General features: G+C 49.9%; 6 protein-coding genes, 1 long non-coding RNA gene and 1 pseudogene across 21 annotated transcripts; 3 read left to right on the top strand and 5 right to left on the bottom strand.

Moving 5' to 3' along the window:
* Positions 1–13,210: 13,210 nt before the first annotated feature.
* Positions 13,211–40,702, top strand: PSMD12 (proteasome 26S subunit, non-ATPase 12). 2 transcript variants are annotated; one of them, XM_008271732.5, is made up of 11 exons: positions 13,211–13,402; positions 20,813–20,872; positions 20,960–21,088; positions 25,710–25,817; positions 27,549–27,653; positions 32,002–32,151; positions 32,239–32,373; positions 35,124–35,236; positions 35,858–36,032; positions 39,265–39,342; positions 40,174–40,702. In XM_008271732.5, the coding sequence occupies exons 1-11, from the start codon at positions 13,295–13,297 to the stop codon at positions 40,381–40,383; spliced, it is 1,371 nt and encodes a 456-aa protein (XP_008269954.1). In that variant the 5' UTR covers positions 13,211–13,294; the 3' UTR covers positions 40,384–40,702. The 2 variants fall into 2 exon arrangements, with proteins under 2 accessions (XP_008269954.1, XP_089172898.1); XM_089316772.1 differs by lacking the exon at positions 13,211–13,402 and adding an exon at positions 13,468–13,832.
* Positions 40,703–41,314: 612 nt separating this feature from the next.
* LOC138846041 (uncharacterized) lies at positions 41,315–47,462 on the top strand. The gene is made up of 2 exons (XR_011383419.2): positions 41,315–41,373; positions 46,791–47,462. It is a non-coding gene; the product is annotated as an uncharacterized LOC138846041 (long non-coding RNA).
* A 55,175-nt stretch (positions 47,463–102,637) lies between these two features.
* Positions 102,638–285,245, top strand: HELZ (helicase with zinc finger). 12 transcript variants are annotated; one of them, XM_089316767.1, is made up of 34 exons: positions 102,641–102,777; positions 104,029–104,084; positions 108,807–108,863; positions 109,979–110,106; positions 129,532–129,759; positions 131,950–131,986; positions 144,514–144,638; positions 147,592–147,648; positions 153,535–153,586; positions 154,921–154,996; positions 157,994–158,192; positions 158,645–158,752; positions 160,126–160,423; positions 168,690–168,957; positions 180,805–181,138; positions 181,909–182,039; positions 188,467–188,646; positions 189,167–189,268; positions 200,891–201,069; positions 204,483–204,601; positions 205,768–205,913; positions 207,136–207,283; positions 215,211–215,394; positions 217,859–218,087; positions 224,455–224,659; positions 232,172–232,223; positions 233,573–233,763; positions 235,409–235,616; positions 245,046–245,125; positions 249,805–250,375; positions 251,007–251,241; positions 252,348–252,864; positions 272,622–272,874; positions 277,483–285,245. In XM_089316767.1, the coding sequence occupies exons 5-34, from the start codon at positions 129,550–129,552 to the stop codon at positions 277,812–277,814; spliced, it is 5,826 nt and encodes a 1,941-aa protein (XP_089172893.1). In that variant the 5' UTR covers positions 102,641–102,777; positions 104,029–104,084; positions 108,807–108,863; positions 109,979–110,106; positions 129,532–129,549; the 3' UTR covers positions 277,815–285,245. The 12 variants fall into 12 exon arrangements, 10 of the variants coding, with proteins under 10 accessions (XP_051681799.3, XP_089172893.1, XP_051681797.3 ...); XM_051825837.3 differs by having other exon boundaries at positions 189,164–189,268; XM_051825839.3 differs by lacking the exon at positions 109,979–110,106 and having other exon boundaries at positions 102,638–102,777.
* On the bottom strand, positions 187,454–187,797 carry LOC127484492 (non-histone chromosomal protein HMG-14 pseudogene; annotated as a pseudogene).
* Positions 285,246–296,991: 11,746 nt separating the features above from the next.
* CACNG1 (calcium voltage-gated channel auxiliary subunit gamma 1) lies at positions 296,992–306,600 on the bottom strand. The gene is given in 4 exon segments (NM_001082393.1): positions 296,992–297,676; positions 298,047–298,184; positions 298,534–298,608; positions 306,231–306,600. Coding segments are annotated over 4 exon segments (669 nt in total). The 5' UTR covers positions 306,460–306,600; the 3' UTR covers positions 296,992–297,449.
* Positions 306,601–320,206: 13,606 nt separating this feature from the next.
* Positions 320,207–368,787, bottom strand: CACNG4 (calcium voltage-gated channel auxiliary subunit gamma 4). Its single transcript, XM_051825853.3, has 4 exons — positions 368,232–368,787; positions 331,710–331,793; positions 326,671–326,811; positions 320,207–322,729 (listed from the first exon to the last, which is right to left on the bottom strand). Exons 1-4 carry the CDS (start codon positions 368,449–368,451, stop codon positions 322,191–322,193), a joined length of 984 nt encoding a protein of 327 aa, XP_051681813.1. The 5' UTR covers positions 368,452–368,787; the 3' UTR covers positions 320,207–322,190.
* Positions 368,788–431,734: 62,947 nt separating this feature from the next.
* Positions 431,735–478,802, bottom strand: CACNG5 (calcium voltage-gated channel auxiliary subunit gamma 5). Its single transcript, XM_051825854.3, has 6 exons — positions 478,634–478,802; positions 443,171–443,407; positions 441,680–441,766; positions 440,167–440,307; positions 434,742–434,887; positions 431,735–434,462 (listed from the first exon to the last, which is right to left on the bottom strand). Exons 2-6 carry the CDS (start codon positions 443,364–443,366, stop codon positions 434,205–434,207), a joined length of 828 nt encoding a protein of 275 aa, XP_051681814.1. The 5' UTR covers positions 443,367–443,407; positions 478,634–478,802; the 3' UTR covers positions 431,735–434,204.
* Positions 478,803–496,812: 18,010 nt separating this feature from the next.
* Positions 496,813–926,442, bottom strand: PRKCA (protein kinase C alpha). 3 transcript variants are annotated; one of them, XM_051824401.3, is made up of 18 exons: positions 925,974–926,442; positions 923,649–923,680; positions 750,054–750,136; positions 619,312–619,423; positions 614,838–614,966; positions 579,188–579,344; positions 578,130–578,264; positions 577,805–577,901; positions 548,797–548,934; positions 547,913–548,086; positions 544,460–544,551; positions 543,061–543,123; positions 542,172–542,310; positions 522,997–523,077; positions 515,825–515,932; positions 513,741–513,881; positions 508,030–508,077; positions 496,813–502,950 (listed from the first exon to the last, which is right to left on the bottom strand). In XM_051824401.3, exons 1-18 carry the CDS (start codon positions 926,144–926,146, stop codon positions 502,786–502,788), a joined length of 2,067 nt encoding a protein of 688 aa, XP_051680361.1. In that variant the 5' UTR covers positions 926,147–926,442; the 3' UTR covers positions 496,813–502,785.
* Positions 926,443–926,814: the final 372 nt, after the last annotated feature.

Below are 926,814 nucleotides of genomic sequence, written 5' to 3'. Positions count from 1 at the left end.
ACAAAACTAACCCCGGAGCTGGGCTCAGAAGGGGGCCTGGGGAGTGCAGCCGTGCGGAGGACAAGGAGGTCCAGACGAGAGGGGGTGGCAGGGGCACGCGGAGCCGCCGCAGCTTTGCCCCTGCGCGCCCCGGGTCCCCAGGTCGCAGCAGAGCACCACTGGGGATGCCGGCTGCGCTGGTATTTGGTCGGTGTGAAATGCAGCCCTCGCATTCCTAAGCGCCCGGGGAAGAGTCTGGTTCATTTGTCTGGTATTTTTGAGCTTGTTTTTCTGAAAAGTTGCTGGGTGGAAAAAAAAAAAAAAAAAGTGCATCCATTGCCTACTATAACCTGGAAGGCACCACCTTCTCTCCGGAAAAATATCCATGCTCTGAAGTCCAGCCGCTGGGACGGAGATGCAGAGGGCCCCTTGGTGTCACAGCAATCATTTCAAATGATGATGAATAAGCAGTTACCCAATGGAACAAGAGGAGCTGGTGGCAAGTCACCCAACTTCAAAACCCCGTGGCACGCCTGCTCAGGAAACGACACCCTACAGCCGGCTTGCATTTCAGTGCAGACTCTTTTCCAGATACTCCCCGAGTTGCCTCCCCAGTATGCAGAGCGGCTCATTAAAGTGAAACCGAATTCCTCGAGGTGGAAAGTCTAAATCTGACACTGGCTGTTGAATAATAACACATTGAAAGTCTGTGATAGCAGGACACGCTCAAGCTGTTCTTTTCTCTCCTTACTTGAAAACAAGAGTGGTGGCTTCGCTGGGGGCAGCCCGCTGTCTTCCCAGAGGCAGCCAGGACACCGGGTGGGACCTGTGGGTGCCAATTCTGGCTTCCTGGACAGTTCCTGACCTTGATTCTGGAACTAAATATCCTACTGAAAGGTGTTACCTGTGAGCACCTGCTCTCAGTTTCCCAAATTGCAATTTGGCACCAACAGCATCCCTGGAGGATGGGACCCCTGTGGGTACCAAAGTCCCCAGATGCTCAGGTCTCTGAAGTAAAATGACATAGTATTTGCATATGACCTGCACTTTATTATTTTTTAAAGATTTATTGATTTGAAAGGCAGAGTTGCAGAGAGAGAAGTCTTCCATCTGCTGGCTCACTCCCCAAGTGATTGCAACAGCTGGAGCTGGGCCAATCTGAAGCCAGAAGCTAGGAGCTTCCTCCAGGTCTCCCACATAGGTGCAGGGGCCCAAGGACTTGGGCCATCTTCTACTGCTTTCCCAGGCCATAACAGAGAGCTGGATCGGAAGTGGAGCAGCCAGGGATCGAACCAACGCCCATGTGGGATGCCAGCACTGCAGGCAGCAGCTTTACCCGCTGCGCCACAGCACCAGCCCCGTATGACCTGCACTTTAAATCACCTCTTGGTTACTTACAATACCTAATACAATGTAAATGCTGTGTAAGTAGCTGTTGTACTATATTGTTTAGGGAATAACAAGGAAAAAAATGTACATATTCAGTGTGGATGCAATTTTTAAAAAATATTTTCATTTTTTAAAAATGTTCTTATGTGTACAACCCTGTTATTTTTAAATCTTTTGTTATGTATTTGAAAGGCAGAATGACAGGTAGGGGTTTTTTAGGATTTATTTATTTATTTATTTATTTGAGTTAGAGAGAGATAGAGACACAGAGAGAGATCTTCCATCTTCTGGTTCACATCCGCTCTTCTCCCACTAACCTGTGACCCTGCCCCAATGAACCCAATGGCTGCAGTGGGTGAAGCTAGGCCAGGCAGAAGCCAGACACCAGGAGCTTCATCTGGGGCTCCCACGTGGGTGCAGGGGCCAAGCACTTGGGCATCTTCCTTCCCAGGTGCATTAGCAGGGAGCTGGGTGGAAAGTGGAGACAGGACCTCAGCCCAGATGCTCTGACATGATGAGTGTCCCGAGCTGGGGTTTAACTGCTAGACAACAACACCTGCCCCTAAAAATGTATTTCCTAGGGGTGGACTTGGTGTACAGTAGGTTAAGCCTCCACTTGGCAGGTCTGTATCCTATATCAGCATCTGATCCAAGTCCCAGCTATTCTGCACTTTCAACCCAACTTTCTGCTACTGCCCTGGGAGGCAGCAGATGATGGACCAAGTACTTGAGTCCCTGCCACCCACGTGGGAGACGAGGATGGAGTTTCTGGCTCCTGGCTGGGGCCTAACAGGCATTTGAGGCGTGAACCAGCAGATGGAAGGTGGCTCTCCGTCTGTCACTCTGCTTTTCGGATAAATAAGTCTCTCTTTTACATACGTGTTCTATCGCGGTTTGTTGAATCCCTGCAGCGGAAGCCCTAGCTGTATGACAATGTGTGTCCTGCCCTCCTCCTCGTGTGTGAACGTGCATCCCCATGCCTGACCACACTGATCGTGTGTAAGCACCTTCAAAACCTCCCAGCGACGCTCTGTGGCCTGCCTGGCAGGAGGTTCAAGGCCCTGCATCCGCTCTTCTCCCACTAACCTGTGACCCTGCCCCAAGCCTGCTCCAGCCAGTGAGGTCATCTGTGGGGTGGGGAGGACTTAGCTTGCACCTCAGCCCTTGTGCACTCCCACTGCCTTCACAGAGAATCCCTGCCCCCAGCCCATCCCCAAAGCCAGGTCTTGTCGATCTGTGGTTTTGGAAAGTGACACACTGTGGTCATGACTGTGTGTTGCATGGGTTAGGACACAGAGGTGGGAGGTTATTCTATTATGGCAACGCAGCAGGAGACATATGGGAAGGATCTGAAACAGGAAAGGAAGCAGGGGGATGCATTCAAAAGATTGGGACAGGGCTTGGGAATGGCTTGGAATTCTGCACAGCCAGGCCTGCGGGGAGTGGGGCGCAGGGACAGTTCATTCAGGCACAGCCCGCTCACTCCCAGGGAGGAGAGCGCCATCTACTGGTCGAGCGCGGCTGTTCATTTGGAGATGTTTCAGCCACTGAGAGCCAGAGTCCTGCGGAAACTTTTTTTTCCCCCCAATCAGTGAAGTCGCGATATCCACTTCCAGCGGAGGTGTTGCCGTCATCGTTACGGAGCGTGGTGATGTTCCCTTAGGGCCAGTCCTGGTCAGCACCAAACACGGGCTGGGACACGAAGGACAACAGGAGACCCGAGTGGAGGGCCCTGTGTGGCACGGCAGGGCCTCGGGGGTTCTTGGGCGCCACGGCTCTGGGTTCTGCTGAAGTTTTGTCTCAGTGTGGTCTTGACCGACCGCCTCTGTAAACAGCCTGTGGGATCCTGGACACCTGTTTCTAGACTATACCCGGTGTGGCGGAAGTGCAGTTCTGTGATCCTCCCATCCTCCTTTCTCCTTTCCCCGGTAGCCATGGTCTTTGGGTTCCTCAAGGCCCTTTGCAAGTCCTACCTCCTACACAGCATCATTCCGGAAAACTCTGCCCTCCTAGACAGCTCGGACACGTGTCTGGCTTGTTGGTCTGGCTCTTGTTCGTTTGCCAGTGCTGCCTTGATCAATGATGTCGAACGTAGTCCTTTATGCACCTGTTCAACAGGTAAGCCTCTTGCTGTGTCATCTGCACAGGGACCCTAACCAGCGTCTGTTGGCTGCACAGATGTGTTCACGCAGGTGTGTTCATCTCGCACTACTGAAATGTTGTCGGGCCACATAATTCCTCCTTGGGAGGGTCACAGTCGGATGTCCGGCAGCATCCCTGGTCTTACCCACTGGCTGTCAGCAGTAGTCTCCCTCTCCAGGCTACACTGCCAAATGTTGGGGGGAGGGAGTGATATAAACATATCCCCCTTCTCATTCCCCTACTCAGCTTCCTGTTAACAAAGGAGCCCTACATAAAGACATTTTAAGATTTGTTTATTTATTTGAAAGGCAGAGGTAGAGCGAGAGGGAGGGAGAGACAGAGAGATCTTCCATCTGCTGGTTCACTTCCCAAATGGTGGCAGTAGCCAGCACTGGGCCAGTCCAAAGAAGCCAGGAGCCAAGAGCTTCTTCCCAGTCTCCCACGTGGGTGGCAGGAGTACAAGGACTTGAGCCATCCTCTGCTGCTTTCCCAGGCACGCTAGCAGAGAGCTGGATCAGAAGTGGAGCATGAACCAGTGCTCCCATGGGATGCTGGTGTCGCAGGCAGTGGCTTTACCCAGTACGCCACAGCGCCAGCCCCCATGAAGACATTTTCTGGTTTGGGGTCAGGTCTTGTCTGCCAGGTTTTTCCGCTGTGAAGGTGCTCACTTCCCCTTTCCCTTCCTGTCCCGTGGAAGGCAGCCCTGAGGTTCAGTCCACACTCAACAGGGTGTGGTCTGGCCCTGCCTGGCATCATTTGAGTTTATTCACACTGTGACATCAGTTACTGGCATCACTTCTACGTTAGTTTCCTTGCCCAGAACCTGCAAGGTCGTTGGGTGCTGGATAACCCAGCTCCACTCCTTTGTCCGTCTCACCTGCCCACCAGTTTTAAAGGGCAGATTTGGAAAATGCAATGTTATTCTTTGAAAGGTTTTAATTTTATTAAATATCTATTGCTTATTTCTTACGTGTGTGTCCATTTAACCCTGTAGATCTGCTCTTTCTTGTTACTAAGCTGATGTTTAATCCTCTCTTATTGAAACTACACAAGGGACCAACACTGTGGCATAGTGGGCAAAGCTGCCTCCTGTAGTCCGGCATCCCATATGGGTGCCGGTTCCAGTCCCGGCTGCTCCACTTCTGATCCAGTTCTCTGCTATGGTCTGGGAAAGCAGTAGAAGATGGCCCAGTGCTTGGGCCCCTGCACCCACATGGGAGACCTGGAAAAAGCTCCTGGCTCCTGGCTTCAGATTGGTGCAGCTCCGGCTGTTGTGGCAAACTGGGGAGTGAACCAGCGGATGAAAGACCTCTCTTTCTCTGCCTCTCCTTCTCTCTCTGTGTAACTCTTTCAAATAAATAAATAAATATTCAAAGAAAAAAAAAACTACACAAAGTAAGTCCCAAGGTGATTCTTGGATGTAGACCCACTTACCTGGCCTCTGTTAAATATAGAGAATGTCTTTGATGTAGAATTGCTAGTAGCTGTGCAGTAAATGCCCATAAAATAAAAATTAATCGACAATGATGTACAAATTGCTCCACATAGAAAAAAACCTGGAGGTTCTGTGTATAAAGCTGTAGGGTTTTTTTTTTTAATAAGTAAGCTAGTAATACAGTTTAATTTTTTATTGCATTACCCATTTTTTTCCCTCAGAAATTGGCGAAACATTGGAATATCCCTAGATGAATTGAAAGTCCTAGATTTTCTCAGTAATTCTTTTAATTACCCATGAAATGGCCTAGGAAAAAACAGTGTTAAGGCCATGAAATCCAGGCTGGCCCGCACTGCTGGCAATCCCATCCTGGAGTGCCAGTTCAAGCCCCAGCTGCTCCGCTTCCAATCCAGCTTCCGAATGCACCTTGGAAAGCAGCAGAGGATGGTCTGAGCACTTGGACCCCTGCCACCCACGTGGCAGACCAGGGTAGAGTTCCTGGCGCCTGGCTTCCTGGTGGTGGTGGCCATTTAAGGAGTGAATGAAAGATCTCCCTTCCCGTGTTACCCTCTTCCTCCTCCTTCTCTCTGCATCTCTGCCCTCTTTTTTTTTTTAAAGCCATTATATCGTAGCTACCAGTTCCTCATCTCAGGCATATCAGACCCTGAAGTCTAGCACTGTGACATTCTCCTGGGAGGGCAGTCCTGATCCTGTATTCTGTGCACACAGTGACCCTGCATAACCCGTATCCACTGGAGAGAAATGCTAGTGATGAATGAAGATGTTGCCTTTGATCCTGAGTGTCCTTTAAGAGGGGGCAGCTGTGCAACCATAACTTATAGTTTCTTAATGTCAAAGCATATTTTTCCTGGGATCAATTTATGTCAGTCCAGATCTGGAAAGAGTATGTCTTAGCTACGTAATGCCATCAGCTAATTTCACTTTTTTGTGGACCATTTTAAATGTCAGAGAGAAAAGAAGGATTTATGTTTGCTATTAAGAGGAGGTAACAACTTAAACAAAAACTCCAGTTTAAAAGCTATTTAGGTGACTGTAGTGGGCTGAAGAATGGTCCCCAAATGTAGCAGGCACCAGTCCCTGGAACAGGAAAATGCTGCCTTATGGGAGTCTCTGATTTTGAGATGAGTGAATTATCCTGGATTCTCTAAATGCAATCACAGGTTCTGTATGAGAGAGAGGCCAGGGGAGATGGACTGGCAGAAGAGAAGGCTGTGTGACCAGGAGGACAGAGATGGGAATGATGCAACCGCAGCCAGGAATGCTGGCCACCCCCGGAAACTGGAAGGGGCCAGGAACACGCTGTCCCTCGGAGCCTCTGCAGCGAGCACGGTTCTGCCACACCTTCCCTCTGCTCTGCGATGCTGACTTCTGGACTCCAGACTGTTAGTAAGTTCCTGCTGGCTCACGCTTCCAAGTCTGTGGTAATTTATTACAGAAGCAAGAAGAAACCAATACAATTTTACTGACTTTTTTTTTTTGATTTATTTATTTACTTGAAAGTCAGAGTTACACAGAGAGAGAAGGAGAGGCAGAGAGAGAGGGAAAGAGGCCTTCCATCCACCAGTTTACTCCCCAAATGGCCGCAACGGCTGGAGCTGCGCTGATCCAAAGCCAGGAGCCAGGAACCAGGAGCTTCTTCCGGGCTTCCCACGCGAGTGCAGGGGCCCAAGGACTTGGGCCATCTTCTACTGCTTTCCCAGGCCATAGCAGAGAGCTGGATCGGAAGTGGAGCAGCCGGGATTAGAACCGGCGCCCATAGGGGATGCCGGCACTTCAGGCCAGAGCATTAACCCACTTCACCACAGCGCCGGCCTCATTGACTTTATTTTTCTAGATGTATTTATTTTTTTGAAAAGCAGAGCTTGGCGCCAGCACTGTGGCACAGCAGGTTAAAGCCCTGGCCTGAAGTGCCGACATCCCCTATGGACGCCGGTTCTAATCCCAGCTGCTCCACTTCCGATCCGGCTCTCTGCTATGGCCTGGGAAAGCAGTAGAAGATGGGCCAAGTCCTTGGGCCCCTGCACTCGCTTGGGAGACCTGGAAGAAGCACCTGGCTCCTGGCTCCGGATCAGCACAGCTCTGGCCATTGCAGCCATCTGGGGAGTGAACCAGAGAATGGAAGACCTCTCTCTCTCTCTCTCTCTCTAACTCTGCCTTTCAAGTAAATAAATGAAGTGGGCATGTGGCACAGCAGTTTAAGCCACTACATATGACACCCACATCCCATATGGGAATGCCAGTTTGAGTTCCAGATACTCCACTTCTGATTCAGTTCCCTGCTAATACGCTTAGGAAGCATTAGATTATGGCCCAAGTGCGTGAGTTCCTACCATCCAGGTGGGAAACCCAAATGGAGTTTCCAGGCTCCTGGCTTCGGCCTGGCCCAGCCCAACTGTTGGAAGCATCTGGGGAGTGAACCAGCAGACAGAAGGCCTCTCTCCTCCAATTCTCCCCGCTCTGTTACTCCGCCTTTCAAATACATAAAAGAAATTAAGAAGCTATCTCTTGGGGCTGGCGCCATGGCACACTTTGTTAATCCTCTGCCTGTGGCACCAGCATCCCATATGGGCACTGGTTCTAGTCCTGGTTGCTCCTCTTCCAGTCCCGCTCTCTGCTGTGCCCAGGAAGGCAGTGGAGGATGGCCCAAGTGTTCGGGTCCTGCACCCGCATGGGAGACCAGGAAGAAGCTACTGGCTCTTGACTTCGGATTGGCGCAGCTCCAGCCATGGCAGCCATTTGGGGAGTGAACCAACAGAGGGAGGACCTTTCTCTGTCTCTCTCTCTCACTGTCTATAACTCTACCTGTCAAATAAATAAATAAATAAATAAAAAGAAGCTATCTCTCTGTATGTTGCTCTGCCTTTCATGTGGATGAAAATAAGCATTAAAATTCTAGAGAGAAAGTGAGGCACAATAGGCTTGAAAATAGTAATTTCCTTAACTGCCTTTAAAATAGGACATTTGCACATGGAAATATTTTACACACAATATCTCAGAGATATTTCTGTAATGTAAGCCTCCTGGATTTAGATACATCAATGTAGTAATGAACTCCCAAATTCAAATCTCTCTAGCCCAAAAGATGCCCTGTAACTTGAAACTTGTACTTCTCCACTTGCCTTTCTTTTAAAAAAAAAAAATTTACTTATTTGAAAGCAAGAGTTAGAGAGAGAGTCAGAGAGAGACGTCCCGATGAGCCCTATCATCCCAGGCTGGGCCAGACTGAAGCCAGAAGCCAGGAACTCCATCCGGGTCTCCCATGTGGGTGCAGCGGCCCAAACTCTTGGGTGATCTGCTGCTACTTTCCCAGGTGCATTAGCAGGGAGCTGGATTGGAAGTGGAGCAGCCGGGACTCCAACTGGCACCCATCTCGCTGACCCTCCACTTGCCTTTTTAAAACAAAAAAAGCAATTAAAAAATTTTATTTGAAAGAGTTACAGAGAGAGAGAGAGAGAGATCTTCCATCTTCCAACTTTCATCTTCCAGCCAGATCTCTCACTGGTTAACTCACCACATGGGTGCAACAGCCAAGGCTGAGCCAGACAGAAGCCAAAAACCTGGAGCGCCATCTGGGCTTCCCACATGGGTAGCCAGGGCCCAAGTACTTAGGAATCATCTGCTGTCTCTCAGGATGCGTTAGCAGGAAGCTGGATCAGAAGCGGAACAGCAGGGACAGGAACTGGCGCTCATATGGGATGCCAGCATCAAAGGCAGCAGCTTTATCCGCTATGCCACACCGCCGGCAGGCTCCACTTGCCTTTTTTTTTTTTTTTTTTTTTTTTTTTTTTGACAGGCAGAGTGGACAGTGAGAGAGAGAGACAGAGAGAAAGGTCTTCCTTTTGCCGTTGGTTCACCCTCCAATGGCCGCCGCGACCGGCGCGCTGCGGCCGGCGCACCGCGCTGATCCGATGGCAGGAGCCAGGAGCCAGGTACTTATCCTGGTCTCCCATGGGGTGCAGGGCCCAAGCACTTGGGCCATCCTCCACTGCACTCCCGGCCACAGCAGAGGGCTGGCCTGGAAGAGGGGCAACCGGGACAGAATCCGGCGCCCCGACCGGGACTAGAACCCGGTGTGCCGGCGCCGCTAGGCGGAGGATTAGCCTAGTGAGCCGCGGCGCCGGCCCTCCACTTGCCTTTCTAACATTGCCACTTGGATATCCAACTGGCACCCACAAAACCAGCCCCCTTCTCTTCCCGGCCCCACCCCGCCCCGCCCACCACCTGCTCCTCCTGGCCCCACCCCGCCCCGCCCATCACCTGCTCCTCCCGGCCCCACCCCCGCCCCGCCCCCAACCTGCCCCTCCTGGCCCCACCCGGCCCCGCCCATCACCTGCTCCTCCCGGCCCCGCCCCCGCCCCGCCCACCACCTGCTGGTCCCCACCCCCGCCCCGCCCATCACCTGCTCCTCCCGGCCCCTCCCCTGCCCCGCCCATCACCTGCTGGTCCCCACCCTCACCCCGCCCATCACCTGCTCCTCCCGAGTCTGCCGTATCATGGTAAATGCACTTTCATCCTTCCAAGAGATGTTCAACAGCTTTCCTCAACATGCGTCAGCAAATCCTACCGCGGTGCTGTCCTCAGTGTGCAGAATCCAGCCACTTAGACTTCCACCCGGCCAGTCCAGGCCATCACCATCTGTCCTCTGGTATTACAATAACTTCCATCTTCTGCCCAATCTGGTGCCACACAGTGGACGGAGATTCTATCATCCATCAGTCAGCTCATGCTGCACTTTGGCCCCAGCCCCTACATCACCACTCCCCACCCCTCCCCAGCTTCGCATCCCATCCAGATTAAAAACCCAGGATTTATCACAGAAATGACCCAGAAGCTCATTTACCACAGCCCGAAACCTCCGCGCTCATCCCAGCCTGGTCACTCCGCCTCCTTAATCTTCCAAGAGGCCACGGATCATCTGAACGCTCTCCCCGCAGGGATTTTAAACCTGCTGCAGCCTGTGCCTGCAAACTTCATTGCCCAGATCCGGGCAAGAGGGGTTCCCCAACTCGCTGCAATCCAGGCTCACTAGTGATGCCTTTCTTCCCCTCCCCCCCACCCCAGGTGCTGATCCTCAGATCCAGGCTCACTAGTGATGCCTTCCCCCCCAGGTGCTGATCCTCAAATCCAGGCTCACTAGTGATGCCTTCCCTCTCCCCCCACCCCAGGTGCTGATCCTCAGATCCAGGCTCACTAGTGATGCCTTCCCCCCCTCCCCCAGGTGCTGATCCTCAGATCCAGGCCCACTAGTGATGCCTTCCCCCCTCCCCCCCACCCCCCAGGTGCTCATCCTCAGATCCAGGCTCACTAGTGATGCCTTCCCTCCCACTCCAGGTGCTGATCCTCAGATCCAGGCTCACTAGTGATGCCTTCCCCCCCTCCCCCAGGTGCTGATCCTCAGATCCAGGCTCACTAGTGATGCCTTCCCTCCCACTCCAGGTGCTGATCCTCAGATCCAGGCTCACTAGTGATGCCTCCCCCCACCCCCAGGTGCTGATTCTCAGATCCAGGCTCACTAGTGATGCCTTCCCTCCCACTCCAGGTGCCCATCCTCTGATCCAGGCTCACTAGTGATGCCTACCCCCCCAGGTGCTGATCCTCAGATCCAGGATCTCTAGTGATGCCTCCCCCTCAGGTGCTGATCCTCAGATCCAGGCTCACTAGTGATGCCTCCCCCCCCCACCCCCAGGTGCCCATCCTCTGATCCAGGCTCACTAGTGATGCCTTCCCTCCCACCCCAGGTGCTGATCCTCAGATCCAGGCTCACTAGTGATGCCTTCCCTCTCCCCCCACCCCAGGTGCTGATCCTCAGATCCAGGCTCACTAGTGATGCCTTCCCCCCCCCACCCCAGGTGCTGATCCTCAGATCCAGGCTCACTAGTGATGCCTTCCCCCTCCAGATGCTCATCCTCAGATCCAGGCTCACTAGTGATGCCTTCCCTCCCCCACCCAAGTTCTGACCTCAGATCCAGGCTCACTAGTGATGCCTTCCCTCCCCCACCCAAGTTCTGACCTCAGATCCAGGCTCACTAGCGATGCCCTCCCCCCGTCCATGTGCTGACCACCCCTGGTCCCCATGAACTGACCGTGGATTTCTTCTCCCCGCATTAGGGTCTTCTTCACAACGACAGGAACTTTGGGTCAGAGTTTGCATGGCCAATCCGCTGAAGGCACCAGAAATGCTAAATACCCTAAAATAAAGATTCGGACACGTTGTTTTCAACGATTACTGTCACGGTCCACAATTCCTCCACTCTTTCTGAACAAACTCCTTTGTCCAATCGTTTCTCACTCACCTTTTATTTATTCCTCCGCTGCCCTTTTTTTTTTTTTTTTCTGATACCGATTTTTTTCAATGATTTTTGCATTCATGAGAGAGGTTGAGTTACAGAGAGGGAAAAACGGAGAGAGAGGTCGGCTGGTCCACTTCCCCAGATGGCCCCAGCACTGGAACCCGGCTGACCTGAAGCCTGGAGCCTCCCCAGGGTCTCCCACGTGGGCGCAGGGGCCCAAGGACTCGGGCCATCCTCCACTGCTTTCCCAGGCCACAGCAGAGAGCTGGACTGGAAGTGGAGCAGCCGGCACTAGAACCGGCGTCCATGTGGGATGCCGGCACCGCCCGTGGAGGCTTACCCTGTGATGCCACAGCACCGGCCCCACCCACTTCTTTTTACAAAGCCAGAAATGTAACCCAATAAAGGATTCACAAAGCGCACACAGCTGTTTCCCGGAGCAGTGCTCGGGCCTCTGCCGAGTTCCCTGTTCATCTTAGCTTCTCGCTCTCTGGGACTTTCCCTGTTCATCTTAGCTTCTCACTCTCTGGGACTGCAGTTCGCCTGTTTTCTTGTTACCTCTGAGCCTAGCAAGGAACAGCTTCGGTTTGCTCCACCCTGTCTGCCTCCCTGTTAGACCTGCCTCCCACCTGGATTCTCTCACAGGAGGTCCACTCCCCGAACGCCTGCAACAGCCAGGTGTGGGCCAGGCGCTGAGGCCTCCCACACGGTGGCAGGGACCTGGCCTCGTGAGAGGCACCTGCTGCCTCCCCAGGTGCACCTGCTGGGCTGAGGCCTCCACACGGTGGCAGGGACGCGGCCACGTGGCCATCCCCTGCTGCCTCCCCAGGTGCACCTGCTGGGCTGAGAGCAGAGCCACATCTGCACTGTGACATGGGCACGACCGTCCCAAGGGTGGGCACCCCGGTCCCACCCAGCCCCTTGATTCCCAGATACCCACCGATGTGTGGGAGGCCCACACTCGGTCTCATTTAGACACACACGGTTAGTTTGTCATCATTGCGGTTTTAATGCACACTAAGGCCTCGCAGGATCCTGCGTCTGGAAACCCATTCTTTGAGACGGGCAGAGCCTCCTGCAAACATCGGTGGCAGGCGCGTCCCCCGCGGCCAGCTGCGGCCGCACCTGAGAGCCGAGGCAGGCGCGTCTCCGTTCAGGTGCTGTGAACCCGGCCAGCGAGCGGCTTCTGTGCTTCCTACCCTAAGCCCGGTTTAGCCTTTGCACGAGAAATCTGTGCCATTTTGCTGTTTTCCGTTTGCCCTACGGCTAGGATGCTGCTTCCTTTGGCCTGTAGGCGGGATGGCTGGGTGTTATCTGCGATTTTCATGCACGAACTGTAAACACTTTTTAAAAAAGGTCTTTTCGGTAAAGCAGGGGGAACCACGATCAGTAGCTCTCCCACCCCCGTTTCCCCTCGCCCGCACCACACAGCACCCCATTCGCATTTTCGAGGACCCCAGGCCAGCTCCGGGGCCCAGCCGGCGAGGGGCTCCACCAGCACCCGCGGGTCCTCTCAGCGTCTCCCGCGGTGGCCCGGTCTCCTAAAGCGTCTCTCTACAGATCCCGCAAACTAAGCCGCCCAGATTCTCAGGCACGTGAACCGCCGAACTCGTTTTTTCTCTTTAGGCTTGTTTTGTTTTGTTCCTCAGCCCCTTCACGTAGAACTGGGAAGACCGAGATCCAAGATCAAATAAGGGCCTCGTCTCGCATTTCCGAGTAAGAATGCCTGGGCTACCCTGTGCTGTCTCCCTCGCTTTCCTCATCACAAATTCCTGACGAAGTCTCGAGCCCGCCAACGACCCGCGCGGACGCGGCCAGCGGCGGCCAGAGGTGGCCGGCGGCGAGTCCCGCCCGCGCCCCAGCGCCGCCCCAGGGCTGTCCGCGGCGCTGCCTGACTGCGGCGGCGCCGGGGGCCTCGCGGGGTCCTTCGGCCGGGCTTCCCGACGCGCTGCCTGAGTGGAGCCGCGGGTGGCTTCCGGCGCGGGTGACGAGTGGTGGCCGAAGCGGGGCAGCAGCTAGGGACGCTCGGGCAGGGACCATGGCAGACGGCGGCTCGGAGCGGGCTGATGGGCGCATCGTGAAGATGGAGGTGGACTACAGCGCCACGGTGGATCAGCGCCTGCCCGAGTGCGAGAAGCTGGCCAAGGTGAGGGGCGGCCGGCCGGCTGGAGGCGGGCGCCAGGGGCTGAGTCACGGCGCCGAGCCTGCTTAGGCCTCAGGGGGCCTGCGGGCTGGCGCTCGCATCCCCCTATGGCCCATCCAAGTCCTGGCTGGGCCTGCGTGGCTGGGAGACGGCGCAAGCCCGAGGACGCTCGTGCCGACGGCTGCCCAAGCCCTCCCCGGGACCGGTGGCCACTCGGTCCTCGCAGGGGATGGGGCTTCGGTGGACACTCCGCCTTTTCCTAGATGCTCTTTGACTTGCGTCCGCCCCGGCAGCTTCCCAGGGGCGAGGGCCGCTTCAGCGTTCGGGCTAGGCGGGGCTCTTTGGTGGTGCGGCTGAAACGCGTCTGAATCGGGGTGGTGTGCCCGGGCTTTGGCCACTGTCCTTAAGGAGTGCGTGCCCGGAGGAATCTGAGGTCTGCCTGGCGCCGTCTCCCGCCGTTGTGGAGGGCTCCTGGGCTCAGAGCGGGGTGCGGTTCGTTCCTGCCGGCGTGTGTTTTGGACGTGGAAGAGTCGGGAGATGGGCATGGGGGCGCCGCCGCTCCTGGAGAGGGACCTGCAGGAGAGACGAGTGGGCGGTCGGGGGCAGAGCCGCCGAGGGGTGGGGGCCCCGCTGTCGGGCAGCGGTGTGTCATTGCAGCCGGCGACAGGCAGACTCTGGGGTTCAAGACCAGGTTTACCTGCCCAGGGTCTGGGTCCTGGCTGAATCTACCCCACACGGCCTCCGTGAACTCCTTGATCAGTCCAGCCGCAGGCGGTGAGATGGGTTCGCCAGGGTGGCTTTTGTTCCTTAAGGAGCCGTAAGGAGTGGGTCACCTTTAGTTCTTAGGAGGAATCCTTTCTAATGCGTCTCTTTAAAAGGAAAGATGTTTAATGGGCTGAGAAAGGCGGCGTTGACTTGCGTATTAGGTTCTGCGTGCTTCCTTGGGCTTGCGTGTCGGCGGTGTAGATTCCTCCTGAGCTGTCCCCCAGCGGGTGTGGAGACACATCATCGGCCACACGGGGCTGGGAAGCTCAGCCGCCTCCGACGCGGGCAGGTGACCCGAGCCGCGCGCGTGCAGGCACCAGTTCGCACAGCCCTCGGCAGCAGGCATTACTTTGCTCTTATTTCACAGACAAGGAAACCGAGGCCAGGAGAGGTTGGGTCACGTGTCCCAGGGTCACACACCGGTAGTGGCAGAACCAGGTGCACACCCTACAGACGATGATAGGACTTGGAAAGGAGTCAGCAGCTCCCCACCTCCAGTTAGCCTTTGCCACCTGGACATGAAAGCTGAGCCTAGGCAGCCCTACTGATTTGAGGGAGAAACCAGGAACGTGGGTTTTAAATTATTATTTACTTATTTGTGTGGGGGAGAGAGACAGAGAACTGACTCGTTCACTGGTTCACTGCCCAGATGGCTGCAGCAGCTCAGGCTGGGCCAGCTTGAATCTGGGAGCCCAGAACTCAGTCTAGGTCTCCCAAGTGGATGGCAGGGACCCAGCTACTTGAACCATCATCTGCTGCCTGCAAGGTGCGCACTGGCTGAGAGCTGGAATGGGGAGCAGAGCTGAGACTTGAACCTAAGCACTCCAGTACGGGATGTGGGTGTCGCACATGGCATCTAAACTGCCCCAGGAATGTGGATTTTTATGTGAACTACCTTATTATTTATCTAATACTGTGTAAATCCAACCAAAGGTACTTAAACAGGCCAGAGGCAGCCTCTGACTCTCCACTCTGGACTTAATAGAGTGATAGTGTCTATAAGAGAGACAAATCGTTTGTTTTAAAGAAATACAGCTATTCCTAGAACTGAGGCCTAGGAGGGAAAAAAAATCTCTTTACAACAGCCTTCTGTGTGCAAAACCAGTGCTGGACACTGGGGAGTGGGAAGATCATTAGACAAAATTCTTTTATTTGTTTAGAGATTTATTTTATTCACTTGAAAGGCTGAGTTACAGAGAGAGAGAGAGACAGAGGTCTTCCATGTGCTGGTTCACTCCCCAAATGGCCACAATGGCCAAGGCTGGGCATACTGGAGCCAGGAGCCTCCTCCTGATCTCCCACAGGGGTGCAGGAGCTAAGCACCTGGGCCATCTTCTGCCTTCCCACGCACATTAGCAGGTGGCAGATCAGAAGTGGAGCAGCCAGACTTAAACCAGCGCCTATTTGGGGTGTTGGTGTTGTAGGCTGCAGCTTTACCTGCTGTACCAGCCCACATTTTGTATTAATTTTTTAATTCTGTCAAGCATAACTTGGGGGGAAGGGGCTGCCCATAACAATTATACATTAGAAAGTAGAGGACATTTTAGTATACATTCTTTTATTTCTATTTTGAGCCTGCCAATAGAACCGGAAAGGCTGTGTGGTTTTCGCCGGGAGCGGCCCAGGCAGATCCTGCTCCAGGCTCCTGGCAGGCAACGCGAGTGCTCTTTCTGCTGCATCCACTGCCTCTAACGGATTATCAAATCTTGCTTGGTTTCCCTCAGACATTTTTGTTTTAAGTGTGAAAGACATTTGAAAATAAAAGCTATCTCACTATCTCACTTCACTGGAGAGAAAAATTGGTTTAAGTTTCTTGCCCAGGGTAACATGGTAGTAGAGCCGGCAGTTTGGCTGCAAAGCCTGGTTTGTTTTAATTTTCATTTCTTATCTAAAAGGCAGAGAAAGAGAAAGATTTTCCATATGCAGATTCATTTCCCAAATACCTGCAACAGCCAGAGTTGTGCCAGGTCCCTGCTATTGCAGATTTAAATTCTGGTGAGACAGGGAAGCTAGCAAACAAGAGTTAGGGTCGAGTGTTAGAGAAGGAGGCGACTACTGATGTTACTGATGTGAGAGGGCGTTATCTAGGAACACCTCCCTGAAAAGGTGGCGGTTAACGTCTTGTTTTCCAGACTGGCTGTGCAGTACCACATGGCTCCCTCACTTCCAGGGTGCAGTTCTTCAGTACCTGTGTTTCTGAGTTAGAACCCTGTATATTAAATTACGCTCTGCTGCTCCCAGCCATGACTAATAGTGCAGGGTCGGTATCTCTTATCTGAAATGCTTGGGACCAGAAGTATTTTAGATTTCAAAATCTGGGATATTTGCATACATATAATGAGAAATCTTGAAAATGGAATACAAGTCTAAACACAAGATGCATTTTTGGGGGGCCACTGCTGTGGTATAGTAGGCTAAGCCTCCTCCTGCTGTGCTGGCATCCCTTTTGAGCACTGGTTCAATTCCCAGCTGCTCCTCTTCCAATCCAGCTCTCTACCTATGACCTGGGAAAGCAGTGGAAAATGGCCCAAGTCCTTGGGCCCCTGCACCTGTATGGGAGACCCAGAAGAAGCTCCTGGCTCCTGTCTTCAGATTGGCCCAGCCATTTGGGGAACGAACCAGTGCATGGAAGACCTTTCTGTCTCTCCATCTCTCTGCTGTAACTTCACCTCTCAAATAAATCTTTTTTTAAAAAAAGATGCATTTATGTTTCTTACACATAGCTATACAGTAGCTTAAGTGCACCTGTGCTTTGACTGATATAACCTGTCACATGAGATCAAATGTGGATTTTTCCACTTGTGATGTCTTAGTGCTCAAAAACTTTGGATTTTTAAAAATTTTTTTATTATTTATTTATTTGACAGGTAGATTTACAGGCAGTGAGAGAGAGAGACAGAGAGAAAGGTCTTCCTTCCCTTGGTTCACTCCCCAATGGCCGCAACAGCCGGAGCTGTGCTGATCTGAAGCCAGGAGCCAGGAACTTCTTCCAGGTCTCCCACACGGGTGCAGGGGCCCAAGGACTTGGGCCATCTTGTACTGCTTTCCCAGGCCATAGCAGAGAGTTGGGTTGGAAGTGGAGCAGCCAGGACTAGAACCGGCACCCATATGGGATGCCGGTGCTTCAGGCCAGGGTGTTAACCTGCTGCGCCACAGTGCCGGGCCCCAAAACTTTAGATTTTTAATCTCAAGATTAGGGATGTTCAACTATAATTGAAATTGTGACTGTAGATTCACTATCTCAGAGGACTGTATTTTACATTTTAACTGTTTTGGGGCCTCATTTTGTTGCCTGGTAGTAACCTTTCCCTAAGGAGATTACTTGGTAAAAGCAAAGTCCTCATTTAAACTAGCATGGTAGGTGGAGCAGTGCGGTGCAGTGGGAGGAACATTGGACTGCAAGGCAAGCCCCCGCCATCTGGTTCTGTTCATTTGTTTGTGGCTGAGAAAGTCATGGAAGCTGTTTGGTACACAGTGTTTTCAATCTGTCAAGTCGGGTAATTGGGGTGCGTGTTGAGCTGTGGCTGGTTAAACTACCACCTGGAGTGTCCGCATCTTGTATTGGAGTGCCTGGGATTGAGTTCCCTCTCTGCTGCGGACCCAGCATCCTGCTCGTGTGCTCTGAGAGGCTGCCGGTGACAGCTCAGGGACTTGAGTGCCTGGCACCCATATTGGAGGCCCAGATGGAGCTCCTGGCTCCTGGCTCCTGGCTCTGGTCTGACCCAGCCTTGGCTGTTGTGGCCATCTGGGGAGTGAACCCGTGGATGGAAGATCTCTGCCTCCGCTCCTTTCTTCCTCTTGCTCTGCCTTTCAAGTAAACAAGCTTTTTCAAAAGTAAAATAAGGTGATTGAAATATCTCTAGCAGTCTTTCTAGTTCAGAGACTGTTTGTTCTTTTATGATTTATGAACCATCAACTCTGGAGAATTTATAGATTTGTTCATTGTTCTTATTCTCTGATGAACATTTATTGTATACTGTGTCTGTAAAGCTTTCAGAATTAGTGCTCCTCTTTGCTTAAGAAATATTTTCTCAAATACATTAATAGTCTGTGTATCCTGGGAAGCAGCAGGTTATGGCTCAAGTACTTGGGTCCCTGCTACCCACATGGGAAATCAGGATTGAGTTTCTGGCTGCTGGCTCCTGGCTCCTGGTTTTACCTTGGCCTGGCCCCTGCTGTTGGAGGCATTTGAGGGGTGAACCAGCAGATGGAAGATCTTGCTTTGTCATTCTGCCTTTCAAATAAATATAAATTAAAAAAATTTAAAGATGTGTTAGTATGTCCAGCATTGTGGTGTAGCGGGTAAAGCTGTCGCCTGCAATGCACTGGTTCGAGTCCCAGCTGCTCTACTTCCTATCATGCTGCCTTCTGATGGCCTGCAAAAAGCAGCAGAAAATGGTGCAAGTGCTTGGGCCCCTGCCATCCATTTGGGAGATGCAGAAGAAGCTCCTGTCTTCAGCCTGGCCTGACCCAGCCCCAGCCATTGTGGCCATCAAGGGAGTGAACCAGCAGATGCAAGATCCCTCCCCATCCACCTCCCCCTCTCTAATGGCCTGGGGGAGCTGCAGTGGATGGCCCAAGTGCTTGGGCTCCTGCTACCCACATGACAGACCAGGGTGGGGCTCCTGGCTCCTGGCTTCTACCGGGCCCAGGCCTGGCCATTGTGGCTATCTGGGAAGTGGGCCAGTGGATGGAAGATCTCTCTATCTCTACCTCTCTCTCTCTGTGGCTCTGCCTTTCAAATAAGCAAATAAAATCTTTAACAGAAAAAAAAGTCCAAACATTTGTGTTCTCAACACAAAAGCTATTTAATTAGTTTCTTTCATTAGTGAAAAAGGAGAATCCTCATGTATTACCCATGAATGTCATTAAGATAAAAACTTTTCGTTTATGGTTAGAACTTTTTTTTTAAGATTTATGTTTTATTTATTTGAAAGGTAGAGTTACAGAGAGAGGATGCAAGACAGGTTCACTCCCCAAATGGCCACAACCATCAGGACTGAGCCAGGCTGAAGCCAGCAGCCTGGAGCTTCTTCTGGGTCTCCCACGTGGGTGCAGGGGCCCAAGCACCTAGGCCATCCTCTGCTGCTTTCCTAGGCTCATTAGCAGGGAGCTAGATCTGAAGTGGAACAGATGGGTCTCGAACTGGCACCCATATGGGATGCTAATGTCACATGCAGAGGCTTAGCCCACTACACCACAGTACAGGCCCTAGAACTTTTTTTTTTTTTTTTTTAAGATTTATTTATTTGGAAGTCAGAGTTGCACAGAGAGAAGGAGAGGCAGAGAGAGAGAGAGGTCTTCCAAACGCTGGTTCACTCTCCAGTTGCCACAATGGCGAGATCTGTGCCTGTCCAGAGCCAGGAGCTTCTTCCAGGTCTCCTATGCAGGTACAGGGGCCCAAGGACTTGGGCCGTCTTCTGCTGCTTTCCCAGGCCATGGGAGAGAGCTGCATCAGAAGTGGAGCAGCTGGGACTTGAACCAGTGCCCATATGGAATACTGGCATTGCAGGCAGTGGCTTTACCTGCTGCACCACAGCGCCAGCTGCCCAGAACATTTTTTAAATAAAACCCTCCTCATCAGTTCCAGTTCATTATCAGCATTGTGTACATGATAGTCACTAATATCAGTATCTTAAATAAGTACAATTTTTCTGCTGTAGTTTTTGCTTTTTATCAAAAATATGTGCCTCTTAATAGGATTTGTTTTAGTTCTCATATTTTACATAAAATATTTTCATATCTTAAAGTATATACCAGAGAATGTTTTCTTTTTACATTTGAGCTAGGGGTGTGAAGACGTTATATAGGTTGGCCAACAGGGTGTGTTTGCTGTGGGTCGGTGTTTGTGTAAGAGAGTGTCTTCCAGTATAGGGTGCCTGGGGTTCTCAGGTGCTCTCCGTTTCCTCGAAAGTCAGTGGCAAATTGACTAGGCTTTCTTTGATAGCCAAAGTGACAGAAGGAGAGACATCTATCTATCGGTTCACTTCCCAAATGGCTGCAACAGCCAGGCCTGGCCCAGGCTGAAACCAGGAGCCAGGAACTCCATCTGGGTTTCCCACATGAGTAACAGTGGCCCAAATACTTGAGCCATCGGCTGTTGCCTTCCCAGGTGCATTAGCAGGGAGCTGGATCAGAAGTGGAACAGCCGGGGTGTGAACTAGCACTCTGGTATCAGATGCTGGCATCACAAATGGCAGCTTAACTCGCTGTGCCACACGCCAGCCTCTAAACTCTTGTTTTAAGTGTGTGTTATGGTGAATTTAAAAAGAAAGCATTTGTTTTCCTGTTTTTATTCTTCACAGATGCATGTGACCACCGCCTAGTGTCTGTGCAGGACAAGATAAGTGTGTGTTGCCATAATGAGCTGATAAATTAGAATCCAAAACAAAGACCTAGTGTTTTTCTCAAGTGTTGAATCCTTGTTGTGTACACACAGTTCAGTTTCTTCCACACAGTTGAAAATAGCTTGTGGGCCCCAAGTAGGGGTCTGTAGACTTAAACCCACTGGCGAAGCAGGCACAGTCATAAAAGTGAAAGTGGTCCTTTTCCTCTACAATAGGCTACTGGTTTTTCTGTGTCAAAGCATCTCATGTTAGATTAGTTTTGGGTAGTGTTTTCATTGTTCGTTTTTATCTTTTGTTTTAGGAAGGAAGACTCCAAGAAGTCATCGAAACTCTTCTTTCTTTGGAAAAACAGACTCGTACTGTGAGTAGATAACAGTAAAAACTTCAATTAACACTAATTCCATTTAACATTGTTCCGTTAACTTGCAACATATTTTCATTCCTACAGGCTTCCGATATGGTGTCTACATCCCGTATCTTAGTTGCAGTAGTGAAGATGTGCTATGAAGCTAAAGAATGGGATTTACTTAATGAAAATATTATGCTTTTATCAAAGAGACGGAGTCAGTTAAAACAAGTGAGTGTGCGGGTTGCTGACGTGGCTTGGTTGTCTCCGTGTTGCCCTGGTCTTCATTGTTATGACTTTAAGTGGTTGGTTTGTAATTTGTTGAGGTGATCATCTGAATTGGTTAACAATATCTTTTTTTTCTTTTGTTAGATTTATTTATTTATTTGAAAAGGCGGAGTTAGAGGAAGAGACAGATCTTCCAACTGCTGTTTCAACCCCCAGATGGCAGCATTGGAGCTGGGCTAGTCCAAAGCCAGGAGCTTTTTCAGGGTCTCCCACATGTGTTCAGGGGCCCAAGCACGTGGGTCATCCTCTGGTGCTTTCCCAGGCACATTAGCAGGGAGCTGGATCAGAATTGCAGCAGCTAGGACTCGAACCAGCATCTATATAAGATGCCAGTGTCGCAGGTGGCAGCTTTGCCCACTATGCCACAACGTTGGCTCTTTATTTCTTAACATACTCTCTGGCCTTTTTTAGATAGATCACTCATTTGTTTAAAGATTTGGCAAATTCTCTTGGTCTTTTATAAATCTGGACTTTGTTCACTGCTTCCTTATTCTTTTGCCCGAGATATATTTCAATATCATTGGTAGGAATAGATTCTATTTTTTACATTTATATCTCATTTTGGCCGGCGCCGTGGCTCACTTGGTTAATCCTCTGCCTGTGGCTCCGGCACCCCGTGTTCTAGTCCCAGTTGGGGCACTGGATTCTGTCCTGGTTGCTCCTCTTCCAGGCCAGCTCTCTGCTGCGGCCTGGGAGTGCAGTGGAGGATGGCCCAAGTGCTTGGGCCCTGCACCTGCATGGGAGACCAGGAGGAAGCACCTGGCTCCTGGCTTCGGATCGGCGCAGTGCGCCAACCGTAGCAGCCATTTGGGGGGTGAACCAACGGAAGGAAGACCTTTCTCTCTGTCTCTCTCACGGTCTAACTCTGCCTGTCCAAAAAAAAAAAAAAAAAGGAAAGAAAAGAAACATCTTATTTTAAGATGCTGTGTCCCTCCCAACCCTGACTCCTTGGCTGTTGTGGGCATTTAGGGACTGAGCCAGTGGATGGGGGGGGGGGGGGCTCTCTGTCTCTCTGCCTTTCAATTTAATTTAAGTTAATTTAAAAAAAATGAGCAGCAGAACCTTTTTAAAAATGTGCTCCCTGAATAGTTTCTGGGTTCTTTACATTGTAAAAGAGGATAGTAGCAGAACCAAAAATAATCACAGAGAAGTCTCTTCTCCAGAACCCTGTTGTATTAATTATATTGCAACAGATTGGGCATTATAATAAAATGGGTTAAATTGGGTGTTTAGCATAGCAGTTAAATTGCCATACCTGGTTCAGGTCTCAGTTCCATTTCTGATTCCAGGTTCCTGGAATGTGCACCCTGGGAGGCAGTGGGTCATGGTTGAAATATTTGGGTCTCTGTTATCCACACTGGAGACCCAAATTGAGTTCTAGGCTCCTGGCTTTGGCCTGGCCTGGCCCTGACTGTTGGAGGTATTTGGGGAGTTAACCAGCAAATAGAAGATTTAGTGCAAAAAAAAAAAAGGAAATCTGTGCATACTTACATAATATAAATAAATAACAAGAGAATAGTGACAGGTGAGAGTAGGAAAAGTGATTAGGATTACTAAGGAAGTCTTCTTGGAGAAAGAGAAATTTGAGTCGGTCTCACAGCTGGCTAGTGACAAACAGAACAGGAGTCAGGACTGCTCTTTCCCTGTAACAGGTTATGTACAGACTGTCTTCAGAGCTGTGGAAACTGCTTACGAGACTTGAAATGTCCTTGTTCTTTTCCAGTAATAACTATTTAAAAAAAAATAAACTGGGTACTTTTTTATACTTTTTTTAGTTTGTTTATTCATTTTTACTTATTTGATAGGCAGAGCAATAGAAAAGTAGAGAGAGATCTTGCATCCACTGGTTCACTCCCAAATGCAACAATCAGGGCTGCGCCAGCTAGAAGCCAGGAACTCAGTTCAGGTCTCCTGTGTGGGTGGCAGGAACCCAACTACTTGAGCCATCATCTGCTGCCTCCCAGGTGCGCAATGGCGGGAAGCTGTGTTGGAAGCAGACAGGACTGGATTCCAGGCTCTGATAAGGGCTGTGAGCATCCCAAGTAGGGGCTTAACCCCCTGAACCACAATTCCTGCCCTTTTTATTTATTTATTTTTTTTTTGACAGGCAGAGTGGACAGTGAGAGAGAGAGAGACAGAGAGAAAGGTCTTCCTTTTGCCGTTGGTTCACCCTCCAATGGCCGCCGCGGCCGGCGCGCTGCGGCCGGCGCACCGCGCTGATCCGATGGCAGGAGCCAGGAGCCAGGTGCTTTTCCTGGTCTCCCATGGGGTGCAGGGCCCAAGCACCTGGGCCATCCTCCACTGCACTCCCTGGCCACAGCAGAGGGCTGGCCTGGAAGAGGGGCAACCGGGACAGAATCCGGTGCCCCGACCGGGACTAGAACCCGGTGTGCCGGCGCCGCAAGGCGGAGGATTAGCCTAGTGAGCCGCGGCGCCGGCCTCTGCCCTTTTTATTTTATTCTTTTAAATTTTCTTTTGCCTAATTTATTGTTGTGTTTTTAATTATATGACTGTTTCAGCAACATATTTATTTCAAAGTTACTTCAAGTAGTAAATTTGCTGCCCAATTTAAATCTTTATAAGTGCCAAATATAGGACAATGAGTCGTAATGGGTTAAACAAACTTAGAAAGCAATGATTTTTTAAAAAACATAGCCTTTTTAGATTGCTTAAAATAAATGGTTTGTAATTCGCCATCACTTGAGTACAGGACCTCACTTGACTCCCCATGACTTCCCCACTGAGCCGCAGGATGTTTGCTGATGTGAATATTGATATAGTTGTGTTTTTTCTCATATTTCTGTTAATGTATATTTTGCACAGCTTTAAGAATTGTTAAGTTATGTGCTGTTCTAGAAATCATTATAATCTTAGAGTGAGCATATGTTTTATGAGATACTGCATGTCCCAGAGACTTGTGCTTATTGAAAGAAAGTTGACATTTTACAGCAAAATTTTAGTTTTTGAAACCCCTGTTTTTCAGATGGGTAAAGGTTTAACCTGAACTACTTGGAACATTAGTGTTTTTCATGGAAATCTTCCTAAGTTAGGCTTTTTATTTTCTGTCTTAAAACATATGTGTACTTAATGTAATTTAACGTTTACTTGATGGCTCAGGGTCCTAGATATTATCAGTGATTTTAACTTGCTGTTTAAAATCTAGATAGGGGTTGGCAAATGATGAGCTGCAGACCAAACCCCACCTGCCACCTGTTTCTGTAAATAAAGTTGTGGTGCTGTGGTATAGCCGGTAAACCTGTCGCTGTGGTGCCAGCATCCCATTTGGGTGCCGGTTTAAGTCCCAGCTGCTCTACTTCTGATCCAGCTCTCCACTCTGGCCTGGGAAAGCAGTAGAAGATGGCCCAAGTGCTTGGGCCCCTGCACCCACACGGGAGACCTGGAAGAAGCTCCTGCCTGGCTTTGGATCAGCCCAGCTCTGGCCATTGCAGCCATCTGGGGAGTGAACCAGTAGATGGAAGACCTCTCTCTCTGCCTCTGCCTCTCTGTAATTCTGCCTTAAAATAAATAAATCTTTTTTTTTAAAGTTGTTTGAACATAGCCATGGTCATTTGTTTATAGATTGTGTCTGCCAGTTTTTTTTTTTTTTTTTTAAGATTTATTTATTTATTTATTTGAGTGGTGGAGTTAGAGAGGGAGGGAGGGAGAGACAGAGAGAGAGGTCTTCCATGAACTGGTTCACTCCCAAGTGGCTGCAATGGCCAGATCTGAACCTGTCCAAAGCCAGGAGCCAGGAACTTCTTCCAGTCTCCCACACGGATGTAAGGCCCAAGCACTTGGGCCATCTTCCACTACTTTGCTAGGCTATAAGCAGACAGTTGGATTGGAAGAGGAGCAGCCGGGACACAAACCAGCGCCTGTATGGGATGGCGGCGCCACAGGTGGAGGCCTAGACTGCTAATACACAGTGCCAGCCCTCTCCGCCAGCTTTTGAGTTACACAGGTAAAGCTGAATCATTGCCACAGAGACTATATGATTATGACCCACAACTCCAAAACATTTACAAGATAAATATTTGCAAAAACTTATAGAGCCTGTTTGCTACATCATAGAATTTAGACCTGGAGGGAGTGAATGTAGTCCAAACCGCTTGTATTACCTGCTGAGGAGAGTGAGGGCAAGAGGTTCTCTGTCTGGGCTCAAGTGAGTAAGGGTGGCTGAGGCTGCACCCGCCCCGCCCAAGGTGGGCCCTCTGCCTCTGCCCCGACCTCCTTTTGCTCGGTCACAATGTCAGCTGCTCCTGGCTTCCAGCCACTGCGGAGCTCTGCTTTCTCTTCCTCTCCGCCCCTCCCTTGGCTGCCATTTCTCAGATGCTTGTCGAGTTGGCTGCATCTTCACATGCAAGGCTGCCCTAACCTTGGCAATGTGTTCCTTTGTGTTCAGTGCTTCTTAGCCATCAGGAAGATTTTGGTTTTTTGACAGGCATTTCAGGTATCTAGAGCTGCCTGGGGAGACCAGGTTTGACCATAGCTCTTCTATCAGTAAAATACATGTTTTTCCTCTTTGAGAAAAGAATTTTATTTATGAATGGTTTTTGCTTTTTAGGCTGTTGCAAAAATGGTTCAACAGTGCTGTGCGTATGTTGAAGAAATCACAGACCTTCCAATCAAACTTCGATTAATTGATACTCTGCGAATGGTCACAGAAGGAAAGGTGAGTTTTCTGTTGGCACAACTCACAGTGATAAATCTCTTACCTGCTTCCGGACATACTTTGTGTAAATATGTATATTTTAAACAGTGGCTATCTTGGTACATCCAAATTTTTCCAGCAATTAAGTGATCTTATCCAAAATCTCTGCGGCTACTTGTGTGCTTTGAAGAATAAGCAAAAATTCTACTGAGCCAGAGAGTGGGGAAAAGGACATTGAGACATTGAGGGAATTATATACAAGGATACCAAAAGTAAGAAACACATAATGTATTTAGTTTGGTATTACTGGAAATTAAGGGTGGGGCTGTTGCACAGTAAAGGCTGAGGGGTTGAGCATGCCTAAGTATGAAAATTCGCTCTGTGGATTCTTGGGTATAGTGATATTTTTAATATTTAATTTATTAGAAATTATAAATCTGACATTATTTATAGTTTCAAAAATACTAGCAACTTTAATACTTATCAAGATTAGATATTTTTAAAGAAAAAAGTTGTACTTAAAGATAAGTCAGAATTATAGCATTGGTTGAATTATTGATACTGGATTTCTCATGCTTGTGGGGAGCAACCCGGACTAGACTAAGTTACTGGAATTAAGACTTATTCTATGCATCTGCTCTCCTACAATATGGCGCTGAGAAGGGAGAAACAGCTTCTACACAGCTGCCTCCAGTTCAACCAATAAACTGTAGGACCTGCTCCTGATTGGAGGAGAGCAGCGTACTCGGCGTATGGGTAGCAGAGTTGGGATTGGTGAAGAGGACTATAAAGGAGGAGAGAGAGACCATGCACCAGGGAACATCTAAGGGCAACACCTGAGCAGCCCCCGAGAGAGCCGGCCGGCGGTGTGCTGCTCCCCCGCGGAAGTGGGGAAAGTGGCAGGGGGAACCGCCCTTCCACGGAGGTGGAGGGACGGTAGCCAACCCGGGAAGAACCAGCAGCAAACCCGGGGAGGGCCGAGCAGACGAAAGAACAGCGCAGGGTCCTGTGTCGTTCCTCCACGAAGACGGGGAGCGACAATGCTGTTTATAAATTGTGACATTTTTTAAATAATTCTTTTAGGCCGGCGCCGCGGCTCACTAGGCTAATCCTCCGCCTAGCGGCACCGGCACACCGGGTTCTAGTCCCGGTTGGGGCGCCGGATTCTGTCCGGTTGCCCCTCTTCCAGGCCAGCTCTCTGCTGTGGCCAGGGAGTGCAGTGGAGGATGGCCCAGGTGCTTGGGCCCTGCACCATATGGGAGACCAGGAAAAGCACCTGGCTCCTGGCTCCTGGCTCCTGCCACCGGATCAGCGCGGTGCGCCAGCCGCAGCGCGCCGGCCGCGGTGGCCATTGGAGGGTGAACCAACGGCAAAGGAAGACCTTTCTCTCTGTCTCTCTCTCTCACTGTCCACTCTGCCTGTCAAAAACAATAAAATAAAATAAAATAAAATAATAATTCTTCTAAAGGCATTTGCATTTTTTATTCTATTTTGATGGCTTATATATAACTCTGTTAGTTCAACACAGTAATTTCATATTTGAGTTCTCAAAGCAAAGCTGTAAAATAAGGATAATTTATAGAGACATTTTCTTTAAGGTTCTGGTTATACTTGTGAAATGTAAAATGTCTCACAGCTCTATTTGTAGATAGAGGATAAAGCACTTGTTTGAATAATAGTTCAAGTCTATCTTTTAAAATTTTAACACACTTCTACAGGAATTTTGATAAGTTAAATGTCCTTTAATTGTAGATTTATGTTGAAATTGAACGTGCGCGACTGACTAAAACTTTGGCAACTATAAAAGAGCAAAATGGTGATGTGAAAGAGGCAGCCTCCATTTTGCAGGAATTACAGGTAAGTTGCTACTTTGGAAGTTTTAGTATTTTAACAGTATTTTCTGTGGCAGTAACGTACTTTAGCACCTTATCACTTCCTTCTAAACCACCAAGAGCAAAAGTGAATGTAAGGGAATGTGAGGTCATTGTGCAGGTAGAAATTGGGAGATCATAGGCCAGCTAAACTCAACTGCTGAGTTATTCTGAAGAAAAGTTCGGATCAACAGACTTGTCGTAATTTTGCCCTATCATCTGAATACTTAAATTCTCTCTAGAACTGAAATAAAATATGATTGGTGTGCCATTCACTTGCCTTGGGAATCTGCTGTCAGTCACTGGCTTCAGTGTCAGAGAATAGTTGATGGGTGGTGAATTCCTAGGCTTAAAGAGTCCTTAAGGTGAGATAACCAAGAACTAAGAAATCGAAAAACTGTGGATTCTCTCACTAGAAAAATGTATATGAACTATGCTCAACATTTTGCAAATGTTGAGTGAATTTACACTCTGTTCTTGGAACCCATTAGGGTTCCTCATTGAGTTAAATTGATTATTCTAATTTTGAAATCATGTACTTTATCCATTCTAGCTGCAGGAAGGGAAAACAATAACATGACTAGGAAGGTCTTATGTTCTACAGATTATTTTTTTCCCAAAAAAATTATGTCTTGATATGTAGGTTTCTTATTTAATGTTCCCACACAACACTTTTATCCCCATTTTTCAGCCAATGAAACTGAGACTCAAAGGAGTTGAGTAACTTGCCTAAGGTTGTTGCTAACAGATGGGGATTCCTAATGGTTCTATTTGTCTTGATCCTAGTTTCATTTTTATTAGTAGATATTATTTTTAGAGCAGCTCTAGGTTCACAGCTGAAGTGAGTGGAAAGTGCAGAGTTCCCATGTATCCTCTGTCTTTGAATTCCCCTTCAGAGTGGTACATCTGTTATAGTGAACCTGCACTGACATATCAGTACCCCAAATCCGTATTGTACATTAGGGTTTGCTGTTGGCAAAAAAGTTCTCTGAGGGTTCTTTTTTTTTTTTTTTTTTTTCTTTCAATATTTATTTATTTGAGAGGCAGAGCCACAGACAGAGGGAGAGAGAGAGAGAGTAAGGTCTTCCATCTGGTGGTTCACTACCCAGATGGCTGCAATGGCCAGGACTGGGCCAATCTGAAGCCAGGAACAACTTCTGGGTCTCCCACATTGGTGGGGCCCAAGCACTTGAGCCATCTTCCGCTGCTTTTCCAGGCCTTGGGCAGGGAGCTGGATTGGAAGAGGAGCAGCCAGGACTTGAACTGGTGCCCGTATGGGATGCTGTCACCGGCGGCAGAGGCTTAATCCACTATGCCACGGCAGTGGGCTCACTCTCTGAATTTTGACAAATGTATAATGTCATGTGTCATCCTCCATTGTGGTATCATAGAAAATAGTTTCATTGCCCTAAAAGTCCTCTGCTTTGCCTAAACATCTCTCCTTCCTCCTAACCCCTGGTGACCACTGTTCTTTTCACTGCCTCCAGTTTTACCTCCAAAACATGTGGTTTTTAAGATTTTTTTATTTGAAAGACAGATTGAGATCTTCCATCTACTGGTTCACTCCTCAAAAGCCCACAACAAGCAGGGCAGGTCCAGGCCAAAACCAGGAACCAGGATCTCAAGCCAGGTTTCCCACAGGTGGCAAGGACCAACTGCTGCCTCTTGGGGCATTAGCAGGAAGCTGGGGTTGGGAGCAGTTAGGACTTGAGGCCAGGTGCTCTGATAAGAGGTGTGGGCATGTGTGTCCAAAGTGCATCTTGACTGCAGGTCCACGTGCCTGCCTCTGTTTTGTAGCCAGGTGGATTATTTGCCTCATGATTCAACATCCCCTGTGAGATGATCTTGTCCCCCCTTGCATAAAGCTGTGGATCATGTAAGGTTTACAGGAGGAGTGCACGGAAGCCTGTGACAGGGAGCATAGGGCTGCCGTCAGCATGGTTTAGACTCTAGGAAACTGTGGGATCATTGACTTCATTTCTTTAACAAGTAAGTGTCAAGAAAAAAAGATAAGAAATATATTTCCCAGCGGCCAGTGCTGTGGCGTAGCAGGTAAAGCTGCCGCCTGCAGGTCCAGCATCCCATATGGGCGCCAGTTCGAGTCCTGGCTGTTCCACTTCCAATCCCACTCTCTGCTATGACCTGGGAAAGCAGTAGAAGATGGCCCAAGTCCTTGGGCCCCTGCGTGGGAGACCCAGGAGAAGCTCCTGGCCCCTGGCTTCGGCCATTGCTGCCAGTTCGGGGGTGAACTGTCAGATGGAAGGCCTCTTTCTTTTTCTGCCTCTCCTCCTCTCTCTAACTCTGACTTTCAAATAAATAAATAATCTTATTAAAAAAAAAAGAAGTCTATTTCCCAGTCACACAGTCTGGGCTCTTTTTGGATTCTAATTTGATTAGAAACCTACCTGAGAGGCAGACATTTGGTCTGGTGGTTAAGGTGCCACTTGGGATGTCTGTATCCCACATGTGTTCCCAATTTTGAGTCCCGTCTCTACTCCCAGTTCCAGCTTCCTGCTACCCACATGGGAGACCTAGATTGAGTCCTCAGTCCTAGCCTTGGTCTGGCCTTTGGGGACCAGTGGATGAGAGATTTCTGTCTCTCTCTGCCTTTAAAAATGATAAAATAAATAACATTCTGTAAAACTTAAGTGACAGGGCTAGTGCTGTGGCAAAGTGGGTTAAGCCATTGTCTGCAGCACCAGTATCTCATATGGGCACTAGTTTGAGTCTCGGCTGCCCCACTTCTGATCCAGCTCTCTGATAATGCACCTAGGAAAGCAGCGGAGGATGGCCCAGGGTCTTGGACCCCTGCGTTGACGTGGGAGACCCAGATGGAGCTCCTGCCTCCTAGCTGCAGCTGTGTCCATCCCTGGCCATTGCAGCCATTTGAGGAGTGAAGCAGCAGATGGAAGATTCTCTCTCTTTGGCTCTCCCTCTCTCTCTAACTGACTTCCAAATAAATAAATTAATTTTTAAAAAACACTAATTGAGATGATTGGATACTGACCACATATTTGGTGATATAAGGAACCTTTAGCTATGATTTTCTTCACAGTTTATCTTTCTTACCTTAGATAATAATATTTATATAATATGTTATATGAAATTTGATTCATATTACTTGATACATAAAGAGTAGATAAAGATGTATCAGTGCAACATTGATGATTCATTATGTTTGTAAGTTTTCTTAATAAAAAAGTATAAAGAAGAAGGTGAAATAAAAATATTTTCAGGCCAAAATAATGGATGGCTGCTGCCTTCATTCCACTTTGTAAGTCTGGTGTCCTGGATTTTCTGAATTCATTTATAGTATAAGCAAATATATTATAACTTTTTAAAAAGTATTTATGTAATTTTCTAGATTGTTCTAACTCTGCGTTCCACAGCCATTACTAGTCCTATTAGCCTTTTTAACTGACTTTGAAAAGACCAACGCCTTACTTTTATATAATGGTTTCAACTACTTTTTCATATTTAAAGTTATAATTTTCTCATTAGCCATTAGGAAAATGCAGATGTACCACTACATATCTATTGGAATGGCTAGCAATTTCTAAAATCCTAACTGGGTTTCAGTTGGACCACTTACATATTTATTGTTGGAGGGAATGCAGAGTGGTTCAGCCGCTCTGGAAAACCGTTTGGGAGTTTCTTATAAAGTTAAACACGCACTTATCTTGTGGCCCAGCAGTTCACTGAATATTTACCTAGGAGGAATAAAAATGTAATAGTCACACAAAACCTGCCCTCTGATGTAAGGGTGACTTTGTTTGTAATAACCAAAGCAGAATCCGCCCAGGTTCCTTCAGCAGGTGAGTGGGTAAGCTGTGGTTTTCTGTGCAGTGGTGTACTGCCAAGCAATAAAACAGAACAAACTACTGATACACACCACTTGAATGACTCTTTTACTTCAAGGCCTTATGCGGGGTGAATAAAGAATTTCAGAAGATTGCAAGCTATATTTGATATTCTTGAAAAGACAAATCTGTAGTGGCAAAGATCACTGGTTGTGAGGGCTTGCAAGTGAGGGGGTGTGTGCCTGTAGGAAGGTGCACGAGGGGCTTAAGTTGTATAGAACTGTTCTGTATCTTCATTGTCGTGGTGGTCATACTAATCAATCCCTGTGTTAAAATTCTTAGAACTTCCCCAAAAAGGGCAAAAACCCATTCTGCATAATTTCTTAAATTATAATCTCCTAGAGGTAACTAGCTTTCTATGTAATCCTCATTCCCTTTATACCTGATGGGTCTTATATTTCAAGGGTGAATATTTACTATATGTTTATTTCTGTTGCAATTCATGCAAATTGCTAAGTATTATCAACCTGCTAGGTGGAAACTTACGGGTCAATGGAGAAGAAGGAGCGCGTGGAGTTCATTTTGGAGCAAATGAGGCTCTGCCTAGCTGTCAAGGATTACATTCGGACACAAATCATCAGCAAGAAAATTAACACCAAATTTTTCCAGGAAGAAAATACAGAGGTAAGCTTATCTCAGACTACATGATTGCTTTAAAAGTATTTGAATAAAACCTGTGAACCCCAATTGATTTTGTCAACTTTTTTTCAGAAATTAAAATTGAAATACTATAACTTAATGATTCAGCTGGATCAGCATGAGGGATCCTATCTGTCTATTTGTAAGCACTATAGAGCCATCTATGATACTCCCTGTATACAGGCAGAAAGTGAAAAGTGGCAGCAGGTAAGAAGAGACTTAAAATTGATACACTTATTAGGAAAAACTTGCTTTTTAAAATTCTCATTCTATTTATTTTGAGAGGTAAAGAGAGATACAAAACAGCCATCCATTGGTTCATTCCACATGTGCCCACAGTAGCCAGTAACAGACCAGGCCAAAGCCAGGAACTAGGAACTGAATCCAGGTCTTCCACCTGGATGTCAGGGGCTCAACTACTTGAGCTGAGACTGAAACCCAGGCACTCCAGTGTGGTTTGAAGATGTCCCACCTAGCAGCATTAGCCCCTGGGTCGAGCACCTGTTCCAGAACTTAAATTTTTAATTTACTTTCAGCCATTTTAACTGCGAACATTAGGTGCAGTTGGTGTGGTATGGCTTTTCATTTGTCATGTTGGTACTTAATACATCTTTATGAATTAAGACTAATTGGGCAATAGTTTAAATTGTATGTCATTTATTTATTTATTTTTGTTTTCATTATTTGAAAGATTTTCCTTCTGCTTGTTCACCTCCCCCAACCCCCGGCCCTAGATGTCTGCAGTAGTCAGGGCTGGGCCAGACTGAAGCCAACAGCCCTGAATTCAATCCAGATCTCCCATAGGGGTTGCAGAAATCCAATTACTTGAGTCATAATTTGCTGCCACCCATGGTGCATGTTAGCAAAAAGCTAAAACTGAAGCATAGGACTGAGACTTGAACTCAGGTCATGTGAGATGAGATCCTGTTGTCCCAAGCAGCATATTTTGTTGTTGTTTTAAAGATTTATTTATTTAGTTGAGAGGCAGAGTTACAGAGAGAGGGAGAGACAGAAAGGTTTTCCATCTGCTGGTTCACTCCCCAAATGGCTGCAACGGCAGGAACTGAGCCAATCAGAAGCCAGGAACCAGGAACCAGGAGCCTCTTCTGGGTCTCCCACATGGGTGCAGGGGCCTAAGCACTTGGGCCATCTTCTACTGCTTTCCCAGGCTGTCAGCAGGGAGGTAGATGGAAAGTGGAGCAACTGGGACGCAAACCGGCACCCAAATGGGATGCCAGTGCCGCAGGTGGATGCTTAACCTATTACGGCATAGCGCCAGCCTCCCAAGCAGTATGATAGCCACCATGCCAAATGCCTGCCCCTATGTATCACTTCTCCTTTTGTTTTTTGTTTTTTCTTTCTTCTTATTTTCAGATTTAAATGGGTAGCAAGGGCCCAAGCAATCAGGCCATCTTCCTCTTCTTTCCCAGGTGCAGTAGCAGGGAGCTGGATCAGAAATGAAGCAGCAGGCACTCAAACTGGTGCTCATATGAGATGATGGCGTTGCAGGTGGTGCTTAACCTGGTGTACTGTAATGCTGGCCCCTGTGTATGTCACTTCTGATGAAATGCAGGCGTGTTGTTTAAAATACGGACAGCAGGGCGCAGGCGTTCAGCCTAGGGGTCGAGACATGTTTTTATCAGGGTGCCTGGCTCCACCTCTAACTCCTGACTCCATCTTCCCACTAATGCAGACCCTGGGAGGCAGCAGTGATGGCTCAAGTAAATGCATTCCCGCCACCCAAATGGGAGATTGAATTAAGTTCCGGGCTCCCAGCTTCAGCCCAGGCTCGTCCTAGCTGTTGCAGGCATTTAGAGAATGAACCACTGGATGGGAGCTCTCTTATCATCTCAAATAATAATAAAAATATGCAGCAGGTCACCTGCTAACAAAATTTACAGATGAAGATCCAGCATTGTTTTGGAAAGTTATTTTACAAAAGCTGTTTTAATGAGCTTGTATGTATATTCCACATTTATGCTGCTGTTATAAGAACTTTTTCTTTATGTATTTGTCAAAAATGAATGTCGGGGCTGGCTCCGTGGCACAGTAGGTTAATCCTCCGCCTGCGGCGCCAGCATCACATATGGATGCCAGTTCTAGTCCTGGGCTGTTCCTCTTCCAATCCAGCTCTCTGCTGTGGCCTGGGAAAGCAGTGGAGAGTGGCTCACGTGCTAGGGCCCCTGCACCCACATGGGAGACCCAGAGGAAGCTCCTGGCTCCTGACTTTAGATCAGCGCAGCTCCGGCCATTGTGACCATCTAGGGAGTGAACCAACGGAAGGAAGACCTTTTTGTCTCTCCCTCTCACTGTCTGTAACTCTACCTCCCAAATAAATAAATAAAATCTTAAAAAAAAAAAAAAGTGAATGTCAAGAAAAATATCAGCTGAAGTAGTAACTGAAAGTAGCAAAGGTTTATTGTAATGGTTTTATAATAAATAATAAAAACTAAATATTACAGAAAGACTCTGAGAGGGGCTGGTGCTGTGGCACAGCAGGTTAAGTTGCCACCTGCAGTGCTGGCATCCCATATGGGCGCTGGTTCGATTCTTGGCTGCTCTGCTTCCAATCCAGCTCCCTGCTAATGTGGCCTGGGAAAGCAGTAGAAGATATCCCAAGTGCTTGGGCCCCGGACCCACGTGGGAGACCCGGAAGAAGCTCCTGGCTCCTGGCTCCTGCCTGGCCCAGCCCTGGCCATTGTGGCCATCTGGGGAGTGAACCAGCAGATGGAAGACCTCTCTCTATCTCTCCTCTCTTTCTGTAACTCTGCCCTTCAAATAAATAAATAAATCTTAAAAAAGAAACAAAGACGTTGTGGAAAGGGCAGCCTGGGAAGACTTTTCCACCCTAAGACAAACACAAGATGACTGATGGAGTTACTGCAGTTTTTCAGTTCTTGCCAAATTGCCGTTATGTTTCCCTTGCAAATAACCTGTTGTGTTGTATAACTTTTTAGGCCCTGAAAAGTGTTGTTCTCTATGTTATCCTGGCTCCTTTTGACAACGAACAGTCTGACTTGGTTCACCGAGTAAGTGGTGATAAGAAGTTAGAAGAAATTCCCAAATACAAGTAAGCATTTTCATAATTAGCATAGAGTTTCTCACGAAAAACATTTTAAAGAAAAATCGGTTCACCTAAGTGAATATTCCTTAACTGGTCACTGATAGATTATATTATAGTATAAAAGAGGGATAATACAAGCGGTAATATGTCCTTTAGCATTGCATTAGAAATTAATAGATGACTGTTGCAGTCATTTGGGGAGTGAACCAGTGCATGGAAGATCTCTCTCTTCTTCTCTCTGTACCTCTGCCTTTCAAATAAAATAAATATTATTTTTAAAAAATATTATAACACATTTTGTTTTTCAAGAAGAAGTTTTATATCAAGCCCACATCCACAGTTTTTGGTTAGTTAACTGTTTTATAAAGTATTATCATTAGTGGGGACTTTGATTTTGTGTTTCATTAGTGTGTTCACAGTTATTTCAGAGACTGACACATACAGTGCAGGAGAGCAGAATGTGAGCTGTGGAATGCTGTGTTCAGAATTTCTGTGGGAACCTGGTAGTAAAGTTGGGAAAATATGTGTAAGCAAATCATGTCCTGTTCCACTCGATAAAAATGTGTAAAAGCAGTCTTTTGATTTTTTATTATAGATTTGAAATATTAAGTTTTGTACACTTTACAGGGATCTCTTAAAGCTTTTTACCACGATGGAGCTGATGCGCTGGTCCACACTTGTCGAGGACTATGGTGTGGAATTAAGGAAGGGGTCCCTGGAGAGTCCAGCCACTGACGTCTTTGGTTCTACAGAGGAAGGGGAGAAAAGGTGGAACGACTTGAAGAACAGAGTGGTTGAACATGTAAGAATTTGTGATGGGATGATTTTTATTTTAGCCTTGAATTAGTAAATTTGCTTTGGCAAATTCGAGCATGATGTTATTTTTCAACTTTCATAATCAAATGTTACTTTTATTTGTTAATGTCTTTAATACTTTAGGATATTTTTTGTATACACAGTGTAATAATGATATAAATTGGTTGTTTAAATGTTTCTATTGTCCAAAGCATTTCCATTTATCTCATTCATTTACCTTTTTTTCTCCTATTTTTGGCTTTTCAGAAAAAGTAACTGTTGTATCATGTGTCATTTTGAGAGAGAACCTCTCAAGAATCCAGATTCTTAACAGTTTATAAACCTGATTTCCCAAGAGCTGGACAAGGGGAGTTGTTCTTCCTGATACTCGCTTGTCTAGGAAGTGCAAAAGCCCATAAACCTGCACTTTGCTCTTGGTAGCACACAGATTGGATTATGTGACTCTTCATTCATTCATTCCTATAAGAGACATTCATCGTGAGGCACCTGTGCCAGACACTGCACAAAGTCCTGGCACATGGGATAATGAGACACGATCTCTTCAAAAAACTTGAAAGAGGACAGGTGTTTGGTCCAATGGTTGAGGCTTCTGTGTGCCTTTCTGGAGTTCCTGGCTTCAGTACCGCTCTAGCTCCTGACTCCCAGCTTTCTGCTAACGTGGACCTGGGGAGGCAGTCGCGATGACTCCAGTAATTTTAAGCTTAAATGATAAAAGTTTTCTTTCCAGGCACATGGAAACCCAGCAGATGGGAGTGACATATCTCTGCCTCTCACATAAAATTTTTTAAAATGAGCTTAAAAATCACAGGGAAAGATGTATTTATGAATAAAAAGTAATAAACATAAGTATATAAAGAGTAGAGTGGGACATAGGGAGAAAGTTGATTGATTCCCCCGGAATGATTGAGGTGAAATTTGTAAGAAGAGTGTGAGGTTATCTTGCAGGCAGGAGGGCAGTGACGGCATTCATGTAGGCAGAGGGTATGGTCTGAGCAAAGGCATAGAGGCACAGCCACTAAAGGAACTTCGAGAGCTAAACACGAAGAAAAAAGATGGAGCTGAAGAAGGGGTCTGAATCAGAAGAAATTGTATATACCCCGTTATGATAATTTTTTATACAGATTTATTTATTTATTTGAAAGTCAAAGCTACAAAGAAAGAGAGGGATGGAGAGAGAGAGATTTTCCATCTGCTGGTTCATTCCCTACAAGGCTGCTATTGCCAGGTCTGAGCCAGGCAGAAGCCCTGAGCCAGAAGCTTCTTGCGGGTCTCCCACGTGGGTGGCAGGGACCCAATAATTAGGCTACTTCTGCTTTTCCCAGGCTATAACAGGGAGCTGGACCAGAAGGGGAGCAGCTGGGACATGAACTGGTGCCCATAGGGGATGCCAGCATCACAGGTGGCTTTACCTGCTATGCCACAGTGCCAGCCCCCTGTAAGTGAACACTTTTAACAGAATGCTGCCGGCTGGCGCCGCGGCTCAATAGGCTAATCCTCTGCCTACGGCGCCGGCACACCGGGTTCTAGTCCTGGTTGGGGTGCCGGATTCTGTCCCTGTTGCCCCTCTTCCAGGCCAGCTCTCTGCTGTGGCCAGAGAGTGCAGTGGAGGATGGCCCAAGTACTTGAGCCCTGCACTCCATGGGAGACCAGGAGAAGCACCTGGCTCCTGGCTTGATCAGCGCGGTACACCAGCCGCAGTGCATGGGCTGCGGCAGCCATTGGAGGGTGACCCAACGGCAAAGGAAGACCTTTCTCTCTGTCTCTCTCTCTCACTGTCCACTCTGCCTGTCAAAAAAGAAAAAAAAAAAGAAAAGAAAAAAGAGGATACTGCCCATGCTGGTGTTTCATAGCCTCCTGGATGTAGAGTCTGGATTTGAAAGTCTGTAGAAGGCTGGAGATAAAGACTGGTTCATTGTCATAAGGCAGAGGCTGAGGGATTGAAAAATGTCCACGGAATGAATGAAGGAAAGAAACCGCAGCCTGTAGTCAGTGATTGGATTTAGAGGTTGAAGGAAAAGGAGGAGTGTAGAGCCCTTGGCTGCTCTCTGAGAGGTTGGTGTTGCCATGGCCTTGGTCGTGACAGGTGGCGGGGCGGGGGGTGGTGGTGCAGCTTTTTCAAAGTCCATTTTCTCCTTACTGTTCTCTGGTTTTCCTTGTGAGTGCCGGTGTTTTGTTGATGACATCAAGTCCTTTCCAGCAAAAATTAGGAAATGTAATTTTAAGTCACCTTTAGCTGGTTGGGATAATGGTAAAATAAGTATTTTGGGATGGTCTCCAATTATTTTTTTAATTTTAGCCTTTAACACATAAGTGTCATAATTAGAAAAGCTTAACTTCCGATTATTAGATTTAGAAAAACTACTTAATTATAGTTGTAAGTTTTAAACGACTAATTTAGTTAAAACAAGCATATATTTTGACTTTATTTTTGAAAAGCAAGGAGAGAGAGAGAGAATTTGTCCATCTGCTGGTTAGCACCCTAAATGCCTCCAACAGCCAAGAGACAAGAACTCAATCTGGGTCCCCACATGAATGGCAGGGACCTGGGTACTTGAGCTGTCACCTGTGGCCGCTGAGGGTGTACAGTAGCAGGAAGCTGGGATCAGAAGTGCAGGCGCTACTCAAGTCCAAGGGCAGTGGAATGGGATGCAGGCATCCCAAGCAGTGTCTTAACCTCTGTGCCACATGCCTGCGCCCTTGACTAGATGTCTAAAGTGTGGGCTGGCGTTGTGCACAGCAGGTAAAGCTGCCACCTATGGGCATCCCATATGGGCACCAGTTTGAGTCCTGGCTGCCCCACTTCCAATCCAGTTCCCTGCTAATGCACCTGGGAAAGCAGCAGAAGATGGCCCATGTTCTTGGGCCCCTGCACCCACCTGGGAGACCTGGATGGATTCCAGGCTCTTGGTTTCAGCCTGGCCCAGCCCTGGCCATTGTGGCCATTTGGGGAGTGAACCAGCGGATGGAAGGTAACTTATCTCTCTCTGTCCCTCCCCTCCCCTTTCCTCTGTAACTCTACCTTTGAAACAAAAGAAAAAAAGAAGAGTTGCGTGAGGTATTCATAGTGAATCACTCTGAACAACCACACAAACAAACATCTCAGTGTTTGGTTTTCTTATTGAAGTTGAGAACAGCGTAGAAGAGTGAGGGAACTTGGATGGACGGGCTTTCAGCCTTACTGACAGCTCTGTGTCCTCTGCCCTCTGCCCTCTCCCCAGAATATCAGAATAATGGCCAAGTACTATACGCGGATAACAATGAAGAGGATGGCACAGCTTCTGGATCTGTCCGTTGACGTAAGTAGGATGCATCATTGTCAGAGTTGTTAGCCATTCATTTTGAGTATCCATCAACTTAGAAAAATAGAGAAAATCCATCTTGTTTGATCAAATTGTAAGTATCTTGAGTATCAAAAATGGCCTAAATACTGAGTTTATGTTTACATTGCTATTACTTAGACTAGTTGGACACTTAAATGTTAGTTCTCTGTAGATTAATGTGGAGTCCAGAGCGTGACTAAAATACGAGAGGAGGGCATGCCGGCAGCCCACCGGGTGCCAGCGCTTGCTGGAAGCGTACTGCACTCGGCGTGCATTTCAGGGCGACAGAACGGACAGCGGACAGGGAGATGGGAGTTGGCTGAGAGTGGCCTGAGGGCCATCTGTGGTGCCTGAAGGAGCTGTGACAGTTCCGCTCAGAGGGAGGCCCGTGGAACGGTCGCGCTGGAAGCTCCGTCCTTGCTTAGCTCGCTGGCTGTTCTCTGGAGGAGGGACCCAGAGTCCTGGGAGCAGGGAGGTTGCCCTGGGGCTGTGTCCTTGCCAGATGGCAGAGCAGATTCCAGCCCACGGCCCCTGTGCCATGACGTCTTCGAAAGCAGAGTAGAGCAGCTGATTGCTGACCTAAGCACAGGCTGCTGCTCCACAGGGCCGGCACTTGCAAGGTCGCAGGGCAGACTCGGAGGCAGCCCTGCTCATCCCCGGGCGTTATCAGAAGTCCGTGGTTCTGACAGTGAGCGATGAATGTGCCCCTGCATGGTCTTGCATTCTTGGCTGAAGTGTGGAAGATGCCCTCCATCAGTCTGTTTGTTGTCTGTGGTCATCCTGCCTTAATCTGTGTCTCTCTTGCAGGAATCGGAGGCCTTTCTCTCAAATCTGGTGGTTAACAAGACCATCTTTGCTAAAGTAGACAGATTGGCAGGAATTATCAACTTCCAGAGACCCAAGGATCCCAATAATTTATTAAATGACTGGTCTCAGAAACTGAACTCACTGATGTCTCTGGTTAACAAAACGACACACCTTATAGCCAAAGAGGAGATGATACATAATCTACAATAAGGGCCTTACTGCTTTAAGAAAAGAGTTAAAATTGGAAGTCATTAAAAAAAAAAAAAAGACTGTTACCCTGGTGTATATGTTGTGTTTTTTGTTTTCTCAGCTCCTTTGTCTAAAATTTTGAAATAGTAAATATGTTTGAGGCTAACTTTTGAGTATGCAATTGGTGCAAAAACGTGCCACATTTCTGTTGACTGAGCACATAAAATCTGTTATAACTTACCCAAATATGTTTTTATATCACTTGAAGACTTTTTAGCTATTATTTGTTTTCATTGAACTAACAACCATAGTAAAAATAAAAGCAGTATATGCACATTTACTTGCTATAGTTACCTTTGTTTCTAGACATTTTGTGTGGTAATGATTTAACAGGTGTTTTTAAAGTAAATTCTGTTGTACAGCTATCAATCATTTAATATAATTAAAAATCAACAGAACATTTGAGAGCATGGGGATAGAGTTGTGGTTTGTGAAGGAGCTGATACTGTGGCAGAGGCTTCTGGGCTGAATGTGTCCCCTCCCACCACTGTCTGGTGGGCTGTAGACCTAGTGTTGTTGTTTCTTGGTTTTGTTTTGTTTTGTTTTGTTTTGTTTTTGGAAGATTTATTGATTTATTTGAAAGGCAGAGTTACAGAGAGGCAGAGGCAGACAGACACAGAGAGAAGTCCTCCATCTGCTGGTTCACTCCCCAGATGGCCACAACAGCCAGGGCTGCAGCAGTCCGAAGCCAGGAGCCAGGAGCTTCTTCTGGGTCTCTCACAGGAGTGCAGGGTCCAAGCACTTGGGTCATCTTCCACTGCTTCCCCAGGCCATGGGCTGAGAGCTGGATCAGAAGTGGAGCAGCCAGGACTCGAACTGGCGCTCATATGGGATGCCGGCACTGCAGGCGGCAGTTTCACCTGCTGTGCCACAGCGCTGGCCCCTTGTATTTTTTAGGTCAGATTTCTGTCCGTGACAGTGGCTTGATTGCAGTCCCCCGCCCTTGACTTGGTGAGTTACTGACCAAGGTTGAGTATCTGGGTGTGAACACAGCTGTTTGGTGTGAATCCTCTATACAGGAGTAGGCACTGTATTTGAGGATTCTTTCTCCCTCATCTTTTGTGGTATGGGTTTACATTTAACACACAAAAGTGTTCTTCTAAGGCTTCTATGTGACTTTAACTTACTTAGAATTGATTACATCGTGAATGTTCCAAGTTTGTTATCTCGAGATCTTTAGTTCCATTATTTGAATGCTGCATAACATAATTTGTTTAATGCTTAAAAATGACAAAAAAAAAAAAAAAAAAAAAAAGACTTCAGGCCACCCTCACAGTAAATGATTTAGTCTTGTTTTTTTCAGATTTAAAACATCTGCGATCAATTAGTGCAAGCAAATTTTAGAAGTGTTTTTTAATTTGATTTATTCCAGAGAAAATAGAAAAGTGAAATAATGTCATTTAAAAGATGTATAAATGAAGAAAGTGTGAGGTCTACTTTTGAAAAAACCCAAATGAAGAGAAACTAAGCATTCCAGAAACACCATTTCTCATAATTAGTTTTCCACTTAATAGTCACTAAATTGTCCCATTTCATGATCCCAGGGCTGGAGACAATTGCAGGAGCTCTGTAATACTTGTGCTCAGAGCCACTGTGAATAATGACCCATAGTACTGGAGTAATCTAATTGTTTCTCTGGGAGTCACATTAATAAAATCAACATCTGCTATCACTTATCCCTTACAAACGAACGAAAAATATGGCAAGTTTAGAAATATTAGAAGTTCACCCTAGCATAAGAATGTGCTTTTAATTTTCTTTTGAATGAAAAGGATAGAAAATAAAATCATTGTGCATTAATTTATAAGTAAAGTTGAAGCTACTTTGAATCTACCTTCTCATTAACTTCACCTTTCTAGGGACTCGTCACCTTCGGGCTTGCCAGCCCTCTGCAGTTTGGCCAGATACGTTGCTGTAGATATCAGATGCTCCTCCCTGGTCGTTAGTTCACATGCACACACTCACGTCTTTCCATGTTATGATCGGTGCCGCTTGTAACTGCGTCCCGGGGACCACATCTCACTTGACTTGACCCCAGCACATGTGTGTGTGTAAAGATAGATTTATTTAGTTGAAAGTCAGAGTCACAGAGATAGGGAGACAGATCTTCCATCCACTGGTTTACTCCCCAGATGGCTGAAATGGCCAGAGCTGAACCAAACTGAAGCCAGGAGCCCAGGGCTTCTTCCAGGACTCCCATGTAACTGGCAGGGGTCCCAGTACTTAAGATGTTCAGCCATCTGCTGCTGCTTTTCCCAGGCGCATTAGCAGGGACCTGGATTAGGAGCGGAACAGTTGAGACACGAACTGGCACCCATATGGGGTACCAGCATCATGGGCGGCAGCTTTACCTGCTTATTTTTCTGTCATAGTAATTAAGCAAATATACATATGATTTACCATGTTCTTTGCTTGATGTTACCAAAAGCATGTTAGCATAAGGTAGTAAAATATTTGAGATGTTCAGAACCCAAATCAATACTTTTAAAAAGATTTATTTATTTATTTGAAAGGCAGAGTTACAGAGAGGCAGAGAGAGAGCAGTCTTCCATCCTGTGGTTCACTCCCCAAATTGCCGCAATGGCTGGAGCTGCATCGATCCGAAACCAGGGGCCAGGAGCTTCTTCGGGATCTCCCACGTGGGTGCAGGGGCCAAAGGATGTGGGCCATCTTCCACTGCTTTCCCAGGCCATAGCACACAGCTGGATCAGAAGTGGAGCAACCAGGACTTGAACCGGCGCCCATATCGATACCTGCACAGCAAGTGGCAGCTTTACCGGCCACACCACAGGGCCAGCCCCAAAACACTTTGTTTTAAATATGGAGGAAAATAATACTTGAGTCATTATCATTAGTGTTTTGAGCAGCAGGAGAGATGATGAACCACTGTTTTTTAAAATTAAAATAACACCCTGTATTTCTGTATAATTTATTCTTGCTTAGTCTGTTTCTATAATTATCCTCAGTTTCTATTATTGAATCATTGGAAAACTTGTCCTTAAAATTCATACAAATTTGGGGCCAGCACCATGCCTCACTTGGTTAATCCTCTGCCTGTGGCGCCGGCATCCCATATGGGCGCCTGGTTCTAGTCCCGGTTGCTCCTCTTCCAGTCCAGCTCTCTGCTGTGGGCCAGTCCTTGGGCCCTGCACCCGCATGGGAGACCAGGGAGCGGCACCTGGCTCCTGGCTTTGGATCGGCACAGCATCAGCCGGTAGCGGCCATTTGGGGGGGTGAACAAATGGAAGGAAGACCTTTCTCCCTGTCTCTCTCTCTCTCAGTGTCTATCTCTGCCTGTTAAAAAAAGAAAAAAAAAGAAAAAGAAACATCTATTATCTAAAAAAATAAATAAAAATATATAAAGTAAAATAATTCATGCAATTCCATTCTAGCAATTACTAAATGTATGATGAAAGTACATATTCAGTGGTCCTCAGCTGCTGGATTAGCAGCAATAAAAACACTGATGTGTGGGTTTTTAAGAAAACCTGGGGGGCTGCCCTGTGGGGAATAGGCTAAACTACCTCCTGCGGTGCTGTTATCCCAAGTGGGCACGGGTTCATTTCTGTAACTCAAATAAATAAATAAGTCTTTTTTTTTTTTTTTTAATTGTAAACCTGGGAACAAACTCAGAGGTGAGTTACATGTTTAAAACCAAAAACCACAGCTAAAAGTTTTCATCTTCCCAAAGCCATCTATCTCTTTAAGCCTGTTTGGTTGCTACTGCTCTGTTTTTAATTAAGACTGTTTTTTGAGCACAATTTTAGGTTCACAGCAAAACTGGGTGTAAGGTCCGGAGTTTGCACACGTTGCTGTGCACGCTCTCCCGTCATCAACGCCTCCAGGGAGTGTTGCGGGTGTGAACACGGCAAAGCTTGCACAGCACATCCTTGTCACCCCGAGGGCACAGCTCACATCAGAGTTCATTTTGGTGTGCATTCTGTGGGCTCAGCCGTCGGCCAACACGTGATGACACATCAGAGCAGTATTTGCACTGCCTCCAGGATCCTCTGTGTTCTGTTCTTCCCTCCCCTCCGCAGTCCCTGGCAACCGTTGGCCCTCGTGCGGTCTCCACAGTTCTGCCTTTTCCAGAACACCACAGAGCTGGAATCACAGGCCGGAGCCTTTTCATGTTGGCTTTCATTGAGTGACATTGAAGGTTCTCCCTGTCCCTTTTCAGAGCCCGATGGCACATTGCTTTTCGTTGTGTGGATGTGTCACGGCTGATCCATACACCTGCAGGATGTCGGCTGCCTGACAAATGTTGGCGATTACAAATAAAGCTGCTCGACCTCTGTGTGGCTTCCTGTGTGGCCACACGCTTTCAGTTCTTTTGGATAAAGCTGTTTTGTGGGCAGTAAGAAACCTTTTTGGTTTGCACCTTGTTTCAAGGGCCACTGGACTGACACGTCCCCCTGACCTCTGGTCTGTGTATGGTCACTGAGGCCATGCTTTGTTGTGTCCTGTAACCCCTGGCTCTCCAACTCGACACACCTCAGAGTAGCTGCAGGGCTTGTGACGATACAGATTACTGGGCTTCACCCCAAAGTTTCTGATGCACCTGCTCTAGGGTGAGGCCCGAGTTTCTGCTTTTAATTTCTCAGGTGATGCCAAGTCCCTTGGTGCATGGAGCACACTGAGACCCACTCCTCTTGACAAGACTTTGTTGTGACTTTGTAGTAACACTAGGAGAGTACTAGTTTTTTAAAATATATTTTTTGGGCCGGCGCTGTGGCACCAGCGTCCCATATGGGCACCTGTTCAAGTCCTGGCTGCTCCACTTCCCATCCAGCTCTCTGCTGTGGCCTGGGAAAGCAGTGGAGGATGGACCAAGTCCTTGGGCCCTGCACCCATGTCTGAGGCCCAGAGAGGCTCCTGGCTCCTGGCTTCGGATCGGCACAGCTCCGGCCGTTCGGGCTATCTGGAGTGAACCAGAAGAGGGAGGGTCTCTCTAACTCTGCCTTTCAAATAAATAATCTTTTAAAAAATTTTAAAAATACATACATATTTTTAGAGAGGCGGCAGACATTTGGTACAGCAGTTAAGATGCCACTGGGGATACCCATGTCCCGTATCACAGTGCCTCTGCGCAAGTCCCAGCTCCTCTACTGTCCGGGTCCCTGCTAACGCAAGCTCTGGGAAGCAGGGGGTGATGGCTCAAGTACTTGGGTCCCTGCTGCCCACATGGGAGACCTGGGTCAAGTTCTGGGTTACCAGTGTGCTTGTTCGCTCTCCCCCTGACTTTCAAATAAAATGAGACCTCCAGCCAGAGTGGCCTGGAGGGGGCTCCAAGAGAGGAAAAACCCAAAGAGGCTTCTGGTGGTGGGGTTTGAAGCACAGTCTTGGAGAAGAAACTCAGTATAAGGCGGACAAACCCATCAGAAGACCTGCTTTGTAATCTTACCCTGTCTGGCTCGTGATAAAACAAAAGAGCCATCAGAAGGGTGGGGACCTAATTGTCACAGTCAGCTGGGAGCTCAGAAGGAATCACCAGTCCCTTGCTAAGAATGATTCTTCTTTTAAAATAATTGTTATGGGCCTCGTACATGTGACAGTAAAGCTACAGCCACACGGCTCCAGTGCCAGTGGTTTTGATTTTCGAGATTAGGAAGTCTGGTTTTACACTGCCTCCTGGAATGCAGAGAAATGGTCTCACTTTTTCAGTGACTGGAAGACGTGTCTGACTTAGAGCTTGATGCAGTATTGCCTACATTGAGAGAACTGACTATTGCTTTGAAGATTGCAACAGTTTCATGTTACTGTTTATAAGATGGGGACTGTATTTGGTTTGTGTGTGTGTGATTTTTTTTTTTAAGATCTATTTATTTGAGAAGCAGAATCACAGAGAAACAGAGATCTTCCATCCACTGGGTCACTCTTAAAATGGCTGCAATGGCCAGAGCTGAGCCGATCTGAAGCCAGGAGCCAGGAGCTCTTCTGGGTCTCCCATGTGGGTGCAGGGGCCCAAGCACCTGGGCCATCCTCCACTGCTTTTCCAGGCCATAGCAGAGAGCCGGGTTGGAAGGAGAGCAGCCGGAACTCAAACTGGTACCCATATAGGATGTGGGGGACAGGCAGAGGCTTAACCTACCACACCACGGCACCGGCCAGTGTTTGTTTTTCTATCTGTTACACAGTAAAAACGTAAGTGCCTGTGAAGTTCAATTGTTTCTTGACCCATCAGTCTTTCTTAATCCTTTAGTATCATACCTTGATCAGATATTATTTTGATCCTCATTTCCAACTTTATATTGTCAAAGGTTTTTTTTTTTTTCCTGAGAATAGATTTACCCTAAAAAAAAAAAAATTTAAAGTTTCTAGAATATTTTCCAAGTGTAGTTTTCATCAGTTTTTTTTTTTTTTTCCAGTAGGAACATGAGTTTTAACAGCAGTCTGAAATGCCCAGTTTGTAAGAAGTGTGAAGATACCTCAGAAACGTTCTTGTGCGGAGGGTGCGCGCTGAGGGGGCGGGAGAGCACGGCGCGGCCGTCATGGAGAGCCCCGGGACTTCTGTGTCCGTGCCCACACCCAGAGCTGATGATCCTTACCTGGGCCTGCCTCCGGTACCGCGAGCTCTTGAAGAGAGGAGGGCTGGAGCGTGTGGCTGAAAGCTTAGCTTTGGCCTCGGGCAGCCTGGGTCCCAGTTCCAGCCCATCTGGGTGAGCTTTGAACCAGCCGCTCCTCCTAGAGATAAAGGTTTAAAAACTGAAATAGAGGCCGGCATCATGGCATAGTGGGTTAAGGTGTGACACCGGCATCCAATATGAGTCCCAGCTGCTCTGCTTCCAATCCAGCTCCCTGCTAATGCACCTGGGAAAGCAGCGGAGAACAACCCTAGTGGTTGGGCCGCTGCACCCATGTAGGAGACTCTGGTGGAGCTCCTGGCTCCTGTCTGCTCCAGGTCCGGCCCTTTCAGCCATTTGGGGAGCGAACCAGCGAATGGAAAATTCTCCCTCCTCTCTTTTTCTCTCTCCCCTCCTTCTCTCTCTCTCACTATGCCTTTCAATTAAATAAATAAATTAGGTTAAAAAAAAAAAAAACCACGTTCATGCACAATTAAATTAAAAGGGAAGTTCAGAGGCGGGAGTTCAGCCTAGCAGTCCAGACCCCGGCATCCTACACTGGAGTCCCGGGCTCGGCATCCAGCCCCCTCTGCAGGCAGCAGTGACGGCCCAGTGACTGGGTTCCTGCCGCGCACAGAAGCCCCTGCCTGGGCCCAGGCCCGTGCCCCGTTACAGTGGGCACGTGGGGAGAGCCGTCAGACAGGAGCCCGCGCCCCGTTACTGTGGGCACGCGGGGAGAGCCGTCGGATGGGATTCTCTGTCGCTCTTTCTCTGCCTCTCACATTTATAAAGTTCATTTTGGTACCAAAAAATGTGAAATCTGGCATGACTTTCATGCTGTGCATTTCCCACGAGCCTGTGGGGCTCAGCTTCCACTCCGCCCCTCAGGCCCTTCAGTGCAAGGGGCCCTTCTACCACTTTCCGTGTTTCTTGGGCTTTATTTCATGAACAACGTGCACCTCCCAGAGGGTCTCCCTCAAGACTGCAATGCTTGCTCCCGGGGGTGTTACTGGCTCACGCCTGACTTTGTCCTGGCCCATCCCCTGCCATTCTCCGTGACTGCCCTCAGTTGATGGGGAGCAGCTCCTGCCGCATGATGGGCTGATGGAGAATTCGAGAAGCCCTGGTCCTCCTGGGACCAGAGCTGGGACAGCTCTGAAGGCCATCCCGGCTCTAGAGAATTATGACAGCATCCCTTGCAGCCACGTCAGGGGCTCAGCTTCTCCCTTTTGCCAATGCTTCCTTCACTTGCCCACAGGTACGGGTCTCCCAGCAAGCCCCAGGAAGCTCCCTTTATGCAAACACCCAAGTCAGAGTCTGCATCTGGGGGACTTGGCCTATGACAGTTGGTGCTGGACGTGGTTCAAGAAAGCTGGCTCGACACTGGGATTGTGTAACCAGCTCACCCGCCAGCCAGCTGGCAGTGAGAAGCCCACACTAGTCATATGTGGAGCATGGACAGCCCCTGGCATAGGAAGGGACGTGGCTGTTTAACTGCTCACTGGTGGGAGGGAGTTCTGTGGGCACAGCTGAAGGAATTAAAGGGCTGTCTCTTGGGGCCCAATGGTGAGAGAAAGCCAAAGACTCCGAGTGATTAATCACCAGTTGGAGGTTAAATGTGAAAACGCTGGCAGCTTGTAAGGAGACTCATCTAGAGCGTTCACAGTTGGTTGGATCAGGCGTAGGCATTCCCAGTGCTGCAGCTCCGGAGGACTTCAACAGTTATCATCCCAACTGCTCTGGTATCCGAGAGGGGGACCCTCAGATAAGGGACGGGAACTCCTGGGGCTCCCCCTGAGCGCCTGGGCCTTAAAGGAGAGGCCCTCTCTTGAGGGCCCCCCGCCCTTGCCTGAGGGCGATATGCAGAGGTTCCTGCCTTGTAGGGCAACATGGGTCTCATGCAGGATCCACCTCCACCTCCCTCTTAACCACCAGACCAGCAACCACGGTTCAGTTACAAAATAACCTAGCTAGCGAGCCCCACCTGGGAAAGGACCAGACTCCACAGGGACTGCAGGCCCTGGCTAGCCAGAGCCAGGTGTGAGACGGGAGCCCAAGGGTGCTGCAACAGGGGTAGAAAGAAAGTCGGAGAAGGAAGAACTTCCGGACAGCAGCACTCTCCTGAGATACAGGGTTTAATACTGTAGCAAGGCCCCAAGAGATGATGCTAACGGGCTGCTAGGGTGGCTTTTAGAAGTTTGAAGGATGGATCCAGTGCTGTGGCTTAGTTGGCTAAGCCTCTACCTGTGGCGCAGGTATCCCCTATGGGCACCAGTCCATGTCCCGGCTGCTCCTCTTCCAATCCAGCTCTCTGCTGTGCCCTGGGAAAGCAGTACAAAATGGCACAAGTCCTCGGACCCCTGCACCCGCATGGGAGACCTGGAAGAAGCTCCTGGCTCCTGGCTTCGGATCAGCCCAGCTCCAGCTGTTGTGGCCACTGGGGAGTGAACCAGCGGATGGAAGACCTCTCTCTCTCTCTCTCTGTGTCTCTCCCTCTCTCTGTCTATAATTCTACCTTTCAAATAAATTGTTGAAGGAAGCAACAATCCACACCAAGTGAAGGAGAAATTCAAGAACCACGAGACAAAGGGCAGAAGAAGGATTCCGAGAGTCCCAGGAGGGAGCATGTGAGGACGCGCAGCAGATGGCTGGGCCCAGGACGGCCTGGGGGATGCTCCGTTCCATGCAGCAAGGGAGGCTGCAGCGACGGATACACCTGCTGCGCTCGGGAGCTCCCTGGTCAGGCTCTCCCCTCCAAGGAGACGAAATTGCAGAAGTGGGCCCCCTAGTGACAATGGGGATGAGAGGATCCCAGGATGACAGAGGCCAAGGCACTGAAACACAAGAAACAAGTCAGGGTCAAGTCAGACTGGTAGCAGAGGGAGCCTGACGCAGTGATGGAAGTGGTTAACCAGACCTGGCTTCCATAGGGGCAGGATAAGGGGGCGGTCAATAAGGTATCCATCTGTACAATCAGAAGACATTAAAGCACACCGATAAACAGCTGAGATTCCTTGCCCAGCCAGTTTCCAACCCTGACTGGAGAAGCTGAGTTGGAAGGGACCAGCACCACACAGCACGTATCAAAAGATGCCCCTGCTCCGTCCCCAAAGTGGACGTATGCCATCTGCTTGTGTGAGCTCACACATTCCCAGGACTGTTGGCCCCAGTGTCTGAGTTGATACCCTGAGACCCAAACCATTATCACACTTCTCCCCCACCCCATTAGAAGGGGTTAGCACGTGGAAGCAATGCAATCACAAAGTCTCAGTGTATCCGTGGGTCCCACCCCCTAATACATCATGTACATGGACCTCCTGAGCCATGGCAAACCCCCACGGTAGCCCCCTGCCTGTGATGTGGCTGTTCTAGCTGTGAGGCCACGCAGGATCTCTGCTAAGCAAAACTAACAGGGTGGCAGGCACATGGAGTGCTCTGCTGCATTCTCAGAACCGAGTCAGGCGCACTTGGGACGGGGCGGACAACGACACGCGATTACACTGCTGGCCCCAGCTGTATTAGCTGTCCCACCTTTGCTGGACACAGCCTGAAGGTAACCGGCCCATCTGGACAGCCTGAAGAGCATCCCCTTGGGCCATGATACTGCCCACAGCACATTCATCTGACAAAATGAGCAGGACGTGACAATGCATCGGAGGGCCCAGTACCAGCTGAGCTGTACAGAGCCAGAGACCGACTCCCTAAAGATCCGGGGCCTGAGGGAGCAGTGGCATTTTCAGGGGCACAGTGGTCTGAAGCTGGAACACTCCCTACAGAGCAAAGATCAAGAAGCCATTTCTCACAGCTCCCCCACTGTGCAGAAAGCACCACGCCTGGGGGAGGACCCCCTCCGTCCCGCTGGCAGCACCGAGGTACTCATGCAGGCTGCGCGGGGCAGGTGTTCAGCCTGGCGGTTCAGACATCCGTGTTCCAATCAGAACACCTGTGCTCAAGCCCCAGCTCTGGCTCCTGCCGGTGCCTTCCCACCAGAGCAGATCCTGGGAGACGGCAGCGATGCCTCAGTAACTGGGTCCCTGCTAGCCACATGGACGGCCTGGATTGAGTTCTTGGCTCCTGGCTTCTGCTCGGTCCTTGTAGGCATTTGGGAAGAGAAACAGCAGACAGGCACTCACTCTATAAATTTGTCTCTCCCTTCCTCATCTCTCTGCCTCTCAAAAAAAAAGTTCATGGAAATGAAATTGAAAGATAAATTGGAGTGGTGTTTGGCCTAGTGGGTAAGACCTTCTTGTCCTATCAGAGTGCCTGGGTTCAATGCCCACCTCTGGTTCTTGATTCCAGCTTCCTGCTGAGGCAGACCCTGTGAGGCAGGGACGATGGCTCAGGTGAATGCGTTCCTGCCACCCATTCGGGAGACTTGGACTCAGTCCCCGGTTTCCTGCTCTGGCCCAGTCAGGAGCCACTGCAGGCATCTGGAAAATGAAACAGCAGATAGCAGATCTCTGTTTCTGATGCTCAAATAATAAATATTTTCCAAAAGATAACTTGGGGGCCAGCATTGTGGTGCAGCAGATTAAACCACCACCTGTAATGCCAGCATCCCATATCAGGGCGCTGATTCAAGTCCTGACTGCTCTGCTTCAGATCCAGCTCTCTGCTGTGGCCTGGGAAAGCAGCGGAAGATGGTCCAAGTGCCTGGGTCCCTGCATCCACGTGGGAGACCAGGATGGAGTTCTGTGCTCCTGGCTTTTACCTGGCTCAGCCTTGGCCACTGTAGCCATCTGGGGAGTGGACCAGCAGATGATCTCTCTCTCTCTGTCTCTCTCTATATCTCTCCCTCTCTCTCTGTAACTTTGTCTTTCAAATAGGTAAATAAATCTTTTTAAGAAGGTATTCATGAAAAATGTTAACAACAAAAAAAGAAGAAACGTGGCTAGAAGTAGAATGGTGGTTGGCAGGGGCTGGGAAGCAAGGAGTGGGGACCCAGTGTTTAAAGGCACAGACGTCTATTTGGGGTGGTGAAAAACTGCAGATCACTAGCAGTGATTACTGCATTGTGAGGACAATGAATGCCACTGGGTTGTGCATGTAAAGAGTGCTAAAACAGCAACTATTTATACAATTTTTACAATTTTTCAAAAACCAATACATAGTCATTATTAAAGATGATGCAAAAACAGATCAATGATTTCAAATATTTGTTTACTCACCCATCTGCTGATGGTCATATTTTTTAAAAGATTTATCTATTTATTGGAAAGGCGCGGAGTTGGTGGGGACTCCGTGCGGTCAGCAGCGTCAGCTCCCGGTGGTGCCGGGCTGTGCCGTGCGTGGGCCACAGGAGGGCCGTGATCGTTAATAAGGCGCTGCTGTGATCGCAATAGGTGGTCTTGTGTCTGAAACCCATTAAGGACCATTTACAATTTTAGAACCAAAAAAATCTAAAGCACACTTGGCTGGGAACAAATAAAAGGAGGATTATTCAGCTGAACAATGAAAATAGCTAAGTAAACACACTGCTTACACATCCACAGAGCACGTCTGGGCCAGCCTCGCAGAAGCTTTACTTAGGGCGTCTAAATACCGTTTTCAGCAGGCCAGCTTTGTGTAATAGGACAAAGGAAGTCGTAACAGAAGCACCTTCTCTTGATTTTTCTGAATTGTCATAAGTTAATATTATCATCAGATTATCTGTCTTGCCATTAATTAGCATGTAACAACTACAAGTTCTTCAGTAAAAATCACCTTTGTCTTTAAGAACTCTAATGACTTCCAGGGGCAGGTGGTTGGGTACAGCAGGTAAGACTACGTCAGGGACGCCCACATCCTGTCAGAGAGCCTGGACTGCCCTACCAGCTCGGTTCCAGCTTCCTGCTGTGAACACCCCGAGGGCAGCAAGTGGGAGGCCAGGATGGAGTTCTAGGCTCCTGGTTTTGGTCCAGCCCAGCCCTGGCTGTCTCCTGTCGTGCCTCCAGTGAGTTCCACTCTCCGTGGAACGCAGTGCCAACATTCTCTTCAGTGTTTCCCTTTAACGCGAATGCTATATAAGATCACATTCCTTCACCTTTTAGAAGCAAATCTTGACCGAGAATGTGATTTCCTTCTACTGTCAGTATTTAGGGATTACACTAAAGTTTAGAAATAAGCTCTGCCTCAAAATGTGTTTATTTATTTGAAAGGCAAGTGAGAGAGATAGAAGAGATAGAAGAGAGAGAGAGAGAGAGAGAGAGAGAGAAATGGTCCATCCACTGCTTCACTCCCCAGATGGCCACAAAGGCTGGGGCTGGGCCAGGCCAAAGTCAGAAACCTGGAACTGGGGTCTCCCATATGGGTGCAGGGGCCCAAGCATACAGGCCATCTTCCACTAATTTCCCAGGAGAATTAGCAGGGACCTGGATGAAAAGTAGAGCAGCTGGGAGTCGCACTCCTGGGGGTGCGGGATGCCGGTGCTGCCAGGGGAGGCTGAATCCACCGTGCCCAAGGTTTCTAGATCAAGAGCCCTTTGGCCTCTTCCTGGTCAAGACATTCCCTCAGTGTTGCCTACGTCCTCCAGACAGAAGACAGCTCTTTTCTGATTTTGCACTTAACTTCCTTTTTGGCCTGGTTCCTTTTTTTTCAAACCTTGGACTTAAATGTGTATTCATGGAAGTCTCTCGTTTTTGAAATTAAATTCTATTACTGAAAGAAGTTTGCTATACTCAAGTTAACCTGGAGGAACTGAACAAGGCATCCAGTTGAAGACTTTGTTCCTGCACATCTGTACGAAGCACATTAGAACCAGGGGTGGTGGTGTGGCACAGCAGGCTAAACCACCACTTGGAACACCTCCAACCCTTATAGGTTCAAGTCCTGGCACCTCTGCTTCTGAGCCAACTGCCTGCTAATGACCCTGGGAAGCTTGGGCCCCCCCTATCTATGTGAAAGACCCAAACGGGGTTCCTGGATCCTGGTTTCTGCTGTTGTGAGCATTTGGGGAGTGAACTAGCAGATGGAAGATCTCTCTGTGTCTCTTATATCTCTTTCTGCCCCTCTGCCTTTCAAATAAATAAATACATCTTTTTTTAAAAAAAAGATGAAAAATAAATTTTAAAATAAATATTAAAAAAATTACTAAAGCCAAAAGACCAAATCTCATACTAGTTAACAGGAAATTTTTCTGTTGTATTCAGTAAAGAAAAATTGAAAGCACTATTTCCAAGTCGACTGTGTCACGTAAGTTTGGCCAAACCCAAGTCCAACATATCACAGGGAACTGCTCTCCTGATCCCACACTTTGCTTCACATTTGTTCCAACAGGTCCCGATGCTTTGCTCCTGCACGCCCAGAGGTGTCACAAGAGGGAAGTTAACTTGAGCATGTGAGAAGCCAGGGAGAGGCTGAATGTTATCACAGCCCGCGGGGACCGGAGTGATGGCAGAAACAGGCTGAACTCCATGCTGCAAAACAGGCCGCAATGCTGGCACAGAAGGGCCAAGGGGCTCACAGGTAGTCCTCAGGACATACCCGTGTCCCTGATTTCCCTTTTGGGGTGGCCGACACAAAGGACAGACAAACTGATCAACTGACCCAGTTATTCACGAATTGCAGCCATTGGAAGTCAACTCCGTTGCTATGCAGCAGTTGGATGGAATGCAAGTGGGGGGGGGGCGTTTGTGTCTTGGTGAGGAAGTTGTGTGCCTTCCCATGAGATGGCTATCACACGTTTCCTTCCTGGTTTTTAAACTCCCCTGCTGTTTGTGAATGTTTACGGCAAGGGGACAAGGGTTTTATGTTAAGGACATGGCCCGTGTCACTCAAGTGCTCCTCTGCGAACAGCATTTTCGGTCCAGAGCAAAACTGTCTTTCAGTGGTGGTGGTTGCATCCCCCGCTCGGCAGAGTCTGTTAGATGCTATGCGTTTTGAGACGGTGTCATACTGAAATGGATGCTTACAAATTACCAGTTTGTAAGCAGAGAACTGACCATCAAGGCTGTTTTCCTGGAACCCTGAGTTTTGTAGTGAAATCGTCAGCCAGCTCTGCTATTCAAAGTGGACTGAAGTGAGCAGAACTGCAGAGATGTCGGCATTTCCCCCTTGCAGGTGCACCTGGAAGCCTTGAGTCACCTGTTATGTCCAAGCAACCGTCCTATGGTATTTCTGGTTACTTTGAGCAGGACATTTGGAACCCTACATGGGCAAACTGGATAGAGATGAGGTTGCTGTGCACCCATCCATCTGGGAAGGGTATTTCCCCCTCTTTCATGCCCAGAAGACTTGTGTTTCTTGTCCTGTCTCCCTTTCCTAAAGGGCTCCCTGAGATGGCCTGAAGACGATGTTACAGTGAAGTTCTTTCTTCTACCCTGTGTGGTGCAATGAGAAGGCCGTGCCAAGATGGTTGCTGGCAAAGGAAATGGCTTCAGAACCCACCTGGCAAAGGAGCCTGCCTGGCAACAGACAGTAATTGGTTAGGGCATAAACCACCCCTTGACCGGATTGGCTGCCTCAGCTATATAAGCTGCTGTACCAACTGAAATAAACGAGTCTGCAGGCTGCTTGCCTCTAGCCTGCTTTCACCCGATTCCTGGTGTCTGTGTTGTGACTCCATGCCTCTTGCCCCCACTGCGCTTCTCTTAGAACAAATCCACAGCAATAACCTTGGGATCAGCTTGAGGCATAAGCGATCCTGTTAGAGGAGGCAGATGCCATGGAGGCTGGTGGGAGATCTCACTTCACCGAGGGAGAGTTGTTGGCTCTGGCAGCCATGGGAAGGGCTCAGCGCTGGCATAGTGAAGGCATCTCTCATCTGGGAGCTCTGTTGCATTCCTGTGCAGCCATTCCTGTCCAGCTTTAATGAGGGGCAGAACTTCAGACAAGGCAGGGTAGACATGGAGCCCTCATAAGCAGCAGGCCAGCCTCAGCCAAGAGGGACTGGTGCCATGCACTCCAAACACTCCCTGGCCAGGGCTTGCCTGTGCCTCTGCAGCTTGCAGGCCAGGCCCCTTCCTGGTATTTGAATTGAGCAAGTCCAAGTTGTTACAGAAACCAGACAAGAGGGAGAAGATCCCCAGGGGTTGACCAGTCTGGAAATTTCTCATTTACCTGTGGCACAGTGGAGGCCTAACTGAATGTCATTTGATTAGAAAAATCATTAAGTAGCAAGGTGATTTCTGGCCTATGCATGGGAGAATGAATTTATACTCCCTGCGCAGGCAAGGAATATAGCTGGTCATCTATGCCTTCTTGGTTCAAAAATCTTGAATTCTCTGGACAATCTACCAAGTTATTGGTAATTCTTAAAGTTGTTCTTTTTCTTAACCAGAATTTCTGGGTCATCAAAGGGAGTGGCCCTTCCAAATTAAAAGGTCTGCTGTGCCACCCTCATGTGCACTCAGCCTCCTCTGACCCGGCCTGTGCACCCCAAAAATGTGTGTTCCTGTGGCCAGAGGGCTCGACTGAACAGAGGTCTGCACGCTGGCTTCAGCATGGACACGGAATTCATTCCTCAGGGCTGCTGAAACTGGCACACAGTCAGAGGCTGACAGCACCACAGGTTTAGTCTCTCAAAATCTGGAGGCCAGAAGTCCAAAATCAAGATGTCAGTAGGTCAGTCATGTTCCTCCGAAGGCTCTAGAGGTCCCTGCTGCCTCTGCCAGCTCCTGGTGCTTCCATGGAGCATGGAAGCTCACATGGCTGCGTCTCTCAGGGCCTCTTTCCTTCTCTTCTGAGTCTCTGTGTCTCTTCTCATCTCTTACAGACATTAGTCGTGGGATGTAAGGCCTAGCCTGGTACAGTCTGACCTCATCTTAACTTGATGACATCTTCAAGATCTTTAATTAGGATTTCATTGGGAGTTGATGGATGGATCTGAATTTTAGGAGGCCACGATTCAACCTGCTACACTATCCCTAGGAACTCGGCATCTCTGCTCTGTGACGTAAGGGGAGAAGATGCAGTGAACGTGCAGGGGGCATTCAGAAGGCAGAGTCTGCTTCAGGGCAGCCTGGGAGGAGCCTGGAATGGAAGATGCTCACTTCCGGGCCCCACCGTCTCCCTCTCTCAATTTCTGCATCTGTTACTTGTACAAACTCACTGATTCCTCCCATCCTAGTCTCTGGATCTTTATGATGGTCTTCCTTTTTTTTTTTTTTTTTCTTGAAGATTATTTATTTACTTATTTGGAAGGCAGAGTGACAGAAAGAAAAGGAGGAAGAAGGAGACAGAAGAAGACAGAGAGGGAAAGAGCAAGAGAGAAATCTTCCATCTGTTGGTTCACCCCCAAAATGTCAGCAACATCCCAGGCTAGGTCAGGCCAAAGCCAGAAGCCAGAAACTCCGTCACAGTCTCCCATGTGGGTGGCAGGAACCCAAGTCCTCGATCCATCATTTGCTGCCTCCCAGGTGCATTAGCAGGAGGCTGCATCAGAAGTGGAGCAGCCATAACTTGAACCTGCACTCTGATTCGGGATCAGGCAGCCCATGTCGTGGCTTAACCTGCTGTGCCGCGTGCACCTGGGTTCCTTATTTCTTGAGGCCAGCACGGTCACATGCCTTATTTGTTTCCTGACAGCATACATCATGTATGGATCTGGTCTTGCTGCTGAAACTAAATTAACTAAATAACTCAGTTCCCACGTTTTCTCCTCCAGTGTGTTTTTGAAGGGGAGTCAAAGGAAGACAGAAGCGATGAGTTTAGATCTGATTAATTCAGACTGGCATTCACATCAGTAAATTGTGAGCTGTTCACCTCAACGCCCTACGCTGTTCATTTGGGACACTGTCCACTGTGGGCTAGCATGTTGCTAAGTCATGGCTAATCACCTCTGGGACACTGGGCATGGTACTGTTTTAATGGTTTCTTTAGATTCTTTTTCTTTCAATGTTATGTAAATTTCCTTTAAATTATTGTTATACCACATAATTAACTGTGACACAGGTTATTTTGTCTGAATAGAGCATTTGTTCAACAATAAAACAGAGAATACATACCTTGGGTTTTTGAAACATCTCCCAGGGGCAGCCATTGTGGCACAGCAGGTTAAGCTGCAGCTTGGGACATCCCCATCCCATATCACAGTGCCTGGTTCAAGTCCTCGCTCTTCCACTTCCAATCAAGCCTCCTGCTAACGCGCCTAGGAATGCAGAAGATGATGACTCATGTGCTCGGGTCTCTGCCACCCATGTGGCAGACCTGCATGGAGTTCTGGGCTCCTGGTCACCCCTGACTACTGTAGGCACTTGGGCAATGAACCAGTGAATGGAAGACCTCTGTCTCCCCCTCTCCCTCTTTCACCCTGCTTTTCATATAAACAAATAAATAAAATGTTAAAAACAAAACAAAATCTCCCAAAATGGAGTTTCTCCTTTATGGGAAGAGAATTTTCTTTAATGGCAGCAGCAGTAGTAATACTAATCATCCATCCCCACCCCCACCCCTGTGAATGGCACACGCCTCCTGGCAGCCATGCCCCAGTGAAGTCCCCTCCCATGCAAGTACATCGCAGGAAGAGGCTTGCCAAGTGCCTGTATACTGCAGCTGGCCTGCTGGAACCACCACAGGAGGGAAACCTCCCTCACCTGACCCCAGCCTGGAACTGACCTGCAGCTGAATGAAGTCACAAGAGGAACCCCAGGCCACAGCGCCAAACAACTGCACGGTCAACTCCTCAAGACAAATAAGGAGCCGTGGCTGCTGAAACAATGAATTGCTGTGATAATCTGTTAGGCAGCAGAGACTCACCGAAATACTGAGACACTGGGTAGAATCCTTTACTACACAGTGCTATTACTCATATTCAGAAAATTACACTCCAATCCTTCCTAACTCCAAACTTTTTCTTTAATCCGAAATATTTCATGATCTCCTTTTTGGAGGATTTCTTTCTTATGTTTTTTAATATTTATTTATTTATTTGAAAGTCAGTTACACAGAGAGAGAAGGAGAGGCAGAGAGAGAGAGAGAGGTGTCTTCCATCGGATGGTTCACTCCCCCATTGGCTGCAACAGCTGGAGTTGTGCTGATCCGAAGCCAGGATCCAGGAGCTTCTTCTGGGTCTCCCACACGGGTGCTGGGGCCCAAGGACTTGGGCCATCTTTTACTACTTTCCCAGGCCATAGCAGAGAGCTGGATTGGAGGTAGAACAGCCAGGTCTCGAACTGGTGCCCATATAGGATGCCGGCACTTCAGGTCAGGGTGTTAACCCGCTGTGCCACAGCACCGGCCCCTTCTTATTTTTAAGGTTAATTAATTTTCATTTCATTGAAAGGCAGAGACACAGAGACAGAGATGTTCCATCTGCTGGTTCACTACTCAAAAGCCCACAACAGCGTGGGCTGGGCCAGACTGAAGCCAGGAACCCAGAACTCCCCCATACGAGTGCCAGGAACCCAACTATTGGAGCCCAGAGAGTGGATTAGCAAGAAGCTGGATCAGATGCAGAGGCAGGACTCAATCCCAAGCAGCAGCTTGACCTTCTATGCCACAGTGCCTGCCCCTACAGTGTGCACTTTGTAAGTTTTTACATGACAGCTTCATACGCCCATGGACTTCTCACCAATATCCACAGGGAGCATGTCTATCTCCCCCAAAACTCCTCTGTGTCTTTGCGATCCCCTCCTACCACCCCCGTCATCCTTTACAATGAAGGCTCAGGTTTTTATTATACTAAATATCATCACTTATTAGTAATTTTCAAAAATATTTATTTAGGGGCTGGTGTTGTCACTTACTGAGTTAAACCACCAGCATCCCATACGAGTGCCGGCTCAAGTACCAGCTGCTCCACTTCCAATTTAGCTCCCTGCTAATGGCCTGGGAAAAAGCAGTGGAGGATGGTTCAAGTGTCTGGCCCTTGCCACCCATGTGAGAGACCTGGAAGAAGCTCCTCGTTCCTGGTCTAGCCCTGGCCATTGCGGCTATTTGGGGGATAAACCAGCAGATGGAAGAGCTCTCTCTGCGTCTCTTCTTTCTGTTCACTTTGCCTTTCAAATAAAGAAATACAAGTCTAAATATTTGTTTATTTGAAAGTCAGAGTGAGAGAGCGAGAGAGAGAGACTCTTCCAACCACTGGTTCACTCCCCAAAAGCCTGTAACAGGTCTGGGCCAGGATGAAGCCAGGAACCTGGAACTCCATCAAGTTCTCCCATATGGGTGGCAGGGTCTTCCCAGGCACATCAGAAGCTGGATTGGAAGCAGAGTAGCCAGGACTTGAACTGGCAGTCTGATATGTGTTGCCAGTGTTGCAAGCGGCATTTAACCCAGTGCCCCACAACACCAGCCCAGAGGTGGATATTTGGCTAGCTCGAGAAGGGGGTTGGGAGACTGCTCCCCACAGAACGGAAGGTCCTGCCCATACCCGACGTCTGGAGGGCGTTTGGCGGCAGGTACTTCTGATATACATCTTCCTCTCCTAGGGGCTCTGCTTCGTTCTCTGTCTCCCTCCTCAGCTCCTTCACTCCTCCGGAAATCGCACTCCCTACTAACTCGGTAGCACGGAAGCTTTCGCCTCAGACTGTTTTCTGGAGAACCCAGGCCAGCATAGCTGGTATTTTCCACACGATTATCCTGACTTCCAGCTAAGCCATCTGTGAACCTTCCCAGTGGTCAACAGAATGCTGGGCGTTCTGGGGTTGTAAAATCGGGTATTTCACGAATGCAGGCCTGCCCCCTGCTCTTCTGGATGACAGAGGCAGATTTCAGAGGACGAGGGCGTGGCAGAGGCTTGGACGCAAACATTCCTGCGGGCTCCCCCTCCACCCCTCCTCTCCTAAGCCTGCTGCAGTCGTCCCATCCCTACCGCTCTTCTGAAGGTCTCCTGCCAGGAGATGATACCCTGCGACCTGTCACAGCCAAGGTCAGGGCTCTTTCCCATCTCACTTGTCCCTGCCCTGCTCCAGGCTCCAGTGCCAGAGCTGTCCCACTGCCAACGCTGTAGATTCCAGGGGTGCCAGGGTCTCTCCTCAGAAACCCTCTTTCCCATTCACACTCTCTCCCCAGAAAGTCTCAGGCAGTCAGTCCATGCATGGCTTCAGATACAACTCCTGGCTAATGCCTTCCAAGCGACTCCCTTCTCCCCCGCCTTTCAACTTGCAACTCATTTCTACTTGGATATTCAAAAGGCAAGTCAGACTTAACATGTTCAACACACAATTCCTGACTTCCCAAACAACCTGCTTCCATATTTCAGGAAATGAGAGCACCATTCATACGGTTGTTCAGGTGGAAACCCCAGATGGCGCCTCCCTCCTCTCTCTCCTCATTCTGTTCATTGGAAAGCCTTCTTAGCATTATCCCCATGATCCAGGCTCCATGATTCATCCCGATCTAAACATTTCTCACCGCCCCTCTGCCACCACTCTGACTCAGGCCATTGCCACATCTTGCATGGGGCACAGCAGCCTCCCAACTGGCCTCTCTGAACTTGTTGTGCCCTCCAGATGTAGGCAGAGTGGTTTTGTGGTTAAATGCAATTATACTTCATCCCTGCCTAAAAATATTTTTTTAATCTCCCAATATCACCCCTTGCAAGAATTAAATCCAAATTTCTAGGACAAGCACTGTGGCACAGTGGGTTAAGCCGTCACTTGCAATTCCGATTCCTGCATCCCACACAAGAGTGCCTGGGATCTAGTCCCACCCCTACTTCCAATTCAGCTTCCTCCTAATGTCCTTGGAAGGCAGGTGATGGCCCAAGTACCTGGGTTCCTGCCACCCATCTGGGAGTCCCAGATGGAGTTCCTGGCTCCTGGCTTCAGCCTGGCCCAGCCCAGGCCATGGCTCACATTTGAGGAGTGACCCAGCAAATGAAAAATCTCTCTCTTCCCCTTTCTGTCATTCTTGCTTCAATAAAAAAAAAAAAAAAAAAAAAAAAAAAAACACACACACACACACACACTTCTTTAAAAGTCCTAAATCCGTACCATGACCCGGTGCCTCAGCTCCAGCTTCCCCTGCTGACCCCCTTGGCTTTCTGGTGTCCAGCTCTCCTCCTCACCTCTGCTTTCTGATACTCAAACACCTCGGGCTTGCTCGCCGTCTTCGCACTCTGTGCTAAGCTCGCTCTTTCCTCAGATCTTGACCTGCTGGGCTCATCTTGGACTCTTCCTTAGCATGGGGGTCGCAGCTCCAAGGTCACTTCTTCAAGAGGACTTCCTGACCACTCTGGTTAAGGAGGTCCCTGCCCCAAGACCCTCTCGATCCCATTACCCAGCTCTCCATGTTGCTCATCATCATCTCAAACGATTCCGTGCTTTAACTCCCTGCGTCTCTATCCCTGCGTGTAAGAACCCGGGGTCTCCTGCTCCCGGCATACATGACCCACGATAGTGGTACTTTGTCCTGTTCCCCCTGTTTCCCTGGAGGCTGGGACAGTGCCTGTGACACAATGGAGCTATTATTTGTGAAATACTGAACACAAACTTGGTGACTTGATGAATGGTGTGTGGTAGAATCCTGGGTGGGTATTTCCCTTCAGCAAATGGCTGGGAACAAAGGACACCAGCGGATGGCTGGCAATCTTTGGGAATGACTGGCTTTATCTGCCCACTAGGAGCTCCATGTCTCTGGCCTTTCATCACGTTTACGATTTTTATTCTTCTGCCCAAAGAGTCAGGGTCACCCAAGAGCTTACCGGATAATGAGAAGCAAAATCATCCCATGTAGGGACGGCGCCGCGGCTCACTAGGCTAATCCTCCGCCTAGCGGCGCCGGCACACTGGGTTCTAGTCCCAGTCGGGGCGCCGGATTCTGTCCCGGTTGCCCCTCTTCCAGGCCAGCTCTCTGCTGTGGCCCGGGAGTGCAGTGGAGGATGGCCCAAGTGCTTGGGCCCTGCACCCCATGGGAGACCAGAAGAAGCACCTGGCTCCTGCCATCGGATCAGCACGGTGCACCAGCCGCGGCGGCCATTGGAGGGTGAACCAACGGCAAAGGAAGACCTTTCTCTCTGTCTCTCTCTCTCTCTCTCTCACTGTCCACTCTGCCTGTCAAAAAAAAAAAAAAATCATCCCATGCTTCTCCTCTGCATCTCATGGGCTTGAACAGTATCAGAGCCGCACAGCGCTGCTCACCCTGCCAGCTCGTCTCCATTTATAAATGAGAGAGAGGTGGGGTCCAGGGGACTAAAGGGACTTGTCCAAGGGCCCATGGATAGACCAGCAGCAAAGCTAGGCTGTCAGTCTAAGACACCAAAACCGGAATGTGTGGTGAGTCTAACAGAGGGGAGCTCTTAACCTTGGTGCTGGCCGGCACAGCTGGGGGTGACACGGCTCTACTGCCAGACCAGACCCAGCCTTCCTTGTTTAACAGATCCGCGACTCTTGGGGAAGTCACCTATCTTCTTGGTCCTCCAGTTTCCCCATGGGGATATTAATAACACCCCCGCCTAGGGCTTCCATGCGGATCGAACACCCAGCAAAGTACCTGGCAGAGTCACTGGCTGCATTCCTGTTGGCTGGCTGAGACCAGGCTTGAGGCAGCAAAGGACGACTGGCTTACGCTTCTTCCAGGGAGAACATACAATTTCCTCCCGTCCGTCAAGCAAGTGAGCTGCCCTCTCAGTCCTTCCTGCAACCAATCCCCACGAGAAAAGGTATTTCCTTCTCTCTCTCTCTCTCTCTCTCTGGGCAGTTTTTGGTTTGGTTTGGTTTTTAACCAACTCCGATTCTAACCCCTGACTCCCGGGAGAGGCTGCCATGGCGCTTCACCACCACCAGGAGGCGGCTCTGTTCCTGGGTCTCAGCTGCTCTCCCAGCGCAGGGTCCTGAAAGTGCCCTCCACGGATGTGTCTGAGCAGCCCTCTCACTCCAGCTCCTGTTTTCCAAGGAGAGGCCAGGCCTGTGCTGCGCTTGCTCTTTAATTCTTAAAGGGCAGCGGGAAACAGCTGCTGTCTCCTCTCTGTGTGGCTAGTGGCCCAGGTGACCAGCGTGCTGGGAGCCACGCAGGGCTTTGGTGCACATCCCAGGAACTGCAGCCCTAGGGACACACAGGCCCACAGCAGAGGCCACGGGCTGAGCCGCTGCAATTTAGCTTGTCACCAGAAGAGACAGGACAGTGGGAGGAGCTGAGTGGGAGATGAGGAGCGGAGGTAGGACAGTTGTCTGTCCCCTCAACATTGGGGTCACCCCCATGTCAAGATGGACGATCAGGGGTGGGGCTTGCACCCTCTCCTCCTCCAAGCAGAGGGAATCAGGAGGGCTGTGAACAGTTCCTTGAACTTCCTGTGGACACAAGCTTTCCTTCCGCCTCAGCAGACAAGCCCGTCTACCCCTCTGAGGCGAGGTGGACATTGTGACACCGGCTGTCCCTCATGTATGTGTCCGGAGTTCCAAGGAGCACAGGCCTCTGCTAAGGATCATTGCTCAGCTGTATGTGCCAAAGCAAAACATCACAGCCTGGTGACTTCAGCAAAAGAAAGTTATCTTCTCACAGTTGTGGATGCTGAGAGGTCCAAGACCAAAGGGCCGCCAGGGCTGGTTTCCTCTGAGGCCCCGCTCTGCGGCTTGTGGCTGGCTGGCCTCTGTCTTCACACGATCTTTTCTCTGTGCCTGCATGCCCCTGGCATCACTTCCTCTTCTAACATCAGTCATAGTGGATTAGGGCCCCACCCTAACAACCTCATTTTTAACTTAGTCACCTCTTCCAAGACCTTAAAGATTTGGCCTGCTTGTTAAGATGCCACTTGGGATGCCTCATCCCATAGCAGAGTATCTTGGGTTCGAGTGCTGACTCCACTGCTGGCTCTACTCTCAGTTTCCTGCTAATACACGCCCAGGGAGGCAGTGGGTAACACCTGAAGTACTTGGGTTTGTCACCCACCTAGGATTAAGCTGCCGGCTTTTGGCTTCGACCTGACCCAGCCCTGGGTCCTGTGAGCCTATGGGGAATGAACCAAGGGGTGGAAGATCTCTTCTTTTCTCTTATAAATAAAATTAATAAAATTTCAGAATTTTATAAAAAAACTTTGTCTCCACAAACTGTTACATTCTGAGGGATTGAGAGTTAAGGCTTCCACACAGGAACTAAGATGTGACTCACTGTGCTCGGTTTTCTTCACCGTCAAGTACAGCTGCAACACCACTGAGGATTTCACATCCGCATCAGGATGACAAGGTGCAGGTGGGACAGCTCCAGCGAGGACAGGAGCATCCTTTCAGGGTGGCCCAGGGAGAATCACGAGGGTGCTGGTGAGATGCACCCAGCTCCCTGTGGTCATGACTCTGGAGGTGGCAGAGTTGGGGCTGGCCCCTCTGCGTTGTGGGAATTGGCCCAACCAGGAGGGGCACTGCCTGCAGGGGCCATGTGGTCCCTGGAGCGGGCCCACAGTGCTCTACTCTGGGATGAAGAGAGGAAAAAGCACATTCAGGTCTAGAGCAAGGGGACTTGTTAGAAAAGGGACATTCGCGCTGCTCAGGCCCTGGACAGGAGGGGGAAGGAACAGCAACCCTCCTTACATTCCAAGTAAGCCCCGAACTGGACACCAGCATCCCGCGTGGGTCGGCCAGTTCCAGGTCCCGGCTGCTCCACTTCCCGTCCAGCTCACTGCTAATGTCCCTGGAAGGCTGTGGATGACGGCTCAAGTACTTAGACCCCTGCCACCTATATGGGAGACCTGAATGAAGCTCCTGGCTCCTTGGCTTTGGCCTGTTGTTGGCATTTAGAGAGTGAACCAGCAGAGGTACAATCTCCGTTGCTCGGCCTTTTAAATAAGTAAACATGAATGGGCCACACAGATAAACAAGTAAACCGCTGTGTTCCTTCCTTCGCTCTTAGCTGGGGGCGCCCTTCCGAACATCACAACCCCAAGGCACAGCAGAGCATGGCGGCCGGAAGACCCCGCCTCTTCCGGTCAGCTGAGCCAGCCGCGCGGGCTTGCACATGCGCACAGGCACGCGCTAGCCTGAGTGCGGATTCCACCCGGCGGCGGAGAGTGGCCGGCGTCGGGACCCTTCCTGCTCCATCACGGCTCTGTGGCCAGGGTCCCGCGCATCCTGTCCAAGACTGTGCGGGCGGGAAACGAGGGAAAGCGGCGTGACGAGGGCGCGCCGTCGTAGTGCCAGGCGTTCCTGTGTGGAAAATCCACTCTGGGAAAGTTGCAGAACTCTAGCGATAGTAGAAACAGGAGGCCGAGAACTACATCCTTGTGGAGTGCAGAGATGGCTGTGCCACTCCCAGCTCGCTCTCTCTCGGGAGGAGCTCAGCTTTTCCTCCCAAGGACAGGCTCTATCCAGCCGTTAGCCACAGCGGTGGCCGGGGCTGGCAGCGTGGTCCCAACACGAGTGAGGGGTCGGGGGTGGGGGGGAAGAGGCAGTGCGGGGCCAGGAATGGACGAAGCCCCAGGAAGACAAGACCTAGGCAACTGAGAAACCCTAGGGGAAGTAAACACAAAGGTCTTTCTGAATATCAGGTGAGAGAGGGGCATGAGGGAGAGGCCAGAGGCTGATTCTGCCCTGGGTGTTTGGAGTACATTTTCCTGGGGAAAATAACATCTGCTACTGTGTTTCTTGGTAAAAAAAAAAAAAAAAAAAAGCCAATATTCAAGGAAACTGGAGTAACTCGGAGGGAAAAAAGGCAGGGGGTGTAACCCCCATTCTGGCGGTCCAGATGTTCCCCCTTTGCTCTAAGCTGGTTACAACTGCCAAATATTTCTAAATAAAGCAGCCCCCGCCCATGTTTCCACAGCTCACACCTGCCCCCGTGCAGAGGCCCCTGGGTTGGTGGCGTTTGGGGTGATGTCCATTGTTATAAAATGTGTTAGTGAGGCTCAAATAACACATCCCAGCTCCAGGAAAATTTAAAAACACATACAAAACATAAAGAAGAATTTAGAAAATTCAGCTCCCCAGAAAACATCATTGATAATGTTGTAATGGATTTTTTTGTCTGGTCTTGTTTTTAAATGCATGCTGTAAAAATACTTGGGACATAGGTGAGGTTAGATAGATTAAATTTATATATATATTATATTAAATGTATATATATTTCATATATATATATATATGAAAACATACAATCTTGACTTGTCCATTTAACATTATGTCATGAGCATTTTTTCCAAGGGTGGGGTCTTTATGGGAGAATTCCTCAGATGCCAGGGGAAAGCTACCAGGCAATGTGTCTCTGGCAGTGTGTCTCTAGATGTTAAGAAAGCAAGGGGTGTAAGCCGTCAGGGTCTGAACGGGGGCCTGGATCTCCCCCCAGCCTGTGCTCCCTTCCAGGGGCAGCCGGAGCTGCTTGCCTGCTCATGCCAAACTTCCTCCCACGGGGCCTTCGGAAGCTTTCCACAGCTTCAGCATCAACGGCACTTTTGTCTGCTGCACTTGGGGGAGAGGGCTGGATAGTCTGTTTTTTGTGTCCTTGATGGATCCAGCCCAAGTCTGATAGACCCATGTACTTGCTCAGTTTCCCTAGATGGCCCCACTCCAAGAACAGCTCAGAAGCCAAGGAAACCAAAATCCCTGCTTCTGCAGCCAAAATGGACAGGCTGTTTCCTGATACTGTGTGTGTGTGTGTGTGTGTGTGTGTGTGGCAAAGCAAGAGAGAGAGAAGTGAGGCTCGACCTGCAAGTTGATTTGTGATCATATGAAACTGCTCAGTGCATACTACTGCACTGTTCCCCTCTGGCTAATGGATGCTCTCTCCCTCCCTAGCTGACTCAGTTGTAGAAAAGAGTAAATTATTGCAAATGAAAGTTTTTGCGAATGAATCTGACCATCAGCTGGAACAGAGCTTTCTTCATGATGAAAATAATTGAGTATAAGGATAGATGTGTAATCCTCCGTGGTCATCTGTGTCCCAGGTCATCTATGGCTTTGTAATGGTTAAAATGCCAAAGTTTGTAAATGACACATTTCTGGATATCATGATAAAACATACATAACAAAAAATTTACCATTTTCACCATTAAAAAAGTTATTTGAGAGGCAGAGAGACACAAAGAGAAATTGACACAAAGAGAAATTGACCAAGAAGTAACAGAGAGAGCTCCCAGTTGTGGATTCACTCCCCAAATGTTCACAACATCTGGAGCTTGGCTGGAGCTGGAACCAGGGTCTGGAAATGCAAGCCAGGTCTCCCGTGTGGGTGGCAGGAACACAGTGGTCTGAGTCATCACCCACTGTCTCCCAGTTACTGCAGTGGCAGGAAGCTGGCATCAGGAGCCAGAACTTGGACTTGAACCCCGGCACTCAGCGTGGGACACAGGGTATCTTAACAAACCCCTACTGCTGCTTTTCCATTTTTTTTTTAAATTTTTTTGACAGGCATAGACAGTGAGAGAGAGAGAGAGACAGAGAGAAAGGTCTTCCTTCCGTTGGTTCACTCCCCAAATGGCTGCCATGGCTGGCGCGCTGCGCCGATCCAAAGCCAGGAGCCAGGTGCTTCCTCCTGGTCTCCCATGCAGGTGCAGGGCCCAAGGACTTGGGCCATCCTCCACTGCCTTCCCGGGGCCACAACAGAGAGCTGGACTGGGCTGGACTGGACTGGAAGAGGAGCAACCGGATAGAATCCGGCGCCCCGATCAGGACTAGAACTCCAGGGTACTGGCGCCACAGGCGGAGGATTAGCCTAGTGAGCCACAGCGCCGGCCCAGCTTTTCCACTTTCAAATGTGCAGTTCTGTGAATCAAGCTCATCAACATTGTTGTGTATCTGACTCCCAAACTTTTATCATCTTCCCAAATTAAAGTGCTGTACCTGTTAAATAATAAATCCCCAGTCCAGGGTAGGCACTTGGTACAGTGATTTAAGTTGCTCCTTGGGCCTCCTGCATCCCAAGTGGGAGTGCCTGGCTCCAGCCCTGTCTGCTCTGCTTCTGTTCCAGCTTCCGGAGGCAGCAGATGTTGGCTGAGTCCCCAGAAGACCTGGGTTCCTGCCTCTTGACTTCGGCCTGGCCCGGGACTGGCTGTTGTGGGCATTTGGGGGAGTGAACCAGTGGATGGAAGATCTCTCTTTGTCTGTCTTTCTGTCATTCTGCCTTTCAGATAAAATAAAAGTAAATGAATAAAGTTAAGCCGCTGTCAACTACCATTCTACTTTCCGGAAAACTTAGCTTTAAAGAAATTAGAGTGCATTCTAGGTTATCCTTGTATCATCACTCACATTCGTTCAGTTCTCCATTCCACAAACATTTGTCAAGGGCTTCCACCCACAACAAGCAAAGCACCTGGCTTCGTGCAGTTTATGTTCTTAAACAAGAGACTAGTAAACAAATAGATAATCTGAGGTGGGACAGCTGTGATAGTAGTATGATTCAGCTGGTGGTCCCAGCTGGCTTCACGGAGGAATCAGAATTTTATGTGAAGGCTAATGAAGTGAGAGGGAGTCTTGCTGGGAGAGGGAACAGGCACACCAAGCCTGAGGTTTGAGAATTTTTGTTCCAGGTCCGAGACCACCCAGTTGAGAGTGTCTTATATCAGGGGGTGACCTGGGCAACTAGCAGGAGCCCCCAGGCTCCTTTCAAGACATCTGGGAGGTGAAAGCATTTTCCTAATGATCCTCAAGCCACCTTGCTTTTTTGTGTCCTTGATGGATCCAGCCCAAGTTCCATGGACTCATGTGCTTGCTCAGTTTCCCTGATGGTCCTGCTTCAGCAACAGCTCAGAAGCCAAGGAGTTCTTTTCTTGTTTCCTTAATGTTATTTTTTAAAGGGCACCTGTTCAGATATAGTGTGTAATTTTTTTTTTTTTTTTTTGACAGGCAGAGTGAACAGTGAGAGAGAGAGACAGAGAGAAAGGTCTTCCTTTGTCGTTGGTTCACCCTCCAATGGCCACCGCGGCCAGCGCGCTGCGGCCGGCGCACCACGCTGATCCGATGGCGGGAGCCAGGTACTTATCCTGGTCTCCCATGGGGTGCAGGGCCCAAGCACTTGGGCCATCCTCCACTGCACTCCCTGGCCACAGCAGAGAGCTGGCCTGGAAGAGGGGCAACTGGGACAGAATCCGGCGCCCCTACCGGGACTAGAACCTGGTGTGCCGGCACCGCAAGGCGGAGGATTAGCCTAGTGAGCTGCGGTGCCAGCCCGAGAGAGGTCTTCTATCTGCTGTTCACTCCCCAGATGGCCACAAAGGCTGGAGCTGCGCTGATGCTTTTCCCGGATCTCCCACGCCTCCTTAATATTATTTTTAAAATAGTTATTTATTTTCATTTTATTTAAGGGCAGAGGGACAGAAAGATATCTTCTATCCTCTGGTTCACTCTCCATATTCCACAACACCCAGGGTTGGACCAGCTAAAGCCAGGAGCTCAGGACTCAATACAGGTCTCCCACATGGGTCGCATGGCCCCACATTCTTGAACTTGCTGCCTCTCAGGGTATGGATTAGCAGGAAACTGGATTGGAAGCAGAATAACGAGGCACTCAGATATGGGAATGGATATTCTGTGTGGCATCCTACCTGCTGTGCCAAATACCCACCCCTAAATGATCCCTTCCCGAGTAGACACTGGAGTATTTGGTACATGTGTGGCATATGATATCACAGCAGCTAGAGGGCAGAGGCAAACCTGAGCCCCCAGCTGCCCCTGTTAATCCAGGCTTCAAAGAAAACTGCAAAAAGGTAAAACAACCACTCTGCTTACTGTTTTTTTTTCTTTTGGAAAATAACAGTTTTTCATAAAAACATGTTTTGATTTTTTTTTTTTTTTTTGGACAGGCAGAGTTAGACAGTGAGAGAGAGAGAGACAGAGAGAGAAAGGTCTTCCTTCCGTTGGTTCACCCCCCAAATGGCTGCTATGGCCGGCGCGCTGCACCAATCCGAAGCCAGGAGCCAGGTGCCACCTCCTGGTCTCCCGTGGGGGTGTAGGGGCCCAAGCACTTGGGCCATCCTCCACTGCACTCCCGGGCCACAGCAGAGAGCTGGACTGGAAGAGGAGCAACCGGGATAGAGTCCGGCACCCTGACCGGGACTAGAACCCAGGGTGCTGGCGCTGCAGGCAGAAGATTAGCCTAGTGAGCCTTGGTGCCAGCCAAGAAAACATGTTTTTTTTTTTTTTTTTTTTTTTTTTTAAGATTTACTTATTTGTTTTGAAAGGTAGAGTAATTAAGGGAGAGAGAGGAGAAACAGAGAAACTTTCATCTACTGGCTCACTTGCCAAATGACTGCAATGGCCAGGGCTGGTCCAGGCTGAAGTCAAAAACCCAGAACTCCATCCAGGTCTCCCATGTTGATGGCAAGGGCCCAAGATTTGGGCTATGTTCTAGTGCTTTCTCTGTTGCATTAGCAGGGAGCTGGGTCAGAAATGGAGCAGCTAGGACTCAAATCAGCACTCTGATATGGGCTGCCAGTGTCACAGGTGGTGGCCTAACCCACTGTGCTACAACACCAAAACATGTTATTTCTATTAACATGTACACAGCACACATAAAGAAAAACTCTCTGGGGTCCTGAATAATTTTTGAGACACTGAAAGTTTTAGGAGCTACTGTTTATTTATTTTTATTTTTATTATTATTATTTTTTTTTTTTTTTGACAGGCAGAGTGGACAGTGAGAGAGAGAGACAGAGAGAAAGGTCTTCCTTTTGCCGTTGGTTCACCCTCCAATGGCCGCCGTGGCCGGCGCACCGCGCTGATCCGATGGCAGGAGCCAGGAGCCAGGTGCTTTTCCTGGTCTCCCATGGGGTGCAGGGCCCAAGCACCTGGGCCATCCTCCACTGCACTCCCTGGCCACAGCAGAGAGCTGGCCTGGAAGAGGGGCAACCGGGACAGAATCCGGCGCCCCGACCGGGACTAGAACCTGGTGTGCTGGCGCCGCTAGGCGGAGGATTAGCCTAGTGAGGCTCGGCGCCGGCAGGAGCTACTGTTTAAACAGTGAGGGTTTTTATTGCTTCATCTAATTGGAGCTGCGAAGGCAGAGTGGTGGGTTCTAGGGTAGATGAGGACTGAGGTGTTTTCCAGCTGTCTGACTTTCAACTTGGCCATGCTCAGCTTGTCAGTAGCATACTTCCTCATGGTCAAAGGAAAGTTGATCAGTTCCAGGCATCACAGGTATGCACTCATCTAGCCAAGATGGGCACTTCCTCCATGATTCTCCTAATCGGAAAGAACTCCCTGCAGGCCACGCCTCAGCTATTGGGGGTTGAGAGGCCAGTCTTGACAATTTCAGACTCCAGGGAAGGGGCTCAGCAGGCCGGTGTGGGAACATGAATGGCTCCAGGGGTGGAGAAGAGTGGGGAAGGTTGAGGTCATCGGGTCGGTGTGGTGGCATATGCAGCTAAGCTACACATCCACATTTGAGTGTCTGCTTTGTGTCCCAGACGCTCTGCCTCCATCCAGCTCCCCGCTAATGTGCTTGGGAAAGGAGCAGATGATTGGCCCAAGTACCTGGGCCTCTGCCACCTGCATCAAAGACCAGATGGAGTTCCTGGCTCCTAGCTTTGGTCTAACCCTGGCCATTTGTGAGTGAACTGGCAGATGGAAGATCTCAATCTCTCTCTCTCTGTCTGTCACTCTTTTGAATAAAATAAATCTTTAAAAAGATATGTTATGCTTTTCTCTTTTTCACGGATGTTTTGTTATGGGAGTGTTGCCACGGGCCGAGGAAGAGTGTCACACACTTTTCTGCCCCTCCATCACTATTGCAGCTGCAAAGTGTCCGGTGTGTAACAAATCTTCCCAGGCAGACGAATCAATTAATTCACAGACTTTTATTGTGATCCCCCCCCTCCCACCCGGGGAGGTTCCTGGTCCCAACAGAGCAACAGAGCAGGGGCCAGGGAAGTCCTGTGTCAGAGATTGGGAGAGCTCCTTTTATAGATTCAGGGCATGGGAGTTAAAAGTTGAGGCAAGTCTGATCCTCATTGGTTGACCTTTAGGCACCCGTGGGGACCTTGACAAGGACTTTTCTTCCCTGGAAGTACAGGTAGGGACTTTCCATTCCCGGAAGTATAGGCCTTCCCTCCTTGCGGATCCCAAAGCTACCAGCAGCTACAGTTCTATTTAATAGAGGTTGACCGTATAGGGCATACATTGGTTATTCAGCTTTTAAAGTTGTGGGATTATTGCTTCCCCCAGCTCCCCAGGAGCATGGGGGCAGAAGTCAGAATCAGAATCAGTAGTGAGGCTGGGTGAGGTGAATTTTATGCTGCCCCCACTACCAAGGTGCCAGACCTTGGTGGTGGGGGGATAAACCTCCCTGCAGTTCAGGCCCAGCAACCAGAGTGGGGTCAGAAGGAGGGTGCTTTTGTCATGCAACTGTGGGCACAGGGCTTAACAGCTTAGTTTACAAGAAACAGGGTCAAAGCCTTGTTAAGAAAAGGAACGCAAATCTCTCCTGTAGTCCAGACTGGAGAGGGTTTTGAGGGAAATTTAGTTAGTGAAGCAAGTCTGATTGAAAACACCCTAGGACAAGCCAGCTGCAGCTCCAGGCAGAACCTCCCCCTACCCCAGCCCCCTCCCAGTCTTTGAAACCAGAGCTTCTCTTCTCATCTCCTCGGGAAAGTCAGGAAGTGTTGAGCTCCTGGGGCCTGACAGAAGCAGCAGCAACTGGGCAGAGGAGAAAAGCCAGCAGCATCCTTTTGACACCAGGGGCTTGTGAAATTTGCAAGACAGAGTGAAGGGGAATGATGAGAAGCAAGGCTTGGTCCTTTCTAAAGAGAAGGGTGATGGATGGAGAAAAAAGGGGGAAGGGTCTAGAAAGGGGAGGAGATTTAAGAACAAGCACTCCCTGGAGAGAAAGAAGGGAATGATTTGTAAGAAAATAGCTCTCTGTCTACTGTGACACAGAATATACCAAGACACTTTTTCAACTGTTAAAAGAAGAAAAATTGAATCATGTTGAGAATTCTATTGGACTGTGTAGCAAATGGCTGGGTGTTTGCGGTTTGGAGTTAGAGGTGTAAGGAAGGAGTGATAATCTGAATATTTCTTGGATATAATATTGGATTCTCTGGCAGACATGGAAAAACTTGGTTTGATGCAAACCTAACAAGTGGAAAGTGTGAAGGGCAAACTACAAAGCCGGGGAAGCTATGATCTGAAAGGCTGGGTTTGCAGACCTAAGATGGCGAGAAGATGAGGCCAGGAGAATGACCAAGACCTCAGAAGATCTGCAGACACCATCCAGTAGGCGAGAGCTTTGCCTGTGGTGCAGATAAACTGCTGGACCTGTCCAAAGGGCTTTCCCAACAGGGCTGCCCCTTTTGGGGGTGGACGCTGGGCACTGACTGCCCTGATTTCCTTTTCAAAGATGAGAACAGAACGATGTTGAATTAGTGATGGGAGAGCCCTTCTGGGCCTACCTCCAAGAGAAGGGCAATGGCAGCTATGGGGGAGGTGTGGCCTGAGTTGGTGGCTCTGGTTTCAGCAAAGGCAGAAGTTGGGGAAACTGTCCAGAGTTGTCTCCCTGGAGCCAGAGCACCGGCCCCTTTACCCCCTTTTTAAAAATTTTATTGTTTTAATTTTTAACAGATACATAAAAGCTGTATATATTTATGGGCTCCTTACATGCATATATTGTGTAATGTTCAAATCAGGGTGAACATATTTATTGAAACATTCATTTATTTATGGTAAATACATTCAAACTCCTAAAGGGGATCTTGGACAAAGGTACTACCCTCAGGGCGGTGCTCTGGCAAAGCAGGTAAAGCCACTACCTGCAGTGTCAGCATCCTGTGTGGGCACCAGTTCGAGTCCTGGCTGCTCCATTTCCAATCCAGCTCTCTGCTATGGCCTGGGAATGCAGTAGAAGATGGCCAAGGTCCTTGGGCCGCTGCACCCAGGTGGGAGACCCAGAAGCTCCTGGCTCCTGGATTTGGTCGACGCAGCTCTAGCCATTGCTGCCAACTGGGGAGTGAACCAGCGGATGAAAGTCCTCTCTCTCTCTCTGCCTCTGCCAACAGTGGTCAGGACTGAAGCCAAGAACTGGGAATTCAATCCAGGTTTTCTGTGTGGGTGGCAGGAACTCAGTTACTTGAGCCATCAGCATTGCCTCCTAGGGCCTGCATTGACAGGAAACTGGAACCAGGAACCAGAACTAGGAACTGAATCCAGTACTCCGGTGTGGGGCTAGGGCACCTTAACCACAGGCCAAACACCTGCCCCAGGTAGCTCTTTTTTTAAAGAGTTTAAGAATTGACCCAAAGCCATACTGAGTACAAAGGAGAGGATGGCTGGGAATGAGGTGCTTGTCTGCCTCAGCTGTATCCAACTGGATCATAGCTGTTATCCTCTTTTTTTTTTTTTTTAATATTTATTTATTTGAAAGTCAGAGTTTCTCAGAGAGAGGAGGAGAGGAAGAGAGAGAGAAAGAGAGGTCTTCCATCCCCTGGTTCACTCCCCAGATGGCTGCAACAGCCAGAGTTGCGCCGATCCAAAGCCAGGAGCCAGGAGCTTCTTCCAGGTCTCCCACACGGATGCAGGGGCCCAAGCACTTGGGCCATCTTCTGCTGCTTTCCCAAATCATAGCAGAGAGCTGGAGGGGAAGTGGAGCAGCAGGGACTCAAACTGGTGCCCATATGGGATGCCGGCACTGCAGGCGGCGGCTTTACCTGCTGTGCCACAGCACTGGCCCGTATCCTCCTTTTAACCAGACATTCTGTAATATCTTCTCTGTTCTCCTGAAATGAACTTCAGATTTAAAATTACTTTCACATGCATTCGGAAAACCTCATAATACATTTCCCCTAATATGAAAGAGAACTAAATGGGAAGTCACATAATAAAATACATCAGTAAACATTTCAGTATGTAAATGCTTGGGCATGTCTACACTAGAAAGCATGAGGAAATAACCAGGCTCCTGCACCTGGGTAGAGAAAGAATTGTGCTGAATGAAACACTCCAGAGGCAGACTGGTTGCAGGTGGACGATGTTATTGACTAAAATACCAAAAATAGTGTGGCTATTAGTGGTATCCTTTCTAAAAGAGTGAGTAATTTTTAGGATAATCCTGCATAAAACCAAGCATAATCATCCCTGAACTTATATGATAGTAGTATCCTTAAAACTTTAGTGAAAAACAGAATATCCTATGCTTATCTGTAAAGTGGACATAGGTTCTAGACTGATACGTTAGAGTTCTCCAGAGAAATAGAACCAATAGGAGATACAGATACAAATATAGATATGACAATACTTTAAAAAGGTCATGGAAAAATTGAAGTTGAAGATAAGTTTAGTGCTAAGTTTTGGTGTACTGGTTAAGATACTTCTTGAGGAGGCGGGGCTGTGGCATAGTGGCTTAGTGAGTTAAGTTTCTGCTTGCAGTGCAGGCAGCATGTATGGGTGCTGCTCCGAGTCTCTGCTGCCCCACTTCTGATCCAGCTCCCTGCTGATGGCCTGGGGAAGCAGTGGAAGATGGCCCAAGTGCTTGGGCCCCTGTACCCACGTGGGAGACCTGGAAGAGACTCCTGTCTCCTGGCTTTGGATGGGCCCAGCTCTGGCTGTTGCAGCCATTTGGGGAGTGAACCAGCAGATGGAAGTCCTCTCTCTCTGTAACTCTGCCTCTCAAGTAAATTTTTTTGTCTTTTCAAACAATATTTATTTATTTGAAAGTCGGAGTTACAGAGAGGCAGAGGCAGAGAGGTCTTCCATCCACTGCTTCATTCCCCAAATGGCTGCAATGGCCAGAGCTGGGCAGATCTGAAGCCAGGAGCCAAGAGCTGGATCGGGAGGTGGAGCAGCTGGGACTCAAACTGCGTATGGGATGCCAGCACTGCAGGCCGCGGCTTTACCTGCTGTGCTACAGCAGAGTCTCCAATAAATACATCTTAAAAAAAAGAGACTTCTTGGGACACTCAGCATACTGCGTGAGAGTGGCTAGGTTTGAATTCCCCTCAGCTTCTGATTCCGGCCTCGGCCAATGTGCAGCCCCGGGAGGCAGCAGGTGGTGACTCTGAGTCTCTACTGTCCTTAGGGGAGATCCTGATTAAATCCCAGCTCCTGGCTTCTGCCTGGCTCTCCCCTGGCTGTTGTGGGCATTTGAGAGTGAACCAGAAAATGGCATATTGCTGTTTTTTTTTTTCCTCCCCTCCACCTTAATCTTCCTTTCAAATAAAATGAATGAACATTTTTTAGAAGATAAGTTTATTCTTGAAATCCAAAGCAGGTGTTTCGTCTGGAGGTTTTAGCATTGCTTCCCAAATTGGAGTGCCTGAGTTTGATCCCTGGCTTCAGCTCATGACCCAGCTTCCTGCTGGTGCAGACCCTGGAAGCACTGGTGAGGTGAGTTCATGCCACCCTCGTGGGGACCTGGATCGTTTTCCTAGCTCCAGGTGGGGGCTGTTGCAGACATGTGGGGAGTGAACCTGTCTCTCTGTGGCTCACTCCATCATCTCCGTGTAGCTCGAGGACCAGCAGAGCCTGTGATACAATTCACTTTGGGCCCAGAGGTGTGAAAACCAGGGAATCTGAAAAAGCACTTCAAAATAGATTTATTTATTGACTTATTTTTAAATTTTGAAAAATAAAGAGACAGAGACAGAAAGAGATCCCCAATTTACTAGCTGACTTACCAGATGCCTGCAACAACCAGGGCTGGGCCAGTTTGAATCCAGGAGCCTGGAATTCCATCCGAGTCTCACATGGTCAGGAAGCTGGATCTGAAGCAGAGCTGACTCACACCCAGCGCTCTGATATGGGATGTGGGCGTGTGAAGTGGTGAGTTAACCACTGTGCCAAATGCCTGCCCCAGAAAAATCAGCAAATAATTGGAATAGAGGTTTTCCAAGGAACATACACAAATGGCCTATAAACACGCAACAAGATGTCCACTATTAATAGTAATAAGGCAAACACAAATCAAAGCCACAGCAAGCTACCACTTCACACCCAGGAAAATGAGTACAATATAAAAGATAATAACAAGTATTCATGTGGGGAGTGAACCAGCAGTTGGAAGATTCTCTGTGTCTCTGTAATAATGCCTTTCAAATACATAAAATAAGTCTTAAAGGAAAAATGAAATTACATGTCCACACAAAGATGTTCACAGATTGTTTAAGGAAGCCTGAATCAGATTATAATAGCTGAAAGGTAACCCAACTGCCCATCAACTAGTGAGTGGATAAACAAACACAGTACATTTATACAAAGGAATATCATGCAGAAATACACATGAATGGAATGCTTACTGACACATACTTCAACCTGGGTGAGGTAGATTGGAAGAAGCCAGTCATAAAAGGTCACATACATGATTCCATTTGGATGAAACATCCCCAAAATACAAATCTAAAGAAATGATAGAGGTTGTTGGCCAACAGTAGAGGAAGAATGGGCAGTGACTTTAAATGAGTTTCTTTTTAAAGTGATGAAATATTCTAAAATTAGATAATGGTGAAGGTTGTGTAACTCTTTAAATAGACTGACATGATTGAATTGTATATTTCGAAGGAATAAATTTTATATATGATTTATACCTCAATAAAATACTGTTTTTAAAAGGGAAGTTTGATTAGCCCAGGGACATTTGCATCTGAAATGAAGTGAACAGAATCTCTTTCAATTTGAAAAAATTCACAATTGCTTTGTAAAAATCTACAAAAAGGTTTTAGATTTGAATCTTAAGAAAATATATTTAAGTGGGTGGGAGGGTGGGTATGGTGGGAAGAATCACTATATTCCTAAAATTGTACTTATGAAATGCATGAAGTTTTTTTTCCCTTAAATAAAAGGTTTCTTTGGGGGAAAAAAGAAAATATCTTTAAACTGTAAAAGCTGAAAAATCCACTTCCATGAAGTTACCTGGTTTTAAACAACCCAGAAATAACCCTTACTATGTTGTAGAATAAGTATTTGCTTGCAAGTGTTTCTCTCTGAGGACTTGCTATCTCACTGACTTGAATCCTACTATGTGTTTAAAAAGAGATTTCTTAATAGATAAGTTATTTTTATTTATAGTGTTCATAGAGACAAAGCCCAGTGCACTTGGGTTCTTTTTCTTTTCTTTTCTCTCTTTCTTTTTATTTTTTTCTTCCTCCCTCCCTCCCTCCCTTCCTTGAGATTTATTTATTTATTTGAAAGGCAGAGTTACAGAGAGAGAGATGGAGAAATAGAGATCTTCCATCATCTTGTCCATTTCCCAAATGGCTGATCCAAAGCCAGGAGCCAAAGAGCTTCCCCTGGGTCTCCCACATGGGTGCAGGGACTCAAGAACCCAGGCCATCCTCTGCTGCCATCCCAGGCACACTGGTAGGGAGCTGGATTGGAAGCGGAGCAGCCAGGACATGAACTGGTGCCCATATGGGGCACCAGCATTATAGGTTCCAGCTTCACTTGCTGTGCCAGCCTTGGTTTTTGCTTTCATTTTCTAAACTTCAATCCTCCTTGAAAAAGATTTAAAAAAAAAAAGTGTTTTAACATAACTATTGGCCAGTTATCATAGTAAATAATTGATTCAGACAAGGATCATCAATGGATGCTAAAATTAGTGGGGGAAAGCTAAAAGATTAGCAGGTGTTTACACAGTCTCAAAGTAGCTCCCCATAAGGCACTTACTAATTTCACAAAGAGAAAATAAGTAAGTGTCGTGGAGAAAGCTGGCAGACAGCATCGTAATCAAGCATCAGAGTTTACAGCACCAACAACAGGACAAACTGGCGTGAGATGCCCCTGCTATGATATACATTTCTGCTGGGTGTCCCCGCTCAAAACGTACAAATTTAATCTAATCATACGAAAGGCATCAGATGTTCCCAACCGAGGGACAGTCTACAAAATAACCAATTCCTCCAAATGTCAAGGCTATGAAAGGCAGGGCAAGAAATTTTCCCAGATTGAAGAAGACTAAAAAAAGGGACAATAGAAAGTAACACAAGACTTGGGATTTTTTTTTTTTTTATGGCATAAAGGACACTATTGGAGCAATTGGTAAAATCTGAAAGCCGTTTGAAGGTTAGCTAATAGTTTTGCATGAGGGTTGTCTGACTTTGATATTCTTAACTGTGGTTATGTTGCCACATAGTTCTCTTTTTCAGGAAATGGAGACTTAAAGTGTTTCAGGGAACAGGGACAGTGTATCTGCAGTTTACTCTCAAATGTGTCAAAAAAAATAGAGAAAATGATAAAGCCTGCATGGTACAATGTTAACATTTGGGGAATGTGGGTTAAGGTTACATGCGAACTCCTTGTACACTTATTGCAACTTCTTGGCAAATTGCAGTTATGTGAGGAAAAAAAGTTACAAAATATGATAATATCTTCTGCCTTTGGACACTAAAGCTATTATGAGATGTATTTTGTGGTTTGGAGGGTCTGGTAAGCATGTGAAAACTTATCAGAGGATTTTGACTCATTACAATGTCCTTTCTGTCCTTTCTACAAAGCCTATCCTGGGCCTAATGATTTTTTAAAAAAAGATTTATTTATTCTTTGAAAGATAGAGTTACAAAGAGACAGAGGCAGAGAGAGAGAGAGAGAGAAAGAGAGAGAGAGAGATGTCTTCCATCCGCTGGTTCACTCCCTAGATGGCCTCAATGGCCAGACTGTGCTGATCCGAAGCCAGGAGCCTGGAACTTCTTCCTGGTCTCCCATGCAGGTGCAGGGGCCCAAGGACTTGAGCCATCTTGTACTGCTTTCCCAGGCCATAGCAGAGATCTGGATCGGAAGTAGAGCAGCTGGGACTAGAACCGGCATCCATATGGGATGCCGGCACTGCAGGTGGCAGCTTTACCTGCTACGCCACAGCCCTGGCCCTACAGGGCATTTTCTGGACAGTGCAGTAACAGTTTTGGTCATAACTTTTTGTTCCAAAGTGATTTCTAGCTACAAGAGAAGCTGTGAATTACAGTCCGGGCAGTTATGTTCCATCTGATAGCCCAGGAGGAAGAGAATGGATACTGAGATGTGCAACAAGCCCATATTCCAATGTGAGATAAAAATAATCAATAAGAAAAATCTTGCAATCATGACTAAAGAGGCAGTAGGAAGACCATGTGATGTATAAAGGATATTAGATTTGGGGGGCAGGTGGCCCAGGACAGGTCAGTGGAGAGAGAAGATGCTTGCAAAGAGGAGGAGAAAGTGGGAACAACTCCAGGAATGCTCTGGAAAGTAGGAATGAAAGAGATAAGAGCTCTGAGAGAGAGCACCGTGGTTTAGTGAGCCAGTAAGACTCGTGCTGGATGGGGAGGAAGGGAAGAGAAGGAAAACAAGAAACAGGAAGAAAGGGAAAGGGGCCAAGCGGGGAAGAGACCAGAGCCGGCCGGAGGATAAGATTTGGTAGGACTCTGCTCTGCACGACATTGGCCCTCTGGGGCCGGGGCTGTGGCGTCTCCCTCACCTGTGACAGCTATATTTGCTGTGAAAAACCATCGTCCACTTCCAACTGCTGTTTTGTCATGTTGGAAACCTCCTGAGCTCAGATGAAGCCTGTCTCTAACTCAGTCGGGCAAGCAAGCATGGTGCAAGGGCCAGAAAAAAATCAGGCTACATTTAAAAGAAACCCAACTGTGTGCAGGAAGGAATTTTAATAACTACTGATAAATCAAGTCATGGCTTTACTTCTGTCTTCAGGGACACCAAGGCTATTAAGGGAAGGTCTATTGTTGTCGCTGAGGAGGCCTGGTGACTACTGTGAACACTGGTCACAAGGCTTTTGAGTCAATAGATCTTTTTTTTTAGGCTCCTTGAGGAAAAAAAAAAGCTGCCTTACATTCAATAAGCACTTAATTCCTTTCTTCTGAGAAAAATCCTAAGGGATATCTGCCTTTTGGTCAATCCTATGAGGCAAAAGATGTGTTTGGGTAAAGTATGACCTTCAAGGTTCTGCAGTTTGTTCACAAAGCACTTTGTATACAGTAAAAAAAATTAAAAAATAAAAAAAAAATTTAAAAAAACCCAAACCAAAAAAAAAAAAAAAAGTGTAGTGTATTACAGCATCGTGGAGCTGGGAAGAGCCCTTACTTTGGGTATAAATGTTTCTGCTGACGGCTAGCAGCAATGGCGTGAGCTTTGTTTATGGAAATCTGCTCTCCCCAGCCCCTGAGAATTTCATGATCATAGACATTTGCCTGTGCCAGTCATTTCAAAATCTAAATCTGGTGGGGTTTTTGCAAGTTTTGTAGAAACCACTTTGCAAATCTAGATCTAGATCCCTTTGAACAGCTCAGGCTGAGACAGCAGGGGCTGTGGTCGGGAGCCTGCAGCCACTCCCAGGGAATGTTCCCCCATGTCCACAAACTGTTCTTGAGGGTGAGGATGGAGGGCAAATAAGCTATTAACCAAAGCAGAGAAAATGGAATGAGAATGTTCTGGTGTCTGTGAGTCCAGACCCAAACATTGTGATCAAACAAATTGCTTGGCCTATTAAAAACACACTGAAGGCCACACATTTTTGTTTCGCAACATATGAGAAGGCAAGTTGCCAAGTGCTTGGATATGAATGTGGAATGCATAAAAAAAAAATCCTGCACAGTGTCACTTTCTGCAGACAGGATTAACCCTAGAGCATCAGAAATGGCACACAAAAAAATGACTCGTCATGTGAGCCAGGCATGCTCTTTCTACACAGTGATTTTATGGGAAAATGACAAATCTGTTCCCAGGGTGTTCTCTTCTGTATGTAACTGGCCAGTACATAGAATGTGGAAGAAATGTTCTCCAACTTTTCTACGGGAGAGTTACCTGCTGGGTAACTTGAAAATTAAAGTAAGTAGAACAGAACATGCCTAAGGGGTATTTTCTTCCCACAAAGTGAAATTTGACTTATAATTAAAACACACTTTTGTCTTTTAAGAAAAGCACCTTGCAGGCCTTTTTATTTTCTTCCTGGCCAAAATTCTCTCTCTCTCTCGATCTTTTCCTCTTATTGATATCAGATGTGTGGGATCCTTATTCACTGAATTGAATGATCTTTAAAGACCATTTTGTCAAATGCTTGGTGGACAAAAGCACCAAGGAACTTATTAGTGTAGGATTTCATGGTGGACCAAGCTCTAAGTCACCCATCTCAAGCCTAGTGTTTTCCCACCACATCTTAACATTTCTAGAGACCAGCCTTGCCACAGGGGTTCAGGCCACACTGTGTGCTTGCCAGTGCTGGCACAGAGCCCTACTCTGAAACTTCAACCACCTAGAACCATGGGAGTTGGTCTTGCGGGCCCTGTGCAAGTCCATTTCACATGACTAGAACAGAACCCCTGAGTCTGCCTAACGTTATAAAGAAAAGAGGCTGGTGTAGCTCGCAGTTCTAGAGCTTCAGAGGCCTGCCTCTTGTGGTAGTCTTCTTGCTGGCAACATCCCGAGGTGGCACGGTGTGAAACAGGGAGGGTGTGTGTGTGTGTGTGTGTGTGTGTGTGTGTTTCTCTCTCTTTTCTTATAAAGCCACCAGGCTTCAATCGTGGGGGCTCACCATGATGACCTTATTTAGTTCTGACCACTTTTCAAGGGCCCCACCTCTAAGCACCAGAGTTGGATTAAGTTTCTGCCCTTTCAGTACACAACAGGGATTAAACTGTAACACATAAACCCTTGGGGGACTTGCGCAAACCACATCCAAGCCATAGCAGACCCTACATACTATTTCCAGTTGCAATCAGATCTAGGGTGGAAGTTTCCTCACACACATTATTCTTAGTGCTAATTTCCTGTAGAAGAAATCTTGGTGCAATCACAAATACCAAGAATTGGCTACCAGGGTATTTCTGATGTGTTTTGTTTGCTTGTTTAATATTAGTTATTAAGTGGAACATGGAAGATGAAAGGCAGGAAGAAAATTAATTGCTATTTTTAACTTCCCTATTTAAGCATTTATTTAGTTATTTGAGAAGGCAGAGAGAAAGCTCTAAATACAAATGTCTGCAATGGCTGGGCCTGAGGCTGAAGCTGGGAGCTCGGAACTCCATCCAGGTTTCCCATGTAAGTGGCAAGAACCCAATTACTTGAGCCATCACCATGGCCTCCCAGCATCTGCTTAGCAGAAAACTGGCATCAGGAGCCACAGCTGGGTATTGTCGCTAGATACTTGTATGTAGAATGTGGGTATCTCAACTGCTGGGCTAAATGCCCACCCCTAATTCCCTATTTTTTTGTTATTAATTATATTTGTTTGAAATGCAGAGATGGAGAGGGATCTTCTATCTGCTGGGTCACTCCCCAAATGCCTATAGCAGTCTGGGGCAGGCTTAAGCCAGGAGCCTGCAATCCCATCTGGATCTCTCACATGGGTGGCAGGGACTCTGCTGCTTCTCAGGGTGGGCACCAGCAGGAGGTTGGGATCAGAAGAGAAGCAGAGATGCAAACTCAGGCATTCTAACAGGAGAGGAGGGTGTCCTAAGTGGCGTCTTCAGTGCTGTGCCAAGCCCCTAGTTCAGAAGTGAAACGCTTGATATGATAAGACCTAACCTTGAATCTGAGCAAACGCTTGCACAGTGGCTGCCGTTCTGTTGCGTGGGAAAGATCCCAACAAGCAGAGGCGCAACATGTTCTCCCAGGCCTTCTTCGGGCAGAACCGCTGGGAAGAGCGTGAGAAGGGACACCCAGATTCTTTCCCCAGCTTCTCCAAGAAATGCTTGGAGAGATGGAAGACCACGTCTGCAAAGGAAAAGGCCAGACTGGAAGACAGCAAGAGACGATGAGGCTCGGAGATGAAAAAAGATACCAGCGTTCCTGAAGGACCACCCTCTGCCGTGTTCCTGCTTTGCTGTGAACATGGCCAAAGATCAAAAGTAGCATTGGGGATAGCGTAAAAACCCTTGGGTGATACGTAGTCTGGACAGTCAGCCACAGGTAAACCACTGTGTGAGCAGACACGGCCAAGAGAGGGATCTTTCTCCACACTGTGCATGGGCAGAAGGGAAGGAGGCAGTGAGGAAGGGCCCTGGCAGGCCTACAGGCTCGAAGGAAAATGAGCCAGAGGACAAGGACAAGGAAGAGGATGAAGAATGATGTGTGGGGAATGTGTTCAGGCTACTGGTTTGCTCAAAATGTGAATTCAAGTTCATCTCCATATTAGCTTCAGTATAAAAACTGTAGAGGGGCTGGTACAGGGTGTTAATCCTTTGCCTGCAGTGCCAGCATCCCATATAGGTACCAGTTTGAGTCCCACCTGCTCCACTTCTGATCCAGCTCTCTGCTATGGCCTGGGAAAGCAGTAGAAGTTGGCCCAAGTGTGTAGGCCCCTACACCCACATGGAGATCTGGAAGAAGCTCCTGGTTCCTGGCTTCAGATCGGCCCAGCTCCGGCCATCGCGGCCATTTCGGGAGTGAACCAGCAGATGGAAGACCTTCCTCTCTGTCTCTCCCTCTCTCTGTCTGTAACACTACCTCCCAAGTAAATAAATAAATAAAATCTTAAAAAAAAAAAAAAAGAAAAGAAAAGGCAAGTTGTCACTTTTTGAGAGGCTACTCTATACAGTTAATTTTATAGCTTCTGGTCTTAACTATTCCTAAATACTTAATGGTTTCAGTGATTTCTGTGGTTCTTTTTTGTTTGTTTTTTTTTGTTTTGTTTTGTTTTTTGTTTTGGACAGGCAGAGTGGACAGTGAGAGAGAGAGACAGAGAGAAAGGTCTTCCTTTTGCCGTTGGTTCACCCTCCAATGGCCGCCGCGGCCGGCGCACCGCGCTGATCCGATGGCAGGAGCCAGGAGCCAGGTGCTTTTCCTGGTCTCCCATGGGGTGCAGGGCCCAAGCACCTGGGCCATCCTCCACTGCACTCCCTGGCCACAGCAGAGGGCTGGCCTGGAAGAGGGGCAACCGGGACAGGATCCGGCACCCCGACCGGGACTAGAACCCGGTGTGCCGGAGCCGCTAGGCGGAGGATTAGCCTAGTGAGCCGTGGCGCCGGCCGATTTCTGTGTTTTTTTTTTTTTTTTTTTTAAATTTATTTTATTTGAAAGGCAGAGTTACAGAGAGGCAGAAAGAGAGAGAGAGAGGTCCTCCATCTGCTGGTTCACTCTCCAGATGGCTGCAACAGCTGGAGCTACACCAGTCTGAAGCCAGGAGCCAGGAGCTTCTACCAGGTCTCCCACACAGGTGCAGGGGCCCAAGGATTTGGGCCATCTTCCACTGCTTTCCCAGGCCATGCAGAGAGCTGGATTGGAAGAGGAGCAGCTGGGTCTCAAACCGGCATCCATATGGGATTCCAGCACTACAGGTGGCAGCTTTACGGGCTGATGTCACAGCACTGCCCCCCCCCCCCATGATTTCTTGACTTGCATATGGCTGCTCAGCAAACTCATAGAGTATCATCAATAGTAAATTTTGCATTATTCGGGATGGTGCATTCTGCTTTGTAATGTAATAAACTTATGCATGTCAAAAAATGACAGAGTTAACCTAGTTGCAGACGTACTCTATCCCAGCCATGTTTTGAGTCACCTGTGGATTAACAATTGATGGAAACGCTGCTTTTTAATCCCCTCCTACAGGAGAGAGACTGCTTTACGGAGAGGCAGAGGGACCCGCGTAGTGCCATGTAGGGTGCAGGAAGTGTTGTGACGCTTTTCGTGTTTCTGTTTGCAGATGCTGGGACTCCCAGCACATCATGTGGCATTCTTTGGACCCCTCCGCAGAGGTGTGGAATCTGCCTGCAAGTTGGCTCCTTCCCCTTCGAGAGATTTCTGTGGCCTTTATTTCCTTCCTGCTGTGTTGAATCAAGACCCCAGGAAGCTGGGCTTCCTGTCATGAGCAGTTTGAGGACAGCCTGTAGAAATGCCAACTCAGCAAATTGGTGCTCGGCAGGCCAGGGCCTGCAAGGGCGAGAGGCAGACACGCAGCCCACACAGGTGTCTGTGCGCACATATATGCACATCCGTGATAGAATACACACATGCTCACACTCGCATACACTCCCCAAACTCACATGTGTGCACACACGTGGACAGAACACACACGTGTGCATGACTGCTGAGCATGCATACATGCTCATGTGCGCACAGTCACTGAGACACATGTGTGCTCAGCATGTGCATACTCACTGAACATGCACATACAGATTCACACTTGTGTGCATACATACACTGGCTGAACACACACATTCTCTCTCACATGCTGAACCATCTGACTAGGCAAGATCAGGCAAGGTGGTGGATATGAGGGAGAGACGAGAAGCAGGAAGCAGCAGCTCCATAGGTGTGGGGACACCAGCTGTTTACACTTTTGCCTACTTCCTTTTAGAAGGCTTTCTAGACCGGCACCGCGGCTCACTAGGCTAATCCTCCGCCTTGTGGCGCCGGCACACCGGGTTCTAGTCCCGGTCGGGGCGCCGGATTCTGTCCCGGTTGCCCCTCTTCCAGGCCAGCCCTCTGCTGTGGCCAGGGAGTGCAGTGGAGGATGGCCTAGGTGCTTGGGCCCTGCACCCCATGGGAGACCAGGAAAAGCACCTGGCTCCTGGCTCCTGCCATCGGATCAGCATGGTGCGCCGGCCGCAGCGCGCTAGCCGCGGTGGCCATTGGAGGGTGAACCAACGGCAAAGGAAGACCTTTCTCTCTGTCTCTCTCTCTCACTGTCCACTCTGCCTGTCAAAAAAAAAAAAGGCTTTCTGCCTTCATTGGCAGGGACAATATTATAAAGGCACTTTATAATGTTTTATAATTTTATTTTTAAATTGAAGTGAAATTCACAGAATATGAAATTAGCAATTTTATCTTTAAAAAAGATTTATTTATTTGAAGGGCAGAGTTATAGAGAGAAAGGGAGAGACAGAAATATTCCATCTGCTGGTTCATTCTCTAAATGGCTGCAATGACCAGGGCTGGGTCAGACTGCAGCCAGGAGCCTGGAACTCCATCTGGGTCTCCTACATGGATGGCAGGGGCTCAGGCACTTGGGCCATCTTCTGCTGCTTTCCTAGGCCATTATCAGGGAGCTGAATTAGAAGTGTAGCAGCTGGGACTCCAGCTGGTCCCTATTTTGGGTGCTAGTGTCACAGGTAGTGGCTTAACTGTTTGCGCTACAAAGCTGGCCCCACCATTTTACCTTTTTTTTTTTTAAGATTTTTTTTTTTTGACAGGCAGAGTGGACAGTGTGAGAGAGAAAGAGACAGAGAGAAAGGTCTTCCTTTGCCGTTGGTTCACCCTCCAATGGCCGCCGCGGCTGGCGTGCTGCGGCCGGCGCACCACGCTGATCTGAAGGCAGGAGCCAGGTGCTTTTCCTGGTCTCCCATGGGGTGCAGGGCCCAAGCACTTGGGCCATCCTCCACTGCACTCCTGGGTCACAGCAGAGAGCTGGCCTGGAAGAGGGGCAACTGGGACAGAACCCAGCGCCCCGACCGGGACTAGAACCCGGTGTGCTGGCGCCGCAAGGTGGAGGATTAGCCTAGTGAGCCGTGGCACTGGCCTTAAGATTTATTTTAAAGAGAGAGAGAGAGAGAGAGAGAGAGAGAGAGAGAGATATCTTCCATCTGTTGGTTCATTCTCCAAATACCTGCAATAGCCAGTGCTGGGCCAGGCTGAAGCCAGGAGCCTGGGGTCTCCCACATGGGTGGTGGGGGCCCAAGTATTTGGGCCATCTTCTGCTATCTTCCCAGGCCCATTAGCAGGAAGCTGGATAGTAAGTGGAACAGCTAGAACTTGAACAGTGTACTGATAATGGGATATCGGTGTCATAAGCGGTGGGCTTAACCCACTGTACCACATCAACGGCCCCCAAATTAGCCATGTTAAACCTCACAATTCAGTGAGCTTTAAAATATGTTTATCACCCACAGTAAACTCCATGCTTTGTTTTAAAAAGCCTTATTTATTTGAAAGGCAGAATTACAGAGAGGCAGAGGCAGAGAGGGAGAGAGAAGTCTTCCATCTGCTGGTTCACTCCCAAGTGGCCGAAGTGTCTGGAACTGGGCTGATCCAAAGCCAGAAGCCAGGAGCCTCCTCTGGGTCTTCTATGTGGGTGCAGGAGCCCAAGGACTTGGGCATCTTCTGCTGCTTTCCCAGGCCATAGCAGAGAGCTGGATCAGAAGTAGAGCAGTCAGGACTTGAAATGGCACCCATATGGGATGCTGGCACTGCAGATGGGGGCTTTAAGCTGTTGCACTACAGCGTCAGCCCCTCCATGCTTATTAAACAATCTCCCTTCCTTGCTGCCAGCCCCTGGCCACTCTGAGACTTTACACACTACCTGGGAGGCAGTAGTGATGGTGGAAATGGTTGGGTCCCTGCAACCATGTGGGAGACCCAGACTGAGTCCTGGCTCTTGGTTTTGGCCCGGCCTAGCCCCAGCTATTGTGGGTGTTTGGGAAGTAAACCAGTGAATAGCAGTTCTCGCTCCCTGTCTCTATCAAATAAGTAAATATTAAAAATAAAAAAGGACTTCCTCTTCCATTTTGCCTTTGCTGGGGCTTGCAGAGCAGATACCCTGGCCAGCTGCAGTCATGCTATAGAGATCTTGCTTTTCTAAAGCCAGTCTGGACTGCTGAGCTGGCTTACACAGTCTCTTGCTACAGCCTTCACTTCTTGCCCAGGTCTCTTCTTCCACCAGCAAAAGCTGGCCAGGACCCAGCAGATAAGGATTAGAATCCTCCACAGACTACCATTTTTGCTTAAAAAAAAAAATGAAGATAACATGTGTTTTAAAACAGCCAAAAAAAAATCACATGTGGATTTGCATACATTCTGACCAATATTTTACAACCTTCTTTTCTGTTTTCCTTAACCTTAAAAAAAACCAAAACCTTTTTCCCACTTTCTTTTTATTTTCATTTTTTAAGATTTATTTGAAGGCCGGCGCCGTGGCTCAATAGGCTGATCCTCCGCCTAGCGGCGCCGGCACACCGGGTTCTAGTCCTGGTTGGGACGCCAGATTCTGTCCCGTTGCCCCTCTTCCAGGCCAGCTCTCTGCTGTGGCCCAGGAGTGCAGTGGAGGATGGCCCAGGTGCTTCGGCCCTGCACCCCATGGGAGACCAGGAGAAGCACCTGGCTCCTGCCTTCGGATCAGCGTGGTGCGCTGGCTGCGGCGGCCATTGGAGGGTGAACCAATGGCAAAGAAAGACCTTTCTCTCTGTCTCTCTCACTGTCCACTCTGCTTGTCAAAAAAAAAAAAAAAAAAAAAAAAAAGATTTATTTGAAAGAGTTACACAGAGAAAGATAGTCAGAGAGAGAGAAGAGAGGTCTTCCATCTGCTGGTTCACTTCTCAGTTGGCTGCAATGGTCAGAGCTATGCCGATCTGAAGGCAGGAGCCAGGAGCTTCTTCCAGATCTCCCATGTGGGTGCAGGAGCCCAAGGACTTGGGCCATCTTCTACTGTTTCCCAGGCCACAGTAGAGAGCTGGATTGGAAGTGGAGCAGCCAGGACTTGAACCAGTGTCCATATGGGATGCTGGCACTTCAGGTGGCAGCTTTACCCGCTATGCCACAGCACAGGACCCTCTTTTTTTTTTTTTTTTTTTTTTTTTTTTTTAAGCACCATTGAGAGCGACCCAGAACCCTAAAGCAACCCAGAACCCTAACCCAGGCCACCTACCTCTCTTTGGAGGTGGCCTTGAACCCGAATCACACAGCCATCATCTCCTCGCCAAGAGTGAGTTTGTCAGTGCTACAGTTCAGTTTTGCTGGCTTTTTGAATTTTATGGAAACAGATTTACACAGCATGGACTCTTGTGTCATTGGCATGCTTGGCTCAGCACAGTCTATGAGATTCATTCATACTGTTGACTGTAATAGTAGCTCTCGTTCTTGCTATGTGGTATTTGGTTGTATGAATATAGAAGTTTATTTATTCTGCTGTGAATATCTGGGTTTCCCTCAGTGTTTGGTTATTATGAATAGTGATGCTGTGAGGTCTCTTGTGTGAAGGTACTTCAAGGAGTGCATGGAGGGGAAAGTGTTTAGCCTACAGTTAAGGCACTGATTAAGATGCCCACAGCTCTTTTCTGGTGGAACCAAGGGGTGTGCTAAAGAGAAGAAAAAGAAGGTGCCCGCTGTTCTAGAAACCCTTAAGGAAAACCAGAGGAATTTTGCAGAGCTGATGATCAAGTGCCTGAGAAAGAAGTTTGTACAGGAGATGTTTTGAAAGGCAGTGAGGGGCGGGCGCCGAGCTCACTAGGCTAATCCTCCACCTGCGGCGCTGGCACGCCGGGTTCTAGTCCCGGTGGGGGCGCCAGTTCTGTCCCGGTTGCTCTTCTTCCAGGCCAGCTCTCTGCTGTGGCCAGGGAGTGCAGTGGAGGATGGCCCAAGTGCTTGGGCCCTGCACCCCATGGGAGACCAGGAGAAGCACCTGGCTCCTGCCATCGGATCAGCGCAGTGTGCCGGCCGCAGCAGCCACTGGAGGGTGAACCAACGGCAAAGGAAGACCTTTCTCTCTGTCTCTCTCTCTCTCTCACTGTCCACTTTGCCTGTCCAAAAAAAAAAAAAAAAAAAAAAAAAAAAAAAAAAAAAAAGGCAGTGAGGAAAGTTCTCCACTAAAAGCTGAGCCCATCTTGAGGACTGCAGGCACATTTGTGCCAGACTCAGTGGCGAGGACAGCAGGAAAAGCTAGCAACTGCTCTACACCTGCAGAACCCAAACTAGCGATGCCATCAGGATCAGGGCGTCAGTGGTGTGAGCCCCAGAGCCCAAAACATGCAGAAGCTTCTTGCTTCTTCAGGTGATAAAGTGAAAAGGAAAAATTCAGTTCCCCAGTTCCTTGTATTAAATATTAGCACAGATCATACAGTATTCCCATTTTTTAAATCTATACTCTCTAGCAGCTTTATTGCTTTTTCTGTCAAATTTGTATTTACAATCCACCTGTAATTAATTCTGGTTTATGGTGTGAAGTGGAAGATTCATTTTTTTTTCATGCGGGAGTCCACTTGTCACAGGGCCATTTAATGGAAGACTGTCCTCCCTCTGCACCCTGCACTGCCACCTTGGATGTAAATCAAGTGTCCCAATAGGATACGTCTGTGTCTGCTGTTCTAGTTTTTTTTAAAGATTTATTTATTTATTTGAAAGTCAGAGTTACACAAAGAGAGGAGAGGCACAGAGAGAGGAGAGGTCTTCCATTTGCTGGTTCACTCCCCAATTGGCTGCAATGGCCGGAGCTGCACCAATCCAAAGCCAGGAGCCAGGAGGTTCTTTTGGGTCTCCCACATGGGTGCAGGGGCCCAAGGGGGCCATCTTCTACTGCTTTCCCAGGCCATAGCAGAGAGCAGGATAGGAAGTGGAGCAGCTGGGTCTCGTACCGGCGCCCATTTGGGATGCCGGCGCTTCAGGCCAGGGCATTAACCCGCTGAGCCAGGCCCCTGCTATTCTATTCTTTTCACATATTTGTACGCAAACCATGTTGTCTTAATCTCTGCAATTTTGTCATAGGTTTTGATATCTGGCAGAGCAAGTCCTTCTCCCTAGCATTTTTTCGAGAGTGTCTTGACAATTCTCGTCCCTTTGCATTTCCTGATTCATTTTAGAATTGGTTTTTCATGTTCCATAATAACATCTGGAGATTTTGATTTTGTTATATCTAATCTATAAATCAAGTAGGGGAGAACTGGCTTCTTGATACTTTTGTCTTTCATCCATGAATATGGAATCGTAGTTTGTAGATGGAGTGCGGGGTACAAGAGTTTATGAAGCATCAAACCTGGGAAGAAAGGCAGAACTGGGTGGAAGAAAAAGTAAATTCAGATCTGGAGAGTCTTCAGGTCACCTGGTAGGAGCTTTGGGACCAGTTCCTGGAGTTAGTGGGTCTTGCATGGCTGAAATTTCCAAGGCTGAGTGGTGACAGTAGGCTACCCTGGGAAGGGCAGGGAGGGCGTAACCTCAGACCAAAGAGTGCGAAGGCGCAGCAGCTGCAGAAGGGCGTGATGGAGCTGAGCCCAGGAGGTTGTGGGCTCTTGGCTGCTGGGCAGCACTCCTTTCTGTGAAGGGGGTCAGGGCGCAGCTAGCGCTTCCTCCCCCCCCCCCCTTCTTTCAAGATTTATTTATTTGAAAGGCAGAGTTAGAGAGAGAGGGAGAGAGAGAGATCCTCCATTTGCTGGATCACTCCGCAGGTGGCCAGATCGTACAGAGCTGTGCCTATCGGGAGCCAGGAGCCAAGAGCTTCTTCCAGGTCTTCCACGTGGGTGCAGGGGCCCAATTGGGCCATAATCTGCTGCCTTCCCAGGTGCATCACCAGGAAGCTAGGTGGATCAGAAATGGAGCAGCTGGACTTGAACCAGCACTCTGATGTGGGATGCCAGTGTTGCAAGCAGTGGCCTAACCTATTGTACCACAATGCTGCACCCCTTCTCCCTTTTGTAGAGATTTACTTATTTATTTATTTAAAAAGCAGTGACAGAAAGAGAGGAAGAAGAGTCTGGTTCTTGCCAGCTCACCCGGACAGCTCTTGAAGCTCTTTTGTGGGGCAGGGCCCCTTCCCTCCCTTATCAGACCCATCATGTCCCCGGCGGCCACACTGTGACTTAAGCTAATTATAGGCACAGTGATTGAGGAAAGGGAATTCTTTGAGGAACCTTTAATCCTCCCAGAGATGTTTCTGCATCATCTCATAGCAAGTGGGAATACTAACTCTTCCTGGGGGGGCACTGGGATGGCAGACAACTTCTGCAGGCTCAGGAGGTTCAGAGACATGGGGGGAGCCAAAATCTTTGGAACCATCACCCTTATATTCCTAGTCCATAGGCCACGGCCCGTGGTTGCCCATCTAGGGCTCTGACCTTGGCATAACAGACCTGCTTTTGTTGGGTGTTTAACCATCATTGAAATGCAGCTACGTAGACCATCAAGCACTTGGCTTGGCCTTAGCTTTCGAGAAAGCTGCCTGTAGGAAAGGAAAGCTTCACTGTGGGCCACCAGAGAAGCTTCTAGTTGTCTCACTTGCCTTTCAGTGCCTAGTTCCCTTAGCAGGTTCTCATCATTCTCTAGAGCATTCATGATGCTCATCAAGGCCATCCAAATCAGTGAGCTGAATCTACGCATTCCTCCCAAGTCTCAGATGCCTGATACACTACATCTGCCACGGCAGTCACTTCAGCCCGGCCACTCTCCCCATTTGCAACGGGAAAACTTGAACAACTCAACCACTACCTTATGCCCAGGGCTGTTTGAGATCCACTACTTCGCACTAATGACAGGTACCTCAGCGCCCACCACTTCCAAATCCCATCTCATTTTCTGCTTTCTTAGACCACTCCTGGGATTGACTGTTAGGGTCAGATTCATCAGAAGGAGCAGAGACAGATTGCAGACACTTCTGAGGGCTGGGCGTTGTGGTGCAGTGGGTTAAACCGCAACTTGGGAGTCTCACATCTCATAACAGAGTGCCTGGGATTAAGTCCCACCTCCCCTTCCAATCTAGCTTCTTGTTGATGTGCCTGGGAGGAAGCAGAAGATGGCTCAGATACTTGGGTTTCTGGCACCCATGTGGGAGACCTGGATGGAGCTGCTGTCTCCTGGCTTCAGCCTGGCCCAGCCCTGGATGTTGTGGGCCATTTGGGAAGTAAGCCAGCAGGTAGAAGATTTCTCTCTTTAAAGTAGATACATTTTTAAAAAGGAGTATCCTGGGGCTGGCACCATGGCTCACTTGAGTTAATCCTCCGCCTACAGCACCAGCATCCTGTATGGGCGCCGGGTTCTAGTCCCGGTTGCCCCTCTTCCAGGCCAGCTCTCTGCTGTGGCCCGGGAGTGCAGTGGAAGATGGCCCAAGTGCTTGGGCCTTGCACCCACATGGGAGACCAGGAGGAAGCACCTGGCTCCTGGCTTCGGATTGGCGCAGCGCCGGCCGTAGCGGCCATTTGGGGAATGAACCAACAGAAGGAAGACCTTTCTCTCTCTCTCACTATCTATATCTCTACCTGTCAAATAAATCAAAAATATATTAAAAAAATAAAAAGGAGCATCCTTATTAAAAAAAAAAAAAGCAAATAAACACCAGCACCTTGTGAAAGGAAGAGGAGGACGCAAGCTCAGGCAGCGGAGTGAGTCACACAGCAACGCCTGCCCAGCTAAGCTTTGGCCCGGGAACTGCCTCATCTCGGAGTGGCCCGCACCAGGTGGAAACGGGCAGGTTGTGATGTCCCTGTCTCACCGTCACTGGACGTGTGCTACTCCACGACCTGTGTGAGCTCAGGCAAGGCAGCTGTCTGCTGCAGAGGCAGGCTTTGGAGAAGCAGGGAGCTGGAGGGGATCTGCTGACTCCATCAGCACAGCTGAGCGGAACGCTTTTCTCCAAGGGCATCTGAGGTGACACATTCCCATGTCTACCACAGTGGAGTACTCTCCATTTACTTAGATTTTCCTTTATTGCTCTCCAGAACGTTTAGTTTTGCATAGAAGTCTGGCATAAATTTCCTCAGATTTGTTCCTATCTATTTGACAGTCTTGAAAGGTTAGCTTCTAAAACTTTTTTTTTTTTTAAAGATTTATTTATTTTATTTGAAAGAGTTAGAGAGGAAGAAACAAAGAGAAAGATCTTCCATCTGCTGGCTCAGTACTTCTCTCTCCAAATAGCTGCAACAATCAGGGCTGGGCCAGGCCAAAGCCAGGAGCCAGGAGCCTCTTTTGGGTCCCCCATGCGGGTGCAGGGGCCCGAGTACTTGGGCCGTCTTCTGCTGCTTTCCCAGGCACATCATCAATGAGCTGGATTGAAGTGGAGCAGCTGGGACTTGAGCCAGTGCCCATGTGGGACGCTGGTGCTGCAGGCAGTGGTATAACCTGCTACACTACAGCACCTGCTCCTAAAACTTTGTGTTCTACCTGATTGCTGCTTTACGTAGTATAGACTGATATGTAGAAATACATCTTGTTTATTCAACTAACTCATTACTTTTTGTTTGAGAGGCACAGAGACAGCTCCCATCTGCTGGCTCACTACCAAGTGTCCACATTGACCGAGGCTGGGCCAGGCTGAAGATGGGAGCCAGAAGCACAATCTGGTCTCCCGCATGGGTGGCAGGGACCTTGTTACTTGGAGCATCACTTGCTGCCTCCCAGAGTGCACATTAACAGGAAACTGTTTTGGAAGCAGAGCCAGGGCTTGAACTCAGGCCCTCTGAAAGGGGATGCGGGCCTGCAAGCCGTCTTTCAGTCACTGTATCGAATGCCTGCTCCCGGACTTTTCAGAGTTAAATTTTGACAGTTTCTATTTCTTTGCGCTTTTTCCGTGCTTAGTTAACTATTCTAATTACTCAACAAGAACACTCTTATTTTGGTCTCTCTTACTCTCTAAAATAGGTGTTTAAAAAAAATAAGACTTTCTACTCGAGCATGGCTTTAGCTACAACTCAATTTTGGGATGTAATATTCTGGCAGTTTAAAATACTTTCTAGTTCCCACTGTGACTTTAAAAAAAATCTGTGTTATTTATGAGTATACATGTAGTTTTGAACTTGCAGACTTTTTCTACTTAGCTTTTTAAATCTTTAACTTAATTGCATCATTGTCTGAGCATGCAGTCCATACGATTTAGATCTTTTCAGAGTTGTTGGGACTTGCTATATTGCTTAGCGTTTCGTGAGCATTCCGTGTGTACTTGAGAAGAATCTGTGTCTGCAGCTGTGGATGCACTATCCTATGTCCATTCATTTCAAGCTTGCTTATCCAGTTGTTCAAATCTGTTTCTTCCTAATTTTGCACCTGCTTTTCTAAACAGTTAAGTGATATATAACTTTCAGTATAATTGCAGATTTCTCCATCTCTTTGCAATTCCATCCATTTTTTTTTTTTTTTTGCTATCTATATTTTGAAGCTATGTGTGTTAGGCACACACAAATTTAGAACTGATGTATTTTCTTGGTGAATTGAGAGTATTATCATTATGCTGCGTTCCTTTTTATTACTAGTAATCCCTTTTCTCTAAGTCTACTTTTTTTTGGTAAATTTTATACGGTTTGCCTTTTTAAAAAATTTTAAAAATTGTGGTAAAATACACATCATTTTTAAAAAGGGTTTATTTATTTTAAAGGCAGAGTGACAAAGAGATCTTCCATCTGCTGGTTCACTCTCCAAATGGCTACAACAGCCAGGTCTGGAACAGGCCAAAGCCAGGAGCCAGGAACTTATCCAGGTTTCCCACGTGGGTAGCAAGGGTTCCAGCACTTGGGTCATCCTCTTTTGTCTTCTCGGGTGCATTAGCAGGAAGTGGGATAAGAAGCGGAGCAGCATTCCAACTGGCACTCCTGAATGTCATGTCAGTGTTGCAAATGGTGGCTTAACTCACTGCTCCACAATGCCAGTCCCCACATAGCATGAAATTTATCATCTAAACCGTTTCTAAGTACAAGCATACAGGTCAGTAGCATTGGTACTTTCACACTGTTTTGCAGCTGATTTCCAAAACTCTTCATCTTGGAAGAACGAATCTCTGTGTTCATAACAGCCCGTTTCCCCCTTCCCCAAACACCTGGAACTGTGCTTCTACTTTTTGTCCCTATGAATTTGGCTACCCTAGGTGCCTCATGCAAGTGGAACTATATAGTATTTGTCCCTTTGTGTCTCATTTATTTCACTAGCATGTCTCAAGGCTCATCCATGTTGTAGCATGTGTTAGAATGTCCTTCCTTTTTAGGAGTGAAGATTCCCTTGTATAGAAAGACATACCACATTTTGTTACCCATTCATCTGTAGGTATTCACTTGGGTTGCTTTTATCTTTTGGCTATTGTGAGTATGCTGCCATGAACATGGGTATACAAATATCTGTTTGAGCTTTCAATTATTTTGCACATACACCCAGAGGTAGAATTGCTGGATCATAAGATAAAACTGTTCATTTTTCTGAGGAACTGCCATACTGTTTTCCATAGCAACTGCACCATTTTACATTCCCACCAGCAACAATGAAGCATTCCAACTTCTCTATATCCTTGCCAGCACTTGTTATTTTCTGCCTCTCACATTGGTGGCAAGGACCCAACTACTTGGGCTACTACCTTCTGCCTCCCAGGGTTTGCATTAGTAGACTGCTAGAATCAGGAGTGGAGCTGGGACTTGAACCCAGCCACTCCTGATATAGGATGTGGACAACCCAACTGAGCATCTTAAGTGCGAGGCCAAATGCCTGCCCCCATTTTCACATTATCACTCCATTCCAGCATTTCAGCTGCCAATGGTGAAATATTCCTCCTGACTGGGAATGACCACTGCCACTGCTTCACTTTCTATAGCACCCAACTCCAGTACCCATGAGACCAAGGGTTGGCAAACTATAGCCAATTTGTCTAATTCTGCCCTCAGTCTGTTTCTATGGCAATAGAGTGTTAAGAACAGTTTTTATATCTTTGGGAAATCTTTTTTATTGTGGCAAAATATAATATATAAACATAAAACTTGCCATTTTAAGTCTGTAATTCAGTCGTACTAATTATATTCACGATCTTGTGAAACCAGTATCTATTTCCATGAAGTTTTTACATTTTTAAAGGGTTGTAAAAAAACAAAATGAGGGGACCAGTACTGTGACATAGCAAGTAAAGCTGTCACCTGCAGTGCTAGCATCCCATAGGGTACTGGTTCAAGTCCTGGCTGCTCCACTTCTGATCCAGCTCTCTACTGTGGCCTGGGAAAACAGCAGGAAGTGGCCCAAGTCCTTGGACCCCTGCATCCACGTGGGAGACCTAGAAGAAGCTCCAGGCTCCAGGCTCCTGGTTCCTGGCTTCAGATTGGCTCAGCTCCAGCCATTGTGGCCATCTGGGAGTGAACCAGGGGACAGAAGACCTCTCTTTCTCTGCCTTTGCCTCTCTAAGTCTGCTTTTCAAATAAATAAATACATAAATAAATATTTTAAAAAGTGAAAAAGCAAAGCAGATTACACAACAGAGTCTAGAGGGAATTCATTCATTAACTCACTCAACATGTGTACCTACTAAATGCCAACCTCTGTCTGGATACTAAGGATAGACCCATTAATGGACAAAATGTATATAAATCCTTGCCTTCATTGAGGTGCCATGGTTGTAGGCTGTACAGAAACCAACCTGCAGTCATTAAGGTAATAGATGCTATAACAAATACAGTAGATTGCATATTCTCAGTGGCTTAAAATAATACTTATTGTCTGTTCCTCTTAGTGTCCAGTGTAGATGTTTTTGGCCAGATCAATTTTTGAGTGCTCATTTAGTCATAGTTGTTCTAGGTCCACAGGCAAGAACTAGTCACATGGTACAATGGTTTGCATGTGATTTTTTTTTTAATATTTTCAATTCTAATCTATCTAATCTACTTTTTTTTTTTTTTTTGACAGGCAGAGTTAGACAGTGAGAGAGACAGAAAGGTCTTCCTTCCGTTGGTTCACTCCCCAAATGGCCACTATGGCTGGTGTGCTGTGCCAGGTGCCTCCTCCTGGTCTCCCATGCGGGTGCAGGGCCCAAGCACTTGGGCCACCCTCCACTGCCTTCCCAGGCCACAGCAGAGAGCTGAACCAGAAGAGGAGCAACCGGGACAGAACCGGCGCCCCAACCGGGACTAGAACCCAGGGTGCTGGCGCCGCAGGTGGAGGATTAACCAAGTGAGCCACGGTGTCGGCCTGCATGTGATTTTGTTCCCCAAGGTTTCATGTGTTGGAAGTGTGGTTCCCCCATGTGGTGGTGGAAAATTGGGTAAACTCTTTTAGAGGTGGAATTTAGTAGGAGGTTCTTGGGTCTACCTGGGGCATGCCCTCCAAAGGTGCTGTGGGACCTTGGTCAGTTCTCATTAGAGGATAAGTCTGGGCCTGGCTCTACCCAGCCTCTCCTGGCTTCCTGTATTCAAGAATGATCACTTGTTCCCATATGCGCTCCTGCTATTGCCATATGTCATGCTGTGACCCAGCTGAAAGGGCTCCCTCTAGAAGTGAGTCAGTGCAGGTGCTCTGACCTTGAACTCCCACCAACTGTGAGCTAAGTAGGTCTCCTTTTTTCATAAAAAGCCTGCCTCAGGGACTATGTTATAATAACAATAATCCTGGGCAATACACATGATCCCAGCAAAAGGTATATTTTGGAAATGTAGTTCCTAGCGGCAAACACGAATCTTTGGTGTTTAGCAAACTAATTACATGGGGAGGGACAGACAAGAAACTGAATAAAGGAACTGTAGGTAATGTTAGGTGATACATGCTTTGGAGAAAATACAGCATGTATTTTCATGCGACATGGAATATTGTGATGCTAAACAGAACAGTGAGAAGGACTCCCTGGAGTGAGCAAAGGCTTAAGGGAGGTGAAGGCGTGAGCCATGTGGAAGATCCAGGCCCAATATGGCTGAAGCAGAGCAAGAGGAAGGTAGATGAGGCTAGAGAGGAGAGCAGGCAGGGCTCCGGCCTCTCGGAACGAGCAGCCATCGGAGCGTTGAGTGCAGAGCTCTGACAGAACTCGACTTGCATCTGGGCAGAACCAGCATGGCCGCTGTCAAGAGAAGAGGGCAGGAGGGAGGCAATTACGGTAGACTGGCCCAGAGTGTGTGTCTGAAGGCAAAGCAGGATTGACAGATGGGCCGAAGGTGGGGCCTGGGAGAAAGAAGGGCGACTGTGGTGGGGCCAGGAAAGACCATGGTGGAGCACATCTCTAGGGAAGATCAAGAATTCAGTGCTGGAAGTGCTGATCTGAGAGGTCTAAGGGAGTCCAAGTGCAGAGGCTGACTTAGCTCACCGTTAGGTAAGAGTGAGAAAGCCCAGAGTGGGAGCTAGAGGCTTGGGAGTCCTTCCTCAGGGTAAAGTCGGTGACTGAAGCCTTGACATGGAAGACATGTCCAGGGAGTGTAGCTGAAGGCAGACCTGCGGACTGAGCTCTGGGTCTCTTGTAAGCAGCAGGGAACTAAGAGCAGCCCGTGGAGAATGAGGTAGAGAGAAAATGAGGGAAGAGGGGGATTCCTGGGGCTGTTCCTCAGATCAGACTGAGAATGGAGCCAAGTTAAGACTGGCCAAGGGGCCTGTTTCCCCCCAGCATTTTCCCTGTCTGCTGTGCATGGTCCCAGTGGTCTGTGGGGGTTCCCCACTCTGTTTCATCAACTCCTCCTTGCTCAGATAAAGGTTTAGTGAAGTCAGCAAATATTTGCTGAGGGCTATGTGCCAGGCCCTGTGCTCTCAGGGAGCCTGTACCCTAACGGGGATGGGGCAGATCATAAAGAACACAGAATAACGTGTAACACAGGCCGGAGAGAACACTGACCGCTTGGACTAACGGGCTCATGGAAGTGCTCTTCAGGGAGGAGACATCTGAGCTCAGACCTCAGGGTTGGGAAGGTGAGCAGGGTTCCTGGTGGAAGGAGTTCTGGGATGCAGCCAGGCAGGAGAAGGACAGCTTGGCCCCCATCCCAGGAGCAGGGGAAGGTGGGAGCCGGCAGGCTCGGGCTGGGAATTCAGGTTTTATTCCCAGCGTGGTGGGGAAGCCTTTGGTAGGTTTAAGGGGCGTGTGTGTGTCACGTGACCTGGTGCACATTCAGCAGATGTGACTGGCTGGTCAGAAGCAGGGTGGACTGCAGGGGGCCGAGTGGAGGCCAGGAGGAGAGTTAGGAGGCTCCCCCAGCCGGTGCCACAGGTGGTGTCCTTGGCAAGGATGGACTCCGAGGCAGGCTTGGAGGCAGGTGAAAGGACGGGCAGACGCAGGAATCCAGCCCACCCCCAGCAAAGACAGTCTACTGTCAACGACCCGCCTTGGGTGGGTCAGTGTTTACCTGCAGGAAGCTCAAAGGTGCTCGGTGAACAGCAGAGGTTAAATCAGTGCCTCCAGCGACCAGAGCTGGAAGAGGAGCCCAAGGAAGGGAGAGGCGCAGCGTTTGCCCGCAGGAGGCGGGCGGGCTGCGAGGGGCGCCGCCTGCCGCCACCCTAGCCCTGGGCCCGGGAGACGCTGCTCCTGGCTCACCCGGAGCTCGGAGTGGCGGACTCGGCGAGGCCCGCCCCGCGCTCCCTGACTCACTCCCGGGCGCCCGCCCTCGCCACTGACCCGGGGCCAATCCCTTAATGAGTCTACACCTCACGCTTCTCATCTGGCCGGGACAATTGCCTGGTGGAGTTTTTGACTCCCTGGGGGCAGAGCTCCCGTGTGCAAGCATTCAGGCTTCGGGTAGGGTCCCGAGGAGCCAGCCCCGAGCCCCGGGCCCTCCCCGGGCACCCAGAGCGCGGGTGAAAGCCTGGGGCCCCGGCTTCTTGCGAATGCAGAGCGTCCCGGCAGCATGTCGTTCCGGAGACGCGCCCGCAAGGACACCTCTCTAGGAGTCGCAGAAACTTGCCTGAAAGGAAAAAGAGCAAACGGAGCCCAAGGCCAGGGGTCGGCCAGGGTACCCGCCGTTCTGGGAGGCCGGATGCTGGGGCTCTCGCGCCGGCCGCATCCGGCGACCCCGGGCATCGCGCCCCACCCGGAGCCAGAGCTCGCACCTGCCGCCCCCCCCCCCCCCCCCCCCGAGTTACCTGCCCCGGGAAGCCACAGTCCAGCCGGGACTCGAGCCGGGCGCATCCGGCGGAGCCCGGAGCCACCGCATTCCTAGGGGCGGGGTCCCCACCTAGAGGGGCGCGGGTCGCGTTCCCGGCGGAGAGGAGGAGACCGCCGGCGGCAAAGTGAAACCGAAGAGGGGGTAAAAGTTGCATCTAGCTTATTCCTCCCCACCCCCACGCCCCCTCATCGCGCCCCGACGTGGCTGACCGAGCTACGGGGCCCGCCCAGCCCTCGGAGCCCGACGGCCGCACCTTCCCGGCCCGCAGGGTGCCGCGGGCCCGAGGGCGGGAGCGGGGACCCTCCGCCCACGCGCGTGCCTCGGCCCACGCGCAGCCCGCCCGCGGCAGGAGAGCCTCGGGCTGACTGGCTGCAGACGTGGAGCGCCGGCGGGGGGAAGGGCGGCCGGGGCCAGGAGGCAGAGCGGAACCCCCAGGGCCACACGGGCGGGATGGGGTGACTTCCCCACGCCGGCCCGGCGCGAGGGGCGGGGCCGGCGGGCCGCCCGGGGCCACTTCGCGGCCGGAGGTGCGGCCTGAGGGGCGGCGCCGGCGGCGGGAGGCGGGAGTCGGGGGCCGAGGGGGAGTCACTTTAAAGGCTCTTTCCTACCCATAATGCTTTGTGGGGACGTTGACAAGTGGATCCAAGATGGCGTAGAAAGTAATGACAGGTAAGTCCTGACTTCCCCCTTCTCCGCTGCCGGGGCCGCTCCGCGGGCTGCCGGAGCCCTCCGCTGAGGGGACCGGACTCCTCTCGGGCGCCCCGGGCCCCGGGCGAGGCGGGCCCGGGGCCGGCCGGGGGCACGGGCGGCCCGCGGCGGGGCCTGGGAAGCGGGGCTCTTCGAGGCGAGGCCCGGACGCTGGGGCTGTTTACAGCTTCTTCCCCTCCTCGGTCCCCTTCCCCTCCGCTGGGGGCCGCGCCGCCCGGGGCTCAGGCCTAGGGGGCCGCCTTGCACGCCCCGGGCCGGCAGCCTGCGGGAGGCTTCTCCCGCCCGGGGCGCCGCGGGAGCAGGAGCCGAGCCTCCGTGCACGCTCCCCTCCTCCGGGTCGCGGCGGGCGGTGGGGAGCGTGCGGGCCTCCCACGCCCCGCTCGATCCCCCCTCGGGGCTCGGACTTCCCCGCGGCGGGGGCGCGCGCCCGAGGGTGGGCGTCTGGGAAAGTGGGTCAGGGGCGCGTCCCCACCTTCGCCCGCGCGGGGCTCCCGGCCTGAGGTTCACTTTCTAACCACCCCCCCCGCTCCCCGCCCCCTCCTCGGAAACGCTCATTGGCCCCCCCAAGCTCATCAACACAAATAAAAACAGACTCTTCTTCCTGGAGATGCCCACAGGGGTCCCCTTCGGGCTGCAGCCTCACCTCGGAGGACTCTGCTCGCTCGCCCCCAGTTGTTTGTGCCGTCTACACCCTCGTGTTGTTTTTCCCCCCACTCCTGAGGCTCCTTCAGACAGGGCCGGAACCCAGGGTCTTCCTCTTCTGGGGTTGGAGCCTGCAGGTTTTGTTTGCAACTCAAGCATTGGCATCCACGCTTTTCAGGCAAACCATTATTATAATAAAAAGTACAACTCCAGATAGGGTGGATTCGGGGAGCAGGGGCGCCTTGGCTGGGTCTCTCTGAAACTCCTATTCGTGAGGTTTTGTTTTTTTCTTTCTTTTCTTCATCTCTCTCTCTCTTAAAGTTGTCAGTGCTGAAAATGATTTTATTGTTTTTGATTTCAAGAGCACTTTGTCATTTATTTTATCTCAGTGAAAGGAGATGTTTTCGTTTTCAGGTAAAAGAAACCCCTTTGAAAGCTGCTGCACCATTTCTGTAACTTCTTCTGTTTGAGGTTGAGATGCCCTCACACGTAGGCTGAGACACTGTTTGCTGCTGATGTTGTCTATTGCTGGTGCTGTACAGACCTATTTTACTTTTCTGTTTGCCCCAGGAATCGGATGAAGTCATTGATCACTAATGAACTACAGTGCTGGTGAGATGTGTAAGGTGAGACTGCAGTTAAAAAGGAGTTCCCTGCTTTCCTTTTTAATTCTAATCACTCCACATGGGTAAGGCTGAAGCTAAGGAATTTGATGGATCCAGCTTTATGTTCCAAATATATCACTCCAGCCACTGGGTGTATGGATTGGGCTACATTTAGCCGGGTAAAATATGTCCAGGGGACTGGTCTCTCGGTGGCTCCAGCATGCTCTAACACACTGGAGCTCATCCCCAGCCAAGTGTTATTTGCAGCTCTCCTTGATCACTCTCTCCACCAAGGGTAATTATAGTTTGCCTCTTCAGATTTCCTTGTGTAACTTTAATTGGATGTCTTAATTTTATCTTTTACCGTCCACTACTTACTCTGCGTTGAGTATTAGCACGTGTGTGGGGTTTATGTGGCCACAGTCTGGGATACTTGTCAAGCACACCCTTTCCATGGGAAAGAATTATCCCAGGCAAGTCCACCACTCCAGCTTCTCTCTTCTAAAAAACGGAATAGGATTTGTGTCTCTAATAATTACTCTAAAGTAAAAGTGACAGTGTTGAGTTCTGTTTAGGGATGAGACTAGTTGGTCATCATTTTACGGTCACCCATGGTGTGTGAATTCCAAGTGTTGATTTATTTAATGGAACTTGGAATACTTTGGATTTAAAGGGCATTGATAGGGTGTTAGTATATGGTTAGTACTCTGCTAGGGAGAGGGAGATAAGTGGCTAATTTTGTGTTTTTCACAAGCATTTTTTTTTTCAACTTTAAAAAATATTTTGCTGTGATTTCTTCAGAAAAATGTAAATAACTATGGTCAACTGATTGGTTACTATAAATTTTTTTTTCCCTTTCCACATCTGGGCCTCTGGATTTTGAAATCTTCACCCAGACTTTTCATATCTGTTTCATCTGCTTCAGAAAAGTATGTTGTACATTATTTTCTTCTCTTGATTGAGGTGTATAATTGGCATTTTGCCTTACTCACACACACACCTTGGGAAAGGTGGGCATAAACCAAGATTATTCTTTCTAAGTGCATATACCATGTTTGCTTGTGTTTAAAACTCAGCAGAGTTTATGTGTATTAAATCTAATTTTTGCTTTTATTCTTGGCAGAGCAAATCTGAACTTTGAAATTTGTTTTCTGTTTGCTCATGGAGGCCTTATCTGTAGGCTTCCCAATATGAATTTTTTTTTTTTGAGACCTTCAGATTATTTTGTAGAAAGGAACAGATAGTCTGCTTTTTGCCTATGGAGATTGTTCTTTGTAGTCTGGAATTCCGTATTGGAAGTGGGGGATCTTGTGTGGCTAGTGTTGCTTAGCCTGAATGGTGTCAACACATTTTTTGCAATTTTCCTACATGTGAAATGTTAGTATTCACTTCAAAGTGAAGTTAGTGGTGGGCCACCAAACAATTTGTTACACAGAGTGTTCTAAAACGGGAAATACCATAGTATTGAAGGCTGTGGTGAAGTAGGAGTCTGTGTCTTTGGGCTGAATAAAGACATAGCTTTTTTAGTCTGTCCTTTTGGCTGAGAAGCTGGGACACTATTTTTAGGTAAGGCCGTAGTTTTTGGGAGTCAGTAAGTACAGCCTTGTACCTCTCTGTCAGCAGGGAAACTGGATTTTTGCACTGTTAGCAAGAAGTTTTACTTTCTAATGCCATAAATGTTCAGTTGACACTCTCTTGAAGTCTGTATTCATTTGTGAACTATACAGTTTTCTCTGGAGAGGGAAGTGATGCCACAACAACAGGAGAAATGATTTCTACTTGCAGAGGGCCTTGTAAATCTGCAGTGTATTCATGAAAGGCTAAGAGTGGTGCAGAGGGACCTGAAAGTAAGTGGACCAGGTCTTACAACTGCATCTGTGTTCTTTGTTTAAGAAGTAGGCTGGGCATCAATACTGGATGTACATCAACCTGGAATTGTTTCTCAGACTATATATCAGATCCAGATCCAGATCCAGGCCCAGGCCAAGAAATAAGATCCTTTGCCTGTTGTTTCTGATGTGCAGAAAAGTTTGGGCCAGATTGATCAAGAGTTGCTATCTAAAATAAGGGGAGGAATTATGCAAAAAATTATAAGCCACTTGTTCAGATTGTTTGTTTTCATAGACTTAGATATGAGTTCATGCAAATATAATTGAATTTCTGCGTAATATTTTGAAATGTTTCCTAGAAGAGCAGTATAATCCAGGTGGAGAGTCTGGCCACTCTAGCTTGCAAGTTCATTTCAATTCATGGGCGTAGCCAGGACTGCTTGTGTAGGAGAGCGTTGGTTAGAAGAAGGCTGCAACAGTGAGGGACATGGGATAGAGCTGTTGAGTAACCATGTGTCTCTTAGAGGTAGTCGTCCTCTTTTTAGAAGACAATCAAGATGTAAGATGAAGACTTTTTATTTGTATACATAATTATTTCATTGAGCTTCCAATTTTCTGAAAGAAGTTGAAAGTTTGTCAATCCCCAGGGCTGGTGCTGTGGCATAGCAGGTAAAGCTGCCACCTGCTCTGCCAGCATCCCATATGGGTGCCAGTTCTGGTCCTGGCTGTTCCACTTGCAATCCAGCTCACTGCCAGTGTGCCTGGGAAAGCAGTAGAAGATGGCCCAAGTCCTTGGGAGACTTGGAGGCTCCAGGCTCCTGGCTTCAGATCGGCCCAACTCTGGCCGTTGCAGCCATTTGGGGAGTGAACAGGTGGATGGAAAACTTCTCTTTCTGCCATTGCTACTGCCTCTGCCTCTCTGTAACTCTGCCTTTCAAATAAATAAATGAATCTTTATATATAAAAAAAAAAGTTTGTTAAGCCAATATCAGTGTTCATATCTTGTAGATTGTACAGGGTCAGTTTCTTCAACTAGCATCAGGAAGTTGTCTGATAAAAGCAGAGTTTATACATTTATCTTGCTCCTGGACAAAAACACCTTATTCAGCATCAGGTTCTTTAAAGAATGTATGACATGTTTTGGACTGGACCATTCTGAAGTGTGAATGTTTGTGATTTTTGTTATTTCTGGACCATATTGTAGGTGTTTTTGGCATTCTGAATTTGCCTTCTTCTTCTGTAGAAATTCTCCTTGTGGTGAAAATATGCTTGTCATAAGAACTTCCTGACAGTAGGCAATACGTGTAACACAGCTTTTTAAACTTTTTTTGAACAAAACTCATACATGACTTTGATGAATAAATTTTTATTATATATATACATAAAGGTGTATTTCCCTGAGCTGCCCATAGTAAATAGTTGAGTGCCAGTTAGCTTTTGGAAGACCCTTTTTTCTGAAGAGGGGCACTGGCAGTCGGGCAGGAGAGAAATCAGGAACGGCATGGCCATTCATCGAAGCGGAGTTTAGATGTTGCACAGGGACTATTTGGTTCTTATTTCCTGCAATGTGTGGTAATAGTGATAACCTCAGACTACCATCAGTTGAAGATAACTGTAATTGAATTGTTGAACACACAGTTAATTCTGTTGTCAGATTGGTGAAGTTTTGATTTGATTTTTTTTCCCCAAAGCTTTACTTATTTGAAAGAGTCATGGAGAAAAAGGGAGAGACACAAAGAGAGATCTTCCATCCTCTGGTTCACTCTCCAGATGGCTGCAGTGAAAGCCAAGAGCTTTATCCAGGTCTCTCACGTTGGTGGCGGGGGCCCAAACACTTGGGCCATCTTCCGCTTCTCTTCCCAGGCCCCCAGCAGTGAGCTGGAATGGAAGTGGAGTAGCTGGGACCCAGACTGGCGTTACATGGGATGCAGGCGTCGCAGGCAGCAGCTTTACCTGCTACGCCGCAGTACCGGCCCTTGATCTGATCTTTTAAGGAAATATTTGGGAATTGAATTTATGTCATTTTAGGGTTGGGATGGATAATAGTGGTAATGAGATACCATTGGTTGAATTTTATGATAGACTGCACATTGTATTTATAGTAGGCTTTTTGTAACTCATCATCTCCTTGAATTCTCCCGACAGCTCGCAAGACAGTTGTTAACTGCATTTTGCAAAGGAAGAAATTTAGTCTTTCTTTTTTTTTTTCAAGATTTATTTATTTATTTTAAAGGCAGAGTTTCAGAGAGGCAGAGGCAAAGAGAGAGAAAGAGAGATCTTCCATCCACTGGTTCACTCCCCAAATGGCTGCAGTGGGTGGAGCTGGGCAGATCCGTAGCCAGGAGCTTCTTCTGGGTCTCCCACGTAGGTACAGGGACCCAAGGACTTGGGCCATCTGCTGCTGCTTTCCCAGGCCATAGCAGAGAGCTGGATCGGAAGTGGAGCAGCTGGGACTCAAACCAGGGCCCATGTGGGATGCTGGCACTGCAGGTTGCGGCTTTACCCACTATGCCATAGTGGCGGCTGGAAATCTAGTCTTAAATGTGAACTAACTGGTGTCCAGGCACCAGATTTGTGATGTCGTAAAGCTGACTTCCTTTATGAAAAGCCTGTGCTCTGGTGGCTGTAGGTAGTCTTTTTTTTTTTTTTTTTCCCCAAATAAGGACATTTAGTCTTTGAGAAAGTAAGTGATTTACCCAAGGTCACACAGTTCAGTAGCAACATTAATGCAAGCTTTTATCTCTGGGTGCTTATCTCAGGACTCTGTGTCCAGTGCTGGGTGTGCTACATTTTATTGAACCAGGGTGGACCAAAAAACTAGATGCTGTGAACATTGGATACAAATGCTTCAGAACTGATACATGGGAAAATGGTGTTTTCTGTGTATTTAAAGGCTTCCTTCTCTCTTTTTCAGAAATTATAAAGAGCTCTGATGGGCTATTTGGGTGTTACCCAGTGCAGTGAACTGCAGGTGAGTAAGGTTAAAGAGCAACTCACAAAAAACCAAATACGCAGCAAGGCTTGAAAAAGAGGAGGGGCAGAGTCGGGGAAGGAGGGGCTGAGTGGAGGGGCTGCGGTGGGGCGTGGCGCGGTGAGGTTGCTTTATAAGAGCCTGGCCTCAAGGGGCAGGTCCTGGTCAGCTACTGCTGGAGCGGACTCCATGGCCGACAGACTCTGAAGGCTCTGCCTGCTGCTTGGTCAGACTGTTTAGCTGGAGAAGGGAAGGTAGGTTGATCTTCCACCTCGGTTCAGACGAGTAACTGCCCAGAGGCCCGCTTGGCTGCCTGTGATTGCAACTCCAGAGGCTCTTCACTGTTTGTGTCAACGATCTTGCGTGGTAGTCGCCCTGTGTCTGCTGTGTGCTGTGTCCTGCATGATGGTGCATATGTGTCTATACTGCGCCCTGCGAATTATTTCTCTTCCGCTGAAATGCTTGCTAGTAAAGACAGTTTAGTCATGAATATTTATTATTTCACAGTAAGTAATTTTCTTGGTCTATTATAATATCTTGGCCTTTTGTTTTGAAACTTAGAAAATGGTAATACTACAGAAAAAAGTTGCAGTAATGTTTAATAGTGTCCTTGTGGGATGTCGGGCCTCAAACTGGTTTTTGACGTGTTTCAGTACTGGTCTTTTGTTAGACATGTCCACCTCCAGAAAGCGTTGGCTCTTACTAAGGTGACCTGGCATCCTGCTGTTTGCGCTCCAGCAGGGTAGCATTTGCAAGAGCATCGTGAGCTGCTCTCCACCAGTCTGGTGGAAGCTGCAGTTTTTAGCATTGCGTTCTTTGAAGTTGAAAACATGCGAGTGCACATGCACATGCTCAAAAAAACATTTTTTTTTTCCTTTTAACTATCCCCAGGCCTCCTGCCCCCTAGTTTCTGCCTTTTTACTGATAATAGTCTACTGTCACTTTAGCAAATTGGCCTTGAGAATCTCCCAGAGTTTAATGTGGCAGTTCAGTATACCTTCAGGGCTTAGATGAGACTTAGGGCTTGGCAACTTGCTGATTGTTAAAGTAATACTTGGCTGAAGAGCTTCTTTGTTTGTTGAGTGTGCTTGTTTTGCATGATTTATCCCCCACAGACTCTTGGGAGCTGATCAGAAAACCGAGAGGCAGTTTGCTGGTCTTTGAAAAACTAGGGTCTGGGGCAGTCATTGGTCATCCTGAGCAGAGAGAGCTGGAAAGCTCTCAGTCACGGCCAAAGTGAACGGTAGGCAGGAGAGGTGGTTTTCTTCCTGAGACTTTATCAAGTTTGTGTCCTGGAACCCCTCTCTGGGTATGGTAAAACTTTTCTTAATATTGAGTAAGTTGATAGGAAATACACTGTTAAGTGAGTTATTACCCTAAAACAGTTGGTTTTCTTTTCGATATTCCATTTCAAAATACATACATTTTTAATTATAGAACATTATAGTTTGGTGTTTTTAAAGACACATGCCAGGGCATGAAACGTGTCCTTGTAGATTTTAATTTATATGCTGAAAGGCCACAAAAATAATTTCATCAAGTCATGCTCCCATAATTTGCTTAAATCTTTTAGTGCTGGGTGTTTATGTTCCTGGCTGGTTTTCAGTTAACACTTTTATTTAAAGCACTACAGGCATTATTGGTCTTTCTTCTGATTAATTTATATCTCTAGGATAAATTTGACAGTTCATTATCTTAAAGATCGTGAATATTTTTATGACTTTTGGTGTATATTGTCATACTGTTTTCAGGGGTGTTGTGCCAGTTTGCATGACTAACACAGACATGGATATAACCTATTCCAGCAGACACTAGACAGAATTCCATTTTTTCCCTCAGTTTCTTGCTAATTGTAATAGTGTAAAATGGCATTGCTAGGGGTGGGTGGTTGGCATAGCAGTTAGGCTGCTGCTTGGGGTGCATGCATCCCATACTGGATGCATGGAGTATTGGAGTTTGAGTCCTGGCTCTGTTCTCCATCCCAGCTTCCTGCTAATGCACACCCTGGGGCGCAGGAGGTGATGGGTCCCTGCCACCCACATAGGGAACCCAGATTGAGTTCTGGGCTCTTGGCTCCGGCTTCCCAGTCCTGGCTATCGCAGACATTTGGGGAGTGAACCAGTGGGTAGGAGAGCTCTCTGTCTTTCAAATAAATAAAAGGAAAAAATGACATTTACATTTGTGTGTTATATAATGTTGAATTTGGCTCTGTGTCTCTTCATTGCGAATTGTTCATTTGTATCTCTCACTGTATTATGTGATAAACTATTGATAAGGGCTTTGGATGGTAAGGCACGTATAATCAGCTATCGCACAGGTAATGATTAGGAAGATAACCAGAGCATGATCAGTGAAAGAGTTCATAGAAGTATAGTGTAAATGGAAAGTGATCATAGGAATAGTGGTTGGATTGGAACAGATGGATCATTTCAACATTTGATTCAGTAAGTATTCATTGGGCATCCATTGTGTAACACATGTATCTTGTATTATTGTGGTATGTGCTGGGTTGAAGGAGGGGACTGCTTGAGGCCTTGCCACTTCGGAGTTCTGGCTTGTGTTGTTCCTTTGTGGCTTCGTGGAGGACTGAGATCACCACCCTGTGGACATCTTTTACTCATTCATGCTGTGGCACACTCTTTGAGAGACTCTCTTCCAAGGAATTTGAAGATCAGTGCAATGTTACTCCCACTGACAAGGAGACGAGAGAGGCACCAAAAAATGACACAGGAATTTGTTAGGTGCTGTGAAAGGAGTTTCTCCCGGTTCTTGAGGATTGAGTGGAGGGAGTGATACTGCCCCCTTGGGGACAGCAGAGCACTTCAGCTGGAGGGATGGCACTTCCATTGTGCCACCCTAAAACAGAGAAAAAGGAGGGAAAGAAGAGGGTATTTTAGAGGGAAACCTCCAGGTAGTGCGAGGAAACTGCCTAAGTTACCTGAGCCCTGGGACGTGATACATAAAGGAACAGGATGGAAGATGAGGCTGCCAGTAGGGCAGGGCCGATTTTGGAGGTCATTAATGTCAGGCCAAGGATGACGGAGGCTGGGTAGTGAGAAGGACTTTGACAGGACTCATGGTAGTAGTCGCTGTGGGGTTGGAGGGCCCTGAACTGAGCTGGTGGCCTTGGGAAGGCAGTGACGGGTTCACAGAGCTTGTGCAGTGGAATGGAGGTGTGCTGGCTGATTGGATGCGACAGGGTGGGGTGGGAACAGCAAAGGCAAGGCTGTGGTTTCTGTGGTTGAGTGGCAGGAACAGGGAAGTCAGGAGGAAGAAGGGGTCTTAGGAGTTTCTGAAAAGATGAGTGAGGTTTTGATTGTATTGAGTTTAAGGAGCCAGTGGAAAGTTGAAATCGGATTTTTTTTTTAATTTTTTTTATTTTTATTTTTTATTTTTATTTTTTATTTTTGACAGGCAGAGTGGACAGTGAGAGAGAGAGAGACAGAGAGAAAGGTCTTCCTTTTGCCGTTGGTTCACCCTCCAATGGCCGCCGCGGCCGGCGCGCTGCGGCCGGCGCACCGCGCTGATCCGATGGCAGGAGCCAGGAGCCAGGTGCTTTTCCTGGTCTCCCATGGGGTGCAGGGCCCAAGCACCTGGGCCATCCTCCACTGCACTCCCTGGCCACAGCAGAGGGCTGGCCTGGAAGAGGGGCAACCGGGACAGAATCCGGCGCCCCGACCGGGACTAGAACCCGGTGTGCCGGCGCCGCAAGGCGGAGGATTAGCCTAGTGAGCCGCGGCGCTGGCCTGAAATCGGATTTTTAAACTTAGAAGGAACTTTATAGATTGATTGGGGCAATAGTTAAGGAAGTTGGGAGCCTTGAGGAAGAAGAATCAGTGAGCTTTCACAATTAATTAAATGAGCCGAGTGAAGACTGAAGCTTCCTGATTCCTGGTGGAGAACCTTCTTCTTTGCCTCTCACTGAGCAGCGCTGATGTCTTAGTGGCATTTCCTTGCTCAGGTAGCACTCCAGGCAGAGTTGGGAGCAGCACAGTGTGTGTTCTGAGGGCTTTATCTTTTAGTTAAAACATTTTTGTATGGAAACTTTCATGCATACAAAGATGGAAGGAAGAGTATGTGGGTACTTCAAAAAATTTGTGGAAAAAATGGAATTAAAAGATGTTTATTTTGGTGCCCCCCAAATTGGAACCCATGTATCTGAGGGGGAAATGTATGCTTTGTGAAAAAAGCTATGCATGAATTTAAAAAATTTTCACCAAAGTAAACTTATTAAATTTGTGAGGTAAGGACACATACACACACACACACAGGGAGAAATACCCTGGTATAATTAATCCCCATCTTCCAACTTCAACAGCTGTCGATGTTGTTTCTTCTGTTTCTTCCCTCCCTATCAATTACATCGAAGCAAATAGGATAAAGTGATTTGGTGACTTTGAATTTTACACATTTGCAAGATAGGAAAGTGGAATGGCTTGTGGGGTTTGATCCTGGGCTTCTGGATGGAGTCTGGAGTAAAGAGAACTAGGATTAACTCCAGAATTCCTAGGCTGCCTCAACTTTGTTACTAAATCTTGTTTTCATAATACTGAAACTTGGTTCTTGTTGAGTACAGGAGAATTAAACAACCAAAAAAGACTAACCCCACCACTCAGACTTGTTGTAACTTATCATTAAATTTTTTTGAAGATTTATTTATTTATTTGAAAGTAAGAATTACATAGAGGGAGAAGAGACAGAGAGAGAGAGAGGTCTTCCATCCATGGGTTCACTCCTCAATTGGCTGCAACTGCCAGAGCTACGCCTATCTGAAGCAGGAGCTAGGAGCTTTTTCCATGACTTCCATGCGGGTGCAGGGCCCAAGCACTTGGGCCATCTTCTCCTGCTTTCCCAGGCCACAGCAGAGAGCTGGATTGGAAAAAGGAGCAGCCGGGACTAGAACCGGCACCCATTTGTGGTGCCGGTGCTTCAGGCCAGGGTGTTAACCCGCTGAGCCACAGTGCTGGCCCCTAAAAATTTTTTTTAATTACTGATTTTCGTTTTTATTTGAAAGGCAAACACAGAGACAGAGGAAGATGTCTTCCATCCGCTAATTTACTCCCCAAATGTCCGCAACAGCCAACTTGGGCCAGGCTGAAGCCAGGAGCCTCCCACGTGTGTTTCAGGAACCTAAGTACCTGAGCCATGATCTGCTGCCTCTGGGTGTACATTAGCAGGAGCTGCAATTGTAAGAGGAGCAGGTAGAACTCAGAACTAGGCACTCCAGCAGGGGCCGAGTTTTCCAGAAGATTGTGTTAGTGGCTATGCCAACTGCCCATCTGACACTTAAATATCCTAATGAACTTTTGATTTTGAACTCCTTTAGGTTTATAGGAAAGTTACAAGTGTAGGCTAACATTCTTTTTTTTTTTTTTTTACTCTTTTTTATTATTTATTTGACAGATAAGAGTTAGACAGAGAGAGACAGAGAGACAGGTCTTCCTTCCGTTGGTTCACCCCCCAAATGGCCCCTACAGCCGGCGCTGCGCCGATCCGAAGCCAGGAGCCAGGTGCTTCTCCTGGTCTCCCATGCGGGTGCAGGGGCCGAAGTTATTGGGCCATCCTCCACTGCCTTCCCAGGCCACAGCAGAGAGCTGGACTGGAAGAGGAGCAACCAGGACTAGAACCCGGTGCCCATATGGGAAGCCAGCACTGCAGGTGGAGGATTAACCAAGTGAACCACGGCACTGGCCCCGTAGGCTAACATTCTTATGCACTCTTCACCTTGTTTCCCCAGTTACTAACATCTTCATTTCCATCATACATTTGTTTGTCTAAGAAGCCATGTTTGGTGTATCAGTATTAATGAAATTTCAGGCTTTGGATTTTACCAGTTTTTCCACTAATGTCTTTTTCAGTTCCAGAATCTGTCCAGGATCCTTTACTGACTGTGGTGGTTAGGGCTTCTCAGTCTCTGGGCTAGGACAGTTTCTCCCATTTTCGTTGTTTCTCATGACAATTTAACTGCTGTCTCTGCAAATCTAAATTTCTAAAATATATCAACAGCTAAAATTGAGATTTAAAGAAACCTATTATCTTTATTTTCTCTGACACATTTTACGGAATTGACAATAATTCTGCAGATAACCTTCTTTTACTGGAGATTAGCTTTCTTAGTTTCAGTAATTCCAAATTACTTCTTGAAGAATTTGAGCCTCTCAAATCATTTAACATGCTTATTAATCAAAGATATGAAGAAATAAAATCTCATATTTAAGAAACAACAAATTACACTAAAAGGCTGACTTCTAGAAAAGGTTGCTGCCTGCCCAGAAAATTTTAATATAATAAGAACATTTTCCATTCTTCATTTTTCCTTCCAGGTTGTCTGTGTAGCAATAATCACATCATAATCCAAAATAGTTGAGCTTTTAAGCTAAACATAACTCGATGTAAATAAACCACAGTTGCATTATTAGACTGAAAGTGTACCACCATCACCCTTGATGGCTGTCTTTAGTTTACCATCAGGTTATGTTCTAAAGCTACTTTTTTTTTAAGGATTTATTTATTTATTTGAAAGTCAGGGTTATACAGAAAGAGGAGAAGCGGGGGGGGGGGGGGGGAGAGGGAGAGGTCTTCCATCCTATGGTTCACTCCCCAGATGGCTGCAAGCTAGAGCTGTGCTGATCCGAAGCCAGGAGCCAGGAACTTCTTCTGGGTCTCTCACATGGGTGCAGGGGCCCAAGGAGTTGAACCATCTTTTACTGCTTTCCCAGGCCATAGAGAGCTGGATTGGAAGTGGAGCAGCTGGGTCTTGAACCGGTGCCCATATGGGATGCAGGCGCTTTAGGCCAGGGCGTTAATCTGCTACATCACAGCACCGGCCCTTTAAAACTACTTTCAATTCAGATGTTTGAAATTCAGAACAATTTCCTGGAGGAATAGGTTTATGCAGTATTAGGTAAAGCTGCTATCTGCAAAACCAGCATCCCATATGGGTGCTGGTTCATGTCCTGGCTGCTCTACTTCTGATCTAGCTCCTTGCTGATGGCCTTGGAAAGCGCTGGAAGATGGCCAAGTGCTTGGGCCCTTGCTACCCATGTGGGAGACCTGGAAGACGTCCTTGGCTCCTGGCATCAGCTTGGCCCATCCGTACCATTGCAGTCATCTGGGGAAAAAACCAGCAAATGGAAAATCTCTCTGTCTTCCCTCTTTCTGTGTAACTCTCAGTTTCAAATAAATCAATAAATCTTTTTTTTTTTTAAAAAAACAGAGTAAAGGTTAGTGGGAAGATATGAGGTGACAGATTACAAAATTATCTCTGCTATATATATACACACACGCGCATATCAATGTAACTACTTTATATATGTCCCATTTTGCAAGTAAAAGGAAGCAAAGAACAAGTGGACATGGTGTGGATTTTTGGCCTTAAGACGTTGCTTGGGAAGCTTGCATCCCATATCGGGGTCCTGGCTCTCCTGATTCCAATTTCCTGCTAATGCACACCCAGGCAGCAGGTAATGATCAAGTATTTGAGTCCTTGCTACCCAAATGGGATTCCTGGATTGAGTTCCCTGCTCCTGGCTTTGGCCTGGCTCAGTCAAACCTGGCTGTTTCGGGCATTTGGAGAATGAACCAGTGGATGGAAGATCTCTGCCTGTCTCTCTTTGCCTTTCAAAAAAAAATGAAAATAAATAGAAAGTAAAAAATAATTAGGTTTTCTGTTTTTATCATTTTAATCACTAAAAGTGATAACAGAGATTTTATCTGGATTTTTTATGTATTTAAAATATTTTACTTTGCTATACTGAATTCCATTTATTAAGGAGTTTCGGAGAATTTTTTTTTAAAGATTTATTTATTTGTTTGGAAGTCAGAGTTACACAGAGAGGGAAGGTGAAGCAGAGAGAGAGAGAGATCTTCCATCTGCTGGTTCACTCTCCAGTTGGCCGCAATGGCTGGAGCTGCACCAACCCAGAGCCAGGAGCCAGGAGCTTCCTCCGGGTCTTCTATGTGGGTGCAGGGGCCCAAGGACTTGGGCCATCTTCTACTGCTTTCCCAGGCCATAGCAGAGAGCTGGATTGGAAGTGGAGCAGCTGGGACTTGAACTAGTGCCCATATGGGATGCTGGCACCGGAGGTGGCAGCTTTACCCACTATGCCATGGTGCCAACCCTGAGAATTTACTTCTTTAGGGAAGAGCTTCACGATAGAATGTCATTGATGACTTTAGTTTTTAGCTTTCTTTTCAATAGGCTTAATATGTCTTCTAATGCATCTTGTACACTCAGTGATTTTTTTATATGTTAGAGAAAAGTGCATGTCTGAATATTAAGTACAGTAAAATAAATAAAACTTTGAAGAATTATTTTTGCCTGTGTATTCCATAGGACCATCACAGATTCCAATTTTTGATAAAGGCAGATAAATTTAAAGGTAATATAGCATTGTGGTTTATGAGTTGACATTGTAATGCTAACTGAATTTGGTGCAGGACAGATAGTTCTTGGAATGCTTGACATTTAGGTTATTTTAGGTCCTATCTTTGGGAAATTGAATTAAAATACTTAATGGTTTGAGTGAATTGGATGGTTGTCAGGGGTTAAGAATGGTATAAAACATTCCTTCTGTTTATAAAATGGTTATATTTGACAGATAAGACATCTGATGTGACTCTTTTTAAGTTTGTTTGAAAGGCAGAGTTACAGAGAGTGAGAGAGTGTGAGAGAGAGATATATATCTTCCATCTGCTGGTTCATTCCCCAAGTGGCAGCAATGGCTGAGGCTAGACCATGCTGAAGCCAGGAACCAGCAGCTTCCTCTGGGTCTCCTATGTGGGTGCAGGGGCCCAAAGTCTTGGGCCATCTTACACTGCTTTCCCAGGCACATCAGCAGGGAGCTGGATAGGAAGTAGAGCAGCTGGGACTCAAATTGGTGCCCACATAGGATGCTGGGGCTGTTGGCCGTGGCTTAACCCATTGTGCTACAGTGCTGCTCCTGATGTGACATTTAATCCAAGATAATATATTTAACCAAGATAATAAGAGGCCAAATAATCCTATAGAAGTCATGCTCGTTTGTGCTTAGTGAAGTAGACCTTGCAGTGTTAGTTAAAGGCTGGGTAGGATTCAGGCCGGGAGAGGAGAGGGCATGAGAGGATGTCCTGTGGAGAGGGAGCAGTATCCTCAGCTCAGAGGCCTGGCTGAACTTGGAGTTTGTGGGAGCAGTGGGAAAGTTAGGTTGTAGCTAGATTGTGGGTGACCCAGATATCAGCTTGGGCATCATTTTATAGGCGTTTTGGTATCTCTGTGCCATCTCTAGAGTAAGGGTTTTTAGCTTTTCTTCCTTCCAGTGAATGATGCTAGCCGTGCTGTCCTGCCGAGGCCCTGCTGCTCAGTGGGTGGGGGTGTGTTCTGATAAACCTTCTTTCCTCACTGCACTTGGCTAGGACATGTGGGTTATTTTAATAAGGTATCAATCTGCCTTGTCTTTCTTTTACCACAAAATTTACTTTATATTAGAGTCTTATTTTAGGATGATGATAGTTATTATTAGTGGGGTATTAGGCAGAATAAAGGCAACCAACTTAAAAAAGTGTGTATCTCTAATTTCTTCTAGCAGTTCTTTTTAAAATTTTTGTCATTTATATAAAGAAACATGTATTTTACTGTATTTTTTTTTGAGTTTTCCTATGGTTTTATTGCTTATGTAGGCTAATAAGTAAGGATAGTCTGGGGTGTAATGAACAACCAAGTATGGATGTCACGAATTTCTGCCAAAAGAAATAGTGGTCATGTTTAGTGCAACTTATCAGTCTTTTTTTAATCTTTTAAAATGCAGAGTTAGTCATTCCACTTGAGCTAATCATAAGGTAGATAATTTTTGTCCTTATTGAGGCAGATATATAAGACAGAGATGCAGAAATCAAAAATAAAAAAAAAAAAGAGATGCAGAAACCATCTTGAATTTAGTTTGAAGAAATTCCAGTTTCTACCATTGACTTCTGCTATTTGATTACAGTTTATCTTAAAGTCCAACTCTAATCCCTGAAGGATTTAGATCTGTTGAGATTAAAGGGGACAATGACCACATTAAGAAGAGAAGAACATATTTATTTATTTATTATATAATATTATTTATTATATTTTATTATCAATGTTATTTATTATATATTTAGTTATTCATTATTTAAAGAATATAGATGGTTTTTAGTAAAAGTCTACTTCATGACTGGACTCAGGGTGGTGTGGTTATTGTCACACTGTAAGAGGTCCATGGTGAAAAGAGAATGCTGTCTGTTCATTCTTCACGGAAAATGTGCGAGTCCAGGAAGCGGCCTCTGCCTTTGTGGCACACTATTTTTTTTTTTTTTTAATTTTTTTTTTATTTTTTATTTTTTGACAGGCAGAGTGGACAGTGAGAGAGAGAGACAGAGAGAAAGGTCTTCCTTTTGCCGTTGGTTCACCCTCCAATGGCCACTGTGGACGGCGTGCTGCGGACGGCGCACTGCGCTGATCTGAAGCCAAGAGCCAGGTGCTTCTCCTGGTCGCCCATGCGGGTGCAGGGCCCAAGCACCTGGGCCATCCTCCACTGCCTTCCCGGGCCACAGCAGAGAGCTGGCCTGGAAGAGGGGCAACCGGGACAGAATATTCCGGCGCCCCGACCGGGACTAGAACCCCAGGGTGCCAGCGCCGCAAGGCGGAGGATTAGCCTAGTGAGCCGCGGCGCCGGCCTGTGGAACACTATTGATCGCATTTTTCCTCCATTATTTACTTTTGGTTCTGGACCAACAATCTGAGTATGATGGCATTCTTGAAAAGTATCCTACATTTTGTGCCAAGTGAACTCCGTGATTGTTCTATTTGGAAATATTCTCTCTGAGGCTCCATTCTTGCCGCCCAACTACAGGAGGGAAAATGTATGGGTTTTCCATTTAACAGCACATTGTCCCTCTGGGTCTACATTCAGTTAGCTTGGTGGTTTGGGATGCTGGCTGGGACACACACGTCCCACATCAGAGAGCCTGAGTTAGATTCCCAGCTCCAGATTCCAGCTTCATGCTAATATAAACCCTGGGAGGCAGTGGTGATGGTGCAAGTAATTGGGTGCCTGCCACCCATGTAGTAGACCTTGGCCTTTGGCCTGGCCCAGACCTGGTGGTTGTGGGCATTTGTAGAGTGAACCAGTGGGTTGGTATTCTCTTTCTGTCTCTGTACCTCTCAAATAAATAAGAATCATATCCATTGTGATATTGATATTAATTTTTTTCTTTAGACTTTGTTTATTTATTTGGGAGAGGGAGAAACAAAAGTCTTGCATCCTCTGGTTCAGTCCCCAGATGGCAGCAACAGCTGGGACTGGGCTGATCGCTGGTCAGATGGAAGCCAGGAGCCAGGAGCTTCTGCTGGGTCTCCCACGCGGGTGCAGGAGACTAAGCACATGGGCCATCTTCCACTGCCCTTCTAGGCCAAAGCAGAGAACTGGATTGGAAGAAGAGCAACCATGGCACAAACTGGTGCCCATATGGGATGCTGGTGCCGCGGGCGGAGACTTAGCCTACTATGCCACAGCGCCGCCCCTGAGATTAATATTTAACAATATTTTTGGGGCAGTGCTATGGCGCAGTGGATTAAGCCACCGTCTGCAGTGCTGGCATCCCATATGGGCGCTGGTTTGAGTTCTGGCTGCTCCACTTCTGATCCAACTCCCTTGGGCCCCTGCACCCACAGTAGAGACCTGGAAGAAGCTCCTGGCTACTGGGTTTGGTCTGACTGATGGGTGCAAGATCTTTCTGTCTCTGCTTTCTTTCTCTGTAACTCTGACTTTCAAGAAAATAAATCTTAAAAAAACAAAATCAAAAATTTTTTAGATGAACATGTTGTAAAATGACTTTGGTGTTTAATTTTGATGTTAACCCAGATGCAGTTTGTCCAACCGTTGGGCAGTCAGGGTACAGGTTGGTGTCATCCCAGAAAACTCCCTCCTGCCATCCTTCTATACTTAGTCCCTTCCAACCCATGACTCTGACAGCCACTGATCTGTTCCTCCATCTTTGTAGTTTTGTCTTTTTGAGAGTTAGCTAGATGGAGTCATACACTATGTAAGCTTTTCTGACTAGATTCTTTAACTCAGGAATGTGTTTTTTTTTTTTTTTTTTTTGACAGGCAGAGTGGACAGTGAGAGAGAGAGAGACAGAGAGAAAGGTCTTCCTTTGCCGTTGGATCACCCTCCAATGGCCGCCGCTGCAGCCGGCGCACCGCGCTGATCCGATGGCAGGAGCCAGGATCCAGGTGCTTTTTCCTGGTCTCCCATGGGGTGCAGGGCCCAAGCACCTGGGCCATCCTCCACTGCACTCCCTGGCCATAGCAGAGAGCTGGCCTGGAAGAGGGGCAACCGGGACAGAATCCGGCGCCCCGACCGGGACTAGAACCTGGTGTGCCGGCGCCGCAAGGTGGAGGATTAGCCTATTGAGCCACGGCGCCGGCTCAACTCAGGAATGTTTTTGAGAATCAGCTAAGTGTCTGCATGTATTGTGACGTTGTTTCTTTTTGTTGCTGAGTAGTTTTCCTTTGTGTAGAGGAAAGATATAAGATAGTCCAGTCACTCATTGAAAGATATTTGATGTCTCCAGTTTTGAGCAATTACAAACAGAGCTGCTATAAATATTGGTACAGATTTCCCTGTGTACCTAGCTTTCATTTCTTGAGGGTAACTTCAGGGAGGGAGCGGGATTGCTGGGTCTTACACGTTGTCACTTCGGCCGTGTGAGCAGCTGGGAAGCCTTTCTCCAGAGAGGCGGAGTCGTTTTACTCTCCCGCTAGTACCACGTGAGAGTTCCACGCTTTGTGTTTAGCTCTTCTGATAGATATGTCGTAGCACCTAATCATGGTTTGAACTTGCATTTCTCTGATGACATTGAGCATCTTTTCATGTACTTCTTTGCCATCATTATAGCCTTTGTGGAGAGTCTGTTGAAATCTTTTGTACAGATTTTGATTTTTTTTAAAGATTTATTTATTTTATTTGGAAGGCAGAGTTACAGAGAGAGGGAGAGATCTTCCATCTGCTGGTTTACTCCCCAAATGGCCACAACAGCTGAAGCTGGACCAGTTTGAAGCCATGAGCCAAGAGCTTCTTCCAAGTCTCCCATGTGGGTGTCAGGAGTCCAAGCACTTGGGCCATCTTCTGCATTCCCAGGCCATTGGCAAGGAGCTGGATCAGAAATGGAGCAGCTAGGATTTGAACTGGTGCTCCTATGGGAACTCTGGCATCACAGGAGGCTGCTTTACCCAGTATGCCACACCGTCGGCCCCTATATACTTCTTTTTTTTAATTTTATTTATTTATTTATTTTTTTGACAGGCAGAGTGGACAGCAGAGAGCTGGCCTGGAAGAGGGGCAACCGGGACAGACTCCGGCGCCCCGACCGGGACTAGAACCTGGTGTGCCGGCGCCGCAAGGCGGAGGATTAGCCTAGTGAGCCGTGGCGCCGGCTCCCTATATACTTCTTAAAGTTGTTTTTTATTTATATGAAAGACAGAGTTACAGAGAGAGGTAGAGACAGAAAGAGAGGGAAAGAGAGAGGGAGAGGGAGAGAGGTCTTCCATCTGCTGATTCACTCCCCAAATGGACACAACAGCCATTCTGGGTCTCCCACTCTTGGGTGCAGGGGCCCAAGCACTTTGGCCATCCTCCATTGCTTTCCCAGGTGCATTAGCAGGGAGGTGGATCAAAAGTGGAGAAGCTGGGACTTGAACTGGTGCCCATATGGGATGCTGGCACTGTAGGCCGGGGCTTTAACCACAACACCAGCCCCCTGTACACTTTTTAATAAGATAGTCAACAACTCACATCAATCATATATATCTACTTCATGTCAATTAACTAGAACTTAGCGCCAACTATCTGAGATATCAACCTAAACTGTTTTAAGCTAGAAAGAACTTTGTGTCCTCCTTACCTGCAAAGCCTAGGCACAGCTAGCTGGATTCAGAGCTGAAGAGATGTTATCAGGACCCAATTTCTTCTGGTGAATCAACTCTGCCTTTTACTTTATAGACCACTTTTGCAGGCACTGTGTGTTAGGAGAATGACTGCAGTGTATTTACCTCTTGCGGGTTAGATTTTAGATGTATCAATAAAGAGCCTTTGCATAGAAGCCTCAGTAAAAGTCTCATGACATCTCATTGGCTTTTACATGGGTCACATGTCCTTCCCTGAGCCAATCACTTTTGGGGGCTGTGATGCTCTGATTAGCCAGTTTGGGTCACAAGCCACTTCTGGAGCCCTGTGTGGAATTAGTTCATTAGGAACTACATGGACTGAGAACTGAGAAGAGGTGAATTCTTAAAGGCAAATGGTGGGCTTTTATTACCAGGAAAAGGAAGGGATACTGGGCAGCAAAATAACTAACGTCCATTGAGTGGTATTAGTCTCTTTTGGTATATAGGTCAACAACAGATTGGAGGAGTTAATGGATTTGGATTAGAGTCTTGGTTTCTGATTTCCAGCTTTCTTTTCTGTGAAGTCTCATTTTCTAAGTGAATGTTCTCCACAGGAGTAGGAATTTGCAGATAGCTAGGGTTTTATATTTTTTTAATGAATGTTTGGCCAGTGTTAGTGTTTAACAACTTATTTGTGAGATAGAGCGCCCATCTACTGGTTTACTCTCCAGATGCCCACAGTGTTTGGGGCTGAAGTCAGGAGCTGGGGACTCAGTCTGTGTCTCCCATGTGGTTGACAGGAACCTAATCACTTAGGCCTCACCACTGCCTCTTAGGGTCTGCATTATCAGGGGCTGGCGTCAGGAGCTGAAGCCGGGAATCGAACCCAGGTACCCTGACGTGGGACACCGGCATCGTGAATGGCATCTTCATTGCTGAGCCCAATACTGGTCCAGTTTGGCTAATTTTTAACAGGAAGAGAAAGAATCAGGAAACATCTCAGAAGTGGACAAATGTGGCACTTCCTTCTACCTTGGTGCATTTAATGTGACTCACCCTGGTGGCTTCCTTTCCCTGTGCCTCTGTTCACATGGGAGAGACTCTCTGTGACTCATCAGTGTCTGCTCTTGTAAGTCCTGACAGTAAGATTATATCCTACAGATGTGGCTGTATGTCTGTGAACTAGAACTAAGGTGTCAGCCACACAGTTGAGTGCATCAGGAAGCTGGCCTCACTGTGTATTATCTATAATCCATTTCAGCATGACTTTGAGATGTTTTCTGTCTTTGACTTTGGACATTTTTATTTAACTTTGGAAAATCACTTTAGCTTCTTCAGAAGGAATGGGTATAGCAAGGTCATGCTGGTTTTTTGTTTTCTTTTGTTTTTTTGGAAAGCCCAAGAAAACAGTGGAACAGAGACCTGCCTGGTATTGATCCTTTCTACAAGGAAGTACCCCTGGTGAGGCCCTTGTAGACCTTAGAAACTAAGGCCCCTGATTAACAAAGGTAATTGTGGTGGAAGTAAGATCCCCTTCTGAGTTAGGCATCTGAGCCTAATGTGTCAGAGACATTTACTCTAAAGTAAGACATTTCCCCCAAAGCTCCTGAAATTAGTAGTCCTGCCTGGAATCTTTACTGATACATTAATGTTACTTGATCTCCTGACTAATATATTTGTTTACCAAAGACACTAATGTTGGTCTGTCTTTATGTCTCTGCATAGCCAGTTTTAGGGTTTAACTAGTCTTTATCACCAGCATACAAATTACTTATTTCTCTGATGGCTCTTCTTACATGGTCAGTACCAGTTTACTGAGATGGAGAAATAAGTGAAATAATTCCTGTCATGCAGGTAAAGAGGTTGCGTAGGGTTATTTTTTTTAATTTTTATTTGTGTAGGTGTTATATGTTCAAATCAGTAAAGTATCAGTAAAGTGATTTTCTTTTATTATAAATTGAAACTTTGGGATTTCAGAGAATTAGCCCAGCCAGTGTCCTGAGCACTCCTTATGCGCAGGCATTCATTTACAAGTTTACATACTGTTTCTCGGCATTCTTTTTTTTTTTTTTTTTTTTTTTTTTGACAGGCAGAGTGGACAGTGAGAGAGAGAGAGAGAGAGAGAGAAAGGTCTTCCTTTGCCGTTGGTTCACCCCCTCAATGGCCAATGCAGCCGGCGTGCTGTGGCTGGCACACCGTGCTGATCCGAAGCCAGGAGCCAGGTGCTTCTCCTGGTCTCCCATGGGGTGCAGGGCCCAAGCACTTGGGCCATCCTCCACTGCCTTCCCGGGCCACAGCAGAGAGCTGGACTGGAAGAGGGGAAACCGGGACAGAATCTGGCGCCCCGACCGTGACTAGAACTCGGAGTACCGGCGCCGCAGGCCGGGGATTAGCCTATTGAGCCATGGCGCCGGCTTTCTCGGCATTCTTAAAGTAACCACAGAAGTAGGTGTTCATTGTCTTCTTCCCAATTTAGGAGTAAATGAGTTGTCATACTGGATGTTGTCACTTACCTCAGACCACAGCTGATAAATGATGTTACTGGTGTGCTTTTACTTTAAATTAAAAAAAAAAAATTAGGGATGGAGGAAGAGAAAGAAAAAGAAAAAGCAAGGGGCCAGCACTGTGGCGTAGTGGGTAAAGCCGCCGCCTGCAGTGCCGGCATCCCATATGGGTGCCAGTTAAAGACCCAGCTGCTCCACTTCCTGTCCAGCTCTCTGCTATGGCCTGGGAATCAGTAGAGGAAGGCCCAAGTCCTTGGGCCCTTGTACCCATGTGGGAGACCTGGAAGAAGCTCCTGGCTCCTGGCTTCGGATCAGCACAACTCCAGCTGTTGCGGCCGTCTGGGGAGTGAACCAGTGGATGGAAGACCTCCCTCTCTCTCTCTGTCTCTGTGTCTCTCTCTTTCTCTCTCTCTGCCTCTCCTTCTTTCTCTAAGTAATTCTGACTTTCAAATAAATAAATAAATCTTAAAAAAAAAAAAAAAAGTGCCAGCAAGCTGGAGTAAGGAGCGGAAGACGGGTATTGAACTCAGGCACTCTAGTGTGGGATGCAGCTGTTTTAACCACTAGAATTAAGGCTCACCTCATGCTTTAGGTTTTATAAAGTATACAAATTCCAATTTGAGGAAAGTAGAGACTATTACAGTGTCTTCCCTGTGTGTGCCACCCGTATTTAACAAATGCTAACAAACACCGTTGAAGTCTTTCTTGAACTTGTCTTCATCTCATTCCTTAGCTATTCTACATTCTTTGATATACCAAGAAACTCGGGAGTTGAGGAGGCTGGAACCTCTTGGCTCACTCATTGCTGCTGGCTATGAGCTATTAGTCCCCAACTTCTCCCCGCTAGAGTTTGTACTTTATAGGTGGCAGATGGCTGCAGAACAGTTCGGGGAGGGCAGAGTCAAGTAGTCATTATCAAGAGCGGAGGCCAGTGTGGACGCTGGGAGACACCAGTTTCACTGGAGACGGGCAGAAGGGATGGAAAGAAGGTAGATACAGCAAGAACAGCTGGTTTGCATGCTCCTCAGAAACAGTCACCAGGGCTGAGCAAGGTGGATTGGGAACGTCAGGGGAGGGGTTTCTGCTCTCTGCCTGGCCAGTGCGAGGCCTGGGGAGAAACCATGCTTGCGCACTCACTGTCCCTGAATGGGGCATCTCACTGGCATGATTAATGGCAGTGCTGGCCGCTTCTTACCCTTGCAGTTTGTTTCTTTCCCTTCTTCTTCCTCTTTTTTTTTTTTTTTTATATTTATGTATTTATTTGAAAGAGTTACACAGAGAGAAGGAGAGGCAGAGAGAGAGAGAGAGAGGGAGGTCTTCCATCCACTGGTTCACTCCCCATTGGCTGCATTGGCCGGAGCTGTGCCGATCCGAAGCCAGGAGCCAGGAGCTTCTTCTGGGTCTTCCCATGCGGGTGCAGGGGCCCAAGGACTTGCACCATCTTCCACTGCTTTCCCAGGCCACAGCAGAGAGCTGGATCAGAAATGGAGCAACACGGGCCGGCGCCGCAGCTCAATAGGCTAATCCTCCGCCTAGCGGCGCCGGCACACCGGGTTCTAGTCCCGGTCGGGGCACCGGATTCTGTCCCGGTTGCCCCTCTTCCAGGCCAGCCCTCTGCTGTGGCCAGGGAGTGCAGTGGAGGATGGCCCAGGTGCTTGGGCCCTGCACCCCATGGGAGACCAGGAAAAGCACCTGGCTCCTGGCTCCTGCCATCGGATCAGCGCGGTGCGCCGGCCACAGCGCGCCGGCCGCGGCAGCCATTGGAGGGTGAACCAACGGCAAGGGAAGACCTTTCTCTCTGTCTCTCTCTCTCACTGTCCACTCTGCCTATCAAAAAATTAAAAAAATAAAATAAAAAAAATAAAAAAAAAAGAAATGGAGCAACGGGAACTTGAACAGGCGTCCATTTGGGATGCTGGCATTGCAGGCAGTAGCCTTACCTGCTATGCCACAGCGCTGGCCCCTTCTAACCGGTCCTTCATAGAACTTATTTTTGATAGTTTCCTTCTTTATTGAAAAACTTTCTATCATGCTGCATTGCCAATAAAGGCCTCCGTACTTGTGGCATTCATAGCTCCTCCTACTCCTGACACCTAGATTTTTTTTTTTTTTAAAGATTTTATTTATTTATTCGAAAGGTAGAGTTACAATGAGAGGGAGAGACGGAGTGAAAGGTCTTCCTTCTGCTGGTTCACTCCCCATATGGCTGCAACAGCCATAGTTGTGCCGATCCGAAGCCAGGAGCCAGGGGCCTCTTCCCGGTCTCCCATGTGGGTGCAGGGGTCCAAGGACTTGGGCCATCTTCTACTGCTCTCCCAGGCCATAGCAGATAGCTGGATTGGAAGAGGAACAACCGGGACTAGAACCAACGCCCATATGGGATGCTGGCACTGCAGGGGGAGGATTAACCTACTGTGCCACAACACTGGCCTCACACTTTGAGTTTTTTTTTTTTTTTTTTTTTTGACAGGCAGAGTGGACAGTGAGAGAGAGAGACAGAGAGAGAAAGGTCTTCCTTTGCCGTTGGTTCACCCTCCAATGGCCGCCGCTGCAGCCGGCGCACCGCGCTGATCCGATGGCAGGAGCCAGGATCCAGGTGCTTTTTCCTGGTCTCCCATGGGGTGCAGGGCCCAAGCACCTGGGCCATCCTCCACTGCACTCCCTGGCCATAGCAGAGAGCTGGCCTGGAAGAGGGGCAACCGGGACAAAATCCGGCGCCCTGACTGGGACTAGAACCCGGTGTGCCGGCGCCGCAAGGTGGAGGATTAGCCTATTGAGCCACGGCGCCGGCCACACTTTGAGTTTAAGCTACCTGTTTTTTCCCCTTGATGGTTTGCTTAGGTCTCCTCTGAGCTCTTCTCCGGGTGACCTGGGTGGTGAACTCCTGCTCTCGCTGGGAGGCCAGTTCGTGCCTTTAGGTGGGTGGAGTAAGTCTGCCTGGGAATTGCTCCTCTGTGCTTTGCTTTTATTGCTAAAGTCTGAGTTTCTTAAAGCAGTGACAGCAGCTTCCATCTTTGTGTTCATTGCTGCTGGCACACGGCCTGGCCCTCAGGAATTGAATTGATGGACAAGTCAGAATTCCATTTTATGTACTTTTAATTTGGTGGCGGAAAAGTCCTACATGGTATAGATTTTGATTTTTGGCAATCATAATCACAGAATTATGAGACTGAAGTTGGGAGGCTTGGATGTGAGACATTCCTGTAGCTTTGGTTAAAAAAATAGAGGGGCTGGCGCTGTGGCGTAGCAGGTAAAGACACTGCCTGACTGCACTGCTGGCATCCCATATGGGCTCTGGTTTGAGTTCTGGCTGCTTCACTTCTGATCTAGCTCTCTGCTATGGCCTGGGAAAGCAGTAGAAGATGGCCCAAGTGCTTGAGTCCATGCAACTGTGTGGGAGACCTAGAAGAGGCTCTTGACTCCTGGCTTTGGATCGGTGCAGCTCTGGCCATTGCGGCCAACAGGGGAGTGAAGCAGCAGATGGAAGACTTCCTTCTCTCTCTCTCTGCTTCTCCTTTTTTCTCTCTGTAACTCTTTCAAATAAAATAAATAAATCTTTTAAAAAAAGAAGAAGAAATCCTTTCTGACTTGTTATACTTTCCAATATTCAAAATCATGTTTCATTTATAAGTTTGTCTCACTTATAAATTTGGTGTATTGGGAATGGTGCTGTGGTGTTGTGGGTAAAACTGCCACCTGCAGTGCCGGCATCCCATATGGGCACTGGTTTGAGTCCCTGTTGCTCCATTTCTGATCCAGCTTTCCGCTGTGGCCCGGGAAAGCAGTGGAAGATGGCCCGAGTCCTTGGGCCCCTGCACCAATGTGGGAAAACCCAGATTAGCTCCTGGCTCCTGGCTTCAGATCGGCACAGCTCTGCTGTTGCGGCCAACTGGGGAATGAACCCCTGGATGGAAGACCTCCCTCTCTCTCTGCCTCTCCTCTCTCTGTGTAACTCTAACTTTAAAATAAATAAATAAATCTTTTAAAAAAAGTAAAATTGGAAACATTTAAAAAATTTAAATTTGGTGTATCATGGTGTGAGCCTGTCTTTTGGCTGACATTTTGCTTGGCTCCCGGTGAAGATGTTAGAACATAACAGAGAATTATTGATTTGGTAGCATCAATAGCTGCTGCTTAGCTGTGACCCCGATCAACAGGCTAGTTGAGAGTAACTATTCAGATAGATAATTAAGCCAGCTGAGACTGGACTAGGACTAGACTTTGTAATTAATGTGTTTTAAACCTTCTCTTACTTGTTCTTTCTTCCCATCTGTAGGATTTTTGTTCCTGAGTCATGGAAGACAGCAGAGCTGAAAAGTCATGTGAACAAGCGTGCGAATCACTGAAGAGGCAGGACTATGAGATGGCCCTCAAGCACTGCACAGAGGCCCTCCTTTCTCTCAGCCAGTCCTCCATGGCTGAGGTCCCAGGGCCATGCCCAGTGGAGATAGAGCGCATCAAGATGGAGAGTCTTCTCTACAGAATTGCCTCATTTTTGCAACTGGTGAGTAGACATTGTCAGGAACTGCTGATGAGCCTGGAAGATGGCCTTTCTCACTGAGTGGGCACCGTTGCTGGGCCCCTCTGTCTCGTGTGAGTCAGGTAGCCCTGGACGGATGGGATGTGCCTGAGTATCTTTGGTGGCAAGCAGCTGTCTTTTTAAACCTTGAAAATTGATCTTATTTGTATAGCATTTTTGAACTAATCATTCACTCACCAGGTGTTTATTGACTGCATAATATGTGCTAGACACTGATCTAGGTAGTTGGTATATAAATTGATGGAAACACGGAGATAAACCCCCGTCAGCAGAGAGACTGACAACCAACAATAGACATTAAAGATACTTGAGATTGGTAAATGATGGTAGTCATGTGAGAAGAGGGCAAGGGAGATTGGACGTATCAGTCAGAGTTGGGCTTGGTGCAGTTTTAGACAGAGTGGTCGAGGTGGGCAGGTGATCAGGAGGAGGTTGCAGGGCTGAGACATGTAGAAATCTGGAGGAAGAGCATTACAGGCCAAAGGAACAGCCAGTATGAAGACCCTGAGGTAGAAACACACCTGCCATGTTTGTGTTGAGCAGCTGGGAGGCCAGTGTGGCTGCCGCAGGGCACCAGAGGGAGAGAGAAAAGGGCTGGAGCCTGCGGGACCTGCTGGGTCATGTGCGTTTTTTATTCTCTGTGGGGCAGGGAGTTCCTGCAGGCCTCTGAGCAAAGAGGTGGTGGGGTCTCATTTCACAGGAGATTTTTGATTTTTGTGTTGAGAATAACCTAGTAAAGGGTAAGAGTAGATGCAGGGAGACTCCTGTGGAGCCTGTTAGAATAATCCAGGCCAGAGCTGACAGTGGCTCAGACCAAAGTGGTAGTAGTGGAGATAGTGCGAAGTTCTGATTTGTAAGTTCAAGTAGATACAATAGAGTTTCCTGTATGTGTAGATGCAGGGAATGAGCGAGCAGTCAGTCAGTTGCCTCAGCATTTTGTGTCCGAGCAGTTCCTTTGACTGAAGTCAGTAAGCTGTAGCTGCGGAGTAGGTTTTGTGGGGGGAAGGTGGGAATTTAGTTTTGAACCTGTTGGTTTGAGGTATCTTTTAGGTATCTAGCTGAGATGTTGTATAAGCATCACATTTGCAATGTGGTGTTTGGAAGAGTGAGGAATTTCAGTCTGGGATGTAGATGCTCTATGAAGTCTAGGGCCTGTGTAGATTCAGGGGAAGAAGTGTCCATGTAGAAGTGAAAAGGCCCAAGGACCTAGTCTTCTGCTACAGCAGTGTGGAGGAGTAGGGGAGAAGAAGGAGGGGCTAGCGAAGCAGCCTGAAGAGCTATCTGGGAGGTAAACACAGCAGAGCAAGGCATCCTGCTAGCCAGTGAAGAGGGTGCATGCTTTAGTTAGGGCCTGCGCAGCCATAGCTGCCACGGTCGTGAATGAAGGCACGGTGGTGTTATCCAAATGGGTACCTGTGAGCCTGGATACAACGGAAGTCACTGGTGAGCTTGGTGAGCAGTTTCCTTGGATTTTTGGGGTAAGTCTGATTAACAAGAGCTTAAAAGAGAATTGGAAGGGAGTTATGGAAATATGGTAATATAGACAGCTTTTGAGGAGTTTTGCCACAGAGAGGCACACACACACATACACACAGAAAGCAAAAAAGGGAAAATACTGGTAGGAGAGCGAAGTCATGAGGAGGACTTTCTTAGATGGCAGAAGTAACAGTGTATTTGTTGATAGGAATAAGAAGATTGGCGATGTAGGAGAAACAGGAGGCTTGCTGGAGTCGCTGTGCTCGAGCAGGTGGCAGGGCACCAGTGTGGAAGTGGTGGGCTGTCTGTCACAGGAACACAGTAGCTTACCTGCTGACAGCTGGAAGGAGGGCAGTGAGTGCTGGGAAGTGGGGGGCATAGTGGTGACAGCCTACTCCTGGCTTCAGTTTCCGCAGTAAAACCATTCACTGCCTGAGAAGGAGGCTCTGGGGAGGTGAGACGTAGGGGTGTGAGTCAGTGGAGTAGGGGAGCCTACTATGCTATTTATTTGTAGAGTGTTTTGTAATCCTCAGAGCGCTGGCATTAGCTTTGCTCTGTGAATATTAAATTTAAATTAATGATTAAACTTTGAAACAAACTCCAGCCTCTCTTTGATACCATCTCTGTTGAAAGCAGCCATTGAACTACTTACTTTATCTTGTGTCTTTTATTTTGCAGAAAAACTATGGGCAAGCTGATGAAGATTGTAGGCATGGTATGTTTAAAAACGAGACTCTTTCCTGATTTGAAGATTTTGAATGATTTAATTGAGCAATGTTTGAGGTTTGATTCCTTTTCATTTGCTGATTTCAAGTGATGGTAATGTCCAGTGACTGGCATGGTGGCTTTCCTGCTGTGGCAGGCATTGCTCCTGCCCACAAGTGTGGGGGCTCCTGTCACTGCCTAGGACCACTGATAGTGTGTCCTTTCGAAGTTTGAGTAGTTTCAGCCAATAGCAGCCAAACCTCAAGAAATGTAACACATGTTGATTAAAATGTTAGGTTTGGAGGCTGCGAGTAGTGAGGACCCTCAAGGTGTTGGTATTGCCTTGTTCTTAAATTGGGTGTTCGCTGTGAAGGTGATCAGATGCCCAGAAAAAACTCATTGATTTGTGTACTTAAGTGCATTTCTTGATACATACCCTGTATTTTTTTTTTTTTTTTTTTTTTGACAGGCAGATTTAGTGAGAGAGAGAGAGAAAGAGAGAGAGAGAGGTCTTCCCTCCATTGGTTCACCCCCCAAATGGCCGCCACGGCTGGCATGCTGCGCCGATCCGAAGCCAGGAGCCAGGTGCTTCCTCCTGGTCTCCCATGCGGGTGCAGGGCCCAAGCACTTGGGCCATCCTCCACTGCCTTCCCAGGCCACAGCAGAGAGCTGGACTGGAAGAGGAGCATCCAGGAGAGAACCGGCACCCCGACTGGGACTAGAACCCAGGGTGCCGGCGCTGCAGGTGGAGGATTAGCCTAGTGAGCCATGGCGCTGGCCTGTACCCTGTATTTTAATGAAATGTTTTTTTAAAAAAGTTAGGCTTGAAAAAGTGGGCCTCTCCCTCCTAAGATGTTTTTTCCTGTTGTCAGAAGGTTTTCCGTCCGGAGAAGAGTCTGCCAGAAAGCTGTGTCGTGATTTTCCTGTTTTCTTTTGGGCAGGAAGTTGAGATTCAGATTCTAGCCCTTTGCATGGTCGCAGTAGAGAAATGCTCTCCTTGGTGACTGCTGCAGTTTCGCTCGGGTGAACCGGAGAGCGGGCGGGAGGAGAGGTGCCCCGTTCACTCCGACGCTCTCAGTGGAAGCGGCCGCAGTTCCGCATGTGTACCTGTAGTGTTTCATTTCCCCAGCCGCCAGGGCATCGGAGGTGTTTGCAATAAGTCAGTTATTTTCTACTATGCCTTGTGTCAGTCAATACTTTAAAAGGTATTTTTCTTGCAAATTGCATAACACCATATTTCACATTTCTGTGGTATATTGAACATAATTTAACCATTCATTAAATATTCCGTGACCCCTTTGTGAACCTTGCTTCATAGACTTGCATGCTTTGGGAATGGATTTGGATCTGAGGGATATCTAGCACAGTCTTAAAATATCCCTGCTATCTGTGAATGTCTTAAAATCACCAGATAGAAGTCAGATAATAGAGGAATGCGAAGACGGGAATGACTTCGCCTTTCTTTATCTGAAGAAATCACTATTGTTAGTTTGCTGTGTCTTCCGCATCTGTCTCTCTCTGTAGTGGTAAGCACAAATGCTTACAGTACGTAGGTGGGATTTTTAAAAATCCTGTTAATAAAGAATTAGAATATGATCATCACGAGGTGGTTTGCTTTCTTACATACCAGTGTACCCGAGCTGTCTTTCTAGCTTAACATAGTAGCTCCAGCTATGCTTTAATCCTCGGTGGAGCTGTGCTGTGGGCATTTAGGTGGCTATAGTTTTCTAGTTTGTCGTCATAAACCATCTTGTAATAAACATGATGATAAGGCATATGGCTGAGTAGTTTGAATTGCACACACCTACAGAAGTGTGTGAGAATACTGGTTGGTTCCCTGTCATCTTCCTCAGTGAAACTGACAGTCTTGAAATTTTGCAAGTCTCCTTTCTTTAAGTTTTGCTTCTCTGAGTATTAGTGAAGTTGATGCAGTCTTCTGATTTTGGAAATGCACAAACAAAAATCCCAGAAGGTTAAGAAGCTTGCAAAAGGTTCAGAAAAGTAAATGTTGTTGGTGGAGGAAGACAGGGGAAAAATGTTGCATTTTTTTCTGTTAATTGCTTTACTCAGCACTTTAAAGTTCGGTCCTGTTTTACAACTATTGAATTACCAAAGTAAATGTTTCATCGTTGTCTGAGATAAAGTTGTAATGAAATGAGTATACTCTTGTCGTCTTGGGAGAGTGTGATCATGTTGAAATGTGCAATGTGTTCGTGCCCTTTGACCCACTAATCTCATTTCTGGGATGCTGTCCTAAGTAAATAATCCAAAAGAAAGAAAAAGTTGTGCACAAAGTGATGTCCGTTGCAGTGCTGTGTGTAAAAGTGAAAAACTGGCTAGCTTGGAATATTAGAAAGGAGTTACTAGTTAAATTCTGTGCATTCCTTGTTCCCCTTTATGTAATTAGGAAGAACGTGGAAAATTCTTATTTTTTAAAAAATATGCAGAAACAGCAAACAGAAAGTTGTTTATTTGAAATAGACATTTGGGAATATTGGTAGAGATTATGGTTATTGAGTTCTGCTAATACATATAGATTTTCTTTTTAAATTTTCATAATGCTGTTTTTGTATGAGACAAAATGCTATTGTTAGGCAGTCAGTAGTAAAGAGAGGCTCAGTGTTCTGTTAATTATTATCCTTTTCTGTGTGCTGACATGCTTCCAGGGATAGCTGCTATCTTAAGGCCCCCACCCCACTCTCCCACCCCCCTGTACCCTGTGTGTACATTTTGTATACAGTGTGGTGTTGCTGTTTGTTTTCCTACTTTCAGGCTGTCAGTTGCATTGCCTGGAATTCTCAGCATGCCTTATTATAATTACCCTCCTCCTCTTCTCCGTGTGCCACTTCTGACCTGCAGCGGGCAGGAGCTCAGACTGCAGATCTTTGTCATAGAATTAACAAACATTAACAGTTTTTTTTATTATGAAAGATTTAAATTATACAGGAAAACAGGAAATAGTATAATAAGCATTCATATTCTTAAAACTAAAGTTGAACAATGAAGTTTTTCCATATTTACTTCATCTTTTAAAAATATTTTAAAATAATTAGATATGATATTTACCCCTAAATACTTCAGTATGCAGCTCTAAAAGTAAGGCCATTACTGCATAATCACAATATTATCATTAACCTAATAAAATTGACAATAATTCTCTATTTTTATCTAAAACCTAGTCCATAATCAGATTTACCTGGTTGTCCTGAAAATGGTTTTTATGGTTGATTTGTTTAAACCAGGAACTAATCAAAGGGTCATAGAATTTGAAGTTGCAATTCTACTTCAATTAGAGTAAACAGGCTCTGGATGAGTACTCATGGGCATCTTGAAAATAAAGTACATGAGATTTAAGTTTGTGGGCCAGCGCCATGGCTCACTTGGTTAATCCTCCGCCTATGGCGCCGGCATCCCATATGGGTGCCCGGTTCTAGTCCCGGTTGCTCCTTTTCCAGTCCAGCTCTCTGCTGTGGCCCGGAGGGCAGTGGAGAATGGCCGAGGTGCTTGGGCCCCTGTACCCGCATGAGAGACCAGAAAGAAGCACCTGGCTCCTGGCTTTGGATCAGTGCAGCACGCCGGCTGTGGTGGCCATTTGGGGAGTGAACCAACGGAAGGAAGACCTTTCTCTCTGTCTCTCTCTCTCACTGTCTAACTCTGCCTGTCAAATAAAAAAAAAAAAAAAAGTTTTGAGTTCGTGTATTTTGGTCCCTAGTTCAGTCTTGTTTTCTGGATCAAGAAGGTTGCCAAGCCAGTGACCACAGGGTAAGTGAGGTGGTTAAGGCATTTTCATTATCAGAACATAAATTGTATCTGGCATAACAGGAAAACTTTCATGATGCAATTTTTTCTGCCTTTGAAATATTATAATGGGGAACTTAAATTTTTTTTTTTACACCAACAAAATGAATGAGGTAAATGGCAAAAGTGAAATAAAAAGAAAATCTTACCAACTACAGGAGTTTTATGTTGGGGGCGGTGATGTTGTGGCATAACAGGTTACGCTACTGCCTGCAACACTGGTATCCAATGTGAAGTGTCTGTTTGAGTCCTGGCTGCTCCAATTCTAGTCTAACTCTCTGCTAATGCACCTGGGAAAGCAATTCTTGGGCCCCTGTACATTGTGGGAGACCTGGGTGAAGCTCTTGGTTTCAGCCTGGCCCAGCCCTGGCTGTTGCAGGCTGTTTCAGGAGTGAATCAGTGAATGGAAGATCTCTCCCTCTCTCTGTAAGTCTACCTTTCAAATAAATAAAATCTTTAAAAAAAACAAAAAGTTTTATGCTACATGTAATATATACATAAAGCTTAATCATACACATCTGAAAAATTTTCATAGGACTAAGATTTTTGTTTTTAAAATTTATTTTCGAAGATTTATTTATTTTTTTGAAATACAGGGTGACAGAGAGAGAGGGAAGGATAGAGAGATCTTCCATCTGCCATTCCCCAAATGTCTCCAATAGCCAGGGCTGGGCTAGACCAAAGCAAGGAGCCTGGAACTCCATCTGGGTCTCCCATGTAGGTGGCAGGGGCCCAAGCACTTGGACCGTCTTCTGCTGCCTTCCCAGGTGCATTAGCAGGGAGCTGGATGGGAAGGGGACCAACCAAGACTCAAACATGTGTTATGGTATGGGATGCTGGTGTTGCAAGTGGCTCCACAACACCAGCCCCTTACATTTATTTTTAAAGATTGATTTACTTGAAAAAATAACAGAGGGAGGAGAGAGAACTTGGGCACAAGTGTGCTTTATCTGCTGGTCTACTCCCCAAGTGGATGGAAGCCAAGAACCCAGAACTCATCAGGTCTCCCACATGGGTGAAGGGGCCCAAGTACGTGGGCCATCATCTGCTGATTTCCCAGGTGCATCAGCAGGAAGTTGGATTGGAAGTTGCCTCCCAGGGTCTACGTTGGTTGGAACCTGGATTCAGGAGCTGGACATGGAAATCAAACCCAGGCACTCCAATGTGCAATGTATTAACTGCTAGGCTAAACACCCACCCATCCCTTGATAAATAGTTTTTATAATTAAGTTTTTTGTTTTTGGAAAAGTAGTTAATGAAGAAACAATATTTACTCAGGTTTAATCTATCTTGGAATCAAGTCTTCTGCAATGTGTTATTTCAGGTAATCACATTGTATTACAAGTGAGGAAGCAGCCTTTGTCAGGTTACGAAACTTGCTTTGGAACGCAGAGCCAGCCCGGAGTGGAGCTGCACTGTGGTTCTGAAAGGAGGTCTTTCTGATGTGAAGGGTTGTGCTCTTAGCCCCAGCTGTTGCTATTTAACTGCAGGGTGTTGTAGATTCCTGTCCCCGTCAATGCTTTCTAAAAACTACTTTTTCATTGTAGAAATGGGCAAGTTGGGGCTCAGGATCACTGAGATACTCATTAGTGGAGTGGAGGTGAGAATTCAAGTCTTTTTTTTTTTTTTTTTTTTTTTTAATTTGACAGATAGAGTTAGCAGTGAGAGAGACAGAGAGAAAGGTCTTCCTTCCGTTGGTTCACTCCCCAAATGGCCCCTACAGCTGGCACTGGACCGATCCGAAGCCAGGAGCCAGGTGCTTCCTCCCAGTCTCCCATGCAAGTGCAGGGGCCCAGGCACTTGGGCCATCCTCCACTGCCTTCCCGGGCCACAGCAGAGAGCTGTGACTGGAAGAGGAGCAACTGGGACTAGAACCCGGCACCCATATGGGATGCTGGCACCGCAGGTGGAGGATTAACCAAGTAAGCCACGGCGACAGCCCTGAGAATTTAAGTCTTAATATTCCTAGATCATCCTTTAGTTTTTCTGTTGCCCAGGCTTTTAAAATAGAGATGCAGTCCAGTAACATCCTAACTCATTGTTCTTTCTATCCAGTTCCGTTAACTGTTTTGAAAGTATTTTAATGTGTAGAAGCTTTATTTCTCCCACAGAAATTTTTAAAGCTATTTAATTAGAAATAATTGTAGATTCACAGGAAGATGAAAGGTAGTGGAGAGATCTCTTCACCCACTTTCTCTGAATGGTGTCGTCATACATAAGTATTGTACAGTTTCAAAACCAGGAAATTAACAGCGAGTACAGTATTCTGTCATTTCTCGTGTGTAGAGTAATGCAGCCACATTCAAGGAACAGAATTGTTCTAGCACTGTGATCCTCTGAGCCTTCTGTTAGTCTCTCCACCTCCTTCCTCCCTCCATTCCCAGCCCTTAATAACCGTAAATCGCCCTTCAGTTGAGACTGCTGTGTAAAGGGAGCCATACAGTTTGTCGCCTTTCAAGATGACTTTTTGTCTCCCCTTAATGCCCTTGAGATCCATCTGAGTGGTTGTGTGTGTGTCACTTGTTTTCATTGCTGAGCGGTGTGGCTGCACTGCAGTTTTGTTTTCCAGTAGAAGTTTAAGACTATATAGAATGGGATCTTATTTTCATTCTAAATTTCTCTATAATACCTATTAACTGTTTTGAATGAAGGTCTTATATTTGATAGGCATAAAACTTAAAAATTTACTTATTTTTTGGACAGAGAAGTGGAAGTTTATGTAACATGTGAGTTAAGTTTGAGGACTGTTGTTTAAAGTTGCAAATTAATTTTTTGAATGAATAAATGTTGAAGTAAGCAGTAGTCTTTTTAAAATTTTTTTTAAAGATTGAGAGGTGGAGACAGAGAGAGAGAGAGAGAGAGAGAGAGGTCTTCATCTGCTTTTTCACTCCCCAAATTGCTGCAACAGCCAGGGTTGAGCTAATCCAAAGCCAGTAGCCAGGAGCTTCCTCCAAGTCTTCCACACAGTACTGAGGCCCAAGGACTTTGGGCCATCCTCTCCTGCTTTCCCAGGCCACAGCAGAGAGCTGGATTGGAAGTAGAGCAGCCAGGACTAGAACCGGCACCCATATGGGATGCCGGCACTGCAGACAGCAGCTCTACCTGCTATGCCACAGTGCCAGTCCCAGGAATTGCATTTTAATTGTTACTCCTCCCCTTGTGTTAGCCAGAGGCTATTAAGCCCTAAGAAAGGGTATTTTTTTTATTGGAAAAGTTGAATGAATACTTTTTTTAAAAGATTTATTTATTTTTATTTGAAAGGCAGAGTTACAGAGAGGCAGAATTAGAGGCAGAGAGAGAGAGAGAGAGAGAGGTCTTCCATCACTGGTTCACTCCCCAGATGGCCGCAACGGTCAGAGCTGAGCCAATCCGAAGCCAGGAGCCAGGAGCTTCTTCCTGGTCTCCCACCCAGGTGCAGGGGCCCAAGAACTTGGGCCATCTTTTAATGCTTTTCCAGGCCATAGCAGAGAGCTGGATTGGAAGTGGAGCAGCTGGGACTTGAACTGGTGCCCATAGGGGATGCCAGCACTGCAGTTAGCAGCTTTACCCACTGTGCCACAGTGCCAGCCCCAGAATGAATACTTCTTTAGTATTACACAGTTTCTAGATTAAAACATTCCGAAGAAACCCATTTCAAGTATTAGGAAATACTACGAAATTTAAAAATGAAGGAGGACAGAGACTCCAACACAGTAACACAGCTGAGTGAAAGGTGTGCAGACTTCCTTCTTTGTGACTCCTAGGGGACAGAGGACCAGTGCAGTGTGAAGAGAGTTGTGTGGTCACAGTACAATTTCAGATACTGGGTGGGAAGAGAATTTATGTGCAAGGAATGGAACTTTTTTTTATGCTTACTAAGATTAGATTGTATTTTTAATGTCATCTCTTTTGGCAAGTTCAATTATTACAGTTAAGACAAGTTTAATACTTTGACATCTTTCAAGGTTTTTTAAAGCTAGTAAAGCTAATAAGGGATCAGATTGACAGCATTGCAATTTTTTTTTTTTTTTGAAAAGCAGAGTAAAGAGAGCCAGAGGCAGAGAGAGAGAGAGAGAGAGAGGAGTGAAGAGAGAGAGAGGTCTCCCATCCACTGATTCACTCTCCAGATGACTGCAATAGCTGGAGCTGTACCGATCCAAAGCCAGGAGCCATAAGCTTCTTATAGGTCTCCCATGTGGGTGCAGGGGCCCAAGCACTTGGGCCATCTCCCACTGCTTTCCCAGACCACAGCAGAGAGCTGGATTGGAAATGGGGCAGCCGGGATCGAACCGGTGCCCATATGGGATGCTGGCAGTGCAGGTGGTGGCTTTACCCGCTGCGCCACAGCACTGGCCCCTCTGTCTGTAGTAACTGACTATTCTTTGCTGTAGTTCTCCATTTGGTATCCCCTAAGACGTAAACAGAATTGCCTTTAGGAATCAGTTGGAAGAGAGTTTCTCGGTGCTGCTTTTCTAAAAGAGAAAAGGGGAACATCATTTTGACAAATATCAAGACATTTCAAACACTAGTGGAAGAAACTTTGCAAAATAAAAGTCAGCAGATGCCTTGTACAAAGCCCAAGATCTCTGAGAGGTGTTTGTAAAATGTGATATGGTTCAGTACTCCTTAAATATGACATCACCACTGTGGGTTGAAATATTCTTCCTTCAGGAGACTGTGCATACAATGAGCACAGTTAGTCTTGGACCCCCCCCCCCCATGAGGGCATGAAATTGGCTTAGCAGATGCAGCTTACTTGAACCTCAGTTGTTTTCCTCATAGAATTTTCCTTGCATTATCTCATTTGATCCCTATGACACATTTATACGTGTGTCTGTTTTAAGGTGACCACTGTGAGGGCCAGGGAGCTGAAGTGACGTGTCCAAGGTCGTGTTTGAACAGTTTAGGAATGGTAATGTTGGAAGGCTTACTTTGGACTTTATAAGATACTCAAGACATTCTTCTTTTTTTTTTGTTTAACTTTTATTTAATGAATATAAATTTCCAAAGTACAGCTTATGGATTACAATGGCTCCCCCCCCCCATAACTTCCCTCCCACCCACAATCCTCCCCTTTCCCTCTCCCTCCCCCCTTCCATTCACATCAAGATTAATTTTCGTTTCTCTTTATATACAGAAGATCAGTTTAGCATATATTAAGTAAAGATTTCAACAGTTTGCACCCACATAGAAACACAAAATGAAAAGTACTGTTTGAGTACTAGTTATAGCATTAAATCTCAATGTACAGCACACTAAGGACAGAGATCCTACATGAGGAATAAGTGCACAGTGACTCCTGTTGTTGACTTAACAAATTGACACTCTTGTTTATGACATCAGTGATCACCCTAGGCCCTTGTCATGAGTTGCCAAGACTATGGAAGCCCCTTGAGTTTACCAACTCTGATCATATTTAGACAAGGTCGTAGTCAAAGTGGAAGTTCTCTCCTCCCTTCAGAGAAAGGCACCTCCTTCTTTGATGACATGTTCTTTTCACTGGGATCTCACTCACAGAGATCTTTCATGTAGGGTGGTTTTTTTTTTTTTTTTTTTTTTTTTTTTTTTTTTTTTTTTTGCCAGAGTGTTTTGGCTTTCCATGCCTATAATACTCTCATGGGCTTTTCAGCCAGATCTGTGGGCCTTAAGGGCTGATTCTGAGGCCAGAGTGCTGTTTAGGACATCTGCCATTCTATGGGTCTGCTGTGTATCTCGCTTCCCACATTGGATCGTTCTCTTCCTTTTTTATTCTATCAGCTAGTATTTGCAGACACTAGTCTTGTTTATGTGCTCCCATTTTTCTTTTTTTAAAGATTTATTTGAAAGAATGAGAGGAAGAAAGAGATCTTCCATTCACTGGTTCACTAACCAAATGGCTGCAAGAGACGTAGGGCTGGGTGAGGCCAAAGCCAGGAACCAAGAGCCAGGAACTCCATCTGGGTCTAACCATGGGCGTGCAGGGACCCAAGGGCTGGCCATCTTCTGCTTTCCTAGGCACATTAGCAAGGAGCTGGATCAGACTTGGAGCAGCTGGGACCAGAACTGGCGCCCATATGGGATGCTGGCATTGCTGCACCACAATGCCAGCCCCTCAAGGCACTTTTGCATGCTATTTATTGAGGTTTTTCACTTCTTGGAAATCCAGTGACAGTTGAATAGATGAGTAATCTGTAATGTTAGTGGAGTAAGAGTCAAATGGCCCAAACTAAAAGTAATTGAACAAAACCACTTTAGAAACTGAGGGCTTGCAACTTTGAATTTAATAATCTGATTCAGTGAAGGGTGTTTTACATAAAGATGTTTGTTGCAGTATTATTTTTTTAAGATTTATTTATTTATTTATTTGCAAGTCAGAGTTACACAGAGAGAGGAGAGGCAGAAAGAGAGAAAGACATCTTCTATCTGCTTGTTCACTCCCCAATTGGCTGCAATGGCTGGAGCTGCACTGATCTGAAGCTAGGAGCTTCTTCCAGGTCTCCCACGCAGGTGCAGGGGCCCAAGGACTGCTTTCCCAAGCCATAGCAGAGAGCTGGATTGGAAGTGGAGCAGCCAGGTCTTGAACTGGCGTCCATATGGAATGCCAGTGCTTCAGGCCAGGGCATTAACCCACTGCACCACAGCGCTGGCCCCTGCAGTATTATTTTTAATAGTTTAAAATTGGAATCCTAAGACAGGTGTTAGGGTTACAGTGAAGTTTCAGTGCTGTTTGAGATGCCTGAATCCTTTTTATGTACTGGTTTGAGTCCTGGCTCCTCTGCTTGTTCTCTTTTTTTTTTTTTTTTTTTTTTTAAGATTTATTTATTTATTTGAAAGCCAGAGTTATAGAGAGGCAGAGGCAGAGAGAGAGAGAGGTGGGTAGTCCATCTGCTGGTTCACTTCCCAAATGGCTGCAAAGGCCGGAGCTGGGTGGATCTAAAGCCAGGAACCTGGAGCTACTTCTGGGTCTCCCATGTGGGTGCAGGGGGCAAGCACTTGGGCCATCCCTTAATGTCGCTTTCCCAGGCACATTATCTGGGAGCTGGATCAGAAGTGGAGCAGCCGGGACTCAAAGGGGCACCCATGAGCAATGCCGGCACTGCAGGTGGCAGCTTTATTGGCAGTATCAGTCCCTCCTCTGCTTTTGATCCAGCTTCCTGATAATGCATCCTGGGAGACAGCAGATGCTGGCTGGAGTGCTCGGTCCCCTGCCACCCATGTAGGAGACCCGGATAGAGCTCCTCCTGGCTTTGGCCTGGCCCAGCCCTTGGTCTGTTTGGGCATTTGGGGTATGAACCAACAATGGAAGATCCTTCTGTCCCTCGGTGTTACTTTGTCTTTCTGACTTTCAAAATAAAAATAAACAAGTAAACATTTAAAATTGAAAGAAATACATACATGTTGTTTAAACCATGCATGTACATACAAATTGGAATCCCGGGTCAAGGGAATGATAAAATAAATTGATGTATCTTCTTGATGGAACTTTATATAGTCAATAACATTACTAATATAAACACTTCAGTAACATAGAAAATAGTGAATGTTCTTGGGAGCTGGGATCCCAGCAGAATGAGAACATGGATAAGTTGAAGCTTTTAGTCAAGTGGTGAGATTATGGTGAACTTTTATATAGGATTTTATTAGTGCTGTTGTAATGTTATTTGTGTGATAAAAATTGAACAATACAATACAATATTAAACAAAACCAAAAGAAATATATTACGCACAGATGCAGTGGATTTTAAATGTACTTGTTTGTTATAATGGTACTTAAATATTGCCTTAGAAATCAGGAAAATTGCAATTTCTAAAATATTTTCTTTGAGCAAATTATTTTCTTGCAAAGAAAGCTAAAGTCTGAATAAACAGACTTTTGGAGTTAGCAGTGAAGAAAAGGAGTTGCTGTGAGAAATCTTAAATGACATGCCATAAAAATGAGTATGTTCTGTGTTGTTGGATATGAGTGATTTTTGTGGTTGTATTAAATTAAATCCATAAACACTTGTAAACAATTTGGATAGCATTTCCTGTGGTTACTGGGCAATTGGATTTTTAGTTAGTCATGCTGTTTTTTAAATCAAAAATCCTTAATTGTTTAGGAATATCTCATGTTGAAATTTGCAGTTCTTATGAATAAAATGTAGGAACTTTATTCAGTTAATAAATCTGCAATTTAAAAGGCCCCTTTTACCCAGAAAGTTGAACAATGTTATTCAATGGAGAATTTTTTTTTTTTTGTAAGATTTATTTAATTATTTGAAAGGTAGAATGAGAGAAGGAGAGAACTTTCATCTCCTGGTTCATTCCCCCGTGCTCACCACAGCCAGGTCTGGGCCAAGCTGAAGCTAGGATTCAGGAACTCCACCCAGGTCTCCCTTGTGGGTGGTAGGGACTCAGGCACTTGAGCCATCACCTGCTGTCCCCCAGCTGCCTTAGCCGGAATGGAAGGTGGAGGCCAAATTTGGTCCCAGGCACTCAGATATGGGATGCTGGCATCCCAAGTGGTGGCTCAGCCTGCTCTGCCTCAGTGCACACCTCCACTAGAGAGCTTTCAGATTAATTCTCCATGGTGATTTTGGTGTGATTGTAACTGGTTGTAGGCCGTATTAGGGTTGATATGTTTGTCGCCACGTTCATATCCCTTCATACATGTGTTGGACAGAACTGAAACACCACTGCTTTCCTCTAGTATTTGAAATTATTCTGTTAATATGCTTGTGAAAATGTGTTGACATTAACAATCGAGAGCGCTGTGTTGAATGCCATGTTGTCTCACGGCAGTGCTGGGAGAAGGACTGGCCAAGGGAGAAGGTGCCTTTCGGGCAATGCTTTGTTGCATGCAGCTGAAAGGGAAGCTCCAGCTCGTCTCTGCCGTCCTCGCCAAGTCTCTGACTGGAGAGTCCCTGGTATGTTGATGAGCTCCACTTTTGAATGCCTGGAACCAGATTGTAATGGATACCTCAGGCATTAGTGTGTCTCATGTTAATTCTTCCTATCTGAAATCAAAGGCTGTGAGTGTCTTGAGATACTTATTTCTTTTGAACAAATTGATGTGTAGTCACCTGATTCCTGTAGTTTGAGAGAATGTATATAAGAATTGCAGATACTTTTATGAACTTCAAAGTAATTTAACAGAACATGGTGATATATTTGGGTTTTAAAATGCTCATGTGTACATACAGCCTTCTTACAGAGTTTTTAAATTCAGGCATTTATTAAATGTTTAAGTCTGTCTAAACTAAGTCATAGTTACTTTGGTTTCTAGATTTAATTTATTTATTTGAAAGTCAGAGTTACAGAGAGGTCTTCTATCTGCTGGTTTATTCCCCAAATGGCTGCAACAGCCGGAGCTGAGCTGATTCAAAGCTAGAACTTCTTTCCGGTCTCCCACGTTGGTGCAGGATCCCAGGGACTTGGGCCATCCTCTGCTGCTTTCCCAGGCACACTAGAAGGGGGCTGGATTGAAAGAGCAGCCAGCAGTCGAACTGGCGCCCATATGGTATGGCGGTGCTACAGGCAGTAGCTTTACCTGCTACGCCGCAGTGCCGGCCCCAATTACTTTGGTTTCTGAAGCCGGTTTGTCTGTAAGTCAATATTCACGACCACTCTGATGAAGTTATCCAGTTCTGTTCAGACTTTGAGATCCAGTTTTTACAGTACAGAATTTAATGTTCCAGATTTTTTTTTTTCTATTTTGGTTGAGATAATTGAAAGACTGCTTTTTGAGACTTTACAATTGATGATCTATAGAGACTGGAAGAAAAGAGATACGCTTTTTTTTTTTTTTCACCAGTTGGTAATTTCTACAGAATTTGCCAGCACTGTTTTTGGAATGTAATGGCAACAGAGAAAACGAGAAAATACATCTTTTGCCATGCAGAGTGAATCCCCCAAATTCACATAGTGTTCCCCTTATTCATTCTGCATTGATGTAGGTTGTGAAAATCTGGAGTATATCTGCTTTCACTGCAGATAAATATGTTTGGGTAAAAAAAACAGAAAGTTAAAAAAAGTACTTGGTTTATTGTTGAATGTAATATAATGATCCAGCTCAGATGATATTTTATTCATTGTCTTAGAAATTATTGAGGAATAGTTTAATTAGTTTAGCAATGTCTTTTGTTTTCGTAAGATTCATAAATGGGTCTTTTAAAACTTAACTGTGTTGTGGTTAGCACTGTGGCTTAGCTGATGAGGCTGTTGCCTGCAGTGCCGGCATCCCATATGGACGCTGGTTCGAGTCCCGGCTGCTCCACTTCCGACCCAACTCTTTGCTGTGGCCTGGGAGAACAGTAGAGGATGGCCCAAGACCTTGGGCCCCTGCACCTGTATGGGAGACTTGGAGGAAGCTCCTGGCTCCTAGCTTTGGATGGGCTCAGCTCTGGCCATTGCAGCCATCTGGGTAGTGAACCAGCAGATAGAAGACCTCCATCTCTCTGTCTCTCTCTGCCTCTACCTCTGTGTGGCTCTGCCTTTCAAATAAATAAATAAATCTTAAAAAACAAACAAACAGTGTTATTGATATAGCAAAATTATAGAACTGTTTAGTCCTAAGTTGATGATAAAATAGATTTTTTTATTATTAATACTTCTTTTTTTGAAAAAAGATTTATTATTTATTTGAGAGTTAGAGAGAGGGAGAGACAGAGCCAGATCTTTCATCTGCTTCTTCATTCCCCAGATGGCTGCAATGGCCAAGGCTGGGCCAGGCTGGAGCCAGGAACTTCTTCCCGGTCTTGTCTCCCACGTAAGTGGCAGGGGTCCAAACACTTGGGCTGTCTTCTGTTGCTTTTTCCAGGCCATTAGCAGGGAGCTGGATTGGAAATGGAGTAGCCGGGACATGAACTGGTACCCATATGGATGCCAGTGTTTTAGGTGGCAGCTTTACTTGCTGTGCCACAGACTGGACCCTGTTAAGATAATTCTGTCCTTAAACACCTTTTTAAAATTAAGTCAAATATATTACAGTTTTAACTGTTGGTTTTTAAATTTAAAACCAGTACAAGAGGCCAGTGCTGTGACGTAGTGGGTAAAGCCAATGCCTGTAGTGCCGGCACCCCATATAGGCAATGGTTTGGGTCCCGACTGTTCCACTTCCAATCCAGCTCTCTGCTAAGGCCTGGGAAGGCAGTGGAAGAAGGCCCAAGTCCTTGGGCCCCTGACCCACGTGGGAGACCTGGAAGAAGCTTCTGGTTCCTGGCTTCGGACTGGCGCAGCTCCGGCCATTTCGGCCATTTGGGGAGTGAACCAGCAGATGGAAGAGCTCTCTCTCTCTCTGCCTCTCCTCTCTGTAACTCTGCCTTTCAAATAAATAAATAAATCGTTAAAAAAAATACAAAGCAGTTTACCTTTAAATCTCAAGTGAAATCTGAATTCACTGATAATCTGATAAGTGACTTTTTCTTTAATAACTTTATTAATAAGCCATCTTTAAAGCAGTGTGATCATTTTATGTGAACTTCTCTCAGTTATGATTAACTGTTTGAGCTTGTACATGGAAGCCAAAAATCTTAGGGAAGAAGGTAAAAAAGTTTTAGGTTTATTTTTCTCATGTGCTCTCTTGCTCTTCAGTGGTGCCTGTTGTGAGGAGTTCATTAAGCTGACTTAAAGCACTACAGTGTGTTTACTTATCAGAAAGGCACACTGAGTAGTTTTTCCTGTTCACCTCTCTATTTTTTCTTGTAGATGTGCAGCTTTATTATAACTGTGAATGGTGGTGGGGTAAGGGTGAGGATAACATTGTTTTTACAGATACACTTCAGAAACAACTGAGATTTTGAGCTAAATTGCCATCATGAAAATCTACGATACTAATTGGTTTTTTTTTTTTTTTTTTCATTTTCTTACGAACTCTTTCAGAATGGGATGGTAACAAAAGATCTGACAAGACTAAAAACACTTCTCACAGAAACAGAGGTAAGACTACTCAGCGGATCTCTTAGGAAGCCTTTGACTCAGTGGCTAGTGAGCCTTCTGTATTAATGCATGCAAAATCCTTGCGGCGTCAGACAAGAAGGTGAGGCTGTCAAGTCGGGGTGATGGGACCTTCTGACCATCCGCTGTAACCTAACTTGGCCCATTATCAGAGCCTGGCTTCTTATGTCTCCTCTGCTTCCCAGCTCTGTTCTGTCCCTAATTCCCAAGAGCTATTTTTAGCCAGCAAATGGAAACATGATTGGGAAATTTTAGTTTTCAGCTTAACTTCTGGCTGTTAGAAAATGATCTTATTAGAAATGAGAGACTAGAAAAAATGAGATAGCTCTTAAGTTTCTGTATGTTTTTTAAAGATTTATTAATTTATTTGAAAGGCAAAGTTAGAGAGGGAGAGACAGATCTTCCATCTGCTGGTTCACTCCCCAAAAGGCCACAATGGCTGGGGCTGGGCTAGGCAGAAGTTAGGAGCCTAGAACTCTCTCAGGGTCTCCCATATGAGTGGCGGGTTCCAAGCACTTGGGCCAACTTCAGTTGCTTTTCCCATTCCATTAGTAGGGAGCTGGAATGGAAGAGGAGCAGCTGGGACTTGAACTGGCACCCATAGGGGTTGCTGGTGTTGGAGCTGGCAGCTTAACCTGCTGTGCAGCAAGCTTCTTGTTTTTCTTTAAGCAACTAGAAGAAGTTTGGGACTTCAGGATGTATTTTGAGGGAATGGCTTTAGGAGTTAGAAAGGTATGTCAGGGTAAATGGTGAACAAAACTGCTCCAGTGAAGGGCTTGGAAAGCACGTGGGAGGCCAGAGACAGCACAGCCTGTAAGGTGCGTGCCTTTGCAAGTCTTAAACTTCCATTTCTCATTCCGGCATATAAAAATAAGTTCTTTTTAATGACCTCCTTAAAAATAGCCATTTTGTCAGCTTTGATCATAAGTGGAAGCTTGGGCGCTGGGGTTTAGCCTAATGATTAAGACATGGGTCAAGGTACCTGTATTCCATTTGGAGTTTTGGGGTTTGGTACCCAGCTCCATCTCCTGGCTTAGCTTCCTGTCATTGTAGACCCTTGAAAGAAATGGTAATAGCTGAAGCAGTTAGGTTCCTTCTTGTGGAAGATCTGGATTAAATTACTGGCTTCTGGCTTAGGCCTGATCTGGCCTTGCCTGGCCTGATCCAGCTATTGCAGGCATTTTTTTTTTTTTTTTAATTTATGTATATACGAGAGAGAGAGAAAGAGAGAGAGAGAGTGAGCGAGAGTGAGAGATCTTCCATCCACTGGTTCACTCCCCAGATAATTGCAATGACTAGGGTTGGGCCAGGACGAAGCCAGGAGGCAGGAGCTTCTTCCAGGTATCCTGCGTGGGTGCAGGGGCCCAAGTACTTTGGCCGTTTTCTGCTGCTTTCCAAGCACATTAGCAGAGAGCTGGATCAGAAGTGGAGTAGCCAGGACTTGAACTGGCGCCCATATGGGATGCTGGCACTGCATATGGCAGCGTGACTCATCCTGCCCAGTGCAGAGCCCTGCTGCTGGCATTTGCAGAGTTGACTAGTAGATGGGGTCCGTTTGTCTCTCCCTCTTGCTTGCCGTTTTTGTCTCTCATATAAATAAATGAAGATTAAAGAAACAGGGAGCTCTTGTAAAGTGATTGCTTGGCCTCCTTGTTCCACAACTGAACACCTCCTGTGTGTGCTGGGTAGTATGCTTGATGTCAAGGATACAATGCTGAGCAAGGCACCCATGGTCCTGGGCCTCTGGGAAGCTACAATCTTGGGGAGGAGATAGACAGCTAATTAAGTAGTTAATTAGATAATTATAGATATGATTCATGAGAGGAGAAGAGTAAGCCTTGGTACTGCATAAATCACTGGATCACAGGTGATCAGTGACAGAGACAAATAAGCTGAGAGTTGAGAAGTGCTGCTTTCAGGGAGAGGGAGATGCGGGCACTGCATGCAGGCTCACTGGGTGCACAGAGACCTGGACATCAACCTTGACCTCTGTGAATGGGAATTCCTTTCCTGTTCCAAATCTAATCACGCATCCCGGTTCATTCCAATAAGTAGTCAGCGAACAAGACAGGCATTCCACAAACTGCATTTGCTGGTATTGGGCCTTGTCTTTTAAGTTTTCACTTTCTTTGTGTTACATTATTTTGTGGTGAGAACCAAGAAAGTTCTCATTAATATGAAAGCCATTTCTTGTATATATGTACGTCCTTTAAATATCTAAGATGTAACAGAAGACAATTGTAAATATTTTAGACTTTTAGAATGAGAACATAAAAAGACTACTTTTTTTGGCTTACTTTTAGTTTTTATTGCCTTAACTGACTTAACAGCTTTACATTTGATAACCACATACAACTACATTTTTAAAAGCTTATTTTTTTAATGTTTATAATCTTTTTACCTGTAAGGATACAAATAACACTTTACTTTTTTTTGGGACTGTGCTTTTGGAAGAAGTGACTTAAAGTTTTGTTTGTAATTATTTTTCTGTGTGACCAGAGTAGTATTCTTTTTGGTTAGTGAACTGATACAATAAAACCCATCTAGAAAAAGCCAACTAACAATGTTCTCTGTGTTTTTATTGCACACAACATATTTAAAAATAGCAATGATCTATTGTTTAAAGATTGGTCTGTGCTTGTATTTAGCTTGTAAGTCCTAGTGAATGAGAGTAAAGAGTGGAAACTAAAGACTGATTCATAAAAGCAAAAACAAATACTCTTTAGTAGAACAGAAAACATCTTATCAGTAGACTTGATTGTGAGTTTATGAGTTCTCACGCTGTAGTCTTTGGCTGCTTTCCCTGATGGTGTCAATGAGGACTAAAGGTCATAAACTGTTTGCTGTTGCCCTTCTGCACTGGCTCTGAGCATTATAAAAAGTGTTTACAAAGCAAATTTGGAGGCAGGCGTTCGACCCTGTGGTTAAGATGCTTCCATCTCGTGTTGGAGTGCGCGAGCTCAATGTCTGACTCCAACTTCCTGCTAATGCAGATCCTGGGAGGCAGTGGTGGCGGCTGAAACGACTGGGTCCTGCCATCCAGGCGGGAGACCTGGATTGTGTTCCCAGGTTCTCGCTTTGCCCTTGCCCCAGATCTGGCTGTCATCAGCATTTGGGGGAGTGAACCAAGTAGATGGGAGCTCTCTTTCTTTCTCTGTCTCTTTGCCTGTAGTATAAATAAGTAAAAAATTAAAAATAAGCAAACTTAAGGGCCGGCATTGTAGCATAGTGGGTTAAGCCACTGCCTACAATGCTGGCATCCCTTGTGGGTGCTGATTGAAGTTCTAGCTGTTCTACTTCTAATCCAGCTCACTGATAATATGCCTGGGAAAGCAGTGGCAGATCGCCCAACCACTGAGGCCCTGCACCCACATGGGAAACCCAGATGAAGCCTCTGACTTCATCTCTGTCTCTCTCTGCCTTTCAAATAAATGAATAATTTTTTTTTTTCAAATAAGCAAACATAACACCTTGGAACCAAAAAGGATAGCCAAATATTCAGGCACGCTAAGCTCACTCTACCATCTCTCTCTGATGAGGATGTGCTGGTTTCCAGATCAGCACTGTGCTGAGTGCTGCAGTGTTAGCCTGGCTTGCTCTGCCCCTCAGTGGATTGTCCCTTGTGCTGAATTGGGAAGCTCACCAGGTTTTCTTTCCTTTTTTTTTTTTTTTCTCCCCTCCAACAATTGAGTAAATGTTTTAAGGCTTTATTTTACAGCCTTGAAATGGTAACTAAAAGAGTGTTGTTTCCGTTCTTTATCTTGTGTATTTGGCAAATTTATTTGGATAAGTTTTGAAGAGGAGGTAACTCAAAAATTTTTATATTTGAAATTGAAATATATTGAACCTTTAGGTTTTATATTATTTATTCTGCATAAGTTGAATCATAGTTTAAGGGCTGATGTGAGAGAGTAGCACATAGAGCTTATTTGTAGAATTTCTGCCTTTAAAAGAACCTTTTTTATGAAGTGTAGGATATTTATAATATGAATAATTGCTTCTGATTTGTTAGTTTATGTATTCTTATATTCAGTCCCTCATTTTATTAAAGTAGGTTATCTTTTAAAAACTTAATAGTAAGAGCTTAAGTGGGAGTCAGAAGCCATCTTATCCAAACAAACCATAGTGAATGTGTTATTTCATCTATAACCAATTAGCCTTTAGGGTATTTATTCCATGGCACAAGATATTCCAAGGTGCATCTTGGGATAATGTTTCCCCCTTCTCGATTCCATTGAACATTCATGGAGCACCTGTGCTGTTCCAGGCTGTGGAAAGCTGAGGTATCTATGAGAAGCCATCTGCAGGGTGGGCGTTTGGCACAGTATGTTCAGCCGTCGCTTAGAAAGCCTGCAGCCACATCATAGCGCCTGGCTTGAGTCCCGGCTATCCCATGCTTCTGGTCCCACTTCCTGCTAACATGCCTGAGAGGCAGCAGATCATGGCTCAAGTACTTGGGTTCCTGCCACTCACATGGGGAGACCTAGATCAAGTTCCTGGCTCCTGGCTTTGGCCTGACCAACTCTGACTGTTGGGGAGTTTTTTAGGGAGTGAACCAGTGGATGGAAGATCTCTTTCTCTGTCCTCCCTCTCTCTCTCTGTCACTCTGCCTTTCAAATGCATACAAACATGCGTACATACATACTTTATAAAAAGCAATCTGACAGGCCTGTTGGGAATGCACGTAGCTAATACATATACAGAAAGTACTATAATCGAAGTACAAGCAGAGAAAGAAGAGATGAACCCTGTGTAGGGAAATCATGGTGGTATTACTGTGGGATCTGAGTGAAAAATGGGAGCAGCTAAGTAAAGACCTAGATTCTTTGGTACAGGCTTAGATTGGAAAACCTTCAGTTGATTAAGGGAATCAATGAAACAGATAATAAGGAGGACCTTTTAGAGGACAATGGCACTGGAAATAGAGTATTAGAGAGATTCTGGACCTGCTTGGGCAAGATTTGAATACTCATATCAGGAAAGAAAATGGAAGAGCTGGCTCTCTTTGAGGGGGAAGAATCCATTAACTTGGTAAGGAGCACTGGAAGAGGATCAGATTTGGAGTAAAGGTGGTGAATTTAGTTTTGGACATTAATGTGTTTGAAGTGCTTCAACGATCTGTCCGTCCATCTACCCATGCTTCCATTCTTCCACCCATCCCTCTGATATTTGCCAAGCACCTGTTATGTACCAGGTACTGTGGAAGGTACAGGAATGCAGAAAGTCAGTTGTAGACTACAGCCAGTAAATCCACGTGTGGCTGACATGATCCAGCATGTTCTGGGCTGCACATTCATTAGGGATATGTGCTATGGTTGCCACTTTGTTGAAACAGGGCCTCTGGAGCTTAGGGAAAAGGTAGAGCCAATGGCAGAGGTTGGAGATTCATGTGAGGAAGTTAGAGCAAGCAGGTCCACAGCCCTGGACTCCACCGAGGGGGGAGGGCAAGTTCCATAGTGCGGGGGACTTGGCGGGACCTGCTCCCCGGGCCCGCAGCAGTAGTGCCCCATTAGCTCCACAGGAAAAGAAAAGGCACCTCTCTGGCTGGTTATTCTGTAGATGGTAGGAAGTGGAGAGTGAAATGGACGGTGCTACTCTTGTGGAGTTCAGGACTAGGCACTTAGACTTCCTTCTTTTACTGGGTAATTTTTATGTAAGGGGTCTGTATCATTTCTGCAATGAAGGCCTCTCAAGTGTTTCTTATCCACACATAATTAAGGTTTATTATAGAACAAAGAACAATATCATTTGCAATTTGTTATTAAAAATGTCTAAGCCTTTCAACTCCACCTTTAATGTTGCAAATTTAATTCCACATGAACTGGTTATTTCTTATTTTAAAAGTGTCTTTCATTTGAAAAATTGCAGACAGCAACTAGTAACGTCCTCTCTGGCTATCACGTGGAAGACTTAGATGAGGGTGAGTACCACACTCTGTGTAGCTTCTGTGCCTCCAGGCTGTGCTTCTTACTTGAGCATTGGGAGGGCAGGGGGTGCACTGGGTTATGATACATGTAAATGGAGATGTGGGTTGAATGTAAAAATTTAATTTTAAGAAGTCGGTATAGATGAAAGCAGTTTACTCTCTGCACTTTCTCATAGAATACTGCAGTAATGGAGATAGGAGGTGACTTGGGTTCTTGTCGCGTTCATCCTTTTGCATCTGTCCAGGACTAAATTCAGATCCCGGTCTTAGAATCTTCTTTCTCTCCTTGTCTTAGGCTAGTACAATGAAACTTTTTGGGAGTTCTGATCTGTAAACTGAGTTGGTCTTGCCCGAATTAATGTGACCATCTTCTCTGCTCTCCTCTTGCCCGGGAAAGGGAAGAGAGACCAGCAGTCCTGAGTGTTTGCTCATTGCTGTGTCCCATGGTAGTGGCTTTCGCAAGCTGAGTCCTTCTTTGTGTTCTTGGTAGTGGGTGAAGCTGGTGTTTATTAAGGTTTAGAGTTCCCCAAAGTCACACAGCTGGTAAGATCGAAGCACAGCTTGACACTTAAGCTGCTGGAGTTATCTTTTCTTTTTCTTTCATGTTTTTGGGGTAGGGGGAGCCGCAGTGACTTGAAAAGAAATAGGAAATGTCTATGAGGTCCTTGAAAACTTCCTGCTTAGCCTCTAAAGCTTGCGCCTTTTCTCTCTTAAGTCTTATTTTCCTTGCCTTATTTGGCACCTCACCTAAAAAAATCAACTCACTGTTTTCAAATATAAACAGGTGATATATTTTTTAGCTCCTATCTTAGGATCCAACTTTCAAGTGTAAAAAAAAGGATTATGGTATACAGTGACATGTGGAAGACAATCCTAGGGTACATGAATTACAACGTGGATCCTCTTAGCATTCAGTGTGCAGTAGTGGAATTTCCTTCCAAGACCCTAGTTTTTTCATTCCTGAGGAATTCCCAATAGAGACACATCCCAGGCTAAGCAGTGACAAGCAAACCACCCTTGGGAGTGGTTGGGAAAGAGATTGAAGTGAAAGTATGTCCACCAGTTGCTAGGACAAAGGGTCACCAACCTGACGCAGCTGCTGGGGACTGCCTCTTCAGAGATTCTTAGTCATATGGGTGATCGATTTAACTCAGCTTCTTGGTTTGTTTTTGATAGAAGCAAATGTGCCATGTCCTTTTTTTCATCATCTGGGGCAGTGTGTGTGTGTGTGTGTGTGTGTGTGTGTAAATTATAGTACTGTTTTCAGCTAAATATTAAAATTACTAGGTAGCCTCAAATTATAAGACTATATTCTGGCTCCTCCGTAGGGTCTTGCAATGCTTGGCATTTCCGCCCACCACCTCGGGGAATCACGAGTAGCGAGGAATATACTCTGTGTAAAAGGTAATGTGAACTAATACATTTTTTAAACCAGTTGCAGGTCTTCGTTGAGAGGAGAGATAGTTTTCCTTCAGTCTTTAATAAGTAATAATTCAAATTTAAAGAAGATAATATGTTAAAGAAAAAACGTATAAAGATTGAGTTTATTTCCTGTTTATTTTTAAGAGTAGTTTATTTTCTGTTTGCAACAGGAGTAAAAAATGCCATTGTCATTAAATAATAAAAGTCAAAACAATATTCAGCAGCCACCTTTTAATTACCAACAGGTGATGTAAATGCAGGCTATTGAGATTTTGTTCAAAAGTCTTTTGTAAACCACTTGTATTATTGTGGCTGAACTTAGTTGCCAGTCTTGTTAATGTGAAATTTACCCGGGTTATTGTGATTGAAATTACTTCATGTAAACTGAAATAGAGCATAAAATAGAAAAATATTAAATTATTTTAATAGCATATAAAAATACCTTCATGTAATAATTATACAGGATTTTTGAATAATTTATATTTGAAGAACTAACCTTTCAAAATTTAATAAGTATTTATTACTGTAGAAAGAATTGTTGAAGTCACATTTTACAAGGTGAACTACTTAGTTCTTTTTATAAGAACTAGCAACTACTAGGAATTTAGGTATAAATTTTCATTTGCTTTATGATAATGAAGAAAATTTGTGTCATTTTGATGATTGGTTAAGACATTGATTTGATTTTGTAGTAGAAATAAAGAAAACTACATAGAAATATCGAAAATCCTGGTAGCATCATGTTATAAGAGAGGTAGAACACAATTGTATAAAAAGGAAATATTAGATTTATAGCCTAGATAAAAGTATAAAACTTGCACTTTTTAAAGAAAATAATTCAAAACAAACCAATAGACAGATATTTGGTTCATTAAGACATATTGTACTTAACCATACATACATTATTTTACATGTGTTTTCTGAAGCATAAGATAATTTAATAAATGGTATAATTTTAAATTTAAGTGTTTTTTGAACCATCAGGAGCAATTTTAGATATACTCACCTTTTCAAATATGGTAAACTGTTTGGTAATTTGCATTGTGCTGTGTTTCATTTTGTATTTCTTATTAGCCATATTTTCTCTAGTTGAAATTTGTATAAAGTCTCTTGTGTCCACTTTGCTATTTATAATTTGATTTTCATCTTTTTCCCTCATAGGGGTACATTAGTTTTTTAAAATGCTTTCATTCATTTAAGAACTGGTTGTACCCATAGTTTTGCAGAATATTTAAAACTTTAAAAATTAGTGATTGGAATCTTTTCTTTATCTGTTTTGATCCCCACCACAAATTATCAATTGAATTTTCTTTTAAAAAAATTATTTTTGATTGACAAATGGTTGTACTTACATATAATGAGTGCCAAATGATGTTTTGATGTACTTGTATGTATACATTCTACAATTGTCAGTTGTATAATTTGCATTGAAAATTTGAAAATTTTTCATTTCTTTGTTGTGAGAACATTCAAAATCCTCTCTTCCTGCTGTATACTGCATTATAGTTGGCCATTGGCACCCTATTGTTCTGAGTCATAAAACTCGAGAAATTATTAACTCTGTCCTTTACTATTGACATTTATGAAATTTACTCTTTGGAGACTTGAATGTGACTGTTGGGTAAATGTGTGACTCTGTAATATAAAATTTCTGTTCTAAATTTACTTAGCACTTATAGGCAAATTGATGTCATCTAATACTTTCAATGAAATATAAATAACAGTACTATAGCAAAGACTAAAAGCATTAGGTTTAAAGGTAAAAAATAGAACCTCTAAAATGACAGTTTAATAACATATTAAATTTTTTTCAGAATGAAATTCCTAATATACAGAACTTTGAGCTAATCTACTTGATGTCAGTGTGGCTTTAAAAAAAATGCTGTCCTGAGAGAAATTGTGTAAGAAATTGTGTATGACAAAGGAAGCTACTCTTCAGTGAGCCTCTCTGGAGGAGTGATCATGCGTGTGTTCTGTGTGACAGGATCCCCTGAGGGTCTGGAGGAGTGATCATGTGTGTGTTCTGTGTGACAGGATCCCCTGAGGGTCTGGAGGTGTGATCATGCGTGTGTTCTGTGTGACAGGATCCCCTGAGGGTCTGGAGGAGTGATCGTGCGTGTGTTCTGTGTGACAGGATCCCCTGAGGGTCTGGGGAGTGATCGTGCGTGTGTTCTATGTGACAGGATCCCCTGAGGGTCTGGAGGAGTGATCGTGTGTGTGTTCTGTGTGACAGGATCCCCTGAGGGTCTGGAGGTGTGATCATGCGTGTGTTCTGTGTGACAGGATCCCCTGAGGGTCTGGAGGAGTGATCGTGCGTGTGTTCTGTGTGACAGGATCCCCTGAGGGTCTGGGGAGTGATTGTGCGTGTGTTCTATGTGACAGGATCCCCTGAGGGTCTGGAGGAGTGATCGTGCGTGTGTTCTGTGTGACAGGATCCCCTGAGGGTCTGGGGAGTGATCGTGCGTGTGTTCTGTGTGACAGGATCCCCTGAGGGTCTGGAGGAGTGATCGTGCGTGTGTTTTGTGTGACAGGATCCCCTGAGGGTCTGGGGAGTGATCGTGCGTGTGTTCTGTGTGACAGGATCCCCTGAGGGTCTGGAGGAGTGATCGTGCGTGTGTTCTGTGTGACAGGATCCCCTGAGGGTCTGGAGGAGTGATCGTGCATGTGTTCTGTGTGACAGGATCCCCTGAGGGTCTGGAGGAGTGATCGTGCGTGTGTTCTGTGTGACAGGATCCCCTGAGGGTCACGGCCGTGTTATGCACGTTAGGACCTACTTGTCAGGGAAGGTGGGCAGTTGCTGTTTTGGTCATTTCCATTGTTCCCTGAAGTTCTCCCTCCTCTGTACGACAGTGCAATAAATGTGGCCTTTCAGAGCTGTTTTGGGTTTGCTATTGAAGAGGCAGAGGGCAAATGCTGAAGTTTGTCTTTCAAATGGTTCAGCAAAGTGTATGATAAAACAGTCTTTCCCATTCTACTTAGATTTTTAGAGCAAGGAATCTGTAGGTATGGTGCCCAGTGTACTTCAGCACATTCCCAGGAAGAACTAGCAGAATGGCAGAAGAGATACGCGTCACGATTGATAAAACTGAAACAGCAAAATGAGAATAAACAACTCTCAGGCAGTTACGTGGAAACCTTAATAGAAAAGTGGATGAATTCGTTATCTCCTGAGAAAGTGGTGAGGAAATAAACTACATTTTTTTTGTTTGTCTTATACAACGAACTTATTTGAATCTTGATTTATTATGTATAGTATTTTTGCTTATTTCCTTACCTTCTGTATGAACAACTTGATTCTTGATAAAATGTTTTTAGTGGCAAAAGTAGACCCAAGTGGTAAAATAAAAGCAGAACTAAACCATCTGGTTGGAGATCTGTAGATAATATGTTAATGACTTTGATTTAGGCAGACTTGGTCTGCTGTTTTTTGGTTGTTGTTGCTTCTGTCACTTATTTTAACTTTTAAGTATTTTGTTCCTACAAAAGAAACTGAAAATGAATGTATAAAATGCCTGACTTGGTAACAAGTTCCTTCAGTCTTTACTGTTGACATTTACTTACCATGCTAAAAGTTGGTGTTTGTACTGTTTCAGCAATGAAAATATAATGTTAATTGCTTTCTGTTTTCAGCTTAGTGAGTGTATTGAAGGGGTGAAGGTTGAACATGATCCTGACCTGTCCGTTACGGTCAGCACCAAAAAATCCCACCAGACATGGACCTTTGCACTCACTTGTAAGGTATGAATTTTGTGCTAATTAAAGAACATAAATTTTGTTCATTTTTCTCAAGGCTTTTTTGGACCCTTAAATCTCTGTGATGAGAGAACATTGAAATGTTTTTCACTAAGTACATTTTTCTGTAGATTCCATATTGTGCTAAAGTGTATTCCTGTATTTTGATCATTAGAAGTGCAGTTTTTAGCCGGCGCCGTGGCTCAATAGGCTAATCCTCCACCTTGCGGCGCCGGCACACCGGGTTCTAGTCCCGGTTGGGGCGCCGGATTCTGTCCCGGTTGCCCCTCTTCCAGGCCAGCTCTCTGCTATGGCCAGGGAGTGCAGTGGAGGATGGCCCAGGTGCTTGGGCCCTGCACCCCATGGGAGACCAGGAAAAGCACCTGGCTCCTGGCTCCTGCCAGGATCAGCGCGGTGCGCCGGCTGCAGCGGCGGCCATTGGAGGGTGAACCAACGGCAAAGGAAGACCTTTCTCTCTCTGTCTCTCTCTCACTGTCCACTCTGCCTGTCAAAAAAAAAAAAAAAAAAAAAAAAAAAAAAAAAAAAAAAAAAAAAAAGAAGTGCAGTTTTTGACTTGGAGATACAATCTTTGTAGATATTCAGAATGCTTACATATTTATTTGATGAAGAAGTTTTTGATATGTTGGCTCCTAAGCTTGGAACATAGGATGGGGTTCATGGCTTGCAATTAACTACTTAAAAAACTTGAATTGCTTGTCTGGAAATTCTAAGATTTTTAAACAATGGCAACTTATTTTTACATTTGATTTGATGAAATCACAAATTCTGAAATGGATTTTTAATATGAGATGTTTTCTATAGGACTTTCCATCTTAAATTATAATCGTCAGAGTTTAAGATAGAATTGAAGTGAAAAATTTCTGTGAATATATTCAGTGGAGAAGTTTTGTGTTTAGTGACATTTCTTCCACTGTACCCTCTCTTTTTTGGGATGAAAAATCAGTGAACATTTGGCTTCAGCCTTGAACCCAATCCAGTACTTTCAGAGGTAACTGCCCTCTTATGAAGGCTTCCTACTTGAGGCTACTTAAAACTTTATTAGGTAAAGGTCTGGGAAGTTGGAGGTCAAGTACTACACAGGGTGATGACAGCTTTTGTCACAGTGAAAGATGGACATATCACAGAAAGTGCAGGGAGGCTAGTGATGTAGTATAATATAGCTTCTTAACAGCTGATTTTTTTTGACTATTTTGACTTTTTCTAAGTGGCTTATGAGCACGATTTGTTGTTTTTAACATTATACATTAGAAGCATGGGAAAGTGAAAGCCCCTTATGGAAATATTTTCTTTGAAGAGCCCAATTACAATTGGATTTTTCACCCCCTTGTACTCAATGAATTATTTTAACTTCCTTGTAGCCTGCAAGAATGCTGTATCGTGTAGCATTGCTTTATGATGCTCATCGTCCTCATTTTAGTATCATTGCAATATCTGCCGGAGATAGTACTACCCAGGTATCACAAGAAGTCCCAGAAAACTGTCAAGAATGGATAGGAGGAAAGATGGCCCAAAATGGATTAGATCATTACGTGTATAAAGTCGGGATAGCATTTAACACAGAAATATTTGGAACTTTTCGCCAAACCATAGTTTTCGACTTTGGATTGGAACCAGTACTCATGCAAAGAGTAATGATTGATGCAGCTTCTACAGAAGGTAATATTTAGACTTTTTTCCCCTGATACAATGTATTAAAGGCAACATTGAAAGATGTATTGGCCCCGGAATATTCCATGGATAGGGAGGGAATGATAAGGATAAATGATCCCAAGTTAATTGACTCATTTACTGTGTAATGGGCTTAGAACAGTTCACATTGTGCCCTGATCTCTTCTTCCGGTTATCAGGCAAAATTTGCTACAGTTCCCCAAAACTGTATGAGTTAGATGATCAGGTCTATTTTGGTCTACCAATTTCATTGTAAATTAAGATGATTTTAGCACAGTCAAATCTTTTAATATTAGTTTGGGTAGTATGTAATTTTGATGGTAATTGTGTGTATACCTATAATGTCTGTTTCCATGTGCTATTGACTCCAGTAAGCTTTGCTGAAGTTATGTGTGGTACGCTAACTCTGAAGGCAAAGTCCTAACTATCAGCCTTCAGAAGCCAGTCTGTTTATTCACTGTGCACTAGGGTGAAGGACCAAAGTGCTTTTAACAGGATCTGCTTTCGTTTCTTGGGAAGAGGTCCCTGGTTTCAACGTGTGAGCCACCTGCAGAAGATGAATTACTCTGTATGTTTTCATGTTACTGCGGATACTTAGATTTTATGTTTGGATCCAACAGGACAAGGAAAGGATACATTAGCCCACATTTCCTTGACTTTTGGTTGGATTTGCAGGTGCTTTATTTAACAAATACCAAGTATTTATTTAACAGACACTGCATATAGGAGGGCAGTAGGAAGTTTGTTATTGCACTGACTATAGGTTATTGTTCACTCTATACCACACTGGCCCGTTTATGAACCTGGAAGGTGGTTTTTTTTTTTTTTTTTTTTTTCATGAGCAAATGCTAAGATGTTGTATTTTGCACATAGTAAACAGGTAGAATGAATCTGTCTTCTTCAAAGCTGCTAGTGAAGTTAAAGCAACATTTGTGCCTAAATTTAACAAGTAGGTGCAGTTTCCTTGTTTATGTGCTGATACTACCCCGAGTTCATTTGCCACTTACTTTGATCCCTCTTACCTGTTTAGACTAAAATGTATGTATCTTTGTCATCTTCTCAGTACTCTTTGAATCACAGAAAATTAATTTCTGTAGCAAAATATGATAGTTCACAAAATAGATATTTAGTCTGAATCTCTGCGCATAGGATTTGACACATTCTTTCTGTAGAGGACTATATCTAGTTCTCTACAGGGCTATATCTAGCTGTATGTATTGCAGGTTCTGCAGGCCAGATGGTCTGTGACAGCTGGCCAGCTCTGTACTACAGTGAGAAAGCAGCCACTCAATGTGGAGATGAATCAGTGTGACCGTCTTCCACTAACTTCATTTTCAAAGCAACAGCACACTAATTTGGGCTAGATTTGGCTTGTTTGCCATAGTTTGCCTACTCCTGTACTAGTAAGTTGGTTTTAGAAGCCAAAACTTGAGTACTACTAGAAAGCAACCTCTTTAAATGATCAGGAGATTTAAGTTATAAGGAGAGATGCATGCATCCCATGCTCTCAGATATAACTGTATGAGGATATTCTTGGTTTACATATGGGTTATATTTTAGAAATTTGCTTTTGGATTGGTGTTTTGTAATTTATGACTTGTTTTCCCATAGAAATAAGTATGTATTGTCAAGAATTCATTCTAGTTAATGAAAGTCTGTGTGATTAAAATACAAAATATTAAATGTCTACAATAAAAAATGAAAGAAAATGATACTGTTGCAGCAGGTAAGAATGAGAAAAGATGTTGATGAAGGTGATTTCAGGCACTTTCATAGGCTCAGGAAGAGTGAAGGCAGCCTGACCACTTTTGTCTTATATACATGGCACTATTGTAGTTGGATAAGAACAGGGACAAAAGTGAGAGCCAAATAGATTTGGGTTCAAATCCTTATTTTCTGTTTATTGCCTGTGTGACCCTGAGCAAAGTACTTAACATCTCTGAGCTTCCTGGGTAGTTGTCTGTAGCGTGGGTTAGGAACATCTGTTTTAGAGGGTTGTGAGAAGCAGAAATAAGCTTCGCATGACATTTGGCTCATGGTAGGCATTCAGTCAATAGTAGTGATTATTTTTATCATTAGCCATGATTAGGGTAATTGTTAGCTTAGATGCAGAATGAAGAAATTAGGAAAGGGAGAACTTTTTTTTTGTTTTAAATGAGGATTGGCATTAGGGTGCTAGCCAAGCGACAAAGAAGCAGAGGTAAAGACCAGAGCCATTAAGGCCACAGCACCTGCAGGTCTTGGCAACAGAACACAATAAAGATGTTGAAAGAGGAGTTGTCCAAGATGAGTAATGTTTTGAATCTAGTAACTGAGAAAAATAGTTTCTGATGTTTCTAATGTATCAGTTCAAAAATACAGTAAATCCCACATTTCATTCAGATATTGGAGAGGGAATTAACACAGACAAGGATATCTGCCTTCTCTTTCATGGTACTATGTCCTTTATTCCCTGCATGGACTCTTTGTAGTTTGATATCTTGGTTTTCTTTCTTATTTTCTTAGTTATGTTAGGGAAAATAACTGAAGAAAATGAAGCATTTTATTGAACTTATTTGGAATCATTTGAAGTAATTTCACATGGTGAAATTTGTTTTTAAGGATAGAGGTAAAATAAATACTAGAACAATATAAAATATATTTTCTGATGTAAGATTTGGACAAATTAGATGATATTTGGACAACTTTTTCTGGCTATTCAATTATCTGACTTGTGCTGGTTTTTAGTTAGATCTGTCTAATTTCTCTACTCTTAAAATTGATGTTATTGAATAGCTTACTGTTTTTGTTAAGGTCTTTTTTTTTTGCATGATTACATTTATTTCAGTGTGATTGTGTTGAGAGTTTTAATAGAATTCTGAAGAAATGAAAGAGTGCAAATATATAATATTTGTTTTCTGCTTCTATCTTGGTGATTATGTTCTGATTATTACAGCAGAGCTCTTATCAGCAAAAAATTTGAGGACAAAAATTTTTTTATGTTATGTCACAGTTTTATAAAACACTCTGAGATGATAAAGAAGCAAAATGACAGTGTCCCATTTTGTATTTTTCCCTGGAATATATTTAGGAACAATGAGAGCAAGATAGCTACTTTGTTAAAGTGACGACAGTGTGACAATGTGGCTAATTTGACTTCTAGTCTCAGCCAGTTTTTTTTATAGGCTCTTCCTTGACCTGGAGGTAGGAGAACAGTCATTCCAGGTACAACACATTAGCCAAACGCAGGCAGAGCTGGAAATTGATTTAAGTCTGAGCTGTACCATATTTCCATACAGTTTTAATAACATTATAAATTATAATACCATGTTATTTCTACACACACATTTAGTGATGTGAAATTGAGTTTTGAATGAGAAATATCTATATTCATTGCCTCTTCCCCATGATTAGCTGTTCATTGTTTAAACAAGTTATTCTCCTTAAATTAATGCTGGACACATATTTCTCTTCCATTAAGCTATAAATTTGCACCCTGCTGGATCATCCATCAGCTCGATGTTTCCTCATCTGTGTTGCACTGAAATAAATAGTAGCACCTATAGTAAAAAGTTCCATGAACAAATAAATTTGGGCATAGCACACACTTTACTTCTCTCTTAGAGACTGACAGGCACCTTAGTGATCAGACTCAGTGAAACATTTGGTCATGGGACAGAATTTCCTTAGTGTGGGACTCACTGAAACTTACATTATATAGCAGGCATTTATATCTCTCTAATACATTGTTGAGTATTGAACGAAAATCCTACTTATTAAAGATTCAGATTTGGATTTGGGGGAAAATCCACCCTTTCTCCTCTTACTTTATTGTCGTGATATTAAAAGCATGCAGACCTTTTCTCTTTGTGTCCCTGAGTGAATATTTTTTCTCTAGACAATATATGGCAATCCTGCAAACTGTTCAGGAAATGTGTGTAACTTTAACTTTGCTTTTTCCAGTTTTTTTCCTTGTTGGTGAGATTCAGGTTCAGAAAAAGACACTATGTACTAAAAATTTTTTTTGGACTAAAGATAAGCCTCTCAAAAATATGTGGCAAAAGACATCTACAAAGAAAGGAAGTTAGTGAGTTTTCCCCTTGCTTAGAAAATAAACTGCATTTTACACTTTATATCACAACTTTGATTAATGGAAAACTTCTTCTTGGCAAAATTGAGTTGGAATTCTGTTTTGAATATCTGGAAGCAACATGTTGAAAATTAACTCATATTTAACTCTGAAAGCTTGATATCATACATTTCTCTACTTTGAGTCTATCAGGTATGTTATATTATTAAAAGTTTATATGATTTAAAAATTATTCCCAACTGCCAAAGTTGTTGGTAAACTAAAGACATATTATATACTTACATCTGTATACTATAATGTGATCAGACAATAGAAAAATAGATTTTAAAAAATACTTTGTCAATAGAAGATAAATGCAACTGAGTAAAAGTTGAAGACAATATGAGATAATGCTTGTGCTATTCCTCTGCTGTTTTAACTTTTGTTAGCCTCTTTAAGAGAGATATGGGACTGAGTAAAGCATGGGTAAACTTAGGATATTCGTTTTTCTTCTACGGCAGTTTTGCTGAAAGGAAGGATTTTGAAATTGACAGCTCAGGTGGTAGTTTGGGATGACTTTGGGATTTTATTTTGTCATTAATTTGGGCAGTCAAGATTTGTAAAGCTGCAAACTAAATTATTTCCTGAGGAAGAGTACGGTGTCTGATTTTTTTTTTCCATCTTATTTTCTTTAAACCTAGATAAAGAATTTTTTTAAGATTTATTTTATTTATTTGAAAGAATTACAGAGAGAGGTAGAGACAGAAACAGAGACAGAGAGAGAGAGGTCTTCCATCCACTGGTTCACTCCTCAGATGACTGCAATGGCCAGAGCTCTGCTGATCCGAAGCCAGGAACCAGGAGCTTCTTGTGGGCCTCCCACGTGGGTGCAGAGGCCCAAGGACTTGGGCCATCTTCTGCTTTCTCAGGCCATAGCAGAGAGCTGCATCGGAAGAGGAGCACTCAGGACTACAATCAGCACCCATATGGGATGCTGGTGCTTCAGGCCAAGGCGTTAGCCCACTGCGCCACAGCGCGGGCCCCAAGAATTGTTTTTAATAAGCTCTGTCTTTGACCCATCATGACTCTTAGGAATTAGCCCTTGTGCTGGGTACCTAGCACTTTTCCACTCTGCATGTCTGTTAAGAGTTTTCAAGTAGGCTGCATGACACAACTCAGAACAAAAGTAACCCACCCTATGGATGCTTTCCTAGAACAGTAACTTTCTGGTTGAAATGTGAGCATTGATATTCTTAGTACACAAAGGCTAGGGAAGTTGGGAAGGGTATCTTGTCAGGCTAGTTATTCCAACTTTGAATTCCATTTTTGAGAGTGGCAGCCCTTCCCTTGTATCTTCTCCAAAAGATTAGGTGGATTCCTAATTTATCTAAATTTTTCTTAAGGGTTTTTTTTTTAACATATATTTTTTTAAAAAAGGTTTATGTATTTATTTGAAAGAGTTTCAGAGAGAGAGAGAGAGAGAGAAATGTATCTTCTGTCTGCCGATTCCCTCTCCAGTTGGCCACAATGGCCAGGGCTGGGCCAGGCTGAAGCCAGGAGCTTCATCTGGGTCTCCACTGTGAGTGGCAGGGGCCCAAATACTTGGGCCCTCTACTGCTGCTTCTCCCAGGCCATTAGCTAGGAGCTTGATCAGATGTGGGACAGCTGGGACACGAACTGGCTCCCCTGTGGGATGCCATAGGCAGTGGTTTTACCTACCGCACCAGAATGCCAGCCCCTTAAAATGTATTTATAATTTCTGCCTGTCACTTGTCAGGATAACAAATCCTTAGGTTTGTCATTTCTGTCAAGATTGCCTTGAGGTTTATTATTACGAGGGTTGGTTATTAAATCAGTGTTAAACTCTCCCTGAATAGTTTTATGAATATTATTCCTAACCTGGTCACTTTTCATATTTCCAGAGTGTTTTTCACTTTAACTTAAATCCAGGCTGAAGAACAGTTCATACCAAGGGGGAACAGGCCCAGGCTTCCCTGAGCAGTGCCTGTGTCTGGTATAGATGTTAGTGGGGGCCACACGTGCTGCATGTGTTGGGGTGGCAGTGCGCCCCAGGAGTAGTCATGGTCAGTGTCCCCTTGAGGGACCTTGCTTCTGTCTCAAGACACGACCTCCTTTCAGCACTGAGGTCAGGTGGCACATTCAGCAGGCCTAGCAGGTTGCCTCTTACGATGAGAGGAAGGGACGTGGCGGTGTGACTCAGGTTTAGATGAGGTGGGAAAGATATGCGGTTTCATGTGAAGTAGATTACTGGTAGTCACTGGCCGTGACTCTATGATGTCTTGATGCTAGTGCACCTGGATTATTTTCAGGATTCTTGTGCTATTTACTCCCTCTCTTGCACTGCGTTTGTAGTCATAAAAACATAGGTGGGTTAAACTTTAACATTGAGAATTGTTTTGAAGGTGTGCTACCTGCTGAAAATGAACTCAAGGTGGGACTCATGGCATACTATTGGTCGGGCCACTTTTCCCAAAAAAAGACCTCTAGCCCAGAGTAGAAAGACCTTCTGTGTAATTTGGTTTGCACATAAAATAGGTAATACAAAAAGCTTTTCAAATTGTCACAGCTACTTCAACAGTTAGGATTAATTAGTGGCTCTTACCATGTATGAACAGAATATTGATCTAGGCAAGGTCTGAACCAATTTAAGTAAAATTTAAAATTATGAAATAATCTCTATCCCTAAAGACTAGTAGATATCTTTTTGCTGTATACTAAATAGAATCCTTAAATAGTGTTTACTTTTTATTTATTTTTAAAGAGCTGATTTTTTGGTGTCACTATAATGTTGCTATTTCTCCTTCTGACTTTTGAATTAGGGCTGAAAATTATGTCTATCTTTGCTTTCTTGATAATATTTAGCATCTGACCTTTAATGATAGTATTTGTATAATTTAAATGTTTTGTTTTTAGCTATGATCTGATGAGTGAATGGCAGGACCCATTTTTAGAGTGATTAGGAACAAGACTTAGTCGATTGGCTTTAGGAAGCTTCTGCTTGTGGAAGCTATTGCAAAAACTAGCAGTCAGTCCAGAGTATTTTAAACATGTACATTTTAATGAGAAGACCGATTTTAATCTTGCTGTATTTGTGTTTGAGAAATAATAAAACTCATGTGGAAATGCCTTTTGAACGAGCAAAGGTTAGAAATTAGGGCCTTTATAGTTTTAGATTTTATTTTATTTTTATTGAGATCTTAGAATTTGTTATTTGCTATTCATGACAAATTTCACTTGGTAGTAAGTTTACTTACATGTTAACATTTAAATATTTGCAAAATCACTCACTAAACAAGACATGGCCATTATACATATGTGCCTATTTCACAGATAGTTTAGGATATCTTCTTAAAACTGATCTTGCCCTGATGAGTTAGTTGAGCAACTCTTTACTTCTTTTGGTTAAAATTAATTTTTCTAGGCATATGCATGATCCACCCAATTGAAAACTCACATGCATTCTAGATATGAGCAGCTGGGAGCCGACCTGGGGTTCAGGGCTTGTTACAGTGGCTTCCACACTGTGCTAGAATTGGGCTACGATCTTTCAGAGGTGTTGGAAATGGAACATTCATTTTGATGCTGTGCTCTACTTTGAGGCTAAAATGGAATTTTGGAACATGTCATTTGAATGACATCTGATCACATTTTAATGGGGGAATTAGCTGTGTTTTAATGAATGTTTTCTAAAAGATTTTTATTTGTAGTAAGTTAGCTTTCAGATGGTTGTCCTTTACCACATAAGGAAAGATTTAACCTTTCCAAGGTTTTTGATCCTCTCTTTCTGTCATGCGGCAGATACTGGTAGTTTGAGGTGACAAGTGATTGTCATCTGATGAAATTTATCAAATGAAGAATTTATCCTATATGCTTCTTGCAGATTAGATTTCTCTTGAGTTAAATTCCAAATGTTAATTTGTATTTTATAAATGTTAACTATTTGTGGTATGTCCAAGCCTGATGTTAAAAAAATATTTTTTCTTATATGGGTTCCTGTTGATGTTATTTTGTTAAAACAGACAAATTTCTGATATGGAAAAAATATTCTGTCAATGTGTTTTTGTATTATTTTGTCTTTAAAAATATTAGCTCTAGCATATAAAATCACTTATCAAAATTGTGTTAATTTACTTGGGAATTTTAATCTCGTGTTCCTTTATAAATGTGTTTTCTGTTTCCATTTAGATCTTGAATATCTGATGCATGCAAAGCAGCAGCTGGTGACCACAGCCAAGCGCTGGGACTCTTCTTCTAAGACTATCATAGATTTTGAACCTAATGAGACTACTGATTTGGAGAAGAGCCTTCTTGTCAGATACCAGATTCCACTGTCTGCTGACCAGCTGTTTACCCAGTCCGTTTTAGACAAATCCTTGACCAAGATCAACTATCAGTCGCGGTTGCATGACCTCCTGTATATTGAGGAGATAGCCCAGTACAAGGAAGTCAGCAAGTAAGTTACGGCAGAAGCACTTCTTTTTCAAGTCTCCCCTTTGGTGGCATTAAAAATGTATTTATTTAAGTTTTTTTTTAAATGTTTTAAGAGATTCAAAATAGTTCATTGATATAATTCTACGAATACAATATTCCTCTCCTCCTTCCCTTCTGCGCTTCTTTCTTTCAGTTTCTGAGGTAACTTTTTTTATTTTAAAGTTTTATTTATTTATTTACTTGAAAGAGTTACACAGAGAGAGAAGGAAAGGCAGAGAGAGAGAGAAAGGTCTTCCATCTGCTGGTTCACTCCCTAGTTGGCCGCAATGGCCAGAGCTGTTCTGATCTGAAGCCAGGAGCCAGGAGCTTCTTCCAGGTCTCCCACACGGGTGCAGGGGCCCAAGGACTTGGGCCATCTTCTACTGCTTTCCCAGGCCATGGCAGAGAGCTGGATTCGAAGTGGAGCAGCCGGGTCTTGGACAGGCAGCCATATGGGATGCCAGCGCTTCAGGCCAGGGCATTAAACCACTGTGTCACAGCACCGGCCCCAACATTTTTTTTTCAGGATTTGTTTATTTGTTTGAGAGGTAGAGTTTCAGATAGAGAGAGGGAGAAACAGAGAGAAAGGGCTTCCATCTGCTGGTTCACTCCCCAAATGGCCGTTGTGGGGCTATGCTGATCCGAAGCCAGAAACCAGGAGCTTCTTCCAGGTTTCTCATGTGGGTGCAAGGACTTAAGCCATCTTCCACTGCTTTCCCATTAGCAGAGAGCTGGATCAGAAGTGAAGCAGCTGGGACACAAACCAGCACCCATATGGGATGCCGGCTGGCGCTGCAGGCAGAGGCTTAGACTACTGCACCACAGTGCCAGCCCGAGATAACAGATTTTTGATTTACCTTACAATCAAGGTTAATGCTTCCAGTCACATTTTTAATTTTGAAAACTGAAGAATGTGTAACTCAAGACAGGTAGGAAAATGGTTGTTGTTCAGTAGCTATCTTTTATTCTTAAATGAAATATGAGCTTTTTAAGAAAAGAATCGTGTCCTGCTCATCTTGGTATCCTCAGTGTGTAGTACATAGTTCATTTCCCCAAGACTTTACCAAGAATCTGATGGGGCTGGGCACCATGCCATGGGCGCCATGTGCTGCGACTGTAAATTTGTCATTGCTGCCTAAAAGGGCATTTCTGCCCATACCAGTCATTGCCCGCGTGCAATGAATATTTGTTGAATAAATATACGACAGTGGATGGAGAACACCACGTGTCTTGAAAGTTATTTTAAGAATGAAATCATTTAGATCTTCAGGAAACCAGTTGGATAATAAAAGTGCTTTCAAGCATTTATATGTGCTTGAACATACTTTACATTTTACCTATATACCACAGGTTATCAATGCTTAAGTTAAAAACTTATTTGAGTTATTTAGGAAAAATAGTCTTAGAAAGATTGAGTGAAGAAAATGTTAATGAATAGTGTTATAGTGTTTGATAGTAGCTTTCTTTTAGATAAAATGAGATAAGCCTTAAAAATTAAACCCTGGGGCCAGCGCCATGGCTCACTTGGTTAATCCTCCGCCTGCGGCGCTGGCATTCCATATGTGCACTGGGTTCTAGTCCTGGTTGCTCCTCTTCCGGTCCAGCTCTCTGCTGTGGCCCAGGAAGGCAGTGGAGGATGGCCCGAGTGCTTGGGTCCCTGCACCCGCATGCAAGACCAGGAGGAAGCACCTGGCTCCTGGCTTTGGATCGGTGTAGCTCCAGCCATAGCGGCCATTTGGGGGATGAACCCACAGAAGGAAGACCTTTCTCTCTGTCTCTCTCTCTCTCACTGTCAAACTCTGTCAAATTAAAAAAAAAATTAAACCCCAATTATAAGGCATGGCTATAATTTTATAAGTATTTTTTCTTGTAAGTATAGTCTAACTAAAATATTTTCCTTCTCTGATCTGCTTATTGGTCCCATCTGATTAATATTAATAGATTCTGGTCATTTATTAGGAGTATAGTTAGAAAAGAAGAAGTGAAAACTTTGAAGATAACCTTTGTTACACTATTTATGGATTAAATATGATTTTACTTTCCAAAGTATCTAATTTCTTTTTTTTTTTAAGATTTATTTATTTGAAAGAGTTGCAGAGAGAGAAATGTTCCATCCCCATCTGCTGGTTCACTCCCCAAATGACCGCAATGATCTGAAGCCAAGAGCTTCTTCCCGGTCTCCCACGAAGGCACAGGGACCAAAGCACTTGGGCCATCCTTCGCTACTTTACCAGGCTGTAGCAGAGAGCTGGACTGGAAGTGGAGCAGCCAGGTCTCAAACAGGCACCCATATGGGATGCTGGCACTGCAGGTGGTGGCTTTACCCACTAAGCCACAGCGCCAGCACCCAAAATATCTAATTTCCAATTAGACACATTGAAAGTTACAAAGTTAGGGGGAAGGCCTTTGGCCTTGCTGTTGAGACTGCTGGGAGGAAGCACAGGTCCCACATCCCAGGGCCTGGCTCTGGCTTGGGGCTGTGGTTCTGGCTACTGAGTCAGCTTCTTGTAAGTGCAGCCCCTGAGAGGCAGTGGTCATGATTCTGGTAGGGGATTCTGTGCCCCTGTGGGGGACCTGGATGAGTTCCTGGCTCACAGATTTCAGATGTCCAGAGGTTTTGGACATTGGATATTTGGGGAGTGAACGAACAGATGGGTGCTCTCTCTACACCCCCCCCCATGCACATTATTCACTGTGTTAACGTGCATGTCTGTTGTTTACATTATTATATGGTCCTCTTCCTTAGGAAAGAACACTATAGTAAATTATAAATATTGAGGTGAAATAGAATTTATAAGCTTAACAGAGTCTTGGAGAGTACTTTTGAGTATTGTACTAGAAATTTAGGAAAAGATTATATGTTGACACATAGTATTTGTTTAATATTTTTCAAGTTTCTAAGTCATTTGATTACCTTATAACTTAAAACTAGGGGTTGGGTGGTTCATGGTGTGGTGCAGCCGATTAAGCCAGCACTTGGGACCCCTTCATCCCTTATCAGAGTGCTGGTTCGAGTCCTGGTAACTCTACGCTTTTGACCCAGCTTCCTGGTGGTGTACCTGGAGGCAGCAGATGATAACCCGGGTCCTTGGGTTCCTGCCACCCATATTGGAGACACAAATAGAGTTCCTGGCTGATGGCTTCAGTCTGGCTCAGCACTGGCTGTTGTAGCCATTTAGGGAATGAACTAGTCAATGGATGATATCTGTGTATGTGTGTGTCTTTCCATCTCTTTCTGTCACTTGACTTTGAGATAAATAAATAAATCTTAGAAAAGAAACTAAGAGGTACTAAAAACTCAGTAATCAAAATGGATATTTAAAAACGTATAGGAGCTGTATGGGCATGCCGTATTACAGTGCCATTTAGAGTTCCAGCTGCTCTGCTTCCAATCCAGCTCCCAGCTGATGTGCCTGGGCAGTTGTCAGACAATGGCTCTAGTATTTGGGCTCTTGCCACCCTTGTGGGAGATTTGGATGGAGTTCCAGGCTCTTGGTTTTGGCTACTGTGGCCACTTGTGGAATGAACCAGTAGATGGAAGATCTTTTTTTCCCCTCTCTTACTCTGCTTATCAAATAAAATAAATCTTAAAAAAAAAAAGAATTTATAATTAAAGACCAAAAGGCTTTTGGATTGTTATCTTAAAAATGGAAGCTTGTGGGGAAGCAGTGTGGCGTGGTGGGTTAAGCTGCAGCTTGGAACACCCACATCGAAGTGCTGGTTCCAGTCCTGTACACTCCACTTCTGCCGCAGCCCCTGCCTTAGTGCGCCTGGGGAGCAGAGACCACGACTGCAGTACTGAGTCCCTTCTGCACATGGGGGAGACCCGGAGTTCCTGGCTTCGGCCTGGCCCAGCCGCAGATGTTGTGGCCGTCCTCCCACTCCAACCCCCCTCTCCTCTCTGCTTCATTCCTTCCTTTCCCCCCTTCCCCTTTCTCTCTCTCTGAAATAATCAATCAATCAGTCTCTTTTAAGAAATGCCCTTAAGATATGGAAAGGAAGAGTGTGGTAAGACAGAATGTAGACAGTGTGGTAAGATGAGTGCTAAGACAGCTTACAGTTTTTTTAATAGTAATATCTGAGTTTTCTCATTTTTTTAAAAAATAGGGAAAATTGGGTCATAGTTACTGACTTGAGTAGAGGTATTGAATCTAAATCAATAGGATCTTTAAAAAAAAAAAAATCTGAGTGCTGGTGTGCAAGAGCGCTCCCCTATCCACTGGTTCATTCCCCAAATGCCTAACAGAGCTCGGCCCAAACTGGGAACCCAGAGCTCAATCCAGGTGTGCCATGTGGCTGACAGGAACCCAGGTACCTGAGCCGTCACTGCTGCCTCCCCGAGTCCACATGAGTGTGAAGCTGGCGTCAGGAACTCTGATCTGGGAGGCAGATGCCTTCAGTTTTTGAGGCCAAATGTTGGGTCCAGTAGTATCACTTTTGATTTGTTAGATATACTAACTATAAAAGAGGTTTTAAGAACCTTAGAAGTGAGAATTTATTACAACAAGGTTTTTTTTTTTTTTTTTTTTTTTTTTTTGAATTAAAGGTTTATTTATTTATTTGAAAGAGTTACACAGAGAGAGAAGGAGAGCTAGAGAGAGAGGTCTTCATCCTCTGGTTCACTCCCCAGATGGCTGCAATGGCCGGAGCTGTGCCGATCCAAAGCCAGGAGCCAGGAGTTTCTTCCAGATCTCCCACGCGGGTGTAGGGGCCCAAGGACTTGTGCCTTCTTCTACTGCTATCCCAGGCCATTGCAGAGAGCTGGATCGGAAGTGGAGCAGCCGGGACTAGAACTGGCGCCCATATGGGATGCCAGCGCTTCAGGCCGGGGTGTTAACCTGCTGCGCCACAGCGCTGGCCCCTGGACCATCTTCTTCAGCTTTCTCAGGCCATAGCAGAGAGCTAGATTGAAAATGGAGCAGCCGTTGGAAAAGGAATGCTGGCATCCAGACCGCAGCTTTTCCAGCACCAGTTCCCTACAACAAGTTTTAATATATAACTTGTAAATAGTTATTGTGCAAGAAAATTCTGTTAAATTTCTGGTGATACTCTCACCCAAAAGTAACCCTGGATGTGAAGGCTGATTGAATTTAGCAGGCTTATAAAATTTAGTAAAGTATGAGGCTGGCATTGTGACATAGTGGTTAATGGTGGTGTGTGTTAGTGTCCCAGCTGCTCCACTTCCAATGCAGTTCCCTGCCAATGGCCTGGGAAAACAGTAGAAGATGACCCAAGTACCTGGGCCCCCACCAGCAACATAGGTGACCGGAGAAGCTCCTGGCTCCTGGCTCCTGCCTAACCCGGCGCTGGCCATTGTGGCCATCTGGGAAATGACTCAGTGGATGGAAAATCTCTCTGTCTTTCTCCCTTTCTCTGTAATTCTGACTTTTAAAATAAATAAATCTTTAAAAGAAATTTATTGAAGGGTAAGACAAATGTAGTACACATACAAAGAAGGAATTCCTGTTAGTTGTCTCACAGTGTATCTGTAAGTAGATAGACAAGGGACAAATCACAGGTGTAGATTGTGAAGATTTTCAAAAGTGGCAGAGTTTCATATTGTTTAAAAAGTTCATTTTGTTTTCTCCTTTAACCTTTAAATCTAATATTTATGTGCATTTTAATATTGCCTTAGGTTTAATTCACGTTTATTCTTTAAGAACAAATAATATAACATTTAAAAAAATGGATTTGCAGGAGATCTTCATGCAGCTATAAAAAAATACATGTATTAAAAACTGTGATCTAGTGCAGGGTTCAGCAAACTTTTGCTATACAGACCAGATAGTAAGTATTTCAGAGTTTATGGATCCTTTGAAATCTTGTTTATATATCCTCTTTTGTTTTGTTTCTTTGTAACATCGATTCCTAGTCATGGGCTATAAAGTCTGAAGGTTGGATTTGGCCCTTCAGTCATCTGGCTTTATGTGTGATTGGGTCATTTTGCTTGTCTAATTGGTACTCCAGTTAGACTAGAACTGGGAAGAACATTCTGTTGTAGTTTGACAGTGATGTTTTGTATGCACTGAAGTATGCCTGTTTGTGACATTGTAGTCAGAACTGCCACATGATTGGTGGGATGCTTCCCACTGTCTAGGGAATGCGTCAGGCATTTGACAGTTTAAGTAGAATATTGCTAATCATGAAAGTGGTATCCAGGGAGTTCATACTGGTTTCTTGCCTTTTGATGATAAAGGATTGCACCACTCCTTTTACATGGTTTATCTTCACACTCCTCCTTTAAAGTAGGTTGAATGAAAACTCTCCAGATGAGACAAAATAAATTTTGGCTTGAGCCTGGATTTTGTAATTGAAATTTTGATATTTTTAAAACAGATGATTTTTTCGAAGCATTCCAGAAATTAAGATGCCTTCTTATGTTAAGTTTTAGTGTGAAATATGTATTAAGTAGTAAGGATAGTGCATTTCATTTAAGTTTTAGAAAATGCTTCTGAGTTCTTTTGAGAATTTTTTTTCTGTTTCTACTTCACTTACCCTCAGCCACATGATGGTGAGCAATCAATAACAATTCTACCTTGAAGTGAAATCTGTTTGATTCTAAGAGATACATTTTCAAAAGAAATTGACTTTAGCTGAAGCGATTGTGTCCATTAAATTGTGCCAGTGGCATGCCTAATTGGGCCTTTGTGCCTGACTTATCAGTCCAAACAGCCGGCGGGAGAGGAGGCCTAGTGTGGGATGCACTTTTCATCCTTAAGATGGTGTGGAACTTCTGTTGATTTCTTCTGGGTTCAGTTGCTTTCCTTCAGTAAGGCCAGGGATTGTTTTATTACTTTGTTGATTTTTGTCATATAGTCAGAAATTGTATGAAATGAAATTTACTAGATAGCTTTGAAATTTTTAAAAAGGTTTATTTTCATATACTTAAAAGGTAGAGCAACAGATGGTGAGGGGGCAGGGGAAGAGATGTATCTTCTGTCCACTGCTTCACTCCTCCGAATGCCTATGATAGCCAGGATTGGGCCCGGCCAAAGCCAAGAGGCTGCACTTTAGCTGTCATTGGCTGCCTTCCAGGATGCAGAAAATAGAGTGACTGCTGCTCAAACCAGGGATGTGGGCATTGCAAGTGGTGGCTTAATCTGCTATACTACAACAGCTTCTCCCTAAAATTTCTTTTAGATTTATTTATTTGAAAGTCAGAGTTACACAGAGAGAGGAGAGGGAGAGTAGAGGAGGAGAGAGAGAGAGAGAGAGGGAGGGAGGGAGGGAGGTCAGTCGGTCAGTCGGTCTTCCATCCACTGGTTCATTCCCCAAATGGCCGAAATTGCTGGAGCTGTGCTGATCCGAAGCCAGGAGCCAGGAGCTCCCTCCAGATTTTCCCACACTGGTGCAGGGGCCCAAGGACTTGAGCCATCTTCTACTGCTTTCCCAGGCCACAGCAGAGAGCTGGATTGGAAGAGGAGCAGCCGGGACTTGAACTGGCGCCCATAAGATGCCAGCCCCGCAGACACCTAAAATTTTTTTAATGTTAAAATATCACTTAAGTTTTATAGAGCAATATAGCTCATCTGCCAGAAGTGTGGTTTTATATTCACTGAACATTTGGTTGTCTATTATTCTAGCATTCCTCAAAAGGTTAGGAATTATGTAAGTTTTACTTAAGTTTTTTGATGTTAAATTGTGACTTGCAACAATGGAAGAAGTTTTTCTTCTTATAAAGAAATAACTGTTAATTATAAGCTATACTTTAGGTATTTCCAAGTTATTAAATTATTAAAAATGCATAATTGAATACCTAAGAGAGACTACTAATGAAATTTTAGTTTTTGGCTTATTAATCTTTCAGAAAAATTAGATATTAGCAGCAGTAACGTCTAGAAAGTCTGTTATATCTGCATCTTGAACATATAGTGAACCTTCTGTGGGAGGAGCTGTATTTTTTTTTTTTAATTTCTACACCTGTTTCTGTTGATTTTTAATATATATATATTTATTTATTTGAAAGGGCTACAAAGAGAGAGGAAGAGACATGCACACACAGATCTTCTACCTATTGGTTCATTCCCCAGATTCCCTTTGTGGCTAGGACTGAACCAGGCCAGGAGCCAGGAGCTTCATCTGGGTCTCCCACATGGATGCAGGGGCCCAAGGACTTGGGCTGTCTTCTGCTGCTTTTCCTAGGCCATTAGCGGGGAGCTGGATCAGAAGTGGAGTATTGGGGATACGAACCAGTGCCCATATGGGATGCTGGCACCACAGGCTGCAGCATTACCTGCTACCCCACAATGCCGGACCTGAAAAGCTTTAGTTCTTGAATTTTCTAGTGCCTCTCCCTCAGGAGTTTTGTTGTAAGGATCTCTTGTTGCATTTAAACTATGGGGTTAAATTTTTTTCACGCCTGCTAAGTTGTGATCAAGTGTTTTGGAATGATGCCTTCTAAGCTAGGTGTAATAATCAAACTTGAATATGTTGTCTAAAATATTTGAGAGGTATATTACAGAATTTCAAGAATTTGTTTTTGGAGAATAATGTGGAGTAGTTGAAATGGGAATGTGGTGCCTGGAAACGATCAAATTATTGTGAAAATGTTTAGCTAGTTCAATGAACAAAATTTACCAAGATTTCTAATAAATATTAGTTTCTAGGCTAGTCACTGCTGATTCTAAGGCTTTTAAGGTATGTTTCCTTTGTAATCCAGTGGAGACAGACCCATAATGATAGGTGTGTAATAGAAGTGGAATGCATGGGGACTCCACAGGGGAGGCGCCTAGCCCCGATTAGTTGGAAGAAGCAGGATGGTCAAGTCGGGAAAGAAGTCATGTCTGCTTTTGGGAACAGATGGGATTTGTGCTGAATTTTGAGGGGAAAAAAAAATCTCACTTCTAGGATTAGATTTGTCAAAGTAAGAAGTAGGGCAAAAGTATTCTGTTATAAGAAACAGGATAATAAAGAGCATAGCAGTTTTAGGGGGCTGGCGTGGTGGTGTATTGGGTAAAAGCTGCAGTCTGCAACGCTGGCATCCCATATGGGCTCCACTTTGATCCTTCTCTCTGCTATGGCCTGGGAAAGGAAATGGAAGATGATTAAGTCCTTGGGCCTCTGCATCCATGTGGGTGACTGAGAAGAAGCTCCTGGCTTTGGCTTCAGACCGGCCCAGCTCTGGCCATTGAGGCCATTTGGGGAGTGAACCAGCAGATGGAAGACCACCACTCTCTCTGTCCTCTCTCTCTGTAAATTCTGCTTTTCAAATAAATGAATATTTAAAAAAATTCAGGAAAGCTGCAAATCAGTTATTATAGCTGCACAGGAGGGTGCTTTTGTGGTGGTATGCGAGATAGAGGGGAACGAGGGCTGTTTAAAGCTTCCCCTCAGAGCTGTGGCAAGCCGCTCATGCTCAGACTTGGCGTTTCACCAGGATCGTCTGATGGTGGTGTGATGAGTAGATTCGAGGCAAGAAGTCAGGTTCAACGCTTGTTGCAGCCATTAAAGTCCACAGTGTGGAGATGCAGATGAGTTAGGAACCAGCCAGGCCTGGTGATTATATGATGAGGAAATGCGAGTCAGCCAGAGCAGCAGGGTTCAGGGTGGCTTGGTTTCTGATCTGGACACCAGGGTGGGTGGTAGCACCATTCTTGTGTTGCACAGTGCTTAGGAGGATTGGTTTGAGGGTCACACTGGGAGGTCAGATGGTGATTCAGGTTCGCTTAGAGTGGGTTTGGAGAGCAGGCATTAAAGGCATCTGCCTGATGGTTGGGTTTAAACCTGGGACGAGAGGTTCACAAGAGGGCAGCCTCACCAGGGAGGGTAACAAGGGGGTAGCTGGAGCTGTAGTCTGTGGTTGATCTCTCCTGGAGAGGGAGGAAGAAAATTACAAGAGTACATCTTTATGAAAGTCATGAAACAGGGAGTTTAAAGAAAAGAGTTGTTGGGGGAAAAAAGGATGAAACAAATTTAACCACAGAGACCACAAAGAGAGAAAGAATGCACTATATCTTCTCTCTGAGGAAGATTTTATTTTAATTTAAATGGAAGGTAGAGGACAGAGACAAACACCAGCGAATCTTTTTCCATGTCTTTTGTCCTTGAATGCACAACAGATGAAGCTGTGCCAGGCTGAAGCCTGGGACCTGGAACTGGGTCTCCCATGTGGGGGGCAGTCACCCAAGTACTTGAACCATCATTGCTGTCTTCCTGGGTCTATATTATCCAGAAGCTAAAATCCAGGGTTGGATGTGGGTATCCCAAGTGGTGTCTCTAACTATTACATAGTAGCCAAATACCTATCCCTAAAATGCTTTTAAAAAGTGCTTTTATTCCCTCCTAGGATTTATATTACTTTCTTTATAAACTACATACAAAAGGAGATCTCAAAAGAAAGTTCAGGCCAGCACCGTGGCTCACTAGGCTAATACTCTGCCTGCGGTGCCGGCACTCCAGGTTCTAGTCCCAGTCAGGGCGCCGGATTCTGTCCTGGTTGCTCCTCTTCCAATCCAGCTCTCTGCTGTGGCCCTGGAAGGCAGTGGAGGATGGCCCAAGTGCTTGGGCCCTGCACCCGCATGGGAGACCAGGAGGAAGCACCTGGCTCCTGGCTTTGGATTGGTGCAGCGTGCCGGCCGTGGTGGCCATTTGGGGGGTGAACCAACGGAGGGAAGACCTTTCTCTCTCTGTCTCTCTGTCTCTCTCTCTCTCTCTCTCTCTCACTGTCCAACTCTGCCTGTCCAAAAAAAAAAAAAAAAAGTTCAGTAATACCAATAAAAAATAGCCTTTTCTGCAAATGGATGTATAGATTTTGAAGCAATTTAGTTTTTTCACCTGTATTTTTTAAACTTTGAAAGATAATGTTCCCCTTACTTCCTTTCATGTTCTCAGTACCATTTCAGAATGGCAAAGAACTGTCACTTAGTTTAAATCTTTCTTTTACTTCATATTCCTTTACTATGCAAATGAATCTAGGGGGCTGGCGCTGTGGTGCATCCAGTTAAGTGGAGCACCACTTTGAGTCCTGCCTGCTCTGCTTTCAGTCCAGCTCCCTGCTAATGTGCCTGCGAAAGCAGTGGAAGATGGTCCAAGTACTTGGGCCCCCAACTACCAGTTTGGAGTTTCCCTGCTCTTGGCTTAAGCTGGCCCTGCCCTGTCTGTTTGCAGCCATTTGGGGAGTGAACTAGCCGATGGAAGATAATCTGTCCCTCTGTCTCTCCCTCTCTCTCTGATGCTTTGTCTTTCAAATCAGTCAATAAATAAATTTAAAAAAAAATCTTGGTTCTCTGTGTTTCTTTCACACACTTACATTCTCTTCTCATGTGCACACGTGGAAGTGTGAGTGAGTGCAGCAACTGTTGTCTAATAGGATGAGCCTCACCTGCTCCATCCACAACGGCTGTATGACATCTGCCTACATTGTGGATACTGTTCATTAGTGTTAAAAAACAGAAATTTTGTGGCTGGAATCTTCTGCTAGGATCAAGATGGGAAGCAGTCTATTTAAACTCCATTGGCCTGGTTCCAGGTGACTTTAAAATCTTAATTGTGTCTATAATGTGTTCAAACAGACTTTTAATTAATTAGTACATAATATTTTATTAATTGATCATCTTTTATTTTTAATACTCAAGCATTTTTGAATGTGTGTTTTCTTCAACACAATTATGTATGAAACTTTATGTGACTTGTGGGAGTTTATTTGCTTAAAACGTTTGTCTCCAACTGGTATGAAAGACAGTAGATAGTATGTAGGCTTTATTTTTTGACTCAACAGAGTACAAATGATAAGTTTAAATTCTTGCCGTGTTCACAATTTATTTTGTTTGACGCTTCTAGTTTTATGTTTTTGATGTAAAGTATTCAAACGAGTTTTCTACTTCTGATGTAGGTTCAACCTTAAAGTGCAGTTGCAGATTCTAGCAAGCTTCATGCTCACTGGAGTTTCTGGAGGGGCAAAGTATGCTCAGGATGGACAGCTTTTCGGTCGTTTTAAGCTTACTGAAACACTTTCTGAAGATACTTTGGCTGGACGACTGGTGATGACCAAAGTCAATGCCGTTTACTTATTGCCAGTCCCTAATGAGAAGTTAGTACAGACGCAGGGAACCAAAGAGAAGGTTTTTGAAGCTACCATTGAAGAAAAAACAAAGGAATATATATTTTTAAGGATATCCAGGGAATGCTGTGAAGAACTTCATCTCCGGCCTGATTGTGACACACAGGTATGTTTGAAGCGCAGCTTCATTGTTTGTCTGTGTCTTGTCGTCCGCTTGATGTCCTTGTGTGCTGCTTTTCCTTCTTCCACCATCACCAAAAGGGTGGTGACTTTGAAGTAATATGTAGAAAGTTCTGGTTTTATCGAAGGTTGAGGTTTTTGATTAGAGTTAAGTCAGCAGTGGAAAAGGAGATGAAAATAAGCTCTATTAAGCTCTCTCCCGGCCATCTCTCGTGTAGCTGTGTATGCTCCTGTGCTCTTTGTCTTTATGAGCTTTTGGGTGAATCCCATGTTTAATTTGCTAGATTTAACTAGAGAGCTAATTTTTTTCTTTCTAAACATAAACCTTGGTGAATATTATTCATTCATAGTTAATTGGTACAGTGTCATAGGGCTGGTATCACTGAAAGTATGGTATTTTATACATGTTCTGTTGAAATTTTTTTAAAAAAAGTATTCTTCATAGGAATGGTTCAGAGTTCTTTTATTTAGAGATTAATATACAAATACTTTAGTTTCTTAATATGTAAAATGAAGTTAACAGTATTTACATCATTGGTATTATTAAATGAGATGATCTATGTAAATTACTTATTCCAGTGCTAAATAAACAAAGAAATATCTGTAATAATTATTATTAGAATATGGTTACTCTTTTAAAAAGAAGCTATAAAATTGTAAAGGCAAATGTTTATCTTCACAAAGTATTTTAGTGAACTGCCAGCATTAGTGTTTGCATTAATCCTTTTTCTGTTTTAAATGACTTTTGTGTTACAGGTGGAACTTCAGTTTCAGTTAAATCGATTGCCTCTCTGTGAAATGCATTATGCACTAGACAGGATCAAGGACAATGGGGTTTTGTTTCCAGACATCAGTATGACTCCTACGATACCGTGGAGTCCCAACAGGTAAAGAAAGGAGATATCTTATTGAAGGAAGTCACGTTGATGTTAAAATTGACTCTGTATCAAGTACTCAAGCATGCTTTCGTACAGAAAGGGGACATCTTGCAGTTAAGAAAGGAGAGGACAATGACCCTCAGAGTGAAGCGTCTGAGGTGCATCCTGTGATGTCTCCTGTTTTCCTCAGGGTCTGAGTTCGGCTGCTTTTCTCAACAGCTCTAATTTGACAGGATGCCAAGCAGTTAAGGGATGTTTCCAAGTATTTTTTTTTTTTATTTTTTTTTTTTATTATTTTTTTTTTGACAGGCAGAGTGGATAGAGAGAGAGACAGAGAGAAAGGTCTTCCTTTGCCGTTGGTTCACCCTCCAATGGCCGCCGCGGCTGGCGCGCTGCTGCCGGCACACCGTGCTGATCCGATGGCAGGAGCCAGGAGCCAGGTGCTTTTCCTGGTCTCCCATGGGGTGCAGGGCCCAAGCACCTGGGCCATCCTCCACTGCACTCCCTGGCCACAGCAGAGAGCTGGCCTGGAAGAGGGGCAACCGGGACAGAATCCGGGGCCCCAACCGGGACTAGAACCTGGTGTGCCGGCGCCACTAGGCGGAGGATTAGCCTAGTGAGCCGCAGTGCCGGTAGAAGCTGAGTGAGAAAATTAGGGCCTCTCTAAAGTGGTACAAATAGTTTATTTAAAATAATTTTGAATGTAAAGACATTTCTGTAATTTATCAAAATGGAACAAGATGGTAGAGGCTGCTACTTCAGAAAGTGCTCCCAATTTGATGGTTTCAAGAATATTGTTCTGCTTGAATTCTCTTTGATACATCTTTATATCAATTAAATAACATGCTTCTATTTTGTTTTAAGAATAGACAGAAGTGGTAACTGTGTGATTGCATTTTTTATTTCCATCTTTTTCACTGGGTTTTATCCCCTTGGCCCCTGCCCGAAGTTGTCTCATGACATCTTTTTGTTTTGTTTTGTTTTTAAATCTCAATGACTCCACACAATGGAAATGTATCATTTGTATCAATCCAATCACAGTAGGGTGTCCCTGATCCATGACTGATGGAGACTTTGGTATCTTCAGTATGTGGTTTCCAAGGTCACCCTGAGTGTTGACATCCAGAGATGCCCATAGAGGATGAATGAGCATGGGTGTCATGTGGGACATTTTTATGGGCTAGGCCTCCAAGCGGTGTATATCACTTCCTGTCACATTCCATTTTTGTGATTCTAAAAACAAAACAAACCAAAATATGCAACACAAAAGCCAAATCATTTCTCCCTTGTTTTCGCTTACTCTTGCTGCTCTGTCCTGTTACTGCCTTAAAAGTGAATAATCTGCATATTTCCGGTATTTTTCTTCACACATTATATAATCTCTATTTTTCACTTGCTCATTCTCCTGAAAGTAATCAGCTATCTCCCGATTGTAAACACCCCGTCACGTCTCCTCAGCTCTCATTTGATTTGGCTTCTAGGTATCCCTTTCCTTCTTTCTGCTCTTAGAGACAGTGTCTCATTTAAACCTGACTATTTCAGTAGCCTTCTAGTTGGTCTTGTGTCCTGTTGATTGTGTCCTTGTTCTGTGGTCCAAGTCACAGATTTCTCCCAGAGTTAGTGTCCTACGACAGTGATGTCATTTCAGTGCCCCCCGGTCTCTGCAGGCTCGCCTTACACAAACAAGCCCTTGTGGTCTGGTCTGGTACTCTCGGAGAATTTTTACCTTTTCCTACCTGACACTCCCAGCCTCTGTCTGCATCCCTAGGCTCCAGCCAAATTAGCTACCTTGAAGTTTGTTTAATTTTCCCCTACATAGTTGCCTCCTTATCTTTTTCTTATTTTTTTTTAAAGGTTTATTTGTTTATTTGAAAGGCAGAGTTAGAGAGACACACACAAAGAGGTCTGCCATCCACTGGTTCACTCCCAAGATGGCCTCAATGGCCAGGGCTAGGCTGAACCGAAGCAAGGAGCCTGAAGCCTCATCTGGGTCTACCACGTGGGTGGCAGGGTCCTAAACTCTTGAGTCATCTTCTGTTCCTTTTCCCAGGCCATTAGCAGGGAGGTGGACTGGAATGGAGCAGCCAGGACTTGAACAGGTGCTCATATGGGATGCCTGTCCTGTGGCAGCCTAACCTGTTGTGCCGAGACGCAGGCCCCTTATTAAAAACAACAACAGCAACAGCAACAAACTTTTAAAAATTGTGATGAAATCCAATCACTATCTTAAGTGTTTTAAATATGCAGTTCAGTAGTATTAAATATAGTAAAGTTGAAGAGGCTTTACGTTTTTATAGCCAATCTCCAGAACTTTGTCATCTTGCCAGACTGATGCTGTCCCCAATCCCTCCTTCCCTGAGCCCTGGCCCCTCCTCCTGAAGTAACCTTTGACCCTTGTCAGTCAGTGGGGACCTTCCTGTCCTTTACGGTTCACTGGGATTCACGTGTTCCCCTTGGTAGGTTTTCCTGCGCCTTCCATTTCCTTGTTGTTGCAGGTGCTTACCGAGTGCCTGCTGTGTACTAAGCTGGTAAGTTTTGGTGCTTTCAGACACAGTTTCTCTCAAACTCATTTTTGTCAGTTTGTCATTTTTGTCAGTTGTGTGCATTTCTACTTTTCTTGTTAGGCTCTGAGCTTTGTAAAGGAAGAAACCATGTCCTATTTATCTTTGCACATTATTTATATTTGACACATTTACATTATTAAGAATTGCAATCAAGTCTAAAGAAGAAAATTAGGATTTCAAATGTAAGGCCATCCTAGTAAACTTTAGATAATTTTACTTAATGTTTACACTTCTGAAAATTATATTGCATTTAGCATGCTCTTACTACTGATTCTAAGTGTTAACCGCAAACATAACTAAGAAAATGTCACGCAGCAGAAAACTTTGAAGCCAAAGGCTACTCTACTTATGTAACTTAAATAGTAACTAAGGGTGGGCATTTGGCACAGCAGTGTCGTATAGATGTCCATGTCAGAGGGCTTGGTTTGAGCCCTGGCTCCACTTCCAGCTCCAGCTTTCTGTGCATGCTGGGTGTTGGGCCCCTGACACCCAAACAGGAGACCTGGACTCAGTTCTGGGCTCCTGGCTTTGACCTGACCCAGCCTTGGCTGTTGTAGGCACTTGGAGAGTGAATCAGTGGATGGAAGATCTCTGTGTCTCTCACTGTCATCTCTCTCATCTCTCTGTCTCTGCCTTTCAAATACAATAAATAAATAAATACATTTTTTTAAGTTAAAAGAGATGTATGTCTAGGGATAGTGTCACTGTGCATAGCTGTTTTTTGTTTTTAAACCTAAAATCTTTTTAATTTCAGAAAAATAAGTAATGGCATATTTCTGTGGTCCAAGTTTGTCTCCTAAGATTCTTAAGGAGAATTTTGTTGGTTTGAGATTATGTCATAATATAACATTAATTATAATTTTTTTTTTAAAAAACGGCGGCCATTGGAGGGTGAACCAACGGCAAAGGAAGACCTTTCTCTCTGTTTCTCTCTCTCACTGTCCACTCTGCCTGTCCAAAAAAAAAAAAAGTTCAGATTTTCCATAAGTAACAAGCTGCTGATGTAAATAGTGTAGCATCACACAAAGGGATTTTCCTGTCTGCATTCTGTCCTTTTGCACGCACTTCGATTGCAGATTTTCTGAGCATCTCTTTACACTCCCTTCCTGTTTTGGTTCACATCTGTCTCATTTTCCCCCTACTTGTTGTAGAATTTAATATTTTAATTGTAGTTGTGAGAAAGAATGCTGTTGATTGTCCACTTGGTTTGATCTGTTTCAGCATCTGCTGTCCATTTAAATCTTCAGAACTTAGCGAAGGCATTAGAAGGGCCACTAGTAAGAGGGATCCCGTTACAGGCGCCATCTATGTTCCTATGACAGGCGTGCCCACCTTGAAACATAGGATATATGTGTGCTACTTGTGTATTTGCAGGCAAAAAAACTAGCAAACATTCAAATTGTTTGGCATTTAAGTCTTTTTTTTTTTTTTAAAGATTTTTTTTCTATTTGTTTGAAAGGCAAAATCAGAGAGAGAGAGAAAGAGATCTTCCATCTGCTGGTTTACTCCTCATATTGCCCAAACAGTAAGGTCTGGGCCAGGCCAAACTTGGGAGCCAGGAACTCCATCTTGGTCTTCCATGTGTGTAGCAGAGAACCAAATACTTGGGCCCTCTTCTGCTGCCTTCCCCAGTGCATTAGCAGGAAGCTGGATAGGAAGTGGAGCAGCCAGGACTTGAACTGGCATTTGGATGCCGGTATCACAGTGCTCCTTAACCTACTAGGCCACAACACCAGCCCCCTGACCATACTGAAAACAAATAAACTAAAAACTTCTATTTTCAAAACTAAGGTCCTTTAAAAATTTTATATTTATTTGTTTTTTTCAAAGTTTTTTTTTAAATTTCCTTGAGTTACAGAGTGTGAGACAGAGAGAGATCTTTCATCCGCAGGTACACCCCCAGATGGCTGCAATGGCCAGTGGTGGGCCAGGCAGAAACTGGGAGCCAGGAGCTTCATTCAGGTCTCTCATGTGAGTGCAGAGGCCCAGACACTTGGGCCATCTTCCACTGCTTTTCCCAGGCCATTAAAAGGGAGCTGAATCAGAAGTGGAGCAGTTGGAGCACGAACTGGCACCCATATGGGGTGCCGTTGTCCTAGGCAGTGAATTTACCCACTAAGCTATGGTGCTCGTCCCCAAACTTTGATTTTTTTTTTGGTCCATAACTGAGATTTTATTGGTGATGAGAATCAGCACACACGTTTTAATTTGTACACAATTCTTAACATACGTACCAAAAATCTAAAAAGCCATGAATTGTCATTCTTTTTTTAAAAGTTATTCCAGTGACTTTCCAGCTTCAAATTTGGAGGCAACTCTTCCTTAAGAGGCTATCAACAAGTATCTTCAAATGTTGCTGTTACATAAATCCCACCCATTCACAATATAATAGCATATACACGACACTCAAATTTTCAGTCTTTCACGGCACATTAACAAAATCATTAGGAAAACTGGACTACCACAACCGAAGATGTTACAGAGTGCACATGGTTCTGACAGAACAAGGAGTGGTTTTCTGTAGGAAACAATTCTACAAAACATGGGAGAAGTAACTGAAAATATTCAAGACAGATTAAATGCACAATTGAGACTCCAAATTGCCATTTAGTATGCGTTGTACTGTAGGATATAAAAACCACCCCCACCTATGGTTAAGCTGACACCCAAGACAGTCGAAGCCTCCCAGAATTCAATATGCCACTATTTTCTGGTTGTACCAAAAAATAAACAACCAGCAAATGATTTCACCTCTTAAAAAAAATCATTTACACTTAAAAAGTGGGATGAGGTGGGCTTCCCTCCTTCTTAAAAATGTTTCTAGAGCTACTAAAAAACTTATATTTACAAAATAGTTGATAAAAATATTCCTCTGGATTGTACAAGAAGGGAGACAGGGACCACTGATAACACATGGTGTATGGTATTAATCGGATTTGGCTTCTTTTTCTTCTGCTTCATCAGAGGCTGGACTCTCCTCATTCTTCGTTTCTCCGTTTTCTGCAGGCAGGTCTTCTTTAGCTTCTTGGTTAGCCACCTCGGCCTGTTTTCCTTTTGCTCCTCTCTTCCCCTTTGCTTGCACTTTCTTGTCTGATGACTTATCCTTCCCGGCGGCCTTCTTGGGCTTCGCCGACGCGTGCCGACCTCCTCTTGGGCTCCTCCTTGGCCGCCCCCTCGGCAGAGCTGACCTTCCTCTTGTGCATTCTGACTGTGCGGAGGGCGCGTGCCGGGTGCCTGCGGGCCGCATCGCGCTGAGGGCCTTCGCGGAGCTGGGCTGCCTGGCCGCTGCCGCTGCTCCCGCCGCCCGAGCTGCTGGGACCCGCGGCGGGGGCGGTGGGAAAACTTTGATATTTCTTAGTTAGGAACACACAGGTTTTTTTTTTTTTTTTTCCTTTTGTTTTAAGCCTTACTAAGAGGCTTTCAATGGATTATCATTTGAAATTCAGTTAGTTTTTCTACTGCATTTTATTTGCTATGTGAAGAAACTACTACTTATTACCAGAAAAGTTTTCTGATGCTTTTTTTGTAACAGAGGGAAATTACATTTTTGAAACAACGCCATTACTTCTGATAGACTGGATATCAACAAACTAGAAGTGTGTGATTTCTTTAAGCTAGTTAGTTTGCCAATCTTTTTGCACTTGGAATAGGACAAGTAAACTTATTTTTGATTTACATGGTAAACCACCATGTGCTGACTCTGTTAGTTCATTTTCTAAAATGTAGTTTTAGAATAAGTATTAGTTATTATAGATGTGATGTTATTTTAGTAGTTTTAGATGGTTCAGTGAAATTCAGGGTACTTTTGTGTCATGTCTGTTCATTAATGAGATGCACATATTTAAAAAAGCTTAAATTCTTTTTTTCCATAGACAGTGGGATGAACAGTTGGATCCTCGACTAAATGCAAAACAGAAAGAGGCTGTTCTGGCCATTACCACTCCACTTTCAATACAGCTGCCACCTGTTCTAATCATCGGACCCTACGGGACAGGCAAAACCTTCACTCTCGCTCAGGCCGTCAAGCACATACTGCAGCAGCAGGAGACTAGGTGAGAGGCTGGGGTGTGCTCAGAATTCACCAGCAGGTGCTACCCGGTTCCTGTTTAAAATACAAAATGAGGGCTAGGCAAGACAATCTTTACTTAGCTTTTAAAATTAATCAAAAAAAAAAAAACAAAAACAAAAAAACAAAAAACAAACCTAAACCCCAAAGCACTAAAATTTGAATTCTTCTAAAACATACTGTGTTTCAAAATTGGCAGGGTAGACAATGGTAGTTTTTAAACAGCATTTGAAACTTAAAGTCTGTGATATGTATTAAAGCTAGAAGAGTTGAGTTTAAAAAATATGTTTTTAAATGATGAATTTAAAAATAATTTTTGGAGAACTTCCTTTATAGCTTAAAGAGTAATGTAATTTCCTAAAGACATCATCGAATAATGTTAGAGATTACTGAGAAGATTGAGGGAAATGTGTATTAAGATGGCCACTGCTTTTTTTTTGGTGTTGTACTGCTTGAATAGCTTTGTGTTTTATCATTCTTTTTATTTGCACCATTTATTTCAGCAGGATTCTCATTTGCACCCATTCTAATAGTGCTGCTGATCTCTACATAAAGGATTATTTACATCCATATGTAGAAGCAGGCAATCCCCAGGCAAGACCTCTCAGGTATTTCTTCAAGGCTTATTATGTATCTGTGTCATACTTTATTATTCTTAAGAAAAGGTGTCTATAAAGATGTTAGTAACTTTGGAAATACCAAAATTTTTCACTGTGCATTGGCATTTAGAGGTTATGTCGTTTGAAGACATCATTTAAATTAAGGAAATACGTAAAAATCTTTAATCATTCATTTCTTAAACATTAAGCGAAGAGAAAGACATCCTTTTTTAAGTTTTGTGTGTAAAAATGTTGTTAGAACCTGAGTAGATTTTGGTATGTACCTCTAGAAGCTAGCATGATAAAATAATAGGAATATGATGAATTTAAATCAAATAATTAAGATTTTTGTACATTTGGCGTGGCAGAGTAGTCATGCAGTGATGGTTCTGTCTGGAGACAGAAGCTTGACTGTGATCATGCAGGTGTTTTCATGGAGCCGCACATCAGAGAAGCGTGAAACGTGAAGTGACTGCTGTGACCAGATGGAATGAGTATTTAACTTTTCGCTACCATTTGAGAGACATAGTGTTAAAGAAAATTTTAGGTTGATACAGAAAAGTTTTTTTGAGTATATATGGACATGAAACATACTGAAATACAGAAGTGTGGGGGAATACAAATCCCTTTCTTCAGAAAACAATAATCATTAAATGACTTTCTATTATGCCATTTGCTTTCATTGTTATATGAATTAATATTTAGTTTTGTCATTTTACAGACTGATATGTCATACCCTAGATTGTTCAAGAATAATTATTGCTAACAAATTAATTTCTAACCACACTTTTGAATCACGATTCACTAACTTTTTAGCCCAAGCATAGAACAATGAAATTATGCTATTTAATTATTTAGTAACTGTAACCAAAGCCATTTTTTTAAGATTCCATTAGAAAGAAAACAACAGAAAGAACAGTGCCTGTGGCCTGTTAACATAGCTTTTCATGTCATACTTTGGTTTCACTCTGGAAAACAAAACAATAATAATTATTTCAAGTAGGATCTTTTTTATTTAGTAAAATATCACAGATATACAATCAGTTTAAATAAAAATGTATTTATTGAATGATAAATTTATCAGTAGCCAGTTTGCTTCTGATTCTAGTCTTTAGTCTTTTTTTTTTTTTTAGAAGATTTGTTTCATTTATTTGAAAGGCCAAGTAAGAATTGGGGGTGGGGGAGTGGAGGGGGAGAGAGAGAGAGAGAGAGAGAGAGAGAGAGAGAGAGAGAGAGAGGTCTTCTATCTGCTGATTCATTTCCCAAATGGCCACAACAGCAAGGGCTGGGCCAGGCCAATGCCAGGAGTCAGGAGCTTCTATCCCGTCTCCCATGTGGATCAGGGGCCCAAGTACTCGGGCCATCTTCTGCCGCTTTCCCAGGCACATTAGCCAGGAGCTGGATCAGAAATGTAGCAGCCAGGACTTGAACCAGTACCCACATGGAACGCTGGCATAGTATAAATGGTGATTTTACCTGCTTTGCCACAGCGCCAGCCCCAAGATTCTAGTCTTTTTTAGCTCCTAAGTGAAAATTGAATAGGTAGCATTTGCTGTGAGGATTCTTATTTTAAGAGACAAGCTGTTTGTTTTGTTTGTTCTTACTGTTGGTAGCGGGTTTGTGTGTGTGTGTGGTGGCAAACAAGATGGTTTCAGTTGTTACGGTGCGCATGGCTTGGAAATGGTGTAGACCCCTCAAATCTTGGGCAATTTAGCTTGGGTCATTTGACATTTAGGATTGTGGAGCTGTTGATGAACATTAAAATCTTTGATTTTGCTGGGGGATATTTAGTCTTCTCTATGTAAACTACTTTTTGGACATTATCATCACAACATGTAGTGCATCTAAATATATAGAATAAGATGCGGTATTCCAATAGGGTGTGTATATGGTTGGGGAGGCCCAGAAACTTGCCCTCTAACAGAAAAATCCCCCCGCTCTAGAGTGATTCAGTCCAAGATGGAAAAATACTTTACTATATGCAAATGCAAGTGTCATGTTATTTCAGTTAGTAGATGGAATAAGAAAAAAAAGGTGAACTTCCTCAAATATTTTCTTTGTATGACCTTACTTTTCATCATTTGGAAAAGGTTACTTTTCACCTTTTTGGAAGAGGTTTGCTTGCAAATATATTTCTTAACAGGATGAAGGTACTGAATTGTTAGGATTTATTAGCACCATCTATTAGTATATTAACATTAATTTGTAATTTTCCTAATGGATAACAAATGTGATCATGGCTGAGTGCTGTTGGAGCTCAGCTTTGTCTGACTCTTCCCAGGATGCAGCAGGAACACAAGAGGGCACTGTGTGTCTGCACTTGGCTTTGAACCAGTGTGGGTACAGTGAGGAGGACTCTGCTGTTTCCCAGCACTGTGCGGTCCAGACCAGGCCCTGAAGAGCATTATGGTGTGAAAACTGTCACAAACTTTGTACAGTAAATGTTTATGGTTACACTTTATAAATTCTGTTAGCTGCCAGGAGTTTTAAACTGAGCTTTAAATATTGGGATAGAGGTTTTAGCAACCATTTAAGATTGATTTTCAGTTTTTACTTCTTCGTTAAAATTGCAAGATTTAAAAATAAAATAGAAGGAAAACCAGTTTCTGTGTATGGTTGTGAGGCTCAGTATCGGGTTCTGAAGAAGCTGACAGTAGATTGGGGACATCGTGGAGAAAGTGTGTGTAGACTGCTTTCTGGGCAAACTGAAAATATTTATCATTTTATGTAGGTCTTTAAAGAAACAGATTTCCCTCTGGGATGAAACCTTTCTGATCTTTAGAATCTGGAGTAATAACATTTGGGGAGGGAGTTGATTATTTTATATGAATTCAATACATAAAGAAAACAGTGATATATAATCAGACTGTCTCTTGTTTTAAGAATCATTGTAGTTTATCCAGATCCTTTGTAGAAAATAGGTAAATGACTTAAGCAGTGTCCTTATAAACTTGAAAGTATCATTTGTCACCATCAGTTCTCTGACTTTGAAGGATGTTAGGCGTGTGTGTGTGTGTGTTCTTTAGAGATACATGAATTTATTTGAAAAGCAAAGTGGTAGAGAAGGAGAAGACAGAGAGATCGATCTTCCATTTACTGCTTAATTCCTGAAGTGCTCACAACAACCAGGGCTGGGTCAGGCTGAAGCCAGGAACCAGGAACTAAGGGGCTCAGAACTTGAGCCATCATCTGCTGCTTCTCAGGCACATTAGTCGGGAGCTGGATCAGAAAAGTGCTCCAATAGATGGGCTGTGGACATCCCAAGCTTAACCCGTTATGCCACAATACCAGCCTCCAGTTGCCTAGGTGTGTGTGTGTGTGTGTGTGTAAGTGTTTTAAGATTTATTTATTTAAAAAGCAGAGTTGGTGGGGTGGGGGGAGTCGCAGGGAGGGAGAGAAGGAAAGGGAGGTCTTCCATCTGCTGGTTCACTCCCCAAATCAGCGCGTTACCATGGAGCTAGTTTGGTATTAGGGCAGCAGGGCTCCAGCTGGCACTGGTATGAGATGCCACAGGGGGCAGTTTAACCCACTACACCCTAATCCAACCTAGATGCATTTTTTATTTTTATTTATTTATTTTTCAAAGATTTATTTATTTATTTAAAAGGCAGAGTTATAGAGAGGCAGAGAGAGAGAGAGAGAGAGAGAGAGAGAGAGAGAGAGAGGGGTCTTCATCTGCTGGTTCACTCCCCAGATGGCTGCGATGGCTGGAGCTATGCTGATTTGAAGCCAGAAGCCAGGAGCTTCTTCCCCATCTCCCACATAAGTGCAGAGGCCTGAGGACTTGGGCCATCTCCTACTGCTCTCCCAGGCCATAGCAGAGAGCTAGACCAGAAATGGAGCAGCTGGGACTCCAACCAGTTCCCGTATGGGATGCCAGCACTGCAGGCGGCAGCTTTACCTGCTATGCCACAGTGCCGACCCTGGTGTATTTTCAATAATCTTTTTAAAGTCAGCACTAGAACATTATATTTTTAAGAAAATAGGTCCAGTGATGAAGCTTTGTATTGTTTTCTAATTTGAGAGGGAGAGAGAAAGAAAGCAAACGCACAGTCTCCCATTCACTGATTTATACCCCAAATACCCACAATTTGGTTTCTGGGACTCAATCCTGGTATCCAGGTCTCCCATGTGGGTGGCAAGGGCCCAATTATTTGGGCCATCACTGCTGCCTCCCGCCTAGGGGATCTGCAGCAGCAGGAATGTGGATTCAGAAGCTGGAGCCAAGAATCAAGCCCAGGTACTTCAATAGAGGCTGCTAGGCCAAACGCTTGCCCTGAACTTTGTATTTTTGTGTACTGATTACTTCCAACTTGAGGTTGCTTCCCAAGATAATTGTGGAAAAAGTCAGTAATGAAGCTTGGGCCTTCAGTTTCATTCCTTTCTTTCCTTTTTTTTTTTTCCCCTTTGAGAAGAAGAAAATGCTTGGAGTTAGTTGATAAGTAATTTAGAAAACTGCTTATTTCAGTTTTGCAATGAAATGTTTGTTGAAGAAAATAAAAATTATCAAAAATCTTAGCAGCCAGAGAAAAATACTACTAATATTTTGGAGTTTAAATTCTTGTTATTTACATACTTGATTTATTTATTTACTTTTAGGAATTTATTTTTATTTATTTGAAAGGCAGAGTTAGAGAGAGGAAGAGAGGTCTTCCATCTACTGCGTCACTCCCCAGATGACTGTAACAACTAGGGCTGTAGCAGGCCAAAGCCAGGAGCTTGGAGCTTCTTCTGGGTCTCTCATGTGGGTATAGCAGCTTAAGCACTTGGGCCATCTTCTGCTGCTTTCCCTGGAGCATTAGCAGGGAGCTGGATTAGAAGTGGAGCAGCTGGGTCTTTAACCGGTTCCCATTTGAAATGATGGCCATAACACCAGCCCCTACATGCTTAATTTAAATAGCCCTACTAAATACAAATTATAGCAGATAATTTATAAATGAGATTAAGTGAGATTTAAACTATATTTTGCATTGCTGATGATAATATGTAATATTTTTGCATCTTTTCAAAGTGATGTGGTTACTTTTACTGTTTACATTCCATTCCATCGGTAATTTTTTTTTAAGTTTATTTACTTGAGGAGAGAGAGAAAGAGAAAGAAAGAAAGAGGAAGTCAGTCTCCCACCCACTGTTTTATTCCCCAAGTACTCCAGGTAGCCAGGATGGGGTCAGGACAACGCCAGAAGCCAGAAGCTCCATCTGAGTTTCCACGTGAGTGAAGGGACGCAGGTACTTTTTTTTTTTTTTTTTTTTAAAGATTTATTTATTTATTTGAAAGTCAGAGTTACGCAGAGAGGGGAGAGGCAGAGATAGAGAGAGGTCTTCCAGTGGTTCACTCCGAAGATGGCTGCAACAGCCGGAGCTGTGCCGATCCGAAGCCAGGAGCCAGGAGCTTCTTCCAGGTCTCCCAAAGTGGGTACAGGGGCCCAAGGACTTGGACCATCTTCTACTGCTTTCCCAGGTGATAGCAGAGAGCTGGATCAGAAGTGGAGCAGCCGGGATTAGAACTGGTGCCCATATGGGATGCCGGCACTTCAGGCCAGGGTGTTAAACTGCTTCATCACAGCACCGACCCCTGGGACCCAGGTACTTGATCCATCACCTGCTGCCTTCCAGAGTGCATTAGCAGGAAGCTGGACTGGAAGTGGAGGTGGGCACTATCACAAGCACTCCAGTGTAGGATGTAGGCGTCCCTAGTGGTGGCTTCTCTTCCTGTGCTACAACTCCCACCCCCATACGAATGTTTTACAAATACAATTTACATTGGGGCATTTATTAAACACATTTTTTATTTTGCTTTGAAAAAGATAAACCAATAATCTATTGTGTTAGATTTTAGATGATTGTGAGATTAGTTTATATTCATATTACCTTTGTTCTGCTCCTGATAAATAAACAGTTGGACATGCAGCCTGGAGCTGAGAGGTGAGGTCTTGGCTGGAGAGAGTTGGGTGAGTCACCATTGTGTTGCTGGTGAGTGAAGGCATAGGCATGGATGAGCTTGTCAGATGAGGGGAGAGGTAAAGACGAAGGCTAGAGAGTTGGAAGTAGGAGCAGAGAAAGTTTGAGTCCTGAGAATTGAGGAGACAAAAATCTTTCAAGGAAGGAGCAATCGATGGTGCCTTCCATGGTGTTTATGTTCCTTGGTTGGCTGGAGGGCAAGCCATGTTGGTTGATTAGAGGAGTGAATAGGAGGTTAGTAAAAGGAGAGTAAAAATGGATAATTACTAAGATTTGTTTAGTTGAAGGGTAGAGTGAGAGAAATCTTCCATCTGCTGGTTCACTTTTTTTTTTTTTAAGATTTTATTTATTATTTGTGAGACAGAGTATAGACAGTGAGAGAGAGAGACAGAAAGGTCTTCCATCCAATGGTTCACTCCCCAAATGGCTGCAACCGCCGGAGCTGCACTGATCAGAAGCCAGGAGCCAGGAGCTTCTTCCGGGTCTCCCATGTGGGTGCAGGGGCCCAAGGACTTGGGCCATCTTCTACTGCTTTCCCAGGCCATAGCAGAGAGCTGGATCAGAAGTGGAGCAGCCGGGACTAGAACCGGCGCCCATATGGCATGCTGGTGCCGCAGGTGGAGGATTAACATACTGAGCCACAGTGCCAGCCCTCCTTTTTTTTGTTTTAAAGATTTATTTACGCCACAGTGCCAGCCCCATGGTTCACTTTCCAAATGGTTTTCACTTTGGGGCTGGACCAGGTCAAAGCCAGGAGTCAGGAACTCCATCTGTGTCCTAAGTCCTTGTGCCATCACCTGTTGCCCTCCGTGGGCACATCAGTTGGGGAGCTGGATCAGCAGCAGAGAAGCCAGGGCTGAAGCCAGCACTTGGGTATGGGATGGCAGCATCACAAGGCGTGGTTCAACCTGCTGAGGGTACTGCAAACCCCTGGATGCTTCTGCTGACAGCTGTGGCTGTGAAGGGAGAGGGGAGATCGGGCAGTAGTTGGAAGAATGTGAGGAGTTAAGTGAGGGTTCTTTCTAAGGAAGTGAAAGCAGATTGTTTTAATTTTAAAAAGCCATTAGGTGAGAATTAAATTTAAATTTTGATGATTTTCTTTCTCCATAATGATTAAACTGATTAAATAGCTTTTGTTCAGGTTAATCTTTATGTTTATAAAAATGTAACATATAAAGTGTTATAAAAAGTATAATATTATATTTTAAATTTGATAGCAAAAGAGGTGTTTTTTTTTTGTTTTTGTTTAGTTTTTTTTGATAGTCAGGGTTAGTGAGAGAGAGACAGAGAGAAAGGTCTTCCTTCCATTGATTCACCCCCAAAATGGCCACTATGGAAGCGCGCCGCGCAGATCCGAAGCCAGGAGCCAGGTGCTTCTCCTGGTCTCCCATGCGGGTGCAGGGCCCAAGCACTTGGGCCATCCTCCACTGCACTCCCTGGCCACAGCAGAGAGCTGGCCTGGAAGAGGAGCAACCGGGACGGAATCTCAGCACTTCAGCCGGGACTAGAACCCGGTGTGCCGGCACCGCAGGCGGAAGATTAGCCTAGTGATCTGTGGCGCTGACCAAGAGTGTTTTTTCTTACCTAGCAACTATCCACCAAACATGATTTCCAAAGGCAGATACTTCAGTTCTCTTGGCCATTTCTTCTGGTATTTACTTCCATTTTTCTAATATATATGTTTATATAGATATACATTTCTTGTTTTTGCATATGTTAACTTTCTATTATAGTGCTTCAGTTTTAGTGTTTTCATTTTTATGATTCTATAAATTACTTGCTAACAGACATACATATTTCCTTTTGTTCTTGCATTAATAATGTTTTTTCAAAAATTTGCTTCATGTTTTTTGAACATCTGACCAGACGTTTATACTCTAAGGAGCTCCTGTCAAAGTAGGAGTCTTACTCTCTGAAGCTCTCATTTTATCAGTGCCCCGTTTTTCCTCCTAGAGACTTCTCTCCTGTTTTTAACTTCAATCTCTATGAACAGGTTGTTTTTTGTTTTCCTAATATCCGTTTGCCTCCATCTCAGGAATTTCTTTTTCATTTCTTTTTCTTTTCCTCACATGTCCTGGATCCTAGGCTTTTCTTTTTCTTCATTTTCTACCTTATTTTGGGGGAGCATACCCTTTAATGGATACTTCTTTTTTTTTTTTTCGTGTTCTCAACCTTTCTGAGAAAGTACATAGGTAGTATTTTTGAGTTCCTGGGTATCTGAAAATACCTTTATTCGTAATTGTTAGATTAATGGATATTTTGGTTACAGGATGGGTAGAATTCTGTTCTGAAACTAAGGCTCATAACTGGGTTTTTCTTAATATTTGCTTAACAATAAATTGAGTATGTAGTTAAGTAGGCCAAGATTCATAGTCATTAGCATCTACCTTGTGATTAACGTGTGTTTGTCTGGAGATGTTTTGTGTGAGAAAATGGCCATACACAGCCTGATGCAGGGATTGTTACTCTTCTGGCAACCTCGCTCATCTACACTGTGTCAAACCCCCACACCAAGTACTACTCTCTAATGTGAGCTTGAATCGAATGCAAACATGAACCCAGTTCTAGTTTGCTTTAAAGAATTTTTAATACACTTTTCAGCAAAAAAATGGCCACTAACTACAGACTTAACATTTTTCTTAAGTAAATTTTTAAGAAAATATTTAAAGTCAACTTCTCATAGCAATTTTAAAAAACAGCAAGACCTAATAATAGAATTCCAATATCTAAGAATAAATAAAAATTATTTAATTCTATCAGAGTGTAAAAACATTTCTGCTTTGCTTCCAAAAATAATTTATGGTAGCTCTGGTAAAATATTCAGAAGCTTTAGAAGTAAGAACCATTAACATAAGAGTAGGGGATTAAATCCTAGTGACAAATTGAGTCTCATTGAGACAAGGAAATTGTTGATAAAATTTTAGGCTAACTGAAAGTATGCCAATTAAGCACCAGGTTTGCTCTTTTTTTTTTTTTTTTTAAATTAATTTATATAAAAGGCAGACAGATAATTGCTATCCACACTAGTCTACTTCCCAAATGCCTACCAGCAACAGGGCTGAAGATGGGAGGAACTCAATCCATATGGGTGGCAGGGACTCAACTCCCTGAGCCATTAGTTGTTGCCTCCCAGGGTACACATCAGCAAGAAGCTGGAGCCAGAAGCCAGAGCTGGGATTTGAACCCAGACACTCAGATGAGGGATGCAGGAATCCCAAGAGGTGTCTGAGTCACTAGGCCAGGCTGAAACTTGCCCTGCTCTAACTTCTGTGAAAGCAGAGTTAAAGTACCCTTTTGTTTCATATGATGGCTTCTTAGATAAAATGCTTATCACAATATGTACTTGTGAGTGGAGTAAACAATAATTCTTAATTCTTTTGATTGATTGTATCCACATGATGATGTCACATATTTGCACTGGTGTGATACACTGAGTATTAACTGTGTTTGGAAAAGCTATTTTTAATTTCAGCCTTGCTGTGCATGAGAAGTAAGGCACTTCTAATTGTTGGGGCTTTGGATTGTGCTACATATTATATGTGAGTTATCCCATTTGATTTCCTGAGACCATTGAGGGCTTTAATGATCACATCCATTTTGGGAGTAAGTAATGAGGGTTTAGAAGGAAAAGCACACAGTTTTGAATCCTGACTATAAGGATTTTTCTTAAATGAATACCAGTGACAAAAATAACAGTCACCCTGTAATCTTTGTAATTCATTCAGTGGTCAGAAGCTCCATTCTAAGGCGTACCACTGCACTCGTGAGCTGTTGTCCTTTTCTCTCTCAACAGCATTCAAATATGCCTTCTGCTGTTGTGAGAAAAACAAAACAAAACTTGCCTTGTCCCCATCTGCATCCCTCAAGCAAAATTTATGGAAACTTTGCACTCCCTGGCTCCACTTCCTCTCTCCTCTTTTCTTTCTTAAGCTTTACTTTGACTCTGAAAACATACTGAGGTCACCAATGGTTTTCTTGCTGTTCAGTTTGGTGAGCAATCCTCATTTTACTATGTCTCTTAGCAGCACTTGACATAGTTTCTGCTCTGTTTCTCTCTTGAGTTCTTTCTTCATTTTGTTTCAGTACTGCAACTCTCTTGAGTTCTCTCCCGTTTTAGTGACTGCTCCTGCCCAGTCTTCTTCACTGTATTTCTCTCTTCCAGTCCTAGTAATATTGGACTTCCTCATCAGCCATTCCTCCTTCCACTGGTGTTCTCTCTCCTTATTCTGCAAGTGATAGAATCTAGTCTCAAGGTTCAATATTATCCTAATTGTATATTTCTTGGCCCAGGCATTCTTCTGAACTGCAGACTTATTTATTGCCCTACTCTCATTGGATGTGTGCTGAGTGTGTCCAAAATTGTACTCTCCATTCCTACTCCAGATTCGTTCACCATCTTTGTAAATACCACTGTCATCATCCAGTTTGAAAGGTGTGGAATCATCTTTCCTCTTAAAGTCCATGTTCATCAGTAAATTCTCTTGGCAGTATTCCAGAATGTCTAGTGAATCTGACCAATACCTCCACAGTTACCACCCAGTCCAAGCTGCCATCTTCATTGTCCAGCTCCTTACAATAACCTCCTGATTGGTCTCTTGTTTCAACCTCCTGCCAGTGCTTCTGTCGTACTCGGTGTTGCATTGGAGTCACCTTGTACTGGCTTGAAGGACTGAGCATGTGCATGTCTTCCCAAGTTCATGTTCAGTGACATTAATGCTCCTGGCTTGAAATTGGCCATGGGAGTAAGCAGTTTTTACACCACAGAAAGCAACAAACAAATCAGCCCTCTCCCTCCACTATTAAATATTTACCAGTACACAGCCACTCTCCCCCTCCAGGGTATTCTGCCCAGAGGAACGAAATGGTCCTTTAATAAGTCATGTGACTGCCCTGTTAGATTCTGTTGGCCTTTCCTTAAACTCAGAGTAAATTAAAGCTCTTAGGATTGCTCACAAGCCCTTTCAACCTGCCTCTGTGCTGGGGCATGGTAGGTCTACACCAGGGAGATCTTGATTTTTGTGGATGGGTGGGTAGGTGGGTGCATGGATGGATGAGTTGTTTGTACCATCTTAGTAATCTGTGACTATTGCATGAGGCCTATTAATGTTTTTCTTTTGTAATTAATGGAAGAGATGTACTTTCTTAAGACTTGATTGTTTGAAAGTTAGATTTATTACTGAATTTCCAGAACCTCAGACAGAGGCTTATTTAAATACAAGAACAAAAAGAATTTTATAGTAAAATGCAAATAACTTCTGAATTTCTGTTATAAGAAAGCAAGTCACTAATTTTTATTAGCATAAATAGGAGCTCAGTGTACTTTTTAAGAATATTCTAGAAAAATAATTCCAGAAGAAGAGTATTTTTAACTTTTTTAAGTTAAAAATAAAACTTAAGAAAACTTATGTGTATATCATTCTGCTGTTAAGATTAATCTGGACAAATAAACATAATTGGGTATTTATTTTGTGATAGTTCCTATTTTCTGTTTAAGTGCCTTTTTTGGGTGGGGGAGGTCACAGTGGATACACTGGCAGTTGTCTTGTTAAATTCTGATCTAGTAGAGTGTTTATAGTTAACAGATTTGTTTGTTAATTTCCAGGTATTTTTAGAGTCAAATACTATTAAGATATTCATAAATTTAAATTGGAAATATTATCTTCTTTATAGGGTATATTTCAGAAATCGCTGGGTGAAGACTGTCCACCCAGTTGTGCATCAGTACTGTTTGATCTCAAGCGCACATTCCACCTTTCAGATGCCACAGAAGGAAGATATTCTTAAACACCGAGTGGTGGTTGTTACATTGAATACTTCCCAGTACCTCTGTCAATTGGACCTTGAACCTGGTATGCTGACTCAAGGCACAGATACGGTGGCACATGGGTTTAAGGCTTATGCGTTCAGTTTGACTGGGAGTTGACAAATCTCCTGTGGGCCAAAACTGGCTCACTGTTTTCATAGTAAAGTTTCGTTGGATGGAAAATAGCCTTGCTCATTTATTTACTTACTGGTTGTCTGGATGCTTTTGTGAGTTGTATGGTTGCAGTAGAGAGTGTATTTTTGGATCTTTACTAAAAAATTTGCCAACCTTTTGTTTAGATACTTTAGTGACTGCAGTTTCATTTGTTCTCTAATTGGTTTGGTTATGTTCATTATTGATCATTTGAAGAATTTAAATTTGGACAGTATTGGTGTTTTTAAAACAATTGTCTCGAATTTTTGCTTTAAAATGTTTTTGTGTAGACACAACAATCATAGGATTTTTTTAAAAAAAGATTTATTTATTTATTTGAAAGACAGAATGACAGAAAAAGAAAGATCTTCCATCTGCTGGTTTACTTTTTGAGTGGCTGCAACAGCTGGGCTGAGTCAGGCCAAAGCCAGAAGCCTGGAACTCCATCCTGGTCTCCTGTGTGGGTGGCAGGGCCCCAAGCACTTCAGTCATCTGCTGTTACTTTCCCAGGCCTGTTAGCAGGAAGCTGGATCAGAAGTGGAGCAACTGAGAGTTGAACTGGTGCCCTTAGGGCATGCTGGCATCGTAGTTGATGGCCTAACCTGCTATGTTACACTGATCCTTGATAGGATTATTTTTGTTTACATTATTAAAGTTATTATTTTTAAGTAGAGGAACTATATAAAATCAAGCCAATGTTCTATAAAATAGATACAAGATGAAAAGAAATTCTGACATATAAAAGCAGAACTTAACCATCAAAAGTAGTTACTTTAATGTAGTTGCATTGGAAGAATTCTCATTTATTACTGCTGCCATATTATGATTGTTGACATTGTTCAACATAGTTTTTTGTTTGTTTTGTTGTTTGCCACCTCCTTTTGGGATTGCTTTCAGAGCCAGTGGCACATTCTTCTGTCTGAGTCCCTGGAAGGGAGATGCTGTCCTGTTCCCCCTCTAGACTCAGTCCAGGGTGTAGGCACTTTGTTGCCCTTGATAAAACTTTACCTTAACTGAAGAAATGATGGCCAGTCCTTTTTTTTTTTTTTTTTTTTTTTTTTTTTAAATTGAGGAGCAATACCAATAGGGATTAAAAAGAGAGAGAGGGAGAGAGCGAGCGTGAGCGCGCCATGCCTCTCATTTAAAGAGACTAATTTTCTTGTGCATGCAGCATATAGCTGGCTGGTGAGGGAAACTGCAACAGCTCAGTTTAATAAAAAGGTCTTGAGCAGTGGAATGAGCTCTGTTTTGTCCCAAGTGGCTTCTTTGAATGGAATAACACTTAATTTGAAATTTAAATTTTTGGTATGTTTATTTAACAGTCTCACTACTTTCTGATTAAACTCTGAATATGTACCACGCCGATTAGAAAACCTCCAACATGTGACAGCTTTGTGAGAAAGTTAAGAACGGACTGAGGAGCTGAGGGACAGAGAAATCCTTCCTGGGGGATCACCAGATTCCTTGTTCTGTGTGTTATTTAAGCTTTTATTTCATTTAATTCTCATATCAACCCAGTTGAGGGTTATTCTGCAAATAAGAAAACCAAGGCCCAGGCTTAGTCAGTTTGATTCATTCAAGTTACTTTTTCTAGCTTAAGCAACAATCATACCAGTTTCATGATTAATTCAGTTCCTGATGTGAGCCTTGCTCTATTTAATTAAAATGTTATCCACTGGAAACAGATTTTTTTCACTACTCTAAGTTCTTCCAATTTGTTCTTATGCTTATGTGGATATTTTCCCTAATTAGTCTTTTAGGACAAAAGCACATTTTTTCTTCTACAGGGAGAAAAATGCATTTGTATCATGCTTGGGCCACTGCTGGTAAATGAGCGACAGTTGCTGCTGCTTACACTGTCAGCACAGCTGTTTGAGTGATGATGGCAGTTATACCTGCCAACCAGGAAGTCAGGAAATGCCCAACCTAAAAACAGGTTGTTTGGAACATTCTGATATTCATAGAAATAGAGTTTAGGTTCCTGAGCCAGCTCATAGCAACTGATAATCCATATGGCACTGGACTCAATGAGAGGATTTATAACTTTTTGTTTTGTGTCTTGTTGTTATCCTTGTAAAAAGAGAACACCTTTCTCTCTACCCCTGTGAATTGGTAATGGGGGGGTGGTTTCCTTCTCAACACTGAGATACCAAGGAGGCCTTTACCTCCTTTGCACCTCTTAGGTTCAGAGGGTTTTCCTCTTCCTGCACCTACAACCCTGTGCCTTGGTGTAAGTGGCAACAGTGACCAAAACATAGGACCTTTCTTGCTGTAGGTATTTGCAACCGGAACGTTTGATGATAATGTACATTTTTGACATTTGTCATCAGTCACTAGTTTTTTTTTTTTTAAGCAGAGTCAGGACTTAGACTAAAAATTATATATACACATATATAGAGCCTGAACAATCAAATCAGTAAATTTGCAAATGAAATAGCCTTTTTTAGTCCAAGTTGGATTGTGGTTTATATTAGATTTTGGGTATAATTTTCTTTATTTGAATGTCTAATATGCAGGTTTAGGGTTAAGTTACTTATGAACTACCATTGTTTTATTTCTTGGGTTTCAGCAAGTAAACAGTAACAGGGCCTTGGGGCTGTCAGTTTTTAGTTGCCCTTCTTTGGTCAAAAGCCACTATTTTGTAATTTTATAATCTTTTCTGTATTTTCTTTTTTTTTAAGGTTTATTTATTTATTTGAAAGAGTTACAGAGCAGTAGAGAGAGAGATGGAGAGAGAGAGAGAGAAGGGGGGAGAGAGAGAGAGAGAGAGATATCTTCCATCTGCTGGTTCACTCCCCGAAAGGCTACAGTGGCTGGAGTTGGGCTAATGTGAAGCCAGGAGCCAGGAGCTTCTTCTGGGTCTCTTCCGTGGGTGAAGGGGCCCAAGGACTTGAACCACCTTCTGCTGCTTTCCCAGGTGTATTAGCAGGGAGCTGGACCTGAAGTGGAGCAGTCAGGACTTGAACTCGTGCCTGTATGGGATGCAGGCACTGCAAGTGGTGGCTTTACCCGCTGCGCCATGGCACTGGCCCCATTTTCTGTATTTTCTGATTCAACTGTTAGTCTTGGGGTTGTTGGCACCTAATGCATTTATATATCTGTTATTGAGTAAAATAGCTATTCTTTTTTACCTGTATTTTAAAAATAATTATATAAATTAGTGATTGTCCCAATTGAGGATAGATTTTGTACTCATAATTTTTAGATTAGCCAACTGAATTCTTTCCTTAGCAGAAAAGAAAACAGCCCCTTCTACCTTTATGGCTTCTGTAATATGCTTTATTGTGTTTGCACCATACATTCTAGGGTTTTTTACGCATATTCTATTAGATGAAGCTGCCCAGGCCATGGAGTGTGAAACCATTATGCCTCTAGCATTAGCAACTAAAAACACTCGGATTGTCTTGGCTGGTGATCACATGCAGGTGAGTGTCCTCTGAGTCACTCTATGGAAGTAACTTTTAGTTATATGTACATTTCATTTTACTTGAAAGGCAGAGAGACAGAGAGCTATCTTCCATCTGCTGGTTCACTCCCCAAAGGCCTGCAATAGCCAGGGCTGGGCCAGGCTGAAGTCAGTAACCTGGGACTCAGTCCAGGTCTCATGTGAGTGCAAAGGACCCTGGGTACTCGAGACATCACCTGGTGCATCCCAGGATGCATTAGCAGGAAGCTGGATCAGAAATTGAGTAGCTGGAACTTGAACCAGGCACTCCAGTGTGGCACTCCAGTGTGTGATAGGAGTATCTTAGCGGCAGCTTACCTGGCTGCACCATAACACCCGCCCCCAAAGTAGTTTAATTTTCTTTCGTAGTGGTAGAAGGCATAACTAAGAATGACTCCTTACACTTCATGTGATCAAGATGGTTGTTTGTTAGTTATTAACAATATTTGTTTTTTCAGTCATAGACTTTATGTTTTATTATCACAACAATTCAAATAATTGATTTTAGTTACTGAAATAGTTTTTTGTTATGTTGGATGAGGTTTTTCTTTCTGTTTTTTTTTTTTTTTCTTTTAAACATTTTTTTATTTCTTTGAAAGTCAGAGTTACACAGAGAGAGGAGAGGCAGAGAGAGAGAGAGAAGTCTTCCATCCACTGGTTCACTCCCCAGTTGGCTGCAACGGCTGGAGCTGCGCCAATCCAAAGCCAGGAGCCAGGAGCTTCTTCCTGGTCTCCCACGTAGGTGCAGGGGCCCAAGGACTTGGGCCATCTTCTGCTTTCCCAGACCATGGCAGAGAGCGGATCCGAAGAGGAGCAGCCAGGACTTGAACTGGCGCCCCTATGGGATGCCGGCACTGGAGGCGGCAGCTTTACCCTCTATGCCACAGTGCCGGCCCCTGGTGAGGTTTTTCTTAACCTATGTGTAGAAACTCTAGCTTGGTATTTGTATACTGTGATGAAAGAACGTTCTGTTTAGTTGTTTACCGTAGTAACATTGTTCATAGAAAACCTTACCGAGTTTTCATACTGGAATATTCAGCATGGTGAGATTTAGTACATCAAAAGCTTTAGCAGAGTGGTTTTTATAAGCTGGTTGAAAATGCTGTTTGTATATTTAGTTAAATATTCTCTGTTTGTCTGTTACAGCTCAGTCCTTTTGTTTACAGCGAGTTTGCCAGGGAGAGAAACCTTCATGTTTCGTTACTTGATCGACTCTATGAGCATTACCCTGCTGAGTTTCCATGTAGGATCCTCCTGTGTGAGAACTACCGCTCCCATGAAGCTATCATCAAGTGGGTGTGACCGTCCCCTCGGTGACTCTCTCCCTGGTCTGGTGGGAGGTCCCGATTTTTCCCAAGAGTAGTATGGTGTCCATGTTGTTGCAAGTTATATTTAATGTTATGTCTTTTAAAAGAACCCTTCAAAAGTCAGAGTTGTATTTTCTACAACATAGGGCAATTCTTGAAACTAAAATTTTAGGTTCCTTGAGCCATAACATATCTTTTTTTCTGTGACTGAGTATAGAATCATGAAAAACTACATGCTGTAATAAGCAAATATATTTTCAAACCATATAGTGGTTTGCTTATGTGTCTATGGCTGAGTTCTGTAAGGAAGCCTTTTTAAAAGAAAGTAAGAAAGGAAAGAAAAAAGGGAGAAACATTGTGAAACTTATCAGTAAGTTTTGGAAAGATTTCTATTAAATATAGTGTGCATGTGTAACAATGAATGTATTGTAAGTGACAGTTGAGTGACGAGTAAACCTCCTGTGTGTAACCAGCATCCAGGTCAAGAGACAGCATTGCCACGGCATGTGGAGGGATGCTTCAGGCACCTTGCCAGTTGCTACCCTTACCAGAAGCTTACAGTTTTTAAAGTTTAGTATAATTGATTAATACGGATTGTGTAAGTCATGTGAAACAACGTTTCGGTTTCTTTGAAAAAGATTGTATAGTTTTAATTTTATCAGTATCCCAAATCCCGAAATGTGGTTCCTCTTTTATCATTGCCAGTAGGCGGCTGTAGTCAGGGTGAGTCAAGTCCCGGAGGGCTGTGCTCTTCAGTGAAGGATGCTTGGTTTCACACTTCAAGACCTGCCTGTCGGCTGGTTGTGTGCATTGTTCCAGTGTCTGTACATCTGTGTGTTTGCGTGTAGACGATACACTAGGTAAAAATACGTATTCACCATGAAAGTATGCCGCCTAGAAATTCCCTCTTGGAACAAAGTTCTCGTCTAGTATTGAATTGTTTTCTTCTCTCCTTTTTCTTTCTATATTCTGGCTTTGTACCTTACCAAAATCAATGCATTTAACAACGGTTTACCAGCGCCTGCTTTGTAGTTCTTGTTATAGTTACTTTTGGAGAAGTTCTTGGCATCACAGATACCAGATGTTTGGACTAAAATTAATCATGGACATAAAGCAGTATTATCAAGAAGTGACTGATTTCTTTTATGGGTAAAATTCATTTTGATGATAGATTATTCTTTTCCCCCCATTTTTTCTTTTTCTGCAGTTACACTTCTGAGCTTTTCTATGAGGGTAAACTGATGGCCAGTGGGAAGCAGCCAGCACATAAGGATTTCTACCCATTGACTTTCTTTACAGCACGAGGGGAGGACGTACAAGAGAAAAATAGCACAGCTTTTTACAATAATGCAGAGGTACCATAGTTCTTTCTGAAAATTGAGCAATTTTCTCAGTTACATACTACGGTTTTGTTGAGCATGTTTCTAAAATTTGGGTTGACATTTTATCAAGTATCGACTTCATTAACATGAAAATGGTGTAAAGTTTATTCTTTTTTGTATGACATTGATTTGTTAAGATGAATCTGCTGTGGGAAACAAAAACTGATTTACTTTTTGTCTTGGGATAAAACACAAAATACATGACTTCATTTGAAAGAAAAGCCAGAATTCTTCTCTGATAGATAATTATTGTCAGGCATCTAAAAGAGACTGACTCTAATTAAATTTTGTAGTACATTCTCAAATGTGGTATCATTTTTAATGAGTAAAACCTGAATTGCAGAATCCTGTGCACCGAGGAGATCACACAGAACTGGATAATGATGTTGATATCCCCTTATATGCTCCAACTTACACAGTTCTCTCTCTGTTTCTGGCTTCTGAAGTTCAGAATGTACAGTGTGAGGGGTCTGGCCAGGCAGCACACAGAAATCATGGTGAAGTCCGTAGGGACGAGGGGCTCAGCAGCCCTGGGGCCAAAGTTGTGGCAGACACAGTTGACCCCAGGAGACCCGAGCAGGGAGGTGTGCGTGGGTGGCCATTAGGGGATGACTCTGAATCTCCCACCTTTGCACTCCATGCTCTACTCACTTTGTTTAAAGAAATGATGTCCATTATTTATTGTGGATTATCCTGCATTTAATAAATGGTTCCAAAGCCCATAGTTAGAAGTCAGTACAAGAAAATCATCAGAACTCACTAGATAAATATCCTAGTCAAGGGCAAAGAAACTTGACATTTTACTTAGTCTGTGCCATTTAATTTTAGGAAAAGGTAAAGTTTTGAAATGAACTCTAAGGATCCTCCTTTATTGTTTTTAGAGTCAGTCCTGGAAAGTGGCTGTGGTAGTGGGTCGGAGGCTGACAGGGAGCAGCCAGCTGGGCCTGGAATCTGGAAGGCTTGGTGGTCCTGCTGGGACATCGGGGGTCAGAGCTGGACCTGAGCCCCGGGCCAGGTTGATAGTTGCTGGAAGCTCAGTCCTTCAGCCTGACTTGTCCCTTCACAGTGACGTGGCGTGTTCCCTTCACAGTGACATGGCGTGTTTCCCAGGAAGCCTGCGAGCCGTAGGATAAAGTGCATCTGCTTGGACTGTCCATTTCACTCAGAAATTGGTTTTGGAAAAATGTGATTTTTCATTGTTAAAAAAACAAACCACAAAGACAACATTTGTGTGACCTTTAAATATTAACCATGTAACTTTGGAGACATTTCATGCTGTCTTGAGTTTCACCAGAGCATGGCTGCTCAGTCTCTCTCCCCAGCATAATGCGCTAACGCAGCCAAATGTTTTGAGACACATTGCCCCCAGGGACCCTCTCCACAATGGGCACAAGCAAATCCTGTTCACTGCAACTAAGTATCAGTTTTCTGCATATGTGGACACGAGGGCAGGCACATTTGAACAGTCATATTTTTAGAAGTCCTGGACTTTCCTTGATGATATGTAATTCAAAGGTGGAATTCAAATATCTTTCTTTCTTTTTTTTTTTAAAAAAAAAGCAAAGCAAGCAACACAAGAGGTATCAGTTGCATTGATGGGGAAAAAAGTGAGAGCCCCTGTTTTATAAAGATTCTGACTAAAATTTAGGAAGATGTTCGAGAACAGCTTAAAATTCACTATTATGAAGTCTTAGCTTGTAATCAAAGTGAGCTTAAAATGGAGGTAGGAATTAAAAGTAAAATTAAAGTACCTGAAGATGAAGGAGTACAGATAGCTTTTTTTGCTGTGTGTAATTCTTACTTTAGCGAGCATGTTTTAAATTTTGTGTCAAGTGCTTTGTACATCATCAGAACTTGCTTCAGATGGTGGAGTGAGAGTGAGGAAGGTCATCTCCTCGTCTTTGGTTGCGAATTCACATCCCACAATAATGAAATGGTCTCAGTTTAATGCTAAGTTGAGAAACACAGCAAGATTTAAATAAGCTTTGAGATAGGATTCTCTGAGAAATTCGGTCTGAAGGGAGGAGCAAAGGAAACAAGTCACCTCGAGGTAGTGTAAGTGGGAGGCAGACAAAGCCGTGCAGGTGCAGGTATGAGAAGTGAGTCCATCAGGTGTTCTACGACCCGAGGCAGAGTGGAAAATGCCTGCTATGTTTGGAGATTCTGTAGTTTCTAGAGTTTGCCATGTTAACCTTATTGCTTCTTTCTGTGGATTTGGGTCTAAGGCTGTCCTCCTGTTAACATGTTGTTGGATCTTGGGGTTTTCTTCTCTTTTTAAAAAATGTAGTCTAAAAGTATCTGCCATTTGATTGGATTGTTTAATCCATTCATGCTTTAAAAAGTGATTTTATTTTACTTATTTGAAAGGTAGAGGGATAGATGGGGGAGAGAGAGAGAAAGAGAGATCCATTTACTGGTTCACTCCCCCAAATGACTACAACGGCTGGTGCTGGGCCAGGCCAAAGCCAAGGGCCTGGAACTCTGTCCTGGTCTCCCTCGTGGGCATCAGATGCCTAAGCACATGGGCCATCTTTCACTACTTTCTGAGGAGTATTAGCAGGGAGCTGGGTCGGAAGTAGAGCAGCTAGAATTTGAACTGGCGCTCCAATATGAGGTGCAGTGTTGCTGGCGGTGGCTTAACCCACTGCACTACAACGCTACCCAACTCGTTTGCACGTAATGCTATTTATAGTATGGTTGGGTTTTCCTCTGACTTTTGTTTTTCTTCCGTGTCTCTTGTAGTTTTTGGCCCTCTGTTTCATCTTTACTGCCACCTTTTGTATTAAGTATGTGTTTTCTAGTGTTACATTTTAATTCAACTATTTTTTGAATTGTTTTCTTAGTGGCTTCTCTGGGGCTTACAGTATATATCTTGTCAGAATCTACTTCAAATTTATACTAACCTAATTCCAATGAGATATAGAAACTTTTTAAAAAAATTATTTGAAAGGCAGAGTTACAAAGAGGTAGAGATGGATTGATTGAAGGAGGGAGGAAGAGAGAGGGAGAGAGAGAGAGAGAGAGAGAGAGAGAGAGAGAGAGAGATATTTTCCAGCCACTGATTTATTCCCCGAATGGCTGCTGGGGCTGGGCCAGGCTAAAGCCAGGAACCTAGAACTCCATCTTGGTCTCCCATGTGGGTGGCAGGGGCTCACATACTCGGGCTGTCTGCTGCTGCTTTCCCAGGCACGTTATCAGGAAGTTGGAAGCAGGGCAGCCAGGACTTGAATTGATAACTGTTATGTGATGGATTATGGGATGTCGGCATCACAAATGATGGGTTACCTGCTGTGCCACAGTGCGGGTCCCTGTGACGTAGTTACTCTCTAGTACTTCCTGTGCTATTACTGTTGTACATATTATACTGAAATATATTACAAACTGAACAATATACTTTTCTAATTATTACTTTGTATAATTTTATGTCTTTTAAGAATTCTGAGAGAAGAAAGGGTCATGTATATTTGTGGTTTGTCATATTATCCTCCTTATTTACTGTTTTGGATTCTCTTCTCTGAGTCTCTGTAGATTTGAGTTACCAACTGATGTGCTGTTATTTTCAAACATTTCTACAAGTTGTAGCCTAACACAATCACATACATATTGCTTTATGCAATTGCTCTTTAAATCAGTTAAGAGGAGAAGGAATTAGAGATGTGCTTTATACTGTCATTATCCACATAATTATCTTTGTAGCAGCACTTTTGTGAGGCTTTGAATTACTGTCTAGCATCTTTTGCTTTCGGCTAGAACTTTAGTATATCTGTGAGTTTGCTCCTAAGGAGCTCTTTTAGGCTTCGCTTATTTGGTAATATGTTTATTTTGCTTTAATTTGTGAAAGATAGGTTTGGTAGATAAAAGATTGTTGGTTGAGTTTTTCTTTTAGCATATCCACTGCTTTCTGGCCTCCATGTTTTTTTTTTTTTTTTTTTTTTTTTTTTTTTTTTTTTTTTTTAATAATTTATTTGACAGGTAGAGTTAGTGAGAGAGAGAGAGACAGAGAGAAAGGTCTTCCTTCCATTGGTTCACTCCCCAAATGGCTGCCACGGCCGGATCCGAAGCCAGGAGCCAGGTGCTTCTCCCTGGTCTCCCATGCGGGTGCAGGGGCCCAAGCACTTGGGCCATCCTCCACTGCCCTCCCGGGCCACAGCAGAGAGCTGGACTGGAAAAGGTGCAACCAGGACTAGAACCCGGCGTCCATATGGGATGCCGGCGCTGCAGGTGGAGGATTAACCAAGTGAGCCATGGCACCGGCCCCCTTGTTTGTTTGTTTGTTTTTTTTTTTTTTTAAGTTATCTGTTAACCCTGTTGGAATTCCTTTTTAAGTTATTCTCTGGCTAGTGTCATGATTCTGTTTTACCTTTAACTTTCACCATTTTGATGCTGGTACGTCTGAGTGTGGATCTCCTTGCATGTATCCTACTTGAAGTTCATTAAGCTTGGATGTTGTAAGTCAGTGTTTTTCATCAAATATGGAAAAATTCTGGTCGTACTTTGAATGCTTTTTCTGCTCTTGTCTGTCTCTCCTGTTATATGTATTGGTGAGCTCAATGCTGTCCTACATTTCTCTGAGGCTTTGTTCATTTTTTTAATAAAAATTTATTTATGTATTTGAAAGAGTTACACAGAGAAGGAAGGAGAGTCACAGAGAGAGAGGTCTTCCACCTGCTGGTTCACTCCCCAGATGGCCGCTGCAACTGGAGATGTAACGATCCAAAAGCCAGGAGCCAGGAGCTTCTGGGTCTCCCCTGTGGATGCAGGGGTCCAAGGACTTGGGCCATCTTCCACTGCTTTCCCAGGCCATAGCAGAGAGCTGGATGGGAAGTGGAGCAGCCGGGATAGAACCGGTGCCCACATGGGATGCCGGCACTGCAGGTGGCAGCTCTATCTGTTACACCACAGCATCGGCCCCTGTTCATTTTTCTTATATTTCTCTCTGTTTTTCAGATTGCAGAATTTCTGTCTTTACTTTTGCTGATTCATTTAGTCTCCTATTGAGTCCTGCTAGTAAAATTTTCATTTCAATTACTTTACTTTCCAACTCCCTGGGTCATGTATTGCTCCCCAGTGTGATTTAATGGAAGCGAAGTCCCTTGGCAGAGGGCAGAGTATTGCCAGTTTGTGAGGCTTATGCTCCTCCTCTCCCCAGGCTGAACTTATGGAGCGGTTGGGGAGGGTGAGGAGGAGGTCTGTCTGTTGCGCCTGCACCCGCCCCATGAAATAGGAGCTGTATGTGTTTGTGCGAATGTGTGTGTGTTTGTGTATATGGACGCAGGAGATCCATGCTGCCATCTAGGTGCTACCACATGACTGCTGCCACTGCTCAGTATCAATCTGTGTGACCGAGACAGAAGAGGTTGGGGTTTGCTGATGTTCCCTGGCCTGAGTGTGCCCCAGGTGGTCTCCTGTCCTGCAGGAAGATGGAATTGTGACTCAGCTGTCCAGCCCGTTGGTTCTTCTGTCCTGCAGTACAGAGCTGTGTAGCAGAAGATGGGACAGGGAAGTAGGGATGTCCCAGCTCCTGCCAGTTGATCTGTGCAGGCCTTCTGTAGCACAGAGCCTTGGTATGGGGGGGGGGGGGGTCTTTTGAGGTCTACCAGCTGCCATAACCACCGGGAGTAGCTCTTTCATCCTGGAAAGAGTTGGGAGCTGCACCTCGGTTGTTCAGGAAGTTCTGTAAGTCGGAGTTCTGGTGGGGGTGGGGCACTGGCAGTGGGGTAGTCCCTTACTTGAATGCCTTGGCCTCCCACTCTTCTTTCTGAGTTTCTGAGATTTGGTTGAGTAAAATGTTTCACAATTTCTTATAACTATTTGATCAATCTCCAGACTGCTTATTTTGAACAGTTTAGAAGATGACTCGTGCTGCTGTTCCAGGTTTAGGTGTTTGATGACAGTTTATGCTGCCTAGAATATAAGGGTGTGAAGAAAGCGGAGAAATAGCAATGTGTTGCTTGGTGATAGGAATTGTTACGTGCATGGCAGGTATCTCCCAACTATGATCTGCTCCCTCCCACCCCCTTGTACCTGACCACATAAGTAGAAACCGTTTTTTTCCTTATTCCTAGTTGGAGTAGACTCAGCCTCACCTTTCCCATTCCTTGTAGTGAGGATAGCAGCCAGTCTTTAGTCTGTTTTGCTCTTCAGAATCCTTGAGCAGTTTGTTATTTGATAGACTCTGTTGTGGCATCCTAACAATAGGACAACTGCAGTCTAACTCTGTTGTTCATTGAATTAGGAAGTGGAAACTGCTTCCGAGCCAATGATCTTCAAGTTCATGAAAAGATAAACATTTTCAGATTTTATTAAGTGATTTACCATTGTAAATTTAAATGGATAATGCTCATCAATTATAAATAATGTACTTAAAGAACATCTGTCTTTATTTTCATATTATTTAAAGTGCAGAGAGAGCTTTCATGTGCTGGGTCACACCCCAAATGCCTGCAACAGTCAGGGCTGAGCTGGGCCAAAGCCAGGACTCTGGCACTCCATCTGTCTCCCGTGTGGGTGTCAGGGACCAAATCATCATGCGCATCTTAGGATGTGTGTTAGCATGAAGTTGCATCAGAAATAGAGTGGAACATATTTTATAATCTCATATCCCCCACTACACCAAACATCGAAACAGCTTGGTTGGTTCATAAATTAAAATATATTTGAGAGGTGAGTGAGTGGCCTACCAGTTAAGTACCTTTTTCCTGTAATGGAGTTCTTGAGTTTGATTACCAACTGTGCTTTTGACTCCAGTTTCCTACTAATGCAGACTGTGACGGCTCAGGTAACTTAGTTCCTGCCACCCATGTGGGAGACCTGTATTGGGTGCTTGGCTCCTAGGTTTGACCTCAGCTAGGGGCTGTTCTGGCATTTGAGGAGTGAACCCATAGGTGGTAGCTTCCTCTTTTTCTGTTTCTTTGTCGGCTTCTAAGATAAAACCAAACTACACTAAAAAGCCTACCCTAATTCAGTAAGTAGGGTTTAAAAAATTCAGTTGCATAAAATATGGTGTTACTTTACTGAAAGGTTACATGAATTGGATTGGCTGAACTCGTACTACTAGAAAGAGTGAATTCTGAAAATCTGTCTCTCTGATTCAAATTTGGCTTAGTCCTAGCTGTGGTTTGGTGTTAGCTGGTGACTGTTGGCTGGCCTGCTTTGTTATCTGAGGATTGGTCTTTGGGACTTACTGGTGCACTGATTACAGCCTGATCCAGAGCGAATGAACTAGGAAATACGGGGCATGTGGGGACATGCTTCCCTGCTCTCCTACTTACACTGGATCTTGAGCCTGTTGCCGTTTTTTTTTTTTTTTTTTTTGACAGGCAGAGTTAGTGAGAGAGAGAGAGAAAGGTATCCCCTTTTTTTCCCCCCATTGGTTCACCCCCTAAATGGCCACTATGGCTGGCTCGCTGTGCCGATTCGAAGCCAGGAGCCTGGTGCTTCCTCCTGGTCTCTGGTGCGGGTGCAGGGCCCAAGGACCTGGGCCATCCTCCACTGTACTCCCGGGCCACAGCAGAGAGCTGGACTGGAAGAGGAGCAACTGGGACAGAATCCAGTGCCCCAACCGGGACTAGAACCTGGGTGGCGCCGCAGGCCAAGGATTAGCCAAGGGAGCCGCGGTGCCAGCCAAGCCTGTTGCCATTTAAGAACAGGGATTGAGTGAAGGTTGGGGGCCAGTTGCATTATCTCTAATTTTTATGTTTTCATTGGTTGTATAATTGTTACAAATATAAATAAAATGTTTTTATTTTTACTGTGTTCATAGCAGGGAAGCTTTGTTTCCATTTTGAGATAGTTTTTTAATGGCATGTGCTACAATGAGATACTTTATACATCTGTTGCAGTTACCATACTCTTTTCTCCAAACACTGGTGGTGATTTTAATATATATGTTTGTTTCAAGGTATTTGAGGTGGTGGAACGTGTGGAAGAGTTAAGAAGGAAGTGGCCAGTGGCGTGGGGGAAGCTGGATGATGGCAGCATTGGTGTGGTGACTCCATACGCTGATCAGGTGTTTAGAATCCGTGCTGAACTTCGAAAAAAGAGGTTATCCGATGTTAATGTGGAAAGGGTGCTCAATGTTCAAGGTGGGTATTTAAGTGAGTTCCGTTGTGCAAAATGTTTAAATCTTAAAGTGTGTTCACATTTGATTTTTAATTCTCAAGATCTTTTTTTCTGGGCCAACAATTATGTATTTGTTTCATTCTAAGTTCTTTAATGTCAAATCTAGCAGTTAAAGGTCGAGCTGATTTACATGTTTATTAAATTTTTATATTCAAATAAAAGGATATAAAAATTAACAAATCACCATAGTATCTGTAGGCATTAGTTTCAATCAGAATAACACATAACACATTCTGTTGTTATAGCGCACCTGAGGACTGATTTCTTCATAAAGATTTTACATAAAAATTTCCCAAGTGAATAGTTAACAGTAACTCTTTTAAATTGTCTTCATATAATTAGTGCTATAAAATGTGTGCATTTAAATATATGAAGAAACACCATGCAAGTGCTGATAAAAGATCAGAATGACGTTGAGTTTCATGGTAATACAGAAGAGTAACACAGTGTCTACATCTTGGGGGAGCAACCTTCAGCTCCACCATGTCTTTTTTTTTTTTTTTTTTTTTTTTTTTTTTGACAGGCAGAGTGGACAGTGAGAGAGAGAGACAGAGAGAAAGGTCTTCCTTTGCCGTTGGTTCACCCTCCAATGGCCGCCGCTGCAGCCGGCGCACCGCGCTGATCCTGGCAGGAGCCAGGAGCCAGGTGCTTTTCCTGGTCTCCCATGGGGTGCAGGGCCCAAGCACCTGGGCCATCCTCCACTGCACTCCCTGGCCATAGCAGAGAGCTGGCCTGGAAGAGGGGCAACCGGGACAGAATCCAGCGCCCCAACCGGGACTAGAACCCGGTGTGCCGGCGCCGCAAGGTGGAGGATTAGCCTATTGAGCCACGGCGCCGGCTCTCCACCATGTCTTCTCTAGACCACACAAAGTCTGGGCAGGTGTTTAGAAAGAAGATTAGCAATAATCTAAAAGCACACAGAGGAGGTCTAGGATAGTGGGTAGTCTAGAAGCTTCTGTTTGAGACTCAGGATTGGTTGAAAGAACTGGTAGAATTGTTTGGCCTGGAACAGAGAAGGCTTGGCACTGACATGCAAATGATATTCAGATATTTGGAGACTTGTCATAGAATGAGGGAATAGCTGTTTTCCTATAAGAAGAGCATAAGACAAATTAGACTCTGTAAGGCTTCCTTCTCTATTGCCTTTGTCGGGCAAGGCTGGTTTAACTGGCTTCTAGGAAGGGGCCTTGCATTGGTGGGGCTTTAGACTAGGTGATCCCTGAGGGTGGTTGCAGTAATAACACTAAAATTTTTTCTACCGTGATAAAATACACATAGCAAAATTTCTCATGTTAGGCGTTTTTGTGTGTATAGCTCTGCTGTGTGAGGTGTACTCACGTTTGTACCGTCTCCACCATCCATCTCCAGCACCTTTTTCATCTTCCCAAGCTGAAACTCCGTGCCATTAAATATAAACTCCCATTTTTCCTTCCATCCTGTCCCTGGCAATGACCATTCCACTTCCACCGTATCCATTTTTCGTTTTTAAAAATTTTATTTGAAAGGTAGACTTACAGCGAGAGAGGGAGAGGCAGAGAGGTCTTCCATCCACTAGTTCACTCTCCAGATGGCCACAACTGCCGAGGCTGGGCCAGGCCAGGCCAAAACCAGGAACAGGGACCCAAACACTTGAGCCATCTTCTGCTACTTTTCTAGGCCATTAGCAAGGAGCTGGATCAGAAGTGGAGCAGCTAGAACTCAAACTGGCATCTATATGGGATGTGGCACTGCAAGCAGTAGCTTAACCCACTACACTGCAAGGCCAGCCCTCTGTGTATCAACTTAACTGTTCTAAGTACCTCATGTAAGTGCAGTTATGTAGTGTAGATTGAATATCCCTTATTTGGGACCAGAAGTGTTTCAGATTTGAGTTATTCAAAATTTAGGTGTTCAGACTTGATATGCTCAGACTGTGACTGGATTATTTCGCTTAGCACAGTGTCTTCAAGATTTATCTGTGCTGTAGTGTGCCTCAGAATTCTGTGCCTTTGTAAGCTTCAGTAGTTCAGGTACCCGTATGCCGCATTCATCTGTCACCTGCCTGTGGACCCCGGGGTTGCTTCCACCTCTTGCTGATGTGTACAATGCGTCTATGAACGTGGTTGTGTAAATAGCTCTTTGAGACCTTGCTGTAGTTCTTTCAGGTGTTTTTCAGCAGTGGAATTGATGGATCGTGTGATAATTGTGTTTAATGTCCTATGGAGCTGGCACGTTGTCTTCCAGGGCTGCGCCATTTTACATCCTGCCAGCTGTGCGTGGTTTCTCTGTGTCCTCACCTCGACACTCCCACCAGTGTTTCCATTTCTCCACATCCTTGCTGACATCTGTTACCCAGCAATGACATTTTTTAAAAAATGCAATGCTTTTATTGTGTCGGTGGTTCAGAATGACAATCTTAAATCTTTGTTCAAAAATTCTTTTTTGTAGGAAAGCAGTTCAGAGTTTTGTTTCTTAGCACAGTACGTACAAGACATACTTGTAAACATAAACAGACACCAATTAAAAAGAAAGAGCAACTTCTGGAAGATTCCACAGAGGACTTAGATTATGGTTTTTTGTCTAACTACAAGCTTCTCAATACTGCCATCACGAGAGCACAGTCCCTGGTTGCTGTGGTGGGTGATCCCATTGCTCTGTGCTCTATTGGAAGATGCAGGTAATTATGTGTTCTGCTGAGACATTACAGGGGCATGGGGACTCATGGGGACTCATGGGGACTCACTTGTGTCCTGTGTACATGTATCTGTGTGGTCCCTGACTAGACCAGGTGTGTGTTTTCAGTACCTGATTCCCAATGGAACACCAAGTGTATTACTTGTGATCTGTTCATTCTCTGCATGGGTGTGTACTCCTTTACTCAGTCATTACTGAACAGATGTGCCCTAGGTGCTTTCCGTAATCTCAGCCACCCTTCTAGCCTCTGAAGGTGACAATGTAGATAAGAATCTCATTTTATTGAGGAGGAGAATTAGACTGATAATAAACTAAGGATATTAAATGGCAAAGAAATAGAACATTAAGAGGAATGGGGAGTGGTGAGGGTGGGGCCGACTGGTTTGTGATCCCAAAGTTTAGTCAGAGTAGTCCTCACTGAGAGGCTGGTTTTTTTTAAACAATTTTATTTTCATTTTATTTTATTTGAAAGAGATCTTTCACTTCCTGATTCGCTTTCCACATGCTGGCAAACATTTGGTGCTAGGCTAGGACAAAGCCAAAGGCTGGAACAGAATCTCCCACTTGGGTGCCAGAGACCAAAGTATCTGAGCCATCACCTGCTGCCTCCGAGAGTGTGCTAGCCACTCTAGAACTGGGTTGGAAGAGGAACAGTCGGGACTCGAACCAGTGTTCACGTGGGTGCCAGCACTGCTGGCAGCGGCTTTACTTGCTATACCACAGTGTCAGCCCCAAAAGATCCATGTCTTAACTGTGAACAATTTTGTTATAGGGGCCAGTAGCAGGTAAAGCTGCCGCCTGCTGTGCCAGTATTTTCATATGGGCGTTGGTTCGAGTCCCAGCTGCTTCATTTCCATTCCAGCTCTCTGCTATGGCTTGGGAAAGCAGTAGAAGATGGCCCAAGTCCTTGGGCCGCTGCACCCACATGGGAGACCCTGGAGGAAGCTCCTGGCTCCTGGCTTCGGATCAGCACAGCTCTGGCTGTTGAGGCCATTTGGGGAGTGAACCAGCGGGTGGAGGACCTCTCTCTCTGTCTCTGCCTCTCCTTCTCTCTCTCTATAACTCTGACTTTCAAATAAATACATGAATAAATCTTTAAAAAATTTTCCATTGTTCCATGTCTTTAATTTTATATTTAAAAAAATAGATTGTAATTCATTTGCAGCTGGTAAAGACAAAACTTGGGGAAAAGAATATATTAATTCTAAATGATACTGAGCAGAACTAAGTATTTGAGTTACTAATTTGGCTTCCATCCTGAGAATTTAAGTTTAATTCCTCTATATTCAAAGTGTATTTGGTCTGAATCTTGTGGTATTTTACCATTTTTGATTATGGTTATCATTTGATATATGAGAAAGCCATAGAGTTTGATTAGAATTTAATATATTAAAACACAGTTACACTGGCGCCGCGGCTCATTAGGCTAATCCTCTGCCTGCGGTGCCGCCACCCCAGGTTCTAGTCCTGGTTGGGGCTCCTGATTCTGTCCTGGTTGCTCCTCTTCCAGTCCAGCTCTCTGCTGTGGCCCGAGAGTGCAGTGGAGGATGGCCCAGGTCCTTGGGCCCTGCACCTGCATGGGAGACCAGGAGGAAGCACTTGGCTCCTGGCTTTGAATCGGTGCAACGCGCTGGCCGCAATGCACTGACTGTAGCAGCCACTTGGGGGGTGAACCAACGGCAAAGGAAGACCTTTCTCTCTGTCTGTCTGTCTGTCTGTCTCTCTCCCTGTCTAACTCTGCCTGTAAGAAACACACACACACACACACAGTTACATTCGTTTCTCAGCCTTTTGGCTAAGATCAAGTGTAAAATACAGTTACAGAACAAGATGATCTGTATAAAACATAACTAGAAACAGTTGAAGAAACAAACAGGTATAAGAATGGTTTTTGGGCAGTAAGTTTGAGCTCTCCTTTAAATAACTCCAAATATTTACCAACCTGTTTATTGTTAAAGAAACCGTAACATCTGTCTGTAGTCATACGCCATGAATTGCATGAGATCAGCATTTTTCACCTGTTCTCTGACATAAGTGATTACTTTTTCCAGAGCGAATAGTTAAATAATTCTCCCTGAGGCCATGTTGTCAGAATTACCCAGGGCTCATTTTTAACTTAATGCTGGGTTTACTGCTTGCTTATTTCTTACTACTCAGCTGTGGTGCACCAAGGACTGCATATTAATGTATAAGCTAAGCAAAATATTTTCAGGGAGATAAATATATAATGTCTTCTGTGGCTAATTGGGAATGTTAATTATCTGTTTTACTTGGACAATTTAATCATGAATCTAGCCCAAGAATGGGTAGTTGAGGAGTATGAATATTTAAACTTTAGTCTTAGTGACAAGTAATCTCACAGTGTGAGATTACAACCCAGAGGATGTAGTATAATTTTTGGATCCTTTAAGAATGAGATGAATTCTTAGAAGTTTGAGTCCATAAGGACTTTACTACCCACCCTTTTTTCATTTGATAGTTACAGAAAACTAATATGATATTCCAGACTGTCGAATTTTCAAGGAATAGATGTCTGTAGACTCTGTCAGTTATGTACTCTTGTTTATATTTTCTTCCCTCCCGTTTGCAAAGCTAACAAACACTGATGTGGTCTCTGCTGGCTACTGCTTTAGGTGCTTTGCCCACGTGACCTCACTCAGTCATCCCAGCATTCCTGCAGTATGGGTTTTGTATTTGCATTTTAAGTGGGCAGCCTGATTCAGAGAGTTTAAATAAATGCCCCCAGGTCACATGGCTGTTATGTGGTTAACTTAAATAGGTATCAGACCGACTTCAAAACCAGTGCTGCTCTCTCTGGGTTCTGCTGCCTTTCCCAAGAAGTGAAAAATAGGCCCAGATGAATCGCACTGAAGGGCGGAGGCCAAAGGAGAGTGACTGCATTTCTTCAAATGAATGTGCTTGGAGAAAAACTTCCCTTTCGCTGAACATCTTCATTAGAACGTGTATTTACTCAGTGAATATTCTATGTATGCATAGAGTAGTGTGCTATGTATCTGTGTGTCCACACACAACATAAACACACACACACATTCCTAGGGGTGATCTAAGGACATCAAATGAGTTGTCCATATTTCATCAGTGATCCTGGAAGCAAGATTAATATAAACCAAAATGAAGGTTTGTATTCATGCAGTGATGAAAAGTAAGGTTATGTCCTCTGAATATCTAAAACTATGTTACTGTGTAAGTACACACCTAGGTTCTCTAACATTATTTGAAAAAATTCGTTAATGTGATAGTTAATATGTTAGCCTCCTGAGGAGGGGTGGAGAATTGGGGGAGTCTTTAAACAATGATAGTGATGAATTCTTTCATTCTGGAGGAAATGAAATTCTCAAGTGATCTTCCAGTTCTGTGTGTTCAGAAATGCCTTGTAATGCTGTGCAGAGGATTTCAGCTAAGTGTTGGGGAATTAATTAAAGGGCAATGCAAACACTGTTTGAGAGAGCCATTCCTAAGAGAAAAGTTTTTAGCTTTATAGCTAAGAACTTTAGAAGGAAAAAAGACATTTCTCTCAGAGTTTACAAGGGAGAAACAAGATCTTCTCTATAATAAGGAATAATAATAATCCTGCTGGTGCTCTGTTATACACACTAGTTGTGTAGGTTAAGTGATTTGCCGAAGTCACACAGCTGCTGAGTGACAGGGCCACCATGTCAGTCTAGTTCTAGACTCCATGTACCTGACGGTTATGCTGCATCAATGGGGCAATAAAAAAACAAGTCAGATTTAAAATGTATATTTCAGGTTATTTTTAGAACTATGTTAACTCCATTAACTTAGAGTAAATGTTTAGTGTTAACTTCTCAGATGGTCCCCCCCCCCCCATATTTAAAGGTTTATTTATTTATTTGAAAGAGTTACACAGAGAGAGAAGCAGAGAGAGAGAGAGAGAGAGAGAGAGAGAGGTCTTCATCCAATAGTTCACTCCCCAATTGGCCGCAACGGCTGGAGCTGCATCCATCTGAAGCCAAGAACCAGGAGCTTCTTCCAGGTCTCCCACGTGGGTGCAGGGGCCCAAGGAGTTGGGCCATCTTTTACTGCTTTCCCAGGCCATAGCAGAGAGGGGAAGTGGAGCAGCGGGGACTCGAACTGGTGCCCACATGGGATGCCGGTGCTGCAGGCGGTGGCTTTGCCCACTACACCATAGCACCGGCCCCTCAGATGGGGTCCTTTAGCTTGATGTCTATTATTTGAGACTCCTGGGGTAGTATAAATGAAGACTGTCACTGATCCACCGCTAGCTTCTGGTGAATTGTGAGGTGTTTTGAAGGTTCTGCTTAACTTAGTTACTTTAGATTCTGTTCAGTGCAGTTGAGAACAGTATAGGGACAAGATACGGAGTTTTGACATTATGTGTAATGAGGAATTGATACTAAAAACTGAGCAAAGAGAGTAAAAGCCAGTCTGTTGTTTTCTTGTTCTGTTTTGTCTTGAAGTCCAGTGCAGACATGAAATGCCACTTTACAAAACTTCATACCTTGTACCAAAACAAAATTCTTTAAAAAAATTTTTTTTTAAGATTTGCTTATTTATTTGAGAGGGAGAGTTACAGAAAGAGGAAGAGACAGAGAGAGAGGTCTTCCATTTGCTAGTTTGCTACCAGATGGCCAACAGCTAGAGCTGGGCCAATCTAAAACCAGGATCCAGGAGCTTCTTCTGGGTCTCCCCATGAGTGGGCCATCTCCCACTGCTTTTCCAAGCCATAAGCAAAGAGCTGGATCAGAAGAGGAGCAGCCAGGACACAAGTGAGTGCCTATATGGGATACTAGTGCCACAAAGGAGGCCACAGTGCTGGCCCCACAAAATTCTTTTGGAAGATACCATACTTATAATAGTAGAAGTGTTGATAAATCTGTACACTTTAATATGTGTCTCTTCTTATATAATGCTAACCCTTTCTTGGGTTCTCTCATGTGATTATGAGAGAAAAAAAAAAAACCTTGATTCTTTCAGAAGGGTCCTTTTTAAAAAAAAAAAAAAGATTTATATATTTATTTGAAAGTCAGAGTTACACAGAGAGAAGGAGAGGCAGAGAGAGAGAGTTCTTCCATCTGCTGGTTCACTCCCCAGTTGGCCACAACTGCCGGAGCTACCCCGATCCGAAGCCAGGAGCCAGGAGTTTCTTCCGGGTCTCCCAAGTGGGTGCAGGGGCCCAAGGAGTTGGGCCATCTTCTGCTGCTTTCCCAGGCACATTCGTAGGGAGCTGGATCAGAAATGGAGCAGCCAGGACTCGAACCGGTGCCCATATGGGATGTTGGTACTGCAGACGGTGGCTTTACCCACTACACCACAGCGCTGGCCCTGTATCATATATTTTAAAGCTAAAATACTAAACCATCATTTGAACCTTATATTAAACCTTGTTATAAGCATATGTGTGTTTATAATAGTAGCTTAAAAATTTTAAGACTTCTTATATGTTTTGTAATACATATTTAATAGCTTTAGTATTTGGAGATCAATTTTTAAATCTTTAGTAGCATTAGTGTATGACTGCAATAGGTTTTGAGTCTGTTTTTCTTCTTTAGCATTTATTAATTTGATTTAGAAATGGTCAGCATTAAAATTGGCATGCCAACCTCCTGTATTTTCCATAATTCTTTTGACTTATAACTTATTCAATTAATGTTGTGCTTGTGTAAGAGAAAAATATTTGAATAGCTGGTTATTTTCTAAGAATCCTCATGAGGCTCTCTACTTTGTAGCACAAATTTGTGCCCTGAGCTGGCTTTTCTTAGTCATCTAGTACCTGGCTAATTTGAATTTGCAATTCAGATATATAGGCATTTATGTGTGCATCTACATATGTATGTATGTGTCTGTGCATATCAATTTGAATTGTATAAATCATATTGAGTTATATATAGTAGGTGTATGTAGGTGGATATATGAAGAGGCTTCAAAAATTGGAAAATGTGCATATCTTTTAATTCTATTTTCCATGAACTTTTTGAAACTATTGCATATACATGTATGTATCTACGTATGTGTGGGTATACCTAGAAGTACACGTTCACTGTAGTGAGCTCCATGAGTTTTAAAGTCCTTACGTACTATGTAGATAGCAGAAGTCGTCGTTCTGGCTTACACAGGTAGTTGAGTGTTGACCGTGTTACTTGCACTCAGGAGCCAGAATTGCTCAAGAGCGTCTTTTACGTGTGCTGTGATGCTAGGAAGGACAGTGGTTTCAGAACAAGTCCGTACTTCTTGTGAGCTGGGAGAGAGACCACAGCTGCATCTTAGTCATCCGACTCCTGCACTTGGGCTGTGGGGTGGTGGTGGTGGGAGAATTTGAAATTAGATAAAGTAACTAATCTTTCCTGTAGGAAATTCTGGGAGCGTTTCATTGCGCTGTGCCATGAAAACAACAGCCTGCATGGGATCACTTCGGAGCAGATCAAGGCTCAGCTGGAGGCTCTAGAGCTGAAGAAGACGTATGTGTTGAACCCGCTGGCCCCTGAGTTTGTCCCCCGGGCTCTCCGACTGCAGCATTCAGGCAGCATCAGCAAACAGCCGCCGTCACCACCCAAGGTAAAGGCTCTGCTCATGGGGCTGGAGAGCTTACAGGGCGAGAACAGTGCAGCGGTATCGGAGGTTTATCAGGCTTCACGTTACTCTAAGTACTGGAACTGAAGGCTGCATGTGGCAGTAAATGGTTTCTGAAAGGAACTGTCTAGATTCGGACATGCAAGTGAAAATATGAAATAGTGTTTAGCCAAGCTGCTGTCACAGTCATCCTCAAGAAGTCCTAGAATTCACTTCTGGATGTGAATGAAACAAAGCCATTTAGAAGATTATCAGGGGCGGTGTTTGGCCTAGGAGTTAGAACACCCACATCCCCTGTGATACCGCCTGAGTTCGTCTGGCTCTGCTCCTGACTCTGGCTAGTTTCCTATGACGTGCACCTTGGGAAGCAGCAGGGATGGCTCAGGTAGTCAGTTCCCTGAAGCTCGTTTGGGTGACCCCGATTGAGTTCCTGGCTCCCAGCTTTGGCGTTGCACAGTCATTGTGGGTGTTAGGGGAGTGGACCAGCTGATGACAGTGGACTCCGCCTGCCTGCTTGCCTGTGCCTTTCTGCCTCTCATATTAAAAACTATATAAATATTAAAGATTATCATACTTATTAAACTATGTCCTAACAACATATTATTTACAACAAATACTGCTCTAAGAACCGTATTTGTATAAAGAAAGTAATTCAAATCCTTGTTTCATCACAAGTGGTAATTGGCACAGGAACAAATTTGTCTTTATTTTTAAAATTTATTTGATTTTATTTAAAAGAGGACAGAGAGAGAGAGAGAGAGAGAGAGGTCTTCCATCCATTGGTTTACTCCCTATATGGCAACAACAGCCAGAGCTGAGTCAATCCGAAGCCAGTAGCCAAGAGTTTCTTCCGGGTCTCCCACGTGGGTGCAGGGATCCAAGAACTTGGGCCATCTTCTGCTGCTTTCCCAGACCATAGCAGAGAGCTGGATCTGAAGTGGAGCAGCCAGGACTTGAACCGGTGCCCATATGGGATGCTGGCACTGCAGGCTGGGGCTTTAACCTGCTGCACCACAGCGTTGGTCCCTAGCTGACTTCTTGAAGATGATACTTCATTGATCATGACCTATATTTGCTATATAGAAGGAGCCTGGTTAAAGGGAGTGCTGGTGGGGCAGTCAATGCTTTTCCCACTGTGAGCCATAGTTAATCTTGGACAGAGGCATCTGGCTTATTTGCTACAGTGTCTGGGAAAAAAAAAGCTTGCACTTTTCAGATAGCATGAAGGTTCTGAGAATGGCATGTTGTGTGTGTGTTCTAAATTTCTGTGTACTTACAGCCATCAGCGTGTCACGAGTTAAAAGACTGTCAGTTTTGAGTTTCAATTTAAAAATGCAAAACCTAGTGTGTAAGAATGATTAATGGCTAAATATTTGAAAACTCTTTGAGCTAAATAGGTATTAAGCTAAGAAGAGAATTAGTTTCTGTGTTAACATAGTGTTATATGTTCTTAGCTAAATAAAAATGGACCTCCTGTGCAGTATGGCTTCAGTGATTTTGCCTTATTCGGGAACTGAGCATACTACGTAAATGAGTCTCTTCAGGTGCCAGATGTCATGACAGGTGCTGAGGAAGCACAGATGAGCAGCTTACAGCCCAGCCCACCCGCCCCGCCCCGCCCCAGTCCTCCTGCGGCAGGTGTTAGGAGTGCAGAGAAATAGTTAGATTCAAGGCAACTTGCACCTCAGGAGATCCTCTTGAATAATTTATTGGCTGGGTGGCAATAGTGGGAGATTGGGAAAATGTCAAAAACCAAAATATAAACTCAATTCAGGCAGAGCGTTTTTGTCTGTCTTAGGTACTGTACTGTGTTAGCCTCTGTGCCTGGAATGATACTGATCCATATAATAGGTTCTAAGAGTGAATCTTAAACAAATAAGTAAAACTTGAGAAAGCTTTTACAAAAAGCAAGAGGTGTGAGAGAACATGGGACATGTTTGCAGGGGACAGCCAGTAGCTTTGGGTGTGTGAGAAGAAGGAAACCCAGGTAGAAACTTAAATTTTACTGATTTTTTTTAAAAAAATAAGGTATCACTAAATTATTACACTCCTTTGCCCATTCTTAAATACAATAAACTCCTCTCACTTAATTGAGCAATATAGCCGTCAATTAATGTCCTAAAGGTGAAGCTAGGTTCAAGCCATGAATCCAGGTACGTCCTGACTCCAAGCAGAATCCTGCAGCTGGCTTTGGTGTCCGCTTGGAAGGGAAGGATGCCGTGTTGCTGAGTGCACTCACTTCCCAGGCCAGAAGCCCTCCAGGGAAAGCATCCTGTTTCATGCACTTGTCGTGACCCCTTGGGCCTTGCCTCACTCTTTGCAAATAGTCGTGCTCAGCAAGTATCAGTAAGTGAATAGCGATTATGGTACATCCAGTGAAGATTGTATATACCTAAAGGCCAAAGCTGCCGTCTCCCAATTTTAAAAACATTTAAATATTTATGTATTTTCATTTTATTTGGATGCAGATATATATATAGATAGAGATATATATATATATATAGAGAGAGAGAGAGATATCTTCAATCTGCTGGTTCATCTCCAAATACTTGCAATAGCCAGAGCTGGATAAAGTCAAAGTCAGGAGCCTGGAACTTCATCCACGTCTCCCACATAGACAGCAAGGACCCAAGTACTTGAACCATCATCTGCTGTCGCCTATGATGTGCGTTAGTGGGAAGCTGGGTTAGAAGCAGAGCAGCTGGAACTCAGACCAGGCACTCCTGAATGGGATGGAGCTATCCCAAGTGGTGATTTAACCACTGTGCTGAATGTCCATTTCTCCCCCAGCTTTCTTTAAAGAATTATTTTACTTATTTGAAAAGCAGAGTTACAGAGAGAAAGGGAGGGAGAGACAAAGAGAGAGGTCTTCCATCTGCTGGTTTACTCTCCAGATGGCTACAACAGCCAGTCAGGAGCTTCTTCCAGGTCTCCTATGTGGGTGGCAGGGGCCCAAGCACTTGGGCCATCTTCTGTTAACTTCCCATGCAGGTAAGCAGGGAGCTAGATTTTAAGTGGAACAGCTGGGACTTGAACCAGTGCCTATACGGGGTGCAGGTGCTACAGGCCATGGCTTAACCTGCTGTGCCACAATGCTAGTCCCGATCCCCAAATTTTTAAAAGAACTTTCCAGAAATTTTTCTTCAGTGATCCTATAGATGTTCTTGGTTATTTCTATGTCACTATCACAAGTAGTTCACCAAATTATTCATGTTCTTGACCATTTAAAATTATTATTACACATACGATATGATCAGTGATTTTACATAACAGATGTATAGCGAGTCACAGGCTATCTTTGTCACCATCATCTCCTTTCCCCCCAACCTGTATTCTGTTTTACTTCCATTAAATTGTTCGAGATTTGAATTTGTACTGGAATCTTTTTTATTTATTTTTCTGTGATGGATATTTTCAAAAACATGCGAAAGTAGACAGAATAGGATAATGAATCAATCCCTTATCATGAGGCTTCCTTGGTATCAACTTCTTGCTTCATCTGTATCCTGCTTCCCTCACTGCCACCCTCATGTGTAAACAGTGGGGAATTTTGAAGCTCATTCCAGTTACTTCACGTGCTAGAGTCTCTTTATGAATGGGGATTTATTTCATTAGTAGAAAAGGTTGTTATTTCTGAGAATGTGCTACTAAGCCATATAATTTCAAGTTTTCTTAATGTAATCCAATTCCATATGAAATCTTAAAAATTGGTGTCTTTCACGTTATAATAAGATTTCAAAGCTCAGTAAGGTTTCATGTAGATAAAATCATTGGCAGGGTCTGTGAGTGTTAAAAATCCTCTGAAACATGCTTCCTTTTTTAAACAACAAAACAGATCCCAGCTGTGTGGTAATCCAATAACTGTTGTCCTGAGACTTCAGTTCTGTGGTAGGGGTTAGCCAGCATACAAGATACCCAGGGATCCAGGCGCAGGTCACGGTGGCCAGCCCTTCTTGGCCTCACTCTCTCAGGTCTGTTACAGCAGAGGGCACGCATGTGTTTCACGGGAGCCTGTGCAGTCCACACACACGGAACCATTTGCCTGCCCTCCCTGCACTTACTCCCAGGCCAGTTGCTGGGAGCAGCATTTGCAAGCTTTGCTAAAATGGGCTAGTTTCATTTGTCTGCACTGTAAAAGCTCCTCAGAGGAGAGATACGGCTCTGAAACAGCTCTCTGAGGACCGTAGCGTCGTTTTCTAGGTTTCTGTCCGTCTGTTTTTCCCGTCTGTAGCTTGCTGCTGCTGTTGTGTCTCACTGTCCCTCATCAGATGTGTCAGCCTTGTTTCCCCGAGGCCCCAGAGCCCACCCACGGTGCACGTATGGCAGCCCCTCAGCAAACATTGGAAAAATATGAGCAAGTGAATGAAAACGTAAACGTGAGTGAACGAATGATGGATGATATGACCTACATTTGCTGACAAAAGTCCTTGCGTTAATTAGTATTCTACAAAGGTACATACCCCTTCCGGGATTTCTTAGCAGAATGAAATTAGTTTGGAATTATTATTATGGGATGACTAGTAAGCTAGTTAGCTCTGACTTACTGCTACATTATTATTTTGTTTACAGGATACCAGATACTATGTATTTTGTATAAACCAAAGTAAATCTACTGCTCTGTAGTTACCTTCTAAATCAGAATATGCCAGAGGATTCTACTCTCTGTAGAACCGTGTAGAAGGCTGAGTTACACTTGCAGATGTGCAATTATGCCATGAGCTTTTCTTGTGATAGCCCCCAAGTGCTGATGTCTCCTGGCTAGCGTGCGTCCAGTTCACAGTGTAGGGTTACCCGCATCTCTGCTTACTCTGTGAAACTTCTATTGCTGCTGTAACAAATTACAGCACAAACGTACAACCCTAAAACAACACAAGCTGTCATCTCAGTTCTGTGGGTCACAGGCCCACCTGTGGCCTGGTTGGGTTCTGGCTTTGGGTTTCAGAAGGCTGGGATCAAGGTGCTGGCTGTCGGGGCTCCTCTCTGGAGGTGCTGGGAAAATCTGCTTCCATGCTCATCTGTTGCTGGCCGATGCTTGTTCCTCGTGGTTGTAGGACTGATGTCCTTGTTTCCTTGCTGGCTGTTAGCAGAGTCATTCATAGCTTATGAGGCTGGTCAGTTTCTCAGATGTATTCCACACATTTCCCAGGCAGCAGTGCCTGAATCCTCTCTCCGGAGCTTCTCTGACTTCTCCTCTCACATCCCTCACTTCCTCTCCAGTGCAGAACTTGGTTTCCAGCCAGAAAAACTCTCTCTGCTTTTCAGGTGTGGATGATTAGGTTGAGTCCACCCAGCGTAGTCTTCCTAGTTTTAAGTCCACAATTTTAATTATTTCCACTAGTCGCCTTTGACACTTAACTTGATATATTCACAGGGCTTGGGGCATCTTGGCAGGGTTGGGGGGAGGCATTCTGTTTACCACTTCAGCTAAACTGTTGGGTTTTCTCCCGTGCTACATGGTTAGCCCTGGTTAATGGGTGGTTAGCACGTTGCAGCCATAGGTTTGGAGGCTAAGAAGTCTCAGTGGCCTGTCAGCCTTCTTGGAGTGATCTTATCTTTGTGACACTGGCTCTCTCCCCTGTCAATGTGTGTGCTGCTGACTGACTGCTCGTCTTGTCTCTTCTAATTGCTCTGCTTCTGATCTCCCCCTACTTCTGCCATCTCTGTGTTTGCCTTTTTCTCCTTTCTTCTGTGTGCTTTTCTTATCACTTATGTGCTCCTCAGAAGTTTGCTAGGTGGTGCCAATCACTAACGTTTTTTTTCTCTTCCAGTTACTGGGGAAATTGTGATTCTTTGACTTATTTTTTCTGACTTTTTAAGGGGTGGGTCTTAGGTGCCCTTGCCCACCCATAACCAGTTGGTCTTAAACCTGCAATGTTTACTATTAGTCTGAATGTTTGATGTTTCTGACTGTTAATAAATAGTAAGTTAATGTGAAACATTACTATATTTTTGCTGAGGCCAAGAATGAATTTTTCTTCCTGCTATCAATATTATCTTTTTCTCAGTTTTCAGACTCATTGTACAGATAAATTTTTGTGTGTCTAAAGGTGCATTGTGTTACATTTAACCAACAGGAAGAGAAATATTTCTGATACATTTTTCTTGAAAGGCAGAGAGAGAGAGAAGAGAGAGAGAGAGAGAGATAAAGGGCGACCTGCTCCCATCTGCAGGGACTGAAGCAAGTAACTGGGAACTCAGTGCTGGTCTCCCGGTAGTAGGAACCCAGCTTCTGTAGCTTCACTGCTGCTTCCGCGGGGGCCTGCACTGTGGATGCTGGGGCTGAGAGACTCCTGTGGGACGCAGGCATCCTAACCACTTGGCCAAACGCCTGCTTCCAGATTGTTTTTATAGTCCAGAAATTCCTGATCATTGTCTCTTTGAATACTGTACTTGCTCAAATGTTAATCACTTGCAACGCTAGACTAATATAGCATTATATGAATCTGCCATTGCTGATTTAATAAATCGTTCAATGATGGATATTGGATTGTTAACATTCATCACACATATAAACTGCACTGTGATGAACATCTGCGTCCAAACCCGTGATTATTTCATTTGGATAAGTTCCTGGAAGTGCAATTGCTGTATGAAAGGATCCGCACATTTTGATACTTTTGATATATGTTGCCAAATTGCTCTCTAGCAATTAGCTGTATTCTCTGTGAAGCAATTTATGGCAGTGTCTCTTCCTGTCCCTTTAGTAAATTTTATACTTTAAGATGCCATGAGTCGTACTGGAATAGCACAAATCCAAAACCATGTTTACGTTCTCGTTACTATTTTAAAGATTTGTATCCTCAAGAATTGAAAACTGACATCTTTCCCTTGAAAAACAGTTTTTATGTTTTGTCATTTAATTAGAAAATTTATAGAGAAGCTGTAAGGGAAAAGAATTTAGTTTTCAGTCATACTGATTGCATGTTTCTTTTTATAAGAAAAATCCATTAAAGAGTTTTAGATAGCTTTAATTTGAAACTACAGAAACCTGAGGTTGAGCAGTATTATTTGAGATGGCCATATTGATGTCTAAAAAGGATGTTGGTGGGGTGCTATGGGCATTTCGTGCAGCGGTAAAGACACTGCTTGAGTTGTCTGTACGCCATGTCGGAGTGCCCGATTCCAGCCTCACGCCCATGTGCACCCTGGGACGCACCAGTGATAGCTCAGTACTCAGGTCCTTCTCACTCACATGGGGGACCTGTATTGAGTTCCTGGCTCCTGGCGTAGGCCTGGCCCAGCCTCAGCTGTTACAGGCATTTTGGGAGTGAACCAGCAGATGCAAGACCTCTGTCTCTGTTTACCTTTCAGATAATAAAATCAATTAAAAAATTTTTTAAAGTTGGCTCAAAGCAGTCTAATGGTTATTAATTACAGACTCACAGCTTAAAATTTTAAGTGTTGCTGTTCACATCTAATTTGTATATCAGTGGAAAATGGTTGTTGTTCCCTAACATTGAACATGTTTAAATTATATATTTGTCTTTTTCTTTAAAGGGGAAAAGCCTCCATCATACCCAGAATGATCATTTCCAGAGTGATGGGATTGGTAAGTAGGAATGTTAGCCTTGTGGAAACTTATTGTGATACAAGAGATTTAGGCCAAATTTCACTATAGGAAAGAAGAGAGTGGGGAGAGAGTCTTTCTCATATACACACACTTTGGAACCTCACCTAATTAATTCTTTTATTCAACACACCTCTTGATAAAAATCCATTGGTGTGTCATTTTGGAAAAGAGTGAACTTTTTTTTTTTTTAAATTTATTTTTTGACAGGCAGAGTGGACAGTGAGAGAGAGAGAGAGAGAGAAAGGTCTTCCTTTGCCGTTGGTTCACCCTCCAATGGCCGCCGCGGCCGGTGCGCTGCGACCTGTGCACCACGCTGATCCGATGGCAGGAGCCAGGTACCTCTCCTGGTCTCCCATGGGGTGCAGGGCCCAAGGACTTGGGCCATCCTCCACTGCACTTCCCCGGCCACAGCAGAGAGCTGGCCTGGAAGAGGGGCAACCGGGACAGAATCCGGAGCCCTGACCGGGACTAGAACCCGGTGTGCCGACGCCGCAAGGTGGAGGATTAGCCTAGTGAGCCGCGCGCCGGCCTTTATTTGTTTTAAGAATCAATATACATATCCTAGAGGTTTTGAGGAAAAACATTTCAGCCTTTTACTTAACACAAGTTTTTGGAAAATATTTATGATCTACAAATGTGAGGTCACTCAAGTTTCAAGATAAAGGTTATCTAACTGGTACACGTTTTCCTCGTCTTAGAAGCCTCTTCCTGGGAGTGTGTGTGTGTGCTTGGTTTTCTTTCTTGAAGGAAGCATCTCCACCTCCCCAGAGTACAGCTGGGATTATGCTGTTTATTCAAAGAAAACTGTAGCTAATCCTAGGGAACCTTACAAAGCGCTTTTTTTTTTAAGATTTATTTTTTATTTATTTGAAAGGCAGAGTTACAGAGAGAGAGGAGGAAAGACACACAGAGAGAATTTTCCACCCTCTGGTTCACTCCCCAAATGGCCGGCAACAGCTTGGGCTGAGCTAGGCCGATGCCAGGATCCCGGAGCTTCTTCTGGGTCTCCCATGTGGGTACAGGGGTCCAGGCCCTTGGGCCATCCTCCACTGCTTTCCCAGGCCATTAACAGGGAGCTGGATTGGAAGTGGAGCAACCAGGACTCGAACCGGCATCCATATGGGTAGAGGCTTAACCTGCTGTGCCACAGCGCCCTCAAGTGCCTAGTTTGTAAACATGCCCACTCTTTGACAGTGATAATTTTTTTAATTATAAGATTACTTATGGCAAACCTGGGAAATATATTTTACTGTTGGATAATTTAAATTATTTTTGTCTAGGTGAATTTGTACAGCTGTTGAGTGCCACCTTTTCTGTTTATTTTCCAGTTCAGCCCAATCCTTCCGTACTTATTGGCAATCCTATTAGAGCATTTACTCCTCCACCCCCTCTTGGACCTCACCCAAATTTGGGAAAATCTCCAAGCCCCGTTCAAAGAATAGATCCTCACACTGGGACGAGTATTCTTTATGTACCTGCTGTCTATGGAGGGAATGTAGTTATGTCGGTGCCTTTACCTGTAAGTGGATGTTTAAAATTCTTTCTATTGGGTAAAGCAAAGTAGGCTTCACTAAATTAGTGACACTCCCATAGAGCCTTCCACCAACCTCTTTTTGTTTAACTTTCAGTGCCATAGCTTCTTCTAAAGCAACTCATATCTTTAACCTTCATGATTTTGAAATCCTCAAAGAAATGTGAATTGTTGTTTCTTGATTATCAGTGACTATGAGGAAATCCTGTAAATTAAAGGCTTTGTTTTAGATCCCTTTGCATTCTTTTAAAGTATTTCTACTGAAGAAATATTGATCTCTTGTTTTGTGAAGTGATGTTTTTATTTTATTTTTTGCTCTTTATACTTCTGAGAAAGATAGCTCGTTGGAGGAGGTAGAGAGGCTTGGATTACTCTAGTTGTCCAGTGGTTCAATATATCTGAGATGCTCCTTGCCTTATAAAATCTCACTGCCGCTTAAAAACATTACCAAATCCTTTCTGAGACTGCGGATTTTTAGACGGCTTCCATCTTGTTTATAAACCCAGTTTTATTGCCTTTGACATTTTTGAGTATTTTAGTAATTTTGTTGCTTGGCTCTTATGCATATATTTTCAAATTCAGAAATATTAGCCTAGGAAACAATTTCTTTCATTTAATCCAAGTATTGTAATTTCAAGTAGAAGTGATCATTGCCAAAGATCTTTGGCACCCCTGTCCACATCCCAAGTTGGAAAAATGCTTAATTGCAGACATACCTGAGCCATGCTGGCTGTGGTCTCACAAATGTGGCAGCCAAGGAGAATGAGTTAACTGTCAGAAGTATGTTAGTGGTGCCCGCTTCCTTAGGACTGTAGATTGAGTTATTTCTTCCTGGACAGCCTGGCAACAGTACCTCATCTACTTTATATAGGAGTCCCTTAGGATTTATATTTTACTTGGTCAAAGAGGGTTTTATTGTACAAGTTTTCCAAGAGATTGCATTTCACAGTTAACATTACAATAAAGTAATAGGGGCAGCAGCTCAGATGTCATCCTACTTATTGCTTTTATGTAAATATGCAGAGGTTATATATTTAGACATACCTAAGTTATTTTCTGCCTTGTTTTTAAGATGGAGTTGAATTAATCAAAAGTACAAGTTAATGTGCTGTTTGAATTTTACCTGCAATAAATGAACATTAAATGATTTGGTTTATTCATATGAAGTAGGAATACCTATGTTTTGAGTTGTGACTTCTTAGAGTGATTTCTTTCTTAAATTTACCCTGTTCTCTCAGTCTATTAAACTATGTAACTGTGCAGTTATGACTTAAAAAGGCAATTTTTATGGTAATCTCTGACATGTAGAAATTTATATTGAAGAGAAGTGACTCAAAAGTATAACTTGATTGACTGCCTTAAGGAATAATTACCAATTTTAAGTCCTCAGTTTCTTTGTTACCTGAAACATGATCCATTTTCCCTTCACACTAAAATTCAGGGAGGCATTTTCTGGCCAGTTAAGACAGCAATAATTCTATCAGTTGCTATTAACATCAACTTTACAGCTATTCATTTTGATCGGATTAACACACTTAGTGTGTGCATGCACTTTTTCCTGTTCAACAACACTATAGCAGTTTGCCTTCCAAAACATACTTAATGTAATTTTTTATTTCTTATAATATCCTAGGTACCATGGACAGGATACCAGGGTAGGTTTGCAGTTGATCCTCGAATTATTACCCATCAGGCAGCAATGGCCTACAATATGAACCTACTACAGACACACGGACGGGGCTCTCCTATACCTTATGGCCTTGGACATCACCCTCCTGTCAGCATAGGGCAGCCACAAAGTCAGCATCCAGAGAAGGATCAGCACGAGCAGAATCGAAACGGTGAGTTGCTTGGCTGCTCTTGTTTTTCTAAGTTTAAGACCTGCCAAGTGCTATCCACACAGAGAATTCCTTTAATAGTATGATTGTTAACTTTTTTATGGATTATAGATCACCTTGGGAGAGACTCTGATATAAAAACCATGGATTTTGTCTCCTTAAGATACAAGCATTTGCATAGATACAAAATTTGCATGTAATTTCAGAGGGTCCTTTAGGTTAAACTTTACCACTTTATGGTTGGTTTTACCAATTTTCTGAAAAACTATTAAATATTATTACTTAGAATGTTTTAAATGGTAGTCATTTAAACTTGAGATGAAAATCACTCTCCTATTAAACATTTTGTTGACCACAGATATTTTTGTGGGATACTAAGCATTAATGTTGTTGTGGGTTAGTTGATGTAAAGTAGTTATTTACTATGGAAATCTGCTAGAGGTACAAACAAGAAAAAAAATTACCTGCTGCATTTTCTAGTCAAATTTATTGAAGTAAATTTATGTACCGGAGTACTGCAAAAAGTTCATCATAAATGCAACTAAAAGATAAGTTCAGGGGTGGTATTTAGCCTTGTGGTTAAGATGCCAGCATCCAGCATCAGAATACTTAGGTCTGATTCTTGTTTTAGGCTCTTGATTCCAGACTCGTTTTATATTTTGTTTTGTTTTAAGATCTATTTATTTATTTGAAAGGTAGAGTTACAGAGAGAGAGGGAAAGATAGATCTTCCATCTGCTGTTTCACTCCCCAAATGGCTGCAACAGCCAGGATTGGTCCAGGCTGAAGCCCGGAGCCAGGAGCTTCTTCCAGGTCTCCCACATTGGAGCAGGGGCCCATACACTTGGGCCATCCTCTGCTACTTTCCCAGGCCAATAGCAGGGAGCTGGATTAGAAGTGGAGCAGCCAGGACTCAAACCAGCGGCCATGGGGATGCCACAGCGCCGTGCCCTGGTTGCAGACTCTTACTACTGCAGACCTGGGAGGCAGTGGTGATGGCTCCCGCGGTTGAGTTCCTGCCGCCTGTACTGGCAGTGTGCTTTGCATTCTGTGCTCAGGCCCCAGCCCAGCCTTGGCCATTGTAGGCATGTGGGGAGTGAACTGGTGGATAGAATCAATCTCTCTAGCTTGTATACATTTTTAGAAAGATCATTTTGGCACACACAAAAAATTGAAATCCAGGCATATGAAGGGTCTTCAGATAGTTCATGGAAAATATGCATTAGGAAAATAATACAGGGGCTGGCAATGTGGCATAGCTAGTAAAGCCGCCGCCTGCAGTGCCGGCATCCCGTATGGGTGCCGGTTAGAGACCCGGCTGCTCCAATTCCGATTCAGCTCTCTGCTATGGCCTGGGAAAGCAGTCGGGGTGCCGGTTCTCTCCTGGATGCTCCTCTTCCAGTCCAGCTCTCTGCTGTGGCCAGGGAGTGCAGTGGAGGATGGCCCAAGTTCTTGAGCCCCTGCACCCGCATGGGAGACCAGGAGAAGCACCTGGCTCCTGGCTTCGGATCAGCGCAGTGCGCCGGCCGCAGCGGCCATTGGAGGGTGAACCAACGGTAAAGGAAGACCTTTCTCTCTGTCTCTCTCTGTCCACTCTGCCTGTCAAAAAAAAAAAAAAAAAAAAAATACATGGTTTGTATCAAAATAAAAATTTTAATCCCATTTTCTATGAACTTTTTAAAGTACCCTCATACAGCAAAGTTCATTCCTTGTAAATGTACAGTTTGATGAGTTTTAACGAATACACAGAATTGTTAACTACCAGCAGAATCAAAATTTAGGGTCTTTACACCATCTTGAAAAGGTCTCTCACGCCCCTTTGTAGGCAGTCCTATCCTCCACCTCCCAGCCCTGGGCATTCTCTAACCTGACTTTTGGCCCTGTGCTTTCAGCTGTAGTTTGTCATATAAATGGAATCATGTAGTATATAGTTGTTTGTGTGCCAGCGTTGTTTATGTAGTCTTTTTTCAGGTTGAATCAGTGATTTGTCCTTTTTCCCTGTTGATTAGTATTCCATTAGATGGATACACCACAGTGTGTTTATCTATCTCTCTGTCGGTTGATGGAAATGTCAGTTATTTATTTTGGCTATTATGAACATATGTGTGAACGTGTTTTTATTTCTCTGGTAAATACCTAGGAGTGAGATTGCTGGGCATGTTGTAAGTATGTATTTAACGTATAAGAAACTGCAATGTTATTTTTTCCTTCTACTATTAATATGTGAGATTCCCAGATGTTTATATTCTTACCAGCACTTGGTAGTACCAGTCGTCTTAAGTTTACCCTTCTAGTGGGTATCTTATGTTACCTCAATGTAGTATTAATTTTCATGTCCCGTGCTAAGTATCTCTTTATTGTTTGTCATGTGTGTATCTTCTTTGGTGACAGTATTCATCTTCATACTCATACCTTTTACGTGTTTTTATTGAGCTGTCTCACTGAGTTATGAGTTCTTTATATATTTTGTATACAAATCTTTAATCACATGGTTTGAAAATGTTTTCTCCAAGAATATAACTTTTCCATTTTATTTTTTCAATAGTATTTTCTAAAGACTAGAGTTTTTATTTTTTGATGAAGTCCAATTTATCAGTTTGTTTCTGTTTTTGGTGTTGTATATAAAAATGTTAATCTAGCCCAAAGTCACACAGATTATCTGCTTTTTTTTTAAAGATTTATTTATTTATTTGAAAATCAGAGTTACACAGAGAGAGGAGAGGTATATATAGAGAGGTCCTCCATCCAGTGGTTCACTCCCCAATTGGCCACAACGGCCAGAGTTGCGCTAATCTGAAGCCAGCAGCTGGGCCTCCAACCGACGCCCATATGGGATGTCGGCGCCCTAGGCCAGGGCGTTAACCCAACTGTGCCACAGCCCCAGCCCCCTGTTATGTTTTCTTGTGAAGTTTTAGTTTGAGCTCTTATGTTAGATTCATTTTTAGTTAAATTTTATATATGATATAAGAATTGAGGGTTTTTTGTTATTATTTTGTATGTTCGGTTGTTCTAACACCATTTGTTGAAAACCCTGCTTTCCCTCATTATGCTATCTTGACACCTTTGTTGAAAATCACTTGACGTATCCATGGTGTCTGTCCCCTTGAACCACTGCACGGGTGATATTTATGCCAACTGTGCTGTCTTGATTACTATAGCTTTGTAGAAGTCCTGAGTTCAGGATGGAGAAGTCTTACTACATGTTCTTTTTTTTTTTTTTTTTTTTTTTTTACTACATGTTCTTCTTTTCAGAATTGTGTATTCCAGGTTTTTCCATTTCTCTCTATATATTATTTTATTTTATTTTTCATGATTTATTTCATTTATTTGAAAGGCAAAATGACAGAGAGAGGAAGAGTCAAAGAGATCTTCCAGTCACTGGTTCACTCCCCAGATGGTTGCAGTGGCCTGAGTTGGAGAGGTCAAAGCCAGGAGTCAAACTCTATCTGGGTCCCCACAAAGGTAGCAGGGGCTCAGACTTGGGCCATCCTCTGCTCCTTTCTCAGGAACATTAGCAGGGAGATGCAGGGGAAGTGGAGCATACTGGTTGCTACAAGACCTGCTGTGCCACAGTGCTGGCCCCTCCATGTACGTTTTAGAATAAATGTCAGTTTATGCAAACATGAAACCCAGCTGGGATTCTGACTGAGGTTGTGTTGAATCCTTAGATCAATTTGGGGAGAGAACTGATGATAATATTGAGCCTCTGACTTATAAACAGGGTATCTCTCTGTTTTTTCTTAGTTGTTTAATTTTTCATCATTAAAAACAAAATAGAATATAGCCTTTGCACATATTTTGTGAAGATGAAAGCTTAGATTAATATGGATATTCATTTCATAATTTTCTTCTTTGGGTATCTTTTCCACAAATTCTGACAGGTTATATTTTCATTTTAATTTTGTTCAGAATGCTTTCTAATTCCTCTTATTAGATGCATGAATTATTTAGAAAGATGAGTTTTCAAATTATTGGAAATTTTCTAAGAATTTTTCTGTTAACGGATTTCTACTTTTAATTCCATTGTGGCAAAGAACATATTTTGTATAATTTGAAGCCATTTGAATTTATTGATGTTTGTTTTATGGGCCAGAAAGGATATTCCGTGTACACTAGAGAAGAATCTAACGCTCTATAAATGTCAGTCAGACCTAGTTGATTTATAGAGTTGTTCTTCAATTATAACCTTGCTGATTTTCTGGCAACTTTTTCTATCTATTACTGAAGAGGAATATTGAAATTTCTAAATATAATTAGCATTTGTCTTTCTTTCCTTTAAGTTGTATCAGTTCTTAATGAATGACTTTTGAAGTTCTCTTGTTAGGTGGTAAGCATTTAGGATTAGATCTTTTTGATTAATAAGCTCATTTATCATTCTGAAATGGCCTTTTTTTTTTTTTTTAAAGAAATTTCTTTATTTAAAATTGCGTGGCTTTTTTGTCTTTTTTTCTGTGAAACTACAAGTTTACAAGTGAGGAGAGAACTGCCCCCGGCCCGTGCTTCCCACCCCCACCCATCACACTCCCAGCCTGCCCCACAGTTCTGCCCAGTTCCTTGACGGGAGACGTTCCCGCTGACAGTTTTGTCAAATCCTGAGGATGTCTGAGGGGATCACGTGGTAGGGTTCAGGGCCAAGGACGGGACAGTGCTGATTCTACTTCCCCCCCATACCTGGCTTTTTGCAACCTCCCTCCTCTCCCCACCCCCTTGATTTTGGCATGAGAAACAAAAAAGATACATTTCTGGGGAAACTGAGGGAGATACACATATAAGCACCCCAACCCATATCTAACATATTTGGTAATAACCCCCTCCCAGATTCGTTCACCTCCAATTTGCAAATAGTTTTTTTTTTTTTTTTTTTAAATTAAAGATGCATCTAAGGGAAGGTGGCATCTTCAAATGCCTCAAAACCACTGAGTCCAGACCTGCCCAGGGGTTGTGGGAAGGAGGTAAGGAGGACAGCAGGGCCCACACCTCAGTGCCTCAAACCGGAAGCACCAGCGACCCGCTTGCACCAGCAGGCAGCACTGTGGTGCCCTGCAAAACTCCCTTCTGGATGGCCAGGCCTGGCACGGGGGGCCCTTTCACCAATTCTGCTTGTTCCCTTTTCTCTTACCAGAACCCCTTTGGCTGCTATCACCCCTAATATAGGAAAGTGAGAAATAAAATTAAAAAAAGGAATATATCTTTATATATATATATAAAACCTACTTCCCCAAACTAAATTAAAAATTAAGAACCAACAACACCAACAAACCAAAATATCAGAAACAAAAAAAAATTACAGATGGATCCCAGGGCTTCTTATTCTTTCCTTAAAAAAAAAAAAAAAAGTCCAACCCCAAAGCCCAGTCAAGAATTCCCTAAAGTAGCAGAAACTGCCTCCGAGGTAGATATCTGAGTCAGACACTCTTCCACCGAGCAATTCTATTGGTTTAAGATGAGCTGCGTATGAGGTAATAAAGCCGTCTGGAGGGGCAGGGTGGGGATGCACGGGGGGCGTGGCCCATGTCCTCTGTCCAGTCGTGTCCCCATTTTTGGCATCTCTGGTTGGGCAGGGCTGGCGTCTCCACAGATTCCAGAGCATATAAGTGGGGTGGGGAAAAAGGGAAAGTGGGGGGAGGGAGGTGTGGCGCAGAGAAACAGAATAGTTGAATGTGGGTGTATGAGAGAGAGAGAGGTGGGAGGAAGGAGAAAAGGGGTCTGAAAAATAGGTTTCTGTGTATGAAAGAGGGAGAGAAAAAAAGAGAAGAGGAGAAATCGGGGAGACCCCACTTTCCCATCAGGGGCCCCATTCTCCCTGCCTCGTGGTCAGCACCCCCAGCACTCAGTCTTGTTGGGAGGGGACAACCCCATCTGCCCTTCTCTGTCTTGTGCTTCTCCTGTGTTTGGGGTTTGTCCTCCAGATGCCCACGTCCTCTTCCCGAGTCGGCTGGTGACAGCCCCACCCCGTGACCCTGAGGGGCGAGATCAGTTGGAGGTGTCGGAGTGAACACTCCCTGGTCCCTCCGTTGGGGATGTCACTGAGGATGGGGTCACGTGAAATGGCCTTTTTCACTTTGGTAATATTCTTTGTTCTGAGATCTACTTTGATAATTCCAGTGTAATTGCTTCAGATTTCCTTTGATTATTGATCGCATGGCTTATTTTTTCACCTTTTACTTATAATCTGTTTGTGTCTTTATATCTAAAGTATGTTTATTTTAGATAGCACATAGTTAGCTCTTGATTTTTAAAAAAATAGAGTGTGACAATCCTTGCCTTTTAAGTGGGTGCTTAGACCCTCTGTGTTTATTGTTAGGTTTGATTCTGTCATTTTGCTGTTTGGTTTCAGTTTACCCAATCAGTTTTTGTTCTGCTTTTGCTTTTATTCTGCCTTCTTTTGGAATTAGTTAACTATTTGTTCATGATTCAATTTTACCTCCTAACTCTTTATTTTAGTATTTTAGTAGTTGCTTTGGGGTTTATAGTATGTATCTTTAATTCACTATAATCTACTTTCCAATTCCTGTTTTTCCACTTATCTACGTAAAAGAACATTATAATATTTCAATTTTCTCTTTCCTATCCTCTGTGCTGCTGTTAATATGCATTTTACTGTTACATATGTTATAGTTTATCCCTTGCCCAAATGTTAGTACCACAAATCTTTTTAAAGAGTTTTTTGTTTTTAAAGATTTATTTATTTTATTTTAAAGGCAGAATTACAGAGAAAGAGTGGGAGAGAGATATCTTCCATCTGTTGGTTCACTCTCCGAATGGCCGGCAACAACTAGGGCTGAGCCAGGCCGAAGCCAGGAGCCGGGAGCTTCCTCCGGGTCTCCCACGTGGGTGCAGGGGCCCAAGGACTTGGGCTGCTTTCCCAGGCACATTAGCAGGGAGCTGGATCGGAAGTGGAGCAACCGGGATTTCAACTGGCACCCATCTGGGACGCTGGTGCTGCAGACAGCTTCCTAACTTACAATACCACAATGCTGGCCCAAGAGTTTTAAATAATAAAAAGAACATACTTATCCATGTAGTTGCCAATTCTAGTAGTCAGTCAGTCTTTCTGTATATTTGTTTCTATCTCATAAAATTTTCATCTACCTGAAGGACTTCTTTTCACATTCCTTATAGTTCAAGCCTACTGGTGATGAATTCTTCAATTTTTTATATGTCTGACAATGTCTTTGGTTTTCTTACATTTTAAAAAATATTTTTGCAAGATTTTTGATTGGCCATTTTTATCATTTGTACTTTAATGATTTTTTAAAAGACTTATTTATTTGAAAGGCAGAGTTTCAGAGAGGGACAGAAAGAGAGGACTTCCATCTGTTGGTTCATTCCCCAAATGGCCGCAATAGCCCTATGGCAGGGCCAGGCTGGAGCCAGGAGTCTGAAACTCCGTCCCTTTCTCCCACTTGAGTGACAGGGCCCCCAGCACTTGGGCCATCTTCCACTGCTTTCTCAGGTGCGTCAGCAGGAACCTGGACTGGAAGTGAAGCAGCCAGGTGCTCATATTGGTTGCTGGTGTGGCTTATCCCGCTGTGCCACAGTGCTGTCTTTAAAATCACACTGTTTCCAGTAATAAAGCTGATGTCATCATTGTCCTTATTTCTTTGTATTTAAAGTGTCTTTTTTCTTTGTCTGCTTTAAAGAACTTTTTATATACTAGTTTTAGCAATTGGATTATGATATGCTTTGTTCTAATTTTCTTCATGTTTCTTTGGGTTTTTAGAAATTCTCAAATCTTTTTTTGTAGTTTTTATCAAGTTTGTAAATTTTCAACCTTCATCTTCAGATTTTTTTTTTTGTCTCAGCCTCTCTCCTCCTCTTTAAAGATTCCAATTCCTCAGTATTAAATGTATGCTTAAAGTTTCCCTACAGTTCATGGTTACTCTTTTAATTGATGTCTTTAGAAAAGTTTTTTGTGTGTTTCATTCTGAGTAGTTTGTATTGTCATGCCTTCAAGTTTATCAAGCTTTCTTTTGGAATATCTAATCTAATGCCAGTTCTACCCACTGTATTTTGCATCTCAGATGTTGTGGGTTTTTTCCCTTGGTGTTTAGTGGCAAGGCTTTTCTGGCATAATTCATTTTATAAAGTTTCAGTAGCATTGCCAAAAGAATGTTTTTGCAGAAAAAAAAAATCAAGGGTTCATCCAAGAAACAAAAAGTTATTTTCTTATAATTTAAAAGCTTTTCACATGTGAAATTATTTAAGTCTATTGTAATTGTGCTTTTTTTTTTTTTTTAATTTTTTTTTATTTTTTTGACAGGCAGAGTGGACAGTGAGAGAGAGAGAGACAGAGAGAAAGGTCTTCCTTTGCCGTTGGTTCACCCTCCAATGGCCGCCGCGGCCGGCGCGCTGCTGCCGGCGCACCGCGCTGATCCGAAGGCAGGAGCCAGGAGCCAGGTGCTTTTCCTGGTCTCCCATGGGGTGCAGGGCCCAAGCACCTGGGCCATCCTCCACTGCACTCCCTGGCCACAGCAGAGGGCTGGCCTGGAAGAGGGGCAACCGGGACAGAATCCGGCGCCCCGACCGGGACTAGAACCCGGTGTGCCGGCGCCGCTAGGCGGAGGATTAGCCTAGTGAGCCGCGGCGCCGGCCTGTAATTGTGCTTTTTAATCTTAGTTTTGCTTCTTCTACTGTTTGCCATTTACCTGTATTTAGTTTGATATCAATTACTTTAAACAGTGTACTTCTATTCCTTTCAGAATGTCTTTATGGTTAGACTCTATACATTGAATTGACACATCATGTGGATTTTTGCTAAATTCCATTTATGGCCAAAGTTTTGCAGGATTACTTTTGTATGTCTGATTTAAGAAAATAAGGCCTTGGGCCAGTGCTGTGGCATAGTGGGTACAGCTGCTGTCTGCAATGGCTGTATCTCACGTGGATGCTCATTTATGCCCCAGCTGCTCCACTTCTGATCCAGCTCCCTGCTAATGGCCTGGGAAAAGCAGTGGAAGGTGGCCCATGTGTTTGGGCCCCTGCCACCCACATCGGAGACCTGGTTGAAACTCCTGGCTCTGGCCTGGCTCAGCCCTGGTCATTGTGGCCACTGGAAACCAGTAGATGGAAGATCTCTTTCTCTCTCTCTATAACTCTGCCTTTCAAATAAATAAATAATTTTTTTTTTAATGAGGTTCTACATATATTGAGTTTGATTAATAATCCTTTGGAATTATTTTATGTTTTAAGTTTTATTCTCTTATTAAGTTTTTGCCTTGTCAGTGAGGTTTGCTTTGTTTATATAGTTTCTTTTCTGCAGAGAAATGGCAACTTTGAAAATTTAACAACAAAGCCCAAGTAGTAATGAAAATTGATAATAATAGGTATAAAATGTTTAAAGTATTCTGCTTCTTCATCTAATATTGGTTGGTCATTGGAAATATCATATCTACCATAGAAAATTTATAGAAACTTTTAAATATTTTCTTAGGTAAGAGTGATACAAACAATCCTGGACCTGAAATTAATAAGATTCGAACACCAGAGAAAAAGCCTACAGAGCCAAAGCAGGTATGCTGTGTACACTGAGTGAACACGTTCTGATGGGCTTAGTCCAGTGGGGCATCTGAGGATCTCGACGTTTCAGAGAAAACTCTCGACATTTATGTATTGTCTTTTATATTTAATGTGTCACGAGGACCCGGTGGGCCATGCTGTCTTTCCCTTCCCTTCTTTTTCGGCTGTACTGTTTTATTGATGGATAGACATTTCTCATGCTGTTGTTCTCTGATAGACTTGAATGTAGAGGTTTTCTGTGATCAGGTAGATGATGAAGACAGAGCTACAGCTGGTTGTTGGCAGTCGTCTCAGAATGGCAGGGACTGTTGTCTAGGGAAGAAGTCCTTCACTTGTCGCCTCACACAGGGCGTGGGCCTGGAGTTCTTTATCTGTCTGCTCATCCACTTTTCCTGCTTCCATGTTTGTGAGCCATTTTGAGAAAATGAGTTGAATTAATATCACTGGAAATTCATGTTTTCTAATCTCACTGGAGCTGATGGGTCTCCCCTACAGTTTTTTAATTTTTACTTAGCTTTGCTTATTTATTTATTTGAAAGTCAGAATTATACAGAGAGAGAAGGAGAGGCAGAGAGAGAGAGAGAGAGAGAGAGAGAGAGAGAGAGGTCTTCCATCCGCTGGTTCACTCCCCAGATGGCTGCACAAGCTGCACTGATCCGAAGCCAGGAGCCAGGAGCTTCTTCCAGGTCTCCCACATGGGTGCAGGGGCCCAAGCACTTGGGCCATCTTCTGCTTTCCCAGGCTATAGCAGAGAGCTGGCTTGGAAGTGGAGCAGCCAAGACTTGAACCCGCGCCCATATAAGATGCCGGCACGTGAGGCGGCCACAGTCCCAGCCCCTCAGGCATGATTTTGCCTTAGACTTATATCATCAGGATTTATCTGTTAACTTATAACCTTACATAGATCTCCTTTTCTATATCCTTGAATATCCTTACTTCCTCATCTCCAACCTCATCAGGACTAGTCTCTCCTTCCTGCTTACCTCACAGACTTTGTGCCTTTTTCTCACTTGAGATTATTTCCAGCTACTGATTCTTCTCAGCCTATTAGATATTTACATCTGTTTTAGCCTAAAGTAAGGATGTCAATTCCTTGATTTTTTTTTTAAGATACTTTGGTCTTCATCTCCTCTGTAACTAGATTTCTCTTTTCTACCTCTTCATATTGAGTCCTTAACCCACATTGTCTAGATGCTTTATTTCACTGAAACAATTAAGCTCCTAATGACCACATCATTTTATTTATTTATTTATTTTTTGACAGGCAGAGTGGACAGTGAGAGAGAGAGACAGAGAGAAAGGTCTTCCTTTTGCCGTTGGTACACCCTCCAATGGCCAGCGCACCGCGCTGATCCGATGGCAGGAGCCAGGTACTTATCCTGGTCTTCCCATGGGGTGCAGGGCCCAAGGACTTGGGCCATCCTCCACTGCACTCCCTGGCCACAGCAGAGAGCTGGCCTGGAAGAGGGGCAACCGGGACAGAATCCGGCACCCCGACTGGGACTAGAACCCGGTGTGCCAGCGCCGCTAGGTGGAGGATTAGCCTAGTGGGCCGTGGTGCCGGCCCTAATGACCACATCTTAGGAACACACTTAGTGTATTTTCATTTGATGTTCCTTTGATATTTGGTACTGCTTGCTACTTCGGCCTTTGGCCATCTTATTTCTTTCAGTTTCTTTGGCATACCAACTTCTCAGAACTCTGCATCATGACCTCTGTCTCTTCTGTTACTGTCCACCCTTCCCATCCATTCCCAGTCTTCAAGCTAGAGTTTTCCAGAGTTCTGTCATTGTCCCACCTCTCCTTGCATTCTATGGTTTCTTCCTGCACACTAGTCCGACCCATGGTAATGATTTTCAAATCTGTATCTGCAACCTCAGCCTGGCTTTAGCAGCTGTTCTCTGTATTCATTACTTACGTCCCATAAGTATGTCTCACTCATAATTTCTGCATCTGGAAGGGTTCGGGGCCTGCTGGAGGAGCGGCTGTGCAGACGAAGCAGCCCGGGGAACCTCCTGGAGAGAAGTGGACAGCCGCTTTGGGAAGGGGTCAGGGAGAGAACGAGTGGTACGTTAGGAGGGGCATCTGCCCGAGGCAGCCTGGATCAGGACGGAGCCCAGGAGTCTTGGGTGCTGTCAGAGCAGCTCAGGCCAAGGCAGCTAATGGTTTTTCGGCCTTGTTTTAGAATTTGTTAGGATTCTTCTCTGTTAGAGGACTGGGTGACATGGTAGTCTTGTTTCAGTTTCTTTCTTACCCTGATGCTTTGACTTTGGGCCCAAATAGAAGAACTTATAGCTCTCTTCTCTGACCGAGCCAGTGCCTCAGGATTAAGAGAGTAATAGGGAAGAATCTAATCCTGACAGTAGCAGATGCAGCCCCCATCCTGCCCTGGTAGCCCATGGTAGTGTCGTAGACTAGCATAGTCTTGACTCAGATTTCTAGGACACGGTCCTCGCTTCCTGTCTGTGCAAAGTCCGACGTGATGGAGGCAATTAAAACAGTGGCCTCTGCACACACAGCTTAGGTGTCTAATTGTGGTCTCTCTCGTGATCAGAGTATACACATAAGCGGTGTCTTCTGGGAAAAAGATGAGGGTAACTTCAGTCAGTGACAAGAGGGAGATTTATGGGGAGAGGTGTTTGTTTATTATTATTATTATTATTTTTTTGGACAGGCAGAGTTAGTGAGAGAGAGAGAGACAGAGAGAAAGGTCTTCCTTCCGTTGGTTCACCCTCCAAATGGCCGTCACGGCCAGTGCGCTGCGCCAATCCGAAGCCAGGAGCCAGGCGCTTCCTTCTGGTTTCCCATGCAGGTGCAGGGCCCAAGCACTTGGGCTATCCTTCACTGCCTTCCCGGGCCACAGCAGAGAGCTGGACAGGAAGAGGAGCAACCGGGACAGAATCCGGTGCTCCAACCAGGACTAGAACCCAGGGTGGGAGCAGCTGCAGAGAGGTTGACAGAGCTGGAGTAAAACTTCCCCTTCTGGCTTCTGCTTCATTTTGCACACTGTTACTTTGTGGTCAGACTTGAATTTCAGAAGGACGACAGCACTCCCTTCTTTAAAAACTCTGAAATTCTGGTAGTTTCTACAATTTGTGGTATTAGAAACAATATTTGGGGCTGGTGCTGTGGCACAGTGGGTTAAGCCACAGCAAGCAGTGCTGGCATCCTGTATGGGCACTGGCTTGAGTCCTGGCCACCCCACTTTCAATCCAGCTCCCTACTAATGTGCCTGATAAAGCAGTGGAAGATGGCCCAGGTCCCTAGGCCCCTGCACCCTCGTGGGAGACCTGGAAGAAGCTCCGGGCTCTTGGTTTCAGCCTGGCCCAGCCCCTGTCTTTGCAGCTATTTGGGGAGTGAACCAGTGGATGGAAGATTCCTATTCATTGGTTCTCTCTCTCTCTCTCTGCCCATCTCCCTCTCTCTCTCTCCTCCCTATTGCTCCGTAACTGTTTTCAAATAGAGAAATAAATCTTAAAAACAAAGCAAAACAAAGCGATGCTTATGGTCAGCGTTGACTCATTCTGGGTTTTATGTGATTGGGCTCGAGCAGGTTTATCTAATGTTGAGGGGGGAAACACCCAGAAACAAGGGAGGTGCCAGTACTGTACACCCAGAGCTGCTTGTGCTCCCGATCTTCATGTTCCTCTTCTTTCTTAACCGTTGTGTGAGCTGTTACCTTTAACTAGAATATCTTCCCTCCTTGGGATAATCTAGCTCTTTTTGTGTGAGATTCAACTGGATTGCCATTGCCTCTTTCAAGCTTTCTTTAATTTTCTCAGGCACTAGGTTCTCTTGCCACATTCTCCTGTAGTAATTCTAATTATTCGTTTACATGTTGATATCCTTTGCTGGACTCTAAGCCAGGGATTAGTAAACTTTGTGTAAAACGCCAGATGGTCTCTTACAGCTGCTCAGCTCTGACTTTGTAGTGCAAAAGCCACCACAGACAATATGTAAACAAATGAGTGTGTCTGTGTTCCAATAAAACTTTATTTACAAAATCCTGGTGGGCTAGAAGTAGCCTTGAGGGTAGGAGGGTGTAGTTCATGGATCCCCTGCTCTAAGCTCGAGAGTACAGGCTAAGTTTTATTGTTGCTTTCTAATCTCTGGCACCAGGCACAAAGCACTTGGTGAGCCTGCAGTAATGTTTGTTAAGGGAAAGAAAGTCATTGCTCTGTAATGGTGAAACTTGACAACCGGTTGTACAAGGTGATGTAGTACTTGTTTGTTCATCTCAAAGTTGTTTAAATGGAGATGGATTTCTTCTATTAATACAGATACATTTGAAGAAGTAGAAGTCTAAAACAATAAAATGTCAGAAGAACACATTTTAATGATTTATAGCAGAAGGAAATAAATGGCTATCTTTCTATGGAAGAAAGTGTGAAATTAAAAATAATGTTCTTAAGAGAATTGAAGTGGATATGCTAATATAATGACAGTGTCTTTCTTATGTCTCAAATTTAATTTGCTGATTTTTCTGTTATCTTTTTTAATTTAAAAATATTTCCTCTCCTGATTGTCAGAAAGTGATTGATTGTGCACGCAGCACTCCTGCTGTTCCTAATAAGAATGTATCATATCCTTTCGATATGTTAGGTTTGGCAAAAGGCAGAGAACCATGAATTTGGGTCTTCTGTGGCTAAAAAAGGCTTCTTATTTTTTTCTAGGTTGATTTGGAATCAAATCCACAGAACAGAAGTCCAGAATCGCGTCCTGGTGTTATCTATCCCAATACCAAATTTCCTCGCAAAGATAATCTCAACCCCAGACACATAAATCTTCCTCTTCCCACTCCCCATGCACAGTATGCAATCCCTAATCGCCACTTTCATCCCCTTCCCCAGCTACCGAGACCCCCGTTCCCAATTCCGCAGCAGCACACCTTGTTAAATCAGCAGCAGGGTAGTTTGCCTGAGCAGCCAAATCCGATGCCACCCCAGCCCAACCAGCTTGCCCAGCAGCAGAGTCCGCTGGACCAGCAGAGCCCGCAGCCAGCTCCTCCGCTCTCCCCCGCGTATCAGGCGGGGCCCAGCCCTGCTTTCTTCAGTGCTGCCGCTGCGCAGCGACCCCCGTCGCCTCCCGCCGAGGCTGTGCTGCCCGAGCAGCAGCCCCCTCCCCTGCTGCACGGAGGCCACAGCCCTCTCAGAGCCATTGCCCAGCCTGGCCCCATGCTTCCTCCGCACCTGAATAACTTCCTTGAGGAGAACCCTCCAGGACTTCCTTTAGGGGAGGCTTTAGGTGAGTTCTGCTGTTACTGCTGGATGGGGAAAATCAGAGATGCTAGTCATTTCTAGATAACGCCAGCAAGAATCAGCTGTTTAGGGTAATAACCAAAGCCTGGTTCCAAACACTGCGTAGTATCAAGTATCCAGCTGAAGTTAGAGTCCAGCATTATGAAAGTAAGGAAGAATCATCATCATCGTTTTCACAAGTCCAGTTTCTGGAAAAATTAGAAAAAACAGTTACTGTCTACTAAAGCCAAACTGTAGCTCATTCTTTGTGGAGAAATTTGTTTGTAAAAACTTTAAAAAGTCAATTTGAGGAGCAGACTTTAGTCTGGTGGTTAAGACGCTCATGTCCCACACTGGAGTGCCTGGCTTCAGCTCCTGGTCTGGCTCTTGGCTCCAGCTTCCTGCCCGTGCAGATCTGGGGGAGCACTGAGTTCCCTGTGTGGGGGACCTGCCTTCAGTTCCTGCCTTCTGACTCCTGTCCTAGCCTAGCCCTCGCCATTGTGGGCACTTGGAAAATAAATCAGTGGATAGGAGCTCTTTGTCTATCTCTCTCTTTCTCAGATAAATTAAAAAAGAAAAAAATTAACTTGAAACCCCAAATGCATAACAACTCAGAATTCTCGCAAATGTTTTTGCAGATCGCATCCATGGGAGCGTAGCTCTGGAGACGCTGAGGCAGCAGCAAGCACGGTTACAGCAGTGGAACGAGCACCACGCCTTCCTGAGTCAGGGCAGCATGGCGTACCCACACCATCACCATCCTCACCTCCAGCACCTCCCTCAGCCGTCCATCGGATTACATCAGCCGCCCGTGAGGCCAGACTGGAAGGGTCCCGGCGGTGCCGAAGAAGCAGCAGAGACCACGTACACCAGGTATTCTGGCTGACTTACCCGTGACCCTCCACCATGTTCTGTCCTGAAGCAGTCCTTGTAGCTACAGGCTGGCCTCCTGGGCACAGACTTCAGAGTTCCCTTGATCACTGCTGAAATACAGAGAATTTATTTAGTAATGCCTCCTCTGCAAACTCTAGGCATGCGCGATCCCTGTGGCTGGTACCTTAACTCGACCCCTTGCTTTTGTGATGTCTTCTGCAAGAGAAACACATCATCATTCACCCTGGATGGATTTTTAAAATAGTCAGAAGTAATACTTCCCAAAAAATGGGAAATGACAAAGTAAATTAGTGGTTAAAAATTAAAAATTAGATTTGTCCCATTTTTTTAGTAGCACAGGATTCTACCTTTTTTCTTTTTTTAAAGGTTTATTTATTTGTTTGAAATGCAGTTACAGAGAGAGAGAGAGAGAGAGAGAGAGAGAGAGGACTTCCATCCGCTGATTCACTCCCCCAATGGTCACAATGGCTGGATCTGGGCCAGTCTGAAGCTAGGAGCCAGGAACTTCTTCCAGGTCTCCTGTGCAGGTGCAGGAGCCCAAGCACTTGGGCCATCTTCTACTGCTTTCACAGGCCATAGCAGAGAGCTGGATCAGAAGAGGAACAGTGGGGACTAGAACTGGCGTCCATATAGGATGCTGCTACTGCAGGTGGCGGCTTTACCCATTATGCCACAGCACCGTCCCCAGATTCTACCTTCTTATCACTATAGGTACATATGTGTCTGATCCTAATGCTAAGCTTTTTTGACTGGTCTGTGTCATGGGAAGACTGAAGTATTTCCTAATCCTTTCTGAATCAGGTCCACCAACACAATGGCCTTTTGTAACTCCCAGCTATCAAAAACATGTAGAGATGAGACATGTTTTTTTATATGAGAGAAAAAAAGAAGGAAGACAGGTGATTGGGCATATTTGATGTCTTCAGTTCAGCTCCTACTGAATGTCATGCTTACGTTTGAGGTGGATTAATGCTGGTTCTAAACAAGCATTACGATTCAGTTCAGAAGGTACACATTTAGTTGCCTAAGTGCTCCTTCATGTGACAGACTTTCTTTTGCTCTTGTTTTTCCTCGTCTTCATGTAGGTTTCAAGACTTACTCAGAGAGCTGTCCCATCGTGAGCAGAGTGAGACACGGGAACTAGCTGAAATGCCCCCACCTCAGTCGAGACTTCTGCAATACAGACAAGTCCAGACCAGAAGCCCACCAGCAGCCCCCTCTCCCCCATCCAGTACAGACCACAGTGGCCACTTTTCTAACTTTAATGACAACAGCAGAGACCTTGAAGTAGCCAACAGCCCAGCATTTCCGCAGCGCCTCCCACCCCAGATGTTCAGCTCGCCTTTCTCCCTGCCTTCAGAACACATGGCCCCTCCCCCCTTGAAGTACCTAGCACCTGATGGAGCATGGACTTTTGCTAACTTGCAACAGAATCACCTAATAGGGCCGAGCTTTCCCTATGGCCTACCTCCGTTGCCTCACCGGCCACCACAAAACCCTTTTGTACAAATCCAGAATCATCAGCATGCTATCGGTCAGGAGCCTTTTCACCCATTGTCATCTCGAACAGTATCTTCTTCTTCGCTCCCTAGCTTAGAAGAGGTAATGTCTTTATTCTTGTTTTTGCTTGTTCATTTTGGGGTTAGGCGATTTTGAAAAATAGCAGTGTTTATCAAGCTGACTGTAAGAGTAGGCAGATGTTATTGCATTTAATAGTCTTTTGTAGATAATCCTCCTGTGGAAATTATTTTAATTCCCACCTTCTTACTGTGGAATTCTGTAGCGTGGCCCCCGCCCAGGCTTCTGCTGCTGTTTGGGAACACCTGAACGGCTCAGGATGTGGCTGTTCATGCCGCTTTGTCCTTTCTCACCCCAGGAAATGCTGTCCAGTGATTCATCTTTTCACTTTCAAGTTGCATGAGTTAATTCCAAGGTTGCTAATCAGCTTCTCAAAGCTGCTGGCTTTTTCAGCCAGGGGCTGGTGGCAAGTGCTGTGCTTTGTGTTGTCGCTCGTCCTGGAGTTCACTCAGCCAAGACGGTTGATAGACCACATGGCTGAGTCCCAGCTCCCAGCAGGCATAGGCCTTGAATGTGAAAGTGACTCTGCTAAACTAAGATTTTTAAATTAGATGGAATTTTGAGCTCAAAATACTTCCGATATTTCCAAAGCATCTTTATGGACTTTCACTGATTAGGCAGACTTTAGGAATTCCAACTTGTGAAACATCCAGACTGGTAAGTTCTGTGATTAGAGATGAGCATGTGTTAACTGGTCGTGATCGTTGTCAATCACAAGGGTCGTCTTAAAACAGGATCAGCATTTCCAGTTTCAGTATGTGAAAAAAAGTTGTTTGATGTTAGCTTCATTTTGGCAGTTCCTAAATGATTTCTGAAGGCCATTAGGACTAATCAATTCACATGTTTTACAAATTCTTTGCTATAGATGTTGATTAAACAGTAAAGTTTCATAGGGGGAACACTGTTGTCTTTTTTTGAGGTATTTTTGAGGTAATTTGTTCACTTTGTTTTAGTATCGTTGATTAGTTTGTTCTGTATAATAACTGTCATTAAAACAACTTAATTACTATCTAAGGCTCCTAAAGAAGGTTGTAAGGAGGCATTAGGAAGATGAATGGCTATCTGTATATGCATGCATTGTGAAGATCCATGGTTTTGGTACCATGCCTTGCAAAGATGGGCCATACCTCTGATGTTATTTCAAACTATAAAGAAAGGGCTTAACAGCTGAGCCCAATATTGTTTGTTCATTACTGCCATCTGATTGCAGAATACTTCATCAGCCCTAAAAGAAAGCCCATAACCATTAAGCAGTTACTTCCCAATCTTCCTCTCCCAGTCCCAAGCAACCACTAATCTACCTGATGTCACTGTGGAGCCATTTCGCATTGATGGAATCATGCAATATGTGGCCTTTTGATGCTGGCTTATGAATTGCATCCACACTGCTGGCGTTTCATTCTTTTTTTATGGCTGAATAATGTTCTGTTGTATGGGTATGCCACAATTTATCTCTTCATCATTTGATAGGCATTTGAGTGTTTCCATGTTTTGGGTATTAAGTATAATGCTGCTATGACCATTTGTGAACCAGTTTTATGTGAAAGTGTATTTTCAGTTCTCTTGGGGGTGTAACTAGGATTGAGATTCTTGACTCATGGTAACTCTATGTTTAACTTTTTGAGTTAACTGCCATGCTGTTTTCTATAGTTCTTGGTACTATTTTATAGTTTCACCAGCAGTGTATGAAAATTCCAATTTTTCCACATACTTACATTAAAAAAAAAAGCCATTCCAGTGGGTGTGAAATGGATATCATTGTGTTTTTTTTTTTTTTTTTTTTTTTTTTTTTTTTTTTTTTTGACAGGCAGAGTGGACAGTGAGAGAGACAGAGAGAAAGGTCTTCCTTTGCCGTTGGTTCACTCTCCAATGGCCGCCGCGGCTGGCGCGCTGCGGCCGGCGCATCGCGCTGATCCGATGGCAGGAGCCAGGAGCCAGGTGCTTTTCCTGGTCTCCCATGGGGTGCAGGGCCCAAGCACCTGGGCCATCCTCCACTGCACTCCCGGGCCACAGCAGAGAGCTGGCCTGGAAGAGGGGCAACCGGGACAGAATCCGGCGCCCCGACCGGGACTAGAACCCGGTGTGCCGGCGCCGCTAGGCGGAGGATTAGCCTAGTGAGCCGCGGCGCCGGCCATCATTGTGGTTTTAATTTACATTTCCCTAACGCCAAATGATAAGGAGCCTCCTTGTACATGCTCATTGGACATTGTTTATCTTCTTTGGGAAATGTCTATTCTAATCCTTTGACCATTTTAAAAAATGGTTTTCTTTTTATTGAATCAAACGAGTTTTTAAAAATACATTCTGGATGCTTGTCTCTTAATCTCATAAATGATTTAAAATGATTTCTCCCACTCTGTGGTGTCTTTTCACCTTCTTGATAGTGTTCTTTGAGGTATAAAAATTTAAAAATTGGATAAAGTACAATTTATCTGTTTTTTTTTTTCCACTTGGTTACTTATGCTTTTGGTGTCATATCTAAGAAACTGTTGCTCAATCCAAGGTTACAAAGATTTACTGATGTATTATTTCCTTCTGAGAGTTGAAGTTTTAATAGTTTTGCTTAGTTCTCTGACCCACTGGAGTTAATGTTTATCCATTATGTCAGGTTCCTTCTTTTGTATGTGATTATCCAGTTTTCTCTGCACCATTTGTTGAAAAAGACTCTTTCTTCCCCCACTGAATGGTTGTAAGAAATGCCAAATGCCAATGTTGGATTATTTCTGACTCTGAATGTCTGTCCGTATGTCAGTACCACGCTGTTTTGCATACGAGTGTAGCATTGTAGTAAGTTTGGGATTGAAGTATAAATCTTTATACTTTGTTGTTCTTTTTCAAGATTGTTTTGGCTATCCTGGCTCCCTTGAATTTCCATGTATGTTGTAGGACCAGTTTGCCAGTTTATGCAAAATAGCTGAAATGAGATTTTTTCATAATTTTTATATATTTGAAAGGCAGAGAGACAGACATACCCAGAGGGATTTCCCATCTATTTGGTTCACTCCCCAGATGCCCACAACATCTGGGGCTGGGCCAGACTGCAGCCAGGAGCTCAGCAGGGATCCAAGTCCTGTTGCCTCCCAGGATACACATTAGCAGGAATCCAGATTCAGAAGTGGAGCTGGAACTTGAAGCAGACACTATGGTGTGGGGTGTGGGTGGCCAGGTGGGATCCCAACTACTGTGCCAAATGCCCAACCCCATCAGCTGAGAGTTTAAAAAAAAAAAAAGAGTGGTTTTAATCTGTAGGTTGTTTGAGGGAGCATTGCTGTCTTAGCAATGTAAGGCTTTCTAATATTTATACATGGGACATCTTTTCCTTAGGTATTTTTAAATTGCTTTCAACAGTATCGTGTATTTTTCTAAGTATAAATTTTGCACTTCTTTTGTTAAATTTATTCCTCAATATGTTATTCTTTTTATACTTTTATAAATGGAATTGGTTTCTGAATTTCATTTTTGAATCATTCATTTCTAATGCTCAGAAATATAGTTGATCATATATTGGGTTTGTGTGTGCAACCTTGCTGAACGCTTTAGTTTCTCTAATGAGTTTTGTGTGGTCACCTTAGGATATTTTATATAGAAGATAATATTGTCTGCAACTAGAGATAGTTTTACTTACCCTTTTTAATCTGAATGACTTATATTTTCCCTTCCTAATTGTACCTCTAGTATGATATTTAGAAGTATACATCAGAAGTCTTCTAAAAGTTCATAGAAAACATATATTATGAAAAAACTACATATGAATTTCTAAAAGTTTTTTGCACCAAAATAAACTTATCTTTCAATTCTATTTTTCTGTGAACTTTTTGAAGCACCTTTTGTATTTGGCAAAATTAGAAAAAGTGAGTATATTAATTGACAATCTCAAGTTTCCTTTGTTGATTGAGTTCCATTGAAGTTGTATAATTTCAGACTTTGGAAGTTTATTGAGGTTTGTTTTGTGGAGATGTTCAGGCATACTAGAGAATGTGTGTTTTAATCATATTGAATAGAGTCTTCCATAGTTATATTAGGTCTATTTGGCTTATAATGTTGTTTAAAATTTTTATTTCCTTTTGATCTTTTGTGTAAGTGTTATATCCACTGTTGAAAGTAGAAAGTTGAAGTCTCCAGCTATGTGGAACTGTTTCTCCCTTCAGTTCTGAAAAGGCCCTGTGTTCTCACCTCTAGCTGATCTTGAGGTTCTGTCGAAGCAGACGTGGACTGTCTGGCTGAGTGTTGAAGAGGTGCCCAAAAGCTGAGAGATGTTTTTGGTTTCAGGCATTTAAGTAAAGCTCTGTGCAGTGACTGACCATTATACTGACAGAATAAAGACATCAGAGGCCACATGTGACAGATGCAGACGTCAATTAGTTCAGAAAAGTTACTGAGTAAACAGCAGCTTACAGCGAGCAGTAGCATGGCCTGGAGAGGGACAGCGTGACTTCTGTATTTGTACAGTTCAGAATCCCCAGTTCATCTGGCGGGGCCTTAGAGGTGCAGCTTGGGAGTCCTGCACTCCATATCAGAGTGCCTGGGGTCAGGCCCCGCCTCTGTTTCTGATCCAGCTTCTTGCTAATACACACCCTGCGGGGTAGGAGATGATGGCTCAAGTATTGGGGTCCCTGCTATCTGTGCCAGCCTTATCAGGTCTTTGAGCATGTGCACAGTCCCTGTGTTGGCTCATAGATTACCCAGGAATGTGTTAAAAGTTTTTCAAAGACCTTTTCCCCTAACAGATCTCAGTCCTCAGCTTCTCTCAAGCTTTTTAGTGAGTCTGGTTTTGGTTCTACTGTTAGGCGCTGCTTCAGGCAGAGTGTCAGAGAATGGGGGAGATAGAGAGAGAGAGATCTTCCATCCACGGGTTCATTTTCCAAATGGCTGCAACAGCCAGGTCTAGGCCAGGCTGGAGTCAGGAGCCCAGAACTCCATCTGGGTCTTCCATGTGGGTGGCAAGGCTGGAGTTCCCGGTCCATCATTCGCCGCTTTCCCAGGCATGTTAGCAACAGGCTGGATTGGAAGCAGAGCAGCCAGAACGTGACCCAGTGCTGTGATATGGGGGTGCCAGCATTGCGAGTAGTTGCTTAACCTGCTGTGCCGCAGCGCTGACCCCTGTAAACGTTTTTAGCTAGCACTAAGTGAGGTCAGAGTTAGGTGACATGAGGTGAGTCTCTTTACCCGGCTCCCCAGAGGGGTCAGAGTAGAGAATGACAGTTCTTGGAGAATGCAGCCATTGAAGGCCGCCGCTGAACCGGGTGTGGGATCGGAGCCTGTGAAAACACCCCCACGCCTGCTGTTCTTAGTTGGCTCCTGCTTTTTCTTGAGGAAGTGTTTCCCGGTTGCTTCAAGCTTTTCACTGGTTTCTTAGGTCCCCCAAAAGTTGCCAGTTTTTTCTCCATTTTCGCTGGTATCACTCATGATGTTTTGATTTAACCTGCCAAATGAGTTCATAGTATGTGGGGAAGACTGTGCCAAAGGCTGGAGAAAGTCGTCTACTTTACCAAATAAAACCTTGTATGGATAATCTCTAGTTGTGGATCTTTTTCAGAGGTCCTTAACTTTGGGCTTTAAGTTTTTTGTTCCATGGTGCTCTTAATATTTTTCTTAAAATATTTCTTTTTTGTTTAGTTGTGAGTATATAAATAAGTACCTTCAATTGTCAATGGGTTTTTTACTTCTGCAAATACATTTGGTCACCTTTATTTTGATGCATGAGATTCACAAATGGTAGCTAACAACTCAGAAAATTCCTTGACAAGGAAAATATTATTTTTACCACAGTGCAGATTTTGACATTTTCAGTATACGAGGATAACTTTTGTGTGTTTAAAATGATTTGGCATGAATCATCTCATAGAATGAATGGTTTATGTGCTTGCTATTTATTTCTAACCTTTTAAAATAATTTCTTTCACTTTGACAATGCAGAAAATTGTCTGATTTCCCTTCCTACTGTGAGTTCTTTTATTGCCAGAGCCCATGGTGGATTAATCTCAGGTGGGATGAAAAACATCTAGAAGTTAGCTTAGTCGTCAACTTGAATGGAGATGGCTTTTCATATTATGTTTCACTACTTTTTCTTCTTACAATAATTTTTTTTTTCTAACAAATGAAGTACAGATTGAGTATCCCTTATCCAAAGTGCCTGCAACCAGGAATGTTTTGCATTTCATGTTTTTTAAATTATTGCAAATACATAATGAGAGAATCTAGGAGATGGGACCCAAGTCTAAACATGAAATTTCTTTATGTTTTATATATACTGTCTACACATAGTGTGGAGGTGATCTTATATATTTTTCATGCCCCCACATTAAAAAAAAAATGGATTATGTATGTATTTGAGAGACAGGGAGAGGAAAAGAGCTCCTATCTGTTAATTCACTCCCCAAATGCCCACAGTGGCTGGGGCCGGACTGAGGCCAGTTCAGGAGCTGGGAGCTCAGGCCCAGTCCCCATGTGGGTTACAGGAGCGCAGTTCTGAGCCCTCACTGCTGCCTCCGAGGGCCTGCATTAGCAGGAAGCTGGAGTCCGGAGCCAGAGGCAGGTGTGCAACTCCGGCACTGCACTGGCAGCAGCTGGCCACCACCCAGCCTGCACCTGACTCTGGCCTGTCACATGAGCAGCTGTAGGGCTTATGTCTTGCTGGCACTCAAGAAGTTTTTGGATTTTGGAGCATTTAGGATTTCAGATTTTCACAAGGTCCACATGGGAAATGTAGAAGTTAGAAATTATTTAACAGAGAAACCATGATGCTGATACAGGTGCAAAGCAAAGCTTTTGCCATTTAAGCTGTGTTGCACTTGAAATAGTTTGATTAGCAGTGCCTAAGTGTCTTCTCAGAGAAACCGCTATTTATGGATCTAATAACCATAATGCGTGTCTAACAGAGACAGCGAGCTAGTGATAAATGGAAAATTCTTTTCAAAAGCATCACTGGAAAAGCCTCAGAATCAGTTCATGAGGCTCATTTTTGTGTTGTGATGATGTTGTAATGGCCTTATAATAAAAATGGAATGCTTTCCACAGTCAGCATTTTAACCTATACCATGTTAGAGTTGACATACGTGCCTCTGTGATGTATCTGCTTTGAAATAAATTTTTAAAAATTTGAAAGGCAGAGTGAGAGAGAGAGATCATCCATCCACTGGTTCATTCCCCAAATGGCCATAACAACTAAGCCTCGGCCAGGCCAACACCAGGAGCCAGGAGCTTCATCCAGATCTTCCATGTGGTTGCAGGGGCCCAACGACTTGGGCCATTTTCCACTGCTTTCCTAGGTGCATTAGCAGGGAGCTGGATCAGAAGTGGAGCAGCTGGGACTGGAACTGGCACCCATTTGGGATGCCAGCATTGCAGGCGACGGCTTTACGCGTTATACCACCTTGCCAGCTTCAAATAACTCTTGTTTTCTGTATTGGTTTTGGAACCATCTACTCATTTCCTACAACTCTAGTTCTTACATTAGTTGATATTTGATGTCAGTACTGTTGTCTGATTGTCCCTGGCCTCCCTCCCCATCTTCCCTTTCATGGAGCAAAGTGTTGTACAAAAGTAGCCTGAAGATTATAATCTTAGCTGTTGATCGATTGCACCTCTTCTCCCCTTAGAAGTGGGTGACGAGAGCTTACAGCTTGTGTTGTGGAACCAGGTGGCAGTAGTGCAGCCTGCTTGGAAGTGTCTTCTTGGAAAGATTGCCAATGTACGGGAACTAATAACCGTCTAAAGAATGCGACAGCAGTCAGCGAACTAATAAATTCAACCTGTATTCATGGTTAAATTACCAAAGCTATTCATTTTTATGAGATGTCCTATTTTAATTAAAGTTTCTGGCACCATAATTAATGAGACTTGGAGTTTCCACTGGAGCATTTAATTTAGCTCTTCCTTGGTGATTAGCTTTGATATTGTAATTATAAATAGAGCCCTAATTAATTAAGTAGCTGACCTGTCTCCTAGTTCTTTGTTTGTATACATACATGTGAAAGGGCTGGCTAACCTTGTACATTAGAGCTATGTATTATAATATGACATCAGGAACCATATGGGGAACTTTAACTTAAACTGAAAATTATCTTTGTGGAAATTTGTATATCAGTTCTGTAATTTAGGTTTTTCTTATTTAGATAGTTAGTAGTTTTTGAAATGTTAATGCTAATTTTTATATTTAGAAATATTAGCAGTAGAATTTAAAATTAATGATCATATATTTAATAACAATGTCTTCACAGTTCAATGTGAAGAATATTTATGAACATAGAAACATATGGGGGCCGATGCTGTGGCGCAGCAGGTTAATGCCCCGCTGAAGCACCGGCATCCCATATGGCGCCGGTTCTAGTCCCGGCTGCTCCTCTTCCGATCCAGCTCTCTGCTATGGCCTGGAAAAGCAGTGGAAGATGACCCAAGTGTTTGGGCCCCTGCACCCTCGTGGGAGACCTGGAAGAAACTCCTGGCTTCTGCCTTTGAATCGGTACGGCTCCTGCCATTGCAGCCATCTGGGGAGTGAACCAGCGGATGGAAGACCTCTCTCTCAGTGTCTACCTTTCTCTGTAACTCTGTCAAAGAAATAAAATAAATCTTTAAAAAAATATATGGATAATAAACCCAAAAGAATCCCTGAGCCTTTTTTTTTTTTTGACAGATAGAGTTAGACAGTGAGAGAGAGAGAGAAAGAGAAATGTCTTCCTTCTGTTGGTTCACCCCCCCAAATGGCCGTCACAACTGGCACACTGCACCAATCCAAAGCCAGGAACCAGGTGTTTCCTCCTGGTCTCTCATGCAGGTGCAGGGGCCCAAGGACCTGGGCCATCCTCCACTGCCTTCCCGGGCCATAGCAGAGATCTGGACTGGAAGAGGAACAACCGGGACTAGAACCCGGCGCCCATATAGGATGCCGACGCCGCAGGCAGAGGATTAACCAAATGAGCCATGGCACTAGCCCCAATTGCTGAGTCTTTAAGCAATAACAGTGAACTTAGTTAAGGCCCAAGGACTCTAAAATTAAACCTGAGTGTTGGTCCTTGAATAGAATTGTCATCTAAAACTAAAGGAACACTGCAATTGGCAGGAGATGGACGTAGAAGGAATAATCCTGCTGTCATAGTCCATTCTGTGTGGCTGTTACTGGACAGTACCAATTACATCATTTATCAAGAAAAAGCTTTATTGGCTCGCAGTTCTGAAGGCTGGGAAGTTCAGGGCCACGTGGCTAGTCTGATGAGGCCCCTCCTGCCCCAAGGGACTCTGAGGAGTCTGGAGGCCGCAGAGGTCTCCCCGCCTCTTCCTGTGTGGACACAGCCCTGTTGGATTGGGGCCACAGCTTCGAGGCCTCGCCTCGCTCTTGTGGCCTACCCAGAGTGCCTCTGGCAGATGCTGGATTTGCTGAGGTTTCTGCCCTCCTCAGACCTCACAGCGGGACCTAAATTTCAGCCCAGGTTTTGGTGGGGACATTCAAACCACAATACTCAGCACAGAAAACTGAGAACCAGGCAGAAGCATCAGGAAACCAAAACACAGGTCAAGAAACAGGAACCATGGAAGAAAAGTGTAATCTGTGTATGTAAAGCTGCCTGGGGCGCAGCAAGGCCAGCAGAAAGCTGTGGGTGGAAATGTCAGAAATGCTTTTATTTTGCAAATGCAAGATCTTTTTCTGAAGTTTTTGTGTGAGGGCCCTGGACTTTCAACTCACTGCATAGAAATTTCCCTTTGAAGGCAATGGAGGGTGGGCCAGATACTAGGGCCCCTGTACCCAGGTGGGAGACCCCAAAGAAGCTCCTGGATCCTGGCTTCAGCCTGGCCCAGCCCCTGTCGTTGTGGCCATTTGGGGAGTGAACCAACGGATGGAAGATCTCTGTCTCTCTCTTGCTCCCTCTTTGTTTTTACCTTTCTCTGTAACTCTGTCTTCCAAATAAATAAATTTCCCTTTGCGTGGAGTCAGGGTCAGGGTCGAGAATCTGAATTTTTGTACTTAGCAATGTCTGTAGTGTTCTGAATTTTAAGTACTTAAATAAGCTTGGATTTGTCATCTTTCACTTGGAGTATTTTAGCAAGTATGCCAAGTTTTTGTTGGTTGTCAAAGTTGCTGATAGATTATGTTTGGACATTTTAAAAATAAAAAGTTAAAATAATTCTCATTGACAAAGACTGATTTATTGAACACTTTAAAATAAATCCTGGAGCTTTGCAACTGGCCAGGGCCTTGAAAATCATGTAACTCTTACAAAAGGAAACTGAGGCACAAGAGCTGTTACAGGAGTGACAGCTTCAGCAGCTGTTTAAAATTGAAGTGGAGCCGAGACTTCTGGCTTCTAGTCCGTTGTTGTATCTGAGTCGTCAATTCTTTCACAAGAGCAAAGTTGACTCCTGGGAACTAGGAAACAAAACTTGCTATGATGGGGAAGAAAAATTATGTTCTGGGAACAAAGGCTTAAACCCTCAGTGGTATATAGTCTTCCCTTTCAGCATGGTTGGTAAGTAGGGAGAAAGGGAGATGGTTCGCTTTAGAATTCTTGAGTTTTGAAATCTAGCCGATGGTATCTGCGAAGTGTTTGGAGTACTCTGTAAATTTTGGGATCTCAACTATCAGAAGATTAAGCAATGTGCTTAATTTCTCAATATTCTGGACCAGTAAAACAAAAAGGCATTGCATTTTATTCAGAAGCTGAAAAATTTATTTCATTGTGGTAATTAGGATTTTATGGAGAACATGCAAATAGTTTTGGGTTGAAGAATAAACTTTTACTGTGAACTATTGTATTTCTTACCCAAACTGACAATTTTCTCATTAGAGAGAATGTCATGCTCTCTCAATGCTAGTTTGACTGTTTCTGTATCTAAGAGAATAAACAGGAGCCAGACAGAGTCGAAGTAGTTCAGGATGTCAAGCAGTGAATCCGATGTTTCTCTCGGAGATGTGATCGTGCATTCATTCTGTTTCTCCTCTGTTGCTTCATGTTTGGCTATGGGAAGGCGAACATTGCTTGGTGGGAGAATACTATTTGCAAATTATCAGTGCCCTTGCCTGTGAGATGCTTCAAATGGTATTTTTCTTTATTTTGACCTAAATTGATTGTAATGCACCTTGCTGTAAAATCACATTTATTTTAGTGTACTCTTAGTATTCGTCAGTTTTGCATTATTACCCCAAAATACCTCAGGCAGGCGACTTAGTATATTGTCAGAGGACTCGGGGCCTGGGGGGGCCTTTCCCTGGGGACTTGCTGGTGCTCAAAGCCCTCCGGAGGCCTGCACCCTTCTCAGCCGTTGTCGGGCTCCCTATTTTTGGCCTGTACTGTAGGGGTGTGGCTGGCAGTGGCACACTGTGGTTACGGGAGGAGTGTAGTTGGACCCGACTGCTCCCTGCACAAACTGACTTTGTCCCTTATCCTCCTTTTGTCTCCATCGTGGCGGGTGCTTCTGAGAGCCCGGCCTCTGTGGAACTGCACACAGGGAAGCTGTTCCTCTACCTGCCCCTGTGCATTCCAGAAATGTGTCTTCTGTTGACGGCCAGCATCCTGGCCTTGATTGTTGTACTTGTGTATGTCTGTGGAGTTCTGGGCCAACTTACACTATTACTTGGGAGTCATGTTTTAAACAAGCAAAAACAAACAAACAAAAATAACATATCATTTTATACTTTATCAAGGGCTTTTCAATAGTTCATATCACATGAACCCAAAGGTATTGTTGTTGCAAACTACAGCTTAGCCAGCACACGTTGGCTAACTCGTTAGTGTTGCTTGTTTCTAATCTTACAGTGATATTCCTGTCTTCCCTTCATCCTATTTTCTTTGAGTAACTCTTTGCCTCTCTATCAAACTACAGCACATTGCTTTAAGCTTAGATGATTGTCTTAGGGGGAGCTAAATTGAAAGGAGTTAGTAGACCCCAGGAGAGTTTGTATAGTCCAAAACTTCTTCAGATCTTTGGAAGACTATTTAAATAGACTATTTTCATTAACTGAAGGGAAAAAATGCAACTTAAATCTAATGTTAAAAGGGGCCAGCACTGTGGTATAGCGGGTAAAGCCATCGCTTGAAGTGCTGGCATCGTATATGGGTGCCAGTTCGAGACCCGGCTGTTCCATTTCCTATCCAGCTCTCTGCTATGGCCTGGGAAAGCAGTTGAAGATGGCCCAAGTGTTTGGGCCCCTGCACCTGTGTGGGAGACCCAGAAGAAGCTGGGTCCTGGCTTCGGATTGGCGCAGTTCCGTCTGTTTTGGCCATTTGGAGAATGAAGCAGCAGATGGAAGATCTTCCTCTCTTTCTCTCTCTCTGCCTTTGCCTCTCTGTAACCCTGCCTTTCAAATAAATAAATAAATAAATCTCTTTTTTTTAAAAAATAATAACAGGTTTTGTGGGGACAGTGTTGTGGCAGAGTGGATTAAGCCACTGCCTGTGATGCCGGTATCCCATGTGGGCACTGGTTTGTGTCTCAGCTGCTCCACTTTTGATTCAGCTCCCTGCTAATGCACCTGGGAAAGCAGCAGAGGATGGCCCAAGTGCTTTGGCCCCTGCACGCATGTGGGAGACCAGGGAGAAACTCCAGGCTTTGGCCTGGCCCAGCCCTTTTGGGGAGTTGCAGCCATTTGAGGAGTTAGCCAGTGGATGGAGGATATCTTTCTCTCTTTCTCTCCCTCACTGCCTTTCAAATAAATAAAAGAAATCTTAAAAGAAAAAATAAGAGTTTTCATTACATGGAAAAACAGAATGTTTTGATGAGAAATTACCGAATGGTATTTAATGTAATTTCAAATAAATGTATATGTTTTATATGCATATGAGGAAAGTTGTACATAGTACCTGTCTTTTTCCACTTTAGAGATGTTCAGTTTTGATTGTGGTGTATCATTGGTGAGATGATATCAGTCCCATTCACCAGTAACCTTTCAGAGTTCCACAGCAAAGGGAGATTGTTGCTCAGATCTGTCATTTCATTAGAGGTGGGAAAATGGTGATTTAAAACCGCCTTCAGTTCCTTCTGTGTTTATTTCTCATCTATTAAGGAGATCTTTTCCTCATGAATATCTGATTACTACCTAGAATACTGTTTATATAGAAAAGTAGGATAGATTCTTGCCATTATCAGTCAGTTTTCAGAGTAAGGAATCTGTGCCTTAGCAGGCCTCAGTGAGGCTTCCTTTCCCCTCTTGTTTTCTCTTTCAATATCATTAGAAGTCAGGTATCATTAAGTATTTGCGTTTTCAGTTTCTTGTAGTCATAATATTTTTGACAGCTCATTCTGTGTTTGACCAGTGAGAGCTGTTAGAAATACTGGAAATACTTTGAACTGAATGAAAATGAAAATATAGTCATTCGGAAGTTGTGTGATGGGCTAGAGCAGTGCCAAGGGCATTTTTATAGCATTAAACGTTTATATTAGGAAAGAAGTAAGGGCCGGCATGTGGCATAGAGGGTGAAGCCGCTGCCTGTGACGCCAGCATCCCATATGGGCACCAGTCATGTCCCAGCTCTCCACTTCCGACCCAGCTTCCGGCTAATGGCCTGAGAAAAGCGGTGGAGGAAGGCCCAAGTGCTTGGGTCCCTGCTGCCCACGTGCGAGACCCGGATGAGCTCCTGGCTCCTGGCTTCCACCTGGCCCAGTGCTGGCGGTTGTGGCTACCTCGGGAGTAAACCAGTGAACGGAAAATCCTTCTCTTTGTCTCTCCCTTTCTCTCTGTAACTCTGACTTTAAAAATATATAAGTAAATCTTGAAAAAATATAAAAAAAGAAAAGGTGTCAAATCAATAATCTAACTTCTGTCCTATAAAATTAGGAAAGGAATAGCAAAATAAAATTAGCCAGCAGGCAGGGAATAATAAAAAGTAGAGGAGAATAAATGAGACTTAAACAGTTGGTTCTTTGATAAATATTTAGCAAGGTTGATAACAAAGACACAGCTACTGATGTCAGGAATGAGAGAGGGGTATCCCTGCAGACCTCCAGAAGGAGGATGCAAACCCACAGGGAAATGGATCACTTGTGTGAATGTTGCCAACCGTAGGCCCTCACTAGAGATGAAATGGATGGCATGCGAATACTCAGAACTGTTAAGGGAATTGAATCTGTAGTTAAAACCTTCCAAAAGAGAAATCTGCAGGCCAGACGGTCACGCTGCTGAGTTCCTCCCAGCGTAAGGACTAAAACCACCAGTTTGTACATCATTTTCTGGAGAATAGAAGGTGAGGGAATGTCTCTCAGTTTATTGTCCGATGGCCAGAATTACTGCATACCAAAAACTGAAGACAGCACAAAAAGAGCAGACCAAAAGCTGATTTCTGTGAACCTCAAGGCCAGTATCCTCAACAGAACACGAGTAAATTGGATTCAGCAATACGTAAGAAGAGTTCATACATCATGACCATGCAATGCTTGTTCCAGGAATGCACGGCTGGTGCGGTATTTGAAAACCAATGTCATCCATCATACCAACAGTGTAAAGAGTAAAAATCACAAGATCATATCATTGGATGTGAAAAATAACCCCCAAACAAAAACCCAAAACCCACACATTTTGACCAACTATTATGTATATTCATAAGAAAAACTCCTGGCAAATAGAAGGAAACTTTATAAAAATCCTGCGGCTGCCATCTTGCTTCTCTCTAAGATTAGGAGCATGGCAAGGTGTCTACTCTACACTCCTGTTCAGCATTGCCCCGGAAAGCTTAGCCAGTATGGTAAAGCAAAGAAATCAAAGGCAGAGCAATTGATACAGAAGAAATAAAACTATTGATATAGGAAAACAAACAAACCAAAACAAAAACCCTGAGAAATCTGCCCCAAAACCCAAACCAACAAATCCTTAACTGGAGCAGACCTAGCAGTTAAGATGCCGGCTCCCACCTTGGAGTGTCTGAGTTCAATTCCCAGCTCCGACTCCTGGTCCAGTCTGCCACCAGTGGCTCAAGTGATTGGATCCCTGCCACCCACACAAAATGCATTTCTGGCTCCCGACTCCAGTTAGTAAGGGCATTTGAGGGAATAGAGATGGGAGCTCTCTGTTTATCTCGCTTTGTTGTTCATCTCTCTGCCTCTCAAAAGAACAACAGACCAACAAAAGCAAAAAAAACCTTCATGCCAGCTCTGTGATGCAGCAGGTTAAGCCACCATCTGCAGTGCCAGCATCCCATATGGCCACTAATTCAAGTCCCAGCTGCTCCACTTCAGATCCAGCGCCCTGCTATTGTGCCTGGGAAAGCAGCAGAGAGTAGCCAAGTGGTTTGGCCCCTGGCTCCCCATGTGGGAGACCAGAAAGAAGCTCCTGGCTCCTAACAGATGGAAGATCTCTGTCTCTCCTTTTATCTCTCTTTAACTCTGCCTTTTAAATAAGTAAATATATATATATATATATATATATTTAAAACCCTATAGTTTTGATTCTATTAAAAAATCTGTATGTGTTTAACAAAGTCACAGGATATAAAGTGAATGCAGAAAAATCAATCACACTTCTTTGTACTAGCAGTGTGCAATTGAAAAGCAAAATAGAAAAGCTAATGTCATTTATGACAGCTCAAAGAGAAACGCAGAACTGTGGTGGAGATCTGACAAAACCAACTGGTGCGGGATCTGTATGCTGACAGCAACAAAACTGCTAGCATGTAATTTATAGGAATAAACCACTTTATTCATTTGCCATCAAGATTTCTCTACTTGTGCGCAGAATTACCTTTGGGGCCAGATTCCAAAGCAGCAAATCGTTTTTTCTCACATTTACCTTCGACTGTGTGGTATGAAGTAGGTGTACCAGTAGACCTTTTAAATATGTATAATCTTTATATAACTTAAACAGCATTTAAAAATTTCAAGTTTCTGTTCTCTTTCTGACATAAAGGATCAATCATATTCATAATGCAGTTTGAAATTGAATTTCGTATTTCACCTACACATTCATCTCTGTCAATACTTCTTAGGAACTGTTAGCACTACATTATACTATTCTTACCCAGATCCTATTGTGCATGCCGATGTGAGTGGTTTCTTTAGAATTTCAATTTGGAAGCCAGAAACGATACACGTTTTCTATGAAGTTCAACTGAGCTTTATCTCCTCTTAGATCAGCCTTCTTTTTCTTTCTGATTTTTGGTTTTCCTCTTTTAAGCCTTGTGGTTAATATGTCTGTTGCCAAAAAAAATGTTTTCTACTACTGGTTTATGTTACATATTTAGTGAAGAGGAGCTCATGAAGTTAGTGTGTGAAATTGATATGCACACATTCCGTGCTGTCTCTGGGAGACTTGGTCATTAGAACCTGCTGTTTCTGAAGCCACACCTGACATGAGTTGTATACTTTTCCGTATTCACAAGTAAAGGCTTTAGAATGTGATCCCCTGCAAACTGTGATGGGACTGACCACTCAGAGGAAAGAAACCAATCATGTCCATGAGGAGCTAATGGTCAGGGCTGGCAGGGTGGTGCTACGGAGGAAGCTGTCGGCGCTTGTGATGCCAGCATCCCATATCCGGGTGCGGGTTCGAGTCTTGGGTGCCCTGCTTCCGATCCAGTTTCCTGCCAACGTATCTGGGAAAGCAGTAGACACCTGCTATCCCTGTGGAAGAACAGGATGGAGTTCCTAGGTCCTGGCTCAGCCCTGGCTGTTGTGGGTCTGTCTCTCTCTCTGTCACTCTGCCTTTCAGATTAATAGATCATACTTCTGTGTGTGTGTGTGTAAAGAGCTAATTGACTTTGTTACACACCTTGCTGAGGACACTGCCCAGGCAGCCATGGTGCAACCTTCGGGGTTAGTTCAGTACAGACAACAGCACAGTGTGTGAAGGCTGGTTCTTCTACTCCAGGCGTGGGAACCGTTTCTCTGCTGGGGCCACTGAGATATTATTATAACATTATTTGCAGGCCATGCAAAATGATCAACTTTCCAATTAACCCGCTATATTGTATTTTTTGAGTCTTGCTGGTGGTTGCCTTGGCAGGGCCAGACCAAATGATTTTGCAGACCTCATATGGACTCATAAGGACTCGTACCTTAGTTAAATGGCCCAGATAAAGAAAGTTCAGTTATGCTGATAGAATTCATAGCTGCCACTAAAGTAATTAGGACAGTTAATGCTAGAGAAAACCAGGATGGAAGTCCGAGGATTTGACCGGTGGGGGAGGTGAAGAGGCTGCATTTAAAGCAAAGATGAGTTGGGTCTGATACTGAGAGACAGAGAATGCACAAAGCTGGGGAAGGCACAGCACAGGTGGCAGAACTGCTGTCGGAGGCTGAGCCGTGGAGATGCAGGCACAGCCTGGACACTCCCAGCTCTGCCGTGAGAGAGTCGCTCTGCTGCCCCTTCCCCGCCTCTCTGCACAAGGGCAGCCAGTCCACACCTGCTCCCTTCCCTGGTTCCATAGGGTCTGACCACCACTCTCGATGTTTACACCCGCTGTGTACCTCCTCCCCGGAACAAACTGGCCTGGCAGTCCTGTTTGTGCTGTCTTCCGTTTCCAGGAAAGTCCTGCTGTCACTGTGCTGAGCCATTGCTGGCCCTTTTCTTCTTAATCCAGCCTCTGTTTCTTGGATTTCCAATTGTTGCTAACAGTAATACTAAGAGAAAGAGTCCTCAGGATGGTAATTGACCGCCAGCTGAATAGCAGAGTGCAGTCTAGGCAGGAACTCCTTTGTGCGACATCGACGTGGTTGTGTAGCAGCAGGCCCTTCCCGGGTGCCAGGAAGTGCTGTATGTGCTGTGCACACCCGACTCATCCTCTCAAGAATCCTATGGGCTGGAGGCTGTGGGTAACTCGCTTTATCGGCGGAGTTTCCAAGAGGTGAATTGCCCAAGGTGGCGCTGCTGGTAAAAGGCGGACCTGAGGTCTTCCCGCTACCGCTCGCTACCCCAGCATTGGAACTGGTTGCCAGAACCAGACGAGAACAGATCGGGAGGCGTTTGGATGTATAACAAATCTTGAAATAACTGCCAAATGGATATTTTTTTTTTTTGCTTAAATGATTACCTCTTTTTTTTTTTTTTTTTTTTTTTTTTTAAGATTTGTTTATTTGAAAGACAGAGTTATAGACAGAGAGGGAGAGAGGTCTTCCATCTTCTGTTTCACTCCCCAAATGGCCACAATAGCCAGGGCTGAGCCAGGCCAAAGCCAGGAGCCAGCAGCTTCACATTCAGGTCTCCCACATGGATGCAGAGGCCCAAGCACCTGGGCCATCTCCTGCTGCTTTCCCAGGTGCATTAGCAGGGAGCTGGATTAGAAGTGGAGCAGCTGCGACTGGAACTGGCATCCACACGGGAAGCCAGTGTCACAGGTGATGACTTAACCCACTGCACCATAATGCCAGTTCCTGTTAATAGGATTTCAAACATATAAGTGACTTTTGGGCTGGCGCCGTGGCTCACTTGGTTAATCCTCCACCTGCGGTGCCAGCATCCCATATGGGCGCCGGGTTCTAGTCCCAGTTGCTCCTCTTCCAGTCCAGCTCTCTGCTGTGGCCCAGGAAGGCAGTGGAGGATGGCCCAAGTGCTTGGGCCCTGCACCCACATGGGGGACCAGGAAGAAGACCTGGCTCTGGCTTCGGATCGGCGTAGTTCTGGCCATAGTGGCCATATGGGGGGTGAACCAACGGAAGGAAGACCTCCTCCCCCCCCCCCCCCTGTCTAACTCTATCTGTAAAAAAAAAAAATAAGTGACTTTCAAATTCCATTTATTTATTTGTATTTATTTGAAAGAGAACACAGAGCTCCTCCCATCTGGGGGTTCTTTTCCCAAGTGGCCACAACAGTAGGAGCTGGACTAGGCCAAAGCTAGGAGCCAGGAGCTCCATCCAGATTCCACTCGAGCCGTCACCTGCTATGTCCCAGGGTGCACATTATCAGGAAGCTAGAATTGGAAGCAGAGCAGGGACTTGAACCCAGGCACTCCAGATAGGATGTGGGCATCTCCAACAGTGTCTTAATTGCTGTGCCAAATGTCTGCCTGTATTTATTTATTTTTTTTAATAGAATATTAATAGAATACATATTGATGGGGTATAGTGTGATACTTCAGTACATGTATATAATGAGTACAGATCAGGTCCATCCATCATCTCAAATATTTATCAAGTCTTTGCATTGAGAGCATTCAGAATTCTCTTTGCTGGCTACTCTAAAGTACACAGTCATTGTCAATCATAGTCACTGTACTGAGCTATGCAACATCAGACGTTATTCCTCCTGTCCACCTGCACCCCTGTGCCTGTTAGCCATCACCCCCCCCCCCCCCCACTGCTGGTACCCACTGTTCTGCTCTCTACCACGATGAGGTGCTCTGAAAAGGAGTTTTCAGAGGAAGCCAAGGAGTCTTCTGTGTCGACTGAAGATTGCTAAAGACACGTGCATTGAAGAGGAATCATCTCTTGCCACCAAGTCTAAGAAAAGCATCGGTTGGCGAGTTGTGAAGGCTTAGGACCAAGAACTCAGTCTAGAGACGAGGACTGTTGAAGCTGGCTGTGCCACTCGATTTTGAGTAAATGTGCTCCTTGGTACTGCTCTTAGTCTACCGTTACCTAAAATAGCAGTGGAACTCCAGAGCTGACCCAGCTCTTCCACTCCCATGTTTTGCAGGCAGAAATCATCACACACGTGCTGGGTTTTTATTTTAGCCTGGACTGCTGATGCCGTGTCCAAGCTCAGGCTGCCTTTCTTTATGTGGGGTGGGCAGTTGGAGGCGGAGAGTTTCATAGTCACAGAGTCTTCTTGAGACTGGCTACTTCATAGATTTTTCTGGAGTGAAAAGCTGGGGGAGCGCTATGGGTTAAGGTGCACTGAATGACAAACATCCTTTCTCCCTGTGCAGTATGAGCCCAGAGGCCCCGGTCGGCCCTTGTACCAAAGAAGAATCTCATCTAGCTCAGTCCAGCCTTGTTCTGAAGAAGGAAGCGCCCCCCGGGACAGTCTGGCTCCGTGCAGAGAGCTCCAGGACCATGCTAACCCAGCTTCTCTCAACTTCTCTTCCCCGGAGTCCTGGGTCAACGCCACCTCATCTGCCCCCTACCAGAACATTCCGTGCAATGGATCCAGCAGGACAACCCAGCCCAGAGAGTTGATAGGTAAGGCCGAGTGGCAGGGGTGGGGTTGCCAGAGCTCCTTCTGTGCAGTTCTTCCGCCACCCCACTCTTCGCTTTCATTGTTGTCTCTGAATCAAGCTGAGCGCTGGTAGCTCATAAGTGTACCTCTGGCCTGGGTATTCGTATAGGATTGTATTGGTGTCGTCTTTATGGTCTGGAAGTGGATTCGTCCGGATTCGGACACAGATCCTTTAGATCACTTTGACCTGTGATTGAATGAAAACAATAGTGGAACTTCAGATCTGTTTGTAAATAGATAGAGTCACCTTTGCTTGGGAGAAGTTTGCTGTTTCTGCTTTGTTTTTTTCTCTTCAGGGTTAGGGTGGAAGTTGGTTAGGTCAGTATCAGTTTCTAAGGGTTTGTTGTCAAGCGAGTATTGACAGTTTTGCTATATTATAGAGTTTGGCCACGAGAAAGACCTGCAAAGTGTAACATTCTGGGGTTTTGAAATCCTGTGTTTATTCCTGATGTTCTAATGAACTGAGAATGCAATGGCTGAAGAATAAAAACGGAGTAGGACAGGGCACTCAGGACTTCACTGTGATGTGAGAAGTGTAAAGCCCTCCTCTCTAGCTTGGAACATGAATGACTGTGTTTTTTTTTTTTCCAAAGATTTATTTATTTATTTGAAAGGCGGAGTTACAGAGAAGCAGAGGCAGAGAGAGAGAGAGGTCTTCCATCCGTCAGTTCATTTCCCAGATGACCGCAGTGGCCGGAGCTGTGCCAATCCATAACCAGGAGCCAGGAGCTTCCTCCAGCTCTCCCACACAGGTGCAGGGGCCCAGGCACTTGGGCCATCTTCTACTGCTTTCCCAGGCCACAGCAGAGAGCTGGATCAGAAGTGGAGCAGCTGGGACTTGAACTGGCGCCCACATGGGATTCAGGTGCTGCAGGCGATGGCCCCTATGTGGTGAATTTCTGTCCCAGTAGCACCACTTTTGTATTTGAAATTAATCTTGTTCACATCTTCAGATGTGAGCCTGTCATTTCTGTAACTGACCATTTTTGACCATGTGCCCTCTCGGCACATTTTTAGAACAATAGACCTGGCATGGCAAAAACCGTTTACAGGACTTTGCTTTTGTTCCCAGCGCCGACTGTGTGTGCATTGCTGTGTTTGCCCAGAGAAGCTTTGTCATTTTTAAGATCTGACATGTATGCACACATGATATCATATTTGAATTTCCTGAGAACATGAAAGTTACAAATCAGTGATGATAATTGTTACTTTTTGTTGGTTTTATTTCTTATAATTTATTTTAAAGATAACGTCATTTTTCTTTATTCTTTGCCCTCACCTAAGTTTTAGAATAGTTTTTGGCTAAAATAAAAAAAAATCTCATCTGGGGCCGGCTCTGTGGCATAGCAGGTTAAGCTTCCACCTGCGGTGCCAGCATCCCATATGGGCCTGGTCGAGTCCCAGCTGCTCTTCTTGCTATCCAGCTCTCTGCCATGGCCTGGGAAAGCAGGGGAAGATGGCCCAAGTGCCTGGACCCCTGTATCCATGTGGGAGACCTGCCTGGAAAAAGCACTTGGTTCCTGGCTTTGGATTGGCCCAGCTCGGATCAGTCTGGCTCCAGCTGTTGCAGCCATTTTGGGAGTAAACCAGAGGATGGAAGACCTCTCTCTCTGTCTCTCTCGCTCTCTGTCTGTAACTCCGCCTCTCAAATAAATAAATAAATCTTTAAAAATAAAATCTGATCTGAGCTGATAGATAAGAAAGTTCCTGAAAGTTATGTTACTTATATGGTTATTTTTTCTGAAAACATAAGATGATTATTTTTGTCATTGCTAGAAGACAAATTGTATTTTTTAGTTGAAAGTTAACAGTTAAATGTAAAAAATTAATTCAAAATTGCTGATGTTCTAAAGCCCACTTCTTGCTCATCAGATGTTTGTTTTGTAGAGAAATGCAGTAGGTGGTGCATGGGAGGGAAAAGTCATTAGCACAGGACTTCTTTCAGAAGTCTGAGGTTTCCTTCTTGAGCTTAAAGAAAACTTTCTGTTGTTGCATCGATTTGAAATTTAAAAGAGATTAGTGACATTTAAAGGGAAAAGGGAGAGATGCACCAGAACGATAAGTGGTTTAGAATAACTTTGAGGTTTTTTTAAGATTTATTTATTTGAAAGGCAGAATTAAATAGAGAGAGACAGACAGAGAGAGAGAGGTCTTCCAGCCACTGAAATGGCTTTGATGGCCAGGGCTAGGCCAGACTGAAACCTGGATCCAGGAGCTTCCTCCCAGTATCCCACGTGGATACAGGTGCCCAAGAACAGTACCAGGGAGCTGGATTGGAAGTGGAGCAGCTGGGACTCAAACCGGCGCCCATATGGGATGTTAGCATTGCAGGCAGCGGCTTTACCTGCTACACCACAATGCCAACCACTTGAACAATTTTATGAATTAAAATAATAGGTTGAATAAATAAAATTTTAAGACCAAAAACAGAGATTTTCAACATAACCCCTAGATTCTAGTGTTGGACAGCTGTGTTTCTGATATGAAAATTCTTTTAATCTTTGTAATAGGGAACCAACTAGCGCCCATCATGCATTCCCAGGATGCTTAGGGGAGTAAACCACTGTGACTTGGGTTTGAAAGCTTCCTATGGCTTCTGTTTTTTCACTTGTTTTGAATTCCAGGATAGAGCAACCTTATTAAGGATCAAAAGAAAGAAATGTCTTACTTCTCTCTATTTTGGTAATTGTCCTAAGCTATATCTGACTGCAGGAAGCAGAAGCTGACCCACGCTAGCTAGGGGGAAAAGAATTATATTGGAAGCAAGGTCTGGACAGGCCGACTGGATTCATGGCAGAGCCAGATGGTTCTCTGGTGGGCATGTACCACCCATGTAAAGTGCACAGCAGGAAACTGCCTGCCCAGAGTGAGCTCTCAGAGACCACGTGGGGTCATCCGGCAGCTGTCTCGGGGGCCCTGTGAATCCGTCTGTGCACCTGCGCCTTTGTTGCACTTTTCTCTGCACATCGTCCAGTCGCTCCCCTCATCCGTGTATCTCTAACTGGCGTTGTGTTGCATGGTGCCTTGACTCCACATAACCCAGCAAAAGGTCTCAATTTGTCTCTCCCTCCTTCCTCTGTCCTTCCTCCTTGGCTCATTCCTCTCTCTCTCTCTCTCTCTCTCTCTCTCTCTCTCTCACACACACACACACACACACACACACACACATACACAGACAGACATACACACACACTCTTTTGGGAGAAATGTTTATAATCCAATATGCTGTTATGTAAATTCTTTAAAAAATGGTAACAAAAGAAGTTGTTTCAAAACAAGCTATGGCTTAATGGGTAATAAAATGGGTTAGGAAGGGTGAAGCCAAATTTTAGCTTTGAAAGAGGCATATTATAGGAAATGTGAAGTGTTGTTGTTGTTGTTTTTAAGATTGACTTATTTATTTTGGAAGAATTAGAGAAGGAGAAACAGAGAAAGCTCCTCTGTCCCCCAGTTCACTCCCCAGATGATGGAAACAGCCAGGGCTGGACCAGGCTGAAGCCGTGTGGGTGACAGGGACTCAAACACTTGGGCCTTCTTCCGCTGCTTTTCCCAGGCCATCAGCAGGGAGCTGGGTCAGAAGTGGAGCAGCTGGGACTGGAACCAGCATCCATAGAGGATGCCAGCATCACAGGCATCGACTTTACCCACCACACCCAATGTGAAATGGCTTGCAGCTGTTTTTCCCACCTTTCTTCCTGCTTACTCACTATATCACAAGGAAGGGTAGCATTTTTAAACAAATGGAGCCCAGCCCTACTGTTACTTGGATTAGTGAGAAAAGTATTTTTGACCCAGTGACTGCATATGTTCTTACTTTTTATTTGAGAAAGAATGTGTTCCTGTTGACAAGCTGTGAGCAGTTGCTGTAATAAACATCGAAGTAGGGGCCAGCGCTGTGGCGTCGCAGATAAAGCCACCACCTGCTGTCCCGGCATCCCATGTGGGCGCCATTTCAAGTCCTGGCTGCTCCACTTCCAATCCAGCTCTCTGCTATGGCCTGGAAAAGTAGAAGATGGCCCAGGTCCTTGGGCCCCTGCACCCACGTGGGAGACCCAGAGGAAGCTTCTGACTTTAGATGGGTACAGCTCCAGCTGTTGCAACCATCTGGGGAGTGAACCAGTGGGTGGAAGACCTCTCTCTCTCTCTGCCTTTCCTTCTGTGTGACTCTGACTTTCGAATAAATAATAAATAAATCTTTAAAAAAGTAAACATCAAAGTGTACAATAATACAAATTAGCTTGTTTCTCTGCAAGCCTTCGCTTGACTTTGAATGCTCATCTATTAACTTTCCCAGTTCCACGGTGGTAGGGAGTGTGTGTAAGAGAGCTCAGACTTAGAAGTGTTGTGTTCACACATTGTGTTGGAGTGTGAAAGCAGTCTGGTCACGTGTGCTGTGCCCGTGGTGTGTGCAGTGGCTGTGAGAGCCATGTGGTCACATGGGTTAAGGTCGCAGCCTGTGGCAGGTGTTGTGCATGTGGTGGCCATGGCACCGCAGCATGGCGAGAGGGGACAGCAGGGACCCCTGTGAGGGCCGGCTCTAACCCCATTCCTGTTCCTGTTCCTGCTTGCAGCTCCGCCCAAGCCCGCCAAGCCCCCCGAGGAGCCAGCCGAGCCCGAGAGCCTCGAGGTGTCCAGCCCCTTCAACTACAGCGTGCTGCAGCACCTCGGCCAGTTCCCGCCGCTGCTGCCGCACAAGCAGGTGGCCGAGGCGGCGGGCGGCGGCCCGCAGAGCGCGGCGGCCAGCAAGCCGGCCATGTCCTACGCCAGTGCCCTGCGCGCCCCGCCCAAGCCGCGGCCGCCGCCCGAGCAGGCCAAGAAGAGCAGCGACCCGCTGTCCCTGTTCCAGGAACTGAGCCTGGGCAGCGCGTCGGGCGGCAACGGCTTCTACTCCTACTTTAAATAGGCGCTGGTTTCTTGCCGGGAGGGCTTGCGTTTGTACCGGTAGAGGTAAGGTAGTGGGACTCCCCGTAGACGCACCGTTCCCTTTGTTTTACTACCCGACATGTCCTCACTTAATTGCTTTGCTGCTAGACTTGCAACTAATTTTTTAAAAGTATATTCCATTATTTTGCATTTTTTGATGTGAGTCAGAATTTTGACAGCTTTTATGTAGAATAAAAAATATTTTTAAATTTGTGTATGGTTACATATGTTTGCATCAAGCTAGCAGCTAAGAGGTTAATTGTGCAACTATTAAAAAAAAAGAAAAAAAGTTTGTCTAAAATGTATTTAAAAAGAAAAAAAATTGTAAGTAGCATTTACATTTATTCAATAATATTACCACATGCTGGGTTTCTGTACCAGAAATGGCCAGTTGATGTACAAATGTATGTTATTTTTGCTTAAATTCATTTAAAATTTTTTAAAATAAAGGGGCAGCATCTTCTAAATACTTTTAAGTTTTATCAGCTTTTTTTTTTTTTTTTTTTTGTGACAGGATGCTGCACTCTAAGACTTTGACGGTTTTAGACTGTGTGCGCGTACTGTCGTAGCCTCCACCCACCGCAGGATAGAGTCCAAGGCATTCTTTGCAGGTGTATTTCACATGCCACTGATTTTTTGAGACACACACGCAAAAAAACAGTGGCATCCTTAGTTATTTTTTGGACAAGCTGTACTTCAAGCTTGTTTTTAATGTTAATTTGATAGTGTGTTTTTTTTTTTAAACAAATCATGAAGCTGAAAAATTTTTAGGATTGTTGGTGCTTAGTAGACTTGATAACTATTTTAAAAAAAAATGCGTGAATTTAGTAAAATCCTCTTTGTTTTTCCTCACTATGCATGTGTAAATGTGTGTAACCCGGCTTTCCTTCCTCCTCCACTGGTATCAAAAATTGTGCCGCTTTAAGGTTTGGGGTTTTTTTTTTTTTTCTTCCTCCAGTAAAAAATTTTGGTACCTTATTTGATGTTTACATTAAAATGTGACATTATACATGGCAATTCAAATATTTTGCTAGCTGTTTTGTTTGAGGAACATCATTAAAGAAGAAATGCAGTGTTTGTCAAAAATATATCAAAATTCATTGAAATCTGGGGCAAAAAAGCTACCCTTGTTTCTCAAGTCTTCGATTCTTCTTAAAATACCATTATTGAACTTGTACTAAAATATAAAATTGAAATAGCTATCTTAAATATTCTGCAGCCTCAAAATTGTTTTGAGTGAACTTTGGGAAAATCCAGAGGAAAATGTTTACCTCGTACATCGCGTGATCTTGACACACGTGAAACGGTGCGTGTCCCTGCCACTTTCCTGGCCCGTTAGTACTGCTTTTGTGTTTCAGAGAGCTGGAAACCCCCTCTCATCTTCCCTTCTTTTGGGGAAGTTGAGGCTGGGCAACACTTGAAGAAGCCAGCCTTCCTCATGGTCCACGCAAACACTGAGATTTGGAAGGCTGCCTTTTGGTAGGCCCTCCTCCACTCAGAGCCCAGTGTTCAGACCACGTGGAAAGTGGCAGGGGCAGAGGAACAGCTCCCGTTCCTCCTGCGACTGGAGCCCAGTTCCCGTGGGCCAGCCGCAGCCCCTCCGGCGTTTCGGGACACGAGATCTGTGTGTGTCTGGAGAACCCCAGGTAGCTGTGAGAGATGTTGCTCTGCCTAACTGTAGTCAGAAGAAAAACATCTGCCCTAGGCCTGTGTGTTTCCAGGTCCATGACAAAACCCCAGGCGTGGGTCTCCTGATGGTGGGACGTCTACAATAAGTAACTGATCCCCTCCCACCTCCAGATACGAAGGTAATTCACAAAGGTTAGTGGAAAAATGGCATCAAACAATAAGTTCATTTTGATGCACCAAAATTTTGAAATCCCTGGATGGTGCTTTTTCATAGTGCACATTGTCCATGAACTTGATGAAGACTCCTCACTTACAGAACTGCAACACAAGCTAAAGGAACGTTCAGAAGCTTCTCGTACTCTGAAGACAAGAATCATATGGCCAAGAGCGGTCAGGCAAACCCGTGCTGTAGGTTGTGACTGAACTTTCTGTTTCCCATACTTGAGCCTTTAAAAACAAAATCAGGTTTTCAGTTACATGTATCTAGGCAGGGAGTACCTTGTATAAATACCCTGATGGAAGGTGGCCGTTTTAGATAAGGAAGGTGTCAGGGCGGCAGGACAGCCTCATTCTCAGCCCGTGTTTTTGCAACACTAGATAGTAATAGCTCCTTACTGGTCCCTGCTCCGCTCTGCTCGGCTCTGAGCTTCTCATCTGTTGTTTCCGTAGCCAGTCAAGGAGTCCATCGTTGTTTCTGTCTGTTACTCTTTCTGGATTCTGGATTTCTCAGCATTTCCTGGTGCCATTCTTCTAGAGCCGTGCTTTTAGGAATCGGATACAGAGTCACGGTATCCCGCAGTGGTTTTGAGCAAGTCCCTGCTGTGTAGGAAGCCTCCATTGGAATGCAACATGGCTTCTGGGTACTTTATGCTCTTTGGGTATTATGTGGGTAGTATTGGCAAGAACCCATACATCAAACTTAACAAAACGTACCTTATTTCACATTTTATATAATGGGTTCAACCTTAGAGCTCAGATAGGATTCTTCTATATATATTTCTAAAGAAAAATTGATGATAATTCTCAAATAATACCAATTATTACCAACTTCCTTTTCTTCCAGAAGAGATTTCTTCTAAGTGAGGTTAATTGCTCCCTTGATGTCTTTCTGCGTCTTTGTTCTTTATAGCACTCTGAAGTTTCCTTAATTTTTTTGCAAGAACTTTTTTGTTCATTTCACTTTTTAATTTCAGTGCTACTTTTTTTTTTAACCTTAAAGACATTCTTTTGAGTTTGTAGAGTATTCATGCTAAGTTGTTATTTTTTTCTAATCTAAAAATGCTAAGATTTGAAGAACTTCGTTCAGTATAATATGGAAATCTTCTGGTGTGGTTTTCTTTTTCTGTTCTTTTATTTGATAGGCAGGCAGAGAGAAAGAGAGATCTCCCATGTACTGGCTCACTTCTGAAATGCCCACAAATGGCCAGGGTTGGGCCAGGGTGAAGCCAGGAGACAGGAACGCAATCCCAGTCTTTGTGGTGGGTGGCGGGAACCCAGTGATCTGAGCCATCACTTGCTTCCCACAGTCTGCCCTGCAAGAAACTGGAATCTGAGCCAGAGCCAGGCCCCGGACCCAGGCCCTCCAGTGTGGGGTGCGGGCTCCTTCAGCACCAGGCTGACCACCTGCTCCTGCCATGCTTTTAAAGGGGGTTTTGGTTGCCGTTTTGGCATATACTTTCCACATTGTTGTAGCAGAGCTTTGTTCTTGGGTCATCAATAGTTAGTTATTGGCCATGTAAGCTAACATGACCTTAATTTTCCTTTCCTCGCACAGAGGTCATTTTGCTAAATCTAGTAACAAAGTGCTTAGTGTGACTTTGTTAGAATCAGAGAATCTCGAGTCGGTTCAGGTCTGGCGTCAACATCGCCTGGTCTTTTCAGGTGGAAGAACAGCAGAACAAGAAAGGAGGTAGAACTCCTTCTGAAGAGAGGCTTCCTAATTAAACACAGCGATCTCCCAGACCTGTCGCGAAAATCGTTCCCTTTGGTTGGAGGCATTGAAGTGGCTGAGAAAGCCAACTGCATCGGAGGAACTTTGAGGTTATTAATAGAGTCTTATGTTTCCCTAGTGTAGCAGCTTTTGTTTTATATTTCTTATCTTGAAGGGAAAGCTATCAACATCAAAGAATGCATCTCTCACCGCCGCTGTGGCTAGAGAAAGCCACCTTGGCTAAGAGTCAGGTGTGAAAAACAGCTTCAGGGTAAACTTTAGTATTCCAGCTATTGTCACTGAGAACATTAGGTTTATGGAGACAGGTGTTGAAAAAGAGACAGCGTTTACAGCATGCCTCGTCATGGACTCTTCTTTAAGAGGACTATAAAAATACAAGGTTAGAACTTTAAATACATTGAGAGACCCACATTGCTGCTATGAAACGTTACTGCGGCCAGCCAGCCTTTGTCCCCACAGCTCCTCAAAGGTAGTCCTTTGTCCTTTGTGTTGCCCAGGTGTTGTTTCTCACTAACGGTTCCCACCACCACCCTGTGCGTTCTCCCAGTGGGCAGGGTCAGAGTCTTCAGGCCCCTGCTCTGTCTCTGCTCTGCCCCCCGAGCTGCATTCAGACTACCTAGCGATCAGAAACAATGGGCGATGTTCTCGCCATGATCTCTTGTTCCAAGTGCCACCTGGGCGTGCCCGTCACGTATCATAGAGACGTCATTTGGAAGGACTGGGTGCACGCTAGTGTCCAGTGTGCCTGTTGCTGTAGGCCTCTCACACTCGTGTCTGCGTGAGGGTGGGCGCTCCTTTGCTGAAACTCCACAGGGAAGCTGCTGCCTTCCCTCCTGCCACCCTCAGCCCTGTGACACTAGGGTTTTATGGCCGCAGTGGCAAGGTCTTATGTTTTACACTTTTATAAGAACACACTCAGAAAATGGCGTTATGTTATCACTTTCCAGTAGACTATCATTAAGCAGCTCCAAAAGCTGTTTTGACGTAACATTGAACATTTTTGAGCCCACCCAAAATACCTACTTTGGAATGAACTTTAAGGATATAATCACCAGGGTCTCTCAGATGTTTTGAAGAGAGGGACCTGATAGAAGAATCTAGACTTAGACATGTGAACTGTGGTTGAATCCCAAACCCAGTCGTACAGGGGTAGCCTGAAACTCAAGTGTGGAGAAAACCCAGACAGCGTTTGTGTCCTTAATAGTTTTAGTAATCAGAGTATTAGACCAGACTTTGTTTGCAGTTTCTTCAACACAGAGATTTTATTTTGGTACAAATATTAAGCATAAAGCATAGTAAGTTTTATATAATTCTATGAGTTCATTAAACAATATTATGAAATTTTCATTATGTTCTTGGGGAGTCTTTTTAGCTATTTCTACCTCATATATGAGGTCTGTTCTATATTTGATTTTGCATTCTAGCATGTGATTGCCTGCCTTAGAACTGTGTATAGGAGGGGAAATCGATATTCCCTTTTAAGAAATCTGTGATTTTATGAAAGGACTTTCGTTTTGTTAGTACCTTTCCCCCCTGATGTCTGAAACATAAAGGGGAAAGGGTGGCAAATTGCAGAAGTGACAAGAGTAGCGTCCCCTTACAGATGGGCCCTGTTCTAAGAGTTCTGAGTTGAGAGCAGCATAGAGCAGTGGTTCTCAGATGTTAGCCAGCGGCAGAATTACCTCAAGGTCTCCTTAAAGTACCAGTTGCTGGCCTGCAGCCCCCAGAGTTTCTAGCTCTGGGCTGCAGCCGGTCCATTTGCTTTTCTGGAAAGTTCCCCCTCCACGCCCTCCCTGCTGGTCTGAGAACCACTGGTCTAGAAGCAAGTCTGCAAATCTTCCTCGTGCGTCAGTTTACTTGGTGTGCAAACCAGGGCTTTGGAGACACTTTGCTAATCCCGAGGCCATGCGTGCAATATTCCTGGAGGAAGAGCTCAATGCCTTTGGCCTGACTGCTGGCCCTTCCTGTCCCTCACCACTGCTGGGCTCCGTGCCGCTCTTCCACATGGGGTGAAAGCATTCCTAGTGGAGGGGAGTTTGATTTCTGTGCCCTGCTGCCTGGGCTGTGGGCTGGACGCCGTGTGTGTGTGGCGTGCTCAGGGTCCGTCTCAATGACCTGTGCACATGCAGAGGAGCGTGGTGGAGAGAAGCCGTCTGAATGCCCCAGGCACGTGAGGCTCTCAGCAGGGGAGTCTCTGTCCTATGCTGGCAGTCACAAGGACCATCCAAAACAATAGAATCCCCGAAGAAGGTATTGTGCAGCTTTTTGGGGTGTCTTGGGGTGGGGTGAAGGCACAGGATTTGCTTTTCAAGAGATGAGTTTCTCAGGTTCACCAAGTTACTTTGAATTCTGTGCCGTGCCAGCAGGTGTTAGGGAGAGCCTGAAGTGGTGATGTGGCAGAAAATGTAATTGTCTCTAATTACTTTGCTACCTTTAAAAAGTCTGTATATGTTTGCAAAACAATATAGGGGAGTCTACTGCCTACCCAGCATGAATTATTCATAAATTATAGGTGCACATGTATGAACAAATTATTTTTGAGAAAGAAACTGCCTAAAATCTGATAAATCTGACAGGTCTTTGGCTACTTTTAAATGTGTGTGTTGTCTTTGTTGTCCTAATATTCACCCCAGACTGTGGGGAGTATTGGGCTCTGCTTCTGGTTTTAGGTTGGCTTGGAATTTACTGAGATACTAGGAAAATGGCCTTTGGTTTGTAAGGTGTTAGAACTGGAATGGCTTGGGTGCCGCGACATGCCTGCTGCAGTCATCAAGCGTTGGGCCTTGGGGTTCCTGAAGCACAGGACGTCCCCCTGAGAAGGCGGGAGACCCTTCCTGAGCGCCGTCGGCGTGCTCAGCGCAGCCCCCGCTGCTGGGGGCTTTGAGTCACTGACACTTTTTTTGCAAAGACCTTTTTGTGTCTCCTTGTGGGTCAGAGGGCTCTGCTGTTCAGGTTGAGGTCCCAGAGTGACAGCTGCGAGTGTTGCTCAGCATTCCCGCCCCTTCCTGCCCCACCCAGTCCAGAGGGAAGGTCCTGGATTTTCGTATACCCAGAGCACGCCTGCTCCTGTAATGCGTTTATGTGACATTCTGGACATCATGTACTGTATCCAAGTTTCTGTGCCAGTCATCAGATTTCTTTGAAACCCATGAAGGTACTGGTTATGCGTGATAGTTGTGTCCTAGGTAAATACGGCAATGAGAACACTTCTCTGCATGCTGGAGGTCGTGAGTGCTGCATTGTATGAAAGGGCCCTGTTGCTAGCGACCAGGGTTCTTTCTGAAATGCTTCCGAGATGCCACTGTTAACAGTTCTTTAACTCCTCAGCTAATCGCATGGGATGAGTGACTTAGCAAATGCATCCTGGGGCTTCCTTGGGAAGTCTTTCCTAAGGGAAGCCGTGGAAAGTGGAGTGGTCAGTGCCCATCTCTTCGGAGTACCAGCTGCATAGCTGTCTAAGTTAGCATAATTTATGGCAGAATTATAACTTTTTTTCTTTGCAGTGAATGATACCTCATCTGAGAGGCTCTAATACCTAAAAGAGTTTATTGTTAAAAGTGAAAATGACTTTGTACCGTTAAATAACCCCAAAGCTACTCTCTAGGGTGTTGATTTTCCTCCTTTCTCTGTCATGCTCTTTCCTAACTTAGTTTTGGGATTACTTTAGCTCCTTGGTTCCTTAGAGCAAGTTTTCAGTTTGGGGGTCTACAGTTCCTACAGTGTGGCCATTGTCTCAGTGAAGTTCTTTTGTTCTAAAAGACTCATGGTAACACAAGATGTATTTTACTGCTACAACTAAAATGTATTTATAATAAAATGCCTTTTTAATAATTTGGCCCTTGGTTTATTATGTGTGAATGCTTCGGTCTCTGCTTCCTTGTGCTTTTTAAGTCTGACAGAGGTAGGGCTCTGACTTCCCTCCTGATACACAGCGGGAAACCGAAAACTCACTGGCGATGCGTCGTGGTGCCACTCTGCTTGCCCGAACTGTGGGACTTAAGCCCCCAAACTTCAGCAGTGGTAAAGGCCAGAGGCCTGCGAGGTTACCCGAAGGTTTAAAGACCACCAGTGCCACTGAGAAAATGAGCGCTTTTCAGACTCATTCAGCTTGGATGTGAGGAAGGAAAAACGGGGATCGTGGTGGACCCCGCACAGTCACACGATCGCTAACTGCTGGGCGGGTGGGGCCCACACTTCATTTAAGAACTCCTACGGCTACTTTATATCCACACTTTATGTAAGTATAATAACACACGTCTCCGTGGTGTGTGACAAGTATTAATTCAGCCATTGTAAAGAAAACGCTGGCCGGGCAGAAAACTGCCTTGCTTTTGTCGGCGAAGGAGTCTCGCGTCTGCCCTGATGTGATTTGAGAAGCACTGGCAGGTCACGCAATGCTTTGTGTGTGCCCCGGGTATTTCATTTTTCACCTCCTCGTCACGCGGCACCATGAATTAGCTTGAATTACACAGTGCTTAAAGTGCGCGGGTCTAAGTGGATGGGGGGAGTCAGACTTCCGTTAAGGACAGTTGGAGATTTGTATTCATCCCAGTGAGTCCGTTTTTAAGTTAGGTGTCTTGCTCTCTCTGAGTTGGATTGGTGTGAGATGACACAAATCTTGTCTGGATTTTGGAGCGAAAACCACTCCATAGAAACCAAATGCACCTGGCAGATTCCATGAGCTGCCTGCTCCCCACGAAGAAGCCCAAGGGCCCAGAGTCAGCGGGAGGTCAGGAGTTAATTCCTGTCTCATTTTGGTGCCTCTCGAAGCACTTTTGAGAATGCTGTTGGTGGGGAGGTTAGTGCAGAAAAGTAATTGGAAAATAAACAGTTGCTGCCTTTCATCAGAACTGCAGGGTGGGGAACTCGTGGGGCGCAGCTGAAGCAGGTGCAAAGCCGGGCTGGCGGGCGGGGTGCTGCGATGGGGAGTCTGGAACACCCACTACCCCGGGCTCGTGACCTCAGTCTGAAGTCGACTCTGCCGCTTCATGTACAGTGTTGTCCCCTCACAGAGGGAAGTTGTTGTCTTTTTTTTTTTTTTTAAAGATTTATTTATTTATTTATTTATTTGAGAGGCAGAGGCAGAGAGAGAGAGGTCTTCCATCCACTGGTTCACTCCCCAAATGACCGCAACAACTGGAGCTGAGCTGATCCGAAGCCAGGAGCTAGGAGCTCCTAGGTCTCCCAGGCAAGTGCAGGGGCCCAAGGCCGTGGGCATCTTCTACTGCTTTCCTAGGCCACAGCAGAGAGCTGGATCGGAAGTGGAGCAGCTGGGATTCAAACCAGCGCCCATATGGGATGCTGGCACTGCAGGCAGCCACTTTACCCACTACACCACAGCACTGGCCCTGGAAGTCCTGTTCTTAAGATGCCACCAACCTCGTGTTGATTGCACAGCTTTGCTTGTAGTTCACTGCCAACTGCAACCAGTTACCTTCCGGAAACAATCCGACAGTGCCACCCTTTTCCTGCAAAGCCGTCGGTGGTGCCCCATCACGTCCTCAGTGTCTTAGCTGGACATTCAAGACGCCCCGAGTCTTGTCCCTGAGCACTGCTCGCACACCGGCAGCCTACAGCTGGCTGCTGGCCCTGCCTTCCCCGCAAGCCCTTGACTTCCCTCTGTCCATGGAACTTCCCTCTGACATCTCCTCTGTCCAGAACGTGCCCTCCAGCCCTCATAGCCCCACTCCCACGTCTGCTTGGGGGAGCTCCACTTAGCCAAGACGACAAATTCTACCTCCTGCACTCGCTGTTGGATTAGCGCGCTGTGCTGAGGCCTCATCACAGTTTCATGTTTTGGAGTTTGTGAGGTTCTGGATGGCAGAGATCCTGTCCCCGCGGCCCCAGGTTTGATGAGGGGAGGGCTTCAAGACACCCTTTCGCTCCGCCTTGACATCCTGTGCCCACGCAGTGCGGCCGGATGCCAGCCCCGGGCAGTGAGGATGGCCAGGGGGGAAGGAGGAGTGAGCTGAGGTGTGTGGTGACGTCCCCTACGCGGGTGACAAAGCACTGGCACCCTCGCGTGCTTTGTGTCTTACCAGGCGTCACTGCTGGAGCCCTCGGGTTGACAGCTTCACCATGGTTATGTCAGTTTTGACGGATGCTGCCTGCTGGAACACGCCCCGGTCCGCAGGCACATCTGATGCGGCTGCAACTCCCCTGGGAGTTTTCATGGCTCCCATTGCTGTTGAATCGCAGAGGGAGGTAATTAAACTGAATAGGAGCTGCAGCTTGCAAACCTATGGCATAATGCTGTCGGAGCTCATTAGAAGGGTTCCTGTGCACAGGGGTTGGAACCCCTTGTTTGAGGAAAGCGCTGTTAGTCCGCGAGAGCAGTGGTCTGGGGGCCGACTCCTGGCTCAGAGGTGGGCTCTGTTCCCCAGACTGGACGGGAACACTGAGGACAGGTCCTCCCGGGTGGAAGGACCTGCAAAGGGGCTTTGGTCAGGGCTTTGTTTCCCTCATCCGCAGCACAGCCAGTGGAAGGAGGCGGCTCTCCCTCAATCACGCCGGCTGGGAAAGGCTCTGTTGGGCTCACGGTGGAGGCGTGGGCGCATTTTCAGAAACCAAACAGAAACCCCGGCCTCCGGCCCAAAGTTCTTTTTCTAAGAGAAAGGAGTGCAGAGTCGGTGCTCTTAGCTCTGACCATGTTGAAAGCAGGTTGCACACCCTGGGACAAAAGGAGCAGGTGCTCATTGGAAGTAGACAGGCAAACAGGCGTCATCTTTGTTTTTTACGTTGCAAATGCCCTCAACAGCTGGGGTGGGAGAAAGCGGGCTGAGGCCCTAGCTGAGAGCCAGGAGCTCAGTCCGATCACTTGAGCCATCAGGGCTCCTCCCCAGGTCTGTGTTAGCAGGAAGCTGGAGTCAGGAACCAGAGCCAGGGATGGAACCCAGTTAGTCCAGTGTGGGACACAGGTGAGCGTCTTAACTCCCAGGCCAAAGGCCCACTCTGTTACCTTGATGACTCATTTCTACTCAGGGTGACCTGCTAGGCCACCTGGGACCACAGCCGCTCCTGCTGGGCTGATTCTGCTACAGGGTGGAAGATCCACTGCGAAAAAGTTGTGATCTAGTGTAAGTAAAGATGGTTATGGGCGCCAGTGTTGTGTTGCTGGTAAAAGCGGCTGCCTGGGACATTGGCATCTTGTGGATGCAGGTTCAATTCCCGGCTGCTCCACTTCCAATCCAGCCCCCCACTAATGCGCCTGGGAAAGCAGTGCAAGATGGCCCAAGTGCTTGGGCCCCTGCACCCACGTGGGAGACCCAGATGGAGTTCCGGGCTCTTGGCTTCCACCTGGCCCAGCCCTGGGCTGTTGGGGCCGTTTGTGGAGTGAACCAATGGATGGAAGCTCGCTTGCTCTCTGTCTCTGTCTCTCTCTCTCTAACTCAGCCTTTCAAATAAATAAATCTTAGGAAAAAAGATGGGTTCGTACTTTTGTGGGAACCTGTTCCTGCCCACGGATGTGCTGCAGCTCGGAAGATCCTTTCAGCTGGAGATTCGCAGCCATGGACTCTGCCGAGGGAATGCCGCTGAGTCTCCCTCCCCGGACCCCAGCCACGCACGGGACGAGCTCCTCACTGCTCCTTTCCTGCTTCCCAGGGCCTTCCTACGGGCCTTCCGACCCCTGCGCCTTCTCCCTCCCCAACAGCCACTCCCGTCCGTGCCCTTAGGGCACTGCTCTGGGCCCTGTGAGAACGTGGGAGAAAGGGTTTGGTGAGGAAGATGCTAGCTGCCAGGATGGTTCTGAAGAAAACCGGGCCCCTTACCTTCAAACAGCTTAGATTCAGTGAGGCTTGCAGGCCGGGTGAGCTGACCCAGAGTGGGGTCAAGGTCACAGATGCGGAGAAGCATGAAGTTGGAGAGCACGCGATGTCTGAGCCGGACCCTGCGGAGTCGGCAGGGCCTCCCAGGTTAGAAAGCGGACAGCTGCTTGCTCCTGAAACCCTCCCAAGTCCCATAGCATTTACAAAGTCACCTGCCATTGAATGCCCAGGTTCCTGCGGGACAGGAGCATGACCCACTCCCGGGGATGTCCGAGTTTTGCGCAGTGCCCAGCCTGGCACACAGCGCTTGTCCTCGGTGTGGTTAACAGAAGGCTGCCGCCTCCCCATCATCCCCATCGTGGTTCTCGGAACCCCTGGGCGCTCAGGGCCACACGGCAGAGAGAGGGCAAGGGAGCCGGGTCTCCGGCAGTGGCAAGGGGAACAGAGAAGCAGAAGCCGTCAAGCTCGGCTCAGGGAGAAGACGCATCAGCCCGAGACACGAGAGCCGTTCTGACTTGGGTGCAGGACAGAAGGTGCCATCAAAACGAGGGGACAAATACGGCAGAGTAGGTTTGTGGGAGAAGGGTCTTGAGCGGGGTTTGGACTTGGGGGGAGCGAGGCGGCGTGGAGCCCCTGGGGAGCAGGTCCCTGCCGAGAGCCGTGCAGTACGCCCGTCCGACACCTGCCTGGGGGACAGGGTGGGCGTCCTGGGTGTGGGGCACCAGACAGAGCTCTGGAAATGGCCAGACTTTCTCAGATCTCACGGTGTGAGATGCAACACCCGGTGCAGCGGGCAGGCGTTAGAAGGGCAAACATCGGCCGGCGCCGCGGCTCACTAGGCTAATCCTCCGCCTTGCGGCGCCGGCACACCGGGTTCTAGTCCCGGTCGGGGCGCCGGATTCTGTCCCGGTTGCCCCTCTTCCAGGCCAGCCCTCTGCTGTGGCCAGGGAGTGCAGTGGAGGATGGCCCAGGTGCTTGGGCCCTGCACCCCACGGGAGACCAGGAAAAGCACCTGGCTCCTGGCTCCTGCCATCGGATCAGCGCGGTGCGCCGGCCGCAGCGCGCTGACCGCGGCGGCCATTGGAGGGTGAACCAACGGCAAAGGAAGACCTTTCTCTCTGTCTCTCTCTCTCACTGTCCACTCTGCCTGTCAAAAAAAAAAAAAAAAAAAAAAAAAAAAAAAAAAAGAAGAAGGGCAAACATCGAGCGAAGAAAAGGTCGGAGGAAAGCTCCGAGAATGTTAGGTGGAAAGCAGAGGCCGAAAGCAAAATGCTCCAGCGAAGTCTGCTCGGCGGAAACTGGCAACCGTGAGGTCGGTGGTGGAAGGGCGGTTCCTGGGGCTGCGTGGAGGGGTGGGGGGCAGACTGCATGGCTGGACTTCAGGACACTTGCCAGGGGACGGGAGATGCAAGGGGAGGTGGGGGCTTAGGAGAAAGGACGCCTGCCCTCCTAGCACCTCCCCCCACACTCCCGTCCCTGCAGGCAGCTCAGGGCCGCATGGCACAGGGTCGCTAGGACCACGGCCTGCCATCTCCCAGGGCCGTCGCTAAGACAAACTCTGGGATTCTTCTCTCTTGATTTCTTGCAGATTCAATGCATGCCCTGCGGTACTGAATGTAGCTGAGGGGGCCCTGGAGACCACCTGCTGATCAGGTGATTGTCAGTGGTTCCCGAAACTTCTAAGCAACGAAGTTCTTTTTCTCTAGCAAAGTCTTAGTTCCTACCTGCAGGGGTGGATGCTGGCCTGGCCGTTGGGGCGCCACTAAGGATGCCCACACCCCATGTTGGCTGGAGTGCTGCCTGGGTTTGAATCCTGACTCCACCCTGATTTTAGCTTCCTGCTGATGCAAACCCTGAGAGGCAGTGGTCATGGCTCAAGTAATTGGACCCCTGTCACCCACGTGGAAGACCTAAGTTGAGTTCCTGGCTCCTGACTTGTGCCCTTGGTCTGTGGCCATTGCTGCTGTTTGGGTAGTAAATCAGCAGATGAAAGCTCTGTTTCTTACATGGGTAAGTAAATAAAAATTTAAGGAATAAATATATAAGGCAGATTGACATCTGACTTTATATATTCAATAGAAATTTATAACAAATTCATGAGAGCAGTTACGATATTTGGAGAAAAAACATCTGTAGTTGGAATTTATGGAAGACAGACATACCTGTCAGCCATTGTTTGTTTTGTCTGGACAATGTGAGCAAACAATGTGATTCGTAAAAGCAAACAGCAGCATGTGTGTCTGTGCTGTTGTCTGAGCAGATGTGCACTTGCCGGCATTTTGCAAAGACCACTGCAGAACAAGACCCTAATCCATGAGACGACGCAGGAAGTGGAAATGCGTGCAGAGCAATGGCTGAAGAACCTGTTTTAAGGTCTCCTTAGAGGAAAGTTTGGGGGCTGGCATTGTGATGCAGCAGGTTAAGCTACTGCCTGGGACACCAGCATTCCATATGGGTGCTGGTTTGTGTCCCGGCTGCTCCACTTCTGATCCAGCTCCCCGCTAATGCACCTGGGAAAGCGGCAGAAGATGACCCAAGTGCTTGGGCCCCTGCCACCCAACTGGGAGACCCAGATGAAGCCCATGGCTCCTGGCTTCAGCCTGGCCCAGCCCTGGCTGTTCTGGCCATTTGGGGAGTGAACCAGCAGAGGGACGATATCTCTGTCTGTTCCTCCTTCTCTCTCTGTAACTCTGCATTTCAAATAAATAAAATAAATCTTAGAGTACAGGTTTTAACTCTGTGGAAGTCTCCAGTGTAGCAGAATGATGGATGCATCGTGCACTCCAGGTGGAATAAGCTGGAGTCCAATCTTTGAAGAGGGACCTGCGGGAACCTTTGGTCTCTCCCAGCAACACAGAGCTCACGTTCTGCAGCAAAGGGGCTCGCAGCTCGGCTTCCGGAAGCAGAAAGAACATGGTTCTGATTCTTTGTGTGACCCTGGGCTAGATAAGCAAACTCTTTGAGCCTCTTTCTTTATCTGTGCAGTAAGAGAAGCAAACGGGCAGGGTCGTCACAAGGCGTAAGAGAGGAGCCAGACATCAGGCGCTGAGTCCAGCCCCCTGCCCTGGTTCAGTGACGTCATATCGCTATGGCGTGTGTGTTTTATGGGGACATAAAACTAGTTTTTTAAAAATTTGTCTACTTGAGAGGCAGAGAGAGCTTCCACCTGCTGGTTCACTCCCCAGATGCCCACGATGGCTGGGCCAGAGCTGGTGTGAAGTCGGGATCTGGGAACTCCGTTCAGTTCCCTGACTCGGGTGGCAGGGACCCAAGTACCTGAGCCATCGCCTGCTGCCTCCCAGGATGCGTGTGCGCAAGAAGCTGGAGTGAGGAGCCGGGACAGGACGTGGACCCAGGGACAGGACGTGGACCCAGGGTCAGGACGTGGACCCAGGGACAGGACGTGGACCCAGGGACAGGACATGGACCCCAGGGACAGGACATGGACCCCAGGGACAGGACGTGGACCCAGGGACAGGACGTGGACCCAGGGACAGGACATGGACCCCAGGGACAGGACGTGGACCCCAGGGACAGGACGTGGACCCAGGGACATGACGTGGACCCAGGGACAGGACGTGGACCCGGGACAGGACGTGGACCCGGGACAGGACGTGGACCCAGGGACAGGACGTGGACCCGGGACAGGATATGGACCCAGGGACAGGACGTGGACCCAGGGACAGGACGTGGACCCGGGACAGGATGTGGACCCAGGGACAGGACGTGGACCCAGGGACTCTGAGCTGGCACTTGAGCACCCTAACCAGCATCTTAACCGCCTGGCCAGTTGCCCACCCCATGGGGACTTTTCAAGTGGGCAACCCGAGGACCCTAGTTTGCGTCTCCATGTATAGGAGATCCCAGTGGAGGAACTCCAGTGATGGGCCCTGGACTAACGTGAGCTGGTGGGACACTCCCAGGGAGGGAAACCGAGGCCTGGGGACATTCCACCATTGCACCTGGCTGGAGTTCTTTCCCTGCACCTGGGCGGGCCTCTGAGCTGGGGGCAGTTAAGAGCGAGAGTGTGGCACTGCAAGCCGTGGCTCAATGCCCCCATCGGACATAGAGCTTTTTAAAAACACGCTTTTTAGCTGGTGCCGTGGCTCACTAGGCTAATCCTCCGCCTTGCGGCGCTGGCACACAGGGTTCTAGTCCCGGTCGGGGCGCCGGATTCTGTCCCGGTTGCCCCTCTTCCAGGCCAGCTCTCTGCTGTGGCCCGGGAGTGCAGTGGAGGATGGACCAAGTGCTTGGGCCCTGCACCCCATGGGACACCAGGAAAAGCACCTGGCTCCTGCCTTCGGATCAGCGCCGTGATGGAAACCTGGGTCCTCCACGTGAGTGGCAGAGACCCAAGTCCTTGAGCCATCTCTGCTGTCTCCCAGGGTCTGCAACAGCAGGAAGCTGGAGGCAGGAGCCGGAGCTGGACCTGAACCCAGGCCTCATGATGTGGGATGCAGGCGTCCCACGTGCGGCTCGGCTGCCGGGCCCAGCACCTGCCCGAGGCGGGAGCGCCCCGTGAGCCACAGAGGCACTCTCAGCTGTGCTTTCACAGACATGCTCTCCCTCGTCTGTTTCTCTGTGCGGTCACCGGGACTGTGCCTCGAGCCCAGAGAAGCAAATCTCGACCCCCCCCCCATACCCCCCCCCCCCCATGAGGAAGAGTGCGGAGAAGCCAGGTTTTTCACATGCAAGCGAACATTCTTGTCGGGGAGCGAAGTCAAAGGAACAGGAAGTGTTGCTCCCGGGACAGCAGTGACCTTAATTAGCGTCTTCCCTGTGCAGGATCGATGCCTGGCGTGCAGGTTAACTGCTGGTCTCTGTGGCCATGTAGAGTGAGACTGACCGCCAGTGGCATCCATCCTGTGTCCCAGTCTCCGCTCCCACAGGTGCGTTCCACAGCACAGGTGCATCACGGGATTTATAGATACCTTGTCTCCCCGTCTCATCTTCTCTCAAAGAGGGCAGGGGATAAATTAGAAATGAATTTGTAAATAATTTACTGGTCCAAGTGGGACAGGTCACTGGGGCAGAGGAAACACTGCAATGGATGTGATTAAAGTTCCCCGCCTTTCTGGTTCGAGTCCCGGCTGCTCCTCTTCTGATCCAGCTCCCTGCTAATGCACCTGGGAAAGCAGCAGGAGGTGGCCCAAGTCCTTGGGCCCCTGTGCCCATGTGGGAGACCAGGAAGAAGCGCCTGGCTCCTGGCTTTGGCCTGGCTCAGCCCTGACTGTTGCGGCCATTTGGGGAGGGAACTAGCGGATGAAAGATCTGTCTGTCTGTAACTCTGCCTTTCAAATAAATAAATACATCTGTAAAAATAAATAAAATTCCCCACCATTTCTGAAGGGCACACAGGAAAAGGTAGAAGGACACAGAGGTCCTTGAAATTCTGTTTCCAGGAGGGGCAGCCCGACTGTGTGTTAGCCAGAGACAATGAGATGCCTCTCAGAATCCCAGGACCCCTGGCAGAGGGACAAGGGACCACTGGAAGGGGCGCTGCTCAGCCAGGTGGGGAACCGGCTGCCTTCCTGCCAATTCTTGCTCCGGGGCCTGTTAACCTCGTCCCAGCCAGCAAGCCCTTCTGCAGACCTCGCCGGCTTTCCTCGTGTACAATGGGATAATTCGGCTGCTGTGCAGCGCCAGGCTGAACCACAGGAGCCCGACACAAAGGAAGCATCAGGAGTGTGGAGCCCATCTCTGTTTAAAATCTCTCCACTGCACTCATTGTGGATTATTCTGAATTAGTTTTGATTGAAAACGTATCACACAGGGGCCGGCGCTGTGGCGCAGCAGGTTAATGCCCTGCCTGGCCTGAAGTGCCAGCATCCCATATGGGCGCCTGTTCTAGTCCTGGCTGCTCCACTTCTGATCCAGCTCTCTGCTGTGACCTGGGAAAGCAGTAGAAGATGGCCCAAGTGCTTGGGCTCCTGCACCCATGTGGGAGACCTGGAGGAAGCTCCTGGCTCCTGGCTTCAGATCGGCGCAGCTCCGGCCATTGCGGTGAATTGGGGAGTGAACCATCAGATGGAAGACCTCTCTGTCTCTCTCTCTCTGCCTCTCCTCTCACTGTGTAACTCTGACTTTCAAATAAATAATAAAATAAATCTAAAAAAAAAAGAAAACAGGGTCTCAGACATTTGCACCCCCGTGTTCTCGCGAGCATCGTACGATGGGCAGGAGTTGGGAACCAGCCCAGTGTCCATCAGCGGAAGGATGCACACCCAGCATGGGGCACACGGGCCCAGGGGACACGGTGTATCCACAGACTGCGTCACGGACCAGCCTCGGGGACATCATGCTAAAGGAAACAGGGAGACTCAAAAGGCCAGCTGCCGTGTCGTTCCACCCCACGAGGCAGTGCGAGTGGCCGGGCAGGACGTGCGGCCAGCGCCGGGCGGGTGAGAATGGCAGTCCGTGTGCTGTAGGCCCAGAGTTTCCCTTGGGGAAGGTGAAGTGCTCTAAGGTGGACAGTGGGGATGGTCACACCAGCGTGAGCACGCTCGACACGACTGCGTCACTAGAACAGGATAAAGATGGCAATTTCTTGTGACGTGTATTTTTACCACGCGTTTTAGAAATCACACTACACGGGGCAGGCATTTGGTGCAGCGACTGGAGCTGCTGTTTGGGCTGCTGCACCTCGTATCCGGGGCCTGGCTTTGAGCCCCAGCGCCGCTACCGATTCCAGCTTCCTGCTGAGGCACACCCTGGAAGGCAGCAGTGACAGCTCAAGTCCTTGGGTCCCTGCCATCCACGTGGGAGACCTGGATGGAGCTCCTGGCTCCTGGCTTCCTTCTGGCCCAGCCTTGGTGTTGTGGACCTTTGGGGGAGTGTAGCAATGGATGGGCGATTTCTCTCTCTGCCTTTTAAATAAAATAAATAAAAATTTAAAAACTAAAATCGTTGAAGAAAAAAGTCAGACTTCAGTATCATTGGCCTTGATGATCTGAGATGCTAGAGGGAAGACGCAGACGGAAGTGACCACGATGCAGGGTTTGGTGCATGTTAAATTCGCGTACCCCCGAGCAAGGAATCTAAGCCATAGATTCCCCAGGCTAACCACAGGCTGTGCAGAAGGGCAGGAAGCCAGTGACTTGTGGCATCTGACGCCTCCCAGGGCCTGCGTGAGCAGGAAGCTGGAGTCAGGCGCCAGGTACGAAAGCCAGGTACTCTGATACGGGACTGCTGGGCTAAATGCCCACCCTGCTTCTGATCTTCATTGAAAACTGCCGGCCCCAAGACAAGAGGCAGTGGGCCAGGTCTGCCGCACAGTCTGAGCGGGGCCAAGCCTCGCCTGGACGAAGGAGCTCTCAGGGCTCAAGGCCAGGTGCGCAAGGGGCCTCTCTGAGCCCCCTCGCTGGGGGCTGCGTGAGTTCCCTGGAGTGCAAAGGACGGCGCCCTGTGTGCCCTGCGTGGCCTGCGTGGCCCTCGCCCTGGGCATCTAACTGCTAAGCCCTGCTTCCTGAGGTTCTTTGCAACCGAAATCCAGCATCCGAAATCCGACACCAGCGGCCGCACTGCTATCCAGCTGCTGGCCCTGGGTGCCCCACCCTCAGGCCTCTAGAAATAGCCCCTCCTATTTTTAACACCCCTGGTCTAATCAGAGGGTTTCCAGTTTCTCCCCAAATAATCCCAGAGCGCCAAGCTGGAATGCAGAGCCTCTGGGCCCCATGGGTCGCTGCCCCCACCTCGTGCCCACACCTCCTCCCACAAGCCCTCGGCACCCCCCAGGACTAGGCCAGCTTCCCTCCTTCAGGGCGGGCCCCCCGGGAATACAGGCACTCCAACGTAAGGCGTGGGGAACGAGCGAGTGTTCTGAGCGCTTTTATTTCAAACCACAGTCAGATACTCCCTGGTGGAAAATGCTGATTCCCAGAGCTCCGGGAGGCAACGAAGGTTCTGGTGGCTGGGAAGACAGAGGGGCCGGCTTTTCACACAGGGGGCACCCAGCACCGGCATGCGCGCACGGGGTGCTCCTGGGAGGTTTACCAGGTTTACCAGGGCCCAGCTTCCCAAGGAGAACCGGCACAGCAGGGACGGCTTTGAGCCTCAGTGGAAGGCCGGGCCCCTCCAACCACCTGCCCACCTCGTCCAACCAGGACAGGGCTGGGCTCGCGTCCATTTGCCCTGTGAGCAGAGGAGCTCCGTCAGAGCCACGGAAGGGAAGCAGTCGCGGGGTGAGGCAGATGGGAACAGGGCAGGTTTGCAATTCCTGCCTCCCTTCTGGAAGGTTCTGGGCCGAGGCTCCCTGGGCGCCCCAGGAGGGCTAATGCTCGGGTTCGGCGTCCATGCAGGACTCCCAGGGGTTCTGGGGCATTCGAGGCAGGGAGAAGAGCAGCAGGGAGATACCCCCGAGGAAGAGGAGGACGAAGGCGGCGCAGGCGCAGGCAAAGGACCAGGAGTAATAGTACTCGATCCAGACGGTGTCCTCGCTGTCGATCATGCGTTTCACCGACTGCCGCATTACCTCCAGTGACACGAAGAGGCAGAGGCCTGGGGACAGAGCTGGAGTGGTCAGGGTCCGGGAGCCCCTGCTGCTGCCCCCAGGCTTGCATCTCTGAGGGGCCTGCATCCGTCCCATGGAGAAGGGGGTGACAAATGGGGGTGGTTCTAGCTACACCAGGGATGCCCCTGCCCGTCCCCAGGCATTACCACCTCCCTCAAGGGCACCTGGTCTCCGCCTTTGGTTTCTTGCACACTGGGGAGTGCTTTGAGGTTAAGTCCTTGTGGGACATGGACAAACTGCAGGGAACGCCTCCCATGCCCCCGGGGGTTACTGAGGTGCCCCTCCCCTCACGGTCTGCTCCTGGCAGGTGCGACAAGGGGGCTGGGGGTGGGGCCCGCGGGGGAGCCGCGCTCTTACCTGCAAAGACGTAGAACATGGACGCCGGCCGCAGCAGGTAATCCCGCTTCTTCCTGAAGGCCATGAGCGCGCAGATGGTGCCCATGATGAGGAAGCCCAGGCTGAAGACGCTGATGGCGGCCGCCGAGATGCTGTACTCTGCGGGGCGAGCACCGGGGCAGCTCAGCACTGGCCGCAGGCCCCGGGGCTGCCCCGAGAGGAGACTCGCTCGCTGCAGCCCCCACGCCCGGGCAGGGTGCACCAGCTGGTGCTGGGGGGGGGAGGGGCTTGGAAGGAGGAGGCAAGCAGGACGGAAGGGGCTGGGAGGTGGTGAGCTCCTGCAGGCCTTGTCCCCTGTTCCTGCCACAATGTGGGAGGCCTTCAGGCAATGTCTCCTGGCCCGGAGGAGGGGAGTCAGGAGGGAACCCGAGCAGGGGTCGTGCCCGTCTGCCAGGTGCCCCTGGCTGGGTCGTTTCTCACCGCCCGCCCCCTTCCCACGCGGGCTCACCCTTCTGCGTGGTGAATTCGAAGATCTCCGAGCTCTCGCCTGGGTTAAAATGCCGGAAGTAGGAGCAGTTCTTCTCTGCAGAGGGAGAGAAAGGGGGTGCGCTGAGCAGAAGGAGCGCTGCCCCAAACCCGCCTGGCGCCGTGGGCACTTCCGGCTCCCCCTCGCCTCCCTGGGATGGCCGTCTGACCCTGGGGTTCCCGCGAAGCTGGGAGATCTTTGGGGAGCTAAGGTGAGCCCCATCAGGCGGCCGAGGTCACCGGAGCCCGGGCTCGGGGCGCCTGTCGGGGTGTGGCGCCCACAGCGGTTCTGGGGACCTCTGATGGTGAGTGGGGTGCGGGCGGCCAGGCACTCGGCGTCACGAGGCGGAGAAGCCCTGGGCGAACCCCAAGTCTGGGGCTGTGTTCCTGATGCCAGGCGCACGTGGGCTAGCGGAAGGTGGCCGCCCCCTCCTCTCTGCAGACCCCGCCTCGCCTCCCCCACAGGCTGCTCAGCCGCCTGACCACTGCCAGCGACGCCCTGGAAAGCAGGTGGGCGGCGGGGCCCAAACCCGGGCTGAGGGGGAGCAGAGAGGCTGGGCGCAGACCCGTGCTGGTTGGAAAGGCGACATCACGTTTGCCCCTTGGAGCTCGCCCGCAGCCAGGCAGGCATACCATAAACTCACAACGCAGCCTGCTGGCCCGCGAGCGCGCTCTGTTCTTTACCCCCCACGTCGGAAGGAGAGGCATGGTGGGGGGTATGATTTTTTAAGAAAAGCTTTTTCCTTTCCTGTGGGTCTGGGACCCTCAGTAACACGCATCTAGCTTCAGCAGCGCCCACTTTGTGAACTGCTGTTTCACTGCCGGGCCCGGGAGGACGAGGATGAGTGGGTGGGTGCCTGGGCTCTCCCCAGGTCCCACCAGAGGCGCGGCCTGAGCTGGGAGGAAGGCTTCCTCCTGCCCCGCCCCCGCCCGCTCCCCAGGACCCCGAGGTTGGAGGAGGGGTCTGCTCCAGCCGCGGGGCGCCCCGCCGGTGGCTAGCGGCTTCTATATTTAATCGCTCTGCTTTGGCACCGAGTTACCTGGGGTGTCTGATGCCAGTGGTGACGTCAGACTCGCTGCGGCTCTGTTCTCACGCGGGCACCTGCTGCTATTTTAAAGTGTAACGCAGACCTCTCGTGTGTGTGAGATGATTAGCTGCGGATTCTGGAGTCACTGCCTCACAGCGGCTCGTGCCGCAGCCCGCGTCCCCGCGGGTCTCCCTCTGGACAAAGGAACATTTCTGTTTCATTCTCCAAGGGCCAGTTGCAGTTGTCGTTGAAAACCCGCTGTGAAGAATTGACTGACTCCAGTGTGTTTTGCGGGCGGCTGCCTCCCTGACTGCACGTCAGCCTTCCGAGTGGAGGCGTGTGGGGAGAACCTGGCCCCGGGGCACGGGTGTTGGGCCCTTGTGCCTTGCACCTGTGACTTTTGCACGGGGAGCTTTGGGTGTCAGCCTCCTGCCGGGTGCTCAGGCAGGAATCAACTCAGCGGCTCCCGCACTGGGGGCCTTTGGGAGGGGTTTCTCCTTTGGGGATCCAGGTGCAATGTTCCCCCTCCCTCTTCTATTAAATGCCCTCAAACCAGGGGGGCCAGGGAGTAGAATTCCTTTTCCAGGCCTCTGGGAGCCGCAGCTACTCTCTAACGTGGCCCAAGGACAGATGAGTGACCCCGTGTCTCGGGACCTGCACCATCTCACACACACGTCTGCCCAGAGAAGCATCTGCTAAGGGCCACACCCGCTCCGCGGTCCCTGATGGCTCTCGCAGGGGAGAGGGGGAATACCAGACCCAGGCCTTAGCCAGGACAAACCAGGCCAGGCCCTGGGCAGACCCTACTGGGAGCCTGCCTTCCTGCCCCCGCCCCTCCTAGGTGAGTGGTATCTAGGACACTGAGCGCCAAGGGCCACTTGTAAAGCAAGGACATCTCGGATGGGCACTGTGTATGCCACTTGGTCACAGGTAGGGTTTGGGGGAGAGGGGACAGGGCTTGGGCCGAGTCCCACAGGCCCCAGTGCCAGGGTGACAGGAACCGTGTGTCTACTCCGGTCTCTTCTGTCTCTGCGGGTGGCCTGTGGTGAAGTGTTGGGGGTGGGGCCTTTCTTATTCAAGGGTCTAAAAAACTGCGGGGTGGGTTACTCTTCAAAAACTACGGCCTCAGCCAGACTTGACAGGAGGATGAAGTGGTCTGGATGAAGGCGTTGTTAGCTAATGCAGCATCAAACATAAATCCAATTTCAAAGAACCAGGAGTAGGGCAGAAGGCACGCATAGCTCCAAGCTGAACGTGAGTTAACAGGGATCCTCCCGTGGGAGTTGGAGCCGCTCGCAGGATGATGGGAGGCTGAGACTATCCGCATTCCAAGTGGCTGGCTGATGGAGGCTTGAATATATCAAAAGTAATTTGTTGATTCTTGCAAAACTCTAGGGGACTCGAGCTTTAGGCACGGGAAGAGACTTCTTACTTGCACTGATGCCGGTATTAGCTTCAGCTTTTCCTGTAAAAGCCGTGCTATCGGCTCCCAGTAGTGGAGTCTACGTGTCACGCCTCTGCCATGCCTCCAATTGAAGTGGGCTGGAGAAACCTCTGAGACCCAGTCCTGGAACTAGAGAGCCTTGCTCTTCTACAGGGCGGATTCTAGCTGTGGGCAGGCCAGCAGCGTGGGCTCACAGCAACTCCCGAAACGGGCTCAGTAGCCTCGTGCCCCAGCCCCTGCCCCCAGCCTGGAAGGGAAGGTGGACCAAGAGGGAGACGAGGCCCTGGGGCAGGTGAAGAAAGCAGCCCCATACCTGGCCCCTGCGCGGGGGATGGCCTCTCACAGGCTCACTTGGGCTTTCAGACACAGTCTCTCCTGACCACTGACTGCTCCTCACAGAGGCCCTGGAGCGGACCTCGGATTTCCCCTTGTGTGGAAGCCCTTCCCCAGCTCTCTGGAGGGCGGTGGAGAAGTGGGATTCCACCCAACTCCTATCCTCACACCCTCCAGCCTGCCATGGTTCAGTGGAGCCTTAGGGAGTCTCCTCCGTAAGACCAGCTCCTGGTCCAGCTGCCCCCAAACCACGCCGTTCCCAAAGCATGGGTCGGCAGCTTCTGGAAGCTGTCTCTAGGTACGGAGGAGGGCACAGGAGGAGCCTGGATAGAAGGGGGCTCTGGGTTCAGGGCTTGGGTACTGAAGATTTTCCCAGGGGAGACCATGCTCAGCCTCACCGTTCCTGCCTGTGGAGTGAGAACCTTGTACGGCACTGCAAGGTATTGACTGAGAAGGTGAATGCCAGGGACCAATGCCCCAAGTATGGATTCTGGCTGCTCTGCTCATTAACCACGTGACCTTGCTCGAGTTACCCAACCTCTCCACGCCTCACTTCCTTCATCTGTGAGATGGGGTGATGATGATAGCCTGGAACTCGTGGAGGTTTTAGTGAGGATTCTATCAGGCACCACAGTTGTGTATCATTAACAACAGGGACACATTCTAAGAAATGTGTTGACAGGTGCTTTTGTCATTGTTCAGGCATGGTAGAGTTTACTTAGATGAACTAAGCTGGCCGTGATGTTACTAGGTGATATAAACTGATGGGACCATCATCACATACTCCTGTTAAACCACACGTGATTGTGAATGTAGGTAACTCACAGCAGTGTTTGCACATGACGCTACATTTGCATGCCTTTATTGTTGTTGCTGCTGTGAATAAGAAATAGATGAGAGACATGAATTCGCTCCAGAGAGCAGTGGTCCCACGAAAGTTCTGTTGGGAAGGAAGCAGACACCCACTGCCTTCTGGTCTCCATGGCCTCCGGGGGAAATCAGCTGTTTATCTTATCGCGCGTCCCTGTTACGTGGTTATTTGTTCCTTTCTGTTTTCACGATTCTTTATCTTTCAAAGTTTATTCTGTGTCTAGGTGTTGAGACCTTCAAGTTTATCCTATTTGGAGTGCACTGAGCTTCATGCATTTGTACATTAGCATTTTTCACCCACTTTGGGGAATTTTGGGTCATTAATTTTCATGTAATATCTCTCCATCTCCCTCTCCGTCTCTGTCTCCCTCTCTCTCCTCCTCTTCCTCTCCCTCTCTCCCTTTCTCCCCCTCTCCCCCCTCTCCTTCACCCTCTTCCTCTTCCTCTCCCTTTCTCTCTCCCTCTCCCTCCCCCTCTCCACCACCCTGTTCTTCTGGAACTCCTATTGTACGTAGATTGGTGTACAAAGTGGGTGAAAAATGTTATTGTACCTTGATGGTGTCCCATAAGTCTCTGAGGCTCTGCTCATGTTTCCTCCATCTGTTCCTTAGAATGGCTAATCCCGATTGACCTGTCTTCCAGTTCCCTGATTCTTTTTGCCTTCTCAGATCTATTGAGCCCTCCTAATGGATTCTGCACTTCAGCTATTACAACTTTCAGCTCCAGAATTTTCATTTAGCCCTTTAAGAATAATTTATGCCTCTTTATTGATATTCTCTGTTTCATGAGACATTATTCTCATCTTTAGGTCTTTAGCTATTGTTTCTTTTAGCTTTCAATATATTTAAAGTAGCTGCTTTAAAAATCTTCGGCTAGGGGCTGTGGTGCCGACTTCCCATGTAGGTGCCAATTTCGGTCCCAGCTACCCCTCTTCTGACCCAGCTCTCTGCTTATGGCCTGGAAAAGCAGTAGAAGATGGCCCAAGTGCTTGGGTCCCTGCACCCACGTGGGAGACCTGGAAGGGGCTCCTGGCTCCTGGCTTCAGATCGGCCCAGCTCAGGCCATTGTGGCCTTTTGGGGAGTGAACCAGTGGATGGAAGAACTCTTTTTCTTTGTCTCTCCCTCTCTCTGTCTGTAACTCTGCCTCTCCAATAAATAAATAAATCTTTAAAAAAAATCTTTGTACAGCAATTTCTGAGCTTCCTAAGGGATCTATTGGCTCCTGCTCCTCGCTCCCCCCCAACATGGAGCCCCTACCATTTCAGTTCTTTGCCTGTCCATATTTCCTGCGTTGAGCCTTTATTACTGCTTATTGTTGTTTAGTGACTTCTGGACTAATTTTGTGAACTCTGTATTCTTTGTTGTGTCTGACAACTGAAATGTCTGTCTCATTAGCTTAGTGGCCAGTTAACAGAGATTTCTTAAATGCTTAGGACCAGGATCTCTCCCAGTCTACTGAGGGGCCCTGAGCACATGTTAGGGATGCCGGGGGCCCTCAGCTAAGCAGTCTACATCTCTGCTTTAGACTCCATTTCTACTTGCACAGAGCCTCAAGATAAGGCAGGGGTGAGAGCTTAGGACCTCAGGTCTCTCCTGAGCCTGTTGGCAGCACCGTGCATGCACAAGGCCTTCGAGGTGCCCAGGAATATGTTGGAACTTTCCAAAGCTGCCAACGGACATCACATCCTCCAGCGTTTGGGCTATCCCATTATTAGCACCAACTGTTTTGTGCTGTCTCAAGAAGCCATGATGTTACACAGTTGGCTCCAGTTGTTTTCAACAAATGCTCCCTGGGAGAAAGATTGGTGGCACTGGAGAGCTCAGAGCCAGGTCAGATAGAGGCGATTTGTAAGTGGGGACTTGCAGGGAGCCACAGGACAGGTCGCACAATGACCGCTCTGAAAACAGAGCCGTAAAAGAAAGCTGGCCGTTTGTCCCCCTCAGTGGCTGTTGGGCTGCTATGTTGGTGATGACTGTGAGATGTTGAAGCCACGGCAGACCTGGGGAGGGTGCGTGGGAATGGGCAAGTCTCTGTTCCTCCTGAGCTTCCCTTGTTTTTCTGGAATTCTGTGAGATTTGGTTAATGTCCAGTGTCCTGTCAATTTTTGCCAGAATCCTCATGGCTTTTATGGGGAAGATTTGGGGGCAGGCATGCCTTACTCTGTCCTATTTTTCTGACGTCATTTCAAGTGAATTTAGGAAAAGCATTCACAACAATACATGCACACAGTGCTACGTTTGCGTGCCTTTGTTGTTGCTCTGGTTAATAACAAATAAATGAGAGATGTATGAACTCGCTCCAGAAAACGGTGGTCCCGAGGAGATTAAGGAAGGTAAAGGTACATTGGGAAGGAAGCAGACATCTGTTTGCAGAAGAGGAAAAAGGCCGGGGGGACATGCTTGGGAGGATTATTGGAGGGAAGGCAGTGCTGAGTGCCGCAAGTGCATGATTCACGCTTGGGGCGGGGGCGGCGTGGAGAGGACAAAGAGATGGACGCTGCTCAGGCTCAAGGCCAAGTGTCGGTCCCCTGGGGCTGGCCTGGTCACCTCTGGCCAGTCTGTCTCTTCCTTGTGTGGACTCTGCCCGCTGCCCTGCTCATCGGCTCTGACTTTAAAAGGCAGATGGCAGCTAGGACCATGACAGTGTCCCTGGAGGAGCCGCCTCGCCCTGCCCCGCCCTGCCCTGCCCAAGGGAGTTGGCTGGAGGAGGCGTGTGTTTACGGGCGTGCTCAGCGGTGGCCGAGGGCATGAGCATCTGCGCTATGCGATAGCCCATGAGCACATGCCCACGCCTGTCAAAGCTCCCAGCCCTGGACTCAGCGTTTCCAAGACAGCTGAGGATTTACGAGTTCTCTGCACGCCCCCTGGGGGCACGCGGAGCAGGGGATCCCTGGAGCAAGTGGCAGGGGCAGGAAAGGGCGGCACGGGGCTAGGGGCTGGGCAGACTGCAAGACCTCTGGGGGCTCAGCGCCACCCGCCTTAAAGGACGCCCTTTCTGAACACGCATGTCAGGTGGGACGGTGTCACTCACAGCCTGGCCGGCTGCCGCCTTGGAGGGACCTTGGTGAGCTCTGGGAGGGATCGTGTGTGGCTGAGACCAAGTCTCCTGTTTTATAGAAGAGGCAGCAGGAGGAGCTGAGCTGGGCTTTGTCTGCCCAGAAGCCTCCTCTAGGGAGCAGGCGGCTAGCGCGTGACTGGGGCCCAGGCCTCCACTCCCCGCACAGCACCCGCTGCCCTGGCACGCGCTCTGCTCACTGGAACTCCGTGGGCCCCACACGTGCAGAACCGACACTCTTCCCAGGGATCTGTCTTGCTCACGCCCCACGTCCTGGACCGAGGGCTCACCTGCAGCGTGTGGCTGGGTGACACTGTGGGACAGGGGACACTTTGGAATCTGAGAGAGCTGAGTTCAGGGGGCCCCTCCGGGAGGTCTGTGGGCTCCCACGATCAGGCAGCCGGCTTGCATGCTGCCACATCCCACTTTCCAGGGGTGCAGCCTGCACAGTCACACCCACCCCAGAAGCGCCCCACACCCTGCGGCCGCCTACCTGAAGCGCTTTGTCGCCGGAAACTAGGAGCCCTGCCTTTTCATTCTGCAGGAGGCACTGCAGACCCTGGAGCTGGCCCTGTTTGCACCCTTGCCTGGGCACTGAGCAATGAACCTGCCGGGCTGGGGGCACACGGCCACCCAGCCTGGGGACATGGGCTGTGACCCCTGCTGAGCCAGAGGCCCTGGTCTGGTGGACCTGCGTCTTCGTCCTGGGCCTCTTGTCCCATCTGTGCAGCTGTCTGCTCTGGGCGCATGGCCCCGTGTTCTAATAGCTGGAAACGTAAGCCCTCCGTACATGGCCGTGCCATGCGCTGCTCTGTCTGCCCTGGGCAGGGAGGGCTGGGGTGCTGCTTGGACCCGAGGCAGAGAAACCTGCCTTTTTTCCCACGGGCACCTCTTCCGGGGCACCTGCGACAGGCAGGAGGCAGAGAGGGGACGGGGCATGGATACGTTACCCCCAGGCAGGGTGATGGGTCCGCAGCTCCTGTCCTCGCCCAGGGCGATGCGCTTGGTGCAAATCCGCCACAGGCCGAAGTGGGCGGCCTCGCAGGTGGTGTTGTGGTTCTCCATGTGGGGGCTCAGCACGGCCCAGTGGTCGCTCACCACGGCCGTCATGGCCAGCACGATGCCCACCAGGATGCAGAAGAGGGTCACGCGGACCTTTGGGGCTTCCGTCGGGGACATGGCGGCTGCAGAGGGGTGGGTGCTCCAGGTAGGGTCTGGCGGCGGCGCCTGCCCGTGCAGGTGGCGGCCCGGCTAGGGTGGTGGCCGTGGCTCCGGAGCTGGGGGTGGAAGCTAAGTTTAGTGTGCCCGGCTGAGCCAGAGTGGGCCGGCCTTGGGGCTGGGAGACGCGGGCTGGGGCTGAGCAGCTGCCAGACACGTCAGGGGCCTGAGCGAGGCTTCTATTAATGCCTCCAGCAGGGCCCAGGACGGCGTCTGCTCAGGTTTCAGCGCTTTCTTCCCCTCTTGGAGTCAGGGTGGGGCAGGAGGAGGCTTTACAGAGTGACTTGGAGTGGACGGGGGCGAGGGATGGGCCACAGGGCCACCTCGTGTCGGGTGATGCACCTGCTCTGGCTGCAGAGGTCCTGCTAAGCCAGCACAGGGCCCCCGGGGAGGCCCTGCTGCTTCCTGGTCTCACACGGGGCAAGCCAGCTGCCAAGATGGGGTCCTCATCCCGGGGAGTCGGGGGACCCAGGGTCTTTCCTAGGGACAGCCCAGGGCCCTCTGCCCAGGGCCTCTGGAGCCCCCTCCCACGCAGTGCCTGAGCCCGCACAGGAGCCCAGCCCCACCGCCCAGGCCTGGGAATCTGCATGCATGTTCCTCAGCCAACTGTGACCTCACTATGAGAACACCTCTACCTCCTCACTTCTCTTCCTGTTCCTGTCCCTGTTCAGGGCTAGGGAACGTGTGCTGGAACAACCGCCCTTGGAGACAGAGAGAGGCCCGGAGAATACAGCTGGACTCAGCGGCACCACTGTTTCTATGGAACTGCTCTGAGCGCCGCCTCCTCTTCCAGGCAGGTCATAAAGATTCCCGGCTGTATTTTCACTTACAAAGTTAAATGCAGGCCGGTGCCACGGCTCACTAGGCTAATCCTCCGCCTGCGGCGCCGGCACCCCTGGTTCTAGTCCCGGTTGGGGCACCGGATTCTGTCCTGGTTGCAGCTCTTCCAGCAGACAGTGCGGCCCAGACAGTGGGCGGGTGTGATGTGCCAGCTCCCAGTGGGACGGCGTTTGGAGGCGGGCCTTTGGGGGGTGGTCTGGTAAGAGTGGTGGCTTGGGGCCCTGATGAGAGCCCAGAGCGCTCACTTGCTTCCTCTCTGCCATCTGCAAGCCAGGAAGAGAGCCCTCACCAGAACCTGACTGTGCTGGCTCCCAGCTTCCAGAACAGCACTTGGCTGTGGTGCCCTGGGCTGGCGGCATGGCGGGCGGTGGATCCAGGATGGCTGCGTCAGCATGTTCTTCACAGACCACTGGTGGATGGGTTTTCTCTGAGCTTCGGAGGCTGAGATCACTGAGGCTGTGAGGCACTCACTCTAAGTCCTCCCAGAACCTTCACAGATGCTTATTGAGAGGTTTGATGGATGGACAGACGGACTGAAGGCGGAGGGCAGCTGGGGCTTGAATACTTTACTTTCCCAGGGACCTGCGAAACGGCAGGTGTTTGGCCTCGTGGTTAGGACACACTGGAGCGTGTGGTTTGGAGTGTCAGCCCCACTCCTGGCTCCAGATTCCTGGTGAAGTGCACCCTGGGAGGCGACAGGAGCTGGCTCAAGTAGTTGGGTCCCCGCCACCCATGTGGGAGACCTTACTCCTGGTTTCAGCCTGGCCCCGTGCCAGTAGCTGTGGGCCTTTGGGAGGTGCACCGGCAGATGGGAGCTGTCTCTCCCTTTCTCTCGAATGGACATCAGCAATGAAAAGCTAGTGAGGATTAAGTTTACTTTAAAACAAAATGAGCTGGCGCTGCGGCTCACTAGGCTAATCCTCCGCCTGTGGCGCTGGCACACCGGGTTCTAGTCCCGGTCAGGGCTCCGGATTCTGTCCCGGTTGCCCCTCTTCCAGGCCAGCTCTCTGCTACGGCCCGGGAGTTCAGTGGAGGATGGCCCAAGTGCTTGGGAGACCAGGAGAAGCACCTGGCTCCTGGCTTCGGATCAGCACGATGCACCGGCCGCAGTGCGCTGGCCGCATTGGCCATTGGAGGGTGAACCAGTGGCAAGAAGGAAGACCTTTCTCTCTGTCTCTCTCTCTCTCTCACTATCCACTCTGCCTGTAAAAAGAAAAAAAAAATACAAAAAAAGAAACGGAAGGAGAAGAAACAGCACCTGGGGCAGAGCTTGTTCCAATGGGTCCTTGGCTGTTAGGGGCCGAGGGAGCTCTCAGTGGGACACGATTGTCTTCTGTGAGGTCAAGTTCAAAGGAAGCAGACTCCTGGGATCCACCATGGATCCACATGGGATCCACTGTGGACACTCTTCACAGTGGAATAGCCACACTCGGCCACCTGGGAGGTGTCTGTCTGCTATTCAGAGTAAACGGGTTTTGATTTGTCCTGAGAGACTGCCTCCTCCCAGGAGGGAGCCCATTGTAACCGGGGCAGGAAAACACCGCCTTCCGGAGCCGGCCTGCCCTCTGAGCTGGGCCCAGGGTTTTGCTGACCTGCTGGTCCGATTTTGAGTCGGGCTTAATTAGGTGGAGGGATGGCCTTTAGGGTTGAACCTCCAAACACTACAGAGACGAGACCTCACCCTATGGGCCTCAACCTCCAGCTGTCATTCAATGTTGCATCAGGCTGGTGGCCCTCAATTCCACCCTCTGAGCTTCTGGGGTGACCCGGAGCTGTGCATCACTTTCCTGCTCCCAGAGGCCTTCCCAGGGCTCCTAGGAGACAGGCAGGTGTCTACAGAGCAGAGAATGGGTGAGTGAGCGTTTAATGAATGCAGGCGACTGTGTCCGGCAAAGCAGGGAGGGAGCGGTAGGAGATGAGGGCCCTTGACCCCACGGGCCCCGGGCAGCAACTCCGTGCTGACACCACGGCCCCCTCAGCACACGCTGCACCCTGTCAGCCGCCCCGGTTCCCACTGGCTCAGCAACTTGCCTCTTGCAGCTTCTGCTCTCCCTGCAAGCTGTCTCCGGCTGTCCTGACCACAGCAGTGTCTCCCTCCCTGTTTATCCAAGACCCCCTGAAGCCCCCAGCACACAGAGGCTGGACAGGGTCCGTATCCAGACCCTGCCTTGCCAGGCAAGAGAAGAAGCACCCCAGCCCTTGGGGAGTGCACAGACGGTGGGGGCAGCCGAGACTCTCCTGGGAGGGCCTCCTGCAGAGGGGAAGGGAGGAGAGTGGAGCTCCAGGCAGGACACCGGCCCAGTGCAGGGCGGCAATGCTCACGTACTGCCCTGGCCTTTACAGAGCCCCTCAGGGGCCTGGGGCCGGGAGCAGGGTTCACGAGGCACACCCTGCACTGGCTGTGTGGTCAAGGGGCAGGATTCCGCATTTTCAGACTTTAGTGTTTCTGTGCACATCAGAAGTTTCAGAAACTCTGCGTTTGGTGACTCTTTAGGGTAAGGTCAAACAGAAAGTGCCACGTTACAGGAGGGGATTAAGTCTGCAGTTGCACCGGGAGGCCTAGGATGAGGCCCACGTCACGGCAGAGTGCCGACGCGGCGGCTGTGTGCAGCCTGCAGTGTGCGAGGAGCGGCGCACACCCCTGGGAGGGCTTCCGTGGCCCCGGGCCCCAGCCTTGCTGTTGGCTGTGGCCCCGAGGGAGACGGTCCACCCTCCCAGGCTCATCCCCGTCTCAGCTCTGCTTTGCAAGCGGCTTGAGTGTGTCTCCCGAAGCCCCATGTGTCGTTCTCTGTGGGAGGAACATCAGGGAGGGGTCACTGTGACGGCAGCTGTGGGAGAGGGCGGCCAAGAGCATGCTGGGAACACAGGTGTTCAATAAAGGGGCAACTCAGCAGGCCTGGGTTGTCCGAACCCTACACATTCCAAAGAAGAACTGGCCCGGTAAGAGTTCCCGGGGGATAACCTCTGTGCCCCTGGAGTCTCCTGCCTCACGTCTGTTGGGACAGCTTGGATCTTGGGCCACACCGGAGAGTCCCAAGGGAACAGTGGTTTGTGGAGACCGTCCCATGCCCGGTCGTGTGACTGACCTCTGGCCATTGAGTAGCTAGGGTCCATCGGGCAGGGAGCGGCACACCTAATACCTAACACCTAACACCTAACGTGCCCGATCCGCCCATTTAAGAAGTCTGAGCATGCAGTCTCGTCTGAGCGGAGTTGGCAGTACTTGGCGTGTTGCCACACATCGCTGCTGGGGGCTGGGGCTTGCACGTGCTCTCTCCTCAGCTCTCCCCTGAACACCCTTTCCCTGTCCTTATGCTGAGGTATCAGCCGTTCTGAGTTCTGTGAGCCCAGTGGGGCCACAGTTGAGGGGCCAGCGCTGTGGTGTAGCGGTTAAAGCTGCCACCTGCAGGGCCGGCATCCCATATAGGCACTGGTTCGGGTCCTGGCTGCTCCATTTCTGATCCAGCTCCCTGCTGTGGCCTGGGAAAGCAGTGGAGGATGACCTGGGTGCTTGGGCACCTGCACCGGCATGGGAGACCCAGAAGAAGCTCCTGGATCTGGCTCCTGGTTTCGGATGGGCCATCTGGGGAGTGAACCAGTAGATAGAAGATCTATCTCTCCTGTTCTGCCTCTCTGTAACTCTGCATTTCAAATAGATAAATAAATCTTTTTTTAAATGACTTGAGGGTGGTCTTGGGGACCCCTGACACAGTAGGGTGGGGCAGTGATGCTGAAGGGGGTGAGTGGGAGAGGGTTAGTGGATGACCTGGAGGAGGAGGAGGATGAGCCGGGGCAGAGGAGGGAGGGACTTGGCTGGCAGAGAAGCAGGTGTGGAGGTTAGAGGGAAGGAGGGAGCGGCTCAGCCCATTTATAAAGCGCGTGCATGGTGGCAGCTGGGCAGGTGCAGGGCAAAGGAGGGGCGGCTGGGGAGGCAGGCAGGGATCGGACCTTCCAGGGCCAAGCCAAGTCAGCGAATCTCCCATATGCTTCGTCCTCAGAGCAGCTGGAACCGTGGAAGGCTTGTGGACCAGGCATTCCTATGTGGACACCTGCCTGGGTCAGGCAATCCATCTCAGGGGGTGAGACAGAAACTACAAGAAGCTGTTGAAGTCACAAGAGCGTGAACCGCAGCAGGGACGGAGGTGGGAACCGAGACAGGAAGGGGTGTAGCGGGAGGACCCACAGCTGGCGGCCCCGGAGGGATTTGTTGAAAGATTGAATGTGGAAGGATTTCAGGCTTGGCGGTCTGTGTGCACAGTGACCCTGCAGACACAGCCAAAATGCGCGGGAGGAGAGAGCCTGGGATTTAAGGAGATGGGCTCAGGATCCGTCGCTGAATCCTGCGATCGAGGCTGTGCTGCTCTAACAGAGAGTCCCCGTCATGTCTCAGCCCGGGGTTCCAGCTGCCAGCGTGCGCACCTCCATCCAGGCCCCCATGGACCTGGCTTGCTGCCCTGCCACCCCACCATGCTCAGGGTGTTGCCTTCACTTACAGCTAAGGCTGGGCAGCCTCCAGATGGGGCATGGAGTGGGAGTTCCAGTTGACCCATTTCCCCATGGGCAGTGGGCATCAAGTAGGCAAGAACTCGTGCCCACGGCCGTGCCGATGCACGCTGGAAGTTAGCTAGCTGGCCGCAGAGCCCGCTACAGTGCCGTGGCACCAAGGAAGATGGGAGAACGGACCCGGGGGACGAGTGCTTTCATGCACCGAGGGGAGAGCCAGATCGTGGTGGGGGGATCTCAGTTAGCAGCCTGGACTCAGAGGCTGAGCCTAGAGAGGTCTGAGCCTAGAGGTGTGCTACGGCCGGAGCTGGGTTTGGCTCCCCAGACTCAGGCAGATGGCTAAGCCCCAAAGTCTTGCACTAATGATCGATGGATTAACGTGGAGCCTGATCCAATTACAGCATCCGAAGCTGGGGCCCCTGGGAAGTGATCGCATTGGATCTATGGCCGTGGACTCATGATGGCACTAGGAGAGCCCACACCCAGGAAAGGAGGAGCACTCCCTGTCTCTGCTTCCTGGATGCCCCCGTGGTCATGCCTCACCATCCTCCAGCCTCGCCAGGCGCTGGACCAGGCGGGCGGCCCCACCTGGGACTTAAACTGCTAAACACTGAGCCAAAGGTGACACCTTCCTTCCTGAGAGGCGCCTCTCGCGCGTCTTAGTTAAAGTGACAAAACGTGGACAACCGCGGGAGGGAACGAGGGCGCTCAGGGGGAGTGGGAGTTAAGGAGGGAGAGCACCCAAGTGGCTTAAGGTTTAAGGGATTGAGGAGGAGTGAGGAAGTGAGGGACAGGACACAGAGGAGACCAAGAGCCTGGGCTTAGAGGACACCCCTGGATCAGGAATGGCCGAGAAGTCCAGGCCCGCAGAGGTCACGGCTGCAAAGTGTCCATTGACCATAGCAACCGGGAGGGAGCCAGCGGGGCTGATGGCAGCGAGTGGAGGCGAGGGAGGGCAGGCAGCTAACAACAGAGACCGCATCCCTGCCACGGGCCCAGCTTCCAGGGAGGGAGCCAAACTGGAAGGGGGTGTAAGGCGGAGGAAGGCCTTGTGTTTGCTGCTTTAAGATGGGAGTTACTTGAACGCGATTGTGTGCTGGAACTGCCGGAGCCCGGATGGCAGGAGTGGCGTTGGACAGGAGGATGAGGAAGGCTACTGCTCCTGCCAGGCTGGGAAGAAGGTTCCAGCAAGAAGTGAGAACTGGAGCTAACGCGCTGGCAATGGTAGAAAAGCCGGAAGCCGAGAGTCGCTTCCTGAAAGCGTCTGTTTCTTTGGAAGTCGGGTCAGCTGCTGAGAGGCGCGGGAGATGGTGGCGTGGAGGGGTCCGCGCGTGGAGAAGACAGCCGGGAAGCGGGACAGCCGGGCCCCCTGCAAATCCATGGGCACTACCCTTGCTTTCTGTTGCCATTGGAGTAAATTCCCGGAGACTCGGTGCCTTGCACAAGACCAACTTATTATCTCACGGTTCCGGGGTCTGAGGTCCCGCTGGGCTGAGATCAAGGGGCAGCAGGCCGTCTCCTCCCGCCAGCGCCTGCCCCTGCAGAGGCTGCCCGCCTCCCTAGGCCCGTGGCCTTGTCCATCTTGAAGGCAGCAATCCCGTAGTGTCCACTCCTGCTCTGTCATCAGCTCGCTTGTCTCCTGCGTTCCTCGTAAGGACCCTGTGGCTGTCCTGGGCTCCCCCAGAAAATTGGGATAATTGCCACATCCTGGGGTTCTTAACTAATCACACCCTCGAAGTCCCTTTTGCTGTGGAAGGCGACTTGGGCACAGGAAGGGGACATCTCGAAGGACTGATACTTGGAGGACTGCAGGCCCTGCTGGTCTCTGGCGTCACCTTACAGCTCAGGTGCAGGACAGGGGGACTGAAAGAGGGCTGGGGTCCCTCCAGGAGGGACAAGCCACGAGGCCAGCAGGCCAGAGTTGATGCTGCAGCAGGCAGGGGGTTGTACTGGGGGAAAGGGAGGACTCAGGACCTGAGGCTTGTGTGTGGTGGAGGGTGCGAAGGACTTGGGGACCGAGAAGGCTGTGACCCAAGAGGAGGGCGGTGGTCCTGAAGCTCACCAGGGGCCGGTGCAAGGTGATGGCGGGGGCCTGGGTGGAGACGAGGGAACTGGAGCTCTGGGGGGCTGAGGAGTTGCCGTGGCCGCTGATGTGGCTTTGTGGGATGGTGGCAGGACTTGGGGTGCGGCAGAAGGCTTTGGCCAGAGGTGACGCCCTTGACAAGCATGAGGGAGTAGCCAGGAAGGAGCTGGCAGTGACAGTGTTGGGAGAGTGTTCCACACGCTCTACCGGGGCCCAGGAATGGGAGGTGCCGGCCTGGCTCACCAGCTCTGCCCTGCAGCTCCACGTCCAAGGACACGAGTTCATGACCATCTCCCATCCCAGACTCCTGCTCCGGGGCTTGGGCTGCCGGTTTTGTTGGAAGCTGCAAGTTTAAAAATATCCGGCTCAGCTGCCTGTGCCCCAGCCTTCATCTGCATTCTGAGGTCCCTCAGACCGTCTCCTGCCTTTCCAGGTACTCCTTGGGGCTGGCTACGGGGCTGGGCAGCCACTGGGCGCCATCTCGGGGACCTGGGTAGGGACCCCGTGCAGAACAGGCCGCTTCCAGTGGGGAGGCGGGGGGAGGCAGTGTCCCTGGGGGAGGGCACGGCTTTGTTTCCCCCAGGAGGTGGAGGGGCTCCAGGGTGGGGGCACTCCCAGAGGCCGCAGTGGGAGGGAGGGGAGGAGGGGGCAGCAGTGGACAAGGAGCCCCCGGAGCCCGGGGAGAGACGGGCAGGGGCGAGGCAGACTACAGGGTGGCCACAGCGGGATTTCTGCTCCCTGGTGTTCCTCCAGGGCCCTGTCATTCCTCGTCACCATGCGGAGGCCACTTCCCTCCACTGGAACCAGGAGGGGAGTTTGACTCTTGCATCCTTCAAGGTTTGGTGGAAGCGATGCTGTTTGACTTCTGAGTCTTCCGCTGGGATCTCAAGCGCCCTCAGGCCAAGCCTCGTGCAGAGGGGAAACGCAGGTCACAGGAGAGGCCACATGTGGGCGTACAGGCAGCTTAGGTCTTTGCCAAGAGCCAGCACCAACTGTCAGACCCGTGAGTGGAGGAGCCTGCCCAGGGCTCGGGCCCCCAGCCGCGGTGTCTTCCAGCTGAGGCCTGGAGTGTGTGCAGGGATAACTGGCCCTGCCATTGCATCCGAAATAGACAGATTTTAATATACTTGAGAGGCACAGAGAGACAGAGGGATTGAGCTGGTGAGCCCCCATCTGCTGGTTCACTCCCCAAATACCCCCCAGTGACCACTACTGGGCCAGGCTGAAGCCAGGAACTGGGAATTCGATCCAGGTCTCCCACGTGGGTGGCAGGGACCCAAGTACTTGAGTGGCTCCCGGGAGTCACGAACTAGGGCTGGGCATGCCTGTGTGGAACCCGGACATCTTAACCAGGGTCTTACCTGCCAGGCCACACTACTTTGAGTGTGTTTAAAGGATGTGAAATGCCGCTCAGTTTGGGGGTCCCTTGTGTGTTCCACTGAACAGGTCACTAGGAACTGGAGGGAACTGCACTTTGGGTGGTTGGGGCAGGTGCATGGGTGGCCCGTGGGGGTGAGGTGTGCTGGTCTTCAGCCAGGAGCTCCAGTCCCCATGCTGGAGCAGGAGGGGAGGCCGGAACTGCCATCCCCACGGCCCATGGAGGAGGACCAGCCCCTGAGACGGAGTCAGGAGGCTGACGGGAGGCCTGAGCTTCCCATCAGCTCTTAGGGAAAGTCCCAGTGAGAGATCACCGGATCTTACCTGAAGGCATCGAACTGGGCGTCAACACACCTTGACCTTGTTCAGATGTTGTTTAAGAGTTCAGGATATGGGCCGGCGCTCTGGCATAGTGGGTAAAGCTGCCTTCTGTGGTGCCGGCATCCCATATGGGTGCCAGTTTGAGTCCTGGCTGCTCCACTTTCAATCCAGCTCTCTGCTGTGGCCTGGGATAGCAGTGGAAGATGGCCCAAGTCCTTGGGTCCCTGCACCCACGTGGGAGACCTGGAAGAAGCTCCTGGCTCCTGGCTTTGGATCAGCACAGCTCTGGCCATTGCGACCATTTAGGGGGGTGAACCAGTGTATGGAAGATACCTCTCTCTCTCTCTCTCTCTCTTTCTCTCTCTCATCTTTCTGTAACTCTGTCTTTCAAATAAATAAATCTTTTTTAAAAAAGATAAAAAAAAGTGAACAGAAATAAGGAATTGATCTGACACCCCCCTACCCCCACCACTGAAGTGTTAACCTTGCTTATCTCTTGGGCAATGGTGTCTGGGTTTATATGGTTTTCTTCTTTAATTTCTGTATTTTTCGAACGTTTTAAAGTGAAAGCTAATAATTTTAGAGTTAGGAAGACATGGAGATTCTTATTACTTTGAAAGAGGCCTGGCCACTGCAATGACCTTGTGGGTTCTGGGTGCCCCAGGGGGTTGCGGTGACCCCCAGAATCGCTCTCAGGGGACAGGCGTCGGAGCCGATGTCAGTCTGGGAGCCTCTCAGGTCGCAGACTTCTGCCCCTGAGTCTGCACCAGCAGTTTCGTTGGAAGCTGCAAGTTTAAAAATATCTCTCTCAGGTGTGTCTGGCCCCTCTCCCACTCCAGAGTCCCAGGCCTGTGAGCACTCCTTCCCCCGCCCCAGCCCCATCCCTCCCTCTATGTCAGGCTGTGCCAGACACCAGTGCAGGGAGCTGCAATCGCGTGGCTGGCTCTGAGCTCCCACCAGGGAGGCCTCTCAACCCGTTTCTCTCCATCCTCACCTCCCCTGTCTTCCCCAGGCCACCCTTGGCGCCAGCTCCGGTGGCTCCACACTAGGGACCCCCAACAAGACCCTTCCCAGGGCACTTGGAGCTGGTCAGGACTGGGCGCTTGCATCCTGCATCACCTTTGCAGACCTGGGAGCGCCCCAGTGGGGGCTGGGGGTTGCCAGGGCCACATCGTGTCCTCAGCCTTGGGTGCATGGGAGGTAGACAGATGAGCTCCATCTGAGGGGCCTCTCCCGGGGCAGCCGCACGGCTGGACGACCAGTGTCTCCCAAACCACAGTGCAGCGCACGGGCACTCTCAGAGCACCACCTCCAGGGGCTTTCTAGAACATTCCATGCTGGGAAACTCCTGGAGTGGCATTTGGCAGCAAACATTCTTTAACATTCAAATGCCAGGTGCCAAGCTGGGGGGTTCTTATGAATATTTCCTCGTTTAACTTAAAGTTTAGTTCATTCTCCCAACAACCCTGGTGGGGAGGTGGCATCTTCTTCGTTTGCAGAGGGAGTCGGGGCTGGTGACCTTCCCAGAGCAGTCCTGGGGGAGTGCAGGGGACAGTGCTAAATTTTAAAAAAGTTAGTTAGCTGAAAGGCAGAGGGGCCGGCACTGTGGCGTAGCAGGTAAAGCCGCTGCCTGTAGTGCCAGCATCCGTATGGGCACTGGTTCCAGTCCCAGCTGCTCCATTTCTGATCCAGCTCCCTGCTGATGGCCCAGGAAAGCAGTGGAGGATGGCCCAAGTCCTTGGGCCCCACACCCATGCGGGAGACCCAGAAGGAGCTCCTGGCTCCTGGCTTTGGATCGGCACAGCTCCGGCCATTGCAGTCATCTGGGGAGTGAACCATCAGATGGAAGACCTCTCTCTCTCTCTCTCTCTCTCTCTCTCTCTCTCTCTCTGTCTCTCTGCCTCTCCTTCTCTCTCTCTGTAACTCTGACTTTCAAATAAATTAATTAGTCTTAAAAAAAAAAAAAGCCGAGAGAGAGAGAGAGAGAGAGAGATCTTCCTTACCCTGCTTCATTCTCCAAATGTCTGCAACAGCCAAGGCTGGGCCAGGCTGGGCCAGGAGCCTGGAGCTCTATCAGGGTCTCCCACGTGGGTGTCAGACTCAGTAGTTGGTCATCCCCTACTGCCTCCCAAGGTGCCCATCTGCAGAAAGCTGGAACTGGGAGCTGGAGCTGGGGCTGGAACGCAAGCACTCTGACACGGTTTGCAGGCGTCCCGAGGAGGGTGTTAGCCACCACGCCCAGCACCTGCCCATCACAGAGACGCGTCCTCGGGGGCGGGGGTGGAGCAGCTGGGTGCACTCTGGGACTTCCAGCAGCATCCTCAGCCGCCACCAGCAGATGCCAGCCGGGCCCTCTTTCAAATCATAACAACCACAATTGCCGGCAGACCTTGGCCACTGTTCCTTGGGGCACAAAGTTGCCCACGCTGAGAACCACTGTGCTGGCCGGATATCCCACCCAAGGTTGTTCTGAAAATCCTCAAAAAATCTTTTCCTTCCTTCCATCCCCCTCCCCCCTCCCTCTTGGTGCGTGATTCTTCCTTCACCAAGGGCAGACCGAGCAGACAGGGTTCCACCTGCAGCTCTTGATGCTCCATGATGCTGTGGGTCCTGTTTGGGTCAAGGTACAAGTTCAAGCTTGTCCCTTTCCCCCTGGGTAAAAGTAGCATGGACCCATTTTACAGATGAGAGCATTTGGAGCAGGGACAAGGCCAAAGGAGGGACACAAGTCATGTACAGTCCCAGGCACAGGCATCATTGGCAAGTGGGCAATCCCCAAAAAGTTCAAGGGTGGGGAAGGCAGAGGGAGGCAGCAGTAACCAAGACTGGCCAGGCATTTTTCAGTGGTTTCCCGTTCCCCTTGGGCTTTACTACATTTCCCACCGTCCTTTGCCCGGGGATGTGGCCACTGGCAGGTGGGCAGGTGAAGTCACAACCTCCTGGTCTATTAAAATCCGCGAGACCTTCTATCCGCGAGTCCACCTTCCCTCTCTCCTGCCCCTGCCCGGCGGATGGCCACGCCCAGGGCGTCTCTGCAGCCCATGCTGGGGACAGCAGAGCCTCCGCTGTGTAGCCTCAGTCTCTGCATCCCTGCGTGGAGCCCAGCACCGCCCAGCCGAGGCTGACTTGAACTTGCATTGTGGGAAGCCAGCCTGCCCCAGTCCTACAAGGCAAGTGTGGACTGGGCGCCCCTGGGCTGCAGGGGGCGCTGAGAAGAAACCGGAGCCTCTCTTTCGGTGCCAGTTCTTGTGGATCTGGCTGCAAGACAGGGAGGCAGCATTTTCAGCAAGACTTAACGCGTGACCAGGGGACCACGGGAGGTGGCGCCAAGTCTCCCAGTGCAGACCGGCCCGGGAGGAGTCACCCAGGATGGCTGTGAGGCTTGTGCTGAGCCAGGGCTTCCTCAGGGCTAAGAATAAACTGGAGACACTAAACTGGAGACAATAAACTGAAACAAGGAGCCAAGTTGGGGCAGCGCTGGCTGTAGACCGCGCACCGTCAGCCTGCAGCGTGGCAGGGACCCTGGAGGCTCAGCACCCTGGGGACACTGGCTCCCCAGGTGCCCATCCTCGGGCGGCAGGAAAACAGGTTAAGCTTCAGAAAAGTCAATTTCCTGCAGCCGCTCCCGGGATGCTGGGCCAGGAGCCTCCCTGCTGGACACCTTTGCCAGGACCCGGGAGGGACCGGCATTCGTGAGGCCAACGCTCTCTTGACAGAGGCCCCAGGAGAGGCAGAGAAGCCCATGGCCCTCAGGGAGGAGAGGCAAAGGCACAGTCGGCTGAGAAGGTCCCTGGGCTGGGCGAGGATGGCCCTCGGGGGTCATGGGCAGCTGTGCCTGCTCTGAGGGCAGGATGTCACTGGGGTCCGTGCAGCTCGCGGAATAACACTGGACCAAGGGCATCTCTCGGGCCCCCTCCCTCTGTCCCTTACCTCGCTGCTCCCTTGGCCGGGGGCAGTGGTGGCCTGGAGCAGTGGTGGCTCCCTGTGGCTGGCTGCCCCTCTAAGATTAGGCAGCTTGGTCTGGCGCCAGCAGGAAGAAGCACATTGGCCCCTAGCCCCAGCTGTGTCCTCCTGTCCAGCTTGGCTGGTACCTGGGCTCCCCTCTCTATCACTTCATCATATCAGGATTCAGAGGGATTGGAGTTTGGCCACAGGACGTCATCAACCCTCTACTGGGCAAGTTACGGCTTCGGCAGCCATGGCTCTGTCCCGACAGTCCCCTCTCCCTGACCCTGATCCTCTACTTGGGGCTGGCTCCTCAAGCTAGGCCCGCCTTGCTGAGCTGCCCAGGCCATGGCTGTCCATCCTCTGGCTCACCTGTGAAAGGGCATCTGGACAGTACCGCCCACAAGCCTGTGGCCAGCCAGCGGTCCCGGGGAGGCGGCCAGCAGCCAGGTCAAAGCTCAGAAGCCCACCCTGATCAGAGCCCACCCCTAGCCTCCCTTTCTCTTGGAGGGCCCACAGTGCCCCCCCATCCCAGACCCCTGGAGTCCTTAACCCTCAACATCCACAAAGACTCAAGGGGAGTTCTTCCCCCACTCCCCTAATTCAAGAAAAGAACATTTTAAAAATGTTTTTATTTAATTAAAAAAAAAAAGACAGAACTAACAACCCCAAACCAGTGGCAGGTACAGGATTCACAGGTGCTTAACTGGCAAAACACGTGGGGCGTGGGAGGGGGTGAGGAGGTGGGCACAGGCCACCGCGTCCCCTGCAGGGGCTGCCAAGTCTGAGACCGGCTGTGGCCAGGGAAGGGTCCTCAGACAGGGATGGCAGTGGGGACAAAGGCTGTGAAGGCTGGGGCTCCCTCTGGGTCACTGCTTCCCCTTCTTTCTACTCTGTCTTGGTCCCTAGCGTGGGCTCAGTCTCTGCCCGGGACTGGGTAAGAGGTAGGATGCATGGGAACACAGCTTTCCCGAGGGTCACAGAGACCCCGCGGGCAGCGGCGGGGAGGCCTTGCTTTCCAAAGGGACAGGGGACAAAGTCCCAGGGCCTTGATGGGTCTGTGGGCCGAGACTGCGACCCCTCCCCCCAGCATGGCAAGACAGTGGCATGGCAGGGGAGGGCTGAGGGGGGGCAGGGACAGGCACCGTCCTGAGGCTGCCACGCTCACTGCTGTGCCTGCTCAGCCACTTCACGTGTGTGTAGGGGGAGTGGGGGTGGGGGGCTGGAGCAAGCTCGCCTCTCGTCTCAGCTCATGGCCAGCTCACGGGGTCGGCTGGCTGCAGCCGCTGCAGGTACACACAGCTCCTCTCCTGGGGACAGAGGAGGGTAGGACACTGATGTCATCACCAGATCATGGGGTGTGGGTGTGAGTGTGTGTGGGGGGGCCCAGGTCTGAACTCCTAGGGGCGGAGTTGGCCAAGGGCTCCGTGAGCAGGTGGCTGAGGTAAGAATTTGCTCATCCCTCCTAGGCGGGGCAGCTCCCGGGGTTACAGAGGACCGTGCAAGATCGGGCTCGGAAGTCTGAAAAAGTAAGAAACCAGTTGTCTTTAGAAAGCACGTGGGTTCTAGAAAAGAGGGCAAATGCTACGTTCCGGGAGTTCTTCTTCCGCACCTGGAGACACGCCCACATTCTCCGCTCGGTTCAGGAGGGAGAAAACCGGAACACGCAGAACCCGTGTCCCCAGTTACGAAGGGAGGGCTGGGGTGGGGAGCAGGGAGGGGCTCTGGTAGGAGGGAGAAGGGCCCAGCCTGGCCTTTCGGGCCCGGCTTCTCAATAAATCACGCCGACAGGAGCCGGGGCAGGCGCTGCTCTGCTGGGACCTGCTCTGGCCACAGTCCTGACGCGCACCCAGGCACGGGCTCGTTCTCTCAATTGTTTTGTTTTTTGGTTGCTGTTCCCCTTGGGAGGGAAGGCCACGGCAGGAGGCCACGTGGCTGCCTGGGACCTGTGGAATCTTCCAGGCTCTCAGGTACATCGGGGTGTCCTGTCCACTCTGAGTGACGTAGACACTTCCAGAGGCAGACGGGAAAGCCAGCCACAGCCCTGGGGCCCGGTCTCCTCCGCGGAGGGAAGCCAGCCCAGGACAGCACGGAGGCTGAAGCACCAGTCGGCTGCACGGCTTCTCTTCGCAAGGATGATCTGTCAGTCACAGACCACGGCCAGAGAGAGAGAGAGAGAGAGAGAGAGAGGCTGAGAGAGACAAGGAGGAAGGGAGCGAGCTTTGTGTCCTCACTTCTGGCTCAAAGACACGGGAAGTTCAGGTTCAAGAGCAGCTGACAGAGTCCAGAGGCCCCAGCGCCCGGGCAGGGAGGGGAGGCCTGGACAGCCCACTTTTCTGGCAAGATCCGTGTTCAGGAGGAAATAACAGCTTAACCCCGTTTTCCCGTGCGGCCTCAGGAAAGCTCCTGGCACCTCGGCCATGCCGAGTGCATCCAAATCCCCTCTTCTGGGACCAGGTCAGCCTCGGCATTGGCCATGGCCCTGGCTCCTGGCTCCGGGCTCCGGACTCCGAACTCCTGCCCCGGGGGAGGGCTGTGCTGGGCTCCAGTTCATTGTCCGTCGTCGTGGTCGTGTCGAGGGTCCCACGCCCTCCCGGGGCCACCAGCGGCACCGCGGGGCGGCTCACACGGGCGTCGTCCTCCGGTTAAGCATGCTCACGTGGAAGCCCTCTTTCAGATCTTGCTGGAAGAAGTCATGCACCTGCAGGAAGCTGGCCTCCTGGTCCGGGCTGTAGCTGGCGGCCGTGGTCACCTTCAGGGGCTCCCGGGACAGCGTGTACATGGACAGCTCGCCCATGGGGATGGCCCCCGCGACCTTCAGGCCCACGGGTGACGTGTCCCTGGACGGCGAGGCCTCTGCGGACCTGGAGCTGGACCGGGAGCGCCGTCGCCGGTACCTGTAGCTCGGCATCCTGGCGTACGGAGATGACGACGAGGCTTTCAGGAACTCCCGTTTGGTCTTAAACCTCAGCTCTTTATTTTTCTCAATGTAAATGTTTACAGCCAGGACGCCCACGGTCTCGGCCACGATGAACGACAAAGCTCCGAAGTAGAAAGACCAGCCGTAGTTGTAGTGGTTCTTCTTGTCTTCGTCCCGCTTGTCGCTGGGGTCGCCCGTGTTGCTGGAAATGTAGACGATGATTCCTATGATGTTACTGAGGCCTGCAGGGCAAGCGGGGGAGGGAGAGAGGCAGAGGTCAGACCCACGGCCAGATGCACAGGACTGGGGACGGGGGGCTACAGGAGGGGCTGCTGCCCACGTGCCTCCTTGATCCGTGTTCTCTTTATTCTGGTTGCTAAGTTTTCTCTCTTTTTTTTTTTTTCTTTTTTTAAAATGTTTTTGACAGGCAGAGTGGACAGGGAGAGAGAGAAACAGAGAGAAAGGTCTTCCTTTGCCGTTGGTTCACCCTCCAATGGCCGACGCGGCCAGCGCGCTGCGGCTGGTGCACCGCACTGATCCGATGGCAGGAGCCAGGTACTTATCCTGGTCTCCCATGGGGTGCAGGGCCCAAGCACTTGGGCCATCCTCCACTGCACTCCTGGGCCACAGCAGAGAGCTGGCCTGGAAGAGGGGCAACTGGGACAGAATCCGGCGCCCCGACCGGGACTAGAACCCGGTGTGCCGGCGCCGCAAGGCGGAGGATTAGCCTAGTGAGCCGCGGCGCCGGCTTAACTTTTCTCTTAAGGACAGTTATCCCCAGGTGTCTGTGGGGTGTCCTGTGGGTCCCCAAGTCTGCAGATGCGTAAGTCCCTTACAGAAAACGACAGCACTGGCCTTGAACCCACACACTCTTCCCTAGAGCTGAAGTCGCTCTAGATGACTTGGAATACCTAGTACAGTGTCAAGGCTATGTAAAACGTGGCTACACTGGGTCGCTTAGGGATCGGAAGAATTACACTCTGCACACGTCCAGTACTGATGCATTTTTTCCCCAGCGGTTGGCTGAGCCCATGGCTGCAGGAGCCATGGCTGCAGAGGGTCACTGGACTGAACTTTGAATGGGTTTGGGCAAAGAAAGTTCCAGTGAGGTGGACACAGACCCTGCGCCGCCCCTGTCCCCCTGAAGGCAGGTGCTCTTTTGCCTAATATCCTTCCACTGGTCTCTCTCTCTCCCCCACTCTCTTCTATCGACACCCTCCCCATGTTTTCCCTTTACACAGTATGAGAGCACTTCAAAACATGTGCAGAAATGGAACTAAAAGATAAATTTATTTTGGTGCAAAAAATTTGAAATCCACACATAATTTTTTTCACAATATACATTTCACACAAACTCTTTGAAGACTCTGTTATGGATCCGCACAGGCAGAGCTGCCCTCGCTTCCTGTCTGCCCTGGGACAGCTCATGGCCACCGAGCCAGGCCTCTGCAGGTGGATGTTGCGGTGGCTTCCACCCCTACTTGCACTAAGTTGCCATGGACACCCTACAGCACTGAACACGGACGTGAGATACAGCTGTGGGCTGAGTTCCTTGAAGTGAGATCGCTGGGTCACGGGGTATGTGCACTAAGAAACTTAAAGCTAATATGCTGCAATGATTTTTAAAATCAACGTTTATAAAGTTTTATTTATTTATTTATTTATTTGAAATCCAAGGTGATAACGAGAGTTAGACAAAGACAAAGAGAGATCTTCCATCTGCTGGTTCACGCCCCAAATGCCTGCAACAGCCAGGGGTGGGTCAGGCTGAAGCTTGGAGTTTGGAACTCAGTCTGGGTCTCCCACATGGGTGACAGGGACCCAACTGCCTTAGACACCCTCTGTGCCTCCCAGGGTGTGTGTCATCAGGAAGCTGGAACTGGGAGTGGAGCCAGGACTCGAACCCGTGTACTCTGATACAGGATGTGGGTGTCCCAAACAGCAGCTTACCCGCTGTGCCAGACACCTGCCCCTTGCCCGCCTAGGAGCCTGTCTCACCTCACTGCTGGGCAGCAGCGGCCTGGAGCCAGGCCCTGTATGTGGCCCAGTGCCTGCCACTGTGCCGGGCCCCAGAGCTCTGTGCAGCAGGGAGTAAAGTGACGTCCCATCGCTTGCCTGCCAGTCGCTTCCTCACTGCTGCAGAAGCTGCTATGGTTCCTCTCTGCTGCGACCCCTCTGCCCCGGCCGCGGCTCCCAGCCCCACACTGAGCCTCTCAACCTGCCTCGGAAATGGCTCCTGCATGGCAGCTGCAGTGGGCACCTGGAAGTATTTGGAGGCTGAGGCCGCTGGCTGCCTGTGTCCAGGGGAGGACACAGCGTGCACCTGGCCCAGGGCCGTGGAGGTGGCGGCCATTGTGAGTCCAAGTCTTGCTTCCTGCCCTGGGGAAGGCAGCTCTGGGATAATATGCAAACACGTGTCGCACCTGGGGAAATCTGACTTTGTAAAGGACCAGGTGAGGACAGGGACAGAGAGAGCAGGTGCAGAGAAGAGACAGGAGGGTGCAGGGTCTGGCCAGTGGGGAGGATCATGCCTCCTCCTGGGAGACCCTAAACACAGATGCCCCGCCCCCATGAGCACACATGCCACACTGTTCATACACACACATGTTCATACAAACCATGCACATCACACGTATAGGCACACGTGACTTGTCCCGGCACACACAGGAGCACAGCCTGCATATGTGTGTGTGTTGCCCTCCAGGAAGACACAAGCTGAAGTGGGGTTCAAGAGCACAAGACTGGGGCCCCGGCTGCCAGTCCTTTTGTGGCCTCCAGCCAGCCACGGAACACAGGCCACGGGTCCTCTCCAAGAGAAAGCGGGAGAGGAGCACGAGGTGGGGTGAGCCGGCTGTGCAGGCAGCCTCAGCCGTGGTCATCACCACTGTGGGCATGCGGAGGCCGGCACAAGGGGCGGAGCCTGGGCCGCTGCTGGGATGGTTTCTGCAGTGAGGGCTCGGAGGGCCCGCAGCTCCAGGGGCTCCTCTCAGACCCCCCCCCCCCGCCCCGGCCAAGCCTCTCTTTGCATTCCCTGAGGAGCTGCCTGCCGAGCCAGCGCCAGCCTCTCGCAGGCCTCTCGGGGTCAGCAAAGACATCGCCTCCGCCGTACCCTAGGGACTTGGGCCACACCACAGGGCCTGGGGGTGTGGGGGCTGGGCTGACCACCAGGGCTACAAGATGGCTGTGGCTGACTGACCATGGCTGTGAGACGGCTGTGGCTGAGACTGTGGCTATGAGACTGTGGCTGTGAGACGGCTGTGGCTATGAGATGGTCATGGCTGTGAGACTGTGGCTGTGAGATGGCTGTGGCTGTGAGACTGTGGCTGTGAGATGGCCGTGGCTGTGAGATGGACGTGGCTGTGAGATGGCCATGGCTGTGAGACTGTGGCTGTGAGATGGCTGTGGCTGTGAGACTGTGGCTGTGAGATGGCCGTGGCTGTGAGATGGACGTGGCTGTGAGATGGCCGTGGCTGTGAGACACACCTCCCCGGCCTCAGTCTGTTCCAGGGCTGCAGGGACCAGCCATGCACTGGTGGCCTCTCGCAGGGCACAGAGGCATGGGTGGAGTTAAGCACCTTGGCCCTGCTTCTGGGGGTTCCCTGGTCACACTTTGGGGCGGCAATGGGCGTGGCTCTGAGGCATGGCTGCCCTTCTGGGCTGGGAGAGCCAGAGCAGGCGGGTGGGCAGGCTCCTGGCCCTCTGCAGGGCCTCCTTGTTCCCACTGCCCAGCTTGCCAGGCCGTGCTGTTTCTCTGCATGGCCACTGTTCCGACCGACTGCGGGCCCTGCCCTGTCCTTCCCCCGTCCCCTCTTCAGGGTGTGGCTTCCCATCGCTCCCTGGGTGCCCCCTCCAGCCAGGCTCGCTGTTACGGGCTGGCAAAGCACGCAGCACCCCACCTTGGCGGAGCTTTGCACACCTGGATGTTAAGACGTGTTTCTGATTGAGGAGAAACTCAGACAGGAAGTGCAAGGCTCTGCGGCGTTTGTGCACGGGCAGTGCCGTGCCGCCATTGCCTCTTTCTGGTTAAACCCCTCGCACCACCGGCAAGGATGCGATCAGCAGCTGCTCCCAGCTCCCCCCTCCCCGCCCCAGGCCTTTGTATACCTGGACTTCTCCCGGCGACTCCAGCCAGGATGGGGGGACCAGGCGATGGCACACTCCGCCGCGCCCGGCAGCGGCTTACCTGCGGCCACGAAGAGGATGCCAGCGCTGAGGACGATGTTGTTCTTGCGGCTGTAGATCCTGCCGGCGCCGATGCACAGCCCTCCCAGCAGCAGCAGGATGGTGCTGAGGATGGGGAAGACGCTGGAGGCTCGCACAATGCCTGGGCCAGAGCAGAGCGCAGTGAGGCCACCGCCCGGGAGCGCCCCCCAGCGGCCGAGCACCTTGAGGGACCCCCTCCCCCGCCAGGATCTGAAGACTCCCATCAGCACCTGGGCTCAAGGCAAGCCGCGGCCCCAGGGCTGTGGGTCACTCTCCCCCAACACCAATGTCCGAGAGCCACATCTGCCCACACTCCCTCGGGTGTGGGCCACACTTCTGAGAGGCCGAGGGCAGCACCAGGAATGGCCACAAACACCCTGGACTGCATGCATGTGAACGACACCTCACAGCCCCCTGAACCCTTCTGTGCCGTAGTCTGCATGAAGCAGCACCCAGCTCTGCGCTGGAGGGCACCTTGACCTTGGGGGCGTGCAAAGGGGCCCTGCTCTGTGACACGCGGGTGGGTGGCCTCGGTCCAGTCACTTCTTCCCCATTCCATCTGTGGAATGGGGTTCACGAGGCAGCCCCTGCCGCTGTCCACAGGGGTTACTCTCCAAGACCTCCATGGGCCCCCGGCGCCTCGCCTGTGTTCAAGCCCTACATTTACCATATTTCCTCCCATGCCTGTGGTCAAGTTTAGCTCACAAATCGTGTGCAGTAAGAGATTAACCACCACGAATTGTAAGACAGAACAATTATATCACTATAGCAAACATATTTAAAACTTAAGAATTATTTCTGGAATTTTCCATTTTGTATTCCAGATCATGGTTGACTGAAATCATGGAAGGTGAAATTGTGGAGAAGGGGGGATGGTGGTCGTACCAATGTCCTGTGGCACAAAGTGCTTAGCACGGGGCTAGCCATTGCTTGTGCTTCCGAGGGGACGTTCTTTGTCTCCATGTCATCGGCATCACCACCCCCAGGTGATAGACATGGATGCGGAAGCTCAGGGCTTGTGGGGGTGGTGGAGTGGGGTGCCTGGGGACCATGGTGTCCCCCACAATTCCGCCATCCCCTCGTCCTGCCAGTGACGTTGGCGGCCACCCCCATCCCTCTTTGAGCACTGGGCACGGCAGTAACGCCAGGCCAGGCCTCCACAATGTGCATGTCCTCACCCCTAGAACCCGAGACCGCCCGCTGATCTGGAAAAAGGGCTTTCGCACAAGCGATCAAGTTCGGGATCTCCAGGTGACATCATCTGGATTGAATGGGGTGGGCCCCGCCTCCTCAGAAAGCTCCTCCCAAGAGGCAGGCAGGAGGCCCACAGGGGAGAAGGCCGGTGAGGACGGACAGGGAGGGGGCTACACTGATGCTGCACGGGGGAGATCTTTGCCCGGCCGGCAGAGGCGGCAGGTGTCCTGCCACACCTAGATTTTGGACTCCTGGTGTTGTAAGCCACGCTGCGTACGCTCATTTGTTAGGGCCACCTGGGAAGTGGGCACACGGCTGCGGAGTGTCCCTGGGGACGGCTCACAGAATAAGGTGCAGACAGCACTTAGTAGGGTAGCAGCTGGCGGGGGAGGCAGGACAGGGGCAGGAGGACACAAGGAGGAGCCCGAGGCTCGGCCGTCCCGGCATGCCCGTGGGTCTCCCGGCCCAGCAGCAGTGGCCCCAGAAGCGGGTAGGGGGTCCCCGGCACTGGCAGGCGCTACCCTCCCGAGACAGCTGAGTACCTCTCCAGCCGTCAGCCTCTGAAGGCAGCGTTTGTCCCCTGTTTGGTGATCCCCCCCGGGGAGGCCCCCGCTGCACAGAGCAGGGATTGTGCCCAGAGCTCAATGGAGCTCTTCTCCCGGGTCCCCTGGCAGGGCCTTCCTGTGCACGTCTCAAACGCGCCTCTGAGCTGTGCTGCCCCCTCCAGCTCTGCACACGCCCTGGGCGCCGCAGATGGGTCAGAGGAGCTGGGGAGAAGGGAGTCCACTTCCTCTAGGGTCCCCGAGGCATCCGTCCTGCCCAGGTTAAGTCACGCGAGCACCAGGCTTCATCCCGAGCTCTGGCTGTGCCCACGGCAGCCCAGCTGGGGGCGGGGGTGGGGTGGGGGGAGCTGAGGGACAGAGGAGGCCGAATGCAGCTCAGCCCCCGCCCTGCTGGCCACGTGAGGGCTCTGCACCTGCCTAGAAGGTGGACCTCCTCCTCTGTCTTGCCCTCAGGCCCACTGTGGACTCCCGGCAGCCCCGGCACTGCCACTCTGTGGCTCCTGGGCAGGAGGTGGGCGGTGACCCTCTCCAATCCCTGCCCCAACCAGCAGGGGGCATCACAAGTACTCAGAGGCCCCATGGAAACCTGGGAGGTAACCCTGAGGGTGCGACTGGGCGTGGACTCCCTGCTAAACTGTCTTGGGGCTGGTGTGAGTAGCAGAGCCTCAGACCCACGGCCGGCACTCTGATCCGGACCAGCTGAGCGGCCTGCAGTGGGCTCTCCGGCACACAGCTCCACCAGGAACCTGCTCCCACCCCCCACTGCCTCCCATGTGCCTGACACAACGCCCGGCACGTACTGCGTCCATGATAGCTTCTCTGAGTTCTCAGGACTCCCACCTCCTGCCCCAGGCACCTCTCTCCAATGCTTCTACATATTTTGGGGAACAGCGAGAGTTAGGGTGGCCTTGGAACACAGTCAGGAGGCCCTGGGGACCGTGACCTTGGTCTGTGCTCACCCCTCCATCCCCAGGCTCCCAGGCACCTGCCCACTGGAGGTAAAGAATGATCAAAGAGCCAACGCCCCAGTTTCTGCAGCCACAGAGCGGGAAAACAGCCCCCTGGCAGGCGTGGGGTGGGGGGAGTCAGCTCTGCCACTCCCAATTCAGCCAGCAGCTGGAGACCGCGGGCCCGGAAGCTGCCAACCCTTCTCCTACGTGTGCAACTCTGGGCAGTCTCCAGAACTGGCTGGTCTCCCCTCGTGTCACGAGCTCCACTGGCTGTGTGCCGGGCCCATCACTCTGCTGGGCACAGTCACTCCGCAGCCTGACCTGCGTGCACGCTCCCGGGGCACCGCTGGTCGAGGACCCGCGGCCACGCTGCTGACGATGCTGCCTGCGCACGTTCTCGGTCTGCCCCTCCTCCCATCCTCCTCCACCCTGCCCTGGGCCCAGGGGGGGCGCCCCACCTCTGGCTGAAGAGGCTGCACACTTCCTGACGGCCACAGCTGCTGCCAGGGGCCCCGGCCCTGCGACTTCCCTCCTCCAGACCCCCTACCTGCCTCCCTCGGCTGTCCAGGCCACTGTGGCCCTAGGGGGTCAGCGGCCCTCGTAGGATTCCCTTAGCCTGGCTCGCACCTACATAAGCGGTCCCTCCTTGAATGCCCTTCATTTGCCCCTTTTGAGCAAACACCTGCTTCCGGCTGGGGCCTCAGGTAGCCAGGCAGGCTGAGCTCCGGGCTGATCTCTGAGAGCGATCCCTGAGCTCTGGGACCACCAAGGGGGAGCAGCAGGTGAATGAAGAACAGCCAGTGCCCGTGAGCTCAGGCGAGGTCAGGTGGGCACCGGGAGGGGGAGGGTTTGCTTCCCCACCGCCTCCCTCCTCGCCGTCCCAGGACGGGCCAACGGAGCCAAGCTCAGAGCCTCAGGAGCCACTCGCTTGCCCTGGGTTGTGGGGGTGGGGGGAGAAGTGCCGATGCTGAGTGAGGCTGATTTTCAGTTGAGCTATTCCCAGATCAAGGGCTGCTGTGCATGGCCGTGTGGGCCGGGTACCGTGAGACCTGAGGGTTGTCATCACACCAGAATCTATGCAAGCGACACCCCTTGAGTTGTGCAGTGTACAGCCTGTACAACTATCTGTGGCATCCCTATGGGAGTCTCATTTGCTTGGTTCAGAGCGGGCCCTAAGTGAGCGGAACCCGAGGGAAGGCAGGAAGAGAAGGTGGGGAAGGGGGCCACGTGACTGCAGGTGCTGGGCCTGGCTGGAGCAGCCCGCCACGGCCCCGGCTCCATGGGAACCGCACGCTGTTCTAATCTGAAGCCTTTCTCTAGAAAAAAAGCTGCAAGCGGGTGCATGGTGAGTCGTGCTTCCTCTGAGAGCTCCGCTATTGATTCTCCAGACACGGAGCTGGGCCTGAGCCGGGGGCGCCGCGGAGCACAGCTCTGTGTCTCTTGGTTAATGGCAAAGGGGATGGCGACTTGGAAACGGTGCTGTTTTTCCACTCCCAGGCTGCTCCCTGCCGTGCCTCCCTCCTTCCGCCCAGGGATGAGCTCTGGGTTTGGCCCTTTGGGGTTCAGCATGTGTGTGGCTTCTGGGCTCCAGCCTGGGAGGCCCGGTCAGCCACAGGATCTAAGTAGGGGCAGGGGTCCCAGGGGCGGCCCCCAGGTCGGGGGGATGGCCTCAGCAGGCAGTGCGCATGGCATAGCAGGACCTGCCCAGCACCCCAGGAGGCTGGCTCAGCGTGTGACTTAATGAGGCTTGTGGAGAATTAGCATGCCGGGGCAAGTGGTTGGTCCGGTAGTTGGCTGGCTCTGCTCCTGATTCTGGCTTCTGGCCGGTGTGCACCCTGGTAGACAGTGGTGATGGCTCCTTGGCACCCATGGGGGAGACCTGGATTGAGTTCTCAGCCCTGGACATCATGTGCGTTTGGAGGGTGGGTCAGTGGATGGCAGCTCTCTTCGTCTCTGACTCTCAAAAAAAAAAAAAAAAAAAAGCAAGGGAGGGGTGGCAGGGCAATGTGGTTGGGGTACCAAGGATGCTCAGCTTCGGGAATGCCTGTCTCTTTAACTTCCCTTGTCCCAGCTTGAGGCCCAGCCAATCAGCAATTCTGACTCTAGCCACGCCCAGCCAATCAACAACCCTGCTAGCCACGCCCAGTATCCCGTGTGCCCCGGCCCCAGAATCCCCAGGGCATCTCCCATCAGCCTCCGGTACACTCAGGGTGCGGTGCAGAGAGCAGCTCTCCCGCCACGCGCCCCGGGCCGCCCCCCCCCCCCCCCCCCGTGCCCGCACCCAGAGGAGGCCAAGGAGCCTTGACACTCACGAAGGAGATACTCGGAGCTGTCGTGGTCATAGTCGTTGTCCTCTGGGAAGTGATTGATGCGGAAGCAGTGCCCTTTATAGATCCCTGGAGGGGAGGGAGGAGACGGAGCTGCAGATGTGCAGGTGGGGGGCTCCCGCGCCCACGCCCCCAGACCCGCCCGCGGCGCGTCGGGAGGCCCCGAGCAGGCTCCGGGACCCCGGGTCTGGTGGGCGCCAGTGCGCCCGCGCACATGCACACACACACACACGGAGGCCGCACAGCCGGGAGGGGTGCCCCGAAGCGACCGTGTCGACGACAGTCCAGTCGTGGGAACCCGCAACTCCACCGGCCAGCAGGGGCCCCCCCGAACTGCCCTGGACAAGCAGGAGCGAGGATCCCCACATCCAGGGGGCCCCAGAGCCACATCCTGAAAACCACAATTCACAGCGCTGCCATGGAAGGCTAGGACAGGCTCAGGGCGCGCCTGTCAATCTGCGTGTTCCTCTGGCAATCACATGACTAGGGCGGGTCCTTCCTGCGGTGCACGCCCGATCTGCATGCAGTGGGGCAGGAAAAGCTTCCAGAAGGGCCAGCACCGCCCCCTGCCACTCTCCAGCTCCCCACGCTGAGAAGCAGCCTTCACAGGTGGCGGGTAGGACCCCAGGCTAGTTTAGGAGCGGCAGGAGGACAGGCTAGGTTTTCCTTCCAGAATCTTCCATCAGACTCTCCCAGGCCCCTGCTCTCCTGCAGTGTGGGGATGCCCCTCACAGAACTGGACCTGGGTGGAGAAGGAAGTGCATAGGTTCTGGGTGCCGGAACCCCCCCCCCCCCATGCCTGCATCAGCCTCCCCACTCCTGCAGCCAAGCAGCAAGGCGCGCACGCTGACGGCCCTGCAGCCTGCATGGGGGCTGCTTCCAGCCGGGGCCGACCCCCCCTGCCCCCCGCAGCTGCTGACATGCGTCCTGCTGGTCTCCAGCAGCCTGGCCTGACCACACAGTCGGTCCGAGCACAGCCGTGGCGGGGAGGGGAGTGCCAAATACACATGCTTCGGCGAGTCCCTAACCAGCCGGTGCACCTGCTGCCTCCCCGGTCACCACCAAAGCAGCAGTTACTGTGGCCCCAGGCTGGCTTTCCCCCCGGCCACCTCCTTAAGCAGCTGCTGGGGTACTCAGTAACAGCCCTGCTTCCCGAAGGCTCACGGGACCGAGGGCCAGCAGCAGGTGAGTGGGGCTTGGTCAGGGAATGGGGGAGACAGCCAGGGCCTGAGGAGTGGCATCTTGAGTGGGCTGTGCTTCGGTGTTGCCTAGGACACAGCATGCACTGTATCTGTATCTGTGCAGTGGGCACAGCCACAGCCCTCATCTCTTAGAGACCCTTCCTGAACAGGGCTCCGGCCAGCGCTTGAAAGCTGACTCGCGGCTCATGGTGCTGCTGGCTCAGGGGAGGCCCACTGCTGGGACCCAGAAATCACCCACGCCCTGCTGGCTGTGCCCTTGCTTTTCCAAGAGTGGCTGCGTCGGTGGTGAACCACAAGGGTCTGTAAGGAGAGCAAGCGGCACAAGTGTAGGGCAGGCTGCTCTCAGGATGGCCCATGGGGGACACGAAGGCCAGAGTGGGCCAGCCACGCCCCCTCGGTGCTCTCCCCGACCTGGGCAGGGTAGGCGGGGCTGTCTGTCGCTCCACCCCACGCCCACGTCCCCCAACCCCCCCCCCCCCATTTCTTGGGTTTCAACAAAATCACTAAGTCACACCTGCTTGTTGGAATAAGTCACAATAAGTTGCAAAGAACAAGTAAGCCATTTCTCCTTTCAGGTTTGTTCTCCAGGGAAGACTAAAGTTTGTGGTATCTCCACACGCCCTCCCGTGAGTCCATCCACACACATAGGCACAGGTGGGTTCTCTCCGCTACACTTGTTAAAACCAAGCTTTCTTTGGAAATCTTCGCAGGGGCACATGCAATCCCACCAGCATCACACTGGAAACAGCTGGCTGGCTTCCTGCTGTCGCCCCAGCAGGGACACCTCGCAGAAGCACAGCACAGCTCCACGGCCGTCAGAGTCGAGCCCCGGCACATGTGCCTCCTTCCTGCCTAACCAAGGCAGTCGCTCGCATGCTCTCCACACCAGCCGTGTCGTCATTTCAGGACCAGCCCACAAAGGGAGCCACACGGGTCACCTTTGGGGCCTGTTCTCCCTGAGCACAACTCTCTCGAGGCTCATCCGACCGCTTGTGCGTGCCAGCCCTGTGTTCTGCTTGTGGCTGAGCAGTGTCCAATGGCCCGGATGGACGGAGGGGCCCCTCGTGTCTCCGGCTACTCTGAACATTCTTGGACAGGTTTGGGGCGAGCCTGGGTTTTCATTTCTCCGGGGTACATGTGGAGGAGTGTGACACGATGGTGGCATGCTTAGTTTTTTTTTTTTTTTTTTTTTAAGATTTATATATTTGTTTGAGAGGTAGAGTTACAGACAGTGAGAGGGAAAGACAGAGAGAAAGGTCTTCCATCTGCTGGTTCACTCTCTAAATGGCCGCAACGGCTGGAGCTGGGCTGATTCGAAGCCAGGAGCCAGGAGCTTCTTCCAGGTCTCCCATGTGGGTGCAGGGGCCCAAGGACCTGGGCCATCTTCCACTGCTTTCCCAGGCCACAGCAGAGAGCTGGATCGAAAGAGGAGCAGCCAGGACTCAAACCAGCGCCGCAGGCAGAGAATTAACCTACTGTGCCACAGTGCCGGTCCTGTATGTTCAGTTTTATAAGGAATGGCCAAACTGGCTTCCAGCAAGGCTGGCATTTAAAATTCCACTTTAACACTGGAATTATATTGCAATTATATTTAATAATATTTGCAAACATCTCTTCAGCTAAATATTTAACTTTTTAAGGAAACCACCTTTTGTTTACTTTTTAATTAAAAAAAAAGTTAGTGGTGGGTATTGGATGCCGTGGTTAATGCACTATGCGGGACACCTACCTGTATTCCCTATCAGAGTGTCTGGGTTCAAGTCCTGACTCCATTTCCTTTTCTTTCTCTTTTTAAGATGTATGTATTTATTTAAAGGACAGAGAGAGAGAGAGAGAGAGAGAGATCTTCCATCTGCTGGTTCACTCCCCAAACAACCAAGGCTGGACCAAGATGAAGCCGGGAACTGGGAACCCCACCCACGTGGGTGCAGGGGCTTGAGTATTTAGGCCATCTTCCACTGCTTTCCCAGGAGCATTAGCAGGGAGCTGGGTCAGAAGTGGAGCAGCCTGGTCTCAAACAGGTACTCATGCGGGACGCCAGTGTTACAGGCGGTGGCTTAACCCCCTGCGCCACAGTGCCAGCCCTCTGGCTCCGCTTCTGAGTCCAGCTTCCTGCTAATGTGCATCCCGGGAGGCAGCAGGGGAGGTGTCAGAGTCCCTTGCAGCCGAGTGGGAGACCCAGAGCAAGTTCTAGCCTCCTGGCTTCAGTTTGTCCCAGCCCGACTTGTGTGGATATTTTGGGAGCAAATGAGTGAATGCAAATGCGCTCTCTCTCTGTCTCTCAACTAAATGAAATTTAATTTAAAAAATGTAAATAATAATTCTTTAAAAATCAGTATCACCCCCAAAATTGCTGAAAACCCCAAAAGGAAATAGCACAGGGATGCAGGGAATAGAAAACGTTCTACAGCACCGAGAGTGCGTGGCGAGAAACACACTTGGGCAGAAAGGAGGAAGTCACATAGTTAGGTATTCCGCCCGAAAAGAAACCTCAAGCTTTTGGAGCCTTAGCTTGCACACAGAGAGCTCGGCTGCAAACGCTGCGCTGATGCCTTCTGCTAAGCTCCTCTCTGCATGCACGGTGTTGCCTCAGCGCTGAGGGAAGCCGCACGGTCTGACGGATTAGCTCATATTGAAAGGTGTTCACTTTAAGGGCTGCACAGCCGCCCTAGCGATGGGTACGGGAAGCCTTCTGTGCCGTGAGCATGGGCGTTTCCGTCTCTTGGGGCTGGGTCTGCTGACCGTGGAGCCCCCAGAGGTGCATGGAATGCATGCACCTGGACTTGCCCTTCACGGGCCCACGCTGCTCCTCCCTTGCCCCTCACACACCAAGGCTCAGGAACGGACGTGGCTGTGGCTGAACGCACCCCTACAAGAATAGGGCCGGGGTCCGGACCCCTGGCCCCTGTAAAACAGGGCATTGCAGGCGTAATCAGGATGTCACTCGGTGTCGGGTCTCCCCCGTGCCAGACCTCATGCACAGCGGGGAGACGGACCCTGTCACCATCAGCACAGCCCCCCGCAGGCCAAAGAAGCGGGGGCAGCAGCAGAGAGGAGCAGTGGACGGGGCGACTCCTGGGGCCTTAGCCTCGCCTCCGGGCTGGCCGGCTTCAGCCATGGCTCCTATGTTCCACGCGCCTCCTCCTCCCCACCCCAACCCTGGGTCTCCTCCTTTGGGCTCCCAGACCCCAGCACCCAGAGTGCAGGCTGCGTCTGACCAGCGCGGAGCACAGCCGGCTGTCCCCTGGTCTCTGCAGCCTGTGCTCCGGCTCCCAGATCTGCTGTGCCCCCTGCCTCGGCCTCCGGGGAGGTTCTCACCAGGGTCGCCTCGCCTCCCCCAGCCCCCTCTGCCACCCGGCCCGTTTAGTCCTCGGGCCGTCACGTTCGTCCCCATCAAATGTGATGTTGTCAGCCCTGGCCGACGGCATTTAGCAGGGTGAAAGTTAATGGCGGATGCGAGGTGTGAGAGGGAAAATCTTTTCCAGCCCTTGTCACACGCGCTGTCATCACGAATGGGCCATTAGCTGTGGTGCCCAGAAGGGCATTGCAGACCCCGGGCTGGCCTCTCTGCAGGAGGTCACTGGCCTGAGCTCCCAGAGACACCAGGGCCCATCTTCCTGAGGGGCAGGAGAGGCACTTCCTGAGTCATTCCTTTATCTATGAAACCCTGGACCCAGGCCGGAAGGAGTGGCTCCCTTCTGGGAGGATTCTGTGAGTGTGAGTGAAGGGGCAGGCGTGTGTGCCTCTGGGACACAGCCATTCTACACAGCCACTTTGACAACGGCTATTTCTGTGGGCGTGGGACGCATCCAGAAAAAAAAAAAAAAAAAGCCCAAATGTGTCCAGTGTTTTATTTCTGGGTGAGAGGATAATTCATGAATTAAAGTTCTTTTTCCACTCATCTGTATTTTCTGAATTTTCTACAGTGTCTGAAAATGAACCAATAGGGTTCATTCAAAGAAAGTAAGGCCTGAAATTGGGTTCTTAGATTCTAAGTGAAAAAAATGGGGTGGCGGGTCTGGAATGGCCCCCGGCACCAGATACGGGAGCCAGTGGTTGAGGTGTGAATTGTGGGGGTGTGAATTGTTGGGGTGGGAGGTGTGTGGGTGGCAGCTTAGCCTCTCTCCCCTGACCTCTGTGAAGCTCATGTCCTAGGGTGATGCCCAACCCCTACCCCAGCACTCAAAGTATTTCAGGGGCATTCAGTACCAACAGCAGGAGAGGCCCAGGCAAAGCCCAGCCGGTCACCCTCAGAGCCATGTCAGGGGTGCTGGCACGAGCCCGGCGTGGTCAGGGGGTCGTGCAGGGAGGAATGAGACGGTGACGTAGTTACGAGGCGATCACACACGTACTCTTCACCTTGTGCACAATGTTCCCAGAGGTGTCACCTCTCTGATGATCACAGAGGACACCCCTGAAGCAGAGGGACACCTCAGCCCGCCTTCCACTCCAGCCTCTCACCGCTTCGTCTGCACACACCTCAGTTCAGTAGCACCAATTATTTCTCGATTTTGCCTACGGCATTGGGCAGGTCGCCTGCGGGACTGCTCAGCACGGTGCCCCTGCTCCTGGAAGGTCGAGGGATTAACACCTCCCCCGCCCAGTCATCCCCAAGCAGTGGAGGATGGAAGGAGCTGGTGGGAAAATGTTCCCTAATTCTGTCCCCACCCCGGGGCACAACTTAACCTGTAACACTGGGTCAGCAGCAGATGCACCGGCCAGGCCTCCAAGCTGCTGCCACAAACCCAGGCTTCAGGCTCCTCCCACTCCTTGGGCTCTCTGCCCCGCCCTGCCTCCTGCTCCCATAATTTCCCCGCGGAGGTCCCCCTGATAATCCCTCTGTTCCACGCTGATCTCCTAATAACTGTGATTTCCCAGTTGGCACGCCCCGGTCTCCCACGGGCTGGTGTGTGCAGCTGCAGAGATGCGGGCTCGGAGAACCTCTCCTGGGGTTCCCGGAGAGAAACTCGGCCTGAAGAGGCAGCCTGGGCCAGGCCGGACTTCCTGTGGCAGCCCCGGCTTCCCAGCCCGCAAGTGACAATGTGAGACCCTGTTATGTCGGGGGGACCTTCAGATCCTACATCCAACTTGCAATTCTTGACGCTGGGACCTCGGAGACAGGGGGATGGATCTGCTCAATACACACTATTTCCTCTCTTAAGGGCACCTGGCTACCCAGGTCTTCCCAGCTTCCCTTGCACTTAGAAGTGACCATGTGCCCAAACCATCCAATGGAATGTGGATACGCACCGAAGCGGCGTGCACTGACCTTGGGACGAGGCTCCAAAGCATCGAGCGTACCCCAACTTCTCCACTCTCTCCCCGGTATGGCAAGGTGGGAGGGGCCTCGGCCCAGGAGTCACCCTGTGGATGCCACCTGCTCTGGGCCGTCACACGGGCAGGAAATCAACTCCTGCCACGTGGAAGGCGTTATGCACGAGGCCTGCTCCTGTTACAGCAGTAATCAGTCACACAAAGGTGGGACAGGACGGATGGGGTCCTTACCCTCCTGGAACCTTCTATTTGATGATGGCCGTGAGGGCAGGGTGGGAGGTGGCTCCAAGCCCTCATTCCTGAAGCTGCCCCAGGCCAGATTTCTCTGGCTGGAGTTGAGGGAGGGGCCACTTCTTCTCAGCCAAACGTGGGGGACCCAGAGCCTGGGACTTCTGTGGGGGCACATGGTGGCACGTGCGCCAGCCCCTGCAAGGCCCTTTCCTCCTTTGGGTGGCCTTGGTCACTGAGGTGCCTCGTCGGACTCCACGGCCTCTGGAGCTCCTCACGCTTCATCACTTTGACCCTCTGCCCTGACCTCTCCATGAACGCACAGGTCAGGTGCTGATGCCACGCCCATGGGAGCCCGGGGCCAGGAGTCTCGCCTGGGAGAAGGTGTGCACGTTGGGGAGGTGGGTGAACACCTTACCCCGGAATGGGGCTAGGAGCGAGGAGTGGTCCATGGAGTCGCAGAGTCGGGGAGCGGGCTTCCAGAAGACAGGAAGCATGGGCGGCCAGGGGGAGGCTGAGCTGAGCCCGTGGGGGTCTGAGGCACTCCAGGAGGGGACAGAGTTGAGTGCCATCAGCTGGGAGGTGCCCCCTGGGCTTCCTGATGCGCAGGCAGGGTGGCTCCAGTCCCTGGAGGCTCTGAATGTCTCCCGCTCTACCCCCAGCCCTGGGCCTGTTAGGGACCGGGGCCCCTGCTCTGGGTCTCCTCCCAGTCCCAGAGAAGCCCAGCTGCCTGGGAGAGTGCAGGCTGTGCTCACACAGCATTACAGCGCTCTCTGTGGCTCCCCGGCGCACATCAGTGGGGAGGGCCGGGCAGGGGAGGGCGAGGGTGTTGGCGAGGGACTCGGCCTGTGCACCCCTCACCTGCTCTGGGCACAGGGGAGAGCCACCGCGGCGCCCGAACTCGCACCGTCTGGATCCAGCAGGACAGCGTGGGGTCCGCGTGCCTCGTGCCTCAGAGGTCTGCCTTTGGCTCTTGCTGTGGACCCAGGCAGTGGGACGGGGGCTCCACCTCCACGACACCTCCTGTCTGTAGCAGCCTAGGGGGGCTGCAGGAGCGTGGAGTGTGTCTCGTGGAGGGTTGGAGAGAGAAGCTGCAGCAAAGGAAATTCTTAGAGAGAATCAACTTCTGCCTCCAAACCCCATCTCCACAAACCCACCTCCTGGAGCCGAAAGTCAGTCCGGCAAACTGAGGCCTATCCCTAGGACTTGCACTTGAGGGGCCTTGTACAGTGGACAGATGGGCAGTGATTCGGAGGGGTGGGAGGCGGTGGGAGAGGCCTGGGCCCCCTGCCTGGCCATACGTGCACTCCAAGGCTCAGGGACCAGTTCCCGGGCACAGCGCCCCCGGTGGCCACACCGCGAGACCCCGCCCCCAGCCGGGCATGCTGGGCATCTCTCTGGCCCCAGCTGGAGCATCAGCTGGATTTGGTGTGACCCAGAGACTGAGGGGGCACCGGTGAGGTCATGAACGGGCTGTTCCCGAGCAGTCCATGGCTCTGCCCGACCTCGGTCCTGGGTGTTAAACTCCTCCCCATCTTTCAGGCCCCGCCACATCCCCCGTCGCTGGTCCCTTCTGGATGGAGCCAGACAAAGTTGACATTCGCATCTTCAGCCAGGAGACCCCTAACCTTCCCCTGGGATGGCTCGGACACCCAGGCACGAGACACAGGTTCCCGAGGGCCCACCGCACTCAGGGGAAGGAAGGACATTGTGTCGGGGACAGGCACCACGTAAGCTGCGTGCCTCTCGGTGGCGGCGGCGGGGGGGGGGGGGACGTCAGCTGGCCCAGAGGCCTCACACAGCTGCAGGAGGGAAGGCAGCGGGGAAACGCGATCAGGTGTGGCTGGATGGAGAGGGCTCCCAGGCTTACACAGTGGTTTCTCCTCCATCTTCCAGGCTGTCAGTGAACCAGAGGTCATGGTGGGGACCCCAGAGGCAGCTCTTGGGTCGCAGGGACCCTGGTCCTCACAGCCCAGCTCTTGCCTCTGGGCCGGAGGCAGGGGTCCAGCCTCAGCGAGACCCAGGGCTGCAGCTGGACGCCGCCTCCCGTGCTTTGCGCCAGAGTGGCCCTGACCTCCCAGCTGCCCGTGGAGATGCACAGCTGGAGGCGCCCGGGAGGTTCCCTCCTTCTCCCTCCTGGCTCGGGGAAGCGAGCTGCAGGGATCGGCCCGTCTGCTTTGTCACTGCTGCCCGGCGCCAGCGCCAGCGCAGGAGCTGGGTTTTTCCCTGCGTTGTCTCTTTGTTTCTCCTAATGAGAAGCAGACATGGAGCTCTGAGGGGCAGAACGGCTCTCCTCAGAGCTCCGCCAACTTAGGCTCCAATAACCCGAGTTTTAATTGAAGGTCTGAGAGAGGGCGGGAGGCGCACGGTGGAGGATCATCAACTTCTAGAAGGGACCCTGGGGACCACAGACCTCATCCCGCTCACATATTAAGACCCTGACCCTGGAGGGGTGGAGGGCCGTTTCCATGGTGACCGGCCCGCTGGCGGCGCAGGCAGCCCTAGAATGCGGGTGTCTTGACTCCCAAGTTCATAGGTCTTGCCCACCCCTGCAGCTTGTTCTTGGCCAAGGGTTCTCGGCAGTAGGGGAGATGTCTGAAGACAGTACTGATTGCTACAACTCAGGGTAGGCCAGGAGCGCTCCTGAACACTCTACAAAGCCCAGCTCGGCACCCCCACCCCGAAATCCAGCAAAGCCCCGCTCGTGGCCTGGGGAGAGCACAGTCCTCCCATCCCAAGTCTGTGCAGACATGGCTAATCAATCACAGCACTACCGCTTCCTCTGAACACATTCAGGGGTTGCTAGTCAAGCCAGTATGTGCCGATCATCCCCCAGGGCTGGACAGCATAGGGGTACGAGGTTCTGAAATCATCCTGCTTGGGTTTCAGTCCTGGCTCTGTTGCCACCTAGCAGCTGTGTGACTTGGAGCCCTGATGGGCCTCTCAGTGCCTCGTTTTTCCCATCTGTGAGATGGGGATGCTCAGTGCGGATCCCCTCAGGGGGATGTTGAAGCCATGTGCAGTGGCACGTGTAAGTGTTACTAGAATCAGTCTGTTCTGGGCCTAAGGGGACCAAGTTTACCCCCAACAGGACTGGCGCAGCTCTTGGCATCTTTCCAAGAAAACCTCAAAAAAAAAAAAAACAACTTAGCAAGGAGACACTCCATCAACCCGTCTGACAGATAAGGAGGCCAAGGCTCAGAGAGGGCAAGTAACTTGCCCAAGGCAGCCCAGCCCTGAGTAGCCAAGCCAGGATTCTCACCTGATCCTGTCTGGCCTGGGACCCATAGCTGTCACCACTGTGTGGCTGCTCTGCCTCCCCACTCTATCCGAGAAAGAGAGAGGGGGAAGAAGTGGGGAGAGGGAACTGGTCTCCGGGAAGGCACGCACCTGCCAGGCACTGGGGCTTGTGCAGGGCTGAGAGGCGCAGGCAGACACCAAGTTCAGGAGCACTCCCACCACCTCCCTCTCCAGGGGTCGAGAGCCCCAGGTGACAACTCTCCCCGCCCGGGGAGGGGGGGACCCTGGTGCTGCCAGGGTACTTGGAAAGGAGACACCAACTCACGGAGAGACAGAGACCTCCGAGCTCCCGAGCTGCTCAGCCACGCCTGGCGCCCGCGTCCCTGCTGTCCCAACCCCACGTGTATCTGCTGTCCTGCCCACACCCCGCCGCTGGCGCGGGCAGCTCTCCAGCAAGAATCTCACTATTTTTGGACTTTGTGCCTTCCACTCTCTATGGAGCCAGAGAGAAACGTCAGCTCCATGCCCCTTGTGAGGGCCTCGTAGGAGCAGCTGCGAACACAGCCATCCAGGCCAGCCTCGAATTCCAAGTCAGCACCTGCACACCCAGAGCCTGTGCTGTGCCAGGCCCCGGCCTGGGCCCCAGGCTGCGTTGAAGGAGCCAGGGCTGTCCCATCGCTGCCTCTGAGCCAGCACAAGGGGGCTGGGGACCAGCGCTGACACAGGAACCAGCAAGGTGAACACGGCTGGATGTTCCAGGCAGGGGAACAGCAGTGCCACAGCCTAGAGGCAACAGGCGCATCTGAGGAGGTAAAAGGTGGCCTTTGGGGTGGGGCTAGGGGCTAGGGAGGTGGCAAAGGCAGCAGCACCTGTGGGATGCAGGGAACAGCAGAGGGGCTGCGTCAGCCACTTCCCGGGGTTAGATTTTCTCTTTAGAAAGGTCTGTGCCGACCCAGGGTGGTGGACACAGTGCAGGCAGGGAGGCCCGTGGGGACCCAGGCTCTGGGGGTGGGCACGCAGCCCAGGGCTAAGACGCTGCTTGGGAAGCCTGCACCGCCTAACAGTGCCTGCGTTTCAGTCCCAGCTCTGCTTCCGACTCCAGCTTCCTGCGAAGGCGCACCCTGGGAGGCAGCAGGTGACGACACAAGCACTTGGGTCCCTGCTGCCCACATGGGAGACCCAGATCCAGTTCTGGGCTCCTGCCTTCAGCCTGGCATAGACTCTGCTGTTGTGGGCGGTGAGCCAGTGGATGGAATATCTCCATTTTTTTCCCCTTCTGTGTTTCAAATAAAACGAAAATTTAAAAATAAAATTAAAGAAAGAATCCGAAGCCGACACCGAAAAAGAGAGGGGAGTCGCGAACGCGGTGCAACTCTGCCTCCAGCTGGAGCCCCGGGAAGCCCCTGGGCCAGGCGGCGCGGGCCCACTAATGACATCCGAATTCTCGGGGAGGCTTCTTAATCCGTCACCCAGGGGTCCCTTCCCCGGCAGGGAGGCTCAGCTCTCTCATCCGCCCAAATAGAGCCTTCCTCTCCATGGAGCTGTCTGTCCCGACAGCTCCCAGCTACCTGGTCAAGCGGCTGCTCCCCTGCTGACTGCCACTCTCCCTGCCACCACCAGCACCTCCACACCCCCACTCCCACCCCCACCCCCGCCCGAAGGGCGACCACCGCACTCACAGATACAGAGGCTGTGGCTATGTGAGCACTTTCTGTTCCAACATCCTCCGTCCTCACCGCAGCCCTGTCCCGAGCACCCGGCCCATTTTACAGACAAGGACACTGAGGCCTGGCCAGGGTTGCCTGGGTATTAGGTGCGGGGCTGGGACCAGAACCGCAGCAGTCACAAGGAGTTTGCATCGCAATGACACGTTGCACGTGCACAGCTGTGACGTCAGTATGACAAAAGAAGTGGCCGGAACCTTGGCATGGAAGGGAAGCTGCCCCACCTGGACTGTGGCAGCTCCCACGTGCAGCTCCCCGGGGGCTCCCGTGTCCCTCCTCGTCTGCCCCGACTCTGGTCCTCTGCGGTCTTTCACACACTCCCCCTCCTGGGGGGTGTCCCGTGTTTCTCCTCTGCCCCCACCCATCCCCAGGCTCTTGTTGGTGACACCCACGCCCTCCTGGTTTGACCCTCTCTTTAAGTCGTGGTCCCTACTCTGTGTCCTCCTCCCCAGGCCCTAGAATCCAACCACTGGAGACACCTCCACCTGGATGCCCACCTAGGTGCTTCCGACAACCCTGCACCTGCTCTCATTGTCTTACTGCTCTCCCTGCATGGTTGGGGAGGGGTCCTCCCTGCAGGCTGGGCTCATGCTTCCCTCCTCCCTGTGGGTATTTTTCACCCATCACCCAGCCCTGCAATTTCACCTCCTAATGATGCCTTGTGCTCATGCCTCCTCCACATCTCGTCCCAGTGAGAGTGGGCAATGAGTTTTCTCTTAACCGGGCGGGGTCCAGGCGGCTGTTTCCCTCCAAGCCACTGACCGCCTCTGTGAGTGGCTGACCTGGGAGTCTGGCCTCAGCACCGTCCACGGCTTTCCACCTCCTGCAGGGGGCAGTTGGGCCCTCACAGCTCACTCCTGTGGGGCCCGAGTCTCGCGGCTGGCTCCTTCCTCCAACACTGAGCTGCGAGGGCTGCCTCATTCACGCTGGTCTGAACCACGCCCCGGCTCAGGCTGTGCCCTTGTGAACACTCAGAAGTCATCGGAGCAGGTGCTGCCCCCTCTGAGACGCCTTCCTGGAGCAGCCCTCCTCCTCCGTGTTGGTTCTTGTGCATCTGTACGGACGCAACCAACCACAGCTCGAAAAAATATATATATATTTTACAAAACCGCATCCGTCCCGAACATGTGCGGACTCTCATTGTCAGGAGTTTCTAAAGAATACGGTCTAACGAGCACTTACACGGCACTTACATCGTTAGGTATTACAAGGGATCTAGAGAGACGTGCGGCGCTGCTTTATACAAGGGACTTGAGCTCTGCAGACTCGGGTGAGGGGGTGGCCCTGGGACCACGCCCCCGCGGATGCCGAGGGCGACGGTGCGCGCGGTGCTGCGGCTGCGTGCACACCCCCAGCACCGCAGCCTTCCCGTTGTGTGCAGATCATGTCTCCCCTCCTGCCGGGAGCAAGGGCTGAAACCAGCTTCTCTTTGAATCCCAGCTCAACGTGTCTGGGCTCAAGTTCACTGCGGGGCTTTTCTCCCAAGAGAGCGTCTGTAGACAAGGGGGAGGCTCCGAGTCCAACACACGCACTCTGCCTTCCCTTCCGCATCCCCTCCCAGGGATGCGCCCAGGATACCCAACACGGAGGCCGAAGGGCAGGGGCAGGGCCTGCAATGCCTGGGGTGAGCTGCCTGTCATCCACCCTCGCCCCTGGAAGCGGGAGCTGCCGTGAGATGACAAATCCGCATGTCCTAGAGGTGAGTTTGTGGGCCGCATTCAGAACCGTAGACCAGGATCCCCCGTGACCCCGCACCAGGCGAGTTCTAAAATCAGAGGGAAAGTCGCCGAGGGCAACAGGGAACAGAAAGCCAAACCTGGAGCACAGCACTGATGTCATTTTGCCACACCGCATTCACTGCCATCCACAGATGGCGCGCACCGTGGCATAGACGCCCGCAAGGCTCCACGCCGCCCCTCCGCTGTGTCCCCTGCACTTCGTCAGGGCCGAGAAGCCCCTGGTGGCCAAGACATCCTGAGGAGCGGCGGTGTGAGTGCAAGGCCTTTGTTTCTGATGCAGCCATTTCCCTCCCGGCTGAGATCCGGATCCGGACGTGGGCATCGCACAGCCTCAGGCACGCACAACCTCACCCCGTCAGCTGGTGGGCAGAAGCCAGAGCCACCCACCTCCAGCGGTTGCAGGAACAGCTGGAAAATGAAGCTTGCCAAGGAGCCATGACCCAGGGCAGTGGCAGGAGCAGCGGCGGCGTGAGCCAGGGCCATGGACGGAGACCTGAATTTTTTACACCTGCTGCCTCTAAGCTATAGGGCTTTATGCCTTTAGACTCCCAGATTAAACTTGATTTGAAATTGGCCCTGGGGGAAACTGGCAGAAGAGCAATGAGGATGTCAGATGGAGTCTGATGTCCATGGCTCCGTCCACCTCCACGGCGGGGTTGTGGGTTTCTGGGTAATTCAGGGGGTGGTGGCTGCGGCCCTTTGCAGAGAGGCAAAGCCGAGTGCTGACTCTGGACAGGTGCAATGCTAGGCCGCTGCTCTGTGGGTCCAGAACCTCCAGGAGGAGGGGACGGAGGAGGGGACAGAGGAGGAAACAGGCTTGGGGCAGTGCTAGAGCGATCCGGAGAGCAGCATTAGAATTCAAGCAACCCCAGCTGCATGGCACACGCTCTGTATTTACTGCCCTGCTCACACCCTCCATGGTCACTGGGACAGGGGCGCTGGGGCCTCCCTTTCCCAGTGGGATCAGCCCAGGAAGTGGCTCTGTAGGCGAGGACTGGAGTGAGCAGGTGAGGTCCTGACCCGCACACGGCACACAGCCTGACGCACCTCGGCTGGAGGAGGAGGAGCACCGTGGAAACGTCAGCCCCACCCATGATACATGCCTGTCCCTGAACGACAGGCTGAGACAACTTGTCTGTGTGCAGGCAAGGCGGGTGAGCTCCGGCCAGGACGGAGACGGATGGATGCCCCAGCAGGCATGAGGCGCTGCCCTCTCCCTCCTCCCAAATGCCTGAGCTTTGCTTGGGAAGAGGAAACGCAGCTCTCAGGCAGCAGGTCCAAGGCCAGGGATGACACCAGCCCTGGAGCCTGGCCTTGCCTGCGCTGTAGCCTCCCTGAGCCCGCGTCTCCAACAGGGCCCTCATTCGCAGGCTGCTGCCATCGCTCATGAATTAATGGTGGCAAACTCGCGGCCACCGCCAGCCCCGGCCCACATGAACTGCAGCCAGCAGCCCTGGCGTCCCCAGGTGGGGCTGAATGCCACATGGGCCGCCGTGAGGGGCCTTACAGCCTGGCCCAAGCTGGTTGTAGCTGCAGGGGTGCTGTGTGCAGGGGTGGGCTTGCCGCTGGCTTTCCCTCCGGCTTCCCTGGGGGCCATGAGGCCATGGGGCCAGCAGGCTGGCAACATCCCCGCCCTCTCGTGCTGGGGGCCGGTGTGCTGCCCCCACAGGTGGCCATGCCCACTCTGCTCTCCCCAGAGAGGGCCCTGCTGCCTGCATGATGGTTTTATCCACGGCCCAGAGTTCTTGGGGCCTGCAGTCTGTGGAGTGAGACAGGGCCCTAGAGAGCAAGAACACAAGGCCAAGTGCAGAAGCGGCTGCAGGTTTTCCCACGACCACCCACGGGTCTGGAGGCCCAGCACTGACCTTGTTGGAGACAGCAGCCAAACTCCAGCCCCTGTCACTCAGTCACCTGCCCAGGAAGCCCCCACTACAGACATGCCTTGGCGAGGCCCACCCAGAACCCCTGACAGCTCCCCACCCCACCGAGGGCTGCCTTGGGCTTCTTTCAGGCACGGTCTCGTCCTGAACACACACAGACATTTGTCATGAGCCCCGAAGCCACATGCTGCAACGATTCGCATTGCGTTGCCTGTTACAAGTGATTTAGAGATCATTGCAAGTAGGTGAGACACAGGGACTGCAGCATCCGTGGGTTTGTGTACCCACGAGGGTCCTGGCATGACAGCCTGTGGATTCTGAGAGGCGACTGCGCGGTGCAGAGAGTGAGCTGTCTCTTCCCATCTCTTCCCCATCCTATCAGACACATTGGTTCTCCTGGCAAGTGGCTACGGAGTGCACCAAGTTGGGTGTTCCCAGGGCTTGAGAGGAGGCCACCTTATCCTTGGCCTCCTGGACATGGAGGGGCAGCGGGTGCTCCCAAGGGGAGGGCGGGAGCTGCTGGTTGCTGGGCCCCTAGCAACTGTCGGTGCTTCCTGGCTCAGCTGACCGAATCCTCCTAACTGCCTTTGGGTCCCATATTATTGTCCCACTTTTATAAAGCAGATCAGACGTGAACGGCGTGTTGGAAAATGCCCCAAGATCACCCTCCTAATCAACGACATGGCCTGATGCTTCTGAGTCAAAGTCAAGTTCATCTGACCTTGCAACCACCCTAGGCTGCGAAGCCCCTCCCCTCTGCGGTGGGCGAAAGCCAGAGACCACCCCAAGATAACCACACCCCTGGTGTGCAGCCCCATAGGAGCCCCCTCCCTTGAGAAGGACCTCGTGTGACAGGAGACTCCCTTGGGGGCAGATGGGATGGTGAGCCAGTGATGCTCCTGCTGGCCTTGCACTGAACTGGGGGGCGGGGGTGGACACATGATGACCGGAAGACTGTGGTGGCCCCCCGGAGCTGGGAGGGCACCGGCTGATGCTACAGGAGAACCGGTCCCAGTCACACATTCTGGGCCTGCTGCGTTCCACCACCAGCCAGTGAGGCTGCAAGGAGACCCGGGCTCCAGACAGGGTCACAACCCTGGAGACGTGGCCAAAAGACCCAGCCAAGGGTATCCGCAGACAGGGTGAGTTTTGCACAGAAAATGAGTGCATTCCTCACCCACGCAAGCTCATTTCGCCTGCAGGAGCCCAGTCCACTAGAGAAGAGCCACGGACCCAGGAAGAATGCTTGGGTTGCCATGGGGACACCATGTCCCTCCTCCCCGACACTCAGTTTCCCCAGCTGTACAAGCAGACGCATCAGCGTTCTCATCCTGGGGCTGGTGGGGGTCCCGGAAGGGGGGGCACACCCGTTCTCAACCTGCACAGGGAGCTGTCTGCACGCAGGCGTCCACAGCATCACTTTAAACCTGGGTCACCTGCTCTTGGAGAGAGCCATGGGACAGGTCGGTTAACTCTCTCCAGCGGGCTGGTTCACTCACTCCAGGAGGCTGTTAACTCTCTCCAGCAGGCTGGCTAACTAACCCTGCGAAGCTCGTTAACTCCAGGCAGCTGGTTAACAGCCCTGCTGGCTAACTCATGCCATGCTCTGGTTAGCTCACTCCTGGCTACTGGTTAACTCACTCCCAGCACTAGTGAGCTCACTCCCGGTTCTGGCTCACTCACTCATCCTCTGGTTAGCACTCCAGGCTCTGGCCGAGCTGGTGGGGGCCCGCAAGGCAGCTCGTGTCTTGCGTTTGTTTTCTGGGGCTGCTCAGAGCTCCGCCGCGGTGGGCTCACAACATGGGAAATGTGTTCTCCGGCAGCTATGGAAGTCACGGTGCCGCCAGCGGAGGCTCTGTGCTGTGCCCTTCTCGTAGCCTCCGGGGGTGCCAGCAGCCCCGGGCACTCCTGAGCTCCCACAGTCTCCTGTGTTTGTCTCCTCCCTTTTCCAAGGGACCCCGCCCACCCCGGTCGAGTGTGCCCACGTGTGGACTGCATATGGGAAGACCCAAAAAGACGTCCAGAGAAGGCCTCAGGTACAGACCCCAGGGCGCAGGGCCACCACACACCTCTTCTAGGGACACGATCCAGTCCTTAGCACTCCCTGATGCCGAAGACATTGGGAGTAAGAAGCCCTCAGCAGGCTCCCTTCTCTTCCCATCTAAGCCTCCTGCATTTCAACACCTGACCTGTGAGTGGGAAGTCTCCACCCAGAACTCTCTGGAATGTTGTGTCCTGGGAGAGGCAAGGAGCCCCTGCTGATGCTCCCCCACCCCCAAGCCTTTGGTGCCCAAGGCAGGGCTGGGGGTGGGGGGAGAGGGAGGAGGGGCCCTGCAGGAGGCCAGCCCAGTGCCAGCCCAGAGCCAGCCCAGAGGCAGAGCCCTCCCCATCTCCCCAGGGATGGGTTGGATTTCTAGGGAGAACAGGATAGTGCTTCCTCGCCCCAAAGAAAAGCCAGCGCTGCAAGTCAGGGGCCTGCTGTGTGCGAGGCGGTGTGACCAGGCAGGAGCACCTGCACCGTGGCTCCCATGACAGATGGGCTGAGTCCAGGGGCACCCTGGTCTCTCCGCCATGCCTCCAGAGAGAAGTAAGCTGTGAGGATGACCTTGAACTTGGTCTTCTGGCCTCCCCAGACCTGCCTGGCGAAGCTGGCCGTTGCTGAAGCTGCCCAGTTCGGGTTCTGTCAGGGCAGCTCCAGCAAATGCTGGGCCCAGCGCCTTCTACCCAGAGTGAGGTACTGGGGTCCTGGTGCCTTGGCCCATGATCTCGGTCTGGAGCAGGACTCCGCAGCTCCTCCCACGTGTCCTGTCTTGCCCAGTGTCACAGCAGCCACCCTCTCGCCCCGTGGGGGGCTTGCTTCTCCTCCCCGCCCCACCCAGCCTCTCTCCAAACCGGATCTCACACCCATCCCCTCATCTCCCTTCCCTGGTCCCGACTCAGCGCTCGTGTTCCAGAATGTTCCAGGGTTTTCCTGCCTCCACCCCTCCTGCTCGGTGAGCCACAGAGAGCTCAGCCCTCAACCAGCAACACCTGGCCCTCCACTGAGCAGGCATGAAGGAGGGCGGGGCCCTTCAGCTCCTGGCCCTGCCTCATGCCCTTTGCCCCCAGCCCCTGCTCAGCCTCTCGTGCTGGGCTGCCGGCCTGTCCACGTCCTCGGGCATCCCAGAACACCCCGCGTGCTGGGTGCACCCCCGCGGCTCGTCCGGGACGAGGTCTCCGCAGGTGCTGGGTAAGTGCAGGAGGCCTGAGAGCACGCGCCGCGCTTGCCTGTCTGTGCCCGAGCTCTGTCTAGAACCTTCTTCTCCTTCCGGTTTCCTTCAGGGACCACGGGCTGGCATGACCTGCCCCCTAGAAAAACATCCAGGCCCACTCCCAATGCCTAAGGGGCCCTGCGCCTGCAGCTTTGTGCCATCTCCGCGTGGAATCGTAGCCCCCCCCCCCCCCACTCCTGCCTGGACACTCATTTCTCCAAGGAACGGGGCAGGATTCTGTTTCCACTCGGGTGCCCCATAAACTGTTGAATGAGTAAGGAATCGGTGATTACACGAACCTGGCAATGAATGAAGACCTCTGCAGGTTCCCAGCTGGGGAACTCTCATGCGTTTGGGAAGACAGAGCAAACATCACCTCCTCTGGGAAGTCCTCCCTAATTTCCCCAGTCTGGTAGTGGCTAAGCCATTCCAGAATTGGGAGCCCCATGGCAATTTCTCATAACCAAGGGTCCCAACAGAGCAGCACTCCCTTAGGAGCCACCCAAGGGAGGGCTCCACCCTATGGAACACAGCAGCGGGAGGGGGGCCTGTTGGAACTAGCGTCCCTTCTCTGACCCGACCTCCTGGCTCCTCCCGTCTGCTCACTCCGCTCCAGCTACTCTGGCCTCCTGTCTGTCATCGAACACCGCACACAGGCTTGCACAAGGCCAGCACATTGCTGTCCCCTCTGCTTGTCCCTGAGACCCCAGCGCCGGCTCCCTCGTCCCCTCCTGGTCTGCTTGACTGCTGCCCTCGCGGTGCGGCCCTCCTGGCCACTCCAGCGTCCCCCGGGTGCTCCTGCCCTTTGCAGCCTGGTCTTCATCTCTGGGAACAGACCCTCATCACACGCATCACTGTCGTCCCTCAGTGCAGGGAAGAGCGCGCTCCCACCGCTGCAGGTGGGGGGGTGGGGGGGTGGGGGCTGCTTGCTAAGCAGCAGGCATTGAATGAGTAAATCTTTGCAGAATGAATGAAGGACTCTTCAGGGGCCCAGGACTCAGCCTGGGGTCTGCTTCTTAAAAACAGGAAGGGACTAGGAGCATGTGGCGGGTGGTGGGGAGCAGGGACGGGGGGATGGGCAGGGCAGGGAGGTGCTGCGGTCGGATCCCCTGGAGTGGAGTCCCAGGGGAGTAGGGGGGCTCTCAGACTGTGGTTGCTGGGGCTGAGAGTGAGCACTGCAGGGAAGCAAGGTCATTCTTTGCCCTTGGACCAGACCCTCCTCACCCAGGAGGCCTCCGCCCCTCTCTGGACACCCCCTGCCTAGCAGGTGTGCTGGGCTCCCTGGGGCGTTTTCCCAAGAATGGGGCCCGGGAGTGGGGGAGGCGGGTGCTCAGCTTGCTGCCAGTGACCAGGGGCAGCTCAGGGTGGTTCAGGTCAAATGCAGCTCTGCTGCCAGCCCCTCTGAGGTTGGCAGCCCCCCCACCTTCCCGAGGGGCTGTGGGGACCCCTGGGAGACTGCAGACGGCGAGGCAGGAACGAGTGGGAGGCATGGCGGCCCGGATCACGGAGCTCACCGACAGGAACATCGTTTGCTTTCTCCAGGTCAAGTCACTGGGCCCCTCCGAGACGCTGGGCGCCCAAACCCTCGCTGAAGGAGTCGATGCAAGAGTGATTCCTCCAGCCCCCAGAACTCAGCACAGCGCTCGCAGGCCAGCACTGGGCACAGACAGGGCGGCAGGGCTGCTGCCGAGCCACCTGGGAGTCTCTGTCAAGCCAGATCTGCATCGGCTTCTATTTTTAAAAATGATTTTTTAAAATTTATTTGAAAGGCAGAATAACTGACGGGGTGGGAGGGAGAGAGAGAAAGAGAGAGAGAGAGATCGTGTGTCCTCTGGTTCACTCCCCAAATGTCCAGGGCTGGGTCAGGCCAAAGTCAGGAGCCAGGAGCCTCATCCTGGTCTCCCACGTGGGTGCAAGGGCCCAAGCACTTGGGTCATCCTCCACTGCTTTCCCAGGGGCACCAGCAGGGAGCTGGACTGGAAGTGGAGCAGCCGGGACTCGAACCTGTGCCCATATGGAACGCCGGTGTTGCAGGCAGTGATGTAACCTGCTACGCCACAGCACCGACTCCTGTTTTTATTTTTAATGCGGGTAATATACAGAGAACATGTGTTTACATCCGTGAAACTGCTGCCCAGATAAGACACAGAACACACTCCCAGACCCGGGCCCACCCAACATCCCACCAAGGGCGCCACTTGGCTGACCCGCGTCGTCCCACGTGGGTCTGGCCTGCACTTGCCCTCGGTATGAACGGAAGCACGCAGTGCGATCAGCCTGCTTCTGGGTCTGCCCTGTGTGGACTCACCACGCGGCCGCCGACCCCTAGGATCCGGGTGTGGAGAGCAGGCAAGCGTGGGCGCCACGGGTCTGAAGTTCACGGCCGTGACTTCCGAGAGGCACTGCTTGGAGCAGGATGGTTTCACCTCCTTGCTGAGAGCGCCCCATCTCGAGAGCCGCCCTCGGTCTGCCGGCAGAGCCTTTCTCTCCAGACTGCATGAGTCACCGGGCCCCAGCATCGTGCTCCATTCTGGTCACGATGCTGTGCCTACCTCCTCCGAGCAGCCTGCTGTGCCAGCCTGGCCCACAGCCAGCGTCTGGCGACCACTGGGACACCCCTCTGGAGCAGGTCCCCCTCTCTCTTTCCACATTCGTGTCATTTTGCAGCATCTGTGGCCTGCGCAGTGGCCCCTGGGCTCCCAGGGTTGCTGTGGGCTGTCTGGGGGTATTGCAGGACACAGCCACCTGCCATTGCCTCCTCCTCTCAGACACGTGGTGGCACCAGGACAGCGTTTAGCACGGGGCTGGAGAAAGAGCTGGGGATGGGCTTTGGCGCCAGAGACCTGGGTGCAGACGCTGGCTCGCTTCACAGGCTGCTTTGTCTCCCACTGGGGCCTGTCTGTCACCCGCTGCATCAGGAGGACAAACCCCCGCTCTGCAGAGCGCCTACACGGCAGGGACCGCTGGCGAGTCATAGCCACGGCCGCTACCAACTGCAGGGCCGCAGGGCCAAGCAGACAATGGTACCTGGAGCTACGGCCTGGGTTAGAATCCTGACTTCAAGGACTGGAGCTGTGGGGCAGTGGGGTAAGCTGCCACCTGCAAAGCAGTGGTTACAGACCGGGCTGCGCCGCCTCCATCCAGCTCCCTGCGAATGCATCTGGCGTGCTCCCTGGGAGGCAGCAGATGACGGCCCGAGCACTGGGCCCCTGCCACCCACACGGGGGACCCCGATGGAGCTCCAGCCTCCTGGCTTTGGCCTGACCCAACCCTGACTGTTGCAGCCATTTGGGAAGTTGGGAAGTGAACCAGCGAATGGAAGATATCTCTCTCTCTGTCACTCTACCTTTCAAATAAATAAATAAATATTTTTTTAAATAAGCCTGAGTTCACTGTTGTTGGCTCTGGGGCTTGGGGTGAGCCACTTACCCTCCCGTCACTTGGTTTCCGGTCTAAGCAGTGCTATTACCTGCTTCACAGGGAGGCCAAGGACTGTCCAACTTGCCACACAGGCACGGTCCCAGTCCCTGAGCAACTCAGTAAGCCCAGCCATGAGGAGGCGGCACGAGAAGGTGTACAGGGAGAGCTGGCGATGAGCCGCACGGCGCTGGAGTCCTGCTCTTGGTTCTCAAAGCCCTCAGTGAGACGCACTGGGTGCACCTGCGGCCCAGGGTGTCAGGGAGCAGAGCTGCCCTGACGGCTGTGCCAGGCTGGCCTGGAGCCGTCCCACTCCTGGGTACCTCGCGATGCCCTGCTCACGCATGGGGAGGGTCTCCTGCAGGCATCCGGGCCCCAGCACCGCCCCGGGCAGGTGCTCACACAGCCTTGCTGATTCCAAGCCCGAACCGATCTGGAGAAAGCAACTGGGTTTAAAAAAGAAGAACCAAACCCAAGGGCGGAAGTGCAGCAGCCAGGGCCCCACGCAGCATCCGATCCGGGATGCGTTCCCTGCACGGGCAGAACCCACTCTGCTGCAGCACGGGCCCTGCAGAGACTTTCCCAGAGAATTTCCACGGACGGCATTGGCGATGGAAAATTTCTGAGGCCAAAGAAGCCTTTATTTGAAAGAGTTTGAGGGATGTTGGTGCAATGAAGCATGGCCAAACTCGCCACAGGGAAATTTCTCAGGGAGGAAAGAAAAAAAAAAAAAAAAGGCCAGCAGCTTCTCTTCCAACTTCACAGCCTTCATGTTTTAGGAAAGCCTGGCCAGTGTGGCCAGAGGGCGTCTCCCTCTGGGACGCCTGGCGACACAGGTGTCCTGTGCGGTTCTCTGCTTTACGTGGTGACGGGCGGCGGCGAGAGCGTTCACCTGGGGCTTATTTGCTTTGCGCTGACTTTTGTGGTCAGGCTTGGCATTTTTATTGTAGGAGATGGATTTCTAGGGATGGAAGCCTAATGTGTCCACTGTACTTACAGGAAATAAAGATTCAGTGCTGGATGGCTCTCAAAGGCTTTGATCCAGGAATCAATTGGGTTATAAGACAGGGCAGCCTGGAATAAATGCAGGCAAGGAGTCTTGGGCGTGGTGCCAGCCGTGTTTAAGAATCAGAGCCCTGACCATGCACACCCATTCTTGTGTCTGGAGACTGGCCCCGTGCTCCTGGTATATGAATCTCAGGTTGATTATATATATATTTTCTCGAGATAATAGAAAACTTGAAAAAGACAGGAGACAGAATAAAGCGCTCCTAGGTCACCAGGCCACCACGTTTAACATTTTGGTGGCTTTTTCTTTCCACTCTTTGCCCCTCTCCGCCGGCACAGCAAAGCAGCCATCGTCACGGTCACATCTATTTCCTGTGAGATCGTTCAAGGTTCCACATCTGTGGGCTTTTGACTCACTCAATTTGCGATGTAATAGAATTCTGCCCATGTTTAATAACCTCCTAATAATCTCGGACTTCAAATAACGCATTTTCATCTAGGAAATGCCTTCAGAACTTTCAACAGACTGCACCCAACAGGAAGCAGAGCGGGTCTGTGTGGTTTTGGTAGGGCAGCCTGGAATGCAGAGGGCAGAAGGCGTCAGAAAGGCAAGGCAGAAAGCAGGAGAGCACGGGCCGATGGGGGTCTCAGGGGATCTCCCACCGTGCGCTGGGCAGGCTGGCCACACAGGTGCGTGATGGACACAGTGGACACAGAGAAAGACCCTGGGCACACAGCAAACACTGCATGGGACGGGAGCTGACCCATGCCAGGGGAACGGACAGCTTGGAGGCCAGCGGGCAGCTCCCCAGGGCTGAAGCTCGGGCCCACAGGCTACAAGTGGCCACCCAGGTATAAGCAGGGAGCCCCTCGGAACGGTGAGGCACACGGGGACTCTGTGCCCACCACGCATCTGGCCTTGACTCACACGCAGGCATCCGTGGGCAGAAAGACAACTAAAGCCATTTTTCATGCAAGAGGAGCTGGACATCAGGAGAGATCAGAGCCCCTTTGTATGACATGCCAAACTGCTGGAGCGAGAAAGTGTCTCGGGCCAGAGCTCAGATGCGAGCCGGGGACACCGAGCTCGCCCAGGGGACCGGGGCCGTCAATGCGCACTTGTTAGCGGGGCTTTGCAGAGCGGGGGCCGGAAGCGCTTGCGGGCCGGCCTCCCCCACCGCCGTGTGGAAGTGATGAGCTGGTGACACGGCCTTGGCTGCACGGCCCGGCCCCTGGAAGGCAGCCTGGGTGTCCTGAGGTGTCCTCAGCGGGTCTTGAGGGGCTCCCGTGTTCTGTTCCCTGCCCGCGGCTGGGGGCATGGGCGAGGGGCGAAGAGGGAGGCGTGGGAAGCGAGAGACAAACAGGGCTTTGCTCCGGCTCCGGGCGCCCCCTTTCCTGTCCTTGCGTGTAGCACAGTCTCTATGTTAGCAGACGGGAATGAGGATGAGGCAGGGGACACGTCCCATTCCAGCCGCAAGCCCGGCCTATCTTGGTGGATTCCCGCTGGCAGGTCTGCACACCCCCACTCTGCAGAGAAACCGACTGAGCGACAACCAGCGACGACCCCAGCGCCAGGGGGAGGCAGGGCCTGGGTTCAAACCCTGCCGCCTGTCCCAGGCGCCAATCACAAGAAACCCTGTGGGCATTTCCCACAGACCCCTGCTGCCAACCACATGGGATGTGTCTCCTTGGGATACAGGGAGGAGCCCCCCAAAGCCAGATGTGCTCTGCTCTGATGCTCCCCCCACACCTGCCACAGTTCTAGACCAGCAGGCACATCCCAGCAAGGCCTGGCTGCGCCCAGCAGGCTCCTACCACTGCTCGCTGGCGACGGTTTTCAGAAACGCTGCTCCCCACGGCAGCCCCCGGCCCTGCAAGTGTAGCAGTGGGGGTGACTGCTGGAGAAAAGGGGGGGTGACATCTGGTGTCCCCGCCCACCTCTGCCCCCACCCCCACTCCTCCCAGTGCCATCCCTGTCCCATCCTTCTGACCAAAGGCTTCTCAGGATCTGCACACCCCACCCCCATCAGCTACACACTGCAGCGCCACGTGCAAAACACGGGCCTCTCGTTCAGCAATGACGGAGGGCTTCCAGGTGGCGACGGCAGAGCATGGCCGGGAGCACAGGGCGTTTCCCGGGTGCCGCAGGCCTGTCGGGGACTGCCAGTCATTGGGCACCCTCTGCACATGCCCTGGTGCTGGGGGCTGGGTTTCTCTCGATGGGTGCTGATGGCAAATTCTCATCTTTCCCCTTGCCCAAGAACCACGGACATGGCATTTCCGGATCCCCGCGGCGGCGCCAGCACAACCTCCAGCAACCAAAAGCCTTCGCCTGGCCTCCTAGCCAGACTTGTGGATTAGAAAATGGGGCTGCCACTGCGCCACGCATCCCCGGGGCACCAGAGGCCACATGCACAGCATGGCATCCCATCTCTGGCGGGGGGGTGTCTATAGCCGGCGGCAGGACCCACACGGAGGCCCCCAGCACCGTGTACCCCTCTCGCTCACTGCCAGGCCACTGCTCCTTGGTTCTGTGTCTTGAGAAACGGCTCTGCCCCCCGGTTCCCCAGCTCTGGACGCCTTCCTGGTCCCCCACACCCCGCTGGTCTGCCCAGCCTCCGAGTCCTGGGAATCCATCTGTTTCTCCAACAGCTCCGGGCTCCCCACGGCCCTGCCTCAGCTCAGACCCTCGGGGACAACCGCGGCAGCTTCCTGGAGGATCTCCGGCTGCCAGGATCGGCCCCAAGGGAGGAGCCTCGGCGTAGGAGCGCCTCCGCGGCTGCCCACTGCGTTTAGGATCAAGTCACCTCTCAAGCTTGGCAGGCAGGCCCCCTGGGACCGGCCCAGCTCCTGTCTCCAGCATCATCGTCAGCAGCTGCCCAGGTACCCTGGCCTTGCCCAAACTGACAGAGGGCTCTCCCTGCCACAGCGACACTGTGTGCCGGGCGTCATCCTCAGGGCTTTGCGGGCACAACCGGAATAGGCTTTGTGACACCTGTATGAGGTGTGTATGGTCAGGTGGCTATCATCTTGCCCCCATTTTGCAGATGGGAAAACTGAGGCTCAGAGACGCAGTGGAACCTGCCCAAGGTCACAGAGCAAGTGCAGAGAAGATCAGGATTCAGATGCAGTTCTGACTCCCCCAGCCCAGCAGCCATCACGCAGATTTGGTTCAGCTGTCACCGGGGAGGCGTCCCCAAGCCACATCAGAGACTCAGTCTATCGTTATCCCGAATGGGATGTGATCTCGTGGAAGGATGCTGAGCTGGGGCATGATGGGATCTGGCTGATACACTTTGCAAAGTTGTATTTATTTATTTGAAATATTTATTTGAAAGGCAGATGGAGATCTTCCATCCACTGGCTCACTCCCCGGATGCTCATAAGCCCAGGGCTGGGCCAGGCCGAAGCCAGCAGCCCAAGTACCTGCTGCCTCCCGGGGTGCGCGTTAGCAGGAAGCTGGAATTGGAAGCAGAGCCAGGACTTGACCCCAGGCACTCCGACACCGGATGCGGTGTCTTAACTGCTGTGCCAAGCACCTGGCCCTGACGGATACGTCACGGTCTCGCTGGCTGTGTGTGGAGACAGCAGGGGGTCCTGGTCGGGACAGCGGTGGGGCAGCGGAGGTGGAGGGAAGGCCGGGCTGTGCAGGCGCAGCCGCCTGGGCTGGAGAGGCCCGCACAGGACTGTCGCAAGGAAGAGGCTTTGTCCTGTCTCTGCAGCCGCCGGCCCTGTGCTGAGGACCAGGGCCACTGCCGGCTGGGTGAACCAGAGGCTGCTCTCACAGCGCAGCAAGACCCGGCCCTCTGCACAGTATGTCCCACCTGCACGGCTCCCACCCACCAGCCGCCCCCCACCGAGGTGTCGGTGAATCTGAAGATGCTGTCCCCTGGGCGGTGCCTCGGAGGGATCATGGCCACTGTGCCCCTCCCAGGCCTTGCCCAGACACCCTCGCACCTGCATCATCAGGGTGGGGGGTACAAGAGAAGGGGGAGGTGGGGAGGAAAGAGAACCACGGAGGGAGGGGGGCAGCAGGATGACAGCCTAGCAAACCCAGGCTCTGGGAGGGGAGGGGCAGACGGCACTGTTCACCCGGTGATTGGCAGAGGCGGGCCTCTGACTCCTGTGCCCGTGGACTCCGCACCCGGCCCCGCCCCCTACCCCAGGCCTCCTCCACTGCACTGCAGGCTCCGAGTCCAGCCTCAGGCCCTTGGCAGGCGCTCGGCCAGCGTTGCTGGGTGAATGGGTGGACTGCCCCCCAGCGCGTGCTGTGTTTCTGTCACTGGGGACCACGCCGTGGGCTCCTGCCCCTGTGGCTCCTGGGTGGTCTCCAGCTCACCCTCGGCCCCCTAGGACACAGCCTGGGGGCGGCCTATGCACTTCCCTGGGGCGAGGCCGATTTCAATCCCTACTTGAGAGCCCTGGATCGGAGTGTACAACTCCTGGAAGGCTGCAGGGCGGCTGTGCCTGTCTCTGCCTCTGCCAGGTGAGGAAGCGGCACCGTGGGTCTCACGGGGGCCCCGCTTCCTCCAGGCCCAGAGCCGACCTGAGGCCTGGCTCAGCTTGGCTGCAAACTTGGGGCAGCTTCTTCCAGGAAGACCTCCAGGGTTCAGAACACTGGGGATTGGGCAGAAGCGACGCTGCCTTTGGTACATCTGCAGGGGCCAGGTGCAGCCGCCATCCACTTTGCAAGTGTTTTCTCATACAACACCTGGAGGGGGGGATTGCTGATGCCACAAGGCCACCGTTTTACAGTGGGGGACCCGGGGTTCAGAGAGGCGGCCAGCAGCACGGTCTGGGTACAAACCCATGTCCGCGTGACTTTGGGGCTGTCTCCAATGCTGCGGCTTCCACCGGGGCTAGGGCTGCAGCAGAACAGGTGGGGTTGCATGTGCTACCTACAGAGTCCTGGCTTGAGGCCTGCAACACTCGGAGGGGTGTGTGTGTGCGTGTGAGAGAGAGAGAGAGAGAGAGAGAGAGAGAGGGAGAGAGAGAGAGGGAGAGAGAGAGAGAGGGGGAGAGAAAGGGGGAGAGAGAGAGGGAGAGTGAGAGGGAGAGTGAGAGAGGGGGAGAGAGAGAGAGAGAGGGGGAGGGGGGGGAGAGAGAGGGAGAGAGAGAGAGGGAGAGAGGGGGAGAGAGAGGGGGAGAGAGAGGGAGAGAGAGGGAGAGAGAAAGTGAGAGAGAGGGGGGGGAGAGAGAGAGGGAGAGAGAGAGGGAGAGAGAAAGAGAGAGAGAGAGAGAGAGGGAGAGAGAGAGGGAGAGAGAGAGAGAGAGAGAGAGAGAGAGAGATGAGGGTGGGCCAGGGAGCAGCAGCTCCACCTAAAACCCAGGTCCCTTACCAGGGATGCGCTCTGTGGCTGGCCACAGAACTGCTTGAGCGGCCCACGCTGGGGCTGGGCTGGCTTGCAGGGTGGAGAGAAACCTGGGCAGCGGTTGGAGATGGGGATGGAGTGTCCTGCTCTTTCAGGGCAGCAAAAGTAGTCAGAGGACTCTTCCAACCCCAGCGCACCCACCCCCTCCGTCCTCCGGACCCCAGCCCCGTGGCTCCCGGCAGCTCTGGACCTCGGCCCCTGGCTCAGCCGCGAACCAGGGAAGTAGGAGCAGCAGGAGAGAGAGGGCCAGGGACAGACGTGGCGAAGCGAGAGGTCACACTCTGTGCTGTCTGCAGCCAGCAGAGGCCCGAGGCCCGGGGACAGGGAGGGGCGAGGCTGTGCGCTTTGCAACGCCCCTGGAGCTGCACCAGGAGGGTCCTCGCTGCGTGCTGTGGGACGGCAGCCAAGCCCCTCATCCGTCCACTCATTGCACACCTGCACCCAGGAGCCTCCCGGAACGCAGGGGCCAGGGCCCCACCAAGAGGGATCTGACAAGCACTCTAGGGAGCACCTGTGCTACGTGGGGGTGCTGAACACTTTCCATCTGCTGCCTCATTGACCCGTTTTCCAGACATGGAAACAGCTCAGAGGGGTTAACTCACTTACCCAAAGCTGCACAGCTGCCTGGCAAGCCCGGGATTTGAATTCAAGGCGTTCTGCCCCCGGACTTGGCCTCTTTCACCTCCCCCTCCCCCACTGCCTTTGCAACAGTGACAATCCTCGGAACCAGGAGAGACAGGTGACATTTCTTCCAGAGCTCTCTATCCAGAGGAGCTGGGCTTCCTTTATGAAATACTCCCCTTCTGGCCGGTGCTGTGGCGTAGCAGGCTAAGCCTCTGCCAGTGGCGCAGGCATCCCATCCGGGCTCCGGTTCAAGTCCAGGCTGCTCCTCTCTTGATCCAGCTCCCTGCTAAGGCCTGGAAAAGCAGTGGAACATGGCCCAAGTGCTTGGGCCCCTGCACCCATGTGGGAGACCTAGAAGAAGCTCCTGGGGGGCCTGGCTTTGGATTGGCTCGGCTCAAGCCATTGCGGCCATTTGGAGAGTGAACCAGCGGATGGAAGACCTCTCTCTGTCTCTCCCTCTCTCTATCTGTAGCTCTACCTCTCAAATAAATAAATTAAAAAATCTTAAAAGACAACAAAGAAATACTCCCCTTTCGTTGTATGCACAGTGTGACACTTCTCTGGGGTCATGTTCCTCTCTTTGCCTTGGCCCCCAGGAAGCTCAGAGGCAGACATGTGGCCTGCCCCAGCAGCCGCGTCGTGTGCAGGAACAAGACTCAGCCACCAACTTATTTTCCTACCTCCGTGCTTCCATCCATCCCAATGTCTCCCCTCTTCTACAATTCAGCTCATTATCCCTCCCTTCCTTTCTGTTTTGTTGGAGAAGGAAGAACCAAACACAGTAAAATCGTGTGATGTCATTTTACCAGTTCTGAAAAGATCTCCAAGGGAAAAAACGGACACACAAGGAAACAGTGATCCAGGGATCCGGTGCCAAGTCACGACCCACAGCTCGGAAAAAGGAGTTTCAGGCAGCACTTCCCATGGGGCCCCAGGGGACAAGGAGCAAGGTCCTTGGAGGGACTGGGAGTGGACCAGGCCCTGCCAGCTCCCTCCCTGGGGGTTAGAGACGGAGTGTCCCTGGAGGGTGAGCCAGGCACACACAACAGGAGAAGGTCCTGGCCCAGGGTGCGGCTGCTGCCTGTCCGAGTATGTGCAGCTGAGGCATGGAGCCTGGGCTCCCCCGGTCCCTCTGCCTCTCCTGCTGGGACCCTATGCCCTGCTCTGCTGCCCTGTCTGACAGGAGGCTGTGCTGGGGACTGAGCCCGAACCAGGAAGCCCCCCAACCCACTTCCGCTCCTGACTCTACCTTAGGGAAGTCACGCTGCCTCTCGGTTCTGTCAGGGCTGGACTTCATGAGCAGGTCTCAGCCCCATGTGGACCACGGTGGGTGTCGCAGGCAGGGCAAGCACTACTAGGACTGGGGGCCAGGCACCCAGAGCAGGCCCAGGTCACCCCACTATCGGGGTTGCTCCCATGCACTTGTCTGCAGCGAAGCAAAAATGAATGGGTTCCTATCAGGTATCAGGAGGTGAGCCTGTCCCCTCTGTCCCCAGCCCTGCCAGTGTGAGCAGTGTTTATCCTAGGCCATCGGCTCCACGGGATGGGGGTGGGGCGGGGGAGGGGGCCGGGAGGATACACAGCAAAAGCCACCCAGGACGCCCCCTGCTCGCTCCTTGACTCTGAACATCAGCAGTGGCCAAGCCGCAAACGCCTGCCCTGTGGTGCGGGGTTCTGACCCAGAACCCTAGGGGCAGCTGTGAGTGACGGCGGGGCCCCTGGGCTGTGCTCTGCGGAACCTTCTGGAACTACCTCTGCCTGCAGGGTGTCAAAGTCTGGAGAACCCTAGAGGCAAACCCTTGGATGTGCCCATAAGGGCACCTTCTTCTCTGTCCCCACGGGGATTCAGTGATGCAGCCCAGCCAGCTCTGGCTACCAGTCTGGGGGTCACCCTTTCACCCTCTCACTCCCTCCTCCTCCTCTGTCCTCAGCCTCCTCCCTGCCTTCTGGCCCCTCCCCCCTCCACAAGGAGCCAGAGATCTTCTAAAAGCAAGCACCAGACGCCTTCAACGCGCCCTCCCCAGCCACGATCCTGGATAAAATCGAGCGGCACTCGAATCCCCGAGCCTGGGAGCCACAGTCCCACCCCGACCGCCTCCACCCTCCCCAAGCTCCTCCCTGCCTCTCCCTGCTCCTGGAAGGCCTTGTGCCAGTCCTTTCTGTGGCTCAGAGTTTGGCTTAAACATGGCAGCCCCTGCAGCCTCTCCCACCCACGCCCCGCTTTGCTTTCTTCTTCCCACGAACCAGCCCTGGCCGGTGCCATCACCCCACGGGTGCTGTTCCAGGAGCGCAGGCCCCCGTCCGTCTGTCTACAGCGGGGACCGCAGCCTGCGGGTCTGACCCTGACCAGCGCTCAGGAGCGTGTGCTGAAGGCAGCCACGCGGGCAGGCAGGTGGCTTAACGGCGCGTGGGCCTCAACAGGAACAAGGAAGAGGAACGCTAGACTCTAACCCCAGGGTTCCTGCAGCCCCAGAAAACCTGTTCCTCTGGGGTCACAGGGGTCCACCCTGGAAGCCTGGGCAGCTCGACAGGAAGTCAGCGGTGGGAGGGATGTTCCAGAGCGGGTGAGCAGACAGGGCCCGCTGGGTCCTCTTCCCATGACACCGCTGCTCCCCTTTGGCTGTGCTGTCCCCCTCCCTGAGACCCCCATGCTACTCTGTGCGTCCTGACCACGGGCTGTCCACGGAGCCTTGCACTGTGGATTTATCGTGAAGCCCTGCTGGTTTTCCTGAAGCCCCTGACACGCGAGGCTCCTCCAAAGCCAGCTTCGTGGTGGACCCATGAAGGCAGACCCCAGCCTGGGGCCCACCAGGACCCCCAGCCTCTCCTCATTAAATCGCCTGACTCCAGTTAAAAGGGGCTGATGTTTCCTTTTGAGGAGAGAGGAAGGAATGAAGAGCAGAGGGGAGCAGAGAAGCCACTGGGCAGAGCATCACGGGAAGGCTCCAGGTGTGCAGCCGGGGCGGGAAGGAGAACCTGTCTGCTAAAAGGAACGGGCGTCCGTGTCCCCCCCCCCCCCCCCGCCAGGTTCACACAGTGGAGCCTTTGCAAGGTGATTTGGTTTTGATGAGGCCAGGTGGGCTTCACACCCACCAAAGAGGCTAAGGAGTCAGCTCCCTGTCTCTCTCCACCTTGCGAGGACACAGCAAGAGGGTGGCCGTGTGCAGGCTACAGAGAGAGCCCCGTCTAGGACCTACACAGGCCCGCACCTCGATCTTGTACTTTCCAGCCTATGGAACCGTGAGAAGCAAATATCTGCTGTTTCAGCCGCCAGTGAATCCTATTTGTTGGCGCCTGCCCCTTCCCAAATCTATGTGGTTCCAATCAAAGATTTCCCCAGCAGAGAGCCAAGCCGCTTTGTCGCACCTCAGACAGTGGAAGGCACCCAGCCCTGCCACCCACACCCAGGAGCTGGGGCTGTCTTCAGCCCCATTTTCTGCTCAGAAAATTAACACAGATCTTGGAGCGCTGCAGGCAAACGCACGCTTCCACGTGAATCCTGCCTGGAGGTCTTCTCCAACTATGGCTGTGTTACTCACAGCACAGGGCCTGAGCGGGAGGGGACTTGGCTGGTGGCACCGGCACAGTGGGTGGGGTGCGGCTGCTGTCACCCACCTGAGCCCCACTGGCAGTCATGGCAAGAGGAAGGCAGACACACCTAGGAGAAGTGCCCAGCCTCAGGCCTGGTCTGGAGTGGTAGAGAGAGGCCGTGGTTTGGATGAAGCCTCTCAGAACAGTCCTGTGCCTGGAGCATGGTTCAAGGCCTAGCTCTACCATTGGAGAACTCCAGGTGTGCTGGAAGAGTGAGGCGCCCCCTACCTGTGGGCACCTGGAGGCAGCCAGACCACAGTGTGTGTGTGTGGGGGGGGGCAGGAGGGGCACATCCGTGGCTGTCCCCTCCCTCCTGTCCGCCAGGGTACAGTGCCATGATTTGCTTTCTCCGTGGGCCACAGTGTGAGTAAAGGCTGGCGGGAAGGATGTCGCCCAGGTGAGAAAGGCGGACATTACTGGGGCAAAGTTCTAGAAGCTTCTGTGCACCTTCCCCCACTAGAGCCCAGCATGGAGCTGGCGTAGGGGCCACGGCGATGTTGACAGCGCTGCCTCCTTGCCGTGCTGATGGCGATACGGGAGGGGAGGGGCCGTGCGTTCTGAGCCTGGGACTGGGTCCCACGCAGGCCTTGACTGTGCTAGCACGGGGAGTGCAGGTGGGTGGGGGCCTCGGCGTGTGAGGTCTTCTGCCCTGACGTGGAGAACGGGCTCCACAGTGACTGTTCACATCCTACACGCGCCCAGCTCCCAGGTACACGTGTCCCCAGCTGGGTGTCGCCAAAAGCACAAAGGACAAGCTGAGGTTGCCGGGAGCAGATGCCTGGCTGCCGTGGGGACGGCTTAGCCCCTGGAGGAAGAGAGAAACAGAGGCAGAGGCAGACTCTAACATCAGAAGAGAAGCCAGCTTGGAGGGCCTGGGGTAGAGTCCTGACTCTGCTTCCAGTCCCAGCGTCCTGCTGTGTGCAGCCTGGGAGGCAGCGAGTGATGACTCAGATCCTGGGCTCCTGCCACCCACGTGGGAGGCCTGCATGGAAATCCTGGCTCCTGGCTTTGGCCCGGCTGTCGCAGCCATGTGGGGAGTGAACCAGTGGGTAGAAATCTCTCTCCCTCCCTCTATTTCTCCCTCCCTCCCTCTTTGCCTTTCAAATACACACACACACACACACACACAGGGAGAGAGAGGGAGAAGTGTGTTATGCAATTCGAGTGGCAGGTGTACATACCCACTTTTAAATGCCTTCAAGTTGCTGCCAGTCCAGCGTTCGACCAGGCTCCACCGGGTAGCCAAGTACTTGGTTCTATTTTTAATGGCAACCCAGAAGCCGTTTGGGAAAGGGCAGCTTGACACAGTGGGACGAGTTTTGTCAAGAGACAGGCTCAAATCCGGTCCAGCTGCTTCCTACCTGCGAGCCTCTGGCTAGTCCTCCCACCCCTCTGAGCTTCACTCCCTCATCTGGGGATGGGGGTGAAGACAGCAGCTTCGCAGGGTGCACAGGCCTGCGGGGAGGAGGCGTGGATGAGGCAGGGGTGAGGTCAGCCCTGGTGAGCCTGGGAGCAGCCGTCTACCGCACACAGCTCTGCCAGACGGCACAGACACCGTAAGTACACAGAGAGGGCTGGGCTCTGCTGGCCCAGCAGTGTCAGTTACGGGAAACAACCAGGAAACGGACTCCCTGCATGCGAGCTGCCAGCAAACCCTCAGAGTCCCACCCCTGCACCCAGAGCTTTAGCAGGTGGAAATAACGCATTTTACACCCAAAAGCCAACATGGAGGTAACTCCACCCCTTGGAGCTCCCAGGGAGTGGCCTGGGGTTCTTGTACTGTCCAGCTCTCTGTCCTGACCACTTGCGGACAGGGCAAGCATCCCAGGGCTGTGAGCTGTCGGCCCCGACCATGCGTGTTCCTGAGATGCGCTGGCTGTCCCCACAGCACCCACCCAGGCCCAGGGACTGCCGTGACTTTCACCATGGCCCTGTGACCTAGCAGGATGTTCTGGCCCTTGGCTGTGACCTGGCTGGCCCTCAGGACCCCTCAGCTTTGGCGCACCATGGAGCCTGCCTAATTCCTTCAGCGAGTCCCCCAGATGGCTCCCTGCGCCAGCACAGCCAGCTGCCCACATCGGCTCGGGGCTCTCTTGATGAGCAGCGAGTGCAAACGACTCCAGGCAGCTGGCAAGATGCTTAGTGCAGCATCAATCCTAATTAGGATGAGGAATTAATAAAGGAGGCATTCGAGTCTGTCCGTGCAAGCTGGGCTTGCCAGCGTCCAGGAGTCCGTTCCAATTTCCGCTGGGAAACTGGAAGAGGCAGGGGCCTCACGCGAGTGCGTTGGGGGGAGGGTGACCATGGGGTGTCTCACGTGCCACGCAGGCAGGGCCCGGAGGAGCCCGTGAGACCTAAGACGGGGGCAGGTGCTGAGCTCAGGTGCTGTGGCAGGTAGTGTCATGGGCACATTGTCCAGACGACAGGAGCGGGTAGGCATTCATGATCTGAGCCACTACACAGAAACACCACTTCTCCAAAGACAAGAGCCGGGTGCGACTGGGACCCCGAACTGCTGATGGCACGGTTTTGTTACCTGAGGGCTCTATTTAACCCTGGCTAAAGGGCAGCTCAGTCTCATTTGGGCGTGGAGGCGGGGACAGAGGCGGGCAGCCAAAGGCCGGTGAGAGGGAAAGGGGGCAAGTTCAACGTCACCCGTCGCCCCGCAGCCCCAGCCTCACAAAGTCTCGCCCGTGGGTTTGTTTCTAGGAGCCAGCGCTGGAGGAAGGGTTGTAGCTGCAGTGAGGCGGGCGGGGTGGACGGGGAACCGGTCCAGCCGAGGGCTGAGTCCACACCCTGGGAAGGGCACGAGGGAGCAGGACAGTCTGTCCAGAGATGGTCCCGAAACAGCAAAGCAGTGCTCCCGCAGCTCCCCGGCCCAAGGCCGCCGCGGGCGTCCACACCTGTCGGGGCCACACTGCCCCTGCACAGCCACCTGTTAGCACAAGTTCCGCAGCTGGGCGTGGGGGCGCCCAGGAGGCGACCGAGCCGAGCGCGCTTCGGAGTCGGAGCCCCTCCCGCGACGGGGCCGTTCCCAGCGCTCTGGGAGACCCCATCCAGCCCCCATCCCCGATACCTTCCACCCTCAGCACACCCGCTAGGGGGCCTCCTCGCGCACCTGGGGGTCGCCGCGCCCTGCCCGGGCGACCACGCCCCTCACAGGCCATTCCCAGCGTTCGATGGCCCCTGCGCACCCCTGTCTCCCACAGAGGTCCCTGCCCCGGAGCCGCGACCCCGAGCTCGCGGCCTCCCCTGGGGGGGACACTCAGTGTCGAGCCCCTCACCTCCGCACAGCGCAGGGAGGGGCGGGGCTGGGGACTCCGCGCAGGAGGAGGAGGCAGGCGTCGGACAGGGGCATTGGACAGGGGCTCGTTACCCCGCCCCCACCCTCGGCCCGGGCCCGGAGCGCGCGCCGAGCGGTCCCGGCTGCTCCCCGCCCCCGGCCGGCCCCGCCCCAGGATGGCCAGTTCCCATAGCAATGGCACAGACACCGGTTGCCAAGCAACCCCTCCCCTCCCCCTCCCCTCCTCGGTCGTCCGCTCCCCCCACCCCCAGCCTCCTCCCGCCCCCACGCCAGCCTCCACCTCCCCCGGGGGTGCTGGCGCGGCCCCTGGGGACCGCTCGGGTCTCGGGCTGCGCGCGCGAGCGGGCGCGCGCGAGTTTTCCGTGTGTTTCATTGTGGCCGTGCGCGAGGGGGTGTGCGCGTGCGAGCCGAGAGTTTGCGGGATCGGTGTGTCGGGCAGGTCCCCGGCAGGAAGGGACCCCAGCTGGTGCACAGCCGGCCGCGAGGGGACCCGCCAGCCCGCTCCGGGTCCTTTGTGTCTCTCGCGGAACCGGCGCCGCGCCCACCCATCCCCCGGCCCGCGCCCGGGCAGTGCACGCGCGCGTGTGTGCCCGTGTGTGCGCGCGTGTGTGCGGTGTGTGCGGTGTGTGCGCGCGGGGGGAGGGGTCCGGTACCTTCGATGCAGCACACCCGCCACAGCCCCGAGTGGGTGAGGTCGCCGCGCGCGCGGCGGGGCGGGGGCCCGTCGTCCATGGTCAGGTTGGTGCCGTTGCAGATGTGCGCGCTGGAGTAGAGCCAGTAGTCGGTGCCGATGGCGATGGCCATGAGTGAGAAGGCGGCGAAGGCTCCGGCCGTGGTCAGCAGCATCTGCAGCCCGCGGTCGCATCGCACCATGGTGGGCGCCTCATAGTCCGCCGCCCGCCGGCCCGGCCCGCCGCGCCCTCCTCCCTCCGCGCGCCGCTCCGGGGGCGCCGGGGCCGGGGGGCCGAGGGCCGGGGGGCGGCGCCGCGCTGAGCGCTCCGACCCTGCGCCCCGGGCGTGTGCCTGCGCTCCGGCCGCGCCGGGGCTCAAACTCCGAGGCGCGGCGGCGAGTGCGGGCTGCGCGGGCCGCCGGGCGGGCTGGCGGCGGCGGCCGGGGGCTCCTCCCTCTCGGCCCGCCCTCCCGGCTCGGCCCGCGCCTCCGCCCGCGCCCTCCGCGCCTCCGCCGCCGCCGCGCTCCGGGCCCGCGCCCCGCTCCTCTCGGCGCCGCCCCTCGCGCCTCGGCCCCCGCCCGGCGCCCCTCTCCTCTCCCCTCCCCGAGCTCGCGCGCGCTCTCTTCCTCTCCCAGGGTTCATTCACAGCGTTCGAGCGGAGGAAGCGAAGGAAGCGGAGGGCGGCTTCCCCCGGAGGAAGCCGCGTCCCCAGCCGCCTCTCGCCCAAGCTCGGCTTAGGCGGGCGGCCCCCCGGGGGGCCCTTTCGTGTGCGGAGCGGTGCGTGTGTGTGTGCGCGCGCGGATCCGTCCTTTGCCCTTATTCATACCTGTGCCTCCACCTGATCCTGTCGGTACATGCCTGGGTGAGGGGCGAGTGCTGAGGTCAGGCTTCCGTGAGCGCCAGGTGTGGGTCATAGCTGCCAGACCTCGCCGACCCAGCCAGGCCTCAGCCACCCCTTCCCGGTATCCGGTGGCTCCAGCTGCCCCAGCTGCCCATAGCACACGCTGTGGGGACCCAGACTTTGGGGTTGAGAGAGAAGGGAGGCGTCAGCCGTCGCTCTCCTTTGGGGAGAGCATGGGATCTGCACATCACAGTGCCGGTGGTGGGGTACCCTGCAGTCCAGCCCTGTGCCTCTCTCCCAGCTCCTCAGCACTTTTTGCTTTTTGCCTCTCCCTCTGCCTGCTCCCTCCCCTCCCTTTCATTGCCAGTCTGCCCCAAGCCCTCTGTCTTCCCTGCATTGCCTTGGCTGGCTGCTGGACCCATCCCAGCCTGGACACAGGCCCTCTCCCTGGGAGCCGGTGCAGGTCGCTCTTCTCAGATCCAGGAGGCCTCGGGGCCGCGCTCACTGTTCCATTCCCTCGCCCCTGCCTGTTCTGGCGACCTTGGCTTCTGGGAAGCTGGACGGAACCTCGGGGAAGTCGACAGAGGTCTATGGGGAGCTGCTTTCCTCCCTGCAAGATGAAGCTTAAATGGCACTGCCTTTGTGGCATTTTGCTGGCTCCCAGTTCCCAGAGGAGATCAGTTACCCCACGCAGGCATCCCTGCCCTCTCTCCCACGAGGTTGGGAGCCTTTGCCATGCCTGGCGTGTGTGGTAGGTGCTTACCACTTAGCGCTTGCAGGGTGAGGAGTGGTTCTCGGTCTGACTGAGGGTGGAGGATGGAGCCCATAAGCAGAGGGGCACAAACAGCACCAGGCCATACAGCCCCAGGACCAGACCGGCTGTGTGCAGGAGCAGTCGCGGGCCCTGCTCTGCCTTCTGATGTCTCAGCAGACAAGGATTGTTGCCATTTTCATTTTTAGCCACCTGCAGCTCGGTCCAGGGCTCTGCACACAGCAGGTGCCGACGTGTGTCTGCATGGAGCAGGAGATGTGCCATGGCTCCTCCTGGCTCAGAGCAGGGCTGCCCACCCCTGTCCCTAATGCCTACAGAGACCACGGCTATGTTCTGTGCTCAGAACAGTCTTGAGTGAAAAAAGATGAATCGCAACCTTTGCTTTTCTTTGAGGAGCAAATCCTCATTTCAAATGAAATTTTCTGTGGAAGCCCACCATAAATAGACCGGATCTCCCACCAGTTAGCCCTGGAGGTAAGAGCTGGCACTGCTGCGGTTGAGTGGGAACTCGGAGGACTGAGGTCCATTTGTGCCGATGGTCAGAGCCCCCAGGGCACCTCTGTGGACCTGGGGTCTCATGGAACGTGTCAGAACCACAGTCCTGAGCCAGCTCCCCCGTTCAGAACATCCCCTTCCTCGTGCTGCAGTCGGGGGAGCCAATGAGAATGAGTTGAGTGCATCTGATCTGCAGGTGGCAGTGGGAGCAGTAGCTTCTGCGGGTTTTGTTTAGATGGGGGGGAGGAGGACACATGGGTGGGGGAGGGTGCTCTAAGCAAGCAATCCTCACCTAACTCTGATGGAACAGAAGTCACCATTCATCAGAGCCGATGGCACCTGCCCTAATCTCTCTACTCTCCGAAGAGCAACTGGAGTCAGCGAGAGATCCCTGGACCAGGAGCCAAGCGTCACCATCCCGTGGCTCCACACCGACCAGCACAGGGTGATCTGAGCAGCCACAGCTGCCTGGGAGAAGCACACCTCTGTGGTCCCCCTTTCAGAGTCATTTTTGGGGTCAAAAATAGGGCCTTGCACACTGCAAACACTCAGCAGCCATTGGTGGAGTGAGCAGCAATTTTTTTTTTTTTTGCTTTTGCTGGAGACTGTGTGTGACACACACTGAGAGATGTTTATTCCATTCTCTGTTAAACATCACCATCAGCCCCTTCCAGCATCCCGGGAGTCCCAGGAGGTATGGAGACCTGCTCAGGGTCTCCCACCTGGGAGGTGGAGAGGTCAGACCCTAGCTCAGGTCCAGGTGACTTCAAGCCCACTTAATAGTCTCTTTGCTCCGCTGTGCTGTTTTCCTTACCTGTTAAGAGGAGAGGGCCAGGAACCCACAGGGCAGTGAGAGTCTGTCTGTCTGTCTGTCTGTGGGTACCCAGCTGGCAGCTGAGCTCGGTCCTGAGGTGGTGAGGGTGTAGACTGTGAAGTCAAGTAAGGACTTGACCGCCGGCAACAGGAGCTGGAGCGAACTCAAGACTGTCTGAGCCCATTCATCATGCCTGGGTGAGCACAATTTAAATCGGGAAATTTCTGCTCAGTGGATTAGAGAACTCTAAATGGCAGTATTTCACTGCTGCCTGAGGTCCCCGGAGCCTCTCCCCCATGACACCCCCAGGTCTGACAGTGGAGGCTGTGGACTCTCCAGGGCGACTGGACACCTGGCGTCCCCTCCCCCAGCTCTGGTATAAACTTGGTGGTGGGGAGGGAGCAAGAACCCAGGAGCACATCTGCTTCTGTGCACAGCAAAGGTGGGACGCAGGCCAGTCAGTGCGAGGGGGGGTTCTGAGTGATTACCTCTCTTCCTCTCTTGCCTTTGACTGTGAAGACAGAGCCGTAATGGGCTCAGAACCTTGGATAATCTCAAGTTCAGGGTGAAGCGGGCGGCGGCGGTGGCTGCAGGAGTGAAACGCAGTAGCAGGCTGCCTGAGCCGTGTTATGTGCACGACGGGCCAGGTAGGCTGCACCTGCTGCGGGGCGTGGGGCTGCAGGGAGAGGCCTTCCTTCAGTCAGGGCCACCCGCGTGCGTCTATGTGGCCCTCCATGCGGTTACTAGAAGCTTTGATTTTCCCCTTTGTCCTGCAGAAATAACGAGCTCTGTGAGGCACCTGTGAGGTCTCCTTTCCATGTCCAAAGCAATCAGTTCTGGTGATTTTGGAAGGCTCCGGGGAGGGGGGGGGCGGGGTGAGGAGTTGGGGTGATATCTTGGGTGAGCAGACACAAAAGGGGATTTTGAGGTTCTCTAGGCAAGGTTGCGGTGAGTCTCAGGAGGTTCCAGGGCTTTTCTTGGAGGGAGGCTCAGCTGCAACCCCTCTGGGCTGTTCAAGGTCCCACCCAAACATCTTGGGATCAGACACCACAACCCGCCTCCATCAGATCATGCACAGGGCAAGGATGACTTTTCCTTTTTCTTTTTTAAGATTTGTTTTTCTTGAAATACAGAGTTACAGAGAGAGAGAGAGAGAAAGAGACAGAGAAAGAGAGAGAGAGAGAGAGAGAGAGAGAGAGTCTTTCATCCACTGTTTCACTCCCCAAACGGCCACAACAGCTAGAGCTGAGCTGATCTGAAGCCAGGAGCCAGGAGCTTCTTCTCGGTCTCCCACGTGGGTGCAGGGTGTGAGGACTAGGGCCATCTTCTACTGCTTTCCCAGGCCACAGCAGAGAGCTGGATCAGAAGAGGAGCAGCCGGGACTTGAACTGACGCCCGTATGGGGTGCTGGCGCCACAGTCCAGGGCTTTCACATGCTGCACCACAGCACAGGCCCAATTTTTCCTTTTTCTTTCACTATTTCAGTAAATTCCTTTGAGGGCCAGCACAGATCAGAAAATGCTACTTGGCTTTTTGTATTCAAGTGTATTCCATTTCATTTGCTTATCGCCACAGCCCATGCAAGGGGATGCAAGCTGGATACACAGCCGCCTTTTGTCAGCTCTGCCGCAGTGAACAGTGGTGTACCCCGAGTGGCACCAGGAGGAGCCCCTGGAAGTGCAGAGGAGAGGGAAGCAGTGTTTCAGGCACCAGGCACTCTGCGTGCTTCATTTCAGTTCATCATGACAGCAGTCGTAGAAGGCAGATGCCTTTACCTCCATTTTGTAGATGATGAACTTGAACTTGCAGCTATGCAGCCAGTGATTAATGTGAACCCAGCTCTGTCTGGAGCACAGCTGGGCTCTGTCAGCTGCTGCACTGCACCCAACCCTGCAGAGGGGGCAGAGGCCACCTTACCCACGCTCTCCCTCCTCCATTCCTCGTTCCTCCTTTACAGATTTATCCAGATGCAATCAAGTTCAAATGACTGTCAAAGGCACATGGGGGTGGAGAGGTTAGGAAAAAGCTGTACCTTGCAAGCTAGCAGGGGTGGAGCAGGTTGGGGGTGAGCTGGGCTGATGGCAAATGCTAGAAGCCACTGGCCTTAGAAGCCCCTCATCCACAACCTTCTCCTCTTCCCTCCTGGCTCCTGCCCTGAGCGCCAGCCCCGGTGCTGGCCAGAGCAGAGGGTGCAGGAGCAGCCTCAGGTGTGCTGTGTGGCTCCCTCGAGGCAGCTCTGGCCAATGGCTGCCACCTTCTCCTGAGTATTTTCCCGTGGCTGCTCATGGTGGGAGGAGAGCCCAGCGCCTCGCTGTCAGTGTTAAACAGGGAACAGAACAGTGACCTGGGAGTGAAGTCCGTGTGGGTTTATTCAAGACCTGCATGTTTGCAAGCCGCCTCACTTCGGGGATTGCCCTGGGCGGCTGTGCTGGGCTCCCCAGCTAGAACTTGTTCCCGAGCCAGCCTCGCTGATGGGCGTATTGATATTACCGGCCTGCCTTGGCCAAAGCTTCCGGCCCAGCACGCTTGAGAGTTCGCCTGGTTATTCCGAGAACAGTCTTTTCAAAGCACTCTCCAGGACAAACAGGCCGTGAGGTTCCTTTGTCCTCAGCCAGCCTCTGAAACCGAGCTGGCTCTCAGAGGCTGGAGCAGACCTCGGGGGAAGGAACGGGGCTGCGCTCAGCACCCGAGACCTTTGATCGCGGGCAGGGAGGGGCCGTGGGGGGAAGGTGGTCAGTGATGGCACATGCTTCCACTCCCGGGCGCGTTTGTGCTTCTACCAAAAGCACAGCCTTCATTACCTAAAATATCACAGCCTTGTGCGGGAGCTGCAGGAAAAGGCAGTGTGGCGCGCACAACTTTGCAGCTAAGTGCCTGGCTGCCCAGTGACAGCTCTGCTTTCGGAACCCCGCCTTCCTTCTGATCCCCTGGCCCCGCCCCCCGCAGCTGCTCCTGGACCTCTTGCAGTGTGTCTTCCCCCTGCCCCCCCCCCCCCCCCCGCATAGGGCGAGAGGGTTTGCCGTCCACTGCCGATGTCTTTCTGGATCACAGACATCCGTTGGTTTGCCTTCTGCCTCCTCTGTTGGCTGCTCCTGCACACTCAGTCCCTGAAGAGCCCTGGGCCTGCTGCTTTTCTTTCCAGTGGCTGTGGACGAGGTGGAAGGGAAAGGTTATCGGATGCAGGCTGACCTGGGTTTGCAGTCCTGCTCTGCTGTTTGCAGCTGCGTGGCCTTGGATGGACTAGGAGCTGCAGTTCCCTGGGCCCTGGCAAGATGGGAAAGCAGGCACCTGCCTCCTGGGGTTTGTGGTGCAAATTACGGAAGCCTCAGAAAAAAAAGCATTGACCCCAAAATGCTACCAGCGGTGTTGACTGAGCACTTCACGGGTGCCAGGCTGCAGGCTGAACACCTCGCCACACACACGCACTCGCTCGCTTATGTCCAGGGTTCTTGGAGATAGACTCAATTATTGTTTTCGTTTTACCAAAGAGGTCTCAAAGGCACGGAGAAGGCAGATTGCTTGCCAAGGGCTGGCTGATTTGGAGCCTCGGCAGCCTGACTCAAGGACCTGTGCTTCTATTTTTGATTTAAATCTGCACTAAGGGCTGATGCTGTGGCACAGTAGGTTAATCCTTCACCTGTGGTGCCAGCATCCCATATGGACGCTGGTTCAAGTCCCAGCTGCTCCCCTTCAGATCTGCTATGGCCTGGGAAAGCAGTAGAAGATGGCCCAAGTGCTCGGGCTCCTGCACCTGCGTGGGAGACCTGGAAGAAGCTCCTGGTTTCAGATTGGTTCAGCTCCAGCCGTTGCGGCCATCTGGGGAGTGAACCAGTGATAGAAGACCTTTTTTTCTGTCTCTCCCTCTCACTGTTCTGTAACTCTACCTCTCAAATAAATAAATAAAACATTTTTAGGAAACTCTGCACTAAATAAATGGTAGCTTTTATTATCTTGCCTGCCAATACTGCCTAAAAGCAAGAAATAAGTTGCTTGGTGTCTTCATCGACCAGCAGCCACAGACTTCCTCAGGCTCAAGCACTCATTCTGATGTACATCCACCCAGTGATCCAGTCCAGAAAATTTGATTTTCCTCAGTGGAAGCCCCCTGATTGGTTCATCTTGTTCCCAGGAACCCAGGAAGGTGCATCTTCTAGGGAAAAAAGACATTAAAATCACTGCTGTCGGTTGCCCAAACTCTGAATTCTTCTCCCATCCAGAGAGCTGCAGCACCGCGAGGTACCAGAGGAGAGCTGAGGCTATTGGGTGGCATCATGGTGCCTGGCCAGGGGTGGGGGTGGGGAGCAGTCGTGACACTTGGAGCAGATAATGCGTGAAGTGTCTGCTACAGGACCCAGCACGTTGGTGCCGGGCTGACCCAGGCAAGGCAGTCCGGCGTCAGCAGGTGTCACCAGTAGACGCACATAATAGGAAACGAGGAAAATACTTATTGTATGCATGAACGGTGTCCCCAGGACATTGGGCGCCTGGTCAGGTGGTCGGCAGAATCACTGGCATCTTCGTGGTGTGAGTGTCCAGAAGCACCTGCCCCCTGGCATGGTCTCTGAGTGTCTCAGGGCCTCCTCCATTCTGCTCTGGCCCTAGGCGGCACCAGGCAGGGCAAATTCTCAGACGCTGGCACCTGGCTCTGCTCTAGGCTGGATCTGGTAACAGGCCACCTCCAGGTGAACAGAGGATGGGGAAGAATGGGGTGTCGGAGGAGGTGTTTTGCACACTCTGGAGCCTCAAATGCAAGGATGAGTGTCTCTGGCTGGTGCAGCCTGGGCATGGATGCTGCGGTAGGGATACACCTGCAAGGTGCGCTCTCAGACTGGATTGCCCTCCTGTAGCCTCTGTCCCCAGAGGGCGGCCCTGAGGCAGTTCTGCAGCTAAGGAAGGTGGCATCTCTGCAGGCAGCAGCTCGGTGTGTTCCTGGACCCAGCAGCGGCTGCTCCCAGCTCCCTTGCTGGCGCCTCTGCACATCCAACACCAACATCTCTTGTCCCAGGAGATGGGGTCGTGATGGAATAGGATGAATAACTGCTCTCATTTGTTGTCCCCACTTTAGAGATGATGCAACTGAGGCTTCGAGAGGGCAAGTGACCTCTTCCAGGTCGCAGCTAGTACATCAGAGAGCTGGGGTTCTCGTCTAGGACTCCAGGGAGCGCATTCTCCCGGAGCTCGATGGTCTTCAATCCTGGGTGCTCCCGACAGGGGCTTTGGAGGCTTTAGATATTCTGACCACTGGACAAGTGGTCCGGGCAGCGATTCTCCATGCTCCCCAGTGATTCTGAAGGGGCCAGCCCAGGTGGGACTCCTGGGGCATGAGGCCGTGGTACCTGTGGGCCCAGGCTCTCCTGGAATGCATCTGGTTTTCTCCTGACTCCGTCACAGACAGACAGAGCCTGGCTCAATGTCCAGGCAGCTAACAGGCAATGGAGGGTGGGGGCTCCTGGCACCAGCTTGGCTGACGGTACCCGCCTGCGAGTGTAGGGGTGGGCGGCTGGTGTGATCTGGGAGACTCCACCAGGCATGCTTTGCACACTCCTTGCAATTTTTCTGTCTTCCCAGCATGCAGGCAGGAAGTGACCATTAGGGAGGACAAGGAAGGGCTGTGGCTCTGCCCCTCGAATACCTAAGGGCAGAGTGGAGCCAGCACCACCTCTTCTGCCCGTCTGCCCAGTGGTAACCGTCCAGTGGTAGGGACCCTTGGAGTCTGCTGTTTAAGTGGCCACTGCCCAGGCGCTTCCCCTGGGAGAATGGGGAGCTTCAGTATCAGAGCCAAGGGGCTCAGAGGCTGAGAGGTGGACAAGGGGTGTTTGTGAGGGTCCCCGGCTCACCAGGGTCTGGGGGCCACGGGCTGTCCGGTGGCAGCTGTTGAACCCTGCTTTCTCAGGAAGCCCACCTCCCTCCACCGAGGCAGCCCCGAGCCAGTGAGCCTGGGCTGGGGGCTCTCGGGCTGCCAGCCTGCCGCTCCTCCTCCCTCTGTCTCGGCCAATTCCCCGCAGAGCGCCCGCTGCACTTGCCAACGGAGCCAGATGCTGCTTTGGGGAAAATACCTTCTGGAGTTTGCTGTCTGCGCCCTCCCAGCCGACACCCACGGTGGAGAAAACGTGTCAGGATAAATGGGAAATCGCGTCATAAATATTTGACAAAAGGCAACAAGGAAAAGACCAGGACCACCCAGCAACAACCAAAGCCACAGAGGTTAACCCCCAAGTCCCAGCCATCGGAGCATCTTTGCCATTGCCACCAGCAGAGGGAGGAGGTGGGTCGTTCACGCTCACCCATTGGCAGCGCGATCCCAGCTAGCGCACCTGCTGCAGCCGCCGCGCGCCGGATTCTGGTGGCTGCCGGCTCCTGGGGAGCCTTGACCTGCCCCGTGGGGCCCTGGGGGTAGGGGTGGGGGTGGCCAGGCCTGCCAGGGCCCGCTGACAGGAGCCGTGGAGCAAGCGCAGACGCCGCGCTGGCCGGCAGGGGAGGGCGGCTTGCCCTTTATGCATAATGCATAATTGTGTCTTTAAACTCAACTGCCTGGGGACTTTTACAAGTGGAGCACAGGCTAAAGTGGCTTTTAGGGGCGCACCTGGGAGACGAGCAAAGAGGCCCCAGGGGACTGAGGCGCTAACAGGATGATGGGGCTGGTGCCCACATGACCAGAAGAGCAGCATAGAACGGGATGGGCACAACCCCGCCCCAAGGGCCATGGCCAGGGAACAGGGTGCATTTTGGGGCTGGGGCTGCATAGTGTGGGGTCCCAGGCCCCCAACGAAAGCGGGAGCCTCAAGTCTGGTTATCAGAACCACTCCCTCCCACCACCAAGGAGAAGGCCTGAGTCTTACGAGTGACAGTCCCAGCTCTGGCCACACTGCCCTTCTGCGTCCCTGGCCTCTGGGCTCCTCACGCGCCTACCCGCCCGCCTGTCCTCCGGCAGTGGCACGTCCCTCACACAGGGCCCCTGTTCCTGCCTGTCAGTCAGCATACGTGGACCCTTCACACTGGAGGATGGGCAGCAGGGCAGGCACTGGGCAGGGTCCCTCGAGGATGAGCCCCTGGGGAAGGGGTGGGCGTTTGGTGCGGTGGTTAAGTCACCGCTTGGGCTGCCTGCATCCCTTGCGGGAGAGCCTGGTTTGAATGCCGGCTCTGCTTCTGATTCCAGCTTCCTGCTAATGTATACCCTGGGAGGCAGCAGGGGATGGCTCAAGTATCTAAAACAAAGATTTATTTGTTTATCTGAAAGGCAGAGTGATGGACAGAGAGAGAGAGAGAGAGAGAGGTCTTCCATCCACTGGTTCACTCCCCAGAGGGCCCCAGCGGCCAGGATGGAGTTCCCGGCTCCTGACTTCTCGCTGGCACTGCCCCAGCTGGTGCAGGCATTTGGAGGAGCGAACCAGCAGCTAGGAGAGCTCCCTTCGTGTGTCTCTGTCTCTCTGCCTTACAAATCAAAGGGAAGTAAACAAACGGAACAGAGCAAAAGCAGAGAACCCTGGGGAATTCTGTCTTGGAGAGAGAGAAGTTGGGTTCCTAAATCTAAGCGTGGGTGCCTGTGGTTAACTTGGAAAGGCAGATGTTGGGAGACCTTCGAGGGGCCCCATGCACCCCACAGCAGCTCCCCTCTGTCCTGGGGGTCTGTCTGCCCCCCGGGGCAGGGTCGGGGGTGGACACACAGAGAAGCCTCGCCTTCTTGGCAGCTGGTACCTGTGCATGTCCAGACTTGGAGCCATCACAGCGGAAAGGGGCTTGGGGTGGGGAATGGGCTGCCCATGTGTGTGAGGGGACAACTGTCCCCAGGCACAGTGACCTTGACTGCGACGTCATGAGCAGCATTTCTCGTGGACCTGTCTCCTCCTCCTTGCTTCGAGGCAGGAGGGCTGTGAGCAGAGAGGGCTCAGCACAGGCGCCTTTTCACCGTCTGGACAGGAAGAGGCCCAAGCGTGCGGCTGGGCCGTTGTTCACCTTCGGCACAACAGGTGCACGTCGCTGGTGGGAGGCTGGGGGAACAGCCCCGTGGAGGCAGGGGCAGCGGTTAGCTACAACCCAAGGACGGTCAACAGCAGCCAGCAGCCCCATAGCCAGGCTGGGTGTGGAGTGGATCCTCCCTTGGACCTTCCAGAAGAAATGAACCCTGCCTGTGTCTTGACCTCCGGCTTTTGACCTCCAGAGATTTGAGAAAACAAATTCCTATTGTGTTGAGTCTCCCAGTTTGTGGCTGTTTGTCACAGTAGCCCCGAGGGTGCTGTATGTGGAGGTACTTAAACAAGTTCATATTTGTTGAGTGGTGAACTCAGTGCATCTAGTTCCTGGGCCCTGTGCGGGAGGGAGGAGTCAGCGGCCGTCCATATCTGTGTGGTCAACGGCTCTGCTCCCCAAGGTACTAGGAGCTTAATATCTCCTGACAGCAGGCTTGGAAATGTAATTACTTTGTTTTTCCTCTCTCCTCCCTAGGCCTTGCTTTTAGAGCTTGTTTGTTCCCCGTTGGGTAAATATGCATGTGTTAACCCTTGGGGCAGCGGCCAGCGGTGGGGAAGGCTTTGCAGGTTTCATAGAGTGGGTTTGCAGAAGTCAGATCCCCAGAAGGGGAGCGCTCCCGTCAAACACAGCGTCAGAGCGAAGTTAAAATGCACTTGCAGAAATAAATTGGTTGCTGTAGCAACCGGTCCTCATTCTCCCCCAGAAGAAAAACATAGAAAGAAGAGGAAGGAAAAAAAAAAAAAAGCCAACTCTTGGGTTTGAGAGAAGGAGCTGTCCAAATAGAATTATGGGCCACTCTGGCGAGGCGTGCCTGCCTGCCTGGGTGTGGGCCGTGGGCTGTCTTGCCGGGCCTGATTCACAGTTTCCGCTGCCTCCCTGGCTGGCTGCCGTGGGTGGCGGAGTGTTTGACGCCTGACAGACAATGCCACCTGTCACTCTCAGAGCTGTACAGCCGCTCCGGGATGAAAATGCTTGCTCTTTCGGGAGACCCTATGCTAGAGCCTTCTGGAATGAGTAATCGGCCTCGAATAGACTCTCCTTGGAAATTCAGATTTTTGTCTATATATGGTTTCTCAGAGTGGAGCCCACCCACCCGTGCAGGGAGAGTTCACGGAAGGTATCAGGGTGGGGAGTGAACCCGCACAGGGGCTTCTCGGCTGCACATTTGGGTTCGTGAGGAGCGCAGTGCACTTCCAGGGTGGAGGCAGGGTGTGCACGGGCCCCAGCTGGCCGCGGGCCCAGTGGGTGACCGCCAGCCTGGGCTAGTTGTCTCTGAGCAGAGGACCGCCGTGCATGGAGTCCAACACTGGTTTTTACAAATAAGTTGATTAGTTGCTTATTTTATTTATTTGAAAGGCATGGGGTTGGGGGAGAGAGAGAAAGAGAGAGAGAGAGAGATAGAGAGAGAGAGAGCGAGAGAGAGAGAGAATCTTCCATCTTCTGGTTCACTCCCTGAATGCTCGCATCGGCTGAGGCTGGACCAGTCCAGGTCTCCCATATGGGTGGCAGGGACCCAGGTACTTTCCATCACCTGCTGCCTCCCAGGGTACAAAAGCATCAGCAGGAAGCTGGGATGGGGGCAGAGCCAGGACTCAAACCTCAGCCCTGTGACATGGGGTGTGGGCGTCCCAAGCGGCACCTTAGGCTCCGCATCGAACACCTGCCCCACATGCCTGTACCGAGTTCCTCTCTGTGGTAAACAGGGCATGAGGGTGTGTCCAAAAGTGTGCAAAATGGAATTAAAATACAGGTTGACTGTGGTGCAAACTGATTTTGAAATTCATACCTGTGAGAGGGTTTTCCAAGAGGTCGTGGAAACTGCGTATTGTGAAAAAAACTATACACGGAGTTAAAAAACATTGTACCAACATAAATCGATGCAATAATTCCATTTTCTACTGGGGCTCTCTTGGAGCCGCCCCTCGAGATGCCCACATCCGAATCCCCGGCCCCTGCGCCTGTTGCCTCGTAGGATGAGGAGGAGTTGAAGCTGCCTATGGAGTGGGGGTTGCTGGTTAGCAGACCTGGAGGTCGGGGATCCTGCTTGACTGGATCAGGGGACACCTGATCCAGTGATTCCTGGTGTGTCTGTGAGCAAGTTTCCAAGGGAACTTGGCCTGTGTGGGAGGAGCCTCCCTCAGTGTGGGTGACGCCATCTGATTAGCTGGGAACTCGATCAATCAACCAAGGCAGGGAACAGAGGTGTTTCTCTCTCTCTCTCTCTCTCTCTCTCTCTCTCTCTCTCTGTATCTCTTCTGGAGTTGGGGCACTTTTGCTCTTGCCCTTGGAATCAGACCTCTAGGGTCTCTGACCTTTGAACTCTAGGAGCCACGAGCCATGGCAGCAGCCAACCCCCTCCCCACCCCTGCCGGCTCTCAGGTGCTGTCCTGGGACTGAGAGTTAAGTCAACAGCTCCCTTGGCCCTAAGGCCTCTGGGCTTGGACTGAGCCACGTGACTGGCACCCAGGGCTTCCAGCTGGCTCGGCCCCCATGGTCACGTGACCCACCCCCCTGGTAACCTGCTGGTGTCTAGCTGTATCCACGTGCCCGGTTGGCTCCGGCTCTCTGGAGAACACTGACTGATACGAGATTGTTCCGGATTACCTGGTGCAGCCATCAGTGCAGTCGCAGGGCCTTTCCGAGTGGAAGAGGGAGGCGGACAGGAAGTCGGCGGCGGAGGCTGGTGCGCGTGTGGAGACAGCTGGGGTTTTAGCGAGAAGTGCGCGTTTGGTTTCCACCCCTGCTTCCTGGCATATAACTCCTAAACTCCCTGGAATATCTGGAAGGAAAAATGCCTTTTTGCATGTTGATGAGACGACTGGAGGCTGGGGGCTCCCAGGCCGCTTCAGCCCCCTCGGCTGCTCCCCGGAAAGACCCAGAGTCAGGACTTGAAGCTCCATGGCCCCCCAGCCCACGGGGAGCCGAGAGGGACAAAATGTTTAGGTGATCACCACTGGCCAATGAGGCAATTGAGCTTGCCTCTGTCATGAAGGTTCCCAGAAAACCCAAAAGGTCAGGGTTCAGCAGGCTTCAGGCTAGCTGGACTCACAGGGGTCTGGTGGGACAGGTGCTCCCTCCAGGTAGAAGACAGCAGAGCTGCGCTGGACTGGAGGGCGCCCAGCTCGTGCCCACTGCTTGCTTGGTGGTCGGAGGTGTGGGATGACGAGAGGACGACAGAGCCGGCCTTGCGATTCCTGCACGTGTCTGGTTAGAACTCGAAGGATCGGCTGGTGAAACAGGGTCTGGGAGAAGGCCCGTGAGACAAAGCGGGGAGAGGGCCCAGGCTTTGGTGCGCCACCGTGGAGGGGAGGGGCAGTGCTCTCCAGGGACATCAGCCAGAGCGGAGCGTGTCAAGAACAGCACAGAGCAGATCGAAGACTCCCGGAGCAGCGGCTGAGAGGGGCCAGGGAGCCGCGCTCTGGGGCCCTTCTCTGGAGGGTGCACCTGTGAGCCCTGCCCCCTCCCCTTCCCAGCGCGCAAGGGCACCAAGGCAGACAGGCGGCTGGGAAACCAGGAGCACTGGGGCCGTCATCCTCTCGTAAACTATAACAATTGATTATTTAGCGGATAATTGCCATTATTTTCTAATAGAAATAAAGGCAAGACGATGGATGGCAGAGCCAGAAGGAAGAGAGGCGTTTAATTAATTCTGGGAGCCTGCTGAGAAAAGTAAGCCCTGCGGACTTGGCATGGCTGCAGCTGGCTCTGCACAGCGCACGCCCCTGAGGTGGGGGCTCCGGGGAGCCCTGCCCTGGGAGGCCACCTGGGCGGGGCCCCGGGGGGGACAGAGGCCGGCCATCCTGGTGCTGCCCTGGGGAGTCTGCGTTCTCATGATGGCTCTGGCTTCGCGTCTGCACCCACTCGCCAGCCAGGAAAGCTAATGGGGTGGGGGAGGTCTTAGGAGGACCAGAATCTGAGCTCTGGACATTGAGGTCAGGTTCAGATGCTCCGCAGAGCCGCCCAAGCCAAGCACCCTCTGCCCAGCACACACGTCGTTGGCTGCGTGGCCACGGCAGGGCCAGGGCGGGCGGGCTGTGAGGAGGAGCCCAAGTCACTCCTCCTATGGGGAGCCCACAGATCCTCTCCTGAGAGAGCCCCCGGCCCTCTTGAGCTCTCTCGCAATGGAGACAACTCCACTATGCTCCCATTTTACAGATGGAAAACCCGAGGCTCAGAGCTGAAGCCCTGTTCCTACTAACTGTAGTCTGTGGCAGATTCAGGATCCACACCTGGTTCTTGGGCTTGCCAAGCCGTTCTTCGCCCCCTGTGCTACTGGCCGCTGTCCCAACCTCTGCCCCACGATCCCCAAGGGTCTTCATTAGCTAAATCCCAGGGTGAGGCTCTGCTCCTTCCCAGAGGGGAGCTTGTGGCTTGGTGCGGCTGCTTTTAGACTCTGGGCCTCCTGGCTGCCTTCGGACTGGATTGTTGGATTGTCTCCCAGCCAGACCCGTTTTTCCGTGGCACGGTGTGGTTGCCAAATTGAAGAGCAAAATGCAGATGAAAGGATTGGCGCTCCTCCTGGCTCCTGGAGGCCCTCCCTGCTCTCCGTCCCCATCTGGCCGCTCCAGCTCTCACCTGCCCCCTCTTGCACCAGGCCCAGGAAGCACAAACGTTCCCTGATTGGTCCCTGCTGCCAGCAGCGATGAACCCCGGGCCACTTGCAGGGTGCCGCCCAAAGATGCGGGCAAGGCTCAGGCACGGCTCCTGGGAGAGAACAGGGGACGAGTCGGGGTGACAAGTCTGCAGGGCCCACGAGGTCCCAGAGAAGGGATGGCAGAGGCCACCCCCCCACCCCGGAGGAGAGGCAGCTTCTGGGCTGGGAGCACAGCAGGAGCGGTCGCCTGCGGGCAGGAGAGGGAGCCTTTGGGAGTGGCCGGGGGCTCAGCAGGTGCCGATGGGCGGGGCCTGGAGCACAGTGAGGAGCCGGGCGGCAAAGGAGCCGGCAGGTCTTCTAGAAGGCCGGGGCGCACCCCTGAGAGAGTCCCAGAGCGAGGGACTGAGCTCTTTTGGCAAGACACAGGCTGGCGGCCGTGCCGAGCGGGGCAGGTTGCAGACGTGTGGCAGGCGACACGGGGAGGGCTTTGGGAGTCTTCCTTAGCCAGAGATGTCCTTGAAAAACCAAACTGAAGAGGAACATGGAGGGAAAGCAGCCATCGATACCCCTTCCCGGCTGCCTGGGCCCCAGGACGCGCTGGTGGCGCTGTTTCCACGGCTGGTCTTGGGCTCTCGTGGGTACCTCACTTGGAACTGAGCGAGCACCACCCGCACGGCTCTGGCGTGGTGCGTGGTCTTTGTGAGTGACACAGCGTGGGGAGGGGAGGGCGGGGGGGGCGTGACCTCTGCAGCTGCCAGCGTCTCATGGATTTAATGCGTCAGAGAAGCAACTGGTGAGACAAGAACGTGCATTGCTTCTGCAGCTGCGCAGAGGGGTGCTTTATGCCAGCAGGACAAAGGCACACGCAGGGGAGGCCAGGGAAGGCGGGGCGGGTGCTGGGGTTGGTGACTGCGCTTTGATCTGTGCCCAAGGGGAGGCACAAACAGAGCCGAAGGCTGGAGCTGCATGGCAGGCAAAGGCCACTGGTAAGGAAACAGGCGCTCCCCACACAGACGCGGGCTGCGGGCGAAGATAATGAACGCTCGGTGAGCAGCTCTCCTCTGAAGGGAACTAATTGATTCCAATGTTCATTTTACCGGGGCCTATAATTCTTTATTATGGCTTCCTTTATGATGTGGGAGGCTGTGGGACCTAGCCGCTGCGGAACAGGAGGGCTGTGTAATCCACACCACAACCATTTGTGTCATCAAGGGGACGCACGAGCCTCCTCCTGTCACTCTCAGTGTCACTCCCGTCCGTCTCAGAGCTGTGGGCAAGCCCAGCTCCCCCCACCACCCCCACACACTCCTGAGAAGAGAGAAGGGGCCCGTGGGCCGTGGAGGAAGCTGGGAGATGAAGCCGCGGTCCCAGGCACCTCTCTGCCTGCCTTCCGAGACGACTGGGAGCAGGGCTGAGCCACGCGCGTGCCGCAGGACGGCTCCCGGGTGGCCGGTGGCGCGAGACGAAATGCGCTTCCCGACAAGAAGCCCAGCTCCGTCTGCACGTGGGCAGGGTGTCCTCCCCGGCGCCGGCTGGGCAGAGTTCCAGAAAGCTGGGGTATTAGGCAGGTTTTCAAAGACTTAGGTCATCGCCGTTCTGCCTCCCTGCAAAAATACAAAAGAGTGAGCTCCTCCCCGCAGTTGAGCGCACAGGTTCCTGAATGCGCGGCCTCATTCATTCACTCACTCATTCACTCCCTTACTCCACACACATTTATCAAGTCCCCGCCGCGTGGCTGGCACTGGGGAGACGGAGAGGAACAGCACTCGCGGCCCTGTTGCCAAGGGAGTGCACTCAGGGAGGAAGGGAAGACCAAGTGAAGGAGCCACAGAGCTTGGTGCAGGGCGGGGCAGGATGTGGGGCAATCGGGAGAGGGCTGGGTGGGGGCAGGTGAGATCCGCAGAGGCCTGGGGCCTGAGGCCAGGCGAGCAGGGAACCGTTCAAGGGGCAGAGCGGTGGGGTCTGGTGAGCTGGGCACGAGGGCTGTGCCTGCCTCGACAAGCACTCAGGGGTTTCTTCTGAACACGGTGAGGAGCCAGTGCGAGTTTTTAAGCCAAAAAGACACTGGCCGCTGGCGCCTCGGCTCACTAGGCTAATCCTCCGCCTTGTGGCGCCGGCACACCAGGTTCTAGTCCCGGTCGGGGCGCCGGATTCTGTCCCGGTTGCCCCTCTTCCAGGCCAGCTCTCTGCTGTGGCCAGGGAGTGCAGGGGAGGATGGCCCAAGTGCTTGGGCCCTGCACCCCATGGGAGACCAGAAGCACCTGGCTCCTGCCATCGGATCAGTGCGGTGCGCCGGCCACGGCGGCCATTGGAGGGTGAAACAACGGCAAAGGAAGACCTTTCTCTCTGTCTCTCTCTCTCACTATCCACTCTGCCTGTCAAAAAAAATAATAAAGACACTGGCCAATGGGCATGGAGTGTGCGTGAGAGTGGGTAAGGCTACCTGAGCACTTGACCTGTGTGACATTGACAGTGACTGAGGGAAGAGAGGAGATGCCGAGGAGCTTAAATTCTCAGGACCTCATGAAGCGTATGAGATTTAGGGGGTGAGGAAGAGGTGGACAGCGAGCCTCTCTCCTGGGATCCGGGCTTCGGGAGCTGGATGGGTGGTGTTGCCCTGTTTCAGGAATATTTGCGCCTGGCAGAGGTAGAAACCTGACAGCAACGTAAGCAATAGAAGCTTTTAGCTATTTCACTTGCTTGGATCACGAATTTATGCTTTCTAGGCTGGTTCTCAGCAGTGGAATGAAAGACCTAGGGTCTTTGTTTCTGTTCTGCCCTCCCTCACATACTGGCTTTTTTTTTTTTTTTTTTTTTTGACAGGCAGAGTGGACAGAGAGAGAGAGAGACAGAGAGAAAGGTCTTCCTTTGCCTTTGGTTCACCCTCTAATGGCCGCTGCGGCTGGCACACTGCGGCTGGCACACTGCGGCCGGTGCACTGCACTGATCCGAAGCCAGGAGCCAGCTGTTTCTCCTGGTCTCCCATGCAGATGCAGGGCCCAAGCACTTGGGTCATCCTCCACTGCACTCCCGGGCCACAGCAGAGAGCTGGCCTGGAAGAGGGGCAACTGGGACAGAATCCGGCGCCCCGACCGGGACTAGAACCTGGTGTGCTGGCGCCGCAGGTGGATTAGCCTAGTGAGCCACAGCGCTGGCCCAGGCTGCTTCTCCTAGCAGACTCAGCTCCAGCTTACCGTGACTCCAGCTCCTCCTGGCTGGCCCCAGGCCCTCCTCCCCTTGACCCTCCAAGCAGGGGGCGAGGCTGGCCTCCAGCTCCTGGTGTCTCAGCTCTGCCTCCTCCCCGGGGAACCAGCTCTGCTTTCCTGGCCGAGCACTCACGGGTACACCTGTCTGTGCAGCGGCGCGGGAGGTGTACGGGGTTTGTTTCCTGGGGTAACAGTCACAGGAGGCCCCGGCACACAGAAAGGGAAAGAGAGGCGGCAGGTGGGTGCTAGCCAGAGAAGCTGAACAGACATGCGGAAGTCTGTGAAAACTTCTGGAGAGTTGGGGTGGTGGTGGTGGGATACTGGACACAGGCCCAGCTGTCTCGCGCTGTGCTGGAGGCCATAGCCATTGGACATCCTGGTGCAGGTGCCCTGTGCACAGGGGGTGAGTCCAGGCTGCGGAAGTCAGCCAGGGTGCTTGACGTCCAGACGGAGAGAGCAGGCTCTCCGCACTTATACCCTCTGCCTGGTGATCTTAATTCTTGCCGCAACATCACTACAGGGACTGGACTGCGGAGAGCTCCGGCAGGTTCAAGTCGGGGGTGGGGGAGGATGTTGCACAACAGGACACACTCGGTTCTGCCACAGCAACGAGCAGCCCCGGCTCTCGGTGGTTCAGTGGTGCGAGAGTCCTGTTCTCCCTCTGGCCGTAGGTACACACGAGGACTCTGCCCCTCTCGGCTGCCCAGGGACCTCTCTGCTCGCATTTGTGCACGAGCGCTGCAGAGGAAAGCGGCAATGAGCTCACAGAGCTTCCGCCCAGGACACCTGTCAATTTTGCGCGTGGACATTCCTAACAGGAATTAGTGTGAAGACAACTAGGGAGCGCATCCCAACAGAAGTGGTCTAGAACTGCCGGCCCACCATGCTGATGCACCTGCTGCAGCTGTGTGTGAAGGGAAGTCACTCACGCTTTAGTAATAGCCAGGGCACCTACGTGCATGGTGGCGGCAACTATGCATGTGCTCACGGCGACATGAGCTCCGTGAGGACAGGTGGCTGTGTTCTGTTCCCCGGTGCAGCTCAAGCAGCCGGATCAGTGACCCAGGCACAGGAGGGGTCTTCAAATTTGATGGAAAGGGAGTCTTATTGAAACAGCCATCCACGGATCTCAACAGTGTTTGCACCAAAATTAATTTATCTTGTAATTCACTTTCCAAAAACTTTTCAAGTTTTTTGAATTTATTTGAAAGTCAAAATTACAGAGAGCAAGAGACAGAGGTCTTCCATCCACTGGTTCACTCCCCAAATGGCTGCAATGTCTAGATCTGGGCCAGGCTGAAGCCAGGAGCCAGAAGCTGCCTCCAGGTCTCCCAGGTGGCTGCAGGGGCCATCTTTCGATGCTTTTCCCAGACCACCAGCAGGAGCTGGATCGGAAGTGCAGCAGCCAGGACACGAACTGGCGCCCATATGGGGTGCCTGCATCACAGTGGGCAGCTTTACCCGCTGTGCCACGAAACCGGCCCACACTTTTTGGTGCCCTCTCCTGCTACATCCCACAACACATAGTGGTGGGACGAATTCTGAGCTCATCAAACCCTGACGAAGCACAGGTGAGAATCACCTCCATTTTACAAATGAAGAAGCTATAGCAGAAAAGCTAAGCAAATTGCCCAGCGAGCAGCACCTCGACTCAGAAATCGGCTTTCCGGAGCCGTGCTGTGTGCTTCCGCCGGCGGTGCCATCCCTTTCCCCTTCCTGGGCTGACTGAGGCTCCTGATCATTCCAGTCCCCTGCAGGTGCCTAGAGCAGCTCATTTGGAGCCATGGAGGAAGCTGCCACCCTGGGCAGTGCCACAGGAAAAATGCCCCGCTGAGCTCTCAGCAGCAAACCAGCCGTGGCCCGCTTCGTTTTGTTATCACGGTGGGCAGAACGAGAGTCGGTGTTTCTCGACTTCCGACGCGTCACTCAGGGCGTGGGGAGATCTGCTGGCTTCTGCAGGGGACAGCTGCCCATCTTCCCCTTGGGGACCCGCGGTGCCCTGGGTGCAGCTGGTGGGACTGTCGATCCACGTGCCCTCCTCCCTGCTGGCCAGGCAGCAGGGGACTCCAGAGGTTGACGGGAAGGCGTAGCTCACTCCTGGCGCTGGATCCCTAGAGCAGGTGTGTGTGTGTGGGGGGGTGGGGGCTCCCCTGCCCTGCCCTCTGCTTCTCCCTCCCCCAGTCCTGTGCGTTTTCTGCAGCTCTGTGCGCCCCTCTCTCCCGTCTCTAGCCCGTGCCACCTCCTGCAGTACAGGTGGGCAGTTGCATGCGACCCAAATAACCCAACGGAGGTGAGCGGAGCTGCTAATTCCGGGGGGCGACCTGGAGACCATTTGATCCAACCCTTTGATCCTGCAGCTGACTGGCGGCGAGGCCCGCGAGCCTTGCAGCCCAGAGAGTGGACCTGCATGGCAGGCAGTGGCTGAGCGCTTGCCATGAGTCAGCCGTTTGCTGAACAGCTCCCACCACTCCACAGCCCAGCACGCAGCTCGTGTTCCCATGGGAGAGACAGGCAGCCGAGGCGCATGCGCCAGCGAGCAGGGCAACGCCTCCTCGGCCTCGCCCAGGTGCTGAGTGGCAGCGCCAGTGTCTGCGCCCGGGGAAGCAGGTTCCCGAGCTGACTGCCTCCCCCGCCCCCTCCGCCCCAGGAACTTTTTGAGAAGACTGGACCTGGGGCTCCGGGACCCTGGCCAGGGTCTGACCACAGCCAGCAGCGGCGGCGTGGCCCCGGAGGAGCCAGCACTAGGCATCTCTTGCGTCTCCGCTCCCCTCGGTCGGTCCCTGCACTCTGTGGTTCTGAGAGGCCCTCATTGTTGTCTGTTGATTTGTTTTTAATCTGGGAGAGAGGAAGACAGAAAGAGGTCTTATCACTGGCTCACTCCCCAAATGCCTGCAGTGGCTCCCAGCTGGGGCCAAAGCCAGGAGCCAGGAACTCAGCACAGGTCTCCTGTGTGGGTGGCAGGGACCCAGTCACTCGCCATCTGCTGCATCCCCAGGGGACTGGCAGGAAGCTGGACTGGGGAGCAGAGCTGGACTCAAACCCACCATCGGGAGTGGGACGCAGGCATCTCAACCATCAGGGGGACCCGCCTGCTCCCCCGTTTTCCTTCTGAAAGCTGTGCCTGGAGACCTGCCAGGCAATCAGGGCACTCAAACATCCGGGGCCCGTCAAGAGGGCCCCTCGGCCGCCACGGTCTAGGGTTCTTGTCCATCAGCAGAGAGGACCAGTCCAGGGGCGTCAGATGGCCTGGTGGCCCAGAGCCTTTGCAAGTTGATCACAGAGCCTTGGCCAAAGGCATGGCCTGGACCCTCCCCTCCGGGCACCCCGGTGTTCCCATCTGTGCTGCTCTGGTTGGCATGCACTGGGTACCAGGCTGCGATACTGGGGGCAGGAGCTTGGAGGGGGCTGGGTGGTGCCAGTGCAGTAACCACTCAGTCCTGCCCAAGGAGGTCCTGCTCTCTCCCCACCCACTGCCCCCTCCATCAGACCCTCCGCCTGGACTCCCACGGCCTCTTCCTCCCAAAGAGAGAGACCCTAGCCTCCTGGGGCTTCTGCAAGTGCCTGCGGGCAGCCCTCACCCAAATGCCAGGAGAAGTTCTCCTCTTCTCTTTGCCCTTTCCAGAAAGGGAAGCGTGAGCTTCGGGCACGTGTGAGGCCTCGCACAGGGTGGTTCCTGGTCCAGTTCTGTCTGGGGCCAGCCATGCACGTGAGCAGGTCTTCCTCCCCACCAAACCCTTGGCAGAGCGAGCCAGGGTCTTTCACAGGGACAGCAGCACAGTGCCACACAGGGAGAGGCTGTCCCATGGGAGCAGGGCTGGGGTCTGGCCCTGGTGAGGGGTAGACCCCAGGACCCGATGGTGCATGACCTGGTTGCACCTGCCAAGACAGAAGCACAGAGTGGAGTGACATATGCTCCAGGTGGCCCTGTTCCTGGCGGGCGGGAGGGCTTTCTGCACATCTTCCCACACAGCCGTCTACTGCCTGCCATTTAGGGGGAAGTGACGGGTGTGGCAATGCACAAGACAGGTCCCAGCTCCCGTGGCCCTGAGCAGGGCAGACAGCATTAGACCTGCCATGACAGGCAGTGACAGGGAGCATCCTTGGAGCACAGCAGGTGGCTGCAAGGGCCTGGGCACCGGGGAATGCCCCCCACCCCGGAGTGAAGTTTCAGGCTGGCCTCTGGGGGGTCAGTGGGGTTCAGCAGTTCAAGGTGGGCGGGGCAGAGAGAGCAGTCCTGGCAGAGCGCAGGTCAGCGATAGACAAAGATCGGAACGGCCAAGACTGGCGCTCAAGAAGAAGGGTGGGGACATTTACTGTCGCTCCACGCTGTCTGCAGGGGACTGGAGCCAGATTCCCTGTGGATACCAAATCCACGGATGGTCAAGACCCTTATAAATGGTGTAGAATCTGTGACCCTCCCTAGTACTTTAAATCACTGCTTATAATACCTAAAGCCATGGAAGTGCGGTATAAATGGTTGCAGTATATATTGTGGGGCGAAATCACAAGAAAAAACCTGCAGATACTCAGCATGAAGTCATTTTTCTCTAAATATTTTTGAGCCGAGGCCGGCCGAGTGCACCACAGGGAGCCAGTGGCTGCAGTGACCCAGCCCGTGACGGATGCTGGGAGAAGGCTGGCCAGCTGGGGAGGGCTTGCAAGTCAGGTCAAGAGGTTCCTGTTGCATGCTGAGAGAAATAGAAGCCATTTGCATGTTTACAATTTTTTAATATATTTTATTTTTATTTGTTTGAGAGAGAGAGAGAGAGAGAGAGTACGCAAGAACTCCCACTCACTGGTTTACTCCTCAAAATACCTGCAATGGCTGGGGCTGGGTCCAGCTGAAGCCAGGAGCCGGGAACGCCATCCGGGTCTCCCATGTGAGTGGCAGGGGCCCAAGGGCTTGAGGCGTCATCACTGCCTCCCAGCCTGTGCACAAGCAGGAAGCTGGGATCGGAATCAGAGCCAGGACTTGAACCCAGGCACTCCGTCCATGTGGGGGCGCCCCAAGCGGCGTTGAACTGCTAGGCCAACTGCCTGCACCGTCTACATCTTTGGAGCCAAGGGCAGCATGGGACGTTCTCAGTGCAGCGGAATCACTCTGGGTCCTGCCTGGAGATGGAATTGATGGGGCCAGGCTGGCGGGGGAGGGGGCGGCTGTGATCCCAGATCACTGGAGGCGTGGGGATGGCTTGGCCTTGGTGGTGGCAAGGAGCTACTCAAGCAGGTGGATTCTCCAGGTATTTAGGGAGTGGGGTCAACAGGAAGTGGGAGTAGAGACGTGTTTAACTCAACATTGCCTTCCGCGGGGCCCGCCCCCACTAGGGGCCACGTGGCCTCTGCTAAGGACCCTGGGCCCTGTTCACAGCACCCTCCCCCACTCTCCCCACAATGTCCCTTCCGGAAGCTGGGGCTCGCCAGGGCCTGGGAGCACAAAGCTGCAGCTGGCAGCTGGGCCTGACCCCTCTCTGGGTTGTCCTTGGTCCTTGCCCCGGGAACCACTTGTCTGGAAAACTGTAGAAGTTGCATTGAGACACCATCTCACACCCATTCGGGAAACAGCAACATGTTGCTGTTGGAGAGGTGAAGCTGGAACCCTTGGGCACCGCTGGTGGGCATGTCGACCAGTCCGGCCATTATGCAAAAAATTAAGCACAGAATTACTGTTCTGAGACAGCAGCATTCGTCCCAACAGCCAGCAGGTGGAAACAACCCAGTGTCCCCCCATGGGGAGAACAGACAGCCTCTGGCACGTCTGTGCAATGGGATGCTGGGATGTGATTCGGCTTTAGAGTCATGGGACAGGCTTCCAACCTGGCTAAGGAGCCAATTAAGACACCCACGTCCCACCCCAGAGTGTCTGAGTCGGGTTCCTGACTCCAGCTTCCTGACGATGTAGACCCTGAGAGGCGGCCACAATGGCTCTAGGAGTTGGTTCCTGCCTCTCAGCTTCAGCCTGGCCCAGCCCCAGCCATGTGGGCATTTGGGGAGTGAACCGGTGAATGAGCGCTTTCTCTGCTGACCTGTTCCTCTCTATTGGTATTTCTGCCTCTCAAATAAATAAATGAATAGATAAACAATTCTAGAAAAATTTAGGTGGCCAGTGCTGTGGCACAGAAGGTTAAGCCTCTGACTGCAGTGCCAGCATCCCATATGGGCACCAGTTCAAGTCCCTATTGCTCCACTTCCAATCCAGCTCCCTGCTAATGTGCCTGGGAAAGCAGTGGAGGATGGCCCAGCTGCTTGGGCCCCTGCACCTGTGTGGGAGACCTGGAAGAAGCTCCTGGCTCCTGGCTTCAGCTCAGCCCAGCCCCAGCCATTGCAGCCATTTAGGGAGTGAACCAGCAGATGGAAGATTCTCCCCACCCTCCTCTGTATTTCTGTCTTCCAAATAAATAAATAAATAAATCTTTAAAGAACATTAGAAAGAAGGTGTGAGATTCTGATACACGCTGCAGGTGGCTTTATGCTAGTTCGGTAAGGCGGACATGGAAGGTTCACGGGGATGGGGCGAGGCACACTCGGAGCCCTTTTTCACTGACAGGTGTGTGAGCTGCCCACAATCACATCCCGGAGACAGAGAGTGGACGGTGGCTCCCAGGGCTGGGGGTGGGGAGAATGGGGAGCTGTGGCACGGGCAGGGGCCTTCCGTGGCACAAGATGACACAGGTCCTGGATGGTGGCATGGTGCCCGGAGGCTGTGCACCCACCAACAGCTAAGACTTCATGTTGTGCGTGTTTTACCACATTAAAAACAATCAAGTGTAATTACAAAAGATCATGGGAGAAGTAAACACGCAACTTCTTGGTTTTGAGAAAAGTGAGCCCGTTTGGCACGGCTTCTTGCGAGTCTGCAGTTATTTCAAATGTAAAGACAGGGACGAGGGTGGGGGGTTAGGAAGTCTTCCCTGCCCCCTCCCCCTCCGCCCCGGGCTCATCCCTGCTCTGTGGCCATTCCGAGAAAGCACCTCAGTTGCTTCTTTATCCTCTGAAAACTTATTTTTTGCCTATACCAGGGAGTGCACACAGAGATGGTGGCTCTCCCCCAGCTGTGCAGTGAGAGCGGCTTATTCACGTGTCATCCTGCCCTCTGTTCACTTCACAGGGCAGCCGAGAAATCCTGCCAGCCCCACACACAGAAGCCTCCCGGGTTCCGGGGGCCCAGGAGCTGAGCACTCTGGTCCCCGTGGGAGCGGCGTCCAGGCGACTGCACTGCTCCAAACGGCTCTGTGGTGGGCACCCTTGTCCAAATGTCATTTCTGCTTCTTTTTAAAGAGTTATTTATTTGAAAGGCAGAGTTACAGAGAGAGTGAGAGAGAGAGAGGTCTTCCATCTGCTGGTTCACCCCCCAGATGGCCACAATGACTGGGGCTGTTCCCAGCAAAAGTCAGAAATCTGGAACTCCACCTGGGTCTCTGACAAGGGTTCAAGGGCCCAAGGACTTGGGCCACCTTCCACTGCCTTCCCAGGTGCATTTGCAGGGAGCTGGATGGGAAGTGGAGCAGCCGGGACTCAAACCGGCGCCACTGTGGGATGCTGGTGTTGCAGGCAGCAGCTTAACCCACTGCACCATGGCGCCGGCCCCAGGTCTTCCTTGCCTCAGCTTCTGGAGTGGGGTGCCGGGCCCCCCGGGAAGTCTGTGAGAGCCTGCCCTAGCAAACTGCAGCCTTCCTACCCAGTTAGGCAACAAAACCCCAGTGTGGACAGAAGGGAGGCAGTGCTCCCGCCGGCGGCCCACCTGCGCAGCCCCAGCCCGCCCACCCTGCTGAGGCTGCCCCTTGCCAAAGGTTTCCCTGGACCCCATGATTTCAAGGGGGGATCCCGTTGTGCCAGTGTTGGTTGGAAAATAAAATCACTGGATTTGGAACTCTCACTGTGCAACACTTAAGTCTGCCTGGAAGGGAGAGAGGGCACATAGCTTTGCCTCTGCCGCCCCCGTCCTGGGACCAGAGACCAAGGCGGTCTCAAGGGACGATCTGGTCTTGCCAAGTGACCGAGAGCTGGTCGTTGTCTGCTTGTGAGCCTCCAGGGCCCGCTCTGTAAGACGAAGATCCCAGGACCCATGCCATCCCAGTGGATCCCTGCCACAGCCCCAGGGGACCGGCGTCCTCAACAGCCCCATTCTGCAGGCTAAGAAGGTCCCACGGCTGGTAAGTGGCAGCTGCTGAAATCACCCGGCTTCTCCACCGCCACGAACACGGGGTCCGCTTGTCCAGCAGGTGGATGAGCACCCAGCGGCAGGAGGGCAGCCCCCGTGCCACCGGGCTCTGAGCTGCCTGCCTTCTCCGACCGTGCCAGCGCCACATCGCCAGAGCCCCTCCCCAGCCGCAAGCTGGCTGAGAGCGGGCTGGGAGGGAGTTACAGTTGGCAAAACACATTAGCATCTTCCTATCTGCTAATTAGTTTTCTGAAAAAATATTTATTTATCTATTTATTTTCACCAGGGAGCAACTGGGGCTGCAGAAATGTGGTGACATGCTTCATATGAAAAGGAAAAGAAAGGGAAACGCCTCTGACTAGGGGGTTCAGCTTGCTTCCCGTGTGGCTAACGGGGAAGATGTGGGGGGTTCACACCTGGGGTGGGAGGCAGGAGTCCCGGGCATCCCTGGACCCTGGCATTGGCATGGGGGTACCTATTGTAGGACATGCTCGGTCCTGGCATGCCAGGGCCCTAGGGACACCATCTGCCTAATGATCATGTGATGTGGGGTGTGGGGGGGGTCCTTTCCCGTGCTGTTCCCTTCGCCTCGGACGCTCTTCCTCCCTCCTCTGCCTGGAGGTCAGTCACCTGTCTCTCAAAGGCCACCTGCAGCCTGTCCGCTGGCCAAGTGTCCAGGCACTTGGGTGTGGAACACAGTCCTCCCTCCAGTGCCCCTCTCTGTCGCTTTAAGGGCCACGTGGCACCTGTGCACAAAGAAGCATCTCAGTGCTTGCCAGGTTTGTCCCACGATGGAGTGTCCTGGGCGCTGGGTACAGGCCTGCCGAAGACAGGATGACTCCTACAGAGCTGCGGCTACAGGCTGAGCGGGGGAAGGCGAGGATCTGGGGCTGGTGCAGTGGCTACTGCACATGGTGCCATGGCAGGGGGAGTGCGTGCCTCACAGGGCGTGGCACTGGCCGGACCCTTACCTGTTGTCTGCCTTAGCCTACTGTATTTTCCTGAAGGTAGGAGGGAGGGCCCGCGTGAGGCTGTGCACGGGCATCCATGACATCCTTGCGGGAAGAATGCATGAAGACACCGCGATACAGCCGGAGAACCCCGGCCCGGAAGTCGGCTGAGGGGAAGGTGTGGGTCATGACCTTCCCGTCTCAGCGTTTCAGTTCTCAGCCCAAGTGCGGTCGCTGGGAATCCGCTTTGTCACATTGAAAACTGCCCTTCCCGTGTTGGGAGAGCTTCCCACGTGATCAGGCCTCTCCCACGACTCTCAGAGGGAAATCAGAACTCACGTTCCAGCCTCCCTTGCAGCTGTTACTGTCACGTGACCCGGGACCCCGCCCATCCGATGCAAGAGCATGCGCAGTCTGAGGCAAAGCAGAGGGCTCAGCCTGCAGGTTGTCCGGCAGAGGAAGGGGCCCGGCCTCGGGGGCAGCAGGGGTAACTCCCGTGCTGGTGGTGCGAGCTGGGCTGCCTGTGTGGGTGGCAGGAGCCTCTGTCCTGGGAGCCGCTGGGGGAACGTGCTGGCGCCTCCAAGCCTGGGTCCCCGACCTCCTGCAGAATCTGCGATTTGCGCAATAGTCCTTTAAACAGTTCCATCTGGCTGGAGCCAGCCAGAGTGGTGCACCCAAGAGCCGTGACGGACACATTTTCCAGCTCAAAGATTCCATCTCTCTAAGCAGGCCCTGATGGTCTCAGAAGAGGCTTTTAAACGGAGATATGGAGAGACCACTCCACCGTTTGAATTCAAGGTTTCAAGGTCTCTTCACCAACTCATTACCCATTAGTGCAAGGTTCCTGGTCACTTTCAAAAGCGTAGGGAGCTGTGTACTTGAGAGACCTCAGCACTTCACGGCACACACTTGGAGAACACGCCTTGAGGGCCAGGACCACATCTGCTTGGTTTTCTGCCGGGGTGGACGGCGGGTTATATGGGACCACAGATGGGCAGAAACCTCACTCTGTGCACCCAGACCCAAAGCTGCAGTTCTGAGCAGCTGGGCCAAAGGCAACACCTGAGCTCCGAGTTCAAATCCCAGCTTGGGCGCTCGCTCCCTCCCTCTCCCTCCCTCTCTCTCCCTCTCCCTCTCTCTCTATCTCTCTCTCACACACATACACAGTGAGGTCATGGCCGTGTAACTGAAGATCCTGGAGTTTCAGCTTCCTTATGTGCAAAATCTAACCTGTTTTTGTCATCGTTGTGAGGGTCAAATGAAAGAATGGATGGCAAGAATGACGGGACTGCTGAATCCATGTTCTATTCCCACGTGAAAGTCATCCCAGGACTTGGCAGTTCGAAGCAGAAGAAATGGATTTGCTCCAAGTTCAGCACTGGACAGGGGCTGGCTCAGCACTGTCCCGTGTGGTGGTGGCTGACTCACATGTGTGCGGCTGGGAGGACTTGACCAGCTGGGAGCTGGCTGGGTCTGGCCTCTATTTCCCTCTCCTCTTCCCCTTCTGTCCCGTGGTGTCTCTACAAGGCTGCTCGGGACAAGAGTGAAAACAGAAGTTGCTAAAGCAACTCCGGAACCTTGCACACATTCAGGGGGTCCCGCCCACGGCCTTCGATGGGCTGCAGCGAGATGGAGCCAGCCCAGGTTCAAGGTTGGGGTTCACGGAGGCTGTGCCTTCAGCGAGGCAGGTTTTCTGGGCAGTTGTTCAGGCTCCGCTGCTTATCTCATTTTTCTTCTCGTCTCTCATCTCCCCCGCACTCCTCAGTGAAGCTTTTGCGTGCTGTTTGTGGGAAGAGTTGTAACAGGACACAAAGCAAAGAGAATAAAGAGCGAGGCTCTCCCTGGTTTTGGTTTCCAGAAGCCTTAGCCTTCAAGATCCAGCTCACGTTCTCCCAGGCCCCTGCACTTGGGGACCAAAGGGCGCACCCGAGGCCGACGCTGCTCTGTACAGTAGCAGAGCAGAAGTCCCAGCATCCTACGAAACTGTGAAAATGGACCCAAATGGAGATAAAGAAAGTTAAAAGTCTATTACTCTTGCTCAAATAGGGTTGCTTTTCATGTTTTATCTTATTTTTTTGAATGAGCAAATACAGCTCCGTGACAGAAGATTCCAAAGGTCAAAGGTGCTGAGCTGAGCACCCTCCTCCTGCTCGGCCGCCTGGCCCCAGCCGGGACCAGCAGCCTCCTCACTCTGCACGGGCCCTCCCAGGGTGAGCCTCCCAAACCGAGCAGACACAGTCTATTTCTTCCCTCCCCCCTTTTACAAAAATAGCAGACGATGGAGCTGGTTCATTCTGTATGTAGGATCTTTCTTCTCTCCTCTTTGTAGCTGGGTACTTTCCCCTTCTGTGGCTGCAGCAGAATTCAGCCAACAAGGCCCCGTGGGTGGGTTGCTTCTAATCTTTAGGTAGCACAAATAATGCCACCATAGTAGTCTCATGTGTGCGTGGCTGTCATTTCACACATGCACGATTCTGGCATTTCTGGTAAAAGGCAAATACTTTTGTAATTTTGACAGCTATGGTCAAGGTGATCTACACAAAGTTCTGCTACTTGTTGCTTCCATCATCATCAATACTTGAGAGCACCTGTGTGCTCTCCCACGCACCAACCTTAGATATCATCAACTTATACTTCTTTGCCCATCTCACAGGTAAAATACGGTATCTCAAAGTAGTTCATCTCATACTATCACGAGAGAATTGGGACATCTTTTCATTTATTTATGTATTTGATTTATTCTTATTTATTTGAAAGGGAGAGATGGATAAACACACACGCGTGCACATATACACACATACACACACACACACAGACCTTCCATCCACTGGTTCATTCCCCAGATGGCTGCAATGGCAGGGGCTGGGTCAGACTGAAGCCAGGAGCCAGGAACTCCATCCAGGGCTCCCATGTGAGTGGCAGGGGCCCAAGCTCTCAGGCCATCTTCTGCGTCTTTCCCAGGTGCATCAGTAGGGAGCTGGATCAGAAGCAGAGCAGCCACGACTGGAACTGTTGCTCCTCTGTGGGATGCTGGTGTTGCTGTGCCACACGCTGGTCCCTTTGCATTTATTTAAAAGCCACTGATCTTCCTTTTCCTGTGAACTTCAAGTTCATAGCCAAGTCAGTTTTCTATTGACTTGTGCAGGGGGCGTCTCATAAAGTTCACAGAAAATGCATGCTATGACAAATCTATGGGTTTCAAAAAACTTTTGCATCAAAATAAACTCATCTTTTACCTCCATATTCCAAGAACTTTTTGAAGCCCTCTTGTAGGCTGCCTTCTCGGTGTGTGCACCGAGGAGTTTGCCCCAGGGCCTCTCCAGCTCCCTGGGAAGGATTCTGGGGTCCCTGCTCTGCAGACTGGAGTCTCAGCCCTTTGTTGCCTGCACTGTCCCTCCAGCGTCAGGACACCGGCTTAACCAAGCAGCGACAATGGTGGAATTGAGCCAGACATCCGAGAGGAAAAGAGCACATCAGTGTGGTGCCCCCCCAAATGCACAGCTGAGCTGGGCACAGCCTTGGGGGTGCCCCAGGGCTTGGCACAGGTTGTGTAGACTTTTCTCCCTGCAGGCTGTTTGGGGCCAGCAAAACTGTGACATTCACCTCTGCTTGTCTGCTTTCTCGTCTCCATCCACTTGGAAGCTGGCTGTTGGCACGGACTAAGAGCAAGCAGTGGAGAGTAGGAACGAGCAGGACATGCGGGAGCCTTCTTCTGTAAGTGTGTTGGCCGAATCACCCCGTTTAGGCCTCCAAGTAATTCTGTTATCCCCACCTCAGACATGGAGACTGAGGACCAGAGAGATTGACTGTCTTGCCCAAAGTCCTACAGGCAGTGCATGGAGAAACCAGGATCCAACCTGGGGTGGGGATGCGGGGTCTGGCTCCAGAGCTAGTTCTCTTTCTCATGCTGTGAGTTACCTTATCTGCAGCCGGGTGAATACCTTTGTCTTCTGTGCTCAGGATAGGAAATGATCCAGTAATGACACACAGGGTCCATCCTGTGTGCACACTCGGCTTCGTGGGGGCTGCTGCCTGGAGCACACTGGGCTGAAAAGACTCAGGTCTGGCCGCAGGTGGTTGGTGAATAGCGCCTGTGGTTTGGAGCAGGTGCACTTCCTCATTGCTGATGCTGACCTGTCCCAGGGAGATGCTTCGATCCTGCCAGCCCCAGCATTCCTGGCGGTCTGAGCTCCCTCTATCCCATGTTCCTCTCTCTAGCACACCCTTGCTTCTCTGCTCCCCAACACACAGCCTCTCTCCCGCCGCCAACGGCCCTCCTCCCACCTCCCATGTGAAACAGGCTACGACTGCCCTCCAACCTGGCTTGTCACCCTCTCTGCCCTGGGAGGTGTGTTCAGCTCTTACAAAATAATCACGGATGGATCCCAACACCTCTGGAGGTGGGCCGGGGGAGCAGGTGGAGGATCCATCCTGCCCTCTGTCTCCCTCTGAGTGTAGCACAGAGCCTGGGTGGCGCCTGGGGTACCCAGCAGAACAGCCAAGCAGAGGAAGGGTGCACGGGCACCGTGTTCTTTGGGTGGCTCACATCTTTGTGTTTGCCAACTCTCGTGGGAGTGGGTGTGGAGTTTTCTGCAGCACCGCTTTGGGGGACAATAATCTCTTAAAACCTGTGGGGACAGAGACCGAGCTAAGAAAACCTTCACACACCGCGGCTCACTAGGCTAATCCTCCGCCTAGCGGCGCCGGCACACCGGGTTCTAGTCCTGGTCGGGGCGCCGGATTCTGTCCCGGTTGCCCCTCTTCCAGGCCAGCTCTCTGCTATGGCCAGGGAGTGCAGTGGAGGATGGCCCAAGTGCTTGGGCCCTGCACCCCATGGGAGACCAGGATAAGTACCTGGCTCCTGCCATCGGATCAGGCTATGACTGCTTCCTCCAGCTGCTTCCTCTCGCTGGTGTGCAGAGGGCATCTGAGACGCCACGTGACAACAGGGCCTTGAGGGTGTGGCTGTGCTAGAACCCAGCAGTTCCCTCTTACACTGAGTTCCAAGGAAGTAGTCAGAGATGCAGGGCAAGACCCTTCTGCAATGAGTCAGCCCAGGACTGTCTGAGACAGCGAAATAGAAAAACAATGTAAACATCTGCCCACAGGGGGTTGTTTCAATACATGGAGGCCGTGTGTTAGGGCACGTGTGGCTAATAAAAAAAATAGTGCAACAGAGGCTGGCAGTGCCACGCGGTTGAGATGATGCTTGGGAAGCCCCATCCCCTGTGGAGCGCCTGCGTTTGAGTCCTGGCTCTGCTCCGGGTTCCAGCTTCCTGCTAATCTGCACCCTGGGAGGTGCAGGGCATAGCTCAGGTACTCGGGTCCCGGCCACTCCCGTGGGAGACTCGGGTTGTGTTCTGGGATCCTGGCTTTGGCCTGGCCCAGCCCAGGCTGTTGCAGGCATTTGGAGAGTGAACCAGCAGAGGGAAGATCTCTCTTGCCTTTCAAATAAATAAAAATAAATTTAAATAGCTTTTTTTTAAGTGTATTTTGGTGCCAAAAAGTTTTGTAATATATACAATTTTCTCATCATATACATCTGTGAGTACTCTAAACAGGCTAATAAACATGTTTGTCTCTTGTTAATCTGTTTTATTTTTATGATTTTATTTATTTATTTGAGAGGTAGAGTTACAGAGAGAGGGAGAGACAGAAAGAGGGAGAGACAGAGAGAGAGGTCTTCCATCTGCTGGTTCACTCCCCAATTGGCTGCAATGGCTGGAGCTGCGCCAATCCAAAGCCAGGAGCCAGGAGCTTCTTTCGGGTCTCCCACATAGGTGCAGGGGCCCAAGGACTTGGGTCATCTTCCACTGCTTTCCCAGACCATAGCAGAGAGTGGAATCAGAAGAGGAGCAGCTAGGACAGGAGCTGGTACCAACTTAGCCCACTATGCCAGGGTGCTGGCTCGCTCTTTCTCTCTCTCTCTCTCTCTCTCTCTCTCTCTCTCTCTCTCTCCTAACAGAGACCCACTCCAGCTAAGAACCTCCTGGAGGTCATTATTTCTCCCCTGAGGTTATTATTTCTCCCCTGAATGAATGTCTGTGTGATACTGTGGAATATGTATCTGGGCTTCATCGCCAGTTCCTGGAGTGCACCTGTAAAGCCCTTGGGATCCCAGGTGGCGAGGTCTTGATACACTGAGATCCCTGGTTGCTGGGCCCTGGGTAGCTTCAGAACACAGCTGATCCCAGAAGGACCAGGCGGGGCTGGGAGGAGTGGAGGGTGGGACTTTCAGCACAGCCCTGACCTCGGGCGAAGGGAGAGGAGCTGAGGGGATGAGGATAACCAGCGGCTGACGAGGTAGCCAACCAGGCCTGTGTCGTGAGCCCCCCGAAGCCCCCTGGACTGGGGAGCTTCCAGATGCCTGTGCGTGTGGGTGGGTGTTCCTGGCTTGGGAGGCCCCATTCCGGCTCCACGCCTCTTCTATCCGTCCCTCTGTTCTGATCTGCGTCTACTCAAGCAGCCGCTATAATAAGTGGTGAACACAGGTAAAATGGCTCCCTGAGTTCTGTGAGTTGCTGTAGAAAATTCAAGGGGCTGGCGCTGTGCACAGTGGGCAAAGGCACCGCCTGTGACACTAGCATACTACCTGGACACTGGTTCAAAACCTGGCTGCTCCTCCTCCGATTCTGTTCCCTGCTAATGGCATGGGAAAAGCAGTGGAAGACGGGTCAAATGCTTGGGCCCCTGCACTCACCTGGGAAGACCCAGAAGGAGCTCCTGGCTCCTGTCTTTGGCCTGGCCCAGCCCTGGCTGTTGCAGCCATCTGGGGAGTGAACCAGCAGATGGAAGATCTCTCTGTGACTCTGGCTTTCAAATAAATAAAAAATGAAGATTAAAAAAAAAAAAGGAAAATCCATCAGAATCAAGGAGGGGGTACGGGAACCCCAGTTTATCATCCACCTGTTGAAAGTGAGGGTGGCAACCTTGTACGTGTGACTCAGCGGAGGTGGGGGGTGGACTTTGCGATGACTGCAGAGGCCTAAGCCAGGCACGACGCTACCCAGGCTTGAAGACACCTGCCGCTGGTTCCCAGGTAACAGGACCTTCCAGCGAACCTCAGCTGTGGCCACAAACCTCAGCTGCCACGGGCAATGAAACAGCTACTGCGCCTTGAGGAGTGAGCTTTCTCCCTGAGCACCAATAACCCCCCATAAGGGAGTGAGTATGGGAATGGAATGTGCCTCCTTAATCAATAATTGATAATCAATAATCAATCAAATATGTTAGCTATTACCAAAGTTCTTTGATTTTCAGTGAGGTCCTCTTGGTTTTCAATGTGACTGAAAATCTAAATACAGATTTGGCCCCGATTCAATGCACACATCACCTTGTAAGAAAAGTGCAAAACTGGCCGGTGCCGCGGCTCACTAGGCTAATCCTCCGCCTTGTGGCGCCGGCACACCGGGTTCTAGTCCCGGTCGGGGCGCCGGATTCTGTCCCGGTTGCCCCTCTTCCAGGCCAGCCCTCTGCTGTGGCCCAGGAGTGCAGTGGAGGATGGCCCAGGTGCTTGGGCCCTGCACCCCATGGGAGACCAGGAAAAGCACCTGGCTCCTGGCTCCTGCCATTGGATCAGCGCGGTGCGCTGGCCGCAGCGCGCCGGCCGCGGCGGCCATTGGAGGGTGAACCAACGGCAAAGGAAGACCTTTCTCTCTGTCTCTCTCTCTCACTGTCCACTCTGCCTGTCAAAAAAAAAAAAAAAAAAAGTGCAAAACCTGGGACCAAGTGCAGGCTTCTGGACTGGCCAGCTCAGCAGCTGATGGATTGTTCCCAGGTTCCGGTCCTCAGGTTGACCGGGAATGAACTTCGTGTTTTCAACCAGACGCTAGTGCTTCCAGTTCACGGCGGGAGGGGGAGTCTTGGGGACTGGGCCCTCGCTGTAGGATCCGATGCAGGCGTCTCTGGGTAGACAGGGTCAGGACGGAAAGAAATTGGTCAACATCCCGCTGATGTCCGGGGGAGAGCGGATTGCTTGGTGTGGGAGAAAGCACCCCTCCCCCACCAGGTGTCCCCAGCATTGTATTGAGCAAAGTAGAAAACACACTTTGGTTTTTCTAACAGCTCAGAGCACAAAGGATACAACGATTTGTTGTTTTCTTTCCATCAGAATCGACTTACAGTAGGTCGGCCCCTGTGGGTGAGACAAGGAATGCAGAATGTGGACCTCAGCATGATGTGTTCCCAGAGTGCTCTACAAAGCGTGGATCACTTTATTAGTTGAAAAACTGAACAAAATTGTTAGTAATGATTTAAAAGCAAGAATGATTTCTTTGGCTTCTAGTTTTGTGAGTTGGCATTTGGGGCTGGGTTTGTCTAAGCTCGGGGTCAGCTGACCAGGCTTCTGTCCTTGTCCACACCCGGACGCCCGCCCGTGGACGTCAGCTGGGCTCACAGGTGTCTGTCAGCAGGTCGCAGGCTGGTCAGCACCTCGTCACATGCCGGCTTGGGGCTCCAAGAGCAGCAAAGGCCTCGAGGGTTAAGCTTGGAGACCACGCGGCGCATTCCATGGGTCAAAGCAAGGCAGGTTCAAAGCTCAGGTTCAAAGGCCGGTGAGATCGATGACTTCACTCTTGATGGGCAGAGCTGCAAAGTCCCCAGGTGCTTTCTGCAATGCGCCCCGGGGTAATCCCCAAGAGCCACTTATTGACAGACACTGATGCCACGCTCTGTGCTCAACGCGCAATCTGCTGGCAGTGTGGGAGAGAGACGTGCGTCTCACCAGAACACCAGCTCACACATTCAGAGTGCCGCGTAGGTGCCCAGGGACCGCGGCCCCACCCTCCTCCTACCACCTGCCCCTGGCACGATGTGCACGTGGCACAAGCACACCCCTCAATGCAAATTCACATGAGGACCAAGCACGGTTTCTTCCCGGATGAGCCACAGTGAGCTGTGCTGTCACGGGGCGCAGTCAGATTTGGTACAAGCAAGCTGCTCGCTGTTCGGCTGCAGAGCGGGGAGAGAGAGAGAGAAGCAAAGATCTATTCATTGAAGAGAAGATCATTATTCTGGGTTTAGACACGAGCAGACAAGCGTATGAAAAGAATACATTTCTTTGATGTTGCCACTGATCCCGAGTCTAGACGCTCCAAAAGGATGGTCTTGCTGGACTTAGCGATACAAATAGACTTCAGAGAGATGGAGGGAAACTGGCAAGGTGTGTGTGCATGTGTGTGTGTGTGTGTGTGTGTGTGTGAGAGAGAGAGAGAGAGAGAGAAATCTCTTCATCTCTGAGAACAAACACACAACGCCTATGAAGACGTTGCTTTACATTAGGGTTTTTATCTATTGAATCAATGCCTTAGTCCCAGGAGCCTCTCTCCTCGGGGGAGCAGGTGCTTGGTGCAGAAGGCACAGCCTGCCTCTGTCTCTCTGCCCTGCGTCTTCAGAGGCAGCTGTTTGGCAAAGCAGGAAGCGTGGCCGCAGCCTCTGCTGTCCAGAATACAGGCTCTCCTGCCCCCTGGCAGTGCACAGCAGCTCACGCACTCCACACACAGATGCCCGGGGCGGCCCCGCCTTGTCCTGGGCCCCTGCGGTCAGTGCTTGCAGGACACACTGAGTTTCTCACAAGGCCCGGGGGAAGAGGCTGGGCAGGAGAGATGGAGGGATGCAGGACTTGTGGCCATCTCTCTCCCTGGGAAGTGTTGTGTGTACAGGTTCAAGGGCACAGACTTGGGACTGCGACGGTTCTCCAACTTAACTGATGGGGTCCACTTTGGGTAAGCTGCTAACCCTCACCAGCCTCTATTTGCTCATCTGTAACGTGGGGATAATACTTGTGTCTGTTCCATAGAGTTGTGTCATTGGTGTATGACGTCAGAGGTGAACCGTTTGGAATAGAATAATTTCTCCATGAACATCACAAGGACATTGGCTAGGAGAAGGACCTCAATATTCAGGGATCCAAGAACCGCCTTAGTGCTGGGTTCTCGTCCCTAGAAATGCGCATTCTGTACCCCCCCCCCCCCGCCTCCAGGGGCAGAATGAGATTAGGAGACTCGTGCATTTTGTGCTATTCTTAGTCATCAGAGGTCTCCAGGGCAGACGGTTACTCCCTGGGGTGACAGAGAATGTCCACGCAGAGGTTGACCAATCGGTTGGCAAGGCCGTGTAGAGAGATCCAAGACGGTGGGTGGGTAGACGCCCACTTTCCCTCTTTGAGTTGAATTACAGCTCTGAGTGATGTTCAGGTGACTGCCTCATAAGTGACCCATACATTTGATGTCCCCTGCCCTGTCCCTGTCTGAGTTCCCACCCCTAGGAGCTCTCCCCACCCCTGTAGTCCCGCTATGTGAGCTGGCAGTGAGGGCCTGGCAGTGGCCACCCTGGTGATGGGCGTGGAGAAGCAATAGTTCCCATTTGTTGTGAAATCGCAACCAGCACTCTGCTCTTCCTTTTGGAAAACTGTCTGAGTGGTGGTCAGGTTCTAGAGCACTGTAAGCTCCGTGGTCCAGAAGCAAGCGCGGGGAGCCCGGGGGCCTCTTCCATCAAAGGTGTTTTCTCAGCTCTGAGCTTGTGTCTGTTGGGGAGCAGGGCTTGCACACAGTGCGAGGCACACGGCTCAGGCTGACGTCAGGGGACCGGGCGCACAGTTCAGGCTGACGTCAGGGGACCAGGCGCATGGTTCAGGCTGGCGTCATGGGACCAGGCGCACGGCTCAGGCTGACGTCAGGGGACCGGGCGCACAGTTCAGGCTGACGTCAGGGGACCGGGCGCATGGTTCAGGCTGGCGTCATGGGCTCGGCGCTTGCGTGGCCCAGCTGCTTTCCTGCTTCCCAAAGCCGTGGGAAGTACCTCTGGTGCAGAGACCGCTTCCCAAGCTTGGACGTTCTGTTCCAGGGGGCCAGGCGGGTGGGCTCCGGGGGCTCGGCTCGGCTCACACATGCCCACCTTGCCCCATCCCGCCTCTCCCACCTCATCCTATTTCTGCAGGGGCAGCTTGGGCACCGGCTCTGTGCAGAGGTGCTCAGTCTTGCTGAGCACTGAGTCCCTGCTGGGCTCACTCTGGCCCTTAGAGCCAGCAGGAGACCTGCTCCCACGTCCCTCCCACGCCCCCACACTCTCTGCTTTGGGCTCCTGGTTGCCACCTGGTATCTCGGGGACTTCCTCTCTCTCCATCCTGGGCTTGACCCCAACGTGGTCGATACTGTCCTTGTATCCAGAGTCCTCCACCAAGCGCCATCACAGAGGCTACCACATGGACGTTTGCTGTGTTTTCAGGACGTGGCAAAGGAAGCCGCGGCACAGTGCTAAAGCAATTGGACTTCAAGTTCACTCTGGCCGACGGACTCGTGGTCCTCTCCGCTCGCCGGGACGCCACACTGCCACCTGCCATTTGCTCCTCAGCTTGGTTTCCTGCAGGCAACCCTCCCCCTGGGCGCCCCCTCCCACCCCCTAGTGGCAGATCCCAGGATCCTCGTGCTCATGCCTACCCCTCTACAACACCAGCTTTGCCTGTGGGGAGAATGGCATGAAAATCAGACGTGAATTGGTTCCTCCGTAGCTTCGGGTACACTAAATATTACATGAGGACCAAATGGATGAAGTGAGTTCCCTTCTCGCTAATCTAACAAGCTTTTAGCTTTGTCCCAGTGAAGGAACCCTTACATACCTTCAGAAAGTTCATGGAAAGTGTGCATTATGAAAAAACTGTGCATGGATTTCCAGATTTTTTGCATCAAAACAAATCTTAATTACATTTTCCATGAGCTTTAAAAATTCTTTTCTATTTCTTTTTCTTTTTAATTTATTTGAGAGGGAGGGTGAGAGAGAGAGAGAGAAAGAGAGAGAGAGTGAGAGAATCTTCCATCCTCTGGTTTACTCCCCATATGGCAGCAATGACAGGGGCTGGGCCAGACTAAGTCAGTAGCCTGGAACCCCATCCAGGTCTCCCATCTGGGTGATGAGAGCCCAAACCCTCGAGCCATCTTCTGCTGCCTTCCCAGGTGCATTAGCAGGGGGTTGGACTGAAAGTGGAGCAGCTGGGACTCGAACCGGTGCCCCTATGGGATGCCTACTCTGATACAGGATGCTGGGCTTAACCCACTGTGCCACAATCCACTCCCAACCCTTTCTTGTTTCTTGAAACTCAAGTATCTGATCCTTCAGGGGTGGGTAGGACCCCTTCGCTGTACGGTTGTTTTTTAGGCCCAGGTTCCAGGGCCATCGCCATGGCTTCCTGTCTCTCCCTGCTCCCCTTGGGGCCAGTCTCCCGTCTTCAGTCGCCTCTGATCGGTGAAGGGCTTATCCCAAGGGCCCTCACCCCTGGTCCTGGAATCAGGTCTATCAACCCCACCAGCCGGCCAAGAGGAGGAAGTAAATTGGTTTTCTCCAAGCCTAGACCACGAGAGTCCAGCTGTTTTATTCCTTGCACAAAATCATGGTGGTGCTCACATGCGGCAACCCGGGTAAGAAGCAGCATGTACGCATGCCCTGTGCGGCATCACACGCACTCCTTGGAGTGCCAGCCTGCTGTCTTCAGAGAAGGAGCGGCCATGCGGATAGCCTGGGGACACCCGGGGGGCTGTGTCGCACAGGAGAGTGGAGTTTAGTCAGAATCTTTTTGGTTGTAAGTGACAGATGCACTCAATCAAGCTTAAGCCAGAAGGGATTTCTCTGCTTTGTCGCCTGGGTTGGAGAACGCACGGTTCCAAGCGCTGAGAACGACAGGGGCCCGGAGCAGGACGGCTCCAGCCCTGAACACTGCTGCCCCCTGCTGGTGGCGAGCCAGAGGCGCTGCTTCTCTTGCTGGCTTTGGGTGGCTTCTCCGTGCCGGTTCCTGGGCCAGCCTGGTGGGCACTACTCCACAGTGTCCCTTGCAAGCACGCCCACGCTGCCCAGGGAGCCCAGGCCCCGCTCTTCCCGTTTTGTGCTCCCCTCCCCATCACGCCCACACCCAGGCCCATGCCGGCCAGAGCAGGTCTTTGGTGGCCTGCAGGGCGAGAGCCCAGAAAATGCAGGAGCCACGCCCAGTCCAGGTCAGTGAGCTCCTGGTCGCCCTCAGCTCGGGCCTGCCCAGCCGACCAGCAGTCCTCAGCACCCATGTGAGCCAGCCCTACGCCCACGCAGGGAGCGCCACATTCATTTCCAGGATGAGCCAGGCTCCTCACAAGGCGTGGAGGAGGGAGGGCACCTGGGTTGCTGGGCGTGAGGGGTCAGCCCTGCGGTGCCAGAACTCCTGGAGAAGGTTGAGGGCCGGGGTGGCCGGGGCGTGTGTGCACGCGTGTGCATTGTGTACACGCATGTGCATGTGTGTGCACGTGTGACGTGAGTGTGGGCATGAGTGGGTCGATGCAGATGTGCCTTTGTGGAGAGGGCTTGGTTGGAGGGGTTGGGGTGAGGGGATTGAAAGAGCTTTCTGTGCCGTGGGCTGCAGGTGGCACGTGTGTGTGTGTGTGTGTGTGCGAGAGAGAGAGAGAGAGAGAGAGAGAGAGAGAGAGAGAGAGGAGAGGAGCAGGTGGAGGAGGAAGAGCAGCGGTGGCAGCAGGAGAGTTGAGGAGGGAGAGGGTGCCGGGGAGTGTCTGAGGCTGTGTGCACCTGCGGGGGCCCAGGGTCTGGGTGGAACCCGCGTGGCCCTGGAGTGGGCGCAGTGGGTTTTCCTCTGTCTCAGAGGCCCACACTGCCTGCCTGCTGCCTGCTGCCACTTGTGTACTGAGGCTGTCGGCCCCCGGAGCAGGAAGGGGGTGCACACGGCCCCAGGGCAGCTTCCTCCTGGGTGGTGCCCCCCTTCCGAGGGGTTCCCGAGGATAGGGGCTCCCTCTCCTGGGCCCTGCCACTGCAGTGGGAAGCTCCTGGAGAATTTGGACTCCCCCCTCCCCGCAAGACCCGGGATCGCACTCTCTGAGGTGGGCTCCAGCAGCCCGGCTGCCTGACACATGCTAAGGCCTGCAAAGCCCTGTGCTGGGCAGCCGAACACGGGCACAGGGCCTGAGGCCAGGTCCCCGGAGTCCACTCACTCATTCATTCCTGGCTCACGGGTCCAGCCTCAGGGGACACATCCAGACGTGAAGTGGCTGGACATTTCCACCCTCCTGTGCTGAGAGCCGAGTGGGGGGGAGACACGGAACGGCTGCGAAGTGTGTGGAGTGTTAAAGCTGGCAGAGCTACACTGAGCAACAGGAGACCAAGGGGAGTCCTGGTAAGGAGGTGGGGGCGGGGAGCTGGGCAGATCTCCATCAGTGACAGCAGCAGCACGAGCAAAGGCCCTGGGGCAGAGGAGCTTCTCTCCCTGAAGGGAGACCCCGGCGATGCGCGGGGCTCAGAGCAGGGTGGCAGCGCTACACTGGGCCACACGCGATCACATGATTCTGGCCGGTTCTGCAGGTGAGGGGGTGAGGTGAGAGGCAGGAACAGTCGGGAGGCCAGGCAAGAGCCCCGGGGCCCAGCTGCACAGACTGTGTGTGCGGTGGGAGAGGGCCCCAGGTGTGGCTGAGCGGGCGTGAACCACGGCAGCTTCTGCTCCCAGACTGAGTTATTTCCAGGAGACTCCCCCCCGCCCCCCCCCACCACCAAAGCTACGACCTTGAGGTCTGGCTCCTTGTAACCCACGCTTCATCCACTTCCTGGCCACGTCCAGGAAGTGCACACAGCCGCTTGTGCCGGGCTGGAGCGCACATCCAGACGCCAGGGGGCGCCACCAGCAACCCCAGCTCCAGCAGAGCGCCTGGTGCAAGATGGCTGTGCCGTACTATAAACAGTGTTTGTTGAATGACTAATGAATGGACTGATTTCTTGCCTTAAAGTTTCCATTTTGGGCCTGTAGAGTGGGTTAAGCTGCAGCCTATGACAGCAACATCCCACATTAGAGCGCTGGTTCAAGTCCTGGCTGCTCCGCTTCTGATCCAGCCGCCTGCTAGTGTTCATGGGAAGGCAGTGGAGGATGGCCCAAGGGCTTGGGCTCCTGCACCCATATGGGAGACCTGGTTGGAGCTCCTGGATCCTGGTTTTGCCTCGGCCCAGCCCCAGCCGATGTGGCCATCTGGGGAGTGGACCAGCGGATGGAAAAGTCTCTCCGTCTCTCCCTCTCTTTCTCCCTAACGCTCTCTGCCTTTCAAATAAATAAATAAACCTTTTTGTAATAAAAAGTTTCCATTTACCCTTGTGATTTTCAACCTTTCGTATCTGTAGTAGTTTTGAATATTAAATTTCAGGTGAGGTAATATTAAATCCCCACTTGAAGAAATGAACAACGTGCCCCTAGCACACGAAATGAGTGAGCACTTTTGCAGTGTGGTACCCAGTGCCGCGTGACTCCGTCTCACCTTGTCACTCAGGGTCCCCTCGGCCTTTGTAAGGTTGGCACTCCTGATGCTCGGGCGGAAGTCTCTCCTCCCCCTGGCACTGCTACGGGGGCCCTTTCTTAAGGGTTAAGATTGAAAAGCGAAGACCCCGGGAGAAAATACAGTTACTTAAGAGTTGCCCTTGAAAATCACCGGACGTGTCTAACAAGGACAAAATTCCTATTTTGTGCACGCACAGCTCTGCCTGGTATGCATATTTGACACCCTCTGGAATGTGCAAGTGACAATTAAATGTCATTATGCAAAATAGGGGTCGCAGTATTTTTGATAGAATAAGAGGACAGAGAATCGGAAGCCACTCGCATTCTTAAGTCAGACTTTTCCTTATCTATTTATGAGACAGAGCTCTTGCATGGCCTGGCGGATCCACCACGGCTCTGTGCACGTCCTCACGGGAGCAGAGGTGGACACTGGACCCCAGGTCACCAGAGGGAAGCCTCTTAGGGCCCCTGAGCCCAAAGCAATCGCTGGATCCCTGGGAGCCGGGAGCTGCACACCCTGATTTTGAAAAAAACACTCTCCATCTCTCACATGAAGAAATGAAATGCTGCTAAAACAGGGTGGGGGCCCTTGTTCCCTGGCCCGTCTGGAATGTGGGTGCTGTTTTATGTTATTTTATTTGAAAGGCAGCGAGAGAGAGAGAGAGAGAGAGAGACAGACTCCTTCATCTACTGGTTCACTCCCCACGTGCCCACATCAGCCATGGCTGGACCAGGTGGAAGCCAGGAGCCAAGAACTCCATCCAGGTCCCCCACGTAGGTGGCAGGGGCCCAAGGACTTGAGCCGTCAGCTGCTGCCTCCCAGGGTGCATTAGCAGGGAGCTGGGGTCAGGAGCAGAGCCGGGACTTGGACCCAGCACGCTGATATGGGATGCAGACAGCCCAAGCGGCATCCCAACGGCTGCCCCAAGCGCCTGCCCGGGTGCTATGTCCATGACTGGTCTGAAGCCGAGGCTCCAGGTGCGTGGCCACAGGTGGTGGGGGAGGCAGTGGTCAAATGGTGAGGCTCTGGAAGTCCATGTAGAAAAGGAATTCTGTCCACAGACAGAGAAAATGCCACAGCCGGAGACATCCTGCCGCCTCTGTATCCACATGCCCTTCGTCCTAGGCCCCTGCATTGTGCCTGCCCTGAACAGGTGCAGGTGCCCTTGACAGCTGTCTCCTTGGCATTCAGTGCTGTTAGGAATCGCAGTCATCCAGAGGCGACTGACAGCACGAGACCGTGTGCGAGGTCGACACCAATCACAAACCCAAGCATCGGGGACTTGGGGGTCCCGGGGGGTGGCGGTTGGTGGTGGCGGATTCCAAGGTTTTATTTTTAAGACCTGTGAACTGGGGCCGGCACTGTGGCTTAGTTGGCTAAGCCTCCGCCTGCAGCACTGGCATCCCATATGGGCATCGGTTCTAGTCCCGCCTGCTCCACTTCCCATCCAGCTCTGTGCTATGGCCTGGGAAAGCAGCAGAAGATGGTCCAAGTGTTTGGGCCCCTGCACCTGTGTGGGAGACCCAGAAGAAGCTCCTGGCTCCTGGCTTCTGGCTTCAGATTGGCCCAGCTCTGGTGCTTGCGACCGTTTAGGGAGTGAACCAGCGGATGGAAGACCTCTCTCTCTGTCTCTCCCTCTCTCTCGGCAACTCTGGCTCTCAAACAAATGGATAAAATCTTAAAGAAAAAAAAAAGCTGTGTATCTGCTGTCATGGTGGATCAGTGGAAGCTGGATTCGTGGCATGGGGGGAGTCACAGAAGCGCTCCGTGAGTTGTGTGCGTGGTTGGCACATCCCAAACACCCAGCTCTCCACATGTGGCTTTGTGGGGCCGAGGCCAGCACCGTGCCAGTCTGGAAGGCTCCGGGCCAAAGCTGGAGCCAGGGGGACCTTTCACGGCCTCCTCCTGCGCAGTGGGCCACGGAGGACACGGTCCTGACAAACCTTGTGTTCTCGGCCTAGAGCTGTGGCAGACAGAGGCGCCGACGGCGCGGGAGACATGGGAATGGCGCCCAGGACCACAGCCTCCCGTGAGTGGCCCAGGTAAGGGGGGGACCACGCCTGCTCCCCGCGCCCAGAGAGGCAACCTTTTGGTGGCCACACAGCCCGGCTTCCTTCAGTCTTGGGAGTCCCGGCTGGAGCGCCCCACTTCCTAACACTGCTTGCTGCTCTTACTCCCAAGCAGGTTTTATAAGCAGACCCTGGGGCAGGCGTCTGGCTGAGCGGCTAAGCCGTCCCCTGGAACGCCTTTCCCTCTCAGAGGATCCTGTGGTTGCGTCTGGCGGGGCGTGTGACCTTAAATAACACCCAACCTGCCAGTATCTCTCGCTCCTTCTCCAAGGCAAGCCTCAGACCTGCACCTCTGTCCCTAGCTTCCCTCCTCGATCACTTGCTGATCGCCCTCTGCTAACGTGGGGCCAGAAGGAGTCGAAAATCCTGCTTTGGTTCCCCGGGCCCCCTTGAGGCCGTCTTCTTTCTGTTTTGTGCGCCATGCCGCAGTTCCACGCGCTGCCTGCAGGGGGCATGCTTTTTCCTTTTTCTTAACCATTTCTGTATTGATCTGAGAGGCAGAGTGGCAGCAGGAGAGACCCCAAGAGTCAGAGGGAGCACCCGTCTGCTGGTTCACTCTCCTAACACCTGCAACAGCTAGAACCAGGCCCGCTAGGCGGAAGCCTGGGTCCAGAAACTCCCACCTGGGAGCAGGAACCTAACAACTTGCGCCGTCACCCACTGCCTCTCCAGGTGCACATTAGCAGGAAGCTGGAACCAGGAGCGGTGCTGGGGCTCGAACACCGGGCCTCTGATATGGGATGAAGACATCCCAAGCAGCGACTTAACCCCTGGGTCCAATGCCCACCCTGATTGTTTATTTTTTTTAAATGAAATGTATTTAAGTAAACAAGTTGGTTGATAGGAAAAATTAATGCCAAAAGCATACGTAGATAATGCCAGGGATATAGCATGTGTGTATACGGATGGCGTGTATACAGATGGTGTGTATACAGCAGGCCCCCTGTAGCCTGAAGGATCTGCAGCCGGATTCAGTCAACGGTGGACTGAAAGCATTTGGGGGAAATGCATTGGTCTTCTTGCCAGTGTTCCCCAAATGATGCAAGAGAACCCGGGTTTCCACAGCACGACACTGCGTTAGCTACGCTGCGAAGTTGCAGATGGCTTAGAGCACCCGGGAGGGCTGCACAGGGCACGGGCAAGCACCGCGCTGTTTTGTGCATCAGGGCTTGCGCACCTGTGGATGTTCATATCTGTAATAGGAGCGGGCTCATGGGGCTCACCTCCCCCAGGTGCCCAGGATGACTGAGGGTGAGTTTTCTTTACTTAGGGGGTATCGATTTATCTATTCACAGCCTAGGAACTCACACCCTGGCACTTCCTCTGCGCTGCACAGGGCTTTAGAAGGAATGGTGTCTCCCTGTTGCCTGTGTGGTCAGGAGTGGTCTGCAGACTCGATCCGTCGTGCAGTTACTGAATCTGGCCACTAGATGGAGCTTTTCCCTTTGGGTCTGAACCGGGGTGGCTTGGACAATGGCTGAGCCCTATGTTTCCAGCTACAAGAGTTAGCGCTTAATCAAAACCTTAACTCTGTTATAATTTAATCAAAAAATGTGATTGTCGGTGTATTCTACTAGTGGCGCCTGCCACTCAGTACTCAACCCAGGTGTCACCTCTTCAGAGAGAGGCCTCGTCCACTCTTCCACCTGCTCCTACCTTCGTCCCCACACCTAAACCTGCCTCGGGTGTGGCTGTTCTGTCCCGGGGGCCCTCTGTCCCCCGACTGGCAGATCTGTTCCTCAAGGGCAGGGCGCTGCCTGGATCAGCCTCAGGTGTGCCGTGGGCGCTCAGTAAATACCCCGCTGGCTGAGTGCTCTCCGTAAAAGCCGGGTGACAGCAGCAGGCGGTGAGGAAGGGAGCGCAGGTGTGCAGTCGGAGTCGGGCCCCCGGGCTTGCCCAGGGGTGGGGGCTTGGGGCAGGTGGTTTGGGTCCTCAGGACTCTGCGTTCTCAGGTGTGTGATGGGGAGACAGTCTCTGCCCACCGCCCCTTTCTGGGGAATAATTTGGAATAAACACAAAATTCATGTTAAAACTGGATTTAACACTTTCCCTACCGGGAAGTTTTGACTCGTCCGTGTCTGGGGAGAGAGGCTCTCTACCACCCGGCCTCACCCCCGATACCAAGCAGTGTGCAGCGGTCACTCTCTGAGCCCTCACCCCAGCCCCAGCCTCCTTCCCCCACGTCTCTCCGCCCCGCCACTTGCTATTGGGGCTTCTTCTCGCAGGCTCAGACCTCAGCGTTTGCACACGCTGCCCCCAGAAACCCTGCCCCAGGCCTTTCCCTGGGGAAGTGCTATGTCGCTCCCCCTCTTCGTGGAGGAACGACACAGGACCCTGCGCTGTTCTTTCGTCTGCTCGGCCCTCCCCGGGTTTGCTGCTGGTTCTTCCCGGGTTGGCTACTATCCCTTCCACCTCCGTGGAAGGGCGGTTCCCCCGGCCACATTCCCCACTTCCGCAGGGGAGCGGCACACCGCCGGCCGGCTTTCTCGGGGGCTGCACAGGTGTTCCCCTTAGATGTTCCCCTTAGATGTTCCCGGTGCATGCCGTCTCTCTCCTCCTTTATAGTCCTCCTCCGCCAATCCCAACTCGGCTGCCCACACGCCGAGTACGCTGCTCTCCTCCAATCAGGAGCAAGTCCTACAGTTTATTGGTTGAACTGGAGGCAGCTGTGCGGAAGCTGTTTACTTCTCTCCCAGCGCCATATTGTGGGAGAGCAGATGCACAGAATAAGTCTTAATTCCAGTAACTCAGTCTAGTCCGGGCTGCTCCCCACAGTGCTACTCACTCGTCAGGGCTGGGCTTAGAGCCCTCGCCCCGGCTCAGCCGCCCTGTGGGAGCCCCTGGTCAGTGCCTGGTTTTCCCAGCACTCGTTGACTGAGAAGCCGTGGAAGAGGCTGGAGTTTAGCGACAGTCAGACATTCTCAACACGAGAGGGCTGCATCAGAGCAGTGGGTAGATAGGTCGTGCCCAGAATATGCCGGAACTCGCCAGAACAGTGTCGGTGCCCTGGGCGTTTCCATGCCAACCAGCTGGACCCAGGTGAGGGGCACTTGGCTCCCTGTGTCGCTGCGAGTCACCTGCAGATGCACCTCTATGGAGTCAGGAGCTTGTTCTAAAGCAGAGGTGGGGAGCGCCCGGCCCACGGGCTGTATAAGGCCCGGGACATGGCCTGGTGTGGCCCTGCCACGGCAACCACACGCGGGACTAGAAAGCCACTAAATCCGCGGCAGCTGGTTGCTCGGGTGGTCACTCTGTGGCCGTGAACACTGTCAAGTTTCCAGATGGCCCTTGGCAGAGAACAGGTTCCCCGCCCCTGGGAAAGTCGTGGCCTGTGAGCACGTGCAGCCGGGTCTCGGCTGGTTAGAAATCCCTCCTCAGAGACACGAGCCCAGGGAGGGAGGGAGGGGACTTCCCGGACCCGGGGTCAGGAGCCCAGAATGGAGAAGCCGGCAGCACCACCCGCCCCTGCTCTCACCACCCTCTCCCGCTGCCTCTGCACCCGGACGCAAGCCCTGGTGCCTGGCGCCTGCCTCCTCCCAGTGCCCCGCTCCCTCCACACTGCCCTTCTGTGTCCCTCCTTGTTCCCAGGGACAGCTCCTGTAGGTAACTGGTCGACCCTGTGTTCCTGCTCTGTGGCTGGAGTGCCTCGCGGGGTGCCTGGGCGGAGCCCTGCACACTCCCGGCGGGATGCACCTGCTCCGCCTTGAGGAGCTTAGCGTGGGGGCGGGGGAGAGGGCGACGCTGCAGGCTTTTGTTTTGGCTAAAAATGTTCTCTCTGTCCAGGTGAATGTGTTTGGACTGGTGGGGTTTCGGTGTTTCTTTTAACACATTATTTGATTTCAATCATCTTGGGCTTGTCTTGGCTTGGGCTGCTGCCGGGAAGCGGCCCGGGTGCTGTTTCCCTCCACTCCGAAGCTGGGGGCCTGAGGCTGCGGTGCCCGCGTGGCTGAGCTCCGGGGAGGGCTCCCTGCCCGGCCTGCGCACAGCCGCCTTCTCCTTGTGTCCCCTGGGCCCAAGTCCCACTCACGAAGGCTCGGCTGCAGCCAGGAGCCAGTCACCTCCATGATTCCTCACTCTGGGGTGGGGCTTTCCACACAGGGACCCAGACAGGGCAGGGCAACAGCCCCGAGGAGAGCCCCTTGTGTGTGTGCCGGTGCCGGTGCCGGTGCCGGTGTGGTGACTGCAGCTCTGACTCGTGCCCTCCACTCTGCCCCTGCTGGCTGGGCTGCAATTCCCGGGGGTAGGGGGCCTGTGAGCCTGGACTGGGCTGGGCCTGTCTCCGCCTCCAGAGGACCCCAGGAACAGCAGGGGCTGAGGGGCTCTGGGGGTGGATGGAGCCAGCGAGCTCTGCTCCTTAAAAAAATGTATTGTTTTTTTTTTTTTTTTCATTTTATTTGGAAGGCAGAGAGACAGATGGAGCCAGATCATTCCCCACATGCCCGCAAGAGCCAGGGCTAGGCCAGGTCAAAGCCGGGAGCCCACAGCTCCTTCCCTGTCTCCCACGTGGATGGCAGGGACCCAAATACTGGGGTTTCCCCCTGTTGCCTCCCAGAATCCTCATGGGCAGGAGGCTGGACTGGGAAGCAGAGCTGGGTCTTGAACTCAGGCGTTCCAGTGTGGGATGGGGGCGTCGCCGATGCCAAATGCCCACGCCCTGCGCTCTCCCTCTCCTGTGCCCCGCCAGCTGAGGGTCCCGGCTGGTGTCTGCAGGAGTCCCAGGACAGCTCAGGGAGTGTATGCTGCTACCCTCGTGTTCCACGTGGAAGGGGGCACTGAGCTCAGCAGCCAAGGTCTGGAGCCGGTTGCACAGTGGAGCCTGGGCACGAAGCTGACCTCAGAGTTTCTGCAGTCCCGGAGCTCTTGCCCTGGGTGCTGGGCGGAAGCTTGCGAGCTGACTGCCTCAGTTTCTCAGATCCGTATTCGGATGGCTCTGCTGTGAGACCCTGGGGGCGTTGAGCCCATAACTGCCCACGAGCATCCAGTCCAGAAGAAACCTACGTTCTGCAAGGGGCACTCGGCATCATGTTCCAGCGCGCTGAGTGCTGGGACATGACACGGCGAGGTTGACCCCAGGCCTGCGGGAGGCTCTACATGCCCGGAGGCTTCTCCACCTTGCAGGGCGGCTGCAACGGCCATGCCTTGTAGGTGGAGGGCCGGGAGTGAGCAGCCGGGCTCCAGGAATGACCGCCGGGGCCACTCTGTGACAAGTTCGTCTGCGTTCACAGATGCCGACGTGCACGACCCACGAGGAAGTGTCCACACTGCCAGGGCCTCCGCCTGTTCTGTTCCACTCCCAGGGAGAGGAAAAGGGTGCAGTGGCCATAAGAGGGCAGAGTTGGCAGCCTTTTTCTTATAACACCGGGGAAGCCTTAGGATTAAACATGAGTTCTCTGTTGAGCAAAGTGCTTGATGTTTTTAAAAGACTTATTTGAAAGGCAGAGCCATAGAGAGGGGGAAACAGAGGTGAAGGAGAGGGAGAGAGAGAAAGAGGGAGGGAGAGGGAGAGGGAGAGAGAGAGAGAGAGAGAGAGAGAGAATCTTCCACTCACTGGTTCACTCCAAATGTCTGCCATGGCCAGGGCTGGCCCAGGCGGAAGCCAGGAGCCATCTGGGTCTCCCATGTGGGTACCGGGGCCCAAGCGCTTGGGCCATCTTCTGCTGCTTTTTCAGGCAATTAGCAGGGAGCTAGAATGGAAGTGGAGAAGCCGAGGCATGAACTGACACCCATGTGAGATGCTGGAGTCGCAGGCAATGGCTATCTATTTATTTGGTAAGTATTTAAAACAAAGTTTGACAAAACAACACTGTATTTGCAGCCAAACGGACACAATCATGCCTTTCTTTCTCTCTTTTTAGAATGTCAGTTCTCACATAGAAGGGAGAACATGCAGTATTTCTCTGTGTCGGGCCTATTTCATTCAACACGACGTTCCTCACTTCCCACCATTTTGCTGCCAATGACAGTTTCATTGTTATAGCTGAATCATAACCCATTTTCTTTATCCATTCACCTGATGATGGACATCTTGGTTGATTCCTGGAAATCATGTTTCTAAAAGAGACGCTGCAATCCTGAGCTTCCGTGAGGACAGTGGCCTGGATGGCCAAGTGCCCGGGATGACCGTGCCCCCAGGAGGGGGCGATGTGCACCTGCAGGAGGGGCGGCCAGTCCATGAGGACCAGTGCCACGCTCAGACCAGGAGCCCTGGAGCTGGGTTGACTCGCCATGGCCCCTCAGGGGCCCGAGGTGTCAGAGGCAGAGAGAACTGCTCACAAGACGGAGCTCGGCGCCGGAGCCGCGGGAGTCAGCAGCGCCTGGGGCCCTCCAGCACCGGCTGCCTCACCAGCGGCGAAGTCATCATCCATCCTCCCTGGGGACTCCTGGGGATGGCCCAGGGCCCTTGAGAGCCCCCGTGTGACAACTCACGAGCCACTGTGAGATGGGGAGCAAGGACTTACCTGGCTCAGTGCAATAAGGTGCACAAAGTGCCCAGCTAGGGCTGGGACCAACCCAGTCTCTGTCCCTTACACACCCCCTTGCACAGAAGAGGGGAGGGGCCACTGGCCAATGGCATCTTAAAGGTGGTCCTTGTGGCTCACCTGCCAGCAGCCCAGGCGGTCTTCTCAGCAACCACAGAGCCACGGCGAGGCTGTGCTGCAGTGAGACAGAGCTCAGGGAGGGGCCTGGACCGGGCCCTTAGGAGTGGATGCACCTGGGAGGCTGGGGGATCTGGCTCTGGAGCCCAGCTGCAGTGCAGGTTCCACCCACTAGGGGGCGCTGGAGCAGAGGGTCCTGTAGAAGACTCCTGAGTTGGCCAAGGACTTCATGTCCCAGATGGTTGGTCACTGGGTGTGGGCTGCCCTGGGCGCGGCATGGCTGAGACAGTTCCCAAAGGCAGGGGCTGATGGTTGTGGGTCTGCCGATGGCCCTCCCAGCTGCGGGGGCATGGGGCAGTGCCCAGCACACAGTCAGGAAGGCGTCCTCGACATGGTCATCGCTGCTGCTCCGGGCTGGCCAGCGGCTGTCCCTCGGGAAGGCCCTCACTGGCCGCAAGCCAGTGCAATGTGTGGAAGGTGGCACGTTGGCCGTCTCTGACGTGGTGGCGGCGTCACAAGGTCGGGAGGCTCCGAGAGGTGCACTGGGGTTCTGGCCGCCGCTGCGGGCTCAGGGACAGGCCAGGGTGGGCAGGGAGACACGGAGCTGCCCAGAACACAGCAGGCCTGCGAGGAGGGTGCCGTGGGCAGGTGCTTTGACTGGAGGGGTCTCTAAAGAGATGGAGGAAGTTGGAAACAGTAAGGCAGAGGGCAAAGGGCAGAGGGCAAAGGGCAGAGGGCACAGGTCGGCCAAACACAGGCCCTCACGACTATGAGCCCATTACATAACTTCCCTTGGACTCAGTTTGCTCATCTGTCCAATGGGGATAGCGCTGTCAGATTGTTCTGAGAAGACCTGGCATGGTGGGTGTTGAGGGAACCTTTGTGCCTCGTTCTGTTCTTTCCCCAGGAAGCAATGGAGTTCCGGGCGCTTGTGTGGGGCCTCCTTCCTCGGCAGCGTCACGGGCAGGGGCGGCCGCGGTGACAGCCCTGCGTTTAAGGGAGAGCAAAAACCCACTCAGGCTCCAGCTTGAGCTACTGCACGGGAATAATTGCAGCTGCTATTTTTGCCCATTTGTTTAATAGCGTGAAGCTGGCGACAGCCGGCTATTACGGCATCCTCTCCCACGCAGGGTGGCGTGGGCTCCCGCTGCACCACAACCCATTTGCATTCTCCCTTAGGCTTTAGGGCTGGGAGCTGGTGACTCACAGCCTGGTGGTGGAGGTGAGGGCTCCAGAAAAGACCGCTCTCGGCCTGGGTGGCGGGGAAGGGGGAGGAGGGATGTCAGTGCCCGAAACATCGTATCGTGCTGCGGAGAGCGTGAAACCTGCCCAGCATCCCTGGGAGTGGCCTTCTAGCCCTGCCCAGGGCAAAGGAGCGGCCGTCCCTGAGCTGTTTAACCAGGGAAGGCTTCTAGGAGGAGAACTTGAGAATGCCCTCACAGCAGAATACCTCGGACCCTGCAGCTGAGCCGCCTGTGGCGAAAGTGATGGTGAGAGGACAGAGTGACTCCGGGGTGCACTGGTGGATGCGGTTCCCGGCACGACCCAAACGTCCACCCGGCGGGGATCGGGACAGTCCACACCGCAGGGCCAAGGCCGGTGCAGAGCTGCAGGGGACCAAGGTTCGGAAGCCAGAGGGTGGGCTGAGGGCGCTTCTGTGGGCAGCAGTATCCCAGCTCTTACCAGGAGAAAGAACGGTGTCAGAGCCTCTGTAATAAGGACTCGGGCCTGACGACCAATGCTCCCAGCTTCACAGAGGGCACACATCCAGTGGCGCGCACCTCTGAGCTTTTATTCTCTTTAAAGAGTTATTTATTTGAAAGGCAGAGAGACAGAGAGAGAGAAAGATCTTCCATCTGCTGGTTCACTCCCCAAATGGCTGCCACAGCTGGTGCTGGGCCAGGCCAAAGCCAGGAGCCAGGAGCTTCTTCTGGGTCTCCCACATGGGTGCAGAGGCCCAAGGACTTGGGCCATCCTCCACTGCTTTCCCAGGCCATAGCAGAGAGCTGGACTGGAAGAGGAACAGCCGGGACTTGAACCAGCGCCCATACAGGATGCCGGCACTGCAGGCGGCGGCTTAACCTTGTATGCAACAGAGCTGGCCCCACCTCTGAAAAAAATTTTTTTTGACAGGCAGAGTGGACAGTGAGAGAGAGAGAGAGAGAGAGAGAGAGAGAGAGAAAGGTCTTCCTTTTTGCCATTGGTTCACCCTCCAATGGCCGCTGCGGCCTGCGTGCTGCGGCCGGCACATCGCGCTGATCCGAAGCCAGGAGCCAGGTGCTTCTCCTGGTCTCCCATGCGAGTGTAGGGCCCAAGAACTTGTGCCATCCTCCACTGCCCTCCCGGGCCACAGCTGGACTGGAGGAGGGGCAACTGGGACAGAATCCGGTGCCCCAACCAGGACTAGAACCCTGTGTGCCGGCGTCACAGGTGGAGGATTAGCCTAGTGAGCGGCGGCGCCAGCCCCCACCTCTGAATTTTAATGCCGATGGATCCCACTGCATTCAGTGGCACCCCTAGCTGGTGGTCACCCTGCATCCCGCGGAGCCCCTCACTCCACCAATCCCCAGGAACAGAGAAAACGGAAGCCACTCTGCACGGAGACCACGGCCCCGCAGCCAGACCACTCCAGACTGTGGGCCACTCTGCACTAAGGCGTGGCGTGGAGGAGAAAGCTGCAGATGAAGCCGTGCGAGAGGCCTGCGTGGCCGCTGCCGCGGACACTGCAGGACACGGGCAGGGCCACTCCCGGCTGGAGACAAACAGAGGACCTGAACCCTGGGGAGTTCGTGAGATCAAGGAGGTATTCATGTTGCGAGTATTACGGCCTTGTGATTTTAAGAGTCCTTATTTGTGGCGGGTACACAGTGAGTGATTGTATTTGCAGAAGAAATGAAGTGTTGGGAGATGTCCAAATAACCCTGGGCCAGGTGCGGTGCGGTTGGCCCTTGTGAAAGCTGAGTGGGGGCTTCTGGGTAGTTCGCTGTAATACGCTGTAATACGCAGCAGTGTTTTGAGAATGGGGGATTTGCTTGACCAGTGAGGCTACGCATGGTTCCCTTTCCTAGTGCCTTCATTTCCTGAGCTTTCCAAAATGAACGTGCGGGGAGTGTTGGGGGGCGTAGCACGGTGCCGGGTCTTGGTGTCAGAGCAGGTGACTGCCAGTGCTCACAGCCCCACGAGCTGGAGGTCGCACCCCCTCTTGCCCTCCAGGCCTCCTCTGCCTGTGCCCCTGGGCACCCTCCTTCCTCCCAGCTCTACCATCACACGATGCCACCTCCAGGAGCGTGAGCTGTCAGGAGGGATGCTGTGTCCGCCATGGTAAACCGGGAGCTCCCTAGTGGCCCGGGGAAAATCCCTTCACTTCTCGGTAAGGTAGGATCAATAAGGCTCCCCTGATAGCGTGGCTGGGAGACGGACCAGGAGGAGGAGGTGAGGGGCCTAATGTTCTGAGGTCCCCTCACCCCCACCCCAGCGGCTGGAGATCCTGGTCACCACGGGGAGGTGGTGGACAGAGGCCGGGGGTCCTGCCGTGCACATAGCAATGCCCACCACAGAGCAGCTTGCACCGGTTAAATGCCTGCATCCCACACTGCAGGAGCTGGGCTCCTTCTCCAGCTCCAGCTTCTGCTCTGGCTTCCTCCTAAGGCAGGCTGGGAGGCAGTGGTGATGGCTCAACCCATCGGCTCCTTGCCACCCACGTGGGAGACCTGTGTTGAGTCCTGGCCATTGTGGGCACTGGAGGAGTGAGCTGGCAAAGGGGAACACGCTCGCTTTCTCTCTCTCTCTCTCTCTCTCTCTTATTGTCTTTGACTTGTTGCTTTACAAAAAGAAGTTCCCAGCCCAAGTGTCAGTAGCGCTGAGGTTGAGGAATTCGGGACGGTTCTGGCTGGGCTGGGGTGCAGGACATCCACCCCCCACCTGCAGGAATGCACACTGGGGCCTCTGCGCTGAGGACAGCGAGGGGATGTTTGTCAAACCAAGCAGCCTGAGATGCATTAGCGCTCCACCCTGGTGCTTCCCCAAGAAAAGGCGCCAGGTCCGCGAGGGGAGCTGGAGGGCTGTATTTCAGGGCTGTTAGCTCGCGGTGGGAGTTGGAGCAAACTGACCCAGGCGGAATGCTGGCGGGATCGGGCTCAGATCTTGGAGATGAGCTCAGCCCAGACTCTGGCCTCGGGGGCCCACCTTCCTGGTGCCCCTCCCTCGGATTTTCCCTGGGACTCAGCAGAAAGTGGTGACTGTGCCCCGCTGAGCTCCAGGCAGTGGTCAGTAGCAGTCGGTGTGCTCATGGAACAAAGCACAGAGCATCATGGGAGACAGAGCCACAGAGACAGTACCGTGCCGCGTGTTCAAATAAACACACACACTATTAAACAATATGCATTTTAAGGAGCACCTGGGAGTATAAGCCAAAAACACAAAAACACACACCTTAAGTACATTCAAATGGTGAGAGGGGAAAGGGAAAAAAAAATGAACGAGTGACAAGCCAGAGCCAGTCCTCTTGTGGACCAATGGTGGCCGTGCACCACGAACCCGGGAGAGCGAGAACCTCTGATTCTGCATGGGAATTCAGAATATATAAAGCAGAACTGTGCAGGCTGCACACTCCAGAACAGAGCTGGTATGTAGTAGGTACTAAATAACTGGTCATAATCACAAAGTAATACAGAAGAACTAATTCAGCTAAGATTAATAGAGCAACAGGGTAAAAATTACAAACACTCAGCCCGTTTCCCCCTTCTCTCTCCTCTTCCCCAGTTCTGGAAAGAAGCCCCCCAACTGATTCCTAAGGTCCACCCCCACCCCCGCTAAGGGATTCTAAGGAGTCCCCTCTCAAGGGGGGGTTGGAATGAGTCCTTGGGCTAGGATGGGGATGGCTGTCCCACCCAAGGGGGCAGCCCCTGTGCTTGGGAAGGGGCTGAGCAAGGCAACACAGCCGGTGGCAGAGACCAGAGGCCCTTGCGGGCCTGAGAGGCATGGCACAGGGGTTCCCAAAGGCGCTGGAGGGCAGGTCCCCTGCCAGGACCCTGGCACCTATGCTGTGCTGGAGCGCAGACTTGAGTCACCCAGCAGCTGCTGCTACCCTCTCCCCCGACCATCAGATCCCTGTGCAGCTCTTGGGAACACTGCATCTGCCACCACCCAGGTGAGTGGGAGCACCAAGTCAGGCTTCAATTGATTTCACAAAGCAAGGCGACACTTCTCACATCCAAGTGCGATGGAGGAAAATTCATTCTCACTCTGCTTTTCTGGGCACCAGCCTGGTGCTCACATATTCAGAGCTTCAGGACATGGTTTGTGGGACTGGCGGAGAGATTTTGCTATGGCTCTGAGCTCATGTAGCCATTTCACCCTACAGTCGGGGCAGGGGTTTGCCCTAGTTGTTGGGCTGCCGGTTAAGATGCCCACATCCCATACTGAAGTGCCTGGGTTCGATGCTCGGCTCCGGCTCCTGGCTCCAGCTCCTTGCTGCTGCAGGTCTGATAGGCAGCAGTGATGGCTCAGGTGACTGGATCCCTGCTATGCATATAGGAGACAGGCATTGAGTTCCTAGCTCCTGGCTGTTGCATGCGTTTGGAAAGTGAACCAGCCGATGCCGAGCTCTGTCTGTCTGTCTCTCTGCCACTTAAATAAATAATAATAATGATAAAAAAAAAAAAACTCAAAGTCGTATGTTAATGGTTAGGAGGGTGGGACTTCATAGTTCTGGTGTTTAGGAGGTGGACCCAGTGGGCGGTCCTGAGGTCCTCCTAAGAAAGTGTGCCTTCAGGGAGCGCTCCCATGAGAGGGCTGGCTTTAACTCCTGAGTGAGCTCAGCCACTCCTCCTGCTTCCTGGCTCACTGTGTGACCCCTCCTTGGCACACGCTCCATCACAGCCATCCCCCAGCCTCAGCACATGGTGGAACCAATGGGGACGACCCAATGTCAGGCTGTGAACCTCCAAACCCGTGAGCCAAAATAAGCCTCTTCCCTTCATAGATGGCTCCTCTCAGTATTCATTGTAATAGCGAATAGCTGACTACCAGCCATTCCTTCCTCTAGGGGGTCTCCCCTCCCATGGCCCCCGCATGGAGTCCCGAGGCCAGCACTGGGCTTGCACTGGCTTGCTTGGATGTGCCTGGTTTCACGCTCAGGAGTCCGTTCAAACACGGGCTGGGCAAGTGGGAATTGGTGAGGCTCCACCCCCGAGTGATCCCAGTAAGGAAAATCTGGAAGGGCCCTGGAAAGCATCATGAGTAGAGAGGAGAGACGGGGGCTCAGGAGGAAGGGGACAGGGCTGTCGGGAGAGCAGGGCATCCTGCTCCTTCCCACTCCTTTCCTTCCCCAGCCTCTCTGGGTGGGAACCTGCATTGTTGCTCTGTTCATGGGAGCAGGTGCATCTAGAACTGTAGGCGTCGAGATCTTAGGGTGCACTTGAACCAGGATTTGCACAGCCCTGCAAATATTGCAAGCGGAGAGCTGGTGAGCAAGTTCCTTAGCCCCTCCAGGTCTCTGGATCCTCCCGCATACAGGATGAGAGGGTTGATGAGATGATGCCTGCAAGATGGCTATCATGTATCAAGTACACGACAGGAGCTCGCTGTTGGTCATGATCAAGTCTGCCGAGGGCCTTCTGCTGGAGTAGAAGCTGAAATGGGAGCGTCTGCAGACTTAGGCGAGAGATTGAGTCTGGGCTCAAGATGGTGAATTCAGTCAAGTTCATGAACTGCCTTGCAGGACAGCATCCGGCCTTGGTTATTTAGGACACGGAGGGTTGCTGTGGACTTCACAGAGAACGCTCACCTGGAGCCTCGTCTGGGATTTTTTTTTTTTAAGATTTATTTATTTGAAAGAGTTACAGAGAGAGGAGAGGCAGAGAGAGAGAAAGAGAGAGAGAGAGAGAGAGGTCTTCCATCCGATGGTTCACTGGTTCACTCCCCAAATTGGCTGCACCCGCCAGAGCTGCACCAGTCTGAAGCCAGGAGCCAGGAGCTTCTTCCGGGTCTCCCACGTGGGTGCAGGGGCTCAAGGACCTGGGCCATCCTCCACTGCTTTCTCAGGCCGTAGCAGAGAGCTGGATCAGAAGTGGAGCAGCCAGGTCTCAAACCGGCACCCATATGGGATGCTAGTGCTTCAGGCCAGGATTTAACCCGCTGTGCCACAGCGCCAGCCCTTGGGATTTGTTTAATAAAGCCCCTCCACTAGTTTGTAAATGAAAAGAACTGAATTCGAGGAGGACTTTACAGCCTATATAATAGTGTTTAGTTTTGTTTTAATAAACCTCAGAGTGTTTCCACACAGATTGTATTAGATCTAGATAGGTTGGCAGGTGTGTGGTGTGGTGGGTTTAACGTTAAACTTAACCCAAGTTCAGGCTGCTGAGAATAAAGTGACACACAACCGGTCTACTGCCTGGGCCGAAACCCTCGACCACCTCAAGCCTCCCTCTTTCTATGACCACCAAGTACAACACGAATTATTCAAAAGCCACTGATACAGAGTGTTCTGAGCTCTGTCCCCTGAGGGTCCCTCGGCATCCATCGCTGGTCCTGGTAATGACAGCACCTTGGCTCAGAGTGTGGAGGGCCCCCATCCTCATCCTCCAGGCAGCCTCTCCTCTTGCTGCACCCCAGTGAGTACCAGCTCTCCAGGGAAACAGCGCAGGTGCAGAGAGGCTGGCCGTGAGCCAGGGACTTGACATCCTGCCGCAGGCACAGCCTTGTCTAAGGAGGCGGGCCTATGCAGGCTGGGAGGGCGCCAAGAGGACACCGGGGCTCCTGCTTCCTCCCCTGTATTTTGTTTGGGAAGCCACCCCTCCCCACCTGGAGAAGGTGCTCTGCTCCGCCCTACCCCTCGGCTCCAGTGCTAAGTCCCAGTAGAACTAAGTGAGTGGTTCTCCACCCTGGCTTTGCATTTGAACCATCTGTGCACAGTTCTCCTCTACCCGGAATTGTTGTCACATTCTTGCCACTAACCCAAGGTTAAAGTCAACTTCAAGGACAGAGCAACCAAGAAACGGCACGGGTTTGGCTCCTTGACGACACTGGGCCACTGAATTAGCCAGTTTGCAAACTGCCACCTACTCTTAGCCTTTCTGATGTGAAAAATAAGAAATGCTTCCATTGTTTAAAGCAGTTGGCGTCAAATTGTTCGTTGGTGTTGAAAGGGTCGCACTCACTGCAGTGTGTAAGCCAGAAGTCAATGCCACCAGCTGTGCGAAGGGGGAATCTCCAGGCCAGTGGCAGTCACTCCCCCCAAAACCTCTCCTGCTGGGAGGAGAGAGTGGGCCACGGGCAGGGTGGTGGGTCGGGGGGCAGCTGGGCTCTGTGTCCCGGGAACGGGGCCTCTGCTCCCACGCTCAGCCCTGAGTCAGCACACCTTCTCACTGCGGAACCACCAGGGTTCCTGTCTCACTCCTTCCCAGGGAAAGGGACCCGAGGACCCTGGCCCATCCTGTGGATGGGGATACCGAGGCTCGAGGTGCCACTGGGTTGCCAGAGTTGAGGGCTGGAGCAGTGGAGGCTTGAGGCCAGGCCCAGGCTGCTCCCCGCAGCCCGCAGGAAGGCTGTGTTGGGAATCACAGAGCCCCCGAGGCTACCCCGACCTCTCCGTCCACCGAGGCAGCGGCCAGCATCTTGGGCCTCCTCCAAGGCCCCGCCTGCTCATCAGGGGGCCCGAGCCTCTTCATACCAATCCTAGGGGGAGCTTTTTGGGAAAACCAATTCCTTCCCTTAACCCAGCCCCACAGCAGACTATCAATTTTGTTGATTTTTTTTTTTTTTAAGATTTATTCATTTGAAAGGCAGCGTGATAGAGACAGAGACCTTCCATCCACTTGTTCACTCCCCAAATGGCCGCAACAGTCTGGGCTGGGCGAGCTTGAAGCCAGGAGCCAGGAACTCCATCTGGGTCTCGCACATGGCAGGGGTCCAAGCACTTGGACCATCTTCCACTGCCTTCCCAGATGCCTTAGTAGCGAGATGGATTGGGAGTGGCATTGCCAAGACTTGAACCAGTGCTCTGATATGGGATGCCAGTGTCACAAACCGTGGCTTAACCTCCTGTGCCACAACCCTGGCCCCAACTGTCACATCTTGGGTTCCTTTCAGCTGGGAAGAGTTTTTCTGTCCCTTGTTCAGTGTAAAAGTGGTGTTTCTTGACCTTGAACTTGCTCTTGAACTGGCTGACCCAGGGTCTCACGCCCCTTGGCACTGTTCAGGGAGCAGATGCTGGAGTGGGCAGTCCCCTCTTTTCTTCCCTTGTGGCTGGGAGGAAGGAGAGGGCAGTGAATCCTCCCTTCCTCCCCGATTCTCTCACCCTCTTGCTGTCGCTTGCCATCTGCGCACTATCATGCACAATCTTGCTCTTTTCTCTCTCTCTCTCTTTTTTTTTTTTTTTTTTTGACAGGCAGAGTGGACAGTGAGAGAGAGAGAGAGAGAGAGAAAGGTCTTCCTTTGCCGTTGGTTCACCTTCCAATGGCAGCCGCGGCCGGCGCACCACGCTGATCCGAAGGCAGGAGCCAGGTGCTTCTCCTGGTCTCCCATGGGGTGCAGGGCCCAAGCACTTGGGCCATCCTCCACTGCACTCCCTGGCCACAGCAGAGAGCTGGTCTGGAAGAGGAGCAACCGGGACAGAATCTGGCGCCCCGACCAGGACTAGAACCCGGTGTGCCGGTGCCGCTAGGCGGAGGATTAGCCTAGTGAGCCGCGGCGCCGGCCCCAATCTTGCTCTTTTCTGAGGCCCCCCCCCCCCAAGTATCTGCACTCCTGGCTAAATCCCACATGCTTTTGGGTGTTGTCTGGGTGCCTTGGCAGGGGTCTGGGGCTGGGCGTTCACCCCTTGAGCTTGGGTGGGGTTTTGCCTGTGAAATTATGGCCTTCAGACCTGGGGACAGGGCCTGGCGATGATTTTATCCAACTTCCCTCACTGCAGGAATGAAAACTCTGGGGCTCCAAGGACCACTGGGAAATGACAGAGGACAGGACAGCACCCCGATGGGATCACAGACTTCCCTGGACCCCGCAGGGCAGAGGGTCCCATGTACGCAGATTGCCAAGGGCAAGGTCACCCAGGGAGAAGTCTTGCAGCAAGCACACAGGTAGGCTAGGCCCTTCCAGGCCTGGGAGGGTGTGACCTCTCCAAGACCACCGAATAGAGGGCAAGGGTCCCAGCACAGAGAAGTGGGACTTGAGGGACCCTAGCTGTGCCGGAATGAAAGTCTCAGGAGGCCCCAGTGCCTGTCTGGGAGATGCGGATACTGCAGGGCACCAGCCTGGTTCCCATCAGCTCACCTGCCTACCAGGACCCCGAAGAGCAAGGCAGCCAGCTGCGAAGGGCTGGTGGGGGCTCCGGGCCAGCTGCGGCTTCCCACCCTCTACTGGCTGGGGACTGAGACCTGCCAGGTGGCAGCCCTGGAGCCTCACTTCACCTGTAGCAGGTGTAGCAGCCACCGCCGCCATGGCTGGGCCCACACTCATGGCGCCAGCTGGGTGCCAGCCTGGCCCAGCCTCTCCTCGCCCGAGCACCACCTCTGCATCTGCCCACTGTGTGGAGTGCTGGTGTCCCAGTGGCCAATTATCTGCCCAAGTTCCCTGCACCTGACAGTGTGCTCCCCGAGCGTGGATCAAAGCCAGGGCTTGGCTCCAGCCGGGCCCAGGCCATTGCCAGCACTTGGGGCGTGGATCTGCAGATGGGAGCTCTCGGTCTTCTTTAAAACAAAAAGGATGTTTATTTGGTGCAAAAAGGTTTAGAAATCCACCCATAGTTTTTCACAGTATTTATTTTTCCATGAAATTTCTAAAGATCCCCTCACGTGCATGGATTTCAGATATTTTTTTTGGTCCCGAAATCAACTTGTAAAAATTCCATTTCCCATCAACTTTTGCAACGGTCGTATGTCCTGGGCCTGTTTCTCTGTTGAACTTGACCCCTTTCATGCAGAGAGGATGGAGGGCTGCTCACTCAGCAAGGGGCATCCCCTCCACATCTAGTTCAGCTCACTGACAAGCCTGTAGCACAGGTGGATTTGTCCCCGACTCCTCTCTGAGCACAGTTGCAGTAACAGACATTTTTTGGGGATGTCATACGGTATTGAGGCGAGAAGGAGTTTGGGAGATCCGGATGGCAGGGAACACGTCGGCTCCCTCCCTCCTGACGGCTGGTAACCCTGAGTCATTCTAGGCTGTAACTGGTGATATTTTGGTTTATTAGTCTAAACCATCCATTTTCTGAGCATGAAAAAAAACCCACCGAAGTATTTTTTGCACTCAAATACTTATATTTTCATCCCATTTTTCCACGAGGGTTAAATTAAAAAACAAATCTGAAAAGTCAGAGAGAGAGAGAGAGCCTGCATCCACCAGTTCACTCCCCAAACACCTGCAAGGGCTGAAACCAGGAGGGAGGCGCTCCATCCAAGGCCCCCACGTGGGTGGGAGGAGTCCACCTACCTGAGTCCATCCGCGGCTTCTCAGAATCAGCCTTATCAGGAAGCTGGCATTTAAATGGGACTCGAGCCCAGGCATTCCAAGATGGGGTGCAGGTGTCCCAAGCTCTGTGGGTACACGACCCACCCCCAATGCCTTTTACAGTGCTTGAGGAAACAAAAGGTCCACCAGTGCACGGAAGAACAACTTGTGATTTCTGAGCCAAGTGTATACATTGTGAAGTTCAACAAAAACCTGGTGGTCCGGAGGCTGCAGACAGGCCCCAGTTCTGAGATGAATTTATAGACAGAAAGAAGACCCTAACGGTGGCACACTTACAGGTTCCGCTTCCCACGCCCAGGAGGGAGGGACGTGTTCCTGGGTTACGGGTGAACAGCACGTGCCCAGCATGAGAGCGCCTGCGTTTCGCAGCTTAGCATCCCGGCCGGCCAAGGCCCAGCCTCACGACGTCACTCCGCAGTCAGCTTGCTCTGAGGAGTACGTTCTACTGTTCCTGTGTGCACAAACACCAGCCTGGCACAGTGACAGAGAAGTGTTTCGGAGAGAGAGAGGAGCTGACGACATGGACAAGAATGGGAGGCCAGCATACCTGGGCGCTCGGCCAGGGAAGAGACGCCACCCAGGGGTCCCATAGCACACGGGCAGATTCCTCAGCTTTCGGGGGAGACCGTGGTTTCCAGAATGTTCTGTAAATGGTAACCAGAGTGCCAGGGCCACGGCCCCGTGGTGGCCTGCTGGACTTGCTAGTTGTTGTCCGTTCAGAGGCGAGGATTGAAACGTGGCAGACCTGAACAACATGGAGCTGTCCACGGGAGACTGGGTCACTGGGGCTGTGGGTGGGGGAAGGGTGGGCTTGGACATGGTTCACACCAGCCCCCAGGGGAGCAGCAGGGGGCTGCCCAAGGATCCCCAGTGTCTCGTGGCTGAACTGGGGCCACCTCTGGCTTCTCTTCTCTTTTCCCTGAACAAGCTGTGGAATGAGTGGAAAACTCCAGCTCCTGAACCACCTGCCTCCTAGTGTGCTCCCCCGAATTCCCGTGTTGAACCCCTCAGCCCCAACACCTACAGATGTGACTGTGTCTGGCCTTTAAGGCGTGATTCGGTTGAAGTCAATCCCCCTAACTGACTGCGGCGCTATGCAATGTCTGGTGACTTTATACGAAGCGGGTACTTGGAAAGCCTGACTCCAGGGTGCAATAGGGCATAAAGTCCAGGTGAGAACTCAGCAAGAAAGGGGCCAGCTGCCAGCCGGGGAGCAGGGCTTCCGAGGAACCCAACCCTGCAGACACCTGGATCTCCGACCCTGGCCCAGATCTGCGAGGGAATTGATCTCTGTTGCGGACGCCACCCTGGCCGAGCTGACCGGCTCGCCGCACGCCCCAGCGGCGCCGTTTCCTGCCCCGCTTGCCAGAGCCACCTGCTGCCACCACGGCTTTCTGTGCTGAGAACCCAGTGGCATCTTCAAGAAAGAGGGAAGCTGGCACAGCAGAAATGCATTTTTCTGCTGCTCAACATTGCAAAATAAACACCGCACGAGCCGAGCCGACCGACTCCTGGCAGGCGGAGGGGCTGGAGGCCAGCAGGGACTCCTCCAGCGTTTTCCTCCTGTGGACCTCACGGAAGTTGTTTCCAACTTCCCAGCTCAGGGCTCCCAGCAGGAAAACAGGTGTCACCCAGCCTCCTCTTGGGACAGCGTCTGCTTTGCCTACAGATGTCCCATCCCCAGGAAGCAGAGTCCCCGGAAAGAATATTAGGATGAACTTGGCAACCCCCTTGTGCCCATGGGACTCCTCGGCATGGCAGTGGAACATCTGAAGTTTGGCTTGTTTAGGCTCAAAACGCACCAGGTGTCACCAGATCCAGCTGTAACTCCCAGGCCGCCTCTGGAAGCCGCCTTCTACTTAGACACCTGCCCACGCAGTTTGAGTGTAGGGCTCTGGGTTGGAAGTAGTGTCCTTGTTAGTAGGCTCAGGATCTCCAGGGCTGGACAAGGGGCCTGGGAATATGAACCCAGACCAGCCGGACTCGCAAATCCTCAAGGTCAGAGTCACTGCTTGGGGTTAAGGCATTGAAAGGCCCGTGTTAAGTAGGAGTTCAAGGGGCCATACATGTTAAGACAGCTCCAGCCATCAACACCTCTTTGCTATTTCACCATGGGTCAGAGTGGCCCCAGCCCCTCCCAGCTGAGTTCTGGTGGAAGGAGGGGAGCAATGGGAGGCGCGGGAGAGCCCAGGCAGGTACGCTGTGTGCAGGGCTGTGGGTGACACAGAAGGGACAGGGCTTTAGAAGGAGCCTGGCCCGCCAGACTTCTGAGCCAGGCAGACCTGCCCATCAGCCCAGAGCGTGAACGTGAGCGCCACGCCAGTGGGCAAGCACTGGAGTCCATCCGTGAAAGGAACTTGGCCTCTCGGAGCTGGCCTAGGCTCGGGGTCACCAAGTCGGGAGCTCAGGGAGGAACAGCCCCCCAGAGCAGTGGCCTCTCCTGGGCATGGAGGAACTACTGGCTTCTGGGAGTCCTGGCTGCGAGTGACACGTGAGAGGTGGGGCATCACCCATGCTACTGGCCAATCCCTTTGCCTGCTGGCTCCAGACTCCTGATGCCTGACACCCACACTGGGCAGTTAGAGCTATGGAGAGAAGGAGGGAGAGGACTCAAGTAAAAAAGGGCTAAACTTGGGCAGCCTGGGCTATGGACCAGGGACTCAGGGCTCGGGGGCTGGCTCGGGGTCGGGGAGCAGGAGAGGCAGTCTGCTGTCCGCTGTCCAGGGCAGCCAGGGCTCAGCAGGGAGAAGACGACATCTGGTCGTAGTCGGGGCACTTGAGCAAGGCGGGGTAGTTGCTGTTCATCTGCAGGGAGGCATCGCTGGAGATGTCGGAGGGGCTGCGGCCCCGGACCCAGGCGTCCGGGTGCAGGAACTGGCCCGAGTAATCGGAGCAGTTGCTCAGGCGCGGGCGGTAGAAGCCGGGGTGAGGCCGGTACATGTCCTCGGCGGTGTACCTCTTCATGAACAGGTACACGGACATCACACCCGCACTCTGCAGGGAGGAGGCGGGGAGGACGGCTCACTGCTGGGGGCCTGGCTTGACAGCCCCGGGCTGGGGTCTGCACCTGACACAGCCATGGCGGAGCACGGGGGTGGCCAGGGGGTGGATGTGAGGACAGGGGCACGGTGCTGGGGACTTTGCCCTGGTGGAGGAGACCCGAAAAGGCCAGGGAGTGGACTCAGGCTGCGGATGAGCAAGGGAAGCGAGTGGGCGGCCCCAGGTGCTTTGGTGCCCCAGTCCTGGCACTGGTGGGAGAGGGGGCGGGGTTACCTCTGTTAGCAGGAAGGAGATGGCCGCGAAGGCGAAGGACCACCCGTATCTGTAGTTGAAATAGGAGTCCGCGTCCTTGGTTCCGTTCAGCATCTCGTCGTTGATGCTAGAGATGTAGAGCACGAGGCCCACCACGAGGGAGAGGCCTGGGGCAGGGGAGGCGAGGACACGCTCAGGGTGGGGGCTGCGGAGTTTACTGATGTGGCGTCCACCCCAGCCCCACCCCCACCCCCACGCCTGGGGTTCAAGAACAGAGCTGCTGGTGGGGGGGGCACTTATCTTGGAGCCTAAGGGAAAGCAGGAACTTGCCCACCCCCCAACCCCAGACCCTGCTGAGCCCAGCGACTTCGGGCCACCTGCCTGAGTCCCAGTCCTGGCCTGGGAGGGGGCCCTCATACTATCTGATGTTATCTTCTTCTTCTTTTTTTTTCTTTTTTTAAATAAAGATTTATTTGACATGCAGAGTTACAGAGAGAGATGGAGAACAAGAGAGAGAGATTTTCCATCTGAAGGTTTAGACCCTAAATGATCCCAACAGCTAGGGCTGGGCCAGGCTGAAGCCAGGAGCCTGGAACTCCACTGGATCTCCCATGTGCGTGCAAGGACCCAAATACTTGGGCCATCTTCCGCTGCTTTCCCAGGTGCATCAGCAGGGAGCTGGATGGGAAGTGGAGCAGCTGGGACTCAAGCCGGTGCTCTTATGGGATGCCAGCGTCACAGGCAGCAGCTTAACTTGCTACAGTACAACGCCAGCCCCACCACAGCACTCTCCAGGTGACAGCAATGCCATCCAGGGCTGCAAACCACTGAGCCAGCAGGTGGCCTTAACTGAACTCAGCGACAAGATGGGCCCCCTCAATAAGGGCCCCTGGGGCCTCCAATCTCTGACTTCAGTGGCAGCTGGTGCACCACGGCCCGTGGTCTGTGCAGCCCACCTGACATCTCAGGCAGGAGAGGGAATGCGAGTTTGTCCAGATTCTGACAAGCACTAAATCAGGAGGCCAGCGGGGCCCAAGCTGCGGCTGCATTGTGCAAATGACTGCTTCAGGCATTACTCCCATCGATTAGCAGCTGTAATTGAATCAGGACATAATTAATTACTCTGTCGAGCTGTTCGGGTTTAATTCCATTCACATTATGTTATGAAACCAGAGTTTTCTGGATGGATGTGAAGGGAAAACAGGTGTTATTCAAACCTCCCTGGGGACTTCGCTCATGACGCAGTCACTGCTGCTCCGAAGGAACCCTCTCTACTATTGTTAGAGCAACTTCTTGTGGCCCAGCTCAGTGCTGGATTTCTTGAAACAATTTTTAAAAATCTGTTTATGAGAAGGCGGGGGAGAGGAGAAATGCAGAGAGAACGCCCACGTACTATTCATTCCCCAAATGCCCACAACAGCCTCTGACTGGGGTTGAAGCTGGGAGCGAGGGGGTGGGGTGGGAACTCAATCCAGGCCTCCCACATGGGTGGTAGGGACCCACTGCTTGAGCGTCATGGCTGCCTCCAAGAGTATGCATTAGCAGGAAGCTGGAATCAGTATTAGTGCAGGCAAGGCATACACCAGAAAACGCTGTCCTGTGGAGATGCTAAAGAAACCCATCCTGCAGAAGGACACTGAAGATTGGTCTTCTGTTGATCTAAGATGATTATTTTGTAAAAGACTTTCTAGTGTACCAGGCACAAATGTGTTCAACTGTATATAGCCGCCAACTAGTTTTGTTTTTACTTTGTCCTTTGCTATCCGTGTTATGACTCAATATGGATTTGTGTTTATACAAATTTTATTTGTATGATTTCATGTTAAACCTCAAATAAATGCTTCCTTATGTGATTGTTAAAAAAAAAAAGTAGCAGCGCTGGGACTGCTGTGGGATGTGGGAGTCTCCACTACGCCAAATGCCCACTCCTCATTCCTAGAGTTTGGATCCTGTAGCCCACTTCTGCTGTGAAGTGCACAGGAGGAGAAAACTTCTCCCTAGATTTGTACTCCCTGGGCTTGGTGGAAATATCACCGACAGGCTAGGCTGATGACATGGAAGATGCTCAATACGTATCTGTTGTATTGACGAATGGAAAGATGGAAGCCAGGTGGGTGGGAAGACTGAAAAATGGAAGGCTGGAAGAAAGAATGGACGTGTGGATGGATGTGTGTGTGTGTGGATGTGTGTGTGTGTGGATGGATGGATGGATGGATGTGTGTGTGTGTGTGGATGGATGGATGTGTGTGTGTGGATGGATGTGTGTGTGTGGATGGATGTGTGTGTGTGTGTGGATGGATGTGTGTGTGTGTGTGGATGGATGGATGTGTGTGTGTGTGTGTGGATGGATGAGTGGATGGATGTGTGTTTGTGCGGATGGATGGATGGATGTGTGTGTGTAGATGGATGGAGGGATGTGTGTGTGTGTAGATGGATGGATGTGTGTGTGGATGGATGTGTGTGTGTGTGTGTGGATGGATGTGTGTGTGGATGGATGTGTGTGTGTAGATGGATGGAGGGGTGTGTGTGTGTGTGTGGATGGATGGATGGATGTGTGTGTGGATGGATGTGTGTGTGTGGATGGATGTGTGTGTGGATGGATGTGTGTGTGTGTGGATGTGTGTGTGTGTGTGGATGGATGGAGGGATGTGTGTGTGTGTGTGTGGATGGATGTGTGTGTAGATGGATGGAGGGATGTGTGTGTGTGTATGGATGGATGGATGATGGATGGATGGATGGATGTGTGTGTGTGTGTGGATGGATGGATGGATGGATGGATGTGTGTGTGGATGGATGATGGATGGATGGATGGATGTGTGTGTGTGTGGATGGATGTGTGTGGATGGATGGATGGATGGATGGATGTGTGTGTGGATGGATGATGGATGGATGGATGGATGTGTGTGTGTAGATGGATGGATGGATGGATGTGTGTGTGGATGGATGGATAAAAGGAAGGAAGGAGAAAGAAGGAACGTTTCTTAGGCATCAGGCATTCTGGCACCTGGTTCCCAAGCTGTTCTGACAAGAAGATGTTGGGAAAAGGATCCTGAGGTGATTCGGGAGTCCGGTGGCCATCAGAATGCCTCATGTCCAACAGCTGTTTTTCCTTTCCTTCCTTTCCCTCCCTTCCTCCTTCTATGCATCCATCATCCATCCATCCATCATCCATCCATCCACTCATCCATTCGTCCACTCAGCCATCCAACCGTCCACCTCTCCTTCCTTTAAGCCACCCACACATCCTCCATCCAATCATCTCCTCTCCAGTCCCCCATACTCCTACTTGACCAATCACAAACTACACGCTGAAAGTCACTTCTTTGGCCCAAATCGTTATCTCCAAAGAAAAAGGCCTCCACCAAAAAACGTCCAGGCCACCTTGAGGTGGAGAAAGAAGCCTCCCTCTATTTACTATGTTCCCTTCCTCTCCCTCTACACACTCCTGTGAGTGGTTTCAGCCCTGTCTGGGGCCTCTCCTATCCCCTAGACTGATAGCTCCCAGATCTCTCTCTCTTTGGTCCCAGCGACTCCCATGAGGCCAGGACCCTGACTTGCAGCAACCTTCCGGACATCTCCCAGAGGTCCGTCACAGGACACCTGACTCAGCACGGACCACACTAAGCCCATGGCCTCTGCCCCAAAGCTGCTCTTGTCCTGCGACCCCCGGATCAGTGATGTGTGCACTGGCTACCCAGCGGCCAAGCAAGAAGCTGGCACTCCCATCTGACTCTTCCCTTGGAAGCCTCCTGTAGTCCTGTGGTCTTTTCCCTCCCAAGCATCACCTGGCCACGCCCATTCCTCTCTTCCTGCTTCTCTCCCTCTCTCCACTTCTCCTTCTTCTTTTTGCTTTACCCAGAAACCTTTTATTTAAGGTACACAAACTTCATGCATTTCATAACTACAACTTCAGGAACTCACTGATTCCTCCCATCCTACCCACCCTCCCACCCCACCCCCACCCTTCTTCCTCCTCCCTCTCCTAGTCCTATTCTTATTTTTTACTAAGATCTATTTTCAGTTGACTTTATACACATAAGATTAATTCTATGCTGAGTAAAGAGTTCAAAAAATAGTATATATATATATAAAAAAAACACCTGTTCCTCAACAGTCGAAGCAAGGGCCGTTCAAAGTCATCGCATCTCAAAGTGTCAGTTTCAGTTCTATAGGTTACCTTTCAGGTGCGCTATTAGTTACCACAGATCAGGGAGGACATATGGACTGGCCTCCCTCCATTTCTAAAATCCAAGCCTGATCACGTCACCCCATGGCTCAAGATCCTCTGGAGGCTTCTCACAGTTCCCAGTCTCTGAGGCCGGTGTGTGGTGTAGCCGGTTAAGCCACTGCCCGCACTGCTGGCATCCTGGATGGGCGCCAGTTGGTGTTCTGGCTGCTCCACTTCTGATTCAGTGCTCCCTGCTAATGCACTTGAGAAAGCAGAAGGAGGTGGCCCAAGTCCTTGGGCGCTGGCACCCAAGTGGGAGACTCACAGGAAGCTCCTGGCCCCCAGCTTTGGCCTGGACCCATCCTGGCTATTGTGGTCATTTGGGGGCGTGAACTAGTGGGTGGAAGATCTCTCTCTCTCTCTCTCTCTCTCTCTCCCTCTCTCCCTCTCTCCCTCTCTCCCTCTCCCTTTCTCTCTCACTCTGCCTTTCAAATAGATAAAATCAATCTCAGGAAGAACGTCTCCCAGCCTCACCGCTCACCCTCCACAGTGAGTAGGGATTTTGCTCAGTGCCCCGGGGCTGCACCCTTTCTTCCCCAGCAGACTTTGCCGATTTCCGATTCACCCTTTAGCCTACCTCCTGGTGGCTTTCCCTGACCACCCTGCTCTGAGTCTCAGCCACTGCTCTTGGCCTCGCAGCCGTCCTTCTGACCCTTGAGCCCTGGTCACACGGGGCACCTACTTCCCCTCTGCTCGCTTGTATCTCCCATTACACGTGTTTGTGGGCGGTGATGCCAGCCGGCAGAACAGGCCCTGACAGACGCGACGAATGAGGGACAGCCTGGAGCTGCAGGAGCTGGGAGGCATGGGCTGTGCCTGGCGAGTGGCCTGAGCGTAGCTGAAGACCGCGGAGGTGTAGGAGTCGTTATTCCAATGGGGATTGCATGTATTTCACACGCGAATCATGAAGACGTAACCCCTTCTAGCGTAGGAAAACTCAGTGCCAGTAGGAGCTGACCGGGACCTGGGGGCACTCTGTAGCCCTGGGTTCCAATCCCAGCTCTGCCCCGGCGAGCCTGTCAGGCCACTCCTCCGGAGCCTCCACTGCTCCCCCAGGACACGGGTGGGCTCAGGAGTGTGAGAAATCTCCCCCGGCTGCACCTCAGTCCGGGCCAGCCCCCTGGCTCAGTCTGTCCCATAGAACGTCCCACAGCACAGGTATTTTGGAGTTGAACTCCAGGAGTCCAGAGTGCTAGGAAACAAAGCAATAGATCTTACCTGAGAGGATAAAGAAGATGCCGGACACAAAGGCCAGGATCGTCCGGTGCGGACGGATGTGGCCGATGTTGCTCAGGATGAAGCCGATGAACATGAAGAAGAGGCTGACCAGGGGGAAGGGCGTGGCCGAGCGGATCATTTCTGAGTGACAGCACAGGGACAGCCCGTCAGCCTCCGGTGGCTCACTCTCCCACGTCCAGGGCCTCAAAACCCCACCCCTGCATGAGCTGCCTAGGCTCCAGGCCCCACTGGGGCAGAGTGTGGAAGATCTGACTTCGAATGCCAGCACGTTCATGACGTCTGTCTTCTCTAGGTACAAGCTACTTCTCTCCTGGGAGTCTACACGGCCAGCCAGTACAGCAGCTGTGTAGGGGCCTGGCCACTCCATCTTTCCTCTCCCAGGGGGCGTCACCATTTCCATGGGCAAGGGGCCGCCCTGAGTGGTATGGGGGTAGCCACTGGACTCTGTCTTTCTCTGCTGATAATTACCTGGGGAGCAGCTCTGTTGTATAACAAAGACTTCCTGGTCTCTGTCCCTGGTCCCTGGGGAATAGATCTTTGGAGTTTCCCAAGTGACAGGAGGGCCTTTGTGACTGATAGTAGGCCCCCTGAATGCTAAGGAGGTGACTCAGAGCAGTGAGGAGAGGGGTAGGGTTTGAGCCAGCCCCTACCAGCCAGACCTCTGGGGAGGGGAGGGGAGCTGGACACAGATTTCAAGCAAATGGTTAAACATTCACTCAATCATGCCTATGGATTGGGACCCAAGAAAAACCCTGGACTCCAAAGCTCAAGTGAGCTTCCTGGTTGGCGCAAGCCTTGCTGTGTCAGGATGACATGACATGATGGGTCTCGATTACCCAGGAGGAAGTCACTAAAGCTCTGCATTTGGGCCCCTCCCAGGCCTGGCCCTGTGCCTCTCTTCATTTGTCTGCTTCTATAGCCTTTTAAATAAAACTGTAAGGGTGAACATGGCACTTTCCTAAGTTCTAGGAATCATTCTAGCAAGTTCTGGGGCCCAGGGGTCATGGGGCCCTGCATATGTAACCAATTGGTTGGAGGTGCAGGTGGCCTGGGGCCCTGTGAACCTGTGGCTGGCGTTGAAGTGAGAGCAGTCTTGCTGGGGACCGAGACCTTGAACTTCTGGAACCAAACTCCAGTTGACTGTTATTAGAGCTGTATTGCAATACTGCAAGTCCCCATGGGGTGTCAGGACCAACTCTGGAGAGGCCATGGCCACAATGTCAGTCCCCCTGGGACCAGAGAGATTGCTTCTGTTCCTTGGGTGGGGATTCCTTCCCACTCACTTGAGTCACAAGCCTTGCAGATTCCAGCACCTGTCTCCAGCACTGGGGACTGAACCCGCAGAGCAAGCTCTAGTGGGCTCAGGCCAGCGTAACCAGCAGAGCGCAAGGGCTTCGGCTCGTGGGGAACAAGCCGGGCGCCCCGAGTCTCCCCTCTGCCCCGCTGCTCTCCGCCCAGCCTGTGCCTGGGCTGGGGAGCTTGAGGCACCTACTTAGAACGTTGACGGTGGACTCGGACGTCAGCTGCGTGTTCATGGGCATCACATACTCTATGGTGAAGCAGCGCCCGCGCTCCTCACCTGTGGACAAAGAATCATTTGTGTTTCTGGGTCCTTCTCCAACAGATGCAAAGCGAGCACGTTCACATGCTACCTTAGAACCACAATGTCTTTGCACTCGGGCTGGATGCAAACCTGAAGGGGGGTCCTGTCCCTGGCCGGTCGCCCATTGCAGAGGTGGGGCTACGTCCTGACATGGCACCCTCCCACGAGGAGCTCCTCCCCGGGGGTGGAGCCCAGCATCGAGAGGTGCAGGCAAGAGGGCGGCACGGCAAGCGCTCCATGCCAGCCCACGCCCAGGGCCTGTGCCTTCCTGTTGCTTTTGCGTGGAGAGGGCTGATGATGGCACATGGCCCACTCAGATCCACCTAAGCGACTGTCATGGAACAGAGCCCTGTTAGCCACTTTGGAAATCAGATCCTGACCACTTCAGAGCAGCTTCTGATTTAAGCAGAGACCACAGTCGGGGGCAGTGCGCGATGAGGCCGTTTCCAAAGCAGACTCACCAAGTGACACGGAAGCCAGGCCTTGGGGTGTCCTCTGTGCTGCACACTGGTGGAGGCCAACCACCTCCCCACCACAAAGACAGGAGTTCAAAGCTGGGAGACTGGGACCGGCGTTGTGGTACAGCCAGTTAAGCTGCCATCTACGATGGCATATGGCCCCTGATTCGAGTCCCAGCTGCTCCACTTCTGATCTAGCTCCTGCTAATGTGCCTGGGAAAGCAGCAGAAGACGGCCCGAGTGCTTTGGTCCCTGAACCCATGTGGGAAACCTGGAAGAAGCTCCTGGCTTCAGCCAGGCCCAGCCCCAGCCATTGCGGCCATTTAGGGAGTGAACCAGTGAGTAGAAGCTGTTTGTCTCTGTGTCTCTCCCTCTCTCTAACTCTACCTTTCAAATAAATAATACATTTTTTTTAAAAGCTAGGAGATCCACATCTTTTCTCTTTCTAGTGCAGCCCTAGATCACATGGCCCTACCAAAAAAGTCCAGTGATCATACTGTGGCGATCCTGGCCAGCCCGGGGTTGCTGCAAGCCTAGGACACAGGGATGGCTCACAGGTGCAGACTGGCCCTGGGCCCTGGTAAAGGCACAGAGGACAGAGAAGTCCTGGTGAGCTGGAGGCAGGCCCAGCCAGATAGGATTGCAGCCTGCACAGTCCCCAAGAGCTGGAGGCACCGGCACTTGTGTCTTCTCTACCGTTCCATGTCCTGAAGAACAGAACTTGTTCACATGGACATGGCGAAGCAGGGCAAGTTTGCCTCTGGTCCTGACCACTGCAGGGGCTGCCACCCAGAGTTCATGGGGCTGTGTGTGGCCAACTGTCGTTTCCCAGCAATTTTTCTTGGTTGTCTCTCAGCAAGGAGGAGCCTCTTGGGGCAGGTTTTCCCAGGGCAGGGCTGTCCCAGACCCCCGGCGCCCTTACCTGCGAGGAAGCAGACCCTCCAGAGGCCCGAATGCAGCGACATCTTGACCTCGGTGCTCTGGTTCTGGGGCAGGATCACACCCTCCTCCAGGTACAGCCAGTAGTCGGTGCTGACGGCGATGCCCAGGAGCCCCAGGCCGCACACGGCGAAGACGCTGCTCAGCAGGGTCAGGGCCTTCCTCCCGCACGCACTCATCTTCCTGGATGTTTGCTAGGTGGCTGCCAGCAAGGAGCAGGCTGTGGGGCAGCAGGATGAGGGGAAGAAGCGGTAGTGGCCATGGCTCTGAGAAGGCCACGGTGAGGGGTTCTGGGCAGTAATACTGCCCGGCCCCACAGATGATAAAGACCACTGGGCAGCTCCCTGGCCCCAGGCCACTGGATAGAGAGGCCACCCTCTTCCTCTGCCCAATTTCCTGTTCTCTCTGGGAGTCTCCTTTGGTGGGTACTACCTGCCAACCATCCACCCATGCATCCATCCACCCACACACCCATGCATGCATGCATCCATCCATCTATTCATCCATTCATCCATCCACCCACACACCCATCCACCCATCCATCCACCCACACACCCATCCATCCATCCATCCACCCATCCATCCATCCATCCACACACCCATCCATCCATCCATCCATCCACCCATCCATCCATCCACCCACACACCCATCCATCCACCCACACACCCATCCACCCATCCATCCACCCACACACCCATCCATCCATCCATCCATCCACCCACACACCCAAACACCCAAACACCCATCCACCCACACACCCATCCATCCATCCATCCATCCACCCACACACCCAAACACCCAAACACCCATCCATCCATCCATCCATCCACCCACACACCCAAACACCCAAACACCCATCCACCCACACACCCATCCATCCATCCACCCACACATACACCCATCCATCCATCCATCCATCCATCCATCCATCCACCCATGCATCCAACTACCCATCCATGCATGCATGCATCCATCCACCCACATATCCATCCATCCATCCATCCACCCACCCATGCATCCATCCACCCATGCACCCATCTGCCCATCCATGCATATATCCATTCAACAGCCCATTATGCCAGGCATTGGATATCTAAAACTGAACACGACACTGTTCTTGCCCTTGAAAAGTCCTCCATCTAGAAGAAGAACTGAAGCACCTCAAAACGATTAAATGCAGCCTAGTAAGGGCTGTGGTGGAGAAAGCACAGAGAAAGAGTGGAAGAGAGAACTCAGTTGGATGGGCTTCTCTGTGTCGAGAAGGATTCTGAAGCTCAAATGCACACTACGAGAGCAGCACTCCTTAGAAGGGGAAGTGGCAGCTGACTAGGGAAGGGGCAGAGTAGCCGAAGGTCTTCCTGGAGAAGGTGTCTTGCTCAGGTGACTTTAACCCTGGTGTAGGGCTGGGTCAATGCAAGCAATGAAGCCACACACAGTATAAGTTCAGCACCTCATCAGAAATGCCCCAACTCTCGCCTGCTTGGCCTACCACATTGGCAGGGGCCAGCTCTGAACCAGATGGACAGAAGCTGGGAATCTGTGCAATGTGAGCCACGGGTACACCTATGGATATGTGCCAGGGACAGGCGCTGTGCTCCAAGCCAGGAAACAGCGTGCAGCAAGCCCCCAAAGAGGCCCACAGCCCAGCTCAGGGCTTCTGAATTGCAGGCTGCAATCTAGAATCACTCAGGGTGTGTCCGAAAAATCCCTGACTCCTGGGCATCGCTCTGAGAAATTCGGATACAACTGGGCTCATGAGGGCAGGGGGGTGGGGGAGCAGGGGGACCCAGGAAATGGTATTTTTCAAATGTTTCCAGGTGATTCCAGCAAAGTTGGCAAGAATCCATCTTTGCCGCTCCAAGGCTGCTTTATGAACCAGTGCAATCACCAGGGACTGGTTGGAGAACCTCAGGCCACTCCAGCTTTCCAAATCAGAATCTGCATTTTAGCAAGATCTAGGTGAGTCGTCTACCTGCCACAGTCTGGGATGTGCTGTGCCTAGCAGACAGGTGACAACATTATACTGCCGCACCTGCTATGAGGGGACATCCTGAGATGTGAGGAGAGCCCAGGGGGGGCCATGGAAGCTTTTGTAGAACAGCGCAGGGCCTGGGGCCATGCAGACAGGTGCCTTGCCCAAGCCAGTCACGTCTGCAAGGGCCCCACGCTACCTGCATCTTTCACTGGCTCCTAGCAACACTGCAGTCAGAAGTTTTGAACGGGACGAGAGCAATACTTCGGAGAGGGGTGGGGCAGCACTTTGTTGGGGGGACGGGGGGTCCACCACACTCAGGGGCCCGGTGCTGTCCCAGGAATCCTATCCAAAGGATGGCCTCATGCCTGGGCTGAGCTCTGAGACGCAGGTGGATGAGGCCCTTGAGAAAGGCACTGAGGTCAGATCGGTCAGCAGGGGGCGCGCTCACTGCAGGAGGGAGAGAGTGGGGGAGATGCTACTGTCTGTAAGAAGTGGGAGCATCTGGCCTGGCCCAGCCACTGACTGTGGGGGGCTGACTGGTCTCCTGGAGGAGCCACACGCTGGTGTGCAGAGGTGCATGCAAGCACAGGGCCACATCCACAAAGGCACCCCATCTGCAAGGCAGGAATGTGCGGGAGTTTGAGCCTCAACAACGCTCCCTGCATTGGCTTTGGGAGAGAGGAAGAAGCAGAAGCAACACAGCCAGCCTCCCTGCCATGCCAAGTCATTCTGCACACAATAGGGCCAGAGGCAGAGCAGGATAGGGCAATCTAGCCTGAGGATCGAATAAACCACCTACTATGCATGCAGCCCTGTGTTGGCTGCTCTGAGAGGGGTGATGGAATCAGAGGCCCAGTGTGACCCCAGGTGAAGGGGCAGCCTGAGTGCCAGTGGGGAGTGGGGCGTGGCAGGGCAGGCTGCCTGGAGGAGGCAGGCTCTACACAGAGCCAGGGATTGGTGGAAGTGGCAGTGACTGGGGCCACAGCTGCACACCTGCCTGAGGAAATGGAGTTGGGAGCTCAGGGATGGTCAACAGGGCCAGGGAGGGAGACAGCACTGCTCAGAGCCTTGAACCTGAACTCAAGGGAGCCCTGGATTTTGCGTTCAGCTCTGCCCCCCTGAGTATCTGTGTCGCTCTGGGAACGTAACCCTTTGAGGCTCAACTTCCTCCCAGATACTGCAGGACAAGACGGTGCTCACCACTGTCAGCCCTCTGCAAGTACCTGGCTTCCTGCACTTATCCTTACAACTTCACTATCATGTCCATTTTACAGGCGAGCAAACTGAGGACTAGCGAGTCACAAGATCGCTCAGCCAGTGAGTGGCGGTGCCTCACCCTGCCTCATTCCCAAGCTCCTTCTTGGAGAAACCATGTGAGTGTTTTCGAAGTTCAATTCTATGGAGCAATGGTTCCATGGAATATCCTAGAATAAGGGACTCTCTGGGGAGCCAAAGCCCGGGAAGCGGTGTGTCTAACTCCGGGAGAGTCCCATTGTAAAGGCTGGAGAAGCCCGTGCTGCTTTGTAGTCTGGGATTTTCCAACCTCACTGGACTACCAAATGGCTTCAGGTTCTGTGAAATCCACTCTGAGCGCCGTGCCCTCTCCTGCCTCCACGAGGAATAAAAGATCCGCCCTGCCCAGCCCACAGAATTGCGGGGGCGAGTCCACCCAGCGGCAGCTCTGGCTGGGCTTTCAAGTCTCCAGCCCGATTCTGGCCCAGCGTTCCTCTTCAGTGACAACGGGCTAAGTCCCTGCTGCCTGCAGACCAGACGGCCCCGAGCTTCTGAAATACGACGGCCGCCGCCTGGCAGAAGCTGAGCGGCCAATTTCAATGTTAAGCTTGGCAGAGAGATGAAAAAGATTTGAGATGTGTGGAGAGGAGATAGGATAGGAATCTATAAAAGCAAGACACAAAAGAGAGGCCGAAGGTGACCTTGCCTGCCAAACTCTGCAACGGCAGACCCTAAAGCTAGGCGTGGGCTTAGGAAAACTACAAAGTTCTCTCCGTCTCTGGAGTGCGTCTTGTTCACTGCAAAACTATATTTAGGCTTCTATTATGTAGGCATTTATTTCTAGTAAAAGATCTAATTTATTTCTAAATATTACCAACTGAGTTCCAATTAGCTAGTGGGCACTATACAAAGCACTTCATGTACGTATCTCATTAGCACCTCCCGGTCACCCTGTGAGCGGGCAGTATCAGCCCCATCTCACGGATGGGGAAAATGAGTCTGGCCTAGTGAGTAGCTTGCAGGACAGCGTGGGTGCGTGGCAGACTACGGATTCTTTTAAACTCAAATCTAATTCCAAAGTCTTTGCTTGGCCTACGATACCTCCCCTTTGAAGACATAAATGGGCTCAAGTACTGGGATGGAGGAGAAATAGGCAAAGTAGGTCACTTAGAGAATTGAGAAATGTATGAGACACACTGTACACGGCCAAGTTCTGCACCACAGCCACTGCTTGGTGTTGGTGGGTTGGGGGAGGGGTACACCATGACTCAGCCTCCCTGAGTCAGAAAAGCATTGTCTAGGGCCGCAGAGTTCACCATGTCCCCCCGCCCACACATGCGGGAGTCAGGTTCAGAGGGAAGAAGTAGCCGGGATCGCCCAGCCTGTCACTCAGAGGGACAAGGGTGAGCCCCGGTACTCTGTACGGGACCCAACGCCACACCTCTGGGGCACAGCAAATGATCGCAGACGAAACGATTTGAGCTGTACTGCCCCATTCTAAAGGCAGCACCGTTATGACGCAGGGCCTCCCCACTCTTGGCCTACGCCGCCCTGTGTGTATACGTGTGCGTGTGCGTGTGCGTGTGCGTGTGGGATCCTCCCACCCAGTATCATCCGCAGGGACTCTGGTCTGCGGCGGATTCCAGGTTCTCGCATCATTGGGGGAACCTGCCCGAGTCTCTGCTGTCCCCCGCTGCTTCTCCACCCCACGTCTCTCTCCCCTCTCCTGCCTACAGCCACTCGGCATGTCGGGGTGGGGGTGGGGGCAGCATTTTTTAAAAGCTGCTGTCGTGAGAGGAGATGTTTAAGCTCTAGTGTGAAATGCATTAAGTGGCATGCAAATCCGCAATTTAGCATAAACTGCTGTGTAAGAAATTCACAGACTGGGAAGAAATAAACCCAAATGAGGATGGTGGGTATTTCGCCGTAATACGATTATGCATATTGTACTCTCTTTGCATTTTTGTTCCCAACAAAGCTTCTAAAAGCACATGCGTTATTTCCACAACCAAAGAAGAAAGCCAAGTCAAAGATGAGCTGTCCAATCTCTGATCATTGTCCTGGGAAACAGAACTGCAGCTCCGGCTGCCTCCTGGGCTGCAGATGCCACCGTGCGAGCCGCGTCACCCTGCTGAGACGGGCGCCCGGTGGTCCAGCAGCTTTGGGCTCACGAACATCATTAGCTTCCGACATGGCCTCTAAGTATTAGCTTGTCAGTGATCAGGAATCAACGGTCCTTAGTTATCACCCATGACTAGCAATTAGGGAGAGATGTGGAGATTAAATTGCTGATGGCGCATTTCTCTGCCCAAGCCAATAAAAAATGTGCCACGGTGCTGGGGGCTGGGTGAGGTTCCAGGTGCGAGGCAGAGCCCAGTTAGGGCCGTGCTGGGAGGATGGGTGGGGTTTCACTGGTGAGAAGGGAAGCCCACTGGAGGGCAGACGCCCTGATCTCAGCTCCCCGCTGGCCCAGGGGAGCCTGGGGGTGGTGAAGGGTTTGGGTACAGGGAGTCTTGTCGAGGTGCCGGAGCCAGTCACAGCAGCTGCTCCTGTCCCTGGGTGCCAGCCACTCAGCGTTAGCCCGGCCAGCACCCTGCAGGGTGAGCTGGTCCCAGAGTCCAACCCCAGGGGTGTCATGGCTCTGAGCCCCACCCCCCTCCCGTGCAGAGACCTGTGACGGTCTTTGGTGATGAAAGAATGGGCACGGGCTCCTTGACGCTCCGCCCATTGAGAGGCGGGGTCTGTGTTCCCCTGCTCCTGAGTCTAGGCCAGGCTGCGGCTGCTTTGGCCAAGCAAGTGCACAGGCAGGGCGATGCTGTGGGCCTTTTGAGAAAATACAGAGCTGCCTCCTGGCTCCTAGGGGCTCACTCAGGGGAGTAAGAAATCCCATTACCCTGAGGCCACTACCAGAACCCAGCTTCTCAACCTCAGCTCTGCTGACGTCTGGGGCTGGGTGATTCTTTGTTGTGGGTGTGGGGGTGGGTGCTGTGCATTGCAGAAAGGCAAAGCAGCATCCCTGGCCTCTACCCACCAGATGCCAACAGCACCCCAAGTTTGCACTTTGTGGGGGGGTGGTCATCCCAGGTTGTAAGCTCTGCATTAGAGGCTGTGACAGCTCAGCGGACCTTCCAGCCAATGGCCAGCATCAGCCTCCACCATGGGCTGAGCCACTGCACCAGCCAACTTCTGACTGCACCTGCGAGAGAAACCCCAAGGAAGAACTGCCCAGCTGGGCACTTCCCGAATTCCTGACCACAGTATCGCAGGCAACATAAAACAGCTGTTGTTTTATATTGCTACGTTTCCAGGTAAGGTGATATACACAGCACAAGTGGTCTCACTAGCTTCCTTCCTCAGTGAGTTAGCATCTCCTCACTGCCTGGATGTGATCTGCATCCCAGGTGTGGCTCTGTCCAGGGGGTAACAGCTGAGTGATTGATGGAGAGGGTCACAGTTCAGGCCCTGGAATCTATGTGTGGGTGTGTGTGTGTGTGGGGGGTGACAGACACATGGGCACGAAAATGTCGCCAAGTATGGCTGGGCTGCCTCGTGCCGTGTCACTACAAAGCTGCAATCAGAAACACAATGTGCTATCCAAAGAACAGTAATTACCCAGGAAGAGGTAATAAGGCCAACTGGACCCTGAACAGGGACCGAACGGCTTCCGCTCTCTCATCTGCACCCAGCGCTCCAACCTCTCTCCTGTGCAGGTGTCTCCTGCAGAATTCTCTTCATTCCGTCCCCTGGCAAGCTGTAGCCCTGTCTCCGCTGTCCGTCAGCTAAGGGGAGAGACCCTAGGTTGTTCTCAGGCAAGGAGCTGTGCTGCCCTGTTCTAAGGCGTGAAGACCGAGTGGGTGGCAGGCAGGGTGGGCCCTCGGGGGACACCGGTAATAAACACAGAATCAGCCAGCAGGTGTCACGTGCTGGCCACATGTCCAGCACGGCAGGCGCTCACATGAGAAGTGCGTGTTGCTCAGAGCCTGGACGCCTCCAGCTTGGGACTTTCTTAGTTAGGGACACTGCCTTCCACTAGGTGGCCACGCAGCTGCCGCCTGGGGAGCTGATGGGTGGCCTGTCCTCCCTGCTGGCCCCCAAAGCCCTCCCTGCCACATGGGTGGTGCCCATTGGAGGTTTAAGCATTGCAGGGCGAGGATCTGCTGTTCTTTGGCAAAAGCAAGTCCCAAGGCACAGGCTTTCTGCATCTCAAGTTTCTCTCCCCCAGAGCAGGGCAAGGCCACGGCCAATCTGCCAGCCGGGAGTCTGCACCGAAGGGCTGAGCACCCAGGGAGTGGCACATGCTGTCACACCATGGTGCCTGGGACAACTCCTCTCTCTGTTGGTTGGGCAGGAGGTTACAGTTGTCACAGGGACCAAGGGATGGCACCTGCCTGCTGTGGTTTAAATGTCCCCACTAAGATGCACTTGGAAATTTTATCCCCATCGTGAGGCCTTACGAGTCTGGAAACCTAAACTCACAATGGCATTTGCAGGGGCATCTCTGGGAGCTGAATAAGGTTAAATGGAACCTTAGGGGTGGGACCCTAATCTGATAGGTCTTGTCTTTTCTTTTTAAAGACTTTTATTAGGTTGAGAGGTAGAGTTACAGAGAGGGAGTGACACAGAAAGGTCTTTCCCAGTGGCCACAATGGCCAGAGCTGGGCTGATCTAAAGCCAGGAGCCAGGAGTTTCTTCTGCGTTTCCCATACAGGTGCAGGGACCCATGCACTTAGGCCATCTTCTACTGCTTTCCCAGGCCATAGGAGAGAGCTGGATGGAGCAGCCGGGACTTGAACTGGCATCCTTATGGGATGCTGGCACTGCAGGCAGAGGCTTAGCCCACTATGTCACAGCGCCAGCCCGGGATGGGTCTTTCACGAGAGGTGGTGGGAGCTGAGCTCGCATGCTGTCGCACTATGTGAGGCCCTGCATGGTACTGGGACTCCACAGAGCCCTCAGGAGCAGAAAGGGCAGCATCAGAAGTGGCTGTCCACGGCTGAACTTCCCAGCCTGCAGAGCTGGGAGCTGAATCACCCTTTCTAAATCACTCAGTCTGCAGGGTCACCTGCTCGGGTCCCCGTCCTTGTCACAGGAACAAGCCCAGAAGGGGAGTAGCTGAGCACGGCTTTGCTGAAGGTCTGACAAGATGCCCTGGGAGGGACGCATGGGGCTCTCCAAAGGCCTGGGCACAGCCGCCAGGGCGAGTGGGACTCAGGGGCTGTGATGATGGCAATCACGCCACGAGTATGATTCTCTTCGCAGAATTTTCCTGTGCATCAAAAATGAGACCTCAATGCACACACCCTACTGTAGCCCTGTCTTGTTTCATCTATCCTCATCAATCTCTTCTGCACTATTTTTAGTAGCGGCTAAGTTTATACTCGCGGATTCGTTTATGCCAAAACTGACACAACATTTTCCAATCTGTTCATTGTGATTGTTTCCAAAGTTTTCCCTGTCGTAAACAGCGATGAGTAAACAAACTGACCATCAAACATCCCTGGGCACCTGCAAGTGTCTCCTCAGGATAAAACCCTGCAGGTGGAAATTTTGGGCTACAGGGCACAAGCCATTGTGGCAGCCTTAGAGAAACAGTGTCGGGCCTGGTTTGAAAAATGTCAAAGGCATTTTTACCCCCGCAGCCTGAGGTTTAACAAGGTTCCCCAGCGTGGGCACAGAGCATTCCAAACTGTCCCATGTCAGAAAAGCCCCTCCAGGGGCCGGAGTTGCCGTGCGGTGGGTAAAGCCACTGCCGAAGATGCTGGTATCCCATATGGGCACCGGTTTGTGGCCTGGCTGCTCCACTTCCCATCCAGCTCCCTGCTAATAGCCTGGGAAAGCAGTGGAAGATGGCCCAAGTGCTTGGGCCCTTGCACCCACTTGGGAGACCGGGAAGAAGTTCCTGGCTCCTGGCTTCCGATTGGCGCAGCTCCAGCCATTGTGGCCAATTGAGGGGTGAACCATCATATGGAAGACCTCTCTCTCTCTCTCTATCTCTGTAACTCTGTCTTTCAAATAAATGAAATAAATCTTTAAAAAAAAAAAAGCTGGAAAAAGAAGGCCAGTGAACTCCTCTTTCCCAAAAAAGAAGTGGGCAAATAATAAGAAAGCAGAATTAAGGAAAAACAAACATGCAATAAAGACAATTTGCCAGAACTGATAAATCCCTTGAGAGTCAGAGAGAGAAAGAGAGAATGAGAGAGAATTAGCATGACAATCCAGGGGCTGGCAAGGCTGTGAGACACAGTAATACCGCACACCCTTGGGTCACTCGATGACATCATGGCTAGGAAGGCACCTGTGTGCACACGGACAAAAGCAGCCCCGGGCACCTGCAGAGGGTGCTCCACTGCGCCACACACGCCCCCCAGAGACAGCAAGCGCCTCAAACGACCAATGGTTGGGGCGGCGCTGGTGCCGGGTAAATAAATTAAGATTCACTTATGTAACAGAACACTCTGCAATATAAAATATGAAGACGCTCCGCAGATTTAATATAGAAAGCTTTCCAAGTTTTATGGAATGATAAAGGCAATAACTCAGGAAATTGCGTAGAATATGACACCGCTGGGTAAAAAAAAAAAAAAAAAAAGTAATCCGATAACACTACACAAGCTCTTTCCCTCTCCTAGAGAGAGTTCTAAGAAGACACTTTGTAAGTGACAGAGTTTGGATTCAAACCTAGATGTGTCTGGTGCCCGAGCCAGGCTCTGCCTGCTCCCCACGCCTCTGCAAATGAAGAGATGCAGACCAGCTCTTTCGTCGACTTAGTCCGTAGATTTAGAAAATCCTGCCTCCTCTCTCCAACAACGCAGTGGTGAGTTCTTGGGCGAACCCGCCTGGACCTCAGCACTTTCAGCCCTCTGGCTGCTGACTCCCAGCCGCACCACCAGCCATGCACCCAGGCACAACCCTTTGTCTCTCTGCCTGTGTTGTCACACCAGAAGCATAGCAGCAGGAGACGCACCGCGGGAGGGTGCTCCGGCGCTGTGGGTCAGCCGCCCTTTGGGGCACCCACATGTCATGCTGCAGTGCTGGTCAAGTCCCAACTACTCTGCTCTTCAGATCCTGCTTCTTGCTAATGCATGTTGGGAGGCAGCAGGTGATGGTTCGAGTGCCTGGGCCCCTGCCACCCACGTGGGAGATCCAGCGAGAGCTTCTGGCCTGGCTGAGCCATGGCTGTTGCAGGCATTTGGGGAGTGAACCAGGGGACGAAAGAGCTCGCTCGCTCTCTCTCTGTCACTCTGCCTTTCAGGTGGATTAAAATAATTTGGTTATTATTATTATTAATTTATTTGAAAGGCAGAGAGGCAGAGGCAGAGAGAGAGGTCTTCTATCCACTGGCTCAGTCTCCAAATGGCCGCAATGGCCAGAGCTTTGCAGAGCCGAAGCCAGGAACCAGAGCTTCTCCTGGGTCTCCCATGTGGGTGCAGGGGCCCAAGGACTTGAGCCATCTTCTACAGCTTTCCCAGGCCATGGCAGAGAGCTGGGTCAGAAGTGGAGCAGCTGGGACTTGAACCAGTGCCATATGGGATGCTGACACTGCAGGCGGCAGCTTTATCAGCTACGCCATAGCGCCAGCCCCTAAAACATTTTTTCTTTAAAGAAGAGACCCACCAGGCTCCCAACACCAGTTCCACAATTGAAAGAGCCCGCACCCCAACTTCCATCACACCAGAAACAGATTCGTTATTTTTGCAGTATTTGGGTAATGAAAACACCCTTTTAATTTTTATTATTATTATTTTTTGACAAGCAGAGTGGACAGTGAGAGAGAGAGAGAGAGAGAGAGAGAGAGACAGGTCTTCCTTTTGCCATCAGTTCACCCTCCAATGGCCGCCGCGGCCGGTGCGCTGTGGCCGGTGCATCGCGCTGATCCGAAGGCAGGAGCCAGGTGCTTCTCCTGGTCTCCCATGGGGTGCAGGGCCCAAGCACTTGGGCCATCCTCCACTGCACTCCCGGGCCACAGCAGAGAGCAGGACTGGAAGAGGGGCAACTGGGACAGAATCTGGTGCCCCGACCAGGACTAGAACCCGGCATGCTGGCACTGCAGGAGGAGGATTAGCCTAGTGAGCCGCGGCGCCGGCTGAAAACATCCTTTTAAAAGGCAGGACTGTCTGCTTCTTTCTTCCTTTAGAACAAGCAGTGACGAGGGGACTGCAAACCACATAACTCAGTGACCTGAAGCCTTAATTGTCGGCAATTAAAAGCCCTCACACCTCCTCCTTCTCCCACTCTCACCTCCAGCAGCTCCAGAAGCTGCGAATCCAACACCCACTGCCCCTGTGGCTACAGGGTGTGAAGAAAGCCTGTGAGAAATGGGAAGCAACTTCTTAGCCTGTGTCTCAATATATATGTAGGCTGGAGAAGTGATCTAATTCTGGCGACACTGGTCATCTATCAGATCCAAGCGGCAGAAGCCTGCGGAGACAGCCAAGTCATATTTTTTTTAACTCTTTCTCTATGCTATGGATTGAACAGAAGTTGGTTCCCCAAACTCATGCTGATGTTTAAAACCCAAGCCTTGTGTTCATCACCAACAGATGACTGTGAATGGTTGATGGATCGAGGGTGGAGGCCTGATTGAATTACGGTGTCTGGGAGGTGGGCTTAGTGGGTTGTCCTTAGGTCACTGGTGAGAGGGCTGGTTATGTAAGCTGAGGGTGCTTCCTCTCTCTCTCTCTCTCTCTCTCTCCTTCCTGGCTCTCCATGGGATCCCACCTCCGTGTGTGTCCACTGTCTACTGCCCGCTTCAGGTACTAACAGGGCTGCCCAACCTTGGACTGTGAACCCCCAAAAGTGCAAGCTGAGATAAACTTTCCTTCCTGGCAAGCTCTTTGGAGTTGTTAAGCATAATGAAGAACCAGCTTAGACAGCTGGTACCGGCGCCAATACCGTGGCGCAGCAGGTTAAGCCACCACCTGTGATGCCAGTGTCCCACACGGGCACGGGTTTGAGTCCTGGCTGCTTCACTTCTGATCCAACTCCCTGTTAATGGCCTGGGAAAAGCCGCAGAAGATGGTCCCGAGTACTTGGGTCCCTGCACACATGTGGGAGACCCAGAAGAATCTCTTGGCTTCTGGCTTTGGCCTGGCCCAGCTATGGCTGTTGCAGCCATTTGAGGAGTGAACCTGTGGATGGAAGATCTCTTTTTCTGTCTCTTCTGTCTCTGTAACTCTGCCTTTCAAATACATACAAACTAAGTCTTTTTAAAAATGATAATTGGTACCACCTGAAGAGGTGGAGGAGCATTTGGAAATATTGGGAGAGTCTGGAGGAGCAGGCTAGAGAAAGCCTAGGATGTTGCCGGCAGAGGGTAGTGGTCCATTCTGACGAGGGCTCAGAAGACCCGAACGCTGGGAGGAACGTGGTGGTAAAGGCCATGCTAACAAGGTTTCAGGTGGAAATGAGAACTGGGGCCTGGGGTACATGCCAGGCTGGCTATGCCGGGGCAGAGAATCTTTTCTTTGAAACTCTCTTTTTTAAAAGAATATTTATCTTCATTTCATTTGAAAGGCAGAGAGAAAGAGAGAGAGACAGCGATCTTCTATCTAATGGTCCATTTGACAAATGCCTACCACAGCCAGGGGTGGGCCAGGCCAAGCCAGAGTAGGAGTCCGGAACTCACTCCGGGCCTCCCATATGGATGACAGAGACCCAGGCACTGGAGCCATCACTGCCGCCTCCCAGGGTGTGCATCAGCAGGAGGCTGGAATGGAAGTGGGGCCAGGACCCCAATCAAAGCCTGGGGGCAGGGGGTCCAAGCGGCACCTTACCCGCAGTGCCAAACACCTGCTGCAACGAGTCTCATCTTCATGGTGGCTTGTCCTGAGACTTTGGGGAGGCTGAACTTAAAGACGGGGGGCTGGTTGGCTCGGCAGAGGAGATTTCAAGGCAGCTGAGTGTTCAGGCTGCAGCGTGCGTGTTCCTGGCTGTCACTGGTACGTTGTACAATGATAATCAGCAGCAAACAGGAGCAGAGCGAGATTTGGAAAATTCACAGCTTGTCCAGAGAAAGAAGAAAGTGTGTTTGCAACAGAACGCACTAGAGAGAGGGCTTGCTCAAGAGATTAATCCAGGTGAAGGGGAGCTTTGTGCTAATGGGAGAAAGACCCCTTAAGGCATTTCACAGACCTTCAAGGCAGCCCCTCCCATCACAGTCCCACCACAGGCTTAGAAATGAAAATTTGTTGGGCCCACACTGTGTTGAGCCGCCATCTGCAGCGCCAGCATCCCATATGGGCATTGGTTCGAGTCCCAGCTGCTCTGCTTCTGATCCTGCTCCCTGCTAATGCACCTGGGAAAGCAGAGGAAGATGGCCCAAGTGCTTGGCCCCTGCATCCACCTGGGAGACCTGGAAGAAGCTCCCGGTCCTGGCATTGGCCCTGGCCATTGCAGCCACATGGGGAGTGAACCAGTGGATGGAAGATCCCTCCATGTCTCCTCTCTCTCTCTCTCTCTTTAACTCTTTCAAACAAATAAATAAATCCTTAAAAAATAAAAAAGAAATGAAAATCTGTCTCAATGATCTCCCAGGTAGAAGAATGTTTTCTGGAAAGAGCCCGTGCCCAGGACTGCCAGGATTCTGGCTTACCCGCAAAGTGCTCTCAGCCTGCTGTAACCCGGGTTTAAGCAGGCCCAGGTGTGGCTCCTGCTGGTGCCAGACCTTGGTGTCATCCATATGAGGCTAGTGTTGCAGGTGTGCAGAACGCAAGGGTTGTGGGGCCAAGATTTCAAAGCAAGCCTGGGAAGCCAGGCGGAGCCAGGCCACAGGCTGGGAGTGCCTGCACGGAGCAATGCATAGGGAAGCTGTGGGAGTGGGGGTGCAGAGGAGACCCCAGAAAGGGAGAGGAAAGCAACCCTGCAAGCAGTGTGCTAGCCCAGCCTGGGAAAGCCGCAGGCATCAGCACGCAGCCATGTGGGCCGAGACCAACAGGGCCACGGAGCCCTCCTCTTAGGTTTCCACGGACGCTGCAGGTGAGCTGGGCGTCCAGGCAGAGACAGGCACGGGGCGGGGGTTCACGGCTAGGGCCTCCACTAGGGCAAGGTCAAGGAGAAGGTGGGGTTGGAGCTGTTGCGGCGTCCCCACCAGGGCAGGGCCTGGTGCCGCTGCAGACTCTGACCCTCGAGGGCTGAACAAGGGCTGTGGCCAGCAGAGCTGCAGGGGCAGGGATGCCTGCGCTGCCGGGAGCCCAGGGCCCAGCGCAGTGTGTCCAGCAGGCTGGCCACGGAGCCCTAGGATTTTATGTTGGCCTCTGGGTTTTGGTCTTGCTCGGGCCCAACCCCTGCTTTCTACTCCTTGGTTTCCCGCTTTTGGAGTGGAGATGTACAAGTATCCTGGGCTGTCCTGCCGTGTGTCCCGGACAGGTGCAACTCCTTTTCTTGAGAGAGAGAGAGTGGGAAATGGGATGTGGGGAGAATGTGAGAGTGAGCCCATCTGCTGGTTCACTCCTGAAATGCCCACAATGGGCTGGGGCTGAAGCTGGGAGCCAGGAACTGGCTCCCACAGGGGTGGTCTGGCTGCCACGTGGGTGCAGGTCTCCCACTTGGGCGGCAAGTCCCAAATACCTGAGCCATTACCTCCAGGGACCTGCAGAGGCAGGAAGTTAGAGGCTGGTGCCCCATCTGGGAATCAAACTCGGATGCCCACCCGAATGTGGGCCGCAGCTGTCTTAACCAGCAAGCTAAATGCTCCTGACCTTGATGGTACAGAACCTCACAGCTTAGGAAGTTTGCCTGGGTCTCAGATCAAGACTCACTTGGCCTTCTGAATTCTGGACTGAGAGAAGACCTCTACACTTTAGGGGATGGCACGATTGTATGTTGTACGTGAAACGGGCTTCAGTGTGGGGGAGCTGGGGCAGAATGTTACAGTTTGAACAAGATTTGGCTCCCCAGACTCACACAGACATTAGACCCAAAGTCTTCTGCTAACAGTTAACGATTAATGTTAATGGCTGATGCCTGGTGGGTGGAGGATTGATCCATTGTGCTGTCTAGGAGGAGGGCCAGTGGGAGCTCTTTAGCCCACTGGGGGCCTGCGGGGGCCTTGTTATATAAGCTGAGCATTTCTCTCTCTCTCTCTCTCTCTCTCCCTCCCTCCCTCCCTCCCTCTCCTTCTGCTTCCTGGCTCCCTTCCTCAGCCTCCCTCCACGCCTGTTCCACCATCCACTGTCTTCTTTTGATGCCAGACTGGTGGGGCTGCCCCATCTCGGACTGAGACTTTTCCAAACTGAAAACTGACCTCTCTTTCTCTCCGCCTCTGCCTCTCTGTACTCTGCCTTTCAAATAAATAAATAAATCTTGTTTAAAAAATTGGCACCCCTTTCACATGGTTGTGAGGATTAACTGAGCTCACACATGAACAAGTTTAAAATGGGGTCTGCAGCCTGCAGTACAGTAAGTGCACAGAACTATTTATTTATTTTGGAATTTGTTATGGAAACCTGTTAATCTGTTCTTTCTGCTCTGCAAGTTTTCCTGTGGGTTTAAAGCTATCTGTTGGTGTCATTTGCTTATTCCAGCACAGCTTTGCGGCCACTCTCCTTCTTGGGGTTGTTATTGTCAAATACGTTACAATTCCCTCTACGGTATAAAGGTACCATTCTATTCACGCTACGTTAAGCAAAGCCGTGTGTATCTGTCAGGGGAGAACGATGCGGTTATCCCGTGGTGTGCAGCTCCATCATTGCCTTTGCTGGTACTCTTTGCTTTCCATGGGAATTCAGGTTAACTTCCGGGGTCGCTGGCCCGCTCTGCACTTCTGCCCCGTGGCTCTTCTTCCAGAAACAAAATCCCCTCCTTTCTGCCGTTTAAACAGGTGTTCCCACCGCTGTCCTGGCCCCCGCGTATCTGAGGAGTCCGCTTTCCACATTCCTGGGGGCTCCCCGGCAGGTGAGAGGTCGGTTCTCCTCGACTGTTGACTGTTTTCACTCTGACGCGTCTGGGAGCGGCAGAGCTCACCGTACCCACGGCTATCACCCCCACTTTAGAAACGAAGCGCTTGGGACTCGGTGCAGCACGGCCATTTGTCCAAGTTCACCCAGGTGGAAAGTGGGGGAGCTGGGATTTGAACTCAGCAACCTGGCCCCCAAATCCGTTCACTCGGCTGCCTCACCCTGGCTGTGGTACGGCTGTGGGGGTCCGTGTCAACCGAGTCCTTAGCTCACCACCGCCTTGGGCACCCTCATTTCCCAAAACGCCAGGACTTTTTTCAACACCATCAGCCTCTTGCCCAAGGTGAGAGAGCCGAGATCGCCAGGCCCTTTCTCCACGGCTTCATCGTCACCCAGGCCCTGGACACGTGCACCTGCATTTCTCTTATAAAGTAGTGATTCCGGAGGAGGCGGGGGGGGGGGGGTGCATGGAGGAGGAGGAGGAGGCGGCGGCAGCCACTGGGTGCTTCCTGCTGAACACTGAGATATTTTCCATCATGCCCAGCCCCCTGCATCATTAGAGTCAGCATTTGTGTCTGGAGAGAGAAATGCCTTTTCCTGCTGATTCCTGCCTGGGGGGGTGGGGGCTGGGGAGGGAAGTGAGGCTGTCTTAGAGAAGCCCCCGGGATGCCAGCCTGGAGGGGAGGGGAGGCAGCCCTCCCCAGAGAAATGCTGTGCAGGGCGAGGAGACAGGAGCCGGGGCCTTGCTGGTGACAGGCTCCGCGCTCTGCTTCTATAAATACTCCTCCCAGCAACGCCTCTGCCCCCAGCGTAGTTCCTGTAAATCAGATTCTAGCACATGTAGGACACACACCCCAGCCCCCCTTCCCACCACCCCAAACGCCAGTCCTATCCCAAGTCCCGCAGAGACCCAGGGCTCCAACAGAGGAGCAGACAGACTGCTGGGGTCCAGGACAGTGCCCCAGAGCCCAGAGCTCCAGCCCCCAAAGGCAAGTGCAAAAAGGAAAATGATGTAGCAGTCGCTTCCCGGTGAGCGCCTTGGACTTGATGCACATGGACGACAGCTGCTTTTAGGGGGCGGCTGGGTCCCTCTGGGGAGCTGGTTCTCAGCCTGACGTCGTCCGTGCCCGCTCTCGGCCCCCGCCTCAGTGAAATCGCGTCTGAGCAAACCCGAGGCCCTGGGTAGCCTGGTTCGGAGCAGGCTCCGAGGACTGCGGCCGCCTGAGGCCACGCAGGAAGCAGAGCCAAGGTCCACGGGCGCTCACAGCCCTGCCCTCCTCAGTCTGTGCCCTGGGAGCTGAAATCAAGGCACTCGGGGTGTTTTAAAGGAGATCTTAATACCTCCCGACTGGGCGGCAGAATGGAGGGCTTGGGGACAAATCTGGGCTCAGGTGGAGGACTGCACTCCTCACTGTCCCCCTGCCTGGGGTGACGTGGTGACAAGGTGCGGAAGGCGAGGAGCTGCGGCTGTCGCTGCGTCTCAGTGGGCGACACCACTGCACAGCCTCAGAGCTGCTGGGCAGGCAAGAGCACTGGCCTGGAAGCAGCAGCACAGACTGCAGCCGGCTGATGCTGCCCTTGCTGCTGGCCTGCCCGGCTCCTGATCCCAGCAGCCACGCGAGGGAGGCAGGTGCAGGCGCAGCAGGGGGCACCCCCCCCGCCCCACACACTGTTTGTCTCCCAGTCCTGCCTCTGCCGCTTGGGGGACGGGGGTCCTCGGCAGGACCTCGCAGAGTCGAAATGGTCCAGGGGTGACAGCGTCCTTACAGACGTGCTACGAGACTGACATGACAGAAGAGAGGGAACAGGTTCTCGGCAAGTGGGAGTCCCCACTCCCAGACCCTCAAAGGACACGAGGCTGTCCACACGTGGCTGAGCCCAGGGCAGAAAACATGGACAGGAGAGGGTGGCGAGTGAGGGGTGAGAGTGACGGATGAGGAAGCCCGTCTCAGACCAGCCTCCAACTGGCCAAGGCAGAGACGGCGTAGGACGGGGAGCCCGGGGCTTTGCAGAGCCAGGAAACCCAGAGGAAACTTCTAGAAACTGCTAGAGAGGATGGGATCTGCCTTCCACAGGGTCACGAATTGAGAGGAGACAAAGGGACAAAGGGACGCGTGCCCAGGACCTCTCCCGGGAGCCCACAGCCTGGCTAGAGGGGACAGGAGACCACCAAACCCTTACGCCCTGCTCCTCAGCTACTGCTGCTCGTGAGACCAATGACAGCCCACCCTCTGTCTTTATTTTAGTCATTCCAGAATACCCTATGAATGGGGTGAAGTTTTAGAGTAAATTATTGTCAAAATCAGATGAAGCCAACTTACAAATAAAATTACAGAAAGCATTTTTTTTCTCAGTTGACTCTCTAGCAGTTTCTAGGTGTTTCCATTCATATGCTATTCTGGAATGACTAAAATAAAGAAATGGAAGACAGACGAGTGGCTGTTTGGGGGACCACTGTGGCTAGGCCCGGGTGGCCTCAGGGACCCTTGGGGTGGCGGGGTGTCCGGTGTTGGCCGTGTCAACATCGGCGTCCTGCTTACGACACTGCACTGTGATTCTGAAAGATGGTACCCGGGGAGAACGCAGTGAAGGGTGTGTGGAATCTCTCCATGCTTCCTACAGCCTCATACCAGCCCACGATGGCAACATAAAAAGCTTAGCCATGGAAAAGAAAACCTCACGTCTGAAACAGTAACTTCCACACCCCACTCGCTCGCTTGCAGGAGCTCAGAACACGACAACCCTTTTGGAAAGCAACTTGGCTGAGCTTTAAGCATTCCCATTTTTCTTGCTCCCCACAATTCTGCTTCTGGGAATGGCTGCTAAGGAATACTCACGGTTGATTATAACATCAAAATGCCAAGTGTTACATGAACCACGGTTTAACCACTCAAAGAGCTATTACGTAGTCATTGGCAGAAAATATTGGGAAGGTAATGCTAAACACCAGCAAAAATGCAACACAAAATCTCAACAGTCTGCTACCTTGGAAAAATATATATTTAAAAAGTAGGATGGGGGCTGGCGCTGTGGTGTAGGGGGCTAAGCCTCCGCCTGTGGCGCTGGAATCCCATATGGGCACCAGTTCAAGTCCTGGATGCTCCTCTCCTGATCCTGTTCTCTGCTATGGCCTGGGAAAGCAGTGGAAGATGGCCCAAGTCCTTGGGCACCTGCACCCGCATAGGAGACCCGGAAGAAGCTCCTGGCTTCGGATCGGCTCAGCTCTGGCCATTGTGGCCATCTGGGGAGTGAACCAGCAGATGGAAGACTTCTCTCTCTCTCCCTCTCTCTGTAACTCTACCTCTCAAATAAAAAAATAAAATATTAAAAGAAAAAGTAGGACGATGAATAAAAAATAAGTGGTTGTTTTGATGGTAGGATTATGGATGAATTTATATATTCTTCCTGCTTTCCTGTTTATTTTCCTTTAATATTTATTCACAACTTTTTATTTAAGTGGCATAATGATTTTTTTCCCCTTTTTGAATTTGTCTTCCTGTTGCTACTGACCACACCCTATCAGGGAAGAGGGCAAGTGGCTAACTCGCCCCCTGCTGGCTGAAAGTGGCGGTGCCGCCTGGAGTTGGCTATCGGGAGGCACAGCCAGGGAGGACCCAGCTCACTGGCCTGGGGTCAGTTATGGCAGATGAAGGCCCTATTCCTGCCCCAACGCATTGCCTCTTGTTGCAAGGGTGGAAGGAGGGCTCAGAAACTTCATAACGAGAACCAGCTGCAAAGGGGCACTCGGTCACTTTTTTGAAGCACTGGACGTGCTCTGTATCATAATTACACTCTTGGACTGGCACACAATTGGTGAGTTTTATTATATATGAATAATACTTAAAGTTGTATCAGGGCTGGGCATTTCAGCCTACCAGTTAAGATGCTGGCTAGGACGCCTGCGTCTCCTATGGGAGTGTCTGGGTTCAATTCCTGGCTCTGGCTCCCAACTGCAGCTTCCTGCCAGTGTAGACCCTGGGAGGCAGCAGTGAGGATGCCAGTGTGTGGTTCCTGTCACTCATGTGGGAACCCTGGATTGAGTTCCTGCTCCCAGTTTCAGCCCAACCCAGGCCTGGCCATTGCAGTCATTTAGGGAGTGAACCAGCAGTGGGGGCTCTGTCTCTCTCTCTCTCTGTGTCTCTCAAATAAACTTTTTAAAAGTTAAAAGAATAAACATTTCAAAAGCTATATTAGCTTCCTAAAGAAGTTTGCAAGCAATTACAGGATCCTTAAAGATGTGTCAAAACTTGATAATGACACCATGTGGGCCTATGTATCATTGTAAATTCAGTCATATTTTTAAAAGTTTTGTTTATTCATTTATCTGCAAGGCAGAGAGAGAGAGAGGAATCTTCTGTCTTCTGGTTCACTCCCCAGATGCCTATAACAGCTTGGGCTGGGCCAGACCAAAGTCAGAAACCAGGAACTCCTCCAGGTCTCCCACCTGGTTGGCCGGGACCCAAGCATCGGGCCGTCTTCCGCTGCCTCCCAGGCTGTGTGCCAGCAGGAAGGTCGGTCAGACTCCAGGGCAGCTTCCCCCACCCCTCCTATTCTAACCCTCTTCAATTTCTCCAACAGAAACAGCCTATTCAGTTTCTCCATTTTCTTCAATTACTTTCCAGAAAGCTACTTATATTAGCATAAACTCATATTCTCTTCTGTGTTAAAAATTCTGACATCTGGCGCTTTGTTCCTTTCCCATCCCTATCGCTGTCTGTGTTCCGTCTCCCTTTTTCATTTAATCGTTGGCCTCCGTTTGGGGCTATTTTATTCACCTTGTAAAAAGAATCAGCTCTGGGTTTGTTGTTCTTCTTTATTCCACTGTTGGTGATGAGTCATCTGCTCTGTCCCTTTAACAGGGTTTCCAGTCCTTTTTTTTTTTTTTAATCTTCTTGGTTATTTTAAACACATTGGATGTATCTTCTAGACTGTTCCATACAGTTCTATAATAGAATTCCTGAAGTGCTGGTTTCTCTACCTGCCTGCTGTCCGTGCTCTCGTGTGGTCTGTAACTTCTACTTGGAGCTCATCTTCAGTGATTTTTCTTTCCCTGCAGGAATCCCACGCACTCTGGGTCCGGGAAGAGCCCTGGGAAGCGGTTGGGAAGGGGTTCAGCTTCGAATGGGTTCCATTGGTCCAGAACCTATTTTCACCCGAAATTCTTAGCTCAGGACTTGTGAATTTAGACTCTGGGGTCCACCCTTTCGGGTTTGGAGGAGATGTTCTTGCCTACCCCAGCTGGCCTCTGGACAGAGCCAAGTGTCCTGCCGGCTCTGGGGGCTGGCAGTTGAGTTGGCAAGGGTCCAGGCTCCCACACACGGAGGGTCTCAGCGCCAGCTCCCGCCCTCGCCAGGGCCCACGGCCGTGTCTTCCTATCCCTGAGTGGACATCTAAATTCCAGACCTGAGCCACTGAGGCCCTTATCCAGATCCAGTGTCCCCTGGGCCTCCCCGACGTCAGCTCGCATGCTCAACAAACTCCCTGGGAGTTTCTCCTTTCTTAGTGCCACTTTGTATTTAACACCCTTTGGCAGGAGCCATCAACAGGTCAAGCCACCCCAGCAAGCCCCGACGCTCTGCTTCCGGTCCAGCTCCCTGCACGAATAACGTGCCTGGGAAGGCAGCGGAAGATGGCCAAGTACTTGGGACCCTGCTCCCATGCACGTGGGAGACCCAGGTGGAGTTCCAGGCTCCTGGCTTCAGCCAAGTGCAGCCCAGGTCTTTGCAGCCATTTGGGGAGAGAACCAATGGACGGAAGATCTCCGTCTCTCCCTCTCTCTGTCACTTTGCCTTTCAAATAAATAGAATAAATCGTAAAAAAAAACAACCCACCTTTCTGAGAGGGACTGTATTAGCAGAACTTTGTGGTCACAGCCAGAGTATTGACTTAAGTCCGTTTTCAGCCTCTCTACCCAAGGGGTGGCAGCCAGGGCTAACATCCCTGCCCAGCACCGTAGAGTGAAGAGGGATGGAAGTCCTCCTCTTGCGGCTCTCCTGCATTCGCCATGTGCTACGGCAAGCACAAATGTCCTCCGGTTACGGCATGCATGTGCACATGTGCATAGGTGTGCACGCTGTGCATGTGAGCACATACATGTGCATCTGTGTGAGCTTACTTAAAATGAAACTTCCAATTCCATTTTTATTACTGTAAAACCTACTTTGAAAAAGACCAGAACATGGCCTTTAGGCAGGTTCTTCAAAAAGGTGCACGGACAACGGGATGAAGATAACCCTGAACTTGCTGGAGACCCTCATCCAGAGCTTGTGGGTCAGCCCTGTATCCAGGAGCTTGGAGTCCCTGGCACCGCCCACCATGGATTGAAAACACTTTTTTAAAAATTGCACTGGGGCTGGTGGTGTGGTGCAGTGGGTTAAGCCACAGCCTGTAGTGCTGGTGGCATTCCATATGGGCGCTGGTTCCAGTCTCGACTGCTCTACTTCTGATCCAGCTCCCTGCTAATGTGCCTGGGAAAGCAGCAGAAGATGGCCCAAGTCCCTGGGCCCCTGCACCCATGAGGGAGACCCAGGAAAAGCTCTTGGCTCCTGCCTTTGGCCTGGCCCAGCCCTGGCCATTGCAGGTATTTGGGGAGTGAACCAGCGGATGAAGGATCTCTCCCTCTGTGTCTCTCCTTCTCTCTCTCTAACTCTACCTTTCAAATAAATAAATAAATCTTTAAAATAATTTGTATCTGTATTGAATCAGTTCATTTTTGGGGGGTCACTAATCCCTGAACAATAGAGTGTAACAATGATTTACATAGCATGTATGGTGTATTACGTATCACACACACACACACACACACACAAACCCTAGAGATGATTTAAGGTAAACAGTAGGATATGGGTAGATTATAGACAAACTACACCATTTTACATAAGGGACTCGATGGAGCCAGTGCTGTGGCACCACAGGTTAAAGCTCTGGCCTGCAGTGCTGGCATCCCAGATGGGTGCCGGTTCGAGTCCCGGCTGCTCCACTTCCGATCCAGCTCTCTGCTATGGCCTGGGAAAGCAGAAGACGGCCCAAGTGCTTGGGCCCTTGCACCTGCATGGGAGACCCAGAAGAAGCTCCTGGCTCCTGGCTTCGGATCGGCTAAGCACCGGCTGTGGAGGCCATTTGGGGAGTGAACCAGCGGATGGAAGATCTCTGTTTCTACCTCTCTCTGTAACTCTTTCAAATAAATAAAATAAATCTTTAAAAAGATACATAAGGGACTTGAGCACCCCAGAATTGTGGTGTCTGTGGGGTCCCTGCAAGCAGTCCCCCAGGACACCAAGTGCACTCTGTGGGCCGGGGCAGCTGGCAGCGAGCCCCTCCTCCCTCCCGGGGTTGGCGTTCCCTGCTCCTTCCTGGGGCACCAGCCAGCCTGCCCCAGGCTGTGCAATGTTCTATTTTTGCTTCCATTATTTCACTGTGTCCCATATACACCGATCTGCGCAGGGCTCGGCCCCATGGTTTGATGGACAACTGAGCTCAGTCAGCAAAGGCCCAGGTCACGTGGGCCCCGCAGGCTTGCGGGCCCCACCCCCAGCCAACTTCAGGGCAAGGCCCAAAGCAGAGCAAACTCCCGGGGGACGATGCCCGCACACAGAGCCGTGGGCAGCGTGGGTTTGTGCTCTGCCCCCCGGGGGCCGGGGCTTGTTGGCGACCCCTGAACTCGGCGCCGGCTGCACCGGCTGCAGCTGTACCTCCTGGCGGCTCATTTTCTTTCCTAGTGGTTTCATTTCTAGACCTTCCCTATGGTCTTCTGGTCATCTAACACCCCCGAGCTTACACACGCAGGAGCCTGGTGAAGCGACATGACCCTCGGCGTGAGGGACGCTTTACCCAATGCTTTCCCCTGGGCCTGTGTCCTCACTGGGTCCTTCCACCGAGTCCAGGAGGACACACTGCGGGCGGTCTGACCTGCCTTACGAGTGAGCCCACCGACAGAGACAGGGCTGGCCTGTCTCGGGAGGCGAGGTCGGGACTTGAACTTGGGTCCTCCCCAGCCTCTGTTCATCCCCCTCCACTGGCAGACCACGCCCAGGACGCGTGACCCCCGGGATGTGGGGTCGGGGGCACCCTGATCCGAGGGGCTCCTGGCCATCACCCCACGCTGGCTCTGCATCCCCAGGGTGGGGACAGGCAGGGCAGGGTGCCCGCTGCTGCCTCCCAGCGACCTGGCCTCCCTCTGTCTGCCCAGAACACAGCCTCTCCAGCCCCAGCGCGGCTCCCCCTGCTCCTCGTCCCCTGCCCCCAGCCAACAACACATTCATCAGGAGGGAGACGGCCGAACAATCCAGAGGGCAGACAGGGCAGAGGAAATCGATAACGGAGAACGGCGTCCCTGCATTGCGCCTCCCGTCTTTATTGCTCCCCGCGGCCGCAGGACGGGTGACAGATGTGGGCTGCGGATTTGATATTAACTGATCCTGCAGCTGGCTGAGCCCAGCAGTGCTCCCTGGACCGCGAGCCGCTGCTGGCCAGCACTGGGGCTCACAAGGAGCTCTGTGTCACTGCGCAGGACGGCCCAAGGGTCTGACGCAGGCATCCTGGCTTCTCCGTGCTCCGGGCACTCCGGTCAGTCACCTGGACCGGGGGGATGGGGGAGAGAGCAGAGGACGGTAGCCTGGCCACCCCTGCGACCTCAGACCCATCTTCCTGCCGGGAAGAAACCCCCACCTGCTTCTGCCTGAAACAGCTTCAAAGCTTAGCTGAGAAACAAGTGGCCAGCAACACTTCCGTCTGAATCTGTAGAGTGAGACTACCCACGAGGAGAGCCACAGAGCCTGTCTCAGGCCTGCGGGGAGGTGAGGATGGGGCGCCCACACCGGGCCCGGCCCACCTGGCACCATCAGCAGCTGCTGTTTAACCACACTCGGCAGGGCATGTGAGGATGGAACAAGCACTGTGGCTCAGTGGGTTAAGACACTGCATCCCCTGTGAGCTCTGGTTCAAGTCCCAGCTGCTCCACTTCTGATCCAGCTCCCTGCTAATGCACCTGGGACAGCAGCAGGAGATGGCCCAAGTGGGAGACCCAGATAGAGTTGCAGGCTCCTGGCTTTGGCTTGACCCAGATTTGGCCATTGCAGCCAAAGGAGAGTGAACCAGCTGATGGAAGATTTCTCTCTCTCTCTCTCTTTCTCTCTGTAACTCTGCCTTCCAAATAATAAGTAAATAAATCTTAAAAACAACAACAACAACCATGATTTGGCCTCAGCCCCTGCCCCTCAAGCCCCCACCCGTCTTGCAATCCACCTGTTTGCCAGGTGTGTGCTCCAGCCTGGAAACATCAGTCAACCTCTTGGGCCCTCTGTCTTCCTCACAGAGGTGCAACACAGCGGGGGGGGGGGGGGTTGACACAGCACCTGGCACAAGGCCATCTTGCTCCCCCCTCAAGCTTCTGGAACTTTCCATGGGGAGTGGAATAAGGGGAGAAGCTTGAGCTGCCCAGAAGTGGAGAAACACCTCAAGGACTGTTTCAAAAGGGGCAGCCCAGTTCGTGGGGGACGCAGAGGGCAGAGTGGGGTCCAAACACCTGCACTTGACGGGCACTGAGCTTGGAGCTACAGATGCAGAGGTCAAGCCCCAGCCCCAGCCCCCACCCTCGCGGAACTGGGTCCCGGGGTTGTTGATGGCCCCAGACAGTGCCCTGGTCAGGGAGGGGCCATTGGTGGCCCGAAGCATGAAGGCTGGAAGACACCTCCCCTCTGCCCACCACAAGCTCCTACCTGGGGCTCTGCACTGGTTCCCCATTCAAATCCTCTCCAGGTTCACGTCCCATCTCCACCCCCCTACCCCAGCAAGCCACCTCGGGCAGGCCACTCTACCTCTCTGAACTCCATTTCTGCATCCACAGGGGTGCCAGGCACAGGGCCGCCTTCACGGAGGCATTACGAATGCACACGGCATTCAGTGTTGGACCCAGCACACAGGAGCCTGGGCTGGGCTTGCTCTGATCACGATCCTCTCGCACCTGCACTGGACCAGGGCCGGCACAAGAACACCCTTCCCAGCGACTGTGTCTGCAGGTGACAAGGACTCCTGCTGCCTGGGCTCTCACCTGTCAAAGGCAGAAAAGGGCTCTGGCCACCTCCCCAACCCCTGCCACGACACCCAGAGCCAGGGATGGGGCTCAGAGGCTGGCGCTGGGGGCCGGGGTCCCACCCATCAGGTGTCAGGAACTTCGCATCTGGGAACCGCTTGTCCCAGGTGTCTCCTCCCCATGGCCTCACCCGGTCCTCCCTGTGGCTCTGAGAGCACCCCCTTGGCACTTGTCATGTCACAGGTGTGGGGACCGAGGCTCACATGGGTCTGAGGTCACAGGGACAGCTCAGGGAGTGGCCTGAGTCACACAGCCTGGGAGAGACAGGGGTGGTCTGGCCTGGCTTCTCCCGTCTCAAAGCTCAGGGTGACCGCACAGCAGTGAGGCAGCAGGCGTGTCCGGGGAGGCGGGGCTCTGGGCCTGGGTGACGAGCTGGAACAGAGGTCAAGGGGGGGACTGGGGTGGAAGGTGGGTGGGGGGAGAGTGGCCAGGCTGTCCAGATGTAGGAGAAAAAGCCAGCGTGATGCCACCTTGCTCCAGGAAATCAGCCCTGGCCAGCTGGTGCCCCCGGACACCTGGCGGGCTCCTCTGCAGAAGCAGCCGAGGCCAGCACAGGCAGCCTCAGCCTGCAGGTCCCCAGGGAACAGCCCGCCGCGTCTGCAGATCCAGGGAGATTCAGACCTCCTGCTGCCCGGCTGCACCTGGGCGGGTCCTCCCGTGGGGAAGGGGCGGAGTCTGAGTTCCCAGCCAGAGGACCGGGCTCCCCATCAGCGGCCTGCGGAATCCTCTCGTGATTGGAGAGAAATGAAAGGTGCGCAGACGGAGAGCTGTCCGTGGGCGTTCTGTCCTCACAGTCAGAGGAACACCCATCGGCCCACAGACGGCTGGACACGACCGCACCTCCGCGCTCTCCCGCTCGTGTTTTCATCCATGAAGCACCGGCAATGCCGTGCCTCGGAGGAACCTGGGAAACACGGTACTACACGGAAGAATCCAGACACAGGACACACAGCGTGCGAGCATGATTCTAGGTGCAGGAAACAGCCAAACAAGGCGACTCCAGAGACACAGAGCAGAGACGCGGGGCCGGGGAGGGCCTGGGGCATGGAGGGCTCTGTCTGGGGGCGAAGCGGCGCTGGGTGATGGGCGGCTGTGTGGCACTGGAATATTCTGAACGCCACTGAGCTGTCCACTTTAAGACGGCTCACAATTCAGGGGTGGGCAACGCCTGGCCTGTGGACATGTGAGGTCCACGGAGTCATTGGGTCTAACCCCGCAGAGGTAACCATGGGTGGGACTGCAAATTCAGTAAGGCTGCAGAAGGCTAGCTTTTTTTTGAGTTGATAATTTTGTGTGACCCATGAATGATGCTACAAACATCCAGAAGGCCTGTGGCAGGAAACGGGTTCCCATCCCCGGTGTGCTAAGTTCCAGAACAGAAGCCCGTAAACATCCCATCTATTGATACCAAAGAAGAGGAGCCACCACACTTGGGAGCGTGCACCCCACAAGCACATGCGCCCAGCAATGGGAAGGAAGCCAAAGGCTGGTCAGCCACATAAGGTCCTGCAGCTGCACGCCAGGGGTCACGACCTGCCGCCTCCTGGAGTGGCGGGAGACGAGGCCCCAGGGACGGGCCGGAGCGTGGAGGTCTGTCATTAGCACTGGGGGACACCAACCTCCTGGGCCGGGGGAGGTCTACAAATGGCATCGGTCTCAGTGACTACAGAAAGGACTGCTATCCAACAAGCAGGCAGTGAGCGCACCCCTGGGGAGCCCCTGGTCCAGTGGGGTGGCTGGGGAGGCACAGGTGCTGCTGGCAGAGCCAGGGGCAAATTGGCTGCTGGGGGTGAGCACAACCAGCGACCCCCAACCATGGAGCATCTGGGAAGACTTCCTGCAGGAGGCGACACCTGAGCTGAGTCCATCACATCAGCTGGCTCCTCCCTGGAGAATGGTTTTTGTTTTAAATATAAGGAAGGAGAAGAGAATGTTGGGTAAGGTAGACCCTTGCTGGATGTTTCGGTTACATTTTCCTCTGACAAATTCCAAGGTTTTAGGAAGCACAGGGGGCCTTGGGTTCAACTCCTGGCTCCACCACGTAGGGCCCAGGTGACCTGGGAAGGGGCCTGCCCTCTCTGTGCCTCAGTTTCTTCATAATGACCTCCTAGACCTGATGGACAGTCAGCAGGGCTACCGTCACCGCGGCGTCCACTCTCTTCTGATGGTGACTTCGGGCCAGCTCCACAGACATGGTGGCCTGGAAGGCCCCGCTGCCATCACCTCCCAGCCGTGGGCTTCAGCGGAACTGTTCCGACCTCACGGTGGGGAGCAATGGGCCCTGGGCGGCGGCGCAGGGAAGTGGGAGCACGCGGCACCCCCACCCCCCCACGCGATGGAGACCCCGGTGCTGTGTGCCGCGTGAGCACCACGCCGGACCCCCCCCCCCCCCACAGAGCTGCTCTCCGCCTCATTTTAGGAGGAAGCTGAGAGACAGTGACTCACCGCAGGTCACACGGAGCAGCGAGCCCCGAATCCCACACCCAGCCTGCCCACGGCGCAGCGCCGCGGGCCAGGGGCTGGTGATGGAGAGCTTGGGCCCAGCTTCCCAGCCCACGCCGGCCGCACAGCTGCACTCCCGACCTGCACGCAGATGGAAGGGCAGCAGGACGCCTCCCCACGACTTTGTCCGAGACAAGCACCCGACTCACGCCAGCTGCTAGCAGCACTCTGTCACCTGCTACCTGCTCTGATCGGGAGAACCACCAGGGACCCGGGGTCCCCAGGGAGCCACAGGTGCACTGTCTGGCTCATCAGGCAAGCACAAGCTCCCAACCCAGGCTCCTGCACCCTCCTTGGGCAGGGTCTTCCGTCCTGCCCAGCAGTGGCCCCCGGAGAATTCCTGGAGCCGCTGCCCCTTCCTGGTCCCCAGGAGCGATCGATTCCAACACCGGCCCATTCCAGGGGCTCCTGTCTCCCCGACTCAGGGCCTGGCTGGCAGCTGTTCCTTTCCGGGACACAGCAGCACCGCCCCCCCCCCCCCGCCCCGACCCGACTCCTAGTCCTGCCGGTGGCCTCTGAGTCACATCTGGGGCCCTGGGGCAGCCCCGGGGCTGAGAGCCAGGCGGCCTCAGCCTGGACTCTGGGGATGGCGGTGACAACACCAGCACCGTCTCAGCGTCGGCTGGCCTGAGGTCACACCACGTCCACCTCCTGGGAACGTCTTCCTCCTGCCGATTCAGATTTATTCTCTGGAATCAAATCCAACAGGTCTTGTTCCCTAAACGTTCTGCCACAAACACGAGCTCCTTCAAGAACCAGAAAATCAACACAGCGAATGAAGAGGGTCCCTAAGACACCAGGGACGCCCGGCCACCATGCAGCTCCTGAGATGTCCCGGCCCCCGTTCCCCGCCAAGCCTCCCCTCTCCCCGTCTCGCGGCTCTGCTTCCTCAGGTGCTCAGTGGCTGCTTCCTCCACTTAGCACCAGGGAGCCCGCGGTTCGGAAATCCCTGCTTAGCCACGGATCAAGCACACGACTTCAGAGGAGTTTATTCTGTGTTTCCGAGCCTTGGTTTCCCCATCTGTAAAATGGCACAGTCAGTAGCAGATGCCTGGAACACTACTGCGGGCCAGCATCTTCTGGAAATGTCTCTCTGTTCGCTGTCCTCTGGCTGTGTGTCCACCCATCACCCAGCCCTTTCTCGACTCCTGTGAGCCTCCTGCTTATCCCTGCCGGCAACACCACCGCTACGAAGCCTCCCAGCAATGCTGTTATTGTTTGTATTTTACCAGGAGTGGTGGGGACGGATGCAGGCCCTCCAAGGCCAGGACGTGACCGACCGTCCCATGGCCGTGCCTGGCTCTGCAGGGGAAGCCACACCCCCAACCGGCATCCTCTGCAGACCACGGACACTGGGGGTATGAGGGGAATAGGGGGACTGAAGGTCCCCTAAACTGCTCGGGGGATGTGGCGCCCCCTTCTGGCCATTGCCTCTCTGCAATGAGAAAGTCTGCACAGCTCCTCTGTGCCTGGCGTCAGATTTATTTTCCAAGAGTCTCGGCATGATAAGGACGAGAGCTAGGAGGGAACCCCTTAAAGAAAGGGTTGTTCGTTGCCCTAAAGCACGCCTGGCCCTGGCACACAGGAGGTGTTCCAGAAATAGGCGTGGAGAAATGAATCCCCCCCCCCATCCCGTTCTTTCACTGAGCGGGAGCAGCAGCCCAGAGAGCAGCAGGGACTCGCCTGAGACCCTCGAGCCCTGGCCGCCTGTCACCCTTCCCCGGGCCGGGGCTCCTCTGCTGCAGCTCCCCGGGAAGACTGAGGGCAGAAGCAGCCCCCTGTCCTCCAGGGTCTCCTTGCCCAGGGCAGCTGGAGACAGCGGGGCAGGCGCAGAAAGGTTGGGCGTCGGCTGTAAGGGAGCCAGGAAGCCAAGACTGCAGTGGTGGGGGTGCTCTCCTGGATAGGGCTGCCAGCAACGTGGGAGGGCGCCGGCACCCCATCACCCCCAGAAGCCAGAGCACGGAGGACACGCCTGCCTCTGATGGCCGCTTGCCCAGGACTCAAACGGCATGTGCACAAAGATGCCGATGCACCTGCATGCCCACCAGTTCCAGAAACGTCCATCCTGGGGTCTCCCCTTTGCTGCCATCTGCCCCCACATGGGAAAAGGGGTGGGACAGCGAGAGGTGTCAGGGAGGTCACCTGTGGAAGCCATCAGCTGCTTCTCTCTGTAGTCTCAAGTGTTCTGGGGCTACAAGTGTTGGTAACGGGGCCTGTGTCAGGTGCACCTGCTCGCCCACACCAGTCCTTCACTTGGCTTCAGAATTAGCTCCCAGGCTGGAGTCACCAGAGGAAGGGAGGGCGACTGGCCCTGCAGGCCCAGGGAGCCCTGCTCCTCCTCCGGGCTCTCTGCGAGGGGGGGCGTTAACTCCCCGTGACCTCCCGAGGTGCCGTCCCAGACCGCACCAGATGGCGTTGGTGCAGCTAGGTGGATAGATGCACCCACCCAGAACAAAGGCCTATGGCTGGGAGGGGCTGGAGGCGCAGCCGCCCCAGGGCTTCTGGCTGGCACATGTGCAGGGGCAGGAGGCAGCGTTAGAAACGGGGCAGGCTGCACGCGGGCTCAGGGAACCATGACATCGCTTCGGACAAAAAGTCTGCAAAGTGCCCTCACCGACCGCAGAGAAAACAGTCTGAGAGAGTCGGTGACCAGTCCACGGCAGCCAGGGATGGTGAGCGGGCTGGGCTGGGATCTGAACTGAATTCTGCATGGCTCCAAAGGTCACTTCTTATTTTTTAAATTTAGTTTTTGAAAGGGGCCCCATCCTGAGATAGTCTTATTTAATTGGTCTGGGATGTGGCTTGAGTATTGGAGCTTTTATTTATTTCTTTTTCTTTTTCACTTTAATTTGAAAGGCAGAGACAGAGAGATCTGTCATTTGTTGGTTTACTCCTCAGTGACCACAACTGTCAGGGCTGGGCCAGGCTGAAGCCAGAGCCTAGAACTCTGTCTGGGTCCTTCCCACGTGGGTGGCAGGGGCCCAGGTACTTGAGCCATCATCCGCTGCCTCCCAGGACTCGCATTAGCAGAAAGCTGGCCAGAAGCAGAGGAGCTGGGACTCAGGTCAAGGCCGTCAGGTATGGATGTGAGTGCACCACGTGACATCATAACTGCTGTGCCAAATGCCCACCCTGGAAGCCCACGTCCTAGTGACAGACCACAGAGGAGGGGCTGCCTCAGCTCATGTCCAGTGGCGGCCGCCAGGTGGCTTCACCGTCCTGGACTTCACTTTTCCCTACTGAAAAATCCAGTTTAAAAAAAAAAAATAGGTCCAAGATCACATATGGGCGCCGGTTCATGTCCCAGCTGCTCTAGTTCCCATCCAGCTCCCTGCTAATGGCCTGGGAAAAGCAGCAGAAGATGGCCCAAGTACTTGGGTCCCTGTCACCCATGTGGGAGGCCTGGCTCCTGGCTCCTTTCTTGGCCTGGCCATTGCATCCATCTGGGGAGTGAACCAGCAGATAGAAGATTCTCTAGATTCTCTAGATTCTCTCTCTCTCTCTCTCTCTCTCTCTCTCTCATTATTTCAAATAAATAAATAATTCTCTAAGAAAAAAAAATACAGGAGTGGGCATTTAGCCCAGCAGTCAAGGTCCCTGGGTTTGATTCTTAGTGTCCCACACTGGGGGGCCTGCGTTTGATTTCCAGCTCTGACCCCTGACGCCACCTTCCTATCAATGTGGACCCAGGCAGGCAGCGGTGATGGCCCAAGTAGCTGGGTCCCTGCCGGCCACATGGGAAAGCTGCATTGCATTCGGGGCTCCTGGCTTCTGCCTGGCCTGGCTACAGGTATCTGAGAAGTGGACCAGCAGATGGGAGGGAGCTCTGCGTGTGTCTATCTCTTTACCTCTCAAATAACAAAGAAGAGAAGAAAGGATGTGAGGAAGGGGGGGAGGGAGCGTGCACGGGGAAGCATTTGGCATGGTGTCTGCGCCCAGCAGGAAGTGAGTGCTCACTGGGTCCCCTGTTGACTCAGAAAGCCTCCCCCAACTCTCCCCCAGCCACCTTCCCCCTCTGCTAGGAGGGCTCTCCCCGCAGAAGCTCTGCACGTCTCCCCCTTCCCCACCTCTGGCCTCTGCACAAATGCTCCCTCTCCCTCCTGATCCGCCCATCCCCTGTTGAGAATGGCAGCCCCTCCCCCACTCTGCACTTGACCCCTGGTTGTCTGTCTTCCTGGCATTTTCACCTTGAGCTGGCTGCATCTTAGACTTCTTTACTTATTTATTTGACAGGTAGAGTTATAGACAGTGAGAAAGAGAGAGAGAGAGACAGAGAGAAAGGTCTTCCTTCCATTGGTTCACTCCCCAAATGGCCACCACTGCCGGAGCTACGCCAATCCGAAGCCAGGAGCCAGGAGCTTCTTTCCTGGATCTTAGACTTCTTTAGCCTCTGTGTTATTCCTTTCACTCTTTGGTCGCCAGTGGGTGGAGCTAACCGTCCTGCAACACTCCCAACCAAAGGATGCAGAGGCCCCAAACACCAAGGGTGCCCCAAGGGTGCCCCAGTAGCCGTCCACAGCAGCCGCTCAGGACAAGCTCACTTGGGAGCAATGCCTGCGGGTCCTGCTGGTGACCTGTTACTTCCTCCCTTGTGTCAACCTCTGCCCTCCAGGGCACCAGGGCCAGGCTGCAAACTGCCCATCACTGGGCCACCCTGAGCGCCCAGGGCATGCCAGCCCCCCCCAAAGCCTGGTCCATGCGCTGCCCTGGCAGGGACCCCACCCACGATCCCCATATTAAAAAAACGCAGTACCTTGTACAGAACTGAGTAAGGAAACACAGGTGTAGAAGCCGCCCCTCGCCCCGCACAGCCCAGGCAGGGGCCACACGCATCCTGGCCCTGCCGACCTAGCTCTTTGCCATGGCCTGTAGGACACACTCTGTACCGCATGGCTTTGTTCCTCGGGGGAACTGGGGCTGGAGGGAAGGAAGCTTTGGTTGGGGGCCCTTCCCACCTCTGCCTGCAGCGCAGGCTGCCCGGCCAGCCACCCAGCATCACCTGCTTCCTCACCCAGCCGCCCCCACAACCACAGGCAAGTCCCACTTGAAAGCCACAACTTGCCCTGCCTGCCGGTGCCCCTGGTCCTGCCCTGTCTCCCAGAGGCTCTCCTTGTCCTGGGTCTCCTTGGGCTCAGCAGCTGGCCCTCTCTCTGCAGAGGTGGGAGACTGGCAAAAGCCATCTCCCCTCTCCTGTGCCCTGCAGCCTTCTCCTCGTCCTCACCTCCCCAAGATCCCAAGCACTTCCAACAAATCCGGTGCCAGGTGTGAGGTCGCTCGTCCCGTCCCCCAGATGAGAAAACGGAACCCCCAAACAGTTCTGTGGCTTGGTCAGCATCACGTAGGTGGCCGGCGACCCAGCTGGGGTTGGGGTCCACGCTTCCTACCACGGCCTAAGGCCAGCCTAGCATGAGCAACTCAGCCAACCGATCACGACTGCTCACAATTCTCCCTCCTGCACGCCTCTCCCGACTCCAAGCCTGCTGTTAGCTGGCGGGGCCAGGGGTCCTCCCAGCACCCCAGGGCGGCCACCTCCCTGTCTTCTGTCAAACTGGATACATGTGGCCTGGGCGGCCCTTGCTCCGGCCAGTGTCTCAGTGCATCCCCTGCCCTGCACCCAACAGGAGGGAGCCGCAGGTTCGGGGTGGGGACATGTCAGGTGCAAGCAAGGATCTCTCCCGGGAGGCTTTGCGCCGGGCTGAGGTGACCCCAGCTACCTCCTGGGACTGTCCACAAAGAGCGGCGACCAACCTGTCACTCAGGGCCCAGGCCAGAATCTTCCCACCCCAGCGCCTTCTGAGCTGTTAACTGATCAGGTCCTGGGGTTTGAGGGGGAGAAGGGGAATGGGCTTGCGATGGAGGGAGGGGAGCCCACCTTGTGTTCCCTGGGGTGGATGTGCAGCAGAAGTGGCCCTGGTGACAGCGAGTGTGACCTGTGTCCGATCCCTCTAGGCTGTGTTCTAGGTCCTGCTCTCATCTGGTTGCTGATAACCTGGTGTAGAGTGAGCTCACCTCTTCCCCTCTCTGAACAAGAGCGTCCTCTACCATCAGAGGGGATTCTGGGGTGCCGGGTCAGGGGACAGCAGCCGGCGACCACGGTCAGAGCAGGAGGCCCCAGTCTGATTGGGAGCTGCTCCCAGCCAGGCTCCTGGGAATTCTCTGAAACCAGGAGGGGATCATTTGATTTCACTTATTATTTTTTTTTTTTCAAACTGGCTGCCTCCTTCCCAGTGGCCAGATTCCAAAGAGGCAGAGACAGATGGGTCTCCTGTGTGCCTGGACACGGACACCTTGCATCCCACCTCTGTCGGCAGCCCAGGCCGGGGCGTCCTGGCTGTCCCCACCGCCAGGCGGGAGGGACCCTCTGGGAAGTGGGGCGACCCCCCAGGCTGGGGTAAGCCGAGGGTTGGGTCCACATAGACAGTCAGCCCAACCCAACAGGTGGGGCGCGCTCTTCAGCATTATCCGGATAATTTTTGCCAGCCTGGCCCGTCCGACGGGGAAAGTGCCCCCGGCTTGGGCATGGGCGGGCACCCTGACCAGCGCGCTCCCCAGAGGGGCGACAGCGCCGCGCCCCGTGCACCCTCCTCCGCACTCGCCCGGTGCCTTCCAGGCTGCGGGGCGGCCGGCAGAGGTGATCCTTGGCGTGGCCCCAGCTACACGGTCCTTGGCGGGGGCAGCTGGCAAGCTGGCTGAGGGCCCCCGCCGGCCCCCAGCCTGGGAGACCGGCCTTTCTCGGTCCTCCTGGCTCTTACCTCGTTGACGCCTCCGCGGCCCCGGCCCGGCGCGAACGTCCCCAGCCGTAGGTGCCGCTCCAAGCCGCCCCGGCGCTCGCCCCGTCCGGTCCGCCCGAGCCGCTCAGCGCCAGTGCCCGTGGCCGCCGCAGCCGCCGGCGCGCGCGCCCCGGACCCGAGAGGGAGAGGCGGGGCGGGGCGGAGCCGGGGCGGGGCCTCGGCGCGCCCAGGGCGGCCGGCGGGCTCTGGGACCCCGCGGACGCTGCGCCCACCCTCCGGGAAAGCCCCCTCGTGGGGCTCCGCAGGCGCGAGGGTGCGGGAGCAGAAGCTCGGGAGGCGATTAGGGTTCGCCTCCGGCCCGCCTTCGGTTCCAGCAGCAGCGCCGCTGCTGTTTGGAGTTGATGATGATGGTGATGATGGCACAAGTACCCCCAGTTGGTATTTGTTGAGCGCGTGAGGTCTGCTAGGCCCTTTCAAAGCGCTCTGCACGTATGAAATCATTGAAGGCGAATGGTCCCGTTTTACAGATGAGAAAACTGAGGCTCAGGTTGGGGGGTGTCCCACACATTTACGCTGCTCCTGTGGGTGGGAAGGGGCGTCCTATCTGCCCAGCCAGACCAGGGGGTGCCCCCAGTTCTGTAGGAGTTGGCCCGAGGTGAGAAGGATGTGTTTGTTCAGGGAGGAGCAGGGTGCCGGTCAGCGGAGGTCAGCAGTGACCGAATTAGACAGGAGCTGCAGGGCAGCTGCCCCGGCACAGGCCCCCGTGGCCCCCGGGGCTGGGGTCTCCTGGCACCATGGGGACCCTGCAGGTTTTGGAAGGGATACGTTTGGTTTCCTTCTATTCACAGCATTTTAGGCCTAGAAAAATCCCCAGCCCGTTCTCCCTTTTTCTGCTGCCCTCGGAGTGCCTCCCCCCGCCCCCGCCCAGGGTCTCCCCGGGGACAGGCCTCCTACCCCACCAGCGGGTGCCCACACAGCTCCAGTCGCTGCCCTGCGTGGCCCCGAGGGCTTCCGAATTGGCCGGTTCTTTCTGCTGGCTTGCTGCTCCCGACTTGGAAAACTCCTACGCCTGCTTTAGGACCTGACGGGGTTTGCTCCCTCCAGCCCCAGAGGTAACTTTCCTCCTCTGGCCCCGGGAACCTCCGGTCCAGCTCCCACTGGCTGCGAGGTCACTCTGCTGGGAGCTCCCGGGAGGCACCAGGGGCAGAGGCGTCACACGTGGGAGTATATGGTGGCCATTTTGCCGGGACTAAAGCTGTCAAAGAGGAAGCCACCAAACAAAGGCGTGGCTGGGGCTGGCTTTGTGACACCAGGAGGTGCAAACGGGTGGGCGTGGCAGCCAGGAGGTGTGCCTTTTCCAGAGAGGCTGGCCTGGGACCCGTGTCCTGGAGGGCCACCTCTGCTGGGCAGCAGCCGGATCCTCAGGCCTCTGTGTGTGTGTGTGTGTGTGTGTGTATGTGTGTGTTGGGGATGGTGAGCAGATCATCTTGGGGTAGGTGGGGGGCGGGGATTCTGAGCAGGGGGTGTCCTGGGGGGCCGAGGGTTGTTAGGCTACCCACTTGCTCCTGCACCAGGGCCCCTCTCCGATTGATGCCCTCGTCCTCTGGGTCGCCTTGTGATGTCCAAGAGGAGTGACCCATCAGTTGCCTATGGAAGACACTTGCTAACAGGGAGCTTCCCTTGCAGAGGAGCCCTTAGCTTCCGCCGGCCACTCGGCTGCATGGACGGTTCAGGGAGCAGGGATTTGGATGAGTAGGAATGGGGTCTTCAGCCTGGCCCTGCCCCTCACGAGCTGTGTGACCCTCAGACGAGTTAACCTCTCTGAGCATTTGTTACATCTCTGTATAACCAGGCCTGACTCACGGGTGCGAGCCTCGGGCAGCGGCACGGTCCCGCTCTCGGACAGTCTCCGTGTCTGGTTTAATGATCTGATTTTGCCGACTTGAAGTTCTCCATCATTTCTGCATAAGAGGCTGCCTTTTCATCTCAGCTCTGGGCTCTCACAAAATCTGCCTCCGGTGCTGGTGATGCCACCGGCCCCCGCGTTATGGTGACACCTGGGGTGCACAGCCGTCTGATCTGGTCAGAAACACCGAACAGGCAGACACGGGGCTTGCAAGGGGGTATCGGGCAGAGAGGTCAGCGTGCAGTGACCCTCAGGGAAAGGATAGAAGGGGAGGGGGGGAATCAGAGAGACAAAGTTGAGGCCGGGGCATGGGAGGGCGTAGGCCAGGGCCTGGGAGCAAGGAGGCCCTGGGAGCGGAGGGTGGGTGGGCACTAAACCCCGACACCTGTGCTGCTGATCGGGCTGTGGACTGGCTCAGATGAGACAGGCAGGGGCCGTGTGGGCGGGAGCTGCCGACAGGGCATGTTGGGAACGTTTGCTGTAGACATAATGGGAAAGTGCTGTAGGTGTCAAAGCCAGCAGCTGCGCTTGGGGACTTGGGGACTCCGGGCCCGATGAATAATGGAGCAGCCCTTGCTCTCTGGATCTCTTTTTCTATCCTTTCAATAATTCATGCGGTCCCCATTGGTGGAGGAGTTGCATAAAATCTCCACTTTCTCTGAATCCTGAGCCAATCTGACGACTTCGTGCACCAGGTCCTAATCAGAAACTCACATGCATGTGTGTCTACTTGCACACACACACACTCACACACACACACATGTGTGCATGTTCAGCGCACAGTCCCTGCCCAGCAGAAGCCCAGGTGTGCCTGGGAGGAGCCAGGCAGCCTCCTGCTGGCCCTGATTAGTGTGACAGGCCAGGTGCATCTGTTAGGAGCTACCACGTGCTCTGCCATCCTCTACCCCATGCCTTTGGGACTGTGCAGGCTGGTGTCAAGATGTCTCTGTCACCCTGAATTCCAGGTAATGACAAATAGCACTGCCTTGATGAGCTCTGATAGACGCTCGGCATGAGCCAGGAAAAGTGTTTATTTTAAGCCACTGAGCTGCGATGGCTGGGTGTCCCCACTGCAGAGCACGGTCTAGCCTGGCCCGTGTCTCCCTCGCTCCTTCCCTTCCTTACGCCTGCTCTTACACACCAACTCGTTCGATCAGAAGCCAAGGGGCTACACTCTCATTCCAGCAAGGATATGGTCAGGGGGATCCCAGACTCCAGGGCTCAGCGGCCATGGGCCTGATGTGGGGTGGTCAGCGCGAGACTGATGAAGGCTCCTGTCTGGGTTGGGGGTGATCGGAGTTTCTCAGGTCAAGCTCAGCTGTGAGGTGGGCACGTGGGTGCATGTCAGGGGGTTGGGGAGAGGGAGGATAGAGGGAGGGGCAGGCAGAGCTAGGCCAGGCCAGGCCAGAGCAGCAGGAACTGAGCTCGGGATAGAGTCGGCCCCTTTGGAGAGTGGCCAAGCACCACCTGGCCTGTGCTCACTCTGCTGAGTGCCTTCGCCGTGTGAGAGGGGACAGTGCTGTCTCCTGTCTGCAGATGAAGAAGTAGGGGTTTAAGGAGACAGTCTGCAGGAATGGCCCCAAAGCACAGCACTCACAGAATGGCGCATCCGGGCTGCATCTGTGCTGCCATCGCCCACGCCACGAGTGTGTGCAGCAGCCAATTGCTTCCAACAGCCGTCTGGGCCCAGGCCCGCAGGCGTGGGTCTCACCAGGGGAGCCAGGGAGCTGTTTCAGGCCCCACAAGTCCCATGAACTGGGCGGACAGAGAAGGCTGGGGGGATCAGGGTTCGAAGAACATTGTATTTCAGGAAGCAGGAGGTTTTCCTTGTGAGGAAGCTGGGTCCCCACGCGCACTCCTGCCTGAGCTGGTTCCTGCAGACCTGAGGAGGGGCTGTGTTTTTGGATGTCCTAAAGCTTCCGCTCATCTTGCTGTACCTGCTCCCCTGGCCCGGGCACCCAGTCTGGACGTTTCTCTCTCGTTTCTCCTGGACTTGAGTTTGCTGCTGCTGCTGCTGCTGGGACATCTACAAAGGCCCTGCCTCATCCCCCCCCTCCCCCACTCACTCAGCCCTCACCACGTCCCTCCGTTCTCTGTCACCTCCCTCCACTGGGGCTAAGCTATTTCCCATGCTTCCTCCCAGCCCCTTTCCTCTCCACAGCCCCAGAAGTGCCTTCCCAGGGCCAAGTGTGCGGCTGCGAGCCTGTGTTTTCCTCCAGTGAGAATGCACTTGTTCCCATTCTTGGTGCAGCCGAGTGTGAAAGCCGGGAGCCTTCACACAGCCGCCATGTCCCTGCCGGGTGACCGGGCAGCCGCCTGCATTCCCACTGGCTTTTCTCCAAGCTGCCCTCCTGTTCCCCTAAGACCAGCTGTTCAGCCTCTGCTCTCATAATTTGTCCCCTTGGTAACCATATTAGGGCTTATAAAACAGTTTCAAGGACAGGGGAACCCATCAACAACATGAAGACTCCTCTCCATTTTGGCCGCTCGGCAATGCCACAGGGCGGGCAAAGCCGCGACACAGACCATGACCCTGGATGTAGGAGAATGCACCAGGGGCAGGGAAGAAAGAAATGCTGGCAGGCACGGCGCTCAAATAGGTCAGCACCTGGACAGCTCCCCGGAGTGCTGGGAGCTGGGGCCTTGCAAAAGGTGATTATACACTCACAAGCCCCAGTGGTCTCCTTGCTCTCTACACAACCCATAAAGCTTCTCTGATGTCTCATGCCCTTGGGTCTCAAGAGACATTGACATTTTCTGATAAGCCTGCACCAGCACGGGGTCACATGGGCCAAGATGCTAACCGGGCCAGGTGACAAGTACACAGAGCCTGAGAACTTCGTCGGCTTGTGACAACAGCGCCTGCCTTGGTCCCACGCAGGACAAGCCTGGGACTGGCTTCAAAGGCAGGGAGGCAGCTCAGCCCACCTAAGACCAGGCGGAGCAGCAGGGCCTGTGTGTCAGTGCACTGTTGGGGGGGTGGGGGGTGGGGAGGGACTCAGAACAGACGCAAGACCCTGGAGGGAGGTGGGGGGATGGGAGTGAGAAGAAAGGGAGACCAGGAAAGAAAAACACTTCCACGTATTGCATATGAAGAGAGCAATCTGGCTGCATGCTTGTCCCCAATTACCTGGCTTCCTGGATGGCAGCAAAGAGCCTCGTAAGTAGCCATTTCCCACCTTGAAGTTCACGTCCGAGCTCTAGGAGATGTGAGCAGGCGATCTGAGAAGGAAGCCGTGGGTGCCTCGGAGGGGCCAGCCAGTGGGGCGGGAGCCAGGTGGGCCCCTCCAGCGTGAGGTCTGTGTCAGGGACCCGCCGGCCCCCAGCAGGGATTCGGTCTTGAGGAAAGGGTGATTCTAGGGGGTGCAGACTGAGTGACCCTCTCCGCCAGGAGCCTAATTATCAGTATTCTCCGTGCCTTCACTATGTGATGGCGATGAGAAAGAAACGCCCTACTGCTGATTAGCAGGGAATTAATCAGGTTCAGAAGGTTACACATACAGGATCAGATATTATGCAGTCATTAAAAGTCAATTTTTTTGGGAGGTGGGCATTGTGGCATGGTGGATTAAGTCATATTGGGATACCTGCGTCCCACCTGGGAGTATTGATTCCAGTCCTGGCTCCCCTCCCCTCAGACCCAGCTTCCTGTAACTGCACTAGGGAAGCAGCATGTGATGGCCCAAGTACTGGGGTCCCTGCCGTCCACATGAGGGACCCAGATGGAGCTCTGTCCTCCTGGCTTTGGCCTGGCCCAGCCCTGGCTGTTGCAGGCATCTGGGGAGTAAACCAGCAGGTGGAAGATCTCTGTCTCTTTCTCTGTCATTTTGTCTTTCAAATAAATTATTTTTTAAAAAAAATCAGGATTAAAAACTACTTTTATAATATTATGTACTTTGTGAAAAAATAAAGTTATATACATACATGCACCGTGGATAATAGAAAGGACAGCAGGGACACACACTTGAGCGCCAGCAGTTAGCCACCCTGGATGAGACATTAGGGGGGACTGCTCCACTCTTCCCCTTATTCTTCTATGTCGATCAAAGTTTGCTTTGCTTTATTTATTTGAAAGGCAGAGAGACCGAGAGATAGAGACAGACATTCAAGACAGAAAGCTCCATCCAGTGGTTCACTCCTTGAATGCTTAGGGGCTGGGCCAGGCTGAAGCCAGGATTCCAGGACTCAGTTAAAGTCTTCTACGTGCCTGGGGCCCAGCACCGGAGCCATCGCCTGCTGCCTTGCAGGGTGGGCAGCAGAGCTGGGATGAACCCAGGCGCTCCAATATGGGATGAGAGTATCCAAGCAGTGATTAGCCACCGTGCCAAATGCCAACAACAAGTTTTGTTTTATAAACATGAGCAAGATGAGAAAAAACCAACACATTCTCTTTTTTTATATTTTGGCTAAATATACATACTGCAAAATTTACCGCTTTAGCTGTTTTAAAGTTCATAGTTCATTGGCAGCGAGTTTGCTAACATCATTGCACAACCATCATCATAAAAAGCCACATTTTAACTGTAACTTGGAATGAGATTTTCTGCACAAACTTAAGCCAAGAGTTGGAAGTTGGGCTTTTCAAATTCCAATGTGGACATCTCTGGCAGTTTCCAGAAACTTCCGAACGAGGACCAGGGCGTGCTGCACAGAGACCCTGCTGTCGGTGGCGGAAGCCGACTCTGGATTTCATGTGAGAAAGAACCGGGAAAGCAAATGAATGGACTCGCATCAGCGGCATCTGGGCAGAGGGGATGTGGTGGCTCCAGGTCTACAGGGGAGAGCTTGGGGAGGTCGCGTGGGGAGGGACAGATGTCGCCTGCTAAACAAACCAGCAGCTGCTCAACACAGCAGTTCAGAACAGGCTTCAGGGTACCAGCCTGCCTCCTCCCCCCATCTGGACTAACTTTGCTAGTATTTTTAACTCAGAAAAAAAAAAAACCCACTTTATTGAGATGGAGTGATGGACTGCGAGTTTGCATACAAGGAAGCATTTTACAGTGAACACCCGTGGCGTTTATTCACAGAGCTGTGTGTGCGTCGCAGCTCCCTAGGGGATTCCAAAACGAAATCGTGCAGTTTCTTCTCATTCCCTCTCGGCACAACCCTGGGCGGCCCCCACCGATTTGCTTTCTGTGTGCACAGAGTTGCCTGCCCTGTGGTTTTGCACGAGGACTCGCGTGCGCCTCCGGCTTCTCACGCCGAGAGCAGTGAGGCCCCTGCATCCCGTGCATCCGTCCTGTTTTTCTCCATCACAACCGGCTTATGCACTCATCTGTTGAAGATCTGAGTCGCTCCGCCTTCTGGCTGCTAGAAATGGAGCTGCCGTGAGCTCGGGGGTAGCTGTACTTGAATTCTAGCGGGGGTCTGCCATGGAGCGGAATCGCTCGATTGCGGGGGGCCCGCCCTTTCCTTTCAGAGGGACACTCAGGGCTGTTTTCACAGCAGCTGCACTGCCCCACACTTCCGGGTCCTCCCCACCCTCACCAACACGTACTCCCTCCTATGGCGTCCCGCTGGGCATGGAGTGAGCGCCACTGATCTGCAGTACAGGAAGCAAAGGAGATGGTTAGTGGGGGTGAGAATGGGGTGAGGAATGGGCAGAGCTGGCCCCTGATCCCCAGCCAGGGGCTTTGCTACTGGCTCCAGCCATCCTTTCTGAGCAAGCAAGGGGCACAGGAGTCATCTGCGCTTGGGTCTGGCGCCTGGAGCCCCCCCTGGTTGTGGTGAGCAGGCCTCTCAGCAAACAGCCCTGCCTTGGCTTGTCTGGAAGCTTCCAGCTCCTGCACACCTTGATTAAGAATGGCCAATCCTGGCCGGCGCCGCGGCTCACTAGGCTAATCCTCCGCCTTGCGGCGCCGGCACACCGGGTTCTAGTCCCGGTCGGGGCGCCGGATTCTGTCCCGGTTGCCCCTCTTCCAGGCCAGCTCTCTGCTGTGGCCAGGGAGTGCAGTGGAGGATGGCCCAAGTGCTTGGGCCCTGCACCCCATGGGAGACCAGGATAAGTACCTGGCTCCTGCTGTCGGATCAGCGCGGTGTGCCGGCCGCGGCGGCCATTGGAGGGTGAACCAATGGCAAAGGAAGACCTTTCTCTCTCTCTCTCTCTCACTGTCCACTCTGCCTGTCAAAAAAAAAAAAAAAAGAATGGCCAATCCCCTAGCCGTCACGTGCAAAGACCATGGCTCTGCTCCTCCCTGGGGATGGAAGAGATCCCGTTTTCTCCATCGCTGACATCTACTGGCCAATGCCTAAAATTGCCTGGCAGGGTCCTGCTTTTGTTTGTTTGTTTGTTTGTTTGTTTCCTTAAGAGTTATTTATTTATTTGAAAGGAGAAGTTACAGAGAGGCAGAGGCACAGAGAGAGAGAGAGAGAGAGAGAGAGAGGTCTTCCATCCACTGGTTCATTCCCCAAATGGCTGGAACTGGGCCGATCCGAAGCCAGGAGCTAGGAGCTTCTCTCGGGTCTCCCACACATACAGTGGCCCAAGAACTTGGGTCATCCTTTACTGCTTTGCCAGGCCATAGTAGAGAGCCTGATCAGAAGTGGAGCAGCCAGAACTTGAACCGGTGCGCCCATATGGAATGCCGGCATCACAGGTGGCGACTTTACCCACTACATCACAGTGCCGGCCCTAGGGTCCTGTTTTTTGTAGGACGAAGTGCCAAGCAGGCTGGCTGTTGCAGACAGTGGTAACTATGGCTGGCCCCAGGATCAAAGGATAGGGCCTCAGCACACCTGTAACTCCCTCATGGCCCAGTAAAAGGGGCCTGAGACCAGACTCCGTCTCTGGCTGCCACTGACCAAGAGGCTTTGACAAAGTCCCTGAGCCTTCCAAGTTTTGGATCCAGCATTTGCAAGGTAAGTATCAGGCTCCTCGCACCCATCTCTGTACAGGAATAAAGGAGATGATGCATTCAAGACGAGTTGCACGGGGCAGGGACCGTAGCACAGTGGGCTAAGCCACTGCTTCGGATGCCCGCATCCCATAGGGGACTGTCTGGTTTGCAGTCCCGGCTGCCCTGCTTCCAATCCAGCTCCCGGCTAATGCACTAGAGGCCAGTGGCTGATGGCCCAAGTCCTTGGGTTCCTGCCACCTGTGTGGGAGACCCAGATGGAGTTCCTCCCTCTCTCTAGGCCACAGGGGCACCCTCAGGTACTTCCGGGTCTCCAGCCCGGGGCCTTGAGAGAACAGTGGGGAGGATCTCCGTTCTTCTGCCACCCTGTGTTCCTTATGAGTCCAGAGAGCAAAGTAAACATCGAGCTGACAACACTCACGCGTGGCGAGCTGGGATCACGCATTCACCCCCTCCTTCGTGTGACTGGCAGCCCACATGCAGGTGGGATGGAGGGGGCGGGAGCAGGGCAGTGGGGGGAGGGGAGCACGTGGTGGATGGCTTTGCGGGGCGTGGAGGTCACTGTGCGGCCTCTCCCTGGGGGAACTGGGGCTCCTGAGCAGCTCTGGAGGGGAGGGAAGCGCCTCTCGCCTCCTCCCTGGCGGCTCCTCCATGGCCTGCTGTGCCCGCCCCCTTCGTGGCTGCCTGCCCTAGTCTTGGGCGACACTCTATACAGGCACAAAGAAGCTTTTCCCCTGGGAGCACCGCGGCCGACGCCCTTCCTGGGAACAGTGCAGGCAGGAGCTGGAGCAGCCGCTCTCCACTGGGGTGACTTTGCTCCCCGGGGCGGGGGGGACACTCGGCAGCGTCTGGTGCCATCTGGGGAGAGGGTTCTTGCTGGCATGGAGTGGGCAGAGCCAGGGATGCTGTGAGACTTCCTGCTGTGAACAGGACAGCGCCCCACTGTCAAGAGCGCTGCCCCCTCCCCCCAGATGCGCATAGGGCCAAGGCTGAGAAGCCCTGAGTGGATAAAGCATCACCCCCAGGAGTGTGGCTGGGGCGGGGCGGGGCGGGGCGGGGCCAGGGCTCTCCCAGGCAGAAGTGAGGCGGTCGTGGGAGAACCTGCAGCTGCTTTGCATGGCCTGGTTTCTGTCCACAGCTCCTGCAGAATGACCAGCTCTGTCACTGTCACATGGACGATTGGTTACAGTCACCCAGCCCCGGGGGCGCGGCTCCCGGGCAGGGGTACCTTTCAAATCATGGCAGCCTGGAGACGGGCGAGGGTCAGGTGCCCAGGGACAGGAAGTCACGCGGGGACTGTGGAGCCACACGCCCCCCCTTCCCAGCTCACACCATGCTCACCAAGCCGTCTCCCGGCCTCGCGAAGCCCCCGGCGTCTCCGCTCTGGCCTCTCCTCTCTCCTCACACCTTGTTGTTTTCTGTTCCATTCGGTGTGCTATAAATTCTTGTTGCCACACTCATGATCCCAGGGCACGGCAGGCTGCTCGCCCGGACTCGGAAATCATAGGAGCTCCCGTGTGCGCAGCTGTGGGCCCGCGGGCCTGTTCCCAGCCTGGCCCAGCCCTCACAGGGTCCTCACTTCGGGTCTCATTGTTGTGTCTCGGGCCCAGCCACGCGCCTGGGGTCCTGGAGGACCCGGGGGAGCATGTGGCTACCCAGCCCCAGCCTGGAATTGAGGTTCTGTGAGCAAAGCGCAGAGAGAAGGGGCCCCCGGAGGACGTGCACGCCTGTGCTGCCTCCCCTAGGTAAGGAGTGGGTGCGCCCGTCGCAGAAGCTGCCCACCCAGCCCCTGCTCACGGGGGCTCCTGCTGCTCATCTCTTTGATGGCCAGGTGGGCGGGGGGCCATGCTTCCTGTCAGCTGCTGGTGAGTGGACCTGGTAAAGGGGGGGGGGGGCTGATCCCTGGGCAGCCAATGCACGGGCTTGCTGGTGACCCGGACATAGCCAGAACCACAGGTGCACCAGGCCATTAGAGCTTACAGTGACACAGGTGCACGCGATGGGAGTGCGTGAGACCCAGTCACACGGTCTCTACAGATTCTAGAAGCTCCTGCTGACACACACGTGCATGCCAGGGGCGTGCGTGAGGCCTGGCGAGGTCCGAGGCGCCTGCGGTTGAGTTGCCGGCGAGGGGGCGGCAGCCGCGTCTGGGCTCCGCGCATGTCCCGGGGTTATGTAAGCGCTTCCGGCTGGGGAAAAGCTGGAAGCGGGGCACACGGGAACAGTCTGTACCGCTTCTGCAGATTCTTTTGAGTGTTAAATTATTTCCAAATAAAAAAGTTTTACCCAGAGAGAGGCTGAGGAGGTTGCGTGAGTGACGGGGAAAATCCAGCTCCCAGAATCGCCTCGGATCCACAGAGCGCCCGCGCCGGCCCCTGGCTGGGTCCGTCTGTGTTGGTCACACCCCGAGGAGCCTGAGCGAACAAAATCCTACTGCCCGAGTCTTTCTCTGCATTTTTGATTATTTTCTTCGGAAATAAAAAAAAAATCCCCTCCAGCAGATTTGCTGTGGGTAAGCACAATTTTTAGACTCCTGTTACGCAGTGCCAAATGGACCTCCGAAAAACACTGCACAAATTTCCATCGCCACCCGCTGGCTAGGAGCGGGCTGGCTTCCCCGACTCTTGCCAAATGTGGTTTTAATCTTTAAAGAAAGCTCCGTCTCTGCCAAGACGACAGCTCCGACATTGTTCTCATTGTTCTTTTTCCACCAGGAGTTCTAAAGTCTTTTCTTGGCTGGAGTTGGCCCGCACAGCTGGCTGCAGACCTGGAGACGGGGGTGGGAGCTCCCCTGTTGGTCACCTACATTGAGTTTCGTTTCAACACGAAGACACCGCTGAGCTGATGCAGGTCACTTGAGAGCAGCCCTGGGAGACTTCTCCTGTGTTCATTTATTTATTTATTTTTTAAATCCAATTGCGGTCGAGGGCATCATTTCTTACATTGCTAAGTACCTTCTGCGCAATAAAATCATACCTGAGAAATTCCTCCTGGGATTTTGTGCCAAGAAAATCTTTCTTTCCCAGAGCTCTTGGAAAACAGAATGAAAAGGTAAGGTTATTTTGGTGCCAAAAAAAAAATTAATATCCATGTGTACTAGGGGGAGTTCAAAAAGTTCGTGGAAAACAAGTATTTATGACAAAATTATTCATGGATTTCAACTTGTTTTGCACCAAAACACACTCATCTTTTCATTTCATTTTTCCACAATTCAAAAAAATATTTTTTTTATTTATTTGAAAGGCAGAGTTAGGAGAGGCAGAGAGAGAGAGAGAAGAGAGAGAGAGGGAGAAACTCCTGGCAACAAGCCGTCTGAGACCAGCACGGCACCTGAAGGAACATGGTCCCTGGGTGATCTGAGAGCAAGATGCCTCCGCATGGAGAACTCAGGGTTTCGGGAAGCGAAACGGGAAATGAGCCCAAGACACTCGAAGATGTTCAATCATTGATTTCCGGGATTCCATTTGAGAAAATGGTCCAGAATGCATCCAAGGGAACAAAGTCAATCATTCAAAATAATAATTACAACAACAAAGCTGCGAAAACATGAAATTCCGGTGACAGCCCATGCTGGCGCCTGGCAGCATGGAAACAGCAGCCATGGACGATACTCTGCGCCGAGAGTGCTGAGAGACTTGAAGGAAAGCGTGGGCGGTGATGTCACGCGGAGGAGGCTGTGGACTTGTGTGTTCATTATGCTCACGGTGAGGGGTGTGCGCAGTCGCAAGAAAATCAACTCACACCTCAGCACTCAGCAGTGGTTGTCCCCCGGCTCTGCGATGAGAGTGAATTTTAGTATCTTTTTAAAAAGATTTATCTATTTGAAGGGCAGAGGTACAGAGATCTTCCATCTACTGGTTCACTCCTAAAATGGCCACAATGGCCAGGGATGAGCCGAGTTGAAGCCAGGAGCCAGGAGCTTCCTCTGGGTCTCCCACGGGGGTGGCAGGGGCCCAGGCACTTGGGCCATCTTCTCCAGAGCATCAGCAGGACGCTGGATCGGAAGTGGAGCAGGTGGGACTTCGACTGGAGCTCCGATAGGGGGTGCCGGTGTTGCAGCTGGTGGCTTTGCCTGCTGCTCCACGAAGCCAGCCCCTGCATTTTATTAACTTTTGTTTTGACAGGCAGAGTTAGTGAGAGAGACAGAGAGAAAGGTCTTCCTTCCGTTGGTTCACTCCCCAGATGGCTGCTACGGCCGGAGTTATGCCGATCCGAAGCCAGGAGCCAGGTGCTTCTCCTGGTCTCCCATGCGGGTGCAGGCGCCCAAGGACCTGGGCCATCCTCCACTGCCCTCCTGGGCCACAGCAGAGAGCTGGCCTGGAAGAGGAGCAACTGGGACAGAATCCGGTGCCCCAACCGGGACTAGAACCCGGTGTGCCGGCGCCGCAAGTGGAGGATTAGCCAAGTGAGCCATGGCGTCGGCCCTACATTTTATTAACTTATCTTGACTTTTCTATATTTTCTAAGATTTAAACAGTAAGCATGGATTTTATAAGAAACAAAAGTAGAAAGGAAAAACGATACAAACCAACAGGGAGACTCAGCGAAACACATTTAGGATAAAGGGGGTCATGAGACATCCCAAGCCGAGAGCGCGCAGCGAAGCCGCTACCAAACCCCTTATGTGCAGAGACTGTGAGGTCATAAATATTTGCTGTTTGCAGTGCTAAGCCCAGAAATAATTTGCTACAGAGCCTTAGACATTGTAGACACTCGGTAACCACTAACTGCTTGCAGGATTGTGTGTGCATGAACATGGAAGCGACTCACTGATGAGAAATTAGAATTCACCACGTGCTGTGTTTCTGAGTGCATCTGACACTAAAATCAAGAGTCCTAAAAACCCTCCCAGCCACTGACCGAGAATCCAGCTTCTAGGGCTTTCCACCGGGGAAATGGAGGCTGCCACCGAGTGCAGTGCCCAGCAGCAGGGTTTTGTTGGTTTGAGTTACTGCTGTCTTTCTGACACTGGGACAGTAGTGCCGCAGAGCTAGGAAGGGCTCAATGAATATAGTTTTGAGTGAATGAATGAGCCTATGAAGATATAAAGATGGGGGGGGGGTATTCATCACAATGTTTGTGAAAGTAAAAAAAACCAGCCATCTAAATACCAGAACACGCAGAACGGAGCAGGCGATGAAATGGACGAACCGCAGCGCTGCAGCTCTGACACACAATTCTGCGGGCTGACCTGTGCTTGGTGTGCGTTCTCCTTAGCGGATACCAGGGAATGACCTACCGGATCAACTCATGTTCTTTTACTCCCCACCCCCAGCCCCTTCTAAACAGTATGACACACACCTTATTTTCCCCGAATTCTCATTTTCTCATATTTCCATGCAGTTTGGCTCCCACTGTGACTTGTGAGTCAGTTTATTTATCCCCCAAGTGTGTGATGCCTGCCTGTCATTTAAGCAAATGGTGCACACACGGGTGAAATACAAGCACAAAGAGTAGAATGGTTTCAAAGAACACAGCGTGGAATGGCTAAGACAGAAAAAGAGTTTTTTAAAAATGCTGGTTGTGGGGCTGGTGTAGTGGTGTAGTGGGTAAAGCCACTGCCTGAAACCACTGGGAAGGCAGAGGAAGACGGCCAAGTACTTGGGCCCTGCCACCCGTGTGTGAGACCTGGGTGGAGTTCCAGACTCCTGGTTTTGGCCTGGTCCAGCCCTGGCCATCTGGGGAGTGAACCAGTAGATAAAAGATCCGTCTCTTGCACATGCTTTCTCTCTGTCACTCTGCCTTTCAAATAAATAAATACATCTTTAAAAATAAATAAATAAAAGCTAAGTTTATTTCAGTGCAAAAAATCTGAAATCCATGCACATGAGAGGTGTTTACAAAAATCATGAAAAAGCTGTATTATGAAAACCCATGTGTGGTTTCAAATTATTTTTCCACCCATGTAAATGTATCTTTTCATTTCATTTTCTGTGGACTTTTGGAGGAACCCTTGGATCATTTCTGCAGGAGATTCTCCCTCGGAGTGGAACCTCCTCCTTTCTGAATGGTCCTGACTTCGCAGGCTTTGTCAATGTCTCCCGTGCAAGTGCATGTGTGTGTGCATGTGTGTGTATGTATATATGTGTGGGTGTATGCATGTGTGTGTGCGGGCGTGCGTGTGTGCGTGGTCCCTGCCCTAGGTGAGCAGCCTGGGCTCAGTGCCTCGGTGCCTCCTGCTGCAGGTGACACTTGCTGGATTGTCCCTCGGGGTGACTGTGGGCGGCCATGGGCAGCTGTGGTCCTCCTGTGGCAGGAGGGCGCGCCCGGGCCCTCACCGGCGCCATGCCTCCCAGCCCGTGGGCCCCTGCAGGTGCGAGTCTGCCAGGAGGGGGCGGCCGCAGGGTGCTTGCCGGGCTCTGCAAGCCGCGGTGCTATTTTTCTCTCTCCACCCACACCAGATAGTGCAAAAACCAGAAATCCGGAGCAGGAGGTGGAGGTGGGAGAGAGGCTCTGGAAACGGTGGCAGAAGGGCACTGGAGCAGCCAAGAGAAGCAATCAACCCTCGGCTGTGGCAGTGGACGGGCTGTGATGGGCTCCACAGAGGGGAACCGCCTACTGGGGGTGCGCTGCGCCTGCTGCCCCCTCCCCGATCTGCATGGCCGGGCAAGGGCAGGCAGATGAGCGAGACCTGGTGCCCGGCCTCACCGTGCTGCTGGGGAGTTGTGCCTCGGGAAGCCAGCCAAGGCCCCCGGGCCTCCGTTTCCCCTCCGTAAGACGTGATCCGTGATCTTGGTCCCATGGAGGTGCACTTAAACGAGAGAGCTGTGCTCCGATCACACATTACGTGCTGGGTGGAGTCAGCTCCTCCTCCTGTCTGCTGGCTTCTGCTGCCTGCGACCTCCCCTTCCCAGCCTCTCCTCCCTCAGACTGCACACCCTCCCCGCCTCCTCCTCCAGGAAGGCCCCTCTGCTTCTTTTCGTTGGCTTGGTTCACGTTGGGTTGCTCACCTGGGTGTTATTTAACCACCCAGGACCTCTTCTGGGAGCCGAGCACAGCAAACAGGACCTTCCCGGGGGAGTCACCGTCTGCTGTAAAGACACGCCTATGCAGTACCTAGCAGGGCACCTGGCACACTCGCACCCATCACTCTGCGTGCGTCTCAGGTTCACACTTCTGGAGACGGGGTTGAGGAGAGAGGAGAGAGAGAGGGGAATCCTCATCCCCTGCTTCATTCCCCACCTAGCTGCAACAGTCCGGGTTGTGCCAGGCTGCAGCCAGGGGCCTAGCACTCCATCCAGGTCTCCCCACTGGGTGTCAGGGGCCCACACACTTGGCCATTTCCTGCTGCCTTCCTTGGCACCTGGGCAGGGAGCTGGGTGGGAAGCAGTCACTGGGACTCTGATACAGGATGCTGGTGCCAAAAAGGCCTGTGCGGCCACGACACCGGCCCCACGCTTCCAGCTCTTGCTGGCCCACCTCTCTGGAGTCCTTGAGCCCAGCGCTGGCTCTTTCATTCCCTGGACCCGTTTTTTCTACTTTCCCATCTCATGCTTAGAATAGACCTCTGTGTGCCGTGATTTATATTGAATTAGCTTAAGAAAAAAAAGCAGCCCAGGAACTTCCTGTTCTGCCTCCTTTAGAGGCAAGCGCACTCCCCACAGGTGGTGCCCTGCTCTCTGCCACGCGTGCTCTCAGCACGGGGGACAGAGCGTACGACAGACCGGCGCTGAGCAGCCGCTGCGGGGGCACGGGGCAGTCTGCACTCCGGGCTGCAGACAGAGGGCTGTTTAGGCAGCGGCTCACGGCAGGCTGCTGAGAGACGGCCTTCAGTTTTCTTGGGTCCATCTCGGCTCCTGGGTTGCTTGCTCCCTCGAGGGCAAGGACCGGGGCTTGCTCATGGCGGATGCGACTCCTCGCTAGGCTCAGCGCAGTTGTGGGGCTCCATGCCTGTGTGCGTTCCTTCACTCACTTATTCCACAGCGCTCTGGGTGCTGGGACCTAGCGGCACCCAGGATGGGCACGCGGGATCGAATCACCCTGGGCGGCTAACTGTGCACCAGCCGGGAGCCCTGCCTGAGAGCGGGCCCAGCAGCACCTGTGCATGGACTGGGTATTGCGGGAGAGTGAGACCAGCTCCGGACAGCAGGACCAGCTTTGCAGCTTCTCCTCAGGGTGGCCCAGGATCCCACTGGAAGGACCATCGTCCACTGCGAGGAGCCTTGGCTGCGGGCCCCGGAGGACCAGGTGCAGTCCCTCCCGGCTGTGCCCCTCGGGCTGCCCCACAGGAGTGAACTTGCATGGGTCAGTTCAGAGCCCCCGGGCCACCGCTGCGCCTGAGGACCCTGCCCGGTGTAGGAGGACTCCTGTGCTCCGTTCTGCATTGTAGCAGAACCAGATGTCACCAAACAGTAGCATGGTAGAAGCCAGGGGCATGCCAGGAAGCCACAGAGGGCCACTCTTCATGCGGCCATTCTGCTGGGCAGGTGAGGAATGGCCACAAGCCAGCCTCCAACGAACGAAACTCAGGCCAGTCTGGAAGCTGCTCCAAGGGCCCTACCAGGGTCCTTGGCTTTTCTGCAAAAATACCTCTCCCCGGCCCCTTGCATCGCAAAGACCGTGAGCTCCGGGGGTTCTGTGCGAGCACAGTGTCTCCGCGGGGATGTTATCACGTGGGTGATCTACCTAGTCTGGGAGCAAGGCCGCGATGCGTGGGGTGCCGAGTGTGCTGGGAGGACAGACCCAGGTCTGCGTGACTGCAGGTGGGTGGGAGGGGAGCTGTGAGCACGAGGGCAGAGAAGCGCCTCCCCCTGCCCCCGCAAAAAAAAAAAAAAAAAAAAAAAAAAAAAAAACCAAAAAACCCAGCAGGTGAGAAAGCTGACGCTTGGCTTTTAGACTTCCTGCTGTTGTAATTCCTTCTGGGCCTAATTCTCTCTCTCGCAGCCCAGTATTCCCCACCTGTTTCACCTTTAAGCCTCCCCCTCCCCGACGACTGTGGTTGTCATCACCCACGAATGAACTCAGGATGAGGGCTGCTGACGTGCAAGTGGGGACAGCCCTGCACCCTAATGCAGTGTGGCTCAGAGCAGGGGTGCAGCAGCAAATGCCCCCGGGCCGGGCGGGCTGCCTCTGCGGTCCTCCACCCCCCACCCCTGTTGGGGTGCGAGGACAGTAAGCTCCCTGTAGGCAGGGAACACCTGCCATTCCTCTCTACCAGGTGCCCAGGGGCCGGGCTCAATTCCTGGTCAGAGCAGGGCTTGGCAGGTGATTGGTGTGAATGAATGATTGAATGAATGAAGGAATGACCTAGCACACTTTGTCCCAGTCATCATGGGGGATTTGAGTCAAAGGACGCAGGCTTTTAAGAAAACCCAGGTGCGACTGTCCCTGGAGAACCACCCCTGAAACCGGTGACAGTGCGAACCGGGACTGCAGAGCGTGTCCAGGGTCAAAGGAGAAGGACATCTGATGACAAATCACCGCAAGGCTGCAGAGGCGGCTGAGGAATGATCATTATCTTTATTCATACACACTGGCTTCCAAACCACAATTAGGGGGTGTAACAAAGCAGCTCATGCAAACGAGGTCAGAGGTTATACAAATGGGAGGGGAGCATGTCCATCTCACCTGCTCGCTAGCCAAACGTTTTGCCAACAGGTGCTTATACAGAAAGGAAACAACCCTCACCTTCCGTCTCTTCCTCCGTGCAGACTTGGCGTCTTACATGATGCTTCTGAGTTAATGATTTAAACACACACGCACGCGTGCGCGCGCACACACACACACGCACACACATCATGTAGCAAAAAGCAAGGATTTCAAATGTGTCTGACCATCTATAAAAGATATTCCGAAAGACCCTACAGGGAGAGGGTAGCAGGTGAGACTTTAGACTCCAGCCAGGAGGTTGCTTTCATGTAGGATGCTCGGGCACTAAGCCCCCAAGCAAGGGCTCACCTTCCAGAGAGGACAGACACAAAGCTGGCAACGACCCCAGGAACGGAGGCCTTAGTCAAGCCGAGGAGACACAGACACGGTTGTCTGATCAGAAACCGCAAAGCTGCCCTTTAAAAGGCAGACTTGACACCTGCTCTCTGCAAAGTGTGGGGGGGGTGTCGGGGGTTCTGGCTCCTCCCACGTGAACAAAACCCTGACGCCAGCAGGTGAGGCCGCCCCGCCTCCTACGTCTTGGGAGAGTGAGGGATTTCCCTTAAAGGGCATCTCTGAATCCTTTCCAACAGGAGACCTGGGGACCCCAGGGGACTGGGGACAGAAGTGAGGAGGCGTCCCCTCCTCCTGGCAAAAGTAGTCACAACGTCTCCCAGAGCAACGGAAGGGACCCCAGACCCCTGGGAATGCTCCCCTAGGGCTACGTCCGGATGGGGGCCCTAAAGCTGTTATCTGAAAGCTTCTAGACTTGTCTCTGGTGTTCACTACTCCACACCCCATCGCCTCGGAAAGGCCTGGTAGGGGGCGCTCTAGCTGACCCCGCTGGAGTCCGCCTACAGACTCCACGGGAATCGGAATCTTGTGAAATTGACAGTGGTGACTTCAGCTTTATTGTAAAAACTCAATTTTAAAATTAGAATCGAGTTATTAAAGTTCTCCATAAAAAAGTACAAATAGCCCAGTATATTCAATTGTTCTTTTGGCATTAACAAATTAATTTCTTCTTTAAGGTTTAAAAAAAAAGTCTTTGGAATTTGTGGGCTTCAGGCTTAGGGTTGTGATGAGACTGACTGATGGCTGTGAGGGACTTTACACGGTCAACTGGAGCCCACACAATGGCCTGGACGGGGATCACGGCTGGGCGGGCTCCTGCCCCTCCCAGGCGGCCCCTGACATATGGAGGGAACGGGACTGCGGCTGCCACCACTCCCAGGTGGCTCCCTTCACCCGCTGTAGCGCAGGTGGCCTTGCCCTGTGTTCTGGGCACAGAAACCACAGTGTTCCCCCGTTTGCTGCTTGGGCCCAGGTGGGAAGGGGCCGGGGATGTCGCCTGTCCAGCGCGTGTCCAAACAAGCAACCCGAGCGGCTCGAGGGGAACGCGTTTTAAACACATTTCCTGAGACGCCTTGTCACTACCAGCCGGGGTGTCCACCTGCTCCCCATCAGGGTCCTGGCTGTCGCCGTCCCTGTAACTCTCACCACCACCGTTCCCTGCAGCCCCGGCCCGGCCTCTGCTTCCTGCTCCGCGGGTGAGCAGGTGGCCCTGCCCTCGCTGGGTTACATGGAAGCAAGAGACGGTGTGATCAGTGGGCGACTTCGGATGACCCAAGTGAGAAAGTGACTGTCAGATGGTGTGGCCTCGGGCTTTTAAAAACCAAAGGCTCGCACTCGCCCCTCTCACGGCGGAGAGAACAGAGCCCAGCCCTAGCCCCAACCCCCAGCTTGTTCTGCCCAGCCTGGGCAGGGGTGAACGGCAGCCTGGCTCATTTCTGCTACTTCTCCACCCCTCCTTAGCTGCTGTGGTCCTCAGCAGGGGGCTGCGGAGGGAATCCCAGGACCCTCCCAGCCGGCCTGGCTCCGCCCTGGGAACTGGGAGCCACTTCGGGCAGGGACAGGGGCTCCAGCAGTGGGTGGGGGTGTTGCCGGCAGCTGAGGGAGGAGGAGCAGGCCAGGTCTGGCAAGAACAGTCTCGGTGGCTTCCGTCTGCACCCATGGGCTCCCACGGCAAAGCCGCGGGACAGGGCCACGGCTTCCTCCCCTCCACCAGCAGTTGTCTCTCTGGACGCGCTCCTGTGGCCTATTTCCAGCAAGCCTCGCCCCTCTGCTAAGGACCTGAACTCAGAGGGGCGTGTGACAGTCACAGGCCAGGTTGCAACCCCCCGTGCCCTTTGCTGATCTCTCCACCATCTCAGGCCGGGCTTCCCAAGAGCACCGGACACCCCAGTTTTCTTTGCCTTTTTTTTTTTTGACAGGCAGAGTGGACAGTGAAAGAGAGAGACAGAGAGAAAGGTCTTCCTTTCTGTTGGTTCACCCCACAATGGCCGCTGCGGCCGGCGCACTGTGCTGATCCGAAGGCAGGAGCCAGGTGCTTCTCCTGGTCTCCCATGGGGTGCAGGGCCCAAGCACTTGGGCCATCCTCCACTGCACTCCCTGGCCACAGCAGAGAGCTGGCCTGGAAGAGGGGCAACCGGGACAGAATCCGGCACCCCGACCGGGACTAGAACCCGGTGTGCTGGCGCCACAGGCGGAGGATTAGCCTAGTGAGCCGCGGGGCCAGCCCGACACCCCGGTTTTCTACCCGAGGTCACAGTGAGGAAGGCTGATGAGCTCGGGAGACGGTTCTGCACGGCCAGCCCATGGGCCCCTGCCAGAGAGGGAGCCCCCACCCCACTCTAATTAACGCGAGGCGATTTTGTGGGTCCTGCAGAGAATCAGGCTGTGCTGGGTTCTCCCCGACAGACCCAGGCGACGCCACAGTGCTCAAGAGCCGGGGCTTAGTGGAGAGTCCCCTGGGAACTTGATGCCCCAGCCAAGGTGGCCTCCTATGCCAGGCTCCCACGAGGGGGCTGCAGCGGGCCCAGCAAGCCCTGTCCTGCCCTGTCACTTTCCACACAGCCCCAGATGCGGGACAACAGTATGGACTTTCATAGGCCGATTTGGTGGGGGGCGGGGTGAGAGCTGTTTACAGTCACCTGTTCAGCTGCCTAGAGCCTCCACCGTGCAAACAGCCCAGCCCACGGCAGCACTCCCTCGGCCCTGCTTCTTCCTTCCTGCCCTTCTGAGTCGCTCTAGAGCCCGCTGTCCCTTCGGCAGAGTGCTGGGCCCCACGCCCAGGGTCCGTCCCTTAAATGCTTTCGCACGCACTCTAAGAGGACGCACACCAGCCGAGGGGTTGGAGAGATCTCCCAGCATCAGTGACAGATTGGGAGCTGGGTGTGGGCTGTCTGCAGGGGGCCTGACCCTGCTGCCCAGCCAGAAAGAGCAGGCAGCCAGGGAGCCCCAGGCAAAGGGTCCACAGCCCTACGCACCCCTTTGGTAGGGCTCTCCTCGTCTCTTGGGGTCTGGCTGGTGTCAGCCTGGCTGCTGCGCCACCCGGCACGGGGAGCCGGCCCTTTGGTCTCCTGGGCACTTTCTACAAACCCGCCCCTGCTCTGTGTGCCCGGCGAGGGCGTGGCCCAGCAGCAGCCTGCAGAGGTCCTCGAGCTAGGGCCGAGGCGCACAGCCTAGGTCTCACTCCCACTGCAGGTGAAGCTGGTGCAAACAGCTGGGGGACGCACGGCCGCTGGCAGTAGGGACCGACTGCCTTGCTCGCTGGTACTTCTTCCTCATGCTACAGAAGTTGGCGCTCCTGAGACCCTCGCCCTGGGGGAGGGTCTGGGCCGAGCTGTGAGAGGCCAATCCTGGTGACAGGTGCTTTTTCTGTCAAGGGCTATTGGGATATCTGTAACATCATTTGTGGGCTCTACGCGATTATCAACTTGGAAATCAGCCTGCTATGGGTTTGGTGCGTCCTGAATCCCACTGCCAAGGCAGGGCCAGACCAGAGGATTCTGGGGCTTTACACGGCCCCAGGCCGGATGTCCTCACCCCTGCACCCACAGGGCACCACTTGCAAAGCTTGCACATGCTGGAGCAAACATCAGGTCATTTGGGGAAGCTTCCAGTGTGCCCAGGGACACAGAACAAGGAGGGAGTCTCCCGGTCCCTCCCACCGCAGAATCACCAACAGCCACAAGGCTGAAAGGTAGTATGCATGTGCACACACACACACACACACACACATGCACACGCACACACACACACACACGCAGGGTTCAGCCCAGGGGCTGTGACATCGCCACCTGTGCCTGTATGGCCCCTGCGTGTGGCCTACAAGACTTGCCGCTACCCCCAAGAGGAAGAGTGGGAGGGGCCCGACCACAAGGTGGCATTAAGAAGTGAACAGAGCTTCTCATCTCTAAGGTAATCGCTACCAACACCGCGTCTGTCTGCAGGTAGGATTGAGCACGCACATAGACGCAGAGCGAGAGCCTAACTGGGCGTGGGAAGGAGCCGTTCACGTCTGATCTACGTGACAAAAATTCACAGGTCAGCTACAGGGCCCATGTGCAGGGAGCAGGGAGGGGCGGGGAGGCACCACAACAAAGAATTAAGCTAAAAACTTAACCAGAAAAGCTGATTAGAAACATGAACCTTCACAAATATAGCACAATTATGTCTTATAAAATTATTATAATACTCTCTTTATACTTGATACGATTATATCAATAATATAGATTCACTTGTAATTAAGGTTTATTATAAACATGCAAAATTCATTGCATGATGCATCTGCAAAACATTATTAAAATCCTTCTACCCAGAAAGCGTCCGGTGTCCTGATTCTACAGCTCCAGGTGTGTCATTCAATGGGAACCCGACCTGGGTGGCCGTCCATCCCTAAGCGGATGTCAGGGCCTCGGAACGGGACGAGGGTCTATTGGTGGGGACTGACGCTGGAGTCAAGTTAAGTTATTGAACATCGTACGTTCCTAAAGGTCACTGCAGCTTAATAAATAAATAAGTACAAAAGGGGATGGGGCGTACACTTCAGATTCTTAGGGAGGGTGACAACATAGGTAGCAAAATACCGGTGGGGGTGGGGCGGGGGTTGGCTGACACGCGTTAGTGGCATGGTTACTGATGGCACCCGGGACCGGGGTGTACTCTCCCCGAGATCAAGAGGAACATGCGCACACACCGCGTCGTCCTGGATCTGAAATGATTCCACAAAAGCTCACTTAGCAAAGTCCTTGATGGTTTGGCCTCTTGGGGAAAAAAACAACAAAAACAAATGCAAGTGTCAAGACAGTTATCAACCAAGCAGGGGACCAGAGGACAGATCGTCGCCCAAGGCTCATCAGAGATTTTTTTTGTTTTGGAAGCTGGGCTAGAGTTGGTGACGCCGTGTCGATGTCGGGGAATAGTAAGTAGTCTTGTCCCGGCCTCTCACACCCAGGGGGTCGGTCGTTTCCACCGAGGCACAGACCGTGGTCGGCAGCTCGCAGACCTCCCCCGCCCCTCTCCGGGCTCCCCATTCCTTTACCTCCTGGTTGGAGGTGCTTCCGGCCCACCAGGCTGGGGCAGGTTCACTTTCGCATCTCTGCTTGGGCGGAACCTCATGGAGAGAATCCAGCCAGACACGGGATATGGGAAGTATACCAAATCGTACCAAAAAAAAAAAAAAGGGGCGAGGGCCTGCTTTCTACCTAGGAGGGGTTGGCCTACAGCCAGGTGCGACTCCCACATGATCAAACCGGCCGCTGTTCACGATTTGCGTATCCACTAACATAATGTTCTTGGTTTTAAGAGAGAGACCCTGGATAGCTGGTCGCCTTGGGACTATAACCCTACAATTTTCAGGCCTCCATGTGGAGCAAAAACATAAGGCCGTGGCCTTAAAATTTTAGGGTTAAGGATCACTTCCCGCCGCTAGGGGTGCTGGGGGCTGGAGGGGTGGGCACGCTGGGTCTCGCCGGCGACTTTCATACTGAGCTCTGTAGGATGGGGTGCACGAACTGGGGGTTGACATACGAGAACCCTTCGAAATCAGACTGGTCTATGTTAGCGATGACCAGTTGATCCGGCGGCGTGAGCACGGGCTGCCCTCGCGTGAAGAACTTGTCGAAGTTTTCTGCTCCTTTGCCACACTGCAGAGAGGAAATCGAGACACAGTCAGTGATGTCACAGGCGGCCCTGGGGTGGGGGGCAGGGCTAGGGAGGCGGGAAGACTCCTGGAGGGCCTGCAGGGCTGCTGGGGCCGGGAGCCAGGCCCAGCCACCGACCATGGAGACAGATCCTGGGAAGGGAAACCCTGGTGGGCGACAAGGTAGCAACAAGGACACGGCCTCCCCTCCCGGCCCCAGTCACCAAGCAAGCAGAGCCACGAGCGCAAGCGCCACGCGCAGCCGGGGCCCTCGGTCAGGGCTCCCTCCATGTTGAAAAGGCCAGGATGTCGGCTAAGACCCCTGAACTGGGAGGGTGAGGTGACCGCCCCGCAGCCGGCTTTGCGCAATGACACTCGCAACCAAGGTAAAAGCTGCAGCATTGCTGCCTTCCCACTAGGACGTTCTAGAATCTCCCGGCGGCGGCGGCATGGTGGCAGGGCTGGGCGACGTGCACCGGGGCTTGGCTGGCAGCCGCATGTCCACATGCAGCAGTCCGGCGGCTGGTGGGCAGAACAGCAGGGCGTTTGTAGGGCGGTCCCTGGGCTGGAGGAGGTTGGCACTATGGCCTGGGGAGGCGGGGCCGAGCTGCTGTCTCTGCAAAGTCGACTAAGCAGCGTGGCTCGGAGTCGGACTCAAAGGGGGTGGGGTGGGGGTGCTGCCTCCTCCTTACTCTTCCAGCCACATGGAGGGGGTGTGGTGGTGGTGGTGGTGGTGGTGGTGGTGGCAGGGTCTCTGGGATCCCAGGTGGCCCTACCCATGACTCCCAACATGCTGCAAAAGATGCCCTTGACCCTACTGAGAGTAAGTACCGTGGCAACGTGGGTTAATGCTGAGTTAGCAAAGGTGTTATATGAACCAGGCATTCCTGTTTTTAAGCTGTCTTTAACAGAGGGCAGCTCGAGGTTACCTGCCTCCACTTTCCTCATCTGTAAAGTGGGCATAGTCCTGCCTACCAAGCCTAAGAGTTTTGCATTGGACCTAGCAGGTGGTGAGAGTTCCACCTGCAGGAGGGGGCCTCCAAAAGCTTGCAGAAAATGAAATGAAAAGATTGTTTTGGTACAATTTTTTTTTTGGAAATACATGCATTTTAGGTCTTCAAAAAAGTTCATGAAAAACACAAATTCTGAACAAACCGCACAAAGTATTCTTTGCACCAAGATAAACTTGTCTATTATATTCCATTTCTCCACGAAGCGCCCTCGGAATGCTGAGTTTTCCTAAGGCCAGCTTAGTCGGCAGGACCGTCCTCTCCCGCCTTCTCTACCTTCTAGAAGGTTTTCGTGAGAAGCCACTTGCACTGTACTTCGCCCACCATTTTTCATCAAAGCTTCCGCCTAAGGACTTGCCGAGGTGGAAACTGTAGCTTCAAAGGTCTTCCTGACCAACAGCTTTTCTTTCTGGGGATGTTTTCATCTTAATAAGGAACCATCCACTCTGCACCCAATAGATTCCCACCACAGGGACTGGTGTGGGTGTGTGGTGGGATGAGGGGGATGGGGTTCTTTGGGGACCTCCAGGTGACCCTTTGGTGACCATGAGGCCTGCCCGTGCATCATGCAGGTGGCACAGCAATGCTTCCACCCTCTCTCCACATGGCTCCCAGGCGGCTGTCCCTCGGAAGAGCACAAAGCGCTTGGACGCCTAAGTCAGCTGGGGCGGGGCACCCACCTGCAGGCCGTGGGAAGCAGGGAAGCGGCTCTTGGGGAAAGAATGGGGAGGGGCTGTAATCAGGGGCTGGTCCACGATTCATCAGTTAGATGGAACCAGTGTCCACAGAGGTGCCACGTTTAGATGCCACAGTGACGACCCTAACAACTAAGGAAACTGTCCCCCTCTGGAGGCACAAGTGGCTCTCAACTAGGGACGGTTCTGTCCCATGGGAAGCCCATATCGGACTGTCGTGACTTGGGCAGGTGCTGTTACTGGCATCCATTAGATAAAGGCCAGGGATGCTGCCAAGCAGCCTGCAAGGTGTGAACACACACACACCACACACACACCCACACCCACAGCACACATGCATCATATACACGCTCCACCCACCGCACACCCACCACCCACACATACCACACCATACACACACCACACACACCTCCCACTGTGTTAGTGGCTCAGAGCCTGGAGGGTGCTGCCGCCGAGAACCCCGAGTGTGGCCAGGCTATGGGTGAGGCCGAGTGGGCCCTGAGCACGGCGTGAGGCCAATGGGACCTTAGGCAGGGATGGTCCCCTGCGAGTGCAGGCGGCCAGGGGAAGCAGCGTGAGCGAGGGGGACAGCTGGGGGAGCTGGCTTTGAGGGGAGCACCCTTTGGGAACCTGATGAATCCAGCCCATTGCCCGGAGGGACTAGAGCGTGTGTTCTGTCGGTGCCCCCGACTGAGGTCCTCTGTCCCTCTCCTGCCCCTCGGGAACCTCGCAAAGGCTGAGCCAGTCGGGGTAGCGGGGAGAAGACCAACAAGGCAAGACTGCAAGTCCTCGGAAGGAAGAGCACGGCGAGCCGAGCACACTCCTCCCTCTCCCGGGCCGGCTGGACGGCTGCCTGTCTAGCTCCAGGTTTATCGATTTGTTCTGGGAAAACACGCACGGGGCCCAGGCCTTTCCTTTGCAGACTGCCTTTATGATGCCCACAAATCACCTTGCTATGGGAAGTTTCCGAAATGAAAAGGCAAGTGCCCAAGATGGAAAAAGAGGACCACGTGACCACCACCGCGGAGGATGGGAATGGAGACCTGAGGATGCCCTGAAGCCTTTAGTGTCCTCTGGACAGGGCAGAACGTGCCCCTGGCCACAGCCTCAGGCTCTGACTGCTGCTGACTGTGGGCAGAGGGAGTGGGAGATCCTGGGGCCAAGGTCACGGTCGTGTGATCACAGCGAGACAGTGGCCCTGTGGGCCTCAAGTGCTCACCACCGCAGACTCCTCCAAATCTCTGGGATTTCCCCTGTTCTCAAAGAGAGATGACATTTCAGCAAAGGAGAGCTATTCCTAAACTGCTTTACTTTAGATGGAGAGGCCAAGGGGGCAGGCTTGGGCCTAGGGCAGAGCTTCAAGACTGAACCACTGAAGTTCAGACACACGGACCGTGGGCCGAAAGGGGGCTGCGGGTGGGTGGATCGTCGCAAGCAATGGGGGAGCAAGCTGGAGGTGCACGTGAGACCCAAGACTCAAAAGGGAGCCCGTACGAGGATGACGATTCCTTCTTTGCGCCAAGGTGCGGGACAGACACGCGCCTCTGGCGCTGTGAGAAGTAGCGCTTATGTTTCGGCTCCAGAGGGCCTCTCGATGTTTTAAAAATGAGCCTTCTCTTAGCCCCATTAGGTCTAGAGACAGTTTCCCCTAAGTCAGACTGGAGAAGCTGGTCAGCCCCTTGTTCACGTGAACACCTACAACCATCCTCACAGCGATACCCCCAGCCCCGCCACCTCTTTGGATCCTCGGGGAAAAGACACGCAGCAGGTGGGACATGCTACCGCCTCCTAACATGGAAGAGATTTTTGTGACCCCACCTCACTCATACCATCAGCTGGATGGGCAATGGGCCTCCAGCAAGATCTTGGATCTGAGTTGAGAGAAGAGGCACAGAGATGCAAGGGTTAAGGGGGTACCCCACGGCGCCGGTGCATGAATGAATGAGCAAGTGGAGGTGGCCAGCCTGCAGGTGTCCCCCCCCCCCCCCCCGCCCCGCCTCAGGGAAGAGCAGGAAGGTCATTTCCACAGGAAGGGTAGGCTCCTGGTAGTCCATGGCAAGGGGCAGATTGGGGCTGCCCTGGCCGCAGAGCTCCCAGCCACCCACACACAGCAGCTGTGAGTGACCCCTGGGGCTGGCCGCACACACTCTTCGCCAACTGGGCTTTCCATGTAGAACGAGATCCACCACGCAAAGGAGGCGGGACAGAAAGGAAAGGCGAGAGCAGCGGGAGGCGGCCTCTCTGCACGGTGCAGGCGCCTGAGCCCAGTTCAGTCCCTCTGGTCCTCCCTGAAGCTGTCTTGTGCTGACAGCGTGGACCCGAGGGAAAGCACTCTGAGGTGAAGGGCCAGAGACCCAACCCCCAGGGCCCGGCTTTGGGCAAAACACCGGGACCTGAGCACCTGCCTTCCAAGGTGCCATGCGGGCGGAGGGGACGTGTGTGTGTGTGTGTGCGTGCGCGCCTTTCTCAATAGCGAGGCACGCGGCATGTATCCAGCACGCACAAGGCGCATGATGTGTATCTGCGGGTGGGTGCGCACTATGATCTCCTTCCCCGTTCCACGGTTCTGGGGCCTGGGACGGACTCTTTTGCTGTTTTTCACATTCCCATCCATTCACTAAAATCATCCATTAATAAAGTGAAGCTGGGCGGAGTCTGGTGTACTGAAGGCGTTACAAAGGCCTGGTGGGATCCGGGACCACAGAGCTTCCCGACCACGCCCCGAGCGGCAAATGGCCCACTCCCAAGCCCATGCATCCCCTGGCAGGGCACAGGTGACTGGGGGATGCAGAGGTCGGCTTCTCAGCTGTTAAGTCTCACCTGTGGGAGGCCACTGGGCACGAGCAATAGATGTGCGTTGGCCTCGACCCTGCCCTGTGCCTCGGGGTCTCTGTCACACAGCACGTGACCCAGGTCACTGGCACAGGAACGTGGACTAGCTCAAAACGCCAGCCACTAAGAAGCCAAACCGAACCAGCCCCAAAGAGCAGGAAGAGCTCAGGACAAGCAGAGTACGAGGTGGTGCAGAAGCGTGGAAAAAGGAAACGCACACAGGTGAGGGCGTCTCCTGCGCTTGGCAGGTGCAGCAGGCCGTGCTGTGTCTCAGGCGCATTTCAAACCCCAGGGCTGGGGGTGACCGCAGCTCTTGCTGCGGCCCCACGGATGGCATTGTCACTGTCTCCACTTGTGTCCATGGCCAGCTGCGCTGGGCTCCCTGGGTGGCAGTGCCCACGCTGGCCTGCTCTGCCTCTGGAGCGTGGCATGCCAGGCAGGGGGGACCTCCGTGCAGAACCCACACAAGCAGGGGCACGCCGTTAAGAGTTAGAAATGGGGTTAGTTTGCTCGTTTAGTCACCCAAGGTTCTGGAAATGTGCTCACCGAAGGCCTGGATGCCCACTGAAGCCAGTGCGTTTTGGTACAGACAGTCTGGAGAGTGAGAAGGGACACAGAGGGGAGGGTTTGGAGAACAGTCAGTTCCTGGCCTTGGGTCAGGAGTGGCCATGGACAGAACGCCACACGCCCCTGCGGGCTGAGGCGGGGAAACCTCCCAGACACAGCAGCACGTGAGCGACACACGGTGCGGGACACGGGACAGCCGTGCTGTGTGTGTGTTCACACGTGTGCGTGACTTTCCGGAGGGTTACAGAGAAGACGAGGAGCGGTGGCACCGGAAGCTGGTATGGCAGACACAGCACCTTTCCTTTGACAGCCTTCCCTGCTGCTCGGCTGCTATTTCCCCTCCCAGGGACTTAATCCCAGTCTTGAGCAAGAGGGATGGGGCCTCCCTCACCTTCTGCTAACATCGCCTGTGGTGAGGGACTGGAGATGGGCACTGGCTTCCTGGGCAAAATTACCCAGCACTGGCAGTCTCAGCCTTGGAGCCGTCTCAGAAGAGCAGGTTTGCTGGAGGGAGACTATGATTCGGGGGACACTGCTGACTGATGTGGGCCATCAGCCACCCGCGGAACGAGAGAGAGCCACGTGCGGATGAGAGCAAAGGTTCTGGATACTCTAACCATGCACTGCACCTGCTATTTCTTTCTATTCATGGCCAGCATAGGGAACTTCCGGCTGCTTTTCCCAGAATGGGGTGTAATGGCCTTCCCTGTCAGGGACCTTGACTCGAGACAGCGGGCGCTTGTGTGCTCAGCCCCGAGGCACTCGGAGCGTGTGTCTACGGCGGCACGCACCGCTGAGCTCCTGCGGCTCCCCCCAGCGCTGCGCACTCGGCTTGGTTATCAAACCTCTCAAGTCTTCCATCTTCTCTTCCAAGCGGACAAATATTGGAGACGGCAATTATCCAAGAGTAGGAAAGCGGCTTGGCGCTCTCTTGGACTGGCTGAAAGGCTTAAACCACACCTAAATGTGTGCAGATACGACACATTCTAGTCTCCAGGGGCCGGCCGGGTTTCCATGCGGCCGGCAGAGCTTCTCAAGTCTCGATAATCGCCATTTTAGTCAGTGTCACCGTTACTGGCTCTGCGGGAAGCCACTCCACTATGGCAGGTAACTGATGAGACACAGCCTAGGGTACAGCATCAGCCAGTCGCCCCAGGACCCACACTGTACCCAGACGGCTGCTAATCTATAGAAATAACCGTTCAGAGCAACTCCGAGAGGAGCAGAGTCCCAGGAGCCGTCCTCACTTGCAGGGGACACACAGAATGACTCAGTGTAAAGAGGCGTTCCATCTGCAACTCACTCTCAGACGGTTGGGGAAAAACAGACCGCGTGCGCGTCTACACACTCGGGTGCCGAGGGCAAACAGAGAACAAAGCCAACAGTCATGTGTTAACACTCGGGGAGGCGGGAATGCTTGATGCCATTTCCCCAACTCATCGGCAAGTCTCAAACTAGAAATTATTTCAAAATAAAATAAAAAACCCTACTCAACTACACCAGCTTTGATAGTTAAGCCGTCTCCAGCTCTCGAAGCAAGCCATCGGGCCTGAAATAAAGGGCTCTGTGGTGACTTCAGCTGGGAGCCCTCGCTCTGCGTTCTCCCCGCAGACACCCGCGCTCGTCCTCACCGCTCCCCCTCTCTCCAGCTCATGCTGCAAGGGTGGCGACGTCCTGACCGCACGTGTTCTATTTTTTCCCAGTCTCTTTCTGACAAAATAACCACAGTAATTTCCCAAGAAAGACCACTTTCAAAGCGTGTTGCCTACCTTTCGGCTCAGGAATAATTTCTTGGTGTTAGCAGCATAGATTAATTTCCCTCTAATAGCCATTTAAGGACAGAGCACGGTTCTGGCTTGCCTGTGCACCAGTTGTTCTGTTCATTGGTACTGATGGGTAGAATTCAGAAAGAGAAAAATCAAGTGGCTTTATGCTTCCCGTATCTGTAGCCATGGCTCCCTGTGGCCAGCAGGGTGAGCAGAAATTTGCAGAGTGGTCTTGGTCATTTTATTCATGTAAGGAATCAAGGTGAGAGCTGGCAAAACTCAAAGTGCCGCTGCACGTGGAATCCTCTGACACTGGTGGGCCTCCTTGGGGATTGGGGTTTGCTGCCGAGAACGCCAGGTGACTGCCAAGCTGGCCATCCCCGGGCCTGTGGGGCAGAGGACCCTCGCCGCTGGCTTCCTGGGCGGGCTTGTGGGGATCAGCAAGACCAGAGTGCCGGGGGCCTTTTCCCCCAGGGAGGAGGTGACAGGCACGTGGCTGCCTTATCATCTCCGGGAGGGCACAGCCCAGCTGTGGCTGCTTCTGTTCCATGAAATAAACCAGCACACGAAAGGCTCTATCCTGCCAAGCCCTTGTTTCACGTTCTAGAAAATTAGCTGCCTCTCTACCGTGGTGCACGGTGGCCTGCTGGGGACAGACACAGCTCCCTCCAGGGCTGGACTCTCCCACTGCTGGCCGCTACGGGATATGCTCTCCCCTCACCCTGGGTCTCCAGACTCACAGCCCATCAAGGGGCAACAGCCAGAGTCCCGCACACCAGCCCCCGGTCGCTCTCCTCCACGTGTGACCTCACGCAGAGCCTGACCTGGAAGTGGCCGTGAGCCGGCAGTGCTGTGCGGAGCCCGGATGGAGCATGGTGATGTGAAATGTCCCTTGCTTGGGAGATACGTTTTGCACGCCCTTTGGTCTGAAGGTTCGCTTCATTAGTGGCATTGCAGAATCGGACATCTGATGAAAACCCCAGCTGCTACAGCAAGCTCTGTGATGTCCGGCCGTGGAATGCCTCAACCCTCCTGAGGGTCGCTGATACTGGAATAATTTCTCATTGGAGCATCAAAACAAGAAAACGAAGATAAGATGAAGAGGACCGACCCTGGTTCCACCAGCATAACCTTGGTCTCCGAAGCACCCAGCAGACGACGGTGAGGCCCGGACTCCCCACTGTGGGTCTTTTATCCTTGGCAAGGGCTTTGCTCCGCGGGAGCCGGGAGCTGTGCTGTGTGTGGGAATGGCTTCCGGCCCCCAGTCGGATACATCTCAGAGAAACTGAGTCATTGGCAGTGGCTGAAGAAAACGTACCCGGCAAGCTGCCGAGACAACAAGGCCCGTCAGCCAGGGCTGGCACTCGGCTCTGCTCCGCGGGAGGCAGCGCCCTTGGCTGACTGCCTGTGCCCTGCACCTGCTGCACAGAGCTCGGCTCCGGGTTTCACCTGCAGACCCCCGGCACCTTTTCAGTTAGCTCCGCGTGGGGACCCGCGTCACGGGAGAACCGGGATTCCTCTCCGGCTCCCCTGTGGCCCCTGCAGGCCCAGCCTCGGTTGTCTTCTTCTCGTGGGAACGTCCCGTTGGCTGCACAACAGCGCATGGCGTGGAGTCTCCACTCAAGCCTGGCAGGGGCTGACAGACCAACGTGCTGGGTGCCCTCGGCCGACGGGTGGCCCGGCCTCTGCACGTGGGGAAAGCGAGCCCTGCAGCGGCTCTTTTGCTGCACTCTTGGGAGCCTGAATTGTCCCTGCTCATCTCTCTGCCCTCAGGCCTCTCGCCAACAGCTGCTGACCCCCAGTGCCCCTTGCGCTCCCCTTGCTGTCCTGTCCCCTGTCCATCTGCGTCCTTGCTAGCACCTTTGGGCTCGGGCTCTGCAGCAGGCCGTGGGCTCGGTGCTGCAAGCAGTCGGGGCCTCTCGCTTCCTACTGGTCACAGCTCTCCCGGTCACGGCCACGGCCTTTCACAGGCACCTTTTGCTTGCTCTCCACTCAGTCGGTGAGTTCAGGGACTGGTCCTCCACAGCCAGAGGCCACGTCCACCTCCTTTGGGTCCAGCTCTCAGTTAAGGAGATCCAGTGAACTGATGACAGCAGCGCTCCAGGAGTAAAACATAAACACACACTGTCCACAGCCTGGCGGCCTGCCATGGACGCCACTCTGCTGCCAGTGACATCCGCAGCCCCCAGGGGCCACATCGCCCTCTGGTTTGAAGCCACTGGTGAGCTTAGGGCCCGAGAGCCACGGAAGCGGGAGTCGGCGCTAACCGTGCCACGCGAGGTCAGCTCTGCAGCGCGCGTGGCCCTTGGGAAAGCCGCTGGGACACCCTCTGCCTCGCTCCCTAAGGCAAGCTGAGCGTGGGCGTGTCCACTCTCAGCTGGGTTTGAGACGCTCTTGATCCTTTTCCCGTTTTAAATCGAGAAGGCAAGTAAGTAAGAAAGGGGAGAGAAGAGACGCCCTCGCAGGGTTTTCTCCCGAGGCGTGTCCCGTGTCCGTCATCATCCCGGCCACTGCCTGGCCGATTTTGTACGCGGAGGGGCAGGCGCCCGGAGGCCCTCCAGGAATCCGCGTCCAGGGCAGACGTGGGAGGCCCTGTTGGAAACGACGACTCGGGAGGAAGTTGACTGACCTGATTAATTTTAGTTTCCCTTAGTCTGCGCTAAGAATATCCGAGAGAAACAAAGTCGAGGGGGCTCGCCCGCCGCAGCCTATTCTGGGAGGAGGGGACTCGCAGGGGCTGTGGACGTGGTGCTGCTGCTCTAAGAATAGAACCGAGCGTGGCGCCCCCTGCGCCGGCTAATGGGCACCCATCACAGCAGACAGATCTGGGCCGACCCAACACGGTGGACGGTCCTGGAGCTGACAGAGGAGCAGAGAGCTCTCTGTGTGGTCTTGGCGGGGAGGCGCTGTGGGTGGCTGCCCGGCCCTTGGATCTGCGTGTGGTGAAAAGCAGAACTCGGGACACCGCCAATGGCAGGCGGCGTGAGCGAGGAGGCCGACAGCCTCAGGACGCCCGGTTTAGCCACAGAAACCCGGGAGCGCCTCAGAAAGCTCACAGCAGAGTGGGCTGCAAAAATGTTTTAACTTTGGTGCAAAAAATTTTGGAATCCATGCATGGTTTTTTCATACTATGGACTCCCATGAGCTGTTTGATGTATCCTTTTATAAACATCAGGAAAGGCACACACTGGCTGTCACCAACGAGTGCCAGCCACCAGGCCCTCACTGGAGCACTGGTGCAGGGGATGAAGACACAGACTCCGTCCTGGCTCCTCTCCCCCGACCTGCCAGCTGTGTGTCTTCCAGAAAGCTACTCAGCCTCTCTGTGCCTAGGTTTCTCAACGTTAAACCAGGGACAACAGCATCCCTTGGACAGGGGTGTTGGGAGGTGTCAATCACTTAATATTCATGAAGATCTGAGAACAGTGCCCGCCTCCTAGTGTTTGTTAAATAAATGAAGACCACGGGGACCCCACAGAGGGAGTCTGAAGAAAGGCGTCCATGTCCGAAGCAGCAGTGGCCGGCGTGTGAGCTGCACCCGGGCCCCACCAGGGAGCTGCCAGAAACCGTTCTTGGGTGTCAGGCGGAGCCGGGGAGCTGGGCACAGGTGCAAGGCCCGCGTCCTGCCCAGGACTCAGGGGTCCCGCCCAGGACTCAGGGCGGCGAGCACAGCTCTGCTGGCTGTGGTCCAGGAAGTCCCGCCCCCAAAGCAGCCCCGCCCCACTCCCTCTCTGCAGGGGGACCTCTCCCACTGGCACCCTCCACAGGGCCCAGGGCTGAGCACGAGGCGGCTGCTCGGCCGTTCTCCGTCCCCTGCAGAGGCCAGGGTCACGGGGCCTCCTCTCCCCGAGACAGAGGGCGGCTGGGGCACCCCCAGAGGGAGGAGAGAGGGGGCTCGGGAGAGAGGCTGCTTTGTGCACTCACCACTTTGGGCTTGAACGGCGGCTGGATCTCCCTGTTCTCCAGTTTCTCCCAGTCGATCCTCCGGAAGAAGGCGTGTTCCCTCACGTCCCGCTCTCCCTCGGGCCCGCAGCCCAGCCGCTTGGCCGGGTGTTTGGTCATCAGCTACGGGCAGAGGGAGGCAAAGAGAGCATTGGGTGACCGTGGTATCTGGGCAACTGCGCCTTCCCCCTGTGCCGCTTCCTGCAGCCCTGGCCATGGGGATGCTGGGACAGCGTCTCAGGGCGCTACCCCAGAGACTCAGGGGCTCATGGGGAATGACGCCCACTCACAAAACAGGAAGAGAACAGGACTTTTCACCCTAAGGGCAAAGAGCAGCAGTGTGGACGAATGCAACCAGGACGAGCCAGACGGAGCGAGAACGACTTAAACAGGGACTTTTTCTGTGTGCAGCACTGCTGCCCTGAGGGGCGCAGCATCCAAGCCCTCCTACTGCGGCACTGTGATGGTGTCGGTCAGACTCATGGGTTAGAAGGCAGAGGCTGCACCGAGGATGGAGACTTGGGTCACCGGCCATGTCTCCGGCAGGACATGGCGGCCAGCACTGCCCGGTCACTCTCTGCAGGCAGGAGCCACTCAGGAGCCAGGATGCCTGGCCTTGCATCTCCTCTAAGTGCCCTGCCCTTGAAAAGTCCATGAGAGACACCGCCCAGGTGCCCAGATGAACCAGCTGACACTTGACCATGAAAAACCAGCCAGTCACCCAGCAATTCCATTCCCAGGCACTGCCTGCACAGGACTGTGCTCCCGTGTTTGCCAAGACACACGGCCCCGGAGGCTCATGGCAGCGGTACTCGTAGTCTCAAACCAACACGTAGAAACTGTACCAGCCACCCGCTGTGGAGCAGGCAGTGTAGACAACTCCACCAGCCACCTGCTGTGGAGCAGGCAGTGTGGACAACCCCGCCAGCCACTTGCTGGGGAGCAAGCAGTGTAGACAATCACACCAGCCACCCGCTGGGGAACAAGCAGTGTAGACGATCATACCAGCTACCCGCTGCGGAGCAGGCAGTGTAGACAACTCCACCGCCACCTGCTGGGGAGCAGGCAGTGTGGACAACCCCACCAGCCACCAGCTGGGGAGCAGGCAGTGTGGACAACCCCGCCAGCCACCCGCTGGGGAGCAGGCAGTGTAGACAACCGCACCAGCCACCCGCTGGGGAGCAGGCAGTGTAGACGATCACACCAGCCACCTGCTGGGGAGCAGGCAGTGTGGACAACCGTACCAGCCGCCCTCTATGGAACAGGCAGTGTGGACAACCCCACCAGCCACCTGTTGTGGAGCAGGCAGTGTGGACAACCCCACCAGCCACCCACTGTGGATCAGTGTAGACAACCGCACCGGCCACTTGCTGTGGATCAGGCAGTGTAGACAACCACACCAGCCACCTGTTGTGGAGCAGGCAGTGTGGACAACTCCACCAGCCACCCACTATGGAGCAGGTAAATGAACTGTGATGTGTTCACAGGATGGAGCACAAGGGGGCTACATGAGAGGTGGAGCTACACCCGCACACGGTGGTGTGGCCGCGTCTACACTCACTAGGTTGAGTGAATGAAGCTGGGCCCCACGTGTGCAAGGCTCGGAACAGGCAAGACCCACCATGCCCGCAGAAGCGGGTACCGCTGGTTCCGAGGGTGGGGCACTGGTAGCTGGGACAGGGTGCATCTGCTTGTGAGACTTTGCTAATCTGCCCACCAACAACTGGGATGTTGCATTTCAAACACAGAAACCAGAGAGGAGTGCCCAAGGCCCACCCACTGAGCCAAGAGAACAGAACCAACACCTTCCAGGGCCCACGATTGCCTCTGGGCATCCCCGCCACGATTTTCTGAAATGGAGTGGAAACAAGGGAGTGGAACAAGGAGGTGACCAGGCCAGAGTCCTGGGAATCCCGGGAAGTCCCGCGCTCTCCCCACCACACACCCAGGCTTGATCCTACCAGGGCGCAAGGCTGTGGGGTGGGACTGCAGTATTTCCACTGTCGCTCTTACAGGTGTTGGGAGGGGCGCCTCCGTGCTCACGAGAGCAAGCCCACACCACTTACCCCCTTGCAGATGGAGACGGCCTCCTTGGACAAGGATTTGGGGTAGGAAACGTTGTGCTCCATGATGGACTGAAACAGCTCGTCTTCGTCCTCGCCATCAAATGGAGGCTACCCGGAAAAGAGACGGGAAAGCAATCAGAGGAGGAATTCATGGCCATGGTCATTCCTGTGGCGCCTGGAACTCCAATTCAGCCCCAGGAAGCAGGCCCCAGGTTTTTGACACCCCAGGCTGCAGAGTGAGCTCAGTGAACTTGTGGGTTTGTCTGATTATCTCTAATTTTTCATTAGATTGGCAGTTGTATATTTTTCATTTTTTTTTTCTTCTTCTCTCCCTTGAATTAGCTTGCCCTGGGCAACCCGAAACAATCTTTAGGGAAAATGTTCTCGAGCCATTCTTTTAATGATTTGCAAATAAATTATAATTAATCCATTAATCTTGTAATTACATGCTGGAAGCCTAATTACAATGAAGTCAAGTTACAGATGGCTCGGGGTTCAGAGGGCAGAGGTGTGTGGAGTGCAAACACCTTCACTTGGGGCGATGGGGACTTGAGAACATGGGTACCGTGTCCCCTGGCCTGGGCCTCTGACCCGACAGGAGCTGCTCCCACGGTGGCAGTGAGGAGAGCTGGGCTCCCACGGGACACCCCTTGTCCTCCTACTGGGTTTACCATCACCACCTGGAGGGAGACAGACCTGTAGCAGCCTCCAAGCCGCCGTCCACAGGCGCGGGCTGACCTCTGCCACGCAGTTCTCCGCCCTGTGATGGGGGTCGTGGTGAGTATGTAGAGCACCTGCGGCTTTGTGTGGGACCCAGTAAGTGTCCAGCGAAGGATACCTGGCTGTGTTGTTACGAAGGTAGGAGAAGCCACCCCTGACTTGGGGAGGGAAGTCGGGGGTGAGGAAGACCTCCAATCCCCCCGCCCCGCCTCCACACGTCTGGGGTCTGTCCCATCACATGGGGGAAGGGATTTCAGGAAACAATCGGTGTTGCCCTTTGGCTCGGCACAGAAAAGGCAGATCAGGGCCACCCCGTCCAGACTCCTCCAGGGTTCACCCTAATGTTCCCTCTTCAGGGGGAGAGCAATCAGGTAGGGCTCAGACAGGGACAGAATCAGATTCCAATTTAAAGTCTATCAGCACGGGGTTGCAGTGCAGTGGATTAAGCCACCACGTGTGGTTCTAGCAACCCATATCAGAGAGTTGGTTTGGTTCACAGCCACTCTGCTCCTGATCCAGCTTCCTGTTCGTGAACCTGGGAGGCAGCAGGTGATGGCCCAAGTATTTGGATCCCTGCTGCCTGCCCGGGAGACGTGGATGGAGTTCCTGGATCTTGACCTCAGCGTGGCCCAGCCTTGGCAGTTACAGCCACCGGGAAGTGAGCCAGCAGATGGAAGATTCCTCCTCTCCCCACTTCCTCCCCTCCCCTCCTCTTCCTCCTTCCCCCTCCCACCACTTCCCTCTGTCATTCTGCCTTTCAAATAAATTAATCTATGCAGAAAATGTGAAGTCTGTCGTGGTTCCATGGGAGCTGTACAGCTGTCAGCAGGATGTCCCCTCTGTCAAACTCTTCCCCAAAGTAAGATGGAACACTGAGCTGCAAGACTCTGTCTTCCAGCCACCACGCACAAACCAACCTATTCACTGGACACCCGAGACCGGACCCAGGCTTTTGCGTTGACCTTAGCCTTGAATAGGAGGTGGGTGGGGCCAGTACGCAGGAGCCGTGCCCTCCCCCTGGGGAGGGGAGGTGCCACATCTACAAAGGTCCCTCCCGTGGGATCAGGTATGGGAGAGGGCAGGGTAGTGTGACCGATGCCACTTACTTTTTTTTTTTTTGTCTAGAAATGGAAACCAACAGGCCTCTCTGCAGGGGTCAGGGCCTGGTGTGAAGGCTGTTTAATTTGGTGGACGTGTGTACCTGGGTGAGAAGTCAGGTTAGCTGGCTGAGTGACTCAGAACGGGGCAGGGGCAGCCAGCCATGGTGTCGCCATGGACACCAGGGGCAAGCTGGTGCCCGGGACCCCCGCACGCTGCAGAAAACAGGCCACAGAGGATGGGGGGGGTGTCTGGTGCCCTTGACTGTGGGTGGTGGTGGGGGAGTGCATAGCCCCGGGCAGAAGCCACGCCACTCTTGTTTTAATCACAAAAAAGCCTTCCAAATGCTCATGGGAAATGTGCGCTATGGAACACCACGCAGGGTTTTCACAGGGAGGAACGCACGTCCTTCTGTGACTGGCTAACTTCAAGATGTGGAATAGTCCACACGCTAACTGCAGGGACAGCCCAGGTCCTGCCACAGCAGTGAACAGCTGAGTGCACCTCCAGACTTACAACACAGCCTGCTTCTTGCTTCTTGCAACACGTCTACCGGGGACCAGCAGAGGGGTCTGCTCTGCACAGCCACAGGGAGTCACACACGTCCCCCAGCAGAGCAGCCGCCACCCTGGTCTTGCCGGCAAAGGCTGGCACGGAGCTCTGGGCTGTCTTCCTCTGACCCTTAAACACTCTGGCACCTCCACTTTGCTCTCATTGCTCAGAACTGGTCATGGGGGCTGGCGCTGTGGCGTAGCAGGTTAAAGCCCTGGTCTGCAGCACCGGCATCCCATATGGACGCCAGTTTGAGTCCCAGCTGCTCCACTTCCAATCCAGCTCTCTGGTATGGCCTGGGAAAGCAGTGGAGAATGCTTGGGCCCCTGCACCCACATGGGAAACCTGGAAGAAGCTCCTGGCTCCTGGCTTTGACCTGGCCCAGCCCCAGTCATTGTGGCCATTTAGGGAGCAAACCAGCGGATGCAAGAGCTCTCTCTGTCTCTACCTCTGTATATAACTCTGTCTTTCAAATAAATAAAATAATAATAAAAAAGAACTGGTCATGTGCCAGGAAGTACAACCCTGCCCTGTGCCAAGAGAGGGAGGAAGCCCACCGTGTCCAGAACGGTCCCCTGGAGTTCTGTCTTAAATGATGTAATCCTGGGGGGAAGGGGCCCACAAAAGTGGCACTCATGCCCCCTCTACCTAACCACGAATGCTGCTCTCATCTGTACATGATCCCCAGGCTTTCTTACACTCTTTTCAGATTGTGATGCGTGAGTGACAGTTCCTGGTCTTTCACTGATCCATTTTTTTCTCTGCAGCCACTGAAGAGATACATGGTCCCAGGCTGGTTCATCCCTCCACGGTCACCACTGGCTGCAGCACAGGGTTCCAATAACCAATGCCACTGCAGACATCATGTTGTCCGTATCATTTTTTCCTCTTCTGAGTGACTTTCTAAGCACAGTGGCCAAGGTGTGGGATGGTACAGTCCAAGGTGGGAGCATGTTTATGGCTCACGACAGGTGGCTGCTGGCTCTCAGGCCTTGCTGCTGCAGCAAGCCAGTGGTGACAGGTTATAACCATCCTTGTTTTCCTTCCCAGTAATGCCAGCTACTTAGCCTGGGGCCTGTGGCAGGTAATGTGTTGCTAAGACAATCAGGACATGGCATTCTGGCGTGGCTTCTCTCCCATGTTCTCATGGCTACTTTTTAAATTTTGCAAATCTGAGCTCAATGCTCCACGCTAAGCCACCTATTAGCAAGTCTTGGGTTGGTGCAAACATTTTCTGCACGGGTTGTAGCCTGTAGCCACCATCGCACTCTGCGATATGTGCATGTGAAACAGACAAAAGAGGGGTGCTGCTTCAGCCCTGTGCAGACAATTCCTAAGTCACAAGTAAGCAGGCCCTACTGGGACGGGGATGGGGGAGCAGCTGCGGGCCACTCAGGCGGAAGCCCCAGTTACCGAGAGGAAGGAGCCCTCACTGGTTCGTCAGGAGCGAAGACCAAGCACAAATAACCCTGGCGGCAAGGACTTAAAGAGGAGGGCGCCGGGCCCTTCACGGCGACTTGGAGCCACTCCATGCACATCAGAGTGCTGGGGACGTACTAATTACACCCCCAAAGTCATCTCCTGTGTCGAGCAGCCCAGGAACTGAATAAAGACCCGGGCTCTACACCTCGCCGCCCCCTGGCAGCGATCGACACTGCGGGCAACGATTACTTTTCCTGTTCACCTTCCCCTTCTGTGATGGCAGGGGACAACCGTAGACCCTGACCCCATGGCCGGCTTCCTAATCCATGCTCCGTTTCAGCGATGGCCTCTACTCCCTGTGCTCAGCCTCTGAGGCCCCCGCGGCTTCGCGGGGCACAGTGTGGCACCCTCAGAGCCTTCCTCTTCCTCCCTGGGTCAACTCACAGCCCAGGAATCCATCTCCATCTGCACTGAGCAGTCAGAGAGGAAGACGAGGAAGGGGCTCCGCATGGCCAGGTGAAGATTCAGAGCCACAGAGGCCACGGTCAGGGTCGGGCAGGGCACGGGAAGGCGGCACGCGCTGCGGGTGGCGGTTGTGGAGACTGACCGTTTTTAATAGAGATCACCTCGGCCTGCAGGGAGGCACACAGGGCAGCTGCCCGGCTCTGAGAAGCAGGACGGGAAATGATGGAAGAGCTCAGGTGTTTGTGGCGTGGAGCAGGAGCCCAGTGCTCCGTGGGGGCTCGAGTGAGGGAGGCAGACTTCAACTAAGGCTTGGAAATCGAGGCCTGGGGAGGCAGGACTTCAGAACGCGCCCTGGGGACTCCCCTGGTACAGTGGAGCTTTCCCGAGCTCGCCCTTGGGGACAGGGTCCTGGCGGGGCAGGGAGAGGAGGGAAGCCAGCCCGGGAGGGAGGGGTCTCAGCTGCAGGTCTGCACTGTGACTCCAGCCTCCTGCTGCCAGGAGAGAGTCCGCTCCTGTCCCCGCACGTCACGCCGACCGCGGCTCCGTCTGACCTGCGACACTTGGTGGTGCAGGAGAAGAGCCTGGTCGTGAACACAGGGCTTGCTTTCTGGACTCAAAGCTGAGCGTTCAGTGGATAGAGGAAGGGAACGTGCCTTTGGGTGCCTTCAGGAGCAACCTGGCTCCCTAGGGGCTGGTCATTCTGAGTCAAAGTTTATTATTAAAACTTCAGAGAGGCAAAATTAATGCGGACGCGGGAATCTGAGATTCCCAGTGGCTATCTGTGACCTGACTTTCTGTGTTTCCACAATGAGACACTGGGCCTACTGAGAATGCCTAGAGCAAGAGACAGAATCAAGATAAATCACAGCTGAACAAATGAGTCTTACGGCACTGAGAACCGGTGATCAAATGCGGGCTAGAACTTCAGAGCTTGCAACATCAGACAGGGTCAGTATCTAAGAGCGCTAGGACACAGTGCGAGAGACACGTGGGTGAGGTCGTGGACGGCTTCCCATGCCGGAGCGAAAGCCAGAGCCATGTGATGACCTCCACGCTCACATGGCCATGGCACCTCCTCCCCCTGCTGCAGCTTACTCTGCTCCAGCCACACTGCCGGCTTCCTCTCTGTCACAGCCACAACCTGCAACCTCAGGGCCTTTGCACTTGCTGTCCCCACTGCCTGGATGCTCTTCCTCCAGCTATGCACACAGACATCTCCTCCTTCCTTCCTGGTCTTAACTTTCTATTCTACGTTGTCTTTCTGACCACGCTAGCTAACACTTCCATGCCACCCCAGCACTCTCTTCTTTGTCTGCATAATTCCTTTCTTTTCTTCTTTAGCACATCACTATCAAATATTTCCATTATCTGACTAGTCTCTCATCACTCTCCTCCTGCAAGCTTCATGGGCATAAAGGTGTTTGTTTCCTTTCTGTGCACACAGTGAGTGCCCACCGATACGTGTTGGATGAACGATCAGCAGCTGGGACACGTGGAGAGGGTGGCTTCTCCCCAGAGACAGACTGTGTTGGGCACAGCTCTGCAGCTTGCCTGGGTGCCTCTTTCCATCATCGTTCGCTCATGTTCTTGGCTAAGGAGAGTTAAACCCCCCGGCACTTGTGTTCATGTGCAGGGAATTATAAAACGCTTCCCAGGATGGCTCATTCTTGGGTCTAAAGGCAGAGGTCAGCCAGGTGCTTGCCAAACCCGCCCCCTCTGGCTGAGCGCCGAGATGGGCTCAGCCCTCCTGGGTCTTGTGGGGCTAGGGTGCCTGGGGGAAGGCAGGCAGGAGTGACGAAGCCGCCTGAAGGCCTGGCCCCTAAAGCATTCGGTGCGACTCTCCTGTCTCCTGGGATGCTGAAAGGAGGGGAGTCAGCGGGGAGAAAGATGGTGGGAGAACCTGGCTCCTCGGACCACCAGGTGGGCGGGCCTCCCGCCCTCCGCCACGCAGGACTACGCGGGCAATGTGAAATAGATCTGTGCTTCGTGTTAATAAGCCGCTGGGGTCTGGGGGCTGTCAGTGTGCACCGTTACGAATGCCACTGTGTCACAAGGTGTTAGGCAATAACACACGTGCTTATCTTAGAAGTCACATCCTTAGAAACCTAATTTTCCTGTTCTTAGCAGGAAGTTCAGCTGTGAAAATTACAGCGAGTCGGCAGGGTGAGATAAGAGGAGACGGGAGAAGCTATTAAAACACCTCTTCAGTTTACCAGTGCTCGTCCTTAAGTAATAATAATAATATCAGTGCTGTGCCCAGGCAGGAGCTGGGGCAGATGTACAGGCAGACCGCAGGGAGCCACCACCCAGCCCCGGCTGGGAGCCACAGGAAACTGACAGCGGCCATGGCCGTCAGCAACCCAGGGGGCACGTGTGCAGTGCTGATGCGCCAGATGTGGCTTTCAACCTGGGAGATCATTTCCGTGCCTACCGGACATAACCCACTCCCAGGGGGATTTCTGCCTCCTCCACCAGCCATGCTACACTGCCGGGTCTGGCGATCACTGCCCCAGAAGAGCAGAAGAACTCACGTGACCCAGCAATACACACACACAAAAGCACAGTGAGGGGCTGGCACTGTGGCGTAGCTGGTAAAGCTGCAGCCTGCAGTGCTGGCATCCCATATGGGCACCAGTTCGAGTCCCAGCTGCTCCACTTCCCATTCAGCTCTCTGCTGTGACCTGGGAAAGCAGCAGAAGGTGGCCCAAGTCCTTGGGCTCCTGTACCCATGTGGGAGACCCAGAAGAAGCTCCTGGCTCTGGATCAGTGTGGCTCTAGATGTTGCGGCCCTCAAGGGAGTGAACCAGTGGATAGAAGACTCCCCTCCCCCTCTCTCTCTGCCTTTCAAATAAAATAAATAAATCTTTAAAAAAAAAAAAAAAACAACAAAACCAGAATAGCACAGTGAACATTACCTGCCCAGCCAGCATCTCATACAGCAGGACGCCGTAGGCCCACCAGTCCACGGATTTGCCGTACGGCTGATAAGCGATGATCTGCACGGAAACAAACACGTCGGTTACATTACAGGTAAATCACACAGCTCCTGTTGGGACAGGTGAGTCCCGCGAGCACTGATACACTGCTCATGCAGACAAGGCCATCATAAGCTCTGTCTTCGATTTCTACGCCTAGGCAAGGGGCCCTGGGAGACAGACACACGGGGAGCCATCCACCCTGTGGTTCACTGCCAACAACCCATCCTGGGACTCTGCTTCCGGATCCACGCGGGGGTGCCACGGCATGGGTCTGAAGGTAGGTTTAGTTGTTCTCACTGGGGAAAAATGTCTCTGCACTGAGGGACATTTACTTTTCGGGAAATGCCAGGGGTCGGTCAGCACTAGGGTTTGACGCACAGGATGCTCAGACTCCAACATCCAAGCGGAGTGTTATGAAAAGCCGTAAGAAGGCCGATGGAGATGGACGAGAGCAGGAAGCTCGGCGGGGTAAGAACTCCGGTTTCCTTGCGCTGCACATAAAGGCTCAGGGAGGCGCGCTCAGTCTGTTGAATGAGGTCCTAGAGTGTTCTGAAAAGATGCAGGATAGAAGGCCCGGATGCGATATTGGGACTTTGCCTGACTCTTGGTCCCAGTCAATCAACTGAAAAAAGAAACTGAGAGGATCTACAGAGCACAATGCAGTCGGCAAAGGGGGTGACTTACACCGTTCAGGCAGCGTAAAGCTACCGTGGTTAGACTGTCCTCAGCTAGACAGGAGGGCGTGCGTGGGGGAAACACGAGAGACGACGCACTCACGGAGAAGCATCCTCATTTCTACACAAGACTTTGAAATGTGCTCTTCAGGGAAAGATGAGTGTGCGAGGATTTTGCTGCATGTAACTATATTTCAAAAGTATTCAAATAAAGCCAGTCCTTGCAACCTATTTGCAAAGTATAGTGTTTCAATTTTTTAAAAGACTTTATTTATTTGAGAGGTAGAGTTACAGAGGGAGAAACAGAGAGAAAGGCCTTCCATCCACTCGTTCACTCTCCAAGTGGCTGCAACAACAGGAGCTGGGCTGATCCGAAGCCAGGAGCTTCTTCCAGGTCTCCCACATGGCTGCAGGGGCCCAGGGCGTGGGCATCTTCTGCTGCTTTCCCAGGCCATAGCAGAGAGCGGGATCAGAAGAGGAGCAGTTGGTGCTCTTGTATGAGATGCTGGCATTGCAAGAGGCAGCTTAACCTGCTGCGCCACAGCGCCGGCCCCGGTCCACTGCTTCTGAACACAGGCAGAGCCGAAGCTTCGGTGTTTCTGGGTGAATTATCAGGCGGAGGCTCGGTCGTGGCTTTATTTTCTGTCTCTACCCACAAACATCCAGGCGGCTTTACCATCCCTCTCCTGCACGTGGTGGAGAGCACGTTGCCCAGGTCTGAAAAGCTGTCAGAGGCAAGGGAGTGGGCACCCTGCTTCCGGTCAAATGATTCACAAACCTACAAGCCAGGGCTGCCAGGACGGCATCTTCTTTTAAAAGCCAAGAGGATCCGCTCAGCCACTGGACCGAGGTGACGAAGCCGCGCTGACACCACAGTGCCTCCTCCAACCAGAACGACAGGATGGCATTCCGAATCTCACCGGATGACGCTTCCCGGGGAAGTTCACAATCGGTCCCCGCGGTGTGACGCCAAATGAAACGGGGATTTCCAAAGGTCTGGTACGGGGCAGACGGCGCAGCTTCTAGGTTCCGTTAGATTCACCTTCAGCAGAAAGCATGCACGCCCTCGATGACCAGCGGCTGCTAATAATTATCTCCCATCAACCAAAACCTCTGGGCAAAAGGACCGCTGTGCTGGAGATACACGGACAGGTGCGCACCACTTCAGATGTTGCTCTATCACCCCTGCCCTACACCGCCCAATGTGTAGCCCACAGCCACGTGCGGGCACTGGGCATTTGAAATGTGGCCGCCCTTGCTGACACGCGCTCCAGCTGTGAAACGTACGTCAGACTTTGCAGACTTAGGACGAAATCGCAACACAGTTCACGGATGACTTTTGTTTTAGGTACAGCGGGTTAAATAAGAGCCATTCCTGGAGCCGATTTTGTCTATTCCTCAGCTTTTTTTTTTTTTTTTTTTTTTAAGCTGTGGGTGCTACAGACTGGTTGGGAATGCGGATTTTTCTTCTCTTGCTCAGTGCTGGTCCAGAGGCTCCTTGAGCCACTCTGGTTCTCGACTCTCACTGGCCTGGGAAGGCAGCTTCGGGCTGAAGACAAAGTTCAAAGAGGCCAGGGAATGGATGATGAGACTCTTGAGCCCGTCTCCACTGGGGACGGGGCAGGCGTCTCTGGTGCTCGTGGGCCAGTGAGGGCTTGCAGCCGAGCACAGAGCTGCCCGACCGCCTTGCTGCTCCAGGCCAGCGACGGCAACAATGATTTGGTTTCCCACAACAGAGCGGCTCACAGAAGGAGAGGCTGTCTTGGCGAGAAGGGCTGGAGCTGGCAGGCTTCCCCGCAGCACATGGGAGGTTGAACTTGGCCTCAAAAGGACACCCGACAGGGCCAGTGCCATTCAGCTTCACTGCTGTTTGTCACGATGAGCCTTATTATTAAACTTACATGAGCCAACTGCTCGGGGGGGATGTCAGGATGCTACAAATGGCTGCCTGTCTTGTGAAGGGGAGATGTGAATGAGCTTCCTTCCAACCCCGGGCACAGGACCAGGGCCTGAAAGGGACCAGAGGGCAGCTTCTCATTTCTCAACAGGCCAAAGGCCTACAGCAGCTCCAGGGAGGTCGCTCCAAGGCCACCCAGCCCCCCGCCCTCTGCCATCCCACACACTCCGAGGGTCTCAGAGCGGATGGGGCTTCAGAAACTTTCCAACTCTGGGCAGAACAGACCTGGGAGTGCAGCTCAGTTAACCCTTGCCAGACTGTTTCAAAGATGAGGGAATGAGAGGCCACACAGCTTGCCCAAGGTCGCACGGCCAGTACGCAGCACAGCTGGCACTTGAACCTGCCTGTCCAGCTTTGGCATCCACACTTTGGACCCTTTATCTATCCTGAAGGTCTGGGCTCCGTGTGGCTCCCCAGACAGCCACAGTGGGCACTGGCCCAGTGAAGGGGTCTTGATGAGAAGGGGCTCACGTGTTCGGCAGGAGGAGCACAGTAGGGAAGCCGGGAAGCCTGCTCACCGGCAACTCTGGGTCTTCAGCCTTTGTCTTCACGTCATGAGACCATCAGCTGTGGTCTCATTTTCTTGGCTGCACCTCGATGGCTCTCCATTCTTCTTTTTTTCTAAGGTTTATTTAATTTACTTGAAAGGCAGAATGACAGAGAGAGGGAGAGAGACAGAAAGAGAGATCTGCCATCTCTTGGCTCATTTCCCAAATGGCTGCAATGGCCAGGGCTGGGCCAGGCAGAAGCCAAGAATCCAGAACTCCACTGGCTGGCAAGGCTGCTGCCTTCCAGGCACATGAGCAGGGAGCTAGATCTGAAGCAGAGCCGCCAGGATTCGAACTGCTGCTGTGATATGGGAGGCTGGCATTGCAAACGGCAGATCAGCCCGCTGTGGTCCGACGCCGGCCCCGTCCGCCCTTCACTGCGTGTTACAGCTTCTCACCCACCCTTCCGGGGGACACCCGTACCCAAGTGAGCTGACCAAAGAAGGCTCCCTCCCAGCTGACATTACAAAATAACGGCTTTTGTGCATCCAACATGCTCAAGTCCTTCTACGGTCTCAGGGAAACAAAGAATATCCTCTCCTTTCTTCAAAAATACAAACATCTGATGCAAAAATTATGACTGTTCTGGAAGACATCATCAATTTCCGAGGCTGGAACACAGCACAGGAGAGGCTCTGTTTATGACCGTCTGATGTGCCCCAACAGTGCCACTTGGGAGGAAAGAAGACAGGCTGAAGTGTTTGCTGGGAGTTCTACATGGACAGCTGGGATCTGTGTTCATAACTCCTCCTCTGCTCCCGCCGCTGGGGCCCACAACTCAGGCAGCGTGGTCCTGTTGTTAGGAAGGCCGCCCATCTGCCCCCACTCAACCCCGAGTCCCCGCCAGCACCCAGCACTGGGACCTCATGCAGCGCAAGGCAGACCTGAGAAACCAGGGGACGTGACCCAAGCCCCACCTGCAGGCACTGCCTAGCCCTTAGGTGCAGAATCAGCAGAGGGCTCAGGAATTCTCAGAGCGGCCGTGGCCGTGGGGGTGGTTTAGAAAATTGTCTTCAGGGTTCTGAAAAGGAACCCGAGGTGCCGCGTGGCAAAGCGGCTTGCTCCAGGTCACCAGGCTGGTAGGTGGCAAGGCCACGTACAGAGAGGTCTCAGGTCACCCGACTGTGTCCTCTTCCTGCAGAACCAGGCCAGAGACCAGAGTGTGATAACCAAGAAGCACCACAGTTCTCACCCAGATGTTTCCCAGCTGAATTCCACTGGGACAACGTGTCCAAGGCAGGATACCAAGTGGGAAACACACTGTGGTGAGAGGCTTCCAAGCACAAATGCACTCAAGTGCTGTGTGACCTCAGACAAGTGGCACAGCCTCTCTGAGCTTCCATTCCCTCATCCGTGATATTAGGACTGCAGCAACCACCTGGCAAGTAGGTAGTGGGGCGACTAACTGGCATTCAGTGTATTAAAATGGGCTTATGTAGGTAAGTGGAATGTGTATAGGTACATTATGGAATTCCATACTGTCTAACATCAGAAGTAACTGAGTCCCAGGCAGGGCAGGTGGGTGGAAGTTACCCAAGGTAATGAATGGAATCAAGGGAAGAGGAAACATTCTGGCATGAGAGCTAATGTTAAAAATCTCTATTAAACAGGGCTGGTCTGTGCCTGCAGTGCCAGCATCCCATATGGGCAGCGGTTCAAGTCCTGGCTGCTCCACTTCTGATCCAGCTCTCTGCTATGGCCTGGGAAAGCAGTAGAAGATGGCCCAAGTCCTTGGGCCCCAATCCGAGTGGGAGACCTGGAAGAAGCTCCTGGCTTTGGATCATTGCAGCTCTGGCCATTGCAGCCAACTGGGGAGTGAACCAGCAGATGGAAGACCTCTCCTTCTCTCTGTGTGCAACTCTGACTTTCAAATAAATAAATAAATCTTTTTAAAAAAATCTTATTAAACACCTTGAAATGATTGTTGGCATCTGGAAGTTCCCAGTCGACCTTAAATTTCCCATTAAGCTTATTCTGTGCTGGACGTCATGTTAAGAACTAGACACAGAAGTGAATGAGAGAGATGAAAAACCCCACCCACTTGGTGGATGTTATCAGAGCAGCAAGACTTGAAGCCACTTTCCTCCTCGCTCTTCTCCCTCTCTCCTCCCTGCCACTGTTTCTGGCTGCGTAATTCCACGGGCCAGGCCCTCTGCCAGACACTGGGGACAGACACACGATGGATAAAGGCGTGCAAACGTGGTATCTAAGATATCCCCATGGGGGATATCTGCAATGTTTGCAGTCTCTGAGGAAAATGCATCACAGAAGAATATTACCGCAAGACGGCAAACTTGAAAAGCCTAGAGCCCAAACCACATGTTTTCTACTTAGACAAAAATCGTGGCTCTGTCTCAGACTAGAGAGAAAAGGAAATGATTTCTTGAATGATAACAGGACAAGCAAATGTGCTTTAAAACTTGTTTGTAGCAGCTGCCTTCTCTCCCTCCCCCAGTTATCCCTGTTATCCTAATAGAAAGGAAAAGAAACAGCAGAACAACTCAAGTACAAGGTCGGAAGACGGCCAGATGTTACCAAGAAGGATTTGGAATGATTAATACCAGCTTAAATTGGAACTGATGCTTCTTATACATCGCTAGAGTTGTTAGTGTTTTGGTAAAGACTTTTGCATCTGTGTTCATGATGGGATTGGGCTGTGGTTTCTTTTCTTGTGATGTCTGTCAGGTCTTGGTATCAGGGTAGTGCTGGCATTAGAAAACGCTAGGATGCTGTCCTAACATTTTGGCTTCTGAAAGAAATGGTAGAGGATTGGTGTACTTTTTTCCTTGTTATAATCTACCACTGAGCCCACCTGGGCATGATGCATTGCATTTTGGAACGTTATCAATGATAGGTTCAATATCTGTAATAATAGATATTGGCCAATTCAGGTTGTCAACTTCTTGTTGAGTTTGGGCAGGTTGTGTCTTTGCAGGAATTAGCCCATTTCATCAAATTTCTGGGCACAGAATTGTTCACAGTATCTAATATCCTTTCAATGGCCATGAGATCTGTAGTGATGGCCTCTCTTCCACTTCAGATTTTGGTAATTTCTGTCCTCTCTTTTTTTTTTTATTTTTTTTGACAGGCAGAGTGGACAGTGAGAGAGAGAGACAGAGAGAAAGGTCTTCCTTTTAACATTGGTTCACTCTCCAATGGCCACTGTGGCCGGCACATTGCGCTGATCCGAAGCCAGGAGCCAGGTGCTTCTCCTGGTCTCCCATGTGGGTGCAGGGCCCAAGCACTTGGGCCATCCTCCACTGCACTCCCGGGCCACAGCAGAGAGCTGGCCTGGAAGAGGGGCAACCGCGACGGAATCCAGCACCCCGACCGAGACTAGAACCCGGTGTGCCGGCACCGCAGGCAGAGGATTAGCCTACTGAGCCATGGTGCCAGCCCTCTTTTTTCTTGTTAGCTTGGCTAGAGGTTTATCACTTTTATTAATCTTTTCAACACACTATCTTTCTGATTGTGTTTTTGTTTTTAAAGATTTATTGGGGCTGGCACTGTGGCATAGTGGGTAAGGCTGCTGCCTGCAGTGCCAGCATCCCATATGGGCACTGGTTGCTCCACTTCCAATCCAGCTCCTTGCTAATGTGCCTAGGAAAGCAGTGGAAGATGGCCCAAGTCCTTGGGCCCCTGCACCCATGTGGGAGACCCAGAAGAAGCTCCAGGCTCCTGGCTTCAGATTGGCCCAGCCCTGGCCATTGCAGCTATTTGGGGAGTGAACCAGTGGATGGAAGACAACTCTCTCTCTCTGCAACTCTGACTTTCAAATAAATAAATAAAAAGGCAGAGTTAGAGAGAGAGAGAGAGACAGACAGACAGACAGCAGAGAGAGATGGATCGTCTATATGCTGATTTACTTCCCAAATGGCTGTAACAGCCAGGGCTGCGCCAGTCCAAAGCCAGGACCCTCGAACTCCATCCAGGTCGCCTACATGGGTGGCACAGGTGAAGCCCTTGGGCCATCCTCCACTGCTCTCCCAGGAGAATTAAGAGGGCGCTGGACTGGAAGCTGTGCAGCCAGGACTCCATCTGGAGCTCATATGGAATGCCGGCATCTCAGGCAGCAGCTTAACCAGCTGCCACCAACAGCAGACTTCGATTTTTTTTTTTAAAGTTCTCTATTGGCTTCCTATTTTCAATTCATAAAGTTTTATTTTATTTGCTTATTTTACTTAAAGGAGAGCTCCTACGTGTTGATTGACTCTCCAAATGCTGACAACAGCTGGGGCTGGGCCAGGTTGAGGCCAGGCGCCAGGTGCCAGGAACTTCATCAGGGCCTCCCACATGGGTGGAGGAGCCCCAGGACGTGCGTTTGCAGGAAGCTGAGGTGGGACCTGAACCCAGGCACTCTGATTAGGGATGCGGGAACCCCGAGTGGCGTCGTCACCACCACACGAAACACCTGCCTCTCACTTCATTGACTTCTCTAATTGTCATCTGCCTTCAGCTCACTTCGGATTTAGCTTGCTCTTCCGTTCCCAGTTTCCTAAGGTAGAGGCTTGGCTGATGTGCGGTCTTCCTTCAGTTTTAGTATATGCATCCCATGCTATAAATTTCCTTCTAAGAACCACTGCTCACGCAATCCCTTACCATTTGATAGGTTGTTTTCGCTTTCCCTTACTTTGGACATTTGTAACATTTCTCCCGAGATGTCCTCTCTGACCTCTGTGTTAGTTACAAGTGCGATGTCCAGTCTCGAGGACTGCGGAACCTTCCGGGGATCTTTCTGTAATCGATCTTGGGTCTCACTCATTTGTAGACACAGCGTGATGTCTACTCTCTCGACTTGGCTGTGTTTTATGACCCAGGATGTGGTCCCCTTCGGCGAGTGTTCTGTGAGCTGGAGGAGGCAGCATATTCGGCCGTCATTGATGAACTCATCGGCAGGTGTCTGTGGGTGCACTGGTTGATGCTGTCGAGCCCAGCAGTGGCCTCCTGCTGGAGCTGAGTGTGCCTGACAGAGGGGTACTGAAGCCTGCAGCTCCCGGGGGATTCTCCTGTCTCCTTGCAGTCTCAGCCGTGGATTCCTACACTGTTGGATTAGAGAAAGCTACACCTTTTGTTATTCCGTATCACCCCTCTTCATCCCCGGGAACCACCCTTGCTCTGAAGCCTGCTCTGTGTGAAACTAACACAGCCGCTCCTGCTTTCTCCAGAGGGGTGTGTCTTCCTCCATCCACTTGCTTTTTAATGCGTGTGTCTTTATAACTAAAAGTGGGTTTCTGATGCACAGCATACAGTTGGGTCTTGACAATCTTTTAACTGTACATTTAGATCACTGGCGTTCAGAGTGGCTGTTGATGCAGCTGGATTAACATCTACCACATCTTCATCTTTTACTGCTTTCTGGTTGTCGCCCTCACTTTTTCTTCCTATTTTCGTCTTCTGCCTCTTATGGTTTTAATTGAGCATTTTGCATGATTCCATTTTCTCTGTAATTCCATTTCTCTGTTATATTTCTTTTTTTCCTACCTTTTTAGTGGTTTCCCTAGACTTTGCAACATACATGTATAACTAATCCAAAGCCACATTTTAAAAAAAGACACACCACTTCATGGATAGTGTGAAGGCCATATAACAGCAAAATAATCCTAATTCCATCCTCTTCTTCCCTATAATGTTGCTGTCATTCACTTTACTTATATATAAGAAAACACCCACAAACACACTGTTGCTATTATTCTGAACAAACTGTTAATCTGTTAGACCAGTTAAGAATAAGAGAAGTAGGGGCATGGGTTAAGATGCCCTTGGGATGGATGCCTGCTTCCCATATCAGAGTGCATGGTTCGAATCTCAGTTACTCTGCTTCCTACCCAGTTCCCTCCTAACACATAAGGGTTCAGGTACCTGGGTCCCTGCCTTCCATGTGGGAGACCCAGGAGTTACAGGTGATTGGCTTTAGCCTGGTCCAGCCCTGGCTGTTACAGCCATTTTTGGGGGTGAACCATGGATAGATCTCTCTCTCCATCTTTCCTTCTCTCTCTCTCCCCATTTTTCAAATGAAAATAAAGATTTAAATAGAATAGGGAAAGGACTGTATTTTCGTTTCCCCTTTTCCTCCTTGGATGTTTTTCCTTTCTTTTCCATATCTGTTTCTGACGGGTATGATTTTTCCTTCTCTCTAAAGAACTGCTTTTGCTGCTTCTTGCAAGACAGGTTTTTGGCAGTAAAATCCCCTAATTTTTGTTGGAGAGAGCATTATTTCTCCTTCATCTTGGGAGGATAACTCCACAGGGCACAGAATCCATGTTGGGGGGGGGGGTTCCTTCTCTCCACAGTTTGGCTCTTTCACTCCACTCAATTTGTTCTCTTTTTTAAAAAGATTTTATTTATTTATTTGAGAGGCAGAGTTACAGACAGTGAGGGAGAGATGGAGAGAGAGGTCTTCCATCTGCTGGTTCACTCCCCAAGTGGCTGCAATGGCTGGAGCTGGGCTCATTTGAAGCCAGGAGCTTCTTCCAGGTCTCCCATGTGGGGTGCAGGAGCCCAAGCACCTGGGCCATCTTCTAGTGCTGGCCCAGGCAATCAGCAGGGAACTGGATTGGCAGAGGAGCAGGCAGGATTTGAACTGGCACCCGTATGGGAAGCCGGCGCTGCAGGTGGAGGTGCAGCCTACTACACCACAGTGCTGGCCCCTCTCTGTTCTTTATAGGGAAGGCATTTTTTCCATCTGCCTCCTTTTAAGATTCTTTACCTTGGGTTTTTCTACAGCTTAAATATGCTACCCGTAGGCGTCTCTTTTGTGTCCCTTTCTTCTCCCCACCCCCCTTCCCCTCCCCTGCAGTCCAGGGGTCTCCTGAGCTCTGAGCGAGGGAGCCAGGAGGGTGAAGGAACCTGGAGAACTCCAGGGGGCGCCTACATGCTACTAAGTCTGCGTGGCTGGACTCCCTCTGCCCGAGCCTTAGTAGAGCTCTGCCAGGCTTTGGACGTGGCTGTGAGACGCCCCCGGTCCTCTGGCCAGTGTCGGATGGGGGTGGGGATGGGACTCGATCCTCCACGGTCCTGGGATGAGGCACTCACAGCACCGAGTCACACGGTGAGAACTCATTCCTGCTTTGGGTCTCCGTGAAATTCTTCCCGGGGCTCATCTCTCTCCGGGTCCTCTGGGACCCTGGCTACTTGTGACAAGGCAGCAACCCGGTTTGGGACAATGCCCTAACCAAAGGGCCCCTGCCACCCTGCGGGAGACCTGGGTGGCGTTCCAGGCTCCTGGCTTCAATCTCGGCCCAGCCTATGCTGTTGAGGGCATCTGGAGAGTGAACCAGTGGATGGAAGACCTCTGTCCGTCTATCTGTCTCTCTCTCTCTCTCTCTCTCTCTCTGCTTTTCACATAAATAAAAGTTAAAAACAAACAAACAAAAAGAATATGTGAGCCTTGGCGTGGGGAGACTTGGCTCCCCTCAATCTTCCTACATATCCGATGAGCTTTCTGCACCCAGCCTGCGGGTCAGAACGCTACCCAAAGGCCTTCTGCAGAGAGGCGTCCGCTGGCCTCTCCAGGGGGACACAAGGGCACACAGCAGCAGTGTGGTGTCCCTTGGAAGAATGGCTTGGGGAGGGAGACCCACATGGAGCCTGGGGGATTCTCATATCATTGTCTAGAAGGGGCTGGGCATGGACTCCCCGTGGGCACGTCCCTTGGGTCCCTGCAGACCGTAGTCCCTCCAAGGGAAGCTGAGGGGACGGCAGACTCCAGCCTGCAGGCCCAGTCCAGCTCGCCTGCTGCTCTGGCCAGCCTGTGAGCCAAGCATGGGTTTCATACTTGTAAATGCAAAATGAAAAATATAAAAAAAGACTACACGAGTATACTTCAAAAAGTTCATGGAAGATGGAATTAAAACATAAATTCATTTTACTGCCAAAAAATTGAGATCTGTGCATAGATTTTTCATAACACACAGTTTTCACAAAATTTTTTTGATTTTGAATTTCAAAATTTCTTTGCACCAAAATAAACTTAATTCTTAATCCGATTTTGCACCAACTTTTTGCCATCCCCTCATTTTAGTGTTTTGACAACAACAGTTGCTCATTTTTGCCACTTGGCAAAAATCTAAAATTTTGGTTTAGGATCAGCCTAAAATATTTCCTAACTAGCCCTGAGCAAAGAAAGGGAGCCCTGTTGCCTAGGTCCTGGGAAGCAACATCGTGAAGTTCCGGGTGTGGTCCCAGGAGTCGTTTGGCTTTAGCTTTGCCCTCTGAGTAGCCAGCGGCTGTGTCTAGAAGATGGGGATAAACCACGGAGTGACGGGTGAGTGACTGCATGGAAGGAAAGGTCCTGCAGAGCTGAGCCCACGGTGCCGGGCCAACAGCCAGAGGGCATCCTGACTATCCCAGCCCCAAGCAGAACCCTGGCAGCCAGTGTCCCCACAATAGCCAGGTGCTGTGCCTGCTGTTAACATGGTGTGTTGGAGTCATTGCACAACAACAGAGAATCCAAACAAAAGCAGAGGGGTCAGCGTTGTGGTGCAGGAGGTTAAGCCGCTACCTGCAATGCTGACATTCTATATTGGAAGGCCAGTTCCAGTCCTGGCTGCTTCGCTTCTGGTTCAGTTTACTGCTTATGTGCCTGGGAAAGCAATGAACGATAGCTCATGTGCTTGGCTCCTGCCATGCATGTGGAGATCCAGATGGAGTTCCAGGCTCCTGGCTTCAGCCTGACCCAGCCCCAGCAGTTGGGGCCACGTCGGGAATGAACCAGCAGACAGAAGAACCCCTCTCCCCCTCTCCCTCTGACACTATGCCTTTCAAATTTATCAATTAAAATTACCCAAAACAGGGCAAAATTGATGGAGAGCTCCCTCTAGGGCAGGCTGAGTTCATTACAGACAAAACTCAACCCTCCTGGATGTGCTGTGACTGAGGTACTATGATCACCCTCATTTTATGGATTTCACCCCAAAGCTCTTAAAAGAGTGGAGCTACAGGCAGAGTTAGTGATGCCATGGTCAGAGGCAGCAGGGGAGACTTAGCTGGGAATCACGACCATTGTCACTGAGCCTCCAGCCTCTCGACTCAACCACCGCTGCCCTGGTCTTGGGTCTCTCTGGAGGCGGCTGGTGCTGCTTGGGCAGGGCTCGGAGCTCTGCACCCACCTTGGGGACCCTTGCAGCAGGCCTCCTCTGTGGCACCCCAGCGGCCTCATGGAGATGCTAAGTGTGCATCAGAACCCCAACGAGAAGCTTCTCAAGTGGAAAGACAGGAAGGCGAGTCAGGAACAGGTAAGGGAACACGACAGTGGCATCACGAGACTCCCAGAACCGGGAGACGGCAGCCTGGCGGCTCTTTGGCAACAGAGCAAGGGGCAACCGGCGGCTGATGGCTCTGAGGCTGGTGGACCAGGGTCCCGGCCCTATACTGGCTATCCGTGAGCTCTGGCAGGGGGCCATTCCTCTCCAAGGGATAACGCCGTTTAGCTCTGAGGACTACTGCAGCAGACAGGAGGGAGTGGCGCAAACCCGGAAGTGAACAAATGTCATCTTCCTTAATATACCCACCTCCTCCCTGCCGTTGCCCAGGCAATTTATAAGTAAGAGAGGAGATGAAGCCCAGAAATCTCTGACCTATTTTTGCAGGATTAAAAAAAAAAAAAAGCCCTAAACGAGCGGTCAATTAATGCAAGTCACAGAACACGGGGAATAAAAATGGATCAGAGTGTTACTGGGGCTCTGAGAAAACCTAACGGGCCTGAGCCAGCAGCTCCCTGGCCCGTGTGCGCCTAAGCCTGGATCTGCAGCCCCCGGGGGAAGCTGTCAGTGCTGGAACTGGATTCCAAGTCTGCCTTGAGCTGGGGCAGAGGGGAAATTGAGAGCACCTCTCTGTGCCGCAGCTCCAGCATCCAGGACCCAGAAGCGACTTAAAGATTGAACAAAAGGCCGGCGCCATGGCTCAATAGGCTAATCCTCTGCCTTGCGGCGCCGGCACACCGGGTTCTAGTCCCGGTCGGGGCGCCAGATTCTGTCCCGGTTGCCCCTCTTCCAGGCCAGTTCTCTGCTGTGGCCAAGGAGTGCAGTGGAGGATGGCCCAAGTACTTGGGCCCTGCACCCCATGGGAGACCCGGAGATGCACCTGGCTCCTGGCTTCGGATCAGCGCAATGCGCCAGCCACGGCGGCCATTGGAGGGTGAACCAACGGCAAAAGGAAGACCTTTCTCTTTGTCTCTCTCTCTCACTGTCCACTCTGCCTGTCAAAAAAAAAAAAAGATTGAACAAAATACAAAATAAAGGGAACAAGGTGCAAGAGAGAGCTGGCAGTCAGAGGGGGGCTGCAGGTCCCCCAGGGGCCGGCTCCTTCTGCAGGGGGAGCTGCAAGGAGGAAATCAGCTGTCCCACAAGCCCCAACACCGCAGAGAATGGGGTTGGGCTGACCGAGCTCCGAGGCCAGAGAAACACCATGAGACAAGAACTCTCGAAAAGAAATGGGGAGAAGCACACAGCTTCCGGAAGACCCCAAAGGAAAGCCCGGCCCTGGCTGGCCTGTGGTGCTGTAGCCCCTGGACGCTGACCCCATGCGGAGGGGAACCAGCCCTTGATGGAGAGCAAGCCGCCTGGGTTTATCGCTCTCTGTCTTCAACCACGTGCCGTGCTTGGTGCCTGCCTGCACCCGGCTCCTCTCGGAGGGGCCCTGGCTGGTGCCTGCTCTCCTTTACACCCCCTTCCTTGGCAGTTTGGCAAGTACTAATTTACCGCCTGACTGCCTGGGTGGGCAGAACACAGTTATTCTCTCATCAGACTTTTGGATCCCCCATCCCTCGACACAGCCCTTTCCCCTGGGGACAGCACTAGCTCTGGGGTGCCTGGGGTGATGCCCCATCAACCTTCACACACACACACACACACACACACTGGGGGCCCCTGGCTCACTGGCTGGCTTCAGTCCACATGGCCCCATGGCACCATGTCCTGTGCCTTCAGTGCCACACCTATCACGGCCCAGTAACTGGACGCTGGAGTTCCTGACCCTTTGGGTTCTCTGGTCTTCGTCTCCCACTGCCGCAGGTGTCCTGCCTGCCAGGCCTGGGGACCTGCACAAGCTGACATCCAGATGAAGACTTGAAGGAAGCGAATCAGGGAGCCACCTGGGCACTCAGGGCAGGGCACAGGGAAGGGGGGGATGGGAGGCAGCACAGCCCAGGTAAGGTGGGCGTGTGGGAAGTTTGGGGAGTGGCAGGGAAGCCGCCCAGGTGTGCTGGGGATCGGGGTGGGTGGGAGCAGAGCTGAGACGGGGCAGAGTGGGGGAGGGGGACAGACAAGGAAGCAGAGGGCCAAGCGTCTCAGGGCCCTTGTGGAATCTGGGGTCCCAGCAATATCCCCAGCTCTGCTCCCAGGCTGCCTCCTGCCCCTCTCACTGCCCCCACCCCTACCCTTATTCAAAGCCCTCGAGCGCCCGCCCTGCCTGCTGGGGCTGTCAAGTCCAGGCTCATTGTCACAGACACTGCTCTTTCAGGGACCACGGGCTCCTGGTGGCCAGTTCCTTGTCACACCTCCCCGACCTCTGTCCCACGGCATCTGCCTTCCTCAGGGTCCCACACCAACAGCTCTCCAGTTCTCCTCCCTTCCAGGAATCTCTTGGTCCCTCTGCTCCCATCTGCCCTGAACGGGGGATCCTGGACCCATCCAGAAGGGAGGTCCCAGCTGATGGCCCATTGCGGAAACCTCCCCTGCAGTCCTTATCACTCTCCCTGTTGGGTTAGAGCCCACCTAGCACAATTAGGAGATGTCACGTGGGATGCAGACATCTGGGTGCTGTCACAGGCATCGCTGGGCTGGCATTCCTGCAGGGCTGGGACCCAGGAGCCACACCCAGGACCCGTCTCCAGCTCCGTGATCGTACCTGATCCTCACCCACACAGGCCTCTGTCCCTCTGCTGACAGGCAGCTGGCTACAAGGTGGGCAACCGCACCCCCAGGATTTTAGCCAGGAAGAGGGGCTGTCGCCGCCAAGAGTGCTATGTCCTGACCACATCTCTGTACCCACGTCTCCTGTCTCCTGGGTTGCAATCACCATTCTAAACCAGCTCCAGCACCAAAGCCCACCTGGCAGGTCCTTCTTCGGGGCTCCCCTTCTGGCCGGACACCCCTAGGCCTGCAGCAATGCCAGTGCCAACTGACCAGTGCCCTGGGCTGGGCAGCGGCTTCCGACTACTGCCTCATCCCTGGTTATCCCCGAGTGTGCCGGGATTAACAGCTGGACACGACTCCCAGTCCCTGATTCCAGTCCCGGTGGGCTCCTAGCCAAGTGCTCAGTTTGACTGCTCCTTCTCCCAAGAGCCTGCAGATGATGCAACACTCTCACCTGGCCTGGTGCCGGCTGGTGTGCGTGACTGCTCAGGTGTGAACCGTGACCCATCAGAGGACGCGCCCAGAGCAGCCGGCCCGGTGCGTGGTCTGCCCTATCCCTGGCCCCACTTAAACAAGCAGAGGGGCGTAGGACACTTCCAGGATCAGAGGCCCCTCCTGCCGCCTCTCGTGCTGGGAAAGTGTGGGGTCTGATGCTGACCCGGGCCGGCCCCTCCTGCCTCCGAGTAACTGACTCGCAGGGGGGAGCGAAACCGGAAGAAGCTTCCTCATTCGGCCTTCTCCGCTCAAGGACCTGGGGAGTCCTCTCCCTGCCAAAGCAGAGGCCTCTGTCTCTGCTTTGGGACGCCCCCGCTGCCCTGTGCCTCCTCCGTGGGCACCCGCTCACACGCGTGGGTCACGGTGCCCGTCTCCGCCTGTCTGTGCAGGTTAAGGAGATGCCAGAGTGTTAATTGATTTCAAGGTTTTTTGAACAAATAACCATAAACACTCAAGCCTCTGCGCTGTCTATCAAGGAAAATGCCAGCTACGATAATTACCCTGCCTCTGCCTGACGAGAAGATTTGCACAGAGGACAGGATGACTTTAACCTCCGAGCCAGCTCTGGAGCCTTGAACCCATCTGCTGTCTCTGTGGCCACGAACGCCAAATTCCTGAATGCTCCGGGGAACGCCAGCAGAAGGCGAAACAAGCAGAAGTGATTATTGATTGAGTTCCCCGCAGCGCCGTGGTTTGTTTTATTTTTCTATGAAATTCAACTGGGATCTAAACACAGCTCTTGGGTCCTGCCTGTTTGCACGAGCGTCACCTCTTCTAAGCTGCATGGCCCCTCCCTGACGTGCTGTATTCCCAGCGGCACTGGGGCCCGGCACAGTAGGCGCACGCAATGGTGGAAGCGCTCGGACGGGTCAGGTTGTAGGGCGCGGTAGGAGGTCTGAAGACGGCCTGAGCTGGGGTTGAAGCCAAAGTCTATTTGTTAGCGTCGTGGTCCTACACGGGTATTTACTGCCTTGGTCATCTCACCTGGAGCATGGGTTTGTGATGAGGGCTAAACGTACCTGGGGCCTGGCACACAGTAGGCACTCAATACACAGAAGTCGCACCCTTTATTATGGCATGTGCAGCGGCTCTATGGAGAGGCATGAGGACGTTAGAGAGGAGAGTTTACGTAGAATGAGAGCTTATTATTCTCTGTGCACAAAGAGGCCCAAAGTTATGGAGGTATGTGACAAGTGTGGTTACCCGTGGCTGTTGGAGGAAGATGGGGAGAGTGGCCTGCACAGAATGCCAGCACCACCAGTGGGACAGGCTGACTAATGTCACTCCCCGCTAAAGATGTGCACAGCCCTACATCCAGAACACTGCTGTGACGTGGCAGGAGAGAGGTTGCAGCAAGGACATCGGGACAGATGATTCCTGGGTCACTGCATGGACCCAGAGCATCATGGGGACCTCACAGGAAGGTCAGAGACTGGAGGCTGCATGTGGTCTCAAGAGCCGAGAACGTGGGCAGCCCCGGCAGCGGTGGGGGACGCTCGGCCTGCGGGCCCTGTGAGGTCCACGAAATCACTCGGTCTGGCCCCGCCAAGGCCACTGCAGGTGGGACTCAAAACTCCACAACTCTTTAGCGGGCTGATTTTTTCAGTTGGTAACTGTACATGGCCCAAATGATGCTATAAACCTTCAGATGGCCCTGGGCAGAAAGAAGAAGGTTCTCCACCCCTGCTAGAGGCTGGAAAAGGCCAGGAGATGGTCCCCCTCCGACACCCCCTGCCCGAAAGCTTCCAGGAAGAACCAGCCCTGAGAGCGATTCTGGGTTCCTGGACTGTGAGAAGATGAGTCTGTGTTGCCCCTGCGTTTCCACTTCTGTTTCAGGCTGGCAAATCTGGGCTCCTTTGTTGCTGTGCTGACAGGAGACTCTCCACCCAGTGTTGCCAACCAAAAAGGACAAAGGCCAGGAGCATGCAGGCTGACAAAACTCAATGATACGGGAAGCTTCTCCTTGCTGAACACAAGAAGCTGCTTGATCTTTGGAGCCCTGGTCTTAAAGGAGATGAAGTTCAAAGCCACCTTGACCCCTGGAAACGCTGCCATCCCCAGCGTGTCCCCGGGCTTCTGTGTTATCTGGCGGGCTGTCACACGGAGCCCGCAAGGATCATTGTCTCAGCCCGCTCAGCGCCTGTTGGGTGCAGGCAGGCCTCAGAACCGAGCCCACATCGGGAGGGACTGGTCCCGTCCCCTCTCTGTCTCTATGTCTGAGAAACAGGACAGCTATGCCAGGAGATGCTAATGCGAGAGCGCTTTGGGAACCCCATCAAGTAACGTATCACCTCTGCTTCTGTAATTCCGAATTCAAATTTCTAAGTGAACGCTCAGTTTCCAGGCAGAAACGGACCTTCCCAAGGGCGTAAACACCAGCTCCCCCTTCTGGAATACTGACTGCTACCCAGGGTCAGGCCAGGCGCGGAATCTCACCTGAGACACTGGAGTCCTCAAAGCGAGTCTACATGGAGGCTGTCATGAGCCCCAACTTGCCAGGGCAGAAATGGGGGCTCAGTGGGGTTAAGGAACTCACCCCCGAGCTCCCACAGTCTGTAAATAACAGTTAGGGGCACAGCTCACGTTGTCTGGCTCTTGGGCGTGTCTTCCTCACTGCCTCCCAGATAATGTATGGGACAAAGTGTTGACTGAATGCGAGACCTGCTGCCCACGGCTGGTGGAGAAAACTCGGCCACCCGCTGTGGCCACTTTTGCTTCCCAGCACAACTGGAAAAAAAAACTGTTGCATCCTCAGGGCTGGTTGTGGACAGAGAGCTGGCTACCCAGCAACCCAGGTGACACGACCTGTTCTATCACCAGCATGTAGGAAGCATCACAAAGTAGGAAAAAAAAAAAAAAAAAAAAAAAAACCCTTGGTGTGTACTGTCACAAAGGCAGAGCCCCATGGCCACTGCTGCAGGGTTTGGATCCGGGACCATTCTGCTCGCAAACACACGGGATGCGCTTCTGAGCACTAATCCATTCGGATGTTGTTACAAAACCACCCTTGCTACCACCTTTTTTTTTTTTTTTTTTTTTGACAGGCAGGATGGACAGTGAGAGAGAGAGACAGAGAGAAAGGTCTTCCTTTTGCCATTGGTTCACCCTCCAATGGCCGCTGCGGCCGGCGCACCGCGCTGATCCGAAGGCAGGAGCCAGGTGCTTTTCCTGGTCTCCCATGGGGTGCAGGGCCCAAGCACTTGGGACGTCCTCCACTGCACTCCCGGGCCACAGCAGAGAGCTGGCCTGGAAGAGGGGCAACCAGGACAGAATCCGGTGCCCCGACCGGGACTAGAACCCGGTGTGCCAGCGCTGCAAGGTGGAGGATTAGCCTATTGAGCTGCGGCGTCGGCCGCTACCACCTTCTAAGTCAGCTTTTCCAGGAAGGGTATGTTTCACAAGCTCTCGCCACCCAACAGTGCTTCTTCAACTCTTTTGACCACGGCTATGCAAGGAATACATCTGATCACGCATGCTCGCTCACACACGTGCAACCGAGATGGGAGCTCCAGGGACACACAAAGCCTTCCACTGGGCAAGGAGCGGGGTCTGCAGTTCCAAAGTGCTGTTCTACTGGGGTCCCTACCTCCGGGGCGATGTAATCTGGAGTCCCACAGAAGGTCCTGGTGGTGACCCCGTCCATCATGTGTTCCTTGCACATCCCAAAGTCAGCGATTTTGATGTGTCCTTCCGAGTCCAGCATGACGTTATCTAGCTTCAGGTCCCTGCAAGGAAGCAGGTAAGCATCAGACCCGTCCTCGGGAGCCGGTGGAACCGATGGGCGTTTGACTGGCTGCCATCGCAACGCCGCGTTGACTCTAAGTCCCTAGGGAGCGGGGACTTCAGAGCCCAGCACAGGGCCTGGGATACTGAATGAATGACTAAAGAGCTGAACTTGTGGTCTCCAATCTTTGCTGTGCCCATGAATCCAGGGATTCCAAGTGAGCATTTTGGAGCGATTCCAACTATTTAATCTATTGACACCCCTCACGGCCGGGTTTGTGCAGTCACAGGCTGAGAACCACCTCCCTGTGCCACACAGGTGTCCCTTCCTTTCTGCCTTGGGCCACACATCCCCTGCATTCCTCCTCTTCAGACACTGAAGATGTTCTTGCGTGGGCACCAGATTCTCACTGCAGCTAACAACAGGCAGGGGTCAACCCAACACTTTCTCCCTTGCCTGTCCCCAGGTCCCCATGCCCTTCTCCCACTGAGTGGGTATGAGTGTAACAGAAACTCAGCACCCACTGCTCCCTGACCTCTGTTCCAAATAAAAGGCAGAGGAAGAAGCTGGTGGTGGAGAGAAAAACGTGAGGGCGGAAACCAGATAGAAAATCTTTGAGGTCTAAGACATCAGATGGTGACTGATTTGTCCCCAGGCTGCAGAGAAAGCGGGTCACCATGGGTCTCTATTACGCTGGCAGGAATCAGCCCGGCACCTGAAGTCCCCGTGCTGGGAGAGCTCTGATACACACCTATAGATGATCCCTCTTTTATGAAGGAAGAACAGCCCAATGGAAATCTCTGCTGCATAGAATCTGCAAAAGAAAATGCGCTTCAGGTTGCTGGTTTGCTTCTTTGCACTTGTAGATCCCCTTAACCCTCAAGTCCAGTGTCAAAGAGATACAAGAAGGCAAGACCCTAAGGTTTTCAGACATCAGTGTCACCCACCCATGTCCTTCCAAGTCGCGGCCCTTCCCTCCTCTGCCCTCTTACCCACTCCCCTGAGAAGGTCCAGCCGGCACAGTCAGTGAGGCAGGGATGCTCTTGTTGGCTAGGGTGGACAGGTGATTCACTATCTACACAGTACTGTCTGAGATAGCCGGCTAAAGATCGGACACTCGCCAGACCTTTTCCTGTGTCCCGGGCAAGAGTAGAGAAGAGAGGGTGGTGGTGTTTGAAATGACAACCACAGCTTAGTGGGTAATGGATTCTTTAGGGAGTTTATTCAACTCCTCCCCAAGTGCTGGCATAAATGGGACGCACACCATGATTTATACTTGAGTTTACCTGTTAAATAATTCATCATAAAAAAGCAGTTACCGCCCTCTCTTCAAAGTCGTTAATAGGTTAATATCCGAAACGCAGAGGAAGTGCCAAAGGATGTTTTAGCATCTGCGTGCCATTTGGGAGTCTTTGAAGTCTGAGAATCCGCGCTGTGCATTTATCACACCCAGGAGGCTTCAAACAAGCACACGCGTCCTATACACAGGGCCAAGAAGCCTGCCACGGTAGACCAACTCCTCACGCAGGGCGGGGAAGGAGGAGGGATGGGACTGCAGGTGGCTGTCACGTGATTTCTCATGCCTTTCAGTATTTCTAAAAAAACCTTTCCTGCCACAGAAATACGACGAAAGGCCACGGCTAAGACCCCTTTATGCCAGGCTGCGAGGCAGCTCCTGCTCTCTGTTCTGTATAGCTCTGAGTTGTTCTACAATCCGAGCATCTCCATGCTTTGTAACCAGCGACGTGGGAGACGGGGATAAAGGTGGTATTTCTGAAAACTAAAGCAAAAATAAGAGCAGAGAAATCCCCTTTCACATCTCTTAAGCTCGCTACCCAAGAATTCCTGGTTCTGCCTTCAGCTAATCTTCCCCAGGGCAGGTAATCCCATGCCGGCCACAACTTCATCTGCTTTATCTTCGAGCTTGAATGCCGGCCAGCATCCTGCGAACATTTGCTAACTTGATTAATCAGGGAGTGTGCCCCCGATGGCCTTGGGTATGGACATAAACTGCCAATAAACCTGCCCCCTGGGAGGTCACAGGGCCCACCCCCAACAGCAGAGCTACCCTTTGACATTTGACCTGGCAGAAGTCCCCCCGTCGGGAGGACTGGGTTGTCTGAAGTAAGGGACTTAACATCAGTACTCACACTGCTTGTGGCTCCTTGAACTTTCCCACTTGCTGGATGTGGTACATGAGGTCTCCGCCGTTGACGTATTCCATGACAAAGTACAGCCGGTCCTGCAGATCAAGGCCCACACGTGAACAGGGGCTCCCTCCCGCCTCATGGGCCACGCTTGGCTTTCTCGTGAGAGTAACGCATGCTGCGTGGGCAGACCCGCTCCATTTGCAGTGCCTCAAAATGGCTGTTCCCCCAAAGAAAGGCTAAGGGATGAGCAAGCACTATCACATACGCGCTGTGGGAAGTACAAGGTCATGACTCTGAACCGTCAGCTGTCCAAGCGTCTTCCACTTGGTGAAGTACATTCTCTAGGGTGTTAACGGCTTCCAATTCTTCCCTAAGTTCCCACACTCCTAATGCATCTCTGACCTACGGACAGTACGAAGGGTGCACGCTGGTTGCCAATCTCATTTGAACTAGTGCCTCTCAGTGGCCTGATGTTGCAGGGCTGGTGTGCAGTGCCTAGTACACATCCATGCTAATGTTACAGCATGCTTGAATGGTGCCTCTGAAAACACGTGTCTTGGCTGAGGTTCAGGGCGAGGATCATACACACTCAGTGATACTGGGCAGGGGAGGGGGCGGACCATAAGTGGACAGGCTGTTATTACGATAAATGCCCTTTTGCAACCACAATATGCCCCAGTATTGACTTTCTGCTTTCTGCCCCTGGTATGCTATGTGTTGGCCCCACCAAGGAAATCTGCCTTACAGAACCCACCCAGTCTGTGTGTTTATGAGAACACGGTGCTGGGACAGATGGGGGAGGTGGAGGGGTCTAGCAGTGACATAACAAATAGTGGGGCCAGCATGGTGGCACAGAGGTTAAGCTACCACCTGCGACATCAGCATCTCATTTCAGTGCTGGTTCAAGTCCTGGCTGCTCCAAGCCAGCTCCCTGCCAACGCACCTGGGAAAAGCAGTGGAAGAGGGCCTGAGTGCTTGGGTCTCTGTCTCCACGTGGGAGACCCAGATGGAGTTCCAGGATTCTGGTTTTGGCCTGGCCCAGCCCCAGCCATTGCAGCCATTTGGGAAGTGAAGAGCTCTGTCTCATTCTTTGTCTCTGTAACTCCTGCCTTTCAAAAAACAACCCAACAGCACAGCCCACAAGGTAAAAGCTGACCTCTCTCCCAGCAAACATCCCCATTTCACAGAGGTTGTTACACATGAAAGTGCTGTAGAGGCAGAAAAAAAAAAAAAATGAAATTGGTGCTAACAGCCAGAAAGCAGCCCTGGGGGCTTCCCTCCCTAGCTTTCCTATTATGAACTTTAATTTCCTCTCTGTTTTTCTGCTTTGTAGCTTTCCAGAGCCGTGTAACCAGGGTTACGGGGTCTGGGCTGGGATTCAGAGACCCAGCTCCTCTTCCCAGGGCGCCGCTGTGCTGCCCGGCTCTGCCAGGGACTGGGGCAGCTGCCGGCACCACCAGAGCGAGGCTGCCACTCAGTGGCCGGCGCCTGGCCCCGCAGCTTCCACTGTGCACCCAGGCTGTGGCTGCACTGCCAGTTCAAGATTCCGAAAGTCCAGAAGCCCAAAAGCCTGGAGGGGCGCCTCTCCAGAGTTTTCAAAGACAGGCAGACAATACAAAGTGAGTTTCTTGACCAGCAAGCAGTTGAAAATAATCACCATGAGAGTGGCCAGGGCCACAGCTAGTGAGCTGCACGTAAAAGGGGCGGGCTCTGAGCGTGGCCAGGCTGTCTGGCAGTGCCTCGCTGTGGGACTTCCTAGGCGCCACTGGCAAGCCCTCCGCTGGCTGACCAGGGCGCTGGAGTGACTTCTTTGTCCTAAGACAGGGCTCAGCGACCTCTTTCCTTAAAGGGCCACCAGGAAATATCTTGGGCTCTGTGGGCCCCTCGCAAATGCCATCCTGAACTCCGCCTTTATTGTGTGCAAAAGCAGCTATGGCTAACCGGCTGCGCACAGCTGTGTGCTAGGGCAAAAACTTGAACTTCATAGAAATTTTTTTAACAATATAATCTTTTTAAAAAATTTTATTTATTTATTTTTTGACAGGCAGAGTTAGTCAGAGAGAGAGAGACAGAGAGAAAGGTCTTCCCTCCATTGGTTCACCCCCAAATGGCTGCCATGGATGGCGCGCTACACTGATCCGAAGCCAGGAGCCAGGTGCTTCTCCTGGTCTCCCATGCAGGTGCAGGGCCCAAGCACCTGGGCCATCCTCCACTGCACTCCCGGACCACAGCAGAGAGCTGGACTGGAAGAGGAGCAACTGGGACAGAACTGGCGTCCCAACCGGGACTAGAACCCGGTGTGCCGGCGCTGCAGGTGGAGGATTAGCCTAGTGAGCCACAGTGCCAGCCAACAATATAATATTTTTTTAAAAAAAGGTTTTATCTATTTGAGAGGTAGAGTTACAGACAGAGAGTGGGAGAGACAGAGAGAAAGTTCTTCCATCTGCTGGTTCACTCCCCAAGTGGCCACAACAGCCAGAGCTGAGCTGATCCAAAGTCAGGAAATAGGAGTTTCTTTCAGGTCTTCCATGTGGATGCATGGGACTTGGGCATCTTCTACTGCTTTTCCAGCCCATAGCAGAGAGCTGGATCGGAAGTGGAGCAGCCGGGACTTGAACCGGCACCCATAGGGGATGCCAGTGCTTCAGGCAAAGGTGTTAACCCGCTGTGCCACAGCACCGGCACTGCAGGCAGAAAGTTAACTTACTACGCCACAGTGTTGGTCCCCAAAATTTTTATACCAACTAGTATTGTTTGGGTTTCCTGTGCACACCTTTCTTAGCGCTCGCTGGCCGGACAAGCCAGGCCCCAGTTTGGCAGCGGTGCTGTGTGTCGTTAAACATCAGTGCGGTACTTTATCTCCCAATGTCCCAGTACTATGCCTGGCAGCAGGACTGGGGGTCTTAAACAGCCGGAGCTGCGAGTGAGTTCTTGCTTTCATCTCTCTCGAGTCAGCACAAGAAAACCCTGCATATACGGCCATCCCTTGGTGTCCCTGAGGGATTGGTTCCAGGGCTCTCCTGGGTGCCAAAGTCCCTTATATAAAATGGCCAAGTGTTTGCTTAGAACTGCACACATCCTCCCACACATCCTCCTGAATACATTAAGCCAGCTCTTGGGCACTTATAACACTGTAGACAGGGGAAAAGGACGAGACCGAAGTCCGGATGTTTCCAGTACAGATGCCATTCCCCCCAAATATTTGTGACCCACGGTTGCTTGGCATTGAGGATGGGGAAGTTGTAGACATGGGGGGCCCACTTGAACTAAACGGAATGAGCGCCAAGGTTCTGCGCAGAGGACGTCACAGAGGCAGATGCCCCCAAGCTACCCGTGGCAGAGGGGTGAGAGCTGCCCTGTGCCCACGGCCTGTCTCCCAGTCCTGCCGTTTCCAGCCTGCCCACCGCGTGCACTGGTTCAAACACTGCCCAGACGACACCCCGGGGTCCTTACCACGGTCTGGAAGCAGGAGTGCAGCTGTGTCAGGAAGGGCGGCTTGTCCATCAGGGCCAGAACCCGCTTCTCCACCATGGTGCACTCCACGTCGTCATCCTGAATCACCACGTCCTTCTTCAGGATCTTGATGGCGTACAGCTCTTCTGTGCCCTTCCTGTCCGCCAGCATCACCTGAGAACAGACCGAGGCCCGGCCGGTCACTTCTGAGCAGACACCTGGGCCTGCGGCGGGGCCAGGTGACGGTTCAGTGACAGCTGATGCAAAGGTACAGGTGTGTGACGGGAACACGGGACGAAAACCTCTGTGCAGATGCCACAAGCTGAACCCCTGCAGCATCCGACTTCGGAACTGCTGCTATCTGAGTACCGTGTAGGCTGCTGCCATGGGATGGCGCTGTTTTGGCTGCCGAAAGGAACGGTCGGTCTCGTGTGTGGGGATCAATCTGGAATCACGCACAGTTGGCCAAAAGCATCCCTGGGGTGAAATGCGACTGAGCTTTACGAACCCACCCGCCAGGAGCCCGGACACAGAAGAGGGCAGGACTGAACTGGGTTCCTGGGTGCATCCCGAGTCGTGGGCTGCAGAAGTGAAGAGAGAGCAAGCCTGGTTGTGGAAGACCCTGTCCCAGTGTCTCTGAACGGCTACCTCTGCTCACCCTAGGTCAACGTGTATGCAGCCAACATTCTGGAATGCTCATTTTGTGGTGCACCTGCTGCAGCTTTTTGGATACAGCTGGCTTTTCATGCAACAAGCAGGAAACATGGAGAAATGTGCATGAACGCAGGGAAACCTAATGGGCTGTTCTGGAAACCTCCATGAGCAGCCCCCGCCCCCCACGACCCCTGCATGCACCCCTCTACCTCGCACACGGCCGTCCATACCTTCCCAAAACTGCCTTTTCCCAGGACCATGAGGAAGTTGAAGTCGGTGAGCTTCACTCGGTCCAGGTTGTTGGACGGCTGCTTCCTGTCTTCCGAGGGACTGATCACCTTGTTGCCAGCGGGCCCCAGCTTGGCTTTCTAAACAACAAGCACACGTGGGAAAAACAATCGGTCATTTTTTCAGGGAAAGAGCGGCAGGGAGGAGTGCGCCGGGACTCGGCTGGAGGCTGCACCTGGAGGCGGTGGCGGGGTGGGCGAGAGAAGGCATTTGAGGGTGCGTTCGTACATCGGCGGCTCCTCTCGGCCTGAGGGGAGAGGCTGCCGGGCAGGGGCACAGGAAGGAGTGTTCCGTTCTAAGTCAGGAGTTGGACTTACAGAAGGAAACGCGGTACCTGTGAGAAGCTGGCAGCCCGTGAACCCACAGCACCCTTTGCACCTGAGGAGCACCTGGTCCGTGATGGCGGAGTGACCAGTAGACCCAAGGCACAGGGTGGGAGGAATCTCAGGCCAGACTTGTGAGAGAAAGTCATGACTCCACCACCCAGGTCCTCAACTGTGGGACCACCCAGTCCTCCAGCCAGCTGCCCCACAGTGATCCTGGCCTGCGTGTCCATTTACAAGAAAAACCAGGGGCTCGCATCCCACATGGGCGCCAGTTCATGTCCCTGCTCATGGTCTGGGGAAAGCAGCAGCAGAGGGCCCACCCCTGCCACCCATGAGGAGACCTGGATGAAGTTCCTGGCTCCTGGCTTTGCCCTGGCCCAGCCCCGGATGCTGCAGCCACCTAGGGGAGTGAACCAAAGGATGGAAGACACCTCTCTCACTCCCTCCCTTCCTCCCTCCCTCCCTCTTTCTCTCCCCTCATTTCTCTCCTCCTCTCACTAATTCTTTCAAATAAATAAATCTTAAAAAAATAAAAGAAAAACCAGGAAGTCCAAGTTTGAAAGGAGAGGACCTACCATGGTATTCTTATTTGCCCATTTAAAAAGATTTTATTTATTTGAGAGGTAGAGTTACAGAAAGAGAGAGGGAGAGACCGAGAAAGGTCTTCCATCCGCTGGTTCCCTCCCCAAATGGTTGCAATGGCCAGAGCTGGGCCGACCTGAAGCCAGGAGCCAGGAGCTTCTTCCGGGTCTCCCACAAGGGTGCAGCAGTCCAAGCACTTGGACCATCCTCCACTGCTTTCCCAGGCCACAGCAGAGAGCTGGATCAGAAGAGAAGCAGCCGGGATTCCAACTCGTGCCCATATGGGATGCCGGCGCCACAGGCTGAGGCTTGGCCTACTATGCCACAGTGCTAGTCCCTGCTCTTACAATTTAGAAAAAGAGTTACCAGAAAGAGGTACAAACATATTAATTTTACTTTCTCAGGAGCTTCCACAATCACATATGAAAAAGCCCACACACAGCTCACAGATCTGAAGTGCCGGGAGCAGTTAGGGAGGATTTCTGCTTGGTGAAGCCACTGTTCGTAGAATCAGTGGATGCCTGCTTCCTCCTGTGGCGTGTGGGGCTGCTGGCCAGCCTGGCGATCTGCTCTTCCAAAGGACCATCACCTGGGAGCTTATCAGAAACACACTCCAGGGGCCGGCGCTGTGGCGTAGCAGGTAAAGCCGCTGCCTGCAGTGCCAGTATCCCATATGAATGCCAGTTCGAGACTCGGCTGCTCCACTTCCGATCCAGCTCTCTGCTATGGTCTGAGAAGTCCTTGGGCCCCTGCACCCACATGAGACCCAGAAGAAGCTCCTGGCTTCAGATCAGCACAGCACCGGCCATTGTGGCTGATTGGGGAGTGAACCAGTAGATGGATGACCTCCCTCTCTCTCCCTGCCTCTCCTTCTCTAACTCCGATTTTCAGACAAATAAGTAAATATTAAAAAAAAAATAAGAAACACATTCCAGACCTGAATCAAAACATGCATTTCTAACAAGATCTTCAGCTAGTCCCTGTGCACAATTAATTTTTTTTCTACAATCTTCAACGCTAGAGGACTCCGGGGCAATCCTAGTAAAGCCCTGGGTTTGGGCTCCCCAGAGCTGGGATCCAGCCTTGGCCTTACGCACGTTCACTGAGTGCTGCAGCCTCTCTGAGCTCCCAGTTCCTGATCTGTAATGCACGGGGAGTGGGACTGTGCCCCTGGGCTGTGCTGCAGGTGCAGTGATGCACCGTACACTGCACCCTTTCCCTGGTCTCTCCTGTCTGGGGAGGGAGACGCTGTGGCCACTTTTCTCCAGGCTTCAGGCTCCCACCACACACCTGCGCCCTGACCATGGACCAAAGGCATTTGGTATCCTGTGAGCAACCATGAACTGGCTGGGTCAGGGTCTGTCAGGCAGATTCAGGGACCACAAACCCTGCGCTGTGCTAGGAACACAGTTGGTGCCCACTGAGGCTCCTGTTGCAGGGTAGCTGCCAACGTAAGGGTCTTGGAGGGTGCCAGGGCGCTGGGTTGTGGGGGTGGAGCCCTCTCAGATGGGTGATGCTCTCCTTGCAGGAACAGGTCAGCCGTGCTCGGAGTCTGGCCCCTTCTCTCCTTTGGCATGCTTCTCCATCCCGATCTCCAACCCTTGTTCTTCCGTTTCCTACCATGAGGTGAAGCTGTCTGGGGCTCTCTCACCAGAAGCCATGCAGATGCCAGCACCATGCTCCTGGATTCCGGCACTGTGGGCTAACTAAACCCCCGCTCTTCATAAAACAGTTTGCGGTGCTCTGTTAGAGCGACAGAAATCGGACAGAGACAGCCCGACACCCCCAGAGATGTTTGAGGCTGTGTAGGGGCATCACAGGGGCTCACGACACCTGGGGGCCTCCAGGCATGGCCCGTGGGCTCCCCTGCCCTCCTGGAGGACCAGAGAGGGAACAGATCTCAGGTGCAGCTGTTTCCCTTGATTTTAGGAATGCCCCCACCCTCCCCACCCCCTCCAAGGGCTGGGTGAAATCTGTTGCAGGAAAAGACCTTGACTTCTTAAAACGGCACAGAAACTTTTTATAAAAGGAAGCAAAAATGGCATCTATGATCTAATACTTTGTGAAATAGAATAAAAGTGACATTAAACGCTGAAGCTCTTTCTTCATTAGACTAGAGCACACGTTTTACCGGCTGTGATTAACAACTCAGAACGCAGACTTTTCAGGGTTCTTACAAGGTGGTGGCTTGTGGCATTTGCTCAAGCCTGGCTCTGGGCTGCCACTTGGAGCGCCAGACTGTGAGACCATGCAGGGTCCACTCCAAATTAGAAAAGTAACTATAACCAAATGCACCTCGCTTTCCACCACAGATAGTCTTGAAAAGCCTCGATGGCTTGCACCCCTCGAAGGTGCTCACAATTCCAGGGTCTCTGTCGTGGGCGTTCTGCCAAGCAAACCTCACAAGGTGAACCTGCCCATGGTAACCCACGTGCTCGCAGGCCACATGATTCAAAACCCTCAGTGTGGATGAGCTGCTGGGCCTGAGTGAGGGGCTCCCCACATTCAGCTCCGGGGTGTTTTCAAGCTGAGATTGAGAGGGGTTGTACCAAATGACATACTGGCGGGAGACATTTGCTCTCTGTGACCCTAAACAGCTGACAGACGCTGAGGTGTGACAGCCTGACGTATGGAAATGGCAGGGGCGCATGGCTTTTCTGCACACTGTGGTGCTCAGTAGTGTTCGAGTTCTGTATGAACACACACCAGCTGTGGTCGATGGGAAAATCAGACCCAGCGTAAAGACACAGGGAAGGCTGCTGGCACCAATCGCCAGCCTCACCTGTGACACGCGTCAGCCTGGAAATTCCTCCTAGAGGGGCTGGCTTGTCTCCAGTACGAACCCAAGTCCAAAGATTCAGGTGCAGGGAGAACACCCGGGCGGACGGCGGCTCCAGGTCTCCCAGGGGCCTCTCCTGCAGTCATGGGACCTCCAAGGAACCCTCCAAGGTGAGGTCCACGTCCGGCCATGTTCTGCTTCACACGTGTGTGTTCTGGGCTCTTTTGTGACTGCATGTTTAACAATACGGCGGCACCGACTCATAGATTTTTCAGAGTCAGCAGTAAGGATGAAGGTGAACTTGACCATGATGGAAGGTTCATTCTACTTCTAAGCTACTTAGGGCAGATGGGGCAGCGATGTCCAATTGTAGGAGCAAATGACTGACAGTGGCTTTCTCCTACAATTTTTTTTTTGTACAATGGAAATGTTCCATGTCTAGGGCTGATATGCATGGCCCTGGCAAACAAGACGAACGGCTCCCAGTGCTGTTCCACACACACGACGTGGTTTGCAGAAACAGCGACGCCATGTACGAGCACTTCAGCTTCAACTCTACACTTACCTGCACCCATTGCAGTGTTAGTTGAGAGAGATCAAGGGCTTCCGAGACAGAGAGCCACAGAGGAGCTGGGAAGGCTTTCCAGCAAGACTGCTGGGATGTTCTAGGCACCCTTGTGCACTTCTAACAGGCCACATCCTGACTTCTGCTGCCTCCTTGCAACTGGACAATGGGTAACATGATGCCACGTAAGGCGTGTGGCAGCCTCCGGGAGCACAGCTGGAGTCAAGCAAATGCCCACCACCCTTCTCTCTCTGGTGAGTCATTTCTCACCTCTGGCCCACGCAACGCACACGGCTGCCTCTGCACGTCCTGCTTCTAGGATGCTCACGGAGGCCCTCCTCTTGGGTGCTCTATCGCCAGGCTTCTCTGGACTGGCCTCATTCACGGTCACCTTATCTCTCCTCCTGTCAGCCCCTCCCTGTGGTCTGAGCTCCCTCCCACTCTCCTCACTGCCTGCTGGATTCTCTCTACTTGACTCTCTCTCCCTCTCCTGCAGGGGGCGCTGTGCTCCGCTGTCTGGTTCACTGCCTGTCTCCTGGGCTTAGGGGAGTGTCTGCAGCATGGTCTCTCCTTCCTCCACTGCTGTCGGGATGAACCAATGAGTGCATGGGAAGGCAGTTTATTTTCATACGACGTTCTTCAAAAGACAGATGGCATTACTAAAAAATAAAATAAAAATTTATGGGGTGTTCAGCAGCTTAAGTCACTGTTTAGGAGGCCCTTGGCCCCCGTCACAGTGCCCGGTTCAAGTCCCTGCTACTCTGCTTCCAGGGCTGCTTCCTGCTGGTACACGGCCGTGGAGGCAGCTCAAGTACTTGACGATGGCTCAGGTACTTGGGTCCCTGTCACATCCCTGCGGGAGGCCTGGATGGAGCTCCTGGCTCCTGGCTTTGGCCTGGCCCAGCCCTGGCTGTTGCAGCCATTTGAGGAGTGAACCAGAGGATAGATGATCTCTGTTTCTCTGCCTTTCAAAAAAATTGGCAAAATGACTGCTTTTAAATAATTTTTATACCAAAAGTGCTTTTTGTTATAAAATTAATAGATGTTCATTTTAGAAAATTGTACAGGCATGGGGTAAGTTAAAAAAAGAAAGACTTCAAATACGCATTTTTTTTGTCGCCCACAGATAACCTTTGCCAACGTCATGGTGGATGTTCTTGTGATCCCCGTATTCGACGTGAGCAGAATGACCCTGCCCGCGACCTGCTCTGCCCTGCGTGTGCTGTGAGCTGCTTTCTGTGTTCCAAGTGCTCTTCCACCAGGGAAACCTTGTGGCTGCACAGCAGCAGGAAGCACTCAGAACTTGAAAGGAACTTGGAGATAAGCCCCCCCCCCCCCCCCCCCGCCGGAGGCTGAGTGTCTACACCAGGGTTCCTCCTGGGCTGTGACTCCAGAACTCTGGGCCTTGCTGCTCTTCCTCCTCCTCCTCCTCCTCCCCATCAGAGGCCGGCAAAGTTGTCCCAGGAAGGTCCAGAGCATAAACACCCTTGGCTCTCCAGGCCCACCCAGCTCTGCCATCGCAGCACCGCTGGGTGCTGTCACTGTGCGTGCCTCTGTCCTGTGCTCTCAAACCACGCATCGTCCCTTACAGCGAAGATGGAAATAAAACAGCTCGTGGGGACGGCGGCCCCCCGAGGACCTCAGATGCGCCCGAGTTAAGTTCCTCTCCCCTCCTGTCCACGCTGTTGGGACCAAGAAGCTTTGTGACCCAACAGTGCGGTGCGTTGCATGCTTATTCAACAGAGCGTTCAGGGAAAACTCATGAAGTCGTTTTCTTAATGAGAAATATTTTTACGGGCACATCCAGCGGAGCTGCTGCTGCTGTTAAAAATGAAATTTGCAGGAAGCCTGGCAGGCCTCCGTTGTCACGGCGACCGAGCCCACACTCCAGGGAGGAGAGTGGCACGGGCAGGCGGCTTCACGGTGCTTGGCCGGATGTGGCAGAGCACAGTGCTTGGCTCTTTTTTACACCACGGAGGGCTCGCTGCTAGCACCTGCTACGTCTTCTCCACAGCTGTCAGGGGGGCTGTGGAGGGGGAAGACCTGCCTCACGTGCCCAGCGTCCTGCCCCAACGGCTAAGAGTCCAGGCTTCCATGCGGGTCCCCCGAAACCGACCCACCTGTGTTTTTCCCTCTGCAAAAGTCGTCTTGGTTGAACCAGGGAGCTGACAGTGCACCCTTGATGTCTGCCCACCCAAGCTCAACTGTGAACAGATGTGGCTGCAATATGTGGTTATGAGTATCTGCGGCACTGATCAGTGTTTTGAAACCGATTCCTCCTCCGGCGAGGCAGGCTATGAGGGGGCTGTGGCCGGGTCAGGAGCATGTGAACTCACAGAGGCAGTTAAACTGGGTGACTTTCCAGACAGTCAGCAGGAGTGCTTAGAAGTGGGGAATACTCCGCTACTACCAACACAGTGGCTAGGAAACGGTCAACAAAACAGGGGCCAAGGAGCTATCCAGACCCAGACGAGCCCTGGGCACCCTGCCTTTCTAGCACTCTGATGATGCCCTAGGGCCACAGAGAGATTGGAGACCTGGAGCAATGGCCTCATCTTCAGGCCCCTTAGAAACTCCAGAGAGATCCAGGCCACATCCCAGGCCCTGCCGTGTGCAGCCTTTCCGGCAATTTTCCAATGCTGAATCTCTACTGCCCTCTTGTGGCACAGGTTTTCCGGAATGACTGCACCCTGGGAGGATCCTATAGCGAACCTGTGCCTAAGGCTCACTGGATCAGCCCACAGAGGCAGAGGCCCAGTCGGTGCCGCAAAGCAGCACAAGGAGGCGAGACGGAACCACCCCGGCTGCACCGCTGGAGATGATGACCCAATCGCTGACGTGGCCCTGGGACTGGGGGGCCTCCGGAAGCCTGCAGTGGGTTTTAGCATCTCCAAGAGTTTTATTTTTAGGAACAAACCGACACAGTTCTAGACTTGTCTGTGCCTCCTGGATCTTTCCAGCCCTTCCCACGTGGGTCCATAATCTGCAAGTCACAGGTCAAGGAAGGGGGCGGGAAGGAGAGGTGGCCGGCGAGGGCCCTGGAGCAGCGGCAGAGTCCCTGTGTCTCCCTTTAAGGCAGAAACAAAGAATAACCTGGAAAACAGTGCGAGACGACGACAGTCACGTGGGGGCAGAAGTCGGTGACAAAGCCATTGCTGGGGACACTCGGCTGTAGCTAAATGAAGATAGAGTGGAAGCTCCTGAGGTCAACGAAGACAAACTAAGTGAAACACACACCCGATCTGCAGCTGCCAATGGAGCTGGGTCCCGGGGGAAGGTTCTGGATGGTCCCCTTCATGGGAGGGAAGAAGAGCAGGACGACAGGTACAAGGCAGAGGCAGCTCAAACCGGCAGCCTTGGGGCCAGTGCCGTGGCATAGTGGGTAAAGCCACTGCCTGCAGTGCTGGCATCCCATATGGACGTCAGTTTGGGACCCGGCTGCTCCACTTCCTATCCAGCTCTCTGCTGAGGCCCAGGAGGGCAGTGGAGGATGGTCCAAGTGCTTGGGCCCCTGCACCTGCATGGGAGACCCAGAGGAGACTCCTGCTTCTGATTGACACAGCTCCGGCCATTGCAGCCATCTGGGGAGTGAACCAGTGGATGGAAGACCTCTTCCTCTCTCTCTCTCTGTATCTCTGCCTTTCAAATAAATAAATCTTTAAAAAAAATTTTAAAAAGCAGCTGCGGCCTCGCCGCGGCAGGATGGAGATGACGCCCCGTTCCTGAGCTGCTGCAGACATCCGCTCAGCCACTGCACCCGAGTTTTTCTTGCACTGTCTTCTGGGACCAGAGCAAACATTTTGAAAGTGGGGCCGACGGCCGTTACACTTAGCACAACATTTCCATAACTGGTGATTTCATCCCGTCTTCACAGACCGTTTCAAAACCACACCAGCGCTTAAAAGCCAGGGACCTCATTAGAGCTCACGGGGACACCTGCTCCCAAGGTGGGCTGCAGCTGCACGTCTCAGGGCTGCTTTCCAGGCTCTCCGCGGGGATCGGCTCACAGGGGAGCTTGGGGTGCCGGGCGCGGTGATGAGCGCGGCACCTGGGGTCCACCATGTGTGGACTGGAATGCGAAGCCCAGCTTCCTCGGCTGTGCAATGGACTGAAACGGCCCCCCTCAGCCTGCAGGTGCAGAGAACAAGCTGCTGCCCGGGAGTAGAATGAGAGGGGAGCGGTCCCAGGGCCAGCCACAGACTGACTGCTGACAAGCATCTTCGCAGGGAAAGCCTCCAGGTGGAGATGCGCTGATGGCCAGGGAGCAACGCTGCTGTGGAGAGGCGTGAGCAAGCGAGGGCACTCTCCGACTCACTGCCGGGGCCGGGGCGGATTTCCCACACACCCTCGTCTGCAGGTTCATTCACAGTGGCAGAATCTGAGTTCCTTCCCTGACCGAGACCCATTGCAGATGGTGCAGGATGTGGCAGCCCAGAGCACGCCGGGAAAGAGGCTCTGCTGGCAGACAGCTTACCAGCCGGGTCATGAGTGAGTGCAGGGCAGCCCCACTGCACCACTGCAGGCACAGCCGGAGCAGTGGCGAGCATGCCCCTACTTGCCAGGCTCTCGGTGTCTGATGCACAACCAGGGGCTCCCACCGGGGGCTCTGGGGTGGCTCTGTCAGAACACAAGGGGTTGATTTCCCAGAAGAGAGCGAGGCACGGTGACCAGCGGCCACTGCAATAGGGAAGAGCCCGTGGTTCTTAATCCCTAGGGGGTGGGCAGCAGGGAGAATGATGGCCACGGCAAACCCAGATGCAGCCAGTGCGGTTCCAAGCACCTCCCACAGTCCCTCGTTCCATCCTCCCAACAACCTATGAGGTCGGCACTTGTATCCCGTCCATTTCAGCGTTGGAGAAACTCAGGTCAGAGAGGTGAGCTGCGTGGTCCAAGGTGATAAAAGTGGGGAAATAGTGGAAGCTGGGATTCGAACCCAGGCAGTCAAGCACTTAGCCTTGCCACCGTGCTGCTTCCGGGGACGGTAAGGGTGTGAGCACACCATCTGGCAGGAAGGCACAAAGGGCAGTCTAGAGAGGGGACAGCCCCTCCCGGGAGATGGCGCTGGGAGGAGCTGCTGCGCACTTGCGGGAGGGGCCCCGAGGGTGAGGGCCATGTCCTGATCCTCTCTTCTTCTCTCCCTCTTTCTAGTCCCCTTTACAGCTGCGTTGAGTTCTAGGCAAGCACCTGGCTTTCCACGTGTGATGAAATACTTCCCTGTTCTTCATGTGATTTCTCCTGGAATGACAGTTTCCAGGATGACAAAGACACGCTGTACAGGCACGCCACGCCGCACGGCTGAGAGGTCTGGGTCACACTCAGGGGCCAGGCCCAAGCGCATGGCTCATTTCCCCTGTGCAGAGAGCGCGTCTGTTCCCTTCTCAACAGGTGTCGCCTGCTGTTCCCCTGGGAGATCCTGAGCATGCAGGCAGGTTCTACCACGGGAGGAGACAGCCCTGGGGCCCGGTGCGTTCCCATGGGGCTGACTTCCAGAGACATCCCTCCAAAGGGACCACACTGCCTGTCGTGTGACAAAGGCTCAAAACACACACAACAGGATGGTGCTGGCGACACGGGGTGTGGAAGGATAAAGTCTTTGCACACAACAGCTGCCCCACTCTGCAAGACTTGGGAAGCCACAGGGACATTTCTCTCTCTCCCTTTTCTGCTATCTCAGGGTCACTAATCTCCTGGGGAGGACCTAGCTCTAGTCTCAGATCCAAGTTCTAGACCCACGATCATTATGCATCAGATTCTTCCTTTAGGTCAAAGCTTTTAAACCAGTGTTTCACGTGGATCCCAGCTTGCATCCCACCTAGATGTTTGGGGGTGTACATTTCCTAGTTTGTTGCAATAGGAATATACCGCAACCATCTAGGGCTGATTTTATTTTCAATTATTTGAGAGGAAGGGAAACAGAAAGTGTCCATCCATTGGTTCACTCCACAAATGCCTGCAGCCACCAAAGAATGGCAGGGACCAACCACTGGAGCTGTCACCAGCTGCCTCCCAGGGTCTGCGTTAGTAGGAAGCTTGGACTGGGAGTTGGAGCCAGGACTTGCGCCGAGACACCCTGGTATGGGATGTGGGCATCCCAACCACAGTCTGAACTGCTATGCCCAAAGCGCCCATTTAGAGCTGTCTCACTGACAGTGCGGCTGGAACACGGCTCTAATCAGCTCTCCCAAAAACAGTAGTGCTGCCAGAAATAACAGACTATGCTTCAAAAATAACTTACATGCAACTTGCAAAATTCTACTGGATAGTCTGAGAATAGAACGGTTGGTTGATTAGGTTGCAGCAACTAAATGAGTTGGGAAAAAAAATTTAAAAATGAAGAAAAAATGGAATACAGTGAGAAATACTTAGGCATGAAAAGGACACTGGACCAATCTGACGACTTCAGCCCATGATACATTACGGCACATGTATTCCACATAAAGGCACTCACGTAGTGTGAGTGTACCACATTAACTGCATACTCATGTAAACACATGCCTCTATAAAACTGAAAGGAATCACAGCTAATATGTGATTAAAACACATCCAGTGATGGAAAGAAAGGAAATGAGTTGCCAATCTAAAGATGCACTCTCTCTGTTCTTTTGATGCTTTCAAAATAGTTGAATTTACCTTTACTCAATATTTCCATGGTAAATTTTTAAATTACCCGAATCTGACAAGGAGGGAAGTCATAAATTCTCTCGGTCATCAACACACAAGCATTCTCATTTCTTCCTTGGAGGGCTGTGGCCACTGGGAAAGGCCCAGATGGACTAAGACAGGAGCAGGCATGAGACTTGAACTACAGGGTGCACAGTGCATCCTCAGGGGTGGGAGACATGGTCGGAGGCTGAGGTTTAGTAGCCACGAAAACTGCGGCAAGCATTTCTGTGGGAGGCCAAGTGGAAGAGGAGAAGGTAGAGGAAGAACTACCTTTAAGAAGTGGACATGACATCTCTGTAAAAGGAGAAAAACCGTTAGGCTAGTGAGGGAAAGGCTACATCCAAGAGGACAAGTTCCACAAGAAGCATCAGGACCCGGACACACAGCACAGGGCGCAGGTGCGGTGCAGAGAGCACAGGAAGCAGACGGATGCCCTGAGACACAGGAGGGCTGGGCAGAGTTGGGACGGTGAACCTGCGCATGTGCACGGCCCAGGGGCTCGCCAGCTGCGGGTCTGAGCCAGCCCCCGGTGGGGGTACTTGAAGAATGAAAGGCCTAGAATCAAGCTGCGGGGGCTAGGACCCTCCTCTCCTCTTCCTTGTGACATTTATGTTACAAGATGTGATCTCGCATCAAACACGTCTACTACAGCATGGACTGGGCTGTTGCCGACCTACATGATGGGGCATTGGTTGACCCAGGTGCTTGATGTAGTGCACAGTGAGGTATCCAGTAATTTTATGTACAGACGGCCATCCTTCAACAAATTAGAATAAAGCCAAATTCACTCACCATGAATACTATCCGCCAAATCCGAATCACTGCCCAAGGTCACTGGTGAAACAACCTGGCGGGGCAGTGAGTTAACCAAGTTCTGGTGGAATGGATGCCAGGCAACGGGGTTTTGCTTATGCCTTCTTTTCACCTTTTAATTATTGTCCAAAGAAACCCATTATGGGGGCTGGCGCATGGCACAGCAGGCTAAAGCCTTGGCCTGCAGCACCAGCATCCCATATGGGCGTCAGTTCGAGTCCCAACTGCTCCACTTCCAACCCAGCTCCCTGCTAATGCTCCTGGGAAAGTGGTGGAAGACGAACCAAGTTCTCGGACTCCTGCACTCATGTGGGAGATCGAGAAGAAGCTCCTGGCTGCCGATCACCTCAACTCTGGCTGTTGCAGTCACGTGGGGAGTGAACCAGCAGATGGAAGATCTCTTTCTCGCTCTGTCTCTACCTCTCCCTGTAACTCTTGAAACCCATTATGACTGGATAACTTTAATTCCTCAGATACTAATGGGAGAACAGGTTGAGACCATCTTCACAGAAATCTAAATGCAGAATCTTGGGAATAATCCCACTGGTTCACACAGCCTGTGAGGTACCTTCTGGGAGTGAATGTGAGGGAGTGACTGCGTTTCTGAACCAAACTTCCACAGCCTGAGTGGGTCTGCACAGCCCTGAACCTGAGCAGGGGAGATCAGAGGCAAACAGAACACCCTTTTTACTTGTAAAGCTTTCTCTGCTAAAATGGGAAAGTGGTTGAGCCATTTATTTTATCTCTCTTCACAGGTTCTGATAGACTATCTCTTATTACATCTTATGGTCCTTTAAGTCAGTAATCACAAATCTATTTATAATTGTCCTCAAAATAGGCCATTTTAGTCCAACTCCAAAGACTATTTTAGATGAGAGATCTTAATCCACAGCAAGATCAAAAGGGACTAACAATAGCAACACAGACATCCTTATTAGAATCTTGGTGTTGGAACAAGTCTTAGAGGAAATGCAATTCAACATTTCTCCCGCTGCTTCCTGATGGGGTCTCCCAATCCTTGCTTGAACAACCCCTGTGTACTGCATCCCCTGAACCGGCCGAGATGCCCCAGGAGCACACGGACCGACTTCAGGCTTCTACCTCTAGCTTCTCTCTGCACTCGGTCACCTGTTTCTACAGGAGACAAAAACCCTCCGGGAGAGGTACCTCTGTGCCATTTCTGTACAGATTTTCTGCCTTCCGCCAGCCCCTGGACAGTCCTTCTTAGAATCAAATGGACTCAGAAAGAGCTCTCGGGCTGTTTCATGCTTGGACATCACAGACCGACCCAGATCTCCTTCTGGATCAAAAACGAACCCAAGGAGAGGCCTCTGTGGGGAATCGGCCCAGACTCCCTTCACACATCTGCCCCTGCACATCTGCAAGAGCTCCGTGAGATCCTGTCCTGGACTGCACCGGTGCCTGCATGGAGACGAGGAAGCAGAGCTCCTCCGCTCCACATGGAGGTGGCAAAGGCCAGGGAGCTGCAGCGCTGCCCTGGTGTCATTCAGTTTTCAGTTAAGTTCTGAGGACATGACAGCCACTGAGCTCACTGCTTTCCCAGGCTCATCAGCAGGGAGCTGGATCAGAAGTGGAGCAGCCAGGCCTCGAGCCAGCGCCCATCTGGGATGCTGGAGGTGCAGGTGGCGGCTTTACCCGCTACACCACAATAGCAGCCCCCCACAGAGTCTTTTCAGTGGGGAGGCTCCATCAGGGTCCAAGGATGGGGACACAGGTTTCCAGACAAAGAACTGACTTGTGGCCCGAGTCCGACACCTTTTCTAGATACCTGTTCATCCACCTACCATCCGGGAGAGGCCCTGGGCTGTTTCTTCTCCCCTGGGAGGGTCACGGCTAACCATCCAGCAAGTCCAGAAAAGCATTGAGATGGGCATGGTGGGCACATGGAGGGGAGCTGGAAAACCAGGGGTCACAGGGGAGGGTGCGGGGGACGGGGAAGGGACAGGACGTGAAGTGTCACCCTGCACAGGAGGCCTGGGTCCTCCCAGCAACCAGCTCGAGTACGGTCCTTCTGTGCCTCATCTCCGTCCGCATCAGTGAAGATGCTACGAGACACTCCAACAGAGTTCCGATGCTCTGCTGCTCCACCAATCCGGGGGTCAGTAAACCCTGTACTGGATCAGACAGCACATATTTGTGGCTTTGGGGGCCACACCCTCTTTTGCAGCGCAGCCACAGGCAACATGCATGTGGGTAAATGGACTGGTTTGATAAAACCCTATTTATGGACACTGAAATTTGCATTGCACCTCATTACTAATTGTGTTTCACAAATATTACCCTTCTTTGACTATTTCTAAACCAACTAAAAATGTTGCAACCATTGTTAGCTCATGGGCTATGCAAAAACTGGTGGTTGGGTGTGGGTCACAGTTCTGATCCTTGCGCTGTTTAATGTGCGTACTGGGGTAAGTGAGTCTGTCCTCACCACTCTGGGAGACTGAATTTGCCCACCATCGACAGGTTTCATTGTCTTGAGCAGCACCTTTCCACACTTTAATGGGCCGAGGGATCACCCAGGGATGGTGTGCGAATGCAGACTGACTGGAAATGCGGGGATGAGGCTGGGTTCTGCATTTTCAGTGAGCTCCCTCCCAGGTGCTCTGCCTACAGTGCAAGGATCCAGGACACGGGCTGCTGCCTCCTCCGCCAGGACACCCAGGGGTTCAGCACCCCCGGGACTGACTGTCCTAAGGACTCCTCCACCCCAATCCTGATTTTCTGTAGGACATAGTCCTTGGGGAAGGCATCAAATAGATTATGTGTGGTGTCACATTAACTCAAGGCTTTTGCAGGGAAGGGGGGCCAGCGGTGCCTGGGATACAGCCAATAAGGACCTGCCGCCATGTTTATAACTGAACCAGAGGACAGCGGCGCTGTCTCCCGCCCTTCCGATTCCTGTAAGCAGAAGGGAGCATCCTGGTACTTTCCATCTCTCGTGAGTAACAGGGTACACATGGCAAGCTGCTTCTAGCGTTTAATACTGGGCTTGTTCTCCTTCTTCAATCAGCAGCGCCCACCACCAGGCCACCCAGTGAAGGCTCTCCACAGCACTCCCGGCACTCACTGGGATGGGACAGACAACGTGAATGTGCAGTCTTCCTTTGGTCTCCTAAAAGCAATCGTTTCCCGAAGAAGAATGAAACTGGAAAACACATTTCCAACGCTGTGCCCTGAGCACCCTCACCCTCCCTTACAGATGAGTCAAAAACATGACACTGTCCTTTCGCAGGTTGTCATTGGGCTCGTCTGCTTGAGCTAACCCCGGCTGACAATGACCTAATGAGCGGGTGACGACAATTTCCACTACGAAACCTCATCCTACTTCGGGTTTAAGACTTGCTTCTAGGGCCGGCGCCGCGGCTCACTAGGCTAATCCTCCGCCTAGCGGCGCCGGCACACCGGGTTCTAGTCCCGGTTGGGGCGCCGGATTCTGTCCCGGCTGCCCCTCTTCCAGGCCAGCTCTCTGCTGTGGCCCGGGAGTGCAGTGGAGGATGGCCCAGGTGCTTGGGCCTTGCACCCCATGGGAGACCAGGAAAAGCACCTGGCTCCTGCCATCGGATCAGCGCGGTGCGCTGGCTGCAGCGCGCCAGCCGCGGCGGCCATTGGAGGGTGAACCAACGGCAAAGGAAGACCTTTCTCTCTGTCTCTCTCTCTCACTGTCCACTCTGCCTGTCAAAAAAAAAAAAAAAAAAAAAAACACTTGCTTCTAAGACAAATCTGAAGCACGAACGTTAATACATCCCCCTTTCAGTGGATGTGCATTTTATAGATTTTCTTTAACACCACACAATTCGGAAAGCAATTAACTAAGCTGTTCAGGGACCAGAAAAAAAAAAGAGAGAGAGAGAGAGAGAGCGAGCGAGCGCAGAATCCATATTGGGCACATAGATTTTCTGTTTTGTGTCTAAAAGGTCATCTGAAAGTACTCAGGTTTCCATAGCAACCGTGGCAGGCAGGCCTGATCAAATCAACAAATAGCTACAATTTATCTGAGGGTCTCCTGTGAAACACATCTGTATTTTTTCACCCATCTGGAAAAAAACATCCTGAATTAGATAAAGTCCTCAAAGACAATGGAAGCTTCTGGAAAATCCAATTTCAACAATAGTAAAGAAAAGAGAAAAAAGCTTGCTTGCTCTTTCCACAGGTAACCTAGCAACAGCCTCACGTGTGTTGACTTGGGCACCTTAATCGTAGGAGTAACTGGATCATCTCAATTTGTGAATCAGTAAGAGGGCTAATCTCACGACGTCTGTGGTGCCTGAGTGAGGACAGACATGCGCTCGACGCTGACGCCACCTGCAGCACAGCCAGGGTGATGCACCTCAGGCTCTTGTACCTCTGTCCACTCCTTCCTGACCTTCAATTTTGTTTTGCCTTTTTGGTTTGGCCAGGGGTGGGAACATCTGACCCATGGGCTGCATAAAACCCGTAAATAATTTGGTCTGGTCCTGCCAAGGCAACTGCAGGCGAGACTTGAAATTCAATAAATCTAGAACGAGCTACCTTTTGAGTTGATAATTTTGTATGGCCTGCAAATGATGTTATAAGTGTCCAAGTGGCCCTTGGCAGAAAAAAAGTTTTTACACCCATTTTAGACACTGGGACGGTTCTGAGTGGTCACAGGCACACACAGCATGCATTTTTCTGTGTTTCCGGGGGTGCCTGTGGGCCAGCTTGGGGGGGCTCTGCTGATGGGGAGTCTCAGGTGGTTTGTGGGCCGGCCTCATGATGGAGTGTGCAGAGTAGTGGGATGGGGTGGTGGTGGCGGTGTCCAAAGCCTCTCTTCCCATCTCTCCCTGGTGCCGATCACGTCGGTGATCTGGGCAGGGTAAGAGAGGAGCAGGCCGCTGGGGCAGTGTCGTCCAGGCTGTCACTGCGGGCTGAGGGGTCTGTCTGAGCTCTGAGCTGGGTGCCGTGAGGGAGGGTGATCCAGGCAGACTGAAACTGTTTTTATTACCCTCTTCAATGCAGCTATTCTTGGATTTATTTATTTATTTATTTTTTGCACCAATGGTATATACACTCCACTGGACTCCCGGAGTCCTACAAAGATATTTTCACCTTGAGCGGTTATCACAGTTGAAGCGTCTGGGGCAGGCGTTTGGTGCAGGGGCTAAGATACTGATTGAGATGCTCGCAGCCTATACTGGAGTGCTTGGTTTGAGTCCTGGCTCCTCTGCTCCCAATTCCAGTTTCCTGCTAATGCACACCCTGGGAGGCACCAGATGATGGTTGGATCCCTGCCACCTGGGTGGGAGACTTGGACTGAGTTCCTAGCTCCTACCTGCAGCCATGGCCCTGGCCCTTGGTCATTGCAGGCATCTGGGGAATGAACCAGAGGATGAGAGAACTCTCCCTTTACTAAATAAATAAGTAAAAAATTTTTAAAAGACATAGTCACAGGCCCAGAATCTTGAGAAACAAACCCAGAAATCCAGACTCTTGGGAACACTTGAGGACATTAAAATGGGATGCTGCTTCAAAAACTTCCCAGAAAGTGGAATAAGATAAACTTGCTTTGGGACAAAAACTTTTGAAATCCATGTACATGGGGGGAAATCCTTCAAAAGCATAATGGAAAACGTGTATTGTGAAAAAGCCACAGGGTTTTATGTTGGGAAAGCGCTCAGGTTCAGACAAGCTGCAGCAGCCTCCCGAGAGCGGGTCCAGGCAGGGTGAGCGGGAAGCCGGGCTGCTGAGCGCACCATGAAGGGAGACGCAGAGTTCAGGCTCTGGGCTCCCGAGGACTGAGGATGGCACGACCAGTCCACTGGGTGGTCTCAGGGACCAGGCGGTTTCCTTTCATCTTGCTGATTTGCGTGGAGAGGCAGGGACAGAGTAAATAAAGGAGAGGAAGAAAAAGAGGGAGGGAGGGATGGAAGCATGGAGGGAGAGACAGCCAGGTAGGGAGGGAGGGGAGGGAGGAAGAGAAGGGACGAATGTTGCTTCTGTCCTCTGGTTCACTCCCCAAACACCCACCATAGCCAGAGACAGGAGCTCTGTCCAGGCCCCCTGTGTGGGTGGCAGGAATCGAGTTACTTGAGCAGTCAGCAGGGTCTGTGTTGGCAGGAAGCTGCAGTCAGGAGGTGGAGCTGCGACTGGAACCCCGCCACTCCAGGGTGGAAGGCAGGTATCTTGACCACTAGGCTAAATGCCTGCCGCCTCAGGAATGATTTCTAAGATTTATTTGACTTATTTGAAAGCGAGAGTGAGAGAGAGAGAGAGTGGGACGGACAGAGAAAGAAAGAGATTCTTCATTCTCTGGTTCACTCCCCAGATGGCTGCAATGCTCACGGTTGGGCCAGGCCAAAGCCAGAAGCCAGGAGTGCCTTCCAGGTCTCCCACACTGGTGGCAGGGCCCAAGTACTTGAGCCATCACCTGCTGCTCTCCCAGGAGCACTAGCAGGGAGCTGGGTCAGAAGCAGAGCAGCTGGGGCCTGAACTGTTCCAGTATGGGATGAAGGTGGTTACAGGTGGTGGCTTAACATGGTGTGCCACAATGCAGCGTCAGGATGACTTCTGACAAACAAACCCTCCTGATGTTAAGACTGGGCCTGAGGGCTGGTGCTGTGTTTCAGGAGGTAAAGCAGCCGTCTACGATGCTGGCATCCCATATGAGTGCCGGTTTGGGTCCCAGCTGCTCCAATTCCTATCTGGCTCCCTGCCAGTGCTCCTGGGAAGGCAGCAGAGGATGGTCCAGGTATTTGGGCCTCTGTGCCCACATGGGAGACCTGGACGAGGTTCCTGGCTCCGGGCTTTGGACCGGCCCAGCTCCAGATGTTTTGACCATTTGGGGAGTGAACCAGTGGATGGAAGACCTGTCTCTCTCTCTCTCTCCCTCTCACTGTCTGTGACTCTACCTCTCAGATAAATAAAGAAAAAAAGAAAAAGAGTCTGAGCTCTTGCCTCTCCATAGCACCTCAGTTGCATCCATAGCCTTAGCATTTATAACTTTTCATAAATATTGGCCAAAACCAAATGTGAGTAAACAGTGTCTATTTCACAATAGTCAACTACTACAAAAGTGGGGAAAAAAGTCTTGGCTAACATTTGTTGAGCGCTTACCACATGCCAGATTCTGTTCTAAGGAACTTCCAAGGGCTGCTCCAGTCATCACAGCAATCCCATGCAACAGGCACTATCGCACACGTCCTTGACAAGGGACCAAAGGTCAGGGGTTGAAGACACTCACGTGAGGTCGGGAAGCAGGAAGAGGCAGGGCAAAGGTGTGAAACCCTGGCTAACCATTCTAAATCACATATTCTTCCTGGAACACTGTGCTAAAACAGGGATTGATGTGCCTAAGGTGGTAGGACTTGAACCCCAAGCAGTCTGGGTCCAGGGCTGGGGTTTCTAGCTACTATGTACGCCAATTCCTGGACGAATGTGGAGAGCCCAGCCCAGCACCAAAGTGGCCTGGTGGACAGCAGCCACTGCTCAACCCATGTTCTTGCTGCTGCTCTTGTCACTGTCAGCACTGGCCCAGCACCGGAGCGCCTGCCTCCAGGGCAGGGCAGGAGGAGGCAGTATTCACATTTCACACCCAACCACACTTTCCTCTCTTTGCAGATCTTGGTGAGAACTTCCCTTTAAAGAATTTATGCAAATAACAAGTTAACATAGAAATTTAAGTAAGTTTTCTTGGGTCCTGCCACTCTAAAGAGTTATTTACAATAGAGCACCTGATGGCTGTCCAACAGGGAAATCTTTTTTCATTATGTTCTGACAACAGAAATAACAGAGCCTGAGGTGTGCTGCCTCTTGGCTATCTTCTTTCTGTCTGGCTTTTTAATTGTCTAATAGTAGAGTTGAGCTTGCCCTGGAGGGACACTCTGGTGGACTGGAAAAGGCTAAAGTGCTCTCAGCTTCTTGTTTTGCTCCAATATTTTTTTTTTTTTTTTTTTTTTTTTTTTTTTTTTTTTTTTTTTTTTTTTTTTTTTTTTTTTTTTTTTTTTTTTTTTTTTTTTGACAGGCAGAGTGGACAGTGAGAGAGAGAGACAGAGAGAAAGGTCTTCCTTTTGCCGTTGGTTCACCCTCCAATGGCCGCCGCGGCCAGCGCGCTGCGGCCGGCGCACCGCGCTGATCCGATGGCAGGAGCCAGGAGCCAGGTGCTTTTCCTGGTCTCCCATGGGGTGCAGGGCCCAAGCACCTGGGCCATCCTCCACTGCACTCCCTGGCCACAGCAGAGGGCTGGCCTGGAAGAGGGGCAACCGGGACAGAATCCGGCGCCCCGACCGGGACTAGAACCCGGTGTGCCAGCGCCGCTAGGCGGAGGATTAGCCTAGTGAGCCGCGGCGCCGGCCTCCAATATTTTTTAATAAGTTTATTTATTTGAGAAGCAGAGAGATAGAGAGAGGGAGAGGACAAACAGAACTCCCATCTGCTGGTTCAACCCCCAAATGCCCAAACTAGAGGGAACTCCATCAGGATCTCCCATACAGATAGCAGGGACCCAAGTACTTAAGCCATTGCTGCTGCCTCCCAGGGACTACATTAGCAGGAAGCTGGAGGCAGGACTTGAACCTAGGCACTTCCACTATAGACGGTGGCGTCTTAACCACGTAAGCTGAATGCCCACCCTGCTCTATGATGAAGACCACGAGAAGCCTGGACAGTCAGGCAGAAGTGTGTGGTGCAGTCTCATCTAGGGAAAGCTGCTTGAGAGATTAGAATCTCCATGAACAGATAACAACCTATGGAGAAGATTGGAACAAGGCCACAGGTGCAATGAGTTCCTAGGAAGTTCATTTGCAGGTCAAGCCATCAAAATGCAAGTGAGAAGCAGCAGCGTGATCTGGTGCACAGTGAGCTGCAGCAGATCTCATTTCGCTCTGTACTGAAATAGGGCATAGGAAGAAGGGAGCTGTGACTCCACGCCCCGTGCTGCAGAGCTCCTGGGCCCAGGAGCCGGGCCCAGGAGCCAGGCCCACGGGGAAGGCTGTCTGCCTTTCTGTCTTGATTTCTTCCCAGGTAGCAGAACTAGGAAAGGAGATCTTGGTGAGAAGAAGCTGCCCTGGGAAAGAGGGGCCGAGCCTTGGGGAAGGCTCCACACTGGCAAGAAGTGGGTGGGGGTGGCAGAATGAAACCCTGGGACATGGATGCGGTTGGCTCTGAAGGCAGGCCTGGAAACTGGTTCCAAGATGCCCCTCACCACCCTTCTTCTCCCCTCTGGGTTCCACTCAGAGGGTGGATGTGGACCAGTGGGTGCAGAGAAAGAATCTACTGACTGGTAAACACAACATAGAAATGGGCGATCCACTAAGAACAGGAGAGTGGAACTGCAAGCAATGAGAATCTCGGGAATTGTTTAAAAGAAGGAAAGGTTTGGTCAGGAGACAGGGGAATTGGTTCCAGCACTCCACGGATGCTCAAGTCCCTTATATAAAGTGACACTATTTGCATTCAGTCCAAGTACACCCTCCTGGATACTTTAAATCATCTCTAGGTAACTTATAATGCCTAATATGATATAAATGTTATATAAACAGTATTATTTAGGGAATAATGGCAAGAAGAAAAGCCTGTACTTTTTTTTGTTTAAGATTTATCTATTTATTTGAAAGACAGAGTTACAGAGAGAGAAGGAGAGACAGAGACATCTTTAATGTGCTGATTCAGTCCCCAGAGGGCCGCAATGGCCAGCACTGGGCCAGACCAAGGCCAGGAGCTTCACCCAGATCTCCTGTGTGAGTGGCAGTGGACCAAGGACTTGGACCATCTTCCACTGCTTTCCTAGATGCATAAGCAGCAAGTTGGATTGGAAGTAGAGCAGTCAGCACACAAACTGGCATCCATATCAGACACTGGCATGGCAGGTAGCAGCTTAACCTGCCATGCTGCAATGCTGGGCCCCAAATTCTTCTTTGTTTTTTTAAAGTTTTATTTATTTGAAAGGCACAGTTATAGAGAGTTAGAGGGAGAGAGAGAAACAGAGAGAGAAAGTGGGGGGTGGGGGAAAGAGCTCTCCTATGTGCTGGTTCACTCCCCAAATGGCAGCAAATGCCATGGCCGGGCCAGGCTGAACTCAGGAGCCAGGAGCTTCATTCAAGTCTCCCACATGGATACAGGGGCCCAACCACCTGGGCCATCTGCTTCTGCTTTCCCAAGTGCGTTAGCTGGGAGCTGGACTGGAAGTGGAACAGCTGGGACTTGAGCCGGTGCCCATATAGCATGCTGGTGTTGCAGGTGGCGGCTTTACTCACTACGCCACAACACAGGTCCTGACGCAAATTCTTAAGAAATGCTTGCAATTCCCAGTTGCTGGAACTGTAAATGCAGAAGCTCAGCCACGGAGGGCCCACTAGCAGCTGAATGCAGTACGGAACCTCCTGGGAAAGATTCTGGTGAAAGATCAAAACAGCAACATCACACACACAGAGGTACCAGATGTTCCCGTGAGTGGGATCAGTAGTAAGTCAGCCACGACACTTCCACTGTTAACCTAACTGTTCCACGAATGGCTAGCAGCTCCCATCACTATGGTTATACCTGTGGTCATTCCAGGTGTGATCTCTAGCAAACATCCCAAAGATGTGCCCACTTTTGATTCTCCAATCAGGACCCTAACCCAAAGTACTGAACTGAGACGTGGGTGCAGGCTGACTCCTCCTTGTGGGATTGTATTTACTCCCCTGACAACCACTGATGGATTGTTCTACTTGGATGCTATTTGGTGCATTCCCAGACACACAAAGGCCTCAGTGTACAGGCACACTGGGTTCTAGAAATCCATCCCAATGTATGTTAGGACACATTTTCCCAGAGGAGCACTGTGACAAATGGGTTCTCACCAATGCGCTACTCCATAACATGGCTGGGCTATGGCACCCAAAACATGCCCAGTGTTTGGGGCATGATTTCAACAGGAAATTTGTCCTTTCCCAGAAATTTAAAACAAATTTTCCCACTATAAGCCAGTTTCTGCAACAAAAATATATTGCTAATGATGAGAATGATTGGAAGAGCTAACCTATGTATTGTTAAGTGTGCTCTGAGGACTTTTCTACTTTCAACCTTTTAAACAACCCTATATATGTTGGAAGTATTGCTGTTATTCCTATTTACAGTGAAGGAGATTAAAGCTCAGAGTTGTCACCTGCTGACCAGAGCTGGATTCTAGAGTCTATGGGCTAAACCAGATGTTGGCAGGCTATGGTCTATGGGCCAATGAGGCCTGCAACCTGTTTTTGTAAAATACACTTTTCTTGGAACACACCATGCTCAGTTGTGGATGTACTCTCCATAGTGGCTTTCATGTTGTAAGGTCACAGTTGATACACAGATGCTGCGTGGCCTGCAAAACCTAAAGTAGTCATTATCAAAGCCAGTGCTGTAGCGCCGTGAGCTAAGCTGCAGCCTGCAATGCCATCATCCCATATCAGCAACTGGTTTGAGTCCCAGCTCCTCCACTTCTGATCCAGCTCCCTGCTAATGCGCCTGGGAAAGCAGTGGAGGATGGCCCAACTGCTTGGGACCCTGCCATTCACATGGAAGATGTGGCTGGAGTGCTGGGCTCTTGGCTTTGGCCAGCTCTGACAGTTGCAGTCATTGAGAAGTGAACGAGCAGATGGAAGATATCGCTGTCTCTCTCACTTTGTATGTGTGTGTGAGTGATTCACTCTCCCCTTCAAATAAATGAATATATCTTTAAAAAAGTAGTCATTATCTGACTTTTTCCAGGAATGTCAGCTGAGGCAGAGCTAAGCCATCCTGTCTGGACCCAAGGGAAGGCAGCTTTTTCCCAGCTTCGGCTGGGGGTCTCGCCGTGGGAACAGTGGGAGGGAAGAACAGGCAGGCTGGCTGCCCTCAGCAGGGAGGGTAGGCTCCGGGAATCGCTCAAGCACAGGGTTTACAACAAGCTCTCTGCTTCGGTCCCCAAAAGACCTGCACAGGGCCCCCAGGAAAAGAATAGAAGCTCCAAGACAGTGGGCACTGTCTGCTTGTGCACTGCTGGAACCTGCCTTCGGGAATGAATGAAAGACCTATCATTCACACGTGTGCACGTTATCTGCAGACGGATGGACGTGGCACAGACCAGAGGCCCGCCGGCGCAGTGCAGGCAAGGTTGTGGCTGATCTGTCTTCGGCACGGATGAAGCGCACCAGCGGGCTCTGTGTTCGACAGGGAGGCCCTTTCCAAACGTGCTGGGCTCTTCCTTGGCTCCTTAGAGCTGCACTCCCTGGTTGTTTGGCTTGTCAAACTCTAGAACACACCCTTGCTCTACTCATCGGATGAATTCTAACGCAGAGGCAGGTTGTTTCGGTTTTTCTCTTGTTTGGGTGAATAACTTCTGATTTTGGGGAAAGGGTCTGAAAACCGTAGTTAACTCTTTCTAGAAAGCAGAGCTGCGCAGGCATGGAAAGCCATGACACGGTGGCAAAAAAACAATCTAAATGAAGGATCCTGGTGAACAACACTCCAGCAGAAGGAACAGGCCATCAAGGAGAGAGGCGCCTTTCTCTGAAGGGAGGAAGGAACCTCCACTGTGATATGGCCTTGACTAAACAAATTCAGAGTTGGTGAACTCAAGGGGCTTCCATAGCCTAGACAGCTCATAGCAAGAGTCTCGGGTGATTGCTGACGTCATAAATAAGAGTGCCAATTGTTAAATCAACAACGGGAGTCACTGGGTTCATGCTCCCCTCGCAGGATCTCTGTCCTTAATATGTTTAACTCTGAAACTCAAAAACAACACTACTAGTCGAACAATACCCTATACCGGGTTCGGTTGTGTGAGTGCAACCTGTTGAAATCCCTGCTTAGTATATACTAAATTGATCTTTGGTATATGAAGGTAACCGAAAATGAAACGTGATGAAGGGGGGGGAGGGGAGAGGAAGTGGGTGAGGGGAGAGGAAGTGGGTGAGGGGAGGGCCACGGGAGGGAGGGAGGTCGGGGGGAAGCCACAACAATGCAAAAGATGCATTTTATATTCTACTTAAAACTATTGGTTGAGCTCTGTAATTAATACACAATTACTCTTAGGTGTTTAATTAATGCTATAACTAGTACTCAAATAGTATTTTACACTTTATGTTTCTGTGTGGGAGCAAAATGTGGCAATCTTTACTTAACATACGCTAAATTGATCTTCTGTATATAAAGATAATTGAAAATTAATTGTGATGTGAAGGGGAAGGGGAGAGGGAGTGGGAGAGGGGAGCGTTGTGGATGGGAGGGAAGACACGGGGGGGCGGGGAGGAGGCTATTGTGGTCCATAAGCTGTACTTTGGAAATTTATGCTCATTAAATAAATTAAAAAAAAAAAAAAAAGAAAGAAAGAAAGCAGAGCTGGACATGGAAAGACGATCCTGAGAGACAGGCGCTGTGCAAGACCGGGGTAGGACGCCTGCTCCTGGCAGGACTCGCCGTCATGTTGTGTTCACGCAATGGTAACTCACCAGGAACCTACAAGAAAACCTTTTCCCAGCCGAACAGAGCAGCAGCTGGAGGGTGGGCAGGATTCCAGGGAGGGGTACTGGGAAGAAAGGGATGAGCAAGATGGCCCACCAGTCAGAACGGCGACCATGTGCAGACAGAGGTACAAAGGGGCGCCTGGGGAGACCCTGGGGACTGAGGGAGGAGATGCATTGGGTGTCTAGCAAGCTCCCCAAATGACATTCATGCCAAGCAGCACCCTGGGAAAGCTGGCTGCCTCCTAGAACTACTCAAATATGGAGCCCACATTTTCTGCCCCAGCACATGGCTCCCTAAGAGCTTGGCCCAGGGGAAGGGCTGTGAGTCGCACATGCACGGACTGCGACAGAACACCATTATGGGGCTGTGCCCCTGCCCAAGACCAGCCCTGACACTCCAGCTGAGACGCAACGCTGCCAGCGTCGTGAGGCTCTCGGCATCGTTTGCACACTGGGGCCTTCTGCCCAAGCTCTTGCAGTTGTGCTTCTAGTCTGTTCGAAGTAGATGAGCGAATGTAAATGGAATAACTGGGAAAAGTGAGCTGGAAGACGCGTCAGGAGAGCTGGGACACAGTTCATGCACAGGTGCCAAGCAGGATTTGGTGGTCTGGGGGCAGCAGGGGCCCGGCCACCATGCAACTCTGCTGACCCCACCTCTCACCTCTGGTGCCACAGAGCAAAATCCACAGCTCTGCCAGCAGGGAGCACGGCCACTGGCGACACCCACGCGGCCTCTACCCGGCCTCCAAGGGGAACGCTTTGCCTTTGGCCTCAAGTCCTCCGGTTTGTTATTCATTTATTTTTTTTTTTTAAGTTTGGAACTCTGACCCTTATAAAAAGCTGGACCTCCTGACCAGAAAAACAGGAGGATAACTCAACAGGAAGCTGTGGAGATGAGCCATAAAAAGGAGGCCAGTATTCCTCCATGAGCAAAGCCAAGGCTCAGAGCCCCCCATGGACGACGCCAGAGCCCCCTCCCACGCGCTCCGTGCCAGGGCTCCTGCCTGGGGCCGCTGCTGAGCGCTGTTAGGAGATGAAACCCAGCGAGGGCCCGGCCGTTGCCCAGGTTTCTGCCCTGCTGGGGACAGCCCAGTCACACTGTACTCAGTGCCCTGAACTCTCTCTAAAGGACTCAAGGGTCACAGGAAGGATGTGCCATGGGGCAGGGGGCTCCAGGAGGGCTTCCTGTCCAGCGCCCCAGCTCCGGGCCCTCTGCTGTGGGGTGGGAGTGGGAACAGAGAGTGGATGAAGCAGGTGAAGGAAAACAGAGACAGAGCTGGGTCTGCCACAGACACCCGAGCCCACTGCAAAACCTCGGCTTTCATCTCTCTGTATGTATATGTATAAACATGCAATTATTATATAGATAACCTCTTTCCTTTTATCATTTTTTCTCTCCTAGACTTTTTTTTTTTTTGACAGGCAGATTTAGACAGTGAGAGAGAGAGACAGAGAGAAAGGTCTTCCTTTCCGTTGGTTCACCCCCCAAATGGCTACTCTGGCCAGCATGCTGTGCCAATCCGAAGCCAGAAGCCAGAAGCCAGGTGCTTCCTCCTGGTCGCCCATGCGGGTGCAGGGCCCAAGCACTTGGGCCATCCTCCACTGCACTCCCGGGCCACAGCAGAGAGCTGGACTGGAAGAGGAGCAACCGGGACAGAATCCAACACCCCGACTGGGACTAGAACTCGGGATGCCAGCACCGCAGGTGGAGGATTAGCCAAGTGAGCCGCAGTGCCAGCCCCTCTCATAGATTTTTTAACAGCAGATATTGCAAGCTCATCCCCATTGGCTAACTCCTTCCTTGTCTAAAGCAATAGAGGGAATGTCTGACCTCTACACAATTCTGAGTGTTTTTTTTTTTTTCTTTAAAGATTTACTTATTCATTTGAAAGAGTTACAGAAAGCAAGTGAGAGACACAAGGAGAAAGAGAGCTCTTCCATTGCTGGTTCAGTCCCCAGATGGCCACAACAGCCAGGGCTGCGCCAGGAGTCTCTCACGTAGGGGCAGGGGCCCACACACCTGGGCCATCCTCTGCTACTTTTCCCAGGCCTTCAGCAGGGAGCTGGATTGGAAGTGGAACAGCTGTGATATGAACTGGTGCTCATATGAGATGCCAGGGTTGTGGGTAGCAGCTTTACCTGATATAGCACGATGCTGGCCCTTTGAGTTTTCTTAAAAGATTTCTATTTTATTTGAAAGGTAGAGCAACAGAGAGAGATGGAGACACACACACACACACACACACACGGGGCAGATGGGAGTGGAGGGAGAGACATCTTCCAACTGCTGATTTACTCTCTAAATGGCCTCAACAGCTTGGGCCAGGCTAGGCCAAAGCCAGGAGCCCAGAACTCCATCAGGGTCTCCGACATGGATGTCAAGGGCCCGAGTCCTTAGGCTCTCCTCTGCTGCTCTCCCAGGCACACAAACAGGGAGCTGAATCAGAAGTGGAGCAGCCAGGATGGGACGCTGACGCCGTAAGCGGTGCCTTAGCCCACTGCAGTGGCGGCTGCCACACTGAGCTGGGGCTGGATTTCACCAGCTCACCCCAGTCCCCGCCTCTCCCTGCGGTCTCATCCACTCTCAGGCGGGCTGGTGGTTGCCATCAGGTTCCTATCGCCTGTGCTGTGCTTATCCACTTACGCTCCTGAGCATCCAACACACAGCTCCCGCCCCCCCCCCACTACCTGTCACCAACCTGCACTGTGTCCGGGCATTGGGGTCCTAAGCTAACCAACTCTTTCATGATAACACCTTGGGAGATCAGCCTGTCTGCATGCGACCTCTGCATGTCACTTTGGGAACAATACAATAAGGAAGACAAGACCACCAGCCTCCCAATGGTGTCAACATTTCAATGACACTTGTGTGTTGGGACATGTGTGTATGTGTGTTTGTGTGTGTGTGCACATGTGTGTGCGTGTTTCTTTAGGGTATAGAAATTTCAGGAAACCTTGGTTATTCTGCAGAGGGAAAGAATTCAAGAAGGCATGCGCCTGTCACACAGAATGAATCTCTCAATAAGCCCAAACGCAGGGTGATTAGAGGAAGGGAAAAAAATCAGAAGTTGTGACTTGGAACCGAAGGCCGGTGCTTCCAGAAGAGGGGGCTCACTGCAAGCTGAGATGTCTGGAAAGAAAAGAAGGAAGAGCAGGGAGAAGAAAAGAGAGGAGCGAGGAGGAGGGGAGGGAGAAGCGAGACAAGCAGCCAGGCAGAAGGCAAACCCAGACACCAAACAGGAAGAGGGGAAGGAGGCTGGTCCGTCCCAAAGATCTGGAGCAAAAATAAAAAGGAGTCCCAGACACAAAGGCAGAGCCATTTGAGCTGGCTTCTTGGAACAAAACCCAGAACATTTTGCTTTCTGCAAGAAAAAAATGTGTGATACAGGCAAGATTTCAGAACGACACACACACAGTCTCCCAGGACAGGCGGAACAGCGGCTCCTCTTTGGAGGAGCACGAGCCTTCTTGGTAGGGATCCCTGCTCGTCTCCCCACTGGCACTTCTGCGCTGAGGACACCCCGGTGCTGATTTCTCATGCAGAAGTCAATCACCTCATTTCCAATCCCCATTCTCTAAGTGATAATCGACACAGAGTGTCGACGGCTTGCACAGGGAAGTGATTACAGGCAACGTCTGTGTTTTTAAATAAAGAACAAAATTAACATTTAAATTACTTTTTGCCTTTCCACAGTGTACCCACGGCAACTTGGCCCCTGCAGAAGCTCTGCTTCATAAAGGCAAGGGAAGGTGCCGCGGCCTCTTTGTGGGTGGCCTCACCTCGAATTTCTGCCTGAGCTCCACGTTCCCATCTTCGTCCCCTTCCGGAATGGGCACATTGTAGTATTCACCTTCTTCTTGGTTCAGCAACTTGTACCTTTCAAAGACACAGGGGAGAAGGCAGTTAGGGGTGCTGTGACCACACCACTGCGGGCTCCCAAGCCTCCCTCAACCCCAGTGGAGCTGCCTCGTGGCAGGCATCCCGGGGAGAGTCCACAGCTGGCATCTGGACACTCATCAGGCAGTGCAAAGGACCTGCACGGCTTGGTCCAAGTCTCCAGATGGCTACCGTGCGGGACACCCTCAGCCTCAGGGGCTTCCTCACCATCCACTGGCTGGCATCTTCATGAGCTCCGAGACGCCAAAGGAGAGCGACCCCATGAAGTCATTCCTTGTTGTTCGGTCCCAGTCCCAGATTTCTACAGACAGTCGTCGGTCTTTGTCGGAGGGTTTTAATTTGCTGCAAAACACATACACACACACACACGCACGCACACACACATTGGCATATCTTGATCAGTATTTCTATGACATGGCCGTGATCTAAGCCTGAGATAGACAGCCAGTGTATTCTATTCTCTTCCTGTGCCAACAAAAAACCAACCCCTTACAATGGCAAGCAAAGCTCTAGACCAGGCCTTTGCAAACCATGACCCATGGCCCAAATCTGGCCCACTGCCTGTTTTTATCAACTTTATTAGAATGCAGCCATGGCCTTGTGTTTACGTATTGGCTACCATTGCTCTGACATGGGGACCTCACTGTGGGTGTGCAATGGAGCCTGGATGGCTCACAAAGCCCATCCCGTACAGAGACCTGCTTCCCATGGGCCAGTCTACACCTGTGCCGTCCCACCCGACTCCTTCAGCCCTCCTGCCCCCTCTTCCATCTCTACCTCTGAAGTCCTGGCAAATCCCTCAAGACCCACTTTAAACACTGCTGCCTCCGGGAAGTCCTCCCCGATCGAAGGCGAGGATGCTCACTTCAATGCCATCGACAGCCTCTGTGTTGACTTACTTTGCTTTCTACCTTATTTAAGCTTGTGCCTCATGCCCTCCCCTAAGGAACCGAAGTTCATCAGGAGATAAGATGCACGTTGCGCACTTTTACATCAAGTGTAACAGCTCACATAGAATATTTCTGGGTACAGAACAGGCAACGATCATCACGTGGGGCCTGTAGAACACAGCTCCCGGCAGAGGAAGGCACTGTCTGTTCACAGGGGTGATGGCAGCCGTCTGCCGGTGGCAGCCTGAGACAGCGCCAGGAAGGAAGGCAGCGTTACGGCCTTCATGGGGAACGTGCCTCGCTACCTCTGGCCACGGGGTGGGCAGCTGCTCGGTGGGCGGCAACGAAACTCAATCAAGAGGAGAGACCACTTACAAGGTAAAGGATTCGTTCCACTGCGGGTTCAGCGTGGAGCGGATGGTTTTGGTTTTTTGTTTGCTTTCATTCTTGGGATCAGGAATGAGTTTCAGCTTCACGTAGGGATCTGAAAGCCCGTTGGGATCCATGGGGATCAGGTTTTTTGCATCTCGTACTGTGAAGAGAGAGGGAAGACGACGTCACCCACCCGAGAAGCGCCCCACGTGGACCTGTGTCCTGCCATGGATCCCACGCTGGACAAAAGCGACCACGTCACGTTTGAAGGGAAGAGGAGGTGAGACTCAAAAGGTCTGACTCAGCGCGAGAGGAGCTGCCTGTCACCATCACTGGCAGTCACCGGGCACCGTGTGGGTCCTGGTGCTCCAGCCTGGGCACCCGGCTCCGCCTGACACTCAGGCACCTCCCAAACCTGCTGAAGTAGAACTCGCATTTCACAGGGGTCCCAGGTGACTCTGCGGCTCTCTGGGAGCAACGCTACCCTCCCCCCGTCCGACCTGGGCCACGGAGCTGCACCCACACTGGAACTTCTAGAAAGTGCTCTTTGTAAAGGCTGGTGGTTTCCATCCCCAGCTGTACACTGGAATCACTTGGGGTAGAGGGTGTGAGATGCTCCAGTGATCAGAATTAAATCAGAGTGTTTGAGGGAAGTGACCCAAGTACTGGGTTTTGAAAGTTCCCCGGGTGATTCTGCTGTGCAGCAGTGGGCAGCAACCACTGGCATAGGCAGCTGAGATTCACAGTGGGTAGGTAGGCCCATGGTCTGGCCACCACCTGGCAGCCTGGTAGACACGCAGAACCTTGGCCCCACCTCAAAGGTACAACCTAACTCAGAGTTCTCATTCTTAACAAGATGCCCAGACAACTCCAATGCACGTTTTAGCCTGAGAAGCACTAACATGGGAAACAAGAAGGCCATTTCATGGCCCAGAGAGAAGGCACAGAGAGGGGCTGGCAGGGGCTGATGACTGTGGGCGTGGCGGTCGGAAGCCAGGGTACATCAGTGTGACGGGTACGCTGATGCATATCTACCTGAGCCCAGGGCTAAGGAGATGCTAGCCCCAGACAGAATCTTTCTCGGTGTCACAACCAAGATTGAGAGAAAATAGAAAAGGGGAGAGCTTTCTCACCATGTAAATTAATGCTTTTTCATATCAGTTCATGGGGCCAATGCTGTGGCTTAGTAGGCTAAGCCTCTGCCTGTGGTGCCAGCATCCCATGTGGGCGCCAGTTTGTGTCCTGTCTGCTCCTCTTCCAATCCAGTTCTCTGCTAATGGTTTGGGAAAGCAATGGAAAATGGTCCAAGTTCTTGGGCCCCCCTGCCTGTGTGGGAGACCCAGAAGAAGCTCCTGGCTCCTGGCTTCGGATTGGCTCAGCTCCAGCCATTGTGGCCATTTGAGGAATGAACCAGCAGATGGGAGACTTTTCTGTCTCACCCTCTCTCTCTCTCTGTGACTCTACCTCTCAAATTCAAACATCTTAAAAAAATATCAGAACAGTGGGTTCAGAGACCACTGCCAAGTGAGACCAAAACTCACATCCCCCAGCGGCCCTGTCGTACGTGTGGGACACACCACTGGAGCGAGGACCAGTTCTGGAGCTGAGACAGATGTGGAAAACCCCAGAGCCCAGGAGCACCGTAGGCCCAGGCATCACCGGGGCACAGACCCTGCAGCTCATTTCTTTTTTTTTTTTTTTTTTTTTTTTTTTTTTGACAGGCAGAGTCGACAGTGAGAGAGAGAGAGAGAGAAAGGTCCTCCTTTTGCCGCTGGTTCACCCTCCAATGGCCGCCGCTGCAGCCGGCGCACCGCGCTGATCCGATGGCAGGAGCCAGGATCCAGGTGCTTTTCCTGGTCTCCCATGGGGTGCAGGGCCCAAGCACCTGGGCCATCCTCCACTGCACTCCCTGGCCACAGCAGAGAGCTGGCCTGGAAGAGGGGCAACCGGGACAGAATCCGGCGCCCCAACCGGGACTAGAACCCGGTGTGCCGGCGCCGCAAGGTGGAGGATTAGCCTATTGAGCCACGGCGCCGGCCCGCAGCTCATTTCTTGTCTCTCACTTTCTACAAGAACCAGATTGTAGACTGAATTAGGATGGGGGAAAAAATCATGCTACTTTGACCAACTATTGCAAATGAGACTTTTAATAAAAAGATCTAACAGGCCCACTGAGGGTCCCAGAGGTGGACAGTCTAAACCTCGCCAAAGAGAAACAAGACATTTGCCTTGCGGGCTCAGTCACAGTGGCGCCGACCTCGGGACACAGTGACAGTGAGGTCCCTTCGCATCTCGTCAGCAGTTATGCATCTGGATGTGAAACGATGGCTGCTGCAGCAACGCATCTGTGCCGTGAAACCGGCCACTTCGGGGTGGAAGGTCTATTTTGTGATGCCAGGATTTTAATATAGAAACACAGAATACTAATTATACGCCCATCGCTTGGCTTGAGATGGGTACTCTGCAATTTCTCAGCTGCTAGGCCTAGCACTAAGGAAAACCAGCCCAGGTTAGAGGGTTATATACTTTCCTGCTAACGTAAGGTGTTATTTCTGCATAAAACCCATTCAAGTAAAATTATGAAGCTGGAGACACAGCCACCCAGAGACACCGACACAGGCAGGTGGCTGGGTGAACCCAGGACACGTGCGGCTCGAATCAGTGTCTATAAGATGGATCTATAGGCACAGGTGCCGTCTCATCAGCTCAGAGGCTCGGGCAGCCTCAGCCGGGCTGGGGACTCTGAGCCATGGTGCCCCAGGGTGGGTGGCACAGCGCAGATGTAGCAACAAGATGGGGACTTAGCCAAGGGCCTGCCTGATGGGGACAAGTGAGGCTGTGGACTCGGGCAGACAGGCAGGCAGGAGTGGCCATCATGTTTTCCTTGGAGGAGCGAGTTAGACCCCAAAACCTGCAGTCAGGTGGGTGACCAGTGTGCACTCACTGCCCGAGGGGCTCAGAGTGTGGGTGGCTGGGGTCAACCCCCTGCTCTACACTCAGTGGAGCTGTGAGGCCAGGGAGAAGTCACCCCAGCTGTCAGTCCATACATCTGCAGGACAGGGCCAACGGGAGTGCCCATCCCTCAGGGTCACCGGGAACAGTGGGTGAGTTACTGTCTACCAAGCACTGGGACAGAGGCAGTGTAACATGGGTATGGCTACGGTTACTACCAGTCATCTTCAGTAGGTGGCTCTCGGTTCTAGAATTTCTAGGGTTAGGCTAGAGTTAAACAGTCAGCCCCGAGCTGTTCCAAAGTGGTTTCGGATTAAAAAACAACAACGTTCAGTGCAATCAGAGCGGCCCTAGCTTCCCCCTTCCGGGTCTCCTCTCTGAGCTCCCTCTGAGGTTGCTGTGGGGCCCTCTGGCTGGGTTCAGGTCACAGTGAAGGTACACAAACAGGGCACGCTGTGGAGGACACAGCTGCCCCACCCACACAGGGATGTGGCCTGGGGCTGCACGAAGGCCAAGGGCCTCCACGTTCAAGGACAACATGGTCCTTCACATGCTCTGTTTGGCTTCAAAAAATCAGCCCTGGCTGCCTCTTCTCTCCCTCTAAGAGCAGCGTTGTTTAAAGTTCCTGCCTAGAAGCCAAGGACGAGAACAAAGACTCAAAACAGGGACTCGGTGCAAAAGCCGAGATTGTTCCGTGAGTGCTGACCCAGCGATGCCCTCCGCCTCCACCCGGCGTGGAGCAAAAGCAGACACGAAATTCTGTGGTCCCACTCCATACCATGCCTAAGCAAAATCCAAGTCCCCTGACACGACAGAAAAACAGCAACCCTTCTCTTTTGTTTGTGGATCCTAACAGCAAGGAAATGAGGACCCTACAATGTCAGGGGGAGGTGTAGGCAGACAAGGGGCAGAGGACAAGAGGGGTCTGGTGTCTGTCACAGGGCCTAGCGTCACTCAGCCTCGGGCAACAGATGGACCAGGGCTTCCTGGACCCATGGGGCTCGTGTTCAAGCAGCAAGAAGTGAAAAAAAAAGCTAGAACATCCATGGTTCTGTTAACTGCTGGACATCCATGGTGTTCTTTCAAAGAACTTCTGATCCATGAGTTGATTTCTGATTTCTTACAGAGATGATCACATCTGAATGTAAATTTAGCGCCAGAGGAACTTGACGGAGTGCTTTATTTCTAAGAAGTCTGCCTTCAGAGATGAGGCAGAGACGGCACCTGTGTGTGAGCCTTGGCTTCCCTGCCAGGTAAGAGTCATTTGGACCAAGTGGCCTGAGGTTGTAGCCAGAGCCCCGGCCCTCTAGCAGCGAGGAAGATTGGAACCTGATGGCGATGGTGACGACAGTAACAGCATCTCTGGAGAGAGAACTACATGGCAGGCACAGCAAGACGAATGTTGCTATCCAGCCGCTGGCAGATGGGGGCCTTAGGCAGAGGGAGGAGAAATAACCTGCTCACAACACGAAGACAATGAGTGGCTAAGCCTAGGGGAACCTGGGATGCATAAAACCCGGCTTTCGCTTTTTTTTCTTTATAAAAAAAGAAGAGAGAGAGAGGACTAACAGGCCAGTGATGACCATGGGGCCACTGCAGTACAGGGCAAGAGCACCAGAGGGCAGGATACCACGGAGGCTGCAGGGAAGGCGCTGCCCATTGCTGCCAGGGGCTCATGCTCAGGCGGGGAGCGGGGGTTCCCCCTCCACCTCCCTCTGCTGCAGGTGTCAGTTCTCGGGCAAACAGCACAGCGGAGCCACGGAGAGGGAAGGACGACTGCAGCAGGCGTGCACGTGAGCTGGACCCCTCGGCACCAGGGGAGAGATTCCGGAGACCACACAGCAGTTCTGAACTCAGGGAAAACGATACTCCATGAAACAACCCGGACGCATCCAAAACGGTGTTCATTTCCCCCAGGGCAACGGTCAAAATATCCACCTCGTGTAGACCTCGGGAGGCCCACTGGCTGGGTGGGGCTGCATTTTGTTCAGTCAGTAAGCATCCTCTAGCCCTGTGCGGGGGCAGCACAAGGCATGGTGTGGGGGAAGGGCTTGGGTAAATTAAGGGTCTGGCCCTGGCCAAATTCACGTCTGTTTGCCGAGGGAGGAGTGTGCACAGGAGAACATCCTGCCTCTGGTTGCGGCAGAACACACCTCCAACTCTGGCCCATCTTCTGCAGGCGAGGGACCACAGATGGTCATCGGGAGAATGGGGGCTGGGGTGGTGTTCTGTGGCTACGGACACAAATGACCGCGCACGCCATGGCTCACAACAGCTGACTTTGTTCTCCACAGTCCAACGTCAGCACTGCAGGCCCAAACCAGCATGGTCAGGGGGCTGGGCCTGACTGCAGCCTCCAGGAAGGGCTCCTCGCCTCCTGCAGCCTGTGGAAGCTGTGTCCACATCCCGCCACTCTCTGCTCCATCCCCGTGTCCCCTTCTCCCCTGGCACGTTAAAGTCGCTCTGCCTGTTTCTTGTAAGCACACAGAGGACTGCATGGGGCCACCCCCAGATAACGCGAGGTACGCTCGCTCCTGGCTTGAGGGCTTTCATTGCATCTGCCAAGACCTTTTTCCCAAGTGAAGGTCACACTGACAGATTCCAGGGGTTGGGGTCTGCTACCTTTGTATGGTCATTGTCTGGCCTATTACAGGTACCATTAGGGAATTTCTTCCTGGGATTAGATGTTGGAGATGGTTGCGCAGTCTTGTGACTACACGCAGGGTCTTCATAAAGTTCATGGAAAGTGGTTATTATGAAAAAAATAACACACAGATTTCAAAATGTTTTGGCACCAAAATAAACATCGTTTGAATCCACTTTCCAGGAACTTTTTGAAGTCTTCTTATGCTTAAAGCCACTGAACTGTACAGTTTTTAAAAGGTGGGGACAGGCGTTTGGTCCAGCAGGTGGGATGCTGGCTGGGACGCCTGGACCCCATCCTGGAGCTCCTGGGTCGAATTCCTACTCTGCTCCTGGTTCCAGCCACCTGCTGGCACACACCCTGGAAGGCAGCAGGTGATGGCTTAGGTGCCCAGTCCCTGCCACTCCTGTGGGGAATCTGGACTGAGTTCCTGGCTCCTGGTTTCTACCTGGCCTACTCTCAGACATCTGGGGGAGTGAACCAGTGGGTGGTAGCTCTGTTCCTCAAATACATGAAACTTTTTTTTTTAAATCACATCTGCTATAAAATTTTAAAAGGTGAATGTTACGGTGTGTGAGTTCTGTCTCAAAACAAAGAGAACAGATGCATTACTGACAGTGTCACGTGCCTCACGCCACCAGCTTGATCGTCACAACCCCCACCATGAGGATGGCTCGGTGTCTGTCTTCTGGATAAGACAACCGAGTCACAGAGAAGTTAAGTGACTTGGGGCACTGGTGAGGGCAGTGTCAGGAGTGAGCTTGGGGCTGGAGCATTAACCTGAACTCCGTCTTCTTGGGGTGGCCTCTGCATTCCAGATCACCCACCAATGCAGAACAGGGGGCAGCAGATTGTCAGTGATTTAGGTCTGGCTGGCCATGCAAGTCTCTGCAGCACAGCTAATCAAGCTGGCCATTGTACAGCAAAAGCAGCTACACAGAGTATGCAAGTAAATGAGCAGGCATACCAAGAAAACTTTACGCAAATAGAACCCTATGGGCCAGGACAGATGATCCCTAGCACAGAACAACCTCCACCCCAATACCACCATGAACTGTCCCGGGGAGAGATGCACACAGAAGAGAACTCTCCTGTCTTCCTGAACTCTGACCTTGCCCTCAGAGGGATCCTGGGTTGGGGCTGGGAGACAGGGTGTCCTTTGTCGTCACCTGGTGACCCGCAGAATCTTCGAGCTGGCATCCTTGCCCTGTGCTTGCCCTTGCTTCTTTGGGTGCAAGTCTCCACCCCTCCACGAACCTGATCTGGCTATGACCACAGCCTGTCCCACACCTGAGCTCCACCCAGAGACCAAGTGCAAACACTGAGCATGATAAGGCATCAACGGGGCCATTCTTTAATGAAGGTTTAGCTACCCCAGAAGTAAGGGTTTTAAAGGCAGGTGCACCCAGTAGCACTGGGAGGCCAAAACACTGCCCTGCTGGATGGCAGCTGGGCAGGGGTGAGGCCCCCTGCTTCTGGTCACCTGGGCTGGGTGTCCGCGGTGCTGAGGGCCTGCTCTGCTCACAGTGGTGTCTCAAGGGGCCAGTGGCCAAATCAGAAAGCAAAAGGGACAAACTCTCGCTCCGCCACTCACGACAACGTGGTGGCTCAGTCACAAGGCGAGGCCCCCGGTTTCCTCTCTCTGGCGCACTCTGTCCTGAGAACACACAGTGCTTGTGGCTTGTTTGTGCTTCCTTGGTGAGGCCTCTCCAGTTGCTAATGCCAGGGAGAAAGTGTGCGTGAGAGGCTGCCAACTCCTCACGCTGCCACAAGGCCGTTCTGCGTGGGGGGCCGGGAGCCAGGATTCCTCAGCTGACGTGGCTTGGTGTCCTGGTGCAGTGACAGACTGCTCCCAGGAGGGGGCTGGCTGAATGCCCTTCCCAGTGACGCTGAGTGGCAGAGCTTCTGGGTCTAGGGCCCTCTTACATCGTGCAGGCAGGGTCCACGTTACAGGTGGCAGTAAGCAAGGTGGCACAGGACCCTGGGAAGGGACCAGAAGCAGCCAGGGTCACACGGAGGAAGGGCCAGGAAGGCTCCAGCTGGCACAGGCAAGGGCACAGCGAGCTGAGGCTCCCACGCTGCACAGGGACATCCTGAAACCCTCTGGCTGGACGTTCTTCATCTTCATTAAGGCATGAAGCCCTCCGATGCGTCTGTGAGCGCTGGACCGAGGACCTCTGCGGGACACCACAGAGCCAGGGTCTCTAAGGACGGAAGGCTCTTCCTTCCGCCGTCCACACATTCACAGCCGAAGGAGCCGCCCTACTTGAGGTCGGTTCACACTTTGCCTGGGGATGGGAGGAGGTGAGTGCTGAGTTCTGAATGTGTCCTCCCCATCCCAATCCCATGCTGAAATCCCAAGATGACGGCATTAAGAGGTGGGGTCCCTGGAAGGTGTTCATGGCCGGAGGACAGACACTCAGGAACGGGGTCAGTGCCCTCATAAAAGAGGCCCCAGGAAGCTTGTTTGTCCCTTCTGCCACCTGAGGACACAGGGAGACGGTGTCTCACAACTCGGCATCTGCAGGTGCGCTGGTCTTGGGCTGCAGCCCCCCGAGGGCTGCTCACAAGGCCCACAGTGCATGGGGTCTTTTTATAACAGCCCGAGAGCTGGGAGGAGACCTGGCAAGGGGGAGCGAGACCTCTCTGGGGCCTGGGCTCGGCAGGCAGGGAGGTGTGAGTGAGGGGGCTGCTCCACAGTGGGGCACTGGGCTTGATCAGCGTAAGCACAGGTCTCCGCTCGTGGGCTCCCACGAGCGGTCAGACTGTGTCTGCCCAAGGAGGCAACTGACTTCTCAGGCAGTTAGCAACCAAAAGCTGATGGGCAAGGTAAGACTGATGAGGGTGGCGTCCCGTGGACCAATCCGGCCAGCGCACGGATTGAGCAGAATCACCTGGCCAGAAGCAAAAGCAACCAAAGAACTGCTTCCTCCTTCCACCAGCAAACTAAACCGAGAGGCAGATTTTCAATCGTAGCCGAGTGGCATTTCATTACATTACTCTTGGGGCTCCCGCTGTGGAAAACGGGCCAACAATCTGTGTGTCCTGTGCGTTAACACCTCTACTAAACCTCAGGGGTGTTACACACGCTGGCCCACCTTTATGGAGCAAGTGGTGGGACCACTGAGGAGCTGGCATCCGTTCTGATTGGCTGGTTAAGGAGGTTTGACATCCAACCCCATCATCACATGGAGTACTTATCTCACAGACCCACGCCACACCGGGGAGGCCAGTCTCTTTGCTACTAATTATCGTGAACCCCTGCACCTCCATTATTCATTCAGGAACTGTCTGCTGCTCTTGCCCTGAGCTTCCGGGTTGATGAGCCCAGGCCTGGGCACACCCAGCAGGCCGCCCTCCCCGGTCTCAGTGCTACCAGCTCTCCCCTCTGCACAAGACCCATCTTCTCCAACATTCTAGTTTCCTGCCAGCCCAGCTCTCAGGACTTCCATCTCTGCACACTGATAGTGACGTGGGACAGGGGTGCACCACAGGCTCCCCGGGCATCCTCCCTCCTCCCCACAGTAAGGTGAACCCGTGAGTGCTCAATGGCTTCCTTCTGCCCACTGACCGAAGCTAAGGCGGAGAGAACAGCTTGGCAACACCTGGTCATCTGGCTGCAGCGCATAAAGTGTCCATTAGGAGGCAGCGTAGGACAAGGAAAAACCCCGACAGGTCCTTCGGGCGCTGTGAGGTGGGCTGAAGGGAGATAGTTCTCAAAAATGTAAATCCCGGGAGACAGCGTTCACATCCCTGCACAGCAGAGGTCTTCAAGAGGTTCAAGGAAAGGAAAACGATGAAAAAACCACGCGAGGATTCCAAAATGCTTCGCACCCAAATAAACTTTTCTTTGAAACTCATTTTCCACCAACTTTCTAAAGCCCCACCCTAGAAGACACGGTGGGCAGCTCCCAGGCGCCAGCTCATGGGACAGATCTACAGGAGTAAGGCGTGAGAAGGGCAAGGACTCAGTTCCTCAAAAGTGACCCCAACGAGTGGACAATCGCGCCTTCCATCAAGGCTCCACACGCCCAGTGTTCCTCCCAGGAAAGGGGTCTGACTGTGAGAGAAACAGTGTTTCCCAGGTCATAAGACTGAAATGCTTCTGTATAAATAACATAGGAAGTTAGCCACCTTACTTACTTACTTTTTGCTTCTAGGAGTAATGATACACTCCTTGTACAAAATTCTAAATGCAAAATTTAAATTTAAAAAAATATGAATTTTAAATATGAAACTTTAAAGAACATTAAAATAGCCTATGCTTCCACTATGAGAGAACAATGTTTGAAGTCGGTATATTTAGTGTCACTGCCTTTGTCCTACATTTTCTGTCTACACTGAAATATTTTTATAGGATTCATATCAGATGTACTATGAATACAGTTTCAGATCTTGTCTTTATAACATAGGAAAGTATACACTTTCTTATTTTTATTTATTTATTTTTTTGACAGGCAGAGTAGACAGTGAGAGAGAGAGACAGAGAGAAAGGTCTTCCTTTGCTGTTGGTTCATCCTCCAATGGCCGCCACAGCCAGCGCACTGCGGCCGGCACACAGTGCTGATCCGAAGCCAGGAGCCAGGTACTTCTCCTGGTCTCCCATGGGGTGCAGGACCCAAGCACTTGGGCCATCCTCCACTGCACTCCCTGGCCACAGCAGAGGAGTTGCCCCTGGACGAGGGGCAACTGGGACAGAATCCGGCGCCCCAACCGAGACTAGAACCCGGTTTGCTGGCGCTGCAAGGTGGAGGATTAGCCTACTGAGCCGTGGTGCTGGCCGAAAGTATACACTTTCAAAAAGTATCGTGGCATAGTGGCTTAAGCCACCGCCTGTAGCACCAGCATTCCATATGGGCGTCAGTTCGAGCTCCTGGTGCTCCACTTCTGATCCAGCTTCCTGCTAACGTGCCTAGGGAAGCAGCAGCAGACAGCCCAAGTGCTTGGGCCCCTGCACCTATGTGGGAGACCCAGAAGAAGCTCCTGGCTCTTGGCTTTGTCCTGGCCCAGCCCCTGCTGTTGTATAAATAAATAAAATCTTTTTAAAAATAGGATGTTTTTGATGTCCACATCCTATTTCATGGATCCATCACAATCCACTAAACCAGGTCTCCGGGCGCATGGGCTCCTTTGTAAACAATATCGCAAGGGATCGTCTTCAGGTGTAAAAGTTCACCTAAGGTCCAGATATTTTTCTTGGGAAACGTTCTTTGAGTAGATTAAAGGGAACACAATTATTCAAGACTCTTGACACTCATGGCCAAAGACCCCCCAAAGCTGTACTGAAGTCCTACCGGGGGAGTGGCGAGCGAGGCAAAGAATCACTTTCTTTCCGGCTCCCTCGTCTACTTTCTCCCCGTGTGGCTACTTGGCCCTTGGTGCTGCTTCTCCTTGGCTTTACTCCTTGTTCTGGTTTCCTACGGGGAGGTAAAGAACGTTCTGAGTGGGTCGACGAGTTGTCCGCATGGGAGCGGGAACAGCCCTTGGTCCAGTTTGCCACAGACGGTGTTTAGATCTCGCGGCCAAGCTCCCCGAAACACAGACGCGCGACTTCTGAAGCAGCCGAAGCTGTCGCCCGTTTCCTTCCATTTCTTTAAGGCCGCAGACGGCCCTTGCCCTTTCTGGGCTGAGCTAAATATTCCCGTATGTTTTCTTTCATTATTTTGTTTCTGTTTTGTATTTAACTTTCAAATCCATTTGAAATTTATTTTCGTGTACACTGTGAGGCAAGTGCTCATTGCTTTCTTTCAGCGTTTGGACAGCTCTCCCCACCACATCTGTGGAAGGAGCCGTGCCTCATCCGTTGGTTCAGGGGGCTGCCGTGGGATTGTCTTAGGCTCTGTTTTCAGGGCCATCTGCTTTATTCATGCAACTTTCTGTGAATTCTCGCAATGAGCCTACTCTTTGATTGCTCTAGATCACCACGATGCTTTAAAACACAGCAGTGCGAGTCCCGGGCAGCCTCATCCGGCAGGTGCACAGGGGCACGGGCAATTCCATTTCAGGTAACTCAGCCCGAGGGAAAGGCCAGACAGCCCGACTGCAGGGGACGCTTACACCTCCTCGCCGAAAGTCTGCTTCTGCGCGTGTGGCTTTACACCGGCTGTTGCCCTTCTACCTCCTCTTGCTTTGCTGTCAGGCTCCTGCGATGCACGGTGTTTCGCTTGCATTTATCTTTCCCAGAAAGTTCGAAACTATAATTGTTGCTTAATTCTGACCATCTTAATATTCATGCTAAAGCATTTTTTTAATCTGACATTTCTCTGATTATCAAAGGGAAGAAGGACATAGTGTCTTCTGAGCCTTCCCTGCAGTGTGGTCATCTCTCCAGTGTGATCTCTCCAGCGTGGTCATCTCTCCAGTGTGATCTCTCCAGTGTGGTCGTCTCTCCAGCGTGGTCATCTCTCCAGTGTGGTCATCTCTCCAGTGTGGTCATCTCTCTGGTGTGATCTCTCCAGCGTGGACATCTCTCCAGTGTGGTTGTCTCTCCAGTGTGGTCATCTCTCCAGTGTGGTCATCTCTCCAGCGTGGTCATTTCTCCAGCGTGGACATCTCTCTGTATTGCACGAGGGGATTGGTTCCAAGGCCCCTTGTGGACGCCCAAGTGCAGAATTTGCATATAACCCGTGCGATCCTCTCATGCGCTGGAAATCACCTCTAGATTGCTTAAACACATCGTTACATGTAAATGCCCTGCGAACAGTTGTTTCACTACAGTGTCTGGCGAGGAGAAAAGCCTGGATGTTCACTGCAGACCCGACGTCCCTTCTCCAGTACTTTGGATTTGTGGTCGGATGAAGCCGTGGACTCAGAGGGGATGGGCCCACATGGAAACTGACATGGGCTGGGTCCTCTGCCTCCAAACTTGAGTTCCCTTCTCCATGTTTGTGATGCCAATGTTATGGGGTTCAGGGTCTCTCCTGTTTCCCTTTCCATGGGATCTACAGTTCCCAGCACACTGCAGGGCTCACTGCTTGTCCTTGTTTACTACCCACAGGACTTCCCACACCTAAACTCTTCAATTCACTTCATCCTGCAGTCCTCTTAGCTTGTCTTTACGTAGCTTTCCCAGGAAAGCCTGTGCAGAGAGGCAGGTCTGAGCCCGCGTGAACAGTCCAGGGGCAAGGCCTCCTCCCCTCCCCAGGCTGAGCACTGCACACATGAGCAGCCTCAGGTCCACCTGGCTTTTGTTCTGTATGCTGCCTGCATGCAGGGTCTTCAGAAAGTTTCTGGAAAATGTGTTAGTGAAAAAACCAGGCAGGGATCTCAAAATGTTTTTAGCACCAAAAAAATATTTATTTTTAAAATCCATTTCCAGGGCCAGTGCTGTGGCATAACAGGCCTGCAGTGCCAGCATCCCATATGGGTGCCGGTTCTAGTCCCGGCTGCTCTTCTGGTCCAGCTCTCTGCTGTGGCCTGAGAAAGCAGTGGAAGATGGCCCAAGAGCCTGGAGAAAGCTCCTGGCTCCTGGCTTCAGATCAGCCCAGCTCTAGCTATTGTGGCCATTTGAGGAGTGAACCACTAGATGGAAGACCACTCTCTCTGTGTCTGTAACTCTACCTCTCGAATAAAAAAAAAAAAAATGTACTAAATTCCATTTCCCACAATCTTTCCGAAGTGTGTATGTTTGGAGGCGGGGTGGGGGGGGGGGAGGGTGAGAGGGCTCCCATCCATTGGTTCACTCCCCAAATGCCCAGGAGCTGGGAACTCAATCCAGGTCTCCCACATTGTTGGCAGGGGTGCAACGACTTGAACCAGTATGTGTTGCCTCCCATGGTGTGCATTAGCAGGAAGCTAGAATTGGAAGCGGAGCCAGGACCTGAATCCAGGCACTCTGATATAGATGTGTGCATCTCAAATGGTGTCTTAATTGCTGTGTTGAATGCTTGCATCCCTTGATATGTTTTTTAAATGGGCCACATTTTCTGCGTGTTTTCCCAACTCATTCTCAAACAAGAAAAGATACATCCAGGCTCGGTGTTTTCCGAAAGATGCTGTACTTGGCTTCCCGCCTTGGCTCTGTCTTCTGTCGACTTGGAAACTGGTGAGTTTGCTTCCCTCGGAACGAATCTGACACTCACTCTGATGTCCGTGGCTCCTGGTCCAGTGACTGGTCTGTTTTCGTTGGGCCAAGTAGGCACACATTCAACTCACAGTGCTTGGAATGCAATCAATCACAAAGTCCTCCTACACTGAGGTTCTCACCTACACATCTGTCCATTGACCCTCACCCCAGGGCAGAACCCAGCAAGACCAGCCCTTCTGTTTTTCCTTTGAAAGGCACAGTCTGGCCTGTCACTTTGGAAAGATGAAAGAACACAGGACGTCAGTCTCCTAAGGAAGGGAGGCTCTGAAGCCAAGGGCTGCGCCCTAGGCTTGTCAGCTGGCAAAGGCGCTGTGCCTGTGGGCAGAGGGGAAGGCAGCGAGACTCCTGCTTTCTCTCAGGTGCACAGAACTGGACCACCGCATGCACCACGTGCGGCCACATCACAGGGAGGCTTTCTGCGTGCAGGACCGTCGGGCTGTTGGAAGTTTCTCCAAGAAGGTCATAAATGGTTTGTTAGTCATGACTGTAGGTTTCTGTCTTTCCCTGTCCTTTTCTCTTTTCTTCCTCTTAGTATTTAAGAACTTATCAGCTGGTTAATTCAACCCAGAAATCCAAGGAAATCTGAATTTGCTAAGAAGTTCTGAGAATCCACTGTTTCTAGAAACCCTGGTTAACTGGAAGAAGACTGACTCCCTCATGGCCACTCCTGGTTTAAACCCACACTGTCTACCTTCTCTTCTCACGGCTGTCACCTTGTCCTCATGTGGGTGGCTTCCCAGTGTGCTCCGAATGCTGCGTCCTGTCTTCCAAAGGCCAAGGCTGTGTCTGTTCGATTCAGTTCTGTGCCATCCCCGTGACCGTCCACCCCCTAGACCCCTCACCTCCAGCTCAGCCACACACTGAGATGCTCCAGGTTGGACTTGCAGGGCGGTGGGAGCAGGGGAAACATGGGTGAGGAGGAGCACAGTGCGTCTTCAGCCTGGTCACTCCTTAGGGAGCCACGTCCCAGCCTGGGAAGTGAGGGGTTACCTAGACAAGGACACCTCTGATCCTTCTGCTTCACACAGATGCTGCCTATCAGCTGATGTTCACAATACAAGCTATGCTTTCATTTTCACGCTATGACCCAAGGTCTCCATTTCTAGCCTGGACACCAGGTGGTAAAAAGGGAAAAGGTCTATCACTTGGTCTTCTGTCCTGGAAATACAGGGGCACTTCAGACAGTTCCTGGGAAGGCGGAACTAAAAGATAAGCTCATCGTGGTGCAAAAAAAAAAAAAAAAAAAAGTTCTAGGATTCATGCACAGCTTTTTTTGGTAATACTTATTAAGCATGGAATTCAAGAATTTTTTACACCGAAATAAACTTATCTTTTAATTCCATTTTTCATGAATGTTTTGAAGTCCCATTGTCATTCCTATGTTTGTGTGTCTGTAGGGGGAGTCCCAGGATACTTGGAGATGATGATAGCTGTGGTCACTCTCCCAGGACGCTGACGCATTACTGTACATAGAATTTTGGAGAAACCACTGACCCCTTGGAGCTGGAGCGGGGCTGAGCAAGGGGCTACATTCATGAGTCTGAAGCTAAGACATAAGCAGTGCTCTTCTACCACTCTTATTTTATATGCACTATCTGAGAGTCAGAGAATCAAACTTCAAGGAGGGCATTTCTGCAAAGCATCAAAATAAAGGGGCTGCTGATATTTGGGAGGCACAGTGAGGCGACTCCTCTTTCTCAAGCACTAAGAAACGAGGAAAGCGAGACTCTTTTGGGAATCAACACATTACTGGATCCATCAACACTGGATCACAGCAGAGCGTCAGAAAGCCCCCTCATGCAGACAGAGGGTTCCTAGGCCTGCAAGGCCAGCTTGAGTCCAACATGAATACACTCAAATAAGCAGGGAGAAAGCATCCGTGGTGCCCGAGTGGCCGGCCCAAGGAGAGGCATCTGAGCATCTGACTTCAGATGGCTTCTAGCACCCCCCCAGGAGCCCAGCAGCTCTCCTGGGACAATGGTTCAGTCTTAGCCTAATGCAATTAACCATTTATCTAATCGCCTTGTTATGATGCCTATTCCCTGAGTCCCTGGAGGACTGTCCACAGGGAGAGAAAGCACTACCCAAGGGGGTTTCTGCTATGTAGGACAGTGTTTTAAATGCAATGGGTTCGACATCATTTGCCTTTTCCTGGATCTTGACACACGGAGAGACTGATGAGGTTAGCAGGCACGTGGGCAGTTTTATTTCTCTCTGTAAACTAATCATCTGGCATCTTGCTGTCTCGCTCAGTGGGGACTGTGCTGGAATGAGTCTCAAGGGGCCTGGTCATCCTGGGTTTGGGAAGGAGAGGGAACCTTGGGGCCTCTGCCAGAGCAGGCAGAATTCGCAGCACTCCCCCCCGCCCCCTTCATAGCCACTGCCTCTGCTGGTGTCCATCCTGCTCTGAGGACGGGGAGTCCTAGTTTTAATCACTGCCCTCCAGTATCAGCCCAAACACAGAGATGCCTGTTGTGTTTAAGTACCTCTAACCCACTGCAAGGCTGTAACAGGAAATGCCAAGCTGCAGTTATGTGAGAATCACCTTGGAGAACTCACTCAGGGCACGGACTTGCTGTCTCAGAGTCTGATTTGCGAAGCCTGGGGTGGGAGAAGCCACCTGCTCAGGGAGCAGCAGAGGCCGTGGAGGAGCCCTACTCAGCCGACTTCAATGCACCATGCAGGGTGCTTGGCCCACTGGAGACCCCTTCTTGCCATTCCCGCAGGGAGCTCCAAACCATACAGTGCTGAACCTACACTCGCACGGGTGACTCCTTAGGGAACTTTTGGGTCATGTTTGCATGGAAACTCCCAGGACCCACAATACACATTATCTGCTCAACTCAGTTCTCAGCTCTGCCTAGTAACACGGCAAGTCCCTGAAAGCCTTTAACTTCCAGTTTCCTCATCAATAGAACAAAGGAGTCTCACCCGATAGGAACTGCAGTTAGCCAAGTAGAACCTGCGGCATGGTGTCTGTAAGTCCTTGACCACTGTGGCCACTTGGATCATCAGGATCATCCAGAAAAGCCTCCAGCACCCAGTGGCCGTCCCTGAGCCCCCACAAGGTACTGGGCACCAGGACTGCCTCATGGATTCTTGGGCAAAGAAGACCTGCAAGGGCCCTGGGCTCATGGAACCAGCACTCCTGTCGGGCTATAACTCTCCACCGCCAGACCTGGCACAGAAGTGGGTCTCTCCGTTCTTCATCATTCGTGGTACCAAGCCGAACGCACAGCATCCCGGGAGCAGAGAACGATGGGGTGGCCCCGGGCTCAGGGCTGGCCCAAAGCTCCAGGTCACGAGACCCTGCAGTCCTCTGGTCCCTGGTCTCACTGAGAGCCTCCGACAGAACATTCGCTCGGAGGACACCCCACACGGGGCAGGGGCTGGGCCCTGGCATCCCGCCTCCGGAGCTCCCCACCCCAGCCCATCCAAACAGTCCAAGGAGGAAGAGTCCCAACGACACAGTGGGAGATGTGTGGGGAAGGTGTTATTATGCAGTTCCCTCCTGGCTCCAGAGAGAATTGCTCCATTTGTATTTCTGGCTGCCTAATTAGTATTCCCAGTTTTCCCTCCCCACACAGAGCGTTTCTCACAGGCACCAGGCAAACACAGCGAGAAGCAGAACCTGGTCGGCCAGCTTGCCTCCATGAAGCCACCTCCTTCATGTCAGGATGGGCTGGGCTGGGCTGGGGGTGGGGGGCGTGGAAGGCCCCACTGGCCCCTCCCTCATCTCTGCTTAAAATAGACAACGTCAAATGGAAATAACCCAGGAGATTAAATTGAATTAAGTCAGGCCTGGCTCCCAGGCAGTTGCTAATAAAATCATAAGCATTCACATCAGTGAATACAAAGACAAAAATGCTTATTGGCGCTGCCCATCCATTGCCTGAAGTAGCTGGGCCCTTAAGAGATACAGCACGGTGAAGCTGACCTATCACATACAAGGGACGAGATGCAGAGACCGAGAGGCTGGTGGCCCGCTGTGCCTGCCAGCTTGCTTGCAGGAGCCCCATCTTCCAGTGGTCTTCGCTGGGCTCTCAGGCCAGGAACGTCCTGGCTGGGTGTGGAGCACGATACCCGGTAAGCTGGGTACGTCCACCAGCAAGGACGTCCTGCCCCTCATTGCAGTCTGCAGAAGAGGGGTCAACTGCCCCAGCCCAGGGCTGTCCCCGCCACCCGCAGGATCAATGGCCTTCCCATACATGACATCCTTGTTGCCCTAAACGGGCTCAGCAAGGATGCTCTAAGGGACACACTGACCCGCGGAGTTCAGACGGACCAGAGACCATCAGTCCCTGTCTCTGGAACACTCCAGTCCTCGGAGAAAGAGACAAAATAAGAAAGCGATTCCCTCCCTGTCTTTCTCTTCTACTTCTGCCATCTTTAAAGCTGAGAATACAAAGCTCAAGATAAACATTAATTAAATGTATGCTTCCAGGCTAAGAGATTTTCACAGGCAAAGCCTCTTGTTACAACCACAGTTTTGGAAGAATTCTGAGAGTGTACATTCAGCCTAGTGGTTAAGACACCACATCCCACATTAGACTGCCTGGGTTTAATGCCCAGCTCTGGCTCCTGACTCCAGCTTCTTGCTAATGCAGAGCCTAGGAGGCAGCCATGATGGCTCAAGTCCCTGGGCTCCTGCTACCCATGTGAGAGACCTGGATTCCTGGCTCCTGGCTTTGGCCTGGCCCAGTCCTGGCAATTGTGGACATTTGGGTAATGAACCAGTGGATAGGAGTTCTGTCTCCCTCTCTACCTCTCAAATAAATTTAAAAAAACACCTGATGTTCTCATTACTTTTGGATCTTGCTCTGACCAGGACAACTGTCAACATCTCAGACCACCACAAAGCGACCACACGCATCAAACCTAACGGGAGACTAGACTGATCCTGTAAAGAAATGACTGACAGCTGTCACTTCAGGTGCAAAGCTTTAAATCCAATGAAGTAATCCAGAGGGTGACCCCCGAATCATTGCTCTCCCCAGGCCATGAGCCATGGTGCTGAAGTAATCACTGCATCAGTAAACCTGCCAAGTCGAGAGGGGAATTAAACAGGAGTACAGCTGGCATTGTGGAACCCGCAAGTCAAGGACTATGTGGGGACGATGAAGACCACTGGACCCAGGCAGCCTTCCAGGGGGCATCTGAGACCCTCGTGCTTTGGAGGGATGGGAGGGAGGCGGGGAGGAGCTGGTGCTCTGGGCATCACAACCACAGTTTGCACACCAAGCAGAGACAGCACGTTCCCGGCCGCGGGAGGGCCTTGCAGCCATGATCCGTGGCTAAGATGGACCTCGCCGAGGGGCGGCTGGGCGGCCTGGCTTTGTCGGGTCAGAGGCTGAGAACCCAGAGGCATGGTTCGTGTGTTGCCAACTCTTTCATTCTCCCAGTTGGTATCCCTCAGAAAGCAAAGGTGCAGGGGTGGTGTGACAGGTGCGGGCCTGCCCAGCGAGCCGCATGGCCTGCAGATGGCGCTGCCACCTGGGAGTGTCAGTCAAGGGCAAAGGCGCAGGGGCCAGCGGAGGGCTTTGTCCCGTCCTCAGGCCTCCACCTTTCTGCGCTACCTGTTCCGCGCTCTGACTGTGACAGCATTCATGGCACTCTGCTTCCCGCAGGCACAGCATCCCCAAACCACTTCCACATCAGTGCCGTACACTGGATCCCAGAGAGCCATTTCATGGCTTCTAAGTGAGAGCAGCAATTAAGGTTCCGGGTGGCTGGGCTGGACAAATGTCACTGAGCAGACATTTTTCATTTGTCCTTGCCTTTTCTGGGAACAGGCCAGGCCCCCTACGAGTCATACGCACGGGCTCAGACGTTGTCCTGCTCTTCAGTAACTTCACGGCTGGGCAACGTGAAGGAAAGGGCACTGAAGTCGAAGGCAGGAGCCTGGCTCCAGTCCCTGCACCCAAAGCCACTTCCTGTGCGGCCCTGGCTAACATCTGGGGTCCTATCGCCTCGCCTGCTGTTTTGCCGGCTTAGCGAAGCTCCCTCTGCCCCAGCCCCCACTTCACCCACCCTCACTCCCATGTGATTGGTCCAGAGCTGGCACATGACCCACAGTGAACCAATGCATCTCTTCCCCGGGGGTTCTGGGTGCCTGCCTGCTCTTGTGGTCCCACCCTTGAGTTTCAGAAGACACCTCAAAATCATTTCTTTCTGTCCTTTTTTGAGAAGGAGGGACAGAGGGAGACAGATGTCTCCCATCTGCTAGTTCATTCTCCAAGTGCCTGCAACAGCCAGGGCTTGGCCAGGCTGAAGCAGAGAGCTGGACTCTCAAGCTGGGCCTTGCACACGGGTGGCAGGGACTCAACTCCTTGAGCCCTCACCTGTTCCCCTCCAGGGTGTGCCTGAGCAGGAGGCCTGCGTCAGAATCGGAGCTGGGACTTGAACCCAGGCACTCAGATATGGGATGCGGGTGACCCAAGCGGTGTCTTAACCACTGTGCCAAACACCTGCACTCAGGCTGCTCCTGACAGTTCCCTTTCTCACCACAATGACCTGCCCAGCACCCACATTTCCTAGACTTTGGTTTTATGCCTGCAAAATTCTGCTCCACAGATTCCTTTGTGGGTCACAGAGGAAGATACTCTGTTTAGTGGAAATATCATTCAAATAAGATGTTGCTGGGAGACATCGGCTGTTCGAACGTGTTTGGAAATCACTGGACCAGAAGCTTCTCCTGTCTCTCCCGGTTGGGTCTGGAATTGGAGTCTCCAATTCTGCTGTCAGTTCCCCCAAAAGGGCATACCCATGAGCCCCTTGTCATGGAAACGACTTTCCCAGAAACAAACCGTTCGTGCTGAAGGGGGCCTCAGAGTTCACACAGTTCAAGTGCCTCCATCTGAGTTTGCAGATGAAGACAGGGAAACAGAGAGATCAAGAGCTGAGGTTCTGGGGCCGGCACTGTGGCGCAGTAGGTTAATCCTCTGCCTGCGGCGCTGGCATCCCATATGGGCACCGGTTCTAGTCCCGCTGCTCCTCTTTCAATACAGCTCAATGCTATGGCCTGGGAAAGCAGTAGAAGATGGCCCAAGTCCTTGGGCCCCTGCACCCCTGTGGGAGTCCAAGAAGCTCCTGGCTTCGGATTTGCGCAGCTCTGGCCATTGTGGCCATCTGGGGAGAGAACCAATGGATGGAAGACCTCTCCCTCTCTCTCTCTCTCCCTCCCTCCCTCCCTCCCTCTCTCTCTCTCTCTCACTGTCTGTAACTCTACCTCTCAAATAAATAAATAAAATCTTAAAAAAAAAGGGAAGGTTAAAAAAAAAGAGCTGAGGTTCACAGCTGGTTAAGATCGTTAAGGCTAATACTCAGCTGTTCCACTCGATGTTTGCTGTTGTTTTGAGGGGGGAAGGAGAGAGCGAGAGTGAGACAGTGCTCGCCTATCTGCTGGTTCAATCCCCAAATGCCCCTAGTGGCTGGGGCTAGGTTGGGCTAAAGCCAGGAGCTGGGAACACAATGCAGGTGTCCCACGTGGGTGGCAGGAACCCAACTACTTGAGCCATCCCGGTGTCAGCCTTAGAGGAAGCTGGAGTCACAGCTGAGGCCAGGAGTTGAACCAGGTGCTCCAGCGAAGGATGCTGGTGTCCTAACTGGCGCCGTGACTGCTGAGCAAAACACCTGCTGAGGGCCTCTGACTTCTGAAAGCAATCCCGCAGGCATGTCTCTGTGTGCCACACTTGGGAGGGGTGGTCAAAGGAAAGACATAGTTTGGAGTTAGCTTTTCCTGACTGTGGCTGGAGTCCCACGGTGGTTGTAGCTACGCCATGAAGGACTCAGTGCCAATGAATGCCTCAATAGAGCACCCGCTTCGAGGCACTGAACTCTACGACTCAGGTTGCCTGGAAGAAAACTCTACCGATAGGGTCACGGTCTCCAGGGTCACCGTCTCCATCGCGATAGGGTCACGGTCTCCATCGCTTGCTCAGCACCAGTTAGCGGCAGAGTCAGGAGTCAAGCCCAAGACCTCACAGCCCATGACTCCACAGCCCATGACTCCACAGCCCATGACTCCCATGACTCCCATGACTCCTATGACTCCCATGACTCCTATGACTCCTACGACTCCACAGCCCATGCTGCAGTAGCCTCTAAAACCAGGTCACTTCCATCACCTTGGAAACAAAGCCGGCCCAGCATCCCTTCTTCAGAGCTTGTCTGTCACTGGAAGTGGTTGAGGACTTTTCTCAGGCATCCTGCAGGAGCCAGATGTTTGGAGGGGAACAGAGCCCCTGCAGCACAGAGGGAGGGGACTGACGTGGCTGGGGATGGGGGTCACCCAGAGCAGCTGGCTATCAGCAAGCAGTGGCGAGGCTGGACGGAGCCCCTGCACGTGCACTTTCCCTTCTGGCCTCTGGCTGATGTTGGCCCCTAGTTCTTCCGCAGGTAGCCAGTCACCCAGGCAACGACCAAGGCCAGAGAAATGGATCCCTCCCTTGCCCTGCGTCCCCACCTCCGACAAAGTGACAGCGAAGGGGAAGAGGGGCCAGGATGGTGCTTCCCAGGACAAGGGCTCTCCTCCGGCCCCCTCCCCATGAGAACTTCGCATTTTTCCCCACTTCATTTCCTGCCTCTGGGAAGTCTAAGCTGTGGAAAAAACACTTCCCCCAGGTAACCAGGCCGATTCAGTGGCCCCAGCTTGAGAGCTTTTACAGGAAGTATGCCCGACTTCTCTCTCCATTATTCTAGGGGCGGGAAATACCTGGCTGGGTTTGAAAAGGGACCCTGGCCGTCTCTAATTAGCCAGAAGCCTCGTGTTAATTACAAAGGGAAACAGGAGGTACAGAAAGGCCCCTGGGGATGCTGTGGCACCGAGCTGCTCGGGAGGCCGCGGCCCACTCTGCTCAAACACGGCTATTTTAGAACCACCGCAGGAGCTAACTTATCTGGTATTTTCTGCATCTCTCCAAGTGGAAATGCCTGGGAGCTCAGATGAACACAGGCTGATGCTCCTCTGCACCATTTAAGGAAAAAAAGATTTGAGAGGCAGAACAAGAGGCAAGCAGACACACACGCACACACACACACACAAAGAGATCTTCCATCTGCTGGTTCACTCACAATAGCCGTGTCTAGGTGAGGCCAAATCTAGGAGCTCGGGAACTCTATCCTGGTCTCTCACACAGGTGACAGGGACTCAAGTACCTGGGACATCGGCTGCTGCCTTCCCAGGGGCATTAGCAGGGAGCTAGATCAAACCCGGAGCAGCTGGGATTCGAACCAGGGCTCCAGCATGGGAGGCAGGGGTCGCCAGTGGTTGCTTAACTGCCACAATACCCCGCTTCTCTCGGCACCATTTTCCAGCAAGTGATCCCAGCATGTATACACACCTCAACGGGGGGACCCTGTACAAAACATCAAGGAAAAAAAACTTGGTAGCCTATCACAGCAGGTTAGTGTTGGGAAGGACCCCAAGGTGGCCTCTGCCTATTCTAGCTCTCGGCTGGACCACTCCTCCCTACCCTTGAGGATGACATGGATGAGAGAGGAAGTGACATCTGCATTTATTTGGAGACATTTCTGTTGGTAAACCTACCAACTCCCAGACACGGGCCAAGCTTTCCAACCTTCTGGTAGGGAACCAGACGGGGGCATCTACTTGCCATCGATCTCCTCTTCCATCCGCATCCCCTAAGACCGTCTCCTCCATCACAGAGTTAAAGGCGGTTGTGACAGAAGTGATTGAAAAAATATCACTTGCAGGCTTCTAAGAAATTCCTCACTTGGTTTATGCACTGACTTTCTACAAGATGATCAAATTCCTCGCAATAATTTCATGGCAATTAATCTTGTGCTGAAATGATAATCCTATTATTAGAAGCAATTAAAATCCTGTGCAAGGATGACCTGCTCGGTCAATGTCAACGTCTCTGTGTGCTAATGGGGGAATCTTGAAAGAGGCCCCAGACATCTGCTCCTCCTTTTTCAGAGTGCAGGCATCCAAGGCCTGTCTCTAAGAGTGTATCATCGGGGCAGGAACTGCAGTCAAAGGAGACAGTTGGTGACACCCCTATCAAGAATCGGGGCACCAGTGTTGTGGGGCTGGGCTGGCATCCCGTATCAGCACTGGTTCAAGTCCTGGCTGCTCCACTTCCAATCCAGCTCCCTGCTAACGGCCTGGGAAAAGCTGCAGAAGATGGCCCAAGTGCTTGGCCCTTGCCCTCCACGTGGGAGATCTGGAAGAAGCTCCTAGCTCCTGGCTCCTGGCGTTGGGCTGCTTCAGCCCTAGTGGTTGTGGCCATCTGGGGAGTGAGCCAGAGGATGGAAGCGCGCTCTCTCTCTCTCTCTACCTCTCCCCCCCCCCAATCTGGAGAGTGAACCAGAAGATGGAAGCGCTCTCTCTCTCCTCTCCCCCCCCCACCTCTCTCTCCTCTCTCTCTTGGGAGTGAACCAGAGGAAGGAAGATCTCCGCCCCCCCATCTGGGGAGTGAACCAGAGGATGGAAGATCTCTCTCTCTACCTCTACCTCTCTCTCTACCTCTACCTCTCTCTCTCTCTCTGTAACTCACTTTTAAATAAATAAATAAATCTTAAAAAAATATGAAAGCATCAGGGAGTTGGGCTTGTCCTAAGCAGAACTGGAAAAACCAGGCCGCTCTGTGTGTGGCGGTCCAGGGACCTTTTGATAAAGGCAAACACTGCCTGAAGGAAATAACACTTGCAACCCTTTTGCCCCTCGCCCCGATCCTGCTGCCTCCCACGGACATCCAGTGACTAAGCACCCAGCAGGGAAAGCTATGTTTGAATCGCTGCAAAGAGAACCAAGCATGAATAACAACCCGTAGGAGGGCATGCTGCTAGTTAGTACGCACTTGACATTTAGCTGTGCCACCAATAAGTCAGGACGAGGTAGCACAGTCAGGATGTAAATAACGACACGTCTCTTGGAGAGGATGCAGCCTGTCTCTTGATGGATGCCCGTTTCTCAGAAAGATCCCAGCAGTCATGTGGCTCCACGAATGAGACCCAGATAGGAGCATTTAACGTGGTCCAGACACGGGGCTAGAACTGCAGGGGTCGCTTGGATTTGGGATGTAGGAGCACAGCATGAGCCTTGTAAATTTTCTGTGTTGTGCACACTGTGTATTTCCATCATCGGCAACGTCATTTTTCTCAGCAAACAAATGTATTAGGCACAAATTGGAGGCACTGGGCTGAGCATGAGGGCTCCTGATCTGGTAAAAAGAGACCAACTTATAAATAGACACGCTGGCGAAATCACTTAACAAAGTCAGAAAGGGCAGAGAGAGAAAGTGGCCCCCGGCAGGCAGGACGTAAGATGTCAGCAGAGGCTTCATGAGGGTGACTGGAGCCGAGAGCTGAAAAGATGCTCCTGAGAGAGCAGGCAAATGGCGCAAGCAAAGGCGACGAGGGGAAGCCCTGGTGGACAGGTGTCTGCTGCATTGTAGAAGCTGCATGGGGCTTTTCTTTCTAATAGGAACACACTGTAAAGGGGAGGGGAGCATATGAGATGCGCCTGGGGAGGCAGGCAAGGTACTGGCTGCCGACAGGGTCACACGGACATGACACAGATGTTCAGGAATGGCCAACCAAGGAAGAAGACAGTGTAAGCAGATGGATCCACTGCAAACCTGCTGGCTGTGACCCAGACCACTTGCTTTGCAGTTGAACAGGCCAACACGCTAGCCCTCCCCTGGTACCCGCAGGCTGCCACTGTGGGTACAAGCAGGCTGCCACAGGTTAGAGGTGTGGCCCGGCTCTCTTCTGCTAAGGATGCGCCTGCACGGTGAGCATCAAGACTGAAAGCAGAGTCTGCTAGAGAATGATGTCTTCCAAGACTGTCAGAAAGAGGAGGCGTCTCTGCTGGAGTAGAACCCATGCCAGGAGGGGACAGGCAGCAACAGCAGGGTGAGACCGGACTGATCCGGGCATGCGCCACGCCAACTCGGACACTGTGAAAATGCACCCACCCATCCTTGCTCACTCTGGTCCCCCGCTGTCAGGCAAGAAGGCCCCAGCCGGACTCCCTGCTGCCAGACCCTTCCCCCACAATGGTGCCAGTGGTGCTGCTGTAATTACTGGTGCCCCGAGCCACTGCAAGGCAGCCTCAACTATTAACTGCTGGGTAGAACCGGAGCCTGCAAACACTTCAGCAATGGTGTAGGCCGCATCTGTACTCATGGGATCCGGCCAGGAATTCGCACAGAATCTTCCGCTGGTCAGCTGGGTGAGAGAATGGAGAGGGCACGCCTGGGCCCCGGAGGCAGAGTGTCCCCCACTTGGCCGCATCTCTCTGAGCCTGTTTTCTCAGTTACATGATGGTGACAGTCATGATGGCAATGACGTTTTTCTCAAAGGGTTACTGTAATGAGACCACATATAGGAAAGCATGCAATCAGGGCCTGGTATACAGGAGGTGTTTAACCAATGTTGGTTTCCCTTCTTGCAGGACCTTGGCACTCAATCCCAGCAGTGTCTCTGGTATGCCCTTACTGTCCGCCTTTTCTGCACCTGCTACTTGTGTTCTGACGTTGCCATTGGCAGGAGACCAGGCACAGAGAGAGACCACAAGATGAGGAAGGGCCACGGCTGCTTTCTGAGCTAAAGAGAAGCACCAGTCCTCTCCGTGGACATCAGGCAGACCCTGAACTCTTCATTCTCACTCCCCACCTGCAAAATGCGGGAGCCCTTGCTCATCATGTGTCTCCCTAGGAGCAGCAGTGCCACGGTCCCCATCACCCCCAGAACCGGCAGGGGTCAACAGACCCATGGGACTTCTGCGAACAAAGCCATCTGGACAAACAGCACTCTGTACTGAGTAGCGGTGAGGAACTTTTCTCTACGAGTGTTTATGCCCAAACTAAAGGAGCAATTTCACACAGAAGCAAGGCCCAGAAAGCTCCTCAATGCTGCTTTCTAAGAATACAGAACTCTTCTTGAAAGACAGGCTCACACAGACCAATGCTGAGCTGGTGTGTGTAAAGTAGGCCCAGGAACCCCCAGGACAGAGACAGGGTGGTACCCAAGGTGGGTGCAAGTGCAGAACACAACTGGCCCTCACAGCCATTTTTTTTTTTTTTTAAGATTTATCCATTTATTTGAAAGTCAAGGTTACATAGAGAAGGAGAGGCAGAGAGAGAAAGAGGTCTTCCATCCACTGGTTCACTCCCCAGTTGGCTGCAACAGCTGGAGCTGCACAGATCTGAAGCCAGGAGCCTCCTCTGGGTCCCCAACATGGGTGCAGGGGCCCAAGAACTTCGGCCATCCTCTGCTGCTTTCCCAGGCCGTGGCAGAGAGCTGGATGGGAAGAGGAGCAGCTGGGACTAGAACTGGGGCCCATATTGGATGCCAGTGCTTCAGGCCAGGGCATTAACCCACTGTGCCACAGCGCTTGCCCCCACCCAGCCATTCTTCAACACCTCCATGTTTGTTTAGATCATAAAAACAGTTTTGCCAATACTGCACTCACAACTATCCTTAGATGCATGTCCACATGCCTGTCCACGTGTGACTCATTCGGGTTCTCTTTCTTTTCTCCCTGGGCATATGGAGAATGGGCACAACCCACCAGCTCCTGGGGCACACAGAACACAAGTGGTCCCCTGGCCCTGGGCAGTGCTGGCCCACCGTGGGAGTGTGCAATGGCAAGTCCCATGTGGCGAGCAGCAGGGGGCTCCAAGGACACGGTCAGTGACAGCCATACTGGGGTCAGCTGAGTGCTGACTTTCAAAATAAATAATTCTTTTTTTTAAAAAAAGAGTTCTATGAATATTCCTGCACCCTCTCTTGGTGCACTCGTCCTTAACATCCCACCACTGGTGCCTCTGCCTCCATGCATGCTCTCTCCATCCCACATGGAGCCTTTTTTTTTTCTTTTCTTTTTTTGCTTTTGGTGATTGATTTGGAAGCTACAGATGCTGGAGAAAATGACCCCTAAAATATCTTCCCTTCCCAAGCACAACAGCGTCACCCAGAAACCTCATACTGATAAAAAACTGGTCTACAACCACTGTCCCCCAAGAGTCCTTCACAGCTATTTTGTTTGTTTCCTGGTTTGGGTCCAGGATCCAATCAAGTGTTGTCGATTGCACTTGGTTGTCAGGTCTCCTTAGCCTACTTTAATCAAGAACAGTAGCCTTCACTGTTTTTATTTTTCACCACATTGACATTTTTTTAAAAAAGCCCAGCCGGTTACCACACAGAACGTCTCGGTATCTGGATGTCTTTGTTTCCTCTCTGGATTAGATTCGGGTTGTAAGACTGTGGCAGAACACTGGAGAGGACTGTGGGCTTCCATGCCATCACATCAGGTCAGACATCCTTTCAGTGTGTGGCATTCCTGGGGAGCCCAGGTGCTAGGGACTGAATGTCTGGCCCCAAATCCTATGGGGAAACCCTAATCCCAACAGGACAGCGTTTGTAGACGGGGCTTCTGGGAGGGGATCAGGGTCCTTTGAGAGGAGAGAGAAGAGTTGTGAGGAAAGAATGAGAAGATGCCACCTGCAACCATGGAGACGGACCAGACGCCAGATCTGCCAGTGCCTTCTCCTGGGACTTCCAGCACTGAACACCCAGCCCCCAGAACTATGAGAAATGCAGGTCTGCTCTTGGCCCCGCCCAGTCTATGGCGCCCTGTTACAAGCCAAGATGCTGCATTAGCTCGCTTGGTTAAGGTGGTACGTGTCCAGCTGACAATGAACACTGAACATTTAGTTCAAGTCACAGGACTCTGGCTATATACCCTTAGTGGGATATCAAGATTTCCAAAAACTGCAAGAAAATCTTGAACTTCATTTAGTAGGCTTGGTCTTGGTGGAGGTATTGCTGTGATAGGTCTCCGTCTGCTGTACATAATGTGCATGAAACATATAGGTAAGCATAGGTTGCTTGTTTATTTCTTTGAAAGGCAAAGTCTTAGGTGGGAGGGGGAGGGGGAGGGAGGGAGAGGAAACAGAAAGGGGCGGGAGTAGAGCGATCTCTTTCATCCACCAATTCACCCCCCAAATGCCCGCAACATACAGTGCTGGGAAGGCTGAGGCCAGGAATTCCATCGAGGTCTCCCACAGGGCGGCAGGGCCCCGAGTCCTTAAGCCATCAGCTGCTGCCTCCTAGGAGGTATTACCAGTGATGCTGGATTGGAAGCAGAGCAAACGGGACTCAAACCAGTGCTCTGCGAGGGGACACCAGCGTCACAGGAGGCAGCCCGACTGGTGCGCCACACTGGAGGACGGGCGCACAGCTGCGGTCAGGAGCCAGGGACCCCCCTCCCCCACCCCGGGAGGATGTACAAAGAATACAGACGGTGGGGGGCGGTTTGGAGCAGCAGGGTCAAGTTGTCTAAAAAGTTTCCTCTGTGTCTACAGAGCACCTACAGAGCGTGCAGGCTTGGATTCTAAGGACTATTTGCCACTAAAAACTCCACACAAACCCAAACCAAGGTTCTGCAAAGGAATGACTGACGTACAGGGTGGGACCCAAAAAGCAAAACCATTCCTGTGGGGTGATGTGAAAGGACGCAAGAGCCAACTTGAAGCACCCCCTCCCCGCCTTGGCTAACTTTGGGACAGTCTGAGTATTAAAAAAAAAAAAGACTGAAAAATAACTCATGAGCCCAAACAGATACTTTTTTATAAATGTAGAGGGAAGCAGAAGAAAGGTCTTCTTTCAGAAGAGTGACAGCTAACCAATATAGAAGAACGCGTCGGAATTAGAGATTTACCATCCTACAGCCAGACGTAATAAGTGATCAAGGCTCCTCCGTGGACACTCGCCCCATTACGTGGGAGGCGGCTGGCCTTCAGAACAACACCCAGACGCATTACTCACAAACCAAAGGATGCCACCGCAGTGGGGGGGGGGTCTGCTTGAGAACCCCTTAATCAGCTTCAAGTGGGATGAGCTGGAGGACTGGAAGCCTCTCGCTGGCCCCTCTCTCTATCCCAGCCTGAGGGACCAGTTACAGCAGCTGCATCACCTTCCGGATCCTAAACCGGATCCAAACCCCAGAGTCCAGGTTTTATTTTACAGAAATTACCTCCTGTAAACACCTTTTTCCTTTAAACAAGCAGCTTGATTTAACGTCTCCTGCTGGCAGCCCAAACTGGTTATTATATCCCATAGCCTGCCACCATTGCCAAAGGCAGACACACAGAGCACTCAGGCAGTGGATGGGGCCACCTGCTGGCCGCCCCCTGCCCCACCCCCACCCCGAAAGTCCTCAGTCACTGTGACCCTGAACCTCGGGTAAATCGAAGGTTCGGACCGGGCAGTGGTTGCTCTGCTCCCATCGAAAACGGACCCGGCTTGAACTCAGAATCCTTTGACTGAGAAGGACGCATTTAACTTGGGGCCCATACGACAGGATCGCCTACAGACTGTGCCGCTTGTAAAAGCTGTCATCACGGCAGCCCTGCCCGCCCCTCCTCTCGCTCCCCCAGACCCGGAAGTCCCTGGATGGTGCTGAGCTTCCTGACCACCACCTGCAACGCCCTCGCGTCCCCTGCCTCTCTGGCCCCACTGCTCTGGCCGAGGCACCCAGGCTCGCAATGCACCTGGGATCTAGTGGTTGCTCTGCAAGTCCTTTTCACGTCTTCGTCACTCCCCCTTCACCCCCCAGCCCCAACCACACATTCCATGACAAGCTCTGTTCATGATTATTTTAGCACCCCTGTGCCTGGCCAAGAGCTGGGCACGTGCTCAATACGTATAATGAAGTCAGGAATAGAAGAACGAACGATCGAGCCTCCTTGCCTTGATTCCGCAGTGAGCACCCCAGGATAAGGTGAGAGAGCACCTACAAGACGACTGCTTTAATCACAGTGACAGAGTCTGAGGCCTGGGGAGCTGAGATGCCACACAAGCATGGGTCTCTGGGCCGCAAAGGAGCCTGGACAGGAGCCCAGCTTGGAACTTCGTGCTCTACCCCAAGCCAGCAACTCAAAGCCCTTGAGAAAATCGGTCTTCCTCAGGGTAATCTATTTGTGGGAGAGATTTGTTCCTGCAACAGCTGTACAGCACATGAGATTTTTTCCATTTACTTACAACATTAAATTGAAAATTAGTTCCCATGAGGGCTTTTTTTTTTTTTTTGAACCACTCCTTCAAATAAAAAGAGCACACAAGAATTTAGAAAACCTATTAAAATCATCGGCTGGAGGAAGAAAAAAGTGAAACTGTTCTGATAACATCAGCATCCCTGCCCACAGGCAAAAAAAAAAAAAAAAAAAAAAACCACCCATCTCGCAAGCCGAGACTTTTCCCATCAAGACTGCATCAATCTAGAGAGAAAACTCCGCCCTGGTTTCAGAAAGGTGATTCCCATCCCTGCAGGACTCCTGGGGGAGTCTCCCTGTTGTGCTGGGAATTAATTTCAACATGAGTGACTCTGCACAGGTGAAAATGGAGATTGAGCTCGTCTAGCAATTAACACAGCTGTGAGGGCTTCGGTTTAAATGCATTTTCCAAGCAATCACCTGCCTTTGGACCCTCAGCTCTGCTCGTTATGCTGCACTGTTTATATCTGCATTCCCATTAAAGCTGGACTACTTCTCACATCCCATTGAATCCCGCAGTTGGAGATGTCTTGCCTCTGCCTCTCAGTCCGTCAGCCTCCTCTGTTCCAGGGGTCATTCCCTGCCCAGTGCACCCCCCGTGGTACACTATTCACAGATGGCATCATTTGGCCCTTGATTGTACTTGGACTTGGATTGTTCTTCCACCTTCTCATGGGTTACTCTTTTCTCCCCTGGTTTTAAGAACCATACTTTCCGTAACCTTAAAAAACCTCATGGAGTGCTGGATGCAGGCATAGCAAATGTTTATGGGCTTAGTATTTGTCCAAAAGGAGACTCCTTAATTAACGAGAGACTTGGGAGGCTCCTAGCATAGGCATAGCAAGTCAGCCCTGGCTTCGAGCCCCACTCCATCACTTTCTAACCCTGTAACTTGGAGCAATTTCCTTCCCTTTGCTGAATTTTCTTAGTCATCTTGAAAACAAAGAGAAGAAGGGGCTGGCTGGTGCCATGACATGGCAGATAAAGGTGCCGCCTGCAGTGCTGGCAACCTGTATGGGTGCCAGTTCAAGACCCGGCTGCTCCACTTCTGATCCCACTCTCTGCTATGGCCTGGGAAAGCAGTGGAGGATGGCCCAAGTGCTTGAGGTCCTGCAATGGAGTGGGAGACCTAGAAGAAGCTCCTGGCTCCAGATTGGCCCAGCACCAGCTGTTGCAGCTTTTTGGGGAGTGAACCAGCGGATGGAAGAAAGATTGATCTCTCTCTCTCTCTCTGCCTCTGCCTCTTGGTAAGGCTGCCTTTCAAATTAATAAATAAATCTTTAAAAAAAAAAAAAAGAAAATGAAGAGAATGATAGTACTCATTTTGTGGGACTGTTGGAGGATGCCATGAAACAATGACTAAAAGGTGCTTAGCACAGGGAAAGCTATCCTAGGAACAGGACACTACAATAAGCACGACTTGTCATCAACAACAAATTCGTACCTAAGCTGGGAGGAGGGGCAGGCAGGTGACACCAGCAGGGACGCCACTGAAGAGGCTCTGCTTTGCATTCCTCATGGTACAACAAAGTCTTCGGCTCTTTGAGACCAATTCTCAGCCGCTAGCACAAATACCTGTTTTTCATAAATGTATCAGGTACTATTGAGAATATGATCACTTTGCTACTTAAATTGTGGTTATGCGAGGATGGGCCCTGGGTGAAGGACAGATGGATACTCTAATACTTGCGCGACTTCTGAAAATCTAAAACCACCTTAAACTCCGTGTTTCATTGACATATTCATTTACTAATCAGCCATTTCTTTGAACTCTGCTTTCTATACTTAGATTTCCTTTACAGAAACAACTGTGTTTGTAAAATGGACTCCAATTTGTATTGATCCTAGCATGAAAATACCTTCTTTCGACTTCTTCTATTTAAATATTTAACCACTACACGTATCCTCTGTGTGATCTGGCACAAGTTACCTCATTTCCTGTGCCTTGGTTTCTTCACTTAGGAAGGTGCTGAAATCAAGCCCTCACAGGTGTGCACACTTAGCTCTGAAGAGCTGAGGAAGTGGCTCTTCTGTGGAAAGCACTGGAGAAGTGCCAGCTGCTGCTGCTACTATCACTTCGGAGAGCTGCAAGTGGGCGTCGCCCCAGAATTCACCTGTTGAGTCAACGCCCAACCGGAGAGTATTAAGTAGGAGGGGTTGGCGTCTGGTGTGGTGGTTGAGACACCACTTGAGACTTCCGCAACCCATCCCAGAGTGCCTGTTAGAGGCCCAGCTCCACTTCCCATTCCAGCTTCCTGCTAATGTGCGCCCTGGGAGGCAGCAGCTCAAGTACTTAAGTCCCTGACACCCACATGGGAGACCCAGATTCAGTTTCTGGCTCCTGGCTTCAGTGTAACCAAGGCCTAGTTGTTGTGAACACTTGGGAAGTGAACCAGCAGATAGAGGATGGAAGGCAGATTGAATCTTTCCCTTCCTCCCTCTGTCTCTCTCTTTCAAATTAATAAGAAAAAAGAAAAAGTGGTAGGGCCTTTTGGGAAATGAAGTCATTAAATGCTGTGCCCTCATGAATGGGCTGAGTGCCTTGCCAAAAAGCTGAAAGGGAATGTTTGCCCCTCCAACCACACGAGGACATGGCCAGAGGTGCCAGCTGTGCAGCCAAGAGCTGAGAGCTGCGAGGAATGCGTGCCTATCACTTGTAAATTACCCGGTCTGAGGCATCCAGCTATACAGCGGCCTGAATGAATAAGGCATCATTACTCTTACAGCACTGCTGAGCCCGCACTCCGGGAGTTGAGCTGTTATCTATACAAAATCTTTTTAGGCTCATTTCCTAGGGACTTGACCTAAACAGCGGCTGTAAGTCACACTGGTTTGCTTGCACACATGGAAAGCCCATGTCCAGTTCAGTGATGGGTATGGTCTGCTACATGGTTCTGCGATTCTGATTCAAGGTCAATTGCCGGCATTGGTGCGATCAGCACGCGTGAGCCTGGACCTGATGGGATCTGGCCTTTCTCTTCCACTGTGTGTGACCCTGGCCAGGGCACCTGTGCCTTTCTGCGCAGTTTCCTACCTGCAAGCCTCTTGCAGCTTACGGAAGAGACTAAAAGCCTCGGGCAGCACCATGTGATTTAGGGCTTTTCTTCCAGGAGAAGGCATGGGGCACGTCCAGCATGCAGCGCGTGTTCTGCTTTATCCAGAAACACAACGGGTGACAATTCGACATTTAAAGCCTGTCCAGGCGTTCTGGCCTTACAAGGAGCTGCGAGGGGCACGGGCGAGCCCCGTGATTAAACTCTGCCTATTCACCTGGGATGCCTATTCTACTGCCAACAGCGGTCGCTGTGGAAATAAAGGCAAAGCACAGGAGTGTCCCCCACTACGAGGTCTGCTTTCCGCGGCTCCATCCCTCACGGCCTGCGAGGGCTTTGTTTGCCAGCAATTGTCTCCTCAGTGGCTCCCTCCCTGCTTGCCACCCCGACACACGGCTCTGACAAATGCCTCCGTAGAAGAGAGAGAGAAACAAGGGGGAGGATGTGACACCGCGGATGTCCTCAGGGCTCCCAGGAAGGCCTCCTTCCTCCGGGCAGAGAGCCACGAGAAAGGCAGGGGACCCCTGGATCGCAGCAGCCCAATCAAACGGAGACGGGGGTGAGGGCTGCATCCCCCACGTGCAAGGGTCCAACAGGGATGGTTTTTGGGAAAACAGAAGAACTTCTCTAGGACACAGGAAGTCCGAAGGGACTCTGTGTCGATGGCAGGGGTTTCAGCCCCAGTTCCTTCCAGCTTGACAGTTACACAGGTGGTTTTTCCTAAAGTGATCCAGGGCACGCTGTGTGGCCCCTCCTAGCAACACCTCTCAGTCCCTTGCTTCGTCTTCTTCCCCGAGAGAGGCCAACATTGGGTAGAAAATCTGCTTATTTGTCAAAGGAAAGAATTTCGAATGTATTTCCCAAAGTAACCTTTCCTGGAACTCTCCTTGCCCGTTCCTTTCTCTTAAACAGAACCCGCCAGCCTTTCTTCCATGTCTTCTGTCATTTACAAATAAATACCATTAAATAGCTCAACCTTCCTAAACACAAAGCCTCTGCTGACCAAATGAGACAAATGCTTTTGTCAAAGACAGAGTATTCAGGGGTCCATAACGGAGTCCCAGGAGCAAGGAGACAAGGCTGACATCTGGGCGTTACACCTAAGTCACGGAAGGAGAGGCCAAGCTGTCCCGAGCCCGTGGGGGTTCCTGGTCGACAAGACTCCGGGATGACTTGATTGCATGTACTGAGGCACCCACAGGGGGCTGTGGGGGAACTAAAGGAAAAGCCGTGCCCCAGCAGGGCCCCAGCTGCAGCTCTGAGAAGCCAGCTTCCTGTCCTGCCGGTAGGGAATCCAGTATGGGAACGGGAAGCACGGGGCTTGCAGCCTCAAGCCTAGGTTTGGATCCTGACTGCTCACTTAGCAAACCTGCAACTCTGCAAGTTACCAATCTCCCTGTGCCTCAGTTTCCTCTTCTTGAAAAAGGATGCTAACAACCGGGTTGCCGTGAGGACTAAACAGATCAACTGTGCAAAGTTCTAGCCCCGTACCTCAGACAGCAGCAGCATACAGCTCCTCACTGACTGCTGCTGTTGAGGTGGAGTTATCCCGAGGTCATCACAGCCCCCAACCCCCTCCCCGCCACTAAACTTCCGGATCATCCACGGTCTCCCTCCTCCAAGCCTATCAACCGCATTTTGATCAAAGGGCTTCCCTGTTGGGGCGAGTACAATGGCAATGCTCTCAATAGCCCAGACCACTCGGGGCTTGTGACTTTGTACGACCTTGAGTACTTGGGCACACTGGGGTGCCCAGGCCAGTTTTCTGGGAGATGTGTGAAGTCCGCAGGGCCCAGGCACCGTGGTGACTCCAGCAGGACAGACGCCTTCAGCCCGGCCCCCGGCTCGCTCCCTCTTCCCCTCGTGGAGCTGCTGCCGGCCGAGCAAGGCTTACCCGTGACGTGGAGCTTTTCATCGGTGACCTCGGCCTTCAGGTAGATCCGTCCCCTCTTCTCCGTATGGTCCATCCCACACAGGCTGGGGACATTGATCACACACTGCTTGTGAACGTTCATGTCGCAGGCTGTGGGTGGAGAAAGCACAGGGTGAGGGTGGCCATATGCTCTGTGCTCACTTCTTCAGTGTTTTGCTGTCGGAGCAGAAGTGAAAATGAGTTACCCCCCAACTTGATACTTTGCTGTAATGTTTGCAGTGACATAAAGAACTGTTAGCAGATGTCCCTTACAGCAGAGGCTTCGTGTGAGTGACAATATCCTTAAAATACCCATACTATATTTGTTGAGTCCTAACTGAAGCAAAATGTCCCAGCTTGGTCTTCCGTGAGGGTTTCAACTAACAGGATGCAAGATTCACGCAGGTAATGAGTACAGAGCCCCGACTAATCGTATTTCCTATACACAGAGGCAAATACTTTGCACATTTTAAGCAGGGGATGCTTTTTGCCAAAGAATTCCTTATGTCTTTCTGAGCTCACCAACATGAAAGAGTGAAAACACGTGGGTTGGGTATAAGAAATTCATGAAATTTTCTTTTCCAAAACTAGCCTTGCATTTTCAAGAAGGTTTAAGTACATTGCTTTTTATTTTTTTAAGAACCTGTGTTTGATATTTTAAACCTGTCTTCAAATATTTAAATATTATTTCAAGGAAAACAAATAGAAGCCTGGCATGATCAGCCATTCTTTTCAGCTAACATTACGTGGGCGAAACGGGGGAGGATGTGAAAGAGATCAGTCTTATTGCAGTGAACCAAAGAAACCCTGAAAATAATCCTGGGCGCCTACTGCGAACCCGAGACTCTGTGTGGGTGTTCCGGCTCCCCGTCCTTGGGCCCTGGTGCTTCCATAAGGAGGGGTGGCGGCTGGTGCGTCACAGTTCCTGATGGGATGCTGACGAGTTTGCTTCCTTTCACTTTGAGTGTTTACCACAGGACAGTAAATGGTGAAAAGCATCAGGATGAGGTGTATCTGCTGTGTGTTAAACACTGGAAGCAGGATGACGGATACACTGGGGAAGGGTGATTAGCTGATTGACCAATGTGGACCCTGGTGTTTTTTTTTTTTTTTTTTTTTTTTTGACAGGTGGAATTAGACAGTGAGAGAGAGAGAGAGAGAGAAAGATCTTCCTTTTCTGTTGGTTCATCCCCCAAATGGCTGCTACGGCCGGTGCGCTGTGCCAATCTGAAGCCAGGAGCCTGGAGCTTCTCCTGGTCTCCTGTGCGGGTGTAGGGCCCAAGGACCTGGGCCATCCTCCACTGCACTCCCAGGCCACAGCAGAGAGCTGGACTGGAAGAGGGGCAACCAGGACAGAATCCGTTGCCCCAACCGGGACTAGAACCCAGGGTGCTGGCGCCATAGGCGGAGGATTAGCCTAGTGAGCCGAGGTTCTGGCTGTGGACCCTGTTAACACTTCTATTTTGGGAGTGAACAGTTGAGGATCCTGTACCTTGATCTGGCCCATAGAAAAGTTGGGCAAGTGACAGAACGTGCGTTAGCTCAATCATATCTTTACATGTGTGGCCCGATTCCCAGGGTACTGGAAACAGATGGCGACAAGAAGACAATGGAGCTGCGAGCGCACTGGGCTGTGCTGCTGTCTGGCTCCATCTCAGACAGCCTCTGCTGCCTGCAGCAGCTCCTCTGTCCTCTCCCATTCTGTTTCCCCCTTTACAAAGGAAGAGCCTGGCCTACCCAGGAGGCTGCTCCCTGCCACCACAGCTCTAGAAAGGGATCGTGTGTAGATAAGGCACAGGGAGCAGCTTCTCACCGCAGGAGTTAGGGCAGAGGATGGGGTCTGGCACCATCTGCTAAGTTTTCTTCTCCCTTCAGAAAGGAACATGAGCAGTGCCCCCACCCCCCACCCCAGAAGCTCTAAAATTCCAAGGAAACAAGTTTGAAACAAAACAAAAGCATTGGTCCAGGTCAGTGGTTTTCAACATTTCTTAGTAATGGATCCTGTTTTGCAAATGAAATCTAAAGCAGAATCCTAATAGACACAGGAGATGACTGTTATTCATTAGCATAAATTTAGTTAATAAATTCAAATTTATACCATTTATTTATTATAAAGACATTCAAGGACAAGCAATAAAGCCCTCTGATCTGAAGGAAACTTGGAACCAGATCTTAGGGATGCCAGCTGACATCTGCTACAGCTTGAATGTGTCCCTTAGAAGTCCATGTGTTGGGGCCGGGCACTATGGTGTAGTGGGTAAAGCCGCCGCCTGCACTGCCAGCATCCCATGTGGGTGCCGGTTTGAGTACCGGCTGCTCCTCTTCTGATCCAGCTCTCTGCTGTGGCCTGGGAAAGCAGTGGAAGATGGACCAACTCCTAGGGCCCCTGCCCCGATGTGGGAGACCTGGAAGAAGCTCCTGGCTTCTGATTGGCCCAGCTCTGGCCATTGCAGCTATTTGGGGAGTGAACCAGACGATAGAAGACCCCCCTCCCTCTCTGCTTCTGCCTCTCTGTAACTCTGCCTTAAAAATAAATAACTCTAAAAATAAAATGAAATAAAAAAAAGTTCATGTGTTGGGAACTGAATCCCCAAATAGGGGGCCCCAGGATGGCACCAGCAGTTCTATAAGGAAGACGGAGCTGAGCTTGGACGCTTGCTGTCTGCCCATGCAATGCCCTCCACCGCGCTACGCCACAGCAGGAGGGCCGTCACCAGATGCTGATGTCAGGCCCTTGAGCTTCCTGGCTTCTAGCACGGTGAGCTCTTTATATAAATTTACCGAGTCGCAGATATTCTGTTATGGCAACAGAAAACAAACTAAGACAATGTCTCAGACCAGCGTCAGTAGCCCATTCATTTCTGTATTCTGTTACAGCTTTACAGTATTGGAAAATGCTGGTTCATGCACAAATGTGTATGCCAAGGGGAACCATGTTAGATTGTTTGCTTCTGCATCCCAGGGACCCTTAGCTAAGTGGATGTGGCCGGAGAAACATGACTGCAGGTTCTGTCAAATCAATGCATTCTCCTTTTCACCCCCAGAGCACTGCCTTTGTCAAGGTGGGATATGCAACACAGGCAGATGTTTGTTTCTGGTCCAGAGTTTAAAATACTTAAAAATACGTACACACTTACAGGGCTGGGCATTTTGGCAGTGGTTAAGATGCCCGCATCCCCCTGGGTTTGAGTCCTGGCTCCACTTCTGATTCTAGATTCCTGCTAATGTGCACCCTGGGGGGCAGGGGTGACGGCTTAAGTGGCTGAGTTCCTGCCACCCACGTAGGCGACGTGGCTTCGGCAAGTCTTGGCTTTGTGGGTATTTAGGGGTGTGTGTTCTCTCTCTCCCTCTCTCTCTCTTTCCTTCTCCCTCCAAATTAACAAATGAAATTTAGATCCTTAGGGAACACATTTACGAATGCACGCAGAGTCAGCACTTGTAGAACCCTGCAACACCACGTGTCTGGAATCCTAGGGGTTCCTGAGGAACAAAGACCACTGGCCTGGAGGATGGCAAAGGCGTCGTTAGGCGCTAAGTGTGTAACCGCAGGAAGTGGACGCTGCCTGTGTTCTGAGAAACTCTCTGTCTGTAATGGTCCCACACAGTCACTCTGCACCCTGTGTTTGTTCCCCGGAGAACAAAGGAAGGCTCTCGGCCCCTGTGGCAGTCAGGAGTGAATGGCAACACGCTGTGATTTCCACCAAACTTTTACGCGTATTAGAAATGTGAGCTTGGTAATTACCTTCTCATGTCCTAAAAGCCCAAGTTTTTATATTTAATCAAAGAGTCTGGGGAATCCCATAATTTAAGAATTCTCGAAGCAAAGAGTTTCCACGCTTGCTTTTCTTCCCTCCTGGTGTTAATACACAGAGGACAACGGAAAAGGAGAAAGGACATAGGCTGAAGTCCTTGACAGGGGTCGTGGGCGACTTCTCCTTGAACCAGACGGAGGTAAATCTGATCTGTCTACACTGTGCAGGGTGAGCGAACTTAAGATGTGAGCCTGGCTTTTATGTTCATTTTGGTTTCAGTTTTAAGGCGCGCCTCCTGGATTTTTCCACCGTCCACCCACTAATTAGAGACATGGGAGGATAATGACCGTGGCTGCTCAGCTTATGTGGAAGTTCAACCAAATGCGGGGTCTGGAGGTGGGGAGCCTTCTCCAGGCTCTGACTAACCTGCATTTTAGGATGACGGATGGTTTCTACCACTGAAAGCAAAACGTGACAGCACCCACCAACCTCATTTATAAATCAAGTACCTCTGCCTTTTGCTCTTAATTGGGCAATTACGTCATGTAACCAGCTAGAACTTGGACAGCCGGGTGATTCTACACTCTTTCCCCGGCTGGCACGCATGGGAGCTAAATTCCCTCTGTGGATGAGCTGGTGCTGAGGATGGGACCGGGCCTTCCGTGCTCGGCGATCCTTGCCATCTGCCAGAGAAGAAAACTTACTGTCACATTTCATCCCCTGGTGGATGAGTCCGTACAGCAGTGACCCACAGTGATCGCAGAAGGTGGGGCTCCCGTAGGTGTGGATTTTAAACTTGTGCTTGCTCCTGGGGTCCTGGGAGGAGAGAAAGCACAGTGCTCACTCCAGGCCTGGAAGGGACATGTTTTTGGATAAAGTCACTGTACCCCATCCCCCGCCAAGGCTCTATAACACCAGACCATGCACCATTCTGCAGGGTCATGGGATGGTGACACTGTTGCTGCTACACCAGATTTTTACATGATAAATACCCATTTTTCTTCTCTGGCATGTGACTGGCACACGCCAGACTTCCACCAATGCTATGACCTCTGGACCTATTGTCTTCAAAGCCCTTGGGGGCTTTGTTGTTGCTGTTTTAATTCATTATTTATTTTCATCTTATTTGAAAGGCAGAGAGACAAAGACAGAGCACAATCTCCCATGGCTGGTTCATTCCCCAAATGCCTGCAACAGCCAGGGTTGGGCTGCACCAAAGCCAGGAACCCTGAACTCAGTCTGGATCTCCTAGGTGGTGGCAGGGACCCAAATCCTTGAGCCCTCACCTGCCGCCTCCCAGGGTGTGCAGTAGCAGGAAGCTGGAGTCAGAAGTGAGCTGGGATTCAAACCCAGGCACTCTGACAGAATGTGAGTCCCAAGCAGAATCGTAACTGTTGCACCAAATGCATGCCCACAGCCAGTGTTTGAAACAAGGCAGCATCTCTGTCCCCCAGGACACACAATCAGGGCCTGTCTGTGAGGCAGCTCCGAGTTTCCCCGGATCTGAGCCTTCAAGAGAGCTCCTGTGCAAAGTTTCCAAAGATTTACAATGCGCTGTGAGAGCAGACGTACTCTCAAACCGGCAGGGACCTTGTCCTGGGCCTGTGCTATTCCCGGGAGCGTTAGCTGGCACAGGCAGACGGGTCTCGGAAAGGCGCTGCAATTCCCTCCGGCAGCCCTGCCGCAACGCCACCGCTTTCCCTAGCACACCACACAAAGGACCCAAAGGGTAACCGGACGCGCGTTTCTGTGGCTTTGTTCTTCCTGGTAGGTAAAGTGCAGTTGTGTGATTCACGGATGAATTATAGACAGGGAAGTACAAACTCCGTATAGCATATCACGGTGGTCCACAAGCTTAGACTCTGGGGTCACTGCCTGGGTTCCGACTCGAGCTCTTCTACTCTACAGAAGCATGGCCTTGGACAAAGGCACATCATTTATCCTTTCTGCCTCATCTGTAAGCCGGGAATTAATAGCACCTATATCCTGTGGTTGTCATGGGGACAAAACGCGTCAATCTTCACAAATGCCCAGAAGGGTGCTTGGACAGCACCAAGAAGACGGAGCAGGGAAGTGCCTCTGCCTACTGATAAAAAGCGCCTCTGCACTTCCCAGCACTGATAAAAATAAGCATTCTCCCTGTGTTGTTGGTTGTATAATTATTACCCTCATTTTACAGGATGTTATTGACTTTCCCAAAAGACACGTGGGGTGTGCCGGCCGCAGTGCACCAGCCGCGGCAGCCATTGGAGGGTGAACCAATGGCAAAAGACACGTGGTATTTGGAAGCCAGGGCTGAGACGTGGCCGACTTCTGATTTCTATCTCAGGGCTTCCAGAGATCTTCTCAGGATGAGGATCTGGCTCTTAAGATCTTTTAATTTTTATATCTGCAATGTATTTTTTTTGGCAACAAATCTGCCACCTGTTTTTATAAATAAACTTTTATTGGAACATAGCCATGCTCATTTATTTACATATTTCTCTGGCGACGGGGCAGAGCTGAGCGGTTGTGTCAGAGCCCATGTGAGCCAGAAGCCTGCAGCGGTGCCCTCCGCCTGTCTAGGAAAGGCCTGCCAGCCCCCGTGTTAGGACAGTGGTTTACCAACGGGTCCCTACGAAGCGTCACATCACCTGGAATCTGTCAGAAATGCAAACTGTGTGACCCTCCCCAGCCCAGCTGAATCAAACACTGGGGACAGGGCTTCACCGTCCAAGTTTTAACAGGCCCTGCAGGTGACGCTGATGGCAGGCACAGCAGAGATGGCACCTCTGCTTTAGCAGGCCGTTCCACAGTCGTCAGTGCCTAACAGGTGCCAAGCAAACACACACGTAGATGATTAACGGTGTTCTTGGGACAGGTCACCAGTTCACCTTCCATGTGTTTCTCTTGGGTGTGAAAAATCAACATCCTCAAAAGATTCCTTCTCCTAGCAAGTGGTAGCTGTGACTGTGTTGGAGGTAGGGCCGTGGACTTCCACCACCAACGCCAGCCCACAGACTTATCCAGGCCCCCGGGACGGGAGGCAGCAAGTCGAGGGAACAGGCTGGTGTCAGCACTAATCCGAAGTACCCAAGCTGACAGCAAAGGTTGCATCCTACATCTTGGAGGGCAAAGACGACGCCGGGGGAAAGAAGTAGACCAGTTTTTCCCTGCAGAAACGAGACATCAGCTGCTGGCACTGAATAAATCAAGAATGGCAGCTGACAGAGAGCCCTCTGGAGTCTTGCACGCCAGGCAACAGCAGGGCGGCTGTCCTGGACTGTCACGTGGATCTCTGGTGACATGGCACACAGGCAACTCGCTCCACTTTGCAGGAACTCCAGGTCTCCCTCATCCAGCACTCACAGGGTGTCATCAGGCCCCAGCCATCTGGAGGGGTGGGAAGAGAGGAAACAATGGCTTCCACTTCCTGTGTAAGCACCAAGTCTTGGAGTCCTTCCAGGTTCCCAAATTACAGGTGTGGCCAAGGATCCTGCCAGCACAGTAAATGACCTCAGCAAAAATAGTAACAGCAGCACCTGCTTGATGGTTGTCAAATGTGCAGATACGTGCTTTATGATAACCAAGAACGTCTTGGAACCAGAGTCTCCCATTCAAAGAGTATTTGCCAGGATTCTGGCGACCTGACACAGACTCTGCGATCTTGAAAAGTCAGTCACTAATTTATAAAGCAGAAGTAATAGCAGTCTGCCCATGTCACGGGCGAAGGGTGAAGTTCAACCTCGGGGAACTATGAGAAAGGTTTGGCCACGTGGATATCACTGGACGGACACACGAGATTATTATTATACACCCTTGGAAGGTAAAGGTACCACAGCGAGAGCTAACTGGCTGTGACTCAGGAGGATGTGCAGAGAAAGCTTGTACTAAATAAAGATCTCCCCAGGCTCTTTGTGTTTCTACCAACAGCTACTAACCAGCAGTGCTTTTCACTTCTTCTGGGACCTGATTTCTTCCTCTTGGCCCCTAAAGGTGTTGGGTGAAATCGCCATTCTTTAAAATGGTATTTCATGGGGCCCTATGGGTATCAGGAGGTGCCCAGGGCTGCTAAGGATGGAGATGGGAGAAGGCAAAGGAGAGAAGTCACTGCCAAATTCAAGTTGGAGACAACTGGACTACATGGTCTCTTCTGTGCCATCTTGATTAAAAAAAAAGTTTTTATTTTGAAATCATTTAAGACTCACAAGAACTTGCAAAAATAGTACAGACTGTTCCCGTGCGCTCTTCATCCAGCTTTCCCCAGCGAGAACATCTTACATAACCACACGACGTGAACAGAACCAGGACACAGACGCCGCTACCACGCCATCAGCTAAATGGCAGGCTTTAAGGTTTCACCGGGTTTTATGTGCATAATTCCAAGGCAAGTATTTTCATTGTACAGCTTATGAATTAAATCTACTTTTGACCGAGGAGGGAACATCGGCTGGCTAAGTACTACTAACTCAAGTGCAACAGCACTACAGTGACATCTGCTACTTGTGCATTAAACATATAACCTGTTGGTTCTCTCATTAAGGGATCGTGGGAGGATGCATCTAAAGCATTATCTGAAAAGTCAAATCTGAATGTTTCTTCTTTTTGCTTTTAAAGATTTATTTGTTATTTATTTGAAAGGCAGAGTTACAGAGAGGGAGAGAGCGAGCGAGCGAGCTCCATCCACTGGTCCACTCCCCAAATGGCTGTGACGGCCAGGGCTGGGCCAACCTGAAGACAGGAACTGGGAGCTTCTTCTGGGTCTCCCATTTGGGACCTTTCAGGAAAGCAGCGGAAGATGGCCCAAGAGCTTGGGCCTCTGCACCCACGTGGGAGACCCAGAAGAAGTTCTTGGCTTCAGTCTGGCCCAGCCTTGACCATTGCAGCAATTTGGAGAATGAACCTCTTGAATCTTTCAAATAAATAAAATAAATCTTAAAAAAAAAAAAAAGAAATATCACACCCTACCCCAGAACTCTGTACGGTTATTGTGTGTTAACTGACCATTACACATTGCCTTTATGTACTGAAGTGTCACACTCTACCCCAATAACCAGTACAATTAAAATACAAAGAGTGTGTAGGCTTCGGGACTTCCAGAGGGTGCTTGGAACATGGATGGAGAGACAAAGCAAACAACGGAACCCCAAAGCGTCAGCTGTCCCCCACTGGCCCCAAGTAGGCTTCCTTATGGTTGCCAAGTGAATTGGGCAAACAATGACTCCTGTGGGGCTCACAGGTGGGAAGGGAAGCTGCGGCATGGAGAAGCTGATGTCCTTATCAGGTGTCCCAGTCTCACTTGTCCTCAGGTTCTGAGGAGTCTTGGAACTCTATCACACATCTCCAAACCCTGGCATTCAGTCCTTCTCTGGGGTGGTTGCCCCAGGCGGCACCCCAGTTTCTCTTGTCTGAGAACTAAGAGTGATTATGAACTTTATCCCTGAGCTTCCTGGACACCAAAGCCTAAAGGGGAAAGAGACATCGTAGGTCCCCGTGGGGCAGCAAAGCCACCTGCATGCAGACATCAGCCTTGTCCTGTGAAATCGTGGCTCAGCCACAGCGGCCCTTCACTGAGTGATGAAGCAGACTTCTGAATCATTAATAAAGCGCCCTTACACCGCCGGCACCAAGGAGCCTTTGTCACTGTCCCCTCAGCTGTGGCAGCAGGTGGCATCTTCGCATAAAGTGGCTGTGGCAGGTGAGAGGACAGTCCTAGGGTTCTAGGTAATGTTTCTTCTTACACAAGAGCACGTCCGCAAGTTTGTAGAAAAACTGAATTAAAAACAAATTTATTTTGGTGCAAAAATTTTTTTTCAAAGCCCATGCATGGTTTTTTTTCAAAACATGTCTTTTGCAAAATGTGTTTAAAGACCCTTGTGTAAGTTACAGCCAATCTGGCTGCACTTAATGTCACAAAGAGATAGCTGGCATAAGCCGACTCTGCGGACTACCAAGGCAGCAGCGAATCCCTTTTTACTGGAATGCATACAGGCCTGTCTGTCTGGTTCTCTGGGCAAGGGGAGTCTCTCATTAAGTAGAATAGGAAGCCTGCTCACTTGTCACAGCCTGACATCGTATACTAAGGGAAGGAAATACTTAGCAGGTGTACTTCTGCCACCTCTGTGGTTGGGGTGGGGGCAAACAAATTCTGAGCAAACCACTTCCCACAGACACCACTGAGGTCTCATCCACAAATCTAAATCCAGATCACTCAGGATGCAAAAAATAAACCAACCAGTGAAAAATTCAAGTCCTGTTGAGAGCATCTGCCAGCCAGCTTATTTCCTTGGACAGCAGCTTAGATCCTTAGACCATCCCGCAACATTCCTACCAAGACTCTCAGAGTCCTTCTTCATCAGCAGCATCATTGCTGCCGCCATCACTTTGCAGTTTGTTGAAAATAAACCCACAGATCCACGCTGCCCCAGAATTTGGATGCCGCCTGGGCTCTGGGTTTCCCAGATGCCTCCTTGCTGCACCGGCTGTCACCACCTGGGCTGTGACCACGCTGGGAGTTGTGGTCTTCAAGGATGAACTGAATCTGGCCGTGTGCGGGGTGAGGTCTCCGGGTGGGGGGGGGCAATGCTCCCCGCACCCCAGGGGTGCAGGTGACCAAGGAGGCGGCGGACCAGGCTGCATGTGCGCAAGCAGATGTCGCTCCACGTGCCCTTTAGATTTGATGAGTAAGACGACGGACAGCAGGGCTTCGGCCGTAGGTCACCCCGGCTTGAGTTTTCCACTTGAGCTTGAGTGCCTCCAGGACAACCCGAAGCTTCCTCTCAGAGGACCAGGACATTTCTCCCGAGGGCTGGGGCGCAGGCTTGAAGGGCTTCCGGAAAAGGCTCTAGGGTGTGACTTCCTGCAGCGCTCAGAGCAGGGTGGCTGCTTCAGCCTGCTCCCTCTAAATAACGAGGAAAACACTGGCTTCCACCACCAGATGAGCTCTCGTGAATCCACGCGGGAGCCCAGCGTGGGTCTAAATGTCACTCACCCACACCTGGCCACACAAGCAACACAAGAACACTGTCCCAGGGAGGCGAAGCTGCTACCAGTCCTGGGATCTTACAAATCTTTGCAAGTAGTTTTTTTCAACTTTATGACATAAAAACTTCCTACTTTAAGATTTTTTTTAAAAAATTTTTTTGTTACTGTGAGAATGTTACCAAAACCAGACCATGCAGTCTGGGTTTTTTTTGTGCCTTAGTGTCACTGTAATGAGCACATTGTAATGTTATGTCCTGAGCAGGGCACCACAGCCGGCTGGCTCTCTACTGGGGTTTGGGTTACTCTTTGCCTTTGACCACACTGGTCTTGTTGAAGGCTGCCTGTCTGAACGAAGTCAAAAGAACTTCCATTTTTGGTGAGACTAATTAAGTACTGATTCTGATCTACATTGGGAATTTTTACAGGTGAGCTAACGGGTCAACCCAGACTTTGCTAGTGGAAAGATTCTTAGGAATCCTTTGCTCTGCTATGCAAGATGCAAGAGCTATTAAATGCAGAACAAACTCTTCAAGAAAACATGCTCAGTCAGTCTCCACCAGGGAGGCAATGGCTAAATGAACTGTGATATATTTCTACCCTGGAATACCATGTAGAAATTAAATCAAATGAGCTAGATCTCCTTCTGATAACATGGACAGATCTCCAAGATGTACTGTCTAGTGAAAAGAGCAAGTCACAGAGTGAACATAAAACACAATGACATTTATGTTAAAAAACAGAAACAAAAATAACCTCACACACAGAACAATAATAGTTTTTCTCTAGATAGATGTGCATGTAGAATGCCTCTGGGGAAGCTGGGGACAGGCCAGGTTCAGAGATGGAAGTGAAAGGAAGCTTTCAATATTATCTGAAAAGATTTCAGCTAATAAATGAGTTCCTGCATTATCTACATAATCTAAATTAGCACACGGCCCAGCTGAATCCATCTGGATCTATTTAAGCAGCTTCATGAGATGCCATTAGGGGAGGATGCACAGGGGAGGGGCCAGGCACAACAGCATCCTCTGAGGACAAACGGTTTTGTCTGCAGCTTCTCCAGCCATCCACTGAGAAGTGTTTCCATGAGGTTGCCAGGAAGAGCTCTGGAATGAGCAGCCGTCGATACGTCTTAAATCTTAATTAAAAGCTCTATTATGACCGATATTTTCCTATTTTGAAATACATTCATGTTGTCATCATCTCAAGACATTGCTATAGATCAAGTTTTCGCTCCATCAATTACAGCTTTTGAATTCCAAAAATCTTTGATGGTTTATTATGGAATTCTGATACTGAAATGTTTGAAATGCACAAATAATTCAAATCCCAAAGTTTAACCATCATTTGTTTAAAGAAAACAAGGCTATTTCCTAGCTAGTTATCAATGTCTTCATTTTGCCTCAACAACTATTTATGGTGTTTCTACTGTGTGCCTGGTGGTTTGGATCTCAGGTGTGGCTCAAGTCTATTCACTTGGGAGAGATTAGGTTATGCTGTGTTCAGAAATCACGCCTAACTTGCAGTGGCTTAACACAGCAAACATTTATTTCTCACTGTTCACTTTGGGACCTCTTAGCTGATGGAGCAACCCATATCTGAGATATGCCCAGTCTCACGGCAGAAGGAAGAGAGAAACAGTGGGAGTACTCAAAGGTTCTTATATCTCCTACTCAGAAATGGCACCATGATGCCAACCCCATTTCACTGGCCTAAGTAAGACACGCGGCCAAACCAGAAGTCCACAAGGCCAAGAGCACTGTCCTCCCCAGGAAGAAGCAGCCATCATCCACAAAGACACTTAGGAAGCTGGGTGTCCACTGCCAGCTTTATTTATTTGGTAAAGAACAGATGGGGTTCGGACTTCAAACTTTCAAAGCTCGTAGGTTCATTTTCAACAGAAAATGCTTTGCAGCTGACATCAAATAAAGCGGTCTGCCCTTCAGGTGCTATAATAGCTTGGCAGGAAAGCAGTAATATTGACTCACCACCACGCACGTCGCAAGTCAGGGGCCACAGCAGCAGCTCACCACAGACTGAGCCGTGAGAGGACAACTATCACGGGGGACCCTCCATGCTGAAGGCAGGGGTAACGAAAAGCACGAGGTGGAAACGAACAACCCTAAGTCTGCTCAAGTCTGCTAAGGCTCATGTAAGGGGGCCAAACCTGACCCTGGGCGAGGGGTTCAGTCACACAGCAATGCATGGGGCTATGGTCCCTGTCGAGGTGAGCAAACACAGGGAGGGAGGCGATGGTGCAAACCTCCACAGGTATTCCTTTATCTGCACAACACTCTTAGGAGTTCAGGGGAGGTTTTGTTTCAAGGATAAATCATTATTTTTCTTTCTCCCATTGTCATGCTGACTCATTTAAAGGACAAAATTCTTTTGACTGTTATATATTTTTGCCCATTCTATTCTAATTGGCTTTACAACCCTAAGGACGGTAATCTTTTTGGGGAAACTTCACAGTTTAAAACATTTTTTTTTTTATTTTGAAATGTTTTAGACTCACAAGTTGTAGAAACAGTGAAGAGAGTTCCCAGGTATATGTTTCCGCTTACATAACCACAGCCATGATTGAAACCCCGCTCATCAGACGTCTATGTGCTATGACCTGACCCCAGGAGATCTCACCAGGTTTTACATGTACCCATCGTGTGTGTTCTATGAAATGTTCACATTCACCGTCATGATCACCAAGAAACCCGTCTCCCAAACTGTTCTCTATGATAGGAAGTTTTATGCTAATTACAGCTTTGGGTAGCTCCAAAGCCATCACTTGAAAGGAAAATAAAATAGGAATACAAGAACCATCTTAACTATGTGAACCTCTGCCCGTCCTGTACAAAGTGACATGCCTCCTACAGAAATTCACGGCCAAGTTCACACCTGAGAACCAATCAGACATCAATGGAAACACGGTTATTTAAGAGCCTCCAAGATCCCACTGCCTTACTTAGTGAAGACAGAACTGGGTCAGTGTGTGAGGCGCCCTCTCTGCCATTCTGGATGGTGTGGGGCACATTTCAAAGCCTCATGTTTGGTTGTAGCCAGAAGCAGGCCTGAGATTTTGTACTTGTTTTTGCCACGGACTTGAAAAAGCATAACATCATTTGCAAGAAGGCTGGTTTTTAGGCATCACTGTAACACCGGAAGATTCCCAGCAGCTGGTGTTTGCTCATCTGATTAAACACACAGAGGCAGCAGCCGTGGCCTGGTCTTTTTCTTGACTGCAGAGTCCATATGGACAGGATCCTGACTTGAGGCACCTCTGATTTTTTTAAGATTTTTTTTTTCTTATTTGAAGGACAGAGTGACAGAGAAACTGAGAGATCTTCCTTCCATCCACTGGTTCACTCCCCAAATATCTGCAATAGCCAGGGCTAGGCCAGGCTGAAGCCAGGAGCCTGGAACTCCACTGACGTCTTCCACATGGGAGGCAGGATCGCAAGCACTGTCCATCTTCCACTGCTTTCTCAGGCACATCAGCAGGGAACTGGATTGGAGGCAGGACAGCCGAACTTCGAATTGGGCTCCAATATGGGGTGCCGGCACTGCAGGTGCGGCCTCGCCCACTGTGCCGCGGTGCCGGCCCCGGGTTCCCCTGATCTTTAAGCAGACTGCTCACCCCTCCCAGCAGATACTTCCCAAGCAGCAACTGTAGAAATTTACTTCCTGATGTGCAATGATCCTCTTGGTTAAAGCCTTACTTTTTTTTAAGTGCAGCTTATGATAAAATATTAATGACTCTAGTCATTTGTTATTAATTTTCAATTGTTTACTCATACAGGCAGAATCATATTCACTGTAACAAACTTAAATAGTTAAGAAACACAGACAAGAATACGTCAACAAGTTCATCCAAAAATGAAGAGATAAGTGTATTTCAGTTCAAAAAATATTGAAATCCATGCATTTTTTCATAATATATATTTTCCAAGAATTTTTTGAGGATCCCTGGACTACCAACCATTCATTCAAGAAAGATAAGAAGGATAGCCTGGCGCCACAGCTCACTAGGCTAATCCTCCGCCTGCGGTGCTGGCACACCAGGTTCTAGTCCTGGTCAGGGCGCCGGATTCTGTCCCAGTCGCTCCTCTTCCTGTCCAGCTCTCTGCTGTGGCCCGGGAGTGCAGTGGAGGTTGGCCCAAGTGCTTGGGCCTTGCACCTGCATGGGAGACCAGGAGGAAGCACCTGGCTCCTGGCTTCGGATCGGCGCAGCGCGCTGGCTGTAGCAGCCATCTGGGGGGTGAACCAACGGAAGGCAGACCTTTCTGTCTCTCTCTCTCACTGTCTAACTCTGTCAAAAAAAAAAAAAAAAAAAGATAAGAAGGCGAGGGGGAGAGGAGAGGGAGTCTGGTCTCCAGCACTGTCCACCGGAAGCATCGTTCCCCGTCATCAGTACAAAGCGGAGCACACCTTACTCTGACACGCCGTCGGGTGGGTGTGTGGGATGGACGCCCAGCACTGAGGAGACCAGTCCTCACTTCCCAGCAGGGGTGTTTTCGTGGTTCCCCCACTACAGCAGCACTGCCATGGGCACGGAGCACACGCTGTCCGGGTGTCTTATCCGGTCCTTACGATGAAAGCCAGAAGTGGAAATCTTGGGCCAAAGAGGTGAGCACACAACCTCAGACTGAACAGCTCTCCGTCCGCTCTGCGGGGTCTGCTGTAGGTCCAGCCGCTCTGCTTGTGTTGGTGCACGGCGGAGCCTTCCGGAAAAGCTTGAAAGCAACCGTTTTCTATCTTAGCTACAAAGTGGCAACTCTTGGCTTTTCTGGCTGGATGCTAGGTTTGGGCATCCATCCATGAGTTAGGCTTCCCCCATCTGCTCGAGGATGGTTCAAAGCCTCCTCAGATTGATGGCTGGTGCTTTTCATCTCTCCGCGTGCAGCAGGCTCCTCCCTCCCCCAGGAGTCTCTTCTGTTTTTCTGATGCCCTTTCATTCCCTGTCTGAAACCGGGACTTGAGCACCGAAGCTTCAATCATCTTCTTGAGATAATGAATCTCCAGCCGTTAGTTAAGGATGTCTAGTCTCCAGCCATAACGCAGCAGAACATCTTATAAATTAAAAAGAAATCCCACGTACAGTCATCTTGAGTATCCACAGGAGATTGGTTCTGGGACCCCCACGGGCGCTAAAGTCTGCAGACACTCAAGGCCCTTGGGGAAAAGGGCAGGCACTGGCATAGGACCTACACACATCCTACTTATCTAAATTATCTCTTGATTACTCATTATACCTAACACAACGTACACGCTACGTAAGCAGCTGTTATACTTCATTGTTTAGGCACTAAGGACAAGAAAACAAGTCGACATGTTCAGTACAGATGCAACCGTCATGGGCCTAACTACAGAGTATATGGTCCACAGTTGGCTGACCCTGCAGATGCGGAAGCCACGGACACCAAGGGCTGACGGCATCTCCAGCCTGCTAGACGTTTCTGGATTAGCGTTTACAGACGTGACCTGGGCAAGGATGCTCCTACCCTGGGCTTCACTCGGGACGGCCGTGTGGTCCTTTAGCATGGCCCCTTCTGCATCTTCCCTCCCCGTTGTTGTCCAGGCATCCCTGAATCTGGCTGCTGTGTGCAAGCGGCTGTAGCGCATGCCCAAGCATCCCACTGATGTCGTCCTTCCTCCTCCCTCCCTCCCCCCTTTTTAAACAATAGGAGGCAACACTAATGGGCTTTGCTCCAACTGTGACTTTAAATGCATCCTAAAAGCAGTGCCTCCCAGAACTCACCCTAAAGAATAATGACAAAAATAGGACTTGTTGAAATGGCCCCCAGGGCAGCACAGGCCTCCAGTCCTGCATCTTAAGTCACTGCTGCTGCTTGTTCAGCTCTCACAGACTTGAAGTTTGCTTTTAGGGTGGCAGAGAGCTACTACCTACACTTGAGATTTAATTTTTCCGATTCCTTTTATTTATCTATTTTTATTTGAAGGGGAGGGAGGGAGGGAAGGAAGGGGGTGGGGAGAGATCTACCATCTGCTGATTCACCACCTCTCAACCCCCACCCCTCTCCCGAGCCTGCAAACACAGGGGTAGAGCCAGGCTGAATCTAGGGGCCCATAACTCAATCAGGTCTCCCTCAAGTGCTTCAGTCCAGGTACTTGAGCCCTCACCCGCTGCCTCCTGGGGTGCACATTAGCAGGAAGCTGGAATCAGGAGCAGAGCCGGGACTGAACCCAGGCACTGCAATATGACGTGCGTTCCAAGCAGTGTCTTAACCACTGCACCAAATGTCTACTCCCCCCCTCCCCCATTTTGTTGTTTTAGAAACTTAAACAACAACAACAACAACAAAAAACACTAAAGAGACACTGAGAATCCTTTTTTTTTTTTTTAAAGATTTATTTATTTGAAAGGTAGAGTTACAGAGAGGGAGAGAGACAGAGAGAGAGGTCTTCCATCCACTGGTTCACTCCCCAAATAGCCATAATGACTGGGGCTGAACTAGGCCAAAGCCAGAAGCCAGGAGCTTCTTCTAGGTCTCCCACATGGGTACAGGGGCCCAAGCACTTGGGCCATTCTCCACTGCTTTCCCAGGCACAGGGCAGGGAGCTGGGTTGGAAATGGGGCAGCCAGGACACGAATGGGTGCCCATATGGGATGCCGGCACTGCACGCAGTGGCTTAACCCACTACACCACAACGCCAGCCCGACACTGATATTTCTAACTTGCAGCAGACAGTTGTACTGAAACAGAGGCAGAGATTCAGTGCTGTTTGTGGGGACAGATGTGTACTCTTCAGGGCTGACTTTCCCCCTCTGCAGGGGGAGGCACAGGAATGCAGAAGAGGGGAGGAGGTGGCACTTAGCTGCATTTGTCCCTTTACCTCTGGTGATAACGCTCCTTTAACCGGAAGACCCATAAATTCTGTCCCTGGTAGTATTAGAAGATCATCTCTCTCCCTGTTAACTTGTTTAGCCTCAGAAAAAAAAATCAACCTTTAAAAGAAAACAAGGAAATGAACATGAAATGGTAGCTGCTGGGTGTGTGGGACTGAGTGAAAGGCAGTCCTGCCTCCCAGTGCTCTCCCTGCAGGCAGTGGGCTTGGAAACACAGTTCTATGTTTAGTCCATCTTCCTCATAGGATGCTGCCAGCAAGGTGGAGGGGAAATGAGACCTAGTCAGCCCAGAGTCTGAGGGCTGGCACTCCTTTCTCTTCTGTTGTGATCTGGCCACGGAGAGCCAAAGGACAGATTCCAGGTTAAATATGAAGAACCTGAAGCTTAGGAAAATAAGATTTCATCAGGATCTGCGGGCTAGGAAGTTGTAAAAATCACGCCCTAACCCCACGTCTTTGACTCAATTAATGTTCCCAGCTCTTACTACATGTTATGTTCATTCTGGTATCAGGATACAGAATGATATATGTGCTATGTGCCTATTTCCCCCAACCCCTGCAAATAACCCAAATGGACACAGGGTAGCAGACTACCTTCCCCTGAGAACAGGAGAAAGGACAAAATATAAAAATGCATCATGATGTGGAAATAAATGATAACATCGTCTTCCATCTTACTATTTCTAGATTTCCATGCCTCCTGTGGCGCATATGTCCTAGCCAGAGCTCAGGAAGACAAATCCCTTTTAATTCCACTAGAGGGGAATAGAATGACATCAAGGGATGCAAGTCAAGCGTTCTCAAGTTCCCCACCACTGGGAGTAGAGAGGGAGTCCACTGTCACTGTGCTTCTGATGAATTTGCATTTCAGACCCTGTGCACCTCTCTCATTTATGAGAGTCTACTGGGAAGAGGCTAAATCAGGCTGAGATCTTTTTCTGCCTCTATGATTCGTGCAATTCAAACGTTCTTTCTAGATAGCGAGTTTTCTATTATTCTTTGTCAAGCCCATAGCATTTGACAGGGAAATCAATGTAATATCACAAAGAACCTAATTACTGTCCATAAGTGGTAATGTTCTGTACAAATAGAAATTTCAATAGGAAGGTAGCTTGTGATATAAAACACCATGGGAGATGTTCTCGTGATTTAGAGAGAGATGAAGAGTGTGTTCTTCAGATAAATTAATGATCCAGCTTGGCACTAACAGAGCCTTCTGCAATGATGGACATGCTTTCTACCCGCACTGTCCAAACACAGTGCCCTTAGCTGCTTGTGGCCGTCAGGCCCTTGAAATGAGGCGACGTCTACTGAGGAACTGACTAAATTTAAGTAGTAGTTTAAGTAGTTGAGTTTAAGCAGACGCTGGTGGCTGAAGGCCACTGTGCGAATGGTGGAATTTAGGACTCCCTTCCCAGCTACACTCTGCAAGTCGACGATGCCTTTTCACTGAATCCTCCCCAAAACCCCTCAAAGGCAGGACAGACTGCGGCAGAATCCCAGACCCCAGAGAGTGCTTGGATAGGCTGCGTTGTTAATCACTGCTTGGATTTCTCTCCTGAGCTGGCGGTTTCATGCTCTCTCCACTTTGTCCGCCTAAGCCAGGCATTTTTACTTTTTTTTTTTAAGAGTTTATTAATGCCTTAGAATCTTGGGGTCACAGCAAATGCATGATAATTACTACAAAACCATTCTCATCAATTCTCATGTTAATGTGACAGTTATCCAAAAAGACAGATTCAGTGCAGCCAAATACCTAGTCTTCTGGTGGCAATCCCTGGAGCATGGACAGTCTCTTCAACAAATGGTGCTGGGAAAACTGGATTTCACATGCAAAAATGTGAAGCAAGACCCTTACCTCACACCTTACACAAAAATCCACTCAAAATGGGTTAAAGACCTACATCTACGACCTGATGCCATCAAATTATTAGAGAGCATTGGGGACACCCTGCAAGAGTCACATGTAACACTCCTTACATGCCCATTGTGGAGAAAAGTGTCAAGTTCCTGTATTCACTGATGGATTCATTCATGCAATAATTGCATTGTGAAACATTATGCTACAAGCTAAGCAATGCACTGCTAACTACAGACAGACATGGTCTATATCGCAAGAATAACTTGTTTTGAAAATTGGCATAAGCAAAGACTTCTTAGAAAAACCCCAGAAGCACAAGCAATCAAAGCCAAAATTCACAATTGGGATTATACCAAATTGAGAACCTTCTATACTGCAAAAGACACACCCAGGAAAGTGAAAAGGCAACCGACAGAATGGGAGAAGTTATTTGCAAACTATTCAACTGATGAAAGATTAATAACCAGGTTAGATAAAGAGATCAAGAAACCAGGGGCCAGCACATTGGCATGACAGGTAAAGCTGCCACCTGCAGTGCCAGCATCTCATATGGACACCAGTTCAAGTCCCGGCTGCTCCACTTCTGATCCAGCTCTCTGCCATGGCCTGAGAAAGCAGAAGATAACTGAAGTCCTTGGGCCCCTGTGCCCACATGGGAGACCTGGAAAAAGCTCCTGGCTTCGGATCGGCACAGCTCTGGCCATCTGCCAACTGGGGAGTGAACCAGCAGGTAAAAGACTTCTCTCTCTCTCTCTGCCTCTCTGACTTTCAAGTAAATAAATAAATCTAAAAAAAAAAAACCACAAAATTCAACAACAACAAAACAACTGAATGAAGAAATGGGCAAGGGACTTAAACAGATATTTTTCAGAAGAGGAAATCCAGATGGCCAAGAGACATATGAAAAAATGCCCAGGATCACTAGCTGTCAGGGAAATGCAAATCAAAACCAAAATGAGGTTTCACCCCACCCCAGTTAGAATGGCTTTCATACAGAAATCAGCAAACAACAAATGCTGGCAAGGATGTGGGGGAAAAGTACCCTAATCCACAGTTGGTGGGAATATAAACTGGTAAAACCTCTATGGAAGACAGTATGGAGATACCTCAGAAATCTGAATATAGACCTACCATATGACCCACTCCTGGGAATTTACCCGAGGGAAATGAAATTAGCATATGAAAGAGTTATCTGCACCTCCATGTTTATTGCAGCTTACTTCACAATAGCTAAGACATGGAATTAACCCAAATGCCCATCAATTGAAGACTGGATAAAGAAATTATGGGATGTATACACTATGGAATACTACAGAGCAGTTAAAAAAATGAAGTCTGGTCATGTACAACAAAATAGATCAATGTGGAAAACATCATATTTAATGAAATAAACCAGTTCCAAAGGGACAAATACCATGTTCTCCCTGACCTGTGATAACTAATAGAGTACCTAAAAGGCAGTCTGTAGAAGTGAAATTGACACTTTGAGAAGAAATGACTTGAATAGCCCTTTGTCTTGACTGTTGAGGAACATTTTTTTTTTAAATATATATACTATTTGTTGAACTTTTCACTTAACATAGAGATAAACATATGTGTATAAAGTCAATTGAAAATAGATCTCAGTAGGAATAAGAGAGGGAGGAGGAAGAGGGGTTGGGAGCATGGGTGGGAGGGTGGGCACGGTGGGAAGAATCACCATGTTCCTAAAGTTGTAATTATGAAGTGTGTGAGGTTTGTAACTGTAAAGCCGTATAGCTCTGCATACATTCTTATGGACTTACCTATAATGGTACAGTTTGAAAACTTGCCATGGGGCCCCAAATCCCCTTAAGCTGGGTGGTAAAAACACTATCTTAAGTGTTAAAGTGATCATATGGATAGGATTAACGGTCTGGTAATAACAATAGGTAGAATTAGAAAGAAGTGAATGCTCCAACATGGGAAGCAGTCCACATAGCAACTCATAGAATGACAATTGCTTTAAATAGCATTCTGACCTCAGAATCAGCTCTTAAGGCATTCTGGTCTGGCTGAAAAGCCCACAAGAGCTTTTGAGGCCTGGAAAATCAAGACACTGTGGCCAAAAAAATGTTCTACATGAAAGATCTTGGTGGGTGAGACCCCAGTGGAAAGAAGTGATCATCAAAGAAGGATGTACTTTTCTCTGAAGGGAGGAGAGAATTTCCACTTTGCTTATGGCCTTATCTAAAAAATGACAGAGTTTGTGGATTCAAAAGGCTTCTATAGCCTAGGTAGCTCATATCAAAAGCGTTGGGTGATCACTGACATCATATTTAAGAGGGTTAATTGTTAAATCAGCAAGTGTCACTGTGCTCTAACTTCCCAAGCAGGACCTGTGCCCTTAAATTATGTCTAAGTGCTTGTAAAAGATGTATCATTCTTGGGCACTTCTTTAAAGTTAACTAAGTTAAAAAAAAAAAAAAAAAGAAGTGAAATTAACTTCAAGATGCAATGACTGAACAGCCCTTGTCTCAACTGTTGAGGAATAGGGTTTTTTTTTCCTTCTGTGCAAATTGTTAAACTCTTTAGTTAGTATAGTATTAGTCTTCTATGTATAAAGTTAATTGAAAATGGATCTTAGTGGAGAATGGGATTAGGAATGGGAGAGAGAGGAGGAGGAGAGTGAATGAGAGCGAGTGTGGTGGGAAGAATCACTATATACCTAAAGTTGTACTTATGAAATGCATGAAGTCTTTATTCCTTAAATAAAAGGTTTCTTTGCAGAGGGGAGGAAAAAAGCCTACCTCAATTTTAGGCAAAAACATATCCAGCAGAGGTCAACGTTTAAGAATGGAATAGTCAGCCGGCGTTGCAGCTCACTAGGCTAATCCTCTGCCTTGCGGCGCCGGCATACCAGGTTCTAGTCCCGGTCGGGGCGCCGGATTCTGTCCCGGTTGCCCTTCTTCCAGGCCAGCTCTCTGCTGTGGCCAGGGAGTGCAGTGGAGGATGGCCCAAGTCCTTGGGCCCTGCACCCCATGGGAGACCAGGATAAGTACCTGGCTCCTGCCATCGGATCAGTGTGGTGCGCGGGCCGCAGCGGCCATTGGAGGGTGAACCAACGGCAAAGGAAGACCTTTCTCTCTGTCTCTCTCTCTCACTGTCCACTCTGCCTGTTAAAAAAAAAAAGAATGGAATAGTCAAGTAAGAGCTGCATTGTTACAGTGTAGGGAAATTCTAGACCTCCTATCTGATTTTGCTTGTGGATTTACACTCCTATGAGCGGTGACTTGGGCTTTCTGCTTCAACTTCTTTCTCCGAGGAAATGAGGTGTGGCAAGGCTTTCCCACTGGGACAAGATAATGTCTGAATGTCTCTCTTAATGCCTGAATTTCCTCTGGGAAATGGGAAGAGAAGGCCAGAGCTTTCATCCACCTTATTCACAAAGCAGCAGTTTCCTGGGAAGGGCAGTGCTCCGTATTTATCGGCTAATCACCTGACAAGTGTTAATCCGCTACTTGATTTTCTGGAGGATGTCAGTTCCCCACACTAAAATGAAAACCATAGTTTTAAGGAAGTTTTAAAATGAAAACCATAGTTTTGGTAACACCAAAAATCTTGCTGCAATTCACTTTAAATTTTGATACAGTGTTTGTGTTCCTGGGCACAGATTAAACCCAGTGAGCCATCTTCTGGGACTTCCATCTGCTCCACTGGGATGCAACTTCCATTGCACACATAACTGTCTGTAATTGGCTTTCCTCTGTTAGTGTTAATCTCATTTCTCAGGTTACAGATGGAGATGGCCATTGTTTGCACGCAGTTAACTACGAACAACACAGTATACGAGTGTAATTGCAGCAAGGTGGCTGGTTAGTATGCTTGTTATTCAACTGATTCTGTGTGTTTATTTTGGAAGTCAGAGTTACAGAGATTGGGGCGGGGATGGGGTGGGGAGAGGGAGATTGATTGATTAATTGATTGATTTTTAGCTGCTGCTTCACTCTCTAGATGGCCACAACAGCCGGTGCTGGGCCAGGCCAAAGTCTGCAGCCAGAAGCTTCACCCAGGTCTCCCATGTGGGTGGCAGGGACCCAAACACCTGGGCCATCCTCCAGGTCATTAGCAGGGGCTGGATAGGAAGTGGAGCAGCTGGGACACAAACTGGCGCCACACCCACTATGCCACAACACTGGCCCCTCCACTGACTTTTTAAAGATTCTTAATATTGAATTTAGTCAAGAAGCCCTGGAAAAGTTTAACACGGTAAGCACATCTGAAGACCGAAGTTACTTGGACACACCCAAAAATGGATCTGGCAGTTCCATGCAGTGAAATGAGGCGCTGTTCATGCCCTTGCTGTTCTCCGTGGTTTCTGTCCGCCACGTTTTCAAAGAAAACACCAGAGCAGCTACAGGGCTCTGCCCTGGAAGAGCCTTCTGCTCCATCAAGTGGGCATATATTTTTAATGTTGCCTCTTAACTCCCACTCTAAGAACCACAGACCTTGGGAAGAATCTCATTCTAATGAAGACATGGAAAGATTTCTAAGTGGTGCAAGTGATCTTTCTGTTGAATGCCAAGTGTTTGAAACAGGGAGTGTGATTTGATTGCTTATAAATGGTTTTCCAATATTAGTGCAAAGACGTCTTTATGCACAGGGAATAGTAAGGAATGGGGTCTGTGGGTTCTTGGATTGGAAATAACCACATTTTAAAATGACCCAATGGATAAAATCATGATGCCAATCAGCACCTAACCAAAATATTTATGCACACCTGGATTCTGAGTCTCTAATAGTGGTAAGGAGAAATGCCATTGAATGTAACTCAAGCACAAGCCTTTTTCTGGGTTTAGCTCTAAGATTTCATTGACTAAATTAATCTCAAATCCTGGGAACGGAAGGGAGCCTCTCTTCTGGACGAACACCCAGGTCCTCTGTTAAGGCTCTCAGGGGTCACTGTTTGCTAGGAGCAGACACGGAGCCCAGAACTGCATCACTGAAAGGACCCAGCTGAGCAAGTGCTGATAAATGGATGGGGACTTATTTTTACTCATTGCCAGAGAACAACTTCATTGCGGAACTTAAGGGACAAGTTATTTTCAGATGCTCCATGATACAGTGTATTTCAAGCCCCAAGGCTATTTTGTTAGCTGTAAGACTGATCTATTTTCCTAACAAAACACATACAGAATCATTAAGAGAGAGGTTGGAGAGAAAGCTTGGCTCCCAAGGGACAGCAAATGTTTGCAGACTTCCTGTGGACTGCCCACAGTGAGCTCTCTGCACAGGACGCCAACCATGCACAGTGTCCGTGGGGCTGCTGAAAACACATTCATTTTGGCTAACTGGAATCGCTCCATTTCCATTTATCGGGTCTGAATTCCCTCCCAGTAGCAGAAGCTGCTAAGTCACTGACCAAAATTCATTCCTTGTCTGTTCCTTAGGAATACATTTCTGACTTTTGTTGACAACCTGTGTGGCCAGCAAAGCACACTTCCCAAATTCTCCTGAAGCTGCAGGTGACCCTGGCCCATCAGATCTCAACCTAGTCTGCAGGGCACTTGCAGGAAAGCTGCACTTGTCTTGTGCAGGTACCTCCCTCCTCCCTCGCTGCTTCTCCTTTTCTTCTGCCTGTCTGGAGGTGAAGCAGCCTTGTTTGCGTCAGGGGCAATCCGATTTGCTCTTTGGAAATGGAACCTTAGGGAACAATCTTAAAGAGAGCTGGATTAACATATTTTAAAAATTCATTTGAGAGGCAGAGAGAGCGAGATACCATCTGCTGGTTCACTCCCCAAAACTGTGTAACAGCCAGGACTGGGCCAGGCTGAAGCCAAGAGTCAGCAACTCAATCCAGGTTGTCAACATGGGTGGCATGGAGCCAACTACTTACGCCAGCATGGATGCCTCTCAGGTGTGCATTAGCAGGAAGCTGGAGTCAGGAGCTGGAGCCTGGAATTGAACCTGGGACTGTGATATGGGACACCAGCATCTTAATGACTAAGTTAAACATCCATCCCAGGGAGCTGGGTTTTTCATAATCTCAGGAAAATAGGCACCAGCTGATAAAGGCTGTCCATTGGGTGGCTGGGCAGTTTTGTGGGTTCCAAGCATTTTAATCAAGTTTCCACTGAGTTAGAGAGAAGCAGAATGGGTAACTGCTCTTGCTGCTGCCCACGCGCAGGCTGAGGGCTCACGGAGGAAGGGCTGTTGTTCTTTGAAAGCCACCTGATGCATTCTGCATGGCACACATGTTTGCAGGTCCGTGTTATCAACTACCTAGAAGGAACAGTGACGGTCAGCGTGGCTGACTTGAAAAAAATTTTTTTTAATTACATAAAAAAGCTTGTTTTCTTAGATGTTTTGGGCTGTTCCTAAGTAACCACTACTACAATGTCTCAATCCGGTTTCCTCCATTGCCTTATAACCTCATCCTGGGATGGGGAAGGCACAGAAAGAGGGAAAACAACAGAAACCAGAGAACGAATCAGCATGTTCTGGACATTTCTCAGACAGTGCCACTCCCACCTTCCTTCTTTTCGTTTCCCTTTAGGAAGCTTAGAAAGGAAGATAATAAGCTTCACAAAACAGCTGCTTAATGAGGCTTTGCCTTGAGACACAGAGCTGGGGAGACCAGGGATTGGCTTCGACACAGCTTAGCTTTGCCAAAACCCGTGGCACTGGGGAGTGTGCACGGCGCTGCCACCCTCCAAGGCCTTTATTCCACGGATGGAGATAATGATATTCATTTGAGGGGCATATTATGCCCTTCTGTTACATATACAAACCATGCTTAATGGATATTTTTTAAACTTCCCATGGGGAAAATAGGCTATGTGAAAAGTGTCAGGCGTCCAACTGTCATTTCCTCCTAAGGGGGAAAAAACAAAAAAGGAAAGACACCAACAGCCCTACTCAGATGCTGCCAGTGATGGCTCTCCTTGTTAAACTCTTAACACGTTGGGAGGGGTGATACCTGCCAGGATCACTAACCAATTGGGAGCAGTGACCCAGGTGATGGGAGAGAGAGAGACTCCCACTTGTTCCCTCTGTAACCAGTTCTGACCTCTGCAATCTAACAGCTCACAAGAGAGACTCGCAGAACCCGTCAGTCAAGAACCGTGGCTTCTATCACTTAGCAAATTTATTTTTCTGACCCTAGGTCCTCCAACTGACTTGGCCCATCAGGGAAAACTGTCAAGATGACAGCATTTCTCTTTTTTAACCCTACGCCTTACTTTCTCAGTTCCTGAGGGGACAGCGTGTGCTATTCGGAACTGATTTTGCTCAGTTGGATCAACTTTACTCATATGGGTTCCCCTCCTTATGTATTTCCCAGGGCAAATCTGAAGAGTCTAGAAATTAGTAAACGTGACCTGTGATGACCAGCCGATCACTGAATAAATGAACGGCAGGAGGAAGGCAGGCAGGGGAGAGAAGGAAGCAGGACAATCTGTTCCCAAGGCAGTGGGACACAGGTGTCCCTGGAGTACTCTTTCTAGTCAGCCAAGGCCGATGTCCCCTGCCTAAGCCTGCAGAACGTGGGTATTTTCCAGAACATGAAATCACCTGAGTCACTGACTCTTAGGTTAGACTCCACGAGGAAGGTCTCAAATCTGTCACCCCTGTGACCTGATGCCTGCTACTTGTCCGTGAGAGCCTCAGAGCGTTCTCAAAACTGTGCATGCTATTAAAGATTTTTTTAAATAAAAAAAGTACCTAGGACTGTTGGTTTTTAAAAAAGGTCATCATAGTGGGCCCCCAAATACTTAGTTTTTTTTTTTTTTTTTTTTTTTTTAAAGCTGAAAAACTTGTAATGTGTGCATAGCCAGAGTGCTGGTGGGGAATAAAGACTGCACTAACGCAGCAGAAGTGAGAGCAAGGCCAGTGTTGTGGCCCAGTGCTTCAAGCTGCTGCCTGTGACGCTGGGTCCCAGCCTGGTTTCAGTCCTGGCTGCGTGGCTTCCAATCCGGCCCCACGCTAACGCACCTGGGAAAAGCAGCAGCAGATGGCCCAGGGCTTGGGTCTCTCTCATTCATGTGGGAGACACAGACGGAGCTCCAGGCTCTGGTTTTAGCCTGACCCAGGCCTGACCACTGTGGCCATTTGGGGAGTGATGGATGCATTGAGTGGAAGATCTCTCTGCCTCTCTGCTTCTCTCTTCCTAAAACAATCTTTTTTTAAAAAAGGAAATGAGAGTAAATGAATGAATGAATAAGTGTAGACAGTGTCAAAATCTCCAGGACAGGGGCCGGTGCTGTGGTGTAGCAGGTGAGGCTGCCGCCTGCAGTGCCAGCATCCCATATGGGCACTGGTTCAAGTCCCAGCGGCTCCACTTCTGATCCAGCTCTCTGCTATGGCCTGGGAAAGCAGAAGATGGCCCAAGTCTTTGGGCCCCTGCACCCACATGGGAGACCCGGAAGAAGCTCCTGGCTTCGGATCAGTGCAGCTCCAGCCGTTGTGGCCAATTGGAGAGTGAACCAGTGGATGGAAGACCTCTCTCTCTCTCTCTCTGTGTAACTCTGACTTTCAAATAAATAAATAAATCTTAAAAAAAAAATCTCTAGGACAAAAATCTCTTTCAATAGTGTCCTCAAAAGAATGAAGTTACCCTTGACTTAAAAATCAGTGTGGTGCCTGCTTCCTCTGATCCTACTCACACAGGGGATCTTGTTGGGGACTGAGCTTTCGAGACAATGAGTTTCTGATACTGGAAAGGTCTTGAGAAATCAGCCTGCTGCCCCTTGGCCAGATCAAACCTCTGCATCCATTCAGTTCCAACTGTCCTGGACGGGCATAAAAGTGCCTCATTTCAAAAAGTGCTCCACGTTCTTTATGAAAACTTTATAAAGGAAGTCCCCAGTGGTCACCAGGCAGTTCTGTGGTGTGCAGACCCAGTATCAGTGTGGTTTGCTGAGAAGTGAGGGGTGATGATGTGCCCAGTGCAGCCACTGTCTGAAGGCTGCCCTGTGGGGTCTTCCAGGTTTGTATCTGGGTTTCGGTAGCTGGAGGTGGATCAGCCTGAGCTGTCAGCTCCAAGCCAGCCTATGCATAATTCACCCAAATCAATGGAACAGGCCCATTAGGGACTTGGCTGCTCCCCCCTCTCCGGTTTATCATCAAATTTGCTCTGTTTGATCTCAATGGACTACAATCCTCCCCCTTTGATAGCCGCGAAGCTGGTGTAAGTCAGACAGCAGCAGGAGGCATCTGGTGGCAGACAGGCCAGGGGCCTGCTGAAGAGCGAAGTTAGGCTTTGAACCCAGCCAGTGAGCCGGGAGCCCAGGAGCGGGAGAAGTCTCCAGACTCGATTACAAGCCAAGAAAACCCCCGGTGCCTGGCTAGGTCAAAGCACATGAAACTGCCCAGAGCCTCCACTTGTGAAACCTGGCGCACCACCCTGGCCTATCAGGCCCGAGATGAAACAGCTCCGTGAACACCTGCTCCTTTGATCTTGGGCTCCTTGCATTTTTCATCGTGAAAAGACTGAGCAGGACACGCTGTACAGCTTTCCGTGTCACTTTTCCAGGGGCTGTATTTTATAAATGTTCTGTGTTAATCAGAATGATAAATGAGGAACTTATTCATTTTTAACACTGTGAGCTGCTCAGACCTGTGCCCATCTTTGCCAACCTCCAGCGGAGCCTTGGGAAACCAAGAGTCCCTGCTCACACCAAGAGGCTGAGCGGGGCCCCACCCTCTGAACCCTTGGGCAGCTTCCCACTGCTCTTGAGAACTTCTCCCTGGCCCCATGTCCTCTCTCCCTGCCTCTCTGTCTAACCTTCCAGCCACTCTGCTCTTTTTCTCCCAGCAGGGTCCCTCTGGAATAAAGGCGTATGGCATTTAGCACAATTGCAGCTAATTAATTAATTGTGCGATGATGGCTTAGAGCAAATCCGTCTCGTTAAAGTGTAGACTTCCCTGGGTGACTTCCACCATCTTGGGAACAGGCTTCGGTGGCTGGGGACGGATGTGCCTGCGCACAGAGCCCCGGGCTGAGTCTCTGCATAATTCATGGGATGAGTGGGCACAGCCCTGTGCCTAGGGTGGTGCCTGAGCATAGCAGGTGCTCAGAGGGATCTGAACTGAGTGCACAAACGAGTGAGCACAGGGATTTCAGGGCTGCGAAGGCCTTCACGGTTGCACCTCTCTCATGCCGCGTCTCAGGGAGATCTTGCTCAAAGACACTCAGCTCCCTGGCCTTGCAGCGTAAGTAGCATCCAAGCCTGATGGTTGAATGTACAATGTTCCTTCCAGCTTCATTATTGGGGGAACAGGGGACGAGGACCCCTACAGCCACTTGAATGTGATAAACTAATTCCACCTAATACACAGGTTTCTATGTAACTTCATTTTTCATTTCATTGCTCCTAGAACAGTATTCACGGACATTTAGAAAGTAGCGATTTGCTATGGCCCAGTCAGATGTTCCAACTGGGCCTCCAGGAAGGCTGTGGATTATGAAAAGATGTGTTTATTATAAAAGTTATATTGGGGCAGGTGTTGACCTGTGCAGCAGGTTAAGTGCCCTCTTGGGACATCTGCATCCCCCTACAGAGGCATTGGGCTGTGTCTCAGCACCTCTGCTTCCAATCCGACTTCCTGTCAATGTGCCCGAGAGGCAGCAGACGATGGCTCAAGTGCTTGGGATCCTGCCACCCATGTGGGAGACTCAGATGGCTTTCTGAGCTCCTGGCTGTTGCAGGCATTTGGGGAGGGAACCAGCAGGTAGAATTCTCTCTCCAACCTCCCGTTTCCTTTTCTGTTGCTCTTTCCAGTAGATAAATAGATCAACATAAAAAATATTTATTTTTCTTGACCTCTGAGATGAGGATTCAGAGTAGTAATGAATGTCTTGACTAAAACTTCACTCAGCAAAATGCCCGGGCAAGGCACCAAGCAATTGTCCTTACTGCTGGGTCCATAAATGAAGCATTCACTGCTCAGATCTAAGCAGCTCTACCTCTCATCCCAACCCACAGGGCTGGGAGGGGGAGCCTGGATGACACAGAGGGGTTTCACTGAAACCCTGAACAAGCCCGAGGTCATGACTCAGAGCAGAATGTTCTTCTCACTGCGCACGTCCCCGGTTGTGACAGTTAGGCTATATGTGTCCTGGGTTTGTGTTACGTGGAGACGCCTCCCACAATGCTTTGTTCACCCTGAACCCTCATCCCTCCGGTCCATGTGCAGTTCTGGAAGGACCAAAGGCTACAGGGTGGAACAAAACAGAGGTGTGCATTGTTCATTTGCTCTCAGGCATGGAGTGCAGACAGCTGGCTATGGGTGAAGGGGTTGTTTCAAAAATATTTGTGAGGCTGTTGTTCTAAAACAGGATGTTTGTACTCCCTAAAAGCTCATGGAAAATTTAACTGAAAGATATGCCAGTTTCCCACGAACTCTTTGAAGCCCCTTTGCATCTTGTTCCCTTCCCAGACCAGACCCTCAATCCCACAGTGGTATCTGCAGAGCCCTACAGAATAGAAGCCCCGTTCAGCGGAGAATGCTGGTGATCTGCCCTAGCACCCCTTCTTGGTTTCTCCTTCATAAGGGAACTCCAGTCTGAACGGGGTCTTGTAGCTTGACATGAAAGAGCACATTTCGCTAGCTAAGTGTGGCCGTGCGACAGATGAGACGGAAGTGGACATGGTATATGAAATCTTCCTAAAAAGCTCCTAGAGGGAGGTCACGCTGCTGGGACAGGGGCCCTTTTAGGCTCCTCACCTGCCTCTGGCATGCAACACAAATGTGATGCCTGCAGTTGTCAGCAGCTGTTCTGGAGCAGAGCAACTGAGGGTAGAAGACATGGCAGACATCCCACAGGCTGGGGCCCAGCCCCTCCAGGCCCCTCTCACAAGGGAGTCACCCACACTATTATTCAGGTTGCTGCTATGTGGGATTTCCATATCATATTCAACTACCTGTGACTCTCCCTGACAAGGCCCATGAATGACAGCACCTCCGTGGGAAATGGGATAGCTGCAACATACTGATCCCTACATCCTCTCTGGCAATAACAAAAATGGCACATGCACGCCTCTAAAGGAGCTTTAAACAAACTGTAGTAAGAAGCACTGGCATTATTTGTGGCACACTTAGCACTGGACATGGAATCTGGTAGCACCCACCAGAATATCAGCACTGCCCTCCTACTACAGACAAGGAAACTGGGGGTCCCACAGCTTCAGAATCTGTTCCAGGTCACCTGCTAAGTAGCCAAGGAAGACGTACACACTTGGTGGGAGACAGATATCAATATGGTTATCTAGATTGAGATTGGGAGAAATGCTAAGATTTTTAAGCAATCACCAACCAATTTAGCAAATTGTAGTTATGTCAAAAACCAGAATAAAGTAACTTGACAGAATTAAATGCCATAATACATGTAGAAGTACCTAGCATGTGGTGGGTAGTTCAAAAATATCACTTTCATCTGATTTCTTGTTTTGAGATGTGTTTTGTTAGATTATTATTTGTTAGATTATTTTGGGGAGGTAACATATATGAAAACCTATCACCATTTAAAAACTTGCTCATGAAAAATGAAGTGGCTAGGTTTGTGTGCTGGGTTGAACAGTGCCATCCCTCTGTCAAGTTCATGTCCAAATGGAATTTCAGCAGGTACCTTTCTTTGGAAACCAGGTCTTTGCAGATGCGATTAATTACAATAAGATGAGGTCATACTAGTGGGTCCTAAATCCGAGGACTGGAGCACTTAAAGAAGAGAAGACACCCAGAGAGGGCTACGTGACGACAGAGGCAGAGACTGGAGTGAAGGAGCTGCCAGTTAAAGAACGCCAAGAATCGCTGGGATCCGGCAAGAGCTCGAAGGGGCGAGGAAGGCACCTTTCTCAGAGGCTTTGGATGAATCCTGGCTTTGCAGACCCCCCTGCCTTCAGTGTGTAGCCTTAGCGTTGTGAGAGAATAAATCTCTGTCATGTTAGGCCACCAGTTTGTGGCAATTTGCTTTGGCAGCCCTAGGAAATGACGAGTGTTTAGAAACAGATTTGGAGTGGCAAAGAGCATTGACTAATGCAAGTGTTTATGATCCCAAGGTCCAGTTCTGTTCATCTGAAAAACGCCACCTCTTACGTCAATTGCTTTGCATCTGACCTCTGGTTTTGTTGCTCAGAACTACCACTGTGATGTTCTTGACTCAGCTTCTAGGAGCTTACTCCAGGCTTCCGGGTTCTGGCTGAGAGCTCTAATTAATGGTCAACACTCCACTTCATCATTTGATGATATACTAGTTAGAGAGGTGAGAAAAGTCGGCGGTTGTGTGTCAAATACACCAATAAACACTTGCTAATTAGATGTGTGGGTAAGACTTGATTTTAACCTCGAAATACAAGCAATTCTTTGCACAATTACAACTTGCGTAAATCTGTCTAATTCTAAACTTAATGTTCTATTTTTCTGAAATTAACATAATCAACTTTAGTATACTTATGTTCTGAATATCAAATGAATAAACATGACTTCATACATAGTCCATAGTTTTACAAGTCTGTGGTGAAGAAACCAAATTAGGATAATTTAAAAACAGAAAAGATCATTTTCTTAACTGTCTGCAAGGAAAAAAAGGTTTTCTTCCCCTAGAAAAATTCACAATGCTCCAAATGAGACACTTATCTCCTGAGTTTCCACACAACTTAGCTAGACAAAAAACATCCAAATGGATCAGTGGAACATTTTCAATTCTACATTCAAATTCCGAATTTATATAACATGAGAAATTCATAAATACAAAAATGTTCTCAATGTAAGCCAGTCATCAACAAACTCAGTAATCTCTCCGTATTCCAAGTACCTATTTGAAAAGGCTATAAAGCAATTCATGATTTTATGTATGTCATATTTATATATTACCAATGTTATATTTCTCCCTACCAGAATGATCCCTAAAATTAGGTTATATGCAACTAAAAGTTAATCAACTGTTTGTAACATCTCTTGGATGTTTAAAAATATTTGTTATTTTTCCATTCATTTTTCCCCACTCAGACCATTAGATGTGTTAAAAATAAATATCTTACAACCCAACATAAATAACCCAACTATAAAGTGGGCCAAAGACTTAAAAGGACATTCTCAAAGAAGATACACAAGGATCAATAAGCACTTGAGAAGATGCTCACCATCAATGAACAGAGAAAAACAAATGAAAACCACAATGACAGATCCCACTTCCCACTGCCAGGATGGCTAGAGTTGAGATCTGCAGTAACACGTGTTGGTAGGGACCCAGACAAAATGGAGTTCCTGCACGGTGCTAGTGAGACCATAAAATGCTAAAATCACTTCATGAAACTCAACAATTACTCAAACATGAGGAGCCTTCCAGAAGTTCAGGAAAACATATTTTGAAAAAGCTATGTGGCCGGCGCCATGGCTCAATAGGCTAATCCTCCACCTTGCGGCGCTGGCACACGGGGTTCTAGTCCCGGTCGGGGCTCCGGATTCTGTCCTGGTTGCCCCTCTTCCAGGCCAGCTCTCTGCTATGGCCCGGGAGTGCAGTGGAGGATGGCCCAAGTGCTTGGGCCCTGCACCCACATGGGAGACCAGGAAAAGCACATGGCTCCTGGCTTTGGATCAGCGCGGTGCGCCGGCCGCTGCGCGCCAGCCGCGGCGGCCATTGGAGGGTGAATCAACGGCAAAAGGAAGACCCTTCTCTCTGTCTCTCTCTCTCACTGTCCACTCTGCCTGTCAAAAAAAAAAAAAAAAAAAAGCTATGTGTAGATTTTAAACTTCTTGCACCAAAATAAACATATCTTTCAACGTTTTTATTTATTTTCATAGTATTTGAAAGGTAGAGAGACAAAGAGAGATCTTCCATCCACTGCTTCACTCTTCCAATGCCAGCAACAGCTAGGGCTAGGGTAGACTGAAGCCAGGGTCCCAGACCTCAAAATATATTTTGTATCCCACATAGTATCAGGGACCCCAGTACTTGAGCCATCTTAAGAGTGCTGGCTCCCAAGGTGTGCCCTGTCAGGAAGGTGGATCAGAAGCAGAATAGCTGGGACTCCAACCATGCGCTCTGACCGGGATGTGGACATCCCAAGTGGCAATTTAAAAGCTGCGCCAAACACCCAAAGGAAAACTCACCTTTTAAACTTTTCCATGAACTTACTGAAGTACCGTCACAGATTATCATATGACCCAGCCATTCCATGCCTAGATACATACCTAAGAAAACAGGAAGTATGTCTGCACAAAACCTGAGTAGCTGTGTTCACGGCAGCATTATTCACAACAGCCAAAAAGTGGAAAAACCCAAATTCCATCAACTATTGAATGGTTATTTTAAAATGTGTTTTTTTCCCATACAATTGAATACTACACAATTGTTAAAAGAATGAGATGCTGATATATACAATAATATGAGTGACCCTTGAAAACATACTAAGAAGTCAGTCACAAAAGGTACTTAATATGCTAGGCCATCTACGTGAAGCCTTCAGAACAGATAAATCCTTAGAGGTTGGAAGTAGGCTAAGGTTGCCAGGGGCTGGGAGAATGGGAAAAGGAGAGTGACCGCTAATGAGTGTGGGGCTTCTTCTAGGGGCGATGAAGATACACTAAAGTGAGACTGTGAGGTTTGTACAAGTTTGAATATTCTAAAAAACAGTGAACTGAACACTTTATGTGGATGAAATTTATGGTATGTGAAATGTCAATAAATTAATAAAAAAAAAGTTGGTCTGAAGAGATAGTAGATACCAGAGAGCCATCCTCTATCTAGTACCTTGAGTTTTATTTAAAAATTGAACGTGACACTTAAGGTTAGTATTTTCATTAACATCTGAGTGTTTTTCTTGAATTTTATTCATGGTAATCAAAGAGTCAAGATACAGTAAAACTTAAAAAATAAGGCCAATACTGTGATGCTGTGATATAGCTAGAAATCAGTATTTGGTCTCTGCCCCCAGTTTCCAGCACATATCTCCTAGAAACTCTTGTAATAAAGCAATAAAGACTCCAGGAGAATCTTTTGGTGTTCGACCCCAGTTCCTACCAGAGTTAACTGTCCAGTATTTCTGGGTGGGGGGAGCGCCACTGGTTCTAATGAGGTGACTCTTGGTGGGCTCCCAGATGCAGGATGGTCACCAGAGAGACCAAAGCGTGACTGGAAACCTGGGAGGTCCAGTCCCATCGCCCACCCTCTAGGAGGGACAAAGGGAAAAATCACTCACACCCACACCATGAAGCTTCCACAGCATCCCCGGACTACAAGGTGTGGAGTTTCTGGACTACTGGACACATGGACCAGGAAGGTGCTGCCCCTGGGTGTCACGGAAGCTCCTCCACTCTCTCCCACAGACCTTGCCCTCTGCACCTGTCCCACCTACCTGTTTATCCGTGACCTGCATAATAAACTGAACTGGTAAAGCTAAGTGCGTTCCCGAGAGCTGTGAGCTGTCCTAGCAAATAAGAGAACCCACGAGGGAGTCATGGGAACGCCCGAGTGTTGTGGCCTGATGGGCCACACTTAGGACTGACATCTGCAGCAGAGGCTGTTGGGGGTGTAGTCTTGGAAACTAAGCCCTCTGCCTGTGGTGTCAGAACTGAACTGAGTGACAGGGACTCAGCTGGTGTCCTCTGGAGAAATGGTTCTCTTTCCGTTTTGGTGTCCAGGGGTGCTGTGTGTGTGAAGTAGATGAAAACAGTCTGTTAGTTTTTTTTTTAATCCTACCATAAAAATGCTTATGTTCGTTGACAATAAAAAAAAATAGCCAAAACAAAACCATCAAGGTGGCTCCTAGGAAAATTCCTTTTGTCTCAATTATATGATGTTTCCCCTTTTCCTTTCCTTTTCTTCCTCTCGTCTGCTCCTCCCTTAGACTCTTGGGGCTTCCGGTCAAATCACTCAGACAAGTTGATATATCTTTTTCCCAGCTTTTTTTTTTCAAGTTGAGACATTTTAATCGGGCTGGTGGGATGCCTAAATCAATAGGATGTACTTATATAACACCTAACTTGGGCGCACATTTGGTTAAAGAGCTTTAGAAGGTTAAACCAGATGGACAGGATTGACCAATAATGGGCAATTAGGCAAAGTCAAAGTCCTGTTGTTTTCATTTTCCAGGATGTGGCTGGTCTCTCGTTTCTGCTTTGGGTTTGGCAGTTCTGTTCTTCAGGCACTGCTCAATATAGACATGCTCTTTTCAGCACTTTACTCCTCATTCATTCTTTTATGCCTGGACTCACGGCAGAGCGGAAGCTCCACATCGTCTGAAAGTCAGTGACTGTCTTACAGCCCAGTGGAAGGATTTTAAACACATCCTAAAGAATACAACGTGCACATCAGGAAACATAGCTTGTAGAATTCCTGTGTCATAACAAGATAGGGGAGTCATGCAAACCAGGTGTCTTAATGCCCTCAGTAACCCTAAGAAGGGCAGCGGGAGTTTGGAGGAGGCGAAGTGGATGAAGGCAAGAGCTGGGTCCCTGGGACAGACACAGGCGTCGCAGCTCCCACAGTGAGCTCGGCGCACCTTCACCTGCAAGTTCTCACCTGTGCTTCCCAATCCTGGCTGATGATCAAGGTCCCCCGGGAAGCTTTTAGAGTTTGAAGCATCTTTTCATTATGGAAAACTTCAAACACATGCAAAGAGTAGAGAGAACAATGGATCCCCCAGAACTCACTGGCAGCTTAAACAACCAGCAGCTCTTGGGTCTATTTCTTTCCAGGGAGGATACTCCAATACTCTTCTCTCCTCCCCTCAAAATTCTGGAGGCCACACATGTGGGCCTCTGATCATCAGATCTGTGATGGAACTGGGGGATTGTTTTTTACTTAATGAGTCAGGTTTGGAAACCACTGGCCTGGAGAACCCCTTTCCTCAAACCAGGATGTACAAAACAACATGTCTTAGATTGTTTTTTTTTTTTTTTAAGCTCTATTTTTTTATTTATTTGAAAGGCAGAGTTACAGAGAGAGGGAGAGACAGTGAGTGAGAGAGAGAGATCTTCCATCCGCTGGTTCACCCCCCCAAATAGCCACAATGGTCAGGGCTATGCCGACCTGAAGCCAGAAGCCCCAAGCTTCCTCTAGGTCTCCCATTTGGGTCCAGGGACCCAAGCACCTGAGCCATCTTCTGCTGCTTTCCCAGGCGCATTAGCAAGGAGCTGGATCAGAAGTGGAGCAGCCGGGACACAAACTGGTGCCTATATGGGATGCCAACATCCAAGGTAGCAGCTTTACCTGCTATACCACAACACCAGCTCCAAGACAGGATTCTGAAAAGCTCAGAGTATATTTTACATGTTGCATATACAATTATAGTTCACTGGGCCACTGATGGAAAAGATCACATCAATTGTTAAATTCTTTTTAGTATGCACTTGGACCTCAAAGAAAGAAAAATTCTTCTCAGTGCAGGATTTGGAGAAACCCCCAGTTTTCTAGAATTTAGAACTGCAAACTTCTGATGCTTCCAACTGCTTGCTTGGAAGTGAAGCCCTCCTCCACGTGGTGACTGGGTATGTAGGAAATCCCATCTACTGCACAGACTTCACATTCAATCCCGCTGACCTGCTCTGATGCATTCTGACATCAGCTGATGGAAATCAGTGACAGCACGAGGATGTGGGGACTGTCACCACCGGGGCTCTGACATATGCTGCCCACTTAGAAGGTCCAGAGTAGACAAACATTTTTGATAGTTTTATCTCTAAAATTACTCCCCTACTACAGTCTGAGCTTTCAAATACATCCAGCTTCCTGACAGTGCCTTTGTCGGAAGAAACCATCCAACTGGTAAAGGCAATTACATTCAAAAACCTATTGTTCAGGCTCCAGACCGCAAAGCAAAGAGCCTTGGAAGGAAAGACGTCACCGTGCATCACAGCCCTGAGATCACACAACCCTAAAATCTCCCTAAAGAAAGGGACTTCAGGGACCACGTAGCCACCCAGATAACGGATCTTCTCACTCAGAACACTGTTTTCAGCTTCTTACTGGAGAGCGTGTGCCATTTAAATAAAGAACAATGTGCACCAAATTAAACATAAAACCAATCAGCCCCTGCACTTTGGGATCAGACTTCATGTGCCCCAGGAAAACAGGGCGGCAGGTGAGCTGGAAATAACAGCCAGAGCGCTAAGTGGAAGTGGGCGGGGCGACAGTGAGTTGGTGAAGGAACCAGAAGATGCCACAAAAGGACTTTTACGGTTGGATGGATGTTTCTTGGGATCAACAGCAAGACAAAAAGAGGGAGAGAATGATGCGGTATCTTTTCTAACCTGGACCTCAACAGTAACTCCTTTATTTATTTTTTATTTTTTTTGACAGGCAGAGTGGACAGTGAGAGAAAGAGAGAGACAGAGAGAAAGGTCTTCCTTTGCCGTTGGTTCACCCTCCAATGGCCGCCGCGGCCGGTGCACCGCGCTGATCCAATGGCAGGAGCCAGGAGCCAGGTGCTTTTCCTGGTCTCCCATGGGGTGCAGGGCCCAAGCACCTGGGCCATCCTCCACTGCACTCCCTGGCCACAGCAGAGAGCTGGCCTGGAAAAGGGGCAACCAGGACAGAATCCGGCACCCCGACCGGGACTAGAACCCGGTGTGCCGGCGCGCAAGGTGGAGGATTAGCCTAGTGAGCCGTGGTGCCGGCCAGTAACTCCTTTAAAAAATTAAATGGAGTGCATTTTCCTTTAGATATACAAGACTCCGACGCTGATGTGTGAACATTGATACCTCCTTCCCTGTCCAAGGATAAGCTTTCAATAGGCCAATTCAGAGCCTGTTTGCAACACGTCTGTACTACACCAATGACCGCTCTTTCTTCCCAGAAAACTATGGAAATTGGAAAAACAAGAGACTCACTTAACCCTAGAGCGATGTGTTAAAAGTAGAACTAATCCACACTGTTGTAAGCACACTTTCCTCATTAAGAAACTAACTGCTTAATTAGTGTTTCAATTTGGAAACCAGTCCAGGAAGCCTGAATCGTTGGCTTGATACTGATTGAAATAATCTACATAAAATTAATAAACATTCTAGAGAACATAACTCTTGGAAACAAATTCCTATTTATAACAGTGTTTTAAAATTTAAATGAAACTGCCTTACAAAATAGGAAAATGGAGAAAAAACTTTTCACGTATTCCCTTTTGGTAATTTTAAACATGGGTATAGTTGTAAAGTAAATATAACTTTACAATCTTAACTTTTCCACTTAATATTAGGTTAATTTTGTCACATTGCCATGGTTTCAGAATTTTAATTATGCATAAAGGAGTCATATTTTGCATCAGCATTCCTTCATAAAAAGTTAACTTTGCAGTAGGCATATCCACGCATACAAACTTGTTATAATTTCATATTCTTAGAAGAGATTTCCAGAAGTAGACAAGCCACAAACATTTTAGCGTTCTTGATGTATGAGGGTACTTCACACAGTTCATAAAAAATTTGAATTTTTAAAAGCTGTTAATTTTGGTGCCCCAATTGGAAATATCTGTATAATTTTTCACAGTATGCATTTTCAATGAAGTTTTTGAAGAATCTCTATATGCATGGATTTCAAGATTTTTTTGGACTAAAATAAAGTTTTAATTCCATTTCACACTAACTTTTTGAAGTCCCCTCACAGGGTGCCACAACGCTTTCCAAAAGTGCTGCTGATTCACAGCACCAAAACTCAGGCCGGTGGTGCTCCGATACCCTCACCGGCAGCTCACGTGGCCTCAACAAACCTTTGCTGGCTACGTTCATGAGAAACGGGGCCTCATCTTCAATTTTTATTTTGTTTGTATATTCTATTCCCTCCATGGAGAGCGCTCTCTTTGAATTCTTTTGCCAATTTATTTGCTGGGATCCTGATAAATTTATAGGAGCTCTTTAGTAGACGTCTTTTATTCTACTTTCTTCTGTGTTTTTTGTTTAACTTTATTATAGTTAACCCTTTTATCTCTCTGAAATACACTTTCCTGCATGACATGAAATGAGCTGATTCCAAATACTATTGATTGAAGGAACAGGCTCCTCCCATCGAGAAGCGTCAGTTTCAGTTTAAACAATTCGGTTATCTGCAGTTTGTTTTTTTCCACTAAGGAAACTACAGGCTTGGAAAAGAGGGGTAACAGGAGAAACCAGAACTACTCATGTATCTCACCATCTGACGATCTTCCTTAAATGCAGGTGTGTGTACCTGCACAGGTGTGTGTGTTAGAGAAAAGTAAATACTTTGAGGGCTGTACGAGAGCTCTGACCACTGGCTCTGGTCTGCTCTGACGAATGCAATGAAAACACCTTGGTGGTAGACAGAGAAACACATAGCCAGCTGGTCCCGTCTCCCCACCACGTGAGGCCACGCTTGTCGCTTACCTGTCTGCTGATTGCCGTCAGCATTTCTGTCCCTCTCCTGCCCTGACTGCCTTTTCCACTTTGGGAGACCGCATCCTTTCTCTGTGGTCTAACGGGCACTGAGTGTCCACTATGCAGCAGGTGCAGGGTTAAACGCCAGGGAATCTACAGAAACGAGGCCAACGCTGCCCTCACGCTTTTGTTCTCCTGCACCTCCCATGGCGCCCTAATGGATGGCAGCCTGCACTTTGGAAATTCAAGGAGTTCCCGGAGAATGAGAGCAGCAGCTGGGTGCACCCAGGCTCTGTCTCACATCGATGCCTCCCCTGCTCCGCACCCCTGCCCGGCATCTCTGTGCAGCTGTTTCGCTCCGGCTGCTGCATGCTGCTTGTCTCTGCCTAGGACCAGAGCAGTGCTGGGCATCTGTTGAATGAATGAGTCCTTGAAAGAGGCTGAGGGATTCTAGGCACTTTCCCATTGTGGGTTCTCTTTTAAGATGCAATTTAGCAACACTGCCGGCCAGCCCTCTCTCTGAACAGCCCACAGTTCCTCGGATGGCCTCTGGGGACCTGCTGCTCCGCTGATCGCGGTCTGTGCTGTGTGAAGTCCACGGATGGAGCTCAGTGCATGCGGGGTGACTGGAGCCTGGGGGCCAAGGGCTTCAACACCTCATCAATAAAGGGGGCTGCTTAATGCAGGCAGGGCGACGGCACAGAGGCTCCTGGTGCGCCACAGAAACCCTGAAACAGGGCATGGACTTTTCAGGGGTTGCTGTGGAGGAGGGAAGGTATCAGAAGCAAGAGCTCCATCCCTTTCTCTCCCCGTCTACCCAGAGACAGGGAAGTTTTAAAGAAAATGTTGGCTCAGGGCTCAGGTCTAAGAGGGAGGGACTGGGTCTGGTGATGGCCTTCCTGCTGGCAAAGTCCAGAGGGAGTGAGTGTGTGAGTGTGAGTGTGAGTGAGTGTGTGTGTGTGTGTTCTGGTTTCTCTTTCTCTGATAAGACCACCAGGAGGGCCAGCCCCGCAGCTCAATAGGCTAATCCTCCACCTGCGGCGCTGGCACACCAGGTTCTAGTCCCGGTCGGGGCGCCGGATTCTGTCCCAGTTGCCCCTCTTCCAGGCCAGCTCTCTGCTGTGGCCAGGGAGTGCAGTGGAGGATGGCCCAAGTGCTTGGGCCCTGCACCCCATGGGAGACCAGGATAAGTACCTGGCTCCTGGCTTCGGATCAGTGCGGTGCGCCGGCTGCAGCACGCCGGCCTTGGTGGCCATTGGGGGGTGAACCAATGGCAAAGGAAGACCTTTCTCTCTGTCTCTCTCTCTCACTGTCCACTCTGCCCATCAAAAAAAAAAAAAAAAACCCACCAGGAGTCCATCATCGACCTCCCACCCTGACCATATCTAATCCCAACCATCCCCGAACAGCACAATTGGATCCAGCTTCTTAATGCCTCATTATGAGGACTAGACTCCATCATGACCCCTAGAGGCATGCGCAAGGCAGCTCCAGACCACAGAACTCATCCTGTTCGCTAGGGGCACACAAGCTTGTGCGACTCACGGTCCAGAACCCTCACCTCATCCCAAACTGTAGAACGGCAGGATTGGATTCAGCCAGGGGCTTGCTGCCTGCCAGGGTGGTGCCGTGTCTCCCTCTGGATGGCACACCTTGCAGGCCATCAGCGTGTGCATCACAGCCTTTGCAAACGTGACATGAATGAAGAGGGAACACGTGCAGGGTGACTGATTCTGAGCCCTGCTCCTGTGACCCTGGATTCCCACCGCCAGGCAGTTACAATGAGGCCCTGCCAGCCCCCAGGGTGAAACGGGAAAACGTAGACCAGGCATTGACAAGGCAACGTCTACTCAGTGCCACAGGTGAGAACTGACGGGGCAGGCATGGAGGTTCATCAGTTATTTTTTTTTTTTATGTATAGCTTTGAGTTACAGCTCACATACCACATGGCTCTTCCACTTAGGGTGTACAAGCCAATGGTTTCCTTAGCACAGAGTTGTGCAAATGTCACCACAGTTTGAAAAGAATCCTCAAATGCATTAGCAGTTATTTCTCATGCCCCTCCATCTGCCCCCACCTCCACCTGCAGTTCTCTTGTCTACATTGCTAGGTGTGAAACTGTCGGGTCATATGGTGATTTGATATTGAATTTTTTGAGCAACTACCAAATAGTTTTGCAAAGCAGCTGAACTAACTTGCGTTCCCATCGGAAGTCATGACAGCACCTGCCACTGTCTGTCATTCTGATCACAAACATCCCAGTGGTGGTGAAGTTGTAGCTCCTTGTGGTCCTGACACCTGGTTCCTTCATGAGACACTGGGGACCTTTCCACCCACGAGGAAGCCACATGCCCACAGGAGGGTCGTCACCTTTGGAGTCCCAGGGCTGGTGTGGCTGCTAGGAGTTGAGTGCCCAGAGAGAATTCTAAACCACAGGGTCGCAATGCCTCTCTCTCTGCAGTAAGTTTTCAGGGGAGCGCACAGTGTGTTAGCCGACACGTATTAAATGCTTGTTCTTGTCATCGTCACACACTGACTCTGTGCTTGGAGGAAATGCAGCCTGCTGCCCTTAATGAATAGGAGACCCAATCTGCATACCCTGTGTGTACAGGAGCGATCCCAAGGCAGTGTGACAAGTGCTCCAATGAGACGTTCAAAGGAAGCACAGGACACAGCAGAAGGGAGGCCTTGTCTCCTGGGGACTGAGCGACGGCGTCACAGAGCAGTGGACCCAGACACAAGTCACCCTTCAGCCCCTATTTCAACAACCCGGCATGCGATCACAGGCCACACGCCCGCAAATCCAGTCTCCTGGTGGTGAATGTTGCACTGACTCCTGAGAGTGAAGTCAGAATTGTGTAACTTTTATATCATTTTCCAAGTTTTATGTTCTAAGCTGATGCTGGTGGTCATGCCCTCAGAGAATGCAGGAGACACATCTGGGCTTGCTTTTAATCAAGTGGGCCTGTGCATGTGGCTAAATCAAGTCAGACTCAGAATCAAGACATTACTTTTGAGAAGCAGCTGCTACTGGCATGGCTGGAAGAACCCTGATTAAGCAGCCTGGTAGTAGATGTGCACTTTGTCCCAAGTGTAGGCTCCAGAAGTGAATTCAGCCTCACCTAATTCAGCAGAAAGGCAGGCAACTCCATCCGGGACTTGACTTCCAGCGAGCAAGGGATGGGAGACATGTTTGGCAACCGCCAACATCCTAGGTTCCATCATTTTTCTCTCACCAACAAAGCCACACACAATTAAAGAAAATTACTGGGCATGGACTTCAAGTTAATTCCCACAATACCCACTGGTGTAGGATTTGCAGAATGGTTTAAAACATGCTTTAGTATGTCAGGAAGCTTCCCTCGCTGTCTATGTGTGTCTTTCTCCCAGAGGTCACCACAGCTGACCTGAAGCAGGGTTTTTATTGGGATTACTATCTGTTCTATTTCTCTTCTCGACATTTTGGGAGGTCCTGTTTATGGAGGTGGTTCACAACAGGTGTTCCACAGACGTCACCAAGAGAGGCGAGGAACCACAACAGGAGAAGGTGGCAACAACTCGTGTCCGTCCACAGGTAGGTGGACAGACAAAAGGTGGTGAGTAAATACCGTGGAATATTCTTCAGACTGCAAAAGGACTGGGGAGTCTGACCCATCTCCAGCATGGGCAAGCCTACAGGACACTGTGCTGAGTGACATAAGCCAGAGACAGGACAAATCCTGTGTGAGTCCACTCGCGTGAGGACAAAGTGAAGTTCACGGAGACAAAGCAGAAGAGGGTGGGGGTGCCAAGGCTGGCGTTCCCAGCGGTGGGGGGAGTTGGTGCCTGGTGGGGAGGGAGTTTCCTCATAGGAGGGCAAGAAAGTTCTGGAGAAAGGTGGTGGTGATGGTCGCATAACAATGAGGACGCACTGAATGCAAATGAATTGTGCACTTAATGGCTAAAGTGGACAACTTACATTATGTTGATTTTACCTTAATAGAATTTGTTAAGAGCATCTCCAAATTCTTATTTTGTTATTCATTTTAACAAAAGGACCCATTTCTGAACCACCAAGGGTGGGGGGAACTACACAAATAAGATTTCTTTTTAAGGCAACCTGCCTTCTCTGTCTTAAATAGGAAATGATTCACATGGGGCCTTTGGAACAAAGCTGTTCCCTTGTTCCTTGTACCCACAAGGGGGCAATGTGTCCAGGAGAGGGCTGATGGCCAGCTAAGCAAGGCAGCACAGCAGGGCGGCTCAGAGAGGGCCTGCTCTGGGCCTTCCTTTATCCAGACACAGTGAACACCTTCGGGAGAGGATGTACAGCTAGTTCCAAAGAATCCAGGGCAAGATGCAGAGGTCTCGAGGCGCTGGCATCAGAGCCAGAATCATCATGGCCACCTTGAAAACCTGGCCTCCCATCCACCCCCACGTCACTCTCAGATCTGTCACACCTGTCTCCCACAGCAGCCACACTCCACCCTCCCTCCTAAGGATGCACAACTGAATTGTTTGAAATTCACTGTTTCTCCAACTGCCTCTAAAAATCCCAAACAGCTGCAGGAAACGAACACCATTCCCTTTGCATCCCATTTCCAGGAAGACAGGGGCCACCCCACAAAGGCGGAGGGTGTGTGGGGGCAGCTTCCTGCCACTGGGCAGGGAGTGGAGCAGAGCGTGGCTCTGGAGGGAAGCAGCAAAGGGAAAACACGCCCAGCGAACCCCACACAAGTGAATCACAGTTCTGGCGCTCCCGGCCCTGTCCCACTGGCTTTTTATATCTCGCAGCAACCACAAGGAGGGCAAAGGTCAAAGCGGGCAAACACGTCAGAAGGTGCCCATCAACGCGTACAATAACATTTATGAAGCCCTGGGAGATGACTGACAGGCACCACACCCCCCAACTAATTACAGAGGCCAAGAGGGCAAGCACTGACAGAGGCAGTGTCGCTGACAACGTGTGGGCCACCACGTTCCATGTTCCTGTGTGGCTGAGCAAACGGGTGGGCCCAGGAGCACGGGCACGGCCCTAGGTGGTCCAGGATCCACACCACATGATGAGCCAGCTCACCTTCTGGCATTTTTTGTTTTCCTACTGCAAAAACTGAAAATAAAAAGGGCCACCTGCATTGTAACTGTCTACACTGTGAGTCTTGGCAGTCAACATGACCTAGGATGGAACTGGATTCAACCTCCTCTTTAAGGTGCAAGGCTATGATAGTGTTGTGTCTCCCTAAAAGATACATGCGAGTTCTGATCCTCGGTAATGTAACCTCCTTAGGAAATAGGGTCTTTGCAGATGAAATTAAGGTGATAATCTTGAGATGAGAGCATCGAAAACACAGGGTGGGCCTTACAGCCAACGAGTGATGCGCTTAAAAGAGAAGGGAGAGGGAGACTGGAGACATGAGACCCAGGAAGAGGGCCTTATGAAGACAGAGGCAGACGTCAGAATAAGGCGTCCACCAAACAAGGAACACCAGAGGCTGGTGGGCGCCAGAAGATGTTCTCCTCGCCAAGAGAACATCATGCAATGGAAGGAAGCAGCCCTGCCAACACCTTGACCTTAAAGTTCTCTGGAACCGTGAGAGAAGACGTTTCTCCTGTTTTCAGCCACCAAGCTGTAGAAACTATTATGGCAGCACCAGGAAATGAACTCGGTAGTCACAATGTATTTACAATGGTCCTGGTTGAACACTGTGGACCAGCTGAGCCACCGGCAATCCTACGGCTGCACCTGAGCACGCAGCTCTGTAGCATCGTGCACAATGACCCAGGCTCTCTACTGCGGAGAGCAGTTGGGTCCTACTTCTATTAATAATTAACTGTTTTCCCTGGGAAGTAGCAAACTGTTTTCTTGGATTTGGGGAAATTTACCTCTAGTGTGCCAAATGAGGAAAAATACACGTTGTACACAAACATAATTTTCTCATAGTTTCTTGAACGTGCCAGGTGATAACATGCCAGGTAACATGCCTCTCCGACCATCGCCATGAAGAAAGGAAAAATCCCAGAAACTTCTCACCACACTCAAAATAAGGAAGCCCTCTGGAAGACTTATCTACAACCAGGTCTGTTCCACTGATCACCATCCAGCAGCAGCCAAGAGCTGGTGAACATAGGGGCCCAGAGCTCCTGCAGTCGTCCAGCCACACCTGATGATGCTGACCACCATTGTCATCTGACCACCATGTGTCCAGACACATTGCTGTCAATCCCCGGTTACATGGTCAGGTTTGGGCTTTGGGGACTCATGTCTCCCTGTGCTCCCTGTGACACAGACTGATGGGACAGTCACGGCTTTGGAAAGGCTGGCAATCGTCCACTGCACCTGAACCCCGGGGGGGGGGGGTATCACCGGCATGGGGCAGACGGACTCTCATACCAACTAGGCTGGCCTGCACATACAGGCAGCAGTCTGCTGAGATGGGCTGCACGTTGACACGGTTCAAGAAGCACAGCTTTCCCTTTCTTATTATGGTGGAGAGAAAGTGACACAGATCAGAAACACCATCACGTGCGTGCTGAAGACTCTGCTCTCTGTTCCCCAGTGGGCATTTTCTCTTCTTCTCCCATGCGTCACTGGGCTGCCACCAGGGAGACACAGCTGCGTTTCTGGGTTTGGGCTGAAAGTGCTGGGTCTCTCTTCCAGGTCTTGGCTTCAGGACATAGAGGCCTGGCATCTCATCCTCCCTCCCCACCTCCGTGAAGACTCAGAACAGCCCAGCTGCAAACACGCACACACACACACACACATACACGCACACAGCAGAAGCCCCCTGGGAAACGACAGCATCAGGAGGGACGCGGCGCAGGCCCCTGGATGGCTGCACGGAGCAGAGCAGCCCCACCAGCGCAGGGCTGCTGCGGAAGGGGAAGCCTCCACCTGTGACCCCAGCCACTGTCAGGTGCTATTTCTTCAGAGGAGCCTTTGAGACTCTAGGCCGACTAAGCCTCAGCATCAGACATTTAAACACGAAATAAACGCTGCTTTATCTCATGAATGCAGTCGGTGTTCTTTGGTTATGAAGTTTAGAAGATGAATCACACGATTCAGCAACCCTGCAACACAGGATGGAGTGAAGTGTACGCCACTCAGCGGCCAGCAGGAGACCCGCCTGCGGCTCTGGTCTTGCGACTGAGCAAGTCCTTTTGTCTCCTTTTCTTCACGTGGATGACGTCTGTGATTCCTTGGAGGCACAGGAGAAAAACAGGAATGAAGGAGGAGTTTTTCACGAGGTTAATATATGACCAAGACTATGTTGGTCCTTCCCTACTTCTAAATGCTCATCTCATCCATTAAAATGTGTCCTAGGCTATGCCATCTCCAAATCTAGGACCAAACCCACCTCTGGGCCCTAACATCCTATGGTCCCTGGGCACACAAAGATAAGGCTGGGGCAGAGGCAGCTGCTGTTTCTCTGACAGTTGTAAAAATGAGAGAGACAACATCTCTCTCATCAACGTGGTTACATTTAGGTTTACACAGAAGGACCCTACCCCCAGGGAGCCAGAACAGCGTGGAAGGACACTGTGCACACAGGCTCCCCAGGGCCACGGCACCAGCTTTGTGCTTTCTGCAGCCACAAGCCAGCTCTTTCTCCAAATCTTGCTAAGAAAAACCAAATCCTCATGGCCAACAAGTAAACCTGGCCTACAATTTGGTGGGAAATTTTAACTCACATGTACCAGAATGAAGACCACAAACTCCATCTGTCTTAAAACAAGAACTTGATTTTATGTTACTCTTAAAAAAAAAAAAGATTATTTATTTATTTGTTTGAAAGGCAGAGTTATACAGAGAGAGAGAGAGAGAGATCTTCCATCTACTGATTCACTCCCCAGATGGCCATAATGGCCAGGGCTAGATAGGCTGAAGCCACAGGCCAGGAACTCCATCTGGGTCTCCCATGTGGGTGGCAGGCACCCAAGCACGTGGCCATCTTCTGCTGCCTTCCCAGTCACATACATTTGCAGGGAGCTGGACCGGAAGTGGAACAGCCGGGACTTAGAATGGCGCTTACATCGGATGCTGACGTTGCTGGCGGCGGCTTAACCTGCTGCACCCAACGCTGGCCCCTACTTTTATGATACTTTGAAATGACTAAGGCAACACTTTTTTTCTGCTTCCTGGCAGGGATTAGCAAATAATAGCAATGAGAGTACAGGTGGGTTTTCATGAGACAAGCATTTGCTACACAAAGCCCTGGGCTCGTCTTCTGCCTGATTCCCTTTCATTCTCAAACGGACTCTAGGGTGATGGTTTCACAGACGCACAGCTGCAGTACAGGAGGTCGAGTCCCCTGCCCAAGGTTGCAGAGCTCGAAAGTGGCCCAGCTGGGATCTGAACCTGGTGAGAGCCGAGCTCAGTCTCCCCGCACTCGGTCCTGCTGGGGCCGATTCCGTGTATGGCCACATCTGCATCTGTTCAGCAGAGGTCTCACTGCGGGACGCGTGTGCTCTTGAAAAGTCCTCTGGGAGCTGTTCCTCATCTGTGTGCCCGAGGACATCAGTGGTGGCTGTTTACAAGCAGTGACACAGCGCCTGGGACAACACTGCTTCCCCATCCATTATGCAACTTGAATCTCGCGTCTGAGAGGCAGACGAGGCTGGTGCCAGTGGCTTCCCTGGTGGACAGTGGAAACTGAGGAGGCTGGAGGACTCACCTCAAAGTCGGGCTGTGGTTTTAGCCAAGGAAAGCATTTTATACTCACTTAGACCAGAAGCTGAGGGGTATCTGTGGGGGGGGGGGGGGGGCGGTGCAGAGGAGGAGCTGTGGTACTGCCCCCCCAAAAGAGAATTTCTGGCTATTTCTGTCCACTCCTTTAAACTGGACATGAACTTCCTTCCTCCTAGTAACAGCTCCCCCGCGTCCTAATTCTGCTGCCTTCCTGCTCAACCACCCCCTCCCTTTTGGAAAAAGCTTAATTAATTTATAAGGCAGAGTCACACACACACACACACACACACACACACACACACACACAGATCTTCCATCTGTTGGTTCACTCCCCAAATGGCCACAACAGCGCAGGCGGGGTCAGGCCAAAGCCAGGAGCTGGGAACTCCATCCAGGTCTCCCACGTGGATGGCAGGGGCCCAAGCACTTGAGCCGTTTCCTGCTGCCTCTCAGGTCCATTTAGGAAGCAGGATGAGAAGCAGAGCTGCTAAGACTCAGACTGGTGCTCTGTCAACCACCCCTGTACAGGCCCCAGGGACGATGAGACCCCGAGGCCAGGGACTGGCATCTCTCTCATCATCTCTGGTTCTTCCTGATTCATGGACAATGCCTGGCACATGGCAGGAGCTCAACAAGTGTCCTCCGAAAGTCTGAACGGATCAGCCAGTCCTCCCATCACTGAACAGCTATGGAGCAGATACCAGACGCCTTAGAAATGAGCATGGCGGGACCGGTGCTGTGGCAGGTAAAGCCACTGTCTGCATGGCATTCCATATGGGTGCCAGTTCGAGTCCCGGCTGCTCCATTTCCGTTACAGCTCTCTGCTATGTCCTGGGAAATCAGTAGAAGATGGCCCAATGTATAGCCGTGTGGGAGACCCGGAAGAAGCTCCTGGATCCTGGCTTCAGATCAGTGCAGCTCCAGCCAATGGGGCCATCTGAGGAGTGAACCAGCAGGTGGAAGACCCTTCTCTCTCTCTCTCTCTCTCTAACTCTACCTCTCCGTAGCTTTGTCTTTCAAATAAATAAATTTTTAAAAAAAGAAGAAGAAATGAGCACGGCAATTCCAGGTCTTGGATTTGTTCTGCTTCTGTTCACAGGAAGTAGTTAGACACTTACAACACCCGGGTACAAGCAGGTTCACTTCTGGGCTGCTCCTTAGCTTTGGAAGGATGGGAGCCAATGGCGCACACGTTGGTGAGTGGTGGGAGGCCAGCTGAGGCCCTGTATGTGACACGGCCATCCCGCAGAAGGTTCCAGATCCCCTTGCATACCCCGACATCCACAGATGCTCAAGACCCTTAGATGCAATGGGGCACGCTCTGCACACAACCCTCCCAGATGCTTTAAGTCCTTTTTAGACTAATTATCCTACCTAATACAACGCAAATGTTGCTTACACCAACAGGGGAACAGACAAATTATTGCTATCGTGTAACAGGTGAAATGAATGAACTGGGCTGGCATCCTGCATCAGAGCCCCAGATGCTCTGCTTCTGATCCAGCTCGCTGCTAATACGCTTGGGAAAGTAGCAGATGATGGCCCAAATGCTTGGGCCCCTGACACCTACATGGGAGACCCTGATGGAGTTCTAAGCTCCTGGCTTCAGCCTCCCCCAGCCCCAAACGTTGTAGCCATTTAGGGAGTGATCCAACAGTTGAAGTTTCTTTCTCTTTTTGTCACTCTTTTCAAACAAATAATCTTTAAAATGAATGATCTAGATCTCCATGAATTAATATAGATAAATTTCAACTCTATAATATTATAAACAGAAAGTTATAAAAGAATTTCTATCATGTAATACAATTTCTGTAAAATTTAAAACAATACAAAATGATGCCAGATAACGAGCCAGGTGGACACCTAGACTTTTGCTCAGTCTCTAGCCCAGGAAGGCAGAGATAGATCTCCAGGCTTCTGAGCAGACAGCACCTGCTGACCAGAGTCACAGAGACCACTCCCGACAGCAGTGTGAGAGCAGCAGAAAGCAGGCCCTTCACGGTTCAAGCCACCTTTGCGCCACAGCTCACTGCCATGTGTGCATCAGCTAGGGGTCTGTCGGCACCAGTCTCCTTTATGTGTCCCCACGGAGCCTGGACCACCATGCACGTCCAGTCCACGGTGACTGTGACAATGGATAATGGGTAACTACGATGGAACTGATAGCAACAGATGATGGCCAGGAGGAAAATCAAGCCTACTAGAGCAGGATGGTAATTCATAAAGTTCCTGGGAAACTTGACTTGAAAGTTAATTTTGATGCAAAAATATTTGGAAACCTATGTCTATTTTTTTCATAATATACATTTTCTACAGTTTCTGAAGACCCCAGGTATGCATGGCTTTAGATGGCAGCAAACCTGAATCATCTGGGAGCAAGCTACTGCATGAACTCAGGGAAAGTCCTTTTGCACTCAAAGCAGTGTTCGTTACTCAGCATCATTACAGCTCCCAGTCTGCCATGAAGGGACAACCTCAGGTTGCTCAAGGCACAGTGTCTTCTTTGAAATTAACCCCTAAAGGAATTGGCCTCAGGTTGAGGGGCTGGAGCAGCCAGTCCTCTGGGTAAAAGCACAGACAATTCTGCAAGCTCTGTGTCCTTCACATGGCTGCTGGTCAAGACATGAGAGGAGGGGGAGATGCATGCTAATTCTGAACATCTGGAGTAAGTCTTTACGTTAACCACATATTTGAGGGCCTGGGGTAGGCTGAGTCTGGAGTGAAGGATGGTGAAAGCCAGGGAAAGGCAAAGAGGGCAGCCGCTTTCACTCTGCCATGGGCTGGGCACAGGGCTCATCTATGATTTCCATGGCTTCTTCGAGGCCTGGTCTCTGCTGGTGCAGGGCCTCACCATTAGGCAGCAGGAATGGCAACCACAAATCTAGGTCCCTTTGCTGCACCAGGTGCTGCCAGAACTCTTAACGTTCATTTACCGAATACATGTCAGCAATCTGTGTCGTCCAGAAAGATGGACTCCCACATGTATCTGGATTCACTCAACAGATTTATTAGTTGTCAATTATCACCCAAAGGCAAGAAAGTTAAAGCTGAGAGCAGCAAGTGGCTGGCTTCACACCGATGACACGCAGCAATTTCCTCCTAGCTGTTCTCATAAATTCTCCACCGTCTGTCCTCTTGAATCAGAGGGGCAGGCGCTATCACCTTACATCACCGAGGAGAAGAGTGGGGACTGGCAGACCCGCAGTAACGCCCCTCAGGCAGAGGCACGGGAAGCTGGCTTTCAAGCTTAGCCGGTAGCTGCTCCTCCACCCAGCGACCCTCCATCCAGACCAGTGAATGGGAAACTACGTCCTTCCATGGAAAATCCAGCTCTGGGATTGGTTAACGCATCTGTGAAGTCAATTATGGCAGGTTAAGTGTGGGTCCAAAAAGGGAAGCCCAAATCCTAACCCTGAAGACATGGGAATGCAATCTTATTTGGCAAAAAGATCCTTGAAAATGTAATTAGATACGGATCTCCAGGTAAGATCACTGTGGATGGAGGGTAGCCCGAAGTCATGTGATTGTTATCTGTTGAAAGAAGAGGGGGATTTGACTGAGCCACAGGGAGAAGGCAGAAGAGACTGGGGTGATGCAGCCACAAGCCAAGGCCCCTAGGTGCTGGAACAGGCAGGAAGGATCCTCCCCTGCAGAGCTGGGAGGGAGCTCGGCTCTGCCACACTCATGTGGACTTCGGGCTTCGGGCCTCCAGGACTGGAAGGAGACAGATTTCTGTTGTTCTAAGCCACCAGATCACGGCCATTTGTTACAGCAGCCCAGGGAAACGAATCCACCAAACCTTCCCCTCACACATTTGCTAGATGCCAGGCTGGAGTGGGGAACAGGGAGAAGGCAGGAGAGGAGGACACAGGGCTCACTTCCAGAAGGGGTGTTTGTTCCTTTCTGCCCACTCGACAGACTTCTGCTTGGAACCCAACCCAAAACCAACCGCGGAACAGCACACGTGCCAGCACGCCTCGGGGAGGTACAACCAACGGCTTGGACTGTTCGTACCTTCGACAGGCTTGAGGCTGCTGGCCTGAGTTTTACGACACACACCCATGTTGAAGCTGCCCTGAAGATAAATCATTTGAGACAGACAGTTCCTCCCCCACCTTCACTTTGAAAAAGGCAAATGCATCTTTAAAAAGAGAACAATGTTTATCATCCATAATCCTACCACCCTAATAGAATTCCTTCTCATTTCCAAACATTACCTCTTGATGAAAATAATTTTCCTCTGCTGCTTTTTGGTTCACTTAACTAAATAAACATTAACCCGGGAGTTATTTGATTTCCATCAAAGATACATGAGAGCAGCACTATAATTCTTCAAAAAATGTTTCCCTAAAGGAAACTAACCAGTAGCTGTGACTTCCTTCAGGATGTCACTTTAATTCTCAAAGGAATAAATTCACTCTGAACAGTACTTAAGAGTTTATCATCCATTCTTAACCCCTTGCATTTTAGTATCTTCACGAGTCTCAAATAGTAAAAAACCAGTTCAGGATTCAATGTCTAATGCTATTAAAACAGTGAGATACAAGAGAAAATCATGTAACAATATCCATGAGATATTTTCCCCCTGAAAACTTATCCTTAATATGCAACTTTTCTTGTCTGGATGTCATACAGGGGCACTTTGGAGAGTCTGGAGATGGGCATTCGGTCTAGTGGTCAAGAGGCCCACATCCCACACTGCAAGACCTGGGTTTGATCCTCAGTTCTGCCGATTCTGGCTTCCTGTTAACGCAGACCCTGGGCGGCAGAGCTGGATTGAACTCCCAGCTCCTGACTTTGGTCCAGGCCCTCATAGCCACTGTAGACATTTGGGGAATGGGTCAGCAGATGGCAATTTTCTCTATTATTCTCACATAAATAAAATTCTGTGGAAAATGGAACTGAATGATAAGTCTATTTTGGTGCAAAAAAAAAAAATCAGAAACCCATGCATGCCTCAAGTCTTCAAAAAGTTCATGGAAAATGCACACTGTGAAAAAAACCACATAAAGCTTTCAAAGCAGGGTTGATCACATAGCTGAGAGCAGGGCAGGCCAGGGGAAGAGATTCCTCACATCCTGGCGGCTTACAAGGGGAAGAGGAAACTGTACAGCTCAGACGAGCTAGCCGAAAGGCCTTTGAGGAAGGGGGAAGTTAATGTGGAAGTATCCCTGTTAGCCAACAACGCTTACAGCCACTTCTCGGGGCAAACTGGGCAAAGGCTGTGAAGGGCTCACAGAGGTCTCCAGCTGAGATGCCATCACCACCAAGGGTGACGTCGAAAATACTCAACAACCGGCACCGTCCGGGCGCTATTAGGAGACCCTGTGCCCCATCAGACTGGGTTCTGCCTAAGAACCCAGCCACCCTAGGGCACGGCCTGCAGAATATCCCTCCTACTCTCTCCATGCCACACAAGAAAAAGCAGGCCCAGAGAAGCTGAGTAAGTGCTCCAAAGAGACACAGCAGAAGGACGGGACCAGGGTTCCTATGTTCGGTGACATTGCCGTTGCCCCTGTATTTTCAAAGCTCATTCTGAGAATGTAGATTTTCTAAGAGCTTTAGAAGGCTCCGGATAAGTAAGAAAGAAAAAAAGTAGGAAGAGTAACATTCTGTGACGAGTGGTAATTCTATGAACTCCACATTTCAGTGTCCACACACCGAGTCTTCTTGGCACGCGTTGCCACGGGTTTGTGCAAGTACTGTCCGTGACAGCTTTTCCTTCCCGGCAGCACACATGAGTGGTGACAACACGGACCATATGGCCTGCAAACCGAAAATATTTACTGTTTGCTACAGAAGCTACCTTTGCAGAGAAGTTTGAAGGCCGTTGACCGAGAAAGTTCACTTAGGGCAATTACACCTCCTCTATGATTTTTTTTTTTTTTTTTTTTTTTTGGACAGGCAGAGTGGACAGTGAGAGAGAGACAGAGAGAAAGGTCTTCCTTTTTTTGCCGTTGGTTCATCCTCCAATGGCCGCTGTGGCCGGCACACCGCGCTGATCCGAAGGCAGGAGCCAGGTGCTTCTCCTGGTCTCCCATGGGGTGCAGGGCCCAAGCACTTGGGCCATCCTCCACTGCACTCCCTGGCCACAGCAGAGAGCTGGCCTGGAAGAGGGGCAACTGGGACAGAATCCGGCGCCCCGACTGGGACTAGAACCTGGTGTGCCGGCGCTGCAGGTGGAGGATTAACCTACTGAGCCGCGGCGCTGGCCTCCTCTATGATTTAAAAAAAAAAAAAAGGCACAGATTCCCTAATAAAACAATGTGCAAGTAACATAGCCAGCGAGATGACAGCGCTTTATAGGGCGGCTTGGCACCAAGCATGCTTGATCCCTGGTGGACAACCCTGCTCTACTGAGACTGTCTTTGCACTCATTTTATTTCTAAGAACATGCGACAAATCGAGGATTAGGAGGGCAAAGCTGACCAAAGAGTTTCTTCCTAAATGTACATCCTCTACCAGCAGTAGGGAACATCCAGCCCGTAGGCCGCATAAGGCCCTTTGAGGTCCACAAAATCACACGGTCTGGCCCTGCCACGGCAACTGTAGGTGGGACTCGAAATTCAATAAACCTGATTTTTAAGTTAATAATTTTGTATGGGCCTCAAATGATGTTATAAATATCCAAACAGCCCTTGGAAGAAAAAAGGTTGCACACCCCTGCACGGCACGATTCCACTGGTTAAAAAGCTCAAAACCAGGCAAAACAAACCCAGGCTGCCCAAAGCCGGGACAGAGTGGGCTTCACGAGGGGGCTCACAGCAGAGGAGACACAGGGGCTGCCACGCTCTGATCCCTGATCTGATCTGCTGGGCCGGTGAACGCTCATCTAACCGCACACTAACGCTGCTCTTTTCAGGAAGCATGTATGTTTCAACGTCGGTAAAAAGCTCATGTTGAAAAATGGGCACCTCCCTCATACTTGGCTGTGTGGACGCCAGCTTGTGCTTGTACTCAGATCTCCAGGATGCTAAGAAAGCACGGAACCCTGGAGGTGGAGCCCAAACACTGCGCCACGCTCTCCCGTAGGACCAAGTGGGCTCCAAGGCCCCTAAGGAGAGCCAGAGAGGACAGCCTCTTCCCATCCCAGCCAGCCCCCCTCCGCCAACCCTTGCAGCTCCCAGGGTGCGGGAGCTCCAGGCGGGAATGCTGGAACACCAGCAGGCAGCACAGACTGGCCTGCTGCAAGCGACCTCTTGACTTGGTAAGAATGTGGAGCTGAGGGAGTAATCCTGGCTGCTCATGCTATTAAGGAAATGGAAAGTTTAGCTTTAATCACAGACTGCCAGTACCCCACCAGTAATTTATTTTATTTAAGGTATAAGCCACGGGCAGCTTGTGAGTCACTTCGGAGTTTTAAGATAAATGCAAAAAGTGAAATCACTCTGAAAAAATCTTGTCTTAGCTTTGTAAGGTCACTTTCCCTCTCATCTGGGAACAGTTTATTGAGTACCCACTGTGCACAGGGACCCTGAGAGACGCTGGACCTGCCAACAAGACGGCTATTTTGATTTGAGGAGTTCCAGCACAGAACTGCACCAGTTCTTGCTGGTCAGGACAGGAAGGGCCGAGTGACGGAAGAAAGAAGCTCTTGGCTTTCTGGATTGAGGTATTTCTTGCTCCCTCCCCAGTTCCCTTTCAAACCACTGCCCTTCCTGGCAAGTAGACTGACCACTTGAAAATGCAGATCAGATCCTGTCACTCCCCAAACTGGCTGTGTGGCCTCCCTGGCCTGGCCTCTGCCTTCCAGCCTCACTTTGTTGGTCCAAGTTCCAACTATAAAGGCCCCTTTCAAGTCCTTGAGTGGGCCAAGCTGGGAAACAGTGATTTCAGCATGGGCTTTGGACCCTGATGACCTGGGTTCAAATCCAAGCACCCTCCCAGCCCCGGGACCCTGGGATCAGTGGGCCTCTCTGTCCTTCCTTTTTCACACCTGTACAGTGGACCGGCGAGGTCCCCTTCCTTGCAGGTCTCATGAGGATCTGCTGAGTTATGGCAGCTTTGTCCCAAGCACAGCCAACCCTCAGGATAGGTGAGCTCTGCCCGCCACCGTTGCTACTGTTGTCATGGCCATTCTCCTCCTGACCGTCACGTCACGCATGTGGGTCCTTGGTCCTGCCACCGTTGCTACTGTTGTCATGGCCATTCTCCTCCTGACCGTCACGTCACGCATGTGGGTCCTTGGTCCTTCAGGCTCCGGCTCAAGCTATTTCCTATCAGGTCCCAGAGTCACACCTCGGGAACACCACCCTGATCTCGGGCTGCCTCACTCCCAGAACCTCCGTGGCTCTGTCCCAGCACTGAACTGTGACAGCTGTGTTGATCTGCCAATCTGTACTAGGGTAAAGCCACTGGTCACCCAGTGCTGCCTCACCAGCACCACACAGGGCTGACTGACGTACTTACCATGGGATGTGCGCATGACCATGCTGTAGACACAGCAGCAGCCTATGCAAACCAGGGAGCTCCTGAGAGGCCTCTGTCCACACAGGGAGTGCAAGCAGTCTCTTGTGGGGGAGCATACCGGTGAGAAGCAGGGACGGACTGCCAGCTGGGCCTTAAACAGAAGCCTCTGGACCTGCAGTGACCCGCAGTGTGGAGGGAGCCAGGTGAGAGCCGGGCTACAGACAGGTGGCTGGTGAGGACACTCTCTACAGACGAGGAAGGCGTGAATCACCATCCCAGGCTGCAGCGGCGGGGCCTGACTAGACTGGACTTTTGCCTTTTTTTTTTTTTTTGACAGGCAGAGTGGACAGTGAGAGAGAGAGAGAAAGAGAGAGAGAGAGAGAAAGGTCTTCCTTTTTTGCCGTTGGTTCATCCTCCAATGGCCGCCGTGGCCGGCGTGCTGCGCTGATCGGAAGGCAGGAGCCAGGTACTTCTCCTGGTCTCCCATGGGGTGCAGGGCCCAAGCACTTGGGCCATCCTTCACTGCACTCCCGGGCCATAGCAGAGAGCTGGCCTGGAAGAGGGGCAACCGGTGCCCCGACCGGGACTAGAACCTGGTGTGCCGGCGCTGCAGGCAGAGGATTAGCCTATTGAGCCACGGCGCCGGCCCTGGACTTTTGCTTTTTAACTCAGTCTCTTCCCCTCGCTGCTGAAAAGAAAAAGCTTTCTGAATCTGGCACTCTGAAGTTCGCTGAGGGGGTGGGTGTGGTTGGAGAAAGCTTATGGAAAACACTAGGCCAGGTGGAGGGGCACACAACGCTGACCTCTGACTCAGGCTGGTGGGTGCCGCAGAGCAGGTGCACAGGATGAACCAGCAGAGGAGGGAGGGCGGTGAGGCTGTGAGGATCAGGGGAGAACTGCACGGTGCAGGGATGAGGGCTCACACACATCAGGGAACAGGGAGCAGTCCCCTTTTTTTCTCCCCACACCCCACCCTCACCCCAGTGTCCGCCTCTGATCAAAGGATAATGTGACAGGGGACTTCCAGTTAAAACACAATGGTTAAGTTCACACCTTGGAGCTTCCTTCTGATTCGAAAACTGAGAGGTGGAAATGAGCCCTTGGGGCAGGGGACTCGCGCACCCCCCCTTCCAGGACCCTGCAGAAGACCCACGCCCCTGCCAAATGCTCGGAGCCCAATAGCCTGCTCCTCACACCACCTTCTACCCTCTGAGGACCGGAGAGCAAACACACAAGCCATTTCTCAGGGGTTGGATACTGATAAGACACACATCTTTCCTAAGCCCTTTTTAAGTTAAAACAGCGGCATGACGACTTCAGGCTCAGAGGGCAGGGCAGCAGGGCCGCTGGCCCTCCATGTGTCCCCTCCTGAAGCCTGAATCTGCTCATTTAGACCTGACTAGCTGAGCAATCCAATAAAATGACATTTCAGGCCTGGTTGAGCTATACCCCGGTATCAAATTTCTCTTGTCCCGGGAACAGCAGAAATGAAATTTCAGCACAAGAAAAGTCCGCAAGCACCTTGTAGAAATCAATAGGAAGCAAATTACACACCAAAGTAAAGAGCCCTGGGCTTCGGAGCTCCAAGAGACACTTATTGCAAATTACAGCCCGGCCTGTAATTATACGGGCTCTCCTTCATCTCAATGGTAGCTACGGTACAGTCTCTCTCACACTTTAATTTTGTGAGGCCAAACCCAACCTTCTTCCTGCTTTGTCCATCGCCATAGAAGCTGGGACCATAACCCTGAAACAAAGGCCCTGGGGAGTTCCTCTCCCCGTGCATATTTCTTCCAGACAGGCACAGCAACAGTGCATGCAACGTCTAGTGCTCTTCTGTTTATTTAATGCAGTGCTGCAACAGACTGTCCCTGCCGACACAGGCTTCATACCAGCTGAAACCTCTGTCATTCAATTTCCCTTTCTACCAGTGACTGGATGATTAGGTGTTACTAGATGATATCTACTAATAACTTTTTAAGAAACTCCGACTTATTGATTGTATTAGGAAGCAGAGGGCTCCCCTCCGCTGGTTTATTCCCCGCATGCCTGCCACAGCCCCTTGTGCCCCACAGCAGCAGCCAGGAGCCAGGAGCTTCGTTTGGTTCCCCCAAGTGGGCGGCAGAGACCCAGCTACTTGAGCCATCATCACTGCCTCCCAGGTGCTCATGAGCAAGAAGCTGGAATGAGCGTGAAGCTGGGTCCCAACCGCAGGCGTCCTGGAATGGGAAGAGGGCATCTCAAACAGCATCGTGACCCTGCCCCTTGTGTGCCAGTGTCACCGGTACTGGTGACACCTAACAAGGGCACTTGCTTGCTCTACCCAGACACTGTTCTTGAGTGTTCTCTCATTTAATCCTCACAACAATGCACAGGGTGATCACAGGCAGGTACTGCTGTGTGTTTCCTACACGCCAGAGGAGGTCCTAAGCACTTTGCGTTTCAATTCTCACTAGAGTCCCCAGAGGCAAGGCTTAGTATTGTCATCCCCATTAAAAATATGAAAACACAGGCCTAGGGGTGAATAATGGATCCTAGGCCCAGGGCTGGTAGGTGGTCCTTTTTATTTATTTATTTATTTGACAGATAGAGTTAGACAGTGAGAGAGACAGAGAGAAAGGTCTGCCTTCCGTTGGTTCACTGCCCAAATGGCCGCTACAGCTGGCGCTGTGCCAATCTGAAGCCAGGAGCTTCTTCCTGGTCTCCCATGCGGGTGCAGGGGCCCAAGCACCTGGGCCATCCTCCACTGCCCTCCCGGGCCACAGCAGAGAGATGGACTGGAAGAGGAGCAACCAGGACTAGAACCTGGGGCCCATATGGGATGCCGGCACCGCAAGTGGAGGATTAACCAAGTGAGCCACGGTGCCGGCCCCGGGTGGTCCTTTGAATTCCAGTCTAACTGAGGTACAGACTGCCCTCTTTGGGTCATTTTCCACTGCTCTCTCCATAAATATGAACACAGACATGAAGTCGCTAGGTCCAGGACATACACAGGAAAGCTTATTGGTACACACCACCAAATTCATTTCCAAAAAGACTAGACTCAACTTACAGGCTGCAGACACAACATGGGGCTGTCATTTTCAGTTCCCTTACCAGCCCTGGGTGCTAGGATGCCATTAATTTAATAAGCGGGATCTTGTTTCAAGTTGTTTTCTTTTAATAAAGAAAACATACAATAAAGCGACCTTGAGGTCACTTTTCTAGATGTTTATGTACAAGTTTTATTTCATATTTTGAAAAGGTGGAAAAATTTCATGAGTTAAGTGTACATTCTGGTGGGTGGAAAAAGCCTTTCAAAACGAAAAAGAGGCCGGCGCCGCGGCTCACTAGGCTAATCCTCCGCCTAGTGGCGCCGGCACACCGGGTTCTAGTCCCGGTCGGGGCGCCGGATTCTGTCCCGGTTGCCCCTCTTCCAGGCCAGCCCTCTGCTGTGGCCAGGGAGTGCAGTGGAGGATGGCCCAGGTGCTTGGGCCCTGCACCCCATGGGAGACCAGGAAAAGCACCTGGCTCCTGGCTCCTGCCATCGGATCAGCGCGGTGCGCCGGCCGCAGCGCGCTGGCCGCGGCGGCCATTGGAGGGTGAACCAACGGCAAAGGAAGACCTTTCTCTCTGTCTCTCTCTCTCTCACTGTCCACTCTGCCTGTCAAAAAAAAAAAAAAAAAAACGAAAAAGAATACTTAGGATTACAGAGAGAGTTGGCTAAAAATACCAGCAAAGCAAAGAGTCAAAGGATGATGTTACAGTTTATCATAAAACCTTGTCGACATTTTTTTAACCACCCTCTAGCCCATGAATTCTGGGTGATCTTTTATTTGTTCTTCATACTCCTCTGTTATTAGAAATTTCTGTAATGAGCGTGCCTGGTCCTTATAATTGGAAAACAGATACTTATCAATCCACAGATGGATTGAAAAGGTTTCTGTAGGCACTGCATTTCTCTTTCTAGTAGATAATGAATGACTTAGGTGTCTCTGATCTCAGCTGAGCAAGAACCAACCAAAGTTCTTGGGGTGTCAGGCACCCTTGGAACTTTTTGAGGTGTTCTGCATTTACCTGTTGCTCACAGAGCACCAGGCAAGGTAGAACCACTCAGAGAAAACCCCTGTTTCTCTCGTTTCCATTCTCCTATCCAAAGGGTTAGGGTTAGGGTTAGGGTTAGGGTTAGGGTTAGGGTTAGGGTTAGGGTTAGGGTTAGGGTTAGGGTTAGGGTTAGGGTTAGGGCTAGCACAGGACCAGCGGCTGATGACAAGGCCTTTCAGTTGACGAGAGCCGAACCCAGCTTGACAGAAGCACTGCCTCGTTTGGTTTGCCTGCAACTTTCTCACTTGCCAGAATTATTTCATTGGTTCAACCCATAAACCAGGTGTTTCTGATTGTAGACAGAACACAGATCTTTCAGACTCAGAAAAACAAACATATACCGTCCCTGCTCTCCCTCTCTTCCTCTTTGAGACCCAGAGAGACAAAGAGCTCCCACCCCCCTGGTTCCCTCCCAACATGCTTGGCACAGGCAGTACTGGAGGGGGAATCAATCCAGGTCACCCATTGGGTGGCAGGGACCTAATGATTTGGGCCATTACTGCTGCCTAGGGCGCACACAAGCAAGAAGCTGGGATTGGGAACCAGACTCGGGACATACATGGGATGCAGGTGCCTTAGCTGGTGTCTAAGAGCTAGGCCAGAAGCCTGTCTCCACACTTTTTAAAAGGTGGTGGGCCAGCAGCAGCTCCTGGGGTCTTTTCAGAGGGAGAGCAATGGGGTTGTTACTCCACAGGGCTGAGAGTAAGTTCTTTGCTGAGTTCCCTGTCATGGAATTACTGAGTCCTGTAATTTTTTTAATTGAAAATTACTCAAAAGAGAACAGTTATCCATCTCTTCTGGGAGAGCAAAAACTGGTGAAAAAAGCAGCAAAGAGAAACATTTAAAATATTCTAATATTCAATGCCCTCTCGGCATTGCTGTTGCCTGCAATGCTGGTTTCCCATATGGGTGCTGTTTTGAGTCCCTGCTAATGTGCCTAGGAAAGCACTGGAGAAGGCCCAGGTGTTTGGGCACCTGCACCCATGTGGAAGACCTGGATGAAGCTCCTGGCTTTGGCCTGGCCCAACTCTGGCTGTTGCAGCCATTTGGGGAGTGAACCAGCAGATGGAAGATCTCTCTGCCTCTGCCTTTCCATAACTCTGCTTCTTGGATAAATATTTAAAAAATATATTCCAATCAAAAAAGTCTCAGGAACGTCTCACGGGTGACGACACAGGCTGCCTGGACAACCTGATCACCCGGAATGTTTCTGGAAAGCTGGATCACCTTGGGTGTCTGCTCTCAGGGTTACCAATAATATTTTTCACAGCCTCTCAAAGCACAACCCTCATTCCAGAAACTATAGATTCAACTGAAGGCTGGTTGAGCTCAGAGGCATCAGGGACTTAACACGCCCAGGACGGCAGCAGCAGAGGCCCCACTGGACTGCACCAGAGTGACGTGTCAGGACAGAACAACCCGAGAACACAATCACACACGTGGAGTCTTCCGTGCACCCTGACACAGAGGAACAGTCACCGCCTCTCCACTGTGCCCAGCGTGGGCAAGTAAAATCCTCGAAGGTGAGATACCCGACAGTGAGATCTACTGCCCATGTCTCCACCCTCCTCACGCCCACCGCCTGCGTCAAAGACTTTACCTGTCTTACGTATTTAGGTTCAGAGGGAGGCTTTATCTTCAAAAATATGTGACAGATGCTAAACAGAAGTTTTTAAACCCCTGGTCTATATCAGTAGTCTATTTTGAGAGAGCAACAATTTCTAAAGAACTCATTTGGGGAGGTTGTTCGATTAAACTGAAGTTGATTAGAACATGGATTGGCTTTTTTCTCCCTCTCAATTAAGTATGTTTCTTCTGATCAATTAATTTGATTCAAAGTTCCCAATTAGCTTTTTCTTCCAGCGAGAACATTCCAAACTTCACTGATGATAAGAGTTAAGATGATTAAGCAATGTCAAATCTATTCCTAATTTGGAACGGTATGATTTGTTAACAGGTCAACAAGGTTAAATGTATTTTTTTAAAGATTTATTTATTTATTTGAAAGTCAGAGTTACAAAGAGAGAGAAGGAAAGGCAGAGAGAGAGAGAGGTCTTCCATCCGCTGATTTACTCCCCAATTAGTTGCAATGGTTGGAGCTGATCCTGATCTGAAGCCAGGAGCCAGAAGCTTCCTCTGGGTCTCCCACATGGGTGCAGGGCCACAAGGACTTGGGCCATTGTCTACTGCTTTCCTACGCCATAGCAGAGAGCTGGATCGGAAGTGGAGCAGCCAGGACTCAAACCGGCACCCATATGGGATACTGGCACTGCAGGTGGCAGCTTTACCTGCTATGCCACAGCACCAGCCCCAAATGTATCTTTAATATACAGACAAAATTTAACTTTGCAATGGGAGTAAAAGACCAGCAATTTCCCGAACCAGCTCCTGGGTAGGCAACAACCCAGTGTGATCAGCAAATAATGAGAAAACATAGAAATAAGCACACGAAAGCCTCAAAATGCTAGAGGTTAGAACAAGAAAACTCTAAACATGAAGACTGCCTCCAAATTCTCACACTGTGTTGATTCTTTTCACAGTGCTTTTGTCTGCACACCTTTCGTGTCTACAGACATTCAGTAAGAAATTTAAGAAGCATTATGTAAATGTGCTTGGAATCTTTTGGAATATGCAGTTTACAGAAGCTTATTACAGCTAGAATTTGCAAACAGTACTTGCAGACGCTACCTCGCTTTATCTTCACAACCCTTCTGGAACTGGGCGGTGTGACTTCCACATGTAACTTTAATAGTCCGACAGGGGTGGGGAGTACCTGACTTGCTCCAGGTCAGGACTAGAAGCAGAAACTAGGATACAGGGATCTTGGCTTCTGGCCCCGAGTTTATCCCCTTGAAAAATGCTGCCAATACGCTAATCAGAATTTCATTCTCACAATTCAGGTTGAGAAGGTTCCAGCTATTTTAAATACTCAGCTCCAGACGAGCATGGTTATAGCAGCACGTTACATGTAATTTTAATAGGAAAACTGCCAAAGCCGGTTAGGAATGGGCGGGGAAGCCTGAGAAAAGAGCGAAAACAGAGTCCCCCACACCACACGGAAGTGAGTTAGCAAGATCTCAGTCTATTCCCTGGCATCTTCTCTTCCTCTCACCCGGGCTTCACAGACGCCCCACAGACACCAACAAACGACACAGCGGCCCAAGTGCTAGAAGGCACTCCTAAGGGACTGTTCCACAGGAGTGTATCATGTACGACTCCCATGCACCAACGACACGACGCAGCCCGGTGGACCCTCACAACTGGAACTCACCTGCAATCCACAGCCCCGTCAGCAGTCTGGGGAAACTGGAACCAGGAGGCCCCAGCACCTTTTCTTCCAGCAGTCACTGTTCTTCCTAACAAGGGGGCTGGCTATCGACATACCTGGCACTGCAGGTGCCTTTGGCCTCTCTCTGAATTTTAATGTGCAACAATACATAGCACAGAGCCTCGGGCCCGGATTCTCTGTTTCTCCCCACCCTAGGGTATAGGTCCACTTACAGATTTATTTTATGGGGCCAGCGTTATGGCGCAGCAGGTTAAGCCACCACCTGTGATGCAGGTATCCCATGGAGGAACGCCAGCTGAGTTCCAGCTGCTCTGCATCCCACCCGGCTCCCTGCTAATGCACCTGGGAAAGCAGCAGCAGGTGGCCCGAGTGCCTGGGCCACTGCCATCCATGTGGGAGACTAGGATGAGGCTGGCCCAGCCCTGGCCATGACAGCCATTTGGAGGGTGAACCAATGGATGGGAGATCTCTTTCTCTTTCTGTCTCTTCCCCATCTCTATTACTTTGCCATTATAAAATAAATAAATAAATAAATCTGGCTTACTCTCCAAATGGCCACAGTGGTTGGTGTCTGAGTTAGACTGGAAGCAGGAACTCAAACCAGAGCTTCTACACGGGATGCTGACATCACAGGTGTGGTTTAACCTTCTGCAGCACAATGCTGGCCCTTTGCCTGGGTTCTTTATCTCAACATCAAATATCAAAGAACTGTGCTGCTGTTGCCTTTAATAGGTATTCTGTTCAGTGCTACACAGTACTCTGATAGGATTCTACAGAAATTCCACCCTACTTGTGGGGAACGTTTAGGTCGGGACTAATTTTGCTATGAACTCCTTGTGCATTGCACTTGGTATACATGTGCTCATTTCTTTGGGGGCATTTACAAAGCAGTGGAACTGCCGCATCTTGGGGATGCATGTTGAGTTTTGATTGATACCGACAGCTCCCCAAAGGTCTTGGTTTACATCCCACCAGCACGTCCTCAACAATACTTAGTGTTAGTCTTTCTCACGTCGTCTTTACGACAGTGGTGGCAACTCATTACAGCTTTGACTGGCATTTCCATGATGACCAGAGGATGAGTATATTCATCTATTTACTGGCCACTTGTATTTGCTGTTCTAGGTGTCCTTACTAACCTCTAAGGGTCCTCTCCTTTTTAGACACAAGGCCTTCAAGAGTTGCACTGCAGTGAAGGCTACCTGTCATCCTCTTACTGTTTTAGTTACCAGGAACTCTTACGTTCATTGCAGCCCAATAATCAGTCTTTTCCTTGGCTGGTGTTGTTTACATTCCACATAACAAATTATTTTATATTCCAAGTTTATAAACATATTCTCCCTGTTATTCTCTGGAACATTTATTGTTTTCCAATTACAATAATATCTACTATCCACCTGTAATTGGTTTTTGTGTAGACTGTTATTTGGGACTGAGTTTCTAAAAGTATGAATATCCTACTGGCCCACTCTCTTTTTTTTTTTTTTTTGACAGGCAGAGTGGACAGTGAGAGAGAGAGACAGAGAGAAAGGTCTTCCTTTGTCGTTGGTTCACCCTCCAATGGCCGCCGCGGCCGGCGCGCTGCGGCCGGCGCACCGCGCTGATCCGATGGCAGGAGCCAGGAGCCAGGTGCTTCTCCTGGTCTCCCATGGGGTGCAGGGCCCAAGCACCTGGGCCATCCTCCACTGCACTCCCGGGCCACAGCAGAGGGCTGGCCTGGAAGAGGGGCAACCGGGACAGAATCCGGTGCCCCAACCGGGACTAGAACCCGGTGTGCCGGCGCCGCTAGGCGGAGGATTAGCCTAGTGAGCCGCGGCGCCGGCCTTGGCCCACTCTCTTTTATTGAAGAGAGCATCCTTACCCCGCTGCCCAGCAGTGGAGGTAGAGCCTTAACATGAACATGCTGTCCTTAAATGTGTACAGGAAATAAAATCCCAACGACCCCACGTTTCCAGTGTCCCCCTTCCCTTACACATCCTTGCATAACTCCCATAGGAATATGGACCCCAAGTCCACAGATGGGTGGATTTGTCCTCAGTTTCATCACTTCGTCAAGTCCCACAGAACCACTCCCGCCCCTGACTGTAAGCTGTCCACCAGAGAACAAGAGGAAATGACTTAAATCATCTCAGAATGAAATGATTACCATATCCTTCTGCCCCACAAGGAACTGCTGATGTATGCCTCAAAGCACACTGTTTAAATCTCATTTTGAAAACATCCCAACTTCATTAGCACCACACCAGCTCTTCCGGAGAGCTGAGCGGGGGAACACGGGTTGGCTGAGTCGGGGATGATCACCTTCTGCAGCCTTGGCTGCCCTGGCGAACGACACACATTTCTGAAGACTCTCCAGCTCTACCAACCATGGATTCCCTCCCTGTGCCCGACAGCAGCTCCAGCCGGGCCCTCATGGGGAGAGCGCTACTCCGGGCAGAGAGGAGACTGTCGGTCTATTTCTACATGCAGTCCCATATATTTGTGTTTCTCTTTATGCTCTGCTCGAGAATTTTTCTAGGAAGCACATTACAAATATTATACACTTCTCTCTCTTCTCTGTCCACACCCACTGGCTCACCAGGACTTGGCCATAACCCAGCCACAGCATGAACTCAGACTCCTGGACTTTCTCCCGTCTGGCTGTCATTTATAAGGTATGAATTTTTTGAGTATTTCCCAGATATCATACCGATGCTCCCTCAAACACAGAGTTCCTTGGCATCACATTTCTCCAGCGACTGACTATGATATGAGGTGAACCTGGAATTCCAGTCTCTGTGACAAGAGCAAGGGGCTGCTATTTCCTTCCAGTGAATCTTAAAGTAGCAAAGAGCAAGGAGACAAGAGGAAACAGTGGAGCCCTGGGTGGGGAAGGGATCGAAACGGTAGAATTTGAGATTAAAAAAAAAAATGACATCTGCCAGACCCATTTCCTTTCCCACTGGGAATTCTGGCAACAAAATCAAGGTTTGGTGGGAGGCACAGGCACAGGGGCAGGTGTGCATGTGACCTCGTGGGATCTGGGGCCCGCTTAGGGACCTGTGCCCACAGTTCAGCTGACCCCTTCTGCAGGGTCCGTCTCAGTCACCAAACAGCAGCTGGGAGGCCCTCTCCAGCCACACAGCCCCACTCTGGAACATTCTAGAGCTACCTAGGGCGCTGGGTAACATGCTACCCACCTCACCCTCCTTAGTCCTCTCAGCATCCATCCCCTATGTGTCCACTGTTGCTCTTTAACACGTAAGAGTCTCCTGGTTGCTTTATATTCCAGCGGCTTCCCTTTCAAACCGAGCTAATTAAGTGATCACACTCAGCTCCCCGTGTCACACACGGGGGCTCCCTTTTCCCAGACTCATCACAGCGAGAAGGTTTGTTTCCCAACATTTTACAAAGTAAGTACAGGAGGCACTCTCCCTCACAGTGGAAAGCCGTTTAAACATTATATACTGGGACAATTATATTCTCTAATACTCCTGTGGAGGCTTCAACTGCCTATGTCACAAGTTTCTTTTTTCTTTTCAAATCATAAACTTCCTTTCATTAAGCATCTTTCCACACACATCCTCTCTCAAAGCTCCTTGGGAGAGACAAGCAAGAGGCTCCTGGGGGTCTCCATTACCTGAGACTTAGAGTGAGGCTGAGCCCCAAATCCTCAATACCAAGGGCCCTGGGTTGGTTGAGACCAGGAGAGCAAATCTGGTGTGAAAAAAAAAAAATGAGTAGACTGAAGAACCTATTTGACTTCAACGTCAAGAATGAGTCTCTCATTCAGGTCCTACGGCTGAATTCACAAATAATCCCAGGCTAATAAATAGTCCCAATATTTCATGTTGGTAGGATAGCACTGTATTTATATATTAACTTGTCTTTAAAAATAATTTTCCCCACCCAAGAGGAAAAAGGTTCTCTTTACCCAAAAAATGGGAGAAAAAGCGTCTCTGAAAGCCCGCCCTTCTTGTCATCCCGAAGCCTGCCTTCCCACACGCGGTCTGCTGGCCCGCAGGTGGAAGTGCGTTCATTCCCTGCCTCCTTCCTTCTCCCTAAACACACAGAGCATGGGGTGTTAACCCCTTCCCACCTTGCAGTGACCAAACCTCAACAGAGCATAAAGCGAGGGAATCTGAGACAAGCAGCAGGCTGTGTGTGCTCCTCAACCAGTCGTTGTCCGAAACAGGGGGACCAGGGGTCTCAATCAATCTGAAAGGAGCGGCACGGGAGACGGCACTCATGACCCACTCCAGCCCGTGTGTGGCGATGAGCAAGGTCCCTGGGTACCCCACCTTGCCCATCCTCCCTCCACTCCGCACAATGGCTCATCTGTAATTTGAATCACCAGTATCTTCAGGGTTAGTCACAGACACCTGGGCACGTGTGCCCCTTCTTGCCACCCTCGTTCAGTTCCTGCATCTTATTACTTGCTCTAAGGTGCCCAAGTGACTTCTTTGTACACAAGTCCCTCAAGGGCTGGCACTGTGGTGGTTGACTTGAATTCCCAGGGTAGTCCACAGTCTCAAAAATACACACAGTGGACATATCAGTGGGCTACAGGCATGGCCCTAGCAGAAAACAGTAAACAGGTTCCAAAACCTCTTTGTTCTGTTATGTGGTCTACAAAGTAAGGGAGCCAACAGGCACTGGAACAGAAACCTGAGAACTAGTGCCTGTGCACTCAGTATTTGTCTCGGCATCTTCTATCTCCAGTCTCCAACACACACAGAGGTTGGGACATCATCAGAAGTACAACCGGACAAAGGGAAGAGCAGCGGCGTTGTGGTACAGTGGATTAAGTCACCTTCTGTGTCACTGGCATCCCCTATGAGTGCCAGTTCGAGTCCTGGCTGCTCTGCTTCTGAACCAGTTCCCTGCTAAAGTGCCTGGGAAAGCAGCAGAGGATGGCCCAAGTGTTTGGGCCCTGCAACCCATGTGGGAGATCAGGATGGAGTTCCAGGCTCCTGGTTTCAGCCTGGCCCAGCCCAGGCTACTGTGGCCATTCAGGGAGTGAACCAATGGATGTAAGATCTCTTGTTCTGTCTCTCCTCTTCTGTAATTCTGCCTTTCAAACAAATAAATATTGAAAGAAAAGAAAGGAGAAGAAAAGAGAAGAAAAGAAAAGAAAAGGAAAGGAAAAGAAAAGAAAAAGAAAAGAAAAGAAGCAAGCAGGCAAAAAGAGGAACCTTCTAGTGCCAAACGAGGCTGCAAGTCCTGACACCACTACCAACTTGCAGTTCCAGCTTCCCACTGGGACAATTTCATTTCATGCAGCAAACCCCACGACATAATTCTGGGGCCATACCTTGTCTTGGGTCTGAAGGCTTTTAGCCAGAGCTGGGATTAAAACTCAGGGAGAGCCTAGGTGGGTGCCTCAGAAAACAGGCCTCCCTGGGGGCTGCTGGTTGAGCAAAGGAAAGAATAAGAAAGGTAACCGGAGAAGACACATTTTCAGTTGAACTTTGGAGCAACGCTGCTCTCCAGCTTAGAGTACCTGGAGGCCTCAGGGAGACAATGGCAGAGGTGCTACACAGCTGTGAAGAGCCAGGCTGGAGACAAAGATTTACTCATTTATTATGTGAAAGGGGGAGGAAAAGGGAACGGGAGAGGCAGAAGGAGAATGAGGAAGAGAGGGGGGGGAGAGGAGGGGAGAGAGAGGGAGGGGAAGGGGAGGGGGAGAGGAGGGGAGAGAGAGGGAGGGGAAGGGGAAGGGGAGAGGAGGGGAGAGAGAGGGAGGGGAAGGGGGAAGGGAAGGGAAAGGGAGAGGAAGAAGGAGAATGAGGAGGAGAGGGAGGGGGAGGGGGAGAGGAAGGGGGAGGGGGAGGGGAGGGAGAGCGAGAGGGGGAGGGGGAGGAGGAAGAGGGAGATCTTCCATCTGCTGGTTCACTCCCCAGATGGCTGCAAGAGTTACAGCTGGGTCAGGAGCTGGGAACTGAACAAGGGAATGCCATTCACTTCAGCTGAAGCCAGGAGCCAGGGACTCCATCCAGGTCTCCCACTTGGGCAGGAGCCCCAGTACTTGACTTATCACTCACTGCCTTCCCGGGCACATTAGCAGGAAGCTGGATTGGAAGCAGAGCAGCCAGGACTTGAACTGGCATCCCAAGCAGTGGACTAATCACTGTGCACTGGCCAGCCCCAGAACCCTTGGGCACCAGTTTGTTTGTTTGTTTTTTTTAAAGGAGTGGTGCCACTATACGAAAACCTGCCAGTGTAATTCAGTGATAGTCAACCTAACGTGTACTAAACCCCTCAAGATCACTGGTGCTTGTTTCTTTCAATCACTGGCTTATCTGAGTGCTTGAACAGAGCTCGGCCCACAGTAGGTGCCTGGCCATATCAGCTGAGCGGCATGTTTAGTGGGGCATGGCGGACTGGGGCCAAGCACTACGCCTTTCTCTGCAGCGCTGTCGAACAGAAACACAAGAGCCACACACGTAGTCACGTTTTCTCGCAGCCTCATTTAAATAGTAAAAAGAAGCCATAACAGCTAAGTGTAATACCTTTTATTTAACTTGAAATACCTACAGTACTATCATCTCCACACGTAATCATGTAAGAAATAACTGGGGATACTTCACACTCTTGTGCACACGAAAGCTTTGAAATCCGATGTGTATTTTTCAGACAGTAAAGACATCTGCACTGAAACACACCACATGTCAAGTGCTCAACAGCCTCAGGGAGCCTGTGGCTCTCAGAATAAATAATCCAGATTATTCGGACCCTAAACCAAAAGGACAAGGAGCATGGTGTTTGTCATGACCCTTCTCACGACATACGGGTCCAACTTCTAGAAAACGGAAATCTTAGAAGAGCTCACAGGTCTTAGCAGCCCCCAAGCTGTCCCTGAGTTAGTGAACGGGATAAATAAACTGTGTTACATCCAGACAACGGAATGCCATTCGCTGAGACAGGGAAGGAGTGCTCCACGCCATGAAAGGGCATGGGGAAACCTCAATAGCGCACTGCTCAGCGAGACAAGGCAAGGGAAAAGGCTGCTCTGCTCCCACCCCACGACATTCTGGAGAAGGCCAAACGATGACGACGGTAAAGAAATCGGCAGCTGCCAAGGGCTGAGGCAAGGGAGGGGTGAAAAGGGGTACAGGGGACTTCCAGGGCAGTGGTGGGGGCTCCACGTCATCACACGTTTGTCAAAACACACGGAGGGAACACCACGAGAGTGAACGCATGTGAACCTGCACATTTGTCAATAATACTGCGTCAGCTGTAGCAGACCCCACACTGCTGAATGCAGGGGGTCAGTAAGCGGGAATGCTGTGTGCGCAGGAGGTGAGGGTTAGGCTCCGGGAAACTGTTTTATTTTATTTTTTTCACCCAATTTTTTTTTAAGATTTATTTACCTATCTGACAGGCAGAGTTAGAGAGAGAGGGACAGAAAGAAAGATCTTTTATCCACTGGTTCAGTCCCCAGATGGCTGCCATACTGAGGGCTGAGCCAGGCCCTTCATCCAGGTCTCCCACCTGGGTGCAGGGGCCTAAGCACTCGGGCCATCTTCTGCTTTCCCAGGCCATCAGCAGGGAGCTGGATCAGAAGTAGAACAGCTGGGACATGAACTAGCACCCACATGGGATGCCAGTGTTGCAGGCAGCAGCCTAACCCACCATATCACAATGCTGGCCCTCACTCCATGTTTTTATAAACCTAATGCTAGGGTATAAAAACTTAAAAAAAAAAAAAAAACTTTATAAAGCTTGCAGGATGAAACAGCTGCTATAGTTGTGGGTTCTTCACCCAGAAATCATAGAGAAGGTCCATCCGTACATGCTGAATATAAGAAAACCAAAAGCTTCCGTATAAAAATTGATAGGCTAACTTAAGGGCACCCCTTAGATGGAGAATGTGCACATGTGGACACATGCCAGTCATCAGGACTCCTAGGCAGGAGTTGGTCTACCCAGTCCAGGGCTGGCTCTGGCGTCTGTGGGCAGCCATGAGCTATGGACAATGATCCTCTCCTACTTCCTCTAGGCCAAATCTATCACGGGGATAACAATATCACTCACGGTTGTTGTTCCACTGAAGACATATTTTTTTGACAGGCAGAGTGGACAGTGAGAGAGAGAGAGAGACAGAGAGAAAGGTCTTCCTTTGCCGTTGGTTCACCCTCCAATGGCCACTGCGGACGGCGCGCTGCGGCCAGCACACCGCGCTGATCCGATGGCAGGAGCCAGGTACTTATCCTGGTCTCCCATGGGGTGCAGGGCCCAAGCACTTGGGCCATCCTCCACTGCACTCCCTGGCCATAGCAGAGAGCTGGCCTGGAAGAGGGGCAACCAGGACAGAATCCGGCGCCCCGACCGGGACTAGAACCCGGTGTGCCAGCGCCGCAAGGCGGAGGATTAGCCTAGTGAGCCACGGCACCGGCCGAAGACATATTTTTTTATGAATTGGAAATATTATTTATTTAAAAAAACCCATTAGCTGCTACGGCTGTTATTATTTTCACATATACTGGAATTTCAGAGAAAACCAGCTAATGGGGGAAGAAGGGCACACCCTATACTCTCAGGACCTGGGTGACCCAGGGCGGAGGTGAAATGGAACATTCCAGGGCCAGTCTGCTGTCCTCAGCACACTGGAGTGTCCCTGGGCTTGTCCTCCAGGCTGCCCGGCCCCATCTCAGTAACTGGGACAGCTCTGGGCAGAGGAAGGGTGTGTTTTCTCACTGGCAAACACTGCAGAGTCTGCTAATGCTTGCTGGTGGGACTCTCACGAACCTGAGCAGAGAAGCCCTACGCATTCCTACACTTTTTGCTAACAACTTCCTTTTTTATTGTGATAAAACTTGCCACTTCAGCCATGTTTCAGTGCACAGCTCTGAGCAGTAAGTGCCCCGGCTGTGCAGCGGCCACTACCACCACCACCCGTCTCCAGAACTCCGTCTTCCTCACTGAAGGTCTGTGCCCACGAAACGCCCCTCATCCCTCCCTTGCTCAGCCCCCCGCAAGTCCCCTCCTACCTTCTATGATCCTGACTCCTCCAAGCACCTCCATATAAGTCAGATCACATGGTATTTGCCCCTTGTGTCAATGGCTTTTTCACCAGACCATGATGTCTTCGAGGTTCGGGGGCACTCAGGCTGATTGCCATTCTATTGCACTCATGAACCACATCTGTTTATCCATTTGCCTGCCGGTAGACACTTGGGTTACTTCCCCCTTCTGTCTGCTGGGAAGGATGCGGCTGGGAACCTGAGGGTACAGATCGCTCTTGGAGACCCTGCTCTCACTTCTTTTGGGTCTACACCAGAAGTAGAATTGACTTTACCATTTCTTTTTAAGATTTACTTATTTATTTGACAGGCAGAGTGATACAGAGATAGGGAGGGAGACTGATCGATGTTCCATCATCTGGTTCATTCCCCAAATGCCCACAATGCCCAGGGCTGGGCCAGGCCTGGGCCAAGAACCCGGAACTTCACCCTGGTCTCCCACATGCATGGCAGGGGTTCAAGTTGTCAGGCCACCTTCTGCTCTTTCCCTGGTGCACAGCAGGCAGCTGGATCAGAAGGAGAGCGCTAGGACTTGAACCTGTGCTCTGAAGGGATGCTACTGCACTCAACGCTGAACCTGTGCTCTGATATGGGATGCTACCGCACCTCAACACCAGCCCCCATAGGGTTTATCTGTAAGAGAGACAGTGCCCCTGAGTGTGGACCTGACACACACAATGTAGTGCCGAGAGGATTCACCCTCCTCGGACAAGGAGAGAACACAGACACCCTTGGTGGCACGACTCCAGTGTGGGGCGGGCCCAGTAACATGTGGCTTCCCTCTGCCAGGTCCCAGCCATCCTCGATGGCACCAAACTGTGTGTGTTCATTTTCACACACTAACAAGGAAGTTGGATTTGTGCATTAAAACAGCCTAATGAATTCTGCACTCGAAATTTTAAACTCTGGTTCCATGGGTAAACACAAGATCTTTCATTAATCTTGACTGAATTAAAGAGAATGTGAAAACGATCATTTCTGCACATCCACCCTGCTACCACTTTATCAGCCTAATCTCATCAGGCTGACTTAACAGGCTTCAGAATCACTGAAAATGAGATGTTTGGGGGAAAATAGTGGCGCTGGCTCTCCACAGGCAGTCGGCTCCCCAGTACTTCAATCCCCAGCAGGCTGCAGCTGAGTCAGTACTTAACGGGGAGAACTTCCAGGAAACAGCGGGGAGACAGGAGGAGCGCAGGCACTGGGGGAAAGTGGGGGATGACCTCACTGTCTCCCTGGGCACTCGAAGGCACAGGCTAGGCCAGGCCACACCCTCCGACTCCCTAGAGCGCCTCCTACCTGTCAGGCCGGAGGCTGCAGCCAGTTTGGTCCATCTGAACAACCTTCAGGGCTTTGGAAAACCTCCAATGCCTGGGGCCCACCCAGACCAAGTGAACAACAAAACAACAAAAATGTCAGCTGTGGGGCTGGTGATATTTCTCAGCTCCTCAGCCGGATCTTTGAAAACACAGGGCTGGGAGGAAATAATGCCTGGAGGGCGTCACCCAGCTTCCCCACGGCTTTGAGCCTCTCTGCAGGTCGGCACAGCCAAATGGACTCCCACTCTTAGTCCCACTGTACAGATGGGAAAGTGGAGACTCTGTGAGACCAGGTGACCTGCCTGGTGTCCCCTGCCAACCCGGGGCTGCAAAGTCCTCACCTGGTGCACTTCCCACTGCACCGCACAGTCTCACAACTTGGAAAAGCTCACAGGCGAGAAATCAGAGTCCCCTGTAAATAATGCATGTGTGATGGGCTTCAAACGCAGACCATCTTCTGTACTTTTCTGAGCCTGACCAGCAATACTCACGAAACGTCCCTAAGTTTTCATGCTTCTGTTTCAGCCTGCATTTTACATTTTCTTTTTTTCCTAAATATTTATTTATTTGACTGGCAGAGTTACAAAGGGAGAGAGAGGAGAGACAGAGAGAGAGAGGTCTTCCTTCTGCTGGTTCACTCCCTAAGTGACCACAAGAGCCAGAGCTGGGCCAGGCTGGAGCAAGGAGCTCTTTGCAAGTCTCCCACGCAGGTGCAGGGCCCAGGGACTTGGGCCATCTTCCGCTGCTTTCCCAGGTGCATCAGCAGGGAGCTGGATTCCAAGTGGAGCGCCTGGGACTGGAATCAGCATGCGTGTGGGATGCCTGTGACACAGGCAGCGGCTGAAGCGCTGTGTCCCGGCACCACCCCTGTGCGTTTTACATTTTCAGCTGCTGCGTTCTGTTTGCTTATTCTCCTGGGGCCCAGCTGAGCTGAGCCCCTCCTGGCGCTGTCTCCACGGTCTTTACAGTTCTGACTTAACCACCCAGTTCTCCTTGGCAGGTGCCATGCAGCTGCCCCCCTCTGCGAACCTCTGCAGTGGACTCCGGCCTCTGCCAGGTGCACCCCCTGCCTCTGCTCCCCAGTTGGTAGGGACTGATCTGCTGTTTATTGGGGAGAACACGGCCTCATTTCTGAGCGGCAGCCAGCGTCCCCTCGGAGGCCTCCGACTCCAAAGCTATACCAGAAGCTGTTCAGCCGTGATGCCCCCTCACGCTCATCTCCGTGCCCCAGGCTCCTGTGGGCCGAGGAACAGCCCAGTGCTTATTAAAAGAAGGGAGGGAAGTGACACTTGAAGATGCTATAAATAGAGAATTCTAAAATCTCCCTGCCCCAGCGGCCGGGACTCATTAGATCTGAAAATGTTTGGCTTTTCACATGAGAGACTGGAGCCCAATTACCACAGTTCACATACAAGGGAAATTAGCTTGGTAGCATTAAGATTCCAATTTTAAGCTGTTTACTTGAAACAGCCCTGGGTTTTTTGACCAGTTGAATCCTTAAATAAATTAATTCTGAGAGTATTTTTTTAAAATTAGACCCTAGAAGGATTTAATGAAGATTTAGAGAAGTATCACACTGACAAAAGACAGGTCGGTTTCTCTCCAGCTGTCACTCTCTGGCCGGGCCTCTCGGGGGAACACACGAACCTCTCGGAGCCTCAGTTAGGGTGCTGCAGGACTTCCGGGGCTCTCGCCCTCTCTGACAGCCTCAGACTCAAGGGCCCCTTTGCCTAAACCTTTGACGGTCCACTGCAGGAGCTGCGATGGATGCAAATGTGTGTGGCCTTGCACCGTTCCACTCCAGCCTGGAGAGCCGTCTCACCTCCCTGAAGGCATGGTGGAGCCAGGGTAGCAACCCAGTGCGCTGCATTTCCACGCTGCCTACACTGACCCTTTCGGTGTGAGCTTCAGACAGGCATCAAGAAACAGGATCTGTCCGAGGGTTGCAGCCCCCAACTGCGCGGCGACTGAGATGACCCGCGCGGGGCCCGCTGTGGAGCCTTCTTACACACTTTTTGCCCCTCACCCCTTTCAGTCACCCCCCACAGCCCCTGTTCTACTCACCCATTTTGAGTTATGGTTCCCCCACCTCCAGGCAGCTGCCAGGGTCGCCTTTTTTTTTCCAGCTCACTCCTGGCCTAACTCCCTGCAGCGCTTCCCTTTACGGCTCCATCAGACCAAACCCCCTCTCCTGGGGGAGGAGTCCAGGCACCTTGAGTCTCTGTCCAGCCCCTCTCCCTCAGCCTGCACCTCCGTCCTTGCTGTCCCCCGTGTTCCAGGACCCCAGCCCCTGGCACGCTCTGGCCTAGACCCACATGACACATCCCAGCAAAGCCATCTCTCACATTCCCAAAGAACAAAGCTCTCCTCTTCTGTGCCCATCGGTGCACCTGGTGTGGCTTTGAATACACAGCGTACTTGCTTGTACACACGCCCACTGCCAGTCTCTGTGGCCAGACCGAAGCCCCACCAGCGGAAACGTGTGTTTGTGCTTCTGCATCTGCACAGGGCACAGCGCGCAGCTGTTGCTACATAAACCTCAGGTGCAGGAATCACCAACCAAGCCGACCACCACCAGCCTGCCGTGTTTTACCATAACTCCTGAACGGACGGCTGCTCCCACGCTGACCGGGGCTACAAAGTCCTTAAATATCTGAGTTTGGGAGCAGTGAGCTTTATCCAGAGCAGCTCTGCCATGAGCCTCCCCGGGGGCTGGAGAGCACGCTTGCTGGGCTCTCAGGAAGCACATCCTTCGCCTGGCTAGGACTTGGCCCGGGGCAGGGATGTGGGGCTCTGAACATTCACCCGCGGCACCTGTTCTGTGTAGGAGCTCAGCCCCTTCACTGGCCTGCAGAAAACCCCGCCCATGTGGGTCTCAGCACTCACTGGGAGAAATAAGTGAACAATCCTGGAAAAGGATGTCCAGATTTTAAAAGAACAGGGGGAGCAGGCACCGCGGCTCACTAGGCTAACCCTCCGCCTTGCAGCGCCGGCACACCGGGTTCTAGTCCCGGTCGCCCCTCTTCCAGGCCAGCTCTCTGCTGTGGCCAGGGAGTGCAGTGGAGGATGGCCCAGGTGCTTGGGCCCTGCACCCCATGGGGGACCAGGAGAAGTACCTGGCTCCTACCTTCGGATCAGCGCGGTGCGCGGGCTGCAGCACGCCAGCCGCGGCGGCCATTGGAGGGTGAACCAATCAATGGCAAAGGAAGACCTTTCTCTCTCTCTCTCTCACTGTCCACTCTGCCTGTCAAAAAGAACAGGGGGAAGAGCCACTGTGTCTGTGTCTGCTGAGGAAAACCTCCTTGGACCTGACGACAGCGCACTCCAGGTGAGGTTACTGTCACTGCTGAAACTGTTCAGAAAGCTCCTCCCCTCCATATAAAACATAAACCATGTTTTGCTACCTGTTACATGAGAGAGAAGTTACAACAATGATTGCACTGACTATATCATCTTAAAATCCTAATGAATAACCTTTTCCTACAAACATTTTAAGACTTGCATAATTCATTAGACTGTGTACATCATTTTTTTTTTTTTTTGGCATCGTATTTTGCACCCATTCAAAGACTAAGTGTGGGATCGTGAGTGATGTGTCTAAGAAATGTCAAGCAGGAAACCTTCTATTGTAAGGAGAGTGCATGAATAAAATATATTACCAACAATTTTAGAATCGTAATCTCTATCAAGCTGTCTTTGTGCAAGTGCTTCGCAGAGAGGAATCTGAATAATTCATCATGTCTTCCCTAAGTTCCCTGAAAAAAATCCGACGCCGAAGACAATATTCCATCCCTTAAGTCAAAAACAATCACATACATTATCAGATGGAGTTCCTGGGTCCCATCTCGTTTCCAACTGGTTGAAGGACCCTCTCACAGCACAGGAGGCAGGAGCTCACTCCATTTCTGAGTATCTTGGCAGACCAGAGGCTTACAGCTTCTTAGAACCACCCAGTTCACCCAGTGTAACCATTAGCAGCGCCACACTGCTGGCCCGTTTGTTCCTACATGGACTCTACCCGGCTTCCTTACTCCCTAGCCTTGTGTGCCTGCTCCTCTCTGGGGCAGACTGAGCAGAGTATCCCCTCCCAACCACCTGTCTTCCAAGTGTCTACAGACAACTTGGAGATCTGCAAGCCTTCTCTTCTGTTAGCTAAACATTTCCATTTCTTTAGGTTATTAAGAGAGTTGCCTCCTGGAGCTATTTTATAAAAAGATTTTTATTTATTTTTACTTATTTAAAAGGTAGATTGAGAGAGAGAGATGGACAGACAGCAATCTTCCACCTCCTGGCTTACTCCTCAAATGCCTGCAGTATCAGAGGCTGGGCCAGGCTCAAGCCAGGAGCCAAGGACTCCATCTGGGTTTCCCACATGGGTGTTAAGGACCCAAGTACTAGAGCCATCATGGGCTGCCTCCCAAGGTGCACATTAGCAGGAAGCCAGATCAGAAGTGTAGGAGCTGGGACTTGAACCAGGCACTCTGATACGGGGTACAGGCGTCCCAGGCAGTGGCTTAACCTGTTGTGGCACAATGCCTACGCCAATAATCTCTTTAAATAATGTGCTACAGGCTGAAATGGAATTAGATCACTTTTGTCACCATTGTCTTGACAAAAAAAAAAAAAAGAGAGAAAGAAAAAAGAAAGAAGGGGAAAGAAGAAAGAAGTATATTATTCTTAGGGCACAGGGGCTTAACTCATCTGTACACAGCTCCAGGTGCAGATGCATATTTTAATAGATGTTTTCTACTGATTACACTAAAACCTTGAATTTTTAAAGTGCCTTTCGGTGAAAGACTCAAATGTGCTCAAAATGGAAAGCTTCCAGGTGGTAAACAGAAACTGGATGCCAGAGGTGATCCCTGAGCAGGCAGCGGGGAGGCGGGAACCCAAGCCCAGGGTGGAGCCTCCCTCCTTCTCACAGAGCTTTTTCTTAAGGAAGAATGGCGGAAGAGAACTCACAGAATAAATGAGGAGGCTTCCTACTTAATGACAGGAACAAAACATAATTAGTAGCATGCACTGCTGAGGTATGACAAATGAAGTACTTCACGGATTCTGCTTGGATCCCACACATTTTAAATCTTCAACAGCATCTGGAAGGGAAAGCCTTCCCCCACAGACAGGCTAAAATTACTATGGAAACTCACAGTTTGTCAACTGTGGTGGAGTTCATCACAGAAGTGCCAGTTTCAAAAAAAAAAAAAAAAAAAAAAACCCAAAGACTCCTTGTCCCTGAGACTCCAGTGAGAGTCTGGGTGGGGTAATTTCCAGCAGGGAAAGCGGTTCTCAGAGGATAAACTAAGCTACGAGTCACCACGTTGCCTAGAAATTTCTTGGGTGAAGGCAGGAGCTGGGATTTTTACAAGATGTACTTCCAAGGAGAGACGTGTCACGTGACTTCCGTAGAGCATCTACCGCCCGGGCCAGGAAGCAGCAGCCTTGCTCCTCCCCCTGAGCGCAGGAGTGGAGTGGGGGCATGCGCAGTAGGCAGGCGCTCTTCCAGGCTCCTGGTGAGGGATGTGTGCGGGGCGATTTCCACACACATACGTAGTTACGCCAATAGGGTGACGCACACACTGAGCATGGCCCGCCCTCCGACCGCCTGGTCTACCGGCCCAGAGGGGAAAGCAGCCCTGCACGGGCGGGCACCTGCTTACGCTTAAGGAGCTGTCCAGGCTGCTCCTGGACGCGCAGTGTTTGCCTTCCGAGAATTTACGACCTCCGGGCGGAGACAGCTGTGGGACCATAAGTATTATGGGATGGTGTCAACAGAGTTTTAGAAGTGTTCAGAGGTGACAGGGATTCCCGACTGGCTGTGCCGTTCCTGTGATGGAATGCGCAGCCTGGGAAGTTGGCAGCGAGCACATGGCTGCGAGCCGGGCAGATGTTACAACCCAGCCACCCCTACTTCCGAATGGCGGCACTTCTGAAAGTTCGTGGAAAGCAGAATTAAAATATAGGGTTATCTTGGCACAAACATTTGAAATCCATCGCACGTTGTTCTCTTCATAATACGCATTTCCATGAGTTTTTTGAGACCCCCTGCATGCATGCATGTCAATTTTTTTGCAATATAAAAAACTTAAATTAGTGACACTTTCCATGAACTTCCGGAAGTATGCACGTGTATTTATATTTACGCTTACATGCTAGCAGGAAGCAAAGTAAGTACTACAACAGAAAGGTCAGCTCGGCTTAGAACTGGCAGGGTCAAACGGCGCAGGTGGGCACAGCAGTGCCAAGAGAAAGGTTCTGGGTAACAGGAAGCGTGTGAGCAGTCGCAGGAACGCCCTCTTCCAGCCCAAAATCGGAAATGCAGGGACGCATCGCGGCACAACTGCCGAGTGGAAGCTCAAGGAGTCTTCCGGGTCCAGGACGACTTTTGTCGGCTTTCTGACTCACAACCCCGGCCCTGCGGCTCCCTGCTCACGCCTGTTCCGCGTCTGAAGTTCTAGAGGAGTTTCAGGCTGCCCGGGCAGGCCCTCCCGGGGCTCCCCTGGGAGCACGAGTGGGCGTCTCTTTCTCCTCTCCTCTCCAGAGTCTGGTACACAGCCCTCCGCTTCAGGCCTGGGCCTCCCTCTCTGTGACTCGCCAGCCTCTTCAGCAGTCCAGCTGTCCATCCCAGGCTTATGCCTGCTGCCCCTGCCCCCACCGCCCCAGCAGCCCTCCCGCATCACTCCATCCTCACACTTCACTGTCTGACTGACGACTGCGCAGGCTTCCCTACACCCAGCATCCGGTTCTTAAGCTCCGTGCGAGACAAACCTGATAAACGAAACGGGGGATCACGGCCAGCATGCTTCACCCCCACGGGTGTCGGCAGTGGCTCGGCTGCTCACCAGCAGTCCCTCAAGGGCAGCTGGAGTGTCCTCACACGACCGCCTCTCGCTGTCCCAGAGTGAGGGACCCAAGGAGGGAGGAAGCGACGGTGCCTTCCACAGCGAGTCACTCCGTTCCGTGAAACAAGCCGTGGACTCTAACCCACATCGAATACTAAAGAACTTGGGGAGACATTTAAAACCACAGAAAGGGAGCCCAAGAAATCTGCGAGGGGACATCTGACTCAGTCAAACCACCTTCCTGTCTGTAATTATTTCATTTATTTGCTAGGGAACATTTTGCTACATACAACTTTATCTGGACGAGGAGACGCGATTTAAAAGGCACTCGTAAGAGTCTGATGAAGTTTAGCTTTTCCGTGTAGCTGTAGTATTTGGATGTTTGACTGAAAAGGTGTACCTGGGGTCACAGTTCTTGCAGAGTCCTATGCTGAGATCAGCAGCTGTGAGACCCCGCCCCCGGGTAGCCACGCCCCCTCAGTCTCTTCCCCCTGGATATGGGCTAGACCCAGCCACCTGCCTACACTATAACTAACAGCCTGCAGAAGTGTTAGGCTGTCCCCTCTATGGCTTGGTTACTGGGACGGTAAGTGCTGTCCCTTTTCTCTCCACGTGGCCTTCAAGGCTTGGGTGCCCTGGGGAAACAAGCGAGATCCCCATCCGGGAGCTGACGGCCAGAGAGGAACTCAGATTCCTCGTCTGACAACAAGGAGAAACTGAATGCTGCCCACAATCAGGAGCAGGGACGGCAGACCCTTCCCCAGGGAGGCCTCGACATGACCCGACGCACGACAGCCGTGAGGCCCCGAGCCACAGGCAGCCAGCTGAGCTGTGCTCAGACACCTGACCCTCAGAAACGGAGCAGCTCTCGGGAACGAAGTTCCGGGGTACTTTACATGCATTGCTCAACTACCATGAATACTGATGTGACTACAGTTTGCACCGTACATATGTCTAGGTCTGCAGTACTTGGCATTTAAGGAAATCTCATCCTCTAGGCCTCTAATAAAAAGATCCCAGGCATTTTTTCAGAAGTCCTCAAACTCTAATCGATGCATTTTATAACATGAATTATTCCTCAATAATGAAGAGGAAATTAATTCCCCCTTCTAGCTCATACGTAAATCAGGATTTTCCTAAGACCTACTGTCCTGCTATGGCAGCAGCCTCTGAGAGGGCCTGCAAAGTGACCCCTGGTATTCAGATTCATATGCTACCCTCTGAGAGTACGGGCAGGACCCAGTGGTGAGTCACTTCAAAAGTGCTGGGATGTCACTTCAGAGATCCGGTTACAAAAGCCCCTCCCCCCCCCCCACACTTACCCCTCCTACATCCACGAGCCAACAGAGCATTGCAAGTTTGGAGGACTGATATGTGGTTCTGTCTGCAGCACACCTGCCCCAGGGAGGACGCAGGGAATGAATGAGCAGCTGAGGCTGGCAGGTGCGTTTTTCCATCGCCAGCACAGGAGAAATCTTCCCCACTCTGTTCCTGGGCCCTTCCTTAGGCTTCACTGGAAGTTCCAACCGCCCAGAGCCTGGATGGCTTGCACAGCCTCTCTGCACGGTCTCTCCCAGGACGCCGGGCAGGATGTCCCCGTGAGAGAGAGAATGCTGGCTCAGAACCAGAGGAAAGATGGACTCCACTGGTTTCAGTCCCAGGATCTCCGTTCCCATCACAGCCACCAACTCTTTACCCAAGGAGAAAAGTGACACCAGGCAGGTGTCGGAAACGCACGTATGTTTATTCGCCAGTCACTGGGAAACCCACGGGACCAAACGGGTCACGGTTCTTTCAAGTTGCCCCACGTGGAGAGCAGTAGGCGAGAGCTGTAAGAGACTCTATGGAGAAATAACAGGTGGTTTCTGGGGAGCTTCTTAGGAGGGGGAGGGCACAGGGGTGGCCGATTTTGCTTCCAGGAACATTGCTCCTTTTGGATTCCATGATCTCCTTTTCTTCTGTTTGAGCCTGAGACAAAATCTACCTGCACCACGGCTAGGAAGAGGCAGCCCTCCCCCTTCCCCCCGCCAAGGCCATCTGCTTATCTCAAGATCCTTAACTGCACCACATCTGTAAGGCAGTAGCTGCAGGTTTCCAGGAGACAGGCAGGTTTTGGGGAGCTGTTTCCCAACCCACTGCAGCACACATCCTGATACACAGGGAAGATTACATGAGAAAACATCTGGGTGGGACACTTAGCTCACTGCCTGGTACACAGTATGCAGCTACACAAACACTCATTTGTTAGAGCTCTTGTTTGTTTGTATGGGTGTTTAATTTCGCTAACAGGAGATCTCTCGACCACCACACATCATTTTCAGGGGAGTAGGCATTTGACCTCGCTGTTAAGACACCTCAACCCACATCAGAGTATTTGGGTTCAATTCCCAGCCCCCACTCCTGACTCAAGTTTCCAGCCAATGCAGAACCTAGGAGGCAGCAGTTGATGGCTGAAGTAATTAGGTTCCTGCCACCCATGTGGGAGGCCTGGATTGCATTCCTGGCTCCTAGCTTTAGTCCTGGTCTAGCCCCAATCACTACATTTTAGGAGTGAATGAGCAGATAAGAGCTCTCTGTCTCTCTCTGATTTTCTGCCTCCCAAATCAATAAATGCATTTCTAAAAATTCATTTTTGGGAGGGGAGGGTGAAACAGAAAGCTCTCCTCTCCTGCCAAGGGGAAGAGAGCGCGGCGGCGGGCGTTGGGGTTCAGCGAGTTTAGCTGACACTTGCAACATCAGCATCCCATAATCAGAGTGCCAGATTGAGTCCCAACTGCTCTGATTCTGATCCAGCTCCCTGCAAATGCACCTAGGAAGACAGAGGATGATGGTCCAAGCACCTGGGTCCCTGCCACCCATGCAGGAGACAAGGGTGGAATTCCTGGCTCCTGCCTAGCCCAGCTCTGGCTGCTGCCGCTGTTTGGGGAGTGAACCACTGGATAGAACATCTCCCCCACCGCCTTTCTCTCTGACCATCTGTCTTTCAAATACATATAGAAGTAATTTTTTTTTCAAGGGATGAGAGTCTAAAGGAGGATCACCCTCATCCCCACTGGCTGGATCAGCACTGTGAGGTCTGTCGGAGTTTACCCCCATCTCGGTACATTCACTGGTATTTATTTTCATGGCTTATGAAAAATGTAAGTAGCTGTCATTTTTGCTTTATAATACTCTTGCACTGTTCATTTCAAGACAGTGTCCTCATACAAGAGACAACAGAAAGTTCCCTGAGGCTACAGACCCACTATTAGAGCTTGAATTGGTTTGGTTTCTCTAATCAGAAAAGAATAAAACACTCTGGGCAACACCACGTTTAAAGAATGACTTGGGATTTGTGGAAAAGTCTAAAAAAACAAAACAAAACAAAAACAAAAAAAAACCACAGCAACATGTTTTGCAGACTTCTAAGCAGCCACAGGCCATTCATGTCTTGCAATGATAGCAGTCAAGATGATCAAAAAGATGTATGTGCAATTTTCTTAAATTAAAAGCATTAATGTATCAAATACCATAAAACAATTTATTTGAGTAATTATTTGCCAAGCTAAATATTCAAGTCAAAATTATGCTATTAAGGTTTATTATTTCCAACATCAATGTGGAAATCACCATAGTTTTGGGGCAGCTCAAAGATACAGTCACAGTAGAAAAACGACTCGATTCTCAAGTCACTTTCTATGAAGTTAGCAATGAATGGACCAGGATAAATTAATCACAATCCCCACCAAGGAAAAATGTCGCCACTTGTCAACAATTCTCAGTAGATAATAAGGAATGCTGACCTGGCACCAACTCATTCATCCATGGATAACTTTACTCAGGGTATATTTTCTGAGCAGGTGGTGAGTCTGGTGCTACCACCCATGCTGGGAGACCAAGAGGACTCTGACATCTGGGAGTAAGATGATACACAGATTACACAGTGAACAGCAACAGGGGCAGGACTGGGGTGTGCGTCATCCATAGCAGGACAGAGAGGGGACTGCAGCTGAATCCACCAGGTGATTCAACGAAGGCGGAACTTGTCCAGGTTTTGAAGAGGAATTAACTGCTTGCCGGGTACATAAGGGGGTAAGGGGGCTACTCAGGTTCAGCAGGAGCAAAAATGCAGAGATGTGAGACATGCGGGCAAATCTCAAGAAGGAAACATGGTATCTAAGTGTGAAATGAGAGTGGAGAGGTGGCAGGAGTGGCAAGATCACAGAGGGTCTTGAAGGCCAAGGCAAACTGATGAAACTTCAGGCTACTGAAGACCCAAGGCAAGACAGAATAAGGACCTTGGCCAGAAGCAGTAGGAATATGGCGGGGGTGGGGGTGGGGATGGGGGCAGAGATGGGAGATGCCAGAGGGGTTTAAAGTCCCAGCATCTGATGCTTAGCCACAAAGGAGAAACCCAAGTAAAATGTTGAAAAATTCTTGTATTACATATGATGTGACATATTACTGGAAGGTAAGCTGTGACTGGTTAAGGACAGATATTATCAACACTAGAGCAATCACTAATTAAAAGATATCAAAGAGGTATAGCTAATGTTAACTACATATCATTTTAAATTTAAAGACAGATACGTGTAAAAGTAGGTGGAGACACGGCACAGTGGTTAAGCACCACTTGGGATGCTACATCCCATACTGCAGTGCCTATGACTCTGCTTCCAATCTAGCTTCCTGCTAATGCAGCCCTTGGGAGGCAGCAGGTGGTGGCTCAAGTGCCTGTCCCTGCCACCTATGGGGGAGACCATGATCGAGCTCCAGGCTCCTGGCTCGGCCCAGCCATGTATAATATGGGCATCTGGGAATGAACCAGTGAATGGACGATCTCTCTCCCTCTGCCCGTTTTTTGACTCTCTACCTTTCAAATAAAATGAAAATAAACATTTTTTAAAATAAAAGGGTGACAAAAGAATATACCATGATCTCATCAATCTGAAAGAAACTTAGAATGGCTATATTAATATGCAAAAGTAAAATTAACATATATGAATAAAGTATTAATATTATACAAAAATCTAATTTACTTTTTCCCCTTTGGTAAAAATGAACATGGAAAATTATTTTCCAATCACTCTGCACATGACTGACTTTCTGTTTTCCACCAAGATTTTTTAACATTTGGATTCTACAGGACACAAACTGTACTGTGATTTCCATACTGATCAGATTTTTGAGATACCTCTTTTTTTGTGTCTTTGGTTATAAAGTTTTGATTTTTTTTCCCTTGAAAACAGTAAATACAGCCAGCAACAAAAGTAAACTGACATCAACAGAGCTTCAAGATGCCTAAGCATATTTTTCCTCATGAATCTTTCTTATGTTCTGGCTCCAGTATTCTAACTATAGGACAAAAACAAAAAACAAAAAACAAAAAAACAGAAAAAAACCCAAAACTAGTAGATTGCACTAAGAATTGTATAATGTGATGCAGGAAACAAAATAATAGCCTCAATACAGACATGCAAGCTTTGTTTCTTAGATTTAATGAAATACAGTGTGCACATTAATTCTCAGCATTTAATTCTTGAGGCATTGATGAGAAATTACATTTTTAACAGCTCAGAGAGAAAAATCTTCCAACGTTTTTTTAAGCCAAGAAAAGAATCTGGCAATCAATAAATATTTGATTGACTTAAACCCTGCGACCTTGGGCAAGCCACCTGACCACTTCCCCTTCTGTAAAATAAAATCATAATAGTAACTCACCTAGGGCAACTGTAAGAACTGCCTTTCAAAATGATGTTGAGCACTTTTTCTTCAAAGAAGGACAACTGAAAGCACTTCGTGTAGCTGTTCTCATAAGGTAGCATCCACATTTCCGGATAATTTGATTTTTTTCATGTACTAACGCTTTTTTCTAGTTTATTCTTTTTTTAAAAAAAAACAGTATGTGTACAAATATTTCTAAACCATGTTGTGTGGATGTGTTATCTGAAATAGAACCTATCAATATAATCTAACCTCTTCTCAGTGACTACATGGGGACCCTGAACCAGTGTTTATACCATTCCTGGCCACAGCGATGGTTTGTGAGCTATGTGGAGTTCTTCCTACAGGAAGCAGCCTTGAGAAATCGTCTCTGCACCAACACTGGGCCTGCTGATACTGAGCCCTGATCTCAGTGAGTCTTCTATTCTGTGGTTCGCCCATCTTCTGCTTCCCACATTTGTCACAGAAAAGCCCGCAAACCAGGCTTGTTTAGGGGAAGGGGCTTCAGGCACTGCGGGGTGTGTGGGCATCATGACAGTTCTTAGGATTGCTAAGTGTCTGATGCCATCCTTGCTGAACTTGGGCACAGCACCGTGCTGCCTCATGTTAACAGCAGAAGGGCAGGGACACTGTCTTAGTGAGACTCAGACAACAGTACTTGATGCCACAGAAAGCTTATATATTTCAGTATCTTACAGTTTCTCCCTATATAAATAAGAAAGTAAGTGGGGTTTTTTAACAAGAAGGGAAAGAGAAGAGTGAAGCCAAGAAACATTGGCATTCTTTTCAACATTCAATGGATACACTTGAACCATAAGGAAACTTTCCCCAAGTTATATTGTATATAAATATGTTAAGCTCTACTCATTATGCAGAAATCTGTCACCATTCAGAAGAAACAAGCAGAGGACCATTTATCAGGCGAAATTTTTAATGTGTCAGATGCTGTACCAGGCACACTGCATTAAACACTTCACGGACTGTACACAAGAGTAGAAATTATGGCAGTGAGTAGCTTTGGAAACAGTGAAAATAGCAGCATGACCCAGCTTTAATTGGATCCCCATAGCTGGACCAACAACACACTCTTTAGCTACGTAACTGAAGGGTCCTGGGACTATAGCATGTTGCAACTACAGTAATTTATTTGAAAATACTTCACCAACTCATCAAATTCTTGAAAATGCTACCCCACACGCTAAGAAAATTACATGCACACACTAGAAAAAAAATGACCTGTCAATATAATGCAATTTCAATCCAACAGCAACAAACACACATTAATCTGTACTTTGTCATTTAACAGCACGATCTTTTTCAAGTGAAACACATACAGCACTTACACAATGGCTGCCCACTCTCCAGTCTCCTCGACCTGCTTTCACTTATCCATCCATTCCCACAAGCTTCTTCCACGCAGTCCCGCCCAGCTGTCCCATAGCTTCTGGAGAGTTCTCCTACTTCTCAGCACCATGTCCCTCTCCACGTGGCTCTGTACTCACCCACTGGAACCAGAGTGACTCTCACCCAAGTCCTACACCAGCATCCTCCCAGGTCCTCCACAACCACTGTTTATTCCAAGAGATCGTCTCTGGGCAGACATAATCCTGCCACGCTCTCACCTCCATGATACTCAGCAGTCACACATCCCTTACATTCAGAGAAAAGCGTTTTCAGGTGATTTTTGGGGTTGTGTGAACACCATGGAGTGTAGTACTCACACAAACATAGATGGTACAGCCTGCGACACACATCATCTGCCTGGTGTAGCCTATTTTTCCTAGAGCCTCAATGAACAAAACAACAGGAAATTGAATCTAGCATGAGATAAGATGACGCAACTGAGAGACGCAGCCAACACAAGATGTGTGAGTCCACTGCCACAGGAACAGGGCGTCTGTCTCACGGTAAAAATTATAACTGAGACCATTCTCTAAAACAACAATAAAAAGCACTAGGGAATACATAAAGGTCTGCTCTCATTACCAGCACTGTGCATATAACTGGATGGTGCTGTGTTTTCCATGACTTGCTATCCCCAGCGCTACCACATACGTGAGTGTTACTTGAGGCTATGTCGTCACTAGATTATGAGAATTTCTCAGATCCATTTTAATCTCACTGGTTCACCATGATACGTGTGATCAGTCGTTGGAACACTGTTAGGTGGTACACGACTTTGCTCGGTATGCTCTGTGCCAATCCTGTGCCCTGGCTCACCAACTCTCTACTGCTTATCCACACACAGGAAACTCCTCAGGCCACAGATCCACTGTTGTGTGTCCACAGAAACTAGCACGTTGTAAGTTTCTGCACATAATGATGCTATTAAACACAACCTGGGTAATTTGGTTACAAACCATATCATAGCAATCCTAGGCAAATCAAAAAAAGATCCTATTTTTAACACCATCTAATATAGAACAGTTTCTTCTGGCCTTTCTGTAATAATTTAAGGTTGGAAAAAAAAATTTGGCTTAGTCCACTGTGCATAAACTCCCTAAACATCAACTAGTAAGTTTTGGAAGCATGAAATGACTTCTTTCCCCTGTGGCTTTATATAGAACCATAATAATTGCAACATGCGCTCAAGGCCTTGAAAAAGCCCAATACTAAACTCCCACTGTGGGGTTCCAAGCGTTGGTTACTATCAGCCTTACATAAAACAAATGCGGTTGAACTATCTATAAAAATATCTTGGGGTTTCATACAAGCTTAGGGCTTCGGCGTTTGAGAGATAACGGAGGTGTGTGCGGATGGAGGCTCAGTAATGCCATTCTGCACTTCACAGGGCTCGGGTTTTGCAGCAACCTCCAGAGGGGCGTTATTTTCACCGCATTTTTCCTGCAGAAATCCCTGTGGCTCTGTGTATGTGGGAGGCAGAGCCGCACACGCTTCCCCGGGGCCAGGAGATGTGTGGCTCCGCAGCCAGCTCCTCTTTGCACGCGTTCATGCCTCCCTTCAGAGCTGCAGCAGCCACCTGCTGCCTCTGGATTTGCCTCTGTTTGGAGAGCACACTATGGTTTTTCCTTCATATCCCAGTCTTGAAGGGCAAACTGGCTCTGAGTCTCAGTCAACGGCTCCCTGCCCACTGCAGAAACCAAGAGAAACCACAGAGGAAAAACTCACAGCAGCAGGAATAAAGCAGCTGAGCCTCCCAAACCTTCCCCTTCCCCCGGGCTCTGCAGTGCCTTTGAGGAACGTCAGAGACCAGAGTAGCAGGTGGGAGGGTGGTAGGGGCACTTCCCACAAGACCTTCTTGGTGAACTACAATTTGCAGACGACTCACAGAGACTGAAATTCCGTTAGGAAAAAAGCCAACCAACACGAAACCTCATTGTCATGCCTTCGTTCATCAAACTTTCTCCGAGAGTGAATACAAAGAACCAGATGGACTCGGGTACCACTCATGACGTCCCCCCTCCCCTAGCAGGGGGTCAGGTTCTGCATCCTGGCTCCACATGTCAATTCCAGCTTCCTGCTAATGTGCACCCTGGGAGGCATCCTGGCTAAAGCACATGGTCCCCCCCACCCCTGTGGAGTTCTGGATTGAGTTCTGGACTCCTCGAACTCCAGCCTGGCCCAGCCCTGGCTGTTGTGGGCATTTGAAGAGTGAACCAGTGGATGGAAGATATCTCTGTCTCTGCCTTTCAAATAAATAATTAAGAATTGTATAAATCAAATCAATGGACTCCTCTGAGATTCGAGGCTACACTTCTGCCCTCCCCTGTGGCTGAAGCAATTGAGGACACAAGTGGGGACAACTGGTGGCAGCCACTTCCCACTCAGCAGGGTTTTCCCTGATGTTTGCATATGCCACGTCTTATTTGGTTATTCAGGTATGGGGGAGGTGGTGTGGGTGCTGTCACTTTCTCAGCTGGGAAAATACAGGCTCCCAGTATGTAGGGAACTGTACAAGGAACTACAGCCCGTGTCAGAGATGGAGGTCCACTGGTGGTCACGGTAACTGCTGTCGGTCATGCCCTTGTCAGGAACCATCACAAGGGAGGCCTGTCATGTTTCTTCTGTAGACGGAGATGCAGAGGACTGAGTGACAGAGGTGAACTGGGCACTGGGCACCGGGTCTAACAGACTCCCAGGCCCAAGTGTCCCCTCTGACTCTCAACTGACTGCCAAATCCTGGTGTTCTGCAGTCTAGCCCAGCTCACTTTCCATGATGCTGCAAAGAAACCGACTGGCAAGGTGTGGTGTCGGCCAGAGCTGCACCCAACCACAGCCCCGACTCTGCTGTCCATCCTGCTGCTCTGGGGCTGGGAATGAGACGAGCCAGGCTCCCAGATGGCCTCGGTCCGTGGATTCTTCACCGTCCCCCCGAAAGCAAAGGCAGCACACGTGGTCCTCCTGGTCCTAAGCCAGGCTGCCTCCCCCTCCACCCTCTCTCCGGGCTCAGGGCTGAGCCAGCCTGAGCTAGCCTGCCCTGAATGCCACTCTTTGTCTCAGAAGGCCGGGGCTGGCTCCCGTGGCTGGGAAGCCTGAACAATGATGAATCAGAGTATTTATTTTGAGGTTTTCTCCAGGCTGCCTCTTCATCAGCTCTTAAATAGCAGTGTTCAAGCTGCCACAGACGCCTGCAGGAGTTTGCCGGCTGGGGGTGGGTGGGGGGTCCTGGTGGGGAAAGCTCCACGTTCCTAGCAACCAGTGCAGCAGCTCCACCCCACCCCATCTGAACGTGAGGTGCAAACTGAGCGTCTCTGACAGACAGGTGGCCTACATGTTTAAATTGATTCTTTAAATTGTTTTCAAATCCTGTAGGTTGTGTGAGCAGTGGCAGGTTCCTATTTCAAAGTGTGGTGACCTTTTCTGGAACAGTTTTATGCTTTTCACTCTTCTTTAATTGGTGCCACCTAAGACTGCACATCACATTCATCTGGTGCATCTCAGTGAGCCACTGCATCCCGGACACAGAAAGTCAAACACCAGACCCGGCCGGCGACGCGGCTCACTAGGCTAATCCTCCACCTTGCGGTGCCAGCACACCGGGTTCTAGTCCTGGTCAGGGCGCCGGATTCTGTCCTGGTTGCCCCTCTTCCAGGCCAGCTCTCTGCTGTGGCCAGGGAGGGCAGTGGAGGATGGCCCAAGTGCTTGGGCCCTGCACCCCATAGGAGACCAGGAGAAGCACCTGGCTCCTGCCTTCGGATCAGCGCGGTGCGCCGGCCGTGGCAGCCATTGGAGGGTGAACCAACGGCAAAGGAAGACCTTTCTCTCTGTCTCTCTCTGTCCACTCTGCCTGTCAAAACAAAACAAAACAAAACACACACACACACACCAGACCCGATGAAAAGAATCACCGAGGGGCAGGTGCGTGGCCTAGCAGGTAAGGTGCCAGCTGCATCCCACATCAGAGGGCCTCCACTGGATTTTCCACTTCCACTCCTCACTCCATCATCCTGGGGGTTAGCAGTGATGGCTAAGGAGGGTTCTTGCTGACTGCATGGGGCTCCCTGCTTTTGGCTTCAGCCTGGCCTCATCTTGGCCACTGTGGGCATTTGGGGTGTGAACCAGCAGATGGAAGATCTCTTTCTCTCCCTCTCCCTCCCTCTCTCTGCCTCTCAAATAATTAAAAAAAAAAATTTATGGTCACAGTGTGGTTTTCTGACATAAAGTTCTCATCTAAAAGTTAATGGCTTCTATTAGGAATGGACGATTAACTTAAATAATCAAATATTCAGCCTTCAAAAGGGGAAATACGAGATTCACAAGTGAGAATTTTTTTCTTGCTGTATTTGACTGCTTGTAAAGCAACAGAAAAAAATTTCCACCTAAAGTACCACTAATGTGTCAAGTTAAAAAAAGGAAAAAAAGAGGAACAAAATACACAAGCAAAAACAATGAAAACTTGAGGATACTCCACAGAAATTCAGTGATAAATGAAACCTGAGTCTCAAAAAAAATCATTTGCATGATTTTTTGCTGTGAACAGAGAAGATTAAGTGAGCGCTGAGCAGGTGAGAGGGCAACGCCTGTTCATTTTAGGACGGCTCTGAAGGTCAAGGGAAGCCTCAGAGTCCAGCTGCTGGTGCACCCTGTGCTGCGGCGAGTGCCTCACCCAGGGGCCCAGAAGAGGGCGTGAGGTCAGCAGAAACGGCTGTGCTGTTCCCTGCGGGATGGCCCTCCTGGGGCCTTCAGGCTCTCCACCCCGTCCAGTTATCTGTCGGCTGAAGGCTTTCTGGCTCTGCCCAGCACCCTTTCCGGCCGACGTAGGCCACCCTGGGGCTGCCGGTGTCTTCGGGGTCCTTAGTTTGACCAGGAAAGCATTGCCAACAAAGCATGAAGCTGGGGAAGAGAAATAGCAGCTCCCAGTTGTTATTCGCTGGAGATTCCACCACATTCTTTGCGTGTACTAATCACTCGATCCGCAAAAGGCCACCACAAGGTGTTATTAAGTCTCCCTTGTGTCAGAAGTGGCAGTTGAGGCTCAGAGAGGTGAAGAAATTCAGAAAGATGCACAGCTCTCGGTGACACTGCAAAGGCGTGTTTATTTCACTGGTCATACGTCTCCAGAGGGATGGGTCCTGGGACCCCAGACCTCCAAAAACAAAGCCCTTGGGAACATCAAGCAAAAGAGGAGGCATCTTACAGAGGTTCCCAGATACAACACCGATCTCCACATAGAAAAACAGATGTCTAAGACTTCAGGGATGGGGAAGCAGAGTGTCTCATTTTACTCAGGGAAAGTTTTACACTGTTCTTGCAAAGACGGCAAGAAACACACAGTAAAGAAAGCTCTTTCGCAACTGAGTCTTGGCTGAGCGTTGGGCCCAGCAGTTGAGACACTGGATTAGGATGCTTGCATCCCACACCAGAGTGCACGCACACGAGTCCTGGCTCCACTCCCCACTCCAGTTTCCTGCAAATGCATACCCAGGGAGGCAGCAGGCGATGGCTCAAAGTAACTGGGTTCCTGCCACTCGCATCAGGGACCTGGACTGAGTTTCCATCTCCCAGCCTGGCCCAGACTCGGCTACTGGGGGATCTGGGGAGTGAACCAGCAGACCAATCATCTCTTGCTCTGTCTGCTTCTCAAAGTAATTAATTGATTCTCATGACTTTCCCATACTGTGCCACAAGACGACCAAATGGTCTTTGCATCACAGAGAAATCCCTCTCTAGCCAAGGGATCTTGCCAAGAATGCTAATTTTTAAGTGCTCCATAGTTGCACTCTAAAGAATCTCAACTACAACCCCAAGGAGGTCACAAAGGTCACTCGGAATTTAAAAGGGAGCTGTGATCCTCCTAAGACCCAGCCCTGGCGCAACAGACCCATGAGTTCAGAGTTCACTGAAAAATGCTATACTTTCCCAGTGATTCTTAACTGCAAGATTATGCTGCCTGGGTCCCCGGTTAATGCGCACCACAAATTACAGTCACGGTTTACTCTGGATGAGGGGGCTCTGGAGAACTGCAGTTCCCAAATTAAAAAGAACTCATGAGTACTGTAGATCTCCATGACCTCCATCCTTGGGTAGGCAAGAATTCCTGACACACAGGAACTGGCATGAAGGAAAAACAGCTTCAGGCACACAGGCAGGCTTCCCTGGGAGTGGAAGTCACAGGGCAGAGCTGGAGCCCGCGTGGATTACTGAGACACCTGGACACAGCACACTGCACAGAGGAGGACTCCTTGAGGGCAGGTGCAGGTCACTCAGCTCCGTCAGCCAAGCCCTGGCCCCACGTGGTGCTCCTCCCACTAAGTGCAGGACAGGGGAGCTGTGCCAAGGCAGCCACATTGTCTCCCTGGGTCTGTCCCCAGGCATTCACAGGAATCCCTCACTGCAGGAAACTGAAATCCACACGGAGGACAAGCAGATGTGCCTGTCTTGTTAGCCCTGGACACTAATTACAGAGATAATAATAGCTACAACCACCACCATTTATAGCCGCGACTGCTGTCACGGGTGGTGGTGGTGACACCAGCAGCAGCACCCTGGGGATTCTACCACTCACAGGGGTTAAGCAAGAAGCTCAAGGTCACAGAACCAGGAACTGGAGAAGCCAAGGTTCAGCCCAGGTCTTCCGACTCTGAAGTTAACTAGGTTTATGCTGTATTAATAACATTTAAGATATTTTAATTCGCATTATCCGTCTTTCCCCAGACTGCCTAATCTAATATACGTGATAACCTTGTGAAGCCTTTCCTTGAGGGTTTTATTTTCCAATCTTGTGTGTTTCGCTGTGGCCCTTCTCTGAGCCCTGCCTGACCGGTGGAGGATCTATCCAGACCCAGACGTCACATGATTGAACGCAGATGGCCTGAACCAGGCAGGGCACGGCAAGAAGGTCCTAGTCATTGGATGAATAGCCCGTGTGTCTTCGACACTGCTTTCCTGTGTGGGATCCTCACCACCACACTAAGGGCAGTGTTGTCACCCGGGGCTGTGATCTGCCGTGGGCTGAAGGGACTGGAAGAAATGTCAGGATAGGAGAAGGGAATTGGAAAACGAATCATAGTCCAGGCAAGCAATGGGAATTACAAGGGCACAGATATCAGAGGGCAGAAGCCAACAGCTATCCAAGGTCCTCCTGGCGAGTAATTAACAAACAAAGGGTGAGGAGGGAAAGAAAATACCAAAAACCCAGTGTGCTCCAGGCATAACACTACTATGGACGCAAGTTTTCACCATTATTTTTTTTAAAAAGATTTTATTTGAGAGAGAGAGAGTCACAGTGAGAGGAAGAGACAGAGAAAGGTCTTCCATCTGCTAGTTCATTCCCCAGGTGGCCACAACGGCCGGAGCTGCGCCGATCCAAAGCCAGGAGCCAGGTGCTTCTTCCTGGTCTCCCATGTGGGTGCAGGGACCCAAGGACTTGGGCCATCCTCTGATGCTTACCCAGGCCATAGCAGAGAGCTAGATTGGAAGAGGAGGAGCCGGGACTAGAACCGGCGCCCATATGGGATGCCAGCGCCGCAGGTGGATTAACCTACTGCGCCACAGCGCCGGCCCCTTCACCCTTATTTCAAACACAGGCATTTTGTTGTAAAGCAAGGGGAGTTGGAAACTGGAGGTCTGGCTTGGATGATACAATGCCCACAGGGGCGTGGGCCCCTCTTTGAAAGCAGAGGGGTGCCATGGAAGACTGTGCTCCCGTAGCCTCTGAGAGCCCACAACTCAGTTTTTGTTGGTGTTGAGAGAACACACACGATAGCTGAGCAGTGAAGAAACCCTAGCAAAACTCGGAAGGAAGGGGAGGAGCACACAGAGACCAGGCATCGGCTGCAGAGTGAAGTCGTGGAGCTGCAGGCAGTCTGCAGAAGCCCCTGGAGAGCTGTGGTGTCAGCAGCTACTCTGCTGCAAGAACCGACCCCTAGGGGCCGGCGCCACGGCTCACTAGGCTAATCCTCTGCCTTGCGGCACCAGCACACCAGGTTCTAGTACTGGTCGGGGCACCGGATTCTGTCCCGGTTGCCCCTCTTTCAGGCCAGCTCTCTGCTGTGGCCAGGGAGTGCAGTGGAGGATGGCCCAAGTGCTTGGGCCCTGCACCCCATGGGAGACCAGGAGAAGCATCTGGCTCCTGCCATCGGATCAGCGCGGTGCACCGGCTGCGGCGGCCATTGGAGGGTGAACCAATGGCAAAAGGAAGACCTTTCTCTCTGTCTCTCTCTCTGTACACTCTGCCTGTCAAAAGATTAAAAAAAAAAAAAAAAAAAAAAAAAAAAAACACCCTAGGAAGCAGGGCTAGCGCAGAGCTGACGGGGACACCTGCTGACAGGCAGGGGCATCCTGAGGGCGGGGTGAGAAGACACAGGTTCAAGACTGAGCAGGTTAGGAAGCTGCTCTGCCAACTGACATGTTTCTAATTATCCCTCAAGGCATTGATGTGTTTCTTTTTCTGCCATGTGTTGGCTTGAGGTAAGAACACCGGGCCTAATGGACATGTAGATCAACAGATGGCCAATTTCCACTCACCAATATTTTAAGTAGGTCTCATCCTTGGTGAGTTTTCTCCATCTGGCACAATGTGGGAAGTGTAACAGGCAGTAGCGATGGGCAGCAGCACAGAGTGGCTTCAAGTGTGAATTCACAAATCTGGCCACAGGTGTGCACATCCTGCCTGTCACTTAGAACACGCTGGGTGAGTGAAGAAATCTCCGTGTGACCGTTTTTTAAACTGCAAAGCAAAGGTGGTGCCAGCGCGATCTCAGAGTTTGAGAATGCTCTGAAGCATGCATTCACGTCAGATGCTGAGAACATACACGGGGTTGAAGGCTAACAACGGGCACTACCGTGGTGTGTTGCAGCAAGCAAGCAGTGGTCAAACTGTTTACACTCTGGCCCCACCAAAGTCAAAATCAATCCAATGAGCATCTGACCCTAGGAAGCCTGGGCCTGCACCAGGCGATTCCCCCTTTATGTCATCACCGGTAAGGAATTATACAGGCTTAGGTCAAAGTACTGGAAGTCTTGCAGCTTGTTTGTCCATTTCCTCTAGGCCAGAAGTTTATTATTCAAACAAATTCAGCCCCAAGTCAGAAAGATCAACCTGTGACTTTTAAAACTCAGAATACAAAACCCATGAGGCAGTCAGACATTTAAGAATAAGAAGTGACCTTCATCAGCTAGACCGAGAGAGAACTGACAGAAGATGATGGAATCTTCCCCTGTGCACCAGAGACCCTAATCTTGCCCTCTAGGAAGAGCCATAGCTGAGCCTCTGCGCAGTTCCCATCCGAGGGGAATATGCAGACACAAAACTCTGGCTTTGATACAAAACTGTGGTCAGCCCCACCAGGGAACAAAGCGACCAAGGTCGATGTAATCAAAATGAATCATTTTCAAATTGGGGAGGGAGTGATGCAGAAAAGGGCATGACCTTCACGTTGCCTCCAAATGACAGACAAGCACCGAGCGAGAGCTGAGAGCCCCACCCCACACTCCTCCAAAAGGCACAGCTCCAAAAAGATTCACCGTCTTGAAGAAAGAAAGATGGGCAGCCCAGTGGTGCTCGGACCACCTGGGCAGACGCTCAAAGGGCTGGCTCATCTGGGCGGCCCTTCCCAAGGCCTCCGTGGTGCAATGGAGTCCTCCAGGGAAGCAGAAAGCAGCCCAAGAAGCTACAAGCGGTTCTCCCAGGCCAACTGCAGCTTTGCCGGCAGCATGTAAAGGAGGAGGATCTCCAGGCCAGGGTGGGCAGCAGTGTGAAGAATCCCCCTGGGGTGTTCCTGGTGGCTCATGATGAACCCACCAGCATCAGTGAAAGCCCGGTGGGCACGTCTGGTCTCTAAGCCAAGACGGGGAGGCTGAAGGTTGCCCTTAAGACATCCCTCACTTCCCTTGCTGAATTTTTTTTAAAAGATTTATTTATTTATTTGAAAGTCAGAGTTGAAGAGAGAAGGAGAGGCAGAGGCGGAGAGAGAAGGTCTTCCATCTGCTGGTTCACTCCCCAGTTGGCCGCCACAGCTGGAGCTGAGCCGATCTGAAGCCAGGAGCTTCCTCCAGGTCTCCCACGCAAGTGCAGAGGCCCAAAGAGTTGGGCCCTCTTCTACTGCTTTCCCAGGCAGAGAGCTGCATCAGAAGTGGAGCAGCCGGGACTTGAACTGGAGCCCATATGGGATGTCGGTGCTGCAGGTGGTGCATTTACCCGCTACACCACAGCGCCGGTCCCAGGATGAGTTATAAATTGAGCAGTTCGCATGCCAGCTCCCAGCCTAGGGTGTGATTTAAGACACATGGGTCTTAAAACTGGCATGGGGCAGAGCAGCAGGGACAGGGACAGGCAAGTCCTGAGCCCTGAATGGGATGCAGTGAGACAAGGGATCGGTCAGTGCTCTGCTGCTTCTCCGACACAGAGGCGTCTCCTACAAAAGTAAAGTAAGCCTCAGAGCAGAGGACGTTTCTCTTCCTAGGCAAACCCAATGCAGTTACACTGTTTAAGAAAAGGAATGGGGGTGGGGTTAGAAATCAGCTAATTTCATGAAATTAAAAAGGGGGGGAGGAGCTGATGTTGTGGTGCAGTGGGTTAAATTGCTGCCTGTGATGCCAACATCCCATACAGGAATGCTGGTTCAACTCCCAGGTGCTCCACTTCTGATCCAGCTTCCCGCTAATGCATCTGGGAAAGCAGCAAGGAATGGCCCAAGCACTTGGGCCTCTGCCCTCCATGTGGGAGACCTGGGTGGAGTTCCATACTCCTGGCGTTGGCCTGGCCCAGCCCCAGCCACTGCAGTCATTTGTGGAGTAAACCTGGGATCTAAGCTCTCTGTCTCTCCCTCTCCCTTTCCTATTATTCTGCCTTTCAAACAAATAGGTAAATCTTTTTTTTTTTTTTTTTTTAAAGAGCTTATGACTCTTCTGCAAACTTGGTCAGAGGTGAGAAAGCAGGAGAATAAAAAGGGGCATTATCTGAGAGACACATCAGAAAGATCTCAGAGGCTTAAGTTTTATTCCTTAAAGTTCACCTCCAGAGGGCTGAAGTGATGCTGGCTATTCAAGGCTTCCATTGTGGTCACAGTTTTCCAGCCTGCCATGAAAAGAGGAAAGCAAACATGCCTGTTTTGGGCTAAGGAGGCCCTGGTCCCCTGCACAGTATGCTGGGGTTTGCTGTGTGTGCAGACGGATTCCAACAGCAGCAGCCCAGCCCGACCACAGCCCCCAGGAGGACACCGAGTACTGCCGATTTTCAGGAGCAGAAGCAAGGCCTAGGGACAGCGGGACTGAAGGCAAAGCCAGATCCTCGAGAGATGTGACTGAGAACACGCCCAGGCCTGTCCTTAGGGTTGGGTTCTACCCCATACAACGAGGGAAGGAAGATGGTATTGCAGAGATGAATAAAAGCTGGTTTTTAGAAAGCATGAATCAATGGCATTGGGAGTGGGGGACGGATTCTAGTAAGACACACATACATACACACACCAGAAAGATAATGAACGACCATGTGACTTTGCAAAAGCCCTCAACTGGCTTCTCAATCCCCCTGAACAACCCAGGGGTAGAGCAGGGGGAAGAAACCCAGCCTCAAAGGCAAAGCTACCTGCAGTCTCCCCTCTTGGAAACCCGGGTGTGTGGAGAAGTGGAACTCGGTGCTCTGAATCATGCAGGAGCAATCCCCCCCAAGGCTGGGGAGACACTGGGCTGCACAGCAAATGGAGATGCACGGTTGCCTAGCTCCTCGGCATGGAGCCGGCGCGCAGGCCCTCCCTGGGGAAATTAAACGCCACCGTTGGAAATGTGGGCTCCAGACAGTGAGGACTGGGAAAGGGAAGCAGCACAGACAGCTCTAGGAAGAACGCCTGCTTTCGCTGAGTCCCAGATGCTACGGGGGAGTTTATAGAAATCCAGGATGCCTGGGATCCACCTGCTGCAGGTGGTGGTGGTGATGGTGATGGTGATGGTGATGGTGGTGGTGATGGTGGTGGTGATGGTAGTGGTGATGGTGGTGGTGATGCTGGTGGTGGTGGTGGTGATGGTGATGGTGGTGGTGGTGATGGTGGTGATGGTGGTGATGATGGTGGTGGTGGTGGTGATGGTGGTGGTGATGGTGGTGGTGCTGGTGATGGTGGTGGTGGTGGTGGTGGTGGTGATGGTGGTGATGATGGTGGTGGTGGTGGTGGTGATGCTGGTGGTGGTGGTGGTGATGGTGGTGGTGTTGGTGGTGGTGGTGATGCTGGTGGTGGTGGTGGTGGTGATGCTGGTGGTGGTGATGATGGTGGTGGTGGTGGTGGTGATGGTGGTGGTGATGGTGATGGTGGTGATGGTGGTGATGGTGGTGGTGATGATGGTGGTGGTGATGATGGTGGTGGTGATGGTGGTGGTGGTGGTGGTGGTGATGGTGGTGATGATGGTGGTGGTGGTGGTGGTGGTGGTGATGATGCTGGTGGTGGTGATGGTGATGGTGGTGGTGATGGTGGTGGTGATGGTGGTGGTGGTGGTGATGGTGATGGTGGTGGTGGTGATGGTGATGGTGGTGATGGTGATGATATGGGTGTGGAAGGGAATGGGAAGGAGAGAAGCCTGGGATGTCATTTACTGCTGCTCCTGCAGGTGGACAGAGGAGACAGCCACGCTGGCAGGTCACTGCAGGGGGGCTTGTGAACACAGGTGAGGCCACTGCACCTGGAACAGGGCGCAGCATAGGTATGCGATCCACCTGCAGCGCTGCCCGTCCAGCAGCTCTTCCTGTCTGCCATCATCTGTCACGAAAGGAGCCTTTCCCAACGCCAACATGTGAAGACAGTCCAGTCTCTGGCAGGGCTTCTCAGGCCTGGCCCCCGCTAGTCACCTGGAGAGTTCTAATGAAACACTGGCGCCCCACCCCACACCGGAGACGCAGACCTGGAGGCCGCCCAGGCTCGGTGCATCTTGACAAAGCTCCGCGGATGGTTCTAGGACAGGGCTGCTGAGAACCACCGGTGAGAGGCTGTTCAGGAGAAACGGGTACACGGCCTGGACGAGGCTGAGCCTGCCTCCCGGCTGGCGTCCACTGCACCAATGAGCACGTGGACTCCCTCCCTCCGTGGCTTCTGCAAGGCATGGACTCCCTGGCCCATTTCATTGCAGGCTTTCTTGGGGCCGCCTCGCTCATGTGTTTCCTGAATAAAGAGGAGCCAACAGGGCAAAGATGGTTGCTGCAAAGTCCTCATTCTCAGCAAGGATCTAGGTGACCAACGGATCCAGTGGAAGTGAGAGATGTGGAGGCCCGGGGCTGGGTGTTCACACCCAGGGCGAGGTGTGGGCACATGGAGAATTCTGGCTCTCCACCACTGAGCCCAACTTCAGATACCACAGTTGGATTGAGTCTCCACCCTGAATACACTGACCACTAAAATCTTCAAATCCTGAGGCCAGCATTATGGCACAGCAGGGAAAGCCACCGCTTGGGATGCCGGTTCCTCATAAGCCGGTTCAAGTTCCGGCTAACCCGCCTGTGATTCAGCTCCCTGCTAATGCGCCTGGGAAAGCAGTGGAAGATGGCCCAAGTACTAGGGCCCCTGCCACCCAAATGGGAGACCCAGCTGGGAGCTCTGGGCTCCTGGCTTCAGCCTAGACCTGCCCCAGCCACTGGGGGAATGAACCAGTAGATCAAAGGATCTCTTTTCTTTCTTAATTTCTCTCTCTCTCTCACCTCCCCCCATCACTCTACCTGTGAAATAAATTTAAAAAAACAAAAAACTTCAAAATATGAATCACTTCTGGCCTAAAGCATTTTGGATAAGATATTCAATCTGCATTTTAGCATGTTTAACCCTTTTTGTATTATTCAAAAGATGGTCTCAATTAGAATACATGGACTTGGTTTAGATGTACTGGGACAGTTCAAGATCTCTGATGCACTCTGGATTCAAGCCAGGAAATATTATGTGGCAGCCAATCAAAGGGAACTGGACCTAGGAGCAGAAGCCAAATTAATATCACTTACTCTCCATGAATTAAGAGAGCATCACTTGGTCCCCAGGGAAACAAGTCCTATCTGCTTCTGCTTTGGTTTTCCTTATTGCCTGTTGCAGACCCGAGATGACAGATAAAGAACAAGGAAGGAGCAAGGGAGGTATCTGGAGGGAGTCGGCAGAAATACCAAGTGTATTTGATTAGCCTGCCCATCACCCAGTGTGAGCAGCAGCTTATTCTGAAGTTCAAGGAGTCGGACTCTGATTCAGCCAGCTCAGTCATGGATTGCGATACTCAGAGACTTAACACACGGACTCACAAAAATGAGCAACAGCCCTAGAATCCGTCCACAAGGACCTTGCACAGTGATCTTCATTTAGGTGCTCAAAATGAGTGAAACTAGGCTAGGGACAAATAAAAAGAAATGAGGATCTTCAAAATTTCATTGTACCCTTTGGAGAAAAACACAGACTACAACTATTTTGGAATTTTACCCCTGGGCCGCTCCTCCCCCACCACGTGGTCACCCCAAGAAAAGCTTGTTCATTAAACAATGGTGATTGCACGGTGGTACACGGCAATGCACGGCCCGATAAGCAGGGAGATTGCTGGCCCATGACCTTGTGGCCCTGACATGGGCTCCTTGCACCAATGAGGAACAAGGGTCTGCAAGTCTCAACAAGAAAACGACCCTGCACTCAAAGGCCTAGCAGCCCAGCAGCTGGTGGAAGCAAGATGCTGGCACTGTTCCTAATGGTTTCTTAGAACTTGCAAATAGTTAGACAAAATAGGGAAAGAGAAACCGTTATACACTGCAGTGTTTGTCACAGAATGCTACTGACACCTCACAGAATCTGAAGAAAGTTTGTAAACATATTTTTAGCTTAATACTTGCATTCAAACTTTTGCTAAGGCCTTAATTACAAGAATAGCAGTAATAAAAGATGACATTTAAGTTCAAAGAAGCTCTACTAAAAACCAGAGAGGGGCTAAGAAAGAAAGAAAGAGAGAGAGAGAGAGAGAGAGAGAGAGAGAGAGAGAACTTGGCTTTCCTGTTAAGGCAGGAGCCATTTGCCACCTGACACATCAAAATCCAACCTGGAGAACAATTTTGCTGGCTTTATAGATCATCTGCTTGATTCTGAACTTCAAGTTCTACCCTTTACCCCACCTCTAACATTTAAAAGACACCTGTTACCTCTTAGTCCTAACCACCCAACCACAATATTATATATATGCAGCTTTTATAACTTCCAAATACCACTTTAAAACTTCTTCCTGGGTCTGGCCTCGTGGAGCAGCAGACTAAACTGCTGCTTGCAATACCAGCATCCCACACTGGAACGGACATCTGAGTCCTGGCTGCTCCACTTCCAATCCAGCTTCCCACTAATGCATCTGGGAAGGTAGCAGAAGATGGCCCAAGTTCCTGGGTCCCTGCCGCCCATGTGGGAGACCAGGATGGAGTTCCCAGCTATTGGCTTCAGCTTGGTCCAAACCTAGCTGATATGACTGTTTGGGGGAGTGAACCTCTCTCTGTCACTCTGCCTTCCAAATAAATACATCAATCCTAAAAATAAAACAAAATGTTTCCTCTTCCAGTCCTAAATGCTACATTAGTTCTCCACTGCTATTTTAACAAAAGGCTACAAATGAGTAGCTTAGAACAATACAAACTTATTATGTCATTGATCTGGAGGTCAGAGGTCTAAAATGAGTTTCATAAGATTACAAGGTGTGGGCTGGTTCCTCTGCCTTCCCTGGCATCGAGGCTGCCCATAGTCCTCGGCTCTCGGCCCCGTCCCTGTCTTCAAAGTGCAACACTCCACCCTCTGTTTCTCAGTCCTTTTCTGACTTCTACCTTCTTCCCTCACTCTTGCAAGGACCCCTGATGGCACTGGGCTCGCCCACAGAAGCCAGGATAACTGCTGCCTCTCAAGATTCTCGATCGCAATTGCAAAGTGTTTTTGGCAGTGTAGGTAACACATCTATCTGTTCACAGGTTCTGCATGTTAAGACACGGCCCCCCAGGGGCTATCATTCTACCTACCACATGCATGTACATATTTATTGCATGGCTGTAGCAATGTGTTGCAGCAGGTTTGTATTTTTTTATGGACTACTGTCTAGGTTGAGCATCCCTCATCTGCGAGGCTCTAAAGCCTGAAACTTCTTCAGGGCTGGGAGGATGGCGCGAGTGGAAAATTCCACACCTGACCCTCGTGAGGGGGGCGGCAGTCAGACACGGCTATGCAAGATTACGCTCAGGCTACGTGAGCAGCGTGGGTACAGAACAATCAAATTCTGACTTGGATCCCATCCCTAAATTAAGTACAAATATTCCAAAATCCAAAAAATTCTGTATCTGAAACACTCCTGGTGCTCAGCATTTTTGGATATTCAACCTGCATGACAGAAATTTTCTGTACCTCCCTATGGTCTTCAAGTTTGTTTTGAAACCTCGTAAAGTCCCGCCTGGTCAATAGAACTATTGTGAACATATCAGTTAAGGAGGTGGTAAACAGAACACCATGCATAGCATTCTTTCCTTTTTGAATTGCTTAAACATATATTTTTTTATCTTTATTTTTTTGACAGGCAGAGTAGACAGTGAGAGAGAGACAGAGAGAAAGGTCTTCCTTTTGCCGTTGGTTCACCCTCCAATGGCCGCCGCGGCCGGCGTGCTGCGGCCGGCGCACCACACTGATCCGATGGCAGAAGCCAGGTACTTCTCCTGGTCTCCCATGGGGTGCAGGGCCCAAGCACTTGGGTCATCCTCCACTGCACTCCCTGGCCACAGCAGAGAGCTGGCCTGGAAGAGGGGCGACCGGGACAGAATCCGGGGCCCCGACCGGGACTAGAACCCGGTGTGCCGGCGCCGCAAGGCGGAGGATTTAGCCTAGTGAGCCGCGGCGCCGGCCCGCTTAAACATATTTTTATGAAAGTGATTTTATTTATTAAAGAAGAAGGAAAATAGGAAACAGTATGAACATACACTGACCACTGAGGCCTGAGAGTCATCTCCCAACACCACACCAGAGCTCAGGGCAGAGGTCTGAGTGGACAAGGGTCTGTGGTGCTTCTCACGGAAGCGGACAGAGGGGACCGTCCTGTACAAAGCACAGTAGACAGTCTCAGCGGAACAGAAACAATCACCCCTTTTGTCTCAAGCAGCAGTGGCCTGTGCAGCCACAAAACAGTTACCTTGAAGGCAGAAGCGGCAAGGGGCTTCCTCGTTTGCATGTTCTAGAATCTGCAGTACACTGGGTTGTAATCTTTGGGTTAAGGATGATAGCTTGTGGTTATCAGCGGTATTGGCCGTCACTACCGAAGCCCAGGCAAGTGACGACTCGATCACCTTATTTTACCTCTTTTATAAAAATGCACAGGAATAAGAACAGAAGGCACACTAGAAAAGTCTAAAAGGAAAACGGCCAAGGCAGAAGGTAGAAAGGTAAACACTCAGATGAGTTTGTCTCTCAAAAACTATGCAGGTGCATCATATTAAACAGGGGTCACCATACAGTGACTGTGTTCAGCTTTGCTGGCCATTTAGTCACTGTCTCAAGTACCTCAACATGTGTTTAACCGAATGTGTGTGGCTGTGTTCCAGGGAAACACTTTTACACAAGCAGGTCAGGGGCGCAGGGTTAGGATGTGGCCCAACGAGCTGCAGTCTGCAACCAGTGGTAGAGCAGGAAGACAGGTTTCTTTAAGCTCCAGGCAGACCAGTGCCCCCAAACTGCTTCCTCCCCACCTCCAATCTAGCTCCCCTCTTTGCTGGTTTTTAATGAGCCTCGGCAGCTGTAGCGGTAGATTGCATGCCTGGCCCCAGTTCTCCCCGCCTCACTGTACGGGATCCTTTTTGCCACGTGACTTTGGAATTCCTCCTCTAACGGGAGTATATTTCCCTGTCCCCTGACTCTGGGCTCAGCCACGTGACTTGTCTCGGCTACTGCAACAACAGAGAAATGACAGCGCGTTGCTCCAAGCCTGGAATGAAGCAAACACGGTGGCATTCCTCCTGGGCTTGTGCCAGCCTTGGGGACAACATATCCAGGCTGGCAGCTGCTGGTCTGAGGAGGAGAGGCACGTGGAGAACTAGCAACCCAGAGCCTCACCTGCAGAAGCCACGGTGCCCAGCTGAGCCCAGGTGAAGTCAGCCAGCCCTCATGTGACCTGCAGGTTACGCAAGCGATAATGGGTTTGTTGTTTTAAAGCACCGACCTCTGGGTGGTTTCATAGGAGACCACAGCAAATTGATACAGAGGCCAGTCTCACAGCAATCCACCTGCTTACTTCAGACACTTCTTCATCTCCCCAGAAACGCATCTCCTACACAAGTCTCTGAAATAAACACACGGTTATATCGGTTAGCATATATTTAAACTTGTTATATCCATTTTAACCTTCCTTACTCATAAATTTTCTCCATATTTCCTTAGGTAGCACATAGCTGTTTTTATCCACTGATCCAGAGTTCTGTTGAGCAATATGGTCGGTACATGCAATTTCCGCTATTTTTGACCATGGTGGTATGTATTTTTAAACCATTTCCTAAAATATATGGTTTATCATCATGGTAAAAGCAAGCTGGAACCATGCTGACTTTTATTGTTTATTTACAAGAAGTATTATCAACAGGGCACGTCTTTATAAACAACATAAAGAAGTTATGTGCACAGAATATTCCCAGCCCTTCTTTTGAATTTAGAAAGAAAAACAAAACAAAACAAAAACAGGCTTTTGGAAAAGAGGAGAAAGTGTGTCCAGTGACCCTGACAAGCTTCTGCTTAATTCATGGAGACAGATGTCCGTGTTCCCCTTTGGTCCCACGCTCCTGCCATTACTGAGTCATGACTCTCACTGACACTTGTCGCAAAGATAGGGCTCTCTGTCTCCAGAATGGAGTCACATTTGTCCAAATTCTGGTTAGGGTCATCTTCCTCCCAGGCATCTGTTTCCACGAGAGGCAGGTGCACATTTTCTCAGAAGCTGCCATCGTTCAGTGACTGCAGTATCTCACCCTCCAGTGCTAACCTTTCTTGGTCCACAAAATATACACAGAGGCTGTCGTCAAATTTCAAGTGGTTCCTATGAAAAACATCTTTACTGAGTAGATGGTTTAAAAATGGGAAAGGCATTTTCCAATGCCAACCTCCCAACACGAATTTCATTCATGACAGAGGGAAATATACTAAGGTCTAGATGAATAAACATAAAAGTGAGGCACACATGGCTTTCAATGATCGAGAACAGAAAGCATCTGCACTGCTGCTGAGGGTGTACATCTTGACACCTTCGGCCAGTGGCGACCCGTGTGGCAGCTGGCAGCTCCACTGGGGCTGGCTGGTCTGCAGTGGACCCTTCTCAGGGCTGGGGGGACAGCGCTGGCTTGCTCTAGGCTGCCTCAGCTCATTGCTGCTCCAGACGGGCTCTCGTCCTCAAGGAGGGTGGTCAGGGATGCTCCTGTGGCCTCAGACATTCCAAGACAGTGAGCAGGACTGAGCGCTACACAGCCCCTCTTCACGCCACGGCATCATTCGTGCTGTATCTACTGATCAAAGGAAGTCACAAAGCCACTGGGCTCATACGGAGGAGAGACTACGTCCTGAGTGATGGTATCACAAGAGAACATTGGATCAGGACGGCAGGAGTTGTGGTTACTCTGTAACACACCACATACTGTAGATCCAACAGCCCCTTATTCTACCATTCCTATATAAGAGGGCACTGAAACTTCCATGACTTGGTCTCCTGGCAGGGAGAATCTGCAGAGTGAGGGGAGAGGTGATCGTGGGCAGAGGAAGACGGATCCGGACGCCTGTCACAGGTGGCTCTGTGCCTGGGGAAATAGGGTGGCAGGTACCCAAGTTCCAACAAGCACAGAGATTCGTCAGATTGGTTCACTGACGGACTCCACTGCACAGAGGAGAGTCCAGCCGTAGCACACAAGCAGCGAAGATGAGTGACACGAGAGAAAGCGATGTCTCCTAGGTGTTCCGATTTTAGCAGTACTGAACAATCCTGGAGGGAAAGCTGAGAAGGACTGGATCCTGACATCAAGTTCACGCTAACTGTAAGGATGAGTCGTCTGAAGGCGACTGTTTATGTCAGGGACTACCCAGACTTAAAATTAGAGCAGAGAAATGATGTGCCAAGACGTTCCCACGTTAGTCTCCCAAAACAACAGCAACAGCTGCTTGTGACTTGAAATTGAACAAAAGCATAATGAAATATCCTCTCAACATAATTCCAACGGAACAAAAGTACTCTTTGTGAACTTTTACTGGAATCTGAATGGCAAGCAACAGATCAGCAAAACAGACAGCCTCCCACTAAATGGCGAGCCTTGCATGGTACCAGGGACCGAGCATCCCAGGTAAACAAGCAATGTTTTGGAAACAAAATGCAGTACATGTTGGACCCCAGGCAGTTGTCTGGTCCCCTTCCTCCCCTCCCTCCATCCTGTTTACACTGAGGACGCTGAGGTCTCTGTCGAAGGTCACAGAGCTAGCTAGGAGCAGAAATGGGACAAGATTTCAGCAGTTCAGGCTCTGAGCTCTGAGCAGTTTCCACTACACCCAGCTGACAGCTTTTCTGCCTTACTTGCAGCATAAACAAGCTTTTGAATATAAGCAACTATAAATAGCAATTAGTCAGAGTCTTGTATTAGATACGTTGACATCATCAGAAGGCAATGCTGCTCCTCACAAGTCCCTCTGACGCTTGTCTGAGAGGTCTCGAGTCACTGCCCCCTTCGTCTCCACCAGCACCACTCTGGACCCTTCCCAGGTCCAGTCTGCATCCTTCCAGCATCTCCCAGCAATCTGAGCTTTGTCACAGTTTCCCCTTTCTCCCAGAGCTCACCCAAGTCTCAGGGCGCTTGCTTTTCTCAGCCAACAGGGTAGGGAGTATAATTTTCTAACTCTTTTGCACAGTCCCACAATTCTGGGTAGGCACCTGATACACACGTTGTGGTAAGCCAAACAATAACTAATATTGGTTGGATGATTACTCTGATGAGTAATGAGGTCAGCATTTCACATGCATTCCTCTATTTAACCTAAAACTCTATAAATAGGCAGGGTTATTTGTCCTATGCCTACAGATACAGTAACCAGCTTGGAGAGGTTAAGTGGCCTGCTCAGGGACATATAACCAGGGATGTGTTTGGTGCTGAAATTCAATCCCAGGATTATTTGACTTTTAGGTTTGTGTTTTCTAAACCCTAGTCCTTCTCAGCTAAGACAGAGTGGTGCCTGGACAAGGAGAAGCATCGGGGAAGAGCACTCCAGAAAGAATCCCAGGTGATTCAGAAGTGCAGCCAGGTTGGACCTCACTGTCCCACACTCTGGAACCCCACACTGACTCAGTGACCTTGTTTGTCTTTCTGAAACCAAAACGACAGTGTGGCTGAGACTTGACCCAAGCCCACCTGGCTCCCAAGTGAGCCAGGTCATACACAGGGCAAACAATGTCACTTTCTCTCTTACACAAGCCTTTAGTCCTTCCCACCCAAACTCCCCTGTAACCATCTCTGGATACTTCCAGAAACCAGAAGGCACCGGGTAATTATGCCAGGAGCAGTAGAGAAATTGACGTGGAAGCAGCACCAAGGGTCTATGGAGGGAGTTCTGGAAGCACAGCCCAGGGAAAGTCCACACAGCACAGTCCACAGCCTCATTAGTTTGATGGTGGCGCTCACCACGAATAATGCTCTTTGCTTCCTTCCTCTGGGTCTGGTTTTCTTTTTCTTTTTGCAATGGGCCACCCATACATCAGCCAATGACAGACCCTGCTAGACGGTTTCACACCACTTTCCTGAAGATCAGAACAGACACTGGTTTTCACTGCTCTGCAGTGCATCAGCACTCTTCCCCTGGCATGCCTCCAGCTGGTCTTGAGCAGCTGGCCCTTGGTTCTTGGCAAGCGGCTCCTTGGGCTTCAACACGCACCACCACCTGTCAGGGACCCATTCAGCCCAACACCCAGCACTGGGCTGAACTCTCCAGGGAATCACAATCACCATCTCCCAGTGCCATCCCCCAGCTGCACCTTGCTCAAGGGCTCCCAAACCCCAGCGTTAGTCTCTTCTTCTGGTTCTGCCCATCTACAGAACCTGTTTTCTGCCCAGCACAGCCAAGATAAACTCATAAAGACATTAATGCTAAAGGGGAATAGACACAGAAATTTCAGGGAGTTAAAAACAAAATCAAGTGAGCTTTATAAAACACAGGTGTTCCTACCCCTGTCATGGCTGGTTTCACTGGCTTTGCCCTGAGCCACACCATCTTAGAAAGCCCACCTGGTTCCCCAAGACTTGGCACAACCTCACAGCCTGCTGCCTGGGGTCCTCCCTGCTGGGTCCCAGTCTACCTCTGTCTGGAAGATGCCCACCCACTGGAGGACGCATCATTCAGGATTTCCCTGCTGAATGTTCTGAGCGGTCCATGGACCAGACCAAGAGCAAGACCCGTCTCTGACATGCAAAATGCAAGCTAAGACAAAACAGAGAAGGGAAGGAGCGATTTCATAGTAGCCAAGGGGGCAGGGATGGAAGGAGGCTGGTTGGTTGGTTTGCTTTTCCCAAAAGCCACATTTAAGTTTGCTCCTAAAGTCTTTCCTTACTCAAGTTTTTTAGTATTTTAAAGGACATGCAGCATTTTGAGACTTATCTAAAACTACAAACCAGGTCTCCCTATTTCCTTGAGCCAGCAGTCGTGACTTTCAGAGCTAACATAATTCTTGACCCCATTTTCTCTTTTTTACACACAGGGTACGAATCCATAAACCCATGGAGCTTATTTTCTTAAAAGCAAACAGAATCTGTCTTGAACTGGCCTTCTTTTCAATACACGTTCTTCGAAGACTCCTTAAAGAGTACAGACCCAGACAGACTAGTTATCACGGTATAATTGGATGTTTGCATTGAATTATCCTAATTAGCCAAGAAAGTTACCAAAAAATCACATTTCTATTTTCCTTAGAAGAAAGTGGAACTTTGTTTTCTCATTTAAGTCATTTTCTGGGATCCTAGAGAAAATGCTTATTAGGAATGCAAGGAGTGAAAGCAATAGAGAAAAAGAGCAAAAAATCTCTGGCCATGCCCTACTGCTATCTTTATAGATGCATTTGTATTTGGATGCCCAAGACATGTTTAAAATCCATAAAAATGAGAACTCTGACAGGCACTGCGCTCTGTATACCCATCACTGTGATACACTATTAGGACTCTATTTGTACTCCCACACTATATAAAAACATGAGTTAGCAACTGCCAAATACTTCTCTCAATGTCTGTGAATACACTTGCGAGAGAAATTGCAGACTGCTGCAGAAATCCTGCAAATGTCAGACACTTTTAGCACTTTCAAGGGGGGCAATTTCCAAATCAAAATTGGTTGGAGCTACAATTTGGTCTGTGCCGAGCGGGCAGACCCCCAGAGTCCCGAGGATGCCACATGCCACACCAGGTCTGTGGTGTCTCATCAGTGAAGGCCTCTTGCCTCCAGTACACCAGCAATGCCCTGGTTTAAGGCTTTTAAATCACTGCAGTTTTTTTTTTTTAAGTAAGTTCTATAGCAGACTTTTAAAAAGCAACAAAATCAGGAATGGCAGACTCAGGAGAATTTCATTGTCTCTAAAATAGGAGCTGCAAATGGGACTGGAATCATTTCACTTGTGCTGACAGTCTGGGGACCAATCTTTTGGATTTCAAAGCCCAGAAATCAACAGTCACACAGGAATAGGCATACAGAACATCAGAAGCAGAAAACAGTGTGGACAACTGTTTCTCCAGACCAAGGAAAAGCTTTAAGTCAATTGTTAGTAGTAAGTCCAGACCCTTGAAATTTAGGGAGAAAACGACTGCTAACTTCATGAACCTTGTAAGTTGAATTCAAATGTCTTTAAGAGCAAGGCAAACACAAATGGACTTTCTCAAACTCTCCTGCTATGTCAATAGCTTAGGAATCCCCCAAACCACCTTATTCAGTATCCTCCTGACAGTGAGCTGTGTGAATTCCAGCAGAGGAATGACCGAGAGGCCCGACATGGCAACGAGAACCGTCCTCAGTCCCGTCCCTGGGGAGACCACACCCAGAAACATGCCTGAGACCAGCCGCTCTCAAACACAGCACGGCCCGGAGACCTGGGTAATCACGGACCGCTGGCCCGAGCCCGAGGTGCAGACTCGGTCAGTCATCTCTGCTCTGGAGTCTGCATTTCCCACAAGTTCTCAGGCCTGGGACGTCCCCTGGAGAGCCAGTGCGCTGGGGGATACTACGAGAGGCAGGAACAAGCATTTAGCACACACCTTCCCCGTTCCCCGTTCAATCCTCAGCACAAGGGCTGGAAGCACCAGCAACTGGAAGGTGAGAAATCGCAGGGCAGCGAGAGTCCAGGGCGCTTTCCAGCCGCCTCACTCCCACCTGAGAGCTCAGACAGCAAACCACACACATCATCACACACCCAGTGAAATGATTCACATCTGACGGGGCCGCCTTACAACTTGCAAACTTCCCAAGGAGGCGTTCTGATTGGAGGCCTCCAAGCTCTTATATGCAACCGTGACAGCCACTCGTCACGTCTCTACGTCAAAGCTGCTTGCAGTCTCTACAGAGACGCCCTGCACCTCTTGCCTTGCTCCTCTCCTGTACCACTGGACGAACCTCCACAGCTTTCCTTGGTCCCTGGGTCAACCCTCAGTGGGAGGGCAGCGATGATCTGCCCGACCCAGGATGTGATTTCCCCAACTTGTAACACAAACAGTGTTTCCAAGGCTTCCGTGGATGGCAGTTCTGGTGTCTGTGTCATACGTATGGGTGTCAAAATCATGTGTGTTCACTATGATCCCTGGAAGCAGAGGTCCATGGTTTGCAAAAGCTGTTACACACGACACTGGATGAAGGCTGTGTGTGGATGATGAGCTGCAGCAAACCTCTCTATCAGGGAGTCCCTTACACTGTATCACAAAACAACTCCAAGATCTGTTTCCATGACAACAGCAGCATCACACAGGAAAGAAAATGAAGAGACTACAAAAAGCCTCTTCAGAGATTGTTACCAAAATGCATATCTCAGTGTAGGGGACTACAGACAATTTTCTCGGCATTAGATTTGGAGTTAAAAATCTTTCCTTCCTTGAATTCTCTAATGATGTGATTATTTTTGGAAATCTAATAGGAACTGATTCGGAACACTATAAATACCATCCATCTGCCAAATTTCAGGAGGTCTAAAATTAGGTTACCAGGTTCATCAATGCCTCTTAGACCAAACCTTTCTGATAGCAATAACAGTAAAATGCTGATAGTCAAATGTAATGGTAAATAAAATTACTCATTTAAAGGCTAAGAACTATTCAGAAACTTTAAAAAAACAACAAAATATGTATTTCCCTGAATAAAATTAAAATAGAAAATATTATCTGAAGCAAGAGCTTCTTAGAAGGCTCTTCTGTTTACAAAGCCCCATACTGCAAATAACTCCCAGCGGTAAGGATTGTAACCAAATCACGGTCATCAACAGATCAGAGAGGAGAAGGCAACAAAATTCCCCTCTCCACTGTGCTCGTGGTTGGCCTCTGCAGACGCCTTCTATGAGATGAAAATAAGACGAAATACCAAACAACTCAGGCAGGCCATCTCCCCACCTCGTATTGTGTATCTTCCATCATGAAAGAAGGAAGCACTCTCCTCCCAAAAATACCCTGGAACAGCAGCTAGCACTGGGACTTTTCCCCTTAGCTTCTCGGAGGTAAGACTGCTTCACCTACACGTGCGCCAAGTTCTTTCCAAAATGTGCCTTGCTCTTCTCTGGCTATTCTATTTCAGTAAACAAAAGGGAAGCTGGAGGCCCATGGTACTTGTGTCCACTCCAAGCAACCTAGCTGCCCCATGGTTCATGTTGTCATCATGAACACAGACAGAGAAAGGACATTCCACCCATGAAATGGAGAGCAGGGGAAGTGTTTCGCAGAAATAGCTTCATGGGTAATTTTTTAATCTTTATTTACTTGAAAATCAGACTTACACAGAGACAGGAGGGCATGCAGGCAGATGGATCTTCCATCTGTTGGTTCACTCCTCAAATGGCCACCACAGTCTGGGCTGGGCCAGGCCCAAGTCAGGAGCTGGGAACTCCATCCAGGTCACCCACATGGGTGGCAAGGGCACAAGCACTTGAATCATCTTCTGCTGCCTTCCCAGGCACACTACCAGGGAGCTGGATTCGAAGTCCAGCAGCTGGGACTCAAACCAGGGCTCCAATATGGTACAGCACCAGCCCAGTGGGTAGTCTTCAACCTCCTTGTGTTGGACATCCAACTCGATGGCCATGTGCATGAAGAACTATGTGTTCTTCTCAATAACCACATCATGTTAAGAGGCCACAACATCAGAGGCTCGAGGACAACCTGTGAGAATGGTACTGGCGTCCGTGAAGGTAAAACAGAAATTCAAACAGAATCTCACTCTATTCATTTACTTGCTGATTTAGTAAGTACATACTGGGAGCCAGTGACTGCCAGATGCTGGATGAGTTCTGAGGACATGGAGATGAAAGCTAGACTTTGGCCTCAAGGGGCCCCCAGTGTCTGAGTAGGGGCGGTAGACAATCACACGTCACACAGATGCTTCCCAGGGGTGCCCGCAGGCAGGAAGCGAAGAGGCAACTGAGTTGGGGGGAAGTGGGGGAGGGGTGGGGGAGTCCTTGCAGGGGAAGGGGAAGGAGAATTAGGCAGGACAGGAGAAGGGTACATCCCAGAGGGAAAACAGCATCCTTTCCAGCCCCTTCTCAGACCTAAGTGACAGGAGCCAAGGGGATCTTTTGGCGTGGAGGATCAGGGTCGGGTGGGGCACCCCTTGTTAGACCAGGCAGGGTGCCTGCTCCAAGGGCCTCTGCTATTGTTAGAATCACAGGCAGCTCGGGCTCACTGGAGGTTCTTCCTGGGGTTGAGGCTCGACTCTGCCTTCTCAGGACACCTCCTCGTAGGGGCATGGTCAACCCTGGAGTTCCAAAGGGGAGCTGGCCCTTCTTGCTGGGCAGGTGACCCTGTAATGAGGAGGCGCTCTCTTCAACTCCTACAACTTGTTTCTTCATGGTCTGGGTCCCTACGCTATGACTGGCTGATCCTTCAGCCTCCCATGCACTGCTGGTCGTGCCAGTTTCTTAGGATCTGCTGCCCGTGCTGCACACCACACCACAGGAAAGCCTGGCACCCATGGAGGAGCACGACCTCCTAAGCCCCAAGGGACGCTGTGCTGCCGCTTCTGCAGATGACCAAAGACGCCCTAAAGAGCGGTGAGTTCGTTAGTGTGCCTGCTTTGCTCCAGTGAGCCCTTGTAGCTACTGACAGGAGCTACTCGAAATTAGAAGATTGTAACAAGTACTGAAGTTCAAAATATTTTATCTAATAAGCAAAACGCCTTTTACAAAACAGACAATGTAGAAGTACAACTGCCACACAGAAAGAACCAAGAAAGTACTGCAGAGGAGCGAAGAGCTTGTTGAAAAGCCTCATTGCAAGACTTCTTCATCCTTGTCTTTTTTTTTTTTTTAAAGGCAGAGCGGACAGTGAGAGAGACACAGAGAGAAAGGTCTTCCTTTTTCCGTTGGTTCACCCCCCAAAAAATTCTGCCACCAGCAGATCGAGAAGCGTGGTTAATTCCAATCCGTCTCAATGCCCGTCATGATACCATGTGACTGACACTCTTCCTGCACTCCAGGGACGAAGTCACAGGAGCAGCAGCACAGCCAACCACACAGGCACACACACACAGTGAGGCTGGCTCATACACACAGGGCCATTTACTCTTGGCGGCTTTCACATGGCATGTACGGTGCTTGCCTAATACTCAGTCTCCTCTTTACTGCAGAATTAACCTAATTCTACTCTGCATGGAAATACGCCAGCTTAACATAAACCAACACACACACACACACACACACACACGAACCAGAACCTCTGAATTCTCCAAGGGGGGTGGCTCTGTGACACAGTTCTGGCCAGTACGATGTAAATGGACGCCAGGCAACAGAGGAAGGATGGAAGGATGGAAACTACAAGGTAAGACCGAAAGGCAGCAGCAGGAGCCTGGGTGCCGCATAGGATCTTGGAACTGCCATGTCAGCCCTGGACTGCCCAGTGCTAAATATTTTGCTAAATGCAGAGAGAAAATCTGTATTTATTTCAAGTCACTGCTTAGTCAGGTTTTCTATTACTCACGTTTGAGTGCAACCCCAGACCGGTACACTTAGCATGTGGCAGTCTAGACACCTGCAGCCACCAGCTTCATCACACACTCTGGGGTGAAAATCTCAGGTGGGGGGCGTGCTCCATTCAGACAACGTTCTGGATGGTAATAGCAACTTGGTCGTATTTCAAGAGAATTATCTGGATGAAACTAGACAGAGGTACAAACGCTCATACTTCAGTAAGAATGCTAGAATTTCCAAAAGAGTGCACATCTAACAAAATGACGTCTAAGGAAAATCTCCCTAAATTGAACATCTTATAAATCTAATAGTAATCAAGTGATTTCAATTTCTTAGGTTACCTTCTAGTTCCTGTCCCCATGAACACAAATTCTGCAGCATGCAGAAGTATGGCAATAACTTCCTGTGAAGCTTTCACACCTAGTATCTTCTAGGCATTTTTCCATATCTTTACAATCATCATTCTTAATGGCTGCACATATTCTATGCCATTGATCAATCACAATGTACTTAACACCTCCCCACTGTTCAACAAGAGTATCGGTAGAACACACTGATGGCTACAGAGGGAAATATAAGGAAAAGGACAGTGCTCCAAGTCAATACGCAGTCATAATCCTCAATGTTAAATCCTACTAGATATAAATTATTCTCAAGGTTTTATGTCAATCTTTACCTAGAATGGATGACATTTGAAATCTGATGATTAGTCAGGTATTCTAGTTAAACAAGATAGGTCATACACACTTTCATTTTAAAATTAACTTTATAGACCACATGTTTTAAGAATGAAGATGATGGGCCGGCGCCATGGCTCACTAGGCTAATCCTCTGCCTGCGGCACCGGCACACCGGGTTCTAGTCCCGGTTGGGGCACCAGATTCTGTCCTGGTTGCTCCTCTTCCAGTCCAGCTCTCTACTGTGGCCCGAGAAGGCAGTGGAGGATGGCCCAAGTGCTTGGGCCCTGCACCCCATGGGAGACCAGGAGGAAGAACCTGGCTCCTGGCTTCGGATCAGCACAGTGCACCAGCTGTAGCGGCCATTTGGGGGGTGAACCAACAGAAGGAAGATCTCTCTCTCTCTCTCTCTCTCTCTCACTAACTCTGCCTGTCAAAAAAAAGGCAGGATTAACTGGCTTGGTTAGTTTATTACTAGTATGTGTACAGCATCACAGCCATAAAAACAGACAATCACTACCAATCCTAGGACATCTCCTTTGAGTCCCATTCTTAGGAAGAAACCAAAAGAAAATCCTATGTTTCATCTTTCTTGTAAAAGTAATCTCATTCATCTAGCTAACAAACATGTATTATGTACCTTCTATGTGCCCGGCACTGTTTTAGGCCAAATAAAAAAGTAAGCTGAAGCTCCTACTCCCATGGAGCTTTCACGCTAGTGGAAGGATAGACAATAACCAAGTAACAAACAAGGAATAGGTTTCAGACGACAATGAGAGCCATGAGGTATATAAGGGAGAATGGACTAACAGACAGCAGTGAAGGGAGGGTGTGGTCTAGAGATGTCCTTCTAAGGAGCTATCATCTCAGCAGAGACCTGGATGATCTTAGTGAGGACCAGGAAGATCCAGGGGCCACCTACTATGCAAGAAGACTCCGCCAGTGCAACGGCTGTGGGGTGCCAATGAGCGTGGTACGCCCGGGCAGCGAGACGGGCAGGTGCCAGACCACAGTCATCACGGGCCTTGTGGTGGCTTTACAGTAACAGCTAAGGGAGGCCATGGAAGGAAGATGGACTAACACAGTGATGCGATCTGCCTGATACACGCAAAATACCACCCTGCTGCTGCGCAGAGGACAAACTTCAGGAGACGCGGCCGGGAGTAAGTCAGAAGGCTATCAAGCAAACTGTGCTTCTCCAGAAGCTGTTTCGTTGGCTTTTCCTATTTTTGGCTCCTGGACAAACAGAGGTTTCCTATGTGATACTATGGCTGACAGGGGCACACATCTCAAAACTGATGGTGGTCACGTGGGTCTCAGACAAGTGTTGTTTCACTGACACACGCGATTCCTTTTAAAATTTTCAACCTGACATTTTTCTTCCCCACTTCTACTTCTGCACATCAAGTCATCCTGAATTACCAACCCTTAACCAAAAAGAAAAAAGATCTGGTGCATCATTCAAACTTAGCAAATGCAAAAGAGAGCAGCACTGCCTTTCTAATTTTAAGAGGTGCTGTGTGAACTCCTCTTCTTTTCCCAGCTTCCCTGGCCTTTTGTGATTAATTTTAGTAATGGGCAAACGACCTGTTTAAGAACAAATGAGTCATGATACAGCTTAATATCTAGAAACCTAAAATTACCCTCCTCCACAGAGAACATAATTCTCAAGTATGAAAGTCTCATGTTTTAAACATTTATATCCGTTAACTCTACAAAGCTTCCTGCTTTGCAAACGAGACGGGGAGGGACAAGTTGGTGACTCAATGCAGCTGAGAGTAAGAAACAAATTGTCTTCTGAAAAGGGTTTGTGTCTTAGGTTTGATGATGCGAATAATAAAAAAAATAACCCAAACCTAACTCCTGTAAAGCAGTTTATAGTCTGTGCATTTTGAATATGATTTTCCCTACAGCAATCCCATAATGATACAAATTTCTCATGACTAAGAATAGCAGCCTCTGTGTCTTTTGCATAGAATAGGAGGGCACCTCAAAAAGTTCATGGAAAAATGGAATTAAGAGGTAAGCTTACAAAAAAAAAAAAAGAGGTAAGCTTACTTGGGTGCAAAAATTTTCTTTGAAATATTTACATACTTTTTTCATGATATGCACTTCAATGAACTTTTTGCACCACATAAATTCATGTTTTAATTCCATTTTTCTATGAATGCTTGGAAATATCCTCGTATTTCCTGGCATAGATGGGCAAAGGAGAGGCTTGCACCCAATAAAGCTGTGGTCAAATGGAAAAGAAATCAAAGACCCTGGCCCCTATGTCCCTATTGTTTCTGAGTTGTGATTTGTTACAAAAACCTTCCAGGTTAACTGCATAATTAGCAACTGCTCCATGGAATATCCACCCAAAATAATCATTTGACAAAACAAGAGCACCTTTTAACGATTTTTTTTCTCCAACAATATTTCACAAAAGAAAAGATCTAGCAAGCTAAAAAGATCCCGGCCACACAGGTAGCAAGCACAGTTCAGTGGGCATCTTACATAATGTTGTGAGGCTCAAACGTCAAGCACTGAAAAGTTCCTCAACATGAAAAAAAAAAAAAAAAAAAAACCATTCAGGGGATTCATTTCTCTAAAGATAGGAATGGACAATCAGGAATCAAAGGCTGGTCTTCAGTCTGAGAGAATCCCAAGCAACGTTTACCGACACACTACTCAGACCAAGGGCATTCTTTTAATTTATTTTGGGATAAGAGACCTCATTCTTCATTCATTCAGTCAACAAACATTCACAATCATAGCAGGCATCGGGGATACAGAGATGAGTAAGATTTAGGTAAGGAAAGTATGAGACTAAGGCCAAAGTCAGTCCTCCTGTGGGAAACGTAGATGAATGGCCCCAGTGACCCACCCTTCCCGGAATCCACACCCTTGTGTCTGGTTCCTTCGGTGGTGAATAATTACATGTGTCAACTTGACCAGACCGCAGGTGCCCAGAGACTCAAACCTTGTTTCTGGCTGTTTCCATGAGGATATTTTTGGATGAGGATCACATTTAGATGGACAGGCTAAGTAAGGCAGGTGGCCCTCCAGAAGCTGGGGGGGGGGGGGGGGGCTTCATTCCTGAATAGAACCAAAAGGCTGACCCTCCCCCAGATTGGAGAGGTCTTCCTTGCCAGAGGCCTTTAAATTGGTACATCAGTGTTCTCCTGCCTTTGGACTTCGTCTGAAACAGGGAGTGTTCCTGGGTCCTGAGCTGGCTGGGCCTTCAGACTCAGAGTGGAACTTTACCTCCGCGGCTCCTGTGGTTCTCACAGCTTTGGACTCAGACTGGAGCTATACCATCAGGTCTCCAGCTTGTCAACTCACTCTGCAAACTGGGGACTTAGCCTCCCATAATTGCACGAGTCAGTTCCTCAAATTAAACTTCCCTCTCTCCCTCTCCCCCTCCCCTTCTCTCCCTCCCCACCCCCCAAACACCATTGGTTCTGTTTCTCATGGTGACTTTGGGCTCGGCCAATGAGGTATCAGGAAACAACGCCAGTGGATGCTCACCAGGGCTCGTCATCTTGGAGAACTGCCACTATCATGCAAGAAACCTGTGCTACCGTCCTGGGGATGCCAGCGTGGGGCAGAACCAAGGCCTCCTGGAACAAAAGTCCCAGCTAACAGCCAGGGATGTCATCACATGTGACCTCATGGAGACCCTTGGAAGACAAGCAGGAGAGTGTCACAATCGGATTTTTTCTGCTTTTATAACTAGAGCACGGGGAGTGGGGGAGGGCAACACAGAGGGTGGCCTAAATGGGAAACAGTCCAGGGCCATGAGACCAACTCACAGGACGTGACAGGGCCTTAAGTAAGGAAGTGGCCATGAGGACACACACACACACACAGAGAGAGACAGACAGACAGACACATCTGGAGATGGAACCTGCAGAACCTGGAGGCCCCTTAGACACACCCAAGACAGTCCTGACACCTCCGGCTTGAGAGACTGTGTAGAGGAAAGACTGGTGTTCCAACAGGGATTAGATGCCAGAGGCAAGCACTGGCGTGGAGAGCAGGGGGGACGCCAGGAGAACAGTGAAAAGTGAGGAACACAAGGGAAGGGATGGACAAGTCCAGTGATGACACCAAATGACGACATCCTTCTCCGAGCTGGTTTTCCTTGCTATATGGCTCTCAAAGCAAATGTGTTTTGGAATAGGCTAGACTATAAATGTTGAATGAGTGGTAACAATCACCCTTCCCACTGCCCAACTCACGTCTTGATGGTATCAGACCCTCTCTGTTGGACATTTGCTCAGAGTTTCTGGTACAATGCAACAGAAACAGTGACAGACAGGTGACTCCCAACCACCCCACCTGCCCAACCTCTCTTACCACTATCAAAGGCCAAAACAGAATTCCTGGGACAAGGGTTCTTTGATGGCTTGGTTTGTTTTTGGTCCTTCATCCTATTATCAATCAAAAACTGGCACAGTAATAAAGCTAGCTAGGAAATCCTCAGAGCCCTTCCTCCTACTCCTAGAACCCAAGACAATGAACTTTCCTGTTCAAATCTCTTTTCGAGTCTCCTGCTGGAAATTCACTAAGCAGTGGAAACAGAAAACAGGAGCAAGAGGAGGAAGATACCAGTTGAATGGGATTTGAGTTAGCTTGCCAAAAAAAAAAAACCAAACCAGTGACTCACTAAAATCCAGGAACAAGCCTCTTGGAGCCAAAAACCTCTCCAGGCTGACGTTCTAGTTCTGGTGAAGCCACCTGGATTTTTCTAGAAACAAAGTGCCTTGAGAAGTCCCAATCTGTGCTCTCCAGAGGAGGATCCAGTCCATATGTGCAAACGGTTCTAGCCTCCCTGGCTCCCATCAGTCCTGCAAACGCCAGTCTTCCCTGGGACACAATGTTGGTCCCTGCCTTGTGAATGTGTTTATTATTAATATTTTGGGATTGTATCACTCCAAATTTCTCTTCCCATTTTTTAAAAGTTTTGTTCATTTTCTTTGAAAAGCAGAGTGATACAAGGGGCAAGGGGAGGGACTGGGGAGAAATCTTCTATCCACTGGTTCACTCCCCCAATGCCAACAATAGCCGGGACTGGGCCAGGCCAAAGCCAGGAGCCAGGAATCCCATTGGGGTCTCCCATCTTGAGCCATCACCTACTGCCTCCCACATGCAACAGAAGGAAATGGAGTCAGAAGCAGAGGTGGGACCCGATCCCAGGCCCTCTAAAAGGGAATCCAGGATCACAGGCAGTGGCTTCACCTTCTGTACCATAACAATGTTCCTTTCTCTTATCACACTAAAGTTTCTCATTGCCACTGGATGAGATACCAGACCCCACGCAGAAACACAGACAGAACACCCACCCCACAAGTTGGCTTTGCTCATCAGCCGTGTGGTATACACAGGAAAGAGAACACATGCGGAAAAGAGAGACCCAGCTCAAAGCTCAGAGCTTTGCTTACCGCTGGACTCCAGGAAGTCACTTCAGCCTCCAGCCTCCGTGTCCACATGTGTGTAAGGGAAATAATCTATGCCTAGTGCATGTGTGTTTATTATTAGCTGAAGTAACAATGTGAATGAAATGTTTACTCACACCCATGACTGTCCATCGAGGACACACTGTTTGAAGACAAGCACTGTGTTGTTTAACCTTTGTGTCCCATAACAGCTCAAGAAACACTTAATGATTACTTATAATGACAACATGTCAAGAAAATTGCCAGACACATAACAGACACTAGTATTTGCCAGGTAAAGACATCATTTCTTATGTAGAGGATCTTCCAGCTTCCAATGACTGGAACTTGGGTGGCAGATTCCATTCCCAACAACAGTCCTTGCATCCAGGTCATTTGGTTGCTTGTCCTTTGTGAACTGACATTACTAAGCCACTTGGACAAGGCAGGAAAAAGCTAAACGAGGAAATCATCACAATGAGTTTATCCCAACCAACCAAAAGTCATCATCTAGGGCCATCACATGTTAAACAAAACTCCAGAGAAGACCAGCACTATGACGTGGTGAGTTAACTGGCATTCCATATGAGCAGCAGTTCGAGTCCCAGCTGCTCCACTTCTGATCCAGCTCTCTGCTAATGTGCCTAGGAAAGCAACAAGGTATGGCCAAAGTGCTTGGGCCCCTGCACTCATGCAGGAGACCTGGAAACAGCTCCTGGCTCCTGGCTTCAACCTGGCCCAACCCTAACCATTGATGCCATCTGGGGAATGAACCAGTGGACGGAAGACCTCCCTCTCTGTGTCTCCCTCTTCCACCCCACCGTAACACTGCCTTTCAAATAAGTAAAATCTTAAAAACTCCAAGTAGAGAAGACAACAGCTTGATAGTGGCTACTGCAGCAACTAGGGAAGCCCACAGTTGTCTCCTCTCCTGCCCCAAGGGGGAGGATAACCATGCTGATCAAACAGCCACAGGTGCACTGAGAACATTTAACTAACTGAAGACCACATGATACCACTGATGATCAAGTCAAGTTACTGCACCTTCACTGTCTTTCACTAAGTATATTTCAAGTATCTACTCTGTCCCAGGCCTTGTACCAAGCCTTTGAGTTTCTTTTTCATTTTCTTTAAGATTTATTTACTTATTTGAAAAGCAGAGTTACAAAGAGAGAAGGAAGGACAGAGAAGAGAGATTTTTCCACGAGCTGGTTCACTTCCCAAATGGCCAAAATGGCTGGGGAAGGGCCAGACTGAAGCCAGGAGCCTGGAACTCCATCTGGGTCTCCCACATGGGTGCAGGGGCCCAAGCACTTGGGCCATCTTCCACTACTTTCCAGGCACATTAGCAGGGAGTTGCGTGGGAAGTAGAGCAGCCAGGACTCAAACCAGGGCTCATATGGATGTCTCCATTGCAGGAGGCTGCTTAACCCTCTACATCACATCACTGGCTCCAGGGCACTCTGTTTTCAAAAGGAGGAGACTTTGCCACAAAACATTCACTATGTATGTGTGATCATTAAGCAATGCGACATTTTTAAAACAAAACAAAAGTGGTTATTCACTAGAAGGGGCCCCTGAGAGGTTATGCAGCAATTCCAACCTGCTCTTCCCACGCTCAGCCCACACACATCTCAGACTTGATGACATTAGGGGATGTACTTTCCAACAAGGCCCTCTATTTTATTGCCTGCTTCCCCAAAACAGCTCCCCCATCCCCTACACACACACACTTTTTAAAGGGCCTCTCATTTTGACTGGTTCCACTGGGCTTTTGGCCGCTTCCCCAAACCATCTCACCACACTCTCCACCGCTGACAATTTGCCAAGAGTGGAGATTTTTGGAAAGAAAGTGCTACTGGGCCGCTGTGCCTTTCCAAAAGTGGGGTTCCCAAGATGTCCAAGCAGTGGGAATCCCCGTGGGGACTCCCTTGAAATCCTGTGTCTAGGAACTGGTTAAAATGCAAGCACCGGGCCGGCGCCGCGGCTCACTAGGCTAATCCTCCGCCTAGCGGCGCCGGCACACCGGATTCTGTCCCGGTTGCCCCTCTTCCAGGCCAGCTCTCTGCTGTGGCCAGGGAGTGCAGTGGAGGATGGCCCAGGTGCTTGGGCCCTGAACCCTATGGGAGACCAGGAAAAGCACCTGGCTCCTGGCTCCTGCCATCGGATCAGCGCGGTGCGCCGGCTGCAGCGCGCCTTCCGCGGCGGCCATTGGAGGGTGAACCAACGGCAAAGGAAGACCTTTCTCTCTGTCTCTCTCTCTCACTGTCCACTCTGCCTGTCAAAAAAAAAAAAAAAAAAAATGCAAGCACCGCACTTGTCCTTACTGCACACATTTCTGCTCACCTAATCAAGTACAGACCCCGGAGCCAATCCCCAAGCCCCTGGACAGGGGTGGGTTGAGAGAAGGGACTTTCAGAGCCGCTGTGTCCTTCTCCCATCAGCACCATGGATGAGGAGTCACATCTTCGAGGCTCATTTGAATTCCAGGCTAAATTAATTTGGCGCAAATGTAGCAGGAGTCCCCTCCCCTGCAGGAAATACTTCTGTTACTGCAAAGCTGGCGCACAAAATAACCCGCCCACGGGAGAGCAGAATTAGCCCCGGAGGTTTTTTTTAGTTGGGTTTGTTTCCCTGAAATAACTTTTTGAGGTTTCCTGTGGCATCGCAGCACGTGAGGAGGGGCACCTGTGGGTGGGGGTGGAGGAGGTTTGGTGAGCCGGCTCCCGGAGGGTGCGGTTGGCCCTGCTGGCATTCCCATCATGGCGCCTCTGGCCAGCACGTGTGCAGGTGCTGCTGCGGGGAGGCCTTAAACAAGAGACACGGCTCCTCTGAAGCCAGCGCGAGACACGTGAAAATACTGATGTGCTCAGTGTTAGAAGAAGCTCTTGGAAAAGGTCGGGATAGATCTGAAAAGGTCACCCCCATCTGCACGAAGGCTTCTCTCGTTTGCTCCTTAGAGGGTCTCTCTCTGCTCAACTCGCCAGCCCCCTCCTGCCCGCCCCACCCCCGGGCGGCAGCGACCCTGCGCGGTCTCGGTACAACTGAGGCACGCTTGGCTTATCCTTGCACTTGGACGGTCCTTCCTGAATCTGGAGGGCAGGTGCTCCCTTCGCACCACAAGGCCCTCAATAAACATTTAATGATGGATGGAATGGAACGGGATTTCAGACTGAGAAGAACTGCAAAGATCACTAAATTCGGCCTCCATATTTATAAGCAGGAAACCCAAGGTCTAGAAAGGATTTCAGATGCAGGAGGGACCCCCGATGCCCACACCAGGACTCTTAGGGCTATATTCGGGTGCATGTCAAATGCAATTTTTAGCACTTGTGCCTTATACAAATCTCACTCTGTTTTGTCAGTTCAGGAGCATAAAAGTGTTTGGGGGCATAGCTGGCTTTATTCAGAAAATCATATTTTCACAGGAAATGTAAAGGTGACTTGGAAAAAATAGATGATTCACTTACTTATTTCCAGATTTAGCTTAGATGGTTTAAGTTTCATTACAAGTCAATCTCTGAAATGTTGAATTCCAAACAATTGAGAAGCATTTTTAAAAATTATTTAGTATGTTTCTAAGACAAGAGAACCCTCAAGGAAAGAAAGTGGGCCCCCAGCCCTCCGGAGCCCGGCTTCACAGGGGTGATCGGGGGGTCAGCAGTGACTTGTGCTAAGGCCTCCGTGCACAAGCTCCATGTGGGGTCTCCGTGCCTGCAGTTAATGCACTTAGCTCCTCACAGGTTCAGGTTTCCAAAAATCACCCACCTGAAGGTGTATTCAAAACCAAAGCTAGCCTTTGGGCCAGGCTAGGCCAGGAGCCAGGAGGTCCACCCAGTCTCCCATCTGGGTGGCAGGGACCCAAATACTCAGGCCATCTTCCCAGGCCATAAGCAGGGAGCTAGATAGGAAGTAGAGCAGCAGGGATACAAACCCATGCCCATATGGTATGCCAGTGTTGCAGGCAACAGCTTTACCTGCTATGCCACAACGCTGCCAACCCTCTCCCTATCTTTTAACAAGCTAATCAACTTCAATTGGTCCTCCAGTAAACATCCTGGCAGGTGTCAGCAAACTTGTGATGTTGCCTGTATCCAGGCTGGCTGTCTCCCAGCCGAAGTACAACAATCATCCAGGACATCACCTGAATTCTGTTCAACAGTACTGTTCACGAAAAACAGGTGCAAACTGCTGTGTGAACATTATCTCCCCAGCCAGGCCAGAGCCACTGGAGGAAATGTGCAAGGCAAAGTGAAACAGTGGCTCTGCAAAAACACAAACAGCGATGCACGGGGAGCCGACTGTCCCGGAGCCTTGAAGCCTTTGAACAGATGACCCAGCTCCCATTCTGTCTCTGCAATGTCCACAAACCCTGTGCACAGAGAAAGTGTTCCAAAGATGATGTGCAAGTAGCTGTTAGTATGTGCAGCACTGTATATTGTCATGGAGGTACAGCGTCTCTCCCTACAGCTTCATTGACTGAAAGGCCAGGAGTTAGGGGAGGGAAGGGGAGGGTGTGGCATTGCAGCCTAGCAGGTAAAGCTACCACTGCATTTCTAACGTTCCATATGGATACCTGGTTGCTCCACTTCCAATCCAGCTCCCTGCTAATGGCCTAGGAAAAGCAGTGGAGGATGGCCCAAGTGTTGGGGCTCCTGCCACCCAGGTGGAAGATCCAGAAGAAGCTCTTGGCTACTGGCTTTGGCCTGGCCCAGCCCTGACCGATGAGGGCATTTGGGAAGTGAACCAGCAGATGGAAGATCTGTCTCTCCCTTTCTCTAACTCTGACTTTCAAGTGAATAAATAAATCTTTCAAAAAAAAAATTAAAAAGGCAGACTGGGGAGTGGGTTAGGCATGAAGAGCAGGGCCAAGGTTGGTGTGATTCTCTGAAAGTGCTGCTTAGGAGCCTTTTCAGGCACATGGAGAAAACAGGAAGTATGAAGGAGAGGCTGAGTGTGCCACACACATCCTCTCACACATATACACACCTGCATGAACAGTTACATACATCATGCTCGGTCACACACATGCATGGCCCACTTACATGTATGCAGCACAGTGGAAGGCCTGCATATCCCATTTTCCCTCTAGCAGGCTGGACTCCAAGAACAGACATAATTTAAGATGCGTGGAGATTGTTCACCAGCAGGGAGAAGCTCCAGACTGGGGAGCAAGGCTGGTGAGCTAGAATTTTAAGAACTGAGAGGCAGCCATCTGGAGAAGAGCCAGCTCCTCAGAACCCCTCGTCACCTCCCACCCCCATCATTCTCATGGCAGGGGAGAGTAACCCAGCAGGACAGATGATCCCTGGTGCTGAAGAAATAACAGCAGGTGCAGCTCCTCCACAGATCAGTCACAGTCAGTACCCTCAACGCTCAAAGCAAGACAAGGTCCTATCCCCTCCTCTACCTGATCCTGTCCCAGTCCGAATGCAACTTGGTAGGGGAGGGGAGAATGCACTTTATAAACATGGACCACTTCTGACTTAATTCTGTTAGGTTGTTGTCTTGTCAGATCTTGACTGCAGGGGAGGGGTCCTGGGCAGAGCCCCAGGCTGCATTCTGGGGCTGCACACCTAGAAACAAATCCTGCACTGACTCACCCGGCCTCCCCAGCTCCACGCGGGAAGAGCGCTCGCTGCCGGCACAGTGAGCCAGGCAGCACGGTGTCTGTGTGTCCCAACTCCGAAGACACGCAGTCTGTGGATGTGCTCACCGCCCTCCTCAGGTTCTTTAGACACCTGTCATTTTCCCTTCTTTCCCACTCAGCACATACAGACCTGCACTCAAAGTCTAGGAAATGCTCGGCTCTTGTTGTTACAAGCTGCCAGGGAATGCCGGAGGACGTGAGCTGGGACGCTGGGCGGAGCATCTTCCCCGGGACCTTCCATTGATCACAAGATGCCCTTCCTCCTCCACGGTCCCCTGAACTAATGCCCAGTTTCAACCATGGCTGCTCTCGGAGCATTGAAGGGCATCTCAGTTCAGAAGAGCTCTTAACATTCTGCTACCTGGTGCAATCATCGGGGCACTGCTCTTCGGTTTTTCGGTAGCTTCCTTTCCTTTCATCTTCTGGATGGCAGAGCAGGTACAATATTTGTGGACTTCACAAGGTCTGTCACCCTGTTTCCTGTATCTGTGAATGCTATGGAGTCTGCTGGGCTCAGTGAGGTCATTATTAAGCAACCTAGGAACAGTGCAACTTAACTAAGAAGAAAAATCTAATTCAAAACTTCAAATTTTTCAGGAGGAAAAAATGCTTGGGGTGGGTTTTTCTCTTAAATTCTATTTCACTTTTCCATGATCCCTCCCTCTCTTTGGACTGGTCTTTCTCATGGCCTCAACACAGGGATAGAACCTTTGATGAAAGTATCTCACATGGCCGGCGCCGCGGCTCACTAGGCTAATCCTCCGCCTAGCGGCGCCGGCACACCGGGTTCTAGTCCCAGTCGGGGCGCCGGATTCTGTCCCGGTTGCCCCTCTTCCAGGCCAGCCCTCTGCTGTGGCCAGGGAGTGCAGTGGAGGATGGCCCAGGTGCTTGGGCCCTGCACCCCATGGGAGACCAGGAAAAGCACCTGGCTCCTGGCTCCTGCCATCGGATCAGCACGGTGCGCCGGCCGCAGCGCGCCAGCCGCGGCGGCCATTGGAGGGTGAACCAACGGCAAAGGAAGACCTTTCTCTCTGTCTCTCTCTCACACTGTCCACTCTGCCTGTCAAAAAAATAAAAAAAATTAAAAAAAAAAAAAAAAGTATCTCACATGAGCTATTTACGTGTCCTTCCTGCAACAAAACCCAACCAAGCCATCAAGCCCTCTCTCTTTCCCTTGGTGACAAACTCTCTTGAAAAAGTCAGCCAGACACCCATTAGAGCCTCAGATGCAACCAAGGATGGTAGTCTAGATATTTATGCCTCTCTTCAATATCCCTGCCCCTGGTCTACAGAAGAAGGAAGGTGAACGCAGATAAATCTTTATTCAACACCCCTTCCAGCTCTGTAATTCTAAAATTTCATAACCTATTCAGAAAATGACCTAACAAGACAGTCCTCCCAGGGCCAGCACTGTGGTGTAGTGGGTGAAGCCACTGCTTGAAAGTGCCTACATCCCATATGGGCACCACTTCAAGTCCCAGCTGCTCCACTTCCAAACCAGCCCTCTGCTTATATCCAGGAAAGGCAGTGGAAGATGGCCCAAGACCTTGGGCCCATGCATCCACATGGGAGACCTGGAAGAAGCTCCTGGCTCCTGGCTTCAAATTGACCCAAATGGCTGTTGCAGCCATTTGTGGAGTGAATCAGTGCATGGAAGGATAAAAGATTCTTTTTTTAAAAAAAAATATTTATTTATTTGAAAGAGTTACACAGAGAGAGAAAGAGAGGCAGAGGCAGCGGCAGAGAGAGAGAGAGAGAGAAGTCTTCTATCTGCCAGTTCGTTCCCCAATCAACTGCAACAGCTGGAGCTGCGCCGATCTGAAGCCAGGAGCCTCCTCCAGATCTCCCACGCGGGTGCAGGGGCCCAAGCACTTGGGCCATCTTCCACTACCTTCCCAGGATATAAGCAGAGAGCTGGATTGGAAGTGGGGCAGCCAGAACTTGAACTGGCACTCATATGGGATGCCCGCACCGTAGGCAGTGGCTTTACCCGCTACGCCACAGCGCCGGCCTCTCTCTCTCTCTGCCTCTCTGTAACTCTGCCTTTCAAATAAGCAAATCTTTAAAAAAAATAAGTAAAAAAATAAAAAAGTTCCTCCTGAGAACAGAATGCGTAATCCTTCATGAACCAGATGAGCAGGGCTCAAGGACTCTTTGCAGCTTTTCAATCTCATGTACTTCTCTTTCATATTGAAAAAAAAAAAAATCTCTCCGCCTAGCGGCGCCGGCACACCGGGTTCTAGTCCCGGTCGGGGCGCCGGATTCTGTCCCGGTTGCCCCTCTTCCAGGCCAGCCCTCTGCTGTGGCCAGGGAGTGCAGTGGAGGATGGCCCAGGTGCTTGGGCCCTGCACCCCATGGGAGACCAGGAAAAGCACCTGGCTCCTGGCTCCTGCCATCGGATCAGCGCGGTGCGCCGGCCGCAGCGCGCCGGCCGCGGCGGCCATTGGAGGGTGAACCAACGGCAAAGGAAGACCTTTCTCTCTGTCTCTCTCTCTCACTGTCCACTCTGCCTGTCAAAAAAAAAAAAAAAAAAAAAAAAAAAAAAAAAAAAAATCTCCTATCAACTTCACTTTCAAGGATATTTAAAAAAAAAAGTAGGACTCGGCATCCACAGCCATGTCAATGCAACACAGAGGTGAGCAGAGCAGGACTTTGCCGAACATTAGCCCACACGTGTGGCTCCCAGCACCTTTCACACCCAGCAGATCCTCGCTAAGGCATTTCTGCTGGGCCCCAGGTTCCATGAGTAGGGGGACCAGGTCATGATCATCCAACAGGAAAAACAAAATTCTGAGCATGAAAAGGGCTGCCGAAAATTAACAGGCATTAATTGATCTAGAGCGTGGAAACATGCCTGTGCTACCCAGACTGCACGTTACTTATTCATGAGCAGGATCAAAATCCTGCCCACTGCAAATGCACAGACATGATCAGAGAGCGGAACGCCCGCCCCTGAGGAACCTGTAAAATAGGAATGGTCCCCGTCTCATTCTCCAGCTGCTCCTCCCTGTTCTTCCTCTCTGACCTTCTCCCACCCTGAGAGCTCTGTCCTGGGACCTGTCCCTTCCCCCTTCCATTCCCAGAGCTTAAAAAAAAAAAAAAAAAAAAAAAAAGGAATCTTTATCTCCAGAACATACTTCCACTTTTGTCCTCCACACCTTGTCTACAAATGTCTTCTGAGCACCAGACTTCTTCAACTCATCTAAAGTGAAACTGTAGATATGCCCCATCCCACTCTCCCAGATACAAGCTCTCCCTCCAGTGTCTGCACAGCCTGGAGGGGCCTCCATCTATTCATGTGTTTGCGCCAGAAACCTAGGAGTCGTTCCTAACGTGCCCATCCATCTGAGCCCACAATAACAGAGAACTGCAGAAGTGGCTCCCAAGTCTATCTCGATCAAGTGTGCTCTGTCCATCGGCTTCGCCTCATCCTTCTCCAGGCTTCCGTCGTCCTGCCCTGGAGCACAGGTACTTCTCTGCGGGTCCTCTAGCCAGCCGCACCAGCACACCAAGCCCAAACATTTCCGACAAGGGAACCTGAGCAACCATGACAAGATACAAATGGGATCAAATCATTCCTGGTTCGAAACCTTTCCTTGGGCACCCACAGCTCCTAAAATTATGTTCAGAATCCGGAACCAGATATTCACTGCCCACCTTTCTCGGTTTCTTTCCTGAACACCTCCTGCCCACATCTTGACTTTCTCATTTGCTCTTCTCTTCATCTAGAAGTCTTTTCCAGGACCCATTATGCCCCAGCATGTACACACACACACACACACACACACACACACAACTTCCTTGCCCTGTCTATTTGCTACCCATTCTGGAAACACTTTCTAAACACCACTCCTAAGGGAAGCCTTCTCTGCTGACCTAGAGTAGGCCCTTCAGGGAAACCTGCTAGTGCGCCTGTATCCTATTTCAACAAGTGACTTTCTAATGTCAGCTTTCTTCCCACAGAAGAACGTTCATGAAGGCAAGGAGCTCATCTCTGTGTTGATTCTTTCACCCCAGAGCCTGGTACAGTTTGGCCCATGAAAGATTCTCAATGAAGAATGAGTAATGGCAAGAATGAGCTAGTGAGAGGAGAGGGAGGAAGTGGGAGGGGTCAGTGCATCCCTAGTGCGTCCCTCCTCCTCCTCCTCCTCACTTTCTTGACAGGGTAAAAATGGGAGGAAATAGAGGAGTGAGGCAGGGTCACATGGGAGGAAGACGATGGGAAGAGCAAGCAAGAAGGGAAAGAGACCCCCAGGCAATGCTTCAGGACAACATCAGGACAAGGTAACAGGGCACGGCTTTTTAGATAAGATGGGTCATGGAATCCAGACTTTTTTTTTTTTTTTTTTTTTTTTTTGACAAGTAGAGTTAGAGAGCGAGACAGAGAGAAAGGTCTTCTTTTTGTTGGTTCACCCCCATAAACGGCCACTACAGCCGGAGCTACGCCGATCCGAAGCCAGGAGTCAGGTGCTTCCTCCCAGTCTCCCATGTGGGTGCAGGGCCCAAGCACTTGGGCCTTCCTCCACTGCCTTCCCAGGCCACAGCAGAGAGCTGGACTGGAAGAGGAGCAACCGGGACAGAATCCGGCGCCCCGACCAGGACTAGAAACCGGGGAACTAGAGCTACAGGTGGAGGATTAGCCAAGTGAGCTGCGGCGCCAGCCCCATCTACTTTTAATCTCTAAAATGTCCAAAGTATAGACACTATTCCAGAAAGAAGGGGACTATGGAGAATGGAGAGAGTGATGGGAATGACACTGGTTGACAAGCCACTCAACATTCACGAATAAGGACTTCCTCTCTACAAAGACATAAGAGAAGATGAGCCCTCTGCAGCCCTGGTGCAACCTTAGTGGCTCAGGGCCCAGGGCACCCACTCTACGTCGCTTCCTCTAGCTTCTTAACCAAGACACAGCATACCCCAACGTACTGAGCATCATATAGTAAGCTCCTTTATTACAGATGGACAACGAGACAAATCTGAACCCATCAATGCCCACTGTGAAGACATCTTCCAAGAAAGGAAAGATTTAGCCCTGGCCTGCACTGAAAAATCCACTTCAAAATCAAAGTCTTCGGACTGGAGCAATTGCTTGCAGTATATAACTTAAGGATGAGTGACTACACTTCCCCGGCAAAAAAATTCAAACAGAAATCTTTACTTACACAGGCCTATTCCACAAATGTTCATGGTTGTTGTTTAAACACAACTTTTCATGTAACAGCATAAGCTTATTTGTACCCAGTAGATTTTAGATACTGGTATTTCCCAGGCCCCCTAACTCTTGGTCTCCACTGCTGATCCCCATTTCCAGTGAGCAAATGCGATAGAGATGCACAAGAGAGCCAGGTGAATTGGGGTACAATAAATGAAATCAGGCGGGCAGCTTCCAAGATCCATGTTCAGTGAAACAGATGCTAAGTTACTTCAATCAGCAGTAGCATTTATAACACACAATGACAATGCAGTAAGTATCCAATGGTTTGGGACACTGGCCAAAAACAACGCTAGACCTCTAAGTTAACAACCCTTTAGAAATAAACTGAAAGGTGATTTTATGCTCACTGTAAAAATCTGTCAACATAGCTACTGCAATAAATATGGCAGATCTCATCACTGCGACTGCCCAGAGTGGAAAAGTACAAACTAACCGTTCTTCAAGAACTTCTCAAGAAGTAATCTGGGCGCGACAGGACTATAAATCTGTTCATTTGTACAAGCCAAGTTACATGAGACTGATTGAGAAGCCTTCCATTAATAGCATGCGTCAAAACAACAGTTGTACAGGCATTTAAAAATTGAGGCTCAGAAATTCACAATATCATCACATAATGATTTCCAGACATACTCACATCAGTGTCAGGTCCCTTATCCGCACCTGGACAAGAAAAGGTAACAAATTCATGGCACCTCTTGTGAACCACAAAACAGCAAACTGGTGGAGAGAAAAAAAAAAATCTACAATTAGAACAGTCCAGATTATATATACGAGCGCTGTTTTCCAAACAGGACTCCTTGCTATTAAAAAGTTAATCTAATTTCACTACACAGACAGTCTTATAAATAGCATTTTGTTTGTAAATCAGCAATATTTGGTAAGAACTGGACTCGTGGGTAATAGAACCTTAAAATGCCAACGCTAACAGGGACCAAGCAGACATAAGTGGTAGCTCCAAAAGCTGAGCAAGAGGAGATCCAGAGATAGACAGACAGTTTCCCCACATGCAGACCAGAAGCCAACACGGAGAGGACTGCACCATCCGGGATCAATAGACCCACACACACGCCCTCGCAACTAGATGTATCTAAGCCGCATACCCTGTAAAACGAATATAAAGGGAATTACTCATTATAGATAAGCACACTGAAGACTTCCTTGGTAGAATTCTGAACTTAAGAAATCCAATACAACACTAATCTAATCCACAGTAAACAGCTCATTGAAACAAAAAACACAGTCAGGAAATACCTTAAACCTTTTATATCTATTTGCTATAGGTGTTGTCACCAGCTGAAGAGCCCCTGAAAATCTAGCAAAATTTATTCCACAGCAAATATTTTCCAAGCTCCTATGGTTTTGATAACTAATCCTGAAGATAAATCAATGAAAAAATTTAATTGTTATAGGGGCTGGCACTGTAGCATAGTGGATAAAGCCACTGCCCGAGACACAGGCATCCCATATGGGAGTTGGTTCAAGCCCTGGCTGCTCCACTTCCAATCCAGATCCCTACTAACACACTTGGGAAAGTAGCAGAAGATAGCCCAAGTGTTTGGTCCCCTGCCACCCATGTAGGGGCCCAATGAAGCTTCTGGCTCCTAGTTTCCCAACCATTGAGGCCATCTAGAAAGTAAACCAGTGGATGGAAGATTTCTTTCTCTATATATATACATATATTTTTCTCTACACATACTCTCTCTATATATATTATATATAATACATTTTTCTCTACACATACTCTCTCTATATATAATATATATAATACATATTATATATAATACATATATCCTGAAGATGAATATATATAATATATAATATCCCTCCCCCTAACTCTGACTTTTAAATTAATAAAATAAATCCTTTTAACAATCTTAATAGTATGGAAAAAAAGTGATCCCCTAAGAGGTTTTTGTGGAAGGTATAATGTGGAAAATACACACACACACACACACACACACACACCCCAGAGTTGAAATCTACTCCAAACAGTGCTCTCTACTCTTATGCTTGCCGAACAGGAACAAGGTACTAAAAAGCAGTAAGCCCTCAGCACCACTGGGTAATCTGTACTACATGCTAGAGTTTAAATGTTTGTCCTCCCAAACCTCATGTTGAAACTCCGTTGTCACTGTAGTGGTGTTAGGCCCTTTGGGAGGTGATTGGGCCATGAGGGTTTTGCTAACCTATAACTCAGTTTATGTTGTTATGAAGGGAAGGGCTGGGCCACTCTTGTCTCTTCCCCCTTCCACCTTCCACCACGTGAAGACACGGTGTTATACTTCCTCTCTGGAGGATGTGACAAGAAGGTCCTTGCCAGACCCTGGCATTTATCCTCGGATTTCCCGGCCTCCAGAACTATGAGAAAATAAATTTGTATTCTTTATAGATCCCCCAAGTCCAAGGTGCTCTGTCACAGCAGCTCTAATGGATCAAGGCACTGCACAAGGAAGGCTAGCACTTCCCCAATTCTTGGTTCATGGGCTATCTCCTTCTCTCGCCAGTGTGGATGCAACTCCCTGCACATGTGTCAATGGATGAAGAACACAGAAGGCGGTCACTTCAGGGTGGGAGAGGACGGCGGGCAGGTTTGCTGAGAGTTGAAATGCCTTGAGGAAATCGATTCCCAGCTAAGAAAATCTGGATATTCTTGATAAGCCTTGGAAGCCACTGACAGATTTTCAAAAAGAGTAACGCAGGCGAAAGTAACGCTTTGGAAGTGCAAAGGGTGGCGGGAGGAAGAGTTTAATGGACTAGATTAGGGGTCGCAAGGGCAGTGTGAAGACTCTTGAGTCATGCAGGTGGAAAGTAGCTGTTCATCATCACCCAGGCTGCGAGGATGGGAGAGCTGATGCTGGGAATGGCACACGGCAGAGACCGGCAACTGCCCCGGCCAGCTCTCCCTGGGCACCCGCGTGGTCAGCTCTCCCTGGGCACCCCGCGTGGTCAGCTCTCCCTGGGCACCCCACGTGGTCAGCTCTCCCTGGGCACCCGCACGGGCCAGCGTTCTGTTGGGTCCCTTCATCGCTGTAAGTCCTTAACTATGCTTCAGTAACCACGTTTAATGGACGAGAAAACACTGCAGAAATCTCCAGGATCTAGCGTGTCGTAAGCACACAATGAGTATTTGTAGATGGGGCAGATACAGCGAGGGCAGATAAAGGCACAGACGCACAGACCACAGACAAATGAAGATCTGGCTGAAGGTCACCCATGTACTTTGCGGTACAACAGGGACCTGTGCCAAAGCGTGCTCGGCTCCACAGCTCACTTTCCTTCTACCGGTCACATTCCCTGACAAGCTCTCCGAGCACAAAGGATACTAGAGCTGATGCCTAGATTTCCCATAAGGGTGGCAGGAAAATGGGAACATGACAAAAAATATATATACAAGTGTGTGTGTGTGTGTATGTATGTATATATAATGTTTATATACATGCATACATTCTATATAAGCCCAGGAGGAGGAAGATATGCGTATACCATGTCAGGGAAGTAGAAGCAGATGACCAACTGCTTTCTTAAATAGTTTTCCTTTAAAGGGGTCATACTACCATGCACCTGCAAAAAATATGTTTTGAAAAGGAAATACATGCTTGACATGTAAATGTGAACCACGTGTCAAAAGGTGACAAATGAAGATCTCTGAAGGTGAGCATCCTCCGGAAGTGCAGCTGTACCCAGCAAGGGGTTCTCCGGAGCTGCCGTGGCTACTGTGCCCATCGCACCTGTCTGCCAAGCAGAGGCAGGGCCAGGAGGCAGTGTGAGAAGAGGAGAAGGAGCGCCCTGGCTGCCCAGCCCGGGCTGACTCGAAGGACAGGGACAGTGCTTGGCCCCGTGAGCCCTGCGAGGAGCGCCCTTTCCCTGTGCTTCTGCTCAAAGCATCTTCATCATCAAAGCCTCCAAGGACGGACAACAAAGCAGTGCTGTGATGGCACAGGTTCATGCGACTGCTCACGCCCCCGGGCACAGCGCCTGCTGTCGTCGCTGACACTGGAAAGACCAACAGCCACAGGAAAGGGGAGACCGGAGCACTGCCATCCTTTCTTTTTTTTTTTTTTTTTTTTTTTTTTGACAGGCAGAGTGGGTAGTGAGAGAGAGAGAGAGAGAAAGGTCTTCCTTTTGCCGTTGTTTCACCCCCCAGTGGCCACCGCGGCCGGCGCGCTGTGGCCGGCGCACCACACTGATCCGAAGGCAGGAGCCAGGTGCTTCTCCTGGTCTCCCATGGGGTGCAGGGCCCAAGGACTTGGGCCATCCTCCACTGCCTTCCCGGGCCATAGCAGAGAGCTGGCCTGGAAGAGGGGCAACCGGGAAAGAATCCGGCGCCCCGACTGGGACTAGAACCTGGGGTGCCGGCGCCGCAGGCGGAGGACTAGCCTAGTGAGCCGTGGTGCTGGCCAGCACTGCCATCCTTTCTGATGGACATCGTTAGAAACACTCCGATTTCCTCCTTAATCGCTCACACGTTTGGGTCTTTCATTTCTTTTTAAATCATCTCCAAGTTTGGGTGAACACTGTTAGCAAAACCCACACTTCAACAAACACCTTTGGAAGGACAGTCTGTTTTCTGTATCTGTCCTTTCTGTCTGCATTTACACATCAATGCAATCAGACACCTCCAGCTGGAAGTATTGCTGGTTTGCACCTCAAAAAAATCCCTTTCATCAAATCTCATCCTAAAAAGACCCAGGCCCTGGCTGCCCAGGATAATCCACAGGGTTGACAATAAATAAATAAATAAATAAAAGCTCCAAATCCCCCCAAAATTATTTCCTCCCCATCTGCCTTGGCAGCCCCCTCCGCTCCCTCCTTACATGTGAGCCCACCAGGAGAGAGCCACTTACTTTATCTGAGGACAGAGATCCTGCAATCCTGATCCAAGATTCAGAAGAGAGCATCCCCAAAGGAAGAATAAAAATACAGTGTACCCTTGCCTTGGTGACTAAGGAGCAACAGCCCGGCTGCCCCCTTCTGCCACCCCCAGGGAGACAGGAAAGAACCTGAAGGTTGGCTGACGCTGTCCTAGGAAAGACGGCCCAAGAAAACTGAGCAATGACCAGAGATCCCAAAACCATGGATGGCTGGCCTTAAATTCTGGTTTCCAGTTCCAAACAAGATTGAGAAATGCGTATGTCATGAGATAATATAATGAAAACATCTGGGAAGTGTTGCTAGTTGGCTGAAGAAAAGATTGGGGGCCGGCATCATGGCAAAACAGGTTAAGCCACCACTTGTGATGCTGACATCCCATAGCTCTGTGCTGGTTCCAGTCCTGCTTGCTCCTCTTCCAGCCCGGCTTTCTGCTAATACACCTAGGAAGGCAGTGGGAGATGGCCCAAACGTTTGGGGCTGGAGGGAGTTCCTGCGGGCCTGCCCCAGACCTGGCTGTTGTGGCCATTTGAGGAGTAAACAAGCAGACAGAAGATAAATCTCTCCCTCTATTTCCCCTTTTTCCTCCCTCCCTCCCTCGTTCTGTTGCTCTTTCAACTAAGTAAATAGGTCTTTGAAAACACTTAAAGAAAGGAAAAGACTGGGGGCCAGCACTGTGGTGTAGCAGGTAAATACACTACCTGCAGTGCCAGCATCCCATATGGGCACCGGTTCAAGTCCTGGCTGTTCCACTTCTGATCCAGCTCTCTGCTATGGCCTGGGAGAGCAGTAGAAGATGGCCCAAATCCTTAGGCTCCTGCACCTACATGGGAAAACCCGGAGGAAACTCCTGGATTCGGATCGGTACAGCTCCAGCCATTGCAGCCAACTGGGGAGTGAACCAGTGGATGGGAAGACCTTTCTCTCTCTCTCTCTCTCTCTCTGCCACTCTTCTCTGTGTAACTCTTTCAAATAAATAAATAAATATTTAAAAAAAAAAAAGAAAGGAAAAGATTGGCTCAACAACACAAGAGAAGACACTGGGTTTCTCTGGATAGGGACAGCATAGGCTTTCCTCTGGCTGAAAATCAGGACTTAGCATTTTTATCTTTTTTATCGAAAATGCTAAAGGAATTCCATGTTCCCACGTTACACGGAGCTAGAGGCATTGAGGAGAGGGTGGAGTCAGGTGGCTCCCGTCACATGGGACACTGCCAAGAAACACCTGCCAGAGCCCGGCAGGCAGGCCGGAAGACATCTGGAAGACAGCAGACACTTGAAGACAGCTGGAGGGAAGTGTAGACAGCAGCTGCCCCTGATCCAGATCCTTGGAACTTCAACAAGTGTGTACTTAAGCAAGCATAGGCTGTCCTGCAAGACTCAGAGAGGGAGCTTTGTTTTCAAAGAGTTTGGGCCACCTCTACTCAGATAACCAAATGAGAGGTTTTCAACAGGAAGCTATCCTGCAGCTCAGAGTTACAAAGTAAATCTTCATTTGATTATTTCCCAAGCACAAAATCACTTTCCTCTAATCCAGGATGGGATATGCTTATGCCACCCAGCAGAGATGCATTACACACAGAACGCACAAATCACATTGAGCAAATAACAGAGGCCACAGACGTGGCCAAATAACAATTCTCAAGGTTGCCTGGCTTCAAAGCTGAGGGCGCTCAGTCTGGACAGGATCCACATGACTCGCTGGTCTCGCTTAGAGAAGTAAAGAACTCAATGGAAATCAAGGCGAGTTTTCTTCATCTGCCAAAAGTGTATTTCAGAAGCAGAATAAATTTTTAAAGCAACAGAAATGCGCCGTGTTGCAGCCACATTGGTGGTTAACAGTGGCGCGTGGTCATGCTTATGAGTTAAAAAGAGCAGAAAAGCATCAAGGGGCAAGCGGACAGCCTGGCAACACGAGAGAACTGCACTTCCTTCCGATCCAGTTCCCCCTTAGGAATCTGGGAAGAATTAATCCAGCTGAATGAGCCTTGGCCCATTAGACACACGTAGGAAACCTCGGAGTCAGTTCTGTGTTGGAAAGCATCATCAGAGGCAAGCATTTTGGCAGTCCTGCCGAGCAGCCCATTGGGAATGCCCCATCCTACATTAGAGGCCTAGGTTCACATCCCGTCTTTGTTGTTGATTCCAGCTTCCTGCTAATGTGCACCCTGGGAGGCAGCAGGGGATGGTTCAAGTCCTTGGGTCCCTGCCAGCCCCTGTGGAAGACTGTGGAAGACTCAGACTGAGCGTCACAACTCGGGCTTGGAGCAGCTCCAGGTGCTGCAGGCATCTGGGGAGTGAACCAGCAGGTGGGAGGGGTAAGGGTGTGTGTGAAATAAATAATAAATATCATTACTCTTTGAAAAGTCGTCATCGTGCAGCTGGTAGCTTAGGGCTCAGGATACTACACAATGTTTCCTGGCGTGAGCCTGAGAATAGATGCTAAGTCCAGAGACTCCTTCCATGCTCCATTCACATGGAGACTTGCCCAGACAGACTACGGTGAACTGCTGCTACAGACGGCAACGGCAGAAGTGCTTCCGAGCCGGCCAACCCAGACTCCGCCTTACGCCTTAGCAGTGCCAGCCGCGGTGCCCACTCCCGAGTTCCCACAGGTAGCAGTGTCACGACCAGAGGGGACATCTCTAAGTAATTAGTCACCACTTCATGCAAATTGGGTGACTGCCTTTTCTTAAAAAAAAAAAAAAAAAAAAAGAAAGAAAGAAAGAGAGAAAGAAAAACTGGCCAGCACTGTGGCACTGTGGCTCACTAGGCTAATCCTCTGCCTGCGGTGCTGGTACCCCAGGTTCTAGTCCCGGTCAGGGCGCCAGATTCTGTCCTGGTTGCTCCTCTTCCAGGCCAGCTCTCTGCTATGGCCCGGGAGTGCAGTGGAGGATGGCCCAAGTGCTTGGGCCCTGCACCCCATGGGAGACCAGGAGAGGCACCTGGCTCCTGCCATCGGATCAGCGAGGTGCGCCAGCCGCAGCGGCTGTTGGGGGTGAACCAATGGAAAGGAAGACCTTTCTCTCTGTCTCTCTCACTCACTGTCCACTCTGCCTGTCCAGAAAAAAAAAGAAAAGAAAAGAAAAGAAAAGAAAAAGAAAAACTGACAAGTGGCAGCAAGAATGAGGATAAATTAGAACACACCCGCTGGTGGTGGAATGTGAAGTTGTACAGTTACTCTGGAAAACACTGTGGCAGTTCTCTTCCAGTTTAAACGCAGAATTAGCATAAGACCCAGTGATTCCAGCCCAAAGCACAGACCCTGAAGAATTCAAAGTGGTACTCCAACGTATGTATACACCTACGTTCACAGAAGCACCGCCCACAAGAGACAAAAGGTGGAAATAACCCACGTGTTCATCAAGAGATGAAGGCATAACCAGATGCGGTGGACGCTCGTATGTGCAAGGGAATATTATTCAGCCTGAAAAAAGAAAAGGAAGGCTGGGAACAGTTACAATGCAGATGAATCCTGAAAAAATGCTAAGTGAAATTAGGCAGACGGGAAAGGGTAAACATTGTATGATTCCTCTTCCATTTAGTATCCAGTAGAGGCCAATGCACATTGACAGGAAGAACAACAGAGGTTACAAGCGTCTGTGGGAGGGAGAGACTAGAAATGAGTGTTTGATACAGAGTTTCTGTTTGAGATGATTTTTCTAAAGTTCTGGAAATAGAGCTGATGATCCCAGAACATGATAACTGTACTTAAGGCCACTAAGTTGCACATATAAAATAGTTTTAAATAAGATATATATATTTCCATAATTAAACATTTTTAAAGATTTAGTTCTTTATTTGAAAGGCAGAGCGACAGAAAGAGAGGGGGTAAGACAACAGGAGAGATATTTTACGTCCGCTGGTTCACTCTCCAAATGGGAACAACAGCCAGGACTGGGCCAGGTTGAAGTCAGAAGCCATGAACTCTATCCTGGTCTCCCATGCAGTGGAAGGGACCCAAGGACTTGGGCCATCTGCTGCTGCTTTCACAGTTGTGTTAGCAAGGAGCTGGATCAGAAAGGTAGCAGCCAATTTCGAACCAGCATCGCAGGTGGCAGCTTAACCTGCTGTACCACAACACTGGCCCCAGTATAACAGTTTTTAGAGTAATTAATCAACCTAGAGTGATTTGTGAAATTCTATATGAAGCACAGGAAGTCACAGAAAGCAAGAGGCAAAGCAATGTGGTCCTGTTCGTGTGTGTGTGTATGTGTGTGTGTGTGTGATTACTGTCACAGTAGAGCTGTAGTTACAGAACTGAGAAAAAGTATTTGTTTCCAATCCATAAAACTCTGAATACAACCCATGCCAGAATGGAGTGGGGACATAGAGAAAACTCAGACTTCAGAGCAAGAACTCCCAGGTTTATTGAGGATCGAGATGTATCCTCCAGTCCTCCCAGCTCCCTTGCACACTGTGAATGTCAGGCAGAATGGAAACAAGGACTTCAGACTGCAAACCTGACTCCCCCACCAAACTGCTGAGACACTGTGACTCGATCTGTATGTAAAATGGGGTCACTCCATCATATACTTGATGTGGATGCCATGTTCACGGGAGAAAAAAATACACAAGCTACAGATCACTTTCTATTTCTTCCTTTAAGAAAATCACCTCTTTTCCTTTTACCTTCAAGTCCAAATTACTCCAAATTCAGGTCAGAGTCAGGAAAATGACATGTAAGCACAGAAACTCTATTTCCAAAATTAATGGGGGAAAATACCATCATGTAACAAATTGTGAATTCAAGAAAGAACCTACTAAATTTTCTAGTTATACTTTCTTTAGAACAGGAAACTAGTAGCTGAGCTAGCTTCTTTCTTAAAATATATAAATGGATGCCATCACATGGTATGATTTTAATTAAATTTTGCTTAGCTGGAAGGGATTAATGAAAGGTAACGTCACATAAAAAAACACAAAAAAATGAAAATCTTTTAGGCAAGTTAACCACTTTCCACTTTGTAGGGAAAGTAATGAAAAACTGAACTTACGTTATATTTGCATGTTAAAAGAAAATTATTGGTTTCAGACTTGTAACAATGAAAGCAGTCTCCTCCTGGGATACATGCTAAAGTTGTATGAAAACAAATCAAATAAATGTGCTTTATCACCTACCACTGGGAATGCCATTCATTAGAAAGCATTTGCACACACAGTCCCCAAAAACTTCCAAAAACCCCATGATTCCCATTTCTGACCGGGGTGCCCCTCTCTCCTAGCAGAACTATCTTTAACTCTTCCCTCAATTTCATCAAATATTACTGATGAAATATTACCAATTACTTTTTGCATTCTGCCCGGTTTGCATCTGGGATACATTTTGAAGAAGAGCTGTGAGACTGCCTGTTGGACACAAGGCAAAGGGCGCTGGGATATGACGCCTGGGAATGGTGTTACCATCTTGCTACCAAGAGGGAAGCTGACAGCATGAAACACTAAGGCTAGAGATCAAGAGACCAGAGGCTGGTGTCCGCAAAGCACTCACTTTCAGACTTTTCACTTACATGAACAATTAAATAGCTTTTAAATAATTCATTTTAAAAATAGATACCTGTGCCTTCATATATACCATATAACTTACTATGCTTGAATACATACAATCACGTGTATGGCTTACACCTGTCTGAACTGGGTTTTGTGGACTTGCAAAAGAAAGAATCCTAGATGGTATCAGGAGAATGGGCAGCTTCTAGCAAGTGAGTGGAGGAGAGCGGGGAATAAGCAAGAATTTACTAGGACTTGGTGCTGTATTACACTAGCAGGAGGAGGAGAAACTACTCTTGGTGTTGTTAAACAGAGGTTTTCCGTCTCAGACAAGTTGAGTCTAATGTGCTACTGGTCTCTCAGAGAGATGCATCAGGCAAGCAGGCATCAGAGGATCAGACAGTTGGGACTCCGGACTCCAACAGAGAGGGGCGTCCTGGAATCATGCACGTTTTGTAGTCGAAGCTGGAAAGGATGAGACGGAGAGGCGGGAAGAAAGTCGGGACAAGGCTGGGGTCTGGTGAGGGCTGAGGGAAGAAACCCCTCAAGAACAGCTGGGCAATCACCAGTCTAAAGCTTCCTCCAGAGCCAAGGAGAGAGACTCCATTGAGGGGAGGAGGTGATCATGACCCGCCCACAGCGTTCCATCAGTCACACGCTTGGGAGACTGCAGACAACAGCAGCATGTGTGCTGTCTGACACCTGCTAGAATCTCCTTTTCCTTATTTCAACTTATTTGCAAATTCTCCAACTCAGAACTACAGAAAACAGCCATTTTCTGATGCCAACGGTGAGTATACATTAATAAAAGTTCAATATTTGAGTAACCACAGTATCAGGTGTATCTACTTTAGGAAATAATAGAAAAAAATCCTGGGGCAGGCATTGTGGTGTGGTGGGTAGAGCCGCTGCCTGCAATGCTGGCATCCCATATGAACACCAGTTTGAGTCCTGGCTGCTCCACTTCTGATCCCGCTCTCTGTTAATGCGCCTGGGAAAGCAACAGAGGATGCCCAAGTCCTTGGGCCTCTACACCCACGTGGGAGACTTGGATGAAGCTCCTGGCTCCTGGTTTGTGCCTGGCCCAGCCCTGACCACTGCCGCCAATTGGGGAGTGAACCAGTAGATGGAAGCTCGCTCTCCCAGCCCTCACTCCCTGCCCCCTAACTCTGCCTTTCAAAATAAAAACAAATCTTTTTAAAAAGTATTCTTTAAAGATAAGATTATGACAAACCACACAAATACATCCAAAGGTTTGTTTTTTAAAAATCAGAACGGGGGCTATGGCAAAGCCGGTAAAGCTGCCTCCTAAAATGCCGGCATCCCACATGGGCGCCAGTTCATGTCCCAGCTGCTCCACTTTCAATCCAGCTCCCTGCTAACGTGCCTGGGAAAGCAGCAGAGAACAGCCCAAGTGCTTGGGCCCCTACACCCACTTGGGAGACCTGGAAGAAGCTCCTGGCTTCAGACAGGCCCAGCTCTGGCTGTTGTAGCCATTTGGGAAGTGAGCCAGTAGATAGAAGATTTTTGTGTCTGTCTGTCCTCTCCCTCTCTCTGTAAACTCTGCCTTTCAAAAAAATAATCTTTAAAAAATAATAAAAATCAGAACAAATAATATTTTTGTGCTAATTTCGGAATCATCTGAATTCAAACCCACTGTCAATTTCATAAATGCATAAACCTTCACAGCTTTATAAAACAAGCTCAATCTGATCACTCCCTACTCAATGTACATTTCAAGTTTCACTTTGAGACTAAATATACATATATATAAACACAAATATCTCAACATGTTCTATGTAAGCATTTATCAAGCTCATAATATTCTCTGCAATATTCCTAAGGCATTACTATTTTTTAGTCTGGAATTCCTTAAACTGGAGTTTATGGAAGAGTTGCAAGGAGTCCAGTAGACTGAACTTGGCTCTAGGATGGTATGCCTGGCCTTCTCTCTCTCCCCATCTTGGTGTAAAACTCCGCAGTCCTGTGGGACAGTCGTGTTTCCTCTGCTCAGATGTAACTCATGTCTGAGAGTAGAACTCTCCTATAGCGTGGACATCTGGTATTGCACTCTCTTCAGAAAACTGTAGCTCCTTAACAGCAAGCCAGTTTCTCCCAAAACGGAAGGCGACAGAAACCGCAGCTCCAGAAGTCTGGGTGATGCAAACATTCACAGCACTCAGCACTCACCCTCCAATCCTCAGGGAACGCACATGAACAGTGAACTCTTACGTGTGATGAAGCCTCCAGCTTTCAACTTACGTCCACCCAGCTAATCCCAGTAAGCACTCAGCATATAGGGGAAAACCTATTTCTTACCAGGGGTGCTGACATGCTACAGGGGACTTCAATGGCAGAGGACATATTGTGGGGACTCCAGGAGGCAATGTAACTAAGGAGCTCTGCTTTCCTTTTATCTATGGCTCGGTACGTGTATGTTGATGTGTGTATGTATATTCTGTGCAAGAGTTTGGGGGAACATCATTCACTCATTCCAATTACTCAGCAAAGGTTTCTCTACCGCCTACTGTACACCAATACCTTATGAGGCAGAGGTAGCCAAGACACAGTTTCTGTCCTGGGAGCTCAGAGTGCGGAGAGGAAGAAAAGCATGGAAAAGAGTGGATATCTCTCACATCCTCTCCCTTCCTACACCCCTGCTCCCCGTCTATCTCCCACTTTTCTTTCTCTTTTAGTTATCCAGAACATGGAAACCAAGGTATATCTAGCAATCCATAGCACTGAGTGGTTTTACAGTCACCTCTTTCATTTCAATCCTGAGAAAGTACAACACATTGTACTTCCCTGTCTTCAATAAATTATAGAAGTATATTTGATAATATGATAGCCACAGTTCCATTTAACAGACTCCAATAAAACCGTGCAGAGGATGAAAGTTGAGGACAACTGAAGTGGCCACCAGACTGGCACATGGCCTTTGTAAAACAGAGTCAGATGGAGTCTTGCAAGAGATCAAAGACCATTGGAAATGATGTCAATGTGAATAAAACATCAGAAAAAAACAGAGTAAAAACTTCAGAAATAAGTCATTTTGACACCAAATACATGAAGAACAATCCCGAAAGTCTTTCACATGGCACAATGTACAACCCTGCCTTTCCTGCTGCTGTCTGAAGCATGCTCATTCCACAAATACAAGGGCATGTCAAAAATTCATGAAAATTTGAATTAAAAGATCAGCTCATGTCTATGCAAAAAATTGTAACCCATGCAAATGTGGAACTTGGAAAAGTTCATGGAAAATGTGCATCATAGAAAAACTACATATACATTTAAAAAAAAACTTTTTGCACTAAAATAAATTTTTATTTATTTGCGAGGCAGAGAGACAGACACAGAGAGACAAAGAGCTCCCACCCACTGATTCGGTCTCCAAATGCCCACAGTGGCCGGCACTGGGCCAGACCAAAGCCAGAAACTCAATCTAGGTCTGCTACACAGGTGGTGGGAACCCAACTACTTGAGCCATCACCATTGTCTCCTAAGGCCTACATTCACAGGAAGCTGGATTCAGGAGCTAGACCTGGGTATCGAACTCAGGTCCTCTGAGATGGAATGCATGCATCTTAACCACTAGGCCAAATGTGCACCCCTAAAGTTACATTTTTCCACAAACTTTTTGATGCGTCCTGGTACTTATGAAGCTCCAAGTCAAAGTCCAGGAAGCTGGTAGGCATGGGAGGGCTCTAGGTTTTCCTAAATCCAAGTTCATTTAGGCCTCTGCTTAGAAGAGAGGGTGGAAATCTTGAATGCAGCTTCAAGAAAGATGGTGTGGGGAGAAGCTGGAATTGCTGATTCCCAGTGCTTGAGTGGCAAGAAGAGGAGGCAGGCACAAGCAGAGAGGGGCAAGCAGAGAGCCAGGAGCCCCGAATCTGACAGGCAGGCATGTTTCTTGTTTCCAGAAGGAAGCAGCTCTCCATAGAGTCAGCCTCACAAGAGGTTAGGAAGGAGTCGACAGAGGCTGCTAGATCGGGGACTGAAGTCATCGTCGCACACGGCATTGGCAGGAGGGTGAACAGAAGGGAGCAGAGGAAGTGATAGAGTTCCGGTCAGTTCTGGTCCTTTGAGCAGTAATGACATCCCTGACACAACACCAGGCCCTGGTGACTGCACAGACAGACAAGACTCAGGTCCTTCCAAGACCTCCAAGCCCAGTTGGGGGAAAAGTCACAAATACAAGGGGGTTTTCAGAAGTCCAGGGAACATTCATGTTAGGAAAAGTCTCTGCGAGGACTTCAAACAAAATTTAGCTCCAGCATAAAATTATCTTGCAATTGCTTTTATCCATCAACGGTTTGAAGTCCCCTCGCGGGCAGATCACTTCCGGACCGGGCAGTACGTGAGCCCAGACGGAAGGACTCTCACCCCAGCCTGCCGTTCAGGGCAGACGCGACGTTGCTGCTGAGGCTGGAAAAGGACAGCCGCCGGGCACAGGCGGCCACCTGACAGAGCTGGCAGCAAGCGCCCATGCAAAACTATGAAAACAGGCTTGAGCCACGCATGCAAACTACAGAGAAAGGCAGGAGGTCAAAGGGAGACCAAGCGCGGATGGAAAGGAATGCACTTCACAGCAGCCAAGAAAATGTTATGTGGGGTCACGGCTCACAAAAGGAAATGACGACACGGCTCCAAATATCTCGGCCAACATGCCCGTTTCAGAATCTAGTGCTTTGTTTGCTTTTCCAGCCGTGTAATTACAGAGCTCCTGCGAGTAAGCATAGGAAAAAGCGGCTCATGTGTAACGTTCTGGTTGGGCTTTGATGCTGGTTGGTGATGGAGGGAGGCGGGGGGCTAGCCCAGAACCGGAAGGAGGACGGTCAAACCTGGCGAGGAGGGTGAGGCGGTGAAGTCTCGTCTTAGGGATACGTGAGGAAAGTGCCCATCGATAAAACGCGTCCGTCGTCTCACGACTACACATTGAGCTCTGGTGACAAAATTTGCTCACGTTATGTAAATTTTTACCCATGTAGCATTTCCCTCTGCTTGTGGAACAGTTCAAAAAGAAGCCATAGTACACTAATTACCTCTCTTTTATCAAGTACGCTGGGAACTAATAAGGCATCAGGGATGTGGAACACCACGTAATTACAGAGCAACGCAGCCAGGAGCTTCCAAAAAGGGAACGCACAGGTGTCCAAGGAATTTCAGTGCCCACAGGGAGCTGTGGTGAGCAACCAGGGGAAGACAAAGCAACCAGCAAGTCTGCGCTCAAGACAAAACAAAGGCCTATAAAGCAGCAGAGATGCAACTTAAACAAAAAAAATCAACCTTACAAGAAAACCATTTCCAAACTCGAAAATTATCACAAATGATCAAACTCCATATCAGACACAATAATTTTGTCAGAAACATGGGAATAGGCATTTGTCCTAGTGGTTAAAGATGCTGGTGAAGACACCTACATCCCTTATCAAAATGCCTGGGTTGCAGTCCCAGCTTCAGCCCTGGCTCCTGACTCCAGTTCCCTGCTAATGCAGACCCTGGGAAGCAGCTATGATGGTTCCAATCACCAGGTTCCTACCACCAATGTGGGAGACGTGTGTTGCATTCTGGGAGCCCAGGCCCAGCCTGGTCCAGCCCAGCTCCAGCCATTGCGGGCACGTGGGGAGAGACCAAAAGACAGCAAGCTTGCTTTGTTTTTATTTAAAAAGAAAAGAAATAAGACTTGATGAACTGTCATCTAGAATATTAAAACTAAATACTTTTAAGGTGATACCCGATGCCGAGCCTTTTCTGACTTTAAAATGTGCACACACTGCCTGTTCCGAAGGTGCCTACAAGGACTGTCTCTGCGAAGGTGTTTGGAAACCTTGCATTGTTACTTTTGTTTGTGTCCCTGTATATTTTCTAATTTTTCAGCTGTTAGTGCATTACTTAAACCACCACCAATGCAAACGTGAAGAGGCTGTTCACTGGAGGCTGCCGTGGCACTGGGAGACCCTGAAGAGTCTGACGGATCATCGTCAAAAACAGACAGTGTGCGTACGGGGCTGACTTAGATTCGCATTTATTCTGTTAGACGCGAAGTTTATCAGGCGTTTATTTAACACGATCGCATGCCTCTCATTGCTGAGTGCTCAGACAAGGAGTCTACACCAAAAATTACAAAACACGCTTTGAAATGCTTGACGAGAGTGACCAATACACACACAACCACCAACCCCAAAACAAAACAAAGCAAAACAAAAACACTGCTCAAACATCTTTGGTTTTACAAACCAGTAATCCCACTCTTGGCAATTAATTCAAAGAAAACGAACAGAGATGTGCATAAAGATACACAACATGAAGATCTTCATAACCGCAGTATCCGTAACATCAACACACTGGAAACAAGCTAAGAGCCCACTAGTGACAACACCAGGCACCAGATGTTCTCTTGCGATAACACTAAGGGGGGAACATCTAAAATACAGGGTAATTCAAGACGCTCCGGGAAAATGGAATCAAAATAGATAATGTGCATTTTCTGTGAACTTTTCAAAATCCCCTGTATACGATTAAATAGAAGGAAAGAAAGCCAGCTACAAAATAGGATGGTATAATTTTAAAAGGTGGTAGGGCATACATCAAATTGTTAACAGTGGGGCTGGCATTGTGGCATAGCTGGTAAAACCGTAGCCTGCAATGCTGGCATCCCATACAGGCACGGGTTCAGCTCCCTGCTAATGGCCTGGGAAAAGCAGTAGAGGATGGCCCAAGTATTGGGGCCTCTGCCATCCATGTGGGAGACCCAGATGAAGCTCCTGGCTCCTGGCTTTGGTTTGGCCCAGCGTTGGCCATTGTGGCCATAGGGAGAGTGAACCAGCAGATGAAAGATCTGTCTCTGTCTCTTCTAACTCTGACTTTTGAAATAAATAAATAAATAAATAAATCTATCTATCTATCTTTGGGAAAAGATGTTAACAGTAATTGTATTTTGTGCAGTAGGGTTATTGTTCAAAAGGTCGCAACTGACAACAAAGATACCAGAAGCTGTTCGACTCACTGATGAGGAACCGGTACACTGGTCCAGCTGGTCTGGACGAGCATTGGAGTCCACCACCACGTGCCTGAAACAAAGGTTGCTGGGCTGGAGGACGAGGAGTCCCTGCCAAGCAGTCTCCTTTGGGGATTATTAAAATACTCCAAAATGGACTGGACTGATGGCTGCACGACTCCAGAAACACTAGAAACCACTGGATTCACTCACTCTAAATGGGCAGGCTGCACATTATGACAATTATACCTCAAAGTCTTTAAAAACTTTGAGAGGCAAACTTTGAGAGTGCTGGTGCACTCCCCAGATGTCCACAAGGGGAGCTCAGTCCCGGTCTCCCACCACCTGGCAGGAACCCAACTACTAGAGCTCCCCCAGGCTCTGCATTAGCAGGGATCTGAAGTCAGGAGCCAGAGTCAGGTACTAAACATAAGTACTCGGATGCGGGGCATGGGTGCCTTCACTCTCAGACTGCATACCCAGCCCAAGTTGTTACTTTTAAAAAACTACAAATAACTCCGACACCCTAAATAATTAAATAATCCTTAGGAAGACTCCTTGAGCAATGCCCCTCTATAACATTAAGGGACAAGCTGCCCACTTTCATTCCTTGTTACCAAATTTTGAATAACTTTTCCTAATGTTGGCATGATACATTTTTATTTCTTCCAAGGACCTAGCATTGTTTTATGGCCAAAGTATCTAGTTTAAGCAGGGATCTCTGAAACAGTCCAGCCCAGGGATGTCTGCAACGTGTTCTCCAGGGGCTTCTAATGCACCTGCCTTCAGCGCATGGTCTCACCATCTGACAGGCAGGGTAGGGCAGAGCCCTGTGTTCCCACCCAACCCAATCCTTGCCAGCTGCACGGTCCTGGGCACATTAACTTCGTGGTCTCAGTTTGCTGCAACTCTGAAATGGAAACTAATACCTCCACCTTGCAGGCTGGATGGGGACGGGATGGTGTAAATTTAGTTGCAGCCCAGTCCTGAGACACAGCACACATTCAACAAGTGATTCCTTTCACGCGTCTACAGACTGGGAGAAAATGCAAATTTACAAAAAGTGTAAGTCAGTTCAAAAATCTATGAATAGAAGTTATGGCCAAAATAATTTGAAACTAATGACTAGCCTAAGGGAGAATAACATGCAGGGAGAAGCAGTGGGCGCTTGGTGCGGCTGTGAGGAGTCATTAGGACCCCCACCTCCCATGTCAGAATGTCAGGGTTTGAGCCCCGCCTCTGCTCTGCTCCCAATTCCAGCCCCCTGCTGATACACACCCTGGGAGGCGACAAGTGACGGCCCCAGCAGTTGAGTCTCTAGGATCGAGCTCCCAGCTCCTGGCTTCAGTGTGGCCCAGCCTTGGCTGTTGTAGGCATTTAGGGAGTGAACCAGCAGGTGGAAGATCTTTCTCTGTCTCTATGACTTTCAAATAAAAATTAAAAAGTAAAAACTTTTCAAAATAAATGTTGAATACTTTTAAGTGAAAAAAAAAAAATACAAGTCAAGACAGAAGCTAGCTATTGAAAAAATCAATAACTTACAAGGACCAGGGCAAAGCTGAGATCTGGGCAACTGAAGCCCATGAGAGGGAACTGCAGTGGCCAGCGCCTCTAGGCTGATAGGTAAAAGCAGAAGGCAAGAGCCAGCGCCTCTCACCACCTACGCGGCCCTCCCAACTCTACCTAAAGCCCAGCTGTGGATGGAGTCTCCGCTCGGCTGCCTAGGCCCAGCAATAGCAACAGTTGAGGCCCCCAAAGCGTGACCATGTTAAGTCTCAGGAGTGCTAACCATCAAGACAGTGAGACAAATCCCTCCTGGGCCTCTTCCAGTCCAGGGAGGGAGGAAAACTGCCTACGAGCAAACACCCTGTGCTGCCCCTGTGATGAGCGAGGGCGGCTTCTTCCACCACCCGCGTGCCTTCCCCTCTCCGGGGCCAGCACTCCAAATCTCCACTCCTCGGTCAGGGGCCACAGCACTGGATCCCACGGACAGCGACCCCCTACCATGTGTAGCTGGCAGCACCGTGAAGGGCGGATATACAGAACTGGCGTGTATCCCTCGTAGCTGTACGCTGAGAGGGAGCTGGCGAATGACGGGGAAGGGAGGGAGGGAGCAGGCTTCATCTTCTAGGCCTGGGGGGACCCTCACAAGGCGAGCCTTTCAAATGGGAAACTAGGGAAGGGCATGCATGTGCTGGATAACTGGATCAGAAACCGGAGGGAGAATCCACGCTGGTCACCATGATCCCTGTGATCACAGACAACAGCAGGTGTCGCGCAGAGCTCAAATTCCCAGAACTACAGCAAGGCAGAGTGAGAGAGACACTGACCAAGCACAGGACAACTAAAAAGAGAAGGACTCAGGTAATCCGAGACGCAATGCGGTAAGGCTGCAGAGGGACTCGAGGGTGGGGACCGTCCAGCCTGCAGGCTGTGGTCTCAAAATTTAATGCATCTATAGTGGGCTAATATTTAAGTTGATAGTTTTGTATGGCCAGTGAATGACGCCATAAATACCGAAAAGGCCCTTGGCAGAAAAACAGGTTCCTACCCCTAAAAGGGCTACACGAACAGATGTGTATCACATAGCCTGGGCGAGGTGGGAGTTCTGCTCAGCAAGTCCTCACTCCTCCCGAGGCTCGGTTCGGTGCTCCAGAGCCCCTGGTCACTGCAGTTTCAGCCTCTTTCTGGCTGAAGTCTTCAAACATCCACCTGAAAGGAAGACTCAGCCTTCTGCAAGTACTTGAAGGTCTTGTATTCACAGGAGAGCTAAGCTTGTTCTGTTTGTCCGTAAGGGATGGAAACCCTATAGGAACAAAGGGTGCAAGTTACAGGGCATCAGATTTCCACCCACTGCAAGACAGGACGACGTGAAGTCTGCCTGAAAATGAAGGAGGGAGGACTCACGGGGTCCCCAGGGCTGGCTGTTTCGGCAGAAGCTGGAACACTGCTCCGTGCCAACGTGAGGAAGGCCCTCACCCACGCGACCCGACCCAGATTCCGTGCAACGCACACACTTGAGCATCTGCACATCTGAAATCCTAAAACCACATTCACCCGAAGCAATGACTGTCGAAAACCCACTTAGAAAACGTTCTTGCTTCTATTAGTCATTTTCTTTAGGTAGAGGAAACGGGCTTCTGGTAAAACAAAACAAACGTGAAGGACTTTTTTGAAGAAAAGACAGAGGGTGTTTTGCTTTCCGGGATGTAACAGTACCTTCGGCGTATTTTAAAGCTAAAGGTGAAATGTGGACCTCACAGCTGCAAACTTGGTCCTTTTCCATCGGATTCATTACAACGATTAAACTCACACGCCAGCCCCAGCCATTGCTCAAGAGAGTGGCTTAATAGTGTATTTTTCCAGTTTGCATTAAGACAACAGCCTTGCAGCTAGACTGACGCCTCAACTGAGCAGACGGATACAGGGCTGACATCCCCTGGGTACCAGGGTCCCCATCAATATTTAAAGCTCTCATGCACGCACACACATACACAAGACAATAGAGAGAGTGTCACTAGGGACTGTTGATCGCGTCAGTAGCATCACTGCTGGTGTTTTTTTTTTTTTCCCCGAATTGCTGAACGATCTCTAAACTACATTGCATAATGAGAAAACAAAGATCAATAGTAACAGTCACACCCTTCATTTCACTGAGAGTATGAACACTACTCTTTCCAAAAACTTCATTTATTTATTTGAAAGGCAGAGTTACAGAGCAAGAGGGAGAAAGAAAGGAAGGGAGGAAGGGGGAGAGATCAGTCTTGCATCTAATGGTTCACTCTCCAAAAGATTGCAATGACTGGGGCTGGGCCGGACTGAAGCCAGGAGCCTAGAACTCCATCAGGGTCTCCTATGAGGGTGTCAGGGGCCCAAGCACTTAGCCCATCTTCCACTGCCTTCCCAGACACATTAGCAGGGGCTGGATCAAAGGCAGAACAGCCAGGATTCAAACCAGCACTCAAAGGGGATGCTGGCATCACAGGTGATGGTTTACCCACTGTGCCACAACACCGGCCCCAATACTACTCTTCAAAAGGGATTTTCTTTATTAAGGTTGAGGACACTGTGATGCAGAGAAAAGAAGTAAATTTCAAAGGCTGAACTTGACTCTGGTGAGCCTGGCTTAGAGGGCTGGAGCTTTCACCAAGACACCAGCCGCCTGGCACGGGGTCCTCCATCTCAACTGTGGCCATTCTTCCCGGTGGGGCAATGGGTATGATGAGCCTCTTTCTTTACCAGCACACTTGGATTTGAACCAGTGCAGAACAGGAAAGGCTGCACGGAGGACTCCAGCCTGCAAGACACTGTCTCTCTGAAGGCTTGGGCGTTACGGGGAAAATGCCAGAGCCCAGGCGTGAAGACAGGTGCCGAGACCACGGGGCAGGTCCAGCTGAGGGGACAGACGGGGAGCAGGGCGCTGCACCTGAGCAAGGCAGGGCAAGCCCACATGATCCTCACGGGGCACAGATGCAAGGGAACAGGGGAGGGGGTGGAGCCCCATCACAGATGCCAGAAAACCTGGCACGTGGCAGATACAGGCCCCAGAGCTGCACTGACCCCATGTCTGGGTCAAAGGCCTGAGCTGCCCCTGTGCAGCTGGGTAGAACTGCCTGATGCAGAGCAGGAGACAATGGAGGGGGAGGAGGGAGAAGCCGGAAGTCCCCCCACCCACGCCCCCTGGCCAAGGCCTTTGCAGTAAGAGGAGGAGGAGCACAAGGGCCTCAATGCTTAAGGGCCCTGACCGCAGGCTGGTCTGACCACGGGCTTGAATCTGGACCTGCCTGTGGTGTGAGGTAGGAAGCAGCCCGTGGTGAGGTGTGGGGGGAGTAATTGCCTCTTAAAAGGCACCAAGGTCCCTGAAAATTGAAAAATGACCTTTTGGCCAGAGCCGCGGCTCAATAGGCTAATCCTCCGTCTTGCAGCACTGGCACACCGGGTTCTAGTCCCGGTCGGGGCTCCAGATTCTGTTCCGGTTGCCCCTCTTCCAGGCCAGCTCTCTGCTGTGGCCAGGGAGTGCAGTGGAGGATGGCCCAAGTGCATGGGCCTTGCACCCGCATGGGAGACCAGGAAAAGCACCTGGCTCCTGGCTTCGGATCAGCGTGATGTGCCGGCCGCAGCGTGGTGGCCATTGGAGGGTGAACCGATGGCAAAGGAAGACCTTTCTCTCTGTCTCTCACTGTCCACTCTGCCTGTCAAAAAAATTAAAAAAAAAAATAAAATAAAAATAAAAAAAGGACCTTTTATGCTTTCCACAGGTAACCCTTGATTCCCCTGCCACTTTACCCTGGGGATCCACAGAGGAACCCCAAAGACCCCTTTTCCAAAAACCGTTTTTACAAGGAAGTGGCTCAGCGGAGGAGGACGTGAGTGGGCCGGCGGCGCTGATGGGATCGGGAGCCTTGTTAATGTGCAAATATTCGCTCCCGGTGACTCAGCATGGACTCTGCTGACTCGTCACTTCTTGTTGGCAACTGAGCACGGAACCCAGGAATGAAATATGAGGCCAGCGTTGTGGAAATACCTGATAAATGGATTTCTGTTGCCTTGACAAAAACAGAAAATTGGAGAAATGTTCACAGAATTCCACGGCTGGAAGCACCAACCTGGAGTATTTCCACCCTGCTAATGGCGCTGGGCAAATCCCGGCGGGGTCCGCCTAGGGCGGGGTGGGCTGTGAGCAGATGTGACTGCCTTCCCCTGGCAACCACAGGCCCTAGAACCACAAAGGACAAGGCCTTGACTTGAAGAAGAAACCACCCCTCACTTTGGTCTCTCTGTGGAGGCTGCCCCATTGGTTGTGAACAAAAGGTTAAAACTGACTGATGAGACTGATCCAATTCTGATTCTTCCACTCATCACCCTTTCTCCAGAGTAGCTGACTGTGCATTCAGCCCAGCCACACCGAGGGGTTCACGGTTACCCTGAAGGGGAGTTATGTTCCCATGGGCAGCCACGCTCAAGTTGATGGCAACATTTCACGGACCCAGAGGGAAGGGACAGCACAGTGAAAATGCATCCCTCTGTGGGCTGAGCAAACCAGAATTCATCTCTAGCCCTTCGCCTCACTTTTTAAAGTGTTATTATTTGAGAGGCAGAGACAGACAGAGAGGGCTCCCATCCACTGGACCTCTCTCCAAATGCTCAAAGCTAGAAGCCAGGAACCAGGAACTCTGTCCAGGCTTCCCACATGGGTGGCAGGGACCCTAGAATTTGAAGACCCTAGAATTTCACCACCTTCCCAGGGTCTGCATTAGCAGGGAGCTGGAACAGGGAGCAGAGCTGGGAATCACAACCAGGCAGGTCAGATGGGGGACATCAGCCTTGTAACTGGAGCCTTAACCGTGAGGACAAATGCCTGCCTCTCACTTCCAAAAAGTAATTTTCACTCATTTGCCAGGTGATCCAGGTGCAGAAAACTTGGAAAATAAGTCCACTCTGTTTCCTAGACCTGTTCAGACTCACCACCTTGATAGCATGTCTGACCCCGGCTCCCCTCGAAGATCCGGAGCTGCGCCGAGAGAGGACTTCTTCCTGTGCCCTGCCATCTCCAGCACGTGGCCGCATCTCAGTTCCACTCAACAGACCTCCTCTGGGCACCTATTATGTTCGGACGTTGGCCCTGAATGAAATGGAGAACCCCAGGGAGCTCACAGCTAGTTAGCAGAAACAATGCACACTCAGCAGTGATAAAGGCTCTCGGGTCCAGGTTGTCAGCCGGAGTTAGAATCACTGGCCGTGCCTGAGAACAGGGCTCCAAGTATCCTGGATGCGCCAGACTCACCCATCTGTCCTAGTGGTGTTTTACTCACTGAATGTCACCAACATCAACCTTCCTCTGACGAAGGCAAACAATGTGTTGGTAAATGAAATACTAAGCCAGTAAATGCACAATTAATCTGAGAATATGTCCTCAGTCGGGCAAAGGTGGCTTTATTCCATACGTCCTCATGCTCTTGAACTCACAGAGCACTTTGGACAAATGCAATAAAAGAACCAACAATAAAACGGGGACCAAATACAGGCCAAACTTAAGGAAAGACGTAGTACCAGGCAGGGTTCCTCTCTCCCTCTAACACAACCTGCGGGGCTGTCTAATTACATACACACTGAGCCGGCGGTGCTGGTGGCCCAATCAGCCTCTGAGCAGAAAGACAACGTGAAGATTGCTTTTCAGGTTTTAATTCACTCCCTTGCCTCTCCGACTCAAGTAGTTAGACACTTGTTTCAGAGTTGCACCTCACTGCCTGTGCTTGTCTCCCTAATAATTAAATCCTAGAACACCAGGCCCTTCAAGACCATTTCCAAAGGGCGATTCTTGGTATTGGAGGGAGCGTTCCCGCTGCCCTTTAGGTGTGAACTGAGTTGGCACAGGGAGAAGAGTGAGCTTTGCACAGACCGGGTCCCCGGAGCCAGGCGGGGCCAGGTAGCTCTGACTGCCACTGCACAAACCCCGGCAGGTTCAGGTCCGTTAAGCACCAGCTGGGAAACACCTCAGGGAGCGACCTCTGCAGTAGGTGACCCTGAGGTTTCAATTCTGTGGCCTCGTCCAGGGACTCACGGATAAACAGTGTCATTCTCCATTCTCAGGGAAAAGAAGAAATATATGAATACACACCGTGTGCACTGAAGGACGCAATGGTGGGTCCCCGCCTAGAGAAACACCTTTCCAGCTCATCGCTTAGCTTCCCCATAAAAGCTAAACTGACAGCTGCCTTTGGAGGCCTCCACATGTGTTGTACCCAGACCCCGCGACTGTGGCCACTGGTCCACTCTCAAAGTTCCTCTCTTTAAAAAAAAAAAAAAAAATCCTAGTTATCTGTACTGAGGACTGGGCGAGTTTAACAAGTGATGTGTGCATCTGCATTTCAGAAACAGTCATGGAGACTTATGCCAAAAGCTTATCATCAAAGCTTAAGCATTTGCGGACGGCTTCTTGTCTTCCTTCCAAAGGTTTCCTCAATAACACAAGCGACAGAAGCGGGCAGCTCAGTGGACAATTTAACGAAAAACACCCTTTTTGAAAGGTTTCCCAACCTAGTAACTCTCCAATTGATAAAATCATGCAATTAGCACAAACCCATAAACTATTACATAGGACAGGTCGGCTGCTCAGCATAATTATTTTAAAGGACAGTATCTGTCCTACCTACCACCACATCAAGCAAATCATCACCCTGGCTACAGAGGGGAGACAGAGAGACACAGAGAGAGAGACAGAGGGAGATTGAAATACGCGCCAAGCAGGCCACTGTAATATGACAACAGGGTGCCTCTATCTTCAGGGTTCTTCATGACGACTACATGGGAGTGTGTATCCTCCCCACGGCTGGCTGTCACCAGCATGGATCCCTAGAGTCTTGAGATCATGAGCAGTCGGAGTGTGGTCTCCACAGAAAGATGAAGGAACCATGGAGACCAGGGACTAAGGACTAAGTGAGCCTCACGGAGAGGTGAGGGTGCTATTCTCGCAGGATGAGGGGGTCTTAAGAAGTGCGTGGTGTGTGTGTGTGGGGTGTTTGATGTAATGATTAAGATGCTACTTGGGATGCCTGTATCCCCCACGGCAGTGCTTGGGTTCAAGTTCTGGCTCTGCTTCCAATTCCAGCTTCCTGCCAGTGCACATCCTGCGAGGTAGCAGGGCTCAAGTAATTGGGTCCCTGCCACACATGTCAGAGACCCCCATTGCGTTCCTGGTTCCTGGCTTTGGCTTGGCTGTTGCAGGTATTTGGGGAGTGGACCAGAAGATGGGAGATCTGTTTGTGTCTGTCTCACCGTCATTATCTGCTTCTGTCCCTCTGTCTCTCTGCCTTTCAAATACATGTTTTCTAAAAGTTAATGTAAAAGGCATGTCATAACAAAACCGTGCATAGATTTCTAAATTATTGTTCCAAAATAAACACCTTTAAGTCAGTTCTTCCGTGATCTTATTGAAGTCTCTCCATATTGGGCCCTAGTGGTTCCCCTGGGGAAGTCTCATCCAAGTGCAGGCCCAGAAGGGAACCAAGCTGAGCTGTTCCCCTTCACGCGTTTCTCCTGTGCAGCCTCCATTCCAGCTGAGCTCTCCCCATCCTGCTGTCCCTCCCTGCTCCGGCACCCTGGATTGCTGGGCTTTTCCTCGAAGGATGCCATAGTTTTGGTTCCAGAGCAGACCCTGCCTGCAGAGACCCGAGAGGGCAATGCTGGGCACCGACCCCAGGTCAGCTTCCTACGGAAGAGCACACTCACGTTCTCATATGTGAGAGCACTGCAGGCTGCTCACCTAGTAGCCAGATACGCTCTGTGGCTCGCAGACAAGCTGGACTTAAGGGAAAACGTGGGTTAGACTCTGCCAGGAAAAAAAAAAAAATCATGGGACAGGCATCAGGGCTGTGGTTAAGACTCTGGTTGGAACACCCACATCCCACACTGGAATGCCTGGGTTCAAGTTTCAGCTCCAGCCCCCAATTCCAGCTCACGCAGACCCTGGAAGGCAGCAGGTGATAGCTCAATTGGGTTCCTGCCACCCAGATGGAAGAACAAGTCAGGCAGCTGACGGCAAACCACTGCACCAAGATAACCAATGGGTGCTTACCACAGCAGAGATCAGCCACATTCCGGGGACAGGGAACCTGGGGGGCAGGAATGTCCCGGGATGGGGCTGCGAGAGCATTGGCCTGGGTTCACAGACAACACAATGTCTTTTGTTGATTTTCTTCCAGCTCATTTCTTAAAAAGAAAAAAAGCTTTTGTTGCCCGTATTCTTTTATTTCTAACAGATAACCTGCACAGCAAAAAGTCATCTTCTGTTTTTGATTTCAGTCAAAATAGCAAATGGAAAATACATACTTCACTGAGTAAGTGTATCATTTAGGAGCGATCACATCTTCACCTTGTGTTTTAGCTGAGCAGAAGAAAAAACAAGGAAGTGTCAAAATGATACCACCCAGCTCCGGCAAGCAGCTAAGGAGTTACTAAATGAAGAACCACTTCTGTCTAACACGTTTTCAGGGAAATGGAGCTATCAGCAAGGAGACAAAACTCTGAGCAAAGATATTAGTTGCATAAACACTCACCAGAGAAAACTTCTGTGTTTTTCCTTTGTTCTAAATTACAAACCAAATTTAATGCAAATTTTAAAAAGCACCAGGACAGGCAAGCTTCATTATGGGACTCTTCTTCTGCAAGACAAATGCTTGCCCAGCTCAAGGAAAACAGTTTTCAAGCACTTGGCTTACCACAAAAGCCAGGATAATCATGAAGTCCAACAATGGAGAAACTGAGGCATCGACCCCTAAACCAACCAGTGCTGTCACATGGTGTTTACTGCTCAGACACATGAAATCTGGTCATGTGACATGCAATGGGGGTGCTGCTGACAATCACACAAACACTTCGGTATCCCCGGGACCTAACTGCTCATGCTGAAGGAGCTGCCCAATGGTGCAGCCTGAATGCAAGCCTGTAAATCGCCTATCAGTAGGGCAGGATGTGCAGTCCCCTCCTGAAGATGCTCAAAGAAAGGGGGAAACAACTGGGTGGTCACGGAGCCTAGTGGCTAAGACCCCGGCTGGGACGCTCACAGCCCACAGAGGAACGCCGCCGGGGTTCAAGTCTCGGCTCCGGCTTCCTGCCAGTGCACACCCTGAGAAGCAGCATGGACTTCTGCCACCCATGTGGAAGACCTCGACTGAGCTCCCAGTCCCAGCCACTGCAGGCCTTTGGGGAGTGACTCAACAGAAGGGATTTTACTCTGTCTCTGCCAAGCAAATGAAGAGGGAGGGAGGGAAGGAAAGAGGTAAGGAGCTGCTAAACAGACAGCCGTCCCTGCATGCACGTTTCCAGGAAAATGGAGCCATCGGCAAACAGCTTGTGTCCATCCGAATGTTAGGATACTTTAGCTCTCATCGTTACAATTTCTTGCTGCAGTGAAAAATGAATCATTACATAGTACAAAATGCCAGATGCAAACTTCAGATTCAAGAATATGAGTAATTCCAGTTTTTTTTTTTTTTTTTTAATGGAGGAAGAGGTCACCACCCAAATTCTCATGTGGACTTTCTTCCTTGACCCCCACAGGATGGAATGCAGGCATCAAAGCACCACTCCGGTGCCTGCTTGTACCCTATACCCCGAGGGAAATGGAATAAGCTCAATGTTATCCAAAATGTGACGTTTCTAAATTGTTGTGCTTTGCACCAAGAGTTTATCAGAGAATGACCTCTAGATTTCATGTGGCATACTGATCAATTCTCAACAATGCAGAGTCCATCTCTGAGTCACTTTTTAAAGATTTGATGCTGTCAAAGCTATGGCTAATAATACTTCACAATAAGGTTTTGAGGTCAGAGAAAAGAATAGAGAAGGGAAAGAAAGCTACTTATTGCTCAATGGGAGACCCTCTGCAGAGTAACTCAGAGCTCCATTCCTGCTCCATTAGTGAAGACCCAGAAGCCCAGAGAAGACTCCCCAGTGCCCATGGTTCATAAGTGACACAAGTGAACCTGAACCTGGGGCCTCTTGTGGATGGCTTCAAAGCTCTTTCAGCAGGGGCACACGGGGCCAATCTCGACTTCTTTCACCTCAGCTCTCCCGAGATGCTTCCTCCTCCTTTATACAAATTCTTTCTGTATGTGCCTTTCATTTTCCAAAATTTCATCCACCAGCTGGGGAAAAAAGGTGTGGGCTTCCTAGAAGAAGGTCCAGACCCCTCCCAAGGCTTCCAGGGAGCGCAGCATCTCATCCTCCCCGGGACAGGCCCTGCAACAGCAGCTGCACAACCAGAGAGCTGCTGGTGCAGTCAGATGTAAAACACTCCATCCTCTGTGTCTTCTCCACGGGACAGGGAGAAGAAAGACATCATGTTTCAGAGAGTTACACGGCCCCGTGGAAGAAAACCTCTTGACTTATTGCTGAGGTTATGTCATGTTAATCTCAAACCAAGTTATCTGTATGAAGAAAAATCTGTGTTGTTATTCAGTTCCTTTTTTTCTTTAGATGATGAATTACTCCAAACAAGAAAGAAAGTGCATGGAAAAAAACACCTCCCCAAACCATTTGTACTGGGTTCAACACACTCCCTTGTTGAGTGAGATCATGGAATGGAGAGAGTCATCCCACAGAATCAAGCTGCCTTTCTTCATCATTAATCTAACGTTGCTCTCCACAGGTCGACAGTGAGAGCTCCAACACATCGGCTGCCAAATCTTCTGCAGATATACTACCAGGAAAAACTGAATGTAACAATTACCCAATAATAATGACCTCTCAGGGCAGTCTTGAGAATTTTTAACAACAAAATAAATTTTATTTGCAAAACAGGTCATAGGACCAAAGTTCCAGATAGAAAGAAAGATAAGGCATTCATCGTCCATGTTCTGAAAACATTAAGTTGTAGCCGTTTGGGCTGCGGGTCACCTTGAGAGTTTCCTGGTCATTGATTTATTTCATTCATTGATTTATTTACTTGGGTTATTGGTTACGGTATCAGTGAAGTAACAAATTATATGTTTGCCAGGAAAAAAGCACAAACTGACACCCTCTTTTTATGTAATTAAAAACCAAAACACAAAATGGCAAAACTCAAGAGGATAAGAAAGGGAGAAAAGTCTGCAAGACCTTGGGTTTTGTGATAAAGTTTTAGATTCAATTCTAAAGGTGCAACCCATGAAAGAATCTTCAGTAAGGGGGACTTCATGACAATTTAAAACTTGTGCTCTGCAAAAAATTGTCAATATATTGAGAAGATAAGCACTAGACAGGGAGAGAATATTTGCAAAAGATACATCTGATAAGTAAGTGTTACCAAAATATACAAAGAACTCTTAAAATTCAACAAGAAAATGAATAACCAATTTAAAAATAATAATGAGGGGAAAAGACCTGAACAGACACCTTGACAAAGAAGATACACAGACTGCAAACATGCATATGAAAAGATGTTCCACATTACAAGTCACTAGGGAACTGCAAGTGAACGCAGATGGGAGGCCGTCGCACACCAACCAGAACAGCCAAACCCCATAACACGGCCACCGCCGCCACCATTACCTGCTGGGGAAGCACAGCCACAGACGCCCTCACGGTGCTGGGGGGAAGCCAGGCTGGCAGTGTCTTACCAAACTACATTTATTCTTCTATAGTCCAGCAATCACACTAGTTGGTATTTACCTAAGTTAGCTGAAAACTTACGCACCCATGAAAACCTGCACATGCAAGTGTATAGCAGTTTTATTCATAACTGGCCGACTTGGAAGCATCCAAGCTATCCCTCAGAGGGCACGTGGGTAAAGACTGTGACAGATCCGCACAGTGGAATATTATTTAGCATGAAAAAGAAATGAGCTATGGAGCCACAGAGGTTACTGAAGTGCATGCTACTAAGCGAAGGAAGCCAACTGAAAAAGGCTACGAGCTGTGTGACCCCCACAAATGAGATTCTGGAAAAGGCAAAACGCTGGAGACAACAGAAAGATCCAGGAGCAGAGGGGAACGGGGCAGGAAAGGGCAGAGCCCCGAGGGGTTCTGGGGCAGTGCAACTGCTCCGTGTGAGCCTCTCATGGTGCTGAAACGGCATACAGCACAATTGTTGAAACGCACAGAGCAGACCCTGCTGCAAACCAAGGACTTGCGTGACCACACACGGCAGGATTGGTGCAAAGGCTGCAGCAGATACACCGCTCTGATGGCGACTGTGAACAGGTGGGGGCCAAGTGTGGGGGAGACAGGACGAATATGAGAAACCTCTGTAACTTCTGCTTTGCTTTGAACCTAAAACTGCTCTTAAAAAACATAAAACGTGGGGCCAGCTCCATGGTGCAGTGGGTTAATCCTCCGCCTGCGGTGCTGGCATCCTATATGGGCGCTGGTTCTAGGCCTGGCTGCCCCTCTTCCAATCCAGCTCTCTGCTGTGGCCCGGGAAAGCAGTGGAAGATGGCCCAAGTCCTTGGGCCCCTGCACCTGTGTGGGAGACCAGGAAGAAGCACCTGGCTCCTAGCTTCGGATCGGCACAGCTCTAGCCCTTGCAGCCATCTGGGAAGTGAACCAATGGAAGGAAGAAGACTCTCTCTCTGTCTCTCCCTATCACTGTCTGTAACTCTACCTCTCCAATAAATAAAATCTCAAAAAAAATAAAATAAAATAAAACAATAAAACTATAGAATCGTAAGGCTAAGATTTTAACCATATATATGAGTAACAGCTACTTTCTGGGTACATACATGTTTGTTCAGTTAACTTACACGTTCAAAGAGCTGATCTGGACAGTTGAACTTCTGTGATGGTTTTGGATAAAGTCAGCAAAAACCGGGCTGTGAGGGCCACCAGGTATGGTGGCTGTTTCTGATGCTCATGTGCTTCTCTCCCTCTGGGATGGAGAGACAGGCACCTGCAGAGCTCCCAGGATGAGGACCTGAGAAACTGCTCTGCCAGCCTCCTCCAGGCCAGACGAAAACTCTGAAGTCTGCAGGCTTAATGCGGAGTTTGTGGAAATGATCCCTTACATTTGCTACTCTGTCTCATAAAAACATGCGTGCACATGTGTGCCAGTACACAACCCTTCCTTCATATCCCAGCTGTATTTCAAAACATTTATTTATTTATTTATTTGAAGGTCACAGAGGGAGGGAGAGAGGGGGAGAGAGACACAGATAATCTTCCATCTACTGTGTCACTCCCTAGATGGCTGAAATGGCTAGGGCTGAGCCAGGAGCCTCATCTGGGCCTCCCATATGGGTGGCAAGAGCCCCAGGAGTTGGGCCATCTTCTGCTGCTTTTCCCAGGCCATTAGTAGGAAGTTGGATAAGAAGCGGAGCAGCCAGGACTTGAACTGGAAACCATATAGGATGCCGATGTCGCAGGTGGCGATTTTACCCACTACACCACGATGCCGGCCCCCATACCCCACAATTAATATTTACCAGACGGTACCAAGAGTAAGCCTCTGGGCCACTGTGGGTAGGAGATTCTTTTTCCTGGAGGAAAACATTTTATTCCTCTAGGCTATAATTAACATTTATAATCATTAATGTTTACTAAAATAATTAATACTTTTATAGAAGGCAAAAGCTGCAGGTGGTAGGTAGGGATGCTTGTGTGTTTTCTCTGAAGAATCTGTCACCGTTGGAGGGGAAGGCCCATGTGACGGCTAAGGGCAGAGACCCCGACAAGGACACAGGACTAGCCAGATGCTAGTAAATTAGAAAAAGGACATTGATGCTTTTCATCCAATCTTGAGAAACAAAACAATGTGATCAAAATGATCAGAGAAACTACAGGCAAGGCTGGAGGAAAAAAAAAAACCTTGCTTTCCCGTATAGCACGATGTTAGAAAAATGAATTTGCTACACATAAATCATTTTTAAAATTTGGTTTTTCTTTTAAAATTATTTGTTTCATTTTGTTTGAAAGGCAGAGAGACACAGAGAGAGATCTCCCATCTGCTGGTTCACTCCCCCAATGTCCACAACAGCTGTGACCGGGTCAGGCTGAAGCCGGGAGCCAAGAAGTCCATCCAGGTCTCCCACACGGAGGGTAGGGACTCCAGGACTTGAGACATCCCACCTGCCACCTCCGAGGAAACTGGAATCGGGGTGGAGGACCAGAACCCTGACACTCTGACATGGGATGGGCGTCTTAACCAATGTGCCGAACACAAAGTAATCATTACAGTGGGGTGAACAGCTATCAGAGGCCTTTCTCCCCTCTCCCCATTAAGCACAACCATCACGGAGGTAGGGCCCCTCCAAACGAAGAACCGCCCTGTTTCCAGCCTCGTATTTCCCTTTGTGTTCTCCTAGACAGAAGCTGTTTCACAGGAGGGAGAGACTGCTGTCGACAAACCGGGTTTGGTCTTACGTGCTAACCCTGGAAACTGCAGTGCACAGCCAGCCTCCATCCCCGGAAGGAACCTGCCTGCCCATCTGGAGTTCAGAGGGCGACACAGACCTGACGTTCGGGAAGATGTTACGCCCTCCTCCCGCCACCAAGGTCTCATTTCAGAAGCAATGGAAACATGGGTTGGAGAAAGAAGAAAAAGAACTGGAAACAGAACAGACTCAATGACACCCCAGAACCCTCCTCCGTGGTGAGGGGCTCCAGGCTCCTCGTCATACCCCCTTTATCTGAGAATTCAAGATGCCATCAGTCGCCAACTAACCCCTGGGCCCCCAGGGGGCCCACAAACCCCCTCACATCAAGGTCTGCAGGTCAACGTTCTTTAGCACCTGCTATCGAAACATAAACACAGGTGCCCATTGACTACTGCTCTCTGTTGCACACTCATCCTTGGATACGCTTCCCCAGAAATCTCAAATCAGCTTGCCGCTTCCTGCCTACCTACTATCACGTGAGCTCTCTGATCCTCAGCTGCTATGTCACAAAATGACTATACAAAAGCTACTGGGGCAATTACTATAGCACCGGAATTTGAGGCTGTTTCCTAATGCTGAATTCCAGAAAATGAAGGGCTGTTGAAACACACATGACACGTGCGCTACATCACCAACAATGACACTCCTATGGTTAAGTGAGCAGATAACAACCGGTAAAGCTGATTGATCAAAACAAGTCTGGAAGAAGTCTGTTGGAAGAGCAATTTTTACATACAGATAACATGCTAGCTAGTTGAGTGTTTAATTTGGCACATGACCTTCAAAAGTATTTGGATAAGCTTTTATAAGGAAGAGACCTATCAAGGCATAATCTCAGAGAAGGCTCCATTATAGACCTGTTTCTGTACTAAGCCTCTGGGTAGGAACTGGGATGTGTGAGGTCTTTCACTGCCACTTTGCTTATCGTACTATCTCCTGCATGCCAAATCCTGGACATGTCATTATGCATCCACTGCCAACGACACACTAGAGCCTTGTGGTTTGTCCTCACCTCTGGCAAGTGGCACAAAACCCAGCAATGACACAGAAAGGTGCAATCTCTTTGGTTCCCCAAAGCCTCAGCAGAACGGATCGTGTGGGAGGGCATGAGACACTGATTCCAGATGGGTTTTGGTACTCCTCTTGTCTGCACTGCGGGAGTTTAGAAAGAACAGATACACAAACACAACAACTGCTTTGAGAGATGGGGCCCAGGACGCAAGGGCTGGGCTGAGGAGCAGTGCCAGGCCTCGGCTTACCAACCTGGACCTCAGGAACCTTTTATTCCTCTCTCAGAACAAATCCTTCTGACACGTCGGATGTTTATAGGGTAGAATCTCAGGAGCTTTATTTGAAAAGTAACTATATAGTGACATTGAGAGCCTTGACTTCAGTTATATGGGTTATAAATGCAGACAGTAAATAGGGTCTTTTAAAAGTTCATGAAAAGTATGTGTTATGTAAAAGCTACACATGGCCTTCAAATAATTTTTTGAACCAAAATACACCTACTTGTCATTTCATGTTTCCATGAACTTTGTGAGGACCCTCATATAGACAAACACCACACTGAACTCTACAGGGACTTACTTTCTTTCTTTTTTTTTTTTTTAAGATTTATTTATTTATTTGAAGATCAGAGTTACACAGAGAGAGGAGAGAGGGGGAGAGGGGGAGAGGGGGAGAGGGGGAGAGGAGGAGAGGGGGAGAGGGGGGGAGGGGAGGGGGGGGAGGGGAGGGGAGGGGAGGGGAGGGGCCTTCCATCCAAAGGTTCACTCCCCAGTTGGCTACAATGGCCAGAGCTGCACGGATCCAAAGTCAGGAGCCAGGAGCTTCTTCCAGGTCTCCCACGTGGGTGCAGGGGCCCAAGGACTTGGGCCATCTTCTACTGCTTTCCCAGGCCATAGCAGAGAGCTGGATCAGAAGTGGAGCAGCCAGGTCTTGAACTGGCACCCATATGGGATGTTGGCACTGCAGGCGGTGGCTTTAACTGCTATGTCACAGCACCGGCCCCTGCTGGGCCCTTCTAAGACCAGGACCAATAGCCTTCACAGATCTCGTGCACGAAGTCCATTACCTCACATGACAATCGAGGCTAACGGTGCGTGCCGCTTTAGATTCAGAACAAACACAAGTCTGTGGCCTCACGTGTCCAAAACCACGTGAGAAACAAGCAGAAAGCAAAGTGAATGTTAGGGAAGGAAGCAAGGAGAGAGGAAGAGGAGAGAACTCAACTCTGCAAGAAGGACTGGGCTCTGGAGAGCAGGATGGAAAAAGTGTCTTCATGAATGATTCAGCCTTAGCGACCGCGGGTGGATTACTCAGGTCACTGGTGTGGCCTTTGCTGCACAGGTAGCGGGTACAGCGCCCAGCTGGCCACAAGCGCTCTCGCTGGAAGTACTCAGGAAAAAATAAATATAAAACAAAAACCAGGAAACAGAGGGAGCAACACTCATGTTCTGAAATAACAACAACAATATCCTAAATAATCAGTGGCTTAAAAGTACTCCCAAGGGAGTCAGGTCAGTAGACACAGGAAAGAACAGGCCTGCACCCATACAGCTCTCCTTGCCTCAAGTGTCAATCAGGAAGAACTGGACACAGCCATGACATCATCATCATCATCATCATTATTGACAGGCAGAGTTAGACAGTGTGAGAGAGAGACAGAGAAAAAGGTCTTCCTTCCGTTGGTTCACCCCCAAATGGCCAGGAGCCAGGCACTTCCTCCTGGTCTCCCATGGGGTGCAAGGCCCAAGCACTTAGGCCATCCTCCACTGCCTTCCTGAGAGCTGGCCTGGAAGAGGAGCAACCGGGACAGAACCAGTGCCCCAACCAGGACTAGAACCCAGGGTGCCGGCGCCGCAGGCAGAGGATTAGCCTAGTGAGCCGCGGCGCTGGCCACAGCCATGACATTATAATCAAGCCAAATCTCACGCATCCTGCTCCACCAGAGAACCTGTTGCTCCACCGGAGGAATTTTCCAGAAAACTGAAACACGTTTGGCACCCATCAAACTTGATGACAAATACTGTCCTATCTACTTTTTTGCCCTCTTTTACAGGGGGTGTAGAACATAATCTGATCGTTCGTGAGCACCCAGCAAGCTGTCCTTTGGTTATCCTGACTCACTGTGCTCTTGAGTTCTTCTGTTGGCATCAAATTGCCATCCGCCATCTGAGTGTCCACGTACGCGAGTGAGAAAGTTTGAGAGACAAGCAAACCTGGTTCAAGTTTCAACTCACTGCTTTGCAGGAGGGTAAACTCAAGGGAGCTAGTTTACCTGAGCCTCTACTCTCCCATCTGTTAAATGGAGATGATACACATCACATTAAATGCCTCGCACACAATTGGCAAATACAACAACTATTGCTTCTCTCCTCCCTCCTCTTCCCCTTGCCTTCTATAATCTCCTGTAAGCCGGGAGTCAGCAGCCAAATGTGCCAAGAATATTATGGTGAAGTAACTCCAGAAGACAGACTTACAAGAGAGCCCAGCCATGCACAACATTCCTCTGGGTGCTTTGTATCAGCTGTTTCTAGTATTTGGTTTTTGTTTAACCCTAGAATCTCAGCCTTCTCCCAGAAAGCTGTAGATTTCTTTGTACTTTCCATCAATATTTTAGATAAAACTTCATTCTAATGGACTAAGTAGAAAGTGGATTAATTCACACCGTCCTGACCAAAGGCAACACGTGTGACTCTGCAAAACAAGATGTCTTTCATGTTTCAACAGTGAAAATTAAAACTGGCCATCAACAGCACTCTCCTTCCTCAGAGTGGCGCCATTATTGTCTCCATCCTAGAGGCAGAACCGATTCGTCTGGGTCTCCCAGACGCCACCCACTCCCAACGCTACAAACCCCATGCATTTAGTATCTCAAATACCAAGGAAGCTCTCTCCCATAGAGACCCAAATATATGCTGTTCTCAAGAGCCACACAGGCCCAAAATGCATGGTGCAGAACTCTTCCATTCTCTTGGACAGATGCCTCAAACACTGGTGAGGATTCCAAGATGGCTCTACCCCTAAATTCTTGCTGAAATATTAAATCACCCTAATCATGATCACTCCAGGTGTGAAAGGGTTTTCCATCCCAGTCACACAAGCATGGTCCCAGAGCCACGTTGGTGGGAGCCACTGGCATCCAAGCCACACCCAGCATCACTAAGCCGCCCTGAACCACTAGACCTCTTCCCGTCAGCTGTTATGCCCCCACCCTGTGCTTTCCTTTCGCATGGCAAGCTGTTCCTCCAAGGCTGGTGTGTGCTCCTCAAAGGAACAGTCGCAGGCAGGACAAGTCTGGGGCGGCCGAGCACCGTCCATGCTCAAGTTGCTGCCTGCTCTGGACACTGGAGACCCGGTGGGGAGAGAGGATATTCCGGCTTTAGTCTTCTCCTCTGAGCTCTCCATCTTCCCCCCAAATCACCCTGAACAACAGAAGATGGAGCCTGAAGCAAGTGCAGAGCTATGGCGGGAAGCAGATGACAACCGTGAGGTCTAGCTGCCTCAGGTGCGTCCCCAATCCGCTGCGGAGAACAGCTGGGCACCACACCTGGGCATCATCTTGGACTGTCCCAAACTCTGCCGGCCTCGGACAGAACGGAAAACTGTACTCAGTCATCGACAGCGCTCTATGAGTGGGTTGAAAAAACAGAAATGTAGAATGAGCAGCAGTGTGGGCAAATGAAGACGTGGGCAAAGATGTCTGAGGTGTGCAATGAGGGTGCAGGGGGAAGGTGGAGGTTTCATAGCCTCCCAGGGCTAGCAGAGCAAAGGGTCCCACACGGCGTGGCTCGGGACAGGAAGGAATCCTCCCTGAGCGCTGGAGGAGAGAAGTCGCCAGGCGTGCAGGGGCTGGTGCGTGTGAGGGTTCTGCAGGAGGACCTGTTCCATATCTTTCATTAGTCCCTGGTGCCTGCGGGGCCGCCGGCTTGCAGATCCACCACCCCAGCCTCCACCTTCTTCCTCTGTGTCTTCATGTGGCTTTTTTAATTTTACTTTATTTATTTGAGAGAGATACAGACAGAAAGAGGAAGAGACAGAGAGAAAGGTCTTCCATCTGCTGGTTCACCCCTCAAGTGGCTGCCAAGGCCAGAGCTGGGCCAGCCCGAAGCTAGGAGCTTCCTCCAGGTGTCCCACGCGGGGTCATGTGGCCTTCTTATGAGGGCACCAGGCACAGGATGTGGGGCCTCCACTAACCTAGGCCCACCTCATCTATAAAGACCCTGTTCCAAGAGGACATGAATTTTGGGAGGACACCGTTCCACTCAGCATGGGAGAAATCAGAAGAGGAGGAAGAGCTAAGCAAGCACAGCTGAGCCCACAACGATGAGGTTTCTGTGAACTTCCGGCTCCCTGCGCTCAGACAGATGAGAAAACGCAGGAGGAAGGCATTCCCACGTTTCCTGCTCCTCCCTCAGCTCAGTGGCTTGTCCCATGCAGGACAGACGCCAGCCCACCAGACTCGACAGAGGGCTTTTTCTCCACGTCCAGGGAGATGATGGGTGAGGAAGCTTGGCGGTCATACTTTGAAAGTGGCTCCGGCCGGCACCGCGGCTCACTAGGCTAATCCTCTGCCTTGCGGCGCCGGCACACCGGGTTCTAGTCCCGGTCGGGGCGCCGGATTCTGTCCTGGTTGCCCCTCTTCCAGGCCAGCTCTCTGCTGTGGCCAGGGAGGGCAGTGGAGGATGGCCCAAGTGCTTGGGCCCTGCACCCCATGGGAGACCAGGAGAAGCACCTGGCTCCTGCCTTCGGATCAGCGCGGTGCACCGGCCGCAGCGGCCATTGGGGGGTGAACCAACAGAAAAGGAAGACCTTTCTCTCTGTCTCTCTCTCTCACTGTCCACTCTGCCTGTAAAAAAAAAAAAAAAAAAAAAAAAAGTGGCTCCACGTTTACAGACCCAGAGGGCTTATGAAGAGGGTCAGGAACGTGGGCGTGATCAAGACAAGCCACAGAGTCAACCTTGCCCTCCCGGCAGCCCAGGTGGGACACCCTGGGGCGGTCTTCTCCCCCCACCCCAGGGTCGTCGTCTGCATCAGGAGACCCAGCACCTGGCAACTCCACGCTGTCTGTGTGGCACTGAGGGGCTCTTTCTGTTTCTCAAGTATGTCTGTGAAGCGTGTGTGGAGCCAACAAAAATTAATGAACTTTCCTTGCCAACAAGAAGTAGGCTCCAAATTCGGTCATGTATTGCCAAATAGACGGTGTGAATGAGAAGTCAGTTTATGAAGAAAATAAGAACATTCCAGAGGAGCAGAAGTTGAACACAGGCAGTCCCTGACTTAATTATGCTGATCTAAAGATATCGCTCATCTGAGAAAAATAAGCCCAGGCCTGCAGCTGAGTTGAACGTAGAAGCTTCCTCCCACTCAGCACTTCCCTGCCTGCGGCCTTGCCCTAACTTCTGCCTTCCCACTGGCCCTGCGTCCTGAGTCAGATTTCTCAGACCCAGCCCAGTTCAGGGTCGGCGACAGCACCACTCGCCACTCACGGTGATGAAGGAGAAAGGGAAAACAGCTTCCCGCCAGCAGGGCTCTCCTTCATGGACTGGCCACCTTTGAAAAGGAAATCCTGCCCAGATCCTACCTCCTCCCACCTCAATCACCTGGCCTGGGCTTTTTCTAAAACACATAGTCCATGACACTTACTTCCTGGGTCTTTACCATTACCAGGTGTCTTGGTGCCATGGGCAGCCAGTGCTTGGCCCTGCTCCCCTGTGAGTGGCATGCCCACGCTTTCCCTAGGAAGCTGGCAATGTTGAACCCAGGGCCTTAGCACCTGCCGCAGCTGCCCCATGCAAGCACCTGCCCCAGGAAGGACGGTGGGCTCGGCTCAGCCAGCACAGATTGTATGTACCTTAAGCTGAATGCAATCAACTGTATAATTTTCAGGCACTGAAAATTCTGCTAAAGCCACATCATGAAAACATGCCATGAGCTGGACTTGTTTTCAGAAAGAAACCAGACATAAAAAAGTCTCCATAAGCATTAGAGTCACATGCAACACTCACAGCTAAGCACACTAACAGGGATTAGCAGTAAAAACAAACAAACAAACAAACAACTCGGCACAAATTCAGAGATCATATCCAGCAATTGTAAGCCCCAGATCCCTTGACGCTGAGTCAGCTGGGTTGGGGGGAGGGGGACACTAAGGAATTCTGACTTCCATTTAAGACTAATGACCATATTTAAATCCTCAAAACGATGCGTGCTGTGTCAGGGCGAGAAATGTTGAGGGAAGCCCACGAGACCAATTTTAGGTCTGAATAGAAGAAAAACCCGGAAGAGTTGCAGGAAGCCCTGCACTGATTCATTTCCCATGGACACCTGCTGTTAATCCAGCTCGATCCAGAACACAGGCAGAGAGAAGCAAGCAGGCCAGTTCCAGAGACTGCGGGAATCAAGGTACCAGGCGACTGTGGAAGATCATAAGGGGGCTCCTGGTCTCCTCCTGGGAATCCCCTCAAGCCCTCAGTCTCTGCTCATGCCTGAGCCATGGGATCTGTCTCCTCTGGTTCCAAGCTTGGGCTATTTCCATGTTCATGACCATGACCTTATATCCACAGTTCCCGAACCACCGAGAACAGGAAGTGAGAGACCGACTTCCTGCCCCTTTTCCTGGGCTGTATGGGTGAGGAATATTCTGGCCTTCCAGACAGGACTCCCAAACGCCTCTCACCATACAAACCGGTTAAACGTGACAGGTGGCGCAACTCCATCCTTCGAGTGCAGCCCTGTGGTTTGAGAACTCAGCCACTATGAACCCCATAATTTCTAAGGCACAGTTATGCTTGTGATACATGCAGCCGCTGATACAGAATGTCTCAAGAAGACCAAAAGGAAGCCTCAAGACAAACTTGGGCAGTTCCTTATTTCTGCTATGCACAGCTATGGTGCTCCCTCCTCGCCATAGTTTCCTCCCCCCACACCCCTGCCAGTTCTATCTTCTGGTTAAACCTCACAAGAATGGACAACCCATTCCAGAAGGTTCCAGAACACCTGTGCTGCACCTGGACACCAGAGCTCCTGCTCCAATCCCACCTGAGGCCTGGGTCATCCACAAATGCCACACTGACTGACACAAAGAGGTTAAGACTTAGAGGTGCTCATTGAAGGCCCCCAAGGACACAGAAGGCAAAGAGGTTGCAGACTCTTTCCCTCACAACACGAAGCTATGGGGAGCATTTTCAATCAAAGGAGTCGTCCCAGCGCCGAGGACAGGAGGGTTATTGGATGCCTTCACTCGCTCTGTTTGCAAGCATCCCTGCAACACAGGGGACCGCAAACGACTTCACATAAAGGAGGCAAGTGCACTGTGAAAGGCAGCATCTGCCGGAGGCTGTGACGGAGGAAGCCCTAATCTGATTTACTTCCCGGTGATGTCCTGCTTGCAATCCAATTTTCTGGACAGTGAGACTGAAACAGAATCAGAATGGTATTTGCCAGGAGCAAAAGAAAGATATTTCCATGCCCTGGTCCTTGTCTCTATTAGCGATCAGCCCAGAGCGAGCCAAATTGCGCAGGAAACCCTGGGTTCACAGCAGGAGTTTGCACTGGAGACTTTGACTCACGGGCAGCACTGTGGGCAGGAGCTGGAACCCATGGTTCCTCCTTGGCCCCGGCCTGTCCCCTGCATGACCCAACATCTGGGAGGCTTCTTCACCCAGGCTCTTGCACCAAACATCGGCCTCACCCCAAACAAATCTGTTTAGCCCTCCCACATTGTGACTTTTTTTAAAAGAAGATTTATTTTATTTATTTGAAAGACAGAATGAGAGTGAGAGACCTTTCATCTGCTGGATTGATCACCCCCACCCCCAGATAGCTGAATGGACAGGGCTGGGCCAGGCCAAAGCCAGGAGCCTGGAACTCCATTTGGGTCTCCAATATCAGTGGCAGGGGCCCAAGAAACTGGGCCATCTTCTGCTGCTTTCCCAGGTGCATTAATGGGGAGCTGGATCAGAAATGGAGCAGCTAAGACTCGAACCAGTGCTCTGATTTGGGATGCCGGCATTGCAAGCAGCGGCTTAACGCACTGAGCAGTGAGGCCAGCACCAACCACTTAAAAATTAAAGCCCCTAGGGCCAGTGCCATGGCTCACTTGGTTAATCCTCCACCTGCGATGCCAGCATCACATATGGGTGCTGGGTTTTTGTCCTGGTTGCTCCTCTTGCAATCCAGCTCTCTGCTATGGCCTGGGAAAGCAATAGAAGATGGCCCAAGTGCTTGGGGCCCTGCACCCGTGTAGGAGACCAACCAGGAGGAAGCGTCTGCCTCTTGACTTCGGATTGGTGTAGCTCCGGCTGTGGTGGCCATTTGGGGCGTGAACCAATGGAAGAAGACCTTTCTCTCTGTCTCTAACTCTGTCAAATAAATTAAAAAAAAAAAAAAGAAAGAAATTAAAGCCCCTCCAGGCCTGTGGACATATTCTAATTAGAAGAAATTGAAGTTCACTTCATTCCATAGACACAGCATTTTGATCACGTTTGGTCTGCATGTTAGCAAGACAGACAAAAGCTTAAAAAAATTTAAATCATCTTTCATTGAATTTATCTCAGTTAAAAAGAATTTCTAATTTCAGATTTTTAAAATGTTTTTGCAATTAAAAAAAGTCCTTGTTCGGAATTCCATTACATTCTATCAGCAGCATCTCCGCTTACAGATCAAATTTGAAACAAAAGCCATTAGACACAGTTCAGACACTAACAGGCTTTAACGTGTAGCTGAGGGGTTGCACGCATGCTGCATTCCCATCTGAAGATGACTGCCAAGGTCCAATTAGTCAAGATGTCACTGGGCCAGTGGATTGAAGGATCCACGAGAGGAGAGCTGCCGAGTTTCTTGGCCGTCGCACTTTCTTCTGGAACACACCACCCTCCTTTCCTTCCTTCCCTGACTACTTCAAGGCCCCAGAGAGCCAGAGCAAGAGCCAGAGTGGGTCTTCCCACTTTGAACAAAACTCTAAGACTTCCCTCAGCAGGAAATCCCCATGTAGCGGCTCCAAACAGTGCCCTTTTCAACAAAAATGCAAGTGGAAAAAGCAAAACGTTGTACTGGCTGCACCAGTTAGCAGTTTCCGTAAATAATTCAGCACAGTGTATCTTAGACAAATAGGCTACAGTGTGGGAGCCCGCTCCTGAGAAACTAAGAGAGCAGAACAGCATCAGTGCGCTGCTTCTGCACACACGACTTTACGCGAAAGCAGACGCTCCCCCCACCGCCCCACCCCAGCCACGACACCTGCAGCACGGAGATGGATTCAGTGTGGGCAGGAAAGCTGTCTTGGTGATGATGAGTCCCCAGGAAGAATACACCAGGTCCAGGCCTCCGGGTCCTTCCTTGTCCCCCTCCCCTGCTTCCTGGAATTTGCTCACCTGCAGCCCCATGTGCCACATACTGAGCGCCCCCCCACCATGTGCCACATACTGAGCCCCCCCCCCCCCCCCCCGCTGCTGCTGAGTGACAGTGCTGAGTTAAACAGATCTGGACAGGCTGCTGAGTGGATGCTGGATGCCCTCTCCTGCAACTGGGAAGGTTGGTGTGTAGCAACAGTGTGGGTGGCGGGGCACACTCCACTTGATAACTGATTATCACATGAATTAGGTACCAAGTCAAAGGCCACCCAGTTAATGAGGGGCAGAGAAGTAATTCCAAAGCCTCTACTCTTCTCTAGTGAGATCGGTCAGTCCACAATCAAGGCTTTGCAAACAAACCACCCCCACTCTCCAAAGGATACCTCCTTGGAAATATAAACCAAACTATGATAAGTCACTTTTAAAAATAAAAAAGATTTTATATATTTGAAAAGCAGAGTGACAGAGAGGGGGTGGAGGAGGGAGAGGGGGAGAAAACAGATAGCTTCAGTCCACTGGTCCACTCCCAAAATGGCCACAGCAGCTAGGTCTAAGCCAGGAGCCCACAACGCCATTTGGGTCCTCTACACGGGTGGCAGAGGCCCACATTTCTGGGCCATCCTCTGCTATTTTCTGAGGTACATTAGCAGGGAGCTGGATCTCAAGCAGAGCAGCTGGGACATGAACTGGCACTCCACCAAAGGATGCCAGCATCACCAGCGGCGGCTTAATCCACTGCACCACAACGCTGGCCCAAGAAATCACTGCTGAAAGCTTATTAATAAATGCCAGGGCAACTGTATGGCATACCAGTTGTCACTTGGGACACCTGTGTCCCATATTAGAGTCCCTGGGTTCAAGTCCCAGACATGCTCCCAGCTCCAGCTTCCTGATTCGCATCGGGGGAGGCAGCAAGTGATGGCTCAAGTACTTGGGTCCCTTGGATAGGGTTCTTGCTCCCAGCTTCTGCCTGGCCCAATCCTGGCCACTGTGAGCATTTGAGAGACAACCAGTGGCTGGGAGTGAGCTCACTTTTTCCCTCCCTCCCTCCCTCCCTCCCCCTCTCTCCCTCTCTCCCTTTCTCCCTCTCTCCTTCCTCTCCCATCCTCCCACCTTCCAAATAAATTTCTGAAATAGTTAATAGAATCAATAAATGAATACCCTGCTTCCAAAACTGAGGCTTCTGGCAACAAAAGTACACTGCTTGCTCCAAGAACAACTGGCTAGGCACGGGACAGCCATGGGAGGCAACGGCACTCCCTGCCTCTGCCGCCACCATCACCAACTCCACCAGGACACAGGAGGCTGGAAGAATACCCAGTGAGACAGCCAGAAAAGCAACAACCGCAGGCCTGGAAGTATGTCCCGACCTGGCCTACGCAGTCTTTTTTTTTTTTTTTTGGCAGGCAGAGTTAGACAGTGAGAGAGAGAGAGAGAGAGAGAGAAAGGTCTTCCTTCCATTGGTTCACTCCCCAAATGGTTGCCATGGCCAGAGCTACGCCGATCTGAAGCCAGGAGCCAGGTGCTTCCTCCTGGTCTCCCATGTGAGTGCAGGGGTCCAAGCACTTGGGCCATCCTCCACTGCCTTCCTGGGCCACAGCAGAGAGCTGGACTGGAAGAGGAACAGCCGGGACTAGAACCCGGCACCCATATGGGATAGCTGGTGCCGCAGGCGGAGGATTAGCCAAATGAGCACGGCGCCAGCCCCTTGATGTTTTACTTACAGCAGTAACAGCTTCGTGCACATGGCCTTCTCCCTCCACCACACTGCACTCGACTAACAGACAAGAAACTCTCTGTGCATTTAGCACGGTGCCAGGGATATGGAAAGTGAGTTACTGGGGGATACGAGAAAAAGGATGAGGGTGTGTTATTGGCGGGGCAAAAGGGTTCAATTCAGAGACCTGGAGAAAGATCAGTGCTGGGTTTATTTGCTACTTACAGATATGCTTTTAAAACTAAAAAAGCAATATGGCTGGGGAGATATGGAAAAAGTACCTCAGTTTCTGTTCATTGTCTTTAAAGCTCATACAACTCTTATAAATTTGTAGCTTTTCAAACCTGAATTAATTCTAATCAGTATACCATGAATAATACCAGAACATAAAAAAAAAACTGAGCAAAACTGACAATCAGTTTAAAAAACGATGCTTTGTTTTTGCCAGAATCCACCTGTTATTCATCCACATCAGCATTCTTATCATATCATTAAATTCACCTTCCTTTTCAAAAGCAGGTTTTTCAGGGGGATAAAGCTGTATGAATATTTTCATCAATGTCTTAAAGCAATTTATGAAGATGTTGAATTCTTTTTTAACTTTGTTTAGTTTGTTTTCCGGTAGATCAAATTATATGGGTATGACAAGAGGCAGAGAAAACCACAGTGGGCTCTTCTGAAGGCACTGACCTTTCCTAATAGCCTGAATAATCTGCTATTATATTTGATCACATTTGGATTTTTGTGGAACTAATTTTCAACATAATGAGTACATACAGATTCACGTGGAGAGGTGCTGGCGCTGTGGCGTAGCGGGTAAAGCTGCCGCCTGCAGTGCCGGCATCCCATATGGAGGCCTGTTTGAATCTGGCTGCTCCACTTCTGATCCAGCTCTCTGCTATGGCCTAGGGACGCAGTAGAAGATGGCCCAAGTCCTTGGGTCCCTGCACCCACATGGAAGACCCAGAAGAAGCTCCTGGCTCCTGGCTTCAGATCTAGCTCCAGCCGTAGTGACCGTCTGGGGAGGAAAGCAGTGGATGGAAGACCTCTCTTTCTGTCTCTGCCTCTCTGTAACTATGCCTTTCAAATAAATAAATCTTGAAGAAAAAAAAAAAGATTCACAAGGAGGGTGTTTCTAAGAGGAAGAGCGTTTACAAGAATATGTGTTTCTTCCCAAGTCTGCCCCTTGTTACACACAGCAGTGTAGTAGCACGGAGCCCAACAGGGCTCACAAAGCGGAATGTCCCTGAAACAATGCATTGATTTCCATCAGGCACCTTGGTTTCCAAAACGAGCCGTCGGCTTTCACTGGGCCAACGCGGCAAGATGCACCATTCCCTTTCAACACATCTTGTTTTTGCAATGCCACATTGATTAGGACAGATTGTCACAGGACAGAAATGAGTAATGATCCACGTTATCCTGAAGTTCACAAGTACTGGGCGTGCGTTAGGACACCAGCAAAACAGTAACAGCACGAGCGACATCAGCTTGCAGGGAAAAAGGCACGAAGTGAACAGAACACGAAGGGCGTCTTTCACAAGATTTCATTCCAAAGAACCCAAGCTTAACAGTGCAATTCAAGGGTTCGATTCTATTCTATCCACTCGCTTTTCCCAAGTGCGTTCTCTGAGCCGTGCATGTAGACGATCTATAGCCACAACGGTGAACAGGGCAGCCTGAGCTGTGGCAGCCCAATGCTTAGGAAACCACAGGCAAAAAAATCAACAACCAGACACCTTCACGAAAGGAGCAGAGTGACTGGGTCTGTCTAGGACAGGGGGTCATCTGAACGCATTCCTGAACAAGCAACCCAGCGATAAGAGCATCTCAGAAACAGGGAGACCTGGAAGACAGGAAGGGGATGGGCGGCTTCAGATGCAGAAAGAAAGACAGCAGATGGGGCCAGGGCACGAGGGGGAAGCCACAGGGAGGCGCTGGAAGCTGGCTTTGATTCCAAGATCCTAGAGGCTGGCTCTGCAGGTGCTTGGAGATGGTCACATCTGACAGCTGGAGTCAAGGTGTCCACGCTTCAAGCAGAGTCTGAACTCGGTCCAGGTCTCCAAAACTCAGTGCTTGATGAACACATCTCATCCACGCTACACCTGCTTTAACCACTCACTCCCCCAGATCAAGCTATGCTTCAGCAAGAAAATGCCTCCCCACATTTCACTGCTCTGTCAAACTGGGAGTTCCAGGAGCACAGACTCCACTTCCTTGAGGGTAGGGAGCATGCTCCAGAAGACACCAGCTGCCCCAGAGGATACCAAGAGAAAAAACCATTTGTCTCACACGCGGAACTCGCCCGTCCTCGCCCGCCCAGCCAGCCAGCTGGCCAGAGCTGTACTCGGAGGCTGAGGGAAGGCCGTCTGATTTAAGAGAACTGGGCTGAAAAAGGACAGGGGACAGTCGGGCCCCCCTTTCAACCCACTGACACCTCTCCCAGCTCTGTCACTGTTCCATCAACACCTCGAGACAGGACGCTTCCCTAGCTGCCTACGCCCCACTGACATTTTAAAGTTCCTGCCAAGACGTTCCCAACTTCCACATACAGGACACACACTCTGCTCGACTTGTTTGCCTTAAACCTGAGACTACATGAAACTGTTTCTTACGCTGAAAGGCAGTTAGGAATGAACGTTTCCAACTGATTAAAAAAAAAAAAAAAAAAAAAAAACCTGAACACCCAAGTGGTTGTCTTTAGAGATAGCTGAGTGATAACAAGCCAAAGAAACGACAAGGCTTCCGCCTCAGTCTGCAGGTCCCCACCCCCCACCCCGGCCAGATCCTCCACTTGTCTCTGAGTCTTGCAGAGCTGAGGATCACGGAGACCCTGCCTGCTGCAGACCCAGGAGCCCGGCTGTGTTCTGAAGGCTGCCTGGGTCCTGAGTCACAGGAGACCCAGCACCAACTCTCAGCTTCAGGATTGCACCTGCACCACCACGTCTGCCAGCAGCACCAGGCCACCAAAACAGCCACAGCCTTCCTTCCCCGTCCTCGGCGTGCAAGGGCAGCAGCCTTCAGCAGCCCCTGGCTGCAATCTACACGAACGTCCTTTAGAACTCGGCTCCGTCCAGACTACAGTTGTTGGTGAAAAGCAACAGAATCGGGCTGAGCACATCAGGGGCCAGGCAGAAGACACTGAGAATGCCTGGCACTGTCTTTTGCAAGCAAGGCTGCCAGGGAGGGATGGGAATGATTTCCACCCCAGAGAAGGCGGGTGGGGAGGCTGAGCAGCGATGGCCCACGTGCCCCAGAGCCAGGCTGGCCACACCCGGCACTGCCGTCTCCACCACAGCTCCCGCACGCTGCAGGAGGGGTGTGTGTGTCAGTGATGAGGATGTTGGGAGAGTCTACATCACTTCCTAAAATCAGAAAGCAGCACCTTCGCCAAGGCCAAGGCTGCTGGACTCACAGGAAAGCTCAGGGCTCAAAAAGTCTTCCCCAGCTCCTGGTCCCGAGGGAGACCTCACCCTGAGACAGAGAGAAGGGGACTGCAGCAACCACAGAGGACAGTGCTGCCGGCCCTCCACCAGAGCGGCGGACGTGGCGGGAGGAGGTGCCCTGCACCCTGCACACCAGCACAGCAGGGCAGGGCTGGCGGAGCACAGCTGCCCAAGCACAGGCTGGCCCCTCCCAGGCCACGCGGTCTGTACTGCTTCACCCATCCCCTGAGGACTCAGACTCAACTAGAGCGTCTCCTCCCAGGATGGTTTCGGGGATCCCCCTGCTCACTCCATCAGGAAGGGTCCTCGTGGAGACGCCTGTTCTGGAGGTGACAAGCCTCAAACACTTGGCCCTCCAGGGTCAACGGCACGGCTGGCCTCGCAGTGTAGACACTGGGTGCTGCTTCCTGGAGACCATAGCTCAGTTTCCCACTTTCTTGTAGCCCTGCCTGGGTTCGGGCGGATACGACCCAAAGCAAGAGGACAAGTGGGGGCTCAGTTAAACCACAGGGAGCGCACCGCCGACAGTGACTACAGCTTTCCTCAAAGCCCCACCCTGGGCCGCCATCACAGGCACGGCCCCGAGGGGTGACATCCTGGTGGCCAGAACTGGGGCAAGCACCTATCTGTACAAACACCAGTGCAGGAAATCCACGGTCCCGTCAGTCGGTTAATGCGTGTGCAGGCTGCGGGTTCTGCGCTCTGAGGAGCAGGGAGAGGTGTTGAAGCACTCTAGAAACTGAGTGGGATTTTCTAAAATGCTAAGGGAAACAAGCAGGAAAGAAAATTCTATTTTCCTCTTGAAAGCTGTATTGTTTCCACCAGGTGCAAACTCGGGCAGCAGGGGTGGGAGTACCTTTTGGCAAATAATTCACGTTCCCAGACGCTGAGACTGAACTCCTACACAGGCAGGACGTTTCTCCAGATGGAGCCACAGGAGCTCCGCCTGCCGTTCCAGGGAAAGGGGTGTTCCCCTGATAGCCAGGAGAAGCAGGCTACCGGCCCTGAGGTCGCACCCGGGCTCCGAGCATCTCTTCAGGGGGTCACGTGACAGTGGGTCCCAGGCACCAGGACGCCGCCCACTGTAAAGTGCACCTCTAGGAAACCTAAGGCTGCTGCAAGTAGACTGTGGCGTGCCATCAGGTGAGGCACCTCCAGGTCCCAGGACACTGGGGTGTGAAACACACCCATCGAGGGTTCCATGAGAGAGAGCACAAAGCCAGCTCCTCTCTCCCCAAAGCCCCTGACTCTAGGAACCAGCTCTTCTTCAGCTCTTTATCCAAAACTTGCAGAGCAACGGCTGCATGCGGCAAACCCTCACCAACTTGGCTGTGATGGCTTTTACGATCAGCGCCTCTCCTCTTCCAAGCCATGAAGAGCCACCAGGCTCCCGGCTAGCATGGCACTAGGAACGGCAGACACTTTCGGCGACACTTAGGTCTCAGGAGTACCCTGTCCCGTTCTATCCTGATCATCCCATTTTACAGATTGAGAAACTGAGATTCAGAAAGGCTACACAACTTGCCAAGGCTAGTAAGAAGCCAGGCACAGACTCCAACCCGGGTTTGCTTCCCCCTCCAGCCTGCATTTCTGGGTAAGTCTGTCTGCAGGTGAAGCACTCATCTCATCCACGTGCTCTGCTCACCAGGAACTTGTCCAGCCTAGTTCACTGCTCCTGGCATGACAGAGCATTCTTTTCCTAAGACTATGGGTGGTCAGGAATACTGGCTACACCTCTCCCCCTGCCCTTCCCTCCATCTACAGTGTTCCTTAATCCTCCCCGTACAAGGCCCACATGTGCCTCCCCACCAGCCACCATGCAGGGATCGGTCCCCAGGGCCCCCTTCCCCACCTTGGGGACAGCCGCTCTGCAGGCCTCATGTCGACTCAGCCTCACGCACCCCAACACGCCAGGAGCTGTCCCTCAGCATAGCCGAGGTGTTCACTTGTAGCTGAATATCAGTGCGTGACCCACTGAGTTGCTTCTTGACTCAAGTCTCCTTCCACAAACTCTCATGGGAATTCTCTACAGCCAGAGCAAACTAGCCTTCTGTAGGACCTGCAACAACATCTAAGAGGCCTGACTTTTTGAGCCTCTGGTTGCAAGGCCGGACCCTTTCTAGGAGTAAAGAACGCCATCTGCTTCATGACGGTTTTCCCCAAGTTGCTACTCATTCATTATTTTCTGGCCGCAAGCCAGGATGCGGTGGGGATCAGCCTACTCATGGCTACAGAGCTTAGCAGCCCAGTGCAGAAACAGTTCACAAAGGGCATCAAACCCACCCTCATCCATCACTCACAACACCAGCAAAGTTACTGACCTGTAAGCTTAGCTGTTTGTCTACAAAACGAGGTTTCTGATAACCAACGGGACCCCGTGGGATCTAAGGCGGACTGTGAACACACGACCACTGGTGAGCAGTGCGCGAGTTCATGTCAGCCATTGCCACTGTTCACGTTACCCCAAGTGTGAGAACGCTGAGGCTCCTAGGCAAACAGGGGAATTGTTCACAGTCACCCAATTCTGGAGAAGTCATCTCAAGAGAGAGAAAAGGTAAGAATGTGTGTGTGTGAGTGTGAGTGTGTGGCTGTGTAGGAGAAAGCAAAAAGCAGGTATTAAAGACAAAGTTTCAGGGAGCTGGCACTGTGGCATAGTGAGTAAAGTCAGCACCTGCAGCACCAGCATCCGATACGGGCGCCAGTTCTAGTCCCGGCTGCTCCACTTCCAATTCAGCTCCCTGCTAATGCACCTGGGAAAGCAGCGGAAGATGGACCAAGTGCTTGAGCCCCTGCACCCATGTGGGAGACCTGCAGGAAGCTCCTGGCTTTGGCCTGACTCAGGCCATTTGGGGAGTGAAGCAGTGGATGGAAGATCTCTATCTCAATCTCAATTCTCTCTCTCTCTGCCTTTGTCTCTCTGCAACTCTGCCTTTAAAATAAATAAATAAATCTTTTCTTAAAAGAAAAAAAGGCAGACTTCTCATGGATATTTACTGAGTACTCGGTATGTGTGAGAGTGGCGCTCACACGTAAACAGAAGGCCAAACAGACTCCGTCCTCACTGAGCCTGCAGCCTGATGGAAGGGCAAGCAGGAACCGAATAGAACATGAAATATGTCACCACGCCTCAAATGCTCTCTATTCGGAAAAGGTGGGGGTGACACGGAGGCAAATCAGAGAGGCACCTGGCAGGGACTGGGGATCAAGAAGTCGTCAGAGAAAAGCAAAAGTTTCAGGTGGGAGCTGAAGGGAAGAGGAGGCGTTAACCTGGTGAGCACGTGAGGCGAAGGAACAACCCAGCAGAAGAAACGGGGATGGGATGGGACAGAGAGCACCTGGAGAAAGGGGAGGGGGAGGTAAGAGAGGAGCCTGGGGGTGTAAGGCCAGCCAGTGACAGGGGGGCCCCTGCAGGCCACGGAAGGATCGGACTTCATCCCAAAGGCAACAGGAAACCTCTACATGGCGACACGCAGGAGGGACGGGGATGCCAGCAGATGGTGATTCGACAAAGAGGACCACAGACTGGGGGCAGGGCAAGAAGAGCAGGCGTGGGACTGGGACACTAGACCCAGACGTGAGAGATGGATGAGGCAATGAAAAACACAATGTCACAGAAAAACACCTCCTGGCAATGCTGGGGCCGTCAAGCCAATCAAATGACACCTATGGACAGTCCTGGGTGACGCTGCTGTCCGTCCATCCTTGCACGCACCCACTCACCGCTGACCAGCACTGTGAAGTGGTGCAGTCCAGATAAGCCAAGAGAAGCTTAGAATTCAGGGTGGGCTCACTCCAGGAAAACCGCCAGCCAGAGCCGACACCACTGCCATCAATTAGGGTGCAAACACACACAAGCCTTAGTTACAGAGGGAAAGCAATTTTAGCACGGACTGAGGGTGTTGTCTTCATCTGAATACAATTCATGAGAACAAAGGCAACGTGAAAACTGAGCAAACAGCCCAAATCCATTACTGCCCCCCCCCACGGACTTCCACTTGGGATGGAAACGTACAGGGATCCCTGGGGTGCTCATGACACCACCTGAACAGGACGAGCGCCGTCTCAGCGAAAATATCACATGAAGCTGGACCAAAATAACCGACATTCTCCAGGATTTTCAAATAGATCAGCAAACAGATGGGGCTGCAGCTCCTCTGCAGATGCGGAAGCAGATTCGAGAGTGAAAGGGGAGGCAGGCTCCACCATCGGGCAACGGCGTTCACCGCCACCGTGGAAAGCGGAGCCAGCAGAGACTGCAACCTCGAACGCCCCGTGGTGTAAGGGCCGGTGTCTAAGACCTGACGAGACAGTGCCGCAGTGTCATCTCCAGCTCACTCCCACACCCCCTGATGGCACCCCCGAGCCCTCCCAGTGGGTCTAATGGCCTGGTCTTAGGAACCAGGTGGTCGGCACGGCGGTTAAGACACCATTTGTTTGCTTGCCCACATCCCATGTGGGGATTGCTGGTTTGAGCTTCCTTGCTCCTCCACTTCTGATTCAGGTTACCGCTAACGCACACCTTACAGGGCAGCAGGTGATGGCTCAAGTTGTTGGAGCCCCTGCCACCCACGCTGCAGACACACACTGGCCTCAGCCTGGCTCAGCTCCTGCTGTTGGGGGCATTTGGGAAGTGAACCAGAGGATGGGACATCTCTTTCCGTCTGCCTCTGTTTCTTTCCTTCCTCTCTCTCTTTCCCTCGCTCTCTCCCTCTCAATACCTTTCAAATAAATGTTTAAACTTTTCGATTACAATTATTTTCAAAAAAGAAAGAAGCCCCCTTGGTCAGCAGTCCGAGCCCCCAAGGACAGTCCCCACAATGCACACGCCCAGTGACTTGTGCTTCTCCTTCCTGTCCCTCATTGCCATTAGGGTTCTATAAATAGATGCATAAATGAGGCATTTGCTGAATATCCATCTCCCTGCTGAACTCTGAATTCCGGGGACCAGAGGCCCCTTTTCTTATCTCAGAGTTTCCCACCCAGCTTGAGAAACTGGGAGCTTTACAGGTATTTGTGAACTTCCTGAAGGATCAAACCAGTTCAAAATAACTAGGTTGATAAAATAAAAAATGACTGCGAAGTAAAAACCACCAGTGAGCTGCAGCCAGCGCACGCACCCCATGCATCAGCCTTGGAGGTGAGGACTCCTTTCTCTCCTGGAGCTTTGGGGGAAGAAAATCTTAAAACCATAGGACTCGGACTTAGCTATTTTTATTCACCTTGTCAGCAACCTGAGCTTATCAATTCAATGCAGTCACAGGCACTCAGAAGTCAAGGACTTCTATCTGGAATTTAAGACTGTTTCTGGTATTTCACAGGAAATATATAAGATTATAGTAAGTAATCTTAATACATCTCGATGCGGGGGAGAGGGGTTTGTGGGAGGCCAAGCCCCTTATATTTAGAATGAATGTACAGTACCCAGTTCTTTCTGGGGGTGGGCTGGGAAATCCATCCACAGAAGAGGGCCGTTGTGCTAACTATAGGACTTCCAGGACATGTGGGTAGGAGGACCAAAACAGAAAAGCCCCCATAAACCATTACAATGCTGATTCTATTCTCTGCCTCTGCTATTCAGTTCCTTCAAGGCAAATGCACCAAAGGTTTTCTTGTCGAGTGGCGAAAGATGCTCTTCTTGCCAAAAATCATTAGCAAAAGATTGTGTGAGCCATGGGCTGTCACATCCTTTGACAAACTGCAGATAAGCCAAGACTCCAGGGGCTCTGCTCTCCACCTGTGGGCCACCCCAAACTCCCAATATGAAGGATGCCAAGCCCATGAGCACAGACATAAAAGGACAATAAGAAGCCCTACAAGGATGACCTGGCCATTTGAGAAAGATGGAGTCTGGGTAGGACAGCACTTGGCAGGTCTGTGACATGTGCAGAATGCATGGGAGTGACTCAGTTTCCCACCTAGGAAGTGTGAGTAACAGTGGTACCTAATGGGGTTGTTGGGAGGGCTGAATGAAACCAAATGGGCACAGAATATGAAGTGGTTTTTGCATCCAAGTCCTCAAGACACTCAGGTCTAGTCTCTTAGAACAAACAGCATCACAACCGTGTCGACCCCCTGGTTCTGATATCTACTTATGATGAAAAGGAGCAGGGTCCCGAGAACTCCAGTACTCTAATGTTTGTGAAGCTTGCTAGGCTCCACAAATTTACTTAAGAGCTGAAAAAAAAAGGGGGGGGGGGAAGAAATGCCAATTACTTCTCTTTTTTTTCTTTCTTTCTTTTTTTTTTTTTTTTGACAGGCAGAGTGGACAGTGAGAGAGAGAGAGAGAGAGAAAGGTCTTCCTTTGCCATTGGTTCACCCCCCAATGGCCACCGCGGCCGGCGCGTTGTGGCCGGTGCATCGCACTGATCGGCAGAGAGCTGGCCTGGAAGAGGGGCAACCGGGACAGAATCCGGCGCCCCGACCGGGACTAGAACCCGGTGTGCCGGTGCCGCAGGTGGAGGATTAGCCTAGTGAGCCACGGCACCGGCCAGCCAATTACTTCTTATGACAGCTCTTCACAACACTGTTCACAGGGGATGTTTCCTTCTCTATTAACCCCTGAATCACCTTCTTGTCTCAGTCTGATTTACATGAATAACTCACTACAAAAATAGCAGTTTTCCATGGGTATGCCAACGCAGCTCGACGGAGTTCTCTAGACAACCGTTCCCTCTTTGAAGTGCTCCCTCTCTGAGTTGTGTGTGGCCAGGGAGGAGCCCAACTGGCTGTTGCCAGCTGTAGGCATCAGGACCGGAAATGCCAGAGCAACCAGGGCAGGAAACACTGAAACACTGGATCATGCCCTTTACGTCTAGAACAGCGTAGCAGATGGAGAAACTATCAGAACAACATGCCCAAGTCTCTCACTGTTGAGTAAGAATGGGATCCGGAAGTCACAAACCTCCACTCCTGTGGGCTGTTCTCAACCTTGGTCATACGAGACGGGGAGAGAATGAGGGAGAGCCCATACACAACAGAGACCGCTCAGCTCCTCTGCTGGCTAAGCCCCATGCAGTCAGGATGCTGTCCCTGCCCTGCTGGAGGGCTGGGTACTTGTTTTCTATATTCCCACTTAGAGCGTCCTGAGCAAATGGCACAGCTGCACCTCACCTGGAATCTTGGCGTACAATTGCAAAAATAATCACTTGGTTTATTTACTTACAGTGTCCAAATAACAAGAGAACCTGCTAGAAGATACTCACAGACGTGAGTCAGTTCTTAGAAGGAACCAACAGCGATGGATTTCTGGAAAACTAAACAGAAGCAGGGAAGGAGGCAAGTCCACCCGTGTGGGCTTGGAATGTCTAAGAAAAAGATCAACTCATCTGACCGACCTATTTGAAATCGAAAAAGGAAAGCTTCTGGGATTCATCTGAACCCAAGTCATTCCAGGGTCTCCTCCTCCTAAATCGCGTTGCCTCACTCTGGGGAGGGGTGGTGGGAGGGGCTTCCGAGCAAACAGGTCCTCTGACCCCGTGGCTCTGCTCCAGCCAACGGACACGTGGCTGTCGGTGGGAAAAAGCAAATCCTTGGTGAAATGTTTCCAAACTTAAGTTTCCTAGGAGAATAACTTCTTTAAAACTCCCTAAGTTACTTCTTTCCCAAGGCTTAGATGCACAGTGAATGAGAAACTCAGCATCTGCAAAAAGGAAAAAGACTGCAAGTTTCTTGAGAAGTAGGGACACTCACACATGCCACAACAGATTTTCCTTGTCCTCAGAGAGGACCTGTTTGCAGGCTGCGCCTTCCCCTGACCCTTCCCTGGCTGTTAACCCCGACCCCCACCCCATTCATTCTTAGGCAAAAATGCCCTTGCACCAGCTCAGGAGGGTCCTCCCAGTCCCGGCTCTGCACATTCCCACAGTTATCACCTCCTAGGTCTGCTCCTCCAACTGCTTGCCCTGTGTGGGTTGCTCTTCATTCTTCAGCCTGTTTAAAGTCCCCGGCCCTGTCATGGGGACGTGGGCGGCTTCCTTTGCTCAGCCACCTCATCTTTGTCCTCCCACCTCCCATCAGGGCTCCCTTGTCCCCCAGACTCCAGCACTAAATCACCTCACATTTTTCTTAACAGCCAGGTCTACTCAGTGGTACCATTTTTTTTCCCCACTCTCAGTTGTCACTCAACTCTCAATGTATCTGACTTGGACAACATCGCTTCAAAAAGGGGGGGAAAAAGCCTCTCGCTCCTTGGTTTCTATGACAACACAGTCTCTTGATTCGCCTCCTAATTCTGCAGTTAGTCATTGTCTGTGTCTTTCTCAGATTCCTCATCATCCTCCCACCAACCCACGGGGTATTCCCCAAGGCAGCGCGCTGATCTCCCTCTGCGGGAATCCTTCACATACAACCGCCAGGCTCACTTCACTGGGAAGAGCCTCTATTCGCAGACTTCCATCACCCTCATCTTCATGACTGCTCCCCGAATCTAGATGTCTCGCCCTGAGTACCTGCGCACCTGACCTCACATCCACTGATCGTCGACTTGATAGATACTAACAGTAATAAGAGCATGCACACCCACCCACCCACTCTATGCATTTCACATGTGTTACCTCATTTAACCCTCGGAACCACCTCATGAGACAGGTGCCATTATCCCCACTGCACAGATGAGAAAGCTAAGATGTAGACAGGCTTTTGGCCAAGGTTGCACAGCTAATAACCCGGAGAACTGGAGTCCAAACTTCCAATTAGAGAGAGGATGAATGAACATGAAAACATGCACACACGCAAGAGAGAGAGAGAAAGAAACTCCTATCCACTGGTTCCCTCCCAAATGCCTGCAATGACTGGCGCTGGGCAGGGCCAGGCTGAAGCCAGAAGCTGAGAACTCAATCCAGGTCTTCCACGTGGGTGGCAGAAAGCCAGTTACTGAAAGCCACCACCACTATCTCAGGGTCTGCATTAGCAGGAAAGCTGGAGTCAGGAGCTGGAATCAGGCATCAAAGCCAGGCACCCCAAGGGGGGACGAGTGCCTCCATGGCTGTCTTAAGTGCCCGCCCTGTTCCTCTCCTGTTCTGAAGACAGCTAAAGTCTCCCCTGCCCCGCACCCTTGCTAAAAGTCACTCATTTCCAGCTTGCACATGCCTCCACCAGTGGTATCCATTCTGCTGGTCCTCAAACATTAGAGATACAGAATTCTGCTTCTTCCATCCTCTCGCTTTTCCATTCAGCTTTTGAACAAACTCAGCCACCATCAACGTCCACCTGCACCACCACGGCAGCTTCTTGCTCGGTCCCATCCAAAAGAAAGTTTGCAGCCTCCATCCACGTCACAGATTGACTCAAGGAGCTGCACTGCTTTCCTTTCAGCTGTGACGACAAATCCACACCCCTAATCTTGTACCTCAGCCTCTCCAAACCCAGCCTCACTGCCAGAGCCTGCTCCTCTGTACTGATCATGCCAAACAGGCATCTTCGTCGTCCTTAGCTCTGCCTGCAGTGAAGTAACTCGTGCCATTCTACGGGAAAAGCTTTCTGCGTTTCTTTTTTCTTTAAGACCCAGCTCCACAATCACCAACCCCTTAGAAATCTTCCTTGTGTGCTAATTAGGACCACCCCATAGGTTATGTGCCTAATGCATGTTGTTTTAAATACATCTTTGCACATTTCTTTTTCCTACTGCCTTATGATATCTCCCCCATTTCACAGATTTTCTGTCCTCACGGAGGTTGCATGCTGCCCTTCCTTTGTGTTCTGCCACCTGTCCCTCTTTCCTCCCCGCACCTCGTCCAGAGCCCAGTAGACAGCCTAGCTGTTTCCCAGTGGAACACAGTTACCTCTTGTAGGCAGCCTCTGTGGTCCTCCGCCCGTGAGCAGCTCTAGCAACTGTTAACAAGAACATGGCACCTGTGCACTGCTGCACGGTGATGACAGAATGCTGCTTGCAACGTGTACTGCAGCTCTATTGTCACAATGTTTTGAGCTTTCTATTTGACAACATAAACTGCACTTTAAAAGAAAGACAGGAAGGATGGTTAGCCTAGCTGTTAAGATGCTGGTTAATAGCTCCTGTGCCCTACCCACATCATAGTACCTGGCTCCTGACTCCATCTCCTTGCTAATGCAGACTCTGGGAGCAGGAGCCCTCCCACTTCTGCCTCCCCTGTCGCCATGGACAAGGACGTGCAAGGCCCAGTCAGCAGTGTCATCCACCTCTCACAGATCACCCAGTGGAGCCACTGATCTCCTTTCATTCAGGTCCCTGCCAGCACCATGAAGCCCATGAGGTCCTAGAGGGCTGATCTCAACTGCACTTGATCAGACACATTATAGAGCCCTGTGAAGAGGGGCTGGCTCCTGTTCACACACCAGTCCCACCCCTTAATGGGGCTGAGCAGAGAGCCTAAGGGTGAAAGCAAAACTGTTCTACAGATGAGGGATCAGCCCACTGGCTTCTTTCCCAGTCTAGACTTCCCAAACCTCAAGGCTCAAGCAGAAATAGGGCCCATTTTTCCTCTGCCTCCTGCTGGATCCTGCCAAGCCCAGGGTGGCTGCAAGAGCCCCAAGAGGAGTTTGGTGGCAGAGAAAGGGCTCATCTGGGGGAGGCTGAGGTCAGGCTCTGTCCCTGCTCTGCTGATGTAGGGCCAGCACATCCACCTCTCTTTGTCCTGCCTGCTCTTTCCACAAAGTGAAGGAGCAAAACCAGAACACAGCCTACATTGAGGGGAACCGGGGTTCTCGGGAAAGTTCTGCATCTTCCAGGAACGCAGATGTCATCCCAAGGGGCCCACGTCAGCAGATGTCTTACGAACATTCCCCGGCCAGATCTCTGGGCCGCAGGAGCTCATGAGGCCCCTGGCTTAATGCTCCTCTGGCTGCAAACAAGCGGCTGGCTGCTCCAGAGAACTGCGATCTGGAGAGCGGAGGGGAGAGGCTGCTCTGGACTTGGTTTAGAGGAAACTTCCCTGCAGACAATGTCATCACAAGATGCCTCCAGGGCCAGGGCCAGGGCCAGGGCTGCGGGGACACTCCGGGCTTTCCTCCAGGGCGCACAGCACTGGGAATGCACACGCTGATTTACACCCAGCCTTCCCAGCGCATCCCAATTACTGGAACACTGACTCTCTAGAGTTCCCCTTGCCTTAAAAAAAAAAGAGAGAGAAAGGAAAAAAGAGCGGAACAGTAATGATGGATCAGATTAGGAGGCGGGAGGTCTCAGTTCTGGCCTGCCACCTCCTTCCCCTGGCTCATCACATGCTGCAGGACACTGCGTCTCTCACCTACTGACAGGCCTGTGAGACGCTGACCATAGAGGAAGCGGAGTGGAGGGCTTCATCAACACCAGTGGGTCTGTGCTCAGAGAAAGAACAAGAATTTTACTTACCACCGGCAGCCTCACTTTATTCAATCACCAGACACTGACTGCATACCCACTCCCACTCCGTGCAAAGCACTGGAGAGACACGTGGGAAGAAGGCTCAGTCTGTGGCATGGAAAGGCTTTAGGCCTGGAGCAGTCCCAGGGCGGTCCAGGTTCCCACAGTCACCAAATGCAGGAATCTAGAACAGCCACACACTCTCCTCACACCACAGCATTCTTGAATTTTTCAATGCAAAGGAAAATCAGATCCTTGCAAAGGAAACACAGTGGGGAAAGAGAAGGACTAACAGCAGGGAAGCCACCCACCCCTGGGGATTTTCCCGAAGCTTTGAGAAAAAGGGGGGTGGTGTTTGGGGAAGAGGCAGACCCCAGCCTGATCTAAAGTCATGGTCAAAAGAAACCACCAGTGTCACTGAGTACACACTCAACACCACACTCGCCCACCTGCCAATGCCACACCAATCCTGGGCCCTGGCTTCCAGGATGTGTCACAGGATCTGCGCCCAGCTTTGCCGAGGCTGCCTACAAACCCCGAGTTTTCTCCCTTACTTTCATGAGTAATAAATTCACCTCGTTGTTTCAAAAATCGAGCAATGGTCTTGATGTTGAACATGAATCATAAAAACATCCTCACTGAGGGAATGGTCTAGAAAGAACTTTGAGGACGCTGAATCAAAATGAAAAAAATTAGAAAAGGGGTGAGGGGGTGGTTAGAACTTTTACTGGTTTTCCACAGGGCAGGTGGTCAGCTTTACCCAGAGCCAAGTGGCCTTGTTTTAGATACAATTCTAACGTGCTTAGCTGGTGGCTTTCAATGCACACTGAAGATGAAACACTGCCAGCGATATGGGGCAGAGGGATGAGGCTGGCAACCAGGGCAGAGGGACGAGGCCTCTCTAAGCTGAGCCACTAACTCATTCAGCTCAGGAGTCAACTCCCCTGGTGCTGAATTCTCTCTCGTCAGGAGGCATTTAAGTGTAACAGAACGGGGAGGAGGGGTGGCAAGTGCCACTAAGGGGACAAAGGATGACAGTCCTTGGGGAGGAAGTCCCAGCTTCCAGAGCAAGGCCTTCTGTGCAGCCTCTGGACAGCGGGGTCTCAACTTTGGCAACATTCCTGACCTAGTCAGTTTGATTCTGACCAGCTTGGAACAGGAGCCACAGGAAGCAATGAAACTCAAACCAGTCCCCTGCAGGCAAAGGAAAATATGACAGAGACTTTCCTGAAGAAACTTGTCAGTTCCATCAAGAAAAACAGGAAAGATATGAACTATCAAAAAAAAAAAAAAAAAAGCAGCAGAATGAATTCATTTCCATGACTATTGTCCGTTGCAGCTGCACCCAACTCATTTACATCGCTATTTAATGGCCCTAATAAATATGAATATTGCACTGCATAAAGCATAAAAAAAGGTCTGTGTTTGAAATATCTAAAGTATGGAAGACAATAGGCCCAGTAACCCTGGGAGCATGGAGGACTTCAAACACATTGTTATTTCCCCTCCCATCAGAAGGACAGTGAATTAGTGGGCAATTATGAGAAACTGAGCATTGTGAAAGCCAGTCATTAGTGGTGCACAAACAGGAATACATTTTCCAGTGTGAACATTAAGAGGAGGCTGTGATCTTACTGCAAACCTGAAGTCCCAACCATGCTTCTAGAAAACAATTTCACTGTAGAAGCAAATCCACTTTCCATTTCTCCTTGGGTCCCATGCTTTCCTTGGAAAGCTCTCACGCCACTCGGCAAACGAAAGGAAGAGTGGGAAGAACTGCAATTAGCAGCTCAGTGCTGGAGCCTCGACCTAAACCAGTCATCTGAACTCTGCGTCCCACACCGGGCCATCTCCCAGCACGCCCAGGAAGTCCCTGCATCCCACCTCCGCTTCTCATCTGTGTGCACAAAGGCAAGGAGTAATGGTCGAGAGGCAGAAATCAACCCTGTCCTGTAAATTCTCTGACCTATGAAGATTAAATCAGGCTTTACTGGAGGTAGGTCTCCAGCCACTTACAATGTGGAGCCCCTCTTGGCTCGGTGCACCACAAGGCAAGTCCCCTGAGGCCCTGGAGAGCCCGAATGCCCCCAATTCAGACTTCAGCATGCAGAGAGACCATTGAAGAACAAGGTAAGGATGTGGCAGATGTCTCAGGTGGCTCACTGGAAGACACTAGCTCTTCCAGAGTCACAGCCTGGGAGCTGGGGCACAGCAGGGCCTCTCTGTCGTCAGCTGGGAGTCCAGGTGGCCAGAGCTGATACTACATGGTGGGCAGCACACTCTGCCCTGTAGTTGGCGTCAACTCCAAAGCCCAGAAGCTCCAGGGACTTGGCATGGGGAAAGGCTGGAGATTTTACTCTCTGTACCTGAATGCGCAAACAGCCTGAAGAGGAACGGTGGTGGCAAGTGGAGGCTGACAGCTGGCTATCTCCCAGCAGGGGCAGGGAAGAGCTGGGCAGGGGCTATGCGGCCTGGAGAAGGAAACTTCTACCCACAAACACCCAAAATACAGACACTCTTGAGGAGGCTTCAGAAAGTTTGCAGGAAATACATATTATGAACAAACTATGCATGGAATTAAAAAAAAAGTAAAGATTCGCACCAAAATAAACTTATCTATTAATTCCATTTTTCCATGGACTTTCTGAAGTCCCTTCATGTATCTGTATTTTTATCCTTCTAGGAAATAGTGTGTGTAGTTCAGGGTTCCCTGAAGGATGCACAGAACAGCCATGTTCCATTTCACAGACAGAGGTGCTGGCTATGCACTTACAAAGCAGTTAGAAATAATGGTCTCACTTCAGAAAGATAATTTTTAAAGCTATCAGAAAACAACCAAGTGCATCCACTTTCAACCTCCCTGTAGTAATCCCCTCACCTGCCACCCAACATATATGCACATCAAGCCAGACGCCTCTACACCTCTGCCTTAAATCTGCAAGGAGGTGCAGGCATGAGAGGGGATCTGGGAGACGGACTTGAATGAGAACAAGTAGCAGTTTCCCTCCATACAAAAGCCAGCAGCTGGACTGGGAGTAAGGAAGTCAACCTCAGTTTTCACATCTACAACATAAATGGAGCTCCCTTCCCAGCCCTGGAGTCCTGTGCGAGGTGCATACAACCCACTGCTGATGACTACTGGTTCTCAAGGATCCTTACAAATTAAGCCATAGTAAGGTGGGAAAGCTTTAACTCCTGGTGCTGTAATGATATAAATTGTTTATGAAAATCTATTCCATACATAAAATATATCAAAATCAATCATAAAAAGAAAGTAAAATCCAATATATTAGTTTATATACATTTTTAGATTCATAAAACCAAACCAAACATAAATTTATATTTTAGAGGATGTTTCTAAAACATTGAGCTAGGCTGACTGAGGCATCTTAAAACAAAAGTCATATAAAGGCCGGCGCCATGGCTCACTAGGCTAATCCTCTGCCTTGCGGCGCCAGCACACCGGGTTCTAGTCCCGGTCGGGGTGCCGGATTCTGTCCCGGTTGCCCCTCTTCCAGGCCAGCTCTCTGCTATGGCCAGGGAGTGCAGTGGAGGATGGCCCAAGTACTTGGGCCCCGCACCTCATGGGAGACCAGGATAAGTACCTGGCTCCTGCCATCGGATCAGCGCGGTGCGCCGGTCGCAGCAGCCATTGGAGGGTGAACCAAGGACAAAGGAAGACCTTTCTCTCTGTCTCTCTCTCTCACTGTCCACTCTGCCTGTCAAAAAGAAAAGAGAAGAGAAGAGGAGAGGAGAGGAGAGGAGAGGAGAGGAGAGGAGAGGAGAGGAAAGGAAAGGAAAGGAAAGGAAAGGAAAAGAAAGAAGAAAAGGAAAAGTCATATAAAAGATGAGGTAAAACACATTTAAAAATTTTTAAATCTATTTGCATTGATTTGAAACACATAAGATGGATAGAGATGGATCTTCTACCCACTGGTTCACTTCAATGCCTACAATAGCCAGCAATGTGCCAGGCAGAAACCAGGAACCTAGAATTCAATCCAGGAGTTCCACATGTGTGGCAAAGAACCTAAGTACCAGAAACATTACTTGCTGCCTCCTAGGGTATGCACCAACAGGAAACTGGAATTGGAAGCAGAGCTATGACACGAACCCATGCACTCCTATAGGGGATGTGAGTGTCTTAACTGCTGTATCAACCACCCACCCTGGAGTAAAACATTCTATACATATTTTACAGAGCACCAAGCACCTACCATATCCCAAGAACTATGCCAGATGTTAGTTGAACAAAATCAGACATCATCTCTACATCAAGGAGTTTGGATCTGGTAGAAGAGCTGGAGAAACAATGACAGAAAGGAATCTCTCAGTAAGCAAAAAGGCATTCTTCTACCATGCCCAAAGACCTTCAAACCACACCTCACAATAAGACAAGTTATCTCAGACTTTCAATTAATTCAATGTGCATGACTGGCTATTAAAAGCCTTGGGGGTGTCTATGCTTCAGCAAAGGTCTAAATTTATACTGATTTCTTCAATGACCCTCACTCTCCCATCTCCTCAAAATTAAATACCTGTTGTTATTAGTCACCTCTCCAACATTTTCAGCTTAATTGTTCTGGAATACCTTTCAACTTTTTGAAATGTCTTATGCAATTTTCCCTGATTTCTGATGTGATGTCAACCATTATTTCCTCCTGAAGTGATCAAATAAATCATCCCTGGCTCATGCTGGCTTCCTTTGACATCTCATCTCACCTGCTCATTAGGATTTTGAAGACAGCTCAATGCCTTTGCTGCAATCATCACTATGTGGGAAAAACCTATGGATTGTCTTTCTCTAATCACTCATCCCTGCCATCAAATCAATCTAGTGGGTTTCTCTATCAGCTCAACCTAGCTCAACAGTGCCGAGAGGCTCGGTGCAGCACCAGCCACTTGGGGGACAATCTGCTGAGGCCAACAACAGGAGCTGGCCACTGCTGTAGGTAGAAGTGCTTATTTTTAAGAAAGATCACAAAAGTAAGGAATCACCAAAGGGTCAGACCCTGAGCTCTGCCCAACACTGCAGAGTCAGGTCAGGTATGGATACCATGGAGGCTAGGAAAACAAATCACACAGGGTACGGTCTGCTTACCTGTGTCTTCGCATGCAGCAAGTCAGCTTCAACACTGATTTCATATCTGGGACCATCGAGACATAGCTCACATTCACAGCTGGGATGCCTGGATCTCCCCTTTTAATTCATGACAATAAACGGATCTACCCATTGGCTTTTTCCACCTATTAATTCCCTCTTCTGAAGCACCTGCCAACTGGCTCCTGCACTCCACGCCATGCTGAAATGGTAACCAATCCTCCCTTGACATGAATGACTGACTACTCATTCTTAGAACCTCTTATCTGGTCTCTGAGATGTACAACTGAATCCCAAATGCCTATCTTCAGGCTTCACTGCAGGTTTGACCTACAAAGGCCTCGTGTACACAACAATCTCGAGAGAATATGTACAAAACAAGGTCAGCAGCTTTTTTTAAAATACAAGGCTCTGGCTCCAAACAAATAGAAAACCTAACTCAAAATGCTCTAAATCTGGGGTCAGTGAACTTCTTCGCTGAAGGGCCAGACAGTAAATATTTTCATTCACAATTACTCAACCCTACTACTGCAATGCAAAAGCAACCATTGACAATATGTAAACAGATGGGCACTGCTTTGTTCTATTCAAACTTTATTTACAAAAAACAGGTGGCCCAGAGGCCACAGCTTGCCAACTCCTGGCTTAAAACAACAAGCATATCTATCTTACAAAACAGGGTCTGAGGCAGGAAAATCCCAAGCTGATTAATTCAGCTATTCAACCTCGCGGTAAGATCCCGCTTCCCGCACCTCACCAACACCAACTGGGCTTTCCTTGTGAATACAAGATGGCTACCATACCTGCAAGATACACATGCACGCATGGCGATGCCCAGCACACAGAGAAATGACTCATGCCCTGTGTCTCTTTGTAGGATAAAGAAACCTGAACTAGAAGCTATCCTTCGGACTGAGAGGAATCCCAGGCCTCCCCTTTGAATAACAGCCCCAGCTCATTAAGGATTTCTTCAAGTCTCACAGGTGAGGTTTGAACCCCTGAACAAAACAGGTGCAGCCAGCACAGAAGACAAAGGAGAGACTACAGGCAGCCAGCCAACACAGTGTCTGCAGGAATCTTCTTCCTCAAACTACCTCCCTTTCATCGCAACTCAAATCTTTCAACTGTTCCTTTGCTCCTTCCTGTTTGCCCTACCTGCCTTGAGTTTGGACACTCACTGCATACCTGGACCACTGATACTACCTAACCTTTATAACAGAACATCATTTGCAAGCTGTCACTCACTAGCATCTGTCCTCAGAAACCAACAGAAGTTCCTAAAGGCAATGAAAATCAGCTCTTCCCTCTGCACACAGTCTGGCAGAAGGGCCAGGCCCCCTCTCCTTCCCAGGCTTTAGGCCAGCCCTCTGCTCCAGGTGGACCCAACCACTTAGTGCTCCTGTCACATGGTCATCTCTATTCCATATTCCATACCTTCACCTTGGCTGTCTCCTAATTGAAGTGTCCTCCTTCTTTTCCTCCAAATGATTGCTTCCTTCTCATTTCCCAATGCTGGGGATATAGATCAAGCAATCACTTGGCGTTTCACTCCTAACCAGCTCAGCCACATGCTGCTGCATACTGACTTGGCCACTGGGACTCGCCATCCTTGTGCATAAAGCCAGGGTCCTCCTGGATATTTTGCAGGATCACTGCCAGGACAAAGCAATGTCCTCCCTGGGATCCATGGGGGCTGAATTCCAGGACCAACCCCCCCACCACCACCACCACCAAAATTCACAGCTCAAGTCCTTTATATAAAATGACACAGTATTTGCTTTCAACCTGCACAAATCCTTCATATTTTAAATCATCTCTAGATTACTTATAATACCTATTACAATGTAAATGCTCTATAAATAGTTGTTACACTGTACTCTTTAGGGAATAATGACAAAAAAGAGTATATATTTTCTGTATGGATGCAATTGTGTTTTCTGATTTTTTTTTTAAAGATTTATTTATTTGAAAGAGTAACAGAGAGAGAGAGAGAAAGATCTTCCATTCACTGGCTCACTCCCCAAATGGACAAAATAGCCAGGTCTGGGCTAGGCCGAAGCCAGGATTCAGGAACTCCATCCAGTTCCCATACTTGGGCCAACTTCTGCTGCTTTTCAAATGCATTTACAGGAAGCTAAGTGTGAAGCAGAGCAGTCAGGACTTGGACCCGCGCCCCAGTATCAATGCCTGTGTCGTAAGCTTCAGGCTAACCTATCGTGCCAAATGCTGTCCTTCTGCACACCTGACTCACACTCATTTGAATGCAGGAATGTGGAAGTTGCAGATACTCTGTGTGGCTGACTGTATGTGTAGTGACACCACGCCTGGCATATAACAGTTTCCTCTTTCCCCCAAAACTGCACCACCTCCATGAATCCTTGTAAGATCACTCCTGCTCCCACAAATTAATACTTGCAACAGAGTTACCTATTATAGTTACCCTCCTACTTTCACAAAGATAAGCTACATGGAACAAATAACATGCTAATTTGAAACATTGGGTTCAAAAAGATGATACAAAACCTTCTTTCCTAAGCACCTTACAATAGTTTGCCAGGCAACATTGTTTCATTTCAGAATCAGGTAAACAGCAAACTGAAACACCATTCTGTTTCTCTTCCTAGAAAGTAGTAGGCATAGAACGTCAGCAGTGCTTTTTCATGAAACTGCAAGGGTACAATTACTGACATCTCTGACAATGGAAATAAAAGGTCTCAAACAATAGGTTGACACATTCCCTCCAGACGATAAGCGGCAAATCACAATAGTTACAGCACAGCATGGAGGAAAGGCAGAGAAACAAAGGCCACCCTTGGGAAGAAGGTGGGCACCAAGCACCTGGAAGGGAGGAGAAGCTTCGGAGGGAGGGCTCCGGCTGAGGGGTGTGGATGCCGGACAGAGATGGGAGGAAGAGTGACCTCACAGAGCACAACTTTAGTGAAGCACTGAGGGCTTCCAGAAGCTCTGGTCGCAGTAACTCAAAAAACGATGGCTTATACACGGTGTCTGTGAGTGACAGCACTGACAACCATTTCTCGAATGTGCATGAGTGAGCCACATTTTACTGGACTCTTCCTCATGGAAATAGTATAGATAGGTACCGCTATCTTCTTTACATTGTATATAGAAACCATTAGACAAACTCTGATGATTTATGGGTCCTTTATCACTGATTGGCTCAATCTGGAAGACTTCCTGTCACTAACTTATTTCAAGTAATACTTATTTTTAATTTGTGAATTTCTAGTAGGGCGGGAGGTCCTTCAGCACAGCACTGAAGACGGGCGTGCATGAGGTCTAGAAGGCTTGCTCTTCCCTCTCTCTGGGGGGATGCTTCAGGCGCTCCGGGCAGGCTGAGAAATAGCCCTCGGCTTGGGAAAGAGAGACATCAGAAAGGAAGCAACAGTCCTCCTGGTAGGAGTTCACAGCTGGTCTCTACTTCTGCTAAGACAGCATTATCATAATGCTGCAAAGTGCCAAAGAGAATTGTTTTAATAAACAGGGTTTTTATGCTCTTAAGAAAGCGTGCACACAAGCACTTGATTCTATTAGCTAGAGTACACTGCGGCTAGTGGAGGATTCACAGTGGAACGGAACAGCATGGTGCTCTGTCAAGAAACTGACAACACCAGCACTTAAAAGACTGAATTCTTAAACACATTCAGCTCGAGAGAAGCATTCCTAGCCTAATGAGAGCTATCTGTGTACACTTCAGGAACGGTAAGTGTGCTTTAATTTTTTTTTTACTGTATCATGTGATTCTATTTCTCACTTGGGGGCAGGCCACTCGACTATACTATATAATTATTAATGCAGATTACCTGGGAGGACTCTCAGTATGCAGTAAAAGCCTCCCTATTAGTCCACTTTAAAGTACAAACATTAACCAGGAAGGGCAAGTGACTGGCCTTAGGGAACCTGCTTCTGAGTCAGGTTAACAATGATTGCATGTAAATGATATTTCTCAAGATTCCCAGAACTGAAGACTTCCTCGGCCATATCATTCCATATCATGAATTTTATTAGTAGCTCCATTATTTGTAGATAAAGACTGAGTCCAAGCTCTCTGAATGATCAAAATCCCAAATCTGTAATCGCCAAATAGTCAAAGATTTCCAAAGGCAGGAAGATAAAAATATTACCCACAGCTGTTCACTATGGAACATAAAAGCCACATCCGGCAGGAATCTGGGCAGGAGAGGGAGTACTAACTGCACTCCTCCAGGGACAAAATCCTCCCTGTTCTCGTCTCAGACAACATTATCTCTGCATCGTGAGCAGAAGGAAACTCCACTGTAAAAGCCCTGGTGCTTTTTGTCGGGTACCTCTCTCTCGACAGTGATACTGTAATGAGGTGAGAGAACCACGTATCCTGTTCACTGAGTGAATGACTATAAGATGGCTATAAGTAAGCCTACCATCATATAAAACACACAGTACTGTGGCACATAAAAATGACTTGGCATGGACTCTGATGATGCTGTCAGGACAGAACTGGCTACGGAAAGCTATGAAGTCTGGCCAGCTGTCTTCAGGATTACTGTCACAGTCCTAAACCCAATAGAAATCACCCTTCAGGACATTTTAAAATATTTCGAGGGGCCAGCAATGTGGCCCAGAGGGTAAAGCCATCTCCTGTGATGCCGGAGTATCATATGAGTGCTAGTTTGACACCTGGCTGCTCTACTTCTGATCCAGCTCCCTGTTAATGTGCCTGGGAAGGTGGCAGGGGATGGCCCAGGTGCTTGGACCCCTGCCATCCATGTGGGAGACCCAGCTGCAGCTCTGGGCTCCTGGCTTCAGTCTCAACCAGCCCCACCCACTACAGCCATTTGGGAAGTGAATCAGTGAATGCAGGAGCAATAGAATAATGAACAATTTGAAAATAACATGCCTTTATGACATTCCTTTAACTGTCCTTCATATGTGACGTGCATTCGTTCAACAACATTCATGAAATATTTTTGGAAACCTTACCTATGCCCTACCTGCCAGGGACACAGTTTTATAAATAAAAGAAAGTCTCATGGATTTTACATTCTAATTCATGACGCATTATATAATTATGAACTGAGCTGTTCTAAGCTCCTGAAACACACAGCATCTAACTCGGGGAGCCCCAACGCTGCAAGCCCAAGTTGGAAAAGTGGAGATGGTGGTGTGGGCTGATGGACGCCCCCCACCACACACAAGATCCACACAGTGAATTCACACCTGAGAACGTGAGGTTACCTAGACATGGGGTCTTTACAGATAACTGGTGTCCTTGTAAGAGGGGAACAGTAGGAAAAAGACAGGAGAGAGGACCACGGGAGGACACAGAAAGAGGGCAGCTGCCCACAAGCCCATGAGAAGGGCCCCAGAAGAAGCCAAATTTGATTGACACCTGCGTCTCACAGGCGTCACCTGTCTGGCCTCCAGAGTTGTGAGATTCTCCAATGGCAGCCGCCCAGTCTGTGGGGCTCTATATGGCAGCCCAAGCAAACTGGCACAAGGGGTAAAAGGTGAAGGTGGAGAACGAGGAATTAAAGACTCTCTTTCCTGAATATGCTGAAAACCACTCAAGACAGATTCAAAAACACACAATGCCACAGGTGAATTTTGACAGATTTGCACCAACTGGTGACAGAGCTCAGTGGTCAAAGGGAAAGGGGACTGTCCCTTCCTCCCCGACAGACGGAAACCTGAAACTAGTCTCCAAGCAGCGTCCAGTACAAGAGCCTGGGAACCCCTGAAGCCAGCTTTCCCAAAAGCCAAAGTCTCCTCTCTTACATAACTAATGCTCACCCGCCCCAAAGTCTAGACAATGCCGGTGCTTCGCAACCTTTGGGATCCTGTCCCAGAGAGGCTGCTCCTTCCACACACGCCCAGGACAGGTCACAGTAACTGCATGTCCGTCCTTCAGCGAGTGCTGGGCACAGATGTCACACCTGAGTGAAGGAGGACGGACAGGCACGTGGCCCAGCAGTGACGACGCTCACACCCCGCTCCAGCACGGCTGGGTTACATCCCCAGTACTGCCTCTGACTCCGGTTTCCTGCTAATGCAGACCCGGAGAGGCAGCAGTGGATGGCTCAAGTGATTGGGTTCCTGTCACCCATGTGGGAAACTTGGGCTGAGTCTCCAGTTTCTAGCTTCATCCCAGGCTCAGACTCAGGCATTGCAGGCACTCAGGGAGTAAACTGGTAGATAGGTGCTCTCTTCCTGTCTGCCTCCCCAATAAGAAATTAAAAAAAAAACAAAAACAAAAAAACAAGGAATCAATGGATGGATCTAATACTTGGAGACCTTCCCAATGATCTCCCAAGCTTCCTCCTTTAGTTTCTAGAACTTTATTTGAAAGTAAGCAGTCTTCTCTCAGAGCTCTTAGAATTCTTTAACCCACAGAGGTCTGCAAGCCAAGCCATCCCCATCTGTCTAACAAGTCGCACCCTTCCTGTCTACCTGTTCTTCCACAGGTTCATTGGAAGGTCCCAGAAATGTGTGCTGAGCAATCTACATTGATCATGAACAACACTACATTCAAACATGGCTAACTCAGGGAACAGAAAATGTGTGCAGTGTGCAAGGCTGCCATGCAAGCTAATGTGTTTTGTATCCTCATCAGGGGAACTACAGTGGAAATTAGAATCAAGTAGGTTTTTTGTTTAACCATCCCAGCTGCATGGATCCTGGGGACTGAAACAAAGAGCAGCCCAAGCTTCTACACAGGTCTTTATTTTTTCTTCAAGGAACAGAACAATATTTAAATTGGAACCCAATAAAGGTCAAATATTTTTCACCTTCCACTACCTGAGAGGCAATCAAGCAAAAATGCAAACCTGCATCTTTTGCAAGTAACAAGTACCTGGAGTTTGGAGTGACACTGGAGGCAGAGGGCCCTTCCAGAGCTCAGGTCGTATGCAATCAAGAAAGACAGGGGCAGGTATTTTGGTCCAGCAGGTAACAGGCCAGTTAGGATGCCCATGTCCCACACTGAGTAATGGATTCAGTCTGGCTCTCTGACTCCAGTTTCCTGCTGATGCAGACCCTGGGAGGAAGTGGTGACGCTCTAGCCTTCCCTGGGCGCTCACTCTCAGCTGGTCAGGACCCTATTGCCAGTGTGTTGTCACCTGCAGTGACCAGCCCATTGTGCACCTTAGTAACAGCAGGACACAGTGCTGCAGGCTCTGTCATGAAGGGAGACTTTGAAATAATTTACACATGATTAAAAGAAACCCACAGCTGGGGAAGGGTCTCATCCACCACCCCTCATTCATTCAGGCAACATTTACAGAATGTCCACTGTGCACCAGACTTGCACCCAGAAGTCCCAGTGAGCCACCGAGGACATGGGAACGCACGCAGACTGAGCATGTGGGCGGCTTATCATTTAGGGCAACCAGGACAAGTCCCCATCATCCAGTCTACCCAGAAACCACCTGACTCCAGGGCAGGTAGAGCCAGGTGGGGCCAGAAAGCTTCCAGCTGTTTTCCTTTGAAGATAAGCTCTCCCTAACACCTATTTAAGGAAATCCTTTATCTTTGTGGCAACAGAGAAGAAATGCTGTAAGAATCTCTTAGGAGAGTCAGTGTAGCTTTAAAGCCTCCACCCTCTGTCTATGGTGTTCCTGAGCAGGAATTTCTGGGTGATCTCCGAGCCAGAAGTCAGCCATTTGAGGGTGAGGGAGCACAGGAACCCCTCCACTGTCCAGCAGGTCTCCAATCTCTCCTGCATCACTGCAAATTACACCTGTGAGCCAGCTGGGACTCAGTGCCACCCTAACTTGATACACATAGTTCTCTGAAGAAGGAAGGCCACGGAGCTTTCCTTATTCTCTAAATGAATGCCACACCTGAACTGAAATCCAGAGACAGCATCTTTATCTCTGTCATACACACTACTGCTGCATGTTTGAGCTAGCAGGAATTACACAGACTTTTCTGTGATAGAGAGGACTTGTTCCTTTTTTAAAAAAAACATATACTTTATTATGAAAGTCATCTGTAGGGCAGGAGTTGTGGCACAGCAGGTTCAGCCACTACTTGGGATGTCTGTAATCCATATCAGAGTGCTGGTCTGAGAGCTGTGCATTCTGCTTATGATCCAGATTCCTGCTGATGCATCCTGGGAGACAACAGCTAATGACTCAAGTGTATTGTTCCCTGCCACCCACCTGGGAGACCCGGATAGAGTTCCAGTCTCCTTGCTTCTGCCTGGCACAGCCCTGACTGGTGTGGGAAATTTGGAGAGTGAACCAGCAAATGCAGTTTCCCTTTCTGGCTATTGTTCTATCTCTCTCTCTCTCTGCCTTTCAAATAAATAAAAAGGAATAAATAAATAAATGTAATCCAAGTCCATTTTAGGAAATTTGAAAACTTTGAAAGAGTATAATAAAATTTTCTACCCATCACATCAGCATCCAGAGATAAATATTACATTGGTATGCTTCCTGAATTTTTTCTTTTTTAATTAATTTATTTATTTGAAAGGCAAAGTTACAGAGGGAGAAGGAGAGAGGGAGAGAGACAAAGATAGATCTAGCATTTAGTGGTTCACTCACTCCCCAAATGGCTGCAACAGCTGTGGCTGGACCAGGTTAAAGCCATGAGCCAAGAACTCCATCCAGGTCTCCCACCTGGGTGACAGGGGAACAAATACGGGGCCATCTAATGTTGTTTTCCCAGGCAACAGTAGCAGGGAGCAGGGAACCAGCCATGTTCTTGGAGGGTTTGAATGCTCAGTCTCAACCTCCAACCTCCAGAAATGGGAATGGGCCAAAGGTTAAGCTGATCACCAATACCCAATGATGTAATCAATCGTGTCTCCATTAAGTCTCCATAAAAGTCCAAAAGGACAAGGTTTAGAGAACTCCCTGGTTGCAGAACTTGTACAGTGCACCCCACCAGGGTGTTGGGGCTCCACACTCCTTCCCACAGAGCTTGTCCAAGGCATCACTACACCTGGCTGTTCACCTGTGTCCTCTGTAACACCTTTCCACAAAACCAGGAAGAATGACTATTTCTTTGAGTCCTGGGAGCCACTCTGACAAATTCAATAAACCCAAGAAGGGGCTCCTGGGAGCCCCCAGTTTCTAAATGGTCAGTTGGAAGGACAGGTCACCACCCGGGGTTTGTGATTGGCCTCAGAAGGAGGTGGGTAGCTCAGCCTGTGCACTGCGACACTGCCTCTAGGTAGAGAGGACACACAGCTGGTGCGGGACTGCCTGGTGTGGGCAGGATCACAGGTGTCCTGTGCAGTGGCGCCTGACAGCAGGGAACCCCTGGCTTTTCCTGTCTCTTGTGTCTCGTAGTGTGTGTCTGCTGGAGAACTGATCAGCTGTGAGTATGGACAAAGCGCCAGGATTCCAGTGACCAGAGGTGAAGCATTCCGGACTGAGAGCGACAGTAAGGAAAACACTCAGTTGTGTTTTTTTCCTTAGAGACAGGGGAAGGGGAGGAATGGAATATGAGGCTTTTCATGAAATTAGTAACCCCAATACAGAACACATCCCCCTGCTACTAAAGTGGGTACAGAGTGTTTGGAAACTTAGCCAAGTAAGGATACCAGAAGTCAGACCAGAGCTACTTGGGAAGCAATCTCCGTGGGTGCCTGCAGCTCCCTGGCCGCAGCGCCCCACCTGTGCCATGCCGTGGCGCTCAAACGCTGGGCTCCCAGTCACTTCCCAGTGGAAATTCACTCATTGTAAAGCAGATGTCTGCCACACGCCTAAGCCTGAACAACCGTGAGTTGTCTGCCACTTCCTCTTTGAAGAGAAAGTGATGGTTCCTGAGAAAAGCTCTAGTTAAGTTCATCTCTAAAAAGAAACCTCCCTTCTCCCCTCTGCAGGAGAGGCGCTCTGCACACACTTCCCATTTTGCTACTGACAAGAATATTAAAACCACTGGTAGCTCAAGAGTCAGTGTTTACCACATTTAACAGTTATCCTGCTTCATCGAGGCCATTCTGATGTGAGATTGACTGTCTTTGGTCCCGGAGCATGGTGGGTGGTAAAGGTTACCACGGCTGTAGGGGTGGCGGCACTGCTGCTGATTCACACCAAGACACTGGCACTTCTGCACATCACCAGGGTACATTTCAGCAAAGTGAATATGGCAAAACAAAACCTTGGTATTACAAACCAAATAACTGGCACTGTGGCACAGCAGGTTGAGCCACCACCTACAACGCTGGCATGCCATAAAGGAGTGCTGATTTGAGTCCCAGCTGCTCTGCTTCTGATCCAACTTCCTGCTAATGTACCTGGAACGTACTTGGAGCCCTGCCACCCATGCAGGAGACTGGGATGGAGTTCCTGGCTTCTGCCTGTGGCCTGGCCCAGCTGTTGCAGCTGCTTGGGGAGTGAATCAGCAGAGGGAAGATCTCACTCATTCTTATTCTCTCATTCATTCACATTCCTCTTCTCCACACTGCCTTTCAAATAAACAAACAAACAAATCTTTGAGGAAAAAAGAAAAGAACCTGGACATTAAGACCTCCGGGGGTTCACAGACCACACTTTCAAAACCACTGTACTGGCCGGCGCCACGGCTCACTAGGCTAATCTTCCGCCTGCGGTGCCAGTACCCTGGGTTCTAGTCCAGGTCTGGGCACCGGATTCTGTCCCAGTTGCCCCTCTTCCAGGCCAGCTCTCTGCTGTGGCCAGGGAGTACAGTGGAGGATGGCCCAAGTGCATGGGCCCTGCACCCGCATGGGAGACCAGGAGAAGCACCTGGCTCCTGCCTTCAGATCAGTGCAGTGAGTCGGCCATTGAAGGGTGAACCAACGGCAAAAGGAAGACCTTTCTCTCTCTTTCTCTCAATGTCCACTCTACCTGTCAAAACAAAAAAACAAACAAACAAACAAACAAAACAACAACAACAAAAAAAAAAACCACTGTACTAAGGGTCAGTAAAACTAAAGTAACTTCAAGATGCATTGTCACTGTTGCAACATCTACAGTGCAACAGTACAAGGACAGTTAGAATTCAAGAATTCTCAAACACCAATAATTAAACCCAGAAAAAAACACCAATTCCGTGCAGAGACTGGCTCAGTTTGGCTCAGGGAGACACAGAAGCATCTCCAAGAGCACACATCTGAGGAAGACATCCGCTGGCCAAGTTCAAGAGCTCAGCTCCGTAACAACGTCAATGAACTGGAACGAGACAGACACCTGCTCTCAGAAACCAAGAAAAACAGTGGATCTTATTCAGATATTTATTTTAGCAACTGCTGATAATCCCTCACATCAGGAAAACCAGAGACTGAGCCACAAGGGACGTCGACAAGCCATTTGCGGGTTTTCATTTGTAACTTCCCTCATGAGCTGTTCAATCATCCAGAAGTCCTTCTGCAGTGCGTGCACAAGCACAATTATTTCTCAGGTAAGGGGAGAGCTTCCTCAATTAATGACGGGGATATAAATGACTTTGGATAAAAAAAAAATTCTTTTTGATTTTCCCTATAAAATTAAAGAAAAACTCCCAAGGCAGACATCCATTAATATACTTGCTATACAGATTTTTAGGAAAGGGACTAGGGAGATGACCTGTCCTCACACTTGCCCCAGCCTGGCACCACACCTGGCAGATAGAGAGGCACCTGCTGGCATTCACTGGTTGAACTGATGATTGGATAAATAAGTGAATGAATGAAGTGGGTAGTGGTAGAATAACCTGTGGGTTTAAAGACTGGTTTCTGGAGATTTCAAATTTTATCTTTTTGAAATTTATTTTCATTTTACTTGGAGAGAGAGAGACAGAATGCAGATCCTCCATCTGCTGGTTTACTCCCAAAACACCTACAACAGCCAGGACTGGGCAAGGATGAAGCCAAGAGCCCAGAACTCAATCGGAGTCTCCAAAGTGGATGGCAAAAAGTCGAGTACTTGAGCCAGCACCTGCTACATCACCAAGTGCACGCCAGCAGGAAGCTGGATGGGAAGTGGAGCTGAGACTCAAGCCCGGGCACTCCAACATGGGATGTGCGCATCACAAGCAATGTCCTAGCTGCTGCACCAAACACCCACCCTGGGATTATATATTCAAAATGAACTGCAGAGCACATCTGTATCTACATGCAAACCTATTCTCAAAACTGAATGTTTGAGAAACCATGAATTTCTAACATTCCCAGTATATGCGAGAGAGTAAGAGGATGTACTATACAGTCCTACTGGATGTATTCCTGCAAGCGAGATGATTTGCTTTCCTAACTTTTTCCCTTCCCTAGAAAAATGAAAAATCACTATCATAAATTACAATTTATCAATGTAATAGACATTGTACATAGGATTCCAAGACAGGGAGGGCACCACCTGTGTCACATGCAATAGAGACAGCGACAGGTACACATGGTTCCCCAACAGGCCAAGTGGAGGCGTCCAGGGTGGTCAGCAAGTAAACCTGAGAATAAGGGGCAGAGAGAACCCTTACATCTTTTTACCTCCTCTTCATACTCAAGCTCTGGTATACTCCTTCTTTCAGGAGTGGGTCTCACAATACTTTTCAAAGCTCCCTCCAGCTATCATTTGTAAGTGGTAACTCAAAAAACATACCAAAAAATTAAGGTAACTGGTAACTGACAAATACTTGTGCCAAACTTCCTGCACATCAAATCAACAAGCAGCAAATTAACTAGCTTATACTTGATCTTCTCTTTCTCTGCTCATCAATGGTAACTGTGAAATGACGTGAATATTAGCACTAAAAATGAAGGCTATAACCATTTTTTTAAAGCTACATAAACAAACAAACAAACAAAAAGCCAAATTAGGAAAGAGCTGATGGGTCTGAATGCTCCCACTCAGATGAGCACACATTCAAACACATGTACAGTGCTTTAACACCCAAGCTGGATTTTAAATCATTGAATCAAATGATTACTTGGCATGGATTAAATGTGCCCTATCATCATTACAAACTAGATTTCAAACTCAAGTTACAATGTTAAAATGTTTAAAAACTTTCAAATTGAAACAGTGCCCTAAAATGCAATGATTTGAATAAATTATAGCATTATAAAGGTACTAATTAACTATCAATGAAATATAGTCAACACTATCTCATAGCAAGGTCTTTTTAAACACTGACAACCTGATTGAATTTCTTTCTCTTCCAAATATTTTTCTTTTTGCACAATTTCGGTTTATCTGCAAATAATGTGTTATTGACCTATAGTTGCCTTTGATGGTCTATTTTGATTACAGCATGTTTCCCAGGCAATCTTTCTTATGCTGTGTATTGTCTGTCTACCCAAAAGAGGTGCAGAAAGTGAATCAGTGTCACGAATTAATGTCAATGCCAATTTTCATAATATGTAATTGAGCGTAACCTTCTTGAAGGCCTGGGAAATTCTAACAAACTGCATAAATGCTCAAGTCCTCATCCAACATATTTTAAAAAGATGAATTCTGGCATTTAACACCAACTTTTAACCGTTCATCCATTATCTGTTTCTAAAGAAATGCATGTAGAAATGTGTACCTTTGTTAAAGAGACTTCAACAGGTGCTTGAAATATTCAATAATGAGCACCATAATCCTGGGCAAGATGGAAAACTGTAGAATTGTGTAAATGTACCATATCATGCAACCGCTTTTTACTAGAAGGAAGAAGAAAATGTTCTTCAGAGTAGCAGAATCACATACACTTCAAATGTGAATATGCAAGCTATCTTGTCTTGATCTACACAATTCCTGGGATATGTTTAGATCCAAATAAATAATGGATAAAAACAAGTGGGGGCCGGTGCCATGGCTCACTAGGCTAATCCTCTGCCTAGCGGCGCCGGCACACCGGGTTCTAGTCCCGGTCGGGGCGCTGGATTCTGTCCCGGTTGCCCCTCTTCCAGGCCAGCCCTCTGCTGTGGCCAGGGAGTGCAGTGGAGGATGGCCCAAGTGCTTGGGCCCTGCACCCGCAAGGGAGACCAGGAGAAGCACCTGGCTCCTGCCTTCAGATCAGTGCAGTGCGCCGGCCATTGGAGGGTGAACCAAGGACAAAGGAAGACCTTTCTCTCTGTTTCTCTCTCTCACTGTCCACTCTGCCTGTCAAAAAAAAAAAAAAAAAAAAAAAAAAAAAAAAAAGGAAGGAAGGAAGGAAGGAAGGAAAGAAAGAAAGAAAGAAAAACAAAACAACAAGTGGGAAAAAAAGATGACTAATGGGGCACTTAAGATACCCATGTCCCATATCAGAGGACCTAGATATGATGCCTGGCTCTGGCTCTTCAGCTTTCTGCTAATGCAGACCCTGAGAGGCAGTAGTGACAGCTCCAGTAGTTGGGTTTCTGGCAGCCATGTGTTGTTTCTGGCTCCCAACTTTGGTCCCCTGGCCACTGCAAGCATTTGGGGCAGGAACCTGTGGATGGGAATGCTCACTCTCCACCCCGACCCCCAGTCTCTGTCTCTCTCCTAAATAAAAAGGAGGGAAAAAAAGAAAAAAGACATCCAAAGGTACATTTGATAAATGTAACTCTTTCTTTAACAGAATGCCCTTGGGCAAGTACAAAATTAGTTCCATTGAATCTATGCCATGGCTTAAAAACATTAAAACCCAGGTTCCACTTGGCAAAGCAATGAAGACTACCTAGACATCACATGGGAAAGACATTCACAAATGCAGCAATTTTCTGGAAATTAGATTTCCTGGAAACAAAGTGTTCTCTACAGATGAAGAAGTTGCCAAGAATTTCAGATCTGCCTGTCTGTTGGATGTGACCACGGATTGTCTCCAGGGATGCTGAGCCCTGCGGGGAGCTCACAGCCCCCCACTTGTCTGGCAGCCAGGGAAAGGGATAGCAAAGAATGAAGGCAGATGACCCTCTCTTTCTCCTTAGTATCAAGCTCCAACTGTCTAAAGTATTCCACCCAAAGGAGCACATGCATTTTTGAAACGTGCAGTTCCAACTGCCACAGGGCTCCAGCAAAGCAGGTTCACCTCCACCTGGTTCTCTCCTTCGACACTGGGATGTTCAGGTCGGCTTTACCACGTCTCATGAAGCTGCCCAGGTAGCATTTTCTGCCCTGCTGTAGGCTCCTGGAAAGAGAAACTGCCCGTTTTCTGGGCATAACAGGGAAGGTGACCATTATCCACCTGTGGACTAGTTTTATTTTGGATTCTAATCATGCTTAGGTGGCCAAGACAAGCCTTTTTGCTTGTGGAGTGTTACCAGCATCTGTGCAATGGTTATATTTTCCCAAGACTTTGAGAAAACCCAATGAACTTTTCCTATTAGAGCAAGCCATCTTAGTAAAGCGACTAAACTCACAAAGAAGTCATATTCTTAATTCAAAGCTGCTATTTTTTTCCCTTTCTTACTGAGAGATCCATAGTGAAAATGGGCAAGAAATCAATGTGCTGAAACCCAGAGGCAAATCTCTATGATCCCTTTTCCTCAGACATCTGTAGCAAGAGTCGTGGGGTATGTTTGACAACTGGCCCTCAGCCTAATGGGCTGCTGCCAGCTCCCATCATTCAGCCACTAACTCAGCACATGGCAGAGCAAACTGGGCCGGCCTTTCCAATCAGACAGCTGGCTGGCAAGGAGCGAAGCCAGGCACATTCTTTTTCTGTGAATAGGTGAGAATACGGTATTCTATTCTTCCTCCATGTCCGCCACATTAACTTCCACAAGAAATCCCCAAAGACCACAAGTGGGAACTCAGCTACAGGAAACCTGGCAGAGGCCAGCCAAGCTATTCTCACACCAAAATGCTTGACTTTTTCTAAGAAAACACACAAACAAACACACACACACACACACACACACACACACACGAAAAAAAACAGCTTAGGCATCTGCCAAGAATTTTCAGTCTTTCACACTCAGGTGCTAGTACCTATTGAGAAGGAGTAATTTTACATCTCAAAGAACATGGGTTGAATTATTGGATTATAAACCCTTAGAGAAATATGCTTTGCCTACCAGGAATTTCTAAATTTACATTTTAAAGCCAACCAAATGTACTCTAACTGTGAGATTCAAATACCAATTACAGAGAAGGTTGTGGTTTTTGTTTTGTTTTCTACCTATTACTAATGAATATGCAGTAACAGAAAACTGATGCTTGAAGATCCAGCAGTGATACTAAATATAGGCAGATGCTTTCCACGTGAAGCAGCAGCTGGACCTGATCCAGAAGGCATCTCGAGAGAGGAATGGGTGGCCCACGGGGAAACCCGAGGAAAGCAGATTGACACACGGGCTTTAAGTTCCAGCTCAATGCTACTGTGTCTACAGGCAACTTCAGGAAAAGCAGAAAGGAGCAGCAAAACCCCAGGCTTAGGTAACCGTGTGTTAGGGACGGTGAGGTCCAGCAGCTACAGGCCCCTCCCCATGGCACTTCATTCCCACGCCTGCCCTGCACACGTTCCTTGGGCAGCGCACCTCGGAGCCACCCTTGTCCAAGTGAACGGCGACCATCGCAAGGACAGTCACGGGTCTCTGCCTCCCCTCCTGTGAAAGAGACAGACCTCACCCCAAGCAGCAAAAGCAAAGAGCCCCTCCCCAGAATGTCTCATTAGCAACAGGAACAACCAAAACTCAACAATCAATAAAATAATAAAGAAATCTGCGGTATCCACTGGAAAATAATGCTTACTCATGTGAATTCATAACGCCCCATTCTCTGTGCATTATACCTAAACCTCTTTTTAAATGCTATCATTACAGAAAACTAACATTATGCCACGGAGCTCTGCTACTTGCATAAATGGATTTATGGCTGCTGCTGTGTTCTCTGAAAGCCTGCATCTACAAATTCCCCCTCAGTCTCACCGTGGGCATTCATGAAGATATTCCCACATCTGTATCTGCCCTCTTGCAGAGAGTAGGGTATTTATGCCTGGAAAAATTTTCACTTACATTACTTTAATGGGTTCTAAGTCAAACACCACTCCCAGGGATTTATTTTATGATTTGTTTGGCCAAAGATTTGAATTATACCGTACAGGGTACATTCATAACTAAGTGGTGCTAGCACCTCATTTGGGAGCTGTAAGGTAATATAAGTTTCCAGTTTCTATTTGCCCATTACTGAAGCACCCCTATATGCTGTCAAGCTGTGCAGGTGTGTATGTGGTAGTGAATTCTTTAACATGGGCTTCTCCTTATCTCCCCAACAAATCAGGGTAAAGAATAGCATCTTGGTGGGTTAAACAGGAATATGGATAGATTTCAGAGACTGTGAGCATCTTAGCTTTGTTTTTTGGTAGCTGTTGTTTGTTTTATTTGAAAGTCAGAGTTAGAGAGAGAAGGGGAGAGACAGAGAAAGAGAGATCTCCTATCTGCTAGCTCACTCTCCAGATGTCCCCAACAGCCAGCACTGAACCAGGCTGAAGACAGGAGCTATAGCCGGGTCTCCCATGTGGGTGGCAGGGTCCCAAGTACTTGGGCTATCCTCCACTGCTTTTTCCCAGGCAATTAGCAAGGGGCTGGATCAGAAGTGGAGCAACCAGGACACAAACTGGCACCCATATGGGATGCTAGTGTCACAGGCAGCAGCTTTACCTACTATTCCACAAGGCTGGTTTGAGCTTCTTAGTTTTTAAAATGTATAATGTTGGGCTGGTGCTGCGGCTCAATAGGCTAATCCTCCGCCTGCGGCGTCGGCACCCTGGGTTCTAGTCCTGGTCGGGGCGCCGGATTCTGTCCCGGTTGCCCCTCTTCCAGGCCAGCTCTCTGCTGTGGCCAGGAAGTGCAGTGGAGGATGGCCCAAGAGCTTGGGCCCTGCACCCGCATGGGAGACCAGGAGAAGCACCTGGCTCCTGCCTTCGGATCAGCGCGGTGCACCGGCCACAGCACACCGGCTGCAGCGGCCATTGGAGGATGAACCAATGGTAAAGGAAGACTTTTCTGTCTCTCTCTCTCACTGTCCACTCTGTAAAAAAAAAAAAAAAAAAAAAAAAAGTATAATGTTAAACCACACTGCAATAATCTCAATATGTCCCCAGTACAAGACTTCTCAGCATAGCGACCAATAAAAATGTAATGCATGCTATTGTTTAAGTCACTAGACTTAAAAAAATAACCCAGTAGGTTCTTTTTGATGCAACAGTGTTAAAATAACAGGGCAAATATAAAACGCCACCCTAAACCTTGAGAGTAAAGAAATCAATCAATCCATAAATACCAATTGAAGGATCACTATTTACAGGCAGAGGAATCAAAACCATTGCAGAGAGCAGAACCAGAACAGGGACAAAGTCAGTTTCAAGTTGATGAAGAGGCCAATGACCATGGTGGTGAAAAATTAAATCATGAATCGATCCGTCCCCACACTTACCATGCAAGCATCTTTCAGCACCAAGCCTATGTATATTTAAAAGCCTTTCTCTATCTCAATTACACCTGTTTTCCCTATTTTTCCCAGAAGATTAAACTTTTCATCTTTAATCTCTTTTTTAAAGATATTTACTTATTTGAAAGAGTTACAAAGAGGGAAGGGAGAGGAAGAGAGGGAGAGGGAGAGAGCGAGACCGAGAACACGAGATCTTCATCTGCTGGTTAGCTCCCCAGATGACCACATTGGCCAGGGCTTGGCCAAGCTGAAGCCAAGAGCCAGGAGCTTTACCTGGGTTCCCACCATGGGTGGACATGAACCAGGCCCATATGGGATGCCTACATACAGCTACACCACAACACCAGGCCCTTTAATCTCTCTTTGAATAAAATACTGATCTCACAAAGATTTCAGCATACCCGCTCCAGTGTCTTCCACTAGTTTTATGAATTATTCCTTCTTTACCTTCAGTCTTCAACTTCTCCCTCAAACCCAGGGACACTTTGAGTGCTGTGGTACTGCATGGGATCTGCACAGATTATAAGACACTGGGTTCCATGTACTCGGTTTTCCCATATCTGATTTGGAAACTATTAATGGTGTCCATGTGTCAGAGCTGAGAATTCAATGAGCTCATTCAAGTAGAGCTGTTGAAAGTAGTTAATACGGGCCAGGGCCACGGCTCACTAGGCTAATCCTCCACCTTGCGGCCCCGGCATACCGGGTTCTAGTCGCCGTCGGGGCACCAGATTCTGTCCTGGTTGCCCCTCTTCCAGGCCAGCTCTACTGCTGTGGCCAGGGAGTGCAGTGGAGGATGGCCCAAGTGCTTGGGCCCTGCACCCCATGGGAGACCAGGATAAGTACCTGGCTCCTGCCTTCGGATCAGCGCGGTGCGCCGGCCGCAGCGCACCGGCCGGGGTGGCCGTTGGAGGGTGAACCAATGGCAAAGGAAGACCTTTCTCTCTGTCTCTCTCTCTCACTGTCCACTCTGCCTGTCAAAAAAAAAAAAAAAAAAGTTAACATGGAGCAAGCCCTTGGGCTATTTTAATTATTAAAATATCAGCCTCTTCCCTTCAGCTATACACACTCAAGTCTTTCCCATTCTTTAAAAAAAAAGAATCCTTCCAGGTGAGTGTTTGGCACAGTGGGGTTAAGATGTGGCTTGGGACACTCACATCCCATACACAGTGTCTGGTTGAGTCCTGGCTACTTTGCCTCCAATCCACTTTCCTGCTAATGCACTCATGGATCTGGCTACAAGGACTCACCTGGACCCTCAGGTGAGCAGGTAAGTGTCTTCTATCTTCCAAGTCCAGCTGTGACTTTACTACAGGAAGCCTTCCCCACGCCCACTTCACCGACCAACACAGCTGGTGCCTCCTTTCCCTCTTTCTCTCACCCAGCTCCCAGGGCGCTCCCCAGCCGCCTCCCTTTGTCATTGCGTTTATCCCTTCCTACAAAACCTGGCTGCTTCCCAGCAGCTCACTGAGGGGAAGAACTGTGCCCTCGTCATCTTCACTTCCTCAACTGGCACACAGCAGGGCTCAGTATCTTCCAAACCGCATATATGCACTCAACAGTAACTGAAAAGATGCGACCTCGCTAAAATACTTACAGGAAAACAAAGTCTAAAATATTCTACTACAACCAGTGCTCTGATATACAATGGGTCTTCAACAGGTTCACAGAAAAAATGAATTCTGAAAAGAACTAGGGGCCGGCACTGTGGCACAGTGGGTTACTGCCCTGGCCTCCCACATGTGTGCCGGGTTTGAGACCCAGCTGCTCCACTTCCGATCCAACTCTCTGCTACGGCCTGGGAAAGCAGTAGAAGATGGCCCAAGTCCTCGGGCCCCTGCACCCTCATGGGAGACCTGGATGAAGCTCCTGGCTCCTGGCTTCAGATCTGCGCTGCTCCAGCTATTGAGGCCAATTGGTGAGTGAACCATCGGATGGAAGACCTCTCTCTCTTTCTCTCTCTGCCTTTCCTCTGTGTAACTCTTTCAAATAAATAAATAAATCTTTAAAAAAAATAGAAAAGAACTATATGCATAGATGCCAAGATTTTTAATACCAAAATCAACTTATCTTTTCATTCTATTTTTCCATAATCTTGAAGTACCCTCATATCTACAGTCATATCGTACATACTCAACTTCAGTCAATGATGGATGCACTGATGATGGAGGCCCCACAGGATTATAACTGCCAGGTGATGTTGCAATCATCTTAGGTTCTGAATGGACACTCTGTGGTATGTACAAAACACCAAATTGTTCAGGGACTTTTTTTTTCCAGGACATTTCCCCATCATTACACAATGCATGGCTGTGTGTGTTAACATACTGGGCATATACAACATACATGTTAAAGATATTTCATCATCATCCCCTTCAGTAGTCCGGCAGCACACTGTAAGATAAATCTCAAATCCCAACTCTTTAGTATTTGTTTGTAACCATAATTTTGATGTAACAGATAAGAAACTGTAGATTACTAACCTCACACCCAGTGGCATGGTTACCATCAAGAAAAGAAAAATAAAATAACAAGTGTTGGTGAGGATGAGGAGCAATCAGAATCCTTGTGCACTACGGGTGGGATGGCAAAGTGGTGCAGCTATGACACAAAACAGCAAAAAGGCCCCTCAGAAACTTAAACACAGGATGACCCCAAGATCCAGCAGTTCCGCCTCTGAGTCTATATGCAAAAGAAGCAAAAGTGGGGACTCACGGAGGTACTTGCACACCCACATGCACAGCTACACTGCTCAAAACGGACAAGAAATGGAAGCAACCAAAATGCCCACTGACAGATGAATAAACAAAATGTGGTTGGTGGGGGAGTGTCTTCAAAACGTTCATGGAAAATACCGATCATGAAAAAACTATGCACGGATTTCAATCTTTTGCACCAAAAATAAGCTTATCATTTTGATTCTATTTTTCCAAAAACTCTTTTAAAGTACTCTCATGCACATGGAATGGAATATTACCCAGACTTTAAAAGGAAGGAAACCCTAACACATGCTACAACATGGATAAGCCCACAGGACATTAAGCTCAATGGAAATAAGCCAATTACACAAAGACAAATACTGCAAGATTCCACCTACAGGAAATCTCTAAAGTGGTCAAATGCATAGAAACAGAAAGCAGAATGGTGGCTGCCGAGGGCAAGGAGGACAGGGGAATGGGGCACTGTTTCATGGGCACGGAATTTCAGTTCTGCAAGATAACAAAATCCTGGAGGGCTACCTCCAGAACATGTGAATATACTTAACACCACTTAACCACACGCTTTAATCTGGTGAAGACAGTCAGTTTTACATTAGATGTATTTTACCATGATAAAAACAAAAACCTACAGGTTGAAAATATGAAATTTAAAGGATGTATCTAAAATTTCATTTACTGCTTTACAGAAATGAAGGCCTTCCTGGCTTGTGATGAAACAATTAATCTTTATGAATCACAGGACAATGCCATCCGGATTTATGAAAGTGCATGCAACAAGTGTCTCTCTACTCACAGCACCATTGCTCAGTGCTTTCCACAGCCAAATGGCCACATATTTCATCTCTAAAGTGGAGCTTAATCTACACGAGAAAATGCAGAACCAGTAAACACAAAAACTGAGCATTAAATAAAATTAAGTCTCTGGAAAGAGAAGAAGTTTGATTTTTAAAGTAAACATCATAATTCTTTCTGCTCAGTGCACAGCATCTCTGGAAGCTTTTAGTAGCAGCAGGATCCTAATTGCCTAAACCTTGTTTTCAATGACTGGATGGAATTACGCTATAATTTTACTTATTAAAAGAACATAGAGAGAGCGTGATGCCACCACCTCCCCATTATCCATCAGCCTGTCCCACTCACCAATTACATCTGCTTCTTACTTCCCCTGTCCACTTCCCCTGCATACTAACTCACTCTAAAAGTGGAGCATTCCCTGTGTGTCTTGTCTGACTGACTGGCAGGACTTCTGGCTTCTAGGCCTACAGTTACCCAGACAACCTTCCTGCCCCACTTTACTGCTCTCCACGCCCAAATGCCTTCCCAGCTCCGACTGGCTCCTACCTCACATCCCTTTCTCTTGCTCAGCTTAACTTCCCGGTTAACCCAACACCAGCTTCGACATCTCTCCTAAGACACATGAAAGACATTCAGAACCATCCCTCACATGGAAAATGTGCTGGGTTTTGACTTTCCTCTTGTTTCTTAGGGTTCCCTCTGTAGGTATTAATCATGACTACATGGGGTAGACAGAAGCTGGAACGGACTCTTACTGGGCTTTTAAGTGTTACTCTGGCTCATTTCCTTACAGACTTTTGAAGTTGGGCTCTGGAGTCAATTCCAACCCCAACTGCACCCAAGCTTAGCTGTGTGATCCCAAGAAAATTCTCGAAAATCCCGGAGTTTTAATTGCATCATAAACAAAAGAAAGAGGGCACTAGTACTTGCCACATACACTGAAGTGAGGCTTAACTGTGGAAATCAAGTGCTGAGGTTGGCATCCTGGTGAGGCAGGTGGTAGATGCCTGCTCCCACGGGGAAGGAATACAATGGTTAGCATCCTCTGGAGCTCAGTGTCCTGAAGCCTCCCTCTGAGGAGCTCCTGCACTATGCAGAAGCCACAGAAAGCTACAAACACAGAAAGTGGAACAGTGCTGCCTTAAGGATCAAGAGGAAGCGTCCTTGAGTGGGTCGTAATTCTCCTGTGACAAACCACAGACTGAATGCCTGAAAGTTCACAAACCTCTGGGGTCCCCTGATGCATTTAAGTCTTCAGCTATCACAGGGCAGGTAGTCAAAGCATAGCAGTTAATATGCATGCATCCCACATCAGAGTGCCCCAGTTCAAGTCCTGGCTTCATTCCCAACCCCAGCTACGGCTAAGGCACATCCCAGGAGGCAGCGAGCGATGGCTCAAGGACTTGGGCCCCTGTCACCCACTTGGGACAGACCTAGATCGAGAGCCAGCTCCTGGCATCAGCCCAGCCAGGCGCAGGCTGTTAGCATTTGAGACATGAATCAGCAAATAGGAGATCTCTCTGTCTCTCTTCCTTTAAAACAAATAATAAAAAAAAAAAAAAGACAAAATGCGAACTTAACCTAGCTGTAGATAAATTAAAAAAACAAACAAGGAAATCCACTTGCGGCCCCTGCAGCCAGCAGCCCTGTCACCACTCTGGAACAGACTTGACCCTTGTCAATCACAGCTGCAACAGGCCAAAAGAAAAATAGAAAACTTTTTAAAATGGATTATTTTTCTTCCTTCTTAAAAATCTTACATCAAAATAGCAGGACTATTATCTTCTCAATTTATAAATCCTCTTAAAATTGCAAGTCCCAGCATGGGCTAGACTGTGAAGGAAAAGACACTCACACGCTGAGACTGCAAACCTGGGGAGCTTGTGTCAAATACTCTAAAAAAGGTCTGTACTGCTGGACCCACCAAATTTCACTCCCAGCAATTTCTTCCCCAATAATTAGACATTCATATAAATACTTGATATATTAAGTGAAGAAAGTAGGATAAAGCTGCATTATACAAAAGATGTCCAGAGGTGCAGGAAAGACAGACTAAGAAGAGGGGACCCGATGAAGGCCCTACATTCACAGAGTTTCCGTCCACACCCCTTCCCACACCCCCAGTTCTCACTGGCACAAGAGGTGCCCTCTCCAGCGGTTCCAAGCCAGCCTGCACAAAGGTAACTTCTTGATCCACAGCTGAACCTGAAGAGCTCCTTTCATTCCATCCAACAAGTAGCACTTTACCCAGCCCAAAGGCTGAGTAGGTGGGAGGAGAATTGCACTTAGTAACCGTATCCTTAGGTTTAAAATTAATAGCTACAATATTCAATAAAGTAACACTTTAAACCTGTTTTGCAATAATGCTAAAAATAGTCATTGCTGCCAGTGCCAATTATCTTACCCAGTGGGAGACTTTTTGGGTTAAACATGAACGTTGGTGGAATTCCTTCCTATCATTAAGGAAAAGAGTGAAAAAGGAAGCTACACCAGCATGCCTGTACAGGAGAGGAGGTCTACACTAACAAGCGGCCCCTGAAAAACCTAAAATTTTCAAGAACCATGGCCATCTCTCTCCACTGCCCTTCCCCTGGCTGCCTGTCCCTGGGCTCTCTCGTGCGACAGTGTCTACGGCAAGACGGCTGAGAAAATGAGCTGTATGTCATCTGAAATGCTGAAGAAAATAATAATTGCCTTGATGCATGGGTGTATCAGCAGCAAACAAAACACAGAATTGATCAGTGCTAGGAACTGCTCCTTGTTCTCAATAAGATTTTGTTTAAAAGACAATCACCCAGGGATGGGGCACCTGGTCTAGCAATGAAGTGCATTAAGATGCCCACGTCCCACAGCAGACTGTGTGGTTTGATTCCCAGTTCTGCTCCTGATTCCAGCTTCCTGCTAATACAGACTGTGGAGGCAGCAAACGATGGCTCTAGTGGGTGAGTCCCAGCTGCCCACATGGGAGACCTGGATACAGTTCCCAGATCCTGGCCCTGGTCCCAGCCATTGCAGGTATTTGCGAAGTAAATCAGAGAATGGGAGTTTTCTGTGTGTGTCTGTCTGTACAAACAAAAACAGACCAAAAACTCACCCAGACCAAAGTGGGCCTGCACCATCCTCCTTAAAACAACTATGAGCCAAGTATACCTACTGAGTATCAAAATTAGTCTAACTGTAAAATACACACCAGGGGCCAACGCTGTGGCATAGTGGGTGGGGCCGCTGCCTGTAGTGACGGCATCCCACATGGGCGCCGGTTCAAGTCCCGGCTGCTACACTTCCGATCCAGCTCTGCTGTGGCCTAGAAAAGCAGAAGATGGCCTAAGTCCTTGGGCCCCTGAACCTACGTGGGAAACCCAGAAGAAGCTCCTGGCTACTGGGTTCAGATCGGTGCAGCTCTAGCCATTGTGGCCAATTAGGGAGTGAACCAGTGATGGAAGACTTCTCTCTCTGCCTCTCCTTCTCTCTATATATAACTCTTTCAAATAAATAAATCTTTAAAAAAAATACAAACCAGATTCAAAAGACTTGATGCAAATATATCAATTTCTACACTGATAACATGTTATGATAACATCATTTAGAATACAAAGATACCAGGAAATCTTCAAAAAGTACACATTAAATGCAAGCTATGAAAAAACCATACATGGACTTTAAAAACATTGTGCACCAAAATAAACTCACATTTTAATTCCATTTTCCACACACTTTTTGAAACACCCTCATATTATTTAAATCAGCCTCCTTGTTTCTTTTTCCTTTCTGAAATGCAGCCACTAGAAAACTTAAAATTACACTGTGTCTCTATTCAACTCCACTGCTGCAGGCCATCACGTCATTTATTCTCTCAAAGTGTGTACTGCTATCTGAGGAGGCCCTACTCATTTACAGGGTCTCCTTGTCTATCATAGGCCCCCCACCCACAGAAGAGAATGGAAGCCCCATCAGCACAGGGCTCGACTTCCGTGACTCCTGCTAAATACTTGGCACTGAGAACCTGGCAGAATACAAGGCAAAGTGAACAGGGAATGAATGATGAAAGACTATGAGCAGATCAACAGACCCACATCTGTCAGTCTTACTGCACAGCCATCCAGCTCCGATTCCAAGTCAACACTCTGATCAGGGAGTCTCCCAGCAAATCCATTTTTTCTCACTAACTGGCCCCCATGCCGGCCCAGGATGAGCTAGGCTGGGTGTACAAAGAGCATCAGGTTCCAACCCCAGCACAGGATGTCTAAGATTTTGTTGACAGTAAACACCAAACCAAGAGCTCTCTTTTCTAGGGCCACTCTGAGCCTCCCATCTCAGCTTTCACTCTTGGACACTGGCCCACAGAGCCCCCACTTTCCCCCTTGCTGCAAACACACTGGCTCTTGGGCCCCCTACACGCCCCTCTCAGTGCTGGTTCTTCAAACGTCCGGCTGGCTCCAGAGATGCCCCTTTCTCCTAATTGCCCTCCTGGTCACTTTGGTTGAAAACCCACCTCCATCTCACGTAAGACCCTAAGTAACTGTTTTCTATAATCTCTCCTCAATTTAGCCAACAAAATACCCAAAAGGCCCGCATGTGCCTCTCACATGCTGGTCTGGGACATGTGCTATTTGCTTCCACCCCGTATGCCTCTGGATACTGCGAAGTGTATGCTGTCCCCAAAGAGCTTCGGAGCTGGCCTTTCAGTTCCTTGAAATTTAGCAAAACTCTGCATTATGTGATAGAAACCGCTGAAGTTCTGACTCCTAGGGGAGGCCTACATTTCCTTTTATTTGTGGATGTATAGAATTTTTAAGCATGATTACAGAATTAAGCCAGAGCTATTATTAAGATGCAAAAGCCTGGATTTGTTCGTCACTCTAGGTCACTGGGCTTTCACAAGCATTTAGCACAGCAAGGGGAACCCAGCTGACTAAACACTTCACTGGGCTACAATGGGCCCCCTGCACATTAATAAACCTGCTAGTAAATGCAAGCAAAATTAAAGGTGCTTTTTCAATGACAGCCCCTGAGAGGCTAGGGAAATCACAAGTGTGGTTATTACAAACCACAGAGGAACTATAAAAGCAAACGCTCCAAATATGGTAAAGTTGAGTGAGTTTTCAACAAGATAGTAGATTCTTTTTTAAGACCTGTACCTTTTCCCTGTTGTTAAAATTTATAATTTGGATGCAGCAAATAGTGTCCATGTGTGTGGCTTAGTCTGCATGCTACCCGCTCAAGGAGCCCCTCTACATTGCCACAGCTTCTTGAGAAGTTCCCAACGTTGTACTCTCAAAACACTGTGCTCCTCTTCAACAAAGCATTTTCATGGCAAATTATTTTCTTTTCTAAGACTGGAATACTTAGGGCTGAAGTGTCTATTTTCAGATGATCTGGCCAAAGAGCAGAGTTTGAGTGCGTGTGTGCATGTGTACACATACCTGGTGCAGGCACATGTACGGGAGAGCTGGATGGAGCAAGTGTGCCCAGTGGTTCCTCCCTCACAGAGGAACGTGAGTGTTCACTACTCTGAACTTTCATTTTCCTGTTGGTTTGATAGTTTTCAAGAAAAAATAAATATACAGTGCAACAATGAGCAGTAGGGATCCAACCACTGACTGTCCAATAAAGTCTGGAATTGCTTTATTTAACTAAACAGCCATCCAGCAATCAAGTGGAGAAGACTGTGTGAATTCCAAGTTCCCACACCAGGCACTGTCATGGACTCAGCCGTCGGGGATGCCTCTGTCCTGACCCCAGGGACCTAGGGTCCACAGAGAGAAGGTGACCAGGTCAGTATCGCCACGGTCACTCTGGAGGAGGAAGAGGCGCTGGGTAAGGAGGGAGGTGAGAGGAGCCATCTTCCTCCTGAAGGAAAAGAGGGCATTATGGGTACTAAATGGAAGCATCATAAGGATTCAACATGTGTAGAACAAACAACTGGATCACCAGTGCACGGAAGCAGCCAGCAGACAGTGCTCCGGCAGGGACTAGATGAGCCCACAGGCAGGAAAACAACACTGGCACAGACGGTGGGGGATGGCAGCCTCTCCTTCCCGGGCTTGCACAGCTCCACCCCAGAACCCCAACGTGTAGGGCGCGGATGTGGAGCCACGAGAAGTCAAGGTTCAGGGCCGAGGTGGTGCAGAGTGGAAAGGGCTTTTGTTTGGCTTTTGTTGCCCTGCTGAAGGGTTTGCTGAGGATGAGTCAGAGAAACAGGATTCCACCAGAAGTCCTCAGAAGGGTCTGATGTCGCCCGAGGCACCTTGGGGTTGCCAGGTTCCCTGGGTCACACGGACTCGGTTGCCCACTTCCATGTGCTCACGGCCCCGGTACTGGTCCCGGGCTCAGTCCGGTTAATCCCTGGGGCAGAGGTGAGCCAGCCCTTTAGGCCTCCATGCCCAAGGCTGCAGTGGTGCTGCCTGCACCCCTCCTCCCTCTTGGAGGCTCACGGTTGCTCTCCACCCCACACAGAAGAAAAAACTCCTACAGCTTTGCTCACTGCAATTAAGTTTTCAAACAACGAGAGGAACCCAGGCTGTGAGAGTCCTTTGGGGGACCCCCTAATAGGGGTCATCTGAACAGGAAGTGGCTAAGGGATACGTCACAGGACCAAAGTGGGGTTCATCACCAAGACCATCAACTTGATAATCACAGGGAAATTCTGAAGTCCAAGTTCAGGCATTTCCTTTCCACCCTCCACAAAGTCGCTGCAGGCACTGTTGACGACTCAGAAACATCTGTGCAAACAGTTTGGCCTTTCTTTTCAGATAAAAAGCTATGTTCCTTAAAAAACAAAAAGCTGAGGGGGAGCTGACTGCGTGTGCTTCCTGGCCGTCCTCCTCTTGGGCTCTCTGTTGGCTCAGGGATATCTTTTTCTTGGGAAAATTATTTCTTCCAAACCAGTTTTGGCTATTGCAGTCCAAGGAGAACAGGAATGGCCAAGTATTAACCCAAGCAATTAGATCATGATTGCAACCTCCTGCAAATCACAGGGAGGGTGGTATATGTTTTATATAGAGATGTGTGTGTATGTGTGTGTGTGTATATATATATATGTGTGTGTGTGTGTGTGTGTGTGTGTGTATGTTTTATGTTATATATACACATATATATTTGCAAAATTGTCCATCCTTCAAGATTTTGACTGCTCTGAGTAACTTACTGGTTTTCAGCTTGGAATTATTTATTTATTTATTTACAAGTGGATACGTCATTATTTGAATGCATTTCATATTAGTAAATTCCTTCTCTTTTTTTTTTAAGATTTATTTATTTAAAAAGGCAGAGTTAGAGAGGCAAAGAGAGAGAGAGAGAGAGAGAGAGAGATCTCCCAACTGCTGGTTCATTCCCCAGTTGGCTGCAATGGTCAGAGCTGCGCCAATCCAAAGTCAGGAGCCAGGAGCTTCTTCTGGGTCTTCCACGTGGGTGCAGGGGCCTAAGGACTAAGGCCATCTTCCACTGATTTCCCAGGCTATAGCAGAGAGCTGGATCGCAAGTGGAGCAGCAGGGACTCAAACCTGCATCCTTATGGGATGCCAGCACTGCAGGCGGCGGCTTTACCCACTACGCCACAGTGCAGGTGCCCTGTTATCTTTCTTTCTACAAAATAACATGAAGACTGTGTAAGAGTGAAATTTCAAATCAACGATTTTCTTGACCAGTGTGAACTACCAGATAACCACTTTCAAACTCATCAGCCTCACTCACGGAAGGCAATGCTTCCCCTTGGCCAGGATCTACAAGGAAACAGCCTTAGGCATTGAGCAGCACCAGATCACTGCAAGGCATGATGGGTATACAGGCCCCACTCGCTGTCCCCCACCCTGGCTTAGGACAATGACAACCATCAACAAGATGCTGAATGTGGCACAGGTCATCACCTACTGAGGAACTGGTACCTGGCTTCTTTTTCTCCATGTATGGCAGCCCCCTGCCCTTATCTGAGGGGCAGGTATCCCAGGACCCCAGTAGATACCTGAAATCACCAACAGTATAGCAAAGTGGTGGGGGGCAGGGAACAGGGAGAGGGAGAGGGAGGGAGAGAGAGATCCTCCACCTACTGGTTCACTTCCCAAATAGCCGCAATAGCCAGGCATGGACCACACTGAAGCCAGGAGCCAGGAACTCCATCTGGGACTCCCACACGGCTGACAGGAACACAAGTACTTGAGCCATCATCTGCTGCCAAGACGCACCTAGGCAGGCAGCTGGATAGGAAGCAGGGTAGCCAGCACTCAAATCTGCACTCCAATATGAGAAGTGGGTTGTCCCAAGAATGCCACAACACCTGCCCCATATACTCTGTTATTTTCTATACACACATACCTGGAATAAACATTAATTTCTAAATTAGACACAGTAAGAGACATATGACTTATTATAGATCCTAGCAACATCAAGACTTTGTTTCTTTCCTTATTAAGTTGAGAATTTAAAAATGAAATGTTTCCTGGCTCTCTTTGGTATGTCTGAATTTCCAGCATCACACTCTGGTTCTTTGTTAAGTAAAACAAGAGCTGTGTAAACATAAGCACTGTGATATCACAACAGCTGACCTGATACCTCAAATTGATGGCCTGGGTGCACTCGTGGGCCACCTGTGCGACCTGGGCAAGTCACTCTCCATCCCTGACCTCAGATCTTCATGGGCAGGATGACACAGTTTCCCCGCTGTGCGGATTAAACAAACCCTGGGAGCTTGAGACGCCCTCACGTAAGGACATAAGTGTACATTTTCCTAGGGAGATGGCCGTTGCTTCCTCCAAAGTTAAGTGTCGCTCCCCCTCTTCATGGAGGAACGACACTGAACCCTGCCTAGGCTTCATATCCGAGTCACGGCACCATTATGTCGCTCCCCCTCTTCGTGGAGGAGCAACACAGGACCCTGCGCTGTTCTTTCGTCTGCTCGGCCCTCCCCGGGTTTGCTGCTGGTTCTTCCCGGGTTGGCTACTATCCCTTCCACCTCCGTGGAAGGGCAGTTCCCCCTGGCCACATTCCCCACTTCCGCAGGGGAGCGGCACACCACCAGCCGGCTCTACTCGGGGGCTGCACAGGTGTTCCTTCAGCTAGATGTTCCCCATAGATGTTCCTGGTGCATGCTGTCTCTCTCCTCCTTTATAGTCCTCCTCCGCCAATCCTAACTCGGCTGCCCACACGCCGAGTACGCTGCTCTCCTCCAATCAGTAGCAAGTCCTACAGTTTATTGGTTTAACTGGAGGCAGCTGTGTGGAAGCTGTTTACTTCTCTCCCAGCGCCATATTGTGGGAGAGCAGATGCATAGAATAAGTCTCAATTCCAGTAACTCAGTCTAGTCCGGTTTGCTCCCCACAGTTAAGAGAATGGTAAATATGGCTCAGCCACCTCTGAGGTCCAGTTTGCCTGCAAAATCCTTTGACTTTACAACACAATGAAAGCTTGCCCATGACTGCATGGAAAGTGAAGACCACACCTTTCCCCCACACTCCCCACCCACATCCAAGTGCTAACAAGACACTGAGTGGCAGGGAAGTTGCAGTCGGGGGCCTTCAGGCAGGTCCAGGGTCGGGGTCTCAGGTATATTTGCACCCTATCTTCATCTGTGGTCTCCCCTCCCCAAGCTCAGAAACAAGTTTTCTGCTCCACTATCTTAGAGCTGCAATGCTTAGTTCCAACAGAGACTGCCACTCCCCACCAAGCAGGGAGAGTGCTGGTGAGGGGAGGAAGGCTTGGACACCCTAGAACAGGAACAGTTGGCAGAAGGAGCAAAGGCAGCAACATTAAGTTGAGCACTGTGGGAGGAAGAGCTCCTATCCAAAACAGAGTGGGTAGCACAGGCCGGCCTCACTCTAATTGCCATGCGGTGCCTTTCTCTACCTTCCTGTCCACCTCCGCCCTCCTCCTGGGGTTACCTCTCAGGAGTTGCTGTAATGGCTATGAAGCTCTCAGGGGAGGTGGACAGGAATTCAGCTGGGAGCCCCAAAGTTTACAGCAGAGTAGGGCGTCTTTGAGAGAGGCCAAAGATGATCACAAAACTAAGCAGTGGCAAAGCAAGAGAGACCCCAGCCTATGACCTCTGTTGTGGCTAAAAGCCACTTTCCCTCTAGCACTGCAGGTCTCTTTACTGAGTTGCCATGAGTGTCCTGCAAAAAGGAGAGAGGTGTCACCAGCTCCAGGAGCTCTCCTGGGATGCTGGGTCCTTCCCAGGCTTTGCCGAGAGCCCCTTAGCTGCCTCTCACTCCCTCTCCCCTCCTTCCAGTTTCCGTTTGCAGTGAGCACAGCCAGCTATTAGATATGATCTGACCCTGTAACAGATCTTGCCTCACCAGGTATCGCATGCAGAAGCCTTAATTTTTTTGCCCACGCTGCCGCTAAGCTATTATTCATCAGCTCAGGACGACTCATCTATGCAGCTGAGCATTCCACTGGCATCTGCCCTCTAACCCTACCCAGCAAGAAGGAAAATTAATCTAGGAATGCTTTCTTCTTTCACTACCAGTAGCTGTCAATCATCCAGATGGCTCTCAACACTGTTCACTGAGCAGGAAGCACCTGCCCACATGCAAATGTCAAGCAACATTAAACACCCAGGAAGTAACCTTCACTCTCTTAGTCTGGCACATCATATCGGAATGAGGCGACAGAAAATTTCAACCACAGCATAAAGACCACTGAGAATCTCCAAGTTTTTATCAAATCTTTTGTGGGAGGACTGCACGTTGCACGTATTATCACAGCGCTGCTTCATGAGATGTGTCATTAAGTTGTGAGATCAAAAGTAAACATGAGGCAGGCACTGGGTCTAGTAGTTAAGATGTTGATTAGGATTCTTACAACTCGAGCCAGAATGCCTGCATTTGAGTGCAAGTTCCAACTCCCAGCTCCAGTTTGCAACTAATGCAGGCCCTGGGAGGGAGCAGTGATGGCTCCTGCCATCCCTGCGTGGAAGACTTGGACTGAGTTCCTAGCTCCCAGATTCAGTCTGACCCAGCCCCAGCTGCTGCAGGCATTTGAGGGGTGAAGCATTTAGGTGATGAACTGGCAGATGAAAGCTTGCTCGGTCTGTCTCAGTGACCCTCAAATTAAAAAGCAGAGATAAATGAAATAATAAAGAGGCACTACTTACTTTCAAGCTTATTATTTAACAAACTATGCTTGCCAGCACTCAGCAGCTTAATTACTAGTGGAGAGGAACTTGGTGCAACACATGTTTACGGCAGTGGGAATATCCATCAAAATTTCAATCGCATACTTTTTTGAACCAGCAATACATCCATTTTGCTCTTTGGAAATTAGTTGATTGACACATTCTCAGTCGTGCAAAGACACAGGCAGCGAGGGTGAAAGCTGATGATGACTAAAGACTCACTGTGTCCCAGGTACTGTTCCAAGTGTATCATGCCTATTAACTATTTTATTCTGAATCCCCACCCTAGGAGGTAGCACCTACTATTATCTTCATTTTACTACAGAGGACCCTGGGGACAACAGCGGTGCAGCAACTCATGCAATGTCAAAGAGCCAGCATTCAAATCCAGGCATTCTACAGACACTCACTGCAGCTTTGTTTCAAAAGGCGAAACATAGCACATAACTCCAATGGCCAACAATAGGGAACTGCTTAAACAGATTATGGCACATTCACACAATGAAACCCTGCAAGACAACTGCCAAAACTGGGTATGTTTCTATGTGCTGATGTGGCAAGAGGCCCAAGATCTATATCGTTAGTGAGAAAAAAAAAAAAAAAAAAAAAAAAAAACACAGTTGTAGGACTATGGGGTGGCACGAGACAGTGTGGGTTAGAAACAAGAAAGGAAAAGCAACACAGAAGCAGAGAGAGTCAAAAGCGGAGCTCCGGGGATACACAAGAGACCTCAGGAGCGGGCCCATCTGCAAGTGCACCTGTGGCACAGAAAGGGAACTTTTCTGCAAGAACACTTGTTGTGCCTGTCCACCTGTCTGATTTTCTACCAGGAATATGTCATCATCTCAATTTAAATAAAAGATTAGGTATTTACTCAGGATACCAGTTGGGGGATGGCAGTGAGGCTTCCTATCTCAAATATTCTGACTGAAGGAGAATGATCCTTATGAAATAGCATGACCAAATCAATCTATTCATATGGATGACTGATTAGACCTGACCAATCCCAAGTGAAAGATTAAGTCAAGTATGTCATTCCCATGAAAATGACAAAAAAAAAAAAAAAGACACTGTCTTTGAATATTTTCTACAATATGAGACCATCAGGGCAATTTAAGTACTTGACGCAATGTTCCCTTTCCTGTTTTAAACTCTAGGTTGACAGGCTGTGAACAGAAAGACCAAGCGCTCCAGTGAGTAACATAAAAGGTAGCAGGAAGGGGACTGGCTGGCGACAGCGCTTGCCAGAGGCAAGGTTACCTGAGCATTGGAACACCCCAAATCCCCAAGGGGGCAAAACCACTTGTTACTCAGAAAGACAGTCCTGAACCAGATACAACAAGTGTTAAAAGTCAACCGAGTCATCATGACTCGATAGAGCAAGTGTGATCTATACACACTATGGAATACTACTTAGCCATAAAAAAAAGATGATATCCTTTCACAACAAAACGGATGCCAATGGAAACCATTATACTTAGTGAAATAAGCCAGTCCCAAAAAGACAAATACCACAGGTTCTCCCTGATCTGTGGTAACTAGTAGAGTAGAAAATAATGCGATGTATATGAGTGAAACTGACATTTTGAGAATTATTGTTTACTGCCCTTGTTTCTACTATAGAGGAACAGTGGGTTTTTTTTCTTCTTCTTCTTACTACTTGTTGAATTCTTTACTTAGTGGAGAATTAATCTTATGATTATAAAATAAACAAAGTAGGTCACTGTAGAAATTAAAAGGATAAGAAAGGAAGGAGGAGGAAGGGTGGGCCATGGACAGAAGTGGGGGGGGAAGTATCACTGTGCTCCTAAATATGCATACATGAAATACACGAAATCTGTTTACCTTATATAAATTAAAAAAACTCAAACATGAGGAAGGCAAAGCTCTTTTTTTTTTTTTTTAAAGGTTTATTCATTTATTTGGAAGGTAGAGCTACAGAGACATAGAGGCAGAGAGAGAGAAAGAGAATCTTCCATCTGCTGGTTCACTCCCCAGATGGCCGCACAGCCAGAGCTGCATCTATCTGAAGCCAGGAGCTTCTTCTGGGTCTCCCATGGGGGCACAGGGGCCCGAGGACTTGAGTGATCTTCTACTGCTTTCCCAGGCCGCAGCAGAAAGCTGGATCAGAAATGGAGCAGCCAGAACTCAAACCAGCACCCATATGGGATGCCGGCACCGCAGTCAGCAACTTTACCCAGTACGCCACAGCACAGGCCCCAAGGCCAAGCTCTTAAAACTCCAAGTCAGGCATTGACTTACGTGTTCTAACCTTAAAGCAAAGTAATTGAAGACACTAGTGTAAGTAGGAGAGTCATTTCCAATACAAATATTTTTTAAGATATTTATTTATTTGAAAGTCAGAGTTACAGAGAGGCAGAGGCAGAGAGAGATCTTCCATCCACTGGTTCACTCCCTAGATGGCCACAACAGCAGGAGCTGGGCCTATCCAAAGCCAGGAACTTTTTCCGGGTCTCCCAGGTGGGTGCAGGGGCCCAAGAACATGGGCTATCTTCTACTGCTTCCCCACTCCATAGCAGAGAGCTGGATCTGAAGAGGAGCAGCCAGGACTCAAACTAGCGCCCATATGGGATGCCAGCACTGCAGGCAGCAGCTTTACCTGCTACGCCACAGCGCCAGCCCCTCCCATACAAATATTTAAGAAAGTATGAATCCAGGTGGAAATGGTTTCCCCAGGGAGGAACAAAAGCTGAGAAAACACAATGTGAAGCTGCGGTAGATGTTCAGCTCCAAAAAGGGTGAAATCTTCAAACTCAACAGGAATTCTCACACACACCCCTTCACATGTGTAGTATTACCAGCAAATGGATAAGAAAAAACCCTGTTTTTAACAATGAGATCCCGAAGCCCTAGTCTAAGACAAAGTGCTACTCCACGAAATAGGTTTATCACTGGAAAAGCTGCATGACAGCAAGATTTATTCCTGATCCGGGCTTCAATGTCGAGTACATTATATCTGACATCAAGAGGCAGCACGCATCTATACCCCTCTGTTACCACTGCCACAGAAAATCACACTGTAAGTCCTACTGTGGGGTCATAAATTCATTCATATTTAACACATCTATCACCTGTCTGAGTACCAAATACATACCATGAAGATGCAACCTGTACAATGCCAAGAGTCCCACAAACAGCAGCAAAAACACGAAAATGCAAGCGTCCCCACTTAAACCTTAACTGCTTCATCCAAAACAATTACACATTCTTATTTATAATTTGATAGGATTTTCCATGATGCTTTGAATGATTCTAATTCTTTTAAAACTGGAAAGTTGAAAGTATTGCAATTTATTTTCGTAACATTTTTTTTTCTAGTAAGCTCAGGCATCATTCCACTGATGTGGAATTATCCTCATAATAACCTTTGTTCAGTAGAAAGATAGGGTTTCATAATGACTTCTGATGGCCCCGGGGACTATTTAAGGGCAGTGTTTCTCCCACAGAGAACACTACTAACCAAAGGCATTTCACTTTTCCCTGCTGAATTTGCACAAAAATAAAGATAGGTTGTTTCCTCCGCTAACATTAATGCTTTATGCTGGAAAAGGGCATAAGCAAACAGGAAAACCCAGGCACTGCCAACGACGCTGAAGCTGGTACCGTGCCTTTGGAAAACAGCTAATATTTGCCAGGAAACAAATCACCATCTCCTTAGAAGAAAATAAAATGAACTCCCGTAAATACTGCCCTTAAATAAATGAAAATTTAGAAAAGCAAAACTTCGTGCCAAATGTAGAAAGCTGTTCATGATAGGTCATTTATCAGAGCAGTAAATTAGAAATTTATGGTACAGGAAAAGCAAGATGAGTTGTAAACTCCTCAAGATTATATAATGACCCTCTTAATTTTAATTAATGCTTAATGAGGAGACCTCAACACAAGAAAAAACTGTACAGTTTTATATGATATGCATGTGAAATAATGAAAGGAAATACAAGACCATGATAACACCATTAGACAGGGGATTACTGTATGCATTAGAGGTGGGATAATGATTGTGTAGAGCTGGGGTTCTTGCTGAATTTCTCAGCCTCAACACTAATTAGAGTTGGGGTCCATCATGTGACATCACATCTCTCTCCATTGCATGCCAGTAGCAGCCACCTGTGATGATCAAAGCTGTAGACATTGTCTAATGCTCCCTGGGGGTCAAAATCACCCACGACTACAAATCAGTGGGTTTAAGTTACTTTCTTCTATCTTTTATTATTACAGACATTAAAAACAACTTATTTTTAAAGTAAAAATAAATGCTAACAGAAGCCAACATTGAATGGCTAACTCTACTCAAAACAGGTGATCCTTTGGTGTGCTGTCCCAGCCAACAACACACAGCAGGTGGATTTCCCTCATCCACTGGTGGGCTCCATTGCTCTGGCCGCCCTGAAGACCAAGGCTTGGGAGGACGCCAGGTTCTCTCCATGGAAGCGGCTCTCACAGCACAGCACCCCCAGCACAGCCTTGGCACCCTTACTCTGTTCCCCTCCTGCAAAAATCAGTCCACATCTACAAGTTTCCCCTAACGGCGGTAACAGAGAAAGACTTGAAATACCACCTCTTTCACAACTTGGTACTTCGCTGCCATGTTTTCGGAGCACCTTACCCTCCACAGAGAAAACACAAAATGGCTAATAGCTCACCGGCACGCATTCCCCAAGTTCCACAGACAAGGATGAAAGAGTGTGTTGACCGGCGGCATGCCATCATTTTGGAAACAATAGCTCGGAAAAATCATGGTGCAACATGGCAAAACAGGTTAAACTATTTCTCAAACTCCAACAAATAGAGCAATGAAATTCTAGACAATGAGAACCACCTTTACTTTTACTAAGTGCTATTTTACTTTACATCTATTTTGCTGGTCTATGCTCAGTAGTCACATCTGACAGCAGATAAAGCAAGACAGGGAATAAAGTCCAAACTCGAGAACTCCTGCAACCTGACTGTCCAATCCTTCTCTCAGACTGAAAGCTTCAACCCCTCCTCTCACGCTGCTGCCTTGTGGTCACCTCCATCAGGTGAATTCATCACCTCCCCAGGTCACCCACCCAAACTATCCCTCACTGCTGGTGTGAACCGGGAACTCCTTGAGGTCTCAGACAGAGGGCCATGCTATTAAAGCCTAGAGTTATCTCCAAAAATCCCTGAGTCCCTTTGCCAACTCAGACCCTTTGTCCCATTAGATCTGGGAGAGGAAGCAGAGCACCTCTGTACAGAAGTCTCCCCTGAGGATTCTTTACAAGGACCAAAGGTAAATCTCATACAGGGTTGCACCTTTGCCTGTTTGGTTTTACTCCTGCCTGTCACTGGCGCCACTCACAGAAGACCTGCTGGCATTTCATCAGTTCAGTGTTGTGACAATTGACAGGTAATTCAAGGCATCAACCCAGTCTGTCCCAAGCTCTACAACTGACTTTCTGAAAAAAAAGATTATAACTAAGGGAAAAATGTTACAAAATGATAGAAACATCACTGGACTTATTAACTTATCCAAAACAACTATCTATTTTCCTTTCCTGCAGGCAAAAAATTGTAATACATAAAAGTATTTACACAGGAATCAGCGATGTGACGTAATGGGTAAAAGCCGGTGCCTGCAGTGCCAGCATCCCATATGGGCACCGGTTCGAGTCCCAGCTGCTCTACTTCCAATCCAGCTCTCTGCTATGGCCTGGAAAAGCAGAAGATGTCCCAAGTCCTTGGGCCCCTGTACCCTGATGGGAGACCTGGAAGAAGCTCCTGGCTCCGTTTTAGCCCAGCTCCTGCTGTTGAGGCCATGTGGGGAGTGAACCAGTGGATGGAAGACCTTTCTCTCTGTCTCTGCCTGTCTGTAACTCTGCCTTTCAAAAAAAAAAAAAAAAAAAAAAAAAAAAAAAAACACGCACCAGTGGTGTTTTGTTTTTTTTTTTTTTTTAGATTGATTGATTTCAAAGTCAGAATTACAGCGAGACAGAGGCAGAGACAGAGAAGAACATGGGCCAACTTCTACTGCCTTTCCAGGCCATAGCAGAGAGCTGGATCAGAAGAGGAGCAGCTGGGACTCGAACTGGTACCCATGTGGGATATCCGGTACTGCAGGCAGTGGCTTTACCCGCTATGCCACAGCACTGGCCCCCAAAGCACCAGTTTTTAACAGATACCACCTCCTCTGAGCCCCATGAGGTACATACTCTTATTTCTCTCATTTTAAAAAGAGGGATGGCCTCGTCTCTTCTTTGCCCTGGCCTCTTGCCAGGAGGGGGCTTGCTGTAGCCCTGTGCCTCCAGGTCATGTGGCCTTTGGGCCACCCACGTGGCTGGTTCCTGGTGCTCGCTAAGAACCCAGACTTACCTCTCTCTCTTAGATAAAGCTCTCACTCTCCTATGCATCTTTCTCACTAAATAAAAGCCTAAAATGTAAAAAAAAAAAAAAAAAAAAAAAAAAATTTTTAAAAAGAGGGATGATGAGGAACCTACTTAGATATGTTATTTACCCCAGATTAAAACTACATAAACTCCATTTGCATAACCAGATGCATGAATGGATGGGCAGACATCCAAGCCACATGTTTTCAAGTGTTCCCCAGAATGTCAAAGACCACACTTTAAGCACAGTTTCCTCGGAAGCAGCCAGCAACGCCTATGTTCTCATTTTTGTCATGCATGCTTCTTGCATTGCTCACTAGGGACAATGTCAAAATACTTGCTAAACTGGATCCTCTCTTAATAGTCAGTTCAATTTCAGAATAAAATTGAGATTGAAGCATTTATTTATTCCCTCAAAAATTTAAACCTATAATTTTGGTATCCTGTGACTAGTAATTTTAATAACAGAACAGGGCTGACTATTATAACCCTCTTTAGATAACATAAAGCTATTTTTTTATCTGTTATATATTCCAATAACTCTAACCAAAGATGACTTTTTTGGAAATGCTTTGTAAAAAAAAGCTTATTTGTTTTCATCTACTTGAAAGAGTGACAGAGGCAGACAGATTTCTTCTGTGTGCCGGTTTGTTCCCCAAATGCTTGCAACAACCAGGTCCGGGCCAGGCTGAAACCAGGAGTCCAGAATTTCATCCAAGTCTCCTATTTGAGTGGCAGCGCCCCAAGCACTTGGTCATCAGCTACTACCTCCCACGACGCATTAGCAGGGAGCTAGGATAGAAGCAGAGGAACCTGGACTGGAACTGGGACTCCTATACAGGATGTGGGTCTACCAAGTGGCAGATTAACCCACTACCAAATGCCTATCCCCAAAGATTACTTTTAATAGTAAAAAATTAGAATTCAAAAATTAACTGCAGGGACAGGGATTGGCACCATGCCTAGGACAGCACTTGGGACGCACGCATCCCACGTCAGACTGCCTGGGTTTGAGCCTCAACTCCCGTTTTGATTCCAGATTCCTGCTAAATCCAACTCCAGGAAGCAGCAAGTGACGGCTCAACTCACCTGCCCCCACCCTGCCACCCACATGAGAGGCCTGGGCTGAGATCTAGACTCCTGGGTTTCACGTGGCCAGCGCTAGCCATGTGGCAGGCATGCAGAGTGAACCAGCAATCATGTGGCCAATGCTAGCCGTGTGGCAGGCATGCAGAGTGAACCAGCAATCATGTGGCCAGCGATAGCCGTGTGGCAGCCATGCAGAATGAACCAGCAATCAAGTGGCCAGCGCTAGCCATGTGGCAGCCATGCAGACAGTGAATCAGCAATCTCGTGGCCAATGCTAGCTGTGTGGCAGGCATGAAGAGAGTGAACCAGCAAACAGATATCTGTCTTCTTTCCCTCCCTTTCGGATAAAATGAAAGTTCACATTTTTAAAACTTAATTCCAAATGGATCATAGACTTTACATAATCACAACACTATACAACTCTTAAACAAAGGAATGACCTTAGGTTTGTCAGTGGTTTCTTAGCAAGGACGCTAAAAGCATGACAAAGAAAACAGGCAAATTAAGACTTCACCAAAATTAAGGTGTCTGTGCTTCAGAGGGGGTCACCAAAAAAGGTGAAAAGACAACCCACAGAATGGGAGAAAATATTTGTAAATATTTTCTGATAATGGACTTAGATTTAGTATAAAGAATTCCTCTGACTCAATAATAAAAAAGACAAATAACCCAATATTTTAAAGATCTATTTATTTGAAAAGCAGAGTTAGAGAGGAGTAGAGAGGGGGAGGGGCTAGGGAAGGGTGGGGAGAGAGAGAGAGAGAGCGAGCGAGATCGATCTTCCATTCACTGGTTCACTCTCCAGATGGCCTCAACAGCTCGGGCTGAGCCAAGCGGAAGTCAGGAGCCAGGATCTCCATCTGGGTCTCCCACAGGGTGCAGGGGCCCAAGGAATTGGGCCATCTTCTGCTGCCTTCCCAGGCACATAAGCAGACAGCTGGATCAGAATTGGAAAAGGGACTTGAACCAGCACTCATATGGGATGTTGGTGTCACAGTCAGTGGCTTAGCCCACTGTACCACAATGCCAGCACTGAAAAATAATCCAACTTAAAAACAAAGAATTCAGGGGCTGGTGCTGTGGCAGGGTAAAGCTGCCGCCTGCAGTGTCAGCATCCCATATTGGCGCTGGTTCAAGTTCCGACTGCTCCACTTCTGATCCAGCTCCCTGCTGTGGCCTGGGAAAGCAGTGGAAAATGGCCCAAGTCCTTGGGCCTCTGCAGCCACATGGGAGACCTGAAGAAGCTCTAGGCTTCAGATCAGTGCAGCTCTGACCATTGTGGCCGTCTAGAAAGTTTACCAGTGGATAGCGCAGCCTGGCTCAGCCCTGGTTGCTGTGGCCATTTGAGGAGTGAATCAGCAGATGGGAGATCTCTCTCTCTCTCTCTCTGCCTCTGCTTCTCTGTAACTCTGCCTTTCAAACAAAAAAAAGAAAAAAAATTTTTTTGACAGGCAGAGTAGACAGTGAGAGAGAGAAAGAGAGAAAGGTCTTCCTTTTCCGTTGGTTCACCCCACAATGGCCGCTACAGCTGGCGCACCGTGCTGATCCAAAGCCAGGAGCCAGGCGCCTCTCCTGGTCTCCCATACAGGTACAGGGCCCAAGAACCTGGGCCATCCTCCACTGCATTCCCTGGCCACAGCAGAGAGCTGGACCGGAAGAGGAGCGACCAGGACAGAGTCCAGCGCCCCGACTGGGACTAGAACCCGGTGTGCCGGCGCTGCAGGGATTAGCCTAGTGAGCCGCGGTGCCTGCCTAAAGAAATCTTTAAAACACACACACACACACACATTTGGTGCAATTTCAAAAAAAAAAAAATTCAAGGAGACATTTCTCCATAACAATAAGTTTGCTATATTGTAAAATTTATGAAAAAAGGTTTAATATTGCTAGTGATGGGAGGAATATAAAGCAAAACGTTAATTCTCCATCATTCAACACCTACCAGGATGACCAAATAAAAGACAACCAGTAACAAGTGGTGGTGATGGCATAGACCAATTCAGACTCTCTGGAGTGATGAAAATATTCTAAAATTAGATGGCATTAATACTTGCAAAATTCTATGAATATGCTAACAACCAGTCATCTTTAAAATAGCAAACTGTATAGCACATGCATTTTACCTCAATGTAATTATTTAAAAAATAGCACAAGGGGCGGGGGGGGGGGGAGCTTTTCCATTAAAATACAGTGGGTACAATGTCTCATGTCCATCAGTGATTTTTAACTTTCCCTTTTATCTATCCACAACTGAACCTCAATTAGTAACGGAAATATGCAGCGGGGTCCCTGGGTTCTACATCAGCTCAGCCCTGGCGCTTTTTTTTTTTTTTTTTTTTTTTTTAAGATTTATTTATTTGAAAGAGCTACACAGAGAAAGGGAGAAACAGACAAATCTTCCATTCTCTGGTTCACTCCCCAGATGGTCGCAAATTAATCAAGGCCAGGTCAGGCCAAAGCCAGGAGCATCATCCAGGTCCCCCATGTGGGTGGCAGGGACCCAAGCACCTGGGCCATCTTCGGCTGCTTTTCCCAGGCCATTAGCAGGGAGCTGGTTTGGAAGTGCAGCAGCTGGGACTCGAAGCAACGCTCATATGGGATGCCGGCACTGTGGCACAGCAGCCTTGGCTTTCTGAGCAGCTAAGAGGATAGAAGGGTTAACAATGTTCTAAAATCCCAAGGCTTTGAGACCTGCAGGAGTTGAACTGAAGCTGGGAGCTGTCCCGGTGCTGGAGTTCCAGGCATCCCTTCTGTCTGGGTTTTGCAGGATGTCTCTGCCTGCCTGTGCCATAGGAAACCTGCAGAGAGGTCCAGTACGCTTTCTCCACCCACAGCCAGGTGCTACACAAGGGCCACAACAGGGTAAGGGTTTACCAGAGACAGTCTCTCACCTCTTCCAGGTGCCTGGGACAACCATTAGACCTGCACACCTTGCACTAGTACACAGAACCCAGAGCTCCAAGAGGGTGGAAGAAGTCAGTGCCCCTCACCCAGCAGACCACCTGCTCCTCTTCTGTCTGCTACCTATGTCAGCTTGCCTCACAATGGTTAGCATGTCTATTTCTGTGTCCCTCCTTCTGGGCTGGGACTACTACTCAATGCTGAGTGTGGATCAGTCACCGGAAGGGTTTGCTCGGCACAGACTCTTGGGCTCTGGCCCCAGCAACTCTGATTCAGCAGGATCCAGGGGGCCCACAAAATTGAATTTCAATCAGGCTGAGGCCACTTGCCCAGGGACTGCACCCTGAGGACAGCTGGCAGACAGCTCTGCAGCCAGCACACTGAAGGAAGATAATACATATGTATGGAATAGCCCATGGAATCTCAGTTGAGATCATAAGTCATGTTTTACAAGTGCCCTACACTTCATTATCCATGACCTGAGTTGATCTTCACAGCTCAACACGTCAGCCAGGCAAGAGAGCAGCATCTAAGTTCACAGCTATCTCAGGGACCCACGTGTGCAAGGTGCACAAGGATCCTGTGGGCAGGGCTGGCCTGAGCCACCAGGGGCTGTGACATTTCCACCAGAGTGTCTCCTCTTGACATGCTTGTATCTTCATTGAATCGGTTTACCATTCCCCTGGCAGATGAACTAAAGGACAGAACACGCCCGGAGGAAACAGAGAGGGAGACAGAGACAGAGAGATCTCCCATCTGCTGGCGCATCCCCCACATGCCAGCAACAGCCAGGGCTGAACCAGGCCAAAGTCAGAAGCCTGGAACTCAATCCAGGTCTCATGTGGGTGGCTTGGACCTAAGTGCTCAGGACATCACCTGCTGCTTCACAGGGAACACATCAGCAGGAAGCTGGAAGTGGGAGAAGAACCAGGACTCAAATCCCAGCACTCTCAATGGAATGCGGGAGTCCCAAGCTGCATTTTAACGGCCGTAACAAATGCCTGCCCAAGGACTGTTAATATGGCAGAGGGGACACAGATACACACACACTCCTTAGGAATAGCCCCAAAAGCTTGAACAACGTACAACCTGTTAAAAGATCATGTGGCTTACTCAGAACATCCAGAATACAATAGGCAAGGGCTGCCTTTTCCAAAGACGTAAACTTGCTTCAGTGGGGAGGTGGCAGTAAACAGGTCAGTCAGAGGCAAGAGAAAACATGGAGGTGTCTCTGGCTCCATTTCTGAAAACGCACATGGAAGAAGCTCATTTCCCCCCAAGCACATCACTGCCCAGCCCCCGACTCCAGCTGCTGCTGCCCAGAAGAGCCACAACCATCAAGTCTCTAAGCCTTAAGGGGTTCCTGGCAAAATGGTGATAACTAAAGAGGCCAAGGAACTTAATACCAACAAATGGGCTGATTTCTAATTTGACTCCAATTGTCCTCTTCCCCTCTCCGCCTGATTCTTCCAGAACTTCTGCTGACCAGGCACCCTCTGCAGAGTACAAGGTAAATTCCTAAATTGCCCCATTAGGTGGTAAGCACCTGCGTTAGACTATTACCCCCTGGAGGCTGCACACCACACCAAGGATGAAGATTCGGCTGTGGAAAGAACATGCATCAAGGTGTCAGGCACCTAGCGGGCACTCAGGAAGACGGCAGCACTAATTATGTCTTTCTCTCCCTCCCCCGTGGCTTCCCACAGCCAGGGATCTTGAGCCCCTTGGACAGCATCAACCAGGGCTGTTTTGCTTGCTTTCTTCATTGGTTCAGGGAGCTGAGGTGCAGAGGGGCTGAGGGAGGAAGTGAGACAGTGAATCTCCTGTAGGCTGGCCTGGTGCCATGGCAACCAGGAAGCAAGAGGCCATGTGAACAGCAGAGGAGACGGAGGCGAAGCCAAGAGCACACCAGCAGGCCCTGGACAGACCCTGGACAGAACAGTCCCTCCAAAGACAAGCAGCCCAGGCCCCTCGAGAGGGCAGGCTGAAGCTGCACACAGGACACAGAGCCGCTTGGTGCAGAGGTATAGAGGAGACCCTTCTGTGCAGAGGTATGGAGGAGACCCTTCTGTGCAGAGGTATGGAGGAGACCCTTCTGTGCAGAGGTATAGGGGAGACCCTTCTGGAGTGAGGAAGTGGGGAGTGCCGCAGGTGCTGGCTAAGGTGGTGGTAAAGGAAGCATTGTGTGGGAAAACCCCAGGACAAGGCAGGGCGCCCTGGGATGCAGCCCCGCCCAGCAGCCCAGGTGTGCCCAGAGTCCTCCGGGCCCATCCTCTTCCTCCTCCAAAGTCACATCTGGCTCTGCTAACCAGGACAGGAAGCACTGTCACCCCTCCCAAGGGGTACTGGAGGACATCCGCTCAGGGGGACGGCTCCTCACTCCTCTGCAGGGGCCAGGCCCCTACTCCTGGGAACAAAGGGGATCACCAGTGATGCACTGGGGTCGCTGACTCTAAGGGCTGCTTAAGGCGGATGGGAACGTGTGTGCTTTCTCTCTCTCCCTCTCCCACATCCAGGCCCTGAGGACAGGACGTGTTGCACAGCCAAACAGTCTGTCCTATCACAGGATGGAAACAGAAGGATTTCAATGGCACCTTTCCCTCTGTAGATCATTGCTGTTACTTCTGTGTGACCAGCTCCATGCAAATCCCTGGAAGGCAAAAGCAATGCCCATTAACCAGCTTTCTACGTGTAGCAAATCATTACAAATACTTGTTCTTCAACTTCAGTAACAACTGGTGGTCAGGGGAAAAAAAGTGAGAAAACACAGAGAACCAAAAATAAATCAATAAATAAAAGCCCCCCAGTCTTACCACTTGGACAAATACCGCAGACATGCTGGTCTACCTCCACAAAACGAAGTGTGAGGCATGGGCATTTGGCCTAGCAGCTACAAATGCCAGGTGGAACTACCACTCAGACGCCAGCATCCCACACTGGAGTGCCTGGGTTTGGGTCATGACTCCACTCCTGATTCCAGTTTCCTGCTAATGCACACGGGAGGCAACAGGTGATGTTCAAGTACTTGAGTCCCTGCCACCCATGTAGGAGACCTGGAATGAGCTCCCAGCTTCAGCCACTAGTCATTTGGAGAATGAATCATTAGATGGGAACTCCTCCTTTCTCCCTCTCTCTCTCTGCCTCTTTCTCTCTCTGCCTCTCAAGTAAACAAATAAGCAAGTGTGTAGCTATCACGGCAGGTGCAGTATTGCACACATTTGAAGCACGAGGACATTAAGGGACAGGTACAGGCTGTGTGACCTTGGGCAAACCATTTATCATTTCCAGGCCATATGTCTCTCATCAGTAAATATAGATAATAATATAACTCATAGATTTGATGAGAATTAATTATAACCCAAGTGTCTATCACACAGTAAATGCTCAGTAAATGTTAACTTTAGTATATGCTTGCAATAATGTTCTTTAACCTGCGTCTGCCCTCACCCATATGTCAAACATCTTTTCATGACAACAAATACACTTCTATATTTCCCTGGTGAGTAGCTATGTGTCTCTATTACACGTGTGGGTCATCAGTTACTCTCCCTCTCTCAGCTGCTCTTGTACATTGCTGTCTGTTGTCTCCCAAGGCAGACAACACTGCAGCAAGCACCCTGAGCCAGCCACCCTGGCTCATCACTCAAGGCTTCTCTTAGGAAAACTGCTGAGAAAGAATGTACTCACACAGTTAGGCAGGAATTGGCCTTTTTTAAAAATGAGCAAAAAGTCAGGGTTTCAGGATGTCTCAATAATGAATACATAGAAACACAAAATAAAGTACCAACTTCTTAAATCTTGCGTAACGGGAATTAGCACCTCCTAGGAAAACGTTTGTAGATGTATCACTGCTTACGTTCTAAAAAATCAGTGACTCACCAATGCCACCCCAAACATCCCTAACTTCTCAAGCTCCCAAGTGTTCTCTTGTTAAACAGACTCAGAGTGGGTTTCTCCGATCCTACATGCAATACACGCACCTCTAACTTGCAGGCAGTTTGATCCTGAATTTTACAGTTGCCAAGGAACTGTAAGTACACACACACATCTGACACGCTGAACCTAAAACAGGGCTTCTCCACATCTGGTCCACCGACTGCCAGAGACCCATCTAGACATGGTGCCTTAGAATCTTATATGGTGGGGATATTTTGTTTGTTTGTTTTTGAAAGGCAGGGGCTGGGAAAAAAGAGAAAAAGTGGGGTGGGTGCTCCCATTTGGTGGTTCAGTGCACAAATGCTCCCAAGAACCAGAGCCAGCCCCAAGAGGAAAAAACTCAATCTAGGTCTTCCACCTGGGCAGCACGGTCTCAATGACTTGAGCCATCACTGCTGCCCCCACACACTCCCCCCCTTCAAGATCTGCAAGAAGCTGGAATCAGGAGTGGAACCCAGGTACACTGATGGGGGTGTCCTAAGCAGCATCTTAACTGCTAGGCTAAACCCCCACCCCTGGAGATACTTTAAAAAATTATTTGAAAGGCAGAGTTACAGAAAGAGGGAGGGAGAGGGAGAGAGAGAGAATCGTCCATCTGCTGGTTCACTCCCCAAGTGGCTGCAATGGTCAGGTTGGCCCTAGCTGAAGCCAGGAGCTTCTTCTGGGTCTCCCACATGGGTGTAGGGGCCCAAATACCTGGGCCATCTTCCGCCGCTTTCCCAGGCACATTAGCAGCGAGGTGTATTGGAAGTGCAGCAGCTGAGACCCACATGGAACTCTGGTGCTGCAGGTGGCAGCTTAACTAGGATACATTTGTAAATGAGGTTCCTGGAAGACTCTCATAGACAGCAGAGTACAGAGTAAAGGTACAATCCTCGCATGATCATTAGTAGTGACTGACAGCCCACCACCACCCCTACAATCTGCCCAACTGGGTAGCCCTAGGAGGTAGCTTCTTGCTTCTCTACATTTCCAATTCAATGGAACAAAAGAAGGAGATGCCTATTATGTGTCAGATCTCAGGGCCATTCAGGAAACTGTCTCGATCCCATTCCCAAAGAACTGCTCTTTCCTCTCTCCCACACTTTTTTTTTCTTTTTCTTTTTTTTATTTGAGAGGTAGAGAGACAGAGACACAGACAAGGAGCTCCCACCCACTACTTCATTCCCCAAATGTCTGAGGTGGTCAGGACCAGGCCCAGGCCAGAACCACAAGTGGGATCTCAATCCAGGTCTCCCCAATTACTTGAGCCATCACCACCGTCTCCCAGGGTCTGCATGGGTAGGAAACTGAACAGGAGCCAGAAATGGAAATCGAACCCGGGCACTCCGATATGGGATGACTGTCTTAACTGCTAGGCTAGATGCCCACCCCCAGCTGGCTCCCGCTGAGGTCAAAATAGTCTCCTGTGAATCTCAGCTTCTGGAGGATCAGTAACAAGTCACTCTTCATCATCCACTCCTCCCAGTCTCGAGTGGCCACAGAGCAGGGGTCAGGCAGTTTGGAACTGGAGTGAATTCCACCAGCTCTGAGGATGCGCAACGATCAACTCTAGATTGAAATATTTGTTGGTTTAAGATGTTATTTTTGCCAAAGTTGAGGGAACTTGGAGAGAATCACTACAAGAATAAATACGTACAACACATCCTTTCTCTTTCCTACTCGCATTCTGTAATCATATACAATCATAAATCCACTCTTTGTTGGAAATAAGTGGGAAATTATTGGTTTCTTCCCGTAATTCACTGAGGAGAAAATGCTTGAAGAAACATACACAGACTGGGTCTTCAAAGAGTCCACAGAAACACATATTATGAAAAAAAAACCAGCATGCATTTCAAAGGATGTTTACACCAAAATAAACCCATCTTTGAATTCCGATTTCCACACTCAAGTCCCCTTGTACGATCAGCACTGTCTTCCATACTGTTGGGCTCCCTGCCTTGATCTGTGTTACTGTGTAATGTGGTGCCTTTGGGTTCAAATTCTGGGTTGGAACCCCACACTCAGCTGCTATTTCCCTCAAATAACTTCTCCAGGCATCAATACCGTTCTCTAAATAACAGAGAAAACGAGCACCTAATCATCAGGGTTACTGTAAAGATTAAACAATTCCATAAAGTGCTGACCTTGCATAGGGCAGAAAGGGCTCAGTTTACTATCTCTGGGCCCAGTTAAAGCTTATCAAAATAACTGATTTCTTACTTTATTCAATAAACAAATTATGTCTGTGCCACCGTGGATGTCTAGGAGATATTTAAGGCTTTGCTGAAGGACAATAAACAAGCAGGGCAACCATATGTCCAGGTCTGCCTGGGGAGCCCCATTTTACGCCTGTTGTCTCAACTTAATAATTAATGCTTCTCCTCCATTCACTCTCACAAGTGTGCTGGATTGGGTGATGAGTTCTGTCCTCCACCCTAGTGATAAGACACCTGAACAAAAGCTGCAGTACCTGGCAGGGCACAGCAGGTGCAGCAGTGGTGCAAACCAGCATCACTGGCTTCCCTCTGCAAGGGTCCGGAGGGCACTTGGGAGAGGTGGCCACTCAGCTGGGGCTTAAGGGGGAAGCATAGGATGCCCAAGGTGGGGACGCTGCATACTCAGGATGGGGGACAGCAGTCCACTCTTTTTGTTCTCCCAGAAGAGAGTACACAGTCATACCTGACAGTGCAAAGGGGCAGGCAGATGGCGTATGGCTGGCTTTTACTGAGATGTTTGGGACAGAGATGGAAAATATTTGGAGATTAAATAAGTACCTCAAGGCCCGCAAAGCAAAGATTTTCAGTTCATCCCAGTATGAGTTGCTTTAATCTGATCAACATTCAAAATTCAGAAAGAAACAGAAATAGCAAAGCCCTAAATTTCTAAAGCTGGACATTTTAAACTCATCTTCTGACTATTGTTCCAGACAGAGCAGTGGCTTTTACTCTCTATTCCTGCTTGACAGCCTCTGGCCGCCAGACCCTCATTTTTCACCTGGCCTCGAGGTTTCCATGAAGCCTTCTATCTGCCACGTGACCAGGGGCTTTTTCTTAGCTCAGGTTCCAAGCCAGGGGATTCCTGGCCGGTGGCCCAGACGCTTCAGCTGAGGAACCAACCGAGCAGCAGGTTTCTTTCTTCTTATTTCTTAACATTGACCTCCGCAAAGAACAATGGGCCCCTTTCAGCTGCCTTGAAAGAAATCAGATTTTGTGAACTCAATGTGGTCCTGTTAGAAACTTAACCAGACCCCAAGTGCCTGTGAACCGAAGCCAGTTATATGTGCCCTGCTTGAGGCGCCCTGGAAGCAATGCTGTTGAAAGATTTTACTTTGTCCTGAAAACATCATTATCTGAAAACGGAGGGGAGGGGAAGAGGACTGCTTGAAAAGACGATGTGAGAATTACGGTTCCACAAGGGCTGACACCGAGTGAAAAGTCCAAAGGTGCCTCTCCGATCACTGAATTATTTAGATGATGATTCACTTACAATTTTGTTCTATGAAGTATTTTTTAAAGGCACATTTTGGTGTTTTTACGGGTGTCTTCTGTTCAGATCTCAAATCCTATCAAGTCAGGGGTAATTTCTCCCAGCCACAAGAGACACACCCAAGATTTACCGAGGTGAGTGTCCCACCCTCTCTTCCCAGGGAAAAAAAGGCGTAGGCCTGCTACTCGCAATTCATTCTGCCCACGGCGTGGCTGGCCCATGGCGTGGCTGGCCTATGAGGTTTCTTGTGTTTCTCTTACAGTTCCATCATTTCACCCCTTCAAACTCACAGCTATTTAATTTTGACAAACTTCCCACAACTAATTGATATACTCAATTCAGTTAATGGATCAATTAAGATCTCTTCCAGGTTCACTGTTGGTTTTATCTCTGTAGGAAAGAAAACTGCCCCATCAACCTCTAACCTTCAGTACCAGGCCTGAAAATAAGAACCCGAAGGCAATTTATTTTTAATAAGCTAGCCGGGTGCATATCACTACACAAAGCCTCTCTAGAAAAGTTACTCAGAAAACAGAGTAATTAAATTTTGCTTGAAAGTACATTTTTCGCCAATAGCAATCTATGTTTGATAAAGCTTTTAGCTTTGGAAAGATATTTTTCTTTAAGTACTACAAGTTGCACCATGAATAAAATACATAAAGAGAGCATCTATTGACATCAAAAGAGTCAATGATGTGACAGTCATTTTTAATAAATCAGAAAACAAATACAGCTTCTTAATAAAGCTGGGAAGATGATGATCTTTGGGGCTGGTGTCAGGCAGATTTATAATGATCACATTCTGAAGTATAAAGCAAATTTCAATATCTCAGTCATTATGTGGGTACATAATGAACAACACAAGTGTCCCCTTTCCTATTTCTCTAACTACTCAGCAAAGACAACAGTTACCTATTTCCAATGTTTTCTGCATAAAAGTGAAAAGAAAATTAATGCTGTATTACTGTCAATGATCATTCATAACAACAGAAAAAGCCATGGCTCAGATAACATTAAATGGTGCATAATAAATCATTTATGCTAGGCTTTGGCACGCGTGTAATGCTTCTGCTTAAATAAGGGAGTGTGCGATAATCGGGGGCATTAAACATTCATAAGCCTGCTTTCTCTGTGGATATACATTGAATAAAATCAATTGTCCGTCAAAGAGAATCATGCTCATTTTAAGAAATATTTGTTGACCATTTAGGATTAGGTGAGACTTACACTCCAGGTACCATAGGGTATGTAAAGAGTTAACCTACCATCAGAAGTGAATAGAACATCTTCTAAGAAGTGAGAAGATAAAGGCAGAGGAAAACCAGGAAGGAGAAGCAGGTTAGTGATTAACAGCACAGATCTTGCATCAAATATATCTAAGATGCAGTTTCCTCTGATGAAATGGGATTAAATGAGCTCATGCATGTAAAGCGCTTAGTCCATGTCTCAGGTCATCGACTCACACCCTCTCCTCTGTCTCCTCCTCCTGCATTAGGCTTTCTCAGCCAGCAAGACCAGTAAACCTTTCTCCCCCGCCTGCAGGACGTATCTAATGCCAAGAACTATTATCCCAACTGTCTTGCTCAATAGCTCCTGGAAATTCAATATAACACTGAATCTGGGGACTTTCCATAAAATCCACCCTTCTGATTCTAGCTGATCCTCCCTGGAGGCCTCAGGAAAAATCCACTTTCACAGGCAACTATCTATCCTAGGAGCATCAAGACACAAAGATAAACACTGCTTTGAAAACATGAATTCCCCCATCTCTCCTTATGTGTGAGATGCATTTGTTTCCTATAAAAGAGGGTTATGGGTTATGTGTAGACCTTTGGGGAGTTGTAGAAACTCCTGCTTTTCAAAACCTGGGCCCAAGCAGATTTTTACATCCTTTGGTTCTGAAACGGTCTGCAAACATGCTGGTGGGGCTACACAGGCAGATGAAAAATCACACCAATTGGTCTACAATTGGAAGAGGTTTGCAGATCACAATGGAAAAGTGGAAATCAGCGAGAAAAAAGAACAGCCACTAGTTGAGCAAACACATTAATGTGTGATCAACAGCCTTGCAGACCTAGAAGCCCCCATGCCCCAAGAAACCACCCCTCATGGTACGTCAGGTTCAACTGGCAGACATCAAACCCTCTGCATCCCCAAGTTCCCTGTGCATCCCCCACACTGACTCCTTGCTCCTCTTCTGGTGTCTTCTGGCCCCTGTGCCCCTGCCACCACCACCTCTCACTGTTCCTTTCTTGCAATGCCTTCTCCTCCTGGGGCTAGTTGTTTACAGCCTACCCATTCTTTGAGACCAAATTCAAATGCTCCGTCCTCAATTCCTGTTCACTGGCTGCAAACAACATTGGTTTTACACCACAAGTGGCACTCACCACCCTTTTCCTCTGACTGCAGGAGATTCCCTGGGCTGTTGTAGCCTGCTTTAAAAAAACAAACAAACAAACAAACAAAAAAACGCACCCATCCCTAAGCACAGGACACAGAAGATGCTCCTTCATAATCTGGGAAATAGAGCCCATGTTGTTGGAATCGTGTTCCTTCTTAATGAACTTCCTTGTGACAAACACAATGAATTCACTAAACCATAGACAAATGCTTCCTTAAGAAGTCATGACTTCCGACCTACAGAACAAAAGGTGCTGCCTTTACCTTTAGGTGGCTAGTTTGTTTTTACCAAGTATAAAGCACAGCAGTGCCCAAAGGGGCAAGTCATCACTTCATTTCTCTGGTTTCATACTAGTATGACTCAGTCATTGTTTCTTCTACGATTCATTCCTTGCCCACGTAATGGGGAAAGAGTGCCCTGTGTAAAGATAAAATAATACAAGGATATAATACAGGGGTTGAGTGAAATAAACAAAATCCACACAAGTCATGCCATGTTTACTGTAGACAAAATCATAGCACCTTTGCTGGTGCTAAATTGTATAATGTCTTTCCATCAAAACCCAAGTCTGCAGAAGCACAGCAGGCTGAGTTTTAGCATGAGAGAAAGAATATACAATTGCTGGGTTTGCTGGATATTTTAGGAATGTCTTCAACATTTAAGAATCCCAGGATTTCTAAGATCTCTAGGATGCTATCACAGTAAAACAATGAGAAGGCATGTTTAAGGCACCATGTTAGGCAACGGAGACAGGAAAAATACATTCCACCATGGAGTCACAGTCAACGGACATCGCTTATGATCTCCTGCAAGCCAGACTGTGAGGCACAGAGTAGCACTTGCTCTCTGCCTTAGGAAGCTCAGGATCCAATAAAGGCATCAAACACTAGGCAATCCTAACACAGATCTACAACAGAAAACCCCAGAAGTTATGGTACTACTGCCTGGACAGAAGCAGAGGCTAACATCCACCCTAAAGAGGTATGAGGCAGTAGCCAGGCTGGGGTGAAGGGGGCAGCAGCAGTACAAGGCCAAGAGGTGACCCAGCACGTATTCAACCCTTTCTAGACCACGTAAGTGGTCCAGCAGAGCAGGATGCAGAAGTTGTCAGGTGAAGCCCTCCCCGCTCCACCACCCCGTACAGCAAGGTCATGGGGATGCAGATGCCATCACACGCTGTCCATCCATCAGACTGCATTGGACTGTTCCAGGTCAGGGCTGACACACACCTGGAAAAGTGCCTGGCAGAGAGACCACACTCAGGAACGACAGCTACCTCATCACTGTCTTCACCACTCCATTAAGACAGGGACATCAGATTTCCTCGGTTTCCTAAAGGAAAGCTAAAGTAAATCTGTAAACACTGAAGAACCACCTCCCGTGGAAGATATCATGGTGCTGGGGAAAACACAACCCAACGTTTGCACCTCTGGAAGGAACTACAAAAGGTGAGAGAATCTATTTCAAGATCCCAAAAGGATGCTGTGTGCTGAATGGCTTGTGGACATTTGTCACCAATATACACGAGACCAAGTGCACTCAGAGACAGAGGCCCCTTCAGAAACCACCTTCCTACCTACTGTCCTGAACCAGCGAAGCAGCGTCCAGGGCTTCCAGCCCTATGAATAATCTTCAATGAAAACAGAACGCTCACAGATCTTTGCGAGCTTACTGAAGCCTAACACTGTACCTTTCTCCCTTTCTATTTTCAATCCTGTACCCCAAATAGGAAAGCAAAACAAACAAGAAAATCACATAGACTATACCTGACATTCCTTCAAAAACAACTACAAGAAATTCCAAACCCGTTCCTCTACCCTCTCCCAAGCATCACGTAGGAACTGACCATGCACCGGTTCAGGGGCTTCCGAGTCCCGGATTGAACCAAGTGCTGGAAAGGCTGAGGATCTTCACTATCCTGTCCAGACGACCAGCCTGGGCTTTCAGACTTTCCATGAAGACACGTATAGGAAAGACACAGCAAATAAGCGCTCTTTATCTCTTAAACGTGACCTTCGGCTGTGGCTCCCGAACCGATTCAGTCCAACAGCATCCTTCCCACCTTTTTATCCCTGTTCCCAGGTGCCACAGACAAGTTCCTCACCCAGTCCACAGCTCCGCACAACTCCTGGGCAGGGCCAAGGGAAAGGGGACCTCCTGAGCCTGCTGAGCGCCCATCAGAGAATATGGTAGCAGTGCCACAAGGAAGCAGGGTGCAGATCTTGGGGGGCAGCAACACAGAGTCCTAGGCTCAACCGTGCTTCTGCAACCCATGCCCGGGTGCTGAAAGGGAGCTCCCATCAATCAGGGGCAGGCTTGTTTCAATCAGCACCACTCTTGACGCCCACCCCCACACCCTCCACCAGCGGGAAAGGATCCGGTGATGAGCAGAGCTTGGCAGCTGTGGAAGCCTGCCCTTCCGACTTGGAAATCAAGCCCCGTGGTGTTTTGAGTGCAAAGGTTCGTTTCAAAGAACGGCTTCTATGCTATGCTACTTCAGAGTGACACGAAACAATCCCCACCCTACCTACAAACATAAATTATAATTTCACAGTGTTTGAATTGTCTTCAAACGTATCCCAGCTGTCACCATTATAATTTTGGTATAAATTTGGGGAATGGAAAAAAACAAAACCAGAGCTAAACAAGAGACATATAAACAATGGGCAAAGGTTAGAAGGAGTTAAGCAGTCAGAGGCTACAAGAAACATTTATTTATCCCAGCTCTCTAAAAGAATAATTGCAACAAACTTGCTTAGTGTACTTCTGGGCTCATGTGCAAGTTTATGCTTACTATAAATATATCTTTAATCCTTTTCTGTTCCCAACTACTTGAGAAAAGGCTAAAAAAAATTCTCTGAAACATTTTTGGCGCTGGCCTCGAATGAATTGTTATTAGCATTTGGGACACAATTAATTCAGTTGTCTGTCAATATCCTTCAGCGTACCCCTGGATAATTTGCACGTACAACACAACATGGCATTGAACTCAATAAAAGCAACTCTGCTCTACAGATGACAATGAGCACAAGGAGTCCTTAGACCCGCCAACGTTTCAGAGCCACGTGGCCAGGCGGGGTTTTTCTATAAATGAGATGAGGCCTTCGTCTGGCCAATTCTATGTCTACTGAGAGGCCTGTCAGTACATGATGTGACACATTCCTAAGGAGACAGAAAAACTCATTTTCTCTGTATCAAATCCAGGTCTGAATGTGCCAAGAAACGGTGACAAATTTTCTTAAAGGAACTTGCAGCAGATTACAAAATCATGTATAAATTTATCATTCTCACAGGGTTCAGGTTTTCAGAGACTTAAAGTAAGGCAAGCCTGGACTGTTAGTGATGAGGAGTTCTTTGTTGACCGCTATCTTGAATTTCACTTCTAAAGTAACATTTTAAATTTACTTGGCTCTTTCCAATTGGTGGGGGGGGGATGACACATTTGGGGAAAAATAAAATTTTGCACTAACTTTCCAAACAATTTGCTGTCGGCTTTAAGATGAGCTTAGCAAAGATGAAAAGGTAATCAGCTGATCCAATGTGAGGATGACCAGAACCGGGCTGAAGTCTTTACTAACTACAAAGGCCAGGCTGGTTTCCTTATTCACCAAGGGGGAACGCTTCCTTCACAGTGGTTTCTCGGGTTTTGTTTTTTAAGGTACTCTCACCCTAGTAGCCCTTAAATCTCTTTCCAACTCTTCAGATTGACACAACGTAGGTAGCTATGGACATGAATCAGGAGAACAGGCTTGCTAGTGTGAAAATATGAGAGGCTTTCCCTTTGTGGGAGTGGGGCCACTGGGACTGCGACCACGCAATGAGTCATTCATGAAGCCATCCTGCAGTTATCTGAGCAAAGCAAAAATGCCGACATCACTCTGGGGGTGAAAGACACAAATTTAAAAGAATTAGTAAAAAACACATGTACTGCTGTGTATGCTGACTGGTGAATGAATGGCGAATGGAAGGAACAGATGAAGACCAAGAACACTATAGTTCCATGAATTATTCAAGCTGCTGCCAGAGGGGCCAGCATTGTGGCATAGTGGGAAGAGCCACTGACTGAGATACCAGCTTCCCACATCAATAGCGGTTCAAGTCCTGGCTGCTCCAATTTTTTTTTTTTTTTTTTTTAAAGATTGATTTGAGAGGCAGAGTTACAGACAGAGAGAGGGAGAGACAGAGACAGAGGTTTTCCACCCACTGATTTACTCCCCAAATGGCAGTAATGACCAGAGCTGAGCCAATCCAAAGCCAGCAGCTCCGTCCAGGTCTCCCATGTGGGTGCAGGAATCCAAGCACTTGGACCATCATCAGCTGCTTTCCCAGGCCATTAACAAAGCAGAATTGGAAGTGGAGCAGCCAGTACACAAACCAGTGCCATATGGAGTGTCGGCATCACAGGCAGAGGCTTAACCTAACACGCCACAGCACCAGCCAGTGTAAAAAGGTAAGGTAGTTGTTTCTGTTTTTTCTTAATATTATATAAACTTCAGGCTTGAATCCTGACTGTAATAGGTTACCATCTATTCATTCATACATCTGTTAATTACTATGTGCAAAGAATATTCCAGGTACTAGAAGTACAGCACATGAATGAACTTGGTTTCTTGCTCATTTTGCACCACTGAGCCCAAAGTATCCGTTAAGCAACCAGTTAAGTCCATCTAGGACCCATGAAGGGCATGGATTATTCAGTTCCAGGCAAGTTCCACTGCACTCCTGGGAATCATTGCTTAAATTTAGTCCTCAAGAAACCTAAGACTCTCGTCCAGGGAAATCTTCAGTGCGACAAATCCCAACCCAACACAAACTTCAGTGGGCGCTGGCCTAGCAGCTAAGACGCCCCTCGGGATGCTGGCACACTATCAGAGTGTATGGGCGAGATTCCTTTCCCGGGCAAATGGAGTTCCTGGCTTCTGGCTTCAGCCTGGCCAGCTCTGGCTACTGCAAGCATTTGGGAAGTGAACCAGTGTGTGAGGGAGACCTCTCTCTTTCAAATAATTAAAAAAAAAAAAAAGTGTGTGCACACCCAGTACAAATAGTCAGATGAACACTTGACACAAACAAGTACATTTTAATAAATTTCTTCAAAATGCTCAAGAGACCTAATTATAAAACTGTAAAATATTAAATGAACAAAACACAAGATAATTAGGGTATAATTACCATATAATTCTGAATAACATCATCACACTGATTCTTTGTCTTTTCCACTTGGCACTTCCAGAGTACCATTTAGAATCTAGACCGGGCTTTTCTTCCAAGCTAGCATAATACACACTGTATTCCCTATGGCACAGCATTTGATGTGTCTTTTAAAAAAATTTTTTTATTTTTTGAAAAGGCAGAGTGAAAGGGAGAGAAGAGGCAGAGAAAGAGAGTGATCTTCCATCTACTGGTTCACGCCTAAGATGCCCACAACCAGGGCTTAGCCAGGCCAAAGTCAAAACCTGAGAACTCCATGCTGGCCTCCCACATGGGTGGCAGGAATCCAAGCACTCAGGCCATCATCTGCTGCCTCCCAGGTACACTGCTGCAAGTTAGATCACAAGTCGAGGAGCCAGGACTTGAACCAGGTGTTCCAATACAGGATGCACCATCCCAAGCAGCAGCTTACCCAGCTGTGCCACAATGCGCACCCTGTGGTATGTCTTTATATAATGCTGTTTCCTTTAATAGGAGTTCATGATGACCATCACCTACCAAGTACATGCCATGAATCAGGTACAATAGTAAGAGCTTCAATGTACAAAGTCTCTTATTTGATAAGCACAAATCCTTATGATAAAGATCACATTATAATTTCCATTTTATAGAGGAGAAAACGCTGCTAGGAAAAATAAGTTGTCCAAAATTTACAGCTAATAAACAGCAGAGCCAGTATTCAGCACTGTTCTAGTTCCAAAGTCCTACAGGCATTCTATCTTCCTTAATTAACACATTTTCTATGTAAAGATCATCATAATGAATTCCGTTTTTAAAGATGTATTAGAAAGGCACAACAAGAGAGAGAGAGGGAAAGAGGGGGGTAGAGAGAGGGAGGGAGGGAGAAGGGGAGGGAGGGAGAGAGCGAGCGAGCAAGCGAGAGCGAGCCCTTCCATCTACTGTTTCATTCCCCAAATGATTACAACCTCCAGGTTTTGGACAGGCCAAAATCAGGAGCCAGGAACTCCATCCTGGTCCCCTCTATGGGTGGCCATCATCCATTCTCTTCCAGGAGTACTAGCAAGGAGCTGGGTTAGAAGCAGAATTTGAACTGCCACCCTAATATGAGATGCTGGCATTACAAGAAGCGGCCCAACCCACTATGCCAGAATACCAAGCCCCATCATAATGCACTCTGAATCTAAATATAAGATTGTATTATTTATGATTTACTGAGATTTGTTTGTGCCTCTGCAACTCCTCTTATCATGGCAGATCTTATTATTCGTAGTAATTGAAGGCTAGCTTTGCATCTACAGCCATAGCATTAATGACAATAAAAAAAAGTGTAACAGCAGTAACAAGTTAGATGCAAGAGGAGAAAGTCTACCGTAGCTCAGCACCTCTCTCTTCCACCAGGTTAGGCTGGTGCTCAAGAGGCAAAAACACAGCAGACTGGGGAGGTGGGGGGGTGGGGAGCCTGCTGGCTGGGAGCCCCTTCACTTCTAGCAGCCCTGCCCCACAAAGTCTCTCTACAAAGATGAGATTTCTGGACCCAAGAGAGCTCAGCTTCAGCTTTACTGCTACACCACAGCAACCATTTCAGGTCCTTTGAACCTTAAGATTTCCACCTATGTGGGCTTTGTTACGTGATTAATACTTTTTTTTTTTTTCGAAAAGGTGGACAATACAGGAAGTGATAAAACAAAAAAGTCTTGCATCAACTCATCACTTACCCCCTCACTGATCAGGTTTCTCCTATATGTAGGGTTTTTTCCTCAAAATAAAAAGATCACTGTAATCATACTGTGACTAATGTACCACCTTCTTACAAGGGGCATACACGTATTCTCAGGAGGATTTCCCCATATCCATACTAAGCGGTATTTGAAAGAATGCTGAACAGACTTCTTGAATACACAGTAGCCATCATCACTGAACCATTTCCCACAAAACTAAACATAGAGGAGGATTCTGATTTATTTTATTTGTAATAACAGCAACAACAAGAACAACAACAACAACAACAACACTGGGCAGGTCTATTGTACCAAAAAAAAAAAACCTCCCTTAAGGCTGATTCTCAGAAGTGGATTTCCAAGGTCAGAGGTTAAACTGTCTCTCAAAAGTCAAAATGAAGATGATGGTGGTTGCAATCACGGCAATGGCCAAGTATTCCCTACAGAAGAGGCCCAGAGGCAGACACACAAGCACCTATGCACCGACCCTACACTGAAACATGGTGGTGGGAACGCAGACCCCAACAGTCAAAGCAGCAGTACCTCAGGAACTGCAGGACCACTGCACGAGCAGCTGCAACACTGACCCTGGGAAGCCTGGACTGGCCAACTCTCCAGGCAAGTGGGGCCTCCAGCTGCCTCCCTTCCATTTGCACTTCCCCAGGTTTTCATTAGCACCTACAGCAGGAGTTTAAAGGATCTGAGTAGGCTGCCTGATTATCACTGAACTAGGAAAAAAAAAAAAAAAAAAAAAAAAAAAGGTTTGACCTGTAGGAATTTGGAGAACATCGCAGCATAAAATATACTTAAATTAATCAGCTTTTTTTTTTTTCTAGAAATACCAAATGAAAGAGGAAGATCATTTCTGTTCTTACTCTTTTTCCCCCTCCAGCAAGAAGGGCTCACGATGGGCTGGTAAAACGTAGCACGTATAGGAGAGGAAGCGTCCCGCTGAGATGCTGCCGAAAATAAGTAGAATATAAACAGCAGCCACTGTAACAATAAAAACTGTTTCTCCCCTGACTACCCTAGGAGAAATAAAGGAATATTACAAAAAGGCAAAAGCATAAATGAAAATTAAATTTCTGCTTAATCATCCTTTTACAGAGAAAAAGATAAGTACTTTATTTTTGTGCAAGGCAATATCATCTTTTAATAGCTAGGGGACACATCACTATCATCCTGCTGCTTCTCAGCTGGAGAAATAGGATTAGTGGCCTAAGAGAGAAGAGCTTAAACTGATTAGTTAAGTAGGCAGGCCTAGGGCAAACAGGCAGGAAAGAGGCATGGGCCCATCTTCTGTGAACCAGTGTCCTAGAGGAAGAAACCTGGGGGACCCGGGCAGGACCCTGGACAGTAATTTACTCAAAGCACGTTTTTAATCTTCCATTTCCAACATCAACTCCAAATGACAGAACTTAGACTCCAGGTGGCTCAAAACAGCTTATTCCTACAAAGCAGTTTCACGATGGCCGCCATTCATCGATTGACACAACTGAAGCCCAACGTGGCAGTAACTGACTACTAGGCATTACAGGAGGGTACTGTGAGAAAGGTAACAGGGGCTGGCACGGTGGCATAGCGGGTCAAGCCAATGCCTGGGACGCCCAATCCAGGTAGGCACTGGTTCATGTTCCTGCTACTCTGCTTCCAAGCTGATGAGCCTAGGAAACAGAAGATGGCCCAAGATCACCCGCATGGGAGATCCAGATGAAGCTTCTAGCTCCAGGCTTTGGCCCACCCCAGCCCCGGCTGTTGCAGTCATTTGCAGAATGAACCAGAAGATGGAAGATCTTTCTCTCTCTCCCCTCCCCAACCTCTGCTTTTCAAATAAATCAATCAATCTCTAGAAAGAAAGAAGCTCATGGAAAAACAAAATCAAAACACATTGATTTTGGTACAAAAGAAAGTTTGAAATCCATGTACAGCTTTAAGAATACACATTTTCCATAGATTTTTTTGAAGATCTCTTGTTAACATGGATTTCAAGAAAAATGCACCAAAAAATAAACTTTGAACTTATTTTTCCATGAACTTTCTGAAATGCTCTCATATCTACAGCAACAGAGGACATGGAGCCTCCCTGTGGGGAGCACAGCTCTACAACTCACGACCCTGTCTAACGGGAAACCTTACCCGTGCATGACTCATAGCAAGTAGAACTGAGCTTCTGAATCGTAAGTCCTGGTGAGTTGGACAGGACTTATCTTAGCCATCACTGTAGACCAACTTCTTCATCTTGCAAAATAAACTCTAAATCCAGGGGCACAGACTAATCGGAGGACATTGTCTAAGAAACGGAGTGCTCACGCCCACGAACCCAGCCAACAGCTCTTTGGAGAAACAGATGACCCAAACTTATCTGAAAAACTGACGTCTGAAGCATAAGAAATTTTCAGTAGGGTCTATAAGACATGTTCGATAGTGATTCTTACCAGCAAAGAAATAAAGGGCCCATCTGTACTCAACATTCTAACTTTCTAACTCAGGACAAAGCAGTTCTGGAAGCTGTGAAGGCAGCATCAATTGAAAAAAAAAAAAAAAAAAAAAAAAAAAGCTCCCAGCATTTGAAGATGTTTAGAGAGACTGAAGTGAGAGCCTGGAAAGCCCACCAGGGATTCACAAGCCACGGGGCCCCGACACCGCCCTGATGCCTTCACTTCCAAACAGGCTCCTCACTCTGCTTCCACTGGGGATTCCTCAGCGCTTCTGTAACAGAAGTCAGACGGGAGAGCAAATTCCATTTCTGAGTCAAATGACCCGATTATATCTGTTGTGTAAAGGGATACCTGTCATAAAACTCAGCAGCCAGCCCAAATAGATGGTTACCAAGAGCAATCAGAAAAATTAAGATAAAGATTATGATCAAAGTGCGCCATCAAAAAACGGTTAAGCTTCACCAGAATGTGCAGAAAGATCTGCCTGTACTCACTTAATGGAAAGGATTTCAAACGTTAAATCTAGGACATATCCTTTAACCAGGGGGCTTACTAGCCTGATGCAGTCAGGGCGACCCAGCTGTTTAGCAGATCACAGTGTAAAAACGAAACCATCTTCACTGCAACCAGGTAGTTGGTCAACAACGAACAGTAACCTTTGAAAGATGAAAATGTCTAACAGGACATTAAAAACGGATGGCCGAAGGGCCAAGTAGAAGAAATATTTTTGAAATGAGTGCCTAGATAAAAGTATTTCATCTCAGAACAACCAAGAATATTCTGCATATACCATTCTCTGCCAACCCCTCCTCCCCAAACATCTAAACCAGTATCACTTAGGAAAAAAAAAAAAAAAAACACACCAGTTTCAAGGTGCTCTTTTTCTTTCCTGATATGCTTTGTCTTCCATTTGTTCTAGAGCTGTCCATGGAGATCCTACCTGCGTGGTGAAATCAGCATCTAACCAACCCTGTGGCACTGACCTCAGCTGTGTGCAGAGCCCGAGCCCTGCTCTGAATAGCTGCTCTCACACCCATAGACAGGCCTCTGGGCTTCAGGGAGGCACTGGGGCATTCCCAAAAAGAAACAGTGGAAAATAATCCAAAACCAAGGGATTAAGGTGCTGCCAGGATGCTATAGCCTGCTCTGAGTTTACAGCCCTGGCAACTGACAGCTTCCAGATTCTAGAAGCTCACCTCAGCCCTGGAAGCCACAATCATCCTCCACCACCCCTCTAGACCCCCCTCCCTATGGGCAGAGTTCACAGGTGTAGGGTGGGCACTGACCTGGCTACACCAACCAAATCTCTTTTGGGAATTTAAATTGAGACATGTATCTGTTAGCACTTGAACTTGAGGGCAGGTATTCTCAGGATGTGAATTTTAGACCCTAACAGCAGGGAAGTGGAAAAAGCCTCACCACTGCCAAGAAGAACAACGCCAATGTTTGCAGAGAGAGAAACAGGCCCAGGGCTGGCAGGGAGGTGCCTGTACTCCTGGCACTGCCCAGATCCTGGTGCCAGGCCCCCTCGCAGCCTGGCAGCCTCTCCTGCCCGGTAAACAGTCCTGTGTATCCTCACATAAATTCTACTGTGATGGCTTAAGCTGGTTTAAGTAGGCATTTGTTATTTGTAACCAATAAGATACAGTCATATATTTAATCATTTAAAAGCTGACATCTAATGATGTATAACCCCAGCTTATAATACACGTTCCTTCAGCAGCATGTATGGATACACTTGCTTCCAATTTCAAAGTCTGGTGTATGATTCCACATAGTCAGTTTTAACCACAACCATGCGCACAGCATGGGGGCAAGGAGGATGCAAAACATAGTGAGAGAGACACTCTCCCTATCCTCAGCAATAAGCCAGAGAATCTTGAAAGTGGGGTAAAGGGCTTTACTTTGAAGTCTTCACATTTAGAAAGTCTCTCAGGCTTAAATCACACACCAAGGGAACAACCCCCTACCATGGTGAGAAAGCCCATTTGGGGCTCAGAAGCAGGGCACCTGCACCAGGCTGGAGTTCAGCTAATGGGCAGCCTCCATCCATAAGCTGGTGCTCGCATACTCCCAGGGGAAGCGGAAGTAGAACTGACACTCTGTGGTTTTCTGGCTGGGAAACTTGGCTGTACTCCTTCAAGCCTCCACCCATTTGGTAGTCACTCCATGCACGAGATTCAGTACCAGGTGATTATAACAGCCCCCCCACACACACACACACACAAACACACCACACACAAACGTAACACTGTAGCTTGTGACAGGGTGAGCGGCAACCCATGGCAATTTGTAGCACAGCAGAGAAAGCTGTCAGTTCCACACACTGCAGCAGGGAGGGGATGAGAACAAACCTGACTCAGGACACTTCATGACCTTATTTATAGGTTTCATTTACAACCCTAGTGACTATCAAAGAACTGGCCCCAAACAAATAAATGTTCAGCTTTGCAAAGAGGGCAGATAACAGAGTTTTAAATGCTTTCATTTCATGTTGCTATTTCCTTTAGGAAAGAGGAAAGGAAAATTGACACCCCTGTAATCAGCCCCTTTCTCCACGTCTCCTAAAAGTTCACCATCTCCCACGTGAAGCAGTCCGGCTCCTCGCCTGGTGAGCACTGGGCTGGACTGACCACATACACAGGTCACTGAGTCATTCCTCTCCTGGGCCCTTCCTCTCACATCAGAAATGCAAGTCACCTACAGAGCACACAATTCTGCTCCTAGGACCACTTCAGAATGAGAAAAGCCAGTTCCCAAAGGGAAAAAAGAAGAGTACAGTTATCACCAACTCATCCCCCCATTTGTAATTGGGCTGTGCTGTAAACAGACTCCTGCCCAGGACACTGGCCCGAGCTTTAGTTACAATATCTTTTTTCACCACCCATTAGGTGCCCAGCTGCCCACTCTCTCCTGCCCCACCCCCACGTACCGGCCCCTGGGATGGATTTTTTTTTTTTAACCTCTGTAACTGAAGAACCCAGGAGGGCCATGTGATAAGGGAATGGTGGCGTAAAAAACCCTAAGTTTCCAATTCCAGCAGCCATGGCTCAGTTTTCATGTTTCACACACAGAAAACATTACCGAAGGCCCTAAAAATAAGAGACAGGAGAGGCAGCCAGAGAGATACCTAATGCTGAATCAAAGCTGTGCAAGTGAGGAGAGCATCGGCAGCTTGTCTGGGAGCCAGGCCAGATGTTCTTCCATTGGGGGAATGAATTAGCGCTTGTGCGCAGTCAGCAGACTGGAGAAGGCGCAAGAATACAGAAACTAGACAACACGGAGGCCCTGGGAAACCCTCTCCGCCCTGCCAGAAGTCCACCCCTGGGCAAACCTCACAGCCAAACGGTCTGAAAAACATGATTCATTTATCCCATCCATCAGGCCAGAAGAACCAAAAGCCACAAGGAGAGAGGAAACAGGCATGACAGCTCTTCTGCAAAACTGCTGCCCGGCGGCTTCACATCCGCCAGGACAGGTCCAGGCAGCAGGGTTTCCCACTTCTCTGCCGAGAAGTCCGCAACTGTCAGATGTCAGGTGCGCTCAACCACAGAGCAGAGTAGCAGAAACCCAGCGGGAACTTGACCGGGACTCCCTTTGAAAATAGAGATCTCAAGACAAAAATGTGATTGCCAAGCTTTACACGAAAGGCAAAAATAAAATATTTATGGCTGCTGCCACAGGCATGAAATAACTTTCTATTAGAGAGCTGCCCACTTGAGGATGGAGGACTCAGGTTACGACAGGAAGAAGGTCACCTGTTCCCCTCCTCCCCTTGAGGGCTGCTCCTTGGAATGGCAACCTCCACTTAGCAAGTTTGCTTCAATGTCTGCTGTGTTCTGAACACTTCATAAGGAAACTATGAAGCTGTTCATCACAAAGTTGCATTTCAGAACAGAACACAAAATCCTCAACCACACTTTCCACTGCATACATTCTCAGCTAAAAGCTGTACTACAAGTGCTCACAAAGTATCTATTTTGGAGACCTGGAATTTTTAATGGTATAGTTTTGCTGCTTTTCAACTGAGCTGCTGACTAAAGCTGAGAATGATTTTACAATGCCATCATCCACTTGTGGATGACTCATTTGCTAGATTATCCTAACTGCAAGCTGCCCTCCCCCTCTGTTGTTCAACCTGCTCCAAGATAATGCTCCAAATGCCTGTTGTTACAGGCTGAAGATGTGCAAACCCATTTTAGCACAGGCTGAAACGAAACGGAAGTGGTGATGTTGACTTCCTGGAATGCATTTCTATAAGAACTAGGCACTGGTTTGTAATTGGCACCCCATTTTCACTTTATTACTATCAGTTTTAACGTGGTACTTCCAACCTCTTACTGTGTGCTCTGTCCAGACCTCCAAGGGTCCTCATGAGCAAACGATTCTTGTGAAAATGCTGAGTCATTATTTGCCTTTTCCCTGTACTGACATTTGCACTGCACTGCAAAAGCAATGGTAGTGAGACAGCAGGAGCCTTGGCATGAATCAAGGAAAGAGTCACACCACGCTAACATCACCTTCTTCCTACCACGAACTACCAAGTAGGCTTTTAGTTTGATTTTTTTTAATTCCAGCTTTATTGAAGAAGGTACTGATGAAACATTAAAAATTAACTTTAGTGACAAGTATTTGGCATGGTGGTGAAGACAACGCCTGGAATACTCACATCCCTTATCAGAGTGTTTGGCTCTGAGTCCCAGTCCCCATCCTGATTCCAGCTTCCAGCTAATCCACACCCTGGGAGGCAGTGGTAATGACTCGAAGTGATTGGGCCCCTGCCACAGACCTGGGAGACCTATTTCCTGCCTATGATTTCAGTCTCACATTTGGGCATTAAACCAGCAGATGGGAGATTTCTGTCCTCTCTCTTTCTCTTTCAAATGAAATGCAAAGATGTCATCCCATATGAACACTGTGTTTGACATACAATGCACGTGGCCCCACTCTGTGTGTGACAGATGTACTAAGCAGACACTCTCCTTGGAACACCGCTGTTACTTAAAGAACAACCCCAAGCCAACAGACAGGTATTTGGACTGGGATGTTTGGCAGACATCCTCTTGGAAATGAATGACGTGGAGTTGTCATTGAAAATAATGGACAGCATTTATTGCCAATGGTAAATTCAAGCTTTCACATGAAAAAGAATTTCTGAAGGCTTGCACCTGCCACCATCTTGCTGGCTTCCTAGTACTTGAAGGCTCTGTGATGACATTGACAGTGATATTAACAATCGTGATTTTTTAAAATTTTGTATAATAAAACACATGTCAACATTTAGAAGATCTGCAGAACTCCATGAAATAGTTTTGCAAACAACCAAAGAATGAGGGTTCATAAGCACATAAAGTGCCACTCAACATGAAACAGACCAATGGGCATGGACAGGGTTTCCGAGTCTCCACTGCAAGTAACCTTTAAGACACAATTGCTTGCCAGCCATCGCTATCAAAGAATGTCTCCAATTGTCTGAAAGGGCTATAAACACTCTTCCTTCCCCCAATTCCTTATCTATGTCAGACACACACTTCAACCAAAACATACCACAAAACAGATTGAAAGTAAAACAGCTGAGCCCAACTGGGTTTTATTTAAGAAGACACAGGAGAGATGGAAGACACTGCCACTCTTCTAATTAAAAAAAAAAAAAGGCCCTTTTTCATAAAAATTATATAACTAGTGTTAAAATATAAAGAGGTAGGCCGGCGCCGCGGCTCACTAGGCTAATCCTCCGCCTAGCGGCGCCGGCACACCGGGTTCTAGTCCCGGTCGGGGCGCCGGATTCTGTCCCGGTTGCCCCTCTTCCAGGCCAGCCCTCTGCTGTGGCCAGGGAGTACAGTGGAGGATGGCCCAGGTGCTTGGGCCCTGCACCCCATGGGAGACCAGGAAAAGCACCTGGCTCCTGGCTCCTGCCATCAGATCAGCGCGGTGCGCCGGCCGCAGCGCACCGGCCGCGGCGGCCATTGGAGGGTGAGCCAACAGCAAAGGAAGACCTTTCTCTCTGTCTCTCTCTCTCACTGTCCACTCTGCCTGTCAAAAAAAAAAAAATATATATATATATATATATAAAGAGGTAATTATTTTAAATTGGTAATTTTTAAAAATTTCTCACTTTAAATTCATAATAGTAAATACTGGTGGATAAAAACCTATATACAGGCCAGCGCTGTGGCTCACTTGGCTAATCCTCCGCCTGCGGTGCCGGCACCCCAAGTTCTAGTCCTGGTTGGGGCACTGGATTCTGTCCCGGTTGCTCCTCTTCCAGTCCAGCTCTCTGCTGTGGCCAGGGAGTGCAGTGGAGGATGGCCCAAGTGCTTGGGCCCTGCACCTGCATGGGAGACCAGGAGGAAGCACCTGGCTCCTGACTTTGGATCAGCGCAGCACTGGCCGTAACGGCCATTTGCGGGGTGAACCAATGGAAGGAAGACCTTTCTGGGAAGCGGGACGCCGCTCTCCCACAAGGGGAACAAAGGGAGCGAGACGTCGTTCCCCCCCACACAGGGTGAACAAGATGGCGCTGGCAGGAAAAGGAACTACTAAAGAAGTAAACAACAAAATGGCGACAAGGTGCGTGCCTCCTTCGTGATCCTGTAGCTGACTGGATAGAAGACGCATGCCCTTCACATGAACAACTTGCGGACTGCACTGCTGTGTGCATGGACTCTCTAATGCTTTCGATTGGTCGCTGCGGATATATAAGCCGTGTGGCTTTGTGCTGGGGGGCTCGCTCTCTCTCGCTCTCTTTCTTTCTTCTGTAATTTCCTTAGTACTCTGTCTCTGCTTTTTCTTCTTTCACTTCAGAATAAAGTCTGAAAAGACCAAGAAACTGCGAGTGGTGTTGTTCCTTCGCGGGCAAGGGAGTGACAACATTTCTCTCTGTCTCTCTCTCACTAATTCTGTCAAAAAAAAAAAAAAAAAAAACCTGTATACATAAAAATCAGAGTCCCAGATAGCTTTTTAATATATAAAGGTACATGAGACCTAAAATTTTGAGAACTGGTGCCTATTACATTCAAAAGATTTTAAATGTCAACTCTACTTATTTGACATTTGCAGATAAAAGTTTCTGCTATTGTCTGTTATTTATTACTTACTTGCTGTTACACTCAGAGATCATCTCTCAGGGTCTGCAGCTTTTACACAAACATGGTTCCAACAGCCGACCTTGGATTGGCATTCTCTTAACCACCCACTCACAGGGCAGCTGTTGAGTACCTCCCAGATGATGCAAGGAACACAGCACCTCTGCCCTCCTCCCTGGACACTGAATTCCAGTGGCGCTCACCCACCGTCTACTCAGGCACTCACCAATAAAGTTAATCAACTATTTATTTGATGCCAGGCACTGTGCTTGGCCTCCTTCTCGGAATCAAAATGTGGAATATATCTGACTGTGCTTTTTATCAGGGCCATGATAAAACACTTTAAGTGTTCTTCAATTTTTTGCTCATTTTCATATTCCTCTGAAGAGTGAGTTCTTCATCCTAAACCTGAAATCTGTTGCCAATACTCATTTCCCTGCCTGTAATTTCACGATAAAAGGAACCAAATTGGTGAGTGTTTGGCACAAAGGTTAGGCTGCTATTTGAAATGTCTGCACCCCACACTGGAGTGCCTGCTTCTAATCCTGGTTCTGCTCTCCACACCAACTTCCTGCTAATGCACACCCTGGGAGCCAGCGGGTGACGGCTCAAGTACTTGGTTCTCTGCCACCCAAGGGGAAGACCTGGATGGAGCACCTGGCTCCTGGCCTTGCTCTGGCTGTTTTCAGTATTTGTGGAGTGAACTAGTGGATGGGAGATATCTCTCTGTGTGTGTACCTTTCAGATAAGTAAAAGAGATACAGTTGTTTAAAGATTTCTTTATCTATTTGAAAGGCAGAGTTACAGAGAGGGGGTGGGGGAGATAGGGACAGGAAGAGAGAGAGAGGGAGGGAGGGAAGGTGGGAGGGAGGGAGGGAATATCTTCCATCTGTTTGTTGGTTTACTCCCCAAATGGCTGCAATGGCCAGAGCTAGGCCAAATGGAAGCCAGGAGCCCAGAATTCCGTCTGGTCTCCCACATGGGTGCAGGGGCCCAAGCACTGGGGCCATCTTCCACTTCTTTTCCAGGTGCACTAGTAGGGAGCTGGATCAGAGAGGCCATGATTCAAAAATCAGTTCTCATGAGACGCTAGTGTCCTAGGCAGCAACTCTATGACACTGGCCCCATAAAATTTTTAAAGCACGAAAATTTCAAGGTTATGAGGAAGAGTTGTTGACAATAAGAAAGCCTATTGTACACTCAGCACCTGCCCCTTCCTCCTCCTTTCCACAGAGTGGTCCTCCATCCAGGAGCTCTGGGGAAGCCAGCCCCACAATCCGAAGGGGGCCTGAGACCACCCCCCAGGAGACCCGAGAGAAGCAGCAGCTGTCCCTACAGGCAGATGACCAGGGACTGCTCGGGTTTCCTTATGAAGCTAATTGGGCAAGTGATGGCATACATAAACACTACTCTGAAAGCCATTAGAGCAAGATTCCAGAGGAAACGGAAAGATAATTGTCCATTAGTTACACAGGCTGAACATAAATGACTGCTTCAGAAATCCAACTTCTTAACAAGGGTTTTAATTCAATCACAACTCACACACACAACACCACCACGTTCAATAAGAACTGCCTGGAGAACCCGGTGTGGGAGGTAAGGGTGGGCTCACATCTGTGAACTGGGTATAATAATTCTGTGCACTTTGCTATTGAAGAACCAGAAGTGGCTTGAGAGCTGCTAAGAAAATTCAGTCATACAGAAGGAGAAAGGGAATTTAGTTTACAAGAGAGAGGAGACAAATCAGAGGGGAAAAGCAAGGAAGGGGATCACAGTTTATCCCAGACACACGCAGGGCATCCCATGGAACAGGCTTGACTCTACTCAATATAAATTCATTTTGAGTTCATTCTTTCAGAAAAGACCTGAGCATAAAGCAAAATCCAGGAGACAAAGAATAGGTGTGGTCTCTGCCAACCAACAGGACATCAGCAGGGTGGAAGGCAGCAAGACTCGAGTCCAACAAACTGGACCCAAACCCCAGCTCTGCCACTCACTACCTACCGTTTACTCACATTCTGTAAGCTTCAGTTTCCTCATCTGTAAAATGGGAATGCCAGTACACCTCTCACAGAACAATTAGGTGAGTAACTTTACAAGGGAACAGGTCAACGATTGCTAGTGGTTTCTACTGGGAAGGCTAAGCAGTATACTCAGAAAATATACACACAGGCAAGGAAGGACACATACATAGTAAGCGCTAAAGGAACTGAGAGGTAGACAGAGCTCCTTACTCGTCAGGGATGACGTCATTTAGGAGTGGCTCAGGCTCCCTTTCTGAGGTTACATTGGCAGCTTCCATTCATGGAGAGTGGCCTGCGCTTCAGGAGCCCACGCGAGTGTTTATTGAATGGACACTGGGATGAAACACGCTTAGTCAGTGTCTCTTAACCTTTCTGGAGTCACAGCCCTCCCCAAGAGACTAACGAAGAATATGGAAGGAATTTCTTCCCAGAAAATGCTGCTGACGAATTCTGCTTTTCAAATTACAGAGGGCCGGGGCCCAAGAAGTCAGCTCATGGCCCCTTGCTGAAAACATAACAATGCTAGATGCTATGGTGATATCGACTTGGAAATGAAGCCCAAGGCCGCCTGCCCAGACTCGTGACTCACAGGTGCAAACGTCCAACTCCTCGCCCTGCCACCTTCTCTCCGGGAATGGCACCACCATCCCTCCTGCTGTGTGAGCTCAGAACCCAGGAGGCCCTCTCCGTGTGTAACCTTCCACCAAGGCTTGTCCAGGTTTCACGTCTGGCCTCTCACTTCCACCCGTGCTGCCTCCGTCCCCACCACCAGCACTGCTTCAGTGGTATCCTTGCCGCCACAGGCACAGGCTCTCCCGTCTGCCCACAACCTGGCCTCCACACAAGCAGGCTGAACCAGCTTCTTTGTTTTCTTCTGGTTAAGAGTTACTTACTTACTTGAAACGCAGATAAAGAGAGGCAGAATAAAAAGGAAGGGAAGAGGGGGAGATCCATGTTCCATCCGGTGGTTCACTCCCCAAAGGGCCATAAGGGCCAGGGCTGGGCCAGGTAGAAGCCAGGAGCCAGGAACTCCATCCAGTTCTTCCATGTGGGTGACAGGGGCTCAAGTCCTTGGACCATCCTCGGCTACTTTCCCAGGCACATTAGCAGGGAGCTGGGTTGGAAGTGGGGCAGTCAGGACCCGAACCAGTGCTCATATGGGATGCTGGCATCATATGCAGCGGCTTCACCTGCTGTGCCAGGATGCCAGCCTCTAAAATGTTCACCACCCGCACCCACTACATCTCCTCAACTGTTCTCCATGCTGAAGACAAAACAATGGAAACTTTGCTGTTGAAAGAAATAGACACCAGTCCATAACTGATAAAGTAGGATACGGCCCTGAAATGGGTAAAGGAAAGAAAATGGTGATGTGGCAAAAGCTAAGTGTGGCAAAGAGATGGATTAAGTACCAAAGACATCAACAGTTCCTGTAGGTATGCTCCAGTTACTGAGAGTGCTCAGGTTTGCACGTGCAATATAACAGAACCGATGTTCAGGATGATAAACCAAACAATATTCTTTTGCCCTGCCCTTTCTCCAATTTTGAAAATCAAAAGAAAAAATTATCTGCCTTAAAAATTCTGGCGGGGCCAGTGCTGTGGTGCAGCGGGTGAAACAGCTGCCTGCAGTGCCGGCATCCCCTATGGGCACCAGCTCCAGTCCCAGCTACTCCACTTGTGATCCAGCTCCCAGATAGTGGCCTGGGAAAGTACTGGAAGACGGCCAAATCCTTGGGCCTCTGCCTCCCACCTGGGAGACCGGGATGATGCTCCTGGCTCCCGATTTCCACCCGGCCTAACCCCGGCTGACGTGGCCATTGGGGGAGTGAACAGAGGATACAAGATCGGTCTCTTCCTTTCTGTAACCCCACCTTCCAAATAAATAAATAAATCTAAAAAAAAAAAAAAAAAAAAAAAAAAAACAAACCTCTGAATACTTGCATCTTTTTTTGAAAAAACATGAAATATTTTAAGGAATATATGCAATGCCAAGTAGAATGACAAATGTGAAAATAAAGGAACTCACAAGCCAACACATAGAATATCGTTAACATTAAGCAAAACACTTCAGACATCTTTCTACAAAGTCGGTAAAACAGATGGACACACAGGTAGGTAGACAGGAGAATTTTTGAAAATGAGATCATATTCTATGGGCTACTTTTTCAGTTTTTAGATACTTAGGTTTTCTTGACTATAGCAAAATAAAGGAAATTTAATATTAAGAGGTGGTGAAAGATATTAGGAAGCTGGAGTACTTTGATTATATGCTTCAGTTTTAGATAGCTGGGCTGAGTTCTACTTTGAAAGACATGGAAGCCATCAGGGTAATGCATCCTCTCAATTTCTCTCGGCCTCCAGATTTTTGGCTCAGTTATGCTATTATATCTAGGTTTGTACCGAGGTTTGTACCTTTCACGCTCTGTCCTGTTCTCATAATTACCTTATAACTATCTATTCCATTAGTTCTGTCTACTTTTAAAGAGGTTCAGATGCTCACCTGCTTCCTCAGTGTCTTCAATTCTGAATTCCTTATTTTAATTCAGCTTTAACTGGACATATTTCAACACTCCCATAAAGGTAGAAACCACAACCTTGTATCATCCTCAACACCCATGTATAGCAGGTACCACAGACATATTCATAGCACGGCTGATTTCTGTTTCTGGGATTTTGGAGGGTGGGGGGTGAAAGGCCACCACAAAACACACCAAACGCCAGAGTTAAAGGTTTATTGTCAGGTGAGGAAACCCAACAGGCTGGTGGGGGAGAGCACAAAAGAGGGACTGGGCCAGAAACCAGGCCTTGTTACAGACTCGCAGGTGAGGGAATGGGAACAGCGAATCCCATTAGAGTGGGGGTGGGTTGCTGCTTATGGCTGGGCAGTTCAGTCACCTGACTCCTAGTAAGCCAGGCTGGGGCCTGGAGAGGTTGGTGGTTGGGTCTTCAGATGGCGCTTGTAGGTAAGACGGCCCCATTTCACTAACTGGGGGTGGAGGTGTTAGGATTGATCCATTTATTTAAAAGGCAAAGTTAGAGAGAGGCAGAGAGAGAGAGAGGCAGAGAGAGAGAGAGGCAGAGAGAGAGAGAGAGGCAGAGAGAGAGAGAGGCAGAGAGAGAGAGAGGCAGAGAGAGAGAGAGAAGTCTTACATCCCATTAGTTCAACCCCCAAATGACCACAACAGCTGGGCTAAGCCACGCCCAAGCCCAGAGCCTGGAATTTCATTCAGGTCTCCCACAGGGCTGGCAGGGGCCCAGGGGCCTTCCCAGCTGCATTACCAGGGAGCTGGATTGGAAGCAGAGCAACAGGGACTTGAACCGGCACCCATATGGGATGCTGGCATCACAGGCAGCAGCTTAACTCGCCGTGCCACAATGCAGCCCCAGACTGGTTGAATTTGTAATTGCAAAAGAGGACCAGAATAGCTTGTAACGTATGAAACCACATGTAGTATACCTGTTCCACAGAAGGTAACCCAAAATTGTACACTCCTTGTACAAGAGTTGTAAGAAAACGACTGGAAATGTTCATCACAATTCTATAAGCTGTCTTCCTATTTAATATTTTCCCTTGATAAATTAAAAAAAAAAAATCCCAAGGTGTCTCTATAAGAAAACAAAAGGGTTTAGGGCAATATGAAAAAAAAAATGTTCTTTAGTATAAAAGAAAGGAAAACTAACATTATTCAGGAGATAACCAGGTCAAGTTCAGTTTCAAATTCTAAAGTGCTATCACACAGTGCTAGGAACACACTGGCACGGCCAAGGACCTAGTTAATTATTTGTGACTACCATTTATAACTCAACTCATCAGAAAGATTCTTACTCGTGACTTCAAAAATTCAAAACAGCAGGACTGTTTTCCCAAGTGCCGTCTCTTCTGGAAAACTCCTTTTGACACAGGATACTTGGAATTGTCAAGCACCTGCAATGGAAGGCACACATTCCTACCGTGCAGGGACCACATGCACAGGACAAGATGTCCACTTGACCGTGTACCTCCAAGCGATGACTTCACAGCAAATGCAATGACCACAGATATGTTTTTAAATTACTTAATATCCATTGGAATTTGCACCTTACAGATTAGATGCAGAGGAGGTAATGTGACCATGATTTGAAGGAATAAAAGTGAATTTGGGGGCCTGTGCTGTGGCGTAGTGGGGAAAGCTACCACCTGCAGAGCTGGCATTCCATATGGGTGCTGGTTTGGGTCCCAGCTGCTCCACTTCTGATCCAGCTCTCTGTTGTAGCCAGAGAAAGCAGTAGAAGATGGCCCAAGTCCTTGGGCCCCTGCAACCATGTGGGAGACCCTGAAGAAGCTCCTGGCTTCCGATCAGTGCAGTTCTGGCCATTGTAGCCATTTGGGGATGGACTCTGTCTCTGCCTCTCCTTCTCTGTGTGACACTGATTTTCAAATAAAGAAATCTTAAAAAAAAAAAAAAAAAAGAATTTGAATAGCTTACTTAGTATTTACTGTCTGCTGCCAGCAAGCAGTGCTACACAGTAATGAAACTGTGAGGCTAGGCATATCCCAGAACTTCCAGCCCACAGTTAAGATCCAGCATGGCAGCACAATATTGTTTCTTTTTTCTAAATTCTTCTCGCCCCCTCCCAATATTAAAAAAAAAAAAAAAAAAGCTACAAGATCCACACAAGTGATTGTTCAGATTTGGAACAAGGTTATCTATCGTAGACACAGAGCAGGCAAGGGCTCCAGGGCTCGCTCTCCCTGATACTCTTGGGGTTTCCCTGATGGCAGGCACTTGGACCTTTTGACAAGAACTCACTGGCACATTGCTCCTTGGCCTGACAGGATTTAGACTGGCTTCTCTACCTTCCAATTGCCAAATAATTTTAGCAAAATTCTTGCATCTGGCTTAACAGTGCTCAAAGTTGCTGTATCAACGATGAATACGAATGACTTCTAAATAAAGGATTTCTGAGGTATCCAAATTCAGATAAGCTTTGCTTGCTTAGAGCGTACATCAGCACCCAATTATAACATTCTTCTTTGTTCTCTATTTAACATTTTAAATATCCAAGTATTTATGCTCTGTGTCTCCTCCCCCCTCACCCCCATATAGTTCACATCTTCCATCCTAAAGAAACACAAGTAGCCATGGACATGCTTATGCCAAATTCATCTTCTGGGAAAAATATCCCTGTTTGGTTAGCAGAAACATTAAGTCCCTACCAACTCTGCTTGAGAGCTCTCTGAACATTCAAAGCCTCAACCATACTGGGGCCACGTGCCGATTAATAATATTAAAATAAAAACAACAAACAAGCAAAACACCCTGCCAGTTCTGATACCCAGACTCACAGGTGTGCTGCCAGGGGCCAGTCTACTCAGTCAAACCTGCTTCCCTGAGCCACTGCAGTTGTTTTCCATTACTACTGCTTTTGTCTCAACAACTGTCTGAAACAAGCATTTATGGTGCATAACCTGCCTGTAAGGTTTAAACGCTGGTTTTGTTTTCCTGAAGAGTTTAATGCAATACATAAATGGGATAGAGGCATGGTTAACACAGAACTAATCCACATTATTTTTACTCTTAAAAAAGTGGTCTTTACTGTTAAGCCTGGAATTAATAAAGTGCACATCAAACGGTAAGGCTTACACTTTTAGCTCACGCAATGAAAGTTATATTTTAGACGCTTCACTTTCACCTCTATTATGTAATTTTATAAAAGCATTTGGAAATCTGATTAAGCTTGCATTCATAGAATCGACAGACTTCAAGGTGGGTTCTTAATATTGGGTTGTATTGTCCTTGTTGGTGGCCCTCAGAGGATGCCACTATGCTGGGCAAGTGGAAGAAATCAGATAGGGTTTGGGGTTAATGCAGCAAAAGGGAAACAGCTTGTATTTAAAGAACTTCAGGAAAGGGGGAAGGGAGTCGAAGAAAAACGTCCTGGAGTTTGCAGATCTTCAAATGCGCTCAGCTGTGACATCCCAAGTTCCTCTGCAGTAGCAACGACAAAATATAAAGGGGCAAAAACGAACAGAAGAGAAATGCAATTTCCTTTACAGAAATGATTTTTCAATAACTCTAGGATAGCTGTAGGAGTCATGTAAGAAAAATTTTAGCATAAACTAAAATTAAACTTAAGTTAGCTTCAAAGTGGTTCTTATTTTTTTTAAAAAATCAATGAGAAATATCTTATTCCAAGTAGAAACTGCAGCGATTTGAGGTTTTACAAAATAATTCATTTGCGAGTCTGAGGAGTTCCTGGGTTTGATTCCCACCTCCAGCAGATGCAGAGCCTGGGAGGCAGCAGTGACTGCACAAGCAGTTGGGTTCCTGACACCCATGTGGGAAACCTGGGTTGAGTTTCTGGTTCATGGCTTTGGTCTTGGCCCAGCCCTAGCTACTGTGTGCATTTGGGGAGTGAACCAGCTGACAGGGCTCTTGCTAGCTCGCTCTCTCTGACTCTCAATAAATAAGTAATTGTAAACACCCTAATTTGAAAAGACAGATACATTTTAGAGCAAATAAGCAGCAGAACCACTGTGCTGGCTAACTGAGGCAGTGACCTGGCAAGTAGAAGTACATAATGAAAACTTTCTCACTCCCTGGAAGGTCAGAACTGAAGTTATAACAGTGTTGCTAGTCAGTTCAAACACCCAGCTATCACCCAACTCTCAGTTGATGCTGCAGCAGTAACCATTTAAGTATTGTTTATTCCATTCCTTCTGATAACGTAAAAGCTATCAAAATTAAATATAAATCATCCACTCTCTATCTAGTCCCCCACGCCAACAGACACCCACACACTCCTTGATAAAAGTCTAAGGAATGCCAGCAAGATGGAAGCCTCTTTTAGCACTGCAATGACCACTGAGAAAAGAAAAAGCGGTGAAGGGAAGGCATCTAGCCTGACTGCTAAGACACGGGCTGAGACGCCCACATCCTACATCAGAGTATCCTGGTTCTGGCTCCTGCCTCCAGCTTCTTAATACAGGTCCTGGGAAGCAGCTGTGATGGCTCGAGTCATCTGTTCCTGCTGCCCCAGTGGGAATCCTGGATTGAGTTCCTGGCTCCTGGGCTGGGCTCCAGCAAGGTCCCAGCCCAGCCCAGCCCAGTGAGTCTCTGTCTCTGTCTCTCTCGCTTACACTCTGCCTCCTTCCCTTCCTCCCTAATAAATAAATAGAGGCAAGATAAGCAATCACATGATCACAGCTCCACGTTTGTTCATCATTTCCTTCTGTTACCTTGAGAACAGGGAATGCATAAATGAACCTCAAAAAGCTTGTGGAAAATAGAATTAAAAGTTTATTTTGGTACAAAAAAAATTTTGAAGCCCAGGCACTTTTACCTCCTAATATGCATCTTCCATGAACTTTTAAAAGACCCCTTATATGCATAGATATTTTTTTTGCAGCAAAATAAACAATTTTTGATTTTCTTCTAACTTCTGGAAGGACCCTCCTTATAATTCCAAATGGAGTGATACGACAGCCTGTTGAATTTCATTGCTATCTACAAAAATTACTTACCATAAATAGTTTTTGTCAGTGGCTGAGAAACAGCTGTACAAAACTTCTGCCAGGAAGAGCCAATTAAAATTGCAAAAGCATCATATTGTTGGTTATAGTCCTATTCCATAAAATGTATCCCTCCCCCAACCCACACTTCTTCCCATTGTAGCCTCCTGAATACTGTCAAAGTCCAGATACAGCTGCAGAATCCTGGTTCATTTGTATTTTTAAAAAATTTAGCCTGTAATGCAGCACTGGCAACAACCCCCAAAACCTCATATGTTTAAAATGAATGGGAAAAACATTATGTCCTTCGCATACCAAATTTACTGTTTTGAACAGTTGCTTATTGAAAATAATCCTAGAAGTCAGAAAAACTAATATAGCCAAAGTATAATACAACAAAACAATAACCTAGCCCTAGCAGGTGTTCCCTGTGCCAACCTTGTTCACCTCCTCCTCTGGACAATGAACCAGTGAAGCAGCACTGGGTACTTATGCTAATATTCACAGTGTGGTTCAGCTAAAGTGGAGTTTCTGGGTACCAAACAGGTAGTAATGAAAACTGGACTGCTGTTCTAGAACCAGGCAGAAATGAATGAGCTTGGTCAGTGACGAAAGAAAGTTAATGTTTTCCGATGACAGCTGAGAGAGGACAGCCTTGGGGATGGTGTCGAACTTAAATACTCTCTGGACAGAGGAAAGATGAAGTGCGAGGCCAGGTTAAACAGAGCACTCAAGAGAATTTTCAAAATGCCATGGGAAATCAATCAGGAAGAACTGGACATGCCTCCAGAGGTTTTCACAGGGTTATAACCACCGTTTCAAGAACAGTAAGCCACCACACAGTTGGAAATGCAGGCAAAAAACACAGACCTCCAGGTACAAAACATAAATACATACACACCTCAAATAAACCTCCATGCTGCCTCCAAATTTTTGCAACAGGGAAAAAACAACTTTGGGATTTACAGAATGGCACATAAAAATGATTAATCATCATGAGTTAATGCATCAGCATTTAAGATATTTTCAAAACTTCCATTGAGTCAAGCTCTTTGAAAGGCCACAGCCAAGTTTTCTGTTACTTTCCTTTCAAAAAACAAAAACACTGAAGTATACTAGAAAAAAGGTAAGTGTTGCTGTTAGCTCATCCAGGCTTACAACTCACGTCTCCCAGAAACAACGCCTTCCTGTGGGAGACTCGGTTTCCCTGTGTGCAACTCAGAGCAGAGTCTTGACACAGAGCACTGCATAAGGAGGAGTGGCAGCCAGCGCCGCAGCTCACTAGGCTAATCCTCCACCTTGCGGCGCCAGCACACCGGGTTCTAGTCCCGGTTGGGCCGCCGGATTCTGTCCTGGTTGCCCCTCTTCCAGGCCAGCTCTCTGCTATGGCCAGGGAGTGCAGTGGAGGATGGCCCAAGTGCTTGGGCCCTGCACCCCATGGGAGACCAGGAGAAGCACCTGGCTCCTGCCTTCGGATCAGCATGGTGCGCCGGCCGTGGCGGCCATTGGAGGGTGAACCAACGGCAAAGGAAGACCTTTCTCTCTGTCTCTCTCTCTCACTGTCCACTCTGCCTGTTAAAAAAAAAAAAAAAAAAAAAAAAAAAAAAAAAAAAAAGGAGGAGTGACAAGGCCGGAGAGGGCACAGCCAACAAGGTCACTCCTCTCTCCATCTCCCCTGCACCCGCGCCCAAGATCTCACTCATCCTGGGGTCCCTTGTGGCCACCCTGCCCTCCTTACTCTCTCCATCTTGCCTTCCTCCCAGAATCCTAAGTCTGACTGTGTGGAGAAAGTGGAAAGTATGATCTATTCAAACTAAACTGATTCTGACAAACCACAAAGGAGGTGTGGCCATCGGCAGAGCGAACCCTAGCACAAAAAGCAATGAATGCCAGAATCTCTGGTCCCATTCAAAGACCCAAGGGAAGCTTGCCTGTTCCTAGAAGAGGCACATTCTAAGCATGACCTGGAGCTGCAGCAATGTGGTAAGTAGAGACAAAGCACTCTTAGGAGGGAGGGGGTAGAGCAGCAGGGCTGCAGTCTAGGGCCCTGCGGCAGGCAAGTGAGCTGCGGTGGGGACCACGCTGGCCTGGACTTGGCCTGCTCCATCCCACACTGCAGGTGACAGTGGTGGATTAGGGAAAGGACATCGGACTATCTGCACGTCTCTACTCTTTCAGATGCAGGAGTCTCCCTACACATTTTACTTGTGGGTGTGATGGGCAAGCAAATTAAGCAAAGAAGGGTAAATACTTAGCAAATACATGAACAAACGTGCATACTACATAAAGCATACTTATAAATTAGCCATCCCCCACGTCATCTCCTTAGAGAAGCCTTCTGTTGCTTTTAAGTGTGAGCAGGTGCAACCAATATTTGTTTCCATGTCAGGCACACTTCTCAGCTGACAGCATCTATCAGTTGTTTTTATTTAAAGATTTATTAGATTTATTTGAAAGGCAGAACCGCAGAGAGATGGGGAGAGACGCAGAGACAGAGATCTCCCAACTGCTGGTTCACTCCCCAAATGGCCACAACATCCAGAACTGGGCCAGGCCAAAGCCAGAAGCCTGGAGCTGCATCTGGGTCTCTCATGTGAGTGGTAAGAACCCAAGCACTGAAGGCCATCATCCACTGCCTTCCCGGGCGCATTAACAGGAAGCTAGATAAGAAGTGGAACAGCCAGAACTCAAAAGAGCACTCTGATACGGCAGGCTGGCACTGTAAGCAGCAGCTTAACCCACCGTCCCACAACGGCAGCTTGACGTATCAGTTGTTTAATTGACTCTTCACTAGACAGTAAACACAGGAAGGGAAGTATAACATGCACCAATTTTGTTGGCTATAATGTCCCATACATCTAAGAATATGGCACCTACTAGACACTCAGTAGATCAACAAGTATCAGCTCTTCCTGTTTGTTAGGCACTATTAATTAAAGTAGGAAAACTGTTTAAAGTCACCAATAAACCGGATGCAAGCTGAAATAAGGGGGACAGACCATTGTTAGCTTAATAGGCAATTTGCTTTTATGGACACTCCCAGTGTCTGGAAAGTTAAGGTGAAATAAGTACTCTCATATGCTGCTGGTGGAAAAGAGCTTGAGTGGAATGAAATTTATTAACTGTTCTCAAAGTCATGTGACCATAGGGATCAAGAGCCTTAAGGAGGTTCACACCATGCAGTCCAGCCCACTCCTAGGACTCTGTCCTAAGTGACTACCTATAAAGAAAAAACTGACACACAAGGACCTCAAGGCAGCACCACCCACATCAGGGAAAGCCACAGCAAAGGCAACACCCAGTGATAGCAAAAGGGGTCAATGACAGCCCAACTAATGGACTATGATACACACACACACTATTTAATGTGGAAAATGATCGCAACACTGTGGTCACACACACGTTACACACAGCCTGCCATCTTAGCCCTTTAATGTGCAGTTCGGTGGCATTCTGTACTCGCACAGTGCTCTGTAACCCGCAGCACCACCCACCTCCAGAACGTGCTCATGTAACCTATGAGACACTCACTCCCCGCATTTCCTTCTCCTCCCATCCTGGGCTCCAGAGGTCTCTGAATTTGGTGAACTTGGATATCTGATGTGAATGGAATCATATAGTACTGGTCTCTTGTTTCACTAGCACAACGTCCTTCATGCTCATCCACATTGCAGCACGTGTCAGAATTCCTTTCCTTTTTAAAGCTGAGTCGTATTCCACGCTATCTACTCCCACAATGTTTATTCGTCCATCAAGAGACAGGCAAGTTGCTTCCACCTTTTTGCTACTGCAAATAATGCTCAATGTCAGCGTGAAAACATCTGTTCAAGTCCCTCCTTTCAGTTCTCTTGGGTATGTAAGTGCAGATCACGTGACAATTCCACGTTTAGTTTCTCTGAGGAACCCCACAGACCATTTTCCACAGCAGCTGAGCTCTTTTACATGCCACACCAGCAACGCAGAGGAGCTCCAACTTCTCCACCTCCTCAACAGCAGGTACGGCAGGCAGCGAGTGTGCAGAGTGCCTTGCCGTGCGAGGTCTTGCTTTGCACTTCCCTACAGACTGGCGATACTGAGCATCTTCTTGTGCGCTTGTGGTCACTCACATACCTTCTTTGGAGAAATATCTATTCAAGTCCTTGGCCCATTTTTGAATAGGGTTGTTGACAATACATATTCCTGGGTGACGAAAAATAGGATCTAAAAATGTATTTTTTTATTTAAGATTTATTTATTTGAAAGTCAGAGTTACACAGAGGAGAGGCAGAGAGAGAGAGAGGAAGAGAGAGGAGTCTTCCATCCAATGGTTCACTTCCCAATTGCAACAATGGCCAGAGCTGCACCAATCTGAAGCCAGGGCCCAGGAGCTTCTTCTGGATCTCCCACGTGGGTGCAGGGGTCCAAGGGCTTGAGCCATCTTACACTGCTTTCTCAGGCCATAGCAGAGAGCTGGATCGGAAGTGGAGCAGCTGGGTCTTGAACCGGCACCCAAATGGGACACTGGTGCTCCAAGCCAGGGCGTTAACCCACTACGCCACAGCGCCAGCCCCTAAAAATGTATTTCTTAAAACATACATGGGACAATAAGCAAATAAATATTACAAAAGATTACTTCTATCTAGAATATCACATGTAACTTTTTACACTTCATTTGCAACATTTATAAAAAAAAAAAAACCACATAGGACTAGCACAAGTGGGTAAAGAGACATTAAAACAAATTCTTAAAAAAACCTTAAACCAACTAAAAAGACAAGGTTTCAATTAAGAGCATCCTCCCGCAGAGGGACAACTTTGCTTGACCCGCCTGTCGGGGATCAGAACTCGGGGTGCTTAAGGGGCCACAAGTCAGCTCCCGGGGAATGCTGACCACAACACTGCAGGCACTGGCCAGGACTCCATCCTCATCTCTCCCTCACTCCCTCTCTAGCCCACTCATGACCACAGCCCAGCTCCTTCCCCTCAGCAAAGTCACATTATCAGAGGAGACCATTCTGTCCTACTCCTGCATCTGAAAGCTTGCTACTTCCCTGCTGCAACAGAAATACAGGTAAAGGACCAAGTGCTTTCAGGAATACAAAAGTGATCCGCATTTAGGGGAATCCATTTAAGAAAACTCTTTTTACAGTTCATTATGTTCCCTGTTAGGCAAACCTGGCATATTTTTAAATCTTTTAACGTAAGTCCCACTGATATAGACTGCCTGCCTTCATGCTGGTGTTTCCTTAAAGGGTCATTTCCAGTACAACACACGACAGAGGTCCCACTGGCCAGAGAAGTCTAAAGGGAAATCTGAAGTTTTCATTTTACCTAAACAAAGGAGATTTAAGTCTCCTATAAAAGGGTTAGAAACCTCACATTACAAACAGATCCCTCAAAAATAAGTTTTTAGACCTCACAGAAAATAGAAGAATGGACCTAGCTTGAACGACAAACTCTCTGATACTGATGCCCCCTACCCAATTTCCCTACATTCCCCCATCAAATGCACAGTCTGGTGCCAGTAGAATCCTTATGGCTCATTCCGAGATATCATTTTTATAAATCCTGTTTTTGAATGGACCACAAGTTGCTTCCTTTTGCCCTGACGTATTCTGAACAAAAAACAAGGAATGGGATACCATGGGTTGCAAAAGGAAATTATTCATCAAATCTTCAACAATAATAGGAAAAAGTATACTATAAAAATAAGGGCTGTGGGGCGGTCATTGTGGCAGAGCAGTTAAGGCGGCACTCGTCATGAACACACCCCGTATCAGAGCGCCGGTTCACATCCTGGCTGTTCCACTTCCAATCCAGCATCCTGTGGATGCACCCTCAGAGGCAGTGGGTGACGGCTTACATGCCACCCATGTGGGAGACTTGGAGTTCTGGGGCTCCTGACTTCTGTCTGGACTTCAGGGAGTGAACCAACTCTCTATTGTTCTTTCAAGTAAATGAAAATAAATAAATTATGTATGTGTGTGCTTTAACAAGACAGAACTTACATATATTTTACGTCTGTATGACCATTCCCATTAAGGAAAGGCCGTAGCAATGCATTCTATAACCAAGAGGTTTCACTAACAACATAGGTGTCAGGAATTCACTTTCCAGCAAAGAAGATAACACTAATTAGAAGAGACAAAACACTTTGACCAACTATTCCTATCTTCCCTGAATGTACCAACCCTATCCCTTACCACCCACCACCCCAGCAGGAGGTCATGCAGCCTACTCTGGCCAATGATGGATGAGCAGAGGGGTCCTTTCTGAGCTGAATCAGTGAACAGTTCTCCTGTCTCTTCCGCAGCTTCCAGATGCTGAGATCCTACAAGTCTGGGTGGAGAAGAGTCCTCACACCAATTCACAGGGAAGTGAACAGCAAGGGAGAAGCAAACCCCCGTCAGGGCAAGCCACTGAGACTTGGAGATTCATCGGTTGCTGTGGCAAAGAACTTCACCAACCCCAACTAACAGAACAGAAGTGTAGAGACACTAAATTCATAAAATAGCCTCAACCACGCGGAGAGCATGCCGGGTGCCTAGCAGAGTCCTCAGAGGTTAGAGAGAGGGATACAAAGGATCCTGTTTATACTTCAGCATGCAAGAAACCAAGGAGACCACTGGAAAAACTGAAAAGGACAAGAAACAGTACACACAGTCTTTCAACCCAAACCACAAAGACCAGGCCACCAGGCACAGCTAAGACACACCCAACCCCTCCCCGTCGCCCAAGTCCATGAGGCAGGGTGCTATGATTTCATGTTATTCTGACACCCACTCCCTACACAGCACCCCCCAAAACACTACACAAGAGCAGAAAGAGTGGAACCATAGGCAGGCAGGTTCCTTCTGCATTCCTCCTGGATGCCCGCAGGTCATCATCCATCCATCCTATTCCTACCAGCCCCACCCATACCCACAGCTAAGTAAAAAATTGCTTTTCCTGTTGCTATTTTTAAGTTCATCTTAACTAATTCATAAAATTCTATAATCTAGCTAATATCAGAGCACGTGAGCCTCCAAATACCTGTTTTTCTACAATCACCCTGAGACCTTAAAATACATGAAAAATGGAGTTGAGTCTCTAATACAATATTCCAGCTTAATAAAATCTCTCTCATACACGAGCAAATGCTTGCACGCCTAGCATTTATCCATTTGATCTCTTCTGATAGGATGAGTAGATATTATAGCTGCAGGATTCTACAAAGAAAGGAGGAGGAGGAGAAATCCTTTTACTGACACAAATGTCCTAGCAGAGAGAAGGGCAGAGGGGCAAGGGTTGAGTTGGCACCGCCTGAGTCACACACACACTATCTCTGAGGGAACGGCCAACCTTCCCAGCTGCTGCCTTCTGGAGGAATCCCCAAGAGGCAGCAGAGAGAAGCATCTGGGTACCACCAGCCAGGGGGCACTGCGCGTTGAATGCAAGAAAGCAAAGGAGGAAACTCCACTTTACCTCTGCCCTTCTTTCTAAAAATAGAAACCCAGGTAACATCATTTTCAACCTGATTAATCAAAAACACAGGCCCAGGGAGCCACCACCTCAAAGACAATGCAGGAAACAAACCACAGAAAGTCCCGGGATGTGTTTCTCTGGCCATCCCCAGGGGTGTCCAGAGGATTGCTGCTCCGGCTCCATTTCCTTTACTCTTTGTTGCATAACAAAGAAGCTCCAACCCTGACAGACCATCAGAACAGGCCTGTCTCTAAACCTCATCCTATCTACGGCACTAGGTACCTCCTACATAAAACACTGTCTTCCTTTGGCTCTCCTTAAAACATCTTCCTGGTTGGGTCCCTGCCTTGTTTGGCACCCCTTTCCCCCTACTTTGCAGACTGAATCTCATTCAGGTTACCACCAAACAGGCTTCTCCTATGCTGCCTACATCAACCCTCTCCCCACGCATGCGTCAGTCCAACCTGTAAGCCGATGATTCTCACGTTGACTCTCCAGCCCTGCCTGTCCCTCTCAGGTCCAGTACCTACATCCAGCTGCCTTCTCTCCTCTCCTTTTGCAGACTGCTAAGGCACTTCTCATCCAGCAGGTTCAAAGCCACGGGGCTTCCTCCAGCATGCTACACAATCAGAGTTGCACCACGCACCCCTCTAGCCCACATCCAAACCAATACCATGTCCTACTGCACCTCCTAATAGACTCTGGATTTGTAGACATTTCTCCTCCACCACCTCACCACTTTCAGAAACCAAATCTCTCAACAGAGCAAGAGATAGCTTCAAAGCAGGCTTCCCCATCTGCTCGTGCCCACATCTCATCAGTTTGCTGGGTGGTGACAGAAAGTGCGACCCTCTCTGAGGAGCTTCTCTGATCCGGCCACCCCATGGGAAAGGCTGCTGGGAGATTCCCAGGCTCTCAGTCTACAGGACCAAATTCTTCGAGCTGGTCAGCCACCTGCACGGTGGCCTCTGCCCAGCCCTCTCTGGGTACCGTTCCCTCAAAAAGACTGCAGCAACCGAGCCCTGCTCTCAGTTCCTGGACACACAAGGGTCCCCCCTTTAGCAGCTCTGTGGGCTCTGGCTGCTTTGCCCAGAAGGCTCTCTCTTCTTCAGTTTACTCCTAGCCTATTTTCAGAATTCATTCAGATGCTATTTGCTTAACAGAGATGTTCCTGGTCCTCAGACTAAGCCAAGTCCCCTTGCTCCACACCATCAGAGTCCCAAGGCCTACTCCCTTACAACCCCAAACACAGCCCTTAGTGAGGGGTCCTCATAGCCATAACTCTGGTGGCTAGGCAGGCACTACAGGGATCAAGGCAGACGTAGTCTCGTCTTGGCTAATTTCTATCTCCAGCATCAGATTCAAGGCCCAGCAGACACAGCAATGTTTTTACTTAAAAAAAAGTTGAATAGTCCCCTAAAATCCTAAGCCTCATTCTGTGAAATTATTCTCCTCCAGACTTGTCATGCTAATGTTCAAACTAAAGCTAACTATCTGATGACTTCCAATTCTGAACAGATGAAGAAGAGGGAGAAGGACAGAGCACACAGGATGAGTGCAAAGAAAGAGTGCACATCGTATGGACAGGAGAGTCAGGCAACACAGTTACAGATGACAGAAGCATCCAGGAGTAGTTTAAACCAAATTATCCAAAGCAAAATAAAGCCACCATTTCCACCTTCAGTGAATTCCCTGTATTAAACCGTAGAGTGCTGACAAAATGTACCTATACTGAAAAATTACAGATCTTTCTGAGAAAACTACAAAATACACACGTTGCAGACACATCACAAGGGAGATACACAAGGCCAACCTGGGCAAGCCAAGCCTGGGACAGCCACGCTGTGCCTGCTCTGGGAAAAGCTCAACCTGGTTGATCTCAGTGGCCCAGGACAGACGGACAGCACACACTCGAAAAGCACATGTGAGCTGGCTGTTTCTGTGAGCTCCTAGCAGCCCCCAACCCCAGAGAGGAACAGAGGAGAGAAGGATGCTCCCAAAAAGCACAAGGCTGAGACTGGGTGACCCTTTGACTAAATGTGAACCCGTCCCAGGCAGCTTTGAAACCTCTCAACCTGATGTTTCCCAGCCCGGAGGGCACATGTTTATGACAGCATCATATACGCCAGAATGGGAGACAGGAAATTAAAGAACATGTTCTTACAGATCCATGTTTTATTACCAGGCATCTGGACTGGATGGTGGTGGGGAGAGCAGGGAGAAAAACATCTGGATTCAAGTTGTAACAATCAAGAATTTGCTTTTTAAAACACAAAAATCCATGAAGAAGTCACTCCTTGAAACCTTTCCTTATGAAGCATCACAAAAATTCAGTGATGAAAAAAACAAATCCAGATCTGCGAGTGGTACAGCTGGTTAAGCCGCCACCAGGGAGGCAGGCATCCAACACTGGAATGCTGGCTGGAGTCTCAACTGCTCCACTCCTGATCCAGTGTCCAGGTAATGTGCCTGGGAAAGCAGTGGAAGACAGCTCAAATACTTGGGTCCTTGCTCCCCATGGAGGAGACCCAGATGGAGTTCCTGGCTACTGGCTTTGGCCTACCTCAGACCTAGCTGTTGCAACCATTTGGGAAGTGAACCAGCAGACAGAAGCACTCTTGCTCTCCACCTTTCAAATAAATAAAACTTTCAAACATAGCCCAGGGGGCCAGCACTGTGACATATTAGGCTGTCTCCATCCACAGTGCCAGCACCCCATATGGGCACCAGTTCATGTCCCAGCTGCTCCTCTTCCAATATTGCTCTTCTATGGCCTTGGAAAGCAGCAGAAGAGGGTCCAAGTGCACTCATGTGGGAGACCTGGAAGAAGCTCCTGGCTTTGAATAGACTCAGCTCCAGTCATTGAGGCCATCTGGGGAGTGAACCAGCAGATAGAAGACCTTTCTCTCTGTAACTCTGTCAAATGAATAAAATCTTCAAAAAATAAATAAAACTCAACCACTTAATTGTATGAGTCAGCCAACATTTAAGCTCTTCGGGCCATAAAATAGCCATAAAATAACCTATCCACATTTGGTTGTGAAGATTAAAAAAAAAAAAAAAAAAAAAAAACAACTATGTGAAGCGCTTACTGCTGGTCCAAATGCACAGAGGGTGCTCCATAGCTGTTAGGTGCTCTCTGCTGCTTCCCAGCTAACAGCACAAACGTGGTAGGTAGTGTGTGCTGAACCAAATGTGAGGGCAGGTAGTAGCCAGCCATGGGTGGAGTCTTAGGGCCCTAACATCAACCGTAAAACCTAAAACTTTATACAAAAGGCCAGCTTCCAAAGAGGGAACGGAGAAGAGGGATGGAAGACAGGAATGAAAATCATTTTAAAGGTCAAATGCGCACAAATAGGATTTGTGCATGCAAAAGCATGCAGTCCTATAAACTCAAAGTAATCCTAGTGCTCTCCAGCTAGCTCAAAGGATTGCATTCGCGCTTCCAATAAATCACAATACCCATCCCTTGGGGCTTCCCTCCCCCTCCCTACACTCTTTTCTCCAACGGTTTTAGGAACATTTGCATCCTTTCTGCTCCCAATGTGATTTCCTCTTCTATGCATTTATAGATACAACAACCTGTGCTCCCATCATCAATATGGCACGAGTGAGGGCACTATTATTTCAGTCTTCATTATGGTTCCTATAAGATCAAACACAAGGATCTACTCCTAGTACCTATTTTGTTACTTCCTATCCAGAATTTTTAAGGGGGGAAGGGGCAGGTAACTAAGTGATTATTGGGGTCACAGAGCTCTTTATAAAAGGCCATGAAATCAATACATGACTCAAATACTAGATTTCAGCATGAACTGGATAGTAAAAAACTGGCTTGTGCCCAAGAGAAGTTAGGGAAAATTAACAATTTTCAGGTTACTTAAAAAGAAAAAAAGTAACATCAAGGAATAGAGCTGGTGTGTGTGTGTGTGTGTGCATGTGTATTTTAATCCTAAACTAACTCAACTGTGGCTTACGGCCAATACACAGCAATCAATGGTTTGTGCTGCAGGAAACTTTTAATAACATTTTTAGGGAAAATTTTTCACTACCACAAATATTTTTTTCTGAGACATCGCAATTCTCTGGAAGAATTAAAAGAAGTAAGGAGTAGGGGCTGGTATTGTGGCATAGCAAGTAAAGTCGCATCTGTGACAACAGCATCCGTGGCTGCTCCACTTCCAATCCAGCTCCCTACTGGTGGCCTGAGAAAAACAGAATTCGGCCCCTGCCACCCACATGGGGAGACAGATGAAGGTCCAGGCTCCTGGCTTCGGCTTGGCCCAGTGCTTAAGGTTGCTGCCATCTGGAGAGTGAACCAGCAGATGGAAGCTTGCGCTCTCTCTCTCTCTTGCTCACTCTCTAACTCTTTCAAAATAAAATAAAAACAAGTAAGAAGGGGATAAGTACTGAGTAGCAGGTAACAGAGCTCCCAAGTATCTTCTTTATCCTCACTGGAGAGCAGGAGCAGACTTTGCCTCCCTGTCAATTCTAACAGATACGCCATACCTACTTGCAACAGAGTTGAGGAAAATTCTGAAGCTGAATGGAGACTGTGACTAATTTCATGTTCTCTGATATAAGGGTCAGCAAAAATATGACACATTTGCTACTGCCAATTGAGTCCAACTCCCCCACAACAAAGATGTGAATAGAGGTCTAAACTTGATGCAAACTAAGATTACCTAATTCCCAATCTAAAGTTGTTTATCACAGTGAAAAGTCTCCATTTTTTCATACATTAATGTGAAGTTTACGCATGTAAATGCATGCACATTTACGAATTCACACTTAAAACCCCCTACTAAGAGTGAACAGATCCTCTCATTCTTAGGAAATCCCTCCTTTACTTATCAATAGTGCACAGTTCTGTGGGCACAGAGCAGGTCCAAGAGCTGTTGACTGACTGCTTCTTCAAACAGGAACACACCCAATCCGCACCTCACATGCTCACTCTCTTTGCCCTCAGATGTTCCAGACACAAAAAACTCTAAGCCCCATTTTGATCTCATGTTGAAAATTCAAAGATCAGAACAAAATAAGACAGTACATACAGCCACATGAATTAGGTTCAGCCATGTCAGTGACAACACAATTCGATGAGCAATTCTCTCCACCATCCCCAACAGACAGACATGTACCCACACCTCTTACCCACAGAAGCACTTGGTGAAAATTGAAATTTGCATAGGGGCCTAATGAAAGAAGGCCCCTGCTGATCTAGGTCTCCATGAGTAGCGTGCAGATGTTTCCATGTTGCATACCGAGTTGCCATAACCCAATTTAATTACATTAAACACTGTCGGTTTTGGACACTTCGATGAGAAACATTCCTTGGTGTGCTTTCCCTAAGGATAAGAGGTATGTAGCAAACAAGCAAGTGAAGTCACAAAGACTTCTTCAAAACCACATGAGCCAAGCTGATCCGAGTTTAGCTGATCAAACCTCTGGACCAAACTACCAATTGACAGATAACACTCAGGGGCAGGGTGAAGCATGCAAGCAGCAAACTTCTACAGACACAAAAACCCAACACTCCCTAGATACACGACAAAGGGGAAAGGAGGTGAAGGAACAAGCTGCCAATGAGGAAGGATCCAGGGATATTTCCAAGCAGTTTTAAATGTGCAAGATTAAACTGCAGCATCTTTGGATAACCTAGATAGAACTTAAAGAAGATGAATCAAAAAAATCACAAGGTGGTGACCCTGGTGGGAAGGATGAAGGATACAGAGCACTGGCCAAGTTCTACTGGTTGTCCGGGCAGCAGTTACAAGAATGATCATTCATCAAACCATGCATTTGTGTTGTGTGTTTTTCTATATCTGTGTTTTTACAATGAAAGTCTTACAAAAATGAGTTAGTATTACTCCCTAAGGATATTCTATAGCTGAATTCTCCAATCTAGTAGCCAGTAGCCATACATAGCCATTTAATTTCAATTAACTTCAATGAATTAAAATGAAACACTAAAAAACTCTAATTTTACATTTCAAGTGTTTAAGTAGCCAGATGGTGCTGGTGCCCACCACACCGAACGGAGATTAAAGGACAGTTCCATGATCACACAAAATTTCACTGCACAATGCTATTCATGGGGAAGGCTGATTCTCCAGATCTCTGGAGCTCCATGCATTGCTAGGAGACCGCGCAAATACATGAGCTCCTTGGCCTTCGGTGGCTTCTAGTCTTATTAACCTTACATGTAACACTCTCGCCAATGAGAGAACATATATATTCATAGCGACAGCCACCCAGCAACCACACTAACAAGTTGAGCTCACCCACAGTGGGCATTACTCCAACGTAATTAACAGTTTTTAAAAAGGGAGGGGGAGAGAGAGGGAGAATGTCTTCCTTTGTGGGCAAGGAAGGCATCTGATCGCATTGATGTGATCAGATATTCACATACTGCAGCCATACAAGGCTGATCCAAAACCATTACCTACAGGGCTAAGAAAAAAATATCTGAATGCAACAGAAACAGGCATTAATGGGAAAATTGGTGAAAATTTCTAAAAAGTCTGCAGTCTGGTTAATAATACTGCACCAAAACTAATTTCCCATTTTTATTAACTGCTCCATGGCTATGTAAAATGTCACCACTAGAGAAAGCTGAGAATATATAAAAACTTCGTATTTCTTCCAAATTTTCTTTTATGTCTACATTAGTTCCAAATACAGTTCATGAGTAAAGCCGATTTATCCTAAAAAATTGATGTAGGTTAATGTAAAAGAACTCCAGTGAGAGCTAAGGATGGTTTGATCATTTCAGGATGAGATACGGTCAGCACAAATATTAGTCATGGAACAACATCAAAGATCTTTTTCCAGAAAAGTGAGCCAAATTATTTGAAAAGAATGGCCATTTTTCAATGGAGGCAATAGCTTCCAAATAAGAGGCACAAAGAACCAATAATGGAGATGACCTAGAAACCGCCTGCCTCTGGCACTTAAAGTCCTACCAAAAATTTTCAGAAATTATTCACATACATCAGATCAGCAGTGATAATTTCCAACTGCCCTCAGAGAACCCCCAGAACAGTCCTCAGTTGCTAATTCTGGACAAGATTCAAGGATTCCTGATCAATAAAGAGTGTTCAAGAGCACTTGAGGGAAACTTACCAAGGAAAAACAGGAATTATCACTTTGGGCTAATTTTTAAAGCAACTTGGAAATTTAGCATTTGAGGGAAAATTTTTCCAAGGAACATTTAAAAGACTTTTATTTTGTGCTTGGGATTAGCAAGAAAATAAATATGGTAAAAGGCACAAATAAATGACCATTTTAACTTGCTTTCAGATCTGCTACATTGTATGTCTTGTGCTTATTTCCTGTACCCAAGTTTCCGAGATCAAATCTTCAAATCAGCAACACTGAAATTACAGGAAGTAAAAGTCTGACTTCCATATTTGGTTTGCACTGCTGTCCAAAAACAATTTCAATTCTAAGGGTGGGGTTACCACCAAATATAAACTCTCTGATCATAAAATCCTTTGATTTTGTTTAGGGAGCTACTAAAACCATGTACATTTGTAGATTAATAATTATTTACTATATATATATTTTTTGAGTAGTACATAAAATGCAAAAATCAGCTCTGGTATAAGGTCAGTGGTAGATTAAGAAACAGAAGTACTGTAGCCTGTTCTCAGAGAATACTGGTGAGAGTTCAAATAGCCAAGAGTCAAAGAAAAATACAGAATTTTTAAATAGCCATTTTCTTGTCCATGAATTCTCACCCAATACAAATTCAAAAGTCTTATACTTTTTAAAAAAGATTTATTTATTTGAGAGGCAGAGGTAGAGAAAGAGATCTTCCATCCACTGGTTTACTCTCAATGGCTGCAACAGCCAGAAGCTTCTTCTTGGTCTCCCATGTGGCTGCAGGGGCCCAAGGACTTGGGCTATCTTCTATCACTTTCCCAAGCCACAGCAGAGAGCTGGATTGGAAGTGGAGCAGCCGAGACTCAAACCAGCGCCCATGTGGGATGTGAGCACCATAGGCGGCGGCTTTACCCACTACACCACAGCACCGGCCCCTCTTAGACATCTTTAATGTGATATTCTAAATATTTATTTTGATTTGAAAGGCAGAATAGAGAGAATGAGCTGTTCCATCTGCTGGTTCACTCCCAAAACACCCACAATATCCGGGACCAAGCTAGCCCAAAGTCAGGTGCACAGAACTCAAACATATGGGTGGAAGGGACCCAGGGACTTCCTCTCAGAGTGTGCATTAACAGGAACTGGTACAGGAAGCGGGGCTGGGACTCAAATCCTGGCACTTTAATATGGGATACAGGCATTGCACACAGCCATCTTAACTGCTGCACCTAACACCTGCCCCTAATACAGTATTTAAAAAAATCATTATCATTAGACTTTTATTAATCTATGAATTATAAAAGCCAAATACACAATCCTTACTACTCATTCAAACCCCTGCACTTCAGAATAAGATTCATATTTATCTCTAAGGTACTGCCATTGTTCTTTTTTACGGATTTATTCATTTGAAAGGCAGAGAGAGAATACCTACCTTCCACTGGTTCCAAATGACAATGGCCTGGGTCTCCCCACATGGGTGCAGGGACCCAAGCACTTGGGCCATCTTCCAATGCTTTCCCAGGTGCATTGGCCGGGAGCTGGATCACAAGTGGAGCAGCCAGGACCCAAACCAGTGCCCATATGGGATGCCTGTACTGCAGGCAGAGGCTTTACCTCCGCACTGCAGTACTGCCACCCCCCCCACACACCTGGTATTGTCATTTTTCAATGAAAATAAAGGCAACTCGGCTCCTGTTTTGTTCGGGGATTCCCCTCGTGGTTGGTTTGTTTTTAAAAGCACAGACAGTTGTGTGGAGACCTGCAGTCATTGATAACAACACTCAAGACTTCAAAACTACAGAGTGCAGATCAATGCAGTTTCATGAGCTTCCAGGAGGTGAGAGGGTACACAGTGGTGTGGGATGTGGGGGCCAGAGACTTAGATGGTCACTCTCCTGTGTTGAGTTTACTGCAAATCACTTAACCCTCAGAACCAATTTCACGCTGTAATTTCAAAGACCTGGGCTAAATCATCTCCACAGTGCCTTTCCCTGCTTTGAAATTACAGTAACAGGAGCTGGCACTGTGGTGTAGCAGGTAAAGCCGCCACCTGCAGTGCCGGCATCCCATATGGGCGCCGGTTCTAGTCCCAGCTGCTCCACTTCCAATCTAGCTCTCTGCTATGGCCTGGGAAAGCAGCGGAAGATGGCCCAAGTCCTTGGGCCCCTGCACCCGAGTGGAAGACCCAGAAGAAGCTCCTGGTTCCTGGCTTCAGATGAATGTACTCCAGCCACTGCAGCCATCTGAGGAGTGAACAGCAGATGGAAGACACTCTTCTCTCTGCCTCTCTGTAACTCTGCTTTTCAAATAATAAATCTTTTAAAAAATTACAATAACATAGCTCTTTCTAACCCTGTGATTACAGAATTCACCAAGGTCAAGAGAGGTATTTGCACATGAATTCTCATCATTAACCTACATTTAAACATGAGCATGATTTTCTCACCTATGAGTGTATCATTTCAGTGGTATTACAATCCATTGTTGTACAGATGCTGTGCTACCATCTGTACAGGATCTGTGTCCCCCTGAAGCCCTGGTCCCCAGGGTGGCACTTCTGGGAGACAATGAAGCCTAACAGGAGGTCCTTGAGTCAATTGGTGCACAGCACACACTGGAACAGGAACAAGACACACAATCTCCCCAGCTCCGAGTTCAGGGTGAGATCCTCTGACACCTGCCGGTGCCGTGAAGTCCTCACCAGCACTGGGCTGATGCAGGTACCATGACTTTGTACCTACAAAACTGAGCCAAATAAAACTCTTCACTTACAAAGTTGGCCATGTCAGGTATTTCATTAGTGACGGAACACTAATGAACACAAATGAGCTGCCCAGTTCTTTCTCAGGGACAAGGTTTACTCATCTACCCGTCCTACCCTTCCTCCCCCTACACCACCACCAAATTAAAATTCTAAGAAAAAGTCTCCATATAATTTCAGGTTATTATGACAAATTATACCAAACACCACCTATAACTTGACATAAAAGGGAAATGTGGAAAATGCAACAAAAACCAAACATGATGCTGCACTCCATAATTCTGAAATAAGACTTGGACTACTCATAATTATCCCTCACCGGACAAGTCAACCAAAAGAGCCCTGTGCACAAGCGGGTGCTATCAAAGTTAACAATTATGAAACCTCTAAGTTTTCTGAAGTTTACTTTAAATGAAAAATAAGCCACCAGAAAAGCATTAATATTACACTTTGAATTATCCTCTTAACTGGAAAACTGAACTGAAGCCCAGAGCCTCAACACTTCATCCACAGAGTTCCATCAGATCATTTTAGAAGATGGCAAGTCTGCACACGCAGCATCCATTCAACTCGGCACCAGGTGCTGTGGTGTCTGGGTGTGTAATTCGGTGAAAAAAGGAAAATGAAGATAAAGTACTTATCAGCCTGCATCTCTAAACCTGAATTTCAGCATTAAAAAAACAAAAAGAAGTTCTTCATGCTCCTAAACCATTTATAATTAACCATTATTTGACTTTTTAAGAATCACAAATATGTAGCACAGCGATAAAATGAAATTAAAGTCTCATTTTAAAATTAAAACTATATTTCCATATTAATGAGTCACTCAGATTGATGCCAACCAATGTGAAGCTACAATGACAGAAGTCATTTTAATGAAACAAACTCAGCAGGGGCAAAAATTAGATCAACTAAAAACAATTTCAAAATCACTGTTAGGCAAATAACTAGCAATATGATCACATTGTAATCCGGTTATTAAATTTTAAATCAACCATGTATAACTTTGATTACAATGACAGTAAGAAAAACACCTTCATGTTTAGAATACAGAAAACACATATATCTTACTACATTCTTTTCTTTGAGTTAGGAATCAGGTTAGAATATATAAATATTTTAGATAACAAGTAATTTCTCATGTTCACACTTTAAAATAATCCATTTTTAGAGGATATATGGATCCATTCATTAATTCAACAAAAGCAGCAAAGTGATTTAAGCTAATTTTTGGCCATTTAGCTTCCAGACAAATCTGAATGGAAATGAACAGAAGCCTCTACAAATGTGAGCCAAGCTTCTTTGAATCAGTGAGAGTTTTATGCCAATTACCACAAACACCGCCACAAATCGTACTTTATTAGAAAACCTGAGGGAAGGAAAAAAACAAATGAAAGGAGATGAATAAAACAGATTGGCTTTGTATCTGTACAGCCTCCGATGCTATAAAACCACTGCACAGAAAACACATTCACAGAATCTGGGTGGTTGCAAATCTCAGCTCTGTCACTCACTGAATCACACCGTATGAACAAGGGCAAGCCAGCAGATGTTCTTTGCCCCAGTGCCCCCCCCCAACCCCCTGCAGAAAGCAGCTCCCCAGAGAGGTGGCACAGCAGCAGGATCCCACCACGTTTTATGTGGGGTCTTTCAAAAGTTCACAAAAATGCATATTATGAAAAAACTATAGGGCCAGTGCTGCAGCTCAGCAAGTGAATCTACTGCCTGCAGCACCAGCATCCCTTATGGGTGCCAGTTCAAATCCCAGCTGTTCCAATTCAGATCCTGCTCCCTGCTAAAGCACCTGGGAAAGCAACCAAAGATGGCCAAGTGCTTGGGCTCCTGTGCCCCCATGGGAGACCTGGATGAAGTTCCTGGCTGTTGTGGCCATTTGGGGAGTAAACCAGTGGATAGAAGACGATCTCTCTGCCTCTGCCTCTCTCTTTCAAATAAATAAATCTTTGAAAAAAATTCCATTTTTCCATAAACTTTCTGAAGTTCCCTTGTGTTTCTCAAACTGAAGCCCAGATGAAAACCCATTCCAACCTCTATGCCCCCTTGCCTTTCCTTATAAAGTTTCTGATGTGGTTAAAGGACATCAGCTAGAGTTCACCCATGAGGAAGGAAGGAGTTATTACTAATAATTAACCAGAAATGCAGACTGAAAAAGTCAGTGGGCAGTTCCCAAAATAGAAAGGTGCCAATGTTAAATATGTAAATGTTTTAATTCTTCCTTATTTTCCTCTTATTAATGTGTATCAGCATATCTAATATAACTGAGCGTCTTGCCTCCAGATATGTGATGCTGTAATCACACTGTAATGCTTCCTTAGAGTAGCCAGGTCTTTGCAAGCATGTAGAAGCAGCCTGCTTTTGAAAAGCAAGAAGCTGTTTTTCCAAGTTTCCATACAATGTATCTTTTGTATGGAGTTACATTGTGTTTATCTGCTATATTTGTAACACCTTTCTGAAAAATTAACATGATTTACAACAATGAAAACAAAAAGAAGATACAAAAGGGAACAATGTTTGTAGTGCAGAAGAACTAATTATGGAAACACATGAAATTGCTCCCTACACATTTCTCAGATGTGTTCTTCCCTTTGGGGCTGGGCCCCGGCTACATCCCCTGAGGTCTGGCCTCTCCTCCTGGTCCACACCTTCCATGAGCATAGGGTCACTCTCATGGCCTCTCCTCACTCTCAGCCCTTTCCCTAAGGAAATTCTGCACACCCTGCAGAGCCCAAAACAAAAGTCACCCCCCAATAAACCCAAATTATGTCTCTTTCCTTCCCACATGCTTCTCCAGCATCACATAGGTAACAAATGGAACATGTGTATCTTCTGTGCTCTGTACTAAGCTTCCTGGTGCCAGGCTTGCTTCCCGTGATCTGCAGGCTCCGGCACAATATGACATTCAGAATGGAGGTCCATGTATCCAACATAACCTCCTGCTACAGGACAAAAGCACATGAGTATTACAGGTTGAGCACTCCTGATCTAAAAAAGCAAAATCCCAGATGCTCCAAAAATCCAAAATATTTTGAGTGCAAAGTTTAATAAGAGTTTGGAACATTTTGGTCTTGGTTTTTCAAGTTAGGGGATATTCAACTGATAAATTCTATGCAAATAATCTGAAAATCTTCAAAATCTGAAACCCTTTTAAGATTTTTTTTTATCTCTTGGAGAAGTAGAGTTACAGAGGGCAAGACAGAGAGGTCTTCCATCTGCTGGTTTACCCACCAAATGACTGCAACAGCCAAAGCTAGGACAATCTGAAGCCAGGAGCTTCTTCTGGGTCTCCCACATGGCGCAGGGTCCCAAGCACTTGGGCCATCTTCCACTGCTTTCCCAGGCCATTAGCAGAGAGCTGGATCAGAACAGAAGCAGCTGGGACATGAACCGGCACCCTATGGGATGCCAGTGCCACAGGCAGAGGCTTAGCCTACTACACCACAGCGCTGGCCCCTGAGACCCTTCTGATACCAAATATTTCAGATATGGACACTCAACCTGTGCTAAGTCGAATAACTCTTCACTCTTCAACACCTTCACCTTCAAAGTTATGACTTACGTGTGACAAAACTTTGAGGAAAAGGGGAACCGAGATGCAGCAAAGCACAGGGCTTAACAGCTTGGCATCTGGATCCATACTGCTTGGGCTTGAATCCCAGCCCATCATTTTCTAAGTGTGTGACAGCTGACAAGTTATTAAACTCCTCTGTGCTCTGTATACCTTTTCAGGATCAAATGCATTGATGAAAAGTGCTCAGAACAGCATTTAACAGTAAACACAATCAGGGTGTGAATCTCAAGTGTAGGAAAATTCCTACATCGTAGACTTGGTGCACTATGTACGCACCACTGTAAGAGACATGGTCCCCAGCCCCCCAGGAGAACGTCTAGGAAAAGGGTTAGAAAAGCTCTACAACAGGATTTTGCTCTCAGAATCCAGCTATTAAACTGGCTCCTCTCCTGCCCCATTCTCATCCTAGTTTGTCCAAATCACATCTAAACTGATTTATAGCACACCTTCATGTCCTATACTTCCAACGCTCATTATCTCCTAACTCCCTACCAGAGTCAGATACAATACATGGATTTTGTACATGTGCTTCAAAAGTTTTAGATGTTAGAGCATTTCATGTTTGGATTCTCAGATAGGGATGCCCAATATATAAAGTCTAAACAAATATTCCAAAATCTGAAACTCTTCTGGTCCAAGCATTTCAGATAAGAAATACTCAATCTGCATTTCTCACGATACCAAAAATAGAAATGTATAGATACAGATGAGAGAAGAAACAAAACAAGTGAAGGCAGTAGAGATTAATTGCATTTACTAATCTTTGTGGACTTGTTCTTAAATAATTCTTATCTTGTGCTGACAGTGAGTCAAACCACTCCCATCCTTTTGATAGAAATTTCCAGAAACCATTTTCCCGTTTGTATTATTTAAAGGTGGGTTTTTTTTTTAATGCAGTTTTAGCAATTTCCACTAGATTTGACTGTTTATACTGTGCCAACACTGTAACGTTTGTGTTTTAGGTTGAAGTCTGCCATGCAGTTTTACAGTCTGCTAGAAAACAAGACCCGAAATAAAGGGTTTGCCATGGAAACTCCGAGACAGATGAGGACAGTGAAGCCTTAATAATTCTATGTCACCAAGAAATGTTTCAGTGTTTCCCTTAAAGGCATCATTCTTTCCTCTCCTAGTATAAATCCAGGCTTCATAAGTACCAAAAAAAGTTTCCACTTGGCTCTGAAGAATGTTTTCTGCAGAACTGTTGAAAATGAACCCGTGCCACACCCCCCAGTCTGGGGAAGTCCCTCAGCTCTCTGGTCTCTAAAATGGGAAGACCACCCATTCTTTGCATGGTGCTTTTAGGAAGAAAAGACATAAAATGTGAAAGCTCCTGAGTGTTTGGCACAGTGTAACATTTAATAAGTATTAGTTTGCCTTTCCTTTCAACCGACGGTAAATCAACTACAACCATTCTGTTGCTGCCAACACAGTCTCAATCATTCCTTCTCACATCACGGCACAAAAACTTTCACATCTAAGAAGTTTTAAAACAGAATCAATGAAGCTGAGCTACTACTCCCCCGGAGCATGGTGATCTGGTTTCAGCTGTTAGCAATCTCACAGTAAAACTACACCTACACGACTACACCTGGGCTCACTGTAATTTTTCACCCTCTATACCCAAGACATTTTCTCCCTCCTTCAATGGCCTGCAATGTGCTGCTTTTATTTGTGGCAGTAAGGTTCCTCTCTGGTGCCTGGATGCTTTTCTAAAGAAACAAAGAAGCCATATCACGTGGTTTATGGCAATTGTGTTAATTTATTAGATTTAGTATTATATATAATTTAGCATAGATCCAAATTAGAATTTTCTGCTGTTTTACATAAGAGCACTTAACTTCAGAAAGGACTTTTTCTTAAATCATCTAAAGATCTATCCTACTTGGCCTAACTTCAGATTATCAAGTAGCTTTAAAAAAAAAAAAACACAGTGGTCAGAAGTCACTGATCTTTCTGGCTGTGGGTATCCACCTCATGGCTCTAATATTTATATAATTACACACCCAGCAAATATTTATGTAGTGTCTGCTGAATGCCAGGCACTGCATTAAACCCTGGAGACACTGGAGAACAAAGACTCGCTCCTTGAGCTCAAGTTGAGAGATGGTGCAGAGGGAGGATCCTGAGATAAGGAGAACACCTAGAATGCAAGGTTAGGCCTGAGCTAACCTTGGAATGATGACCCACAGGCAAAACAGGTATCATCTGGCAAAAGGGGTTGAGAAAAGAAGGGAAGAAAGAACTTTCTGGAAAAGCACAACTTCTTCGCAATGACCAGAGGACGGGGAGAAGAAAAGATATCCTTAGATGAGCCCGAATACACAAGACAGGGGTTTCAAGAGCTTTCCAGTGTTCCGCTAGGGAGGTGGGCTTCATCCTAATTGGGCAGCTCTGAAACCAGTGCTGTTTTGAAAACAATACAGTGACTGGGCATGAAAGGAAACAAGCAAACAAGCCATGGGTCAAGGTGTCTAAGAAGCTGCATGTAACTAATGTCACCTTAGCGGGAAACGCTCCTTACAGAGTAGGAAATCATTTTGCCGTAAAACTAAAGAAAAGGAAACAATCATCACAGGCACTTGCAAAAGTAAACATTAGGTTTCTGCTTCCTATTAGGGTGAGTAACCACTCCACATACTACCGCACCTGCTGCTGGCGGGGGAAGAGGCGAGTGTGAGTAAAGTAACTATCGCACTTCCACTTCTGTACTAAGTAAAAGCAGCAACTCAAAAGCCGTTGAGGAATCACATCAGAGCAAGAATACAGCACCAAATACATTCCTACTTCCAACAAATATTCATCTTTTTTTTTTTTTCAGAGAAAAACAGCTGAAGTTTTTTTTTTGTTTGTTTTTTAAGATTTATTAATTTGAAAGCAGAGAAAGAGAGAAAATCTTCCAACTGCTGATTCACTCCCCACAAAGGCCACAACTAGGCCAGACCAAAGCCCGGAGCCTCCTCTGGATATCCCACAGTACTCAGGCAATCTTCCACTGCCCTCCCAGGCCACTAGCAGGGAGCTGGATCGGAGGTGGAACAGCTGGGACTCGAACCAGCACCGATATGGGATGCTGGAATTGCAGGCAAAGGCTTTACTCACTACACCCAGTGTTGGCCCCTAGAAAAGCCATTCTAACCACCCACTTTCAATGCATTTTTCCTATCTTTTAGGCATTACTGGCCACTTAATCTTGGAGACCGACACAATGCTTCAACCTGACATTACTGGAAAACCTCCTGAGTTTCAGATGAATCATTCCTCCATGCATTCCCCTGTTGTGGCTCTGCAGTGAACCCAGCTACAATTCACACAGCTTTTAATTTTGGGACGCGGGAACCAATCAAAAATGGGGTACCAAGATGCTGACTCCTGTTGAGAAGACAAAGGATGACAGAAAATCCTGGCACCAACTTTGAAAACCAGAGGTCAGGGAGAGAAGAAGTAGCCAATCCAGTGCATGGGAGTACCTAGCTGGGCCAGCCTCATGATTCTGCCCAACTTGGACCTCGGCCCTTTCCACCTCTTGGCACCTGGCATCCACACTGCTTGGCTCCCGGAGCCCCATGGCAGATAAGGACAACCGGACATCCTTTTATGAAAAGCTGCCCATGTAATCCCCTCTACCCTCTCTTAAAGTCACTCTCACTCTAGAATCCTTTAGGCTGTGCAGGCAAGAGGAGACTTGTTCTTTTTTCTTATTGTTTTCTTCTTCCCTCAAACACCAGCTTTCATCCTTATAGAAAGAACATGAAACACAAGCCTGCTCAGGGGAACCAATGGAGAAAGGGATCCAATGTGAAATGGCATCACCAATGGGGAAAAGAAGCTGATGTTTTTAACCCACAACTACCAAAAAACACAGAGCATCAGCTGGAGTTACAGGTTAAGTATAAGACACAGTGTGTCCTAACCAGAAAATGACTCAAGACTCAAAACTGCCTCACAGTGGCAACACTGAAAGCACAGGAGTGAGAGTCCATTCCCTGCAGACCCCTCACCCAGCACTGACTGCTCAGAGCCCACAGGCTCCTGGTGATCATGCTACTGGCAGGGGTTACTTCTCAAACTGTCTCTTCAGGGTACTTTAATCAAATACCCTGGGTTAGTAGTTCATTTTAATTTGTGATGTTACACAAGAGAAAGCATGGGGGTAAAAAAAAAAGTCAGGAAAACACGCCAGGTTAGCCAGCTGCAACAAACGATGCAAGGAACCGTTTGGCACTTAGAATAAGCAGGTCACGTTTGGAAAGGCTGTTTCTACCACCGTAACTAGAGAAGTGCAGAGGTGTTGCTAACTGAGGAGGAAAAACCATCGAGTTGGCTCATTGCCTTTTCCAGCAGTGAAAGGAGGAGATAACACTGCTTCGGCTCTGCTGCCCCAGAGGAGATGTGTGGGCAACACAGTGAATCACTAAGCCCCAGGATGATTGCCACTGGAAGGAACTGGTGGCAGACAGGAACTGCCAACCAGACATGGGCTTTCCAGACTGCAAACGCGACTTCACCAATGTCCAAACCACAGAAGTCTACTTCTTCTCTCGGAAAAAAAAAAAAAAAAAAAAAAAAAAGCCAGGATCAGCTCTCGGCTAGTCTCAGGGATGAAACAGAGCACTGAGTACATCCAGAAAAAACCATGGAGCCAAAAATCAAAAGGCAAATCCAAGTTTCCTAACAAGGGCATGGAACAGGGCTACAGATGGACAAGCCTGCCTTCTGTCCAGGTCTACCACCCACTCCTCCTCCTCCCCAGCCTTGCAGGCCCTGGGTTTCAATATTTCAGGCTACAAACTCTCACAAGAGGATCCTGTGTTACTTGCCCTGGTCATATCAGTTTTCGGGGCCAAACACCTACACTGCAATATAAAGAAGAATGGCAGAGAGTCCATAAGACAAAGTGGGAAAAACCCAAGAAACCTCTCTCCAGGAAAATTTCCTTCTTCCATTTAGGTTGCATCTTGGGGAAGGGAAAAAGTGGGAAACAATCTTCATACTCACGTTCCCGTAAAATAGAATGCCTTCTAAATGGCATCACCCATACCATGCACACCCGGTTTTAGGAACTAAATCTCATTGACTAGTTCAGTCTTCCAATTCTTGTGTAATAAATTTTGACAAATATTTTGGATCTAAAGCTATATATTTACTACAAGATATGTCACTTTTTTGGAGCACCTCTCAAGTGAAAAATAGAAAAAGTATATCTACTATAAATATTTTTAATCTACCGACCAAAGAAACATACTTCTTACTAGCAGTCGAAAAACACTGCCTCATCAAGTGAAAAATTCCTGGTGTGCAAGGAATACAAAAAGCAGTCTGAAATGCCAGCTGCCATGTCTGGGGTGGGGTAGGGTAGGGGTGCTGCCAAAGCCATGGATGAGAATGAATTATTCTTCGGAAAGACACTTACTGAACAGAACCAAATGGACAAACAAAGCTGGAGAACATTAAGAGAAAATCTAAACACTCTAAAATGGTCAGCTGTTAAGGGAAAGATTGAGGAGAAAAATCAAAGCAGGAAATACTGGGTGGCTACATATTTTTAAAAGATATTCTTTTTAATTGACATAGTTGTACATATTTCTGAGTACAGTGTGACAATTCAATACAGGTATATGATGTATAACAATCAGGGTAACTGGCATATCTATTACCTCAAATATTTATTATTTGTGTCAGAAACATTCAAAATCCTACTAGCTTTGTCGACCACAACTATTCTACTGTGCTCTAAAACACAGGTTACTCCTGATACCCAACTGCACCCCTGTACCCATTAACCATCCTCTCTCCATCTCCCTACCCCCAGAGTAACTGTACTTGTATTTGTAGGATTAAAAGCACTGTCCTGAGCTAACACAACCTTCTAATTAAGTTACAACAAACCACAAGATGTAATGGATTAGCCTTTGCCTGCTCAGAGATGATTCTTACTGAACAAAATGTAACCAGCAGACAGCATGTTACAAATAAACTTACACTTCAGGCCAGCACCATGGGGTAGCAGATTAAGCTGCCGCCTGCAGTGCCAGAATCCCATATGGGCGTCAGTTCAAGTTCTGGCTGCTCCACTTCCAATCCAACTCTCTGCTATGCCCTGGGAAAGCAGTAGAAGATGGCCCAAGTGCTCAGGCCCCTGCACCCAGGTGGGAGACCCAGAAGAAGCTCCTGGCTTCAGATCAGTGCAGCTCCGGATATTGCGGCCAACTGGGAAGTGAACCAGCAGATGGAAGACCTCTCTCTGCCTCTCCTTCTCTCTCTCTGTGTAACTCTTTCAAATAAATAAGTCTTTATAAAAAAAAACAAACTTATACTTGAGAAGGTTTCTATAAATTAAAATCTATAAATGCACTAGGGCAATTCATTAGATATAAAACTAAATTTCTCACCAAAGCAAAGAATTGTACATAAAGTACATAATCATTTTTCTAAGTTGTTTGGTGTATAAACCCTGAATTTCAAATATCAGGTAAAACAAGCTCATTCACAGAATACAAATAACTAAAATGCATTTGAAAAAAAAAAAATGTTCAACCTCACCAATACCCCAACAGATGGAAATTGAAAAGACTTTTTTTTTTTTACCTTCCTGATTGGTAAAAATTATACATTTTATATATTCCAGGTGGAGTCTTAACTGCTAGGCCAAACACATGTCTCTTGTCATGAACTTTCTGAACATCCTCTCATGTACTAAAATAAAATTTAAAAAAAATTTAAAAAGCATTGCAGAATGATAAACTCATGATCCCTTTTGAAAGATCAAGTAGGCCAGTGCCGTGGCTCAATAGGCTAATCCTCCGCCTTGCAGCGCCGGCACACCAGGTTCTAGTCCCGGTCAGGGTGCCAGATTCTGTCCCGGTTGCCCCTCTTCCAGCCCAGCTCTCTGCTATGGCCCGGGAGTGCAGTGGAGGATGACCCAAGTGCTTGGGCCCTGCACCCCATGGGAGACCAAGAAAAGCACCTGGCTCCTGCCATCAGATCAGTGCGGTGTGCAGGCCGCGGTGGCCATTGGAGGGTGAACCAACGGCAAAGGAAGACCTTTCTCTCTGTCTCTCTCTCACTGTCCACTCTGCCTGTCCAAAAAAAAAAAAAAAAAAAAAAAAGAGAGAGAGAGAAAGAGATCAAGTAGATGAATGAGTCAGTGAGTGAGCAGATGTCTTTTATTTTTTATTTTTTTATTTTTTGACAGGCAGAGTGGACAGTGAGAAAGAGAGAGAGACAGAGAGAAAGGTCTTCCTTTTGCTGTTGGTTCACCCTCCAATGGCTGCTGTGCACCGCGCTGATCCGAAGCCAGGAGCTTCTCCTGGTCTCCCATGGGGTGCAGGGCCCAAGCACTTGGGCCATCCTCCACTGCCTTCCCGGGCCACAGCAGAGAGCTGGCCTGGAAGAGGGGCAACCGGGACAGAATCTGGCACCCCGACCGGGACTAGAACCTGGTGTGCTGGCACCGCAAGGTGGAGGATTAGCCTACTGAGCCACGGCGCCAGCCGCTCAGATGTCTTAAAACCAAAGCTGTCCCTGGATATGGAAGAGACAAGGGTATACAATTTCACATTTTATTTTATACATTTTTAAATGTGTATGAGTGTCACATTTATAACTCAGGTAAAGAAGAGTTAGGTTGATGTGAGCCTGTTAATCTGCAAATCCACTACAAACTTGATAGCTGCTTTCTGGGAGAAACCAGGCAGAACCCTCCTGTAGCCTAGTAATACAACCACTCTGATTTTCACTGACAAAACCTGCTTGGATAAGCAGGTCTAAGAGGGACCAACTGCATTCTGAATTATTCTTATGCAGAAAAAACAGGTTTTAAATAACATACAACTTTCTCCAAGACGAGTGATACTATTTTGGAAATTCAGAAAAAAAAAAATTTCAGTTTCCCTAGGTCCTCAACCAAATGAAATACCTCAAGAAAAGAGTGGATGTGATCCCTTTAGTGAAGAATCTTACATATTTAACATCTCACATCTTTAAACTTCCTGAAATCACATCCATGCCTAGATCCAATTCTCACCTCTAAGGTTCAGGCCCACAACTCTGAGAACCAGGAAGAACAAACACCTGCCTGTCATCTTTTAGAGAGACAGGTACAACACACCTTTCTCTTTATCTTAAAAGAAATATGCCTTGATTCCCAAATGTAGCTTTCAAAATGATTTACTCAGTAAGGGTTTTATCAGAACATCTCGGCTTAAGACAATATCAATGAATACATCATTAAAAACTCCATCTAAAATTATGTTTAGAGAACACAGAAACAAGTTGACAAATTTAAACTTTTTAGAAGGTAATCAACCACCAGTACAATTTCAAAGTTGTAAAATGTACACACCTCTAATTCACTTATTAAACAGTGTTTGGATAACATTTTCCAGGCTACAATGTACTTTCCACCTGCCCTAATAAATGTGTGCCCAGATGGGAAATGTAACAAGAACTAAGTAAATATAATATAGACAATCAGCAGAGGAGCCAGGATCGAGCTAGCGAAACTGTGAAACCTTCACAATCTATAAAATGGTTTTTAAAAAAGCAGGATGAGAGTTTGAAAAGATATCTGATGTGTGTGAAATGCAACTACAGATCAGAGGGGGAAACGATGGGTCTCTTTCTGAATGCGATACAGGATCCTGTATGTTGTCAGATATTTAAGGCGAAAACAGAGTGTGCCACACTGCCACCCTGGAACAATCGCTCCTCAAAGAATCACTGGCATACACATGAGACATGCAAATTCTGCTCTGGAAACAAAACACAAGAACCTTACTAGAGTAACGTGTGGCCCAAAATTAGGTGCAGTGAGTCCAATCCAACACAGAGGTAAAAGGGATACAGTACAAAGAGGAGGAACAAGAAAAAAAAGTCACATGAATACAAAGTGATTCCTTTTTTTCCCCTCAACGCCCACACAAAGACGGCAGTTTCTGACAAGAATGTTCTCAGCAAAAATAAAATCACAGGAATTTTTCAAAATGAGTAAAAGGCAGCTCTCCATATCCATTACTAGACAATCTGGTTGACTTCTAGAAAAGGCCCAAACTCGGGGCCCTTGTGTTTCAAGAGGTTATTTTATTTATTTATTTATTTATTACATCACAAAGGATGGCCGGGAACACATTTCGTGTCTGCAGTGCTTACTTCATGTTGTACTTGAAAATAAAATCCAGTGAGACAGCTTACCTTGGCACTGGAAGCCTTGCTTCCCAAACCCCCTGAAAAACAGAAACAAGAATAAAACAGCTTAACAGAGTCTGTGTGGCACAGCACATTTTAAACAAGCTATAGGACAAAATGTTCTACAGAGTTAAAGGTTTGGACCTCCTATCTGGGGAGCTGCTAGGAATGACATGTCCAAGTACCTGGCGAGATCACGGTACAAATTCAACTTGGAAAAAAGTCTCTCTCACCTAGAAGGGATCCAAGAAACATCTCATCACATCAAGCCTCTTTCCAGTTCTTTTCACTCTGTTACTGACACTTAAATTTCAAGACAAGAACACGACAGGGATAATCAAGCAACCAAGAGGAGGTTATAGACAGAGCGGAAAAGGAAGTGGCTGAATTTTGTTCCTAGGGACCAACAGAGAATTGTTTTTCTCCCTATAGAGAGTTAAAGAGTGGCTTATGGGAGTTTGGCTAGCGCTAGACACATGATATTTTAACCAACAACACCACTTTTAACATTTAATTTTGGCTGGTGGAACCAGATTTTATGAAATATTATCCCTACTGTTTGCATCTCAGATTATCATGATCTAATTTTTAACAACAGCACCCAAGAATTTACCCTGCAAGGACAAACTCCTCAGTTGCAAACATTGTGCCCCTAGGGACGAACTGCACTGAAATTCTCAGGAGGTCCTCGGTTGTAATCTCTTGCTTTACATAACATTTGAAATGTATACAACACTTCACATACCTTCATACTTAACTTAGGAGTTCTCCCCCCCCCCCAAAAAAAAGAAAACTGCACATAAATCCAAATATCTAGCCTTAAAATATCAGTGCTGTAATACTGAAGTAAAATCAAGGACCCACCGAAGCAATACTGGAAGAAAACTGAAAATCAAGAACCAACCTTTCCCTGGTATTCCCCGGGGCTGCCTGTTAGGTGTGGACGCTGCCAGGTGCACCCAGGGCGGGCAGAGAGGAGCCCTTTCCTGTCCAGGGCACACTACACCCGGAGACCTCGGTGCCGCATCCGCTCCAGCCTTCGGGGCAGCACAGCGCAAAGACTAGTCAGCCTGCCAGCCCCACCGTCCCTCTTCCAAGTTACCCACTTCGGGCAAAAGGAATCGCCGGCAGTCCCTTCTCTTTTAGCGCAACCTCACAGCTGACCCTGCAGGCAGCAGCCCTCCGCCTGGGCAGACGCGCCCGGGCGCTCCAGAAACTTATTTTAAGCAGCCTTATCTAGGATTCCCTACTCCTGTGAGCTCAACTCCTCCATATGCGGACTACTCGGTGGAAACCATTCATAGAGGTGGCTGTACTTTTCCAAAAAGCCTGTATTTTTAAGCGGATTTCTGAAAAGGCAAAGGTCAAGCCTAAACACCCCATTAGCAGCACTTTCAGAGAGCTCGCCTGTTAGCACCTTTTCCCCCAGGTGTGATGGGGTCAGACGCAGCCAACCAGGCAACGCCCACCCCGGAGCCCCCAGGACACGCGTGCCTGGGAGGGGAGCTGGCTGGTGCCAGGGCACGCCCTGGGCACCTGGGGGCGGGGGGACTAGGGAACCCCAGCCGCAGCCCTGGAACTGCCCACCGGTGTCCTGAGGCAGAACCAACCACTGCGACCCCGAGGGTAGGACCCGGGGAAGACGGGCCCTTCACCTCGCGCTCCCTGAACTTCCCGGGGGTGGGGAGGCCGAGGACCTGAGACCAATGGTGCCCTTTCCAGCTATGGATCCCGCAGGTGCCCCAAACGAGCAGCGGCTGCGTTTCTTGGAAGTCACCTCACTCCGGCACCTTTAGCCATCGGGGTATTTTTCTTAAACAAGGCCTCTGTCCTCCTCCGCCGGGCTACAGGTCTAATCTCGACAGGGTCTAATCTTGACAGGGTCTATTTAAAAAAAAAAAAAAAAAAAGACTCCCTCTGCCCTCCTGCCACTCGCCAGCTCGGCTCCGACCCCCTCCCCCCGCCGCGAGCTTCCAACAGTTTGCTCGCTCTCCTGTTTCTCCCCCACCCCGGGCTCACCCAAGGGAGAGAAAGTCTCCGCGCGCCCAGCAGAGCCCGGCTCCAGGAGCCGAGGGCAGCACAAACACACGCCCCCGAGCGCGCCCGGGAACTCCGCGCCGCCGCCGGCTCCCTGGTCCTCTGCGCCCCGCCAGCCCGCGGCCGGCTCGGCCGGGCCGGGTGCGCCCCGGCGAGGGGAGAGGCCCCGGCCCGGGCCCCCTCCCGCGGCAGAGCGGCGCGCGCGAGCCGAGCCGGCCCGGGCGAGAGTTGGGACTCCCGCCGGCTCCGCAAGTTGCCCGAGGGCGGCCGCCCGTGCGCCCGGCGCGCACCTACCAGATGAAGTCGGTGCAGTGGCTGCAGAAGGTGGGCTGCTTGAAGAAGCGCGCGATGAATTTGTGGTCTTTCACCTCGTGCACGTTCTTCTGCCTCAGCGCCCCTTTGCGGGCGAAGCGGTTGGCCACGTCCTGAGACGCCGTGGAGTCGTTGGCCGGGAAAACGTCAGCCATGGTCCCCCCCAACCACCTCTTGCCTCCGCCGGGGAGCGGCAGCCGGCGAGGGCCGGGGTGGGCGGGGGCGGGCGGGGGAGGGGCGGCGGGGCGAGGGGCGACCCCGGGCGCGGGGCGCGGGCTGGAGGCGGCGGCGGCCGGGGAGAGGCGAGCGGGCGCGGCGCGGCGCGGAGCCGGAGCCGCTCGCTGGCTCTCTCTCGCTCGCTCGCTCGCTTGCTCGCTGGCCCCACGCTCACTGACAGCCCGGCGCCCGGCGCTCGCGCTTCCTACTCGCGGCGGCGAGGCGGCCCGGAGCGGCACCGCCCACTGCGCATGCTCCCCGGGCTGGAGCGGCGGCGCGGGCGCGCGCGGGCTGGAGCGGGGGCGCGCGCGCGCGGGGGCTGCGCTGCTCGGCGCGGGCGGGACAGGGGCGCTGGAGCCCAGGCGAGACGGCGGCGGCCGCCGGCGGAGGACTGCCCCGCGCGAGGGAGCCGGGAGGGCCCGGCCGGCCCTTCGCTGCCCTCTCTCTTCCTCCTCCCGGCGCTCCTTCCTCCTCGTTCTCCTCCTCTTCTTCCGCTCCGCTCGCCCGGCCTCCTCCTCCTCTCTCCGCTTCTCCTTTTCGGGATCGGGGTTCTGAGCCTCCCGGAGCCCCCTTCCCCGTCTAACCGCGCCGGTTCGCAGTTGCACCT

This window comes from Oryctolagus cuniculus, chromosome 17, assembly GCF_051225735.1.
Source record: "Oryctolagus cuniculus isolate XC-2025 breed Fujian yellow rabbit chromosome 17, ASM5122573v1, whole genome shotgun sequence".
Lineage (NCBI taxonomy): Eukaryota > Metazoa > Chordata > Mammalia > Lagomorpha > Leporidae > Oryctolagus > Oryctolagus cuniculus.
Note: the sequence above shows the minus strand (reverse complement) of the source record. Positions and strands in the feature narration are given on the sequence as shown.

Coding starts and splice junctions, on each gene's coding strand:
- PSMD12 (XM_008271732.5), top strand. CDS start 13,295: ATGGCAGACGGCGGCTCGGAGCGGGCTGATGGGCGCATCGTGAAGATG. Junction 21,089..25,709: donor GACGGAGTCAGTTAAAACAA/GTGAGTGTGCGG, acceptor TTTGCTTTTTAG/GCTGTTGCAAAAATGGTTCA. Junction 36,033..39,264: donor AGAACAGAGTGGTTGAACAT/GTAAGAATTTGT, acceptor CCCTCTCCCCAG/AATATCAGAATAATGGCCAA.
- HELZ (XM_051825836.3), top strand. CDS start 129,550: ATGGAAGACAGCAGAGCTGAAAAGTCATGTGAACAAGCGTGCGAATCA. Junction 204,602..205,767: donor TGGCTGGTGATCACATGCAG/GTGAGTGTCCTC, acceptor TGTCTGTTACAG/CTCAGTCCTTTTGTTTACAG. Junction 233,764..235,408: donor TTATGTCGGTGCCTTTACCT/GTAAGTGGATGT, acceptor ATAATATCCTAG/GTACCATGGACAGGATACCA.
- CACNG4 (XM_051825853.3), bottom strand. CDS start 368,451: ATGGTGCGATGCGACCGCGGGCTGCAGATGCTGCTGACCACGGCCGGA. Junction 331,794..368,231: donor GCGGGTGTGCTGCATCGAAG/GTACCGGACCCC, acceptor CCTCCCCTCCAG/GGATCTATAAAGGGCACTGC. Junction 322,730..326,670: donor CATCCTCTTCGTGGCCGCAG/GTAAGCCGCTGC, acceptor CTTGCCCTGCAG/GCCTCAGTAACATCATAGGA.
- CACNG5 (XM_051825854.3), bottom strand. CDS start 443,366: ATGAGTGCGTGCGGGAGGAAGGCCCTGACCCTGCTGAGCAGCGTCTTC. Junction 441,767..443,170: donor GAGGGTCTGCTTCCTCGCAG/GTAAGGGCGCCG, acceptor CTTTGTCCACAG/GTGAGGAGCGCGGGCGCTGC. Junction 434,888..440,166: donor CATCTTCTTTATCCTCTCAG/GTAAGATCTATT, acceptor CCCCTGCCCCAG/GCCTCTCCCTCGTGGTGGGC.
- PRKCA (XM_051824401.3), bottom strand. CDS start 926,146: ATGGCTGACGTTTTCCCGGCCAACGACTCCACGGCGTCTCAGGACGTG. Junction 542,311..543,060: donor AAAAGAGGGATCATCTATAG/GTGTGTATCAGA, acceptor GCTTCCTTGCAG/GGACCTGAAGCTAGATAACG. Junction 502,951..508,029: donor AGTGGGCATCCAGGCCTTCG/GTGAGCACATTT, acceptor TCCTCTCTGCAG/TGTGGCAAAGGAGCAGAAAA.